The following is a 1,101,450-nucleotide window of genomic DNA, read 5'->3' as shown; positions in this document are numbered from 1 at the left end:
TGGTATTAACCACCCTGCCTGAAACCTTGAAGAGCTGCTGTGAGTCAGTATAGACAATACTGAGCTAGATGGACCAATAGTCTGACTCAGTATAAGGCAACACTGTATGCCCGTTTTCCTCCATCTCCCTCCTCAGCTAGCATGCAACATGCTGGACAGTCTTTGCAATGGGCGACAAAATGACCTAGATAGATATCACTCCTGCTTATAGCAAGAGTAACTTGTGGACTGAGGCCCTAGAGAGGAGCATCATTTGTAGGTCAGCTGGGGATGGGAGAGGGAGGAGAACTCCACTGAGGTTTCTGCTAGGTATGCATCTATTACTTCTTGTGACTTGGAAACTATAGTTCTGTTAATGCTGCCTAAAATTGCATTAGTCTTCTCTGCAGCTGCATCACACTGCTGGCTCAGGATCAACTTGTGACTGACTGCAGTCCTGAGATCCTTTTCACATGTCCTGCTGCCAAGCCAGGTAAACCCCAGCCTATATCTGTACATTTGATTCTCCCCCCACCCACCCGTCCTTTGCCTAAGTGCAGGACTTTGCATTTGTCTCTATCAGATTTCACACTGTTAGTTTCAACACAGTTTTCCATTTTATCAAGATCATTTTGATTATTTCCTTGTCTTCTGCAGTTTTTGTTTTCCTTCCCAGTTTTGTATCAACTGCAAATCTGATTGTTCCCTCCAGCCCTTCATCTACAGTAAGTAGTTGGTAAAAATGTTGAAGAATCTCTACCCCAGGATAGAATGTTGTGGCAGTGCACGCAAAACCTCCTTCCAGTTTGATGAAGAGCTATTTTTGAGCACTCTTTTCAGGCCTGCTCAACTTAGGCCCCCCAACTGTTTTTGGACAACAACTCCCATGATCCGCAGCCACAATGGCCAATAGCCAGGGATTATGGGAGTTGTAGGCCAACATCTGCAGGAGGGCCGGAGCTGAGCAGCCCTCCTTTAAGTTTATTAACCAAAATATCATGAAGAAATTTATTGAGGAGATTCTCACGATCGGGTAAAAGCAGGCTAAGGGAGCAAACCCTTTTAAGGCGGGTCTCACTGATCATGAGACCCGCCTCATTGGATGTTTTGCTGAAATCAAGATAAATTAATGTCCACAACATCCCCACAATCTTTCTATGCTAGTAGTTCTATCTACTATGATGCCTTTTTGAAATAACTCTCCCTGTGTGAATAAACTGAGTGCAGAGGCTCCAGTGTGTATATGTGAAGCCTCCCCACCTAAAGGACTTTGCGATCCACTTCAATGGCAAGGTAGCTCTACGCATATGAAGTGATGCAGGCACAAAATGGAAGTTTCAGTTTAGAAGAGCAGGAGACCCTACCCTGACAACTTCTGTGTATGCATCATATGGAGCTCTGGATAAAAGGTGCATAAGGATAAAAGCAGCTTGTAGGTTTGGATTTAGGAGTAAAATTTGGTGAAGCAGAAAATGACATGTGTGCAAAAGCCCATGTGCTTTATTTACTTGAATCCAAGACAACTCTGAATTTAAGATTACTCCTTAAAAAGAAGTTACATCTTTATTTACCCAAAAGTTAAGCTATCTCACACACAGAGATTTTTAACGACAAAAAACTTGACGGGGGACACTAGTCTTAGATTCAGGTAAATGGGGTATATGCAAAAATTGAATTATAGACAGTGGGCAAGTTCAGACTTCACATAGAATCACGTGTGTTTTTTTAAACTGAGGTTTATTTAAACTGAGATTAGTGCCACAGAAGATCACCAAATCTTGGTTTGTGCAGAGCTACTGAAAGAAACCAAGACTAAACCATAATTGTGGGTTCAAACAGATCTCCTCCCATAACTTGCAGAGATGTCAACATAGATATAACAGTGGGCTAGAAGGACCAATAATCGGTCTGACTCAGTGATCACATTAAGACATTGCAACAAACCGTTATTTGTTGTGAAAAGAGTGCCAGTCTGAGGCACGAGAGCAGCTTCCTCCCTTCTTCCCATGCAAGGGTAGGGTTTAGATTTTGCACTTCCTCGTTTGAATAAACCAGTTTCTCATTGCCTCCAAATATGGGGAACTACGGTTTGTTCAAACCAAGTTAATTAACAAACCAGGATACCAAACCTGGGTTTGTCAGCTAACTGCAACTTGCCTTTTATTTGATAAATTATTTCTTCCAAAACGATCCACAGGGAAAAGTCTTGAATATGTAGTGACATGTGTTCTTAAATCGCTGATGGGCACAATCCGATGTGGACTCAGTGCGTGTGCTTCATAAAAAGGAGTGGCAGCAATGCTCCTCTGCTTAGCACTACTCTCATTAACTTAACTAAGTTTGGGTAGAAAAAATGTTCCCAAATAGACTGCCGTGCGTATGTGCTTGTTTCCCCTTGCTGTGACGAAGGAGGGAATAAGAACTGCAGAGAAATAATCAACTCTAAAATATTTGTAAAGTACTGTGCCTCCACAATTAGAGTGAAATATTCATAGCCGATGGCAGAAAATAGTTTTAAATAAATATTTTGAGAGGTCCAAGGTTTTAGCCCATTTGTTTGAAACCTTTCCTTAAAAAATTTTAAAAAAATTGCACATTCTTCCATAGACATGTGAAATTAAAAACTCTTCATATTTAAAATAAACCATGGAGGCTCTTTTGTTTCTTTGTTCTCAAATGTCGCTATCCCCTGACCTGACTTGGCTTTTTAGTAATGTTTATTTCTTCTTAATCCTCATTCCTTGAGCAAAAATACACAGGAAACAAGGCTGGATGACGTCAGACGCCTGTTGGGTTGGAATGTGTTGTGAGAAAGTGGGAAGCTTCCCATCCCCTTCGAAATTCACGTATATTAATAGCACTCCAAGGAACATGTTTTCACAGGAGCATAGAAATTGCTCTGAATTTTAGGAACTTAGGAAGCTGCTTCCTACTGAGTCAGGCCCTTGGTCCATCTAGCTCAGTATTGTCAACACTGACTGGCAGTGCTTCATATGGACATAGGGACATAGGAACCTGCCAAATACTCAGTCCGACCATTGGTCCATCTAGCTCAGTATTGTCTACACCAGGCCTGCTCAACTTCGGCCCTCCTGCAGATGTTGGCCTACAATCCCCATAATTCCTGGCTATTGGCTGCTGTGGCTGAGAATTATGGGAGTTGTAGTCCAAAAACAGCTGGGGGGCCTAAGTTGAGCAGGCCTGGTCTACACAGACTGGCAGCGGCTTCTCCAAGGGTTTCTCTGCAAACTGCCCTCTATGGCCCAGTATCACTCCTACCTGCCTTGAAAGAGTTGCTTCTCCATCACCACTGCCACAGTCTTGGTTGATGGGGCCGTAGTTCAGTGGTGGAGCACCTGCCTTGCAAAGCAGAAGGTCCCAAGTTCAATCCCTAGCATCTCTAGTTAGGGCAGGGAAAGGCCTCCCATCTGAGAACTGCTGCCAGTTAGTGTAGACAAGAGGTGAGTTAGCTGGACCAAACCCAAATAAAAACAAAACATTTGAGAAATGACCATCTACAACACCAAAATCATTCTTAAACAAATAAATCTTTCCAAACTAGAATAAACTGAATTGTTCCCTTACTTCCATAACGTTTACGATTCAAAAATAATAAGAGATCATTCCAGAGATTGTGCCATCTTCTTGAGCTGTCTCTGGAAGCAATCAGGTGGGCTATCAAACAAACATAATTTGTTTTCCAGGCAATGTGACGTCGTTTTTCCTGAGCAGATGAATCGAGTGTGCTGTCAGGTCCTCTGATGAGAGCCTCTTCATTACACATGAACTCATTTGGGTGACAGAATAAAAAGACGCTGTCTTTTCCACTCTAGCAAAATGATTTCTCACCACCACATTCTGGGAGGAAAAATAACTGGGAGGAAAATCATTGTCATGTAAGAACAAGACTAATGTTGGGGGGTAGAGAAACAGTGGCATTTTAACCGACTGACCAATATTTTATTTCTCCATACGGCTCCCTGAGGGGTTGAGTTGCGAGGACAGAGAGAGGGGAAGACCATTCATTTGCTGCTGCGATATCAAGGCATGTACATCTGGAAGGCAAAAGGTAGAAGCAATATAATGAATTCCCTGAAATCTCTGCTGTGCCATTAATACCACTGTAACATCCACAGAGCCATCCTGACCAGCCCACGCAATTAATCTGATTTACAACCATATTGATGAGCAGTTATTTTGATTGGACATGGAATCACCCATCATGGTTATGCAGATTGCCTGCTTCTGCTTATCTGGAGTGTATCAAACTGGATCCCCGAGCGGCTTGTCCGGGGCTGCACAACGTCGGCCCTCCTGCAGATGTTGGACTACAATTCCCATGATTCCTATTGGCCACTGTGGCTGGGGGTGATGGGAGTTTTAATCCAAAACCAGCTGCAGGGCCAGAGGTATATAGCCATGGGCTAGTCTCAAGTGTCTTTCCTCCTGTGCCGCTCACATCTTGGCCCAACAGACACTCTGTTAAGACTGTCTTTGCAGCCATGTGGTCTAGATACTTGGTGTTTTTTCACTACTACTGCTACCTAATGGCGCACTGGGGAAATGACTTGACTAGCAAGCCAGAGGTTGCCGGTTCAAATCCCCACTGGTATGTTCCCCAGACTATGGGAAACACCTCTGTCGGGCAGCAGCGATATAGGAAGATGCTGAAAGGCATCATCTCCTACGGTACGGGAGGAGGCAATGCTAAACCCCTCCTGTATTCTACCAAAGACAACCACAGGGCTCTGTGGGCACTGGGAGTTGACACCGACTTGATGGCACACTTTACCTTTACTACTACAGATACCGCTTTTCAACAAAAGTTCCCAAAGCGATTCACCTAGAGAAATAAAAATAAATAAATAAATAAATATGGCTCTCTGTCCCCAAAGGGCTCACAATCTGAAAATAAACATGATAGACACCAGCAACAGCCATTGGAGGGATGCTGTGCTGGGGCTGGATAGGGCCAGTTGCTCTCCCCCTGCCTCAATAATATAAAGAAAATCACCACTTCAAAAAAGGTGCCTCTTTGCTCAGTTAGCAGGGGAACTTAAAAGAAGAAAAAGTTAGGATTTCAAAGAGGGTGGCTGACATCTTGACAAAATCACTCAATAGAAGTCCTACGGCAGTTAAGCTGTCCTTTAGCGTAACTCCTGAGTAGTAGCTGGGATGCCAGCCGCTGAATTCTGCATTTCTACAAAGCTTGCTAGTGTCAGATCACACGAGTGGCACTCAAGATGAATTACCTCTGTCAAGGTCAATAGATATATTGTATGCATGTGTGGTTACTCCTTTTGTTGAATTTTGTTATCTTAAATAACATTGACTCAGCCAATGGTCCATGAAACTAGGGAATTCTGAAAAGGAGCTGTGATCCTGCTGAGTCCTGGCTTGCGTTTAACAGGTGGGGACGCAGGTGCTGCTTTCTCTTCCATTGTACACAGTGGGTGTTCACTCCAGCCGTGCATATATATGGTGACTGATGCCACCATCCCAAGGATGTCAGACTTCCGATGGAGCTTGGCTCAGGTTTGCACAGATGCCGTCACTCAAATTTGCTCTGGTTTCAATTTCTACAAAATCAGTAAAGTTGGCTAAGCTTAAAAATAAAATTAAAAAGCTAGAAATTTAAAAATGCTCCTCGAAATGCATTGCCCTGGGACGAGTCCTACCATACAGCAAGGTGACGTGAATTGCCTCAGAAGGCAAATTTGGGGGAGCACAGAGCTTGAGTCCTCTTCCTCCTGCGCTTGCTCACTTCTGCTGCAGCCCACAGGACCACACTGAACTGCTGACACCACTCTAGCCAGCCCAACTCTATGGGTGGAAGTCCTCTCTCCACCTCTCCCTGCATCTCCCACACTGAAGCGGCTGTGGTTTGCTTTGTAAAACAATGGAGGACATTAATTTTCTCCTAGCATATTTTGTAGTAAATAAGCTTTATTTCTTTGGCCATATGAAAAAAGTCTGTTTTTAAGCAAAGGAACCACTGCCCTCTTGCTATTGAAGTGGAGGATGGAACTTTTGTAGAATGGAGTTGTTCATGTTATGCACCATGTGAAAAAGTTCTGTCAGGCTCCAAGGGGGAAGGAGGTGTATTCCTGGCCTTTCCTGAACCCACAATTACAGGCTGGGAACAGACAAGGTCAGCCTCAGATTAGGGAGGAGGTTACTTCATCACCTCAGTCCTCCTCCTGGCTTGCTGCATCCAGCTGGTTCCCTCTCCAAGGAAACTTCCGACAAATGCCCCAGGACAGAGCTGGCAGGGCCTTTAAAGCCTACTCCAAGCCCCGCCCCCTCCCTGGTGTCACTTCCTGCCATACCCAACATGGCGGCTCCATTGGAGTTGTTCCCTGCCTCGCCTGCTAAACCCCACCGGGACCTGACCAGCCTGGAACCATTTCATGTTTGCTCCCTTTGGGGGAAGACAGAAGCTCCAAAGGAGGCATGCCATGCTCTCTGCTGGACTCCACAGGGCCACGCAGGCAACCAGGTAAGGTGCCGTCCCAAGATTTCTTCCTTTCGTTGGACCTACATTTCCTGGTAATCAGTTTCATGGGATGACCCCTGGTTGTAGTGTTGTGAGAGAGGAAGGAAAATGTATCTCTATCCACATGCTCCACACCATGCATACTTTTATAGACCTATATTATGGAAGCTGCATATGGCAGCTGAGACCAGCTCTCCTCCTTCCTAACAATCTCACTTGCCGCAACACCACTTTGCCAAACCAGCAACACGCACTGCCAAACCAGTTTGGACCTTGTTCAAACCGGTTTGGCTCCAAACCTGTGCACAAACCTCGGTTCGTGCACATCCCTAATCCTGGGTGGGTGGAAGAGAGAAGAAGACTGTCCAAATTAAAACTTCTGACATATATACACACACACACACACACACACACACACACACACACACACACACTTTAAGCCACATCAGAGCCTAAGCTAATTAAACATCTGTGACATGTTTAATCCTGACTGGGCCTTTAGTGTGGAATGAGTTTATGATAACTTGGAGTAGCATTTGGTAGCTAAAAGCCAAAGGCTGTATATTAACCACTTAGAACAATGCATACACACCAAACGATCCCACACGGAAGAAGGCACATGTCAGGGCTGATCCAAATATCATGCATGGATGTCACTTGATTTATCATCACTTGTTGGTTCAGATTCTGACGGCTTCAGTGTGTGAACTGCCTGGGCTGTAAAGCATTGCTTGGAAAAGCCGCTGACCAAGGTCTTCCCCCATTTCCAACTGCCCTGCCCTGCTCAGCTACAGGAGTTGTAGTCAATAATATCTGGGAATCCCTGTTACAGAGGATTATCTGGGAACACAGCCCTCCAGTGATTGTTGCTGGTGTCTATCTTATGCTTCTTTTTAGATTGTGAGCTCTTTGGGGACAGGGAACCATCCTCTTCTTATTCACTCACACACACATCTGCCCATATAAACCGCTTTGTTGAAATGTGGTAATATAAATATCTGTAGTGGTCGTGCCAAAGCTTGATGAGGTGGTCTGGTGTTCCATCTAAACAAATAATGCACCTTAGAATCCTTGATAGAGGCAGCCCTAACAGGAGGCAGGAGAAGAGAGCTGGTCTTGTGGTAGCAAGCATGACTTGTCCCCTTAGCTAAGCAGGGTCTGCCCTGGTTGCATATGAAAGGGAGAACAGAAGTGTAGGATATTCCCCTCAGGGGATGGAGCCGCTCTGGGAAGAGCAGAAGGTTCCAAGTTCCCTCTCTGGCAGCATCTCCAAGGTAGGGCCAAGAGAGATTCCTGCCTGCAACCTTGGAGAAGCTGCTGCCAGTTTGTGAAGACAATACTGAGCTAGATAGACCAATGGTCTGACTTGGTATATGGCAGCTTCCTATGTTCCTAAGAAGGCTGTCTCAGGGGGCAGATGGTTGTTGGGGCTGGAAGTTTGCAGACCTCTGCTTTGTCTGGGCTTTCTCTGCCCTATCTCCACTTCTTTGAGCACTCACCTTTTCATAGGGCCTTGTCTGGCTTGGCCTTATACTATCTGTATGCATTTGAAATAGTTCTCTAAATGCTACATCACATTGAATGGTAAATGAATTAATCTAGATCAAGGAAGTTTGCATGTGTAAAATCCAGAAGCGGCTTTCCCAGATGGCAGGCTTTACCGCAGGTTTACCCAAAAAGTTGCCCCCCAAAGTTGAAGCAAAATGTGGATTATTTTTACCCCAGATATAAATCGGGCTACACTCTACCACGTAATGAAAAACCCGAATTGTGTGTGACGTGCTCCTCGATAGCTTGCAGGGACTTGGGGTGAATTTAGCCGATATGTGAATGCACACCTCCATTAGGAACATAGGAAGCTGCCATATACTGAGTCAGACCACTGGTCTATCAAGCTCAGTATTGTCTTCACAGACTGGCAGCGGCTTCTCCAAGGTTCTGGAGATGGATTCTGGAGGAGATGCAAACTAAAAGCCGGGTGTGAAAAACTTCAAAGGGGTTGTTGCACTGTAAGGCGTGGCAGCCAAAACATGGTTTCTATTAAGTCCTGATCGGCCAAGAGGGTATTAGCTAGGCTTTCCTCAGGAGTCCTTTTCAGTATGTGAATACGAAACATTGCTTCTGAGAATCTTCCTAGGATTGCTTTGAGCTTAATCAAGTCGTCCTTTTGCCGACCATGTGCTTCCATGTATGGGAATGGGAGATCTGTGACCTTTTCTTCCACGCAAGTGAGGGGGCGGCTCCAAGGACAAAGTCCAAAGCCCAGCAGGGACCGTGGTGCAAAAGTTCACGCATCACTTCACTCGAGTCAGGGCCTTGAAGTCCAATGGAGACTCTTCAGGCAAAAGACAGGCTGACTTTCATCAGAGAGGAGCCCCGGTCCAAAGATCAATGCGGCTTTCATCTAGCAGTGTGGTCCTTTGCGTTCCCGTTGCCCTTTGGCCATGATAAAAGTGGATTCTTCCACTGCTTATAGACAGTCCTCCTGACGTTCAGCAGTAGGAAAATCTAACACTTCATTAGCAGAGATGTGAACAACGCCCAAGCGGCAGGAAAGGAGGGCGACATTTTATCCAGGTCCAAAAGGACCTCCTTTGTCAGTTTTGTCAAGTGCCTAAAACGGGAGTTCCCAATGGGATACTAGTGCCCCGAAGGGTACATGAAGAGATCCCAGAGAGAGGGGTACGCTGAGCTTCAGCACATAGCCAGCCAATCAGGAGCAGAAGAGGAGGGCCTTCACCCTCCTCCCTCCCCTTCTGCAGCAGACACATCGCTGAGGACGTACCATCTTCAAGCCCACAATCTTCAGATGGGGAACAAATAGCATGGCAGCAGTGCAGGGAGGCAGAAGGACTCTGAGCACCCCCTGGAAACCCTTCAGGTACCTCCAGGGGGTACTAGCACTCCTTGTTGGGAAGCCCTGGTGTAAGAGATCCCCGACCCACTTCCTGTCCCTGTGCCCATTTCCCCGTGCCACCAGACATGTTGCACACAGCACATCGATCTCCCATGCCTCCCCGATTTTGCTGACTGTGAGATCAACCTTTGGGGAAGTCACTCCATAAGCCGGGATGTCTCCTGTCCGCAGCAGAAAGGTTCAAAGAACGCTGTACACGTGATGTGGAATTCCATGATTCTGTCCACCCTGGTCTTTTAAAAACCTAAAGTATTCTGGGCAGGCCGCCAGTCACAGTGGAGGAAGGCTTGGCCGCCCTGCGGAGAGACTCTGATTAACCCTTTCCCCTCCTGCAATTTTGTCTTGGCTCAAAAACCTGACATGTGCGAGAGGCCCGGAAGCTGAATTTTCATTTAAGGGCTTCCTTCTCTTCTCTGTTGCAGATTATTGTTTGTCAGTGTCCACATGGCTTCCACCATGTCTGAGGGCTGAGGATATCCTCCTCCCACTGATAGAAATAGATAGGTGGAGGCAATTTTTGATCTGGAAAGGGGGAGAAAGGGTTAAGAAGCTTTCCCACACTCACTCAGATGCAGCCTTCTCAGGCTCCTTGGGTTGAACAAATAAAAACAACAGAGGAAGGAATAACAGAATTCTGTATAAGTGGACAAACATTCAAGAAAAATCCAGATGCTCTCGCTCAACAGGATTGCGACTGTCTTATGTGTCCACAGCAGCAGTTCCTGCACGAAACATTCTGGCACTGGAATGCTGTGCATCATGTCAACCAATAAATCTTAAGACATATTGAGAAAGACGATTGGTCCATCCAATCCGGTATCATTTTCTTCCATTGGCACGTTCTCCAGGGACTTAGGTAGTCAGCCCTGCTACCTAAAGGTCTTGTGAATGAGACTGAATTTGAGACTTTCACTTTTGCACATGCTCTTACTGAGCTATGGCTCCTCTCCAAAAACTGGGTGCTGTTTGTAAATGAAGTTGGGTCAGTTTATTCCTTCTAAACAGACTCTGTTCTTTTACCACTTCATGTAGGAGGAGAGTCTCAGCAGAACCAACTGATCTCACTGGTTCTGCTTTCTTAGTCCTCCAAATTGTTGCAATTCATTTTTTTGGACAGAAGTGCAGAGACCGGGACTAGAACTCACAGCGCCCACATGGAAGGCAGGTGCCTGAACCACAAGGCTATTCTGCCACCTAGTGTTTCACTTGGCCTGTGGGTGACCCTGTACAAATGCATACAAATGCAAGCACATAGGTTGTATGATGTGCTTGAAATGTGACTTGGTACTCATTGGCGGTGGTAATAAATGTCTTCATTAGCACACAGATCGACCAGACAATACCAAGAATAAAATAAATACATAACTTGGCTGCTTAATCCCAGACAAAGAGAATTTTGAAAACCCAGACTATAAACAAAGGTGGCAGTATTTGTGACAAGCCATATTGGTTTAAAACTGTACTTTACTTTTTGCTTGTTTGTGTGTCTGTCGATCGTATGATGGGTGATACTTCTTTGGTACCCCTTTGTACCAACACAAAATGAGATCACAGATTTACTATAGCCCTTTTCATCCATTATGATAGTGGTTCCGAATGTGGGTTCCTCCAGATGTTGATGAACTACAACTCCCATCATCCCCAGCTACAATTTATTGCAGCTGGGGATGCTGGGAGTTGTAGTTCATCAACATCTGGAGGAAACCAGGTTGGGAACCACTGCATTATGTTGTCTGTACACACATTCATGTGTTTTGTGTGAATGACTGTTTCTGCATTCATTTAAAAAAAGGGCACAGGCCCCTCAAATAACTGTACCTGAGTGCAGATCTTTACCTGTCTACACTGTACACAGATTGTACGAGTGTTGAACATAAAGTATGGATTAAAAGGAATGTTTGATTAAAATGAAGCAGAATGATTTAAAACACATCCTAAAGACAAGGAAAGTGAGGCTGGATTCACACAGTTACATGCTGCAGAACCTGAGGGGTTTGACTCTAATCACCCTGAAATTCTGCGTTCTCACAGTCAGGTCTGCAGGGCTCACTAACCCAGATTAACTTTTTAACCAGGATCCTTGTGCTTGTGCAAACCCAGCCTCTACATGAAAGATGGAAAGTGTCCTCTAAAATCCCACAATAATCGTGGGAAACGGCATGGTTTTCTTTCAGAAATCTGACTTATGAGACAAAGCTAGGAACCCCAGAAATGCACATTGCCTTTCCTGTGCTCCCCCCCTCACTTTCTTCCCCTGGGGCTGCCACTGATGCAGGGTCCAACAGCACATTTAATCTGGCCTTTCTTAGCCACCGTTCTCCACCTTTGAAGAAGGGAAGGCAGCTTCTCAGCCAACAGCACCATCTTGTGTGCTAAAAAGGCCATGCCTGCTGTGATGTTTGCCGCTACAGCAGGTGAGTGGCCAGAGCGAACTGCTAGCGAATGACTGTGTTTCCCAGTCCATTTTCCTTCTAGGCACAGTATTTGATGATGGCTGCTGTTGCACCTTCAGGATAGGAACATAGGAAGCTGCCATATACCAAGGCAAACCCTTGGTCCATCTAACTAGTTTTGGTAGTCCATAACTAGCTGGGGAGGGCAAAGTTAAGGGGACAAGTCATGCTGCCACAAGACCAGCTCTCCTCTCCAAAAACAGGAGTGGGTAGCAAGACATGTTATTCGTGGAGTGAGGATTTTGTATACATTAAACATTTACAGAGGCAAAGTAATTAAAGTTGTCCGTTTATTTACCTTATTAATAAAGTTAGCTTGACATTTCCAAACTTATTCAGAAATGGGCCAGATTCCTCTTGGAAAATATTGGGTTTGGGGGTTAAGCTTAAGCCCAACCTTCTAGTCTGCTTTTCAGGCTAGTTTTCTATCCAAGAGTGAGACCATGTGGCAGGAAAGACTGGGATAGGACCAGAGGTCAGTTCCAAGACAGCTGAAATCTCTAGGGGAGGCCACCTGCACCCCCCACTGCACACATGGTCTCACCCAGAAGGCCACTTCCTGGCCAGGAAGGAAGTGAAGGGGCTGGACTGGCTCCTGGGAGGCTGGAGGAATCTCCCACCTACCTGGCTACTACGCTGGCTCCTGCTGCTTGTTCTGGGGCAAATGAGTGAGTGAATGAGGCCTCTTTAAGCAACGCAGGCCTTTTAAAATAATGAATTCAAGCTATAGAACCATAATATACTATTGTATTTACCTGAATCCAAGACTAAGGATCCCCCCCCCAGTTATTTGATTTAGAAATGTGGGTGGGTGGGTTTAAACATAGGGCCCTCTTCCTTTTGGGTAAACCTACATTTAACCCATATTTTTAAGGGGGTCATCTAAAATTCAGAGACGTCTTCTCTTCGGGTAAATATGAATATGCCTGTATTGTTGTTGACACTTAGCTAAAAAGTTCCAGTCTGGTGGGTCGGGGGACTAAAAAGGGGAGTGGGAAATATTTTATGGGGTGTGCCCACTACCCCTTGCTACCCCTTGGAATCTTCCCTGAACTCCCATCATCCCTGCGCAGCCCTCAGGGACATATTTTTGGGTGGCACTGAGGGCTCCCTGGGGGGCAGAAAGGTTGTCAAAAGTGGCCCCTTCTCTGGAGCACCAGTGCAGTCAGTCTGGAAGTGCACCTCTCACTTGCATGCTCTGAATGTTGGTCACAGTTCCAGGTTGCATGCAGGTTTTCTAAGCAGCTGCAGATGGACCAATGGTCTGACTCGGTAGAAGGTACCTTCCTATATTCTTTCTCTCACTCACAGAGGAAGCTTTGGCTTCCTCTGCTGGTATAGACTGATATTCTCAGGTCTCTCCCTCCTCTTTCTACCTGCTTTCCTTTTTATTTTTTTAAAAAACCCTTCTTCCTTCCTTGTTCTGCTCTTGCACGATGAAGACATAAAGCTCAGAAGCACAGGCTTTCTATCTCTGTATGTAACTTCCCTAATAACGCTTAATTTGAACCTTAAATGTCTGTCTCAGGATGCTCTTAATGGGCTTTGTTCTTCTCGCACATGCTTGCTCTGTTATAACTGGGACCATGGAAATCCCTTCCCTACAACACTTCTCCCATACGTACCTCCCCGAGGGTGTCAATCATCTTTTTTGCTCTGAATGCTTGAGCGCAAAGACATGTTGCTGCCCCCTAGTGGGCCTGGCAACAAAAAGGCTCAGGAGGGCAAGACTAGAAACAAATGAAATGGCAAGGAGGCAGATTCGAGCTAGAGGGATTTCCTAACTGTAAGAGCCATTTGGTAGTGAAGCAACCACTCCCTTGTGCAATGGTAGGGTTCCCTCTGCTGGAGGAGGTTGAATGGCCACTTGACAGCAGATTCCTGCAGTGAGCAGGGGGTTGGATTAGGAGAGTTGGTCTTGTGATAGCCAGCATGTCCCCTTTGCTAAGCAGGGTCTGCCCTGGTTTGCATTTGAATGGGAGACTACATGTGTGAGCACCATGAGATCTTCCCCTTATGGGATGGGGCCGCTCTGGGAAGAGCACCTGCCTGCTTGCATGTACAAGGTTCCAAGCTCCCTCCCCGGCAGCATCTCCAAGATTGGGCTGAGAGAGGCTCCTGCCTGCAAAAGAGACGCCGCTGCCAGTTTGGGTAGATAATACTGAGAATACTGGCAATCCTAACAATACTAGAGAATAGTATAGACCAATACTGTGACCAATGCTTCCTATGACCTCCCAGGTCCCTCCCACCTCTACAGTTCTATAGGCCTGCTGTTCATATTGACGGGCATTTCACTGGTAAATAAATAAGAAGAAAGTAGACTAGGCTTGGGGCAATGCTTGCACCCAGAGTGTGTTTATATGAGATCATGGCTGCAATAGCGGGCTTTTGGCTTAATAGTATCATGCATCAGTCACAACGTGCTGGGCACCTGTCATGAGAGAGCATACGTGGGTATGGTGATGCCATTTCGTATCCTGAGTGTGCCGGGCTCTTTCAGAGCAAAACAGGGACACAGAAAATCCTGGAAGCAGCTGTGAAAGGTGTAGAGGTGCTGTGCGATATCTGTGTTAAAAAAGGACAGCGTCCCTTGGCCATAATCGAGCAGAAGGCCGACCCTCCGGGGCGGGACCGTGATCCTGATGTCTGGGGACATCCCATTGTTGAGAAATTCATAGGTGTGTCTGTGCAAGAGAAAAGTCCATCGAATTAGAACCCCTGGGAAGCAAGCCTGCCTTCGCTAGATTTGGTTGGCCGTGCCAGGGAGCTCTCCATCCAGGGCGGCCTTCCCATGAGGCAAGGTGGGGCGGGTCACCTCTGGCAGCAGATGGCCCTTCTGCCCCCCTGCTTTTAAAATGTGGGGAGGAGGAGGAGAGGAAGATGTACAAAAGGGGGCCAGCCTTTCATGCCCTGTCTCAGGGGCTCAGAGACCTTGAACCGCCCCTGTCTCCACTTCTTCCTGTCAGGGGGTTGTGGGGCAGGAAGAGACCTGGAAAGTTACTCCGTTGTTAGGGAGAGCTCAATTAGCCCATGGTGTGCCCTGACCGCCATCCCGACTTGGGGGGAATGGTACCCCTGATGGGGGCATGTTGAGGGCGAACTGGCCCAGACAGAGTGGGTTGCCTGTAAGTGTGGCCAGGACTGGGACCTTGGAGGCTCTGTGGGGACTCTCGCGAGATTGCGGGACGAGATCTCGTTCTGGCCGGAGATCTCGCGAGAGTTGCCATGATGGCCAAGAGCAATATGAAGAAGGACTGGCCAATAACGAAGGGCCAGTTACCAACAAGAGTTCATTCTGGCAGGAGCTCTGTGAGTTGGTTAAAAAGCACACCTGGGAGGTTCTGTGAATGAACTCAGCCTCCATATAGGTGGTGCTTTTTTACAACCTCTCTGAGGTTGATGGGATTGTTGTGGATGATGGGATGATGGCAAAGGGGACAAGTCGTGCTTGCTACCACAACTCCCATCATCCATTGTGGCTGTGGATGATGGGATTTGTAGTGGATGGTGGGCTCTGTATGGCACATCTGGGCGCCCAAATTTGGGAACCCCTGCTATGAACCAACAAACTACGCCTTTTAGGAATTGGGAAGCATCTCTAGAGAATGTAACTCTAATATGGTAAGCTGGTTGCTGGGTGGATCTCTGTGCGACCACTTCTAAAAAGACCCGGAACGGTTTATACCTGGAAGAAGTGAGCGTGTGTCTCATGCACCAGGAGGAGTGGCTTGTCCCCAGATAGCTGTCTCTGGACACATTTTCCGAAGCCACGCCAACGCAGTATTCGCCCTCTTCCTCCACGTCCACCTCCCAGTAATGTTTTCCTTGAAAAGGTATCCCATGCCCCAGGATGGCAATGGACCTGGCCAACAGAAAGGGGCACGTGTCACTTGGGACAAACAACGCACTGGCGGATTCGGCCAGCTTTGATCTGCTAGGAGCAGAGCTCAGTGGTAGAGAGGAGGGGATTCCAAGTCCAATCCCTGGCAACTCCAGGCGGAGGGCGGGGGGATCCCTGCTGAAGCCTGGAGAGTATTTGTCATGCATCCACGTCCTGCAAGGGACTGCAGATACAAAGAAAATGAAGGTAGTTAAAAGTTGGAACAAATAGACAAGGGATACCAAAGATCCTAATGGCACAGCGGGGAAATGACTTGACTAGCAAGCCAGAGGCTGCCGGTTCGAATCCCTGCTGGTATGTTTCCCAGAAGATGGGAAACTCCTATATCGGGTAGCAGCGATATAGGAAGATGCTGAAAGGCATCATCTCATACTGCATGGTAAACCCCTCCTGTATTCTACCAAAGACAACCACGGGGCTCTGTGGTTGCCAGGAGTCAACACTGACACAACGGCACACTTTACCTTTACCAAAGATCTTAGGAACATAGGAACTTGCTATATATTGGGTCAGACCATTGGTCCATCTAGCTCAGTATTGTCTACACAGACTGGCAGCGGCTCCTCCAAGGTTGCAGGCAGGAGTCTCTCTCAGCCCTATCTGGAGATGCCTCCAGGGAGGGAACTTGGGACCGCAGTTGCTCTGCTCAGAGCAGCCCCCTCCCCTAAGGGGAATCTCTTACAGTGCTCACGCCTGTAGTCTCCCATTCAAATGCAAACCAGGGCAGGCTCTGCTTAGCAAAGGGGACAAGTCATGCTTGCTGCCACAAGACCAGCTCTCCTCACCTCCGGCGCTGTTCGGTCAACTTGGCTCTCAACCAAGTTTGCTCAGCCTAGATCAGCTATCAGGGACAGCCCTTTCATGAGGCAAGGGGAGGCAGTCGGCTCAGGTGGCAGATTGCTGGGGCGGTGGCAGGGTGGCAAAATGTCCCCTGCCCTCACCATCAGAGCAGCTCCTTGCAAGGAGAGCCTCTCCTGGCGGTCCTTGCAAAGCCTGCAAGAAGCACAAGGAGAGAAGAGGAGACTGTGGCACCTTTCCTTCTTCCCTGCCCCATGTGCCATAAAGCTTGCAAGGACTTGTTGCGGAAGGAGAGCTGGCCGTACGGGAGCGCATGCATGAACCGCACATGTCCCCCTTGCTACATAGGGTCTGCCCTGCTTTGCAATTGAGTGGGAGGTTATATGTGTGAGCACTGGAAGACATTCCCCTTAGGGGGTGGGGCCGCTCTGGGAAGAGCATCTGCCTGCTTGCATGCAGAAGGTTCCACGTTCCCTCCTGGCAGCATCTCCAAGACAGGGCTGAGAGAGAGACTCCTGCCTGCAACCTTGGAGAAGCCGCGGCCAGCCTGCGTGGGCAATACTGAGCTAGATGGACCAGTGGCCTGACTCAGTAGAAGGCAGCTTCCTATGTTTTGAAAGGGGGCTGACCCCCACCAGAGACATGGGGCAGGACAGCATTTGACACCTTGCGTCAGGCACAGCAATACCTTGAGCCACCTGTCAGCTCTTGCCACAATCAAATCTGGAATGCATGGCCTTGAAGATGACATCAGGATGGTCGTATTTATAGTTGCACGTGCTCTCCCATAATTTTTTTTTTAAATTAAGTGTAACTGGTTCTTTAATCCGCTTAAAGCATTGTACCAAACTGTCAACTGGGCACTAGGAGGAGGAGAGAATTTGGGCGCACTTACATGTCCAATTATGTGTAAGGTAGCATTGCTATAGCAACCCCAGCAACTGTTAGAATTAAGTGGGAAGGGAGGGAGGGAAACACCCACCCACCTCCTCTTGAATCCGGTGACTTGTGGAAGATGACGAATCGCTACTAGGCAGGATCGTGTAATTATGCTAATTTTAAAATCCCACTGTGGCAGGGTTAGGAGCACCAGATCCTCCTTGCATCTGGTGAAAGCTAGTCCGATTGGGGTGTGTGTCTGTGTGTTTCAGAATCTTTGAAAATCTGTGGGGTGGGAGGAGAGAGGGACTGTGTGAATTGCCCCCTTTGCTAAGCAGGGTCTGCCCTGGTTTGCATTTGAATGGGAGACTGTGTGTGTGAGCACTGTAAGATATTCCTTTCGGTAACTGGGGGAAAGAGCACCTGCCTGCTTGCATGCAGAAGGTTCCAAGTTCCCTCCCTGGCAGCATCTGAGAGAGACTCCTGCCTGCAACCTGGGAGAAGCCGCTGCCAGTCTGTGTAGACAATACTGAGCTAGATGGACCCATGGTCTGACTTGGTATAAGGCAGCTTCCTATGTTCCTAGGAAGTGAGACTCAAGGAAATTTAAGCGGCTGTATGCAAGGGTAATTAAAATGGGAAGGAGGGTGTACGTCTTATGGAGCCCAAGAGAAATTGCTGGAAAAGGAAATCGTTAATAAAATACACAATCTGGACAAAGCACATCTTCAAAGATGCAAGAGGAGCAGCCAGACACTTCCTCTTGGTGGGAGACCAGGGGAAATCAGTAGCAATTCCCACTTAGTGACAGTGTCTGCTTGCAAAGGTAGCGAGCCTCCCTCCACCACCAAAACTCCTTAATATTGTGATGGTCTATGAGTAAGCAGAGGAGATGATCACCCTTTCGCTGGAGAGAGGAGGAGGAGGAGGAGGTGGAGGTTTCCTGTGGTGCTGATTGCATTTCTGCACACCCTTCCTCCAAGGAGTTCAGGGCAACGTCTTGCCTACATTTATCCTCACATCAACTCTGTGTGAACACAGAACATATATAGGAAGCTGCCTTATACCAAGTCAGACCCTTGGTCCATCTAGCTCAGAACTGTCTACACTGACTGGCAGCAGCTCTCAAAGGTTTCAGGCAGGAGTCTCTCCCAGCCCTACCTGGGATTGAACCTGGGACCTTCTGTATGACCTTCTATATGGGACCTTCTGATGCTCCACCACTGAGCTATGATCCCTTCCTTCTACTTCCTTCCTTCCCTGTCCTGCCTTATTTCTTCAGTTTGGGACAAGAGACCGCTCTTTTAAGACCCCAAGGAGGTATTTTCAGAGGATCCAAATCCCTGTAAAAATAAGCAACAGTTAAATCAAACTCTGTGTACAGGTGGGAAAACAGGAGTCATGAATGCAATACCTTGTGAAACTATTTTCGTGGAAGGACAGATTGCTTCTTGGACTCTCTGTTTTGTGGCATGCAATCGTCAAGCCGTCTTCTAGGACTGATAGTAAGGGGTGGGCTGTCTCCTCGTTCAGAGTAAAGGAGGTGCCTGGAAGAGAAAGGAAGGCTTGTAACCGGCCGTGACAGCTGTGACCACACATGCTGTCACTGGGAAAGTACAGGGCTCCGCCTCCTAGGAAAGAGCACACACACCCTGGAAGCATGTGGCACAATGCAGAGGACCCACATCTGCACAGTTCCAAGGTGTTCACTCAGACACTGACCGGGGGCGGGTGGAGAATCAGAGGAAGAGGGGGAATCTGCCTCGGCCTGGGTCACCACCCCCGAGAACTGTCAGAGCTGGAGCCGGAAGGAGGAGAGCTGGTCTTGTGGTAGCAGGCATGACTTGCCCCCTTTGCTAAGCAGGGGTCACCCTGGTCTGTATTTGGATGGGAGACTACATATGTGAGCCCTGTAAGATCTTCCCCTTAGGGGATGGGGCCGCTCTGGAAAGAGCATCTGCCTGCTTGCCTGCAGAAGGTTCCAGGTTCCCTCCCTGGCAGCATCTCCAGATAGGGCTGAGAGAGATTCCTGCCTGGAACCTTGGAGAAGCCGCTGCCAGTCTGTGTAGGCAATACTGAGCGAGATGGACCAAGGGTCTGACTCAGTATATGGCAGCTTCCTAGGTCCCTATGTTATGCTCATCATTACCTGTGCTGAGGATGCAGACAGGTTTGCTCCTCTCACTAGCACCCCCCATGTTGATGGCTTTCACAGAGAGGAGGTAGTTCTGTCTTGGTTGCAGCTGGATCAGAGCTTCGCAGTTTGGAATCCCAACGATGGACCTGGAAGGAAAGTGGAAAGAACCCTGAGCATCTTTGCCTCTTCAAAGAGCAACAGGAAAGATATTGAAGAACATAGGAAGCTGCCTTCTACTGAGTCAGACCATTGGTCCATCTGGCTCAGTATTGTCTACCCAGACTGGCAGCAGCTTCTCCAAGGCTGCAGGCAGGAGTCTCTCTCCACCCGATCTGGGAGATGCTGCCGGGGAGGGGAATCTCTTACAGTGCTCACATGTAGTTTCCCATTCAAATGCAAACCAGGGCAGACCCTGCTTAGGGTCTGGGAACAGATAGCATCATTCTAGAGCAGTGCTTCTCAAACTCGGGTCCCCAAATGTTGGACTGCATCTCCCATGATCCCTGGCCCCAATGGCCGGAGGTGTTAATGGATTATAACTCCAGTTGTCCAGATTGCATTGGACTGCAATGCCGTCACGTGAAAAGGAACACACCTCTGCCGTTCATGTCTAGCCCAGTGGTTTCAACCTGATTTCGGTGTGCCTATCTGTCTCTAAACTGTGCTCTAATTTGGAGGGGTAAATATCACCTCCTTCATGTTCATGCGATATACTGGAAAAAACAACATAAGCAACAGCAAGGCACTGGGAGTATAGAAGGGCAGGGCTAGATCTAACTCAGGAGTTCCCAACCTGTGGTATGGCAGGTGTTACTGAACTACAACTCCCATTATTCCCCGCCACAGTGGGGGGTAATGGGAGTTGTAGTTCAGCAACGTCTGGAGGACCACAAAATGGGAACTCCTGGCCTAAGTTACTGGTGGATAGATTTCAGTTGAACATTAGGAGAAATGTCTGAACATTAAGAGCAGCAGTTCAACAATCGAACCAATTACTTAGATAAGATAATTGGGGACTTCCCTGAAAGAAGCCTGGATACCTCCCTTGCTGAGGTCTCCAAGCAGAGGCTGGGCAGCCATTTGTTGGGTTTGATCCAGCCTGAATTCCCTTCACTAAACGAAGGGTTGGAGGAGATGGCCCACAGGACCCCTTCCGACCCTCGGATTCTATGGGGACCATGCAACCCACTCCATAATGACATTCCCGTCTTCCCTGTCCTCTTCATCGGTCAGCTTGGACAGCTCAGCCGTGTAGGAGTCCACGGGGTTCGTGTTCCCAGAGTGCCAGCACACCAACGCTGCGTGTTCACAGCTCTGAATCTCCTTGCTTTTGATAACGGGAGGCAGTGGGGCTAAAATGTCGAGAAGAGAGACGTTTGTTCTCAGTCACTGGTTAAGTGGCAAGCAAAGCACACGTTTCATTTTTGAAGTTTTTATTCATTGTAAGGTCATTCACACAATCAAAAACTGTGTTCCACCCGGGTTTGGGAGCTGTTGGTGCTCCCAGTTTTTGGTTGTGAGGAAGCAAGGGAGGAAGAAAACCTGGGTAACTTTTCCTCCTAGTTTGCTTCCACACAATCACTTCTGCCCAGGTTTTCCTCCTAACTTGTTTCCACACAACCAAAAATTGGGAGCAGACACAGCTCCCAAACCCAGGTAGAACGCAGTTTTTGATTGTGTGAATTACCTCATTGATAATCAAACTTGAAAACATAGCAAATACTTCCTTTTGAGCAAAATGCTCCTTGGTGGAAGAGCGGTATATAAATGTAAAAATAACTAAATAAAATGATGGACACAATCCAGCCAAAGTGTGCAAGTTCCACCCATTCTATGAGAAAGTAAAACATGCACTTAAACCTCTGCAATTGCCATCAAAGGGACTTTGCGAGTGGCTCATCTTGACAACTGGATTGTGCTTTTGTATATTTTACAGAGTTAAAAACCCAGCTAACCGGTTAATTGTAAAAACAAAAACAAAAACATTGCACACACGTGTACCTGTCATATAAACAGCCCTTTCACTCACTGGACCAGCTCCTGCTCTGTTCAGGGCTCTCGTCCAAAATTCATACTGTGTATTCGGCGCCAGATTAATTACTGTGCAATAGGTTTCTTTCACATTTAGCATAAATTCTGAAATGGAAAAGTACAAGGCTTAAGGAGTTTATTTCAGGCTGGCATTCATTTCTTTCCCCTGAAAAACATTCCTAAATGGGAACAATTTTAATATCTGGTGCACGATTTTATATTTTAGCGATGTTGGGGTGGGGGGAAAACATTTTCAGCAAGGTTGGCAGCCTGCTGTTGAATATATTTGTAGTGAATTAAAGCTTTTGTCTCAGAGCTAGCTCACGTGAGGGAAAGAAAATGCCAAGTCATCCCTGCTGAGCTGCCTGAGTGGGCTTCTCATAAAACTATTCTGTATTACCGGTAGATTCAAAATGCTGCCACCAAGCACCCTAAAACTTGCAGAGAACTGGACCAGTGGATTGGGTGCTATAATCCAAGGTCCTTCTGTAACTGGGTATTGGGCAAATAAAAAAAAAAACCTTCCATGTGTAAGCTTACACGGGATGAGAAAAACTGATAGCTGCTGAGCACTTGAGGATGCTTTTGCACCAGAGAAATCCCCCTTCTGCCCCCCCCCCACTTTTCCTGAGTTAAAAACCCACTCTTAGAGGCTTGTAAAAAGTAGAAAAACAGAAAAAGAAAACTTTTATTCAAATGGCTACAATAATAGGTTGTCTCAAGCTTCAGTAATAGGTTGCATTTAAGAACACTTAAATGGTTACAGAGTCTTTTTCAATTACCACAGACTGGTTCCGTCTGAGGCTATCTTAGCTTTTAGAAACAGTTAAAAATACTTAGTAAGTAACAAAAATAGGTTGTCTTTATGCACACTTAAATGCTTACAGAGTTCTTTGCAACATTCCAGGTGTGTTGAGCATAGGCTAGTGTTTCTCATTTCAATTATGTTGCAGGTAAACAATAATAGAATAGTATCAGGAATATGCAAAAGCACATACAGACAAAGAAATATAAGTTCCTAACAGACAGTCTGACTAAACAAACTGTTCCCTATGCTTAATTTCCTTTTCCTTGAACTCACCCAATTCCTGATGAGAATCAAGCTTCCTTCAATCCTGTCTTTCAAGGATCTACAGTTATTCCATGAGAGAAACCTCCATGCTGGCTTTAACCATGATGGAGCAAAACTCCAGTGTCCCTCACTAAGCCTTTCTGTACGCGCTTCTCTCCACAAAGACGAAACAAAACATCAACACACTTCTTTAAAAGGGTTTTAAAGCACGGTTGTGGTTGCTTTTTGAATACATTTCCCAACATGGCTCCACACTGCTTCCAGAAGTGCCTCCAAGCCAAAAATACACCTATAAACGCCACTGGGAGTGTGAAATGAGCACACAGAAAGCACAAATAGTGGAAATTCACCCCTGCGATAATTGAAACCTGAAACGTGAATAGCTGAAACTGCAAATGGGGCATCCATGTTTTTGTGCAATTTGGAGGATTTATTTTGTTTTGGGGGCCACAACTGGAGGTGCTGGAGTGGCCAAGGTATAGTACTGTACACCTCTCTTATTTCTTCCCCCCTCCCGTGGTGGGTTTTTTTTTTGGAGGGGGGTATGTTTTACTACTTTTTATGTACCGAGAAACTTAACTGCATCATTCCCATAGGCACAAGGTTTCCTTTATCTCAGTTTCGGCATTCATGGCAGTAGTGTAGCACATAACCACCCCCCCCCGTGATAATCGAGGGCCTCCTAATTAGAGTTGACTAAAAACACACATGGCATAGTGGTTAGAGTGTTGGACTAGGACCGGGAAGACCTGAGTTCAAATCCCCATTCAGCCATGAAGCTCACTGGATGACTCTGGGCATGTATCTCTCAGCCTGACCTACCTCATAGAGTTGTTGTGAAGATAAACATGACCATGTACACCACTCTGGGCTCGAGGAAGAGCAGGATATAAATGTCAAAATAAAACAAACAAATAAATATTCCTGAGGAATAATCACATGGTCTAGGGCCCTAACTGTCCTCCTGCTGAATGGAGTTACGTTGGCAGAGTGGACATTTCCCCACACGATCAGCCCCGGCAGCTTTCTGTCGCCTTACCAGCTTGCTCTTCTTTTGACGTATCGTTGCTTACTCGCTTGTAATACAGCTGGTAGCTTTCGACAGTCTCTTCCGAAAAGAAACTCCAGCACACCTTCACGGAGGTACCAGTCGCTGAATTGGGATCCTGGGAGTTCATCACCGGTGCACAAGGTGGCAAAGAAGCTGGCATAGAGAAAGGTGGCATCTGTTCACGCAAACGTCACGTGGCAAATGCAAAATAAGTCAGGCAATCAACCAAGGATGTAGCCACCGAATGGCGCAGCGGAGAAATGGCTTGCCAAGTGAGCCAGACGTTGCTGGTTCGATTCCCTGCTGGTATGTTTCCCAGACTATGGAAAACACCTCTATCAGGCAGCAGCGATCTAGGAAGATGCTGAAAGGCATCATCATCTCATACTGCACGGGAGATGGTAATGGTCAGCCCCTCCTGTATTCTACCAAAGACAAACACAGGGCTCTGTGGGCGCCAGGAGTCGACACTGACTCGATGACACACTTGACCTTTACCAACCAAGGATCTATGTGGACAGCTGTGGCCACCCAGGTCCCTTCAGTTTCTTCCAGATCATAGTAAAAAATCAATGCAAAGTATCATCTTGATATTTGTGACCAGCCCTGTAACTTCTGTGCGTTTATTTCATGCCTGAAAGCTATAGGGAAGAAATGCTTTCTGCTCCTCACTCTTCTTGAAATATACTAGCCCTTTCAGATTTTCAGATGAACCCACAGGAGATCAGTTGCCCCCTATCTGCAGCACTGGGGGACGGGGACCCAGTAGCGGCTTGTCCTAACAAGCTAGCCGGGAGGGGTGGGGGCTCAGGTTGCTCCTCTTCTCCCACTCCACCGGAAAGCCGCACTGCTTGCTGGCTGACCACAAATGCAGCTCTACCTGACGAATGGCCAGCCTGCAAGCATTGAGAGAGGGGAGCAACCTATGCTGCTTCCTTTGCACCCCCGCCCCGCCCTTGCTTGTTAGGAGAAGGGTTAACCCTTTTCTCCCATGCCCATTTCTCAACCTGGCCCCCTCTGCTCCAAGTGACTGGCTCTGCCCTACAAGGCAACACATACAGGGATCATATGGCAACTGGCATGCTTTGCTCCTGCAAGAAAATAACAGCTCCCAAGTGCCAAGTTAGCGACCCCCATCGCTAACTGGGCAAAGAGGCACCTTTTAGTGTGGTGATGCTCTTTATTTAGCAGGGGGAGAGTAACTGGCCCTATCCACCCCCAGCACAGCATCCCTTCAGTGACTGTTGCTGGTGTCTGTCTTGTGTTTCTTTTTTGATTGTGAGCCCTTTGGGGACAGGGAGCCATTTTGTTTATCTTATTTATTTGTTATTTTTCTGCCTGAGCAGTTATTTTTCATGCCTGAGCCATTTTTGGAAGGGCGGTATAGAAATTGAATGAATGAATGAATGAGTGGGGGGGGGGTGTGAATCAGAAAAATGGCATGGGGGAGAAGATTATTTTTTTTATTATTATTAAAAACCCTCCCCAGCATTGTGGCTCCAATTTAAATCAGGGGTCCCTGCAGCTGCATTTCCCTTTAAAAAGGGAGATTTCTCCCACTTAAATTGTTCTTTATGTTAAATGTAGTTATTGATGAAAGCCACCTTGGGAATGGAAACACTGAAGGGTGGGGTACACATAATCTAAATAAATCAAATATAGGGTTCTTGTTTCCTCTCTTTTTAGCAACTCCCTATTGAGGGTAATGATGGGCTTTCATTTGTTCTGTTATTCCAGCTTTGAAACCTAGAATAAATACATTGATGACTACCTGGAACTATACTAAAGGAATCCATTAGTTCTTGAACATCAGAGGAATCTATGACTCGGGTTTCAAAGTCTGCCGGTGTTAAAAGGTTGACATCCACATCTTTTTTCAAAAATTCATCCAATCTGGAATTGCAACAAAAATATTATGTCAGAAGGCGACACTAAGAATTTGGCCGTATGTTATGCTGGACTTCCTGCTGTATTCTATGATGTCATCCAAGTCTGGTGGAAAATTCTCTTGAGCAAGCCCCACTGGAATGAACTGAAGGAGCCCTGTAGGGAATGATCTAGCAAAATGTTATGGGCACTGATCACAATGAAACCCAGTTACTTCCACCTAAACCAGCATGCATAGGATTGGACTGTACATCCCACATTTCAATTGAACTTAGTTTGGCAACACGTGACTAGATTGTGCCCCTTTCCTCTGTTTTTATTTTATTTGTTTGTTTTATGTATTTATTACATTTTTATACCACCCAACCCCAGATGGCTCTACATCAAGCCTGCTCAACCGCCGCCCCCCCCCGCCCGGCAGCTGTTTGTGGACTACAACTCTCATAATCCCCAGCCACAGTGGCCAGTAGAGAGGGATTATGGGAGTTGTAGGCCAACATCTGCAGGAGGGCCAAAGTTGAGCAGCCCTGCTCTAGGTGGTTTACATCTAATATAAAACAAACAGAAAAACCAGCCAAACAATTGCAATAATTTATGAAATCACTTCCAAACTTATTTTAGTGATAGCAAACAACAACTGTATTTGTTTGGTCACTCCATAACAATTGTTCTCAAAAGTTATGTAATGTTAAGTTTTGTCATTTTAATTTGGAAAGTAAGGGCTGTTCCCAAGCTAGCCAGTGATGGGCCAAGCCTTATCAATCTCCCTTTTACTGTGTTGGGCCCTTGCTCCAGCTAGCTCAGTTTTGTCTGCCTGAAACTCTGGAGAGCTGCTGTCAGTCAGACAGAACTGAGCTAGGTGGATCAAGGGCCCAACACAATAAAAGGCCGATTGCCTGAAACTCTGGAGAGCTGCTGTCAGCCAATCGGCCTTTTATTGTGTTGGGCCCTTGATCCAGCTAGCTCAGTTCTGTCTGACTGACAGCAGCTCTCCAGAATTTCAGGCAATCGGCCTTTTATGGAGTTGGGCCCTTGATCCACCTAGCTCAGTACTGTTGGACCGACAGCAGCTTTCCAGAGCTTCAGGCAGGAGTCCCTCCCCAGCCCTACCTCAAGATGCCACCAGAGATTGAAACAGGGACTTTCTGCATGTAAAGCAGATGCTCTACTTCTTTGATGTATGGTTATAAACTTAAGAGACTGTCATTCATACCTGTGGGCGATATTACCTGTGAAGCGCAGCTGATGCAGTCTGTAACAGAGAGGCAGAGAGAAGGGTTAGTGATAAGAACCTGTTGCAGAAGTGCATAGAATAAAGGCAGAGTTCAGGCTCATGAGATCTACTTTGTTTTTTGTTTAAAACCCTGAGGAAGATGCAGCAGTGAAGCCATTGAAGCCAGATGCAGAATTATGGTCTGGGGCTAGAGATAGCAAGGACAGGACAGGAAATCATGCAGAGGCAACCCCCCTATTGGGCAACCCCCCTGCGGCAGGCTCTTTTGGTATACACAAGCTTTTAATTAAAGCTTTTAATTATATGAAAGGATTTGTTTCTTGACCCAAATTAGCAGTTCTCCCATTGCTCATTCGTATGTGCCCTGAAATGCCGTTTGGAGATTATGGCTGACGTCCCACACAGCCTCCCATGTGTGTTGAGCACACCATGGGCACTGCTGCATCTTCCTAAAGGCAGTTGCAAAACTGCAGGCTTGTGCACATGCCAAAAGGAGTTGTCTGATTGCATGGCCATTACTTCCAATGTTCGTGCAATTGTGCAACTCTCTCTCTCTCTCTCAATTTCAGCATTCGCGCAGGTGTGCAATTCCACAGCCGCCATTAGAAAGACGCAGCAGCACTTGCGGTGTGCTAAAAGTGCCAGCCAGTACGTCCGTCAGTTGCCCGAGAAAGTTCCTTGGAAGGTGATTGTTCTCTTTTGGAAAAGAGGCAACAGCCACAAAGATGTCAAACTACAAGTGAAGAAAGGAATGGCTCAAAATAGCAAATGGTGAACTCCAGGTGAAATGCAATTCCTTCTTTTATGGCCTCCTCAGAGACTGCTGTGATGGTGCGATAAAAACATCCTCCTCCCCAATGTGAATCACAGCACCAAATTAGGGTGATCATTCACAGGAATTGAAAATCCCTGTTATCTTCCCAGGGGAAGCACCTGCCTATAGAAGGCATTTCTTGAAATACGTTCAGCTTGCTGGATCCATTAATCACCATGCAGGAGTTTCCATCATCTGGAGAGTCGGGAGCTCTTCCGTTCAGCTGTGCAGTTAGAACTCTCTGGCAAAATGAGCAATCGGTGTGGGTGTGTGGGGGGGACACAATAAACAGTCCCCAAAATAATGACATCAGCCTGCCCGCTGCGAACGAGAACAGAGTGAGCACACTGGGATACTGAGCGCTGATGAATATTTTTCAGTCCTTTCGATGTTTCTGACTGTAGATGGTTTGATTTTGAGTACAAATGGCCCTCCCCATCACCCAAGTCAGGATTAAACTCATCCATCACTGAATCTACCAGAGGACCGGTGCTTGCAGAATGCAGATGCATTTCGGTTGTGCTGCATTTATCACCAGTAAAATATGTGCCACTCTGCAACACAGCTGGCAAGCATGTGGCCATTTAGGGAAGCTTCAGCTCAATCCAATTCTTATGTGTCCTACTTATCTGAATCCAAGACTAGGTTTTTTCCAAATTCTTAAATTGAGAGGTCATTCGCACAATCCGAAACCACACTCTGGCTCTCAGTGGATGGTGTTTTTTGTTGGGGGTTTTTACCCCCCTTCAAGGCGTTTGGTAGGATTTTATGTGAGTGAGTGGAAGGAGGCCATTGTGGTTGGGGGTGATCAGAGTTTTAGTCCAACAACAGCTGGAAGGCTGCAGTTTGCAAGTATGCAGTGATCACAACAACCCTGTGAGGTAGGCTAGGCTGAGAGAGAGGTGACTGGCCCAGACAGAGTTACCCGGTAAGTTTAATGGCTGAATGGGGATTTGAACTCGGGTCTTCCTCCCCGCACCTAGTCCAATACTCTAACCACTACACCACACTGGTCTTTTGCCTTCGGACCATTCTTTGGGTCTCATTTGCATTTACCTCCTACTTCTAATGACCAGCTCTGTGGCTGAGTCTAAGCACCACATACATCCCCTTACCTTGATCAGATCCACTCTATTTTCACGCTGGCCAAGTTCCTCAATAGTTTCCATTAGCTCTGTGCAGGTGTCAAGGTTTTCTCCGCAGTTGATCAACTGCCCATACAGGACTTCCAGCTTCTCCTTCTTTTCTTCTCCCAAAGCCTGCAAATTTTCTTCATATCTTTGCTCCAGGGTCTGTGCCATGTCATTGTACTGCCTCTCAAAGTTCTGCTCTTGCTTGGCAAAGTTCTCCTGGAAAGCATTTTGAGTTTTAATGGTCTTGCTTGAACGTTTGTCCTATAGTTCCTTAAAGAGCTGTGGAACAACTTGAGACCAGGACTGCACAACGTCAGCCCCCCAGCTGCTCTTGGACTACAACTCCCAGCATCCCCCAGCCACAGTGGCCTATAATGGCCTATAATAGGGATGATGGGAATTGTGGCCAACATCTGCAGGAGGGCTGAAGTTGTGCAGCCCTGCTTTAGTAGGGGCTGATCAGTACTATTCGTCAATAGTACTTACTCGGGAATTACTCCAAAGGACTATTGTATTTCAACAGGACTTCCCCTAGCAAGGAAGTGGGATCAGCCAGTATGGCCGCCCAGAGACACAAGTTTTGGGCGGGATATAAATATGTCAAATAATAATACACTGCACATCTACATCAGTTTCATGCCATACCAGTTTAATCATTGTGACTTCCCCCAAGGAATCATGGAAACAGGTCTGGTGAGGATACTCTGCATCACAGATTCCTAGTCTTCTTCCTCATAGAACTACAACTCCCAGCATTCCCCAGAGGGTGGGAATGCTTGCTAAACCAGTTCAAATCTATAGTGTAGAGACTCTTCAACCAACCTCAAGAGATGGAAGAGAAGAGCTGGTCTTGTGGCAGTGAGCATGAATTGTCCCCTTTGCTAAGCAGGGTCTGCCCTGCCATTGTCTGTAGGTGCATTATATTCTCCCCAGAGAACCCTGGAACTGTGTAGAGGAGAGCTGGTCTTGTGGTAAGGTAAAGTTGTGCTGTCGAGTTGGTGTCAACTCCTGGGCCCACAGAGCCCTGAGGTTTTCTTTGGTAGAATACAGGAGGGGTTTACTATTGCCGTCTCCCACGCTTTATGAGATGATGCCTTTCAACATCTTCCTATATCGCTGCTGGATTCGAACCAGCAACCTCTTCCTCCCTAAGCAAGTCACTTCCCCGCTGTGGTAGCAAGCATGAATTTCCCCCTTTGCTAAGAAGGGTCTCCCCTGGTTTGCATATGGAGGAGAGACTACATGTAAGCACTGTAAGATATTCCCCTTAGGGGTTGGGGCCGTTCTGGGAAGAGCATCTAGGTTCCAAGTTCCCTCCCTGGCAGCATCGCCAAGATAGGGCTGAGAGAGACTCCTGCCTCCAACCTTGGAGAAGCCGCTGCCAGTCTGTGTAGACAGTACTGAGCTAGATGGACCAAGGGTCTGACTCAGTAGAAGGCAGCTTCCTATGTCCCTGTGTTTGTTCCTATGTGTTAACTCTCAGGACCCTCACCAGACTACAGTTCTCACAAACTTTGGAGGAAGCCATTCGAGTTAAACTCGTATAAAGACACAAACAATATACACTTGTAGTGTGGATATACCTTTTAGTTCACTGCTGGATGTGTCTTACCTCTACGGTGATAAATATTTCCTCCAAGTGGCTAGAAAAACACTCCAGGTGAGTGATCTGATCTTCCAATCTGGACAAGTTTTTATGAAGTTCATCCTGTCGAAAGCAACAGCTTTAGCATACTGAATGACTGTTCAAAGAGAGCTCCCGGGCCCCAGACTGGATTCCCTTCTGTTGTTCTTACCTTTGCAGTTTCAACCACACAGACCAGCGGGATCACCTCGTGCTCCTCATGTCCGTGACCCGCTCGCTCAAGAGCTCTGACTGGAACGCAGCACGTGATGCAATATTTATCTGCATCATTGTTCAGGCCAAGAGTTCTTTGCTCCTGTGTGCTTTGAGTAGACACCATAGGCAGCGGCGTCTCCATTGCTGGATGGCTGTTCTTTGCTGCATTGCTGGTTGGATGTGACCCACCCTTCCCTGCTGGACCCTCGGAACTAGAGACAACATCAGCTAGCTGCCCAGCTTCGGTCCCCTTCCCCTTGTCAAGACCAGGTCGTTCTGTGAGACTTGCTGCCACCTTCGGCAGGCCACTTTGAGCCTCGTCAGCAGTCTCAGCTGACGACGTCTTCCTGTTCTCATGCAAAGCCAGATCCCGTCTTTGGAAGGGCTCTTCCGAAAAGATTTCCAAGTCTTCGTAGGAGTCGTAAAGATCCAGGTGATAAAGCCGTAGGCCTGCCGGATCGTTCTCTTCGGATTGCGGGTCCATTGTGGGATTGGACAACCGGATGCCCGTCTAACATGCTGGGAAACCTTCTTGGGTTAAGAGGGGTGGAGGCATCGGATCTTCAGGCAAGGAAAGGAAGAGCAATTTAACCATAACGAGGTGCAAAGCAGACTGGCATATGGATACTTCCATAAGCAGAAAGGGCAGCCAGCCAGGGCCTACCAGAGACCTGTTCCATGGTAGCTCAACACCTCAGTGCCCCTGAGGTACCACCCCTGCTTGAGTGCCCCTCCCTCCCCTCTTTCCCCCTTTTTAAAGTGGGGGCAGGAGTGCCAACTGTGCCAGATAAAAACATAAAAAGCTATGGCAAAAGCTGGCTGTGGCAGAGGGAGGGACCCTCCTCCCCACTGCCTTCTGCCCTCTTCTTCAAGTGGCCTTTTAGAAATCCCTCCCCCCCCCGCCGCCACCAGGCCAAGAGTCCAGCAACATTAAAATACACACACACACAATAGTCTAGCCATGCAGTCTCTTTTATAAAATGCAAAATCAGTTCACATAACATGAATGCAGTTTACAAAACGCAGTCGACTGTATGCAGAAAAACAGTGCAATTCCCATTTCCTAAAAGTTCAACGGCTCTCAGTTTGGCCTGCATTTATTTGGCCTATGTGTTTATTTGTGCCTTTTTTCAGTTATGTGGTATATTCTCAGCCTTACAAATGGCAGCATACTCTCAACAGCAATATGATGCCCAAACAACATATTTAAATAACTGAGTTCCAGTCATCAATATCCCATACGGAACAGAGAATGTCGCGATTCAAGAACTTGCCTTCTGCCTTACGGGTCCAAGCATTCTTCCTAGGCCCAGATGACAGTAAACTTCCCTTCTATTTCTCCTAGCAAACCTTGGCTTTCACAGGAGGGCAAAGCGCCGTGCCAGCTTTCTGTGATACCGCTGGAAGACTTATGGTTGTAACTCTAGACAGAGGCTTGCTTCAGAGAGTGGCATGCCAGCCATGAGCACACAGCACAAATATAGCCAAGCAGCTCAGCAGCTGACCTTCTGATACTTAAGTGTCATGGAGGAGAATGTCAGGAAAACTACTGGGAAAAGTTCTCTGGTGTCCGAAAGTTTAAAGTCCTGTGAAACACCTGACTACAGCCCCTCCTCTCACATTATATTTATGATTATTATTTATTGATTTGATTTCCAAAAATGGCTCAGGGCAGTTTACACAGAGAAATAATAAATATTTCTAAGAATAATAATAATTATAATAAATAATATAAATATTTCATTTATATGCCACCCATCCAAAAGTAGCTCGGGGTGATTCACAATAAAAAATAACACAATTTAAAATAATTGACATCAAACTCATTCAAGACCCTGAAAACCACTTAAGTACTACTAAAAGCCCAGTTGAAAAAGTAGGCTTTTACAGCTCTCTTGAAGGACTCCGGGGATGATAAACGGTTGCTCTACACTGACTGGCAGCAGCTCTCCAAGGTTTCAGGCAGTAGGCTTTCCCAGCCCTTTCCCAGACTTTCTACATGATGCCCTCGTTACATTAGCATAATTAGCTTCATTCCTGTATAAGGGTCCATTGCTCAGAAACCCCCCAAAGTCCTGCTCTGAGACCTCAGCAACTGCTCTATAGTGACAATTCGGGTAAGTCCACCTGGCCTGTAAACTGATGTCTTTTAGCCCGTAACGAAAGCCTTTTAGCTCTTTTCCCCTACATGAACAATCCGCTTTAACAATCTTGATGGATTTTATTGCTTGAGCCCTTGACGTCTAGCTTGTCCTTTTTAGTTTCAATGGAGCTACTTTGGGTGATTTCCCCCATCACGCCAGCCACTTGATCTAGGGCTTCTGATTCTCGCGGTTAGCGGTCCTGCGAGCGCCTGAAACAGAAAAGCGTCGTATAAATCCTCAAAATAAACAAAACCTCTCACGCCCTCCCAGCCCTGAACAGCTGCAAGGTCTGTCTAAACAAGGCATTCCAGTTTCCCCGCCCGTTCTCCTTTAAAGGCGCGCCTAGCTTCTGCCATTAATGAGGCTCGCCACTTCCTGCGGCCGGAGGAACGGAGTCTTCACCCTCTCCGAAAGCCAGCCAGCCAATCGGAAGAGGGAGCGACGCACGACGACGCTGAGGAAGAGCCCCAGCAGCCCCGCCCCCGCCTCGGCCGCTGGGTTGTTTCTGTTTCGCTAAAGAGTTGCAAAGTTTCTCGGGGTTCTAGAACGTTGGCGGAAGCCTTTGAAGTGGCCCGGCCGGGCGGGGGGCAGCAGCCCGCGAGGCCGGGCGCGGCGCGATGGACGCGGAGCCGCAGCTCGACAGCCTGGACGGCTGGGTGGCGGTCAAGGAGAACGTCTTCGGGCAGCCCGAGGCGCCCCACAAGCTGCGCTTCCTGGTGGCCTGGAACGCCGTCGAGAGCAAGTTCGCGGTGACTTGCCACAACCGGACTCTGCAAGAGCAAGCCGGCGGGAAGGCAGGGGCCGAGGACGGCGGCGGGGGCCTCGCCGGAGAGCAGCCGAGCTGGGCCGGCTTGTACTCCTCGCAGGCCTTGCACAACATCCACCGGCAGCTGGCGGCTCTCAACGAGCGGCTGGAGAGCTGCTTCCCGGCGCTGCCCGCCGCGCTGACCGGCCAGAGCGGCCTGTGGGCCTTGCTCTTCCCCGGCTGCCCGGTGCTGGCCGAGGCGGAGCTGGAGGCGCTGTGCCACCGCCTGGAGCGCTACCTGGGCTGGGCGCTGGAGCTGTGCGGCCGCAAAGCCCTGCTGGACACGCTCTTCGCGCACGACCAGGACGAGGAGGACGAATACTTCGAGAACTTGCAGGAGTTCCGCAGGAAAGCCCTGAAGGGGCAGCTGAGCGACGCCAAGGAGGCCTTGCGCAGGGTACAGCCGCAGGCGGGGGTGGCGAGGTGGGGAGAGGCGGCTCGCCCAACCGGGCCAGCTTTGGCGAGCTTTTACGCACGGAAGGGTGTCGCTTTCTCAGGGGCGTAACAAGGCTGGAGTGGGCCGAGAGACAAATTTTTAAAATGGGCCCCTCGCAAATACACACACACACACACTGCACAATATACAGTCATGTGACTTGTCTCTTGGGGCCCCCTTGAGGCGTGGGGGCCCCCAGGCACCTGCTGTCCCTTGCCTAATAGTAGTTACGCTCCTTCTCCGCTGGCGCGCACCCAGGGCCAGCCCAGTAGCCCACCAGGGTCGTCTCTGTTCTTCTGCACAGTAGCTCTGCCCGTTTAAGCAGCTGTGCAGCCGCGAGAAATTAACCAGAAATTAAATTCCCTGGGCTGACCCTGTTGTGGCAAGAGCCCAAGCGGCAAAGGTCTCTGTGCCAGCATCCTGTTTCACACAGTGGCCGACCAGATGCCTCTGGGAAGCCTGCAAACCAGGCATCTGAAGGCAAGATCCTTCTCCTGTTGGCCCTCAGCAGATGGTGTTCGGAGGTGCCATATACTGCCCCTGAGCATGGAAGTTCATGCCACTCTGCTTTCTTTATTTTTACATTTATATCTTGCTCTTTCTCTAAGGAGCCCTAAAATGTACATGGCTGTATTTATCGTCACAACAACCTGGTGATGTAGGTTAGACTGAGAGAGAAGCGACTCAGAGTCAGCCAGTGAGCTTCACGGCTGAATGGGGATTTGAACTCGGGTCTCCCCAGTCCTAGTCCAACACTAACCACTACACCACTCCAGCTCTCTCATAGCCCTTGATAATTGCATTCTCTGAAACACCTGAATCCAACGCGATTTGTTCTACCCAGGACATGTTGTGGCAGTGAATTCTGCAGATTAATTACACATGGTGTGAAGAAGTTCTTTCTCGTCTGTCCTGAATGTGCTGCCAGTCCCACTGAGTGAGTTGTAGTAATATGTGAAGGAGGGGGCAGTTTTTCTATTCACTTTCTCCATGATTGTAAAAACAAACCACTGGAACAATTGATCCATTTAGCTCAGTGACTGGCAGCAGTTTCTCCAAGGTTTCAGGCAGGGGTCTCTCCCAGTCCTACCTGGAGATGGTGCCAAGGGTTGGACCTGGGACCTTCTGCATGCAAAGATGCTCTTCAAGTCTGATGCTCTATTAACTGAGCTGCCCTGGCATCAACTCGTCTTCATGGTGCTTCCCATGGTTGGATAGATGATCCCTTCTAAAGAGTGCAGGTATTACACTGGGAATTTGGAAAAGCAGGTGTTTAACTCAGACTCCTGGAAGTTCTGAAAAGGCATTTGCCGGTACGTTGGATTGGGAGTGGGGAGACCCGAGTTCAAATCTTTGTTCAGCCATGAAACTCACTGGGTGACTCTGGGCCAGTCACTTAACTCTGTCTGACCTACCTCACAGGCTTGTTGTGAGGATAAACATAACCATGTATGCTGCTCTGAAGTTCTTGGCGGAAGAGTAAGATATAATGCAGAAATAAACAAACTGTAATCAAACCATAGTCGGGATCTTGGCAACCACAAATTTTGGCCTGGCTGCTAATAGTGCATGAGCCAACTGGGTTGTTCAGTACTATCTGGAGGAGACTAATGCTCATTGTGATTTTTGACAAGGTCTACGTTCCTAGAGGTGACAGCATTGCAATGTTTTCTGCTTTCAGTGTGTTCGCACACTTTTATCGTCCTGACCACCAGGCCTTCAGTGGCCAAATTTCCAATGATGTTTTAAAAGCTTTATTGCTTTTTTAAAACCACAAAAACCAATATCAAACATTGTCGATGCTGTCAGAGGAGTGGAAATGAAAATTGACAGGAAACAGGAGGAGAGCTGGTTTTGTGGGAGCAAGCAAGGTCTTTGCTAAGCAAGGTCCTTTGCTAAGCAAGGTCTGCCTTGGTTTGCATTTGAATGGGAGACTAGAAGTGTGAGCACTTAAGATATTCCCCTTAGAGGATGGAGCCACTCTGGGAAGAGCAGGAGGTTTCAAGTTCCTTCTCTGGCTTCTCCAAGATAGGGCTGAGAGAGATTCCTGCCTGCAACCTTGGAGAAGCCGCTGCCAGTCTGTGAAGACAATACTGAGCTAGATAGACCACTGGTCTGACTCAGTATATGGCAGCTTCCTATGTTCCTAAATGTGGCCTTTCCCCTGCCATCTGAAGGGCCACAAAGCACTCCAGACGTGGGAGCGAAAGCCACCTGCAGAAAGGGAAAGCCATTTCTCTGGCTCCTGCTTTGAATTTCTCATGCCGTTTGAAGTGGGCACAAGGAATGTCTGCTTGCAAGGCACGAACCACCAGACTCTCAAGTCAGCGGCCGTGTTTGACTTGGGCTTCCATCTGCCGGCCTGCTGGGCAGCCTTGGTTTCATGTAAGCCATTCCCTGTTTAGAAAAATGAAACGTCTTCAGTCAGTGGCTGCCTCCGTACATTTATTAGAAGCTGAAACGAATGAAGTGTTTGAGTCGCCGCTGTGCACCAGTTCAGCTGTGATGTAAAGCAATCAGCACCCTGAAGAGTGTGTCGGCAGTAATATCTTTTCCCCCCTGCTGGATGTAATTGCTTAGGTGCTCTAAATTGCCCACTGTTTTGAAGTCTCGGCTCTTGAATCCGACGCTGTGGCTTCTGGAGCAACGGTTAACAGTTGCAGTTTATGTATGTGAAAATGTAAACATTTCATGTGCCAGGTCCGATGGTAGGTCCCTCAGGTTTCTGAGAGTGGTCAGTCAGGTGCTTGAGGATGGGGCCAAATCTCATCTGCTTTGCATACCAGAGGACCCGGGTTCAATCCCTGGCAGCATCTTCCGGTAGGGCTGGGCAAGACTCTGTCTGAAGACGCTGCCAGTCAGTGTAAGCAGTACTGAGCTCGTTGGAGCAATAGATGAACTTGGTATAGGGCTGTTTCCTTTTCTCTTCTTCCTTTTTTTGGAGGGGAGGCACTCAGAAGCAAAGTGTGAAGGCAACAGTCCTTCCTGGTTTGGTATTCAGAACTATCCCCCCCCCCGCCATATATGGGAGTTCTGGGTAGTTATAATTAGAGCCTTCTGCCTGCAGGCATGCAGGTGCTCTTCCCAGAGCAGCCCCATCCCCTAAGGGGAATATCTTACAGAGCTCACACATGTAGTCTCCCATTCAAATGTGGACCAGGGTGGGCCCTGCTTAGCAAAGGGGACAATTCGTGCTCTCTTCCGAAAGAGCTGGAAATGTTAGGATCTTTAGGGATGCATAACTTCAGTACCTGCAGGCAAGAGAGGGAAGTACTAGCAGCCTCAGGGCAACCTGCAGATTTGTCACAAATTTGAAGGGGGGGAAACCTAAGTGTGGGGAGGGGGATCTCAAACTGCCCCTGTGTAACTCAGTGGAGTGGATTGAATGTAGTTAATAGGCAACCAGGTGGGTGGAGCTAATGGAACTCGATGGTGAGGGGGCAGGGAAGAACAAAAAGAGCAGGAAATTTCTCAGCTTTAAGAATACACCCTCAAGACAGTCACAATGCCTTCTGCTTCTGTGGGGGAAAGGAGTAAAGGTAAAGTGTGCCGTTGGGTCGGTGTCGACTCCTGGCACCCACAGAGCCCTGTGGTTGTCTTTGATAGAATACAAGAGGGATTTACCACTGCCATCTCCTGCGCAGTATAAGATGATGCTTTTCAGCATCTTCCTATATCACTGCTGCCCGATACAGGTGTTTATACCAGTGGGGATTCGAACCGGCAAGGCATACCAGGTACACACTGCAACATTTTGTTATGATGAATAGCCACAGACAGCCTGCGGGGGTCCTCCAGTCGGTGCCACTCTGCGTCTTCCATTCGCTTCAGTCCTGCTTAAGTAGTGGAAATGGTGCAACTCTTAATAACTCTTTCCCCGATGTACACACACGCACTCCCTCCTCGCTCCCGCAGGCATTTGCAGAGACGGGAGCCCTGTTAACTTCAGAACTTTCTTCCCCACTCAGGTTCTTCATCAGCACAAAGATGCCAGCAAGCTGGTCGCCTTAATGGACCTTTACGAGGAGGAAGATGAAGCATACTGGGCCCTGGTTACCGTGGCAACCCAGTTCTACCAATATTTATTGCAGCCGTTTAGAGATATGCGGGAACTGGCCACATTGTACAGACTGGAGATCCTGGTAGGTGTTCCAGCTTTTCCAATGTCCCACTAGAAAGACCTAGTCCCAAATCCTGTTTTAATTGGGCCTACAATTAGAAATACTGTATTGAATGTCCATTGTGACCTCAGGTCTTGAGATCTTGGATATTTCTAGCCTACTACCGCCTAGTCACTTTAAGTGGCGCAGCAGGGAAATGCGTGACTAACAAGCAGAAGGTTGCTGGTTTGAATCCCTGCTGTTTCCTAGACCATGGGAAACCCCTGTATCGGGCAGCAGCGAGATAGGAAGATGCTGAAAGGCGTCATCTCATACTGCACAGGAGGAGGCAATGGCAAACCCCTCCTGTATTCTACCAAAGACAACCACAGGGCTCTGTGGGCGCCAGGTGTCAACACTGACTCGATGGCACACTTTGCCTTTACCCAGAGGAAAGAAAGCTTGTGCGGTGTGTATGCGTTCCCTTCCCTCTTTAATAGCTTCTGTGTTTCCAAACTTCCAGCGCATGAGAGGGGGTCCTAGGAGACCCTGATGGAGGCATGTGTCTCCTCCGCCATCTTGTTTCAAAATGGTGGCCACAGTATAAGCAACACCCTCTTAGAACTCATTTCTTTATGGTGGATCTAAATCCATGAAGCCTAGACTAGGATGTTCAGAGGCAGAGTTATTTAATCACATTTTTATTTGTCCCAGAAAGCCATGTTTCTGTTCTAAATATGTTACTCGTAAAAGGGATAAAGAGAAGCCCATTGACCCTCCCTCCGCACAGTGACCATCACTAAGTCTGGTCATCTCGTCAAGTGTTATCAGGCTCCTAAAGTTTGGGCTGGCTCCTGGATCCAGAAAAAATTGACACCGATTGACAGTCACATCGCAGCACATGATGGAGTTCCTGATCGTGGTGATGGGGGTATTCTTTACCCTATCTGCCATCTTGAAACAAGATGGCCGATCGGAGTACAAGAAACACCCCTTTAGAACCTGTGTGCTGACAGTCTGATACAAACTAAGTTTATAGTACATGGGGAGTGAGTCTGGGATATCTGGACAGAAGGCTTCTTGTTAGAATCTACCATCTTGTAAACCGAGTACTTCCTCCTTAAAACTATATAAAAAAATAGAGGACAAACAAGCCCAATTTCCAGTAATGATTAACAAACACTATGGAATGGAAATACTGTGATGATTTTTTTTAATAAAACTACTAAACCTTTCTAATCCTTCGGGCTTTTAAAATTTGATTTTTAAAATTGATTTTTTAAAAAAGCATTTAAACTTGTATTTTTTGTGCTTTGATGTGTGTGGTGTGGTGTTATTGGGACGTTTTAATGTTGGGGTGTGAGCAATTTATGGGGTGGCTAAAAAAGGAAGCTTCTTATTATTTACTTGTTTTGTAGTTGCAGAACCATAGGATGTTGGATTTTGAAAGGAATCTTAGTGGTCTGTGGCAACCCAGTTCTACTAATGACCTTCCACAACTGGACTCCGCAACCCCCTGTGCTCCATGCAGGAAAACTGCTTCAGTATCCCTAACAGATGGCTGCCCAGCCTCTGTTTGAAAGTCAGGGCTGAGCCAGGTGGACCAAGGGTCTGACTTGGTATAAGGCAGCATCATGTGTTCATTTATTATTATCATCTCTCTATATATAATTCTCTAAGGTGTACCCGTGGCTAATCCCGTGTGTGGCAGATCTCGCGAGAGTTTGTGAGCAGCTGCCAGGAGTTGTGAGAGCCGGGAGGGAGGGAGACCAAGGAGGAGCTGGTAGTGCCACTGTTGCAAGCTGCCGAGGGTGGCCGAGCAGGCAGCAAAAATGGGGCCATTGGCCTCCATGCAAGGAGGATGAGAGCTGTGGGTGGCGGGGGAGGTCGAGGAGAAGGCTGCGGTGCCACTGTGAGCAGCCGAGCAGCTGACAAAAATGGGCTCCTCGTGAGGAGGATGAGAGTTGGGAAGGGGGGAGGCTGAGGAGGCAGCGGCTAAATAATAATAATATTGCCTCCACTGACTTCCATTTGCCAGATTAAGATCTTTTGAAGTTTGTCGCTGAGCCAGTTGAGTGTTTTATTCACTTAAAAAAGGGTTATGTCTCGATGTGAGTACGGCAGAATCAGTTCTGCACCAGAAGACATAAATGATGAGAAGCAGTGCTAAACTGCAAAGGTTTGAGATGATTGAGGAACAGGCTGAAAAGGGTTGAAATGACACTGTGGAGTAGGAGCAGCAGTTTGCCAGGGCTACACCGCTGAGTTGGGGAATGATTAATGGGCATAAAATAGTCACATGTTGGCAGCCACCAATGGACCCGATGGTCTGACTCGGTGTATGGCAGCTTCTTAAAATGCAATGTGAGAATACTGTGAATACCTTTAACAGCAGACAGACCAAATTGCAGCACATCTTTCACACACACCCGCCCAACTGCATCTGTGCACTGTTCAGAGGGCGCACCTTTTGCGCTGTTCTGCGTTTGCATTTTGACGGAGCTCCTCACGGATTCCCTTTGCAGAAAGCCTTGCGGGCAGACCGGCTGGGCCCGAAAAGGATCGAAGCCTTGCAGAAGGAGGCCGAGGAGTGGGCGAAGCAGGCCGAGGAAGCTGTGTGCTCCATTCAAGACATCACAGTGGGCTACTTCAGGGAGACCGTGACAGCTCTTGCAGGTGAGGGAGGGAGCCCCACAGCCAGCTTCAGACGGGCGAGCAGAGCGGGAGGCAGCGGATCTGACCCAGGGGGCACGATCCACTGAGAAGTTCCTGTCCATAAGTATTTATGTTTACATGGGTATCCTGCTCTTCCTTCAAGGAGCCCAGAGTGGTGTGCATGGTGATGTTTATCCTCACAATAACCCTGAGAGGTAGGACTGGCCGAGTCACCCCGTGAGTTTCAGGGCTGAGTGGGGATTTGAACTTGGGTTTCCCTGGTCCCTGTTTAGCAAGGGTCACTCGCTAGCCCAAGGAGTGACAGGGTCACTCGCTAGCCCAAGGTCATCCAGGGAACTGCGTGGAAATTTGAGCTTGGTGTCCACCCAGCATCTAATCACCACCCCACACTGGTTCTCTAGTTGTCTCAATAATCCTTCCAACCCTCTGAGGCAGGTTAGCTCTTGCTTACCTATTAAAAACTTGTGCTTCTTGCCTTCTCAATCCAAAGACTTTCAGTGCCGCTTGCGATTTTTTTCAAAAAAGGAGCTCAGCTCTTGCAGTCCGGAGCTCTGAGAGAGTCTTCTGCTTGATGGCAGTTTTGCTTTTTAAGAAAAATTAACTCTCTGGTTCCAAAACCAACCAAAGGCTACCATGGCTGGGGTAAGATTTGAACCAAGGACTGCCTGGTCCATGTTCTGTTCCCCCAACTTTCAGTGTAAGATGTTGGAAGGTATGTGATCCTGTTCATTTGCTGAAGCTAAGCCAGTCCAGGTCTGGTCAGTGCCTGGATGGGAGACCCTGAATGGGTTTGGTCAGTGCCTGCAAACCCCCACGGAAGGCATCTTTGGTTTCCATCGGGGATGACGCATGTGATGTACATGTAATTCAGGCCTTGACAGATTTTCTTTGGATCTAGGAGCCAGCCCAAACATTTAGGAGCCAGAGTACACTTAATATTTAAGTGTAGTCTTAAAGGCAGAGTCCACTTAAATTTATATGTATTTGTCCCTGATAGCCTAGTTTCTGTTCTGAGTATGTTAATAGCAAAGGGGAGAAAGAGAAACCCATTTACCCTCTCCCTCCACAATGTCCTTTACGAAGTCTGGTAATTTTGTCACCAGACTTAGTGATGGACAGAATGGAGGGGGAGGGGTAAATAGGCTTCTCTTTGTCCCCTTTTTGAGTAACCTACTCAGAACAAAGATAGGGCTGCCTGGGACAAATTAATATTTTATTAAATAACTCTGCCTCCCAGTTTCCTCATCTGGGTGCCATGTGCCGTGGCTCCCTGGCGCCTGGGATTTGCCAAGTCCTGATGTAATCAATAGAGTAAATACATTGATTTGTGAGTGCAGCTGTCTTAAAGTTGTTCCAGTTTCCCCTTCCATTTGCAGAATGCCCAGGCACATTTCAAATGCCACTTGGTTCAATATGTGCCTGGTTTTTGAGTAGACTCGAGGCCATTCTTAGCAGCGTGGTATCTATTTGATGTTGGGTTTTTTTGCTACTCTCTGACAGCAATGCAGAAGCAGATGGAGCAAGACCGAAAGCGGTTTGGCCAAGCTGCTTGGGCGGCAGCTTCTCCGAGACTAGAAAACCTCAAGTACCTGTTAGCGAAGGAGACCCTTCAGCATATGAGAGCCAAAGAGCTGTGTCTGAACCACAAGAGAGCAGACATCCGAAAGAAAGTAAGGCTGTAGCAACGTTGAGGAGTCATATAAGGATGTGGCAAAACTAGTACACAAGTCAAATGTTCATTGACAAAGGACAAATGCTCATTGTGGATTTTGGCAAGGTCCACACCCCTAGAGATGGAATTGCATTGCAAAACATTCAGCTTTCAGTGTGTTATCATTCTTTTATTGTCCTGACCTTCGGGTAGTGATGCAACTGGTACTCAGAGGCATGCCTGTGGCTTCCGGCGGCATTTGGTGGGCCACTGTGCGAAACAAGATGCTGGACTAGATGGGCTTCCTTGGGCCTGATCCAGCAGAGCTGTTCTTATGCTGGGGATTGAATCTGCTCTCCTGCCTTTGAGGCTGGAGGTGGCCCACAGACCTCCGACTAGTAGCCGTTGATAGACCTCTCCTCCATGAAGTTATCCAAACCCTTCCTGTTATCCAAACTCTTCTTTTGCATCTTCCAGTAGGGCTGGGAAAGACCCCAGTGCTCCCTGTTCTCCCAAGGCATACATTAACGCCAATCCGTAGGATCAATATGTTTTTAATATGCATTAATAAATTGCCATACATTGTGCAAGAGGTAGCCCTAGATGCCTTTTTGGAATTGTCCTCTGATGGGGAAGGATGAGTGGGAAGAATTCAGAGTGAGGCTTCTGAATCAGCTGCTTGTGGTCTTGACAATGCTTCCTTCCTTCTGCCCGGAATCTGTCCAGATGCAGAGCTTGGGCGAGCAAGAGAACGACATGGCCTGTGTCGAAGAGCTGGAAATAGAGTATTATGAAACCCAGCTGGAGCTGTATGAGGTGCAGTTTGAGATCCTGAAGAATGAGGAGATGCTGCTTGTCACACAGCTGGAGACCTTGCGGAGACAGATGAAAGGTGCGGGGCGGGGGGGGGCGGCCTTGGCCAGGGTGGCCACTTTCCCTGTTCGTGCTTAGTCCTAGTGGTTGGCTTCTGGAGGAGAGAGGGGGCCTGGCCCTCTGTGACAACCCCCCTTGGCTGCTGTGTTCAGAAAAAACGAGGGGAAGGCGAGGAGTGATGGTGGTAGAACCATTAAATGATTTTGTGTAATTGATTTAGCTTTGATTTTAATTGTTTTGTTTTGTTTTGTTTTGCTGTAAACCGCCCTGAGCCATTTTTTGGAAGGGCGGTATATACATCAAATAATAAATAAAATAAATTAAGGGCCCCACCTAATCGGAGGACTAGCTGTTCCAAGGCCAGGAGTGTTATTTTGTTTTGCAAGCCAACAGCCAGTTACCTAGGAAGGTGCCTCCTACCATGTTGGACCATCTATAGCAGAGGCTCTCCAGGGCTTCAAATGGGTCTTTCCCAGCCCTACCTGGAGATGCTCCCAGGGATTGGACCTGCGACCTTCTGCATGCCAAGCAGACACTCTGCCACTGAGCTGTGACTTCTTGCGGAGTCCCTCTGGCTCAGAATTGGCTACACTGACTGGCAGCATCTCTCTAGTGTTTCACAGGGTCTTTTTCCAGTCCCACCTGGAGATTCCAGGGATAGGACCTGGGACCTTCTGCATGCAGAGTAGATGCTCTGCCACTGAGCTGCAGCCTCATCCCCAAAAGGGTGCCCTGGAAGCTGCCCTATCTGGGGTCAGACCATTGGCCCATCTAGCTCAATATGATCTGCTTGGGTTTCCAAGGGGTACTTCCCAGTCCTACCAGGGATCCAGCCAGGGTCCTTCTGCATCCCAAGCATATGTTTTCCCACTGAGCTTTGGTCCTTCCCCTCTGAGACTGCTCCAGGTGCACCTTCCTGAGTAGTTGGGTCCTAAGACAAGATCGGCTCCTTCTAGCCCAGGGATTCTCAATGTGTGGGTCCCCAGATGTAATTGGACTTCAACTCCCATAATTCCCAACCAAAGGCCACTGGGGCTGAGGATTATGGGAGTTGAAGTCCAATAACATCTGGGGACCCACACGTTGAGAAACCCTGCCTAGCTGTTAAGGCTTCACTTCTTTGGTGCAGATGCATGGGGGCATAGACAGGAGGCTTCAGGGTGCACCTCTGCATCAGGCACAGCTGAATGATCCAACCATACCCAATGCAAAGAGGCAGCAGAGTTGTCTGACCCTCGCAGAAGCTGGTCGAGAAAAGGCAAGGCTGCAGCTTTGCTGTGGGACAGGGAGGGGCCATAGCTCCGTGATAGATAGACTATTATGGTCATTGACCAGTGCACATAGCTCAGTGTTGGAGCATGTGCCTTGCGTGCAAATGGGCCCAGGTTCAAGCCCTGGCATCTCCAGCTAATATAATCAGGTGTTGGGGAAGATCTCTGCCCAAAACCCTGGAAAGATGCAGCCAGTTTAGAGTAGACAGCAGCAGTAGAGGTGGGTCAATAATCTGATGGTTTTCTGGCAGCAACATGTCAGAGCAGTAAATCATGCAGGAGCCCAAAGGGTAACCTCCCTGATGGTCTGGTCCTTTGGGGCTCACCAGCACTTTGATTATTTAATGAATTGTTTGGTTTCTTGCAGCACACTGGGAATGACTAGTTTAGAATCGCTAAAGATGCTTCCTATATTTTATTTATTTTTGCACTCTTACCGTTAAATTTTGCCTTACTAGAGATTCAGGATGAAGTTGTTTATTATGACACCTGTGAAAACCCTGATGAGTTGGAAGCTGCTGATCAAGGACTAGAACTCACCCACGCACCTTCCTCTGAAATGGTTCAGCTGAGACAGAGGACCCAGCAGCTGGAGACAAAACGGGGGATTATCTGCTCCCGGAGAGCCTATCTCAGAAACAAGAAGGTAAATAGTGTGCTATTATAATATAATAGTGAAATTATATTATAATATAATAGTGAAATGCACACATTTCAGGTGTGCTGTTGATGTGGGAGGGGGCTGTATGCTTCTACTGCAGTTCCACCCAAGCATGGCAACAGCGTGGAATAAATTATTGGCTTAATTCTTGTCTAACCTTGGGGTAATTCTAAGAGTAACGGAATCAGGCACATTACCACTTTTTCAATTACTGTAGCCATAAGCAAACTTTCAAATTGATATTATATATTCCCACCGGCAAGAGAACATCCCCCTAAAATATTATAGTGTCTGAAATAAGCCAAACGTGTTTGTAACGGAATCAGAATTTGTAGGGATCACTTCTGATTCCGTTACTGGTGTATTTTGCATGTTTCAGTGAGTATCCATAATATTTTAGTGTTTTGAAAAAGGATGGCCTTATAGTAGATGTTCTTTTGCCAGTGGGTATATATAATATCAGCTTGAAAATTTGATTATGGCTGCAGTCACTGAAAAAGAGGTAACGTGCCGGATTCCATTTTCCTTGGAATTGTCCCTTGATTACTCATTCAGGCTCTACAGAGGTATTGATAACTAACTGTTTGTCATGTGGGTTATATATAGTTCCCTGACAGGGCTCTTCTGCACAGATCTGCAGCACGATTCTTCTTAGTCCAAGGAAAGTGTGGGGAAGAGTCTAGCAGCTAAACTGTGCATGAGGATGGTGCAGTTACTTCTCTATGCCTGAATACAAAATGGATGCAAAAATTTCTCAGACTCCCAAGTACCTCAGTTTTCATTAGCTGACATCCAACATTGGAGGGCCAGTGTGGGAAACAGGATGCTGGACTAGATAGGCCTTGGGCCTGACCCAGCAGATCTGTTCTTCTTATGCTGAATGTCAGCCAATGAGAATTTGCAGCACATTCACAGCCATAAGGAATAGAAACTTGGGTTTTAAAAAATATCAGCTGATGTTCAGTGCAGTGTAATGCTGGTGTAAGGGACCTGCTGGGACTGCTACGCATGTGGAAGGCAGTCCTGGCAATGTTGCGGAAGAGCATTCTTCCGCTTACACAAATATTTACCAGTCACCCCTGATAACTGGGCAAAGAGGCACCTTTTTAACGTGGTGATTCTCTTTATTTAGCAGGGGGAGAGTAACTGGCCCAATCCAACCCCAGCACAGGACCTCCAGTGGCTGTTGCTGGTGTCTATCTTACATTTCCTTTAGATTGTGAGCCCTTTGGGGACAGGGATCCATCCATCTTATATTTATTATTTATCTATGTAAACTGCTTTGGAAACTTTTGTTGAAAAGCAGTATATTATATAAATATTATTTGTTGTTAAAACAGCTGTGTGAAGTTGCACAGCACTACCATAGAAGCAGTGCTGTGCAACTGCATGTGGGCTGTTTTGAGTATCTGTATAAGAGTGCTCTTCCACAACACTGCCAGGGCAGTCTCAGTGGGTCCCTAACACCAGCATTGCACTGCACTGAACATCGGCCAATATTTTTGAAAACCCAAGTTTCTAGTCCTTATGGTTGTGAATGTGTTTGGGTATGTCCATGTCTCCAGAGTTGGAGTGGTGGCTGAATAGATGTTGATTATTCACATTTGCCCCATTTTGCACCACTGAAGATCACAGAAATCACCCCCTTCCCCTTTTGGCCACATGTGAAAGAGGTGGCAAAATTGGGGGAACATTTCAGCCTTGTGCTTTAGGCTGCACTCTGTTTTTGCAAGGCAACGGTAGGGCCCAGCAAAGCTCACGAGTGCCTTTTATGAAGAGAATATATACCTTAGAATATCTGGAAACAGGTAGGAACTCCATGACTTGGACACAAAGTTGACATGGAGAACATTGCCTGAAGGTAGAAAGCTTGAAGACAGTGCATGCCTGTGGTCGTGATCTCTCTGTATTTGGGGAAGAGAGCTATGCGAGCATGAATTGTCCCCTTTGCTAAGCAGGGCCCATTCTGGTTTGCATTTGGATGGGTTGTTCAAATGTGAGCACTAGTGGTGTGCACGGAACCAAGCCTCTGTGGTCCGGTGCCGGGGTGGGGGGTGGTTCTTTAAGAGCTGGGGACGCACTTACCCTTCTTGCCGCTTTTCTGCACGGTACTTCCGGCCCAAAACGGGGGCAGGGAGGTACACTGCCTCCCCAAGAAGTTTTTTTTTTAAAGTGTGCTGGTGGGAAAGCAACGGGAGGGGTAAGTGCACCCCCTCTGCAATGGCCTCCAGACCAGTTCTTGCATATCCCTATTGAGCACTGTCTGTTGTAAAGGTCCCTTAGGAGATCTAGCTCAGCGGAAGAGCATCTGCATGCTTGCACGCAGAAAGTTCCAAGTTCACTCCCTGGTGGCTCCAGGTTGTGCTGGGAGAGACTGCTGCCAGACCGAGTAGGCCGTTCTGAGCTAGGTGGACCAATGGTCTGACTCAGTAGAAGGCAGCTTCCAATGTTCCATCTTTGCTCTCCACTTTATCCAACCCTCTGGATCTCTGCTCAGCTCTCCTTTCTTTTAAAAACCCCAGGTATACACCTACCTTTTAACAGACAGCTGAGGCGGCGTTTTGTACTGGCTTCTTTTTTTTTTCAGGATCAGTGTGAAGAGAGCCGCCGTCTCCGTCTCCAGGAGGCACGAGAGAGCACTCGGCATTTCTTGCAACACCACAGCATTCAGATGGTGCGTACCCAGAAGAGAAGAAGCCCTCTGTAAGGGCCAGTTCTGTGTATGTGCTGTGATTTGGGAGCACAGCAACATTGCAGAATTCAGCTCTCATCTTGGTGGCTGTTTCTTCTTCTTCTTCTTCTTCTTCAAAGGCTTCTAGTTTTTATGGTTGCAAGGATACACTCAAGTGTTCAGGTAATGCCTGCTGAGATCTCAGTCAGGGAGGTGTCTAAATACGAACGCCGGAGGTTGAGGGTGGGGCTTCCCTCCCCTCTCCAGAGTTAGCAAAACTACAAATCTGCTCAGTTGGAATAAAATATGCAAGTTGCGGAATTCTGCAACTCCGCGTGTATTTAGGAATCTTGTGATGACACTCTCCCAATACAGAAACTGAAATCTGGGCTCCTTGGAGGAAGAGCGGGATATAAAATGTAAATTAAAATAACGTAAAAACCCAGCACCTGGAGAGTTCTTCTTTTCAAAAAACAACTCCAGACCCTAAGGTTACAGAGAAGATTTTGAGTGGGTGTTGGCACACCTTGAGGATTCCACATTGGAGGGTGGTGGAATCTGAGTGGGATATCCAGTGGTTAAAAGCACGAGGGTTTAGTGCCTTGCCAAGCATTTTATGCCTCTGTTTGACTAGCAGATGATTTTGGTTCATTTTGCATCATGTATTCAGTCTATGGCCTTTGTGCGTAAAGGTCAGACCATACGTAAGGGATGGGACTGTAGCTCCATAGTGGGGCATCTGTTTGTATGCAGGAGGTCGTAGGTTTGCTCGCTAGCATCTCCAGATAGGGCTGGGGAAAGCCGCTGCCAGTCAGTGTAGACAATACTGAGTTAGAGGGACCAGTGGCCTGACTCCGTATGAGGAAGCTCCTTATGTTTCCTCATAGCCCTACAGTACTCCGACTCCTCCTGCTAACTGCGGTGAGGCATCTTTTAAAGTGGTAGTACTCTGATATTTAACAGGGAGAGAGCAACTGTCTCTATGCAGCTCAGCATAACATTTCTTCAGTGGCTCTTGCAGTGTGTGTGCGTGTGTGTGTGAGTGTGTATGTGTATTAGACTGAACCCTTTTGGAACAGGAAACCATTTTCTTAAACCTTTTGCAATGCAAACCATGTTGAGAACTTTTTTAAAATTGAAAAGTGCTTGGTATATCAATAGTTTTATGAATAATAATATTGCCACTAGTGAGGTTAACAAATAGTGCCTTTTCCAAGGTTACCTGTCAAAGCTATGGCTGAGTCTGAATTTGAACCCGAGACCTCGTGTTTTTATCGCTAACTAAGCTACAGAGGCTGTTAGTTTTGCCGGGAGTGGTGGTAGCACACCTGTATACTCTCACACATATGTTTACCTATGTTCAAATGCAGAAGAGAGACAAGAAGAAAGAAGAAGAGAAAACGAAAAAAGCTTGGATAAAGCAGGAGCGTGAGAAGACCCTGGAGAGGCTCAAAACCTTCAAGGAGGCAAGCACTGCCAGAATCTAGCAGTTCTCAATTTCCTGCATGATGGAAGAACACTTTTTATTTATTGCTTTCAAGTAACTGTGTCAGATATGATTTGAAATGTCACGGGCCATGGTCTCTCAAACCTGGCTCCCCAGATGATGTTGAACTACTATTCCCATCATCCCCAGGCACAAGAGGATTGTGATGATGGGAGACCGTCTGAGGACCCACGTTGGAGAGCCCCGGGGGGCAGCATTGAAAGCAGAAGTGTTGATCTATCATATCTGTTCCTCGGTAGAGCCCACAACAGCTAGGGGGAAGGACTGATGCCACAGGGTGGAGCCTTGCACTCCCAAATCCACTCTTTGGGATTTGGATGGGAAGACCCGGGTTCGAATCTCCACTCTGCCATGGACAGCTTTGCCATAACATGCTCCATGGGTTTCTAGCTGAGGGTAAAACAAGAATAGCCTCATATATGCTACCCTGAGCTCCTTAGATGAAAGTTATGCTTTAAAAAATCTTTCTATTTTAGTGTGTGTTGTGCTTCTTTAAAAACAAATTTTGCTGTAAGCCACCATGATTTCTTATATGAAGAATGGTGGCATATACAGCTCATCTAGTAAATAAATAAAAAGGTGGGGTACCAGTGTGATTAAAATACTTCTAACTTAAACACAAAAGGGATTCCTGTGCTTTAGGCTCATGCAGGATTAACAGATGGATTTGGGCAGAAGCTTTGGTAGTCCATGGTGTTACGAGGCAATCGTTTGTGTTTGCTTGGCAGACGAATACAGCTGGAGTTTTTAAGAAGTGCTGCTAGTCCTTATGGTTTCCGTAGCCTTGTCTGAAACATGGTCCTTTCCCCCCTTGCAGAAATGTCCTGCTCAGTTTGTGCTGAAGACGTCTCGGTCCCAGCCTCTGAACTCTAAACAGCCACTGGGTGCATCCCGCCGGACTCCATCAGCAAAATCCACTCAGCCCTTGTCAATCAGCGGCAAGCTGCCCCCTAAGCACTCCAGGACCTCCCGCCCCATCCAAGCCAAAGGCCCCAAAGCGCTGCGCCCGAAGCCCTCGGCAGATATCCCCATCCATATTTTTGCTCCCCCGGCTGACCCAAAGCACTGCAAACAGACTGAGGAGGTGCCTCCCCTGCCACCGCTGCCTCCCCCCCCACCCGCTCCCCCGCTGCCAGATGCCCATCTAGGTGGCTTAAAGAGGACGACACAAGCCAGTGATCAACCACTGCCCCTCGTGAGCGAGGAGCCTCCAAGGAGAAGTCCCGGTGCAGAGAGAGCAGCTAAGACAGCAGCACACACGGCAAACACCTGTACAGGTAAAGAGGCCGAGCGTTCTGCTTTTCCTGTGCCTATCATTGCTAATCTTGTTGTAGCTTCACTGACGTGCCATATGGCTGGAATTCCTGGAAGTTGGTCAGTCAGGAACGAGTAGCCCGGCTGGAGGGCTCTGAATACCCCCGGGGGGCCCATCAGGTAGCCCTACCTTAATAATAATAATAATAATAAAAATCCAGGGATTCTGCAAAAAAAATTCCTCCTTGTTCTTTATGACTCTGAATTTGTTTGATGATAACCATTTTGTTTGTTTTTGTCCCAGGAACCATGGATGAGGTTTTGGCATCATTAAGGCGTGGCGAAATCCTCCTCCGCAAAGTGGAACCTCCCCGCCCGCCTCCTTCCTCTGGTTCCTCCCTCAATGACGGCATCCTTGCGGCCATAAGGCAGGGAGTGAAGCTGCGGAAAGTGAGTCCGGAGCCCAAGACAGACCTTCAGAAGGCATCGAACAATGAGCTGGAGAGAAGTATAAAAGCGGCTATGCTGAGGATCAAGAAAGTGTCTGCTGACTCGGAAGAGGATGAAAACAATGACCAGAACAGTGGCGAATGGAATAGTTAAGAGAGGGGTTTTTAAACGATGTGGTGGGGAACCTACGAGGGTTCTTTGGAAGCTTATCGAGGATTTCTCCGTGAGAAGGTCAGCCATGGAGGACAAGCTTCCATGAAGACAGGTAGCCCTCCACGTTAATCTTCCTCTGCAGTATCAAGCCCGAGAGTGTATTGGTGTATTCTTGGCCACGCTTTCAGTCACAGTAACAGACAAGCCCCTCAGTGAGGTGCCCTCAGGGCAGCCCTATCGCTGCTTGGGCTCCCCTACAGTTCGGAGGAACATAGGAAGCTGCCATCTGCTGAGTCAGGTAATTGGTGCATCCAGCTCAGTAGATGTCTACTCTGACTGGCAGCAGCTCCCCAAGCACAATTTTTTTTCAACCCTACGTGGAGATGCCAGGGATTGACCCTAAGACCTCATGCATGCCAGGCAACCGCTCTACCATTGAGCTGTGGCCCCATGGATGGTGGAAGCAAGATCTTTCTGGACCTCTTGGTTGCCATTTTCCCCATTTGACCTTGACCTGCCCAACTATAGAACTTGCTCAGTGTTACCTTGACTGCTTGAGAGCTGAAAGGGCACTGGCTGGGGTGGGGGAATAATGTCTTCTAGTGGCAGCCATATTTTCCCCTCCAGTATCCCCAGAATAATGCTATACTGGAGGCACTATGGGGAGAAAATGGTGGCCAAGTCCAATCCTCTCCTTCAGCTGGTTGTGAGCCCTGGCAGAAGATGTCATAGCTGGAATGCATTTCCTAGAACAGGGTTGCACAATTTTGGCCCTCCAGAAGTTTCTGGCCTATAACTCTTATCATCATCATCATCATCATCATCATCATCCCTAGCCCTGTGGCCAGTAGGCATGAATGGTAGGACTTGTAGCCCAACATCTGCAAGAGAGCCTAAGGTCTGTGGCCCTAGAACAGGCCCCAGAATCCTTTGCACTGGAGCTTGGGGAACAGAGGCCTCTCCGGTTTGCAGCCACGGACTTATTAGATTCAGAACAGGTTTACAGAGATGGAACATGACACTTTGATTGAATGTTTCACCTTTTAGGAAGAAGCTTGGTCTTTCTAGGAAACGGAGGCAGTGTGCTTCTCAGATGATTGCACATCCACCCAAAGACCATTTGGAATGGTTAAAACTGTCCTGATTTTGTTGAAGTTATTTCTTTGTTGTAATCAAACATTAAATCCTCGGTATTCTCTACAGTTACCAGAAATCAGCCCATGTCAGTCAAACCAAGGAAATGAATTGAGGAAAGACTTGAAAATGTAACACTAAAGAAAGAGTTTTAAACACTAAGCATTGCTGTGAGTAGTTTTACAAGGATGGGGAAGCCATCTTTTGGTGGTCCCTATACTGCTCCTCAAAATAAGAATAGATATTGCAGCAAAGAAATGATATTAACACCATGGGAATTGCCTGCCTGTGTGATAATGGTGCTTGCATGTGAGCACTTCTTGTGACTGTTGAATATACATACATATTTGCTTAAATTCCACATGGATTCTTTCAACAATACTGTAAAATGAACTAAAAACAGTGGGGCGTGTGTGTGTTGGCAAGGAATGAAATCTCAAGGTATTTTACGCAGTATTTACCAACCTGAAGACTTCAATACAGCACTGTTCACATTTTGCTTGCATTTTTATAGATGCTTTGTGATTGTGCCATAATCTGTATTGGGGAAGTCAGGCCGGGCTAGTGGGGGAGGGATCCATCATCTCCTTCCTCTGCCCCCACAAACACAATGCAGTTTGGCCTCTCCAGTGGGGTGGGTGAGGGGGGCATACTGAAGCAGTGCTTCCCAAGCAACATAAGACAGTGTTGCTGAAGGAGGTCTTAGCACCTCCAGCAGCAGAGGTATCTGCATGCCCCCCCCACTCGGCCAAGTGAGTGCAGAAGCCAAGGTGGGGCCTAGGCCAGGATGAGTCTGGGTTGCTATGGCTCTAGGCATCAAATGCTGCCAAGTTTAGCCCTGTTCGCACATTATGTTGTACCTGTGTTCCAATATCTGTATACACTCACATGTTTTTGTGTGTGTCTGTACATGTGTTCATTTTAGAAGTGAGCCTGGATACAGGCCCCTTCAAATGGGAAGGGTACCTCTGCACCTGTACACAGCATAATTGAACAATTGCACCTCCATACGCTGTACACAGATTGTACAAAGGGTTTGCCATAATGCGTGAACCGTGATAACCGAGGTTGGAGTGTTGGACTAGGTCCGGGGAGACCCGAGTTCAAATCCCCATTCCGCCTTGAAATTCACTGGGTGACTCTGGACTCCCGTCTCTCTCAAGAAACCCACCTCAAAGTGTTGGTGTGATAATAAACATAACCCTATACAGTGCTCTGTGCGTCTTGGAGGAAAAGAGGGATATAAATAAAATAAACTATCTTCACAACCACCTCACAGCAAAGTCGATTAGGCTGTGAAATAATGATTCTTTTTTTCTGTTTTCAGCAAAAATTTGAAGTAGGCGTTTAAAAGTTAACCTGAATCATAATTCACAACAAAATTGGCTATGGATCATTACATATATATTTCTCACTTCTGTACTCAAAACTGTAAGAATATTCTGACCAGATCTAACATGGCAATAAAGAAATATGTTCCATTGTTCTAAAAACATAATCCTTAGTTCTCTTAAGAGAACTCTTAGCATCTAGGCTTCTGCTGTTTCCCATCTGCTCAAAATTTTGGTTTTAGAGGCTACCAGAAGGCTCAACACTAATTTTTTATCCCCTTTAACAACAGTATTTAATGCAACCTATCACAAATTTTGAAGGATTCAAGGGTAGGTCATATGTTGCAACATCTTTGCCTGTTTTAACCACTTCCCCCCCAGAAACACTCCTAAGTTTATATCACTTAACCAAGTGCTCACACATCAAGTCTCCCATTCATATGCAACCAGGGTGGACCCTGCTTAGCTAAGGGGACAAGTCATGCTTGCTACCACAAGACCAGCTCCCTTCTGCTGTTGCCTTCTGGACACCAGAAGTAACTAGTGTTCAGATGCATTCTATCTCTGAACCTGGAGATGATAAATAGCCATCATGACTAGTAGCCAGTGACATCCCCTATCACCACCATTAGTGCATGAACCAACTGGAGTGGGTGGTACCATCTGGATCACCCCACCCTTACCTGGCAGTGCTGGGGATTGAACAGGGGACCTTTCGAACATGAGCCAGCTCAAGCAGTTGGTATTCTCTGTGGGGATGAATGCTCATTGTGTTTATGACAAGATCTCCGCCCCTAGAGATGGAAAATAGGCCATAGCATTGCAATACTAACAGCGTTTAGTGTGTTGCTTACAAGTTAAGCTTCATTGAACTCTATGAGATGGTCTAAATAAAGAGGGAACAATTGGACAATCCCTGAAAAGTGGTGTTGGTGGAGGATAATGGAAAGACTCTTTTTAAAATGTGGATGGGAAATTCCTGTGGAATTCCTGCCCCTCTCTGCAGCCCAGTCTTGAGCAGAAAGACCAAGGCAAAGGGTGGGTGTTTGAAGCCTCATTTCTAAAGCCAGCATTATTTAGGAGTCTATACAAAGTCTTCACTACTTATGCAGCACGGAAGGTAAGGTGATCACCTTAACTTACAATTTCTACATTTTTAGAGATTGAGGATTGTCAGCACCTTAACCCTCATCTTAAAACCAAAGGGTGTTTTTTTTTAAATTTATGAATAGGCTTGGTTGCAAATGTGAACACAGGAGTGAGAGGCTTTGAAAATGAGGAGCAAAGCAGTAAATTCCCTACTGGTCAACAACCACAGACAGAGAGCTGGGTTAATACCTTAATTGCTGGTGGGGTGTGTGTGTGTGTGTGTGTGTGTGTCTAAGTGGTGTGTTTTTTTTAACCATTGTGTGGACTTTTGGTGTGCAACTCTCACTTTTTCTAAAATAAAGGCTGTCTTACATTTCAAAGCCATTTTGGACTACTGATATCCATTAGGCAACTGAAGTGAAAAAAGCAATCACAACACACAGCGGTAGAACCAGCAACGGAGTGCCAACCAAACATTTCAAACACAGCTGAGCTGCTTTGGGGGGATATAAATGAGATGCTTTCCTTCGGGAAGCAGGAAGACATTCACCCTTAGCTTGTCTAAGGTCATCTACCTCATTCACGTCAGAGAGGACGAACCAGCAAATTCCTAACTCGTGGCTCTTGCCCACCAAGTCACCATATGAAGCTGCCGTATACCAGCTCAGGATTGGCTATACTTAAGAGGCAGCAGTTCACCAAGGTTTCGGGGGGGGGGTCTTTCCCCACCCCTACCTGGAGTTGCTGGGGATTGAACAGGGGACCTTTAGAACATGAGTCAGCTGAGTTATCTGCAGGGAGCAGGGGTGTGGTGGTGGGGGGATGCACAGGGATGGAGTGCTGGTACTTCTCCCCTTCTCTGGCTGTTGGGGTGGACATGGCCATGGAGAGCACCTGCACGTCTGCATCTGCGACGACATCACTGGTGGGAAGAGATGGAAAATAGGCCCCAGCACTGCAGTACTTGCAGCTTCCAGTGTCTTTGCATACTTTTATCGGGCCTGCAGCACCCAAGTTTACCATGGCGTTTTAAGAGCTTTTACAAGTGTTAACTCAAAAATGGCACTCAAATTTTATCAATGGTGTCAGAGGAATGGGAATGAAAATTTGCAGCAGTGTCCTCTGAAGATTACTGCATGGAGAAAGAGCAACAATTTGTTCGTTGTGACCATAACTGTGACCCTAACCCTTGCTTCTGTGCAAAAATGACTGCAATTTTACCCTCGTCCTTTGGGGGTAGGGATAAAGAAGGGGTGAGAACACAGAGAAAGCTGCAAGTACAACAATGCACTCACAGTGCTGCCTCCATTGAAATGGATGCAGAAATTACTACAGGGGAAATTCTGAGCTTCATAAGCAGCAGCTATTACCTTCCATGATTTATGCTTCTTTCCTCTAGTATCCTTTTAAAAAAAAACACAAAAAAACCATAAAGGCCAACCACAAAGATCAAATTTCTAATATCCTTTCCTAGAACCACCATAAGTGACAAACACAATGATGCATTTATTCAAGCAGAGAGACTGAAACAGAAACCAAGCAGCATCTTGCAATTTCTGTCTGTAAAGCCTCCTGGCATCTCCAGGTTGGGCTGGGAAAGACTCCTGCCAGAAACTTCGGAAAGCTCCTGTCAATCAGTGTAGACGATACTAAACTAGGCAGATTAATGCTCTGGCTTCGTATAATACATTTCCCAATATTACTTATTGGGGACGGGGCTGCCTGTAGCTCAGTGGTAGAACATCTGCTTTAAGGTCCCCGGTTCCATCTCTGGCAGCATCTCCAGGTCAGGCTGGGAGAGACTCCCGCCTGAATCCTTGGAAAAGCCACTGCCAATCTGTAGACAATACTGAGCTGGATGGACCAATGGTCCCACTCCGTAGAAGGCAGCTAATTATGTTCCTATCCTCTTGTGCTTTTTTCTCATTTATATTGGAGAAAACAGCAGCAGCCTGGCTATATCATGACAGCGTATTGCTAGCAGAAACAGAACATACTGTTTCAAAGGAATGAATCACTGACGGAGTGCACAGAACGCATTGGCGCTTTGTAGCAGCCACTGCAAACACCAAGCACAAGTACTAAATTAATAATCAACAAGATAAATCAACAGAAGGCATACAAGGGAGTTTAATTTCATCTCACCCAGCCTCTTGACCTCCCCACTGCAGATTTATTATCTCTCAAGTCCCTTTGGGGCAGAGACCCAGCCCTCTCTTTTTTCAGAAATTCCATCAACAGATGCTGATGGTGTTGTCATGTTAAAATACAAAACAGAGCAGTCACCCATGATCAGAAAACATGTACAACCCATTCAATTGGCACAAGACCATCAAGTCAGCCATGCAGAAGATCAGTGAGCAGTTGTGCCATCTGCAAAACACAGTGGCTGACCTACAGAACAAGGATGCCCTGGTACAGCAAGAGAGCAGCCTAACAGAAGTTCCAAAATAGATGCACTGGTGCAGTTGGGAAGGGGCAATTTTTTATGCCCTCCCATTCCCCAGGATGCCCTCTGTGACACTCAAACGTATGTCCCCAAGGGCTACACAACCCTCAGGGACATATTTTCAGTGGCACAGAGGGCTTCCTGGGGAAAGGGTGTCAAAAATGGACACTTCCCCTCCGCTGGAGTTAGTTGGGAAGCTTTGTCAGGCTGCTCTCTTGCTGCTCCAGTGCATCCTTGTTCTGTAGGTCACTCAACAGCCAATATTGGATTGTGGAAATAGTAGCTCATTCAACTGAACTGTGAGGAGTGCAAAGCCACCAGAGGAAACCGTACATCTCCGCTCCAAGTGGGAGTTAAGAGATGTCTAGTCTCAAGTGAGGAACCAACCTTTCCTGCTCTTAGCTGCTAAGTTCCAGATGGAACTTATTCCAATCAATATGAGTAAAGAATGAGTCACTAAGCACCTCTTCCCCCTGCCTGGTTTCCACTGCAGAGGTTATGGCTGCAATTACAAGTCCTCTTTGCTCTCCTTGCGGACACAGAACCCGCCATCACCTCCCTCCCCACCAGCCAATTAAAACATCATTGGAGAGAGGAAGAGAGACACTTCTTGAAAAGCTACCAACCAAGCTCAAGTCGCAGTGTACCTCAGATGCTGTTTTCAAGGTGCCTGTCACGAGCACTCGAGGCAAGGAGGAGGTGGGTTTTAGCAGAGGATCAGCTGGAAAGAGACACGATGCCATTGTGACAGCTGTCCGTATGGCTTCGAAAAGCTGGGTTTCTTGTTGAAAGTTTTTATTGCTGTCTCAACTGCAAAAAAAATGCACCGGGAGCATACACATGCATTCTGAACAGTGGAGCAATTTCTGAACTACCCCTCTTTACCTTCCTGCCCTTTTCTATTTTTTAAGTTGCCCTCTCAGTTGCAGGATACAGATAGGAAGCGTGCTGCTGGACTTGTGTCTGACAGGTGAATAACTGCACCTGGGTACAAATCCATGCCTGTGTCCACTGTACACAGATTGTCCGAGCACTGAACATGATGTGTGAATAAGGCTTCTTGTTGGAGATCCAGCTCCAGATGGCATCGGCCTTTTGCACCAATAACCCTAATGACCACTAGGCCATTGGGAGTAGAGAGACGCTCTCCTCCTCTTTCCTGCTTTCTCTCTGCTTCTGTGACCCCTTCTTGGTGGATTGTTCTCAGGAACTACCTGGGAGTGAATTCCTCCTTATTCTTCCCAATTCTCTCTCTCTCTCTCTCTCTGAACACCATGTAGCTAGCAGCTAGGGTATAGGTCTTTCCTATCATCAGGTACTTCTAAATCAAACAGATTAGTTTAACCATAAATCAGTCCCCATGCTTATCGTTTGCAAGCGGTTGCCCCAGGCTGAGACCTTGTTAGCTTCTGCTGTAATGGGAGTGAGCCATAAACCCTTACAGGTTTGGGCGCCCCAGGCTCAAACTTTAGATATTATTTTATTTTCTCTCTAGCACTTCTGAATGCGCCTCATTAAGGATACATGTACATATGTGCGGAGGAGGTGGCAGTGCCTAGCCTCCTCCTCCTGCCTTACTTTCTGAGTCTTATTTAAAAGTAAAGCGTTTTGTTAAACTAACCCAAGCTGTCTTGTGTTTTGAGTGGGTGATTTGGTAGACTATAATTAGAAGCAAGTTGCAGAGCTGTTCCTGTAGGCCACCATCACTGAGCTGCGAGGGTATCCATAGCAACCGTGGTTGCCTGGGCTCCTCCAGTGAAGCTCTCTGGCTCTAAGGGCCCTTTTTTGGATGCTGCCATTTACATCCCCCTGAAAAGGCTCTTCCTGGCTCCGAGACAGCAACACAGTGGCACTGGGAGGAAAGGACATTTGGCAACAGAGGATGTGAAACCGCACTCTTGAGCAACACTGTTCCTTTCCACAAGTGCACTTTGGGATGCTTGCATGGCAACTGGCCATAAAACACAACTTGGCCATAAAACAGAACGACACAAAGAACAGCATGGAGAGGAAATATGAGCTAGGGTGAAAGAGGCCTCGGAGCCCATAGACCTGCAGTAAGAGTGGGGTTTGGCAATTCTGTAGAATTCCCTGCCACAGGATGTGATGATGGCCCACAGCTTGGATGGCTCTGAAAGGCACTTAGACAAATTCACCAAGGACAAGTCCATCAACTGGCTACTAGTCTTGATAGTATAAGCTACCTCCAGGTTTGAAGGCAGGATGCCTCTGAATACCAGATGCAGAGGAGGAGCAGCAGCTTCGCAGAGGCATCTGGTGGGCCACTGTGAGAAACAGGATGGCACTCATCCAGCAAGGCTCTTCTGATGTTCTTAGGTCTGAAGATCTAGGAAGATACAAAGTTGTCCTATTCTACATGTCTAACTATTGGTCCATCTCGTCCAGTCTTGCTTATTCTGGGTGCCTCCAAGGTCCCAGGCAAATGTCTCTTCTCAATCTAGCTACCCGACAGTCCTTAACTGGAAGTGTCAGGGATTCAACCAGGGAATACCTCAGAAAGGACATTATAGACCTGGAGAAGGTGCAGAAGAGGGCAAGATGAGATAATCAGGGGCCTAGAGCACCTTCCTTAAATGGCAAGGCTACAAGACATGGGGCGTTTTAGTTTAGAAAAAAAGGCAACAAGGGAGAGACATGACAGAGGTCTATCAAACCATGCATGGTGTGGAGAAAGTTGAGGGGGAAATTTTCTCACTCTCTCACAACACTAGAACCAGGGATCATCCCATGAAACTGGACCGACAAACTGGACCATGAAAAGGACCGACAAAACTGCATAACGAACCTATGGAATTCTCTGCCACAAAATGCGGTGACAGCCAACGGACTGGATGGTGTTCAGAAGGATTTGGATAACTTCATGGAGGAAAGGTCTATCATTGGCTACTAGTTGGAGGGCTAAAGGCCACCTCCAGCCTCAGAGGCAAGATGCCTCTCAATAACAGTTGCAGGGGAACAACAGCAAGAGAGAGGGCATACCCTCAGCTCTTGCCTGTAGGCTTCCCAGAGGCATCTGGTGGGCCACTGTGTGGAACAGGATGCTGGCCTACATCTAGACAGGCCTTGGGCCTCACCCAGCAGGGCTGTTCTTATGTTCGTATGACCTCTTGTATGCAAAGCATACACTCTACTCAGGTGAGGACAAAGTTAGAACACATAACATAAGGAAAATTATGACGACTGTACCTTAGCGGTGATAATTATTCTCAGTCTAATAGTAGAAATAGCGGCCTACCCTTGTAGGATTGGCATGGCACAAATACGAACGTTCGCAAACTCTTATCTCTAGAGAACTCAGGTGCTCCTCCAGAGTGGCGGACATCCCTTAAATGTGTGTGAATCACTTTCTTTGATCAGACTTGAACATCCCATCCAGTACAGTACTGAGGACTGCCTTTCTTTCCTGCTTTCACCCATTCCATACAGACACCATCGCACTTGCAAGCCATCTTACTCTTGTAAGCCATCTCTGGCTAGTACAGGGCTGCTCAGGGCCTTTGGACCCATCTGGGACCTTATGGGCATCCAGTCCTACAATCCCACTCCCCATGCTGCCACAGAGGATCTGTCCCACGGAGGTGGACAGTATTTATCAAGGGCTTAGACATCCTTGAATTCCCAATGATTCAATCCCCACACACTTTGCTCCCAAGAAGCAAAGTTGCATTTCCAAGCTTTTAATAGTGATCGACTCCGGTTAGCTAAATTGCTTCACTGGCATTGAGGTGTTGTCATTTGGCTTAGCTCCAGAAGGTGCTCTTCCATCAGCAGGAAGCCTCTTCTCTTCACAGAAAAGCAGCTGCTGGCCCAGCGGTAGAGCACTACGCGGGAAAAGCAACCCCAAGGGGGGAGCTTCCGTTTGCACAAACTCTTTCTCAAGATTTAAACTGTCCACTAGACTATCTCTCTCTTACTGCTTGTATCTTCTGCGTTCATCATGTCACCCACACTCTAATGCAACTCCCAATGCATTGCGGGGCTGAACTGCAGGAACACAGGAAGCTGCCTTCTACCGAGTTGGACCATTAGTCCATCTAGCTTAGTACTCTGACTGGCAGCAACTCCCCAGGGTTTCAGAGAGGTGTCTTTCCCAGGCCTACCTGGAGATGCCAGGGAGTGAACCTGCATGTAAATCAGGTGCTCTTCCACCGAGCTTCAGCCCCATCCCCTAAGGGGAGTATCTTATAGTGCTCACATGTAGTCACCCACCCAAGTGCAAACCAGAGCAGGCCCAGCTTACTAAAGGGGATAATTCATGCTCATTACTGAAAGACCAGTCCACTAGTGCTTGCACAAGAGTTCACAGAACAAAAGCACCAAGATATTTCTTCCTCATACTCAAGAGTGCTGCTCATTGTTTTCAACTTAAGGTTGAGGCGGAAGTTCTTAGAGAACCTCTGGCTTCACTTTTGGTGGCCAGATGAAATTGCCCTCAAGTCTCTCTCAGGACAGGAAAAGAGAAAGAAAAGAAAAGAGAAAGGGAAAAGAGAAAAGGAAAAGGAAAGAGAAAGAAAAGAGAAAGAAAAGGAAGATTTCACCAACCACACATCAACTCCTCAAGACCCTCCTTACGCTGAAGCTTCCAGCCACTTCAGCAGAGAGCCATCCATCTTTGGTTCCATGCCACAATGTGTGCATTTTCAAACAAGCTGGGCAAAGGTGAGCTCTTGAGTGATGTCTCTATTTGCCAAGAGTCCCGGGAACAAAGAGAGGCTATAATTAAAATGTCCCTCTTGCTTTCACTCAGGCTTTTCTTCAGAAGACAAGAGAAATGTACTCCAAGCGCCAACATGTGTGGGCCCAGGAGAATGTGAAGCTTTAGAGGGCTGTCACCGAAGCTTTTCTACTCCCTGGCCAGGATCCAGGGAGCTACTTCCAGGGTGCTAGAGGGCCTCACTGCCTGCACCCAGTGGGATCCTGCATTATGCCACCTCCCTTTTAACCAAAAGATTGCCCACACAAGAGCACGAACTGCTTGGAAAGCTTCTTGCGGGTTCACAAATGATTTGCTCTAGGGAGGGAGAAGACAACTACTTAAATAGCAGCATTCACCCACTCCCCTCGAGACAACCTTCTTCGGGGCTTATAAGCATACAGAGCTTGCACAGCCAACTAAAACCAGTTCCACATGATGCAGAACAAGAGCCTCATTCAGGCAGGTCCATCACACTTACAGCTTTTGCCTCTTCAAATGGAGGCTGTGATAGACCTGCCTGCCCACCCGAGGAGAGTGACTGACGCACCGGGCAGGACCTCCGTCTCTTTTCGGAGGCTGCACTCAAGTACAGCCTCCGTTTCAAGATGTCTGAATGAGGCTAAGGTCATAGGCCGAGGGAGTCAAATTCGGCTATAGTCCCAAAAGGGGGTGAAAAGAGCCCCTTGTATCAACACCACTTCCAGAGTACAGATGTGTCATCTTCCTGAATGCTCCCCCTGAATGCAGTAAACTGGCAACATTGTGGAGAGGACTGAGCTGTAGCCATCTTCAGAGTGTACTCATTTTCTTCATGCAGTGAGGCTGTTTTGTTTTTATAAGGGGGAAGGCCTGGACGGAGCTCTTGCCATAGGGCTGATGACCCCACCTGCACACTCACCATCTTACCTGGTTTTACCTGTGAGTGCAATCATGCTTGCTCATCTCCAACTTCCACGAATAAGCCAGCTACTAGTCCCGGAGGATGTCAAAGAGGGAACAGATGCTCACTGGTTTTATAACATGTCTTATAACCTATAAAGCCCTAAACGGCTTAGGCTCTGGGTATTTAAAAGAACGTCTTCTTGGCCACGATCCCCACCGCCCATTGAAATCATCTGGAGAGGTTTGTCTACAGTTGCCAGTGGCCCGTCTGGTGGCTACTCAGGGACGAGTCTTCTCCGTTGCTGACCCAAGGCTTTGGAATGCACTCCCTGTTGAAATAAGAGCTTCCCCATCTCTGACAAGTTTTGAAATGTCAGTCAAGACACATCTGTTCACCCTGGCTTTTAATCAGATTTACAGTTTCAATAGTCTTTAACACTTTAAAACATTGTTTTGACAATTTTAAATTGTTTTAATGTTGTAATTGCATTTTTATTGTAAACCACCTGGAGATGCCCCACAATCAGCTGCCCCTCCATGTTGGGGGGGAGGGAATGGCCAAATCGGACCTTTCGATCTGTCTGACTACACACCCCTCATAGTTCATAATCTTTTATTAGCTGTTCCTACAGTTGTCCTGAGCAGGGGGAAGATGGACAATCTCATGATACTTACTAGCTCAGAGCAGTAAACAGACTCCAAGCTTGTGGGATCCAGCTTGCCTTTTATGAGAACCTGGAGATTCAGATCCAAAATGGCAGCCCAAAGGATGGAGCTAATTACCCATGAGCAACACACTGGGACAACTTGCATACACAAGTACAGACTGAGGGCTGGGGTATTATACAAGTGGGGATTCCGACACGAAATTCCAAAATGGGCCAACATTGGTGTGCAAAACACTGCTCAACCAGATAAGATCCCCATTTTACAGGATGAGAATAGGAAGTTGCGCAAGGCGGTTGTGAGGGCCCCTCGGCAAGTCAGCCCCCTCTTCTGTGGCTGGGCTCCCCTACTGTTCTGGAGAACACAGAAAGCTGCCGTCTAATGAATCAGACCATGGGGTCCATCTAGCTCAGTATGGTCTACACTGACTGGCAGCAGCTTCTCCAAGGTTTCTGGCAAGAGTCTTGCCCAGCCGTACCTGGAGATGCTGCCAGAGATGGAACCTGAGACCTGCATACAAATAGTATGTATTATTATTATTATTATTATTATTATTATTATTATTATTATTATTATTATTATTTTAAATTCCCCAAGTTTAACAAAAAGCAATAAGAATTTAGAAAAATTAAGGTTTATAAAGCCAAGACAGATTGAAGACAAAAATTTTCTTTAAAACTTAAATTATATATATATATATATATATATATACACACACACACACACACATATATATATATACACACACACGCACACACACACGCACACACACACACACACTCACTCTATAATACAATAAAATCAGATAAAAATCACAAAAGATAAGTTCCATTTAAAAATGTTTCATTTTTTCAAATATATAAAAAAACCCAGCGTTTACTGGTACTAGAAGAGATTCTAAATATTGATGTTTGTTTGCTTTATATTCTAGGACAAAGAGAGCCCTATTCACACATTACATTAATCACATACACAACCTGTATACAGTGTATGAGTATACAGATCTGTGCACATGTACAGTTATTCACACATTATGTTCAACACATATATAATATACACTTATTTGTATCCTACATTTCAGGGGGCCTGTACCCAGGTTCACTTTTAAAACGAACACAGGTACAGGCATTTGCACAAAAGCATGTACATGTGTACAGATACCTGTATGCAATTACAACCTAATGTCTGAACAGGGCAGAGGAGAAACGTATTTAGAAAATACTTGCTCACATTAGACAAGTAACGAGGTAAGAAACAATTCCACACCAACCAAACTGCAATTATTTTTGCAGGTCAATTAACCATATATTATTTTAACTCTGGTTAAAAATATACATTTTAATCACTGCAGTGTTTCCCCCCATACTCTTAAAAAAAAAATCACCTTATTCACTAAACCTTACTTGAAACAGTAAAAACACATTGCAGATTTATTTCTAAAGGCTTATCATATTAAAAAAAACATTTTGGTATAGCAGTATTACACGAAAATACTCTCATATTTGTGAACTACAAGGAAGGGATATATATTTCTTTTTTAAAAGTGATGTGCTCTGTACATCAAAATGCAACTTCATAATATATTATCAGTAAGAGTAAAATAAACTCTAAATGATGTATTTTATTCAGCATTAACTCCCCCGCACCACCACCTGCCCAACCCACACACAAAGTTGAATACGACTGTGCAAAACTTCAGTTGCCAGCCTGACCACAACTACTAGCGAGTAAGCCCCATTGAACACAGTGAAGCTTACATCTGAGTGGAAGTGCAAGATTGCATTTTTAGGAAATTATTATGTAGCAGGGCTTGTTTTGGACAATCTTTCTTCAGGGTTGACATATGGCTAAAATAAAATTATTGCTAACCAGTATTAAAAAAACAAAAAATACAACTAAAGGTTAATTCTCTCAAGTGCCTAAGTTGTAGATTATTATCAGTACAACAAAATTTATATGCCATCAAGGTAAGAACATAAGAACAGCCCTGCTGGATCAGGCCCAAGGCCTATCTAGTCCAGCATCCTGTTCCACAAATGGGCCCACCAGATGCCTCTGGGAAGCCCACAGGCAAGCGGTGAGGGCATGACCGCTCTCCTGCTGTTGCTCCCTTGCAACTGGTATTTAGAGGCATCTTGCCTCTGAGGCCGGAGGTGCCTATAGCCCTCAGACTAGCAGCCATTGGTATTCTGGTCCTCCATGAATTTACCTAAGCGCTTCTTAAAGCTATTCAGGCGGGTGGCAGTCACCACATCTTGTAGCAGAGAATTCCCATATGTTAATTATGTGTCGTGTGAAAAAGTGCTTCCTTTTGTCAGTCATTTCCTGGCAATCAGTTTCACGCAAGAGGAAACTGTATGAAAGTTTCTCTCTATTCATGCTCTCCACACCATGCATAATTTTGTAGACCTCTATCATGTCACCCCTTAAGTCATCTTTTTTCTAATTAAAAAGCCTCAATTGTTGACTCCCTAAAGGTGATCTAGGCCCCTGATCATCTTGGTCGCCTCTTCTGCACCTTCTCCAGTTCTACAATGTCCTTTTTAAGGTATGGTGACCAGAACAGTACACGGTACTCCAAATGTGGCCACACCATAGAGTTTATGGTTTTACATAATTTGAATCCACCAATCCTTTGCTTACACCTCATCCAACCCAAACAAGGTGACTTACTATTATAATTTACATCCATTCACGTACACATTGATCACTAAATGCCCACATTATAATAATCTGGGCATCAGTTAAAAACTGTTTACTTGCCCAGGCTTTTGAGAGCACTTACACTAAACATAAAACCTTCTGATGTTATCTGCTGTTTTATTCTCCTCCTGTCTATTTTTGCTATAAGGGGTAGTTTTATGTTGATTTAATGTATTTAAATCAACATTTGTTGCAAGCCACCTCGGAAGCCAATATTAGCAGAAAGGCAAGGTATTATTTAATTTATTTATTTTAAACAGGTATATCCCATCTCTCCTGTGCAATACTGCTCAGGGTGGCTCAAAACTATAAATAAAACAATTTGAAAGAATACGACCCTGTTAAATAAGACCCAATTAAAACCAGATTTGCAAGCTAAAAACCCACTAGGACAGACACAAATAAAAATTTAGAAAGCCCCTCTAAAAAGATTAGTCTAAACACTTTTAAAAAATGCTGAGGGAGGGGGCATGGTGACTTTCATCTAGGAGGGCATTCCAGAGTTGAGGGGCCACAACCAAAATTGGCTCTGGTCTCTGCCAATTGGATCTCAATCCCAAACAAAGGCCTGAGATGTAGAGTAAAGGGCCCTGGCAGGTTCCTGTGGGCAGGTATAAAATGTTTCGAATAGACTAACATTATCCTGCAAATAAAATTGTGTTCCCCTTTCTGCTGAGAATCCTTTGGAGGACTCATAATTGACCCCTTTGCTCTGTGGATTAAACCGGCCTGGATCCTGGGACATGAGCCCATTGCCCAGACACTCTGATGGCTAAGACATATCATGCATATTTCAAATGGCACCCCGCCACCCCAAAAAAGGAAACACTCATCGACCTTTGGATAAAGCAAACCTCTGTCCTATCCAAAGCCACAAGTGAATGCACTATAATCTGCACACTGTTTGTAAGTGCATGTGTACTGAACATGGCAAGTCATGTATGAAAAGGCCTCATAGGTATAAAAATCTCATGGACTTATTTCTCTGAATGAGGCTTCACTGATTTGTTCCTAAGGCTGTGAGCATCTACTGCAGTGGTCTGTCTGTCTCCTTGCAAGTAGTTGCTCCTAGGTGTGTTTTTATCAAGCACCGAAATGCTACGGGAATTGAATCTCATCTTCACTGCAGTCTGGTCCGCAAAAAAAAGAAAAAGAAAAAGTGGAGGGGACATGTGGAGGGGGTGATTAAACTGCATGTGGTTCAATCTTCAAGATTAGGAATAAGACGTGCTCCCTGTTTCTATGGCTGCAGCAGCCCTTGAGACAGAAATTTCCCTGCAATGACTAACTGCATATTCATTTGAAGGTAGGTCTAGTTCCAGTTTCCTGAGCTAAGCACCTTCATCTTCAAAATAAATAAAGATAAGATAAAATAAAATATATCTGTTTGCAAACCCTTAATGGCCATTGTAGCAAGATCAGTAACTATCTATTCTGAAAGAAAAAGTGAGCAACCGTTGTTGAAGAGAAGGGTGGTGGTGGGGACATTACATCTTCAACTTCTATGTACAAATCACATTGTAAAGAAGAAGCAAAACATTCTAGTTGCCCTTTCGAAAACAGATGTTTAGGATTGAACATACACAACCCAAATACTAGTTTATCAAAGAATGTACTGCACCTTAATTGTCAACACCTAGTTTGGATAGTCCCTGCCGGAAATCATGCAACTCATCGATCTTTCCGTCTAGTATATCTAAAAAAGTCTGTAGCTCCGTCTTAAGGTTGTTTTGTCTGTGTTTGCTTTCTTCAACCTCTGTCCTTAGATCTCTGACTTTCTCCTCGAGGTCTTTATTCCTTTTCTCAGCAGCCTTAAAAGAAAGTTGCAGAAAAGTCTTAGTGACACGTACAAGAGTCAATCTTTTCCCCTTTCTCTGCATCTCCATTACTGTGACCGTTACAAACACACACCCCCACACACACCCTCTACAAGGAAATTCTGTCAGCCAAAAGCTGTTTTTTAAAAATCTGACTAGTGCACAGAAGGATACAGATAAAGTGGAAGAGATGCTTGGCATTGAATTATGTCAGTTTGGGCAGCATCTTAACATTTGGCTGGAATTTATACACTCCACTCTGCATGCACTACTGTCATTGCTAGCATTTTGGAATTTGTTCTAAAAATTATCCGTGGTGCTTCAGATCTCTCTTTTTTTTAAAAAAGCAAAAAAGCTTGAAAAAATAGTTCCTGGGAAATTATATGGGCTTAATCTGGAACTCAGGCTGATTATTACAGGGTTTTTGTTTGTTTGTTTTTTAATGGATGTTTTCTTTAGCTGAAGATTCATAAGGGCAATAAGGAATTTATTACTTGTTGAAAATACATATACCTGCCCCTCCTGTACACTGCTACCCAAGGAGGCTCACAAAATCAATAAAACAGATACACTATGTAAACAATATAAAATGAACATAAATTAACTAAAAACAAGCATCAGTTAAAACCAAATTTAAAATTTCAAGTTAAAAGTTTAAAACCCACCAGATATACACTAGAGTTGAAACGTTAAAGTGCCACTCTACAGAGATGGGTATTAGCTGTTTCATAAAAAAACCTGAAGGAGGAAGCATAGTGGAGTTCTTCTGGGAGGGCATTCCAAAGCTGAGAGGCCACAACTGAAAAGGCCCTGCCTCTAGTTCCTGCCAAGTGGATCTCCATTAATGGCAGGGCTGGAGATGCAGAACATTTCTTAACACTCTCCAGCAATCAGGTTTTTCTGTAAACCTGTACTTAATTGTGGGGGGTAGGGGATTTCTTTTACACTTAAAAAAAGAATATTTTAATTTTTTTATTGTTAAATTTACACCCTGCCTTTCATTAAGAAAATCCCAAGGCGGCTCACAATAAAGTTTAAAAACATGATTATAAAAAAGACACATATTGAACTAAAAAGTATAAAAACATAAGAATAGCCTTATTGAGTCAGAGGCCTTATTTGCTCCAAAGGGTGGATTCCCACGTTGCATCCCCATCCTCTACCCAATTCCCAGTGCATGCACTGAGAAGGAAGGTAACATTGCTGAAGCCATTCCCATATTGCAGAACAAGGAGCTTCCTCATACTAGGCCTGAATATACAAGATAAAAGCAGGAATCACTTCTGGTTCTAGCCAGTTTTGGAGAACTCAGAGGACAAGCGCCAACAGCACAGGCAGCTACTAGAGCTGTAGCTTCAGGAATGGATGACTTCACAAGGATGTTCTAAGCAACCTATCTCAATTCTCAGCTTTCATTGTCTCCAGGCCTTTCACGTGCAGAGATATATGGAAACGCATGCAGGCCATATTCCACCCAACTGCGCACAAAGAAGCATTGCAATCAAATTAATAATAAGCTTGTTCACACAATCATTTGAATCTAGGTTCAGTGTGGGTTACCAATACTGAAGCCATGCCAATGTGGGAATCTCAGGCCATTTTGCCAATGGGCTTCAGGGCAAAATACAAAGTGCTAGTTATAACTTATAAGCCCTAAATGGCGTAGGCCTCAGGTATTTAAGAGAATGTCTTCTTCATTATGAGCCCCACTGCCCATTGAGGTCGTCTGGAGAGGTCCGTCTCCAGTTGCCGCCAGTTCAGCTAGTGGCCACACGGGGACGGGCTTTCTCGGTTGCTGCCCCAAGACTGTGGAATGCGCTCCCTACTGAGATACAATCCTCTCCATCTCTGACAATTTTTAAAAAGCATTTGAAAACCCACCTCTTCACCCAAGCTTTTTCAGTTCTTTAAAATTTTTAAGGTTTTAATTTGTGGATGATTTTTAAATTACTAAATCGTATGCTATTGTATATGTTTTAACTTGTTTTATGCTATTGTTAACCGCCCAGAGATGAAAGTTTGGGACGGTGTACAAATTCGATAGATAGATAAATAAATAAGCAATAAACAAACCACTTTGGCATAGGTTCACACAATCACTTCAATATTGGTAACCCACATTAAACCTAGATTTGGTGAACTAGCCTATTTCATTACAGTATTTATCTGTCAGCTATAAAAATTCAGATAATAGGCCTGAAGCTGGACTCCGTTTTTCTTTAATCCTGAAGACGATGATATAGTGGCAATGATATACGCAGTCTCTCTCAATCCGGAAAAGAGATTACTTATGGGGACAACAGCTGTGGCCAACTATTAATGTTAGGGAAGAAATGAAAGAGGCAATGAAATTCATTGGTCTATAAAAGGGTTAAAAAAATGTTCTGTAATGTCATCACCTCCACCACTGCCCCCGGATTTTGGATTGGTTATTTCGTTTCAGTTGCTGTATTTAAGCTCAAGAGTTTCCAGCTGTTTGAAATAGAATTGAGAACGATGTTTTAACATTGAAATGTGTTCACGTTTGGTAAGACCATTGTTTTTAAGTTATTTTACTTATGCATTCAAGTGGTTTTAATATCTTGTCTTAATCCTGAAGCTGAAAATGTATAATAAATACTCATAACTGCCCATACCTGCAGTTTTTGAGACACCGATTCACATTCTGTCATGAGCTGTGGTATAATTTCACCCTGTTTCCGAAGATCTTCCAATTCCTAGAGAAAGTAACGCAAAACTAGAAGATTACACAATTCAAATGGGGGCAACATTTTTTTTTTTAAGTAAACTTTCAAAACCTCTTTTCAACTACTTTAATAGAAAACAGTAAGTGGTATTAAAAAACAACAACACCTCCCCACCGCTAAGGTTTCTACTGCCAAAATACCAGAGATGTATTAAATCAGAAACAGAGTAACTAGTTTTGAAGCTATACCAAATTCACTTGCTCATTTGTTCACAACTCCACACAGTCAAATTCTGAGAATCAATGCTATTTTGTGCTTTATTAAATCATTAACACACACACCTACACAGAAAAATATATATTACATGGGGGTGTGTGTGTGGAAGAATGCATTGAAGTAATAATAGGGAAAGACCGACAGTGAGTGCCTAACAGCCCAGTCCGATCCATTAAGTAACTCCCTATTTATTAAATGGGAATTACTCTCAGGTAAGTGTGCAGAGAACGTTAAGTGACAAAGGAGGTTTCCACTCAAAGCAGGAAGGGTGATCTACATGTAGACAGACCTTCTAGATCAGAGCTAGCACAAGAGTGACTGATCCTTCCAATGCTTGTCTGAAGTAGCTCTCCATGCATTTGGGCTTGCTCTTCCCTCCCTGCTCTTCCAGTCAACACTGCGAATCTGATTGGCTGGCTGAGTGGTGACATGACCGCACCACTTTTAATCTCTTTCTCCTTGAGTTGGTTTGCTTTCACTTTCTCTCCCATCCATTTCTATCCAGTTTCTTCTCCCACAAAGCAGGCTTTTCTTGCTACCCTCCTGTCTTGCAGCAAAATTCTGAATTCCAGGAATTCAGCAGTTTTGATGTTCAAATCAAATTCCATCAACGTAAATGTTTGTACAAGCTGCCAGTTTGTGACCAGCTCCGCCATTCATTTGTGCCTGTTTCGTGCTGGTAGATCTCATGGATCTGACAGGTGAGGAAAAAAAGCCTTATGTCTGCCCACTTCTGTTCTAGCTGTTACCCAAAATAAGAAAAATAGTACCGGGTACAGGCAGGGGTGGGGGGGGTGGGGAGATGTCCCACACAATGCATCTAGAGGTGCCCACGTACTTCAGCACAGGTGTGGCCCACCAAGGAGAAACCACCAATGTTGTCCTCTCTCAGAGTCCATTATTATGACGATGACAGTTTACATAGAGAAATAAATAAATAAGGCTCCCTGTCCCCAAAGGGCTCACAATCTAAAAAGAAATAAGACAGACACCGGCAACAGCTACTGGACAGATGCTGTGCTGGGGTTAGATGGGGCCAGTTGCTCTCCAGCGGCTCACTAAAGAGAATTCTCACTTTTAAAAGGTGCCTCTTTTTGCTCCATCAGCAGGGGAACTGAAAGCCCGTCAGAAAGCATGTGGACTGATCCCATCCTCCAACTTCCTCTCCACACATGATCAGCACCATCCAACTGGACAGCGCCGATCATCTGTGTGGCAGGGGAGACCCATGTTGTTGTAGAGGGTGCGTATACAACCACAGGAACACAGGAACATAGTTGTATCAGACTATTGAGGAATATATCCAGTCAGGACTATTGATCCATGCAGATCAGCATTGTCGACACTGATTGGCAGCAGCTTCTCCAAGGTTTCCGGCAGGCGTCTCTCCCAGCCCTACCTGGAGAGGCTGCCAGGGATTGAACCTGGGACCTTCTGCAAACAAAGCAGATGCTCTGCCACTGAGCTACATCCCCATCCCTCAGCGATATTTGGGCTGACGCCAGCGTGGCTGTCTTTTCAAATATTTACACCCCTCTTGTGCTGCTCTGTCGTTCTCTCCTGGCTCGTTAGTGTTCCGCAAGATGCAAGGCTTTCAAGGGGTGCTCTTTTCGTGGCGTTGCCTCTGTGACTGGGCTCGCCTTGCCCAGCCAAGAACAGACGAGGCCCGAGTTGTTTTGCTCTAGTCAGGCGTCCGCTAAGATGGGAACACAGCCTGACACAAGCCAGGGCAGGCCTTGGCAGCGAGTGGAAATGAAGACTGTAATATTCATGAGCCCATTTTCTGGCTGAGTGGGAGTCTTGGAAGTTAGAAAATATGGCTCATTAGGACTGCTATTACCCGCAGAATGGGCTGCGGGGAAGAAAGCATGACATTTCTCTCTGAAGCAGGCAACTGAAAGTGCCTCTTGCATAAAAATCCATCACCCTGTGTGACTTGAGCATAAAAATCCATCACCCTGAACTATTTCCATGCACCGAGCAGAAGCTCTTTACACAGAGTTGGCTGTGAAGAGCATTAGCTATATTAGCCCTGAAATCAGCTATCAAGTCAACATGCAATGTTAAGGCAGAAATCCAACAGGACTGCCGTCAGCACACATCTCTGATCCTTCCCGTGGAAGCTCTGCAGTCACAGTGATCAAAAGATTCCTCCCTGGTCTCCAAGACGCACACACCCAGTCCAGACAGACCACCGTTCGGCTCTCACGAATGGGCTTCATGTTCACAAACTCCCTCCAACACAGTTGGCAGTAATTAGAGTTTGTCAAAATGTCCAGATTGCAGCAACTGTGGTTTGTAGAAGCCACAATGCAGCTGATGAGGACAAACTGCAGCTGATACATGGTGTGGAGAAAGTTCCCCCTCTTTCGCATAACACTAGAACTGGTGGTCATTCCATGATACTAATTACCAAGAAATGTAGGACCGACAAAAGGAAGTACTTTTTCACACAGCGCATGATTAATCTATGGAATTCTCTGCCACAAGATGTGGTGACAGCCACCAGCCTGGATGGTTTTAAGAAAGGCTTGGATAAATTTATGGAGGGTAGTCCTATCAATGCCTACTAGTCTGAGGGCTATAGTGAGGAAGGGAACTAGGACACACAATGGAGAAAGAACACAGGAGCCAAATCATGTTTTGACCCCAATGTCTCAACCAGGCTGTAGACTCCAAGGGAAGTCTCTGTTTGCCTCTGCCTTGGCCTAATCAAGCCATCTTCATGTCTTTATTTCAATAAGACAAATATATTCCATGCTATGACAACAGAATTTAGATGGTACGGTTAGCATCACTCTCTGATGTCAATCTTCCTCTTGGCTACAGCAACGCAAAGTAGGAAGATGTGGGTGGAGGAACAGAAAAGAATGAGATGTGAGACAGCCCTAGCAATTTTTGCAGACAGCTATTTACTCAATATACTGTCGGAATCTCTCTCTTTTAGCTTTTATTGAGCAGATAGATTTGAGACCTAATAGGAGAGTGTGGTGTAGGCTTAAGAAGATGAACACAAGACTCTTAGGAGGGCGTATGCCTGTTTCTTGCTGTGTGTGGTTAATGCACTGGAATAGGGTTAGTAGCTCTGCATATGTACAAGAGAGCTATTTGAACATGAAACATAGTACTGTAGACTTTGCCACTGACGTACTATATAGTAGCTCTTTAGCAGAGCATCACTTTTCTCACGGGGCCCTGGGTTTCTCTGCAAGGAAGCCAAGATAGCTGAACAGGTTTAGGTCTGTAGTGCAGACCAGGGGTTCCCAATCTGTGGTACTCCAGATGTTGCTAAACGACAACCCCCATCATCCCCAGCTACAATTTACTATGGCTGGAGATGATGCGAGTTGTAGTTCAGCAACATCTGGAGTACCATAGGGCGGGAACCCCTGGTTTAGACCTAACAGAACACCTTCCCATATAGTCACCAATAGGGTTAATATTTCCCGTTCAATGATCATGGCTTCCTTGTAGAGAATCATGGGAATTATGAACCAACTAGTTTATGGCTCATGCCCTCTAGTGGGCAGACACGTGAACCAAATACATATCTTAAGCCACAGATCTGTTTGGATATTGAGTGGATATAGAGAGCTCTCTTACAACACTAGAACCAGGGGTCATCCCATGAAACTAATTGCCAGGAAATTCAGGACCGACAAAAGGAAGTACTTTTTCACACAGCACATCACTGATCTATAGAATTCTCTACCACCGCGATGGAATGTGGTGATGGCCACCAGCTTGAATAGCTTTAAGAGAGGCTTACACAAATTCATGAAGGACAGGTCAATCAATGGCTACTAGTTTTGATGGCTACAGGCTACCTCCTGGCTCAGAGGCAGAATGCCTCTGAATACAGTTGCAGGGGAGCAAAGGCACAAAAGGGGGCATGCCCTCATCTCTTACCTGTGGGTTTCCCAGAGACATCTGGTGGGCCACTGTGGGAAACAGGATGCTTGACCAGATAGGTCCAGGCCTCAGTCAACAGGGCTGTTCTTATGTAGATTTGCCCAACTCCTAAAATACTCTAAATTAGCATTGGGCAAGTACTGGAGCTGAGGACTCGATTGCCAAATATGTTGTGCCTACGTGAAAGCCATACATAACCTCTCTTTGCTTTACGTACCAGCTCTTTATCTTGAAGCTCCACTTCCAGTTCTTGGAGGCGTCTGCTCAGTTGTGTGTTCCGTTCTTTCTCCTTATCTATCTCATTGCATTGTTCTTCCAGTTCTTCAATCTTAAAGAAGGGGAGAAATCACAATCATGCTAAGTTTCTTGTCTGTGTCTCCAGACCCAGGAGAATTCTCCTGGGAGTGATGATCTATCTTTTTCCCCCCACGGTCTCTGAGGAAGGGGTTTACGTCACTCAACTCCTCCTCCAGGCAGGTCAGGCCCTCCTTTGAGCCTCTCCCCGAAGGACCTCAACCTTTTCCCTCATCTCTGCCAGGGAATGCCATTATCATCGACTGGGCCTCCCTAAATAGCCCTGAACACCCTGGGCACAACCTCCCCACCACCTCCGGAAATCCCACCCCTGCAGGCACTTCCAGTCCTGTCAGCCCCACCTTCTGTTTACACTGGTGTGGTGATTCCCCCTCCCATTTGTATTCAGAGGTATGCTGTCTCTGAACATAGTGGCTTCACATAGCCATTGATAAACCTATACTCCACTGGAATCGACAGAATGTCAGAGTTGGAAGGGAACTTGGAGGTCTTCTAGTGCAAGAATCTCCTGTAGCCTCCCTGACAGATGGCTGTCCCTCAAAGAGGCCCGATGCCCTCAAAAGGTGTGGCCGCCAGCGCCTGGGTGTCGAAGCCCTCTGTGGCCGCACTACTCCGGCTCCAGGCCCGTCGGACCCTGCCCCAACCACCACCAACAACAACCCCAAGGGAGAGCCAGGAGAGGAAGGGGCTCCCGCCACCACACCAGCCAACCCAGAGATGGGCAAGCCCATGGTGCTGCGCATGGAAGAGCCTCAACACTCCTATTTTTAAATTGTACTTGCACTTTATTAACTGTTTTTAAACACATGGGGTGGGGAGATCGCAGTTGTCCTTAACAAATGAATAGCTGGTGTGAAAAACCACCCTGTGATTGACTGGCATGTGAATTACTGGCTTGGCAATATTGATCGTCTCAGTACGTATTTATTCTAAATTGTACCCTGCCTGGAAGTACACTGAAAGTGGCTTATAGTCAAATAAAACTGCAGTACTTCCAATTAAGCAGATAGTGCAAACATACACACAGCACAGAATAAACGAATCCAGGGAGACTACTTCAACCAATCTAGAAAGGTCACCCAAATAATATACATTTAATTATATGACGAATATGATGCCGGACCTCTGTGTGGCTGTCAAGGAGGCAATGGGAGATTGCTGCACTGAGCAGAAGGCTGGACTAAGAAAACCCCTGAGATCCCTTCCAACTCTGACATTCTGTGATCCTAATGGAGGATAAATTTATAAATGGATGCACGGAACCTCCATGTTCAGAGACAGCATGCTTCTGAACACAAATGGGAGGGAAAATCACCACACCAGCTTAAACAGAAGGCACATAAGCCAGAGATGAAGCAATTGTTTTTCCCTACTGTGGCCTTCCCAGTGACTGGTATTCAGAGGTATGCTGAAGGGGAAAGCAGGAATGGTGCAGAAGTGATTTATTGAGGGAAATATGTCCCAGTGTGTTTCCATGCTGAAAGCCCCTTCTTCAAGGGACTACAGAATGTAAAACAACAGGTTTTAAAATGTGAGAAAATTAAAATATGTAAAAATGCATAATTTTGCCAGAGCCTTCTGATTTTTTAAATGTATTTTTACATCTTTTTATTCTTGTTGTTTTACATTCTGTAGTCCCCTGAAGAAGGGGCATTCAACCTTGAAACCTGTTGGGACCATCTTTCCTCCATAAATCACTTCTGCACCGTTCCTGCTTTCCCCTTCGGCATACCTCTGGATATTGGGAGGCCACAGTAGGGGAAAAGCAATTGCTTCAACTCCGGCTTATGGGGCTTCACAAGAGGCCACTGTGGGATACAAGATGCCAGACTCTTTGGACTTTTGGTTTGATCCAACAGGGCTCTTAATAGACCCCTACATTGTGTGACAGAGGCACAGACCTCTTTCAAGAAAAGAACTCAGTCTGGCTACTCCAATGCCCGACAGATCTGAGTTCCCCCAAAATCAACAGTGTGGAATTACTGCTATGAGTAGCATTCATAGAAACCAAATTCCTCTGCTGTCAGCACACCTCGGCCAGGAGTGCGTGGGCCAATTAAAAGCTTTCAGTAGATCACACCATATTATTTTAGCAACAGTACAAACTGCTATTCTTGGATCACTGCTTTTATAAATACACACACACACACTAAATTCACTCCTCTTTGCTATTCTCCCCTGCTATTTACTTCGAGCACAGCAATGGGGAAGATACATGTTGCTCTATCCTTGACTTGTCCCCTCCAGCTATTTGGAGGAATTGCACCAAAAAATAAACCCACTTTAGAGAAAGCCTAAACAAGCTTTGGGCCAAGATAAGGATTATCAGGACATCATCAAGTAAAATTCCTTGATAAATGCTGCTGCACCCTCTTTAAAATGCAGGGCCCAGAACTGAATGCAGTATTCAGAATGCAAGGTATAGGTGTCCTGCTGTACGTGTGTTGAACATAATGTGTGAATAACTGTACCTGCGTGCACTGTACACTCATTGTGCAAGTGCTCCTCTGTAAACCATTTCTAGTGTAAACAATACACACAGGGCACCCTGACCTGGATCAGGACTACAGTGGGGGAGGCAAGTGGGAGGGCTTTAAGCTACCTCCCCCCATGCAGGCTATGCGAAAGGGTGGGGGTGGGTCCCACTCGTTCCAATGAAATAAAGAAATAGCATATTTACCACCCAGAGACTTAAGTTTTGGGCAGTATAAAAATATGTCACAGAAATAAATAAAATATGCAGGGGATGCAATTCGGATTGGGAACTTGATGAAGGAAGGGAGTCAAAGCCCCCATCTTCTGCTATGGTCCCAGTTCAGATCAGGGGCCTTGTGTGTACTATGGAGACAAGAAAAAAGCAATTATGCCCAGGCTAATGGCATGACTAACATCGCATCTACTCTGGCCCCTTCTAATATAATTTTGGGCAGAGCCTCCATGTGTGGCATCGGATACCTTGCTCCTAAGTTGATCATTCTCGTCTTTACGAACAGAAAACTGTTTCTTCCAGTGTTCTATGCTAGCAGCCGATTCCTGAAGTGCAGAGGTCAGTCTGGCATTGCTCTCCCGAAGAGTCTGCAGTTCCAATTCCCATTTTTTTACATTGGAGGAACTAAAGAAGGGAGAGGGAGAGGGAGAGAGAGAGAGAGATAGATTTCTAAACATTAATTTGATTATGATTCTTCTGCACATAACATTCACACACCCCTCATCAAACAAAAGTAGCATTTTTATTCAAATATATTTATAGCCAACTTTCTTCTTCCATCAGGGAACTTAAGATCGCTCCCAAGAGCTGTCCCATCTGGGCACTGATGAGACCCAGACCTGCTTAGCTTTAACAAGGTTGTTATATGGTCTGGGGAGGAGAGCTGCTCTTGTGGTAGCAGTGCATGAATTGTCTCCTTTGCTAAGCAGGGTCTGCCTTGGTTTGCATTTGAATGGGAGACTATATGTGAGCACTGCCTGCTGCAAGATATTCCCCTTAAGGGTTAGGGTCGTAGTTTCGTGGAAGCGCATCTGCATGCTTCCGTGCAGAATGTCCCAGGTTCAAGCCCTGGCAGCATCTCCAGGTAGGGCTGGGAAACTCTCCTGCCTGAAACCTTGGAGAGCTGCTGCCAGTCAGTGTAGACAACACTGAGTTAGATGGAACAATGGCCCGACACAGTATAAGGCAGCTTCCTATGTTCCTGTATATCATTTGCCTTCAGATCATGCCCTTGACTCAGCCATGACACTGTACAGAATACGGCACAGATTATTTTTTTGAAATCTATGTTTATTATTGTGGACAGGGACATGAAGCCAACAGGAAAAGTCACAGACATGGACAAGCAGGAGAAAGAAGCAGCAACCCTCTTGTATTTAGCAGGGGGAGAGCAACTGTCCCTAACCAACCCCAGCACAGAATCCCTCCAGTGGTTATTTCCAGTGCATACCTTCTGTTTCTTTTTAGACTGCGAGTCCTTTGGGGATGGGAAATACCACACTGTTTCTTTTTCTATGTAAATCTCTTTGAGATATTTTGTTCAAAAGTGGTATATAAATATTCATTGCTGTATTAGTAAAGTGCATGATAAGTCCAAAGACATGAACACCAAAATAGTCAAGAGTGCAGCGCAGGCAGGCAGGCAGAAGCCTCACCTTTGGGCCAGGGCAAGTTTCAGCTTGTCATTCTCTGTTTTAAGCTGGGCATCGGCGGGACCTCCGTGCGACGCCTTCTCGTCATCTGTTCCATTCACACTGGACGCCCGAGTAGAACACGGAGTTTCACGGCCTGATTCCTGCACAGCACAGTGCATAAGGAGGAGTTTTAAGAGAAAAACAGTCAGTCAGTTCTCAGCTGGCTGTTGCAGAACACAAAAATGTAGGAACAAGGAAGCTGCCTTATACCGAGTCAGACCCTTGGTCCATCTAGCTCAGTATTGTCGACACAGACTGGCAGTGGCTTCCTCCAAGGGTACAGGCAGGAATCGCTCTCAGCCCTATCTTGGAGGTGCTGCCAGGGATTAAACCTGGAACCTTCTGCATGCAAAGCAGATACTCTGCCACTGAGCTACCACTCCATGTCCGCCATGATTCAATTGGGAGAAAGAAAGCAAACAAGAATAGGGACCTCCTAGAGACAAAGATCATGTTGTCACTTCAAAGGCTGGTCTATACAAACTAGTGATCATGTGGCAAATAGGGGTGTTCACAGAACCACCTGGCACAGTTCAGTTGGAGTTTGAACCGGACCACTTTGGTTTTGCCCCCCATCGGGACCCCCCCTCCCACAGTTTGGTTCAGTTCGGGGGGGTGGGGTGGTGTTGAGTCTCTTCTTTTTATAACTTTTTAACGGCCACGCACGCTCCCACTGTGTGGGCACGGCAGCCTCTAAAATGGCTGTCGCACCAGGAAATAGGCCCAGAAAGGGCCCAAGATGCCTGAACCAGGCAATTTTTACAAAAAAGGAAGGTCAGCAGGGGGAAGAGGAACCTCTACAGACAACCACCACCACCACCACCTCAGAGAAGCCCCCCAGAGGGGATAAGTTTAAAAGAAAAAAATTCAAAAAGAAGGCTTGACGAACCCCCAAACTGGGGGTGGGTGGGTGTTCAGTCCTGGGTCGAGCCAACCAGCGGGTGGCTCAGCTTGATCCCGAACCTTTGAACTGAACCGGTTCGATATCGAACCAGTTCGGATTTGAACCTGTTTGCACACCCCTAGCGGCAAAACTACTCATTGGAGGACCACACCTTAAAAAAATAAATAGATCCTCCTGTTCGCAGAAAACTAGCCTTTCAGGGAAAGACTGGGCCCGTGTTCTTCACCACAAGGCCTTGGGGCCAGTAGTGGCCCCCATCAACCCTAAGTGAGGCTCCCTGACGAACTGTTGATTGGAGCTTCGGCCAAAGCTGACTACTCTGCACAGTCCTACTGACGCCGTGCAGAGGCATCCGTCCCCACTGCACAGTGATGTACTTCGCTCAGGGCTGGGGGGCTCCTTTCAGGGAAACTGAGCCCTCTTGAGCCTCTAAACCATCTTGGAAGGTGTGCGCAGAGTGCTGAGAAGTGTAGCTCTTCCATTTCCCCCTACAGTTCAGGAGAGGGCTCCCTCTCTCTTAAAGGGCTCTCCCAGCACCGAGAGAAGCACAGTACCGTACCAAAGGTCAGAGGGGTGAGAAATGGCTCCCCCACTGAAGGTTCCCCCCCACACCGCAAAGTGGCCCCTGCTTGAAAAACAGAGAAGATCACTACACTAGGCTACCACCCTTCACCACAATGTATTAATTCTCCATGAGCCAGGTATATTATTTTATTTTTAGAGGGGGTGTACCAGCCCTCCATCTGGGCTACCAAATCTCACACATGCTCCCTAAAAAAAAAAAAATTACAAATGATAAAAGCGCGAATGTTCGTGGAACAGTATGAAAATAACCATGGAGAGAAACTAGTCAACCCTTTGGAAAACCAAGCTTCAAGACAAAAAAGTATCCTATGTCATCCTCTATATTACAGAAACATTACTTACCTGGGAGTGGTTGCTGGAGGTCTCTGTTTTCTCTTGTGATCGGTCTCTGGCTAGCCGGGCAGCTTCTTTCACCTCTTGAAATTTCTCTGCAAACTAAACACAAGGAAAGTACGCCATTAGCTTGGCTCCAGATAATAGCTCATTCCGGGTAACCTTTACATCCTTTTAAACTCATTTGGAAATATGGAGAGAGTAACCAGCTCTCGGTAGCCTTTGGTGTCCAAAATGATTAGAAGTCGAGGAGTTACAAAAGCCGATTTCTCTATTTCTAAACAATGTAACCCTGATGTTGGGACAGTGTTCCTCTGCTGCTGGATCAGACCAAACGTCCCCCCAGAATCCAGTGGCCAACCAGACCAAGAAACTGAGGATTGACAAATGGAAGTACTTTTTCACACAACACATAATTCATCTCTAGCATTCTCTGCCATGGGATATGGTGATGACCACCAGCTTGGATGGCTCTAGAAAGGGCTTTGATAAATTCATGGAGAACAAGTTGCTCTTTATGATAGACTTGTAAGAGATGGGAAGGAAGGGGGGAACCGGTGTCCTAAATAAATAAACAAACAGCAACTTTGTACAGATCTTGCCATTTCGCCTGCATAAAACTTTGATGATTCCTGCTTTGCGTGGGAATTCATGATACAGATCAGGCAGGTGAAGCAAAGGCCTTTTAAAGGACGAGCCTCTACGGGAAAGTCTTTGCAAAACATTCTGAGCTCCAACAAAGTCGTGTCCGGGCACATCTGTACACAGCTGCAACTCCAATTAACCGTCATTGCCACAACAACATTCTCTCTCTCTCATTCCGGGGGACCAGCATGTCGCAGCTGCTCTCATTCAGCGATTCCCAAATGGGAAGCCAAGGCTCCACTGGGAGATCTGGAGGTCTTGCTGGCTGCCAGGAAGGAGGCAGTGAGTGGTGGCAAGGAGGAGGGGCTCCAGACTCCACTGGAAGGATCAAGAGGATATTCAAAGACCCGCTGCTCCCCACACCTCTCCACAATTAAAAAAGAATATGGAAGTCGCCGTTCTCATTAATCCACCGCAACCTATGCTACCCAAAACATGGTGTTTGTGAATTACATAGGAACATCGCTGCCTTATACCAAGTCAGACCATTGGTCCATCTAGCTCAGCACTGTCTACACTGTCTGGCAGTGGCTCTTCAAAGTTTTAGGCAGGAGTCTCTCCCAGCCCTACCTGAAGATGCTGCCAGGGAGGAGAGCCGATCTTGTGTCCCCTTTGCTAAGCAGGGTCCACCCTGGTCTGCATTTGAATGGGAGACTACATATGTGAGCACTGTGAGATATTCCCCATAGGGGATGGGGCCACTCTGGGAAGGACGCCTGCCTGCTTGCATGTGGAAGGTTCCCAGTCCCCTTCCTGGCATCTCCGAGATAGGGCTCAGAGAGACTCCTGCCTGCAATCTTGGAGAAGCCGCTGCTAGTCTGTGCAGACAGTACTGAGCTAGATGGACCAGTGGTCTGACTCACTAGAAGGCAGATTCCTATGTTCTTAACCTCTGCATGCAAAACAGTAGCACTACCACTGTGCTAAGGCCCTATCCCCTAAAAGTAAGTGAGGTTGAATCTTTCCACCATGTGCTGCTGTTCTGTTCTTTTTATGATGATAGTCGGCGCAGTTTCATTTCTCCTCTGCTATCACATTTTCCCGGCCGAACCGCTGACTTTCATGCCACAACTTCTTCTTGTAGATAAGAAACCTTTTATCACCTACAATGTTGCCAAATTTTGTGTGGCTGCTGTTAAGATCCGCCAACAGCTAACTTCTAGCCCTACTTTCTAGATGCCGCTACAGGAGGCTTCTATGGTGGTATACTGTGTATGATTGAATTCTTATCAGAATGTAGTATTATTTGTTTGTACATCTGATCAATCGTCGCAATAAAGCTATTCATTCATATTAGGGATGTGCACAAAGGGGTTCGTGCACTCCCAGGAGACGGGTGGTGGTGGTTTACCTTTAAGGAGCAGTGTTTTCTGTCGCACTTGCAGAAACAGTGAAACTGTCCTCGAGGTCCAGTTTGATCATTACAGATTGCTTCGCATGAGAAATCCTCGCTAACCTCCTTACAGCGTCCCATATGGGCCAATTTCCTAGCATGTGCCTCATCCTGGCCATCTTTCCTGGCACCCCTCTTCTGCTGTTCAGGGCTCTTCTGAACTTTACAGCACGCCAAAGGACACAGATGCTTGTGCATTGTAAAAGCCATACCACAGTATGACAGGCGTATTTGGAGAAGTACCAGTATCTGTTTCGAGGCACTAATTTTCAACCTTGTTTGGTTTCAAGTTTTTAAAAATTACCCCAGACACCCTCACAAAAATAATACATATATCCGCCTCCTTATGAAATGCCACTGGAAACAAACTGTGTGGGTGGGGGTTTTAAGAGCCTTAAATTCAAATCAAGCCCTTGGGGGGAACATCTAGCTGTGCTCTCAAGCAATTGCAAAACATATTTGTATGCTCAAGAGCAAGACGTGGAACTGGTATCATGACTTACTCAAGAAGGAAGAGGAAAAGAATGTCAAATTTCGGACTGAACCAGCTTCACCATCTCCCTCCACGCAGCACAGTATCATATGAGCCAAGATCAATTGCCCAGAGGATCTGACAAGACAGGTGGCAAACCAGGAGGATTCCAGCTCTGTTTCTCATATCGCAGATGACACTGCTGAGCTGTTAGAAGTAGTAAACTGCCTAACAATCTGAATGAGAAGAAGAAATGTCTAACCAAAGACCATTTCTACAGTGCAAGGCAGCCTACATCTGTATAGTTTAATAGTCGTGGTTCCTCCCCCAATGAATTCTGCGAATTGTTATTTTGTGTGAATGCAAAAAGCAGTGTTCTTCATTGGAAAGCCCGGGGGGCAGTGGCGACCCCCTAAATCCTAAGTGCAGCTCCTTGGCTAACTCTTTATTCAGCCTGTGCGAAGCTTTGTCCAAAGCGGCATACGCTGCACAGTTCCCCTGCCACCATGGAGAGGTGATGTTTGCCACCGTGCAAGAGCTGTGCCCTGCCCAGCACCAGAGGGGCACCTAGAAGGGAAACGGAGACTTCTTGAGCCTCTGCACCATCTTGAAAGGTGTATACAGAATGCTGGGAAGTGTTATCCTTCCCAGTGCTTTCCTCCCAGAGCTGTTACGAGAGGGCTCCCTCAAAGGGCCCTCCCAGCACTGAGAAAGCACATTACTGTGTGGAAGTCGGCAGAGTGGGAAATGGCTCTCGCACTGAAAGGCTGTTGGTTTTTGCTATTGTGGCCCCCACTTGAAAAATAACAAAGACCACTGTGCTGAAAAGATCCACAGCTCCTACCGTCTCAGAATTATAGTTCCCAGAATTTCCTAGGGACAGGGGAGGGCTATTAACTGCCTTGTGGAGTTATTAAAAAACATGGTAGTCCACTTTTTGAACTCCAAAAGAGAACTCCAAGGCAGGTCATAAGTCTAAAAACCAGCGACATCTTTAAAATAATGAAGAAGAAAAACCCGACAGCAATGAAAGCAAAAACTTGCTTGTTATGCAGCAGAAGGAAACCCAACAGAGCACAGGCAGATTATTCCATCAAACAAGAGGGTCCTGACACCCCACTGGAAGAGCACAAGCTTTGCATGCCAGTTAAACACCAGAACAAACTTACCCAGGAAGGAAGTTCCACCATTTTGGTGTCACTCTCAAAAGGTCCCTGTCTCGTGAAACCAGGTTAGAGGTGCTGTTTATACTGGTTGCTTGCTTTTTTCTTTTTAACATGGACTTTATTAACACACACACTTTCATTTGAGAGGAATATTATAGTTAAAGAGAAAATAAAACATGCATGCACACAAAATGTACGCCTGTGCATTGAAAGATAACAAATATCCCATAAATATTTGTAAAGATTTCCTGTAAATACGAAGCAAGATGGTTTACAACATGCATAGCAACGAAGGCATTAATTGGCATTGCATACAAGTGAAACATTCCCCCCGCCAATACTATTTTAATTGAAATCTCACCAATTTCATACAGAAAATATAGAAGACATTTGCAACATGTTTTCACTCCTGTGAGCAACAAGCAGCTGCCTTGCTCCCACTCACATGGTTATTTGGGGATGGGGCCATAGCTCAGTCATGGAGCATCTGCTTTGCATGCAGAAGGACCCAAATTCAATCTCTGGAAGCACCTCCAGGAACGGCTGGGAAAGACTCCTGCCTGAAACCTGGGGGAGCTGCTGCCAGTCAGAGCAGATCATACTCGGTAGAAGGCCACTCCCTATGTTTCTATCCTTTTCCACTGCAGACAGCACTTGCAACTTCTGTAACTGCCTGCTACTCTAAAGCCTCACAGGCCCCTAGTGTGCAAGGTTACAAAGCGCAAGATTAACGGAGGTTATGGAATGTTCAAGGGCTTTCTGGTGACCTGGAGCCATTCACGGCTAAGTGGTTCCTGTTAAAAAATGTCAACGATGTGTCAAGATAAGGGTCTCCTTTATGGCGTGGGCCAACACTGGCTGGGTCTGACAGGAGTTCCATTCCAGGACACCGAGAACCCATTACGTAAACACATTTGTTTCCAAGCTGCCCTTGCTGAAACCAAGTCTAAGTGCATGGAAATGAAATAGTTACATATTCTTCCCCACCAGGGGCGTAGCTATAATCAAACAAGGAGGAAAACAAATGTCCCTGGGGCCTTGAGGAAGGGGTGCCCACTAGATGGGTGAGAGCTCACCCTTCACTCTCACCAGCTCACTGGCATGCTGTGGGCTCCTGATCAGAGGACTCATCTCGGCTTCAAAAAAGATGAGATGAGCCCACCCCTGTCCAAGAGATATATGTAAGTAGTAGGTACATATGTTTGAAAATCCATCTTTTTGAGCTAAGGAATGCACACGTGCAAGAGTGTGAATGTGTCCGAGTGTGTGATATTACTGGCATGGGAGTGAGAGAAAGGGCGTTCCAAGAATATTTTGTTGTTCACCATGTCCTTACACTTCTTCTGCAGCAAAGACACAGGGGGCGGGGAGGCGGGGGCACATCTTTACTTTTGCCACAGAGCCCAGTCCAACATTGCTATATCCCTGTTCCCCCATTTAATCCCGCCTCAATTTCTTTCCTCTGTTCTTGCCCTTGACTCAGTCTTAGCTGTGAGCCCCTTGGGATGACAACTTGTTTTCCAACTCTTTGCAAAGTGTCCTATATGCAAGTAGAACTATAAAAACAATATATTACTATTGATCATGTCCCCTGGTGGTTTATGAGGCTCTTGGCTGTAACAAAAGCATATCTACAACACCAAATTCCCTTAGGGTTGCTGGTGCTTGATAACCATCTCTGTGATTACCCCCATGGGAGTCGTGGAGGAGGATTCCTCAGATGAAGACCCAGAGCAAGGGGAGCAGGTTGAAACTCCAGTTGACTCAGCAGAGCTGGAGCTGACAGGCCTGCAGGCCCTTCTGCCTCCTTCCCTCCCTCCTCCTGATGAAGCCGCTGGGGCTGCTGAAGTCGAGATGCCTGCCCCAGATCCCCGACAGTGATGATTGGCCAGAGTACAGGCTCAGAGGGAGGAATGCCATAGGTCAGAGAGGCTGGCCAGAAGGAACAGGTGTTCCAGCTCTGACCTCACTGCATCTCCCTGACAAGGCTCAGCTGCAGTGATGGGTGGGACTCTCAGCACACTGCCTATTTAGAGCAGCCCGAAAGCTGGATCTGTGCTGGAAACATCCGTGGTGACCAGCCCTTACTGTGAGCAACCTTGACCTGGAAATCTGGACCTGTCTGTTGTGACTGACCATGATTCACATTTACCCCTGATCCTGACGACTGTGGAATCCCCGGTACTGACTACTTGCAATGTTTTGTGGCTACACTTTGTCTCTTTTCCTGTCTGTCGACTCTGAAAAGAGTAGTTTCACAGCTGCTGGGCAGTCGGCCAACACAGTTCATTACAATCTCAGGGTGGCTTTACTACTATTTCTTTGTTTAGACGCTTTACAATTCCATCACTATCTTCTCTGTTTACCCCAGCAAAATAGCACACATCCAAAAAGACTATTCTCTACTTTGCTGGAGTGGTTGAGGGATGAAGGGATCCTATTTTCATCTTTAGTGGATCTATTCTAGGGTCTTATCCTTTTGGACAAACGTTTTCACGGAGATGTGCAGAATTACAAACTAGAAAATAGGACTATGTCCCCAGCTGGCGTTAGTAAATGTATTTTCTGGGATCAATACAGATGTGACATCCAAAAAAATCAACTGTGTTCATGGTAACTGCTGCCAGGTTAGTTATAGCCAAACAATGGAAAAATCAAATCTTGTTGATGGACATTTGATACAAGAACTTATGCATTGTGATCTCAGAAAAGCTAGCCCATATTATTTATTAATTTTCAGTTTTAATTTGAACCCAATAATTGTGGTTTTTAATCTGACTTTTTTAAAAAAATAGTTAATTTTACTACTTTTATTGTATCTGTGTCTATCTTATTGTTGTGAGCCACTCCAAGCTCACAACAGTAGTGTAGTAGTGCACTGGAGGGGCAGGGTATAAATATTCTAAATAAATAATAATATTACTAGCTGACTGGGCACATAGCATCTGCGCCCCTAGTTCTCCCTGATTATTCTCCCCCCCTCTTCAGCCTCTTCTCCCTAACTCTTCCCCCGAGCATCTTTGACACCTGCCTGGCCCACTTCTCCCCCCCGGCTCCCTGCTCGTGGTTTCTGGCTGTCTTGCCGGCCCATTCACTCCTGCCGCTGCCTCCTTCTCTTCCTGTCGGCCCAGCCTCCACCTGACCATGGCGGCTGCACAGGGCCCACTGTTTCTCCTTTTTGCAGTTTGCCGTATAGCCTTGCAGAACTTCTGCCTTCAGCAAACATCATCTTCCCATCCGCTAGAAAAATTGGATCCTTATAATTTGTGTCCAACTTAGTAAATCTTTCTTTTTCTTTAATCAACTTGATGGTTGCACCGAAATGAATACAAACTCCAGTATTACATTTTGAAGAACTAGCTCTTCTCTGTATTAGCAACATGTGTTATGTTTGTCAGACTCATTCTATCCTTGCTTCCATGCATTTTTTTCTTTGTATGCTTAGGTTTAACCTTTTTAGTTGCAAATTCTTTGTTTTGAAGACATTGAGCCTTCATATGTCTGGGACTCCCACAGTCAAAAAACTTTTTGTTCTTTTGATAGTCATTTAAAAAGCATTTTAATCACTTGACTTTAGTTGCTGCCCATCACCTCTACTCAAATTAAAGTCTTCCAAGCAGTTTATTACAAACAAGTGAATTTTAGCCCGTTGAAAAACGGGCGCTAGTAATGCTTTCGCCCCCCGCCGCCGAACCTCCCAGCTGCCCGATCCCACCATTTGTACAGGAAAGAGGAGCTCGCCAGCAGAGCTCCTCTTTCTGCAAAGGCTCTTCTCAAACTGGCGCTTTGAGCGGAAAGGGCGCCCTTTCCGCTCAAAGCGCCAGTTTGAGAAGAGCCTTTGCAGAAAGAGGAGCTCTGCTGGCGAGCTCCTTTTTCCTGTACAAATGGTGGGATCGGGCAGCTGGGAGGGCGGTTCGGCGGCGGCATTTTTCAGGGCCAATTTGGCCCTTAGTAATTTGGCGGGGGGACGGGAATGGTGGGATCGGGCCCCAAGGTTTCCCCCCCCGCCCGGCTTTACTGGCGGCGCCAGACCTTGGCGGCGGCTCCACCGCCACCTCGGCCAGCTTCCCCGCCGCCTCTTCCCCCGGCGCCTCTCTCCTTTATTTGCGGCAGCCGCTTCTGGCCCCGCCGCCGCCTCACCCGCACTCCTGCCGCCAGTTGCCCCGTCGCGGCCACCGCCACCTCTGGCTGTGGCCATGGCTGCGCCGCCGCCTCTCCCGCACTCTCCTCCTGGCGTAGGCGGCGGCCACTTCTCCTTCTCCTGGCCCCAACATGGCCGCCGGGTCCTGCCGTTCGTGCCTCCCTTGCCCTGTTCTGGGCATGCCCAGAACAGGCCAGGCACGAACGCACGCTTGGTGTCCGTCCACGGACGGACACCAAGCATTTTATTAGAGAGGATTGCAAACTCAAATCATCTTTGGCTTCTAATACATTTACAATAGGCTCAATAGGCTCAGGAAGTCTGTTCAATAACAATCCAATCTGAACCATATCAGGCAAAATTACTCCTTGTGCTTGCAGCTTTTGTGAGGTCTCCAACATCTTATTTACATGCTTAGACAGGTCCTCTCCCTCCTTTAGTTTCTTATTACACATTTTTATAACTTGATGCACATTGGAGACAGCTGACTTTCTTTCATACAATTTCTTCCAAGTATCCCACATGTCCTTTGCATGCTGTTTATTTCTTAAATGCACCAATATAGAGTCATTCACCAATAAATAAATTATCTCAGTGGCTTTATCATCTGCATGGAACTTTCTTTGTCTTTCTTCTTCTCTGACAGGGCAGTCTGTGTGTAAGACCCTGCTGATTCTGTGGCTTTTTAGGAGCATCTCCATTTTGAAAGTCCACAGTTCAGAATCTGGACTTTGTAACTTCTCAATCCTTTGTAACACTTGTCCTGTCTCCATCTTTGAGAAAACCATTTTTATTCAGACTTTCTTCACCAGTCTCAGAGCTCTGGGCCCATAACCCTGTTGAGGGGTGTGAGGAGAAACATTAAAGTCCTCACACAGCAGAGTATGCTCTGGTGGTAAAGAAATTCATGCCAAGAGATTATTGGGGGACATTAGGTTGAGTTCAAAAAACAAAGATTTATTGAGGAAGAAACAACACATACTGAGAGAGAGATAAAACAATATACCCAAACAGGCACTAGCCTTCAACAACTGAACCATTCTAACTGATTCTTAACTGACCAAGAGAAACCTATCAACATGACTCCTCATGCCTCTTGTGCCCAGAAGAGGTTACTGTGGTGCTAAGAGCAACGCTTTAGAATTCTAACACGTATTCTTATCGCTCAAGCACCTATCAACAACTCTCATCTCTCGCAATACAAGAAAATGTTCTCTTGGCAGTGACTTTGTGAGTACATCTGCTATTTCCTGACAAAAATAATCCATCAGAACGGGTTTGAATAAATCTTCCATTCTGCAGCTGCTCTTGTTTCTGTGGCTATTCTCAGCGGACATTGATCCTCTATGTCATTGTGTTTTTACTTATTGGATCCAATATGGGGTGTGCATGTGTGTCTGCACCCCTGGCTGCCATCAAAAATGGCAATTACAATTAGCACAAACACAACTCAGTGCTAGAACCCATGCTGCACTCACGACACTCTGCATTTTCCTGCCTCACGTAATTGGCTTCCCCTGCCAGCAGAAGAAAGAGGGGCAGAAAACAGAATGCCATGATTGCAGGACACGAGGAAGTTCTACTAGATGTTATGGAAGAGGAGTGAGGAGCAAACCACGCAGATGCTGTTTTCGGCAGCCACCTCGCCTTCAGCAAAACATCTCATCTGTCCCCTAAGCCAAGCACAGAAAGCTGGGCAGCCCATATGTAATTCAATGCACAACGATAACTTTCAGCTTATATGTTAATTTCCCTCCTACACTCTGGCCCACTCATTGATTAAAGGAGATTCATCATCTGCACAAAGACAACTTGCTATTAATTTAAAAAATGGAAGAAGTCCAAATTATATATAGGACTCCCCCTAGACCCATATGGATGTTCTTTCAGACCACTCATTACAGAGCTTGCAAACACTCTCTCTCACACCCACACCCCAGCAGTAAAAAGAAAGTGATCAAAAATTCAAGTTACCTTGGTTAGTTGCTGTTCAGAAGAAAAACCCAGGCCGAAGACCGTGTTTGCTCTGCTGTCAGCCCACTGGCCAAACTTCTGTGATGTTTTCGTAAAGGTCATGTTAGGTGTGATTGTGCTATTTATAATCACCTGGAAAGACGATATACCAGTGATGAAATACGTATTGCACTGCTCCAAAGACAAACTTCAAATGACCTCTTTAATGGTTAAAAGATATTAAGAATAACTTCCAGATTTCTACACAAAACATGTAAGCTAAAACAAAACCGAGCAAACGTTTCGGTCTAATACACCATCCTCAGTACTGCATTGCATTTAGCATACCAGCTGAGGGCACTGATGTTGTATTTAAGTGCCTTCAGCTGGCATGCTAAATGGAGCACTGAGGGTGGTGTATTACACCAAAATGTTTGTTCGGTTTTGTTTCAGCTTATATTTTTTGTGTAGAAATGTGGAAGTTATTTTTTAATATCTTTTACACATTAAGGAGTTCATTTGAAGTTTGTCACTTGGAAAGAATTTAAAGAGAGAGAGAGAGAGAGACAAGTTCACACAATTTGAAAAGTGTGAGGATTACCTGAAGAAGAAAAAGCAACCTGAAAAACAGTTGTGATGTGGATCAAAGGTATTTGGAATGATTAACAGATCCCAGAACCAGAATCTTTACTACGGTCACTGACCAGAAGAAGTAAAGATAACAGGTCTCAAACTATACTCAGCAGTGGCTGATGAACCTTCCAAACCTGATTTCAGAAAACCACAAATCATATTTTCCAAAACATTCAAAAGGCAGCCTTTAACAAATTAGGTCTGTTCTCACGGTGATCATTAAGGTAGGAGAAGTCTCTGACCCTAATTTGGGAGCTGTGCATGCTCCCAATTGACTATTAGGAGAATTCTGCAAGTGACTGAGCAAAGAGGCACCTTTTAAAAGTGGTGATTCTCTTTATTGAACAGGGGGAGAGCAACCAGCCCTATCCATCCCCAGCACAGCATCCCTCCAGTGGATGCTGCCTGTGTCTTTTCTTGTATCTTTTTTAGATTGTGAGCCCTTTGGGGACAGGGAGCCACCTTTATTTATTTATATCTATGTAAACCTCTTTGGGAACTTTTGTTGAAAAACGGAATATAAATATTTGTCATATTCGTAAGGTAGGAGGAGAGGGAAATGCTCATCTGTGGGCTGGATACAGAGGCGGGCGACAGTGGTGTGCCCTCCAGAGTGAGGGTGGAGGGAAAGCACCCCCCAATTTCCTCTTTCAGCAACTTGTTACAATCCATGAATGGCAACTTTTAATTGTGCAAACGAGGACGGGAGGGCGAGTGTGCAAACCCAAGACCCCCTGTGGCTCTTGTTCATAATGCTAAACCCTGGTTCAGTGTGGCATCTGAACCAGGCCTCTGTTCCCCTCTTCTTTAAGGATGTGCCTGCTTAGAAAGGAACTGCAAAGTGCCAGGTGACGTCTGTCAAGCATATTTGAGAAAGAGCTTCCTTTTGCAGCAGCCAGGAGTTTTCAAAAAGGAATCTATTGCACAACAAAGAGACACTGACAGTCTTGTCTGATTCATACTAAGCTGCAATTAACACAAATGAGGAGGGACCCAGCTTGAACCTGGAGAAGGTAAATGGAGCGCTGCCAGTCAAGTTCTGAACAAAGGAGTTTCCATTTCGATCACCGAGGAAAAGCATGGGAAGGTTGAAGAGGCAAAAGAGTAACTAAATTGTGTTCAGGAATGCCTGCATGCATATGGAGTACTTAACACCCTAACACCGATCCTGCCAAAAGTTGGCTGGTGAAGGGCTGGGGGAGCTCCTAGAACCTATTTTGTGGAATGTAAAATGCTGTTGACATTCGAATACAAGAGCACAGGGTAATACCAGAAAAGACGACATCTTCATCTTCTCAATAGCTTACTTGGAGATTGACAATTTTATGTGCAATTAAATAAGGTTTATTTCCTGACGTGGAAAAATGCCAGCTGAATTATATTTAAGACATTAGAAGCTGAAGAGATTCTTTTGGGCTATTTGGTAGTTTTATGGGTCTTTTAATTTGAACTTTTTATATGTTTTAAGTTAAATTGAATAATTTGGTTTGTTTTTTTATGTGTGATCCTTCAACAGTGATTCTAGAATAGGTTACAAAATATTTCACAGCTTGATGAGGTAGCACTCGACCGATACAGATATCATGGAGAATGTGGCACAGATTTCTGCTGGTTTTTAGTGCCACCCTGCTGCATATTTGTCTGTTTTGGCTAATATCTTAATTGCTATATTTGGGTAATGTGCCTTTCATGCAAAATATTTAAATATTTAAATATTTTCATTTCATTCACTGTATATGCGCACTTTTAGTTCTTGCTCTGTGCTTGTTGTGTGACATCATTGTTATTTATTATCATTGTATACCACTTTCCAATGGCCTGTGTGGGCTTCCCAGCAGCAACTGGTGGGCCACTGTGTGAAACAGGATGCTGGACGAGATGGGCTTCCTTGGGCCTGATCCAGCAGGGCTGTTCTTATGTTCTGAAAGTGGTTTACATTGGACAGATTTTAAAAAATAAATAGGATTCCCTGTCCCCAAAGCCAACTGTCTTTACAGGATAAGAGCAAGAAAGCAAGGATGGATTCAAATTTAAACAAAACTTAAAACTTAAATTTATTTATTATAATTTAATTTTATTACTTAATACAAAAACATTATTTTGTTATAGGCTCTTTTTAACTACCAAAGACTATTTAAAAAAAGAAATAAATAAAGGAATAAAGGAAACTGGCCAGCAGCAGCAGCTTCTAATACAAAATCAAATATATAATAGTTCTTTTTCCTTCCATATTTATGGTGCATATTTATGGTGTTTAGTAATGAATAACTAGTTTCAGTGTTGATTAATCTGCAGAAGAAGGGGGAAAGGGTGAATAATTTTTTTTTGCACACCGCACTTTGTGCAACACCTTATTGCTATCCATGATATGGCTGTGTGTGTGTGTGTGTGTGTGTGTGTGTGTGTGTGTGTGTGTGTGTGAGAGAGAGAGAGAGAGAGAGAGAGAGAGAGAGAGAGAGAGATGTGCACACATGGCCTTGAAACTACCGCCCAGAACAAAACTGTTTCCACTCACTGGTGATAAAAATTAGAGGAAACACTAATTTGTTTCTGCGTACAATGTGCACGTGCACAAGTGTTCAGAATGTCTGACAGGGGCTAGTGCCCAGTACCTTTCCAGGGTCTTTGGCAGAGGCCTTTTCCAGCATGGCCACCCAATAGCTGTCTTAATTGGCAATGAGGAGAGTGGAACCTGTGAAGTTTTGGATTCAAAGCATATGCTCTGCAAGTGAATCCATAGCCTCTCCATGTATTTCAGCTATTTATTTTTTTATTTATTTGATTTCTATACTTCCCTTCCAAAAATGGCTCAAGGCAGTTCACATCAAAATAAAAACAAAACTAAATCAATTAAATGATTAAAATCATTTAAACATTAAAATAATTTAAAACCAACATTAAAATATAAAACCATAAATCTAATTAAAAGCCTGGGTGAATAAATGTTTCTTCAGTGCCTTTTAAAAAGTTGCCAGAGATGGGGAGCAGTGCTCTCTCTAATTTTTTTCATCTGTGTGCAGAATTAGATTTGTTCTGGGAGGCAATATCAAGGCAGTGTGTGCGCACATGCATTCAGGGTGGGGCCTTCCCGATTCAACCTGAGCGGGATCTAAAAGTAACTGAGCAGACATTTTAAAAGTGTGTGAGTGCACACACATGCCTTAAAGGGAACACGGATGGGGAGGCTCTTATAGCGACAGGGAGACCTACCTGGCTGCCACATTCTGGACCAATTGTTGCTTCTGGACTACACAGCCCCACATACAACACATTGCAGTAATCCAGCCCAGAGGTTACCAGCAGATGTACTACCATTTTGAGGTTGCTCATCTCAAACTACTTAAGCACGTATTTTCAAGGACGAAGAATTAGCCGTGGTCCTTGGAAACCAAGAGAAATCTTTCCTGCTAGGTGCCTTTCCAGCCGCACTCTGAGAAAATAATAGTTTTAATCATACTAATTATAAGCAGCATTTCTACTAGGACTAGCTAAGTGCTTTAGAGCGTTCAAAATGCTTCCTATACATTATCTCCGTAGTCCTTGCCACAATTCTTGCATGCTATTCTCATTCCCCAAATTGCCAGTGAAAAGAAGAGAGATGCTTGCTTAGGGCCACAGAGTTCATAGCACAGGTGAGATCCGAACAGGGTTGACAGCGTACTATCTTAGCCCCTTCTACACCACATCTCCAAGAGGGGTAATCCACAGTTTTCCCAGGTTGCCATTTCTGCGGCTAAACTGCCCTGATTCAGGAAATTCTTCTAATGAGGAATTCAACTAACCTCAATTCTACCTCCCTGTGGGTTAACAAAATTGCTTCTTGTACTAATTTTGCAGAAATAATTACCCACAGTTGTTCCTCCTTTTCCCCACCCAGACATTCCTTTAGAATTCTGTAATGTCCAATGCACCTTTTTAAAAAACAAACAAGAAACACAACTGCCAGTTATGAAAGGGATATGCAGATTTTATTTTTATTCATTGCGTGCTGTCCAACATTTCATGGAGGAAGAAAGGGACCCCACGCTAATGTCCCCCTTTTGGTCCCAGCTCCATCCCATTTAACACTGCTAATTGACACTGCTTGTGCAAGTCATTTGCTCTGCAATTGCATTTTAAAACCTCGAGGTGAAAGATAGTCTGGAAAGGCAATCCTCCCTCAGTCTAAACACTGCAGAGTAAAACCTCACACCAGCATGTGAAATGCCAGCTGTATGTGAGCCTTAGTGTTCCTGTGCAGACGTTTTTGCAGATGGGCACTAGCGAAAGGGTACAGCCACCTTCTGCTGAGAACTAGCTTCTAGAGAACCTGGGGAAAGAGCTCAGTCCTAAAGGGTGATAGGAGCACCCCCATGTCAGCACACCCCAACCCTTCGGTATGGCAGCTCACACAATCATTAACAGTTGTCCTGCCCCTGTTTCAGGAGCTGTGTGCACCCCCAGCTTTTGAACATCTGCGAGGGGAAAGCAAGGTAGGAGAGGGAGGAGGTGACCACGTGCGAGGCTTGCGCTGGGTGGGAGGGCTCCATCCAGTCAGGGTTCTCTCTGGTTTTTCTCATCTGTATGCAGAATGAGTTTTGTTCTGAGCGGCAGTATCAAGCTAGTGTGCGTGCATGTGTATTCAGAGTGGGACTTTCTTGATTCAACCTGAGTGGGATCTAAAATGAACTGAGAGGACATCAGAAACCGTGTGAGGGCACGCACATGTGCACACCTTAGAGGGAACACTGGCTCCGTCCTACCCAGCAGCTATAACCAGCTGTTGAACGAGATAAAAGAAAAAGCCTTCCTACTCACTGAGCGCTTCGCACACGGTCACTTCCTTCCCCTCCTACCTTGCATTTTCCCTTTCAGACAAGCAAAGATCAGGTTGTGTTAGGGTTGTGAAATCTGGGTGAGATGCTTAAAATCTGGATGAAACCCAGAATTTCACAGGGCATAGCAACTCTAGGTTGTGTGCACAGCTCCCAGAAATGGGTATTTTAAGACACTTGCCCCACCTAGCCAGTTAATGATCCTGTGAACAGCTTTAATGTCTCCTCACGAGAAAGAAGACACCCTGGTTCACTTATGTAGAAACAGCCATCATCCAGAGAAACCCCAAGAGGAAAGGGTTAAAGGTGTCTGAGATCTTTGAATACAGGAGAGTCCGGAGGGCTGGGGAACAGCTGAACTGAACCCTCTGGGAAGCCCTCTCAGTATTCATAATTAGAAATTAATCCTTACCGAAATCTCAAGTATCTCCAAATTGAAGCACAAAAGGCCCTGCTCCAGTTATCAGTGGGTCCTGCCATCCAATATTAACATAAGGAAAATCATAAGATCAGTTGACTGCCAAGCAGTCAATGGGAATCAGCTACCCTTGGGAAGAGCCACTCGGGAATAGACCAATCTGCTGAGAACAAAGGAAATGCCATCACAAAAAGAGATTAGCTTGACTGGAAAGGGATTCGCTCCACTGGTAACTCCAGTAAAGAAAAGAAAGAGTAAACCACCCAGTCTTTCACCTTCCTAATATCTGCCCCATCCCAAAAGATAAAAACTATCCTCAACAGTTCCCCAAAAGGTGAAAGGTTAGGAACCAGAAAATAGGCAAGCTAGAACTACAGGACTCTGCCCCTCACTGGATTAAAGCAACTGATCCATCTACTCCAACCTTCTGCTTCCCAAAGGGACCAACCAGATGCCTCTGGGAAACCCACAGGCAGAAGATGACGGCAATGACCCTTCTCTGCTGTTGCCAGCTGGCCTAAGCAACTGCTATTCAGAGGCATAAAGCAGGACCTGACAAGTTCTCCTTAGATCTAGGAGACAATCCAAAAGATTTAGGAGCCACACGATGGAAGGTTGACAAAATTAGAGGACTTGGAGATGGACATTGTGGAGGGGGAGGAGAAATTGGCTAATTCAGGCCTGTAACCAGCCTAAAATTATGGGGGGGGGGGGAAGAGACAAAAACAGCAGTGAGGCAGTGTATCAGTCCCTCTCATCTGCCCCAAGTGCAAGTAACATCCAGATATTTAAAAATCAATTCCTCTTTAAAAAATAGGAGGGCAGAGTGAAAAATTTAGTGGGGGGAGGCCCAACCTCAGGCTATGGGCCTACTGGGTTTCTCTTTATTACTTTCACAAGTAATATACTTGGACCAGAAACAGGGCCGCCTGGGACAAATAAAGATTTTATTAAATAAGTACCTCTGAATGCCCCAGTCATAGGTAAGTTTCTAGGTGTCATGGCTCCCCAGCAGCAGAGATTTGTCAAGTCCTGGTATAAAGTGTATGTCATTCCTGAAGCGGGGTTACAACATGTACACTGGAGAATAGCTCAGAGAGAGAATAGCTCAGAGAGAGGCCTTCCAAGAAGATCATGTCCTCTGCAAAGCCACATTGCAGATGACAGTAAACATAGAATCCCTTTCCGCACACACTTGGGAGTTCCATAGCACTCACAAGTGAGGGCATCATTCTGTGAGGTGCTAATTGGATTTTGGCTCTCTTCTGTTTCCGGGCCTCACTGTTATTACACTATTGGTCTGGGAGCTCTGTGCACACTAAAAGTATCTGTATTAGAAAAAGACTGGCAAGATGGATCAGCTTTTTCTCCCCCTTGAGAGTTCAGTCGAACATTGATGCATGGGCAATTTCCCACGCATCACTCACACCTGCTACAGAACAGAGCTCATCTTGCAAATACTGGTTACTAGGCAGTTACCAGCCTGCAAGCTGTGGAGCAGCAAAATCAGGTAGGCAGCTCCACATCTGGGCCATGTTTAGCTTTGGACTGATGTAGCATCGTAGGGTCAAATTAGACATGCATGCAAATGCATACTTTTTAAAAAGCCTGGTCCCAACCAGTGTTCCCTGTAACAGGGATTCTCAATTGTTATTGGCGACAATTCCCAGATTCCACAGCTGCAACAGCCTTTGGCTGAGGATTACAGGAGTTGTAGTCAACAGCATCTGGGAATCCCTGTTACAGAGAACACTGCTTCCAACCAAACGTACCTCCTCTTTCACCCCTCAAAAGCTGAGAGGATCTCTGAAAGGGACTGCAGTGCGTGGGGAGGGAGAGGTTTATTTATTTATTTGATTGATTGATTGATTTCTATACCACCCTTCCAAAAATGGCTCAGGGCGGTTTACACAGAGAAATAATAAATAAATAAGATAAGATGGATCCCTGTCCCTAAAGGGCTCACAACCTAAAAAGAAACATCAGATAGACACCAGCAACAGTCACTGGAGGTACTGTGCTGGGGGTGGATGTGGCCAGTTACTCTCCCCCTGCTAAATAAAGAGAATCACCACTTTTAAAAGGTGCCTCTTTGCCAAGTTAGCAGGGTTAGCAAGTTCAGATGTTTATGGACTGTTATTATTGCTTTCAGTTGTGCACACTGCCTTGAGATAACAACAACAACAAATATTTATATACTGCTTTTCAAAAAACGTTTTCAAAGCCGTTTTCATAGAGGAGGAAATAAATAAATAAATAAGAGGGATCCCTGTCCCCAAAGGGCTCACAATCTAAAAAGAAACACAAGATAGACACCAGCAACAGTCACTGGAAGGATGCTGTGCTGGGGGTGGATAGGGCCAGTTACTCTCCCCCTGCTAAACAAAGAGAATCACCACGTTAAAAGCTGCCTCTTTGCCACGTTAGCAGGGAAATATTTCCCAACCAAATATCGCCCCCTCCCTGGTAAGTATTTGTAAGATATGTTTTCTTTGGGGGCAAACAGCTGCGCGGGGGTGGGGGGGGAGGGGTTGGCAGGGAAATCGCATGAGAGGAAGGAGGACATTTCATAAGAACATAAAAACAGCCTTGCTGGATCAGGACCAAGGCCTATCTAGTCCAGCATCCCATTTCCCACAGTGGCCCACCAGATGCCTCTAGGAAGCCCACAGGCAAGAGATGAAGGCCTGCCCCCTCTCCTGTTGCTGCTCCCCTGCACCTGGGATTCAGAGGCATCTTGCCTCTAAACCTGGAGTTAGCCTATAGCCATCAAGATTAGCCATTGACAGACTTGTCCTCCATGAATTTGGCTAAGCCTCGATTAGAGCCATCCAAACCAGTGGCTATCACCACATCCCTCGGGAAATAATTCCATAGATTAATTATGTGCTGTGTAAAAAAAAACTGCTTCATTTTGTCAGTCCTAGATTTCTTGGCAATCCGTTTCATGGGATGACCCATGAAAGAGGGAGAAAATCCTCTCTCTCTTCACTCTCTCCGCACCATGCATAATTTTAATTTTAAAATTTGCATAATTTCGTAGCCTCTGCCTAGTATACAGAGATGCGTGACAGCCAAACCGACCAACACCATGGCCAAGGTGATCTGCCATCTTGATCACCCACTGATTTCTAGTAATTCTTAGCGACTAAGCAGTGCCAAAGCTAAAGAAAGGACATAAAAATAAGATGGCATGGGCCACAAAGTACTAAATAATACAGACCTCTAGGAAGACAAATAAGCTGCTATAAAAAGATGCTTTTGACTGAACTCTGAAGTTGGAGTGTAATAATTATGCACAGAAGTGTCCATTTTCTTGGTCTTTTTATCTGGAAGTGGCAGCGATGAAGGAATTTACAAACTGCATGGATGCCCATTAGAAGTACATCAGCTGTAGGCTGGGGTGAAGCCAATGTACTCGGAACACTCACTAGGTTTGTAATAGGCACCCTCTGCTAAATGGACTTCCTACAACTTGCAGACAAGTGAAAAAGGCACGCCTGGGGGCTTTCATTTTCCAACACTCTTGGACACAAAAGATGGAAAGAACAACATCACTTAGTACTCACAAGGAGGTAAAGAGCGAGGCTGGGAGGCCCAAGTAAGAATCCATCAGCCCTAAAATGACTAGACCAGACTAGCCAAGAGAACTTTTCAGGTATAGGAAGCACACAATTGTGCAATACTTAAGCAAAAAATTAAGTTACAGCCAACAATGATGGAAACAGCAGTACTGTAAGCAAACCCAAGATGCTTTCCTGGAAAGGGATACTATACTGTATGCACACTGGGTCAAACTATCAGAAGTCTAGTTGTGCAAATCTGTGGCATGTTAAAGAGCAAACTGATGCTCAGGGTTACTTGTGGCTATTCTCCAGCCACGTTTCCCGATTTCTGAGTCTGGGTAAACCAGACCACTGAGCAAAGCAGGAGCGAACCAACAGGACCAGAGGAAGCTGCCTTATACTGAGTCCATCTAGCTCAGTACTGTCTACACTGACTGGTGGCAGCTTCTCCAAGGTTCAGTGTTTTCCAGCCCTACATGGAGATGCTCCTAGGGACTAAATCTGGGAAATCACCATATAGGAATCAATTGCTAACCCCGGCTAACTGGGCAAAGAGGCACCTTTTTAACGTGGTGATTCTCTTTGTTTAGCAGAGGGAGAGCAACTGGCCCTATCCACCCCTAGCACAGCACCCCTCCAGGGACTGTTGCTGGTGTCTATCTTATGTCTCTTTTTATACTGCGAGCCCTTGGGGACAGGGATCCACCTTATTCATTCATTCATTATTTCTCTATATAAACTGCTTTGGAAACTTTTGTTGAAAAGCGGTATATACATATTTGTTGTTGTTGCATCCCGACGTTCGTAACATTGCTTCAGAAACAAGCTACCTCTAGCATTCAGTTTTCATAAGTATTCTCCACCCTCTCTATGACAGAATAATTTGGCAGGACAGACTGTTAACATGGGGAGAAAAGAAGAAGTCGCTCCTGCCACTCCTGTCTGCAATCTTCACATGATCAGCAGGTTCTTCTGGTGCACCAGGAAAAACAAAGCAAAATGGTGACTACTCCCATCTCCTGTCTGAATAGAAAGCTAAAAGGAAGTTCACCCTGTATGGGCAGAAGCCAGTGCTAAAAGTGTGTGGCTTGCCTTCCCTCATAATCTCACGAATATAGGACACAATTGGCTAAGCTAAAAAGAAGTAAAGGCAATACAGTACTAAAGTTCAAATGTACTTTGTTAGAGAATTGAGTGTTTGATTTTTAAAAAGCATTTTGTTAACTGATCGATTAAATAATGGCCAAGTATTTTTAAAGTGTTAACTGTATTAGATTAAAAATATACTTCAGCCATCAGCTTTGATGCCAATGCTAAACTACGAGCAAATCAATTATTGCAAAACAATGAAATGCATACAAATGTTTGTGGTGAAGGTTACTTTTAACAGGGTTAGGTAGCATCTGTCAATTCAAATGTTTCATTCAAAATAATAAATTCTGGGTGTTGGGAAATATGCTTTCAACTTTGTTGAAAAATGGTATATAAATATTCGTCGTACTCGTATTCTATGCATGGAAAATTTCTGAAGGAAGCAAAAAGATCTACTAATTGCAGCTACCTGCAATCCCTCTAAGCATCCTCACAGTGGGGAGTGGGACAGAGCTGTGGAACTCCTGTCCTTTAAGGCTCTTTCCTTTTAGAGTAGGAGTAGAAGGTTAAGTGGGTGAAACCTCTCCTGTTACTGTAGCACTGTGGCTGACCATTTCCATTAGAAATTTGTGATTTTAAGTCACTGCACACAATGCTTTTTCTGCACTGATGAAACTAAATCTTTACCCATTTGTTCTTCAAAGCCTACACAAAACAATCTAAAGCTACAAAACCATCGATTGTAAGCTTTCACAGCTTGCAATGTGCAGGTGTGTGTTATCACAACAACCTGTGCATTTTTAGCAAATGGGAACATTTTGGGAGGATGCTTCATTGCTCAGCTACTGCTTTGCTCCCCTCTGAGCGGCACAGAAGGGAACACAAACATGTCTGACAAACAGTCCAGCACCAAAGGTAGGGCCAAAGCAGATGCGACATAATTCATGTAATTGGCCCTTGCTAGTAAGTTTTTTTTCAAATGCCAATAGCGGCGGGCAGAGGGGGGTAGGAACTCAGGATTAGGACAGCAGCCATGAGTAGGGAGGGTTTATTGCATTACCCCTGAGTCCCGATCCTGCTAAAGCTCCCTCCTCCAATAGCTATTTGAGTAAGTTAGAAAGTTGCCAACAGAAGCATTCCCTCCAAGTCTAATAGCTGTCACAAGAGTACATTTTCATCAGGGTTATTTATTGTTAGATTTCTACACCACCTTTCGCTAAAAACAACCCCAAGGCGGTTACAGCGCAGGAATAAAAGGGTTTAAAAATGCAACACCTTGCTACAGTCCTCATTCTAATCAGCAGTGTACCGTGGTGACTATCTCCACTGGGGGAAAAGCACACCCCCAAGGGGATGATGATGATGCGATCCATGTCACGTCTAGTTTGGCCCTAACACAGCTGCTCTCCAGAAAAATTTAGGTGGATGTGCAAACCAGGAATAGAAATGTGAAAGATGCCACCGGGCAGCCGAAATTTATGCTGTCACTTTAGCTCCTGTAATGCACGCAGACGCTTGTGTCACTGCACTCAAGGAGCACCCTGCGCAATCCAAGAGATGCAGACCAGGCTGGCTCTCGCAGTTGTGCTCCCCACCCCCCACCCCATCACCCCTTGCTCCAGGACTCTGCCGATACAATCTTGCAGAACCGCTAGGGAGGTGCTGGATACTCCACCAGCCCTCAGGCTTTTGCCGCAAACTGTTTTAAATGTGGTGGCTCTGGAGTGCAACGGCTCTTTCAAGGCGATTCAGACTGCTGTTTTCATTTTTATTTTTTTGCATACCGCTAGAGCAGCCTTGCAATGAAGCCTCCGAAACTGACCCATCTGCAAAGCATTGTTGCACTTGCCTCCTCCGGCACACAATACCCACTTATTTAAAAGATCATTTCACTTTTCAACAAATATAGGAGCATAGGAAGCTGCCTTATGCCGAGTCAGATCCTTGGTCCATCTAGCTCAATACTGTCTGCAGAGACTGGCAGTGGCTTTTCCAAAGTTGCAGGCAGGCGTCTCTCTCAACACTGTCTTGGAGATGCTGCCAGGGAAGGAACTTGGAACCTTCTGCATGCAAGCATGCAGTTGCTCTTTCCAGAGAGGCCCCATCCCCTACAGTGGAATGAATATCTTACAGTGCTTGACAAATTTTCTTTGGATCTGGGAGCCAGCCCAAAAAAATTAGAAGCCAGACAATGGACACTTGACAGAATTACCGGACTTAGTGATGGATATGGGTGTGTGTGTTGGGCAGCACAGATTCTTTATAAGCAACGTACTGAGAACAGAAACAGAATCTGCCTCCAGAATATCCTAGTCTAGGTGCTATGGTTACATTTCTAGGCACCATGGCTCACTGGTGCCTGGGATTTGTCAAGCCCTGCATTATAGTTATAGCAACCAATTATTATGCACTTTCATTTAGGATGTACGTACATAGTATTTTTTTAAGAAAATGATGTAAATTGCCTTTGATTTGTGATTTAAATAGATTCACCTTGCCGCAAACAAGTTAGGGGAGAGTGCAGTGCAGCAGTGGCAGGTGGGGGGTGGGAGGAGTTCACCTGTCCCCTACCCCAACATCCACAAGATGAGTATCCACAGTGAAAAATATCTGGAGGGAGGGTTAAGAACCTCGCCTTCCTTTTGCCCACTAATTCCCCACTTCAGGACTGGCCCCCTCTGCTCTGCAGCTGAGGAGACCCCAATTCCTTAGACCTGGAATTCCAAACATCTTATTCCACCCTACACAAATTTGCATTTCTTGACAGACAGCTTCAACTGCAATGTTCCTTACAGAGTTCACACACTTCCAAAACACCCAAAGAAGCCTCATGAATTGTTTTCAGGCAATGCAAGAAAAGCTTTTTAAGTTTTCCTGAGGGCTGCAGAGACAGTGTGGGGGATCACAGCAGGAGAGACTAATTTAGCAAGTAGGAGGAGAGAATCAACACCCATTCTTGTAAGCCAATGGGACAGAAATAGAAAGTGGTTAAAGGAGGCACATATTTGAGCCCAGTCAAAAGTTAAGGCTTCGGCCGGATTTTTATTTGTGTTGAGGATCTATTGAGGCAGAGAAAACATGAAAGTGGCGACACAGATCAAGGCCATCTTGGGATTCTTTAGGGAAGAGGTACAGCTCAGAAGGCACTGGAAGCTCTTGGTCTTATCTGAAGCAGCTCTCCAGGCAATTGGGCTTCTGTTCTCCCACCCTCTCTCTCCAGCCTGCATAGCAAATCTGGCTGGCTGGCTGAGTGGAAGCATAGCAGTGCCATTTTTAATCTCTTTCTGTTTGGTCACTTAGGGTTGCTTTTTGCTTCTATCCCATTCATTCTTTAGCCCTGTTCACATGCAGTGTTGTCATGTCCTCTGGAATTTCGGGTTTCACCTGGATTTTAAGCATAACCCCCAGATTGCTTAACTCACCCAGATTCGCCCAGATTTCAGCTTTCTTTATTTATTTATTTTAAAGCTAGGCTCTAGCCCTTGGAGTAGCAGAGTTACGGAGCAAAACGTGCAGTCACTATTCTGCTCAAAAATTATTTTCAAACCAATGTACATAATATGCAAATTAAGCACCTGGATTTGGAAAGCCATAATATGGCAATCCTATTTACATGCTATGTTCAACACTCCTACAATCTGTGTACGGTGTACAGATATGTACAGGTGTAGTTATTCACATGTTGTACAGCACATGGGTACAGAAGTACATTGTACATGGTACAAATGTACCATGCATTTGAAGGGCCTCTACCCAGGTTCAATTTTTAAAATAGTTCAATTGTACCCAGGTTCAATTTGTCATTCACACAAAAACAGATGTTTACAAACATCTAAATGCAGGTACAACATAATGTCTGAATAGGACTTCTGTGTTTGCCAAATGCAGGCATGGCCAACTGAGCATGTTTGGCATTGAGGAGGGAGAGGTAGCAGCTAGCCGGCATATACCCATTTCCACCTTCCACATGTTGGCATACATGCAGAGCAAGCAAGAACAGAAGTGCAGAGTCTCAGATACAAACAGCTTCTCCCCGCAAAAATGGTCTCTTCCTCACCTCCATTAGTGACTCCAGCCAACACTTTGTAACTGTCTATTTATATGCTGGGTCTATACACACATCTGCCCTTGGATTATCAAAGCATATGTCCCACAAAGAATGCCAATCATGAAGCCTGAGATTATGAGCCATTTCCAGTCTTAGAAGCTTTGTTTTCGTTTTGCACCAGCAGGGGCACTCCTAGGGAATTTGGGTGCCCAGGCGTGAAAGGCTTCGGAGTCTCCCCCCCCCCCCGCAAGTTAAAATTAAAAGGTTTTTATTTTAGTTATGCCTGCTGCAAACCACCGCCAGAAGGTCCAGGGGGGCCTCCTGCCTGCCGCCACCCCACCACTCTGCTGCGCCTTCAAAATTCAAGCCACACCAGTTTAGGAATCCCAGCTCTAACCACTATACCACACTGGCTCACCATACTGATATTACACTAACAAGGGTAAGCAAGCAACCTTGGCTCACCGGCTGCTGCTGAACTACAACTCCTATCCTCCCCCCACCCCCCGTGCCTGGCTCTGCAACCACAATTTATTGGGCTAGCATAACGCAAACCTGGATGCTGCCCTGGATGATGGGAGTTGTAGTTCAGCAGCAACTGGAGAGCCAAGGATGCCTGTCTTGGTGCAGCTAGCACAACACAAACCTGGATGCTGCCTTCTGTTCACTATGCAGACAAACGGATAAGTTATTAAGAGCCATGGAAAACTAGAGCTTCATGCATGTCAACAATGTCACAGCCAGAGCAGCGGGGAAAGAATACATTTGTGATCTCCGTAGCTTTCCGGAGTTACAAGGCACATAAAACTCCATCAAGCCATTTCTAAGCGGGACAGCCATGTGGGCTCAATTAGAATCTCCTTTATGAACGCAAATAGGTTTCCCCTCCCCTGATCTTTCATTGTACTCGCCAAAGAGTCAGGCCCACTTATTCGCTGACGTACAGACCGCCACTATGATTAATGAACAGGTATTTCAAGCTGTTGGAAGCCAGGTGCATGTCTGCCACGGAATGCCAAACAGTGTGAACTTCCCTCTCACTGAAAAATTGAATTCCAAGGGCTTTATTCAATATCTGAATAGCAAACTAGCTACAGAAATTAGACTTATAGAGAGAGACTGGAAGGAAAAAAAGGGGGCAGGGAGAGTGAAACGCCACAGAACAAAGCAGGGAACACAGAGCAGAAATCCTCTTCGGCATCTAGAACCCTGTGCACAGATCCAATTGACCCATCTCAAAAAGCACATTATGTATCTATTCATTTAAACTTTTTTACCCAGCATCTTCATACAGTCCAGGGCTGCTCAACTTCGGCCCTCCTGCAGAGATGTTGACCGACAACTCCCATCATCCCTGACTATTGGCCACAGTAGCTGGGGATGCTGGGAGCTGTAGTCCAAAAACAGCTGGAGGGCTGAAGCTGTAGTCCAAAAACAGCTGGAGGGCCGAAAAACAGCTGGAGGGCCGAAGCGCCCCAATATAGTCTCAGGGCAGTGAACAATACTAGAAGCAGCACTACAAAACACAACAGAACACTACAAGTTGTAAGTAATCTGAAAGATGCGGTCCAACAAAAATGCAAAGAATAAAAACCACAGAGGTTTGAGAGGTTTACCATAAAAGCAGAGCAGCTCAACCTACTGGCATAGAAGTGGGTCTAAATAAGAATAACTTCACCAGGTGTCTAATATGGGAGAGGGAGGGGGCCAAGCGAGCCTCTCTGGGAAGAAAATTCCACAGGGACAGGGCCACAGCTGAGAAGGCCCTACCTCACCTGGCTGTCAAACAGGCCTCAGATAGAGGCAGCACACTATCCTGTCTGAGCTAAGTCAGGGTTTCCACCAAGGAGACTTCATCATATGTAGGCTAGAGACAAACAATAGTTTAAGACAGGGGTGTCGAACTGGGGGCTGAAGTTTGAAAAACCTTTGCCTTAAAGCACTGGAAAACATGACAGCTAAGGGGAGGCAGGAGAGAAGTTTACACAAATATGCATGCTGTGGGTATAGAAAGAATACTTCCTCTTAAGACTAGAACTCAGGTACATCCAGTATAACAAACTGTCAGCAAACTCAGAACGGACCAACGGAAGTAAATGGGGGATACTTGGCTTGTGGAATTTTCTATCAGAAGATGCAATGATGACTTCTGATTTGGTTGGCTTTTGAAAAGGGACCAGACAAATCTGTGAAGATCTCTATCCATCCTTCAACAGATATTAACCATGAGAGCTAAATGTAGCCTTCAGGTCAGGGGCAGTATACCTATGAATATCAAGTGCCAGGGCCAAAAACAGTGGGGGATACCAATTGCCCTGGTGCCCTGCTGGCAAACCGCCTAGGGGCGTATGGTTGGATAGATCCTTGGTTTGATCCAGTGAGCCTCTTGGCTTCTTACCTTCAGCAAACTCAGAGTGTAACAAGCCAGCCTCTTGGCTGCTATACCCAGGTTATGCCTTCAATACTCTTTAATATGAGCTGAAAACAAAACCGCGATTTGTTCGCTCTTGGATCCCCAGGGGATCCTTCTGTCTGAGTCCAGCCACCACATCCCATAATTGCTTGTTTCAACAGATAAATTGATTTAAGGAAAGATAAGTTCGGGTAGTCTTGTCCCATGCACTGTTCCCAAGGGAAAGGGGAGAGAGAACTGCTGAAGCTCTTTCCAATTTGCATTCTTTTAGGTCACCGTTGTTCTGAAGGCATAATAATGTAGGTCGGATTTAATGAGCTGTCTGGTATGTGGTGTCCTCCATTCACTTTGCAGCAATTTTCTTGAGCTCATGGGGTTTCCCCCCAAATTACTCTTCTTAACTCCTTTTTTACCTATAATACTCTGGGTTTTTTCTTTCTGCAAGATATAGGGTGAAGCCATAGATAAGATTTTTAGAGAGCAAACAGCACTGTGCAAACTTAAATGTGTGCATTCCAGCAACTTAAGTGCCGTATCAGAAGATCTGCTCTCTTGTGCATCAGCTGGGCTGTTTGCCTTTTAAAAACTCTATCTATCACATTTTTATACTGCCCAAACTTTCATCTCTGGGCGGTTAACATAAAACAATTAAAACACATATAAAAAGTTAAAACAATTCAACAATTTAAAATCAATCACAAAATTAAAACCAACAAATTTTAAAAGGCTGAGAAAGCTTGGTTGAAAAGATGGGTTTTCAGATGTTTTTTAAGAATTGCCAGAGATGGGGAGGATCATATCTTAGTAGGGAGCACATTCCACAATCTCGGGGCAGCAACCGAGAAGACCCGTCTCTGTGTAGCCATCAGACGAGCTGGTGGTAACTGGAGACAGACCTCCTTAGATGACCTCAATGAATCAGTTTCTTTATAAACATAAAGAAACATTATGTTTCTTTATAAACAAAGAAAAAAGGAATGCAAATAGATATGTTTGCTAGCTTACACACTCATTTATCCTTTACCTTGCCACAATAAAAACAAACATTTTAACAGTTGCAAAATTGCTCTGGACTGGAGTACATCTATTGACGACAGCGTAGACACTAGCCAACAGGCTTCCTTCATTGTTGGCTTTTGCCAATTCAGATTGACCACACTGGAAACTTGCTTGCCACAAGAGAGAAAAAGGTACATTTGTAGTGAACAAATGTACATAGCACAGGGAGTGTGCTTTCAGACCAGCCAAACAAATGTTACATCTAGCTTTGTCCACAGTTCAGTCGCCTTATTATTTTTTTTAAAAAAATAAGTGTCACAGTACATTCTTCATATGCTTTCCTCTAGTTCTCAGTAGCTCCCTGTTCAGGCAGCCCCTAAGCAAGAATTCTTATCAGGAAGGCGGCGGGGGGGATTAATTTTGGAGCAACAGTGAAAAGTTGCTTCCTTTTTTAAAAATCATGATTAAACCAGGTTTTTCCTGATAATAGCATATGGCTATATACAAACTCTCTTCCTTGGTGGCAACAGAAAAGCATTTAGGGAAGCCTCCCTACTAGCCTTCTCCATCCCTCCCATTCTCACACCGTTCAATTAGACCTATTAATAGGTCCACTTCATATTTCCCCCCACTGTGTCCATGTTGCCAGGGTGTAGTGGATGTTTAACTCACACACTGGAGCTTACCTGCCAATTTACTCATGTAGCTTACAAAACCTAGCCTGGAAAAAGATGTTTCCAAACCCTTCCTAACACACAGATTTTGACATCCTGAATTAGATTTGTGTTCTGGAAGATATTGTGTGACAACAAAAATGTGCAAATTTATGGCATCTCAATGTGAACATGTGCCTTCAGGTTGAGGCAAATGTATATTATTTCAAGAAATATTTGGCAAGACACGTCACTAGCCCGCATGGAAGAAGCTGTCTCACTGACACAAAGTCAAACAACATTAGCATCAATACCTGTTGCGCTTTGAGTTAAACCAGGCATACTTCTCTTCCTCTTCCAACATGTGGCAGTCAATGCATTCTGCTCTTAAGGTAGCAATATTTAGCTTCTGGTCTCACCACATGTAGGCTGGAGACAAATAATTGTTTAAGGGAGCTGAAAGTGACTGGAGAGTAGTTTTACATCCCTGCTGGTTGTAGACATTCTTGGTTCCATTTTTGCCACTGGTCAAAACAGTTTTTTTAAAAAATGTGTGGAAGGAGGATGAACCCACAGTAGTGGGAGCAATCCCTTTTCCAAGCCACTTTCAACTCTCTGAAGAAGAAAAAACACACAACTATCGTTTTTCACTGCTCCTTGCTTCCTGCTGCTCAACTGTCCAGGGAAACTCAGTGGTAGTGAGAAGGGTCAAAGGTCAGTGTCAAGGGTCATCATTGTTGGGCAGCTGCTGAGGGCCCAGGGCTCTCAGGAGGGCCCACTCCTGATTGCCACCCGTGGCACCAGCATGCACATGATGTCTGCGCATATGTGGGCACCATTTTGTGGTCAGCATGGTGTTGCTGAGCACACAAATGACATGGGTTTTTTTTAGTGCTCCCTGAAACCTAGAACTGGCCCAGGTAGGCTGACCTTATCACAGGTTAAGTCCAGTCTGTGTTAGTTATATTGGCTCACGTTCACTTCAAGTCTCAACCATTATTTAAAAGTGGAAGGTTCCAGGCACACGAAAGTGTACAACAAACCTACAGAGCATAATGAAAACCCAACAGAGATGGCAATTTCAAATGCACCCTGATGGGCCTTTTCAAACAGGGAAGGCCATTTTTCCTTTGGGCCATCGGTTTCAGAGAAGAAATAGAGAGGGAAAGGTGACGCATACGCTCTGCCACTTCTCCATACCAAACTGCTTCTCTGGAAGCAGTTCTTCCTAACAAAGTAGCTTTGTGTAATGTCTCGTTTGGCTAATGCACAAATTTGCTGAAGTATATGCAAAGCAGTCGCTCTACCACTGAGTTACAGCTCCTCCTCATTCCCAGTGGTACTCTTCCGAATTTATCCTAGAAGCGTACCTTTGTCCTAAACCTTCAGGTTACTTTTAAGACTCTTATGTTCAAGTGCTACACCACAGAGCCTTAGGTTTACAGCATAGCTGGATGTTCAAGTAGAAGCCAAATATGGACACTCCCAACACAATTATCTGTACAATATAAAAGCAACTGCAGAGAACTGCGTTGAGCAATGCAATGCCACAGCCTGCACTTCTATCACACATTTCCTCTGGAAAATTTCGGACAGCTTACATGGGGACCCCATCCAGGCACTGCAACCTCCTTAGCGTCACCAACTGCCATAGGGACTTTTTCCTGGACTCCCTCTTACCCTCCCTATGTATTGGTCCTTGGGCAGCCATATTCCTTCCCATATACATACACCCTTCCACGATTCAGCAGACACTCCAACCTTCCAACGACAACCAGCTTCATGGAATGCAGGCAAATCTAGTGATGGATAAGTAATATGCAGATGGGCTCCATTCATGCAATTTCCCCAGTCAACCATGTTCCATTCATTCCACAGCATGCCGGATGTCTCTGCACCAACCTCCTACCTTGGCTCCATCCACACTGATTATCCGATAGCTGTTTCTCGTGCTGTCATAGAAGTAGGAAACAGTGACAGCCTGCTTGCTGGCAGGAACCCAGTTCTTCTTGGTGGTGGGGTCAATTTGGAAGACATGTGCTCTGGTGGTGAAGATGGGCTGCTCTCTGGAATAGGGAGGGACAGGAGAAATGGAATGCATCATGAGTTTGTGAAGGATGGAATGTATACAATTCTGCCCTTGATCAACCAACGTTGATCAAGCCAAGCTCAAGGGACTACAGCTCAAGATGAGATAACGCAGGAATGTCAACTGGGAGCCCAAAGCAGTAAAGTGAGCACTTGAGTCAGCTCTCTTGTATCTATTCTGGGCCACATCATCTGACATTTTAGCTCCTTCCAGCCAATGGCCCTGGGACCTGCCCAAACCAAAGCTGCTACAGCAATGTACGTTTGCTTTTTTAAATTTCCCAGGATGTTACAAACAGCCACACACTTGTGATTTAAGATGACAACTCCTTTAAAATAAAATAAAAAACCATGCATTACCTTTCTTAGTTTACCTACAAGGTTTATAAGGCACCTCTTCCTCCCATCCTGGTTTTCACAATCCAAGCATTGCCCCCAAAAGAGTGGGCGAGTTCACACATAATGCACAACTCAAGGGCCACAGTTCTAGGAGCACAGACTCTCCCCTCCCATCTCCACGCAAGTGCCTACTTCTTTTGTGGGTTAGGTTATGCGGAGATTGATGGGTTGGGACACGACAGCCCATCTGGGCGTATCCTAACCTACTTGGCTCCAGGGAACTCAAGATCCGAACCTGAAAGCTGAAGTTAGTTCATATCATGGGTTCCTTGGAGCAAGTAGGTCAGGATATGGCAAGATTGGTGGGTCAGACACTGTGCCCAAATCTTGACAAACCCTAACTTGCAAAGGGAGTAGGCCCTCTAATGGGAATGCAAGAGGGAAGAATGCATTCCTAGAGCTGAGGAAGGTTCCGCCCAAAGGTTTTTCAAGCTTCTATCCTCAAAATACTCTTTCATCCATTGAGGAACCTCTGCTGAGAAATCCTGCAAAGGATTCTGAAGTGTGTACAGTTCTTGCAGGGCACCACTAGCTCTCTCTGACGACCCACATGAACCCAGACTTTGCAACAAAACCCCTGAGATTGAAACATAACCACCATTACTTATCTTCTCATAGAACAGGGGCAGGGTAAGGTTGATTGGTCACAATCAGCAGATCTCTGAGTGATCTGCAAGGTTGTCTCACTCTCTGTTTAACGGCAGCAAGCAAAAATACACCCAAAACAAAATCCTCTCCCATGGCTAGCCTTGTGCCAAATGCTTCTCTCTCAGTCTCAGTATTTGTCATCTGTAAAATATTACCAGGTCCTTTGGCCAGCTCTGCTGGCCAGTCTTAGAATCCCCGCTCTGTAGCAACTCAGATGTAGATTTGTACTCGGTTCTGCAGGTTCTCACTGTATAGCAATTAGGGTGCAGGAAATAATCATCAGCTGCCTCCCCGAGCTGCTACTTTGCACCTGGCTCGAGTTTTTGGACTTTGGGGTTCTGGTCAATCTTCAAGTAAATCTGCCCAAACCATTGGAGGAATCCCAAAGCTCCACAGAATTAGGCCAGGGCTTGAAAAATCCCAGGTGCCAGGGAGCCATAGTGCTTTGGACTTTAACTGTGGCGCCTAAACGAGGATATTATTATTATTATTATTATTATTATTATTATTATTATTATTATTAATTTATTCGATTTCTATACCACCCCTCCAAAAATGGATCAGAGTGGTTTACACAAATAATAAATAAATAAGTTGGTACATCTTATTGGTACATCTAGTCTAGGAGGGTGAGTGCTACAGGTGAAACTCAGAAAATTAGAATATCGTGCAAAAGTCCATTAATTTCAGTAATGCAAATTAAAAGGTGAAACTGATATATGAGACAGACGCATTACATGCAAAGCGAGATAAGTCAAGCCTTAATTTGTTACAATTGTGATGATCATGGTGTACAGCTCATGAAAACCCCAAATCCACAATCTCAGAAAATTAGAATATTACATGGAACCAAGAAGACAAGGATTGTAGAATAGAACAATATCGGACCTCTGAAAAGTATTCAGTATACTGTGCTTGATTGGCCAGCAAACTCGCCTGACCTGACCCCATAGAGAATCTATGGGGCATTGCCAAGAGAAGGATGAGAGACATGAGACCAAACAATGCAGAATTGCTGAAGGCCGCTAATGAAGCATCCTGGTCTTCCATAATACCTCATCAGTGCCACAGGCTGATAGCATCCATGCCACGCCGCATTGAGGCAGTAATTGCTGCAAAAGGGGCCCCAACCAAATACTGAATACATATACATGCTTATACTTTTCAGAGGTCCGATATTGTTCTGTTCTTCAATCCTTGTCTTCTTGGTTCCATGTAATATTCTAATTTTCTGAGATTGTGGATTTGGGGTTTTCATGAGCTGTACGCCATGATCATCACAATTATAACAAATTAAGGCTTGACTTATCTCGCTTTGCATGTAATGCGTCTGTCTCATATATCAGTTTCACCTTTTAATTTGCATTACTGAAATTAATGGACTTTTGCACGATATTCTAATTTTCCGAGTTTCACCTGTATATCTGCTGGTAACTTCCAGACTTGACTGCTGCAATGCACTCTATGTAGGGCCACCTTTCATAGTCTGGAAACTGTAGTTGGTCCAGAATGCTCTCTGGGTCATCTCGGAGAGGTCCATTTCAGTACTGAGAGAGTTACACTGCTGCCGATAGGTTTCCGGGCAAAATGCAAGGTGCTGGTCATAACTGATAAAACCCCAAACAGCTCAGGCCCTGGGTGTTTAAGAGAACGACTTCTTCACTATGAACCCCACCTCCCACTGAGATCATCAGAAGAGGCTCCTCATCTGGTGGCTACTCAGACACAGGCCTTCCCCTCCATTGCTGCCTCAAGGCTCTGAAACGTGCTCCCTGCCAAAACAAGAGCCTCCCCATCTCCATCTCTGATAACTTTTTAAAAAGGCAGTCAAGACACATTCGTTCACCCAGGCTTCTAATTAGATATTGTTTTGATAGTTTAACTTTTTTTAAATTTTAGATTATTGTGGTTTTAGCCATTTTGTTATAATTTGTATTTTACTGTGAGCCACCCAGACATGCAAGTTTTGGGCAGGATAGAAGTATGTCAAATAAATATTCAGAGGCAGAGTTACTTAATGTAAGCTTTATTTGTCCCAAGCAAGTAAGTTTCTGTTCTGTTACTTGTAAAGGGGATAAAGAGATGCTCATTTATTTATTCATTCGATTTCTTTCATGCTCTGCATCGTCCATCATTAAGCCCAGTAATTTTGTCAAGTGTCCCATAGTCTGGCTCTCACATTTTGGGCCTGGCTCCTGGATCCAAAGAAAACTTGTCAAGGCCTACCCTGGACCTTCCCCAAAGCCCCACTAGAACCCCATGTTCTATTTGATTTTGCAAGCAAGTCCACCCACCTCCCCCAGAGGAACCCCAGAGTTCAACAGAGCAGAGTTTGGAAGTCACTGCTTTAAGACTCCAATCTCTACTGGATTTGTCTTGGAACACCAAGAGCCTAATAGCAGTTTTCCAGATCTGCACGAAGAAAAATAAATAAGTAAAAGCTCAGCAAGCAACAGTGAGCCGGCATGAAAAGGAAAACGATATTTTATTCTCTGGATATTTATGATCAAAATGACCACATTCTCTTAACACATATCCAGCTACTTCCCAAGGGGCAAAAGCCGTCTTCAAATGTCTTAAAAGGCCACAGACAGCATCAGTGGAAAATTTGCCTCGGCTCTAATACATGCAATGACAAAAAGAGCACTTCCGTAGCTAACTGCAAATTTAATTTGTGCGGGTAGCATGTCTCCGAGGAGATTAGCGAAGCTTGAAGATGCAGGTACACGGAAAAAATATTACTACTGTAATATTTACCCCACGCAGGTTTCTAAATGGGCAGGTCTGCTGAATGGGCCAAGATGATAAATGAATTCAAATCTAATATGACAGTCACATGGCACAGGGGACTTGTCATCACTGGCTCCCAAGCTCCTTTCCGGCTCTAATGAGCTATCTTCGATGCAAATGCACACATCTAAAATCTATTCGGCCATTAGCTAGAGAGGCACAGAATGAATTTCTCTTTGCTATATGCATCTCACAAAATGCAAAAGATTTTCCAGCTCAAAGCCTAATTGGGATAGCCAGTTTTTGTGACATGACAACATTCTGCTCCTGGCTTTTGATCTGTGTGCAAGCAGCCACGATAGGTACCCAATATGATCAACTTTTTGGGTTTCACAATACCAAGATCTAGGATTCAGAAGTATACTACCTCAACACACTGAGACCCCAAAGGATGAAGCCTGGACCACAGATGTTGTGGTCATCACTACTGAGTACAGTTGTCAGTGTGTAACTTGCAATGGCATCACCCTGCTCAGCACTTTTACCCAGCATAAAACCAAGATATGAGGAAATGTGTGCCTGGCTCCCACACAAACATTTCCCCATTCTTTAACCTAGCTTTTTGTTGGAGATGGACTTCCAGTGCATCGACCCACCAACTATCTTAATGACCACTAGGGGCACTGGGAGTAGAGATATTATTATTATTTATTGTTTTTACATTTTATATCCCGCTCTTCCTCCAAGGAGTCCAGAGTGGTGTACTACATACTTAGGTTTCTCCTCACAACAACCCTGTGAAGTAGGTTAGGCTGAGAGAGAAATGACTGGCCCAGAGTCACCCAGCAAGTACCATGGCTGAATGGGGATTTGAACTCAGGTCTCCCTGGTCCTAGGCCAGCACTCTAGCCACTACACCACGCTGGCTGCGATAGTGAGTAAGGGATATGACTCTACACACATTTCCTGTTGAGAGAGTCAGAATCCCTTCCTTTCCTCTTAGAGAGCAGATGGAAATATCTCTCTCTCTCTCCCTACCTATTCATTATGTAGTTCTATAGATTAGGGTTAGGTCTTTCCTATCCAAAGTGTACTTCACCAATAAGTACTTAGTATTTCGTTCTACAAGAATCTTCGTGTGTCTTTTATAAATAGCTGCAACAACTAAACTCTGCAACTACTCTGTAACTTGAGTGGGTAGCTTCTTTAGTGCTCTGCTAACTAACTGGGGGATAAAAATTACAACCCACAACACTTTTAACTGATACACAACTGGAAATCCGGAGCTCACACAGCTCTCAAAACTAAGTAGGATTCTTGTTCTACCCAGTTAACGGTCATAAGAACAGCACTATGGTCTGTGTTTATGTGGAATATTGCAGCAATACAAGAGTAACACAGAGAGGGGACTAAAAGTCATGAATGCCACACATCTAAAGCAATTGATCATACCAACATGAGGCAGGGGACACTCATCAGCTCTGAATAAAAAAGGGATACAGCTGGCTTTTGGAGATTTAAAATGCCATAAAAGGAAAGAGAGCATATGGGGGAGTGTGTACCATTTATTCATACACATCATTAGTAATATACCTATATACTATTCTGAAGAATTTCCTTCAGGCTCATCATCCATATGTATGTTGGGGATGGAGAAAGAGGGAAACTGAATCAACCAGTTCACAATTTGTATATCGTGTTTTCTTTTGATCTGTTGCCTAAAGGCCAAACTAAAGAAGTTCATTAATTACAGCTGAATGCAAATCTTATTTCTTGCCGTCCTGGACTGAGCTTAAATTGATCCCACAGCCAAAGCACCCTTTGATTTTGCACACAACCAGAAAAATTCCCTTAAGAAGCAGCTGTGACAATATATTTGGATACATCAGGCACTAAGAGTTTGCACATCGTACTAAAGTGAAGAATAAACTGTCTAGTGCTCTACTTCTATTAATTCCTTTGCTGTTCACACTTATATGAACATCTACTCAGATCACTGGTCCAGGACCAACTACTCTGACTGTCAGCAGGGCTCAGAGAGAAAAGTATCTCCCAGCTCTGCTACCTGAGATGCTGTTGGGGACTGACTCTCAGTCAAGCTTTCTAAATGTGGAGCATGTGATTTACCACTTTAGAGTCATGGGGCTACTTATTTGAAATATTTATACCCCACCCCTCCAGTACACTACTGCTCGGTGTGATTCACAACATTAATAAAACAGACACAATCTAAAATAAAAGATTAATACAGTTAAGTTAAAAGACCAGGTTAAAACCATTTAAAATCACAATTTTTTAAAAAAAGGTTCAAATGAAAAGTTAATAAAACACTAAACACCGAGAACTATAAAAACTAAAGAACCTACTATATATGACCAGCAGATGAAACATTTAAAAGTCTCTTTTAAAATACACATTTTTAATTGTTTTTTCTTAAGCACTGAGGGAGGGAGCATGGCGAAGCTCTTTGGGGAGGGCGTTACAAAGCTGAGGGGCCACAATCGAAAAGGCCCTGCCTCTAGTCCCTGCCAAGTGGATCTCTGTTAGTGGCAGGGCCACGAGCAGGGCCTGAGATGCCAAGCAAAGGGCCCTGGCAGGTTCATATGCCCAGAGCCATTTGGATGGGGCGATATATAAATGTAATAAATAAATATGGGCAAATGAGGTCCAAGAGGTACCCCGGCCCCAAGCCATGTAGAGCTTTAAATGTCAAGACCAGAACCTTGAATCTAGCTCAGAAGCGGACTGGTAAGCAATGAAGCTGCCGCAGGATGGATGTGAGACTCATGAAGTTAATTGCACCCACGAGCATTCTTGCAGCAGTGTTCTGAACCAGCTGAAGCTTCTGAACCATCTTCAAGGGCAGCCCCATCAAGAGCACCCTGAAGTAGTCCAATCTGGATGTTACCAAAGAACGAGTTACTGAGGTCAGGTCCGACTTCTCCATGTAGGGTCATAGCTGGCATACCAGCCATAGCTGGTAAAAAGCACTCTGCACACTGTTGCCACCTGTGCTTCCAAGGACAGCGTCAGGTCCAGAAACACCCCCGTGCTGCAGACTGTGTCTTTTGGAGGAAGTGTGACCCCTCCATCCAAGACCAGATTTACCTCCCTATGATGATGAGTTTTACCAGCCTAGAGAACTTCTGTCTCGTCTGGATTAAGTTTCAGCTTGTTTGCCCCCATCCAGCCCAGAACAGGCATCGGACCCTGAGTCAGAGCATCCACTGCCTCCCTGGTGTCTGCTGACTTAAAAGATAGGTAGAGCTGGGTGTTGTCAGCATACTGATGGCACTGCAACCCACACCCACGGATGACCTTTACCAGAGGTTTCACGTAGATGTTGAACAGCATAGGGGACAGAACAGATCCCTGTGGCACCCCATAGATCAGGGATGGGGAACCTTGGCACTCCTGCAGATGTTGGCCTACAATTCCCATAATCCCTAGCTATTGGCCTCTATGGCTGGGGATTATGGGAGTTGTAGTCCAAAAACAGCTGGAGTGCCAAGGTTCCCCATCCCTGCCATGGATCAAAGGCCCCTGCACCACCTTCTGAGTACAATTCTCCAGATAGGAGCAGAATCACCATATAACCATACCCCAGGTCCCAACCCAGAGAGACGACCCAGGAGGATACCATGGTCAATGGTATCAAAAGCCGCTGAGAGGTCCATGAGAATCAACAGAGTCACATTTCCTCTACTTCCCAGCGTAGGTCATCCACTAGGGCAGGGATGGGGAACCTTGGCACTCCAGCTGTTTTTGGACTACAACTACCATAATCCCCAGCCACAGAGGCCAATAGCTAGGGATTATGGGAATTGTAGGCCAACATCTGCAGGAGTGCCAAAGTTCCCCATCCCTGCACTAGGGCAATCCAGGCAGTTTCCATCCCATATCCAGGCCGGAAGCCAGAGTGGAAACGATCTAAGTAATCAGATTCATCCAGGGCTGCCCGAAACTGAGACACCATCATGCTCTCACCGTCACCTTGCCCAAGAAGGGGAGGTTAGAAACTGGTCAAAAGTTATTTAAACCACCATAGGTTTCTATGTTGAACACAACTCACCACCCTCAGCTTTCTCCTTTTTCTTTGCTGGTCTATTTTTAAATGGTGAGCCTTTCCCCAGTCTTATTCTTTCCTCTATATAAACAGCATTGAAAACATGTGTGTTGAAAGACAGTATATAAATAACAATGATGCTGTTACAGAAGAACATAGGAAGCTGTCTTATACCAAGCCAGACCATTGGTCTATCGAGCTCAGTATTGTCCACATCAGGCCTGCACAACACAAGGCCCAGGGCCTAGATCCGGCCCGTGGGGGGGATTTTTCTGCTGGCTCACAGGTAGGAATATCCTGCAGCAAGAGCAGTAGCCATAAGGAGCTCTTGGTCTATCCTGCTCCCCCACTCGCATTAATATTTTTAATAATAAATTTTAATGTTCTAATTAACGTGCTGAAAGTTAACCTCGGCCCCTGCACGCCAAGCCCCATTCACATGTTATGCTCAACACTCATATGAGTGTTGAGTGTACAGAGGTACGGTTATTCACCCGTCGTGTTGACACAGGTATAGCAGGGCACTTCCTATTCGTACAATGTATTTCAGGGGCCTGTGCAAAGGTTCACTTTTAAAATGAACACAGGTGCAGTCAATTACACAAAAACATGTACAGACATCTGCATACACATACAACATAATGTAAACCGCCCTGAGCCGTTTTTGGAAGGGCAGCATATCAATCGAATTAATGAATGAATCTATCATCTGAAAGGGACTCCAGTCATGCTCAATTCCGGCCCACCAGGGCATTTGAATTGTGCACCTCTGGCCTATGCTGACAGACAGCAGCTCTTCTATGTTTCAGGCAGGAGTCTCTCCCAGCCCCACCAGGGTGCTTTACAGATTGGACACTAGAACCGTGTCACTTCGTGCCCATTAAGCGTGCTTCCCAAGTGTCTGTGTTTCGACATCACAGTCCCTGCGCTGTCAGCAAGGTGCCGTTCACATTCCCGATGTCTTCTTTCGGATTTTATTGCCGGGCTACAATCCTATAATGTCACGTGTGCACTGAAGCATTTTACTGCTGTTGAGCGGGTAATCTGCAGAGACTGCCAGGGAATGAACCTGGGGCCTTCTGCATGTAAAACAGATGCTCTACCACGGAGCTACAGCCCATTAGATGCCAGGGCGGGGGTGGGGGGGAGGAAGGGAAGGCTGTTGGCGTCATACCCTGCTTGTTTGCTTCCCAGGAGCAACTCTTGGTTGACCACAGTTGGGAACAGAATGCTGGACCAGACAGGCCTTTGCACTAATTCAACAAGGCTCTTACGAAACATTGAATGTTTCGTTTGGATTCAATTTAGTCAATTTTGCATCGGTTTTTGTTCAACTCTATTTCACATCTGCACACATAAATCCAGCCAATCTTGTAAATTATACTTCCACTGCATAGCATTATATGTTGAATCCATACAGATTGCCAATATTAAGCTGAAAAGAAAGATGTAATAATACACACATTCACAAGATTAAAGGTCTGCAATAAAGGGAGCCCACAGCAGCCAAGAACAAGATTTGTAAACGACAGCACTGCAATTAGTTTTCTCTCAAGCCTCCATACGTGGATACGGAACTTCTCGTTCTTCAGGCTAGAACAAGGAGTTGCGGGGTATATCTTTTTCCATTTCATTTAAAATATTGATCCTAATAGGGACAGACAGGTAGGCCAATCATGCTTTTTAGACTGCCAGTAACCAGCAGTGCTGGTGATGCGAATAGTGTCACTTATGGATTGACAAATGGAACAGATAGACTAATTGTATTTCAGTGTCTTTGGACAGCTTGCAAATCACACAGCCATATGGCGATTATTTCCACTGTGTTGAAAATACATTAACACTTACCACCCCCAAAGAAAGCATTTTGAAGAAGTTGGAATCTGGGGTAAATGGAACACTGTCAAGTATGGCACATTTTCTCCAGAACTCGAGCGCAGGGCTTTGCTGGAGCCTGAGGGGAACACAGCTATCGATCCGGTTGACTGTGTGATGGGTCACTCGGATGGCACACAGTGCTGTTACAGCCACTAGATAATGTGCCTGAGCAAGTCTGTAGGGGCAGCGGCCTAAGCATTCTCTTCGGCCGTGCAAATCATCAGCAGCGGGGTGGGACTGTGGCTTGGGCGTGGAGCATCGGCGTTGCATGCAGAAGGTCCCGGGTTCAATCCCTGGCAGCATCTCCAGGGAGGGTTGGGAAAGCCTCTTGCATGAAACCCTGGAGATCTACCAGTCAGCAGCACAGACAGTGCCTTGCTAGAAGGACCAATGGGCTAGTATCAATGGATGACTGGTCTAACTCTGTATAAGGCAGTTTCTTATACAACCCCATCGATACAGCTGTTGCCTGTCAGTGTAGACCAGGGGTTCCTGATCTGTGGTCCTCCAGATGCTATGGAACTACAACTCCCACCATTCCCAGCTGCAATTTATTGTGGCTGGGGATAGGAGTTGTGTTTCAGCAACATCTGGAGCACCACAGGTTGGGAAGCCCTGGTGTAGCCAGAACTTAGCTAGACTGTGGTCTGACACAAGCCCTATTCAGACATCATGCTGCAAGAGTGTACAGATGTCTGTATACCCACACACTCTGTGAATGACTTTGCTTGCTTTCATTTTAGAAGTGAAGAGGGTACAGGTCCCTCAAATTCATGGGACAGATAGCAAATGTAGTGTTGTACTTGTGCTCAACGTAACATGTGAATAACTACCTCAGGCCTGCTCAACTTAGGCCCCCCAGCTGTTTTTGAACTACAATTCCCATAATCCCCCAGCTACAATGACCAATAGTAAAGTGTGCCATCAAGTCGATTTCAACTCCTGGCGCCCAAAGAGCCCTGTGGTTGTCTTTGGTAGAATACAGGAGGGGTTTACCATTGCCTCCACCCGCGCAGTATGAGATGATGCCTTTCAGCATCTTCCTATATCACTGCTGCCCAATATAGGTGTTTTCCCATAGTCTGGGGAACATACCAGCGGGGATCCGAATTGGCAACCTTCTGCTTGTTAGTCAAGCTTTTCCCTGCTGTGCCACGTAAAGTGCTGTACAATGGCCAATAGCCAGGAATTAAGGCAACTGTAGGCCAACTTCTGCAGGAGGGCCAAAGTTGAGCAGCCCTGCTCTACCTTCATACAATGTACCTGCATACATTGTACACCTGTTGTACCAGTGTTGAACATAATACATGAATAAGACTAGAGCAGAAGACATTTGTAGGGTGGGGGCCATAGCTTAGTGGGGGAGCATCTGCTTTGCACACAGAAGGTGCCAGGTTGAAATCCAAGCATATCCAAGTAAGGCTGAGAACAGCTCCTGACTCCGACTCCAACCTCTGAGAAACACAGCCAGTCAGTGTGGACAGGGACTTAGCTAGATGGCCCAAAGGTCTGACTTGGTATAAGGTGGCTTCCTGTGTTCCTAGAAGTGTCTCCAACAAGACCGGTACTTAATCCTTGGAACAGCCCTGCCCAATCTGCCATTACTCCTGAAATTATGCAGGAGGAGCCCGGTTCACAGCAAATGCAGATCTGACTTCCATGGCAGCTGAAACAAGGAGTATATTTCCAAGGATAAATACACACCTGCAACCTTGAAAGGTGGAACAGAAGACTGGAAAAAAGAGGGTCCTTATCATCTGAAGAGGATAAATGCCTATTGGGAGACAAAAAGAGCAGCAGACAGTGTTTACCCTAGCAAACTAAAGCGGCTTTGTTCTTAAGTTTAAACCTTCTATACTAATGTTTAGTAAAACATTCTGAAGTGGTGTGCAAGGTTTAATAAGATCAACTGAAGTACAAAAACACACACAGCCAGCAGCAAAGAGAAAATCCAACCAAACAGCTCCTTGGAAGAGATCTTGACCTTCCTCTAAAGAGAGAGCAGGGCAGGGACTATACAAACTCCCTGGAAGGGGCTGCAACAAAAGAGGCCCTACTTCCTATGCTGGACAATGTGGCTTTCCAGCTTTGTTGTGTTTAAATAAGCTTATTGGTGTCTGCTCACATAACATGGAGTTGCCCCCAAGTCTGCAGGCAGATGGTACTTTCCCCCCCAGAGTATTTAAAGGCCACATGACAGAAGCCTGGTTGCTTGTGGTGCCTGCAGCCATATCATTTCATCTCTGGTCAAACAGGTTCTGTCCATGCTCTAAAAAGTCTATAAGACCTGTTTGACCAGAAAGAATAGTGGGACAAGATAACTGCGTTCACCAGAGATGCTAATTTTGTGACCTACCTGACCAGTGTTCCCTCTCATTTTTTTCCATCTGTCTGTGTAATGAGTTTTGTTCTGGGAGGCAGTATCCAAGCAGTGAGTGCACTCAGATGCATTCAGAGTGGGACTCTCCTGATTCAATCTGACTGGGATCTAGCCTTAACTGAGCAGACATCAAAAAAATGTGTGATTGCACATGCACATCTTAGAGGGAACACTGTACCCAACTTCAAAACAAACTTTCTTTTCTAACACCATTGCTACATCATGTTTAGCCTCTTCCTTTGATCCTTTCACTCATCCACATTGCTCCCCACATGGTTGAAATTGAGGCCCCAAAATCCTGGGGGGCATAGGCACAGGCCTGTCATTCTGATGCCATCACTGACATTATTCTAAAGCAGGAATTCCTAACCTCAGATGTTGTGGACTACAACTCCCATCATCCCCAGCCATATTGGCCTTTGAGAAATCCTGTTCTAAAAAGGACCACACTACACAGAGCTAGATTTAGGGGCTGGTGATCCAGGCAACTGCCTTGAGTACCAGGAATTTCAATTAATCTTAAAGTTAGTGACTAAGATTAAAAGGGAACAAACTTGCTTTTATTTGCTTACACTAATACAGATATATATAAAAAACAAGTATACAGATCAACGTGCAAAACTTCATCTTATATGACCAGCATAAATCAAATCTATACAGATTGTGCAAAGCCATAAAAAGAACTAATAATACTTTTCAAAATAAAGAATATTCCAAGGTTGAAGATGCTGATCTCTTTCTGATGCACCATTTGGTATAGGGCTGGCCATAATGTTGTACAAGTCATTAATAATAATAATAATAATAATAATAATAATAATAATTATTATTATTATTATTATTATTATTATTAACATTTATATCCCGCTCTTCCTCCAAGGAGCCCAGAGCAGTATACTACATACTTGAGTTTCTCTTTCACAACAACCCTGTGAAGTAGGTTAGGCTGAGAGAGAAGTGACTGGCCCAGAGTCACCCAGCTAGTTTCATGGCTGAATGGGGATTTGAATTCAGGTCTCCCCGGTCCTAGTCCAGCACTAACTAAAGGGGAAAAGGAGTGCTCTTAAGTTAAGGCAAGTAGCCCCCCCCAAAAAGGTTCTGCCATTATAAAGCTCAAGATGTGATTTAGAAATAGGACAACTTTTGAGCCAATAACTTGAAACGTGGTGTGTGTGATCTACTAGATGAGGTCTACTGGTGTGTGTGTGATAAATGAGATCTGGAACTTATGGAGTGTGAGCCACAACAAGATAGCCTTAACTCTGGTCTTAAACGAACAGGGTTGTGGTGGTTTTTTTTTTTTTTTTTACATTATAGCCAATGTATTTTGTAAGAATCGGTGGGGGGGGGGAGAGAGTAGTATATGCAGGATACATACCTCACTGCTGCTTCTACAAGTTGCCTTCAACCACAATGGGCATAATCTAGCCCAAAATGAGAACTTTAAAGCTATGTTTTCAATGGAAAAACCCTAAGTAGGTGATTATTTCTCACCTACATCAATCAGTGCCTAGCCTGGCTGAATCACGCCCTTTATTTGTAACTTGATTAATCCCCATTCAGTACCAGGATCACATCATCTTTGTCACCATTTCTTACTTGAACAGCAGCAAATGCCAACACAAAGTTGGACTAAGAACGTGGCAGGATGCCAAAATTGTCAGCCAGTGCATCCTGTGTTTCCATGACAACTTCTACACAAAGAATTACAGAATTGAAAAGTTTTTAAAAATAAGTCACCCTGTCCAAACCTACATATATTTTTATTTTGAACTAACATGAATAATTCTTGTTACCTTGGCTGCCTCCTGTACATTCCAGTCACTGATAAAGATAAATCCTAGACTGGAGGAGCAGGGGACATTGAGCTGAGTTCAGAATTCATCCAATCCCCTGATCCCCAGTTGCAGGGGAGTAACAGCAGGAGAGGGGGCATGCCCTCAACTCCTGCCTGTGGCTTCCAGTGGCATCTGGTGGGCCACTGTACGAAACAGGATGCTGGACTAGATGGGCCTTCTTGGGCCTGATCCAGCAGGGCTGTTCTTATGTTCTTTCCCAACACAGGGCAAGGTATGCTTGTTTAAGGATAAGCAGATTCCCATTCTGTAATTGTTCCAAGGTTCCAACGTTTGTGGTACCCCCCCCCCGTCCCCACCCCCAGTTGAATTCTGGCAGCACTTCCGGATTTGAGAATGAATTTTGCACATGAGTCATCACTTGGGGAAAATACACAAATTCAGATAGCATTTTTTAAAAGAATAAAAATATTTAATTTTTAAGAACTATTGGCAGATTTTAACTCTTTCACAGTCATGCAATCAGAATATTAATACATTGCTCACAGCCAGAAGTTACTTAAAAACACATTTTTCTTTCTTTAATTAATTGCCTTTTGGGGGCAGGTGGGGCTTTTCAGTGTTTTTATTGCAAAAAAGACAAAAGGGAGTAGTAATCCAACCTCAACCTGATGTAAAACTCCAGAAATGTACTTCTGCAACAAACCATTCCAATATATACTCTTCTTCAATAAACATATTAAATACAGTGGAAACTGTTCGTTGTATTGGTGAAGTTGGTTGTGCGCAGGACTGGTTGGCTGGCTTCCTGTGATGTCACAGAGAGCAGAACCACTTGAGATGGATAGATCACCAGCACCAATAACACACTGCCAGCTACAGTGTCAGCCCTCTCCAAAGGCACAACAGAAAAACCACCTTTTAACTTGTCACCTGAAGGAATTCTCCATGGGGACTACACAAGCCTCCAACAGAATGCCATCGCCACCAAAATGACCCAGAAACAGGACTGAGGGGGATTCCTCCCAATTTTCTTGTAAATAAAGGTACCCGGATTAGGGCCCCAGAGGGTGCAAACGACAGGCATATGACTCAGTAAACTGAATGCCGATTGTGTCAACTATCTTGGGATATAAACTGCTTTAAACTAAAGATATTCCACGTTCAGGAGGAAGCAGAATGAAAACACCAAGCAAAAATACCCCGCAGCTTCTGGTTTTTGGTACATCTAGATGCACCCTCTGAAGGGAGTACAATGTTCCTCAAACCAGTTTGGTAGAGTCAGTTAACTTGGTTTTAACCTGCACCGTTGTAGCCTGAACAGGTTCCATGCAACACTGACAGACAGGAGGGCTGTTCTTTGTCCCGATTCCAATTAGGGTAGGAGACGCATCCTACCCAAGTTCAGGAGCTGTGCATGCTCCCGTTTTCCGCTCATCTGAGCGTGAAAAATGAAGTCGGTGGAGGAAGTGATAGTCTGCTAAGCAGCAGCTGGGACAGTGGGCCTTTGTCCTACACAGCAGCTGTATCCAGCTCTTTAACAAGGTAAGATGAAAAGCCCTCCGACTCAGCTGCAGCTTAGCCGATGATCACTTCCTCCCCCACTTACCTTGTTTTACACTCACAAATAATTGGAAAACAGGCGCACTCACAGCTCCCAAACATGGGTAGGATCCAACTCCTACCCAATTATGAGAACCAGCCTAATAACTGCTTTAAGGATGCACCACAGAGAAGACCCAGAAAGGTTTAGGCCACCACCTTCAGAGCACCAGGGTTCCTCAAAAAAACAAGATTTTGTGTCAGAAGCTTCCAGAACTGGTAAAAAAACCAACCAACCACAGGAAGCTCTACAAATCTACTGCTCATTTTTAAATTCTTAACACATGGATCTCATGCAACAGCCAGAGTGTACTTAGTGTCCAATTCCACAAAGGTACTGGAAGTGGGGAGGTGGAATCAGGTTTTATTTTTAATCTCAGCATTTGGATTTTTTTTTTAATCTAAGTTTTAAACTTTCATGACTGCAAAGATAGGCTTAATACTGTGAGCAAGCTCAGTGCCCTTCACAGCTCAGTGACCCTCCTTAAGCCTAGCAAATACAGAACTATGTAAGATAAGCAAAGAACTTTTTTTCCCCCTTTCACACAGGCTGTGCAGTGGTTGGGCAGCCAGGATCATATGAAGGACCACAAGCTCCCTCCCCCACCCCACAGCTTGCATTAACCATGATGTAGTGGTTTTGAAGAGTACGGGAGACTTTTAATTAATAACTTATTACTAGCAGCCTGCATATCCATCAGTTCAAAATGGAGCACTATGTCTTACACCATCAATTTCAGAATGGTTTCAGAGAGTACGGTCTGCAGCAAAGATGGAAAGGTTATCCTATAAGGGAACATGGGGTTAAAATGATAAATACTAGGTCCTTTTATTCAATACTGTTGCCACAAGTCATCTGGAAACTCATTTGCTGGTACTGATCTAAATATATTTCAATTTAAGAGCTATTTTGCTAACTGAAGATACGATTGTTAATTGCAAATGATATTATTTCTCATTTTGTAGTTAGTATTCTATTCATATCTTCCTAGTATTTTTCTAAAGTTTTGTTATCTGTTTTGAACTATTGAACAAAAGCCCCATGAGATAGCACTGCATCTGCTTAGGCACTCAACGGATCAGGATTGTCCTCATAACACAAGCAGAGAGTAGATTTATACACTTTGATAATGGGATGATCTGGCAGATGCTATACTATACATGGTAGAAAAAGGAGAATCCACACTCACAAGGCCAAGGCCTGCTCCTGGTCTTCCCCTACAAATATTTATATACTGTTTTTCAACAGAAGTTCTCAAAGCAGTTCACACAGGAAATAAATGTTATATAAATAAGATGGTTCCCTGTCCCAAAAAGGGCTCACAGTTGGTCAGGGCTGCTCAACTTTGGCCCTCCTGCAGATGTTGGCCTACAACTCCCATATTCCCTGGCTATTGGCTACTGTGGCTGGGGATTATGGGAGTTGTGGTCCAAACACAGCTGGGGGGGCCTCAGTTGAGCAGGCCTGAAAGGGAGACCCCAGCAACAGCCACTGGAGGGATGTTGTGCTAAGACTGAATAGGGACAGTTACTCTCTCCCCGCACAGTATCAAGAGAGCCATCACTTTCAGAGGTGCCTCTTTCAGTGAGCAGGGGTCAATTTCCATGGTTAGGAGAAAAGTAGCGACACTAGATCTGCAACTGGCTATAGCAACTGGTTTAAGATCAGGCCAAGAGATTTATCCCAAGACCTGCATGTGGACCAAGAGGCTGGGAGGCTTTCACACTGGTTGGAAGAGTGACCTTCACTATTTTTCAAGCCTGGGCCACTCTGGCGAAAACCCTTCAATGTCAGAGCCATTTCTCACTGTGCTGGCCTCTGCACTGTACTGCTCTTTTCTTAGTGCTGGAGGGTGCTTTAAGAGACGCAGAACCCGCTCTTAAGAGCTCTAGGAGAAAAGCACTGGGAAGGGCTTCGAAGAGGGTGCAGGGGCTCAAGAGAGCTCCATTCCGTCCAAGGAGCCCTCCCTCCAGCTCTGGGCAAAGCACACCACCGCATGGTGAGAATGATCAGCTCCACCTGGTGCCAGGGGGCTTGTGCAGAGTGTTCGGCTTTGACTGAAGCTGCACACAGGCCCAATAAACCAGGCTAGGCAACCTTGACTCTCCAGCTTTATTTAAACATTTATATACCACCCAAAAGCTGCATCACTGGGCAGGGCACAGCAATGCAAGTTAGACAAAATTAAAAATTACTGAAACATTAAAATTGTTTAAAACCAAACTTACAAAACTATTATTATTATTACATTTTATATCCCACTCTTCCTCCAAGGATCTCAGAGCGGTGTACTACATACTTAAGTTTCTCCTCACAACAACCCCGTGAAGTAGGTTAGGCTGAGAGAGAAGTGATTGGCCCAGAATCACCCAGGAAGTATCATGGCTGCATAGGAATTTGAACTCAGGTCTCCCTGGTCCTCGTCCAGCACTCTAACCACTACACCACACTGGCTAATTATTTAATTAGCTTTAACTATAAAGCTAATTAAAAGCCTGTGTGAACAAATGTGTCTTCAGTGCCTCTTTAAAAGTTGCCCGAGATGGAGAAGTTCTTATTTCAACAGGGAACACATTCCAAAGCCCAGGGGTAGCTGCAACGGAGAAGACCTGTCCCCAGGAAGCCACCAGACAAGCCGGTGGCAACCACAGGCGAACCTCTCCCAGCGATCTCAACGGGCAATGGGGCTCATGAAGAAGATGACATTCTCTTAAATACCCAGGGCCTAAGCTGAGAAGTCAAGGTTACCTAGCCCTGGCACAATCAATCAGGGAGGCGCAGATGGGGGCTGCGTGGGTTAGTGCTTAGAAAAGTCGCCCTTTCAGATCATGTGTCAGTGTAATGCACGTCAGGGTTGACAAGAAAAAGAGCAATACGTTTTAACATTAAGCACGGATGGCTCATTTGTTCTAATGCACCTCTACGTGCAGCCTCTGTGCTCTGGAAAATGTGGCCGAGGTCAACAGAGGCCAGAGCTACGGCACAGCAATGGCCCCTTTACCACCAGCAGTCCCGTGCCCCACACTGAATCTGTGCTCCAATAATGGCCATTCCAAAGCATGTAGTGAAGCACGGCAATAGAATATTTATAATTCACAGAAGCCTCTTGAGCCCCTGAAGAGCAGTGATCTTTAATACAAAACCACTTAATACACATTCTGCTTCTCACAGTGTGGCAGCCACCGCAGCTGAGACCTGACACAGCAAGAGAAGCAACCACAGCTCATACGCATGGGGAGGACCAAGAGAAAAGGAGTCCAAATTACTGGCAAAATGGAGGGGGCTTTGGTTTTAGAATAAAACTGCTTGTTAAAAGGGATGTATAGTCTCCCTCTCTTGATTTAGTTGTACCAAAGCAGCAGCTAGCTATTTCTTCCTCCAGCTCTAACAAGGGGAAGGCTATATCAGGCACTGTCCATTTCTCTTTGGATCTAAGAGTCAGTCTAAGAATCTAGAAACCAGAGAGTGCACTTGCCTCCAGCAATACTCTCTGATCCATGGGCGGTGGGGGGGGGGCAGACCCCCACCTTGCTTCCTCACTACTACTCCTGGTCATACCCATCCATCACCTGGTCAAGACTCCATGCTTAAATTTCCAGGTGCCATGGCAAAGTCAAGTCTGTCAATGGCTACTTATCTGGTGGCTATAGGCCACCTCCAGCCTCAGAGGCAAGATGGCTCTCAATACTAGTTGCAAGGGAACAACAGCAGGAGCGAGGGCATGCCCTCATCTCTTGCCTATGGACTTCTCAGGGGCATCTGGTGGGCCACTGTAGGAAACAGGATGCTGGACTAGACAGACCTTGGGCCTGATCCAGCAGGGCTGTTCCTATGTTTTGTTAAGCTGGCACCTGGGAATTGTCCAGCCCGAATATAAACAAACAATACACTGCAGAACAGATAGTCAACTTGACCACTTTAATCTCCTGCTTGTGTTTCAGGGCTTAGTGATCTTGGCTACCCTGACCGCAGTACATTTATGTTTAAAGTATATCAACTCCCCAGGCCTGCACGAACAACAATCAAAGCAATTTCTTCCTTGGCAAGTTATAAAAAGAGACAACACAATCAATAATGATATCAGCCACACTATGTACACAAACGGGTTGCCCTCACAGTTATCTTGTTGTCACCCTTTTAGCTAGGGAGTGGATACAGCTTGCAGTCACAGGGCTATCAACGCCCTGTGGGAAAAGTGGAATAGATTGTGCCCCATGAAATGCTTCAATAAAGAGGATAAATAGAAGAAATATGAGAACCTAATATACTCCGTATCTTGGAGTGTAATATGGATCCATCCCTTTTAAATCAAGTGGATTTGTTTGCAAAAGGAAATAAGCTTGGGTACTCAAGAAGGTACAGATGGATTGAAGCTGGAAAAGTGTAAAAGATTATCACTCAAACTGAATCCTATTTATTGCTGCAATTTTAGGGTTTTTCTTCTTTTAGTGGTAACCCAATTTCAGAACAGGTTCCCAAAAGCAGAGTATAAATTGCCAAATAAATATTTTTTTAAAAAATATGAGAGAGAAAATCTCAAGAAGCACTTAAATCCAAACCATTTTCCTATGAAGACAAGACTCAACAGAAAGTGAGTGGATTTAACTAAACCTGGCAACGATTCTAATATACCACTACTAAAGCAATGGAAAGAAAACCCAATTCCCAGCTCTGCAAGCAAGTACTGAGAAATATCCGGTGTACATCAGAAAATGGGGACATTTCACCCCACCCTCTCCTGAGGGCTCCCATTTCCCTCATGAAGAGGCAGGGATCTTTTGAATGCCTCCAAATATACAAATTCCACAGCAGACTCACAGCTGCAATAATATGTACCAAAGAAGTCCTGAAGCGCAGGAAGAGCCTACCACAAGGAACCTGCCTGGAAGGCAAATGAACAGTCCCTTGCCCACTCAACATGTGGCAATGAAGGGTGGGCAGGGGGAAATCTGAATTACAAACCCACTTGCAGTTTTTCCCTGTAGAGAGGATCTCATTCCTGAAATGCCAGGAGGAGAATCTAATCCAACAGCCAAAAGGAAATGTCATATGGCAGTACAACTTGTCAACCTGCCACATGCAAATGGCAAAAAAAACCTTGACTACCCCTTTGCTTTAAAAAAAAAAAGCTAAGTAAGACAATCTGTGCTATTTCCCCATGACCAAACCAACAGCATCAGTCAGAGGAAGCTCAACATGTGGAGGTCACGGGATTGAGACTGTGGCTGGGATAACTTCAGCATCTCTCTCTCTCTCTCTCTCTCTCCACACACATACACACACATATACACATATAAGGCGTACCTTACGATCCATGTGTGGCAGCTCTCGTGAGATTTTGTGAGCAGCTGCAGGCAAAGGGCAAAGGAAATAAGGCGGGTGGAAAGAAATTGAATGTCCAGACAGCCCAGGGGCCGCTGACCACGGTGGGGATGGGTGGGTGGGGGGAAAGAAACTGCTGCCCTGCCTGTATAGCGCCGCCCAAGGAGATTGGCCGAGCAGGCGGTGGAGAGGGTGGCAGAGCCTCCCTCTCTGGGCCTACTTACCTGCCATTTGGCCAGCGGCAGGGGGGAGGGGCAGAGGAGAACGTGGCCTGGGAAACTAGAGGTGCAGATGCTCTGCGCCCGGTTCAGCTAGTTTTTTAAAAAAAGTTTATTTTAGTCAGATCTTGAGGTTCAGTATTATCCCGTCCATTTGTAGGTTATTTTTATATATCACCCTATATATACACACACCCCTCTAGGCGGTATACAAAATATCCAAATTACAATATAAACACACCATAATTAACACACTTTCACAGAAAAACAAAACACAATTCAGAGAGTGAAACAAACATTAAAATTTGGGCTTCACTCTGAATTGTTTTTGTTCTGTGAGAGTGTGTTAATGCTGTTTTGTATCAGGTTTATGATGCAAGTTTATATTTTTATTTTTGGCTTTTCAGACCACGCTCATTCTTTTTTAACACCTGTACGCTTTTATTTCATAGTCCCCTGAAGAAGAGGTTTCCCCTCGAACCATGCTGGGACCTTTTTAAAAACCAGCCAACCTGCTATACACCATTCCTCTTTCTTGTTTTAACAGATCTAGATTAGGAATGCAAGAACACAGCAGGAGTCTGCTTGCTGCTTGAAAAGACCACAGTCCTGATCAGAGCCCCTTGTACACGCTATTTACATCGGGGGGGGGGGGGAACCAAGCACATCAGGGCCAGTGAAATGATTCAAGTCACGTCTCATTTGGCCTGGGGAGCTTTAAAAGGGAATTAAACAACATCTTGGAGGAGGACAGCACTAGCAGCACTAGTGGCTAAGACAGCTATATAGTACCTTCATAATCAGAAACCGCATGCCAGAGAATACCAATTTCTGGGAGGAGAGCGACAGGAAAGGGCTGCCTGCCTGCAAGCTCAGTTTTGTGAGCTACTCAAAAGCAATAAGGAACCTGGTGGTCCACCCTGTTTTCAGCAGTAGCTAGTCTTGAGAGCAGTGTTCCCTGTGACAGGGATTCCCAGATGTTGCCGACCAGAACTCACATCATTCCCAGCTGCCAATAGCCTTTGGCTGTGGATGATGGGAGCTGTAGTCATCAGCATCTGGGAATACCTGTTGTAGGGAGCCCTGCTCTCAAGACTAGCCATTGCTGAAAACAGGGTGGACCATCTGGATCCTTATTCCACTCCAGAAGGGCTCCTCTTTGTGCAGGGGTTCCTTCACAAATAAGAGTAGAGTCCAACCAGAGTATGGAAAGAGAAGGTTCTCAGACCATGGCTGGGTTCAGACATGATGTGAAACTACGGTTAATTTAGCTAAAACATGGTTTCGTGCTATGTCCAATCTCGAGCTTGCTCAAAAACCATAAAGCTCATTCACATGGCCATTTGGTGTGACGGCATCCATTGGAGGCATCCACTGGAGCCCAGCTGAGAGTATCCATTGACAGCAGCCTCTGTAGGCACAGCTCTCTATGGTTCCCGTGCAGGGGAGGGCTTGCTGAGTGCCAACAACTGGGTAGAAGAGGTGCAAGGGTTCTCACAACCAAGAAAAGAGGATAGATGGCCTCTTCTCTCCTCTGTTTACAAGACCACCTAATGGCATGGTGGGGAAATGACTTGACTAGCAAGCCAGAGGTTCGAATCCCCACTGGTACGTTTCCCAGACTATGGGAAACACCTATATCGGGCAGCAGCGGTATAGGAAGATGCTGAAAGGCATCATCTCCTACGGTACGGGAGGAGGCAATGCTAAACCCCTCCTGTATTCTACCAAAGTCAACCACAGGGCTCTGTGGGAGCCAGGAGTCGACACCAACCCGACAGCACACTTTACCTGTTTATGGGTCTCTTTTTATTTTTGACTTGAATGAATTCCATGTCATTCATAGAACAAATAGAGGATGAGAGAGAGGGAAGGCACAGTATGGAAGTCTGCATGCCTGCCCATTAAGCAACCAGTATTCATTGATCTGTGTTCATTCTGGCTTTGTTACGTTATCCCAGCACTTCTATACATGTTGCTTCTTGTTCATAACGTCAGGCTTCTCCACTGGCACTTGCCTAGTCAATTGTGCCGAGCCAGAATCAACAAGATAGGGAAGTAGTTGGAGGCACTCTAGGCCATGAATGCATCACCAATAGCTTATACTGGAGTAGGTACGCAGGCTAATTAAACATTGTGGACTAGTAACTTGTAATTTGCAAAGCTGTATAGGAACATACTGAGGCAGACCGCTGGTCCATCTAGCTCACCACTATCTATTGCGACTGGCACTGGCACTGCAGGAATTTCTCTCAGCCTACTTGGAGAGGCCAAGGATTGAACCTGGGACCTTCTGCATCCTAAGCAGATGCTCTGCCACTGAGCCATGGCCCCTTCCTACCATTTGCATGGTCTAGACACACAGAAGAATGAGATGGATAGAATCCTGAGCTGGCTGCATGGACTATACCATCTCAGACCACAGACAGTGGAACTAGTTTTGAATGCTCCCCCATTAAAAACCAACTCCTCGCATGCAACATTTGCACACATCGGGGCTAGAGGTTTTACCCCAGCTCACTCCTTGCACTGCTAGCTTTCTACTTGCAGGCTATATTTCACATAGGGGCACAGTTATAAAATGCGAGACCTTGCCTGTGGTCTGAAATGGTATACTCCCACCTCGGAACTGCATCACCTCACAGGCACATATACCGAGTCAGACCACTGGCCCATCTAGCTCAGTATTGCCTGCACCGACTGGCAGCAGCTTCTCCAAGGTTTCAGGCAGGAGTCCCTCCCAGTCCTACCTGGAGATGCTGCCAGGGAGTGAACCCAAGGCCTCCTGCATGCAAGCAGATGCTCCACCACTGAGCTACAGCCCCATCCCCTAAAGGGGATCTCTTACCGCAGACAGTGCTCACGTACAGTCACCATTCCAAATGCAAAGCAAGACTGACCCTGGTTAGCAAAGGGGACAATCCAGGCCTGCGGCTGCAAGACCCACCCTCCCTCACCCCTCATTCTGCTGCCTGTCTAGATCAGGCCATGGCTAGCACTTCCCCTCTCCCCCTGCTCACTATTTTTTAAGCAAGACATTTCCCATAAATTCCTAATCGTCTTCTCACCTACACACTGCGCCTGGCATCCCCCTCTGAGTCATGCAAGCAATCAATGATGTGATCCAGCAGTCGCTCTTATATAAAGCCCTGAAATTAAATCCCAAAGAACAATAGTGCAAGACCTTCCCCTCATCCAAGGCCTGGCCCAAAGAGCATGGACTAATCTAAGTGTCTCAGCCTTATCCATGTCGTCCATGGTAAGAAACACACATGTATTTATTTAGATTGTTTTTTCAAAAGAAAAAAAACCACGAACAATTCAGGAGCAATAGTGTACAATGTAAGAGTAATGCAATAAGTCTGTGATGCCTGACACAAGTAAACAAACTACTAAGATTTGTATCTGTTTTCCACCATGGCCCCACACGAACAATAACTGAAAGTGTGTTTTTATTTATGTAGATGTAGAGCCATTGAAGCACATAGTACTGTAATAACAAACAATACCACCGGAGATGTTTTTCTTATCATATAATACTAAAACTCAGGGCAACCTTTTGAAAACTGATTAGCAGTTGATTCAGGACAGATAAAAGTGCTAATTTGCTTACTGGATGTAACAAATGTATTGCATAACAAGACAGGGAGGGTAGCGATCACCAGGTTAGCTGACTTTAAAGGGGGGGGGATTAGACTAGGGGTTCCCCAACTTGGGTCCTCCAATATTACTGCTGGACTACAACTTCCACCATCCTTAACTACAATGGCCTTTGGCCACTGTAGCAGAGAATGGTGGGAGTTGTGGTCCAGCAACGTCTGATGAGCCAAGGATAGGAACCCCTGGATTAAAATGGAGGACATGTTTATCAATAAGCATTGGCTATATGGAGCAGTAGGCCCCTGAATCCCAGTTGCTGGGGTCCGATAGTGGAGGGTTTCATACCCTCCTTGTGAGTTTCACATAAGCATCCAGTTGGCAACTGTGAGAAGCAGGATGCTGAACCGTGGTCTGATCCAGGTTCCTTGCATGAACATTTTGCTTTAAGAATATTTGAAGTGCTTCATACCAATCCTCACTCTGTAAGCATGATCAGTATTTTCTCCCTAGTGCTCATGGGTCGGGGGGGGGGGCATCCAGGGAAAGAGGCCGCCATTTCTGGAAAGACCACATTTGAACCACAGACTTCCCAGCTCACGTTTCAGTAACATACACAGAAGAACAAGGGCCCCGCCCCAAGAAACTTACATCCTATGCTTCCACTAGGAAAACAGCAAAGAGAAGAGAGAATAAGCAGCAAGCATTACTGGGGGTGTTGGGGAGAGAAAGCACAGAAGATGCCAGGCTAAGAAGAGATAGGCCCTAAGGCTCCTACGCAACTTATTCCTCTAGGAAATCCCATCGCAATGGATAAGATTTGCATCCAAGGAAACAAGCATAGGATTATGCTTCAAGTCAGAAAAAATCAACCCAAAAGCTACTTGAATGTTATCCCCTGGTATCTTGCCAGGCGATTTATCAGCATTCCCACCAGTGACTCAACCTGATCAGTTCTGAACAACATGTTACAGCGCCTCGGTAACCTTCCTTGGCATTAATGGTCTTTCTCGCTGCTTGTGCATTAAGAATTCTTTTCTCCCCGACACTCTGGGCTAAAAGCTTCCTGTCCTCGTTGGAGGCCAATGCCACTTGTCCTGCCACCACATTTGGAAATTTAATCACAGGCTTCTCAACTATTTTAGGGTAAATGTGCCCAACTACTTGAGAGATGCAAATTATAACGTTTCTCCACCTCCACCACCCAAAGGACAATTATATCCTAACAAAGTAATTCCAAGATGCTATTTAAAGGAAAGTTACGTGCTATGTATGTATTAGCTGGGGAGGTGGTGTGTGAAGAGAGGGGAACAATATGTATTAAGTGTAGCCAGGAGTACTTGGGTGGGGTAAATGGTGGGTTTGGATGTTTCTGTAGAAGCCTTCCAGAACTGAACATCCAACAGAATTGCTGCAAGATCAGCACCTGTGCTGAACAGTTGCACAATAAGTGACATTTCAAGGTTCGCACCACTTATTTTGGATATTGCAACGATATCACAAGCTGTAAACGCAACTAAATTTTGCAGCACCTTAAAGACCAACAGATTTACATGGCATAAGCTTCTAGAGACCACTTTCGCCAGATCCATGAAGCATTATGCTCAGGTGGCCGGTGCATTATATATACCCATGGAGCATAGAGAGAGAAACATTGTATGCAGCCATGAAATGCAAGAGGTAAAGCAGGCCTTGGCAAAATTCCTTTGGATCTAGGAGCCAACAAAAACAATGCAACACTTGACAAAATTATCAGAGTTGGCAAAAGACATTGAAGAGAGTGAGGGTAACTTGGCTTCTCTTTATCCCCTTTACAAGCAACATACTTCGAACAGAAGATGTGTCTGGGACAAATGAAAGGTTATTTAATGGCTACCTCTGAATATCATCGTCTAGGAACATGAGCTGCACCGTGACCATCAGAATAAGCGCGACAACCAAATCTTACAAACAATACGAAATCTCAACTGCTACATGTCTGATGATATTAACTTTGGCAGAAGTATCTTAGTTTCTTCCCCACCCCATGTATGCATACATGAACAATACCCATCACTCCTGGAATGTTCAGCAGCAGATTCCCAAGCCAAACAACTCCTTGCTGTCAAAAACGAAAATATTTACACACATGGATCTCCCCACTTACAATGAAGAGCAAGTTGAAGGATGGTTTACCAGGATGAAGGCCCCACATTTATTATAACATCTATTACTACGAATATTTGTGTATGTTTTAAAACAAAGATCTCAAAGCAGCTTACATAGAAAAATAAAGATGCTTCCCTGTCCCCGCAAAGGATTCAAAACCTAAAAATGCAAGGTAGACATCAAAAACAGCCACTGGAGGGATGCTGAGCTGGGTCTGGATAAGGCCAATTGCTCTCCCAATGCGAAATATAATAGAATCATCACTACTTTTAAAAGGTGCCTCTTTGCTCAGTTAGCAGGGGTAAAAGGTAAACAACAAGGTAAATCAAGAGGATCAAAGGCATCTGTCTCTAATTTAATAAAATTCTCCATCATGGCCACAACACCACATAGGAAACTGCTTTATACCAAGTCAGACCCTTAGTCCATCTAGCTCAGTATTGTCTACCCAGACTGGCAGCGGCTTCTCCAGGACTGCAAGCAGGAATCTCTCTCAGCCCTATCTTGGAGATGCTGCCAGGGAGGGAACTTAGGAACTTCTGCATGCAAGCAGGCAGGCGCTCTTCTCAGAGGAGCCCCATCCCCTAAGGGGAATATCTTTCAGTGCTTAGACATGTAGTCTCCCATTCAAATGCAAACCCCCTGCTTAGCAAAGGGGACAATTCATGCTTCCTACCACAAGACCAGCTCTCCTGGTCTTACATAGAGATGAAGGAGAACTAAAATTAACATATGCACGTTAGGAGGTGACTGATTAAAAGTCCTACTTCTTGAGGTCATGGAGCTCTGAAAAAAACAAATGCTCCAAGTTTTCTTTTTAAAACTGTTTACTTCTTTGATGTATGCATTAATACAAGCAGAAAGTTATTTCAAAAATGTTTTGGCTCCAAAACAGAAGAGAAGCCTCAATGACACCACTGTCTCCAGGATTTCAGAGATCCTTCTTTCCCTGCCCTAGTTTCCAGGGACTGAAACTGAGACCTTCTACATGCAAAGCAGATGTTCTACCAATGAGCTACTGCCCTATCCCCTATTATTCTAGGAGCATGATAGTCCCCTCCACTAATACTTAAAATCAAAATAATAACTTAAACATTAGTTAAACACTAACAACTTAAAATCAAAAAGCCCCCGCAAACACAACATCTGGGAATCCCTGTTAGAGGGAACATTGTCCCCAACTGCAAACCAGACAGGCAGAGTCAGGAAGCATTTTGACTCACTACTAGTGTATACATTCACTCACACTTAAGGTTGTTCATACATTCTATAGCCAGTGTGGTGTAGTGGTTGGAGTGCTGGACTAGGACCGGGGAGACCCGAGTTCAAATCCCCATTCAGCCATGATACTTGCTGGGTGACTCTGGGAAAGTCACTTCTCTCTCAGCCTAACCTACTTCACAGGGTTGTTGTGGGGAGAAACTTAAGTATGTAGTACACCGCTCTGGGCTCCTTGGAGGAAGAGTGGGATATAAAATGTAAATAAATAACTATAAAATATAAAATAAAATAAAATAGGTCTACCAAGTCTCAACAGGTAGCCACAACCAACCTCAACTCTCTGGTGACCACTCCTGTAGGATATACAAATGTGTTCAAATGTCTCTTGGCCAACTTCATACCTTACATTTTTTGGTGTACACTTAACACACAAAGTGCAAGTTAACAAGCTACTAAAGATTAGACAGAATTTCAGTCGTCAACAGATTGATTCAGAGCTGCTACCAATTTAAATGGAACTTGCTTCCAAGTTAAGTGCAATTACGTTTGTAGCTCAAGTTCTTTAGGAATGCTAAGAATAATGAGTGACAGAGGGAGACGCAGAGCTCAGAACCGGTTCTTATGCAACTAGAGAATCTTCCCATAAGCAAGAGCCTAAATGTGAAAAGCCAACATGATTTGGCTGATGACAGCATGAAGTTGTTGGAAATAAATCCTCAGCTTAAAAGTCACTTTAAAGACTTGAAAGGATTAGTCACTTTACATTTCACATTATAGCCTTGTCAAGTAATTTTTAGTAATTTATCTCATGGACCAGAGTTTTAAAAGTGAGAGATTTCTTTCTTTTTTAAAATATTGTTTATCTATCTTTAGTAAATAGTTTAATACCAGCTCCATGGGACGGTGTTTTTTTAACCTCATGAGAACTGACATTTTTAATTACTCATGCACATAAGAACTACTTTTCGTTCTTATACTTCTAGCTGCAGAAGTCATTTTAAGATCTTCATTTTAGCATTAAGTTCATTACATTATTCATTTGTACATTTTCATGCTGCTCTTTCTCTGGGGAGCTCATGACAAAATATATATCGTTTTCTCCCCACTCCATTTCATCCTCACAATAACACTATAAAGTAGGTTATGCTGAGTGAGTGAGTGAGACAGACTAGTTTAAAGTCATCCAGCAACTTTCATGGGCGAGCAAGGAATCGAACCCAGTTCTCCCTGGTCTTATTACGACACTAACCTTTATACCACACTGGCTTTCAATAAATTATATGATCAAGGGCAGGCCATAGTCTTAAAATTACTTATGATACGTCTTAAGCCCCTTTAATTTCAATGGAACTTGGTCATGACGACTAATTTAGTCTGGATACTGCCCATTTATGCAGCCTAATCCAATGCATAGGATTGCTCTAGAGAAAGCGGTTTGAGGGTAGTTTTGAGAATACCGCAAATACAGGATCTTTACCCAGAAAAGTCTACATTCCAAAGTTATTCTATGCAGGTCTTAGAGGTGCAGGTGCCACCTTAGTCTCTGGATAAGGCAACATTATTCTTTAGCTCAGAAGCCAGAGGGGTTGGGAATGGGACTTAATCGCCTTGAATAGCTCTCCCCACTCCTCTCTATAGCTTGAAAAAGAAAACCACAATTATCGGGGGGGGGGGACTTTAGCATTTATATTTTGAGCATTCAGAGCATACATGAATTATGTTGCAAATTCAGTCCTCACAACAACCCTGTAAGGTATCCAAGTACTTTTTCCCCCATATTGAAACTGGAGAGCTGAGACAGAATACCTTGCTTACATGTCACCTAGAGAGCCAGTGGGAAGAGCACCTGCATGGAAAAAGTTCCAAGTTCCCTTCCTGGCATCTCCAAGATAAGGCTGAGACAGGCTCCTGCTGGTAACCTTGGAGAAGCCGCTGCCAGTCTGGGTAGACAATACTGCGCTTGACAGACCAAGGGTCTGACTTGGTATAAGGCAGCTTCCTATGTTCCCCTCTCTTAACTACTCTACCAACTCTCTGTAGAAGCCAGGAAAAAATCTTGCAAAATCATGCAAAAAAGAAGCAAATACATATACACTTGTTAAATGTATACACCACTTTCCCAAGCAGTACAAACCCAGAAGTAAATACAAAGTAGTGCTGCCCTGCTGTGTAGCTATGCAGGCTGCATTGCCCAACTTTCCTTGGCTCAGGATCCAGTTCATTCACTGCGAGCACTCTTCTCCCAAAATGCACAGCCAGCTTTGGTGTCTGGTGACCACTCAACGTGAACCACAAAGGCCCTTTCCCCATTCCTCAAGCTCATTCTCATTCTCTCTCTTCAGACATTGCGTGCACATGGTTCTTTTGTGCCGAGTTAAGCTGCAGCTTCAACTCCTCACTCACGTCACACTTCCCTTTATATAACCCCAGTAAAAGGAAGATAAGGCCACGATCTCCCCTCTCTTTATCAATGAGAACGTGGAGATCTCAGATGCTGGGCTTGCACTACACTTTGCTCTTTGATTCCCTGGTGTGACTAGTTGATCCCTGCAGTAGGCTTCAAATACTACTCCCAACCCCATTCCCGGGACCTGGCACATTCAAGATGTCTGGAAGTTTATACATACTTGAGGACTGTTGCAAACAGCATGAATTGTCTAGCTCAAAGCAAACTTTTAATACTGCTATAAAATCGGCTACTCTTCATCAGAATTTTCTGAAATATGTTCAGATTATGCTAACTTATAAGGCAGGTTCTCCATGTCAGATTTTATACCAATAGGACCAATTGTCTTGATATGATGATCAAGAGAGTTCTCAGGCTCTCTCCCCGTAAAGGTACAGGCACAGCTGTACTGGTATGAATAAAGAAAGGCAGACAGCAATTCCCTCTGGAGAAAACCCTTGCAGAGAATTAACTGCAAAAACTACAGACTGTTAATAAGAATGGCTATGACCTTTCAAGGGTATAGGGAACGGAACTTTAAGTTCTCATGGGACAGTCACATTTCTCCAATTTGCTCCTTCCAGCATTATTCTGGGGAGCCACATTCTGCAGCAGGAAGGGCTCTGCTGTGTCAAGCTACAAGCACTGTGAGAAAATGCCCTCAGCCTTGCCGGTCCCCCCCACCCCCAACCCAACTCCTTTGTTTCATCTTTCATCTCCCGTCTTGTAAACATATCTAATGATTCCAAGTGGAAAACGAAACATTATGTAATTTTATGCCATTTCCACACATGCCAATACATGGCGCGACCTTTGATGCCCATGTTGTAGCCCTCTCCAGCTTCTGCCTAGGGCAAGTGGTTCTATTGACCCACCCTAGTTCCACTATAGCTCTTATTTACTAGCACAAACAAAGGTTCATGAGAGAGAAAGACAGACACTGCAGCTTCAAAACTCCTTCGGATTGTGAGCCGACCACAGGCAATCTGGTCTGTACCTTTAGAAACAGCCCGGTCTACAGAAATTGTAGGTAAAGGATCTTATTGGCTTGCTTTTTGCACAGCATAGAGATAAGAATTATCAGCTGCAAGTGACTGTGGGTCAAATAACTGGCAAAAGTACAGGAACAGCATCACCCCTGCTGTATTGGTAACGTGAGGATTTTTGGAGCCCTCATTTATTCCTGGTTGCAGGTGTTTTGGGGTGACAAAATCTCTTACACTGCCTTCCACAAAACGTTATGCACAGAACCTATGCATATACAACTTGTACACTCCGCACTGCATACACTTTGGAGAGCTAAATTTGATTAGAGCTAAATTTCAGATCAAAGTCTTGGCACAAAGTTCTTTATCTGCCAATGCTCACCTATCTGCTAATGCTCACATATCGCTGCACCTGCCTTCCACATCACTTTATGCAGTGGGGGAAGAGCTTGTGTTGTGGTAGCAAGCATGAATCATCCCCCTTCCTAAGCAGGGTCCACCTTGGTTTACATCTGAATGGGAGACTTGTGTGAGCACTGTAAGATATTCCCCTTACCGGATGGGGCCGCTCTTGAAAGAACATCTCCATGCTTGCATGCAGAAGGTTCCAAGTTCCCTCCCAGGCAACTCCAGGATAAGGCAGAGAGATACTCCTGCCTGCAACCTCGGAAAAGCCACTGCCAGTCTGTGTAGACAATACTGAGCTAGATGGACCTATGGTCTGACTCTCTATAAGGCAGCTTCCTATGTTTCTAACTGATGCATACACAACTTGAACACTCTCCACTGCATGTACTTTGGAGAGCATCTGATTAGAGCTTAATTTCACATCAAAAGTCTTGGCACAAAGTTTTTCATGTGCTAATGCTCACATGTCAAGCTGCTTGTAAATACATCGCCATAGCAGCCAGATGAAAAATGGTCAACCACTATAACCCCCAACTGTACATGCTCACATTTGAGGGACTGGTCTCACCTTTGACCACTTACCCAGTCACTATACATCTTACTTCCCAATACTGACATGTTCAATATGCTAGCAAAGTTGAGAGAGGCAGCAGCTACAGAAGGGAGTCTTCCTAAACATGCTCACACACAGGAAGGTTCAATGAAACATACTTTCACGTAAACCAGAGTCAATTAGGCTGCTGATCAGACTGGTTGGTTGCTAGCCAAAATAGTTAATATGGGCACGCAAGTTTTAGTATGAGGTACAAATTGCTCGCGCACACACACACACACACACACACACACATATATACTGTGCATATGATGCAGGCCTGACAGTGTTCATGTAACTGTTTTCCAATCACAGCAAGTGAAAAGAGTCACCTCCTGGCAATTAGTAGGGGACCTTCCATAAAACTGGAAGGGTTTTGGTTCTTTTTTGTCTACTTTAGAACATGTATATTTGCCAAGGTGGTTCACAATCATGCTGAAATCCCAAAACAACAAAAGAAAAACAAGAACTAAAAAGCAAGAAGAGCCCACAATAAAGAATTCAAGCAGCTTGTTAAAGGCCTATTGAAAAAGTCAGGTCTGAAAGGTAGGCAGATTGAGACTCAACACCAGATTCTCTTCTGGGAATTCCCGAAATTGGGAACCACCACATAGAAACACAAGAAGAGGCTTGCAGTGGATCAGGTCCAACGCCCATCTAGTCTAGCACCCAGCTTCACGAAGTGGCCCACCAGATGCCTTGGGACACCCACAAGGAGGAGATGAAGGCACGCCCCCTCCCCTGTCATGCAACAGGTATTCGGAGGCATCCTCCTGCCTTGGAACATGGAGTCCTATAGCCATCAGGATTAGTAGCCGCTGAAAGACCTGTCCTCCATGCCTTTGGCTGAGTTAGTGACCATCACCACAGCCCATGGCAGATCATTCCATAGGTTAATTATGCACTGGGTGGGGAAAAAAAATACTAAATTTCTTGGATGTTTCATGGAATAATCTAGCGTTGCGAGATGGGGGGGAACCTTTCTCTATCCACTCTCATCACATCTTACATAATTTTTTAAAAAATACTATCACGTCTGCCCTTCATCACAGAAGAGAAGGCACTCTCATGCAACTTCCCCAACCCTCAAACTGTCAGTGCACCAGAAACACAGATCTGTGGTAGGCAAGGAGAAATAAACATTTGTGGGGCAATCATTTTTACATTTATATTCCGCTCTTCCTCCAAGGAGCCCAGAGCAGTGTACTACATACTTGAGTTTCTCCTCACAACAACCCTGTGAAGTAGGTTAGGCTGAGAGAGAAGTGACTGGCCCAGAGTCACCCAGCTAGTATCATGGCTGAATGGGGATTTGAACTCGGGTCTCCCCGGTCCTAGTCCAGCACTCTAACCACTACACCACGCTGGCTCTCTCCCCAAATGCATGAGTAACGCAAACCGGTAACCCAAATCCTGGGGCAGCAGGATTTGTTTACTAGGAATCACTATGTAAGTAAGTGACAAGTTTATTATTATAGCCACTAGCCACAACATAATGTAACATAAGAGAAAAACATTTACACAGAACACAGCACACGGAATGAAACAGCATATGACACGAAAAGCACAGCCTAGAGTTCTCTGCAACATCACACCAGAAGCATCTGGTGGGCCAGCATAGGAAACAGGATGCTGGATGAGACAGGCCTCGGGCCTGATCCAGCAGGGCCTTTCTTATAGTGGGGTGCAGCATTCAAATGACATGCAGTTTTTATGCCTCAGCATGCCATGCTGAAATGTGCAACCATGTGCCCAAGGGCTGCACAAACCTCAGGGACATGTTTTTGAGTGGCACAGAGAGCCTCTTGGGGAAGGGGAAGGCATAAAAAACTTGTCACTTCACCAGTGCCATTTGTTGGGAAGTTCCGTTAGGCCATTCTCTCATGGCAGCAGTGCATCTTTGCACCACATGTCTGCCAGTGGGATTTACCTCCTAGAACTCAGTAAAAATGCCCAAGAAAACATGCTTTAGGAAGCTGCCTTCTACCAAGTCAGACCATTGGTCCATCTAGCTCAGTACTGTCTAATGAGTGTCTTGCAAGAACTATATGCTGTAGTGCTTAGCCAGAAACTGGGGAAAAGATCTAGCAAGAGAGCAATCAGCATCAAGGGTGGAGACTGGGGAAAGAGATGTGGTTGTGCTACTCTTGCTGTTTTAGATGTGACACCTGTGCCAGCCTAGCCAGGTAGATGTTCTGTTGGGACTTGTTCCCGTTCCCAGTTTGAATATGCCTCTTTAGACTGCATGCCTGTGGGCAGGGTTTGTCTCCGATTTTTATCATTACACAGAGCTGATTCTGAGCACTTTAGAAATATTACTAATAGCTGACATCAGCACAGGATTGATATAGTCCCTATAAAGCTAGAGTCTGATGCTAGAGAAACTCTTTCTCTGGAAGCACTTACAAGGAGGGGGGGAATGGAGCAATTACTAATGTTATAGCTAAATGTAAATCACAGTGCTTGAGTCATCTTGACACCTCCTTAGCTTTCAAACATATTATGAACATCTGCAGCTGTCTTTTACTGAGTCAGATTAGTGGTCCACCTGTGTAACCATTTACTACACTGACTGGCAGCAGCTCTCCAGGGCTTTCGACTAAGGTCTTTCCCAGCCCTACCAGGAGATGCTGCCTGGGACTGAACTTGGGACTCTCTGCATGCAAAGCGGGAGTTCATCCACTGAACTAGGGCTCCATACTGAAACTAAGCTTTAGCAAAGCATTCTTTCCAGTTCTTTTGAAACTACAATCTTACAGCATGCTTACTTGGAAGTCCTGTTGAAACATAAGGTTTGCTTCCAATTCAAGGTGGAGTGCATTAGGCTGAGCCACCTAACGGCGCAGCAGAGAAATAACCTGACTAGCAAGCCAGAGGTTACCAGTTCAAATCCCCTCTGGTATGTTTCTCAGGCGATGGGAAACACCTATATCAGGCAGCAGCAGCAACACAGGAAGATGCTGAAAGGCATCATCTCAGGTAAACCCCTCCTGTATTCTACCAAAGACAACCACAGGGCTCTGTGGTTGCCATGAATCGAAACCGACTCAATGGCACACTTTGCACTGGGCTGAGAGAGTGCAAAGTCAAATTCCCAAAACAGGTAGGGCTGCCATGCCATTGTGCAGCTTGCTCCTAAGCATATTTGCAGAGAAGCAAGTCCAACTGTATCCAAAGGACCTTGCTCCCTAGTAAGTATGTTTAAGATTGCAGCCTAGATGGCAATCCTCTGCATACTTCTTTGTAAGCCCCACAGAATGCAACAGGTCTTACTTTTGAGTAAACATGTTTAGGATCAGGCTACACAGCCACAGCCCTACCCGTGTTTATTCAGCCCCAGGACCCACTAAATTCACTGCAGCCCGCCTTCCCAAACACACGTGCCCCAGAGAACATTCCTATGTGGACCCATATAACCCTCAGGTTCTCGCAAACTTGGGTCCCCGGATGTTGTTGAACTGCAAATCCACGGGGTTCCCAACCTTGGGACTCCAGATACCGTTGGACTACAACACCCATCACCCCCAGCCACCATGGCTGGGGGTGATGGGAGTTGTTGTAGAGCCAAATCCGGGGTACCCAAGTTTGAGAACCCCTAGAGGGAACTGAAAGCGGCAGGGCTTACTGTCGGAGGGGAAACACACCAACCCTCGCTGACCTCCGCGGGGCTTCCACTGGAGGAAAGCCAGCGCTGCAGGGCTGACACCGTAAGCGCGCTTACTCCCTTGCAAGCCCGACTCAACTCTTGGGGACTACTTCAGAGCAAGCCCACAGGGGCCCAAGGGAGCGCCCCAAGCCCGCGGACGGGGCGCCCAGGTTCCAGCCCCTCCACGCGGACTAGCGCCTCGCTCTCCTTCCGATCCGGACCCAGGAGAACCGAAGCAGCAAGCACACTGCAAGCCGAGCGCCCGGCTTGGGGCAAGGGCGCCCCCTCCCCGCAGGGGGGAAGGCGGCGGCGGCGGCGCGGGCAGCCACCCCCCGAGCGCGCCGCCTGGCCCCTCCCCGCTCTCGCTTCCTCCCGACTTACCCCATCTCCCGGCACTTGTCGGCGGCCGCGCAGCCCGCTTGCAGCGCCGGCGGCGACAGCGCGCTGGCCGGCGGGGTCTCTCCGCCGCCTCGGTCGCCGGCGGGCAGCGCGGGTCGAGTGCCCACTTCGCACATGCGGCTGCCCGGGCTGGAAGCGCGCCCGCCTCGCCTCCTCTCCGCCGGCCGGCGACTGGTGCTGCTCTCTCCGCCGCCCCGAGCCGGCTTGCCCTCCTGCTGCTGCTGGGCAGTTCCGCGCCTGCTTTAATTGCCTTGGGTCCTTTGCCTTCGCTTTTCCTACAGGGGCGCCTCTCCAGGCGGAGGAGGACGAGGACGACGACCGAGCCCTGCGGCAGCCGGCAGGAGCGAGCGGCAGCCGGCAGGAGCGAGCGGCAGGCAGGCAGGCAGGCAGGCAGGCAGGCAAGGCGCTCGCCGGCTGCTCCTTCCTCTGCGCTCGTGGTCCCCTTTGGAGGGGGGGCGGGCTGGGGGAGGCGGCCACCTGCTTCGCCCACAACAGCCACCTCCCACTCGCGGGGCGGCTCGCGCAAGGAGGCGCCTCGCGGCGGCAGCAGCTGCACTTTCTCGCGCCAGCAGCCGCCGGAGGAGGAGGAGGAGGAGATGGAGGGGCGGGGCCAAGCACCCCCACAACGGGGCTGCTGCTGCTGCTGCTGGCCGGGGTGGGGGGAGCGGGGGCGCTGCAAGCAAGAAGAGGACCGCCGGCGGGAGGGCAGGAGTTCGTAGCCGCTCTCAAGTGTGCGTGCAAGCTCCTGGGGAACAGCTCCAGAAAGTCAGTCCCCAATAGGAGCATTTCGCGTGCTTATCTGCCTTTTGAACTGTTTTAATCGTGCTAATGTTTAACTGTGTTTTGGGATTGTGAACTGCAGCCCAGGGAATCGCGGTATGGGGCGGGATAAACAGGGGTTCAATAAAGAAGGCAGAGAGACTGTAGGTTTGCCCAGGGTTTGCGAGCCTATCAATATGCTTTTACCTGTACATTAAAAAGGATAACAGGCATGATGTTAGCGTAGGGCATTTAGTGGTTTTCCAGCCTTTTGCGGCTCAACAGCTGTGAATAAACCAGGCAGCATCACTTTTTTTTTTTTATTTAACAATTTTTTGTACTGCCCGAATCTTGTGTCTCTGGGCAGTTTACCATAAAAACACAATTAAATTTTGTTTAATTACATGTCCTACCCGTGGTGACTGGATTAGTAAGGGGGTTATATTTACATACTGCTTTTCAACAAAATAGTTCTCAGAGCATTTATACATACCTACATCTATTCTTCCTGGAGAGGTGCTTTGTTTTGTTTGAAGCCAAGATGAGTCCTCTGATCAGGAACCAACAGCATATACAAATATGACAAATACTGTATTTATATACTGCTTTCCAACAAAAGTTCCCAAAGCAGTCTCTCATGCCTCTGAGCTGTGGCCCAGCCAGTGGGCACCCCTTCCTCAGGGACCCAGGGACATTTGTTTCCCTCCTTGTTTGATTATAGCTACGCCCCTGGTTACCCTGGTTTTCCAAAAGAAGATCAAAAAACCCCAAGATGCCACCTCCCCCCACTACCCTGGAAACCAAAACAAAACCAAAAACAGAATTTAGTTTACATGATGGCAAGGATCCATGATGACTTGCCACATCAGAACTGATACTAGTAATCTGGATGGGGAAATTTGCCCTTAGGCTGAAAAATCCTTGAGACAAACACTTCTTCTGAAAACACCTAGTAAAATACTCATGTGTAAAGGTAAAGCGTGCCGTCAAGTTTATTTGACTCCTGGCGCCCACAGAGCCCTGTGGTTTTCTTTGGTAGAATAAATGTAGACCAGCCCAAAGTTGACATGATTCCTCCACCACCTCCCCAGTGAAGCAAAGGGCTACATGGCAAACTTGGTACCAGTTTCTCTAGTTTAGCTTTGAAATATATTACACCCTACTACTCTCTCCGCCCCCATTTCTTTTTGTCCATGCTAAAAAATGATGGCTTCCCAGCTGGAAATCTCCGCCTGGGCATCTGGTGCCCCAGAAAAAGAGACCAGAGGGTAGTTCACACAATCTAGGAGAAGCCTCCTAGCCTAATTTGGGAACTATGCACACTCCCAATTTTTCATTGTGTGTTAGTAAAAAACAAGGATGTCCCTTGCCTGTGGGTTTTCCAGAGGCATCTGGTGGGCCACTGTGAAACAGAATGCTAGACCTGATAGGCCTTGGGCCTGATGATCCAGCAGGGCTGTTCTTATGTTCTAAGGTGTTTGATCCAAGTGTGAGCTAAGCCCCAGCTGGGTAGGACAAGCACGCCCTACCCAGATTCCTTCCCCAGTTTCAGAACACAGTCAGAAGGGAAATGGCCCTACCCACCTGGGCTTGGCTCATGATCAGCCTCCCAGCCTCCAACCTTGTTTTTCACTGACATGAGATTCAAAATAGGGAGTGTGCACACAGCTCTCAAATTAGGGGAGGAGACTTTTCCTACCCTAATGTCGAGCATGTGACCTGGCCTTGGGTCTCACAATGGTTCAGATAGTTCTGTCAGGAAGGTGGCTACATCAATAGAAAATCCACCTGCAAAAGGGAGGGTTCCCCTCTGCTGATTCAGGTGCATCCCAGAGGAAGCACAAGTTTGGGGAGGATACGTTAGGGGCAGAGGCCACAATGAGATTTAACCAGGCACCTGGGGATGCAATCCAGTTCAGAAATTTGAACTGGGTATGATTGAGGACTGAGAACAAAAAAAGTCCTTTTGTCCTGGCCATCTGAATAGCCACCTCATCTACACCCGCTAGTCACCTGAGCAAAGTAGTTGAAATTAAGAATGTTGCTGCTTTGTGAGGGTTGAACCTAGAGAAACCCTATAGAAAGTGCTGTCTCCGCACAATCAGTTGTTTGATCATTTTGTTTCATGCGGGTAGGGGGGGATTTCATGAGATAAAGCAAGGCCTGCTACCAGTGTGAAGTTTAGTGGGCTATAGGCCACCTCCAGCCTCAGAGGCAAGATGCCTCTAAATACCAGTTGCAGGGGAGCAACTGCAGGAGAGAGGGTATGCCCTCACCTCCTGCCTGTGGGCTTCTCTAACCCTAAGCAGCTTCCTGCCAGGACTCTCTAAGGACAGCCCTGAGTGCTGTGTCTGCACACACACACCCCCGACTTGCCCTCCATGGCATGGGGACGACCTAACGACCACCTAACAATGGATCCCAGCTTTCCCCCCTCCTCATGGGCAGGAATCACTCCTTGGCATTGAACATGAGACAGCAGATCAAGGAAAGGTTACAGAACTTTATTTTTCAACCAAATCTTTGATCTCTACTTTTCTTTCCCTCCTGTCTCCATCCTCTTCTCTGTCCACCTCTCATTCTTCCCTCCTCCGTATATTGTCCACACAGCCATCACTCCTTCATCACCCCTCCTTGTTGTAATTGTTTGTAACCTTGGCACTACCAAGGTTGCCAGTACTTCTATTTGCATTGTGCTTCTGTTATAGCAATAAACCTTATTTATTTGTTTCAAAAGCCTTGATTCTGAAATTCCTGTTGCTCCCCTAGGAGTATTCTGACATTGACAGCTGAGCTGTGTCCAGACTGCAATCCTTAGTGACACATGCCTTAGTTACACAGACAGCATTGGTTTTCAGAACTAATTCCCCCAATTTGAGCAAAAGCACAGATACACGGATGGTAACATACATGTGTCTGAGCAAATGTGGTAAGAATGAAAGTTAGATTTAAATAAATGGCATAGCCAAAGCAAATGATATGAAATAGGCATGACTTTTTTAAATGGGGCTGACTGATACCAAACACAACAGTACTTGGAGAAGACTTTTTTTGCTATTTACTTTGCAGATTTTAGCAATGATTATAGTCAGCTATTGCGCATGGATTTCCACTCCACCCCATTTTGTTTCTTATTCAATGTACTTTAAAAGACTTGAGCTTAGGATGATTTATATAGCATAAAATGAATTATCCTAGTCTCAGATCTTTTTACACATTGCATAAGCAACAGCAAGGGGAGGGGAAGGATTCAGTGTGCAATAGCTGATTAAATGCCATTATTGATAAACAGAGATCGTGCAAATGCTGTGATAGAACAGACTGGAAAGCAAGCAGAGAAAAGTGTCAAGCATCTCATCCACGCTGCAAGGAATCTTGTGCCAACTGTGCAGAATAAGGCTGAAATTCCATCTAGGTAGTAATATCACAGACCACTCAAGTGAAGCTTGAGCAGTTTAATGTCACCAGAGCCCTGAGATGGAATTACATCCCCTCCTCATACACATCATGCCAAGATGTTTCAAGCCTCAAAGTTCACTGTAACATCGAGATGAGCTTTCTGAAATATCTAGTGCAAATTTTGAAAAGCTTTCCAAGATAAGCAGCTGCATCATTCTGACATTTGAGACAAATGTATTCCAAGGGATTTCTGCTCACATGGATTGTTAGACACGCCACAGTCAAATGTACTTCCATATAGATTTTAAATGTATTTTAACCACTTATAGCACCAGCCCCTAAGCTTGCTTGAAGGAGATTTAAGGGCTGAAATCCTTGAGCTGTGCTTCTCCACAGCAGTCCCTCAGGCCACTGTGGAGTCAGCAGTTTTTCTGAAACTTGTACTCTGCCTAAATGGCCCTTTCTTTAGCTGACGTGATGAGTGAAATTACTAACTTGGCCTTTAAATATCAATGGGACTACTTTGAGTGATTTTCCCCATCATATCCAAAAGCGAATTTCTGATAAAGATTTTGTTTCCATAAATTGCAACACTTAAGAGTTGGGCGGGACATCGGAGAGCTTCTATTCCAGCCTCCTGATCAATGCAGGCATCTGCTACAGTATCCCTGACTAAATGGCCATCTAGCTTCTAGCAAACAAGAGTCCATTGTTGTGTGGCACGGACTGTTCCACTGCTGAACAGTTCTTTCTGTCTGGAAGTTCCTCCTAAGGTCTAGCCTGAATCTGCTTATAAATAAATAAAATCAATATTTATATACCGCTTTTTGACAAAAGTTCCCAAAGCAGTTTACATAGACAGATATAAATAAAATGGTTCCCTGTCCCTAAAGGGCTCACAATCTAAAAAAGAAACATAAGACACCAGCAACAGTCACCAGAGGGATGCTGTTCTGGGGATGGATAGGGCCAGTTGCTCTCCCCCTGCTAAATAAAGAGAATCACCACTTTAAAAAGGTGCCTCTTTGCTTAGTTAGCAGGGATACTATCTATCTATCTATCGATCTATCGATCTATCTATCGATCTATCGATCTATCGATCTATCGATCGATCTATCTATCTATCTATCGATATACTATACTATACTATACTATACTATACTATACTATACTATACTATACTATACTATACTGTATTTCAACAACAACAAAGGTTCTGAAATTGGTTTATATAGCAACAAAATATAAGAAGATGGTTCTCTGTCCCCAAGGAGCTTGCAATCTAAACAGAAACACTAGGAAGATGCCAGCAATGGCCACTGGGAGAGATGTTATGCTGGGTTAAACAGAGAGTGTTGTTTTCCCCCTGCCAAATATAGGAAAGCCACTGCTTTCTAAGGTGTGCTTTGCTCAGTTAGCTGGGGCCCAAGCTGCATTTAGCCAGCCACTGGTAAGTCTATCCTCCACAAATCTGTGTAATTCCCTTTTAAAGCTAACTGAGCTTGTACCAGCACCACACCCTGCTGCAGGAAATTAAATCAGTTACTTTACAGTTTCTGATAAGCTTCTCAAGAACCTCAGGATTCCCTGAAACACTGCCTGAAAATCCACAGCAGTTGTTCTATATAAATATTAAACTGAACTTTTGGTGGTTGGGAGCAAGAACAGTGAGCACACCTATTCCCCCGCTCCTTACAGTCAAAGTACCATCTGTGCTGTCTAAATGAGTTTGGCCAACAGATTACTGCAGAATCCTTACTCACTCATGTCAGAGTAACCCAGTCAGACTTTGCTCGAACCACCACATAACTGCTGAAGTCAAGAGAGAGAAGGTTTTGTTTTGAAACATTTGCTCATTTGTAATCTGGCACAACACAGCTGTATCATATAACCTACTACTTAATTGAGTTGCGAAGATAAGACTGTGTTTGGCACAGAGTCAATATTTGCTTTTAGTCACAACTCAATTTTTAAACAGTAACAAAACAAGATTTGCCTGAGTCAGCCTTTAATGTACAGGCGAACCAGTATGGTACCACCAAATTGTCACATTTTGATTTACTGTATTACTCATATGAAAAATAATGTAATTATCAAGATTATTCATTGAAATTTGCCATAAAGATAAGCTGTATTTATTTATTTATTTATTGCCTGTAGGAGACGAATGTTAACCCAAGTCTTTAAATATGTTCGCATCCATCTGCTGTTGCTTTATCCATCTGTTTTAAACTAACTTCCAATTCGCTGTATGACTTCCCACCCTCTCTTGACAACGGTCGAATAGGTTAGACAAACCTTTGGTATAATCTGAAGCTGGCACATACCTACAAAGTATAACATCTAGTTTAAGAAAACAGAGGATTGCACTTGGTGGACAATACAGATCTATTGTTACACAGGTCTACCCTGTGTACAGGTCCACCCCTGCTAACTTGGCAAAGAGGCACCTTTTAATGTGGCGATTCTCTTTATTTGGCAGGGGGAGAGTAATTGGCCCTATCTAGCCCCAGCACAGTATCCCTCCAGTGACCGTTGCTGGTGTCTATCTGATGTTTCTGTTTAGATTGTGAGCCCTTTGGGGACAGGGATCCATCTTATTTGGTTTTTATTTCTCTGTGTAAACCGCCCTGAGCCATTTTTGGAAGGGCGGTATAGAAATCGAATGAATAATAATAAATATTGCACTTCTGTACATGTCACAGTCCATGAAAATGTTTGATACTTATATTATCAGTTAATATTTAAGGATTTGCATACCATTCAAAAACAACATTGCAGAACTTGTCTTTCTAGATCAGTAATGTCAATACGAAACTCAAAGATGTCCAAATCAAACTTAAACAACAACAATAACTGAATTCAAGACCTCTGCCTTTCTTCTTCACTCCCCTCCCTTTGTGTGGCTTTTTCTGCTTCAGGAGACTGAGCACTGACCTGGCGTCTCATTTGCACTGATGTACCGTGCCTGCCACCAGCCCCAAAATGAATTGCTGACTGACATGAGCCAATTTAGGAGACAACTTTCATCAGGGCAGCAAGATTAAAATATAATAAATAAATGTTGCTATAAACGGCAAGTGCTTGTGAGCAACCTTCCTTCTCTCTCTCTCTCTCTGGCTTAATTAGAATGCTCTTCTAAGTGTTTACTTAAGGCGTCTGTAATATTCCCCTAGAAACATTTAAGATAAAAAGTGTGCATTATTTTTAGATAAAGCAAATACAGCAGAGTTGAAAGAACCAATCCTGTGCAGAGCCCTGCCCAAATCAGGTACAGTTCTCAGATATGCGGATCTTCCTTTTTGAAGGCTAGTACTGCTTGCTTGTATTATTTGCAGGCTAATTCTATAGTTTCCCTACATCAGGCCAGCCAGGGCTAAAACCAGTGTGATTCTATGCAGCAGCAAAGACCACAGCACAACGACATCATTCAGGGGATGAGACCCTATTGCAACAACAGAATTGCCACTCCTTGGCATCTCCACCATCACCCACCAATCAAAGCTCCGACCACTAGCCATGTGTGAAAGGAAGCAATCAACACATAACAGCAGCAGAAATGCACAAAGATATCATCCCAGGGTGCACAGATACCCTTTCCACACATAAGACACAAGAGTGCTCCCGGGAATGGATGACAGTGGGCCTTTCACATGATCGCGCAGGTGGGGGAAGGCAGGGTTAAGAGCCTACCTTCCCCGGAGACAGTCTAGACTGGCCCTAGCCCCGCTGCCCTGCCCTGCACATGATCACCATAGCGGTGACCGGCGCAGCATTCTGGAGGCTGGGAGAATCCCATCATGCACCGCATGATGGGCAAACACACCAAAGGGAACTTCAACAGGAAAGAAGGCCTATTCCATATGGCTTCAAGATGCTCAGGTGCCCGCAGCAGGAGGAGTGTGACATCATCAAGCGGGCTGTCCTGGACCACAGGCAAGGCTTGAAGAAAAGGAAAAGGTACCCAAGAGAGCACCAGGATTTAAAAGCATGGAACAGAGGATCATACATAGTGTGATGTGCTGAATAGCTAAAGGCGACTACGATCTGTGAAGGGAGAAGCTACGGAGAATCCTGTCCAACTACTAGTTTGTGATAAGTTTAGAATGAAATAAATGATGGTTAGAATAAAATAAAACTAAGTTGTTTATCTCTTTAATCATAGTTAAATTACTAATTTTTATTTTTATTTTTAATTGACAGATGTTTTAACTTTGCTGTGAACTGCCTTGAGACTTCAGTTACAAGGTGGTACAGAAATATGTTTATTAATTAATTAATTATAGCTTGTTTGTTTGTTTAAATGTGTTTTGAATTGTGTGTTTTACTTTACTGTTGTGTTATTGCTTTACTTTGTGAGGCTCCCAAAAAAACAAAGTTGCATGTGTGGTGTTTTTAGGCAAACCCGAAAACATCCAAAGTCCTGTTGCAGTTTCTGTAAGAGAGAGGACAGGGAAACGCCATGGCCTTTTCTTATTCGCCTTAGCTGCCTTCATAATGTGGTACACACACTGGGAAGGGGGTCACTGGGGCCCCCACCACAACACCCTCAGTGGGACTGAGAGTCTGAATTCTGCCCATGCCCTTGCTGCTGGAGCATTAGTAAGGGTAAGGGAGGAGGTTGAGGAGGTCCCCCCAGGAACTCAGTGTCATCCTAAGACCGACCCACCTCTAGTTACTGCTGGAATGATAATACACCCAGAAGCTGGAATGGAAGAGGAGAGGGGATAGGTAGCAATTAAGTACAGGGAAATGACTAAATAGCAGAGCCTGGCATTCATTTTAATGAACATTGGAGAGGTATTTTGGAATCAGTGACGGTGTGGCATCCTATGAGTGGGTCAGACAGTTATCTAAGGGAGGATGCTGGTCCTTGTACCAGCCACTGTGGTTGCTATCACACTCTCAAGCCACGCAGCCCTTTTCCCTGGCAGGGTGTGTAGCAAAGGATCAAATCTGGAATAATAACAACATTATATAGCCACCCCATAACAACTGTTCTTCCATGACTGTACAATCTCCCCTGAAGAGAATATGTTGAAATGCATTGGGGAAAATCTGTTCAATTCTGCCTGCACCTATTTGACTCTGCATTCCTCTGCATTGTTGGCATCCCTCTCTCCCTCCCTCCCTCTCTTTGGGGGGGGTCACCTCCACAAAGGAACAGCCCTGCTGCCGTTGGCCTTGATTGAAATCTATATGATACTGGGGACAGGATGTATCCTTGCCTCCATTTGTTGAATGGTCATATGGTTGCCTGTGGCGAGATGAGACAGACGTAGAAATGGGAAGAATACATGGGTAGCAGCCGCCACAAAGAGTTCCTGTGTGAGCTTCTCATTACAGGCTGTTGAGTGAGTGTAAGGGAAAGGGTGCCATCACCTAGATGCTCTTCCATTCTGCATGCCTCCTCAGCATAACTCCTCAGTCTACCATTGGCCATCCCCCTTGGTCCGTCCCCCCCGATGTCGATGTTTGGGAATTCATCTGTTGAGGAAGATAAACTGGATGGTACTCACCCACCCGATATAGGGAGTTGCAGTAGAATTCTGTCTCTGGTTTCGGATTGTTCTGTTGGCATGTGCCCTGGGCCAGCTCATGTCCTGCAAGGAAAACAGTGCCTGAGCATTTGGCCAGCAGAGGAGACGAGGGACAGGTGTTCTCCACAAGGGAAGCAATACTCTCCATTGCTTTCTCTGGTGCATTTGGGGGTGCATTGGCAATATATTGCTCTTCCTACAGATTTATTCTGTGTCCTTATTGTGAGGGAGACATTCTGGGTTGAATGAACATTCATTTCATTGCACACACCATCTATTGAGGTGCTCAGATGGAGGGATGAAGGAATTGCATGGTCTCTCTCTCCCTGGCATATGAGGTATGAAACTGATTTGTTTATGGTCAAACCACACTCACCTAGCTCAGCATCATCGCTTCTCCTCAACAGTTCTCCAGTGGATGTCCTGAAGTCATTTAGCTGAAAATGCCAGATTGAACCTGGGAGTGTGTTCTACCACTGAGCTACAGCCCCTTCCTTATCATGGGTACCCTGTGGGTGTCATCTTGTGGGGTGGGTTATAATCTTGAGGCAGGATGACTGTTGGTGTTCTGAGAATCAAGCGTCATTCATCTGCCCTCCTCTTACTGTATTCTGTGCCTGCCGAGTATCTGTTGTATCTGGGCCAAGTGCGGCCTCTCGGCTAAGTCCCTCCACTTCTGCACTCACAGGTCTTTAGGGAGGAGAGTGATACAGCCCCATGGCATACATCTTGATACATGTGAGCTGTGTTCCCTCGGCTGAGGCTTATACACTACTGAGATGCACTTCTCTTAACAATGACCTTTAAATGCTAACTGGCTGTACAAAGAATATTGTTTTTATATTGCAAAGGAGAAACAATAACACTTGTTGCAAACCCTGTTTGGGGTATTTCTTGGCATCTGGTTTTTTAAATCATTTTAGTTTTTTGGAGAAGAGGGTTTCCTACCACTGCTTAATGTAATTACTAGCATAGTGATACCCTTACATCAGTGGGAGGCCACTGCTGGCAGAATGCCTCAGTGCATGAGAAGGTAGAGGTGGTGAGTGTGAAATGGAATGTAGTCAGAAACTTCCAGTATGCTTGCTTAGCATTCACTCCTATCCCTAATTACATTCCTAAACATGTCCTGGAAGCAGGTTCTCTCTCTCTCTCTCTCTCTCTCTCTCTCTCTCTCTCTCTCAAATCCTCTTTCCAACATAAAAGCAACCTTTTCTTTTTAACACAGGCAGTAACATTTAAAGGTCACTGTTCAGAGAAGTGCTCTTTAAGCAGGCACTGTATTGTACTGGAAATTCCGTCTAGCAGGGCAAGTGGGAATTGTGCATGATGTTCTAAGGTGTGTCCACTTTGAGAGATATTCTAACACCTCAGTCCTAAACACAGTGTTGCTTTAGAAGTTCAATGGTTTCCCATGGGACTTGCTTCCAAGTTAATATCTTTATAGATGCTGCCTCAAAGCTTGTCTTGATGAAAACAGATCTGAGTAAATAACTTATTTCTGAGCCAGACTCACAAAGGTCTAATTTCGGTATCACTGGGCTGTGCTCAACCCTAGGGCATTGGCTAGGACTGGCTATGAACTGGCAACCATCTCCAGCAGTTGAAAGCAATCTGGAGAATATTTCTTGCAGGGCTTGACAGATCTCGGGCACCAGGGAACCATGGCGCCTAGAAACTTAACCATGGAGCCTAGAAGTAGAGTTATTTAATGAAAAGTTTATTTGTTCCAGACTGCTCTGTTTCTTTTCCAAGTATGCTGCTTGTAAACAGGATAAAGAGCTCATTTGCCTTCTTTCCCACATTGTCCATCACTAAGTTCAGTAATTTTGGCAAGTAAGTGTCCATTGTCTGCTTCCTAAGTTTTTGGACTGGCTTGCTCCTAGATCCAAAGAAAATTGGTCAAGGCCCGATTTGATGGCCTTGTGAAACATGCTGGAAAGGTTATTGGGAAGGAAAATATCCAGGCATACCTTCAGTTAAAGTTGGGCAGCACTAGGCATAGATAAGAAGGAATAGTTCAGTTCAAAGTTTATTATGGTCTATGACCAGCACAAGGGAAAAAATAAAAATACAAATATAAGATAAGAAGGAATACTAGAAGCCTTTGGATGTGTGTAGTGCGCACTTCCTTCTCAGGCAGATTACCAAAATCAGACCCCATTGCCCCAAATCTATGGGGGAGCAGATTTCCAGGGCATACAGGATGTGATTGCAGATCAGTTTGAACTCTAGTACTTGTTATTTCGGAAAATAATTTTCTATTAAGGAGAAAGTGTTGGAGAGTATAAGAGGAAACCTCAAATAGGATCCCAGGGGCAAAAATTACATGTTACATGAAGCTTGTGTTTAAGATGTTTAAAGCAGTTTTATGCTTGGATGTTGTTTTATGCCTATGCTGGGAGAGCCTTCTTGAGAACACATTAGGGTTCACTCCCTGGCTGCAGCATCTCCAGGTAGGGCTGGGAGAGACTCCTGCCTGAAACCTTGGAGAGCGGCTGCCAGTCCGTGTAGACAACACTGAGCTAGCTGGACCAAAGGTCTGACTCGGTAGAAGGCAGCTTCCTATGCACAATGAAGGGCGTATGAAGCACTCTGCAGGATCTCAAGCGACACTCTCTCTCAGTGCGACCCAAAGCTGGAAAAGACGGTCCGGGGCACAGCGCGGGTTCCTGTTTCCAGCTCAGAACCGAGGGGATTCATTCAAGCGAGTGGCTTTTCCTCCGCCTTTCTTTTTTCTTCCCCACACGCGCCACAGAAAACGGCAGAAAGGGAAAGAACGGCAACCACAACTGCAACTGAAGCCTCGCGGCGCCCGCCCGCCGCCTTTTCGAATCACACCCCCCGCCCCCGACTCAACAGCAAGCCCCGCCCAGCGGACAGAACCGGAAGTGGGAGCTCCGGCGCCGAAGGACTGACGGTTGTTTGGAGGCTGCGCTCGTGCCCGGCCGCCTGCTGGCTCAGACAGGGTGAGGAGGGGCTCCCCTTGCGTGTCCCCCACCCCCCCCAGCGACATCGAACGTTGGGGCTGCGTGCCACGTGATTGCCCTCCGCGGCCTGCAGCGTTCTAAGCCTGGCCTCGAGTTGAGCCCTGGTTCTCAGTACCAGGGAGGCCGGTTTGTTTTGGGTTTTTGTTGTTTTTGCAGCGGGGAGGGAGGAAGGGTTTAGCCCCGAGGCGACGGTTTGAATCCTGGCCTAAGTCCAGGACATGGGCTGAGGTGCGCTGCCTTGGGTGCTGGGGAAGAAGAGTGCCTCTGTGCATGGCTAGAGTGTGTTGCTTTCACTACCTTCAGAAACTGCAGCCCACCCACCATGGGGCAGATAATGAGGGATCTGGTTTGTAGCTCCAATAGGGGTGGCTTCCCCCCCCCCGCACCTCCCCTTTTTTTCTCCGCGGCTTTAATCTAGTTCTGTAGTTGCCATCATTAACACCTCTCTTAAGATTGCTTAATGCAGAGGAGCTGCCCCTTAAAAAGACCATGATGCAGTTTCTAGATAGCAGACCATGGAGGATCAAGAACCAGGGAGGGCTGTAGCCTGCCTTCCCTGTTTGTGGGGCTGGCCAGGGGGGGGAATGGGATGCTGCACTAGATGGGCCTTTGATTCAGCAATGCCGTTCTTAGTAGCCATGGTAACCAGATGGGAATCTTCATGTTCAGAAGCCTGGCTCATCAGCGTCCTCGAACATAGCTTCTTACACCAGAGCAGACTATTGGTCTTGCTAAGCCAGTGGTCTGGGCTTGGCTTGTGGTGCAATAGCCTAGCCCTGCTATTTGAAGTCATTTGAATGCTGGAATTGAACCCGAGGCCTTGAGTTTTGCTTATTGTAGAGCAATAAGTCGTGTGCATGCAAGCCAAGAGTTCTACCATCAAGTTATGGGCCCTTGACAGAAGCATTTAGCTGGCCAGGTTGGAAGTAGAGAGCTAGAAGATGCACCTTTAGTTTGATCTACTAAGGATCCTCTCCTGTTGTTATGACCACCTTAACATATTATCAGTTGCAATACTGTCATTAAAGTGAAGTAAAGGTGTGGATTTCCTCCTCCTCCTCCTCCCAATCATGCATTCTTAACACATTTTTGGAGGAGAAAGGAGATTTCTAATCCATATGAGTTCAGTGTGACTATAGAACCATATAGTCCAGTGAATTATTCCAGTAGGATTGGTGCAGAGTTTTTGTGCATCGCAAGCTCAGATTCAACATAACTGGGGCTTGACAAATGCCAGGCGCCAGGGAGCCATAGCACATAGAAATGTAACAGTGGCACTGGGATATTCAGAGTTATTAATGAAACCTTTATTTGCCCCAAGCAACTCTGTTTCTGTTCTGTGACTTGTAAAGGGGATAAAGAGCAGCTCATTTACTCTCTTCCTCCACAGTGTCCGTGATTGTGTGCCTGGTAATTTTTGTCAAGTGTCTAGTCTGGCTGCTAAACTTTGGGGTTGGTTCCTAGATCCGAACAAAATTTGTCACCGTCTGTACATAATTATATGTGCCACTGTTTTACCAGTCTCCTACAGTTCTGCAAGTACTTCAGAACGGTTAGTGTACTGAATGACTAATGACACTTGACCACCGCCTGCATCCTAATGCAACAGCCAGAGAGCTGGGTTCTTCAAGATGCCTTAACCCTTGTTGTCGTCTTGCTGTTCCAAGCTTCTGGCTTGGAACTTAACAGATTTGTTAGCCTCCAGGGAAATGCTGCTCACACTCTTTGCCCTCAAACCCACGTTCTCTCCCACTCATGGCAAACTGGTCTGCACTTGAACAATTGTGTAAATGTCTGCTTCAGTTTAAGGCACATACTTGAGATAGTAGGAAGTCTGTTAAAACCTTATTTTCTTAGTAAGGACCAGAGTGGTTAATGTCTTTTGCAAGGATAGTTTCCCTCACACACCACTGTTTCATTACTTGTTTATGGGTGGCGGCGGCTGCTAATGTTATGATGACATTGTCCAGGGAGGACAATGGGATTATAGTCTCTGGATTAGTCAGTATGAGAATAGTGTTTGGGATTAACAAATTGTGTATTAATGTATCTGTCAGAAAGACTAAGTAGGAACATAGGAAGCTGCCTTATTCCAAGTCAGAACATTGGTCCATCTAGCTCAGAATTGTCTACACTGACTGGTAGCAGCTATCCAGTGTTTCAGGCAGGAGCCTTTCTCAGCCCTATCTGGAGATGCTGCCAGGGATGGAGCCGGGGATCTTCTGCATGCAAGCAGATGCTCTACCACTGAGCTATGACCCCACCCCCTAAGAGGAATATCTTACAGTAGACCGTGCTTACATGTCGTCACCCATCATAAGAACAGCCCTTATCAGGCCCAAGGCCCATCTAGTCCAACATCCTGTTTCACACAGTGGCTCACCAGATGCCGCTGGAAGCCACAGGCAGGAGTTCAGGGCATGCCCTCTCTCCTGCTGTTACTCTCCTGCAACTGGTACTCAGAGGCAACCTGCCTTTGAGGCTGGAGGTGGCCTATAGCCCATCCAAATGCAAACCAGGGTGGACCCTGCTTAGCAAGGGACAGTTCATGCTTGCTACTGCAAGATCAGCTCTCCTCCCAGTCCCATTGTTTGGGGGCAGAAGATAAAACCTTTCTCATGTGACAATGTTTAACTGGTTCTGTATTCAGATTTCCAACATTTTTCACTAAGTGATTTAGATGGATGTTTGACCTTTAAAAGTTCATCAAAATATATTTTTTGTTCCTGTAGAGATTGCAGAATGGCTTCCACACCTGACATCTTTCAGAATTATGAAGAGATGTTTGCTCATCGATATACTTCAGGAGATGAGGAATACCAGAAATATGTCAAATGCCCTACAGATCCACCTCCAATAGTAGAAGACTGGCTGAACAGGTCTGGTGGCAACATCCTGCTACCCATTCACTTTTTGTTTGGGGGTGGGAAATTGTAAGGGTGCACTTCAAGGCCTGGAATGTACTGGTTGTCAAGGGAACTATAAGCCACTTTAGATAGCAAAATCCTAAATATAAGTGAACTGCTATCCTTTATGCAATGGTTCCTGCAGTTGTTGGTGTCCATCTTTTTAATTGCAGGCATATTCATCATTAAGAACAGAGACATGTAAATGTGACAGATTAGTAAATGGACATATTATGGGCAAAACACTTATTCCAAATAGGTACAAATCTGTGCCTATATTATTACAGCCTAGCTCAGTGGTTCTCAAGTGCTAGCAGAGTAAGAAACCATCACAGAGTATCTCTGCCCAGTTTCTTCCTTCAGTTCAGGAGCATAAGGATGGAAAAATGGCAGGATGGCATTAGATCAAATCAGACATCCAAGTCTCTCTGCAGGAGAGCTCCTGGGGAATAAATGAGCTTCTGCAGCATGGTGGTTGAGAGTCTGGCCCATCTCCTAAATTCTGTTTTACCTTTCTAACAGAAATATATGCACATGTATATTTGAGGAGAATTGGTTCTCTTGGAGGTGCTCCAGAAAATTTCCTGGTGATATATCCTACTTGGCATAACCTAAAGATCATTCGGAGCATGCCTGCACAGCTTGTAGACCACCAAGCTGAATACAGACCACCAACCATGGACAGTGGCTCATCGGGGACTGATTAACCTCATGGACATGAACTGTCTCGCATGATTGTCTCACGGGCTACTTAAAGAGGGATTGCTACTCATGGTGTGTTCCAGTTTCACCTCTGATAAACAGTTTTGCTGCTATTTGTGTTTTTTAAAAACCTGTTTGACCAGAGGGTGGCAAGAAAAGAGATATATGTACACCATTGGAAGTGTAAGTTGGCTCTCCTCCGCTCCCTCTTCATTTTAACATCCTGAAAATTGATTGTTTCCAGTTATAGGCTGTCAAGCACCTGACAGGCTGTCATACATGGGTTGAGTGGTACGTTGTATTCACCTTGGTCGGTGACAAGCTGTAGCCTCAGCCTGGCATTTCTCTGTGTCTGGTGTTCTAGGAACTCTTGGCAGTGACATAGTTTGGCCGCCTACAATTACTGGCAGTAATTCAGTAATTCTGGATGATATTTAGGTTACTCTAGAGTAGGTTATATCTCCAGATAATTTCTGGAGCTCCTTGGAGAGGACCACTACTCCTCAAATGTACATGCAAATATATTTCTGTTGAAAAGGTGCAACAGAGTTTAGGGGATATGCTGTAGCTACTACTATGCCACTGTGCATATTTATATACTGCCTTTTAACAAAGTTTTCAAAGCAGTTTATGCAGAAGAATAAATAAGATGGCTCCCTGTCCCCTAAAGGGCTCACAATCTAAAAAGAAGCATAAGATAGACACCAGCAACAGCCACTGGAAGGATGCTGTGCTGGGGGTGGATAGGGACAGTTGCTCTCCCCTTGCTCAATAAAGAGAATCAACACTTGAAAAGGTCCCTCTTTGCTCAGTTAGCAGAGGTAGCTCAGTGCAGAGTATGTGCTTTGCATGTTTGCACTTCTGACAGTTGCAGATACAAATTCGACAAATATTTATATACGGCTTTTCAACAAACATTCCCAAAGCCGTTTATACAGTTATAAGTAAATGAAATGGCTCCCTGTCCCCAAAGGGCTCACAGTCTTAAAAAACAAAACAAAACATGGGTTGAGTGGTACGTTGTATTCATCTTGGTCGGTGACAGTCGCTCTCCCCCTGCTCAATAAAGAGAATTGCCACTTTTAAAAGGTGCCTCTTTGCTCAGTTAGCGGGCATGCACGTGCAAAGTTTACGTTTCCATTGCCACCAGATGTGATGATGATTGCTGGACCATTTCATTGGGGGAGAGGGATGTCTAGCAATGGCTGTTAGCCATGATGCATATAGGGAATCTTCATGATAAGAAGCAATATGCTGTTGAATGCCAGCAGCAGCAGAGCAGGACCATAACCTCCATGCCACTTTTTGTGGACCTCCCAGAGGCATCTAGCTGGCCTCTGTGGGAAACAAAACAGTGGACCAGATGGACCTTTGGTCTGATCCAACAGTGCTGCTCTTATGCTCTTGTGTCCTAGAAAAGCTGCTCTCAGTACACGTTTTGAGGCACGAGACAAACCTCTATTGCACGCTGTACCAGTTGTCCCCTCTACTAATCCTTCAGATCCAGCTTTTCAACCATTTTAGCATAGCACCATCTACGGAGGCCCTTGCCCTATGAGATCTTTTTGTACCATCAGAGAACCCAGAGTACCTTCCGTGCTGGAGATCCTTCAGAAGTACGAAGGGATGTTCGCATATCGATTTACCTCGGAAGATGAAGAATTCCAGAAATACGTCCAGCGCTCTGCAGATCCACCTCCCCTAATAGGAGACTGGAGAACTCGATCGGGTGGTAACCAGCGATACAGAGATAGGTACTTGTTTTGCTGCTGTTTTTAAAGAGGCGTGTTGGTCTCATGCGCGTCACTGCATTCCGATTTAATGCATTGCTCTGGGCAGCAGATAGTTTCACTGGGAGTTGTAGTCCGAAAACATCTGGAGGGCCAAAGTTGTGCATCCCTGTTCTAGAGCCCCTTTGAGCACAGGATAGTGGTTGGTTGGCCCAGCTCCAACCTCATCCTCCCTGCAAATGGGACTGCTGATTTGACCCACGGACACAAGCAGGGTGCCCCACAGCACCTTCTTGCTTCCGGGTTAGCATCTCTTGGCCAGGTGGTGTCCCGTTTATGGGGCCAGATTTGCCCTGGGGGCACCAGCTGCTGATGTTTCATCTTCTGGATTTCCAGAACAATTTTCTCTCCGAGCCAATAGTGAGGTTAAACAGTCCCAGGCTTCTACTGAAATGCCACCGCCAGGGATTTTGCATTTTGTGTTGGGCTGAGGCGAAGTGTTCTTTATGCCAAAAAGAATGAAGTGCAACTCTTGAAAGAATTGCCCTCAGGACGCATTGCTTGCTCGGTCATGAAGTGATTTTTCTTGTGGCAGAGAAAAAGGCTCCGGGCTTTGCCTAACAAGCCCAGTAGCCTGTCTTCTGTAGCAGAACTGTGAACGGGGCGGGGGAGTGGAGGAACGGCAAGCAGCGGACTAAATATTTTCTCCATTGTCCCCAAAAAATTTCATTTGCATTCTTAGATAACGTTTGACGTACTCCACATAGCCTGACCTGTGTTGCTTTTGATTTCTTGCAACTGGCAAATAGACATCATCTGTTCCTAAGCGCCTGGGATTCTGTAGCTACGGAAAATATTCTGTGACACTTTTCCCCCCACTCCAGGCTGTACATGCTGCCCTTCCTTAGTTTTAACTTAATCTTGGCTGTTGGCACTTGGGGAGACAGAAACGGACATTGTGCATTAGATTCCTTTTGGTATCACTTTACTGTATTTCACAGTATTTAGGCCATGCAAGTGTGACAGTTTATAGGTACATTTAGCCGGAGTCTGGCTGTACCAGTCAGAGATCAGGAGTTTTGAAGCTGCCTTATCCGGATTCACTTTATTCCTTTATTTTATTTTTGCATTTATATCCTGCTCTTCCTCCAAAGACCCCAGAGCAGTGCACATGCTTATGTTTATCCGCACAGCAACCCTGTGGGTAGGTTATTGGACCACACCGCTCAGTAATGTCTGGCAGTGGCTCTCCCGTGGTCTTACAGGAGAGTCATTCCCACTCCACCTGCCGGAGATTCCTCTAGCTGGCAATGCCGTGGACTCAACCTGGGACCTTATGAATGCAAACCATGTGCTGTGCTACAACTGAGTGAAATGTACTATTGTCGTGGCCGCCCTCCTTCAGTTCTGGAAAATATGAAGGAAAATCATCCCTCCCAAACTCTTTTACTTGGGGGTGGTGGTGGAGGGGACCCCTACTTATTCGGCTAACTCGTTTATAGATTGCTTGGCAATTTCTAGAGAGAGAAAAGTGAAACATTTCTCTTCTAATGCTTGATTCCTTTTGAACAAGTCTTGATTTTAGTTTAATTATAAATGTGATCAAGCACCAGATCATGAGATGAAAAAACTATGAACTGGTTAATTTAACCTCCCCTGGGTTTTTAAAAGGAGCAGTTTGCAGAGTGACATGGGTGACTGGTGAGAGGGAGATCTCCTTGGAGACCCTGGGAGATTCCTGATCTCCAAGGGTCCAGATGGCAGTCTCCTCTTCCTCGTTTGAAGACAGGATTCAGCTTCTAGCCCCACCCCAAGGAGAGTTCCCAGCAGTTCCGGGCTGGAAGGGCAAGCCTCAGCCTCCTCCTGCCATGGAGCTAATAAGGCTAGAATGAGGACAAGGCTAGAAAGAGCAGAAGAGATTGAACAGGTCACCAGAATGGACTCCAGAGGGAGAATAGGGCAGACCCCCTCAACTAACTCACACACTTCTTTGCAGCCATTGGGGCACACGACCAAATCACATTCCCTTGCTGAATTGTGAACGGTGTCTGAAAAAACGTGACATCCATGTTGTGTAACATAGTGGCTAAGAGTGTCGGTTAAGAGTTCCGATCTCAATTCAGCCATAAGCTCGCTTGGTAGCTTTAAGCAAACTGTTTTGTCACACATCTCCTCCATCCTCTTATATATGGGGATAATACTACCTTACAGGAAGGCTTGACACATCCCAGGTGCCAGGGAGCCACGGTGCCTAGAAATTTAACTGGTTTTTCATTGTAAGGTCCAGGGGCCAGTAGCACCCCCCCATCAACCCTAAGTGGAGCTCCCGAACAAAATTTAATTTGGCTTGTATGGAGCTTCAACCAAAGCTGAAGCTCCATACTACACAGTGCCCCTGGCAGCATGCAGAGGAGACTGTTACCACTGTGCTATGCCAGGGGGCTCCTTTAAGGGAGATGGAGCCCTCTTGAGCCTCCTGCCCCATCATGGAAGATGCTTTGAAAAGCATAGCCTTTCCCAGCACTTTCTTCCTAGAGCTCCTAAGGGAGGGCTCCATCTTCCTTGAAGGGCTCTCCCCACACTGAGAAAAATGCAGTGTGGAGGTCAATACAGTGGGAAATGGCTCTCGCGTTGAAGGTTTTTTTGTTTTGTTTTTGCCAAAGGAGCCCCCGCTTGAAAAACAGTCCAGGGCTGCTTGACTGCATTTGGCTTGGTGGCTCACAAGCTGTGCAGGCCAGCTGTAAGGACTGCTGAGATGATGGATGTGACATGCCTTAGGACACTATATGAATGTTGCGTCCTGCCATTTTCCTCCCAACAGATTCAGGGACAGCAGACAGTTCAGAAGCAGAGGGGACAGATATGACCGGCAAGGAGGCTACAGATCTGGTCAGTGGCAAGAAAGAGGCTGGGGAAACAGCTATCAGCAACACAGACAAGGACAGCCATCCTACCTGCAACATGGACGGTCACCTCAGTATGGTTATAGTTCTTATTCTCAGGGGGGCCCGTATGGCCATTACTAGCATGGTACCTTATGGATGTGTGTCCTGTATAAGAACCAGTCCTCTTTGTATCACCAGATGTGAACCTTTGCTTTATTCTGTTTTAGACAACATGTAATGTTGAGGAAACGGCATGCGTGCACGCATATGATGGTGCTTTTTAAAAAACAAAGGTCTTTGTATTTTTGCAGTGCACATTTAATAAAGGAGGCAGGTATTGTGAAACTACAAAAGAAACCGTGAACTTGCTACCTCATGTTTCTGTCTGTTTCCCACTCCCTGGCTCACACCACTCCAGAATATCACTTGTACAAATAGTTAATGGTTTGAGGGAAATAAATCTGCTTGTATCAAAAGAACTTAGCATGGACCCTTAGCGCAAAGGCCAGGCTGTTCTTTCTGAAATTCTGACTCATACCATTTTGTTGTAAATGGGCAGCAGGAGCACTAGAGATTCTAATCATCCATCGTGGCAGAGAAATGTGCAGCTTGTATGCTTGGTATTGACCGCTGCTAGCAAACAGGGCCTGTGTGTCTTCCACTCTGATTGCTCCAAAACATGGAGAGTGTTTTGTGTGTGTTTGTTTTTTTAAAAAATCCTTGTGCTGTTTTAATTTTGAGTAACCTGCTTAATAATTGATAAAAATGTCAATTTAAGGAGAAAAGGGTGTAAAAGTTGACTTTTAAAAACCCTAATGCAAGATTAATTGTTATTAAATGGGCTCCTTTTAAATCCATTCTTTTCCCTGTTATCTTCTTTCTCAGTGTCCTTGCTAAATCAGCTGTTGTGCTGTGATGCAGGGTGGAATAAAATCTGGTTACTTATTAAAGTAGTGGTGTTTCCTCCCCACAAGTGTGCACAGAAGAGATCTCCATAGGCTTTTACTGAAGGCTTTGCACTCTTCTCCCTGCTGGCCCTCGCAGGGCATGCTGCTGGAGTGTTGGGACATGAGACCTTTTCGCATCTTGTGATCCCGTGGCCTGCTCTTCTCCAGGTTCCCCGTCTGCAGGCTGTGCCCACAATAAGCCGAGAGAGGTGCTGCTTAACTGTACGTGAATCATGAAGAGAACTTCAGGTTGTCATGCGCAGCAGGGTGATGGGGATGGTGCCATCGCTCAATGGTGGACCATCTGCTTGGCATGCCGAAGGGCCCAGGGTTCAACCCTGGCAGCATCTCCAGGTAGCACTGGGAGACACACAGAAATCTGGGCTTTCTGGGCAAAAAATTAATTTGCCATTTTTTCTATGCTGATTTATCTCCTGTTTGCATAAAATGCATTGGTTTTTTCCTTTAAAAAAAATTACTGTGCAAATTTTCAAGACTCTCTAGGAAAAAAACTAAGTATGGTGAAAATGTCCACCCCACATCTCTGAAAAGACTCCTGCCTGAAATCTTGGAGAACTGCTGCCAGTCAGTGTAGACATTACTGAGCTAGATGGACCAAGGGTCTGACTCGGTATAAGGCAACTTCCGATGTTTCTGTGTAGGATAGTACAGAGAGGTGGCAATAGAAGCCTCTGGAGACGAAAGGATAATGGGCTGGTTGGCTGTGCTGTCTAGTCAGTGTCGACTCCTGGCGCCCACAGAGCCCTGTGGGTTTCTTGGTAGAATACAGGAGGCGTTTACCATTGCCACCTCTCACGCAGTATGAGATGATGCCTTTTAGTATCTTCCTATATCGCTGCTGCCCGATATAGGAGTTTCCCATATTCCAGGCAACACACCAGCGGGGATTTGAACCAACAGCCTCCTGTTCTCTAGGCAGGTTGCTTCCCTGCTGCGCCATTAGGTGGCTTATCAAAGTGAAAGGATATACTACTCTGGGTTTATTTTAGCTTTTTACTGTTTGCTCTCTGGATTTACTCCTGTATGCTTTGCAGTTAACAGCATCTCCAGTTAAGTACAGTTAGGGGCAACTTTGAGTTAATATTTTTACTGAGTGGTTCATCATGAACTCCCATCAAGTACAATGGGATTTACTCCCAACAAACGTGTACAGGACCGGGCTGTTCATTAGGGTTTGTCCGATAGTAAAGATTTATAGAGTTTATTTACAGTATGCTTCTCTTCTCTAGAACAGTCTCTGGTCACACAGAAACTGTTCTACTGACCTAGTCCTAAGAATGCTTCATCTGGCACATGGGTTCTCTCATGCCTAACAAGATGTGCTTCCCAACTAAAGGTTTCCCCGCAACCTTTGCATACATGAAGCTTTTCTCCTGTATGGGTTTTCTCATGCACCACCAGGGTCAACTTGGTGCTAAAGCTTTTATTGCAGCAAGAGCACCGAAAGGGTTTCTCTCCCATGTGGTGTCTCTGATGATTCAGGAGGTGTGATTTCTGACTGAATCCTCTCCCACAGTCTGAGCATGTATGCAGCTTCTCTCCGGTGTGGATTCTCTGGTGACTGTTGAGGTTTGTTTTTTTGGCTGAAACTTTCCCCACAGTCTGAACACTTGTGCGGCTTCTCTCCCGTATGGGTTCTCTCATGCGCTACAAGGGTGGACCTACTGCTGAAGCTCTTCTCGTAGTGTGAGCATTTATACGGTTTTTCTCCCGTGTGGGTTACATACACTTTGGTTCCTTACCGTGACCAGTAAGGAGAGAACTCAAGTTAAATCTTTTCTCACAGACAAAACACTTATAAGGTTTATCTCCTGTATGCAGCCTCTGATGGTTTGTAAGCTGAGATTTGTTACTGAAGCTTTCCCCACACTCTACACACCTGTGCGGCTTGTCTAAAGTGTGGGTGTTTTCATAGGTCACCAAAACTGATCTCAGGCTGAAGCTTTTCCCACACTGTGAACACTGAAATGGTTTCTCTCTGGTGTGGATTCTCTGGTGACTATTAAGTTGCACCCTCTGGCTGAAGCTTTTCCCAGTCTGAGCACTTGTGCGGCTTGTCTTCTGTGTGGATTCTCTCATGAGCAATAAGAACAGACCTGAAACAAGTTTTTAACCACATTCCAAGCATGTATACTGTTTCTCACCTGTGTGGATTCTCTGATGCCTCCTGAAGGCCACACTCTAGGGGAAACTGGTTCAGCATTCTGTACCTGGGCCTAAGACCCTTGTGCAGGTCAGAAATGACAGTCCTAATTAACTGGTCCGACTTTGCTTGTTCCATTCATAATAGGATGTACTATTCCAAAATTGTTTGGTGTGCTTGGTTTTCTGAAAGCATTCTATGCCGTCCCAAAGTGAATCGACATCTGAATTAGTTCTACCTTTTTTATTATTATTTGAAGTGGGGGTGGGTTCAGGACACTCTGAATCCTGCTTTTCTCCATCTTGACTATTGAAATACAGTGGCTATTTTAATTACTGCCTTTTCATAAACATAATTGATAGTTGTCTTGACAACCTTCCTTTGGCTCCTAGTAGTTTTCTTTCACAACCCCAAGCATTTGCATGTAAAAATAGTATAGATAGCATGCAACACAGAATACTTAACCTGTAATTTCCTCAGTTGTTTTGTGGTCTGGTATTTGCTGAGGGAAAACAAATGAAAATATTAACCAGTGTGGCTGGCGATGATGAGAGTTGTAGTGAAAAAAAACACCTGGGAACTCGAGCTGTACTGTAACTTAAAGAATGTTTAATTTAAATCACTGCATCTTCTTTCCCCATGTACACCTCCCTCCATTCCCCTTCCTTTCCTCTGCAGTCTCCCTTGCGTCTGTTTTCTGGATTGTAAGCCCCTTGGGGCAGGGACTGGACCTTCTCTGCTTTGAAAAGCACTATGCATACAGATGACTATACTTATAAATCTGAGCCAGGCTTTAAGAGTGGGGCAATACTAATTTGTGTGGTGTTATTTTAAGTAGTGTGGCATAGTCCACTCAAGAAAAGTACCTTGATTGACAGGAAACAGATAATTTATCTTCAGTCTGGAGTGCTAATCCTTACCTGACGCAGCGTTGTTTCATGGGGGGCAGAAACCCTTCTGTTTTACAGTTTATCTGATAAGCTCATTTGTGTGGGAAGCTGAGGGCTTTTCCATGCCATTTCTATCTATCTCCTCAGCAGGATGCAGAAAAAAACCCTGCTGGCCATGATCATAAATACCACGATGCACTGCTGGTTAGCCACGTCACTGTAGGAAGGGGGAAAAAAAATACATGATCAGTTTCACCTTTATCTAAAAAACATAAGAGAATACGAAGCACAAAAAAGGATTAGCATGTGTTGTAGCTACGAGTCAGGATACTATTTTTGAGTTGTGCCTGGGGTTAGAAGCGAAAGATGCAGAAGCAGAGGGCTGTCCATTTGTTCAAGATTCAACCTTTGTTTTTCCTGTCAGTTTTAATCAGCTGAACTTCTGTCAGTTGTTATACAGTTTTGCAGGCTTTTAAACATTTGATTTTTAAACCTGTATCTGTTTTGCTCTGTCTTGTGTGTGGACACGATTCCATTTATTTATTTTTACATCTGTATCCCACTCTTCCTCCAAGGAGCCCAGAGCGGTGTACATAGTTATGTTTCTCTTCACAACAACCCAGTGAGATAGGTTAGGCTGAAAGGGGATTTGAACTCGGGTCTCCCCAGTCCAACACTTAAGAGTCTAACCACTACACCATGCTGGCTCTTCCATTCTGAGCAATAAAGGTGGAGAAGCCTACCTTAATCTCATTTTAAGTTTTCATATAACTTCATGCTATCTACACTCTGTACAATCCTAAAATGGCCTTGCTGGATGTCACCAGCTCCATCTTGTTCAGCAACCGGTTTCTAACTGTGGGCTTCTGGGAAGTTTCCATGCAAGGTGCAGCAGCATCCCCCATTATTTGTCCCAAGCAATGTCCTATTCACACATTTTGTTCAGCACTTGCACAACAAGTGTACAGTGTACACTGGTACAGTTATTCACATGTGATATTGAACACAGGTACAGCTGTACAGCAGGTGGCATTGAACACAGGTAGAGCACATAATTCGGAACTTTAAGCTAAATGTGCCTTACAGTAGTCTATTTGCAAACTTCTTTGTACTGCTTTTACGTTAGGACCACCTAGTAACTTAGTCTTACTACTTTGATGGAGAGGAGAGCTGGTCTTGTGGTAGCAAGCATGACTTGTCAACTTAGCTAAGCAGGGTCCACCCTGGTTACATAGGAATGGGAGACTTGATGTGTGAGCACTGGAAGAGATTCCCCTCAGAGGATGGAGCTGCTCTGGGAAGAGCATCAGAAGGTTCCAAGTCCCCTCCCGGGCAGCATCTCCAAGATAGGGCTGAGAGAGACTCCTGCCTGCAACCTGGGAGAAGCCGCTGCCAGTCTGGGTAGACAATACTGAGCTAGAAGGACCAATGGTCTTATTCAGTATATGGCAGCTTCCTATGTACTTGTATTGTTTTTCTTTCAATAAACTCCTTTTTAAAAATTAAAATCTATCTCTCAAGCTGGTTTTCTTGAGTGCAGGTGCTTGCACAGATTAAAACTGCTTGGAACTCTCTCCCCTTTTGAAGGAAATTTCCCACATTCGCCCGAACTGGGAGTGCCAACTGATCACCCTCGAGGCAGTTTCATCAACACTGGCTGGCTGCTCCTCTCTGCTGGGGAAAGGAAGATGGGAGCTGCCATATTGGGTCTCTTCCCCCATAGTGTGACCTCAGCCCTCTTCAGAAGTAGGGACAGGGTGGCAGAGGGAAGCCATTTTAACTCCTTCCTGCTGTTTCCTTAATTATTATTATTATTACATTTTATATCCCACTCTTCCTCCAAGGAGCCCAGAGCGGTGTACTACATACATGCGAAGTAGGCTAGGCTGAGAGAGAAGTGACTGGCCCAGAGTCACCCAGCTAGTCTCATGGCTGAATGGGAATTTGAACTTGGGTCTCCCTGGTCCTAGTCCAGCACTCTAACCACTACACCATGCTGGCTCTCTTAAAAGTCCAAACAGCAGGCGAGTGGTAGTTTCAGAGCAACCGAGGGTTGACTTTCCTCTGAGCTCAAGAAGTGAGAAGCACCCTCTGCCTTAACAATCTCTGGACAGTTAACCCTTTCTCTCCCTTGTCTGCTCAGAGTCCTCTCATCTCATTCTCTCTACTCCTTCCAATCTCCTTTTCTCTTTGAGGAGGGGAGAAGCAAGCAAGCAAAAGCCAGAGTCCGTAGTAAGGCTGCAGGAAGGAAGAGAGGCTGAGGCAGCCCTTTCTTCCCTGACGCATGCTGTATTTCCAGAGAGGCTTTACTGCCACAAGCACAATGCGATGTAGATGTCAAGCAGCATATAATCAGACACAACTCTGGAAGGGGGCGCACAGAACATCTTGCTGCGGATATTGCAGCTAAGTCATCAGATGCTCACAGTTCAAGAGCAAATTAGAAGCTTATGCCATTTTCAGACATCAGGCTTTACCATAAGGCTTTACTGTGAGTTTGGGGCATAATGAATACACTGATGCAAAGCGAGGATTTTTTAAAACCCCTGAACATAAACTGACCTAGGTTCCCATATGGAGGGGAAGACCCGAATCGTGTGTGAAGTGCCCTCTGAAATACTGCGCAGACTTCGGGGTAAATCTGGCTGATTTGTGAACACACACACACCCTCCCAAAGTCGCCGCCTGAAAAAGCTCCAGCCCCCACCTAAGGAAAATGCAAGAGAGAAGATCAAACTGGATTTTTTCTTCTTCTTGCATGGAAGACGACATGCAGATACAGTGTGAATTTTACATCACACAATCTAGACAAATGGTACTGCCCTACATGTGGATGACTTGGTTGCCATCAATATCAGATGGTTATGGAGTACCTGTGATGTAGATGCTGAAGCAAAAGTGATGAGGTGATCACTGTGTGTGAGTAGTGAGTGAGTGAGCGGGAGGCATTCTCACGATCCTCAATAGGGTAGGACACACATGCTGTCCAGTAAGTACACTTATTACGGTCTTTAGACCAGCTTAACATTTAAAATAATACCATTTATAATTCAGGACCTATGTGCGCTACCCTTTTGTAATTGTTTGTGAGTTAAAAGCCAGGGTGAAAGGGAAATAAGTTGTATACCTGCTAGCCTCCTGCTTGGTAGGAGAGCTCCATCCTAATCAGCAGCTGTATGCAGCTGTTGAATGCTCAGTTTTATTGTGATCTTTTATCAAACATACAATCCAGATCAAATAAAGGAAACCTTGAAGGCAGATATCAAGATAAACACACATGCATATACACATGTAGCATCTATTACATAGACAACTGAGATAAAATAGTCTAGGATAAAACAAAAATAAAGGAGGAGATGATTAAAATTGACCGTTTCTGGCACAGCAGGTGTGGATCTTAATTGCAGCCGTACAGAATTTGGCTACTGTGTGTGAAATGTAAGTGTGTTTATCAGAAAGAAATAGGTTTATATAAAATTCATCCAAATTATCAGGGTATATAAGAATAAGAGGAGCAATATATGTGGAACGCAGCTCATGTTAGAAAGAATACAGAAGCACCAACTGTCTCAATATTCCCATTTCCACAAGGGCACAGTCTCTCCAAATAAAGAATTCTCCTAAACCTATCCTCTAGCACCGCAGAAGGCAGCACATCCAGCTGATCCAATTCTGTGGGCTCTCCTGTGCGCTGGATGTGTCAGGTCATACAGGTATTTAGCTGGTTTTTATGACGGCTTGGTAGCTCCAAGTCTCGCGAAGCGTGGTGCCTGGCTTAAGTCTCTCTGGTTTTCCATATCAATAATACACTGCGTAAGGATCACCTTAGCGTTATCGTAGCCCAGAGGGAGACGATATTCCATTGATGACCCATATGATTTTAACTTTTCAGTAATTAGGTGCATCCAATCAGAGGGATATTCATCCTTAAAAATTAGGGGAGCTAGACCAGAAGGGAAATAAATAAATTTCAACCAAAAGTTGAAAATATGAGTCCAGGCACAGGACACCAAGCTTGACAAACCAGCTTCCAAATGTAGCTTAGCATTTGACAAAATATAGCCCTAAGGAATTTAGACTAGACCCTCTCAAGTGGACGGAAGTCACTGTATATACAGAACTGAGAGCCATAAAGAAGCTATGGAATAACCTTGGCTTGAAAAACCTTAATGACAGCGGGGACTTATCTACCCCCAGAAGAGAAAAAGAAGCTCTAAACTGCGGTGGTTGATCACTGAGCATTTGTAATTAGTTTGTTCCTTCCAGCTACCCAATGCCTGAAAAATGACCCTCAAATACTTATATTGCATTGTCTGGGCTACACTAGCCCCATTCATTTGCCATTTATACATAATGGGTTTCCTGGCAAACATTACGACCTTTGTCTTCTGACAGTTGATGGAAAGCAGGTTTTCATGACAATAGTCAGCCAGAGCTCTCAACATTTTCACCATCCCCACTAAAGACAGTGACAGGAGCACAGCATCATCTGCATAGAGGAGGATGGCTAAATGTCTACTGCCCAATTTTCGTGGATGAAATTCCAGATTAGTGAATTTCATGGTCTATTGACCATGTCATTGGTGTAATAATTAAATAGTAGTGGGGCTAATGGACAACCCAGCCTGACTCCCCCTCTCAGCACAAATTGGGCTTGTTAAATGGCCGTGTGGGTTGCAGCACACTCTTAAGTGGGAGCCCTTTTGAAGATTTTTTATTAACAGAAGTAACCTCCAGTGGATTGAAGAATTTGATAGTTTCACCCATAATCTATCACGAGAAATGTGAACAAAGGCTGCCTTAAGGTCAACAAAGGTGGCATAGAGTGCACTCCTTGGCTTGTTCTTATACGTATTAATTAGGTGCCTCAGGATGGTCAAGAGTAGATCGTCTAGCTCTAAAGCCTGCCTGCTCTTCTGCCAGTAGCTGTTGAATGAGGTAGGAGGGAAAGCCCCCCAACCCAGTGTGACCTTCACACATGATCACTTCTTCTCCCTCCTACCTTGCTTTTTACTCAGCAGACCATCACAAAACAGGAACACACACAGCTCTCAGACTAGCATAGGAACCTACTGAGAACAGAACCTAGAGTGTGTTACTATTATTTATTTATTTATTTATTTGATTTATATACTATGCAAGTCCCCAAAAGTTACTGAATACTCTTATGAATGTCAAGAATCCTAGAGCAATTTTGTGAGTGCCCAGAGACCCCTGAGACACAACAGTGAACGCTGACAGTAGCGAAATGCAACTTGTCAGGGTTTCTTGATGCCTGTCTGAAAACAAGAGAAAAGAGGTCTATTTCTGGACATTCACAAAATTCACCTGGGATTATCAGCATTTACAATTGAACGTCAGGATCTATACAGTGTTGGTCATTTGCCATAACGTACATGTTTTGGATGGCATTCAGTTTAGAGTTTTAAAAAAACACACTAAAAGTCTTTCAATACGACCAACTGGAGTCCCTGTTTGTTACAAACAATCCTGTCTGCAAATTCCTGCAGGATTGCCATGTCTATCAAGGTCAGAAGCTGCAGGTCTATATCAGTATTTATCACAAGGTTGTAAACTGAGATATCCTATATTATTCTGTTCCCATTCTCCCCAGGACAACTTATTTGTCAAAAATAATGTAGTTGAACAGTCTTTGAAGGTCACCCATTTATTCTTATCAGATTAACAGCATGTTGAGATCTGTCAAAAGATTTCTTACGGTCTCTTCTGGGGATATTTATTGTTTTACTGTTGGTTATTTTAAATTCTCTTAAAGGAAGGATGAATTTTGACTCCTGGATGGAAGGTTTGATATGCAAATCTATTGACAGAGTGCCCTAACAATATTCCAAGTTGTGGATTATTTAAAAAAGAAAAGAAATAAAGATGTTTAAGTAGATGAAAATCCTACCCTTCCTCTAAGGAGCGCAGGACTATTCCATTTTATGCTCACAATAGCCCTGCAAAGTGGATTAGGCCAAGAAATACTGACTAACCCCAGGAGTTCCTTGGCAGAGTGAAGATTTGAATTCAAGTCTCCCTGATCCAAGCCCAGCATTCTTGTTCGCTACAACACACAAGTCTTAGTGAAACAACACAACAACAATATGAGTCTTAGTGAAAAGACTTGAGTAGCCTAGGGCATTGCCTGAAGCTACATAAGGTTTAGGGTCAAGGCTTAACATCTTGAATGGAACCCAGAAATAAACTGCTAACCAATTAATTAAGAATTGCATTGGAGTTATATGCTCCGTACAGCATGTTAACCTGGTGTATCTGGCTTCCCTTGCTGTAGGGCTTTCAAATTTAGGTCCCCAGATGTTGTTGGATTAGAGCTCCCATCATCGCCAGCCACAGTGGACAAAGACTATTGTGGCTGGAGATGATGAGAGTTGTGGTCCAATGTTTATGTTGTTGTTTTTAGGATGTAGGCCTCCTAAAGGCGTGATTTGAGGTGGTATATAAATATGCATTCAATAACATCTGGGGACCCAAGTCTGAGCTTCTCCATCTCTGGCTAAGGACACATCTGTTTTCTCAGGCTTTTCATTACTTAATTTTAAATGGTTTGTTTTATATCGTAACATTGTTTTAATCATTTCATCCTGTTTTATATTGGTTGCATTTTATCTTATGTACACCGCCTGGGGGAGATGGCAAGGGTCAGCCCCTCCTGTATTCTACCAAAGAAAACAACAGGGCTCTCTGGTCGCCAGGAGTCAACGGCAACTCGACGGCACAACTTTACCTTTACACTGCCTGGGGATGCACATGTCAGGTGGAATATAAACATGACAGAGAGATTAGGTAGCTCAATCCTGCCAGAAACCTCAGAGAGCTGCTGCCAGTCAGTGTAGACAGTATTGAGCTAGATGGACCAATGGTGTGACTTGGCAGAAAGAAGGCAGCCTCCTCTGTTTCTTTGGCTCAAACCCCTTGCCTTTTCAGCAGTGGTGCTGCTTTTTGCTGGGAAGGACAGATGCCGCTATCCACAAGAAAGTGTTTCCAAGTGCGGACACGGCTGCTGGACATCAGGTTTCCTTCTTAGCTTGATTCAGACATTATAAAATCGCACCACTGTAGCAGTGTACGGCACATGAAGGGGGAGGAAGTCTCGCCCCCGGTATGTCAGTCAGTCTCACGCCCTGTCGCCCACACTTATTGAGGGGCTTGTCTGTGGAGGAGGGAAGAGCCCTACCTGTGAGGGCGGGTGCTTCTGGGACATCAAGGCTGGATCGATCCACTTTCACAATCATGGAAGTGCCCACCCTCACGCTTAGGGCTCTTCCCTCTTCAGACAAGTCAGTGTGAGTCGCGGGGTGCGAAAGTGATTGACACAGCGGGGGCGGGACTTCCTCCCCCTTCGCATCGCTGTACACCGCTACAACAGCATTGTGACGTTATCAAGTCTGGACCAGGCTCTTATTTTGCTGCAATGCTGCTGGTTTTCTTGTGTCTTTGTGTGACTAGTATTTCTGCCTGCTGCTTGATTACCTTAGATTTTGTCATTTTTTGCTATGCTTGGAAGCTGCTTGGGACGGAAAGTACAGGATACTAAGTGCAGCAAATACATACTAATAGATGGATAAGAACTCGGCCATCTGCAGTCGATAAATGCGCTTTCTGATAGAGAAGCACCAGAAGGAAGACCATGCACTGTGTGATAAATGCACTATAACCAGAGATACCCAGCCCAAGGATAATGACGGTTGCCATCTTCTTCCAAATCCAGGGTGCCTAATTTGCATATTATGTAAATTGGCTTGAAAATAATTTTTAAGCAGAATAGTGACTGCTGTTTAAAAAATCTTGCTCCATAACTCCGCTTCTACAAGGGCTGGAGCTTAGCTTTTTTTTCTTTTTTTTTAAATGAAAGCTGAAATCCAGGCAAATCTGGATGGGCTAAGCAATCTGGGTGAGATGCTCAAAATCTGGGTGAAACCCAAAATTCCAGGGGGGCACGGCAACTCTACTGTTGCCTATGTTACATCCTTAGTGAAAAGCTTAGTTGGTTAAACGAAGAGTAAGCAAGATGAAACCAGAGATGAGCTGGGTGGGGGAACGGAGGAGGAAAGAGTTGGGAGAGATGGAATGCCTCTTGCTCGGAAGGGCATGCAACCATGTATTTTAATGAGCTTGTTCCTGAGCCAAGGAAGTGGTGTGAACAATACAGCAGATGAAATCAAAACGAAGGCAAAATAAAAGCTTACTTCCGAGCCAAAGCGGCCGACGACGAGGGCTGGATGTGGAAGGATTGGCATCGTGTTTTTCACTTGGCACAAAACCCAGTCCAGATTGCATGCGTTTGTCAAGAATGTTCTCGGGGAAGATCAGAGACTTCTCGCGGCCCCTTATCATCATCATCATCATCATCATCATCATCATCATCCTAGAGCCGAAGCTGCTCCTCACAGCTCATGGCCACCAAGGCTTGGCATTTATATAGGAAGTTGCAAGTGTTTCACACACAGCATCTCAGTAATTTTCCCAACAGCCTTGTAAGGCAGGCCAGTGTGCTGCAAATGAGGCAAGAACACACTGAATATCCTGCCTATAGCCCCTGGGTGCCAGAGCTAGCCAGACAGCTCCAGATTCTCTCCTTATGGAGGAGCATTGTAAGATATTCCCCTTAGGGGATGGGGCCATAATTCAGTGCTAGAGCATCTGCTTTGAATGCAGAAGGTTCCAGGTTCACTCCCTGGCAGCTTTTCAGGTAGGGCTGGGAGAGACTCCTACCCGAAACATTGGAGAGCTGCTGCCAGTCAGTGTAGACAAGACTGAGCTAAATGGTCCAAGAGTCTGACTCAGTATACGACAGCTTCCTATGCTCCTGTGCCAGTTCCTCTTGCCTCTGTCCCCACCCAAGTCTTTCATTTCCACTAAGCTCATCTGCACTGTGGCCTCATGAGACGATGATGCAAGATGTGTGCCTGTTTTGTTGCAAGGCAAGAGACTCAGGGTGGGAAGAATGAGGTAATGCTGGGAAGAAGCAGCTCTCCTCCTGGAGGAAAATCTCTGGTAAACACTGATGTAACAAAAACCTCCAGAGAATATCTGGTACTTTGTTAATGTGCTTGATGGGGGAACTTACAGTCATTTCAAGTTACATTTGCTTACACAGATTGAACATGTTTCCATGTTGCAAATTTTGTGTATCCTGTGTACATGACGGCAGGAGGAGCCTCTTCATACTTACATATTTATACTTCATACTTAGCTTACAGAGTCCTTCCAGAGTGGTTACTGTGCAGGCACATCACCCATAAAGGTGAATACAGTGGATCACACCAAGGGTCCATGAGTTGTCCTCTTTCCATGGAGTAATGTCTGGAGGACATTCCTGCCAATTCTCATTTCTATTCCTCTGACATCATCATCAACATTTCACAGTCATCGTTGTGCTTTTAGAACCTGAGGAAACTTGTAATACGCCATGGCAAATCTGGCTGCTGTAGTAGACCTGATGGCCAGGACAATAAATGCACAGAAAGCTGAAAGGATGGCCGTGCTATTTCCCATCTCTAGGGGTGTAGAACTTGCCCAGACCCACAGTGAGCATTCATCTCCCCAGATGGCACCAAGCACCCCAACAGGCTCATGGCTAAGACTTCAGAATCAGAAAGGCGGCAGAAGTGGAATCAGACCACACCACTGCCCCAGAGGGCTGCCTGCCCTCAATTTCAGCATTAAGCTTTGGCTGTATTAAGGGCTCCGGCTGCCACCACGGAACTGAATCCATACTTGCGGAGGCAGAGCGATTCTCTAAGAGCAAATGACTGGAGGCACTTCTGAGGGAGTTACCAACTGAGCACAATGGGCATTTGCGGGAGCTTTCATAACACTTTGCATTGGCATTTGTTGAAGAGTCCCCGCTGCTGCCTCACCAGCTTGGCAGCCGCTGCGGAGGAAATCTGCCAGCATCTCACAGTAATTACAGGGTGTTAGTTTTGCCTCACTGAGAAAGATAACAGCTCCTCCACACACACTGGAGAAAATGATTAGAACTTGGCAAATATCAAGAGCGTCTGATGAATCAAATAGATTTAATTAGGATTTCTCTTTTCTTTTTTCTTTTGGTGAGGGAAAGTGGAATGATTGTGTAGTGGCTCCCCATGATTTAATAAGATGCACTCTTCTTATCGGTTCTAAAATGTGGGAGTTATAAACCTCAGATGGCACATGGCAATTTGCACAACCATTTTAGTAGGGTGAGAAGGAGTAGGTTAGTGTCAGGCCACAAGGCCCCACCCAGTCAACTCACCTCCCGCTGCCATTGCTAACCACAGTGGTGCGCCTGCCCGCCCGCCTGCCCTCCCACCCCTTGTGTGGAGACCACAGACCACAAAGCATCCGGGGGACCCCCAGTTCTGCCAGACTACAGCCTCTGCTCAAAGCCTGTAGGGCATTCAAGCCATTGGTCATGTCTGCGAATTTTGTTGTTCCACGCATTTGAAAGTTCGACCACATGTTGATCCAAAGCCATGGCGCCATGTTGATTTACGGAAGATCTGCAGTGGCTTCATGAACCACAATTGAGGTCTGCCATGGAGAAGTCACCCACGTGCTTCGGATTGAATTTTCACCAGTTGCCTGTCTCTAACAAAAACTATCTTCTTCCTTTTCAGGGCTGGGAGGGACCCTCCTTTAACCTCAACCTGCAACAATGGGACCCACTTTAAATTTTTCTTTACCACATCTATCTATCTTCTTCTCTGCCACTTTTCCTTTCTTTGATCTATCCGTTCTCCCTCTCCTTCCATCTGTCTCCCATCTTTCTCCTTAAGACATGCAAAACAACCAAACAAGATGCTCCAGGTGTGGCCCTCTTTAGGTCGGAGCATGGCACACATTTAGTAGGTCATGACCCACAAGTCAAAGATGCATGTCTTCTGACACAAAGATAGCATAGATCTGCAATCCTTACTCTCTGTGATCAATTGCTATCCTGACAGTTTGCTCTGGTTCAAGCAAATGCCCCAACAGGGACATGGGAGAAGCACACATATCAAGCAGGTACAAACCCTAACCTTTTAGAATGTACTCAAGAGCCCCAAATATCCATTCCTTGGTTCTCCAGCTAGAATACAGACACTCCTTCCCAAGTCCAAGACATATTTGGTAAAGTCTCTTCCAGCTGAATGTACCTCACCAAATAGAGCTTGTATCTTGGGGGAGTGTACCAGCATCCTAGTTTATTGTGGGGTTAAAGGGGGGGAGCATTCCTAATTGGGTTTTCATGCTTTACTCTCCCCCCGCCCCTGTCTCTGCACATCCAATATTTGCTCTCGGTAATCGGAAGCTTACAGGAAGCTTCTCAAAGGCACAGATGTCTTTTTGGTGTCCAGAAGGGATTAGGTTCTTAAGTTCCCCGATATACTCTAATAAGATCTTCCATCCCACAGACTGTCTGTCCATATGTACGGAAGCCTTTAGGTCTTAACAGAGAACTTAAAAACAACAACCGAAAACTCCCCACCAGCCATTTAAAATGTGGCATTTTGTTCAGCATGTTCTGCACATTAGGGGAACCCCCACCCCACCCCACCCCACCCATGAATATCCACTAATCAGCTGCTCCTCGGGCTGATCTGTGCAGCATTCCTGGTTAAGTAAGAAATCGAATGAATGAATGAATGAATGAAGTAAAAGGAAGCCGTTATGGTCATTCTCTTTTAAAGAAAGGAGGCAGGAGCGGGGGACCACGCAAGCAATCTGCTAGATAGTCTCATGACTTTCTGGCTGTGTTTGGTCACTAGAAACCCGAGGATAACATTATCTTCATCACAGATCCCTCCTTTCCTGTTCTGACACATGTGCTGTGCTGGAAGCCAGCTGCCAGGAGACATTTCAATGTGCTCCTGTCATAGATTTTGCAAACATCCCCTTGGTAGAACACAGGGACGGTGACATACAGCAAATGTAAAACTCCTCCCAAGGAGCCAACCAGAATGGCTAAGAGCTCGGTGAACTGAAAGCGATGGGGAATTCTGTGCAGCCTAATTTGAACTCAGCGGGATTTTCATTTCTTTAAATATGCTTTTAAAAGGGCAGGGATAAATCCGCATATCTTGCAGCTGCAGAGAGCTGCCGCCGTAGGCGAACCAAAGCAGCTACTTGGCTCTTCTCATCAGGCTTAAGATGTTTTAACCCACAAGGTATATGTCCCATCTTAACAGGAAAGATTCAGGGCAACAATCAGGGACACAAAACGGTTTTCTGCCATAGAGATTACAGAAGTAATCCCCCAATGGTGGTCTGGAAGAAAGAAATTAATTTGACATTTTAAGTCTTCTGTCAGCCCAAAGGATCCAAGCCACAGCTGTGTCTCAGAATGATTTCCTGGAACAGAGGAAGCAGCCTTCTACCGAGTCAGACCATCGGCCCATCCAGCTCAGAACTGTCTACATTGACTGGCAGCAGATTCTCCAAGGTATCAGGCAGGAAACTCTCCCAGCCCTACCTGGAGATGCTGCCAGGGATTTAAGGTGGGCCCTTCTGCATGCAAAGCAGATGCGCTAGTCCTGAGCTATGGCGCCATCCTCTAAGGGGAATATCTTATAACATCCAAATGCAAGCCAGGATAGACCCTGCTGAGCAAAGGGGACAATTCCTGCTCGCTACCACAAGAGTTTAGTCTCACCTCCTCAGCAGCCAGTGGTGGCACTAGAAAATCAATTCTATTGGGGGCATCGAAAAGACAAATTGCATTTCTGGGGGAGGCCCGCTTTGTTCCCCATGTTAGAGTTCTGAAAGAAAAACAACAGTACATTTAAGAGTAATGTTCCCATCCAAAGCATAAGGAGATCTGTCTTATTCTTTGCAAAGCACCAGCCGTGCCCAATGGATGGCGTTCAATAAATAAATCAATAGGCTGAAATTCTTGATCATGTACATTGACCGTAATAAAGAAAAGCACTTAAGGGTATTTGAGAATTACTTTTTCTTCAAATAACCACAGCGGTCCAACATCAGAGGGGGCAGATGGGAGCAAGCTACCTGTTGGGGGGGGGGAAATTGCCCCCTCCACAGGGGCAAGGAGGGTAATTCTGCCCCGTTTCTGCATGAGACACAAGTGGGATATTCCCTCTTCCTTAATGCACGATTCAATCTGGGGACCCTGCCAACGTAGCTTCCCTTAGAGGATGTACACCCACAACAGTGGGGAGGGCTTTCTGAGGACAGGTGGCTTTTACTCTTGCAGACTTTAAAAGTAAATCTGTTCATGGAAATTGGCTATTCAACGATTGGGAAACGCTTGGCCAGATTCTGGAATGGCTGCAGAAGGAAGTAAATTGGCATCCCATGAAACTGATGGCAGGAAATTTAGGACTGAGAAAAGGAAGCACTTCTTCACACGGTGCATCATTAGTTTATGGCGTTCTCTGCCATGGGATGTGGTGATGGCCAACAGCTTGGGTGGCTGTTATAGGGGCTTAGGCCAATTCATGGAGACCAGGTCTATCAGTGGCTACTAATCCTGATGGCTATAGGCTCCCTCCAGGCTCAGGAGCAGGATGCTTCTGAATACCAGCTCAGGGGAGCAGTGGCAGGGGAGGGGGCAAGCCTTCATCTCCTGGTTGTGTGGCATCCCAGCAGAAACATCTGATGAACCACTGTGAGAAACAGGATGCTGGAGTAAATGGCCCTTCAACCTTATAACTGGGCTTAAGGCAGAGCTCCAGAAACTCAAGGAAATCCTTGTATGGTTTTATTTACTCTGATAGTTCAGATGCGGCTCGTTGAAGCCAGGGAGGGCGCTTCCCTCCTTTTTTCTGCGGCATCTTGGATTGCCACAACTAGAGCGAGTAGGCAGGAGGGCAACACTGAGTGGCAGAACAGAAGCATGTAGAAGGCCCCAGATTCAGTCTTCAGATCGTCTAGGAAAGAAACCTGGAGAGCTGCTGCCAGTCAGTGTAGAGACAACAATACTCAGTTAGACGGACCAATCGTTTGACTCAGTCGGAAGCAGCCATCTCTCCATACCAGTCTCAGAGACAAGAAACATATTGGCACCAATCTGCAACATGACCTCTCTGTTCTGGGAGATTTAGCGGACAGGCTTTGCAGGTCCTCAGGACAGATATATAATTTCCCCCTAGATCAGATTCACAAATCACATCCCCTTTTCTCCATGCAAGGTTTTCTGAGGGGCTTTCTTCATCTTAGGAAGCTTCACTAGTCACTTGGAACTCCCGATGCTGTGATCACCATTCTACAGAGCCGCCCTTCTCTGCTTGTAGGCAGCTGCGGTCTGGACTGTGTAACTCCTCAGTTAAGTTCTCCGTTCATCCCCAAATAAAGCAACAGATGGCCTTATGCAAGCCACTCTCTCCATCTCAGTCTCCAGTCTTCAAGGGCTGTTAGAAGTGTGATTGAGATAATGCATTTTATTTGCTCTGAATATTTGAAATCTGATACAGAAGTGCTTTTTATTATTCATTATTAATTTATTATTATTATTTCTTGTTTACACAATCAGACAGGTGTTATTGACTGGTGTGTTTTATCCAGACATCGAGTCCTTCCCAAGGACCTGGGATGGCTGGATTTTATTATCAATATTGTTGTTATTATTATAGACATTGTCGCAGAATATAGGCTGTTCCCAGTAAAGTTGTTTTTTTGTAATTGGCCGATGGTGATTTCTGTGGCCCCTATGGTGTTGAGGTGCTCTTCAAGTTGTTTTGGAATTGTACCTAGGGCGCCAATTACCACTGGGATTATTTTGGTCTTCTGCCACAGCCTTTCAATTTCAATTCGTAGATCTTTGTATTTTGTGATTTTTTCTATTTCTTTTTCTTCTATTCTGCTATCCACTGGTATTGCTATGTCAATTATTTTGGCTTGTTTTTCTTTCTTCTCGACTACTGTTATATCTGGTGTATTGTGTGGCAGATGTTTGTCTGTTTGTAGTCGAAAGTCCCATAATATTTTTGCACCATCATTTTCTACAACTTTTTCAATTTTATGGTCCCACCAATTTTTGGCTACAGGTAGCTTGTATTTTTTGCATTTATTATTATTATTATTGCCAACACATGGACAGAAATGGTAGAATTTCCATCCCTCCAAGGCTTATGCAGTCTCAGCAGGATTATTTAATATAAATCCACATGTCTTGGATGCATATGCCATCTGTATGTGGAACTGGGATGGAACATAGCAGATTATGTCCACAGTGGCATCATCAGGGAAGAAGAAAAGCTGCAGCACTGGCTACAAAAGTTGGCTTCCTGATCATCTCAGCATTAATTTTAAAAACAAGTGTGGGACAGATCTACACCACCCAGTAGCATTCATGAAAGCCACACTGTACTAAAATGCCCAGAGAAATTGAAATGTCCAGCGTGACAGCTTGCTGGGGTGCCACCTAGTGGTCAACTGCTTACAATGCAACCTTCTGAGGCTGAAACACTATCTGTAGTAAGAAGTACCCTATCCTTGGAGCTACATATGACTGAACTCTCTTAAGAATCCTGTGCCAAATGACCCAAATTCCACAGCAAGAAATGTGGAATTCTGGAACATGCATGCATTATGAAATCTAAAGGGTTTTGAACCCATTTAGATACATTTTGTGCAGAATAATCTAGATTCGTTGTGCTTTCCAGGCAACTCTATACAAAGGAATATAAAGATAACTCTCTCACTTGATAATTTTTCTTTAAAAAGCTTTTACATTTTTTGCAATCGACAGGTAACAGGATAAAAAACCAAGAAGATACCCAGTTTAGAATGAATGGGAGAATGAAAGTGTAGAGGATATGCAGTGCCTAGAAAACACAGGCAACATCCAGCCTCAGATTAAGCATCCTTCGCCCTCACCCTGAGGACTTGCTGTTGGACACAGCCTCTCCTTGAGCACCAGTCCAAAGCTCTGCCTATCAGTCTCTCCTTCTCCTCCTGCTGTACTATAGCTCAGTGGAAGAGCATCTGCTTGCATGCAGAAGGTCCCCGGCAGCATCTCCAGGTAGGCCTGCCTGCAACCTTGGCTGCTGCCAGTCAGTGTAGACAATACTGAGCTAGATGGACCAATGGCCTGACTCCGTGTAAGGCAGCTTCCTAGGTGACTTCTCTCCCCTCTGTTGGGAGCTCACTAACCGGCCTTAGGCAAGCTGCTCCCTCCCTTCGCCTCGGCTCCCCAGCTGTGATAGGGGGAGAATAGTCTGAGGCTCTGCCTTTTAGTTGCTCCCTCTTCTGGATTGGCTCACTGGGAAATACTACTGCTACTCCCACCACCAGTATCGATAGACCACTTTCCCACAACAAGAGTTGTCAGAGCAGTTTACAGAGAAAAATAAAAAACAAGATGGTTCCCTGCCCCAAAGGGCCCACAATCCAAAGAGAAGCATAAGGTAGAGATGTGCAGCGGCCACTTGAGAGATGCTGTGCTGGGGTTGGAGAGGGACAGTCGCTCTCCCTGGGCTAAATACCGAAGCACAATCACTTTCCAAAGGTGCCTCTTTGCTCAGTCAGCAGGGAACGACCACTGGATGGCACATTAGCAAGCAGTCAGGCTGGACAGTTCGGGCCCCGGGCGCCTGTTTATCGGACCAGTGCTGAACTGGCTGGTTTAGGGGTTTGGGTCCAGGTCAGGTTTAAGGCAAGTACGAGATACAGGCTCCGTTCCAAAATGAAAGACTTCCCTGGACCATTTAAAAACAGCAGCAACCACCACCCAGTTTGTCTTTCTGCTTAAGGCTGTCTGGTGAGGCCCCCTTCCAGATTAAAATTGTTGTGGGGCCCCAGTGTTAAGGGTTCCGTTTACCAGAGTGAAGACTAGACTTCCAGATGTCCTTGGGCTTGAAATAGCTTCGCAGGAGAGGCCCCCTGCTTTGAGAAGCGAGGTGCCTGGGCAAAAGTGGAGCATCCTGATGAAGCAGAAATTAGCGGAGTCAAACTGACCGAACGAGTCCCCGGCTGGATACAGCTGCTGATGCCTTGACTGTCAGCTGTGAGCTCGGTCTTCGTGCCGTGGGTTTCTAGGGGGAAACCAAAGAGCATCACGTCATTGGGAGCAGGTGAAGGAAGATACACGCCGGCCCCTCATGACACTGGAGGCACTTTCATCTCCTTCTGGAAATTCAAGGCCGCCATTTGGACACTTTCTGCGGGGACAGGAGCACCTTCTGCTGCCATTTCCCTTGCAGCAGGATGGCGCTTGGGGAGCTGCTGCTGAGATCTGAAAGGCACTCTGGCTTCTGTGCTCTCCGAAGCAGTCGAAGCGCTGAGGCGGGGTGTGTGTGCTTTGTTCAAGGGCAAACGCTGCAGGGAGCCGTAACAGCCCGGCCTGGCTCTCCAAGGCAGCAAGCTCCAGTCTCCCTCTGGTGATGCTGATGGCAATCGGCAGGGTGCCCGGAGACCCCTGCAGAGAAGTGGACCTGGAGGGAGAGAGACACTTGGCAGAACAGGGGCCAGGCGAGGTGATGGGGCGATTCCCAGGGAGAGGACGAGGTGGAGTTTGTTTTTGCACCAAAATGCATCTCACTTCTTGATCTAAAGATTCAGCAGAGCAGCTTATCAACAAGAAATAACATCAATGTAGATCAATAAAAAGAATAGAAATATGAAGGGGAGAGAGAACATTAGCATGAATGGTCAAGGGGAGCAGTATCAGTATCCAATGGGAAGTGATTTCAGATCACAGGCTAGAAGTCCTGAAGAAGAATCTGGTGCTGAAAGACCATCGGAGACAGGGCGAGGTGGACATCTTGTAGCAGAGAGTTCCATAGCCACAATGGTTCTGTCCCGATGTTTTATTTCTAGGTTTCTAAGCCATGGTTGTAACTGCTGAGAGCTGCGTTGGGAATTATCTTTCATGATGGGAAAATGGGATATAATTCTAAAACACTCGCATTCAACACTATTAGCAGCTTGGTATTATGGAGGGTCACAAACATTTAGGTTTCACACAGGATAGCACTGCAACAATCAGTTGATTAACAGGGTATATCAACTGACTGAAAACCTTTGGATAGATTCAAAAGGTGCTCCCAACTTATCAAGCAGGTTTTTAAAAACGTTTCTAATTATATGTAATACAAGTACTTGTTAAAAATGGTGAATGGCAGATACCAGCTCAGAAAAGGTATTCCTTCTCCTGTCCCTTCTGAGACATACCGGCATAATGTTAAAAAGGTGTTCCCCACAATCGTTATTTTATTCAGGTGCAGATTTTCAAAAATATCATCAATTATTACTACTGCTACTACTAAGAATATTTATATATTGCTTTTCAACAAAAATCTCAAAGCGGTTTACACAGAAAAATAACCTCTACACATGCAAGTATCTTCCATCTCTCCCCCACTCCGTTTTTCTGATTGAAGCCCCTTACCTTGTTCTGTGCAAGTCAAAGGAGTATGGCCATACAGAGTGTTCTGGTGGCCACTGCGATAAGCCACAGAGTGGCCATTTTCCCAGTGGAGGAAATGGAAATCTCTGACAGACACAAGTCACCAAGCTTGACAGCCTGTCAGGCCTGCTTTATTTTAAAATGGGTGGCTCAGCACCTGAGGCTATCAAGGCAGCAAACACAAAGTGATGGGAAAGCAGAGATCCAGAAGCCCAGCTCTGAAATACACAGTCAGAAAACATTAGCTCTGAGGAAAAGCAGGGAAGCTCTTGGGCCGGATGTGGAAACATCAGAATTTAGGAAGTCTTGGAGAGTTTCTCTAACTGGAGGGGAAGAAACCCCAGAGCCGTTTCCCCAGATTTAACTGGAACAGAAGCAAGACCGGCAGCAGTCATCCCACTCGTCATCTGCAGACAGGAAGTACTAATGTGGGGATCTTCACTGTCTTCCAAGCAGGAGCCACTTGGGCAAAGAGCCTTTCCCGCTGTGTTGACCTCTGCACAGTATTGCGCTTTCCCTAGTCCTGGGAGGGCCCTTTAAGAGAGACCGGGCCCTCTCCAGCGAGCTTGATGGGGAAAGCGCTGGGACCCCATGCATGCCTTCCAAGATGGTGCAGAGGCTCAAGAGGGCAACAAATAGCAGTGTCAGGGAGCGGCCCCCGGACCTTACAGTGAAGAACACTGTACTCACACATAGGCACCCATACCAAGTGACAAGTTCCAATCTTGCTGCAGCATTTCCACTGCAATGAAAGGAGGGGGAGGAAAGATGGTTGCTAGCTTTCTTTAAATGCTCATATCTTCCGAGTTCTGCACAGGCCCTGAGAAACAATCGTTTGTAAGGGAGCTTCAAGTGGTTTGAAGGAAGCATCTCTGCCTTTGCTGTTCAGGTGCATTTCTTTTGTCTCCCTCTTGTCTTTGGTCAAACAGGTTTGCCAGGAACTGAAACCTCACAAAGCTGGTTCACCAGAGATGCCAATGGAAAGTGAATGCACACCATGGACCAGGATGTCCCCTTACATACCCCTTTCGGGTACCCTGAAAAAGGTATTGCCCATTTGTCTAACCTCCTTTGTGCTACACACCCAGAGAAAGGAGCATTGCTCATTCTGCTGCTTTGGACCGGTCTCAGCTGGCAGCTTCTTTTCTCAGCTTCTCTAGAACTTCATCGGGAGTCACTGGCGCCAAAACCTTCACTATTTTTTCTCGAGATTTGCCACCCTGTTTCAATACAAAAGCAAATAATTTTAGATGGTTCCTCCCATATGCTGGTGGTGATTCGCTTGCATTTAACAGGGGGAGAGCAACTGGCCCTATCCAACTCCAGCACAGTGTCCCTTCAGTGGCTTGCTGTTGCTGGGGTCTACCATGTTTGTTTCTTTGTTTTTAAACGGTCATCCCTTTGGGGGCAGGAAACCATCTTATTATTGCTTTTCTTCTTTCAATGTAAACCACTTTGAGGAGAGCTGGTCTTGTGGTAGCAAACACGACTTGTCTCCTTGGCTAAGTAAGGTCCAGCTTGGCTTGCATTTGGATAGGAGACTTCATGTGAGCGCTGTAAGATTTTGCCCCTCAGGGATGGGGCCGTAGCTCAGTGGAAGAGCATCTGCTTGCATGCAGAAGCTCCCAGGCTCCATCCCTGGTAGAATCTCCAGGTAGGCCTGCTAGCAACCTTGGCTGTTGCCAGTCAATGTAGACAGTACTGAGCTTATGGGAGGAGAGCTGGTCTTGTGGTAGTAAGCATGACTTGTCCCCATAGCTAAGCAGGGTCTGCCCTGGTTGCATCTGAATGGGAGACTTGATGTGTGAGCACTGCAAGAGATTCCCCTCAGGGGATGAAGCCGCTCTGGGAAGAGCAGAAGGTTCCAAGTTCCCTCCCTGGCAGCATCTCCAAGATAGGGCTGAGAGAGATTCCTGCCTGCAACTTTGGAGAAGCCGCTGCCAGCCTATGAAGACTACTGAGCTAGATAGACCAATGGTCTGACTCAGTATATGGCAGTTTCCTATGTTCCTGTGTTCCTAGATGGACCAATGGCCTGACTCCGTATAAGGCAGCTTCCTATGTTCCTAACTTTTTAATTGAAAAGCGATATACAAATAATAGTAAGTAATTACGCTGATATTTTCTGTTTTGAAAGCAGTATCTAATTTGTGACCCTGAGGTAGGATTGACATTTGATCAGTTAAAAACAAGTAGGGGCTACATTTATTCATTAGATGGTAATAAAGATGGGGGGGAAACTTTTATCAGTACAAAAAATTACTGCCTTCTAGATCATGCGAGGAAAGGTAGTCGATTAGAGTCCATCAGTAGATCACTGGCCGATTTCTAGAAAGCTGAAACTATGTAGGGAAGCCAAATTTAAACAAACCCCCACCCACCCCACTGACATTTTTTATTTCGGTTTTCAGCACTAATCTCATGCTGGCCAAGTGATCGCTCCCTACTAATCAGTAGAACAAGGACAAAGCCCAGGGGGGTCCCAGGACAAAGACATGCCCGAAAAGAAAGTAACAGACTGTACCTTCTCTAATACAACCTCACTCTTCTTAACTCCAAGGACCTTTGAGAGGTAACGACATAACTCTGCGTTGGCCTCTCCTTCAGACGGAGGTGCAGCAATGGCCACACTCACTGCTTCTGTTGTCAGGTCTGTAACAAATATTTTAGGATTTTTACCATGAAGATATTCATGATGGGTTTTTTTTCTTGTATTAATTTCAAACTACCGTATTTACCCGAATAGATGATGACTCTGACTTTAAGATGATCCCATTGAAAAATAAAGGTTATATTTGCATTTCTGTCAAGGAACTTTTTTTTTTGCGGGGGGACGGGGGGGACTAGTCGGATTCAGGTAAATAAAAAAACTTATTTGAAAGTCTGTCTCAGTCTTCTATTGATGTATCAATTCATGTCTGTAAAACATTTATTTGAGGGTAAGGTAAAGGTAAAGTGTGCCATCAAGTCGATTTTGACTCCTGGCGCCCACAGAGCCCTGTGGTTTTCTTTGGTAGAATACAGGAGGGGTTTACCACTGCCTCCTCCCGTGCAGTGTGAGATGATGATGCCTTTCAGCATCTTCCTATATTGCTGCTGCCTGATATAGTACCAGCAGGGATTCAAACCGGCAATCTTCTGTTAGTCAAGCATTTCCCCGCTGTGCTATTAGGTGGCTTCTATTTGAGGGCAATACCTCCTTTATGTGCTTTAGGTGCTTGATTAGTTGGGGAGAGTTTTGGATATAAGACTGTGGATTTTAAAGAGTGGGACATAGAACACGAAAGCCATTTGGGGACAGGGGTCCGTCCTATTTATTATGTATTTTCCCTACGTAACTGGCTCTGAGAACTGTTGAAAAGCAGCATGTAAATATCTGTAGCCCTAGATGTGCCAATTCACAAATCCCTGGGATTTTTAGTACAACCCCACAAGTGTTCCATTGAAAACAAATGAGCAGTGTCATAGGGAAAAACTTTGGTGCAAGCATGTTTGTCAGCAACGGGGTTTAGCAGAGCGGGGACGTGCAAGGACAAAGCGCTGGTACTTCTCTGACTGTCGGGGTGGGCATGGCCATGGGGGCTGTCATGGAGAGCGCCAGCACTTCTGAATTGGCAGCGACATCACTGGTCAGGAATGCAAGCTGCAGGGTATGCACAAGTAGCTCACACCTTCCTCTGGGAGGAACTACATTCCCCAAGCATCCCTGTGCTTCCCAGCTGCCCGAGGCATATGCCCAGCCTCCCTCGTATCATTCCCTACCTGCCCCCTGGATGCTCCTGGGATTCGCTGAAGCCCCCCAACTTTCACCATGCCGGTGTGGGTCGGCTTTTAAAGGACCCCCACCTGGGGCCGTTGCCCTGCGTACAGCTGCCTTCTTGTAGTGGTTGTGGGGAAAGAATTTCAAACTGGAATTCCAAATTTTCCCAACATACACAACCTATCAGCCACTATCAACAAATAATAATACAACTTAGCATTTTCAGGTTTTCCAAACTAGGATGGGAACTAGGATGCCCAAGGAGAAGACGAGGGAGAGTGCATAAGCCTGAGGCTTATTCGTGTAGCAACCACCCATGGTTTGGCATTATGCGATTGGCTGGTAAACCAATCAGAAGCCCTTGTTTGAAGTCAGTCTGCAAACCTTGGCTTGTGCTAACTATGACTTGGTGAGATTGGGTTTGCAAACCTTGGCTTGTGCTAACTATAGCTTGGTGAGATGTCTGAATTAAGCCAATGTGTACGGTTTCACAAGTCATCTTGGGTCTCGTAATTAACATTTTGGTGTGTACCTGCTCTCTAATGGTGACAGACTGCAGACTGGGGATGCTTTTGATCAAGAGAGAAAGTTGGACTACTAGAGGATCTTTAGGGCCAGTCCAACTTCAGGCTTCTAGACGTTATCTGATTCTCCCAAAGGCAAACCAATGGGGTGAAAAAAGGTAATGTCCCACTGCTAAGAAAGTAAAGGAACAAAAACCACAAGCCCATATCCAGTGGGAATAATTTACCTGTGACAGCATTTAGTTTAGATCCAGGTTTGGCATGAACAGAGATGGTGACGGAACCACTTTTATCTGTTGCCACAGGGCCTGAAGGAACAGGAGGCTTCACTATGTCCTTACTCTGTGCTTTTCCCTTAAAACAAAAAAGAAAAACCATTATCATCTGTCCAAAAGTGCCAGTAACTGTACTGAAAACACACAAAAATCAACTTCTGTATCAAAGACACTATTAAAAAATTCAACTAGCTGACTCTTGAACAAACACATTTTTTTTAAATTCACCTTTTTCAATGTTTCAAGTTTATCTTCCCTAAAAGCCCACAAATACAAGGGGTGGGGAAGAAAGCTTACAGATAGGCAAAACAGAAGCCTTCAATACTGGAAAAAGACATTAGTAATAATAAGCATTCATGTGTGCTTTTCAAAGTGCTTCATATATATTATCCCAATAATTCTTATAGTAAATTGGTATTGTTACAGTATAGCCACTGTGGTCCACTGATTAGACTGTCTGACTAGCCCTGAGTTCAAATCTACACTCAGTCATAAAGCTCAATGGGACGTGTGTGTGTGTGATCTTGAGCCAGACATACTCTCTCAGCCCAATCAATTTCACAGGGTTATTGTGAAGATAACAGGGGTGTGGGAGAAATATTACATAATGTCATGTAAATTATATCCGTATTGTACACAGGCTATGGTAGAGATCGTGGTTTGCCAAAGGCCACTTAATATTTTTTGTGACTTAATAAGTTTGTGGCAGAAGTTCCCAAAGTGGTTCCCAAAGTGGCTCCCTATCCCTAAAGGGCTCACACTCTAAAAAAAGAAATACAAGACAGACACCAGCCACAGACACTGGACGGTTGCTGTGCTGGGGATGGATAGGGCCAGTTGCTCTCCCCCTGCTAAATGTAAGAGAATCACCACTTTGAAAAGGTGACAGGTCAGTTAGCACACTTTATCGTGGCTGGGGATGCTGGGAGTTGTAGTTCATCAACATCTGGCAGACACCCCCCCCCCAATGTTAAGAACTACTAATATAGAGGCACCCCGAGTGCCTCTACAGGTAGAAAGGTTGCATATAAGTGCAAGTCCCTTAATAAAGTTAAGGTTAAACATTAATAAAGTCCCTGACTGAGCCCTCCCAGGACCCACCTTTCGGGGCATGGCCCCACCGCCCCGGCCCCTCACAGCAACTCCAGCAAGAGTCCTCAAAAGCGAAGTCCGACGGCAAGCGGGAAGAGCCAAAGCCAGCATCGCTTCGGGCAACCGTCACTACCCGCGCACGCGCAGAAGCGCCCCTCCAGGATTGGCCAGAGAAAAGGGCTAGAGCGCGACCCACAGTTCGCACTTCCGTTATCGTAGACTATCTGCGCCCAAGACGTAAGAAAGCACCGGATGCGCGAGAACCAAGGCATCAGATACATTCGAGGAAATGCGGCAAAGAATCTGGAGGGAATTTATGTATGTGGTCGCTAAGAGTCGACACCGACTTGAAGACACTTAATCCATCAGAAGCTTTTCCACTTGAGGAGGGGAAGCCCTTCGGAGCAAATCCAGAATTCGTATGAGTAGCTCTGAATGGCAGGGGGGATTCTCATGTCAACCAGGAAATGCCCTGTAGGAGGCACCTCTCTGGTCCTGTGGATAGCTGTATGCGGTCCAGCAAGGTTGGTTTTAATGCGCGTGAGCAAATACAAGAGCATTGCTAGAGGCTCTTATCACAGATATTTAAAAAGAGCAGTAGCACACTAATAAACTTGCGGTTTCAATACCAATAACCCCCCTTCCTCCTGCCTACTCCTTGGGCGGAAGAACTGCCAGCAGACACCAGCAGAGAAACAAGATTTTAACTTAAGTGATAATTAGGCAATGTTCTCTCTCTTCCTTCCCCAAGTGAAGGCACGAGTCCCTTTCTAACTTCACTCTTATTTTGTGTAAAGAAACATGGTTGCGCTTGGGCTTGCATGTAAGTAGAAGGCATCAAAGTATGCCTGCATGCAACTGAACACCAGTTGGGTACTGGGAATGTTATCAATAATTGATCATTCCCACTGCTTGACCAGTATCCCTGCTAAAACATGAAAGGAGATGCTCAGTAGATTCTCAAAGGCACTCCATATATGCTCAAATGAATACAGATCCTTGGAATAAAGATCCTGCCCGAGTCCTGGAAAAAGCGCTCTGCACAACTCTGAACATGAAGTGCCAGTTGTTTTAAACAAACAAACAAACAAAAACCACAGAAGACAGGAATCCTGTACTGGAGTAGATCAGTAAGCAAAGGGGGCTATAACTTTTTATAGCTTCATCAAGAAGGGTAGCCTTCATGGTAATCTCCAGCAGTATGGTAAACTGCCTTTTTAAAAGAGTGTCTCTGCTTCTTTACTTTGACTTAGTTCTACTGATTCTGTTGTATAGTTTAGCATGCAAAAAACCCAAATTTAAACGCGCCTAAGCTCATGGAACTAGTTTCATGGTTTCTCTGGATTTTGGCTGGTATCTCCCATAACTACAAGGAAAATGTTTAGATAGAGTGTGCTAAAAATTACACTACAGACAAGTATAATCACATATTTACTGCTTCTACACACTGTGTTTATGTATGAACTGTGTACATGAAAGTTTAAAGTGTTCAAGATTTGTTTTTAACTAAAGCATCATGTAGGCAAGATTTCAAATCCTTACTTTATATTTTTAAAGTGACTTCATAACCAGCATAACATCCACCCCTCTCCCCCAATACACTGCAACAAAACTGCATAGGTTTATGTACATTGTATTCAATTACAGATGCAATCTGTACAAGTATTAATGCTGTTTTTCTTCGAGACTTCATTTTCCATTTTCAAGAATGCCAAGTTCAGTTTAATAGTACTGTATTGTCCAGAAAAGCAATCATACCATCCACAGAGATCACAACAAGTATTATTTCAGAAAAAAATACAAATACTCTGCTCCAACTTCCAGGTTATAGGAGTATGTTTTAAAGTGATCAAGATAAATACTTATGTACAGGTAAGATTTAATTCAAGAAGAATTTGGCTGCATACTGTCAAATGGAAGTAGTGAATACTAGTTTTAGTACCTTCCATGTACAATACTTCAGTTCCGTAACACATTTGAGATTAAGTATTTACATAGCTTCACAGTATTCCATATCTCCCATTTGTCCTTTCTGCTAAAATCAATCAAGGTGGCTTTTTTTGCCTCATTTAGTTATCTGAAGTTACGTATAAAATATTATTTCTGGTATTTGTCCATCTTCTATTGATGTGCCATTGTTGTTACCCGGTGAACTAAAAAAGAAAAAGCAGGTTCTGTTTGAAGTGGGAGATTCATGGATTACTTTCTTCAATCCCTTGGTGCCGTAGTGAGAATCGGGGCCCTAAATACAAATAGCAAAAAGTTAGATAGTTTCCTCCTTTGGAACAGTTTATGTAGTAAGCACTAGAATCAGAATTATTTGTAGACTATGGGTAATTTGAAATAAAGAAACAGAAAATATAGTACTACACACAAACATTTTAATAAAGGAGAACCTTGTAATTCATGGAACTGCTGATTGTGGTTCCATGTATCCATGGGTTGTCTCATTGACACCCGTTTTCAGTATCTGTGGATACGAAGGGATTAAAACCAACGTATCCACGATTCCTAGAGGGCCAGAAGTGGCCACGGAGGTAAGTTCTGCCTGCCAATTTGTCTCCGGGGAGCCATTTTGTGGCTCCTTTCCTTCCAAAAATGGACTTTGGGGACTATTTCCTGTAATTTTCTGCAGGTTGGGGGGGGGCATTGCAGGGCATTCCTGGATATATGGGGGGATTCCTGGCCACATACAGACCCTGCAGAGCATGCCACAGTAAATTTATTTTTTTTTAAAGTTATTTTGATTTTTTTTGGACACCCCCCCCCCCCACTTCAGAACCTAACCCCCTATTTCCCTATAGCAATGACAACTTGTTATTCGCGGCAGTAGGCGAGGAATGGCACCCCCGCGAACAACAAGGTTCTCCTGTAATGTCACTGCAGATGTAAAAGGTTGCAAATCCCTACAAGAGAATAAGGTCCGGTTCTCACACAATGTTCAGAGTCTTCACCAATTAAAAAGTATCTTACTTTTAGGGTCGCACATGCAGTGTAACATACTGTAGGCAGAATCTCTATAGGTTCTTTGAACATAACTCTGAAGGTGTTGGCCGTTCCGTCACAGCTAAACCCAGTGTCGTTTTGCCCTAGTGTCTGATTCTTCTCATACTCGATGATCTGAGTCACAACACAAAGCACAGCAAGAAACCATTTCGTTGAGAAAACACTTCTTTTGTTAAAAGGGCCACAAGCTTAGATTTGCCTTTGAAAACCCTTCCAGTTCCTGCCTCAGACTGAAGCATCCGCCTAAGGCCCTCAACCCATCAAGCTGCAACAACCAACTAAATAGAATCCCACCTTAAGAGATGCCTCTTTGCTCAGCAGGAGCTTTCGAAGGAAAGTGCCTATTTGGTGAATAAACACACACTTGTATTTTAAGTTTTTCATGAAAAAGTTTTGGATTTCTTTGTAACAGTTTGTTTTGAAGAGTTTGTATATGATATTTTAATGTACATCCTTCTCTTAAGAATTTCCATGGTATTTTAACAAGGGTGCTTATTATTTCAACAGCACGGCTTCCATAGTCTAGACGCTAGGTAATCATCTTTCACTCAAACACTGGATGTATCACGGTAGCCACTTCTGACCAAGTGTGTGTGTGTGTGTGTGTGTTGGGAGGAAGATGTCTATAAGCCTCTCTAAACACTTGGAGGATTGGGAAGCCTGTTCCACAGGGCCACTCATGAGGTCATCCTACTCCAGAATCCCATTTTTTTTTTCATCAGGGATCATGAGTAGAATCTCCCTGATCAAACTAAAATAATTAGTGAACTTATATATATGTAGATGTTTAAGTGAAATACTTTATTTATAAAAGCACACACGCACATAAACACTCACACTCTGGTACCTGTATATTAACTTGATAGTCAGTGGGTCCATGAATAGATCCATACAATCCAAATCCCACAATTGAAATTCTTCTATTGACTGTGAACCTTGAAAGGAGGAAGACTGAAGAAAGTCAGTGTATTGGAAAGGTAAACAAAAAGAGGTAATGATTTAATGATTTATAAAATAAAATAAAATAATTAGTGATTAAAGTAATTAATGATTAATTAATAAATCAATAATTAATGATTAAAGGATTTCTAGACAATTGATGATCTTAATGCTGTTATAGTACTGATTATTGGTGGCAGCAGGAAGAATAAATAATAGCATTTGTACAGTATTTTTTGAGAGTGCAAAGTGCTTCATGTGGATTATCTTGATGTCATCCTTACAACCACCCTGTAAGAAAAAGCAAGCATCATCCCCATATTGTGGCTATCAAGGCTAAGGGAGAGAGCAGCTTGCCTAAGGCCGGTGAGTTCCCAACATAGGAGAGACCCAAAACCACAGAAGTCACATAGGAAGCTGCCTTATACAGAATCAAACCATTGGTCCATCTATAGCTCAGTATTGTCTACACTACGGTTTCTTAACCTTGGGCCCCCAGATGTTGTTAGACTACAACTATCACTGTAGTTACCATACTCAACTGTAGTTACCAACGACCATACCCAAGCAAAAGTCATTGCAGCTGAGGATTCTGGGAGTTGTAGTCCAACATCTGGGGGTCCAAGGTTAAGAAACCCTGGTCTACACTAACTGGCAGCAGCAAAAGTTACAGGCAGGCATACCTGGAGATGCTGCCCGGGATTTCTCAGAGCTAATGTTTTCTGTGTATTTCAAAGCTGGGCTTCTAGATCTCTGCTTTCCCATCACTTTCTGTTTGCTGCCTTGATAGCCTCAGGTGCTGAGCCACCCATTTTAAAATAAAGCGGGCCAGACAGGCTGTCAAGCTTGGTGACTTGTCTCTGTCAGAGATTTCCATTTCCTCTACTGGGAAAATGGCCACTCTGTGGCTTATCGCAGTGGCCACCAGAACACTCTGTATGGCCATACTCCTTTGACTTGCACAGAACAAGGTAAGGGGCTTCAATCAGAAAAACGGAGTGGGGGAGAGATGGAAGATACCTGCATGTGTAGAGGCAGCAAAGCTTGGAGTCGAGAGAGAGCAAGTTCTGCCTCCACGATTTCAGATGTAGCCATACTGAAAGTCACACTATTACTGTGTTGCACTACAGCTAAAGACCAGTTTGAGTATTGCTGCATTTATCTTTCTGAAAAGTTGGCATTGGGTTGTTTTTGTGTTTTTTAATGTATTTTACCCCATCTTCCTTGTCCTGCTTTGCACCGATATCATGGTCTGGATTACATAATGGTCTTTCTCCCATGCTAGGGCAATGAAGAGCCCTATTCACATGTTTTATTCAACACTTGTACAACGAATGTATAGTGTACACAGATGGAGATCTGCACACAGGTACAGTTAGTTATTCACACGTTATGCTGAACTGAAGTATGGCAGTACACTTATCTGTATACTGCATTTCAAGGGGCCTGCAGCCAGGTTCACTTTTAAAATGCATGCCAGGGCACACAAAAATATGTGCAAGTGTACAGACATCTGTGCACTCGAACAACATAATATCTGAATCTAAATTGGGCTAAGCCTTAGTTGACTAATGGAAGCATTCAGGAGTTTCCCGGGTGTTAGACCACAATTCCCATCTCCCCCACCTTTGGCCATTGTGGCTGGGGATTATGGGAACTGTAGTCCCAAATCTGGGGGCCCAAATATGAGAACCCCTGCTATAATTGATAATTTTGGGGACCGGGGACCATCAGTTTGTTTATTATTTTTCTGTGTAAACTACTTTGAGAACTTTTGTTGAAAAGCGGTATATAAATATTCTTTAGTAGTAATAATTGATATTTTTGAAAATCTGCACCTGAACAAAATAATGATTGCGAGGAACATCTCTTTAACATTATGCTGGTATATCTCACAACAGACAGGAGAAGGAATACCAGTACAGATACCGGGGGTAGGACGGGGACTTACTTTCCTCCATTGTGAAAACTGTCCATTTATTCCCACCCTGTTTCCTGTCCTTCAACCAGTTACCAATCCACACATGAACCTGTCCCCTTATCCCATGACTGCTACGTTTACTCAAGAGCCTTTGGTGGGGAACTTTCTCAAAAGCTTTTTGAAAGTCCAAGTATACTATGTCAACCGGATAACCTTTATCCACATGCCTGTCAACACTCTTAAAGAGCACCAAAAGGTTGGTGAGGCAAGACTTGTCCTTGCAGAAGCCATGCTGGTTCTCCTTCAGCAAGGTCTGTTCTTCTATGTGTTTAACAATTTTGTCCTTAAGCATGCTTTCCATCAAATTACCCAACACAGAAGTTAAGCTAAACAGCCTGTAATTTCCCAGACCCTTTCTGGAAATCAGTGTTACATTAGCTACTTTCTAATCCTCTGGTACATAGCCCGATTTAATGGGACAAGTTACATATTTTTGCTAGGAGATTGGCAATTTCACATTTAAGTTCCTTCAGAACACTTGGGTGGATACTATCTGGCCCTGGCGATTTGTTAATTTTTAATTTTTCAAGACAGTTCAGAACATCCTCTCTCATCATCTCAAACTTGGCTACTTCTTGAGCCTCCAAGCCTGAGAAGCTGTTCCAGAGCGGGCATATGGTCAGTATTGTCCACTGAGAAGACAGATGCAAAGAACCCACTCAGCCTCTCTGCTATCTCCTTATCCTCAATAATCCCTTTCATGCCCTCATCTAATGGTCCAAGCACCTCCCTGGCAGGTTTTCTGTTTCTGACATATTTAAAGAAGTTTTTATTATTCCCCTTGACATGTGTTACGTGCTCTTCAAACTCTCTTTTTTGCATCCCTCATTGTCTCCTTGCATGTCTTTTGCCAGAGCTTATGTTCCTTTCTGTCCTCTTCCATTTTCAGAAACAAGTCTCCTTCCCTTTTATGGCCTCCCTAATGCTATTTGTTAGCCATGCTGGCATCGTCCTCAACTTGGTGATATACCTTTCCTCCAGAGGATGTCTTGTTTCACAAAAGCAAAACAGAGGTTTGATCCTTACTCATAGCTCCATCAATTGCAGCATACTCTCCTTCAGCTGGAGTCCCTTTCTCCTGGCTTCTTTCTTGACAATTTCCTTCCACTGACTCCACGGCACACCTCTATAGAACTCTTCCTGTCATTAAGTACCTAGCAACAGTTGCCATGCTTAACTCCCTAACCCCCTAGACCAGGCAACATTAACATAAATAAATGAGTCTTAACTAACCATTTTGCTTCTGGGAGCCGATTCTTCACATTGCAAGTTGCTTTATTATTTATTATTGCTTACATTTACATACCACCTTTGCTGAAGAGCTCAAGCCAAGGTATAGGACAGTTTAACACAATGGCTTGTCATTAGGACTACCAATATTTATATACCATTTTCCAGCTAAAGTTCTCAAAGTGGCCTACATAGAAAATAAATAAAAATTAAGATTGTTACAGTCTAAAAGAATTGATACAAAAGGAAAAAAGAGGAGAGGGAGGGGGAAGAAAATAATAAAAATAATAATATATGCACCGTGCTAAGCATATCAAATGGTGCTCTCATAACTGACAAAAGCTAGGTTCCTGATCCAAAGTGCTTCCAGGTTAAATGTCAAATCATGAAGAAGATGAGAGATAGTTGTGTTGCTGGGCTTTGTTTTGGGAGGGAATGAGCAGGAAGGAGTTAAGCAAATGGCATTATGGAGGGAGTAGGGAAGATCTGAAAGAGAAGAGAGATGGCATCAAGAGAAACATAGGAACGTTGCAAGTCAGTCCATTGGTCCATCTAGCTCAGGATTGTCTGCACAGACTGGCAGTGGCTTCTCCAAGGTTATAGGCCGGAGTTCTTCTCAGCCCTTTCCTGAAGATGCTAGGGAGTGACCTTGGAACCTTCTGCATGCAAACATGCAGGTGCTCTTCCAAGAGCGGCCACATCCCCTAAGTGGTGTATCTTACAGAATTCACATGTAGTCTCCCATTCAAATGCAAACCAGAGCAGACCCTGCTGAGCAAAGGGGGAAATTCCTGCCTGCTACAAGACCACCATCTCTCCTTCCAGGCATCAGGGAAGCCTGTATCAGAACATGTACCAGAGAGGTGGGTTCTGTGCATACGGAGAAGTTCCTCTTCCTCTGTTTTAAAGCCTGCAGGACTGGTGATTGTACTGCTAATCCAACTAGACACTCACACACTGATGTCTCTGTAGCCATTAGACGTACTCTCTTAAAACCATGGAAGCTGAGACTCTCAGGAAGCTGAATCTTTATACTGGACTCATTAAAGAGTTGAGGGCTGGATACTTAAAGGACTCCCTTCTCCCACATGATCCTGAGATTGTTGTAGGAAGCTTTGCCCCGTGTCCTGCTGCCACCAGAGGTGCAGTCGGTGGGTACTCGGGACAGAACCGTTGTGGCTATGGAACTCTCTGCTACAAGATGTCCACCTGGCCCTGTCTCCGATGGTCTTTCAGCACCAGATTCTTCTTCAGGACTTCTAGCCTGTGATCTGAAATCACTTCCCATTGGATACTGATACTGCTCCCCTTGACCATTCATGCTAATGTTCTCTCTCCCCTTCATATTTCTATTCTTTTTATTGATCTACATTGATGTTATTTCTTGTCGATAAGCTGCTCTGCTGAATCTTTAGATCAAGAAGTGAGATGCATTTTGGTGCAAAAACAAACTCCACCTCGTCCTCTCCCTGGGAATCGCCCCATCACCTCGCCTGGCCCCTGTTCTGCCAAGTGTCTCTCTTCCTCCAGGTCCACTTCTCTGCAGGGGTCTCCGGGCACCATGCCAATTGCCATCAGCATCACCAGAGGGAGACTGGAGCTTGCTGCCTTGGAGAGCCAGGCTGGGCTGTTACGGCTCCCTGCAGCGTTTGCCCTTGAACAAAGCACACACACACACCCCAGCGCTTCGACTGCTTCGGAGAGCGCAGAAGCCAGAGTGCCTTTCAGATCTCAGCAGCAGCTCCCCAAGCGCCATCCTGCTGCAAGGGAAATGGCAGCAGAAGGTGCTCCTGTCCCCGCAGAAAGTGTCCAAATGGCGGCCTTGAATTTCCAGAAGGAGATGAAAGTGCCTCCAGTGTCATGAGGGGCCGGCGTGTATCTTCCTTCGCCTGCTCCCAATGACGTGGATGCTCTTTGGTTTCCCCCTAGAAACCCACGGCACGAAGACCGAGCTCACTGCTGACAGACAAGGCATCAGCAGCTGTATCCAGCCGGGGACTCGTTCGGTCAGTTTGACTCTGCTAATTTCTGCTTCATCAGGACGCTCCACTTTTGCCCAGGCACCTTGCTTCTCAAAGCAGGTGGCCTCTCCTGCGAAGCTATTTCAAGCCCAAGGACATCTGGAAGTCTAGTCTTCACTCTGGTAAACGGAACCCTTAACACTGGGGCCCCACAACAATTTTAATCTGGAAGGGGGCCTCACCAGACAGCCTTAAGCAGAAAGACAAACTGGGTGGTGGTTGCTGTTGTTTTTAAATGGTCCAGGGAAGTCTTTCATTTTGGAACGGAGCCTGTATCTCATACTTGCCTTAAACCTGACCTGGACCCAAACCCCTAAACCAGCCAGTTCAGCACTGGTCCGATAAACAGGCGCCCGGGGCCCGAACTGTCCAGCCTGACTGCTTGCTAATGTGCCATCCAGTGGTCGTTCCCTGCTGACTGAGCAAAGAGGCACCTTTGGAAAGTGATTGTGCTTCGGTATTTAGCCCAGGGAGAGCGACTGTCCCTCTCCAACCCCAGCACAGCATCTCTCAAGTGGCCGCTGCACATCTCTACCTTATGCTTCTCTTTGGATTGTGGGCCCTTTGGGGCAGGGAACCATCTTGTTTCTTATTTTTCTCTGTAAACTGCTCTGACAACTCTTGTTGTGGGAAAGTGGTCTATCGATACTGGTGGTGGGAGTAGCAGTAGTATTTCCCAGTGAGCCAATCCAGAAGAGGGAGCAACTAAAAGGCAGAGCCTCAGACTATTCAAACACTCACGTGCGTTTCAAGCAGCTGCCTATGCTCACCCACTGCACATGGACACAGAACAAGATCCCCTATGTTCTCTGTGCTCCACCAAATGGGACAGGTGAATCACATTCCTTCACCTGAAAACAATTACCTGATCCGGTCGCTTGTTCCACTGTAACCCCAGCGACTCTCCACTTGCTGGAATCTATTGATGCTGCACTCCTTTCCTCTAAGACAGCATCTCGGCCGGTCAATATAGTCAACTCTAGGTTTAGGGTTGACTGTAAAATGCAGAAAGAGATTTACTACTTCCCGATCTGACAAAATTCCAGACTGAGCAGGACCTAGGGGGAAAACGCAGTACAACTGAGCTGAACATGTTTTATGCTAAGAGGCCAACTGAGGCATCATCTTGGAATAATCTCTGGTTTACAAATCTACTTGCGTACATTTAACCCAATCCTAAACTATGGTAGTTTACCTTGGATTATGGGCCTATTATGGGCCATAAAAGGAAACAATCTACAGCCTTCAAAAGAAAAAAATTGACAATGGGATTCAATTGATATACAAGTGCCTTCGGGGTCATACCCCCTTGACAGTCCCCCCCCCCCCCCGGCTTTAAATTTTTTAAAAAAGAAGACTGTGAGCCCTTTCGGGACAGGATTGTTATTTTTTAAATCCTGTAAACTGCTCCAAGCCTGCTGGGAAAAGTGGGATATTCTGTTGGATCTTAATATCCCATAAGGTGAAATGTGCATAACATTCGGATAAAACACACTTGAACATCCAGCCCAACTTGAGGCTGAAACAGGCCTGGTTATCTAGAATCTTTGTTAAATGGATGGAATAAGCTCAAGAACCAACTGTAATAGTTTTAATTTTGACAATTTCAATTTTATCATTAGTGATCAACTGTTTTTCATTCTGAGTGGTCCATAAATACTATGTGTGCATGCTGCCAAATTTGCCATTGTAAATAAGATGAAAATTATTCTCCTTTGACTGGTTTTGTGTTTCACAGCCACAGACGTGTACACATTCAGGCAGTATCATTTTAACTCTGTATGCACTATTAAAGATTCCACCAGTTCAGAAGTGTAGTTAAGTTTTCCATGTGGTTTTACTCAATTATATATTACAGCACCTATAAGTAAATACATGTAAAATTAAATGCAATTTGTATCTAAGGCAAAGGACAATTGCACACGAAGCCAAGTGATTTATTTTCATCGCTTGCCCAGCATTTAACCTGTAGCACAACTTAATACGCTAAGTGTAAATAACCTACTCCTCAGGCAACGGTTTCTCTCTTCTACTGCAAAGTTTGTAGCAGGATGCCAATAATTCATGACATCCTACATACATATTGTATCAAACCATTAACCCTTCCCTTCTTTTTTGGAAGCAGATAGCCAATTTATGAGGCAAACGTTTTCTCTTCCAGTGCAAAAGACTGTACAGTTTGAGGATAAAAGTCTACAAGACCGTGCCAATCCTTGTCTCATTATTAATAGCTAAATTGCCACCTTGCTGGATAACCTACCACAGTATGCAAGTACCATTTCAGACCAGAGCTAAAGGCATATTTTGCTCATTTAAAACCTAAGAGGCAGTAAGACTGCGATCTTATGCCCACTTGCTAGGAAGCAGGTCCTACTGAACATGGGAAGCTGCCTTATACCGAAGCAGACCATTGGTCCAGCTAGCTCAGTATTGTCTACACTGACTGGCAGTGGCTCTCTCAGGTTTCAGGCAGGAGTTTTTACTCAGCCCTACTTGGAGATGCTGCCAGGGATTGAACCTGGGACCTTCTGAATGCAAACAGCTGCTCTACCACAGAGCTACAGCCCCTACAGCAGGGCTACAGAACTCTGCCCCTACAGTTGTTGCTGGACTACAACTCCCATCACCCCCAGCCAGCGACCAAGTCAGGGATGATGTGAATTGTAGTCCAACAACAGCTGGAAGGCCAAAGTTGTGCAGCCCTGCACTAGGGGGAATATCTTAGAGCAGAACGTGCTCACATTTAGTTACCCATCCAAAGGCAAGCCAGGGCAGATGCTGCTTAGCCAAGGGGACAATTAATGCTTGCTACCTCAAGACCAGCTCTCCTCACCTGAAATCAATGAGACTTGCTTTCATGCTTAGGATCCGACTGCAAGAGTATCACGGAGTATTTTCTATGACTGTTAGAAAAGTCAAGCTCCTTTAGGATGAGCCACTACAGTTAAGACAAATATGTCGCCATTTTTCCTTGTAAGCAAACACACTGCCAAACACAGACAAATTCTTAACAAATTTAGGAAGAGATACTTTATTTATATCTATGTAACCTGCTTTGGGAACTTTTGTTGAAAAGCGGTATATAAATATTCATCGTGTGTGTCTGTAAAAAGTATATTCAGAATTGGAACTACAACACATTCTTTTGCCACCTGTCCAAAGACATATGCAGTCTGTCACTCTTTTCAGTAAAGAAGTCAGCCATCAAGTTACCTGCTGCAAACTCTTCAATTGTCATCAGTGGAAACCGGATTAAGGAGAGGGCTTTGCCAAGCACCTTCTGCTTATTTGTAGACGTGACGGGTAACTGCTGCCTTTGACATTCTGCTTCTGCCCAGCGAACCACAGCTCCAAAAAGTCTGCTCTCTCGAATACTAAGAGTGTCTCTTTCCAGTACAGCACACAGCGTGTCTGGGGAAAAAATGCTTCAAGTTACTTGCAGATCTAGGGCAATGTTACGTTATGCACAAAGGATTTTTCTATTAAATCACCCTTCTTCCTGCACAATTTTGAGCTCAAATCCCAGTGCCAAAATTATTTTAGTGGAATGCTAACATTTATCTTTCTTTTTAGAAGTTCCACAGCATATAATAGGCAACACAAGATTGTTTCATATCAAAGCTGCACAATTTTGGCCCTTCAGCTGTTTTCGGACTACAACTCCCATCATCCCCAGCCACTGGGGGGGTCAAAAGTTGGGAATGATGGGAGTTGTAGTCCAGCATCTGCAGGAGGGCTGAAGTTGTGAAGCTCTGTCTTATAGGGAAGTCTGACGTGTAGCAGGGAGAAAAGATTTCGGCTGAACTGCTGCACCCCCTCCACAACCTTCTTTCTTTGAATGGCATGAGAGTCATCTTTTAAAACTGATAGGATAGTCCTATGTGCTTCTTAGAAGCAAGGCCCACTGCATCCAACAGACTGCAGCCTATGGCAAAACCCAAAGCTATCACACATCAACTCATTCACAAGCAATGTTCCCTCTAACAGGGATTCCCAGATGTTGCTGACTAAAACTCCCAGGATCCCCAGCTGCAATGGCTTTTGCTTGGGGATTATGGGAGTTGTAGTCAACAACATTTGTGAATCCCTGTTAGAAGAAACATTGTTCACAAGGACCAGGACGTAACTGCTACATAAAATCAGTTCTAAATCCCAAAATAGTTATCCTGCACTCAACTTGGCATTCAACTAGAGCTTCACCCAAGTTCGATGTGCAAAACCTATTAATAATAGCTAGTCTCCCCTCAAATGATGACCCACGAATGTGTGGTGCACTACAGGCGAGAGGGGGGCCCCCTTCCAGCCAAGCATCCCAAACAATGACCATAATCAATAAGGCTAACCTACTCTGCTGAAGGCTGGCTTACCAGGCCATTCTTAAGAGGATTTATATGCAAAAAAGATGTGGAATATTTTGAATCTACAAGTGAGATGGGCAACCAAATCTAGTACTGTTAGATCAGTCTTCAGCCCCCTCAAAGGGACGACTTACCTATGTCAATATCTGTGAAGCCTTCTGCACTGATGGCATCCATGGTGCTTTTGTCAATTGTGTCAAGACAGAGACTAGCAAGTTGTGGTTCATCAAATAAACGAGCCTACACAAATTTTTGCTTAGAATTATTACAGATATTTACCACTGCAACACAGCAATGCTGGCCAGAGAAAACAAATATTTTTTAACATCAAGTGACAAAGATGGGTTAGGATTGACATACACAGCAAATTTACTTTGCTTCTTCACTTCACTGTTTAACAATCAATCAATCAATGCTTTATTACAGTCACAGACCAGTACAAGAATACCTACTCACAGAAGCCCAGCAAAATAACCTATCAAGATTGTAATACAGTTAAATATCAACACAGGTAATCTGGACCGGGTTTTTAGTGAGCTCCTGACACATTTTATTGGCCATTAAACAGAATTTAACAAATAAGATCTGCAAATGAACTACTGACTGGCTTATGATATATTTCCAAAATATCCTTTGGTGCTGAAAAAAATCTAGTGACTACCAGTGTTGTAGTCACTCAGTTCCTCAAAGCAATCGAAACCTATTGGGATTTTCCAGAGACAATGAGGCTGTCTCCCATCCCCAATATCAAATAAGTCTGAATTAGCAGCCTGAGTTTTCTATCAAAAAATTGCAGCCGAAAACAAAAAGCTGTTTAATTTGAATTCCAACCATCATATTATTTTCTTGATTTCCTGCTACTATTCTTGCCAACAAGAACTGCTGTGCCATACTTGCATTTCCAGATGATGATGATCATCATCATCATCAACTACTTTATTTGTTAGACACCCAGTAACAAATTGTTCTCTGGGAGGCTCACAACATAGTATTAAAACATCAAGTAAAAAAACGTAACATTAAATCACAACACACACGCACACAAAAAATACACAAAATACAATACAAAACAATTTTTAAAACTTTTTTAAAAATCAGTTTTAAAATCAAATTTAAAAATCAAAATTTAAAAGGCCTGAGTGAACAACAAGGTCTTTACCTGGCATCTAAAAGAAGCAATGAAGTCATGCAAACCTCATTGGGGAGGCTATTCCATAAATGGGGTAGCCACCTGCCTCACCTCGTTTGGCAGGGGCACTCAGAGCAGGACCTCCAATAAGATCTTAAGGTCCAAGTCGGGACATATGGGGCAAGGCACTCTCTCAGGTACCCCAATCCACAATCACTTAGGGCATTTAAGACACTACCCAGATCCATGCAACCAGGTAGTTTGGTTGCATATACACACACACACACACACACACACACACACACACACACACAATATTTCCGAATAGCTCATATAATTACATGTCTATACTGTTGTTACATTAGAAATTGTACAGTCACCTGAGTAAGCAGCATAAAAGCATTATCTGCTCGGAGGTGCTTCGTAAGGAATTCGACACAATGGGCTTCCAGGGCTGGGACAGCATATTTCTTGGCTGTGTAGAGAGTGGTCATAACTGTTTCAGGGCCAATTTGAACTTCATCTGAGTATAAAAACCTAGAAATCAAAGGAGAGACTTAAGTGGGTTATCTGCGCATGTTGCTTAATACCAACACCAACAACTAAATGGGAACACTCAAAAAGTAAACCATATTTGTGATCTTATGGGGGTCAGTGTTTCACCTTGAATTGCACAATTTCACATTACTTCAAACAGAGAATTGTTTGCTATACTGGTAAGTTGGAAGCTCGCTTACTTTCAAACTGTTATGTGGGTAATTAACCCATAACAAATGTCCTGTCCAAAGCATTGCTGTTGTATCATTTCAAAGGTCAGCACACCTTCTTGCCAGGAGAGGGTGCATCAAAGGCTTCCAATGAGCTATCGTATTTCCAAGTCAGCATTTTCACTCCAGCTAGATTTATATTTTAACCACCATCCTTGGATCAGATATAATTGATAAAAATATGCTGTGAGAGGCAAGGCCTGATTTCATGCCTGACTAGAAATTCTAGTGCTTATTTAGCTGTTGCAATAGTATACCAAAGGAAGTGTCAAGGGGGAAAGACTACACTACCTTTCAAGAAAATATATTTTAAAGCTTAAATCGTAAGCATACCTACTAGGAGGTAAATACCCTGAAACTCAGTGGGACATACTTCTGAGTAAGATGCTTAAGATGCACTGTAACACCACACTCCAAAATTAATAGTTCACTTGCTTGTTAATCCAAACTAAATACAACTTTACAGTGTTAGCATAAATAGCTCTCTACAACAATGTTTGTATGGAAAACAAAGACTGAAACAATAAATAGGGCCAAATGCTTGAATATATTTTTGTAAGAATCTTCTGAGTTGGAAATTTGATTTAGTGTAGACAGGGTAAACTGAAAAAGAAAAGGCAGAGCCTAATCCACCAAACCCAAGACAAACTTGAGCCAAATTTAAGCCTTATTCAAATCTAGTCAACAGGAGAAAAATCACCCTAAGGGAAAGTACTTTGGCTTAAAGTGGGAAGCAACAGAGGTAACAGTTAAATATCCCAGTTTAAAAATTGAACATTATGACTACATGCAATTCAAGTTAGAAAACCTGGAAGTCAAATCAAGTCAAAAGGCTATAATTATATACATTTACTCAATTATATCCACGAAGATCAAGATGTATGATACCTACAAGCAGCATTTTATAAATAATGTCACTGTCCAAGGTTTATATTTAAATCTCACCCTTTTCTAAGAACTTAAGGCAACATGCAGTTTTGTATAATTAAATCTTATTGGCCCTTCAGGACAGAAGTCACACAGCCCAACCCCTTCCTGGGCAATTTTGCAAACCGTTTGCTCTCCTCTTACACCACTACCACCTGCCCTTACCTTAACCTCTTTCCCATTAGACCTTACCTTCCCATTAGCCCTTACCTTAACCTCTTTCCCTTGTGGCTCTCCAGATGCTACTGAACTACATAGGAACACTGGAAGCTGCCTTATTCTGAGTCAGACCCTTGGTCCATCTAGCTCAGGATTGTCTGCACTGACTGGCAGCAGCTCTCCAAGGTTATAGGCAAGAGTCTCTCTCAGCCCTATCTTGGAGATGCCAAGGAGGGAACATGGAACCTTCTGCATGCAAGCAGGGAGGTGCCCTTCCCAGAGCGGTCGCGTCCCTGAAGGGGAATATCTTACAGTGCTCACACATGTAGTCTCCCATACAAATGCAAACCAGGGCAGACCCTGCTTAGCAAAGGAACTCCCATCATCCCCAGCTGTCAAACTCTGGCTGGGGCTGATGAGAGTTGTAGTTCAGTAGCATCTGGAGAGCTGCACATTGCCTACCTCTGCCTTAAGAAGTCTCCGCCCTTTGTCATCCCTGGATTACCCACCCCCACCCCCTGGACTCTCAAGCCTCTAAGGCAGGGCTGCACATCTTCAGACCTCCAGCTGCTTTGGGACTACAAATCCCATCATCCTCAGACACAGTGGCCAATAGTCAGGGGTTATGGGAGTTGTAGGCCAGCATCTGCAGGGGGGCTAAAGTTATTCAGCCCTGCCCTAAGGGTTTACTTCTTACTTCTGTACCAATCCAGTCCTATGCTTCTTAACCCATAACATATTTGACGCCCTTAGCCCCATTTAAGTCCCACCCCTCCACCCCCTGCCAATAGCCAAAGGATGTATTTATTTCATGTATATACTGCCCATCCAGAAATGGCTCAGGGCAGTACAGAACTGCCATTTAGGGGGCAACCGGCAACCTGCCTGCTCAGCAACTGCAGTCTGCAGGACCCACGGAAGCCGGAGCCAAAACACTGTCAGCCGTCCATGAGGGTTATGAGGGCTTGCGTGGAAGTTAGTCCCACTAAGTCAACCTGGATGGGCTTGGCCTGTAACTCTCTCGGGTGTCTAGTACCCACTGTTCTGCAGTTTCTCCCTTTGTGAGATAATACCTGCAACAGGCTGAACAGGAAAGCTTGAGTCTTTGCAAAACATCTAGCAGCTTTCTCAACTTTCAAGTCAGACACTGCCCTCAGGGACAAAAAGGAACAAGACACGCTGCATTCCTAGAGGTCTGGTTCAGAGTGCTTTTCCTACTTAGCCTGCCACCAAAGGGAACTGAAGGGCTTTAAATGATGGATCACCTAACTCAGGGGCTGGCCTGAAGCTCTTGCTGTGCTCAGGACACCTTGTTCCTGGCCAGACGGTGGCTGTCCTGCCAACCCTCTCCCTGGCCAGGATTAGGGCAGAGTCATTCACGATCCTATAGCCATAAGACTTTACAACTGCAAAGTGTCCCACAAGGGGCAATCTTTTAAAACTAACATAGCAACACAGACAGTGTGTGAAGTTTCTGAAGGCAAGCGAGTCTAGGGTCAAGGCTAACAAGAGGACCTGCAATCCAATTTAGGCAAAGTACATGGATTTAAGACTCCAGACCCATCAGAATCCATCTCCATCGGGTGACTGTTGAAAGCAATCCTGAATGCCTTAGTGGCTTGATTTTGTGAAACACACTGGAAACAAGTATTCACTAAGAACTGGCAACCCTACAGAATCTATCTACACCCAGTCCGATAAAGGCCAAATAAAAGCTGGTGCATTCCCTGCTAACAGTTCACAGGATCAGGCTCCATAGTGTCAACATGAGTAGGATCAAGCACTAAGGTTCCCAACTCTCATCAAAGCTATTCCTGGATATTTTTATTTCCACTATTTTCCACAATGTTTTTCACCACATCAAGTCATTAAAATCTCCAGGATTGGTTTCAAGAGTCCCCTGGGCAATGGTGCCGATTCCTTAAGACCCCAGGGAGCCCAGCATCAGCCCTCCAATGGCAGTTGGATTACAACTTCCATCAGAGAGGAGAGCTGGTCTGGTGGTAGCAAGCATGACTTGTCCCCTTAGCTAAGCAGGGTCTGCCCTGGTTGCATTTGAATGGGAGACTAGAAGTGTGAGCCCTGTAAGAGATTCCCCTCAGGGGATGGAGCCGCCCTGGGAAGAGCAGAAGGTTCCAAGTTCCCTCCCTGGCAGCATCTCCAAGACAGGGCTGAGAGAGATTCCTGCCTGCAACCTTGGAGGAGCCGCTGCCAGTCTGTGAAGACAATACTGAGCTAGATGGACCAATGGTCTGACTCAGTATGTGGCAGCTTCCTATGTTCCTATTTTCCCAACCACAGTGGCCAATGAGCCAGCGGAGACTGTAGACCAACAGCTGGAAGGCTGAAGCTGTCCAGCCACACTCAGTCCTTGCACTACAGCTCCCATCCCCCTGACGCTGCAGCCAGGGATGATGGGAGCTGTAGTCCGGCAGCGGCAGCTGCAGGGCCCCAGCTGGGCAGCCCCCAAGTCAGAGACCCAGCCGAGCCCAAGGAACGACCCTCTCCCTCCCTCAGCCGGACCTGAGCAGGGCCAGGAAGGCGGCGGGCTCCACGTCGGGCAGCTCGATCTCGGCCGAGGTGGTGGCCATCCCGCCGTTGAACATGGCGTCGAAGACGGCGCTGCCGGCGGCCAGGACGAAGCGGTGCGCGGGGATGCGCTGCTGGCCCGGCCCGGGCGCGCCTCCGCCGCCTCCTCCTCCTCCGCCCCGCGGCCCGCCTTTGCCCACCACGAAGCGCACGTCGCTGAGCAGCTCGTTGGCGAAGAGGAAGGCGAAGCGCTCCCGCAGAGACCGCTTCGTGGCCTGCCAGTTGTACACCGGCTCGCGCTGCACCACGGCCACGGCCGCCGCCGCCGGGGAGAGGGACGACGACGACGAGGAGGAGGAGGCCGCGGCCAGAGCCGACACCGCCGCCGTCGCGCCGGCCGCCGCCTCGGAGCCCCCCGACGCCTCAGGGCCGCCCGCGGCCGCCATCACCGACCCTCCTCGCTCAGCCCCTCTCCAGGCGCAGGCGCACTCGCCACCCACTGCTCCCGGCGAGCGCGAGACGACGCACCACGGGAAGTTTTTTTGCGCAGGCGCGCGGCGCTACCTACGGCCGTAGGGTGATACGCCGGGCGGCTCCTCAAACCCCGTAGATCTAAGAAAATGCTAGAGTGGTACGCATAGGCGCCACCGGGCGGACCGCTAGCCCTGGACACGCAGGCTGGTCAACTTCCTGTAAGGCGTTTCAGGCCGCCATGGGCCATAAGTCTCTTTGGGCTCCGGGTGGCTTCGCTCTAGGCTTGACTATTTCTAGGGTGAAACCTGTCTCTACTTGGGATGAGCAAGTGTGTGGGTATAGAGATAAGAAAAAGATAGAGGGCCGTAATCGCCGAAGAGCATGTTTGGGGAGGGAGGCGCGAGTGCTAACTGTAGATGTGACTGAGCAGCAGCGTGTCCTAGAGACAAAACGCGACTAAAGGCAGAAGCAAAAAATGGGCGTCCCCGCTCTTTCTATCTCCCGTTTTATTCTGAAATGAAAAACATGAGCTAGCACTAATGGTATGGTCCCTCATTCAAAGGAACATAGGAAACTTACTTACCGAATCGGACCTTTGGTCCATCTAGCTCAGTACTGTCTACACGGGCTGGCAGCAGCCCTCCATGTTTTCAGGCATGAGTCTCCCAGCCCTACCTGGCGATGTCAGGATCTGAACCTGAATCCTGCTGCATCTTTTAAAAGTGGCGATTCTCTTTATTTAGCAGGGGGAGAGTAATTGGCCCTATCCATGCCCAGCAGCATAGCATCTCTCCAGTGGCTGTTGCTGGTGTCTATCTAATGTTTATTTGTTAGATGGTGAGCCCTTTGGGGACAGGAAGCCCATTTTATTTATCTATGTAAATTGCTTTGAGAACTTTTGTTGAAAAGCGGTATATAAATATTTGCCATATGCATAAACAGATGCTTTACCACTGAGCTATAGCCTCATTCCCCTTAGCCAAGATATATGAAGGCACATATGCTCACCAGGGATGTGCACGAACCTGTTCGGAGGCCCTTTTACGGGCCTCCGAACAGGTTTGAACACTGGCAGTTCGAATGTTCGGCAGTGGGGTGGGGGGAGGTAGGACTTTAAGAGTGGGGGAGGGTGCACTTACCCCTCGCCCCGCTTTCCCCCTGCCGGTGCTGGAGTCCTGTAAAATCTTTCGGGGCGGCAGTCTACCTCTTCCCTGCCGCCCCTTCCCCTCTTCGGCCAGAAGAGGGGAAGGTACCTAGAAGTACCGGGTGCGTATGTGCACACTGGGTGCATGTGCATGCACATCGCACATGCATGTCAGACGGGCTCATGCACGATCGCGACGTGCATCCACGTGTGCCCACTATGTCTGGCCAAAGAGGGGAAGGGGCAGCAGGGAGGTACACTGCCACCCTGAAAGATTTTACAGACTCCAGGGCTGGAGGGGTGTGTGAGAGGGGGAAGTGGGGGGAGTGGGAAGTGTACCCTTCCCCACCCTTCCTGTTGCCAGATTTGAGGGGTATACTTGTGTGAAATATTGGGGGCCATAACCCAGAGCCATCCCTGCCTGGTTCCATGCACATCCCTATTCCCTAATGCTCTCTAGGGATGTGCACAAACAGGTTCGGAGGCTCTTTTACGGACCTCCAAACTGGTTTGAAAGTCCGGTAGTTCGGCTGGTTAGAAGGTGGGTGGGGTAGCTTTAAGGACGGGGGAGGGTGCTTTTACTCCCTCTCCCGCAGTTCCCGCAGTTCCCGCAGTGTCCTTCAGCAGGGCAACCCTGCCAGAATCAAGGCCCATATTGAGAGGCTGCCCAAGGGCCATCCAATATTGCTGCTGAAAACTTCTCCTTGCTTTCTTTTGGGGCACATGAAGGTTTATTTGGGCAAAATTCTGGTCCTCTGAATCAGAAAGCAGAACATAGCCAGTTGAACAACACCTGCTGTTGAGTCTCAGGCAGAGAATGGCTTTGTATTGAGCTGGGCTTAACGGAAATGTAAGAAAGGGCTGAAAGGAAGCTGCCTTATACTAAGTCAGACCATTGGTCCAGCCTGGCCTGGAGATGCCAAGAAGGGAGCCTGGGACCTCCTGCATGCAAGCATGCAGATGCTCTTCCACTGGGCGATGGTCCCATCACCTAAGGCCAGGGTTCCCAACCAGGGTTACTCCAGACTTGCTGAACTACAACTCCCAGCATCAGTGTTCCCTCTAACCGGGATTCCCAGATTGCTTGACTACAACTCCCAGAATCCCCCACTGCAATGGCTTTTGCTTGGGGGATTATAGGAGTTGTAGTCAACCACATCTGGGGATCCCTGTTAGAGGGAACACTGCCCATCACCCCCATTTATTGTGGCTGGGGATGCTGGGAGTTAAATTCAGCAACATCTGGAGGAACCCTGGTTGGGAACCACTAGCCTAAGGGAAATATCTTGCAGCATTCACATGTAGTCTCCCATTCAAATGCAAACCAAAGCAGACTCTGCTTAACAAAGGGGACAATTCATCCTTGCTACCACAAGACCTACCACCTTCAGTGGCACAGCGGGGAAATGCTTGACTAACAAGCAAAAGGTTGCAGGTTCGAATCCCAGCTGGTACTATATTGGGCAGCAGTGATATTGGAAGATGCTGAAAGGCATCATCTCACACTGCGCAGGAGGAGGCCATGGTAAATCCCTCCTGTATTCTACCAAAGAAAACCACAGGGCTCTGTGGGTTCCAGGAGTCGGAATCGACTTGACTACACACTTTACCTTACCACAAGACCTAATGGTGCAGTTGCTCTGTGGGGGATTTAAGCATAAACAGAACACGGCTGGATTGGACCAAGAGCCCAAGTCCAGCCCAGACATCTCCAGAAAGTCCCCAGGCAGGGTACGAAAACAATAGCTCTCCTGTAGTGTTGACTCTCCACCAGCTTCAGTGGTATGCTGCCCTTGAGCATGGAGGCTCTATGCTACCATTCCAAGTAGCTACGGTAGACTTATCCTTCTCGAATCGGAGAGTAGAAATCTTCCTTGGCTTGAAATTGCTGCCACAAAGCCAGTAGCTAGCACATTTTTAACGTCTTCTTTTTTTGAAAGCTATTTATGTCTTCGGAGCTAAGTATTCTGCCTCATTAGGAGGATTCATTAGCACACACGTTTCCTGCTTGTGGCGCACAGATAGGAAACACACGTGCGCATTATTTTCCAGTCACGATGAGCAAGATATAGCTTCAGGTTTGCAGCACTTTCTTGGCGGAGAATCACAGCATGATTGAAATTCTCTCCATCCTCCCCAAAGATATATTCTCCTGGCGATGCTGCTTTTTGAGATCAGATGCTTGCTCAGCAAGAAGCCCATCGTAGGTTCAAAGCCATTACAGAAAATAAATTATAAACACACAGCAATTATAAAAGAAGATGGAGGGTAGGAAGCAGCTGGTTGGTACACAGAGGAAAACAACGACAGGCAAGAGACTCCTGGCTCTGAAGAGCTAGGGTAAGACTGCAGTTCTATCCACGCTTACTTGAGAGTAAGTTCCATTTAATTCAATGGGGTTTTCTTCCAAGTAAACACACTTAGGACTGGGTGGCTCCCGGGTAGTACTGGCAATTAAGAAAAAGAGGTGTGCATCAACCAGCAAAATGATACTTCTGCATATATGCAGGGCTGTCAACTGACCATTTTTGCAGTGTGCACTGCTGCCAAAGGCAGAGGAGCTACAGCCAATAATAAGTTGGCAACCCCACTTGCCATGCAGTACAAGAAGTATATCGCATCCTTGTCTTTGACAATACTACAAAGCTCATGATATCATGGTCCATCTTGTGCTTCTCCTCCAGCACCTGCTCTTCAGTTTCTACCGGTCAAGGATGGATAACAAAAGGTGAGAGAGGGACTATATCTGTGCATCTGTGCAGACAAAAACTGGTTTTTCTCACATCCTTGTCACATTTTGCGGGCTTTTGCCCCCCTTGTTCACAACTGTTTTTCTTCCACACCCGTCAACTGAGAATAACACTTCATGGATTTGATGAAGGAAATACTAATCCAGGGATGGGCAGAAGAAAGAGCAAGAAAGATGGAAGGGAAAAGGAGAATAAATAAAAGGAGAAGAGAAAGGAGAGCTGGTCTGGTGGGAGCAAGCATGACTTGTCCCCTGGCTAAGCAGGATCCATCCTGGTTGCATAAGAATGGGAGACTTGATGTGTGAGCACCGTAAGATATTCCCCACAGGGGATGGAGCCGCTCCAGGAAGAGCAGAAGGTTCCAAGTTCCCTCCCTGGCTTCTCCATGATGGGAAGAGAGCTGGTCTTGTGGTTGCAAGCATGACTTGTCCCCTTAAGCTAAGCAGGATCCACCCTGGTTGCATATGAAAGGGAGACTAGAAGTGTAAGATATTCCCCTTAGGGGATGGAGCCGCTCTGGGAAGAGCAGAAGGTTCCAAGTTCTCTCCCTGGCAGCATCTCCAAGATAGGGCTGAGAGAGATGCCTGCCTGCAACCTTGGAGAAGCCACTGCCAGTCTGTGTAGACAATACTGAGCGAGATGGACCTATGGTCTGACTCAGTATATGGCAGCTTCCTATGTTCCTCTATTTCATTTTAGGAGTCAACCTACTGTATTTACCAGAATAGGACTCTGAATTTAAGACAACCCCCTTTAAAATACAGGTTAAATACAGTTAATTCCTCTGTTTACTTGAAAGGAAGAGTATCCCTGCTAACTTAGCAAAGAGGCACTCGAAAGTAGTGGTTTCTTATCTTTAGCAGGGGGAGAGCAACTGGCCCTATCCAACCCCTATCCATCCCTACAGACAGTGGCTGTTGCTGGTGTCTCTCTCTCATGTTTCTTTTTAGATTGTGAGCCCTTTGGCTACAGGGAACCATCTTATTTTATTTTAACTGTTGTTGAAAAGCAGCATATAAATATTCGTAGTAGTAGTAGGATGAAAGCCCCATTTCTAACGTCAAGAAACTTGGAAAAAACCTAGTCTTGGATTCAGGTAAACAAGGTACTTCCTGATTCGACCCAACAGGCTCAAGTGCATAGCAAAGTCTCCACTGATTTGTCTTGTCTTTTCTGGACACGGCACAAAGGCGTCCATCTCTGCACGTCAGAATACACCCCGAGTGACCCACCAAAGGAGCTTCTGCCAGTGCCGGCCTTGGCCCAGCCTGCTAGAGACAGACAGGCTCTGGCCGGCCACGTCGCCTTATCTGGCCGTGCGCAGGAGGCACAGCGAGGCGGGGTGGAGCTGTGGAGGAAGGCTGGCAGCCCTTGGAGCGCGCTCGGCCCCGGCGCGGCAGGAGGAGGAGGGGGGAGAAGGGAGCCCCCGTGGCACGGCATGAGCTCGGGCGGCGCTGCGGGCGGAGAGCACCTCCGGTTTCTGCGGGGGGCGCCTGGGAACGAGACGCGTCCGGGCAGGCAGCTTTGTCTCCTCCGGCCGGCGCCTATGGAGCCGTGAAAGGGCGTGGACGGAGGAGCCGAGCGGAGCGATGCCGGAGGCGGAGCCGCGCTGAGCCCGCGCCGCGGAGGCAGCGAGGAGGGCGGAAAGGAGCGGGCGAGCCAAGCCGCTGCTGGGATGAGCGCCTCGGCTGCCACCAGCGTCTTCGTCTTGTCCCTCTCGGCCATCCCCGTCACTTACCTCTTCAACACCTTGGCTGCCAGCGGCAGGTGAGCCCCCCGAGGGCGCTTTCAGACCTGCGCGCCGCGCCTGAGCGGGTTTGCGTGCACGTGGGAACGTTGTTGGGGCGAGGAAGAAGAGAGGACCTTGGGCTGCAATCCGGGGCGCGCTTACCTGGCCGTATCGTAATCTCTCCGCCGGACACGGTGGCGGTGAAACGGGCTTGGGATCCCGCGCTTAGCAGCGTTTCACACGTGCGCGTTTGTAAAGCGGCGTCTCAGTGCGCGGTTGGGAGGAAGGGCTTGCTTCTGAATAAGCGTGCATAAGCGGCTTCCCGCGTGTATCTATGTGGTCCGTGTTCGTCGCATTCACGTATTACTTTTTTAGATCTGCGTGCGTTTAAAGTGGCTTATGGTTGTGCTCCCTCCCTCCAAATGTAATGTATTTAAGAGGACTGAGGTTTCCGTGTCGGAAAACACCTTTAGGACACCTTCCACACGTTATAGTAAGAGCACGTTTTGGTCCCTTGCTTGGTGTTTTGTCCCTCTGTGCGTTTTTGAATGCCCAAGAATGCTGACTGGATGTGCAGAGTAGCCACTTTGAAAATGTAAATTAATTTACTTTTAAAACTTTTATTATGTTATTTGCTTGACTGATTGACAGTATTGTTCACCCTGCAACGAAGTTAATGATAAAATAGAAAGCACATTATTGGGAAGCATATATGCAAACAGCAATAAAAAGCACAAAAAGGGGGATATAAAATGCCATTAGAATATTAAGATGTGCTCTTGGAAGGGCCTCTTTGCCACAGAGTATATCACAGCATCAGGGCTAGGCAGATGAGGGAGTGCATTCTCTTTTATTTGCCGGAAATTATCAGCCTTAACATTTGCTTTCTCTACATCTCCTGAGCGGACATAATAATTCTCATCTCTATGCACTTTTGGAGTGCTCCCAAAATTTCAGTTGCATTTCCTCCAATAATTCTTACAACAACCTTGCGAGGTCGTTCGGCATTATTTCATCCCATATTGCAGACACAGGGTTGAGTGGCCACTGCTTATGTGTTTGTGACGGAGGTGAGGATATTCCTAGCCATTAACCTGCGCCAGCCTTATAAGTCATCCAGGATTCCTGGCTGATAATGGAAGCACTTTCACTGCCCCCTGAGACAATGCTCTGAAAGCTCTTTTTGTTTTTCTTGGGTCCATCAATTCAATGTAAAACCTCCACTGACCGGAATATGCACTCAGTTTTGAAACGCTTCTCTTCTGCTGCCTGTCCCATGGGACCAAAATTCAGATGGGCACATAGAGTTGCACAAGAGAAGTTCAAAGATGCTGTTAATATCCCGTGTGAAGACAACCCCAAGCAGCTGTGTAAGAAATGCAGCATCCTTCCTTCCAGAAACTACTTCTTCTAAAGACGTGGTCCTTACCATTTAAAGAAGGAAACCGGATTCCTTACCACCCCCATGTACGGAGAGAAGAAAACTTCCTCTGTTCGTAGGGGGATGGGTCACAGCTCAGTGGTGGAACATCGGCTTTATATTCAGAAGGTTCCAGCCGGGTTCCATCTCTGGCATCTCCGGGTAAGATGGGGGAAAGTCCCCTGTCTGAAACCCTGAAGAGCGGCTGCCGATCTGTGCTGACAATACTGCGCTAGATGGGCCAATGCTCTGACTCAGTATAATGCAGCTTCTTGGGAATGGGATCGTAGGTCAGTGATAGAGCGCCTGCTTTGTGTCCAGAAGGTCCCAGTTGCAATCGCCGGGAGTGGGAGAGACCCCTGCCTGAAACCCGGAAAAGCCACTTCCAGTCAGTGTGGACGATATTGAGCTAGATGGACCAAGGGTCTGGCTTGGTATAAGGCAACTTCCTAGGCTGACTAAAACAAGGGAAGTTAATGAAAACATGCCAGGAATAATTAAAATATAGGCGAGCCTCGCCATTCAGGACCAGGTAATTGACACCTGACCTCGGCTATGTGTGTGTGTGTGTGGGAGAGGTAAACAAAGGGTTAATTTCCATGTCTCTGTGGTTTTGGGGTGACTGGAAATGACCTCTGAGGTCACTTGCGGCCACTATTTTAAGGAAAGGAGCCATTTTTAGGAAAGGAGATTCTCCTGCCATGAAAAATCACGGGGAAATTGCAATTTTGGATATTTGGGGGGCATTGTCAAATAAATCAAATATTGAATAAATTGAACAGAAATTGAATAAATAATGATAATAATAAGAATAATTGTGGGACAGCTGCAGACCAGCAGAGCACTTCCATTATTTCTGTCCCTTTCCCCCACTTTTCTTTTCTTTTTTGGTGTGTGTGTGGTTTTGCAGCCTTCGAGAATCTAGCCCCGCTGAGAGCTGGCCTTGTGGTAGCAAGCATGACTTGTCCCCTTAGCTAAGCAGGGTCTGCCTTGGTTGCATCTGAATGGGAGACGATGTGTGAGCACTGGAAGATATTCTCCTCGGGATGGAGCCACTCTGGGAAGAGCATCTAGGTTCCAAGTCCTCTCCCTGGGGGCATCTCCAAGATAGGGCCAAGAGAGACTCCTGCCTGCAACCTTGGAGAAGCTGCTGCCAGTCCATGTAGACAATACTGAGTGAGATGGGCCTATGGTCTGACTCCATATAAGACGGCTGCCTATCTTCCTATCTTCCTGTGTTCCCCAGTCCCATTGATTTATTGCCCCCTTATCTGCAGTTCCGTTATCCATGGTTGTAGTGGCGAACGGAACCCCCATGGATAACAGGGTGCACCTGTACTCTCTGTTCCTGATTGTTCTTTCCTGCACATGCACACACCCGCCTTCTGTGTGTTTCTTCTTGCTGCCTTGATCAGGCGTGGAAACACCTTGAATCTACATTTTAGCCTTAGTTAGGGCTCCATCTTGAATCATGGATGTGGGAAATCTAAAAGCCAGTTTTGGCATCATGTGTGGAAACTGCCTGGGGAGAGGAAAGGAACACAAAGAGAATCGGCAAGCAGGACCCCAGTGTGTGTGTGTTTGTGTGTGTGTGTGTGTGTGTGTGTGTGTTGGCTTGCATAAGCTGTGGCTGGTATTTTTAGAAGCTGTGCTCCTGCTGCCTGCAGGGTACACTGTGTGGAAAGAAGAATAACAATAGCTAACAGCTGCCTTATCTGGAGGAGAAAGGGAGCCAGGGGCTTCATTTATCAACACAGAAGTTCCAGCACCCAGGCCTGGCATCAGATCGACCTGGGAGTCCATATTCCTTAGCCCTAGATCTGGGGTTACAGAGTTGCCAGCCCTCTAGGATTGGCTTGACGTTTCCAGGAATCAGCATCAATCTCCAGTTGACTCTTGAAAGCAATTCTGATGATTTTAACGGCTTGATGTCGCAAAAAATATTGGAGGGGGAAAGTTTCCAGGAATAGCTTCAGGCAGAGTTGGCAACCCTTATATGGGTTTTGGGAAGGAGCTGGCCAAGTAATGCACGGAAACTACCTTCTCTTTATGGCCTCTTAACATCCAAGCCTGTGCCATTAAAATAGGTCCTGGGGCTCAGCCGTGCCAAGTTCTAATGGGCTTCAGGCTAGTGGGATCTACTTGGATCTTTGGACTCCAAGGTCCACCAGTGGACCCCAAGGTCCACCAGCCATGCAAAATAGTGGTCTGGTTCACACGACTGTTCAGATCTAGGTTTCATGTGGGTTATTGGCGTTGGCATGATTCCCATGCCACAGCGGGAATCTCAGATTCATCTTGGTTCATAAACCACATTGGCATGGGTTCAATCAATCACGCTAATGTCAGTAACCCACATTAAACCTGGATTTGAATGATTGTGGCTCTCTAAGGCTTTAGGCAGGAATTTCTACAAGCCCTACCTGGAGATGCCAGGAAGTGAACTTGGGACCTTCTGCATGCAAGCAGATGCTCCACCACTGAGCTATGACCCCGTATCTTACAGTCCTCACGTGTAGTCACCTATCCAAATGTAAGCCAGGGCAGGCCCTGCTTAGCAAGGGAGACAGTTCATGCTTGCTACTTGAGACCAGCTCTCCTCCACAAGCCAGTGTGACTACAAACCATGGTTTGTTATTCTGGGTTGTCAGCCATCCCCCCCCCACCCCACCCCCGTGCCCCAGTTCAGGCATTGCAGTTGCTTTCATAACCATGGCTTGGCTTGGCAAGGCATCTGAAATGAGCCAGTGACACATCGCTGCAAATAAAATTGGCACAGATCTGTCTCCTCTTGCTGGGCGGGGGGAGGAAGTGACCTACGAGGTTTATTTCTTCATGAGTCTAAGCTGTTCCTCCTTTCTGCTGTATCCGAGAACGTTGATCTGCATTTTGCAGAACCAGCATGGCGCAAGCAGTGCTTCTAGCTGACTGTCCGTTCAAGCTGCCATCCTGTGTGCCATATCCTGTTCCCCCCACCCTCGCGAATGGAGATTGTGCCCCCAAATGCATGCAGCAGTTCACCTTGTCCTGGGAAGATTGGAAGCAGCGGGCAAGCAACTTCAGGGACACTAGTCCATCTTGCTGGCCTCTTCAGTGAGGGAGTACTTCTAAGTTTCCAAGGGAATCCTAACCCTCAGCATTTGTTGGAAGACCACAGAGTGAAGCCAGTGTGTCGTCTTCTGCTTGGGTTTGATTTGAGGAACCAAGAGAAACCACAGAGAGATTATCCCCCCGCCTTTTGCCTTTTTTCATTGCAGCTCGTGGACCGTCGCCGCCATCGGATTGCTGATTCTCTTCTTGGTGGCCCTGGCGGCTCGGTTTCTGGTGAAAAGAAAACCACCCAAGGATCCGCTCTTTTACGGTATGCATTGGTACCAGAAACATAGAAGTGTGGATAAGCTGAAGAGAACCATTTTCTCTGGAGAACTTACGTGCGTTCTCAACCTTGGCCCTCCAGTTCTTGTTGAAATCCAGCTTCCACCATCTGCAGCCACAATAAATTTTGTTGATTTTGTTGGAGGTTGTTGATTTTTACCCACAATCGGTAAAACAGCAGAGCACTAAGGAATGAGCACACACTCCAGTTACAGAGTAGGTAGCAGAGGATGGTTTGGATATTGCAGCTGTTTAGAGAAAACACATGGAGATCCTTGTAGAACTAAATACTAAATATTTATTGGTTAAATACACTTGGATAGGAAAGACCTATCTCTAATCTAAAGGACTACATAGTGGATAGGTAAGGAGAGAGAGAGAGATGTTTCCATCTGCTCTCTAGGAGGAAAGGAAGGATTGTGACTCAGCACAGGAAGTGCTGCAGAGTCAGTTCAGGGGTCAGAGAGTAGGGACAGATAGGGAGACCCTGACTCACTGTCTCTACTCCCAATGCCCCTAGTGGTCATTAGGATAGTTGGTGCAAAAGGTCGATGCACTGGAAGTTAATCTCCAACAGATATTTGCCCACCACGTTTGCCCGCCCCGGTCTACCCTGACTGGCAGCAGCTCTCCAAAGTTTCAGGCAAGAGCCTCTCCCAGCCCTACCTGGAGATGCTGCCAGGGATTGAACCTGGGACCTTCTGCATGCACAGCAGGTGCTCAACCACTGAGCTTATGGCCCCATCCCTTAGGGGGAATATCTTACAGTGCTCACATGTAGTCTCCCATCCAAATGCAAACCAAAGCAGGCCTTGCTTAGCAAAGAGGACAATTCATGCTTGCTACCACAGGATTGGCTCTCGTGTTGCAGTCTCCTGCTAACTGAGCAAAGAGGCATCTTGTAAAGTGGGGATTCCCTTGTATTTAGTAGGGAGAGAGCAGCGTCCTCCCAGTGGTTGCTGCTGGAGTGCACTTTACGATTCTTTTAAGATTGTGAACCTTTTTGGGACAGGGAACCATCTGTTTATTTATAATAAGAACAGCCCTGCTGGATCAGGCCCAAAACCTATCTAGTCCAGCATTCTGTTTCCCACAGTGGCCCACCAGATGCCTCTTGGAAGCCCACAGGTAAGGAGTGAGGGCATGCCCTCTCTCCTGCGGTTGCTCCCCTGCAACCGGTATTTAGAGGCATCTTGCATCTGAGGCTGGTGAAGGTGGCCTATAGCCACCAGACTAGTAGCCATTGATAGACCTGTCCTCCATGAGTTTGTCTTTTAAAGATGTCCAAGCTAATGTTTCTGTGTAAGCCGCTTTGAGAACTAATGTCGATAAGCGCTATATAAATATTCATCATTGTAGTCCAACAACTAGCACAGTATTATCTACATCTATTCCCACTGAAAACAGTGGGCCCTACAATAAATCTGAGCCACCTAATGGTGCAGCAGGGAAGTAACTTGCCTAGAGAGCAAGAGGTTGCTGGTTCGAATCCCCACTGGTATGAAACACCTATATCGGGCAGCAGCAATATAGGAAGATGCTAAAAGGCATCATCTCAGACTGCGCAGGAGATGGCCATGGTCAACCCCTCCTGTATTCTACCAAAGACAACCACAGGGCTCTGTGGTCTCTAGGAGTCGACACTGACTCGATGGCACAACTTTACTTTACAATAAATCTGAGAAAGCCAGTTGGTATTATGGCTCATACTATGCCTCTGTATTCAAAGGGTTGTGTTTTTGCTTTTGCTTTTGCTTTCCCCCAGCATAACACACTACCATATGAGAAATTATTCCAAACCCAGTCAAGATAAGAATGTAAACTTGGACTAAAACATCAGAATAAGTTTTGTTCTAGTACGATACATGTGCCAATGCCTCCTTTTGTTTTCTGTCTCCACAGTCTATGCTGTGTTTGCGTTCACCAGCATCGTGAACTTGATCATTGGGCTTGAACACGACGGAATAATCGATGGATTCATGACCCATTACTTGAAGGAGGTATGTGATGAAGTTGGAGCAAATGGTGGCGAGGGGCTGGAACTCTCATTTCTGCACTTGTGTGGAAATAGCCCACAAGCCAGCTGGAGTGGTTGGTACTATCTGTGGGGATAAATGTTCCTTTTGGTTTTTGACAAGATCAAAAGGACCCCTAGAGAAAGCCACCTAATGGCACAGCCTAGGGAGCAAGAGGTTGCCGGTTCAAATCCCCACTTGTATGTTTCCCAGACTAGGTTTCCCAGACTATGGGAAACCCCTGTATCGGGCAGCAGCGATATAGGAAGATGCTAAAAGGCATCATCTCAGACTGCGCAGGAGATGGCAGTGGTAAACCCCTCCTGTATTCTACCAAAGACAACCACAGGGCTCTGTGGGCGCTAGGAGTCGACACCGACTCAACGGCCCAACTTTCCCTTTACTTTACACCCCTAGAGATGGAGAAGAAGCAATAGCGTTGCAAAACATTCAGCTTTCATTGTGTTAGCATGCCTTTATTGTCCTGGCTATTGGGTCTACAGTGGCCAGATCTACAATCGTGTTTTAAAAGCTTTAAAAAAATACAAAACCCCCTACTATTCAATTTTATCAATGTTGTCAGAGGAATGGGAATTGGTATTCCCATTGTCCTCCAAAGATTTCTCCGTAGAGAGAGTACAACCATTTGTTCATTGTGACCCTAACCGTTTCTTCTGTGCGAAAATGTCTGCAATTGTACCCATTGTTTTGGGGGTAGGGATAAAGAGGGTGTTTCGTGTGTTGCATTTGCGGCATTCTCTGCATTGTCACCTATTTTCCATCTCTCGAGGGGTAGATGCCAAAAATAACTATGAGCATTCGTCCCCTGAGATACATATGGCCAAAATTTGTGGGCCTAGCTTATGGATGAAAGGGGAAAAGGCAAGGTTCTGAACAAGCTCCACAAGGCAGCCTATAGCTGTATTTCAGGCACTGGCATTGAATGCTTGCTTCTACTATTTCCTTATACAAAAGTTCCAGATCATATTTATCGCTGGGATCTGAGCAGACCAAAAAGTAACAGCAGAGTTATGCATCCAAATCGTCATTTTGGGTTGGATCCTAAATCCGTTAAAGCAATGGGCAGGTTGTTTATGGACTTCAGTGCAAAAGCGGGTGTTCCTTTGAGCTCATGACATTCTTATTTCATTTGCTTACAAGTGCAGTGTTCATAATGGACTTGTATGGGGTGAAAGGTGAAATCCTGTCTCGCTAAACAAGGAAACTCATGCACAGTTTAATGGTTCGCTGAGCTTGGCACAGATCTGTTCGCCTGTTTCCATAGAGTGTTGTAAACTTGTGGCAATAGGCAGCTTAATAAGATTTATTTTCCATTTAGGATAAATAATACTTATTATTTATATAGCACTGGGTTTTTTAAATTGTTCAAAGCACTTCACCCCACCCCCCACTGCGTGGTTGAGACTTCTACAATGGCCTTGTACAGATACCAGTAAAAGATATCTATATTGACAGATATCAGTTACAGTGTGACTGTGGTGATCAGCCTCCCCTCCCCCTAAAAAGGGAGGGAACTCTAGTCTTGACTGACACGCTGGTGAACTCCAGGGCAGCCAATCAGTACACCAGGTGGGTGGGACCTAGAGAGTGGTTCCTGGGAATTCTGGGAACAAGAAGGGTAGTCTTTGTTGGAGAGAAGCCCATGTGGAAAGGCTTAGTGAGGAACAATGGAGTTTTGCTCCCTCATGGTTGAGGCCGGCATGGAGGTTTGTCTCATGGAATAACTCTGTAGATCCTTAAAAGAAAGGATTGTGGGAAGCTTGATTCTCCTCAGGAATTGGGTGAGTTCAAGGGAAAGGGAATTCAGCATAGAGACCAGTTTGTTAGTCAGATTGTGCATTAGACACTTATATTTCTTTGATGTGGGTGCTTTTGCATATTCCTGATACTGTTCTAGTATTGTTTATCTGTAACGTAATTAAAATAATAAACACTAGCCTACACCCATCTTATCTAGGGTGTTGCAAAATAATCTATAAACATTTAAGAATGCATTAAGACAACCTATTTTTGTAACCTACTAAGTATTTTGAGTATATTTAAGAAAGCTAGAAGCCTCAGACATAAGCAGTCTGTAGTAATTGAATAAAACTGGGTTTTTTTTAGTTCTTTTCTTTTTACAAGCCTCTCTGAGTTGGTTTTTAACTCAGGAAAAGGGAGGCCCGAAGGGGGATTCCTCTGGTGCAATCACGTCCTCAAATGGTCAGAAGCTATCAGTTTTCTCACCATGTGCAGGCTTGCACGTGGAAGATTTTTGTACTTGCCCAAGAGCAAAATAAAGAGAATTTTCCCTGGGATTCCACCCCAAGCTCAGGGAGGTTCATGCTCTGTCGATAAGAGGGGTGTTGGTGGCAGCGTTTTAAACCTACCCGGAATATAGAATAGTTTTAGGAGAAGCCTAGCCAGGCAGCTCAAGCAGGGATGATTCAGCATTTCTTTCCCTCATGTGAGTTTGCTCTGAGACAAAGGCTGTAATCCACTACAGTGGCCAAAACTGGTGCTAAATTCTTTTTTCTGCAGTAAAGACTCACAAAAGGATTATGTTAGGTTCAATGAAGCACTCTGGGTTTTTATTTTATTTATTTTTTTAAAAATTAATACTAGATGTTTGTCTTATGTATAATTATTTTATATCCTTTTAAAAAATTTCAAGTATTCTGATCTCCTCCTTGTACATTATGGTTTGGAACTTTTGCACCTTCTATTTTATAATGCATTTGTGCCTAATAAACTTGACTGACTGACAAAGACCTTGTAAGGTAGGCCAGTCTGGAGAGGGAGTGGGCTAGAGAAGCAGCTGCGGAGAGGAACATGTGCTTAATTATTTTTTTCCCCTTGCCTGCTGTTTCCCTGCTCCAAATCACACCACTTCACATGGCTCTGGCTCTAAACTTATTTGCAAGGATAAACACACAATTCTGTGGGTGTTGGGGAGGGGAAGTTGTTTGGAACAGACAGTTTGGTGGTAAGGTGAAGTGAGTGTTCCTCTGATTCCAGTGTGATTATGTTGTGCCTCACGTGGTATATTTTGTGTTATCATGGGTAACAGTTTTTGGAAGCTGAAACTTGAGATGTGATATCCAGAAAAATGCAGTTCCGAGAATGATCAGTTGGACATGTTGCACTTTTTCCGTGACTGTAGCCATATGCACATTTTCAAGTGGATATTATATATACCCACTGATAGGCGAGCATCTCTTGTTGTAAGGCCATGTTTTTATAAACTTTTAAATATTGCAGATAGTGTCTGAAATATGCAAAACATGTTGAATCAGAAATGGTGTGAAAAATTCTAATTCCGTTACTGATGTATTTTGCACATTTCAGACACTATTATATGTGAGCGTTTTGTAAAAATCTGGACTTCTGTTCTCTTGCCAGTGAGTATATATAGTATCAACTTGAAAACTTGCTTATGGCTACAGTTACTGGGGAAAGTGGCAAGATGCCTGATTCTGTTACCCTTGGAATTGCCCAAACACTTATCTTTGGATTGATTGAAATTGATCAACTGTGTTCCTTCTTAAGCGGTGCGTGTTCACATTATGATTCTGTTACCCATATGTTTATTTTCTTTAGGGCGAGCCTTATCTGAACACTGCCTACGGCCACGTTATCTGCTATTGGGATGGCTCTGTTCACTACCTGATGTATCTCTTAATGGTGGCAGCTATTGCGTGGGAGTAAGTCGGTTCCATTTCTTTGGTATCATTTTGTTTCTCTTCGACACCTTTTGCAAACCTGCCGAGAACAGGATTTCCAGCCAGCCAAAAAAGAAATGCTCTGGCCTTTTCCGGAAGGAACAAAAAACCTATTTTATTTTGGCTCCAGATATAGATTATAGATATAGATTATAGATATAGATTATAGATATAGATTATAGATATAGATTATAGATATAGATTATAGATATAGATTATAGATATAGATTATAAGAGATGCATAGCTGACTGCTTCTTGGCCATCACAATTTTTTGCAGACACTGGCCAGAACACAGAAAGGTTAACATGGGAAGCTGCCTTGGACGGAGTCAGACCCTTGTTCCATCTAGTTCAGTATTGTCTTCTCTGACTGGCAGCTCCTCTCCAAGGTTTCAGGCAGGAGTTTTCCCCCACAGCCATCCATGGAGATGCTGCCCGGGATTGAACCTGGGACCTTCTGCATGCTTAAGTAGATGCTCTACCACTGAGCCCTGGCCTTGCAGCAGCTTGCCAGGGCTTGAAGCAGGAATTGTTCTCAGCTCTACTTGGAGGTGCTGGGAATTGAACCTGGGACCTTCTACATGCAGATCTGATGCTTGGCCGCTGAGCTGCAGCCCAATCCTTAGTATGGGCAGGCGGGGTGCAAGGTTCCCCCCACCCAGCCCTTACTAAGCAGTTGAACAGAATCCTGCCTTCATTCTTTTCTGCTTATAGCTGGGAACAAGAGGTCTGTGTGAGACTCTCCTAAGAATGAAAACTGAAAATTCAAGGAAGGGATCTAGAAGGAAGGGAGACTATGCCGACACTTGCAAAAGACGTAGCGAAGGAGCCCCGAAAGAGAGCAAAGAGGAGAGGCCCACCTCAAGCCAGGTGCGGAGAGAGGTTTTCATGACAGCAATTGTACTGCCGAATGTGTTCTGATGAGTGGGGGTGAAAACTGCAAGTACGTTTATAAAAAGACGCTACCAACATGTTTGTGTTGTTGGCACAGTATGTGCTTCCATTGGCATTGCCTGCAGAAGGTCCCAGGTTCAGTCCCTGGCAGCATCTCCAGACCCGGCCGGGGTGGGGGTGGGGAGACTCCTGCCTGAAACCTTGGAGAGCTGCTGCCAGTCAGTGTAGACAATACTGCGCTCAAGGGACCGATGTAGGCAATACTGCACCTGACGAACTCCACTGAACAGGGCTGCTCAACTTCGGCCCTCCTGCAGATGTTGGCCTACAACACCCAGCATCCCTTGCTATTGGCCACTGTGATTGGCGAGTATGGGAGTTGTAGTCCAAAAATAGCAGGGGTGGTTAGTTGAGCAGGCCTTCGGTAGAAAGACCAGAGCTCAGGGCCAGAGCATTTGCTTTGCATGCAGAAGGGCCCAGGTTCAATTCCTGGTGTTCCGTTAGGACTGGGAAGGGCTCCTGCCTGAAGCCTTGGAGAACTGCTGCCCGTCGGTACTGAGCTAGATGGACCAATGGCATGTCTCCGTATAAGGCTGCTTCCTGTTTATTTACCTGATAATTAAAGCTGGATGTTTTAATTGCAGGGAAAATTACCGGACTATTGGCCTGTACTGGCTGGGATCCATCATGATGAGCATAATTGTCTTTGTGCCTGGAAACATTGTGGGTAAGGAAATGTCGCTTCGTCCCCTTGTCAAGGGCAGCAATGGTCTCGTTTTCATGATCACTCACAGTGGCAAGCACATTATTGCATTTCCATCTCTTTCTTGGAACAGAAAGACAGTGTTTCACTCCTAGGACTGTGCACTTTGCAGATCAGCCCCTACAACAGTATCACTGCAGATCTGCTGAGTGTGCTTCCTTACTTCCTGTGCTGTGACACTGCAGTCCCTGCGCTGACAGCGAGGTGCCGTTCACATTTCCGATGCCTTTTTCCGGATGTTATCTTTGCGATTTAGTGCTACAACATTGCAAGTCTGTTGCAGAACAATGGCTGTATTTCCCCTTTTGTAGGAGTTTGAGATTCTGGGCTTCGTTTTCAATACAATCCTGCCTAGCCGAAGCATTTTACTGCTGTTCTAGGGTGTAATCTGGAAAGCAACCTGCTTTCCCCAGCGCAGTAGAATATTCACAATTGGCTCATTTGCAGAGTTATTTACCTTGAACTCATTAATTGGTCAAACAAACAAACCAACCAGATGATTCATCAACTGCAATTCTTAAACTGATTGAGATACTAGGAATGATTTTCTCTTTGGTTTAACAGGGAAGTATGGGACAAGAGTGTGTCCTGCATTTTTATTAAGCATACCATACATCTGTCTCCCAGTATGGGCTGGCTTCAAAATCTATCATCAGCGTCCAACGAATGGCAATTCTCCAGTCAAGGTAATAACCCTCCCTCCCCCTCACTTTAAAAAAAACACCACAAAATGTTGAGGGAAAAATCTCTTTTGAATTTCAGAATCATTTCTGATAGAATGGGGGCAGGAGCTCAGAAACAACGTGGAAAGCACAGAAGTTGTGCATACTCCAGTCCTTAATTGTGTGTGGGAGGGAGGGATGGGGAAGTCGTAGTTCTGGAGCCCTCCCACTCTGGATCGGCTTTCATATAATTGGGAATGGTCTCTGGATTGTTTGCATTCAGTATGTTTGCGTATAAACATGCATTTGAATACCTACTTTGCAACGTATAAACAGGTGTTTGAATACCTACATTGCAGAGTAGTGGAATACCAGCAATTTGGGTAGGAAATCTGTAAATGATAGGCTTTGTACATTTTTGCGCTCTGGGATTAGCAGAGCAATAATTGTATTTGCAGGAACAAACAAAAACATCACAGTTTAATACAACCCCTGATATCTGGAGGTACTTAGAAAAAGTTACTTTGTTTAATCTTTTTTATTTTATTTTGAAGTTTTATATAATAATGGAGTTTTAGATGTGTGTGTTAAATTTGAAATGGCTGTGCTAACATGTAACTTGGTTTCCTCTCTGCTACTGAATATTTAGATTTAATTTGATATCTCCTTAGTGCTTCATTTTGAAATAAGATGTGCAGCCATTAAAACTCCATTTTGCTAATTATCCTGGATCTGAGTAGAGATTTACTTTAGGAATATAAGAGCAAACACAGCCTTGTGGCCCTTTAAAGCCTTATTATGGTATAAGCCTTCACAGACTACAGTCCACTTAATTGCAAGCCTCGGAAGTTTATGCTGCAATGAAAGTGTTAGTGTTTAAGATGCCAGAAAACTCTTTTGTTTATCCTTTTTATGTTCTTGAGAAATGATTGGATTACTATGAATGGCCCAACCACCTGGTTACTAATGCATGTCAGTTTAACAAAATAATGTTAATTGCCTTAATGGCTGGAGATCTGTCTCCCTTGCCTTTGGAAGGAGACACCCTTCCGTAAGTGGGAGGAACAGTGAAGCATATTTTAGCAGCTATGATGGTCAGGGAGAGACAGGAAGCTGGGAGATGGAGATTGTAATTGCAGTTGTCTAAAACAGAAGCATTTTTAGAGTGCAGTTGCTCTTGTGCAGTATTGTAGGAGTCTGCATCTTCTGTTTTCTGCTTGTATATATCTAATATCTTTTTTTTTTTAAGCTTGTGTGTGAACCCATTTTAGGGCAGTAAACCATCTTCTTTCTGGATAAACTGCCTTGAGCCTTTTTCTTGGTTGCAAAATGGTAGATTCATCTTCTAAATAATAATGAACAGACATGTATTGCAAAGGGCTCGTTCACACAGTCATTCAAAATCTAAGTTTAAATTTGGTAACCTTTAGCGTGATCGTGTGAACCCACACCAAGATTATCGATGTCAGTTTGTGTCCCAAGACTAATCTGAGATTCCTGCCTTGTACATGATCATGCTAATAATGTCTGTTGCCGACTTTAAAAATGACGAATTCATTTCTTGGCCACCCCATAACAACTGTTCACAAAGTAGGTGATTCAAACCTAGATTTGAACAATTGTATGAACCAGGCCTAACAATACACAAATCTCCAGTGCTCATTTTCTCACTAAAGGAAATTAAACCTTCCAATTGCTGCCCCTGGTTTCCTCCCTACTCAGCAAAATGAGGAGCACCTAACATTATTCTGATTTATGGCAGAAGTGGTTGTTTCCAGTCCTTAATGAGGTTCAGTGTTAGTGAATTTAATCTGATGTTTGGAGGTTGTGTATGACGCTCCAAATCTGTCTGTTAGCCTGTCATAGCTCGAAAATAGGAAGCTGCCTTATACTGAGTCAGACCACTGGTCTATCCACCTACAAAGATTAGAATCATTCAGACAATGTTTTTTCCTGTGACACTCTATGGATGCGAAAGCTGGGTTTTGAAGAAGCAAGACAGAAAAAGCATTGACGCTTTTGAAATTTGGTGCTGGAGAAGACTTTTGAGGATACCATGGACAGCCAGGAAAACAAATTGATCATAGAACAAATCAATCCAGAATTCTCACTTGAGGTGGCACAAATGACCAGGCTCAAACTATCATACTTCAGACACATTATGCAAAAACCCAGCTCCCTTGAGAAGTCCATAATGCTGGGGAAAGTTGAAGGCAAGAGAAGAAGAGGACGGCCAGCAGCAAGGTGGATGCTCAGCATGTCTGGGGTTATCTTTTTTGTGTAGTACCTATTCTCATACCCATACAAGAGCTTTTGGGTGGTGTCTGGCACAATCCTTGGATTTAGATCTCGGATATATGTATCATTACTAATTCATTACTATAATTCATATCATTACTATGTTTATAAATAATCATGTTATTAATTTTGGAAGTTTTGTATTCACGAGTGGATATTTTTCTGCACTCACACGATTTGTTGTTTTTTGTCCTTAGTACACGTGTGGCCCTATTTTTCTTTTGTCCGGTCCAGTCAGCAATTGTGTTAACTAGCCTATAGTATGATCAAGTTAGCGATATCCTACTGTTCAAGCTGAAGGAAGGATTTTGTCAAACTGAACATTGCTGATGCCAAAAGGGTGTTAACGGGATCTGCATGTCTGTAATAATGGTTTCCCTTCTGCATTGTTCTTGTATCCTGTTGTTCGAGTGAAAAACAACTTGCAATTAACTTGACTCGGCTAGACTTTGACAATTCTATATCCCAGGGCCAATGGAGTTGCTGTTTTGTGTTGATCAAGGAGTAAGTGCTTTTGGATATCATGAAGTTGGCGTCGAATCCATTTTTTAACCAACTTGGGATACCTTTGTGAGGTCCAGGGAATGCCCTGACACCAGCAGTGCTTTTTGCCAAGGCATTTATTTTGAATAATTTCAGATCTGCAGTGCTGTGTTTCATATAAGGTTAGGGTATTCACACATGCAGCCTAACCCAGGCTAGGCTGCATGTGTCAAGCACCGGGATCGATCCCAGTCCCAGTGCTGCCTTGCCCCAAGCCTGAGTGTTTAACCCAGAGTTTCACTGCGGTTAAGCGAACCTAGCGTTGTCTGGTGATCATCTGAGCGACCGCTGCCGGATTAAGCCATGCGGTGTTGTGGAGGCAAGGACAGCAGCTGCTCGTCTGTCGGGGGCCAAGGCAGGCAAGCCCCTGCCGCCCGCCCTCCCAGCCTCACCAGCAAGGTCGTGTGCACGACCTCAGTGTGTTCACTAGTTTTAGAATTATGATTGTGTGAAGCTTTTCGTCTTTCTTAAATAAAACACTTACCCCTGGAAACTGGGCAAAATGGTGCTTTCTTAAATTGCTTCTATTTGGCAGCGGAAAGCAGCTGTCCCTGTTCAAGCCCAGCATGGTGGCCTTCACAGTGGCCGTTGCTGTTGCCATGCGGTTCATTTCAGATTGTGAACCCTTTGAGGCAGGCATCCCCAAACTGCGGCCCTCCAGATGTTGCTGAACTACAACTCCCAGCATCCCTAGACGCAGTTTTTTGTGGCTGGGTATGCTGGAAGTTATAGTTCAGCAACATCTGGAGGGCTGCAGTTTGGGGATGCCTGCTTTGGGGATAGGGAACGGGCCTTTTGTTTTGCTATGTACATAGCTTTGTGACCTTTTGCGGGGGGAGGTTGGAAAGTGGTGTTTAAATATTGTTAATATAATTGTATTGTAGGTGATTCAAGAAGTGCAGCAGAAAAGGCTGCTCAGACGACCTCTAGACCTGCTGTTGGCCATGTACTTCATCTTTGCAGCCCTGTTTTGCCTGTTTAGGGGTATGGTAAGTGAAATCGCTCATCATGATGTCTCATGCTTAAAAAAGCTGAAAAAATTCTCCATCCTCTGTTGAAATGGGATCTACCATGCCAAGCATGTTAGCCTAAATAATTGCAAAATAAGAGCTAAGGCAGATGCTACTTTCATCTTGTCATAACTGGTCTTTTCACATGATGTTTTAACCCCTGCTAATTGGGCGAAGCGCCACCTTTTTAACGTGGTGATTCTCTTTGTTGCGCAGGGGGAGAGTAACTGGCCCTATCCACCCCCAGCACAGCATCCCTCCTGTGGCTGTTGCTGGTGCCTATCTTATGCTTCTTTTTAGATTGTGAGCCCTTTGGGGACAGGGAGCCATCTTATTAATCAATCAATTAATTAATTATTTCTCTCTGTAAACTGCTTTGGAATCTTTTGTTGAAAAGCGGTATGTAAATATTTGTTATTGTTGGTTTTGGTTTGTTTGCTTTAAGACATCCCATGTTTCAGGAGGCTTGCTTCTGCTTTCCACCTCAGGAATCCGCATCAGGATTCTGTGATTCTCTGGTGTGCTTATGTTCTCTGGTAGCATTCTGATTGTTTGTATTACATTGCAGACATAATGAGTTTGCCTGAGCGGTTTCTGCAGCTGCCTGCCTTGCTGAGCCTGATTCTCTATGGTTGTTTCTTAAAGTACTAGCGTCCTCTGTCTGCCTGAGCAGTGTGTTCAGGGATGCCATTTTTGGAAGAGAACAGAGTATTTTCTCTTAAACGAGAAGTGATGCATGATGGACTGTCTTCCAGAAAAAAAGAGGGGGAAAGAACTTTGGAATGTCTTCTATCTATTTATATACTGCTTTTCAACAAAAGTTCCCAAAGCAATTTACAGAGAGAGATAAATAAGATGGGTCCCTCTCCTTCCCCAAAGGGCTCACAATCTAAAAAGAAACATAAGACAGACACCAGGAACAGTCACTGGGGGTACTGTGCTGAGGGTGGATAGGGCCAGTTACTCTCCCCCTGCTAAATAAAGAGATAGATAGTTTTAGGGTTGCTTGAAAATAATTTCTGAGCCGAATAGAGACTGCATGTTTGGCTCCAGAACTCCGCTTCTACAAGGGCTAGAGCTTAGCTTTTTTCTCTCCCTTTTCTTTTTTAAATGAGAGCTGAAATCCGGGTGAATCTGGGTGGACTAAGCAATCTGGGTGAGATGCTTAAAATCCAGGTGAAACCCGGAATTTTGAGAGGCATGGCAACTCTAGTCCAGCTGAATAAACACTATACAGTGTTCACCGGTCATGACAACTGAAAAAAGAGGATACTTGCATCAAGTGAGTATCTTTACTAATTTTCCAAGCAACAAAAAGAAATCTTGCCACATTTCAGGAAATTTAAATCATTGTAATCAGATAACAAGTGTTGAAGATAAAACAATATCAATGTGGCTGGGATAATTTACTAAAAGATAACCAAAATGTTTAAAAGATGCCTCTTTGCCCAGTTAGCAGGGGTTATTCATTACAGCCGCCCAGAGAACAATTTGTTATGGGGCGGCTAACAAGTATCTGCTGACCTAACTTTGTGAAGTGTGATGTCTGCAAAAACTCATTGTGGCCTCACGAGCCATAACGTTTATAGTGTGTGGTCACAGGTGGAGAGAACGAAGGTGTATCAACACTGGCATCATTCTGTTTGGAAACTCTCATCCGGAGTTGCAGACTGTGGACTATGTTACATGCTGTTTGGCAGAGATTCTCAGCCCTGGGTCCCCAGAGGTGGTTGGACTACAAAACCCACAGTCAGCCCAACTGGCTAGGATTAGCTGGGATCAGAAGGGTAGGGGCTTTGAATGGTCAGTTTATATGCGCCGTTTATCAGTTAGCAGTACAACTTTCTGGCCTGGGAATTGTTGGAAGTGAAGGACTATATGCTGTCTCTTGTCTCAGTGACATAGGAAGACAGACTAGTGAGTCAGAGGGCTAGAGGGTCAAGACATTGGTCATCCCTTCTCTACTACTCTGACACCATCCCTTTTGATATGTAGATTGCTAATCTCAGGGACTTCCTTCCTTCCTTCCTTCCTGCCACTTCCTCTTCCCTTCTCTTCCCTTCCTTCTCCCTTGCAACATGCAAGCTCCTCTCTCCCTGCACCATGTGTGCAGAGGTGCAGAATCCATCTGCGTCCAGCTAGATAGATAGATTAGAGATCCTATCTCCTCACTTTCCTATCTAGAATGGAGTTCTCTAATAAATACTCCTTATATTGATTTGAAACTGTGAACTGGCTCCAAGTTATTTTACTCCCAGCATAAACGCATGCCTAACCAAATTCCACTTTGTTGTGCCTCTGTGCACTCTGCTATAATGAATAAGGGTTTCTCCTACCAGAGAGAATTCCCAACAGGAATTGCATGTTAGAATGTTCTCCCACGGGAGGGGTCTTTGTGCATAGAAAGAGAACATGTCTGGAAGATGCCATGTGCTGCAAAGGACCTGCCAAGCACTCTTTTGGCAAAGGCAAAACCATAGAATGACTTCATTGCCCCTCACCTTGTTCCTTCAGTGCCCACATCTCCAGCTATATCTACTGTGGGGAGAAGAAAAGTCATTCTTCCGGTGGCCACATGGCAACCACAAGGGCAGCATTTGAGGAACTGCAAGAGTTGTGCAAAAGCTGCACACTTCCCTCCTGTGCCTACAGAGGAGAGCTGGTCTTCTGGTAGCAAACATGAATTGCCCCATTTGCTAAGCAGGGCCTGTCCTGGTTTGCATTTGAATGGGAGACTGCAGGTGAGCACTGTAAGATATTCCCCTTCGGGAATGGGGCCGCTCTGGGAAGAACATCTGCCTGCTTGCATGTAGAAGGTCTCAGGATCACTTCCTGGAATCTCCAGATAGGGCTGAGAGAGACTCCTGCCTGCAACTTTGGAGAAGCCTCTTCCAGTCTGTGAAGATAGTACTGAGCGAGATGGACCAATGGTTTGACTCAGTATATGGCAGCTTCCTGTGTTCCTAGCCCCTCTCCCTAGTGGGGCAAGCTGTGCAGTGCATCCTATAAGAGCAAGTAACAAAAAAACTGGCTCCCAATTCTGTCCTGAGAAGCAAGAAATCAGTATTTGGTGGTTGTCCAAATGAGCTCTGAGTATCAGTAGCAACAACAACAAAAGAAACATCCTTCCCAACCTAGATAGGCATTACTCCTGGGCTAACTTGGCAAAGAGGCACCTTTGAACGTGGTGATTCTCTTTATTTAGCAGGGGGAGAGTAACTGGCCCTATCCACCCCCAGCACAGCACCTCTCCAGTGACTGTTGCTGGTGTCTATCTGATGTTTCTTTTTAGATTGTGAGCCCTTTGGGGACAGGGAGCCATCTTATATTTATTTATTATATCTCTGTGTAAACCGCCCTGAGCCATTTTTGGAAGGGTGGTATAGAAATCAAAATATTATTATTATTATTATTTATTTACACAGTCAGATAGGTGTTATTGACTGGTTTGTTTTATCCAGACACCGAGTCCTTCCCAAGGACCTGGGATGGCTGAATTTTATTGTCAATTGTTATAAATATCGTCGCAGAATATAGGCTGTTCCCAGTAAAGCTGCTTTTTGTAATTGGCTGATGGTGATTTCTGTGGCCCCTCTTGTGTTGAGGTGCTCTTCAAGGTCTTTTGGAACTGCACCCAGGGCGCCAATTACCACTGAGATTATTTGGGTCTTTTTCGGCCACAGCCTTTCAATTTCAGTTTGTAGATCTTTGTATTTGGTGATTTTTTCTATTTCTTTTTCTTCTATTCTGCTATCCCCTGGTATTGCTATGTCAATTATTTTAACTTGTTTTTCTTTCTTCTCAACTACAGTTATATCTGGTGTATTGTGTGGCAGATGTTTGTCTGTTTGTAGTCGGAAGTCCCATAATATTTTTCTGACTACAAACAGACAAACATCTGCCACACAATACACCAGATATAACTGTAGTTGAGAAGAAAGAAAAACAAGTTAAAATAATCGACATAGCAATACTAGGGGATAGCAGAATAGAAGAAAAAGAAATAGAAAAAATCACAAAATACAAAGATCTACAAATTGAAATTGAAAGGCTGTGGCCAAAAAAGACCCAAATAATCTCAGTGGTAATTGGCGCCCTGGGTGCAGTTCCAAAAGACCTTGAAGAGCACCTCAACACCAGAGGGGCCACAGAAATCACCATCAGCCAATTACAAAAAGCAACTTTTCTGGGAACAGCCTATATTCTGCGATGATATCTATAACCACAGCAACAACATTGACAATAAAATTCAGCCATCCCAGGTCCTTGGGAAGGACTCGATGTCTGGATAAAACAAACCAGTCAATAACATCTGTCTGACTGTGCAAATAAATAAATAAATAATTTGTTTTCCCCTATTTGAAAATTTTCTCTTCTGTATCTGTCACAAATCCCATTGTTTTGAGTCAACCTGATCTCTTGGTTTTAAATGCTCAGATATTGCATAGCATTGTACTTTCGGAAGGGGGAAACACCTCATTGCAGTAGGCTATAATTTTTCTTGGGAGATCTAGCAAATTAAACAAGCTGGAAAGCTTTTGCTTCCCAGGGCAAAATCCCAATTGTGTCTCCATTGATAGATAACTGCTAAAAGTTTTTGGTGCCCTAGGCAACAACCCAGATTCCTGTTGTCATTTTCTTGCCACAGAATGTAAATGAGAAGCTGCAGAGAACTGAAGTTGATCAGCGAGGCATTATTTCCTTTGCTGTGTACTTGTTTCTTTTGTTCCAGTGCTGCCTCTGTTCCAACAGGGCGCTTTCGAGATTAACCCCTACAACAGTGTCACTACGGATCTGCTAAGTGTGCTTCTGTACTTCCTGTGCTGTGACACCGCAGTCTCTGTGCTTACAGCAAGGTGCTATTCACCTTTCCGATGCCTTATTTCGGATCTTTGCATTATTGTGCTACAATGTTGCAAGTCCGTTGCAGAAAAATAGCTGTGTTTTCCTGTTGTAGGAGTTTGAGATTCCAGGGATCGTTTTTAATATGATCCTGTCAAGTCGAAGCATTTTACCCCTGTTGTAGTGTGTAATCTGGAAAGCGCCCAGGTGTTGGAGGTTTCATGGAACAGTGCAGAAACCTGCAACACCTGCGCAGTGGGGAAATGCTTGACTAACAAGCAGAAGGTTGCCGGTTCGAATCCCCGCTGGTATGTTTCCCAGACTATGGGAAACACCTATATTGGGCAGCAGCAGTATAGGAAGGTGCTGAAAGGCATCATCTCATACTGGGCAGGAGGAGGCAATGGTAAACCCCTCCTGTTGTCTACCAAAGAAAGCCACATGGCTCTATGGTCTCCATGAGTTGACGGCACCACAACCTTTCCCCAGGAAGCTCTCTGTGCCACCTGAAAATATGTCTCTGAGGCCCGCGCAACCCTCGGGGACATATTTTTGGGTGGCACAGAAAGCTTCTTGGGGAAGGAGAGGGCGTCAAAAATTGCCACTTCCCCACTGTACTGGTGAAGTTAGTTGGGAACAATGTTCCATCTAACATCTCATTCTGTGCAGGAGACAGCAATGGTAAACTCCTTCTGTATTCTACCAAAGAAAACCACAGGGGACTCTGGGCACCAGGAGTCGAAATCAACTTGACGGCATACTTTACTTTACACAATATAAGTGGCAACTCCTGTTTCCAACTGCCTTCAGTGCTGAATAAAAGAATTGTCCATCTTCAGTCCTAGGCAGTTGGAAATAAGACTAGTAAAGTTGAGGGGAGCATTCATAGCTCAGTGAGAGCTTCTCGCTTTGAAGTTGCCTGTTGACATTGGGTGAGTCACTACTCTGGATGTGCCTTTTTCCAAAGGAGGCACTTCCAGAACAGTGCGCCACCACTGAGCTATACCACTTGTCCATGGGGAAACATGTGATAAACATATTTGGATCATTGTGCTTTTGGATGGCCTCGGAATGTCCAAACATGGACTGACGTTTGTATCTGCCAAAGGGGTCCATAGCACTGAGGGATCATCCCTAGCAAGTGCTTAGAGTTCCACAGACTCCTGGTCCACTTCAGGCACAATCTGAGGTGCTGGCAGGTTCCTTTTAAAAGCCTTCCATGACTTAGGACCTGGCTGCTTGAAGGAACACCTCCTTTCATCTCAGCCAAGCTGTTCACTGTGCTCATCACTGGAGACCCTTCTTTGGGCCCTGCCCCCCCCCCCAAGGTGAGGTGTGAGCAGAAGGAGAAAAGGGCCTTTTTCGGTTATGGCACCCAGCAGCAAGACTTTGCTGACGCCTGTGTGAATGTCTCTTAGGCACCAGGCAAACACCCTGTTTATTTTCTCAGCATTTTAATGTCTGATGGGTTTTAACGTTCACTGCTTCTATCCTATGGTGTTTAAGCTTGTATGCGGAGTGTGTTTCTTTTAATGTACTGTATTCCTTTTCCTCTAGTCAGCTGCCCTGACAATTTTCACTAATGGGTGGTATACTCAATCTATGAATACTAGGATGGTATATTTTGGGCCAGTGGCATGTGTGATGCTTTCCAGCAAGGGTTTCCAGCCTGGAGTCACCAGATACAATGGACTACAATGCCCATTGGACTACAATGCCCATCATCCCAATCTGGCCATTGTGGCGGGAGATGATGGGAATTGTAGTCTCATCTGGGGATCTGAGGTTGGGAACCCTTGCTCTACAGATGTTACCCTGGGGACTTTGAATCTTAATCTGTCTGATTCCTCTTTAGGTTGCCTTGGACTGCCCAGTTGAATGGTGCCGGTGGTACAGCCAGCTTCATGAGCCTTATATCAAGGATCCTGCTGCCTATCCAAAACTTCAGGTGAGCCTTCCAAAATTTGGGGGTAAAACTAAAGGCCCCTGTTGAGATACAATTCATCCCCGAAAGACTGCCTTTTTGTGCTTCTTCACACTAGCCCTGTTTGGACATGCATGTCTGCCTGTGTCTTTTACACATGTATGCTGGTGTTGTTGTTTTTTAAATGAAAACACGTTCATTTTTGAAGTGAAGCCCATATGCAGGTTGCAGATAGGAAGTGTCCTACAGTGTATGCGTTGAACATTGTTTGTGAATATTGTACATGTCAGATCTGTACATGCACACATCGCACATAGACAGCTGCCTTACACAGACTCAAACCACTGGTCCATCTAGCTCAGCATTGCCTACACTGACTGGTAGCAGCCCTTCAAGGTTTCAGACAGGAGTCTCTCCCAGCCCTAACTGGAGATGCTGCCAGGGATTGAACCTGGGACCTTCTGCATGCAAAGCAGATGCTCTGCCACTGAGCTACACTCCCATCTTCTAAGGGGACTATATTTCGGTTCTCTGATGGCATCTCTCATCCAAATGCAAACCAAGGTAGACCCTGCACAGCAAAGGGGGCAATTCATGCTTACTGCCACAAGATGGGGAAATGCTTGACTAACAAGCAGAAGGTTGCTGGTTTGAATCCCTGTTGGTACTATATTGAGCAGCAGTGAGATAGGAAGATGCTGGAAGGCATCATCTCGTACTGCACTGGAGATGGAAATGGTAAACCCCTCCTGTATTCTACCAAAGACAGCCACAGGGCTCTGTGGGCGCCAGGAGTTGACACCAACTCAACGGCACACTTTACCTTACCACAAGACCCACTCTCCTCCCCAAGACGATGAAATAGAATACCCTAGTCAAACATTCTGTTCAGCACAGATACAGTCTGTGTGCAGCATACACACATACAGTTATGTGCACATCATGTTCAATGCACATACAGTAGTACAGTTGCTTTTCAAACCCTGCATCTGAGAGGGCCTCTACCCAGTTTCACTTTTAAAATGGGTTTAACTCCCACCCCCCACCCCCATTTTTTGTTACTGTCCACTTCACTTGAATCATGACACGGTGACTTGATATGTGCATGTATCTACCATGTTTCCAGTTCTGGAAGTCCCCATTCTGGATCTGCTGCCTATGAATTGTGCCACTTTCTTTGGGCTGTCAGATGCCAAAGTCAACCCCATGGCCGGTGTGTGGGGGGGTGGGGAGTCCTAGAAAGGACATTTGAATTTGCTCTCACAGTGAATGTCATGCTGGATAGCGCTGAGTCAGCCATTTCCAGGCACAGTCCAACTATTCTTTCCCCCCACTAATGTGCAGATGTTGGCTTACATGTTCTACTCCGTCCCTTACTACATCGTCGCACTCTATGGTTTACTCGTTCCTGGATGCTCCTGGATGCCTGATTTAACCCTTATACATGCTGGAGGACTAGCTCAGGTATTACCAAATATGTAATTTTATATCTGTCACATGTCTATCCCGGCTGCCTTCCGAGAAGCCTAGAGTGCTGTACGTGCGGTCTTCCCATTTTAATTGCTTTGTCAGATAATTTACTCGCAGACAATGACACATCCAAGGCAAAATTGTAACCTGCTTAAAGAGCAGAGAGTCACAGTTCAAAGTGATGATTCCCTTGTATTTAGCGGCGGGGTGCGGGGAGTGGAACTGGCCCTATTGAGCCCCCAATGCAGCATTTCTCGTGGTTGTTGGCTACCTTGTGTTTCTTTTTAGATGATGAGCCCTTTTTGGGACAGGGAGCCATCTTATTTATTTCTCCATGTTCTCTCTGTTGGTTTTTTTTTTTACACTTATATCCTGCTCTTCCTCCTTGCTTTCTCTTGTGTTAGAGAGGAGAGCTGGTCCTGTGGTAGCAAGCATGACTTGTCCCCTTAGCTAAGCAGGGTCCACCCTGGTTGCATCTGAATGGGAGACTTGATGTGTGAGCACCGTAAGATATTCCCCTCAGGGGATGGAGCCACTCTGGGAAGAGCAGGAGGCTCCATGTTCCTTTCCTGGCATCTCTAAGATAGGGCTGCGAGAGATTCCTGCCTTCAACTTTGGAGAAGGCATTGCCAGCCTATGTAGGCAATACTGAGCTATATAGACCAATGGTCTGACTCCTGAAACCTTCTGCTCTTCCCAGAGCGGCTCCATCCCTTGAGGAGAATATCTTTCAATGCGCACACTTCTAGTCTCCCTTTCATATGCAACCAAGGTGGACCCTGCTTAGCTAAGGAGATAAGTCATGCTTGCTACCACAAGACCAGCTCTCCTCTTGCAGATGCTTTTCCACTGGGCAGTGGCCCCATCCCCTAAGGGGAATATCTTACAGCGCTCACATGTAGCTGCCCATTTAAATGCAAACCAAAGTGGACCTTGTTTAGCAAAGGGGACAGTTTGTGCTTGCTACCAAAAGACCAGCTTTCCTTGTGTTCCTATACAGCACCCCTGTAATGGGTGAGAGAATAAAACCCCAAAACTTGCTTACCCTAGCTCACGAAAAGATATTCCTAACGTCTGTCTGCAAGCTACTATTTAAAAGCACACTAAAACATCTGCATCGTGTCCTTGGGTCAGGCCAGAGGACATAATGTTTTGAACGACGGTCTTCCGGCTCTTTATGGTCCTAGCTGATTTATAGCTTTTGGGGAGGATGGAAAAGAAAACATGGCAGGTTTCCTTTTCCTTTTAAAGGCTTGGAACACAACATGGGAAATAGCTCCCAAAAGGTGAGAGGAACGACATAGCTGGTAATTAAGGTTTGGGCACGCTGGGCCAAGCACAGCTTGTGTCAGGAGCTGTTCTTTACCCTGTAACAGACTGCCCTGGTTTGCATTTCAGTGGGTGACAGTCAAATACTGTAAGAGAGATTCCCCTTAGGGGACTGGATTGAAGCTCAGTGGAAGAGCATCTGCTTGCACGAAGAAGGCTGCAGGTTCCCTAGCAGCATCTCCAGGTACAGGGCTGGGAGAGACTCCTGCCTGCAACCTTGGAGAGCTGCTGCCAGTCAGTGTACACACTCCTGAGCGAGATGGACCCATGGTCTGACTCAGTATGAGGCAGCTTCCTCTGTTCCAAGTTGTCAGTGCTTCACCTGGAGTTCGGAGTATAAATGTGTGGGAAGTTGGGGGAGCGTTGGAGCCGTGCTAGATGTGTCAGTTTCATGACTGGGGCTCCTGACATGTTTTCTTTTTAAAAAAAGCATCCACAGAGAAGAACTGATTTGGAGTGGGGCTGTGGTGTAGGGGCAGGGGTTAATGCCTTGCCTCTGCGCTTCAAATACCCAAAGCTATTAGCCGTGGAGTGATAAATTTAGTGGGCACGGTAAGTTTTCTCTCCTGCGGCTAATATCTGCTTTGAAAGGGGGATTGGGGCCTTCTGTGTGCAAAGTAGATGCTCTTCCACTGAGCGGTGGTCCTTCCCCCCCCTGCAAGGAGCAGCCTGATCATGTCATGTCACAGGTTGTTATTAAATATTACTGGGAAGGTACAGAGAGGAGCTGTCACTTTAAGTGGCGCAGCGGGGAAATGCTTAACTAACAAGCAGAAGGTTGCCGGTTCGAATCCCCACTGGTACTATATTGGGCAGCAGCGATATAGGAAGATGCTGAAAGGCATCATCTCACACTGTGTGGGAGGAGGCAATGGTAAACCCCTCCTGTATTCTACCAAAAGAAAACCACAGGGCTCTGTGGGCGCCAGGAGTCGAAATCGACTTGACAGCACACTTTACTTTCTTACTTTACAGAGAGGAGCTACACAGCTACTGAGAGTTGGCAAAAGCCACACAATTCTCTCCCCGCCCCCTTCCTTTTTTGCAGCATTGGGACATCATTTCCAACCCAGTAGTTCTTCTCTGACCTTTTGTCCGACAACTCCGTGAGCCACAGGCCAGTGTCCATAGCCCCCAGCAAATGGAGCCGACTCATCTTTCCCTTAAATGTTGAGTATCTGGAGAGCCCCATCCCCTGCCCCTCCGGTCCCCCACAGGGAGTCTGAGACCATCCATTTGGGCAGGAGACTGTTAATGCAAATGGGCTGTCACTTGAAACAGAGGAGAACAGATGGGAGACAAAAGGCAGCCACAATCCCGAGTGCTTCTATCTTTAAATGTTTGTTTATGCTAAAAATATTCTTTGGCTCAGCCCTCTCTTCTCTGGGCATAACCTTAGATGTGGATCTGCTCCACGCTCCAGAACAGTCCCAGTGGAGCGTGCCCAGAGGCCCCCAGCCCCCTCTCTGAAGACGGGGCAGCCCCATGCCCGTGCTCTAAGGAGGACAGTCGCTCCCTGTGTTTCCTCTTTGCATCTAACACTTTTAAGTGACAAGTGGTGGACCAGATCCTGGGTATTCCAGAGGCACCATTCAGTGGGGTGCCATGGCTTCACGCAGAAGCTGTAAGCCCTAGTGGTACATCAGGAAGACCCTCTTGGGATTGCGCCCTCCTCAGCACCCAGGCCCATTATGCAAAGGCCTTGATTGGGGCTCTGGCTGAACAAGAATCAAGATTCTGCACTTGCTGCATGAGCCAGCTGGGGTGGTCAGTACCACCTGCCAGGTGTTGCGGGGAGCCAATGCTCGGTGGTGGTTTTTGACAAGATCGGTATTCCTAAAGATGGAGAGTGGGAGATAGCCGTGCAGTCCTTTCGGCTGCCCGTGTGTCGCCATGCTGTCATTGTCCTGACCATCGGCCCTGCAGTAGCCCAGTTTGCAATGATGTGTGGAAAGCTTTTAACCGTTTTAAAAACACACAAACTACTGTAAAACTTTATGGATGTTGCCGGAGGAGCAGAAATGGAAATGGGCAGGCACGTTCTCCAAAGATCAGCCCATGGAGGGAGGACGACAGTGTGTTCGTTTTCGCCGTAACCCGACTCTGCTCCTTTGCTCTGTGCAGAAATGATGGCAGTTTTGCCCTAATTGTTTGGGGGTAGGGAGGGATAAAGGGGCGATAGCACACAGAAAGGTGCAAGTACAGCCCGTTTTCCATCTCATGGGTGGGAGTGGGTAGATGTTGCCAAAAATCACTGTGAGCTTTTGCCCCCAAGATGGTACCAATGGCCAAAATTCGTGGACATGAATCATGGACTAACCAAAGTAACTTGGATGCTGAATGAAGAAAGCCAAATGGTGTCGCTTAGAGGCATTTCTACTCCTTGCTTGCACGGGTGGGAATACCTCTTGGAAGACTCTGCTGTGTGCATCCTCTAAAGTGAAAAAAAAAGTATATATATTTCTAATCCAAGCTATTGGTTTATTCATATGCAAAATTACGCAGATCTAGTTGGTTAAACCATGTATGATTAACAAAAAAGTTTCTTTGAGTGGCAGCCCTGGTGTGTGTGGCTGACATCTTGCACAACATTGCATGTGTGTTGCAACATAATACAAGTGCAAAAAATGGTGCGCACAGAGTTGCGTGACAATGTGGCCATTGGGAAAAATTAGCCACACTGTTGTACAACTGCAATTTATGCTGCTCTTGTGCAAGAATGCACTTGCATGAATGTTACATTGCAGTGTGCACATAATGTTGTGGGGTGTGTGTGTGAGAGAGGGGGAGAGAGAGAGAGAGAGAGAGAGAGAGAGAGAATGAATATGAATGTATTAATGATGGTAGACTGGCATATCTTTTGTTGACCTGACTTGAGTTTCTCCCTCTTTTACACACAGGCTCAGTTTTCACACATTGGTGCTTCTCTCCATGCTCGGACGCCATACATTTACAGAGTCCCCGAAGAAGGGAAGTTGTGGTTCCTGATACTCAATGTAACATATGGAGTCCTTCCCCAGCTCTTGGCTTATAGGTGTGTCTACAGTCCGGAGTTTTTCTTGAAAACAAAGCCAGAAGAGAAGGCCGAGTAGGGAGACTGGAGCAACACCTTTTAAAATCTGTGCTGCTGGACTGCTCTTACAAACTCCAGGCGGAAAAGGGTTCCTCCAGAGTCGGGTCTGTTTCTATGTAGTGTTGCTGAAAATAAAGGCTCTTTCTGTCTTTCATAGCACTTCTCAAGAGTCCCTTCCAGGGAACTGCAGTTGGCATTTGACTGTAATTGTGGGTGTAGAGCTGGTCTTGCAGTAACAAGTATAAATGTCCCCCTTTGATAAGCAGAGTTTGCCTAGGGTGTGAGCACCGTCTGCTGTGAGGTATTCCTCTTAGGGGAGGGGTCCGTAGCTCAGTGGCAAAGCATCTGCTTGCATGCAGAAGGCCCCAAGTTCTATCCCTGGCTGCATTTCCAGGTAGGTTCAGGAAAGACTCCTGCCTGAAAACTTGGGAGAGCCATTGCCAGCCAGTGTAGTTATTACTAGGCGAGATGGACCAATAGTCTGAGTTGGTATAAGGCAGCTTCCTATGTCCCTGTTCGAATATTAGAATTGCCGGGATTTGAGAGAGCTACCTAATGGCGCAGCAGGGAAGTAACTTGCCTAGGGAGCAAGAGGTGACTGGTTCGAATGCCCGCTGGTATGTTTCTCGGATTATGGGAAACGCTGATATTAGGCAGCAGCGATATAGGAAGGTGCTGAAAGGCATCCTCTCATACTGCATCGGAGAAGGCAATGGTCAACCCCTCCTGTATTCTACCAAAGACAACCACAGGGCTCTGTTGTCACTAGGAAGTCAACAACGACTCAATAGCACAACTTACAAGTACTGGGAGCTTGAATTTGTGGCTGGATTAGTTGGGTGTCAGTAGGGAGCTGAAGTTAAGATACAATGGGACATACAAGTTTTTATTTATTGATCCATCCCTTTGGCTTTTAACAAGAACTGTGAATTTACTTTTGGTGGTGCACCGAGAGGGGCATTTAACCCTTAAGAACATAGGCACAGCCCTGCTGGATCAGGCCCAAGGGCCATCTAGTCCAGCATCCTGTTCCGCACAGTGGCCCACCAGATGCTGCTGGAAGCCTACAGGCAGGAGTTGAGGGCATGCTCTCTCTCCTGCTGTTACTCCCCTGCAACTGGTACCTCTTTCCTGCCACCACACTATTGTCCTGACAAAAACCAGAAGCTGTGGTTAGCCCAGGGTTGCACACTTGCAGCCCCCCAGTAGATGCTGGACTACAATGCTTATCTTCCCCGACAACTGGCCACTGTGGCTGGGCATGGTGAGAGTCGTAGTCGATCAGCAGCTGGGCAGCCGGAGTTCTGTCGCCCAGTATGAGCCCAGGAAGTTTCTCTTGGGTGGGCGGGGAAGCTTCCCTCTCACCATTAACAGCAGCTTTGGGGGTGCAACTTCACGGAGACTGTGGCCCAGCGAGAAAGGGTGAAATGCCCTCTCCCTGTGCCTCTCCGTCCCAGTTGTGATTACCCCCCAGCTGCTGCTATTTATATTTAAAAACAGACAGGGAAGGTCAGACAACATGTTTAAGGTAATGTGCACCTTGGCCCTGGCCTCGTTTGTCCTCTGGGATACCTTTTGATGTGTCTCCAGCCTGGGGATTACGGAACGATGAAGCCGTCCTCTACTGAACAAGCCAGTGGCTTTATCCAGCTCATTGTTGTCTGCACTGACAGGTGGCAGCTCTCCAAGGTTTGAGGCAGGTGCCCCCCCCATCTCTGCTTGTAGATGCTGCCAAGGATGGAACCGGAGACCTTCTGCACCACTTTACAAAGGACCATAGGAAGCTGCCTTATAGCAAGCCAGATAATGGGTCCATCTTGCTCAGCCTGGCAGCAGTTCTCCCAGGTTTGGGGCAAGAATCTTCCCCAGCCCTACCTGGAGATGCTGCCGTGGACTGAACCTGGGACCTTCTGCAAGCAAAGCAGATGCTCGGACATTGAGCTGTAGTCTCTGCTGCACGCATGGGGAATAGGGACAGATGGAGAGGGGGCTGGTGGTTGGTTGTGTTTTTTTTTTAAAGGCAGATTTCAAGAAAGCTTAAAAATTGGACTTACTGGCCTTTCTTGACAAGGCACAAAGATATTCTATAATAATAATAATAATATAATATAAATTAATAGTATCAAGCAGGAAGAAAACAAGGGAGTGGGAAATGCCATGGTGGAAGTAGGGTCCTGCAGGCCTTGAGCGGGGAAGTGACAGCATGGGATAAAAGGTAGCACCCCCAACCAAGCTGGGTGCAACTCCATTTTTCTTGTATGCTCACCCAGAGTTCAGCCGGGGGGGGGGCGGCGGGCAAATAAAAGCTGTGGCACATGGCGCTACTAGTCTGAAGCCAGCACTGGTCTCCTCTTAGGGGAGGAGAGCCGGTCTTGAATTGTCCCCTTTGCTAAGCAGGGTTTGCCCTGGTTTGCATTTGGTTGAGCGGCTACATGTAGACGCTGTCTGCCGTAAGGTATTCCCCTTAGGGAATCTACATGCATGCAGGAGGTCTCGGGTTCACTCCCTGGCATTTTCCAGGTAGGGCAGGGAAAGACCTCTTCCTGAAACTTTGGACTGCCACTGCCCATTGGCGTAGACCAGGCCTGCTCAACTTTGCCCACCCCAGCTGTTTTTGGACTACAACTCCCACAGTCCCCAGCCTCGGTGGCCAATAGCTTGGGATTATGGGAGTTGTAGGCCAACATCTGTAGGAGGGCTGAAGTGGAGCAACCCTAGTGTAGACCATTCTGAGGTAGGTGGACCAATGGCCTGACTCGGTAGAAGGCAGCTTCCTATGTTCCTAGTTGCCGAACTCCTTTGTAATCCTTTTTAATTGTTTAAAACGCACTCACTGCAATTGAAGGGTGGCGTTGGTAACTTGGCAGCCGTTCTGCCAGTCCACAGGCAGCGTCCTGCTCTGAGAATGTGTCAGGAGTGGCGAGTGCGAAGCAGACACGCTTGGCCCACCAGAGCAAGTAAACTAGTTTTTACTTTAGGGCCGTCAGTTAAGATCTGTAGGAGAGGCCCTCTTGGTAGTGCCACCATTGGCAGCAGTTAAAGGGGTTGGGGCACGTGAGAGGGCTTTCCCTGTGGTGGCCCCTAGGTTGTGGAATGCCCTCCTCTCCGAGGTGCGCCCAGCTCCGACATTGTGCACATTCAGGAGAACGGTGAAGACGCACCTCTTTACCCTGGCCTTTGACTAGTAATGTAGTGGTTCTTCCCCTTTCAGGTACTGCATATGAGTGGCACATTGGGGAAATGCTTGACGGACAAGCAGAAGGTTGCCGGTTCAAATCCCCGCTGGCACAATATCGGGCAGCAGTGATATAGGAAGCTGCTGAAAGGCATCATCTCATACTGCACAGGAGGAGGCAGTGGTCAACCCCTCCTGCATTCTGCCAAAGAAAACCACAGGGCTCTGTGGGCGCCAGGAGTCGAAATCGACTTGATGGCACACTTTTACCTTTATTTGATTTTATGATGTATTTTAGTTATGTTTTATATTGGCTTTATTGTAACCTGCTCTGAGACCTTTGGGTATAGGGTGGGATAGAAATAATAAATACATAAATAAAATGAAATAAATCACTGGCAAAGGGTTCAAGCTTCAGGGCTGCTGTCTGCAAGCCATCTAAGAACCTACATGCTGCTTACTCCTGCATAGCCCTCTTCTCATCAGCACTTGGTGCCTTCGCCTTGCCCTCTCCACCCCCAGCACAGCATCCCCTCCAGTGACTGTTGCTGGTGCCTTATGTTTCCTTTTAGCTTGAGAGCCCTTTGGGAACAGGGATCCTCCTTTCTTTATTATTTCTCCATGTAAACTGCTTTGGAAATGTTTTTTGGGAAATGGTATATCGCTATTAGTAGTAAGTTTAATATTCAGAAATTGATTACCCACTATTAATCTCCCTGACATGGAACTTGTATCGGATTGCCACGCTACATCACACATTCTTTGGGAAAGCACCAAAGAATATGGTGCAATGTATGTCTGTTTTTCCATGGTCAGTGACTCTAAATAAACAACTGGTGGGTTTTCTTTGGGACGATCCATGTGCAAAGTGTGTGACCTCTCACTGAGCTTCAGCGCCCTCCTCACTCTAAATGCAGAGAGGGGAGCAGAATAGTGTTGGCTGGTTCTGTTCCTGGACCTCACATATTGAGGGGAAGGTGAGAACTGGATCCTAGAGGCTCATTTACATACCGCAGGCATTTGTGCTAAAGGGGCAGGCATCTACAAATCCACTTGCCAGCGGCCCTCTGGCAAGCAGGACCCCCAGCACCACACAGATCTCTTCTGCAGAAGTCTAATTCCCCCTGCCCTTTCTGAGAAGGTCAGAAACCACAGGGATCCTTTCTCAGCCGTGGGAGAGGGCTCCCACGGTTTCTTTCCATTTTGATCTCCCAGTGCATAGGACAGAAGGCCACTTCTCTTCTAAGCCCTCTGCCTGTGTGCCAGGTGGGGATCTGAGGATAGAGAGGGGATTAGTGGCAACCACAAATAAAAGGGCAGTTCACACGATCAATTTCAGAGTAGGTTAAACCTCCTACCTTAATGCGGGAGCTCTGTGTGCTCCCGGTTTTTGATCGTGTGTCAGCTAAAAGCAAGGTTGGAGGCAGGGCACTTGAGTGTGAGCTAAGCTTCAGCTGGGTAGGACGGTCATGCCCTGCTAGCGTTCCCAACAGTCCTGTATCATACGGGAAGTCCCATATCTGAGGCAAGAATCTCTTGTCCTGAACAGGATGCTTCCCCCCCCCGTATTATTGGCAGGGCCTGGGGTTCTCCCTCATCCTTCAATGCATTTGCAGTGAGCCCTCTGAAATCTGGGTGGAGTCCATGCTATAATGTCAAAGAAACAACAACGAGACGTTCACAAAAGAAGCCCCAGTTGCTCTGCAAACATGCAGGAGCAATGGCCTGCTTCTATCTACATCTTGCAAGTTGCTAATTGTTTACTTATCAAATGTAAATAGACCTACAGACTCCTGCTAGCCATTAAAAAAGCCTTTCAGTGAAGCTTTCAGTGGGGGAAGGTGCGGGGATGTAGTGTGTGTCTGTAAACCTGGGGGAGTCTAGTTTTCCACCTGACACTTGCTCTATGTCTACGTGGGATGGTCTGTGTGAACAAGAAGCTTTGTGAAATCATGGGGCTTGTTTTGTTGTTGTTGTTTACAAATGTATTGCTACTCAGGCTTCTAGGACGACCCCCCCCACACACACAGATGACCCCACACACACACCCCTTGTGTCCTATATTCAAGCAATGGAAAGTTGGCAACCCTATGCTATACCGAGATTCCCCTGCGCCCCAGCTTCAGAATGAGGTAGGAAGAAAAATTGTCCTACCCAGCTGGGGCTTAGCTCATGATCAAGCTTCCCGTCTCCTGCCTTGTTTGACACTCACATGCAATCACAAAATGAGATCAGCTCCCAAATGCCAATCTCCCCCTACCCTGATGTTGATCGTGTGGACTGCCCTACTGATTGGCTGGTGAGCTAGCTCGATCTGAATCTCTGGACCCCTGTAAATGAGAGAAGTTACAGCCTAAGAAGCAATGGACCCAGAGGCACCACTGCTGACCTTTTTACCACTTTGTACGGGGGGGGGGGAGAGTACAAATGAGGATGTGTCACTTGTGCGTAGGGCCTGTGGTTGGGCGCAATCTTTACAGCTTCAGGCACAACCAGAGCATGATCCTTAACCGAAGGGATGGAACAAACACAGAAGTCTCCCCGGCCCTCATGTTCTATTATAGCCAACTCAATGTTAACAGAATGCTTTGCTTTAATACTCGAGTTACATGAATACCTCACATATTACACGTATGAAGCCAAATACGACGCTAACTTAGCTGCTTACAACCTCAAACCTTACTCCCGAAACACATTCCAATAAATTTATTCTGTAAAAACAATACTTTTTTTGATTTTTTTTTCCTTTCTTTCTTTTTTTTTTTGTACAGTAAACTTTTCAACTACAAACCTTGAGTACGCGAAAGATGTTTCAAGGACAAGCATAACAAGGATTGATAAAACTGGACTAAACCCATATGTTTTCACAATAAAAGCTGGCCTTAAAAAATAAATAAAATTCTCTATTCTCACAATAGCAACAATAATGTACACAGAATAATGGATTTTGGAATGCTTACTTACGAGTCTAAGATCTAGTTTGAAAAATAAAAATTAAAATTAAAAAAAATGACAGGATCTTTTTTTTTTCTTTTTAAGCCTTTCAGTATTTTAAAATTGGATGTTTTGGTTATTTTTTGTTTCCCATAGGACTTTTGTATCACAATAAGCTTAGAAATGGAAGGCATCCAAAAAACATGTTAAGCTCAAATTGGTCTTGGCGGTTGAAAAAGCTCCTTGTATTTATCTAAAGAAACACAAAAGACTTTCACTAACTCCACATATAGGAACTAAGTCAGAGAAATTTACGTTACATCATGATCTTGAGAAGTATTAAGAGTATAGCTAGCTAGGTATTTCTAAGAAGGAAAGGTATTTTCTTACAATATTGACTTCTGAGCATGGCTGCAACTCAAGCACAGTTCGTCAGGCTTTAAACAAGAGATGGCCAGCTTCTCTCTTCTTGAAGAGGGGCAATTTAATCTCCAGACAGTGGTCAGTGTGGCCCAGTTCAGAGGATCGTCTAATCCATGTTTCAGATGATCGTGAATGAATAGCAGAAAGCTTCAGGTACCTACCCCGCCCTTCTCTTTCCTCATCCTCCACATGCTTTGAGAAGAGACTGAATGAAACTCAAGAGTTTCCCATTAATGTCTGAACTCAGGAAGCTCGGTTTTATTCCAAGGGTGGCGTCACATGACGGCCGGAAAGTCAGTAAGCCAGGAATATGCTGGGAACAGAAAGCTCGTGCATCTGGTGGGCAGGTATCCACAAATCCACTTGCCAGTGGTGAGTGCACTTGACCCTCTGGTGAGCAGGACATCCCGCACCACACAGATCTCCTCCCCAGAGGTCTCATTTCCACTTCAACAGGGATCCTTTCTGAACAGTAAGAGAGGATTCCTGCTATTTCTTTATATCTCGTGTCGTCTGAACCCACCCGAGTCCAGTCCCCGCATCAGATTCCCAAGATTCATTCAACAATCTCCCGAGATCCTCCACCCGCTTTTAACCTATATTTGAAGCTGGGCAAAGGATCTCAAGAGAATGTTGGGTGAATCTCAGGCATCCTGCGTGGGAACTGGATTTGCAGGAACTGGACGTACATGAATTCAGACATCATGCCCGCCAGGAGTACACATTCTCTATTCCCACCATTTGCCAGACATGGTCCCAGCTTACTGACTTGCTGGCAGTTATGTGAAGCCACCCTAATTGTGGCTAGTTAAAAAACCAGGATCTAAAGCTGTGGTTTGATCCTGGTTTGTTTGAACTAACACCACAGAATAAAGTTCAACAACAGTTTCTTGAGGGAGGATATTCTAGGAAATGAGTTTATTCAAACACCCAAAGGCAAAGCTTTTCATCTCCTCTCCTGGCAGGCAGAGGAGGAGCAGAAAGGGAGAGATGTGTGTAATCCAGAGACTCATTACAGTTTGTTCACGATTGTCCGAACCAGTTTGGGGGCGGAGAGGGAGGGAGGAAGTATATTTTGCCGTATCAAAACATGCACGTACACACCCACGGATGGGCAGGCTCCATAACAACGTGCCATTTTGAATGATGGGCTTCGGAGTTATGGAGCTCAGGCATAGCACTACATACAAATATGTACATTTACACGTTGCATACAAAATCTAGAAGAGAGATGGGTAATATTTCTTTTTCTCACAACTTAAAAATATTTTTCCTCTTACAAATGAAACTGGGGGGTAGATCTTTTACTAGTAGCATGTCTGCAATTTTCCAGGAGTGGGGGGAGGCACCAGGACCCACATGAAACTTGCTTTCTGAGCCAGATCCAACTTGCAAGGGCCATCCCTGTTTTAAACCAATTTTTGTTTTTAAAAAAATACACAGGAAAGAATGGATAGCGACTAATTTAAATGCAATGCTTTGTATGTGGAATAGATTCTTGTGGTTCTTCATGAGAGGGTGTGTATTTCCAAGTGTTATTTCATGAGCATTGGGTTTTTTGTTTTTATTTTTTTATTTTTAAGAAAGGCAAATGCCAAGATAGATTTAAAATTTGAGGGGTTTGCCCTTTCTTGTTGGAAAAAAATGACTAAATGTGGGTGCATTGGCAATATTGTTGCACATCACATTTGCTGGAAAAGAATGTTTTTTAGGTAATAAAATGAAGTTCATAAAAGGAAAGCCTTGGAAGGCAGGGTAACAATGATGCTGAAAGTCATTTCTGCAAACAGGATGGGTAGGAATGTGAATAAATGTGCATACAAACAGAGATGCTGCTGATGAACAGATGTGCTGACTTCTATCAAATCCAAGAATATTAGACAACCAAACATGTAACCTTCTGGCGTCTTCCCTTAATATGCAGCAGTCAATATGTTGGTTAAGTCTGGGGTGAGAGAGGGGAAGAAAAGAAGAAAATGCAAAAAAGTAATTTTTAAAGGTTCAAATAATGCAGTCACAATGACATCAACGGAGTGAAATATTTCTCAAGGGAGGGTGTGATCTAGTCCATGAGTCAGCTGGGGTGGTATCATCTAGGGGGCAAATGCTCATTGCGATTTTCAACAAGATCTACACTCCTAGAGACGGAAAAGAGGTGAAAGCATTACACTACTTTCTTCTTTCAGTGTTTTATGGTTCTATAGTCCTGACCATCGGGCCTGTGGCGGCCAAATTTGCAATGGTGTTTTAAAAGCTTTTTAAAACATAAAAATTGCTATAAAATTTTATCCATGTTGTCAGAGATAAGGAAATGAAAAGTGGCCGGAATGTCCTCCAAAGATTACTCCATGGAGAGGGTACAACAGTGTATTAATTGTTATCCTAACCCCAACCCTAACCCTTACACGCCACCTTTTTTTCTGTGCAAAAATGACTGCACTTTTACCTTTGTCCTTTGGAGGGTAGGGATAAAGAAGGAGTGATAATCTGCAGGAAGCTGTAAGTGCAACAATGCTATCACCTATTTGCCATCTCGTGGGGAATAGATTTTAATAATAATAATAATAATAATAATAATAATAATAATAATAATAATACCGCCCTTCCAAAAATGGGTCAGGGCAGTTTACACGGAGAAAAAACAAACAAATAAGATGGAACCCTGTCCCTAAAGGGCTCACAGTCTAAAAAGAAACATAAGATAGACACCAGCAACAGTCACTGGAAGTACTGTGCTGGGGGTGGATAGGGCCAGTTACTCTCCCCCTGCTAAATAAAGAGAATCACCACGGTAAAAGGTGCTTCTTTGCCCAGTTAGCAGGGGCCAAAAATCACTATGAGCATTTGTCCCCTGAGATACCGATAGCCAGAATTTGTGGGCCTAATCCACAAATCCAGCCAGCTAACCCACCTTGAAGTTCTATTCATTTCAATGAGAGATTTAATCACAGGCTTTGTTCTCCTTCTGTGATCAAAGGGGCTCCAAAGTAAGACGGCTGGCATACTGCACAAAGTTACATGTGGGCTGAGATGTAATGTTTGCACAGCTGCTCAAGTGTTCAAGGGCTAAAAACTGCACGCATGGAGTTGCAATAAATTGCAGCAGGGGCTGATGGGAGCTGTAGTTCAGCAACAGCTAGAGAGTCAAGGTTGCCCACCCCTGACATAGATGAACATCATAGACTCCCCTCACATACCACAGCCTGAAATAATGAAGAGAAATGTCCCATCTGTTTCCCCCCCTGAAAGTGAAGATGGGCTGTTTTTAAAAGCATCTTTTGTCTGCTGTGCACAAAGTGTCATGATTTTCTAGCTCAAGCTTGAAGCTGAGCTTTGCTAGTGAAATAAGCAGGGCACTGCCAGAATGGAAAGGAGAGCTGGTCTTGTGGTAGCAAGCATGACTTGTCCCCTTAGCTAAGCAGGGTCCACCCTGGTTGCATATGAATGGGAGACTAGAAGGGTGAGCACCGTAAGATATTCCCCTCAGGAGATGGAGCCGCTACTCTGGGGAGAACAGAAGGTTCCATGTTCCCTCCCTGGCAGCGTCTCCAAGATAGGGCTGAGAGAGATTCCTGCCTGCAGCCTTGGAGAAGCTGCTGCCAGTCTGTGCAGACAATACTGAGCTAGAGAGACCAATGGTCTGACTCAGTATGTGACAGCTTCCTATGTTCCTAAATGGCTATTGCTTTGGAAGGCCTGGGGTGCCATCTTGTGGTAAAGAAAAAGTCTGAGCCACATTAACCTCTTCTCTAAATGGAGAACTCTTTTGCCACCAAGGTCAATAGCAACAGTTACTAGGGCTGTGCAGTTCTGTCTGTCTGACAGGCATGCTGTTCCTGGGCCCGATATGCCCTCTGTCAGGAATTGGCAGAAGGAGTAGTGCCCTGACAAGAGGAATTCTTGACAGTTGGAACTCTGACTAAAATCGCTCCTATCGTGGTAGAAGAACTTGGCCGAGTTCCAGGAGGCTCCTTGAAGGGAAACAGAGCCCTCTTGAGCCCCTGCCCCATCCTGGAAGGTGTGCACAGCGTGTTGGGAATTGTAGCCCTTCCCAACACTTTCCCCCTCTTAAGAGAGGGCTCCATCCCACTTAAAGGGCCCTCGCAGCACTCAGAGAAGCACAGTACTGTGCAGTGGTCAGCACAGTAGAAAATGGCTCTCACACTGAAGGCAACCAACCAACCTTTATTTACGATCATAGACCAGCACAGGAAAAGAAAAACAACGACAGGCCTTTTGCCTAAGTGGCCCTGCTTGAAAAATAGTGAAGATCACTGGCCTCTCCGGCCACCAATCCAGCTTTCTGGCTCTCCCACCACAGTGCCCAGAGAAACGCAGTGAAAGCCCCAGGCTGGAACAATCTCCAGTCTTGCCTTCTTGGAGCCCGACTCTGGTTTATAATTGGGATGAGAAAATGATTTATACAGGAGCCTAAATCGTCGGTGTGAAGAGGACACCCTGACCTGTTTAGCTCCACAGGAGTGTGTGCCCAGCTGATTTGCTGTATCTAAAACAAACTAAGCGCAAAAAGTAGGGCATCCGTGGAGGGATAGGGAAGAGCCTGAAATATGTTGGGCGACGAGCTCTGCCCTTCATGGCAGATAGATATACAGGGTCCTTTTTTGTTGCCGTTATGCCTCAGAGAGGAATGACACAATCTGGGAGCAACAGCAACCCACCTTCACACAGCAGCTGCCTCTTTCGGTGCCAAGGACCAGAATGAGTCACTATCAGTACTGGCTGGCCATTACCTAACCCAGGGATCCTCAATGTTGGGCCCCCAGATGTTCTTGGACTTCAACTCCCATAATCCCCAAGCCCAGTGGCCTTTGGCTGGGGATTATGGGAGTTGAAGTCCAAGAACATCTGGGGGCCCAACGTTGAGGATCCCTAACCTAACCTATCAGGAGCAGTTGTTTGCCCCGGCGGCCATCTGGCTCATCCCCTTCCAGAACTCCTCCATGGGCGGCCCTTTCATGAGGCGAGGCAGTCGCCTCAAGTGGCAGATTAAGATCCCCCCCTCCAAATCGCCTCTGGTGTGGCTCTTTGAAAACCTTGCAAACCTTGCAAGAGGTTACCCTCCTCCTCCTCCTTGCAAAGCTGTCAAGAAGCATGAGGAGAGAAGAGGAGGTTACTGGCAACCAGTGTCCCCTCTAACAAGGATTCCCAGATGAGCTTGACTACAGCTCCCAGAATCCCCAGCTGCAATGGCTTTTGCTTGGGGATTCTGGGAGTTGTAGTCAACAGCATCCGGAAATCCCTGTTAGAGGGGACACTGTAGGCAACCTCCCTCCCTCCCTCTATGCCCCCTGAGTCACTTCCAAATCTTGCAAGGGCCAGTTTTGAAAGGGCATTGGCCCACACCATGGGCATGGGGCAGGGCAACATTTGGCACCTCGCGTCAGAGCAGCTTGCTCCCTGACTGCCTCCATCAATGGCCTTTTCACCTGGCTGTATTGGGGAAGAGCTGAAGTGATGAGGTCCCCTCCATCAGCTGGGCTGGGACCATCTGCTGTTGATGAGGTCCCCTCTCATAGGAACCTAGGAAGCTGCCATATACTGAGTCAGACCATTGGTCTATCTAGCTCTGTATTGTCTTCACAGACTGGCTTCTCCAAGGTTGCAGGCAGGAATCTCTCTCAGCCCTATCTTGGAGATGCTGCCAGAAAGGGAAACTGGAACCTTCTGCTCTTCCCAGAGCGGCTCCATTCCCTGAGGGGAATATCTTGCAGTGCTCACACATCAAGTCTCCCATTCATATGCAACCAGGGCAGACCCTGCTTAGCTATGGGCACAAGTCATGCTTGCTACCACAAGACCAGCTCTCCTCTGTGTTACTGTGTGAACCCATGTGCTAGGTGGCTTACGGCCCAAGATGAATCTGGGATTCTCACCTTGGCATGAGTCCACACAATCATGCTAATGTCAGTAACCCACATTAAACCTAGATTCATATGACTGTGTGAAGCAGGCTGTTGGTTTCGTACAGAGCTAAGAAGAGCCCTGCTTGTTAAAAAGCAAAGCCAATTCTGAGTCCAGATTGATTGCCAATGACATCAATTTTTGTACAGTCAACAATTCACTGTAATAAAGATGGCGAGAGTGGTCCAAGGGTTCACATGCAGCTCTGGAATGGGTGTGCCCCACTTTTTGTTAAACCCTGTCACGTTAAGCTGCACCTTACCCCTTCGCTAGTCTTCTGCAAGTCTGAAGAGGTCTTTCTTGTGTCGTTGCCTGCTTCCCCGGCATCAGAGCTGCTCTTATTTTCTTCCTCTTTGCAGTCCTTGTCATCTTCATCTCCGGGAGATTTCCGTGACTGCTTGGAAGATTTCTAAGTAGACCCATCGAGAAAAATAAAGAAAAATAAGACAGATAAATAAATAAATGTTTTAAAGGGCATTTACATAAGTCTGAGGAAAAGGCAGATTTCGAGAATACATCTATTGATGCACCTCAAAGGTGGCTGAGGAGCCATCTTGCTCTGACAGAGAAAGCAGAAGAGCCTAGCAAATAATTTGACCAAAGAGAGCAGCATGAAAAGTCATAACTTCTCAAAGCGTTCCCGCCCACCCTACCGCTTGCTTTTCTGTGATGTTTTATTTTATGGCTTTCATTTATGCTGCTTTCAAATTCCATTCATTCATTCATTTGATTTCTATACTGCCCTTCCAAAAATGGCTCAGGGCAGTTTACATAGAGAAATAATAAATAAATAAGGTGGATCCCTGTCCCCAAAGGGCTCACAACCTAAAAAGAAACATCAGATAGGCACCAGCAACAGTCACTGGAGGTACTGTGCTGGGGGTGGATAGGGCCAGTTATTCTCCCCCTGCTCAATAAAGAGAATCACCACGTTAAAAAGGTGCCTCTTGCCAAGTTAGCAGGGGTTAGATTTCTTATATCCCTGAAAAGCAGTGCATAAATGCACATAATGATCATGATGATGATGATGAAGAAGAAGATTTATATACCACTTTTCGACTGAAAGGTTCTCAAAGCGGTTTACATAGACAAAGAAATAATGTGGCTCCCTGTCCCAGAAAGGCTCACAACCTATAAAGAAACTTAAGGTAGACATCAGCCACAGCCACTGGAGGGAGATGGTACTGAGGCCAGATAGGGACAGTTGCTCTTCCCCTGATAACTATGAGAGAATTATCACCACTTTAAAAGGTGCCTTTCTGCTCAGTTACCAAAGCAGGAAACATTTTGGGCAACAACAGAGAGTGTTGTGAATTACCTTTGAAGTGTAGGATTTTTTCCGTTTTGAGCCCGCTTTTTCGTTCTTTCTTTTGCCTTTTCCATCCTCTTCTACCCGATCGCCTTCCTCCTCACTGCTGGCATCTGCCGTATTCCCTCCCTCTCCTTCAGTTTCTGATGAGCTCTGTTGCTGAATTGCCTTTTAAACAAACACACACACACACACATGCACAAACACACACACACACACACACACACACACATTAGGAATTGTAATGTCTCATATTTCAGAGTGGGATGTGATCAGAGGTGTTGGGAAGTCCTGTTCAAAGTTTTACTGGACTGTCTACATTTGTGCAGGGCTGTGTGTCATTCTTGCTTCCACATTAGAGCTCTTCAGCATTGAGGTACTGTTCTTTCACAAGTAGCTAGACATGCAATCAAAATAAGAAACTCAACATAGCACTTTAACATAGCCATATTTTTGGCCTGTTCACATAACCATCAACATCAGGGTAGGAAGTCTTGTACCTTGGTATGCACGGCTGTGTGAACTCATGAAAATCCCTCCAACCCAGATTTCTCAGAGCAGGCTAGCCCATCTTTTGTACCCTGCTTTTAACCAAGTTAGGAGGAGGAGGAGGAGACAATTCTCATAGGAACATAGGAAGCTGCCATATACCGAGTGAGACCCTTGGTCCATCTAGCTCAGTATGATGGCAGCGGCTTCTCCAAGGTTGCAGGCAGGACTTTCTCTCAGCTCTATCTTGGAGATGCCAGAGAGGGAACTTGGAACCTTCTGCTCTTCCTAGAGCGGCTCCATCCTGAGGGGAATATCTTACAGTGCTGCTCACACATCAAGTCTCCCATTCAAATGCAACCAGGGCGGAGCCTGCTTAGCTAAGGGGACAAGTTATGCTTGCTCCCACAAGACCAGCTCTCCTCTCCTTTAAAGTTGTGCCATCGAGTCGGTGTCGACTCCAGGCGACCACAGAGCCATGTGGTTTTCTTTGATAGAATACGGGGATAGATTACCATTGCCTCCTCCCATGCAGTATGAGATAATGCCTTTCAGCATCTTCCTATATCACTGCTACCCGATATAGGAGTCTGGGAAACACAGCAGTGGGGATTCGAACCAGCAACCTCTTGCTCCCTAGGCAAGTTACTTCCCCACTGCGCCATTGCTTTTCTAGAGAGCTGTGACTACAGGGGCTGCCATCTATGAATGTACCACTCTGCAAAGCACACTTTATGGTTCTTAACTTGCACAGGGCTGGGCCCACCTCCTGCCCCTTTGTGACCAGAGGATAGCTGCTGATAAAGCGAGGCTTTCCAGTCTACTGGCAGCACAGAACATGATGGGAAGGGCTGCTAGGCCTTCGGAGAACTCTCTATGTTTCCAACTCCCAATTTCAGCAATGGATGCCTTGCCTGGCTGACTCATATGTTTCCTGGGTTTGCTAATGCAAACAGAGGTTATGATAGTCTGTTGCTAAGAGATTAGGAGCTTTCTAACCCCCCAAACCCACCCCCATATGGACATGTGAAAGGCCCTATTATCTAGCAATCATCTCCCCATAGCCTTTTTTATTCACGTTAAATCCCATTCAATAAAGTGCCCCTAGCAATTTCAGTGAAAAGTTTATAGCTTGCAGGTCTAGTCCATTTTATTGCTTCCTGTTGGTCCCAGCTAAGGGATTAAGGTAAAGTGTGCTGTCGAGTCGGTGTCATCTCCTGATGAACACAGAGCCTTGTGGTTGCCTTTGGTAGAATACAGGAGGGGTTTCCCATTGCCTCCTTTCGCGCAGTATGAGATGATGCCTCTCGGCATCTTCCTATATCCCTGCTGCCCAATATAGGTGTTTCCCATAATCTGGGAAACATACCAGCTTGGATTCAAACCAGCAACCTCTGGCTTGGTAGTCAAGCCATTTCCCTGCTGCACCATTAGGTGGCTAGCTAAGGGATTAGTGATGAATTAATTGTCCTTGAACAACCTCTCTGAACTGCCCCAATGTCAGTTTCTGTTCAATAAAGCCCAATGATCTCAATCCACATCCCACATGCACGGAGACCTCAGAATTCTCTGCATCATGCAAGAGCCCATAGGAAAATGAGTCAATGTTGAAAACATTCCCCACAAATAGAAGGTTGCAAACTGCTGCTCCACAATTTCAAAAGTGAATTAATACATTGATGGTATCCAGGAAGTCCAATTGTGTGTTGTTCGGTAGGGAAATGTTGGAAAGGATATAAATGATACAAAGGAAGGAAAGGAAGCTGTCCTTACCTGGTATCCAGTAAACTTGACACCGGGGTTGTTTTCTATTTCCCACAGGCCTTCATTAAATCCTTTTCGTTTGTTCGACTTCCCAAACTTGTCTTTATATTCTTTGTATGGGAAGAGGTCTTTAGGCCCCAAGAATGCACTGCATTTTAACCAGAGCAACAGTCAGACAGTAGTTCTGTTTAGATTCCAAGGGAGTTATAGAAACACAACAACACAATGTTCATTGGCTCCAAGTCAGAGGAAGGCAGTGACTTTTTAAAATCCCATTGACATCTATGGAACAAATTAGCTGTACGACTAAATTTAATAGTCTCAATTTCAAAGTGTCCTACACATGATTTCATTTTTGGGGTAGGTAGATCAGGGATATTCAATGCACCAGGTTAGCTGTTCCAATTTTTTATATTGCTTTACAGTAATATAACTGCAGTTCCTTCCAAATCACTGGAAGCTTCATTGAGACATAACACCAAATCATGGTTTGGTGTCATGAGAGTATCCTTTCATATAAAGCTCATCTGCTTCCCACTCCTCACTTCATATGCTCCACTATATTCCCCCACTATATTTTCGGGTTCTCAGCATTGTCACTGGGTCTGGACTGAGCAAATTCTGGTTTGTGCAAGCCACACACTGGCTGCAGACCAGAAATGGAAAACACAGTTTCAGGCCTGAGTGTTAATAGCAGGATGTCATGTTTTTTAGAACAGGAGTTCAATGCTGGATCTCTTTGTCCCAGAACTCTATAAATAGTACTATAAATAGCACCTATTATAGTATGCTGCACATTGAGGTCATTCACACAATCAAAAACTGTGTTCTACCCAGGTTTGGGAGCTCTGTGTGCTCCCAATTTTCAGTTGTGTGGAAGAAAGTTAGGAGGAAAACCTGGGTAGCTTTTCCTCCTACCTTGCTTCCACACAATCACTTCTACCCAGGTTTTCCTCTTACCTTACTGCCACACAACCCAAAACTGGGTAGAGCACAGTTCCTGACTGTGTGAATGCCCTCTTCCCCACCTGCAAAGTCAGGTCTCCTTACATGTAAAACAAATGGGGGGGGGAAGGTTGCAAGAGGAAGGATTTATAATTCTTTTTAATTGCTTGGCAAACACTTCAGAAATAAACTACTCAATATTATGGACAATTATCTATCTATCTATCTATCTATCTATCATATTTCTAAACCACCTGATATGTGCATCTCTAGGCGGAGTACAAAATTTAAAATATTTAAAAGTTACAAATTAAAATACATAATAAGAACAACAGAATAAAATAGATATTAAAACAAGTCTTAAAATTATTAAAATTAATTCTAATCAAAAGCCTGCGAAAACAGGAGAGTCTTGAGGCTCTTCCTGAAAACAAACAGAGAAGGAGAGGCTCTTATTTCAGTAGGGAGCATATTCCAAAGCCCTGGGGCAACAGCAGAGAAAGCCTGGTCATGAGTCGCCAGCAAATGAGCCAATGGCATCTGTAACCAGACCTCTCCAGAGGATCGCAACAGGCGGCAGCGTTCATGACAAAAGAGGCACTCTCTTAAATAGCCTGGACCAAAGGCGTTAAATATCCTGGACCCAATATTGTGAGGAGGGCCCCCAGATGTTAGGGGCATAGGAACATAGAAAGCTGCCATATATCAAGTCAGACTATTGGTCTATCTAGCTCAGTATTGTCTTCACAGACTGGCAGCGGCTTCTCCAAGGTTGCAGGCAGGAGTCTCTCTCAGCACTATCTTGGAGATGCTACCAGGGAGGGAACTTGGAACCTTCTGCTCTTCCCAGAGCGGCTCCATCCCCTGAGGGGAATCTCTTACAGGGCTCACACAAATGCAACCAGGGTGGACCCTGTTTAGCTAAGGGGACAAGTCATGCTTGCTACCACAAGACCAGCTCTCCTCTCCATGTTGTTGGACTACAACTCCCATGAGGATGATGGGAGTAGTAGTCCAACATCTGGGGACCCAAGTTCGAGAACTTCAAGCCTATGCATCATTTCAGCCCAGTTGTTCACAAATCCTGTGTTGTGATATGAGCTGACATAAGGCCCCAGATTATTACAAAAGTTTGTCCATTAAACTCCTAGGAATATAGGAAGCTGCTGTACCATTGGTCAGACCATTGGTCCATCTAGCTCAGTATTGTCTACACAGACTGGCAGCAGCTTCTCCAAGGTTGCAGGCAGGAGTCTCTCTCAGCCCCATCTTGGAGATGCCAGGGAGGGAACTTGGAACCTTCTCCATGCAAGCATGCAGATGCTCTTTTCAGAGCAGCCCCATCCTCCAAGAGAAATATCTTACAGTGTTCACACGTAGTCTCCCATTCAAATGCAAACCAGAGCAGACCCTGCTTAGCAAAGGGGGCAATTCATGCTTGCTGCCACAAGACTCTTTGCTGTCAATTAATCACTGAGCACCTGAGGTCCTCTGAAACCATTCTAGCAAGGCTGCTGTTGCATTTCTGAACCTTATTTCCTCCTAAATACCTGTGTTTTTTTTTAAAGTTTGAATCCAAAGCAGTAAAAGTACATGCGCTTTGTGCTCTAACTGCGTGTGGTGTGTTCTTATTCATGTAATAGAATTGATGGATTCCTAAGTAATACTGGGAACCAGGAAGTGTGTGTTACTCTATGTTTTTACCTCTATAGTCAGGAGGACCATTTGCTGCAGTATTTCCTTGGTTAAACGTTGATGTGACTGTGCCCTCGTGTGGTGAAATCACAGACTGCAGTCACCAAACACCTGCAATTTGTGGGATCACCACACTGGGATGCACTGATAACATCTTTTAACCACAGAAGTACTGCAGGTTCTCCTAACATTCTGGAAACCCTTTGCCGTGATCCCAGATATATGTTGGCTGGCTGAGATTACTCAGTGCTGAGGACAATGCCATCTACACACATGCTCCAGGACACTTCTGTTTTGGGGAGGACAGCTGGGGTGGGTGGTGGGTGGGTCTGCCCTAGTTTGCATTTGGATGAGTGACAGCCTGTGAGCAATGACTGCTGTAAGATATTTCCCTTAATGGATGGGGACGTAGCTCAGTGGTAGAACATCTGCTTTGCATGCAGAAGGAGGTCCCAGGTTCAAGCCCTGGCACCTCCAGGGAGAGCTGGGAGAGACTCCGGCCTGAAACCTTGGAGAAGCTGTTGCCCGTCAGTGCAGACTGAGCTAGATGGACCAACGGTCTGCTCAGTATAAGGCAGTTTCCTGTGTTCCTATGCAGTGGAACTTTCAAAACTATTATTATTATTATTACATTTACATCCCGCTCTTCCTCCAAGGAGCCCAGAGCGGTGTACTACATACTTGAGTTTCTCTTTCACAACAACCCTGTGAAGTAGGTTAGGCTGAGAGAGAAGTGACTGGCCCAAGGTCACCCAGATAGTTTTCATGGCTGAATGGGGATTTGAACTCGGGTCTCCCTGGTCCTAGTCCAGCACTCTAACCACTACACCACGCTGGCTCGTCTACACCACGTACACTCTGAAGTAGTCCAGGAAGCACATGAACAGATACGTCCTAACCCCCTTTCCCTCAGTCCTTTTCCATGGAACTTAGGGAGCTGCCATATACTGAGTCAGGCCATTGGTCCATCTAGCTCAGTATTGTCTGCACAGACTATCATAGAATTCTCCAGGGTTGCAGGCAGGAGTCTCTCTCAGCCCTATCTTGGAGATGCTGTCAGGGAGGGAACTTGGAACCTTCTGCTCTTCCCAGAGTGACTTCATCCCCTGAGGGGAATATCTTCCAGTGCTCACGCTTCTAGTCTCCCTTTCATATTCAACCAGGGCAGACCCTACTTAGCTAAGGGGACAAGTCATGCTTGCTACCACAAGACCAGCTCTCCTCTTATGGGAACCGTTTCCATAAGCAGTCAACTCAATTTGTGTCTCTATTTATTTATTAATTATTTTAAAATATAGATAACTAACAAATAAAAATTTAAATCTGCCAGTTAACAAAATAGAGAGGGGGAAATTTTCAGACTCAGAAAACACCACCTGGAACAAATTGGTTTTCACTGATGGGGCCACGGTTCAGTGGTGGAACATCTACTTTGCATGCAGAAAGTTCCAGGTTCAATCCCTGGCTTCTCCAGGCAAGACTGGGAAAGATTCCTGCCTGAAACCTTGGAGAGCTGCTGCCAGTCAGTGTACACGATACTGAATCAGATGGACCAATGGTCTGACTCAGTAGACAGCAGCTTCTTATGCTCCTATGTTAGCTGCTGAAACATTCCAAAAGAGGGGGCCAGACAGACCTAAGGAGTTCCTGGGTTTTCATGAAAAAATTGTGGGATAAGAATTTAATACGTATTTCAGCAGCGGGTTAGCAAGTAGAACTAAGTCGTTCTGGTTACATGCGTCATCTTCTACATTCTCATTTATGCTCATCCCAGTGGCCTTGCAAGAGAAAAAGGGAAGTCCTCCATGAAAATAAGAACCAAATACATATCAGCCTGATGCTAATTTCAATATGAGTTCATTGCTTCAAGGAGGGGCGGGGGAATAGCAGCTTCATGAGTTTTGAAAGCATAGATCTCGTTCATTCACTTACGTTTCATGAGTCCCGAAAAAGAAGATTGGGTACTTATTTGCTGGAGGTTTCACTGCTCCTTCAGGGAGTTCATCGATCTGTTGGACAGAAACAGATGTTGGCCCATTACCAAATGCCCAGTGAGTCTGACAGGAAGAAAGATTAGCCACACCATTCAAAATGCACAGTGTTACTATCAATGGACAATGCTAGTGGTCACCTCAGCAGTTTCTAAGGCAGGATGGTTGCAGTCACACACACACACACACACACACACACACACACACACACACAAATATATATACTGTACAGGTTTTATAAACAAGTAGTCTCGGGATCCCAGCAGGGCCGGATTATTGCAGTCTGCGGTCCTAAACTATGTCAAGCTTAAAGGGCATTACAGAGCATTAGATTTTTGCAATTATTATTCAAACAAAAAGAGCAATGAAAATAGAAATATTAATGGGGGGGGGCGTTACTCAGCAAAGATGCCAGAACAAACTAATAAAGCCTGTTCACACAAACATTTGTAGCTGGGTTGGAGAGCAGAGAAGGTCCTACCCTAATTGGAGCAAATTCAGGAAACGCAAATCTGGAGCTGCAAATCCTCCAGGCCTTAGGAACACAGGAAGCTGCCATATACTGAGTCAGACCATTGGTCTATCTAGCTCAGTATTGTCTTCACAGACTGGCAGCAGCTCCTCCAAGGTTGCAGGCAGGAATCTCTCTCAGCCCTGTCCTGGAGATGCCAGGGAGGGAACTTGGAACCTTCTGCTCTTCCTAGAGTGGCTCCATCCCCTGAGGGGAATATCTTTCATTGCTCACACTTCTAGTCTCCCATTCAGATGCAACCAGGGCAGACCCTGCTTAGCTATGGGGACAAGTCATGCTTGCTGCCACAAGACCAGCTCTCCTCTCCTCGCCCTGCAGGTCTTCTCAGGATGCTTTGCACTGCCAGTAGATTGGAAAGGCTCAAGACATCAGCAGCTGCTCTCTAACTGGCCACAAGTAGCTTGAGGCCGACCCAGCCCTGCTGAAGCCAGCTCAAGCAACAGGATCATAGAGTGTGCTTTGGAGAGTGGCACATCCATGTGGCCTGCCTACAGCAATCCCTGTAGTCACAGCTCTCTATTGTTTCCAGACCAGTTTGCAGGGCAGGAAAAGTGACTGGGTTTTGGAGCCCTGAGGCTCAGCAAAAGTCCCCCCAGGTCCAATGTTTATCTCTGCAGACAGGCGCTGAATCTGGGGCATGCAGGAGGCGTGGCCACAGAACACATTGGGATGGGAGGCGTGGCTACCCAGCATGCTTCTGTTCCCTGCTCTCTGTGGGTGTGCTGCTGTATCTATCTTGATAACACATGCACAGGAAGCAGAAGCAGACACACAAAACCACAATATATAAACAAGCATCTGGATGACAAAGCAAAGTTTACTTTAAAATATTTTAGTTCAATGTTTTGGTTTCAGGGAGAAGTTGAAATGTGGGATTTAAAAAGCTAGCTCTGTTACTTCATCCATCCATCCAACCAATAATGGCACTTAACAGAATAGTGAAAGAAACAGATTTCATCTTGTGGGGGAGGCGGAGAATATCTTTGAATATTATTTGCAGGAGAAATTATACTGAGACAAAAAAGAGTGCAATGGCCCTCATTAGATTCTTTTCCAGGAAGGGAGGTGGTTACGTCCACGCCGCAATTCAGGTCTTCAAAGGGAAAATATTAGCTCCACAGCTATATGGCACCCAGCTGAGTAATTAAGGATTTCCGTCCCCTCGAGTTGGTACAAACCAAATTCATTAGAACAATCCTTGAGGTGCCAAGAGGGATGCCAAGGCTGGAACTTAACACTGAAGGGCATTTGCCTTGGCATGCTTGAACGTGCCGCTCTCAGCTCTCTTAGAGGGCGCTATCACGGTATTCCTTTTGCTCAACGGTTATGCCCGTATCAGTCAAGAGCAGTTGAGACAATTGATCATATGTTGCTTCACTGTTTATTTTATAGAGATATTCGCTTAGCACTTCTGTCACCTATTTTGTCTAGATTCCCAGGTAGGCTATCAGCCTTTTATGTGTATCTCCTTTTGTCTGACGGTGATATTAATGTTTCCACCAAATTTTGCCACATTGCAAGCTGTGTAAGGAAGCAATTGGTAAAATCAGGAGTGTCGACTGTATTATATATTGTTACATTGTAAATGGTGTTTTGTAAGAAAGTACTGGCAGAATCATGATTGCTGGAGGTTACGACTTATTTATTGTGTTATATTTTTGTCTGGTCAATGACCAAAATAAAGAATCCATTCCATTATACTGAGACAACAATCAAGGTATTCGGTCATAAAAGTTCCCAAGTAGAAATGGAGTATGGGATGGCTACCAAATTGATCAAGTGGTCTCCTTTAAATCTTTAAACCAAAAGGCAAATCATTTTTGTAAAAACCATTTGGGAGGCCCAAATCGAGTATCTCAAGTAGCTGCCAGATCCAAAAGTACCCTCCACTTTTCTAAAGCAGGAGGGCAAACCCTGCAATTTAAAAATAAAACTTTTAATTAACACATGTAATCAGCTTTGCAAACCAGTTCATTAGCTTATAGAAATATAAGCCTGTCTCCCAGCATATTCTGTGTTAGCCATTTGTGGTACAGTGATAATGGCCTGAACAAAGGAAAGCACCAGTTGCCTTCCAAATTACTCTTGAAAGAAATCCTCACATGTTTTCCATACTTCTTGTAGCTGTCCCTTCCCCCAGGAAATGCAAGGCAGTGGAAATGGGATTTTCCCCATTTAATTATCACAACAACGCTGTGAAGTAGTTTAGGCTGAGAGACAGTGACTGGCCCAAAACCATCCAGAGAAATAAGTAGGAGGAAACCATGGAACACCCCCAGCCTATATCTGGCACATTGTGATAGCAGAATACAAGCCAAACATCGGCAAGTTTTAGGTGTCTGTGCTCTTTTGGAAGGTGGACCCTACTGGCCTCTTCAACTTAGGCTTGCCCTGCCCTTGGGATTCAACACCACTTGTTTACTCATGGAAGCACCAGTAGGAACCAAGTCCAAGTGACTACATGAAGTGTGAAGTGCCGCCGATTCTGGAAAAGAACCCTGAGAAAACAACATTCCAAACCATCTATCTTGTGTATCTTGGGTAGACACATCAGTGCTATCGCAGTTACTCCCATCTGCAAACAGCTGTGATGCATAGCAGCGCCTACTGCTGTGTGTCAAGTCAGCCCCTATTTCTATCCTTTTTTTTGCTTTTAATATTTTTATTGATTTTTACAATATCTTAACAATCTTGTTACATCCAATTAAACAAATGTTGACTTCCCGCTCACCAATCCGCGCAAATCACTAACTATACAATTCAACCATTGCTATAATAATTCAAAACATATATCCTATACTTTACAAACTCGATTTTACTCTACTCAACCTGCTAATATTACTAAATTTCAAACCCTGTTGAAAAATCAGTATTAGAAAAATAGTTCTTTAGGTATAATAAGAATGGTTTCCAATCTTCTTTAAAACATTCCAAGTTTTGATCTCTTATCAGTACTGTACATTTTGCCATCTCAGCATATTCCAAAATTTTTATCAACCAATCTTCTTTTGAGGGCAATTCATTATCCTTCCATTTCTGTGCATATACTATTCTGGCCGCCATGGTTGCATACATAAAGAATGTTAAATTTCTTGTGGAAAACTCTCATTGCGTTATTCCCAGCAGGAAGGATTCTAGTCTCTTAGGAAATGTCATTTAAATTTTTTTCTTTAACTCATTATATATCATGTCCCCAAAGGCCTTTGCCTTCCTACAGGACCACCACATATCTAAAAAATTCCTTCACAGCCCCTATTTCTATCCTGCTGCTCTACTTCTCCATGAAGCACTTGAAATAGCTTCCCATATAACAGCAAGCACACAAATAATTTTTTAAACAACAGTCCCAAAAACAGCAAAATGAGTGGATATAGGGAGTAACATAGCAAGCTGCCTTATTGACTGGCAGCAGCATTCCAAGGTTTCAGGCAGGGACTTTCCAAGTCCTGTCTGCAGATGCTGTCTGAGGTTGAACCCAGACAGAAATTAACTGAGCGGACATCCAAAAACTTGTGAGCAGGCCAGGCACACATGCGCACGCCTTAGAGGGGGCACTGGTTGAACCTGGGACCTTCTGCATGCAAAGCAAAATTCAAAATGCCAGAGGGAGACATCCCCCCAACATAAATTTAAACAGCGACAGCAGACCATCAATGGAGAGGGAGCATGATTCTCTTGGGGCAGGAAACTCCACATTCTAGGCACTGGGCACAGATATGACCCACAGATATGATCACACTGGAGATGGAGAGCCAGTCTTGCAGTAGCAACTGTGAATTGTCCCCTCTACTAAACAGGGTCATCCTTGGTTTGCCTTTGGATGGGTGCCTACATGTGAGTACTGTCTATTGTAAGATATTCCCTCTAGCAGATGGAAGTTGTAGCTCAGTGGAAGAACATCTGCTTTGCATGCAGAAGGTCCCAGGTTCAATCCCTGGCAGCATCTCCAGGTAGGGCTGGGAGAGACCCCTACCTGAAACCTTGGCAGGCAGCTGCCTATGGTCTGACTCAGTACAGGGCAGCTTCTAGAACTGCTTTGCCTGCAGCGTTGGGGAGCCACTGCCAGTCAGTGCAGTGGCTAGTGAGATAGATGGACCTACGGTCTGGCTTGGCTTTAGGCAGCTTCCTCGGTCCCTATGTTCCTAAGGTAGCCTGATCCAAATCGGATAGGGCTTTTTCCATCTATAAAGATCTACTGACGCCTTGGAGCAGAACCCGCCACTCAGTCACCTTCGGCCCCTTCCCCTTTTGTATGCCTGCAGTCTGAGATGGCGATACTGCTAAGGGCGGTGGCGGGGGGGGGGACACCCTCAAAGCAGCCCTCACACACAAGGCTTTGCTAATCTCAACACCAATCCCCACAGCCATCCGCTGCTGCCGTGCTGTGTCACTTGCTGAATCACCTCGGCGCTGGCAACAACCTGCTGTTGTTTTCCACTCAGAAACAGCGAGGAGACGAAGAGCAGCCATGATGGCAGACCCCTCTCCCGGCCGCTCACAGAACTGGCCGCGCACCAGCCCCCTCCTCTGGAGGTGAGGCGCTTTTGTTAAGGCTCCTGTTCAGTGAACGGGATTGGCTGTTTCTCTCCGTGTCAGCAAGACCCTAAAGGGGGGGGGGAGAGAAGAAACCCCCTCAGTGCTTGAATCCAGGAACAAAAGAGAGAGGAGAGGGAAGCATCTGCTACACACAGGCGCTCAGCCAATGACAGAAGCGCATCTCCCTCCCTCCCTCCCTCCCGCCCATCGTTTGGGCTGTTTCTCAAAGGTAGCCAATTCTGAAGCACTGGCTCTCACAATCCTCCACAAGCAGGCGGGAGCTTTTTCTGCCAGCCAGCAACATGGACTTGGTTCAAAATGGACCCTCCCTGCTTGCACACCAGCCCACTGCTGCTGCTGTGGGTGAATATGATATCCACAGAGCACTCGGCCATTTGCAGGATGTCGACCTTGGCAGGAAGCTGGGAGGAAACCGACACAGCACAGCCTCCTCTCCGTTGCCGCCTCCCACTTGGTCCCCCTCTTCTCCTGCAAAGGAGAGGAGGCTCAACTGGGAGGTGGTGTTGGTGGTGGTGGTGGTGGTGGTGGTGGTGGGGAGGGGAACCCCGCCGGGTTGAAACCCCTGCAGGGTCTGGAACTCAGCCCCCCCTCACAGGGTCTTCAAATGCCTGCGGTGAAAACTATAAAATGATACCCCGGACGGTATTTATTTATTTTATTTCAACACAAGTGGGTGCTGGCCTTTAAGAACGCCCAGTGTTTTCTCCTGAAGTGGGATGCCTCCTTTTGTTTAACTATACAGCTGGCCTCTGGCTCCTTCTCCCCAGCGGGTACCAAAATCACTGTTGAGGTCCCAGTCACTAATCTGCAGTCACACACACACACACACACACACACACACACACACAGGCATATTCTAAGTCAGACTATTGGTCCACCTAACTCAGTATTGTCCACACTGACTGGTAATTAACACATGGCAAGATCAGTGTTCCTCCACTCATTGTCTCAGGCCCTGCTCATGGCCCCGCCACTAACAGAGATACGGTTTGTGGGTACTAGAGGCAGGGCCTTTTCGGTTGTGGCCCCTCGGCTTTGGAACACCCGCCCTGAAGAGCTTCACCATGCTCCCTCCATCAGTGTTTTTTCAAAAAAAGACAACTAAAAACACATCTTTTTAAAGAGGCTTTTAAATGCTCCATCTTTGGTTATATCTGGTAGGTTCATTAGTTTTTATAATTTTTAGCTTTTATAAGAACTTTTAATTTGAAACTTAATTCCAGTTGTGGTTTTAGCCTGGACTTCTATCTTGTTGACTTAATTTGGTTAATTTTATTAGTTTTATTTTACATTGTATCTATTCTATTGTTGTGAGCCACCCTGAGCAGTAGTGTACTGGAGGGGTGGGGTATAAATATTTTAAATATGTAAGTAAGTAAGTAAATAATTCGAGCACTGCAAAAACATTACGCATTTTGGACTAAAACATACCCATTAGGAACATGCCTTATACCGAGTCAGACCATTGGTCCATCTAGCTCAGTACTGTCTACACTGATTGGCAGCAGCTCTTCATGCTTTAAGGCAAGAGTCTTTCCTAGCCCTACCTGGAGAAGCTAGGGACTGAACCTGGGATCTTCTGCATGCAATCCCAACCTATCCCTGCTAATGAATGAGCTATGGTCCATTCCATCAACCTTTTGTCATTATTTATATTTTAACAGTTTTCTCTCCTTTCCAGACCTTTCATCCAATTTTTTCCTATAATTGTTCCAAAGTACACATGATATTCCAGTTTAGGCCTAATCAGTTCCAGTATGAGTGGCACTATTATTTTCTACATCTTAAACACAGGGCTCCTTCAAAAGAACTGATGTACAGCAAGAATGCTGATGCATGCACATTTCCTCTCTTGGGTGTTTCTGTGTAAAGGGATATGGGGGGGGGAGATACGAAACCCTAAGAAGATGGGATTAGTCTGCCTTCAAAGTTGAAACAAAAAGAGAACGTCTGTATATGGGAAAGAAGAATCAGCACAAAAAGGAAAGGCAGTTTTGAAAAGGCAGCAAAGCGATGCATTTCAAAACAGCTGAAAAATACCCAAAGGAAGCAGCACACAGAAATCGAAAGACCAGCCCTGTCCTTGCTGCTTCTGCATGCTCAAGACTGCAGCCCTTTTCTAAGGAACACAAAGGAAAGTTTCTGGGAAGAGGGAAAAATCCGGCTGTACAACTAGGGTGACTAGATAAACAGGAGAACAGGGTTTCTTCGTGAGTCTTTTATAACAGCTGTGCAGAAAAGGGAATTCTGGCAAGTGAAGAACCTGGACTTGCTAACACAGCTCTTAAATACAGAAGGACTCTGTCCTTTCCTGCTCTGGTCATCCCATAGGCAACAGCAGGTATCAGGACCAGCAGTTCTACAGTGGAATATAAGTAGCCCCTCTGTATTTCAACTCGTATCATTATTTACCAAACAAAAAATTAAAAATCTACAGGGCAAAGCTTCCTTTATTCTCAGTATGAAGATAGGATCCAATCTTCAGTATGAAGACTGGCAGGTTCATACGACAGGACAAGTGTCCTGGCCAGCTTTGGGAGCTGTGTGTGCTCATGATTTTCAATTCTGTGCGAGTAAACCACGAGGTAGGAGGGCAGGGGAGTGATCATGTGTGAGAGGAGAGCTGGGTAGGATGGCACCACCCACCCAGCTCTTCTCCCGAGAATTTTAATGAGGTAGGAGGGAAAGCTGTCCTATACAGCCCATTTCTCACACACAACCACTCTGTCTTCCTCCTACCTAGGTTTCTGCTCACACACAATCAAAAATCAGGAGTGCACACAACTCCTGAAGCTGGGTAGGACACTTGTCCTACCCAGTTTTTGATCATGTGAAACTGCCTATCAGTTGACTATCAGCTACTGAAACTGCCTATCAGCTAATGAAGCACCAACACTAAGGGAGAAGCACTGGTATTTCTGAAGGGTTCAACTCACTCAGCCCATTACGGCATAATGTCCCTGCTAACTGAACAAAGAGGCACCTTTTAAAAGTGGTGATTCTCTTTATTTAGCAGGGGGAGAGCAACTGGCCCTATCCAGCCCCAGCACAGCATCCCTCCGATGGCTGTTGGTGTCTTTCTTATGTTTCTTTTTTAGACTGTGAGCCCTTTGGGGACAGGCAGTCAATTAATGTATGTATGTATGTATGTGTGTAAACCGCTTTGGGAACTTTGGTCGAAAAGCGGTATATAAATACTCATCGTATCCGTATTCGCATAATGGCTAGTGGAAACTCCGAGTTCAAATCCCGGCTCCTGAGATCATCTCAGGCAAATCACAATTACCATCTTAGAATGCCTACTCAAGAGCACTTCCCTTTGGTCAGCTCCACTCAGCGGCCTGGGCCTAGGTCTCTCAAGAACTGCCTCCTCCTGTTCAAAAGTACCCATAAAGCTCACTAATCTATGGAGCCCCTCCTTTATGCTCCTTGCCCATCGAAGGCGTGGCGTGGCAGGTATTCGTGAGGGACAGGATCTTCCTAGTTGCAGCACCCAAACCACAGAATGATCATCCTGGAGAGGTATGCTTAGCTCCCTTACTGCCTGCCTCTAGATCTCCTCTCCTAAGACTTAAATAAAAAATTGTTTCGGTGATAGGTGATATTTTTAATCTATCTATCTATCTATCTATCTATCTAACATATTTTTATTTATTTATTTATTACATTTTATATCCCGCTCTTCCTCCAAGGAGCCCAGAGCGGTGTACTACATACTTAAGTTTCTCCTCACAACAACCCTGTGAAGTAGGTTAGGCTGAGAGAAAAGTGACTGGCCCAGAGTCACCCAGCTAGTTTCATGGCTGAATGGGGATTGGAACTCAGGTCTCCTGGTCCTAGCCCAGCACTCTAACCACTACACCACGCTGGCTCTCAACATATTTGTATACTGCCTGAAACACAAGTCTCTTTGTAACGTACTCTCACTGGAATTTTATTCTGTTGTGCTATCAAGCCTTTGTATAGCACTTCTGCATGTCAAAAGCACTTCACATGAATTACCTTGTTGTAGTCCTTACAACAACCCTGTAAGGTATGTGAGTATTTTTATCCCCATATTACAGCTGAGGCGGAGAGGGAGTCACCTAGCCTAAGGTCACCCAATCAGTTCACAGTGGAGGAAAGCTCTGAACTGGGGAAATACTGATTTATAGCGCAATCTCTAGGCCACATCATTTTGTTATGTCAGTTTTTTTATTAACGTATTGTCAGCAGTCTCCCTCTTTTACTATTTTTAAATGACATCTGAACTTTTTTTTTTGGCTTTGCAAAGCTTTTTTGCAATGTTTTCTCAGTGGAACCAGACCTGCTTTCAGACTGCTGTGTTTACATGGTTTTTATAGGGTATAGTTTTCAAAATAGCATCATCTATTTTTAATTTCCGTTAAATGCCTCGGATCTGTTTTTAACGAAGAAAAGCAGGCTGGCCCACGTGTTGTGCAGGATGATGCCCGCATTTCCAATCACCCCATACTGCTGCGGAAGCATCAGTGGTCTTGCACAGGAACACAAGTGCGTGAATACTTAAAGCTGCACTTCTGTAGTGCTGCATGCAACTTTTAAGCATTTGTGCACTTCCACATTTGGGCAAGACCGCTGACGCTTCCTTCGATGCCCGTCCTACTATCTTCAATCGAACTAACTCCTAAGTAAGTGTGCACAGGATTGCAGCTTATGACTAGGAAAAGGAAGCTGCCTTATACCGAGTCAGACTATTGGTCCATCTAACGCAGTATTGTCTACACTGACTGGCAGCGGCTCTTCAACATTTCAGGCAGGAGTCTCTCCCAGCCTACCTGGAGATGCCAGGGAGGGAACTTGGGACCTTCTGCATGCAAAGCAGATGCTCTTCCACTGAACTGTGGCTCCAAGGGGAACACCTTACGGCAGTTAGTGCTCACATGTAGTCACCCATCCAAATGCAAACCAGGACAGGCCCTGCTTAGTAAAGGGGCCAATTCATGCTTGCTGGACTGCAGCATTTCAAAATGTGTCTCTGTGAACCGGATATTTGTTCTTCCACATTTTAAAACAATTCAGATACAAAACCAGCCTGTCAAGATGAAGCCACCAGGGGAACCTTCTCCCTCACAAGATCATTCTGAAAGTGAGGCAAGTTTTATATGTGATCCCACACCTTCACGCTGAAGAAACAGAGCCCAGTGACAGATTTGTTATGTGAGGGAGCACTGAGTGAGTAACTTTGCTTCCCAATCTGCCTTGTTGCCTCCTTTACCAAAGAAAGGTGCATCCCCCAGCTGCATGGACAGATAATGCTGCCCTCTTCTGACCCTGCCAAGACTGAAGTGACAGATGAGGCTACCTCTATAGGCCCTCCCCATCTTTGATCATGCTGCAGTGTGGCCAAGACACAGAGCTCTTATTTAGATGATCCTGGCAATCCCTTCCCGGTTTCCTCTGCAAAGGAAAAGCACTAGGAGTTGGGGGTTTGGTTCCCCCCCCTCCCATACTTTCTTTTAAGTGAATGCAGATAATCCAGGCCACAAGATATATCAAAGGCTTAATATTAAAAGATATAGTCACTGGGCAGTGGCTGGAATGCCAAGGATCTGGAAAATCTCCAGATTCCTAAGCAGCCTGGCAACCCTAATTAGACTTCTTTCGAAATCCCGTGGCTGACACCCTGTCACAGTATCAAGAAATACGACATAACAAAACAGGCTCCAAAATAGCATTAACACTAATAAAACGCTCTTTATATAAACGCATATTGAGCAGTCTCTTACAACATTTTAAATGCTAATTCGTTTCTATCTGCTCTGTGCCTGCTTCCAATCATTATCCCTGTTTGCTTATCAGCAAAATTATCTCAGGAATATTCTCTGCCCTACCTTCTCTGCACAGGCATCAGCCCCCAACTCCCACCCTCACACACACACACACACACACACACACCCCAAAGACCACAATTTCTTGGTCTGCTTCCATATTAAAAGAGAAATTAAACCTTTTAGATTAACCAGCAGAAGAACTAGTTGATTAATGGATGGGGGCCAACTGAATGAGTGAGGTTAAATTCTAATCAATTCAGCCCCAAGTTAAGGGCACACATTTTTTAGTATATTTTGGTACTGTGTGCCAATGTAATAGGAATGAAAAAAATGGTCTTTTCTTCTAATAATATGTAGGCTCTTTTGTTTATTAAACTGTAGGTTATGCTCCCTTCAAGACAACTGTAAGGCAGTTACATTGAGGCTTTGGTAATATGCACATTTATGTTCACTGAATTGATTGGTTAATATGCTGCAGACTAGGCAACAGCAAATTATCTAGTTGGGTTAGTATCCTTGGAGGTGAGGTGGGGGGAACAATAGCTGACTGTTGTGTCTCACACACCAGAGCAGCCTAACAGAACGTCCAAACTAACTGTACTGGTAACTGGGGAAGTGGCATTTTTGATGCCCCCTTCTGCTGGTATGTTTCCCAGACTGTGGTTGCCACGAGTTGACGGCACAACACTTCCCCAGGAAGCTCTCTGTGCCACCTGAAAATATGTCTCTGAGGCCTGCGCAACCCTCAGGGATATATTTTTGGGTGGCACAGAAAGCTTCTTGGGGAAGGAGAGGGCGTCAAACATTGACAATTCCCCACTATACTGGTGAAGTTAGTTGGGAACAATGTTCCATCTAACAGGAATTCCTTCCCAGATGTTGTTGACTACAACTCCCATAATCCCCAAGCAAAAGCCATTGCAGCTAGGGAATCTGAGAGTTGTAGTCAACAACATCTGGGAATCCCTGTTTGAGGGAACACTGGTTGGGAAATTCTGTTAGGCTGCTCTCTCACTGCACCAGTGCTTCCTTGATCTGAATATTAGCCAGAACTTCCAGTCCAAATGATGTATACAATTGTAGATGCTGAATAGACCTGTCAGAGTTCAAATGTTTTCAACGCTATGGCATGGTTCAGAATTAAGAGGAAACTGTGGTTTCTCGCTATGAGAACAAGTCCCTGTGAGCTTGTACACTCCACCTTCCACGCTTCTTTTTCAAGCGCATGAGGAAGCAAAACACTTTTACTTTAAGTTTGAAGTGAACCACAACTCTGTAATGGCCAAACTTGGAAACTGTGGTTTTCTTCAGACCACAGTTAGGGGATAAGCCAGGATCTGAAACCACAGTGTGATCCTTGTTTGCTTTCCCCTAACTAGTCTGAAATGAACCATAGTCCACAAGTTTGGATGTTATGCGGAAATAGGAACATAGGAAGCTGCCATGTACCGAGTCAGACCATTGGTCCATCTAGCTCAGTATTGTCTACACAGACTGGCAGCAGCTTCTCCAAGGTTGCAGGCAGGAGTCTCTCTCAGCCCTATCTTGGAGATGCTGCCAGGGAGGGAACTTGGAGCCTAGATGCTCTTCCCGGAGCGGCTCCATCCCGTAAGGGGAATATCTTAGAGCGCTTACACTTCTAGTCTCCCTTTCGTATGCAACCAGGGCAGATCCTGCTTAGCTTAAGGGGACAAGTCATGCTTGCTACCACAAGACCAGCTCTCTCCCTTTGTCTCTGAGCCCTTTCTCACGATCGGGAGAAAGGGCTCAACAGGGGCGAGGGCAAGAAGTCTCAAAATGCTGCTTACCTCCCCCATGGACCATCTCCCTGCCGTTGCTGAGCAGCAGATCACCTGCCCAGATGACTGCCAGCTGCTCCCGGCAGCACAGAGGTTTGTGGACTTGGAGGCCCCCAGAACTCACATAATGAACGACATGAGTGCACAGTGCATTATGGGGCACCTCCCAACACAGTCCGGGAGGCTACTCGCGTGTAGGTGCCGCATGGAGCCGTGTGGCACCGACACACAATCAGCTAGCCAGGGATAAGAGCACGCTCAAAGAGAACTAGCGTGCAGAGGCTTGATCACATAGCCGGAAACCATAGTTTCCTGTTATGTCTGAATCAGACCTATGCCATTCCTAAACTATCGGGGGAAATCTTGGAAGCTTGGCAATCCCATGAAAGGATAGAATGTGGAGGCACAAGTCCTGTCCTGAACAGATCTGAACAGTTAGGGGTCTGAAGGTCAAGGGTCACTCCCCAAGGAAGAAAAGAGCACAGCCACGCATTCAGAAGTACAAATACAAACATTCAAATATGTCCTGTGCATCACCCTAGTACAATACAGTCTCTCTTTTCTTTAACTACACTGACTTCTTCTGAGTGATCAGAGTTGTTTAAAACAAAAACAAAACTCAAGGCATGGGTATTTAATCTTGCAGAAATCCAGGAAAATGTTATGAAAATGTTATTGCTGTGAGGAGCAGCAATAAAAGCCAATGACAACATCTGAGTTTACTCAAGTTGGAGATCTTTGGATGGGAGCAAGTGGGAACAGCAGGGACCATGTTATTCACAAGCTGTACTCTCAAGTACCTTTTTCCTCGCAAAATGGAGGTGAGGGCTGAAACTTCCAAGCTTGAAAGTGTCTTTTAAAGCAGAGATGGGCAATATCTTAAACCTGCAAGGCCCCTATACTGAGGTCATTCACACAATCAAAAACTGTGTCCTACCTGGGTTTGGGAGCTGTGTGAGCTCCCAATTTTTGATTGTGTGGAAGCAAGATGGGTAGATAGAAAAACTGGGTAGATGTGATTGTGTGGAAGGAAGGTAGGAGGAAAAGCTACCTAGGTTCTCCTCCTACCTTGCTTGCACACAACCAAAAACTGGGAGCACACAAAGCTCCCAAACTGGGGGGGGGGGGAAACGACAGTTTATTCAAAATGCTGTCCCTTCTTTCTCTTCCCTCCTCCTGCTATTTAGTGCATAAGCCATCTGGGGTGGCCAGTGCCATCTGGGGGGACAAATGCTCATTCTGATTTTTGACAAGGCCTGCACTCCTAGAGATGGAAAAGAGATGTCAGTAGGGCAATATTTTCAGCTTTCAGGGTGTCCTCATTCTTTTCTTGTCCTGACCACTGGGCCAGCAGCAGCCACATTTGCAATATTATTTGTATGTCAAATTATCTGAATTCAGGTCACTTTCCCTTGGGTTAGGTACAGAGCAGATTAATCATGTGAATCATTAACAGATAGCTTCAGCTAGCACACCATGATGAAAGCTGAGCGGTCTGATGTCATACACGTGTCATCCCCATTCAAGAGCGAAAGGGCCTTTCTTAAAACTACTATAATTACATTTGCAAAATGATATAAAACACATTTGATAGCTGAGAGCTTCTCGGCGGAAATCAATGGGAGTTCTGTTTAGCAACAAAAGGGTTTATTACAACAACTTTGCTTCTTTCAACTTTACTCTGACCAATTCTAAAGCTCAAGGCAGAATGCAATATTTTCTTTTTAAACAATAAAATATGTTTGAATATTTTTTTTTAAAAAAATCATCATCGAGGGAGGAGTAAAGGAAGGAACTAAAAGGAGAAGATGACCATTCTCGGCACTCAATATGGCACTTTTAGAGCAGTCAAAGCACTTAAGAACATAAGAAGCACCTTGCTGGATCAGACTCAGAGCCGATCTAGTCTAGTACCGTTTCACACAGCGGCCCACCAGATGATGCCTCTGGGAAGCCCCCAAGCAGGAGATGGGCAGGCCCACTCTCTTTCTGTTGCTCCCCTGAAACTGGTACTCAGAGGCACCCTGCCTCTGAACGCGGAGGTAGCCTACGCTTTCTATACATCGAGGTCATTCACACCATGTACACTTTCTGGGAGCCCTAGGTATGCCACCTTGTTTCATGCTAGGAGAAAAGTGGGAAATGCTTACTCCATAAAAGGGCTGCACAATTTCAGCCCTCCCGTAGATGCTGGACTACAACACCCATAACCCCTGACTATTGGCCATTGTGACGGGGAATGATGAGAGACGTAGTCCAAAAATAGCTGGAGGGCTGAGGGTGTGCAACCGTGCTCCACAAAAAATCATGAAAGGAGCCATGAAAATCCTGGCTGTTGCTGCCCATAGCACCATGTGCCATCAAATGAATGAATGAATGAATGTCAGCTATACTGCTGGAGACAGTGATTATTATTATGACCCCCTCCCCCCAAAAAACTATCAAAGCAGTTTACACAGCAAGAGAAATGAGAAGATGGTTCCCTGTTCCCCAAAACGGAACACAAAGGAGCTATTAGGAGGGATGCTGTGCTGGTTTAAATAGGAATATTTAACTGTAATTTCAAATATTTAAATAGGAATGCTCTCCCATGGCTAAATATAAGAGAGCCACTATTTGAAGAGGGGCCTCTTTGCCCGGTTATCAGGAATTCTTCCAAATGCTACAGTAGGAAGGGGGATGAGACTCAGAGGGGAGAAAACTTTTGGTGATATTCCTTCTGGAAAAGTCATCTTTACCCAGAAGGTGGCAAGGCTGGGGCAAGAGGACCAAGACATTTCCCACCACCCCAGAGTAATGCAAAGTCTCATTTTGTATGGGGCATCCACGACGGCCAGAGGGCAAGGTGAGAGAATGGCTGAGACTGCAAGCTCCTCAGTGGCAGGGATCCCTACCTAGGGACACAGCGATCTGCCATCTACAGAGTCAGGCCGTTGGTCCACCTACCTCAGTATTGTGTGCTCTGACTGGCAGTGGTTCTCGGGGGCTTCAGACAATAATTTTTCTCAGCTCTACCTGGGGATGCCAAGGGCTTGAACCTGGGACCTTCTGCATGCTAAGCAGATGCTCTACCTCGAAGCTTAGAGGCAACGTTTTAATTAATATGGGTTTAATGCTGTTTTAAAATATTATTTTAATTTTTTTAAATTGTTGTAATGCGTGTGTTTCCCCCCTCCCCATTTTTGTCTTAACGAATGTTTTACTTTGTTTTTATCCTGTTGTAAACCGCCCAGAGACGTAAGTTTTGGGCGGTATTAAAATGTATGTATGTATGTATGTATGTATGTATGTATGTATGTATAAATAAATAAATAAATAAATAAAAACTACGATCCCATCCCATGTAAATTTGTAAGGCACCATGTATATTGATAGCATTGCAGTTATGGTCATGGACATTGCTATTATTATTAATGGCGCTACCTTGTTAAAACTCACACTCAGGAGCGTAAGGGAAACCTGTGAGCAAAGCATTACATCAGACCAGCCCGGGGGTGGGGGTGGGGGGGGAGACAAAAAAACAAAAAACCAGCTCTGCATTATGGTAGCAATATGGATGTGACAGATACAATGGGATCCTTATGTGCCTGCCAGTTTCCCAGGATGCTTTTCAAAGGCCTAGCTGGCTCACACCATCCTGAAAGGCACAGTTGCCAAGTTCCATCATTATAATCCAAGCCAGGCAATATCTAATGGCTTTCTTTAAAAGCAGCCTCTCTCAGAAACATTCAGATTTCCAACTCATTTCAAATGTTGCTGAAACATTCCTGGGAACGGGGTGGGGGCAGAGACAAAAGCTCAAAGGTAAGTATAAAGGTAAGTACTGAAGATAGACTTGAGTGCTATAGAAGAATCTGGGGGAGTGGTGGAGAGGCTTCGAAAACCCCACGATAAAAGAGCGGGTGAGACATTGGAGCCTATCTGTGGCTTGCACTGTCTCTCTCTATATAAATGCACAGAGCTTGGGAAATAAACAAGCTTGAACTCCGTCCAGGAAGGTAAAGATGCCTCGATAGGTATGATTGAGACTTGGATTATTCCCAAGAAAGTTGCTCTTGTGGCTGCTGTTGTGCCATTGAGTCGGTGTTGACTCCAGAGCCCTGTGGTTGTCTTTGGTAGAATACAGGAGGGGTTTTATCATTGCCCTCTCCCGCGCAGTGTGAGATGATGCCTTTCAGCATCTTCCTATATTGCTGCTGCCCCATATAGGTGCTCCCATAGTCTGGGAAACATACCAGCGGGGATTCGAACCGGCAATCTCTTGCTCGCTAGGCAAGTTACTTCCCTGCTGCGCCATTAGGTGGTCTTGTGGAAGCAAGCATGAACTGCTTCCTTTGCTAAGTAGGGGCTGCCTTGGTTTGCATGTGGATGGGTGATGACATGTGAGCACTGTAAGATATTCCTCTTAGGGGACGGGGCCATAGCTCAATGGAAGAGCATCCGAGGTCCCAAGTCCACTCCCTGGTATCTCCCCTGGTCTCTCCCCAGGTCCACTCCCCTGGTTCGCCTTGTGGGAGCAGTGTTGGGAAAGCAGAAGCTCAGAACAAGCTGAGGCAGGTGAGGGATGCTAAGAGCAACATCAACAAAAGAGAGAGAGGTTTTTTTGGAGTATATATTCAAGGGAAGCAAGTTGACTCCCCGGTAAGGATGGTGGAAGGAAGGAAGGAAGGAAGGAAGGAAGGAAGGAAGGAAGGAAGGAAGGAAAGGTAAAACTGCTCAGCTCTAATTTTGCCGCCATGTTCTCCCCAAAGGGCAATTATGTGCAAAACCTCACCAAACAGTAAGGCAGTTCACACCATTAAAATTAGGGGAGGACAAGTGTCCTACCTTAGTTCGGGAGCTGTGCGCACTCCCGTTTTGTGACCAAGTGCGGGGGAAATGCAAACTCAAGTGGTGGGGCAGGAGCTGGGTTGGCTACCTCGGTAAAGTGCTAGGTACGAGAGCTGGGTAGGACAATGCCATCCGAAGCAACTCCTCTCTCCCAGATATCACTGCCTCCCCCTCTGACCTTAAGAACTTAAGAACATCCATTCATTCGATTTCAGGCTCTTCTGAGAGCATGCCCTCTCTCCTGCTGTTGCTCCCCTGCAACTGGTATTGAGAGGCTGGAACTGGCCTCCCCTGCAACTGGTCTCTGAGGCTGGAAGTGGCCTATAGCCAAGAGACTAGCAGACGTTGATAGACCTGTCCTCCTTGAATTTGTCTCAGCCTCTTTTAAAGCCATCCAAGCTAGTGGTCATCACCACATCCCATGGCAGAGAATTCTATAGACCAATTATGCACTGCATGAAAAAAGTACTTCCTTCTGTTGGTCCTAAATTTCCAGGCAATCAGTTTTGTGGGATGACCCCTGGTTCTAGTGTTGGGAGAGAGGGAGAAAAATCGCTCTCTGTCCACTCTCTCTACTCCATGCATAATTTTACAAACCTCTACCATGTCTCCCTGTAGTTGCCTCTTTTCCAAACTAAAAAGCTCCAGATACTGTAGCCATGCCTCTCATAAGGAAGGTGCTCCAAGCCCCTGATCATCTTGGTTGTCCTCTTCTGCACCTTTTCCAGTTCTACAATCTCCTTCCTTTCCCCCTTGCACATGATCACAAAACAGGACCACACATAGCTCCTGAACTAGGATAGGACCTGAAATAAGTTCAGATCTTCAGGACCAGAAGAACTACATCCTAGACAAAAAACAAAACTTGCTGATGCATTCTCAGAACCTCTGTCTATCATCTTTGAGAAGTCTTGGAGAATATGTAAGTGTCATAAGACTGTTGTCCCAATCTTCAAAAAGTGGAAAAGAGAAGATCAGAAAAACTAAAGACCAGTCCATCCAACTTTGGTACCAATATTATACAAGAACAGATTATAAAGCAATCAGTATGTAAGCATCTTGCTAATAATGTAGTGATTGGTAGAAGCCAGCATAGTTTTGCCAAAAAGCCAGCATAGTTTTGCCAAGAAACCCCTGCTAACCTGGCAAAGAGGCACCTTTTACCATGGTGATTCTCTTTATTGATCAGGGGGAGAGTAACTGGCTGTATCCACCCCCAGCACAGTACCTCCAGTGACTGTTGCCGGTGTCTATCTTATGTTTCTTTTTAGTTTGTGAGCCCTTTGGAGACAGGGAGCCATCTTATCTTATTTATTATTTTTCTGTGTAAACCGCCCTGAGCCATTTTTGGAAGGGCGGTATAGAAATCGAATAAAGAAGAAGAAGAAGAAGAAGAAGAAGAAGAAGAAGAAGAAGAAGAAGAAGAAGAAGAAGAAGAAGAAGAAATTCTGCCAGACACATCTCTTTTTTTTTGGCTGGGTTACTAGCTTAGTGGATTGTGGGAATGCTCTGAACATAATTGATCTTGGTTTCAGCAAAGCATTTGACAAAGTTCCCCATAATATTTTGGATAACAAACTGGTCAGATGCAGGTGGATACCATCAGGTGGATTTATTACTGGTTGGAAACTATACTCAAAGCGTGCTCATGAATGACTCCTTGTCAAACTGAAGGGAGGTTTTGTGTGGGATGCCGCAGGGTTTTGTCCTCGGCCTGGTATGCTTCAATATTTCTACCAATGACTTAGATGAATAGATGGAAGGAATCTTCATCAAGTTTGCTGATGGTGCAAAACCGGGAGGGATAGCAGACGCCTCAGAAGATAGGAATAAAATTCAAAATGATCTGAACAGGATGGAAAACTGGGCTGAATTGCAACACAGAATTCAACAGAGACAAACACAAAGGGGCTGTTCTCACGCACAGGGAAAAGCGAACAAAGGAAGCCCAGCCAGTTTCCCCTGCATGTGAGAACCGCTGGGAGCCACTCGGCCTCTGGAGCCCGCCTCCAAAATGAGGTTAAGACAGTAAGTGCCCACTTAGCCTTGTTTTCCAGATTTTCTGCCAGCCCCAGGAGACTGCAGGGCTCCCAGCCAGCGTCAGTAGGATCCCCATAATGCACTGCACACTTGCGCGGTGCACAATGGGAGTTCTGGGGGAGGGCAGGGTGGCGCACCCCGGCTCCCGATCCTCTGTGCTGCCCGAGGGGGCAGCTGCATGTCTGGGCGCACAATCATTTCCAGGCTTCCTCCCCGCTCACCCTGTGACCCTTTCTCGCCGACCGTGAGAAAGGGCTCAAAGTGTTGAAGCAACAGCAGAAAATCAAACGCTCAGATTTATGGCAGGGGATGTCTAGCATGGTCACAGCACAAGTGGAAAACAGCTTGGGATTGCAGTCGATCACACATGAAACACAAGCCATCTGTCGGGGATGCCCATGTCTGGATTCCCTGCGTTAAGCAGGCCAAGGATTCTCGAGTCCCCAGATGCTGCTGGACTACAACGCCCATCATCCCCAAATGCAATGACCACTGTAGCTGGGGCGATGAGAGTTGTAGTCCAACAACACCTGGGGACCCAAGTCTGTGAACCCCTGGAGTAGGGGATTGGACGCCATGGCCCACAAGACCTCCCCTCCAACTCTATGATTCTATGACAGGTGCTGTTTCAAAAATCTCAGCTTCAAAACAGTTTTAAAATAGTTTAATAGTTTTAAACTATTTTTTCTGGGCAGCATCCAGACTAGTTAGTCATGACTAAACACCACTGAAATCACTGAGACAAGTGAGTCAGGCCAATCAAAGTTCCATTACGTCCCACTGAAATTAAGCCATGTCTAACTTGGTCTGGATGCTGCCCTCTCAGTCCATATAAGTCTCTGCATGCAACCCCACAAAAAACCCACAAAACTTTTCTATGAAAAATATCTGAAGATAAATGATACACAGACAGGAGAGCAACTGTGCATAGAAGAGCATATATACTAACAATGGTCATATTTTTAAAAACAACAACATTTTAAAAGAGAAATATTTTGCAGTATTCACAAGGGGTAGATTTTGAATTTCTGAAGACATTGGGGTTGGCAAAAAAACACTTGAACCACAATATACTTGGGTTGGGAATTGCAGCCAACTTTAAGGCAGGACTTGACGAATTCAAGCACCAGAGAGCCATGATGCCTGGAAATGTAACCAGGGAGCCTAGTCTAGAGTATTTAGAAGTGGAGTTACATAGGAAGCTGCCATATACTGAGTCAGACCCTTGGTCCATCTAGCTCAGTATTGTCTTCACAGACTTAGCTTTTCTAAGGTTGCAGGCAGGAAACTCTCTCAGCCTGATCCTGGAGATGCTGCCAGGGAGGGAACTTGGAACCTTCTGCATGCAAGCACACAGGTCGTCTTCCCAGAACGGCCCCATCCCCTAAAGGAAATATCTACCAGTGCTCATATGACTCCCATTCAAATGCAAGCCAGGGTGGACCCTGCTTAGCAAAGAGGACAAGTCATGCTTGCCACCACAAGATTATTCAACAGAAGGCCAGTTCATACCATTGACATTAAGGTGGGAGAAGCCTCTTACCCTCATTCGGGAGCTCTGCACACTCCCGATATTTTATTGTGTTTCAGTGGAAAACAAGGTCGGAGGCGGTGAGCTTGATCAACGGTTAAGCCCCAACTGGGCGGGACAAGCACCGATTTCCACCCCCAGCTGCTGAACAAGGTAGGCAGGGAAATCAGCCTACCCATCTGGGGCTTGACTGGCCATCAACCTCCCCATCTCCAACCTTGTTTTTATCTAACGCATGCCTGAGAATTGGGAACATGCCCAGCTCCCAAATTAGGGAGGAGGCTTCTCCTGCCCTCAAGTCGATCCATGTGACCTGCCTTCGAATCCTTATTTGTCCCAAGCAACTCTGTTGACTGGGGATAGAGAGCAGCCCAACCTCAGCAGACAGAGCGGACTGGCAGCAGTTGATCTTTGCTGCCCAACAACAACAACAACAAACACCACCCACTCTCTCCACAATGTCCCTCATGGAGGCTGGTAATTTTGACATGTGTCCATCACCTGGCTGCTATTTGGGGTGGGGGTGGCTAGCAGATCCAAAGATGAGTCAAGTCCTGGTCAACGGTGAAAGCATCTACACCTTGCTAGCTGAACACCTGGCTGAATGGGTAAGCGGGCCATAAATGGCAAAACTTGCCAGACGATCAGCTGCAGCACAACCAAGTTTCAAAACCCCTGCTAACTTGGCAAAGAGGCGCCTTTTAATGTGGTGATTCTCTTTATTTAGAAGGGGCAGAGTAACTGGTGTCTATCTTGTTTCTTTTTAGATTGTGAGCCCTTTGGGGACAAGGAGCCATCTTTCTTGTTTGTTTGTTTATTTCTCCGGGTAAACCGCCCTGAGCCATTTTTGGAAGGGCGGTATAGAAATCGAATGAATGAATGAATGAATGAAGAAAAACCGCCCCCCAGGCTTCACACGCACAAGCTTTCTCACCATCTATGGCTGCAGAAGGATGTCTTTCCAACAGCCATTGATTTCAATGGGATTTAATTATACGTAATGGCTATTAGACAGTGGCCAAAGTGTTGTGGCACTTCAAAGGCTCATAAATAATGGACGGCATGTCTAAAGCACCTTGTAAAGTGTCCAGAGCATTTCACACAGGCCACCTCACAACGACCTTGCCGGTAGGCCTCTGTTAATAGCTCCAGATTGCACAGGGCAGTGGCTTACCTAAGGTCACTTAGGACATTCCAGGCTGAGATGAGGCTTGAAGTTAGGATTTTCTGCACCACTGCATGCTAAGAACGCAAGAAGCAGAGCCTGTCCCAATCAGACCAAAGGCCATCTGACAGTCCATCGTTTTGTCAGCAAAACTGGTTAGCTCTGGGAAACTTACAAGAAAGCAGTAGCCTTTCTCTAGCATCTGATAGGCAGACAGAGTACTTCTGGGCTTGGAGGCTCCACTTAGAAGATATAGATATAGGAGAGGAGAGCTGGACATGTGGTAGCAAGCATGACTTGTCCCCTTAGCTAAGCAGGGTCCACCCTGGTTGCATATGAATGGGAGACTAGAAGTGCAAGCACTGGAAGATATTCCCCTTAAAGGATGGAGCCAATCTGGGAAGAGCATCTAGGTTTCAAGTTCCCTCCCTGGCAGCATCTCCAAGATAGGGTTGAGAAAGACTCCTGCCTGCAGCCTTGGAGAAGCCGCTGCCAATCTGTGAAGACAATACTGAGCTGGATAGACCAATGGTTTGACTCAGTATATGGCAGCTTCCTATGTTCTAGATATAGATATATTGGTTCACATGTTATTTTAGATATTACAGGTTTTTCTTATCGTATTCTTCAGTTATTTTTGATTATACTACTATTCTATGTTGTATTATCTTATCTGGAGTAAAAGGAGGGAAAATTGGGGGGTGGGGGAGAGAGAAAGAACCATGTACATGGCCCTGAGCTCCCTGTAGGGAAGGTGGGGGAAACAGGTGATAAAGCACCCCTCTAACTGCATGTATATCGCCCACCTGCTGGTAGAGAATCTGCTTTGCATGCAGGAGTCTCCAGGTTCAAGCCCTGGCAGTATCTCTAGGGAAGGCTAGGAAAGACTCCTGTTTGAAACTGCGGAGAGCTGCCTGCTGCCAGCCAGTGTAGGCAGTACTGAGCTAGATGGACCAACGGCCTGACTCAGTGAGCCCTTTCTCACGATCACGTGAAAGGGCTTGAGGGCGGGCCGTGGGGAAGGCAGCAGACGTTCGCCATCCCTGCGGACGATCTGGCTGCCTGGTCTAGGTGGGCCAGGGCATACGGATCGCAGGCCCGGTCAGTCCGCTGCCACCCTAGGCAGCACAGAGGTGTGAGGGTCGGGATGCGTGGTTCCGGCGGCTGGAAACCCCACAATGCACCTTGAGAGCGCGCAGTGCATTGTGGGGATTCCCCCCCCCCAAGCTCCTGTGGGAGCAGGAGGCGCTCACACACGTGCAGTTAGCCCGAGTTAGGGGTGCACTCGCACCCTTAACCTCAACTAACCGGAGTGCTCCCTGGGCAGTTTTGCCATCGTGACATTGGCAGGAGCTGCTCAGCTCCCGCTGGTTCTCATGGGCAGCCAAGCCCCAAGCTTAGCAGCCCGAGCCTGGTCTTGGATGCACGTGAGAACAGGCTCAGTAAAAGGCAGCTTCCGATGTCCCTATGCCTCCTCCATCGTGGAACAAAACACACATAAGATCTACAAGCAACCTTCCATTCTGGACTGAAACTTGCTTAGCTCCAAGGAAGGTTGCTTCATTAGGTGCCTTCCAGCGGCGGAGCGGGACCGCCGGCGGCCTGTGTGCGGCCACCACCGCGGCCCCGCTGACCCCACCCCCATGTCTGACCCCGCCCCCATGTCTGATGTCAGACGCTGGGGCTAGCCATGCCCCCACGTCTGACGTCAGATGCGGGGGCGTGGTCTGGAGCCTTGAGGCTCCGTTCGGCCCAGAGAGAGAGTTTAACTGCCAAAGGGGCCGCGCAGCCCCTTCAGGAGCTACTTAGCGCAACCAGGAGCAGCTCTTCCCTGCCTTTGCAGGGAAGAGCCGCTCCTGGCTGGTGCTGCGAACACAGCGCCAGCTTTTATTTAGCTCCCGAAGGGGCCCCGCAGCCCCCGCTCGGGAGCTAAACTAGCCTCCCCGCATCGGACGTCAGACGCGGTGGGCGTGTCGGGGCTGCTCTCACGGCCCCTGATTTGTCGGCGGCCCGGGTTCTTTGAACCCGTTGGCCCAATAGTGGCTCCGGCCTTGGTGCCGTCAAGATCTGCCCCAGGGCTGTCCAAATAAGGATTTCATGGGTCTTCTTGGGCAATCCCCACTGGTACTATATTGGGCAGCAACGATTTAGGAAGATGCTGAAAGGCACCATCTCATATTGCACAGGAGATGACAAGGGTAAACCCCTCCTGTATTCTACCAAAGACAACCACAGGGCTCTGTGGGCGCCAGGAGTTGACACCAACTCAACGGCACACTTTACCTTAACCTACAGTTTATCCCACTAGTAACCACCATGCCATGGTCTAACTCTGCCCAACAGCATCAGCAGCTTAGAATATGATGAATATTGGATATTTATATGCCACTTTTCAACAACAGTTCCCAAAGCAGCTTACATGGATATAAATATCTATTTGGGCTCCCTGTCCCCAAAGGGCTCACAATCTTAAAAAAAGCAACTTAAGATAGACACCAGCAACAGCCACTGGAGGGATGCTGTGCTGGGGATGGATAGGGCCAGTTGCTCTCCCCCTGCTCCCTGAAGAGAATCAGCACTTTAAAAAGGTGCCTTTTGGCTCAGTTAGCAGGAGATTGTCCTGCAAGTCCTCACCCCATTTCCAGCATCCATGGAGGAAAGGAATATTAGAATAGCTTCCTGCTCTAGTGAATGACCCTTTGCTCTTTATAATCCTAGTGAATGGTTATATTCATTCAATTTGCAGTTGTCTGAGGCAGGTTGCTGCCTTGTGCTCGAAACACAGCCTTGCTTGGCGATACCTCTTAATCATAAACAAATAAATTTGACTAGCAGATATAACTGGAAGGGAGAGGAACCCAAAAGAAACTTCCTCTAGAGCTCCAGGCTGGAGACTGACAGAAGCCCTATTCACACATCAGGACTGTTCACACAACCGAAAAATGGGTAAGATAAACACCCAACCCAGCTTTGGGAACTGTATGCGCTCCCAGTTTTCAATTGTATGTGAGCAAACAACTAGGTCGGAGGGGAGGGAAGTGATCATGCATGAGAGAGGAGCAGGGGCGGATGATGCCAACCCCTCCAGCATTTTAACAATTAACAATTTCCCCCCCATCATTAAAACGAATATGACAAATATTTATATACCGCTTTTCAACAAAAGCTCCCAAAGCGGTTTATATAGATATAAATAAATAAGTAAAATGACTCTCTGTCCCCAAAGGGCTCACAATCTAAAAAAGAAACATAAGAGAGACACCAGCTACAGACACTGAAGGGATGCTGAGTTGGGCATGGATAGGGCCAGTTGCTCTCCTCCTGCTCAATAAAGAGAATCACCACTTTTAAAAGGTGTCTCTTTGCTCAGTTGGCAGGGGAGTTTTTATTCGCCTTTTTTCATGTTATAACAAACATAATTAAAACGAATCTCCTTCCCTGTTTGATCTATGTAATGGCGCAGCGGGGAAGTAACTTCCCTAGGGAGCAAGAGGTTGCCATTTCAAATCCCCGCTAGTATTTTCTCCAGACTATGGGAAACTCCTGTATCAGGCAGCAATGATATAGGAAGATGCTGAAAGGCATCATCTCGTACTGCACTGGAGATGGAAATGGTCAACCCCTCCTGTATTCTACCAAAAGATAACCACAGGGCTCTGTGGGCGCCAGGAGTCGACACCGACTCGACGGCACAACTTTACCTTATTCATTCCTAAAAACTACTTTAGCACTTTCTTAAACTCTTCTGCCAGTTTACCTGGCATAAGGAAAATCCCACATTTTCCCTTCAAAAATTACAATTTCCAATCGGGGGGAGGCATTAATTTTCCAGGTATCCTACAATATCATAGAAGGTACTAGCTTAGTCAGGCCTTTACATTAAAACAATTTAAAAATAAATTCTTTAATGTGTCCTTTTAATTTCAATGGGACTACTTTGAGTAATTTTCCTCAGTATGTCAGCCATTCATTCATTCATTCATTCGTTATGCAGCATCCAAACTAAGTCAGTCCTACCTAAGTCCCTTTGGAATTAATGGAACTTAAGTTAGTCATGACTAACCTGTCTCATTGGTTTCAGTGGTGCTTAGCCATGACTCACTTGGCCTGGATGCTGCTGAATATATTATTAATTATTATTGTTGTTGTTATTGCTATTGTTATTAAGATTAACTAGCTGGGAAACTTTTTTCCTTTGTTTAGGGTCTATGAGCTGCAAACAAAATTCTTGTATCCTTTGGCTCACTGTCAGATGGCCAACCCACTCACTGGACTCCTGTGACCTACTGGTAGATCTTACCTTACCATTTGGGAATCATTCCTTCTAACACTGTGCTTTCCAGCCACAATCCAACCCAGGGCTTGACAAATCCCAGGCGCCAGAGATTTTTTGACTAGGAAATTCAGAGATAAGAGTTATTTAATAAAATCTTTATTTGTCCCAGGAGCTTATTCCCTAAGCATGCTACTTGTAAAGGGGGTAAAGAGACGCCCAGTTACTGTGGGCTCAATGTGTGTCACTAAGTCTGGCATTTTGTCAAGGGTCCATTGTCTGGCTGCTAAATTTTTGGGTTGGCTCCAAGATCCAAAGAAAATCTGTGAAGGCCTGAAAAGCAGCCAGACAACAACACTGCCAATGGCAGTGGGGAAAGGGGCAATTCGACCAAGCCGGGGCAATTCCACCAAGCCCCCTCCTGTTAGGATTCTCGCTGCCATTCATGCCAGCTGTCTCTGGAAGCAGCCCCAATTCTCTGACCCAGACTCTGTCACCTGCTTTGACCCCTGGACCTAGTATGGGGGGGGGCATTGCTTTTGCACAGGGAAATTCTTTGGCCTACTGCTGAGGTCAGCTCATCCATCATTGTAACTTCATTCTATCAGGTCTGCAAAGCACCTTTTGCTTTGCAAACCCCTCTGAGAAACCCCTTATTAAACCTCCTTTTGTTGAAAAGACGTATACAAATATTCTAAATAAATAAACTTCCAACCCAATTTATTTCAATGGGCTTAAGTGTGTAACTTAAGTGTATAAGTGTGGGCTGGATTGGAATTTGTAACCATTGTCCACAGTTAGCTTGGCTACCTCTTTGTAGTCTCATGGCCCTGTATATTCTTTATCTCTTCCATTCAAATCAATGAAGCTTGGCTAGATCACACCCTAAGTAAGGGGTTAGGAACATAGGAAGCTGCCATATACTGAGTCAGACCATTGGTCCATCTAGCTCAGTATTGTCTACACAGTCTGGCAGCGGCTTCTCCAAGGTTGCAGTCAGGAGTCTCTCTCAGCCCTATCTTGGAGATGCTGCCAGGGAAGGAACTTGGAACTTAGATGCTCTTCCCAGTGCAGCTCCAACCCCTGAGGGGAATCCCTTACAGTGCTCGCACTTCTAGTCTCCCATTCATATGCAACCAGGGCGGACCCTGCTTAGCTAAGGAGACATCATGCTTGCAACCACAAGACCAGCTCTCCTCCCAACCCTCAGATGCTGTTGGACTACAACTGCCATCATCCCCTTCAGTCATGTTTGGGAATGATGGGAGTTTTAAGACAACATAATCTGGGACCCATACTGGGAACCCCTGCTCTTAGATATCCATAGGTCAGAAGCAATATTTATTTATTTATTTATTTATTAGATTTATATACTGCTCTTCCAAAAATGGCTCAGGGCCATTTTCAGGGCTGAAACATTGAAATTATCCCATGATGATACCCCAGAGGATAGCGCCTTCTTTGTTTGATAAGCAAGAGGCATGTATGAGGGATACTGTGTATTGAATTCTATGGTTGTATGTTTAAAAGCACAATGGCCTACTGGGGCCAGGAAGACATCTATCCTCTCCAACCAAGATGTTGTAGGATTTCCCCCCTCGCTACAATGGCATCAACAATGGCCACGGCTTGAGAAGAGATACTAGGCATGGGGCTGGATCACGAGGTACCCTAATCCAGGGGTCCCCAATTTTGGGTGCCCAGATGTTGTTGGACCATATCTCTCTATGGCAGGGCTGCTCAACTTCGGCCCTCCTGCAGATGCTGACCTACAGTTCCCATAATCCCTGGCTATTGGCCACTATGGCTGGGGATTATGGGAGTTGTAGTCCAAAAACAGCTGGGGGGCCCCTAAATTGAGCAGGCCTGCTCTATGGCCATTGTGGCTGGGGATGATGGAGTTGCAGTCCAACAACATTTGGGGACCTGAGGTTGGGAACCCCTACTCTAATCTATTGGAGATGTGAAAGCATGCATAAGATGGTCTCTGCCATTAGCCAGGAGGCTGCTGGGAGGTGGCACTTCCTTCCTCCCAGGCAGAACACCATGTCAAGGGAGAGATCAGCCTGGCCATCTCCAGCCCAAGAAGAAGCAGCTGCAGAGAGCCTGCTTCCACCCTCCCTGCCACAAATAACTCTGCTCTGACTGCCCAGGGACTAGAAGACCAAAAGGAAGCAAAGGTTGGCCTCTGTTATGTAGTTGAGGGATGGGGCTGTAGCTCAGTGGTAGAGCATCTACTTTACATGCAGAAGGTCCCAGGTTCACTCCCTGACATCTCCTGGTCGGAGATGGGAAGGACTTCTACCTGAAACCTTGGAGAGCTGCTGCCAGACAACGTAGGCAATACTGAGCTAGATGGACCAATGATCTGACTCGGTATAAGTCAAGTCCCCGCAATCTGCCCTAGGCATCATTTTGAACAAAAGCAAGTCCTCAGAATAAATAAATATAACCTATATGCAGTGGGGAAGAAAGAGCATGCCTCCCTTCTCCTGACGGGTCTCCAACGTCACTGGACACCCCCACACGGAGGGATAACATTTGAGTAGTGCACACGTAAAATCCCGTGCGTAGGCCCAATTCATGTAGTTGATAGTCCAGATAAATCCAGGGATCACCCATGTGATTTGGATCAATGTGTGTTGCATTTTACACACACACACACACACACACACACACACACACACACAATGCCCATGTGCAGGCATTCAGTGCTGTCAGAGGTGGGGAAGATGAACTAAGAGGTCAGGGAAAGAAGATGAGCTCTCACTCCCTACCACACTTAGAGGAGCAATTGGGTATTGTCTGATCCTATGATGAATGGACACTAAAGTGCTAAAGAACTTTCTTTCTGAGTGCTTTATTGAGTAGATAATAGTTTCACAATCAGGTCCGGTTTACAGAAGCAGCAGAATGAGGTGGTCGAATCCTGAAGTAGCAGAGTGTCCTGCACCTCTTCAGATTTCAAAGGTGTGTCACGTTTTTGAAAGTTCCCCCCTATATACACTTGCTTGAAAGCTAAATCCATGATATAAGTACTGGCATTCAAAAATGTGATCCCACACCTACGGTCTGAAATTGTCCATTCAACTTTGCCATCTCAGAATTTTACCACCAAGTCTAATGGGAGGACCAATGGTCTGACTCGGTATAAGGCAGCTTCCTGTGTTCTATGTTCTAGAAGGCAGCCTCCTGTGTTCCTGTTCTGTGGCATGTATGTACCTACCGGGCCTCAGGGTCTTGGGACCATTTTCAGCTTGTTAAAGTCCAATCTGAACTTGGGTGGTTTCTGCACACCCACAATTTACATCTCATGATCAGGGGTGAAGAAACCCTGGCTCAGTTTATCAGCCAGACAAAATGTTTTATCCGTCAAGCCATGTTGGTACATTGCTCATCAGGACTTTTTTCACTCGTCAGGCAGCATTTTTCAGTCATCACTGACTAGTAGACTAGTGGATTTCTGCAGCCCTGCTCATGATGACTTCAGAAGTTTTTCTAATGTATGTTGGAGCAAAGATATGGAAAGTTGCATTACAGAGCAGTCCAAGTGGCCAAAGCAAGGCTGTGTTCTAACCTATGGACTAATCTGCTTGAAACAGCCTCCGGGACCTGCTGGTGAACTTCTCAGAAGCATGTGATTGGCTGTTATGGAAAACAAGATCCTAGGCCAAATGAACAGATCAAACTTTATTTTGGTCATCAACCAGCAAAAAATAAAATACACCAGTGCCTATTTACATACTTGTGACAACTGTTCCAAACAGAATGGTTAATTGGTCTGACCCAGAAGGGATCTTCTTTTACTTTTAAATTTTGAGGAGATGGAAGATTCTGCTTCAGAACAAGATACTGAGTCCATGTGACCTTTGGGTCAATCTGCTCTCAACTATTTCGGATCAAAATGTATTTAGGGGAGCAAAACATAATAAAATCCAAAGAGCAGAGAATGGTCTTGATTGGGACTCTCTCTTGCTATGGCTGGACATGGAGGACAAAGGGTCTTAGCTACTGGATCTGGGCATCACCAGGAAGGGTACCACACACATATTCCCAAGAGAATCTGTCCTTTCTCTCTATTTCTGCAACATGTGTACACCCTGTTACTTCAATATAGCAATTTTTAATTGGATGGGTGATACGCCGATTTTTCAGAGGATGGGATATACTCATACTTGAGTCTTGATTTTATGGGATCAAATATCAGTGTACTGGAAGGCAGGTCTGGGGGAAATAACAATGGACCAAATGTAGTGGTGAAGGAGAAGAAGGAGGAGAAGAGGAGAAGGAGAAAAGGAGAAGGAGAGAAGAAAAGAAGGGGAGAAGGAGAAGATGTTCCAGGATTCTCTGCTCATGGGGAAGTATATTTGGCTATTGAGAATTGGTTTAATGGCTAGCACTGTTGTGAGCCTAGAAAGATGACCTGAATTCTAAATGTGCAGCTATCTTTTATTTTCCATTCTCACACTCACTCACTCACTCACACACAATGGTATCTGGCCGTTTCTGCTAGGGTGCCAAGTGGTAAACACACACACACACACACACACACACACACACACTTGGGCCTTCAGCTGCAGCAGAAGCTGCAGAAGCCACCAGGCGAAGCTCTTCAGACCACAGATGGCTGCAGAACCAGCTGCTGTAAAAGACACAACTACAGGAGCCGGCTGAAGAGTTGGCCCCTGCCCACCACCTGCTCAGTCCATGCACGAAAGAAACCAGCCAAACAAACTGCGAAAGGAAAAGTCAAGTTCATCTGCACACAAAACGACCAGGATACCCCCCACCTTCCCCTCCCAACCCCCCTGTGTTTCTGCCCCCCACTCTCTGGACACACAGATGCCTATGTGTGTGTGTATACTCCTGCATGTACACCTCTAAGCTTAGGCCCTAATCCCAAGCTCCAGGCAACAATGAGACACAGCCACCCTGCGTCCACTTGGAAGAAGATCGGGATAAGATCCATCCACCAAACAAAAATAAACATAAAACAGAAGCATCCTTGCTGGACCGTGAGACCCCTTTCAGCCCACTCGGCATGATTCTAAAGGTCACAGGCGAAGCAGCTTTGTTTTCTTTTAAGAGGCACAGGCAGCATTTGCCTCGATGGTTTAATCATAATTGACCAGGGAAGCCGTTTCCTCTTCCCATCCCTTCTGCCTGCCTGCAGAGGAGACAAGGGGGCGGGGAACAGAAAGCAGCGAGTGTGTCTCAGGCTGGTGGTTGCTGAGGCTGCTGCTGCTTTCAGTCCTGAGTTCAGTCAGTGGGGAGGAGGAGAGCGGTGGGGGGGGGGGGAGTGAAGGAGACTAATAAACCAGCACCATTGTCATGCAGAGGTTGCCTCTGCCTCCTCCTCCCCCCCCCTCCATAACACAGCCCTTCAGGTACAACCACCCGCTCCCAGCAACACCATCTTTGCTCCCCTTCTGGCTGCCAAGCGGTGGGCTGGGGCGGCTAATCCAGATGGCGACCAAAGGCTAACCAAGAGGCGAAGGATGGGCAGCCGGGTGGGGCTGGGGGGGTGCCCATCAGGTTGGGGAAAGGGGCAGAAGAGAAACGCCCCCTCCCTCAGTGAGCCCATTGTGGCGTGTGGAAGGCAGGCAGGGTGGAGGGTGTGTGTGTGTGTGTGTGTGTGTAAAAGAGAGTCGCCCTCCCTGCCTCCCTCCCTCTCGGGATTTGCAATGGCTCTATCATCACGCCCCTGGAGAGGCGAGCAAAAGGACGAAGCGGCGGCTACACAACCCCCTACGGCGGGTGGTGGTGGGGAGATAAACAAAAAACAACACGAAATGAAAGGGCCGGGCCCAACCCGAGGCGGGATGAGCGGGATCGAAGCCCTTGCCCCCTGGACACCCGCCGGCGCCCCCCAGGCCCTCCCCTCCCCTCGGTACTCACCCTGGCCGGCCAGTGCGGGTAGCCCTTCATCTTGGCGAATACCAAATCCCCGGCTTTATATTCTCGAGGCCTCGGACGAGCCATCGGCTTCTGCCCGCCTCCCCTCCCCGTCGCCGAGTCCGACGCAACCCCCACCACCGCTCCCGGGCCTTGCCCGACCCTCCAAGCTCTGGGGAGGGGGGAAGGAGATGCGCTCGGCCGGCCGCCCCCTCCCTCTTCGCCTCTGCCCAGCGAGCGGGTGGGGAGGCGCGGATGTGGGCCCTGGGCAAGGCGGCGGCGGCGGCGGCGAGGAGGAGAAGGCGAAGGAGGAGAGGGGAAGCTAGCTGGGCTGTGTGTGCGCGCGTGTGAGAGAGGAGTGTGTGTGTGTGTGTGCGTGTGCAAAGCGGGGGAGGGGAGGCCCTGGACCCCGCACCGCCACCGCCACCACCAGCCCCCAAGAACCAAGGGATCCAGCCGCCTTGCGGGACTCCTTGGCTAGGAAAGGCTCCCCCCGCCGCGCGTTTCTTTCTTTTTTCTTTCTTTCTCCCCCCCTCCCCCGAAAGTGTGTGTGTGTGTGTGTGTGTGTGTAGGGGGAGGCGGAGATCCCCCTCCCCCAACCTCTGGCTTGGTAACAATGTTGCCAGAGGAAAAAATGTAGCCAGCCGCCGCCGCCTCCCGCCGCGCTGAGCGAGCTACATTGCGCTTCCCATCTTCGGCACAGGCGCTGCAGCGGCGAGCGGCGGCGGGAGAAATATGGAGCCTTCTCCTCTTCCAAATTTAATCCTCGGGCAGCGACCGAAAACAGGATCTCTCTCTCTCTCTCTCGCTCTCTCTCTCTCTCTCTGCCGACTTTGCCTTCCTGTTATTTTCTAGGTACACAGATCGGTTTCTATGAAAACAGAAAGGGCACTTAGAGAGCGTCTTAGAAAGGAAGCTGTTTTCCCTGCTATATACACACTGCTCGCTCGCTCTTGGACACACGCACACAGCTGGGCACAGAGGCAGGGTGAGCGAGAGTCCCTTGATTCATCATATTTATTGTCTATTCCACTAGGAGGGAGCAGGAGAGTCATCAATTGCAGCCAAGGTTGAATCCTGCCCATTTTTCACCGGCAAATGTCCTGCCCCCTTCATTCCTGCTTAGATGCACAAAGCAAACCCTCTGGTTTAATGTGGGTTTTGCTCTGTGGCAAACGCCCACCAGGATATTGACCAGGGTGGCTTAGTGTCTGCGGTTGGGTGCCCTAGATGTATCAGGATGCACATGTAATCAATCTGGAATTCAAAAAGTCTGCAGGGGCAGGCCACACTGGATTCCTGGATGTTTCTTGCGTTCTGTGGCAGGCCTGAGGCTGCTCTGCTGCTGCTTCAGAAACTTTGTTAGGCGGAGGGGATGGAAATGCAATAAACACACAAGCAAACCAGCCAGAATGCTCAGGCCTGTGCAGGGTTTCATCCTTGTGCTCAGTTGCGAGGTGCGAGAAAAGAAGGATGTGAAGCCATGATCAGAAACCAATTTTCCTGGAAAGCCATGTCGAGAGTGAATAAGAAATAACACACACACAATTGTCCAGCTGACAAGTTCTGTGACAGCACTTTCTCCATGGTTTCTCTTTTGTCTCTAGTTAGTAACTAGAAGAGACAGGCAGAATGCCGGGGTGGGGTGAGGGGTAGATTTAGCCATGGGCCTCCAGGTGCCAATCTCTGCTTGAGGCAGGAAAATAAAATGTATGTGTGTGCATTCAGTGGTTTTAATTGTTGTTGTTGTTGCTACTGTTTTTCTTCGTCGTCATCATCATCATATTATTATTATTATATTAATATATTAATTATATTATTATTATTATTATTATTATTATTATTATTATTATTAACAACATTTATATCCCGCTCTTCCTCCAAGGAGCCCATACTTAAGTTTCTCCTCACAACAACCCTGTGAAGTAGGTTAGGCCGAGAGAGAAGTGACTGGCCCAGAGTCACCCAGCAAGTATCATGGCTGAATGAGGATTTGAACTCGGGTCTCCCTGGTCCTAGTCCAGCACTCTAACCACTCCACATATTTTAAAATGCAAAAAAAAAAAAAAAAAAAGATTCTAGAGACACCCTTCACTCACTATATCACTATAGGCTCATAGGAACATAGGAAGCTGCCTTTTATTTATTTATTTAGCAAGTTTATTGACTGCCTGACTTCATTAGACTCGAGGTGGTTTACATAAAGTAAAACAACAATGAAGCCAAGAGAAGAAGGGGGGAGGGGGGAAAAGAACCCCCCCATGTTGAAAATTAAAAGCCTGGCAAAATAGCTTCTTAAAGGACAGAAGAGAGGGGGCATTGTGAATCTCAGGAGGCAGAGTGTTCCATAAGGAGGGGGCTGCAACAGAGAAGACCCTCCCACGAGCCCGGGCCCCACATACCTCCCCTGGGCTTGGAACTCTGAGAAGGCCCACCTGAGATGACCTCACAGGGCAGGTCAAAGTTGGACGGAAGAGGCGGTTATACCAAGTCAGAGCACTCTGGTCCATCCAGCACTAATAATCTATACTGACTGGCAGCAGCTCATCCAAGATTTCAGAAAAAGGTCTTTCTTAGCCCTACCTGGAGATGCTGCCAGGGATTGAACCTGGGACCTTCTGCATGCAAAGCAGATGCTCTGCCACTGAGCTATGGGCCTATCCTTAAGTAAACACAGGGACAACAACTGGTCAGAAAACAGGGACCATACCTGATAAACAGGAACACTTTTATATTACTTCCATCACATTCACTCCTATGGCTGCATTCACTGCTATAGACCATAGGGAGCTGCTTTATACAGAATCGGACCATTGGTCTATCTAGCTCTGTACTGTCCACACAGACTAGCAGCAGCTCTCCAAGGTTGCAGGCAGGAGTCTCCCACCCACCCCCCAGCCCTACCTGGAGATAACCTTAAGTGGCACAGTGGGGAAATGCTTGACTAACAAGCAGAAGGTTGTCGGTTCAAATCCCCGCTGGTACTATATCGGGCAGCAGTGATATAGGAAGATGCTGAAAGGCATCATCTCACACTGTGCGGGAGGAGGCAATGGTAAACCCCATTCTACCCAAGAAAACCACATGGCTCTGTCCTTTACCTGGAGATGCTTCCAGGGATTGAACCTGGGACTCTCTGCATGCAAAGCAGATGCTCTACCACTGAGTTACAGGGCAAAGAAGCACCTTTCATTCAAAGTGGTTATTCTCTTTATATGTAGCAGGAGGAGAGCAAATGACTCTATCCAGCCCCAGCAGAACACTTCTCCAATGACAGTTGCTGGGATCAACCCGGCATTGATTTTTAGACTGTGAACCCTTTGGCGATCGGGGACCCATCCTTTTCTTAATTGCTCTCTTTCTGTGAGTGAGTTCACATAACCACACGTGTCTGTTCTTAGTTACAAAGCAGATGCAATGCAAGAGGAACTGAAGGTCAAGGGAAGTGTGTGTTCCTATGGTGACTGAACCTGCTTAAGTTCAGTTCCCAATCCTGGCTATCCTCTTCCTCCTTAGATTTTACCAACTTTGAAAATCCTGGTTTCATGTGGGTGCAGAAAGTCAGCAAAATCTAAGTTCATGAGGGAAAAAATGTTTTGACCTTTAAAAGTTTGTTTGTTTGTTTGTTTAACACACTTCTAAACCGCCCAAAACTCAAGTCTCTGGGTGGTTTACAACAACCAACAAAAAGCTAAAACTTTAGTTAAAATAAATCACACACAAAAAAAAAACTTAAAACAGTCGTTAAAAAAAATGACATAGTAAAAGTTAAAACATTACAACAATTTAAATTTTTAAAACAACATTTTAAAATGATGCTAAAACTGTTAAAACAATATTTAATTAAAAGCCTGGGTGAATAGGTGCATCTTTAAAGACTTTTAAAAAGTTGCCAGAGATGGGGAAGCTCTTATTTCAGCAGGGAGTGCATTCCAAAGCTCTGGGGCAGCAGCAGAGAAGGCCCATCCCCGAGTAGCCACCAAATGAGCTGGTGTCAACTGCAGATGGACCTCTCCTGATTATCTCAATGGGTGGTGGGGTTCATAACGGAGAAGACGTTCTCCTAAATACCAAGGGCCCAAGCCGATAAGGGCTTTATAGGTTATAAACAGCACCTTGTATTTTGCCTGGAAACTTATTGGCAGTCAGTGTAGATCTTTCAATACAGGAGTAATATGGTCTCTCCAAGATGACCCAGAGACCAACCTGGCTGCCGCATTCTGAACCAGCTGTAGTTTCCGGACTACACACAAGGGCAGCCCCAAATAGAGCATGTTACAGTAATCCAGTCTGGAGGTTACTAGCATATGTACCACTGTTCTGAGGTTGTTTATCTCAAGAAACGGATGCAGCTGGCATATCAGCCGAAGCTGATAGAAGGCACTTCTGGCCACTGCCTCAACCTGGAAGATCAGGGAGAGGCTTGGATATAGAAGCACCCCCAGACTGCGTACCTGTTCCTTCCAGGGAAGTGTGACCCCATCCAGAACAGGCAGATCAATCTAATCTCCAGAGTTTTGACCCTGCACAATGAGTACCTCTGTCTTATTTGGATTCAGTCTCAGTTTGTTATCCCTCATCCAGCCCATTACCTCCTCCAGACAGGCATTTAGAGAGGTTATGCCCCCTCCCGATTATGTTAACATGGAGAAGCAGATTTGAGTGTCATCAGCATACTGATAGCACCCTGCACCAAATCTCCTGATGATCTCTCCCATCCGTTTCATGTAGATGTTAAACAACTTCGGAGACAATACGGAGCCCTGAGGGACACCATACAAAAGTTCAGATTTGGAAGAACAACAGTCTCCAAGGGACACCATCTGGAATGTGCCCAAGAGGTAGAAGCAGAACCACTGTAAAGCAGTGCTTCTCACTCTCAACCCCCTCATATGCTCCAGAAGAATACTATGGTCTATAGTATAAAAAACTGCCGAGAGGTCCAAAAGGACCAACAGAGTCACACTTTCTCTGTCAATTCCCAATTGGAGACCATCCATCAGGCCGAACAAGGCAGTCTCTACTTCATAGCCCACCAAAAAGCCAGTTTGAAATTAGTCTAGATAATCAGTTTCCTCCAAGACTGTCTGGAGCTGGGAGGCCACCACCCTCTCAGTTACCTTGCCCAGCCATGGAAGGTTGGAAACAGGCCTATAGTTGCTCAACTCTGAGGGATCCAAGGCAGGCTTCTTCAAAAGTGGTCTAATAATTGCCTCCTTAAGACAAGGAGGCATCCTGCCTTACCTCAGAGATGCATTTATCATCTCTACTAGGCCTTCTACAACAACCCCACTGCCAGATAGTATAAGCCATGTCAGGCAAGGGTCAAGAGAACAGGTGGTGGGTCACACCATTCCAGTCAGCTTGTCCACATCCTCAGGAGTCACAAACTGGAAGTGATCCAACTTAACCACACAAGAGGAGTTGCTGGACACCTCCACATCAGACACCGGCATACCCCGGATTCCAATCTGGCTGCCACATCTTGTACTAACTGAAGTTTCCGAACTATATACAAAGGCAGCCCTACGTAGAGCACATAGTAGACAGTAATAAAAAAGAGTCAGCTACAGGACAGGTTTGGGGAGGGGTCTCTGCAAAATGCCCACCATTAGACCCCTCCTACTTGTATGGGCCCTGAAAGCGTTCCCTGCTGCCACCACCACACAAAAGCTGTAGGCACAGAGGTGGACTCACAGATCAGCCGTGATCCCCTCTGAGGGCCCTGGGTCTTCACCTGCTGCTCAGTGATGCTGGCCTTGAGAGGTGATAAAGATAATTTTTGCCCTCTCTCTCATAAGAGGAACTCAATCATCCAGACAAAACTGACTGGCACAGAATCAGGGCATACAAAAGCAAGTCCTTCTTCACGTAACATACAGTTAACTTGGAGAACTCACTGCCACAGGATGTGGTGATGACCACTGGTTTAGATTAGGCAGATTCAGGGAGGAGGAGGGCCACTGACTGCCTGATATTCACTAAACACAGGATTCTACTTTTGGCACACCCCAGCAAATATTACTACTGAGCCTGAACATCATGCACGGCAGTTGCTGCATGAGACTGGTGGGCCCAAATTGGGAACCCGCACAAATAGGATTTTCAGTGGTAAGGTGCTGCAGGAGCGGGCAGGGTCACAGTCCCTGTACTTTTTTCCCCCTCCAGGGTGTCAGCAGGACTCTGTTTCTCAAAACACAGATTTGTTATTTAAAGCTACACCTGCCATTTGTTTAACCCAATAATTAGTATAAAACAGCAGTCCCATTCTCTGATCTCTGTGTTTAGGGTAGACCCATTGAAATAATAGCACTTAAATTACAGAACAAGCCTATGCATGTCTCCTCAGAAGTAAGTCTCACTGAATTCAATGGGGCTTACTCCCAAGTAAGTGGGTACAGGATTGCATATCCTTGACTCCTTGTAACAGAATTACCAAATTATTACATCCATCTAAGTGGGGTGTATGGCCATGGGGGTGTGGCTGTTGGGTGGGTGCAGCTAGAGGGGGTGGATGTCAGAATGGGTGTGGCTATGGGAGCTGTCACAGAGAGCACTTGCACTTCTGAATCTGCGACCACACCACTGTGGATTTTCCTAGCCATGCCCCAGGTACTTGAAAAGAAAGAAAACATGTCACCAGAAGCCACAGATATGTGTTGTATGACAAATGCAGTGAGAGTTGACAGGAAGGATCCATACAATCTGGGATAGATTTATGACTCCATCCCCAATATGGTTTTCTTAATAAATACTGGATTTCTGTCACATGCCCAGTGGTGCATCCATCAAAATGCCCTCTGAAATAGCTGTTAATTACATTCTAGACTGGAGAGAGGAGAGGGGATTATAAGAAATATAAGGTAACTTCTTCTTCTTTTTGCATCAGTGAGCCTATAAAATATCAGGGGGTAGGAAGGAGTTAAGCGACCCACATTTTTCTGCTTTAGGTGGGTGGGTATAGGTATGGTAAGGTAAGGTAAAGTGTGCCACTGAGTCGATGTGGACTCCTGGCGCCCACAGAGCCCAGTGGTTTTCTTTGGTAGAATACAGGAGGGGTTGACCATTGCCTCCTCCCACGCAGTGTGAGATGATGCCTTTCAGCACCTTCCTATATTGCTGCTGCCCAATATAGTACCAGCAGCTATTTGAACCAGCAACCTTCTGCTCCTTAGTCAAGCATTTCCCCTCCGCATCACTTAAGGTGGGTATGGTAGACCCCTGCTAACTGAGCAAAGAGGCACTTTTTAAAAGTGGTGACTCTCTTATACTTAGCAGGGGGAGAGCAACTGGCCCTATCCAGCCCCAGCACAGCATCCCTCCAGTACTTCTTGATAGTATCTACCTTATGTCTGTTTTTACATTTTGAGTCCTTCTGGGAGAAGGAACCAACTTACTTACTTACTGCTTTCTTTATTTTTTAAATGTAAACCGCTTTGGAAACTTTTGTTGAAAAGTGGTCTATACATATGTGTAGTAGTAGTACTGTAGTTGCAACTGTTCAGTCCTTTTCTATTTGCTCAGGTTACACACGGGGCTTACTCATGTAAATGCACATACAATTGTCATTTGAATTTGTTTTTCAGGGGTGCCCCAAAGTAATGCAGCTCCTGTGCTGCAGGCATTATTGGTGAGGCATAGGTCAGGGCCATCATTAGTGGGTGGCCCATGGGGCACAGCCTCCTGTGAATTACTCAGAACTCTGAATTTCATCAGCCATCTCCCTCCTTCATGGCCGCGGCTTCTGGAATGCGGCCTCTGGGTAGATTAACCAATCAGACCTAGTGTGCATTATCACAGCCAGCCAAGGAAGGAAAGGGTACATGTATCCTATGGCAGTTCCCTTCAACATGAGCAGGATTACTGGATTGTGTCCAATAATAAAATTCATTAGTGAACAAGCACATGATCAAGAAACTCAGCATTTTTGCATCAGCTGGTTATTGGACATTCTGCAGCCTTGTGGCCACTTTACGTATATTCTAAAATTGTGATGCTTTGCTGTTGCCTGTGACTCACTTGTTTATCTCTTTGCTTACAATCTAATTAAGCAGACAAATCCTAGTCTTTCAAAAACGAATAATGCCAACTTTTGCAGAAGATAGTTCACAGGACCATCACAACAAAGATACCCAAAGTACATGGCACTATCGCAGCTTCAGACAGACAGACAGATAGACAGAGATATTTTAAAATATATTTTGTGGGCTTGCTGCAAGGCGTCTGTATAAAATATGTAGGTTGACTAGAATTATATCTATTAATATATTGCTGAGTGGATAGTCAAAGAGCCTCTGCAAACTCCGATTAGGGGGGAGGATTTTTTTTGGGGGGGGGGAATCAGGTGGCATGCCCAAAAATATGTTAGTTTTGGAGGAGAAACCTAGGCCTCACCTGCAGTTCTAGCTGAGGCTGCCCCTCCCTCCAAGAATTGCTACCTCAAAGAGACTGAGGAAGAGAGTGACGAGGGGGATATGATCCAGCTCCCACTGTTCCAACGGAGGTGGCCGCCTGCCTCCCCAAACTGCCACTCTGAGAAACAATCCTGCCCTGCAGGAAGCCGAGAAAAGGCTGAGGACCGGTAACATGAGGTGCCATGACCCAGTCCAAATGAGCTGCCCCCCTCCCCAAATGCTAACCCAGAGTGGCTGAGGCACCACTCTCTTGCCCCGAGGCGAGAAGGCAGGAGATGAAGACGAAGATGAAGAATATTTATACACTCTCTCTCCAGATAGGTAGGTAGATAGATAGATAAATAGATATAGAGATAGGTAGATAAATAGAGAGATAGAGAGATATACACACATACACAAAGGTAAAGCTAAAGTGTGCTGTCGGGTCACTGTTGACTCCTGGCGACCACAGAGCTCTGAGGTTTTCTTTGGTAGACTACAGGAGGGGTTTACCGTTGCCTCCTCCCGCGCAGCATGAGATGATGCCTTTCAGCACCTTCCTATATCGCTGCTGCCTGATATAGGTGCTTCCCATAGTCTGGGAAACATGCCATTGGGGATTCAAACTGGCAGCCTCTGGCTTGCTAGGCAAGTCATTTCCCCGCTGCGCCATTAAGTGGCTTGCATACACACACACACGTACATAAATCGGCTCGCTGTCCCCCAAAGGGCTCACAATCTAAGACGAGCCTGGTGAGAGGCCACATGCCAGGTCCGGCCCTTTGAGGAAGGTGGCCCCTCCCTCTGCCAACTGCCACCCTGACTGAGGTACCATCTTGCCCTGAGGGGAGGGGAGGCAGAAGAGCCTAGTGGGCCTGCCGCCTCAGGATGGCACCCAGCTCCTGCTGTTCCAGCGAGGCCACCCTTCCCTTCCGCCCAGAAGCGCTACCCCAAATTGGCTGAGGAAGCAGCTTGCCCTGAGGGGAGCGGAGGGGAAGCAGAAGAGCCTTGTACGATGCCACCACAGGACAGCTCCCACTCTTGCGGCTGAGGTGGCCCCTCCTGCCCTCCACTGCCACCACCAACTGCCACACTCTCTTGCCCTGCGGGGAGGAGAGCGGAGGTGAAAAAGTCTGCCACCTCAGGATGGCTGAGGAAAAGCCTTGCCCTGAAGGGAGAAGAGAGGAGGCAGAGCGGCCCAGTGAGGGGGCCCACTATCAGCTCCTGCTCTCCCAGCTGAGGAGCCCCCCTCTATCCCCCAAATGCCACACCACGGTGACCTTGCTGTGAGGGGAGGACGAGAGAAGGCAGAAGAGCCTGGTGAGGGGCCATCATCCAGCAAGGGCTGTTCCAGCTGAATTGGACCCCTTCCTCCCACAACTGCCAGCCCCGAGCGACGGAGGAGCCATCTTGCCCAGCCGGAGGGGAGCTGAGAGAAGGCAGAAGAGCCTAGCAGGTACGCTGACTGGACAAGAGGGCCACATACGAAGAGCTTACATTTGAAAACTTGTCTTTGTTTCTGCTGCTTGTGTGTGTAATCATGTACATTTCTGTACATTATTTCTCTCATTGTTTCCTTATTTATGTGTTGTTTTGCTTATGTTTACTGTTATTTTGCATCAGTTTACATTTTTAAATGTAAACCGCTTTGCCAAGTCCACCACCACCGAGAAATGCCTAAAGTAAATAAACAAGTGTAAGCATACCCTTGGGAAAGGGTGGAAAAACCATTTCCAGTTAAACAGGCCTTTAAGTCCATTAGCTCTTTTTGGACTGATGAGATTGCTGTGAATTTAGGTGCTGTAATTTTCACTCCCCGGGAGGCAGAGAAGGAGCAGTGAGGAGGCGTCTAATGATCACAAGCTTTTTCAGACAGCGACTTTACTGCGACTTTACTTTGGGAGGGTGGGTGTGCGCTCACATAGTGGCCAGATTTACCTCGAACTCCGCACGATATTTCAGAGGGTGCTTCACTCACGATTCGGGTTTCCCCCTCCATAGCCCAATTTATGTCCTAGGTTTAAAAAAAAAAAATCCTCTTTTTGTATTGGAGTATCCGTTTTGCCCTGAACTTGCAGTAAAGGCTTGTGGTAAATTTTGCTGTCTGAAAAGCATCTAGGAGCTGTAGAAATAGGACAGGTGAATGCTCCCATCAAACGTGGGTTGGTGGCTTCTAATCTCTTCCTGAACTCGTGTTGCTTATGGGAAAGGGACAAGGGTAGGTATGAGTTTCTGTGCTTTGGGAAAAGATATCTTTATTTTGCTGTACAGAGAAACAGGCCAAGGTATGCATAGTGTCTCTACTACCCTCTGGGACTCCTCAGTATGGCTCTGCAACAAAATGTTGCAGTATATCCCTGGTGTGCAAGTGTTACCTGAGCCTATGGCTGAGCATTGCGGGGGAAATGCAGAAGTTAGCAAAAAATACAGGAGTCCCTACTCTAACTTGGGTCTTCCTTCCTGTGAAGTGGGAAATGGATCAGAAGTGGAATAGGTTATATCTAATGGTGAATATTGTTGGTTTCTTGTGTGATGGTGTGTGCATGTGTGTGTGCATACAATGATCAGCAGGTTAACAGATTCAGTGCACAACTTCCCCCTCAGGACTGTTCATGCTCATATAATTGATTTTGACCAATAGCTTAAATGTGTCAAACCCTTTCCTCCTCAGAAACACAAACATGTGAAATGGATGGTGAGAAAATTAAAGAGTTTTAGTTTTGTTTCTGAGCCCCCGCTCCAGAAACAAAAGGAGTAGTGACTGTCTTGAGGGAGTATTCTTCAAGCTGAGAACTTCCCCGCTCGTCATGTTTAAATCCTCCTTCTTCACTCCTTGCCACTGAGTTCCACTAGCTGTGCCTACCTGGTTGTCTGTTAACTGCCCTCTGAGTCTGCAAACATTCCACTCTATTGAGATTCGTTACAGCAGTTGCTGGGGTGGGCTGGGTGGGGGGTAGTGTTGGACTGCTGAGATTTTTCCCTTCAGATTTTTGTGAAACTGCTGTATTTATGGGTTACCCCCAATCTTCTGGTACCTCCCTCATCAGCAGGTGCTCCAGTTATGTGTCCATAAGGATCATAAGATTTCCAACTCTTTGGGAAATAGATATAAGACTTGGTAGTGGTGATGGGGGGATGACCCCAAACAAGCCAGCTGCCTAACTAACTAACTAGCATGTTAGTTCATGGCAAACTGGGAAGAAAATCAAGGTAGTTTCAAGACCAACTTTATTTATTAGCAGGTTGCCTACTTTCTTTTTTTTTAAAGCAATACCCACATGCTTCCAGCAGAGGCCTCTGTCTACTAACAACTAATTCTTATTTGGATGGAGGCAAGGCCATTCTTCCGAGTCCCTTCTGCCAACTGCCTGTTAACATCAGCAATTTCCCAGGAGTCAAGAGTAAAATGCATTGCTTTATGAATGTGGATTTCTAATAACAGATGCTTTGAGGGGTGGTGGGGTGGCGGCGGCGGGGAATGGGAGAACCAAAACTCACAAGGCTCTCGATTCCTCCATCTTGTCTAGGGCTGCCAAATAGGACATATTTTGCCAGTTCAGGAGTTTTGGTTTGAGTTCAAAATCAGGTATTTTGTTGCATAAACTCAGTATTTTGAGTCCCTCCCCACCCCCACCATTGGTCACATAACCTGATCCACAACGAGTATCCCAAAAGCCACTCACAATCTGAAGAGCAACACAACAGAATACCAGCAACTGTCAAAGGGTGGGATGCCATACTGGGCTGAACTGGGATCCTCCCTCCCGCTAAATATAAGATAATCACCACTCTGAAAGGTCCCTATTTGCTCGGTTAGTAAGGACTGAGCTGTACATGTAATTTTTTTTAAAAAGTGTGAACATAAAAATCCTAAATGCAAAACGTGATTAAGGTGAAATTACATACCGTAGAGAAACATATGTCCACCAGGGAGGCAAGACTGGTTAGAACTCCCTGTGAAGGATGTGATCTCTGTAGGGATCAATGGTCACTCAAACCTGGTCTTCTGCGCTTGCACAGGAGGACCTTGAAAGAATTCTTTATCTCAGTTCAGGCGCATAAGTTGCAGGTAAGCAACCTGTTTTTCTGCAGCTTTTTGGCTAGTAATGTGTGAAATGGTCACAAAGCAAAGGACAGCAGAACTTCCTGCTAACCAGGAACTATTTTTCTATGGATGGACCTATTTCAGCATGCCTGAATCCATGTCTGGGCAAGAAAAGTTATCAAATCAACATCCAGCGCTGGTGTATTTACAACAAAATGACGACATACAAGCACAGAAGGATTTTGGTACTCTTGTGGTCTTTTTGGTTTTGGATCTGCCAGGGGGGAAAAGAAAGAAAGGCTCAAAACACACACTCCTTGAAGGTACAAAACAAACAGTTTTCTTTTGTCCGGGAGAGAAAGAAAAGCCTCTCTCTTTGTTCCCAGAATCAGAAGCAAAATCTCCACCTGGGAGTGAAGGTAGCTGTTGAAAAACAGGTGGGTATAGAGGCTTGAACTATAGACCCTTGTACACAGTTGTGTACATGTTAGACAAGAGCTTGAGAAATATGAACCAGCTGTTTGGCTAAGAGCACCTTTTTAGACTCCCACTAAGGGCTGAGCTGGCAGGGTAGGCTTTAAATAAAATAAGTAAAGTTGATTCACACAACCAACTAAAGGCAGTCAGGAGAATATGAAGCTTGCAGTAGACTGTCTGGTATGTTTCTTCATTGGTTGCTGGTCCATTTCTAGGCATAGCTAAAAAGGCTGCTGCTTACCTATAAAGCCCTCAGTGACTTGGGACCTAGGTGCAGGCAGTCCTCAAAAGGATGCCCTGAGTTAAGATAAATGGCACTTAAGACATTTGTAAACTGCCCCCTTGTTTAATCTTCACAACTATAGGTTGCTTCCCTCCCCGCCCCCGCCCCCCGGCTTTAAATTCTTTGGGTTGTTTCTCCTGTGTTTAGATTTAATTTCCTGAGGGGCTGTTAATTAATTGGTAGTAAATTGTAATGCTCATTCTGGTTGTTGACCTAAATAAAGATTCATGCATGCATGCATGTATGCACTCATTCATACATACAACACTTGCTGCAGAAAGGGAGGCTTTGTTAGATGGCCCCTAGTGAATGAGTTAGAGGCAATATGTGGCTTTCTAGATGTTGCTGAACTGCACCTCCCATCACCCTCGCCACAATCTTTTACAGCTGGGGATGTTGGGAGTTGTAGTTCAGCAACATCTGAAGAGCCACACATGCCTACTCCTGGGCTAGAGGAGGAGAGGGCGACAATGGTGGCTCAGATTCACTTTGTTACTGAGACTGGTACTCCTGGTGGCAGCTGCTGCTGTGGCTGCATCGGAGGCTGCAGAGACATTGACTGACTTGCCCCTCCAAGAGACTCTCTCAGGCCTGTAACCAGCCTCAAAAAATTTTTGGGGGGATTACAGAAGTCAGGGGAGGCAGGTTATAACATGTTCAGTGAAAACAGTCAGTGAGGCTGGGGAGGAAAGAATTTTTTTGGTGTGGCAGGGGCAGATACACACCATGCCACCAGCTGGCTACGGGCCTGCACTGCTGCTTCTGCTGCTCCTCCTTCTCCTGGCTGAGCTGCTGTGCTGTGACAGTGAGAGGGAGATAGCCTGGCCTGTTCTCAGCCCACTTACTGCTTCCTGCCCACCCTTTTTCCTTCCCTGTCTAACTGTTGCTCCGAAAGAGGAGGAGGAGGAGGAGGAGGAGGAGGAGACGGAGGCGAGTTGCCCAGTTGCCTCTCTTCTTTCCATAGAAAAGTGAGAAAGAGTTAGAATGGGACTGAGAAGGGAGTGGGTGGCCAGGGTGAATAATCTCCTCCCTCCCTCCTACCCAGCAGCTGAACCTGGATCTTTAACAAGGTAGGCGAAAAAGCCCTCCGGCCCAGTTGCTGCTTAACACACAGTCACTGCCAGCACCTCCAACTTTGTTTTTAACTCACAGACAATCAGAAAACAGGAGCACGTGCAGCTCCCAAACTAGGCTAAGAGACTTCTCCTACCCTTCATGATCATGATAATGAGCTTTTTTACTGTTTCCTATGGGGAAGTAGGTTTGGTTAAGACATTTTGAATGAAGACACGTTTTAGCAACCAATTGTGTCATCACTCTGGAAGTTTCCAGCATGTGCTCAGGAAGATTTTGACATGAGTCTGCTCAGACAAGTTGGCCATCTTCAGAGGTCCTACTTCAACCCCCCCTCTGTCTGAAATTGTACCTGAAGAGGGTGGTGACCAGTGTTTCCCTCTAACAGGGAATCCCAGATGTTGTTGACTACAACTCCCATAATTCCCAGCCAAAGGCCACAGCAGCTGGGGATGCTAGGAGTTGTAGTCAACAACATCTGGAATTCCCGGTTAGAGGGAATGCTGGTGGTGACTGTTGAGAGTAACTTCTCAGGTTGCAGCAGTCCCTGACTTGCCTCTCCCAAGGAAATTCATCTGGTGCCAACTATAATGTATTTGAATCCCCTGCAGGGCGCTTTCCAGATTATACAGTAATACAGCCATAGTTTACTTTGGCTTGGCAGAATCATATTGAAACCGTAAATAAAGGATGTTGCATAAAGCCATCAGCAGGTGGAGCAGTCTTTTCTAGTTTGTGCAAAACTCTCTACAATGGGGAAATTCAACTTCTTCTTTTTTAATAATGTTGTAGGACTACTGTAACACAGCAATAAAACTGGAAATAAGGCATTGGAAATATGAATGGCACCTTGCTGACAGAGCAGGGACTGCAATATTGATACATAGGCAATACGGAAGCACACTTAACGGACACGTAGTGACTCTTTTTAGTGTCCAACCTGGAAAGTGCCCTGAAGACACTTAATTTTTTTGGTCCAAGCCTTTGGCTGAACGTTGGTTTTATATCTGCTAACTAGGGTTTTTATGGCACTGCTCTGCTGCATTCTTGTATGTGACCTTAGATTCTCCCCTTGTATTTATTTTATTAAGTTTGTATGCTGCCCTGAGAAAACTTTCTGAAGGACAGACTGACAGTTTCTTTCTTAAATAAATAAAATAGACCGCAGAATACAATAATGTCTGAATATGATGGTATAGACTTCCAGAGAAGAAGAGGGTCATTTTCCCACAGGGATTTCGCTGAAATATGTTGAGAAAGGGGCAGGTCGGTGGTGGTGGGGGATATCATTCCATGCATGGAGTCACGAATGTGAAGCATTTCCACTCCTTCAGCACTTTGGAGGTTCCATGTGGATTGCACCTGTTGTAGTTTTGCTGCAACCTCTAACCTTTCCACCACAAAGCGGTTTTACAAACCATGAGTATGATTAATTCAGGAGCACGCAGGTGTGCAATTCATGCTTTTCAACACATTTTGAGGGGATAATACCAGCAGTTACTGTCAGTTTTGTTCATGGGCAAAATAGTACAGATAGGAGTATCTGACAGTTTTGATGGTTGGTTTACCATGTATGTGTGGCTTGTGCCTTCCTTTTAGCAGCTTGTCTGTTCTGCTGATCAGATGTAGTAATAACTTTCAGAACATTTCCAGCTTGTGCTTCTCCCCTATGCATGGCTGTCTAGGGCTACAGCAGGGCTGCACAACTCAAATGCCCCAGTGGGCCAGAACCACCACCACCCTGGTCTTGGGGGCTGAGGTCAACTTTGACTGTCTTATTACATTAAAATTAAATATCAAAAATATTAATGCAAGTTGTTATTAGTTACTTGTGGATCTTTCCCCCTCATCAAGGGGCCCGCGATTTCAACTATATTATCATTATCATTTTCATTATTATTACATTTATATCCTGCTCTTCCTCCAAGGAGCCCAGAGCGGTGTACTACATACTTGAGTTTCTCCTCACAACAACCCTGTGAAACAGGTTAGGCTGAGAGAGAAGTGACTGGCCCAAAGTCACCCAGCTGGTATCATGGCTGAATGGGGATTTGAACTCGGGTCTCCCCAGTCCTAATCCAGCACTCTAACCACTACACCATGCTGGCTCATCTATAGTGGATCGTGGCCAGAAATAGGCCCTGTCTCTGCTGGAGTGCATGCCAGTCCCAAGCAGATATCAAGTCCACCACAAAGGTGGACTTGTTCTGCTCTCCCTAAATCGCTTACAGGCTGCAATCCTAGGCATGCTTGCTTAGGGCAGGGCGTAGCTAGGGGAGAGGGGGCCGTGTTCATTCCTCTCTCTGGCGGCCCCCCAGAGTGAGGGAGATAATAAAGAAAATTGGGAGGGGTGCAGCTGGAGGGCCCTCAGGAGCTGGGGGCCCGTGTTCTTTGAACCCTTTCCCTCAATTATAGCTACGCCCCTGCCTAGGGGTAAGCCTCACTGGGTGGGAACACTGTGGGACTATTGCCAAGTAAACATGCATAGGATGGTGCTATAAGGTAGTTTCAAAGAGGACAGAGGATGGCCCCTTTGGGGAAGAGGAAACTGACCCAAAGAGTGGCCCCCTCTGCCTTTCTGGGATGCTGTTGCTGCAGGATATTCTTATCTGCGGGCCAGCAAAAAAGTCTCTGTGGGCCAGATCAGCCTTATGTTGTGCAGGTGGGACTCAGTGGGATTGTCCTATGAGTAAACATGTCTAGAATGAGGCTGCACATCTTCTGTATATCCCCCACTTCACCCCACATTTCAAGCCAACAATATTCTATTGAAAGGGACAGTTCTGAAATGGGCAGAGAGAGGAAAAATAATGTTCCCATTTAAGAATTTGGTTGCATGCTAATCTGAGGCATGTGCATGACAGCAGGGATAGCTTAATAGACCATAACTTGACTGACCGTGGTTACTGGGAGCAAATTGAAAAAATCCATATCACACAAATATTTCCCATTACACAATGGACACTTAGGCTACAATCCAAGTGGGAGTTGTGTATGTATGTGTGAAAGAGAAAGAGAGAACAAGAGCGAGAGTGAGCGCAGAGGTGGAAGAGATCCATAATAAGGTTTAAAGAGCTGTGCTTGGATATGTTCAATATTAAATTGCAAAGCAGCTACGTATTTCATGCAAAAAAGAATAATGTTGTTAACCTGGAAACCCAGGGGGCCCCCAAACAGGATGCTTGGTGGAAGATGTGTAACATTGTTGTATCCAGTCTAGTAATCTTTTGTCTTTTGTGTGGACATTTGCCCAGCGAGGATTCCGGGGGGGGGGGGGCGGGGGGAGGGAGAGAGAGAGAGAGAGAGAGAGAGAGAGAGAGAGAGAGAGGAATCAGAAAGAAAAAGGAGGGAAAGGAGGATTTATATTTATATACTGCCCTTCATCTTAAGAAACCAGGACAGTTAATAAAATAGAAATGATTCAATAAAAACATCAAAACAGAACTAATATTGTCCTACCATACTAATAATTGTGTGATGAACTTGTTGGAGATGGGACTCCATAGGTATTATCTCTTAACACTATGCAACTCCTATTGACTACTAGGGACATTAGGAGTGAAGCTAGAGAGTATAAGATTGCCCCCTTTGTTCTCCCTCACTCTATCAATCTCTGCTCTGAGTCTCTTCTGATTGGCTGATACTCTTAGGATGCTCTCTTCTTCCTTCTTCCTTCCACCATGAGCTAGCTAATACAGGGTGCAGGCTTTTCTATCTAAGTGTGTAACTTCTGAAATAAACCTTTACTTGTTTAAGCCCGTAAGCAATTGTCTCCAGATCTCCTCCCTAAGCTCTGTTCTTGTCAAACTGGGTTTCTCTGCTAAATAGGAGGTTGATTCAAATTCTCCCCTACAGAACCTACTTACTGCCTTATTATTGTCATGGAAATGAACACTCCTCCTTAAAACAAAATACATGTCCTTCCTCATTGACAGGCCAATCACCAAAGCCTCATAACTTTCTATAATTGGTCTTCACTCATTAATCAATAAAAGCGTTGATTGCGTAATCCATCAACTAGCTTAATTAACGATCCATAATATCTTTCATAACCAAGTAATTGTTCCTTTCAGTCGGATACCATAATTCTAGACAAGAACAGCCTGGATGATAGAAGTAATTCAACGTGTGCCCTCTGGGCTCCACGTTGCAGCCTTGGAGTGAGTGCTGGGCCAAAAAACATGGGGGAGTTTCTCTTGTTCTGGCAAGGCTTCACTTAGAGAGACTTTTTATATCTTGAACTGAACCCTTTTATCTCTATGCCTTGGGATTCTCCTTTGATCTGAAGGCACAAAGCAGGGCGCCCTTTCTCTTTGTGAATCAGTTAAGTTGCTCACTTCCATTTGAGAAATACCTGTAGGTTGGCTATTCTAATTACTAGGGGAAATATAAGTTATGTAAAAAAAAAATTTTGATTACTGCTTAGATGGGGTGGCGGGGAGCGGAGAAAGAGCCGAAACTATTCAATTACAGAAGGGGCGTGTGTTTGTTGGAGGAAAAACAGGCGAGTCTTGTTGCATCTTACAGTTAAAGGTTTATCAGATAAGCATTTATTAATGACATGTATTGGATAATCAACTTGCTTCACCAAAGCTAAATGCTGGCAATGGGTCAAGTCATACATTCCTCAAATAATGTATTGTCATGCGCATATTAATTGGGGATGGATATTGGAGTACACATGGTGACACTTACACTTGTTTAAGGATGGTCACTCAATTAATGAAATCATAGTTGATTAATCAAATGTTTTAATCAATCAATTTAATGTGCATACACTTGCATATGACCAAAACAATAGTTTTGAAGAAAAAGGGGGACTTTGTTTTTAGAATAGGGATTCCCTCCTGCATGAAAGTAAAGGTAGAATACCTTTATGCTTGCCACCTGCAGTTATTATGCTTACAACCTGCAGTTATTACTTGAAGAGGCATTCCCTCTTGTGTGAGTTAAGGTAGCATACTTTTTCTAAGTTTATGCTTGCCACCTGCAGTTATTAAAAGAAGAGGCATTCCCAACAGTGTGAGAGTGAAGGGAGAAAGCCTCTTTTAAGATGATGCTCGTCACCTGCAGTTATTATAAGAGGCATTCCCATCTGTGTGAGAGTGAAGGGAGAATGCCTCTTCTAAAATGAAGCATGCTGCTAGTATTTTCCAAGGACTTCTATTGATTTTTTAAACATTGTTATCTGATTAATTGGCAATGCCTTTTTAGTCAAGTAAAAAGGTTTCTATTAAATTAACTCTATTAATTGATTACTGCTTAGTAATCACCTTCATTTAAATGTGCTGTACACAGCAGGGACAAAAGGAAAAGTACTGGGCCTCTCATTTCCATCTATAATGTGGGGAAACTGGACCATTTAGTTGAACATGCCCCATTCATAACTGATGCACCATGTGTGTCTGTCTTTTGTATACCCAAAGACCAACATACCCAAAGACCAACATACCCAAAGACCAACATACCCAGTGACACCCAAAGACCAACAGTAACAAGCAATTGTGGCCCAGAAGGGCAGTAAACAAGCAGCACTTAAGCTTGTTCCCACTCATCTTTCTCCACCCCAGCTGCTCATTCTTCCTCACCTCTTCTGCTGCTAGTACCAGGTGTGCAGGCTGCTCATTTGTTCAGTTCCCCAACCCGGGCGAATGAGCAGCCTGCGCGTCTGGGCTTAACAGAGCAGTAGGGGAGGTGAAGAATGAGGCAACTGGGGGTGGGCGGGGGGGGGGGGAGTTAAGTGGGAATGAGCCACAGGTTCAGCTGGTTTACTGCTCTGCCTGTACAGGCCACTACTGGTAATGAATGGAATGGATATCCGAACGTGGGTTTCTCATATTTTCAGAAACTCATGCACTGAATACATCCAGGTCAGACAGCTGAAATGCACTCTATGTGGAGCTGCCTTTGAAGACTGTTCAGAAGCATCAGCTGGTGCAAAATGCAGCCATGTGGATGCTTGCTGGGGTTAGGCAGTATGACACTAATATTGTATCAGTTGCATTGGATAATTGAAAGCAATTGGACTTTGTTTCTGGGCCGCCCAAATGCTGGCATCAACCTTTCAAGCCATATCTGCCCTGCAGTTGGGTTACCTTACAAACCACCTTAGCCCAAGCAGCTTGTCAAGCCCTGCTCTCTGGCCTTCCTAGAACACAAATTTGATTGGAGGGTACCAGAGACAGGACTTTCTGTTAGAGATGTGACTCCATAGGCATCGGCCCTCAACACCATAACTCCTATTGGCCACTAGGGGCATTAGGAGTGGAGGTAATGGGTATAGGACTGCCCCCTTGTTTCTGTTTTTTAAAGTTTATAGTGTGCTTTCATTGTTTCTGTGAGTGTACATATTTTATTGTACATTGACATTCTAGGCAACCTCTGATGAAATGATAGGGCTAAATACAGATGGCTTTTAAAGGATTAGACAACTTGCTGGAAGATCACTATATTGGTGGCTATTAGCTGCGATAGCTACACGGAACATCTATTTACAGAGGCCATGCACCTTTTAGTATACCAAACATGGGAGCAAATAACAGTTTATGCCCTCCTTGTAAGCTTCCAGATGCAGCTGGACAGCTGACAATGGCAACAGTGTGCTGGACGTATCAAGATGAACCTTGAGTCTGAACTAACAATGCACTTTAATGATAGTATTATCTTGAATCACCGATACGTTGGACTGCAATATCCATCATCTGCAGCCACAGTGGCCTTTGACCATTGTGGCCGGGAATTATGGCATTGCAGTCTTAATATCTGGGAACACAAGGTTAGAAGCATAGGAAGCTGCCTCATACTGTACCAGACCATTGATCTTTCCAGTTGACTACACTGACTGGCAGCAGCTCTCAAAGGTTTTAGGTAGGAGTCTTTCCCAGCCATTCCCGGAGTGAATCTGGGATCTTCTGCATTAACAGATATTTTTCCACTGAGCTATGACCCCATCCCCTAAGGGGAATGTCTTACAGTGCTCACATTTGGTAATCACCCATCCAAATGCAAACCAGGGCAGACCCTGCTTAGCAAAGGGGACAATTCATGCTCACTACTGCAAGACCAACTCTTTAATAACTGTATAGATTTCTCATTGGATTTTGGCTTAGAGCAACTCAAATATATGGTTGTATATTTTTTTATTAACAGAAAATTCTGAAGAAATACAAAAATGGTATTATTTGGGGGGAACAGTGGAAAACGAAAGAACTGATCATTACAACTTTAGTTTACGGCACAAATTTCTTTCATATATTAAAAAAAACATTAAAGAGTAAGCAAGCACATTTATACAAAAAGAAAAAGGGAAGGCTTGAAATAAATGGAAAGAGATGTTGTGGGCTGCAGTCCTATGAAGTTATGCTGACTTCATACGATGACACACATATAACTGAGTGAAGGTTCAAGCCCATAGGTTTAACCACCAAATGACCTGGAGTCAGACTGCTCCAGTGGTCGAACCCCAAAACTAAGCACAGAGAAGTCCCAACATGAAAATAAATGTCATGAGTTGGTTGTCAAATGCAAAACTGTTCAATCTCCGCTCCACCCCCGCAAACTAGCTCCGAACACAAATATATTCTGGGCAATTGTTTCAATATCACACCCATCTGCTGAAAATGTAGATCAGTTAAATTCCAATGAAACTGTCAATTCCATTTCCAGTGCCCCAGGCATTCTCAGAATGGTCAAATGCCACTGTTCCTTCTATCTTTTTTTCTGGATCGTTTCACAAGATCCTACTGTTGTGGAATGGATTCCCAGAAATGTGATGAGTGCTGGGTTCCTGCTAAAGTGATGATTGTCCACACACTTTGTGACTCGTCCAGTTGAATGACGTCTGCCAGTTATATATTGAATCCTGCCACTTGCAGAATGCCACTGTTTTTGGACTCCCAGGGAAGTAGCAAAAAGCCCAAGATCTATTGAGCCCCTGGTGGTCTGTCATGCATGTTGAGCAGACAGTTATTCAGCTTGTGGTCCAAGTTTGGGGACTGGGAGAACAGTCCCAAACTGATTGCCCCAGTAAGCACCAGTGTGAGGTAGCCCACATGGTCATTTATGGACATCCTGAGCCATTCATTGGAGCTTGCTTTGTTTTCTGATTTGCCCTTGGGGCACAACAGAGCACTGGTAAACGGAACCAGAAATGTGGAACCACACTTCCTTCAGGCTCAGGGTACATCTACGCAAAAGCTTATCCAGAGAGGCTGGCCTGGGAGTTTGCTGGGCCGTGAAGTGTTGCAATGCATTATAATTATGATGCGCTGTGGTGGCATCATAATGCACTGTGGTGCTCAGTGACATCACAATGCCACAACACTTTGAGGCCTAGCAAAGACCCAAACCAGTGGCACCAGACAAAGTCAATATGATGAGTAGGCAAGGAAGTGGGCAGGCAGGAGGTGGTGGCAGGAGCAATGAGCAATTGAGCAAGTGGAAGGTGGCACTGGAGGGTAAGGAAGCCATGGGGGGGGGGATGGTGGTGCCCTCCTCAGCTTGGTGCCCTAGGCGACTGTTTAGGTGTGCCTAATGGACAGACCAGCCCTGCAGCCAACCAGATACACCTACAGAAATCTGTGGATCTGTGAGGCAGGTGTCAGATGCACACTGCCTTGTGGTGGACCTTTCTCTTTCTCTCCACCCTTCAAAAGTCAATGCACAAGGTCATTCTGGCATGGCAGAATCCATATTAAACAAAGTTCTCTGAGTGGTTCCATATGCGACCAGATCACCAGCCAGGCTATGGTGTGAAAAGCTCAGAATTTGGGGCTGATATATATTCTATATATCCCTCTAGACCTCTCTGCTATAAATTATCCCTCAACGAAAATTGGTTGTAGATCAGAAACTTTATGCTGTGTAAAAATGAACTCAGGTTGATTTCACCCCAGATTCTGGCACATCAGACTGCTTGTGTCCATCCACAGCTACCCACTACAGCTTTACATATGCCAATAATTTCAATCTGCTTTGCTATATAAAAAATTTGTTACAAATGCTGTAGTGCATTCTGGAATAAATTAAAGACTGAGATGCACAATAGCTTTTCATGTTCATCTTGTATGCCAAGCCCAACATTCCAACTGAATGTTTTTTGGTCACAAAACAAAAAGTATCAAGAGGGGGAAAAAATCAGTGACACTGCAAAATCAAAAAGGAAAAAAAGTCCTAGAAAACCACAAATCACTCTAAACACTTTGGCATCGTATGTACAAAATGTGCAGTCAGCATCACACTTGGGTACCACAAAAGATCCATGTTTGATTTTAAAAAAAAATTAATCCAAGGGTCAAACTTTATATGACATTAGGGGCATCATTCCGTTTCTGCTTCTGTTTTAAATAGCAGGGGTCCATCCAGATGCTGTGGTCGAGCAGGTGAGGGGTTTTAATCCTTTCCTCCCACACCGCAATAATGGTGAAAATTGCTGCCTTGAACCTGCTATCTGCGTCAGGATTGAAGATTTGTGCTCATAGCACAAATGGTTTGGGGAATGCTTTTGTTGGAAAATGGTATGAGAGAAAAACATCATACACCCCGCCCCCAGCACTGTGATTCTGAACAGGGACCCCCTGCGGCTGCCATTTAACTGCAACCACAAAGAGATGGAAAAGGAATGATGCGCTTAACATCAAATCTAGTCTAACATCTAGACCCTAAAGGTTTCCATCAGTGAAAAAAGTGGTTTTGTTTCAGCTATTTCAGAATGATTGCATCAAAGACACTGGCACACCACATGCACAAACATAGCAATGTGATGACGTGACTACAAATTAAATATGATAAAAGTGTCTCTTTAAATACAACATAAGACCAATCTCTTTAAGTGCATAGAACATAATGTAGAATACTGGTACGTACAGTGACAAGGATACTGAACAGTATTATAATAATTATACCAAGCAATGCTCTAATATGAAAGAGAGTGTTAACAAAGCCAACAGTCTCCTCTTTATTTTGCAAAGACTGGTATCTCTCCTCTATGATTAACCACGACATCAACAACCACACTTATCTATTGATACCTCCCAGATTTCTAATGTTTCTTCCTGTAAGATGCTGAAAAATGTTGAATCGTGTTTTTTCTTCCCCAGGATTTCATTTTTTAAAAATGTAGCAATCAAAAAGTGCAATAAAAATATGCATTTTTAAAAAATCCTACACGTGGCCAAAAAATCTTTGGAAGTGTTTTATGATTTATTAGCCTGTGTACACACACTGATGTGACTCCCAAAGTGAACAATAGGTCATTTTAAAACAAAAATGTTGTTCTTTTCAGGGTACCTGTTGGGGCTGCTCCTCTCATTACATTTTAAAGATTATGGGATGGCTTGGAAGGAAGCAGCTTCCAAGATAGACCTATGCACTGCTGAGTAGCTTCTGGCAGTCCACAGATTCATCTCGGAGTCAGCAGTGTGGTTCATTTAGACTAGATGTTTACGTATCTTTTTAGAAGAGGTGCCCTACATTTTTCAAATGTAAAAAATAATGAAACAAACTAAGTGGAACAAAACCCTACAAGATTTCTTCAAGTAAAATTTGTACTGCCATCCAGAATGGAATGCTACATTTTCCTAAATCTATATTTTGGTTTCTGACATTCAACAATAAATTAAGTTGAAAACAACACATTTATTTAATACTGTAAATCAGCTTTAGGGCAGGATTGCACCTTTCTTGTTACAAGAAAGGTGGAGATGCTGCTGAAAATCCTGCATGGCATCCTCATGTCAAGTTTCCATTTCTCTCTTTATGCCATTGGTTGCCACTGGCAGAGCAGGGAAATGCACATCACAGTGACATCCGGTCACAAGGTAAGTTTCACTGCAAATTATGGAGGGAGAGTGGGGGAAACTGACATGGGAGTGCCATTTTTGACAGCAGCTCCATTTTGCTTGTAATGCATGGTTCCGCCTTTACACTATGATTTTAAGAGTGAAAGAACAGTGCTCCAAACTCCCCAACTCAATCATCAGGTCACCCAATAGCTCTGACTGGATCAACCCCCATCCACATTTTACATGTAAACAAAATATACGAATAGTGTCTTCACTGCATCTCATATTGCAAACCAGCAAGAGCACCTTTAGCTTATCACGTTCATCTTCTCTTCTTCTCAAAATATTACTTTGTTCTTTTCTAAGCAAGTATCTGTGTCGGAGGATAAAACTAACACACTAGGGTGCAGAATCTGGTCCTTTGTTTGCAGCAGGCTCCATGTAAAGAGCATTGGAAGCAAAGCAAATAAGAGAAAGCTCATTCTAACACATTTTTTTGAAAGCTGAAATGATTATTAGAGAACATCAGTTGCTACGGAAGAGTGAGGTGTTACTGGGAGCTATTTGCCGACCTGACCAAGCTCTTGTGTAAGTTGGGATTCTGACTGTGCCGGTTTCGGCTGCGAACAGAAGAAAACAATGTGTTGCAGCCTGGTATTTTGCATTTGTGGAGCTGACGGAGATGCACAGTTTTGTAATGGGCCCTGAACGTCCCTTTATTACTGTAGCTTTTTTGGCATATGTGACAGGTGATGGACAAACTGGAAGGTATGTTTGAGAAACTTTGATTAGGCTTGTCCATTAGAGAACAGTTCTGGTAGAGTTCTTCATTCGGCGTCAAACATGTGCTTTCACAGCTTTCATCACTGTCCTCCAGAGGCTCAGCACCTTCTTCATTGCCTCCATCAGAATCCCACGAGGAATGAACGCTGTTCTCCGATTTGATGCTAGATGTAGTGCTTAAATCCAGAACAGCCCCATCATTTGCTGGGTCGTACCTATAGTTCTCGGGACAGGGCTCTTCAAACTTACTCATTGGGAAAACCAGACTGCCAGTTCTGTTCATCCCTTTAAAGATGACTGAGGTCTGTTGTTCGAGGTGTCTTTTCAAAGAGTCATCTGGGCACATTTCTTTAGCCATGTTGTTCAAGAGGTATGTTGCGTTGAAATGGTGGTTCTTGATTTCCATGGGATCTTTGGTCAAAAGCTTATGGTGAAGGTTTAGGTTGGAGCTATGCCTAAAGAAATAAGACAGACAATCAGCAAAGTTGCTTAAAATTAGTGATTAATGTTCACTGGGCAATAGCTGAATTGTCAGTAGGCTAGCCTACAGGACCACCATTAGGGTGGGAGGAATGACTGGCCAGGGTAGAAGAGCCAGGCACACCCCTGATTGGCAGCTGTGAGAACTCCAAACATGGCAAACTTGTGTAACCACTTGATATAGTTCAGAAACCATGGAAGCGGTGCAGCGCAAGTGCCTGTACACTTTTAATTAGCTGTGCAAATGTGCTCCTGCACACCACCACCAGGGATGGCTTTCACATGCACAGCAACCCTCGCAGGTCAGAAATGACTCACCCAGCATGACAGCCAGTATATTTCACATATATAAGACTCTCATCATGATGCTCACCAGCACCATACATACATACAAACATTAATTTTAATGGCATCAACTTTCAAGTAATCAGAATGAGAGGTTTGCAGCCTTATTTAATTTCCAGTTTGTGATTGGCAGTGGGGGATGAAATAGTAAGAGGAGGGGAACACACAACCTCACCCCCTGGCCAGTGTTCCCTCTAACATGGACAGACCATTCCCTGGTTAAGGTTGGTATCACGGCCACAACCCACCCCTGCAGGGTGATGGACCTATCAGGATGGTCCGCCCAAAAAGGCTGCTGGACCCAGTAGGTTTCCAAAAGGCCTTGGAGGGTTTTGAAGTTGGTGTGGCCAGTGATTCTGTTGATGCCCTGGTGGGAGCCTGGAATAAGGAACTTACCAGGGCAGTAGACATGATTGCTCCTAAGCTTCCCTCCAGACCTGCTTCAAAAATGGCCCCTTGGTATACCAAGGAGTTGCGAGGGCTGAAGCGGCTGGGTAGGTGACTGGAATGCAAGTGGAGGAGAATTTGGCTTGAATCTGACAGGATGCAGCATAGGACCCATTTGAAGGTTTACGCGGTAGCGGTGCGTGTGGCAAAAAGGGGATTTTGGTCAGCACGCATGGTGTCCATGGGTTCACATTTGGCAGAGCTATCCTGAGTCGTGAGGAGTATAATTTCTGCTCCTTCTGCTTCAAACCAGTTCCCGGAGGCGCTCTGCTGTGACGCTTTTAGAGGGTTCTTTGCAGACAAAATCTCCTGTATTCAGGCCAACTTGGACTTCACTATTTCTGCAGGGTCTATGGAGGAGGTGTCCAGCGATCCCTCTTGCAGTGTTACGTTGGATCAGTTTCAATCTGTGACTCCTTAGGATGTGGACAAGCTGCTTGGGGCGGTGCGGCCTACCACTTGCTCTCTGGACCCTTGCCTGACTTGGCTGCTTCTATCTAGCAGGGAGACTGCTGGAGGTGGCCTAGTTAATATCATACCTGCATCACTGAGGGAGGGTAGGGTGCCTCCATATTTGAAGGAGGCAATAGTTAGACCTCTTCTTAAGAAGCCTTCCCTGGATCCCTCAGCAATGGATAGTTATAGGCCAATCTCCAATCTCCCTTGGTTGGGCAAGGTGATAGAGAGGGTGGTGGCTGACCAGCTCCAGGTGGTTTTGGAGGAAACTGATTATCTAGACCCATTTCAAACTGGCTTTAGAACGAGCTATGGGAGAGCTATATGAGAGAGCCTTGGTTGGCCTGATGGATGACCTTTACCAGGGAATCGACAGAAGGAGTGTGACTCTGTTGGTTCTCTTGGCGGTGTTTGATACCTTTGACCATGGTATCCTTCTGGGTCGCGTGGGGGAGTTAGGGATAGGAGGCACTGCTTTGCAGTGGTTCTGCTCCTATCTCTTGGGTAGATTCCAGATGGTGGAGGTTGGTGACAGTTGCTCCTCAAAACAGGAGCTGTTATATGGAGTCCCCCAGGGCTCCATTCTGTCACCAATGCTTTTTAACATCTACATGAAACCGCCTGGTGAGGTCATCAAGAGATTTGGTGCTGGGTGTTATCAGTATGCTGATGACACCCAAATCTACTTCTCTTTTTCATCTGCATCATCAGGAAATGGTGTTCATTCTCTAAATGCCTGCCTACAAGCAGTAATGGGCTGGATGGGGGATAACAAATTGATGCTGAATCCAAGCAAGACGGAGGTGCTCATTGCAGGGGCTCAGAATCTGAGGGATGAGTTAGATCACCCTGTGCTGGATGGGGTTACACTCCCCCAGAAGGAGCAGGTATGCAGCTTAGGTATGCAGCACTTAGGTAATTTTGGAGCCTGGACCTAAAGGCCTTTGGAGGCCCCCACTGCTAGAGGGCCTCCCCACATGTTAAGCATCATCCCCCTACACACACGCACACACGTATGCACACACGCGCGCACACACACACACACACAAATGCAGTGTTTTTAACACATGGGTTCTTGAGGGCACAAACAGCAACTAAACTCACAAGAATGTAAGAATATAAAACAAGGATATTTATGCAAATATGCATCCGCAGAAACATTTCAGCATACAACTTAACATATTCCCCTCCCACATATTTCTTTCCCCACTCCCCACTCCGTCTCTAAAGCACCTGGCACAGGTCACAATCACACTTGGCTGCCCAGCGTGGTGTGGGCCAGTGGCTACCACAGCTCCCAGGACAGACTAAAGAGGATTTGGGGCCCCCCAAGGGGTGTGGAGGCCCTGGACCTCAGCTCCGAAGTCCAGGGGTGAGAGCGCCACTGGGTGGGGGGTGATCTGGAGGCAAAGCCAAGCCGGATTGGAAGGCAGGAAGGGACTTGCTCAGACTGAAGAGCCAGCTGGAGTCTGAGCCTTTATAGCGCCAGATGGAACTTTATTGGTCCCCTTGTGTCACCTGACAACTACTGAACAAGCAGCTGCAGCACACACACCCACCCACACACCCCGCCGGCTAGCTGCATTGGTGGTGGATAACCACAGCATGTCAGTCAAGCTACTAACAAGCCATGAGGGTGGTGTGGTGGAAGACCCCTGGATCTGGTTGCCAATATCCTTGATTAACATACCTTGCCTTTTAAGATGAATAAAATATCTTCTCAACAATCAGAAAAAATAATTGTCCTGCAGGTTTTGCATTAAAAATATGAGAAAGATGGAAACATACATATAAAAGACCATGTCTACCATGTGTGGATAATTTTGTTGTTTTTTTTAATTTTTTTATAAAGCTCCTTTTTAGCCACTATCATCTACAAGCAATGAGATTTTCCAGGGCTTTATTTAATGAAGCCTTGTTGCATAGAGTAAAGCAAAGCAAGGTTTTGTTCAATAGGTTTTCATTATAGCAGTGTTCTGATAAGGCATGAAGCATGCCAGAGAAGGATACACAGAAAAATCCACAGCGGACCTCTTCAAAACGTACTATTTCGATTTCAAATTAGTCCCCATTGTATAGAGTTTTTTTTTTAAGTAACAATTTTATTCTTCATTTTCTTACCTGTCTCGACTTCTACGAGAAGGAAAAGCAGCATTACAACCCTCCACCGTGCAAATATGCATTTCTTTCAGGTGTACATTTTTAAAATGCATTTTGACACTGTACGGGTTTTTAAAGGTCTTCTTACAGATGTCACAATGGAAGCGGCTGTCTTCCTTCTGAATCCCTACAGCATGTTGTCTGACATGATCCATCTCTCTAAAGCCTTCAAAACCAGGAATGGCAACACCCTGGTGGTTCAATGTGCTGAAACCACTCCCACTTAGCAAGTGGTGTTGCAATTCAGTGCAGTCGTTCATAGGAATCCTGTAACTCAACAGCCCTTTAATATAGTCATGGGGCTGTGGCACTGCTTTGACCACATCACTGTGTTGGTTTGGATCTTCATACGCGTTTTCATGAGAACCTATTTTTAACAAGTTGCTTTGTTCTGGCTTATCCTCTTTTTCGGGGTGATGCAATCCATCCGCTTTGGGGTATGTGCTATTTGGTTTGATAGCTTCAACGTATTTTGGCCCTTGGATCTCAGACATGGATTTCCATGATGAACCTAACTGGGGCAGCTTTTCCACTGAGTGGCTTGTACTTGTTTCTATCTCAGACTCGCATATCTCCACATGCTCGTCACTTACCACCTGAGGGGGCATGTCATCTTCTGAGCTAGCAACCTCATTGGTTGTGCTCATTGTTTCAGCCGCTCCTTTCTCTATCTTGATGGGCATGCTAGATTTGCGGGATTTTTTCTTGGGCAGCGCATCAAAGGGTGACTCATTAAAAACCAGCGGTTCAGGTATTGACGAGGAAACCAGAGGCAGAGAAGGAAGCGTACCTGGTGTGTTTGCCAGTTCAGCTGGTGTCACTGGACTGCGGTAGAATGGAAGAACTGGTTGGACAGTCTTCAAGTTTGGGAAGAGAATCCCATTTTGTCCTGCACTGTGAAAACTTGACTGTATCTTTGGATCAGTACAAGAGCTCCCGTAGCTGGAAACAGATCTGCTGTCAGGAGGTAAAATAGCAAAGTCTGACCTTTTGTTCTCTTCCAGTCCGGCAATGTTCAACCCATTTCTCAGATCTTTGTCTCGGTTATTTCTGTTCATTGGCATGTGAAGTCTTGGGTTGGGATTTGCGCTGTGACGGTTTCGGCTCCGCAAGGAGCTGAACACCATATTACAGCCTTCAATGGTGCATTTATGTTTGATTTTCAGATGGACAGCATTGTAGTGGATCTTCAGAGTCCCTTTGTCATAAAATGTCTTTTCGCACGCTGTACAAAAGACACGCCCTTTCCGCATCCCAGTGCCATTTTTGTCAGCAGCTTTAATCTTACTTTCAGGGGATACCTGGCCAATTTCAAGCTTTGCAACTGTGTTTTGGGAATCTGAATCACCCAGTGAGACACCTTCCTCTGGTTTCAAAGTGATATCTGGGCTGGTTGTGGTCTTCTTCTTTTCAGTTTGAAATGAAGAAATGGAAGTTAAGAAGCTGTTTTCAGAAAATGTCACTTCAACATCTTGCTTAAGTTCATTGCTGTGGTCCTGAGCTTGCTCGATCAAAAGCCTTTCTGGTGGCGAACCTATGAGAGGTGGAGGCACAGGACTGAAAAACTGGAAAGGCAGCATGAAAGCCATGTTATTTACAATGTTCTCGAAGTGATGAATGTTCACAGAGTTCATTTTGTCCAAGGAAGGAGGAACACTTGGACTCTTCTGATTGCAGCTTTCAATGAATGCCCTAATATCCATATTGGCTGCAGTTGTGGGTATTACGATGGATTGCCCTTCTTTCTCTTGAATTGCCATTAGTTCCACAATGGACTTGGTTTCACCAAAGCGAAGGAATTGTTGCAAAGTAGCCAGCTCTTCCTCACTGGTCATGATACTCCAATGATCCAACACCTTTCCTGAGGCATCCTGAAAGAGACAAAAATACCCAAGCATATTAAAGAGCATGACACACTGAAGTCCAATTCATACGGCCCACTTTAGTAGGCCCTACATTGCAGATACCAGATATAGTTCTAAATCTCCTGTTAAAATAGAAGAGAAGACAGGTACAGCTCCTCACACTGGGGATGATGACAAAATTTCAAACAAATAACATTTGAAGTGAATGTCAGGGTTCCTTTCAAAGTGAAACATCTTGGAATTTTCAAGGGAAGCCAAACGGGTTTCTAGAAGACAAATGAAATTTCTCAGGGGTTTCTGTGCATCCCTGCACCTCACCCATTTCAGGTAGGAACACAGGAAGCTGCCTTATATCAAGTCAGACCATTGGTCCATCTAACTTAGTATTATCTACTCTACAATCCAACCAAGCTTTTAGGCAGGAGTATTTCCCAGCCCTACCTAAAAGGATGTGAGGGAGTGAACCTGGGACCTTCTGCATGCAAAGCAGATGCTCTACTATTGAGTTAAGGTGCCACCCCCAAGAGGAATATTTTACAGAGTTCACATATAGTCCCCCATCCAAATGCAAACCAGGGTGGACCCTGCTTAGCAAGGGGGACAATTCATGCTCACTACTGCAAGACCATCAGCTGTAGTGGTGCAGCGGGGAAGCAGCTTGACTAGGGAGCAAGAGGCTGTTAGTTCGAATCCCCACCAGTGTGCTTCCCAGACTGTGCCTAGTAAATATATATTTGTAGTCACCTATATAGGGCAGCAGTGATATAGGAAGGTGTGGGAGGTGGATGCTCACTTCAATGACAACAGCAAAGTCATCATCTCATACTGTGTGGGAGATGGCAATGGTGAACCACTCCTGTATTCTACCACGAAAACCACATGGCTCTGTGGTTGCCAGGAGTTGACGCCGATTTGATGGCACAACCTTTCCTTTCCTACCGCAAGACCAGCTCTCCTTTCCAGTTGCAGTTCTGTCATTTGTTCCCTTCCCTCACCTGCTGTGCAACACCTTAAGAGTTCTGCTTGGCACAGTTGGTGAAGGAGTAGATGACAGCAGTGGACGGAGTCAAGACGACATAAGTTTAAGGTCTATATCTGGTGTCTGGGTTGCAAGATGGTAACCAGATAAACCTTCCTGCACAAATTAAAAATGGCACTTCTTTGACCTCCGTATTCTGCCGCCTCATCCTGCTTCATAGGTGGATCAAGCCTGAGAGACTGGGAATCTTTGGGCTTGTTCTCACAACCGGCAGCCAGATAGGAGGAACATCAAGTCAGGCTCCAAGTCCCCTTCACGCTCCTGAGAAACGGCAAATATCGAGGGGGGAGGAGGGGGATGTAATCATGTGGTAACCGCGATCTGGTTAGGATGACACGGCTTTCCTTCTCCCTTCCATACATCAATTAGATGGGTTGGTCGCTGCCATCCTACCCAGATTACGGCTACCCCACAATCACTTCCCCCTCCTCCTACCTCGATTTCCCCCAACCATTTCTCGGGAGTGCACATGGGTCTGGGAGCCTGGCTGGACACTCTTCCTACCCAGCTGCCGGTCACCAGAACCCAGCCTTTTGTTTAGCCAAAGTCACACACTGGCTATAGTTGGGGGCAGCTTATTGGAAACATTATGACATATTGTTCTTGGTTTACCCATCGCCCTAATATTAGGTCTTTCTCACACAGCCCTAATGGATTATTAGAAAGTGTTTTGCAATTGCTCCACAAAAAATTAAGACATGCCACCAGTCAAACAACATGCAAGTATGAGGCAAAGAGATGGAGCAATCAGGAGGAGATTTAGCTCCACATTTAAGTCAAGTACTCTTTCACTGCAAGTTTAATCATCTTCCAAGCAACTTAGATCAGAGAACAAATGAACCTGTATCGATCCTTTGCCAGTGTGCACAGAGCACAGCTGTAATTACACTAGAGTGTTGGAGTTCTTTCAAACTCCAGCCATACCTAACTTTTCCCAATAACACCGATAAATATTTTATCACAGAACATGTATTTGATGGCCTACTGAGAGTTTTCACTGCACATGCAAGGGTTTTCTGAGATGATGAAGAGCGCATCATCATCAATTTTTCATGCAAAAGAGATTCAAGGTAATTGAGCCCATATTTTTTTAATCCTAAACACTAAAAAGCAAGATTATCAAGAGCATTAAATATTTATTGGCCTCAACATGTAAATCATAATGTTACTTTACATTACATCAAAGAGTGGGGAGGGACATCTGAGTAAACCTATAGAGCATTTCTGCTCTGGTGTAGCAGTAAAAGCAAAGTTCAAAATGACATTACCCAAACACTGTGAAGGACATCTATTTCATGTTGTGCTTATGGCAGTGAAGCCTCTCACACCAATTGGCTCAGCTGCCATGATGTCATAGACTGTGTAACTCTCACTCAGGCTAAACAACCTCACAGTTGTTGTGAGGATTAAAAAAGGACCGTCTCTCCTCATATGAGACATCCTGTACCCCAAGATCATCAAGCAAGCCCCCCTTGTGCATTCCACAGCCAGAGGAATAGTCAATGGTGATGTGTGAAAGGCCCTGTTCTGTGGCAGTTCCCACACATGTGGAACTCCCTGCCACAAGAGGTTCAATCAGCTCCTTTTCTCTTTAGACTAGTATTTTAATTTGCTATGCTACCCCAGTCGCTTTCTGGGTTTTGTTGTAAGGCTTTTTGCTGCCATTATTTTTGCTGAGGGGAAACAATTCTTATTGTTTTGAATGTACTGCATTTTAACTGTACTGCATTTTAACTATTTTTATTTTTACCTCCTTTGAGTTTGTTAGCTGCATTCGAGGGGGAAAGTGAGGTATAATTAAATATAACTAAAGATAAAATAAAAGTTACCTGTAACACGTATCCACGTATGTAGTCCTGGAGTGTCCAGTCCAGAGCGTGGAGAATGTGAATGACTTCTTCTTGCTTCAGTACACTGAAAAGCCGGTCCAAGAGAATTTTGAGACGGACGGGAACAGCTTGGGTTCCAAATAACATGAGGCTGCTTATATCAAAGACCACATTGGATTGGACAATTTCTACTTGACTTGTTGGGTACAAAGTTGGGAGCCTTAGCTTACTTAAAGCTGAAAACAGAATGAAAACAAACTGTTAGAATGTGAAGGGCAGCAAATTAGACACATCTAGTTATGATACAATTAGCGGGGTGGGGAGGGTAAACAACTGCAGTATTAGAGAATGTCAGTCACATCACAGACCAATGGGGTGCTTAACTAGTAGCAGCATTCAGTGTCAGCCCTAGAGTTTTTGGTGCTCTAGGCCAGAGATTCTCAATGTTGGGCCCCCAGATGTTATTGGACTTCAACTCCCATAATCCCCAGCCAAAGGCCACTGGGGCTCTGGATTATGGGAGTTGAAGTCCAATGACATCTGGGGGCCCAACGTTGAGAATCCCTGCTCTAGGCCAGGGATTCTCAACATTGGGTCTCCAGATGTTATTAGACTTCAGCTCCCATAATCCCCTGTCCCACTGGCATTTGGTTGGGAATGATGGGAGTTGAAGTCCAACAACATATGGGGACCCAAGGCTGAGAACCCATGCTCTAGACAATACTGAGCTAGATGGACCAATGGTATGACTCTGTAAAAGGCAGCTTCCTATGGAACTGAAGGTGGAATACATGAAGGAGTCAGTGTCCCATCTCGGCCGGCATAGTTTCAGCCAGGATCCTGCATTAGATGCCTTCAGATCATGCCCTTTTCAGCACTAGCCTGTGGTGTGGGATTTTTTGCTTTGTGGTTTCTTACCGTGTGCTACCCATCCATGCCGACACTGGTCACATTGCCGCTGATTTATTTTCCCAGGTTTAAAACGCTGACAGCTACAGTTTACCAGAGTGCACCGGATAGCCTGAAAGATCAAGCAACATAGTAAAGCATTAAGGGAGTTGCACATCACACACAAGAAGAATGATCATGAACACAAACCACACACAATGGCTGTGCCCAGAGGAGGAGACCGAAAGCTTCCATTTTTGAACTTACCACATGCTTTGTGACCTAGCCTTGGTTTCAATGATTAACGTCTAGACTAATGTTGCACTTGCCCAACAACAGTATGCTAGTGCAAGCATGTTGGGCTAGCTAGTTCTGCTAAAGCATGAGCTTCCTTTCCAGACTAGTTCTGTTTCACTAGTGCAAAAGCGTAACGCCAAGGAAGGAATGCTTCTTCCAGGCGGTCTCCCAGTCCTTACACTAGCACAGGGCTGTACAACTTTGGCTTTCCTGCAGATGTTGGACTGCAACTCCCATGATCTCTGACTACTGGCTACTGTGGCTGTGGATTATGGGAGTTGTAGTCCCAAAACAGCTGAAGGGCCAAAGTTGTGCAGTCCCGCACTAGCAGAATTTATTTATTTATTTATTATATTTATGCCCCCCCTTCCAGTACACTCCTGCTTGGGACGGCTCACAACATTAATAAAAAAGATACAATATAAAACAATTAAAAAATTAATAAAATTAAACAAGTTAAAAGACTAAGCTAAAACCACATTTAAAAGTTACAAATTTTAAAAGTTTCCAATTAAGGATTTAAAGTTAAAATCTAAAAGCTAAAAACTAAAAAACCAACCAGATACAATCAGAAGGTGTAACTACTACTATTCATTTATTATATAATAATATTTATATATTATAATAGTATTAGTAGAAATAGTAGTACTATCATTGCTACTACTACTAATATACTACTAGTAATAATAAATAGTAGTAGTAGATGTTAGAAGTTGCACACATTTCACAATAGGTTGCACAATGTGTTTTGTGCAATGCATTGTGCAACAGGGTGCACAACCTTGTATATATCCCAGAGAAGGTTTTCCACTAGCGGTTGTGCAACACTGCAGAGCACCACAATTCTGCACAGCTTCTCAAGCGTCATAAGTGTGCACTTCTCCCAGGATGCTAGTGCAACTCTAGTCTGGACATCAGCCTCTGTTCCACGATCCTTGTGCAAATGCAACATTTGCACAAGTATGAGGGCACAAGAGACTGAGCAACTCTGAGCATCTGCACAGCTATGCAACCATTTTGTTGGAGCGCACCTTTGTTGCACTATTATAGCATTAGTCTGGATGTCAGCCTATGACTGTCTGAGTTGGGCCGATGCTCTTTCACAGTAATAGAGAGAAAAATAGTGTGTGGTGGTGCGGAGGATGACCAGATACAAAGGATAGCAGGCCCCCTCCTTTAGGGTAATACCCATCTCCATGTTCAGTGTATCCTTGGGAGGCCATTCTATTAAAATTGTGCCTCTCTCCTGAGTTGTCCGCCGCCTATCTTCTCAGAGTGGGGCACCCAAAGAAGGCCCCCTGATGATGCACTCAGTGCTCAGGCAGGTACATGTGGCACATAATCACAATTAAGATTAACAGAACAAAGAACTTGCATCACAGAATAAAAAAGAAACAATCAGAAGAGAAACTGATAGCTGATACAATGATTCCAGTACCTCACAAACAGTTCTTATGTCCTCTGAAAACCATTCACTATGATTTTTCTGTGGCAAAACTGTCCCAAGCTGGGTTCTCCCCCCTCTTTTTCCTCCAGCCACGAACCACATATTTTTTAGCCCCCCGTCTCTAATATGGGTTTATGGACCTACCTTACAGAGCTGTTGTAAGGATTACAAGGCACTTTGGTCATGATTTATACAAAGCAATTGATGTACATTGGTCCACCTAACTCAGTATTGTCTACACAGACTGGCAGCGGCTTCTCCAAAGTTGCAGCCAGGAATCTCTCAGCCCTATCTGGAGATGCCAGAGAGGGAGCTTGGAACCCCTTCTGCATACAGGTGCTCTTCCCAGAGCAGCCTCATCCAGGGGAATATTTTACAGTGCTCAAATGTAATCTCCGATTCAAATACAAACCAGGGTGGACCCTGCTTAGCAAAAGAGACAATCCATACTTGCTACAAGACCAGCTCTCCTCTTCATGGCTGGTCCATGTCACCCAGTGAGCAGCATAGTGGGTGGAGATTTGAACCTGGGCCTTCTCACTTCAAGTCCAACATCCTAACCCTGTTCATCTGGCACTGCACTGGTGCACTTCTTGAACCTAAGGCATACCCCCTTGCTGTGAAATCTCTTTCTCATTCCATACATGCAGGTAACGATGCAAAGCTATCTGCTATTCTTATTGCAAAAGCATAGTGCTTGCACAAGTGGACCAAGAATGCAAAAGACTGAGCAACTTTTAAGCATCCACTCAGCTATGGGATCTTCTTGCATGGGTGCATCTTTGTTTGTGGCACCAGCACAGTTTTAGTCTGGATGTCAGTCAATAAGGAAAGCCGGTCTTGTAGTAGCAAGCATGAATTGTCCCCTTGCTAAGCAGAGTCTACCCTGGTTTGCATTTGGATGGGAGACTTACGTGTGAGCTCTGTAAGATATTTCCCTGATAGGATGAGGCCATAGCTAAGTGATAGAGCACCTGCTTGCTTGCATGCAGAAGGTTCCAAGTTCCCTCCCTGTCATCTCCAGATAGGGCTGAGAGAGACTCCTTCCCATCACCTTGGAGAAGCTGCTGCTAGTCTGGGTAGAAAATTCTGAGTTAGATAGACTTATGAGTCAGTACAAGGCAGCTTTCTATGTTTCTAAATAAATAAAATAAATAACAAATAGCCCTGACTTTTATTTTGCAGTTGGTCAATCCAGGGAGAGATGGGCACAGATACCCAAAATTGAAAACTGGAACCCATATTTCATGCTAAAATTAAAAAGTGGATCTGAAAGGGTTGACGACTCTGGATCTAAGAACCTGATGTGAAAGTAAAAGTGATGTTCCTGAGGAACACTCCTTTTGAAGCTACAAAATACACATCAGCACATACTGCGAATCAGGCACTTTGCTTTAATGTACATCACAGGTTAGCTTAGCAGTTGGCATCCATTAATAGAGCAATAGAAAGCCATAAATTTCCTTTATAAGGTTCATTTAAGTGGGGGTGGGGGAAGCACGTTGCAATGAGCCAAGGTTCGTTGACTTCACGAGATGTCAAAAGATATATCTGGAGTTCAATTATATTACCTCACCACATCTTAAGATACGGTTGTTTCCATGGGCGGAATCATGTCCGGGCCCACAAGATCAGAGCTGGGTCAGAATTCCAAAAATAAGAAACTCTATAAAGGGGCCCTTGAACAGTCCCAGCTACAACTACAAGGAGGGAATGTAAAAATAGATACATTAAGACACACTCTCACATTAAGATAAATAACCTGCATTTATTTCATGCGTTTTAATTTTATTTCCCCATTGATTAAGCTCCATCAATTACTGCCTGTCTTTCTTTTGATATGATGTCTGATCAACGAGTACAACTGCACACAATTTGATTCTCAGGGCCAAATTAGTTGTGCCATGGGAGTTCTTGCAGTACAAAATCCCAACATGGGCTGGGTTCAGGCAATCACAAGGATCGACTGTTCTCTCTAAGAAAAGTGCACGTGCGCCCACTCACAAGTTTTTGGATGTCTGCTCAGTTAATTTTAGATCCCGCTCAGGATGAATCAGGAAGGCCCCACTCTGAATGCATGTTTGCACACACTGCCACCCAGAACAAAAAACATTCCACACAGAGATGAGAAAAATTAGAGAGATCACTGCAAGGATCCTGGTTAAAAAGTTAATCAGGAGTAATGAGTCCTATGGAGCTGATTCTGAGAACCCATAATTTCAGGGCAATGCTGTTCAAACTGCTCCAGTTAACCAGCATTTAACCAAGACAGATAACCAGGACTGAATCCTACGGCCTGTTCGCACAGTAATTTGAATCTAGGTTTAATGTGGGTTGCCAGCATTATTTAATCTATCTATCTATTTCTATGCTGCCTAATACAGAAATCTCTAGGGGGTGTTAGCATCATCCATTTTGATCAGGGCTGCAGCATGGGGGCAGGGAGATCTAACAACCCACCCACCTGCCCCATACCACTGCCCTGATCTAAACCACCTTCTGAAACTGCTATTAGCCACGGAGGTTTTCCTTTCCACAGCTTGCAGGGGGTGGGGGCGTAATTTGAGCTGGGGAACTGGCACAGGGCAATGGTTTACTTTTGCTCCCCTCATCCTATGGCCTTGATCCAAACAATCTTCCTGTGTCTGCTTTTTGAAAGTGGAAAAGACATCTGGAGTTCCAAGCACAGTACTCTCACCACACGTTGAGTTAGGTCTCGGATGTTATTTTGGCATTCTTTCTTCACATCATCATGAACAACAACACACACACATATGTTGCAACTATCCCCATTTACAGGTGGCAGTCCCTGTTTTCTGATGCCAGTCCCTGTTAAATCACTACTTTTATTTTTGCCTTGGGGGGGGGGATTTATCCACCCATGTATTTAATTACAATATTTCTACTTCACTTTTCTTAAAATGCACTTACCCAATGCGATTAACATTAAAACTGAAGATATAACAAGGAAGCTAAGAGAAAGAAAAAAGTAAACCAACAAAAACAAAAGCAGTGGGACAAAACAATATAAAACAACTGGCATAAAAAATTCTGGTATCAGTTGAAAGCCAGCTTTAAAAAGTCTTAAGGGCCTGCTTATAAATTGTGGGGGCCTGACTGATCTCCTAAGGTACAGAGTTCCACAAATGTGGGGCCACCACTGAAAAGGTTGGTCCCTGCAAATAATATCTGCATCTGCTATAGACCAGAATGTAGAACATTTTAAGGTCTGGGCAAGTACAGATGAGCAAAAGTGGTCTGTAAGGTAACACAGTCCAAGACCATGTAGGGCTTTAAGGTAACAACCAGCACCTTGACTTGAGTCCAGAAATGCACATGTGAAACAAAGAATGCCTAACTGCTGGTAGTGTGAGTTGCTAGCACTGTCATCCTTCACAATTCAGGTCCATCCTTGGGGATCTAGAAGTTAAAATTTCTGGACAGGTGGTAGGGCGTGGTGGTAGAAATTTGTGAGGCCTACTGCAAAGTTAGGTTTTGGGGCCCCCACTGTACAGCTAATTTCCTTTGGGCTAAAGTGTGGGGAGGTTGTTGGCACCTTGATCCCTCAGCTGCTCCTCTGCCTCAGCTAAATTGGCAACCATCGAAAACAAAAGAAAGAGAACTAAGAACAGCCTCCAAGCAACGTCTCCTTTCCTCATTTTTATTTGCCTCATTTTCATTGCAGGGGTCATCCAATGATTGGCAGGAGATCTGGGATGGAGAAAAGGGAGGACTTCTTCACACTGTGTATCATTAATCTAAGGATTTCAGTGTGCAGAGCATATTCTTTGCATTCAGAAGATCCTAGGTTCAATTTCTAGCTGCAAGGTTCCAAGGTAGCAGAGCTGGGGAAGAGCTTCGAGAGCTGCTGCCAGTGAGGGTAGACAGTACTTCTGCTAGGTGGACCAAAGCCTTGACTCAATGCAAGGCAGCTTCCTATGTCCAGGGAAGATTATGAGATAGAGCCCAATCAAAAACTTGTGTGTGGAAGCAAGGTAAGAGGGAAACCTGGGTAGAAGTGATTGTGTGGGAGCAAGGTAGGAGGAAAACCTGGGTAGCTTTCCCCCCTACCTTGCTTCCATGCAACCAAAATTTGGGAGCACACACCACTCCCAAACCTGGGTAAAACACAGTTTTTGATTGTGTGAATGACCTCACGGTTGAACACATGAAGTGGCAGGGTCAGGCAGACAAGGGCAGCTTAAAAGAAGGAACAGGATTGTTTGTAGCTGAATTGCCAGACTGGCTTGGAGCAGCTTGCAGGCTTCCCAGATCAGGCTAGACGGCCTGATCCAGCAGGGCTTTTCTTGTGTTCTACTACCTCCGGTTGTGACAGTCTAAAATGTCGCAAGCAGTATTTTAAGGCAGTGCACATGGCCATTCACACGGTGGGCAAGGAGGGCAAGACCAAGCTTACCTTCCCCTCAGAAGATCAGTCTTCTTGTGTGTGAGTGTGGTACATGAATCTCTGGAGGCCGGGAAAACGAGTCCCAGCCTCCAGGAATCCCTACATGCACTGCATGAGTAGCTTGGTGCTTTTAGGGATCCCCCCATGAGGCAGGTGCTCTAAGCACCTGACTCTGTGCAGACTGAGCATACACACAACCCAGGCACCAGGCTCAAGGGTGGATTAATGCATAGGCAAAGTAGGCAGTTGCCTACGGTGACAAATTTTGAGGGGCAGCAAATTTTCAAAAGGCTCCAGCCCTCTCCCCGTTGAAGGGGCTGCCCTCAGCTCCCCTGACCCCTTGGCTGCTGGCTGAGGCTTAATCTGCCCCTAGCCTGGCAGGTCACACCCATGCCCTTAAACCTGGCTAAAGACCAGGGTAAAAAGTTGCGTTTGGCAGGGCAGAAGCACCGGGACCAGGAGCAATCCTGGCATTCCATACAAGCAGCCTAACTCAGGCTGCACTGTCCTAGCCTGGGTCAGGCTGTTCGTGAGAATAGCCTCTTTGAGTTCACCAGAACTCTTCTTTAGGCTGACTGTTCAGCAAAAAGACAGATTCGAATCACTGCTGGCATTTAAATTATCAAAGGGAGCACAGCAATTGCTTCTTGGTCCCAGCATGCCTCATGGTAAGCTGCGTGTTCTTTGCACCAGGCTCATCTCTTCTACCTTTCTCTTACAGCTGCAGACTGGGACTTTTCCCTCACACTCACCAACATCTGCTTCTCTCCCTCCCCCTTTGAAACACTTTTGCTTAACATCTAACCTGAAGAAGAATTCTGGGTGCTTAAAAGCTCACTACTTTGTAATGTTTTAGTTGGTCCGACTACAAGAATTATGCTTCTTCTGCTTTTGGATTTCTCTAATGGACGAGCAAGGCTGCCTGCAATTCTTGTTTCTTTTCATTTTTAAAAGAGTGCACGAATATGCATTCCTATGTCAGCCCAGCCTCCCACCCTGGGAGGGTTATAGGAACATACATAGGAAGCTGCCTTGTATAGAGTCAGACCTTTAGTCCATCTAGCTCAGTATTTTCCACACTGATTGGCTGCGGCTCTCCAAGGATCCAGGCAGGAGTCTTTCCCAGCCGTACCTGGGCATTTTCCAGATTACATGCTACAAAGGGTTCACAACATTTCCGTTAAGTGCCCCTCCGTATTGCCCATGTTCAGACATCATGGTCGTTGCGTTGTCACCAGGGTGTCATCCATATTTCTGATGCCTTGTTTCAGCTTTTATTGATGCGTTATGGCCCTATAACGTGGCAATAGTGTTGCAGGAAAGTAGTTGAATTTTTCCATTGTAGGGAGGCTTGCCCCTTTGATTATGTGTTGCAGCGTGGACAGTTATTTTCATAATAATTTTTGTTGACTTCCGGGGGTGGTGGTGTCAAGAGGCTCCATCCCCCCCCTTTCCCCGCCAAAAGTGCACCGCCCGCCGGAAGGGGCTCTGCTGGCCTTTAACTCTGTGGTTCGTGTGGTGTCCCCTTTTAATTTCCTATTAATTTGTGCCCAAGGGGCTGCAAGACCTGGGAGGTTGCTAGCTGGAGCAGCCACCAAAATCATTCATTCATACATTCATTCGATTCATATACTGCCCTTCCAAAAATGGCTAAGGGCGATTTACATAAAAAACAACAACAAAGCAATTAAAATCAAAACTATAAAAACAGCATAAAACCAATTAACAGTTAAAACATTTAAACAGTTAAAAACCCTGGAAAGCCAGGCCAAACAGGTAGGTCTTAAGGGGTCTCCTGGGTGGCCGCCCCGGCCGGAGACACGGGCCGCGGTGGGTGGCGGGAGGGGGAATGGCGGCGGAGGCCCAGACCGCCGCAGGGAGATGGAGGCTGGGACCGGGGGCCGAGCGAAGGCCGAAGAAAACAGAAAGCAAAAATACAGCCTCTGCCGCTGCCTCCGAAGTCCCACCCTCCCTCCCTCCCAGCTTCCGAAACCACCTTACCCTGTCCCATTACAGTTGAACAAAAAAAGTCCTAAATTGAGGAGGGAGAGAGGAGCTCTCAAGCAGTGCTCCTCCCTCTTCAAAGGCTCTGCCCGAACTGGCGCTTGGGGCCGAAAGGACGCAAGAGGCGTCCTTTCAGTCCCAAGCGCCAGTTCGGGCAGAGCCTTTGCAGAGGGAGGAGCACTGCTTGAGAGCTCCTCTCTCCCTCCTCAATTTAGGACTTTCTTTGCTCAACTGTAACGGGACAGGGTAAGGTGGTTTCGGAAGCTGGGAGGGAGGGAGGGTGGGACTTCGGAGGCAGCGGCGGAGGCTGCATTTAAAAAACAAACAAACAGTAAAGGGGAGAGGAAAAGGCTAGCGCCCGTTATTATAACGGGCTTCAGAACACTAGTATATATATATATATCCCTGCTCCATTTCATGTTGGTGCTTCTGCTTGCGCAAAGGAGAAAGTTAATTGTTGCACCTTTGCACAAAGAATTTTGTTTGTCATCGTTTCAGCGGTTACCTACCTCCTCCACGACCCTATTGGCTGGAAATGGAGGAGGAGGACGAGGAGCAGTGAATGCGATCCCAGGGACAATATGGACACCACCTGCCTGGAAAATCAGCTACAGTAATGGGCAATACGGACGGGCAAAACTATGTCACGTTGCATAGAAAAGTGCCCGAGAACCACTGCACTTGCAGTTTCAAACTGCTGCCTCATACCGTTACACTTCACAACACTTTTGAATGATGAAGTGCCATCAAGTCAGTGTCGACTCTTAGCGACCACATAGATAGATTCTCTCCAGGATGATCTGTCTTCAACTTGGCCTTTGAGGTCTCTCAGTGGTGCATTCATTACTGTCATAATCAAGTCCATCCACCATGATGCTGGTCGTCCACTTCTTCTCTTTCCTTTTCCCAGCATTATGGACTTCTCAAGGGAAATGGGTCTTCACATAATGTGTCCAAAATAAAGTATGATAGTTTGAGCCTGGTCATTTGTGCCTCGAGTGAAAATTCTGGATTGATTTGTTCTATGATTCATTTGTTTGTTTTCCTTTTGCATCCATAGAGTATCATGGGGAAAACCATTGTCTGAACGATTCTAATCTTTGTAGCACGTCACAGCATCTAAATATCCTTTCCAAGGCCTTCATTGCAACTCTACCTAATGCTAGTCTGCGGCGTATTTCTTGACTGCTGGATCCTTGACTGTTGACGGTCAATCTTAAAAGGCAGAAGCTATCCACCACTTCAGTGTCTTCATTATCAATTCTGAGGCTGGTTGTTGTACCTGTTGTCATTAGTTTAGTCTTCTTTACATTTAATTGTAGTCCCATTTTTTCACTGTGCTCCCTGACCTTCATTACTAGAGCTTGCAGATCATCTGCAGTCTCAGCTATCAGAGTGGCGTCATCAGCGTAGTGCAGGTTATTGATGTTTCTTCCTCCAACTTTAAAACCATGCTCATCTTCTTCCAATCCAGATTCTCTCAGTATATGTTCAGCATATAAATTGAATAAATAAGGAGAAAGTATACAGCCTTGTCTTACTCCTTTGCCAATCTGGAACCAGCCTGTTTTACCATGTTCCATCTGGACTGTGTCTTTCTGTCCTGTGTATAGGTTTCTCATGAGAACAATGAGATGTTCTGGGATGCCTATTTTTCCTAAGGATATTCCACAACTTACTTACTTACTTACTTACTTACTTACTTATTTATTTATTACATTTATATCCTGCTCTTCCTCCAAGGAGCCCAGAGTGGTGTACTACATACTTAGGTTTCTCCTCACAACAACCCTGTGAAGTAGGTTAGGCTGAGAGAGAAGTGACTGACCCAGAGTCACCCAGCAAGTATCATGGCTGAATGGGGATTTGCTCAGGTCTCCCCGGTCCTAGTCCAGCACTCTAACCACTATACCACGCTGGCTCTAATCACATGGTCAATGCAATCAAAGGCTTTTCTGTAGTCAATAAAGTGCATATTGACTTCTTTTTGGTATTCTTTGGCTTTCCCAATTATCTAGCATGCGTCAGCAATGAACTCTCTTGTTCCTCAGTCTTTTCTTGTTACTCGGCCTTCAAGCGTTGCAAATCATGTAGTCTGGAAAACACCTTGGAGATTCTAGGAAATCCACCTAGCACTTTCTGCATGCACAGGAGATGCTCTACTACTGAGCTACAACCTCATCCCTACAGGCCTGTAATATAAGGGGGTACTATGACCTCCCACTAGAAATGGAAGGCCAAGTACTAACGACTTGCTCAAGGCCATCCTGCAGGTCCCTGTCAAAGCCAAGATTTGAACCTGAGGCTTTCTGGCTCATAGTTCAGCACTTAATCATTTAAGATATGTATCAGAAGCCCTGCCCTGGATGCTACCACCTGCAGAAGTGAGGCAAGTGGCACCCAGAAGTGGAGATGGGACCAGTGTTCCCTCTAACAGGGATTCTTGTTGACTGAAGGTAAAGGAAAAGTGTGCCGTTGAGTCGATGTTGACTCCTGGCGCCCACAGAGCCCTGAGGTTTTTCTTTGGTAGAATACAGGAGGGATTTACTATTGCTTTCTCCTGTGCAGTATGAGATGATGTCTTTCAGCATCTTCTTATATTGCTGTTGCCCAATATAGTTATTTCCCATAGTTGGGAAGCATAGTCTGGGAAACATACCAGCATCGATTCGAACCGGCAACCTCTGACTTGCTAGTCAAGTCATTTCCCAACTCCCATGATCCCCAAGCAAAAGCCATGGCAGCTAGGGATTCTGGGAGTTGTAGTCAACAACATCTGGGAATCCCTGTTAGAGGGAACACTGGATTGGACCTCTTCCATGTTGGTGCCCCAAATGGTAAAACACTCTCCCTAGGGATGGTTGGCTGTTGCCAACTCTATTATCTTTTCAGCATCAGATGGTGGCATTTCTGTTCTTTTAAACAGATAATTTATTTCTGCTGACAGAGACTTGTAGCCAAGGGTGACTCTAGAATAACTAGTTTTGGGGAGCAAAGGGGTGGCAAAGAGCATAATTAGGGGAGTGAGAATTTTACTATATATTAAATACTTACAGAGGTCAGGTAATTAATGTTGTTAGTTTATTTACCTTTTTAATGAAGCTTGCTTCACATTTTCAAATTTAATCAGAAATGAATCCAGATGGCAGGAAAGAATGGATGGGGAGAGAGGTCAGTACCAAGCAGGCTGAAATCTGCAGGGGAGATGACCCTCCACCCCGCTGCACAAAGGGTCTCATCCAGAAGCCCAGTTCCTGGCCAGGAAGGAAGTGGAAGGGCTGGCCTTGCTCCTGGGAGGCTGGAGGAGTCTCCTCCCTACCTGGCTGGCCTGGCTTCTGCTGCTTGTTCTGGGTAGGGCAGTGAGTGAATGAGGCTTATTTAAACAACAGAGGCCTTTAAAAGTAATTAATTCAAGCAATAGGCCCATAATATACTATGACTGTACTGTCTGAAACTTTGCAGTAAAGTTCCGGGCTGGTGGATGGGGAGCAAAAGGGGGAAAGAGAAATATCTGGGATGGAGAACTTGCAAACCCTTGGAGTCATTCTTGCTTGTAGCACCTTAAAGACTGACACATTTATTTTTACTTTTTCTCATGTGTATTGTTATTTTCAGTGTTGCTTTGGCTGCCATTTGATCATAATATTTGATTTTTATTTTTTTCTTAACTGCCTGGGAAGCTTTGGCTAAAAGGCAGCCTAATCAAGCAAACACATAAATTTAGGAAACCATAAATGTAGGAAATAAGTATTCAGGAGCGAATAAAACTACAGCAAAGTTTGCCCATGTAGAAGGGTTCTGGTCAACTTAATTTAAACACAGACAGCTTTGTCGTTCACATCCAAAAGGCAGTAAAAGTGGCAGATCTCCCCCAAAGTCAAACCTGATCAACATGACAGCTAACAGATTTGTGGGATGGGAAATGGAATACAGACCATTATCAGGATCCATCAGTTTCTGGATTAAGGTAGAAATTCTTCACCAAGTGCAATTTAGGTCATTAGAACAACTAAATGCCAAATTCTCTCTTCTGTGTACATGATGGAGAGAGAGAGAGAAAGAGAGATTTACAACTTGTGCTTTCGCACTGCTGAGGTTGGTACCATCCGGGCTGTAAACAAAGAGATTTTTCCTCCCAACTCAGGAATCCAGTTTTCTGCTACCATCAGACACTAAAAATATTTCATCAGACTACCCAAAAATTTGATGACTTTTTAAATCCAAAATTCACTTTCTCTTCTCCCACTCTCTGTCCAGTTCACAAAAGACTTTTCCCCATTAGATACCTACCTATTACTACAGTTGGTGAAGACCACATAAGACCAAGATTCAACCTGGATTAATTTTTGCATTCTATGAATTATGGTTTTTAATCTGGTTATACTATTGTATGCGTTATGCTACAATAAATAATAATAATAATAATAATAATAATAATAATAATAATAATAATAAACAATGTCCTCCAGAAGTGCTTCACCATGCTCCCTCCCTCACGGTTTTCAAAACACAACAAACAACCCATTTTTAAAGAAAGGTTTTAACAACTTGTATATGTTTTAAATTTTTTTTGTGTTATTGTTAACCGCCCAGAGACGAAAGTTTGGGGCGGTGTACAAATCTGATAAATAAATAAATAAATAAAATAAAATAAAATAAACTTTTATTCACTACTCATATCTGGTGAGTTTTTAGCTTTTACCTTTTTAATTGTAACGTTTACATGTGGTTTAATTATTAGTTATTATTATAATTATATATTTTTTTATACCACCCAAAACTTATATCTCTAACTGGATTTTAACTGGATGTCTTAACTTCTATTACTTCATTAATTTTCTATTGTTTTATATAGTGCATTTTTCTAATTTTATGCGCTGCCCTGAGCAGTAGCACACTGGATGGGTGAGTTAGAAATATTCTAAATAAATAATTGTATATACCACTTTTCCATAAAAAGGCTCTCAAAGGAATTTACATAGAATAAATTATAAAAAGTAAGAAATGAATAAGAAAACATGGTTCCCCATCCCCAAAGGGGCCCACCATATAAAAGAGAAAAATAGGGGAGCCACCAGAAATAGCCAGTAGAGGGATGTTATGAATAGTTACAGTAGCTACCCCCCTGCTAAATAAAAGAGAGCAACCACCAAACCAGTGGAGAACAGTTTTAGAACCTGAAGTCTAAGATCTAGGCACATCTTAGATAAATACTCTGTGGCACTTTGCCACATGGGCTTTTAAAAGATACTTTAGGCTAGTATAGACTAGCTGAAGAGTTATGGACCCAGCTTGTAAAAAGAGGACATCAGAACATAAGAAAAGCCCTGCTGGGTCAGGCCAAAGTCCCATCCAGTCTAGCATCCTGCCTCACACAGTGGCCAACCAGGTGCCCACAAGCATGGAAGAGAGAGAAACCTACCCCTTCCGTTGGTGTTCCCTAGCACCTGGTGTTCATGGGGATGTCACTCTGATCCTGATGGAACTATATAACTACGAAGGCTAGTCAACACCGATAGCCTTGTCCTCCATTATTTCTGTCGAATCCCCTTTTAAAACCATCTAGATTGGTGGCCATCACCACATCCGGTGGCAGCGAATTCCATAGTTTTACTGCACTATAGGGTCATTTACACTACCAAAAACTGTGTTCTGCCTGGGTCTGGGAGTTGTGTGTGCTCCCAGTTTTCGGTTGTATGGAAGCAAGGTAGGGGGAAAAGCTACCCAGGCTTTCATCCTACCTTGCTTCCACAAAAGTGAAAATTGGGAGCACACACAGCTCTCAAACCTGAGTAGAACACAATTTCTGATTGTGTGAATTACCCAATTGTGTAAATAAATATTTCCTTTTGTTTATTCTGAATCTCCCAGCATTTAGCTTCAGCAGATCACCCCAGGTTCTAATATGATGAGAGAGGGAGAAACACCTCTCCCTATCCACTTTATCCTCATCATACATAATTTTATACACCTCTATCACGTGCTCCCTAAACACCTTCTTTCTGAACTCAAAAGGCCCAAATGTTGTAAATGACAGAAAATACATGCTGCATACAGTATAAAGATAAAATGCATTGAACTGTAGAAAAATTCAACAGTGTATTCTTTTTATTGTTATATTTTAAAAACATCTGATTTTAAACTATGTTATTTTGCCAGAAAGTGGCCTAAACGTTTTAAAAGAAACATATACCAATAAAGAAACGCTATGACAAAATGCCCCCTTCTCTTTAATCTCTACATTGCCAGATCCATACTGAACTGAGTCTGATAGCTTAAGAAGACTTTCTTTTAAAAAAATCAGATTTGGATGTAAAATGGAGTTAACCTGCAAATGGCCTGCAAAATGCCAAAAACAGTGGTGCAAAATAAAATAAGCATGTTTAATCAGCAGCTTGTTTCTCTGAACATTTGTGCTTTTCCCTGGAAGTTTTTCACACTCGGTAGTTCACATCTCCACCAGAATGGAGGTGTACATTCACATATTGGCCAAATTTACCCCAAGGTCCCCGTGAGCTATCAGGGAGCACTTCACACAGAATTCGGGTTTTTCATCACGCATTAGAGTCTGATTAGAGCCTGATTTATATCCAGGGTACAAAAACCCACTTTTTGCACCATTTGGGGGGGGGGGGCAACTCCGAACTTGCAGTAAAGCCTGCTGCCTGGGAAAGCTCCTGCTGTTTGATGACGTGCAATGGAATTTTAGTATAACGACAGGGGACATACCAAATCAATACAGTTATTTTATCTTTGTGGGAGGACATTGCAGGCTTCCTGAGTTATGCAGAACTGTTCATCCAGTTGCAAATTCCACCAGCTTCAATTGTCTGAAAGTTTGAAGAGGAATGGGGCTGCAGCTCAGTGGTAGAGCATTTGCTTTTCCTACAGAAGGTTCCAGGTTAAATCCCTGGAAGCTTTTCACACGGGGCTTTTAAAGCCCTTTAATTTGTATCTCCTCCAGAATGGAGGGGGTGCATTCACATATCGGCTAGAAAATTACCCTGAAGTCCCTGCGAGCTATCGGGGAACCGTTCACACACAATTTGGGGTTTTCACCGCGCGTTGGGAGTGTAACCCAATTTATATCTGGGGTAAAAGAAATCCACTATTTGGGGTGGGTTTTTGAGACAACTTCGAGTTCACAGTAAAGCCTCCCCTTAAACTTGTGGTAAAACCTGCTGTGCACAAAAGTCCCTGGCAACTCCAGGGAGTGCTGGGAAATGCTCCTGGCTGAAACCTTGGGAAAGCTGTTGCCAGTCAGTGAAGACAATCTTGAGCTAATTTGACCAATGGTCTGACCTAAGGCAGTTGCCCGTGTTCCTGCGTTGAGCTCATAGACAAGTTCTTCACTACTACACTGCACCTGTTGTCTGTACTGCATACAATAACAGGTTGTGGTAAACCCATCTTCCTTTCCTGCTACCTCAGGCATCTCGGCCCTTTCTCCCTTGCTGCTTTCCATTCTTGGAGCTGCCTCCCAGAACATTTGGGAGGAGAGTTGGTCTTTTGGTAGTGAGCATGAACTGTTCCCTTTGCCAAGCAGGGTCTGCCCAATCAATGAATCAATCAATCTTTATTACAGTCTTAGACCAGCATAAAGTAAAAAGGTGATTATGTAGAAGAACAGATACTAAAAGCCTGTAGGTAAATGACTAAGTACAAGATACAAACCTATCTTAAGGCTACAAGTGACCAAAAGTAGACATAAAATTCAAACTAAAACTATAATTATATTAAAAGCCTGTGGGTGCATACAACACAAGCATATACTAAAAAACTATAAAAGAAAAAATCAGGAGTAGAAATAAAATTAGGAGCATCATAAAAAGAGGTAAGAATGCATTACAAAGAAATGGTAAACAATACACCAAATGCATGAAGGGCTAAACGCCTGGGGAATGGCAAAAGATTTAAAAATGAATAAAAGGCACAGAGGGCATAAAGTTGTAATGCGGTTAAAAGAAGTAAGAGAACAAACATATATAAAATCCTGAGTAGTTGAACTGCATAACAGCCAGCTTTAGGGTCTGCCCTGTTTTGCATTTGGATGGGTGAAAGGGCAGTGCAGGGGGCGGAGAGAGGTATCTTTAAAAGTCGCTACCGGGGATACCACCAGCACCTGGAAGACGGAGCAGTGACACCCCACCCGGCATCCCATGAGGAGGAGGCCCCACCTACAGCACTCACTTGGCCTCCATCTGTGCAGTGGCCATTTGAGTGATCAGCATAGTGTTGCTGGCCACGCACATGGCATGCATGGCATGGCATGCTGGCCACGCACATGGCATGCATGGCGGCCAGGTGAGTGCTGTTGGTGGAACCTTTGCCGCATGGGATGCCGCCGGGTGGGTGCTCCTGCTCCTCACGTCTCTCAGGTGCTGACTTTTAAAGGTACCTCTCGCCACTTATGTGAGCACTGGATGATATTCCCACTTAGAGGATGGGGCCATAACTCAGTGGAAAAGCACCTGCTTTGTATGCAGAAGGTCTCAGATTCAATCCCTGGCAGTATCTCCCAGTAGGGTTGGGAGAGACTCCTGCCTGCAAACTTGGAGAGCCGCTGCTAGTCAATGTAGACAATTCTGAGCAAAAAGGTCCAACAGTTTGACTCAGTGTAAGGCAGCTTCCTATGTACTCATGTCTCCAAAGCACATGCATGCAAAATGCTTGTGCATGAACATCAAGATGCAACATGCAGCAGCTAGGGTTTTATCCGGAGCTGCCCGGTGGGAGCACATCACACCCATTCTGAAAGAGCTGCACTGGCTACCAGTCTGTAGGGCGCGCAGCAGACAAGAGAGATACTTCTGTAGTGGGGGTGGGGTTGTGACCCCCAGTATAAGAACAGCGTTATTACGGGTGTGTCCCTAACTTTTATCTGTGAAATGTCAGAGGGTATATTGATATCCTGTATAGTACATTGGCCATCCTAAAATGTATGCTTGCAAATATATATTATATATCAATTTTGCCATATTCCACTAACTTGGGAAGTCTGGGGTGGGGGAACTGCATCAGGGTCTTCTCATCTGTGGCCCCAAATTATGGAACTCTGTATCTCTCAAAATGCATTTGGCCCATGTTGTTGATGATCTTTTGTTGCCTGGTTAAAACATATTTGCTTTGCTGCACATTTGAATTGGTATAATAGTTTTCTTCCCCACCTCTGTCCCCCTTTTATGAGTTTTTATTATTCCCATGCTGCTTCTAAGTCTTTACCAGCTTCCAGTTATTGCTAATATAGTCTTAAAATTTGTGTGGTTGTATTATGTTGTTTCAACTGATTTTTAAAAAATCAAAATACAAGGTTTAAATATCTTAATAAAACAAACATTGCAATGCTATAAATTAGAGTGACATAGAAACATAAAGTTTTAATGTTTGTTATTATATTTAAGTTAATTAGGAGATGAAATCATATTAACAATGGGAACTTTCCCACACTGGACACATAATATACTGTGAAATGTACTTTTAACTATCTAGCTACATTACAACATCAAATATGTTTAGACAATGTAGGAGGAACAAGTTTGGATCCAAATCTCCATGCATGTTTTTTAACAAAGACATTTGCATTTACTGAACTTCAGGGGAAGGGGCAGTCCTATGTATGTCACAGAATGCATGCACATTTTTACCTACATTGAAATGCTAACTGGGCAAAGAGGCACCTTTTAATGTGGTGATTCTCTTTATTTAGCAGGGGGAGAATAACTGGCCATATCCACCTCCAGCACAGTTTCTCCAGTGATTGTTGCTGGTGTCTATCTGATGTTTCTTTTTAGATTGTGAGCCCTTTTGGGACAGGGATCCATCTTATTTATTATTTCTCTGTGTAAACCACCTTGAGCCATTTTTGGAAGGGCGGTATAGAAACTGAATAAAATAAAATAAAATAAAATACAAAGAAAACCTGTTGAGGGGTACTTTAAATTTCTTATTGATTTTCACTTTCTCTTTTTAGCAGTTAGGGATGTGCATGTTTTGTGACCTTCAGCTATCTTCATGTGCATGCACGGAGGGCATGTGTGCACTGGCATTGCGCGGGGGCAGCTGGGGGAGAGTGCTGCTGGCACATGAAGACAGCTGAGACTGCTGATTTTAGAAAGTGGGGGTGAGCAGCAGAGGAGCAGTTATGAGCAGTTATGCACCTCTTCTCCTCCATTTTAAAGGTGCAGGGGATGTGTTCCAAATTGTGTGTCGAATCATAATTCATGCACATCCCGAGTAGGCGTCTCTGAAATTCTCTTTTCTTTATTATTTTTCTTTATTTAAAATATTTATATCCCACCCTCCAATATACTAATGCTCAGAGTGGCTCAAAAATCAGTAAAAACAGATACAATATAAGAACATAAGAACAGCCCTGCTTGATTAGGTCCAAGGTCTATCTAGTCCAGCATCCTGTTCCACACCGTGGCCTACCAGATGCCTCTGGTAAGCCCACAGGCAAGAGGAATGTGCATGCCCTCTGTCTTGCTGTTGCTCCCCTACAGCTGGTATTGAGAGGCATCTTGCCTCTTAGGCCAGAGGTGGCCTATAGCCTTCAGACTAGTAGCCATTGATAGATTCGTCCTCCATGCATTTACCTAAGCCCTTCTTAATGCTGGTGGCTGTCACCACAGCTTGAGGCAGATAATTCCATAGGTTAATTATGCATCGTGTGAAAAAGTACTTCCTTTTGTTGGTCCTAAATGTCTTGGCAATCAGTTTCATGGGATGACCCTTGGTTCTAGTGTTCTGAGAAAAATGTCTTTCTATACTCTTGCCATACCAGGCATAATTTTATAGACCTCTATCATGTCTCCCCCAGTCATCTTTTTTCTAAATAAAAGAGTCCCAGGTGTTGTAGCCTTGCCTTGCAAGGAAGGCAAGGCCCCTGATAATCTTGGTTGCACTCTTCTTCACCTTCCAATAAAAAAGGAATAACATTAATATAAATTAACTAAAACCAAGATTCAATTAAAACCAAATTTTAAATTACAAGTTCAAACTTTTAAATTCAGATAAAATATCAAAATGCCTCTTGAAAGAGATGGGTCTTTAGCTTTTTCTTAAAGACTCTGAGGGAGGAAGCATGGCAGAGCTATTTTGGACGGGTGTTCCAAAGTTGAGGGGCCGCAACCAAAAAGGCCCTGCTCTAGTCCCCACAATTGGATCTTTGTTAGTGACGGGCCCATGAGCAGATCCGGAGACAGAGGGCCCTGAGAGGTTTGTATGGGCAGATGCATACAAAGGACAGATCTGACAGACACCTTGGCCCCGAGCCAATATGAAGAAATTTCAGTTCCAGTTTATGTTTGTATGTCTGTATTTGTAATACTGCTGGTCAAGGACTGAATAAATATTATGTATGTATGTCAGTTCCATGAGTGTGCACATAAAGCCTGTGTGCACTCATGCACAAAGCGCCCATGTCTTGTACTCAGTGAATGGTTCTGTTAGACTTCTAAGATTTGTTTCACATCCATGTTAAAACTTTGCAGCACTATCTCAATTTAAATGTTTTATTGCATTTTTCCTCTTTTAAACAAAATATAGAAAGAGAAAACCCTAATCTGTGGTGAATCACAATTGTGGTTTCTGCAACTCTATACATTCTAAACTCAACCGCACGGGATATATACATAAGATATTATCTACAGCGTTAAAGACTTGAGCAATATTTTTTCGCAATTTTGTACCACTATAGGCAATTATATGATTTTAAAAACAAAACAAAATATTCCCTTGATGATGAGCAAGACAGATTTTAATTAGCTGTAATGATGAAATGCCCTGTTGGTTTCCAAGAATACAGTTAGGATTCCTTACTGAGGAGCAACTCCTTTGAGAAGAGAGAAAGCTTTTCAACTTGGTCTTTTTGGGTTGGATAGGGCCAGTTGACACACACACACCCTTGCCAAATATGAGAAGAGTCACCACTTTGAGAGGTGTCCCTTTGCTCAGTTAGAAGGGACTTGGCTTTTTAATAGACTGCTAATAATTCCATAGCAAAGAGAATCATGGAGTGGCAGCTGCTGGTGAATGCACAAGGCTGAACAGGTTTACGGTTTAAGCATGCTAATATCAATCTAGTTACAAGTAATTTTTAAAAGGTCTTGAAAGAAAAGCTCTGGTAACAAAATGACTCCCAGGGTCTTCTCCAACCTAAACCCCGCCCACAGCATCACTATGGGAACATGGGCATAAAGAGAAATTTAATCTTGATGCTAGTGAACTCAAATGAAAAACAAAGCAGGTCCAGTAGTAAAATCCAGGGGTTTCCAACCTTGGGTTCCCAGATGTTGTTGGATTACAAGGCCTATCATCCACAGCCATTGTGGCTGTGGGTGATGGGAGTTATAGTCCAGTAACATCTGGGGACCCAAGGTTGGGAACCCCAGGTAAATCAATGCTCCATAATTCTACATGCCTAAGATCTCAGCATAAATATATCGAAGGAGGCATTATGACCAACGTGAGTTCCAGGATCTTGGGGTCTGCAGCAAGGTCCCCATAACCACAAAAGTTGCAGGGCCTACAAACTGCAAGTTTTCTCAGATGACCTCTGACCTTCTTAAATGCTCTGAGCAATTTCTGGCATTGCCACAGACTGAATTCAGCCCCGATTCTTACAGCAAAGGAATGAGATGCATGCACAAAAGCTTCAGATCAGGTGCCAGGCCTCCATCCTAAACCCACTCATTTGGAAGCCCAATCAACTGAAACCACCAAGGGCATTTTCTTAGTCAAATAATTTTCTTAATAACATTGCATTACTAATAGGCTTGTATTGCAGATGGGGGTAGGGAAAGCTACATTGGCTAGAATGCTCCCTTTCATTACAAATGTCCTCTCCCCACTTTTGATCAGATGTTAATTACTAATATTATTAAATAGCATGAGTGAGGTTCAAAGACAATTTAAGCCCGACATGGGAAAACACTCTGAGATGTAAGTGAAGACTGAAGTGCCACTGAATATTAGGTCCTGAATGTCTGAGGGAAGTTGTTGCAAGGCTGCATATTAATATATTACACTCACACACATGCATACGTGCGTAATTGTTGTCCAGATTAATTTTATTAATGCTCAGCTACAGATAACTATTCTTCCACTTTTTGGACACACACAACAAAATAGAGACATTTACATTGAGGGATTTTGTGTAGACATTCACCCAGGGGCGTAGCAAGGTTGGAGTGGGCCCAGAGACAAGATTTTAAAATGGGCCCCTGCCTCACTGAAGCTCAGCTCATGAAGTAAAGAAATCTGAAATGAGGCTGAATAGTGGTAACAAAAAGCATAGTAAAATTTGTGTGTGTGTGTGTGCGCACACGAACAACAATAGAACATCATCCTAATTTTTTTTTTTTTAAGGTTTTGTAAATTGTGGACGATGCAAGTCATTTAATGGCACTAGAGAAAGACATGCTGTTCTGGTAGCTCCAGGTCTTAACATTCATATCAGTTTCGGCGGATTAATACAACTGAAGGAAGCCTGGGCGGGTGCGTGGCTGGGGGAGTCAGTCATGTCTCTGGGGGCCCCCCCATGGCAGTGGGCCCCCAGACATCTGCCTCCCCTTGCCCTGTTATAGTTATGCCCCTGCATTCACCGATATCTCTCTGAGTTTTCAGACATACACAGCTTTTGCCTAAGAATGCCCCCTTCACATGTGAATGACAACACTTGTCGCACTTCAAAACATGGGGCACCAGCTGGAGTAACGTTGGCCTTGAATCAGAATGTTTTTCCCGCACAACATTCCCCCCGCCCAGCACTGCATCCCCTCCTTTCTCCAAAGCCCTACAAAAATATTTCCCGGAGGGCTGGGTGGAAGGAAGGGACATGCATCTGGACAGCAGAGGACAGGCAGGGCAGATCAGGGAACTTTGCTGCACATGTATGAGCACAAGGCCAGCATTCATCTGGATGCTGCCCATGAACTGCAATGTATACAGTGTCAGAGGACACAAGGTTGGGAACCCCTAGTTGAAATAATTTTTTAAAATCTTATTTATCTTATTTATTTTATTTTATTTCTAGTTGAAATAATCAAGCTTACTACGACCATGACTCCTGCTATGAATACTTATATACCATTTTCCAGCAAAAGTTCTCAAAGCAGGTTATACAGAAAAGTAAACAATAAATACTGTAAATAAAGCAATTCCCTGTCCCCAAAGGACTCAAAATCTAAAAATAAACCTTGGGTAGACACCAACAACAGCCACTGGGATGCTGTGCTGGGTTTAGATAGGGACAGTTGCTCTCCTCCTGCTAAATATAAGAGCATTACCACTTTAAACAACAATTTCATGATGAAACTTCACGATCATGCATGACTAAAACAAAAAGTGTGTTCACACAGCAGCCGGTAGGGTAGGAAAAGCCCCCAGCCTGGGTTGGACTGCTGAGGGTGCTTGTGAATCTCGTGTGCTGCAAGCACATGGCTGAAAATGGGGAGCACACCTGGCTCTCCTCCTTCTCCTACCCTGCCAGCGGACTTGTGAACAAGCCTAAGCACATGAGCCATTAAGGACAGGACTAATCAAATTGTTCATTACTAGAGATATACCAGTTGTATAGACATTCAACAAATGAAGCAGCCTTGTCCTGAGTCAGACCATTGATCAATCCAATCTATTTTTAAGCATTCTAAATTTAGATTTTCTAAAACCACTTGCTCTGCAGTAGCCCCACTAAGGTCAGTGGGTCTACTCAGTGGAAAGCAGCTTGGAGAATGCATGCACTGAGACCACTGAACAAAAGGAGGCAAAGCTGGTAATCTGTCAAAGCAGTTCCTGGACGTGCCTAGTCAAAGCCTGAAGATGGAGGCTAGAATTTGGAAGAAAGGCCTGCAATGCATGTGTACAGTTCACGCTTCATGTTAATGAATACATCCATCCATTTATTTAAAAAACTATTCAGGGATATTATTAAAAAATGCTTGAATGCATGTGCATATTTCATGGTTCAGGTTAATGAATGAATAAATTTAAGATAACGCTTACAAATCAGGGGTTCCTTGCCTTGGGCTCCCAGATGTTGTTGGACTACAACTCCCATCATCCTCAGCCAAAATGGCCCAAGGCTGGGGACCCTGCCTTAAATAATAATTGCAATAAAAGCATCATGAACTGAAATAGGGACGTAGTAGCTGGTATTGGTCATTCAGTGTTCAGTTACAGTGAGAAAGTCCTGTAAGGCTATTTACTAATTAATTATTATATTTACTACAACAACCATAACAACAACAATATACATCCTGCCTCTCTTTCATCATGGACCTCACCACTGCTAACTGGGCAAAGAGGCACTTTTTAAAGGGATGGCTCTTTTATACACAGCAAGGCGAGAACAACTGTCCCCATTCAGCCCAGCCCACCAGCCCTCCCAGCGGTTGTTACTGATGTCTCCCTTGCATTCCTTTTTAAACGATGTGTTTCTTTGAGACAGCACACCAACTTCTTATTCCTTTTGCTACTGCTTTGAGAACTTGTTTTTGTCAAAAAGCATAACAACAACAACAACAACAACAACAACAACAACAAGGTTCCCAGGCAGTCATCTATCCTGTGATTATTATAACCAGACCTGTATCAACCTACATCCTATGACAGGCATTCCCAACCTTGAATTCCATCATTGCCTTTGGCCACTGTGGCTGGGGATGATGGAAGTTGTAGTACAATAACAATTGAGGACTCAGGTTTGAGAACTCTTGCCCTAGGATCACAAGGATTGCGTTGTTTGATCAGTCTAAAGTTCATTTGGCCCGCCATTCTGTCTCCTATGGCCTTTCCCCTGTGGTTTGTCCCCAACACCCGGTATTCAGGGATATACTAACTCTGAGCATGGAAGCTCCATTCAGCTATCATGGCTCACAGTCACTGATAGACCCATCCTTGCACTATGGATACACCTATCCACTGATTTCAGTTCCCACTGAATGCAATGGAACATCACCAGCAGAAGTGCTTCTTAACCGTTTCCTGGAGTTTTATAATGGGCACTTGGGGATATGCAAAAGATTACAGATGTTTTACCTATTAGCTCACTTAATCCTAAAATACAGCGTCGGCTAAGAAATATATCACCGCAATGAACTCTAAATGAGAATCCCAGCTGAATTCCCACTTAGAGAAATGAAGCTACCGATATCCTAACAAACCAGACTTGGGGTTAAAATAGGCTGCCATGGAAGATGCTACAGATGCAATGACACTATTACAGGCCACGGTCTTCATAAGCTAATTAAATGGATTGCTGCTGCTTCTGAAGAGCAGAACAGGGGGACAAGTCCATATCGCCCACCCACCCTAAAACAAAAATTCACATGACCGAAGACTTAATGTACTGCCTGATTATCTGCACTGAGACCCCAAGATTATGACAGACTCATGATTCCCCCGTCTTTTTTTTTTTCCAAACCTAACTGAGATTTCAGAACTTTCGCTCTCTTGGGGCGTCTCTGTCAACACAACAGCAGTAGCCTGCTCTATAAATTTTAAAAGCCAGTTAATGGCTAGCAAGTACACTCATTTTCCCCACCCCACCCACAATTTTTGTCTTGACAATTAAAGACGATTAGCTGGCATTCCCTTTAACCGTCAAAGGCGCACAGTGGCAGCTCCCTAGCCACAAAAGAGGCGCAGTAAATGAGAAGAACATGTTACTACACTGCATTTGAGAAAGTTTGGCTCCGAGCTATGCACTGATTAATATCAGATCTCCTCCTTTACTTGCCTCTTGACAATCTTGTCACATCTGGCTGACAAATCCTTACAAGCTTATCCAAACCAAGGCAGCCCCAGTCATGCTTTGGGACTAGCTGGAAGGCAGCGGCAACACCAGCCGTGCACTGATGTGCCATCAGTGAAACTAATGAAGCTGACTTCAGTTGCAGGCTCCCGGAACATTCAAAAGGAGCACAAACGCCCCAAGCTTTTGCAACACAGCACAGAGTTAGCTCACCAGCAGATAAGACAAACAATCACTTCCCAAGGTTCAAGCAGCCATGGAGTTGCAGGATCAGAATAATATCATGGATTTCGAAAAGACTTCAGCAGCAAGCTTTATCCAAAAACCAGCCCCAACTTCCCAGAATGTACACTTTCCAAAAACAGTAGTTTAAAAACCCTCCCCCCTCTTTCAAAATTACTATTTGTTTCCACATTTCAGCCTTTGATGCCCAATTTAAATGCTATTAAGTTTTTTTAAAAATTTGTGTCTTTGCCCATAATTAGAAAACAACAACTTCCAAACATCTCAGGTCATTTGATGTGGAACAGACTTGTGTTAAAACACACACACACACACACGGGTTTTCCCTCCTCTGTGTATGCTGAACATTTATAAAAAAGAAAAGTTGCCACAGATGTTTCTTACAAGACTTTTTCAACAGGCTAGCAACCTGTCAATTCCTAATTTAAAAAAGAAAAGCACAACTGTGTGGTGTTAAAAACTGAAGAAGGGGGACAGGGAGGGGCAGAGAAAGAAGAAGTGTTTGATCTGTTAACTGGGCAGAAAAGTAAAAAGAAATTATTCTTTAGCCCTGCCAACAAAATAGTGCATAATTCAACTGACAATTTGGTATCGCATTTTTATGGGATGAAATGACAGAAAGCTCCAAAGACATGAAAAATGAGTGTTTGCTTACACTGTTGTGTAGTGTAAGATACTGTTGTTTAGCCAACTTTCTTTTATTAGGAACATAGGAAGCTGCCATAGACTGAGTCAGACCATCAGTCCATCTAGCTCAGTATTGTCGACACAGACTGGCAGCGGCTTCTCCAAGGTTGCAAGCAGGAGTCCCTTTCAGTTCTATCTTAGAGATGCCAGGGAGGGAACTTGGAACCTTCTGCTCTTCCCCTAAGGGAAATCTCTTACAGTGCTCACACATCAAGTCTCCCATTCATATGCAACCAGGGCGGACCCTGCTTTAGCTAAGGGGACAAGTCATGCTTGCTACCACAAGACCAGCTCTCCTCTCAAAAGCTAAAAGCCTCTCAAAAGCTAAAAGCACACAACAAAACTACAACTCCCAGACAAGATGTTTGGGCTACTCTGCAGGACACATTATGATCACCCTAATGGGCACAATACAGAGGACACACACCTTTCCAGAGCTCCTTCCCAACAAACTTTCTTAGCAACATTAGAGTGTGCATTTTATATGCCACAAAAACAATAATGTACTTGCTGAGAGCACTCCGAACACACTGAAGTCACAAATCATGAATTTTATAGCTATTAATGTACATCCAGGACCTGTACGATTAAACACTGTCAAGTCGTTATGATTTACAGATGCTGCTGCTTCAACAGAGAAAAAGAATTATTAGAGGCCCAATCTGGCTTTATCATAATGATGCCCCAAAAGTTATCGGCAAAATAGGGCAATGTCTTGTTTAGGGTGCATTTTGTCTGCAAGGCCAAGATTTTGTAAGCAAGCTTGCAGTCCTCAAGCACACTTACTTGGAAGCAAACCTACTGAAACCAGTGAGATTGTTTCTGAGCAAACACAGTCAGGATCAGTCTATTAACCAGTCAAATAATTCTGTAATACATTGTAGCAGCTAAATAAGAAACTGTGAACACATATCCACTCTGAAATCCTATTCTTTGCTAGCCCAGGACAATAAAACAATTAAAACAAAAAAGCATTATATCTCTATAGAGCAAAAGCCCGCAAGGGGGAAGAATCCAGTACAAATTCACGCACACAACTACAAAGAACTTTCCTTACCTCCGACATTCTTATGGTTCATGTGTTCCAAGAGCTATAAAACAGTTTCCCATCCCCTCCGCCGTGAGTTGTACAAAGAAGAACCAGGAAACATTCCTGTCTGTACAAGTAGGGAAGGCAGGATCATCACACGCCTCAGTCTTTACCCTCGTCTGAAGCAGAACACCTCCAAGCCTGATGTGCACTCACACTGAGCACCCGGGAGTGAAATCAGATCCCTCCTCCTTGGTGTGCTCCTCCAGAACCTACAGGACTAAGTTGTGAGTGACTGCCTGCCTGCCTGCCTGCCTCTCTCTCTCTCACCTCTCCAGGATGCTCCCACCTCAGAGCTTCAGAGGGGAGTGTCTCGGCATGCCCCTCCAGTCACAGGGCAGACCACTCACAGCTTGCTGGAAGAGGGCATGACACTCATCCTTCACAGAGGCTTGATCAAAAGAAGCCACGGGGACCCAAGGCTCTCCTAATGCAGCATGAGGAGCCTGTACCTCTGCTCCGCAGCCTAACGAAGGCATTAAATCAATGCAGCTAACCTAAGGCCTATATTATACTCTCTCTCTTTTTTGTCCATCCCAGGAATGTGAGCAACTATCTGCAAATAAAGTCTGGAGGGTTTTTTCTAATGCTCAAGTTAGTTCTCTCTCTCTCCCTCTCTGACACACACCCCCCACTTATTTTCTGAGCACACATACAAAGTTGTTCCTTAAGCCCTCCTATCTGTCACGAGGTTGAAAAGTGCTGAATTTATGTTAGCAGCATGTTTTTGTTTTTCAAACTGATGAAAAGTTCAGCAAATCCATTACTACATGGGTTCTCAAGCCTGGGTCCCCAGATGCTGTTGGACTACAACTCCCATCTTCCCCTAGCCACAACGGCCAAGGCCATCATGGCTGGGGGGTGATGGGAGTTGTAGCCCAACAACATCTGGGGACCCAAGCTTGAGAATCCATGCATTACTTAATGAAAGAAAGCAGATTTTAAAAACATAAAACATTCTCATCTCTTAGCGACATAGCAGGCTGCCTTATATTGAGTCAGACCCTTGGTCCATCCAGCTTAGTTTTATCTGCACAGACTGACAGTGGGTCTCCAAGATTTCAGAGACGTTTCCCCCCGCCCAGCCTTACTATACCTGGGGATGTCAGGGATTGAATATGGGGCCCTTTGCATGCAAGCAGATGCCCCACCACTGAGCTATAGCCCTATCCCATAAGGGGAATATCTTACAGCAGCCAGCGTGCACAAGCAGTTGCCCATCCAAATGCAAACCAGGGCAGACTCTGCTTAGCAAATGGGGCAATTCATGCTTGCTACTGTAAGACCAGCTCTTCTCACAATTTCTTAGATACTTTGTCTTAATGTACTAACTGGTACAAACCAGAGAAAACAAATATTTTGTTTATGTATCATATGCATATTTCCAAGTATGTAAGCCAACATCTGTTCAGACAGCTGGATCTGTATCAGTTAAACTTGGAAGCTCACATTTAAATGTTAAGAATGTCACACAGTTTCTGTGCACAATGCAGAGAGTTTCACTTCCCTCTTCTTGACTTGCTCTAGAGGAAAATAGGGATGTGCACGAATCGGTTCGGAGGCCCTTTTACAGACCTCTGAACAGGTTCGAAGGTCCGGAGGTTCAGCTGGTTCGATGGTGGGGGAGGGGTTACCTTTAAGGAGCAGGGAGGGTGCTCTGACTCCCCCCACTGTGATTCCCCCGCCATCGCTGTGTTTAAAAATGGTCCCACGGGGCAGCAGCATACCTCCTTGCCGCCCCAGTGCATGTTGGACTGGAAGTGCCTGGTGCGCATGTGTCACTGGTTGAACCCGTGCACATCCCTAGAAGAGATTACAGTTCATGGTGATGAGCATTTCACTGAGCAAATGTGCCACTTCTCTTGAAGGGGTGAAGGGCAGATGAAGGGGTGAAGCTATGCAGATAAAGTCTTAGTGATTCCCACTTACTCCTATGAGACAAAAACCGTGAAATTGCCTCCCACCTCAAATATCAGGGTCCCCAGAAACAAGATGCAGTTTTAACCCTCACCCCGGTAGGGTTGGCTAGCCAACCTGCCGAGGCTGCCAGTCACTCATAGGCGATTGCTTTTGTACCACATTACTGCATGTTTTGACGTGCTTAAATTTGTGCATAGCTAATCAGTTTGGAGAACAATCGGGACAGAGATATCAGGGGGTTAATCACCCATCACTGACGGCCCCCTACCCCACAGCTGCTATTTGCCCATGCGGGGAGAGCTCTTTTGGCTAACAAAAAACTAACAATAGGTTGGTTCTCATGATCCTAAACAGGGCTGGAGGAGTGCCTAGCCAGGGTATGAGAGGTGTGCAGTCATGTGTTTGCAAAAATCAAGGTAGGAGGTGGGGAGAGTGATTGTATGGGAGGCGGGAGCTGGGTAGGACAGGCACTGCCAACACACATTCTGTCCCCAGCATTTTGTCAAGGGCACACCTGGTTGCTGACCCTCCTCCTACCTTGACCTTTGCAGACTCATGATTGCTGATCAGGAGCATCCTTCGTTCTCTTCTTACCCTGGCTTAGTGTTCCCCTGACCCTGTTTAGGATCGTGAGAACCTACGAATGTAAAAAAACCAAACCAAACCACAATTCACACTGAAAGTCAGTTAGAGCGGTCTGTACACTGTCAGTTTACATGTGGACACCAGGCCCATTCACTTGCCAGCTGAGCAAAGAGGCACCCTTTAAAAGTGGCGATCCTCTTTATTTAACAGGGGAAGAGCAACTGGCCCTATCCATCCCCAGCACAGCATCCCTCCAGTGGCTGTTGCTGGTGTCTATCTCGTGTTTCTTTTTAAGATTGTGACCCCTTTGGGGAGTGGGAGCCATTTTATTTATGTATTCATATCTATGTAAACCACTTTGGGAACTTTTGTTTGAAAGCAGTTTATAAATATTTGTTGTATTTGTATCATCCTTTCCAATCCAACTTTGAGAGTGCAAAGAAGCAAATAGCAGAAGATGAACCTAAACACACCAGGGATGCAGCAAGAAGAAAAGATGGCCAGCTATTCTCAACTTCTTTCTGCCCCAACTTTTTCCTTATCTATACTCACTTGGCATTTTATCTTGGGGCCAAATTTTGCCCAAAGATACCGATGGAGAACACCTACTGTATTCAACGAGAATTTTATATGAGCACCTAAGGGCAATGCTGGTCAATAAAAGATAATTGTAATTCCAAAAGCAGAAAATGAAGGGAAATAGTTGGAAAAGAAAAAATCCAAACATCTTCTGTTAAAGCAGATACTTTGTCCTTGCTGTTACATATCTATATCTATAACAATTCAGCACTTTTAGTTGTTATTTGCTACAGAAATGTGCCAAGTACTGCAAAAAAGTATATATTTTGCAGTACTTAGCAAATGTGCTGCAAAATTATATATTTCATATTTCCATAGCCCATAAGGTTCAAACTGCTTTGATAACTGTTGTTGTTGTTGTTGTTGACAAGTGCTATAGACATATTTTTTAAAAACAATGAGGCCAGAAATTCCACCTCTTCCTGGAGCTTCAGAATGGTCCTGATGCAAGACAAGTGTCTCAGTCAGATACCCCCTTCTCATTAGTAAACCGACTGGAAGATAAGCCTTGGGCTTCCAGGCAGGCACTGCACCTGGAGGAGAAGCACATGGTGCTGCTGCTGTGCTGTTCTGCTTTGGCCCTGCATTGCCGCTGCTCCTGGGATCTGCAGGGTAACAGAGTGCATTCTGGGAGTGGGACAGGACCTGCTGGCCAGGGCTGAATTCTTGGTGTCCCCAGGTATCTGTGATATGGTGTCTATAGGACAGGCCTGCTCAACTTTGGCCCCAGAGCTGTTTTTGGCCTACAACTTGCATAATCCCCAGCCATAGTGTCCAATAGCCAGGGATTATGGGAGTTGCAGGCCAACATCTGCAGGAGGGCCTAGGTTGAGCAGGCCTGCTATAGGAGGAGTGAGCTTTGGCTATTCCAGGCCCACAGGAAGGAAAACTGGTCTTGTGGTGGCAAGCAATAGCAGGGTCCTTTGCTTAGCAGGGTCCACCTTGGTTCGCATTTGGATAGGTGACAATCCGATGTGAACACTGTAAGATATTCCCCTTAGGGGATGGGGCCATAGCTCAGTCGAAGAGAAGGTCCTAGGTTCACTCCTTGGCAGTATCTCCAGGCAGGGATGGAAGAGACTCCAGCTGGAGACCTTGGAGAGGCACTGCCGGTCAGTGTAGACTAGGGGTGCACAAGTCAAATACTCTGGTGGGTCAGAACCAACCATGACTTGGTAGGCAGGAGCTGAGATAAATTTTCAGCACATTAATTATTATTAATTATTATTATTATTATTATTATTGTTTACACAGTCAGACAGGTGTTATTGACTGGTTTGTTTTATCCAGACAGCGAGTCCTTCCCAAGGACCTGGGATGGCTGAATTTTATTGCCAATATTGTTGCTGTTGTTATAGATATTGTCGCAGAATATAGGCTGTTCCCAGTAATTGGTTGATGGTGATTTCTGTGGCCCCTATGGTGTTGAGGTGCTCTTCAAGGTCTTTTGGAACTGCACCCAGGGCGCCAATTACCACTGGGATTATTTTGGTCTTTTTCTGCCATAGCCTTTCAATTTCAATTTGTAGATCTTTGTATGTTGTTATTTTTTTCTATTTCTTTTTCTTCTATCCCCTGGTATTGCTATGTCGATTATTTTAACTTGCTTTTCTTTCTTCTCGACTACAGTAATATCTGGTGTACTGTGTGGCAGGTGTTTGTCTGTTTGTAGTCGGAAGTCCCATAATATTTTTGCATATATTATTATTATTACATTTTATATCCCGCTCTTCCTCCAAGGAGCCTAGAGCAGTGTGCTACATACTTAGGTTTCTCCTCACAACAACCCTGTGAAGTAGGTTAGGCTGAGAGAGAAGTGACTGGCCCAGATTTTTTAATTTTAATGATTAGATTAAATTAATGATTACATTAAATTTTAATGATTCTAATTTTAAAAATAAATTATTAAAAATACTAATGAAAGCAAGTATTTGTTACCCACAGCATGCGGAGGGAAGAGGAACTCCTACTAACCTTTCCTCTTCCCTGTCCCCCATGGACTTTCAACACTTGCAAAGGTTAATTTTGAAAGGGGGCTGGCCCCCACCAGGTCCATAGGGCAAGCCGGCATTTTGCACCTCACCTCAAGCACCACAATACTTTGGGCCAGCAAAAAAGTCCCCACGGCTGGATCCGGCCCCCAGCCTTATGTTGTGCAGTTCTGGAGTAGACAATAATGAGCTAGATGGACCAATGGTCTGACTCAGTCTATGGCAGCTTCCTATGTTCCTATGTCCTGTGAGGTTTCTTATCAGGAAGAGTAGTCTTCCATAGAACTTGCTCTTCCTCCTCCACTCAAGGCTAAACTCCACGTAGGTCCTGACACTTAAACTATACTACTATGAATGTTTCTATACCTCCTTTCAACAACAGTTCTCAAAGTGGTTTACTACTACTACTACTAATAATGAAATAATAATTCATAATTCTAAAATACTAATAATAAACAAATATATAAAGATGGCTCCTTGTCCCAGAAGGGCTCACAATCTAAGAAGAATCACAAGGGAGACAGCAGCAGCCACCACTGGGAGGGATGCTGTGCTGTGGTTGCATAAGGACAGTTGGTCTCCTCCTGCTGAACATAAGAACACCACTTTCAGAGGTGCCTCTTTGCTCAGATTGCAAGGGTAGTCAGTGATGGATGGCTGGTATGTCTGTGGAGTTGCTTCTGCTTGAGAAAGTATGAGAGGTTGTAGGTAGAGCTGAAGATTAGAATTTTTCCCTCTGACCCCAAATTGAAACTTTTCGGGGTTCTGGAGATGATGCTTCCAAGCTGATAATCTGGCAACATTGTGCTAGAATCTCTTTTTCCTGTGCCCAGGAGTTGAGGAAGTCCCCTGCAGGCTAGATATTGAGCTGTGCGGTCATTATAGTAATTTGAATTTGCTCAGCTCCATGAGCCAAGCAACCAGCTCATGTCATGGCAGATTACAAGGTTTACAGTGGTAGATTTCAAGGTTCAGCAAGCTCCCTGACTTGCTGGCTGTAAGATGTATTCATCACACACACACACACACCACCACCACCACCACCACCACAGCCACCCAAGATGTCTTCAAGAAAAAAGGGTCCTTTGAGTATTCCCTGCATCTCCAACAAAAGCTGGGTCTGGTATGGAGTGGTCCCTCTCTGAAATACTTGCTGCAAATTGTGCACACAGGGAATGCCAGTCACCTAGGGCACCAATTCTTGGGGTTGCCACAGTTTGCTGGGCAGAAGCTGAGTCGTCAGGGCCTGCCTTCTTGCTGGTCTCTGACTTGTTTCTCTCCTCTGCCTCTTCCTGCCTCACTCCACTCTGTTACTGCTGCAACTGCTCAGATGGGAGCCTCCATCCTGGTTTCTCAAGTGCCCAGCCCCAAAACAGGAAGTACATGGCGCACCCATAGGTGGCTTGACTGCAGTCAGGCCTGGTTGGTTGCAGAGGGAAGCTCCTCACATTAAAAGCTGCCTCTTGGCTAGAAAAAGGCTGCATTTGAACATAATGGGGAGCCGGAGTTGAAGGGGAACTGGAGTTTCTCTACAATTACATCCTAATAGGTGCAACTCTCGCCCCGTTCCTTCAGCAATCTGAGGTTTCTCTCTGGAGACTCCAGCTTGAACCCTTGGTTTGTAGTGAGTTTCGCTGCTCAAAACCAGGGTTCTCTTCCAGGAACGTTATGTGCGAATGCAGCACTGGAGGCTGCAATCACTACAACCAGAGTTGAGGGAATAAACTCCTCCCTCTCTCCATGCATGATTGGCTGTGTGGGCTGCCCTTCAAGCAAGAAGGAAGCCCACACAGCCAGTTCCCCCTCCTCTCTGCAGTCTCAATTTAATCCGAATGCAGAGAGTGCAGGGGGAGCAGAATCATGGGTCCACTGGACCCGCGGTTCTGTGTTACATGTGAATGCAGCCAGAGAGTTTGGTTGGCCCTGAATATTACAGGGCCTGCGCTGTTGAGGGAAGGCAGGTGGTGGCAATAGAGGACGGGTGGGCATTGAGCAGGATCTGAGTTCCTCAACTCTTTTCCCTCTCCCACTCTATCCCCAAACTAGCACAGACTAGCCATTCACTGGTCATCTGCATGGGCTGGCCATTCAACCCGATGAATGAACAGCCTGTGCAACTCAGTATAAAGCCAGGGCTCTGTGCTTCTCAGCTGAAGTGGCGGCAAAGTCAACTTTGCCGTGGGCACCAAAATCCTCAGGGCCAGCCTTGTACACAGGAGAGTAGAATATGAAACAAAGGAAAATGTATCAACTTCATGAAACTATTAGATATTTAGAAATGGCTGCTCTGCTCCCCCCGTCGAGTATTCCCTGGAACTGGATCTCCCATGCAACTGCTCATGGAAGTCTTTGGTTCCTTTATGTTACTATTACTAGCCATTTATGATTTATGTCTAAATTCTGCCAGGAAATGCTTAGGGTATGCACTGAAAATGAGGGTATCTTCCCATATCAACTTGACTAGTGCTTTTTGCTAGAATCATCCTCAAGAGTCTTTTTTAAGCCCACAGCAATTAGTATCATAGATTAATAGATTGATTGATTATCAAGCCGGTGTCAACTCTTAGCGACCACATAGATTCTCTCCAGGAGATTAATAGAGTAGAGAGTAAATTTATTTTTAACAATGTAAGACTATAAGAACAGCCCTGCTGGATCAGGCCCAAGGCCTATCAAGTCCAGCATCCTGTTTCCCATAGTGGTTCACCAAATGCCTTGAGAAGCCCACAGGCAAGTGGTGAGGGCATGCCCCCTCTCCTGCTGTTGCTCCCTTGCAACTGATATTTAGAGGCATCTTGCAGGATAGACCTGTCCTCCAGGAATTTGCCTAAGCCCCTTTTAAAGCCATCCAAGCTAGTGGCCAACACCACATCCTGTGATAGAGAATTCCAGATTAATTATGAACGGTGTGAAAAAGTACTTCCTTTGGATGGTCCTAGATTTCCTGGCAGTCAGTTTCGAAGGATGACCCTTAGTTCTAGTTTTGTATATAAGAAACATTTCTCTCAATTCACTCCCTCTGCTCCATGCCTGTTCCCTCGTGTGTCTGCCATAACAGAATTTAATTGGGCATCAATTCCTTGTACTGTAGGGAAAGCAAAGAGGTTTCACTCATTCTCTCTTCAGGAAGGCTCTCTCTCTTCTAAACCTGTATCTCAGACTTCGTTTCTTGTGAATTTTCACACATTACAAATAATCTTTGGTAATTTTCTGAATGCTTCCTTGCATACATTTTCAGAGTGATAGCAAGGGAAATTCTGGCTGCACTTGCCCAGCAAACATTTCAGCATGAAAGAAGGCTTGAGGCATGGGAAAAGGTTGCCTGACACCTTTCCCTTTCATTTTATCACACTTTGCACCCGTTCACTATTGCTCCCAACTGTTTCAGCACCATTGTCACAGCACAGGGTATGAAGCCGGGGTTCTTAGGAGCACTGGTGGGAACTGAAGCAAGGTGCTAGGAACAGGAGCCAGGTCAAAGTGGCTGCAGGTAAGACAGTCCTCAAAGGCAACTGTATGTTCAGGGAGTCACAGAACACAGTGAGAGTTCTGGGACCAGAAGCAGCAGCTGTAACAAAGGTGCTGTTTCAGCAGTGTGTGAATGGCAGGGCAAACCTTACATAGCCTGCTGTGAGTGCCTTCATTAGCCCAGAGGGCTGTGCATGGTCCCTCCCTTGAACTCTGAGGAGTTCCTTACTCACAAGTCGACCCTTTTTGTGATAGCTCTGGCCTAGCTACAACGTACACACTCTTCCACCATTGTTACAGTTCTGCCCAGGCTTTTTGGTGCTGGCGGACGTGGCTGCTAGGCCCTTCTTCAGGGTCCGAGTCTGGAGTTACGCTCTCAGGGTCCCTTGCTGGTAATGGGTGGGCTTCAGAATCCCTGCTTTCACCCTGGGGTTTTTTGTGGGGTGTTGGGGACTGGGAATCCCCCACCGGCTTGTGGTGGTACCTGATCTGCTTCTGGCAAAATGCTTTCCTGCTCATCCAATAGCATGTCCCCCTCAGGGAACACTTCGGGGTCCCCCTCACAAGGGGGCTGCACCAAGGGTTCCATGTTAGCAGGTTCCTCTTCTGAGTCTGTCTTGGGTGTGCCTGGGTGAATCATGACAAACATGTTGGTGTTTTTGTTTCTTCATCATGATCCCATTGTGATTACATCACAGTATTATGTAGCTAATCAGATTTAGCTGTATGATAGCATAAACAAACCAATTCAGAGTAAGGGAACCCTTCCTGCCTTTACTCTGAATTGGCTTCTTGATGATGCCACATAACCAAGCAGATTTGGCTATGTGACAATGTCACAAATTTAATTCAGAGTAAGATCAAGAAGCATTGCTGTCTCTCTGAATGGGTCCTGGGGAGGGAGCTGTATTTTAGTTAGTCTGCCGCCCAAATTGTCAAAATTGGATGCTTACTTACTGCAGGGGCAAAAATGTTCATGAAACACGCCCCTTGTCTCATTCCAGCACTAGGGAAACTGTGTTGCAATAGTTACCCTAAGGCCAAATTCAGAAGACTAAAGTGAAGTGAAGTTACATCATCTCCTGGCGATCACAGAACCATGTGGTTTTCTTTGGTAGAATACAGGAGGGGTTTACCGTGCAGTATGAGATGATGCCTTTCAGCATCTTCCTATATCGCTGCTGCCCGATATAGGTGTTTCCCATATTCTGGGAAACATACCAGCAGGGATTCAAACCGGCAACCTCTTGCTCACTAGGCAAGTTATTTCACCGCTGCGCCATTAGGTGCTGTTATTCAGAAGACTAGTGGACCTGAAGTGTGTTTTTTAAAAAAAATGCTGTATGTGCCAACTCCTTGTACGTGTCTAGCCAGATGTGGAGCCATTTTTGCATACTTTATTAAAGCCTTTAAAGTATTTTTGTGGTAGCATGGAGCAAGCTTAATCTTGAGCAGAGCATATGACTGGCTGTACACACAGATGAACCGCTGAAACAGAAAGGAATTTCAGGTGATCCATTTGGGCTGTCAACTATTGAGTTCAACATTACTGAGGATTGACTGAAAAGCAGAATTGGATGGATCAGGCTGGAACCTTGGGCTGATGGCCCCCAAATCTGGAGGGATCTGATAAAATTTGGAGTACATTAACTTCCAAGCCCCTAGTACTGATTTACTGGGAGAATAGAATTCTAGTAAAATATGGATAGCCACCCAAGCTGCCATGGGTCTGATGGTTCATGATTGTATGGGCGTAAGATACCCAGATATGCTTAATGCCAGCAAGATGGCACCGGCCCAGCTGTAATACTGGAACAGCAGATGCTTCACAGCAGTCACCAAGTTTCATATTCATGTTCACATCCCAGGGTATTTCCCAGGGCTTTTAATGTTTTTAATTGCAAATCCTGGTGGCATCATAACTGAATGAGTAACACCTCGTCACCGTGAGAAGGTGACCATTTTCCTTTTGTTTCCAGGGGAGTGTTCAAGACTGCTGTACCAGTGACTAAATGTGTGTCTGCGGCAAGCTGACACAAAGAGAAAAAGAGCTCTTCTGGCTTAAAAAGCTTATCCATAAAATTAAAAGCTGCTAAATGATTTCCTCCAGCTACCCCAACACTCTACAAAAACACCCAATGATTGCTCTCTATGGGACACAGGGCCAGTATGGACAATGCTTCTGCTGCCCTTCTGCATCACGTGTGTGTGTGGGGGTGTGTGCATGCATAACTATGCATAGTATACCTTATACCTATGCATATTATAACGCATTGGCAGCAGACAGGTTGACATTTGTGATTTTCCCAGTACAGTGAATCACCAGTCATTACCCATAAACAACAGTGACGATTCTGGGTGATTCAGCCAGCGACTGGAGAATAAATTTAAGGTGATTGTATTCTTGAGCAAAAAGGCTCACAGGTCTCTTCTCCTGGATTTGCTTACACTCTGAAATATTTTTAAATATTTACAATATATGCACAGTATGCCCTATCAGGGCCCCATAACAACTCTAATCAAAGCAACTGAAAATGTAACCATGCACAAAAGAAATAACCTTTTCTAGGCTTAGAAATCTTCCCGGCTTAGAAATTCACAATTAAGTTGTGAAATTGTTCACAACTTAAGTGGGAAGGGTTAGGGTTAAGTGGATTAACTATTAGGGTTAGGGTTAGCCATTAAGTTGGAAGTGTTCTACCCACCTTTGGGAGCTGTTACATGCCCAATTCTCAGTTGTGTGCAAGTAAAAAAAAAAAAAAAAAAAGATAGGAGGCAGGGAGCATGATCATCTTCTAAGCCCCAGCTGAGCAGGATTTTTTTTATACCTACTTCGGTAGGGTATGCTTCTCCTACCTGACTGATTTTCTATCTCTACTGAAATTCATATGGAATGAATTGTTTAAATCTATATTTGTTTCTTAATGGATGAGAGCAGTTATTAATTATACTTGTGAGCAGTTAAACCATGGTTGTTTTAGCTACCAATAAAAGTAGCTGAACTGTGTAATTTGAACTATTATTCCTAAAGTAGCTGCAATGATAATTCAACTACATGGAATGCAGCGTAAGCAACAAGTAGTTAAACTACTAATTTAATTACTGCCTATCACTGCATCTGTCAGATGTTGGAGGGCATACTTCCTATCCGTGATACTGTAAATAATACTATTTTTTTTAAAGGTTTTTTTGTTTTAAATGAACCTCCACTTGAAATAACACTGTATCTTGTTTAGTTTTTAGCCTACTTTCCATGAAGAAAGTAAGCTTATGAGATCACCCAGCATTGTGTGTGTGTGTGTGTGTGTGCGCGCGCCCATCCGTTTGTTTGTGTCCCCCTAACATAAATTGGGTAGAGTTGTAGGGACATATAGTAATAGCTCAACGGCAGAGTTTGTGATGATGTTATCCACCCCAATTCAAGATGATGGATGCACGAACGCTTGAGGTGCAAGTGGGCTAACTTGTGAATTGCCTAACCGATTTGGACCAAATTTAGTCCAGTTACAGGGAAATAGTGACAGGAAAGTAAGCAGATTAGTTCTTACCAGAACTACTTGTTATTTTATGGGTTTGCTTTGTCCAGCCCACAGCCGCCCCCTCCCTGCAGCTTATACAGAACACTTGAGCAGGCATTCTTGAGTAAGTCAAATGTCTAAAGCCCTTAAACTCCACTAAACTACTACTACTACGAATATTTATATAACACATTTCAGCCAAAGTTCTCCAAGCAGTTTAACATAAAAAAAAACATTGAATAAATAAAACAGGATGGTTCCCTGTCCCCAAAGGGCTCACAATCCAGAAAGAAACACCAGGTAGAGACACCAGCAACAGTCACTGGAGGGATGCTTTGCTGGGGATGGATAGGGCCAGTTGCTCTCCCCTTGCTTAATATAAGAGAAACATACCACTTCAAAAAGTGCCTCTTTGCTCAGTTAGCAAAACGGCAGACTGTTTTGTCTAATCTATTCAATAAAAATTGATTTCATTTTGAATCTGGGGATAGGGATATAGCTAAACAAAGAGTTGAACTACCAGCTACTTGCAAATAGCTACTGAAGCCGTTAAGGTTACTTTTACTGAAATGCAGCTGAACTCAGTTTCACCTTGAGCATCAGCATGGCGAGGCCTAGATGCAGGGGCAGAGCCACCATTGGGTGAATGGGTTCAAAGAACCTGGGCCGCCACCAATCAGGGGCTGAGAGAGTGGCCCCAGATACACCCCCCACATCTGACATCAGACGCGGGGACATTATTTGGGGCCACATGGCCCTGTTTGGAGCTGAAATCGGCCCGCGCTGCATTGGCAGCGTGGTGGGAGTGACTCTCCCTGCCTTAAAGGCAGGGAGAGCCGCTCCTGGTCTTGCTGCCAATGCAGCAGGGCCGATCAATTTCCCTTCCAAATGGGGCCGTGCGGCCCTGATTAGGAGAGAGATCAGCAGTGCAGCCAAAATGGCTCTCCCTGCCTTTAAGGCAGGGAGAGTTGCTCTGGCTCACGCTGCCCAATGCAGCGTGGGCCGATCTCCCTTCCAAATGGGGCAGCGCGGCCCCGTTTGGGAGGGAGACCACGTTCCCCACATCTGACATCATATGCGGGGGTGGGGTGTCTAGCTGATGTCAGACGCGGGGAGCGGGGCCAGGGGGCTGCGGCAGCGGCCACACATGGGCCGCCATCAGCCTCCCTACACTCCTGCCTAGATGCCACTGGCCATACCTCCAATGTTGATACTCACGTTGGAGGCAACGGCCAGCCTTGCCTCCTTCCCTTGTGCCCTCCTCCCGTATCTCCCAGCTGTCTTATCTTCTGGGCATGCCGGGGTTTTGGACAACAAGCAGTGGCAGCAGAGAGGGGAGTGCTTCTAGCATGGAGCAGCAGCTTCTGTTGCCACCACTCCACTAGCTGCATGGCTTTCTCTCTCTCCTCCCCAAGTGCCTTCTGTCAACAGCCTTGTGTGCAGCACAAGCTTCTTAGTGCGGAAGGTGTGCCACCCCTCCATGGTACATGGGCCACCTGAGGCTGCCGCATGACCTCACCTCATGGACGAGCCACCCCAGTTTAACTAATAGTTCAACTACATTGTAAAGCCATACCATTTTTATCCAAATAGAAGAGGAAACTGAACTTAAGACGACCCCCTTTAAAAATACACGTTAAATACAGATGACCCATATTTACCGGAACGGAAGAGCACTGTTAATTTAAAATGAGCCCCCAATTTTTAACATGGAAGAACTTGGAAAAAAGCCTAGTCGGATTCAGGTAAATATGGTAGTTAGTCGTCGTAGTTCAATTATTTTTCAAATAGTGCTTGTCAGTGCAGAGAGCACTCTGGGAAGATATTGCTGAGGCCATTTCTGCTGTACCCCCTTGATGGAATCTAAGTGCACAGGGACAAAACTGAGTAAATACAACAGTATCCAGTTAGAAATATATATATTTTAAATTAACACAAAATAAATTTGTTGTCATTAAGCTGTGTGTGTGTGTGTGTGTGTGTGTGTGTGTGTGTGTGTGTGTGTGAGAGAGAGAGAGAGAGAGAGAGAGAGAGAGAGAGAGAGAGAGAGAGAATAGTCCCTTAAATTCAAATCTAAGTGCTAATTAGAAATAAGCTATTTGAATCTAATCTAAGTGCTAATTAGAAATAAGTTGTTTTTTAAAAAAATCTTAGGATATATATAGCCAAGTAAAGTCAGGTGACTGGACCTCTGTATGTACTGTACTCAAAGAAACAGGCAACCATGACCTCAGCTGCTGCAGCTAAAGGCTGGTTCACGCACACAAGTTGATCACCTGATGAACACAAAGAATCAAAAAAAGGCCTCATATCATTTTTTAAAACAGAGTTTTCAGAAGTTCAGCGGCGAGTTATCAAGTGTTGGGTGGTTACGAGGCAAGATAGAGATATAGATAAATGTCTGAGCCATCATCCAGCTCAGGCTGCTGTGGCTGGGGATGATGGGAGTTGTAGTTCAACAGCAGCTGGGGTGCCAAGGTTGCCTACTCCTGTTCTAGAGACTCCACCAAGGCAGGGATCCAGGCATGCATCAAACCTCAGACAGCTCCGAGGACCAGAGTCAGGACCTCAGACAATGGTGAGCAGGGTAACACAAGCTGGATAGTGTGAGTGTGTGTGTGTGAGAGTGAGAGAGAGCAAGAGAGAGTGCACACACATGACTTCTTGGAGCAAACTACTGGTCCTCCTCTAGGAATGACTCTGCTTCTTAAAGGAGCTTTGTCCAATTTTTCAAAATTGGGCTCCACACCCCCAGATGCCTTGAGAAACCCACAAGCAGGAGATGAAGGCATGCCTCCTTTCTTGCTGCTGCGCCCCTGCAACTGGCATTTGGAGGCTTCCTGCCTCTGAACCTGGAGGTAGTCTATAGGCATCAAGTTTAGAAGCCACTGATACACCTGTCCTCCATGGATTGGTCTGAGCCCCGCTGGAGCTGAGGTTCTGACATCAAAGGACCTAGTGACAAATGCAGAGCTCTGCCTGCTGTGCCTTGAGAGCAGAACTAATATGCAGAGTGTCAGAGAGCAAGTGAGCATGCCAGGACTGAAGCGGGCAGGGCAAGTTCCAAGCAGTGAGCCTTTTCAGTCCAGCTGGGATCCCTCTTGAATTTAATCTTTAATTTAATATTGGGTTCATTTACAGCCCGCCCTCATCTTTTGAAACAGATTCTATGCTTGCTTTAACTGCCCAAACCTGTGCATGCTTACTTGGGAGTAAGACCCACTGAGTTCAGTGGGACTTACAGGTAAAATGTACCATTAAGTCGATTTTGACTCCTGGCACCCACAGAGGTTTTCTTTTGGTAGAATACAGGAAGGGTTTACCATTGCCTCCTCCCACACCATATGAGATGATGCATCTTCCTATATCACTGCTGCCCAATATAATACCAGCGGGGATTTGAACTGGCAACCTTCTGCTTGTTAGTCAAGCATTTCCCTCCTGTGCTACTTAAGGTGTCCTTAAGTCAGTGGGACTTACTCAAATGTAATTGTGCATAGGCTATCAGCTAATTAAACAAGCTTATCATACAAAGAGTTTTCCATACCTGAATTCCAAACGTATTGTATATTTTTTACTTAGATCAAATTACTCCTCCTCCAGTTTCTTTCCTTATTTATTCAGCTATGTATATGATTCCAGTAAAGTCATATTAACATTGAATATGATCATTATAACTTGATAATTTGCCCATTAAATAAGCAGGTGTAAAAATGCACCTGAAAAGCAAGCAACATGCATTGCCTTCCGGGCTGTCTTGAGTTCCCGTCCCCACATCAGGGAGTACTGCTTAAGGTTCTACCAAACTCTCGGTTGTTTTTGTTACGGGATGAATGTGAACGAGCTCTTTTTATGCATATCCATCTTTTATTTGCAAAATTGAGTTGCAATGGCATTGTCAGAACCTTGTTTGTTGTACGCAACTGCTGTTGTTACAGGGCAACTAGTTTCTTTTAAATATGCCTGCCTATACCTGTGTGTGTGTGAGAGAGAGAAGGGTGGGGGGTGGGGAATTGACTTCTACACACAAAAAAACTTCTGTAGATGAAACCTCATCTTTAAAATTTGTGCGGTGAATGTATGATTGCATTTTTGCAACATTCGGATAGGCACTGTTCTGGAAACGAGCGTATTGGGTTTGCATTTGTTGACATCACTGCTGAATGCTGCTTCTGTGTTTGGCACAATAGATATATTTTTTCCCCTTGTACATTTCAGTTTGGTTTTTGTTTTGCTTGTTTGTGATGTAAATAAGCTACTGTGCAGCCTGCTTGTGAAAAATGTTATTATTTGGCCCAGCTTTAATCTAATTAGCAAGTACCGCATACGGCAGAACTGTTTGCAATTGAACATTCAGGCACCTCCACATACCAATTAAGACATTACATCACGACTAGCCAGTCACAATTAGGAAAACTAGCACGGCAGAGGCCAGTGCTAGATGACATCAGCAGCAAATAAACACCCGTTCACTTCAAACTGTGCTTATCGTGGAATGCTATATTCCCCCAAGTTGCTGGCAATTGCATACAGGACTTTCAAATTACCAAGTGGCACTCGTACCATCTATTACAGGCTGTAAATGCTCAGCTAGCTTTGAAATGGGCTTGAACAATCAATGAGGCAATAAAATAACAGCAATCGCAGGCAAAGGCAAACGCCAATAGTAAAAGACCAAAACCAAAAGCAAAAAAGCCCCACCCAATTCAAAATACTTTTAAAACACCCCAAAATAAGGGCGGGGGGACATTCTCAAACCTAATACACCATTTCCAGAGTGTCCTTAAAGAGCCCTGGTGGAGTGTGCAGCTTGGGGCATGTGTGGGGTCCCTTCCACACAGTCAGTGTGGGGTCCTTTCCAGTTAATTTTTTAAATGGCAGCCACAAGAGCGGGGCCCAGGCGGTTGCTCTGCTTGCCCTCCCCTAAGCACAGCCATGCTCCACCTAAATGCCCACACCTTACCAAATCACAAGGCTAGTTCACACAATGGACTTCTAGGTGGGGATGAGCATCCTACCCAGTTTGGGGAGCCGTGAGTGAGGTCCCAATTTTTGATCCTGTGTGTGGGTGAAGAACAAGGCAGGAAGGGGGAGCTTGATAATCTACTAAGTCCCAGCTGACTAGGAGGGTTCTCCCTCCTACCTTACAACCCTAGACAACTCTGCTGGACAGGAGCTAGTGGATGAAATGCACACAGAAAAGAACTGCTTCTTTGCTGCATATTTTGCCCGAGCATAGATCTTAATATGTGCTCTGTGATGTAATCTGTTGGATTCGAGTTGAGTCTTTCTCCACCTGCGCTCTATCTGCCTGCCTTGCTGTTGCAAGTGGTTAAATCAAAGTGGTTAATTAATGCATTCTTGTTACAACTGCTATGAATAACAATTTATTATACTCTTTAGAACACCCACAGTAACGAGGAACTGTACAGAAAACAAAAAATAAAGAGATACAGGCCCTGGGGTTAAATTCTTGATACTAGACATATACAAGGGAAAGTGAAAAAATAGAGGTGGAAAATCCATCCACCTGAGAATGCAAGAGTGAAGATGTGAGTTTTTGAAGGAGGCTTTTAAACACACCAAAAGAAAGAACCAGATGGGAGTCAGGAGGCAAAGAGCCCCAGCTACAGGGAGCAGAGGTTATCTTGCATAAGCTCTGCCTGTTCTTCTACAACTCCTGTTCCTCCTAAGTGGGTGTTTTTGGGTTTTTTTAAAAGCATCAATGCTGTGCTCAGGCTATGGCTGCAACACAAGTCAGAGTGAATGTGCTTTTGATATTTGTCCAAAAGTGCCTCCCCCCACCTCCCACATATTTTAAAACCCTACTTTATTGACCGGGATTGGATTTGCAATTCCTGGTCTGTCCAGGCCAACCCTGGACATGTGACAGCCCTAAGTGGACTCCAGTCCACAAACATGTATGCAAGAATAAATATGTAAGCCTTCAAGATGCCACAAGACACTTTGCTGTTTCTTCTGTCTCAAGATCTATGTTACTTTTTTTGGCAGAAAGACTGTATAATCATCTGATGTAAATTATCACAGATCTTATCATTCACTAAGCTTAACACAAGAATAGTACCCACTGTACCTCTTGCATCCCATAGTCATTTGGCCCCATTGTTGGTCCATCCCTTTAAGCTCTCCTAGGAAGCCATTGTTCCCATCTTACTGCCTGTGTCAATTAACATAATTAATTTAAGCATAATCCAGATAACAGCTTTATCTGCTATTACCACTGTTGTAAATCATTACTTAAATGTCTTAAATTTAAGCTTTATGTTAAAATGTTCATAGACTTTACGGAAAAACGATCATAGACTGCGCTACTTGCAATCAGGGGCATCATTAGCGGGTGACCCATGGGTCACTCAGAGCCCCAAAACTCATCACAACTCCTGGCCTCACCTAGCTCTCTGCTGTTTCCGCATTCATAGGTACGATATTATAATAATAGAGACTTTAAATATGAGAGGGGTATGATTATGTTTAATTATCAAAAGCGAGACTGTGGGCCCAGGGTCTGGAATCTTTCAAGTATCTAGCAACACCCTTGCTTGCATTCCATAAGTCTTTCGACCCCAACTGTTTGTTTGTTCATATATATATTTCCATCTATATATAATTTATACCTGCCGACTGAGAATAATATTTGATGCCTCTGATGGTCTTTATTCCATGAATGCTTATAGGAAAATAAATATGCTAGTCTTTAAGATGCCACAAAGCCTTTAAAAAAAATACTGCAGAAAAAGTGGATTTTGAAACAAGGGAAGTTAATTGGCTGGACTGATAGACAGGATGGAGGCTGTTCCAGGCACCAGGAGCAACTCGGCTCAGGGCACAAAGGCCAAGGGTGGGAGTCAACGGCAGCATAACAGCTTAATCTTCATACACACAGAGAGAGTTTTCCAATCAAGTCCTTGAAGGGGGAAAAAATACCCTGTTCTGAACCCTGCTGTGATCTGCACAAGAGGCATTCTTCCTGGTCAGCCTGGAAGGCAGAGACCAGGTGCAGAAAACAGCTGCTTTCTGTAGACTGCAAGCAGGTACACACCTGGGCTCATACCTATGTAGTGTTTTCCCCCTCCCACTTCCTGAAGCAATTCAAGGGAAATGGCACAATAAGCTCTGAATAGTCTCAGGTCTGGTGTCACAACTCCTCAGGTTCACCTCTATATCCAGTTATTTGCTTTGCCCAACCAAATGCAAGGGAGTGGGGTTTTCTGTTGCAATTTGGTGCTGACTATACCCTAAAGCCTCCTTTCCGCCTTTCCTCACAGTTAATCTAGCTCCTGTCTCTGCTGAAACCCATTGGCATTATCTCACCATTAACCCTGCTAACTGAGCAAAGAGGACCCCTTTAAAGTGGTGATTCTCTTTATATTTAGTTGGGGGAGAGCAACTGGCCCTATCCAGCCCCAGCACAGCATCCCTCCAGTGGTTGCTGCTGGTGCTGGCATCTACTTCATGTTTCTGTTGTATTCTGTCTAGTAATCTTTTGTTGTGTTGTTGAGAACAACCTGCTTCACAGGTTGTCGTGAGGATAAAAAGGGATAGCCTGATATATGCTGCCTGAACTCCTTGAAGGAAAGGCAAGACACACATGTGAGGCATAAAGAACATACAAACCTTATTCATATATTTTGTTCAATATCTAATGATCAGAATTAGGGTAGGAGAAACTTCCTAGCCTAATTCAGGAGCCAGGCGATATTGGATCGTGTATGAGACAAGACTGAAGGCAGGGAGTTTGCTCTTCCCTCAAGCTCCAGCTATGTAGAAGGTGCGTGCCCTACCCAGATTCAGCTTCTGAACAAAGGAGGCTGGGGCTTGACCGACGATCAAAAACCGTGCGTTCCTACCCTAATGTTGATCCTACCCTAATGTTGATCATGTGCACTGCCCTAATATCCAAAAGAGGACCTGCAATCCAAATTTAGTACTTTTTATAATTACTTCTTCATCCAGCCAATCAAACAAGAGTTATATTTGACATTTGGATGACAGATTTCACTTCTGAAATTCAAATGTTGGATTTTGTTCAAATAGGAACAAAAAAAATGAATGACAAAGATTGGAGAATTCCACATAGTTTGCAAAATTTCCTGGCCTGCAATATATTCTCTTTAGTCCTGTCCCTACACCATCATCACACCCATTACAGACTGCAGATTGTGGCTGTGCGCAGGTACACAGCAGGTGTGCGAGCAGCATGTGGCATAGTGACGCATGGGCATGTTGTAAAAACTCACTGCTTTGAAACGACAGAAAAAGAAAGAAAGTGGCAGAACACCACAAAGTCTCTACCCCTATTTAAAAAACAAGAACAACCCTACTGACATATAATAGATGAGCCAGCTGGGGTCAGTACCATCTGGGAGGGACGAATGCCCATTGTAATGTTTGACAAGGTCTACTATACTGCTAGAGATGGAAAAGAGCTGATATCATTGCAATGCTTGCTGCTCTCAGTGTGTTCTCATGCTTTTATTGTCTTGACTATCAGGCCTGCAGTGTCCAAATTTGTAATGGTGTTTTAAATGCTTTAAAAAGTTTTAAAAATACAAAAAGTACTATACAATTTCATTGAAGTAATCAGAGGAATGGAAATAGTTTTCATTAATGTAATGAACAGTAATGTCCTCCAAATATTACTCCATGGAGAGAGTGCAATATTGTTATCCTAACCCAGGTGTTCTCAAACATGGGTCCCCAGATGTTGCTGGACTACAGCTCCCATCATCTCCAGCTCCGATGGCTTTTGGCTACTGGAGACGGGAGTGATGGGAGTTGGTCCAGCAACATCTAGGGATCCAGCATCTAGGGACAAGGGAGAAGACCTGGTCTTGTGGTAGCAAGCACGACTTGTCCCTTTAGCTGAGCAGGGTCCGTCCTGGTTGCATATGAATGGGAGACGGTGTGTAAGCACTGTAAGATATTCCCCTTAAGGGATGGAGCCACTCTGGGAAGAGCATCTAGGTTCCAAGTTCACTCCCTGGCATCTCCAGGTAGGACTGAGAGAGTCTGCTGCTTGCAACCTTGGAGAAGCCGTTGCCAGTCTGTGCAGAAAATACTGAGCTAGATGGACCAATGCTCTGACTCAGTATATGGCAGCTTCCTATGTTCTTAACCCCTGCCCTAACCCTTTGCTCTGTGCAAAAACAACTGCAATTCTACCCAAATTGTTTGGGGTGGGGGGAGGAATAAAGAAGGGATGATAATGCAGAGAAAGCTGTAAGTGCAACAATACTATCACCTGCTTTCCATCTCTCGGAGGGTAGTTGTTGCCAAAAATCACTGAGCATTCATCCTCTGAGATGGTATCAGTGGCCCAAAATTGGGGGCCTTGCTCTTGGACTAATATTGCAACAGTTGCCTGAATGCCCCCAAGAAATCAGGGTCAATTTTACCAAACTTTGCCACTGAAGAAGAATTAAGTAACAGGAGATTACTGGTTTAAGTAGTATGTGTGCCAAACACACAGTTTTAATTTTAACTCTCCAAGAGAGACTCCCCTGCTACTGCAATGTATTTTTTTACCAAATGACAGAACTCTTCCAGTGTCTTGCACTCAATAATTTAAGCCCAGACTGTGGCTCATCCTGCCTGAGCATGCGAAAAAGGGCAGGGGCCACTTTTCATGGCCATTAGCAGGTAGACAGAGAGTGCAAGAGGTGCTTAGGAATGCAAACTCATTAAAATGTGGGGACTGTAGAATACAGTTTAGAAAACCCTACACTTTCTAAGTAAACAAGAGGAAGCATTTTTTCCAGAATGTTGCAGATTGTGTCAAAAAAGACTGTGGAAAGTGTGTTTGCTTGGGGAAGGCGAGGAGGTCCACAGGTATAGTCATTTGCAGCTTGTGAGCAGCTTGTGAGCAGAACAGAGCAGAAAGCATGAGTTCTGAACTGAGGAAGCTCTCTGTTTCAGTCTTACCTCTGCCAGGAGATCACTAGGTGTGCCCTTCCCCCAGCTACAGAACTGGGAATCCCATGTACACTTACTTCAAAATACACCCGGTTTAATCCAGCAGCCATTGAATTCTGAGAAAGCATTCATAGAATTATTATTAATAGAATAGTGTGCACAAGCGCTACTTCCGATCACTTCTGGTCTGAGAAGCAGATGGGGAGGCAGGGAGGTACGCTGCCACCCCGCCAGACTGGTTTTCCAGCAAGTACCGGCGGTGGAAACGACGCACGGGGTGTGTGTGTGTGTGTGTGTGTGTGTGTGTGTGTGTGTGTGTGTGTAAGTGCCTCCGAACAGGTTCGTGCACATCCCTAATTCATGCTACGTTGCTGCCCTGATCACTGCAAACTGCAGGACAACAGCCCCAATGCTATATTCAGTCTGTATGCAGACTAACCAGGATAGACACCATCCAGACCAAATGAATAATGATTCAGTCCAATGGAAAGTAATGGGAGTCAAATTAGTCATGACTAAGTTGTTTCATTGATTTCAGTGGTGCTTAGTGATGACTAACTAATTTGGATGTTGCCCATGCTCAGTGTTTATATGTATACATCCTAGGGCAGCATTTCCCAACCAATGCACTGTGCAACACTGGCCAGTATGCTGTGCTTACTCTCATTGAGTCAGCTCCAAAAGTGGGCAGTTTGAACAGATTTATCCCATAATGCACTGGGAAAAACATATGCCTCTTGGCACATAAGGGAGCGAGTCAGCTGCAAAAGTGGGGAGTTAAAACCTTCCACTTTTGGACCTGACCCATTCCCTTAGGGCAGGGGTTCTCAAACTTGGGTCCCCAGATGTTGTTGGACTTCAACTCCCATAATCCCCAGCCACAAGTTTGAGAACCCCTGCCTTAGGGCCATTTGTGCTCAGCAGTAGTACATGATGCTTGGCTGGAGGAGGAAAGAAGCAGTAAACAAATAAAGGAATTATTAAACAAACAAACAAATAGCACAAAGGTTCTGCTGCCACCAAAAGAAAAAAAAATTGTGTCTGTTGAGGGGGGACAGTGTGTCCCATTTTCTTTCAAAGAATGCATTCACACTACCACAAGGATCCTGGTTAATCAGGATTAGCAAGTCTAGGAAAGCAGATTGTGTAAACACAGAATTTAACGGCATTCCTGATCAAACCGCACAGGTGAGCCATCACGTAACCAGAATTCAATCCTGCTTATTTATCCTGGTAAACTCTTTAAACCAGGATCCTTGTGATTGTGTGGGTACAGCTGATGTAAGTGTGCCTTGAACTATAAAAGGTTGGGAAACACTATGGAACAGGCTGGACTCTCCCTCTCCTTTCTCAGTCCTAGACTACAGCAGCAGGGGTTTTTATGCCTGATTTTATTTGGTGGGGGCTCAGCCTCCCTGGTCAATCTTAAGAAGGGCTCTAACTAGCTCCTTCTGTCCCCCACTCCCAATTCTGGGGGTCCAGGAGAGCAGCATTGTACAACACCATCTACTTTATTGCAGGAGGTTTCTGGGCTGGGCCTGTGAATTCCACAGAATTTTTACAGAAAAAGAAGGCAAGAAAGGGGTCTGGAAATTCCACCTGGATGCTATCAGTCTTGTCCGAGTAAACAAGCTTGACATTAGTGCTAGCCTGCTGGCTGGTACAGGTTAGGAAGGGTCACCGAGGCAAAGCGACGACCCAACTTGCCTCTAGATACCACATGTTCTGGAATCTGTCACACAAAAGCAGACACAGGAGTGGATTTTGAGCAAGAAGGGGGTTATTTCTGAGGTTCCAAGGGAAGCGGGGTGGAGGACATAATTAAATGATGCTCCAAAATTATGGAAAAGTAACATTAAAGCCAACTATTAACATACAGAATATTTTGATGTGTCTCATTGTGGAGGAAGTGATTGCATGGAGTTGCTCTGTATTCAAAAATATTGGGAAAAGATATATGCGGGGGGATCTTCAGGATGTTCAGAATATCCTCCTGAAATTCTACAAATTAGATAGATAGACAGATAAAAATAAAATATGGGTATGGACACCTCCTGAATATCTTCAGGATATTACTAGGCTACATCAGGGGAGTAGCAGCAGGAGAGAGGGCATGCCCTCAGCTTTTGCCTGTGTGCTTCCCAGAGGCATCTGGTAGGCCACTGTGTGAAACAGGATGCTGGACTAGATGAGCCTCCTTGGGCCTGATCCAGCAGGGCTGTTCTTATGTTCTTATAAATGGATGCTGATCTGATGCATCAAGGCCATTTGTATTCATGTAAGCATTTCTAGATCACCTTTCTGTTGCAAGAAGCCACCAAGCCAGCATACAGTAATAATGAGACCCACAGATCACAATCAGGAGCAATACAAAACATAGGAATTTCATACCAGGCCACAGACCAGTCAAGAGAGAAAGGTGTTCTGAAAAGCTTCTGGAAAACTATGACAGACAGGACCAATCGGGTCTCCTGAGGGAGGGAGTTCCACAACCTGGGGAGGGTGTGACTGTAAAGGAAGCCCTGTCCTGACTCCTGAGTCCCCCACCAGCCTCACCTTGGCTGGCAAAGGGATCTGCAGCAGGGCCTCCCCAATGACTTCAATGCACAGACAGATTTATATGGAGGAAGACAGTCCTTCAAATATCCTGGTCTAGGGTTTGTTGTAATCTGCCCAGAGACATGAGGGCAAATATAACAAACGGACAATAAACCCTCCAGGATTGCCCCAGAATCTCCAGGAATCACTGTTGAAAGTAGCCCTGAATCCTTCATGACTTGATATTGGGCCAGTTTGAACAATACTGTCACGATACTGGACAATACTCACACAATCAGGAAGGGGACGTGCCGAGCGCACAACGAGGATTTCCATGGGATGTCCTAACACCCGCCCAACACATAGGAAACATAGGAAGCTGCCATATACGGAGTCAGGCCCTTGGTCTATCTAGCTCAGTATTGTCTTCACAGACTGGCAGCGGCTTCTCCAAGGTTGCAGGCAGGAATCTCTCTCAGCCCTATATTGGAGAAGCCAGGGAGGGAACTTGGAACCTTCTGCTCCTCCCAGAACGGCTCCGTCCCCTGAGGGGAATATCTTGCAGTGCTCACACATCAAGTCTACTATTCATATGCAACCAGGGTGGACCCTGCTTAGCTATGGGGACAAGTCATGCTTGCTGCCACAAGACCAGCTCTCCTCTCACATCCCTTTATTGCGTGTAGGGGGGTTGTTCATCCATAAGGCCCTTCTGCAAGTGCCTCCAATATTTGTTTAAACAAGTATTCTGAATGCATGTAGAGGGACCATTCAGAGGAACAGCCCTCCCGCCACCACATGCAACAAAGAAACGTATCAGGAGGACATAAGGATGTCCACGGAGGACATCCCAACAAGTGTGTTTTTGGACATCTTCTTCCTAATCATGTGGGCAAATTTCTCAATGATTTTGTGATTTCTCAACACTGTGAGAAAGGTTGGAAAAAATATTGGTGGTGGTGGGGCCTCCAGCAATAGCTTCCGTCAGAATCTGCAACTCTACCTTGGATGGCTTGTTATGGAATTTTTTTTAAATTACGCTCATGAAATAAAAGTTTCCAAAGTTTTGCTCTCAAAATATAAAAAGCTCCCCCTCTCTCTTACTATCTTTCTCTCTTCTCTTTCTCTTGCTTCTACTTCCTTAAAAGTTCTTATCCCCCTTTTTATGACAGCCAGCACCTCTGACCTTGCCTCACTCCAACACATTTCGGCTCTCTCTCAAAATGCAAGCTTTTTAGTCTCCTCGCTGTTACAATGCAAATTTCAACTAAAGCGGCAAATGCTCACATAGAGCAACTTTAAATAAGAACAAATCAATAATAATCTCTTGTAACCATTTTTTTTTAAAGTGCCAAACTTCAGAGCTATAAGAACTGTTCTGATTTTGGCTGCGGCTACCTTCTTTTTCAGTTCTCCAAGATAAAAGGGACAAAGAACACTACGATGCCTGAAGTTGCAAGTAGCACAGAAAATCCTGTTCAACCCCCACCCCCACCCACAACCAGCCTACCCTTTTTCAACAAGGTTGCTGATGTCAAAATTGAAAGCTTCTTTCTTATTTCATAAAGACCAGTTTAGCATAAAGCCATCAAAAAATCTCACTTTAAAAAAACCCAGTGTAATGCCTGAGGTATGAATCCTCCTTTGATGGAGAACCATTCAGCTCTGTAGCTCTGCTCTAGAACAGGAGAAACTAGTTCAAAACTGAGGGTCATGCTGGAAATAAATCATGAGCCTGAGGGCCTGAGCTAGTATACAGGTTGTTTTAGCTGCAAATAACTGACATACTTTGCATAATATTTTCACTGATATCAAAGTACAACCGGCAATCACATTACACTTATTCAAAAATATTCCTGATGGTGACATTTTTGTCCCCAAATGCAAGGGAAGACTGGATCAGGGCAAGGATCGGTGTCATGACCCTGGATCTGGAACCCTGCCCCAAGGCAGACATTTCAAGAGACAAGATGGAGTGGGGAAGATCCTGTGACCCAGACTCTGGGCAACCCCATGTTGCCAGGACCTGACCCATCAGGAGAACCTGAGCCATCACTAGCTCCGTGACCTGAGGGCACAAACTTGCCTATCCTCTGACTTGGAGGAGCACCCTGGGGAGACCCACCAGCAGAGCCAGTGCTTAGAAAATGGGCCCCTTTAAGAAACAAAGCCTTCCTTTAAAAAGGGGTGGGGCCAATTCCCTCTGCCTGGGCATCACTCTCCAGAGGCAGCACACAAACAAGCAGCAGCTTCCCAAACAAAGGACATACCTGGGCGTGGTCAGGGGCAAAGGGGTGGCTGGGATGCGTGGGGTGGAAAGGGTTTCCTATGTGAACAAGGGCTGCTAGATGTGAAAGAAGGGAAGGAGGAGAGGGCAACTGAAAGTGACGAAGCTCATATGGGGACAAGGAGAGAGAAAGGGCCAGGGCCGGTTAGGGCTAGGGTTGGCAAGCGTGTGGTAGCAAGCATGAATGGTCCCCTTTGCTACCCAGGGTCTGCCCTGGTTTGCATTTGAATGGGAGACTACCTGCATGAGCACTGGAAGACATTCCCCTTAGGGGATGGAGCCGCTCTGGAAAGAGCAGAAGGTTCCAAGTTCCCTCCCTGGCAGCATCTCCAAGATAGGGCTGAGAGAGACTCCTGCCTGCAACCTTGGAGAAGCTGCTGCCAGTCCATGTAGGCAATACTGAGCTAGATGGACCAGTGGTCTGACCCCGTATAAGGCAGCTTCCTATGTAGGCAAGCAGCTTTGGGAGGTGAAGGCTGAGGGTGCTGGAACCTCTTCACTCCTGGCGCTGAGACTCAGCCAGGACTGAAGCCAGAACAGCAAAGGCCTGCAGAACGGCTTTGCATCACTTTGGACAGCAGTCCATCCCAGGCAGTTGCTGCAGCAATGTTCCTTCTGCGTTGCAATACCCAGCTTTGGGGGCTCCTGCTGGGAGCCCTTTGCCCTAAGAGCTGTCCAAGGTCTGTGTCCCTCCCAGATCCCTGCCTAGGCGAGGCCCCTGGTTCAATCTGGAACAGGGCAGCAGGCTGGGGAGAGCAGTACTGCACTGGGGAGACATAAGAGCCCACCAGGTCAGAGCACAGGGTGGGAGCAGAAGGATCATGTCACAGCCGTTGAAACATAAATACAAGTAGGAGTTGGAAAGGGGAAGAAATGTGAAATCTTTTCTTATCTGAACTTGCAACATGTATAAAGCTGGAGGACTCGATTTGGATCATGGATGTGTCACAGGGCAAAGGGGGCCTAACCCTTTCCCCCATGCCATAGTCCTGTTTCATGTGCCCCTGTCTGGATGCATGTGCTGGACCAATGCTGGGGGTGGGGGGAGGGCGGCAACTGTGTCTTCCTGTGAGGCTGCTTGCTCAGTACCTTTTCAAACTGTGTACAGTATTATAAAGCAGCATTTTGGTCTCCAGCACTCTCCCCTTTCTGAAAGCATAGAGAAAGGTGGCCCTGAAGGGGGGGGCACCATTTGTTTTGAGAGCTCTTCCAAGACTGGGGCAAGTGCTGCATCCCCTTAAGACAAGAGACTCCCACGCAGAACCCAGTTAAAAAAAAACCCCACACATTTATATTCCACTCTTCCTCCAAGGAGCCCAAAGCAGTGTACTACATACTTAGGTTTCTCCTCACAACAGCCCTGTGAAGTAGTCTAGGCTGAGAGAGAAGTGGCTGGCCCAGAGTCACCCAGCAAGTCTCATGGCTGAATGGGGATTTTGAACTTGGGTCTCCCCGGTCCTAGTCCAGCACTCTAAGCACTACACCATGCTGGTTTTTTCTTAGGGTGGGAACATGAGAACATAATTAGGCAGCTGCCTGATACCGAGGCAGACCTTTGGTCCAGTCTATCTGGCTCAGTACTGTCTACATTGACTGGCAGTGGCTCTTCAAGGTTTCAGGCAGGAGTTTTTTCTAGCCCCACCTGGAGATGTTGGCAGGGGATGAACCTGGGACCTTCTGTATACAAGCAGATGCTCTACCATAGAGCTACAGCCCCAGCCCCTAAAGAATACATTGCAGCACTCACACGTAGTCATCCATCCAGATGCTAACCAGGGCAAACCCTGCTTAGCCAAGGCCACCATTCATGCTCACTACCTTAAGACCAGCTCGCCTCCCCAGCTGATTAATTTTTTGCACCAGTCCAGCCTGGAATGCCAGTGAAAAGAAACATTGCTTCAGAAAGATCAGTTCCCTGTCATGGTTTCTCTGCTTTGTTTTATTAAAGAGGCCTGCCAATTGTTATGAAAATCTTAGGTGGATCCATCTGTTATTCATCACTTGCTACAATGCTCGGGCCACGAAAGTGTGCCAGTCGCCCCAGCGGTTCGGTTTCCTCTGATCCAACTCTGTCTCGGCTGGACGTTTGCTGCGCAGTTTCCCCGCTTTATGGCAAGCCCATCTGCTGCCCCCTTTCCAGAGCCGAGCCAAGCTCCCTCCGCCTCGCTGTTTCCCTGCTGCTGCTTCGGCAGTTGTCTGCCCCGTGGCTTTCCTCCCCGCTCATGCTGACTTCTGCAGTGGCCCCTCCTCCCAGCAACATCCATAATGTGTTCAGACACCTGGGATGCAGGGGAGAGGCTGTGCAGTCAGCATGAGGCCTGGTGGAAATGCCAGCTACGATCGCAAACATGCCCCAACTAAGGCTGCCTCCACTATAAATTATGTCAGCCGCAAAGCAGGCGTGGAGAGAGCTTCTTTTGCAGATGGCGAGGGTGGGTTGAAGGAGCATGGACGAATGCCAGCCAGCCTGCTGTCTAGCCCATGCAGCCAGCGAGCAAGAAAAGCAGGGGTGTTTTGCAGCAAAGCATTTGCAGTCCTCTTTGCACATCCTCCAGCATTCCATGGAGGAAAACAGGGACATGCTTCTAAGACCCCAAACCTTCTTCTAAGGGCTGCTGACCAAGAGACCCTCCATGGCCTAAGGCTCTGCTCTTGTCTGTTGTACACTTGTACTCTTCCCTTCCATCAATCCAAAAGCCAGGAGAGTTAAAAGGAGAAGAAAAACGCAACAGAATTGCCCTATAGTGTGTTATCAAAATATACTCCGGCTGAATGTGTCAAGTGGCAGGCTGTACCCTGCATGGGGCCCAGGGCCAAGTAACATGGTATGTTAAGAGATTCGTGATTCAAACCCAACCTACAAGCTGATTGTCTTCTTGTCAAAGAGCTCCCCGCTAGACTCAGACAGGGGTCAAGGCGTGCAGGGCAAAGGAATGTCCATCCCTGTCCCCTGACACTGTAGCCACAAGTCAAATTGCTATCCAAAGGTTGCTACAAGACATGGAGAGAAAAACTTAAGGCACAACAACCTGCCTGTCTGTAGTCAACAGCAGCTTCATGGGGCATTTTAAATAGGGGAATTGGCCTCTGTGAATTCTCCCATTTTCTATCAACATATACTGTTGTGGGTGGGGACCTACAGGAAATTAAAACAATAGCAATGAAATATTTAAAATATGAATGGCAGTCTTGGGTAACTACTTGGTTTTGGACTACAATTCCCATCATCCCCAGCCACAATGCCCAAAGACTGGGGATGATGGGAGTTGTAGTAGCACATTAACAATAAAAAAGTCACCCAAGACTGATGCATACTATTTATGCCTAATAAATGCTAATGAAATAATTGCATCACAACAGTAATTTGAAACAGTCATCAGGTAAAAACCACAGCAGTCGGATTGAACACACACTAAGAGATCAACTTTAAAATGGTTTCCAGAGTCTACCTAAAAGCATACTTCTCTGGGGAGGCCATGCCATAGAGATAGGGTCTTTGCACAGTGGTAGCACATTTGCTTTGCATGCAGGAGGTCCCCAGTTCAATTTCTGGCATCTCCGGGAGCTTTCCCAGACAACAGGCTTTACCACAGGTTCACTGCCAGGCTTTAATACGTGTTTGAAGCTGCCCCAACCCCCCCCCCTCTCCGGCACAAATAGTGGATTATTTTACCCTGGATATAAACTGGGCTTCACTCTAATGGGCAGTGAAAAACCCAAATTGTGTGTGAAATGCTCCCTGATAGCTTGCAGGGACTTCAGGGTAAATCTGGCCAAAATGTGAACACACACCCTCCATTCCGGAGGAGATTAAGGCTAAAAGCCGAATGTGGAGAACTTTCAAGGAAAGACTCCTGTTTGCATCCTTGGAGAGCCACAGCTAGTCAGAGTAGAAAATACTGAGCTGGATAGACCAAGGGTCTGCCTCCGCTTCCAAGACACTGAGGTGCCTGAACAAATGCTTCCTTGCCCTATGCCCCTGGTAGTGGGCAGGCCCCCTTCAAAATGGACCCTTGCAAGCTTTGAAAGTGGTGGAGAGGGGGTCGAGGAGAAAGGGACGTTCGTTTGCAAGCAGATTCCTCCTCATGCTGTTCGTAGGCTTTGCAAGGAGTAGGAGAAGAGACTCTCCCCAGAAAGGTTGCATGCGTAAGTTCAGTCCCAAAGAGCTGCCCCAATGACAGTGGCAGGGGGTGTCTCCTTAAAAGAACCCCTGCTCTGGGCTGGGCTTTTTTGGTGCATATCTGTGACATTGATATTCAGGAGCAACTCTAGAACAACTAGGCTGGGGGAACAATGGGATAGCAAGGAAAGTGATGAGGGGAACGAGGAGTTTGCTATACATTTAATACTTGTAGATGTCATTGAGTCTCCTACCTACCTGGCTGCACTGTAGGGCAGAGGAGTGAGTGAACGAGGCATCTTTAAATAATGGAGGACGTTGAAAATAATTAATTCAAGCTACAGGACCATAGCCACCTTAAGTGGCGCAGCAGGGAAATGCTTGACTAGCAAGTAGAGGTTGACGGTTCAAATCCCCGCTGGTATGTTTCCCAGACTATGGGGAAAAACTATATTGGGCGGCAGCGATATAGGAAGATGCTGAAAGGCATCATCTCATACTGCATGGGAGGAGGCAATGGAAAACCTCTCCTGTATTCTACCAAAGACAACCACAGAGCTCTGTGGGCGCCAGGAGTCAATATCGACTTGACGGCACTCTTTACTTGACAGGACCATTACCAGTAGATATTATGCCTGATTTGTCTGACACTTTGTTGTCAACTTGCAGTCTGTTGAATGGGGAATGAAAGGGGGAGCAGAAAATGTGTTTGGGCGAGTGCCCAATACTCCTTAGAGTAATCCCTGTTGATATTATCAATTTAGCAGTGACAGCAAGTTTGACTTGGTGTGTCTGAGTTCTGTAAATGGGCCCCAAAATCAATGAGTAAACAGTGAGCCCTTAGCACCGAATGGAATTTGCCAGATAAAATTTGAAAAACATCTAGGGTGGGCACACAATGCCAGAGCTCCAGTGTTTGAGTTCCATCCTGCATATGCAGCTTTAGGCAAGCCAAGAGACAAGATGAGGAATAATAAATAATAAAAGGGACACCACAACGCATCCCATGGGGGAGCGGTGGGTGTTGCCATGATTAATCTCTAATTGTTTTGAGTTCAGAGGGTAAGTAGGTGCCTTCTTAGAAGTACGAAGGTACTCATTAACTGTCAATTTCTCATTAGAATGCTGAAATGTCAAAGAGGTTAGCAGCAGCAGTAAACTCCCCTGTTCATCACCTTAGTACCAGGGTAGGTGTGGCTCTACAGATGTTGTTGAAGTACAACTCCGATCACCCTCAGTTACAATCCCCTCAACTGGGGATGATAGGAGTTGTAGTTCAGCAGCATCTGGAGAGCCACACGTTGCCTAGGGCACACGAAACAGATCTTGTATTTATCAAAACAGCAGTCAAAACCAGTTGTTTCATTGGAACGCACTCGGAACGTTTTGAGTGTTTCGGCCAAAGGAAACAATGGCGAAACTTGAAAACACCCAATTGTTCCTCATGGGTAGCTCCTAGAGACACAAAAGTGGGTTGTATGGTAGGGCATGATGGATGCTACCCAACCCACAAAAGAAATGAGCTAGCAGGCAATTTTTAACAATTTTGGAATCTTTCCCCCAAACCTGCATAGGATCCTATGTGGGCTTTGGGGAGAGGTTAAAAAAGTGTTAGAAATCACCTGCATGCACATTTCTTTAGTGGGTTGGGTATTATGTAGCACGCATCATGCCCTACCACCCAACCCACTTTGGTGTCCCTAGGAGCTACCCATGGGGGGAAACACTGCAGAGGCACACAGTAAAAGAAAATCTATCCCTCCCAACACAGAATACACACATAGTAGCACCCCTAACAGCAAGCATAGCCATAAGCTCAACTAGAGCAACTTCAGCTACATTTTTTGACTGAGTACACCTTGCAATGCAGATTGCAGAGCAGATCAGAGCAGTGAGTGAAGCACAAGTTAGTCTCAAGGCCAGACATGGAGTTCATCACAGCAATCACCAAGGAATATTACACAGAGAAAGAGAGAGAGAGAGACACACAGCTGCCACTGTCCATTTCTCACCACAACACTATCTCACAAACAAAACAAACCAGAACTCAAGGAAGGCAGGCACCCAAGTTCTGCCTTTGTCAATCTTAGATCCAGCACAACCAGATAGTTATAGTAGCAATAGGACAGCATATTATACTCAGTGCTGAGAAAAGTTATTGTAAACCGCCCAGAGACAAAAGTTTGGGGTGGTATACAAACTTGATAAATAAATAAATAAAATAAAAAGAAAACCACAACATCAAACCTTCCTTCCTCCTCTCCTGATGTATCTTCTTCTTCAAGAAAGACACACTCTAAGGGCTCCCTCTGTCTCCCAGTCCCTTTGAATACATTTTGAAACTCCCCTTCTGTGTTCCTCTCTCCCTCCTTCCTCTTCACAGTCAGTGTGAGCACAGTTGCCATGACAACACTTGATTTGCATGATTAAAAGCCAACCAAGAAGCAAGGAGAGCTCAAGCCAATTGGAAGCCAGTGCCAGAAAACCAATCAGCAAGGGGAAAACAGGCCTCCAAAATGGCACTCGAAACGTCGAAACATTTCAATCGAAGAGGGGTTGTTTTGTTCCGAGCTTGCAATAGACCCTTTATTTAGAGGGTGTTTTGTTTCAAGCTCGAAACGGCCCATTTTGAGTAAAAATGTTTCAACATTGAAATGTTTTGCACATCCCTTACGTTGCCTACCCTTGCCTTAGTAGCATATAATGCAGCAGTGGAATTTGTACCCTTCAAGTGGATACCTGTAGAAATTTGGGGGACTCTCAAACTTCAGGGAGTTGTTTTGGTGGTTTACCTAAGGGAAGCTTTATCAAACAATTACACATTTGTTTGACCACACCCCTTCCTCTTCTCTTCCAAGCTTAAGACAGGGAGAGAGTAATTGGCTAGGGGTCCCCAGATGTTGTTGGACTACAACTCCTATCAACCTCAGCCACAATCAGTCACTGAGGCTGGTGATTATGGGAGTTGTAGTCCAACAACATCAGCTGGGGACCCAAAGTTGGGAACCCCTTCTACATAGCCTCAACCAGGCCTACATCTTTTTGCTGGTGGTGGTGTGCCTACTGGTAAACTGGGACAAAGAGCATGTTAAGTCAATGCAAAAGACCTGAACCTCAAAATACAAGTAGTCTAATGCACTTGGAGTTAATGGAATACATTTTGAATGTATTAATAATAATAATAATTCAATTTCTATACCGCCCTTCCAAAAATGGCTCAGGGCTGTTTACAAAGAGAAATAAAACAAATAAGATGGCTCCCTGTCCCCAAAGGGCTCACATTCTAAAAAGAAACATAGGACACACACCAGCAACAGTCACTGGAAGTACTGTGTTGGGGGTGGATAGGGCCAGTTACTCTCCCCCTGCTAAATAAAGAGAATCACCACGTTAAAAGGTGCCTCTTTGCCCAGTTAGCAGGGGTCAGCAAGAATAAAACAAAGAATGCTCCTGCTGCTGGGCATTCACCTAAAAGCCTCTGCTCTTGTTGGCATTAGAAGGCAGAAACAGGTTTGCTTCTTGCTGAGCGATTGCGTATAATGCAGCCAGCACATTTTCTATATATCTGTGTAAGAAGAAGGCTAGAAGCTTTCTTTTTTAAAAACTGAAAATCCAGCCAAGAAACCTGGACTGTTTCTGAGGGGTGGGGTCAGACCCTTCCATCTCCCAACTGTAGCTACAGCTAGAGCCTTTCAGCTAGATAGCAGGTTGAATGCCAGGTTCTCCTGTCTACATCCCCTTCAGCTTTCAACCAGCTGCATTCACAGGGTTTGAGGATGGAGTTTGGTGCTGACTCCTCCTCCTTGTTCAATTGCAGGTCAGATTTGCTTGACCAAAGACCACAGCAAATCTCCATACTAGAATGAACAAAAGGCACCAGGGTTCCCTTTTCTCCTCTACCCCACACCTTTCCTACCACTGCTCACATGACATGATACTCTCCAGTGGTTAATGAACAATCAGATTAATCACAGCATCTATTATTCAATTGAGGAAAAAGCTGAGGCAGGTGTTTTGAGATGGATTAGCGCTTAACGTACAGCACACAGCCGTCGCTCTGTGGCCCTGCACAGCAGCAAAATGAAGCACTTGTCTCTACTGCACTGCCTTGGCTGCCGCAGTGATGCTTTGATCTGATCTGAGAAGGGGATTAGTAAAGGCAGGCATGCTAATAGTAATTAGGTTTTACTCTGCTATTAGGCAGCCCAGGGTGTCTAATAATAATACCCTTTGTGCAGGTTGGACCAGAATTAGTCCAAACTCGGCTTGCCACATCTGTTGGAGAGAATCCCTGGACACAACTCTCAGGGTGGGGCGGGGACAAATTTTAAATAATTACAATCAGTAAAGCAACCTTCCCATTCAAATTCCTAGACATTTTGTATCCAGGACGACACTTTTCCTACTTCCTGTCCAGGCTAATCCTGGACATGTGATAAGCCTAGTCCAAACCCCAAAGGAGGAATGAGGGAAGAAGAAATACCAGATCCAAATTACTCTACTTCTCAATTTGAAATTCTTTTTGGTTGACTTGGATTCAGGACTGCCCATTTGTGGCACTCACATTGCCTGAGCCTGGTCCTTCAATACCAATAAGCAAAAACAAACAAAGTCACTTCATTTATTTACAATAATATTTTTATCTTGCCTTTCTAAGCAGAACAGATGAAAGTAGGCTTACAGCAACTGTACTATTCAACTAATATTGTACCACAACACAAGGGGTGGGGGGAGCCCACAAAAAAACAAAACCAGAGTAAAACCGGAGAAATAATCTATAATGTGACTATGAAATCTAGGATGGGCATTCAAATCTAGGATGGGAAACTTCCTAAGGCAACTTAAATCTCATGTGTGAACATGCAAAATGGCTGTAAAGACCAAGTACGCAGCTTGGGGGTATTGCTGGACCCAGCTCTGCTTTTGGTAGCTCAGGTGGAGGCGGTGGACAGGGGTGCCTTTGCATGGCTTCAGCTAGTGCGCCAGCTGTGTCCCTTTCTCAAGAAAGCAGATCTGGCCATGGTTACCCATGCCTTAGTCATGTCACGGCTGGATTACTGTAATGCGCTCTACATGGGGCTGCCTTTGAAGAATATTCGGAAACTGCTGCTAGTGCAAAATGCGGCAGCTAGGATTTTATCTGGAGCTGCCTGTTGGGAACACATCATACCCAGTTTGAAAAAGCTGCACTGGCTGCCAGTTTGTTTCTGGGTCTAATACAAGTTCCTGGTTTTGACCTTTAAAGCCTTTAATGGTTTGGGTGCGGGATACCTGAGGGACCGCCTGCTTCCAAGGGTTGCTGCCCGCTTGACGAGATCATCTGAGGGGGCTCTGCTCTGGGTACCGAGACTGAGGGAGGCTCGGCTGTTGTGCACATGGGACAGGGCCTTCTCTGTTGCTGCCCCCAGACTCTGGAATGCTCTCCATTGGCTATTCACTCCTTTGTCTCCAGCACAGCTTTTAGAATGCATGTGAAAACTTGGTTTTTTACCTAGGCTTTTATGTGATTGTCCCTTCTGCTGCTTCTTTGTATTTTGTATCTTGTTTTATGCATGTATTTTAAAATCTTTTTAGTTAGATCTCCGTTTTTATTTCTTAGCTTAATATTTTACTTGTGTAATTTTTACTGTCTTGTTTTAATTTTTCTATGTGAAACACTTTGGGATTGTTTTAATGAAAAGCGGTATACAAATTTAACAATAAAATAAATACATAAATAATACTTCTCCCTTATCCACCCCATACAGGTTTGAGTGGCTCAAGCGTCCCCTGACCCCTTTGCCCACCTGGTGCACCTGCCCCATCTCTGATGACCCTGCACACCCATGCGGTCGGCAGAACATTTGAAAACCACTTACGCACATATAGTCCAGTGCACATGGGCCAAAACAGCTTGGTCAGTTATCAGGTTTTTTTAAAACAAGGAAACTGACAAAATCATATTGATCTACATGCATTGGAGCTTTGGAACATTGTTGTTGTTCTCACAGCAAAAGGTGTAGAGTGCTGATTCACACATGCATTTATCTCTCATCACCCGATGGCTTGCAGTTGAATACCTGAAGTGCCTCTTTTAAAAAAAGAGAAAAAGCTGTGCTAGAGGTGATGTGGGCTGGCCTGATAGATCTGTGGTATTGGGTGGCCCTTCCATGAGGTGAGGTGAGGTGGTTGCCTCAGGCAGCAGATTATTGGGGCACCAGAAAGGTAGCAAGATGCCCTCCTGCCCCCCACTTCAAAAAAAGAAAGAAAGACAAGGGGGAGGAGGTACACATGAGGGGGGTGGCATGCATCAGGTGTACAGAGGCCTTGAGCTGCTGCTGCTCCCCCACAAACCTCCTTCCTCTGACACAGAAGACTAGCAGGTCAAGGAAGAGGGTCCAACCTAGTCTTCTCCTAGATAGGCTATTTTTCTACATGCAGAGAGTTTTCTCCTTGTGCAGTGCCTGCCACCGCCTGCAACGTGAGGCCAGGAAAAGTATTGCACACGGTTCTGTGGATTGCATAAACTTGGCTCTGGGAGAGAAAGATGGTGTTGATTGCTGTGTGCGCTTAAGGCCTAATATGTGTTAGCTACTGCAGCAGTTCTAAGTGATCAAAGACGGCTGGATCAATCTGGGTGGGGACTGGGCACGTTTGGGCAAGGCGTGTATGTCACACACTGTCTCTTCTTCCAGCTCATCACAAGGTATCATTAGTCTGCCCAACGGTGCTGCTCAGTCTTGACAAAATGTTAATTGCAGACCAGGACAGCAGCTTTTCTTCCTGGGGGTGGCCCATGGGGCACAGGTCCCCACGGAATTGCTCAGAGCCCCAAACCTCATCAGGCAGCCACCCGCTCCTCCATGACCTCTTCCAGAAAGGAAGTGCAGTGGTGAGGCACCTGCTCAGAGCAGAGGCGAGAGCTCCTGGCATTGCGTAGCTCTCTGCTGCTTCCATCTTCATAGTAGGTTCAGGGTTTTAATACTAGAGACTTTAAAAAACATAGGTAATTATTCTTGGGGGTGGTGATTGAGTTTAATTATCAAAAAGGAGGCTGGGCCCAGGGTCTGGATCTTTTAAGTACCTAACAACACTCCTTCCCTCACCTCTTCCCTTATCGGTAGAGCATCTGCTTGCATGCAGAAGGTCCCAGGTCCCCCCCGCCGCCGCCCGGCAGCATCTCCAGGATAGAGCTGAGAGAGACTCCTGCCTGTAACCTTGGAGAAGAGGCTGCCAGTCTGTGTAGACAATACTGAGCTAGATGGACCAATGGTCTTGACGCTTGTGTAAAGCAGCTTCCTATGTTCTTATCTTGAAATGGCAGGTCTAACATCATATGTAGCTTGGCTCTTAGACCAGGAGGAACCCTCATCCAGTTCCTAAACTTAAGGTTTAAAATTAGCATCTGAATTGGGCCTGATCTTGACACTTTAAAAACACTGAAGAATGTGAACTACAACCTAACCCATGCTTTCACGGTTTGATTCCTTGCTATTATGTGGTCAGTGCCCCCTCCCTAGAGAAGAGGGCTTCTGCCATGCTCCAAGTATGGATAAGCATGCTTCTGAGAGCTATAGGACTACTATAATGGGAGGAGCCATAGCTCAGTGACAGAACATCTGCTTTGTATGCACAAGGTTCCAGGTTCAATCCCTGCCATCTCCAGGCAGGGCTGGGGAGAGATTCCTGCATGAGAGAGTTGCCTGGAGAAACCTGAAGCTGCCAGTCAGAGTAGATGGATCTAGATCAGGGCTGCTCAACTTTGGCCCTCCTGCAGATGTTGGCCTACAACTCCCATAATCCCTGGCTACTGGTCAATGCAGCCGGGGATTATGGAAGTTGTAGTCCCAAAACAGCTGGGGGGGGGCCTAAGTTGAGCAGGCCTGATCTAGATGGACCAATGATCGGACTCACTGTAGGGCAGCTTCCTATGTTTCTATGTACAATGCACCTTACATGGGCTGCCCTTGAAGATAACTTGGAAGCTTCAGTTAGTACAGAATGCCACTGCTACCCTCCCATCTTATATGGGGATGCAAGACCATTTTCAGCCTATTTTGCAGCAATTGCCTTGCTGGTCAGTTAGCTTCCAGGCCCAGTTCAAGGTGCTGGCACACCTTGCCAGACTCAAGCCACATGTCTGTTTTCAAAGGAAGGAGGAAAATGCAAAACACAGTATCTTCTTTGACGAATGAGATGTCAGAATGACTATTGGTGCACATATTCAGGGCAATGTTCCGTGTTTAAAGTGAAAACACCAATACGATCCCATCAACCATTTTTAAGGAGGACAGGAAAAACAGTACAAGGCTGACTTGAAGGTTGAGAGATCCCAATGAAATATGGTACCCATGTTGATGACAGAAGTATCTGATTAAACTTCAAGCTTAACCCCTGCATCCATTTTCAACGAAGGGAGAAAAGATGGGAAATCTACTGTTTTTAAAGTAATATTTGCCTTGAAGATCAACATGATGGAATGAAAGTTTGTGTGCGTGTGCAGGACACAGTTCTACACTCCTTGTTCCAATCCGAGCTTGACCCTCACACCTGTTTTTAAGCCGGCCAGACACAAGTGAGGCCAATCGAAAACTGTGCTCTACTAGTATGGAATACGGCAAGAAGCATTGCTTCCAACCCCCCTGCAAACTTATTTGAAAGTAAGCCCCATTCATTTCAGTGGAACCTGCATAGGATCAAGCTGTTAAGGAAGAATTACATGCTCTAAGTGTCATAAGGCTGCTTCTGAAAGAGCATCTCTGCATTGAATTCTCCTCTCCCCTTTCTCAACATGTACTAAAACAGACCTTTGTCTGGATATCATCACATTGTGTGTTTTCTCCTGTTCCCATCATGGTAGCCAATGATGGGGAGAAGGGGTAGAGAAATGGTATGAATTAATTTAAAAGACATATACCCTGCTTGTATCCAGAATACCCTGAATCGACTCATATTAACCAAACAAACCATAAGCCAGTACAATGCACCACAGCAGTAGCACATCAAAACACCAAACCCAGAATCCAATTGTACTGCATCTGACTCAAACAGGTGCTGCAACTTAGAGACACATTCAGGAGCAACACTTACTCTCTGGGTAGGCAGATAAATGGGAGTGCCCTCCAGCCAGTTCACTCCAACACACTCGCCTCATGCTGCTGTTTTTAAGGAATCTGCAAACATGTCTCTCAAAGGCTAAACGTAGACAGTGATTTCTTTTCCCCAGAGACAGATACCAGAATAAACATAAAGCTGGGCATAGGTCTCGTTGTAATGCATAATTCTGCCTGTAGGCTACAATTCTATGTATACTTATTTTGGAGTAAGCCCCATTGAAGTGGGAAAATTATGCATAGGATCAGGTTGCAAGGATCAGCACAGCAGCATAACTCAAGGAATTCAAGGGGCTGCAGTTGAATAAGAATATTTTCAGAAGAGTAGCTGTGTTAGCCTGTCACAGTAAGCACAACAAATAGTCTTTAAAAACTAACACATTTGTTGCAGCAAAAGGCTTTGTGGACTTGAGCCTTCGTACATCAGATGCATGGAGTGTAATCTTTAGCATGCACGCTCATGTACACAGACACAGATACCGACACGGGGGAAAGGCAATGTTGTTATCGAGTAACCTCTGCTAACGGAGCAAAAAAAGAAACCTTTTAAAGCAGTGATTCTCTTATCTTTAGCAACTGTCCCCATTCCAACCCCAGCACAGCATCCCTCCAGTGGCTGTTGCTGGTGTCTACCTTGAGTTTCTTTTTAGACTGTGAGTGTTTGGGAACAGGGAACCACCTTCTTTCTTTTTCTAGTTTTTGGACTCGATTGTTGAAAAGTGGTATATAAATATTTGCAATAATAATAAAACAACAAACAACAAACAACAACAAATTGCCAGGAAATGCAAGAGCCTGATGCTGCAACAATTTTCCATGGGAAAAATTACATTACAAATAGCACATGTAATATAAGACGGTTTGCATCTAGTGGATTACTGCCACTCTCTCCAACTGTGATGGATGGTGAGGAAGGGTCAAGAGACTATTCTCTCTCCCTCCCTCTCCCCCCCCCCAAACCATCCGGAGTGCTCCCTTTTCTCTTTGGCAGGTTGAATCATGCCACTCGGAATGCAGCACAAGGGGCCTTGATGGAATGGGGAAAGCATGCGGAGATAAAGATCACTCCCCGATGAATCCAGACACTTCCTGCCACTCTGCAGATGCCACAGGGCTGCAAGCCACCCTACGAGGGGAAGATGATTCACCTGGAAGGAGGGCCAGCCTTTGCCAGATGTGTAGGAAGCTGCCCGAGACCCACACGCTAACACTGTCTCAATTGTATGGAGCATATGCTTCCAGTCACGGGTGAAAAATGCAGGCACCAGCAGATGCCAGGAGTCTTTCAAGCACGGCCCAACAGTCAGCCTGGAGCTTAATGCGTCGATCCATCCAGTCAGCAGATGTGTGTCACCACCGTGCAAGTTGAGGCTGGTTGAAAAACCATTTTTGAGAGAGAAAGAGAGCGAGAGAGAGCAAGAGCGCCAAATGACCTAACCCAGACATGCAGGTTTTCCACAGAATGCCACATTGTTGTCTTTCACTTTGGGGGCTTAAATCTGAGACCGTTTCAGAATTCTGCTGGCCCTCATGCCTGGCAGGAGCAAACCTCAGGCACATTTGGCAGGATGGTGGAAAACAACAACAACAAAGGAAGCTGCCTTATACTGAGTCAGAACATTTGTCCTTCTAGCTCAGGATTATCTGCTCTGAGTGGCCGTGGCTCTCTCCAAGGTTTCAGGAAGGAGTCCTCCCCAGCCCTACCGGGAGATGCTGCCAGAGACTGAACCTGGGACCTTCTGCATGAAAAGAAGATGTGCTCGCATGGAGCTCACAGATGCTTTTGATGGATGAAGCTGTTTTACACTGAGTCAGACCATGCACTGGCCCATCTAGCTCAGTATTGTCTACTCTAACTGGCAGTGGTTCTCCAAGGTTGCAAGCAGGAGTCCTTGCCAGAGGCAGAGCTACATGGAGATGACAGGGATTGAATCTGGGACCTTCTGCATGCAAAGCAGATGCTCTACCACTGAGCTGCAGATACTTCTAATGGATATAGGAAGCGACCTTATACTGAGTCAGACCATTGGTCCATTTAGCTCAGTATCATCTACACTGACTGGCAGCAGCTTTCCAAGGTTTCAGGCAAGAGTCTTTCCCAGTCTTACCTTTCCCATTACTGTGGGAAACGGGATGCTGGACTCGATAGGCCTTGGGCCTGATCCTGCAGGGCTGTTCTTATGTCCTTGGAGATGCTGCCAGGGATTGAACCGAGGACCACCTTCTGCATGCAAAGCAAATCTTCTACCACTGAGTTACAGCCCGAGCCCCTTTCGTAAAGGTGGCATATAGGTGTTTCCCATCGAGGCACTGACTACATCAATAATAATGTTGTTTTTTGCCCAGGCATTTATTTGATTCTCTGCTCTTTATAGTTTTTATTGCTTTTATGCTTTTGTTTTAAATTTTTAATCGGATTTGTTTAATATTTTCCCCCCACTTAATATTTTAATTGTGTCTTCTTTTACCATCTTGTGTTAAATTTTTTTTTGCTGTAAACCACCTTGGGATTGCTTTAATGAAAGGCGGTATATAAATTTAACAATAAATAAATAAATAAATAAATAAATGTTCACCTGTTTGAGTCACTATTGTGCACCTGGCTCTGGTTGGTGGACCTCGAGATTCTAGTGAAAAACAAAGCCAATCCCACATGCCTGAAGTCTGCCTATTCCTGCTTCCTTCAGTCACCAGGATTCAATCTCTTGGACTTACTGAGCCACTTTTTGGTGTCTGAACTGGAACTGAAACAGAGGGTTAAAAATTGCTGGTCAACTTCAACCGGAATGGAACCCAAATTTTAATGGTTCAGCTTCCTAGTTAAAAGTCTGGACAGCATGACTGAGAAGGCTCCGCCCCACATGCTCAGCATCTGCACTTTGAATGGAAGAGGATACAGTGTTGACCTCCCTGGCAGTTCTCAAAAGGCAGATAGGATCACATCATGTCAGAGTCACATGCTCCAAATACCAGACTCCATCCAGGGGCGTAGCTAGGGTAGAGGGGGCCCGTGTTCACCCCTCTCTCCGGCAGACCCTTGGAGTGAGGGAGATAATGAAGAAGATAGGATGGGATGGAGCTGGTGGGCCTTCAGGAGCTCGGGGGCCCGGGCGCTTTGAACCCATCTGCTCAATTACAGCTGCAACCCTGCCTACATCAGCTTCCTGACGGCAGCATTTTGCCAACATTTCCTAACACTCTTCAAAAGCAGCCCCACACAGAATGCATCACAGTGGTCCAAGCAAGATGCATCAAGGCATACCTGACAGAGGCCAGATCTGCCTTCTCAAGGAATGGCTTCTGCTGGCACACACTTCAAAGGTGCATCGAGCCACAGACACCACATGTGCATGCAGCAACAAAGCTGGGGGTGAGGCTAAAAGATGTTCACTGCCTTTCTTCATTCACTAACGTATGCCAGCTAAGCTTGTTTATGTATTTTCATGTTGTGCATTTTTATATACGTGCACAATATATTGTAAATATGGTGGTGCGGAGGAGGGAGAGAACTGAGCTAGGTCTGGAATAAAAAGAAACAAAAAAAGGCTGTGCTTAAAAAAGAAAGAAAGAAGACAGAACCTCAAAAAGTATAAGCATGTTATCTGTTTATTATCTATGTATTTTATAGGCTGGTTCTTACAATGGTAAACTAGGCAGAGCAAGCCTCTCAGTTTTTGGCTATCTGTCAGCAAAAACCTAGGTAGGAGGAGGGGGAATGATTGTGTGGGAATAATGCAGGCTCCAAAGGCATTTCCTCCAATAATGGGTGGGTAAATTCTGGGCAAAAGTACTGGGCAGAACAGTGTCACTGGAGCCTCTAGCTGCCTCCGACATAATCGCTCCCTCCTTCCAACTCAGTTTATCACTGTGAGAACAGAACAGCCCTTATCTATTTTTTTCCTTGAAATAGTTAGGGACCCAAACAATGTATATTAAATCATAGGAAGCTGCCTTAGCACCCCTCCAACCAGCTGTTTTTGGACCAATTCCCATAATCCCCAGCCACACTGGCCAATAGCCAGGGATTATGGGAATTGTAGGCTGACATCTGGCAGCAGCTTCTCCAAGGTTACAGGCAGCAATCTCTCTCAGCCCTATGGAGATGCCAGGGAGAGAACCTGAGACCTTCAGATGCTCTTCCACTGAGCAAAGGCCCCATTCCCTGAGGGGAATATCTGACAATACTCATATGTACCCTAGTCTCCCATTCAAATGCAATCCAAGGCACACCCTGCTTAGCAAATGGATAATTCATACTGCTTGCTACCACGAGACCAGCTCTTCTCCTCTTAATAGACTCTGCAGTTAATATAACAGTAATAGATACCAGCATTGTTTTCTGAATGAGGCCCAGGATATACAATCACCGGCTGCAAGCTTCCTATTTTCAGTCTGCCCTCAGTGGCAAAGCCTACTTTCCACCTACACTATGTGGCCACTTTATTGTTATGATTTAAAATACATACATACTGCCTTTCAACAACAAACAAAAAATTCAAAAAGCAGTTTATATAGCAAAAAGAATGAGAAAATGGCTCCCTGTCCCAAAGGGACTCACAATAAAATAAAGAAACACAGAAAAGAAACAGGCAGCAGAGGGTTATTATATTGGATCTGAACAGCGACAGTTGCTCTCTGCCTGCTACTAATGGCGATTGGCCATTGTGGCTGGGAATGATGGGAATTTTAGTCCAACAACATCTGGGGCGCCACGTTTGAGAATCCCTGCCCTACTTATAAGGGCAGGGCATCCTTGAAAATAAGGGCATCCTTGAAAATGTCCCCTTTGCCCAGCTAGCAGGAGTTTGTCTATTTTACCTGAACCATTAAAAATTAGGGCTGAAAGTGAAATTTCACATAAAGTCAAATTTGAACCAAATCTCAAAGTTCCTTCCAAGGTGAAACATCTGAAAGTTTTCAAGGGAAACCAAACAAGTTTATACAAGACAAGTGAAATTCTCAGGGGGTTTCTAGACATCCCTATTAAAATGTGGGTTCAGGGTGAAAAACAGGAAAATAAAGCAGTAATTAAAAGCTGAATGCCGGATTATCTGGTTATCAAAATTATCAACCTGGTTGCCACTTTTTGTGTTGCTTTCAGCTCAGGTTTCAGAAAACCAAGATATTTGGTATCTGGATTTTGGCTCAAGTTTGATTTGATTCGATTCCCTATTCATAACTACTCTGTGAGCAGTGGCGGCGGAACTCCTGGTATTCAAGGGTTCCCCATGAACACAGGCCCTTCTGTCTCTGGAAACCAAACCCCCCTCTTTCACCTCCCCCTCCATCCACCCAACCAGCCACTCTGGCTACTTTTGCCACACGCATGCACCTCGCTCTGGCCAGCAGAGGGGCAGCAGGCATCCACTGGAGTGGGAGAGGACTTGGGGGGTGGAGGTTGCACACGCACATGATTGTGCATCACCAGGGGAGGCCTGTGTGACAAGGGTGGGATGCGGGGGGCGGGACAGGACACAAGTCTCTGTGACAGGTTCAGGGTCACACAGTAATCTTGTAGTCTGAGTACACATCTGAATCCAGCTCTTCTCAGCCCAAGCCCAGCATTCCCAAACTGAGTTTGCATCTAGCAAATTAAAGACTTTTGGAGGAAGATGAATGCGTATGTGCACACACAGAGAAAAATATTTACAGTTTTATAGTGCCAACTCTATGAAAGTTCCTTATCCACTTGATTCAGGGCAAAACGCCAAAAATACCTGCACAGAACGTTTATTTTCACTGTACCACTAGGTACTTGGTTGCACCACCATGTAACTGAAGATATTATTTCTCCCCCAGAAGGAAGCTGTCAGCGTCAGCTCAGAATCCAGAGGTATGAGTTAGCTACGGATTGCCTGGGAGTTCCTGCTTAGTTTCCCCCCACTTTGTTTAACAATCGTTTTATAGACAAGCATCTTCCAGTTGCACACGTGTGTGCACCCCACCACCACCCAAACCCTCTTAATGGTGGCAAACACATATACCTCCAGCAGCAGAGAAACAGAGAAATTGGTGTGCGTTTTTAAAATCAAAGCTTCTTAGCACTCAAGAACCAATGTTTCTTTGAAGCCTCTTCGCCACTACCAGCTGCCATGTGAAATGGGTTCTTCAGACATAAGTGATAAGACACAAGGAGTCCAAGACACTCTCCTTTAGCAAATGCAGATAGGCAGATGGAAGGCATTCCGCCCCCCCACCTTCTTCTTAAAAGAATTTCTTTCCCCTTCTATCACCTGGAATCCACTTCATGCAGAGCTTTTGTTAAGTATCCTCGGCTGTTAAACATCCAGGGCTTGGGAGGAATACTGATGCCAGACAATGAGGTTCATTGTCTGTGGAGGTGGCTGGCCCTTGCCGCACACCTGTTCCATTTAGATTCTGGAGGCCACCGGAGGCAAATGTACCTCACTCAGCATGGATGATAAAAGCCCTAACCCTAGTCATAATAATGAAGGGACTCTTCTGCCTTGAAATCATCTCCCACTTGGATTTTGAGGGATACCTGTCAGCTTGAAAAATAACTCTCTTCCCCCTGGTCAAATCACGTTAATAAGATTAAAAAATATATTTGTTAGCATGAATGAGAAGATCAGGAGGAAGCTTTCCGCCCCTCACATGTTTGTTTCTTCGTTTAAAGGACACTGGGCATTACTAGTTTGATATCACACACTCTGTTATTAGGCACTGCCTGAAAGTGAAATTTGAAGCACATTTCGGGATTTTTCCTCAAGGAGAAACATTTGAGAATGTTCAGGGTAGCCCATGAGCCAGCTGGGGTGGTTGGTACTCTCTGGGGTGATGAATGCTGATTGTGAGTTTTGACAATGGCGACACCCCTAAAGATGGAAGAGAAGTGATAGCAATAGCACTGCAAGACAGACTTGCAGCTTTCAGGCTGCTATCATGCTTTTATTGTCCTGACCATCAGGCCTGCGGGGCCAAATTGGAGGCGGTGGCTTAAAAGCTATTAGAAGTGGTAAATGCACAAAAACGACTATAAAAGTCTTATTGATGTTGTCAGAGGATTAAAAATAGAAATTGGCAGGTATTTATATAGATTTTATATAGGGCAGCATTTAAATTTAACCGCTCTGAGCCATTTTTGGAAGGGTGGTATAGAAATGAAATCAATCAATTAATCAATCAATCAAATAAATAAATAAATGTGACAAACTAACTAACTAACTAACTAAAATAAAATAAAATTGGAATTTCTGAGAGGAGTTCTGTTCATCCCTAGTTTGCTGTAGGCATGAGCTTTCAGTTGTGCTTTGTTTTTCCGGTTGTCCTACCCTTGGTACCTGATCAATATGGCAAGACATTATTAATCTCAGTTTATATATTGCAAACTCTACATTTGTTGTCCCAGACAGAAGTTGTTGAAGAGTTTAACCTTGGCACAGGTGTGCAAAACACTTGGCTGTAATTGCCGTCAGCATCTGATCTATAGCGAGATGCTGATCTCTGCAAAATGAAGGGTGTTTCTTTCAAAGGGCCCACCTCTAGCTTTCCACCTCTTTGTAAACAAATACAGGATCGTTTGTGTGCACCTCCCAAGAGTCCAGAGGGAAAATTAAAGACCTCTCGTTTAGACAACTACAGTCATTTGAGCTGATGAAAGTGTGCAATTGCATGCGAAAAGTCAGATCTCAACATGACAAGACACCCCTGTGTGTCATGCGTCACTTGCATGGATTCATGCTCAGCAACAATGACTCATTACCACTTCACTACTGGTGCTCCCCTGGAAGCATTTTCTAATAATACCGGCAGTGCCGGCTTGTTGCCATTCCCCGCTAGAGGCAAATGGCAACAGGCTGCCCGGCTGCTGTCGCTGGCCCCACCCCTAAAAGTACGTTGCTATGCTTTTTGTTCCAGCACCTTCCCCAAAAGATGCAATGACTCTCAAAGCAGATGCAAATGTGTGTAAACGCATCCCTCTCACTCTCAGAGGAGAGCTGGTCTTGTGGTAGCAAGCATTCATTGCCCCCTTTGCTAAGCAGGGTCCACCCTGGTTAGGGTTGCCATATAGATTCAAACTTCCCAAATCCGGGTGGCCCAATTTGCATATTATGCAAATTATGTGGCAACTCATTTGCATTTATTTATTTATTTATTTGACAGATTTGTGTACTTTCGTCTCCTTCTCTGCCCTCCCATGTGGTCTCCTTCTCTGCCCTCCCAGAGTAAAATCTGGGCAATCCGGGCAGCACATTTGAAATCCGTGTAAATCCGGGTGGAATTTAGCAGCTGGGTGGAGGAGCCTAAATCCGGGTGCTACCCTAAATTCTGGGGGACATGGCAACCTTAACCCTGGTTGCATTTGAATGGGAGACTACATGTGTGCAATATAAGGTCCTGCTCTGGGAAGAGCATCTGAGGTTCCAAGTTCCCATGCTGGCATCTCCAGATAGGGCTGAGAGAGACTCGTGCCTGCAACCTTGGAGAAGCTGCTTGCAATTTGTGTAGACCAGGGATGCTCAGCATTGGGTCCCCAGATGTTATTGGACTTCAACTCCCATAATCAGCAGTGCCAGTGGCTTTTGGTTGGGGATTATGGGAGTTGAAGTCCAAGAACATCTAAGGATCCAAAGTTGACAATCCCTGGTGTAGACAATATTGAGCTAGATGAACCAATGGTCTGACTTGGTATGTGGCAGCTTCTTATGTCTCTATGTTCTCTGTGTCTCTCTGTTAAAAGGAGCTCTGGGATGGAACCTATCAGGTTGTATTCTGCGAGGGTTAACCATTTTCCTCTACTCTGTAACCCTGACCGAAGGTTTTGAGTGGAGTTTGGTGAGGGAAACCATGGGTCACTTTCCACTCACAAACCTTCAGTCAGAGGGGAGTTTTGCCACTGCAAACTCCATTTCTGCAGTACCAGCGTTATGTACAAACACTGGCACCACAGTTTGGGCCCCATGAAGCTGGAGCTCCTCCCTCACTCCAGCCTGATTGGCTGTGCAGGCTTTCCTTCTGTTAATGGGTCCCCCGCCAGCTCTTCAGTCTCGCTGACTGCAGAGAGATGCTCTCTCCTACATCTGAACACAGATGGGAGGGCGGGGAGTGTGGGGAGAGTGGGGCATGGAACCAGAGATCCATTGGACTTGTGGTTATGTGTTATGTATAGTCATACTCATGATTTGAACTTCCAGATTTCCAACAGGCGACCATGATTAATAGGAGAGGTTCCCAGCTTTGTGTCCCCAGGTGTCAGTGGACTGCAGGTCTCATTATATCCAGCCACAATATCCCAAGGCCTGGCCTACATTAACTCACAACAGCTCTCTACGGTTTCAGATGAGGGTCTTTCCCAGCCCTGCCTGGGGATGCCAGAGATTGAACCTGACTGAGCTACAGCTCCTGCTGACCTACATGATTAATATACCAGAAACGACAACATGTTAACTCAGGGGTTTCTAACCTTGTGTTGCCAGATGGCTCTTTCAAAGTGCTTTGTGTAGTCCTGGTTTCACTTCAGCCCCTTGCTAACTGAGCAAAGAGATGCCTTTCAAAGTGGTGATTCTCTTATATTTAGCAAGGGGAGAGCAACTGGCCCCATTCAGCCCCAACACAGCATCCTTCCAGTGGACGTTGCTGGTATCTACCTTGGCTTTCTTAGACTGTGAGTCCTTTGGATACAGGGAACTGCCTTCTTTTTCTGTGCAAAGTGCAAACTGCTTTGAGAACCCTTTAGATGAAAAGCAGTCTATAAGTAGTAGTAGTAGAAGTAGTAGTAGTATTCATTCCTTGGCATCTTCCATGGAACCACAATGCTTGAGGTTTTGAAGGAAGACAGCAGCAACCATTTGTGAACCGCCCAGAGACACGAGTATTTATTACAAGTGTAATAAATAAATAAATTAATTTAAAATAATTTTAGGTCAAGATATTGCCTCTTGCATTATCTCTTATTAACTATCTTAAGTCTTAGTATTCTTAAGTATAGCATCACAGATAGTATAACATAGTATACTTTCCATCATAGTATTAAGTATAGTATTAGTATACTTAAATATCTAAAATATTAAGATCAGTTTAAGCATTGCTTCCAGTCAGTATTGCCTTCTGTAGTCCATGAACCAGGCCACTAATTTTGGCCATTCGTACCATCTCAGGGGATGAATGCTCGTTACATTATTGCCTCTTACATTATCATTATTATTTAGTAGTAAGTATGTTCCCCAGACTATGGGAAACCCCTCTATCGGGCAGCAGCGAGATAGGAAGACGCTGAAAGGCATCATCTCAGACTGCGCGGGAGATGGCCATGGTCAACCCCTCCTGTATTCTACAAAAGACAACCACAGGGCTCTGTGGTCTCCAGGAGTCAACACCAACTCCACAGCACAACTTTACCTTTAGTGGTAGTAATGGTCCCATTCATTCTTTAGCATCATCCATACTAGCGCAGCACTTGAGGTTTTGGACTAAGACATCCCCAACCATTTAAGTCCAAGATATTGCCTGCTACACAGAGTGTGACACTGACCAGTGGGAGAAGTACCGATCAAGGCAGACGGTATGTTTTCTTTCAAGCAGGAGCTACTGAAAAATCAAATTAAGGTATCAAAAGAGCCTTTAAGATCCCCTCCTTTGAACTGCTCTGCAGAAGGCTGCTCTCGTCATTGTTCCCAGCAGGCTGCATCTGGTGTTGCAGATCAAACAGGGCATGCAGTCCAGATGTGTGAGCTGTCACTGGGGGAATAAACATTTTGTGATGGACAACGTGTTAACATAACAACTGGCTCATACTCCTGAAGGTTACCACAAGTCAAGTCAAGATAATATCAGTGAGCTCTCCTACTAGAAAATAGTGCAAAACAAAACCTGGCAGCTGGAAGTGGGAGTATGTGCTGATATCCCCACTGCAAAAGCACAGGGTTCTGTTCCCTATGGAACTGGCTCACTGCAGTCAGTTCACCGGTGAAGCAGGGATACCAAGTAGAAGTGTGAAGTGGGCGGGGGGAGGGAGTCATTTCATTACCCCATTCGTTTTTGGTTGGTATGTATGTATGTATGTATGTATTGACATTTACATTCCACTCTTCCTGCAAGGAACACACATGGTTTAGTTTATTCTCACAACAACCCTGTGAGGTAGGTTAGGCTAAAAGATAAGTGACTGGCTCAAAGTCACCCTGTGAGTTTCTTGGTTGGACAGAGATTTGAGCTTGGATCTACCCGGTCCTAGTCCAACAATGCTCTAAACTCAGGACTGTACAACATGAAGCCCGGGGACCGGATCTGGCCCGCGGGGACTTTTCTGCTGGCCCACAGGTAGGAATATCCTGCAGCAACAGCAGCAGCCATGAGGAGCTCTTGGTTTATCCTAGTGAGGAGCAGCAGCAGTCGCCCAATGCAATTGGCTGCTTGAGACCAGATGCCCCCCACCCCTAGGCCAGAGCCCACTGACACCATCCCTCCCCACCCACCCCCACCCCCGCCCGACTCCAACTGTCTGTCTTCTCCCTCACTTGCATCAATATTTTTAATAATCAATTTTAACGTAATAATTAATGTGCTGAAAATTTACCTCCCCCCCCACCAAACCATGGTTGGTTCCAACCCATCGGGGTGTTTGAGTTGTGTGCCCCTGCTCTAACCACTACACCACACTCGCTTCTGCTACTCAGTCTTTTTCTTTTTTAATGGTTAAAAATCAAATTGTCAAATTAAGTGGTTAATGTTTATTTGTACTGTTTGTACTTCTTTCCTTCATTTTTTGTGCCCTTCTCCCTTTTTTCCTTCCTTTAACAGTTTACCTTAGCCTGTGGCCATGGCAGGCAGTGGAGGTGTTCTTCTCAGCTACCCATTCATTTTTTCATAATGCCCCAAATGTAGCTTCATTATGGAGCACTGTGGGAAAACATGGTGGCTGCCAGGAGGAGCAGCCATGCTTTTGTGGGGACTGCCATTTTACTTTCCTACAATGCTCTGGACTGATGCTGTTTCAGGGGTTCTAGAGGGGAAAAGAACAGCAACCCTGAGGATGCAACACTGCAGAGAACATTTGCTGCCCCCTAGATGAGATGAACACTTCCACCCTAAATGCTAAATATGATGAATAGGTCCCCCATCCATACCCATTCATTGCACATCATAGGGCTATTCTCACAACTGTTAACTGGATAGGACAAGAGTCCTACATGGCTTCGGGAACTGTGTGCACTTCCAGTTTTTGGTCATGTGTGAGTCAAAAGCTAAATTGGAAGAGTGGAAAGTGATCGTGTGGGAGTGGGGCACAGGCTCTATAGTCCTACTGGGCACTTACTCAGCTATCTCCAAGGTTGGAGGAAATGCTGTCAGAGCCTGCGCCTGCATCCCACATGATCACTTTCCCTCCCTCCAACCCAGGGTTTAAGTCATCGGTGAAAACAAGAGTGTGCACAGCTCCCGAGCATCCTACCCAATTCATGGCCATAAGAACAGCCCTCATGGTTGGTTCAGAATGAACAGAAAACAAACAGAGCACATTTCATTTGGTACAGTATGTTTTCCAGTCTTCCAAGATTAGTCTAGAGACAACATGGTTGTTCCGGTGTAAGACCGGCGATTTGCCAACTGTAGTTTCCTCCTGCTTTAAGTCAATACGTAACCAGGTGAATCAATACAGTTCCAAGCAGGAGTGGATTTGCAGACACAGCCTTAGCAAAACTCAGGACGATACTGAAACAGGCTGCTACACAACTTAATTATGGAATATAAAGGCTAAAATTCCTGTCAGTGAAAACCCTGCAGCTAAAACCAACTTGATTTCATCATTCAGAACTACTGAAAAGCTGTCCCAATCATATCAGTGTTTATGTAAGCTGGAAGGTATCTGGGTCATCAGTGACCACAGAAATCAGCCAGTTGTCTAGAAGTATGTCAAAACCCTCATCACAGTGATTCTCCAGAAGGTAGCTGTGTTAGTCTGTTACAGCAGAAACATTAGACAACAGTCTTGGGACACCTTAAGGCTAACAAATTTACTGTGGTTTAAGCTTTACTGAATACCGGTTTCTTAAAGGTGAAGGTAAAGTATGCTGCCGAGTCGGTGTCGATTCCTGGCGCCCACAAAGCCCTGTGATTATCTTTGGTAGAATACAGGAGGGGTTTACCATTGCTTCCTCCCACACAGTATGAGAGATGATGGCTTTCAGCACTTTCCTATATTGCTGCTGCCTGATAAAGGTGTTTCCCATAGACTGGGAAACATACCAGCGGGGATTCGAACTGGCAGCCTCAGGCTTGCTAGTCAAGTCATTTTCCCGATGTGCCATTTGGTGGGGTTTCTTAAGGTGCATGAATAGAGCTGGAAATTGTAGCTGGATGACCAAATAGGCCTGAGATGCTATCAACAATAGTGCTGAGTTCTCTCCTCCTCTACATTTTATATGAAACACTCACTTGGCATCATGACATCATCATGGTGTACTTTCCCCCAGTGCCCCCACCAATAACAATCAAGGATGTGATATGTGTGGGGAAATGCATCACAACCTGGAATCAATGTCCTTGTTACTCAATACGGGGATAACTCAGTACGGGGATGCCCATATTTGGAACCCTCTCCATGTCATGCCGAAGGTGTAGTTCCCGCCTCAGACGTCAGCCAGAGGATCCCAGTGAAATGCCTGCAGGGATGACTGGAGAAGTGAGGTCCTGCTCCAATTAAGATGCTGGAGCTGAAACCAAAATCATAACTACAAAGGGACGCGAAACACCAGATAATTAAAATTAACAATTATACAGTAGAACCATTCCAAACTTGCCTCAAGTTCTAGGCATGTAATTATTGTAAAGTCTCACTTAGTTACATTTTTATAAAAAGAATTTAATGCTTCAGAAATGTGCCTGATTAGGCATTCAGCTGTTCCGGGAGAAAGCAGAATGCAACACACAAAACAGAATTATCTTGGTGCAAGGGTTCTCCAGTGCAAACTTTCATTAACCCCAATGGGAAGAAGACCCTAGAGAGAGGGGGAGAGAGAAAGAGAAAGAAAGTGAGAGCAAGTGCTTGTTCTCACCACCGGCAGCTGGGTAGGAAGAGCATCCAGCCATACTCAAGTCCTGTTGTCAGATTTGGCTTTTTAAAAGCCAAATTCTGGGTTACGGCCCATTTGACCCACAGGTATACCCCTCCTGGGAAACAGTAGTGTTTGGGCAAAATCTGAGATAGGAAGAGGGGAAAGCGATGGTGTGCTAGCCACTAGGGAAGTGCCCGAACTGCAGCACGAAGCACGGTTTGAGCACTCCCAAGGAAATCAGGAAGGGAACTTTAGGACCAAGGAGAGCAGGTACTTACCTGCTCTCCACCACCCCTTCCAGCTTCCTGCTGGGGTGGCGTGCATTCCCAAAAGCCCCGTGTGGCAGCCGCATGCACATGGTGTCTGTGCATGCCCCCAACGTCACTCTCTTTGTGATGTCCTCTTGGGGCACCCAAAGTCATCCAGCCACACTGCCCCTTCCCACCTCTGCTGTGACCACCGGACATAGGCTCCACTTGCCATCATGGCACCCACTGGCCATCTGGTTGCCTGCCTTCACCGCTGCCACCGCCAGCCTACCTCCCTCGGTCGTCCCCAAGAGGTCTAGTAATGACTGTGAGGGCTCGCACCATTTTGGTGACATCATTAGACCAGGACCTGACCCTGCAAAGGAAGCCGTTTGGGCGGCTGGGCAGAGTGTTGGCAGTGGGTGAGTGGTGTGTAGTGTTGACGGCAGCAGAAATGGGGAGCTGCCCTTCTTATCGCTACACCACTGCCTCCCTGCCATCTGCCAAGGAAAGCCCCCTCACAGACCTTAGGGAGCCCAGGCAGGAGGAGGCCAATGGACGGCAGTTTGCCAAGGGCCTGCTGAAGCCTGCAGTCCACCCTGGGAGATGGGGTGAGATCTTGTGACAACTCACTTTAGTTGCGTTGGGGCCAAAATGTTGGCAGTGTTAGAAGGCAGCATGTATCACTGGCAGGATATTATTGAGATTTATAGTGCAAGTCACTGGTGGCTAGGGAAAAAATGCCGAGGTAGAAATCTATATTCTTCATTTCCCTACCGTTAAACTGCATGCATGCAAGTGAGCATGTCCGGACTTGAGGTAGGCTATATGCTATATTTGCCTGCGTAATTTTCCCACAGACTTGATCTGCTCGAAAACCACAAGGCCACCTGGCTTTGGTGCTACGCAGAGGCGGTGGGAATCACAAGCAGCATTTGGAAAGGATCCGAGCCATGTGGAGTGCTCTTCCCCTCACAGAAATCTGAGCTTCGATCCTGCTCCGTTCCTGGGCTATGGGCCTGTCAAATAAGTTGCAGTTGTGCTGGTCAGCTGCTGGGGAGGGGGAGGGGGAGGAGGCACTGTTTAGCCTCTCACTCCCAAACAGCTCTCTGTTTATTGGGCAAAGTTGGTCTTGTGGTAGCAGGCATTAATTGTCCCATTTGCTAAGCAGGTCCCACCCTGACTTGCATCTGGGTGGGCGACGACATGCGTGAGACCCGCCGCCAGTCAGTGCAGACAATACTGAGCAAGATGGACCACAGGAAGGCAGCTTCCAATGTTGCTATGCTCCATGGGGGATAAAAGGCCATGGCCATTTGAAATCCAATGAAACACTTAATTCCTAAACGGCTCTCAACAAATCTGAGATTATTTATGCATTAACTCCATTGCCTAGTACTTTATTTAACAATTTAAAAAGAGACCAAAAACATCAACTGTTTGAAGCCTTTGTGTCTAATGTACCACTGGGCTTTAGCCATTCAGAGACTCTGGGATTAAAACTTCAGTGGCAGGGAACTTATTTATTGCAGGCACACATAATCTTATCAATTACTATAGGAAGCTGATGAATAGGTTCCATGGATTGTCTCTCTAACAATCTCTCTAATGACTTACATTGCTTGCACATGTATCTTCCTTGAAGTTAGTCATGACTAGCGTGCCTCATTTATTGCAGTGGTTTAGTCATGACTAACTTAGCCTGGATCCAGCCTGTTATGTCTAACCTTGGCTACTGCCACTTGAGGAAACATCTCTGGAAACATCTCAAGTTTCAATTGCTGACTATTTCTAACAGCTTTTGTTGCTCTTCAGTAAATTACATTTCTCCTGCCCACACTGGTGAAGCAATGAGTACTATGTTATGAAGTCATGAGTATATGTTAGCAGACAGAGACAGTAGCCCTGTTCACACATTATGTTCAACATTTGTATGACGAGTGTACAATGTACACAGGTACAGCTATTCACACATTATGTTTGTCACAGGGACAGCAGTACACTTCCTATCTGTACCCTGCATTTCAGGGGGCCTATATCCAGGTTCACTTTTAACATGCATGCAGGTATAGTCATTCACACCCAAGCATATACCTGTGTACAGACATGGGCATACTTGTACAACACAACGAGGCTATTCCCACGATCAGGAGGAACCAGGTTAAGGGAGCCTGGCCCAGTTTCTCCTGGCCGTGTGCTGCAATGGGAGCCATACGGCTCCCAGCAGCAAACCTCCCTAAGTACCCCTCCCCTTAAACGAGGTTAGCGCAGCACGCACTCCGCTAGCCCTGTTTTCAGGATCGTGTGCTTCGCACTGCAGCTCCGTGCGGCTGCAACTCACAAAGAGACCCCGACTGGGGGGGGCTCCAACAAGCCTCCTGATGTTGGGGGGCTCTCCAGAATGCCCTGCGCACTCACAAGGGGCATTCTGGGACTTCCGGGGGCTGGACAGCCCCTGATCCCCATAGCCCCCCAATAGTGTGGGTGGCCGATCCAGCCGCCCAGGGCTCACTGACGGATCGTCTGCAGGGAGAGCGGGTCAAGCCCGTTCTCCCTGCAGAAGTCCAGCAGGCTCTCCAAACTGCTTGTGTGGAGAGCCTCATAGTCTGGATCGGGCTATTGCCGGAGGCAACTATAAAGGAATATTACATGAAAAGAGGTGGGAAAAGGTTTGACTTGTGTTTCGCATTATGCAAAATGAGTGCCAAGCCAGCAAGGGTATGCTAATATTTTCTGGCTCTGTGAGCTTATATACTTTATAACTTTATTAATTTCCTGTTTCACGCACTTCAACTGAATCTGGGTTGCTTTCTTCCTCTCTGTCGCACACACGCGCATGCACGTGCTCGCGCGCAGAGACACAGCCAAACCTAGGCGGTCCCCAGGCTACCTGCAAAATGTCCTGACTTGTCTCGGCCCACATGGCTTTCACAAGATAATGCCCGCAGTCACATTGGGTGTTGCTGTAATGAGCATTCCACTGGATCCGGCAGTCGTCGCTGCAAACGGCAGGGCTGCCTTATGTCCCACAGGTGATGGGCACAGAAGGAGGAAGCCAGACTCAGAGAATGAATGGCAACTGTAATCTCAAGAAGAAATGATTAAACGATCCCAGCGTCTGGTCTGAATGCATGTGAGACAGCAAACCTGCTGAAGTTAAGCAGGTTTGTGTCTGCAGAGGCGATCTTACAGCTGGACTTTGTGGCCAAAGTCCAGGGCCTCCACACCCCCTGGAGGCCCCCAAATCATCAGTCTGTCCTGGGTGGTGTGGTTTGTGCCCTCAAGAACCTACGTGCTAAAAAATGATGCTTAACTTGCAGCCGGGTGCGGGGGCGGGGGGAGGGGGCTCCAAAGGCCTTTAGGTCCAGGCTCCAAAATTACCTAGTGCATCTCTGTGTCTGGCCATTGTCAGGATAGGAGACTGTCAGGGCCTTTTTAGGGGTGGACAATTGCCCTGGGCCCTATACACAAAGGGCCCCTTCAACATATGGTTTAGTTTCATATTTACCCAAATATGAGATGACCCCAAATTTAAGACAACTCGCTTAAAAATGTGGGTTAAATATAGGTTTAACTATTTACACAAAAGGAAGAGGTTCCTAAATTTAAGATGACACCCACCCACCCCTGCAATTTCCAGCATCAAATAACTTAGGGGAAAACTAGTTGTGGATTCAGGTAAATACAGTATTTGAAAGGATCGGATTGATCATTAATTATTTTGGTATTTGAGATTATTGACACAGGACGTGGTGGCTGACATGCTGTGCAACATTGGTGGGGTGAAAATGCTTCACAATTCACACCCCACTTGGTGGAGCGAAAACGTTTCACATTTCTGTTTGCGCAACAATGTTCTTGTGCATATGTGGGCCAAGACAAGTCAGGATATTTTGAAGGTAGCCTGAAGTAGGTAGAGGTAGAGGTGTGTGTGTGTGTGTGTGTGTGTGTGTGTGTGTGTGTGTGTGTGACAGACAGACAGACAGACAGACCATGCTTGCCCAACAATGCTCTTGTGCTCATGTGTTCCACCACTTACATAATGTTGCGCAGAACATCAGCCAGAGAGAATAAAAGAGGGAGGGAGAAGGGCTCAATTCTGCCCGTGGGTCTTAGAAAGACCGTTGAGACTACCTGGGAACCCCATGTATGCCACCTTAAATTCCAGCATGGAAGAAAGGTGGGATATCTGTGTAAACAACAACAATAGGTATGGGACCAAAATCTCAGCAAGAATCTTAGAATCTTAGAATCTTAGGAAACCCTCTAAGGATAAACCTAAGAGCATTTCCTCACTTTTGTGTAACCATACAAATGGATGTGGTGGCCAAGCATCGTTGCCCAAAGGGCCAAAACTTTCCTGGCCTGTACCATTTCAGACATCAGCTGGGGGAAGTCACCTTTGGTTGGCCTGCAAGCATTCTCTCCAATGAACTTGTATTTTATAGGCAGGGAGTTTGGCTTTAAAAAAACAAAAACATATATAGATCTAGATAGAGATTAGGATACACACCAAAGTTGGCTAAATGCTAGTGTGCCGCTGCCATGTGGCTCTGCGCAGCACCTACACACAAGTAGCCTCTCAGCCGGCATCAGGAAGATGTAATACACCCATAATGCACTCATGCAGTGCATTTTGGAAGTTCCCGGCCCCCAAATCTCCCTGCTATCAGCAGAAGCCGGCAATTGTCTGGCTGGCCGATCCAGCTGCCCAGCTACAAGGACAGGATCATCTGCAGGGGAGGTAAGCTTTTTGCGGCTTCCTCCCCTCGCGCTGTCCAAGTCCATTCTCCAGTCGTGAGAATAGGCTCAGTATAAGGCAGCTTCCTAAGTTCCTATGTAAAGTTACACTAAGGCATGGAGAACAGACCGCATAAAAATTGTTGCACTGCCACCTATGGGTAAATATTGTCTAAGAGTGCAGGTTTGAAGTCCCTAGTTCAAATCTCACCTACACCACGAAACTCATTGGGGTAATAGTAAGGCAGGTTTCAGTCACTCAGCCTCTGCATTCCCATCTGCAGTATGGGATCAATGCTACTGTCCTACCTCACCGGGCTATTGTGTTACAATGTATGTAAAATGTTTTGAAGCTCTTTATAAATCTGAGCATCAAATAACAGGATTATTTCCCTTTATTTCATCCAACCAAAGGATCTCCACCCAAATATAAAAATGCAAATGTGGAATTTCATACATGTGTTTCTCAAGTGGAACATTTTTCTTAATTTAACCCAGAACTTAAATCCTACATTTTCCTTAATATAATGCTTATGTAATCAATTTGGTTTATAATACCTCCACAATGTGACACCAGGCACAACCAACAGACTTTCATCTATTCATTCATTCATTCAATTTCCATACCACCCTTCCAAAAAATGGCTCAGCTCAACACCCAACTATCATTCAGTAACATCCCGAATGATTTAAATAAAGCCAGGGGTGTAGCTATAATTGAGCAGTGGGTTCAAAGAACCCGGGGGCCCCCAGCTCCTGAGGGGCCCCCAGCTCCACCCCTCTCTATTTCCCTCATTATCTCCCTCATACCAAGGGGCCCCCTCTCCCCTAGCTATGCCCCTGAATAAAGTCTTCAGATTCTCTTGGATAACCGACACTATTAAAATCCTGCTAACTAACCAGGTCATTTAACCACCTTATCACATACATTCATTCTGCTCTCTGGAATCCAAGACAGAATCCGCCAATGCCCTGATTTCAAGTCTTTCAAAAGCAACAGCAAAATCAATCTCACTCCAATATTATATGCAACAGGAGCATATAAATATGACTATTGCTTTTTTGCATTAAACTTTCAGCAGGCTTGGGATATTTTGTTTGTTCCACTTTATTTTGTTTTGAAAGGCGGGCAGGAATACAGGAATACATAATTAATGTTTTCAGAGTTTAAAAAAACCAACATAACTCCCTTGCTCAAGGGCATTTCATGCATCACAATTTTTCGACAGAGGCAGGGAGAAGGAAGATCAGGATCTACTGATAGATCTCTCGGTGATTTGCAGTACAGCTGGGGTTGCCAACTCTGACTGGAGAGATTCCTGGAATTCTTTTCCTCCCCACCACTCCAGCCATTATAATCTCCAGAACTGCTTGCAAGGTTCACCTGGAGATCGATTCCCAGAGACTCCAGATCAGCCCTGAAGCAACCTTAAACAAAGTGGTGGCTCAAGGCATCTACAGTATGTACTTCAGCCCCGCCTTGTGTGCATCCTCCTCTCCTTCTCCCACCTTTTAAAAAAAGCAAAGGCAGAGGGTCTTGCTGCCCATACTCCCAATCATGTGTTGCCTGAGGCCACTGCCTCACCTTGCCTCATGGAAGGGCCGCCCCTGCCGGAGAAGATCACCAAGGGGTTCTTGCTCCCAGTTGTTTCTGCAGCAGTAACAATCCAGAGCTTGCAATCCTCTACAATTACTTGACTGAGCCATGGGCAAGTGGTATACCTCTGAGCTGCTGTGTTGCCCGCTGCTGACATTATGTGTGGAGCTTGGCAACGGAAACCTCAGGTTGCTTTCCCCTGCTAATTCAATTTGCCTGAATTCGGACATTCAGGTTGGGAAATTGGAGGTGAAGGAACCTCTGGTTTCCTGTTACATCTGAACCAGGTCACTATGGGCACCTTAAATGCATACTTTTCAGAGAGCTACCTTGGCAGTAGCTCCCTTTTGAGCATAAACTCAGTGGCAAAGACAGGCTTGCCTCTATGTAATATCTGGAATGGGACTGTTGCAGTGTGTGTGTGTGTGTGTGGGTGTGTGTGTATGCAAGCAGACACAAAATACACAGTTTTTTTAAAAAAGGAAATGGAAAAGTGCAGTTCTAAAAGAACATTTGTGCAGTTCAAATATTCAGTTCATGCAAAAGTTGCATGATTAGTTGCAGCTCAAAAATCAAGCCATACAAATTTATGTTGGATGAGATAACATAATAATCTAATTACAGGATCTGGTGACAAGGCTTAGCTGAGTGGAAATCCATCCACATTGCATGCAGAAGGTCCCCAGTTCAGAGACCTAAGTTTTGGGCAGCATATAAATATAATAGATAGATAGACAGATAGACAGATAGACAGAATCCCCGGCATCTCCAGGTCAGGCTGGGAAGGACTCCTGCAGTAAACCTTGAAGAGCCACTGTCAGTCCATGTAGGCGGTACTGAGCTAGATGGACCAATGGTCTGACTCCGTATAAGGGAGCTTCCTCTATTCCCAGGATGTCAAAAGTGACTGATAATGGGGAAAGTGAAGTGAGTATTCCAGCTGCCACTAGAACCCAGACCCTGATCAAGTGTCCTAATTTCTCCTCCCCCTGCCAAAAACACTCAGACTCTACTGCTGCTCCCCACAGTCTTTTTCTATGAGTATAAGACTTTCCTGCAAAAGTGCCGTCACATCCTTATTTCCGAGGCTTTCCTCCAACTCTGTGTAGGTTTCTCAATGTCATGGAATGTGGCTATAGGTAACAAAGTCTGTGCACAGACAAGGAAAATGCACAGGTGTGTGTTGCAGTGGCACAGGCTACTACACACACAATTCCACTCGCATATTATTGCGCAGTTCTAATTTCTCCATTTAAAAGAGCACCGAGCTGTCTGTCGCATTATAAACAAACACCCCCCTCTCCCCTCCCACATTATTCACAGCCTCGTATAGCATCATCAGGACATGCCTCGATTTAATCTGCTGCCAAAATACACCACCATGCACGGACATATGTAGAGGTCTGCATGCCAGCCCCACCCAGCCCCTATCCTTGCCTGTGCCAAATACCAGATGACGTAGAATGGCACGCAATCATTTCCAGTCCATTCAGCGGTCATGAGCAGAGGCCAACAGCCGGGCTCCCCAGATACTCAGTCATAATTGTTGTGTTTTTCATATTTCTCATTAAAGCCACAGTTTCAACATCCCATACCCCACGACGTCGGGGGTGGTGGTGGAGAATAAATCAACAGCCCTGACAGCTCCCTTGTAGAGACTGGTACAGAGCTGGGATCTGCCACAGACAACACCCACAGTTTTTGCCAGATGTTTCTAAGAGGTCTGTAAGGTTAACCCCTTCTGGAACAGGGAGGCTCTCTGGGTGGAAGCCTTTCGGATATGGTGTGTCGGGCCTCCTCAGTTATTCACTCAAATTTAAAACGCAAAACCAATGTAGAAGGGCTCCATCTCTATTTATTTTATTGAATGTAAAGAAAATAATGTTTGCAAAATGCCTAATAAGCTTAATTTCAAATAAACACACATGCAGATCTTAATAGTTTAGTGTCTACTGGTATGTTCCAATTGTGTCTCTGTCTAGACCAGGGGTTCCCAACCCGCAGTAGTCCAGATGTTGCTAGATTACAACTCCCATCATCCCCACTTACAATTTATTACGGCTAGGCTGATAGGAGTCACAGTTCAGTAACATCTGGAGTTGAACTGGGTGGGAACCCCTGGTCTATACAGTTGAATCTAATGAAAGTTTACAATTTTAAAATTAAATAAATTTAACACCCAGTCTAAGCTTTCTTCCTGGATAAGAAGAATTCCGGAGAAGCTCCCTCTAATAATGCCCATCCCTGGATATAGGCATGGAGAAATTCCATTTCTGGAATTCTGGACACAGGAAAGTGGTCTAACCCAGAAGAACTGGCTCCTGCAAAGTTCAGTGGTGCGGCCTTCTCTCAGGAGTGCCACTCAAAATAATGGTGTGTGCCACGTTTGGAAATAGGTTGTCTACCCCTGCTCTAAGCTTTTACTAAATACATGTTTAGAGATAACTCTTTAATTCACATGATCGTCTCTAGGGTAGAAGAAGCCTCCTACCACAATTCGGGAGCTGGGCAAACTCCTGATCTTCAATCGTGTTAGATAAAAACAAGGTTGGAGGTGGAGAGCTTGATCGTCATTCAAACTCCAGCTACAGAGGATTAGTTTCCTCCTATCTACCTCATTCAGAAGAGACAGAATCTGGGTAGGGTGTACTTGTACTACCCTGCTGGGGCTTGACTGATGATCAACTCCCTGCTTCTGACCTTTTTTTATCTAACACACAGTAGATTTTTCCAGTAAAGGCTAAATTTTCGGGGGGGGGGGGCATAATTCAAAACCATTAAGGCTGTAATCCTAAGCACAGGAATCATTTCTTCATAGCCAGGCATGCAAAAGATCAGGATGTAACAGCCCAATCCCAAGAGTTTGGGAACAAGAGAGAATAAAGAGGGTATGCCAAAATTAACTTGATTTTTCCAATCTCAAAACAGGTACAATCTGTTGACCTTCTGCGGATTCCCCAATTAAACCCCCCCCCATGTTTATACAAATTATGACAATTACGTATCAGACAAATATGTTACGTTATCAGCATCTTTAGGGCATGCAATATAAAGCTCTGCTTTCAGCGCTGAACACTTTGTCCACCTCCTGACCTAAGGCCTGACCTAAGATTATTCTTACTAAACTATCTCTGACCGCAAAAGGAAAACATTATGAGAGTATGTGTTATAACATAAAAATAAAGACACACAGAGAAGTGAAAACCATGGCTGCAATTTTTAGCACACATACTTGGGATTAAGTCCCAGGAAGCTTGCAATGCAATCCATGCAGGCTTACTCAGAAGTAAGTCCCATTTGGATCAATTATAATTGCTCCCTTTCCAGACACTGGCTGATATCCAGACCAACTTACTGAGTAGTACTACTCAAGGAGACTACTTAATTTCAGGAGTTGGGTTTATTTATTATTATTATTATTATTATTAGGTGGAATTGCAGTTTTAGTGGGACTGATTTCCAAGTAAACCTTCTGGACCGTTCCAGTGCTCAGTGATCCAGTGCTTAGCTCAGAATCTTGCTAGGATCCATCCCTGAAACAAATGACACAAAAACACATTTCTTCTAAGTCTATGCAGAGTGCACTGCCTTTAGCACTGAGGTTTTTTTATACTGCCCATCCCTGGGCGGCTCACATTCTAAAACCACAACCATTAAAACAGTTTAAAATTCAGATCAAAACAACAACTTATCTAAAACAATAAGCTAAAAGCCCAACTAAACAGGTATGCCTTCAGGTCCTTCTTAAAAACATCCAGAGAAGGGGAGGCTCTAATTTCATTAGGAAGAATGCTCCAAAGTCCCCAGGCAACCCTAGAAAAGGCCCCATTTCAAGTCGCCACCAACCGAGCCAGTGGCAACCGCAACCAGACCTCCCCAGATGATCTTAACAGGGAGGGGGGTTCATGAAGAAGGCAGCATTCTCCTAAATACCTGGTATTTAAAGGAATAACTGGGAGCTCTTTTCAAAAGATGACAAAAGGTGGGGGGACCCCAAAGTGACAAAAGTCAACACCAACCCAGATGGTTAACAAACAGATACTCCTATTCACTGAGACAAGCAAGAGAAGGATTTTGTTTTGTTTTAAAGCCAGAGGACAGAAAGGCCATTTAAAAAGAATAAAAAGAACCCTCACTGTCAGATTTTAAAAACTCTTGGCAAGCTGGAAAGTCACCAACTCAAGTATACAGGAAATGGAAGGGAGCCTTAGAAGCAACCTCTCCTACAGATAAGTAGTGCTATCTTTTGAACCCTGACACACACACACACACACACACACACACCCAGTACCATTTGGCTTTGAATTCCCAGGAAAGGGTTCAAAAACAGGACACCAAGTAGCAGAGTAAAATGGGGGGGCGGGGGGAGAAACCTGGGATCAAACACTTCTTACAAGCCAGGGTCCACTTGACCGAAAGATTGCTTTTCCTTTTTGCACAGCTTTTCTACACACAGCCATTTGGAGGAACAAAGAAATGAAGGAAGGAACCTGGCGTACCGACACAGTGCTGGCTGCATTTTGTGCAGAGACCTCCCCCTCCCTCCTTCTCCACAGAAGATTTGGCCTAGCAAAGCTGGCAGCAAACTGAGGGTTTCAGGTGTTTTGAGTTTCAAAGCCTGCCCTGCAAAATCCCTGCACGTGACCTTGCACAAGTTTCTAAGCCTTTCCCCTTAGCTTTCTGTGGCCTTTCACAAACAGGTGAGCCTGTTGAGTTAACAGCAAATTACTATAAATGCTGATCTAGGTGCAGATAATGGGGTCATATTGCATCTATTTAACTCCAGTTAGGAGCTGAGCACCAGAGAAAACAATGGTGCCTTCATTGCTAACAGAAATTTATAGCAAGGGCTCTCAACCCTGAGCCCCCAGGTGTGACTGGATTACAACTCCCATCATTCCTAGCCACAATAGCCTCGATAGTTGTATCTGGGGGTGATGGGAGTTGTAGTCCAGTGACATCTGGGTACCCAAGGCTGGGTTCCCTGGACTGGAGCAAGCAATAGAGTTGCTAGTTCTTACCAAAACTCTTTCTGTATATCCCCCTACCCCATATTTTTCACAATACCATGCTTTTATGTATGTATGTATTTTATTATATTTTATTTATACATACCCCACCCCTCCAGTACACAACTGCTCGGGGCAGCTCACAACAATAAGATAGATACAATGTAAAACAAAAGTAATAAAATTAACCAAATTAAGTAAACAAGTTAAAAGTCCAGGCTAAACTACAATCAGAATTAAGTTTCAAATTCTAAGTTATTTAACAAGCTAAAACTTGAGAATTATAACAACTAAAAACTAAAGAACCTACCAGATATAACCAATGATGGAGCATTTAAAAGCTTATTTTAAAAGATGTGTTTTTAATTGTTTTTTAAAAACACCGAGGGGGCAAGCACGGCGAAGCTCTTCAGGGAAGGTGTTCCAAAGATGAGGGGCCACAACCGAAGAGGCCCTGTCTCCAATCTCCAGGATTGCTTTCCAGAGTCACCTGGAAATTAATGCCGATCCCTGGAAGCTCCAGACCAGACCTGGTGGCTTGCTAACCCTAGCAAGCAATACCGTAATTCCAGAGTGAGAAAATAATCACTCAGGGGTGCTGTTCCTCAGAAGTGCCTGTATCCCTGGCCAACTCACTCATTTAACACACTGAAAGGTATGATGGATAGAAGCCATTAAATGGGCTGGCCCTGCACTTCAAAACCACAAATCCCTGTGCATATGAGAAGTGGGGGGAACTATTCCAGCTCTGTTGGGGACACTGCCATAGTTACTGTAATTCAGGGGTTTTGAACTTTGGATGTTGTTGGATGATAAGAATTGCAGTCCAATCACATCTGGGGACCCACAGTTGAGAACCCCTGGTATAATTAAATAAAACAATCCTAACACACACATTTAACTTCACTGAGTTTTTCAAACAAATCCTGAAGATAGCAAAAGAGAGCCCTTGGAATTGGCATCTTCACCCTCACAAGGTCTCTTTGCTCCTCATCCCCAATTAAAGTTTTGTTTTGTTTTGTTGCATTGCAATCTTCCATTCCTCCTTCTCCGAATAATCTATGACTGGTGAAACAAGACTACTGCTGCTGCTGGAATGAAAAGAAGCTACCAGGGAAGTCACTGCACAATCCGTAGCAGCATTTTCTCTCTCTCCCTCCACTGCCCACATTCTCTCCAAGGCAGTGAAAAACCGAAAACTTGGCCGCCTTTGCAGTTAGACAATGACACTCCTTTAGCACGGCAGCTGAAGTTAGCTGACTCAGAAAGTACTCACGGTCTCCTTTCCCGGTGAGGCCATTGGGACGGCCAGCTCTGTCTGTAGGCGGTGAGGGCACTTGCTGGCACCTACATGCTCCTAGGAGAAAGGAGAGGCTGTGCTTACAGTTTATAATAGTTCTGTTTGGTGCCTCATCAACAAGGCAAGGGGTGTGTGTGTGTGTGTGTGACACTGATTGTCACCTGCTGGCTTGTCACTGGCCCAGTACAGGTGTGAAAAGGTCAAGCCATCCCAAGACTGATCCCACCTGTGAGCTCTTGGTAGGCTTGTCCCTTCAAGAGAAGGTCAAAGGGCAGCCTGTAGACAAATACTTGGGACTTCAAAACAGACTTCATTTGGTCAATGACTCTTTCATTGTCAGGGGAGATTCCCCACTGAGCCCAAGAAGTCCCAGCTTGATTCATCTTGCTTGCATCCTGTTCTTTCTCTCTAAGGAGCTCATACAAAACTGAGCATTCATGTCTTGTCCTCACAGCCCTGTGTGGCAAGCCAGGCTGAGAGACAGCAACTAGCTCAGGTCACCCAGGAAGGTTAATTTCTCTGCAAGGATTGACATAGGCAGCACTTCCCCGCCTTCAGGATTGGATTATGGCATACAGAGGCCCTAAACTGTGTCAAGCTTAAAAGGCCCCATAACTTTACAAAGATAACATTATTCTAACTTGGCAAAGATGCAATTAAACTGTTTTTGTAAGATCATTACTTTATCTTGCAGATTTGCGTTAGAAAATGTAGGCTGCAAAATTTAGGTGCTCTTCAAGATGTTTTGGAATTGCACCTAGGGCGCCAATTACTACTGGCATTATTTTGGTCTTCTTCTGCCACAGCCTTTCAATTTCGATTTGTAGATCTTTGTATTTTGTTATGTTTTCTGTTTCTTTTTCTTCTATTCTGCTATCCCCTGGTTTTGCTATGTTGATTATTTTGATTTTCTTTCTTTCTTCTCGACTACAGTTATATCTGGTGTATTGTGTGGCAGATGTTTGTCTGTAATTTTCTGTAATATTATTATTATTATTTTGTTTACACAGTCAGACAGGTGTTATTGACTGGTTTGTTTTATCCAGACATTGAGTCCTTTAGAGCTGGAAAAGGTGCAGAAGAAGGCAACCAAGATGATCAGGGGCCTAGAGCACCTTTCTTATGAGGCAAGGCTACAACACCTGGGGCTTTTTAGTTTAGAATAAAGACGACTACGGGGAGACATGCTAGAGGTCTATAAACCTATGCATGGTGTGGATAAAGTGGGTAGAGAGAAATTTCTCTCTCTTTCCCATAACACTAGAACCAAGGGTCATCCTATGAAATTGATTGCCAGGAAATATAGGACCAACAAACAGAAGTACTTTTTCACACAACGCATATTCCACGTGGAATTTTCTGCCACGAGATGTGGTGACAGCCAACAACCTGGATGGCTTTAAGAGCGGTTTGGGTAACTTCATGGAGGAGAGGTCTGTCATTGGCTACTAGTCGGAGGGCTACAGGCCACCTCCAGCCTCAAAGGCAGGATGCCTCTGAGTACCAGTTGCAGGGGAGTAACAGCAGGAGGGAGGGCATGCCCTCTACTACTGCCTGTAGGCTTCCAGCAGCATCTGGTGGGCCACTGTGCAAAACAGGATGCTGGACTAGATGGGCCTTGGGCCTGATCCAGCAGAGCTGTTCTTATGTTCTTATGTTCCCAAGGACCTGGGATGACTGAATTTTATTATCAATATTGTTGCTGTTATTATTATAGATATTGTCGACGAATATAGGCTGTTCCCAGTAAAGTTGCTTTTTGTAATTGGCTGATGGTGATTTCTGTGGCCCCTATGGTGCTGAGGTGCTCTTCAACTTGTTTTGGAATTGCACCTAGGGCGCCAATTACCACTGGGATTATTTTGGTCTTCTTCTGCCACAGCCTTTCAATTTCAATGTGTAGATCTTTGTATTTGGTGATTTTTTCTATTTCTTTTTCTTCTATTCTACTATCCCCTGGTATTGCTTTGTCGATTATTTTGACTTGTTTTTCTTTCTTCTCGACTACAGTTATATCTGGTGTATTGTGTGGCAGATGTTTGTCTGTTTGTAGTCAGAAGTCCCATAATATTTTTGCATCTTCATTTTCTACAACTTTTTAAAATTTTATGGTCCCACTAGTTTTTGGCTATGGGTAGCTTGTATTTTTTGCAGATGTTCCAGTGTATTTTCTGACTGGTTTATTTAGTTGAGATTTCCCCCAGTATTCCTGGCTAATTCTATGAGGGCTGTTCTTTCTTTACTTGTGTACAACCTTTTCCACATGCAGAACACAGAAAAAATAAAGAATGATATATAATTCAGAAACTGTATTTGCTCACATTTATCTTACTAGTGTTATTATTATTATTATTATTATTATTTTGGTAATGTCTACATTTATATCCTGCTCTTCCTCCAAGGAGCCCAGAGCGGTGTACTTAGTGATGGTTATCCTGACAGCAACCCTGTGATGTAGATTAGGCTGAAAGTTAAGTGACTGGCCCAGAGTCACCCTGTGAGTTTCAGGACTGAACAGGGATTCCAACACTCTAACTGCTACACCATGCTTTCTGCCAATTCTGCCTCTCCATCCCTCCCTCTTCTGACTGCTCCACTGTCTACTTTAGGCTGCATACTTCATGGGGTGGGGTGTGTGGAGAAAGCTGTCTATTTGCTGATATAACTCCTTAAAGCCCCATATACGCTTACGATACTGTATGAACTATAGATTATGGTGGTGCTGGTGGTGGTGGAGATAACCTGCTGACTCATCCATTTTGTTTGAACAAGCCCTGGAGCTTTGGCTTTTTTACATCTTGACATCTGCCACGGAAGCATATTTTCAGAAGCTCACAAAGTATACATCCCTTCGCCCCTTATCCTAATTTCCTTTCCCTTTGAATTTTGCCTTAATAAAGAGCTTAAACAGTGCAAAATTACACATTGCTGCTAGCTGTAGGGAAGGTATTAGCAAGTATTTTAACAGATTAAGAGGTGGAGCGAGCAACCCTCGGCCTGATTAGGGAGAAACTCGGAGGTTCGGGACAGGAAAGTCAGGCTCCACTAACCTTCTGGAACTCCTTGAGGCTAACCCTGCCAAAGTTAGTTGCATGGCAGCCGTTCTGTTTGGAGGGTACAGCCAGCTCTCAATAGTGCTCTGCTGCACAGGAGATGAATGTGGAAGGTGAAGAGGTGATCGAGCCAGAGAGAATTTGGCTCATGACACCGAAAAGTAGCTATCAGGCCAGAACAATTAATAACTGGACATTTTTACAGACAAGACTGTATGTAACATGTAGCAACGTTCCTCCTTCCTCAGATCTCCACTGGATGAAAATGTACAGCCCAGTCCGATGCATTTCCCCCCCCCCCCAAAGTATGTCCCACTGGATTCAACGGGGGGAGATCTGGTCAATGTGAGGAGAACTTGTGGGAGCAAGCATGAATTGCCCCCTAGCTAAGCAGGGTCTGCCCTGGTTTGCATTTGAATGGGAGACTACATGTGAGCACTATAAGATATTCCCCTTAGGGGGTGGGACCACTCTGAGAAGAGCATCTACATGCAGAAGGTCCCAAGTTCTCTCCCTGGTATCTCCAATAGAGACTCTTGCCCGTATTTGCCTGGATTCTGCACACCCTTGCCTCGCACAGTATGCCAGTTACCCAGCTTGCCTAAAGCAGTTTTTTAAAATAGCTTTTGGTTTAGACCCGCTTGCCACACCTTTTGGGCGACACAGGACAGCCTGTTCCGAGTGCTTCCCTGCATGTTGCTGATTATTGCATTATATCCTAAAGGAGGATGAGTCAATCAATAACGAAACCGCAGAGTATTAGTTGTTGACATGGCAACGTATTAATCACAGTTTGTTTCCCATCCCAGACTTTCTTCCCGCTTCTTCCAAGTCACTAGAGAGAGCCCATTGGAGATAGGATATTGGCAAACGTGGACTGTGGCTAATAGGCCAAGCCAGCGGTGGCCCAAGGTGTTGCAGAGCCTGAGGCAAGGGTCCAAATGCTGCCTTGCCCCATGCCCTGGTGGAGGCCAGCCTCTTTTCAAAAATGACCCTGGGAAGCTTTGGAAGTAGCATGGAGAAGGGAAGGTTGCCAGCAGCCTCCTAATCTGATCCTGGTGCTCCTTGCAAAGATCAGATCAGTCCTGAAGAACTGTTCTATCTGCTGCCTCCCCTGCCTCATGAAAGGGCCGCCCCTGAGCCAAGCAATGTTCTTGGAGGATGATTTCTGTGTGGTTAGTGGATCTCTGGTTCTAACTACAGTGCAAACGGGTTTAACAACCATCCTCTCTGCATATCCCTGCCTTGCACAGTATGTCAACTACCCAGCTTGCCTGAAGCACAGTCTTTTATAGCTTTTGGTTTCAACCTGCTTCCCAACGTCAAAAGCTGGGAAAGTTTTGTTGGAAAACGGTATATAAATATTTGTCATATTTGTAATTCTCTGCCAGGGAAGCTTGGGGGCTGTAGTTGTGTGAGGGGAGAGGGCAGGAATTTCTAACAGAGAAATCTCAGTTTCCTCCCCAAACTACAATTCCTACAATTCTTTGGAGGAAACTAGGGTGGTTGATCCATCTTATTACTTTATTATTGTTTTATCTGTGTAAAGCGCTTTGGGAACTTTAGTTGAAAAGCGGCATATAAATATTTGTTGTTTGTTTCGTTTTCTAGAGGATCTAGAAAAGGGTGGAGATTGGGGGCAGAGCTAAGAATAGGGGGTGGAGCTAATAGCAAACCCTCTCAAACACTAAAGCAGAAAGACGTGGAAAATAATATTGGCCAATGCCTTTAATAGAATGGATAGAACAATTCTCCAAAATATTATCTTCAGTTATGATTAATGCATTGATGAATATTATTTTCCAAGCCCAGAGCAAACACTCAAACAGAAAATAGTCTGTCGCTTTGGTTCTGTCCTCCCTTGAAATTGCAGTTCTTCCTCTGGAGACCCTCAAAGAGGATTCAAACTTCAGTTTGATCACACATACCTATCACAAGCCTTTGCTTTGGATTCGGACCCCATATTCACAGTTATACAGACCTGCAACTTTGCACATCTCTGGGCAAGAGTGGCAACATCTCCTCTTCCTTTCTGCATATGATCGTTCCTAGCACAATGTTTCAAACCCGGGAAAATGTGCTCTGGGACAATCATACGAGAGCTTGGTGTTTTCTAAGAAGAGAACAAGTCTAGTCCAGCAGATGTGTTTCTTTGATTGCTTCAACCGGTTTGTGCAACTTCCATGTAGAACCTTATTATTCCTGATGGTTATCTTTCCATTTGCTCTGCACAATAGCTGGCAGGGGGGGGTGCTGCTGATGAAATGGTGCAAGGTCTTTGATGTGCCAGCAGCACACCACTGATTTTGTCATGTTCGGAGGCTGTGGAGAATGGTGGATCCTGTCCAGCTTGGGAAAGAGGAACTGCCTTATCTGCTGGTTGATTCTTTTGTTTTATCCAAGGACTCTCAGACCTAATTTTTACAAACAAAAGGTGAAGAGGTACACACTAGTCTTGACTCTCTACAACAAACAGTCAAGTCTGGGGCGGCCCACGGCACTGCAGCATTAGAGGGGAGGTGCCATATGCTGCCTTGTCCCTACTACATCCCTAGTAGTGGGGCAGTCCCCTTTCAAAACTCACTTGCAAGCTTGGAAAGTGGTCCAAGGAGGAGGGAAAGCTGCCAGCAGTCTCCTCTTCCCTCCTTGTGCTTCTTTCAAACTTTTCAGGGAGTGTGAGGAGGGGCACTCCTTTAGTTCATGAGCCAGGCCCACAACTGATGGCCACTGGTACCAACTCAGGGGATGAATGCTCACAGTGATTTTTGGCAGCGTTGACCCCCGTAAAGATGGGATATAGGTGATAGCATTGCTGCACTTGCAGCGTTCTCTGTGTTATCGCCCCTTCGTAATCCCAACCCCAATCAATGAGAGTAAAATTGCACATCCCTACTACTCTTCAGGTTGGGTTAGGACAGACTCCTGCCTGAAACCTTGGAGAGCTGCTGGCAGTCAGGGTAGATAATACGGAGCTAAGTGGACCAAGGGTCTGACTCAGTATTAGGCAGGTCCCTATGTTCCTATGCAGAGTAGGACCAACTAGCTTTTATTAAACATTCTTTGAAGATCTGTTTTATCCTTCCCTTTCCCCAAGAAGTTCAGGGCAACACCTACGATTCTCCTCTGAAGTAGGTTAAGCTGAGACAGCAACAGACCCAAGGTCACTCAGTGAGCTTCATGGCTGAGTGGGGATTCGAATTCAGGGGTCTCCCTCTCCCCAGTCTAGCACGCTAACCACTACACCACCCAGCCTGTCAGGGCTTGATATGTAGCAATCAACAGGTGAAGTTTTTTGTGACATGAAGCCAATTATGATCACCTGCTAATTGATGAAACTCAGACAGCTGCTAAAGAGTTTGACAGTCTGTTTCACCTCCTCTCCATGAACACCCTCACCCATATCCAACCTGTTCCAACTTCCCTGTCTTTTGGTTTCCGGGCCAAATCCAGAAGGAGCTTCCTCCTTCCCATGGTTAAAGTGTTCCCCACAGTTCATGCCCTCGATTCTGCAGGCCTTTCCTTAGCCTCGAAATTCCAACCGCCCCTTAAAAAATATATATTTTTAAAACACATTTTATATCCCGCTCTTCCTCCAAAGAGCCCAGAGCGGTGTACTACATACTTAAGTTTCTCCTCACAACAACCCTGTGAAGTAGGTTAGGCTGAGAGAGAAGTGACTGGCCCAGAGTCACCCAGCAAGTATCAGGGCTGAATGGGGATTTGAACTCTGCCCACAGCAATCAGTGGCCCCATGCTTCTTCCCATGCACACCCCTGTCTTTAATGTAGGAAGAGACAGACTCACCTGGAGGAACCCACTCTCCAAATTTGTGCTCCCTAGACTTGCTGGGAAACAGATAATTATTAGGAGAACAGATAACTCATTCTCCTTCTGACCTCTTCCTGAAACTTTCCCACCCCATAATTAAAGCCTGCCCTCCTCACTCCACATTCAGTATATTAATTGCCATAATCAAATTATTAATCCTTGTATAGCGGTAATAAAATGATGACTGACTTGGAACACAGATTAATATTCTACACTGATTAATTTGAACTTGCCCTTGGCTTTTCCACTGCTGATTCAGGCACTTGAACACATAGCCTCCGCCATTCGACAGAGGAAAAATAAGCACTTCGTGTTCAGCAAGATGGAATTTCACATCATGGTGCTGAACAATTTAAATTAGCAAGCCACTGCAATGGAGGTCTGGGGGCATGTCTGGCCAAAGAACTTTGGAAAGATGATTATCTCCAAAGTGTGCTTTTCTTTACCAACCAGCACCATTTCACAGTGAGAAGTCATAAATGCACATGTTCTTATGCATCTGCTGAAGTTGATTATGGCCTGTGAAAGCTGATTTCACCATGCACGCTACATACAAATATGCATGTGTAGTTTTATTAATTATAGTAATGCATTATTAGTACATTACACCAATATATCTTTTTAAATTTATTGTTTAGCCGCCTTACTGGGGTCCCAAGTGGGATCACCTATGGCTCTTTCTTGGAAAGAAAGAAGGAATGAAGGAAGGAAGGGTTTCCAGTGTTAAGCCCATCTCCTAAGTCCTATTTAGGCAATTATGGGAGGAGAACTGGTCTCCTTGTAGCAAGCATTAACTGCCCCCTTTGTTAAGCAGGATCTGCCCTGGTTTTCATTTGAATGGGAGACGACATGTGTGCGCACTGTAAGATATTCCCCTAAGGGGATGGGGCTGTTCTGGGAAAAGCATCTTCCTGCTTGCATGCAGGATTAGTTCCAAGTTCCCTCCCTGGCTTCTCCAAGATAGGGCTGAGAGAGATTCCTGCCTGCAACCTTGGAGAAGCCACTGCCAGTCTGTGAAGACAATACTGAGCTATATAGACGAATGGTCTAAGACAGCTTCCTATGTCTCTATATTGATTATGTTGTACCTGCACAGGGTTAGCCTTAGGGGTGGGTGAGCTGCACACTCACCCAAGATGCCTACCTGAAGTGGGTGCCAAGCTGAACTTGCACAAGCCACAGTCCTTGGCAACACTAATAAATGTAGGGGAGGCATCAAAGGCATTCCTTGCCCAGGACGCACACTATTGATCCTTGCATTTAGATGACCTGCATGTTTTTGTATGAATTACTGTACCTGCATGCAGGCCTCCTGAACTGCAGGATACAGATAGGGAGTGTAGTGCTGTACCTGCATTCCACATAACATGTGAATACCTGTACCTGCATACAGATCTGTACCTGCATGCACTGTACGCAGACTGAACAAATGTTGAACATTGTAAGGTTCCACCTCCTCCTGTAAAGAGGGCTCCAGACAGCCTCAGAATTGCAGCCAATGGAGGAGCAGCTGCCTCCAGCAATCCAAGGGAGTCACAGAGCTCCTTCTCCGGGCAGCCAGAGGTGTGCCTCGGTAATTTTGGAGCTTGGATCTAAAGGCCTTTGGAGGGCCCCCCGCTGCAAGTGAGGCATCATTTTTTTTAAACATGTAGGTTCTTTAGGGCACGGACCACACCACCTAGGACAGACTAAAGAGGATTTGGGGGGGCCCCCAGGGGGTGTGGAGGCCATGGACTTTGGCCCCGAAGTCCAAGGGTAAGAGGGCCTCTGTTGGCAGCTCTCCTCCTGGACTGGCCCCCCTATCACTGGCCAGCTCTGGTTTATATAACACTTGGCAGGTGGGGCAAGTCTCGTGATGACACAGGCCAAGATCTCATGTGAATTGCCCCGATAAGAACCTAAGAACAGCCTTGCTGGATCAGGCCCAAGGCCCATCTAGTCCAGCATCCTGTTTCACACAGTGGCCCGCCAGATGCTGCTGGAAGCCACAGGCAGGAGTTGAGGGCATGCCCTCTCTCCTGCTGTTACTCCCCTGCTACTGGTACTCCGAGGCATCCTGCCTTTGAGGCTGGAGGTGGCCTATAGCCCTCTGACTAGTAGCCGATGATAGACCTCTCCTCCATGAAGTTATCCAAACCCCTCTTAAAGCCATCCAGGTTGTTGGCTGTCACCACGTCTCGTGGCAGAGAATTCCACAAGTGGATTATGTGTTGTGTGAAAAAGTACTTCCATTTGTTGGTCCTAGATGACCCTGCAATGACTCACCATCTTCAAGCATGTGCTGCTATCCTGTGGGGGCCAGGCTGATGCTCCCTGGCTGGGGCAAGCAGCCACCTCTAGGGCTGCATGGCCAGGAAGTGTGACACTAGCCACACTGGGAGGGTAGGTTCCCGAGTGCCAGCCTGATCTCTTGCAGCAGCGCATGGCCCATTGGGGGATCCCTGGCAAACATAACGATTGTCCACACAATCGTTCAAATCTAGGCTGAATGTGGGTTATCAATATTAGTGTGATTGTGTGAACTCACACCATGGTAGTTAATGGCCCAAGATGAATCTAAGGTTCACGTCTTGGCATGGGCTCACACAATCATGCAACTCATGCCTTTAACTTAGATTGGAATGATGGTGTGAATTGGACTTTTACAAAGGATCCATCATAATGCCGTGCAGCTTGGCCCCCAAACCATCTTCCAGTTGAAGAACCCAGATAGGCTGCAAATGAACTCTCGGATTCCCTGGAACTATTTGAAAAGCACCGGTCTAAAAAAGAGAGATGTGGGGTAAAGAGATTAGCCTAAAGCAGGTTTTCCAAACTTGCCTCCAGTTGAAAATGTAATTAAGAAGATCATATTTCTAGTGCCATCCCTGGCTATTGATCATTCTAGCCAAGACAAACGCTGAGAGCATCAATGTAAAAACACATCGTTCTCCAACTCCAGTAATGTGTCACCCGGGGAGATTTCTTGCCGCATCTTTGATCATGTAGCTGGATAATTTGTACTAGTTTCTTTGGACCACTAACCATTCCTATGTTATTGTTAATGTTATGATTTATTTGGAGGGGCAGAGCTTATAAATCAGTTTTGCATTAATTTGCGTAAGCTAATGTATCAACAGTTTACGTGTTGATTTCTTCATCAATCAATCAATCAATTAATTAATTACATAGGAACATAGGAAGCTGCCATATACTGAGTCAGACCATTGGTCTACCTAGCTCAGTATTGTTTTCACAGACTGGCAGTGGCTTCTCCAAGGTTGCAGGCAGGAATCTCTCTCAGCCTTATCTTGGAGAAGTCAGGGAGGGAACTTGGAACCTTCTGCTCTTCCCAGAGCGGCTCCATGCCCTGAGGGGAATATCTTACAGTGCTCACACATCAAGTCTCCCATTCATATGCAACCAGGGAAGACCCTGCTTAGCTAAGGGGACAAGTCATGCTTGCTACCACAAGACCAGCTCTCCTCTGTTAATCAAAATAGTGGCATTTTGCAACCATCTCCTTCTGCAACCATCTTGGCTTCTTGGAGGATGGGGCCGTAGCTCAGTGCCTCTGCTTTGCATACAGAAGGTCCCAGGTTCAATTCCTGGCAGCATCTCCAGGCAAAGCTGGGAGAGACTCTTGCCTGAAATCCTGGAGTAGACAATCCTGAGCTAGACGGACCAAAGAACTGACTCAGTTCCTAAAGGTGTTAGGTAGCATCATGAAGAGAATTTGACTAAACTGATAACCAGAAGATCTGGCATTCTGGATTGCAGCTGTTGGCGAGATCAGTTGAAACCTTGCTACCAAAGCAGAGTGCTTGCTTGTGGGATGAGGCAGAGATTAGATGTAAAGAGACAAAAATAGGTGACAGAGGCCTACAGGGATCTATGCTCATCTCAGCAGTTTGGCAGCTTAATTCAACATGCATTTGGCAATCACTGCTACACTCATCAAGAGAAGGTTTCATGGGCACAATGTTCCCTCTCACTAAGATGTGCTGCAAATTTCCATCCAAGCAGAAAACAATTCTGGCTTCAGGTAAAGGAAACTTCAAAACTGGAAGCTGACAAAATGCTAATGGCAAGACAACGACCTCTGGAAAAGGAATCCAGATCACTCAGGGCAAAGGTTTTATTTCAGCGCACATCAGTTCCGATAGCTGCATCATGGCTTTGCTATACGTCTGGGGCACAAAAAGCCACCCAGAATTACTGACTGCACCACCTTCATTCATTTCAATGTTCCATGTAAACCTTGTTGAAATGAGTGGTGGGTGTTGGAATGGGGTTGCTCAGGGGATTGGTGTGCATGTCTCCAACCAAAGAGCCAGTATGGCATAGTGGTGGGACTAGGGCCAGGGAGACCCAAGTTCAAACCCCTGTTCAGCCATGGGACTCACTGGGTGACTCTGGGCCAGTCACTTAACTCCCAGTCTAACCTACCTCACAGGTTTGTTGTGAGGATAAACATAACCATGTGCACCACTCTGGGCCCCTTGGAGGAAGAGCAGGATATAAATGTGAAAGCAGATAAACAAACAAACTGGTAACCACAGAGGGGTGAAGGAGATGGCCGTATATCTTAATCCCTTCCTCCAGGGGAGATATCCAGAGTTACTGGGATGGACAGAGGGCTGTCTTTTCATGAGACAAGATGAGGCAGTCAGCTCAGGTGGCAGTTAAATGGGGAATCAGCAGGGTGGCAAGATGCCCCCATTGCCACCATTAGAGCAGCTCTTTGGGACCAATTTGACCCTTACAAGCTTTGCAAAGGATGCTTCTGCTCACACCTCACACTCCCTGCAACGCTTGCAAGGAGCCCAAGGAGAGAAGAGGAGACTCCTGGCAACCTGCCCCCTACACCACTTTCAAAGCTCGCAAGGGTCAGTTTTGAAAGGGGGCTGGCCCTCATTAGGGCCATGGGACAAGGCAGCATTTGGCTCCTTGCCTCAGGTGCCACAATACCTTGGGGCACCCATGGGGCTCTGAGGGTAAGTGCCCAGCAGAGATACCTCCATTCTGAGTGGGACTCTATCTGATTTTGCAGAGGGCACATCTGCCTGGGCTTTCTCATGCTTTCCTCTTGCTCTTCTGCCTTCCCTGCTGTTGGTTGGACAGAAGCCCATTAAAAAGAACTTTCTGCCTCCAATGAGGGATCTACCCAGGCACGTCACTAGGGCAGAGTGGGCTTGTGTTCACCCCTCTCCCCTGTGGCTGCTAGCATGTGCCAGTCACTCCTCCTGCATATGCCATCATACACAGGGGGCATGGCCAGCGCCCGGAAGGGCCCCCCTCTGGAGCTCATTTCCCAGCTGGCTAGGCATTTTCTTAGTTCTCTCCTTGCTTGGAGTGAGGGAGAGAATGGAGGAGATACCCAGCCAACGATGAAGCCAGCTGGGAAATTAGGCCGCCAGAGTTCAGAGGGATGGACTAGGGGTGAGCCAGGTGGTACCCAGGAGCTGGGTGGCTCAGGTTCTTTGAACCCGTCTGCCCAATTATAGCTCCTCCCCTGGATCTACCAGTATCCAGCTAGTAGAGACTGGTAGGTTAGACTAACAGTTCTCACAATCAAGTGTAAACCTGAGTCTTGACTATATGTCTTCAGATAGCAGGCAAGGGCTCAAATTACAGGATGCTCTGACGTGAGAAAGTCCCTGCACACAGAAAATCAACCTGAAAATGCTGCAGTCAAGTCAGCGAAGAATGCATCTACGTACCCTGTAACAAAATGAACATCCTCCGGATACTTTTAGGAGCCATAGTTCAGAGGCAGCATACATTGCTGCTCAATTTTGGCCCTACTGCAGATGTTGGCCTACAATTCCCATATTCCCTGGCTAATGGCCACTGTGGCTGGGGCTGATGGGAGTTGAAGTCCAAAAACAGCTGGGGGGCCAAAGTTGAGCAGACCTCCTTTACATGCATAAATTCCCAGGTTTAATCCCCAGCACCTCCAGTTAAAACAGGGGTTCTCAAACTTGGGTCTCTAGGTGTCATGAGACAACAACTCCCATCATCCCCAGCCATAATGGTCTTTGGACATTGTGGCTGGAGATGATGGGGGATGCAGTCCCACAACATCTGGGGACCAGCATTCCCTGTAACAAGGATTCCCAGATATTGTTGACTACAACTCCCATAATCCCCAGCAAAGGCCAACTGGGAATGCTGGGAGTCATTTGCAGCTGGAGATGCTGGGAGTTGTAGTCAATAACATCTGGAAATCTCTAAAACAGGAACGCTGATGGGACACGTTTGAGAACCCTTAGTCAAAAGCATCTCACATGCCAGGGCTAGGAATGCCCTCGAATTCTGGTGACGTCCAAATGTGCGTCCGCAGTGGGTCTAGAAATGGCAACACCTCCCAACGAGTAAAGTTTGCATTCTGAGGTTCCTACTAACTTCTGCTTTCAGTATTCTGTACAACTTGGATGCACTTATTTTAGCTCCTGGAGTTGAACAGTCCAATTCCCAGAGTGTAGTCATTTGTGGCACTCTCCAGAGATCTAGCATTTTACTATTAACTACCAGTCTGTAATGCATTTTGCAAATTTCAGAAGTTCTACTTGAAAACAAATAAGCTTCCCCTAGACTCTTCTAAAAACCCAGCAGTTACAAAGAGGAAACAAGAAATCCCAATGGACCCATTTTGTGCCAATATACTTAAGGTCTAGGAGTCCCCTTGGATCATTAATGCTCACCCCTAAACCATTCGAGGGATTACCCAAATAGCTGGATGCTGCACAAAGGAACAACATCTCCCTGTATGGAATTTAATTCCAGATGCATGTCAAGAAAAGGTTTCGAGATAATGGCTCTTTCAGCCTGTATGGAGGGAAGCTTCCCTTCTCAACCGACCTCGGCGAACTCTAGGGGCGACTATAGAAAAGGAAACACATTCTCTGCCCTACCATATCTCAGGCCAATCAACACAGTCGAAACAAATGACTCAACAGAATGGAAGCAAGCCTTAGCAGACAGGCGGGTTACTAGTCCTGTCCTTCATTGGCTGCCATCCCAGCAATAAATCTGTGAATCTTCCGAGACTCTGTTCAGTGACATCAGCCAAAGGGTCACTTCTGCCTGTGTGGAGTCAGTAACACTTACCCAGCAAATCATATTTTCCGCCAGTGTTGCAGCGTTTGGCTGGAGCACGCCCCTCTAGCACCTCATCTGTTCATTAGCTAGTTAGCCCTCCCAGGGCCCTTGTGAAGTAGGTGAGCAACCGCTTGCCTGCTGCGGCCCACAGTTGGCTTTGCTCACTTGTGATCTAACGTACGCCTCGCATACGTGTGGAGGGAGGGCATGCCAAGAATGTTGATTTTTTTTCACCATGCCTATAGAGATCTTCTGCAGGGGGGCAGGGAGAAGAAGTCAGGGCCCCAGGCATCCATTTTCACTTCTGTCTCTGGGGCCCACTCCAACTTTGCTCCACCCCTGATTCTAAAGGCTAGACTACACGTTACTTTAAGCATGTGCTTGTTAACTGGATCAGAGCCACCACAGATCAGGAGGATGGGGAGGGGGCTGTAGCCCAGTGGCAGAGCACTTGCTTGCTATGCAGAAGGTGCCTGGTTCCGTTTCTGGTTCAGCATCTCCTGGTAGGTCTGAGAGAGGCTCCTGCCTGAAACCTGGAGGAACCGCTGCCAGTCTGTGTAGACCAGAGGTTCCTAGTGTGTGGTCCTCCAGATCAGGGGTGGAGTCACCATTGGGTGAACGGGTTCAAAGAACCCAGGCCGCGCCCAATCAGGGCCGCGAGTGTGGCCCCAGACATGCCCCCCGCGTCTGATATCAGATGCGGGGCATTATTTCGGTCCCAAAGGTGTTAGGAGCAACTCTTCCTGCCTTAAAGGCCAATGCAGTGGGGCCGATCAATCTCCCTCCCAAACGAGGCCGCGCAGCCCTGTTTAGAAGAGAGATCAGCCTGCAGAAGCAGCGCGGGCCGATCTTCTTTCCAAACGGGGCCACATGGGAGACCACGCCCCTGCATCTGACATCAGACACGGGGACATGGCTAGCCGGGTGTGTCTGACGTCAGATGGGGGGGGGCAGGGCCAGGGGCCGCGGCCGCACATGGGCCGCCGCCAGCCTGGCTCCGCTCCTGCTCCAGATGTTGCTGAACCACAACTCTTGTCATCCCTAGCCTCAAGTTATTGTGGCTGGGGATGATGGGAACAGAAGCCCAGCAACATCTGGAGGAGAACAGGCTGGGAACCCCTGGTGTACTGACAGTACTGATGGACCCACAGTGTGACTCAGTAGAAGGCAGCTTCCGATGCTCCTAGACGTTGAGGACGCATTTTATGTGCCTTAGGGACTGGGGCTGTAGCTCAGTGGAAGAGCATCTGCTTGTCATGCAGAAGGTCTCCCAGCTTCAATCCTTGGCAGCGCCTCCAGCTGGGAAAGACTCCAGCCTGCAACCTTGGAGGCGCTGCCGGTCAGTGTGGACAATACTGAGCTAGATGAGACCATGGTCTGACTGGGTATAAGGCAGCTTCCTCTGTTCCTGTGCTTCAGGTGTGGCCGACTGCACAGCGAACTCCCACATGGAAAAAGGGTGCAGTGGTGCGGGTTAGATTTCTCAGCTGTAAGTGCAGTATCAGTCCAATGGCAAAAAGAGTCGACATCTGAGTGCAGTGATCTAACCTGCAGCAGGGACATTAACCTGTCCCTCAATAAGAGTGTGCAGGATTTATCTTCTGAATGATTTCCCACAGAGAAGTCTCTGAACTGCTACGATGCTGCATCAACATCAGCGCTGCTTTTTTACCACAGCAGGAAGGACTCCAAAGTGTCATCAAGTGGAAATGAAACAAAACATATTCCTTTTAAAGGAAGCCTGGGAAATACATCAGTCAAGCATCACTTTCCATGAAGCCTGTGTTAAGAAATGACTCTTCCAGCTTTTCAGATGACTTTAGCATCATGGCCCGGGATAAGTCCATCCTCTTGGCATAGTCATGCATTTGCCCAGCTGTTTAAATGGTTCATTTCTTCTTCTTCAGGTACAGTTCTCAGTCAAGTTGTAAAGAACAAAAAGTTAGACGCTTCCCACACCTTTACTCTGTCTAGAAGTTTAAATTCTCTAAGGTCTGATTAACCCAAGTGGTTTTCTCCACTGCAGCCACACACAACCAGATGGGAGGAGAGCTGGTCCTATGGTAGCGAGCATGAAGTGCCCCCTTTGCTAAGCAGGTTCTGCCTTGGTTTGTATTTGGATGGGAGACTACATGTAAGCACTGTAAGATATTCCCCCTTAGTGGATGGGGTCAGAGCTCTGTGGTTGAGCCTCTGCTTGGCATGCAGAAGGTCCCAAGTTCAATCCCTGGCAGCATCTCCAGGTAAGGCAGGGGAAGACTCTTGCCTGAAACCTTGGAGAAAGCTGCTGCTAGTTAGTGTAGACAATGCTGAGCTAGATGGACCAATGGATTGACTCAGTATAAGGCAGCTTCCTATATTCCTGTGGCATTGCAGCTGCATACATGGTAAAGTGTGCTCTCGGTGTTGAGTCGGTGTTGACTCCTGGCGCCTACAGAGCCCTGTGGTTTTCTTTGGTAAGAGAGGCTTACCATTGCCATCTCCCATGCAGAATGAGATGATGCCTTTCAGCATCTTTCCTATATCGCTGCTGCCTGATATACGTATTTCCCATAGTCTGGGAAACATATCAGTGGGGATTCGAACCGGCAACCTCTGGCTTGCTAATCAAGCCATTTCCCCACTGCGCCATTAGGTGGCTGTGCATGGTATACTGTTTAGAAGTATGAACAGGGCTGTACTGGAATGAAATTGCTGTTTCAGCTAAGGTTGCGAACTGTTCAGGAAAAGGCCAATACAAGCTGCTGCTCTGGCTTCCATAGCAATTGCAGAATCAGCTGGTGCAGCTTTCCACAACACACTTGATCACTTGCTAAGGCCTGCGAATCAAACTGCTGGTAGGGCACTGCACAGGGGTAGTGGCTAAAACTGCCAGCTTCAAGCAGAGTCCGCGGCCCTGGCTAGTTTCAACAGGTTTAGAAGTCGCTCCCTGATGCAACAGCCCGGCTGGATCAGGCTCAAGGCCCATCTAGTCCAGCATCCTGTTTCACACATTGGCCCACCAGATTTTATTTATGTTATGTTATTGTCAGAAACGTATTGTCCTAATCTATTTAGGGACATTAAATCTCATTGGGTCATGGACAGATTGTTGCCAAGTGTCTGACATAAACTCACGTCCAGCCATTCCAACCCTTTCAGTATGAATGCTATATTGGCTGATTACCTCTGATCACCAGCTTGTGCTTTGATTAGGATACTGCCTAAGACAGACTAGTCTCTTGTGAATAGTAACTGGTTCACCGGACAGTAATTAATCCTAAAACTTGAGGTGTCCTCTGCATGGTTCAAGCAGCGGGCTCCACACTCTCACTCACACACACTTTTCCAAATTATATCTCATTACATTAGACCATCTCTTAATGGAAACCTGCTTAACTGTGCATGCTCTGACTGTTTTCTTTGTCATCTGACTTTCTGACTGCTTCCTGATCTCCTTTGATATACTGCATATGACATCCTAACAAAACCCAGGGCTTTAATCAAAATGATGAGGATTTCAAGCCTGTGCCACTGTCAGAAGGCCAGGGAAGGCTAACTCTCAGCAGATGTCTGTTCTTGCAGGTCAGATGGAATGAACGGATTTAAGATCCTCGAGCTGGGCAATCTTGGTTGTTAACCCTTGTTTTAAAAGTCAGTGTGGCTATTTGCATAATGCCCTAGTATCTCCAGGTAGGGCTGGGAAAGACTCCTGCCTGAAACCTTGGAGAGTTGCTGCCTGTCAGTGTAGACAATGAAGCCATTCACACAATCAAAAACTGTGTTCTACCCAGATCTGGGAACAGCATGTGCTCCCAATTTTCAATTGTGTGGAGGCAAGGTAGGAAGAAAACCTAGGTAGAAGTGGTTGTGTGTAAGCAAGGTAGGAGGAAAACCTGGGTAGCTTTCCCTCCTACCTTGCATCCACACCGTCACTTCTACCCAGGTTTCCCTCCTACCATGCATCCACACCGTCACTTCTACCCAGGTTTCCCTCCTACCTTGCATCCACACCATCACTTCTACCCAAGTTTTACTCCTGCTTTGTTCCCACATCATCACTTCTACCCAAGTTTTACTTCTACTTTGCTTCCACACAATAACTTCTACCCAGCTTTTTCTCCTACCTCGCTTCCACACAACCAAAAATTTGGAGCACACACAGCTCCCAAACCTGGGTGGAACAAGGTTTTTGATTGTGTGAATGACCTCAATGCTGAGCTAGATGGACCAATGGTCTGACTTGGTATAAGGCAGATTCCTATGCTCCTTTTTTCCTCTTGGGGATGGGACCATAGCTCAATGGAAGAGCATCTGCTTTGCATCCAGAAGGTCCCAGGTTCAATCTCTGGCATCTCCAGGTAAGGCTTGGAAAACCTCCTGCCTGAAACCTTGGAGAGCCACTGCCAGTCATTGTATGGACAGTATACACAGTACTGCCTGAGGTCAGTACTGAGCTAGGTAGACCAATGGTCTTCCTCTATTCCTCTCTTCTATGGTCCTAGAGGGACCTAGGAAGCTGCCTTAAATCGAGGGGGCCCATTGGTCCATCTAGCTCAGCATTATCTACGCCTACTGGCAGCAGCTCTCTGAAGTTTCAGGCAAGAGTCTTTCCCAGCCCTGTCTGGCGAAGCCAGGGAATGAACCTGGGACCTTCTGCATGCAAAGTTGATGCTCTACCACTGAGCTGTGGCCCCATCTCCTCCTGCTTACAACTCACTGTAAAACTCCGGGGCATAAAAGGTTTGGTTTTAGAAACAAAAACAAGCCAAACTTATGACACACCAACCACACAGGCTTGAGCTGCAACCCCCCCAACTGTTTCCCCTCGTTCTCTCACATGGCCTTTCCCCCCACTCGTGTTAGTGAAGAGTTGATTGTATCCGAGGGTTCCGTTTAAAAAGGAACAAATTGAATATGTAGGCACACAGGCATGGAAGTGCATTCAGGAGATTTGGAAAGTGGCCCTGAGACAAGAGCCCTCTTTTATCTCTCTCTGCTTAGATTATACAAAAGCAAATCTAACTCTCTAACCAAGGCAGCTGATAGAGCTTTCCACTAAATGTATGATATCTTATAACTATTTCCAAAAGACCGGGAAATGTTATGATCCTTATGGAGGAGCACTAGCAGGTGAGAGGGAGGTACTGGGGGACCTGGGATAACTGAAAGATATATCAGTTTCCAGAATCTGGAAGGAAAAAACCTAAGGGGGCAAAAACTGCCCCACTGCAACTCAATGGAGCAGAATGTTTCTGGACTCAGAGAGCACTTAACAGACAATGAAGTGGGTGGGGCTAATGGATCTCACCAGTGACAGAGGGGGGAAGGAGGATGTTTTATAGCTGCGTCCCTCACAAACACAAATTCATCTTATACAGATTTAACTAAGAGTTTATTCAGAAACAACTCAAATTTCTCCTTCTCCTTTCCCTCCCGTTTCCTTTCTGACTCTACCCCAAGACTCTCTACAGGCTCCCCACAGGGACAAACTTCTAAACTACAAAACATAAAACATAAAAGATACTGAGGCTATTCTCATGACGGAGGGAAACCGGAGACCCCAGCCCGGTTTCCCCCCATTGTGAGAAGCACCGGGCGAGCCTGGTGGTTCTCTGGCAGCTAGCCCACCAAAGTAGCTGTCCCCTTAACTTGGGTTTTCTCGTCATGTGCTGCTGCACCGACACACGAGGAGACCCCACTGGGAGGCTGAAAGAAGCCTCCCAGTCCCGGGGGTCTCCCCAGGATGCCCCCACACTCGCTCGGGGCATTCTGGGATTTCCGGGGGCCGGGCGGCCGCTGATCCCCACCGCCCCAACCAGCTCCGTGACAGAGCCGGTAATTGTGTGGGCGGCCGATTGGCCTCCCAAGGATAACTTGGTGATCGTCTGTGGGGAGGGGTAAGTTAACCTGCTCTCCCCGCAGACCCACCGGAAGCTCTTCTTGCTGATCGTGAGAAGAGCTTCACCGCATAGAATACAAAAGAGGGCCTGAATACAAAGAGTGGGAAATTTCTCAGCTTGAAAAATACTCTCTCAAGGTCATCAGAACCCCTTCTGCTTCTGACGTGTAAAGGAGACTAAAACTCTTTCGCTTCCTCACCAGCCCTGTCATACCTGCCCTTCCTCACCAGCCCTGAGGAGGGAGGGGGGTTGACACATTTAAGCTATTATTGTGAGGGGTAACCCTCTAAAATAACATAAAAGCAATTGTATGTTTGTGAACTCTCCTGTGGAATAGTGGGGGGAATTGCTCATTGAAGCATCCTACCTACTGTGCCAACTCCTGGAGGTCATTCCCACAATCAAAAACTGTGTTCTATCCTGGTTTGGAGCTCTGTGTGCTCCCAATTTTCAGTTGGGTGGAAGCAAGGTAGGAGGAGAACCTGGGCAGAAGTGATGATGTGGAAACAAGGTAAGAAGAAAAGCTGCCCAGGTTTTCCTCCTACCTTGCTTCCACACCATCACTCCTTCTCAGGTCCTCCTCCTACCTTGCTTCCACCCAACTGAAAATTGGGAGCACACACAGCTCCCAAGCCCAGGTAGAACACAGTTTTTGATTGTGGGAATGACCACCTGAGCTTTGATCGTGTGTGAGCTAGTTAGGAGGAGGGGGAAGTGATTCTGCATGGAGGCAGGCAGAGGTTCTGAGTCTGATGGCGTCGTCCTACCCAGCACTTTTACCCAGGGATTTACCAAAGGTGGAGGGAACGCTGTCCTACCCAGCTCCTGTCTCACAATCACTCCCCCTCTCCTACCTAGGTTTTAGCTCACAAACAATTAAAAAAAAATCTGGGAGTGCACACAGCTTCCTGAAGCTAGGTAAGATGCTTGTTCTACCTAGTTCATGGTTGTGTGAACTGCCTTACTGACACATAACAAACTCCCTGCATCCCCCTTTCCCCCCCACACCAGTGATAAACCTTAAAAATTTGTTGCAGGTCTATACTTATTCTATAATATGATCATAATGGTTCTCAAAGCAGTTCACAACACAAGAACTTCAGATTTATAGGCTTCGTGACAACTGGTACAATGCAATGTCTGAACAGGGCTATTAGGGGCCATGATTTGGCAGGGATTCTGTGTTAAGAGGAGTGCCAGCATACTGGTTAATCCAGGGGTTCTCCAGCTTGGGTCCCCTGATGTTGTTTGACTACATCTCCCATCATCCCCTGCCACAAAGGCTATTGTAGTGGAGGGTGATATGGATGTAGCTCAACAATATCAGGGGACTACATATGAGCACTGTAAGATATTCCCCTTCAGGGATGGGGCCACTCTGGGAAGAGCAGAAGGTTCCTAGTTCCCTCCCTGGCATCTCCAGATAGGGCTGAGAGAGACTCCTGTCTGCAACCTTGGAGAAGCCGCTGCCAGTCTGTGAAGACAATACTGAGCTAGATGGACCAAGGGTCTGACTCAGTATATGGCAGCTGCCTAGGTTTCCTACGACCCAAGTTGGAGAATCCCTGGGTGAAGCCAGCTTTGGGTTGCTATTAAACACCCAAGGCATCAGCCCCTGAATTCCTTTGTGAAAGGTTTAAGGGTCAGGGGTGGCTGTCGGGCTTCGGTCTCTTGATCACTTCCCCCTTCTTTCCCCTCTCAGTGCAAACGGCTCGATATCACGGAAGCCTATGAAGTGTAAAGTGTTGTAGAACTGGCTGGTTTCCCATGTCATCTCAATGCCGGGTGCCTCTGCGAAAGGACTGATACACTTTGACGCTGGGGGCCTGGAGCAAACGCAAAGCCCCGGACTTCTGTGAGCATGTGAAGAGAGCGTGAAGCCGCGGCACAAGGCAGCAGGTAAGGTCAGATTACTGGCCGCCTTCCCTTTGCGCTGTCACACCGAGTCTTCCTAATGTGGTCTTTCCCCAGAAGCGATCGGATGTGACTGCCACCTGCGTGCTGTGTGGAGCGTAAGCTTGGCATGGTTCGCGCATTTAGCAGCTGCAGAGAGCTCTACCTTGAATACCTCCATTCAGCAAGCTCATCTCTCTTTCTCTTTTACCAGCCGTAAAGAGGGCTTAAGCTGCATGCCACCTTCCGTTAAATCAGAGCCTCACGAGGGCCAAAGTACATGTCACACTAGAAGCACCATTTGTGTTCCAGTCTTTGGGCTTAAAGACACACACCAAAAGAGCAGCTGTGGAAATTGTTGGAGAGGCATGCGGCTCTAGCTGCATCGTCTGCTTGCACCTTCTGTCCTAGTGACCACCAGGGGCATTAGGAGTAGAGATAAACCTGATTCGGACATTATCCAGGGGTGAGCAAACTTGGCCCTCCAGCTGAACTACAACTCCCATCATCCCCAGGGTGGATGATGGGAGTTGTAGTGCAACAACAGCTGGAGGGCCAAGTTGGCCCACTCCTGCATAGTGTTGCATGAGTGCACAGATGTCTGTTCACTCGTGCGCGTGTTTGTGTGAATGACTGTACCTGTGTCCATTTCAAAAGTGAACCCGGATTCACTCAGGCCCTGCAAATGCATGGTACAGATAGGAAGTGTACTTCTGTACCTGTGTTCAACTTAACATGTGAATGACGGTACCTGTGTATAGATCTCTACCTGGGTACATTGTACACTAATTGTACGAGTATTGAATAATGTGTGAATGGGCCTATAGTGGGGGAGAGACTCAATTTATGTTATTTATTATTATTATTTTATTTAACATATTTTTATACCGCCCAAAACTGAACGTCTCTGGGCAGTTTACAACAAGATAAAAAAATATTAAAACATTAGTTACAAACAAAAACAATAAATTTAAAACTGGGGGCGTATCTAGTGTGGGGCAGGCAGGGCACGTGCCCCGGGCGCCACTTGAAGGGGGCGCCATTTTGTAAAATTAATTTAAAAAAAAAAATGGCTGCCGAAAACAAAATGGCCACCATGCATGCTCAAATGGCCTCTGTGAGCCCTTTGCTCCTCCAGGATCACCATGCCCTTTGCTTGTCTCTGTGCCCTTTGCCACTCCAAGGCACCACATGTCTTCTCAGTGCCTCTTGTAGTCCAACATCTGAGATAAACCAAAGAAACCCAAGCGCCTTTCCGCGACTACAGGAAGCATCTCTATCCTCCGCAATAGATAACCACCAATACTTCATATGTAGCCATTGATTTTCTATCTAGGGACATGCAGGAAATTGTACAAAGAGCATAAGTAAGGAAGCGTCTGATAACATGTCAGACTCTTCCCGCTGCCACACTCAGAGGCTCCGACCAGAATACTGATCCGGGCACCAGAGAACAACCACAGTTTACAAAGTCAATATCTACTGTATGAAGTAGCTGCATCGTTATGATAGCCACCACAGGGAATGAAACTTAGGATTTTTAGATGTGGGCAGAGGGGAGAGGTGCTGCCTGACTTTTCTCTGAAGTACGCCCAGCTAGAGGGAAGGTATTGATTTTCACCATAGCCGTCCCTCTTTCAAAAGTTATTTCATGTTTGAAAGAAATGCATGTGCTTAGAAGGTTGGGGGGGGGGGGAAGGGAGGGGACTGTATCCTAATATTTGGGGTAGGGGGGGGCAGAGGTGACCGTAGTGGAGCAAAGGAGTGGCAAAGAACATTATTAGGGGGGTGAGGATTTTGCTATAAATGCTTGTAAAGGTAAGGTACTTCATGTTGTTTATTTACCAAAGAGAGCTGGTCTTGTGGTAGCCAGCATGAATTGCCTCGTTTGCTAAGCAGGGTCCACCCTGGCTTGCATTTGAATAGGAGACTCCATGTGTGAACACTGTAAGATATTCCCCTTAGGGGATGGGGCCACTCTGGGAAGAGCACCTACAAGCTTCCATGCAGAAGGTTCCAAGTTCCCTCTGGGGCATCTCCAAGATAGGCTTAGAGAGAGACTCCAGCCTTCAGCCTTGGAAAAGCCATTGCCAGTCTGTGTAGACAATAGTGGGCCAGATGGACCAAGGGTCTGACTCTGTATATGGCAGCTTCCTATGTTCCTAAATCTGAATATGCCTGTTGTGACAAGAGCAGATCTGTCTACAACTTTATTCAGATCAAGAGACATTAGTAACTGAAAAAAAAAAATACTCATGATAGCCAAATCTCTTAGCCAGTCATTTGGAATGTGGTTCAGAAAATGGGCTGGGTGCTTCTTAGAATGCGCTATCTTTTTGGACTAGGCCAAACTTCCAGTCTGCTTTCCAGGATAGCTTGCTCTTCCTGAGCCATATGGCAGGACAGACTGGGGTAGGGGGGAGTCAATACCCGGTCAGTACCAGAAATCTGCAGGGGAGGTGGCCCTGCACCCCGCTGCACACATGGTCTCACCCAGAAGTCCAGTTCCTGGCCAGGAAGGAAGTGAAGGGGCTGGACTGGCTCCTGGGAGGCTGGAGGAGTCTCCCACCTACCTGGCTACTATGCTGGCTTCTGCTGCTTGTTCTGGGGTGGAGCGAATGAATGAGTGAATGAGTGATGAAGCTTCTTTAAACAACAGAGGCCTTTTACTATCATTAATTCAAGCGGAAGGGCCATAATAAGCCACCCTGAGCCATTTTTGGAAGGGCAGTATGTAAATAAAATAAATAATTGGATATACTATGTCTAACACTTTGCTGTAAGTGTCATCCAGTCTGGCGGATGGGGGAGCTAGAGGAGGAGAGGGAATCTGTTGTGGAGTGGAGTCATCCCTCATGTAGGTGGTGGTGGTGGTGGTGAGGTAGCTATTTTACCAGTTGGTTTATGTTGTATGTTTCCATTCCTCGTTAATGGGAAGGGGCACCATCCACTTTGGGGTTTATGTCCATGAATCTCATTGAAATCAATGAAAGCTGCACATAAACTATACCCAGTAATTATTTTTCTATATTGGCGGCTGCTTGCCAGATGTTGAAAGGTGCCCAGAAGCTGGTTTCTTGCCTTCTCGGTCTGGTGTTTGTGCATTAGATTGGACGTTAAGGAAGTGTTGACAGGAAGGTTTAGAAAAAACAAGTGTTTTGCTTTTATTCCAGTTACTGTTATTGCTATTATTTTGCTGGTGTTTAAAGATCTAAGCTGGTTACAAGTTTGTTTCTAGGAATACTGCAGCATGCTGGTTGCTGTGCACTTTCTTTTGAAGAAACAAGCCCAGAAGGCCTCAGAATGGGAGTGGTAAAGTGAGAGAAATGGGTGGGGAATGAGTTCAATTTTGCAGCCCAAGCCCATATGAATAGTTGGGTCTATATGGGCTTGTGAGTGGTAGGTCCTATGCCAAACTGATTAGAAACTAGAGACAATCTGCTCTTGTTTTTCATTACCAGTCTAAAGACTGACAAGCTAACTGATAACCTTAGAAGTGTACATGGAAAAGCTGACTTCTTAGAAATGACTTTGGAATTTCTTCCATGCTGGAACTTGGTAGTGCAACCAGTAATGTGATTCCCTATCAGAGAATACTGCAGTGTACTTAGGAAGCTACCTCCTACTGAGTCAGACCCTTGGCCCATACAGCTCAGTACTGTATGCTCTGACTGGCAGTGGCTCACCAAGAGTTTCTGTTGGAGGTCTTTCCCACCCCTAGCTGGAGATGCCAGAAACTGAAACTTGGATCTTCTGCCGGCAAAGCAGATGCTCTACCACTGAATTATGACCATTCCCATAATGAATTGGACATATGGGACTGCCTTACTGAGTCAGACCCTTGGTTCATCTGACTCAGTATTGTCTACACTGACTGGCAGCAGCTCTTCAGGGTTTCTATTCAACAGGCTGTATTCTACACACACACACCAATACCCAATTGCAGTCATTCTTGCTATAGCCTTGCTTATGCCAAAATACAGGATTAGATACGCTGGGAGGTGGTAATAGATTCAGAAGCAAGAAGGAAGCAAAGCAAGCAGCCAGATAAACTTGGGGCAAGATAATTAACATTTTATATTTATACTTTCCAAAAGGAAATAATAGAAGAACATCAGATGTCTATTTGGATTGGCAGATGTGTGAGTCTTGAAGGAGAAAAGGTGAAAGTTTCTATTCTGGATACAAGTAAAAGGTTTTTCAGTTATGTACCGTGATGAAGAAGATCTATTTCTATGGAAAGAGTAGAACATTTCTTAGGCATTTCGGTTGTATCACTAGCAAAATGTCCTTCTGTCTCTCAAAAAGTGCTTCTGAGAAACATATTGCCGGAAGGAATCCATATTTTGGGAATTATGAATACAAATGAAATGTAATATTCAAGCTACTGGGAATTTGGTTTAATAAGGCAGATGCTGCTCTGGCATCACCTCTCCTCAAACCTGAGGGTATGCAGCCAACCTAGAGCTGGAGATAGGCAACTGGTTTCTAAGAGGACTAAAGGAAGCATGGCAGAGACATTGCAGTCTGTGGTAGCACTTCCAAGTGGTGATTCTCTAATATCCAGTAGAGAGAGAACGACCAACATATTTATAATATTTATCTTATATTTAACAGGAAGAGAGCTGGTCTTGTAGTAGCAAGCATGAATTGTCCCCTTTGCTAAGTGAGGTCCACCCTGATTTGCATATGGGTGACTACATCTGAATACAGAAAGATATTCCCCTTAGGGCATGGAACCATCGCTCAATGGAAGAGCATCTGCTTGCATTCGGAAGGACCCAGGTTCACTCCCTGGCAGCATCTCCAGGTAGGGCTGGCAAAGACTCCTGCCTGAACCCTTGGGGAGCTGCTGCCAGTCATGGCAGGCAATCCTGAGCTAGATGGACCAATCGTCTGATTCAGTATAAGGCAGCTTCCGATATTCCTAACCCTGCTTGCAGCAGACTGGTATGCTCCAGCAGACTGATTGGGAATTACTGGGCAAGAGTAATCCACTGATGAACATGCATATGTGAATCAGCTCTGCCTTGAGCACTGACTGAAAGTCACAGGTCCCTTGGAAGGCAGAAAACAGAGCATGTAGTGGTCCTTACATTAGCAAAGCGGCAGGTTACTTTTCAGAAAGCACACCAGGGGCAGAGTCAATATAGAAGCCAAATGTGCACGAGCTCAGGGTCTGTCTCTTTGACGGACAAACTTTTTAACCACAAAGTTTACCTGGAATTCAATATATTGATTCCAGCCATGCTTCAGTAAATATTCAACTTGACTTCAATGGATGAGTGGGTTTACATTCTGGCTGCTCAGTTTACTAGCAGGCAATGCTTCTAATCCCTGCAGAGATGTGATTAGACATTGCTTGACCTGAAATTCACATGAACTGGCTCCGATTCTAGCTTTGCTCTGCCCTCCATGACTCGCCTTAATTTTTAATATTATTTTTTAACTAGTGATTCAAGTTAGTGTGGCTCTGCACTCTGGAGCGGGTGATCAAGGCAGCTGATCCATCAGGAACAAGGGACAGCTCAAAGCAGAAGTGAGCAGGCTTCAGGCGTGCGGGATCTGTTTTTTATGTTTTGCGAAAAGGCTGACGTCCACCACCTGGAGCCCAGTGCAAAATGGTGGCTTAGGTACCCTGTCACATCCTCCCACAAGACCCCAATGGGGCTGGAAAGTGGTCAGGCAGTGTGTGTTGGAGCAGCACCACAGACAGCTCCCTGGGGCAAGTGGATCCAACAGCAGTCAGAGGCAGACCGTGTGAACTACTTCTGAGCACAGAATATTTGTTTAGGAACATAGGAACATAGGAAGCTGCCATATACTGAGTCAGACCATTGGTCTATCTAGCTCAGTATTGTCTTCACAGACCGGCAGTGGTTTCTCCAAGGTTGCAGGTGGGAATCTCTCTCAGCCCTATCTTGGAGATGCTGCCCGAGAGGGAACTTGAAACCTTCTGCTCTTCCCAGAGCAGCTCCATCCCCTGAGGGGAATATTCACACATCAAGTCTCCCATTCATATGCAACCAGGGTGGACCCTGCTTAGCTAAGGGGACAAGTCATGCTTGCTACCACAAGACCAGCTCTCCTCTCCAAATCCTTTGTCTATTTCCTGTTATATCTTGCTCTTCCTCCAAGGAGCCCAGAGCAGTGTACAGAGCCCTGCTAACGGAGCAAAGGGGCACCTTTTAAAAAAATGACAGTTCTCTTTATTGAGCGGGGGGAAGAACAACTGGCCCTATCCATCCCCACCACAGCATCCCTCCAGTGGCTGTTGCTGGAGTCCATCGTATGGTTTTTGTTTGTTGTTTTTAAGAGTGTGAGCCATTTCGGGACAGGAAGCCATTTTATTTAATTATTTATATCTATGTACACTGCTTTGGGAACTTTTGTTGAAAACCAGTGTATAAATACTCATCATTTTCGCATCTGTACGTGGTTCTGTTTATCCTCACTGCAACCCAACCGGTGAGGTAGGTTAGTTGAGAGATATGTGGCTGGCCAGGAGTCACCCCCGTGAGTTTCATGGCAGGGGTTGAAATCAGGTCTCCCCAGTCGGGTCCTAGTCCAGCACTCTCACCACGATACCACGCTGGCTCCCCTGGGCTCCCTTCCTGACTAGAGAGTGAAAGACTTCAAGGGGCCTCCTTCTTCGGCCTGGCACTCCTTTTCCTCCTCTGCTCTCGCTGATCTTGCCTAGCTCGTTGTTGCCAGAGCTGATGCGGAGATATCAGGGAAGGCAGTGGTGGGGGAGGGCCTGGCTCTCCAGGGGGCTCCCATTCCAAGTACAGCCAACTGTGGGTTTCCCAATCACATTTTTAAGTATCCGCAACTGTGGCAGGTCTCGCCAACCACCAGCCGAGTATTTGCAGTTGGGCAAGATTTTTTGGTCATTGGGGGTGTGTGTGTGTCATTATTTCTGGGGGTTTGGGGATATTTCTGGGGGTTTGGGGATATTTACGGGGATACAGGGGTGATATCTGGGGGTCCCCCCTCACTCCTCTTGCTGTCCATTGGGGATTTAAAGGGATTCCGGGTGGTTTTTTTGGTCATTTTGTTCTTTATTTCTTAGGTCTTTTCACTTCCATGATTCCCCTAACCGCCTGTTTACAATGCAGTTCAATGGCTTGTCAACCACGAATTTGCCAACCGCGAGGTTTTCCGGGAATGAAACCCTCATAGTTGGCGAGGGATGGTCGTATGCTGTTTCCAAGGGCTTCAGTTCTGGGGCTCTTTCAGGCACTGGTCAGGTGCCCAGGACCAGAACAGTGTCAGGAAGAATCACTACTCCACTCATGACATCAGAGGGGGTGGAGAATTACTGTGGAATCCTATGAGCCATGCACTGGCACAGCCTGCCTACCCAGGTACAACTCCACATCCAAGTGAGAATTCTAACACAAAACCTGAAAATCGAATAGGAGAGCTGCACAAACACCTGGTGAAAGGCAACCAATGAATCCTTCTGTTTTACAGAGGAGAAGCACTGAGGCTGAGAAACCAGCAGTCAGCCCCAGGCCAGCCACGACAGATAACTTTATTTTACATGCAGTTTTATCAGCTGTTGTAAAACCATTTGGAGTTAGACGCCTTTCCTGGTCTACAGCAAACCACCCAGATATCTACTAATAGATCTTAATCTGCCTTTGTAGTAGGGATGTGTGAACCGGCTTGCAGTTGAGCCAGTTTGACATCAAACTGGTTTGACTCAAGGTTGAGCCAAACCTCTCCAGCTGACTTGGGGTTTGAATGTTTAAAAAAAAATTGTTTTAAGGACTCACTACCTTTGGGTGCACTGCCATGGCCATGGGGGTGGTGGTTTCCAGCTATGCCCCCACCCCCCACCGGCTTCCCCCCGGTCTCAAAATGGCCAAGTGTGGGTGGTTTTCAGCCTGTTCTGGGCCTCTGTATACTGGTGGTGGCCATTTTGGAGGCTTCCATGCATGCACAATGGCCATCTGCATGAGCAGGGTTTTTAAACGTTTGAATCCCCAAACTGGCTCGAATTCGAGCCGGGCGGGATGGGGTGTTTAGTAATGCAAAAATCCAAACATTCCTGATTCTGTTCGAGTCCAGTTCGGACTCATCCAGTTTTGTGTAGTAGGGATGTGCCTAAATTGAATTTTCAGATTCGATTCAAATCCAAATCGAAACTGGATGATTCAATTTGAACTCACCAAATTTGAGTCAAATGGATTCAAATCATTTTGCACATCCCTACTTTATAGGGTTTTTTTGTAGTTTAGGAGTCTTACCTCTAGACTGTTAGTAGTCTAACTTGTTTGGGTGGCCGAACATGCTCGGTGGGGTTCTCTTTGTCTGATGGGCTGAGCATGCTCAGTGTTTTTCTTCAGTTTGTGAGCTGTGAGCCGCAAGATGGACACTGCCTGAAGCATGTGCTCTTGTGAACTCCTTTGTTAATAAAAACAACACTGTCTGGACCAGATGTGTACGACCTTCTGCCTGCCCCTGTCTTAAAGAATACTTCATTACATTAAATATAGATGGCTGCATTTTGTCTTTAGAGGCATGGATGCTCATGTCCTATCCTATTGGCAGGAATTAGGCTTATCAAATTGTGAGTGCCTCTTAACACCCAATCTGAAATATATTGAGGTCATTCTCATGACTAGCCCTACTAGGGTAGGACAGTGCTAGCCCAGGAAGGACTGCTTGTGAGAAGCACCAGGATTGTTCCCCTGGGTAGCTCAACTTTTGTATCTGGACTAAAAAGTGAGGTAGGAGGATGTGTATGTGCCTCCTACTTCAAGCACAGGTCGTGTGGGCACTCAGGCTGCCAGCAGCTCCTTTTTGGCATCTGACAGCCATACTTACCATAGAGCCAGGGAGAAAGAGTGGCCTTGGTAGCTGGGGGATATCTCAATGCGCCAGGCTGCCCGTGTGGTGCATTGTGGGCTATCTGGCAGCTGGACAGGCAGTGGAGCTTTCTTTGGGCCCCAGATTGGGCCCTCCCCACTCTCCCTCAAGCCCTTTTTCATGGGTCATGAGAAAGGGCTACATAATTTGAATCTAGGTTTAATCTGGGTTACCAGTACTGAAGTGATTGTGTGAACCCATGCCAAGGTGGGATTCTCAGGCCAATAACCGCCTTGGCATGGGATCCCACAATCATTTCAACATTGGTAACCCACATTAAACCCAGATTCAAATGACCGTGTGAACAAGCCTAGGATCTGAAAGCTGACCTGAATCCGCTGTCAATGTCTGATGAGATCTGACAGAGAACTTAAATTATAATTTATTTCAGCAAATTCTTTAATGTCATTCATTCATTTTACCAGTCAACACAGTTAAATTTCAAATCTCAATATCAGGTTTTGGATTCCAAAATCCAGCCACTGAATTTGGGGGTCATATGTCAAAATCAAAATCCAAAATGTAAAAATGCCTTGGATTAATTTTTCTGACTCTTGTTTCAGCTCTAGGCTGTAACATTAGCCAGAAAAGGTAGCACAAAGTGAATGGGAGATTTGCACCCTGAGATAATGCTGTAAGCATCTTCACCAGTCCATGTGTACCCCATCCTTCCTCCAGTGGGTTCGGTGGTATATTTGGTAGGGTTGCCAACCCTCAAGGATGGGCTTGGGGTCTCCAGGAACTGGCATCAAGCTCCAGGTGATGGCTGCTGTTTGTTAACCCACTTTATGCTCATTTCCGCTCAAAGAGACAGTGGGCTTGTTCTCATGACCAACAGCTGGGTATACCAGGAGGCTCCAAGCCCCATCCATGCTCTCGAGAAACAGTCATGTGTTGGCAAAAACCAGGTAAGAGGAGCAAGAAGTGAACAGGTCATAATCTGGCTAGGACAGCACGGGACATTCTTCCCCTCCACTCTCGAAACCGTGCTGGGTACACAATGAGGGCTGCCTGCTGCTGCATTCTCTCCAGACTGTGACTAGCACACAATCACTTCCCCCATCCTCCTATCTTGGTTTCTGCCAACACATGGTCATTTCTAGGGAGTGTGCCTGCAGCTTGGAGCCTGTCCGGATGCTCCTGCCCAGCTGTTGGCCATAAGAAGAACCAGCCTAGGGATCGGCCCTATATCCATCCAGTGAATGTTGTGGCTGAGTATGGATTTGAAAGTGGGTCTCCCTGCTCCTACACCCACACTCTAAATCATGATGCCAAACCGGCAAAGAAGATGATAATGGCGTGGCATGACTTATCTGTGCTTGTGTTACGCACCTCCTCCACACAGTTGATTTTTACAGCAGTTTTAACCAGCTGCTTTTGACCCTACATTTCTCCCCTGTAAACTGCTTCTAATGTAATCATAGAAGGTCACTGCCACCTGTGGTCCAGAGTTAGTATCACATTTCATTCATTCATTCATTCATTCATTCATTCATTCATATCTCCAAAGTTGATGGGAGTTGCATTTGATGGTGAGATTGTAGTTCAACAACATCTGGAGACCTGTTAGGACCCCCTACTCTACATTATTGGACTGGAAGGGTTGATCATATGTAAAATCACAAGAGTAGATTAGGACCCTTATTTCCCCACACTCTTTTAATGCAAGTTTATGGATGAATTCCAACTAAGTGTTGCTTTCCCCCTTTTTATTTTTTCACTAGTTAAGCAGAGGCAATAGATGGGTGGATGGATTCGTTCATATTTATTTCACAGGTTAAGCAATTTCATACCTTTATTTATTCACACATTAATGGAAAGTAAAACTTAATTGGAGCCAATGGCTGAAAATAGACCTTAGAAGATGCCTCTAAAGATGCCTCTAAATCCCAGTTACAGGGGAGTAACAGCAAGAGAGAGGGCACACCCTATCCTCTTGCCTCTGGGCTTACCAGAGTTACGGTAGGCCACTGTGTGGAAAAGGATGCTGGACCAGGTGGGCCTTCGACCTGATCCTGTAGAGCTGTTCTTATGTTCTTGTGTTTTCGTAGCAGAAGTCACCATGATTGCTAGAAAACTGTGGAAAAATACCTCTTTATTTGCTCATGGAAACAATATTGAGCTTCTGCTAACAAATTAGCGGAATAGAGACAGTTTGTCCTCAGATCCCCCCCCTCCAAAAAAAACCATTTAAATTAGCCTTTTGGGGACAGAGAACCATCTTCTTATTCTTTTCCTATATAAACTGCTTTGCAAACTTTTCAATAAAAATAACAACACGTGAAAGTTAATAGTTTCCTTTCACCCCTTTTATAACAGTTCTCTCTAGTACCAGAAGATGGCACTGAAGTTATCTAAGCCTGTAATCCAAAAACTATATGGAGAATACACCTAATAGGTGCAAGTAAGATGCCATGTTTAGCTTCTTCTTTATATTACACATCTCTATTAGTGTAACAGAATCTGAGAAAATGCCTGGAAAACACACACACACACACACACACACACACACACACACACACACACACGCCTGTATATGCCCATCCATTTTTATTTTAGTGTGATATGGATAGCTAATTTCTTGGGCTCTGTCATGCATTTCACAAAGGGAAGAAGAAAGGTTGTTAATTTGTCTTATCTCAGCCCCTACCACCTGTTCATCCATGGCATGCACCTTATGCTTGGGAAAACACACATAACAATAAATCAGTCCCTGACTCCGAGGGTATGTTTGCATCAGCTGGTTTGTATGCCATCTGTCACTCACAGTGCCCATTCATCCTTATTTTAAAATAAAAGCCCACATTACTGAATGGTGACAGTGTATATGGATTAGAAATATGACAGAGAGCAATAAACTGGCCCTTAAGCTGAAATGGAATGGGACAAGGAAATGAGCTGTACATGTCCCTGAAGCCAGCAATTCCTTACAGCCAGTGATTCCTAAACTGGGCCTGTTGCTTCATTCTTAGAAATCATTGCCCCCATCCCATATACTGCTAAGTGGTGGCCAGAGTCCAAAGTGTCCTGAGAGAGTACCTTGTCCCATATGCCCTGACTCAGACCTAAAGATCTTCTCTGGAGGTCCTGCTCCGAGTACCCCTGCCAAATGAGGTGGCTACCAGGGAGAGGCCTTTTCGGTGGTGGCACGCTTGTCTGTGGAATAGCCTGCCCAGTGAAGCTCACTTGGCGTTGTCACTTTGTTCTTTTAGACACAAGTAATGGTGAATTGATGCAGAGGCAGAGGAGGCATCTGCCTAGACTGGGCAGCAAAATTTGAGGAGCAGTGGCAGCAGTAGCTGTGGGGAGGGGGTGAGAGGAAACCCCCCCTTTTACTTTTTTTTAAGCTGTGGCGGCAGCAGTAGCTATGGGGAGGGGGTGATTGGGTGAGGGGAAAGTCCCCCCTTTTGCCCCCTAAAGATTGCCGCTGTCGGTGGCAGGATGGAGCACAGCGGTTGGCTGCAGCAATGGTTGAGGGCGAGGATGGGAGAGTCACAGTGCCCCCTTTTTTAGCCTCTGAAAGCTAGCTGTGCAGGTGGGGTGGGGAGCTCCTTCCTCCTCCCCAAGATAAAGAAGGTCTTGCTTTTCTCTGTTTCTGGATCACCATTTCAGTTCTCCTTCTCATGCATTGCAGTGCATTTTGTGCATAGGCTAATCTCTACAAAATAATAACAACTAGATGCGGCAAGTGAAGCTTTTCAAAACCTTTTTTTGTGATCCAGGGCTCTGCAGAGCATCTCCATGTCAAACATCTGTGACCCATCATGCTTTTCCTGTTGCCTCACCAACCAACGGGCCGAATGTGTGATGATTCCCAGATGTATGGTCCAGGCAGTTCCCAAAAGACTGACTAATCCCCGCCACAAAACATTTGTTAAAATAAGAGATGTTGATATCCACAAACACTGAAAAAGATGCAAAAATATTTGTAAAGTGCATGGTGATGATGCGATTTGATTTATTGTCAGAAGCTAGAGAAGAAGAGTGTTTTGTGTGAGTGGGGGGAATGAACTGGTCTGAGATTGCAATCTTGTTTCAAATGGGGTCACAAAAGGTATGTGAACAGGATTCAGGAATGGAGACAAACTTGAGGAGCATCTCTTCACTTAAATGCGGGGATGGGGAGAAGACACTTTTTGCAGGGGGACAGAAACCACTTGGAGGGGGTGGTCACATGCTTAGAGGGGGAATCTGCATCCCTGACTAGAGCAGACCCACCCCAAGGCTTTTAGATAAGGCTAGGTTGAATCTGTTCCCAGAACCTTTGGGCACATTTGTGGGTTTGAGAAACCCTTTCTGAGCGTTCAGCATCACCTCTTCCATGGCAACAACAATATCAACTCTTCCCAGTGGCTGCAAGATTTTTATCCAGGACCCTCCTCTGTGAGGAACTATATCACGATGTAGCATCACACATAGGGGGATTCTGTTTTTTTGTTTTTGTTTTTTAAAGGGGGTGGTTGCTAATCACCAGCAATTGCTACTGCTGTCACCACCTGGGATAAGCTTGGCCTAAATCTTTGAATTCCTGCCAAAATGCCACCCTTTCTACCACCTGCAAATAAGGCAGCGAAAATGGTGGTTGGTGGGGGAGATTCCATGCCAGCCCTATTTTTAAATCAATGGAGGACAGTGATGGGGAATGGGGTGGGTCAGGCAGTGATACTTTGTTTGAACACCGGAGTTTTCAAACTTCATTTTTGAATGGCTCTATTTTCATCAGTGAAATGTTGGAAAGTGTGCAGTCTTCGCGTGGCGAACCGGTCTTGCAGCAGCAAGCATGAATTGTCCCTTTGCTAAGCAGGGTTCAGCTTGGTTTGCATTTGGATAGGTGACTACATCTGGGCACTGTGTGCTGTACAGTATTCTCCTTAGGGCCATAGCCCAGTGGTAGAGCAGCTGCTTTGCCTTCAGGTCATAGGGACATAGGAAGCTGCCGTATACTGAGTCAGATCATAGATCCATCTAGCTCAGTATTGTCTACTACACAGACTGGCAGCGGCTTCTCCAAGGTTGCAGGCAGGAATCTCTCTCATCTCCTATCTTGGAGATGCTGCCAGGGAGGGAACTTGGGACCTTCTGCTCTTCCCAGAGTGGCTCCAACCTCTGAGGGGAATATCTTACAGTGCTCACACTTCTTGTTTCCCATTCATATGCAACCAGGGTGGACCCTGCTTAGCTAAGGGAACAAGTCATGCTGGCTACCACTAGACCAGTTCAATCCCTTCCCTGGCAGCATCTCTAAGTAGGGCTGGGAAAGACTCTTGCCTGAAACCCTGAGAGCCAGAAGCAGTCAATGTAGACAGTGTAGATAATATTGAGCTAGATGGAGCAATTGTCCGTGTTGGTACTGGGCACTGGCAGCTTCCTGTGTTCCTATGTTCTCCTGCTGTATGCTGCCTCGGGAGTGTGGCTGTATGTGAATGTATGCTCAGTGTACATCAGGCAGCAGAAGACTGATCCGGCTAGATCCCCAAACAAGCTAGTGCATTCCCAGAATCTACTGCAACGTGCAACGGTTCCTTGGTAGTTGAGCTGATGCGGAAAGGATTATTCTCTGAAGGCAGAGTGCAAAAAGCACTCCCAGAAATCATAGACAACTCTTGAGTTACTCAGCAGATTCACAGTCCTTGAGGTTCAGCCACTAGATGGGACCAGAGAGCCTCCATTCAAAATAACACATACAAATTTATAGCAAATTTTGTGTATCCTAACCGTTCCCTAAAGAAACCCCAACAGCATTTTAGCCTCACAACAGCCTTGTGAAGTAAGTTTTGGCTGTGATGGTGTCTCATCCAACGATATCCAATTTCTTATATCCAAATCTCAAGCTACAAAAGCCCTATTCACAAATTATGTTCAATGCAGGTATCTGTGCATAGGGTACACGCTACAGCATGTACAGTTATGCACGTTATGTTCAATACCTGTACATGTGTATACTTACTAAACTGTGTTGGGGGGGTTTGTACTCTGGTTTGTACTCTGGTTCACATTTAAAATGATCCCATTTACAGTCATTTCATACACCAACATTGCACAGACACCTGTATGCATGTATAGTGTAATGTCTGAAGAGGGCTCAGGTCACACACTGGCTCCCATGAGCATTATTTCTCTCTGTCTGATCTCCACTGAAGGCTGCAGTCAGGCACACCTACTTGGGAATGAGGTCCACTCAATAGGGGAGACTCGCTTCTGAATAAATATGCTTAAGATTGGCTGCAGGATTATTGCTAATCCTATTGGAGAGGAGAGCTGGTCTGGAGAGGAGAGCTGGTCTTGTGGTAGCAAGCATGACTTGACCCCTTAGCTAAGCAGGGTCCACCCTGGTTGCATATGAATGGGAGACTTGATGTGTGAGCACTGTAAGATATTCCCCTCAGATGCAGGGTATAGATGGGAGGTGACAGTGTACTGCTACCTGTGTTGCTGTTCAACACAATGTGTGGATAACTGTAGCTGTGTACATTGTACACTAGCCTATGCACACATTATGTTCAGCACTCGAACAATTAGTGCACTGTGTATACAGATTTGAATGCAGGTATAGTATAGTTCACTTGCTTTCTGTACCATGCACTTGAGGGCTCAGTGCACAGGTTCACTTTTAAAATGGGCACAGGTAAAGTCATTCATACAAAAACATGTATGAATGTACAGACACCTGTATGCAAGTAAAAGACAGTGTCTGAATAGGGCTAGATTGTACAAGTGTTGAACATGATGTGTGGATAGGCAAGAGGGTCAGTACTGGCCGTAGCACTCCTTGACTGTACACTTGGTGGCAAACCTGGGATTGTTGCGTAACGTATGAAGCTGCCTCCTTGTAGGTATTCCTTCAAATATTGCAGCCGGGTAATCGGGGACTGATTTTTTTCCAGATATCTGCATGATCTTCAACAGTCATTCTTATGACTTTAACGGTAGCGAATTCCAGGGCCTCCCCCCCACCGCCCCGCCCGTCCTCGCCTGGGCAAAATTGCCTGCCATCCGCGTTTGCGCTTCCCAGCAAGCCCCTCGCCGCCCCGCGTCTCCCAGCCTGCCTCTCCTGACGTGCCCTCTCCCCCACCCGGCATCTTCCTGCGGTCTCCAAGCGATAGCGGAGCGTGGGCGCCCCGAAGTCTCCCTCTCTGTTTTGCATAGCTCCCTCCGTCCACCAATAGCTAGGCGAGCGACCGCCCTTCTTATTAGCATAGACGGCATTGCTGGCCAATGGGCCGGCAGGCGTGGAGCACGCTTGGAATGCGATGTTGCTGCCATCTGCCTTTCCTCTTGGGTGGTGGTGGTGCTGCTGCTGCTGGCGGTGACAGAGCGAGCGCGGCGCGAGGTTGGCACGGCGCGCGTCTCGAGCTGCAGAGAGGGAACCTCCCGCGGAGCCCCGGGGCGGCCTGGGCATCGGCCCCGAGGCCCGCTCGTATTGTTTCTTTGGGCCCGGCGGCTCCGGAGTGAAGCTGGTGCTGCTGGCTGCTCCCAAAGCGGAGGGAGTATGTCAGTGGCAGGGCTGAAAAAGCAGTTCCATAAGGCCAGCCAGGTAAGGGGAACAGCTGCGGGGGGCGGCGGGGGGCGAGCTGGTTCCTCAAGCCAGCCTGAGTCCCCCCCCCGCTTGCAGTCTCGCAAGAGGGATTGCTTGTGAATGCTCAAGGGGTTGGGTCGCCTCTTGATCCTGTTCTGTAGGAGCGTCAGGGGGCTGCCGGTCCTCCCTGCCTGAGGTCCCCTAGACTTCGGCCACTAGGCATTGGCTTCCCGCTGGACTTTTGCTGCCCCCAGTTAACTCTTTTTTTTAAGGCCTCAACGTAAAAAGAGATCCGTGCCTTCCCTTCCTCTTCTTGCAGAAGTCACACCCGCCTCTCCTCCGAAGGGTTCTTCTGCCCCATGCCCAACGGGTTAGACTAATGCGCCCTTTTGCACGTTAGGCAGAGAGAATCCCGTGTTTGCTGCCGTGTACGATCAACAGGGGGTTGTGGCCAGCCCAGTTGCGTCCCTGTATGATGTGTTCGCAGCCCTTCTTTGTGGCATTTGCACACCATAAGGGGTGCATTTTGGAGGTGCATATTTAACCCAGACCAGCACTCTGCCACGAGGGCTTCTTCCCACATCACATATTCAGAAGCCCTGGTGGAGGAGGGAATTCCCAGACAGCCTTTTGGCGATGATTCTGTAGGGAGAGTGAATCCTTTCTCCACATCTCTTTGGTAACTCCTTTCTAGAGAATTTAGCTTGCCCTCTTCCAAAGGTTAAATCTCTTTAAGCCTTCCCTTCTAAGGAAAGGAAAAGGGTTTTGCAAGTGTAGCCTTCTGCACACTCAAGATTTCTTTTCCAGTTGCAACATGGGTTCTTTCTCATCTCATTGGATCGATCAGAGGCCTCAGCTGCTCTACCAGATATGTGATTGAACCAACATCTGCCCATTCATGGGATGGACCTATCCAGGGCACAACACAAAAAGTGGGGGATACTCTACCTTGAAAGATTGGGCTGAGTGCCCATAGTGTAGCAAACATAGGATGCTAGATCTCTAGAGCCCTGGCAAGGAGGTTGTAGAAGGTTTTGCGCTGTGGGGGCTTTCTGGTGCTTGGGGGGGCATTGTTGTTGTTGTTGAGGATTGCTAGCGTTCTGAAAGGAGATCTCTGGCAAAATCCACTATTTCTTCACAGACCACATAAGCTTCTCTCATCCTACAAGTGAGTTGATTTCATATTACTTTAGACTTTATCTGCCCATTGTCATTTTTAAAATTACATCTTTTCCTCTTGTTCCATGTGGATGATGGTGATGTGTCCCTTCTTGGTATTTATGTTCTCTCCCCCCACCCCCAAATAAACAGTCCCATCAAAGGTTGCCTTTTCTCTCATTCCATCCGCAAGGGAATTCTCATGCTTCTCTCTTGTGCTTCTGCTGGGAGATCAACATGCTTTTCAGAGAGCTAGCAGATGCCTTTGGAGAGAGCATCTTATTACTGTTTACAAGCTCAGGCTTGTAAACAGCCACTTGCTTTGTGGCCTGTGGCGAGTGTGAATCAGCTCCAGGTGACCAGGCAAAGGGCTTGTTTCTGCGCATTGGAAAAGAGCGGTTTCTTTTTTTTAACTGTTCTGGCTGAGAGTGTTCCTTAAATGACTATCACAGATGTGTGTGAAGGCAGAGAGGTTGGTTTCTTTGTCATTTGCAACTTTTTGGGACTTATTCACAGATAGAGAACGGGGGCCAGTAGCTCAGTGATAAGGCATCTGCAAGCCCCAGATTCAATCACTGGCATCTCCAGATAGGTCTGGGAAAGACAGTCAGTGTAGACCATATGGAACTAGATGGACTAATGGTCTGACTGTGCATTAGGCAGCTTCCTATGTACAACTCTGCTGAAGCTCAAATGAGAGCTGTTCCATATCCTTAACCACCATATTATGCTCTCAGTTTGTATAACAGAGAGTAGATTTCCCACTGTGCGTTTCACTTGTCTTTATTGGAAAGCAGAGACTCTAATCAGCATTGGTGATAGTTGACATGGAAGCAGCTGTGGGTTAAAAAAAAAACCCTTTGGATTAATTAACAAGGTGTGTTTTTATTTATTTATTTCAATTGTATCCTGACTTTTTTCATGATGGAACTCAAAGCAGCATACATGGGGTTTCCAGGTGGTCTCCCATCCAGCCCCAGTTCTGCTTGGCTCCAAGAAGGTAGTTCTTGATATGTAGATCAAATGCAGTGTTGATCGATCTTCTGAATATCAAATATATATCAAGTGCTTACTGGGAAGGGACCATAGCTGAGAGAGAGAACACCTGTTTCACATGCTGACATTCTAGATTCAATCCCTGGCATCTCTAGGTAAGGTTGGGAGAGCCCTTGTTCTGAAACCCTGGAAAGTCCATGTAGACCAGGGAAACTTTGGGTTTCCAAATGTTGTTGGACTACAACTCCCATCATCCCTAGCCACATTGGCCTTCATGTCAGGGGATCATGGGAGCTGTAATACAACAAAGGCCATTGTGGCTGGGGATGATGGAAGTTGTAGTTCAACACCACATGGGGACCTAAGGCTGGGAACCTCTGAGGTCATTCACAGTGAGGTCATTCACACAATCAGAAGCTGTTCTACACAGGTTTGGGAGCTGCGTGTGCTCCCAATTTTCAGTTGTGTGGAAGCAAGGTACGAGGAGAACCTGGGTAGTTTTCCTTCCTGCCTTGCTTCCACACTATCACTTCTTCCCAGGGGATATGTTGAGGGTGGCCCTATCCATCCCCAGCACAGCATCCTTCCAGTGGCTGTTGCTGGTGTCTCTCTCATGTTTCTTTTTTAGATTGTGAGCCCTTTGGGGACAGGGAGCCTTTCTTTTCTTTTCTTTTCTTTTTCTTTTCTTTCTTAACCGCTTTGGGGACTTTTGTAGAAAAGTGGTATATAACTATTTGTCGCCATCATGATTTACAACATTAGACCATGACATAAGTAGTGCAGAGTGTCAAATGCACAATAAAGCTGTAAGCGATTCTGAAAGTGTCCACATCCTCTGTAGATTGCAGTTTATGAATGTTGGGCGGGTTGTAGGCAGCTGAGCATGTGGAGAGTTGAAATGCTGGAGGCAGCTACTCTTCCGGAAACTCTCTTCTGTGATGGAAGTGCTGCTCCTTCAGGTCCCCTCACCATGGAAGGTACAGGAGGTGGGTACTTGGGAAGGGGCTTTTTCAGCAGTGGCAGCCGTGATTTGGAGCAGCCTTCCAAGAGAGGTATGCCTGGCCCCGTCACTGCCTGAGTTTAGGTCTTTAACTCCAGGGCAGACAGAAGGATGGACAACACGTAATATACAGCATTAACTGCAGAAGATGCAGTAATGGCCACTAGACTATATGGCTTCAAAAGGGCTTTGAACAAATTCAGGAAGGGCAATTATATCCATGGCTTCTATTTGTGTTGTCTATATGCGCTCTCCAGGTCCAGAGGCTGGATTCCTCTGAATACCAGTTGCTGGGAACCAACAGTGAGAGTGGGCACTTTGCCTCCTTTTCCCACTTCTGGGATTCCCAGAAGCATGTGGAACAAAATGGTAGCCAGGAGTCCTGTTCAGACTTTACATTCAACACTCATCCAACAAGCGTAGAGTGCACAAAGGCACAGTTACATGTTATGTTGAGCTCAGGTACAGCAGTACACTGCCTGTCTGTGCCATGCATTTGAAAGGCCTCTGCAGCCCTTTTAAGGCATTATGTGGTATATGGTTGTGTGAACCAGGCCCATATGTTGTAGGAGTATACAAATGTCTGTACACTCACACAGGTTTTTGTGTGAATGTGTACTGCTGTACCTGTGTTCAAAATTACATGTGAATAACTATACCTGTGTACTGATGTTTACCTGTATCCACTGTACACTCATACGAGTAACCTAATGTCTGAATAGGACTAATGTGACACAAATGTACAGATATCTGTACACTTGTACATGTTTATGTGTGGACGACTGTACCTGTGTTCATTTTCAAAGTGAGCCTGGGTACAGGACCCGCAGGTACCGATAGGAAGTGTACTGCTGCACCTGTGTTGAACATCCCATGAGAATAACTGTACCTGTGCAAAGATATTTACCTGTGTCCACTGTGTACTTGTATGAATGCTCAACATAATGTGTGAATAGGACTTGTTACCTTCATACATCTGTACACCACAGATGTACATTTGTTGCAGTCCTACATCTGTCATTTCTACGACCTACTAGGCTATGTACATGAGCAGCCCTACCCAGGATAGGGAAGCCCTACCTGGGCATGGCTGCTTGTGTGCAGTGCTGGGATTGAGGCCGATCCTGGTTCCGCCTCCCTAGCAACCTGTCGTCTTTCTTTCTAAAGAGCTATGTACAGGAGAACCTCCGTATCTGTGGGGGTTCCATTATCCACTACGCAGATACGGAAACCGTGGATATGGAGGCATTGGGCCGATGCAACTGTGGGGGTTAGGTTCCTGGAGGTTGAGAGAAATGCCAAAAGGAAAAGGAGTTAAATTGCCCTTAAAATGCCGGTGGGGTGGGGTGGTGGACTACTTTGCTTCACGGGTCTCCAGCAGTGTCCTCGAATAGTCAAAAATTGGCCAAATATTGCAGTTTCCCCGTTTTCTTTTTTTAAAAAGGAAGCCATTTTGAGGCTCACAATCTCAAAATGGCAGGTGGAAATGACCTCCGAGGTCATTTCTGGCCACCCCAGACCCACAGATAAGTGTTGTTAACCCTTTTAAAGCTGTCCCCACCACCCCCACCCCCACCCCCACCCCGGCATATTGACACCGGGCAGGTGTCAATTCACACATATACTGAGATCGGGTGTCAATTTCACAGATACCTGAAACTGCTGATACTGAGTCCGTGATTGACGAGGTTCTCCTGTATGTGGAAGGTGCTATATTAGTAAATAAATAATGGTTGCAGAATTCCTACATGGCAGAATGGCAATATCACTTCAGACTGCAAGTGAGGGATTTTTATTATTTATTAGAAACATTTGATATACCGCCCACTCCAAAGACTCCAGGCGGTGCACAAAAACATGCAGGCAAGACAACATTAAAAATTACATTCTAAATTAAAAACTGAAGTAACTAGCAAAAAGCAAATAGGTAAACTACAGGGCAAAAGCCTGATGAAAAAGAAAAGTCTTCAATAGAGATTTGAAGATCAGTAAGGAAGGGGCTAAACGAATCTGGAGGGGAAGAGAGTTCCAAAGAAGGGGGGCAGCAACTGAAAAGGCCCTTCCGCGGGTCCGAGAAATATACATTTATATACTTTCCCCCTACATCAGGGATTGCCAACCTTCGGCCATTGTGGCTAGAGATGTCTGTTCCCAGATTGGGCACTCCTGCCCTACATCACAAACTCTTAGGAGGCAGCCTTATTCAAAGTCAGACAATTGATTCATCTAGCTCAGGACTGTCTACACTGACTGGCAACGGCTCTCCAAAATTTCAGGCTGAAGTCTTTCCCATTCCCAGCCCTCCCTGGAGATGTCAGGGATTGAACGTGGTACCTTCTGCATGCAAAGCAGATGCTCATCTCTGAGCTATAGCCCCATCACCAACCCCTTGCGAACAGAAAATTGGCACAGCAAGCCAAGGATTGGGATAGAACATTTCTCCCTGAAGTGCTATCTTCTTATATGCTGGGTGGTTTTCTTGTTGCTTTTTCTTAGGAGAACATGGATTCAGAGTCATATTCTCCATATGCAGTCTGGTGTAGTACAGTCCTCTTAGGATTCCACCACTATTCTTTGCTGCCAATGTAAACTAGAGCAGACCCTACACCTGGAAGAGAGAATCGTGGAGATACTCTGCATCTTTGTCATAGTGACAGGATGAGCTAATGTGAAACACACATGGCTCCAGGGGAATGAATTGCTGAAGAGCCTCGGGGATGACAAAGCTTGCTAGCCTCCTGTTTTGTCAGGCATGCCATTACAATCTGGCCAAGGCTCACTTTGACAGAGAGGGTGCTAGGGAGAAAAGTCTGAGGCAGGGAACGGAGAGAAAAGGGGATTAATTCTCTCCCAAAGGACAGGAGGCTGAGGGAAGAGATTCCAGAAGCTGGCCCAGTTCCCAGGGCAGGGTGAGAGAACTCTGAAGTGAACAGAGCTCATGCTGGAGGCACGATTGAGAATGGAGGCGCTCCAAAAAGAAGCCTGAGGTGAGGAAAGAGGAATGGGGCATGAAGGCTTTTGCATGCCATTACATGAATGGACGAATGGAGGGTGGGGGATATATTGCTAACGAAGCAATATTTAGTGTACTGTATTACAGAAGAGTCTAAAAACAGTATACACTCACACAAGACCTTTGATTTTACTTATTTGTTTAAGGAATTCATATCACTCCTTTCAGCATCTCAGAAGCGTCCCTAGTAGTCAGTCTGAATTCTTTCTTTCTTTCTCCCCCTCCCCTCTCCCTCCCTCCCCTAGATTGTATATAGATATCACATGAAAACCTTTTGTCAAATTCAAAACTTCATTGTGAGTGGGAAACTACACAAGGGTTCTAACCATTAAGTCATTTTGATTTGAATGCAATGAAATGTCCCCATTTTGTGACCGAAGGAATTGTAATAGCAGCAGCTCTGTCTATTTAAACATGCAACGATGCTTGGTTTGCAGTGGGGGTGGCATTTTGGTCCAGTTTTAAAATGGGGGTGTGTGGGTCAGGAGTCCAGAACCTTCCATTGCCCATGGTTTACATCACCACCATGCCTGCCAGTGCCAACATGTCTTTATTTCCCCATTACTTAACTGATGGCAGGTATGCACCACAGCCTCTTCCCCCAGGCTCTTTTCTCCTAGCCGGTGAGAAGGGCATTTGCCTTGGCACGCCTGAATGTGCTCTCAACCCTCCTAGAGGGTCTCTACCTCAGTATTTCTTTTGCTCAACAGTTATGCCCGTGTCAGTCAGGAGCAGTTGAGACAATTGTTCATATGTTGCTTCACTGTTTGTTTTATAGAGATATTCAGCTAGCACTTTTGTCTAGATTTCCAGGTAGAGCGTTGGCCTTTTATGTGTCTCTCCTTTTGTCCAACCGTGATGTTAATGTTTCCATCAAGGTGGCAAAATTTTGCTACATTGCAAGCCATGTAAGGAAGCAATTGGTAAAATCATGAATGTCGATGGTACTATATGTTGTTATATTGTAAATGGTGTTTTTGTCAGAAAGTGCTGGCAGAACCATGATTGCTGGAGGTTACTACTTGTCTGTGGTGCTGTATTTTGTCTGTTCAGTGACTGAAATAAAGTTTCCAGTACTGGAACTAACCCTGACTGAGAGAAAAGCATTTGGGGAGAGGGGCCACAGGGAGGTCAGGCATGGGATGTGGTTGGATTTGGCCTCCCCATCTGTATGTCCTTTCTGATTTTAGAGTTGGGTCCCCCACCCACTTTTGAGGGAGTTCTGTGCTTGAAAACGTAACTGTTAAACTATGTCTTCAACCACAGATTTGCTCCCATCAGCTCTAGTTTGGTCCAGAGGTTGTAGAGGTTTGAGGGAGGCACCAAACTAAAACATAAGACATGTAGTTTTTCTAAAACAAAGCTGTTTTTTTTTTTAAAGTCACAGAATGCAGGGGGAAAAGAATCCCGGGATAAACATAGGGTGTCAGTTTCCTGTCAGCCCACACACCCTCCCTAGTTGTCGCCAAACGTCGTCTTCACACAAGCTGTTTGTGACCCACCTAAACAAAAGCAAAAACCACAGCCCACAAACCATGTATGGTGGACCATGAGGGACTCAAAAACTCTCCTGAGAGCACAAAATGGTGGCGTGGGTGGGATAAAGAGAGGTTGAGCACCTGGCAGGCCTCAGTGGCTGGTAGGACATGTTGGGCCTACTGGATTGTCAACTGGGCAGGCCCACCTTAAGAAATCCCTTATTGACGACTTCATTCTAGTATTGTACAAAATACAGGCTTTGTGTGCTTGCATGAGGCTTAAACGTCAAATGAAATTAAATAAGGAAGCAGCAACATATAATTCAGGCAGAATTTAATCTACCCAAGCTGGTTTCTGAGGGGGAAGAAATCTTTGTACATTCTCAAAGCATGCATGTGTGGTGAAAAATAATCACATCATCAGAAATTCGGAAGGAATGGGGAGAGATGCTTGGGGCAAAGAACTCCTGTCAGTTCTGATACATTTGATGCCCTGAGGGCAAAACAGCTTTCCCGACTAATCATTAATATAGGCCAGTTCTACATCAAAAATGCTACATGTAGTTTTCCTTTTGATCAATACTTCATCATTTTACCACTCTAGCATTGCAACAAGAACTGGCTGGTTGGTTGTTATTAATTGATTTTCATCTCCCGCCTGCAGTTTGGTTCCTAATGATAAAAATAATACTTAGTAAATGACTAAAAAAATGAGATGGCACGCAAACAGGATAATAGCAATAAGAGCCTGCCTATGGGCTTTGTAGTCTTTTTCTAAAGGCTTTTTGCTGACATTTGGCTAGATTTGCTTAGGTTATCAGAACACAGCTGCCTTATACCAAATCAGGCCATTGGTCCGTTTAACTCAACACCGCTTTTATACTGACTGGCAGTGGCCCTCCAAAGTTTCAGGGAGGAGCATTTCCCAGCCCCATTTGGAGATGGCAGGGATTGAACCTGGGACTTTTGCATGCCAAGCAGATCTACTACTGAGCGACAGCATTCCACACTCAGCTAAAATGCTCACTGTGTGACTTTGGACCAGTTACTTTCTCTCAGCCTGCCCTACCTTGCAGGTTGGTTGTGAACATGTAATGGGGGAGGAAAGAAACTTTGCACACTGCCCCTTGCAGGCAGTTGCAACGGCAGATATAGGGGAGCCACAGCAAGAGAGAGGGCATGCACATACCTCTTGTCTGTGGGCTCCCCAGAGGCATCTGTTGGGTCACTGTGTGAAACAGGGTGCTGGACTAGATGGGCTTTCTTGGGCCTGATCCAGCAGGGCTGTTCTTATGTTCTTATGAGATAAAAATGAAACAAATAATAGTAAAAATGTGTCAGAAGAGTTCCTCTAGGGAGAAATCAAGACATCTTACTGGTGGGTGGGGGAAACCCCCTCTTTGAACCAGTTTCTGGGTTTAGGTTCAGTTAGACCTCTGATAATATTCGGCAATCTCTCAGCTGCCTGCTGGACTAAACTGTATTCAAAGACAGTCCCATCTGAACACATAACAGTAGTCCAGCTTGGAAGGAACTAGACTAGAGCATGAGTGATTAGGCATCTGCATCCTGTTCAAAATCCAGCAAGGGAATCTCTGCATAGAAACCACTTTTGAGTGCATCTCTCTCTTGCTGAACTGGAGTAAAATCCATGCAAATCTCACATGCGTACACACACAGACACACAGACACAGAGTTGTAGAATGTTGGTGTGGTGTGGTATGGTGTTGAATTCTCAAGGGAGGTTATTAAACTGCCAGCTTTCGAAGCATTTCAAAATAAATGTAGATAAATATCTTCTCCAGATAGGACTAATTAAACCCAGTATACGGCAACCCTGTGCAACATAAAGGCCATGTTTGCATTTTTGAAGTATTACTTTTGATAGTGATTGAACACCCCCTGTTAAATTAGTGGTATGAACAATGTTGTTTAAATCTCCTGCTAAGAATGCCCACGCACTGAGGCATATCTTCTGGGAAACAAAATTAAGAGGTTTTTTGACCCCCCACCACATGTTCACAAGCTAGAATTGAAGCAGTGTAAACTATTGCCATCTGCAAGCTTCAGAGTAGCAGCTGCTGGGATAGGAGGATCACCAAAGGCTTCATCCGCGTTGAATGTCATTCCATCCAGGGAGGAGAGCTGGTTTTGTGTTAGCAAGCATGAAGTGTCCCCTTTGCAGAGCAAGCTCTGCTTTGGTTTGGATTTGAATGGGTGACTACATTTGAGCGCTGTAAGATATTCCCCTTAGGGGGTGTGGCCATAGTGGAAGTGCAGGAGCATCTGCATGCAGTGGAATGCATAGTGGAAGAACATCTGCATGCAGCAGGTCCCAGCACCAGTCCCTGGCAGCATCTCCAGATAGGGCTGAGAGAGACTCCTGCCTGCAAACTTGGAGAGCTGCTACCAGTCAGTTTCAAGCCGGGCTGCTCTGCAGATGTCGGCCTACAATTCCCATAATCCCTGGCTATTGACTGCTGTGGCTGGGGATTATGGGAGTTGTAGTCCAGAAGCTGCTGGAGAGCCAAAATTGATCAGCCTGAGTGTAGACAATACTGACCAATGGTCTGACTCAGTATAAGGCAGCTTCCCAAAACTGGCCATGTAACAGGAAGACCCTCAAGACGCACCTGTTTTCACAAGCCTTTAACTGAAATTAATTTTAAATGATTTGATTTGTTTTATTAGACTGTTTTTACTGTATTTTGTGAAATTTTAATGGTTTCAACTCTGTTTTATATTGTTTTAAGTTTTGTACACTGCCTAGAGATGTACATGTCAGGTGGTATAAAAATATGATAGATAGATAGACAGATAATATAGTTTCTCATAGCACCAGGGCCTTCAACCATTTCTGGGGATTACTTCTGAAAGGGAGAGAAATCAGTTTGTGAAGAGTCTGGGGAGATTCCGGTGGGGGTGGGGGGTGGGGAGAGAAATCAGATCATAGGGAATTGGCTTGTAGGGAGACTAGGGGAGAGATTTGGCTCTAAGGAGGTTGGGAGGTTGGGGGAGAATTGGCTTATGGGTGGTAATATTAAGAAAGTTGAGGCAGGAGACATTTGCTTGCAGGAGGAAAATTGGTGCACAACATATGTTGGGGGTGGCAGTTCATCACACCACCTTTGGCACCAGGGGATTTGGTCTGCACCTGGTAATTTTAATAAATGAATTGACTAAACATTGCAAGCCTTTTTGGAAGTCTCCCATTATAACCCAGAATGACTTTGCCATTGGAATGCAATGACTCCACCTGTCTTACGTTAGATTAGGGTGTTTAAAGGCTCAGTGGGTAGCAATATTACTTTATTGTCAAATGAAAGGAATAACGGGACTCTGTACAGTGAAATTCTCTGTGTGGTTGCTTGGAAACTACTTGGACTGTTTCTACTTACTGGTGGCAAACGTATGACCTTGGCTTGGGCAAGGCTGGTGAGGCAGTCTTGATTTTGGATAGAAAAGCACTGCAAAGGATAACTACAAATGAAACATTGTGAAATTTGCCCTGGGTGGATTTATCTGGTTAAAGCTTGTATTTAGAACAGGCCTGCACAAATTTGTGACCTACCAAGTCTGCAACTTTTGAGCGGAGGATGTGCTTTTAATTATTTTAAGGTTTTGTATGCCTTCATGGTGATGCTATTTTATATGTATTTTATACATGCCTGTTTGGTATTTTCCTCTTGCATTTCTCTATTTTCTCAAAATACTTATTTACCACTTATTATTTACATGCCACTTTTCAATGAAAAAGTTCTCAAACTGGTTTACAAAGAAAAATAATAACAAGATGGTTCCCTGTCCCCCAAAGGCAAGAGTGACTCCAGAGGGTGGGCAAGGCTTGGCAGATGCCTGCTCAGACAAGTAGTTTGTTCCTCCCACCAACCACATCTCTGTTTCAGAAATCTAATGTGTGTGACACAGCTTGCCCACCCACACATCTACTCTGCCCCTTCTGTGCCTTCCCTCAATTCCCCCCCCCCACCCAGGTGCTGCTATTGCCCAAAGGGTTCACAGTCTAAAAAGAAACAAGGTAAACACCTGCAATAGGCACTGAAGGAATAAATGAAACAAATAAAATTAAATTAAACTATCAGTACCACATCTGCAGGACTTGGCATGTGGTAGGTTATTCTGGATTTTGTTAAAAGACAACAACAACAAAAAAGGAAATCCTTGATTCTCATTCCTTTATATCTGGAGCTCCTCTTGTGACAAATCTTCTACCCAGCTTTTCCTCTAACCTTGCTTCCACACAACTGAAAATTGGGAGCACACACAGCTCCCAAACCTGGGTAGAACACAGTTTTTTGATTGTGTGAATGACCTCAGTGTGTCTGTGTGTATGCAATTTGCTACAACTGAATATGTTTTATTGTAGCCAGAATTTAGCTCAACTAGTATGTATGTAGCATTTTTTCCTTTTTTGTAGGCTAGGGTTACAGATGTTCTACTTTTATACCATCTTATTTATAGACCTGCCAAGCTGCACATTGAGTGCAGAGCTCTTTGTAAACTTGGCTTCTAGTTACCTGTCAAACTTACCTCACTGACACTAATCTTGGCTGTAGAATGAACTATGGTGTAACCAACCTTTCATGAGCAATGCTGCATAGTTGAAAAGACTTGATGTTGGAGATCCAACCTTATTGAAAGGTCCCAACTATTTTAAGTGGCCATCTTGCACATTCCTGGCTCTTTAGATACTGTGTAGAATTATTTTGTTCCATAAACTTGATTAAGATTTAGATCTATGATATAAAGTCCATGGTGTATTCTTTCAAGTTACTGGTTCCAAAATCTATGTGTCTCAATCATTCTTGCATTGTATCAGGCAGTTTGGACTGTCACACAGACTCAATGGTTTCTTGTTTAATAAAAAGCCTCTTAACCATCTTTCCATCCCCATTAACAGTGATGATCCTTCATAATGTTTTTTTTTAAAGTTAGTCTGCTTCTCATGTTGCCTCATCTAGTACAGGGACAGCACTTTCATAGGAGACTAAAACCTGGACATCTTGTAGGAGAGGCAGGCAGCGTGAGAGGCATTGACTGGATGTGATTTGGATTTAAGGGCTCACATGGTGAGGGCAGATTTGAGAAGGGAGTGAGGAGGTAGAGTGGTTGCAACTGCCTAAAAGACCACCCCTGCACAAAACCGCCTCCCCCTGTGTTTCTCTAGTGATGCCCTCATATGTTTTCCAACATTCATTGAGGTGCGGTGTGTGTGAGGCATGAGAGGACCTTTTCTGTGGTGGCACCTAATATGTGGAACTCCTTTCTGAGGAAAATCCATTTGGCTTCCTCTTTAGAAATCCATTTGGCTTCCTCTTGCCATTACCTTAAAAAAAACAAAAACAAAAACAACCCCCCCACCCCTTTTTAATTCCATCAACCTTTTAAGTTCTGTGGCTTCGTGCTCTTGTTTCTCCCCAAGATGACCATATTTGGATTAATTGCTCTTTGTTCCACAGAATCACTTGCTTCATTTTTGAGATAGTTTTCTGTTAACTACTTTGAACATTCTCAGATTGCAGGGGGAAAGTGGGATACTTTTTTTTTTTTTTTGGTAAATAAAGTTGCAGCTGAGGATGACCTGCAGCCTGGGATAAGATGATGGGAGGAAGGATGGGGTGAAGGACCCAATCTCATAGAAACACCCTCCAAAGCTGCTATATGCCCCAAGAGGGAAGTGTCCATTGCACCAGTATATAGTTTTCCTGGGCTACGGAACCTCCTAGAGCAGGGATTCTCAATGTTGTGTCCCCAGATGTTATTGGACTTCAGTTCCCTTAATCCCCAACTAAAGGCCACTGGGGCTGGGGATTTTGGGAGTTGAAGTCCAATAACATCTGGGGACCAAACGTTGAGAATCCCTGTCCTAGAGCTCTGCACACTCTGTAGTCTCTGATCCTGATCTCCTCCCATCCCTGTGGCTGCTATTTCAAGTTTAAAAAACAACACAACATGCATTTTGCTTGCATCTGGTTTGATCTTAAATTTGCCTCATCGAACCCAGAGTGCGAACTCCTGGTTTTCTACAATATGTCACTTCTATTTGTTGAAAATGGCAAACTCACCAGTAGCTGCTTGAAACGTTAGGCCTTTTCTGCCCTGGGATGTGATGTGCCATTTCATAGATTGCTGAATGGCAAATCAGCAAGTGGGCAATCAAGGGAAGACAGTAGAGGTTTGTCAGGGAAGTCTTGAAGATTCTGGAGTACAAAGTGCTTTTTTGTGGTGCAAGGCGTACACTAGAAGAATAGCTTCAGCAGACAAGTTTTACAAAAGACTCCCAGTGGTGGGGTGACGTGGCACTGCCTGGTGCAAACTGACTCTCTATAGAAAGTGCAAAATCATGTTATGTTCACAGAATCTTACTTGATTCAGTTGGGGACAAACAGATCCTTTGTCTCTCTTATCTGAAAATTTGCTTCTTATTGTCCGGTCGTTGGATGCAATTAAACAAGGTCCAGACACTATATCAAGTGCAAGATTGCAAGAAATGCAGGGGTTGCCCTTTAAACGTGGTTTTTCCATGGAAGCAGCAGCAACCCACTCCCTTGGGGTGTGTGCTGTATACCAATTCCATGATTTGGAACCATGCAATCGCCTCTCTTGTGGTGGGTCATTGGATTTTTCTCCATGGACAAGCAGCTCCCATATACCTAGAGTAAATATAAAGGGCCCCAAAGTTTGCAGTTTATACAATGCATGCATATTTTCAGTAGCTTTGATAGGGCAGGGCCACCTAATGGCACAGCGGGGAAATGCTTGACTAACAAGCAGAAGGTTGCCAGTTCAAATCCCCGCAGGTACGATATTGGGCAGCAGCGATGTAGGAAGATGCTGAAAGGCATCATCTCATACTGTGTGGGAGGAGGCAATGGTAAACCCCTCCTGTATTCTACCAAAAGGAAACCACAGGGCTCAGTGGGTGCCAGGAGTCGAAATCGACTTGACGGCACACTTTACCTTTATGATAGGGCAAGACTTATTAACCTTACAAGATCCTATCATATGGGATCATAATCTGTAAGGAGTACAGCTGATATTAAAAGGGTTGAAAGTTTGAGTATCCACACACTGCAAAGTCACAGTGCTAGGCTGTCTATAGATGATGATGATGATGATTAGAATATTTACAGATTGCTTTTCAACAAAAACAGTTCTCAAAGCAGTATACGTAGCAAAAGGAATGAGAAGATGGTTCTGCCCCGAAATTGCTCACAGTCGAAAGAGAAATCCAAGGGAGACACCAGCAATAGTCACTGGGAGGGATGTTATGTTAGGCCAGATAGGGACAGCTGCTCACCCACCTCTTGCTAAATATAAATAACAGCTCTCTATTTCCCAATTTGCAGAAATTAATACACTGAGAAATTGTGAGTGACTTCTCCCTTACTCCTGCTGTGAAGCTAGCCCTCATCCAGCATAGGCAGCTTGATGATAATTGTGCAGTCCCCTTTCTATCCATCCAGATACCACCGCAAGGCTCATCTTTTCTACCAAGCCTGTGCCTTTACTGCTAGTCAGCATCCCCAACAGAATCAAAGAATTGGTTCAGATCCATTTTGTGTTGCCTTTGCCTTCCTTTCCCTTTGAGTCTCCTCTCTGTTGAAACTTAAATTGTAAGCACCTTGGGGCAGAGTCCTGGCCTATCTTGCTTAGCAAAGTGTTGATGATACAAATAAATATGTAATGCAGCAGAGGGCAGTCTCACTGCTGGGGAGAAAAACTAACTTGCTTCATTTTCCTAATTGTAAGTGCTCTCCCTTAGGAACAGAGGAAGTTGCCTTATACTAAGTCAGACCCTTGGTCCATCTAGCTCAGTATTGTCTGCAATGACTGGCAGCAGCTCTCCAAGGTCTCAGGCAGGCGTCTTTACCAGTCCTACTGGAGATGCCAGGGTTGATTGAACCTGGGGCCTTCTGGATGCAAATAAGATGCTTTAGCACTGAGCTCCGGCTCCATCCCGCAACGGTAATATCTTACAGCACTCTCATGTAGTCACCCATACAAGTGCAAACCAAGGCAGGCCCTGCTTAGCAAAGGGGACAATTCATGCTTGCTCCCACAAGACCAGCTCTCCTCCCATACTGGTCAATAAAGTGGTGACATTGACTAGACTAGAGCAAACAAGCAGTTTATGCAGCTCGTAAATTTCACTTCAAGCAAAAGTTTGCATTGTTTTTATTGCTTAAGAGCTCTGTGTGTTCTGATGTGGAGAGCTCCACAACACATGTATGGAATTCTCTACCACATGATGTAATGTTAGCTACTAGCTTAAATGGCATCAAAAGCATTCACAGTGGATAAGTCTATCAATGACTACTAGTCATGATGGCTACATAGGTCCTTCCATGTTCAGAGGTAGTAGTTCTCTGAATACCAGTTACTGCAATGATAATGCCTTCATTTTTTGCTTGTGGACTTTCCAGAAGCACTTGGTTGGCCACTGTGAGAAACAGGATACTAGGCTAGATAGATTTAGACAGATCCTATGGAAAGGATATGTCCCGAGTGCAATATGTTGGAGCTCAAGGCCATTCTTGGAATGGGAGGTCGACAATGGGGCCATGGCAGTGATTCCAAGGGGTCTGGGGCCTGTTCCGCTGCCTCATCCCCAGAAGTTTCGATGCCCACCCCTGGCAAAGGTGCCTCCGGAAAGCGAACAGGTCTCTCTTTATGTTTAGAACACTTCAGAATCTCTTTTAAGAGCAGGGCTTTTCAGTACATCCAGAGGGTTCCTGTGATGCGTAGCTGTTGGCCATGTGTCTGGGAGCTTGTCCAAGGTTCTGATTCTTCTGCTTTGCTCATTTCCCTACAGAGAAAGCCATCTTCCCTTGAATTAGCAATATTGCAGTCTCAATACGTATATATAAAATTCCAGCTGGCTATAGCCGATGAGCCGAATGTGGGGTTGTTATTCCATAGCAGCCTGCAGGTCACGTGTCCACAGCACTGTGGGAAAATATTTGGACAATACAAGGGCAGCAAGGTCACAGTGACACCAGATGAATCGCTTGCTACAATCTCGCAGTGCATACTGCCAGCGTTTGCCTTGAGAGCAACAATATATCCTTCTAAGTCGTGCTTCTCCCCTTCTTGTTATCTGTTTCTCAGACCAATGCCAAGCACTTTCTGGTCCCTGTGATGTTTTGCTACAGTTACTTGTGTGGTGGCATCTTCCTCCACAGCCTCCGATCTCAAGGTAGAAGAATTCTAAACAAATATAATCCAGGCTCCTATTTTAGTAGAAGACCATAATGGCAGGTCAATAAACACACACTGCAAGAGGCTTTAAAAAGAACGATTCTATGCATAGCTCTGTTTTTATAACTTGGCAACAGGGAGAGGAAAGCTTGCAAAAGAGGCAGGAGAAACAAAAAGAGGAAGTGGGTTGGGAGAGGGTTTTTGGTTGTTTTTGTATTAAAGTAACTGAATCCAACTTGATTAGGTTAATGTTGAAACCTAGTTCACATGAAGGAGGTAAGCTTACATAGACTGTGCCGCTTAAGAACATAAGAACAGCCCTGCTGGATCAGGCCCAAGGCCTCTCTAGTCCAGCTTCCTGTTTCACACAGTGGCCCACCAGATATGCCTCTGAGAGGCCCACAAGCAAGAGCTGAGGGCATGCCCTCTCTCCTGCCGTTGCTCCCCTGCAACTGGTATTAAGAGGCTTCATGCCTCTGAGGCTGGAGGTGGCCCACAGCCACCAGACTAGTAGCCATTGATAGACCTGTCCTCCATGAATTTGTCTAAGACCCTTTTAAAGCTATCAAAGCCAGTGGCTATCACCACATCCTGTGGCAGAGAATTCCACAGATTAATTATGTGCTGTGTGGAAAAGTGCTTCCTTTTGTTGGTCCTAAATTTCCCGACCTTCAGTTTCATGAGGTGACCCCTGGTTTTAGTGTTGTAAGAGAGGGAGAAAAAATTATCTCTGCCCACCCTCTCCATTCCATGCATAATTTGATACACCTCGATCATGTCTCCCCTTAGTCACCTCTTTTCCAAAGTAAAGAGCCCCGGATGCTGTAGCCTTGCCTCATAAGGAAGGCACTCCAGGCCCCTGATCATCTTGGTTGCCCTCTTCTGTACATTTTCCAGTTCTACAATGTCCTTCTTCAGATACGGTGACCAAAACTGTACACGGTACTCCAGATGTGGCCGCACCATAGATTTGTATAAGGGTATTATAATATTAGTTAAGCCCAGCCAACTATCTGTATAATTTGACATATCCAACTCACAGAAGAGCCTGGATGCTAGCCCGTATGGATGTGTTGCCCTCCATGGTGTTAGAGGGTAGATTTAGGAGGGTTCCTTGTTTGGAGAGATTGTGAAGTTTGATGTTGTTGTTTTGCCCTAAGTGTGGCACCCTAACTAATTGCTTATGCCTGTGCCAAGCCTCAGCTTCCACACTGCTCCGCAGGTACTGCACAGAGTCGACTGTTCCCACAGCTCAGTGCTGCCCTTTGCTGAGTACTGGTGGCTCCTTTAAGGGAAATGGAGCCCTCTCGAGTTCCAGCGCCATCTTAGAAGGTCTGCACTGAGCACTGAGAAACGTAATCCTTCCCAAAGTTTTCCCTATGGAGCGCTTTGGGTGAACGTATTGGGAAGGACTACATTTCCCCCCTGATTCTGAAATTCTGAATCATTCTGATTCTGACTACACTTCCCAGTGTTGTCTAGCCTTCCAAGATGGTGCTGGGACTTGACCGGGATTCATTTCTCTTAAAGGCCCCTCCTCCTGTGCTGGGGAAAGTGTAGCATTGCGCAGAATTCAGTTTGGTTGAATTCGTATTGAAGGTTAGTTGCTGAAGTGGCCCACTTGAAAACTAGTGAGGATCAGATAGTCGGCATCTTCATGTAGTCCCAGCCAGGCCTGCAGCAGCCCCTTGCGCTGCTAGAGATAAGAGCATGCGGGCTGCCAGAGCTGGCCTTCAGAGCTGCACCATTCTGTAGAAATTGTCCGTCAGACAGGTGCCGTGGAGCAAATCCCCAATCAATACTTGCATTACGTGGCTCATGCTGGTGGAGATTTAGTTACGGAGCTGGCAAGCGCTCTGTGAGCCCCCAGAAACAGTTTCATTTGGAGAAGCTTGGAGATGTTCATCTTGTTATTGCAGTGAATGAAAGCTTAGGGATTTCCTGCCAGCTTCCTGTGAGCCGGTGCCGTGCTTATTATCACTTAGACTTCACAATGGAAGCAATTGACCTCAACCAGCTCTGCGACTCCTCTTTGAGTTTCTCGCCTAAAAGCATATCTTAACATATTTCCAGCTCATGAGTGGAGCAGAGTTGGCACCTCCAGACAGAAAAGGTAAGTAATAACATGGCCGCAGCTGTACACATTTCAAAAGTAATTGAAGCCTGAGGCTCCATCATAATATTCTGCTCTACAAGCTTCTTCCAGCAATTTCTGAGCTGTGTGCCAGGGCAGACGAGCGAGCTGTGAGGGGACGTCCCGTGTGCTAGAGAAATGAGTAAAATGGGAGGCTCTGCTGAGCCCGGAGCACCCACACAAAGAGGCGGATGCCTTGTATGCCTGTACCATTCGATGCTCTGGCTTTCCATCGTTCTCAATGAAGTCTGCTGGGCCTTTGCATTGGGTGTAGTTGTATTATTCCATCAGAGGCAATTCTTGGAGGACAGAATTGCATGTCCTCTGAGGAATCTGGATGTTGCTTCTCTGCATGAGTCACTGCTTTGGCCTTGCAGCCTCAGGGTTTTCAAGGGGTGGCAAAACCAAACATGCCTGGTCCAGTTTGAGTCCGGTCTGGACTCAAACTGAACCGGGCTACCCAGCTTTGTGCACACCCCTACTAGGAAGCCCACAGGCAAGAGGTGAGGGCATGCCCTCTCTTCTGCTGTTGCTCCCCTGCAACTGGTGATTGGGACTTCAATTCAGAAGCCCCAACCCCTGACTCCCCACAATTTAGCCATATCATCTCCCTGATGATACAGCTCACTGTGCACACGCTTGGTTGCTTGGGGATTTGCTCTATGACACCCTTCAGGTGAATCATTTCTCCACGAGTCTTGGAAGAGATTGGGGCTGCTGCAGTGACAGACCATCTACCTTGCATGCAAAAGGTCCCAGGTTGAATCCTTGGCATCTCCAGTTAGAGCTGGGATGGCCATGGACCAATGGTCTGACTCAGTATAAGACAATCTTTCTATGTAACTTATTGGTATTGGGGCCATAGTTCAATGATGGACCATCTGCTTTGCATGCAAAAGCTCCCAGATTCCCTCCCTGGCAGCATCTCCAAGATAGGGCTGAAAGAAACCCTTGCCTGCAACCTTGGAGAAGCCGCTGCCAGTCAGTATAGACAATACTGAGCTAGAAGGATCAGTGGTCTGACGTGACATAAGGCAGCTTCCCATGTTCCTACAGCCAAAGGTCTGTGCTATTGTCTCTGGGAGCGTAAGAGGTTGCTGCCGGCTCATGGCCTGGCTGGGTCCTTGTGGAAATGTTGACTGTATGAACTGACACCTTCATATGGAGGATGTATGTACAGCCCATCACTGTTTGTACCATTGCAGGGGCTTGTTTCTTGAGTACTACCTGCTCCTGAAAGGCTTTTGGTGCCCCTTAGGTCTTCTTAGGGTCTTTTCATTTGTCACTTCTGCAGCCAGTATTACTTGGGGTTTTTGTTTGCACGATATTCATTATTTATTTATTCATTCATTCATTCATTCATTCATTCATACATTCATTCATTTTATTTAGCATGTGTTTATACCGCCCAAAACGTATGTCTCTGGGCAGTTTACAACAAGATAAAAACAACATTAAAACATTAGTTAAAAACAAAAACAAGACATTTAAAACACAACTATATCAGAACCATTGTTCTTGTCTTTTGTTGCAGCTATTCAGTGAGAAAATCAGTGGAGCCGAAGGAACAAAACTAGACGATGACTTCCAAGAGATGGAAAGGGTAAGGCGTGTCTGTGCAAATGTTCAAGGTTTTGTATTAGTCCACGAGCCAGGCCCACAAATTTTGGGCATTGGTACCATCTCAGGAAACAAAAGCTTATATTGATTTCAGGCAACATCTATCCCCTGAGAGATGGAAAATAGGTGATAGCATTGTTGGACTTACAGCTTTGTTTGAGTCATCACCCCTTCTTCATCCCTATCCCCAAATGATTAGGGTAAAATTGCAGCCATTTTTGCACAGAGGAAAAGATTGGGGTAGGAGTAGGCAACCTTGGCTCCCCAGCTTTTGGGGAGTCAAGGTTGCCTACCCTGGATTAGAGTAGCAATTAACAAATTGTCAAACTCTCTCCATGGAGTAATCTTCAGAGAACATTCCTGCCAGTTTTCCATTCCTCTGACAACATTGAGAAAATTTTATAGTGGTTTTTTTTTCTCCCCCCCCCCACCCCCAGCTTTGAAACATCTTTTCAAACATTGTAGGGATGTGCAATTCGATACATGTGTGAATCAATTTGCACTGACTTGGGGGCGATTCGTGGATTCGACCGTGAATCAAATTGCTCCTTAAATGAAAGGGCTGATTCAAGGTTGAATTGAACCAGCCCTGATACAAGGCAACTTGATTCGCATGACTTTGTCGCGTGACAAAGTGGCCATTTTGGCTGGCTTCCCCCCATTGCTGATTGATTTTCTGGCACTGGCTTCCAATTGGCATGAGATCTCTTTGCTTCTTGGTAGGCTTGTTGCCATTCAAATCAAGGGTTGGCATTGGGCAACTGTGCTCCCATTGGCTGGGGGGAGGGGGGACACTTTTGGAGGGAATTTCAAAATGTATTCAAAGGGACTGGGAGGCAGAGAGAGAGGAAGAGGAAGAAGGAATCAAACAAGGTTTGATTTTGTGGTTTACTTCCATCAGCACTGTGTCTAATGCTGTGCTATTGCTTGCTGCTATAACTATTGGGTTTTGCTGAATCTCAGATTGACAAAGTCAGAACCAGGGTGCCTGCCTGCCTTGAACTGTGGTTTGGTCTGTTGTGAGATGGTGATGTGGCAAGAAATGGTTAGTGGCAGGTCAGCTCTGTGTGTCTGTAAGTAATATTTCTTGGTGCTTGCTGTGATGAGCTCCATGTCTGGTCTTGACTAGCTTGTGCTTCACTCACTGCTCTGGTCTACTCTGCAATCTGCTTTGCAAGGCGTACTCAGTCAAAATGTGGCTGAAGACATTATTCTGGTTGAGCTAATGGCTATGTTTCCTGGCTGCTAAGGGTACTGCTGTGCTGTAGTAGCGGTTGTAGTTAAGGATGGAGTCATAATTGTCTGCGAGAGAGAAACTTGTGCCCATGATGTTACTGCAGCGCGGGCACTGTGGATTCTGGGTCATTCTTTTTTTGCCATCTTTGGACTGTGTGTTTGGCAAAATGTGATGTTCAGTGTTGGGAGGGACTGTGTGCGTGCCGCTTCTATTCTACAGTGTTGTTTTTCAAGGCAGAACATACTCTTGCCACAACTGCATTTCATCATCTCCCTCCCCTGCAAACCCAGTGTCCAAGTTTGTCAGCCTGGGTGACTTCATTCCCTTTAATTGTACTCTGGTTACCTTCTGTGGTCATCTCCTAAAAATAAATGTGGGCAATTATATGCCGTATTTGCAAAGAACTCAGTGGCTGTGTGCAGTATCAGTGCAGAGTAATAGTTTCCTTGAAGAGCTCACTCAGGGTTTTTTGTGTGTGCAGAAAATTGATGTCACCAACAAGGCTGTGGTGGAACTCCTATCAAAAGCCACGGAGTATCTGCAGCCGAATCCAGGTAAAGAACAAAAATTCTCACAACTTGTGGCGTTTTGTATTTCTAAAGGTGTTATTTGCATGTGTTTACAGTTGCAAATATATGTTTTAAATGTTATGTTTATAGAAATGTATAAGTAGGTGTAGGAGGTTGACTGACAGCAGTGGCAGCAAAACCCCTGCAGGGAGGGCAGAGAAACCCTGTTTGGAATTATTATTATTTATTATTATTATTACATTTTATATCCCGCTCTTCCTCCAAGGAGCCCAGAGCGGTGTACTGCATACTTGAGTTTCTCTTTCACAACAACCCTGTGAAGTAGGTTAGGCTGAGAGAGAAGTGACTGGCCCAAAGTCACCCAGCTAGTTTTCATGGCTGAATGGGGATTTGAACTCGGGTCTCCCCGGTCCTAGTCCAGCACTCTAACCACTACACCACGCTGGCTCTCCTGGAATGCAGGAGAGAAGACAGTGAGAGAGAGGCAGATGGTTAATAAGGGAAAGGGAGTGGAGGCTTTGAAGAGAAAGGAGTATAGAGCAGGAAGGGCTTCTCCTAGGAAGAGAGAAACAAGGCTTAAGTAGAAAGCAGGGGGTAAATCTGTTCTCTATAAAGAAGGCATTCGGCCCTTTCTCACGATCCATGAGAAACGGCTTGGGGTTCATGGGGAGGAAGGCTGTTAAAACCTTATCTCCCATGTGGATGATTGCCCTGTCCGTGCACAGATCGCGCACCCTAATGGACTCCAGCTTTCCCCAGCAGTGGTGGAGGGTTGGGGCCAGGACGTATCAGACCCCCGCCCCCAGAAATCCCATAAGTCTCCCATCTGCAAGTAGCCAGGGCTGGCAGACGGTCAACAAAATGGGGCTAACAGAACGCACAACCTCATTTTGGAGGTGGGCTCCAGAGGTGGGTTTGCTGCCATGCTGCTGGCAGGAGCCACATGGCTTCCAATGGTTCACACATGCAGCAAAGTTTGGGCTAAGCCATCCAAGCCCAATCTTTGCTGCACATGTGAACAGCCTCATTGCCTGTGTAAAGACCTAAGAGTCCTCAGAAAGCAGGCAGGTCAGACACAAAATATTCCACCGAAGTATTCCAACCCCAAGCTGGAGCCAGAAGATAAGACAACTACAACGGTTCATTATATGAAAAATAGCAACCCTACTGTACTTCGTAAATTAAGAATTTTGACAACACCCTGAAACCAATATGCTAAATTTACACTGAAAGCTTGTAACCATCACGCTTTAAGAAACTGTACTAAAACAATAGAACTTGTTGTTTTAGTATTATCAAGGAATAAGAATGTTCATTTCCTCTCCTATGTCAACAGAAGAGATACCCCACGCTATTACACCAATAAGAGGGGGAAGAAGATGATTTTTAGAATCAGATGCTGCCAGAACAGATCTGAGTGGTGGCAGCAAAGTAGGGAGATCCTCACATAGTTCGCTCCTGAGAATCCAGCTCCCTGATCACCAGCTCGGCCTGGCTTAAGGAATGAAGGTGTTAATTTGCCTGTCTTTCCCACATTTTTAATAGCAGTGGTCCTCTTATTAAGTCCATGCAAACTGATGAGAATGATCTTGTTGCTACCCAAAGGAGGTGTTATTCATGGAGTGAACAGAAGCTCAGAGAGAACAGAAGCTTAGAGAAGCTTTTCAGCAACAGCTAATAGTACATGGCACAATTTGGTTACATTTTGCTATGCTATAATGGGGCCATCGAGCATCTGCTTTGCATGGAGAAGGCCCCAGGTTCAATCCCTAGCAGCATCTCCAGGTAGGGCAAGAGAATTCTCCTGCCTGAGACCTTGGAGAAGCCTCTGCCAGTCAGTGTACAATACTGAGCTAGAAGGATCAATGGTCTGACTTGGTATAAGGCAGCTTCCTCGATTCCTAAAACCCCCAGTCTGCCTACCTGCTAATCAGTCATAGGAACGTAGGAAGCTGCCATATACTGAGTCAGACCATTGGTCCATCTCGCTCAGTATTGTCTACACAAACTGGCAGCAGCTTCTCCAAGGTTACAGGCAGGAGTTTCTCTCAGCCCTATCTTGGAGATGCCAGGGAGGGAACTTGGAACCTAGATGCTCTTCCCAGAGCGGCTCCATCCCCTGAGGGGAATATCTTTCAGTGCTCACACTTCTAGTCTCCCTTTCATATGAAACCAGGGTGGACCCTGCTTAGCTAAGGGGACAAGTCATGCTTGCAACAACAAGACCAGCTCTCTTCCTTACAGACCAGCTCTCTTCCTTGAGAGGGAAATCTAATTGTACTTTATTATATTTAATTTAGGTTTAAATAGGATTTAAGTTTTTAAATCCACAATGCAAAACTTAGATTCAACCCATGGAGACAGAATCATACAAAATTTAATGAGATTTTCCAGTGACCACATTTCATCAAATTATATCAGAGCTCTCCACTGAAAGTGGAGTGCATTTATGTGAATGGGCAGCCACAGAGAAATGGCAAATATTATCTTTTTTGACACTTCCCCATAGGAACTGATCATAGTAGCTGACCCTTGGAATCTAACCATGTGCTGTTCTTCTTATATGCCATACATTGAATTGGCTAATATTTTTGTGAGTATGAAACATGGCATATGTAAAATACGTGACAAAACAGAGGATTTCTTTCTCTTTGGGTTCCTGTACATATTCATCAGCCCAGTTCAGCTCCTTTTGTGGGTGTGACAATAGTAACTGGGTGCATAATTCACAAAGCGTATGCTGAGCAGAGAGGAAGGAGGAGATTAGTCATCTGGACTTTACTCTTGCAGACAGAGAACAAATGGCATTCAGAGCAAGGTCTGTTAAGAGCTTCATTCACTGCAGGCTCAGTTCAGTGGAAAGGTCTGCTTTGACTCCAGCACAGCGCCGTCTTGCATATCTGACCTACTCAAAACACCCACTGGCTTGGATGCAATTTGGAATCATCGTCATAATAATGCTTAATATGTATACCACAATTTTCCCTAAGGCTTAAAGCATTTCCCATTCAGTGTCCTGGTAATTCTGATAACCAGGACTGTGTGTACTTTGTGCTGACTATATATTCCACAGCACCCCATCTTAGATGGCTGAACACTCCATCCTGGACATTCTGTAATTCTTATTGCAGCTACTGTACCTTCCCTATAACCTCAGAGCAGCTGAAGAAGGCGGAAGCCGAAATGTCTTACTCATTATATTTCTGTTTGTTTGTTTGATTTCTATACTGCCCTTCCAAAAATGGCTCAGTGTGGTTTACACAGAGAAATAAGATGGAATCTTGTCCCCAAAGGGCTCACAATCTAAAATGAAACACAAGATAGACACCAGCAACAGTCACTGGAGGGGTACTGTGCTGGGGGTGGATAGGGCCAGTTACTCTCCCCTTGCTAAATAGAATCACTATGTTAGCAGGGGCACTCTCTCTCTCTCATATATATATATATATATATATATATATATATATATATAGAGAGAGAGAGAGAGAGAGAGAGAGAGAGAGAGAGAGAGAGAGAGAGAGAACGAACGAACGAACGAACGAACATATAAACTCTGTGCCATTACAAAGTAGAATCCTGTAAGGCATGCACAGTTATGCAGACTAAATAAATGTCATTTCCCTTATTTTGCACAATTCTGCCACTTTTACTATTTCACTTAACTTACTTTGCTCTTTTGCGTGGCTAGCAAAATCAATAAGCTAAGCAGGGCACTGAACTCACTCCCTGGAAAGCTTAGTCATGCACCCCTTTGGCGTCTAAGGTTTTAACAGGCATTTTAGCCCACATGCCTTCAGCCATAACTTTTCAGCCATAAGGACTAGAAACGTGCTTCTTTAAAATGGGTTCCATATCTCAGGGGTAGAGCATCTGCTTTCGGCCCCTGGCAGCATCTTCCAGGCTTGGAGAGATTCCTGCCTGGAAATTGGGAGATCCACTGCCAGTCAGTAGACAATACTGAGATGGATGGACCAATGGTCTGACTCGGTATAAGGCAGCTTCCTGTGTTCCTGTGTAAAATGAAGTCTGAGATTCTTCGGAAGCTGAGTTTTGCACCAATATCATGGCCTTCCTGTTTTCTGCCCTCTCGCATTCACAACAAACAAATAGCTTTGCTTATAACACCAGTTTTATTTCCCCATTTCTGCACTTATGGGGATAATGCAAACACTGACCTGGTCCTTCCTGTGCATTTCTGCATCCATGTGTCTGTCCCGCTCTCTCTTTAAGCATACAGAGCCAAGCTGGGAATGCTGAACACTGTGTCCAAGATCCGGGGACAAGTTAAAGCCACAGGATATCCACAGACAGAAGGGCTGCTCGGAGACTGTATGCTGCGGTATGGGAGAGAACTGGGAGAGGAGTCTGTGTTTGGTGAGCCTGAACAGCTATGCAGTGTTTCTGTATCCATGTCTGTGGCGCTTGATGGATGCTTGTATCATATGCAGAGGTCCCTGCCCAAGAAGCTTGCAGTGGGGAAGGGACCCAAGGGAGTGTTGTAGGGAAGGGATTTCAGTGATCCCAGTTATAACAGAGCATGCGAGAAGAATAAAGCCCAGTACGAGTATCTTGAGACACATTTAAGGTCCAAATACCTGTAAAGCTTTATTAAGGAAGTTACATACTTGGATAGAAAGCCTGTTTCCCTGACCTTTCTATGTCTTCATCATGCGAGAGCAGGACAAGGAAAGGTAAAAATACAGCAAGCAGGTGGGAAGAGGAGGGGGATACCTGGGAGGATCAGTCTCCCAATCAGTGGAAGCTAGAGCGCAGAGAGAGAGAGAGAGAGAGAGAGAGAACAAGAGTGGGGGGACAAAGAGGGAGACCCTTGCTTACTATCTCTATTCCCAATGCCCCGAGGGGTCAATAAAACAGAGGCGATGCTGCTGGAGCTGTGTCTCCAACAGGGAGAAGAGGCAAGGTCACAAGGAACACATCTGAGAGAAGAGGCAGAAGCTAGGGCTGAGCTGCAAATTCTTAGATGAGAACTTATGTCTTGATATTTTGGGGGGAGCAAGGTAGGAACATAGGAAGTTGCCACTTACTGACCATTGGTCTATCTAGCTCAGTATTGTCTTCACAGACTGGCAACGGCTTCTCTGAGGTTGCAGGCAGGAGTCCCTTTCAGCCCTATCTTGGAGATGCTGCCAGGGAGGGAACTTGGAACCTTCTGCTCTTCCCAGAGCAGCTCCGCCCCTTAAGGGGAATATCTTACAGTGCTCACACTTCTAGTCTCCCATTCATATGCAACCAGGGTGGACCCTGCTTAGCTAAGGGGACAAGTCATGCTTGCTAACACAAGACCAGCTCTCCTCTCCTAAACGGTAAAATGTGGGGATGGCTTCATTGGCTTTTCTCTTTTTACTGAAGCCATCAGGTCCAGCAGCGGCATTCCCAGCAGCTGCCAGCTGCCATTTTCCTCCCAGAATGCTCCAGGAATGATGCTACATGATGATGTAGCTTCATTCAGGGGGGCATTCTGATGGGTGGTGGTGGGTGGGGAATTGCATCTTTCCAGCCAGTGGCTACCAGGAGGACTGTGCACCGCTGCTGCTGGTCAGCCACCTCTGTCCTTGAAAATCACCGCAATGCCCCCACCCCCCGTTTCTCCATCTGTGAATGGCAAAGTGTGTGAGGGGGTATATTTCGAGGCAGCACAGCTGAAGCATCTGACAGGCACAGGAAATGGGGTGGTTTTCATATCCCTCTCTGAGATTCATTCTTTCTTTTCAATTGTAAATCCTGCCCCCTGATTTATGTGTGAGCGCAGCAGGTACATGGCTGGCTCCATTGCAACACCTCAAGGCAGATAACAAGCAATATTAGGCCAAATCGGGGGGGGGGGAATCAGAGGATCAAAACAGGTGAACACCCATAGATTAAAAACCTTGGAAAGCACACCCAGTAGATTAATTTCAAGAAGGGGAGGGAGCTGCATACCAAAGAGCAGCCACAGCTTCAAATAAAAGTCAATAAAAGTTCCAATAAAATACAGGACAGACTGTGTTTAAACACCTGAAAGACAACCATGTAGGCACCAGGTGTACTACCTTGGGAAAGAGGTCCAGAATTTGGATACCAACATTGGAAAAGGCCCCCTCCTTGGTTGCCACTCACCTCACCTCCAAAGGTGAGGGAACTTGGAGGAGGTCCTCTTATTTTCCTCTACGATATTTTTTTACAGTTTGCTGGGCCCTCCCTGGAGGGGTTTGGTTTTTCTGGGGGTTCAGGGCACTCACTGGGCCACTCAACGGCAGAAAGGGAAGCAATGGGGGGCTTCTGACCTTGAGAGGAGCCAGCAGGACCCTCCCCTTGGCTACAGGCAGAGCAAGGAGGCCATGGAGTCGACCATCCAGGGCTGGGCCCGCATGGCGACATTGGGAGGGCTGTCCCTGCCCCACTGCTACTGCGCTGGGTGATGGTGCCAGAAGCAGGGGTGGGGCTTAGGGCCATGGCTGCCCTAGAGGCTGCCGAGGAAACAGCTGGGGGGGGGGAGACAGCTTGGCCCACAGGGGAGGGGCCAGAGGGGAAGTGTCAGGATGGCCCTGGATGCAGAACTTATGGCCAGGGATGAGGAGGTCAGCAGAAATAGGAGCTGGCTGGCTCTAAATGCTCCTGGGGAGGAGCGTTTTATTCTGAGTTACCTTGATCGGGGGACGGGACACTTTCCTTAGACTCCAACAGATATACTTTTAGAACACATAAGAGAAAGAAGGAGCTCAACTCTCTGTGCAAGTGGACAGCAACATGTTGTGAACTAGTCCTGTCTACAGTATGTAGTCTGGAGAGGTATAAGGAAAAAAAAAAGGAAAGCAAAAGTTGCCCAAAGTACCGAAACTGAAGGATGAACATGGAATTTGTGAATTAATCCTAGGTTTCTGAATTGTTTGCTTTTGTTTTTGTTTACATGTGATTCCATGCATGATGCCCAAGTGTTTCTTCTTCCCATAAGGCACTGCACTGATTGATGTGGGGGAGAGCATGAAGCAAATGGCCGAAGTAAAAGACTCCCTAGACATCAACGTCAAGCAAAATTTCATTGATCCTCTACAGTTGTTGCAAGACAAAGACTTGAAAGAGATCGGGGTGAGTTTTTACCAACTTTAAAATTTGCTACAAAGTTTTCTGAGTCAAGCAATGAGAAATTTTCCTAGTCTTCTCAAGTCTTCTTAAGTCCCTCCCACCCCTTTAGTCCTCCCAGCTCAGCCATTAAAGGCAAGAACATCAGTGCAGAGAACCATGCCTGAACCAAAGGCATTTCCTCTTCTCACTACAATCCTCTCCATACAGATACCCCTGCAGGCTTCTGTACTCCTTCCTAGTGTGATCTTGTGCAATTTTTGTAGCTCCACCTGCTGGCCAGATCATGGATTCTGAGAAGAACCCAACCTTTCCCCCAGTCACTTGAAAAGTAGCAATAATAAAATAAAGCGTGTGTGTGTGTGTTCTTCTCGGAATGCAAGAGCTGACCCATAAATGGCACTGTGAAGATTGCACCAGGTCCCTGCTTGGCATGTTTACACAGGGTAAGATTGTACTAGGAACTGCAGTTTTCAAATTCATTTCAAGCCATGGTTTACATCTTGGCAGGTGTGCAATCTTTAGCTATGTTTTAGATGTAATAACTTAACCATGGGTAATACACCATAGTTAAGCATTATTTCTGCATAGAGCCTTTGAATATTAGCTGCCTGGAGGACAGGGAGAGAGAGAAAACAATAGAACCTGACAGAGAGCCAGGATATAAAGGGAAACCATATTTTGGCAGCCTTGCTTCTCATTTGGACAGTAAGACTTTTCACATTCGGCGAAGTGTCCAGCATGTAAAGATTTATTGCTGAGCAATACTTGGAGTGTTCACAGATGCTGGATTTTTTAAATTCTTTTTTATTTTGGCCTGCATAATTCAGTAAGCCTCCCCCAACTGCGTAAATCAAAGTAATCACATCCTTAACAAAAGCATGATGGCAAAACCTCTCCCTGCTCATTTGGGGCTTCCTGCTTTTTCATCTAACCATTGGATTTCTTTTTCTTTCTTTCTTTCATTTTAATAGCACCATCTGAAGAAACTGGAAGGTCGGCGTTTGGATTACGATTACAAAAAGAAGCGCCTAGGGAAGATCCCAGATGAAGAGGTTAAGCAAGCGGTGGAGAAGTTTGAAGAGTCCAAAGAGCTGGCAGAAAGGAGCATGTTCAATTTTTTAGAAAATGATGTAAGCACCCCCTCCTGCTTGAGGTCTTGGAGAGTGCCAGGTGTTTGTGTGGGGATGGGGCCATTGCCAGGGGTGAAGTAATGGGACCGGAGACAAAAAGTGAAGATGCCCTCTGCCCCCCCTTCTTCTTCAGAGACATGAGAGGAGGGGCGGGGGGGGGGGAAGCAAGCTGTCACCCAACTGGTGGACCCCCCACTCAAAGGGCCCGGGGACAGTGGTCCCCCCACCCCTTGTTCAATTGTAGCTATGTCCCCACTGTAGCTCAGTAGAGCATCTGCTTTGCATACTGGAGGACTCTGGTTCAGTCCCTGGCAGCATTTCCAGGTAGGGTTGGGCAAGATTCCTGCCTAAAACCTTGGAGAGCCACTGCCAGTCAGTGTGGTCATTACTAGGCGAGATGGACCAATGGCATAACGCTTTGTAAGGCAGCTCCCCCCCCGCCCGACACATGTGTACATACGTAAAAATCAAAATCTTAGGTCTGCAGTATTTGATTGTTTAGATTAATTGCTTTAAAACATTTTGATCGACAAACGTGCACCCCTGAGTTTTGCCCATTTTGCACCAGGGCACGTTCCCCTTATTGCCTGACCCCTAGTCAAGGCAAGGAGAATCTTAGAAGAGGCATAAAGAGAGATATGGTTATGATATAGATAAAGGTGTGTGTGTGTGTGTGTGTGTGTGTGTGTGTGTGTGTGTGTGTGTGTGTGAGAGAGAGAGAGAGAGAGAGAGAGAGAGAGAGAGAGAGAGAGAGAGAGACTGACTGACTGACTGACTGACTGACTGACTGTATATTTATTCCATAGCTTATTATAGAGCCCTGCCCCCCTTGGGTTGACCCTGTTTCCTTGAATGGTCTATAATTATTCCAGGATTATATGGATTTAATGGCAGCTTTAAATATGAGGGACAGATGGTGTTTAGATTGCCTTAGGAATGCTGCCATCTAGTGAAAGAAGTGAGGATTTCCCCAGAATGCCTGTTCATGGGAGGAGAGCAAGCATGAATTGTCCCCTTTGCTAAGCAGGATCCACCCTGGTTTGATATTGATAAGGAGACTACATATGTGAGCACTGTAAGATATTCCCCTTAATGGCTGTTCTGGGAAAAGAACCTGTCTGCTTGCATGCAAAACGTCCCAGATTCTCTCCCTAGCAGCAACTCCAGATAGGGCTAAGAGAAACTCCTGCCTGCAACCTTGGAGAGGCTGCTGCCAGTCTGTGAAGACAATACTGAGCTAGATGCACCAATGGTCAGATTCAGTAGAAGGCAGCTTCCTATATTCCTATGACTTATTAGGGCATTTTGAAAAATGAAACAAAAAGCATGCGGATTTCTCCAGTAGCATAGCAGAATTTTCCACAGACTTGGTAGACAGTTGTACAGCTCTCAGGCAGTGCTTTGGGGAGCTTCGTGAACTTGTGTTTGTGGTTCCCAAGTAAAAAGCCACTGGTTGTCTTACAGAGCAAGGGTGCATGGTGCAGTCAGAAAGCAACCTTACATAACTCCCCCACCAGTGTGGCAGGGAAGCTGCAGTTTTTGGCCCCCTTCCATGGGGTAGGATTGCACAACCCTCGGGGGACATATTTTCAGGTGGCACTGAGGGCTTCCTGGGGAGGGGGTTGAAAATTCCTGTTTCGCTGCTGTACCAGTACAGTTAGTTGGGAAGTTCTCCCAGGCTGCTCTCACTGCAGCTACTACTACTACAGTCGTCCCTCGCCAACTGTGAGGGTTTCATTCCTGGAAAACCTCGTGGTTGGCAAATTCGCAGTTGGGAAGCAGTTGGAAAGCATTGAAAACAGGGGTTAAGGGAATCACGGTCGCAAAAAACCCAGAAAAAAACAGGCCAAAATAGAGAGAAAATGCCCCGACCCCTGGAAATGACTTCATGATCCACAGAAATGGCCCCCTGATCCCCAGAAATGACCACCTGATCCCCCAAATCCCCCCAACCCCCAAATTTCCAAAAGAATCTCACCAAACTGCAAATACTCCGGTTAGCAAGACCTGCCACAATCTCCCAGTTGCGGATACTCAAATCCGAGATTGGAAAACCCGCGGTTGGCGAGGGACAACTGTAATACTACTACTACTACTACTACTACTACTACTACTACTACTACTACTACTACTACAAATATTTATATACTTAACTTTAACAAAAGTTCTCAAAGCAGTTTACGTAGAAAAATAAATAATACATAAATAAGATGGTCCCCTGTCCCTAAAGGGCTCACAACCTAAAAAGCAACATAAGGCAGATAACAAGAGCCTCTGGAAGGTTGCTGTGCTGGGGTTGGACAGGGCCAGTTGCTCTCCCCCTCCTAAATAAAGATAATCACAGTTTTTAAAATGTCTTTCTTTGCTGAGTTAGCAGGGGCAGATCCTTGCTCTGTATGTCAGCCCCTGTTGGTGGCATATTTTAGAGCTGGTGCAGGATGCAGTGTTCCCTCTAACAGGGGTTCCCAGTTGTTGTTGACTACAACTCCTATAACCCCCTCCAAGCAAAGGCTATTTCCGATGGGGATGCTGGGAGTTGTAGTCAACATCTGGGAATCCCTGTTAGAGGGAACACTGCCAGGATGGCGGCTAGGAGTCAGGCTGGGAATTTGGAATTGCCCGTTTGTTGTTCAAGTGCCATGGATTCACTTGTTGGCCTCAGCAAGCTGCTCTTTCTCAGCCCCTCAGCTGCAGGATAGAGATAATCCTACTGCCCGGCCTTACAGTGTTTCAAAATCCACTCACCTTCCTTTTGGTTGCTTTCTCTAGGTAGAGCAAGTTAGTCAGCTGCTAGTCTTGGTAGAAGCCGCACTAGACTATCATAAACTGTCCACAGAAATTCTAGAGGACTTACAGAGCAAGCTACAGAACAGGTAAGAATGTGGATCAGGCTTTAAAAACTTTTTAATGATAAATGGATGGACCTTTTAGTTTATATTTTATTTTATTTGTTTTTAATTGAGTTGGTTTTAATTGATTTTATCCTGTGCTGTGTTTTATTTGTTTTATTGTTGTAAACCTTATATTACTTTTACTGTTGTGAACTTCCCCGAGCAGTATTGTACTGGAGGGGTGGGGTATAAATATTTTTTTAGTAATAATGATGATGTATCTTTTTAAAACAAAAACAAACTGCTCTAAGTTTTCAGAACACATGAGGAGGCTTTGAGAAGTGCCAGTTTCTCTTAACGATGCTTTAGTGGATGGAACATTGTGGCTGTATTTACTTGCTCTTAGGGGACCTCTGACTACAAGTTGCTGGGGAGTAACAGCAGGTGAGAAGGCATGCCTTCAACTCCTGCCTGTGACTTCCAGCGGCATCTGGTGCTACAATTTATCGTGACTGGGAGTGATGGGAGTTGTAGTTCAGCAACATCTGGAGGCCCCTAGGTTGGGAACCATTGCCTTAGGGGATGGGGCCGTAGCTCAGTGGTAGAGCATCTGCAGGCAGAAGGCAGGTTCCATTCCTAACATCTTCAAGTAGGATTGGGAGAGACTCCTGCCTGCAGCCTTGGAGAACTGCTGCCGGTCAGTGTAGACCATACTGAACTAGATGGACCAATGGTCTGACTCGGTATAAGGCAGCTTCCTGTGTTCCTGTGAGCACAACATACATTGGAAAACAATGTAAGATATAAATACAGCACATAAATTCCTGATGATCATAATACATTGATATTAAAATGTTTAGTATTGGTTTAATTTCTTGTAAGCCCATAGGCTTGGACAGGTCCTTAGGTTGGGGTGAGAGAGTTTGGGAGAACTGGGCTGCTCTTCTTGATGCTTTAAAAGCCTTGTGGTTACATAGAAAATCGCATGATTCTTTGTGGCTCCTGGTATCATAGATCCTGGTCCCTGATTTCCCTCTTTCAGGATCAACGTGGTATCGAGTCACCCTAGATGTGAATTCAAGCCAAAGCCAGTGATAAGATCAGTTCTGGAAATCAGCAACGGGCAGCAGCACAATGGAATATCACTCAGTTCATCAATGAAATTATCAGGTGAGCAAGTGATTGTGAAATTGGCATCCTCCCTAGTTCCTTTTTGGGACATATGTGGCTTGCTGTGGACTGAAGTATTCTCAGTTCATAGCCTTCCCCACTTTCCCAATGCAAGTTGCTCTGCAAACTGCACAGCTACATGATCCCCCCCCCCCTTACTGGGGTAAAGAGCAGCTTGGAGGAGGTTGAACATAGCACAACACATTTCTGAGTTAACATTACTAGGATGGGGGCTGTTAGTCAACCGTATAAGTGAAGGACCTCGGCAGGGCTTCTGACCACCCACATACCCCTGCCCCCCTCTTCATTCTGGTGGCAGAGCTGTCTTAGTTTTTTGCAGGGGGCCCTTGACAGATCAATATTATTCCTCCCCTCCCCTGCCCAAACTAGAAGAACCTCTGTTGCTATACTTATAGGATGCCTCACCCTCATCAGTAGGCAACTGGTCTTCCTAGAGTCCTGTCTGGGGACCCTCCAGCTCTTGACTTTGGATTGTGGCTAACATGACTGCCCTCCTCAGTGGTTTTAGTCAGATTTAAGTCTGAAATGGCTTAGCAGTCCTAGGTACACTCCAAAGAGAAGTGCAAACAATTAGGGAGGGAGTTGAAAAGACAGCAGTATTGGGAGCAGAACATTAAGCTTTTCCCTTCGCCAAACTGCCTAATAATCCTTGCCAAGCTAACATTTACCCAATAAAGAATTCCCATAGGAGCTGGATTGGATTTTTATGTCTCTTGCAGCCGGGGCGCGGGGGGGTGGGGTGGTGGTATCGGATTTCCGTCGCTGCTGCTTCGCAATTGAATTTACTTTGCCCTTAGTTTAAAATGTTTCAGGTTATGGTTGAATTATGCCATTAAGAGGGCTTGTTAAGGGACAATGAAACCACTCTTGTGGACTTTGCTAATTTCAGAAAGAAGATTTCTGTAGTAATCTATGAGATCATTCTGACGAGGAATGATTCTGGGGTCTGACTCCCTTAATTTATTTACTACAAGGGTTCTCAAATGTGAGGCCACAGATGGTGTCGGATTTCTCACCATCCCAGTTCCCACCATCCCCAGCCACAATGGCCAAGGCATCCAGGGACGATGTGTGGGGTTGAGTACGGCCTGTTGCTTTCCTTCTGCTAAATTTTTAAAAGCCGCAAAGGACATGAGCCAGCTGGGGTGGCCAGTCCCATTTGGGGAGATGGATGCTCATGGGGATTTTTGACATGGTCTCTATCCCTAGAGATGGAAAACAGGTGAAAGAATGCAACTCTTCCAGCAACCAGCGCATCGTCATTTTATTGCCCTGACCATCGGGCCTGTAGCGGTCACACTTGTAATGGTGCTTTCAAAGCTTATAAAAGTTTTCAAACACAAACCTATACAATTTTATGGATGTTGTCAGAGGAATGGAAATGAAAATTGGCAAGAATATCCAAAGTTTATGCCATGGAGAGAGTACAACAATTTGTTCATTGTTACCCTGATCCTGATCCTAATCCTTTCCTGTATGCAAAAATGACTGCATTTTATGCTAATCATTTGGGGAGTAGTGATAAAGAATGGGTGAAAATGCAGAGAAAGCTGTAAGTAGCCACAATGCTATCGCTTTGTTTCCATCTCTAGTGGGGTAGACGTTGCCAAAAATCCCTCTGAGTACAACTTGTCTCCCCAGGTGCTGTCGATGGTCAACATTTCTGGGCCTGGCCCATGCGCTAACATGAAAAGGTACTTCTTTGCCTAGTTAGCAGGAGAGATGGACTCTCCCTCAATAATCCAGTCATGGGATTGACTCGTTTTCAAATGGGCAGCTTCATTCCGCCGCAGCTGCAAGTTCCACTAACCGCCAGTTGCCAGCGAGTGCACGCTCCCGGGGTGTCAGCCGAACCTGCCAGCATTGGGCTCCCCTGCCACACTCCCCCCCCCCAGCACTGAAAACCCTACATCTGTAACCAACATCAAATCTAGCTTAAAGATGTCGGGTTCCTGGGGGACTCAACATAGGCGGGTGTGGACAACACAGCAGGAGTGGCACTTGCTGCTCACACAGGGAACATGCACTTAGCAGGAACGGGCAGTTGGCAGAACCTTCCTTACCGCCATGATGCATGAAGGTGCCCCAAAGGGCTGTTCACACGACTGGAAATTGGGGAGGACAATTTGCATTCCCAGTTTTCAGTTGTGTGCAAGCAAATAAATAAGTCGGAGGAGGGGAGAGTAATTATGTTACAGGAGCTGGAGCTTTCCCAGACAGCAGGCTTTACCGTGGGCTTACTGAGAGGCTTTACTGCGAGTTTAAGGTTGCCCCCCAAAACTGATGCAAAAAATGGATTTTTTGTTACCCCAGATATAAATTGGCCAACCCTCTGATGTGCAATGAAAAACCCAAATTGTAAGTGAAGTGCTGCCCGATAGCTTGCAGGGACTTCCAAGTAAACCTGGCTGATATGTGAACGCACACCCTCCGTTCTGGAGGAGATGCGAGCTAAAAGCTGGGTGTGAAAAACTTCCGGGGCGGGGGATAGTACCATCCTTACCAGCTCTCAAACCCAGCATTTAAATAAGGTAGGAGGAGCAGCTGCCCCACACATGGTCACTCCTTCCTTCTCCTACCTAGTTGTTTGCTTGCACATGATCAAAAATTGGGCGAGTGCTCAGCTCCCGAAGCTGGGTAGGACGCTTGTCAGACACAGTTTTTGGTTGTATGGACAGCCCTAATGTGTTGTGAACTGCCTTGGCACAAATGACGGAAAGGTGGGATGAAGATGTATTGAATAACTCCTGTCTTTCTGGCAGGGTCCTCTTTGCACATGGACCACCCTTGCTGCCAAGCTTTGTTTGACTTTGAGCCAGAAAATGAAGGTGAACTTGGCTTTAAGGAAGGGGACATCATCACGTTAACCAATCAGATTGATGAGAACTGGTATGAGGGCATGTTGAATGGCGAATCAGGTTTCTTCCCCATCAATTACGTTGAAGTCTTGGTGCCCTTGCCTTAGGGAGTCCCCTGCGTCATGTGCTTCACGCTGCAGCTGCGATTTTGTGACTGAAACGGAGTCTTCACCCCAGGTGGCTTTTCATTTCTGCCGCATTCTGTGGAAGCCTCACCTTTTTGACCGACTTACTGACTTTTTTTGTATGTGTCTCTTTAATAAAAAGTATTTATTTTGTATTCATGTAGTTTGTATACCAAAAAGGGTTGTCTGTTTTGTAAAATGAAAATACAAAAAAGAAAAGATAAACAGCCTAGCCTACTTCTTTGTTCTGTGCCTTGAAGATCTCTGTGTGAGGTGTTTACGGATAGCTCAACTGTTGTGCCAGAAAAGTGCATGTATTTGCTCTTCTAATACCAGAACGGTCCCAACCCAACCTTCTCTCTACTGTGGCTGCAGTGAATTGCTCTTGGGCACTGTGCTTGAAGCTACTGTGAGTAAAGCTAATTGTAACCAGATGTCATCAACCCACCTTTGTTACGTCTAACTTAACTGTGACAAGCTAATACCTGTTGTGCACTGTACTCCGACAATGAGCAGAAGTGGTCACCTCCTAAGATGTTGCTGTGCAGAGTACAATGTCAAGAGTCCCAAAACCTATATGCCACTGACCAATTGTAATAAACATTGTTGTGGGAAATCTACGCTCCCTGGTTCTTGTCATGTTGCATTGACTGTGAATGTGTGTGTGTAGATAATGCTGCAGAGAGTGTGGGAGACCGTCAAAAGCCAGACTTTACAATTAGGTGATGTTTTGCTTTTTCAGGGAGAGAACCGATGCTGGTGAGAGGAGGTTAGGCGCTGCTGTACGTCCACTTTCAGTTTGTCAATACGCAGGTTAGCTCAGTAACTACTGTTTTGTCAACAGGTAAAGAAATTACTCTGTTGTAGGCTCACAACTATTTCTGGAGCTGTGTGCACTCCCAATATTTGGAGGCAGGGAGTTTGCTTGCATGCCAAGGCCCAGCTGGATAGTTCAAGCACACCCTTCCCAGATTCCGTCTCTGGCTTTAGAATGAGGAAAGAGGAAAAACTGCCCTCTCCAGCTGGGGCTTAGTACATGAGCAGACTCTCCCCCTCTGACTTTGTTTTACTATCACAAGTGATCAAATTTCTTTGTGTATTTGCCCTTTGCTTCCTCCTGATCCAGTTGCATCCTAGGGCATAGTGGTACTGCATAGATTAGACTTATTACAAAGTACAACAAATGAAATGTATGTAATAGCGTGTTTTATTAATGTGCCTGCAAAAGAGAAGTAGAAGTTGTAAACTGGTAGAATTTCAAAATCAAACATTCATTTTCTTAAATAATTAGCATACATAGTACATTTGAATTAGTAAATTTGACTCCAAGAAAGATCTTCTGCTTCTCTTGGGCATGATGTGATTTTTGAATTATTGATCCGAGAACTGAGTGTTAAAAATCTGTTGAGAACAGTAGTTAATATGGTAATTATATTCAGGATTTCTTCTAAAAATATTTTTTAAGCAGTACATCCATACATCTAATTTAAGAGGCAGGATTGCTTATGCAAAATTTGGTATCTGTAGATGAGTGAGAAGTATAACTTTATCTTTATATATTTTGAAGAGCTTGTGCAAAATGAATACCCTACAAGGGAAATTCACAGGAAATTGGCTGCATTGAAGGAACAATCCAATTTAATATCAAGGCGTAACAGTTATTTTAGGTAAAGTTTATGCTTTCTGGCTTTGGCTATTTCTATGTGATCTTGGCTATTTCTAATCAACAGCCATCTCTCTGCCAGATAAGATGGATGTTATGTTTCTGCCACCTTTAGCTGGGAAAATTCAAAGCCATCTTCTGAGTCAGACCACCCCAGAGGCACTCTTACCCCTGGACTTCAGAGCCAAAGTCCAGGGCCACTTCCACACCCTCTAGGGGCAGCGTTCTCTCTATTTTTTTGTCTGTGTGTGGAATGAGTTTTGTCCTAGGTGGCAATATCAAGGCAGTGTGTGCACACATGTATTCAGAGTGAGACTATCCCATAGAGCTGGTCTTGTGGTAACAAGCATGACTTGTTCTCCCTACTAAGCAGGCTCCATCCTGGTTGCCTATGAATGGGAGACTTGATGTATGAGCACTGTTAAGATATTTCCCTTAAGGAATGGGGCTGCTCTAGGAATTGCATCTACAGGTTCCAAGTTCCCACCCTGGCAGCATTTCCAAGATAGGGCTGAGAGAGATTCCTGCCTGCAACCTTGGAGAAGCTGCTGCCAGTCTGTGTAGAGACAATACTGAGCTAGAGGGACCAACGGTCTGACTCAGTATATAGCAACTTCCTATGTTCCTATGCACTTAGCCCCCCAAGTGTGGTCTGGCCCTGAGCCAGATCTCAGTGGGTGAGCTTGCCCATTAATAAATCATCCCAGAGTCTCCCAAGACTTGGTGCACTTGCTACGTTTTTCCATTTAGCAAATCAAGCATTCTAGTACTAGGATGAGAAAGGGAAGAGGGGGGAAAACCCTTCTCTCTTCACTCACTGAGCCTTCATTGAACCAGAAGCAAAACACATTTGTCCTCAAGAGAATGGCCTACCAGTATCCCTAAACCTGCTTCCCAGCATGCTTTTAACACTTTTGCTGAACTGGCATACAGATGCAGCCACCACACACTGACTTCTGAGATAGTTTAGGCAGCTTGAAGAATTCGGCATGGCAGTCCCAGCATGGAGTCTGCCAAGTGAGGGGAAAACCATGACGCTAACCTAGAAAGCAGGAGAATTGGCTCTGACCTGGCATGGTAATGGTTGATTTCACACCAGTGGCACTTTCAGATGAATGGCGCCCTCTGTGAAACCATTTACTTGTCAAATCCACAGGCGATGCAAGCAGCAGAGCAGTTAACAAGTTACAAAAAGATAAACTTTACAACCAAAGTTGCAGCTGGTACCAAAATTTAAATGCATATGAGGAAGAGGAGAAGAAATTTGGCCAAAGGCAAGCCTTATAGTACCTAGTCACATAAAAGGATTCATTGGGACCAAGCTGGATGTGCCGTGGTGGAGAAGTTTCTCCAAAGTGGGATATCTCTCTGCATTTCAGGGTGTATCCCAAAGGAGACATTTCAGAGAATGTCGACCGTTTCTCCAAACCCCACTTGTTTTCTTTTTGCAGCAGGAGAGTGCTGACACAGGCAGAGGGGGCTATTTTTTCCTCACTGTGCTGCTTTTCTGATTTTAAATTTTATTTGGATCTAGGAGGTATAAGGGTAAAGTGATGCACACTGGAGCAAAAAACAAAAACCCAGCTTCATATATACACTGATGGGATCGGAGCTGTCAGTGACTGACCAGGGGAGGGATCTTGGGGTTGTGGTGGAGAGACAGCTCATTGAAAATGTCAACTCAATGTGCAGCAGCTGTGAAAAAGGCCAGTTCCATGCTAGGGATAAATAGGAAGGGGACTGAAAATTAAACTGCCAATACTGTATAATGTCCTTATAAAAATCTATGATGTGGCCACATTTGGAGTACTGTGCACAGTTCTGGTCACCATATCTCAAAAAGGACATAGAGTTAGCAAAGGTGCAGAAGGTGGCAGTCAAGATGATCTGGGACCTGGAGCACTTTCCTATAAGGCAAGGCTGCAGCACCTGGGGCTTTTTAGTTTAGAAAAAAAATATGATTGCAGGGAGACATGATAGAGGTCTATAGGATTATGCATGGTGTGAAAAAAATGGATAGAGATAAACTTTTCTCCATCTTTCACAACACTAGAACCATAGGTCATACCATGACACTGATTGCCAGGAGGTTTAGCAATGACAAAGAGTACTTTTTCATACAACACAATTAACCTATGGAATTTTATGCCACAGGATGTGGTGATGGCCATCCACTTGGATGGCTTTAAAAGGGGTTTAGAAAAACTCACGGAGGACAGGTCTATAAATGGCTGCTACTAGTCTTGATGGCTACAGGCTGCTTCCAGCCTCTGAGCCAGGATGCCTCTGAATACCAGTTGCAGAGGAGCAAGAGCTGGAGAGGAGGCATGCCTTCATCTCTTACCTTTGGGCTTTTCCAGAGCCATCTGGTAGGACACCATGGGAAACAGGGTGCTTGATTAGATAGGCCTTGGGCCTGATCCAGCAGAGCTGTTCTTAAGAGACAGTGCAAAAGTTTAGCAGTCAGACAATGGACACTTGGCAAAATTACCACACTTAGTGACAGTCATTGTGGGGTGGGGTGTACATGGGCTTCTCTTTATCCCCTTTACAAATAACATACTTGGAACAGGAAGGGTTGCTTGGGACTTTTTTTTTTTTAAATAACTACCTCTGAATAACCTAGTCTAGACACCAGAGTTAGATTTCTAGGCACCATGGCTCCCTCGCACCTGGGATTTGTCAATTCCTGGTTTAAATACAGCACAGTAAAATAAAACTGATTCCTTAGATATTATTTTCTTGTTTGCAAGGAAAGATGAGCCACTCTTGGTTTTTTGCGATCAACAGTCAGGACTGCAAAACAAAGGATTTTGTTTTAACACCATAAAGAATCGTTACCTACATGGAGATAATTTTAATACAAAGTGAGTAGCTAATTTTTTTTTTTTTGAGGAGAAACAGACTGACTGGAAAACAGCTTGTTGTCACAGTCAAAAAGATTAGATAGTGAAGTGCAACCATGAAATATTTGGACTGCTAAAATATCAGAGGCCAAGCCTGTTTATTACCTATTTTAAAATGGTGGCAAGAGCAACTCTCGCTGAAAGTTCTGTTAAAAAGAAACCTTCCTAGCACTGAGACATGCAGCAACCGATGCATTCCCCTTTCACTTTCAAATGATACAGCCTAACTAAACCCTGAGTTTCAAAGTGTAGCTTACAGCACAGAGAGGGTCCCGTGAGCTACCTATAAAAGTGCATACGCTGCTTCTTGTTACCAGTTCTGCATCCTCCCAAAAGGCTTTCTGCTGGAATGAGGTGAGGGAGAGAGAGGTCGGTCCTGGATGACCAGTGCTGGTCCAAGATCTCCTGCAAGCAACTTCCACAAGTCAGATTATATTGCAGCCATGCCTCAAAGAGAGAGGTAGCGGCTAGGTGTTAGAGCCAAACAGCTCTGCCTTCCATTAGGCACACACGTTGGGACGTTTCCCGAACAGTACCAAGGGTGACTCAATTGCAGTCCTCCATAACCTGCCAGAAAATGAAATGAAGCCATTTTGCAAAGGGTGGTGGTGGAAAGACATGGCTTCCTCAGTTATACAGCAGGAGAACACAAAGGCTGTGTTCGGTACTATTAGAACCAGGCCTCCGGAAGCCTTTTCATGATGCCTCTCAGATCTGCAGCACTTCCCAGCACCACTGAAATAGGCCGAGAAAGAATGTGGCTCATTCATTTTAGAGGCAGGCTAAAAGAAGTGACTTTGAGAGAGAAGGACTTGCCATCCTTCCATATCCCAACTCAGGGGGTTCCCAGATGATGGCCTACAACTCCCATCCTCCCTCTATGGTGAAATGGATGATGGGAGGTGTAGTCCATCATCATCTGTGAACGCAAAGTTGGAAACCCTTATCCTAACTCTACATATGCTTGCAGAGAGATCTCTTCATGATATGCCCTTTGAGGGCACCCGATGGTTCCTTTTCATCAAGGACTGTGAAGAGATTCCAGCTTGTAGGGCTTTGTTCAAGGCAAACCACACGCAGTCCAGAGCATCTGGGGGAGAGGGGAGGTGTTCCAAGAAGGTGGTCCAATATGGCTTCCGTCTCTCAAGCTTAGACAGTCCAGAAGACTCAGCAGACTGAAGAGCACCATTCTGATTGAAGAAACAAAGGCATCTGCCGAGGGCCACCACCTTCTCTGGGCTACATGATAGGACAGCTGCGACTCTCCCTTCGCTACATACAAAGAGGAATAGGTTAGATCCGACTTGCTTGAGAACACAGGCCATGGGGCAAGCCTAAAACCATAGAACTTCTGCTCTGCTGTCAGAGAACTGGGGCAACTCTGGAACAAGTAATCTGGGGAAGCCAAGGGGTGGCAAAGAGCAGTATGAGGGGAGCGAGGATTTTGCTCTACATTAGATACAGAGATTAAACGTTTGTTTATTTACCTTATTAATGAAGCTTGCTTGACACATGTTCAAGCTGATTCAGCAAATGGGCCACATTCTTCTTAGAAAATCCAGAACTGGAAGGTATTGGATTGGGCCAGAGCTTCCAGTCTGCTTTCCAGTTAGTCTCCAATTCCTGCCCAAGATCATGTGGCAGGAAAGACTGGGCTGAGGAGAAAGCCAGCTAAAATTTGCAGAGGAGCGGGGAAGGAGATCTGCAGGATAACCCTGCACACAGGGTCCCACCCAGCCTAGTTCCTGGCCAGCAAGGAAGTTAAGGAGTTGGTCTGGCTCCTGGGAGGCTGGAGGAGTCTCCCATCTACATGGCTCCAGTGGCTTCTGCTGCTTGTTCCGGGGTAGGGGAGTGAATGAATGACGCTTTGAAAATAATTCAAGCAATAGGGGATTATAATATATACTAGCCGAACCTGCACAGAACATCTGTGCGGTATTTGGGGCCAGCGTTTCCTGCCTGGGCTGGTCCTTCCCCTCACTCTCTACCCATGGTTTCTGGCCAGCTTTAAAGCCAGCCTGCCCCCTCCTGAGCCGTCTCCTCCTCCTGGTGGCCCACCCGCCTCCTCACCCCCCACCGCCACCTTGCCACCGTGGCCGGGCCTGAAACTGCTGCCTCGTCACTTCGGCCGGGGCCACTGCCTCCCCATCGCGGCTGCTATCACCTCCCCATTGCATCCGGGCCCACCACTTCCCTCGTGCGGCTCCTTCCCAATTGGGCCCCAATTGCCCCCGACTTTGCCAGGAACTCTCGCAGCGTGTCGCGAGAGTTCTGCACCGAAGACACGCATCCCCAGGGTGGGCAGCTAAGAGAAATAATTATATAGACTATGGCGGTCTTGTCCAACCCTTTGCTGAAAAGTTCCAGGTTGGTGGATGGAGCAAAAAATATTTCGTGGGGAGTGCGCAATACCTCTTGGAGTCATCTACATCCTTCAGTCAGCACTAGCCAGTAGAATTAAGGCATAGGTTCTGCTGCTACACAGAGCTATACACCACTCCAAAGCAAAAGGTTGGAACTGCTGAAGCTAAAAGGCCATCAAAGCTTGGTGTCTGCAAGTCCAGCGAGAGAGGAGCTGGCATGCTTTTACAAGGGAGGGGCCACAGCTCAGTGGCCTGCAGAATGAGTGAGGACAGCATCCAGGGCCTTGCTCCCCCCACCAGCGGAGGGTCATCTGCGGCACCAATTTCATGTTCCCTCCGAATCTCAGGCTGGGGGAGAACTTCAGCTTCCGTGTTATGTGTGAACCTGCCCACCGCCTTCAACTGACGAGCAAAGCCATGCTTAGCTAATTCAGGATGCAGCTAGGCTGAAGCCAGAAAAAGTCAGAATGGGGTCCCAGGAAGAGTGAGGGGGTGGGGTGGGTCATGCAATTCTCACCTACTTTTGTAAAGTCAACAAGATTGTCATGAGACCAAACATCTCTTTTTCCTTCTTTTCGGCTGGCATGTCAAGAGGGAAGAAAACTCAGCAAATTATAGTGCTTTGAAGAGTACTTGGTATCAGCTGGGTTTCAAAATAAAATCTCTCAGCCAGCCAGATATGTGCACAAATATTTGGCATTTGCAGTTTCAAGTTCGGAAGCCTACCCAGGGATGATACTCAATTTCTTCCTCCTCCTCAAGAGGATCCTCCACTTCGCTTCTTCCTTCTCCTCTGTCCAAATTGGTGATCCTTCCTACTGCAGTTTCCTGCAAGTAGAAGTTTTCATCAGAACAAAGAAGGGGAGACGTAAACTCTCAAAAAGCAAGATCAAGTGATAAAAGACATGTTGGTTTGGCACTTACTTTACCGTCAGCATCATGGAGAGCAATCACAACGTTCTCTCCGGCTACCCATGACTTCTGGGCTATCCAAACAAGATCACTGGGACCTGGGTTTGAATCTTCTCTTGCTCCCCAGATCTTCAAAGAAAAGAAAGAGTTGTTCTGGTCAGCTTTTATAATCATCCGTTTCAGAGTATTTAGAATGGCTAAAGAGCATTTTTAGGTAGAAAAATGTACAGTGTTGCCCCACCCTGTAGCTGAAACTGATCTGCAACATCAGTTCATAGAATGAAAATGTCCAGGATGTTGAGAATTTCTGCAGAGCACTCTACAAAAGGCTGCCTCTGAAAAACCTTTGCAAGCTTCAGTTGCAAACCCTCCCAACTGAGCAAAGAGGCACCTTTTTAAAGTGGCGATTCTCTAATATTTTGTAGAGGGTGAGCAACTGGCCCTATCCAATCCCCAGCACAGCATCCCTCCAATACTTGTTGCTGGTGTTAGTGTTTATCTGATGCTTTTCTCTAAGATTGTGAGATTGTTTATTTATTTTCCCTATGTAAACAGCTTTGAGAACATCTGTTGAAAAATGGCATATATAAATATTTGCCATAGTCATAGGTTTGCAGTTGATGCAAACTACTGCAGCCATAGTCTTGGCTGGAGGCCTGTTTTTCATGATCTCAGATGCCAATATTACTCATTCTCCGTTGGCTTCTGGTCCGTTTCCAGTTCCAACTCAGAGGGCTCATTTGAGCCCTGAACTGTTTGGGATAAGGATAACAGGACCATCTTCTTTCATGCGATGCTGCCCACTCACTGAGGTCACTCCCACTGTGGCCCAGAGCATGATTGGTGGGAACACAGAACAGTGTCTTTTTGGTTGTGGCACCCAGGCCCGTGAAACTCAATCTCAGGAAGCCCATTTGGCCTTCTGTCTATTAGCACTTAGATACATTAAGACTGTTTTGTTTCTCTGAATTTGGAATTAATATTTATCCCGCCCCCACAACCAAGAGTTTAGGTTGCTGTTAAGTTTTTCTGTGTGGCTGTACCTTTTGGAACCAAATGGTAAACTAAAGATATTTTTTTTAAATAAATACATAACCTATCTGCAAAATGTAAGGCAGGACTGCACAACTTTGACCTTCCTTCTTACTATTATTACAACTATTATTTTTACACTGCTTTTCAACTAAGAGACCTCAAAGTGGTTTACACAGAAAGAGAATAAGGCTCATTTGTTTAAAAAGAAACCAAAAGGTAGAAGCCAGCAACAGCCATTGGAGGGATGCTGTGCTGGGGTTGGATAGGGCCAGTTGTTCTCTCCTTGCTAGGTTAAGAGAATCACGACTTTGAAAGGTGCCTCTTTACCTAGTTAGTGGGGGCATTGCCCCTGCCAAAGACATTGTATGACCAAACATTCAACACAGCTGTTTATAACTGGTCTACCCAGATTGAGGGAAGTAGTTCATGGAGAAATAGGAGAAAATTCTCCATAGTTTCTTCTTGGGATAAACTCTGAAATTCAGAGAGGATTTCTACTTGGGGGGGAAATGTCTCCACATCCAAAATCCAAGCATCTGGGTTCTTCCGAATTTAATTCTATACTGAAGAGTTGGATGCTTTATCATTCAAGTGGCTCCAAAGATTAGTAGCAAGGCAATCCATGATAATTTGCTAGTCCTGGGTATAATTTGCTAGTCTTGGTTTTTGCTACAAAGTCGTATTAAAAAATAAAAATCCTACACATCCTAGGTATTTAAGAGAATGTCTTCCTCGCCATGAGCCACACCGCCTGTTATGATCATCTGGAGAGGTTTGTCTGCAGTTGCCGCCAACTTGTTTGGTGGCTACTCGGGAACGGGCCTTCTCCGTTGCAGCCCCTGGACTTTGGAATGCACTCCTGGTTGAAATAAGACCCTCCCCATCTCTGGCAACTTTTAAAAAGGCACTGAAGACACATTTATTCACCCAAGCTTTTAATTAGATTTATAGTTTTAATATTGGGTTTTAAATGATTTTAATTGTTAATTGATTTGATGTTTTAAATTGTTTTAATTGTAAACTGCCCAGAGACAACAGTTTTGGGCAGTATAGAAATATTTTAAATAAAATAAATTTTGAGTAGGTGGGAAGATAGAGTTCTTTACTCTCAGTTGCTGCTTCAGACCAAAGTCATACTTAAGTTAGGGTAGTGCACTTAACTTTCTTGTAACAAAACAGCAAATAAAAGTAAAACTGCAACATTTTAAAATGATTTATGAGGGAACAACAAGATCACTCACTGTTGTTACTTGACCAGCCTGAAGAGTAAATCGAGGAGGAAACCGGTATATGATGTCCAGGTCAGGTCCATGCTGCCTTCTTAGTGTCCATCTACCAAGCAACTGATTCTGTAAGCAAGTAAGTGCTGAACATGATGGATGGCTTCAGCCTAGTGGTTTTCACAAGCTTTTTACCTTTCTACTGAGACTTGTCTGGGGAAGAACCCTAATGTATTGCAAAGGATTCTGGGATCCATTCTGGACCCTGTTCAAGCAGAACACTTGGCGCTTACCATGCACACCGAGTGTACAACTAGAACATACCCAATACTCTCCAGTAGCTGCACAGTGCAGGGAAAGATCAGCAATCGACAACAAGCCATCTTGAAAAGACACTTATCCACCCTTCCCTATGCTCCCAAGGAAGAACCATGATGGACTTCAAAGGAACCTCAGGGTAGCCCAGAACTCCTCAGAACAGAGTCTTGAAGACAAATATTCAAGCAGCAACAGCCTGAAAAGTGCCCATGAAGCCACATGGATAGCCCACATGGGAAGGCCCATAATAACAACTGTTTATATACTGCTTTTCAACAAAAAGTTTCCAAAGCAGTTTACAAAGAGAAATAATAAATAAGATGGCTCCCTGTCCCCGAAGGGCTCACAATCTAGAAAGAAACATGAGAGACACCAGCACAGCCACTATTATAACTCAGTGGTAGAGCATCAACTTTGAATGCAGAAAGCTCCACGCTCAATCCTTGGCATCTCCAGTTAATAGGATCTCGGATCACAGTGCTGGAAGACACTCCTGCCCAAGACGATGGAGAACCACGGCCATTTAGAATAGATAAAGCTGTGCTAGATGGACCAATGGCCTCACTTGGTAGAAGGCAGTCCCCTGTGTTGCTACTTTAGTTATATATGCCACCTTATCTTGAGGGCGCGTTAGAGTTTCAGGACTTCTTTATCTCCAAGGCTCACAATCCAGTCCCCCAAACCCCATCCACTCCCCTTCTTTCATTACAGCCAACTCCAACTCAAATCCTGCCACTCTTCCAGTACTTCTAGAAGTGCCCCTTTTCATCCTATAACGCCTATATTGCCTCCAACACACATGCAATCCTGCCCTTCTCTAACCTCCAAGAGCAATTCCCAACCCTAGTCCCCCTAATCGTTCCTGTTCCTAAACTACAGCATGCCTCGCCCTGCATTAGAAAAATCCCTTATTCTAGTAGTTCAGAGGTCAAGGGCCTTTTCAGTGGTGGCACTCCACTGAGACTCACCTGGCATCATCACTTTGCTCTTTTAGACGCCAGGAGACTTTACACACAGGGCTTTTCCTTCAAATCCCCTCTGGATTGGAGTGTGCCAGTCCACATATTAGCTGCATTTACCCCAATGTCTCTGCAGGCTATCAGGAACCAGTACAGACATGACTCTCTTTCTCCCACCAAATCAAGGCTGTGCATTCTGGCTTAGCCCAAAGTATGTTCAGCTTTAAAAAATCTTCTAGTTTCAGCGGCTTTGGGGGAAAAAAACCCAAAAAACCAAGTCTTTTGTTGTGCCCCACTGCTTCTCCTTTGATGTGTGTAGTGTGTAGTGGCCATGCCAGTAATTTGGCATTTTTCAAAACTCAGTGAAAGGGGGTTTACATAGGCTTTAGATATGCAGAATGGATGCAACCTGAGCCTTTTTGTTTGAGCTGATTCCATTAGCCTGCAATTTTCTTCACGACAGAGAGAAAGTACTGATTCTGCTTTAAACTTCCCTGCCTCTTAAATCTTCTGTGTGTGGCTGGGGGGCTCGGGGCAGGGAGGGGGGACATGAGGTGATGAAGGCAGTCACTCACAAAGGCAACTTGTCATGCTGGCCTTTTGCTCCTCCGTAGCTGTCAAACTAACAGCCACAAAAAAGCTCTCTCGCTCTCCTCCTCTCAGATGTGATTTGTGATTGGTTGGAGGAAAAATCTGGAGTAAACCAGTGGGAACGCACAGGAAAAATCTGCCAGGGACTGCAGAGAGGCGCCGACCCTATGTGAACCGTCCCTTTAATCCCCCAAATTAAACATCTTGCGGATCTGCTGTGAAGCAGATTCACTCTTCAGATACCCTGTGGCATGAAGGCATGTGTGAATGCCAGGTGAAAACCTCTGTTCACTCAGACTTTTTAAAATTGATTTTTAAAGAGTTTTGTATTGTGTTTTTAAATTTCCTATTGTAATTTGTTTTGTATTATGTGGTTTAATTGGATGTTTCTACTTTTGTGTTGACGTGAGCTGCCTAGAGAACAATTTGCTATGGGGCAGCAAACAGCGATTTTTTATTATCATCATCATCCCAAGTGTCCAGCTGCTGCTTCTCCAATGCAAGTATCACCCACTCCCAAAGCTGCATCACAGCAAAGAAGCCGTAGGGGGTTATTTGGGAAAACACAAGCTTGTTAAGAAACATGTAATTCTGGCCTCAGCCCCCTCACCCACAAAATCACAAGAGCTGAAGATTCGCAACTAACCACATACCTTATTGGAGTTGTTTTTAATTTTGACAAATCTCCCTTCTGTATCAATTTCTTCTATAGAGACACATCCTGAAGCGGACGCACGCTGGGCCACAACACTGTGAGCTCGTGTCTTCACTACTGTCCGTTTCCTTTTCCTTCCTGGGGGGAAGAGGGGACTCGGATCCACTTTCCCCCATTTTCCAGAAGTTCCTGAAAAGTGTCCGGCCAAGTTTAGCCTGTGGAGGGGGAAAGGTCAGCTTTTAAGCTAAGCAGTCAGAACACTTATCCCCAAGTTATACTATCAACTAACAGCTGGTTCTCAGGACTGTTAAAATCAGGATAGGAAGTGGGCTACCCAGATTTGCTTGAAGGTTGGAACTCACACATTTCCCTCCAGTCCAAATGACTCCTAGCTTTGTTCATGGCAGGGACGGAGCCATCACTGAGCGAAGGGGTTCAATGAAAAGGGCCGCTGGAGCCTCCATTGTGCATGTTGTCCCATGAAAGTGGGCGTGGCCCAATTGCCAGAAGGCCCGCCCCAGTCCTCCCCTCTCATTTCCAGGCAGTGCTTGCTGCCTGACAGCATTTATTTCTTACTGGAGGGAGAGGAACAGAAACAAACACTGTCAGGCAGCAAGCACTGCCTGAAATGAGAGAGGGGAAGCTCGCTCAGGGCTCTCCAGAGCCATGCCCCCGTGCACATGGCGTCACATGCACGGGGCATCACTGGTGGGGCAAAACACAGGCTACCATTAGGCTGGCTCCACTACTGGCTTGTGGCATATTCCAAGAGCTGAACCCCTGTGTGAAACACACCCAGATGGCCATACAGTCATAAGAACATAGGAAGCTGCCCGATACCGAGTCAGACCCTCAGTCCATCTAGTTTAGTATTGTCTACACCAGGCCTGCTCAATGTGGGCCCTGCCAACAGTTTTTGGACTACAGCTCCCATAATCCCCAGCCACAGTGGTCAATAGCCAGGGATTATGGGGGTTGTAGGCCAAAATCTGCAGGAGCTGCCGAAGTTGAGCAGCCCTAATCCACACTGACCAGCAGCGTCTCCCAAGGTTTCAGACAGGCGTCCTTCCCAGCCCTCCCTGGAGATGCTGCCAGGGGCTGAACCTGGGACCTTCTGCATGCGAAGCAGATGCCCTGCCCACCGAACTGCAGCCCCATTCCTCGTCTCTGCAGGTCAAGTTGGCCGAGGGCACCGGTGCTGGCGGCAGCCCTGGCACAATTCAACCGGTGGCCTCTTCTAGGAGCTGCTACCCAAACAACCCCGTCCCAACCTACCGGCGTTCCTCTTCCTCCAGCATTCTCCGGTAGGCACTGATCTCCCAGTCCAGACCCAGCTTGACATCAAATAGGTGCTCATACTCTTCTAGCCGGGCTTGCATCTGCTGCTTCTCATCTCGTAGACATCCATTCACCTCCACCTGGACTTGCATCCGCTGCCGCATCTCTGCCGTCTCTCGGTCCCTTTCAGCAAGCTGCCTCCTCAACAGGTCAAGCGTCCTCTTCAGCTCTCCCTCTCCCGTCTCCAGCTCCCTTACCCTGGCTTCTAATGCAGCATTCTTGGACTGCACAGAGGTTAGGCACATCAGCTGGAACAACGGACATGATTAGGCACATCAGCTGGAACAATGGACATGTAGTACTTTTTGAGCATGCAAAGGATTTCGCATATCATCATCTTGACTCAATGCTTTATTTATTTATTTAACGTATTTTTATGCCACCCCAAACGTACGACTCTTAAAAAGCCCTGTATGGCAAGTCTTGGGGGCAGAAAGCAACTGGCCTTATCCATCTCCAGCACAGCACCCCTCCAGTGCTTATCTTTGTTTCTTTTTCAGATTGTGAGCCCTTTGGAGACGGGGCCATTTTATTTATTTATATCTATGTAAACTGCTTTGGGAACTTCTCTTGAAAAGCGGTATATAAATACTCATCATCATCGTCTCCCCATATTGCAGCTCAGGGCCAATTCAGCTGCGTAAGTTTGTGGCAGAAGCAAGATTCGAACCAGGGAATTCCAGATTCGTAGCTCAGTCTCTTAGGCCAGGGGTTCTCAAACTCGGGTCCCCAGATTTTGGACTACAACTCCCATCATCCCCTGCCACAATGGCCAAAGGCTGGGGATGAGGAGAGCTGTAGTCCAACAACAAATCTGAGAATCCTTGCCGTGGTCACTACACGGCACCTCCAGCTCTTAACACAGTTGTGCTAAGAGCAACTTGTTTCATGAAGACAGGTAGAAGGTCAGCTGTGAGCGACTGGTAGGGTGCTGGATAGTTTTCAGGAGATCCCCAAGGGTAAGGGTTTCCAGCTCCCAGTTATTTGACAGTAATGTAAAGCTTCCCCTGCTCAGTGGCCTCAGGCCAGTCTGAAAGGGGTGGGCACCCAAGACCCTCTGCTTACAGAATCCAACCCTGGAACAAAGCTAAAGAGAATCTCCTGGTTCTGGTAGGGCCAGAAGACTACTGATTCATTCTAGGGCGATGCTACAAACTGTTCTCATCTTGGGAACCCCTGGTCAGGATCGAACTTGTAACCTTCTGGTTACAGGGCGGCAGTTTTACCACTGCGCCACCAGGGGCTCTTAGGCAGAGAGGTACTTAGGCACTCCGCCTTATAAGGCAGAGATGGTCACTGTTTTTCCAGTGGGGGCCACTTTGGTAAAACAAAAAACAAAAAAACCCACCCTTCAATGCGAGAACCATGTCTGACTCCACACAGTACTGCATTTTTGTCAGTACTAGGAGGGCCCTTTAAGAGGGATGGAGCCCTCTCAAGAGCCCTAGGAGGAAAGCCAGTGGGAAGGGCTACACTTCCCAGCACTCTGTGTATGCCTTCCAAGATGGTGTAGGGGATCAAGAGGGCTCCGTTCCCTTAGAAAGACCCCCACCGGCACTGAGCACAGCACTGCATGGTTAGAATTGTAGTCTTTGCCGAGTACCAGTGGGACTGTGCAGAATATTCCGCTTTGGCTGAAGCATCACACAGGTCCCATATACAAGTAGTCAAGGAGCTGTACTTTATTTTTGCCAGCTCTTCACACGCAGAATGGGCAAATAAAAAATCCACTGGGGTTTTTTTTTGCAGCAGAATGCTGTGCATTTTCTGTGGGGTGGGGGAAGAACACATATGAAAGCTAACACTTTCATTTGAACATACTTTCATTTGAACATACTTCCAAGCACAGACGTGTGAGCAACTGTTCTATAACAAGAGTTCCAGAGATCTGTCAGTGGGTTCATCTGTTAGTCACCCAACTTCCCCTAAGCACAATCAAGACAGTCCTCAAAAGACTGAGATGCATTGGAAGTTAAAACAGCGGACTTGGGAACCCCATCAACACAACATCCCCCGAATTCCTGTCTGAAATGCAACATCCCCTTATGAACAGCAGTAAGAAAAAGAATCTCTCAATGCCAAATAAAGGAACGTGGTACCATCAGCAACTTTTCTGTGCACCTTTTCCCACTGTAACAATGAGCTGCATTGTTACCTGGTAAACAGAAAGCGGTGGGTCTTACTTTGCTCACATTCTCAGTTAATACCAAGGAAAAGGTATATATTTGTATACTCCCTGCCGCCCCTTACTCACTTTGGCATGGTAGATTTGTTCCATCTCATCTTTGTACTCCAAAAGCTTCTGTTCATGCTCCTTTCTGAGCTCTTGGAGCAAATGCAGGGTTTCACTCTTAAACTCCTGCTGATGGCCAGATGGGACTTGTTGCTTCATCTCATGGAGTCGCTCATGGATATTATGCTCCTAAGAGAAAAAAGAGAAACAACAAGATAGGAAAGCGGCTTGGCAGCCTTGTTTTGCTGCTGCTGCTGCTGCTGCTGCTATTATTATTATTAAAGCAGTATATGTTAGATGACAATTAGGGGATTTTTAGTATTGGCAGTTACCAACTGAGAACAAGGAGCTGCCATGTTTCTTTCGTAGCCCCACACATCCCCATTTCTATCTTGCCCTTCCTTCAACCAAGTCAGGACTGTGTACAAGGTCTCCCATCCCAACTGGATCCTCACAACCACCCTGTGAGTTAGGTTATGCTGAAGGATAGTGACAGGGCCCAAAGTCACCCAGTGAGTTTTACAGCTTTGAACCCGGGTCTTCCCTCATCTGACACTCCAACCACTATGCCATACTTCAGGTGTTCCTTCAGATCCCGTGGACAAGTCAACATCCATCACACTAGGGAGCCCTCAAATTTGGCTACAGCACCCATCATCTGGAACCCAAGTTTGAGAACCCCAGTCCAGACTATTTTACCAAAGTGCTTTCCAGATTAGCTGCTCAACAGCAGCAAAATCCTTCTGTTCAGGGAAATCGCATTCGAAACATAAACAGCAGGGGGAGCAGTCTTGTGGAAACGAACAACTCTGCAAAACAGCAACTTTCTTATGCCAGATATACAATCTCATAGCACTATATCGCAGCGATTAAATTCAAAACAAGGCATTGGAAATATGAATGGCACCCTGCTGTCCGCGTAGGGACTGCAGTGTCACAATGCAGGAAGCGTGGAAGCACATTTCCGAGATACAACGTGACCTCGTTGCAGGGTCTAATCTGGAAAGCGCCCAAGTTAGGCTGATAAGAATTAACCATAAAGCTGTGCATTTTTAAGAAACAGGATTGAGGCAACTTGGGCAAATGGAATTTAGGGAGTCTAAACTTAGAAAATCCCCATAAATGTTTGTAGTTGTAGTAAGATGACCGACATACAGCTTCAAGGCGGTTCTTAAGAAATGCCACTTCCTTCTGCAAAGTTTTGTTTTGGATTTCCAGATCTGCTGTCTTCAGCTTCTCGCTCTGAAGATCGCCTTTGGCATCACGCTCTGCCTTCTTAAGCTGTGCATGGGAAAACGTGTTTCACTGTACACCATCCAGTTAGCAAAAACTTGACACTATCAACAGACACCCATAAGTTACTTTCCAATTCGCAGGTACTCCTACAGTGATCAGTAGCCTGTCCTCCACATGGCCTGAAACTACTCTTATGTTTCCCAGTGATGCAGGAAGAAGCTGTTCTCATGCCTTTGGGGACTGTGCAAAGCCCAGTCTTAGACAGCACTAGCCAGATGAAGGCTGAACATATAGACCATAGGAACACAGGAAGCTGCCTTCTACCAAGTCAGACCCTTGGTCCATCTAGCGCAGTATATGGTCTACACAGACTGGCAGCAGCTTCTCCAAGGTTACAGGCAGGAATCTCTCTCAGTCCTATCTTGAAGATGCTGCCAGGGAGGGAACTTGGAACCTTCTGCATGCAAAGCAGATGCTCTTCCACTGAGCTATGACTTTCCCCATAATGGATTAGCATATGGAGCTGCCCTCCACTGCATCTGAAAATTGGTCCATCTGCCTCAGTGCCACCTACACTGACTGGCAGCAGCTCTCTAGTGTTTCAGGCATAGGTGTCTCCCCAGCCCTAGCCGGAGATGCTGCCAGGTATCGAACCTGGGTCCTTCTGCCTGCAAAGCAGATGCTGCATCCCTGAGCCTCAACCCCATTTCACCAACACCTTCTAAGCTTTTCGGGAGCAGCTTCTTTACCAGGACAGTTTGCTCCTTCAGCTCTTGAAGGTCCTCCATCAAGCTGTGATGCCTGCTCAGAGATGTTGCCAGCTCAGCTTTTTGGGAGCTGAGCTGTGCTTCCAGATCCCTCATTTGAGCCACCGCCTGGCTTAATTCATTCTCTTGTCTAGAGTTCCTGAAAATGAAGAAGTTGTGAGTACAGGTTTTTCACTCCATTTGCATTCCCAATCGTATTACAATGGCTGTTTCCCACACCCTTTTATGGGAAGAAGGTGTCTTCCAGGAACTTCAGAAGCTCTCCTCTGCTGAGTCAGACCCTTGGTCTCCACCACTTCCAGCAGGAGCCTGTCCTGGCCCTATCTGGAGGTGCCTGGGAGTGAACCCGGGACTTTTTACATGCAAGGCAGACACTCTACCCAGAATGACTCTTCCCATGATATTAGCATATGGAGCTGCCCTCAACTGAGTCAGAAAGGAGAGGAGAGCTGGCCTTGTAGCTGCAAGCATGACTTGTCCCCTTAGCTAAAGCAGGGTCCGCCCTGGTTGCATATGAATGGGGGACTAGAAGTGTAAGCACTGTAAGATATTCCCCTCAGGGGGTGGAGCCGCTCTGGGAAGAGCATCTAGGTTCCAAGTTCCCTCCCTGGCAGCATCTCCAAGGTAGGGCTGAGAGAGATTCCTTGGAATCTTGGAATCAACCTTGGAAAAGCCGCTGCCAGTCTGTGTAGACAATACTGAGCTAGATAGACCAATGGTCTGACTCAGTATATGGCAGCTTCCTATGTAGAGTTGGTCCATTTACCTAAGTATTGCATACACTGACTGGCAGCAGCTCTCCAGGGTTTGGGGCACGAGTCTCTCCCAGGAGGGATGTGCATGGAACCGGTTTGAGGTGGGGGTAAACAGAGGATGGTGTATTTGTCACGGAAACCGGTTTTGTTTTAACTTGTAACATCTGGTGGATGGTATTTGATCTTTGTGTTTTAAAGAGGTCTTGGTTGGAAAATTGCTTACTCAAAAATAAACCCCAAAGCTCAGTAGGGCTTACTTTCAGGTAAGTGTGCACAAACCTGAAGCCTGGTGTGGCAATTTGGATGCCCATAACCAGCATCCTAAGTGCCAATACTAGTAACTTCAGAATATTTACAGCAGACCTTGGCAAACTTTATTTGGCTCTAGGAGCCAGCCAATGGACACGTGGCAAAATTATTCAGACATTATGGGCAATGGACATTAGTGACAGTCATTGTGGAAGGGGGAAGGCAAATGGACTTCTCTCTATTCCCTTTACAATCAACATGAGGGAGCCAACTTGGCTTGTGTAACTGAGACTTGGTTGGGGGAGGCTAGTGGCCCAATATGGGCTCAGCTCCTCCCTACTCGGACCTCAGTGGTGCAGCAGGTTAGGGGCAGGGGGTGGAGTGGCTGTGATCCACCAGAATAATATCTCCCTTATCAGGATCCCTGTGAGGCAATTGGACCATACTGAACATGTGTATTTTGGCCTGGGGACGTGGGATAGATTGGAGATTCTATTGGTGTACTGAGCACCCTGTTGCCCAATGAGTCCCTGAGCTGGTCGCGGAGTCGGTGTTGGAGCCACCCAGGCTTTGGGTGTTGGGTGACTTCAATGTTCACTTTGGGGCCAGCTTGTCTGGTGTGGCTTGGGAGTTCATAGTGGCCATGACAACTATGGGCCTAACCCAACTGGTCACGGGGCCAACACACACTGCTGGTAACACCCTCAATTGGGTCTTTTGCTCAGATCAGGGTGGTGTTTACAAAAGGGAAGTTAAAATGTTTCAAATGTGTAGGATGTAAACTTCAAACTGTTTTTATTAAATACCATACACAGTAAGTTTGAAACATAGTAAATCTGAATAGCAGAAAGATCTTCTGCTTCTTTGGGGCATGATGTGGTTTTTGGATTACCGATCCCAGTATTGAGTGTTAAAAATTATCCCTGGGCTAGCCAGAGATAATAGATGTGAAACGCTGAACATGAAGAAAGTGTTGCCTAAATACCAAGTTTGAAGGGTTGTTATTAGAGTGGATGCAGTGTAGAAGTCATGTACTTGGAGAACAAGCAGCACAAGACTGGCCCCAAAGAGCATGCTTGGAGCTCTACAAAGCAGGAGGCAGGCCCTTGATTGGAGGAACTTGCAATCCGAGACTCAAACACGAGAAGGAGAGGGAATCTGATGGATGAGGAAGCATTTCAGCCTCACACAGATACTCCTAGGTGGGATGAATCAGAAGTCAGTCCCATGGAGTTAAGTGAGACTCTTGCCCAAGTGTGTGCAAAATTGTGACTTTTGTCATTTGTCACTTTTATATATTTTGAAGAGTTTGTTGGAGAGTGTGTTTGTGCAAACGTCATATTTCCTGATTACCTACAGATATCAAATTTTGCACACACAATTCTGCCACTCAATCTAGCTGAATGCACTCCTTTTTACACTGGTAAATGTGGCGTGAATTTTTTTTTTTGATAGATAGATATAATCCTATTTTATGAGTATAGAATTATATGAATACAATCCTATTTTAATGTTCTCAGATTTTTAACAATCAGATCAATAATTCAAAACCAATATCATGCCCAAGAAAAGTAGACCCCCTCTCTCAGATTCAAGTTTACCATTTAGGTATTGTATTTCTGTAGCACCCCACCTGTCAGCTCTGTGAGATAGGTTAGGCTGAGAGATAACTCTCCAGCAAGCAAATTAAGACACAATATATATGGCAATTATTCAATCAAACGATGTTTGAAATTGGAATCCTGCAAGTTCCAAACTACTCTTTCACTTCACTCTTGCCAGCTCCTTAATTTAAAAAGTTTATAATCTCCATTTCATTTCTTGAAAGTTCCTAGCCGTGTACTTCACACAGGGGCCTCACCCAGTAGTAAGTCCCATGAAAGACCCTAATCGCGGGATACCGTCCGCGACCTGGAGAGCCCTCGGCCCGCGGGAGACACGCGCCCCCTGGCGGCACTAACCTGTCCACCAGCTGCCGGTGCTCTTGGCGGAGGACGCCGAGCTCCACCTGCAGGGCGGCTCGCTGGCCAGTTTGGGCGTCGAGCGCGTGGCGCACATCTTTCAGCTCGCTCTCGTAGCCGCGCCGCAGGACCTCCGCCTCGCCGCCGCCGCCGCCTGCCTGGGCCTCGGCCAGCCGCCGCTGCAGCGCCTCGATGAGGGACTCCTGCTCCCAGACGCGCCGGATGTACTTCACCAGGCGGTCATTGAGCTGCCGGAGCTCCTCCTGCTCCTGCCGGCGGCTCCGGCGGCTGGGCTTGAAGGGCGAGAGAGAGCAGCCTTCGAAGAAGCTCTCCGAGTGGAAGCCGCTGTCCGCCGCCGGCGTGGAGAACCGCACCGAGGCGGCCGGCGGGGGGTCGTCGGAGCGGGCGCGGGGCGAGCGCCGCGGAGCAGGGCGAGCTGCCTCCTCCTCTGTCATAGTGCGCGCGCGCGCGAGCGAGCGAGCGAGCTCTGCAGCCCCAGCAGGAGGAGGGCGTGCCGGCGCAGACCTGCTGCCCGCGGGGAGGACCGGCCCTTTAAAGAGGCGCCGCCGCCGCCGCCGCCTGCCTCCACCTGCTCCCGGTCCGGAGGCGGCCGCTCATCCTCTCGCCGCGCCTGGGAGCGAAGCTCACGGAAGGCTCTCGGCGGCCGCCGCCTCCCTGTAAGCTCGCCAGGGCAACCCACCGGCCTGCCTAGCCACCAGGCCTCTCCCCCCCACCCCCCTTGGCAGACCCCACTGGTCCAGAGACGGATGGATCTACCGCAGAGCAACAGTCAGCCTCGGCTACTGGATCGGAGTGTATGGGCCAGTGGCCCCCGCAAGATGCTGCTGGCCTTGTGCTCTCTGCTCTGACTGGCATCCCAGGAAATTCGCTGCCTGAGGATCCTTGAATGGCAGGTGTTGGGGATGGAGGCTGGGAGCTTCTGTCTGCCCGAAGACACCGCTTGTCCTCTCTACCGCCCAGTTAGGGCATTGTAACAGGGGATGACAGGAGCTGTAGCCCAGCATGTTGTAGCTTAACAACATAAGGGGGACTAAGTGTGAGAACCACTGTTTTAAGAGACTGTTTGAAAACAGAACGCAGGGAGAGAATTCCAAAGTGGTGGTGCCACCTGCAAAGAGGTTCTGTCTGGTATTCATGGGCTTGCTTTTTCCATGCGCAGTTTTCCTGGGGCAAGGCTGGAGTATGAGAAGCTCCCGTTGCCACCCTGTGTGCAGGCTCCAGAATTACCTAGGTGCCTGAGGTGCACCTAGGTAATTCTGGAGCCTGCACCTAAAAGCCTTTGGAGCCCACTAGGGGTTGCGCTGTTAATGCCGCAAAGGCTGTAATTCTGCAATTATTGTTCCATAGTAAATCGATTGGCTTGTGTGTGCACATACGTATGGAGAATGGGTTAGTGCAACTGGGAATGCTGCAGCAAACATGACTGGGCAATGCTCCCTAGCCCGTGACGCCTGCTGTGTAGTCTTCATCCAGTCTCCCTCTCATCACACCTAGGAAGCTGCCCTATCTTGAGTCAGACCCTTGGTCCTTCTAGCTAAGCTCAGGAGCTGGCAGCAGCGGTTCTCCAAGGTTTCAGGAAGGAATCTTTCCCAGCCTTCTGGAGATGCCTGGGGTGCAGGGGAACATGGGACCTTCTGCATGCAAAGCAGATTGTCTAAGCAGATTGCAGTCTGTCAAAGCAGATTGCAAAGCAGATTGTCTACACTGACTGGCAGTGGCTTTCCGAGGTTTCAGGCACGAGTCTGTCCCAGGCCTACCTGAGATGCTGCCAGCGAGTGAACTGGGGACCTTCTGCCTGACCTACCTCACTGAGTTGTTGTGCAGATAAAAAAGGGACTCTCACTCTGTATGCCACCCTGAGCTCCTTGGAGCAAAGACAGGATAAAAATGGCCCCTTTTAAAGATACTGTTTTGAGCAGGGCTGCACAACTTTGGCCCTGCAGCCGCAGTCGGACAACTCCTCCCATCATCCCCAGCCACAGAGGCTGATAGGAATGTTGGGCATTGTGGTCTGATAGCAGCTGCAGGGCCAAAGTTTTGCACTCCTGGTTTTGAATTATTCTCTGATAAAGTATTGCAAGCATGTGCAGAGTGTAATGTGTGACTGCAACCTGCCTCCATGCACTTATCAGTAGGAGCACAACAACAACAACAACAACAATAATAATATTATAATAATAAATGTCTGACTGTGTAAATAAGTAATAATAATTAATAATGTAATAATGTATTGATGATAAAATTCAGCCATCCTAGGTCCTTGGGAAGGACTCGATGTCTGGATAAAACAAACCAGTCAATAACACCTGTCTGACTGTGTAAACAAGAAATAATAATAATAAATATTTTTTAAAAAACAGTTACAATCACATCAAAATATTACATTTAAAATGCCTGGGTGAACAAAAAGGTCTTTCACCTGGTGTCTAAAAGAACAAAGCGACGAAGCCAGGCAAACCTCAGTGGGGAGGTTATTCCCTAAATGGGGTGCAACCACTGAAAAGGCCCTCTCCCTGGTAGCCACCTTTTGGCAGGGGCACACGGAGCAGGTATTTACAATGGCTTACTTCGGGGGCAGAGCTCAGATCTTCCTTTTTTAAAAAAAAGCTCCTCTCCCCACTCCCCACCTCAAATGAAGCATCAACTCTGGCTCCCTTGACAGCATCCTGGCCACACGTTCCATGCTTCAAACTCTTAAAGCTTGTTTAGAACTTTCTATCTTCAGGCAAACATCACCTCCCAAAGCTTCTCCAGGCAATTGCAAGCCAATGCAGAATGCTTGGCTGGCAGTGGCAGGCAGTGTAGATACATGAAAATCAGACCCCGGCCCCGTTCTCAGGCTTGCAGTCTTAAAGAGGGATGAGGAAGAAGATCAATTTGACAATGTCAGGCAGAAGGAGGTGAGTTGTTAAGAGGCTTTTATATCCAGTTGGGACCAGGCTTATCTCCTTTTGCTGGGATGGAGTGGAACACACTCGCCCCAAAGCCACAGTATGGCGATACCTTTATTAGGAGCAACTACAGGGTGTGGTTGCCAGGAGTCGACACTGACCACACTGTACCTTACAAGGTCACAAAACTTTAAGCAACCTTTTGAGTTATGCAGAATTCTTCAAGGTGTTCTGCAAAACAACACAAGGGTGTGTGTGGTGGTGGTGGTGGTGAGCTGGTCATGGTGACAAAAAGGTTCTCAAAATGGTTCATCTACAAACAGGTTGGAGTGGGCCCAGAGACAAGATTTTAAAATGTCTCCCTTCCATGAGCTCAGCTCATGAAGTAAAGAAATCTTAAATGAGGCTGAAGAGTGGTAAGAAAAAGCATAGTTATCTATCTATCTATCTATCTATCTATCTATCTATCTATCTATCTATGTGCCATAATAGAACATCGTTCTAAATTATTTTTTAAAAGGTAGACGATGCAAGTCATTGAATGGTACTAGAGAAAGACATGTGGTTCTGGTAGTTCCAGGTCTTAACACTCACATCAATTTCAGAGGATGAATATAACTGAAGGAAGTCTGGGCGGGCGTGTGGCTGGGGGAGTCGGTCATGTGACTTGCTTCTGTGGGGGGCCCCAAGGCAGTGGGCCCCCAGACAACTGTCTCCCCTTGCCCTATTATAGTTACGCCCCTGCCTACAAAAATAAATAAGATGGTTCCCTGCCCCAAAAGGGCCCACAGTCTCAAAAAAACAAAAACAAAACCACTCCAAAGAACACAAGGTAGACACCAGCAACAGCCACTGGAGGGATGCTGTGTCGGGGCTGGATAGGCACAGTTGCTCTTCCCCTGCTAAATAAAAGACAGCCACCAATTTTAAAAGGGCATGTGTGTGTATGCATGTAATATAATGTATTATATGCACATACAAACTCACACAATTGGTAACCTATATTCCAAACTTCTCTTGCATATGCAGTGTGATTCCAGTCAACCAGATGCAAGGTTTGCTTCCCATACAAGCCTGAGTTTTCAATTCAAGGTTAGTAAAAGAGGAATGCAATTGTGCTTCTGGAGCCTGTTAATATTTACAACATGCAGGGAAGCTTCTGCTGCTCAGCCGTCAAAGGCCTTGCGTGGGCATCTCTCTCTCGTCCCATCAATTGTGTTCTGGGGCATCAGGATTCCATTAGCTTGTTCCTAAAGGGTCAGATTTACAGCTGCCGGGGGACTGAGTGGGTGGGTGAGGTGGGAGCAATTCAACACACTTCCTGTAGAGAGGCAGCCCTGTAAAATGTGGTGTGAGAGCCAACATTCCTTTTGTTAATATCTCAGCCCTATAGACACCAGCACCTGCTCCGATGCTGCTTTGGGAATCCAGGAAACATTTCCGAAATACATCCAGGACTCTGATTTATTCACAGAGCTCTAAAATGGGGTGCACGCACAATGCTTTAGTTCATTCATCAATTAGAGCAGGGTTTCCCATGGCCTTTGTGGCTGGGGATGATGCACCCCATTTAGGGAATAACCTCCCCACTGAGGTTTGCCTGGTTTGGTCACTTTGTTCTTTTAGACACCAGGTGAAAGACCTTTTTATTAAAGGAAAGAAACAAAGTATGGTTTTATCTTCTGTTGTATCTTTTATTTGTAGAAGAAAATATAACATGTTTGACTTTGATTCTAACTGTATTCACGGACATTAAAACTGAGACCCTCGATATGCTGAATGTTTCTTGGAACAAGGTTTCTGCATGGGGATAAAACACCGTTTGAGAGGGGCTGAGCCCAGATGTTAGATCTGGGATTGTCTATTCACACATTTTAGTCCAGGTATGACACTGTACTCATTGCTGTCTTCTGGCAATAGAATGGCTACCGTTTGCTCCCAGATTTCCAAGGATGAGGGTCACCTTCCTAGGTTTCATTTGCCCTGGCTAGGGTTACCAGCTGATCAGGGGAAAAGCCTTCCCTGGCCAACCTTTTGTGACAGGTACATGAACTATCGATATAAGCAGTGGAGGCTTTTAATGGCACAGAGGTAACCATGATCACTGCAAACCTTCTCTCTATTTCCAAAAGAGCTGGAAATGTTATGATCCTTACAGATGGATAGATGGCGTGCCTGTGGGTGAGTGGGAGGTACCAGCATACTCAGCATGACTTACAGACATGTGGTCATTAAAAAAAAGAAGGAAAAGACTGCTCAGGCTGTTCCCGTGCAAGTCAATGGGACAGAATGAGTGTGGTTAACAGTCAAGCAGAAAGGCTAATGGAACTTACCAGCAGTGGTGGGATCATGCTTTTAAAGGCAGAGGTGTAGGGGATAGTAAAAAAAGTTGGCAATGGTACACTACACTTACTTGCTGTAGTAATATACTACTGGTCTCTTGGCGCACCCCCCCGCCCTTATTTAATGTTCCAAATATATAACTAGAGGAGGGAAAATTCCCATCCTTGCTATATTTCCCCCAGTGCCATTTGGACAGGAGGAAGCGCCGAGCGAAATTCCTAGGCGACTCTTCCCTCCGCCTGCAAGGCTCACGCATCCCCTCTCAATCGCTCCCTCTCCTACTCAGAGCATCCACTAGGGGGCGCCCCGCTCCCAGCCACAGCAGAACCGTAGTTGGAGACGCTCTACAGGTTGGAAACGGCGCAAAAACATTTCAGCAAACCCTTTCACGGGGTTATGTTTAGTTCCCCGGTGCGTATTTTTAACTCCGGTGGCACAGATGGAAGAACAAGACTTTTTCGCTGCCTGGTGTTGATCCTGCGACCGTTCCAAGCTTTCTTTGGCCTTTGGGGGAGAGGCATTCTCGAGCAAAGGGGGAGACGTTCCCCGAGGAGGTGGGTTTGCGCAGGCTCTGGAAGCGGCTTTGGGAGCGGTCTGGGCTTGATGATAACAGGCTCAGCCGCAACTTGGAAAAGCGGAGTGTGTGCGGAAAGACCCAGCGTTGCGCACCGGCGCGTCCTAGGAAACAGGCGGTGGAGACATCGAGTGGAGTCCGCCTTTCTGAACCGGCCCGGCGGCAGCATCTGTCCTGACTAGCTTTGATGCCGCCAGCTGGAACCGTGACCCTTTCTCTGAAGAACTCCCACTCGCGGAGGCAGGTAAGGATCCGTTTTCCATCCTGGGTTTTCTTCCTGCTCAGCTGGTCCTTCCCAATCTAGGGCTCCTGGGCTGGGCGCATTCGCGTGCAAGAGCCGCAGCGGGATCTTAAGCACGTGGATCCAAGAGGACGACGCCGCCCGAGTCCAGTGGGTCTTAGGCGCTAGGAAGTGCGTTGAGATTGTCGCTGCAAAGTGGTTTTTGCTTAAATCGCTCCGTGACACTCGGCAACGCCGTTCACACGTGACGCAAGAAGGGTGGCGGAGCGCATCTTGAGAGAGGCAGCAAAGTTGGGTCAGTCCTCTGTTTCCTCCAAGGGCGGTGCGCCTTTTCCAGCTACCACCTGGTGGCTTCTCCCCCACCTGTACAGAGCGCGCGCAATGGTACCGATTCCCGTGATGCTTCCGCCCCTCTTTTGATGGAAGGGAGGCAGAGAGGGTGTGGGTATACTGCGGTCACTGATGAGGGGTGGTCGAATGTGTGAAAAGCGCCACACGTGAGACGACAGGACAACAGCTGTGTGTCTCGGATGTGCGTGTTCCATCTTAGATACCGCACATGCACACATATCAAGTGGTGTGGCTTGTCGCGTCATCTTGATAGCGTGCGCGAGCGAACCAGCCGCAGATTGCTGGGGCGTGTAGGCAGACACGTGTACGGCTGGATGCACACGTTCTGCGCGGTTATCTCCGGCTTCCCACCCTGCCTTGAGCCTGTAGTCTTATTGAGTCAACCGCCTCGAACCAGATGCATAGGCTTAGGCTGCCATCCTAGAGGGAACGGCAAGCCCCCGCCCCACTCATTCGCCCCTATTTCTGTTTCAGATCTCTAATATATGGGGCACAGCTTGCCCAGCCATCAATGCGCGTTGCCCCTGTGGGGCCCCCCCCCCATTTTTTTCTGGTGCCTTCACTGACTTGGGCCCAAGTCCCGTCGAGCTCAGAGAGAGGCAATTTATTCCCCAGCAGCAAGCACGAGTAGACCCGGGCTCCCCAGTCCCACCCCGCCTCTGCAGCCCTTCCGGCCCACATAGGTCGGGCTGGGGCACAGCAGGGCGATGTAAGCCGGGCTTGGGCATCCAGTGGAGGTCGGGGCAGGGGCGGTGATGTTGGTAGGCGAGGAAGGCGCTGCTCCTCCTCCGGCCGCAGACAGGCCTTCCCCACGGGCTCCCCCCTCTCCACGTCTCTCCAAGCTGGGGAAGTCCATTTTCTGGCGGGGGGGGGGTTGCCGCTGAGCAGAGTCGGAAAGAGTTTCTGCGGAGCTCAGGCTGGCGCGAGCGAAGAGTCAGCGCCGCGCGCGGGGGCAGCAGCCAGGAGGGCGCGCGCAGCAGGTGTACGCGGCGCGGGCCGCTGCGCGGCGGTAGGCGTCGGCGGGCGGTCCCTGCAGGCGGCAGCGCCGCCCGGGTTGCCTCTTCCTCCGAGGGCGAAGTCACCAGGGCTGCGCTGCCTAGCAGGGAGGCGGGCTGAGAAGCCAGGAGGGCGGGCGCTTGCTCGACGCCGGCCAAGTGGCTCGGCAAGCATGTGGCTGCCTCCCTGGTGCTTTGACAGGAGGAGGCAGAGGCGGCGGCGGCGGCGGCGGCGGCGAGTCCGCGTCCTTCCCCCTGAGGAGCCGCAAAGCCGCAGCGGCATCACCACCGCCTGAGGTGAGCGAGCCTGGTCGGGGAGAGGGTGGGGAGCGACGACGACGACGACGGAGAGCGCGGGGTATTCCTAGAGCACGCGCTGCAATGCAAAGTCGCGCCGCGCGGCAATCCCGGGAGGGGCCCCTCTGCGCGTGCGCTCGGTGGGTATTGCGCAAAAGGCAGTGGCTACGAGCGGTCGGAGCGGCGTTTCTGCTAAGGGTATATATGTGCGCGCATTATGTACCAGCGATTTGCGAAGGGGCGCCTCTGAGCGCGGGCAGAGAGCGCATCCCTGCCGCGCACGGAGCCCCTGCAGGCTGTCCTTAAGTGGGATGAAGGGCTCCAGCAGCGCCGCCTGCCCTTGGATGCCGGGAAACGTTCCGCAGCGTTGCGCTTGGCTGGCCGCAGCCCAGGAAGGCGACGGGGCGTCCATTCAGAGGCACGCGCTCTGCGACTTCCCTGCCCGAGGAGGATGGAAGCCCGGCTGAATCTCAGCGCGTCCGGCGACCCTCTTATAGCCTGCCCTGCTCCGTGGGCTGTCACTGGCGGAGGGATGCTTTTGGCGAGGGAGGGCACAGGAGGGACCCTGGGCTTCTTTGGAGTGGTGATGGGGCGGAGTAATGTCAGCAAAGGTGCCACACACCGGATGGATTGGAATGCAGGCAGTTTTTGCAAGAACAGTGAATGTCGTAGGAATCCACCTTAGCAGAAGTTGACTTGGTCCGTCTACCTTGGGCTTGTCTGCAGTGACTGGCAGTGGCTCTCCAAGGTTTCAGGCAAGAGTCCCCCCGCCACCTCCAGCCCTAATGGCGCAGTGGGGAAATGACTTGCCTAGCGAGCAAGAGGTTGCTGGTTTGAATCCGGAAACACCTGTATTAGGCACACTGGCAGTCAGCGGCCCCCACCAATCCCTGTGTCTGGCGTCAGGTGCAGGGGGCGTGGCTCCGCTCCCAAATGGAGCCCTGCAGCCCCGTTTGAGAGCAAATACTGGCCAGCGCTGCATTCACAGTGTAGCCAGGAGCTGCTCTCTCTGCCTTTAAAGGCAGGGAGAATGTTCCTGGCCGCGTTGTGAATGCAGTGCTGGCCGCAGACACAGCCCCATTCGGGAGCGAAGCCACGCCCCCTGCATCAGAAGCAAGGTGTGTGGCTGGGGCTCTAGGCCATGATTGGTGGTGGCCCAGTTTCTTTGAACCTGCCCGCTCAATGATGGCTCCTTCCCTGATCGGACAGCAGCGATATAGGAAGGTGCTGAAAGGCATCATCTCACACTGCACAGGAGATGGCAGTGGTAAACCCCTCCGGTATTCTACCAAAGAAAATCACAGGGCTCTGTGGGCGCCAGGAGTTGACACCGACTCGAGGGCACAACTTTATTTTACTTGGAGATGCCAGGGATTGAACCTGGGAACTTCTGCGTGCTCTACTGCGGAGCTAAGAACCTGTAGCTCAAGCCTAGACCATTGATCAATCTATCTCAGTGTTGTCTTTGCTCACCGGCAGCAGCAATATTTCACATGGGGGCTATAGTAGTCCTTCAGACCTAGACTTATTTAAGACTAAGTTCCATTGAAACGGATAGGAAGGCCTTCATTATTCCTATAGCAAAGTCAGCATGTGGGCCTGGGGCGTAGCTAGGGGAGCAGGGGCCTGTGTTCGCCCCTCTCCCCGGCGGCCTCTCGGAGTGAGGGAGATAATGAAGAAAATAGGGAGGGGTGGTGCTGGGGGGGGGGCCCTCAGGAGCTGGCCTGGATTCTTTGAACCCTTCCACTCAATTATAGCTACTACACCCCTGGTGCAGGTGCAACGCCGAGTAACATTAAGCATACATGATACATTCCTGCATCAAGAAGCTCATAGGAGCGTGCAGTTAAGCCTCAGTAACATGCACATGAACTATTTCCCCCCTGAATAGTCCCTTTGTGGGAGAAGAGGGAAGGAGAGCTGGCCTTGCCGTAAAGGTAAAGTGTGCCGTCGAGTCGGTGTCGACTCTAGGTGACCACAGAGCCCACAGGAGGGGTTGACCATTGCCGCCTCCTGCGCAGTCTGAGATGATGCCTTTCAGCATCTTCCTATATCGCTGCTGCCCAATAGAGGGGTTTCCCGTAGTCTGGGAAACATACCAGCGGGGATTCGAACTGGCAACCTCTGGCTTGCTAGTCAAGTCATTTCCCCGCTGTGTCATTAGCGAGCATTGATTGTCCTTCCTGTTAAGCAGGGTCCACCTTGGGTTGCCTTTGGATGGGGGACTACATGGGAGCACTGCTGTAAGATATTTCTCTTAGGGGATGGGGTTGTAGCTCAGCGGTAGAGCATCTGTTTGCATGCAGAAGGTCCTAGGTTCCATCCCTGGCAGCATCTCCAGGTAGGGCTGGGAGAGACTCCTGCCTGAAACCTTGGACAACTGCTGCCAGATGGTGTAGCCAATACTGAGCTGGTGGTCTGACAGTATAAGGCAGCCTCCTATGCCCTGTGTTGTCCTTGTATCTGTTTCCAGACTGTAACCCCTTGGGGCAAGGACCTATCCTGTCATCTGTTGTCAAGCTCTATGTGCGTGGATGGTGCAATAATGATAACTTGGCAAAGAGGCACCTTTTAGCGTGGTGATTCTCTTTTATTTAGCAGGGGGAGAGTAACTGGCCCTATCCATCCCCACCACAGGACCTCCAGTGACTGTTGCTGGTATCTGTCTTCACTGAAAGAGTGTTCTTCTCACCTCAAACATAGCTTATTGTTGCTCTTTAGCAGGGGCATCATTAGGGGGCGACCCCTGTGGGGGGCATAGGCCCCCAGTGAATTGCTCAGAGACCCAGATCTCATCTGCCGCCCCCCTCTTCCCTGACATGTCCCGGAAAGGAAGTCCAGCTGGGGAGGCACCTGCACAGAGCAAGGGAGAGAGCTCCTGGCCTCACCCCGCTCTCTGCTGCTTCTACCTTCCGAGATGCTCTGTTAGAATATTAGATTTTTTTTAACATATATATATATTTGTGGAGAGGGTATGATTGGGTTTAATTCTCAAAAGATGAGCTGTGGGTTTAAATCGGGTCCCTAGCCCTTTAGACAGAAACGGTTAACAGTTCTCTGATGTCAACCCTCCAGGCACAGTTTCTTCAGAGCGGCCTCGTTGGGAGCCAACTGGCCTTCTCCAAAGCACAAGTGAGGATTGTTGCTTTTGTGCCACCGGGGCCGGGTAGCCAACACAGAAAAGGCCCCCCCCCGAAGCCCTGCAGCTGGGTTCTTCAGCCGGGAGGTGCTGAAATGGCTTATCGGGTCCGGTTTCTCTTTGGCTCCTGTGTCTTTATGGCAAGGAAGGGAAGGGGATGGCGGGGGTGGAGGGGGGGGAGCTGCTGACTTGATAAACGGACTCCTGAGCGAGACTGGAGCCGCGGCTCCCGCCCCCCCGCCAGTTCCCCACCCTCCTTGCCCTAATTGGAACTACCTCACCCTGCATGCTGTGCTCGTGGTGTTCCCTGGGAGTCTGATTTCTTGGCCAGCACAAATCTCTGCTGTTTAGGTTGCACCGCTTCCAAAGCCCGGCTCGGACTCTCTGCCCAGTTTGCTTTAGTCATTCCGATTCTGGCAGGGTGCGCTTGACTTTGTTTATAGCTGTGAAAGCTTCTCTCTCCCTCTCTCTTAAAGGTGTAGGAGGATGGCCAGCTCCAGGGCCAGGGGGCTCTTCTGGAAGGTTGCCTGGTTCACCGTCGCCGCCACTGTCTGTGCTCACCTGCAGGTAGGCGAGAGGGTTGCTGCGGCAGACCCGTCAGCTGCTCGGGGATTGGATGATTGGTTAATGCGATGAAAGACTTGCGAGTTGCCGAGTGCTAGCATCAAAGGCAGTGGTGCAGTGAAGGAGGGTTTTTGGTGCCGCCATTTGTTCTATTGCAGCGGCTATTAAATGTGGGTCTCCAGTTTGTGTTGGACTACAACCCGCATCACCCCCTGACAAAGTGGCAGGGGGTGATGGGAGTTGTAGTCCAACATCATCCGGGGACCCACGTTTGAGAGCCCCCGTGTTAGTGGTTTTCCCCATCCCTGACTTTTACATCCGAGGGCGAGGACGTGGACGGGAGAGAGGCTATAATAGGCCGTTCAACTTGGACTGTCCTTTCTGCTACTACAAATATTTATATGCTGCTTTTCAGCAAAAGTTCTCAAAGTGGCTTACACAGAAAAACGAAAAATAAGATGGTTCTCTGTCCCCAAAGGCCTCGCCATCTAAAAAGAAATGTGAGGTAGCCCTAGCAAAGGCCAGTAGAGGCATGCTATGCTGAGGCTGGATAGGTGCTCTCCCCCTGCTAAATATGAGAGATGTTTAGATACCCTGGAGATTATGCTTGCTCTAAATAGAGGCCCAGATGTCTATAGCAGATCTGCAAATAAGTCCAGGAAAATTGCTGGTCCATAAATTTTTGAACAGAACCTTTGGTAGCGATTTGGTAGCACATTTCAAATCCCTGTTGAGCCATGAAACCCATTGGGTGACACTGGGCCGGTCACTTATCTCTCGGCCTACCTCGCAGGGTTGTTGTGGGGATCAGTATAACCATGTACAGTGCTCTCGGCTCGTTGGAGGAAGCGGGGAATATAAATGTAAAAACTAAATAGCTTCCGTACACCCCACAAAAAGAGTTTACTCAAAGGTTAGCCTGAGACTGTTCTGGTGCCTGAGTGGGCAAATCCACATGGCACACACCCCACCCTAACCCTTCAGTTAATAAACAGTGAGTTGGATTCAAAAAACCATTAGCAGAAGGAAAATGGCTGTAAGTGCACAAATTTGTGCAGTGCTATGATTGGTGGGGTTTAGAACAGTTCTTGTACCCCTGTTTTCCCCAAGAACTTGTGTAAGTGGGGAAAAACCCTTTGGAGTTCATGTTCTTTTTCTCATGCAACACTTTAGCACAAGGTATAGAATAGATCTTCTGTGAGTGTAAGACGTATGTATGTATAGTTCAATTTCTATACTGTCTTTCATAAGGCATCCCAAGGTGGGATTTACAATCAATCAACTAATCATCTATTTTAAAAGGTATCAGTTAAATATATGTACACAACATGTATTTGTATATATTGTGTATATATACACAAAACATACAAATCCATGCACGATATACACAAGTATACAAATCCATGCACAAACTGTATACAGTCACACACATATAAATATACATACTTTTTAGCAAAATCCTTTTCATTAAAAAAGAAACGTGTCAGGATTTTTTTAAATGTTTCAAGAGGAGGGAAAATAAAATCGACCCCTCCCCAGAACTTTCGCTTGCTGTGCTATAAAAGGAAAAGGTGGGAAATATGTACATAAAATATAAAGGGCCTCAGGGGGGTTTCTGAAAATGGAAAAGAGAGAGAGTGTCTCCTTTGTTATTAAATCAATTAATTACTTTTTATAGTGCCATTTAAATCCATGGCTTCCACATGCAGAATGCAGGAGAACCTGTTATCCACAGGGGTTCCATTTCACAGTGTGAGGGTGGCGGGGATAGTGAAACCACAGATAACGGGGCATTAGGGCAGTGGGAATGGGGTGTGTGTGTTAAGTTCCCTAAAGGTAAAGTGTGCCGTCAAGTCGATTTTGACTCCTGGCGCCCACAGAGCCCTGTGGTTTTCTTTGGTAGAATACAGGAGAGGTTTACCATTGCCGCCTCCCGCTCAGTATGAGATGATGCCTTTCAGCATCTTTCTATATTGCTGCTGTCCGATATTGTACCAGTGGGGAATTGAACCGGCAACTTTCTGCTTGTTAGTCAAGCATTTTCCCACAACGCCATAGCCAGTTTCTGTGAAAAAACATGGCCTTTTTTTTTTTTTTTACAAAAACGAGCTAGAAAATGACTCCCTTATGCAATGGCGGGCGGAAATGACCTCGGAGGTCATTTCTGCCCACCCTGAACCACAGATATGCTAGTCTTAACTGAGAGGATTTTTTGCTGCCGCCCCCCCCGCCCCCCCGCATGTATACTGAGGTGAAGTGCCATGTACCCAACCATGGATATGCAAATCCATGGATGTCGGGTCCTCAGATAATGGGGTTCTCCTCTGGATCCAACTCAATATTAGGTTAAATATCTGGCCATATGTTGTCTCATATTGTACCTCAAATCTACTAGCTAAGATTTAGGCAAGGTCACCTCAGTGTACCTCATGGCAGGACCAACTCTCTGCCTGTTTTTTTTAATCTAACCCTCATGATTATAAAATCAACCAACATTGCAAACCATAACAACAAAAGATTCCTGAACCTGAGCATTGTAATGAATTGCAACTTCTGAGATGTAACGGGCAGTTTTGTCTTAAAAGTTGTACAGAAGCGTAGGTTTTAGAAGCCAGATTAACTCGCCCTCGCAAAGAAGAGGCAAATATGTCAAGGATGCTCTTCAGCGAAGAAATATGCACTGCTCTGTCTGACCTGCTTTTTCATTGACAGCATTACCACAAAGCTTATGCAAGTTCCTGCAGTTCCTTTATGACTAATGGCAGCTTTTAATTAGTGTTCTCAGGAGTCAAACAGCTGTTGTCCCCAGTTTGCTGGGGTCCGGCAGGGGAGGAGAACAAAGGCTGACAGAGATCTGAGAGCTCCCACTTAAAATTAATTTTTAACATGGGTATTTATACTTTCCCAAGTTTCTTTGATTAAAAAACAAAAACCTCACCAAAAGCAGTGATGGGAGGAACAGGTTACTGGCTGACACCGGGACAGACGAACCACTTTGCCGAAGGATGTTGTGCTAGCAGAAAGCTGTTATATTAGCTTTGCACACTAAGTGCAAAGTGCATTTCAGGCTAACGTTATGCTTGTGTAGCAGTTGCACAATGTATGACACACCTCATTCGTTTTAAAGGGAACGTTTGCGTCAAGGCACTGTAATGCAATAGCGAAATTTTATTTATCGTATTTACCCGAATACAGCACGACCCTAAATTTAAGACGACCCCCATAAAAATAGAGGTTAGGCACAGGTTATACCTGTATTTACCCAAAAGGAACAGCACGCTGAGTTTAAGATGACACCCCTCCCCCCACAATTTCTAACATCAAAGAAGCTGGAAAAAGCCTCTTCTTGGAATCAGGTACAGTATATATTTGTCACATTTATATACCGCCCCATATAAGGTCTCTGTGTGGTGTTCAGATTAGAACCCCAAAACAATTAAAACCTTAAATCACACAAAACAACTTCAAATAACCATCAATACAACTTGAAAACATTATAAACCCAAAGCCTGATAAAACAGGTGAGTTGTCAAGAGTTGCTTAAAAACAGCCAGAGATGGGAAGGTTCTGATGTCATCTAGGAGTGTGTTCCAGAGGCCTGAAATTCTACACATGTGCAAATGAATGAATGAATGAATGAATGAATAAATAAATATTATATTCTTTTTTAAAAACTGCAACAACACAATCTTTTTGTACTAGTGTAACTTTGCTTCTCACGCAGCTGCTTCATTAGTCAGGATTTCGGCCACTGAAATGAGAATAATTTGCCGTGCTTTCAGACAGTAGTCTCTTTGACCCCTCTATAGTTTTGTTCATCTACCAACAGGAATCCACAAATTTGGGCTTAGCTCACTAGCCAGCCATGATTTGTGGCCACCACCAAACCCCTCAGATCCTTTCCTGGCACACAGGCAGAGGGCTTAGGAGGGAAGCAGGTCTTCTGTCTTTTGTCCTGGGAGATGGAGAGGGTAAGAAACAGAGAGCACCCTCTCCTGGGCACTTTCCAGATTAAACCCTACAACAGCATCACTCTGGATCCGGATTGCCTAAGTGTTCTTCCATACTTCCTGTGTTGTGCCGCCGCAGTCCTTGCTCTAACAGCAAGGTGCTGCTCACATTTCCGATACCCAATTTCATATTTTATCTTTGCGTTCTAGTGCTACAATATTACAAGTCTGTTGCAGAAAAATAGCTGTATTTTCCTGGCTCTGTTTCTTCTCTTCTCAAAAATGGCAGTGGAACTGAGACCTCTGGGGAGGAGATCTGTGTGGTGTCCTGCTCGCTGAGCCGGTGGGAGCTCTGGGGAACTTAGGACCTCTGGAGAACTGAGCTCTGGAGACTTCTGGGGAACTGAGACCTCTGAGGAGATCTGTGTGGTGCTGGGTGTCCTGCTCGCCAGAGGGCTGGGGGTACTCGCCACTGGCGAGCTGGCAAGTGGATGTATAGATGCTTGTCTGCCACCACCTGAATTCTTGTCCTTTGTAAAGCCCAGGTGATGCCATTTATATGCCAAAAGCTTGTTTAAGAGGAGAAGATGTTAAAAAGCAGGATGCGCTAGAAGGTTTTTAAGGAGGAGGCTGCACTGCCCTAATCTTGCATCAGGAGTTCTCAGCCTTGCAGTGCTGGATTAAGCTAGTGCAGGGCCTGTAGCATATGTTATAAAGGGGCCCTAAATTTTTTAGAAATGCACATAAATATTAAAACATAAATTATTTACTTGCATAGTAAAGTGATTCATTTTTTTCATTTGCTATATTTTGGAGTATGGGAGACCAAGCCACAAACTCACACCTACTACAACAACAGTGAACATTTATATACCGTTTTTCAGTCAAAATTCTCAAAGTGGTTTACATAGGAAAATAAAGAGTGGAGAGATGATTCTCTGTCTCCAAAGGGCTCACACTCTAAAAAGGAAAATGTGGTAGGCACCAGCAACAGCCACTGGACAAATGCTGTGCTGGGCCTTCTCTTAAAAGGGACATTTAGCAGAAAAGGGATCTTTTATCTAACATGGACCAAATAAAACAGGCAAAGTTTTAACTTTGATTTCCAGTTGGAAGCTGGACGTGTGGGGCCCTGAAAAATATGGGGCCTGTAGCAAATGCTACATTTAAAAAGCTTGTTTTCTGTTGTACATTTAAAATGCTACATTTGCTGCTACATTAATCCGCCTCTGCAGCCTCGGGTCCTCAGATGTTGTTGTACTTCCGTTCCCACCATTGTGGCTGGGAATGAAGGGCTCTGCAGTCCAACAACATCTAGGGACCCAAAACAGAAGCCCTGGGGTACAGTAATCCTGTTGCTTTCAATGTGATGCTCCGATGCAGTGTGCTCCGAACCAGGATGTTAGCTAGCCCCATTCTCTTCCATGGGGTTAAGTGACACGCAAGTGTGATGGAAAGTATCTGAGTCCATGTAATATGCCATGGAGTGTGTGCAAAGAGAAGTGCCCCTCCTTTGGGGGAGTAGAGCTAGACTTGCAGTAAAGGTAAAGGGTGCTGTTAAGTCGATTTCGACTCCTGGCACCCACAGAGCCCTTTGGTTTTCTTTTGGTAGAATACAGGAGGGGTTGACCACTGCCATCTCCCGTGCAGTATGAGATGACACCTTTCAGCATCTTCCTAGATCGCTGCTGCCCAATATAGTAGCAGCAGGAGGGATTCAAACTGGCAACCTTCTGCTTGTTGGTCAAGCATTTCCCTGCTGCGCCACTTAAGGGGACAGGAGTGAGCCTGAATTGCCCCCTTTGCTAAGCAGGATCTGCCTTGGTTCAGATTTGGGTGGGTGACTAGATGAGAACTCGGTTCGCGATGAGATATTCCCCAGTGGTCGAGCATCTGTTTTACATGCAGACGGTCCCAGGTTTAGTCCCAGGCAGGATCTCCAGGTAGTGCTGGGGAAGGCTCCTGCCTGACACCTTGGAGGGCTGCTGCCAGTCAGTGCAGACCAGTGTTCTTCTTAGTAAGGCCCTGGGGGTCATTGGCAACCCTCAGTGTGGCTCCCTGACTCATAGCTAATTGGGCCTGTCTGAAGCTCTGGCCAAACCTGAATGTTCTGCACAGTCCCCCGGCACCCTGTAAAGACTACAATTCTCACCATGCAGTGCTGTGCTGTGTCCAGCAATGGGTGGGGGTGAGGCCGCTCCTTTAAGGGAAATGGAGGCCCTCTTGATCCCCTGTACCATCTTGCGAGGGGATGTGTAGGGCCACAAGTGTAGCCCTTCCCAGCGCTTTCCTCCTAGAGCTCCTACGAGAGGGCTCCATCCCTCTTAAAGGGCCCTCCCAGCACTGAGAAAAGTGCAGTTCGGTGCAAGGTGGGAAATGACTCTGACACTGTAGGGTTTTTGTTTGTTAGTTTGTTGGCTAAGGTGCCCCCTGCTTAAAGGTCACTGGTGAAGAGAGTACTGAGCTAGATGGACCAGTGGTCTGACTCGACGTAAGCTTCCGATGTTCTCATGCCCTTGAAGGGGAGAAAATATGTTTGAAGAATAGTTGCAAAAGAACCTTTCATCCAAACGGAGAAGCAGCGTTGTATCTGTTTCTGATTTATACGAAATGTTGCTATAGAAAGAAATATCAAAACAATCTATGAAAAGCTGTCTATGGGCAAATCTGGTTTCCAGAAATTGTCAGTTTGTCATGCTTCCGGGCTGCTAGAGCAAGCGTGCCCAGCTGAACCGTAAAACGGCCTTCAAAGCCCTCTTAAGGTTGTAATTACTTGGTTGCTGCTGCATACGGACCATTGCCATTGCTGTCAATGTGGGCGATCCCCATTGTTTAATATCCCTGCTTTATAGGGCTAAGTAAGCGGAGCGTTTGTTTATGGGCGGAAATCATGCCGTACGTCTTTCGGCTGTGCCAAAAATCTGGATGCTTAGGAGGAGTGATTTAGGATGTTTTCTCCTGTCATTACGAATACACTTCTTCCAAGCTGTAGAGCAGCCCCAGCCAAAGTTCTGCATTTCAGAGGCACACCCAGCACTTTCAGAGGATTCGCCGCCTCGAGGCGTGCATCATTTTTACCTCCCAGAATCGGGATCTATAGGGAAATAGGAAGCTGCCCTCTACTGAGTGCGACCATTGGTCCATCCAGCTCAGTATTGTCTACTACACAGACTGGCAGCAGCTTCTCCAAGGCTGCAGTCTCTCTCGGCCCTATCTTGAAAATGCCAGGGACGGACCTTGGAACCTTCTGCATGCATGCAAGCATGCAGATGCTCTTCCAAGAGTGGCCCCATCTGGCACTAAGTGCTTACACATGTAGTCTCCCGTTCAAAGACAGACCAGGGCAGACCCTGCTTAGCCAAGGCAACAATTTGTGCTTGCTACCACAAGACCAGCCTCCCTCCAACTTTCAGGCCTTGAGGTGAGAATCCTACATAGCCTAGCAAGTGGGCTTAAACTGGACCATTTTCTTGTGATTGTGCAGGACAGATTCCCAGGACCCGATTGCCTGGGACCCGTTCATAAACCCTTCTGCATCGGCTGGGTTGGATGATTATTCCTTCTACCCAGCTCTTGTCTGGGTACAAGAGTTGTGTAGGACAGAGCTGTTTGGCCTAGGTCCTCTCTCTCAGAGTTGATCACTTCCTCCCCCTCCAACCCTGCTGTTTCCCCCGCATGGAGTCACAACACGGAAGTATGCATAGCTCTTGAACGAGAGTAGGATGCTTGTCCTACCCTAATTATAATCGTCTGAGTTGCCTTAGTGTCTTTTGCACACCTGGTGCATGCCTTTGTCTTTATTGTCTGAATGCAGCAGAGAGTTGGGCTAAGACTGTTATAGGGAGTTGCAGGTACACAGAGGTAAGTGGCAGCCTGCTCTCTTGGGTGAAATGTTTCTTGGCTCACACCTGGTAGAAGCCTTCACAGAGTTGCAGAAAGCTTGGCTCTAGTCCTGTTTAGCTGATTCAAGGCAAAATCAGCCCACTTCCAAAAAGGCTTTTATTGCCTTGGTTTTTGTAGTAGTTATTTTGCTTGTGTTGTGAATTGTCCCGGGTCATGCTCCTGCCGCTAAGAGGTGAGAGGCTAATGTGAATAACACCCACTTCGGATGCATCGAGATGGATTTTCCTGGACGCTGTCTGGGCAACTGGTTTTTCATTCTTTCCCCTGTTACGGTGATCACTTATTGGTGTAACGCTCAGTTGTGGCTGCAAAAGGTTGAGCGTGATGATCAGTGATCCTGGCATTGTGTAACCAACAAAGTAATGCTACATTTTAAAACAGCATTCTTCCTGCTAGCTTGAAATACCTCCCCCCCCCCCCGCGCGCTTTGCTGCCCGTTCCCAGAACTTTCACGAAACCGTACATTGCTTAGCTGAATGTGGTTGCTGGCTGGAGTGAGCAGTATCACGTTTGGTTTTGTTTGCAGATCAGACTGGGGAGTTACAAGGGGAGCATTTAAGAGGCTCTCCCTCAACACGAGGGAGAGGAGAACTGCTGTGTGTACATATAAGAGGGCAGTTCCCATGACCATAAACTAGGTTGGAGTCAGATCTTACCTGGTTTTGGGAGCTCCCCTGTTTTGTGATGGCCAGTTTGGATAAACACAAGGATGGAGCCTGGGAGCCTGATAGTCCGTCAAGCCCCAGCTGTGTAGGGTGGGCGTGCCCTACCCAGATTCCAGCACCCTAGCATCTAAATGAGGTAGGCTGAAAAACTGCCCTACCCGGCTGAGGCTTGACAGATGATCAAGGTTTATAGCAGGGCTGCTCAACTCCGGCCCTCCTGCAGACGTTGGCCTAGAACTCCCATGATCCCTGGCTGTTGGTCACTGTGGTTGGGAATTATGGGAGTTGTCGTCAAAAAAACAGCTGGGGCCCTAAGTTGAGCAGGCCTGGTGTATAGCATCAGTGGCTACTAGTCTGGTGGCTATAGGCCACCTCTATCCTCGGAGGCAAGATGCCTCTCAATGCCAGTTGCAGGGGAGCATCGGGCAGGAGAGAGGGCATGCAAATACCTCTTGCCTGTGGGCTTCCCAGAGGCATCTGGTGGGCCACTGTGGGAAACAGGATGCTGGACTAGTTAGGCCTTGGGCCTGATCTAGCAGGGCTGTTCTTATGTACACAGTGGCATAGAAAGTCAATAATATTTACATGTGCAGCTGCTCTGTGGCTCGGCAGGACTCGAACTCTGTTCTGCTGAGCCAGGGAGTGGGTGGCAGCACAGTGCTAGATTGGTAGGGGTGCAGACCTGCCTCTACGCCACCGTCAGGCTCTTGTGCTCTGGTTCAGGAGTGGCCCAGCACCGGCTGCCATTGCCTTTCCCCTGTGCCCCAAGTTAGCCGTGCATGATCGAAGGCAATAAAAGCAAATATTAGTGAAATTAAACTCAATTAAGCCCACCACGCCACAGTGGCTAGAAACCACTCTGGAATTGTATCTATGTCTCTAGAACACAAGAAAAGCCCTGTTGGATCAGGCCCAAGGCCTATCCAGTCCAGCATCCTGTTTCCCACAGTGGTCAACCAGATATGCCTCTGAGAAGCCCACAGGCAAGAGCTGTGGGCATGCCCCCTCTCTCTCCTGCGGTTACTCTCCTGCAACTGGGATTTAGAGGCATCTTGCCTCTGAGCTTGGAGGCTGCCTACAACCAGTTAGCCACCAGACCGGTAGCCATGAATAGACCTGTCCTCGCTGAATTTGTCCAAGCCCCTTTTAATCTAGGGAGAAAGTTAATTTTAATCTCCCTAATTTTAATCTAGGGAGAGAAAGCTGCAGAGAGAATTCCATATAAGTATTAGATGGATCCTAGAAGGATGCTGTTAATCAAAAAGAATAGTATACATTTATTGTTGATTAAGAAAGCAGAAATATAATGGGCACAGCATTTTGGCTTCTGCCTCCTTCTGCTGCACTGATGTTACAGGAAAGCTGCAGTGATGGTTATGGAATGTCAGAGTGTTTGTGTGTATATATATATGGATAATCTTTAATTACCAGCAGGAAGAGATAAGGGAGCATTCCCTGAAGGTTCTCCAGTATGGTGCCAACACAGAAAAGCCCCATCTCTTTCATCATCCTACAAAGAAACAATGAACTAGGCTGTTGATCTCCAAGAATAAGGAGGAATTTGTCATCCCACCCCGGATTAAGATCTGCTCAAATGCCATACTGTGGATATTGGAGCAAGTGATTATGTAATTGAGGGCGGAAATCCGCATTCCTGACTTGCATAATTATTTTAATTTGATCTGGCATGTCAGAAACTGTGAGCCAGTGGAATGCCCTGTGGCTGCCAGAGGGTAGGGCATTTTTACAACAGTCATTCTCTGTGGGCATGGCATTCCATTCGCTGTTCTGTACATTGCTGCCAACGTACATGGCTCTGCAGAGTTTCATGAGCAAAACATAGGACAAGTCTTTGCCCCGAGGGCTTTGCAATCCCTGTATTTCATAGTGGTGGAAATGACGGAAAGAAGGGAGAAGCGATGCTTACAAGGGATGTCTGCCTCCTGCAGATGTTGGCCTACGGCTTCCATAATCCCTGGCTATTGGCCACTGGCTGGGGCTGATGGGAGTTGTAGTCCAAGAACAGCTGGGGGGCCAAAGCTGAACAGGCCTGCTGTAAACAGATGTACTGACTTGAGTCAAGGTTAACCCCTGCTAACTGGGCAAAGAGGCACCTTTTTAACATGGTGATTCTCTTTAATTAGCTGGCCCTATCCACCCAGCACAGCACCCCTCCAGTGACTGTTGCTGGTATCTATCTTAAGTGTCTTTTTAGATTGTGAGCCCTTTGGGGACAGGGATCCATCTTATTTATTTATTATTCCTCTGTGTATACTGCTTTGGAAACTTTTGTTGAAAAGTAGTATATAAATATTTGTTGTTGTTGTTGAGTCTGTTTGGTGTTGAGAATGGAAGGCCTCTTAAGCCAAAGGCTCTGTAGAAGAGAGAAATCTTGAGGAGAGATTTGAGGCAAGAGAGGGAGAGGTGCCATTGTTTAGCTGTTCATGGAATGTCAGAGTTGGGAGGGGATCCCTGGAGGCCCTGTAGTCTAACCCCCAGCTCAGTGCAGGAAACGGCTGCAATATCTCTGACGGGTGGCCATCCAGTCTCTGTTTGGAAACCTCCAGTGAAGGAGGGCCCGCCACATCATGAGGCAGGCTGTTCCACTGTCAAACAATGCTTATAGGTAAAATGCTTCTTAAGGTTTCGCCTGAATCTGCTTCCTTGTGGTTTCAGCATACTGGTTCTAATCCTGTGTCAAGAGCAACAGAGGACTCCCATCTTATCTTTCTTTATTATGGTCTTAGACCGGCATAAGTACGAAGGAGTCTGCTCCTCCTCCTCCTCCGTGACAAGCCAGATATTTGCCTATCCTATCTCCCCTTGGTCTTCTCTTCCCCAGGCTAAACACATGCAGTTCCTTCAACCATTCATCTTAGAACTTGTTTCCACACACCCCCCACCACTATCATTGTTGACCTCCTCTGAACCCATTCCTGTTTACCAACATTCTGTTAATGCTGCCTAAAATTGCATTCGCTTTATTAGCAGCTGCATCACATTCCTGGCTTGTGCTCAAATGGATGTCCATGAAGACACCTAGCCCCTTTCACATGTACTGCTTCCAAGCCAGTTTCACATGTACCCATCCTGTACTTGTACATTTTATTTTTCTTGCCCAAATGCAGGACTTTAAATTTGTCTCTGTTGAACTTCATCTTGTTTGCTTTGGCCCAATATCCAAGCCCGTCCAGAATGGATTGAATCTGGAATCTGGCTTTTAAGGTGTTAGCCTCACTAAACCTTAGGTCATCTGCAAATCTGATAAGCATCCCTTCTATTTCGTCCTTGAAGTCATTTATAAAAATGTAGAACCAAGACAGTGACTGGTCTGGAAGTCTGCTCCAGGTATATGGGGTATCAAGGGAGAAGAGGCAGGGTGCATTTCGGAGCAGGAGAATACAGGTCTTTCAAACATCCTGTTGATGATAAATGGGCTACATCCCCTCAGTTTCCAGCTGGTCTCTGCAATTAGGTTTAGGATACAGCAGCTTTGCTAAATATATGACTGAAACACCCCAAGATGCCTCCTGAATGTATGGTTTTGTGTTATGTTGCAGATCTCTTACTGAAAGGAAGCCATAAATGCATTTTCAATTGCACAAGTTAGGTTTAATGTGTATTTACATCTCTGGTGGGAATAGCCTTGAAAGTGAGAGAGCAATTAGATTACTAGGAAAATGCATTTTATTTAGTGTTGTGAGTCTCAGGGGCCTTTCAAACATCCTGTTAGCTTATTCTGTTTATAAATCACAACCTTTAAAGTAATTTATGTCTGTATCTAGTGTGTGTATGTTAAAATACTGACAATTTTGTGAATGGGAAAACTATCTGTAATGTTACAGTTACCTTGTGGTCACCTGATGGGAACTGGATGACCCATTGGAGGAGATAGCAAAATTGCTGTCCACATAAATATACAATGTCTTTTGTGTTGAAATGTTTATACACCTTTTTTGAAGCAATATATAGATAGCGTACTGGGTTCTGTATACATGTACCACAAAAAAAGCCAGAAGGATCCCCCCATGAAACTGGCCAATAAATAGAAACAATAATAAAATATAAAAACATACAGTAAAAACAAAGGTGATTTTAAATCAGATTTCTACATTTAAAAGCTCAGATAAGAAAAGCCCTGCTGGATCAGGCCCAAGAAGGCCCATCTAGTCCAGCATCCTGCTTCACACAGTGGCCCACCAGATGCCTCCGAGAAGCCCATAGGCAAGAGCTGAGGGCATGCCCCCTCTTCTGCAGTTGCTCCCTTGCAACTGGTATTGAGAAGCATCTTGCTTCTTAAGTGGGAGGTGGCCCATTGCCCTCAGACTAGTAGCCATTGATAGACCTGTCCTCCATGGACTTATCTAAACCTCTCTAAAAAGCCATCCAGGCTGGTGGCTGTCACCACATCTTGTGGCAGAGAATTCCTAGATCTAGGTCTCACAATAGAACTAGATTACAAAGAAAGAGTCAGGAAAATGTTTAAAAATAACAAGAAGCAGCAGTTACCTAAAAAAATAATGTGATGTATCTTGCTAGACCTTCATAGGGTGAAAATCCCATTGTTTTCATCCACCCCCGAAAACACTGAGTTCTGGGTACTCACCAAATGGGATTTGTGGTGGGTGAGAAGCCCTCAGCAGAATTTCCTGGGATGAAGTTCACCATATGGGAAGGCCTCCTACAAAGGGAGCTGTTCTTTCAGGCAGGGCTTCCAACCCTTGGATCCCAAGATGCTGTTGTATTACAGCTTCCACCATCCCCTGCCACAGTGGCTGAAGGCCATTGTGGCTTGAGCTGATGGGGAGTTGTAATCTAGCCACTTCTGGGGACCCAAGGTTTGGGACCCCTGCCTCCCATAATCTCTCATCACAATGGGAGAGTCAACCTTTGTGGGAGTGGATGATGGGAACTGTAGTCCAAAAACATCTGGGGATCCAAGATTGGGAACCAAATTGCATAATTTTTTGTGGGGGGGGGGGAGAATGAGATTTGGGCACATGAAGCCTGCAAAAATGTGGTGGTTAACTGCACTCTGATTTGTACTTATGTATGTCGGCAAGTACCCGCTGTAGGTCTAGGAACTCTCACACTGAGATTTTGTTTCTGGTGGCCTGTATGCCCCAAGTCTAGTCTGTTTATTTAAAAGAATGTCTAATTTTGCCTCTTGGTTGTAAGGGCCCCCAAGACAGCTTACAATGGGCAAGTTAAAAACAACAACAACTACTACTCCAAAACTAACCAAGAAAAATCAATTTAAAGCACAGAAAACCCAAACTTCCCAAATGGAGAAATTGCAATGCAAGGGGGAGGAATCGAACTCATGCTGTAGCACGGCAAACCCCCCCCCCCCGCACCAGTCTGGACAATCTGCCTAAATGCCAGTAAAAAAAGAGTCTGAATGTGCTTGGTGCAGGCCATGTTCTCGGACCCTCTGGGAGCTGATGCAGAGCCCTGCTGACTATCTAGTGGTCAGTCAAAGGGTGGGCAATCTTGGTCCTTCAGCTGTTGTTGAACTACAATGCCCATCCTCCCCAGGCTGATGGGGAGCCTCATATTTTAGAGCTGTAAAACTGAGCCCTTCAGGACCATGCTTTCTGTTTTCCTTCCGGCTGCTCTTCAGGTCTGGCAAATCCTGACCTCTTCACTCTGCAGAGATTTCCTTAAGTGAATTCAGTGACGGTTCTGACTGAGTGAAGATTGTGGTTCCCAAATCTGCCATTGGCTGCATTCTAAATTTCATTGAGAATGTGTGTAGGCGTAAAAGACGCTGAGTCCCTAGCATTATGATATTTGGGATAAGCTGCTAAAATTTAAGATGTGTTTTTATTGTTCAGGCAAAACAGCCAGCGAGGTCAGTAGGAGGACATCATTGTCTTATGTGTTCAGTTAACTCTGCCTTCTGGAGATGAACCCAAGCTGAATTTTTGTCCACTCTATACTAACCAGTTGTATTTCCTCTTCATGTGACATGAATCATTCTATCTCCTCTCTGTTGTAATGTGCAAGACAAAAAAAGAGCAGATTATATTTAAAGCTGTTTCTGTTTCTAGTAAATTTTCTGATCAACTGTTTTTGTTTCTCTTCCCTCCCTCACAACTTGGAGACGAAAAAATAGATATATCCAGAAAGATAATCTGCACATAAGTCTTGCAAAATTGGAAATGATTTCCATTTGCTAATGTCAGTTTTTATTGTGTGTCACTGAAGAGCGTTTTATCAGGTGTTCCAAACTATATCTCTTGGCAGAAATTTCCTTGAACTACTGCAGAGGGAAATGTCAAAACCAATATTGAGCATGTAGACTTTTTGGAGTTTTTTTCTTCTTAAGAAGGAGGAGAAACTCGTGTGTGTGTGTGTGTGTGTGTGTGTGTGTGTGTGTGTGTAAAAGCAAAGAAACAGAAACAAATTCTGTGGCCTTTTGCCATGAAAACTGCATTTAAAATTTCCTTTGGATGCTGGAATGGATTTTCATCTTCTGTAAGTGAAAGTACTGAAGAAGGCACAGGTGCATGGAGAATTCTACAAGTTGATGGTTACATGCAGCATTTTGTCCAGGGGTATGAATACTGACATCACAGTGATGGAATGTTGATTGATGGTGTGTGTGTGTGTTTGTGTTTGACTAGCTTCTTTTACTGGAAGGCATGTGCTTCAAAGGCAGTTGTAATTTCTAAATATGTCTGTGCCTTCATAGGGCTGAATATTTTGCCTCACATGCTCAACAGCATAATGGACTGCATTCATCAAACCTTAAAAAGGCATGCCGGAAAGCTTAAAGCAAATCACTCTCTTGAAGAGACTGTGATAACTCTCTTTATCGCTCTTTATCAAGAGAGTTTATAACTCTCTTGAAGTTATAAATTTAAAAAAGAGAGAGTATAAGACTTTACTCAAGGAGAAGAAAGCCTTGTTTCCGAGACATCTTTGGCTCAGGAAGATTTAGTTTGGTTTAGAAGATGCAATAAAGACAAAGGAGTGTCTTCCTTCCGAAATCTGGGCGTATTATTTTCTACATCTGGCTGTTGGCTTGCTCACTACAAATACCAGAAAGTAAAGGCTGATCAGCATTTAAATGGGATTTTAAAATGTTGGCATACAAATGGTGGTCACCAAATATTGCCAACTTTACATCTTAAAAGAAAGTCGGTCCCTTTTTTAGCCTGCTTTCCTTAAGGAAAGTAAGCTTATGAGATCACCCGGCATTCTGTGTGTGCCCCCACCCCAATGTCAACTTTACAATGTCTGGACCAATATGAACCAAATTGGGTACAGTTGTAGGGACACATAGGAACACTTCAGTGGTGTAGTTTGTGACTATATCAACCATCCCAATTCAAGATGGTGGATGCATGAATGTTTGAGACACAAGAGAGATAACTTGTGGACTGCCTAACAAATTTGAACCAGATTTGGTCCAATTGTAATGAGTGACACACAGACTTGGTCCAATTGTAATGAGTGACGCATAGGGGCACCTCAGTGATGTAGTTTGTGATGATGTCATCCACTCCAATTCAAGATGGCGGACGCATGGACATTTGAGGCGCAAGTGGGTTAACTTGTGAGGATGGTAAGTAGCAAAAGATTATAATGAAGGAGCGTAGGCAGATTAATTCTTACTAGAACAACTTGTTCACTTATAGAGATTTGATATGGAGTTTTTCCAAAATAAATTGCTCAGATCAGTCCTTGGAATACCTAAAGGCACCCATGTCTCCTTTTTATGATTAGAAACTGGTGTTAACTGCCTGTTAAATCGAACAGCACTACTAGGACATTTAACTTTTGGAGCAAGTTGATGTTGTTTCCAAATTCTTGGCTGCCCAAACAGTGAGCTTCAGAACACCTTAAAATACCCAATCTGGCTTCAAAGGTTCACTTCTGAAATTCAGCACGTTGACTTTTCCTTGGAGTATTTTCTTTCCTTTAACTACTCATCTGTAAAACAAATTTCTACATCCAGGGTGTGCAGCATATCCATCCAAACTGATCTATGTGCTGTTGCCTGCAGCAAAGTTGTTCCCTGATATGCCATGACAAAACACAAATTTGAATGTGAAACAACATCTAAAAACCATCTCTAGTTCAATTCTATGAAATGCCTTCATTAGGCTAAGAATGTAGCAGATGCCACCTGCTATTCTAGAAGGCTGTTTTCACAAAAGTCCCGTACAATTCTCACCTCTTTTCCTGTGCCAGTGGTTCAGTGGAAGGCCTCTTTCACTGCACCATTTCCTCAGTAGCACATTCAAAGTTTCTGGACTCCTTTTTGGAGGGGAAAGCCCACTGGTCTGACTTACAGAAGATAGACTTTTTAATGGCCTTTCATAATAAGGTCACTCTGCTGAGGGGGGTAGGCTTTGCTTGGACAGCGGCTCAGGCCCGTGTAAATGTATTAAAACGTCTTGAAACTACTGAGTAAGGGCTTCTCTTTTAAAATACACAATTCATCACACACACACACACACACACACACACACACACACACACACACACTCCATTTGTCCACTCTTGAAATGTGGGTTTTATCTGCTTTGAGCATCCCCCCCCCTTTATTTCTTTTAATGTATAGAAGACCCTCGTTTTTCGCAGGTTCTCCTATTCAACTATTCTCAGTTGGGTCATAGGGATCTGGTTTCCATTATTGCTGGGGTAAAAATAGGCTGGTTTTGCCTGTTTTGTGGTTTCTATGTGCCTGGAAATTACTTCTGGTGTCATTTCTGACTTGGAGGCTTCATGGAGCCATTTTGTGGCTCTTTTCTGCAAAGAATTGGGTGAAAAGTGGGCAATTTGGGGGGCATTGCTGGAGAGCAAGGTGTTCTTCTGTACTCCTCTTATTTTGGCTTCCACCCCCACTTCATTTGACGACGTTGGTGTGTTCAGGAATCTAATCCCGAAGTTAAGGTTTCTTTATCTGCAGTTTCCATTGTTGCAATTGTCCGGGAGAATGAAACTCCCATAAAAACCAAGGGCCTCCTATACTCCCAGTTTTCCTGTATATGTTTTGTGTTGCAGTTTTGTTTATGACCTATGGTTGAAACAATAAAAACATGTACCTACCTACTGAAAAGACCTACTAGGTTAGCTGCTCTGGGAGCTAGTCACTTGGGGAAAGAGATCTCTGTATCTTCCTCCCTCTTGGGCCTCCCCTCCAAAACGGTGCCTTAATTGAAGTGGGGGAGATGCTTAAGTGATAATTACAGTACTTTGAAATGCATGTGTGATTTAGGCCTTCATCTTGCTTAACACGGTTCTTTATTCCACATTAATTAGTAATGACAGCAGAGTAGAAGTCTCCATTGTGCAATTTTTGGCTCTTATAAACCAAACGGTACTGCAGGCACCTGAACTGCAAGAACGGCAAAATGCCCTGGAGATAGGGTTTTTAAATAAAATCAGTCCAAAATAAGATAAAGAGCTCCTGAGCAAGTAAAGTCCACTAATGGTTTAGAGTAGTCATGTCTGAGAATAAACCTCCCTAAAACTGGCAGGCATAATTATGTGCCTTGACCTGTTTAAACAGCTGCAACTTCAAGAAGACAAGGATTAGAACGCTGTCTCACGCTTCAGGCTGCTGTAGCTTGGTTGTCCTGAGTATTCTGATTTGTGGCTTTTAACCTGAGAAATATGAGCTTTGCAAGAGGACAGGCCGGCTCGCTTATTCAGACTTCAAGATTTTTCACCTCTCCTCGACATATCTCCACGGTGTTATGGTTGCATTGCCAAGTCAAAAGCCTTGGGTATCTCGTCACTAATTTTACATTGTTCATACAAATTGACCCTTGCTCCAGCAGATCACAAAGCAGGCTTGTAAAGAGTCACTGGCTTGGTCACCTGGGCCAGGTAAAAATGGCCTCCAGATAACTAGGCACAATTCTAAATGAAGAACATAGAACATGCCGCTGCCTTCTACTGAGTCAGACCTGTGGTCCATCTAGCTCAGTATTGTCTGCACTGACTGGCAGCAGCTCTCCAGGGTTTCAGGCAGGGACCTTCTGCATGCAAAGCAGATGCTCTACCACTGAGCTTTGGCCCCATCCCCTATTAGAAGAGAGCATTTGTTTTTTACTTTAAGCTGTCAATATGCCATAGATGACTAGATGATATGAGCAGATGAGATAACATTTCTCTCTCTCTCTTTTTGGCTATAATTGGAATGGTAGGTTTATTGTAGCTGTGAGAGACAGAATAACAACAAACAAACCCTCAAAAGCCCAGTGCACAAAAGTCAGTGATGGATTTGCATTGTAGTGAGGGAAATAAGTATTCGATCCCCTATCAACCAGCAAGATTTCAGGCTCCCAGGTGTCTTTTCACTATATGCAGGTAACGAGCTGAGATGAGGAACACCCTCTGTAAGGGAGTGCTCCTAATCCTAGCTTGTTACAGTACCTGTATAAAAGACACCTGTCCATAGAAGCAAGCAATCACTCAGCTTCCAAACTCACCACCATGCCCAAGACCAAAGTGCTGTCGAAGGATGTCAGGGACAAGGTTGTAGACCTGCACAAGGCTGGACTGGGCTACAAGACTATCGCCAAGCAGCTTGGTGAGAAGGTGACTACAGTTGGCACGATAACTCGCAAATGGAAGAAACACAAAATAACTGTCAATCTCCCTCGGTCTGGGGCTCCATGCAAGATCTCACCTCGTGGAGTTGCAATGATCATGAGAACGGTGACAAAGCAGCCCAGAACTACACGGGGGGAACTTGTCAATGATCTCAGGGCAGCTGGAACCATAGTCACCAAGAAAACAATTGGTAACACACTACGCCGTGAAGGACTGAAATCTTGCAGTGCCCGCAAGGTCCCCCTGCTCAAGGCAGCACATGTACAGGCCCTCTAAGGGACCTTCTGACCCTAAAGTTCTGTAATTCTGTCACACCTAGATTCTTGTTTTAAAAGCGAGCAATTTCAAATAGTAGATTTTACACCTTTTGCAGAAGCTGCATCTTTGCAAATTAGCTTTGAACTGCAGTGGCAAAATCTGGCTACCTAATTTCGTATCCCAAGTGTCCAATTAATATATCCATTTTAGCTACTTAAAAAGGTTTTTTTTTTAAAAAAAATATTATATTATAAGTTAGTTCCAGAGTCATGTTTCAACCATAGCAAGCTTTGTGCAAGCTTTATTGTTAGGACTGAAATTTAAGCTTTATTAGGATTAAGCATTTAATAGTATAATTTGCTGCATGTGTTGGCTATACAAAGTGGTATGAATAGATCCTCTGTATATAAAATGCATTTGATATTTTATACAGACTTAAACCCAATATGTTATCTTTAACCAAAGGAAATTATAAAAAAGGGGTTTTTTTTGGAGTTAAAAAAAAATTTTTTTTTTTTGCTTCTGTCAACTTAATATCTTAAACTTCTTCAGAACTGAGGTTTGGGATTGGATGATTGAACTTGGAACTTAAAAAAAGAAAGAAAATAAAATACCACCGTCATTTTTACTGCTACTTCGAAATTGTTCTAAAATAATAGTAAGTGGCTGCTTGTGTTTTATAATTATGACAGCACAATGTTGGCAGAGCAAGTCTGTGAATATTTATTTTAATGGGGCACATTATTTAGTGTCTGTAGACCGTAACTGCATTGAAGATTTATGTATGCGCAGAGCTCTTTCAAGTGCTAATAGGATTTCTTGCATGTAAAGTTCATGAATGTTACCAAAGGGAAAAGACACTGCTGCCCCCAACCTATTCAAGAAAGAGAGAATGACGCTGATTAAGTATGAGTGAGGTTTTAGCTGGAGGCTGAGTTTGCAAAACAAAAAATGCTCTATTAGAAGCCAGAGTATTTCCCCAAACTGCAGAAAAGGAGTTTCACTGATCTATCCAGTGGTGTAGTGCTGCAGGGACGCAGTCCTGGTACTTTTTTCCTTCCAGGATCTCAGCAGGGATGCCTAGCCCTCTGCTTTCTATATGGAAACAATATTCTGCTCTTGCTATTCCAACGGTTTGTCATACAATTCACTATCTGACTACCACTGATTTTATTAACATTCTTCCTATCTCCTGTTACAAGGAGTATCCTCCACCTGCCTGGAGCCTTGGAGAAGCCGCTGCCAGTCTGTGAAGACAATACTGAGCTAGATGTCTGACTCAGTATATGGCAGCTTCCTATGTTCCACCCTTTGTGGTAGACCCTCCAGGCTACTCTTCTGGGTGAAGAAACACATGATGTTCAAGCTCTATAGAATCAGAAAACCATCCTTGACTTCTTGTAATAGAGCCACCAAAATCATTGTATCTATCTCAGTCAGGGTGGGTGTGGCTGTCGGAGTGGGTGTGGCTATGGGGGCTGTCGGGGTGGGTGCCTGCACTTCTGAATGTGTGACTACTAGCCAATAGGAAAAGGACAGGGCTATCTTGATAAAAATCGAAGGTGCTGATGATGTTTTGGCGACTTTGCTTCTAGAACTTTTTAAAGATGTCAACCGGGTGCAGATGATTACAACTGATTGATTGATTGATTGATTAAGTGCCGTCGAGTCGGTGTCAACTCTTAGCGACCACATAGACTACTACTACAAATATTTATATACCGCTCTTCAACCAAAGTTCTCAAAGCGGTTTACCTAAGAAAAATAAACAATACATGAAGAAAAACAAACAAGATGGTCCCCTGTCCCCTACGGGCTCACAATCTAAAAAAGAAACATAAGGTAAACACCAGCAACAGCCACTGAAGGGATGCTGTGCTGGGGTTGGATGGGGCCATGACCTAGGAAATGATGGTTTCCTGCTGTGAGAACAGAAAAGGGGAAAAAAATAAAAAATGTGAAACTATAATTATTCCAGTTGTACAAAGAAAAATAAGCACATGGCTGGCATCTGTCTTAAAGTTTATTCCAATAAGTAACCAACACAATTTCCCAGCTAATAGATAGGGTTGTTCTCACGACCGCCAATTGGGTAAGACAAGCATCCTACCGAGATTTGGGAGCTGTGCACACTCCCGATTTCTGGTCAGGGGTGTGTTAAAAATTAGGTTGGTGGAGGGGGAAGTGACTGTGTGGGAGGCAGCACTGGTTCCTACAGTGTCCTCCTACCCGGCACATTTACCTACCACATTACCAAGGCAGGAGGAAAAGCCGCCTCAGCCTGTACTAGTCTTGCATACGATCACTTTCCCTTCCGCTGACCTAGCTTTTCACTGACACACAACCAGAAATTGGGAGCGTGCACAGAAGATGGGTAGGATGCTTGTCGTACCCAGTTAACAGTCATTGAGAACAGCCCTCCATTCATTCAATTTATAAAAGTAAATATAAATTATTTATTCCAATTTTAGTCTATGCTAGGATGGGGCGGTGTTTCCACCATTGAGCAAGCGGGTTCAAAGATCCTTGGCTGCCAATGAAAAGGGCCGCGGGAGCCCCCATTGTGCATGATGTAATGTGCAAAGGGGGCGTGGCCTGATTGCCAGAAGGCCTGCCCCAGTCCTCCCCATCTCATTTCCAGGCAGCGCTTGCTGCCTGACAGCGTTGATTTCCCTTTATTTCTCCCAGTGAGGGAGATGAAGGAAAATAAATGCTGTCAGGCAGTAAACTCTGCCTGAAATGAGAAGGGGAGAGCTTGCTTGGGCTATCCTAAGTCCAAGGCATGCCCAGTGTTCCCTCTAAGAGGGAATCCCAGATGTGGTTGACTACAACTCCCATAATTCCCAGCCAAAGGCCATTGCAGCTGGGGATGCTGGGAGTTGTAGTCAGCCACATCTGGAATTCCCTGTTAGAGGGAATGCTGGTCATGCCCTCTTTGCATGTCATGTGCATGGGGGTGTGGCTTGAGCTGGGGATACCTGTATAGGTAGATGGATGACTAGGCTGGAGTTGTTGGGTCTACTTTACACAATCCTCTTATGGGGAAAGATCATAACTCAGTGGTAGGGCATCTGCTTTGCATGCAGAAAGCTTCAGGTTAAATCCCCGACCTCTCCAGATAGGGCTGGGGAAGACTCCTGCCAGAAACTCTGGAGAGCCTCTGCCTATCAGTGTAGATACTGCTGAACTAGAAAGACCAGTGGTTGGATTTGGTATAAGTCAGCTCCCTGTAGCATAGTAACATAGGAAGCTACCTCATACTGAGTCATAATTGGTCCATCTCGCTCGGTCTTGTCCACCCTAACTGGCAGCGGCTCTTGAAGGTTCCAGGCAGGAACCTTTCCAAGACTTAGCTGGAGATTCCAGTGAACTTGCGATCTTCTGCCTGCAAAGCTGATGCCAACAGCATTGAGCAATGGCCCCACCCTCATAGGTAATCCTACATAATGATTCTGTGTGATGCTGCTAAATAAATCTGTGTTCTCAGTCTGCAGCCATGTAGTCTGGGCCACTGTGCTGGGAGATGAATCTGGAGAGGGGTGTGAACCCAGGGCTTTGCAGTAGAGGGGGTAGAAGATTCTCTTCCATTGCCCAGGCAGAAGGCAGGTGCTCCATATCTACTCCTAGCTGGTGGGATGCTTCACGCCCTGATTTCCCTCTGTGCCTAAACGGGGCTTGTGGACCCAAGTACACACACAGTTCCTGGTAGCCCACCAGAGTTAAACTGGGGCATGAAGTTCCCATTCAAACCTTATCGACTTCTCTAACACAGGAAGGGATTAGATGTGTTAGAAACTCTAGTTTTCTGCTGAAAATGTCAGCCCTGCTGTATCGAGCCCCCACCCCACAATGCTTAGTTATGGAAATGCACGACACACTACATGATCACACTGTGCACGTTTGGGCCTCTGCTCCACCTCCTTGGTTCCCTTGGAGTATGTGTGTTTTGTGTGTATGCACAACGCGATGCTGCTATTTCCACGTCTAGTTGTGTCCAAAGTGCTTTATCACACTGTAGTTCCTTGTAAGGCCCAGGGGCCAGTGGCAACCCTGATCAACCCTCAATGCGGCCGCCTGACTAATGGCTTTTTGGGCCTGAGAGAAGCTTCGGTCAAAGCTGAATCCAGTGCATAGTCCCCTTGGCACCATGCGGAGGCGATCATTCCTACCCTGCAGTACTGCACTTTGCCCAGGGCCCAGAGGAGGGCTCCTTTAAGGGAAATGGAGCCCTTTTGAGCCCCTACACCATCTTGGAGGGCAGACAGCACAGAGTCCTGGGAAGTGTAGCCCCTTCTGGTGCTCTCCTTTCAAGAGAGGGCTCCGTCTCTCTTAAAGGGCCCTCCCAGCACTGAGAAAAGCACTGTGCTGTGTGGAGGTCAGCCCAGTGGGGAATGGCTCTCACATTGAAGGTTTTTTTCTGCCCAAGTAGCCCTCGCTTGAAAAATAGTGAAGATCCCTGCTCTGTGTCATGTTTTTGCTCTCCGATCCTGAGTGCCTAATGATGATAGAGCTTTCCTTCTCCCTTTCAATGCAAACTCACTCCTTCCCCTGCTAGCCTCACACATTCTCTTGACTGTTGTGCTTTTATTATGGAATAGGACTCCTCTTAAAAAATCTGGATCCCTGTCTGGTTCTAGCAGGTGTTTGGCAGGAGAGGCTCTGGAGTCTGTGTGCACAGCTTATGGGGAGGATTTCGGGCCCCGAGGCCAGCTCTAAACCCTCGTATATGAAAAGCATGTTACGATGTCGGTTCAAATTAGATCACCACTGAGGTAGTTTGGGGTGGGGAAGAAACCCTCTGAATGAAACCGAATACAAATAATCGCAGTAACACAGCATTCAATAATTTAAATTAAAAGGAAATTCTGAGTCACCATTGCTTTTGACCAGACTTTCTTGAGACTACTCACTGTAAATAAAGGCTAAGGAGATAATCATCTCTCTTAGGAAATTTGAGATCTGCCAAGGCATAGTACTCTGGAAGAGTGGAGGGACTCTTATTAAAGAAACTACAGGGTTGGAAAAACTGTTGAGTTATCTCTCCTTGGAGGGAAGGTGTATGAATTTTTATGAAGTCACTCAGTGGTCCCTATAAAGGGGCTGGCTAGGTCCTGTATAGTGTGTGTGTACATGCACGCACATGTGTGCATAGGCGCATGCGTGCATGAGTGAGGGAGAGGAAGAGAGAGGGTGGGGTGGGGTGGGTGCGGGGGCTGTTGTTGATGCCCTGGATCAGGGCTGGGCAAACTTGGCCCTCCAGCTCTTGGTGAACTACAACTCCCATCGTTCCCAGCCACAATCGTCAACAGTTGGAGGGCCAAGGTTGCCGGGCCTTGCCCTAGATTAACCTTTTCTACATTAACTGGTCTTCTGAGGTATCTTTTGGTCTCCCGAGGAATCTTGAAACTGCTGCCAGTTTGAGAGGATTCTTGGAGGAGTTCTCCGGGGTTTCTGGCAGAAGTATTTCCTAGCTCTACCTGGAAATGCCAAGACTTGGATCTGGGGCTGGTTGTATGGATCGCAGATGCTCCACCCCTGAGCTACAGGACCTTCTCTCTTAGAAAGAGGACAGCCCACTGACATGGGAACATATATGAAGCTGCCGTTTGCTGAGGCAGACCCTTGCTTTCTTTAGCTTAGTATGGACTGCACTGCCTGGCAGCAGCTCTCCAAGGTTTCAGGCAGGAGTGAGTCTTTCTCAGCTCTACCTTTTGATGCCTAGGATTGGACGTGGGGTCTTCTGCATGCCAAGCATCACATGCACTCTACCTCTGAGCTACAGCCTTCTCCCACAAGCTGTAAAGTAAGGTGAGCAAAAGGTGGATCCAAATCTATTGGTCGATCTCTGGGTCATTCATGGAAGATCAGCAAGGGCTTCTGACTTCCTAACTGTTTCAGGATCAGAGGTGACATATCCCTGAACACCAGGTGCTAGAGAGCTCCAAGGGAGGGGGGCTTGCCCTCTCCCCCCCACCCGCCTTACTGGCTTCCCAGCTGCACCTGGTTGGCTGCTGTGTGAGGTAGGATGTTGGACTGGATGGTCCCTTGGAACAGGTCCCATGTTCTTAAGGAGACATTTTGCAGGCATGGAGGAAAGCTGGTCTTGTGGTAGCAAGCATGACTTTTCACCTTAGCTAAGCAGGGTCTGCCCTGGTTGCATATGAAAGGGAGACTAGAAGTGTGAGCGCTATAAGAGATTCCCCTCATGGGATGGAGCTGCTCTGGGAAGAGCAGAAGATTTGAAGTTTCCTCCCTGGCAGCATCTCCAAGATAAGGCTGAGAGAGACGTCTGCCTGCAACCTTGGAGAAGCTGCTGCCAGTCTGTGAAGACAATACTGAGCTAGATGGGCAAATGGTCTGACCTAGTATATGGCGGCTTCCTATGTTCCTATGACCTTGGCCATTTAGGGCTTTCGAGGAGGAGATAGCCAGCATGTTAGCTTGACACAGAGAAATGCTAGAATGTACACAAGGATTGGTTTAATAGTCAAATCAATGGCCTCCTTGGCTTGATTCAGCAATGAGGTCCCTACTCTCTTATATGAGAGAGAGAGAACATTTTGCAAATATCTCCAGAAGTGCTCTAGCTCCTATTCCATTTCCATATGGAGTCTTAAGAATATATGCCTCTGCACAATGCATTCCCTTCCCCCGTCTAGAGACTGCAGAGACTCTCAGGGCTGGATTGATAGAGGGCTGGATTGATAGAGGCTTCTGCAAGACCATCTCAGGGCTGGATTGATAGAGGCTTCTGCAAGAACGTGCTGCTAATAATTCTGAGGGGCCTGATTTATGAGAAGGAATTTGCCAATTATTAGGTTACTATATAAATAATATAAAGGTGGTTTCTGTTTGTAGAAGGGCTGAACATATGGCACGGGGAAGACTACAGTTACCTCTGTCTGTCTCACTGAGATTTGGGGGAAAATGTGCATTAATGAAATGGCACTTTCTCTCTCATTTCCAGATGTTAGATGAGGGATTTCCTCCCTTGCTCTGACCAAAGCAATCCACTTAGAGGCAAAATATGTCTCCCTATTTACCGCCCCCCTCCCCTTTTGTGTGTCGCTATAGTGTTTACATCCTCTTGTCAATGCAGCTGAGACAAATGCATCGTAGCCTGTGGTGGGTGGCCCGTGAGCTGCAAACAGGGCAGGTGTTGGGAGTGTGTGGAATGCCTGGACAAAAATTGGAGCAGCTCCACAGCTGCGCACAGCCGTAACACTCACAGTTTGATGGCTGACAAATTAAGAGTGGGAGGAGAGCTGGTCTTGTGGCAGCAAGTGTGAATTGTCCCCTTTGCTAAGCAGAGCTTACATTTGAATGGGAGGCTACATGTGAGCACTGTCGGATATTCCCCTTAAGGGATGGGGCTGCTCTGGGAAGAACACTTGCCTGCTTGCAGGCAGAAGGCCCCGGTTCAGTCCCTGGAAGCATCTCCGGGTAGGGCTGGGAAAGACTCCTGCCTGCAACCTTGGAGAAGCTGTTCTGGAGACCACTGCAGGCTGTGATTGAGGAGGTCTCATCACGGGCTGGGCTCTCATCCCAGGGGACGAAAGTTGCACTTGGCTTGGGGTTTTCCTGCACTCTCGAACTTTGTGCCCTTAGGCATAATGCCAAATCACAGTGTAAGGCTTTAAGCTTGAGCAGTTGTGAGCTTCAAGTCTATGCGCTCTTCCTTACTCTTTTGCACACCCAAGAGGATGGGGCTCAGTGGCAGAACATTTGCTCTGTGTGTACAAGGCCCCAGGTTCAATCTCTGGCATCTCAAGGTAGGGCTGGGAAAGACTCTTGTCTCAAACTCCTGAGAGCCAGTTCAGTCCATATAGACAGTACTAAACTAGATGGAGAAATGTTCTGACTCTCTATAAGGTGGCTTGCTGTATTCTATATTTAAGATGAAAGCTGCCAGTTGCCATTTTCCATTATGCCCCAATTCACAAAACTGGTTGGACAAACGATCAAACCACAGTTTGATCTCTGTTTGTCAAAACCATGGTTTGCAGGTTTTCCATATGTGGACATCATGGGAAACTGTGTTTCGGTCGGCAGCTTTAAAATGTCTTGTCCTCGTGTATGAATGAGGACAGGAAGGGAGGAATGCACAAGCCCTGAAGTGAATGCCTGCTCAGCCTTACAACATTGAACCATGGTTTAGCATTGCATCTGAACCAGGTCTTTGTGTCTGAAAAAGTTTGAGGTGTCTGAAACTAATAGGTGTTGCTATTTTAATCCCCCCCCCCCAAGAGTAGGCTTCCAAGCTCAGACTATTAAGAAAGGAGTGTTTCACGTCAGCCTTGTAAATAAAATACTGACTCCACCTAACATAATGTTAGAAGCAGCTTAGATGAAGGAAGGAAACGTAGAACTTGAGAGCTCATATTTCTTCTGGAAATGTGAATCCGAGATGGGGTTAAGGCAGATTTCAAAAAAACAAACTGTATTTGGCTAAGCACTGCTTCATAGTATATTTAGCATAGATTTATAATCCTACAGTCGAACTGTATCAAAAGAGCACAATTAGTCGCTGATAAATATCCAAAATGCTTAATCACTAGGATAATTGTCTTTTAAAACACAGAGAAAGAAAAACCCACAAGGGTTCAGGTTTATTTGAACTGCAGCCTGCCGTATATGTCTTGCCAAAGAAAATGTGTTTATGTTTAATCAGGAGAATTTTAGAGGGGTGGGGAAAGGGCTTGTGTAGAAGCCTGGAACAATGTCAGCTCCATATTTTTGAGAACCAAATGACCTGGATTGTGTCTCTCCCTTCTGCCATTTTAACTTGTAAATTTTTCCTCTCTCTTCCCCACCCGAGTGGTGTCGGAGACTTTATTTTATGGGGAGTGGGGGAGTCAACGCTGAGGTGGTTTTTCTTTTTCCTCCAGCATGGTTGCTGTAGCTCAGAGGTAGAGCATCCTACTGTGCGTGTTGAAGGTCCCAGGTTCAGACCCTGGCAGCAGCTCCAGGTAGGCCTGGGAAAGACTCTTGCCTGAAACCTTAGAGAGCCACTGCCAGTCCGTGTAGACCAGGGTGGGCAAACTTGGCCCTCCAGCTGTTGTTGAACTACAACTCCCATCATCCGCAGCCACAATGGAGGGCCGGGTTTGCCCACACCTGGTGTGTAGACAGTTCTGAGCTAGATGGTCTGAGGCGGTGTAAGGCAGCTTCCTGTGTTGCTGCTAACTGAGCAAAGAGGCACCTTTTAAAAGTGGTGGTTCTCTTTATTGAGCAGGGGGAGAGCAACTGGCCCTATCTGTCCCCAGCACAGCATCCCTCCAGTGGCTGTTGCTGGTGTCTGCCTTATGTTTCTTTTTTAAAGATTGTGAGCCCTTTGGGGACAGGGAGACATATACGTATATGTAAATGACTTTGGGAACTTTTGTTACAAAGTGGTATATAAATATCCACCATTTCCCTAGCTCTGCTCTGTGTATTATGATTATGGAACTCTGCCCCTGTTCACCCATTACTGTTGCGGTCCTTTTGGTGGGTTCAGTAATATACCCTAGGGTATTGTGATATAACATGTGTGTTATATGTTCTATTCTATTTCCTTGTTGTGCTGGTCATAGACTGTAAGAAACCTTGAACTTTAACTTGAACTGTTGCGGTCACTTGAAGGTTATAGCTACAAGTGATACTTGCATGTCCAACATCTCAGGTGGGATGTTCACATCTTCTAGATCAGGAGTTCCCAATGCTGGGTCCATAGATGTTGTTGGTCTACAACCCCACCACCACCCCCTGCAACAGCAGCCATTGGTTATTGTGGCAGGGGATGATGGGAGCTGCAGTCTGTGAACATCTGGAGAACCAAGGTTGGGCACCCGTGCTCTAAAGCCATATCTGTTCACGTCTTATCTGAGGGCCAAACTAGATATGCTGTGTTGATTCTGTGACTGGAATGCCCAACATCCTTGTCTGTCTGACAGCCATAGGAACATAGAAAGCTGCCTTCTACTGAGTCAGACCATTGGTCCATCTCGCTCAGTATTGCCTACGCAGGCTGGCAGCGGCTTCTCCAAGGTTGCAGGCAGGAATTTCTCTCAGCCCTGTCTTGGAGATGCTGCCAGGGAGGGAACATGGAACCTTCTGCTCTTCAAAGAGCAGCTCCATCCCCTAAGGGGAATATCTTACAGTGCTCACACATCAAGTCTCCCATTCATATGCAATCCTTGTCAAACAACAGGTGCATTCACAGTTTCACCCAGAAATATTGACTTTCCGTGGGGGAGTAAACATTACTTGTCTTCAGCCCTCAGTTATTGTAAGAATTACTGTTGTGCACGTCCATGTCACGTGTCTCCAGATTGGATGAATACATGCCCAGAGCAGTAACACATGCAGGGGCAACAGGAAGACCCCTCAGAGGCCGGCAATTCCACCGTGTCTTATGACTTGGGAATGACTGAATGCTGCAGTGGTGATGCCCAATGAGGAGCCAGGACAAAATTCCCTGGCTTTGTGTAGGCTGGTTGGAAAGAGGGAGGCCAGAGCAGGTAATCAGGCAGAGGTCCTGTAGGAAGCCTATAGGTGGGTATTTAGTGCTCGTGGGATAATGTAACTTATTTCTAGTGGCACATGGTGGGGCATTCCTCCTGAGTTAGGAGGCTCTCCTTACCCAAATGAGCCAACCGCAGAGACCGACAAAAATTAACTGTGATGGATTTTTAATTTAATGATGTAGCTTTTATTTTACTGCAATTTATAGTATGGCCTGATGCTCTGGTTTGTGGCCCTGGTCTGTCTATTCATGGTCCCGTATAGACTGTTTTATATATCTCTTTGTTTTTCAATGTGGATTTAGGAATCTGAATGGAGGTCTCCACTCTAAATACCTTGGCCAAATACTTTGGATGGAAAGCCAAACTTTGGGTTCTGAACAGGCTTTGACTGAAATCCACAGACCACTTAAACTGGCATTCCGGCTTACCCATTAGCCGTTGGTTTTAATGGGATTAAGACTGCAGTTCTAAAGCCCACAGAATGCACTCAGTCTAGGAAAAGGCCCACTGAAGTCAAAAGAGCTGGTCAAGCAATTAGCAGTTTAAAGAATGCAACCCCATTGCTGCTTGCATCTCTGTGTATAAACTTGCTTAATTGCTAGGACTCTGATTTGAAGTGGTTTTAGAGTTGCATTCTTCCACCTCCTGTAGACTTGCACAGAATTAAGCTGGGGTAGTGATTAGGATGCTATTTTAAATGGTGTTCGAGTTGTGCACCATTTAAAATTAGGAACATAGGCAGCTGCCATATACCAAGTCTGAACATAGGTCCATCTAGCTCAGTATTGTCTACCCAGACTGGCAGCGGCTTCTCCAAGGTTGCAGGCAGGAATCTCTCTCAGCCCTATCTTGGAGATGCTGCCAGGGAGGGAACTTGGAACCTTCTACATGCAAGCCTGCTTCCCAGAGCAACTCCATCCCCTAGTGGGAATATCTTACAGTGCTCACATACAGACAGACTCCCATTCAAATGCAAACCAGGGTGGACTGTGCTTAGCAAAGGGGACAATTTATGCTTGCTACCACAAGACCAGCTCTCCTCCTCTGGAGAGGCTGTTGGAGCAAGTGCAAATTCCTTAGACGTTGGCTTGTTGTTTATGACTGTTTATGTTTATGTGTTCTGCTGACTCCTCCTAGCTCAATATTGTCCATCTAGCTCACCGTTGTCTACACAGATTGATAGTGGGTCTCTAGGACAGCTCAACAAATCACAGGTGCCTGGGAACCATGGCACCTAGACGTTTAATGGAGGCCCCCAGACTAGGATACTCAGGGGTATAGTTATTGAAGAAAATCTTTATTTGTCCCAGGTAGCCCTGTTTCTGTCTAAGCATGTTACTTGAAGAGAAGCCAACTTACCTCCACAATGTCCATAACTAAGTCCAGAAATTTAGTCCAGTGAAGTGTCCATTGTCTGGCTTTTAAATTTTTCGGCTGCCTCCTAAAGCCAAACTAAATTCCTCAAGTTCTGCTCAAGGAGGAGAGCTGGTTGAAAGGAGGAGAGCTGGTCAGTGTTTCCTCTAATTATTATCATCAGGCTCCTGATCTATTGAAATAAGTTTTTGTTATTGATGCTTTTAGCTAAATGTTCCTCACTCTCTCTTTCCGCCTCCCTTATTGCTACTTGTATTTCTTTTGCCATAGTTTCTATTCCTTTCTGTTCTTTTCATTTGGGCAGGCCTTCCAATTTCTGAGGGAAGCTTTCTTCCCCTTTATAGCTTCCTTGACATTACCTGTTGGCCATGCAAACAAACCCCTGTTCCTAGTTTTTTCCTCCTGTGCCTAGCTTTGAGGGGATGGGACAATTTATACGAGGAATTGGCACAGAGGCAAACTGGGGCCTCTGCTCCATGCCCCCAACCCACATTGCCCCCCCGCCATGGCCGCTGGTTGGGAAAGAATCAAGTCAAACTCCAGTCCTTAGTCCATGGCGTAATAGCAGCTCCCCAATTATCTCTGCCTGCTGCCACTTTTCAATGCAGTGGCTGGCAATCAAGTATGACAGCAGCTCCTAGCATCCTTTGTGTTGGAATTCTTGAAAATGCAAAACTGACTTCTGTTTAGTGGCTCTGTTTATCCCCTCAGGCAGGAAGTGTGCTCTGTCAGCCTGTCAGACCTTCCCCCTCCCGGCATTTTGTGTGTCAAGAATCCATCAAGACCCATGCTCTGTAGCGGTATATGACTGGACTTGCAATACATATTAATCTGACAAACGTGTATTCGCAAGTCAATAGGAAAGTAGTTCTCTCCTTTTTAATGTATTTCTCATTCTTAACTTATTTGATACTTATATGCGTTTGGCAAGGGACAAGGATTTCATTGTGCAAACATACTGCTTGCTCCACCAGCAGTGAACTGGTTAAACTTTGCCTTGTAGGCAATAGAATTTCTTACCTCCAAAACTGTCAGTTATTGTGCATAAAGGCCTCTGTTCGCTATCATGCTACAAAGATAACCATGAAGTAAACAAAAGTCTTTTTTTTTTTTTGCCCCCTCCCCTGAATTATTCTGGAATAATCTGCCTGCCCCTTAAAGTTCTTAGTGTTCATTTTGAAAAAGTCTGGAGTTCTTTGACTTATGGGGATAAAAGGATAAATGTGCAGGCAATGCTCTACCTAATTGCTCACTAAAATAAGTAAATTAGTTTTCTGGCTACTGATCATGGAGACAGTACTTGGACATGTTAGTTTTACTAGCACTCAGCAATGGGTAGTTAGCTTTCAGTTTCCCATTTATCCCCCTCCTTATTTTGGACTATGGGCCTGTTTGTTCTTTGGGTATGTGTGAATGCAGACACTCTGTCGGTGACCTATTTTAACCCTGTAGCATCCCCTTCATCTTAAGCATTTATTTATCAGCTTGGTAAACTGCTGCAGCAACATCCACCCACTAGTTTGATTGCCCTTTCATCTAATATTTGAATGAAAGTTAGGCAAGAAACTGAGGCACCTCCAAATACCCAGAGGACAAAAAGAAAAATATTAAATGTCTATTCTGAAGTTTTGCCAAGTTGTCTTTGAAGTTTGCCAGGTAAACATCTGCAGGTACAAGACGAGGGAGGTTGGTAAAATCCTTGCTTGATGCTGGATACCCCCAAGAGGGCGCCTGAAAGGGATTTGTAGAACCCTCCTGAACAATTTTGCTAGTCTTGCTGAGACTCTTTTTGATCCTTCCAAAATTCCTTCAAAGTTCCTGTTGGGGCTTCTGCATGAACAGAAATTTCCAGATCCCCCTTGGAAATCTGTGACTACACAAAAGTTCAAGTGTTCAGTGAGTTCCCCTCTAATTTCTTCAAGCTAGCTTCCCGACTTCTTAACCCTCTTTCAGGTTAAATCCTAAAGCTGTTATTTTGACTCTTAAAATTTCAGATTAAAAGACATCCTCTAGTTGTTGATATATAAATATGAAACAATTACGGGTTAGTCATCCGGAGAAATTGAATGATGGCATGTTGCGAAACACTGATGAACTTTGGAAAACCTTTTCTCTCTGAACAATGGCAATGACTTGAAATGTATCTGTATATGCGGGTGTAATCGGGCAACTATAAATTACAGTAATATTTTAAGACTCCTGGTAGTATCCTTTGCAAATTTTACTTGAAACTAAGCTCTCCTAGTTTGATGCCCTTGATTCAAAGGAAAGTCTGTATGGGGTTTCAGCCTTAAGCTATTTATTTCAATAGTTTGATAGGATGTGATAAAAATGCTGATGGTACCATACTGATTTGCAGTGTGAGCTGGAAAATGCAGAATTCAGATTTTACCTCTGCTACAAAGGTAGTAACCTTGTCAAGTCAGATCATTGGTCCATCTAGCTCAGTGGCTCTCCAGAGTTTCAGGCAGGATTCTTCCCCAGCCCTACCTGGGACTTTTACACACAGCAGGCTTTACCAGGGGTTCACTGGGAGGCTTTACTGCAAACTCGAAGTTGTCCCAAAAAACCGACACAAATAGTGGATTTTTTTTTTTACCCTGGGTATAAATCAGGCTACACTCTTAATGCTCAGTGAAGAAGCTGAATAGTGTGTGAACTGCTCCCCGATAACTTGCAGGGACTTCAGGGTAAATCTGGCCAATATTTGGACGCACACCCTCCATTCTGGAGGAGACATGAGTTAAAGGGCTTTAAAAGCCCCTTGTGAAAAACTTCCTGGAGATGCTGCCAGGGATTGAACCTGGGACCTTCTGCGAGCAAAGCAAAGGAACATAGGAAGCTGCCATATACTGAGTCAGACTATTGGTCTATCTAGAGATCTGGTCTTGTAGTAGCAAGCATGACTTGTCCCCTGCCTGCAACCTTGGAGAAGCAGCTGCCAGTCTGTGAAGACAATATTTTGACCAAACAATGTGTTACATCTGTTGACTACAAACGTTTTTATATTTCCTGTGACTAACTTGAATTTGAATGGGAGACTACATGTGAGCACTGTAAGATATTCCTCTTACGAGATGGAGCCACTATGGGAAAAGCATCTAGGTTTTATTTATTTTATTTATATTTATTATTTGTTAAATTTATATACTTCCTTTCATTAAGAACAATCCCAAGGCAGTTTACAAAAGTAAAAAAAAATACAGTAAAAATGACAATAAAAATATTAAGCTAAAAATATAAAACAAATCTAATTTAAAATCTATAAAATACTAACATCAATACAATTCAAACAGGTTCCAAGTTCCCTCCCTGGCGGCATCTCCAAGATAGGGCTGAGAGAGACTCATGCCTGCAACCTTGGAGAAGCCACTGCCAGTCTGTGAAGACAATACTGAGCTAGATGGACCAATGGTCTGACTCAGTATGTGGCAGCTGCCTATGTTCCTGTGATCGCCTTCTACTTAAGTGGAGAGTTGCAGGTCTGGTCACTTAACAAATTGTTCAATGCAGCAGCATCTGAGACCTTATATAAATCTCCTCCTGGGTCATTTCGGGTTGGTGAGTAGAGCAGCCAAGCAGAACTCTGTGGGTGGAGTGAGGGAATCCACTGGAGGGATGAGGCTGGCTGCATCCCTGGAAGGGATGATCCTTCATAAATAAGCCTGCATGTTCAGAATGTCTCCCCCCGGGGTGTGGATGGGCTTAAAAAGTGCTGAACTAGGACTGAAATAATTTTCTGCTGGTTCTGATTCCTCCCCCACAAGTGGCACTCAGTTCTTGTTTGCTTCATCTTTCTTTGCAGCAAATCTCTTTGCGAATATCGGATTTGTCTTGGTTATAGCAATGCCACTCCCCCCCCCCCCAGCATGGGGCGATGACCCCATGACTTTAGCAGCTGCATAGGAGAAATCGACAGCAGGTGAAGTTTTTTCAAGGTGATGGCAGTACATAGCAACGTAGGAAGCTGCCATATACTGAGTCAGACCATTGGTCCATCTAGCTCAGTATTGTCTACACAGACTGGCAGCGGCTTCTCCGAGGTTGCAAGCAGGAGTCTCTCTCAGCCCTATCTTGGAGATGCTGCCAGGGAGGGAACTTGGAACCTTCTGCTCTTCCCAGAGCGGCTCCATCCTCTGAGGGGAAGATCATGCAGTGCTCACACTTCTAGTCTCCCTTTCATATGCAACCAGGGTGGACCCTGCTTAGCTAAGGAGAAAAGTCATGCTTGCTACCACAGTAGCTTTGCCTGTTGGTTTTGTTCTGACCTAGAGCTTACAGGGGCAACTCTAGAACAACTAGTTTGAGGATGCAGTGATATCCCTCTCCCTCATTTTTATTGTTCACTTTATGCTCGTAATTAATAGCGTGGGTTTTTTTTGCTTTAGTAAAACTGGTTCACTTGCCTCAAATCCTAAATTCCTGCCTCCCTCAAGCATGTGACCTTAGCATTTCATGCTCTTTGAATTTCACTTTGTTTCTTTTTACTGCAGTCCATCCTTCAAAGTTGGATTGACAATGTGTATCCTGTTGTGGTGCCACATCAGTAAATGTTATGCAAATATTCCTGTTTCTGCTCCTTCAGTTACTAACAATGCTTTTAAAAGCCACAATATTACCCCATGTGGGACTCTACCAGTTGCTTCTCTGTGGTTTTGTCTTTCATCACTGCTGTTAGTCTTTCTTTCTTTCCACCGAGCTCTGCTCCTCAGCTCCCGCTATCTCTGTTAATGTCCATCTTGTCTGTTTCTCATGCTGTAATATTCTTTGCAGAAACCCACACTGAGTACATTAAATTCTTTTCTCCAGCCCAACACTTAATACCTTCTTGTTTGTGTTTACTATGGAGTTTTAGGACGAATAAATTTAAACATTGTTTAACATAGGATGTAACATTTTAAAAGTGGCGGATATCAGTTGGCCCTTTCACTGTCCAGAGTACCGTATTTTTGCAAATGTACATGTGTACATTCCCCTCTCCCACCCTGTCCTGGGACAAGCTCCTAAATGGTTTTGCAGATGTTCATCTTGAACCAGGGACAAGTCAGCTGTGGTGGGTACCCATTGGTTAGCGTCCATGAGGTCACCACCCCTTCTTTCCTAATCGCTAGAATAGTTTTGCAACTGATTTTTAAAAGTGTTCAATCTTTTTCCTAAGGTAAAAACTGAACACACACATACCTTAAAAAAAAATAAAACTTGGATAGCCCACTAGCCTGATATATCAGAGGGGCACTGATGCATGGGAAGCAACTCCACTGATCTAGGGTTCATTGTGCTGGTGTGTATATTTGTATCACCGATTGCAAAGCCAGGTTCTCATTGTGGGTGAAGAACCAGTTGTGACAGCCCATAATATGCGGTGTCTATTTTAGCACTTAGGACTGCTTAAAACAGGCGCAAACATTTTAAAACATGCTTATAAATGCTTCTGGTCTATTTTAACAGGAAGTTGATGTCATCCAGTTATCTCAAGTGAGATCTAAGATAACCTCAGGACGTCATATAATTGTTAAGCATTGGAACGCATCTTAGATGCTAATCTCTGTTTATTGGATTTACTGCTGTGTCTAATTGGTGTCATGCTATTGGATGAGAAATGTGGGGATAAGAGGTTATTGCTTCCTGATAAGAATATTTTTAAGGAAAGCACCCACCAATAACCCCACACAGAAGCAATGCATCATGATCACAAGGAAGAATTCTGTACTCAGATTAAATTAGTGAATGCTGTATGTGAATCTATACTGCTGGGATTCCCAGCCTTGGGTTCTCAGAGCCCATTGTAGCTGGAGATGATGGTGGTGGTAGTCTTACAACTCTCTTTGAACTTGCCCAAATAATATTTCACTCTTGGTAGTGCTGAGTAGGCTATTATGATTATAAAATTCAATCTTTGCTCTCTCTTCCCAAATTTTATTGGGTGCTTTATAATATCCAGGGTAGTAAAGATTGCAAAACTCTTTCCATTCTAGCATTTTAACCTCTTAGGTTGAAATTTTCCATACTTCTGGACTGAATTCAGGTTGCTGTAACAGACTGCAGCCCAGCCCAGCACCATTAAAACGAACGGGAGTTCTGCCACATTGGCTTCAGTGGGATGTGGATTGCACCCATAGCAAGAAGCCTGTTGTCTTTCTGCCCAGTAACAGATTTCTCATCCTGATGACAGCAAAATTCTGGAGCCTTTCTAGTGTCCTATTTTTCTGCTTTTAAGCAGCAGCATAATTTTATATGAAAAGTTCAGTGCTCCTATTTTAAAATGTGATCTAATGCTAGGAATTGCAAGCAAATTCTCTTGTCCCATATTGTGTACCAGTGTGACACAGTTACGATCCTGAGAAGTATGCTGAGTTTCCGTCCCCTTAACAACTCTGAAGTCTAAAATGGTAGGAGGCATTTCACCCTTGGGTGCAAATGGCATTTTGGGGGCTAAATGGCTGCTTCAAGAAGGGTGATTTTTGGTGGGAAACTGTCACAGAAGTAGAGTATTGAATAGCATCTGTCTCCAGACCATGGTCCCAATCTGGATCATGACCCCACAGGGCTGTTACTTTAGAGCAGGGCTGCTCAACTTTGGCCTGCCTGCAGATGTTGGCCTACAACTCCCATCATCCCTGTCTGTTGGCTACTGTGGCTGGGGATGATGGGAATCGTAGTCCAACAACAGCAGCAGGGCATAAGTTGTGCAGCTGTGCTTTAGAGAAGGGGTAGGCAACCTTGGCTCTCTGGCCATTGTTGAACCACAATTCTCACCATCCTCAGCTACAAAAATTGTGGCTGGGTATGATGGGAGTTGTAGTTCAACAACAATTGGAGAGCCAAGGTCGCCTATCCCTGCTTTAGAATAAAGTAGAGCCCCCATGGCAAGGCTGCACTAACCCGTCTCTCCAACAGTCTTTGGACTACAGTTCCCATCATCCCCAGCCACAGTGGCCAATAGTCAGGGATTATGGGAGTTGCAGGCCAACATCTGCAGGTGGGCCAAAGTTGCACAGCACTGCTCTAAAGTTGCACATGGCCCTGGGGGTCATGATCCAGACCCCACAGCAGAGGAGAGCTGGTAATGTGGTAGCAAGCACAACTTGTCCCCTTACCTAAGCAGGGTCCACCCTGGTTGCATATGAATGGGAGACTAGAAGTGTGAGCACTGTAAGATATTCCCCTCAGGGGATGGAGCCGCTCTGGGAAGAGCATCTAGGCTCCAAGTTCCTTCCCTGGCAGCATCTCCAAGGTAGGGCTGAGCGAGATTCCTGCCTGCAACCTTGGAGAAGCCGCTGCCAGTCTGTGTAGACAATACTGAACTAGATGGACCAAGGGTCTGACTCAGTATACTGCAGCTTCCTATGTTCAGATTGGTACTGCGGTGTGGAACAGATACTATTCAATACTTTACTTCTGTGACAGTTTCCTACCAAAAAATTCCCCTTCCTGAAGCATCCGTTTAACCCCCCAAATGCCATTTGCAACTGAGGGTGAAATACCTCCTACCTCTGGCAACAGCTGGACTGAAATTGTGCTGCCCTGCCCTAGAGGTATGCAGAGACTGTCTGAGAAAATGCTCCAACAGTTTTTGTTGGGAGAATTCCTGAAATTCCTCTTTGAATTTCAGTTTCTCCTTGAATGGAAAAATACTGATTAATGGTTTTTTCCCTGCCACATGCTAAAATAGGGCATATATCTCAGTGCACATAGTTTTGAACGTTTCTCTCTCTGCCCCCACCCCCCAACTCTCTCTTCAGTAGTTGTAATGTGATCTCATTTAATCTGTTACAGACACGGGCAGAGCAATCCCAAGGTGCCTACTTCCTGCCTGAATTTGCACTTTCTCCGCAAGGAAGTTTCTTGGAAGACACCGCAGGCGAACAGTTCCTTACCTACCGCTACGATGATCAGGTTTGTCTGCTGATTATGAAAATGATGGAACTCCACTTCTGTCTTTTCGCAAAGATACTGTGCGCTTCTGGACAGGGAGTCAAACCAAAGCTGAAACCGGACCCATAATACTATGCAAAGAGGGCTCCCCGCCCCTACAGTGAACTAGTACTGAACTCAAACCTAAAAACTCTTGGCTGTCTTGAACCTAACCTGGAGCTGAATGCCTGAAGAAAAAGGGGCAATCATTTCAAAATGAGTGGTCGAATAATTAGGTGCTTGACTTCCATTAGTAAGATTAGTGGCTGACATGACGCACAGTGCAAATCTGCATTGCTCATCAGCCGTTGTCGCTACGCATGTGCTAGCCTGGATGGTGTTGCATAGACAGGCCGTTGTGCAGCTAATTAAAACTGTGCACCTACAGTTAGGTAGTGCTGCTTCTGTTAGAAACGATGGAAGTAGCATTGTAGAAGTGCAGGTGCACAGTTTTAAGTAGCTGCACAACTGTCCACATGAGCAGCACTGTTGAGGCTGACCAGGGGCGTAGCAAGGTTGGAGTGGGCCCAGAGACAAGATTTTAAAATGGGCCCCCCACTCACTGAAGCTCAGCTCATGAAGTAAATAAATCTTAAATGAGGCTGAATAGTAGTAACAAAGCATAGTAAAAGAGAAAGACCTGCTGTTCTGCTTGCTCCAGGTCTTAACACTCACATCCGTTTTGGAGGATGAACACAACACAACTGTAGGAAGCCGGGGTGGGTGCGCATCAGTCATGTGACTTATCTCTGGGGGGTCCCCCAAGGCAGTGGGCCCCCAGACAACTGTCTCCCTTTGCCCTACGATAGTTACGCCCCGAGGCTGACTGGCACATGCACAGCAGGGCTGGCTGGTGGGCAGCGCTGGTGCTGCACCACTTATCCTCTCAGCCACAGTCTTGTTTTCCTGTTTGATGATGATGATGATAAACTTTATTTGTTAGTCGCCCCATAACAAATTGTTCTCTGGGTGACACACAACAACACAGCAGTAAAAAACATCCAGTTAAAACACACAACACAGAGCAAACAGATTACACTAGACATAAAAAAGTACTAAATAAAAACATTTTTTTGTGCTGCACGCAACGTGTGACGTGTGCAGCGTGCATGCATGGTGGCAACGGCCATGCGCGGCGCAACGGGCTCATGTGTGCCGGCAGCTTCTGCTTTTGACAGGCACCGACGGGGCCAGGGGCAGCAGGGAGGAACGTTGCCGCCCCTAAAACTTTGCTTTTAAGTGCAGCGCCGGAGGGGGAAGAGTGGTGGGAGGGGTAAGTACCACCCCCCGCCCTTAAAGCTAGACTCCCCCCAATGCCGGACTGCGCCTCCGGGCTTCCGTGCACATCTCTATTTGGCAGGGGCACCTGGAGCAGGGCCTTTGAAGAATGTATGGTCCACGTTCGTACATATGGGGCAAGGCTCTCTCAGTAACCTGGTCCCAAGCTGTTTGTTCATTCATTCATTCATTCGATTTCTATACCGCCCATCCAAAAATGGCTCAGGGCGGTTTACACAGAAAAATAATAAATAAGATAAGATGGCTCCCTGTCCCCAAAGGGCTCACAAACTAAAAAGAGACATAAGATAGACACCAGCAACAGTCACTGGAGGTACTGTGTTGGGAGTGGATAGGGGGTGGATAGGGCCAGTTACTCTCCCCCTGCACCATGTTAAAAGGTGCCTCTTTGCCAAGTTAGCAGGGTTACAGGTTTTTAAGATTAAAACCAGCCCTTTTAATTGGGCCTGGAAATGGACTGGGTTTGTTACACTATTGACGGTATTTTGGTTATAAAAACTTTCCAAACTTCAAAAATAGTTAAAAAAAAAAAATTCCCCTCCAGTTCAACAGTCATTGGGCAGCAACCAGACAAGCTAGACGTAACTAAGCGCCATTTAAATGAGACAAATTAATCACTAAGTCCCATTAATTTCAATGAGTTTTAGTCATAATTAGCAAGGTCTGGGTGTGGGCTGGCTCACTGTATGTATGTTACAGAGTAACATTGTAAGCAACAAAGCTTGATATTATATTGTATGAAATGTATCTGAACTGGTTTGAAACTCATTTAAGGTGCCTGGACCATTCATTGAACCACTTTTTAGAGAAGTAGCTGCACCAAAAAGTTAAAAACAAACAGACTGATGAATCAGGATCAGAATGGAGCACACATTTTTAATGGTTTGACTACCTGATCCTGGGAAATATGTGATCACAGCCAGATTTGCTGTCTTGTGCAAAATATATAAAGCAAATGGGGCAGTAAGAAGCAGTGCTTTACTTTTATTTTTTTTAAACTATCCTCTTTGGGTTGTGTTCCCACCCTGTACCCCAAATGGCACCTGAAGTGATTCACACAGATTAATGTCCTAAAAACACCATAATAAGACAGTTTATAATATCAGATCCAACCTAACCATTTGTAGAAAGTGTTCTGTTCTCTCAACAGATGTACGCAGTACCAAGCATTAGACTAAAAGAGAGAGTTTAGTTTAGATGCAGCATCAAATGTTGGTTGAATGTTTTATGTCATGAATGAATTTTGGGTTCATGCACTCTTCCCCTTCCCTTGCATGCTGCAATTCCTTCCCTCCCTGTTTGTTCAGCAAGACATAGTTTGTTGCTACATATACACTGGTTGTCTCAAGCCAGAATTTGAAGTCACAATCAAACAGGCATGAGTCTGAGGCTTGAATGCATACTGCCAAACTCTGATATGGTGTGGTGTCCAAACAGGGGCACAGTTGATACATCACTATTACACAGTTGTTGCACAGCTGTTAAGTTGTACAGCAGCTTAAGAGCTACGGAAACTAAACTGACATCCTCCTCAAGGGGCCTCATTATGGAACCAAGTTGATGCAGCTGCCTCAGGTTGTGTCCTGCTCCAGGGATGTCCCAGGATCAAGGATGCCCTAGACCATGGACAGCTCCCAGGGCAACAGGTCAGGACCACGGTCAGAGCTGATCAGGAGAATTCAGAGCTGGGTATCGCAGCAAAAAGGGAAGCTGATCCAGCAATGTTTCTCAGCTGGTTTCGGAACCTGCTGCTCAGGATGCGTAACTTGACTCTGACACTTCCAGGAGCAAAAGGGCCTTCCATAATTTAGCAGGCATCTACTCTGGTACTGGGGAGTTTCCATCATGCCCAGGAGGTCCTTGGGAGGACATTGGCAGGGCTGTGTCCTTGGGTGTTGGTGGGGGTACAGATAGGGATTCTTCTGGTTCAGCTGGTGTGGAAGATTCCCAGTGGCAGCGGATCACCAGGTGCTTCCAAATCAGTCTCCTCTCCCAGATTATCCTTCCCAATCCCTACTGGGGGAGGTGGTGGGGTAATGCAGGTTTGATGTGCCGTGAAAGATGGCTGAGAAGAAAACAGTTGGATCTGACCAACAGAGCACAATCTACCAAGCAGGTCTCTGTTCAGTCCCCAATGAAATGAACAGGAGCTGTGCAGGAACACAACAGTGGGACTTTTGTGTTAGTTTCCCTATGCCAGGGCTGCTCAACGTTGGCACTCCTGCAGATGTTGGCCTACAATTCCCATTATCCCTAGCTATTGACTGTTGTGGCTGGGGATTATGGGAGTTGTAGTCCAAAAACAGCTAGAGGGCCGAAGTTGAGCAGTCCTGCCCTATGCATTGTGTCCAAAATTAATTAGTAAAATGAGGATGCCATTTGGGTGCTTCTGTCTTGGGCACCAACACGTCTTGAATAGGCTCTGAAATTAGATCTCCCAAGGTGCTAAGCTTGTGATGTGAAAGGTCCTGGGAAAGAGCCTGACTCCTTTAGCAATGAGCTGCATTAGGATCTTGTGAGCATTTGCATCAGTAGCCAAACTCCTTGTTTGAAAAGAAGTTCCTTGTAAATGCCTTTCCGCAAGATACAACCCATGCCAGTAATCTGTGATTGTAAAGCTTCTTGTCTCTCCCTGCTCTACCTGGAAATGCTGCCAGGGAATGAACCTGGGACCTTCCGCTTTCAAAGCAGATGCTCTGCCTCCGAGCTATGGCCCCATTCCCAACTTAAATGATATGGACATAAAAGGAATGATTAAAATTTTAAATTCATCAATGTTGAATAAGTACATCCATGAAATGTACAACATTTACATTGTCTTGGTTCACATTTATGATTCATTTTGAGATGGTAGGAACGTAGGAAGCTGCCATATATTAAGTCAGACCATTGGTCCATCTAGCTCAGTATTGTCTACACCAGGCCTGCTCAACCCTGCCTAGTAAAGGGGGACAAGTCATGTTTGCTACCACAAAACCAGCTCTCCTGCATTGTAGAATGCTCTGAAAACTGAAATTGTAAAGAGAGAGTAGAAAATGGATGAAGCAGAGAGTCTGGAAAGTAACAAGCCATGTTTCTCATAATTAGACCAGAAATGCGCACTCCAGAAGCCATATATACATCACACTGAATGTGGAATAGAGATATAATGGCCAAGAAAGCAACATGAAAAAGACCCTGTTAATCTTGGCATAAGATCTAAAGCAAATCTAGGAAGTGCATGGCCGGCTGTGGAAATTTACTCATAACACAGCGTGTCTCAGGAACCCATCGGACTCCACATCAAAATGATGGGAATTGCATTCACGGACACTTATAGCACAGTATTAGCACAGTGTGGACAATGTTGAGATTTACAGGCCAAACATCTGGGTTAATGGCAGAGAAGAGCCCCCCCCCCCGCCTCTGATCACGCAGCATCCTGGTTCCAGGGAAATGGAAATTTTGTTTCAAAGGGTGGTGGTGAACAGCAAATTTTGCAGGGCTGGGGGAGGAAATATTACTAGCTCCATAGTCAAGGGCAGAAATTGACTGTTCAGCTTCTGAGGCTGAGGTGAAAGCATTCACTTTTAAAAAGCCATGTTGAACAGCATCCAAAGATGTTTTCCCCTTTGTTTTTTTTTTTTGGCAATACTTGCAAAATTCATGTACTTTGCCCTCCCCTTTCAATTGACTTTATTTGCCCTCAGTGACACTATAGCATAGTCAAATCTATAGGTCCCCCTCTGTGAACACCTCTGACCAAAAGGGTAAGACCCAGGGGCAGGTCCACCAAAGATGAAAATAGGTTCTTTTCATCCCACAACCATTCCAACAAAGTGGGGAACAGTCTTTATGAATGTGTGCTAATTTTACTGGGGTCAGGTGCTATCGATGAAAAACTTTGAGAAAGTTCTTCTTAATTTGGGCCGAGGAGGAAGTAACTGGCTTGCATTTCCAAATATTCAGCCACTTTGATTTCCTGTTGAAAGTCATTTTCCCAAGATACATTGAGGCCAGGTAGAGGGTTAAATGCGTGGCTTTTAATCAGCTCATATAATTTTGAAACCACACCTTTAAGGGAGTCTGAGGCTCCCAAAACCAGTACTTCAAATTTTGTTAATTGTCTATTGGCTTGAGCTGTTATTTCTGGGGTGGATATAAAGAATCTGCATTGTAAAAGATGTATCCATGTACGGTGCAGAGGGCCCAGAATTTCCCTATAGCCTTTAGGGTTAGAACCACTCTTTGTGCTTTGTAGGTATCGAAATATGTGCTGTTGAGATATATAAAAGCAAACTGCTTCATTCTTCAGCTACCCTGGGGGTTCTGATTCAGATGAGATATATCCTACTTTAAACACCTGGGAAAGCAATAACATATTGAGCAGTAAAAAAAGCAGCTGCAAAATGGGCCACTCAGACTTGTTAAAAGTGGTCGCTTTTTGATCAAAAGGGCTTCAATGGAACAATCTTTGGATGACAAAGCAATAAAGTCCAACTGAGTCAAATGTGTTTTGGTGGCTGTAGGGCGTATTGCAGATGTTTAATAGTTGAAAGAAGGTAAAGAGCGCAATCCTGTGGCCGATAATGCCTGCGGCTTTCTTCGTTTAAGTTTAGAATCTGTATATAATGCATTTAAATCAATAAGGCAGTTGACATGATCGTTAATTGTCTAGGACAAGCATCCTACCCAACTTCATTGTGTGCAGTTCCGATTTTTGATCGTGGTCTAGCAAAAATCTAGGTAGGAGGATGGGGGAGTGATGGTCTGTGAGACAGGAGTGGAGTAGGATAGCACCGTCCTAGCCAGTACTAGTACCCAGCATTTGAAGAAGGGTGTAGGAAAAGTTGTCCTACTCCACTTCTGGCTCGCAGACAATCACTCCTCACCTCTTACCCCTACAACTCCTCCATGTTTGAAAATCAGAAGTGCACACAGCTCTTAGAGTGCTTGTCCTACCCAATTAATGATTGTGTGAATTGCTTTAGTGATTCTTAAACTTTCTGCCTTGCTAGGGTATCCTTTCTCTACAAACGTGTCTGATGAGGAACCTTTGCATGGTTGAGGATTTAGAAGTTCACAGCCCCTGTTCACATGCTGTTCCTCATTGTCACTCCACATGATTAGAGAACGTCTCCAGAAAGTATCTGAGACATCTTAGCGGGTGATTGGTTATAGTGGGCCATGTGTCTATCAGGAAAAACGTATCTGCCCTTACTGATCTGCTGTGGAGGAATTGCAGAATCTGTTATGCTTCAGAAGAACCTGAGGATTTAACTGGGTTATTAATTTACTGAGTGAAGTGATCTAAGCTTACGGTAGATAACAGGATGGTAATGATGTGGGCAGCAGCCTGTGGTTAGATTTCTAGGAAGCTCTTGGTCTGCTGCCACCACTGTTGCCAGCTGCCGCCCCAATCTCCCTCCCTCCCTCCTTCCTTCCATGACCCCTATCCATGGCTAATAACATCATCACCCTGTGCCTGTAATTGGGCAGTGCCATCATTAGCCTGCACGTTGGCTTTTTGCCAGTGCCAATGAAGCCAGAGGGAGCGAGGTGGGTGGCTGTGGAGGCAACGGGTGGCAACCCTGGTCCAGACCCCATGCATGTTGGCTCGTTGCCATGCCTATGAAGGGAGGGGGCAGGCAGGTGGCTGCAGGGGCGGGTGGTGTGCAGCTCCTCTGGCCCCATTGGGTGGCCCATGTTCTCTGCACACGGTTGCCCAACAGTAGAGCCATCCCTGGTAGTGGTAGATAATATCTGGATCAGATTGTTTAATATAGTTTGCAGTCCTGGGGATTTTCTTTATCTTTTATTTATTGTGCCTCAGTACACACACACACACACACACACACACACACACACACACACACACACACACACAGATGATTTGCAATGGAAAAGGGATTGTCAGGCTGACGTTTCACTTGGCTGCACGGTAGGGTGTAGCTTGTCCCTAGCATCTGTTCTGTCTTGCCGTCCTCGCAATTTAGCATTCACTTCCTTCTATTCTATAAACTTAAATAAATTTCCAAAGTAGTAAATTTTTGCTTGAGAGTAAGAGGAGAAGGGAGGATTTCTTTCTTACATAATGTAATCTGGGCATTCATTCCTGAGTCGGTAGGTAAAGTAGTTGAAGTTGTGCTGCTACTTATGCATCTTTCAAAAAGTCCTTGCTATCTTGAAAGACTTACTGTTGGTTTGAAATGGGAGACAAATAAAATATTAATGGGAACAACTTGTACTCTGTTCTGCCATGGCTGTGCTGCATATGGATTCATGTTCTCCACTCATAGTTCATTATGTCTTGCTTTGGTCTGGCAAGAGCGTGCATACATTTTAAAGCAGGGCTGCATAAAACCCTTTATATGCAGTCGTGTAGGTATTAAGGAACTACATGCAGATGGATTGGCTTGCAGTTCCACTCACTCGTTTATTATCAGATAGCTGGAAAACAGCTGCGTTGGTTGGTAACATTTTTGACTGCAATTCAAGGTGCTGGCTATTACGGTAATGCTTTAAAACACACATCCCTAACCTTGGGTGCCCAGATGTTTTTGGACTACAACTCCCATCATCCTCAGCCACAATGTCCATGCATTGGTTGGTGATATTTCTGAGTGCAATTTAAGGTGCTGGTTATTACCTTAATGCTTTAAAACAGATATATTCCCAACCTTCTGTCCCCAGGTGTTTTTGAACTACAACTCCTATCATCCCCAGCCACAATGGTGATGATTGTGAGGTCCTTGTGGTGGCAGAAGTCTTTCCATGAGTGCAAGAGGCTCTCCACTCATGGAAGACTACCTTTAGCTCCTAGCCAGTACCTGTTTTGCATGTACGTTTGTGATTAGTTTTATTTATTTTTACGTATGCATCCTGTTCTTCCTCTAAGGAGCCCAGAGCTGGTTACATGGTTATGTTTATCCTCACAGCAATCCTGTGAGGTAGATTAGGCTGAGAGCTAAGTAATTGGCCCAGAGTCACCCTGTGAGTTGCATGACTGAATGGGGATGTGAAGCCTGGTCTCCCTGTTCTTAGTCCAACACACTAAGCACTGCACTAGGAACATAGGAAGCTGCCGTATACTGAGTCAGACTGTTGGTCTGTCTAGCTCAGTATTGTCTTCACAGACTGGCAGCGGCTTCTCCAAGGTTACAGGCAGGAATCTCTCTCGGCCCTATCTTGGAGATGCTGCCAGGGAGGGAACTTGGAACCTAGATGCTCTTCCCAAAGCGGCTCCATCCCCTGAGGGGAATATCTTACAGTGCTCACAGTTCTAGTCTCCCTTTCATATGCAACCAGGGTGGACCCTGCTTAGCTAAGGGGACAAGTCATACTTGCTACCACCAGACCAGCTCTCCTCTCCTCTCCTCTCACTACACCATGCTGGCTCTGGATTAATCGCACTGGATTAATATGATACACTTCACTGATTGTGTGCATGAATAACACTGATGGGATTTCACACATCAACCTAGGTGTAACATTTCCAATGATCTTCAGTGATTCCACATTTAGGACCCTTTTTTTAACATTCCAATTTCCCTCCCTGGCAGCATCTCCAAGATAGGGCTGTGATAGACTCCTGCCTGCAATCTTGGCGAAGCCACTGCCAGTTTGTGCAGACAGTAATGAGCTAGATGAATCCATGGTCTGACTCAGTATATGACAGCTTCCTATGTTCCACTATAGATGAATGAAGATCAGGAGCGTGCATGGCTCCTGAACCTCTGTGGGGCACCTGTCCTACCCCACTAACGGTCGTGTGAACAGCCCTTAGATGTGTGATCTCTCCACCAATACTGTACATTGCATAAGCAAATATATATGGTCTCTTAGAGGAAAATGCCATATTTACCTGAATCCAAGACTAGATTTCCCCCCAAGTTCATTGATGTTAGAAGCTGGGGGTGGGGGTTGTCTTACATTCAGTGTTCTCTTCCTTTTGAGTACATACAGATATAATCTGGATTTAAACTCTATTTTTAAGGAGGTTGTCTTGAATTCAAAGTCTGCTTCTATTTGGGCAAATATGGTCTGTTTGACCAAACAGCATGCACATATTACTGTTTTGATTGATATTCTCCATGTATGTATCCTTTCCTACATCATTTGGAGACAATGTAGGTTGTCTGGGTGAAATATCCTGTTCATGTATTAAGTTTATACATAATCTTTGGTGTGCATGCATTTTTTTTTCATTGGAGTTGCATTAACCAGGACAGGTAGACTGACATGCCACTTTATGGACATGCATCCCTAAAACACTGAGCACGAACTAGTGCCTCTAAGTGGTTCATACTACCCTGCATTGTTGCACAGCTGTTAGCGGAAACGCTTGTCTCGGACACATGTGAGATGGTGCAGCAATTAACTTGTGCCCCATGTTGTGCTAGAGCAGGGCTGCTCCACTTCAGCCCTCCTGCAGATGTTGGCCTACAGCTCCCATAATCCCTGGCTATTGGCCACTGTGGCTGGGGATTATGGGAGTTGTAGGCCCAAAACAGCTGGGAGGCCTAAGTTGAACTGGTCTGTGCTAGATTTAGTGTAGCATCTTCTGCTAGTGCAAGGACTAGTCTGGAACAGAAGTGGCTTTGTTAGCACAACATCCTTAAGCAATGTCCTTATGCCAGTGACACAGCATTAGCACAGCGCTAGCCTGGATTCTGCTCCTTGCATTCCTAGACAGCGGAAATTCTACCGAGTCACTGTAGTTCACAATTAATTCACTACAAAATATTGGTGTTCAAATATGCTTGTTTTTAGACCTTCCAGGCCAGAAACAAAATACCTTCCATCTTTGTTCTTTCCCTTCTAGGGGTGGAGAGCTGGTCTTGTGGTAGTGAGCATGAATTGTCCTCCTTGCAAAACAGGTTCTGACTTGGTTTTCATTTGGACAGGTGGAGAGCCAGCGTGGTGTAGTGGTTAGAGTGCTGGACTAGGACCGGGGAGACCCGAGTTCAAATCCCCATTCAGCCATGATACTAGCTGGGTGACTCTGGGCCAGTCACTTCTCTCTCAGCCTAACCTACTTCACAGGCTTGTTGTGAGGAGAAACTCAAGTATGTAGTACACCGCTTTGGACTCCTTGGAGGAATAGCAGAATATAAATGTAATAATAATAATACACGTGAACACTGCAAGATATTCCCCTTAGGGGACGAGGCCTTAGCACCGTGGAAGATCATGCTTGCATGCAGAAGGCTCCAAGTTCTCTTCCTGGCATCTCCAAGTTAGGGCTGAGAGAGACTCCTGCGTCCTGCCTGCAACTTTGGAGAAGCTGCTGCCAGTCTGTGTAGACAATACTGAACTAGATGAACCGATGGTCTGACTCTGTAAAAGGCAGCTTCCTATGTTTCTACTCCTGAAGGATCGTAGGGGCTGTTCAGATGTTTGGACTGGTTGTCAAGAAGCACCTTTAAGATCTTAACTATACGGTTCTCTAAGGCATTACTAGCTTTTTGCCTGTATTGCTGTTGCTCCTCCTCCTCCTCCTCATCATCAACAAAATTGGGCCTCTTTCAGACTCCCACAAGAAAACAGTCATTTTTCCAAAGTATTAGCAGTACTGCAAAACTTATATGTACTCTTGTTTTCTTGACACTCAAAGTAGTGCTTCCAAGTAATAAAACCGTTCCAGATGACAGACCACCAACGAGGACACCAGTGAAGAGTTTGTTGGGCAAGATCTGTGCAGAGTTCTTCCTTTCATCCTTTCTGTTGGCTAAGGTCTGCTAGTTCTAGAATAAAGAGACAATCCTCCTTGAAGGGAAACAGCGTCCTGGTTAGGTGAAGAGCCAGAAGACTCATGATGTTTATCATTTTGAGCGCTTAACAAGGTGGTGATTTTTGGCATCACACACATGCGGTTTGATCCAAGGTGCTGGCCATTCTTTTGATGGGCATGAGTTTCTGGCAGGGCGGCTCCTCCCTCCTGTGCACAAGGGATTGAGGGTGGAGGGGCAGCTCCATATCTAGCACCAGGAATTGTTTAGACCAGGCCTGCTCAACGTAGCCCCCCACATAGCTGTTTTTGGACTACAACTCCCATAATCCCCAGCCACCATGGCCAATAGTCAGGGATTATGGGAGTTGTAGGCCAATGTCTGCAGGAGGGCGGAAGTTGAGCAGCCCTGGTCTACACAGACTGGCAGTGGCTTCTCCAAGGTTGCAGGCAGAAGTCTCAGCCCTATCTTGGAGATGCTGCCAGGGAGGGAACTTTTGCATGCAGATGCTCTTCCACCAAGTTAAAATCCCATCCCCTAAGGGGGGGATATCTTACAGTTCTCACACATGTAGTCTCCCATTCAAATGCAAACCAGGTTTTCCCTGCCTAGTAAAGGGGGAAAAGTCATGCTTGCTACCACAAGACCAGCTCTCCTTCCGTTCAGTGCTCACTTGCATTCAGGACCTCCCTTCCACCCCTCTCCCCGCCTACCTTGCACTGGTCACTATTCGTATATCCCACCTTCTTCCAAGGAGTGCTGGGTAGCATACATGATGCTCTGCCTTTTGCCCTCACGACGAACTGTGAGGGCAAGGTTAGAGGTGAGAGCAAGGTAGGTTAGCCTGAAAGCTCTTTTGAAGGAGTTTTTTTCTGTTTCATACAGCCTTTAACTGATCTGGTTTTCGTTTGTTTTCTCGTCTGCAGCTGTTTTTCTTTTGCTTTCATCCCCACCCCCGCCCTTTTAAGTTCTGCTTATAATTTTATGGCTGTTGGGTGGTTGTTGTGTTCTCCTTTTTATATGATTGTCAGCTGCCATGTGAGACCATGGGCCTGAAAGGCAGGAGAACGTAAGAACTATACCACCTCCACTACTATAACAACATAGTTATATATTTTATTTATTTTATTTTATTAGAAACATTTAATATACCGCCCACTCCGAAGACTCCAGCGGTGCACAAAAACATGCAAACAAGGCAACATTAAAAATTACATTCTAAATTAAAAACTAAAGTAACTAACAAAAAACCAAATAGGTAAACTACAGGGCAAACGCCTGGTGAAAAAGAAAAGTCTTCAATAGAGATTTGAATATCAGTAAGGAAGGGGCTAGATGAATCTGGAGGGGAAGAGAGTTCCAAAGAAGTGGGGCAGCAACCGAAAAGGCTCTTTCACGGGTCCTAGAGCCCTGAAAATCTCAGAAATCAGGGACTGACAAAAGGGCCATCTGAGATTATCTAACTGGATGGGATGTAACTGGATGGGAGAGGTGGGTCTGTAGGTAGACAGGCATCAAATCCCACAAGGCTTTGAGGTCAGAACCAGGACCTTAAATTGAACTTAAATTGAATACTGCTTTTCAACAAAAGTTTCTAAAGTGGTTTACATAGAGAAATGAACAAATAAGGTGGATCCCTGTCCCCAAAGGGCTCACATTCTAAAAAGAAACATAAGAGAGACACCAGCAACAGTCACTGGAAGGGTACTGTGCTGGGGTTGGCCAGTTGCTCTTCCCCTGCTAAATAAAGAGAATCTCCACTTTAAAAAGGCAATAGACATTGATAGCTAGGTACTTCCATCAGGATCAGAGGTGGCATGCCTAGCTCATGAACACCATGTGCTAGGGAGCACCAAGGGTGGAGGCGGGATCCCTCTTTCCCCCACTTACAGGCTTTCCAGATGCACCTGGTCAGCCACTGCCTGAGGCTGGATGCTGGACTTGGCCTGATCCAGCAGGACTTTAATTATGTTCTTATAGCAACCAGTCCAAGGTTACTCAGTGAGCTATGGGCTGCGCAGGAATTTGAAACTGTGCCCGCCTGATGAAAACCCAACTCTCAAGTCACTACATCACACCAACCCACTGCTAGCCAAGTGGACCGTATATTTGTGTTGGTTTGGGGTCTCATTTGCTGCATTTTCATTTGATTAAAGATTCAGGGTTGCTTCCGTTGAAGACGTTTAGTTCACTAAGCAGATATGGGCCTATAGCTATACAACCATGACCTAATTGCATGTCCTTGTAAATTCCGTCGATTCCAGCAGAACATACTGCTAAGGAAGCAGCTGAGGCTGTGATCTTCCACGTATCCACCTGGATATCGGCACCATTCAGGCCTCTGGGGTTTGCTTTGAAATGAATGGGCTGGTTCTCATGAGCCAAGTCATGGTAGATGGAGTGTCCAGCCACGCTCCAACCCTCATACGTGCTCACAAGAAATGCCCATGTGCCGTTGAACATCGAGGTAGGAGGAGGTGGAAGTGATTGTGTGTTCACTGAGATCTGGGTTGGACAGTGGTGGCCAACCCACATCTTTTACCCAGGACTTTATCAAGGGTAGAGGAAAAGTACATACAGCCCTCTTCTACCTAGGTTGTGGCTAGTAGGTGACCACTTCCCCCGTGTCCTATCTCTTAGGAACATAGGAAGCCCCCTCATACAGGGTCAGACCATTGGTCAATCTGGCTCAGTATGGTCTACACCAGGGATTCCCAATGTTGGGTCTCCAGATGTTATTGGATTTCAACTCCCATAATCCCCAGCCCCAGTGGCCTTTAGTTGGGGATTATGGGAATTGAAGTCCAAAAACATCTGGGGACCCAATGTTGACAATCCCTGGTCTACACTGACTGGCAACAGCCCTCCAAGGTTTCAGGCAGGAGTTTTTCCCAGCCCTACCTGGAGATCCTGGGGCCTCCTGCATGCAAGTATGCAGATACTCTTCCAGTGAGCTATGGCCCCATCCCTATAGACACATTTGCCAACACATGGCCATTTCTTGGGATCATGCCCGGAAATTGGAGCCTGGCTGGATACTCCTCCCATCCTGATTTTTGCCCACGAGAACCAGCCCAAGATGTGTTTAGGCATATGTGTGTGTTTCATTTAAGACTGCTGTTTTGTGGGCTAAACTGCAACCATGACTTGATTCCGCCCAATGAAAGCTCCACTGGGGGAGTTACGCACATGGAGTAGTTAAGCATTGGTGCCTGGATTTTACCCCAAGTTTTGCAAATATAAATGAAAGTAGATTTTTAAAAAGTGTTATTTTGTTCTTTGTGTCTCTTAATGCTCAGTTCTTTTTTTTTTTAATTTAGATGCTTACTTGCTTTTCATTATGAAAAAATGTTAAGCTGTATGAACAAACGAATAGAGGAAATTAGTTCTTTAATCAGCTGAAATGTGTTTTTGATTTGTGGTGGAGGAGAGAGGCCAGGAAATGTTGCTTGCACTCACAAGTCAATCTCGTGTCCTAGGCAGATACGACATAAATCAAGCATTATGGCCTTGGTTCAAAATCATAGGTGTGTTGACTTTTTTCTTTGGGCTTCCCAGTTGGCTGCATGTCTGTTAACTGCTTGTGGGCAAGTATAAGTCACATTCCATTTGGTAACCAAAGCTGTAAGAATATTCGGAGCATCTAGGCTGGCCTGGAGAATGAAACACTAATTTAAACAATGGCTGGTTCACTTAGCAAATTAAACTGTAATAAGTTTGAAATCACAAGTTTAAGGAAAATGGCTACCATTAGTGATGGTAGCCACTTTTCTTAAGCCTGAGTTTCAGAAAATCCATGGTATTTAAATATCTGTAGCAGTAGTGGGTTTGCCCCAACTGTATATAAAGGGGTGTGTGGGGTGGGAAACGTAATTGATTGATTGATTGATTGATTGAGGGCTGTCAAGTCAGTGTTGACTCTTAGCGGCCATATAGATAGCTTCTCTCCAGGATGATCTGTCTTCAACTTGGCCTTTAAGGTCTCTCCGTGATGCATTCATTGCTGTCGTAATCGAGTCCATCCACCTTGCTGCTGGTCGTCCTCTTCTTCTCTTTCCTTCAACTTTTCCCAGCATTATGGATTTCTTAAGGGAGCTAGAACTTTGCATAATGTGTCTGAAGTATGATAGTTTGAGCCTGGTCATTTGTGCCTTGAGTGAAAATTCTGGATTGATTTGTTCTATGATCCATTTGTTTGTTTCCTTGGCTGTCCATGGTATCCTCAAAAGTCTTCTCCAGCACCAAAGTTCCAAAGCGGCAAGGCTTTTTCTATCTTGCTTCTTCAAAGTCCAGCTTTCGCATCCAGAGTGTCACAGGAAAAACCATTGTCTGAACGATTCTAATCTTTATAGGTGTAGACATGTCACAGCATCTAAATATCCTTTCCAAGGCCTTCATTGATACCCTACCAAGTGCGGGTCTGCAGCATATTTCTTGACTACTGGATCCTTTACTGTTGACAGTTGATCCTAAAAGGCAGAAGCTATCTACCACTTCAATGTCTTCATTGTCAATTCTGAGGCTGGTTGCTGTACCCATTGTCATTGGTTTAGTCTTCTTTACTTTTAGTTGTAGTCCCATATTTTCACTGTGCTCCTTGACTTTCATTACTAGAAGGTAATGAAAGTCAAGGATGGAAGTCAAGGAGAAAGGTAGGGGAACTGATTTAAGAAGAAAGGAGGGTGTTAAGGTGGAGGGGCTCTACCTTCCACCTTTCACATGATCTAGTGTCCAAACTCTTGCTCACTTTCCAGCCAGACCCTGATACCAGAAGTGAGCACAGTTGGGAGAAGTGCTGGAGGGGCAGGGAGTGACCTTGTGGAGGCAAACTTTGGGAGGGAGGAGAGGTCACCCCTTGCCTGCTCTCACTCATATGTCAGCACTTTTGCACATGACTTTCCGTAGGCACATGGAGCAGTGCGGGCCAGTTGGAAACGCCCATGTAACATTGTATAATGTGCACATGATGACTTCTGAAATGCCCATTCATGTGACAGGCCATTCAGGAAACCCTTTACTCAGCAGTTCTTCTGATTAGGGGAGAAGAACTTCTCCAGAGTTTTCAGCAGCAAGCATACAAAATTTGGAGGGTCAGCAAGCATTCCCAGACTCTCAGGGGCTTGCACTGGGGTGCCCTGATTGTCTGCATGTCTCAAGCATGCGTCCACAACATATTTTAGACCACGTCAGTGCCCTAAATTTTATATGTTTCCTGGGGGAAACTCTGGTGTAACCTCCGCAAAAGCAATTGCCGTGAGAAGTGACTTTTGCTCTGCTTTCATCCCAAGTAATATGCAAGAACCCTGTCAGTTTAGATAATTTTCCTGCATGTTAGTTGGTAAAGTGTATATGTGAATCCTTTGTGTCCCGATTAAGTCTTCTGATGTTACAGTTTGTTTTGGCTCCAGAGAGAAATCTTAACACCACAGAGACCCTATCGAAACCATCATCCTGTGAAAGATTCTTCTGATTTAATTTCACCGCTGCACAAGACAGTCTTTTCCTAGCAGTGCAGTGTGAGTGGCCATGTGGAAGAAATTGCCGTATGCTTGTTTTGAATCTGCAATTACCCTTTCATGTCTCAAGTGTGGAAGTGAAATTTACCACACATGTTATATGTCATGATGACCTCTCTAATGGAGATAAACACATGAAGCCAAACTAAGTTTTGTTCAATATATATCTGCTACTAACAAGGTTGATACTACATTCTACACGGCATTATTTAATAATTATGTAGAAATTACACATATGTTCTTAATTAATACTTGTATAATGAGTTATCAGTGGGACTAATCCCATTCTAGTAAATCCCATTCAAGGTAAACTGATAAAAATCTAGTAGAGATGTGCATGAAATTCACACAGATCGATTCGAATTTGAAACCATTGAATACCATTGAGTGGAGATTTGTTTGCATCGATTTGAATTCACCCAAAGTCGAATCGGATTTGGTCGAACTCGACCTAATTTGCTTTGAATTGGGTCAAATTGGAATTGATTTGTGCACACCCCGCATCCAGTTAGGGAATTACTTTATATTTTGATTACTCCCAACAGGGAGCATGAGGTAGTGGGCACTCCCCCTAAAATATTTCCCGCTCCTGCTTTCCCATTCACCCCATTGAAGCTTCACAGCAAAGTGTCAGATCGTGCACTTATACTCATAGTTTTATAGTTTAAATTAATTAACTTAAGAGGCCCCCATTGTTTAAAGAAGCCTCGTGCACTCACTCCTTCAGCCCAGGACAAGTAGCAGAAGCCAGGGCAACCAGGTAGGTAGGTAGGAGACTCCTCCAGCCTCCCAGGAGCCAGATCAACCTCCTAGCTTTCTTCCTGTCCAGGAAAGTCCACCCTGGTTTGTATTTGAATAGTAGACTATATGTGAACACTGTCAGATATTCCCCTCTGGGGATGGGGCTGCTCTGGGAAGAACACCTAAATGCTTACATGCAGAAGGTTCCAAGTTCCCTCCCTGGCAGCTTCTCCAGGTAGGGCTGAGGGAGAATCCTGCCTGCAACCTTGGAGAAGCTGCTGCCAGTCTGTGTAGATAATGCTGAGCAAGATGGACCAGTGGTCTGACTCAGTATATGGCAGATTCTTAACTTCCTAACTAGGGTTGATAGCCAGATTTTTTTTTATTTTTTTAAAGTTAGAATTCTGAGCAAAATCTAGAGTTTCCCCCAAGGGGAAGCAGATAATTTTCAAGGGAAGCCAAATGGATTTCTATAAGAGAAGTAAATATATCTAGCTGAGGAGGGAAGGTAGAGTTATTAAGATGATGTTTTGGAGCCAGTACACAAGGGCTAGGTGACATGTGAAAATATGATTGAATAAGCATGGTAGGCATTAGTAAAGGTGGTCCTGCATGTCGATTGAGGTGGGACTGTGTAAACAATTCAGTGCCTCAGTGCACCAGTGCAAAAAAATAAAATAAATAAAAATCAAAGTCTTTCAAACTCTGGAATCAGATTTGATTCCTAAGGTATTATTTAAGAGGTCGGATCCAGTGGTCAATGGCCCCATTGCTAACTTGTGTGATACAGTATTCGATTTCTTACAACAAATTAGTAAACGAAAACCTCGTCTCCCGCTATAGCTAACTAATTTGATTTTCCCTTGCTGCAGGCGAGCACACATTAAGGTCATTCTCTATTTACAGGAGGCCATGTGGACGTTAGAAAATTGAAAACATTCAAAGCCCCATTATTAATTTTTTTTAAAAAGTTTTAAAAATGAGGAGTTCATCTATTAGACTTGATCTTCTGCCTCCTAAGACTAAAGGGTTTCTTTGTTCAGTTGATTCCAGTTCAGCTGAACTTTTCATACTTGTCACGTACTTAAGAACAGCCCTGCTGGATCAGGCCCAAGTCCCATCCAGTTCAGCACCCTGTTGTACACATTGTACACAGTGGCCCACTTGTGACAAGTTTTCTCATATCTGTCTGTCTGTCTATCTATCTATCTATCTATAGTATTTGTTCCATTTGAATGCTGATCTACTCTGGCTGGCCACAGTTGGAAGGGGAATGTTGGATTAGAGAGACCTTTTGTATCTGATTTTGTAAAGCCCCTCCATTTTCTTTAGTCTTGAGGGGTAGAAATTGAAGTAGGCAATTTTATTCAAAACCAAGGGCTATAATTAGAAGTACATAATGGGCCAAAAAACTCAAACTTATTTGTGGTGTCCTGTGATGCTTGTGTCATGCTTGTGTTCAGTGGTTGCTCATGCCTCCCCCCAAATGAAGCTGTAAGCCCCACCCACTCTGCGAAGCCACTCCTACCTTTCCTTAGCTCCACCTAGCCAGATCTTCCTACCTGCCGCACCCATGGAAGCCCTCCCTATCAGCCAAGACCATTGAATGAACAAAGGGAGTATACCTTTGTCGGAATGAATGTTGGAATCGCAAGAGCAATGTTTGTTGAATGTTGGAATCGGGGGAATAATTGGCTTATTTCTAGCTAGAAAGTAAAGGGTTAATGTTTCCTTTAATTCCTGAAGGGAGAGGGACTTGATATGTTAATCAATTCCCACATAACAGCACCTACACGTAGTTTCTCACTATCTTAAGAGCATGAACATATCATAAGAGCATAAGAACAGCCCTGCTGGATCAGGCCCAAGGCCCATCTAGTCCAGCATCCTGTTTCACACAGTGGCCCACCAGATGCCACTGGAAGCCTACAGGCAGGAGTTGAGGGCATGCCCTTTCTCATGCTGTTACTCCCCTGCAACTGATACTCAGAGGCATCCTGACTTTGAGGCTGGAGGTGGCCCACAGCCCTCTGACTAGTTGCCGTTGATAGACCTCTCCTCCATAAAGTTATCCAAGCCCCTCTTAAAGCCATCTCTACTAGTAGCCAACACCACATATTGTGGCAGAGAATTCCATGCAATCAGGAGTCTGCAATACTTTTTCTGGAGCAGGGGGGCAAAGCCAGCAATCCAATATGCCCTGCCCTGGGAGTATGCCCCATTGAATTAAATGGGAAATGGCTCAATCCGGGAAGCGGGCCAACTACCCCCTCACCCACCCACCCCATCCTGCCCATGCATGCAACCCAGGTTTCTCACCCAGGATGATTAGGTTTTATTATGTTCTTATTTTATGTAAGCTTCATCTAAATATTGGCTACAGTTATGACTCTCTGTCGATTCTTCAGAACACACTCTGCGAACACAATACCACATTGGCGGGGGTGGGCAATAGTGGAAATGATGCTGCCCTACACCGGGGGTCCTCAGGCTTTGCTCCCCAGATATGGTTGAAGTACAACTCCCATCATTCCCCCTTAAAATGGCCAAATGCTATTGGGCCTGGAGATGATGGGAGTTGTATTGCAACAATGTCTGGGGTGCCAAGCTTGAGGAACCCTGCCCTAAAGCCTTTCTTATAAGTTTTCTGGTGGCATTTGGCCAACCACTTTTGGGAGACAGAATGCGAAACTAGATGGAGACACATGACCTGTGCAGGTTCACAAAATGAACAGAGGTGGAGTCTAAGCCCCAAACACCAGTCCTCTCAGTCACTTCTGCTTCAGGGATATATAGCAGTTTGGGGGGCAGTTTTCAATGGGAAGGTATCATAGGGCACACCCCCCCCCCATCTGCTTAAAAAACCAAACCAAACCTAGAAGATTATCTAAAAAGAAAACCACACCCCTGTCTCTTAATGAGTAAATGTCATTTGAAATTAGGTTGACTAGAGCCAGGAATCCAGAAATTTAGGCATAGATCACTAGCCAACCATTATTTGTGGTCGCCACCAATCGCCTCTCTTCCCTCTGATCTTTTTCCGGCACACATGCAGAGGGCTTAGGAGAGGAGTGGGTCTTCTTCCCTTGCACTGGGAGATGGAGATGGTAAGAAACAGTGGGAGACCTCTGCTCCTGCTCAGAAAGGATTCCTGCTGTTTGTGACCTTCTCCAAAATGGTAGGAAACACAAGATCTCTGAGGAGGAGATCTGCATGGTGCTGGGTGTCCTGCTCACGAGAGGGCTGGGCGTCCTCGCCGCTGGGTGTGGATTTGTAGATGCTTGACTGGAGTGCAGGAAGGAGCACCTGTGTATTGTGGTTAGGACCTCCTTAAATCCTCTGTGCTCCTTCTCCTTTGCTTGGAGTCTACTGACAATTGAGGTCATTCATCACCTTGTGCAACTGCTTGCAATGCACCTCCTTTTTCCATGAAGTACAGACTACTGTGAAGGCTGCCAGAACAGCACATTGGGTAACCCTTCTCATCGCCGTGCAGATAACTCTGAAGTTGTGTCATTCTAGTTAAAAGTAGTACGTCTAGGAAATATAAACTGAAAGCTCTGTAACTATTTTTAAAAGTCCACCCCCTCCCCCCTAAAAATCAAAAACACCCAATTTAGCTTCAGTTCAGTTCAAAATTATGTGCAACGCTTTCAAAGTCTAGGCTGATGGAGACCAACCTGTTGTCAGGAAAGCAACATATGAATTAGGTTTACTGTGTTATGGTTTAATTTAAAACTAACTTACATTTTGTTGACAACATAGTTCATAGCTAAAGAAAAAAAAAGTATTAAGTGTAGGGTGTAAGTTTTCTGTATTTCCTACCACTCAGAAAAAGACACCATTAATTCTGACATCTGTTTTTAACACTTTCCCTCACATTTTTGGATGGTTGCCTGGCCAGTGCTGGAAAGTGACTAAGAGATCAGGCAAAGATGGCCTAAGGGTCTGTTCCCAGCTGGTACGACATCTGGAATGTTATATATTGTGGATAAATTCAGAGTTATAGTTTAATAAGATTGGTATTCAAGGAGCCGGCCTACAGCAGAAGAATAGACAGCAACGCTGACAGTGTGTCCACCATAGACGCTGCTGTGTTGAGGTGTCTCCGGAATATAATTTGCAGGAGCTTTTCTTTCCATTTTGGCGGGTTCATCTTTATGCTTCCCTATAAATTTTCATCTCTTGTTGATTTGAGGCTTCGCAAGATAGACAGTGAAGTCATATTTGCAGTAGGTCCAGAACCTTATCTTTTTGGGAAACTTTGAGATATGTCTGGGATTTTCTTTCTTTTCTGTTCCCTTTGAAAGCAAAAGGGTTTAATGACTTGGTGTGAAATTATTTATTCTGTCCTGTGCTGGTTCACAAAATGAACCTTTGAATGAATTCTGTCCTGTGCTGGTTCACTTGTGCTGGTTCACAAAATGAACAGAGCTGGAGTCTGAGCCCCAAATACCAATCTTCTCAGGCAGTTCTGCTTCAGAGACATATAACAGTTTTGGGGGCAATTTTCAATGGGAAAGGAGGAAAGGAGAGGAGAGCTGGTCTTGTGGTAGCAAGCATGACTTGTCCCCTTAGCTAAGCAGGGTCTGCCCTGGTTGCATATGAATGGGAGACTTGATGTGTGAAGCACTGGAAGAGATTCCCTTCAGGGGATGGAGTCGCTCTGGGAAGAGCAGAAGGTTTCAAGTTCCCTCCCTGGCAGCATCTCCAAGATAGGCCTGAGAAAGATTCCTGCCTGCAACCTTGGAGAAGCTGCTGCCAGTCTGTGAAGACAATACTGGGCTAGATGGAACAATGGTCTGACTCAGTATATGGCAGCTTCCTATGTTGCTATGTAAGTATCACAGGGGAGGGCATCTCCCTGCCTCCCCGGAACATTCCTTTCCCTGTCTGCTTTTTAAAAAAACTCAAAATAATAATTTTTTTTAAAAAAAGTCTTGGGGTGCTTCTGGATCCAAACTTCTCCCCGATGTCTCAGGTTCAGGCAGTGGCCAGAGGTGCTTTCTATTGGCTTTGGCTGATATGCCACCTGTATCGGTTTCTTGAGGTAAATGACTTCAGAACAGTGGTACATATACTAGTAACCTCCAGACTTGACCACTGCAGTTCACTCTATATGGAGCTGCCTTTGTATGTAGTCCAGAAACTGTAGTTGCTACAGAATGCAGCAGCCAGGTTGGTCTTGAGGGCTTCATGAAAAGACCATATTATTCCTGTATTAAAAGAACTACACTGGCTACCAATAAGTTTCCGGGCAAAACACAAGGTGTTGGTTATAACCTATAAAGCCTAAACATCTTAAAGGGAAAGTGTGCCATCGAGTCAGTGTCGACTCCTGGTGACCACAGAGTCCTGTGGTGGTCTTTGGTAGAATACAGGAGGGGTTTACCATTGCCTCCTCCCGCGTAGTATGAGATGATGCCTTTCAGCATCTTCCTATATATCTGCTGCCCGATATAGGTGTTTCCCATAGTCTGGGAAACATACCAGTGGAGATTCAAACCAGCAACCTCTGGCTTGCAAGCCAAGTCGTTTCCCCGCTGCACCATTAGGTGGCTTACTCCTAGCTTAGGCCTTAGCTAGGCCCAGGGTATTTAAGCTTAGGCCCAGGGTATTTAAGCTTAGGCCCAGGGTATTTAAGAGAACGTCTCCTTCACTATGGACCCCACCGCCCATTGAGATCATCAGGAGAGGTCCTCCTGCAGCAGTCACCAGCTCATCTGGTGGCTACTCCGGGATGGGCCTTCTCTGTTGCTGCCCCTAGACTCTGGAATGCATGCATCCTCTGCTGAAATAAGAGCCTCCCCATCTCTGACAACTTTTAGAAAGTCTCTAAAGACATATTTATTCGTGCAAGCTTTTTAGCTAGACTTATGTTATTAAATTGTTTTAAGGTTTTAATTTCTGTTTTAATTTGTTGTATGTGGCTGTAAACTGCCCAGAGATGGAGGTCTGGGGTGGTGTACACATATAATAAATAAAGTAAATAAAATAAATACAAATGCAGGGTGCAGCTAGGAAGGGTACTGCAGGACCTGCATTCTGTTTACTTATAAACTGCTTTGGAAATGTTTGTTGAAGGCGGAATATAAATATTTATTGTATTAGTATTCAACATAACATGTGAATAAGAAGTGTTGAACATAATGTGTGGACAGGGCTGTTAGTGTGGAGTCAGCTAGGAACACCTTTAGGACACATTAAGTCATTCACACGACCAGCCTTTTGTGGGTAGGCGAGAGTTAAACCTGGTACGGAAACTCTTCTGGAGCCATGGGAACCTCTCCTATCTAGCGTCTGCCTAAGTGGTTAGCGCAGCTTCCTTCCCCACACTTTAATCAAGGTAGGGCAGGAACACACACACACACACACACACACACACACGCACACACACACGCACGCACGACCTCAGCTTTAGGCTGTGTGAGTGCTCTGAGCCATTCTGTAGCTCCTGGGAGTTGGCGGCCATGGTTATGATAGAGTCTAGGGCACAGCAGGGCCAGGGAGAGTTGTGCTGCTGCACTGGTGAGGGCTGCCTCTCCACTGCCCACACAGTGCATTGTGGGATGCAGGAAGACTTCCTCCTCCGGATCCCACTTCAAGAGTCTGCCACTGCACTGGTTGTGTGAGTGCATGAGTGGTGGGGCCCAGAAGTGGTTTGAATAATCTGGGGGAAGGCAGGTAGGATCTCGCCTTCCCCCAGCCCGCCCCACTTTGGTTGTATGAATGACCTTATCATGTGAAAAATGGCTGTGGTAGACAGGCACATGTGGAAAGCTTTTGTGGTCAAAAACCGATCCATTATATTGGATATATTTACTGGATCTCAGCATTTGAATGGCTAAGACAAGGTGTCTGATCACTATCATGTCATCTTAATTCTTCGTTTTCTGTGTAAACCACTTTGAGAACTTTGTAAACCTCCTGTAAACCACTTTGAGAACTTTTGGGGGGTTGAAAAGTTGTGTATAAATAATATACAATAATATAAATAATATCACAAATCATGCATGTATTTAAGTTTTAATGGAGCTTTTGGCTTGTTCACCTGAATGGGTAGGTTCAGAATGGAAGAACATTAAACAAAAATAATTCCCTTTCCTCCATGTGTGGGTGTCTTCCGCCCACATCTATATTGTCTCCTCTTTCCTTGGTTGCTTTGCACAAGCCTGTTATGCCAGAACCTTTTGCAGCACCAGAAGCTCAGGTTACCCAATTAAAACTCTTTCCTTTCTCTGCCAGCAAGTTGTTTTCCTGGAGTGGTACTCTGTGCTGCTTTGGATCCCTTAAACGAGGCAGATTTAGAAATAACAAAACGTCTGCATAAACCAAAACATTGTTTTAAGGAACAGCATTAGGTCAACTGACTACCAGACTTCTATATACAGACTCCTTGGATGTGAGTAATGCATTCATAGACTGTATGCAGATAGCTGTTGAAAGTTAGCTTGTCCAGCTTTGACGTAAAAATAACTTGTCCAGTTGGGGGAGAACAACCTCGATAAAGCAATGCTGCAAAGACCCGAGATTCTTTTTTGGCTCTGAATTCTGGATTTATTTTTATTTTTGCTTGTGCACAGTCTTCTTAATATCCTAAGGCAGAGGCTTATGGAATGTAAGCTGGTCTTGTGGCAGGAAGCATGAATTGTCCCCTTTGCTAAGCAGGGTCTGCCCTGGTTTGCATTTGAATAGGAGACTTGCATGTATGAACACTAAAATATTCCCCTCAGGGGATGGGGCGGCTCTGGGAAGAGCACCTGCATGCCTGCATGCAGAAGGTCCCAGATTCCTTCCCTGGCATCTCCAGATAGGGCTGAGAGAGGCCCCTAGCCCCAAGCAAACTGCTGAGAGAGAGTGCTGGTTACATGGTGTTGATTGGAGGGAGCAGAACTGGTCCTGTGGTAGCAAGGCTGAATTGTTCCCTTTGCTAAGCAGGGTCTGCGACAGTTTAAGAGACTACATGTGGGAGCACTCTATGGTATTCCCCTTAGGAATAGATTTGAATCTGCCCAGAATCAGATCCTATTTTGTGCACATCCCTAGTCCCTGGGCCTTGCAGTGAAGAACACTATCCTATATTATGTGTGTCTAAAGAAGCACCATTCAGTCAGTCACACCTTCACCCTCCTAGCAGGAAGCGGAAGGCATTGCTGTCCCAAGCTCACCCCAGCTAGTCTGGGTGGCCCGAGATGGGGCAAATCCTTCCATGCATATGAGAACAAGTGCAGAGATCTTTTTAAAGGCCTGCTGACAGTTTGAGCTAGCCTTAATCTCTCCTGATTCATGCTCTTGATCAGGACAGATAAAGTAACCCCGGAGGTCTAGGCTAGAAGTCCAGCTTTGTTCCTGTGAATAAGTGAATATAAATATCACATATGATTGCAGAAAAGCCAAGGCTACTGGGCCATCATACTGCATCTACATGAATACAAGACAACTCTAAATTTAGGACAAGTCCCTTTAAAATAATTGAGGTTAAATATTTACCCCTTATTTACCCCAAAGGAAGAGCAGTCTGAATTTAAGATGACTCCCTGATTTTTAACATCAAGCAACTTGTAAAAAAAACCTAGTCTTGGATTCAGGTAAATACAGTAGCTATGGGGGGGGGGGGGAGTTGCCAGTGTCTCTTGATCTGAAGAGAGTTGCGGATAGATTTACCGGTTCAATTTCACAAGAGGTTCTGCTGCGACAACGAATATTTATATGCTGTTCTTCAACCAAAGTTCTCAAAGCGATTTACATAGAAAAATAGATAATACACAAATAAAATGGCCCCCTGTCCCCAAAGGGCTCACAATCTAAAAAGAAACATTAGGCAGATACCAGCAGCAGCCACTGGAGGGATGCTGTACTGGGGTTGGATAAGGCCTCCATTTAGCCCTAAGGATTGAAGTAAATACATTATTGACTATTTTGCCTGCTGTGGTTACATAAAGCATGCGTTGAATATGTGTAGCAAAATCCTTGCTCCCATAATCATGGTCTTTTGGCCATCCCTTTGCGCACCCAGATTAGTCTTCCTAAATTTGACCTTGCTGAGAGTAGACAAATGAATCTGCTTCTTACCTGCACTCCTAAAGGGAAAAACTTTGTAGCTAATTCCAGGAGGATTAGGAAAGTCACAGAAACACACAGGCAGTATTGCCCTATATGGGAAGATCTTTCCTGCCTGGTGGTGGTAAGTGGGACTGAAGAAGCGATTTCACGTCTCACCTCTGTGTTCTGCCTTAGATTGGTCAACTCATGATTAACAAGTGGGAAAAGCCTCTAATTCAATGCGCTTGGGTCAACCCTTGATTCACAACTGGGACAAACCTCTGATTGGTCAATTCACAATTGACAGCTGGTTCAAGCCTCTGATTGGTCTTTATCTAAACTTATGGTTAGGAGAGCAGTCTTTCCCCCCCTACCAAATTGTGCACAGTTTTGACCCTGTGCTGTTCACATGAATGGAATTCCCATCCAACCCTTATTTTTATCTGTCCTGTGTTTAGTTTATGGGAATTAAATTAAAACATATGGAGGAGCCATTTATTTTTCCTTTTGGGTTGCTAATAATGCTAAACACATACATGGAGGAGTAGTTTCAGGCTAGAAATGAAGGATGTGCTTCAATCTGGACTGGAATTTAATAATCGTGTTATAACAGCTGTAGAACCCACCAGAGAGGACCTGTGGTTAGTGTCAACACCTTATCTATTAAAGACCGTTTTGTATAAGAATGTATAACAAATTCTACCATAGATATAAAATATCGCTGCCAGAAGCTCAACACTTTTTCTCGTGTCATACTGAACTCTTTATTACGAACTCGGTGGGAGGAAAATATCACACATGGGAGGTGTGGAGCTGAACTTTCTCAGAAAATTAGAGCCATTATTGGTTGCTTCCATTTGTAAATTACGTTTGTAAAGGTGGATATGCTCTTGGTTGACTTGCAGATTTCGGATTCATTTATTTTATTGTATTTCCAACTGCCTTTCAAAAGACTGCTTTTCACATATGATAAAATAATATAATAAACCCTCCATGGTTGTATAGAAAAATTAAAACTAACAACAAATCATGAATAAAGCAGCAAGCACAATTCAAACCTTTGGTTTGGGGCGGTATATAAATGTATTAAATAAACCAACCAACCAACCAGTAGAGTCAGTCCGTCAATTAAAACTGAGTGAGAGAGAAGCCGAAAGCCAATATAATGTATTAAATTGTGGGCGGGGGACTGTCACATCTCCCCTGGAAGAGAATTGCATAACTCTGGCCTCACCACTGAAAAGGCCCTGTCCCTGGTACCTGCTGCTTCAGAAGTGGTTGGTTTTTAACTTATCAATATTAATATGTGTAATTTTGTTGTAAATTGCAAATCCATGTGAGGTGTAAGCCCTATCTGGACGTGATGTTAAATGGACATGCTTCATAAGTCCAAAGCAGGGCTGGAAGTCCTGTCCTAGCCCATCTATTACCTTGTCCATTCGCTGCACTGCTCATGGTTACAATGGTGTTTGTCTGAAGAGGTGAACACCGTAACTGTGATCGTTGGCGGTTTCACAATCAAGGGACTGGGACACCCCAGCCTCCCATTCACAGACCTAGGAACATAGGAAACTGCCATATACGGAGTCAGACCATTGGTCCATCTAGCTCAGTATTGTCTTCATAGACTGGCAGCAGCTTCTCCAAGGCTGCAGGCAGGAATCTCTCTCAGCCCTATCTTGGAGATGCTGCCAGGGAGGGAACTTGGGACCTTCTGCTGTTCCCAGAGCGGCTCCATCCCCAAGGGGAATCTCTTCCAGTGCTCACACATCAAGTCTCCCATTCATATGCAACCAGGGCGGACCCTGCTTAGCTAAGGGGGACAAGTTATGCTTGCTACCACAAGACCAGGAAACATCCACCATTATGGATATGGTGTTCACCTTTTCGGATGAATGCTGCTGCAACTCTGTGCGCTGCGCTGTAGGGGGTGAGTGATGGGACAGGACTTCTGGGCCCCACTTTGGATGCTCTACTCATGCAGCGTGTCCTTTTTCCATGATGTCCAAATAGGAATGAGTTTTATTAAAATCACCCATTCTACACAGCACTCATAGCAATAATTTGCAATCTACATACAGAGCATGAAAGGCATCAAAAGAATATACATAAAATTAGGTTATACCTTACATACCAAGAAAAATGCATAAAGTTTAAATAATAATAAAAAATAAAGACACATAAAAATGCGACATAGGTTATATGTGTTTGCATAGGCTGATACATTGGTTGATACATTGCAGTGTGCTAAATATTAATCATCGCCACCATCAGAAAGCCCCCTCCCCCCCAAAAAAAGGGTTAGCAGTTGGATTGGTTTGGTTGGTTGAATAGGACTACTGACATTTAGGTAAAGATGTTTGTTGCCCTGATAAATTTGTTTCCATTACAGTTCAAGGATTGCTTCAGGAAACTGTTTTGTGATCATATTTGTGAGAAGTGGCATGGCATCTTTTCTCCCACACATGCACAAATGCAGCTTTTATACTGCAAGCGTAGCTGCACTCCAGGCTCCCGTTGTTGATATTCTTTTGTATTCCAAAGATTGTTAAGGTGTATGAAGCAGTTCGGGGTGGGGTGAGGGGATTCCCAAATGTCTCCATTCACATTTGGTCTAAGGTTATGGCATATGTGAGCACTGTCTTTTGTAAGATGTTCCCCTTAGGGGATGGGGCCATAGCTCAGTGGTAGAGCATCTGCTTGCATGCAGAAGGTCCCAGGTTCAGTCCCTGGCAGCATCTCCAGGAAGGGCAGAGAGAAACTCCTGCCTGAAACCTTGGAGAACTGCTGCCAGTCAGTGTAGACAATACTGAGCTAGATGGGCCAATGATCTGACTCAGCATAAGGCAGTTTCCTATATTCCTGTTAGTTAGTCATGCCTAAACACCATTGAAATCAATGAGTCAATTCTAGCGATGTGCATGGAACAGATTTGCGTTCTGTTCCAAGCTCGGAATGGAACGCAAATGCCTGGAACATTCCATTGGCCATGCCAGTTGTTCCGTTGTGGAACGAGCATGGAATGTTTAGAATGTTCTGAGCTGTTCCGAGTGCCATTTTGGAGGCGTTTTGTTCCCCTGCTGACTGGTTTTGGCACTGGCTTCCGATTGTCTTGCGATCGCCTTGCTTCTTGGTTGCCTTGCTTTCATATAAATCAAGTTGATTTGTGTGATATCAAGCCAACCAAGAAGCAAGGAGATTGCAAGCCAATCGGAAGCCAGTGCCAAAACCAATCGGCAAGGGAAAAATACGCCTCCAAAATGGTGCTCGGAACACTTGAAACATTCCGACTTGGAATGGGGTTGTTCTGAGCTTGAAACAGGCCCTTCATTTGAAGGGTGTTCTTTTTAGCACAGGGCCTGCTTTAACACAGGGCTGTTAAAGCAGACAACTGCTGGAGTCGAGCTCCCATCACTCCTGACTATTGGCCACAGAGGGCTGAGGATGATGGGAGTTGTAGTTCTACAACAGCTAGAGGGCTGAAGTTGTGCATCACTGCTTTAATATGTCCACAGAACTACTGTATTAGAGTAGCACTTGTAAGAAGATATGGAGATCCATCCATCCATCCACGAGAATATTGAACAAATCCTGAACTGACACTAGTAAATGATGCACACATATTATTTAGTCATGATAATTAAACAAACAATCCTTCAGAATGTATCTACCACTGGTAGCAGGGCCGAGTGCAGACTTGGAGATGAAGGCATTCAAAGATTCAGTGTGTATACGAACAGTAATAACATTAAGGCTGAATTCAGATAAGAGTTTGCCAGGCCTAAAATAGATGGTTGAAACTTTGGCTTGCTATTGCAGTTTTTTTCCTGTGATGTCAGTGAAGAAATATCTTCAGTCACAGTTCCGGTGATGTCAGTGAAGAAATATCTGTGTGCATGCACAGACAGGTGGACATACTCTGGGGCACATTGTGTGTGTGTGTGTGTGTGTGTGTGTGTGTGTGTGTGTGTGAGAGAGAGAGAGAGAGAGAGAGAGAGAGAGAGAGAGAGAGAGAGAGAGAGAGAGAGAGAGAGATGTATGCCTTGATGCTTATGCATTGGTCCTAGGATCTAGTGGATGGTAATTGAGTGCACTTTTTCAGGCTTGTTATAGTCCAGCAATCATTACTGCTCACTTTGATTTTTATTTATTTGAATTCATACCGAGCTACACTCCAGTGACTCAGGGAGGGTAACGAGCACCATAAATAACAAGAATAAATACAGAAAACTATTATAAAACATCCTATTAAAATGCCATCTAGCAGTACAATTAAATGGTGTTGAAGTGTAACAAATTCAAAGCTTGTTAGGATTGCCAGTTTGGCATCCAGAGATCCCCACCCCACCCTCGTATTTTTAAAATCCACTGCTGAGCTCGGAACACGGAGGCAGTCACAACATTTGCTGCCCATGCCTCCCGTCCCCTTTTCTATTTGCCATGTTCTCTCCCTTGCTGCAGCAGACAGAACTTCAAGAGTTCCGCCAAGCCAGGGCCAGATTATAGCATGCTAAGCTGAAAGGCATCATCTCATACTGCACGGGAGATGGCCATGGTAAGCCCCTCCTGTATTCTACCAAAGACAGCCACAGGGCTCTGTGCTCACCAGGAGTCGACAACGACTCGATGGCACATTTTATCTTTAAGCTATGTTAGGCTTAAAAGGTCCCATAGCATTACAGAGCGGATTGCAAGACCCAATCTGGTGCATCACTCACACTCACACACCCCCAGGCCGTGCTGCTCTTGGTTAAAGCAGTGTTCATCTGAAGAGGCAGACGTTGCCTTTAGCTGTGATGGTGGGTGTAAACCACAATTTATTGGGGCGGGGGATGATGGGAGCTGTAGTTATCGTCATTTGTGATTGTTTAGCAAAGCACCAAGAGGAAATTGCCCACTCCAGTTGTGAAGTAGTGCAAAGCCTGATTGTTACAGTTAGTCAAGAACAAGCATGGAGATTGTAGTGCAGCAGTATAAAGTAAATAAGATTTATTAGGTGAGATAGGAAAGACCTATCCTAACTATGAGCTACATAGTGAATGGTGGTGGGGGGGAGAGATGCTCCCATTTGCTCTCCAAGGAGAAAGGAAGTAGAACTGACTCGCTATAGGAAATACCTGAGGAGTCAAGGCAGGGGTCATAGAACAGAGGCAAAACAAGGACAGGTAAGGGGACCCTCACTAACTACCTCTACTCCCAGTGCCCCTAGTGGTCATTAGGATAGTTGGTGCGAAAGGTTGATGCACTGGAACTCCGTCTCCAATAGTTCAGCAATGGTTGGAGGACCACAAGTTGTGAGCCCCTGGTCTGAACAGAGCTCAGGGCTAATAAAGTTTTGCTCTAACTTGTTATTTCTGCACAGATTTTTCAACTCAATATGATAATTGTGTAGCTGTAGAAGTATATTTTTGTTTTATCCGAACGATACTGTCTGTTTTAGAGTCTCTTATTTTTCAACCAATTTTATGTAGAAAGTTCATCATTTTTTGGTAATGACCGTTAAGCTGTGGCCTACGTAACTTGTGCCTAGATCCAGCACTGCATAGAGCAGATGGCGGGGGAGGGGGGGAGGGATCAATGAGAGAACATGGGGGGTGGGGGGAGAAAAGTGAAAGAGACACTCGTGCCATGAATTAGATTTGAAGTGAAAGGGGAAAACTCTAGGTTGCAATCTGGCACTGCTAAACGTGATGTTAGGATTGGCCATGTTTCAGGCTCTCAAGAATCTCATTCTTTGGCTCCATTTGTGCATGCAAAGATCTCTGAGATGTTGCTCGTCATCCATATTCTAGTTTGCATTTAAATTCTATACTGTTTTTAGCAATGCAATTGTTGTCTACCTGGAGTCTTTAAAACAGAGTGGATATCAATGGGAGCTGTGTCAGGCACAGGGCCAGTGCTGGAGTTCTTAGTCAGATATTTTAGTGAGGGATTGGTGTAGTATTAAGAAGGAGGAGGTGGTTGGAAAAGAATAGAATACAGTATTTAAGCTGATGTAGAGGACATGGATGAGAGTGAGGGAGCAATTTAAAAGAACCCAACTAACTGCACTGGTGTAGCAGGGAAGCGTCAATTTTACGGGCTCTCCGCTTCCCCAAGAAGTGGTTGGGCAACTCTCAGGGACATACCTTTGGGTGGCATAGAGGGATTCCCGAGGAATGGAAGAGTGTCAAAAATTGTGGCTTCCTTGCTGTACTGGTGCAGTCAGTTGGAAAGCTCTAGTAAGCTGCTCTCTCACCCTACTGGTACATCCTTAGGAACATAGGAAGCTGCCTTCTACTGAGTCAGACCATTGGTCCATCTAGCTCAGTATTGCCTACACAGACTGGCAGTGGCTTCTGGGGAGGAACTTGGAACCTTCTGCATGCAAGCATGCAGGTGCTCTTCCACTGAGTTATTGTTCCATCCCTGAAGTGGACCCTGGAGTTGAGAGCAAGCATGAATGGTCCCTCTTTGCTAAGCAGAGTCTGCCATGGTTTGCATTTGAATGGGAGACTTGCATATGTGCGCACTGTAGGATATTCCCCTTAGGGGATGGAGCTGCTCTGGGAAGAGCAGAAGGTTCCAAGTTCGCTCCCTGGCAGCATCTTCAGATAGGGCGGAGAGAGACTTCTGCCTGCAATCTTGGAGAAGCCGCTACCAGTCCGTGTAGACAATACTGAGTGAGATGGACTAGTGGTCTAACTCTGTAGAAGACAGCTTCCTATGTTCCCTTCTTAGCAAAGGGGACAATTCATGCTTGCTACCACAAGCTCTCTGTATGTCAGCCATCTTTCTTCCTTAAAAAAAAAAAATAGGACTTGACTTATATTGTAGTACAAGAGTGTGAATTTCAATATGTAATCAAAAATAAACTTTCCAGCCAGGGAGAGACTTCTAAAGGTGCCGTAGTAACTTTGGAAATGACTGTTTAGAATCAAAACCAGGAGGTGTTTAACTGTTCTGGCAGTGCAGTGTTAATAAAATTAAAGTCTTATTGATGTTTTATTGTGGGGAGAATTAATGAATTCACAGCCAGACTAGTACTGGAAGTCGGCATGAAAACACACCTGCCAGTTTAAAAGGAAAAAATAAACATTAAGTCAACATAAAACAATAACTTAGAGAGTTAAGCATACACTCTTAAAGACCTGGAGAGTACACACTGGAAAGTGCTGGATTTGATATTCCATTTTAATAGCCAGGCAAAAGAGGCCAAACTACATGTGACAGGCAGCTCCATGGTTATACCCTTGTATTAATGAAAAGCAAGTGTCGGAAGCTGAAACCAGGGACGAAGGTCTGGTGCTTGTGGAGATGAAGCCTTCTGCCCTTTGGCTGCGCAAAATCCATCCCCCAACTGTTTCATTTTCTGGAGAGGAACATAAGAAGCTGCCTTATACCGACCGAGTCAGACCATTGGTCCATCTAGCTCAGTATTGTCTACACAGACTGGCAGCAGCTTCTCCAAGGTTGCAGGCAGGAATCTCTCTCAGCCCTGTCTTGGAAAAGCCGCCAGGGAGTGAACTTGGGACCTTCTGCATGCAAGCGTGCAAATGCTCTTCCCAGAGTGGCCCCATCCCCTAAGTGTAATATCTTGTGGTGCTCACAAATGTAGTCTCCCATTCAAATGCAAACCAGGGCAGACCCTGTTTAGCAAAGGGGACAAATCATGCTTGCTGCTGCAAGACCAATTCTCCTCACTTAGACCAGCTCTTCTCCCTTCCAGGGGGGAAGGTACAGGATCCCAATCACAATAGGAACATAGGAAGCTGCCATATACTGAGTCAGACCCTTGGTCCATCTAACTCAGTATTGTCTTCACAGACTGGCAGCAGCTTCTCCAAGGTTGCAGGCAGGAATCTCTCTCAGCCCTGTCTTGGAGATGCTGCCAGGGAGAGGACTTGGAACCTAGATGCTCTTCCCAGAGTGGCTTGGCAAGCTTAGACACAATGGGAAACTATGGTTTATGTACAACGAAAGTGGAAGCTTTCCATCCTCCCTTCATACTTAGCCACAATTTATTGTGGCTTGGCATGATGGGAGTTGTAGTTTTAAAAAGAACTGAATGCTAGCCACTTGTGCAAAATATTATCATTTCTTCCTTCCCCAGCTCTAGACAACCCACCCTTAGGTTTCTGTTGCGTTTTGTAGAATGAGTGAACAGGGGTAGGATTACAAACAAGATCTAGAATTTTGGCTTCAGAAAGCTGAGATCAAGTTTTGGATTAAGAAACATATGGTTGCACATTCCCTCATGGCGCTCACAGCTGAAAGTGTGAATGGGCTCCATTGATAAACAGTGAATTTCAGGTGATATGAAAGTTCAGTCTCAGGTGTATGAACAGCTGTGTCTTGTTCACATAAACAAATAATCCCTTGATGCTGTAGGCACCTGAGTTCCCCCCACCCCAGCATCTGCCACCCTGTTATGAGTCGTGACAACAAATCCTGTAAGAATTGACTGCTTGCCTTTCATGCATTATTTTCTCTGCTGAATTCTGAAGCACTGACATTCCTTCCACTTAATGGCACCAACCGCTGATTCAGTGATTTGGCACTCTTCTGATCCTTTGGCTGGTGCCCGAGCTGCTCTTAAGTTGGCTGTGAAATAGTCTCAGAACCGGTGCATAACCTGTTGGCGTCCGGTTCTAGATAGGGTTTTTCCTTTGACTTCCCCTCGATTTGTGGGGAAGGTTTTCTACTGGCTGGCTGTCGTTTGCTTCAAATGTTTGTGTCCCTCCCTTCCAATGCAATGCTGCTTGCAACACAGCAAACATAGCCTGCAAATAGCACAAAAATGGGCACCTTTTGAAAGTGGCAGGTTAACAGGCTTCCAGCCCTTTTCACGTTTTTGTGACCTGCAAGCAAGACGTGTCAGTTGAGAACACAGCACGGTGACAGGCCTCGCTGACTCATTGTCTTGGGATTTCAGAGCCAGACAGTGGACTCTTGACAAAATTACCAGACTTAGTGATGGACAGTGTGGAAGGGGAGGATGAATGGGCTTCTCTCTATCTCCTTTACAGGTAACATACTTAGAACAGAAACAGGGTTGCCTGGGACAAATAAAGCTGCCTCTGCCTCTGAATATCCTAATCTAGAAGCCACAGTTGAATTTCCTGGCACGTGGGATTTGTCAAGCCCTGTGCAGAGGAATGAGGACGACAACAAATATTTATATACCACTTCTCAACAAAAGTTTCCAAAGTGGTTTACATAGAGAAATAATAAATAAATGAGATGGATCCCTGTCCCCAAAGGACTCACAATCGAAAGGAAATGTAAGCTAGACACCAGCAACAGTCACTGGAAGTACTGTGCTGGGGGTGGTGAGGGCCAGTTACTCTCCCCCTGCTAAATAAAGGGAATCACCACGTTAAAAAGGTGCCTCTCTGCCCAATTAGCAGGGGTGGAGAGGAGAGAGAGATGTCATAGGTATTAGCTCAGGTCCACATGCTTACAGGGACTTGGGGTGGCTTGATGGTCTGGCTAGAAATTAGAGACAGACGGCCTCTTTCAGCAGTGGCCAGACTGAAGGAGAGAAGCAAATCTGGGAGCTTCATAGCAGGCATGGCACCGGACTGGCTCTCTGTATTACCTGACTCCCAGGACTAGGAGGATTAGGGGCTGCATTGCTATTGTCCTGTCCTGCCTGCTGTCACCTTGTCTGTCCCACGGCCTCCGGGCACAGGAGATAAATTCCTGACCCCAAGATCCTTGTATGAGCCCTGCAATATCTGACAGTAGGGTTTTTCACACGATCCGAAACTGGGGTAGGGCCAGTGTCCTTCCCAGTTCTGGGAGCTGTGTCTCCTTCCAATGTGTGGCCACCTACTAAGCCCCAGCTGAGTAGGCTGAGTGTGCCCTACTCAGATTCTGTCCCAACTTCTGCACCAGGCAGAAGGAGAAACTGTCCTACCCAGCTGGGGCTTAGCAGATGATCGCCCCCTGCCCCTGCCTTGTTTTTCACTCACACACAATCAAACACCGGGAGTGTGCTCCTGAAACGTTGTCCTGCCCAGTTTCTGATCATGTGAATAGCCCTATTGTTATCTCACATACTTGGCTTCTGGCTGACAGCTGCCGAACTTCATTCCAAGAAGCAATGCCCATGAATTAAGGCTTTACGGTTTGGAACATGGTTCTTGCTTCTCGCTCTTTGTTAGCATTGAGACCGGAAATGCTGCTTCTGCTAAAATAAAAATAAATTAAAATCCCGGGACACGTTTTTCTCCAAACTGTTCTAGAAACAAGGACTTGTGGGACACAAAGACATATCTTTTGAGTTGCATTCAAGTAACATCTCTACTAAGACCAACCAAAATGAGACACAATTTTTGCGCAAAATTTGTGTCATTTTGGTTGGCCCTAATAAAGCACCATTCCAGTAATACTGTTTGTTTGCATCCCTCCTCCCCCCTCTAATGGACCAACATGGATATCTACAATTTGTATATGCCTCTATTGTGGTTTGACTAAAACAAAACTATAATCAAAGTAAGAGCAAAGTTTCCTTAGGGAACATCTGTGCGATCTGGCCCTCCTTATATGTATTTGAAATGGCTCTAGATCCTTTGTCTTGGTCTGCTGTTCCTTTCAAGCATATATACTGTTTTCGAAAGGACTTTTGGCAGCATCTTCAGAGGAGTAGCAAACCAAGAATGTTAGCTAATGTACTATTGGACAGGCTGGTCCTGCCGTACGTCTCTCTTTGAGCAGTTTAGTTACTGTTAAATAAAGCTCAAGAGCATGTTCCCAGACAGTTTCCATTAGTGAAATATTTTGTGCTATTCCATTGTATTGTGTGATTTGCCAACTTTTTCCCCCATAATAAACATGCTACTTCTTTTTTCTTGGAGTTTTCACTTGGCCATAAAAAACATGGCCTGCCCTGAAACTTTGCTTACTAGGTCTGTGTCAAGGTGGCTGAAATGCAGGTTCTAATTCTCACTCTCCTGTCTTGCTTACCAGATGGCTTTGGCCAATCAATGCTTCTAAATCCGGGCTGAACTGAATGTTTGTATGCAAATGTTTTTGGTGCAGAAAAAGGTTTAGCTCCAAACTGTCCTCTAAGAGCTGTCCACCTCCTGCTACAACACTGCCTGTTCTGCACCTTTCCACTCCTGTTGACAGCCCCTCTCAGTAGTTGCATTGCTGCAGGGTTTGTTGGCCGTGGGTGTTTCAGCCAATCACATAAGCTGCATTCAGAAATAGCTTTTGAATGTTATGTTTTCATGGCTGAACAAGGATTTGAACTCGGGTCTCCCCAGTCTTAGTCCAGCACTCTAACTACTACACCACACTGGATCTAATTTTGACCCAATAGTATGTTAATTTCATTTGTTTTTTCCTCTTGATTGATTGATGTTTTTCCTACTATAATGTTAGTTTTATTCCATTTGAATTGCAATTCTTTTTTTTTAATTTAGTCTTTTTTTAATTTAGTCCAAGGTACTTTGGGTACCTTGGCTTGAGGAGGAAAATAGGATATAAATGTCGTAAAATAAAATAAATTGTCTGTGACAAAATAATTATCTGGGCAAAATTTATTATTGTTGTTTTTGGTTGTTTTATTATTATATTGTTTAACAAAAGAAGCACCTCAAATGATTTTATTTATTTATTTATTTTTGATTTTTATACCACCCTTCCGAAAAGGCCCAGGGCGGTTTACAATTAAAACAGAAACCATTAAAACCAACAACAATTAAAACAATAAATATAAACACCAATTAACAGTTAAAACATCTTTAAAAACAATTAAACAATAAGAACAATTAAAACCCTGAAAACCAGGTTAGAGCATTAACACAATTAAAACTAATTAAAACCCTGGAAGGCCAGGCCAAATAGATAGATTTAAGTAGCAAAAGATATAAGAAAACACTTCCCTGTCCAGAAAGGGCTCACAATCTAAGAAAATTCTTTGTCACATTGTGCCTGGTTTTTAGGATAAAGGAATAAATGTCAGATAATCCTGTGCCATTCATAAAATGTGCATGATTGTGCATGGAATCATTAAGCTGACCCAGAAAATAAATGCAATGTAGAAATCTGTGGAGTGTTTTTCTAAAAAAAAATGTGGTTTCAGCAAATCACTCTTGAGAGGATCATATACAAGAAAATATTTGTTCGTGGGTTGGTGATTAATGTTGCGCAACTGATAAAAGTTACATTGTTTGAATGAGTTTATAAATCACCCTGTCCATATGGTCATTTCCTGTAATCTGTCATTATATTTCAAAAATATAATTGTGAGAGACACAAAACTGGCGTCCACCCTGACGCTACAAGGAGTCCGGCTTCTATTTCGTGGCCTCTGAAACAGATTGTATACTGAAATTGTATTGGCCTGAACCTCATGAGTACAGTATGGGTAAGTGTTTCATTGTGGTTTTGAACACCAAATGAGAGTAGTCCCATCCCACTTGCCCTCCCTTCACGGACCGCTTTCCAGGCTGCCATGAAAGCTTATGGACATAGGAAGTTGCCTTATACCAAGTCAGACCTTCAGTCCATCTGTCTACACTGACTGGCAGCACTCTCGAAGGTTTCAGGCAGGAGTCTCTCCCAGACCTAACTGGAGGTGCTGCCAGGGATTGAACCTGGGACCTTCTGCATGCAAAGCAGATGCTCTACCACTAAGCTGTGGCCCCCTCCACAGTAAATCTGAGAGAACCACCACTTTACACTGGAACAGACCATTGGTCCATTGTCTACCGAGAGCTGGCCTTGTAGTAGCAAGCATGAATTGTCTGTTCTGCTAAACAGGGTCTGCCCTGGTATGCATTTGAGTGGGAGACTACATGTGTGAGCACCTAAGATATTCCCTTTAGGGTATGGGGCTGCTCGGGAAGAGCCACGTGCAGGCTTGCATGAAGAAGGTTCCAAGTTCCCTCCCTGGCAGCATCTCCAAGATAGGCCTGAGAGAGAGACTCATGCCTGCAAGAATGGCAGCAGCTTTCCAAGTTTTCAGGCAGGAATCTCTACCTGGAGATGCCAGGAATTGAACCTGGGACCTTCTGTTGCTTTGCCACAGAGGTACAGCCCCATGGATATATGCATTAAGAACCACATTACATGATTTCCCCAAAGACTGTGGGTCATTTTAGAGTTCAACTGCCCCTTCCTTTTACAAAGCAAAGAGAGGACCTGTCTTATACCACCTGATTTTAACCATCCATTGAATGGTTCCAACCTCTATGGCTCAAAGGGGAAAGCACAGTAGGATCCAACTTGTCCGATTCATTTCAAATTCATGCCTCTGTGGGCTTCAGAAGTTCCCACCAGAACACATGGCAGGGGTCCAAGTCACACTATTGTCTCATGTCTCTGTTTCCTACTGGCTGGTTAAGCAAGTCATAACATAAACGTTTTGTATGGAGCCTGAGATGGTCCTCAGTCCCTGTGAAAGTGTTAACATGCATAACACAGTGCTAGGAGAGATCTGCAAGAGTTCCTGTAGGTGGGGATTAGAACTGGTGGAGGTGGGAAGGAATCGGCAGTACCCTTGAAACGCCAACCAACAAAAGATATATTCATAACAAGGACAATGCAGATAGGCATACTGCTAGGGAGACGGCAAAGCAAATCAGGTTCCACATTTATACAAAGGGCTTATGCAGTAGGACCGTACATTACAGGTACTCACGTGGTACCTGCATAGGGTTGCCATGCCCCCCAGAGTTCCAGATTTCTTAGCCCACTCAGATTCACCCAGATTGCAGCTTTCTTTCTTTCTTTCTTTCTTTTTTAAAAGCTAAGCTCCAACCCTTGTAGAAGCGGAGTTATGGAGCAAAAAGTGCGGTCACTATTCTGCTCAAAAATTATTTTCAAGCCAATTTACATAAGATGCAAATTAGGCACCTGGATTTGGAAAGCCAGAATATGGCAACCGTACGACCTGCATGCTTTGCTTTGCAGGGCAAATCGTAGGGCAATTCACACGATTGACATTAAAGGAGGAGAAACCTCCTCCCCTAATTTGGGAGCTGGGTGTGCTGTACTAGTTAGGGAGGGGGTATGGGAAGGCAGGCAAGTAATCTGGTAGGGGAGGCAGGCAGGTGAGGGACCCTTGGCGACCCCCAAAGAACATAGGCCTGAGGGGGCTCGTGTTCTTTGAACACGTCTGCCCAATTACAGTTATGCCCCTGGACTGTGTGAGTTAAGACAATTTGTGGCTTTATTGAAGGTGCTGTTGTGCATCATGTTATCAGGCCTGCTCAACTTTGCACCCCCCCCCGGTGTTTTTGGGCGATAATTCGCATAATCCCAAACCATAGTGGTCAATAGCCAGGGATTATGGGAGTTGTAGGCCAACATCTGCAGGAGGGCCAAAGTTGAGCAGCCCTGAGTTCGTTCCCTGGTGCGACTGCACTGAGCTCTCACCGTTGGCTTTGTTTGCTGGCATCCAGAGCAATGGACAAAGCAAGCAAATTTGCGTTAGCGGGAGAACTTCGTTTAGTTGTGCTAAAAACGGGGATTTGCAGAAATGTACTGCTCTGCTTTTGCACTAATGTCTCCATGGAAAGAAGTGAGGCATGCCACAGATGTGCAGCTGTTGTGGAGGTAAAGTAAAGTAAAGTGTGCCATCAAGTTGATTTTGACTCCTGGCGCCCACAGAGCCCTGTGGTTGTCTTTGGTAGGATACAGGAGGGGTTGACCATTGCCTCCTCCCGTGCAGTATGAGATGTTGCCTTTCAGCATCTCCCTATATCGCTGCTACCCATTATTGTACCAGCGGGGATTCGAACCGGCAACCTTCTCCTTGTCAGTCAAACATTTCCCCTCTGCACCACTTAAGGTGACTGTTGTAGAGGTACCGCAGCACTAATCTAATGGTTAAATTCTGGACTCAGCGCAACTAGCTAGCACAACGCTTCACGCTAGCACAATGTGCTATGCGAGCGGTTTGTCGCTCTGGATGTTGGCCACTGCTGGGTTTATGACTGGTGAGCCTTACCCTTTCAGCAGAAAAGTCCTGTTAATTTTGTCTTCAACGAGCTTAGCTAATCAAGGAATAAAATTAATCTAGAAAATCCAGCTTTATTGGTTGATTTATTGCTGCAGCCATGCTTATAAACTTAATAGTTCCATGTCACTCTCTATAGATGGGTGTGGGGGAAGGGGAACTCTTCTGCTTACAAGAATCTGGGGAATTATCAGCAAATTATTTTAAAAGAACGGTGCCGTTTGCTGCAGAAAAATATGGACATCCTATCTTGGAATATGCTTTTTGCTGGTTATAAATGCTGGCCAAGCAGCTACACTGCCAAGAGTATTTTTAGTACTTTTATATGTTGCCCATAGAAATCTTGGAATATTTCTTTAGAAGATTGGATAAATTGGCCCCTGGTTTTGCAATCTTTTATAACATGCAGAAATTAGAACAAAACAAAATTCTTTATCTGATAATGAAGCTTTTTGGCTGCACGTGTTGAGTCATTTGCAGCAGCTGATGTAACAAATATTTTGTATGGGAATGAAAAGCCCCATTGATGGTTGGGTTATACTGGCAGCACAATGGGGTCGCCAAGGCTTCTGCTCCCCATCGGTCTTTTTCTTAGAAGTCTTTGGCCCATCCTCGACTGTAGCTAACCCTGGGTGCATGTGTGGTTGTTGTCAGCTGCCTTGGGCATTGTTCAAGTAACAGGTCGGGTGTAAATTTTTAAAATAAATAAATACTGTGGTCTTTGATGGCTTGCCACTGGATGTGTGGACTGGAGGTTTCCCAGACTGGGGGCTTTACTGTGGGAGGAAGTGGTGTAAGCTAGAATGAGAGTATATGAAGTGCGGATTCCCCTTTACAGGCCTAGCCCCTTGAACCATTGAACTGCGGTAAAGTGGTCTGCCATGGACTGGGCTCAGTTCAGTTCAGTTGCGGACTGGCCCATCTCTCCTGGAGCCTGGTCCGGTTCACGATCAAACTGTCAAACTGGCGCAGTTCATGGCGAATTGGTTCGCATCGAACAGTTCGTGCACACCCCTAGTATTAGGCAGCTTCCTACGTTGAGAACAGGGATCCAAGCTTGCTCTCCTGTTTTGATTGGATTTCCTCCAGGACAGTGTCTGAATGAACCCGAGTCTCAAGTGTTAGTCGTGCATGTATGAATCAGTTCTCATGACAGCTTCTTTGGACAATTCCTCCCATTTGTAGATGAGCAGACTGACAAGCATCATCCTTAACTTGTTCACATGAACCCCAAATTCACTCCCTTGAACCCCCAAACAATGCACAGTTTTGTTCAGCTATTAAATTCAGAGCAGATAAGAACTTTGTTCTGAAAGGTATCACATTCCAAAAGCCTGACTTGCCTTAGGATGATCAAAGCCTCCATTTGTTCTAGCCAATCCTTCTCCACAATCATTTGACTAACCCAAGCCCTACAAGTGTTGACTTAAACTCCAGCCAGGCCAGATCATTTGTCCCACGGGAAAAGAGTTAAAAGTCATTGGAGCTGGCCTGGTAATTGACTAGCAAAATAATATTTGATTTACTAGCTGTCAACTTTCATCAAATCTACATATTATATTTCCCTGTGCTGTGAAACCAAATTCAAATAAGGTGGCAGAAGAAATCAGCTAAGCGGGCATGGCTTGAATGGGGAAGAATCTGGGGGTTCACAGCTAGGAATTAAATCAATAGCAAGCTACAGGCAAGCACAGAAGAGTAATGTTTTGTTTAGAGGCTGTTCTTGAGAACCACTTTGCTAATTTACTTTTTTAAGGCTTTCGTTAAGGCAGTATTGCCAATACTTTTGATACCTGGGGCAGAGCGTTTTCCTCCTTACAAAGTGTGGGGCAAACTAGCCTCTTGTGTAAAGGGTGGGTTCACAAACAGTGGTGCGGAACCTACTTACAAAGTTGGCAATTGACTCGCCTGTGACTGTCTCAGCCGCGACAAGGCAGGAACCAGAGGTTCACACTCTTGGGACGCCAAACCAAGATGTGTGACCAAGATTTGGAATTGGCTTGTCAAACCAAGTGCTGCTCTCCTTGAGGTGCACATAATGTCTGAAGCCACGCTGTTCATGAATCCCTGGTTCGTTCCACATGAGCCCACCCCTTTTGCCATCAGGACCAATGGCTGTGAGACGGCACAGTACAGGCTGGGATAGCATCTGGGACCTCGCTGGGGAGGCCTGGCGGGAGATGTACCTCTGGCTCAACTTGGCTACTTTCTACAAACCGAGATATGTGGTTGTCTGTTGTGCCAACTTCAGGTTATTTCCAGATATTGGACTAGGGGAACCTCAGGTTCTTTGTTTCTGCATTATGCATGAACCCAGCCTACAAAAGATAAGAACTTAAGCCAAGGTCTTCTAGATCAGACCCAAGGACCATCAAGTCCAGCGCCCACCAAATGCTTCTGAGAACCTCATGCACAAGACAACAGCTCTCTGTTGCCGTTGACTCCTCCCAGCAATTGGTATTCAGAAATATATTGCCTCTAAACATGGACGTTGCACATAACCATCATGATTAATAGCCATAAGGACAGCCCTGCTGGGTAGCCCTTGCTCCTTAGTGATGAATATCCCTCTGACTGGACCAGTTCTATTACTGAAAAGCTTAAGACATATGGATTGTCACTGGTATATTTATGGGCTACAAAAATGCTAAATTAATTAATCAGTGTGTGGCTGATGTGGAATATCAAAAAGATTTAAGTCTGGAACCTAGGTATACTCAGACTGGAGATGCTAGGGTTGTTTACAAGCCAGCTAATTGTTTGTATAACCTGATATTACCAACACATAGAATGACTCTGACCGTGGCATGGTTGGATGTGTTGCCTTTGGTGGTGTTAGAGGGCAGGTTCCAGAAAATCCTGTATTTGGAGCGTTTGTGCCCCTGTGGGGATGGGGATGTCAAGTCAATTGATCATGTACTTTTATATTGCTCCTTTTATCGAGATTTGTGTCTTAGATTTATTATTCCCCTTATAAACACATATCCCAGTGATGCGGATAGGTTTTATGTTGTTTGCCTCCTTTCTGATTGCTATGTTAACATTTCACGTTGGGTATCTAAATTTTGTATGGCAGCGATAAAGATTCATTTGAGGTGTGTTAGGTTATTATCTCATTTTACTTTATAGTTTTTATATGTACTTGATTTGTATTACAATATAGATTGACATGTTCATTAGGTTAATCTGTATGTTGGTCTGGATATATCTTTGGAAGGGATGCTAATAGTTGTCCTGTTAATCTGCAACTTGTTATATGTAATTGATCAAAGATCATAATTTACTGACTGACTGGGAGTTGTAGTTCAGAACTCTGGAATGCTCTCCCAGTGGGTGTCTCTTCTCTACTGTCTGTGGCTGCTTTTTAAAAACCACTGAAAATGATTTTATTTGTTCAGGCTTTTACCCCTTAGGGTTGCCAATTGTCCTTTCTGACCAACCTGTCCTTGTTTTTGATTTTACCAAAATGTTGCTTTTTGGTATATTTATGTTTTATGGTCTTAATTGATTTTAACATTTTAATGTGATTTCGTGGAATTTTATTGTATTAACATTTTTGTAAACTGCCTTGGGATGAGTTTTTTGAAAGGTGGTATATAAATTGAAGTTCAATTACTGTATTCACCTGAATCCAAGACTTAAGTTTCCCCCAAGATTTTTGATATTAGAAATCAGGAGGTCATCTTAAATTCAGAGTCGTCCAATTCAGGTAAATATGGGTGATTGATTGATTAAGTGCCATCAAGTTGGTGTCAACTCTTAGCGACCACACAGATAGATTCTCTCCATGATGATCTGTCTTCAACTTGGCCTTTTAGGTCCCTCAGTGGTGCATTCATTGCTGTCGTAATCGTCCATCCACCTTGCTGCTGGTTGTCCTCTGCTCTTTCCTTCAACTTTCCCCAGCATTATGGACTTCTCAAGGGAGCTGGGGTTTTGCATAATGTGTCCGAAATATGATAGTTTGAGCCTGGTCATTTGTGCCTTGAGTGAAAATTCTGGATAGATTTGTTCTAGGATCCATTGGTTTGTTTTCCTGGCTGTCCATGGTATCCTCAAAAGTCTTCTCCAGCACCAAAGTTCCAAGCGTCAATGATTTTTCTATCTTGCATCTTCAAAGTCCAGCTTTTGCATCCATGGAGTGTCATGGGAAAAACCATTGTCCAAATGATTCTAATCTTTGTAGGTATAGAAATGTCACGGCATCTAAATATCCTTTCCAAGGCCTTCATTGCAACCCTACCAAGTGCTAGTCTGTGGTGTATTTCTTGACTGCTGGATCCTTTACTGTTGATCATCAATCCTAAAAGGCAGAAGCTATCTACCACTTCAGTGTCTTGGGTATTGAAAAATATGGGTATTGAACAATAAATACATAAATAAGTGAAAACCAGCTGGAGGACTGATGTTGTGCGGTCCTGATCTACTGTTTTCATTCATTCACATTTTAAAAACACAGCATTGGCTGCTCTTCTTACATCAGTGAGATTTGCCCAATGAAAATGGAATTAAACTTTTATACTCCAAGCAGTCAAAAGACTGTGGCATAGATCCAAAGCTATTTTCCATGTGCCCATTTTTCACACCCTGTATGGATGTGGGGTTTCCCCCCTTTCAGTTGGAGGCCTTTGTGCCATATAATGAACTACTACTTTTCTCTGAAGTTTCCAACGTGCTTTGGCGTGAGTAGTTTTGAGAAACGCAAGCACAAAGCTGTCTTGGGTGCATGGAAATATGTGTATAGATCTTTGGATCTGGAATATGCTTCCATATTCTTATTCTCCCTGTGCATAATGTTATCACCATGAATGACTTTGGTTAGTTCAGTGTTTATGTGACTGCACAGAACAGTGCTATGATCATGAAACATATAAAAAAAGCCTGGAAGGGCTAGAAACATAATCCTGTGGAAAAAACCTAATGATTAGGTGTTCTTTATGTGCAGTTACATCTCACGACATCAGTACCACTTAATCCAAGCCACTTAAGGCCAAGCTCAAATCTCTTTGTCAACATATTTTTTTTCTGTGAAAGCAAAATTAAGGTATCCAATAAAGATGGCTGCAACAGCTCTTCAAACTTGCATCACGTGCTGTGGAAAAGTAGTTGCTGCTTATAAAAATACAGTTTCCAGCTACCGTATTTACCTGAATCCAAGACTGGGGTTTTTCCAAGTGTTTGAATGTTAGAAATCGGGGCCTCGTTTTAAATTCAGAGACCTCTCCCTTTTGGGTAAATACAACTTGTATTTTTAAAGGGGGTTGTCTCAAATTCTGTTGAGCTAAATACAGTAATTGAATAGTTAGATGGCCCAGCACTTAATGTTTTTAAAAGATTTATCAGAACTTTGGACTGAAGACGAGAAGCAGAGGAGCAATTCCAAGGATAATGGAATCAGGCATGTTACCACTTCTTCAATGACTGTAGCCATAAGCAGACTTTCAAGCTGATACTATATATATACTCACTGGCAAGAGAACATGTCCTACTATAAGGCCATTTTTTTTTTTTTTTACAAAGCCCTTAAATATTATAGCTAGCTTCTGAAATTTATTGGTAACAGAATCAGAATTGTTGGACATAATTTCTGATTCTGTTATGGATGCATTTTGCACATTTCAGACACTATCTGTAATATTTAAGGGTTTTGTAAAAATGTAATACGAGATGATCTCTGATACTAATACAAATATTTATATACCGCTTTTCAACAAAAGTTTCCCAAGTAGTTTCTACAGAGAAATTATATATAAATAAGATGGCTCCATGTCCCCAAAAGGGCTCACAATCTAAAACAAACAAACACATAAGATAAACACCAGCAACAGTCACTGGAGGTCCTGTGCTGGGGGTGGGAGAGGGCCAGTTGCTCTCCCCACTAGACATAAGATAAACTGGAATTCGCATCACAAAGCCAGGTTTGTGTGTGGAGTGAGTCCAAGACTTTCGAGGAGACTTTGAGGTAAGTTTGGCTGTCATGTGAACGCGCACACTCTCTTCTGAAGGAGATTCAGGGTAGAATCCCTGCGTGTAAATGCTCCAGGAGAGTTCCATCTCCAGGTGCCGCTGTTTCATCTGGTACATGGGATCAGGCTTTCTCAGTGGTCACTCTTAGGTTGTGGAATGTGCACCCTGTGGGTATAAGAGGCTTACTATCTTTAGAGGCCTTCAATAGAGTCCTAAAGACCCATCTTTTCAGCACAGCTTTTAATAATATTTAATCGGTTTTAAAAATGAGTTTAATGTTACTATTTTAACTGCTTTTATTTTATGTTTTGGTTTAATTTTTTTTAATGTGAACTGCCCTGAGCCATTCTGGGATGGGCAGTATATAAACTGAATGAATGAATGAATGTAAATTTAAAAAATATGATTGAGATGGCTTTTTGTTTGGCCCCAAAACAGACCTAGAAATGAATACATTTCAAAACTAGAATTGTCATCGCCTATCCTGGACATAGAATAGAGACATTTCAGTATCCCTAAGGCAGCAACAGGCGTGGGCCTGCATCTGCCCGTTCTCTTCCTGGTCCTTTTACCACCCGCATTCCCTAGCTCCTTTGCCAAAGGCATAGGCAAAAATAAACAGATCATTTTTCTATATAGCTTTGGACAATTTTCTGCATAGCTGTAGAATGCAGATTACACATTTTGAAAGGGGGTTACTCTGTTTTAAAAACGGCAGCTTCAAGAGGAGGCGATCCAAACCTATTTCTAGAAAGAGAGAGAGAGAGAGAGAGAGAGAGAATGGCCAAGGTTTTTGGGTGCCACCAGTGTTTTCATTAACACCACCTCACTGCCCTGCAGGAGCTGTCAGGAAAAAACTGCAGAGAGTGGTTGGCAGCGAATCCAGAATCTTCCAGATGCCCCTGAAACATTGGGAATGGGGGAGGGTCCGGGTTGCTGTAACGAGTCTCCAGTGGCAAAACATATGCTTTGCACGTGTGTCCCAGATTCAGCCTTTCCCCTCTCCAGTTTAGAAAGATCTTAGATAGCAAGGCGAGGTGAGTGAGGGGTGAGGCTCATTTGTGGATGGGGCTGCAGTGGTCAAGCACTACTTGCTGCCCTCTGTGCCAAAGGCACACAGGTTCAGTCTCTGGTATCTCCGGGTAAAGCTGGGCAAGGCCGCAGTCTGGAACTCTGAAGAGCCTTTGCCAGTCGAGGTAGACAGTATTGACCTAGCTGAAGTGCAAAACCTGAGGAAAGTGCAGAAGTGGGCAACCAAGGGGATCAGAGTCCTGGAGCACCTTCCTTATGAGGCAAGGCTACAGCACCTGGGGCTTTTTAGTATAGAAAAGAGGTGACTGTGTGGAGACATGATAGAGAAGTGTACAAAATTATGCATGGAGCAGAGAGAGTAGATAGAGAGAAATTTTCTCCCTCATGAGAACCAAGGGTCATCCCATGAAACTGAAGGCTGGGAGGTTTAGGACAGACAAAAGGAAGGTACTTTTTCATACAGTGCATTATTACTCTGTGGAATTCTCTGCCAGGGGATGTGGTGATGGCCACCAGCTTGGGCGGCTTTAAAAGGGGCTTAGATAAATTCATGGAGGCCAGGTCTATCAATGGCTACTAGTCTGATGGCTATAGGCCACCTCCAGCCTCAGAGGAAAGATGCCTCTAAATACCAGTTGTAGGAAAGCAACAGCAGGAGATGGGGCATGCCCTCACCTCTTGCCTGTGGGCTTCTCAGAGGCATCTGGTGGGCCACTGGGGGAAAGAGGTTGCTGGACTAGATAGGCTTCCTTGGGCCTGATCCAGCAGGGCTGTTCTTATGAACCAGTGGCAACCAACCTAGTAGGTAGTAGTGACATAGGCATTGTGGAAGAAGGGGGACAAATGTTCCTGGGCCATGAAGGTCTAGGGACTGCCGCCCCCCCCCGCCACTCCCATGGATGGCACTTCTGGACCTAACTACGCCCACATGTCCATGTCAGAAGCACATCAACACAGGGGGTGTGGCCAGCATTGAGTCCAGAAGTGCTGCCGGTTATGAGAATTGTAGTCTTTGTCTAGTACCAGGGGGCTTCACACAGGCCCAATAAACAATTAGTCTGGGGGCTGCCACTGGCCCCTGGACCTTACAATGAAAAATGCTACATCATGCAGCAGTAGAAGCAAAAAAATATTCTAGCGGCTTCTGTGATGTTACCTTTTTTCTAAAGCTTTTACTAGACTAACTCCTCCAATTCAGCAGTTTTACATCATTTTGCACATCCGTGAGGGAAAAGGGTCTTTTTCAAGGTCTGATGCTCACCGTCGAGTTCAGAAGGTCCCAAAGGAACTGCATAAAATTAAGTTAGGCAAGAGGAGAAAAAGTGTTTTGAAACCACATTTATTTTTCAAAGCAGAGATATTTCTGAACCAACCCTTTCCACTTGTAAATATATCACTTCTTCTCCCCCCCCCCGCCCCCGTTGACATAATAATTTGCTTTGAAACATGCATCGCTTTGCTTATTACCACCAGACCAGGAATCTCCCCAGGGTCAAGAACCGGTGAAACGGATTTGCAAAATATGCAGCTTTCCTAGACTGCTGAGTTACTTTTCTTTCTGTCATGTTTCCAGACCTCAAGAATTGCTCAGTCTGATGAAGATAAAGAAGGTGGCTGGGATGCCTGGGGTGCATGGAGCGATTGCTCGCGGACCTGCGGCGGCGGGGCGTCCTACTCCCTGCGGAGGTGTTTGAATGGCAGGTTGGTGGTTCATGCTACACTTTAAAAAGTTATGAATGATGCAAACCAGGGGAGGGTTATTCATTCTGTCTTGCAACTCGCGACCTGAGCCCCATGCATTGAAATGTGTTTCCGTACAAGGGAATTTTAAACCAGTGTAAAGAAGAGATTACAATACATAAGGATGAATCACAAAATGTCTCCAAAGGCCATGAAGGCCTTTTATTCCAATCTCTGGTTCAGTGCAAGAAATGTCCAGATGGCCGTCCAGCCTCTAAAACACACAACTCAGTTTGCTCGGTTTTGCGTTTGCACAACAGTGTTCTTGCACATCTGCACCACCCTGACATTCCGCCACATGCGTAAGGAGGTGGAGCAGGTCATCTGCTGCATCCTGTGTCGATGTCAGCACCGAAAATACTGAAACGATTCTCGATCCTGTGGTTATAGTTTAACTGATTAGGTTTACTGCCTTGAATGAAAAGGATTGATCTGATGGTTTCAGATACTGGACCATAAATGGGGCCCTCCCTGTGTGGGGCCTGGGGTAATTGCCACCCCTCTCCACACCCACACCCACCCGTACCATTAAAAAAAAAGCCCTTGTCCTGGAGTGGCCAATCTCTGCCTTCCCATTCCTCACCCTTTACTGCCCTCTACCGCTTCCTTTCCGGCTTCCTGTCCCACCTGGGCAGAGCCTCTGTGCTTGGCCTCCCCATACACAGAGGTATGGATCACAGCCCGAATGCTTTGCTCATGAATAACTGGCTTGGCACAGTTCAGAGTTCTCTATTATTCATCGTGCAAATCATTTGTCAGAGCAGGCTGCTGGTAAACTATATCACATTTTGGTGCATAATAGTTCAGAAATGTCTTAACAGGTTGGGACTTTGCACAGATGTGGACCTAATAGCAAAAGCTGTAACTGCCTCATCAGTCAGTCACACTGTCCCAGTTGTCTTCCAAACAGCATTAAATCTGAGAAGCAATAACACATATCCAGTATTCAGGCAAATAGTTTACGGGAAACAATCGTTTTTTAGTGTTCCTTTCGCTTAGTCATGGCATTCAAATCTTGTGTTTTTTCCTCAGGAACTGTGAAGGGAGGAATATTCGATATAAAACCTGCAGCAATAATGTGAGTCTGTTCTATCGTTTTGTTGTGCCGTTCTTGTTTCTCCCAATCACCTAACTGTAAGGTTTCAGACATCCTTCTTGCTTAAAAAAAGAAAGAAAGGAAAAAGCAAATGGTAGAAATACAGGAGTAATGCAGTCTCTCCAGGTCACCCGAGAGACTAACCTGGTTGCCAAAAATACTAAAGGCAGTTTCTGGACTATGCACAAGGGCAGCCCTACAAAGAGTGCATTCCAGTAGTCAAGTACAAATGGATTTGCATCCATTTATGCAATTTCTTATGCAAGCAGGAGAGAGAACTCTCATGACACTTTCAAACTGCTAAATCACCTCTCTGTCCTTTTGTTTTTCCATTGCTCTTTACTGCTCTGCCTTCCATCTTTTCAGGTATCCTCCCACAGCTGCGTAAACAGTTTTAATGCAGGGTCAGCCCTAGGGTTTTTGCCTCCCTCTCTCAGCCGATAAGTGCGGACTCCCGGCTTTAACCTGCTCATTTGTGAGGCTGAATGATCTGCCTGCGCGGATGACCAACAAATGACTAGCCCATGCGGGTTTGAGGATACAGTGGGTGAGAGTTCCCAGTCTATTATGAGGGCAAAACTCTTAACATTTCAGAGAGGATATGATGCTGCTGTTGATCTGGAAATCCAGTCTGAGACCATTTCTTTTGGGAAATGAATGCTGAGTCAAGAGAGGGAGTGCAGCTTATGAGACTAGCTGTTTGTTGGGGGTTGAGATGCAATGAGCAAAGAAGGCTCTGTATTTTGGGGTGCAGAATGTGCAGGCCCTTTAGCGGGGTGCAGGGTACAATATTACATATTGCATTCTTACACCACTGTGCAGTACTTCAGGGGCGCAATGCAAGAGGGAGAGAGAGAATAATGGGCAGTGCTATATTCGGGCACTCTTTAGGCGCCCCCAAGAATTGGTGCCCTAGGCAACTACCTGGGTCTGCCTAGTGGAGGGGCCAGTCCTGTTTGAGTGAATACGACCACTGAGCTGCTCATCTTAGAGCATGACTCGAGCAGCCTTACCATGATGCAACCATTGTGTTTGTCAAAGATCTGGAAACGCTCTCTGTGTGCCTTTGCGAATGCAGTCCATAAAATAAATTGCTTGCGGTCTACTTCTTGTCCAGCACGGAACTGTCTGGTAGTGGCTCTGTGGAATGTCTCCCACATCTTTCCCCAGGATTTTGTTGCTTTTGTATCGTTTACTTTTTGTTGGGAATGGGCTTTGCTGATTCACATTGCTCTGAAGCCGTCTGCAGCCAAAACGTGCACAAGAGCCAGAGAGTCGGAACGGGAGGCCAGGCCAAGAGTTAATCCAAAGTCAGAATCAGGAATGTGTGCTGGGCTGGAGCCTGAGAAATGAGATTGTGCCATCAGCAGGATGGGACTGCAAGCCAAGAGAGCAAGTCTAAGCAAGATAGGAAGGAAGACAAAATATCAGGTACAGGAATTAAAGCATTAGGGCGGTGTCCGGAAGCTTTCCGGAGCAGAAAGTAGGGGGAGATGCAAAAGCAGGCTCCGCCCAGTTTTCTTATGGCAGTTTCATGCATGTGCTCTTTCCTGAAGCCGTTGTGTGTTACCTTTGCAATTACCCCAGGGATCCGCACTAGATCTCTGCTTTCAGCTAGAGTAGCACAGTAGTGTGTGTGTAAAGGATCCTCTTTCAATGCGCCACTGATCATTTAAAAGGGCAAAGTGCCAGGATCTGGTAGCCATGTACTCAGTGCCCAAAGCTGTCTTTCAGGAGCAGGGCCCCCACCCGGGGCCCCCACTCCCTTAACCCTCATTAAAATTACCTGAAAGGGGGTCCCGCACGGGCTGATTTGCCCCAGGCCCTGCAACCCTCCAGGACTCCCTAAGGACAGCCCGGTTAGTGCCCCTTTGCTAGAAGAGGGAGCTGCTGATCTGCTGTCCATTGCTCTTGAGCACCACCAGTGCAGATGGTCAGGCAGAAGTACTGCAGCTGGTTCGGCACCTGTTAGGCGGCACAAGGGGTCAGTAAGGTCTCACCTGGCCCTGTAGAGGCTGGCTGCTCAGTGTGTGAATGTCTCTCACGAGTACAGAAAGACAAAGCCAATGTTTGTTTGCAGAACTCATAGTTCACCTTTCTCTTTAAGAAGCCCTCAAGGTGACTTCGAAAAATGCATACAGAACATCGGTGGTTGCAGAAAACAGCATAAGAAAGTCTGTAAGCTAAGAAAGGAAAGCAATAACTGTAACAGAGCAGCAGGTTGTCTAGGTAGGCAGTTGGATGGGTGGCTACATGTGAGCATTATCTAAGACATTCCTCTTAGGGGATGGGGCTGTAGCTCAGTGGCAGAGCATCTGCTTTGTATGCAGAGGTTTCCAGGTTCAGTCTCAGGGAGCATCTCCAGGTAGGGCTGAGAAAGACTCCTGCCTGAAACCTTGGAGAGGTTGCCAGTCTGTAGACCAGACTGAACTGGATGTTCTGATGTTCTGACACTGTATAAGGCAGCCTCTTGTGTTCATTTAGAGCCCTTTAGGTGAAAACAACACTCTGAACTGAGCTGGGGACAAACTGGGAACTAGTGGAGATGTCTTTAAAACACGGCTGCGTTTTGACGTGTGGCAGTCAGTACCAATTGGTCAGTACTAGTTCCGCATCTGTGCAGAACTCAGTAATCCGGCTGTGGCGTTCCACACCTGTTGCGGCTTTCTAAACACTTTTCAAAGGCAGCCCTGCACACAGCACACTACAGTAATCCAGCCTGGATGTTATTATTAAAGCATGAATAACTTGACAAAGGTCATCTCTCTTTGAGAAGGGATGCAGCTGGCACATGAATGGTAGCTGATGAAAGGCACTGTGAATCTGCTACAGCACCCCTGACAGATGACCATCCAGTCTCTGTCTGGAAACCTTCAGTGAGGGAAAGCCCACAACTGCATGTGGCAGATGGTTCCACCGTCAAACAATTCCGGCAGTTAGGAAATTCCTTTTAATGGCTAGCCTGAATCTGCTTCCTTGTATTTTCAACCCAGTGGTCCTAGTCCTGCCTTCAGAAGCAACAGAGTAGAAGTCTGCTCCTTCTTCTATCTTGAAAGGGGCTAGAAACTTGCATTTTTTAAGGAAGCTGATTTCAGTGACCAAGGCTTCATTCAGTGGCTGTTCCACACCTCCATGGAACTGTAGCACAGAATGCTGCTCATGAATGCCATAATGCCCCTGGACTCAGTGGCTGTATGCTGTTCTAAAATAGGACCGTCACACCCTCCAATAGGAAGTTTGGTTTGGTGGGTGTATTGAGTCATTTTAATCTCCCTTCAAGCTGGCCAACTCCTCCCCCACTTTTACAAAGCTGTGTGGTGCCAACTGGCTCCTGCTACAAGACAGCACAAGGCTTGTAAAAGAGAGAGAGAGAGAGAGACCTTGAATTGCTAAAATTCTCCTCCCACCCTTCTTTGGATGGGATTTATAATAATGGATCATACTGCTGGCACAAGGCAGTGGAACAAACCCTTTAGAGAGCAGCATCCAATGCATGCAAGACTTGGATATCGGATACAGCTCCTATTTGCCCACTTTTGAAAAGAAGACCCACCCGTCTCAGTACCACTTCATTTTGTATTGCTGTCTGCGAACTAAATTCATAGCTACTTGCTGCCAGGCTCTTAGGCAAAGCATGGGCAGTACATGAACTGTTGTGGGAGGTGGAGAGCTTGGTCTGGTGGCAGCAAGCGTGAATTGCACCCTTTGCTAAGCAGGGCCTGCCTTAGTTTGCATTTGAATGTGTGACTACTTGTGAGCAGCGCTGTAAGGTATTCCTCTTAATAACTCAGTGGGAAAGCATTTGCTTTGCATGCAGAAGGCCCCAGGTTCAGCCTAGCATCTGCAACACAAAAACCCAAAACCTTGGAGAGCGCCTGCCTGTCAGTGTAAAGCTGTGGTTCCCAACCCTTGGTCCTCCAAGGGTTTAACTACAAGTACTCCAAGGGCTGAACTACAACTCCCATCACCCCCAGCCACAATTTGTAGTTCAACAACAACAACAATTTATATAACGCTTTTCAACAAGTTTCCAAAGCAGTTTGCATAGAGAAATAATAATGAAAGATGGCTCCCTGTCCCCAAAGGGCTCACAATCTTAAACACACATCAAAAACCTAAGATAGACCCCAGCAACAGTCACTGGAGGGGTACTGTGTGGGGAGTGGATAGGGCCAGTTGTTCTCCCCCTATTAAATAAAGCGAACAGCCATGTTAAAAAGGTGCCTCTTTGCCCAGTTAGCAGGCAGTTGGAGTACCAAAGGTTGGGAATCCCTGGTGTGGACAATGCTGGACTAGATAGACCAAAGGTCTGACTCAGTATAAGGCAGCTTAGGAATATAGGAAGCTGCCTTCTACCGAGTCAGACCATTGTTCTATTTAGCTCAGTATTGTCTACAAAGACTGGCAGTGGGGCTGCTTCAAGGTTGCAGGCAGGAGTCTCTCTGAGCCCCATCTTGGAGATGCTGCCAGGGAGGGAACTTGGAACTTCCTGCATGCAAGCATGCACAGGTGTTCTTCCCAGAGCGGTCCCATCTCCTGACCGGAATTTCTTAAAGGGCTCACACAGAGTCTCCCATTTAAATGCAACCAGGATGGACCCTGCTTAGCAAAGGGGACAATTCATGCTGGCTTCCACAAGACCAGCTCTCCTCATCCTCTCTATGTTCCAGCTCTTCCTATCTATGTTCAGCACATTATTTGCATGTGCAGGTTACGTTCGTTGTTCTCCAACTGCGATGTTTTGCAATGAGCCTGAGGCCTAAGGGAGTGGAACTTGGCTTTTTGCCTGCCACCACCACCCCCCCTTGCTTGAGATCAGCATCACCTTTCATGATGTTAAGTTCTTTCTGTTCCAAAACACCTAGATGAGCATATCTTGTGTCATTTTAACGTGTGCCATTTCCAGCTCTGAGAGTCTAAACCACGCCTGGGGAGGGGCCAGAGCTCAGTGGTAGAGTGGATGGTTTGTGTCAAGGTCACAGGTCTTGTCCCTAATATCTTCCGGTAGGGCTGGGAAATAACCCTCTGGGTAGTGCCTCTGGGTACAGTTGCTGGGTAGGATGGAGCCCTCTGACCTAGCGGACGCGTAGCAGGCGATCACTGCCCGTGCCTCCCACCTTCTTTTTCACTCATGTATGGACACAACATGGGAGCACACCCAGCTCCTGAACTCGGGAAGGGCATCTGTCCTCCCAGTTTCTGACCGTGTGAACAGGCCATGGATGGAAGGCCGTTTCGTCTGCTCAAGAGGGAGGGGTTATCACTGATCCCACCCACACCCACACCACTTCCCTTTGCAGCTCTCCACGGTCGTGCCACCAAGTTCTGATGGGTCCCAGCCATCAGTAACACATTTTAAGGGAACATGGGAGGCTGAGGGTGGGTGGGTGGAGGATCAGTAAAAGTCTGCGCAACAATGAAAGGACTTTCCGTCAATGGGAGGAGAGCTGGTCTTGTAGTAAAGGTGAAGTGTGCCGTTTCGACTCCTGGCGACCACAGAGCCCTGTGGTTGTCTTTGGTAGAATACAGGAAGTGTTTGCCATTGCCTCTTCCCACGCAGTATGAGATGATGCCTTTCAGAATCTTCCTGTATCGCTGCTGCCTGATATAGGTGTTTCCCATAGTCTGGGAAACATACCATTAGGGATTCGAACTGGCAACCTCTGGCTTGCTAGTCAAGTCATTTCCCCACTGCATAGCAGGCATGAATTGTCCCCTTTTCTAAGCAGGGTCTATCCTGGTTTGCATTTAAATGGGAGAGTACACTGTAAAATAATCCCCTTCGGAGATGGAGCTGCTCTGGGAAGAGCTCCTGCATGCTTGCAGGCAGAAGGTTCCAACTTCCTTCCTGGCATCTCCAAGGTAGAACCAAGAGAGACTCCTGAATGCAAATTTGGAGAAGCCGATGCCAGTCTGTGTAGACAATCCTGAGTTAGTTGGACCAATGGTCTGACTTTGTATAAGGCAGCTTCCTATGTTGCTATGAACTTGGGATATAACTCAATATGTTTTATGGCTATAGTGACCAACTATTGACCAAGTTTATTTCAGTGCCAGAATTATGTTGTCATTTTTTAAAATTTATATCTGCCTTTCCCCCTTGATTTTCCCTGACTCGTGCTTCAAATTGTAGATTTAAATCACCTTGATTTAAATCAATCCACCATGCTACCTGCTTGTTTCTAGGCTCGTTACCTACTGCTAGAAGAGCATTTCCCAACAAGTAAGGATTGTATCTGCAAAAACTGATAGCTCCTTTTCAAAAGCAAGCAAGCAATCAGACCCAATTGCTGAGTGTAGAAAAACAGAAGAAATTAATGAGACTGTTCTGTATACATATTTTTGTAAGAAACCAGACTACTGATTTAAGACTTTAAGTATTCAAGGAATGTTGTCTTATTGGTAGTCTCCACCCCTGCCATATGGAAATGTATGATCTTCTTTGCAATGGTTCAGATTCTGATGTCTAGATTAGAGGCTGATAGGAGAAGGGGAGATGTTCTGTTCTTTATCAGAATTGGTCAGTATTCTTGGGCAGAGCCAAAATATCCCTCCCTTGTGACCCCCGATTTCCAGTCATTGAAATTATGAAGGCATTTCAATTGCCGCACTGCTGCGTTTCTCACATGGCTATCAAGAACTAGAGGCTGTTCCTCAGAGGTAGAGCATCTGCTTTGCATGAAGAAGGTCCCAGGTTTTCACCAACATTTCCAGGTAGGACCGGGGAAAAAATCCTGTCTGAAACCTTGGAGGGCCGCTGCCGCTCAGAGTAGACAATACTAAGCTAAGTGGATCAATGGTCTGATTCAGTAGATGGCAGTTTCCTATGTTCCTAACTAGAGCCAAGTTGAAATTTGGGGAAGTGTTGGTTGGTGGAGATCTTTTCTACACCACTGTCTGGTTTGCAGCTGGTAGCAGTTCCCCTGGTGGGTATCTGGTCTTGGGGTAGCAAGCATGAATTGTCCCCTTTGCTAAGCAGGGCCCACCTTGGTTTGCATTTGAATGGAAGACGTGTGTGAGCATTGCAAGATATTCCTCCGGGGGATGAGGCCATAGCTTAGTGCAGGGTTTCTTAACCTTGGGCCCCTTTTCTTAACCTTGGGCCCCCAGATGTTGTTGGACTACAACTCCCAGAATCCCCAGCCACAGAGGCCATGTCTGGGGATTCTGGGAGTTGTAGTCCAACATCTGGGGGCCCAAGGTTAAGAAGCCCTGGCTTAGTGGAAGAGCATCTGCATGCAGAAGGTCCCAGGTTCAGTCCCTGGCTGTATCTCCAGGTAGTGCTGGGAGACACTCCTGCCTGTAACCTTAGAGATCCACTACCAGTCACTGTAGACCAGAGATTCTCAAGGTTAGGTCCCCAGGTGTTATTGGACTTCAACTCCCATGATCCCCAACCAAAGGCCACAAGGGCTGGGGATTATGGGAGCTGAAGTCCAAAAACATCTGGGGACCCAACGTTGAGAATCCCTGGTGTAGACAATACTGAGCTACACGGACCAATGGTCTGACTCTGTAAAACAGCTTCTTATATTCCTATGAGGCAGAAATGTTCCCTTTTCCAGCTGTTGGCCACCATTTCCCACCTCCCAGAATTCCCCTCCGAGTGGTGCTTCTTAGCATTCTTCTAAGGGGAATTGCATAAGTGGAGAAATGATGGCCAACAGCTTGCAGTCTTTCTGGTCTCTTATAAGCCTACTTTTGTCAATGTTGCTTTTCAGTACCTAGCAACTTGTTTTGGTGCTCCTTATCTTGCTGTTTTTATGTATTGCTCTTTTTATGTGGGTGTATTCAATATCTTGTTTTTTACCGGGAGTATTTTATCTTGCTTTACTGCAGATCATAAGCCACATTTGGTGATTGCCAATAGAATAGGAAGATGACTTTCCCCCCTGAATAATAGTGTATATAGCTGTGCAGAATCAATTATCTGCAAATGTAGTTTTGCTCTGTGACGGGTTACTCTGCTAAATTCCAGGCAGAGAATACAAATGAAGCCCGGATTAATATGTATGTCATTTTAATGAAAAGAACTAAAATCTTTTTACCATGAAATCGATTTCATCTGGATTTGTAAGAGGATAATAGTAAAGTTCAGTAGAGTCAATTGGAATAAGTAGCTCCTAGAATAATATTAACGATATTTCAATCATAAAATGAATTTGTGGTTACCAACTCAAGCCTTTTCTTTGGTTTGTTAACCAATGCCGTTCACCTGCACACTTTTAAAATAGAAATATATGTGTGCCTTAAGATGTTTTTATGGATATCTCAGCAAAATGAACTACATAAGCTATTCCTTATATGCTGCCCAATGAGATTTTTCAATCTTTCTTAAGCCCTGTGTTTTATATTTCCATTTCTATATATACTGCTACATTCTAATGCTATGATGTGCAGAATATGGAAGTGTTTAAGATAATCCTTTAGAGTCCTATTCATAGAAAAAAAAACATTATTTAGGCCATTTCCGCATAAATTTTATGTTCCTCTATGCCAAGAAGTCAGTTGTATGTTTGCCAGTATGACTTGCTTCCATTTAGGAAAAAAATAAAATAGAAATCATTGTATTAATCCACATTTCTCCCATAAATTTGTACCTTCATTTATACTCTTTGTTCTTGTGCCTTTTCAAACTCAACTCCTTATGCCAGTAATTACACGCTAATTGTGCCCCAGTCCTAATTTCCCTCTCTTGTAATGGTAAGGGACCTTCAGCCTTTTTTTTGTTACAGGACCCACCTTTACCCCACCCTGTAAAATGGGGCGGACTTCTGATTGTTTCAAGTCTTAGATATATTCTTTTACTCTGTGTAGATCTGGCTCTTCTCTCTCAGATCAGCCAAGTAGTAGTACCTTTTGTCTACAGCAGTTCAGGCTCCAGCTTCAGGGACTTGTACAGTTGCGGAACACTCTTTCCTGTTCTAGATTGCAAGGTAGCCACCACCCATAGTCGAGTTGGCCCCCAAAAATTCAGTTTCTGAGGGGAGACACCAAATGTTGCCTTGCCCCTGGAGAGGGCCAACCCCCTTTCAGAACTGACACTTGCAAGCTTTGGAAGTGGTGCAGGGGGCGAGGAGGAGGAGGAGGAGGAGTTGCCAGCAGCCTCCTCTTCTCACCTGGTGTGTCTTGCAACCTCTGCAAAGAGTGTGAGGAGAGGCATTCCTTGCAGAGTTTGCAAGGGTCAGATGGGTCATGGAGAGCTGCTCTGAGGAAGGTCAGGGGAGTGTATCTTGTGTCCTGCTGATGCCCCCATCAATCTGCTGCCTGAGGCAACTGCCTCGTTTTGCCTCTTGAAAGGGCTGCCATGGCCTGCAGTGGCAGCTGACAATCCCGTAGAGGCCCTTTGATAAGCAATGATGTTGAAGCTGTAAGACATTTCTGCCCTCCTCTTGCTACGTCCCTATATACTACTCTAGCTATGCGCATGTAACTGAAATAATGGTGTATTCTTCCCTTGTGTGCTCCTTCTCTTCCCTTTCTTTGTTGTGACACTTGTGTCACTATTGGGATTGTAAGCCCCTCAGGGCAGGGACCTTTCCTCTTCCTTGTAAAGCACATGGGTGGTGCAACATTACTGCATGCATGCTTTGATAAATGTGCAGGCTGTTTCATAATGGAAAGAGCATTCCATTGAAAAAATTGATCATTTTTCTGCACTCCCTGCCTTCAGGACTGCCCTTCGGATGCTGGTGACTTCCGTGCTCAGCAGTGTTCAGCCCACAATGACGTCAGGTATCAAGGACATCTCTATGAATGGATCCCAGTGTACAATGATTCCAGCTCTCCCTGTGCCCTGAAGTGCCAAGCTTTGGGGAAACCTTTGGTAGTGGAGCTGGCACCCAAAGTTCTGGACGGTACTCGTTGCAATGCCAAATCACTGGATATGTGCATCAGCGGGATATGTCAGGTATGGTGGCATTTGTAAATCTCCCTCCAACCCTGTAGGACTTTTCACATGGTAAACACATAAAGCTGTCGTATGCTGAGTCAGACTGTTGGTCCATCTAACTCAGTAAGGCCGTTCACATGATTAGAATTTGGGTAAGACAAGTGCCCTACTATAGTGATCAGCCAGCCCCTTAAAGAGTTAACTGGAAGTGAACCCTGCCCTGACTGACCGACTGGTGAACACCAGAGCTCAGCAAATCAGCACACCAGGTGGGTGGGACCTAGAGAGCTATGAGGAGGAATAGAAGGTTCCTTTGTTAGAAGAAGCAGGCTGGGGGTGAAAGCAGGACATGTGGCCATGGAGTTTGGCTGCAGAAGGATGGCTGCAGATCTTGGAAGATAGGACTGCAGGAGCTTGATTCTCAACTACGTTTTGGTGAGTTCAAGACAAAGAAAGCCAGGGCTTTGGCTTCAGGAGTTTAGTCTAGGGAACAGTCTGTTTAGTCAGATTTCACGTTAGACTTTCAGTTTTCTTTTGTGTGTGCTTTGCATATTCCTGATATTGATATATTATTGTTTATCTGCAATGTAACTAAACTAAGAAACTCTAGACTTCAGCTATCCATCCAGGATATTGCAAAAGACTCTTAACTTTTTAAAAGTACTTTTATATTTTCCTACATCCCTATTCCATGCAACTAGGGTGCTTTTTGAAGTATTCCTATAACCACTGAGTGATTTTACCTGTAACTAAAACCTGAGAGCGCCTCAGACAGAAGCCGTTTGTAGGAGGGAAGGTTGCCAGCAGCCTCCTCATCTCTCCTCGTGCTTCTTGCAAGCTTTGTAAGGAGTGTGAGGAGAGGCGCGCCATGCAAAGTTTGCAAGGGTCAGATCAGTCCCAAAGAGCTGTTCTGGTGGTGACGGCTGAGACTCTTTTGCCATCTTGCTGGTGCCTCAATCTGCTATCTGAGGCAACTGCCTCAGCTTTCCTCATGAAAGGGCTGCCCCGTTCCCTCCCACGAGAAACACCCTTGTGTTTTGTGATACTTGAGTCTACAAACATGAGTTCTGCTCCCATTCTCTACATTTTCAAGCATATGCCTGAAACAAGCATACATCTTTAAAAAGGTAATGGCAGAGCAGCCCTGTGTTGTGAAATGTGTTTTTTTTCCAGTGTGTTGTAAGACATACAGAGCGATTCAAGTAAGTGGGAGAGAGATTGCACTTTAATCGTGCATCACTGTGCTTTGATGCATGCTTGCAGGTGATTCTGCTGTCTATATTTTCTGCTGCTGCTGCTGCTATACTGGTTATATACCACTTTTCAACAAAAGTTCTCAGAGCAGTTTACATAAAATAATAAATAAATGAGATGGTCCCCTGTTCCAAAACGGCTCACAATCTAAAGAGAAACATAAGTTAGAGACCAGCAACAGCCACTGGAGAGATGCTTTGCTGGGGGTGGATAGGGCCAGTTGCTCTCTCCCTGCTTAATAGAAGAGACCCACCACTTTCAATGGTGCCTCTTTGCTCGGTTAACAGGAGACTGCAACACAAGAGCTGGTCCTGTGGTAGCAAGCATGAATTGCCCCCTTTGCTAAGCAGAGTCTGCCCTGGCTTGCATTTGTTCTGCCTTGCAAGTATTCTGATATCTCTAGTAGTAGTAGTAGCAGCGGCACGAAGGAATGCCCTTCAGTTCTGAGTGTCATAACCTGTTTGCAGTGGCTCCGGAGAGTTCATACAGCTGGTTCTCATATCCACTAAGAATGTGGCAGGAAAGCACAGAATGGAAAGCACTATGACCAAGATAAGAGGTGGGGATTCCTATAGCCATGAACAGGCGCAGATTTTAAGAGGAATGCTTTAAGGGGTCCTTTTCACACAGTCAGGGTTTTTTTTTTTTTTTTTTTGCAGCCAGGCAATACATGGGAACTGTTCACTTATAAATCCTGACTCTCAGTTGCTGGTTTGATCCTTTAGTCCTGCAGCTACCGGTTTGCTGCCTGATGCTTGGTGTGGTCTGACCATAGCCTGCTGGCCTGATCCCTGAACCCTGATGGGTTGCCTGGCTCTCCCACTCCTGGCCTAGGACTTTTGCCCCCTAGCAACCAACCACTGCCCACTGCTTTAACTCCGGCCAATAGGCTTTGGGGTCAGGGGAGAGTAACTCGGTAACTTAGGGACATAGGAAACAGCCTTATACTGAGTCAGACCATCGGTCCATCCAGCTCAGTACTGTCCACACTGACTGGCAGCAACTCTCCAAGTTTTCAGGCAGGAGTCTCTCCCAACCCTACTTGGAGTTGCTGGAGAATGAACCTGGTCCCTTCTGCATGCAAAGCAGATGCTCTTCCACTGAGCTTTGGCCCCATCCCCTCAGGGGAATATATAACAGTGCTCACTTGTAGTCTCCCATCTGAATGCAAACCCAAGCAGACCCCTGCTTAGGAAAGGGGACCATTCATACCAGCTACCCCAAGACCAGCTCTCCTCCCTGCAGCCCAGATGGCACCTCTGTCCTGCAAAGTTTAGCCTGCAAGGTTTGCAGAGCACTTGGTGGTGCAGCCTAGTGGGAGACCCCATCCAAGGACCCCCTCGGCACCTGCATCACCTCTCCATGGGTGTGAGCTTGTTAACACTTTTGAACATCAACTAGTTAAGAGCACTGGGAGGGGACGGTGTCCTGCTCTGGAAGGAACCTCTCCCACCCGGCAGGAGCCAACTCCGGCAAGCTGTGACTCATCTCCAAGTACTACTAATACCATTTCCTATTACACGATGTTCCTTTGGAGTGAGCTCTTGTGCATGTTAAAATTAGCAGTTCCAGGAAACAAGTGTTTAAAGCATCAGGGGGAAGACGGATCCAGAGAGATTCTGGGATACTTGGAAAGCTTTGCTCTTCTGCAGCGCGTGGCAGGGAGCGAGGAGGTGGAGTCGGGCAGTCCAAGGAGTGACGCTGGGCTCACGGTCTGACTTGGCGTGGCCGTCCTCGTGTGCTTATGAGGAGCCGCTTTTGTCCTGGTGGCCCAGAGGGACTCCAGCGGCTCCCTCTCCTCCCCAGCCCCGTCACATGGAATTCTCTGGTGCTTCTCGTTATAAACGCTTGTCAACAATTTAATCTTGTTTTCTTATTAAAAGCTTGTCTGAGGCCGGGCAGCAATCGGACAGGGGTCCCCAAATGCTGTTGTACTGTGTACTCACATCATTCCCCACCCTATTGCCTTTGACCCTTATAGCTGGCCCAAGGCCCTTGGGAGACCCTTGCTAACTGGGCCAAGGAACACCTTCCAAAGTGGTGATTCTCTTTATCTTAAGCAGGGGGAGAGCAACTAGCCAGTGGCGTAGGGAGGGCGTAGGTGGACCATGTTCTCCTGGTCAGTCCCCCGCTCCTGGCCATGGCACCGCACTCCCTGACCCAGCAGACCACGGGGAAGCTGCCCTTCCCTCGCCACTTAGCTGCCCTCTGTGCATGTTCAGAGGCCATTTGAGTGCCCAGCATGGCAGTGCTGTCCCGAGCACTCAAAATGGTGACTGTGCATGCACAGAGGCCAGCTGAGCGGCGGGGGCACGGCAATCTCCCTGCAGGCTGCTGGGTCAGGGACTGCTCCGCGGTGCCAGTGGAGACTGCCAGGTATCAGGCGAGGTGAGGAGAAGGGTCAAGCGAGGTGGCCCCATAAATGAGTGAGGCGGACCCGGAGGCTGGGCAGCATGGATTCCTGGGACCCATGTGCCCTGTTGCAGCTCCACCCTGGCAACTACCGGTATCTCTGTTCAACCGCAGAACCTCTGGAGGGTTGCGATAGGCCATCTGTTGAGTAATTTAGTCAGAACGTCAGCTGCTGGTTTTGGGGGACCACTCTGGACATATTTGTGGAGCAGCAGCATCATACAGATGGAAAGCCACAAAGGAGCAGGCGATGCCATGTTCTGGCATCGTCAGCCCACTTCATGTGGGTCGCCCTAGCCAAGGGCTGGAAATGGGAAATAGGCTGAGGACATCAAGTGTGAAGAAGTGGTGTGGTGGTGTGGTGTGGTATGCAGAAACAGGGTTGGCGTCCTCCAACCTCCGTGCCAGCCCCACATCGAAAGAGAGCCTTTTCTCTCCCTCTCGGTTTTTATACAGGAATAACGTTTTGCACCGAGCGTTATGGTTTTGCAATTAGTCTCCTCTCCGCAGAGCAGCTACCGCTCTGCTAAAGACTTGAACGTGCACAGCTCAAAGGCACTTGACACGGCTGATGAGCAGCGTAGGTGTGTACTTGCGGCGGGGTGGGGGGAGTGAGACATTTGGCAGAGAGTCCAGTGCTGGGATTACGACAACCTTACTCTGTATGCGCCTTGGGTTTTATGTGCTTTTAATGTCTTCTTCGCTCCGACCTACCAATCATTCCGGCACGTAGTAGCTCAGCTGCCTCTGCTCGAAGCCAACAGGTCACACCTAAGACGTGAGCCCCCCGTTTCCCTTCTGTCATTTATAGAAGAGGGGGGAAGGGGAGGCCTGTGCCGGCAGTTGGCAAAGGCTGGTGGCTTAATGTTTGCTACTGTATTTATAGCAACTTTCCCAAACTGGAGGGAAGCAGAGTGTTCCGCATTGCATAGAGCAGCCTTTAAAGCCTGTGTCTGCTACTTGGACTTCAGAGCAGCGGGCAGTTGGGTGAGGGACACAGTCAGCAAGCAGCAGGACAGAGTGTGCTGGGCACGGAGGCTGGAATGAGGTCCAGGAGATGTCCAGTGGAGCATAGGAAGCTGCCTGAGACGGAGTCCGACCCTGGGTCCATCTAGCTCTGTCGCTGTGCATATATTGGCAGAGAGGTGGAAGACCAGAGCTGCTTGGAGCCTCCCAGCTCTTAGAGGCATGGGGTTGTGTGGATGCATCCAACGTGGCGGCTCAGTTTTTCAAGTTACACTTCAGTCCCAATTCCGGCACGCTAATGTGGTGCAATGCATAGCAGCATAGGAAGCTGCTTCATACCAAGTCAGGCCATGGGTCCATCTAGCTCAGGATTGTCTACCCTGACTGGCAGCGGCTCTCTAAGGTTTCAGGCAGGAGCCTCTATCAGCCCTACCTGGAGATGCCGTCAGGGAGTGAACCTGCAATCTTCTGCATGCAAAGCAGATGTTCTGCCCAGGGGTGTAACTATAATTGAGCAGATGGGTTGAAAGAACCTGGGCCCCCAGCTCCTGAGGGCCCCACCCTAGCTCCACCCCTCCCTATTTTCTTCATTATCTCCCTCACTCCAAGGGGCTGCTGGGGAGAGGGGTGAACATGGGCCCCCTCTCCCCTAGCTACGCCCCTGGTTCTGCCTCTTGAGTTACAGCCCCATCTCCAATAGCTATAAGAGAATTACAACTTTACAGGGGGGCAGGCCTGGCATAGGAACATAGGAGGCCGCCTTGTATTGAGTTAGACCACAGGTCCATCTAGCTTTGTGTTGTCGATACTGGCTGGCAGCGGCTTCTCTAAGGTTTCAGGCAGGAGTGTCTCCCAACCCTACCTGGGACTTATTCACACATGGCTTCATGCTGCAGGGTAAATGTTGAGCGAAGCCACTTCGAAGTACGCTTGCGGCATTGAGGGAAGCAGCCCCTCCCCTCTGCTCTCGGGTTTGCTTGTGATGCAAGTTTACATGGCAGGCTTCCGTGTTTTCCTTCTGGCCAATGGAGAGGTGGGGAGAGAGAGATTACTAAAGAGTTATATCTAAAGAGAGTATCCCTCTTATCATGCTAATGATTCTACATCAGTGCCTCTCCCTATTTGCTCCGGAAAAAATAGAAAGTAGAGAAAAGGTAGCTTAAAACCAGCATTTTAAAAAACTGGAAATACACCGAGATAAAGTAGAGTTCACAAGACAAAGCCCGATTTGTGTGTGGAGTGGGTCCAAGGAATCAAGGATCTCAAAGGGACTTTGGGGTAGGTTTGGGTGGTGCACACACTCTCTCCCGAAGGAGATTCAGAGTAGAAGCCCTGACTGTAAAGCTAGTTATGAGACCTGAAGGCTGATACTCCCTTGGGGAACTGACATCTCCTTGGGAGTAAGCTAGTTTCTGAGGCCACAAAAGCCTCTCCCCTTCACAACGCTCACTATCACCAGACCAGCTCTCCTCTAGGGATGTGCATGCACCTCAGTTCGTGCACAGGTTCAGCGCCGAACTGGTGCACGGACCTCGGCTCGTGCACGGACCTCGGCTCGTGCACGGACCTCGGCTCGTGCATGGACCTCGGCTCGTGCACACCCCTACTCACCTCTGCGGATTCCTTTTGAATCTGTATCTTTTACCTGTGGCACTTTACTTCAGAAAGAGGTACTCGGCACCACGATCCTCATCATTCCTGTGAAACCAAGGCAGCCGACAGCTGTCACTGAGAGCAAGTGCACAGAAATGGAGATCCCATCCACATTTCAGTTTCAGTTCACAGGCCCGAGTCGGTTGCATCCTGACATCCACTTGGCACCAGCTGCCCAGAGCTTGGCAAAGGTTTTCACAGTGAACTCATCTAAATAAACATGTCACGCTGCTGATCCAGAGATCTTTGCCTCTGTGCCTGGGAGCAACAGAGACTTTGCTACAGAGGAAAGAGGACTTGCCCGCCTCGTTCCCAATGACTGCTGGTTTTGCTCATTTCTCGTCTCCAAATCTTTGGCAGATCACACAGCAACCCATCAAGCCTTTTAACACAAGCATGATTTCACTTCCATCTGTTTTCATAACACGGAAGGCCTTCGGACGGCTTGCTATGCTTCGCTGGTTCTCTCCCCTGCTCTCCACACCCATTCTAATAGAAATTTTTTTCCCCCGGGTGTGTGTGTGCTGCACATAATTTTTTGGCACCCATCTCCATAAGTCCTCTTTCCCCTCAGTCATTTGCATCTCACTTCTCACATGGATTCAAAGTAAACAAAGTCCTTATCAGAGGAAACGGAGACCATGGATTCTGCTCTCGGAGAGGGCAAGCTTGCTACTGTGGGAGTCAAACAGAGAAAGTTTCTGGGAAAGTTATTTGGGGGGGCCCTTGAGAGTGCGAGGCTCAGATCAGCCAGACCACTCAATCATGACTTTGTCTGCCACGGCCTGACTCCTGTTACCAAATAAAATATTTAGAGTTCCTACGTGAAAATTGGTCAAAGTTTTGGAAACTCTTCTGTCAGGAAGGTGGCTTAAAAGTGTCTGCTGAAGCCCAGTTTGTTACACACAGGCAGAGCAGTGTGGCTAGATGTGGATGGCCAGTGAATGACCAGCTCACACTGGTTTGCGGATACAGAGGGGGAGAGTTCCCCAGGCTATTATGGGGGCAAAACTGTCACACTTTGAGGATGAAAAGATGCTGCTTTTAATTTGGAAATCCAGTCTTGAGATCATTTCTTTTTGAAAACGAATGCCGAGGCAGGCAATTCATCCAGTTCATCCAAGGCAGGCAATTCAGAGCCAGCGTGGTGTAGTGGTTAGAGTGCTGGACTAGGACCGGGGAGACCTGAGTTCAAATCCCCATTCAGCTTATGAGCCTAACTGTTTCTTTAGGGGCTGAGGTGCAATGAGCAAAGAAGACTGTGTATTTTGGGGGGCAGGGGGCAGCCTTTCTTATTTCAGTCTTACACCATCATGCATCCCCCTTCTGGGGTGCAATACAAGAGGGGGAGGACGAATGCTGTCACTGTTTTTGTGCCCCCCAAGAATTGCTGCCCTAGTTGACTTCCTAGGTCTGCCTAGTGGATGGGCTTGCCCAGTTGCCCTGAGGAAACACCAGCTTGGGAAGGCATATAGATCAACATTTGTCACGAGTGGAGTCTGTATCTAAGCCAGTTTCCCAGCGTGTTCCTGGTTTCATATCTCTCTCTCTCGCTATGCTGTCGAATGGGCCACCAGCTCATTGACTTTATACGGAGCTATTATCCTTATCTTCTTGCTTGGAAGGAAGACCACTTGAGAACTGCGTGCTTAGACTAGTGCAAGCAAGTAAATAAACAATCAGCGCAAGGGGAACCTTGTGAATAAACGCAGTGCTGTCTTTCCAAGCAGTTGCCGAAGGACCGAATGCAAACTAACTCCTCACTTTGGACTCATGAGTCAAGTAACAGTTTTACTGTGACCGTAGAAGGTGTTCCACATTTTGCAGGCAGGCTTCTCTCTTGCTAAATAGCTTGCCAAAGTTTTACAGACTTTATTGCAGTCCTGGACGCTGTGCTCAGCGCACTTACTCTGGGTTTTGATGTTTCCCTGTCATCTGTGATCTCTTATGTGCTTCCCCCAACTTAAATGGCTCAGGGCGATTCACACAGAGAAATAACAAATAAATAAGATACACAAAATGGAACCCTGTCCCCAAAGGGCTCACAATCTAAAAAGAAACATAAGATAGACCCTCAGCAACAGTCACTGGAAGTACTGTGCTGGGGGTGGGTAGGGCCAGTTACTTTCCCCCTGCTAAATAAAGAGAATCACCACATTAAAAGGTGCCTCTTTGCCATGTTAGCAGGGGTATTTCTAGTCTGACCATGCTGTGGTCCTTGCTCTGCATCTTGAATGCCAAGTCAGATCATTCTGGAATTGGATCCCTGCTTGGAGAGCCCAAGTAGAGTTCAGAGTAGCCCAAAGAGGCCAAGTAAGTTTAAAGGTAAAGTGTGCCGTCGAGTCGATGTCGACTCCTGGCAACCACAGAGCCCGGTGGTTGTCTTTGGTAGAATACAGGAGGGGTTTACCATTGCCTCCTCCTGCACAGTAGGAGATGATGCCTTTCAGCATCTTCCTATATCGCTGCTGTCCGATATAGGTGTTTCCCATAGTCTGGGAAACATACCAGTGGGGATTCGAACCAGCAACCTCTGACTTGCTAGTCAAGTCATTTCCCCGCTGCACCGTTAGGTTTAGGATGCTTCAAATTAGGGTTGCCTATTAACACAAGTGTCCTACAACCCGGAGATCAGTTGAATCATATCTTCACTGTGCTTGCCTTTCCTTTTTCCAGAAGTGGGTTTAGGAGCACCACACCTTCCTGCCTGAAATGACTCTGCCCTTGCTGCCCCATATTCCCGCTAACTGGCTCCCAGAACGCATCTGTGATTGTCACCTCTCCCCACAGTCTTCCTCAGAACCCGACTGTTCTTTTTGGGATGACGTCTTAATCTTCACCCCCTGCTAAGTATGTGTAATTGAATGGGATGCATATTCTTTCCCCATTTACCATCTCCTTCCTCTGTTTTCTCCCCATGCTGAATTTTAGATTGCAAGCTTCTCTAGGCAGACCTGTTTTTGTTCTATAAAGTGCTGTGCACATTAACAGTGCCTTACATGTCCCGCAGTGTCACACGGACAGTGCCAGGTGCCTCAGGTGATTTTCACATCACTGCCTGCCAGCCAGTTCTTGCTTTCTGGGAATAGCCACCCGCCTTTCATCAGTATTTTTCTGGTGAATGGGGAGGAAGGGCTGGTTTTTCCTAGAAGGCAAGAACTGGCCAGCAGGTGGTGCTGTGAAAACCGTGCAAGGTCTCTGCTCAGCCTCTGAGCACAGTGTGGCATCCTGCTGGGAAAGAGGACAGAAGCCTGTGGGACTGTGTGGAGGATGAGTAAACTCTTGCTTAGAATTTGTGCATCAGTTTCTCTCATTGTGTAGCTTATTGCCATTGGGAAAGACCCATAATTTCAACCTGTTGGTCCTAGGCATGTGGCAAACAGGACAGAGAATTGTAGCACCACAAATAGGGTACAGTTGTGCTATTTTTCAAGCGGGGGCCACTTTGCCCCCCCCCCCCAAAACCCCTTCAGTGAGAGAGCCATCTCCCATTATGCTAACTTTTGCACAGTCCTGTGTTTTTCTCAGTGCTGGGAGGGTCCTCTAAGAGAAACAGAGCCCTCTTTTAAGAGCTCTTTGGGGAAAGTGCTGGGAAGGGCTACACTTCCCTATGCTCCATCTCCGTGTACACCTTCCAAGATGGTGCAGGGGCTCAAGAAGGCTCAGTTTCTCCGAATGAGCCTCCCACTAATGCTGGGCAAAGCACAGGGCTGCACGCTGAGAATGGTCGTCTCCATATGGTGCCTGCGGGACTATGCAGAGGATTCAGCTTTGGCCAAAGTTTCACACAGGCCCAAGAAACAATTAGGGAGCCACACTTAGGGTTGATGGGAGCTGCTACTGGTCCCCAGCATCACAGTGAAGAGCACTGCCGGACAGCATTCTTTAATCCAGCCTTATGTTTGGAAACAGGGTCACTAGATTTGGAAAAACGACTGTGTACAGGGCTCAAGGAAGCAGCCTAAGAATGGTTCTTGTTCTTCAGTTTGGGAATGGGGCGCTGGGTTTTTGGCCAGCTTTCACTGCAAGCGGAAACAGCGTCCATCAGTGATATTGATTTCATTGGGAACTACTTGTGTGGCCCACCCTTCGGTTAACTAGCTGGCTTTGGGTTGCAAATGCTTCTGAAACCTCAGGTGCTGAGCGTGCGGTTCAAATGGGCTCCATGAAGGGTGAAGGCAAACATTATGTTGCAATCCGGAAAGCAGGTGATAATGCAATTCAGCCTCTTTCATTCCGTATTTGTGTAAGTTTGAAAAAAGAAAAATAAGCCAGGGCACAAATCGGCACCCCTCTTCAGTCAATGGATGTTTTGTGTCCTGTATATTTTTTGGATCTGTATCAGCGGTCCATGAGGAGGCACACTCGCACCCTCCTCTCATGGGTGGTCTGCAATCTCCAGGCAGCCCCTCCACGCTTCAGTACAATTTTTAATGAGAATTTAATATTTCTGAAGCACTCTGTTTTATGTGTTGGAAGTGAGTTTACAGAATGGAGGACCGTTCTTCAGCTGTTGCTGACCTGGGTATATTAAAAAAAAAAGTTTGCCAAAAAACCAAAACATGGGGAGCCTTTTTTAAAAACAGTGAATTTTATGTATTGCATGTTGCACTCACCCACTCCTGTTTTCCTCATTGCTTAATAATAATTTCAGTGGTTAATGGCAATATACAGTTGTCAGTGTGGTTTATGCCTCTTCATGGTGGTGCTCCATGTTTTAATTGTGCGCCATGTTTTATTTGTGAAGTACTTTGTGTGGTCCTCAACTTTCACAGCATCCCAGCATTGTCTCTTTCTCACTCTTTAGCGTCACACTCTTGTGTGACCAAGAAACACAAGGCTGTGCAAATGGATTTATGTTATTCAGAGACTGACTGTCCTTCCAGTACTGTCCTCCTAATTCTCAAGGCACAGAACAACAAATAAAGCCAAATACAACCTGAAAATGCCCCCCAAATCATTTTATTAATTTATTCCATTTTCATACTGCCTTCCATAAGACATCCCAAGGTGGTTTACAAAAGTTAAAGTGCAATGAAACTCCTTAAAAACACACACAACCGTAAAATCAGTTAAACAGTAAAAACCATTAAACAAATATTTTATGAAGATAACTAGGCCATTCTCAAAATAACCAAGTCATACTACATGTTGTACAGTTGAGCCCAGTAAGGAAGAGCAGTAGCATAAGAGTACATGTTTTGGTCCCTGCTATTATGGGTTGTACATCCAATTAAGGGGAACTACCCTCTTCCCTCCACCTGATGTACTGCATTAAGTCATTATTGATGGAGCAAAACACAAGGAACCAAGGGGGCCAGAGCACTGAATTAAGGATCTCCATGGCATCAAAGCAAGTTCAGGCTCTTTTTCCTTCTCCTGTCCTGCTTTCATTTTATATAATGTCAGAGCTGAGGTACGTCGGCTATTAAGTGACTTGTGCAATAAGGTCAAAAGGAAAAGCATACACTGAGCATAAATCAGACTCTCAGTACTTTGGAAGCCAACCACGTCAGGCCAGGGGAAGCTTAGTTTTATACAGGGGGGATAAAGTGGGTTCCAACCAGTGTTCCCTCTAACAGAGATTCCCAGATGTTGTTGACTACAACTCCCAGGATCCCCAGCTGCAATGGCTTTTGCTTGGGGATTCTGGGAGTTGTAGTCAATATATAAATTATATATATGGGATATAAATGTAAAATTAAAATAAATAAAATAAAACTACTCAGGACACGAAAACCAAAGGAGGAATGGTGTTGCTTTCAGAGTCAGGAAGGATATAGCAATGACAGTGTTTGGGTACAATGCTGTCAGTGTCCGACTAATATCAGTTAGATTTCGTGGACAACCTTTTAACATGGCAGTTCTTCAAGTCTATGCCCCGACAACTGATGCAGAAGAGGAGGAAGTTGATGAGTTTTATGCTCAAGTTCAGTCTGAAACTGACAGAACATGCAAGCAAGATGTGATGGTGGTAGTTGGAGACTGGAATGCCAAAGTTGGACATGGTAAGGAGGAAAACACAGTCGGCCTATATGGCCTAGGAAACAGAAACAAAGCAGGAGAATGACTTATTAGTTTCTGCGAAGCCAATCATCTCTGCATTGCTAACACATTCTTCAGACAAAGTGGTGCCTATACACATGGACATCACCAGATGGAGTACACAGAAATCAAATTGTTTACATTATTGGTGCAAGGAGATGGAAGAGCTCAGTTATAACAGCCAAAACATGGCCGGGGCCCAATTGTGGAACTGATCATGAACTGTTCATGTGCAAGTTCTAAGTCAAGCTAAAGTGGAAAAACAAAGCTATCCAGCTTTCATGATAAGATCTTGATAATGTACCCACCATTTTCAAGGAGAACATCAGGAACCTCTTTGAAGTTCTGAACCTCATTGATAGGGAACCAGAGGAACTGTGGAATGAAATCAAAGAAGTTGTTAAGGATGGATGTGAAAAGAGACTGCCAAAGACCAAGAAACAGAAGAAAGCAAAATAGAACAGATGGTGGAAATTGCCAAGAAGAGGAGAGAAGCCAAAGTCAAGAAAGATAAAGATCTCAGGAAGGAACTTAATAAGGAATTTCAGAAAGCTGTTAGAAGAGACAAGGAGCAATACTACAATGACATCTGTAAAGACCTTGAGGATGAAAATAGACATGGAAAAACAAGGCAAGTTTTCCAAAAGATCTCTGAACTCAGAGGGAGGCACCAACCTCGAATTGGTATGTCAAGGGATGCCAAAGGACAGATAGTAACTGATTCAGAGAAGATCAAACAGAGATGGAAGGAGTATACTGAAAATCTGCATAGCAGGGACATCAGTGTCTGAGATACTCTAGAAGATATTCCCTACTTGCAAGAACCTCTAGTACGGGAAGATGAAGTTATATCAGCACTCTGGTCATTATGAAGTCGGAAGGCTACAGGAATTGATGGAATAGCTACAGAAATATGGCAGGCAACACAAGAAGAAGCAGTCAAGGCTCTAACCAAACTATCATTCATTCATTCATTTTCTATAGCCCCCTTCAAAAATGGCTCAGGGCAGTTTACAGCAAACTATGCCAGCAAATTTGGAGAACAACACAGTGGCCAACAGATTGGAAGAGGTCAGTCTACATACCTATACCAAAGAAAGGAGACTTAACAGATTGCTCAAACCATCACACAATATCCTTAATTTCACATGCTAGCAAAATAATGCTCAAGGTCATCCAACGCAGATTAGAGCCCAGCCCTACATGGAAAAGGAAATGCTGGTTTCAGAAAAGGCCGAGGAACAAGAGACATCATTGCTGATGCACACTGGATAATTGAGAAAGTCACAGAATACCAGAAAGAAGTCAATATGTGCTTTATTGACTACAGAAAAGCCTTTGATTGCATCAACCATGTCAAGTTGTGGAATATCCTTTGGAAAATGGGCATCCCAGAACATCTTATTGTTCTCATGAGAAACCTATACACAGGGCAGGAAGCCACAGTCCAGACAGAACATGGTGAAACAGACTGGTTCCAGATCGGCCAAGGAGTAAGACAAGGCTGTATACTTTCTCCTTATTTATTCAATTCATATGCTGAATCCAGAATTTTCACTCAAGGCAACAATGACCAGGCTCAAACTATCATACTTCGGACACATTATGTGAAAACCCAGCTCCCTTGAGAAGTCTATAATGCTGGGGAAAGTTGGAGGAAAGAGAAGAAGAGGACGGCCAGCAGCAAGGTGGATGGACTCAGTTACAACAGCAACCAATGCACCACTGAGAGACCTTAAAGGCCAGGTTGAAGACAGATCTTCCTGGAGAGAATCTCTCTATATGGTCGCTAAAAGTCGACACCGACTTGATGGCACTTAATCAACCAGTCAATCAGTCAGTCAGTCAGTCAGTCAACAACATCTGGGAATCCCTGTTAGAGGGAACACTGGTTCCAACCCAATAAGGCAGAGGTGCACAACTCAAATGTCCTGGTGGGTTGGAACCAACCATAACTAGGTGTGCAGGGGCCCAGGTCAATTTTCAGCACATTAACTATTACACTAAAATTAATTATTTAAAAATTAATGAAAGTGAGGAGGCAGAGGGCTGGAGGAGGAAAGGCTGGAGAGGAAAGAGGGATGGCATTAGTGGGCTCTAGCCCAGAGCCAGGACTGGCCAGGCGGGTGAGGAACATCTAGCAGATGCTCCGCCACTGAGTTATGGCCCCCTCCCCAGTCTGGTTAAAAACCTTGGGGAGTGTAGAATGTTTGTGCGCACACACCTTGCAGGAAAAAAATCTCTCCAGTTGAAGATGTAGATTTAAGATGAAATCATGAATTGAAAACATGTAATCCCTGAAATAATGAAATCTATTCTAGCTAAATGGAGGTGACTCCTGTTTGCAACAGTTGTCTTAAGGAAAATAAATTGAGGAATTCTGTTTCAATGAAAAAGGATAATGAATGTGTTAATTAGACTGTCGCTGATCTCTGATGCTTAAGTTAAATGATCCACTTGGGCATTTAACAGAATGGTTGAAAATATAATTTAAAAAAAATTAAAGTCTACCTGTGTAATTGGAAGCACTTTTTAAAAGTCCCAAATGCATGCCATTGATTCATCCAGTTGATTATGCGTTGCAGGCCTCATCTCATTTGGCCCAAGCTATTCTGGCAGCTTCAAGTTTGCTAAGTGCTCAGGGCAAAGGATGGTATTGCCGCAACTCAGCAGGGATCACGAGATCCAAAGCGCCAATAGGACACCACCTAGTAATTCAAAGCTCTTGACTCTGGCTTGGCTCTTCAGCCTTGAACAGCTTCTCTCTTTGGCACAGATTGTCCATCCCTGCTTGCCTTCAGACCCCCCCAGTCCGTAACAAATCCTGTTTGGTACATCTGGCAAGGATGGAGCAGGGGCAGAAGACAAGGCTTGAGCAGGAAGGAAAAGCCATAGCTGCCTGGTCTACTCTTGCCACATTGGGTCCTGCGAAGGGGCAGGGCAGATCTCCGGCTGCAAGCTGGCAATCCTTTGGCAGGCTGCTGCACCCCATGACAAGCAGATCTGGAGATAATAGGCATGTGATTGGAGACAGGAGCATGGCTACCGGACCAAGCAAAACTGCTGTGCTTGGAGCTGGCATGGAACACGTTTTCATCCCTATGGCTGGGATCGGTGGGGCTGGGCTGGGGTCAAGTTAGCTTGCAGGGATGCCTCCTCCTCCTCACCCCCTCCTTTGCTTTGCAGCATGCACGCTGCACACAGGCCCACAGAGAGGTTTCTCAGCATGCGATGCTTCCGAAGATCTGTGCCTTGGATAGCGAGTGCTCTGCTCGCTCTCTGGCCCTGGTCTTCTTTCCTCCCCCACCCTCCCCGCCCCTCTTTCTACCCCTCCTTTTCTTCTCATGATATTTAAATCCCACCATCTGCTTAAGAAATGAACATTCTTGAATGTGGCCAGTGCTGCATTAACCTTCACAGATCGAAATGAAACATCCTGTGTTCATGGTTTTCATTTAAATCTAATTCCTCGGCCGAATCCAAATGAGAGGGAAGGAGAACTGTAGAAACAGCTGTGGAAACTTCTGGGTGATTCCTGGATTTACGTTTTGTGAGATATTTATGAAGTTCCATAACCCGCTCTAATGGATCGGGAATAATTCCGCCTTGCCTCTTCCTTTGGAGTGTGGTGCGATACCTGCTGACCCCGGTGCTCAGGCCCTGTCATTGGGGAAGAATTAGAGTCATCGGTTATTTCTTTGCTTCTTCCCCCCATAGCAGGAACAAGTGGAGATCTAGCTTTTAATATAGTTTTAATGTATATTAATACTCTGGTGGCATAACTGTGTGTGGCTCTGTCTGTGCATTCCAGAAAAGAAAAGGAGCTTCTGTGTCAGGGGTTTCCCCAAGTATGAGTAAGACACTGAGTGGTTTGGTTTTGCTTTGACATTTCTATCCCACTCTTACTCCAAGGAGCCCAGAGCGGTGTGGTCTACATGGTTATGTTTGTTCTCACAACAACCCTGTGAAGAACGTTAAGCTGAGAGAGAAGTGACTTGCCCCGAGAGGCACACCCAGCGGGTTGCATGGCTGCACAGGGATTTGAACTCGGGTCTCCCTCGTCCTAGCCCAACACTCTAACCGCTACATCATGTGAGCTCTGCCACTTATCGAACCTGAGACAATCTTTTGACGTGGGCAGATTTTTCTGGGAGCAAGGTAGTGCATTGACAGGGGTTTGGACTTTGACCAGAGAGACCTGGGTTCGAATCCCTGTTCAGCCATTTTAAAATTACATTTATATCTCGCTCTTCTTCCAAGGAGCCCAGAGTAGTGTACATGGTTATGTTGGTCCTCACAACAACCCAAACAACAGGCCTAGAGTCACCAGTGGGTTTCATGGCTGAACGTGGATCTGGACGGAGAGGAGAGCTGGTCTTGTGGCAGCAAGCATGACTTGTCCCCTTAGCTAAGTGGGGTCCACCCTGGATGCATATGAATGGAATATTTGATGTGTGAGCACTGTAAGATATTTCCCTCAAGGGATGGAGCCGCTCTGGGAAAAGCAGAAAGTTACAAGTCCCCACCCACCCATCCAGCTTCTCCAAGATAGGGCTGAGAGAGACTCCTGCCTGCAACCTTGGAGAAGCCTCTGCCAGCTTGTGAAGACAATACTGAGCTAGATGGACCAGTGGTCTGACTCCGTATATGGCGGCTCCCTATGTTCCTAACTTGGGTCTCCTTGGTCCTAGTCCAATGCTCTAACCACTACACCACGCTGGCTGCGTGAGCATTGAACTGGGCCTTCCAGCAGCCAGGATCTGGTGAGTACTGTCCTGCATCAGCACTGCTCTGCCTTCCGTGGCAGCCCAAGACCTCCTTGTGCCTGAAACAGCCCCCACCTTTTCCCAATAGCCACTTCTTGGTTTTCTGTGCATACCTTTGTGCATGCACACACTAATCTCTGCCACCTGCTCCTCCTCCTTCACTGCAGCAGAAGCTCCTGCAGATGAGACTCTGCAAGCATCGACTCTCTGCACCTGTCTATCCTTCTGACCACTAGGGGCTTTAGGAGCAGAGGTAGTGAGTAAGGGAATCCTTGATTGAGTCTGCTCTTTGTCTCTGCTCTGAGCTCACCTGACAGGTAGACTGATATTCTCAGGCCACTTCTTTCCTGTTCCTTCCACCTCTCTCCAAGCACCTAAAGCAAAAAAGAAGAAGAAGAAAGAGTACCAGTATTGACTAGCAAGCCAGAATTTGCCGGTTTGAATCCCCGCTGGTATGTTTCCCAGACTATGGGAAACACCTATATTGGGCAGCAGCGATACAGGAAGATGCTGAAAAGCATCAAAATGAAATACAGAGCCATAAAAGAATATATATTCAACAAACAAGAACTATGATACTAGTGAGTGAGAGTACAATAAATGAGGACTGAAAGAACAAATGTAACTGAGTCCTGAATCACTGAATTATTTGTTCTTTAATCATCATTAAAGAACACTTTCACTCACTAGTATCTTAGTTTTTGTTGTTGAATATCCTTTTATGGATCTGTATTTCATATTGTAGTGCATATAAATTTTGTAATCTTGGTTTTAAAAATTTGCATTTTATATTATATTGCATATAAATTTTGTAATACTGGTCCTCATTGTTTTTTGCTTTTCATGCTCGCATTGTCCCCAGGTTCTCTTAATGATGCTCTCTCCTCACACACACATCCTCTGCTGCATAAAACCCTCCAACAGTAGCCACTACTGCCACACAGTGCACACACATTTCCCCCTCCATAGAACAACTCCACTACTCTAAGGCACTTTCCTCCTCTCCTATTCTGCTTCCTTCCCCTTTTCATCATTAGGCAAACAGCAGCAAACAGGAGGAGGCCGAGGTAGCAAGGAGAAGGTGTAAGGAGCGGCTCTAGGCTGAATGGTGTTTGTACCACAGCTTGGTGAAGAGCTGCTTTGATAGTGTGGGATGGGAGAGGGAGGAGGTGAGCTGGCAGGGTACATTTTGTTGCCAACATCTGGGAACTCAGGTTTGAGAAGGATGGGGAGGAGAGCTGGTCTTGTGGTAGCAAGCATGAATTGTGCCCTTTGCTAAGCAGGGTCTGCTTGGTTTGCATTTGGTTGTGTGACTACATGTGAGCAGTGTTGTTCCCTGTAACAGGGATTCCCAGATGTTGTTGACTACAATTCCCAGAATCCTCAGCCAAAGGCTGTTACAGCTGGGGATTCTGGGAGCTGTAGTCAACAAAATCCCTGTTACAGGGAACACTGCATTTGAGTGCTGTATTATATATGAGGGGATGGGGCTGTAACTCAGTGGAAGAGCATCTACCTTGCATGCAGAAGGTCCCAGGTTCACTTCCTGACATCTCCAGGAAGGGCTTGGAGAGACTCCTGCCTAGAACCTTGGAGAGCCACTGCCAGTCAGTGTAGACAATACCAAGCCAGACGGACCAATTGTCTGACTTGGTGTAAGGCAGCTTCCTGTGTTCCAAACCCTTGGATTAATAGACACAATTGCAGAATGAAGACTTCACCTAAATTGTAGATTGGATCAATGGTTTGGGGCCATAGTTGATGATGATATTGTTAGGTTAAAAAAAAATCAATAAATCATTGATCTAAATAACTCTGTAATAAAATACGAATTATGTAATAAAGAGACCAAGTGTCTTCTTTACGGGGGTGGGGGGAAACCCTCACAGATATTTTATGAACACATAATGGTGCACTTTTTAATTTGAAATACCATTTGCCCATTTCACAAAAATCTCTGTGTTAATTTTTTCCTTTCCATTACATAAAAAAAGGTCACAACTTCAGCACTAGTCTCTAGAAATGCGTATCACTTTATGGGAGTTTACCATAATCAGGCTATTACAATGTTTTTATCACTTCTTACAGTTACACCGTTATGGTTCTTTTTAAAAGCTTGATATGGTCCCAGTTCTTCCATTACCCTATTTTTATATTGTCACTTGTTTCATTTAGGCAATCTGTGTTTCGGGGTTTTTTTTTTTTGTTTCTTTCTTGCAACACACAAAAAAGATCACCTACTTATAATTATTTCTGAATATGCCCTAAAAGCTTGCAGATGTTTTCCCAATCTGCCTGTAATATTTATAGTTGATCCCTTTGCTCAGTAAATAGCCAACAATGTGGGGTAGATTAACTTGAACAAATGCCTTCATCGTTAAAATCTTTAGGCCTTTATAGCCGGCTGACACGGAGTGTGAAACTGAGTGAGGCAATTCGTTGGGCTAAACTGTTGGCCCACAAACTTCAGCTCTTTTTCTCGAAATGGAGAATTCCTAATAAATAGTTACACATACATCCCATTTTAAGCTTATGACAACTTTTTGGTTGCTAACCCTTGCTGAAAGTTGGCCCCTGGCCAGCACTTTCCAATCTGCCTGCATAAAATTAAACCTCTGTATTCAGCACTAGGCAGTATTTGGCTTTCTCAGCCGCCCAATATGGCTGCCACTGTTTCATTGGGCCCTGCCTGCATAATTTTGTCTTCCATTGTAGGACAGACTCAATCTGTTCTTCCTGCCTTGTTCTTCGCCCTATCCCCCCCCCCATCCCCAGTCTCAAATATCACGAGAAGCAGGGGTTCTCAAGCTTGGCTCCCCAGATGTAGTTGGACTACAACTCCTATCATCCTCAGCTACAGTGGCCAAAGTTCACCTGGAGATGATGATTCTCATCCAGAATCTCTTCATCCTTTTCATTCCTTCCCTTTCCCCCATCATTTGGACATACTTACTTTTTAGGGGTGACTCCAAGGAGTAGCAATGGGGGGCTGGGCACTCATCCCCTCCCCCCCCAAAATTATTCCCACTCCCATCCGCTAGACTGGAACGTTACAGCAAATTGTCAGTCAATAGAGTCCTAGCACATCATCGTCCTATAGCTTGAATTAATTATTTTAAAGCCCTTCCGTTATTTAAAGAAGCCTCCTGCACCCCAGAACAAACAGCAGAAGCCAGGTCAGCCAGGTAGGGAGGAGACTCCTCCAGCCTCCCAGGAGCCAGGCCAGCCAATTCACCTCCTTCCTGGCCAAGAACTGGACTGAGTGAGAACATGTGTGCAGGGGGTGGGCAGGGTCCCACTGCGGATTTCAGCTGGCCTGGTACTGACCTCTCTCCCTGCCACATGGTCTTGGACTGGAAGAGAAAAGTACCCTGGGAAGCAGACTGGTTTTGTCTAATCCACAAAGATGGCGTTTTCTACCAGGAATCTGGCCCATATTCTGAACAAATTTGAAAATGTCAAGCAAGCTTCATTAATACGGTTAATGAACTAACCCAGGGTTTCTTAGCTTGGGCTTCCAGATGTTGACGGACTACAACCCCCCATCATCCCCAGCCACAATGGACATGGTTGGGGATGATGGGAGTTGTAGTCCATCAACATCTGGAGGCCCAAGGTTAAGAAACCCTGAACTAATCACATTAGTTACTTTACCTCCATACGCATTTACTAGATGGTTAAATCCTCGCTCCCCTAATAATAATAACCACCCTGAGCCATTTTGGAAGAGTGGTATACAAATCAATCAATCAATCAATCAATCAATCAAATAAATAGAATTCTTCGCCACCTCTTTGCTCCCGCATACTACTGCTTGTTCTAGAGGAGCCCCTGCTGCTCACTTTATCTCCTTGTTGTGCGTTGTATGTATGAATGGAGGTAGGATGTGAAAAAAGGCCTTGCAAAAATCCAATTAATATGGCAGGAGCATTTGCCGAGGATCTGAAATTGCAAGGACCATATTGACTGTGGGTGTGAAATTTGAGGGATTAAAACAGGGAAGGGGAAAATATATATAAATCTGATATGTCCAACAACAGAAAAGGGTTTTTCTCAGTCCTGATGGAGATGCTTCTTGGGACCTTCTGCATGCAAAGCATTTGCTTTTCCAATGAGCTATGGCCCCTCACCTATGACCCTGCCTAATGATAGGGTCAGCTCTGTCCCTGAATGTGTCCCACTGCCGACCAGCTTCCCAGGATCTCTGGCACAGCCGCTTACATTAATCAGTGCAATGAATAAGTTATTCAGATATGGCGCATGGAGGAAGCACTGTGCAAAGTTTAATCTGGTATTTGGAATTCAATGTGTGGATAAACAAAAGCTTAACATTTTCTTAGCACTCAAAGGGTAAGATTACATTACGCGGTAGAATGTACTCAGTGGTATTTGTGGGAAGCGTTCTGTCTTTAGTGGTTTCTTTCACATGCTAATGTTTATCCTTAGCAGGTCAAAAAAGACAGGAGAGGCAGTTATGAGAGCTAGACAAATCCTGAGATCCAGCACTACTCAGTGACTGATTTTGGAGAGAGAGCATCACCCCTTTAAGGCTGAAAAGATGAAAAGTTCTCCAGATGAAAAGTTCTCTCCTCAGCTAGCGGCCCCTCTGAACCAGTAGGCATACCCCCATGTTGTGGAGGGCAGGGTGAGGCCGCTCTGTATTTTCCCCATGGAAAGGGCGTCTGCTTAAACACTGCAGAAGGATATGCAGCTTCCAAATTAAGAAAGAAAAGAAATCCTCCATTTCTTGCATGCACAGTACTTCTTTAGAACATGCTAATAATGATGATGTGGTAGCCTTTCCCTACATAGTTTGAGTGCTTCATGCACATTCACTTAGTAATTTTTACAAGACCCCTCTAAGAAAGAAACAAGAAGAAATGGAAACATGTGGACAATGGGAGAGATTCGTTGATGTCGCAGACAGTAAGGTCATCCACACAGTCAAAAATGGTGTTCTACCCGGGTTTGGGAGCTGTGTGTGCTCCCAATTTTCGGTTGTGTGGAAGCACGGTCGGAGGAAAACCTGGGTAGCTTTTCCTCCTAGCTTGCTTCCACACCGTCACTTCTACCCAGGTTTTCCTCCTACCATGCTTCCACACAACCAAAAATTGGGAGCACACACAGCTCCCAAACCTGGGTAAGAACACAGTTTTTGATTGTGTAAATGACCTCACTGTCTAATAGGTGCCTATCACACTAGTATAACTACTTTCCCCACTTAAATAATTGGGCCTGAACATTTCTAGTTTCCAAGGAATGGGGTTACCAGTTTTGCTGATGGTTAACCAGCAGCCTTTTTCAGGGATTCTTTTAAATGAGGGGGCTGGTTGGGATAGCTCCTGCTGGTCCTGCTCTTGACATCCATGTGTTCAAGGATCATGCTTTGCATAGGGCCTATGTGCACACATCTGAAAGTGTCTGGCTCCCTCCCTGCATTATACCTACAGGAGCTTATGTGCATTTGGGTGTACGTGCAGAAGGTCAGTGGAAATGTGACTCTTGAATTCATGGAAGTCAGAAGCAGAGCCTGAAGGCACAATCTTCCTCCACATGCTTAGGAGAGGATTGCTGGTCTGGGGAGGAGAGCTGGTCTTGTGGTAGCAAGCATGAATTTCCCCCTTTGCTAAGCAGGGTCTGAATGGGAGACTTCATGTGTAAGCACTGTAAGATATTCCCCTCAGTGTGTGGGGGCTGCTCTGGGAAGAGAGGCTGCAGGCTTGCATGCAGAAGGTTCGATGTTCCTTCCCTAGCATCTCCAAGATAGGGCTTAGCTGAGAGACACTCCTGCCTGCAGCCTTGGAGAAGCCATTGCCATTCTGTATAGATAACACTGAGTTAAGATGGACCGATGGTCTGGCTTAATATAAGACAGCTAGATGTATCGATGGTCTGGCTCAATATAAGGCAGCTTCCTGTGTTCCTAGAAGGATGCCCAAATTAGGGCTACTCTTTCCCTTACAACAGGAATGCTTGCTGGGACAATGCTGTCCAGGGGTCTCAGCCACCTTTCTTGAAGTCCTCCTATTGTCAAGAAATTCCACTCTCCCTAAAAAAAATAAAAATGCAGCCATTCACCGCACGCCCCCCCCCCCCCAACTTTCTTTAGCCATGTTTGTAACCAGTTTGGAGGAAAGTAGTGTTGATAGCCCAGGAAAGAGCAGCACTGCTTTTTCTAGTGGGAAAGGGCTGTGTTTCTTTGCTTAGCAGAAAAGGAGGAGAGTGATGTTTGAGTCCTTCCTTGCAGATGTTTATCTTTTTTGGCAGCAGGCTTTCCAGACTCTTTAAAAACACCCTTAGAAAGCGTGAGAATTCCCGCAGAAGAAACATTTTACGGAATATTCCTCCAAAGATTCCTGGGGATAAGGACAATCCAGCTAATTAAATCCTATGCATGTCATGCAGAAAGTGATAGTTGGAAAGGAGCATTTAACCAGTCTGCAAGTCCGAAGATAAAAGGGGAGAGGACAAAATAAAATGGCCATGGAATAGCTGAACGGTAATCGGTAGAATTATGCAGACTTTCAAGTTTTACAGAGCTCTTCATCGAGCAGAATTCTCTGTGACTAAGCTTGCACGGAGGACCCCTCCATTCTGCCTGCTCTGTTCCCCTTTGCTTGCTTTGCAGGGCGAGTGGAATTTGGAAGGAGGAAGAGTAGGGTGGCCAAGGTGGCTAATTTGTCAGTCTTCCAATCCACAGTTCAAGACCTCTTTACTGGGCTGGCTTGTGTTGGATGCTGCAGGGGAAGCTTAATTCTCTCCTGAGAATTAGGATCTGGGACCTGGGTTATTTAGTTTACAGTCTAGAGAAGGTTGAGCAAGAAATTTGGACTCACTGAATTTGGGCTCACAGATTTAGTTACAAAGAAGCTGCTTCTTCCCGAATTATGATGACGTGAGCTGCCCTACTGTGTTGCGTGAAGCCTTCCTTTCCCCATCCGTCTTGACTCTCGTCTCATGCCAATCAATTTCATTAGATGATTCTGCTCTTTAGTGTTATCAGAGAGGGAGAAGAACTTCTCTGTACCCAGTCCCTCCACATTTAATGCTTGAAGGGATGTTATTCGCACCTGGCTTCATGCTGAAGGGTAAATGTTGAGTGAAGCCACTTCGAATTACACTCGCGGCATTGAGGGAAGCAGCCCCTCCTCTCTGCTCTCTAGTTTTGTTTTGGTGCAAGTTCACATGGCATGCCTCTGTGTTTTCCTTCTAGCCAAGGGGGGTGGAAGAGAGAGAGAGATTACTAGGAGATTACTAGGGTGGGGCGGAAGAGAGAGAGAGAGAGATTACTAAAGAGCTCTATCTGCTTTTCTAAAGAGAGTATCCTTCTCATCATGCAATGATTCTACATCAGTGCATCTCCCTATTTGCTCCTGTGTTTTCAGAAATAGTAGCTTAAAAGCAGCATTTTAAAAACCCAGAAATACACCAAGATAAGCTAGAATTCGCAAGACAAAGCCTGATTTGTGTGTGGAGTGGGTCCAAGGATCTTGGAGGGACTTGGGGGTACGTTTGGCTGGTGTGTTAATGCACGCACTCTCTTCTGAAGGAAATTCAGGGTAGAAACCCTGTCTGTAAAGCCTCAGGGAAAGTTTCTTCCTGGCAAAATGTTAATCCACATCAGTCTTCACTCTCTTGTTAAGGTCCCCTCTGTTATTGAAGTGTGCTCCTTCCTGATAAGCTGAAATTAATTCTCCTCTTGCTGCCCCAATAGTAGAATAGATAAAAGCTCTGCTAAAACTCCTACACAGAAAACCCAACCTTGCGTTGAGGAGCAAAATGTTGCACTTCTAAAGGGATCATGGAAATTCCAGATGGGCCTTTTGGTGCATTCTCACTTTGCTGTGCATATGTATCTCCCCCCCCCCCATTTCTCCTCTTTTTAAGGAGTGTCTTTCGATTTAGCTTTTGTTTTTCACACCTCGGTTTGTGCTGGCACTGAAACTGGTGGCAGAACTCTGACCTTGTCAGCGTTGGGTTGCAGGCAGCCGCTGGAGGGGAGGTCAAATCCTGAATCGGCACTGGGAGGGCCCAACAGAACATTAGATGAGCCTGGTTCCGATATTATGTCCAACATTTGTAGTCTGTATACAGTGTACACAGGTACAGATCCGTAAACAGGCACAGTTATATCTTGTGTTAAATGCAGGCCCAGCAGTACACTTCCAGTCCGTTTCATGCATTTGAGAAACCTGTACCCAAGTTCCCTTTTTAAAGAAATGCAGGTACAGTCATTCACACAAAAACCCATATGAGGATAAAGACAACTCAATGCCAGTGCAGCATAATGTCTGAATAGGGCTTTGGGTTCACAAGAAATTCAGGAGTTAACGTCAAAACCAATGGGCAACACTGAGCATACAGAAATGAGTAGCAGAAGTCAGGCCAAAAGCCAGAGGGGTCAAGCAGAGTGCAGCTCATCCCAGTTTGCTTAAGGTTTAATGTCTTCAACTGGAACCGAGGCTTTTAGAAGACACATTTCTGCCACTTGTGATGATGGGTTGTTTTTGGAGTGAGAACCTCATAGAGTCTTCATCTTTCCAAGACTGAAGTGCCATTTTGCAAAACTGCTGATTCCGTTATCCATATGCTCTGGATGTGACCACTTCATGGTGATAATAAATTGGGAAAAATATATGCTAATATTCTCCCCATCTATGTCCTTGGCTCAGTACTGCCTTTTATTTGTAAGTCACAGTGAACCTTTTGGGATTTTCCAAATCTCTGTATAGTTCTTCAGCCAGCAATGATAATGACAATCTTATCTTCTTTGCAGATTGGACTGAAATTTCTTCTGGTACACATGCATGTACCCATGGCATTATATCAGCACACATGTTCTTTATATATGGATCATACATTTAATAATCAATAACGTTTATATCCCAGGGGTTCTCAACTTTCAGTCCCCAAATATTGGGCTACCACTCACGTCATCTCAGCCACAATGGCCAAAGGTTATAGTCCCACAACATCTGGGGACCCAAAGTTGGGAAGCCCAAGGCTAGACTATTCCTAAGGCTGGGTTCATATGTAATGTATCTTTGTGACTGAAGTTAGCAACTGATGGAAGGCAAGTTCAAAACAACACAGTTACACACACATTCTGTGAGCTACATTATAAGAAACAGTATTTGATTTATGAGAAACACAGGTATTTCTTAGGCAAGGACACTATAACATGTCTGAGAGTCACAGCCTAAACAATCACGGTTCTTTTCTAGTCTTGTTGCTGGCTGAATTTTGAGAAGCAAGACGTACTTTTAAGAGAATTGTAAATTGTAAAAGCTTGTGAATTGTAAAAGAGAATTGGTAAAAGCTTGTACAATCCAAAGGGACAATCAGTTCAATGAAAATTTGAAATTTTGAGCAGCCCATTGGCAGATTGGCTCTCTCTTTAATTGTGGTGTTGCTATTGACAGGCGGTTGGCTGCGATCGTCAGCTTGGAAATCACGCCAAGGAAGACAACTGTGGAGTCTGCGCAGGAGATGGTTCAACATGCAGGCTGGTGAGGGGGCAAGCGAAGACGCATGTTTCCGCAGAAAAAAGTAAGTGGCTTGCCAATATTGGTTATTTCCCCCCTTAGCATTTCCCCTGCTAGTATATGAGCAGGGCCATGTTGCAGGCTGTGGTACTTCCATTATGTGTGATGAGATTGTGTTAATGCAGGAATCCCCATCATTGGGTCCCCAGATGTGGTGGGGCTATAACTCCCGTCATCCTCAGCCATGAAGGCCAAAGCTCACTCGGAGATGGCTCCCACCCAGACACTGGATGAAAAGTTGTTCCCATGCTCAATCTGTGTCTGGCCTCCATTCCTTCCAGTCCTTGCATTCCTCCACATTCTGGGCTGATTCTCATGAGCAAAATCAAGTGGGGAGGAGTGTTCAGCCAGGCTCCATGCTGCAAGCTCCCGAAAGACAAATGTCAGAGTAGGAGGAGGGGGAAGTGATTGTGTGTGAGCCACAATCTGAGTGGGACAGTGGCAGCTAACCCACATTGTGTACCCAGAACGATCATGAGGGGGGAGAAAAAGCACATCCCACGCCGTCCACTCAGATCGATACTAGCAGATGATCACCCCACTTCCTCCTACCTTGATGTTTGCTGACACATGACTGTTTTTCAGAATATAGGGAGGGGTAGAGCTGGGGGACCCTCAGGAGTGGGGGGGCCTGGGTTCTTTGAACCCATCCGCTCAATTATAGGTCCATCCCTGGTGCGAGTAAACCCATTAATATAAGAGGAGACCTGGATCTTCAAAACCAGGTGCACCAAATAAACAGGTTCATCTGCTTCATTTGCATAATAGATTCTGGCTGGTGCAGATGCCAGCTTGTTTGGATGGCAAAGATTCTATACAGCCCTTCAAGGTTGCGGTGGTTGGGAAACGAAGCCTTATTAAAGACCAGAAAGAAGGCATTCAGTCCAATATAAGGCCAGAGAGGATTGGGACTCCTGTTGTGATGTGAATGCAGCTGGAATTTGGCTTGAGAGAGAAACTCATCAAGAGGGGAGTTGAACTTCTTGTTCATTTTTGAGTGTGCAGTCATTTTATGGATATGTTGAATTGCTGCCAGCAGTGGAGGCTTCAAAGAGAGTTTTGAGAAACGGCCGGCTTCATGGAGGGCCTGATCCCCACTGAATCTCTCTGCAAAACAGCCTATTGCAGACTCCCACTGGTCTCGATGTTCTTTGGATTGCAGCCACTGTCGCATGGTTTTCTCATCATCCCAGTTCAATGGGACTTTTTGTGATAGACTTCCCCGACTCTTTCATTTTGCTTTTCGGCCATAAAAGTGTGACTTTATAATGCACATCAGCATTACTATGCATACGGCTGTATTTTAAATTCATAGGTTTTTGTCACTGACTTGTTTCAGTGCATACATTAAACACAAAACACAATTTTTGTGATTGCTTGTGTAGCATATGGAGGTAGTTTGATGAAATGATCCCTGGGGTGAAAGGAACGGGGAAACATGGTATCTCTTTGTGGTACCACATCACTTGAGGTGTTCACAATATTTGCAGCTCTTAGGAGTGTCCCGCCAGGGGACGACACAGACATTTATTTGCCTTTTTTCCTGCAGCCTGACTTGGTGAACTGTTGCACCAGAAAGGAAGTGGTTAGGATGGGATGCAACAGTTGCTGGGCTGGGGCAATAGCATGACCGTCTTTGTGTGGTGCTAGTGCCTCGAACACAACATAATGCGACTGCATGCAATGGATGGGGGAGCAGGACAGAACTATGCATCATCCTTAAAGGGCCCCGAGAGGGGCTTTCTGGGAGGTATATGGGGGAAATGAGACACTGCTGCTTGTTACAAACTGAATGGAAGTGTTACACCTGTCAGGGAGGGGGAAGTGCAGACTGGTAATTGAGTGCAGAGGTTAATTTGCCTGGGAGTGCAGGTGGTAATTTGCCAGATCAGATCTTCTGCCTTTTTAATAAATTGGTATAATAATGGCCAGCCCCCAGTTCCCAGGAATACACACTGTGAGATCAACACAAGTACCGTATTTTACGGACTGTAAGACGCTACGGACTATAAGACGCACCTTAATTTTAATCCAGTTTTGCAGAGTTTTAACTTATTAAACTGTTAAAACATATAAGACGCTCCTGAATTTTGGCGGATATTTTTCGAGGAAAAAAGTGAGTCTTATAGTCCATAAAATACGGTAAATAGTGCTGCCAGGGCAGGCACCCACTCATTTAAATTTGCTTTAAGCAGTTCTACAGGGATATTGTCATTACCTGGGGCTTTACCAGATTTCGGCTGGGAGACAAGCTTAACAATTTCTGAACTGGACTCTGGGGGCGGAGGGGGAGTGCATTAGCCCTAGGCTCGCCGCAATACATTCCAATAATGCTAAACCATGGTAATCCTAATCAGATTATTAATCAACCATGGTTTGCGATTTCTGAACCAGGTCAATATCCCAGAAAAGGCACCTGTACTGACATTTTAGTCACTCCTGCCAATCAGAAGTTCTCTTGTATTTAGCAGGGGGAGAGTATCTCTTCCAATTCATCTCAGCATGGCATCTTTTCCAGTGGCTCTTGCTGCTCTCTCTCTCTCTCTCTCTCTCTCTCTCTCTCTCTCTCTCTCTCTCTCTCTCTCTCTCTCTCATATGTCTCTATTTAGATTACAAGTCTCTTTGGGACAGGCAATTTATTTTCCTGTTTTTCTTCCTTGTTTCATTTTTTTGCTACATAAACTGCTTTGAGAACTTTCGTGGTTGTTGCCAAGTTCTTAACAATGGCATCATCCAAACTAAGTTAGTCATGACCAGGTTCTTTTGATATTCATTTAATGTAGCCATGACTGTCCTTTTGATTTCAGTGATGCTTAGTTATGATTATCTAGTCTGATGCTGCACAGTAATAATTGTAATAATAATAATTCACAAATTCCATTGAATAATCAGTTAAGCAAATGCAAATTAAATTGGGAGATGATGAATCCACAAAAAGGGTTCTTTAATCAGTCAGCAGCCCTAATCCTGGTAGCTGTTTTATCACATAGTACAAACATTCTGCTGAATCAGAAAGTTTAACAACCTTAGGGGAAAATGAGCTGCTTTGAACTTAGGAAGCAAACTGTCAATCTAATGGCCTGATTACCCTTTTAAAAAAAAGAAAAAGAAAGCAAAACCACTACTAAGTCATCAAGCCAAAAAATCTGACTTTCTGGGAAAATGATCAAACATTTTGACTGAGAAAATGAGCAAACCTTTGACAGATGATATGCAAAAACAGAAAGTGTAATAAGCTGTAAAATCCTGCCGTGCCCCTGGGAAAATGGAATATTTATCTTTGGTCTTCTGTGCATGGAGCTCCCATCAGCATCAATATAAGTTCTACCCACTGGAAAACTTCTAATGTTGGACTCTGATGTCCTTAAAAAAAAAATTATGATGATGATTATTGCCTCTTTTTTGCCTTTGCTTTATTGACTGTCAAAACAGGTTCAGAAAAATGCTATTCTTGATGCGATCAAGAACAGAATGAAGCATTCAGTCATTCTGAGAGTTTTTGATGCAAGACTGGTCCTTCTGCACAATTGCTCTGTAAAGGAATCCCCGAGGTGGAGCCGATCACTGCTGGTAAACATGTCGAGCTTCATGTTGGGGCTTCCCCTGCCTGAGTCTTGTGGGAATGACACTATCGAGTGGGGAAATAAGTAGACACCAACACACCCACATGGAGGTGTTCACTCTGGCTCCGGCAGGGAGATGTCGCTTCACCATCAACAGATGGCGTAGCTTCGCAGGGTCGGGTGCAGCTCTCATGAGATCTCAGGGTGAGATCTCGTACGACTTGCCTCAGCTTTCAGGAACTATATAAGGGAGGACTGGCCAGTGATAAGGGGCCAGTCCAGGAGGAGGGCTCTGGGACTCTGAATGAGCCTTAGGGGTAGCAACACTGGCAGTGGGGAGGGTGGCTGGTGATGAATGGAACAAGCCCTGCCTGTACCTCAAAAGCTCCCCCGGCTGAAAACTCCGAGGCAACCACAACCTCCTTTGGCAGAGAGAGAGCGTCACAGAAGATGCTTGGGTGATATTTTACCAGGTGTAAAATATCCATCCATAGGGCAAATGACAAATTAGTCATAGGGCAAATTTACCAAACGTAATTGTCCATCCATAGAGCAAATAAAGGCTTCCGTTACATCCTGTCACACTCCTGCCATGTATTAATATCCAAGGTAGTTTATGCAAAGTAGTTTTGAATCCACATCAGGTGTACCAACGATGTGATGAGAGAGGAAGCATAAGTGATATGCATGTCCTTTCCCTTCACTTCTGGGTTTTGTCCAAAGCGGGGAGGAAGGGAGTATGTGTAATTCACTCTGCCTCTCCTACCATTTCTTTGGAGTCTTCAAAATGGCTTCTAGCCAAGCAGGACATGTAGGGGAGAATTTGAATCAACCCCTTATTCAGCAGAGAAATCCCAGTTTGATGAGAACAGAGTTCAAGGCAGAGATTTGGCACTGATCTGGAGATAATTGCTTAAGGGCTAAAACAAGTAAAGGTTTATTTGAAGAAGTTACCAGCTTAGAAAGAAAGCCAGCACCCTATGTTACCTATCTCATGGTGGAAGGCAGAAGAAGAAATAAGAAGCAGAGAAAACAAAGAAGAGGGAGTGTCCTAAGGATATAAGTCTACCAATCAGGACAGACTTAGAGCAGAGGTTGAATGAGTAAAGAGAGAGCAAGGGGACAGTCCTACACTCTCTGCCTCTGTTCCTAATATCCTTAGTGGTCAATGGTGTTGAGAGTTGATGCTTATGGAGTCACATCTATGTCCAAGGGAAGAACCAGTGTGATGAAATGGCTTGGATCTGGCCAGCCACCTTTCAAATGGACCCTTGCAAGCGTTGAAAGTGGTGCAGGTTGGGCAGGGAAGAGGAAAGGTCACCAGCAGTTGACCTCTACTTGTCTCCTCATGCTTCTTGCAAGCTTTGCAAAGAGCGTGGGGAGAGGGCATAGCAAGGTTTAAGTGAAGATGAGCCCCCTTCCTCCTCCTCCTCCCTCCTCCTTCTCCTTCTCCCTCCTCACCTTTGCTGCAGAAGAACTATACAGATGTGGTGAAATAGAAAATGTCCTTCTCATTCCCTTTCTCTCACTCCTGTGCAAATAATATCACACATCCCTGTAGTCTGATCAGGAGCCAGTAGCTTACCAGTGAGACAGGGAGATGGGAGGGGAGAGTGAAGAGTGGGCTGTTTTTTGGCCTTCGTGCATGGGCCAAAGGACATCTGTCACCCCTTGTTCAATTATAGCTGTGCTCCTAGTGTGAGGAAGGAACGGCAGCCTTCCTTCTTCACTCCATACTTCTTACAAAGCTTGCGAGGGTCAGATTGGTCCCGAAGATGTGCTCCAATGGCATTGCTGACACCCCAATAATCTACCGCCTGAGGTAACTGCCTCCCCTTGCCTCATGAAAGGACCTCCCCAGCTGCCCCGGGATTGTGGAATCCACAATCATTTTGTGATTGATTTTAAATTGTTGAATTGTTTTAACTTTTTATATGTCTTTTAATTGTTTTATGTTAACCGCCCAGAGATGAAAGTTTGGGCGGTATATAAATGTGACAAATAAATAAATAAATAAAATTTAAGCAGCCTGCAATTTACAAGTGATAAACCTTTTCCTCTAGAGTGTTACAGAAAGTGCGTGGGTCTCTCTCTATCAGTGCTCCTTTATATGGAAAACACATCTGAAGTTATTTCAGTAGCTGTCCCACAAATCAACTCATTGTTTAAAGGTTTCAGGAGGATCTTCTGGATCTGTGCCTCAGACCATCAAGTGTTTATGGCTGAAAGCCGATGCCCTGATGGGTATCATAAGGGACATAATGATGTAACATTTGGTCGCAGGCAGAAACAGTTTTCAGTGTTGGTGCTGTTCCTACCACCTCTGTGGTCCCACCTGAGCCCCTTCTTTAGAGCACTGCTGGAGATTTTGCTGAGAGATATCACATTCACTGGAAATAAGTTGCAGGCTCTGGTATTTCTTTCTGTTGAATGATGTGGCACCAGACTAAGATGGATTTTATCTGTCTAATGACCCATAAGTCCTTTTTTATTTCCTGAGATCTTTCTTGCTTCTTTTAGAATTTAATGACTTCATTTCCCCCTACTTTGGAATGTACTAACCTTTAACTCTTTGGGAGTATAGCAAGCTTCGCAAAAGTACATCAGTGCTTACAAATTGTGACATGCTTTCTTTTTGTCCCCTGAGACCTGAGAGAGGAAAAGGCGTGTGTTTTAGCTCTAAGGGCAAATAACTTGTATTAAAAACTCTTCTTCCCCAGTTCCCAGCATATAACCTGCTGATCACTAGAAAACTAGTGGTCTGCAGGGAGGCTAGGCTCTAACCTTTCTCCAGTATATGCTAATTTACTCAGTGCAGGGAGTCTTTTTCTTTTAATATGCTGAGAGAAAAACCCAAGTATGCAACTCTTCATTTGCAGTCTGCAGTGGTATAGTTTCAGCAGAGCTGTACCATATGACAATTGGTTCTGGATTTATTGCTTTCTGAGAAGGATTAGGAGTCATTTCCAAACCCTGGGTACATAGGAACATAGGAAGCTGCCATATACTGAGTCAGACTATTGGTCTATCTATCTCAGTATTGTCTTCACAGACTGGCAGCGGCTTCTCCAAGGGTGCAGGCAGGAGTCTCTCTCAGCCCTATCTTGGAGATGCTGCCAGGGAGGGAACTGGGAACCTTCTGCTCTTCCCAGAGCAGCTCCATCCGCTAAGGGGAATATCTTGCAGTGCTCACACATCGGGTCAGCCATTCATATGCAACCAGGGCAGACCCTGCTTAGCTAAGGTTTAAAAGTCATGCTTGCTACCACAAGACCAGCTCTCTGCATTATCCAGATCAAACAGGATAATGCACTGCACTCTGTCCTGAGCTCCTTGGAGTAATAAAAGGACACAAATGTGAGCAATAGATTATAACACCTGAAATAGAAAATCTATAGTCCCTATCATGGTAGAGATGGTGATTGATTACAAGGGAACCTCATTACTCGCGGAGGTTCCATTCCTTGCCTACTACTGTGAGTAACAGAACTGCAAATAACGAGACTTTACAGCTATGGGGAAAGGGGAGGGGGATTAGGTTCCAGGGTGGAGGGGGAAAGGCAGAAAAGACCCCTAACAGTGAAAAAACCTACTGTGGCATGTCCCCCATCAATGAGCCACAAGATGGCTCCTTTAGACAAAATGGAAGCTGGAACTGACCTCTGTAGTCACTTGTGGCCCTCTCGGATCCATGGATCCATGGGTTTTAACTCTTTCATATCCGTGGATACTGGAAACGAGTTTACAGGGAGCTGCAAATAGTGGTTCAGCGAATAATAAGGTTCTCCTCTATACTGAATTACTGATAATTTCCTGCCTTTTAGTCACACTCAGAATCCGCTACTATTGCTTCATGGCAGAACTGACCATGCACCAAATGAATTCCTCTGGAAATTGCACATAGGGTTTGGTTACAGCTTTTTTTTCCTTCTAAAAATGTCACAGGACTTTGGTGTGTGCTTTTTCCTTTAACACACGCACGGCACGGGTCTTATTGATTTAATAGAATTGTGCAGCTTAACGGGCCCCCGAGCACGGCTTTGTGAGAATACAAGGGGTTTTATTTCAGTCAGGGTATGGATTGTACGCTTGACAATTGGAGAGCTTTTAAATCTAAAGACTTGGTGGCAGATTGTGGTTCAGGGTGAGGCCCCGTTGTGCTCATTAATGTCCCAACAACATAAAAAACAGCTGAGGCTTCCTTCATGAGCAACTCTCAAAGTTTCCCATGGTGCGGAGTCTTTACTTTGGAACTGCTGGATCAGTCCAAAGATGTACCTAGGCAAGAATCCTGTTTCCCACAGTGGTCAACATTTGGGGATGGGGTTTTAGCTCAGTGGTAGATGTGACAGAGGTGTATATGCAATCAATCAATCCTTTATTACGGTCAGAGACCAGCATAAAATTGATACAGGTTAAAAATTATATGTTATGTGATGATGGTATGATGGTACATAACTTGACAAATCTAAAATTAAGGATGATTGCAGTTTAAAAGGCAAGTTAAAACACATATTAGTACGTAACATCAAAATGCTAAAACTAAGAATGATTGCAGATTAAAAATTAAAATAGCTAAACCGTCTAAAATAGCTAAAGTCTAACCCAAAAGGTCTGCCCCAAATGTATCAATTTATTACCAATCAATTTTCATCAAGTGGCCCTGACATTTAGTGTTGTAAGGGGGTGGGGGGGAGATAATTCTCTATTCATTCCCTGCACACCATTCATAACTTTTATATTCCTGTTGTTTCCGTAGCTTCAGCTTTTAGGATTTTCCCCCAGTAGTATTGCTCTTATGACTATATTATTATCCATTTCCTCAATGCAGTGGGTGTCTGATTTGTGGTTGCATAAAAGAGAGGAGTTATGCCCTTATTTAGAAGAGCTCTTTCAACTGCCGGAAGGAACCCGCTGATTTGTGTGTGGTGGTGTTTTGGGGGCACAGATGCAGTACCCGGGTTGGGTTACAGCCCAGGATGCTTGGCTAATTGACCAGACAGATATAGTTGAAATAGTGCCAGATTATGGCCGTCATGGATTTATGAAAACTTAGACAGAGAGGGAGACTTGCAAAAGAAACAAAAATGTACTGCTGTTAGGACAGGCAGCAGTCACATCATACAGAGTAGTAAAAGGACACCCTCAGTGTAAAACATTCTCAGGGTGTCTTTTTTATATGAGAGGCATCATTTGTGGTGTGCGTGAGTATATGTATACTACAAGAACCTTGAGGGGGCAAGTTTTATTTATTTGATTTTAGGTATTTATAGACCATCCTCCATCAGAATAACATTCTGAAAAAGAAGAAGAAAAACCCAAAATAAACAATGCATAACTGCAGCAAGACAGAGCAATGGCAACAGATAGAATGTCAAATAAACGGCAGGATTTAAAAGGCACTATGGCACTCAAACAATTTGGGAAGAAGATAAAGATGAAAAGATTTTGAAAAAACCAAAGAGTCTTTGCCTGGCTCCTAAATGATAACGTCAAAGATGCTGGGCAGATCTCACAAGTGAGAGGCGGGACAGCTGGAAAAGTGAGATACACCTCTGATGAAGTTGAGAAGGATGGTTTAACCCTATTAACAAGCTTTTAACCCCTTTTGCTTTATATGGAGATAAATCTATAGATATAGGAATTGTTCACAAATCAAATGTAAAAATACAGAATTGGATTAAGGCTTATTATCTATAATACAATGCAGGTGCAATGTAGGTACAATGCAACAAGACATATAGTATAGTGCAGCAACTGTTCTATAATATGCCCAGTTTAATTCCTGTGGGGTCTCTGAGACCCCAGATACTTTATTTGTATACTTTCCTCTCTTCTTAAAACCTCTTAAACAACTAGTGATTTACCACTTCCTTGTCTTAATTGCTATATCAACATAATAGTCGGTATTGTATGGGGAAATTATTGTTATTATTATTTTTTACCATGTTCGGAGTTTTTAAACCCGCAATATACCTGGAACATGCTGTGCCATTTTCTCCTTTCTTTTGAATTGGGGTCAAATATTGTTGTTTTCCATTTTCTGGGAGGGGGGGATTGAATTGGGAGATATTTCTTATTTGACATATTTGAATGATGGTTGCTTTTTGGTTTTAATTTACTTTTCTGTTTACCCACCCCTACCCTCTGTTAATAAACAAATAGTTTGGGGTGCGTGTGTGTAAGAGATATATGCTTCTTAGGGGTAGTTAAAACCCCTTGGGGGGGAGAGAAAGTTAAATTCAACTTTGAAGCTTAGCAGCTTGACTGGTATTGTTTCCATTCTTCACGTTACTAATTAATTTCATGAAATAATGCAATTTTTGAGCCGGAAAAGTTTCCATGGAAAAATATCATGGCAGAAAAAACTCTATGATGTTTGTTCCATATTGCTGGGTGAACCCAGTGCCCTTGAAGAGAATCCCCCAAATTCAATACATGCACACAGTGGGAAGAGGCTTTGAAACAGTACAGAAGAATCGGCTCCTTTATTGTGTGCTGATTGATGTTTTCCTGCTTGGGAGGGGGATGTTTTACATATCTGAAAACCACTTTGGGGTCAGTAATGACGTGAAATGAGTAAGAGGTTGGGATCTTCAAGCTGCCAAATTATGCATGATTCTAGATGGGTGTAGCAGACCTTAAGGACATGCAGAACTGAGGCTGACCTTGTTAAGGTGCATAGTGGTTGTATGGTTCCAAGCCTCGGGTGTGGTGGGTCTGGAATCTGGAAACTTTGGCCATGGTCCACTAATTTAAGCTTGCTTAAGCCCTTCTGAATTACATAAATTGCACATAAGCACTTAATGTTGCACTTGAGTGATTTATTGGCTTAACTTTAATTGATTTTATTTTATAATGGAAGAATAAGGCTGCAATTCAGAGAGAGGCGTTTATCCACTTTTTAAAAAGTAAAATTGTGTTTTTGCACCAGGGCTTTTGACCTTGCCCGACCAGCTCCTCTTCATGGTTTGCAAATAGCTTTTCAACTCAGATGTTCTAGGGTGGCTTACCATATTGCAAAGAGAAGATTTTTGCTTGAAGGAAGAGTTAAATGGCCCACTACACACCCAAAGCTTAGACATCCTGAGTTGCACTCAAAGGCCCTCCTTTCCTGTGTGATTTATTTATCACTTTCATATCCCACTCTTCCTCCAAGGAGCCCAGAGCAGTGTACATGGTTTATACTCACAACAACCCTGTGAGGTAGGTTAGGCTGAGGGAGAAATGAGTGGCCCAGAGTCTCCCAGTGAGTTTAATGGCTGAATGAGGATTTGAACTCAGGTCTCATTAATACAAATGTTGCTCCTTCTTGGTATCCAGTAGGATTTCTAATTTAGAAACCACTGGTAGGTGCAGTGTCACTTCGGAAGAAATAAATCTCACTTCTCCTGATGAAGTCCTGCTCAAGCAGGAGGAAACAGGTAAAAATTTCCTAGGACACCTGTTGGGTATTATTTGGACAAGGAGCATCAATCAGAAGGAGCAACATTTGTACAAGGAGCTACCATTAGAATAAGAACTTGCAAGGAAAAAGATCTGGAAGAATTTTGAGTAACATTTGGAGCAACTACTTGAACAAGAACCAATAAGAGAAAAGATCTGGAAGGACTATATATCTACATGTACTAGGACCATGGGCATAATTGACCTTCAGCCACACTTTTTGGGGTCTAGAACACAGACAATTTCTTTAGTAATCATGTGTTTCATTAAATATATTTAATTTATCCTTGTTTCATGAAAGTTGTGTGTGTGAATAGACTCTTATACACGGTATATATACTACCTAGTATATGTTTAGTCCAGTATGTTGGGCCTACCTACTATCTTCAACGGGAAGGACACCTATGCTTCACCAATCCAACCAGAGAGAACCAAGACACTATATCAAATACGGGAGAGAGTGTCATGTAGTTGCCAACTAGGACCGTGCAGTGTGGAAATAATTTGCTTGTGCAAAAGTGGTGCTATCGAAACATTAGCCTGTATCTTTCTATACTGTAACTTTTATAAGGATCAAGTAAAAATAAATGTGCCATGCCGTGTGATTCAGTCACATAGGTTTAAAAAAGAGAGAACAAGGCAGCACCTTTAAAGCCAACTAATATTTTAATGCAGGAGCTTTTGTGGGTTAAAACCCACTTCCTCAGCGACAGAGTGAAAGCAAAAGTGGTCAGACAGGCAGGTAGTGACTAACCTTACAGTAAACTTGTAATGTACACAGAATGTTAGTCACTACCGGCCCTCTTTGCTTTCACTCTGCCTCTGAGGAAGTGGGTTATAACCCAAGAAAGCGCATGCATCAAAATATTAGTCAGTTTTAAAGGTGCCGCCTTAATCTGCTTTGTTTTATAAGGATATTAGAGCCCGTTTGTATAAATGACTGCTGTTTCTAACACAATGACTGAAAATATAGCAACATTTATTATGGTAGCTATTAGAACAGGGTCAGGGATATCGAGTGAGTCCAAGTTGTATTTAGTTTAATTCAATATTGTATTGCATTTTTAAAATTAACTTTGCTGTATAATTTGATTGGATTCATGCTTTTTAGTTTTTTAACTAAGGTTTGATATTTGGTCCAGATGTATGTTGTTGTTTTATGGTTTGTGGACTGAAATAAACTCCATTCTCTCCCATTTGAGGAAATTATTGGGGTTGCAGTCCGGTAGCGGTTAACCAGGCAGCAATGATGAATGACCAACTTGCAGGCAGAGTGGCTTTTGCGTGGAGAGAGAGAGAGAGAGAGAGGAGCAACCCGAGCTGGCTTATTTGGTGCCCCCTGGTCAATAGAAAATCATTTCCAACAGCTGGAAGGATTTACAAGTCCCTATGTGGCTTAATAGCCATCTGCCTCAGAAAGCAGACCTGGGGGGGTCATTGTGGTCTTCAGGTGCTATCTCCTACTGGAGGTTAGCTATCATTAAGGCTATTCTGGCTTTGGATGCCGCTGCTCTAAAGGTTTAAGGATGTACATCCAAAGCATTCTCGCAAGTTTTTTAGCCAGGATGTTCTTCTGACACTTCTTCTTCCTTTAATCTTTCGCTGCATGGTTAACTGCAGTAAGAAGTATTTCCCCCCTCTAACAACATGGCCCAGTTATTCAAGTTTTCTTCTCTTAATGATGTTAATTAGCTCTTTCTCTTCCACCATTCTTCTCAAAACTTCTTCGGTAATTCTGTCTACCCGTTATATTCTTGATATACGTCGATATGTCCAGAGCTCGAAAGATTCTAGTTTGTTCATCTTCTGTTTTTTAAGTGTCCAAGCTTCCATTCTCTGGGGTAGCATACTTAATAACATGTGCTTAAAGAAATAGGAGGTTTATTTTCTGAGCCACGTTTTGTGACCGGTGAGTTGTGATGATTCTCTAGTGTGATATAATTTCTGAAGCAGCTCTTTTCTTTTTCCCCAGGGGAGGAAACCGTGATTGCTGTACCGCATGGGAGTCGCAGTGCAAGAATTACTGTGAAAGGACCAGCACACCTTGGTATGAACAGCTTTCTGCATGATTAAAACATTCCATTCAAATACATTCAAGGGTTTGGGTCCCCCCCCTCCTCCTTTTGGTGTAATAGCACACACCCACACCCTGCAGATAGGAAGCTAGCCCAGCAGAGAGAACGTGTGGGGCATAATATATCATCCTCTCTGCTGTGCTATTTATTTATTTATTTATTTTGCTTTGCGGGAGTTTATTCCATTGCAGAGCCTTCAGAAATGGCACTCTCCTCTTGAACGTAGGAAGCTGCCATATCCCCGAGTCAGACCCTTGGTCCATCTAGCTCAGTATTTTCTTCACAGACTGGCAGCGGCTTTACTCCAAGACTGGAGGCAGGAGTCTCTCTCAGCCCTATCTTGGAGATGCTGCCAAGGCGTGAACCTGGGACTTCCTGCATGCAGACATGGATGGACCAATGGTCTGGCTTAGTATAAGGCAGCTTCCTGTGTTCCTAAGCTCTTCAGCTTCAGCCCTCAGCTGTTGGTGCAACAGCAGTGTTCCCTCCAAGGCATGTGCATGTCCATGTGTGGACACATTTTTTTTTATGTCTGCTCAGTTAATTTTAGATCCCGCTCAAGTTGGATCAGGAAGGCCTCACCCTGAATGCACGTGCACACACACTGCCTTGATACTGCCACCCAGAACAAAACTCATTCTGCACACAGATGAAAAAAATTAGAGAGAACACTGTGCAATGGTCCCACTTACTGTGCTTACCTAGCGATCTTGTTCCTGCACTGCTTTGCTGCTGGGCCACCAGCTACCTTGTTCCTGAACCACCTCTCTACCTGTCTGCCCTGAAACCTGGCTCCCAAACTGCCTTGCTACCTGGCTCCCTTGCTTCCACGACACCTGGCTCCTACACCTCCCTGCTACTTGGCTTGCTACCTGGCTGTGCAACAGCCTTGATACCTAGTTGCCTTTCTGTCTCTCTGCCTTGCTACTCATGACCCTGCTGATGTGCTGCTTGTTTCCTAGCTGCCTGTCATTTGCTTTATCCAGATGGGGATTAGACAGGTATAGTCCAGAAACCCATCTCTTTAGTCCTACTCTCTTATAACGCCGTGGGTAGGATAACTAGCCCCAGAGCTACATGCTCTTTACCACAGTGTACCTGAACAGCTAGGCCATGGGGAGTTTTGGAATTAGACACACTAAGCACAGACCAGCAGTTACAAAATCAAACGGTGGTTTATTTTACCAAAGTAAAATGGACTCCTCCTTCTCTTGCGTTAGATTTCCCTGGGGCACAGCAGGCACTCTTGGGGCAGGGCCCATCCCATCCCTGCAAAGCTTTTTCTGCTCTGCAGGGCATCCAAGGCTGTGCTTGCAACTTTTTGCTCAACTCAAACTGAGGGGAGTTGCAGACCATAGAAGCCAGAGCTTTACATGCAAGGGTTTCGTTGCACCCCTCTTTCTGTGCCCTTGGTAGACCAGGCCTACAAATGAGTCTCCTGTTGTGCATCTCGCTACTGGAGCTTCCCCAGATTGGCCGCTTTGCTGCAGCCAGAAGGGCTCCTTTCTTTTAGGGCGCAAAGAATGTGCAGTAACTGCAAATCATCGGGGGGCGGTGTCAAATAATGTCATTGGCTGTAGAAACAGCACCTTCTGCCATCAACCTGACCTGTAAATCAGGGCTGCTCAACTTTGGCCCTCCTGAAGTTCTTAGCCTACAACTCCCACAATCCCTGGCTATTGGCCACTGTGGCTGGGGATTATGGGAATTGTAGTCTAGAAACAACTGAGGGGGCCAAAGTTGAGCAGGCCGGCTTTAAATGGTTCCCTCGTTTGACCTCTCCTCCAGCCTAAGTGTAGCAAAGCTGCATCCAGTCACCATTTGGACAAGCTCCTGTCTAGGCTGACCTGACTCCACCCCAACCTGCTAGATTCCATTTTGGCTCCACCCCAGCCTGCCAGACTCCTCCCATTCCCCTGGCTGTATTGCCAAACCACAAGCTGGCAAGCCTAGTGACAGGGACACCCTCTCCCTAGCAACCATCCCTCCTGGAGCGGTGCACCTCTGACTTTCAAAATAGCATCCTGTGAGCGCCTTAGTCTGCATTCCTTTCTCTTTCTTGGGTACCATCTTGATTGCTTAGCGGTCAGGGTGCCTCTTTTGTTTACAAACACGCAAAGAGCTGTCTGGGCGGCGGCTGGAAACTCTGTGGCGTTGACATCCTTGTTTTTAGTCACCCCACCCCCAAGTTCCCGGTTTTCACAAGCAATTGGATAAGGCAACTCCATTATTGTCACTTTCTTCTCATTTGGCATTTGAAGTGGTCTGGAGTGGAGGGGGAGGCTGAAATGTGGGATGGGGTGGAGAGAAGGGGTGTTAGAATACATTATAGGCTTTCCAGAAGCTGTTTTCTTAAGGGCTTTAGAATCCAAAATAAGCCAGAGTCCTCTGAAAATAATCCCCCTGCCGTAAAAACAACAAAACCAGAAGCTAATATTTTTATAAGTGGCTAATGCTAGAGATAACCAAGTTCGTGAACTTCGCAAGAGTCTAGCTGGAAGGAACTGAAAGATGCTAAATTCTTGACTTCGCCAGTGACAGCAGCTTGCATTTTTAAATATTTAGCCATACATGTGAACTCTGTTTTTATCCTTTATGGGGATTAAGGGGGAAACATGTGGCTTACAGTTTGAGGGGACGAGAAGAGGTGCGTGTGAACGGAGGCTCGTATTCCCGACCTGGGAATTATTGGTGCATTTGTGGGGGAGGAAAAGTTCATGGATTCCAACAGGTAGGTTTTCTAACAGGAGGGAGCAGCATTCCGTGAGTCCACTGACGACAAAAGACATGACATGATGGATAAGCACCGGTTTCATACTTAAACCAGAGTGATGCTTTCAGACCCAATCTGGAATTTTGATGTGAACAGAAATCGTGGTTTTTGCAGAATGGTCCCTCAGCTATTCACACTCATTTTTACTACAGTGCTCGATTGGCTCTCCAGGGACACCTGTTTCCCAGAACGAGAAGATTTCTGGTCTCTGGTGAAAGCCAAATCAAATCAAATTTCTTTGTTTCGGTCAGTGACCAGCATGAGAATAAAACAAATGTAGAAGAGAAAACAATCAAAAGTCCCATCTTGAACTACCTGCCCTTCTCCCACTATATGCCATCGTGCCAGAAGGACTAGAGGGGGAAAAATAACTTGAGGCTCCTGGTTTGTGTCTCAGGATATCAAGGAACATGGTAGCCTCCTACACAGACAATACAGACAGAGGAGAGCTGGCCTTGTGTTAGTAAGCATGAATTGCCCCCTTTGCTAAGCAAAGCCTTCTGGTCTTTAGGATAAACCTGCACTTTAAATTAAATATGAATTTAAATAGGAATTAAATAGACTTTTCAGGCCATCACTTGCCAAACCAGTCCGGAGAGCCGCCTGCAGATATTTCCAGATGCTGCCAGCGAGTTTGTAAAAATATGACCGAGTTCTTTGAAGAAATAGCTCTGCAAACATTACACCTGCAGAGTGCTTTGTATCCATCCCACAGGGACGCTGCTACTGACAGGCAGGGGCTTAGAACAGGTGAAAATATACAGGAGCCAAGCTTACAGGTAGCCCCTGGAGCAAATCTCCCGTCTCCCTTTGAGAGGCTGCTTCTTGGAAAAAGTGAGTAGCTGGGCTTTACTTTCCGTGCTGAAATACAGACTCTCTCCGCCTGGCTCTTAGCAGATGACCGTTGGAAGAAGCCATGGATCTCGTCCATCACCGTCCTCCGCTGAAGTGGCTCCAGAAATGGGCTGTGACTCACTGCATGCTTGCCAGTATTTATTGTGAGCACGTGGAGTCACAGGCTTGGTTCAGGTGCTGTAAAGATTCACCCACGGAGCATCCTCACGGAATGCAGGTGTGTGGAGGAGGAAGTCACACCCGAAGCCAGTTGCTTCCTCCTCCTTCTCACCAGTGATGCCAGGGGCCTAGCTATAATGGAGCGGATGGATCCAAAGAACCCGGGGCCCCCCACCCCAGCTCCTGAGGGCCCTCTAGCGCCACCCTTCTCTATTTTATGTCCCTCACTCCAAGGGGCTTCCGGGGAGAGGGCTGAACACGGCGCCCACTCCCCTAGCTATGCCCCTGAGTGATGCTGTAAACGTTTGGCAAGCTCAGACCCAGATGTGAGCTTTTTAGGGGGCCCGTAATGCCCGCCTCAAAGAAGAGCATTATGAGGTCCCAGCATTGTTCTGCAGTTCCAGTTGAAATCTGATCCCGTGGAGACTTCTTGGCTTATTCCTCTTTCCCACCTCACCAATCCCCCAAACCACCTCAACCCTTCTCTTTAGACCTGACCTGACTGGGCCAGTGAGAATGGGGACAGCAGTCCTCTCTTGCCCCAGGGAAGGAAATGGGAAGAGGTCTCTCCCTTCCTTCCCTGCAGTGTCTGGTCAGGGGCAAGCAGGGACTGAGGCAGGCAGGCTGTGCAGTTGGCAGGCTGCAGAAAGGCAGGAAGCAGGCTACAGGCAGGCAGGCTAAACTCCAGCAGACAGGACAAAGACATAGGAACATAGGAAGCTGCCATATACTGAGTCAGACCATTGGTCTATCTAGCTCAGTATTGTCTTCACAGACTGGCAGCGGCTTCTCCAAGGTTGCAGCCAGGAGTCTCTCTCAGCCCTATCTTGGAGATGCTGCCAGGGAGGGAACTTGGAACCTTCTGCTCTTCCTAGAGAGGAGTTTCTGCCAGCCCTACCTGGAGGCTTTACAGACAGGACTGTTACCCCAAATCTCCTTTGGAAGAGAGTGTGGGTGTTCACACACCAGCCAAACCTACCCCAAAGTCCATTTGAGATCCTTGGACCCACTCCACAGACAAATTGGGCTTTGTCTTGCAAATTCTATGTTTTTCTGGATTTTTAAAATGCTAGTTTTAAGTGACTTTTTCTGAAAATCCCAGCACAAATAGGGAGAGGTGCTGACGTAGAATCATTAGCATGATAAGCGGGAAACCCTCTTTAGGAAGGCAGATATAGCTCTTTAGAAATCTCCCCCCACCCGCATTGGCTAGAAGGAAAACACGGAGGCATGCAATGTGAACCTGCACCAACCCCCCCTCCCCCCGAGAGCAGAAGGGAGGGAATGCTTACCTCAGTGCTGCAAGTGTAATCCATCTTATTTTGATTTATTATTTCTCTATGTAAACCGCTTTGAACACTTTTGTTAAAAAGCGGAATATAAATATTTTGTTGTGGTGGATGTAATTCAAAGTGGCTTCGCTCAACATTTACCCCAAAGCATGAAGCCATGAGCGATTAACTCCCTGGAGATGCTGCCAAGGAGTGAACCTGAAACCTTCGGCATGCAAAGAAGATGCTCTGTCACTGAGCTACGACCTCATCCTTTAAGGGGAAATTCCTTACAGCAGAGAGTACTCACTTCTAGTCACCCATCCAAATGCAAACCAGGGTGGATGCTGCTTAGCAAAGGGGTCAGTTCATGCTTGCTACTGCAAGCGCAGCTCTCCTCATCTCAACTTGTCGATGTTTCCACTAGGTAGCTTTCTGCAAACTGCAGTTTGCTCAGCCTCAATGCCCTTCCTCCATCTGTAATATGGAGTTCAGAATACCCGTCTTACCTTACAGGGGTGTGTAAAAAGACCACTGAGATGATAAGTATTGAGGCACACCAAGCACTCAAAAGCCACTCTGTAAAAGCTGCTTTTCTTATTTGTAAAAGGTCAGATTTCTTTATCTCCTCAGGATTACAAATGCTTTAAACCCTGCTTTAATGAGGCACGTTGTTCATAAGGAAATGTGACAAATTATTTCCTCTCTTTTTAACAGATAGGTTTCGGTACGCTTCTGTCTAGACACAGTGGACCAATTATATCCCGATCCCAACCCCGTTGCTTTCATTGGAAATAAACCAAGGATAAATCTGTACAAGCATCCTTTATCCAGAGAGAGCAATTGCCGTTTCTCATTCAAGTCTTGCATTATCTCTTCGCTTTTAAGAGCTGGGGAATGTTCCTGCTCAAGATAGTTCACAAGTCGGCCCTGAGCCATTAGTGGGAAGTTTGCACAGTATTTCAAGAAGCCTAGTGGCACAGCAGGGACATGACTTACTTAGCAAGCGTGAGGTTGCCGGTTCGAATCCCTGCTGGTATATTTCCCAGACTATGGGAAGCACCTATATTGGGCAGTAGTGCTATAGGAAGGTGCTGAAAGGCATCATCTCACACTGCACGGGAGGAGGCAATGGTAAACCCCTCCTGTATTTTACCAAAGAAAAACCACAGGGCTCTGTGGTTGCCAGGAGTCGGCACCAACTGGACATTACACTTACTTTACCCATCTTACAACTGCTGTTGCTGCTGAGAAATGCCATGCATCTGTTTGCCCTTCATTTTAAAACTGCATCTCTGTTGCTTTTGACCAGCTGTAAGCCAATTGCTAGCGGGTAATTTCTTTCATCTTTGCCTTACAAGGATTCAACCCAGTCAACTCTGTGTTGGACTTTTCTTCTCTTTTCCTGTTTCAGTGATTGAATCAAAGACGTTACAGGGAGACAGCGGAGAACACAGTTTCAGTGGCCCTGGAACATTTGTCATTGACAACACGACAGTTGAATTTCAGAAGGGAGCAGAGAGAGAAACTATAAAAATCCAAGGGCCGCTTGGAGCAGATTTCATTATCAAGGTGAGATGTGCATCTCTGGTGCGGACTGAGTCTGGTGTGCCAAAACACTTGGAATAGCTGTGTTTTAAAGAACAAAACAAACTAAGAAAATGAGAGAAGATGCTAGTACTTGCGGTCGGAGGGTGTCCCCCAGCCTGGAGGCTGATAAGTGCCTCCTGCAGGCGGGCTGTGGCAGGCACCCTGAAGTTAAGCCAAGATGCAAGCAGACCACAGACTGGTAGTCTGGCACAGTGGAGAGAGAGAACCTGGTGGCTTCTCTCTGTGATGTTTCCCAGGTCTTAGATTGATGGAAGTCCTCTAATCCGGGTGTTAACATTGGCACCAGATTGACCTTCTGGTGCCACCTGATATCCCAAAGGATCAGGAGGCTCTAACGTTTGTTTATTTATTTATTTACTTACTTATTTATTTATTAAACTTTTTTACCGCCCAAACTTTCATCTCTGGGCGGTTAACATAAAAACAGTTAAAACATATATAAAAGTTAAAACAATGCAACAATTTAAAAACAGCCATAAAATTAAAAACAGACATTTTTTTAAAAGCTGGGAAAGCTTGGGTGAAAAGAAGAGTTTTCAGGTGTTTTTAAAAAATTGCCAGAGATGGAGAGGATCGTATCTCAGCAGGGAGCGCATTCCACAATCTCGGGGCAGTGACTGAGAAGGCCCGTCTCTGTGTAGCCACCAGACGAGTTGGTGGTAACTGGAGATGGACCTCCTCAGATGACCTCAGTGGGCAGTGTGGGTCATAGTGAAGAAGACGCTCTCTTAAATACCCAGGGCCTAAGCCGTTTAGGGCTTTATAAGTTATAACTAGCACTTTGTATTTTGCCCGGAAACCTATTGGCAGTGAGTGAAGCTCCATCAGCAGAGGAGTAATGTGGTCTCTCTGAGATGATCCAGAGACCAGCCTGGCTGCCACATTCTGAACCAACTGGAGTTTCCGGACTACGTACAAAGGCAGCCCCACATAGAGCGCATTACAGAAGTCCAGTCTGGAGGCTGCCAACAAATGTACTACTGTCTTGAGGTCATTGATCTCGAGAAACGGGCGCAGTTGGAAGTCAAACTACTGGCCCAACTAATTTAGCATTGTCTGTACACTGGCTGGCAGTGGCCCTCCAGAGTTTCAGAGTCTCTGCTCTGGCTGGCAGGGGTTCTCCAGGGTTTCAGGCAGGAGTATTTCCAATCCCTACCTGGAGATGCCTGGAATTGAACCTGGGGCCTTCTGCATTCTTCCACTGAGCTACAGCCCTGTCCCCTAAAAGGGAATATCTGACAGCACTGACATGTAGTTCCCCCATCCCAAAGCAAACCAAGGCAAACCCTGCTCAGCAAAGGAGACAATCCATGCTCACTACTGCAAGAGTGGTTTCAGTCTTCCAGTTGAGCGGGGTTGGTGGTGGTGGACCCAATTCTGGGGCCATGACAGCACCGCCAAGGATGAGTTCCAAACCCACCCAATTACACATCTCATCTCCCCCAACCCCCTTTTTTCACTGCTTGTGAATAGGATGGTGAAGATGAGCAAGGTGAGGGGTTTTCACCTGCCCTCCGAACGGCATGCAGTAACAGCCAAAGCACCTGCCCTTCAGTCAAACCCACCAGAGCAGCATTTAAATGATAGCATTTTTAATCGCATTTAAATGATGGCACTGGGGGTGGATGGGGTGGGCATAAGGCCTAATCTGACGCAGGACCCAGCAGGGCTCAGACCTGGGAACCCTTTTAAGCCCCTTCTATATACAAAGCAAAAAATAACGAAGGAGGATATGCAAAGTGCCCAGGTGTGAATTCCAGACCGGCATGGACCCTGTGCCTCTTATTTTTAGAAATTTATCACTGAGCAGACATGCCTTGACTCTGGCACTGGGTTTTGCTGGAGAGCTTTCCAACTTAGCTGAAGTTCCCTGTGAATAAAACCGGAGCGAGGGATCAAATACAGCATCTCAGGGGAGGGGGGTGCAGGGAAGGACCTGCTGAGTGTGTGTTCTTTTGGGCAGCCTTTATCTCCTGCACGTGCCCCTCCCGCCATCCAAGAAGCACAGCCACCCTTTCTGGTGAAAACGTCGCCTTAATCATTTCTTCTCCACCATTGCAACTGCATCCTTTGCTGCCCTTGCCTTTCCCTCCCCTCCCCCTTTTTAAAACTTCCCTTCCTGTCTGGATTTCTGGCGGGGGGGCGGGGTGAATTGTTGGCAGAGGTTCCGTCTATTTCTTTTTTAAAAAAAATCATTTATTTTCCAAAAAGCAGACATACAAATATAATTAAAGCATTCAAAACGTATAAAAGTTGGCTTGTAAAATTGGTAAGTTAATTGGATATGCCACACATGAGCGGGCCGGCAGGGGAGAAGGCATGGTCCAACTCACCTTCCCCCCAGACAATCCAGGAAATGTAGCCGGCGAGGTGCAGCCTCGCGCCCTTTAACCCAAGTAAAAGCCCGGGTAAAAAACCTGGGCTTGTGGGTCGATCCTGGCACTGCACACAAAGAGACCTTCCCAGGTGGGGCTTCCCTAACCTGGTTAGGGCTGTTCATGTGCATAGCCTTTGTGTTTTTGTGTGTGTATTAATGTAGCTTTATCCCATCAGATTAAGGGCTCAGTTAATTCATAAACAAAACCATATTTTTAAAAACAATCTCACAAATATAAATAGCCTGCAGACTTTCTGGTCTCTTATAGTTAGATTCAGATCAGATTCATTTATTACGGTCATCGACCAGCTGTGTAGCTGAATGTAATTTTTCTCCATCCCATAAGGACTGTTAATTCATAAACAAAAACATATGTGTAACAATCTTACAAATATAAAAAGCCTGCAGTCCTTCTGGTCTCTTATAGTTAATTCTATATCTACTACTACTGCAACAACAAATATTTATATATTGCTCTTCAAACAAAGTTCTCAAAGCGGTTTACATAGGAAAATAAATAATACATAAATAAGATGGTCCCCTGCCCCCCAAAGGGTTCACAGTCTACAAAGAAACTTAAGGTAGGCACCAGCAACAGCCACTGGAGGGGTGCTGTGCTGGGGGTGGATAAGGCCAGTTGTGCTCCCCCTGCTACATATAAGAGAACCACCACTTTTTAAAAGTGCCTTTTTGCTCGCTTTCTCGAGACTGCTCCCCCTGCTGTTTATGTTTTGGAAGTGATTTGCCTGAACCGAAGCATTTTGCTGCGGCTGAGCAGCTAATCTGGAAAGCGCCCAGGCAAAGTCGATGCTCCACCACTGAGCTATGGCTGCATCCCTGAGGGAAATACCTTCCATACTTACACTTAGTCACCCATCTGAATGCAAACCAGGGTGGACCCTGCTTAGCAAAGGGGACACTTCATATTCACTACCACAGGAGAGGCCGTTCTTTACTGGTATGCAAAAGAGAACAAGTCTGAAAGTGACGGGACCAAGTTTCTGGATAGATTGCAAAGGGCCAGTTCAATGCCCCTTCTCCCTTAACAAGGGGTAAGGAATTAGAAGCAGGCTGTGGTCCTTTCGGCTCTGTGCCCAGATGGGATGATGCCCTTTGATCTTACCGTTCTAATCCGGGGAAGTGCACTCAGTAGCTAGTAGGAACGCCGGTAGCTTGCCAGGCTTTTAAACTTCAAATACACTTACATGTATGGACCACCACCTGTTATCCCCAAGATACTAAGCCACATTGCATACGTGTGTATATATAGCAGTTGCTTCACTTTTGGAGTGGGAAGGAGCAACGATTTTTCAGTGTGTAGCTGAGATACTACCGAGGAGGAGGAGGAGGAGGAGAAAGGGTGACCAATTCAAAGGGCAGAGAGAGTTTAGTTTGGCAAGGTGAGCAGAGGTGGTATGATGGATCCACCACAGCCCAGTTCTAAAACAGTCCATGCAAGGCATCATTGGTTTTAGTGGGACTTCATTACAAGTTAAAATCATGAAATGTCAGAGCTGTGGGGGACCCTGGAGGTCTTCTAGGCCAACCCCCTGCTCCGTGCCAGAACCTGCAGCAGCACCCCGACAAATGCTTCCCAGGCTCTGTTGGAAAAACCCCAGCACAGGAGAGCACACCACTGCATGGCCCCCTAGCTCAGTGGAAAGGCATCTGCTTTGCATGCAGAAGGACTCAGGTTCTTTCCCTGATCAACCCAGGTAGGGCTGGGAGAGGCTCCTGCCTGAAACCTTGGAGAGCTGCTGCCAGTCAGTGTAGACAATCCTGAGATAGATGGACCAATGGTCTGGCTCAGCATGAGGCCGCTTCAAATGCTCCTGTGTCCTCCCTGGTTCTTGTTTTAATCCCATAATAGCCAATACTGCAAATCTGATTGGCTGGTTGAGTGCGGACATAGCCGTGCCATTTAATGCACACTACTGCATGACCCCATAAAGTAAAGTTGTGCCATCGAGTCGGTGTCAACTCCTGGCGCCCACAGAGCCCTGTGGTTGTCTTTGGTAGAATACAGGAAGGGTTTACCATTGCCTCCCCCCACACAGTATGAGACGATGCCTTTCAGCACCTTCCTATATCGCTGCTTCCCAATATAGGTGTTTCCCGTAGTCTGGGAAACATACCAGCAGAGATTTGAACCAGCAACCTCTGGCTTGCTAGTCAGGTCATTTCCCCACTGTGCCATTAGGTGACTGCATGACCCCATAGCTCAGTGGAAAAGCATCTACTTGACATGCAGAAGGTTTCAGGTTCATTCCCCGACATCTCCAGGTAGGGCTGGGAAAGACTCCTGCCTGGAACCCTGGAGCAGCTGCTGCGAATCAGACCCATCTAGCTCAGTATTTACACAGACTGGCAGCGGCTTCTCCAAGGTTGCAGGCAGGAATCTCTCTCAGCCCTGTCTTGGAGATGCCACCAGGGAGGGAACTTGGGACCTTCTGCTCTTCCTAGAGTGACTCCATCCCCTAAGGAGAATATCTTGCAGTGCTCACATGAGGTCTCCTATTCATATGTATAGTACATAGGAAGCTGCCATATACCGAGTCACACCATTGGTCCATCTTGTTCAGGCTTGTCTTCACAGACTGGCAGCAGCTTCTCCAAGGTTGCAGGCAGGCGTCTCTCTCAGCCCTCTCTTGGAGATGCTGCCAGGGAGAGAACTTGGGACCTTCTACACGCAAGCAGGCAGATGCTCTTCCCAGAGCGGCCCCATCCCATAAGGTGAATATCTTACAGTACTCACACATGTAGTCTCCCTTCCAAATGCAAACTGCCCTGAGCCAATTATGGAAGGCCAGTATAGAAATCAAATAAATGAAAGAAAGAAAGAACCTGGTACGAGACAACTTTCTATTTTATCCTACGCAATGTCTCTGCGTGTGGGGTTGTGGGGTAGGCTGAGCTCCGCCTGAAAAGGAGTGCCTCCACCACTGGTAGCGTGTGAATGGGGCAGAGATGTCGACATAAGTGGCAGGAGGACAGGTAACGCGTCACTGATAACTCCAAACTTCTGTTTTTAAAGTGTGGTCCTCCCAGATGTTCTGGCTGAGGGGTTTTATCCCCCCCCCGCCCCTTCCTTTGTCATGCAGCTTTCTGAGCCGTATTTTTGTGCATGAATTATGTTGTAGCAGGCGGCAGAGTGCTGGCGCGCGGTGTACAAATGTGTTGTAATGGAACTCTCTTCAGACCAGGTACACTGCCCCCAAAGACAGCGTGGTGCAGTTCTTTTTCTATCAACCCATCAGTCACCAGTGGAGACAGACGGAGTTCTTCCCTTGCACCGTGACGTGCGGAGGAGGTGAGTAATGGCGGTGGCTTGGGAGTGCGCACAGCTGTGGCTTGTAAGTGGCAGGTTTACAGCCTTCTAGCTGCACTTTTTTCCCTTTAATTTTTTTTTTTAAAAAAAAACAGGAATTGCTATAAATTTGCGCTGTGTTGTAACGTTGGGCTCTTCCCTGTTTTGCATTTTAGAAAGCGTGCAGGAGGCCAAAATTTGCACCTAGTGAAGTTCGTAGAGATATGCTGCTGATATATTCGGTTTTCTGAAAGGAGTAAACCATAAGCTTCCAATGTAAACCTGAAATGGAGGCTGTGGTGTATTTGCAGTGGAAATGCAGAAGGAGTGATGGGCCAGTGTGGATGATAGTTTACCAGGGTGCTTTCCAGATTAGACCCTGCAACGGGGTCACGTTGTATCTCGGAAGTGTGCTTCCACACGTCCTGTGTTGTGACAATGCATTTCCTGTGCGGACAGCAGGGTGCCGTCCACATTTCCAATGCCTTGTTTTGAATTTAATCGCTACGATATAGAGCTAGGACGTCATAGATCCGGCGTAAGGGAGTTGCTGTTTTTTCGGGTTGTTCGTTTCCACGAGACTGCTCCCCCTGCTGTTTATGTTTCAAATGCGACTTGCCTGAATGAAGGCATTTTGCTGCTGTTGAGCAGCTAGGCTGGAAAGCGCCCAGGGCATGCAGTTAAGAAGGGGGCATGGGGGAGAGGGCATGGAGGAGAAGAGCTGCTCTTGTGGCAGCAAGCATGAATTGTCCCCTTTGCTAAGCAGGGTCTGCCCTGGTTTACATTTGGTTGGGTGACTACATGTGAGCGCTGTAAGGTATTCCCCTTAGGGGATGAAGCCATAGCACAGTGAATGCTCCCGCTAATGGTGAGCTTGCTACTCCATCAGGAGACTGAGCTCTAAGACATAGGAACTTAGTGTAGGAAGCTGCCATGCCATCTAGCTCAGTATTGTCTTCATAGACTGGCAGCGGCCTCTCCAAGGTTGCAGGCAGGAATCTCTCTCAGCCCTGTCTTGGAGATGCTGCCAGGGAGGGAACTTGGAACCTTCTGCTCTTCCCAGAGTGGATCCATCCCCTGAGGGGAATATCTTACACTGCGTTCACAGTGTGGCCAGGAGCCGTGGCCGCCTTGTGAATGTGGCGCTGGCTGGTAAATGCTCTCAGACAGGGCAGTGCGACCTTGTTTGGGAGTAAAGCCACGCCCCCTGCTTCTGACGTCAGACGTAGGGGGTGTGGTGGGTGGCCGCCAGCAGGAGGAACACGGGCCGCCAACTGGCTTCCTCCTCCAGTTGCAGCAGCTCTCCAGGGTATCAGGCAGGAGTCTCTCCCAGCCCTACCTGGAGATGCCAGGATTGAGCCTGAGACCTTCTGCATGCAGAGCAGATGCGCTACCACTGAAATATGGCCCATCTCCAAGCTTTAAGACCTCCAAGTTACGACCCAGATATGGGAGACATTTTAATTGTCTTGGTCCGTTTTCTCTGACCCCCTTCGAAAGGAAAATAACAAGGGATGGGCGAAGAGCAGAGCTGACTCAATTGTCCTTCAAGCAGCAGATCCTCTTACTGGGATGTGCACGGAACTGGCTGGCCCGGTTCGGTTTGAATTCAGACAGGACTCAAACCTGACTGGGCCAGGTTGGCCCGGCACCCCCTCAAACCCTCCCCCCCGCAGTTCAGTCCGGTCCGGGAGGGTTGCAAGTGTTTTTTTACCTCTTCCATAATCCTTCTGTGTTCCTTCCGCATGCAAAGCCGACACTCTACCACCGAACCATGGCCCCATCCCCTATAAGGAAGCTGCCTTATGCAGAGAGACCATCTAGCTCAGCACTGCCTACATAAAACTTGCACTTCAGCCCTCCGATAGATGTTGGACTTCAGCTCTCATCACCCCTGACTATTGGCCACTGTGGCTGGGGATGATGGGAGTTGTAGTCCAGAAACAGCTGGTGGGCCCGAGTTGTGCAGCCCAGCTCTACACTGACAGGCAGTCGCTCTGTAGGGTTTCAGACAGGGGTCTTTCTAGGCCCTGCCTGGAGATGTCAGGGGTTGTGCCCCGGTCCTTCTGCATGCAAAATCTGTGCTTGGCCCCCTTAACTGTGGTTAGATTGTGGGGAGTGGGCTCGGGGATTGTGCGCTCCCCACTTACTCCCCTCTAGGGAGTGAATTCCTTCCACCAGCCCTTGCCACCGTGAAGCGTTGCGCTCCCGCTTGTGAGCCCTGAGATACCAGAAACCAAAAGAACTCGGAGAATGAGGTTTATATGCCATGTAAAAAAAAAACCCACCCCAGTATTGAGAAATAAATCTCCATCGGGTATTTCAGGAATCTCCTTCTGTTTCTGCCTGGCTTGAACGTTCCATAAAGCGTACAGTTCCTTGGTAGCGGTCTGACTCCTTTTGGCTGCTTTCACGTGCTTATAAATGACTCGGAGATGTTTTTGGAGATGATCGCTCCGAAAGCAGAGCAAAAGAAAGACGCTGTAAACCACACCATCGTCCTTCATTCCACTGAATATTTGTTCAAAAACAGTTCCCTTTTGCAAGTGTTCTCACTGTCAAACCATGGGGGAATCATATGGCTTTCAGAAAGCATGCGTCTCCCATAAAGCGCAGCCGTGTTTAAACAAATAGCTAAAGTGTCCAATATTTACGTTTCATGTGTTAGCTTTTTCTTTTCTTTTCGTTTTTCTTTTTTTGCACTGAGCCTCCTCTCGCTTGCTCAGCAGACTTGGCTGCACGGATACACAGCACCAGTGGTGCTGCTGTCCTCGACTTTACAGTTTTCCCTCCCTTGTGTGATAATGCCTTGGCTCAGCCAGGAAACGCATAACTGGAACCTTTGATATGTAACACTGAGGAGTTGGATGCTGGCATCGATGCTGTTTGGTTTCTTGACTCCATTTTGGATTTTCATTCTTGTGCACTCCCTCTCTTTCTCTCTCTCCTTTTGTTGTTTGCTTAAGAACTCATACCAGCACATGCCCTCCTTTCCTTACATGTGAGTCAGTTCTTGTGAATAAGCACTCCCTACCCTCGGCCCGGCATCAGCCAAGGAAGCAACAGAGTGACCCATAAAACTCAGATGTCTTACCCAGATTATACACACCAGCTCGATTTCTCCAATGTTTTCCCCTCTCTTCTCCCCTCCCTTCATTCTATTAGGAGGAATGTTCTTAAAATATATATTTTGGGGTTTCGTAACATTAAGCTCGGTGGTATTTTTGGATCTCTTCTTAAGAGGTTCTGGCTCTCCGTTTTAATTGTTTCCCGTACCGCTTGGCACTACTCAATACATAGCAGGGTTGATTTGAAGAGGCTGCCTATCTCTCCATGGTGCCTCAGTAAATGACAGGCGTGCCACGGACCACAGTGTGAAGCCACGCACAGACTCATGGGTGCGCTGAGCTTTTCTGGGAGTTTCTGTTTCTGCGGCCTCCTTCGTGATGGGAGCTCAGGCTTGCAGTGGGTCCTGGATGAGGGACTTGAGAACTGCAAGTCTGGGGGTGGGATTCAGCTTGTGTGTTCCCACCCCACTCTAGCCAAAGGAGGAACATAGGAAGTTGCCTTGTACTGAGTCAAAGCCTTAGGAACATAGGAAGCTGCCATATACTGAGTCAGACCATTGGTCCATCTCATTGAGTATTGTCTACACAGACTGGCAGTGACTTCTCCAAGGTTGCAGGCAGGCATCTCTCTCGGCCCTATCTTGGAGATGCTGCCAGGGAGGGAACTTGGAACCTTCTGCTCTTCCCAGAGCTCCATCCCCAGAGGGGAATATCTTACAGTGCTCAACACATCAAGTCTCCCATTCATTTGCAACCAGGGCAGACCCTGCTTAGCTAAGGGGACAAGTCATGCTTGCTACCACAAGACCAGCTCTCCTTTCAATCTAGCTCAGTATTGACCAGCCATGGCTCTCCAAGGTTACAGGCAGGAATCCCTCCCATTTTTTTGAAAAAAAAATTTTTTTAATGGCCATCACGCATGCACATATGGCCTCTGCGAGGCCCTCGACCATGCCAGGCCTCGCAGTGGCCATTTGTGCATGTGCGGCGTACAAAATGGCCACCGCGCCAAAATACAGAGGTCCGAACGGGCCGGAAAAAGTGGCCGAACGGGCTGCAGTGGTGATGACTGAAGCCAGCGGTGGGAGAGGGAACCTTTGTGGACTAGGCCTAGAGGAAGCTCCCCAAAGGGGCTAAAGGTTAAAAATAAATACATTTTTTAAAATTCGCAAACTCCCCCGAACAGTCGGGGGGGTGTCGGCTCGAGGCCGGACCGAACAGGGGGTGGTTCGGTCCAACCTCAAACTGAACCGGCTCGATGTCAAACTTTCGAATGTCGAGCCGGTTCCACACATCCCTAGAACCTGGTCTTGGATTTGGGTAAAGACAGTAATTTCTAACGTCTGGGATTTCACCCCACTGTAGGTTATCAGCTGAACTCTGCCGAGTGTGTGGATATCCGTTCGAAGCGCGTCGTGCCAGATCAATACTGCCATTACTACCCTGAGAACAAGAAACCGAAGCCTAAGCTGAAGGAATGTAATATGGACCCTTGTCCTTCTAGGTTTGTATTACAAATGTATTAATGGGTGGTTGGCATTTAGGTTCCGGTAGGGCTTTGTATACTGCAAGGAACTCTGGGTTCTCTACCCCTCTCCCAGGGATCCCTGTCAGTGGGGGCTGAATCACCCTGTGTTGAGTGTAGGGAAACTTTGTACATGCAAAGCTTCACTTTTCCCCATGGCAGTGAAAGTCAGTAAATTGTATTATTTTGCAAACTCGTATCCATAAGTGGTGCATTCAGATTTTGATTCAGTGCGGGCATGCCCTCACCTCTTGCCTGTGGCCTTCTCAGAGGCATCGGGTGTCCCACTGTGTGAAACAGGATGCTGGACTGGATGGGCCTTGGGCCTGATCCAGCAGGGCTGTTCTTATGTTCTTAACCAGCAGTGTTATCTGGATCTGCTTGCAGTTGATCGCGGGTAGCCATGTCAAGCTATTCTAGCAAAATAACCACGGAAAATCATGTGGTAATTTAAGGACAAAGGCCGGCATCCTAACACTTCGCTTGTGCAACCAACAAAGTTGTACTAGGGCAAGGCCACCGGCACGGAGCCTCCCAGGAGTCTTAGGGGCATGGAACTGTGAATGCGTCCAACATGGCAGCTTCATTCTTCAAGTCGCACTACAGTCCCAATCTTGGCATGCTTGTGTGGTGCAGTGCCGAGGAGCGTAGGATGCTGCCTTATGCCAAGGCAGACCATTGGCCCATCAAGCTCAGTATTGTCTACACAGACTGGCAGTGGCTTCTCCAAGGTTGCAAGCAGGAGTCTCTCTCAGCCCTATCTTGGAGATGCTGCCAGGGAGGGAACTTGGAGCCTAGATGCTCTTCCTAGAGCAGCTCCATCCTCTGAGGGGAATATCTGACAGTGCTCACTAGTCTCCCTTTCATATGCAACCAGGGCGGACCCTGCTTAGCTAAGGAGACAAGTCATGCTTGCTACCACAAGACCAGGTCTCCTCCCACATGTTCTGATGTTCCAGCTCTGCTTGGGAATGCCAGAGATTGAACGGGGGGGGTTCTGCATGCAAGGCCGATGCTGTAGCATTCCATTTCAGCCCTGTCCACCAGTGTACAGCTAGGGAATCACTGGCCTACTTGATGCCAGCCTCCCATCCTCTTCCTTATATGCACAATACTAAGTCAAGGCTTTCACTTTTTGTAAAGACGGCAGGCTCCAATAAAACAAATAAATGCAACTCAGAGGGAAGACACTTGTGGTGCAAAGACCACACGCCACTGTTGCCAAGTTCCTAAAGGCTGCCGCGTTCATCGGCCGTATTGAGTTGCACAGTGACATTTAAGGCGCGCTGGCTGCTGGATCATCTGGTGCTGTTTCCTGGCTCGGCTCAAGTATCTTAAAATAACACAGCAATATCTAGCCCAGAACCTCACATCAGAATGCCAGCTGGCAGAGCTAGAGATGGATCCGAGAAGAAAAGGAAACGCGCTTGGTAGATTTCATTTCCTATAACTAGACTGCCCTGTTTCCTCTAATCCCGGCAGTCATCAATAGTGACCCCTCAAAAGGGTAGATGTAGACCCATTCTGGCAACACTGACAGATCGTAAGAGGTTACAGAGTTTTTTTGGGGAAGCGGGATGGGAGCTTTATAAGACAGGTGGGGGAACGTAGCCCATGAGTGGCTGTCATAAATATTGATACTATAAACATGAAGGTGCTACGATGCTGAAGGGTGAACCTTTATTTCTTATTACTCCTTCTTGTAGACGGCAGGACCAGGCCAGGACTGTAGGCAGATGTACCAGGGCTTTTTAAGGAAAATTGATAATTGTGCAATAGCATGACCGTTGTACAATTTCATGTGAGTGTAATTTTCAGATGTGGCGAGTGCCTCTGCAGCAAACGTCTGTGCATTTCCCTTTTCTGTGCACGCATTATTCATTACATTATAATTATTCATTTCAATTAAAGGTAAAGTTGTGACGTTGAGTCGGTTTCGACTCTGGGCCATGTGGTTTTCTTTGGTCGGGTTTACCATTGCCTCCTCCTGCGCAGTATGAGATGATGCCTTTTAGCTTCTTCCTATGTCGCTGCTGCCCAATATACGTGTTTCCCATAGTCTGGGAAACATATCAGCGGGGATTCGAGCCAGCAACCTCTTGCTCCCTAGGCAAGTTACTTCCCCGTTGCACCATTAGGTGGCTATTCATTACAATTACCATTGTGCAATTTCATGTGTGTAATGTTTGCATGTAGCATACGCCTCTACAACTCACATCTGTGCATTTTCCTTGACTGCACACACATCCTTTGTTGCCAACAGTCACATTACGTGACATTTATAGGCCCATTCACACCTTATGTTAAACACTCGTGTAACGAGTGTACAGTGTACACAGGTACAGATCAGTAAGCAGGTACAGTCATTCACACGTTACGTTGAACATAGTTACAGCAATATACTTTCTATTTGTACTATGCATTTGTGGGCCCTGTACCTAGGTTTACTTTTTAACATGAATGCAGGTATAGTCATTCACACAAACGTGTATGAGTGTTCAGACATTTCTACACTCGCACCACATAATGTCTGAAATGGGGCTTTTGAAGCCTAAAGAGGGAGGAAAACGTCAGAAATAAAGATTTAACAGCACTATTGCAGAAGAGTGTTATATTCATTAAGACTCTGTAGGGAGTAGCAGTGGAGTCTGTGGGAAGCATCTTTGGTGGGGGAGCAGAAATAGGTATGCTTTGTCAAAGTCTGGGTTCTAGAGGAGCCTGGACGTCTCCCTTGACTTTTCTCATCGCTATCGGACACTTTTTACATCACCTAACATAATACGACGTTTGCACAATTTGAATTTTTGAACTGCACAAATGTTCTTTTAGAATGATTTTTCCGCCTACCTTGTTCAGAAGCTGGAGACAGAAGCTGGATCAGACGCGGTCATCCTACCTATCTGAGGCTTGACAGATGATCAAGCTCCCTGGCTCCGACCATGTTTTTATCTAACACACGGTCAAAAATCAGGAGCGCACCCAGCTGCAAAAACTGGGTAGGACTCATCATCTGCCTCGTTTATGGTTGTGTGGATTGCCCTAGAGGTTTCCCAAAATTGTGAGTGTGTGTGTTTAGTTTGTTTTTTCCCCAAGGGAGTGTGTTTAACATGTTAAAAAAATCTGATTCTTTAGCAATTAACTTTGTAATTTCTTGTGTCTTTTTAATTCGCAGTGATGGATTTAAAGAAATCATGCCGTATGATCACTTCCAGCCACTTCCTCGGTATGTACAGAATCAACTAGATATAGGTTGCTACAGAGATAAACATGCAATTACTAATTTAGTATTGATTGATTGAGTGAGTGATTGATTGATTAAGTGCCGTCAAGTCTGTGTCGACTCTTAGTGACCACCTAGATAGATTCTCTCCAGGATGATCTGTCTTCAGCTTGGCCTTGAAGGTCTCTCAATGGGGCATTCATTGCTGTTGTAATCGAGTCCACTCTACCTTGCTGCTGGTCATCCTCTTCTTCTCTTGCCTTCAACTTTCCCCAATATGATGGACTTCTCAAGGGAGCTGGGTCTTTGCATAATGTGTCCGAAGTATGATAGTTTGAGCCTGGTCATTTGTGCCTCTAGTGAAAATTCTGGATTGATTTGTTCTCTGATCCATTGGTTTGTTTTCCTGGCTGTCCATGGTCTCCTCAAAAGTCTTCTCCAGCACCAAAGTTCAAAAGCATCAATGCTTTTTCTATCTTGCTTCTTCAAAGTCCAGCTTTCACATCCATAGACTGTCACGGGGGAAACCATTGTTGGAATAATTCTAATCTTTGTAGGTGCTGACACATCACAGCATCTAGTTTAATCTAGTTTAATATAGTGCATGGTTTATAACCTTTAGTCTGTGTTGCAGGCTCCTGCTTACTCAAAGCAAATAGGAGCAACCATTTGCCTTAGATGGCAGTGCTAAGTTGTCTGTCCAGACATTCAGTTCTTAAGATAAAATCCCTTCAAAGCACATGGCATTTAAATGCACAACCCACCATTAATGCTTAAGTGCAGATATTCCATTAGTGAGTGGTGCAAAAGATAGCATTTCTGGAGTGCAGTGCAGCAATCAGCTAAATAAAGCACCTCCAAGAAAAGGAACTGACACTCCAGACTGGAGTGCTGGTCTTCTGGTAGCAAGCATGAACTATCCCCTTTGCTAAGCAGGGCCTGCCCTTGTTTGCATGTGAATGGAAGACTACATGTGAACCCTGTAAGATAGTCCCCTTATGGGATGGGGCCATAACTCATTGGATGAGCCTGGTTGCATACAGAATCCCTCCCTCCAGACAGGGCTGGGAGAGACTCCTGCCTGCAACCTTGGAGAAGCCGCTGCCAGTCTGTGTAGACGATACTGAGCTAGATGGGCCAATGGTCTGACTCAGCCACTGAGGGAGATGGGCCAGTAATATCCCTGCTTCCACTGCCTCCTGTGGCCCCGGCAGCACAGGGAATAGGAGGTATCCATGCCTGACCGGTAGAGATCCTCCTGGAATTCTCACGGCAAGTAACTTGTTCACACGTAGCCACAATGAAGACAAAGTGCCTGCCCGGAGCTCAGTGGCACCCTCCTCTTCCTTCCCTTGAGCCACAGTTCTCCACAAACAGTAGGGCCGTCTGCAAGCATCCTTTATGACCCCACAGTGTGCCCTGTTGCCCTCCTCGGAAGCTGGGGCATGGCAAGGCGGGCGTTCCAGCATTCAGTGGAGGATCTTGAAAGAACAGAGCTGTGGCTCAAGCTGTAAATGCACCACCGGACTGTTTTAACAGATGGAGAAGTCTTTTGAAATAAGCAGGGGGGAAATCCCTGGATAAATGCTCCCCCCCCCACCTTCTAAACACACGTGCATGCACGCACACCTTTGAAAGCTTTTGGAACAGCTCCGTGTAGTTCAAGCTTGCTGGAGTGTCGAGGGATTCCCTGACAGGCAGAGACCCTGGAAAGCATCTACCAAACAGCCTGCCTCCCCACCCCTTTCCCAGTAGCTCTTAGACCTCTTTCCACCTGGAACGGGCTCTCGGGAATTTGGGACATGGAGCATATTTTTTAAACCGACGAGATCGGGGGAAAGAGCTGCAAAAATACCATTACGCCATAAACACTTCTGCAGCTAGCCACGCACGGAGTGTGTTTGTTGTGGCATATACAAAATAATTCAGCGTGTCCTTTACATGGCAGTGATTTCGTCCCCCACTCCTCGCCATATTTACCTGAATAGAAGACGCCTCATTCACCGTAATGAATTCAGGCTCTGATTTTTCACTAAAGGTAAAGGTAAAGCGTGCCATAAAGTTGATTCCGACTCCTGGTGCCCACAGAGCCCTGTGGTTTTTTTTGGTAGAATACAGGAGGGGGTTACCATTGTCTCTTCCCTACTAGGCCATTTTTAAAGTGTTCAAAAAGTTTCACATACGGAACGTTGGGAATCCTCACCACCCCAGTGGTTCTGAATAGCAGTTGAAAAGCCGTATGCAAATTGTGCCAGGGGTATTCAAGCTTGGGTCCCCAGATGGTGTTGGACTACAACTCCCATCATCCCTAGCCACAGTTGTGGCAGTGGATGATGGGAGTTGTAGTCCAACAGCGTCTGGGGGATCCAAGTTTAAAAACTCCTGAATTATGTGAATATATCACTAAAGCCCTGTAAAGCAGGTCCTGAAAGAAAGGCGTGTTCCTAAGGGGTGTTCCTTGAGTTCATGGCTGAGAGGAGATTTGAACTGGGAGGCAGTTCACACTCTTAGTGCCTTGCCACTCGTGCCTTTTTTTAGATGTACCCCTGATATTTTTTCAGTGTGCACTTGAAAATGCAAAGTGCAAGTGGCAAGTGGGAACGCTGTGACAGGTTGCTTTAAAGACTAGTCTTTAGTGTGCTATGTATTACATGGATCATTCCTTTGAGTCCAGCTAACACAACGATAGCAGCAGATGAAGTCCATTTATCAGGGCCGATGGTGAAATCATTAGCAATTTGCTCCGCGTGGCCTGGTTTTGATCATGTCAGTTTGGCTTAAATGTCAGCACCTGATCCCGCAGCCGTTTCCATATTCGGTTTGTGTACCGTGTGATGAATTTACTCAGGGCAGAGAGTTGGGTGAATTATTTCAGGCAGGGAGCATTCTTGATTTACCTCCTGTATGGGGAGCAGTTATTTACATTCACCTTTTGGATTTATAGGCTTCTGTTCGGTCTGCTCTTTGTTTAATTTCTTTACAATGCCTCCGTTCCTCCCAAAGAGAGACACTTGGTGGTTGCAGTTGCTGACTTCAGCCAATGGAGTGGTTGTCATTTGCTTAGGTCTCACTTTTAATTTTTTCACGTTTTATATCCCACTTCCTTGCCAGAAGCTCAGGGCAGCATTTAGGGTTGGGGATGGAGCCATTGCTCAGTGGTTGAACACCTGCCTTCCTGCAGGAGGTCCCAGGTTCCATCCCTGGCAGCATCGATTAGGGCTGAGGAAAAAGGCTCCTGCCTGAAACCTTGGAGAGTCGCTGCCAGTCAGTGTAGACAGTAATGAGCTAGATGGACCAAGGGTCTGGCTCAGCATGAGTTCTCACTGTGTTCTCACTGGCTCTGGTTTTTAACCCCATAATAGCCAGTACTGAAAATCTGACTGGCTGGCTGAGGGCATAGCCATGCCATTTCATATTGCTCAGGGTTTATTTATATATATTTATTGTTTACATTTATATCCCTCTCTCCCGCCAAGCGGTCCAGAGTGGCGTGTGTGGCTATATTCATCCCCACAACCCTGTGTGGTAGGTTAAGCTGAGAAAGAAGGGATTGTCCCAGAGTCACCCAGTGAGTTTCATGACTGAACAGGGATTTGAACCTGTGCCTCCCTAATCCTAGACCAACACTCTAACCACACTATAGCATGCTCGCTCTCCTATTCATCCCCCCCACTCCAGCTTCTTCTCCCTCAAAGCAGCCTCTCTTGCTCCCTTCCTATCCTGCAGCCAAATTCTCCTAGAATTCTGTGGCTGAGGATACTATTCAGTTGATGGAAGTTATTGTAGAATCCGCCATTTTGTGCCTGGCTCTGCATCCCTGAGCTGCTGCCTTGTGCAGGTAGTTCCCAAGGCTCTGGCCAAATTTTTTTAAAAAGTAGCTCCCAGAATCCTTAAGGCTGTCCACCCCCTGAGATAGAAGGGGGCTTTGGTTGTGATTTTAATTTTTGTTTTGTCTCCCCAGCTGGGAACACAACCCGTGGACTGCGTGTTCCGTTTCGTGTGGCGGTGGAATTCAGAGAAGGAGCTTTGTGTGTGTGGAGGAGACCATGCATGGAGAGATCCTGCAAGTGGAGGAGTGGAAATGCATGTATGCCCCCAAGCCCAAGGTCATGCAAGCTTGCAATCTGTTTGATTGCCCAAAATGGATAGCTCTGGAATGGTCTCAGGTAAGACGGGGAAAGGACGTAAACCTGCATCTTTAAAAGAAATGCCTTCCATTCTTTCTAGATATGCAGCAATGTTGTTAAGGTCAAATAACCAAGGCCCTTGGTTGCAGGATTTACAGGGGTTGCCTAGTTGAGTGTCTTGCATATATACAACTTATAAAGTTATCAACAGCCTGTGAAACTCTTTATGTAATTATTCCAGCTCAGAATATTGAACAAACTTGCTAGAAAGCAGCATGTCTTCAGAAAGTCTGGAAGACATGTATGAATTCACAACAAAAGGCTGCAGTACGTCCCTAGTGTGCATGTGTTACCTGAGTGTGCATGTGTTACCTGAGCCTGTGCCTGAGCATGATGAAAGTGTTAGGCACCTTTCTCCCTCTGAAACCAGAGGGGTTGTTACTGCCTTGAAGGAGTATTTGTCAAACTGAGCAATTTTCTGGTCTTTTTGTTCAAGTCCTTTCCCCCGACCCCCTTGCCACTGAGTTCCATTAGCTCCGCCCACCTGGTTGTCTGTTAACTGCTCTTTGAGTCAGCAAACGTTCCACTCTATTGTGTCACATTGGGGCAATTAGGAGGTGAGGAGGTTCAGATTTTTGTGAAACTAATGTATCTGTGGGCTATCCCAAGCCTGCCAGTATCTCCCTCTCTCACCCATGGGTGCTCTGGTTATACATCTGTAAGGATCATAACATTTCCAGCTCTTTCAGAAATAGATATATAGGTTCTTGTATGAAGAACCTGCTTTTTGCATTATCATTTGGTCTGCATGCAACTTGTTTCCATGAAAACTGAATGTATAAATGATTGGCTACTTTTCTCTTCCAAATACATGAAATTGGCAATAGGGAAAGGACCCAGCAGTGTTGTTCATGACAAGAGTGTTTGGATGAGAAAAGCAACAAACGCCACATTAGCCCATGGGGCAGGCTCACCAATTTTGGCCATCAGTACCATCTCAGGGGATGGATGCTCATAATGATTTTTGTCAATGACTCCCCCCTAGGAGATGGAAAATAGGTGAGAGCATTGTTGCACTTACAGCTTTCTCTGTGTTATCACCCCTTTTTTTAATCAGGTACCCGGGTTGAAGGGTGCGCTCGTGCCCTTCTACTTAGGTAATAGCCCAGCAGAAAACCTCAGGCTGCCTGGTGAGGCAGTGCTGGGATCGGCCCCAATTCCAGCACTCCACATGAGCAGCTCTACCCAGGCAGACCTGCTTGTGTGAACAGCCTCATTGTGTTCTGAAAAGCTTTTTGAAACACCGTTGCAAATTGGGCAAATTGGGCAGCCCCATGGTCAGGACAATAAATCCATGATTACACACTGAAAGCTGAAAGTCTTGTAATGCTCTCAGCTCTTTTCCATCCCTAGAGGAGTAGACCTTGTCAAAGGTCACAGTGAGCATCCCCCCCCCCGATGGGATTGACCACCCCAGTTGTCTCATGTACTAAAAGCTATCTAGCTAGACAGGGCTGTCCTGCTCAACTTAGTCCCTCCAGCTGTTTTTGGACTACAACTCCCATACTCCCCAGCCACAGTGGCCAATAGCCAGGGGATTATGGCAGTCGCAGGCCAACATCTGCAGGTTGAAGTTGAGCCACCCTAATTTTGGCTAGAGCCTTGTTGAGGCTGGTGGGTTTGCAGCACCCTAGACTTGCTTTCACTCCTCGTCGGCTAAAGGCAGCCGATTCACCAATTAAGAATGATTTGGTTGATTTGACAGCCCTGGTTATGTGCGCTGTTTGGTCTCCCGCAGTGTACGGTGACGTGTGGCCGAGGGTTACGCTACAGAGTGGTGCTGTGCATTGACCACCGTGGGCAGCACACCGGGGGCTGCAACCCTCAACTCAAGCTGCACATCAAAGAAGAGTGCATCGTGGCAGTCCCTTGTTACAAGCCCAGAGGTAAGAACATCAGAACAGCCCTGCTGGATCATAGGTCACCTAGACCCTGCCTCTGAGACAAATACAAACACAACAAATATTTATATACTGCTTTTCAACAACAGTTCCCAAAGTGGTGTACATAGATATACATAAACAAAACGGCTCCCTGTCCTAAAGGGCTCACAATCTTTAAAAAAAACCCAAACCACACCATAAAGTAGACACCATTAACAGCCACTGGAGGGATGCTGTGCTGGGTCTGGATAGGGCCAGTTGCTCTTCCCCTGCTAAATACAAGAGAATCACCACTTTAAACAGGTGCCTCTTTGGTTTGGTTAGCATGGGGTAACGGGAGTGCCCGGGGGTAAATGGAGACCACAAAAGTAGGAAGCAGATACTTTTACGTCTCTCCCAGAAGTATCTAGTGAAGACCTGTGAATGTGGCGTTAGCACACTCTCTGGCTTCCCCATCTTCACTTCATTGGCTGCCACTTGTGCAAATGGAGAACCACTGAGAATGATGACATCATAGCAAGCCTCTTTCTCCCCCCATCACCCAGTGCAGGGACGGGGTGTGCATTAGCAGCAGTCATGTGACCCTCAGCCATCATGTGAGCCTTGGTTTTGAGCTCAGTACTTCCTATCTTGCCTTCTCTGCTGAGGTACTTCTGGCAAAAACAGCCCAGGGACCCTCCTGGACCTTCTGCATGCAAAGCGTGTGCTCCGTCACAGAGTATGGCCTTCCCCATCTTGAATAATGTCCATACCTGGGAGGCAAGAGATGAAAGATAGAGCTAAGGAGCCAGGAGCCCTACCCCTTCCTCGAGCTCTGGCCAGCCCTGATCTAAAGCCTCACCAAAGTAAGCCTCAGCTGGCCTCCCCTTCTCCTGAGTAGGCCCATTGAGAAGGAGAGCCCAAGCCGCCAGCTGAGCACTTCACCCCAGATGTTGGAGTTTGGCCCTGGTTCGGCATTAGCTCCCGTTCTGGGGGTCACAGAGGGGCTTCTAGGGACAAGAATTTAGCTGGGGCCCCCTGGTTCCCCAGAGCTTCTCCAACGGGATGCCAGCAGGAGGGGTGATAAGAACTAGCTGCTCTGGGTTTGTTAAATCTAGGGGGCTTCCATCAGGGTTGGGGGTCCCGAGTGGTGCATGCTCATCTGTCTGATTTGGGAGGACGTCCTCCAGATGGGTCTTGATAAATATATAGGTGGCCTCACCGAATGCCTTTGCCTCTTCCAGAGAAAAACCCTGTCGAAGCCAAGCACCCTTGGTTCAAGCAAGCACACGAAATGGAGGAGACCAGGGTGGCCTCAGAAGAACCAACGTAAGTTCACCATCCCTCTCCCTTTCCCTCTTTTCAAGGTGGAGAAGAGGTAGCTGATGTATTTTCCTGGCTGTTCGTAAAGACTGCAGCCCCTGGCCAGCTCATCTGGCATTTGTATTTCCTTGGGCTGGGTCTGCCTTTGCCGCTGTGGTCTCAGGTTCTTCCCAGCAGTTTTCCTGAGTGACGCAAAAACACTCCGTGCCAAAAAAAAAAAGTATTTAAATTGCATGTTTCCAAAAGGCTCTCAAAATTTCCCAGGTAGGCAGATGCTGGACCTCTAGAAGGTGTGGGTTGGGTGAGCTGAGTTCCATGATGGAATGAAACTGACCATTTTTTCAAGGGTCAGGGACAGAGCGAATGAGCAGAGTGATAGCAGGCTTGCTCGCAGCTTCATAATTAGCATAGGAGAGGCCTGCTGCCCAAATTCGGGAGCTGGACACATGCCCATTTGCTGACTGTCTGTCCATCAAAGGCAAGGTCAGAGGTGCCACCTGTGACCGTGAGCTAAGCAGCTGCTGGGTTTGAGGACTCCCTCCTACTCAGCAGCTGTACCCAGCGGTTGAATGCGGTAGGAGCAAAAGTCCTCTGATCCAGCGGTTGCTTACCCCACAACCCCCGGTGGCACCTCTGGTTTTAACGGACAGATGATCGGCAAACAGGAGCCATATGCACAGCTCCCGAAGGAAGAGGGCAGGCTTCTCGTACCCTAATTATGGGCGTGTGGACTGCCCTTGTGTCTTATGTCTGCTAACCTATGGGAATCCCAAGACTGGGATTCTCTCTCTCCATTTTCCCTTGGTGAATTGGGAACAATTTCCTTAGAATGGTGTAAAGGGTTTAGGAACAATGTCTAGCCCGAACGTCTTTTCGACAGGGGTGCTAGAATGGAGGTGTGGTTGTGCTCTTTGTGACTAATTTCTGCTCCCCTTGGATTAGCTTCCTGCAATTAAGTTTGTGTTCCTGATGCAGTGTGTATCCATAGGGTCAGTTCACACTTAACTCAAAATTCAATGTTTGTGCAGCCTTCCTTGGTCCTGAGAGCATGCGCTTCCCCCCTCCCACCCCCACGCAAATATCTACTTCCTTTGTAGGTAAGGATATACTGAGATTGATCAGACGTACGAACCTACCAATCTTGGCACATTGCTTCAGGGAACCCGAGATCTGAAACTCATTCAAGTGAGTTTCAGATCTCGGGTTTCTTGGAGCAATATGCCAACATTGGTGGGTTCAAATGTCAGGACTGATCTTGGCATATTTATTCATTACATTATGTTCCGCGCTTCCTCTGAGGAGCCCAGAGTGGTGTACATGATTATTTTTATCCTCACAACAACCCTGTGAGGTAGGTTAGGCTGAGAGAGGAGTGACTGGCCCAGAGTCACCCAGTGAGTTTCACGGCTGAATGGGGATTTGAACTCAGGTCTCCCCAGTCCTAGTCCAACACTCTAACCACTACAGTACACTGGCATTTCCTAACCTAAAAAGGAAGTATGCACTTGCACAGGGGTGGGAGATGGGAGTTCGTGTGAACCTCAGGTTCTGAGTTAAGTGTGAAGCCACCCATAGAATTACTTCTACATAGAACATGGTTGGATGAAGCTTAGCTCTGCCAGATGGGCCCTTTTCAAACTCATGATGAGTCCCATTTTGCTGACTTGAGGTGCATAGAAGCTGTGGTGTTTGGTTCCCACAGAAATATCGCTTCTGGTCCATGTACTCCTGATGTGCTTGCATGAGGGCTGCTGTTACATGTGAATCAGGTCAAAGCCTTAATTACTACAGTTCTGAGGTCTCGGTGTTGTGCAAACGGCCTCCTTTCTCTGGAATACAAGGGGGCATGTCCTGTCCCACACTTAAGAACCTGTGAGGCAAGGCAGTTGAGGTTTCAGCACCCTGGAGAGTTCCCAATGAGCAGCTTGCTCTGATGAAGGAATGAGGTTTTAAATACCTGCAGGCTTGGCTTGCCCCTCCCAGGCTCTGCCTCAATGCCTGGACAGCAGATAAATTTAAAGAGGCAGCCCTCTAGCCAGAATCTAGCACTCCTCTGTCCCATCTAGTCCCTCTTGGCCTGTTGCTGTCACTGGTGTACAGGTTTAGGGCGGGAAGAAACTATTGGGTTCTTGGCATAGAAGAGGCTGGTTCTTTAGTGGGCTCAGGCTCTATGAGTGCCAGTTCCAGGATATCTGGTTCTGGGGTTTCTGGCTTTGGGTCTCCCAGCTGTCAGGCATCTCCTTGCACAGATAGAGCTGGCCCTCCCTGCTGAAATACACAGGCTGCAGGCCGGAGAAGTTCTGTGAACACACTGGGGCTTTTGTGTAATGCATCAATGACTAGACGGCAACTCCAAAGGTAACAGAATCAGGCACGTTACCACTTTTTCAATGACTGTAACTATAAGCAAATTTTCAAGTTGATATTATTGTACACTCACTGGCGAGAACATCTGCTATATGGCCATATTTTCGCAAAACTCTTAAATATTACAGAATCTATCTGAAACGTTCAAAATATGTTGGTAATGGAAGCAGAATTTTTGGACATCACTTCTGACTTGAAAATTTGCTTGTGGCTACAGTCATTGTAAAAGTGGTAACATGCCTGATTCCGTTACTCTTGGGATTCCGTTACCCTTGGAAAGCTGCCCATATGAGATGCCAACACATGGCTCGTATAACATGCATCATTCCCACCCTCCACTAAAAATAAAAAAGTGTAACTGCCAGGAATATGAGGTCTGTATTGTTTTTTACACGTTTAGAATACCGTAACCAAGAAATGTAGGATATGGCTTGATGTATCTTTTCTTGTCTTCCATTGTCCAGTTGATCTTGACACGTGTGTAAACAGGTGGAGATCAGTGTCTGGTTCAAGCCTGACCCTGCTCTCCAAGCAGGTGTTGTTGATCGGGCATATTTTCCCACTAACTGCTGTTGAAAAGCAGACCAGCATAAAGCTGCTGAGTAGGAATTCATCCCTAGGTTTGAGGGAAGAGAGCTGGTCTTGTGGTAGCAAGCATGACTTGTCCTTTTGCTAAGCAGGGTCCAACCTGGTTGCATATGAATGGGAGACTAAATGTGTGAGCACTGTAAGATGTTTAGCAGATGGAGCTGCTCTGGGAAGAGCATCTGAGGTTCCAAGTTCCCTCCCTGGCAGCATCTCCAAGATAGGGCTGAGAGAGAGATTCTCCAAGGCCTGCAACCTTGGACAAGCTTATGCCAGTCTGTGAAGACAATACTGAGCAAGATGGACCAAAGGTCTGACTCAGTATATGGCAGCTTCCTATGTTCCTATCTCTTGGTAGGGCTGGGGAAAGTCATGGCTGCAACCTTGGAGAAGCCGTTGCTCGTCAGTGTAGACAATACTGAGCAAGATGGACCAATGGTCTGACTCGGTATATGGCAGCATCAGTATCTGACTTGGTATATGGCAGCTTCCTACATTCCTACAGCAGTGAATGCTGCCATAGCAGTGAATCAAGCCATAGGAGTGAATGTTATGGAAGTAATATTAACAGTTTTCTTATTTATCAGGTATGATCCCTAATTTCTGACCAGTTAGTGGTCCTATGTTTAGTTGGGGGTGGGGCCGGAGTGCCATGGTAGAGCTTCTGCTTTGCATGCAGAAAGTTCCAAGTCCAGGCCCTGGCATCTCTGTGTAGGTCTGGGAAAGACCCCTGCCAGTCTGTGCAGACAGTACTGACACTAGCTGGACCAATGCTTTGACTCAGCAGGAGGGCGCTTCATAGGTTTTTCAAGGGCATCCACAGCTCAGCTATAGAGTACCTCCTTTGCATGCAGAAGTTCCCAGGTTCAATCCCTGGAAGCATCTCCAGGTAGGACTGAGAGGGACCCACCTGAAACCCTGAAGAGCTGCTGCCAGTCAGTGTAGACAGGACTGAGCTAGATGGACCGATGGTCGGACTCAGTAGAAGGCAGCTTCCTATGTTCCTGTGCTGCTGCTCCTGGGAAGCTGTCTTCATTGGATGGAAAAAGCTTTCGGGAGTCAGGACATCACATCTCAAGAATAACATTAGCACCGTGTCTGTGCTTCCCATAGAGAAGGAGCCGTCATGCTAAATACCCTCCTGTTTTAGAACATATTTGTCTTTGCTTTTTGCAATTTCCATGCGGCTCAAAGTTCGCTTGTAAACCCACTTCTGGTTTAAGTCTGGGTTTTGCCATTTCCCCTGATGATTTGCAGCCATTTTAAAAATGACAAAAGGATATATATGTTAAGTAAAACCACAACATGAAAAGCTCAGCTCCCAGGCCATTCCCGTTTTATTACAGTGGCCCTTTGGGCCTTCAGCTTTAGTTTTAGTCCATAACGAATAAGTGAAATATAAACTCAGCCGTGTTTCAAAAAGCCACAAATAAAGAAGTGCCAAGACAACATGCTGAAGATTAAATACTTCTGCCCCTGTGGTCAGCCGTGAGTGGGGGACCTGCATTTACATACCGGGTGTTCGGAAGCTTTTAAAAGAATTTCTAAAAAGGAAAATAGGTCTTTAAAATTTAAAAAAAAAAGGAGAGAGAGAGAGACTGTTTGCGAAGCTAAGCCAAGAAAAATGTAGGTTTGACCTTTCTGGTTTTTACTGGTGGAATGTGATGATAGTTGATACCCATCATTATTGTAAATGTTGCTCCCTAGAGTCTTCTTTATTTACAGGGGGATTTTCATTAAGCTGTCCAAAAAAAGATTCCACATCCTTTTTCTTTTAATAAGCTTAAAGGAATAGAGATTTCTGCTGCCCCCCCCCTCTTTCTTTTTGCTTAATAATAACTGGGGGAAAGAGGCCAAATTTAGAAGCTGGTCACCTTGTAGAATTGTTTCATTGGGCTTCTTCAGATGCCACTACACACACACACACACACACACACACACACCCCTTGCTGGTTCAGGCCCAAGGCCTATCTCGCTCAGCACCCTGTTTCCCACAGTGACACACAACCAGGAGATGGAGGCATGCCCCCTCTCCTGCCGTTGCTCCCCTGCGACTGATATTTAGAGGGATCCGGCACCATAGATGCATCACACACAGATGACCAAAGTCAACTTCAACATGGCTGTCTTTTTATTTCAGGCTAGTTTAGACATCACGCGGAACCTTGGTTAAAGCCAAGCTCCGTGCAGCGTTTTGGAAGGCATGCAGACTAGAGGATATATTAGCCCTTTAGTAGCCATGTAGTATTGCTTTTTGGTCTAGACACAAGCCCATGTAGTTGTCTAGAGCTTTTAGTCCATATGTGATTGGATTATCCAGAAGCAGGAGGCTCCCCCTCTCTCTCACTCAGCCAATCAAGAGTTAGCAGCTCCGCCCTTTGTTCTTGGCTTAGTTTCCTGACTTCCCGATGAGGAGTGCGGGATGGATGCTCTCTCTGAACAGTTTCGTAGTTTGCAAAGCCAACAGTCTTTTCGCCTAACAATAATCTTTCCAAAATTCATACCCCTCAAGAATTAATCTCTTGGACTTTGCTCTCTGAACTGCAACCCCCAGGAAGCACTAACCTCCAAGAGTTAGTTTTTGCAAACCTTGGAAATAAAATGAAGGTGTTGTAAACTAGTGGAAAACTTGGTTGTTTGAGTGATGCTTACTGGATGTCTGGATTCTCAGGATAACATCCCTGAGCACTCCACTCGCTCAACTATCATCTGCTTCCTATCAAGGTTTGAAATGAGTTACAGATCTCAGCTTATTTGAAGAAAGGTTAGAGCAAGCTGAGATCGGACATGTCTTCAGAACCCACCGATCTTGGTTTATTATTACTGAGATAGGAAGTAGATCCTCGCATGGGTTGGAAGGGGAGAGTGCATACTTCCAAGGCTTAAGAATGTTGTGTGGAGCCTGGCTCTAACTGAGGTTCCATGTGACATCTCACCCAGCCTGAAATAAAAATAGAAAACCAAGCTGATCTTGAATTGATTTGGGTCATCTTTCTGGTCTGTTTATGTGTGCATTTGAGTGGCATTTGAACTGGCTCAGTCAAACAATCCCACAAGGTTACCAGTCAGTCAGTCAATTTATTTTTGTAGCCTATGTCTATGCCCATTACTACATAAAAGGCTACTGGCCATTGTGGCTGGGGATGATGGGAATTGTAGTCCAACAATGTCTCAGGACCCAAGGCTGGAAATCTCTGCTCTAGTCTATGCTGTCTTTCAGCTGTAGCAGATCTTCTGCTATCCAGATCTCCCAATTATCTGAAATTTGTGTCACTTTTTGTGTTAGCTCACACTTTTTTTTTAAACTGCCAAAATCCCATGCTGCTTGGCTGCATTTAGTCATAACTGAGGTTCAGATAAGCTGCCGAGGTTACCAGTTTGAAGGCAAATTCTGCATTCTGTGAGCTGCAGAACTGCATGATTTGGTTTACCCTAGATTCTGTATTCCATGTTTAACTTCACACACACACACACACCCCAGACACTAATATGAAACAGGAAAATCTCAATTACAGTCTAAGCCTGCTATAAGTCAAAGAAAAAAAAATGCTTAGAATTCTCTGACTTTTCTTTGTAAATGGATTTGTTCTGTGGTTCAGATTCCCAAACAGAAATGCAAAGCTTCAAAAGAATTCATCATACATTATTTTTGGATCCACTTTGTGCATTCAGCCAGCCTGTATACGGAGTGAATACCAAACTGCTGGGGTACTGCTGTCAACACATTTAACAAAATATTTTTTTTCAAGCTTCGTCAAATATTTGGACTGGTTAAGGCACTGCGGTATCCTGCTTAATGACAACAAGCCAAGAGAATATTATTCTTGGTTTAGAATAAGCAACGGTTTAGAAACTCTCCTTATCATGTCCATTTCCCTCCTTTCTCCTCCCTTAGTGCTACCTCCATCCCTGCCCCAAGAGATCCCACATCTAAAATGGATGCCTGTTCCCATAATTCCTTGGGACTTTCCTTAGGTACAGCATTCTTGGCCAGGACCTTGGGGTGGGCTGACAGAAATCAGTCAGACAGAAGGCTGACTCTGTTCAGTGGCACAGAGGAACAATCATGTGGCCAAAAAATGGGGGAGTGCAGGAGATCTGGGTGCTTTATAAGGTTTCAGGTTTCAGGCAGGATGCTTTCCTAGCCCTACCTGGAGTTGCTGGCAGGGAGTGAACTGGTGCCCTTCTGCATGCAAAGCAGATGCTCTACCTCTGAGTTTACATCCCCTGTGTCAGCCCAGGTAGACTGATATCCTGTCACTCTCGCTTTGCATAGAGGAAAACACAGTTATGCAGCCCCTAGGTCAGTGGTTTCCAACCTGGGTTCCTCCAGATGTTGCTGAACTACAACTTCCAGCATCTCCAGACACAATAAGTTATAGCTGGGGATGCTGGGAGTTGTAGTTCAGTAACATCTGGAGGAACTCTGGTTAGGAACCACTGCCCTAGGAGAATGGCTGTTAATTTGGGAAGGATGTACCTGCCCAAGCTGGAGAGCCAGTTCTTGCTCCTTTCTCAGGACAGGAGCATCAGAGATAACAGCCACCACCTGGACGCCACTGGCTTTCAACTGGAAGGTGCCGTCTGATTTCCAGCCACCTGGATTTTGCCCATACCCTGGACTTGGTGTGGACAAAGTGCCCAAGATATTGTGGCACCAGAGGTGAGGCACCAAATGCTGCCTTGCCTCATGAATTTGGTGGGGGCCAGCCCCCTTTCAAAACAGACCCTTGCACACATTGAACGTGCATGGGGGGAGGAGGGAATGTGGCCAGCCACTGCCTCTTTTCTCCTCTTGCAAGAGGTCAGATCAGTCCCAAAGAGCTGCTCCAATGGCAGCAGTGTGTGTGTGGGGGGCGTGTCTTGCCGCCCTGCTGGTGCCCCAGTAATCTGCAGCCTGAGGCAACTGTCTCACCTTGCCTCATGGAATGGGAGGAGAGCTGGCCTTACATAAGAACAGCCCTGCTGGATCAGGCCCAAGGCCCACCTAGTCCAGCACCCATTTCACACAGTCACCCACCAGATGCCTCCGGGAAGCCCACAGGCAAAAGCTGAGGGCATGTCCTCTCTCCTGCTCTTGTTCCCCTGCAACCACTATTCAGAGGCATCTTGCCTCTGGCTGGAGGTGGCCCATAGCCCCCAGACTAGTAGCCACAGATGGACTTGTCATCCATGAATTCATCTAAGCCCTTCTTAAAGCCATTCAGGCTAGTGGCTGTCACCACATCTTGAGGCAGAGAATTCCATAGGTTAATTATGTGTTGTGTGAAAAAGTACTTCCTTTTTGTCTGTCCTATGTTTCCTGCCAATCAGTATCAACGGATGACCCCCGTTGTAGTTTATGCAAGAGGGAGAAAAATGTCTCTCTTTCCACTCTCTCCACACCATGCATAATTTTATGGACCTCTATCATGTCTCCCCTAGTCATCTTTTTTCCAAAACTAAAAAGCCCCAGGTGTTGTGGCCTTGCCTCGTAGGGAAGGCGCTCTTGGCCCCTGATCATCTTGGTTGCCCTCTTCTGCACCTTCTCCAGTTCTATAACGTCCTTTCTGAGGCATGCTGACCAGAACTGTATGCAGTACTCCAAATGTGGCCACACCATAGTTTTGTATAAGGGCATTATGATATTAGCAGTTTTATTTCCAGTCCCCTTCCTAATGATTCCATTTTCACAGCTGCCACACATGATGTCAACACTTTCAATGAGCTGCCCACATTAACCCCCAAAATCGCTCTCCTGGTCAGTCACTGACAGCTCATATCCCATCAGCATATATGTGAAGTGGCGTTGTTGTTTTTTGTTGCCCCAATATGCATCAGTTTACACTTGCTAACATTGAGCTCTTGTGGTAGTAAGCATAAATTGTCCCCTTTGCTAAGCAGGGCCTGCTTTGGTTTACATCTGAATGGGAGACTACACGTGAACACTGCAAACTATTCCCTTTAGGGGATGGGGCTCTTCTGGAAGAAGCATCTGCATGCAGAAGGTTCCAAGTCCCCTCCCTGGCAGCATCTCCAGATAGGGCTGGGAGAGACCCCTGCCTGTAACCTTGGAGAAGCTGCTGCCAGTCTGTGTAGACTGTACTGAGCTCGATGGACCTATGGTTTAACTTGGTATAAGGCAGCTTCCTGTTTTGCTAAAGCACTGCCTCTGGCTTGCCGGTTGATCAAGATGCCGACTCTCTGGAAGCTGGCCAGGGGCACAGCAACCCTGAAGGGAACCCTGGGCCAAAATGAGAAGGTGCCCCCGCCCCCCCCGGACTCCCTGCCTCCTCCTTTCTGTCCCCATCCCTCCTCTTTGCTGCAAAAGAACGATATGGACATGATGAAATACAAAAGATTCTTGGCATTCCCTTTCTCCCAGGCAAATAATATCCCATGCTCCCCACACTTCCCTCAAGAGCCAGCAGCTTGCCACTGAGTCGGAGGTGGGAGTGAAGAGAGGGCTGCTTCCAAGCCAATAGGGCCGCCTCCCTAATGGGCCCAGGGCCTCCCGCCCCCCGTTCAATTATAGCTAAGCCCCTGATGCCAGCCTTGTATGGTGCACTCACTTATCTACTGCATAAAGCCATTTGTTCCCCTGTGCTGATAAGTGAAACCCACCAAACGTCTTGCCATGAGACTTCCGTCCCCTCCCAGGGTCCAGTTGCAAGTGCTACTGAAAGGAATGATCAATGGGGTCCTCTTGTAAATCACTTCCCCGTCTTTCTAAACCCGAATTATCTGCGTGTCTTGGATGTCTTCCCAGCCATCATGAGATAACAGGTTGCACTAATATATTTTTGGATGGGTTCATTGAGTTTAACCTGAGATAACACCTCTTTTGAAATATCAAAATATTGTCAGAGCTCCTTGGCGATGGAAGAAACACGGAGGTGCTGACCATTCCATTAGGAACAGAGGAAGCTGCATACGAGTCAGACCACTGATCCATCAAGCTCAGTATTGTCTACCCAGACTGGCAGCGGCTCCTCCAAGGCTACAGGCAGGAGTCTCTCTCAGTAGCAGCTGTGCAAGCTCCTGTTGGGATTCGTCATTGCATTTTATACCAGTCCATGAGTACCAAACCTGGGCATTCATTCTGAAGTTGAAGCTTTTGCATTTTCTGGAAGCAATCTTGGGGCCAGTCTTGAGGTCCGGCACTGCTGAAAACCACTTGCCTTTGGTGGCATTACATGCAACTGTTTTCGAAGATACTTTTCCTGTTTACCAGTCAGTAGGTTTGTTCACACAACTGCTTGGGTATGGGTTGGAGGGTAGGCAAGCTCCTACCCTGGGAGCCACAGACAAGCGGCACCTCCGTTGGCAAACCATAGAAACAGACAGTCAATGTTGCCACTGGTTTTGTTGCTGAGATCACCAGCTGCAAATCCTGCTCCTTCATGGAAAGTCCTCCAAGGGCGCATATGCCTTCCCAGCATGCTTTGTGCTGCCAGCAGGTTGGAAATGCTTCATGACAGCAGCAGCAGCCCTCCCATTGGCCATGAAGGAACAGGAGATGGACACAGCCCTGCCAAAGCTGTTCCCGCCCCAGGATCATAGAGTGTGGTTTGGAGGCTAGCATGTCCGTTGACGGCAGCTGTTCTGTGCACAGCTGTCTATGGTTCCTGTGTGGGGTTGCTGGTGGCTGGGTAGGACATGCACAAGGGTTCTCACAATAAAAGATCAAGGAAGGAGAGCTCTTCGCAGTCTCTCCTCCACCCTTGGTTAAAACTGGGTTGGCTCTGCCAGGAGCAACCAGGGCTGGAGGGAAATGTGTGAGTTTTTATGGTCATGCAAATCTGGATAATTCGTGTCCTAATGGCACAGCAGGGAAATGACCTGCCTAGCAATCCAGAGGTTGCTGGGTTGAATCCCCGCTGGTATGTTTCCAAGACTATGGGAAACACCGATATCGGGCAGCAGCGATACAGGAGGGATGCTGAAAGGCATCATCTCAAATTGTGTGGGAGGAGGCAATGGTCAACCCCTCCTGTATTCTACCAAAGACAACCACAGGGCCCTGTGGTTGCCAGGAGTCGAGACTGACTCGATGGCATACTTTGCTTTACCCTGATTTTAACAGTCATGTGAACCACCTGGTGTGCGTTGAGCATCCATGTACCACTGCCGATGATACCTGGGCCACATGTTTCTGCTTGGCAGATGCTACAGTTTCCCACTTGCACAGGCAGAGGGAAACAGGGAAGGTTTTGGGGGGTTGCAGATTTGGCTAAATCAAGGAGAACGTTTATAGTTCAGAGATGGTGTCAAGATTCTTGTGCTGTGGTTTAATTGCAGGTTTATACCTGAGCCCTGGTCCCCTTGCAGTGCCTCTTGTGGTCGCGGTGTTCAGGTGCGTGATGTGAAGTGCCGTATTTATCTCGCATTTACTCAGACTGAGGTGGAGTTGCCAGACGAAGAGTGCGAAGAATCCAAACCACCCACTGAGCGTAGTTGCTACCTGGAGTCTTGTGATGGGGACCCTGTCCCATCCATCCTGGAAATGTCTCACACCGAAGATTCTGATGTCGTCTATGACTGGGAATACATTGGTTTCACCCCTTGCTCGGCTGCTTGTGTTGGAGGTATTTTTTTTTAAAGAAACTATTTATTTTTGAGATTTCCCCCCCCAAACCCCATGACAAATAATCAGTAAATTAAATGTATTACTATTACTATTAATTCAATTTCTATACCACCCTTCCAAAAATGCCTCTGGGCGGTTTACACAGAGAACTAATAAATAAATACGATGGATCCCTGTCCCCAAAGGGCTCACAATCTAAAAGAAACATAAGATAGACACCAGCTACAGTCACTGGAGGTACTGTGCTGGGGGTGGATAGGGCCAGTTACTCTCCCCCTGCTAAATAAAGAGAATCACTATGTTAAAAGGTGCCTCTTTGCCAAGTTAGCAGGGGTTAAAGAAAAACACAGGCCACGATCCAAAGGATTGTGGAATTGGTTCAACTTTCGCACATCTAAAACTTATTTTCTCTGATAGCTGCCTCTGCCCCACCAGTCCTTGGTGAACTGCTTTTTAAACATGGGAGCATTGACATTCATTGACTTACATCCAGATTAAGTTATTCCTTAGTAGTCCCTCTTGAAATTAGTGGATCAAATTACTTATGAATAACTTGTCCTATTAATTTCAAATGGGTATGGCCCTGAGCTTGAGCCTTTCTGGAAGGGCGTATAAAAATGGAGCAAACAAACAAACAAATAAATAGTCTGGATGTGAACCATGGAATTTTGGTTGCTTACTCGCACATGCAAATGTGAGCGCACACACACTCTAATAGATTCACCACACCTTAAGTTCTTAAGATCTATAAGATTCCTTGATAATTGGGCTTTATTATTTAGTCTGTTGTTCACTGCTGGTGGGTTATTGTATATTTCTGTTTGTCGCTGGGCACAGTCCATAATAAAGGACTTATTTGGATGGAGTTGTAGTTTAGCAACAGCTGGAGGGTTAAAATTGTGCAGCCCTGTTCTCTGCAAAGGCTTGGGCATCAAGCCCTAAATCAGCATGAGGGAAAGAGTGAGGTTAAATTGCAGGTAATACCTGAGGATGCTTATGTGAACTTATTTCCCTGTATCTATGTTGGGTGTCCAGATCTTATAAGATTTTCTGGAGGCAATCAAAAGGAGCATTAGTACAGAACAATAAACGTTCTGAGCAATGCACTACTGGCCCAGTCCTTCTGCAGAAGAGAGAGAGAGAGAGAGAGAGAGAGAGAGAGAGTTGTACAGGAATCTTGAGGACTTATTGTTTGAGGGACAGAGTTCAGACATCACGTGGAACCCTGATTTATTTCATCTAACTGTGGTCCGTTTGTATGCCCAAACTCACACCAGTCAAGAAACTGGTTTATTTCTGGCAGACAAGTCATGATCTGAGCCCAAGGTTTGAAGTTGGTTGGTTTGTCTGAACCATGGTCTTACATGATGATGTCTTAACTCCCAACTGTGGCTTAATCTTGATTTGTTTCAGTAGGTCTGCCTTTTCAGGGCTCTCACATAGAGGCTGAGTTCAGACATACACGGTAACCACAGTTATAGCTGGCCAACGTTGTAATTGCAGTATGCCCGAACGTGTGAAACCGCGGTTATGGGCCAAAAGCTAACTCCAGTTTTCCTCACCAATCTCCAGTTGGAACCTTCGGTTCTCTCTAAGTTTCGCCACCAACAACTGAGGTTTTGCCGCTGAAGCATTATGCCCAAATAATGTAAAAAAAAAAGTTTAAAAAAAATGCCGACAGCTATAACCGTGGTTTCGTGCCTATTCCAAACTCCAATCATAGAGATGGCGGGGATGTGCCTTGGCGGCCGGGCAGCAGGGAGGGGCTCCCCTCTCTTTTAACTGGAGTTGGGCTGGCCATGCTTTGGTGAATATCTGCAGCATGATTTGGAGTTAAGAACTGAAACCTCAGCCATGCTTAACTCCATTTAACTTGTACATCTGAACTGGGCCAGAGAGAGGTAAGCCTTGATCACTGGAGGCAAGGGTTGGGGACCAGAACAAGACATAGTCCATGATCAGTAATGATGTTGTGCAATGTCATAAACTGTGCTCACTTACAGTGTGTGGTCCATGCACTCACACTTTTCTTTGGTCTTTGAGGCCTAAATCAAGATGGGGAGGATGGAGTGCCTGGCACTAGCAAAGATGCCCCAGATTCAATTTTTCTGCGCACCTTAACTAAAGGGGCACTTCTGTGCCCCTTCAATAGTTCGTGAAGATTGAGTCCAGCACTTCAGATTGGAATTTAAGTTAGGCCCTGAGCCCGATAAGGTTGAAGCCTATTGTTCCATGTAATTCAGATGGTTGTAATGGAAAGGGACATTTGCTTTCTTTAACTGCTTAGATCAGAAGGTGATTCTGTTCCACCCAATAACCTGAGGCATTTTTCCAGGGACATACCCAGGGTATGTATAGACAATATCTTTTTAATAACTTGAAGGAGTTATGATAGAACTATTGATTGGTGCACACATTTCTAAATCCCTTTACAATCTCTGATAAGACTTGTTTTATATGGTTTTTGTTTGGTTTTTGAAGTACTCCGAAAACCCAGAAGAAATGTATGAAACATTGCATGGAAAGGTAGGGCTAATTCTTCAACAGTACATCAAAACAGTGTGCCAGGTAATCCAAACCCATCTAGTCTGCCATATCTCTGATATATTTAATATAAATTACATTTCTCCATATGTTGAGCTTATGAACAAGGACATCATTCATTTTAAATTACTTGGATGCAAGCACTTAATAAATTTTGCAAATTACTTGCTAACCCCAGCCGTGGAAGAGTCAATACTGTTGGCCATTATTAAATTGCAGCGGTTAAATGTACCTCCCTATTCCGTGTCGGTTTTCCTTACCTTTTTATTAATAAACTACCAGCAAATGCTGCATCAATTGAATGTAATTGCATATTGGATAGCGAGACCATGTCTGAAAACTATAAGGTTGGCTATTATAATTTTTTCAATACCGGTGCTATTATACATTTAAACCATCAAAGCACTGTACTGGCATATTGTATTTATATATTTATATTACATTCCTTTGAGAACTGTTCATTTATTGGCTAAACTAGAACAGAATGGGGTTAATGTTGTACCAAAGTTAAGCGTTTTTAAACCCCTTTGATTTCAAAGGGAAAGTTAAGTACAAGCTTAATGCTCTCCAGGAGACAGAGGCGTATCTAGGGAAAATAGCGCCTAGGGCAAGCATTGAAATTGTGCCCCCTGTCCAAACATCTGACACCCATCTTTCAGATAACTTTACCATAATATCAGCTGAAAAATACAAGTCTGAAGGTCACATACAAGTCACATATCTGAATATGTTTACAGTGACTTATATTAATTCAAAAATAAAAATTACCTGTAGCCCCTTTGGGGGGCTTCCTAAAGGATGTGGGGGGGGAGGGTCTGCAAAGGTTCCCCCTCCCCCCTGCTGGCCTCTAGGGCCTCACAGGGACCATTTGAGCATGTGCAGTGGCCATTTTTTAAAATAATCTTTTTTTTAAAAAAATGGCAGCTGAAACCAAAATGGCTGCTACGCATGCTCAAATGGCCTCTGTGAGGCCTGGTATGGCCTAGGGCCTCACAGAGGCCATTTGAGCATGCACAGTGGCCATTTTGTTTTCAGGAGCCATTTTTTTAAAAAAATTAATTTTAAGAAATGATACCCCCCCTTCAAGTGGCTCCCAGGGCACGTGCCCTGCCTGCCCTACCCTAGATACGCCCCTGCCAGGAGAAATCAGTTGCATTCTAGGTACATTTACCCTGGGGGCAATTTGTCAGGATTCACGTGGACATTGACCCTGAGGGGAGTGAGTTTGTGGAAGAAAGGGAATCTGTCCTGGTCAAGATTCCTGCCCCTGATTACATCCCAATGGAACCAGAAGTGCCAGGGCGGCCAAAGCCAGCCACTTGCACAGAGGCGTTCTGGGAACCTGGCATCCTCTTGTGTGGTTCTGGCCTCTTCCCATGAGTCCCTTCAATCACTTCAAGGCCTGCAGGAGCAGAGGCAATGGTGGTCTGGACTGCGGTCATGGTCGCCTCTGTCCCGGCTACCGTCCTGGTGAATTTTGCTGCTCGTCGACAAACCAGGAGCTTTTCCAAATGGGCAGCTTTACTGCAGCAGGAAGTGCCTCAGGTTAAGCTGTTTTGAGCACTGCACCCAAGTGCTACTTTTTTTAGGGCACCTAAAATGTGCTGTCACTGCAAATTGTTAGGCTGTTTTGTTTGGCTGTATGAACAGCACCGTCTGGACATCTCTGTAAATGGTCCCCCCACCACCACACCATCTGAACTCCCCTCCAGTCTCAAGTGTAGCAAAGCTGTGTTCAGTCTCTTTTGGGGAAAGCTCCAGGTATAAAGCTCCCGAGGAGTGGTGGCTAGTACATCAGAACATTTGGCAAGTACGTGCCGCAAATCGTGTCTGAAGGAGAAGTATGCTTCTGTGCACTACAATAGATATGCAGCCCTTTGTATCTTGGGGAGGTTCTTGCTCTAGGCTACTGAGCTGAGGATGAAGAGCTGAGGATGAAGAGAGCATCAGGCAGGAGTGCAGGCCTGGCCCTGTGCCACAGCCAGGCCTAAAGGAGGAGGAAAGCTTGTCTTGTGGAAGCAACCATGAATTATTCCCTTTGCTAAGCAGGGTTCACCCTGTTTGCATTTGAATGGGGTACTACATGTGTGAGCACTGGAAGATATTTCCCTTAGGGGAAGGAGCCGCTCTGGGAAGAGCACCCGCGTGCTTGCATGCTGAGGGTTCCAAGTTCCCTCCCTGGCAGCATCTCCAAGATAGGGCTGAGGGAGTTTCCTGCCTGCAACCTTGGAGAAGCCGCTGCCAGTCTGTGTAGACAATACTGAACTAGATGGACCAGTGGTCTGACTCAGTATATGGCAGCTTCCTGTGTTCCTAGGCCTTCATGCTCCCGGCTGGGAAGAAGGCCACAGATACCTGCTGCCTGTGGCACTTCTGACACGCGGGTTGCAGGTGAGCCGCTCGTGATCCAGAGGGTGAAAGGCAGGCTGAGGAAGGGTCAGGCCTGCCTGGACCGCGGTCAGGTGAGGCAGCAAGGCAGGCGAGGCAGCTGGAGACGTGGCTTTATCCGAGCTGTAGAGCCAGCAAAGGTGCAGGCAAGGAACAAAGGTTTGTATGGCTAACAGGAGTGTTGCCCTTTCCTGGACTCCCAGAGCAGCCCTCCTCCAGGAATGACTTCCAGGCAGGTTTCCCCCTCCTCCTGAGGAGACCCATCAGGAGGAAGGCCCCCGCCAGCTATGCATGTGCTCCGTCTTTGTACACATCTGAATGCCAGCACAGTTATTTATATGTCGTCTTGAACGCAGGTACAGCACTACACTTCCAATTTCTGTCCTGCATTTGAAGGGACCTGCACCCAGTTTCACTTGCAGGTACAGCCATTCACACATTTGTGAGTGTGGACAGATATCTGAACGCAGGTACAACATAATGTCTGAATAGGGTGGGAATAAATGTATAATTAGTCCAAAAGACATCCAAACAACAATTGATTTGGTCCAGATCTCCCGTGTGGAAACCTGCTAGGTATGCAGGTGGAGAGCCAGTCTTGTGGTACTGAGTTGAATTGTCCCCTTTGCTAAGCAGGGTTTAATTTGGTTTGCATTTGGATGGGTGACTACACATGAACACTATCTACTATAAGATATTCCCCTAAGGGGATGGGACCATAGCTCAGTGGCAGAGCATCCGTTTGCATACTGAAGGTCCTAGGTCATTCCCTGGCATCTCCAGGTAGAGCTGGGGAAGACTTCTGTCTAAAACCTTGGTAAACTGCTGCCAATCAGTGTAGGCAATATTGAGCTAGATGGACCAGTGGTCTGACTCAGTACAGGGAGACTTCCTATGTTCCATTTTCTTGCCTCGCTATCTAACAGTCTATTAATTGGAGGTTCTGGGGAGTTGAACTTCATACATCAAAAACATGTACCGGGCCTCTGATCTTACAGTCTCTTGAGATAAGTCTTGGCTTACTCTGATAGTAACAGTAAGTGTGTTTCTGGAAAAAGATTACTGTCGTACTGATGGTGTTATATCAAGTGTGGTTGCTCTGTTAATGAAGAGCAAGAGATGCCTGCCAAAATCTCTTTCCCAGATTGTGGCTTGAGTTCTTCCTTTATATGCCATGGGTAATGCCCAGTTATGACATAATATAATTTTGTATTATCGGGGACAGATGGAAGTGGTTGAGATCCCATTATAAAAATCACTTGTCACTCATTTCTAGCAACAAAACCCCCCGCCCATGCTCTAACCAATTACCTGAAAGCCATAAAACACACGCCACTAACCTTGGGGGAGACATTTTCCAGTCCTGAGTATTTCCATGGAGTCAGCTAAAATAAAAATGGGCTTTTTTAGCAACGAACAAAGTGTCAAGAAAAACCTCTGTGATGAATTAGGAGAAGAGATATTTATGGCAATGATTGTCTAGCAGCCGTGCAGGGTTTTTTTTGTTTTTTGTTTTAAACCAGAATAAAACAAAGTTTTAATATATTCCACACAAATAACAAGACTCTGGATTTTTTTGTTACTGAGAAATGCAGAGGGTATGAAGGTGATTGAAACCTTGCAAATCTTTTAACAAAAGAGTAATGCTAAGCTGTCTTGAAATCAGATTTGTGACCCTCTGGAAGCCATGAGGGGAAACTGGATTTAGAAAGAAGGAAACAGATTCCATGAACTATGGCCGTTTTCGTTCTTGCATATCACATTAGAAGACTTTTAGCCGCCATATAGTACCAATGAAACCTCCTCGCCAGAGTGAACTTCAGCATGTTTCGTTCACTATGACAGCACTAATGACCCCTTGTTTTATTGCACTGTGCAACGCGGAAGCGTTCCAAGGAACTTGACAGCCCGAGGAATGAACAGGGCCTTTGATTCACTGGTTGGATTCCCAATACAACGAAAAGAGGGTTGCAGCTCAGAATAGTTTTCTTAGTTTGTAGAACCCCATCTCAACACGCACGGCCATACCAGAGGTGACGGCAGGAGATCCATCTCTTTAAATGTGGGTCTGTACAAATCACATGCAGGGTTGGATTTAAAGAGGGTGAGGGGTGCTGGACCCTCCCTACATCCTCTCCTCCCCAACACTTTTCTCGTTGGGGTTCTTATACCAGAAGTGAGCCCTACTGGGAGAAAATTGCCTGAGGCAATGGACTGAAGGTGTACAAGCTATGGGAGGGGGGTTTTGTTCCTTAAGCTGGGCTCTCCCAATGCATAAATGATGGGGCCATTTGAAAAGACGGGTCTGTTGATATCAGTCTTGTTTTGGCCCTCCAGGGCCTTCCCCTGCTAACTGAGCAAAGGGGTACCTTTTAAAGTGGTGGTTCCCTTACATTTAGCTGAGAGAGAGAGTAACTGGCCCTATCCAACCCCAACACAGCATCCCTCCAGTGATTGTTGCTGGTGTCTATCTACCTTATGTTTCTTTTTAGATGGTGAGCCTTTTTGGGACAGGGAGCCATCTTGTTTTATTTTTCTACGCAAACCACTTTGGGAAGTTTTGTTGAAAAGAAGTATACAAATATTTGCAGTTGTCGTCAGACCGCTACTGCGGCTCCCAAAGCTGACGAGGCAAGCCAGCACTGAGTTTAGAAGCAGCTTCCTTCTTTAGCAGTGGGAAAGCCCTCTGTTTTGATCTATCCTCACTTCCCTGCTTTTTGTGAAATCTGTGGCCTTTGTTTTCTGCAGGGGTTCTATACTTGGCTACAACCACAGATAACAGAACCATGGATAACAAGACCTGAACTCAATGGGAATTGTGTGGTTAGGTTCCTGGACTCTAAAAAAAACCCAGCTTAAAATTGAAGAAATGTGAGAAATAAAATGCCATACCATGTTTTGTGAGTCTCCAGCTGTCCTGCAATGCCCCTCCCAACCCACAATTTTGGCTCTGAAAAATCGTGGGAATGTTTGTTTTTTTCTTTCCAAAAGAGCCACCAAATTGCTCCTTTCAGCCAAATGGTGGCCACAAATGACCTCAGAGGTCGTTTCCAGCCACCTAGGAAATATAGTTATGCGAATTTAAAGCCTTTTAAAAAACACATATATTGAGGTTGGGTCTCCATTGCCCAGCTGCAGATACGTGAAGCCACGGGTGTTGGGACCACGGGTGACGAGGACCACCTGTAAGATGTACATTTTCATCTTAATTTATGTATGTTTGTTTTATTGTTCTGTGTGTGAGTGTGTGTTGTTTTTTACGTGCTGACTAGGATTGGTGGGACCATGGTGCAGGAGGAGAGGCAGTTGAACCTTCCCCCCAGTGGCATTCTCCTGATTAAAATCCTCCGCCATGGCGACTTCTTTATTTTTCCAGTCTAAAGGGGAGAAAGAAAGTAAAGCACCATCTTGACACCATCAGTAAGCTGCCAACCCTCATCTCTAATTTAGAGGAGAGCTGGCCTTGTGGTAGCAAGCATGAAAGGTCCCCTTAGCTAAGCAGGGTCTGCCCTGGTTGCATTTGAATGGGAGACTTGATGTGAGAGCACTGTAAGATATTCCCCTCAGGGGATGGAGCCGCTGCCAGTCTGTGAAGACAATCCTGAGCTAGATAGACCAAGGGTCTGACTCGGTATATGGCAGCTTCCTATGTTCCTATGTTCAGCATTTTATGGAGTCCATTGCAGAAGTGTTCAGTTCTTCCCCTGCACCCCTAAACCCTCTGTTTCTGACTTGTGTACATTCAGATTATGACTTGAAAGTGTGTTTTCTCAGCATCACTTTTCTATATTCTGTATTTCAAGAGATGTTTTCTATCTTGCAGTTGTTGTTCTGTGTTTCACCACCCAGGCACTCAAGAAGCGATTGCAGGATGCCTCCATGAGCAGACAAGGCAGACCGTAAACGACAGCCTGTGTGACAGCTCTAAGAAGCCCCCACCCATGACCCGTGTATGCAGCACAAGGGTTTGTCCCCCAAGGTATGACCCTGCAGCATGGAAGCCTGTCTAAGCCAGGAAGAAGGACAATCATGAGGGTTGGCAGGGGCAGAGGGATGTGTTCGATCTTTAGAAAAGCTTCTCCAAGGTTGCAGGCAGGAGTCTCTCTCAGCCTTTTCTTGGAGATGCTGCCAGGGAGAGAACTTGGAACCTTCTGCATGCAAGCATGCAGGTGTTCTTCCCAGAGCAGCCCCATCCCTAAGGGGGAATATCTTACAGTGCTCACACATGTGGTCTCCCATTCAAATGCAAACCAGGGTGAACCCTGCTTAGCAAAGGGCACAATTCATGCTTGCTGCCACAAGGCCAGCCCTCCTCTCCCTTCTGCAGCTGCTCTGTATGAAGACGGTCCTGGATTCAATCCAGGTAGGGCGGGGAGATACTAACCTCTGTCTGTGTTTGCAAACTGGGGTCAAGTGGTGGTGGAATCCTACAGTGCAGAGCAGTTTTTTTCTCCCCAGTGGAAATAACAAAGATTGCTGCTCGGAACATTCTGCCTTTCCTTTCCTAAGAGTACGACAAGATTCTCCCAATGGGATACCAGCAGGTTCTGGGGAGAAGGCAACCCAGCTGTAGTAAGTTAGGATTGCAGGTGCACTTGGGCTGGAGTTGCAGGACCTTGGATAGCTCCAAGCAGACAATTTGCTCTAATGATGTCTCTGGAGTTCCATGGAACCTGATGCACTCTTTGGGTCTGACTACCCATTCTGGGCTGAGGAGCCAAGAACCTTATAGAGGTAGACTCTCGCCTGGAGTGTCCACCACCTACCTATCTGTTAATTCCCAGCTGGTGTGTTTTCTGCAGTGGCAGAAACTAGGGAATGCACGGTCCTTGGTGTAGATGGAGCTACCTGGGGGAAATTGGAGACAGAAGTTGTGTCAGGCCAGCAAGAGTCTGATTGGCTCCCCAGGGCATCTGATCCATCTAGGCTGACAAGCTGCAGTACCTCTTCCTGACATCATCGGGGTGGCACTGTGGAGCAACAAGGTTCGAGCCAGCCATTTTCTCTACCCACAAACTGCTTGGTGGTGCAGATAATAAGGCGTCTGGGCCCTTCTCTCAGATACCCCACTTTGAACCAGCTAGTGACTTAGAGCACTGGAAGATAATGGTCTAACCATGATGCTGCAGCACCCCCAACAGAGCAAGGAGCTCCATCCAAGACTCCCGTGGACCCATCTGTCCGCTGGTGAAAATTTGTAGTGCAAAAATGCATGACAGCCTGTCTAGCACATGGTCTTGGGGTAAAATGAACTAAAACCTAATCATTTCCCAGCCATTGTTTTGAGCTTAACAGGATCAGGGATCAAAATAGCCCCTTCTGTCCCAGCGATGTTGGCTTAGTGTGCTCTCTTCCTTTGGAACAGGTGGCAGGTGGGCCACTGGCAACGGTGTTCTGCCACTTGTGGGGTCGGCATACAGACAAGAGAAGTGCGCTGCCAGCAACCCGGAGGATCCGCCGTGGCCCTCGGACACTGCAAGGACAAAAAGCCTCACACTCTGCAAGCTTGTAACCAGATAGACTGCCCCCCGGGTTGGCACGTTGAAGAATGGCAACAGGTACAAGAAGCCTGCTAGAATAGTCCTTGGGAACTTGAAAATCACATGGAAGGTGGCTCAGAAGCCGCTGGCAGCGCACTGACGGTGGAGTAGGATGGTGCCCTCCACGGTTCCCTGAAACAGGGATTCCCAGATGTTGTTGACTACAACTCCCATCATCCCCTGCCACAATGGCCTTTAGCTGGGGATGATGGGAGATGTAGTCAACAGCATCTGGGAATCCCTGTTACAGGGAACACTGGTGCACTCTCTGTGTACAGAAGGCCTTCGTTATCCATGGACGGGTCTTAGAGACCAAGTGTCTTTATACGCAGTGCTAAAAATAGGACCACCTATTTGTGGTTCCTGGGCCACTGGAAATGATTTCCAGAGTCGTTTCCGATGGCATTTTCCATCTGAGGGCATCACAGAATCATTTTCTGACTCTAAAATACCCTGCGATTTTTTGTGTGTGAAAACTCAACCGTTTGGGGGGGGCATTGATGGAGACCTGGAGGGCAAGGTACTGTGCTTTTCTCCTCTTATCTCTCCCCCCCACCTGACCTCCACTTTTTTCATCTTCTGTATGTTCCAGGAACCTCATCCCTGGATTCTCATAGGGGTTAAGTCTCTTTATTCACAGTTTCCGTATTCGTGCCTATCGGTGGAAATAGAGCCTCCATACATAAAGAGGGCCTCCTGTGTTTTGATGCGAATCTGAACTTTTCATTGACTGATAGGTCAATTGGTCCCCTCACTCAGTGTTGTGATTCCATTCTCAGGCAGTGAAATGGCAGTGGGGTGTGTGTGGATTTTGTCTGTTTTCAAGGAGAGATGAAAGGGGAGGGTTTCACTGGCACCCGCAGCACTGCCCCTCTGGATGGGGAGTGGCCCACCTTTTATTTTATTTTGCTCCGTAATGTCCTTTCCAGAGGACTTGGGAGGAGGAAAGTCAACCCAAATTTAGTTCACACAAACAGCAGATGAAGTGGTAAAACTGCTCTTGGTCTGTACCATTTCAGGCTGTAGGTGTCTACTTAGCTGGCTACGTCACCATTTTGTTTAGAAAAATCCCTGCAGATACAACAAGCATCGGAAGCTGCCTTATACCCAGTCAGACCATTGGTCCAGCTAGCTCAGTATTGTCACTCTATACTGACTGGCAGTGGCTCTCCAAAATTTCAGACAGGGGTCTCTCCCAGCCATTCTTGAAGATGCTGCCAGGGATTGAACCTGGGACCTTCTGCATGCAAACCATGTGCTCTGCTGCCACTGAGTTATGGCCCCAACCAGCATAGGAAGCTGCTGCCTACTTAGGTCCATGTAGTTCAGCATTGTCCTCTACACCAGAGATTCTCAACGTTGGGTCCCCAGATGTTATTGGACTTCAACTCCCATAATCCCCAGCCCCAGTGGCCTTTAGTTGGGAATTGTGGGAGTTGAAGTCCAATAACATCTGGGGACCCAACATCGAGAATCTCTGCTCTACACTGACTGGCAGCAGCTCTCCAAGGTTCCAGGCAGGAGTCTTTCCCAGCCCTACCTGGAGATGTTCCCAGGGAGGGAACTCAGAAGAGCACAGGCTCTTCCATTGAGCTATAGCTCCATCAAAGCTAGGCTTGAACCCTTTTCCATGACAACTTGTGTTTTATACTGATTGATTAAGTGCCGTCAAGTTGGTGCCGACTCTTAGTGACCACATAGATAGAAAAATAATAATAATAGATTCTCTCCAGGATGCTCTGTCTTCAACTTGGCCTTGAAGGTCTCTCAGTGGTGCAAGCATTGTTGTCGTCATCGAGTCCATCCACCTTGCTGCTTGCCGTCCTCTTCTTCTCTTTCCTTCAACTTATATACAAGGATTTTTAAAAAACATTTCTTCCTTAGTGCTCCCATACTTGTGGCGGAGGCAGCATGAATCGCAAAGTGACATGCAGGCAACTCTTGATGGATGGAAGCTTCCTCAAGCTCCCGGATGAGAAGTGCCATGCACCCCGACTGGCCACTCATAAACCCTGTGCCAAAACAGATTGTCCTCCACAGCTGGTTGTGGGAGACTGGTCAAGGGTGAGTCCCTTGAAATATGAGTGATTCTTACCGGTATATCTATTAAGGCTGCAGCTCTCCGTTGATTAATTGATTAAATTGACTGATTTTTTTTAAAAAGCACCCTTTTGATTGACTAAAAAGTTGTTGCTGATTAACAGGGTAGCATATTTAATAGATGTATATTTTTTAATAAAGCAGTTATTAAAACTGCAGGTAGCAAATAACTGCTTTAAAAAGCTGTTCTTCCCTATCTTTCAACTACGGGGTAATGCCTCTTCTGAAAAGAAGCATCCGCTCTTTCCCCTAATGTGGGCAGGAATGACTCTTCTGAAAAGAAGCATCTGCTCTTTCCCCTAATGTGGGCAGGAATGACTCTTCTGAAAATAAGCACTCCCTATTTCTTACACATGGGAAGGAATGCATCTTTGGAAAAGAAGAACCCGCTTTCCCTCACATGGGTGGGAATGCCTCTTCTAAGACAAAGCCTGTGGCAACACATGGGTTCATAATTTACAACCCAAACAAGTTTTCTTCTTACGTTGGAACAACGTTTACTCACAAGCAAATGTAATTGATAGTTTAATCAAGGAAGATTACTTTAATTGGGTGGCACCCCCAGTATCTATGCCAGGCTGTTTTATTTTCTGGAATTTGCATCAGAGCTACTTTGCTGTGCAGCTGCAATCGACGGGGTGCTCTGTGAAAGAGCAACCCTTTCAAAATGAGAGATGCAGCCGCTTGTCTGAGTTTAGAATGAGCGTGTATGAAACTGGACACCATTTTGACTGTTCCCTTCCTTTCACAGTGCTCTGTAAGTTGCGGTGTTGGGACACAGAGGAGGAAACTCACCTGCCGAAGGCTCACAGCCAAAGGCCAGCAGGTTGCGTTAAACGGATCGGTCTGCAGCGATCTCCCAGTGCCTCTGCTTGTAAGGCCTTGCCACATGAGTGCCTGCAACAGTAAGTGACACTTTCCTAGCTCAGCTGAGAGGAGGATGCCTGGGTTCGTTATTGCCAGGGCAATGTGCATTCTGTGTTTATATATTGTCTAGTGCAGGGGTGGGTGGATTTAGCCCTCTAGCTGCTGTTGAACTACAACTCCCATCATCCCCGGCCACAGGCCTTGTATCTATGTTACGAGGAGACTTATACTACAGGCAGGAACACACAGTTGTTCCTGTATGAATTCAAGTACGAATTGTCTCCTTAGCTAAGCAAGGTCTGTGCTGGTTTGCATTTGGATGGGTGACTACATGTTGAGCACTACCTGCTGTAAGATATTCCCCTTAGGGGATGGGACCATAGCATCTGCTTGCCTGCAGAAGGTCCTAGGTCCACTTCACTTTCTGGCAGCATCCCCAGGTAGGGTGAGGAAAGACCCCTGCCTGAAACCGTGGAGAGCTACTGCCAGTCAGAGACTATACTGAGCTATATCGTCCAACCGTCTGATTTGGTAGAGGGCAGTTTCCTTTGTTACCTGAGGGGAAGAACAGTAGCTCAGTGGTGGTGGTAGTCCAGTAAGCCACCTAACAGCACAGCGGGGAAATGACTTGACTAGCAAGCCAGAGGTTGCCGGTTCGAATCCCCACTGGTATGTTTCCCAGACTACGGGAAACCCCTATATTGGGCAGCAGCGATACAGGAAGATGCTGAAAGGCATCATCTCCTACTGTGCAGGAGGAGGCAATGCTAAACCCCTCCTGTATTCTACCAAAGACAAACACAGGGCTCTGTGGGCACCAGGAGTCAACACTGACTCGACGGCACACTTTATTTTACTTTAAAGTAGTCCTCCCTCCCTCCCTCCCTCCCTCCCTCCCTCCCTCCCTCCCTCCCTCTTTCTTTCTTTCTTTCTTTCTTTCTTTCTTTCTTTCTTTCTTTCTTTCTTTCTTTCTTTCTTTCTTTCGCCTTGCCTTGGAATGGGTGTCTGCAGTGTGATTATGGGCTTGTTTTTCAAATCGCCTTGAAGAGTGGGGAGTGCACATGTAAAATAATAACCAATTAGACCTCTGACTGGTCTTTTGTGCAAACAAATCCTGGCTGCGGGCCTGAATGTGCTTGCTCTGGCAGCTGAGCCCTGCTGAGGTCAATGGGGCTCTGCCAGCATAAGCACACTTCGCTCTGCAGCCGCTGGGCCTGCTCGCAGAAAGATACCTCGGTGCCATTGCATTGCATATATACATGCCTAATTCCCCAGTCTGAAGCAAGGTCTTCTTTCTTTGCTCTTAAAAGAGGCGAGTTCACTTTAATATTAATGACTTCATCTGAGAGGTTACTTAGCAAAACCGTCCTGTATACAGTGGCTGGCAGCCAAGGAGCTTCTTGGGCATGCCTAGTCGATTTCCCCCCCATATTTGGAGTGATAGTAGCAGAAGATCTAGGGTTTGCCCAGAGGGACTGAGTGTGTGGCCAGGGCTGACCCTAAGGTTTTTGGCACCCTAGGAGAGGTTTGATTTTGGTGCCCCCGTCAGCTGAGAAATGCAGTGCCTCAGGTTTATCTTGACCCACACAGGTTGCTCATTCATGAGACTGAATGACCAGCCAACATGGATGGCCAGCACATGACTAGCTGGTTTGAGGAAACAGTAGGTGAGAGCTCCCAGTCTATGATGGGGGCCAAACCCTAACGCTTTCAAGATGAAAAGATGCCGCTGTTAATTCGGAAGTCCACTCTGAGACCATTTCTTTTTGGAAATGAATGCTGAGGCAGGCAATTCGTCTCCAAGAGAGGGAGTGCAGCTTATGAACATAGGAGCATAGGAAGCTGCCATCTACTGAGTCAGACCATTGGTCCATCTAGCTCAGTATTGTCTACCCAGACTGGCAGCAGCTTCTCCAAGGTTGCAGGCAGGAATCTCTCTCAGCCCTATCTTGGAGATGCTGCCAGGGAGGGAACTTGGGACCTAGATGCGCTTCCCAGAGCAGCTCCATCCCCTGAGGGGAATATCTTGCAGTGCTCACACAGCAAGTCTCCCATTCATATGCAACCAGGGCAGACCCTGCTTAGCTAAGGGGACAAGTCACGCTTGCTGCCACAAGAGCTCTCCTCTCCTGTCTATGTCTATGAGACTAGTCTATGAGACTAGCTGTTCCTTGGGTCTTAGGTGCAATGAGCAAAGAAGGCTGTATTTTGGGGGGCAAAATGTGCAGGTCCTTTGGGGTACAGGTTTACATATGACACTCACCTACCACTGTGCTGTCCTTCAGGGGTGCAATATAAGAGGGAGAGAAAGAATAATTGGCAGTGGTGTATTCTGGCACTGTTTAGGCGCCCCCTAAGAAATGGTGCTCTAGGCGACCACCTAGGTCAGCCTAGGGGATGGATGGACCCTGTCTGTGGCCTCTTCGAGCCCCTTCTGGTGGTGGTGTACACATGCTGGAGACAGGTTTTTCTCAGCTGGGAGGCCTTGTGTATGACATTCAAGGCAGCAGGTACCAGCTGCTTTGAGACCTGGACTTCATCACGCAGAGCAAGGTCAAAGACTCTGGGCCTTCGGCAGGTGCGTGGAGCCTGATGCATGCTACGTGCCTTAACTTTGCCTTTACAAACAAAATGGGAGCGGGAATAATTATTGGTTCGTACATAATATGAAATTTCTTTTCTTGGACTTGGTTACCAGTGAACATGCCAAAATCCTGAGGTACAAAACACCACTTTAAATAAAGCTCCATGGACTTACAGGAATGTCCTTGGCGCAGCATTTAATAAAATATTTTTTGAGCTGCATATCTATCTGAATTTAATTAATTGTGGATACTTGCATGGCAGCGGGTCTAGTCTGCAAATTACTTGGTGGAGAGTGATGTTAAGGGAAATATTGTCAGCTTCTGCTATTGTACAACGGGAAAGTAACATGGAGATTTATTTATTTTTTTTAAAAGGAAGGGTGCAAAAACATATTTTTCAAAAGGTCTCCATGCTGTCATCTTCGTCCAGCTTTTTGAGTTAAGACAATAATTTATATTAAATGAGTAGGGCTGTCCTCGTGGTCATTATTAGGGTAGGAAACTTCTCCTAGCTGGGGAACTGGGTGCACACTCCCGATATTTGATTGTGTGTTAGACGGGACAGAGCCACCATTGAGTGGAGGGGTTCAAAGAACCCGGCCATGATCCATGGAAGGGCCGCATGAGCCCTCCAGAGTGCATTCCCAGCCAGCATTTGCTGGCTGGGTGCATTTATTTTATTTTCTCTCCCTCACTGGAGGGAGAGAAGCTTATGTAGTTGCTTATGTAGTCAGGCTGCACCCAGGTTTTTAGCTGTGCATCCCAGTTCTACTGGGACAGATCATCCTGTCTTCAGTAACCCAGAACTGGACATGTAATTCTTGCCTTTCAGTTTCTCTCTCCCAAACCTGCCACCTGCGTATTTCCAGACTGACCAGCAGACAAAGGCTCAAGGCCTTGCTTTGCCAGTCAAGAAGTAATCCAGACATCCTTTTTAAAAGGGGGGGAGGGAGGGGGGAAGGATAAGGCTTGCCAATTATATCCTTTTGCCAGATATTCATCACCGTGCCTTGCATTCATTCTTCATTGCAATCACTCAGCATAAACACAGAACAGCTCGAGAGCGTTTTAATTTTGAAGTCACACTTGCTCAGCATGGGCTCTTGGAAATGGACAACTCCACACTGGAGCATTTCCATTAAAACAAATATTTTGCACTGCATCGTTGTTAAGAACAGCACACTCCTTTTGAACACTCAAGCCGGCTCCACGATCCAAGAAGATTTATATGTTGCGCAGAACTGAAACGGTTGACCAGTCTTGATTTAGGAGCTGCGTAATTGTTAAACCCTGCTGTCCTAGTAGTGGTTAGGTTTCCCCAAAACATTGTTGATTTACTCGTGACATTCTCATTAAGTGGTGGGGATGTGAATGGAAATGTGGCCTGAAAATGTGTTGAGACTGAGCAGATGGGTGAATGGATGCCTCTCTACCCAGCTGTGTTTGCTCACCTTTGCATGCCTTAACTCCTGCTTCCCCTTTCTCTTGCAATTTTAACCTCTGTCTCTACTTTCCCAGGTGTTGAACTGTCACTTAGCTGTGGTTCTGGATAGTAGCTGTGCTAGTGATTGCATGTCTCTGCATACCTGCCTCCATACTTGGCCCTTTGTTTCCAAGTCTGTTACAAGGTCTTTGATCCTTTCCCTAATATGAAGTGTGTTGGTTGCTCGCTATGCAAATAGGCCTGAGATGAAGGTGAGGATTGATGAAATAGCTGTTGGTGCCACAAAGGCAGCGATGGCTTTGTAAAGTAAGCAAAAACAGTGATATAACTTCAGATGCTGGTGGGAAACTGCATGCTTGAATGCTCTCTCACTTAAAAAACAACTCCCTGCATTTGGAAAACTAGCATATAGGAGGAAAAGGTTCTAACCTAACTTTCTATGTTGTTTTTACTCAGTCACAGAGAGTTGTGCTAAGGTTTTCAGACAGTGAGTCCATGTTTGAGCTGAGATTTGAATCTTACAATGTAATCTTTCTTGAAATTAGTAGCTGACACCCAAAGTTACTCAATAGTTTTTCTCAGAAGTCACTCTAAAAGACTACTTAATTTCAGTAGGACTACCCAGGAATAATTTGGCCTGGATGTCAGCCACTGAGACATATTTCTGAGGAAACATATTTGGGATTAGGAAGTTAGTCTTTCAGAGCCAACATTTTATCTAGAGGACGCTGATCTGAAGCACTTCTAGGCAAACCAAGTTTCCAGAAGTTAAGTGCAAATGATATAGCTTGGAAGAGAAATAACAATCCTTTTCTCTCTCTTCTGTATGCCATTTTTCATTTCAGAGATGAAACAAGAAGGAAAACCCAACCTTTTGGGAAAGTATCCTTCCCAGGGGCCACGGATTCTCAGCATCCACAGAGTCTATATTCAGACAAGGCAAGAAAAACGTATCAACTTTACTATTGGGAGCCGTGCGTATCTACTTCCAAAAACATCTGTGGTCATTAAGTGCCCGGTTCGGAAGTTCCAGAAGTCCCTTATCCAATGGGAGAAAGATGGAGAGCGCCTCCAGGTCTCTAAGCGAATTGGAGTCACCAAATCAGGATCCCTCAAGGTGCATTCTCTCGAGTCTTCCGATATCGGGGTATACAAGTGTATTGCGGGTCCAGCACAAGAGACCTTTGTTCTGAAGCTCATTGGGACAGACAACAGGCTAATCGAACCCCCTGCTTTTAGGAAGCATGTGGGTGGGAGCAGCAGCACAGAACACAACGAGGCCAACAGCTTCGGAGCCAAGTGGCATAAGATGAGCCAGATGTGGCAGCTTTGGAACCAGAAAAGTGAGCAGTATCTGGGCAATGGGCAAGTTAATGACCAGCCGTTCTTGCGCCATCTTGAATCCCCCACAAGGAATTCAGCAGAAGGGTACAGCTCTCGTGAATTCAGAAACAAGCGCCTGGAGGCCGTCGTCCTCTCTGGTGCTTACAGTATGGATACAGTACATTTTGAGGAGCTGATAAAGAATTTGAGTCACCTTGTTGAGGCTGGGGAGGTCAACGATGACTTGGCCTCTCAGCTCGTCTATCAGTTGATCGCAGAGTTGTCCAAGCCTCCGCAAGCCGTTTCTGAAAAAGACGAAAAGCTGCCTTCCAAGAAACCTGGAAAATCTCCAAATACAGCTGATAATCTCAGCACGAAAGCCCAGGACCATGTGATGACAAGTCACAAGGGCCCGGTTATTATAAGACAAAGAGAAGGACCACAGGTTTATTCAAACAAAACTGTGACTGTCCGCGTTGGGAATACCGCTTTTGTGACACAGGACACCCATGTCATACATATTCTTTGTGAAGCTATTGGGCCTAGCGACCCTCAGTATACTTGGACCAAAGACGGAGTGGAGTTAAAGTCCTTTGAGAAGTAAGTAACATGGAACCTTTCCTCACTTCTGTACTTTTCTCAATGATTCATTGATATCATTGCCAAATACTTAACAGAAGGGGGGAAACCACAGTATCTTGGTGGAATCCCACAAACTTGCTTGCTCATTTTTTCATTATAGAATCCACATGTTTAGTTTACACACCAATGTGTTTCAAGCCAGCAGTCTTCAACCCTTCCAGTCCCAGGGTCCATCTTGAGCTCCATTCTGTGTCAGGAGACCCCTTTTTAATTGCCTGCCAAATCTGTTTATCTAGGTCTTATTTTGTTCATCTAAATCTCTCAATCTCTCAACCTCTCTCTCTCTCGCTCGCTCGCTCTCGCTCTCTGCCAACCCTTCTCCTTTATGTCTTTCCAGCCTTCGTCCCTCTTTCCTTGAGAGACCCACATAGTGACAGGTCTCAACCCACAAGACCAATTTTTCAAGCATCTTCAATTAAATCCAATCAACTTGATTTCACAGGAACTTTTTTTTGAAAGAGGTTTGCATCTGTGGTTGAAATATAGCCAGCATTTATAGTATAGGGGTTTTTTTTTTTTTTGCTTGCAGTCTCTGTTTTAAAATAGATAAAAGTATGAGGTAGGTGAAGTCATAGAGGCTATTCCCACGATCAGCCGAAATCGGGCTAGGGGAGCCTAGCCCGATTTCGGATGGTTGTGGGAGCTTGCAGCCGAACCCAGTTGCCTCCCGGCTGTGAACCCGCCTAAGTACCCCTCCCCTTAAACTGGGTTTGCAGACCGAGCACTCCACAAAACCAGTTTTTCTGATCGTGAGTAGCTGTGGCGCGGCTCCGCACCATGGCTGCTCACGAGTAGACCCCCTGAGCGGAGGTGAAAAGTCTCTCCAGTATGCCATGTGCGCTTGAGGTGTACCTGTAGTATCAAAATGTATATGGGCACTTGTGGAGAGTTGTGCAGAAACAAAAACCTGGTTAGATATGGTCTGTAGCAAAATCTCCACAGTTCCCTAGCTGACATAGAGATAGAACACAGAGGCCCAGGAAACCTTCTAGGAGTGAACAGAATATATACAGAAGGCATGGCAAGTACATACCCTGGGTTTGAACTATAAGCCTTCTACCCTTTGGAAAACAGGCTCAAAACTGGTTCAGCTAACATTTTCAAAGTGGGTTGAATGATACATTTCTATTCTGATTGCTCTTATCTGTCCTTAAACATTCCCCAGAGTGGTTTTGGAAGCTGATGGCAAAGTCCAGATTTTGAATCCCACCAGGAAGGAGATGGGTGTCTATCGTTGCATGGTGGAGAATGATTTTGGGTCCGACATGGAAACTGCTGCATTGTTTTATGCAGGTAGCATTTAATTCTGCTATTTTTCTATTTTTCTACAAAACTGTCCCTCTACTTCAGGCCTACCCAACTTTGGTCCTCCTGCAGATGTTGGCCTACAACTCCCATTCATTTGAAGGGTGTTCTGTTTCAAGCTCGGAACACTCGAAATGGCCCATTTTGAGTCAGAACGTTCTGAGCTCGGAACATTCTGCACATCTCTACATCACGCCTTTATTTCCATAGCCCCACTCTGAATTCCATCTGTTGGTCACACCCGAGTGTGACAGACTTCCTAAATTCCATCCATTGGTCACACCAGAGTGCAACAGACTTCCATGGGTGGTTGTTTATTGTTTCTCCCCCTTCCTCTCATTTCTTCTGCAGAAGCTCCCACCATAGAGTCCTCTGCAAAAAACATCACACATTTGGAGCTTGGAAACATTTCCGTGGCCGTCGGAGGTACAATCCTGGCAAGAGCTGGAGCAAACCTGACCCTGGAATGTCCGGTTCAGGGTAAGCAAGAATAAAAAAACTCACCCCCTTCCTCACATCCCATGTCATGCAGTGCTGAAAAGCTAATCTCAAACCCTGGGCAGGCTTTGGAAGAAAGCGAGGAGGAAATAAACAGGTTCCCAGTAAAAGCACCAGAGCATTAATCATAGAACATATATTTTTATTAGGCATGTCGCCCTCATGCACCCTGTTCCTTTCTCCTTCCACTCACATCTGCTCCACACACACACACAGACAGAGGCTCTTGCTTCCAAGGAGTTCTTCCATGAGACCCACTGTGGCCCACCACAGTGTTTAACAGCCCCCAGAGCAGCAGGAGGTCTCAAAACGTTGGCTTCACAGCCAGCTGCTTTGTTTCTCAGAAACCCAGCCATGCAGCTGCTATCCTCTCTCTCTCTCTCCCCCCCTTCAATATACCCCCACCCCACCCGTTCATCCTCTTGAGCTGCCGGGAGGCATTGCTCATTCCCGTGCCGTGCCCACCTCAAAAGATCCGGAGGAGGCCCCGTGCCAGGAAGCTGTGGCTTCGGCGAGGAGACGGTGAGGATTAGGCTCGTTAGATGCCGCACCGCAGACGCCTGCAGGGCTGCCGGCTCCACACCTTTCCAGAGCAGAAGGAGCTCCAAGCAGCGTCTCTTACTACGCCAGCAAGATGCTCTTCTCTTGGCCCTGCCATTGGCACAGGTCTGGCTGGCGAGGAGGACCAGGGATAGGGCTTTCCCAGGAGAGTGAGCTCCCTCACCTCCTGTCCTTGGAATGCCCTCCCAGTGGGGTTTTTGTCAGTCTTTGATTAGTCACTGGAGGGATGCTGTGCTGGGGTTGGATAGGGACTGTGGAGCTTTCGCTGTTAAATGTAAGAGAATCGCCAACATAGAAGATTGGAGAGGAGTAGACCAAATGTAGAAACTGGCTTTTAAATATCACTCTCCTTTTGGGAAGAGCTTTCTCAAGACACAGTGCATTTCGCAACCTAAAGCAGAGCACCAGATGGCCTCCCCTCCTCTTTCTTTCTATTACAATCACACAGACACCCTCCTTTTCTTTCTTCTTTCAGATCTCTCCTCTTCCCTTGATTTGTATTAAATCTCTCCTTCTCTCTGTTTGTCTGTCTGTCTCTCTCTTTCTCTCTCTCACCCTCACACACACATACCTTTTAAAACTTTTGTATTAAATAACTTGTGCTTTTGCTCTTTCTCACACACATACATTCTTTATAACTTTTCTATTAAAGAAAATAATAAAAAAGTTCTTTAGAAAAGAAAAGTTCTTTATAACCAACCTCCCTCCCTCTCTCTCTCTCTCTCTCTCTCTCTCTCTCTCTCTCTCTCTCTCTCTCTCTCTCTCTCTCTCTCTCACTCACACACACACACACACACACACACACACTATAAATTAAACCTCTTGTGTTCGTTCTCTCTCTCTCTCTCTCTCTCTCTCTCTCTCTCTCTCTCTCTCTCTCTCTCTCTCTCTCTCACACACACACACACACACACACACACACCTGCTGCCAATCAGTGTAGACAAAACTGAGCTGACTGTTCTGACTAAGTATTTGACAGCCTCCTCTGTTCCCGTTTTAGTGGAGGGGAAGTGGCCTTGTGGCATGAATTATCCTCTTTGCTTGGTAGGGTCTGGTCTGGTTTGCGTTTGGATGGGAGATTCCATGTGAGCCCCGTCTGCTGTGAGATCTTCCCCTCTGGGAATGGGGCCATCGCTCAGTGGAAGAGCCTCTGACTCACGTGCAGGAGGTCCCAAGGTTCCAATCCTTGGAAGCATCTCTGGTTAGGACTGGGAAAGACCCCCTGCCTGAAACCTTGGCGAAGCCACAGATGGTCAATGTAGACAATCCTGGCTTAATATAAGCCAGCTTTCTACGTTCCTAAGTCTGCCTGGGTGCCAGATCAGAATTGTGTGCCAGGCTTCATCAGAATCAGGCAGCATATACAAGCTCATCCCTCACTCCTACTTGGAAAGGATCCGAACTACAAGTGATCAGAAATACATTGTTAAAAGAGTTGGCGGTGCCATTTCCATTTTTATGACTTTGGGGAGGAACGTATTTTCCCTTGCGTCACTACCAAAAGAATAGCAAGTGAGCAGGAAAGGGAGAATATCTCAAAGACCAAAAATAACGATAGAAATATATGGTGCACATAGTTCTACAAATAGCTTTTAAAAATAGTGGCGCCAGACCGTCGGATTTTGGGACATGTGGCTCGGTTGTTCATTGTCTGTACCAAGGGTATTGCTGTGGTGAAGTCATGTTTTCCAGCTCAGCTTTGGCAACCGATTGTACAGCAGCAACCTGCATCTCTCATTCAGTTGCCTTCGTCACACGCTTAGTGTTCAATATTGCTAGCATTAGAAACCTCAGTCTCATTTGCCATTGACACAACTGGGAGGGCTCCTTGTTTTAGAATGGCTTAATCGTCAGCTATGCTCTGTGGGGCTTTAGTTGACTTCAAACAAGAACAACAACACCCCGCCGTCCTCCCTTTATTTAAAATCTACGACATGCTGCTTTATTGCCGTTCTGACAAACGGAGAAATGAATGCCTGGGTTGCTCTGCTGAAGGAGGAGCCAAGTTCGCCTTTACGCAAACCATGCAGGCAGTGTTCCCTCTAACAGGGATTCCCTGATGTTGTTGACTACAACTCCCATAGTCCCCAGCCAAAGGCCATTGCAGCTGGGGATGCTGGGAGTTGTAGTCAACAACATCTGGAAATCCCTGATAGAGGGAACACTGTGTGCAGGGCTGGCCGAAGGTGTTGTGGTCCCTGAGGTGAGGCACCAAAGGCTGGCTGGCCCCACAACCAACCGGCCCCTTTCCGCAACCAACTTCTGCAAGCTTTGAAAGTGGTGCAGAGGGCAGGGAGGGGGGAAGGGGAACAAAGCTGCAAGCACAAATTGTCCACTTTGCTGAGCAGGGTCTGCTTGGGTCTGCATTTGGATGGGAGACTACATGTGAGTGCAGCTCAGTGGAAGAGCATCTGCTTGCATGCGGAAGGCCCCGGTTCAATCCCTGGCAGCATCTCCAGGTCGGGCCGGGAGAGACTCCTGCCTGTAACCCTGGAGAAGCCGCTGCCAGTCTGTGTAGACAGTACTGAGCCAGATGGACCGAGGGTCTGACTCAGTAGAAGGCGGCAGCTTCCTATCTGCCTAGAGTTGCCAGCAGCCTCCTTGTGCTTCTTGCAAGCTTTGCAAGGAGTGAAAGGCGAGGAGGGCTGTGTGCCTTGTGGAGGTTGCAAAGGTCAGGTTGGCCCCCAAGAGCTGCTCTGATGGTAATGAGGTGGAGGAGGGCAGCATCTCCCCGCCCTGCTGATGCCTCAGTAATCTTCAGCCTGAGGCAGCTGTACAAGTCACAGCCTAACATTCCACAGTTCAAGGAAATCTGTGTAGGATTGAGTTGTCCATCACGTAGCACATATCTTGTCAAAAGCATGGATTTGTTTGTTTGTTTATCAAATGTGTACACCACCCCAAACTCTCATTTCTGGGTGGTTAACGATAGCATAAAACAAGTTAAAAACATATACAAAAACTTAAAACAATTTAAAAAATCAACCAGAGATTAAAACCTAAAAATTTAAAAAGCTGAGAAAGCTTGGGTGAAGAGGTGGGTTTTCAAGTGCTTTTAAAAAATTGTCAGAGATGGGGAAGATTGTACCTCAGTTGTGCTTGAATAGGGGGAAATCACATGCAATCCTTTCCAACAATCCAGACCTCAGGTTATTTTTTATTTTATTTTATTATTATTTTATTTATATCCCACTTTTCCTTCTAAGGAGCCTGGGAAACATACCGGCAGGGATTCGAACCGGCAACCTCTGGCTCACTAATCAAGTCATTTCCCCGCTGCGCCATTCGGTGGCTATGGTAGCAACCATGAATTTTCCTTTTTGCTAAGGAGGGTCTTTGTTGGCTTGCATTTGGATGGGTGACTACTTATGAGTGCTGTAAGATATTCCCCTTAGGGGATGGGGCTGTAGCTCAGTGGTAGAGCATCGGCTGGTCCCAGGTTCAGTCCCTGGCATCTCCAGGTAGGGCTAGGAGAAGCCACTGCCAGTCTGTGTAGACAATACTGAGCAAGATGGGCCAATGGTCTGACTCAGTATAAGGCAGCTTCCTGTATTCCTATGTGCCCCAAGTGGACTTTCCCATCTGGGTCATCTTGCCAAATGGCATTTACCAGATATCAGGTGCCAGCATTTGGTAAGATGACTGTCTATAACTACCACCATCTACCCATTTTGATTTTTAAAACTGGCCATATGGGGCAAGGTGAACTTTCACAATAGCACCTCCTACTGGCTGTTGAATATTGCTCAGCCAAACTCTTTGGTTGCCTGCATACTATCCAAAACAATTATTTAATATGCTACACTGAAATGTCAGTAAAACCTTAACATATTTAGTGCAGGTTGCTAATGTATTGCAGGTTTATTTTATATTATTTGATGTTCCTTCCTCTCTGGGGTCATCTTCAATAACAAATTAGGCTATATACTAACATTAACATATCCTGATGTGGTTTTGGTTCCCTATCTCATAACCTCACCAACATAATGATCACTAAGTAATGGTTTAGCTTGACAAAAACACAAATTAATTCCCACCCTAATTAGTGCATTTCATTAGGATAATTATTAGAAGAGTTATTTCTACTAATGTGTTGCCACTTTTCCTTTGCAGTTTAGAATAAAAGATTATCTGCTAATTATAGGAAGCACCTTTTAAGTGGCCTGCAGCTATTAAAAATATAATAACAAATGAACATCCTTTGATGTTCACTCACAATCAGTGTTAGGAGCTTTCCCTAATATTAAGGAAAGATCCACATTCTGTTTCTGGCTGTATATCTGTCGTGTTACAGCACAGCTGCTTTAAACAAAAAACAGCCCTGGTGTTTTTTAGAATTGGGAGTGGATAACTTTGATTTAGAAATTCCTCCTAAAATTATTGAAAACTGGAGACTGAAGCATTAAAGGAAACTGAGTGAAATAATTATAGGAGATTGGGATGAATATATTATGCATGGTGCACCACCTACAGGTTGGAAGAAATAAGTCCATATCTAATAGGACACATTACATCTTCATTATAGGGATGTACACAAAACCGGTTTGTCCGGTTCAATTTGAGTCTGAACTGGGCTCGAACCGGGCATGTTCGGTTATGGCACCCTGAACCTGGCTCTGCTCAAATCTGAACTGGGTTTGGGCCCTGTTCAGGTTGAACAGGTTTGGGCCCTGTTCGGGGGTGCCAGGGATGGTTTTTTGGGGGGAAATGGCAGATTTACTGCCTCTGAGGCCTCAAGGGGTGTTGCTGTGGCCACGAGGGGGGGTGTCTCCCGGGGTTCCCCCTCCCCCTTCAGCCTCTCCCCAGTCTCCCACAGGCCATTTTGGCCCTCTTCGAGCTTGCGGTGGCCATTTTGGAGGCTGCCACACGTGCACACAGGCCTCCAAAATGGCCACCTCAAGCTCAGAGAGGGACATAAAAAGTGAGTGGCACACAGGGACATCTTAATGGTATCGTTTGTAATGACTGCAAGAGATCTAACTTATGGACCTCGATTTGAACCAAATTTAGTCCAGCTGTAGAGACAGTGAAAGGGAAGTAGGCTGATTAGTTCTTCCTAGAACAAAGGAGCCCAGAGCAGTGTACAAGGTTATTTTTATCCTCACAACAACCCTGTGAGGTAGGTTAGGCTGAGAGATGAGCGACTGGCCCAGAGTCACCCAGCAAGTCTCATGGCTGAATGGGGATTTGAACTTGGGTCTCCCCAGTCCTAGTCCAGCACTCTAAGCACTATTCTGCACTGTCCCCTCTAACACCCTGCGCTGTGGTCTGCTTGCATCCCAGCATGGACACGGTAGCTCTTTCAAGGAAAGAAAAGGCCTCTTTCTTGTTCTCTCTGCCATTCGGGAACTCTTCTCCATGGGTAATTCACTTGCTTTCATCAGTTCTGTAGGGAAGCTGTCACAGGAGAAATGAGCGAGCGCAGCCGCGTGTGTAGGGCTGATGATGTCGCTCAACAGGCAGCAATACTTGCAAACGGAGTGGCAATATTTCACACCATTAGCAATAAACAGGCCTTGCCACTTTCAAAGTTGAATTCCCTGAAACGTGTGTACTGACAGGCAAATCATCAAATTAGGGGGGAAATGTTCCTGGTAAATTAGATCTTGAGCTTATGGGCCATGCAAGAAAAGAAAGCTAAATGCAGCCCACATAAATATGGGAAATGTTGATGTTAAAAACAATTTCTATTCCCATGTTTTCCATTGAAAAATCCAGAAATAGTAGTCTGGGCAAGGCTTCGGGAGTTTTCAAAAAGTGAAGGTAGAAAAATAGATACTCTCGAAAATAGCAGGAACATTCCGCTAAAGTTGTTCATCCAGAGACAGAGGTTTGCGGCAGTCTACAAATATAATAAATACATAAATAGATAAATAAGAGTTGTACAAAATAGCTTGAAATGTGAGCCATACATTATGTTCAACACTTGTACAATCCGTGTACACTATACACAGTATACAGATCTATGCAAGTACAGTTGTTCACATATTATGTTGAATGCAGGTACAGTACACTTCCTAGCTCTGTTCTGCTTCTCACGGCGCCTGTGCCAGGTACACTTCAAGACCACTTTCTGATGGGTAATGTTTTATGATGAACCAGACCAAAGCTTTTCATTACCCCGTCAGATTTCAATACCAACGTACACTTTTGTGATGGGTCTTTTTTGTGATGGACAAGGTCAAAAAAATTTATTACCCTGTCAGATTTCAATGCCAGGGCAATTTTTATGGCGGAGTAGATGGAAGTGAAAGCTGGATTTCAAAGAAGCAAGATAGAGAATATTGACACTTTTGAACTTTGGTGCTGGAGAAGACTTTTGAGGATACCGTGGACAGCCAGGAAAACAAACAAATGGATCATAGAACAAATCAACCCAGAATTTTCACTTGAGGCACAAATGGCCAGAGTAAACTATGTTTACAAAGTATGAACTATCATACTTTGGGCACATTATGCAAAGACCCAGCTCCCTTTGAGAAATCTATAATGCTGGGAAAGGTTGAAGGAAAGAGAAGAGGATGACCAGCAGCAAGGTGGATGGACTCAATGACAACAGCAATGAATGCACCACTGAGAGACCTAAAAGGCCAAGTTGAAGATAGATCATCCTGGAGAGACTCTATCTATGTGGTTGCTAAGAGTCGACACTGACTTGATGGCACTTAATCAATCAATCAATCAGACTGGCTGTATTCAGTGCCCAACACAGCATCACTCCAGTGACTGTTGCTGGCATCTCCCTTGTTGTGTTTATTTTCGGACTGTGAGCAACTTTGGGAACAGGAAACCACCTCCTCCTCCTCCTCCATATGTAAACTGCTTTGAGAATGGGTTTTTTTGGTTGAAAGCTGGTATATAAATAATGCTAGTAGTAGATGGACTCAGTAGAAAGGTCATAGCTCAGTGGTAGAGCATCTGATTTGCATGCAGAAGGTTCAGGACTGGGAAAGACTCCTGCCTAAAAATGGGAGAGCTACTGCTAGTCAGTGTAGAAAATATTGAGCTAGATGGACCAGTGGTGTGATTCAGTACAAGGCAGCTTGCTATGTTCCTATGATGGAAAAGGCCGCCTTCCTCGTGCACACCCCCTGCTCCTGCACTAGCAGAGGAACACAGAGAAGGTCCCTAGCACTGAATGGTGTTCCCGAGCAGGTTTGCATGGGGGAGTGGTTCATGCATAGGGGTCGTCCACCCAGACAGCCTATGGGTTCTCCCTAGCTACAGTATGAATGCCTCTGAACCTTATTTAGGAAGCAAAGACTCTCTCAAGACTCTTCAACCTCTCTAAAAAAATATATTGTTATCCTCCCTCCTCATGTGTCCAGGATTTAGGGTCTAAGGTCCTGCAGGCAGCATGAAATGATTCTATGCTAAGGATGTTGGGCTTTGAGCTGCAGTAGGATTGAAGTTCTCAACCATTAACCTTGTGAACAATATCATTTTTTGTTACTGTTGGTTTCTGCTTCGTTGCATCTTCACGCAACAATTTCGACTCACTCAAGCTGTCTTGCGTGGCTTCCTTAACTTCTGTGTGCTGCAAACAGGGCTTCCTGAGTAACTTTGGGAAACATAGCATGGATGAAGAATTTAAACTCTAGCTGAGAATGGTGCCAAAGCTCTGGCTGAAAGTATGTGGGTTGAAACCACAAAAAGGGCTTGAAATCAAGTCGCTTCCTAATTGGAAGAATTCTTCTCCAAGAGGGGCTAAGTTGTTTCTCTTTCTCTGCAATGTTTATAGTATCTGCCGTTTGAATTATGGTCTGCTCCAAGGCGCTTTCCAGATTAGACCCTACAATGGGGTCATGTCATATCTCGGAAGTGTGCTTCCACACTTCCTGCATTGTGACACTGCAGTCCCTACATGGACAGCAGGGTGCTGTTCACATTTCCAATGCCTTGTTTCAAATTTAATCGCTGCGATATAGAGCTAGAACATTGTATATCTGGCATAAAAAAGTTACTGGTTTTTCGGGTGGTTAGTTTCCGCGAAACGGCTCCCCCTGCTGTTTACATTTCAAATGCGACTTGCCCGGACGGAGGCATTTTGCTGTTGTTGAGCAGCTAGTCTGGAAAGCGCCCAGGAGGGGCTACGTTGTTTCTCTTTCTCTGCAGTGTTTATAGTATCTGCCATTTGAATTATTTGTCCTTCTAGTATTCCACTATTGTAAAATGCACGGAAACAGACTTTTGAGCTTAAAATGGCCACTGTTAAAGTTGAGATCCACAGCAAGCCTGTTAGGGTAATTACTTTCTGATGACTTTTTGATGGACACTTTTTATTTTCCCTAAAATAGCAATCTCAAAAAAAATTAAATCTGGTTTGCATTATGTTGAGAAGAGAACCTGAGGTGTGGACAGAAAAGTGCTAAGCTTCTGATTGAAATGCTGACGTTCCTCTCTCAAGGATCATTCCACATCATAAAGAAACTGCCTGTAAAGCAATTTTGTGAAATAGTCTGTGGGGGGGAAGAGAGAGAGTTGAATTAGTATTCAGGCTGGCATCTAGTTCCAAGGATCTAATATTTTAGGCATCACAGTAGCCACCAAGTTCTTCTAGTACTCTGGAATGTTCAGCAGGTTGCCTGGTGTGCAAAATATTGCAGCTGGGATGCTATTGTGCTGTGCCAAAGCAAAACAGTATGGCAGTTCACATTATCGACGTTAGGACAGGAGAAGCCTCCCACCCTAATTTGGAAGCTTTGTGCAGTTCCATTTGCTGATTGTCTGTTGGTTAAAAGCAGAGTTGGAGGTGCCATCCATGCTCATGGGTTAAGCAGCAGCTAAGTCGGAGGGCCCCTTCCTACCCAGCCGCTGTACCCAGCTTCTGAATGAAATTGGTCCTCTGAACCAGCTATTGCTTAGCCCATGATCACAGACAGCGCCTCTGTCCTGTCGTAAACCTGTCAGGCTAATCAAACAATATATCAGCAGATGGAGCGAAGCAGGCAAAAGGTCAAAAGGAGAATTTCAGAGCCAAGCAGTAAGCAATTTCCAAAGCACAGCCAGTCTGAGCCGTTACACTATCCAGTCGTTCAAACCAAGTCGAATTCCACAGAGTCCAAATGCTCCTGAGTCAGAGCACAGTCAAAACAAGCAGGAACACAGCTGGGTAGCTCACCAAAGCATAACGTTGCTACCAGCAATATGGCTGAGGTGAAGCCGTCTTAAATAGACTGAAGCCATGTGCTCTCAATCATGGGTCCCTGACTCAGCAGCTCTCCTTGTTAGTCGAGCCGTTCTGCTCGTGCATCTCCTTATCTCCTCCTCTCTCTTCAACTGACGCCTCTCTACAGCTGAGATCAGCTGTGCCTCCTCCACAGGAGTTGTCGTACTAGGCCCTGTTTCTTTTTCAATGTCCCATGAGTCGGTCCCACTTGCCTCTGCAACTTCTTGCCTTTGAGGTTGCTGCACTCCCTCCTCCACTGTCACACTGCCTGCCTCCTCCTCATCCTCAGAGTCTGACAGCATGCCCATGATATGTTCTTGGTTTTAACTGGCTGAGGATTAGCAAACAGGAGCATGAAAGACAGGATAACACCTTTTCTTTCACTGCTCTTTTTAAAAATTATTTATTTTCCAGGAACAGATATACAGTGAAAATAACACACACCATTATAAAGAAGTTCACAAATGATTAAAGTTAGACATGCTTCAAAAGCAATCCAATAATTCTAGACCGTTTAAAATACAGATAAGAGCTCAAAACATTAAAAGTATAAACTAAAAGTTTGACTAGACAGGTGTGTTTTCAGATCCTTCCTAACAACATCCAGAGAAAGGGAGGCTCTAATTTCGTTAGGAAGTGCGTTCGAAAGGGAGGAGTACAAAAAGGAAGTGTCTTGCGCGCACACACACACACACACTGCCCCAATCCTGGCATCCCTGCAGCTTGTATTGACATTTTAACAAACGCACTCACACGAGACCAAGCAGCATTACTAAGGCCATGCCTAGTTTTGACCTCAGTAGCATTGCAGAGAATTCTCTATTTAGAGCTTTTGAAATTTCTGCTCATAAAGATGTGGTGTGAAAAAGAGGATATTATTAAAGATGGCTTTTCTTTGCAACAGTGAGTGGTAGCTTGGGTTACTTTAATAAAATATGAATGATCTCTTTTGCTTGACAAGTTTTCTAAATGGTTGACAATCCTATGTATAAGCAATAACAATGCTACGGTTCTCTCTCTCTCTCTCTCTCTCTCTCTCTCTCTCTCTCTCTCTCTCTCTCTCTCTCTCTCTCTCTCTCTCTTTGTACTTCCCTACTGTGATGGACCTTGGAATAGTTATTTTTGAGTAAGCATTTGTTTGTAGGTTTTAATTTTTTTTTCACTCCAGGGCTTCCCCAACCAGATGTCACTTGGATTCTGAATGGGAGTTCCCCAAGAAACCAGTTTCCCACCGCGGAGAATGGCTCCTTACTCCTGAGGAACATTTCCCATGAAAATGCCGGAACGTACATGTGTACGGCCACCAATGCTCTTGGAAAAGCTGTAGCCGCTACTGTCCTTCAAGTGGCTGGCAAGTATAAAGTCTTTGCTGTGAAGCGATAACGCCTGTTTTGTGGGATGTGCACGAACAGCTTGTGCAGGTGGGACAGGGAGCGTTTCCCTTTAAAAGCAAGTGAGCAGGTCCTTACTTGCTCCGTTGCTGCCCCGCCACATTTTTGGGTGCGGTGCTCACTCTACCAAAGTTCCCTGCAGCCTCCACATGGCTGCCATGCTTGTGCATGCTGATGCCTTATGCAGGCTGCAGGGAATGGTGCTGCAGCTGCGCATGGCCTTTGAGCAACACCCAGAAGAGCAACACCCAGAAAAGCAGCAGGGCGGCAGCAGAGCAGGTAATCTGTAACTATCAACTATTTAGGGTAGTGAGATCTAAAACAGATTGTGAGGAGCTTCATATGGATCTCTCCAAACTGGGTGAGTGAGCAACAGAATTCCAAATGTGGCTGAATGTACAGCTCATTGAAAGTGTCGCGTGTGCATTTTAAAAATATCATCAGCATAAACATGTTTCTTTATGATTGGTGTGGATGGATCTAGTAAAATGTCAGGCTGTTGGATTAAAACATTCCTTTGGTCTTATTCCTGTGAGGCACAAGGACATAAATGCATTTTTCTCTTCAGAGCGAAGGGTTCTGGCGTCTAACAATGGATCGTCCAGCAACAATCGGAGGAAGCGCGTCCTCATGGCATCTGGAATTGGCACCAATCTTAGTGTGGCGCTTGGGGATCTGCTGAGGATAGGTATGCCTCCCACAAGAGCCCCGAGATTGTGGAATGCGCTCCCTGCTGAGACATGATCCTCCCCATCTCTGGCAGTTTTCAAAAAACACCCGAAAAACCCATCTTTTCACCCAAGCTTTCTCAGCTTCATAAATTCTTAGGTTTTAATTTCTGATTTATTTTTAAATTGTTAAATTGTTTTTAGTTTTTATATATATTTTAACTTGTTTTATGCTATTGTTTTATTATTAACCCAGAGACGAAGGTTTGGAGCGGAGTACAAATTTGAAAATAAATAAATACATAAAATAAGTACTTCTTAGTATTGAAAGAGGGGCACCATTAAGGAGGATGGGAGCATTAGTTCCCTCCTCTTGAACTTCAGACCACATGTAATTATTCCTTAACACCACCTTTATTTCTGGTTATTACGAAGCACAAAAACCCCACACGTGACACTCCTAAAGTACAATGGTTGACGATGTCCAGCCTAATGAGGACAGAAGACGTCGGCGCTGCCATTGCGGTGGACGTGGAAGCAGATGTTTCTGTCTGGCAGTTTTAAAGCCGTGGCCATATGATTTCCCCCATTTTTTCAAATGGGGGAAACTGTGGAGAAACCACTGTTGATGGACTGAGACTCCTACACTTAATTGGCTGAAATGTCTAAGCGGGGGACTGCCCTCTTGCTCCTTTCCTTCATAGAGAATCCCAGGGTTTTAGGAAAATGAGATGATAATGTCCTTGCTTTCTAGGTTGCCCGGTACATCCTAGTACAAAGAATACAATTCGCTGGTTCTTCAAAAACCAACCTATTGAAGAAATTCAAGGCTTCATTCACAGAATCCTGGTTGGGGGTCGTATTCTAGAGGTCAACATCACCTCTGGCCAGTTTTCCGGGCAATACAGATGTTGGGCATCATCAACCGTGAAGCCATTGTCTGTTTGGGTAAATGTCAAGAAGGAAGGTTTGTTGAAAATTCCATGACAAAATTCTTACGCTTTAATTGTCTAGTGTGAGTGTTTTGAGACTTAACTGTTTTGACAGCTTAAGAATGCAATTAGATGCCAGACCCATGGCTGCTGCCAAAAATGCCATCTCCTTGTCTGTTTCTCTCTGTAACTCTTAGGGAAACTCACTGTGTGTCATGATGTCATCATGCTGGTCTTGTGTTAGGGAGGGAGCATGAATTATCCCCTTTGCTAAGCAGGGTCCCCCCAGGTTTACATTTGGATAGGTGACTGCACGCTAGTGTTCTCTGATATAAGATAACCCTTATGGGGATGGGGCTGCAGCTCAGTGGTAGAGCATCTGCTTGCATGCAGCAGGGTCCCAGGTTCACTCCCTGGCATCTCCAGGTAGGGCAGGGAAAGACTCCTGCCTGAATCCTTGAAGAGCCACTGCCCGTCACTGCCTGTCAGACCAGGGCTGCTCAACTTAGGCCCCTCCTGCTGATGTTGGCCTACAACTCCCATAATCCCTGCCTATTGGCCACTGTGGCTGGGGATTGTGGGATTTGTCCAAAAACAGCTGCAGGGCCAAAGTTGAGCAGACCTGGTGTAGACAATACTGAGACAATAGATGGGTCTGACTTGGTATAAGGCAGCTTTGTGTGTTCCTGTGAGTTTCCCCACCTCTGCCTGATACCATTAGCTGCCATTGGTAAATGGGGAGAAACTCACAATATGAGAACATCACATCATCATGTGGTGACTTGTATTAGGCATTGCAGGCAAGCGGGGGACCTGTTGAAAACACAGGGATGCTGTTGTTCGCAGCAGCTCCATCTCTTCTGTAACATCCAGCTCTGCCATTATTTATGCAGAATTGTAGTAGCTGTGATACTTCAGGACCTAGGATAGCTCCAGGGAGTTGCTCAGTGGTAAAGTAAAGTTGTGCCATTAAGTTGATGTCGGCTTATCGAAATCTGGGAGGAAAATGGAGAGCCCAGCACCCAGCCCTGCATTAAGCAATGTGGCGAGGGCAACCACAGCTCTGTTTTGGCATTTGTGGGTGGGGCTCACCTGGAGGTAATTTTTACTCACCACCAGTGCTGGCAGCTTAGAAGAAGGCTGGCAGTTTTTACTCACCACCAGTGCTGGCAGCTTAGAAGAAGGCTGGCAATCAGGCAGTGTTGGGCAGTCGACAAGACGCTCAATTTGCAGTGGGTTGCTCAGACTGAGAAATTCAGGGCAGAACCAGCAGTTTTATAGGACCAGGAAGAATCTTATTGGCCCCTTGTGTTGCCTGAATTAAGTTGGTCCCTGCAGTACCACCTCTGGCCATCTGTAGTGGCGGTGCTGAAGTGCCACAGAGGCTAGTGATTTCCCTCCTCTGAGGCAGAGAGAGTAAGGCACCTGACTGCTGCTGTCAGAGTGTCTGATTTGAGACTTCAGGTGGCAGGAGCAAGGGGTTTCACTTGAGGAAGTTCAGCAATGGGTAGGTGACGAATATTTGATGATTATCATTTACTCCTTGGCGTCTGTATAGAGAGGCCTTTCCTTTTCAGCTGCTGGCGTTAGTTTGGGATCACATGTTGAGGTGGTTCATTATTTAAGCACCTTAAATGTTAAAAACATTGCTAGAGGGGAGGTTTTTACATGGTGGGCGCTTGGAGAGTACCCCTTTGCAGTGTCTTCACAGCAAAATCAATAATACTGTCTGCCCGTCACACTTGCACTCAGTAAATTTTAACCATTTCTGCTTTGAAAAGGGCCCTTCTGTATTATTCTAAGAAAGCCAGAAGTAATAAGGAAACGCTGAAAACCAATAAGTTACAGAATTCATTATGTGCCATGGGAACGAGACTGTGGACACAGCTGGGAGCGATCAATTATACTTGGATATTACAGGACCAACAGCTCCCACCCCCCAAGGAAACGCCTGTGACTCCTGTGATCACATAAAAATCTGTCAACATTGTATAGTACTTCATCTTTTAAATTATGCCTGAAAGGGGGCAGGGCAGAATCACTGTGAACTGTAATTGGGAGTGGGGAAAGCAATGGTATTTTTTCCCCTTCTTGCCTTGGTATTTGGGCACTCCAGATTTCTGCTAAGTATTATAATGATGCCAGGAGGTCATGATGAGCTGGTTGTAGGATACACCTGCTGTACAGGTGTATGATTATAAAATGTCATCAGAACATATTATAATATAAGCACAGCCCTGCTGGATCAGGCCCAAGGCCTATCTAGTCCAACAACCTGTTTCACACAGTGGCCCACCAGATGCCTCTGGGAAGCCTACAGACAAGGAGTGAGAGCATGCCCTCTCTCCTACTGCTCCTAAGCTGCAACTGGTATTTAGAGGCATCTTGCCTCTGAGGCTGGAAGTGGCCTAGAGCCACCAGGACTAGCAGCCATTGATAGTCCTCTGTGACTTTGTCTAAATCCCTTTTAAAGCCATCCAAGCTAGTGGCCATCACCACATCCACTGGCAGAGAATTCCATTTGGTAATTATGTGCTGTGTGAAAGAGTGCTTCCTTTTGTTGGTCCCAAATTTCCTGGCAAACAGTTTCATGGGATGACCCCTGGTTCTAATGTTGTGGGAGAGGAAGAAAAACTTTTCTCTGTCCACTCTCCCTAAAAGTAAAGTGTGCCGTCGAGTCAGTGTCGACTCCTGGTGACCACAGAGCACTGTGGTTGTCTTTGGTTGAATACAAGAGGGGTTTACCATTGCCATCTCCCGCACAGTCTGAGATGATGCCTTTCAGCACCTTCCTATATCATTGCTGCCTGATATAGGTGTTTCCCATAGTCATAGGTGTTTCCCAAACATACCAGCGGGTATTCAAACCGGCAACCTCTGGCTTGCTAATCAAGTCATTTCCCCGCTGCGCCATTAGGTGGCTGCCACTCTCTCTACTCTGGACATAATTTTATAATCCTCTCTCCTATCTCCCAAATGAACTCAAATGGGTGGTGTCAGATCAAGGCCCCATCTTCCCCACCCCACCCCACCTCCACACAGAGAGAGCATCAACATTCTTTTGCCTCTTTCATTATAGGCATCTTTTTGCTGAGTTGATGGCCATTGGGAAGCCCAATGATACCACTCATGAAGGCAGTTCACACCATCAACACTAGGGTAGGAGAAGCCTCCTACACTAATTCTGGAGCTGGGTACGCTCCTGATTGTTGATCATGGATTAGATAAAAACACGCTTGGAGACTGAGAGCTTGACCAGCTGGGTAGGATGAACATGCCCGGCCCAGATTCTGTCCTCAGCTTCTGAACAAGGTCAACAAATTGTCCTATCCAGCTGAGATAGATCTAACTTGGTATAATGCAGCTCTCTATGTACCCTGAAGCTGCAAATGTATCTCCTCCCATTTCATGGGAGGAGAGCTGGTCCTGTGGCAGCAAGCACAAATTGTCCCCTTTGCTAAGCAGGGTCCACCCTGGTCTGCATTTGAATAGGAGACTCCATGCGTGAGCACTGTAAAATGTTCCCCCTTAGGGGATGGGCCACTCTGGGAAGAGCATCTGCATGCAGAAGGTTCCAAGTTCACTCCCTGGCATATAAGGCTGAGAGAGACTCCTGCCTGCAACCTCGGAGAAGCCGCTGCCAGTCTGTGTAGACAATACTGAGCTAGATGGACCAAGGGTCTGACTCAGTAGAAGGCGACAGCTTCCTATGTTCCTATATTTGAGGCATAAATCCTGCCCCTCACTCTTGTTTTCTTTTTCTTTTGACAGGTCATAGATGGGAGCTTGGGGAGTGGAATCCTTGCTCTGCCACTTGTGGGAACTTGGGGAGGCAGTTCCGAAGACTACAGTGTGTGAACGCCAAGGAGCAAAGAGTTAACAAGTCCTTCTGTAAAGAAAGTCAGAAACCAGTTGCCCCTTATCAGACCTGCAACGTCCGTGATTGCCCTGGCAGGTACGCCTCTTCCGACAACGCTCTCTTCCAGCATTCCTATGCTTATTCTGTTCTTATTATTTATCTGCAAAATGTGACAGAGCACTTCAAGTAATTTTCATTTTGACTAAAAAGACAAAAACCTCTTACAATGTTTAAGAAAACTGCCATAAAATAGACTTGAAAAACATCTTAACACTTTTAAAAAGCATTTTAAAAGCCTTGGTGAACAAAAAGATCTTTCACCTGGCATCTAAACGAACAAAGTGATGGTGCCAGGTGAGTCTCACTAGGGAGGATCTATCATAAGCAGGGGGCCACCACTGAAAAGGCGTCTCTCAAGTGGCCACCTCCCCTCATTAGGCAGGGGCACTCAGAGCAGAACCAGTGTGGAAGTCTTTAGGGACATGTGGAATAGTGGCCCACCAGGTGCCTCTGGAGAAGCACACAAGCAGGAGATGGATGTAGGAAGCTGCCTTCTACTGAGTCAGACTATTGGTCCACCTAGGTCAGTATTGTCTACCCAGACTGGCAGTGGCTTCTCCAAGGCTGCAGGCAAGAGTCTCTCTCAGCCCTATCTTGGAGAAGCCAGGGAGGGAACTTGGGAACTTCTGCATGCAGATTCTCTTTCCAGAGTGGCCCATCCTCTAAGGGGAATATCTTACAGTTCTCACATACGATCTCCCACTCAAATGCAGACCAGGGTGGGCCCTGCTTACAAAGGGGACAATTCATGCTTGCTACCACAAAACCCCCTCTCCTGCTCTTGCTCTCCTGCAACTGGTATTCAGGGGCATCCTGCCTCTGAACCTAGAGGTAGCCTGCAGCCATCAGGGTGTAATCTCTGACAGACCTTTCCGCCATTTTCCCTCTCCAGATGGGCAACAAGCACTTGGTCGGAGTGCTCTGTTTCGTGTGGCAATGGATTTCGCCAGCGGCAAAGAATGTGCAAGCAAGTGAAAGCCAATGGTACCACTGTAACGCTGCCTCTGGGCGCTTGCATACAGCAAGAGCGTCCTGTGGACCGGAAACCTTGTTCGGGACATTCATGTACAGAATGGGTTGTTCATCCGTGGGGTCAGGTAACAAATCACCTTCTTGGGCCACAAATCTTCGGCTTCGATATCTTTGCAAGTTTAAATTATTTGCACCTTGCCGTGGAAGATAAGAATCTCCATCTCTGCTTCTTCCTGTCCTTTGTAGTGTGTCGGCCGCTGCGTTGGACGTGCAGTGGCGCTACAGCACCGTCTCGTTCGGTGTCCGCATCGGAACAGATCGGCGGCAGCAAACTCGCTTTGCGATTCTCAAAAGAGGTACAGTAGCCATCAGGCAGGAATTGCCCCCAACAAATATCCACACCTTTTCTTCCTTCCAGCAGAATTTGTCACACATTTCTTGTCTTAAACCAGGGCTGCACAACTTCAGCCCTACTGCAGACTTTGGCCTAAAACTCCCATCGTCCCTGACCGGCGGCATAGCTAGGGGAGAGGGGGCCCATGTTCACCCCTCTCCCCGGCGGCCTCTCCGAGTGAGGAAGATAATAAAGAAAATAGAGGGGTGTGGAGCTTAGGGGCCCTCGGGGGCTTGGGGACCTGGGTTCTTTGAACTCACTTATAGCTATGCCCCTGTCCCTGACTATGGGTCACTGGGGCTCGGGATGATGGGAGTTGTAGTCCAACAGTAGCTGGAGGGCCAAAGTTGTACAGCCCTGAATCAGGCCATCATGTGGCTGCTTGCCACAGTCTGCTGTTTCTGCTCTAGGAGAGCAGAGCCGGCAGGCTTTTTAGACAGCAGGCTTTTCCACGGGTTTACCGCAGGGCTTTACTGTGGGTTCGGGGCATAGGGTACTCCGACACAAAAAGATGTTTTTTAAAACCCTGGACATAAATTGGGCTAGGTTCCAGTACAGAGGGGGAAACCCAAATCATGTGTGAAGTGCTCTCTGAGCATGGACTTCGGGGTAAATCTGGCCAATAAGTGAACGCACACCCACCCTCCCTAAGTAAAGTTGCGGTAAAGTCGCAGTCTGAAAAATCTGCCAGAGGATAACCCCAGCAGGATAAGGGTTCTGTCCCTCCTCTTCTTCACTTTTCTCCAGAGGCTCTCATCATAGCTACATAGATATATGGGAAGCTGCCTTCTACTGTGTCAGACCATTGGTCCATCCCGCTCTGTATTCTTTGCACGGACTGGCAGCAGCTCTCCTGCCTGAAACCTTGGAGCTCTGCGGCCAGTTAGTGCAGACAATACTGAGTAAGATGGACCAGGGGTGTGACTCAGCATAAAGCAGATTCCTGTGTTATCCATGTACCTGTGATGATATAATCGGGAGATAAGTGGAGAAGAGGTATGCAAACTTTGTAGAAAAGCACTACTCGTACTATACAAGTAGTAGTAGTAGTAGTAGTAGTATACTAGTAGTACTATACTAGCAGTAGTATAGTACTACTTCTACTACTAGTAGTATACTACTACTACTACTACTACTACTACTACTAGTAGTAGTAGTAGTACTATACTACTACTAGTAGTAGTACTATAAAAGTAGTAGCAGCAGCAGCAAGCAGTGGCAGGCAGGCAAGCAAGCAGCTTTCTACTGAGTCAGTCCATTGGCTCATCCAGCGCAGCATTGTCTGTTCTGAGATACTTAAAAGATTTGGGCCCCAGGCCCACTTATCCCCTAAGTCTCCAATGTTCTAATACAGCACCTCTGAAGGTGGAAGCTGCCAAGAGCTGAGTGAGGCTCAGAGCTCTCTCCCCTGCTCTGTGCAGCTGCCTCCACTGCGGCTCTTTGTTTCTGGAAGAGATCTTGCGGGGAGGATGTGGCTGATGAAATCCGGGGCTCCGAGCCATTCGTCCTGAGCCATTTTTGGATGGGTGCTATAGAAATCGAATAAATCAATTAATACATTAACTGGGGGCCCCGTTCCCCATAGGCCACCCCCTAATGACGCCCCTGGTGTGAACTGCCTTAGAGACACCCCGAATACCATCTACCCCTGGATTCCCTCTCAAACCCCCTTTTGTATGCATTTGTTTTTCTTCTTCCTCTGCCCCTGCAGACCGCCCCTTAGAAGAAACTGTCCTTCGGACAAATGCGATGTGTTCTGGCGGACAGGTCCCTGGCGGCCTTGCACCGTTGACTGTGGGAGCGGGTTCCAGTCACGACAAGTCGACTGCATACACAGGAGAAATAAGAGGCCTGTCGCAGATCAGTACTGTGCCTGGAGGAAGAGGCCGGTGACCTGGCAGCACTGCAGGGTCACTTCCTGTGGCCGTATGTAAGCCTTTATTTCCCTTTCTGAACTCGCTGGTCCCTCATGGCGATCGCGCATAGAGAGCATTGCTACTCCCTGATCGCATCGTGAACACGGACCCGACCTGACTGAGCTCAGCTTGCCCTCCCAAACCATTGCTGACATCCCAGGGTAAAGCAGGATAGAGAAGAACTTCTTTAAAAACCAAAGAAGCCAGGGATAGCCTCAGACAGTGCCATGGACTGAACTCATATTCACACAAGGCAATTTGTTCACCAACGAGTCTCTAAGGAGCCTGCAAATTATTCGACGATAGTTGTGTGAAAGACGGAAGAGGCGAGGAGAGAGGAGACTCATTCCCACAACCCTAAACCATCGGAGGAGCATCCAGTCGGGTTAGGATAGCGGTCATGTGTTTGCAAAGATCAAGGTAGGAGGCAAGGAGGGGTTTCGTGTGGGAGCCGGAAGCTGGGTAGGGCAGCATTTTATCCACCCTTGGTAAAACGCTGGGGGTGATGGAATGTTGCCTGGCCATTCCAGACCTTCTCGGCCTCCACACCATCGCTCGCTCCCCCTCCTGCCTTGATGTTTGGATTCACATGACCGCGGATTGGGGGAGCACACCACTCCGCTGCCCTGGCTGGATGCTTCTCTGACCCCTTTTAACTCTGTGGATGTTAGCATGGCATATTTAGGCCTTCCCCTTGCATTGCCCGAGAGGAGATGCTGGCCTAGGATGTTGGCATCGAAGCATCCCTCAGGCTAAGCCGCGATGGTGTAACTGTCCTCTTTCATTCTTGTCGCACTTCAATGTATCTTTCAGAAGGCGAATGCAAGGATACGACTCACTACTGTTCCTTTGTCAGGCATCTAAAATTATGCTTGGTAAACCTCTACAAACAAAGGTGTTGCCAGTCATGCGGAGAAGGTTATTCTTCTGTGGAAGGTTCATGATGCCGCAATGAGGATATCGCAAGAAGAGAGTGTTGTTTCAATCCAGACTGCTCTGGACGAAAAAGAGACAAATGAGTTAAATCACATGGGATGGATGAAAAGCAACATATGAATATTCCAGACAAGCCGCCCCCCCCCCTTCCTGGTTTCTGCTTCTTTTCTTACAATGGAAGCCTTAAAGGATATTAAGAAGAGAATATCATGGTGTGTTGTCTGTGGAATATTACAGCTTTAAGGGCATCGGGGGAAACTCATTGGCTATCAGGTTCCAGAGAAATCTTCCTACTATATATAGAGTGTCACAAATGAGTTTACATGACCTCATGAAGTATAAAGGGATGTAGCATCCAGTTACCTTTCGCTTGTTTTGTTGCCCTTCTGGTTTCTCTCCTTAAGACAATACTGAAAATGCATCGAAATTGCAGTCAGTAGCTATACATTTTTTTAAAAAATTTTTTCCAGTGGCTGTATTTCCTTAACGTCCTAACAGAAAGGGCATCAACGCAGGCTTTGTTTTATTAAGATTAGCTGTCAGATGGGTCCGTAGTTCATTTTCCTTCCTCCATTTAAGTGCATGCAATAAAAGGCAAGGTGCGTGCCGTTTGGATTCTCAGACTTGCCGTGGGATTGTTTTGGGATCAATGAGGTGTCATTTTTCTGGGGTGGTTCCCATGCTTCCGCTTCAGTCTCTTTGGAATCTGATCAAAGCTGAGGCACAATTAGTCTAATATGAAATAGGATTTGAGGTTTCTATATGGGAGCTTGGAATTTGGGTTTTATGTTTGCGAACTATTCTCTTCTGCTTGGTCAGATGGGAAATGAGCAGATCTCCAGCCAAATGTGTCTGTCAGGCTGGATTGCTCTTGAAGAAATGCTCTGTACTTTCCCAGTCATTGGAAAGAAACAAAACAGAAAGAGCTGTTATAGGTTGAGAAAGACATGTGTTAAGCATCAGTTTCAATTGGTTTTCATTCAGCCCTACTATTATGGATTTAGACTTCTTGCATGCTAGCAAGTTCTCAGAACGACAACTTCAAGTAGTTCTTTTCTGCCACACAAATTTCATACATAAAGTCTGACCAAAAAACCACACACCAAAACCCTATTGGCTTTCAGCTTTTGAGAAATGCAAACATTATGAATAAATGCAGCCACATTTAGAATATGTGTACATTTCTGGTTGCCCCACAGAAGTTAGATAGTTGCAGAAAAAAGCATCCAGAGTCATCAATGGGTTAGGGTTAGGGTTTTAGGCAAGGGTCTTTCCCAGCCCTACCTGGTGATGCCACCAGGGACTGAACCCTTAAAGTAAAGCAGATGCTCTACCACTGAGCTACATCCTCATCCCCTAAAGGCAGGGGACATGGTAGAGGTTTATAAAATTAAGTATGGGATAGGACAAAGTGGATGTGGAAACGTTTTCCTCCTCCTTCTGTAATGCTAGCATTTGGGGGGTCACCCCATGAACCCGATTGGCAATAGATTTGGAGGAACAAGAGAAAATATGTCTTCATGAAAGGCATAATTCATTCATTCCATTTGACTCCACATGTTATGGAAGTTTCCATTGGCTGAGATGGCTTTGAAAGGAGGTAAGTGATGGAAGAGAGGGCTAGGAACATAGGAGGCTACTTTATACCGAGTCAAGACAACTGGTCTATTTTCCCCATCCCTACCTGGAGATGCTGCCTGGGATCTTCTGCACGCAAAGCAGATGCTCTACCCATGAGCGATGGCCCCATCCCCACCTATCTCATCCCTGGCTACCAATGGCTATGACTAACTAGCACCTCCCATCGGCAGAGGTAGGATTCCACTGAATGCTAGTTGCTGGGTGGTGCCAACAGCACGAGAAGACTTTGGCTGGATTGCCCTGCTGCTGTGCTTCTCTGAGCTGTCTGGGTGGTTACTATAGGAAAAGGATGCTAGACAAGATGGACCTTGGGCCAGATCCAGCAGGGCTCTTCTGATCCTATCTTCTGTTGATGTCGAAGAGGTGTCCTGTCCTGGGGTTTTTCATTTGCTTGCTTTTCATCCACAACTCCTGGGCTCTTGCACAAAATGCCAGAAGGTGTGTTTTGTTGAACTGGACCTCATGGTAATAGGCAATATCTGAGGTTTTGTTTCTGCCTGTCTGTTATAAAAAGATTAGTGTACTGGGGTTTGGTTTTGTCTCACTGACAATTAAACTTGCGCTACTGTATAGAAAACCTGGAATGTTGGATAACTGTGTCCTTGAATGACTGCAAGGTAGAGAGGTGGCCAGTCGCAATCAAATCAAAGTTAAGCACTTGGGAACAGTTTGCAATCAGTGGATTCGAGCGGTAAAGCTTTTCCTGGATTGTACTACTTCAGACTGCAGGCCGGCTGCATGCTGTTGGGTGTTTGTGGGGGGTGGGGGGGAATCCTCCCTGCAGATAGAAAAATAGCATACTAGGGAGAAGAGTAGAATTTTGCTGCACAGGATACTAGTTTTCTACATGCAGGGAACTTTTAACAGAAAATCCCCCCCCTTCACAATGCAAGCCTCCCACCTGCAGAGTGAAGTGGATCAGTCTAGGAAGAGCTTTATCAGCTGGTTCTGCTGAATGTATAAACTGGCCCTTCTGATCCACACTAGTGTCAATGGGAGAGTACAGCACATGCTTAACTCTCATTTAATTCAGTGGATTTTAAAGCGATTAGCTTTGACTGGATCATGGCCTTGGCTTTTAAATCAGTCATGGGTCTTGTTTGTTTATACCATATTTTTTTTTAAATTAAAACACATGTAATATACTTTTGTATATATTTATTATCTGATCTAAAAGTGCAATATTTTTGTACAGTGTGTAATAAAGATTTTTGAACATATTTTTTCTTATTACTAAAACTGATTAGTGGTTTTCCTTTGGATTTGGTATTCGGACACCATTAACTGCTAGCACTCTTCTTTTCTTTTGCTAGTACTTGGGTTGCAAATGCATGTTCTAGAGAATTAGAGCTGTGAATGTTTGTTACAAGCAGTTTGATTCTGTAGTCTGTTTTAGTGCTACCATGATAACAAAAAATATTTATACATGAACTTAATTTTGATATTGACAAATAAATAGTACTTCGGTGATCCCAGCTGCGTTACTATATGGAAATGTTTGTTAGTATCGTTTTGCAGGTTTTATCAGAGACATTGCTTCATGCTATCCCAGTGATGGACAGTTCACACGATCAGTACTTGGGTAGCAAATGTGTCCTATCAAAGTCCGGGAGTTGTGCACGCTCTCATTTTTTGATCGTCTGTGGGTGTAAAACAAGGTAGGAGGAGTGAAGCATGATCGTCTTCTAAGCCCCAGCTGGATAGGACAAGTGCGCCCTATCTCAAGTCCGTCCCCAGCTTTGGAAAGAGGTAGGAAGAAAAACCGTCCTACCCAACAGGGACTTAGCAAACGATCAAACTTCCCACCTCCTACCTTGTTTGTAACTCACACATTATCACAGAACAGGAGACTGCACAACTCCCAAACTTGGGTAGGACATACCGTATTTCCTATTCAGGTACTAATAGTGTGAATTTATCCTACTAATTTCTAGCAGCAACTGCTAGAGAGACTGGGTTCACGCAGTCACAAGGATCATGGTTAAAAGGTTAATCAGGATTAGTGAGCCCAGTGAAGCTGATTGTGTGAACCCAGAATTTCAAGGCAATCCTGGTCAAACTGCTCTGTTAACCAGCATTTAACCAGGGATCAATCCTAGTTATTTATCCCGGTTAAATGCTGATTAACCAGAGCAGTTTGACCAGGATTGCCTTGAAATTCTGGGTTCACACCATTCGCTCTGCCAGGTTCACTAAGCCTGATTAACTTTTTAATCGAGATCCTTGTGATTGTATGAACTCAGCCAGAGTTGGTTTCCTTCATGACAAGCATGCTCTGGAGACTTGTGGTGTGTATTGTGATAAATGCTTCTTGGCAAATATGCAAGCAGGCAAGCACCCATGCAGGCAATGAGATAAGAGAGCATCAGTTTCTCAAAAGCACTAGCATACCCTCTGCCAGGCTGTGTCTTACCGTCAGAGGAACACAGAAAGCTGCCTTACACCGAGTCAGTGGTCCACCTACCACAGTATTGTCTACACCAGAAGTTCCCAACCTAGATCAGGGATTCTCAATGTTGGGTCCTCAGATGTTTTTGGATGTCAACTCCCATAATCCCCAACCAAAGGCCACTGGGGCTGGGGATTATGGGAGTCCAATAATTGCTGGGCACTCAACGTTGAGAATCCCTGCTCTAGATGTTGCGGAACTACATCTCCAACTAGAGTTCATTATGGCTGGGGGTGTGGGAGTCCCACAGGTTGGGAACCCTTGGTCTACACTGATTGGCAACAGCTGTCCAAGGTTTCAGGCACCCCAGCCTCCTGATCATGGAAGTGCCAGCCATTGCAATTACAGCATTCACCTCTTCAGATGAACATCGCTGGAACTGTGAGCTGCCCGCTGTCAGTGGTGAATGACAGGGCAGGGATGGGATTTCTGGCCCCATTTTGGGCGCTCTTCAGCTGTGAATGAAAGGATGCATCCTTTCATTAACAGCTGAAGAAGGCTTGTGTCTCCATCAAATATCCCAAAGGAAAAAACCATACATACCTGCTGTCTCAACTCTGGATTCTGTGGACTTAAAACATACTTGCAGAAAACTGCTTCTAAGATCATGTAGCATAACTACACACAGACACCCCAGAAATAATATGCCTTAAAATGCTTTTAATTGATTTTTTCTTTTCACTCCCAGAACACTAAATTTACATAGGACAAAGAACAGACCAAATGGGCTCGACTCCTCAGTTTATGTGGTGAGAATACTGAGAACACCGCGTGGGAGTGATGCAAAACAAACATTCCCAGAAGTTCAGGCCTTTTTCTGTCCTTTTTCTGGATGATTTATTTTGTGCTTTTGCCACCATTCAGTTTTCGATCTTGGTCTCTGAATTAGTGAGTTGGGATACAGTACTTGGGATTACAGAACACTTCAGTTATTAAATGGTTTCCCTAAAATAACGAGTGCAAGATACACACTGGTAAATTACAATCAGTCAAACTTGAAATGATGAGAAGCATTCATCGGAGCAATACCTTCCTCTGTTTTCCTGACAGCCTTAACCAAATATCAGGTTTGATTAACAAGCAAATCAAAGCAAAAAAAAAAATCACAATAAAAAAATAAGGTTATCATTATACAGCTATAAGATCTACTATGTTTCTCAAAGTGCACTTGATTTAAATAATCTGCAATGAACTTCCCAACTCAGACTTAAATCCCACTAAAGTGAGTCATGATTAGTAAGGCTACACACATTTACCTTGAAGAAAGCCCCACTGAAATCCCTAAAGACTTGCTTGTGAGTAAACATACATAGGATCATGGTGGGTATCCCATAAAAGCCATTAAATTCCATTGCTTTCAATGGGACCCAAGTAATGGCTAATTTCAGGTGGACTGGGGTCCCAGTCTTACAGTATAACACACTTCCAGACACTTCCACATTCTTTGTTGGGGGTGCGCTGGGGAAATTTATGACATGTTACTCTACTCTGTAATGCATAATATTCTTCCAAGGAGCAATACCTAATAATACATGAATATCTTGAAATATCTAAAGCTGACAGTCTCATCATTGCCTCCCTAAGATGAGGAAAAATACGGAGGCAGCTCAAACAGCAATTGAAATGAAAGCCAGTTTCCAGGACTCAAAGAGGCATGGTACCACATTTGTATGTGGTAAGTCCCTGCGAATCTAGCTTATCAAAAATATGGAGCTGCTATTAATAATCTGAATTGCGCGATGGACTGGTTGTCACTGAGAGGTGTGCTATTTTTTTTAAAAGGCTGGTGCTGGGGTGGCTGGGAAGAACTCATAGTAAGGGTTGGCCTGTATTTTGAGAATGAGGGATCTGCAGCATTTTGTGTGCCTCAGATAAGTTTGCTGAGTTGTACCTACAAGCATGTTCTATTCCTTGGAATTTGGCCTATAAGCTTAGGCCAAGGAAACAGAAAGTCCCAGTTATGAGTCTGGTCACTACCCCTGGTAAAGAGGGCTTTTATGTTACCTGTGATGCTGTACGCTGTTTGAAATAAAAAGAGAAAATTCACCCCAAAGAGTTAGTTGAAGGTAACATGAGAAGCACACTTGTCAACACTGGTCAAAGGAGGCACGTTACGGTGGCATTTCAAAGGGGAAAAGGTAGCTGAAGTATCACACCTCGACTATTAACATCTGTTCTAGTGCAACGGCATCCTGTGGTGCTACTGTGGCATAGTAATACGGATAGCCATCTTTCGCACTCAAGAGCTGCCTTATACAGAGCTAAGTTCACTGCTCCATCTAGCCAAGTGATCTATGGCTGGTTGTGGCTCCCATGTCTTAAATAAAGGCCTGCCCCACCCTTGACACATGAGATCCCTTAACTTAGGGGTGCCAAGGATTTATTTTGGGCGCTTGTACAGAGGAAGCCTGACTGTTCGCTATGGCCTTCTCCTGCACATTTTCTGAGGACAAGGACTGGAAGAACTTTGTTTCCTGTAGGTATGTAAGTTACATTCAAGTCACACAATTCACCAGTGCATATATTAAAATGAATTTTCAAATGATTTCTAAAAAAAGACACCATCTTGTTAAAATGAACACATGTCTTAAGATACAGTTGAAGAAAAGAGATTCCACAAAAATATTGACACGTGTTTTACTAAGTTAAATTTTCATCACCCATCTTGTAAACACTCAGTGGTTCTCAGATTACAAAAACAAAACAAAAAAGCTTATAATCAGTGTGCTTATTTTAGATTCTTAATGCAATACTTTGCTCACTGCATAGTGATTTTGAGTGTGCCTGTGTGCAAACTACCAGAATTACAATTTATGATACAACTGCTATTTCCTTTGGAATGTGATTACCATTTGCATGGGCAACCTTATTGATCTCTGGAGTAACCCTGCGGAAGAACTTGTGACCACGGGAATCGGTACTGACATAAACAAATCCCGGAGGAGATGGATAGGTTGCTGGGCAGATCTCTTGTTTCTTTGGCGTATATTCTGTACGGTACATGGTTCCATCTTCAAAAGGTGCTGATCTAGACAGAGCCCTTTTTAAAGGTTTGCAGCTCTGAGTTGGAACTATATTGTGTGGTATATAGTGAGCTCTAAAGGTGGTCATATCCTCAAATCTCCCAGAGGGCTTTGGCATGTCTGAGGATCTCTTGATGATTTCGGGGCGATGGACATCCCAGGCTTGAAAGGCTTCTCTCATAGTTGTGTGGCCTTGGAAGGGGGCATCATTTCTTCTGCTCTTCTCTATGGGCCTCATGAGGACAATAGGACTGACAGCATGTGGAACGTAATCACGGTGGGTTGTGGAGCTCAAATCCATGTTGCCAGTGGGCGGAATGTATTCTTTTGCTTTGTGGACTTCAGGTAAGGAAATTGCCCATGGCTGAAAACTATCACGGAATTCCGTACTTCCATAAAACTGTGCCTTTGAGTCCACTTTAGTGCATTCAGGTTTGAAGCTTTTGGGAACTTCACCAAGAAGCCCTCTAAAATCACGCCGGTGGGTTGTGACGTCTTCAAAGGGCTGGCTATTTGGCCTGTACTCTTCTTGAGACCTTACCCATTTTGGTTCTAGCTGGTGAGGCACATAATCGCTGCGATGGCTTGTGACACTGTGAAACGGTTGGTCTGAAAGTTTGGTCGCAACCATGGGCTTAAAGCTTTTGCGTGGGGAGAGTTCCCTAGGCAAAAAGGCATCTTGGAATGTAGTCGTATTTCCAAACTTTTCAGTGGGAGGATGGTAGGCGTTCTCCACTTTATGGGCCTCCCTCCTCTGAATTTCCCAGGCCCTATAGTCATCTAAGACAAAAACAGCATTTACTAGCAGAATTCAGACAGAAGTGCATATTTCCCATATCCCTGATCAGAGCATAGATCAGTTGCAACCTACAGGAGCTGTTTGTGTCCAGCTTGCCTGCTATTGATGGCACCTATAGGCATGTACTTGACTGCTTCCAAACACTGTGGACTAGAAAGAACTGAGTAAGGGTGTATCTCCTATATCAGTTTTATTATTCGCATGGCTTTCCTAACTGAATCGGGACTGTAGATTGCTGCTAGTGCTTAGAATTCTCTGCCAGATTCCGCACACCTCCCAAATATTCTTACACAACGACAAATCCCAATGTTCACTGCAAAGAGGGGCTAAACCAGTTGAAGTCAGCAGTAGATCTGCTTTAGTAGTTGGCTTTTGACTCAGAGTCTATGGAGGATTTTAGCAGAGAGCCTTGAGTCCATTGCCAAGAGAAGACTACCTCACATAGGGATCCACAAATTTAGGCTCAACTCACTAGCCAGCCATTATTTGTGGTCACCACCAACCCCCTCTCTTCCCTCTGATCCTTTTCTGGCACATAGCCAGAGGGCTTAGGAGAGAAGTGGGTCTTCTGTCATTTACACTGGGAGATGGAGATGGTAAGAAACAGTGAGAGCCCTCTCCCACTGCTCAGAAAGGATTCCTGCTGTTTCTTTCCTTCTCAAAAATGGCAGTGGAGTGGAGATGAGACCTCTGGGGAGGAGATCTGTGTGGTGCTGGGTGTCCTGCTCGCCAGAGGTCTGGGGACACTTGCCACTGGTGAGCTGGCAAGTGGATTTGTAGAAGCCTGCTCTCATGCTATAAGGTGATTCCCTGGGTCGCACTACAACAGTCTAGTCACCTCTCCAGCCTGGCAGTTTGGCCCATCATCATTCACTTAGTTGCTTCACTCTGTTAAAGTAGCTTGTGTTATTACCTTGGTAAGTGGGTATAGTATTTAGTTTTCCTCCTCTACTATACTTCCTTTCTAAAGGTCTTACTAATGTCACTGGCTGTATTTTGTGGGCATTATAATCCCTTCTGTAAGTGGTTCCCAAGTCAATCTCTCCGGCCATCGGTTTGTATTCCTCTTGCACCCGAATAGGCTGATGTGCCACTTCATAGGGAACGTAGTCAGACCTGGAGCGGGGAAGGGCAACAGATACATTTAAATAACCAGCACCTGTGATGATCAGTCACAAAACTAAGCTGGAAATATTCAAGAATAAACTCTTTGAAAGCCAGAGCGAGTGATGGTGACAAATCCCAGAAGGGTAATAGGACTGTAACATTTGACTGATTAGCCTGTTTGATTAAAAAACCTTTGACCCATTAAAGAGGTGCACCTAAATAATCATAATGCACATATTTTAAATACATATATTAAAATTACAGGTGGCAGGTGCTAACTTAAGACATTTATCTCTCACGCAGATGCACTTTTTAGAAAGAACGAGGATCCCCCCACACAAAAAATGGAAAAAAACTGCATTATTCACATGTGCAATTATGCAGATTATACACTTATAACTCAAACAATTTAATTAAGATTTTTTAAAATTAAGGCAATAGCCCTAATAACAATACAGTATGGCTCAACATTTTCATCAGCCATTTTAATGTTTATGTTTAAAACAGTCAGGTTTTATGACACCCTGGAGCAAAACCCCATGAAACGGCCTCTGCCCCACCCGACCCCTCCCCACAATCTTGTTTTTTTAATGGGGCAGTCCCAACTTTTTATCTATTACTGTGGAATATTTACTTGAATGTTGTGATGCCTTCCATTTTCCCCCCATATGTTTGGTACTCCTGCTTGGGTTTGAGACTCTGGGGAGGAGGGACATGGTTATACTGAGGATATTTGTCTACATATTCCGTCATAAGGCACAAATCACCTCCATGGTCATAAATCCTTGTGGGATTATGAGGGCAACGATGGCGCCTGGGATTTAACAAAAAGAAGAACAATCAAATGGAGAAAACATTAATTACGGGTAATACAAACACAAATGAAGGCAAGAGACGGAGTTTAGGCTACCTCCTGAAGCACTATAGCTTTCGATACAGAGCTCTAAACTTTCTTAGCATTAACATGTATGCGCTTGGACTAAATTAAAGTTGTTTCTCTTTGCTTGTTTTGTCTAAATCTTTTTACATCCAAAATCCAGAGAGTCTGTACTTTAACCAACAAGTGTAGCAAAGCCAGTAGCGTGCTATCTTTCAACAGCTGCCTGCACTGCAGAGCTTCTGGAAATGTGTGGATGCATCTCGCTGGTCCCAGATCTCTGAGCATCCCATGCATATTCCTTTCTCTGGCTCCAATCTTCATAGGTAGTGGGGGAATGCAAATAAAGAACAGGAGCCTCTTTGTCAACAGTGCCAAAATATATTCTGTGTGCAAGAAAACGAAATGCTAGCCAAAATTAAAGTGCAAGTGACTTAGCCGAACTTTTGTAAAAGTTTTTACAGAAAACATAGGCACGAGCAAAGCCCAGAAGAGGAAAATGGACAAGCCGATGACTGAATAAAAACAGCTTCCAACCTCAGATGGGAACACGAAGGTACAGTGAGTATATGAGTCAGCTGGGATGGTAGGGATGAATGCTCATGGTGATTCTTGACTCTGTCTGCACCCCAGAGATGGGGGAAAGGCAATAGCATTGCAATATTTCAGATTTCAGGGTTTTCTCATGCTTTTATTGTCCTGAATATTGGGCCTGCAGCAGCCAAATCTGCAATGGTGTTTTAAAAGCTTTGAAAAGCACAAAACTTTTTTTTAAATTTTTTTACATTTTTATCAAACTATCCTTTACCAAGAGGAATGGAAATGAAAACTGGCACACTCATAGTGATTGTAGGCAACATCTATCCCACCCCCCTGCTCCCAGAGATGAAAAAGAGGTTACAGCTTTTTCTGCCCACCCGCCCGGCAAACATTTAGGGTAAAATTGCAGTCATTTTTGCACAGAGCAAAGAGTTAGGGTCACGATGAATAAACGGTTGTACTCTCTCCACGGAGGCATTCCTGCCAACTTTTTCAAACCACTTTACATCAAAGGAATAAGATGGTCCATAGGAACATAAGAAGCTGCCTTCTACTGAGTCAGACTATTGGTTCATCTAGCTCAGTACTGTCTACTCTGACTGGCAGCAGTTCTCCAAGGTTTCAGGCTGGAGTATCTCTCAGTCCTACCTGGAGATGTTGCCAGGAGTTGAACCTGGGACCTTTTGCGTTCAAAGTAGATGCTCTACCACTGAGCTACAACCCTATCTCCTAAGAGGAATATTTTACAATACTTACAACTAGTCACTCATCCAAATGCAAACAGTCAGATAAACTAGAAAAGCCTTTAGCTCAGCATCTCCATAGGAGTTGTAGGCTTCAGGATAAAAGAAAGAACAGGAAACAGGGAGGAAGGCCAAGCAGAAAATGCTGGCCACACACACACCCTTAGGCAGAGAGGCATAAAAGAGGAAGACAACCGATGGGAATGGGAGAGGTCGGCTTGTTGCAGAGCTCCCAAGAAAGGAATGCAACTGACAGGAGTGAATGTTGCCACCTGGTGGCTGAGTCTGGTAAGGCAATGAACTCTTGAATGCTAAAGAGTACTAAACAGACTACATAGACTTAAGGACTGTATAGAGCCAACGATGAGATCTTAAAGCAAGCAAACCTTCCATACAAGGAAGAAGCCTCCATCTCTGAAGCAAAAACCTCCCCCTTCTTCACACGAACCGTCCACCTGCCCGACCTTGCACTTCCCTCCCGGACTGAACATGGACAGGTATTCTTCCTCTGCTAAATACGAAATACTGTATTTACCTGAATCCAAGGCTAGTTTCCCCCCAAGTTCTTTGATGTTAGAAATTGGAAGGGTCATCTTGAATTCGGAGTGCTGTTCCTTTTGGGTAAATACAAGTATAACCTATATTTGACCTCAATTATTTAAGGGGGTCGTCTTAAATTCGGGGTTGCCTTCTTTTGGAGTAAAATACAGGTATAAGAGAACCACCACTTTAAAAGGTGCCTCTTTGCTCAGAAAGCAGGAATTCCGCAGCTGTCACAGAACAAAGAGGACATGAGGTGGTAGCAGGTCTGGGGTGGTAACATTTACTGTACCACTTCAAACTACAGATTGGAAGTCACATTTTTAATGCTCTCGTGCATTTAAAAACAACAACTTCCCGCAAATAACAAGCTTGAAGAGTTTGCTTTGCATTTATTGTTTGCTTTGTTTGTTTTTTACATAAGAAGCATTAAAAAAATGGCACACACACCCTCCCCTTGCCTGTACTCTACAGTGGTACAGTCCATTCTACCATCTCAGGATTCTGCCAACTAATAGGAACATAGGAAGCTGCCTTATACTAAGTCAGACCATTGATTGGTCCGTCTAGTATTGTCTATTATTGTCCACTCAAACTGGCAGCAGCTTCTCCAATGTTACAGGCAGGAGTTTCTCTCAGCCCTATCTTGGAAATGCTGGGGCGGGTGGGCTGGGATAGGCAAGCATGAAGATGCTTTTCCCAGGGTGGCCCTATCCCTGTCTTACAGTGCTCACATGTCTCCCGTTCAAATGCAAACCAGGGCAGACCCTGCTTAGCAAAGGGGGCAATTCATGCTTGCTACCACAAGACCAGCTCTCCTCCTTTACCAGCTCTGCTGCATGGTAGATCAGGCCTCAGATGAATTGTCTTAGCCGAAGACGGCATCATTTTGTCTAATACTGTAGTAGGCTGTCATGAAGATGCACCAACAAATGCAACTAAAAAATATGGCCCCTGCCTTATTTTCTCAAGCAACAGGATGCCTCCAGAAGACATTCCCCCAAAGCATTTCCCAGCACCAAAATAAGATTTATTATATTTTAAAAATAAACAAGACCTTGGGATGCCAACTGGCACTAAAGATCACTGACAGCTTATAAGCAAAATAAATTCCTCAATAAAGCTTTTAATTGCCACTGTAAAAGAATGTGTGTATTTGGATGAAGCGTTTCGGAAGGTTTTCTGCTCTTCCAGTGGTCTCGGTTCCTCAATGCTGACAGGCACTAAAACTCTTAGGAGGATTCAGCAGGATTTATGGCTACGGAAACCTCTCTGGCGAAAACTCAGTAAAGCTCCTAAAAGGAGACCTGCCCTCCCCAAGCTGAACCTGTCAGCAAGTATTCACTGTTGCACCCCAGTGAACCAAAAGGATTTGTTGGAGGAGATGGATTCCCTGGTATCGCTTCTGTTGAAAGCTGCTGATAGATGAGAAACTATATTCCTCTCCAGCTTGATATAGTGCTGTTATTAGCAAACCCATTGGACATGTACTGAGATGATCATTTAAAGGCAGATCCACTTCCCAGAGGCTCAGAACAAGAGTCCTAGAATCAGGGCGTTATTTAGGGTGGGGATAGAGGGGCAAGTGCCCTGGGCCCAACATATGGACCCTGCCCCCCAACTCTTCCAAAACAGGGTTCAGTATTTGAAATGAGCAGATCAATCCTTTTCATTTGAGGCAGTAAAACTAATTACTTAACTCTTGACCCTGGAGTTCTATTTCATTTCAGGATTTTAGGTTACTGTATTTACCTGAATAGACGGTGACTCTGAATATAAGACGGTACCTTAAAAGGTGGAGACTAAATACAGATTATACCTGCATTTACCCTAAAGAAAAAGGAATTGGAGTCTAAGATCCCTGCCCCACACCCCACATATATTTAATAGGAAAGAACTGGGGAAAACCTTCATCTTAGATTCAGGCAAATACGGTCTTACATAACCACAGAATGCAATGGCTGGCACCTTGCACGATGTTGGGGTGGGCTCCAATAAACTTTCTACCCCCAAGCTTCTCAGAGTCTTAAGAAGACCATGCCTGGAGGAGTTTAGGACTGAGAGAAGACTGAGCCATAGTCCTAACTGCTTGGTGGGCAGCTGGGGCTATTTAATAATTAGCTTTCTATCCCTCTCTCACAGCATTAGAACCAGGGGGGGTCATCCCATGAAACTGATTGCCAGGAAATATAGGACTGACAAAAGGAAGCACTTTTTCACACAGCACATAATTAATCTACTGAACTCTCTGCCATGGGATATGGTGATGACCATCAGTTTGGATGGCTTTAAGAGGGGCTTAGACACATTCATGGAGGGCAGGTCCATTGATGGCTACTAGTCTGGTGGCTATAGGCCATCTCCAGCCTTAGAGACACAATGCCTCTCAATACCAGATGCAGGAGAGCAACAGCAAGAGAGAGGGTGTACCCTCAGCTCTTGCCTGTGGGCTTCCCAAAGTCATCTGGTGGGCCACTGTGTGAAACGGGATGCTGGACTAGATGGGCCTTGGGTCTGATCCAGAACTGCTGTTCTTCCACCAAAGAGCTTAGGGCAGCATAAAAGCTACCTTTTCCCTGCCCCAACAATTTTGCAAGTAGCAATTTCTCTTTTTCTTCTTGGGGCAAGATCTCAGTAATCTTTACACAAATATCAGATAAGGTGCACCACTGCTGAAGGCCATGGGCTGATTAGCTTTTAAGGTTCTACTGCCTTGGGTCTGACAACTTATCTAATATGTTCTCTCTCTAATTACATCCAAGGAAATGTCTTTAAAGTTCCCTATATACCTAGAAGTCAAAGTGGAATATCCTACAATCAGAACAGTCTCACCTTTTCTGTCTCCTTTTCTCTCCTGAAGTTGTCGGGGTGGGTTTATTGTTTGAGAATGTGATGAATTGTGACATCAGAAGGAAGTTAACCAGTCATCAATCTCCCTGACTTTCTCCTTCCTTCCTTTCTTTCCTCCTCTTCCTCTCTCTCTCTCTCTCTCTGACTGTACACATTTCTGGGAAACCTTTCTCTGAAAACAGTTTTTAAAAGCCTAAATATCATATTTGTCTTAAAATTCTAACACACACCCACACCCCAGTTTTTAAAGCTATGGTGTTATTTCAATGTGACAACTGAATTCATCACATTTCATCTTTTCCCATGACATTGGATACCAATCTAAACCAAACTTCCCCAGAAAAAAATGCTCTCCTGATTGCTTGTGGTGAGTGAAAATCACATCAAAATCAAGGTAATTTTCCCCAAGCAAGGAACCATTTCTAATACACTAGTTTAGCACCGAGTGCTCCCATTGAAATTAATGAGACAAGGAAATGTGTCCCATTAACTTCAGTATGATTAGAAACTTCAGTAAGAGTATTCATGAGATGTAAGCTAGTAACTGGAGAAGCCTGTCTCTCTGTCATGGACCTGACTGACCTGAAGGTTTACGGCAGAGTTGGAGTGTTGAGTCCCAGGAAACCTGACTGCAATTGATTGGTTCGTGAATGCAAGGAAGTCACCTGGCTTGAAGGACACACACAATCTTAGCCTTCCCCAATCCAGATTTCCAGCTGCTCCAAATTCATGGTGGACAGATCTAGCAAGGGCTCTTTGCTAAGATAGTTAAATGGAGCCTCCGTGTACAAAGATGGATAGTAGATGCTGGGAACAAACTGCTGGGATTTGGCTCCTTGTCTTCATGCCCTGGTTTGTTGTGGGCAACCAGAAGCATCTGGCTGGCCACTTCAGAGAACAGGATGCTGGACTGGATGGACCTTGGTTTGATCCAGCAAGGTGACCTTTAAGCTCCTGGGGCCTTCCTGCCAAAGACACCAGTCTCCAGGCGCCATGATCCTCTCTCCCCACTGTCTAGGGCAGTGATGTCCACTATTTTTCAAATGGGAGCCACATTGGCAAAATAACTTTAATGTGAGAGCCCTTCCACACTGTGCTGACCTTAACTCAGGACTGCATTTTTCTCAGTCCAAGAAGACTTTAAGAGAGACAGAGCCCTCTCTTAAGAGGAAAGGGGACACTTCCCAGCACTCTGTGTGCACACCTTCCCAGGTGAGGCAGAGGCTCCAGAGGGCTCCCTTTCCCTTAAAGGAACCCTCCAGCACTAAGCACACCAGTGCATGGTGGAAATTGTAGTCTTTGCCCAGTACTGGGGGACTATGCAAAGTATTCCGCTTTGGCCAAAGCTTCACACAGGCCCCATATACAATTAGACAAGGAGCCACACTTAGGGTTGATAGGGGTCACCACTAGCCCCCGAGGCTTACAACCAAGGTCATTGATCAAGGATAGCACCAAAGCTTAGGGCAGTGTGAGTGCAAAGGGAACAGGCCTGAAAGGAGGCACTAATCGCACAAAGGAGTTAAATACAAGAAATCGGTGCTTGTATACTTCACTGTTCCCATTTATGAACAAATACGGCTCTTGGGCACTGGCTGAGAGTATGCCTGGCTATCGCTTAGATTGTACAACATTTCTGAAGGCCACAGTTTATGGCTTATGTTTGCTAATGAGCTGACATTTGTATCTGATTTCTGGCTGTGCATGCAAGAGCCCTTTTCTTAGGTACTAACTCGGTACATCTGCAACTCATGGGAGATTTTTGAACATTAAAATTAAATGTTTACTTCTCGTTATAGAAACATCCCGTGCTCAGCTGTAACTGATACCTGGTTCAGGTTCAAAAAATGAATCATTTCATAATGAGACTGCAGATCTTTATATTCTGGAGAGAACTCTAAGGGATTCAAAACGTATTTTGAACAAATGCTGGTTCAGGAACATTTTTGTGGTTAAAAAAACAACTCGCCTCTAAAAATTCTTTTTGCAGACTTTGGCCAGGCCGTGCACTCAGCACAAACAAATTGTACCTCCTTCTTGCCATAAAATAGTTCTTTAAAAGTTTGTTTATGGCTTGGTTATGGATTGCAGCTGAGGCTGGGCACTGTCTGTGTCTTATGAGAACAGATTACAACTGATGAACAGAGTACTTAATAGGACACATCTGTCCGGCAAAATTATATCAGCTTTATACTACTTTCACTGTCATGGTTTCACTCCAAAGAATACTGGAAATGGTAGTTTGGCGAAGATACTGAATAGGGATGTGCACTAAGTGGATTTTGCTATTTGTTTCAAAACGAATTGCAAAATCCTCAAATCAATTCATTGAAACAGCGGCCAAAGCTGCTGTTTTGATTAATCAACCTCAAAACACTTGAAACCTTTTGAGTGTTTTGAGCACCATTTTGAGGCCTGTTTTTCCAGGGAGAGCTTGTCTACCAATTGGGGTCAGCGGGTAGAGCAGACCTCTAAGGCGGGCCAACACATTAAGTCCAGGGTGGAGAGCTGGTCTACCTGCTGCATGAAGTGGGTAGACCAGGCCTCTTTCCTGGACTTGGCGTGTTGGCCCGCCTCGCAGGACTGGTCTACCCACTGACACCAATCGGTAGACCACTTTCCCCCGGAAAAACAGGGCTGTTTTTTCCAGGGAGAGCTGGTCTACTGATTAGTGTCAGTGGGTAGACCAGCGCCCTCCATTCTGGACTTAGCATCCTGGCCCGACTTGGATGACTGGTCTACCCACCGAGCCCAATTGGTAGACCAGCTCTCCCCAGAAAAGCAGGCCTCAAAATGGCGTTCTAAACACTCAAAATATTTCAAACAGAAATGGGGCTGTTTTGTTTAAAGCTCAAAACAGGCCCTTTATTTTAAAGGTGTTTTGTTTCAAGCTCGATATGGGGGGGGCATGTTTTGGCTTTTGTGTATCTGATCATTGATCGTGAATAAAGTTCTTGAAACAGAAGGTTTCAAGCTTGAAACACTCAAAATGCCCCTTTTTGAGCTCGAATTGATTTGCACATCTCTAATACTGAAGTTTCTTCATTACAATTCCATAGCCATCATAACAAAACTGTAATTCTGAGTATTCTGTGGGGAGAAGGCATTACTCTGGTCAGGCGCGGAGCCTGACTGCCAGTAGCCTGTGTGTGGCCACTGCGCCGCTGACCCCGCCCCCCGCATCTGACGTCAGACGGGGGGAGTGGTTTGGCTCCTGAATGGAGCCCCGCTGCTCTGTTCAGGAGTGTGTGTCAGGCTGGCACTGCATGCGCAGCGCCGGCCATTTAACTCCTGAAGGGGCTGCAAGGCCCCTTCGGGAGCTAGTCTGGGGCTGGCGCTGCGTTCGTAGCGCAGCCAGGAGCGGCTCTTCCCTGCCTCTCCCGGCCGCGCCGTGAATGCAGCAGCCATTTAACTCCCGAACGGGAGCCGCGTGGCCCCTGCTCGGGAGCTAAACCAGCACCCCCGTGTCTGATGTCAGACGGGGATGGGGGTCGGGCACAGCACTGATTGGGCACAGCCCAAGTTCTTTGAATCCATTGGCCCAATGGTGGCTCCGCCCCTGACTCTGGTCAATTTGGTTTGTGTTAGGGCTACACAACTTTGGCCTTCCAGCTGTTGTTGGACTATAGCTCCCATCATACCCAGCCACAGTGGCCAATAGTTAAGGGCTATGGGAACTGCAGTCCAATGGCTGGAGGGGCTGTGCAGGGCTGGTTTAAGTCTACACGGGAGTCCTGACGGGTGCAGAGGGCATGCAGTGGACTAAGACCCAACTTGGGGCAGCTTCTCACAATCACCCAGAATATACGGGTGCAGAGGCTCGCACAACAATCTCCCATGTTACGTGTCATCTGAGTCCGTCCAAGTCCGACTGGCAACAGGCCAACCTGACTCATTGCCAATTTTGTGAAGCCAACTTCAGTCCTCGGTTACAAACCCCGGGCTGAAGTTGGTGACATGTCGGGTTGGCCAGTTGCCAGCTGGGCTGGGGGTGGGTGCAGACAACATGCCGCACGGGAGCGCATGTGCCATGAAATTTTCACAGCACATGTGCTCCTGTGCAGCATGTTGTCTGTACCTGCCAAGGGTTCCATCCTACCTCTTCGCATTTGTGGGCAATCATGAAAAGCCACCCTTTATGTTTATTGCTGTCCTCTCCCGGTTGAGTGGCTTCCTAAGGCTTCTGGTGCTGGACTAGATAGACCTTGGGCCTGATCCAGCAGGGCTTTTCTTAAGTTCAAGTGTTGGTTATGGATGTCGCATGGTGGAGGGAACCCGCCATTGGCAATTTCATTGGAACCTGACATTTTCAGGTTTGAACGATACTGAAACGGGCAGAAGTAACGACTCATGCCTGGAGTTCACCCTTGCCAGAAACCAGTGTCCTCCTTTTTACTTGTCGCCATTAGGTGTGAAGCTGCCCACTGAAAAAGAAATGTGGCTCCCTATCCTATAAGATCTCACAATCTAAAAAGATTGCCTCAGCAAACAAATCCTAATGCTTATTCAATGCAGGGGGAGATACCTTTAGCACAATTGCCCCATGGATACCAATGAGATGAACCATGATATATTTACTGTGTGGATATTAGAATAGTGCTAGGGTCCCTAGCCTAAAACCAAAGGCAGAAATTTTTTTTTCAACTGTGTATTGTTTCTTTCCCTCTTAGTAACCCTTGTGTGTGTGTTGCTTGACTCCCCAGGTAACAAGTCCCAAGAGACAACTCTTCCCATTGAATGAGAATCCAGGCAGTGTGGCTGCAAAAGCAAAGCAAACTCAGCTCGCTGCCTAAATCAATAACTACTTGAGATTTTATTGACTTCAAAATCATTGCCAATGTTTATTTTTTCTAAGCCATTTGTTTGTATGCATGTTTCACAGGGCTTTTTGTTCTATGGCGTTTCATCATAGAACTTGGAAACCCCTTCACTTGGCTCAAAGCTCTTTTGCCTCTTCCAGAGTTATATCATCCAATGTTTATGATGGCTGCGAGCCAGAGAGCTGCTTAGGCTCATGCAGTGGATTTCTGCTTTTCCTTCCCCGCCTTCAAAAAGTTGACCCCCTCACCCACCCCCACTCAAAAATCCTCTATCCTAAACTGCTTTTGAAACTCCACTCGGTTTCAAAAGCCGTTTGCCATGCAGACTGCTGCTGTTACTCCAAAACCCCTTTGGAATCATGGACCTAATTTCATAGCTCCTGGCTCCTGGCCATTGGCTCTCAGCCAGGATCTGTTGCAAGGATCAACTTACCTCAAGATGACAAATACAAGCATCCTTCGTAAAAACCTGTAGCTTGTGCTAGGAAGGTGGATCAAGAGACAGTTAAAAAAATGTTTTCAAGGACCAGCTGAAGGGCTACGGATGCTAGAGCAGAGAAATTTGCAACTACTCGAGGAATACACAGTAGGTTTATTCACACCGTGATATGAAGGGTAGGAGAAGCAGCCTACCCAAGTATGAGAGGTGTGCACACTCCTGTTTTGTGATGATGTGGAAGGGGATAACAAGGCAGAAGGCACCGGCAGTGATCATTAGCTAGCCTCCCACTGGGTAGGAGGGTTTCTCCTCCCACCTCCTTCAGCAGCTGAGTAAGACAGACCTGTCTTCTGAGTAAGATGGCGCCCTCTTACCCAGAGGGAGGCTAGCAGCCGATCTCTGCCTCCCACCTTTTTATTTATTCACATGCAAGCAGAAAGCAGGAGCACGCACAGCTCCCAAATTTGGGTAGGATGCCTCTCCTGCCCTATTTATCTTCATGTGAATGAGCCTCTTGGATGTTCCAGAGCCTTAAGTGCAGGATTCGGTCACCTTTCCAATATTGCTGGGATGGTTCTCGTACTACTCATCTATGTTCTCTCAGATGCAGCCTCCAAGCTGGGAACTGTAGAAACAGAGTTTGGGCTCCCCAGGACTCTGCTGAGTCTCAGAACATCCCTCTCTCCCTGCAGAACCAGGCCAGAGTTCCGGTCTCCCAACTTCTGAGACACATTTAGTTCCTGAATGAAAACTGGGGACCCGCTTCACTCTGAGACCCAAGAAGGCCTTTTATACAGTCACTTTTAGCTTGTATAAAAGTGAGAACTGCCTGCTCTAAGAGGAGTTCACTCCATTTTTTTAGTGGACATGCTTGAAAGATGACTCAAGCAGAGATGCAACAGGCAGCCTTCTCTACATGTGCTGTGTGTCTGTCTGCGTCAGGAGTAGCTGAATGAACCAATTACATATGCCTAATGTGGTGAGGCAGAAGAACTACCTGCCCAGCGGAGGCCAACCAGAAGAGGATGTAGACAGTAAATCACACAGAGATGTGGTGGGCAGCAGTGCTCTCTCTCATTGTTTTCATCTGTGTGCAGAATGAGTTTTGTTCTGGGTGGCAGTATCAAGGCAGTGTATTCACACATATATTCAGAGTATGACTTTCCTGATTCAATCTGAGCAGGACCTATATTAACTGAGCAGACATTAAAATTGTGCGAATGTGCACACACAAGCATGCCTTAGAGGGAGCACTGGTGGGCAGCCTCCTCTGTGGGTTAGTACTTCAATCCCTTAGTAGCTAAATTGTAGTTTTTCTCATGGCTTACTAGTACACCAAAGCACATTATTTGGAACAACTGATATGAAGCTGGTACGACCGAATCCCTGCGTTGGACAGTCAATCACATGACTGAACATCATTCCCCAGCGTTCTAAGGTATGCCCCCCTGGCAACCTTGAAGGAAAGTAGGTTCCTTCCATCCGGCCTAGTATTGCTGCGATTCCCTTCAGCCGGGGGGGGGGGGGGGGGGAGAAAGAGATGGAGAGCTCATTCCGTATCTTTGTTTTAAAGTTATCAAGACTTCCCTATCTCCCCATTTTGCCCATCATTCCTTCGTAGCTGCATCCCCTGCCCCTTGTTTGCTCCACGTGTTTTCTGCAACAACCAGGAACCATATGAAATGACTTGCGCGGAAACTCTAACAGCTTCCTGTTGTGTGCACATGGATGTTTAAGACCCCAAATTTGTTATTCACTCTTTACATGGCTGATGTGGGAAACACGCGGGCACCTGTGGCAAACATCTTGGAAGGGTAAGGGGCAGGCAGCTATACCTGTTACAAATGTGGGTCTACCAGACCTTTGTGCAAGCACTGGGAGTTAGGAACACAAGAAACAGCCTCATACCAAGGTCATCCACACGCCATGCACCCTTGGTCCATCCCAGCTCAGGACTGTTTGCACCAGGAATGCACAACTCAAACACCCTAGTGGTCCAGAACCAACCATGACTTGGTGTGTGGGAACCAAGGTAGATGTTCAGCACATTAGTGATTACATTTTAAATTAATTATTAAATATAAATGAAAGCAATTATTAATTACTCATTAAAAATATTAATGAAAGCAATTATTAGTTAACCACAGCATAAGGAGAGAAGAGGAGGCTGCTAGCAACCATTCCTCCTCCCTGCCCCACATGCACTTTCAAAGCTTCATTTTGAAAGAAGGCTGACCCCCCACCAGGGCCATGGGGCAAGGCAGCATTTTACACCTCAACTCAGGCACTATGAAACTTTGGGCCCACTCCGGGGCCAGCAAAAAAGTCCCTGTGGGCCAGATCTGGCCTTATCTCGTGCAGGCCTGGTCTACGCTGACTGGCAGCGGCTCTCCAAGGTTTCAGGCAGGGGTCTTTCCAGCCCTACCTGGAGATGCTGCCAGGAAGTGAACCTGGGACCTTCTGCATGCAACCGGGCTATGGCCCCATCCCCTAAGGGGAATACCTGGCAGCAGTGCACACATGCAGTCACCCATACAAATGCAAACCAGGGTTGACCCTGCTTAGCAAGGGGGACAGTGCATGCCCACTACCACAAGACATGTGCACATGTGGGTAGCATCCTAATGTAACACAATTGGTGTAGGGAAATGAGCATTTCCCACAGTTTTGCAATGCTCGACACTGTCCTACAGTGTGAAAGGGCCGTGAGACGTTCGCGGGAGAGGAGCTGGGACGCCGTTGCGGGGCGGGCGGGGGGGGAACCTCTGAGGAGCATCCCCCCCCTTGAGAAGCGTGGGTGAGCGTGACGTCAGAGGAGAGCCGGTGGGGCCTCTACCTCCCGCCCCACCCGCCCCGCAGGGCCACCTTCCTACCCGCAGGTGCAGATCTGGCACAGGCACAGGGGCTGCTTCATCCTCCCTTCGGCTCCCTCCTCGCAGACTCTCCCGCCGGCGCCGCTTCTCCGCTCTCCCGCCTCCACCCGGGTAACCAAGGAAGCGCCGGCGTCGCTTAGCAACCAGTCCGGCGCGTCTCCAGGCGGGCGGGCGCACGCGCGGGAGAAGCCCCGCCCTTCTCCTTGCTCCGTCATCGCGCTGCGGCCGTGGGCGGAGACCCGGCTGGCCGACGGCCCGCCCCTTTCCCTTCGTTTTCTCCGTTGCTCTCTCGGCCTTTTCTCCGGGCGGAAGAGGCGCGCGCTTCCGGTGGCAGCCTCGCGCGGTGGTTGGCCGGTTGGTCAGGCGTGGACGGGAGCCCCGAAGGGTCAGTGGTTCGTAGGAAGAGAGAAAGGGGCCGGTGAGGAGGGAGGAGAGCAAGGGGCGCTACGTGTGCCGCCGGGCTGCTGAAGCCTCCCTGGATCCTCGGCGCCCTCGCAGGGCCTTCTCCCGGACCAGTGGCCCGAGGATTGGGACCGCCGCCCCTGCACGTGTTGACTCAGAAGGAGGGCCCCGACGACACGTGCAGCAGCAGCAGGTGGAGAGGAGTTTGCGGGGGGAGGGGAGCTTGCTTGGCTCCTGGAGCTTAATTCCGCACCCATGTACCGCTTGCCCTTCAGGACAGACTCCCCCGTAGCCCACCCCTGAAACAGTACTCTAAAATTTACTGCCTGCGAGGTGGGTGGGGGTCTTTATTGTTAACTCCTGTCCAGTGTGGCGATTTGACAGTATGCACTCCATCAGGAAATGGAGATGTTGTAACTGCCCTAACTGCCTGCCTGGAGGTGGTAATGGGCTGGATGAGGGAGAACAAACTGAAGTTGAATCAAAGGGGAGGGGGATGCCCAGCGGCCCCTTGGAATGAGGGAGATAATGGGGAGGGGTGGGGCTCGGGTTCTTTTAAAAGTTTGCTTTGTGTTGTATTCAGTAGGGAATGACTTTTCCTTATTGCAGAATTCTCAGCCATGGTTCTCACAAGCTTGGGCAAGACTATTGGACTTCAGAAAAAGACTGCTTGCATCAGGAACATATGTATACTGGCTCATGTGGACCATGGTAAGGGAGGCACCTGTGTTGTAAATGGCAATTTTGTGTCTCAGTAATGTCATGTTAACTTCTATTGTTGAAGGTGTCAGTACTATGGAGTCTATGTTGCCGCTCTACAGAGATTTTCAGCATGGGATTGAGGAAACTGTGTATTGGAGATCTTCACTATTTTTAAACCGGGCCACTTTGGCAAAATACAGTAACATTGGAAGCTGCCTTATACAGAATCAGACCATTGGTCCTTCTAGCTCAGCATTGTCTGCACAGACTGGCAGTGACTTCTCCAAGGTTGGAGGCAAGAGTCTCTCTCAGCCCTGACTTGGAGATGCTGCCAGGGAGGGGACTTGGGACCTTCTGCTTTCAAGCAGGCAGGTGTGCTTTCCAAAGCAGCCCTATCCCCTAAGTGGGGAATATCTAACACTGCTCACACATGTAGTCTCCCATTCAAATGCAACCCAGGGTGGGCCCTGCTTAGCAAAGGGGACAATTCATGCTTGCTACCACAAGACCAGCTCTGCTCTCGTTTAGATGTTTCAATACACACTGAAATAACTTCAGTGTGTGAGCTGTTGCCCACAGTGCTGACCTCACAATATTGTGCTTTTCTCAGTGTCGAGAAGGCCCTTTAAGAGAGATGAGCCCCCACATAAGAGCTCTAGGAGGAAAGCCCTGGGAAGGGCTGTACTCCCCAGTACTCTGTGCATGCTTTCCAAGATGGTGCAGGGGCTCAAGAAGGCCCTATGTCCCTTAAAGGAGCCTCTCTGACACTAGTCAAAGCTCAGCACTGCCTAGTATGAATTGACACCTCTGCATAGTGCCAGGGGGACTGTGCAGAGTATGCAGCTTTTGCTAAAGCATCACACAGGCCCAGTAAACAACTAGTCATGGAGCCACACTTAGCATTGATGGAGGCTACCACTGGCTTCCGAGTCTTACAATGAAGATTATTGATGTATATTATCTAGGTAAAGGGAGGAGCATTATTTTATTTTATTTATTCAATTTCTATACCACCCTTCCAAAAATGGCTCAGGGCGGTTTACATAGAGAAATAATAAATAAGATGGATACCTGTCCCCAAAGGGCTCACAATCTAAAAAGAAACACAAGATAGACACCAGCAACAGTCACTGGAGGTCCTGTGCTGGGGTTGGTAGGGCCAGTTACTCTCCCCCTGCTAAATAAAGAGAATCGCCACATTAAAAGGTGCCTCTTTGCCCGGTATAGTGGCTTGCTTTTCCATCCTAATGCCTCGTTTGTGTATGTCCTTTATTTTCCCCAGGCAAGACAACTTTAGCTGACTGTCTTATTTCTAGCAACGGGATCATCTCTAGCAGGTTGGCAGGAAAGGTACAATTTAAACTGTTTCCGTTATGTGCAGAATTCTGTATCCACACTTTCTCACACTTAAAGAATAACAAATGGGAGTATAAATCATTTTTCTGGTCTCTTTCATGTAGCTCAGATACTTGGATAGCAGAGAAGATGAGCAAATTCGAGGAATTACAATGAAGTCCAGTGCAATTTCATTGCTCTTTTGTAAAGGTAATATGGCTAGCATTCCATGTCCACCATTTGGGCTGCTACGTATTGCATTATGGTCATGTAATATTCCTGTTGAAATATGTTGTTAGCAGAAGGTCTTAAAGCTTTGGTGGATGTATATAGATTATCTTCTGTTAAGCTATCTATTATAAGGGGGGTGAGTCTAAATTGTTTTTAAATACCTTTTGTTTGGTTCTAGACAAACAAGAATATCTCATCAATCTAATAGACTCGCCTGGCCATGTGGATTTCTCCTCGGAAGTGTCCACTGCTGTCAGGCTCTGCGATGGCTGCATTATTGTAGTAGATGCTGTAGAAGGAGTCTGTTCACAGGTGAGGGGAACATTTGTTTAGGGTAGAAGCGGGGAAGAGAAGGTAAAATGTTCTTTAATTCATTTTGCCATTTTCGACTAATATGTCGGCATATTAGCTAAAAAAAAAACCAGTGTATATTTCACAGTGCAATAAGTGTGTGTAGGGTCTTTGGACATGTGTTTAGCAGTATGAGGTCCAGTATGTATGCTAAAGCTGGTTGGAGATCCAGATGGACATGGTTGCTGGCAATATTGGTTTACCGGCAGTAATAGATGTCTTTATCAGTACAGACATCCCTTGCCTGTTTTGGGTTTCCCAATCATGGATTTGAGTATCTGCGACTGGAAAACTGTGACTGCCCTCACAAATGGTGACCCGAGTATTTGCAGTTTGGAGACAGGGTTTTTTTTAATGGGGGGGTGGGTGGCGGGTTTTGGGATCATTTCTGGGGTCAGGGGGTCATTTCCAGGGGTCGGGGTGAACTTGAGGGGTTCTGGGGATCTGTTTTTCTTTTATGGTTGCCGTTGTGTGGCAGTGGAGCAGCAGGGACAGCGGCAAGAGCTCTGCCCGCCTCCCAAACCATCGGGTGCTGGGGGTGGCAAAAAAGCTCCTTACACAGGCCCGCCTTCCTCCCAAATGCTACCGATTGGGCTGGTTTTGTACACGCCCCCAATCTGTAGCATTCGGGAGGGAGGTGGGTCTGTGAGAGTAAGGAGCTCTTTCACTGTCTCCAGTGCCTGACTGCTCTCACCGCCTGCACCGCTGCCGCACCGCAACAGCAGTAAAAGTAAGGAAAATATTTTACTTTTCCTCCTTTGCCCCCCACCCCGGTCAGAGGGCGATTTTGGGGGTCGAGGGGGATTTTTCCGTCACGATTCCTCTAACCCCCTGTTTCCCATTCATCGCAATGTTGCCCCAACTGCCACTTTGCCCACCGCTAGGTTTTCCTGGAATGGAACCCCTCGCGGTTGGCAAGAAAAGACTGTAGAGCTGTCTCTCGCCCACTGTGAAGGTTCCCTTCCGGGGGAAACCTTGTGGTTGGCGAATTCGCATTTGGACAGCCATTGAAATCAATGGCAAACGGGGTTAGGGGAATCGCGGTCAAGAAAGGACCGCAAAATACAGTGAAAAATAGGGGGAGGAAATCTCTCCAAATCTCCAGGAGTCAGTGATTTGAAGGGAACCCCCCCCTCCAAAAATTGCAAAAAAAACACAACCCCTCTCCAAATCGCAGATTCTTGGGTCACGGTTCACGGAATCAAGTGAGGATTCTCAAAATAGGTTTGAGAATGTATCTTCACCCTGTCTGGTGACTTGCTTCTAATATGGAAAGAGGGTTTTGCAATGGGGGAGCAGTGGGAGCATTTACATAAAAGAAAGAGGGTGAAGAAAGACCACTTACAACTCTGCATCCCACTTCTTAACCAACCTTGGTTCAATGTACACGCACAAATCAGGCTATAATTATTCTGTAACACAAAGTATGCTTAGCTGTTTCAAGGCATTACCGTACATTACATGCACATGTTTTCCTTTGTACTAGACGCATGCAGTTTTGAGACAGGCGTGGCTAGAAAACATTCGCCCAGTCCTGGTGATTAATAAAATAGATCGCCTAATAATGGAACTCAAGTTCACACCCCAGGAAGCATATTCTCACCTTAAGAATATCTTGGAACAGGTAGGAGGTATATCTGATAGACTTGTGTAGCTGTTTGCAGTCAGCAGAGGAATAGATCTTGGTATTTGTAGTAGAAAAGGCTGCGTGAGGCCTATAAGGCTACATGTGATCCCATTTTGGATTATTAGAACATGCTTTGCATTGGGTTTTGTGTAGGGTTTTTGTTTTTGTTTTGAAAGGATGTTCTAAAAACTCATCTTGTCAAGAATGCAGTTTCCTGGATATTAACTGGTAACAGCTGCAGAAAACTTGGTCATCCAATTCTAAAGCAGATCTGTTGGCTTGTTGTTTGTTTCCAGATGTAAGTTATAATGCTGGCTGACAGCCGGGCTAACATTGTATATGACGAATAATGTTTTGTGTGTGTAATGGGGGTGGGGGCAATTTTTGCCAGTCCTTCTGAGGTTTCTGCTACCCTTGGGGACATATGGGGCGGGGGGAACAGAGGGAAGAGTAGATGAGTGAAAATTGTCCCTCCCCTAGGGGCTGTGTGTGCATGTATCAGAGAGTGACACACTGTTCAGCATACAAAATGTTAATCTGAATATCAGCCACTGGTTTTAACCTTTACCACCCTAAATGAATGTGGGTTAAAGATACCTTAGGGCCTTCTGATTTATGAGATATATTATTAGGGATTGGGGCGGGGGTTGTGGAGTCTTCTGGTTTTTTCCAGTTAATACAGTCTGGGCTTTTCCCTCCAGAGGGAAGAAGCAGAAAGAGTTGGGGTGGACTCATAACTGGCTGATAGTAAAGATGCCAATCCACGGAAACAGCCTCTCTGTTGATCAGCAGAGCCTTCATGTCCCAAATGATCTGGATCCAGGATACCATAGTCTTGTTTTCTCCAGTTTGTTCCATCTCATATATTCAGGGTCATCAGTGCAACAAAGGTGGCACATAATGGAAAAGTGAACATAAATATTAAAAATCAATGATGAGGCTCTGCTCTTTTGTAGAATGGCTTGCAGATCTAAGGCAATTATGAGTCACAGGTGGCACCTGTGGTCTTTTCAGTGGTGGCACCAATCACAGAATGTATTACCTAGAATTGCTTGTTAGTCCATTGGCTCATGGCTTTAGGAAAACAGCAAAAGTGGATCTTATTTCCAGAAAGGTGTGGTGGCTTAGGTTTCATTTGTTTTCATCTTGAATAGTGCTGCTCTGTCAACATTGGTTTTGGTCGTTGTTTTTATATTTCTGATACAGTTGTTCCTCACCAGCCACGAGGGTTCCGTTCATGGAAAACCCCATGGTTGGCGAATTCGCAGTTGGAGAGCCATTGAAAGCAATGGCAAATAAGGGGTAAGAATCATGGTCGCAAAAAGACCCCGGGGGGGGAGTTTAAAAAATAGAAAAAACTGCCCCCTGACCCCCGAAATCCCCCCACCCCAAAACCCAATTTAAAAAAATATATATCTCACCATACCACAGATACTCAGGTCGCAGTTGGTGAGACTTTCTACAATTTCCCAGTCATGGATACTCCAGTCCACGATTGGGAAACCCACGCTTGGCGAGGGACAACTGTATTTCATTGTCTGTACTAATATTTTAGGATTTTTGCTTTACGTTTCTTTGAAATCCTGTCTAGCACCAGAAAGGTGGAATGCTAGACTGAAAATACAATGTATGTCTAGGTGAATGCAATCACTGCAACTCTCTTCACTTCTAAAGTCCTTGAAGAGAGGGCTGAGAAAGAAACGGAAACTCAGTTGACCTCCGATTCTGTTCACGGAGACCAAGTTTATGACTGGAGTGCCGGTTTGGAATTGACCGATGATTCGCACCTTTACTTTTCACCAGACCAAGGGAATGTGATATTTGCCAGTGCAATTGATGGCTGGGGCTTTGGGTGAGTCACTGGAAACTTATCAGTAATTTGGTCTATTTTTTATTAATGAAGGCGGTTAAACATTACCATTATGGATTTTGTACCTCTAATTACAACATGTTGCAAAATCTGAATAGTTTTCAGCACTTACTAATTTATTTGGAAGAAACACCTTTGCTCTCTTATCCCCAAACATTCTTCTTCCAGGTGAATAAAATAGAATGATAGATGATATATGGTTGATGCTTAGGAAATCACTAGGGTTTATTCTCCTTTCCCAAACGATTTTTGGGGAAAGAACTTGACTGAATTCCCCCCGCCCCCGCCACTCCTACACACATACAACCTTAAGCAGGGAAATGCTTGACTAACAAGTAGAAGGTTGCTGGTTCGAATCCCCACTGGTATGTTCCCCAGACTATGGGAAACACCTATATCAGGCAGCAGCTATATAGGAAGATGCTGAAAGGCATCATCTCATACTGCGCAGGAGGAGGCAATGGTCAACCCTTCCTGCATTCTTCCAAAAGAAAACCGCAGGGCTGTGTGGGCGCCAGGAGTCGAAATAGTCTTGACGACACACTTTACTTTTACCTACACACATATCATACATGAATTTTTTTGAAATTCTAATCTCAGCAGTTGGGAATTATGGGAGCTCTAGGCTGACATCTGCAGGAGGGCCGAAGTTGTTGTGCAGCCCTGATCTAGAGCTGTGCTGTGGACCAGGTGAGAAGTCTCTGGGGGCTGGATTGAGACTGACCCACCAGGTGCCTGTCCATGGGGATGAGTCGCATGTGCAAACGAGCATCATTTGATTATTCTCCACTTGTGAACCAGCTGCTGATTGTGTAATTAAATTCCATTGGAAAACATTGCATTCGATTGCTAGAGATGTGGGCATTCTCGGACGGGTTATCGTCCTGTTTGGTGACCCTCCACTAAAAGTGCATGCTCTTGGAAAGCTGTTGCTGCTGTCATAGGACAAAAGCTCTTCTTAAATCCAGTAGAGCTTCCTTTAGATTGTGTTAGAAATTTTATAAGACAGAGGAATCAAGGTATGGTGATTAACTCACTGCTAACAGCCAGCATTGCTAATGGGAAACTGATGTTGCTTGATTAAGAAGGTGGAGGATTAGTCATTTAATTTGATTTATTAAAAGGAGGGATGAGGAACTCAGTTATGGATAACTGGAATTTATGCTTGGCCTTCTGAAAGAGCAGGTTTGGACACCATGTAACTAGCCATATGCTGCTGTATTGTATTGGCTCTTGCCTGGGGTGCTGCTTTATTAAGACAGTGGTTTGCATCCAGACTAGTTTTGCAGTAGTGTAAATCAGGGCTTTGCAACTCCATCCTTCCTGTGGATGTTGGACTACTGTTCCCATCATCCTTGGCCACAGTGGCTGATAGGGATGATGGGAGTTGTAGTGCAGCTGGAGGGCCAATGTTGTGCAGCATAGAGTGACCTCCACATTCTGTGGCTCATTTGCACATGCAAATCATAGTGATCCTCAGGTGAGGAGCAGGCATGTATGAAACGGCCCCTGGTGTGCACAAAGTAGGTAAAGAATTTGTGGCACACATGTTGACGCTGCTTCTTTCACTAAACAGTGCCTTGAAACTCCCTGCTACTTAAAATATGTCAATTATTCATAGCGTAGCTGTGATGTAGTTAATGCAGTCATCTGTTCCACAGGTAGAATACAATTCTGTTTGTCAGATATGTCATCTGATGATTATGTAGGCTGACACAGATGCCGTGTTGTGAGAACTGTTGTTTTGTTTAGACGAACTTGTGTGCATTGCTTTTTTTGTTGCTTGTTTCCAGCATTGAGCATTTTGCTAAGCTTTATAGCCAGAAGATTGGAATCAAATCTTCAGTACTGTTGAAGACCTTGTGGGGCGATTATTATCTAAATACAAAGGCCAAGAAGATCATGAAAGGTGACCAGGTACTATTTCTGGACTGAAAGGTGTATAATCTTGCTCTTGCTTCTCTTCGATCGTTCCTACCAGCGTGCCAATACAAACACAAATGAAACCAGCCTTCCAGCTGTGGATAATTATGCAACATTGCCACTTTTAGAAACTGTGACTTTTTGTTAAGATTTCCAATGCTTGACTTAGTTCAGCCAACCCTTTCCATGTGTTGATTATTACTACTTTACTATTTATGTGGCACAGTCACTGTATCAATTCTTGCCAGAGATGGAGAGCTGGTCTTGTGATAGTGAGCGTGAGTTGTCCCTGTTACTAAGAAGGCTTCACCTTGGCTTGTACATAGATGGGTGATTACATATGAACACTAAGACACTCTCCTTGGGGAATGAGGCCGTAGCTCAGTGGTTGAAGCAGCTACATTGTGTGCAGAAGGTCCCAGGTTTAACTCGTGGCATCTGAAGGTGGGGCTTGGAAGACCACTGTTTGAACCCCTCGAGAACTGCTGCCAGTCAGTGTAGATAATACTGAACTGGATGGACCAAGGTTCTGACTCAGTAGCTTCCTGTGTCCTTTATTACTACGATGATGCATATTTATATACCACTTTTAAACAAAAGTTCTTAAAGCAGTTTACATAGAAAAATAACGAATTAATCAGACCCTCTTCTCTCCAAAGACTTCCGCTTGTGTGCCAGAAAAGGATCTGAGGGAAGAGAGGGGGATTGGTGGCGACCGCAAATCATGGCTGGCTAGTGAACTAGGCCTAGACTTGTGGGTCCCTGGTATCACACCTAGCCAATGCAGAGGCTTCACACTGCCTTCCAAATGCTGCAGCAGCTGCTACACACCCTTACTCCTTCCTGTTGTCGGAATGCACAGAATCCCCTATAGCTATACCAGGCTAGGTTGCAGGTGCAGGCTGTGATGATTTTGAGCATGCTGCTCCCCTAACTATAACTCTTTCTACAATAGTCATAGGTCAGCTAAAGCTGACTTCCAGTCATTGATGAGGCATTCAGATTAGGATGATTCCAAAGACATGTTACTGCTTTTTCAGTGACTGTTTTTCAAACTGATATTCTATATACCCACCTTCAAGAGATCATCTCCTGTGATTAAGCCATATTTTTACAAAACCCTTAAATATAATAGGCAGTGTCTGAAATGTGCGAAATACATCTGTAACAGAATCAGAATTTTTGCATATTATTTCTGATTCCATGAGGGTCATATTATGCATCTTTCAGACACTACCTTTAATATTTAAGGGTTTTGTAAAAAACATGGCCTTATAGTAGATGTTCTCTTGCCAGTGGATATACATATAATATGAGCTTGAAAATTGGCTTATGGCTACATCCATTGAAAAGGTAGTAACACTCCTGATTCCATTACCCTTGAATTATTTGTTAGTAGCAGAAGCCATCCTATGAGAAATTCCCTAGATGATTGGTGGTGGTTGCCTCCTAGTGTGGTTTGCATCTTTTGTTTGGAGGTGGTTAAGAAATTGGGATTTCACGGTTTAAGCTTCATGTGTTCAGCTAATTCAGTGATGACTGTAGTCTTTCACACAGATAAAGCAGAAGAGAAGATTCTACTCTAATTAAGAAGTCTTGGATGACCTAGAATGGTTGCAAAAAAACTCCAGGATTCTCCAAAATTGCCCCCATGACATGTCTACTGAAATGTGAACTGGAGTTGATTGAATTCCCAGTAGGCTTGCAAAAGAGAATTATCTGCACATGGCACATTCTTGCTCTGAGGATGCTTTAGAACAGCAGCTGAGGTCTGCAACAGTAAGCAGTTACCTTGTTGCTGAAGAATCTTCCCCAGGAGGTCCTAAAGGAGACTTCTGATGCACTTCTTTTCTCTTTAGAAAAGAGCATTCGGTACACACAACTTAAATTATAATTGGCATTGTGGGTTGTTGGCATCCGAGATCATTCCCTGCCCCCACAATTTGGAGCGTCAATAACATTCTGGTGGGTGAATTGAGCAGATGCTGCATGTTGGTTGTGGCGCTTGCTTTGTTCCTATGTGTCTGTGTGCAGTTCGGGAAGCAGAGCCAGTGATTCCCATTCCTCTGCTACGAACAGAATTAGGCTCTGCTGCCAAAACTTGTAGCTTGCTTATACGGAATCAATAAGAGGAGCGCCACGCCAAAAGGGCAAAGAAAGCAAAGCGGGAAGGAGAACTTTGAAGAGATGTTGGGGGAACAGGTCACGAGTTGCCCAACACACTTTTTGACACATAAGTAATAAGTTTATTGTTGTGGCCACAGGTCATAACGTAGAAGAAAAAAACACAACATACCGAAAAGTTACATCAGTTTGGCTGAACTAAAACCAAATCTCCATTTTAGAACATATAAATTTCTTTCTGAATTTAAGAAAGCATAGCAAAGTTGGCAACTTGACAACTGACATATGGAATCGCATTCGCAAAAAGATAAGCCAGATGTTCTTCATTCGGCCCCTGAAGGTTATCTGTTGTCATTGTGGTAAATCGGGCAATAAAGGACGCAGTGGATGATGTCCCCTTGATACGAACTGCTGTGCTTTGCTTTTTTTATGCCTTGCATTCATGTAGCAAGCTTTTAGCCTGAATAGCTGTAAATCAGAGGTGGCATGCCCCTGAACACCAGGTGCTAGAGTATTCCAATGGGAGGGTGCAGTTTCCCTCTTTCTCTGTTTCCGGATTGATTGGATCTGGTGGGCCACTGCATGAAGCAGGATGCTGGACTAGATGGGCCTTTGGCCTGATCCAGCAGGGCTTTTCTGATGATCTTATGGGGTTCTGTTATGCCCTAAGGAGGGGAGGCTGTCCAGCTATTGTTGAAATACAACTCCCAACATCCCTGGCAATTGGCCATTGCATCTGGGGATGGTCAGAGCTGTAGTCCACCTACTGTTGGAGAGCTTAAGATTGTCTATCCCAGCCCTACAAGAATCCTCCTGTGGGTGTTGCGCCCCAGGTGGTCTGAATGAAGCACCCTAATATCGAGACTTAATCCATTCTTTTTCTTCTTTTTTCCTTAGTCAAAAGGAAAGAAACCTTTATTTGTGCAGTTGGTGCTGGACAACATCTGGAGCCTCTATGAAGCTGTTACAAAAAAGTAAGAGACCCCTCCCCAAGTTCATTCTTCTATCGCATGGGGAAAGGTAGGGCACCCTCTTTCTCTCCTCCAGACAAGACTCCCAGTGTTTGGTGATAGGCTTGGGGACGAGGTGGTTATGCAAAGTCTGCCTTGGCGCTCAGTTTGGTACAACCTTCCTAGCAGCAGGTCGGTGCGCCCAAATATCCCCTTTCGTTTTGTCTTCATGCTAAGAGATGTTCGGAATATCCTCCTCAGTTGATCCGCCATATAATGCCGTCTGTATGCTTCCTTCCTAGAGACAAGGAGAAAATTGATAAAATAGTCTCTTCCCTGGGACTGACCATTGGTGCTCGTGAGTCCCGCCATGCTGACGCGAAGGTTCAGATTAATGCAATTTGCAGCCAGTGGCTACCAATATCCGAGGCAGTTCTCTGTATCCTTGAGAATAAGCTAATTACAGCTTGTTGGAAGTTAGCTTACTCAAATAGAAAATAGTCCACTAAATAATATTGTGGGTGAAGTTGAGGTGAGAGAAGAGTCATGTTCCTCAGCCTTGGTCGCTTACTGTCTGCTGCATTATACCCATAACCGGTGGGGAGGAGAGATTGAGCCCCAGGGTCAAGGAGACTTGAATTTGAACCACACACAGTTAGACTGGACAGGTAGTCCTGTCCTCTTCCCTTCCCCTGACTTCCTAGTGCATTCAAGAATTCTTTCCTTAGAGTTCTTGGATCTGGATCCAAGGCCTGGTTCATGTCTACGTTGTCTTGGGGGAACTTGCCTACTCAGTGGTAGAGCGTCTACTTTGCATGCAGAAGGTCCCAGGTACTATCCCTGACATAGGAACATTGGACATAGGAAGCTGCCATATACTGAGTCAGACCATTGGTCCATCTAGCTCAGTATTATCTACACAGATTGGCAGCGGCTTCTCCAAGGTTGCAGGCAGGAGTCTCTCTCAGCCCTATCTTGGAGAGGCCAGGGAGGGAACTTGGAGCCTAGATGCTCTTTCCAGAGCAGCTCCATCCCCTGAAGGGAATATCTTGCAGTGTAGACGATATTGAGCTAGATGGACCAAGGGTGTGACTTGGTAGAATGCATCATCCTCTGTTTTTCTGGCTCTAGGGATGTTTCGCTCCTTGTGGGAACTTCTAGCTCCAACCAGGGATGTCTTGGTGCAGCATCAATTCCTGGACACTAGCCAATGAGGATTGCACAGCCTCTTATATACATCCTTCCTTACCTCTTTCGTTTACTAAACAAACAACCTTGTGAACAGAGCCACAGGCTGTAGTTCAACAGTGGAGCGCACGCTTGACATACTGAAGGCCCTGGGTTCAATCCCTGGCATCCACAAGTAGAGCTAGGAAAAAGACCCTTGTCTGGGACCCTGAAGTGGCACTACCAGTCAGCATAGGCACCTCTGAGCCCGATGGACCAAGGGGCTGCAGGCCGCTTCAGACACTTGTAACGTTTGTAAGCCTCCTTAATCTTGTGATCTAGCCATGGTCTGTAACAAACTCCCCAGTCCTCTTGATATAACTGCCGAGAGAGTGGAAAAGCTGATGTGTGTTGGAGCGAAAACCTTTGATTCCCTGCCACAAGACACTCAGGCCCTGAAAGACGGTGAGTAGATGCCTGCAAGACAATTGAAATGCACGACTTTAGGAAGAAACGGTTTCAGAAAAGCCATTCCAGTGGGGCCCATTCCAAAATGGTCCCCTTGTTTATGGAAGAAAGGAGGAGAAGTTGACATCCTAACCTGCACTGCCTTGTAGCGAGCTTGCTACTATCCCAAGGCAGGACCTGTTCTGAAATCTGGGCAGAATTAAACTGTCTGCATTCCTGTTTCAAAGTGGCTGGAAAGCACAAGCAGCTCCACAAAACATCCTTGCCTAAGTTTCCCTTCTGGAGCCCCTTACTAGGGCTAGGGCTGTCCTCACGATTCCCAGTAGGATAGGAGAAGTTGCCTCCCTTAGTTTGGGAGCTTTGTGCGCTCCCGAGATTTGATCCTGTCTTAGATAAAAGCCAGGCTGGAGGCAGGGTGCTTGCTCGTCCGGTCAAGCCCCTGCTGGGTAGGAGGGTTCCCCTCCTACTTCTTTTCAAAGCTGAATCCGAGTCATCGTCATCGTGACATCAGACCTACGAACTTGTCATTTGACAAATGCATTTAAAACCAGACACTTTCATCGAGCCTTAGAAATACATGTAACTCTTTCGTTTTATGTTTGCATAGCGTTTATGAAATGCAGCAGTGAAGAAACTGCCCCAGTCATTGTCTTTGTTTCCAAAATGTTTGCAGTTGACGCTAAGACATTGCCACAGAACAAGCCAAGGTGAGAAAACGATGCCATTTGGTCTCCTTCCACTTCGATGGCATTTGACACTAAGTCACAGTATTCACGTCTGGATTGTATTTGGTTGGGGCCTGATAAGAGATTTTGCCCTTAATCAAACTTAACTCCGCTATTTCAGACAATAATCACTTGGCAACCCACCTTAAGTGGCACAGCGGGGAAATGCTTGACTAACGAGCAGAAGGTTGCCGGTTCGAATCCCTGCGGGTACGATATCGGGCAGCAGTGATATAGGAAGATGCTGAAAGGCATCATCTCTTACTGCGTGGGAGGAGGCAGTGGTAAACCCCTCCTGTATTCTATCAAAGAAAACCACAGGGCTCTGTGGGCAACAGCAGTCGAAATCAACTTGACGGCACACTTTACTTTAAACGTAAAACAGACCCCCTGTGCTGTTTCAAATCGTTAAAAATGTGTTTGTGTGAGATTTAAGGAACAAATGCTTTGTCAAAAGAGTGATATCAATGTTAAATCAAAAGTTAGACATATTAAGATGGCTTCACTATAATTTAATCCAGGCCTCCTCAATTTAGGCCCCCCAGATGTTTTTGGAATACAACTCCCATAATCCCCAGTCACAGTTGCTAATAGCCAGGGATTATGGGAGTTGGAGGCCAACATCTGCAGGAGGGCCGAAGTTGAGCAGCCCTGATTCTAATTTATCAAGCTTAATCTTTTAGGGAACCTTATAATAATTTTTATAGAGTGCTCGTACTAATTCTTCTAGGTGCTTCTCTATTCTCTTGGCAACAACATTCTATTTTCATGATGAAGATATATATTTAGAAAATGAAACTTGCACCTCAGATAACAACATCCACAGGATTGGGGTACTTTTCACCAGTGGCTTGTGATGGCAGTGCCAGTGGGGGAAAGACCCACTTGGACAATTCCAGGGGTAATGGAATCAGGCATGTTTCCACTTTGGTGGCGATTGTAGCCATAAGCAAACTTTTAAATTGCTATTATACATCCCCCCTGGCAAGAGAACATCTCCTACTATAAGACCACATTTTTACAAAACCCTTATATATTATAGTGTCAGAAATGCACAGAATTTGTCTATAAAGGAATCAGAATTTTTGGGCACGGTTTCTGATTCGTTACTGAAGTATTGTGCACACTTAATAGTTGTGTAAAAATATGGCCTTATAGGAGATGTTCTCTTGCTGGTGGGTATATATAATATCAGCTTGAAGATTTGCCTGCAGCTAGAGTCATTGAAAAAGGGGTAACATTCCTGTTACTCTGGGAATTGCCCTAATGGAGAGACGGTTGCACTCAGTTTCCAGACTTCCCCCTCTAGCCCCTGCTGCTGTTGGTGAAGATGTCTCAGCCACAACTTTTTGGAGGGGTTGGGGGACGTCTGTGTTGTGGGGTGAGGAATATGCGCTTGCAATAGCATAGTGTAATGCCCAGCAAGGCTAAGACTCCCCAAGGTCAGTTTTACTTGCTTTATAAATATATAGTCTATTTAAAGTGGACTTTATAAATATATTAAAGAATGTAAAGTTGAAATAGGGAAGCATCAGTTTTGCTGGGCAACATGGGCTACTGCAAGTGTAGTTGTCCTCACACTAGTCAGAAGTATTTCGACTTAAGCTTTGATCAGGAGAAAGTGCAATAAATTCCACTTAATGATCATGGCTTTGCTACCTTTTCTTTTTGTGGGTTCCACGTCTGGCAGACACATCGGCTGTACGCAGAAGGTGTGTGGCTTCACACCTGGAGTTTGCCGATCCTAATTTCTGGTTTGAAGATGTGCTGGGTGTTTTGGCCACTAGATGGTGCTGTTCGGCTTTCTTTAAAGTGGTCTTCCAATATTTTTATTTGCAATATTACCAGGTGGGGGTGGAGTTGGTTTAGGAAGGAGGATGGAGCTTTCTTCAGGTGCTTCTCGCTGGCCATGTGATCACAAGACTGCAGGTGCGGAGAGAGAATCTGTGAGGTTTAGTGCCAGAAATAGATCTCTTCCCCCAGAGTGCCTAATAGTTTTGAATTGATTCAGTTTAGATCTCTTCTGCAACAAACAACGTGGGAATCTGTTATGTTCATTGGTTTCTTTCTACTTGTGTGGTTTTAATTCTTTTTTTAAAGTTGAATTTAAGAGATTTTAAGATTAAGAGAATTTAAGAGATAGCAGCTAGTACTTTTAACCAGTGTGGAATGTATTGGTGAGTTTTGATAGCTATCGGGGTTAGACACATTCAGTGTTCCCTGTATTGTGGATTCCCAACTGTTGTTGACTACAACTCCCATAATCCCCAACCAAAGATGCTTGTAGCTGGGGATACTGGGAGTTGTAGTCTTCAACATCTGGGAATCCCTGTTTCAGGGAACAATGGACATGTGTTCAGTGTTTTTACCGAAACACTCTGAAAAATCCCTTCCATTGCTTTTGGGTTCAAACCTATACATCTGAATGCTCCACTAGCGAGAGTCTAAGCGGGCTTAGAAAAAAAGTTTTACTTACCAGGATTGGTTTGAGGTGTACATTTACATTAACAGGAATTTGCTTCCTCAGATGGTGATGTTTAAATCCAGGGTTCTAGAGGGGAAGTAGCCACCCATTTCACCAAGAGCTGGTTCAGTTACCCTGAGCAAAGAGGCCCCTCTTAAAGTGGTGGCTCTTATATTTAGCAGTGGGGGGAGCAACTGACCCTATCCATCCCCAGCACAGCATCCCTCTTGTGGCTGGTCTCTTATTTTATGTTTCTTTTTAGATTGTGAGCCCTTTGGAGACATAGAACCATCTTTATTTCCCCATTGTTCCCTATGGCCGAAACACTTGAAACGTTTTGAGTTTGTTTAGTTGAAGCAGCTGGTTCAACTGCCGTTTCGGCGGAACGTTTCGGCCGTTTTGCATTTCGTTTCGAGCTCGAAACGAAACACAAGATCCGTTGCGTCTACATCCCTAGCGGTTTGCGCTGCAGCTGATCAGCTCCATCATTCCAGTGGGAATGAAGAACATTCAGTTGTGCATGCTGTCACTACTGCAGACCAGCATTTGTGGCTAGCACCTCCTACTTTACTAAAGTGAAAGGGGCTCTGAAGAACAGAACAGTTCTATTGTGTCATTTTGAAGTGTGGCCTTAGTTTCTGAGGAAGATGATCTACACCTGGATCCAGCTGAAACACGTGATTTTTAAATTTTGAATTGTCCGTCCCCTGGTTTATTAAATACAATATTGCACATATTTAATATGCAGGTTTTAGGTTTTAACATGCACGGGTTGATTTTCTTTGCCTGCCCATTGCTGTCTAAACTTAGGCACGTGGTTACTTTTCGTACCTTTCTGGAAGTCAGAATTCCAGTAAGTCATTATAAAGCAATTAAAGTCTACCAACTGCTACTGCACAGTAAGAACCAGCCATTGCTGGCATGACTTTCAGGTGCTTGAGTTCTGTCCTTGTACAACTTGAGTTTCCGTGCCAGCTGCTGGCCAGAATGTTTGGTTGGCCAGAATGTTTCCTCACTCTAGTTTGTGGCAAATGAAAAGTCCACTTGCAGTTTGGAAATATTGTTGCAGTGCACTGTTGCACTGCAGAAATGGCCAATAAAACTCTTATAATCCTATGGCCATGTTTGGGATATGAGGCACTGTCCCTCTGAGGACTCGCTGTATTTTTGGATCCTTCATAAGCTAGCTCAGGGATAGGCAGCCTGGGCTCTCCAGCTGCTGCTGAACTACAACTCCCATCATCCTCCCATCATCCCCAGCTGCTGTTCACTGCAGCTGGGGATGATGGGAGTTGTATTTCAGCAGCAGCTGGAGAGCCAAGTTTGCCTACCTCCTGAGCTAGCATATTCATAATTGTGAGCTAGCACAATTGCCCATATGATAGATTTCTTGAAATGCCACCAGTATAAGCAGAAACAGAAGTCTTCCCGGATGGGCTGGATTTAATGTTGTCTTTCAGACTGCCAAACAATTTTGGTGACTGTTCCATGAGAAACTGAGAATGCACCATCAGTTTGCCAAAACGCCTTCCCCCAAAACTAACAGTGTGCTAAATGGTACTTAGGCCTCTGTCACAAGAAGAAATTGCCCAGAGACGTGAACTTGCAAAGCGGCGACATGCTGAAAAGTTAGCAGCTAGTCAAGGGCAGGAGCCAGAACAGCAGGCGGCTGGCGTAAATTCGGCAGACCAAGCCCGAGAGAGAGGCGAAACTAAAGGTATATAAAGGAATAGCATTTGGTGACTGTGTGTGCCATTCATTTTAACTGTCAAGAAATGCTGCCATTTTGTTACATTCTTAACTGTAAGAACATGCTAATTCCCAGTTCTCTCCAGTTAGTTCTTGTTGATAGTAATTGCGGACTCTCGGGCAAGATTTGTCTATTGCCACTTGCTTACTCCCCGAAGAACGGCTCCTCCCTCTGCCTCTCCCCACGCTCCAGAAGCTCTGTAGGTAGTCTTTAGATGGGGCCACAAAGGAGAAGTCCCAGAGGGTACTTGACCCTGGAGGACATGTGCTGCGTCATCGGAGATGACTAGATTAGGAAACAGGATGGAGGGTATGAGCTGCGGGTCAGGAACATCTTGGCCTGATAGATACCCTGGTCTTATCCAGCTCGTAGTTCGTTGCAGTTGGTTATTGGTTTCATGCCAGGGGAGGGGAGTTGTACTGGTGGCATACCGTGTGGGAGATTGTGAACCCCTTATTCTTTGACCCTTCATTAGGGGATGATCAGCCACCGGCCAGCCAAATGGAGGCCATGACCCTGGCAGCTGCAAAGCAAGACACCGAAAATAAGAAGGCCTTCGTTGCTTTTGCCAGGGTGTTCAGTGGAGTTGTGAAAAGGGGCCAAAAGCTCTTCGTTCTGGGACCAAAATATGATCCTGCTGAATCGTTGCATAAGGTAAGATAGTGGTGCTAAATAGAGCCCATGGGTTGGTCGGCTTGTTGCAATATTAACATTTTTCTTCCCAGTGACTTTTGCCTATAAAAATTAACAGTACTTGGCAATCTGGTCATAAGGTGTAAACTTGTGTTTAAGAAATGTAGGGCTCTTGCGAGTGACTCAGCCAGGGCATGACCAATCCCAGGAGTCGGAGCCGTGGCAGAGATATTTAATAAAATATTTGTCTCAAGCAGCCCCGTTTCGCTTTTAAGTATGTTACTTTTAAAAGGGGATCGGGAGAAACCCATTTACCTTCCCCCTCCACAGTGTTTGCCATTAAGTCTGGTAATGTTGCCAAGTGTTCATTATCTGACTCTAAATTTTGGGGCTGGCTCCTAGATCCAAAGAATGCTTACCAAGGCCTGGACTCAGCTATCTTTCTTTCTTTCATATCCCTCACTTGCTCTAAGGAGCCCAGAGCGCGTGCGTGCGTGCGTGTGTTGTGGGGAGAGTTGTGAAGAACCCTTGAAGAAACTGGTATCTTCTATGATTTAGTGACTCTGCTTTCTCGCTCCCCCCTGCAGCTGCCTCCAGGGTGTTCGGCTGCAGATGCTGATCTACCATCAGTACCCCATTTGGCTTGCTGCACTTCAGACGATCTCTACTTATTGATGGGGAGAGAGCTAGAAGAACTACAAGAAGTACCTTCAGGAAATGTGCTAGGTGAGCGTGCCTTTGTCTTTGACTTGGTCTTCCCATGCTGTTGTGTCTTCTAGGGACCTGCTTGAAATAACATCAGGGATAAGCAACAGTGTAGCCCCTAACACTGGGGGCAAAATCAAAAGCAAAAGATAAGTTTTACGACAAGTATGGGCCCACACAAATGTTGCGGAATGTCCCTGGTGTGCATGTATTACCTGAGCCTGTGCCTGGTGGAAATTTTAGCTGTGCCACCAGCTTGGATGGCTTTAAAAGGGGCTTAGACACATTCCTGGAGGGACAGGTCCACCAATGGGTGCTAATTGTGATGGATGTAGTTTGCCTCCAGGTTCAGAGGTAGGACCCCTCTAGAAGGGGTGTGCCTTCATCTCCTGGTTGTGGGCTTCCCAAAGGCATCTGGTGGCCCACTCTGGGAAACAGGATGCTTGACCAGAGAGGCCTTGGGCCTGATCCAACAAGGCTGCTCTTATTCTTATGTTCCTATGGAACCAGTTTGCAACTGCTTCCAGTTTGCAACCGAACAGGTTCGAACCCCGGGGCCGGTTCACAGGCCCCGGGGGTAGCGTTTTAAGGGCGGGGGAGAGTGCACTCACCCCTCCCGCTGTCCCGGCCCCCCGGTGCTTGTAACTTTCCAAAACCTTTGGGGTGGCAGTGTACCTCCCTGCCGCCTCTTCCCCATCCTCGGCCGGAAGAACCGGGTGCGCGAACCCTTAAAGATGCACCCCACCTCCTCTGAACCGCAGAGGTGCGGTTCCATGCACATCCCTACCCCCAAGGTGCCCTCACGCCACCCCCTATTAGAAGTATTTTAAAGGGTGGGTTCCCCCCTTGCTTGTAAAGGATTTTGTAAAATCCTCACCAGATTCCCCTTTGCAAGCATGCCCTCAGACGAAACTGGGGGCTGGTTTGACTCAAACCGGCTCGTGGTCTGGTTCTAATTCAAACCGAACTGCCGGAACCAGTTCCGTGCACGCCCCAGCAGCTCCTTGGATGAGCTACATGGACTGATAGTCTGGTGCAGTATAAGGCAGCTCCATATATTCAGTGGCTGTTTGACTCCTTCTTTAAAGCAGGAATGCCACCCATGCTGGCCCAAATTGACTTCTAAGATGGGATGAAGAGGTTGCTGTCATTCATATGTATATGGGAGGCTAGTTCTGTCTTCCTTCGATAACCTTGTGAACTGTTAAGCTGCAATGCCTCAACACCATCTGGCTCGAGGAATCCATTCCAGTTCATTCCTGCTTCAATGAAGCTCCATGTGGTGAAAAGCTCTGTACCGAAGATGTGCTGCGATCTAGTCACTAAACCCGGAAGAACGAGGTTTCTGGCTTTGTGACTAGAACTTAGTGCACACACTGAAAGAGGTGGCGTGCAGGTGGAGAGCAGTTCTTTCTGAGTTTAGAATGTCCTCTGTTTTTTCCATGACCTACATTATTAATGTATCTCCAGAAATAGAGGCTTATTTCCTAAAAGATGCGGGGAACAAAATTCACCTTCCAAATCCTTGTTTACCACTGAAACTTAAAGTATGTTCCAGATGTCTGCAACTCAAATCACATGTTCTTAAAATACTGCCTAAGAAGCCATGTGATACTCATTTTTAAAAATCAAGATTGGAAAAATGATTAATATCTCGGGTTCTCTTTTATCAAAACTGGCTTTCATTAGGCGTTGGGGGACAATTTTTCTTGTGCATGTATAACTGCTTGTGTCCTGATTCCCTATAAGTAGAGTAGCCATGCCTTCTTTGAATTGTTGACAATTTTTAAATTGGAACTTATTGGAAGAGAAGGTCATTCATACTTTCCCTTCCTAATATAAATAGTTCATAGGATTTGGGTGTTTTTTAATCAAGCAGAGCTTGTTAAGTCTTTTTTTAAATGTTTGCCTTTTGCCAGTAACAGGCAGACCCAGTGATTCTTTCCCTCACCTCCCACCTAAATTTGGTTTGGAATTGTACATTTGTAAGATCTGAATGAGTGACAGAAGAGTCTTTTTGCTTGACTTTCCAGTATGCAAAGGAGTTCAAGATTTAAGTTAATTCCAGTTGCTTTATCTTTCTATGCATGTTGGGGTTATAATGAACCCCAGAGGTTATAAAACATGTACTACCACCCACCTCTCCACCAGCCTCGGAACATGCACACGTATTCTAAAATAGGAGGCTGAATTCTTCTGACTTCACTCCCTCCTTCTCTTCCTCTGATATGAAAATTTCACTGAAAGTCCATTGGGGTCTGATGGACCCCAATTAAAGTGAATGTGGGAGGAAATGAAACTTGGTACATCCAAGATACCTGAAGGATAGGTGACCCCAGCACTATGAAAAGGTCAACACCACCACAGCTCCTTGATATTGATTTAGTGGTTAAGATAGTGAGATGCTAATACAGCCATCCCTCGCCAGCCGTGGGTTTCCCAGTTGCGGTTTTAAATATCTGCGACTGGGAAATTGTAGCAGGTCTCACCAACCGTGATCCAAGTGTCTGTGGTTTGGTGAGATGTTTTGGTTATTTGGAGTGTGTGGAGTGTTTTGCTGTTTCCGGGGCTCGGGGTGATTTTCCCCACCCCATTTTAAACTGTATTTGGCGGTCTTTTCACAACCGCGATTCCCATAACCCCCCTGTTCCCCATTGGCTTCAATGCCTCGCCAACCGCAAGGTTTTCCTGGAATGGAACCCTAGTGGTTGGAACATAGGAAGCTGCCATATACTGAGTCAGACCATTGGTCCATCCAGCTCAGTATTGTCTACACAGACTGGCAGCGGCTTCTCCAAGTTTGCAGGCAGGAATCTCTGTCAACCCTATCTTGGAAATGTTGCCAGGGAGGGAACTTGGAACCTAGATGCTCTTCTCCATCCCCTAAGGGGAATATCTCACAGTGCTCACACATCAAGTCTCCCATTCATATGCAACCAGGGTGGACCCAGCTTAGCTATGGGGACAAGTCATGCTTGCGACCACAAGACCAGCTCTCCAGAGGAGGTTGGTGAGGGATGCCTGTCATCTAGAATGGTTTCGATGTCGAAGTCTTAAATTGCAGGGAAATGTGCATGGCGCTTAGCTGTCTCTGGTGTTCTCTTAATGGCAAGGGGGACCTGTAGCAAATTTCCAGCCCCTGGGAGAAGAGCTCCTGTTCAGGTCTCCAACCGTCCTGGAACCGAGGTGTTGCAGTTCTTTTCAGGCCGGGCATGGGGAGCTTTTGGGGTGGGGGAGTGAGGAGAAAAAATAATACCTTGTCGCTTTTCCCTTCCACCACCTCGGCCCACTCCTTCCTCTGCTCTGCTACTTAGTGATAGGTCAGGCTTGCTGGTGGCTGTCAGCACTGTCACCCGGAGTGCTTTGTGGCTGTATAATGACAGGGTCAGGTTGGAGAGTGTGCAAGAGAGGTGTCCTTTTTCCTTCTCGCTGGAAATATTCCTGTATGCTGCAAAGCGGGGGGTTGGGGTTGTGTTGTTTTTTAACCCCTTGACATACATCCTTACTCCCCCAACACTGATCCAGGATACTTGCCGTTACGAGCTTGAGCGGCCCATCTCCTTCCTTTCTGCCGCCCTCTTTCTCCTCCTCGCAGTGGAAACCCTGGCTAGACCAAAGGACTGCTGGTCTTGTGGCAGCAAGCATGACTTGTCCCCTTTGCTAAGCAGGTTCCGCCCTCGTTGCATATGAATGGGAGACCACATGCATGAGCACTGCCCTGAGGGGATGGAGCCGCTCTGGGAAGAGCATCTAGGTTCCAAGTTCCCTCCCTGGCAGCATCTCCAAGATAGGGCTGAGAGAGACTCCTGCCTGCAACCTGGGAGAAGCCGCTGCCAGTCTGGGTAGACAGTCCTGAGCTAGATGGACCAATGGTCTGACTCAGTATAAGGCAGCTTCCTATGTTCCTAACATTCTGTGTCTCTCATGTCTGGCCCTCCTCTTCCCATTGCACTGATCAAGGACTATAATAAAGTCTGTCTCGTCCTTCCAGAAGATCAGGCCGACGCAACTTCGACTGCCTAGCTGTTGCTGGACTACAACCCCCATCATCCCAGCCACAGTGGCTAATAGCCATGAATGATAGGAGATGTATTCCAGCAGCTGGAGGGCTGAAGTTGTACAGCCCTGCATAAGACCTGATATTGAAAGCTCATAGGGCTGATGTTTGTGGGGAGGGGAATGGTTAAAATGTTTGGGTTTTCTTTTCATTTACAAAGTTATATACTTCTGGGTCTCTAGGGAATTCCCCGAGTCCATGGAAACCGCCACTTTGCTTTCAGATGGCCCCATTTCGCTTCCAAACTGATAGGCCCTCCAGCACCTGCGTTTGCGATTGGTATATACAATATCATAGTTCCCGAGACTGATTGTTATATGTCTTACCGTTCAGTTTTGCATTCTGATGGGTCTTGGGCAAGTGTCAAGGAAGTGCCAAGCAGAAGTGGGCGGAGTGCTCCAAAGCAGGGAGAGGTTAAGACGGTGCTTATGTGGGCATGGTGAAACAGTTCTTGGAGCTGGTTCAAACACTTGGGGGTTCTTAGGGAAACAGCTCCTGACTTACTGCAGCAGCATCCGTGAGTGGACCGGTTCACACATTACGTTCTCCGCACAATCATGCCCGTGAACACAGATGGCTTGAATGCACGACACCGAACTGGTTTTCAAATGGGTGAACCGGCCCGGAGGCAGCGTGGCTTAATACTTTTGCAACGTAGCTTTCAATCCTCCCCCCACCTCCCAGAAACTAGGCCATTGGGGGAAAAAACAAGCGCCATATAGTTGGCAGTTCTGGTTTCGGAGAGTGGTGCCAGATCACTTTGCCTGAGGTGCCTGTGAGGGTTAAATAAGGTTCTGTCAACTTAAACCATGTGCAAATGCTGGCTTTTCAAGAGAAACAAAGACAACCAGTGACCTTTTGAGCAGCTTTAATGCTGATTTGGTATCGGGTTTTGAATAGAAACACTTGTTTTTCATTGTGCTTTGCGTACTGCATGGATTTGCCATTATTTTCAAAGCCGAAGGATCCACAGTGGTTTCAAATTGTAATTCCTCTCATTAGGCCTGTTGTAATGTCTCTGTGGTATTTCTGTGGAGAAAGCCTTCATCACCCCTGCCATGTTCCAGAAAATATATCCTTGTGTATCAGTTGCTACCAGCAAATATTTCACAATTGTACAGTCCGGAGGTTCATATAGGGGGCTGCACAATTTTGGCCCTCCAGCAGGTTTTGGACTACAAATCCCATCATCCCTGGCTATTGGCCAGTGTGGTTGGCAATGATGGGAGTTGTAGTCCAAAATCAGCTGAAGAGGCCAAACTTGTGCAGCCCTGACTGACCACAGTCCATGACCTATCATTGTGTTCCACTGTGTGGATTTTCTTTTAATGTACAATCTTCTGTTTGGTTAACATTCTCTTAAATGTATCAGTGTCTTTCACAAGCAATCCATGCTTGAGCTTTTTGTGGAAGAGAAAGCAATACTTTGCATGTTGTATGTAAAGCTCTCTGAACACTCCATAGTCTTATCCTTAAAAGTAAAGGTAAAGTTGTGCCACTGAGCCTGTGTCGACTCCTGGTGCCCACGAAGCCCTGTGATTGTCTTTGGTAAAATACAGGAGGGGTTGACCATTGCCTCCTCCTGCATAGTATGAGATGATGCCTTTCAGCACCTTCCTATATCGCTGCTGCCCGATAGAGGTGTTTCCCATGGTCGGGGAAACATACCAGCGGGGATTTGGACCAGCTACCCTTTGCTCCCTAGGCAGGTTACTTCCCTGCTGAGCCATTAGGTGGCTGTTCCTTAAAAGTAAGCCCATATTTAATTAATTTAATTTAATTAATTACATTTATAGACCGCCCTATCCAAAGGCCCTGGGTGGTGCACAACAAACATAAAAACACCATTTAAAACACACTGCTTAAAACCATTTAAAAACAACTTTAAAACAATTCAAAGCCATTTAAAACCAATTAAAATACTTAAAAATAATTAAAAACCCTTTAGCCTCAAATGGGGCAGGAATAGGCGGAGAGAAGGCGGTTTGCTTAAGGCCACCTAGTGAAGTGGGAACTGGGGCTTTTGGTTTTGCAACTGTTTCTTTGGCCACTGTGCCTCACCAGCTCAGTATTAGTGAATTATTCCTTGTTTGCCCACATAAGTCCCATGTAACCAAGAATCTAGATCGGATGCAAAATTGATTTCTGTGGGTCTTTGCTTTACTGTTGTGTGTGCCGTTTTATTGGAGAGGCTTATAGAATTTTCATTTTAATACAAGTTGCCTTAAAAAAAAATAAACCTTACCTTTTTATAAGTAGAATAGCTTTCAAAGTAATTTTTAAACACTAACAAGAGGAGGGGGACGCATTTTGCAGGGATGCCTGTGTCTGTGTTCATAAATGCATATTCCACCCTCTGTACAGTGCAGGCTGTCTCACCCAGAGTCAGTGCAAAGGATAGGTTTGCCTTCACTGCAAAAGTCTCTCCAATTGCAGTGTGTTGTTTTTCCCATAAGAGGGCTTGGTTGCTCGGCCATTGGCAATCTTCTGCTTCTGCTACCATAGCAGGGTTGTGTTTCTTGGTCACACTAGAACATGACAGAACCTTGGGAAACTATCTCTATTAGAAATGTATAAAAGAGAGGAAAAAACCCTGAAAAGATTGAGAATGTGCAGATGCCAGTTCAAGGGTTCCTTTGAGCTTCCATTAATCAGCAGGGTGGACTGATATCTCTCATTTTTTACTTGCATGTCTGCTCCATACCCAGCCCTTTCTCATCTCTGCTCGGTGACTCGATGCCTCCTCTGCCCTTTCCCACCAGCCCCTGCCAAAATAACCATGTCTTCAGAGATTTCCCAAATGTTGCAATCAAGATAAATCTCATGAATTTGAGTACATTGAGGAAAAGTTGGCATAATGAAAGATATGGGGTCTGGGGATGTTCTTGGGACATAAAACACCCGTTCTGATTCAGGCAAAACGTCACATTCTGTATTAAGGCAAAGCCTCATTGAGACCATCTCTGTGCACTGAAGGGCTACATCCTGCAGGGTGGTTATAAATGGACTCTGTCTCCATAGAAGATCTGCAGCATCCTGGTTTGTGGCATAATGTCTCAGCTCCCTTGTATTTCCCTCTTAAAGGTCTGCCCATTTTGGAGACGTTAAGCAGTGTCATGAATCGGAGCATGGCTGTTGCGTTTAAATGTAGGTTTGGCCAATGGGTGGCTGTTGATGGCCTCTCTTATTGTCGCCAGTGTCTAGAACTGTAGGAGTTCTCTTGAGTGCAAGAATGCAGCCTTAAACCCCATGGCGGGCATATGTGTTTTTCACAGCAGTAATGTGAGGAAATGGAACCACTTGGAACTTTCCTTGCCAAAGTAGTGACAAACATTTCGTATACAGCTAAGACATTTACAATATGTCCATGATTTTTGGCATTCCAGTTAGCGAAGGAAAGAAATTATCGGCTATGTGTCTCTGTAATGTGCATAAATCACATAGTTTCTATTCTAAAGAATGATTGACACAATCACATTTCACTCTAAGTTCTGCTATTTCACATTCCAAACATCACTCTGAACTTATCTTCAAAAGTACATCCACCCTGAGGTCTGTGACCTTGTATCCAGGGAGTTTGAAATGCTCATCAGTAGACTTTGTAGTATGTTTTGATCTTAATATCCGATTTGTATCCATTCAGTGACTGATATATTTCCATCCTCTGGCACTATATATTGGCAAGTCTTCAATTAGGGTTTTCAAACCTGTTTCAGTCTCTCATTCTGGTTTAAAGCTAACCATGGTCGGTGATGTCCTCTGTGCCGACATTAACTCTAACCATGGTTCATGCTGAAAAAGGAAAGAGACAATCCCCCAAGTCCTCATCTCTTAAACATGGTTGAGAGATCAGCAAATGTTACATCAGCATTAGAAACAATTGGAGCAAAATCCCTAATGTTCGAAAAGGTTCCTGTTTGAGAATGATTTCTCTCTGGACCTATATTTGCTGTGCCCAGGGCATAAGAACTTATCATGGGTTGGACCTATGGCCGTACTGGCACTATGATCAACAGCAGTGCTCTACTTTTTTATTGCAGGCCATGAAGATAGAATCATAAGTGGAAACCCTGTTGTAAAGATAAGTAATCAGGGTTCCAGAATTCAAGATGTTCTCTTTAGGGACTGGAGAGGAAGGGGCCTCAGGGAAAACTGGCTGATGTGAGAAATGTTTTCCCCTTTGGCAAGGTAGAGGAAAGTAGAAATGCAGGAAAAGTATGTGTTTTGCAACAACTTTGTTTTGATACTTTTGGGGTTGGGAATCAGAAATAATCTGGTAATTTATCCTCTAGGTGACGGAACAAAAAAAAATGCAATACTTGAGGAAATAAATCAGACTCCTAAGTGGTGAGATTGAGCAAGGCCCTGCCTGGGAGCTGGAAAAACAGGAAGCTGCTCTGTGTATCTGCTTGTTGAAAGCATTTTGGCCCAGAACGTCTTTTCTTTCTCGTCCTGTCTTCTCTTAAATCAAGTCAAAATAGCATTTTTATTTAGAGCAAATCATTTTCCTGCTGCTACTTGGTTGACACATTTTGTGTGCAACATTCTTTTTCATCCCAAAGAGAGGTCTGGTGCTCATCCAGTTCTCAACATAACTGTAGCCTTGGGTGGGTGGCAACACAACCCTGAAGACCTTACATCTCTATAGCCAGGGCTGTGTATCCTCTTAGCTGAAACAAAATATAAATTCTGCACCCAGCCAGTCCAAATTCTGTGCCAAGGAAAGAAGCCGAACTCTGCAGTGCGTGAAAATGGCATATTCTGTTCAGTGTTTTGGTTTGGTTGCCATTTACATAATGCTGGTTTGGGTCATCACGTAAAGAGGGGAAGAGATGTCACTCCAAACTAGTGAAAGCCACTTCAGCCATCTCTTTTTGGCTTCTCAGATTTTGGCAGGCAGTGCCCACATGCTCTGTGGCATACCTTCTCAGCCTTCAGGACTAGAAACTTGGTTTTTGTTTTGTGATGTTAGGTTGGAAAAAGAACACATGTGAGCTGAACTCGGCTACTACTGCTAATACTGTTCACATTTTTAATCCCACCCTTTCTTTAAGGAGCTCAGGGTGGCATACATGGGTTACTCTTATCCTCACAACAACCCTGTGATGTAGGTTAGGCTGAGAGAGAGAGAGAGAGGCTGGCTGGCTGGCAGGCAGTCACCCCAGTGATCTTCATGGGTGAGCAGAGATCTAAGTGACACTTTTTGCTTTTCCTGTGGAATTATGGCATCTCCCCCCAGGCCTATTTTTGCAGTTGGACCATTGGATCCATCAAGCCCTTACTGTGTGCCGTGAGAGACTGTGGCTTTCCAATATGTCAGGAAGAAGTTCCAAAATACATTTAACCTGAAGGTGCCTAGATAGCACCTGGGACTTCCGGCACCCAAAGCGTATGCAGTACTACCACTACTAACACTTGCAAGCCACTTTTTTCAATGAAAGTTCTCAAAGCGGTTTACACAGAACAATATAAATAAATTAGATGGCCCGCCGTCCCAAAACAGTTCACAATCCAAAGCATAGGATAAAGTAACCAGCACCAGCCACTAGAGGGATGCTGTGCTGGGGATGGATAAGTCCAGTTGCTCTGCCGCTGCTCAATATAAGAGAATCCCCACTATTCAAGGTGCCTCTTTGCTCAGTTAGCAGGGGGCTATCCTTGAGCTGGGGGCCCTTCCTAAGCTTGTTCCCTCTCCCGGAGGAGAGATCGGGCTGCTGCACATCTTATGTGTCAATTTGCTGAATCAAAGGTGTCCCGCTACCTAACCTGTTAACAGTGTTTAGAATCCAAGAGACACCTAAGGACTGGCAAGGACCCCGTGGTATTTCTCGCATTCACACACATACACACCAGACTTGTTCCTCTTGATTTCAGATGTGACTTGCCATGCAGCCGGGGAATGTTGTTCCAGAAACGCACATGCCAAAGTCTCTCTTGGTTTCCCGGACTCCGTGCATGGTCCTCTGGGCTCTGGCCATCAGGTCCATACCAGAGTGCTCCCCCGCTCCCCGCTTTTTTGGCATCCTCGGTGATGAGGCTAGAGTTCTAGCATTAGCTGTCCCCGGACTGTACTGGGCAAGTGCTGCACAGAAAGGTGTCACAGGCAGACCGTGCCAGTGCAAACATGTGTCGCTGAAACCACTTTGATTTCCAGGAATTAAAGGCGGCCGAAACGCAGGGTATTGTGCGCACCCTCGAATTGTGCTTGAATGCCCTCTCCCCCTGCTTTTTTTTCTGTAAAAGTGGAATAATGTGTGTCTTTGTGCATACCATTTTGAGCATACTATACTGTAGTTACCTGAATAGACGACTCTGAATGTAAGATGATGCCCTTAAACGATGCAGGTTAAACGCAGGCGTTAGCTGTATTTACCCAAAAGTAAGAGGCTTCTGAATTTAAGATGACACCCCACACAAACACACCATTTCCAAACATCAAAGAACACAGCCGGTGGAGGGGTGGACCTAGGCTTGGATTTGGGTAAATACAGTAGTACTGCTTAAATCGATCGCAGGCCACATGGCTGACACAAATTGCTTGGGATTTTCTTCTGACAACGGGGAAGGCTTTAATAAGTAGCCTCTGCTTCGCACAAAAGAGCAGCCCTAAGCCCGATGCCACTTTCGAATGGCTTGGCCAGCTCCATGCCAACCGCAGAGTGTTGCTGCCACCTGCGAAAGGCCGAGGAATGGAGCTGTTTACCAGCCCGGCTTTATCATTTTTGTGCAAACATTTGGCCAGCTAATTCGGCCATCTCCAAATTGGGAGCTTTGATCATCGACAATAGGCAGCTTGAAGCCGTTCCAGCTATACGGCACGTCTCGGCTGAGCCCGTGCGGACACAGGAGGGCAGCCTTTCTCACTGATGCACCGGACAAAGGAGAGAGCTGGCGTGACAGGAAACAAAGCCGGTTGTGCTGGGCTTGTCTGGTTTTCTGTAAAAGGAGGGTTTTTTTAGTTGAGTACGAAATGGAGAGAAATGAATTCGGCCAAACTGTCGCGTTGCCGGCATCACCAGCATAAAGCTCCATAATTGCATTGCCGCTGCTGAACGTCCCACATCTGTGTTCAGCCAGCCCAGTCCACTCTTTGTCTCGGCTTGCCTTAGCCATCCGATTCGTAAATCTGGCCTCTGCTGTCATCTGTCCCAGCCGCAGGAGAGAAATTCAAAGCCATCCCACAAATTCACATTTCTCCTCTTCCTTTGCAGTGGTCGACTCCGGAGCCTTTGTCTCCCGTTTGGGAGGCACATTCGAGAGGCTGGCTTCAGGCTGTTAAAGCACTTTGCACTCTTTTGGCTTGCAGTGCCAGCAAGCGGGCTTTGCAGCAGAGTTGTGTGACTGGCTTGGTGTGCTTTGCATGTCTTGCTTGATCACTATTGGGGAGAACTGGTCTGATGGGAGCAAGCATGAATTGTCCCCTTAGCGAAGCAGAGTCCGCCTTGGTTTGCATTTGGATGGGTGAATGCATGTGAGTGCGGTAAGATGTTCTCCTTCGGGAATAGGGTCATAGCTTAGTGGTAGAGCATTTGCTTTGGATGCAGAAGGTCTCAGCTTCAATCCCTCTAGGTGAGGCTGAGAGAGACTGAAACCTTGGAGTGTGTGTGTGTGTGTGTGTGTGTGTGTGTGTGTGTGTGTGGTGTTAGATTTATATGCCGCTTTTCATTAAAATCTGATTCAGGAATGAGTTAAGAAACAAAAAGCTGGAGGGACTTGAACACTTGATTCAACTTTAAATGTCTCTTCACAATAATTTTTCATATCCTCTTAATTCATGTTTGATCTAATAGTTTTGCTCGAAAAGATTTGTTCAGAAAAATGAAGTGGTGTTGGAAGGAAAGGAAACAAACACTATGAACTCCAGGAATTTAGCTTGCTAACAAGCCTAAATCACAGCATTTGGGGAAACAATCCTTGCTAAGTAATCGGAATATGCTAGCAACATCCAGCAAAATGAGAAGCTCGGTATAATCTGATTCTTTTAACACAATTATCGAAGGCACTCCTATCTCTCGCTTGCTCATATCTACTTGGCTACAGGGTGGAGATGCTAATTTTACTACTTTTTTCTCCTGTAGAAACCACAGCAGGGCCTCAGATTCAAAACAATTTATTCTAAAATCTTTAAAATGTCATGGCAAATGTATTACTTCTGACATTTTGTAGCACCTGATGCTTTTAACATTAATATACCATAGCATTACCACCTGAAGCAAACATGTGTATAGTTTCAGTAGTGCTGAACTCTTTGATCTAGAGTACATTGCTGAATTACAATGCAGTTGGCTTCTTTACTAACAATGTTGGTGGTTGGTATTTTTTTTAAATGATGTATAACAGCATATGAAACTTCACTGAGAGAATTTCAGACCTGGCTCCTATAGAGTTGGTGGTTAGCAAGATTATGGTAGTTTGCAAGGAAGCCAGCAGAATGGCAGGGTCCATTACTTGCCCATACCAAGTCTGACCCCAGAAGCATCACCAGGGGTCATAAGAAGCTGCCTTATCCTGAGTCAGACCCTTGGTCCATCTAGCTCACTGTCTGCACTGACTGGCAGCAGCTCTCCAAGGCTTCAGGTAGGAGTCTCTCCCAGCCCTACCTGGAGATGCCAGGGAGTGAACCTGGGAGCTTCTGCACGCAAGCATGCAGATGCTCTTCCACTGACCTATGGCCCCATCCCCTAAGGGGAGTATTTTGGAGTGCTCACAGGTAGTCACCCATCCAAATATAAACCAAGGTGGAGCCTGCTTAGCAAAGGAGGCAATTCATGCTCACCTCCGTAAGACTAGCTCTCCATCATGTGATCCATTCTGGCTTAGACTGAAAAGGGCTCTCTCATAGATAAAGCTAGCTTCTACATCAGGGATTCTCAATGTTGGGTCCTCAGATGTTATTGGACTTCAGCTCCCATAATCCCCAGCCCCAGTGGCCTTTGGTTGGGGATTATGGGAGTTGAAGTCCAATAACATCTGGGGACCCAACGTTGAGAATCCCTGTTCTACACCATTCCCTTCTTTCGCCAGAGCTGTGTAGTGGCGCTCAGGTTGCATGCCCCATCCTACTAGTTCAGCACCCAGTGCTGCCTAAACTCCCGACAGAAAAGATGCCTGAACCACGAGCTGCGTGCTCACTGAGCGTTGTTGTTTAATACTACAGCTCTGCATTCATGTGTCTGACTATAGCAAACATAGCTCACTGTAACAAGCTAGTTCGTATTAGCGGTCTGGCTTTGAATCATGAAGTGATGCATATGCTTTTGTGATGTGCATGGAACTGGTTCGGACCTCCTTTTGTGGAGCGCCAAGCCGGTTCGAAATGCCGGCGTTTGAGCCAGTTTGGAGGTGGGGGTTGGTTGGTTTTAAGGTGCGAGCACATCCCTAGTGATATACTCAAATGCACTGGTTTTCCTTGGTACCAAAACTTCTGTACCTATAGGGCTACTATGGTAGCTTTCACAAGACCATTCAGTGAGTGCAGCCATCTTAATTCTGGGTCAGGTCAGCCAAGTAAAGTCAGGTGTAGCATTTCCTGATCATGGAGCTGTGGTTAAGAGACTTGGGATGCCCTAGAACAGGCCTGCTAAACTGAGCTACCCCAGCTGTTTTTGAATTACAACTCCCATAATCCCCAGCCACAGTAGCCAACAGTCATGGATTATGGGGTTTGTAGGCCAACATCTGCAAGAGGGCAGCCCTGCCCCCTAGAGATTTGTCCCATCCCCTTGCTCCCTTTTCCATGTGAAACAAGTAGTATATCTGTACCAAGGTTAATGCTGACTATGGCTACCTTTTTAATTAGAGTTTGTGAACTAGCTTCAAAGCCTGGTTTTCAAACTCGCCATGTATAGCATTAGCTTTGCCACAGATGGGCAATTCCAAGGGTAACAGAATCAGACATGTTACCACTTTTTCGATGACTATAGCCATAAGTGGAATTTTAAACTGATATTATACCCAATGGCAAGAGAACATTTCCTGCTAGAAGGCCGTATTTCTACAAAACCCTTAAATATTAGATAGTGCCTGAAACGTACAACAGATGTGGGTAATGAAATCAGAAATGATGTCTAAAAATTCTGATTCCATTACCGATGCATATTGCATGTTTGACACTAATATTTAAGGGTTTTGTAAAAAATATAGCCTTACTGTAGGATATTTCCTCTTGCCAGTGTGTATGTATACAATCAACTTGAAAATATAGTCACTGAAAAAGTGGTAACGTGCCTGATTCCGTTACCCTTGGGATTGCTCACATGGACACTGAAAAAGGAAGAGAGGTAAAAAACTGAGCATGCGAGCCTACGGGGGCACACTCAGATGTGGTTAAATGAGCAAATGTTATGTCTGTGTGGCACGGAGGACTGACTTTGGCCTTACTCAGCCTCTGGGTCAGTAGTTGGAGCCTGGAGCACATGCATTTGCACCCACCCTGCTTGCGAATGCTCCCCTCTAGCCATGGAAGCAAAGGCATGCCGTCGAAGTATCCGCAGACAGCATGGCACTCGGTTGTCCTCATTAGCCGAAGCCCCAGAAGCTGGCGTGACCTCAGAGGTGATGTGGTTTGGGCTGAGTTGCACCATTTAAAGGAAGCAGTTGGCACAGGCCGTGTCTTTTGAAAAGCTGTCATCCCGCTCTGGCCTCAGCGCAGTTGCCACAAGCATTTCACTGGCATGATGTGGCTGGCTTCTGCCTCCCCAAGGGCTTGGATCAGAGAGCTAGAAAGGAACTCTGGCAAATACTTCAAAAGCGGCAACAGGCACTAGGCAGGCTCCGGCCCCTTCTCATCTGGGTCTCTCTTTCCGTCATTAAACCACTTTGTTTTTATCTGGGGGGGCGGGGAAGTGGTGTGCATGTTAAACATGGGTGCAAACTGACACCCAGGCAACCAAAACTAAAACTTTACAGAAGCAATCTGTTGAAACGGAGACACACTCTGTCGCTCACCAAGTATCTGTTACGACGCACCATTGTGCAGCGAAAAGAAGCCACTGCTGGATTAATATTGCAAGCATTTGGGGAGGGGGGCCATAGCTTAGTGGCAAAGCACCTGTGATGCGTGTGGAAAGTCTCCGGTCCAGTCCCCGCTATCTCCAGGTAGGGCTGGGAGAGACTCCTGCCTGAAACCTTGGAGAGCTGCTGCTAGGCAGTGTGGACCAGAGCAGCCCTCCTGCAGTTGTTGGCCTATAACTCCCATAACCCCTTGGCCATTGAGGCTGGGGGTTGTAGTCGCCTTAAGTGGCGCAGTGGGAAAATGCTTGACTAACAAGCAGAAGATTGCTGGTTCAAATCCCTGCTGGTGCTATATATCGGGCAGCAGCGATATAGGAAGATGCTGAAAGGCATAATCTCAGACTGTGCGGGGGGAGGCCATGGTAAACCCCTCCCCACCACCCACCCACAAGCTACATGGACCGAGGGTCTGACTCTGTACAAGGCAGCTTTCTGTGTTCCTGTGAGTTGGAAAACTCGGTTCAGGACTCAGTTAAGGTAAGGTGTGGGGGGGGTGCGGTTGAGGAAAAAAATAACACAATCTGCTAATCTTCCAAAAGGCTAATCTGTTCTAATCTTGATGTTGGCTTAACACCAAAGTTAGAACAGGGCATTTTGGAGGATTAGCAGATTGTTATTTATTCTACTGTTTCCCCTTCCCCTTTCCCCACAAACAAAAAGCAGTTCTCAGATTGGTTTTCATAGCAAAAAGAGTAAAAACAAGGAAATTGTTCCCTGTCCTGAAAGTGCTCACGGTCTAAAAGAAACAGGGAGATACCAGCAACAGCCACTGGAGGGATGCTGTGGTGAAAAACGTTTTTTTCTACGAAGGATTCCGTGTTCTCAAAATGTAATTTCATAATGAAAGAACTGAATTAGAAGTCCATGGAAGAAAATGTTGGGTTCATTGATGACAGAGTCTGACTGGCATGAAATATTCATAACAGGAGCAGCAAAAAACCTTCGTAAACGGAGACAACTGATAGCAGGACAAGATCATGTTCAGGGGTCCACAAACTGAGCCTTCACTCACTCACCCTGCCGTTATTTGTGGTTACCACCGATCCTTTCCTGGCACACGGGCAGAGGGCTTAGGAGGGAAGCTGATCTTCTGTCATTGGTAAGATGGCAAGAGAAAGTTGCTGTCATTGGAAAGTTGCTGTCATTGGTAAGATGGCAAGAGAAAGTCTCCCGCTGCTCAGAAAGGGTTGCTGCCATTTCTGGCCTTCTCAAAAATGGCAGCGGACAGGAAACCTCTGGGGAGGAGGTCTGTGTGGTCTGGCTGTCCTACTTGCCAGAGGGCTGGGAGCATTTGCCACGAGTGAGCTGCAGAGTCAATTTGTAGATGCCTTATCATGTCCTGCTATTTGACTTCCCAATAAGATGTATTTTATTATTTATATACTGCCTGATATATCTGCGTCTGTCTATATCTAAGGCGGTGTGCATAATTTAAAATACAACAAATGTGAAAATGGAATAAAACAATTCTGCAGAAGAAAAACAAACAAAATTAATCTTAACTAAAAGCCTGACTAAACAAGTACATCTTGAGGGTCTTTAAAAAAAAAACCATCAGAGATGGGAAAGCTCTTGTTTTGACAAGGAGCCTATTCCAGAGCCCCAGGGCAGCCACCGAGAAGGCCCCGTCTTGATGAATGAAGATGAATAGGATTAATGTAAATATAATTGCCGGAGATGTAACTGTTAGTGGGGTTTTTTACCTATGTGGTGGGAATTGTTTCCAGTTGGAAACAATTCACCACACTTGATTCCCCTTCTCAGCAAAGAATCACTCCCAGTTGTGCACTGTATTTTGAGGGGGGCAGGAGGAGGTAAGTGATGTTAAGAGAACAAGAAGCCTTGATTTACTTCTCACTTTCTAAGTACTGGGTGTTTAGATAATTTTATATCCAAGCTACATTATTCTTTCATATCTGATATGCTGACTGCAGTAAACCGATAATTGGGGGTGGGAGGGGGGGAAGCATAACTCAGAAATATTTGGAATTTCAGAGTGTAAAAGAGTATGGCAGATTGCAGCAGTATCTGAATTAGGTGCAATTGTGAGATTAAAAGAACTGTAGACTACATTTGGCAACTGCATATAGATTTTTGGAAGCACAAATGCAGCAGTGATGTTAATGCTTATATAATTGTTTTTCAATAATTGTGTTCTTCTTTTGATTACCATTTTGGTATATTCTTATTTTCATAGATTCATACCCCGCCTTTTCTGAGACCACAGCCTATTGTGGTTAATAGAAGACAAACCGTTCAATATAAAATGCAAACACCATAAAAACAAAATTGTGTCGGCAATAAAATCACACTAAAAACAGCTAAGAACAGCCAGCAGAAAAACAGATCATAAACTGAGACAACATTCCAGGCGATGAGATCCTTTCTTTGTGGGAAAGAGTCATTTTCCAATTCTGTTTGAAAGCAAAGGGAAGAAAGTGGCGGGGCAGGGGTGGTGGAAGAAGGGCCACCCAGACGTTGAGGAGAGGGTGTTCCAAAGCCACTGAGAAGGCCCCACCCCAGGGTCCACCAAGCAGATCTCTGCTAGTGGTGGCCCTGAAAGAAGGACCTTCGAAGAGATTTCGGGGCTCTGGCACAGGTGCATAGCAGTAGGGAGTGCCGGAGTGTCTCCCAGCTCTACATGAGGGAGTCAGGACTTGAACCTGGGGTTGTCTTCATGCAAAGCAGATGTTCTTCCACTGAGCTATGGCCCCGTCACTAAAGATCCTATAGCTCAGGGATTCTCAATGTTCGGTCCCCATATGTTATTGTATCGAACTTTGCGGGAGAGATAGAAAAGTCCTTTTTTAACAGCATACCTCAGCTGTTCTGAGCAGTTCTATCTGGAATTCCTTTTGACAGACGGCTGGGATGTAGTATCTTATAATGTGGCAAAGTGTTGCTTTCTGGCTAATAAGACTAGGATAAGAAATGTTGAGAAGTGAGATATGGCATTGGATTGAATTAAATTTTAGATTATTATAATGCATGGAGCCCTCTGTTTTATGTAATGGATGAACTCAGGTGTTCTGGTTCTGTTTTATGTTTCAACAGTTTATTACTTTATTTGACCAAGTTCGCTTTTATGTAAAGTTCGCTTTTATGTAAAACTTTTGTACTTTGTGTTTTGCTAGTCGAATGACCGTAACAATAAAGATTTGATTTTGATTTGATTTTGATTGATTATTGGACTTTAGCTCTCATCATCCCCAGCCCCAGTGGCCTTTTGTTGAGGATTATGGGAGTTGAAGTCCAATAACATTTGGGGACCCTACGTTGCTGTAGATCAGTGTTTCTTAACCTTGGGTCCCCAGATGTTGGACTTTGTGGACTGGGGGTGATGGGAATTGTTGTCCAACAACATCTGGGGACCCAAGGTTAAGAAACCCTGCTATAGATGTTGCCTTTAATATTAGTGTTATGTAATTGAGGGTATTGATCTCTGCAGAATATATTTGAATATAACTCTTAATTAAATAGTTTTCCATGTTGTATCATGATGCCTCTGAGGTTGCAAAAGTGTGCTTGAGGATTGTTTTGGCCGGAAGTGGGTATGAGTCAGAAAGCTGGCTTTGTTTTAATTTGCAAACTGTTGAGTGAGCAACAGAAGACAGAGCTATGTTTAGTAACACAAAGTTGCTCAGACTCTGTGGAACCCTGCAGAGCATTGAGCAAGTTTAAAAGGGCACTGCTCCGTTCAGAGTACTAGAATTTGTTGCAGATGTGCATGAAGCAAATCCTAAACACTTTTATTTGCAAGTAAATCCTACTGACTGCCATAGAACTAAATTCTGCTTCACCAGTGGGCTATCTTGTCATCGAAACTCCCTTCTGATGACCCTGCAGTCTCCTCCTCTGTGCCATTGGTAAATAGCTCTGGTGTCGGAGTAGACCTTCTGGGGTAGGGAGCTACTGAGACTGCTACTGGGACCTTCTTTATGCACAGCACTTGCTCTACCCCTGAACTATGGCCACAGGTGGACCTCACACTGGGAAATAGTGTAATTCATAGCTGGTGGTGAAACTCTTCAGACTGGGTCCGGTGTCTATTTTATCACCCCTGCTAACTGACAGAGAGGCACCTTTTTAACATGGTGATTCTCTTTATTTAGCAGAGAGGGAGTAACTGGCCCTACCCACCCCCAGCATAGTACCCTTTCAGTGGTTGCTGCTGGTGTCTGTCTTATGTTTCTTTTTAGATTTGTGAGCCTTTTGGGGACAGGGAGCCATATTTACTTACTTGCTTATTTCTCTGTGTAAACTGCTTTGGAAACATTTGTTGAAAAGTGGTATATAAATATTGATGGTTGTTAATCTTTGTGGCTAAATATTAAACACTCCCCCCACGCCCAAGTTTTTATAGAAAACATCAGATTAGGTCCATGGCTTTTCACACACCGACTCTACTGCTCTTTTCATTTGGTTGGATTCAAGGCTGTGGGATCTGCCGTATGTCAGCGCAACACGATTATTTTCCTATTGTTCTGCCACAACGATCACTTTAGGAGAAGCCTTTTAAGATGGAGGCGCAAGCGATCGACTTTCTCTTGCTCAGGAAAGCAGCTGGCGTCAGCTTCTAGCGTCTCTGCTTTGTCTTGGAAGAGGCGCTTCCCCGGCCACTGGTGCTTGCGGGCGATACATGATCCCGTTCCTGTAAATCGCTTTGTTGAGTCAGCAGAAATCTTAGCCAGTCACGTCTAGCTTCGGAGGAGAGCCCTCCGTGGCAGCAAGGCACTGGAGCAGATTGGTGTGTGCGGAGGAGCACCGTGAGGTTTCTGTGCCACATATTGCATGGGTGAGAGGAAGGCGGGGCTGCTCTCCAGCGGGGAAACAATTGGTTGATTGATAAGAGGGCCTCTTATGCCAAGGACTTCCTCTTTGTTTCCTGAAGCTGCAAGTCTTCACAGCAGAGGGACAGGGAGAGGTGGTGTTAGGAGCATAGGGAGCTGCCTTCTACCGAGTCAGACCCTTGGTCCATCTAGCTCAGGGTTGTCTACACTGACTGGCAGCAGCTCTCCAAGCTGTTACAGGCTGGAATCCTTCCCAGCCCTACCTGGAGATGCCAGGGAGTGGACCTGGGACCTGCTGCATGCAAGTAGATGCTCCACCACTGAGCTACAGCCCGATCCCCCAAGGGGAATATCGTATAGCGCTCACATGTAGTCTCCCATCCAAAGGCAAACCAGGGCAGACTCTGCTTAGCAAAGGGCACCATTCATGCTTGCTTCCACAAGGCCAGCTCTTGCCCCCTGTGGAGACAGATCATGCGTTTCCTGCTTGGCCTTCAGCCTCTAACCTTGCCGTCCCTTTGGGCCCGTTTCATGCGTGATGTGGTGGGCATCCGGCGCTCCACTTAAAATAGCCACTTATGTGTAGGGAAATCCCCTTGTGGAGGTTGCAGTGCAGCGTTTCTGGGGACTGCCGTCACGAGTGTGGAAATCTCATGTGATCAGGCCAGTTCACGTGGCAAGTGATATATGGGGGTCTGGATCCCGTGGGGAAAGGGTTTTGCTAGGTACCATGATGCTTGCAGCATCTTGTATCAAGCTCATCTTTAACAGTTCTCAAACCACCAAGTTCAACTAAACTTTAGAAAGTAGAATCAATTAAGGTTAGAATCAGTATGGTTTTAAAACTGATTTAAACAGAGCCAATGTCCTGCAATTGTGAGAGTGTTGGACAAAGGCCAGGGATACTAGAGTTCAAATCCTCACAGTGGTGGCTCTAGAGAGAGAGAATTGATGGGGCCACGTGCATTTCTGGGTGGGCGAGCTGTGTCCCACATGTTAGATTTCTGAAACAAAAACAGGGTGTGGACAGAGCAAACTACTTGTCTGAGGGGGTGCAGCTCCTCCAACCCCCCTTGAATCCGCACCCAGCCATGGAACTCACTGGGTGACTCTGTATCAGTCTGACCTACCTCACAGGGTTGTTGTGAGGTTGAATGTAACCATGCACACCACTCTGGGCTCCTTGAAGGAAGAGTGGCATAGAAGAGTGGCAAATATTTTCTCTTAGATTTTTTATTTATGTAAACTTAGTATTTGTATGGCTGACACATAACTATGGGGTAGGTAAAATTGCAGAGCCCAGTCTTCTCTTGTTGCCTGTGACTTCTATACGCATCTTCTGTTTGCAGGGTGGAGGGAGGAGCACATGCATGTACACAGCAGCTCTGAGGCTCAGTTCCCCACGGGGGGATGTGGGGGAGAGTGATGATTTTCTTTTGTACATGCAGCACAGGAGGTATTGGACAATGTGCCTTTCCACTTGCTGCATCGATTTCCCTGTTTTGGCAGTCAAAGTGGGTACCTTTTGAGCAGCTGGGGGTACACTCTTGGCAACCTTAGAAACAGAATCCCTCTGGAGTGGCGGCAGGGGAGTCCTAAAACGCACCCACGTGCCCCTGTTTTGTTCCTCTTGATCCTTCTGCCTTGGAACGGACTGGCTTTGCTCGCCTCTGGGCTGTTTTGCGTAACAACTTGGCTTTATTTTTTCTCCATCCCCTGGGGACTTCCCATGCTAACCTGCAAATGCCATTAGCTGATCCTTTGGAAGACCCGTGCAGGTTTCTCTTGGTTTATGGAGGCTTCCTGTGACCCAGCCGGGTAATCTCTGGATTAGGCCCTGTGAGAGGCTCACAGTCGGACCCCTCTCGGGACATGGGTAAACCTCAGTCTTCCTGGGGTGTGCTGAGAACAGCTTTTTTCTGTGTGGAGAATGTGGGTAGTGGAGGTTGTTAATGAACAAACCATTCTGAGGCCTGCTCACTTGTCTGGGGGGGTTGAAGAACTGGACACACACACACCCACACCCCCACTGCCGCTTTCCCCTCCAGCACAGACTGAATTGAATGACTGACTGAGTTCTTTGTTTTATCCAAATGTGTGGACCGAGGGACAGGCTTCTCTAGTCACTGGCTTGCGTGGAGCCTAAGTTACTCGTCTGCAGTCTTACTGAGATCAATGGGACAAACTTGATTTCAGTAAGACTACTTCTGCGTAACTTAAGCTGGATGTGAGCCAGTGACTAGAGTGGCCCCTTTCATAACTGTAAAACTTAAAAGTGTGTGTGTATTTGTGCACACGTGTGTACACGTATACATAAGTATAGAAAATTAGACTGGTAAACCACCCAGAGACCTGCGTTTTGGGTGGTATACAAATATGTTAAATAAATAAATAAATGTTGCCGTTGGGTCGCGAGGCTACTGCAGTCACTGGCTCACATCTACACAAAGTTACTCATAAGCAGTCTTATTGAAATTCATGGGGCAAGTGTACTCAGTGCTGATTTTCTGAGTCACCCTGTCAGTCACCCAGAGCTTCAGCACATAGTCAGCCAATCAGGAGTAGAAGGGTGGGATCTTCACCCACCTCCCTCCCCTGCTGCAGCAGACACATGGCTTGAGGATGCTTTGACTTCAGGCTGGTGATCCTCGGATAGGGAACAAACAGCACGGCTGCATCGTGGGGAGGCAGGAGGGCTCTGAGTACCCCCTGGGAGCCCCTCAAGTACCCCTAGCGGTACTAGTTCTCTTGATGGAAATCCCTGTTGTAGGCCACAAGAGCTCCAGGGTTGTGCCAAAGACTTAATTGAAAAGCCGGGGTTCAGAGGGAGTAAACAGGCCCTTGATTCCATCCGAATATGGTGCAAGAAATAACTTTGGTAGCAGAAATTCCAATCAACAAACTTTGTTTTGGAAGTGACTCTTGCGTTTAAAATTAGAAAGCATGACACACAAGCCTTTATTAATACCGTCTTAGAATGGTGGATGACAAGCAGATTTGAGCCCTTCCCATTGTTCTGTTCCGTGCCATCTGTTCACACACCCACAGTGGCAGAGGCTTTTTAATCTAAAAATTGGGAAAGGTGGTTGGTATCGTCTGATGGCCCGGAAGCACAAGCCCCCCAGCCACCCAGTTTCCACCATTTGGTTAATTGTTGCAGCATTTTAAAATAGCTTTGTTCCAGGTAAAATCGTTGTTTTAGTAGGTAATTCTTGTTACCAATTATTCCCTGTATTTTAGAGTCAATAGAGGTGTCAGTGCAAAACAATAACTGTTATAAGTTCATTTGGAAGAAAATGTACACTGGGGGGAACCTTCCATAAAATAAAAGCCTAGGCATTGGGAATAGAAGTTGTTTTAATTAGTTAACTGCGCGTGCTGCAAGTTAAAAGGATGATTGGCTGAAGAATCCAGGCAGGGTGTGTCTGCTGGATATTATTCTAAAGCCTTAATGCTTCTACGATTTGTCTCACTTCCATCGTGGATGATTGCATATTGATCAGTTATTTTCTCAGATGTATAAAACCTTCACTCTGTTGCTCGCTACAGTGGAAATGAGGAGGGTGTGATTCAGTCGCAGGTTTTGATCTGAGATCTAGCAGGAGACACTTTGCTGTACTACTGGGATACCCATCAGATGGGATGGGTGTAGAGCCGTGTTCTTACGAATCCCGGACTCATTGTTTGTTGGGCCTGTGTGAAGCTTTGGCCAGAGCTGAATTCTCTGCACAATTTCCCTGGCACCATGTGGAGAGGACCATTCCCACCATGCAGTGCTGCGCTTTGCTCAGTGGGGAGGTCTCCTTTAAAGGGAACAGGGCCCCTTTGAACCCCTGCGCCATCTTGGAAGGCATGCACAGAGTGATGGGTCATGTGGCCTCTCTCAGTCCTGTCTCCCCAGAGCTCTTAAGAGAGGGCTCCCTCTCTCTGAAAGGGCCCTCTCAACACTGAGAAAAGTGCAGTAGTGGGAAATGGTTCTTATATTGAAGGTTCTTTGCCAAAGTGCCCCCAGCTTGAAAAATAGTGAAGATTGCTGGTGCAGACAGAGGGCTGGAGGTAATGTCCATATACAGGAGAATCGTCATATTCACGGGTGTTCCGTACTCTGCTACTACCGCAGATATGGAAACCACGAATATGGAGTCACTGGGGCAGTGTAAATCAGGGGGTTAGCTTCCTGGGGGGTGTAAAAAGTCCTGAAAATGGGTGTTAAAGGCCCTAGAAATGTGGAGGGAAGTGGCCTACCATGCATCACAGTGCCCCCAGCAGTTCCACCCCAGCATTAGAAAATCAGCCAAAAATCTTGGTTTTTTTCTTTTTGCAAAAGGAGCCATTTTGAGGCCCCTGATCTCAGAATAACCCTTTCCCTCCATTCCTCCCTTTGTGCGTGTATACCGAGGTTGGGTGTCAATTACCCGACCGCAGATGTGCGAAACCACAGATACTGCATCAGTCGTTAATGAGGCTCTCCTGCATTGCAGTTTTTGTGACAAAGGTAGGACTGGGAAAGACTCATGTCTGAAACCCTGGAAAGTGGCTGCCAGTCAGTGTAGACGATATTTAAATAGATAAACTAGTGACCTGACTCGATATTAATTCCTCACCATCATCCCTAGCACAGTAGCTGAGCACCTCCAGGCATTTGGTTCCAGGTTCGATCCCAGGCATCGCCAGATGGAGCTAGCCACGACCCATCTTTGGAACCCTGGAGCACTGCTGCCAAACCGTATAGACGATCCTCAGCCAGGTGGGCCATTGGTCTCACTCGTCTTAAGGCCTTTTTAAAATCTGTTTGTTTGTCACATTTGCATGCCGCCCCAAACGCCCGTCTCTGGGCGGCTCACAACAATATGAAAGGTTAAAACCCCCAAATAAAAACCTTGCAACAATTTCAAACCACAATTAAATTAATACAAGCTGACCTGGCGCAGAGCATCTGCGCCCCTAGTTTTCCCTCGGTGGCTGCTTCTCCTCCGCAGCTGGCCCGGCTGGCGGCCGTTCTCCTCCACGACCAGCTGGACCACACTTCCACATGGCTAATTGGCAGCTTGCTCCCAGACACTCGAGAGAGAGAGCTGCCACACATGGGATTAGCGAAGGGTACATTTACGAGAATTAGATAGATAGATATGTTCAAATATCCAAGCTACCTTGTTTTCCTAAAGCAGAAAGAATATGTTCTTTTAGACCAGGGCTGCAGAGTTGCAGCCCTCAGAACTCCCGCCATCGCTGATGATTGCCTGCTGTGCCTAGGGAGGCTGGGAGTTGTAGTCTAAAACCCGCTGGGGGGCTGCAGTTGTGCCACCCTCCTTTAGACCTTCTCCAATGCAAAGCCTTCCAAGTTTCTAATTGAGAAGGTAAACTGAGTGCAAATTCACTGTCGGAAGAACTGCCTTAATTTTAGTACTACAGTTGACAGCTGGCAAATAAAAGACACTACATTTTTTCTCCTCTACAGTTTGAAGAAAGTGTAGCTAAATTTAGTCTGCCTTTTTCGCCCCCTCCCTTTCAGGGCATGGTGTGATGGCGCAAGCCTGAACATGATTCTCTCCTCAAAATGACTGGGCCTTTTTGTGTGTGTTTTGTTTGGGTCTGTCAATGACAAAGAAGCCCCTGCTATAGTACCCGGCAATGCTTACATATATGTTAGGGTTGATGTGAGCTGAATGGTGAATGTGCTCTAAAAACAGCCACTGTGCACATTTACGGGAAACTGTGGGAAGCATGCAGATATTGGGAAATGGACTGGGAAAGAAATAGATGTCCTAGTCAGTGTGCATCACCCTCAGATCCTATTGGATGATGAAAGCATCACATACACATAGGTTGTAGTCATTCACACAGCGGCCCATAGCCAGGGATTATGGGAGTTGTAGGCCAACATCTGCAGGAGGGCCTAAGTTGAGCAGCCCTGATCTACACCATGCTCGCCAGCCTTGGCTCCCTAGGTGTGGTTGGACAACTGTTGCGGATTACCCCTGATGAATCACGTTTTACACCCAAGTACTTAGATTACCCATGAGCTATATTAGGAGCCTGTTGTGAGCAAGGGTCCAGTTCAGAAATTACCCCACATCATGAGTTCATGCTCAGAAGGCTGTTGTACTGACAACATTTAAAGGTAAGTACTGAAGAGAACTTCTGTGAAAATATGCTTTTATAGCTTCTAGTACAGCACATAGAGGCGTATAACACAGCCTAAAATTTCTCATGACTATACAGAAATCAAAACTTGGAGGAACACATCACCATTCCAGTTATTTCTTAATAGAAAACTTGTCACATACAAATTTGTTAACTTTTTTGATCGATCGATATGTTTACTCCAAAATTATAATTAGCCTCTTTTCTTATACTAATGTTTGAGACATAATAGCTGAGTTGGCTCAGTTGAGCTGGCTGTGGGCCACCTCCAGTCTCAGAGGCACAATGCCTCTCAATACCAGTTGCAGGAGAGAGGGCATGCACATACCTCTTGCCTGTGGGTTCCCCAGGGGCATCTTGTGGGCCACTGTGTGGAACAGGATGCTGGACTTAGATGGGCCTTGGGCCTGATCCAACAGGGCTGTTCTTATGAGTTAGGTCCCAAAAACACATCCTGAAACAGAAGCAAGTTTCAGGAGCAAAAGTTGTAGATTGAAAACCTACAGGTAGGCCATCATCAGTAGACCTAGCGGAATCAAATGAAATAAGGGAAGAAGGGTGATTGTATCCCTAATATCCATGACCCTGTAACTCCCATCAGCTCGGCTACAATCACTAAAGGCTAGTTCTGTGATAGACCCACCTTTTCTACAAGCATAAACTCTTAAACTGATGCATGTGTTTGGTAAATAGCTAAGGTACTAGGAGTTAAAAATCCAATATCCTCAAATAACAAGCACATGTTTTAAGCCACAAAGTCCCAGACTGTTGTACCAGTTTTGATTTGCAGCTGAAGGGGATGAATTGCTGCCAAATCTCTAAAGGGAAAAACAGCTTTTTATGGTTATATATATTACTTGTGTAGAGGCCAGTTTTTAATCATGGTTTTGAGGAAATGTCTCTGAGCTTGCATCACACTCGTTCTGACTTGTGGTTGTCACCGGTGCAGCGAGGCCAAAATTGAAGTCTCATTGTGTCGTTAAAAGTTGCGCGGGGTGGGGGGAGGGGTTGGCCATATTTAAGGATTTGTTCTCAATTCCCAAGAACACAATTTAAAAGAAAAAATGAATGGAATGTGCAGATGGGCTTCTTGAAGGAGCAGTACTTCTGCCATTTCTGAGGTATCTTCTTTCTGATGTCATATTTCTGTCCCTTTCTCTCTCCCTCTTATCTTTTTCCTACTCTTAAAGAAAAGAAAACCCCCAAGCCTGCTAAATGTCCAGTGCAGATTTTATGTATTTATTTATAGCCCGTTGTCATTGTTCTCTGTTTAATTTGTGGTATTTGCTGCCACAAGGTACAGTGATGACCACTAACTTAGATGGCTTTAAGAGGAGAGGAGACAAATTCATTGAAGACCCATCGGTTGATGGCCACCATTCATGATACTTGTATTTACCCAAATAGAAGACTATTCTGAATGTAAGACAACCCCCTTAAAAACAGAGGTTAAATAGAGGTTTTACCGCTATTTACCCCAAAGGAAGCGGACTCTGAACTTAAGATGACCCCCTAATTTCTGACATCAAAGAACTTGGTCAAAACCTAGTCTTGGATTCAGGTAAATACAGTAGCTACAGGCTCCCTCCAGGTTTGAGGCAGTACACCTCTGAACACCAGATGCAGAGCAGCAAGTATGGGAGAGAGGGCCTTCCATCTCCTGCTGGTGGGCTTCTAAGAAGTATCTGGTTGGTCACTCTGGAATTCCAGCAAAGTCACGTGTACATTTGCCACAAAATTCGCAGACATATAAATAGCTGCTGTGGGGATGCTGGACTGGATGGGGCTATATAGATGGAGTGAGTCTCTTCAGGTGGAGACTGGCTTCTGAACGGCCTTTCTTACATTCTATGGGATAAGGGTGCAACCTGGGACACACGGGAGAGGAAGCAAAACCTGCCGCTCACCCAGGAGATTGGGTTTACCAGGAGTAGGTGGCTGATGTAGCCACACCTCAGTGGTGTGGTGCTGAACCCTTGCTAACTGAGCAAAGAAGTGCCTTTTAAAGTTGTGATTCTCTTACATTTAGCAGGGGCCTAGAAACTGGCTCTTTTCAGTCCCAGCACAGCATCCCTCCAGTGGCGGCTGTTGGTGTCTAACTTGTTTCTTTCTAGATTGTGAGCTCTTTGGAGACGGGGCCATTTTCTATATTTTTCAATGTAAACCACTTTGGAAATTTTTGTTAAGAGTAATATTAGTGATAGTGTTGTGCACCTTCTAAGTATGTGTATTCATTTATATATATTTGCTATCTTTATGTCCCGCTCTTCTTCCAAGGATCCTATAGTGGTATGCATGGTTATGTTGATCCTCACAACAACCCTGTGAGGTAGGTTAGTCTGAGAGAGAAGTGACTGGCCCAGAGGGAATCCCAGATGTTGTTGACTACAGCTCCCAGAATCCCTAGCTGCAGTGGGCTGTGGCTGTGGATGCTAGGAGTTGTAGTCAACAACATCTGGGATTTTCTGTTAGAGGGAACTCTGGCCCAGAGTCACCCAGTAGGTTTCATGGCTGAACTCGGGATTTGAACTTGGGTCTCTCCGACCCTAATCCAGCACTCTCCAACCATGACACCACACTGATTTCCAGTGTGTATTTTTCCTTCCCCCCATAACAATGGGTAGATCCCATTCATTCCGAACCTGCTTACCCTTCCCCGGATGATGAGTTGCCTGGCCCCTGCTGATAGGAATACCATTAAGAGGCGATGTGTCCATTCACAGAGCTGGTTGTAACTCTCCCCACCCACCCCCCGCCTCCCCTGATGCTCTTGGCAGCATATGAGCTCCCCCTTCATGCATACCTCACCCATTTTTATGATGGACAACTGTCTCTAGTTCTTATATGAAAGCCAAGTTTGAATATGCTGTGGCGAATTCTTAATATTGTTGGTATTGAATGGTAATGTTGACTTGATGCTTCAATTTCTTCTAGGAATAGGAGGACTGCAAGACTTTATACTAAAATCAGCGACGCTCTCGTCATCACCAGCTTGTCCGCCATTTACGCCACTCAACTTTGAAGCGACCCCAATCGTGCGAGTTGCTGTCGAGCCGAAACACCCAAGTAGGAATCTTCCCTCTTGTTTCCGAAATATACTATCAGAGCCCAACTCCGCAGTCATTAAAAGCAAGTGCCATTTTTGAAAAACAGGAAAGGTGGCTGACGTTGGAACAAATATATACGATGAGGCAGTTTGCTTCCTGTGCAACCGAGAAATATTGATGGAGTTGGAACCAAGCGAAAAGTGCAGTCAGATCTGAGCAGTCCTCCTTGTTACAAGAAACACAGGGCTGCCAATGAAAATGACATCTCTGTGTCTTGTTCCTCTCTCCATAACTTTTATTACAGCTTACCCCATGTCCTCCATCCATTACTGTGCATTTCCCTCCTCCCCCCACTAGAAATCATAGGGTGCCATTTGGTGTTATTATTGCTGAGATTATTATGGAAATTATTTTAAGTATTAAGAATATTAATATAACTTAAATAGGGAGGGTTTTATTTACCCAAATCGAAGACAATTCTGAATTTACGACAACCCTCGTAAAAAGTAGAGGGTAAATACAGTTTATGCCTGCATTTACTCAAAAGGAACAGGGCTTTCTAATATCACAAAACTTGGGGGGAAAACTAGTCTTGGATTCAAATAAAAACAGTATATGCAGCATTTAAAAGTTCTTTGAGCAGTTGCTGGTGCCAAAGGAAAGAGAAAACTATTCCGTGTCCCAAAGCAACTTATAACTCTATAAAGAAACGCAAGGGACATAGGAAGCTGCCTTATACCGAGTCAGACCATTGGTCTATCTAGCTCAGTATTGTCTACACTGACTGGCAGCAGTCCTCCAGGGTTTCAGACAGGAGTCTATCCTACCCCTATTTGGAAACACCGGGAATTGAACCTGGTGCTAATGCAAGCAGATGCTTTACTACTGAGCTACAGCCCTATCCTTGGAAGGATGCTGTGCTTGGGGGTGGATAGGGCCAGTTGCTCTCCTCCTGCCAAATATGATAAACACCACTTTGAATGGTGCCTCTTTGCCCACTTAGCAGGAGTAACGACATGAGGACATGGGGTGTGTGAATTCCAGTGGGGGAAGAAGAAGGTACTAAATGTCATCTACTTTTTTGCTGACATCCCTGTGATTCTGATACATCATTCCCCTGTCGGCCTCACTTCTACAAACTAGCTTGTTTGGAAGAAGTCATTTTTTTAATAATAAGAAGAGGAAGGGGAAGAAGAAGTCACCATCAGCCAACTACAAAAAACAACTTTACTGGGAACAGCCTATATTTTGTGACGATATCAATAATGACCAACAGTATTGATGATAAAATTCAGCCATCCCAGGACCTTGAGAAGGACTCGACGTCTGGATAAAACAAACCAGTCAATAACACCTGTCTGACTGTGTAAACAAGGAATAATAATAAATATTATTTAACTCATTTTTATTTGTTAGCCAGCCCATAACAAATTGGCAGTTTACAACACAACATTAAAACATGAGATAAAAACAGACAGCACATTAAATCATAACAGACAAAAAAGGGCGGGGGGAGGGGGGAATACAAAATACAATACAAAACAATTTAAAAGACATCTTTAAAGAAAAATCAGTTCAAATCAAATCAAGATTTTTTTGTTTTGCTTTAAAAAACAAACTGCTATAACTATCACTCATCAGTTATTGTGCAGTGTGCGTTTACATATAGAAAACCCCCAGTGTTGGACATTGAGCTCATCGCTTAAAAATTCTTCACACTCAAAAGGAAATATTTAATTTCAGTCTGTGCTTTTCTTTCCTAGGCCACATATGCATCAGACTTCAAAACTGAGACCGTTCATTTAAAAAGCAAAAATTGTTTGTCTTCCCAGGTGAGATGCCTCAGTTGGTCAAAGGTATGAAGCTTTTAAACCAAGCTGATCCGTGCGTTCAAGTTCTAATCCAAGAAACAGGAGAACACGTGCTAATTACAGCTGGAGAAGTCCACCTTCAGCGCTGCCTGGATGACTTGAAAGAGAGGTTCGTTTTAGCTGGTGGGGTGGCGATCCGAAAGAGGAAAGCGAAGAAATGCTCAAGGCTTAGTGGTTTTATGTAGCATTTGTGTACTGTAATTCCTAGAAAGGTCAAAGCCTCCTCAAAGTTAATAACTGTGAAGTAATCTACACTTGAGGCGTGACATTGTCAGTCTTGTTCACGCAGGGCTTCGGCTCCTTTTGGGCAGGGTTTCTGCTCCACATGCAATGATCTCCCACATGGATATCTGCTCCCATGGAGGGAAATCGCATGGCTCTATTTTGTGTGTGTTGTGTGACTGGCCACAGCTTCCCAAACTGTGCACAGCACAGTGGCATAGCCACCATTAGATAAAGGAGGACAAATGTCCCTGGGCCACCGGGGCTGGGGAGGCTACCATGGCGCCCTCCCGCAGGACACCCCCTTATTCTCCTCCCGTCCCCAGCCATCAAACAAAGCACTTGCTGGCTGGGAGCACACGGCACGCTCTTTCCCAGCTGGCAAATGAAGGCCCAGCTGGGAAAGGGGCTGCATGGCCCTTTCTGGTAGCTGGCCATGCCCCCTGCATCTGATGTCAACCTGGAGTGTGGCCAAAACACAGGGCAGCATTAGTGGGAGGAGGAACAATCACTGGCAGCCTGTCTCCAGACGGCCAGCAAGCTACAGTACCTATGTCCCTGCATATATACACGCAGCAAATGAGCCCCATGCAGCCGTCCTCTCTCATTAATGTGCACCAGAGGTAGCCCTACCATCAGGTAACATGAAGTATCTGCCTCAGGTGACAAATGTGGGCTTCATTAAGGACCGCAGGGTAGGAGGCAATCCAACTTGGCCCTGGGGCATGATAACCAAAGCATCAAGATATCAGCTCATACAATACAAACAGCATAGTTTTAGGAAAGGGCGGTGGTGGGGGGGATGACCCATACTCTCAAATAGCATACAGCTGTTAGACACAGAATGATGGGCAGAAACTCAGTAGGTGGCATTTCACCAGCATTTGGAGATTGGAACTGGACCAGTTGAAGTTCTGGCTGTTGTGCAACTGAAATACAAGCAGGTAAATTGGGCCTGTTGGACACCTCCCTGTCTCACTACGGTTAAAAGCCCTGGACTGTCTCGGCCCTTAAAAGCAACTCACCAGCCCTTCCCCCTTACGTGGTACAAAGTTGGAGAGGGGTAAAAGCTGAACACGAGCACTGAAGCTCAGCAGTTCTGAGGTAAAATGAAGCAAGACTGAGACAGTGGCCACTGTCAGATAGAAACAGCCACACTCCCACTGCTAAGGATCTGAAGCCAATGTGATCGGAAACATAAACCATTCAAGTGTAACGGTCACCCTTTATTTTCAAGACATTTCTCCTTCTCTAGCGGGGTGGAGGAGAGGACTAGAGATCTCACCAGGCCTGACACAAGCCTTCTCAGCTGTTTCCAGGCCTCAAGACAAAGAGAGCAGGGGACCCTGATCAGCCAGTGTTTGCTCTCCCTTCCTTCTCCACACAGTTTCTTCGTTTTTTAAAGGGGGTGAAAGATCAAATTAAAAGTATTTCCCCCTATACTGGCATGCCAAAAAGAGGGGGAATTTTTGAGTTGTAAAACCAGCTCTAATACTAACCTTGTGGTCTCCTCTCCCCTCACCTCCACTCCTATATAATCTGCATTGCCAGGAAACTAACATGCTATCCTGTAGGGATTTCTTGAATTTCCTCTCTCAAATCCTTTCCCACAATGACCTTTGGCTGGGGACAGTGGGAGTTGTAGTGAACATATGGGAATCCCTATTACAGGGAACATTGTGCTCAACACCTAATTTGGATGTTTGCGTTGCTTTCAGGCCTAACCTCAGCCTTTCTTAATTCCGGTAGGTTTGCCAGAATAGAAATTAGCGTGTCAAAACCAATCATTCCCTTCCGAGAAACCATAACGAGACCCCCCAAAGTCGACATGGTAAACGAAGATATAGGAAAGCAGCAGAAAATTGCCGTCATACATCAGAGCAAGGAGGAGCATAACAAAATCCCTGAAGGGGTGCAGATCGATGCGGATGGACTCGTCACGATGTCAACACCGAATAAGTACGCCACACTTAGTGTCAGAGCAACGCCCCTTCCCGAGGAGGTAACCCGGCTTCTCGAGGAGAACAGCGATTTAATTCGGACCATAGAGCAGCTCACTTCTTATTTGAACGAGGGTAAAAAATCCCAGGAGATGAACCAGAGGACCCTTGACAGGATACAAGAGTTCAAACAAAAACTGGAGCAAAACCTGCAAGGTAGAAAATGGAGGAACGCCATTGAGGGGCTCTGGTCCTTCGGGCCCCGGAAATGTGGGCCTAATGTCCTGCTGAACAGATGTGAAGGCTACGAGAGATCCGTGTGGGAGTGCCTAGATAAAGCAACCAAAGAAGCAAGCCTGTATCGAGACTTCGACAATAGCATCGTGAGCGGGTTCCAGTTGGCGACACTTTCGGGGCCGATGTGTGAGGAGCCACTGATGGGCGTCTGCTTTTCTGTGGAAAGGTGGGACATGAGCAGATTTGTGGAGCAAATATCGGTCAACAGGAGGGATGCTGAGGAAGGGGCAGCTACAGAGGAGAGATCGACGAAAGAGGAAGTGGCCCCTCTGTCGGGTGAAGACATCGATTCGACTTCGGAAAATAAAGAAATCCAAGATAGCGGCCAAAAAAGTCTCAAATCCTCCAGTAAGCGCAAGGGAGAAACTTTGCTTGCAGATTGCTATGGCCCATTCTCTGGCCAGCTGATTGCTACCATGAAGGAAGCATGTCGGTACGCGATGCAAGTCAAGCCCCAAAGGCTTATGGCCGCCATGTACACTTGTGAAATCATGGCAACAGGAGAGGTGCTAGGTGAGCATGGAAATTTTTGATTTGATTTGATTTGATTTGATTTCTATACTGCCCTTCCAAAAATGGCTCAGGGCAATGACTGTATTTACCTGAATCCAAGATTAGTTCTTACCAACCCCCTCGAGTTTTTTGATATTAGAAATCAGGAGGTCATCTTAAATTCGAAGCCCTGTTCTTTCTGAGTTAAATGCAGGTATAACCTATATTTAACCTCTAACTTTTAAGGTGAATTGACTTAAATTCAGTCTCGTCTTCGACTCCGGTAAATACAGCACTCGTATCCTTTCCCCTGTCTCTCATCAAGTATATGAATTAGTCCTCCTAATTCAGAGATCATGGATCTGAGCTGAAGGAAAGGATGCAACAGTATCGGTAAGCTAATGAGTCTTGCGCCTTTGCAGGTCGTGTTTATGCCGTCCTGTCCAAGAGAGAAGGCCGGGTGCTGCAAGAGGAGATGAAAGAAGGGACGGATATGTTTATTATCAAGGCGGTCCTGCCAGTAGCAGAGAGCTTTGGCTTCGCGGATGAAATCAGGAAGAAAACAAGCGGCCTGGCCAGCCCACAGCTGGTGTTCAGTCACTGGGAGGTAAAAAATTCTCTTCACTCCCATCTGTCTTGGTGTACGATTTCCTGTAGATGGAGCGAGAAGGAATAATAAAGGGTGTTGGGAGCGGGGAGGTTAAATGGTGGTCAAGACAGAATGTTTGCCTCGTTTCTTCCGACACGCAGGCATACGAGCGGCTTTTATCAGACTGCATTCATCTTTCCCATACGTGTGTCGGAGTATTTCCCTTGTGTTTTCAGTAGGTGGTTAGGAAGATAAGGGCAGCCCTGCCGGATCAGAGCAGAGGTTCATATAGCAGGGCATGCAGGCAACATCTCCTGCCTCCTTTCGGTTCCAAGACAAGGTAGAAATGAGACTCTAGAAACCAGGGATGGTCATTTTCTGGATTTACGGAGACGCGCTCTGTTCTGCAAGCAGTGGCCCAGACCTGGGAAACTTGTCCCTCCATACAAGGGGAACATACTTGGGGTTCGTAAAGCGATGCATGGTGTGGGGGGTGGGGGAAGGAGAGAGAATTCTCTTCCACCTCCCTCTCCCTTACTGCTACTATGGATATTTGCATGCATGCTGCTTTTCAGCAGAAGTGGTTTACACAGGAAAATCTATACTAAATAAAGAAGAGTGTTTCCTGTCCCGAAGGGCCTCACAGTCTAAAAAGAAACAGGAGGGAAACACCCGCAACAGCCACTGCAGGGATGTTGTGCTGGGGTTGGATTGGGACAGTTGATCTCCCCCTGCTAAATATAAGAGCGCCACCACTTTAAAAGGTGACTCTTGGCTCAGATTGCAAGCAGCCTTAATGGGGGGAGGGGGGGTTCCATAGAATTAGGGAGGAATCGCCTACTAGAACCAGGGGTCACCCAGGTAAGCAGCTGATTCAGGACAGACCAAAAAAAGGGGATTCCCTCACCACAGTGCATCGTTAGTCCATGGAATATGATGGCCTGTGACTTGGAAGGCTTCAGCAGAGAGATAGGTGCATTTTTATTTTACGTATTTAATAATAAATTTGTATACCACCCACTACTGAAAAAAGCCACCTAATGGTGCAGCAGGGGGTAACTTGCCTAGGGAGCAAGAGGTTGCTGGTTCGAATCCCTACTGGTATGTTTCCCAGACTATGGGATGGAAACACCTATATTGGGCAGCAGCGATATAGGAAGATGCTGAAAGGCATCATCTCAGACTGCGCGGGAGGAGGCAATGATAAACCCCTCCTGTATTCTACCAAAGACAACCACAGGGCTCTGTGAGTGCCAGGAGTCAACACTGACTCGACAGCACAACTTTACCACTACTGAAGTCTCTCGGCAGTTTACAGCATAAAACAAACCAAGCATAAAACAAACCAAGAATTTAACAGTTAAAACATATAAAAATCAGATTTAAAATATCCATAGAAACACCCACTAACTAAAATGCTTGGCTGCATCTTCTCCTATCGCTACTAAAATTTATATACAGCTAGGGAATGTTGCCTTCATGCTCTGCTTGCAGCCTTCTCGAAAGGATGGGCCTTTGATGTTGAGAGTGGGGCTGTAGTGGCAGAGCATCTGCTTTGCGTGCCGCAGGTCCCAGGTCCGATCCCTGCCATCTCCAGTTAGGGCTGCTGCCTGGAACCTAGGAGAGCCACTTTCTGTCTGCCTAGACCCTAGTGAGCTAGCTGGACCCGTGCTCATGCTCAGTAGAAGGCAGCACCATATGCTAATCCAAGGACAGGCAGCCTTAGCACTCCCAACGGTTGCTGAATTACAACTCCCATCATCCCTCATTCCCATCATTGAACAATAAGTTGTGGCTGGGGATGATGTGAGTTGTAGTTCAGCAGCTGAGGGCCAGAGTTGGTCCAGAATGAGAAACTGCAGTTAGTCCAGAATGCGGCAGCCAGGTTGGTCTCTGGGTCATCTCAGAGAGACCATATCACTCCCATCTTAAAAGATCTACACTGTCTGCTGATAAGTTTCTGGGCAAAGTACAAGGTTTTGGTTATAACCTATAAAGCCCCAAACAGCTTGGGCCCTGGGTATTTAAGAGAACGCCTTCTTTGCTATGAACCACACGGCCCATTGAGATCATCTGGAGAGGCTCGTCTGCAGTTGCCACTGGCTCGTCTGGTGGCTACTCAGGGACGGGCCTTCTCCATTGCTGCCCCAAGGCTTTGGAACATGCTCCCTGCTGAAATAAGAGCCTCCCCATCTCTTACAACTTTTAAAAGGGCAGTCAAGACGCATTTGCTCAACCAGGCTTTTAATTAGACATGGTTTTAACTGTGTTTTATGGGAATAGTTATAGCTCAGTAGTAGAGCCTCTGTTTGGCATTCCGAAGGTCATTCCGGGTTCATTCCCCGGCATCTCCAGGTAGGTCTGGCAAAGACTTCTGCCCTGAAACCTTGGGGAGTGGCTACCAGTCAGTGTAGATAATGCCAGGTCACACAAACCGATGGTCTGATTCATACAAGGCAGCTTCCTGTGTTTGATTCGAACAACTAGGGTGGCACTTAGGTTCATTTAGTTGACAAATTAGTGTTCAAGCCCTGAGGAAAAACGCTAGTATTGGCTGTATGTGGTGTGTTTGAAACTACAGTCTCCTTTCGATAAAGTATTGTTTTCCAGAGTTGAACCCTTTTGTAATGCTGAAACAGATACCATGGATCAAGTATTATTTAGATCTTCAAAGGCTCTTTGCCGCTTGATAGCAGCAATAAAATAAATGGCCTCCCCCCCCCAGTTTCCTAGCCCCTGTCCAATCTTTTTAACTCCTGTTTTCCTCACACCATGTAATTTGCAATCAAGAGCTTTTGAGGAGAAGATGCTTCAAAGAATAGAAAGGAGAATAAAATTACATCCCTCTCCTAAGTTGCTTGTTAAAATGTGCCATTGGTTCCTCTTCAGAAACTTGTACAAGGAAAATATAGACTTGGATACAAAACGTTCTGTGTAATTCTTGTCATTTAGGGCTCCTTGAAGCTCAGAAGGTGTTAACAGGTCAGCCAGCCACTGACAAAATGAGTCTTCGGCACAATTCTCTCTCTCGCTCTCTCTCTGGGGTACCTGAGATGACGGTTTGTTACAGGAGGAGCACACCTTTTTTAAAGGGTTGAGAACCCCTGGGCTACACTGACTGATAGCGGCTCTCCAAAGTTTCAGGCAGGAGTTTCTCCCAGTCCTCCCTGGAGATGTTGAGGATTGAACCTGGGGTCTTCTGAATGCAAAGGAGATGCTCTACCTCTGGACTATGTCCCTGTTCTCCAAGGCAGCATCCATGGGTCTCCCATCCAGGCACTGGGCACACCAAGACCTGCTTAGCTGCCGAAAGGTGACTGCATCATATGCCCTGAGACTATGCTCTGGGACCCAAGAGAAACCCCCCTCCGCTCAGCTTGGAACTCGAGTTTGCAAACTGAGCTATTTCTCCCCACAACCATGAAAAACAGATTTTCCCCAATCCAAAATTTAGGCCCCATCATCTTGCCTATATATTCAGGAATGCAAGAGGGTCTGCATGTCTTCTCATACGAGGCCCTGAACACTGACTACACTGTCACCCTCATCCCCTGGCAGTGATGGGGAGACCTCCATGCAAAGCCTCCATAGCAGGGCTGCTCAACTTTGGCCCTCCAACTGTTTTTGGACTACAGCTCCCATAATCCCCAGCCACAGTGGCCCATTGCCAGGAATTATGGGAATTGTAGGCCAACATCTGCAGGAGGGCCAAAGGGGAGCCTCGTCAAGTGGGCAGCAACCCTTGGGAGCAGGCGGTCCCTCAGGTATCCCGGGCCCAAACTGTTAAGGGCTTTAAAGGTCAAAACCAGCACCTTGAATTGGACCCGGAAACAAACCGGTGGGAGACTATAGAGTTCAAAGCCCTGCTCAGCCTTGAAGCTTGTCAGGTGCCTTAGGCTAATCTCTCCCTCTAGGCATAACTGGAATCTCAGGGTTGTTGGGAGGGCGGATGTGCCTCGTGGAGTGACGGTCAGGCAGTGTTCTCCAGATGTGAGACTGCTCTGTGGTTAGGTTGGCTAGACTTAAAGTTTCCTGCCTTTAAACCAACGGGGCCTTTTCAGTGATGGTGCCCATTCTAAACTTTCCCCAGGAAACTGTCACGCTTCTCCTCAGGTTGCCATCATATGGGGGTTGTCAGAGTCTGGAGAGGCTCAGCTAAGCCTCAGAGTACTTCTAGAGAGAGATGCTCCCCGTCAGGGCTTTTTCGGCTCACAAAACCCTCAAGAAGGACGCTACCCTGGCCTCCAGCTGAGTCACTGAGCTCCTGCCAGGGTGAGCTGTCCTTGGGAACTGGCCCTTCATCATCGGCCTTCAAATAGTCCCTGGCACTCAGAGCGAATCTCTGAGCCAGCATAGCGTAGAGGTTAGAGTGCCGGACTAGGGCCAGGAAGACCCAAGTTCGCATCCCCACTCAACTATGAAATTCACTGGGTGACTCTGGGCCAGTCATGAATCTCTCAGCCTAACCTCACAGAGTTGTTGTGAGGCTGAGATCCTGGGCCGAAATTTCACTAGACCTCCCCGAGATCCTGTGAGAGGCTTCCGATTCCTCGCAAGACGACGCAGCCCCGTCTTGCTGTTCCCGTGTGGGGGCCAGGGACAGTCAGGTCAGGCAGGGTTGTCCTTGGGGCTGCTCAGCGTGGGCACCCTTCCACCTCGGCTTTCGCTGAGGGCGGCCACTCAATCCCCGCGGCTTTGCGCCCTTGCCCACCTGAGTACCCCACAGAAATCTAGTTAGACCCACTCTATTACATACTTTAGGAGGGTCATCAGGGTCCTCCGATTCCGAACAGGCTTTGGTAAACAGCAACTGGCTTGGGTTTATGTTTACATGGAACTGGTTTTATTTCAGCCGATTCTTCTACTGGCCGGCGGCTGCCTCTTCTGTGCTTGATGTGTTGATATTTGTGCTGTGGCCGTTGTGTGGCAGGATATGAAAACCCCATCATAAATAAATGGGGATAACTGCCCTGAACCCCATTGAAGCAATGTGGGATACCAATATGATGGCTTTAATTTATTGTATTAGTGCTAGTTAAAAAAAAAGTCTGTTGTCTTCTTAACCTCTTGGCAAAGGCATCTCTTGCAGCAGTTTTTGTTGCCAAAAGGACTGGATCAGAAACCAACCTCCTTTTAACAGGGAGGCGCAATCGAGTTTGCCGTTGATGCACAGTATTTTTTATTCATCAGGTTTCACTGCAGTAAATACTGGAAGCTAGTAAAAGGAATTTTAAGTGGAAAATGACACACAGCACAAGGCTGTGGGATGCCAGTTTTTTCCTCCTCTGTTTCCAAGATCAACAGCGAGTGCTCTCTTTAAGTCTTCGCCGCTTAAAAGGAGTGCTTAAGGAGCTGTTCCATTCATGCCACAGTTCATCATTTGGGGATCTCGGCAAACAACTTAAATATATGTTTGTTTCTCTCCACTTGAGCTGCGCAGGCTACTCGGAGCTCTCCTTGAGCGGCTTCCACGGGTGCAGCCCCAACATTCAGGAGCCCCGGGGTGCTTCCACGTTGCATCGGCTAAGATGCCTTGTGAGAGCTCCCTAGCGCTGGGCAGACTGGTGACAGCAGCCCTGCAGGGTCGCAAGGAAGCCATTTTGAGCGGCCTGCCCACACACCATTGGCAGACACTGGGCAGGAGGATCCTCACCTGCTGCACTGGTTGGCTTCAGGCTGCCGTCATGCCGTAACGGGTACACAACTGATCTCCATGCTTGCATGCAGCTCCCACGACAGGCCAATAGAATGTAGGGCAGGGTAGGCAATCTTGGCTCTCCAACGGTTGCTGAACTACAACTCAGATGCAAATTATTGTTGCTGGGGATGATGGGAGCTGTCGTTCAGCAACAACTGGAGAGCCAAGGTAGCCTACCCCGATATAGGGGATCGAGTGAGCTCCTTTATATCTAACGTATATACATACTATTACTACATTCTATTAGGGATGGGCACAAAACCGGAAAAACCCATTTGGCTCGAGCCGGACTCGAGCCAAGCCAGTTCCCGTTTGGTTTTGTGCACAGTCGAGTCGGACCCGGTTCAGTTGGAATCCGAACCAGTTGGGATGCAGCTTGAGGAGGGAGGGGGAGGCAGTAAATTCATTTTAAAAATTGTATAGACTTGCCACTGTAGAGGGCTCCAGCAGCTTTGGGGGGTGCTGTGGCAGCTGTGGGGGGGCCCTCTGGCAGCTCCCCTTCCCCTCACCAGCCTTCCATCAGGTTTTCCTGGGCCATTTCGGTCCATTTCAGGGCCATTTCGGCCCTCTGTGAATGCACGGTGGTCGTTTAGGGGGCCACCACGCATGCGCACTGGCCATTTGCGTGACTGGCTCACACATCCTTACCCACTGTGTAATGATAATAATTCATCGGTACATAGGGAGCTGCCTTCTAATGAGTTAGACCAGTGGTCTTCGCTATTTTCAAATGGAGGCCACTTTGGCAAAGTTGTGAGAACCATTTCCGACTGTTTCTGACCTCCGCACAGTCCTGCGCTTTCCTCAGTGTTGGGAAGGGCCCCTTAGGAGCGACAGAGCCCTCTCTTCAGAGCTCCAGGAGGAAAGCACTGGGAAGGGGCTGGGACTCAAAGGGGCTCCATTTTCCTTAAAGGTGCCCCTCTGGCCCTGGCAAAGTACGATGCTGCACAGTGAGAACGGTCATCTCCACATGGTGCCAGCAGGACTGTGCAGAGGATTCAGCTTTGGCTGAAGCTTCACACAGGCCCAATAAACCCTTAGTCAGGGAGCCACACTTTGGATTGTTGCAGACTCCAACTGGCCCCTGAACCTTACAGTGAAGAACACGAAGTCAGACCCTCGGTCCATCAAGCTCAGTACTGTCTACTCTGACTGGCAGCAGCTCTCCAAAGTTTCAGGCAGGAGTATTTCCCAGCCCTACCTGGAGATCCTGCCAGGGATTGAGCCTGAAACCTTGAATGAAAGATGCAGATTCGAACAGGTCTCTGGATGGGAGACTGCCATGGGATCTCAATCGCTTTGCTCTGAGCTGCTTGAAGGATGGGCAGAATACAAAAACTAAAGCACAAATAAATGCTAGCGACTGCTAACAACAAATTCTTATATCTTTGTTTAGTTGTGTTCTTCCACTGCCAAATAGCAACAAACCCATAAAATATCCAGGTCAGATCCAGCAACATTTTTCTCTCCACAATTTAAGCCTTGACCAGTTTTCTTTGGTTCTAAGAACCAAAGGGGAGGGGGTGGTAAATGGGTTTCTCTTTATCCCCTTTACCAGTAACCTCCTTGGAATAAAAGAGGGCTGCCTGGGACAAATAAAGAGGTTATTAAATAACTCTGCCTCTGATTATCCTAGTCTAGGAGCCACAGTTAAAATTCTTAGCACCATGGCTCCCTGGTGCCTGGGATTTGTCAAGCTCTGACTAGAGGTGTGTAAGAAAGCAGGAAGGAAATCACCAAAGGAATGAACCTGTGGCACCCCTTGTATAAAATGGGCCAGTGATTGCTTGGTGGAGAAATTTTATTTATTTATTTAATTTTGCAGATTTAAAATAAACTAGGCGGTTTACAATTGATTTAAAATATTTATAATTATTTAAAACAGTCGATAATAAACAAAATTTAAAATCAGATTTTAAAAATCCACTAAAAGCCTGACTGAAGAGCTGTGTCTTCAGTGCTCTTCTAAAGGCCATCAGAGATGGTGCAGCTCTTACTTGGACAGGGAGTGTGTTTCACAGCCCCGGAGCAACCACCGAAAAGACTTGCCACTGAGTCACCACCAGACGGGCCAGTGGTAACCACAGACGAACTTCTTCTGATTATCTTAATTGGCAGCAGGGTAGCAAATGGGCCAGTTTGGAAAACTGATTTCTGCATATTTCCTTTGGGAAAGAGGGTGATAGGAAAGAATCAGGCAAATACCTTCACGTCAATAATAGTTTCCTTATTGGTACATCAAAACAAATTCTGGCTCATTCATTCTTACTGGACTAGCTAACTTTCCAAAAGGTACCTTTTAAAAGAAAGGAAGCTTTCCTATCTATTTTCTGACATCTATTTTTGCCTAATGGTAGCTTAATACATAGAGGATTGCAGTTCTTCAATCTGTTTCCCACCCTCCAACATCCACTAATGCTGCTCTTCCTACGATTCCAATTTCCTAGGTAATTTCAGACGATCCATTTTGGGTTCCAACCACGGAGGAAGAGTATTTGCATTTTGGGGAAAAGGCAGACTCGGAGAACCAGACCCGAAAGTACATGAATGCCGTCAGAAAGCGGAAGGGTCTTTATGTGGAAGAGAAAATTGTGGAGCATGCTGAGAAGCAAAGAACTCTTGGCAGAAACAAATAACTGCCTCCACTTCTGCTGCTCGGCTTTCTTGAGGAAGTGCAAGTGGATTATTTTCTGTACTGAAGATTTAAAAGTCACCTTGGATGTCCTGTGCTGCTGTCTGTGGCTTGAGTTTTAATAAACCTCAGCCTTTTCAACCTTTTTAAAAATTATTATTACATTCTATAGCTCCCTTTTTGTTCTCTCCGGGATGAGAGCTGGTCTTGTGGCTGCAAGCCTGACCTGTCCCCTTTGCTAAGCATGGACTGCTTTGGTTTGCATTTGGATGGGAGACGACATGTGAGCACTGGAAGATACTCCCCTTAACGAATGGGGCCCTAGGTCAGTGGCAGAGCATCTGCTTTGCATCCCTGGCAGCATCTCCATGTAGGGCTGGGAGAGACTCCTGCCCGAAACCTTGGAGAGCTGCTGCCAGTCAGTGTAGACAATACTGAGCTAGATGGACTAACGGTCTGACTTAAGAAAGGCAACTACTTACATTCCTGTGTAAAGTCGTGGTCCTCTTCTGTTCATTAGGGATGGGGTTGTAGCTCAGAGGTTGAGCACCCGCTTTGCATGCAGAAGGCCCCAGGTTCAATCTCTGGCAGCATCTCCATGTAGAGCCGGGGGGGGGGGGATCCTGCCTGAATATCTGGGTTGCTGCTGCCGCCAGTCACTGTAGGCAGTATTGAACTAGATGGACCAATGGTCACTTGGTAGAAGGCAGCTTCCTCTGTTCATATCACTTTCTACCTTCACAGGTAGAAATTCTGTGTAAAGCTTAAGTGAGTGTGAGATGCTGAATCCTATTCCCACCCCCTCGCCCAAGTTTTTAAATATTATAAATTGGGAGTTTGTCTTAACTTCAGAGTCCTGTTCCTTTTGAGTAAATGCAGGTATAAGCTGTATTTAACCTCTACGTTTTAAGGGGCTTGTCTTAAATTCAGAGTAGTCTTCGATTCCGGTAAGTATGGTAACTGTTCACAGCATCAGTGATTGGTGATGACAGTCTTCCTAGTCTTACTAAATTAACACCGGGAAACTAACAGGAAAGTATTTATTATGTATACCTTGGCTGGCATCCAGGCTGAATGCTGCACTGGCAATACAGACAAGATACAATTTTTGCCAATCCTCACTTCCCTCAAAAGCCCACCTTGTCTCCCGAAAATATTCCCTGAGAGTTGTGCAACCCTCAGGGACATATTTTCAGAAGGAAGGGGAGATCAGTGAACATTGCCTTCCCCATAGTGCCAGCGCAGCAGCATTAATCTGGATGTCAGCCCCTGCGAAGAGAAATGAAGAGAAATGCCACACATTGTTCGTATGTGAGAGCCTGAAATGCTCTGCTTGTCAGTGCATTTTCAAATGCTTTTCAGATGATTTTGCTTTCTTGTAAAAGGCTTGCAGATCCTGGCATCAACTACTGTTGAGTGGTATTCAATACACTCTGTGTATGACTCAGACGACGACTCAGTTGCCATTGATAAGCAAAGCTGAATGAGAGTCCAAGCTATTCCCAAGCGCACGTGCTCGAACATCAAATATTGCTCTAAGCTTTTCAGGGTCTGAGTTTCCTTCTGTCACTGTTGAGCTGGGGAATATGTTTCCCCAAAGAGTACACCCAGTCTGTAGATTCCTGAATCCACATATGTTAGACCCATGCCTAGCACAGGAGCATAGCTTTGCTTCTCAAGTTTCAGACTTGAAACAATGTGTTTCTACTATGTTTTACATTTTGGAAGCTGCGGGAAACAAATATATAAATTGTACTAGTCATGTAACAGCTCTCCTGAATGCATGTAGGAACAATACAATACAATGAATATTTATATCCCGCTTTTCAACTCCAGTTTCCAAAGCATTTTACGCAGAAATTAAGTAGGCTTTCTGTCCCCAAAGGGCTCACAATCTGGGGGTGGAGGGGGGAGAGAAAAGAAACATAAGATGGATACCAGCAACAGTCACTGGAGGGGTGCTGTGCTGGGGAGTGGATAGGGCCAGTTGCTCTCCCCCTGCTAAATAAAGAGAATCGCCACTTTTAAAAGATGCCTCTTTGCCCAGTTAGCAGGGGACACAGAACGGCACACATTTTATTTTTCTTTGTTGTGAACCGCCTAGAGCTATCAGGAGTGGGTAGTATATAAATGTGATTAATAAATATTTTCTCATAAGTTCCCCCAAATTTAGAGGACTTCCTCCCATGTAAGTTTGCCATGTAAATCTGCTTCTGTCACCTGTTCAGATGGTAAGGCCTGACTGAGAAGCTCTGATTTGAGATTGGTTGATTGATTGATTCAGTGAGTGAGTGCCGTCAAGTCGGTGTCGCTTCTTAGCGACCACATGGATAGATTCTCTCCAGGATGGTCTATCTTCAACTTGGCCTTTTAGGTCTCTCAGTGGTGCATTCATTGCTGTTGTAATCGATTCCATCCACCTTGCTGCTGGTCGTCCTCTTCTTCTCTTTCCTTCAACTTTCCCCAGCATTATGGACTTCTCAAGGGAGCTGACTATTGGCCACTTGTGGCTGGGGATGGTGGGAGTTATAGTTCAACAGCTGGAGGGAAGATGTTGTGCAGCCCTGGTCTAAATCTTACGGGTAGAAGAAGCAACGTGTTCAACTTTAATCCAGGGGGGAAATGCTCACACTATTAGAAGCTTGAGAAACACTGTTCTAGATCGTTGAAAGTTCTAAGAACACCTGAGGGCTGGAATTCCCCAGTGTTTGCTGTGAATTATTTCCTTTTGTCTGCTCCAAAACGACCCCTCAGAACTACGATTCCCTTTCTGAAATGCATGCTTTCCATGCCCTCTTGGAATGATCCAAAAATGTTTAAAAGAATGAAAGGGGGAGGAATCCCCCCGGCCTTTGCTACCTCTGCCAGAAATGATGTCATCCATCTCACCATTCATTGCAACTTGCCCCGTCTGCAGTCTCTCCTGTTTATGGGAATAAAATGGATTTTTTAATGAAGAGAGGGATAGACTCCAATATTTTAATTGCCTGCCAAGCCCTGTGGGGAAAGCCTGTGTTAATGCCTGATAAGAGCAGTATTGCACATGCAGATTTTTAAGTGCAGGTGGTGTCCTTATCGTGGAAATAACATTCACATGTGAACTTGCTCTAATCAGTCATATGGTTGTCCCTTGCCAGTATTTCCTGATTTGGGACAGAGTCACTCAATTCCTATTTAAGGAAGGATTCTTCTCCTGAATGAGATTAGCTGCTACTCCAAAATATTTCTCTCTCCATATGAGAAATAAGCTCTAAATGGGCAGATGAGACCTTTCTCATGACTGTCAGTAGATACTTGAGAACTTAGATTATTTCAAATAGGTGATGCTTTTAAAAAAAACACCTAACAAACCCACTAATATATACTATTTATGACATAAATAGGTACATTCACATTTCAGATTAAAGAAAATGGCTAATAAGGGTACACATCGTCAGTAAATGTTGTTGTTGTTGTTTATTTACGATCTTAGATCAAACATCATCGTCAGTAAATGTATCATTCCAACAGTATACAAAAAAGACATTTTCTTAATGAAGTGAGAGACATCTGGTTGTCTTACTTGCATAAGGGTTCCACCACATCAAAACTTCATTATTTACAGTTATCTTCCTAATTGTTGGGCAGGAACTGTCCTGCTGGTTTTTCAGAAATGTAAACGAAACTATAATCTCATTTGACTTCTTTTCTGAAGGAAGTATGTTTGTGAAAAGTGAGAGAATCCTTTCTTGCATCTGTAGGATCCATTTAAATCTCCCAGTAAAAGCTTTGCAAGAGACCCATGCAAGTGTGTGTTGATGTCTTCCTCAAATGTTCCAATGAAATGTCCACATCCAGGAAGCTGAGCTAGCCCCAGTAGAAATACCATTGTGATTTTTTCAGAAACAGACAACAATGTGGGTCTTTTGGTTTCACTTCAGAGGCACCAAGAGTGTCAAACCTCCGTCACAGCCCCAGATGTTTCTACTTTCTCCATTTTCTAACAGGAGCAAAGGTCCCGAATATCTAGTTTTAGACAGTTGCAGCGCCTTTTATTAAAATATTTGACTGAATATCCATAATGAGGATTCTGGCAGCTTTCAAAAGAGCTTGAGATATGGCATGGGGTGTGATGGCAGCATTGTGCTATCTAAAGGGCGGGGGGGGGGGGTAAAAACAATTCCACTGAACCATTCCCAAAACCTTGGCTAGCTCTTTGGATTCCAGCCTAAACCAGTCAAATATGCAGCCAGCATTCATAAACCTGAGTACACCTTGGGTATGTTTTACAGAGAAAGGTGTGGAGTAAATATCTAAATAAATGAAAGCTTTTTACCTCCACCTAGGTGAGCACTTGTGGTAAGCATGGATTTTTTTAAAAAACCGGAGCTCCATAATGGATCCTTGTTGAGATGTTTTTGATTGATTTTAATTGTAGGTCTTATTGTATGTGTGAATCTAATTGTTGTTGTTAGCCATTCTGGGAGCCAGTTTGATTGAAACAGGTTAAAAATGGACAAAATAAATCACAAAAGATCCTACAGAGGACGGAGAACGTTGGGGTGCTAATTGGTTCCAGCACTGGCCTTGACCCAGGGCTGAGTCTCCCTTTTCAAAAGGGTGGCACTTGAGTTCTTCAAAAGTGAGATGGGCAGGAAAATGAATTCTAGCCCTTTGATATATTGTGTCAAGTTAAATGTAGCCTTTGTAGGTTTCCTCTCATGCTCAGCAGGGGTTTTGCATGTTAGGCTGGTTTGATTCTTCTCTCTCCTCCCGCCCCCTTCCCCTGGAACAGATAAATATATGGCATGATCTCATCTTATTGTCACAGTAATGTGTCTTTGGGGACTGGAACCTTGTTCACGTTAAGATGACATCATCTTTGCTACAGTCTGTAAATTGCAGGCAAGGAGTCTTGGCTTTGTCTGCAACAAACTATGATTAATTTTTGCAATAATGACTCGCGTGAGCAGGATTTCGAACCTTGCTATTCTACGTCCATGTGAGTCTTCTTTAATTTATCCCTACGTTGACAGAGATATATTGCTTTTGAGATGGTTTTCTCCATATCCAAAGCCCAGGAACCAGAATGTACAACAATGGAAGGGGTGTTCAGTTCAGTGTTCTCTCTAACTTTTTTCATTGGTGTGCGGAATGAATTTTGTTCTGGGCGGCAGTATTTATTATTTATTTATAAAGGCAGTGTGCACACACATGCATTCAGAGTGGGGCCTTCCTGATTCAGCCTGAGCGGGATCGAAAATTAACTGAGCGGACATCAAAAAAACATGTGAGCACATGTGTACGCCTTAGAAGGAGCACTGGTTCAGTTCTCAATATCTGTTCAAATATCTGCAATTTTGCTCTAATCATTTGGAGGTAGGGATAAAGAAGAGGTGATAACGCAGAACGCTGTGAGTGCAACCATGCTGCCACCGATTTTCCATTTCCAGTCGGGTTCATGCTGCCAGAAATCACTATGAGCATTCATCCCCCAAGATGGTACCAAAATTTGTGGGTCTGGCTCATGGACTAGATAAAAATGTCCTAAATAAATAAAAATCGACAAGCACGTCAAGCGATGCCCTTCTGGTTGGTCTCCCTTTTGCTCCTGTCCTGGCATCACACCCACTGCTCTTATCTGGTGCTTGCCTCCTATCTGGAGAAGCTTTCCCTCCATTGTCAGAATCGCTGAAGTTGTTATAACCACCAGCTTGGAGGAAGCAAACCGCTTTCTGCTTCCCTTTTCAGGTTGCTGGGTCTGACAGCACAGCGTATGTGAGGGTTTCACGGTTTCCTTGGGATAGTTTGCCAGTTCCCTATGTTTGTTTTTCTGTGGGCTGCTTATGTATAATAGCAAGAATGATAACATTTTGGGATGGCAAGACAGGAAAGGGGACTGCAAAGTGGGAAATGATGGCCTGAAACACAAATATTGGTGACAGCAAAAAAAAAAAAAAAAGTCACAACTATTTCATGTCTTGCTACAGGATCAGCTCATACAATCCAGTTTTTGAAGCTTGCAGCTGAAAAATATATATATAAACTTTGTATGCAACAATCCTAGTTTGGACATACAGAACAGTACAGGGCCAAGTGAATAGCATCTCTAGATTAGCAGTAAATCACAGGCTTTGCACGTAGTAGAAGGTGCAAATTCAATCTTCAGCGTGTCCAGTTAAAAGCACCATAAGGAGCAGGCCTGTGAGAGGCTTCTTTTCCTGTGATCCTATAGGCAGCTGCCGCCAGGCAGAGTAGGCACTGATTAATCTGCATAAGGACAGCCCTGCTGGATCAGGCCCAAGGAAGCCTCTCTAGTCCAACATCCTGTTTCACACAATGGCCCACCAGAGGACTCTGGGAAGCCCACAGGGAAGAAGTGAGGGCATGCCCTCTCTCTTGCTCCCCTGCAACTGGTATTTAGAGGCATCTTGCCTCTTTAGCTGGAGGTGGCCTATAGCCACCAGACTAGTAGTAATAATAATAATAATAATTTGATTTCTATACCGCCCTTCCAAAAATGGCTCAGGGCGGTTTACACAGAGAAATAAACAAATAAGATGACTGCCTGTCCCCAAAGGGCTCACGTTCTAAAAAGAAACATAAGATAGACCCCAGCTACAGTCACTGGAAGTACTGTGCAGGGGGTGGATAGGGCCAGTTACTCTCCCCCTGCTAAATAAAAGAGAATTGCCATGGTAAAAGGTGCCTCTTTGCCCAGTTAGTAGCCATTGATAGACTAGAAAGACTAACTTCTCTGGTCTTCTTTCATATATAGAACTTCTGTGGAGTGCACATTTGATTGTGTTTCATTTAATGCATTCATTGAAGCATTGGGTGTAATGCACATTTACTCATAGGGTAGCTATCATTTCATTCTAGGTTTGCCATCACTGTTGCCCACCCCGCCATGCCCCACATGGTTTTACTGCAAACAATAAAGGTAAAGTTGTGCCATCGAGTCGGTGTCGACTCCTGGCGCCACAGAGCCCTGTGGTTGTCTTTGGTAGAATACAGGAGGAGTTTACCACTGCCACCTCCTGTGCAGTATGAGATGATGCCTTTCAGCATCTTCCTATATCGCTGCTGCTGCCCAATAGAAGTGTTTCCCATTGTCTGGGAAACATTCCCAAACATTGTCTGGGAAACACACCAGCGGGGATTCGAACCGGCTACCTTTTGCTCCCGAGGCAAGTTACTTCCCCGCTGCACCATTAGGTGGCTACTGCAAACAATACTGGGTGAAAACTGATCCCTTTGCTGTAGATGAGTGAGTTGATCAGAATATAGGCTGTAAACTGCCTAGAGACGTGAGTTGAGGTGGTATATAAATGTATAAAATAAATAATAAAATATAGTCCTCCTAGCATTCAATACAGCAGGTATTCTCTGATAATCCTGAATCACGGAACAAAGCAATATGCAGTTCCTTATTCATTGCAGGGCCATTGTTCAATCACAGAGTTATCTGGCCCCAGTTCTGTTCTGCTCTCTCCAACTAAGAGAATCTCATATCTTTATCTATATATACAGTATAGATCTCTCTCTCTCTCTCTCTCTCTCTCTCTCTCTCTCACACACACACACACACACACACACACACACACTCTCTCTCACACATGCTTGGTTCATTCGACCAGCATCCTGACACACATCTCCTTCAGGTTTTCCTCTAAAATTCATGCTTTGTCGAATGCTGCTTCATATTCTTCAGGCAGTAATTTTAGCTCTTCCTCCTTCCCTAAAAACATGAATAGTTAAAGCAAAAGTAAATCGATGGTGTTCTCCTTAGTAGATGAAATGCTTCCATCCAAGCCGGTCTCCCACTTACCCCATAGGGACCCATAGCTCAGTGGTCAGTCACATGCTCCTCATGCAGAAGGTGCCTCCCCACCCCCTCCCCCACCCAGGTTCAATTCCTGGCCTCTCCAGTTAACAGATCTTGAGTAGCAGGACTTGGTTTGGTTTTCTGTATCGCTCATAAGCTCCATTCAGAGGTCTGTGCACTCATCCCTGTTTTTTGGGTGAATGACTGTACTTGCATTCATGCTTTTATTTTAAAAGTGAATCTGCACCCAGGCGGCCCTTCAAAGGCATGGTATGGATGGAGAGGAAGTGCACTTCTGTACCTACACTGTGAATAATGGTCCCTGTGTACAGATCTGTACCAGTTTACATTAAGATGATATATGTGTTGAACATATTGTGTGAATAGCTCTACTTGACTGTAAGAGAGATTGTTCTTATGTTGTTCAGGTTGTGTGAAGGGAAGGTTTAGAAAGATTACTCAAGAATAGTGTTGAGGGATGAGTATGTAGTTGGGGTGTGGGGGGGTAGGAGAGGTGTGTGTCTGTGTGTGTGTGTGTGTGTGTGTGTGTGACAGACAGACAGACAGACAGACAGACAGACAGACAGACAGACAGAGTATGTTGGTGGGGGGGAGAGATCAGCAAATATAACTTTGCCAAGTGTGAATCCTGACACATATCTACATCCATAAGAAGAAAACAGAGCCAGACCTGAACATTTCATCTGCAAAAACACAATCCTCTTTCTGGTTTAAATGTGTACTGGATCTTTCTCTACCCTCCCCCTGACTCTGAACCAAAGTAGTTTCCATACGCGATGGAACAGAAGCGGCCACCCTGCTTTAAATCACTAGCGCTCTGATCTGAGCCCGAGTCAGTAAAAGCGTGGCGGTTGCTGCTTTCCTCTTGTGACCACATCACATGCACACCTGCAGCATGTTTGTCCTATGAAAAGCACCCTAGATGTCTATTAACCAGACCAGAATGAAGCCTCTGCTTCCCTTGCCTGTCTCCTTATCACGGTTAGATTACAGTGATAAGAGTCTCATCTGTCATGCGTATGGTGGCGGTAATTTATATTAAAGTGTGTCGTCAAGTCGATTTCGACTCCTGGTGCCCACAGAGCCCTGTGGTTTTCTCTGGTAGAATACAGGAGGGGTTTACCATTGCCATCTCCTGCGCAGTATGAGATGATGCCTTTCAGGATCTTCCTATATCGCTGCTGCCCAATATAGTATCAGTGGGAATTCAAACCGGCAACCTTCTGCTCATTAGTCAAGCATTTCCCCGCTGCTTCACTTAAGCTGAGTGTAAAGGTAAAGGTGTGCTGGCAAGTCGGTGTTGACTCCTGGCGACCACAGAGCCCTGTGGTTTTCTTTGGTAGAATACAGGAGGGGTTTACCATTGCCTCCTCCCACGTAGTATGAGATGATGCCTTCCAGCATCTTCCTATATAACCACTGCCTGATATTGATGTTTCCCATAGTCCACGCTGCAGCTGCACTATTTGTTCCCCACCTGAGGATCACCGGCTTGAAGCCCGACATATCCTCAGTGATGTGTCTGCTGCAGAAGGGGAGGGAAGAGGGTGAAGATCCTCCTCCTCTGCTCCTGATTGGCTGGCTAAGTGCTGAAGGCCCCAAGTTCCCTCCCTGGCAGCATCTCCAAGATGGGGCTGAGAGAGTCTCCTGCCTGAAACCTTGGAGAAGCCGCTGCCGGCCTGTGTAGACAATCATGAGCTAAATGGACCAATGGCCTGACTTGGTAGAAGGCAGCTTCCTATGTTCCATTGAACTTAATAGGACTGCTTATGAGTAACTTAGTCTGGATGTGAGCCAGTGACTGGAGTAGCCTGTCTCCTTAACTGTAAGATTTAAGTAAGAGTGTGTGTGTGCATGTGCTCTCCATCCCAAATTTGGTGGCTTTTCCCCTTGGCAAACACCCCAAACTGCCCTTTCCAGCAGAAAGCTGTGGTTTCAACCTTCACTGGCAGCCGCCTGCTGGACTGTGGTTTCTTGGTGATGTAGAGCTACTAACACCCACTGCAGACCTCAGCCAGGAATGTCATGTGGACGCTGGGCCTGTTGCTTTAGCCTTTTGCCCAGCCTTTTGATTAAGGGGATGTTCACTGAATCCAGGATCACTTTCTTCCTCCAGCTGTCTCTACTGCTTGAACTCCCCGCTTGCAGTTTTCTGAGCAAGGCGGGTCACCCAGTTAAACAAACAAACAAACCCAAGCCAGTCAATCATATGAGTTTATTTAAGCAAAGACTTGCATATGGATAAAACAATAGTTCTCAAGGGAGGAGGGCTTCCTTGGTTTATACCATATTTACCCAAATAGAAGCCAACTCATAATCTGACAATGCCTTAAAAGAGAACTGTTAAATACAGGTGATGCCTGTATTTGCCCAAAAGAAAGAGGACTCTGCATTCAAGATGACTTCCCCCACCCCCCATATTTCTCAGGAAAGAACTGGGAGGAAACTTCATCTTGGATTTGGGTGAATAGGGTAGGTGATAGGCTTGTTCACATGACTGAAAACTGGGTAGGATGCTTGCCCTATCCTGTGTTAGGAGCTGTGTGCACACTTCTGCTGAGTAGCTTTTCCCCCTACCTCATTTATCAACTGCTTACTGCTCCTGGGTAGGACAGAGCCCTCCTATCTACCGGGAGGCTAGCTGATGATCATTGCCGGCACCTCCTCCCTTGGTTCTCCCCTCGCACATGATCACAAAACAGAAACACACACAGCTCCCGACACTGGGTAGGATGCTTGTCCCGCCCAGTTTTCAATCGGGTGAATGAGCCTGACTTTTAACTACTTACCTTACACTTATATCCTGCTCTTCCTCTGAGTACATGGTTATGTTTATCCTCACAACAACCCTGTGAGGTAGGTTAGACTGAGAAATAAGTCACTTGAGTTCTATAGCTAACTGGAGATTTAAACTTGAGTCTCCCTGGTCTTAGTCTGACACTCTTAACATTTACTCCTGCCTGTGTTTTGCCTCTTGGGGTCAAACTAGACAGGAACAGAGGAAGCTGTCTTCTACCGAGACAGATGTTTGGCCCATCTAGCTCAGCTTCCTATGTTTGTAGTTAGCATAGATCAATTTCTCTGGAAATGAAAAGGTTTTATCCTTTTCATTTTCCAAAATAATCTTATTCGCCTGGGCCTTTTCATGAATATCACTGATTTTTTTTTAAAAAATTGTTTAGTTAAGTTCTGAGGTTCGAATCCTCACTGGTACTATATCGGGCAGCAGAGATATAGGAAGATGCTGAAAGGCATCATCTACATGGGAGGAGGCAATGGTTAACACCTCCTGTATTCTACCAAAGAAAACCACAGGGCTCTGTGGGCTCCAGGAGTCGAAATCAACTTGACGGCACACTTTACCTACGTTCTTTACTGAATCTAAAAGAATACTGATTAAGTTGTTCTGTGATTTTTACCTAAATAAGCCACCCTGAACACCTGATGTCAAAAGGCAGGGTGGGAATGTTTTAAATGAAATCAGCTATAATATTTGATTACTAGGCATACAATGAAGGTATAAAATGTTAAAAGTGCAAAAATATGCCAGCAGAGGGCATACACACCTCATTAACCAAAGAAAATTCAAATTAATAAATGGGTAACGGGTACAGGTGAGATGCTTTCACCCATGTACTATGGGAGGAGAGCTGGTCTTGTGATAGCAAGCATGAATTGTCCTCTTTGCTAAGCAAGTTCTGCCCTGGTTTGCATTTGATGGGAGACTACATCACGTTTGAGCATTGTACGATATTCCCCTTAGGAGACTGGGCCACAATGCATTGATGGAGCATCTGTTTTACATGCAGAAGGGTCCATGTTCCCTCCCTGGCATTTCCAGATAGGGCTGAGAGAGACTCCTGCCTGCAACTTTGGAGAAGCCACTGCCAGTCTGTGAAGACAGTACTGAGCTAGATGGACCAATGGTCTGACTCAGTATAAGGCAGCTTCCTATGTTCCTGTGTACTATAAACAGTGGAACAAGGAAAGTATCATATGCATGAACTGAAAGATAACATTCTTGCCAGGGATTTAAAATCTAAACCTTCTTAACTTGACTTTGCTGGGGTTTTTTTTGTTTTTTGTCTTTTGTTTCTATTGCTTTAATACTGTTATTCTAGGGTTTATCTGTTATTTGTGAGATCACTGGACATATGCATAATTATTAGTGCTATCACCTGGTGAAATAAACTAAAACTCATCATTAAGGTTAACTGAATAAGTCTGTATATATTTCCACATGGGGAAAAAACAAATTTTCTTAACCAACAAAAATTTTACCATCTCATCCGCCCCCAGATATTTGTGGTGTTCATTCATGGCCTACGAAGAAGAAATATGAACTTACTTTTGTAATGGTTGCTTGAAGGTTCTTTTTTATTTCATTAGAGGTCCTCCCTTCCTTTCCTGCCATAATGTAAGCACTTTACAACCATGTTGGTTTTCTAAGTACTCTAATGGAGCAGCAGGAAATGACTTGCCTAGCAAGCATGAGGTTGCCAGTTCAAATCCCCGCAGGTATGTTTCCCAAACTATGGGAAGCACCTATATTGGGCAGCAGCGACATAGGAAAATGCTGAAAGGCATCATCTCAGACTGCATTGGAGATGGCAATAGTGAACCCCTCCTGTATTCTACCAAAGAAAAACTACAAGGCTCTGTGGTCGCTAGGAGTCGACACCGACTCAAAGGCACACTTTACCGTTACCTTTAATATTTAAAATAGTTTGATAAGTGTAACCAGACAAGTGGGTGTTTACAAGCCTGGGGAAAGTACCATTAGATCTGAAGGGGGGAACGACACACTGTGTTGATATTCACACTTGCTTTTCATCTCAGAATGGGTGTTCCCTCCTGTGTGAGAGAAGGTCATTCACACAATCAAAAACTATGGGGCTATTCTCATGAGCAGCAAAAATCGGGCTAGGAGAGCCTAGCCCGATTTTTGCTGCTCCTGTAAACCACTGGGCTCACAGGCAAGCCCGGTGGTTTACAAGCAGCTAGCCTGCTTTTGTAGCCCTCCCCTAAGCCCGGGTTTGTGGAGCAAGTGCTCTGCAAACCCTGGCTTCCCGCTCGTGAGTAGCCGTGGTGAAGCTCTGCGTCGCGGCTACTCATGAGTAGACCTCCGGAGGGAAGGCGAAAAGCCACCTCCCGGCTCTGGGGGTCTCCCCAGTATGCCCTGCGCGCTTGCACGGGGCATACTGGAGCTTCGGGGGGGCCACATGGCCCCCGCCGGCAATCGTGTGGGCGGCCGATCCCACTGCCCAGGGCTCCCTCCCCACACATCCTCCAAAACTGGGTCTCACTGATCGTGAGACCCGGCTCTGTGTTTTACTCAGGTTTGAGAACCGTGCATGCTCCCAATTTTTGGTTGTGTGGAAGTAAGGTAAGAGGAAAACCTGGGTAGAAGTGGTTGTGTGGAAGCAAGGTAGGAGCAAAAGCTACAACCGAAAATTGAGAGCACTCACAGCTCCCAAACCCGGGTAGAACATAGTTTTTGATTGTGTGAAGGACCTCAAGGTGTCTCTTGTAAGATGGTACCTATTTACTGGGTACTCTCCAATGCAACTCTCTAACTTTAGGGTTAATGGACCAATGTTTTGACTCGGTATAAGGCAGCTTCCTATATTTGTGATGTTTTTAGAAGACTATGGTGGGACCATGATCTTGGTGGAGTTTGTAGATCTGAGCCCCACCCCACCCCACCCCACCCCCACCATAACTGAAGCACTGCTACCGACTACAGTTCTTATAAACACTTGTATTTTTAAAAAGCTTTTTTTTTTAAGTTCATTGCTCAGTTAATAAGGGACCCCTCTTTAGCCCAACAACAGGGTTGTACTTGATTAACAGATGACCTAGTCCTAATAATTATGGCTTAAACAAATCATGACTTAAACCCCACTTTGGGCACTGGTAAGATCTGAAAGGCACATATGGGGTTATCAAACTCACATCCCCAGGTCATGTAGGACTAGAACTCCCATCATCCCTAGCCACTCGTGGATGGGGATGATGGGAGTTAGAGCAGAACATCTGGGGATCCGCGTTTGAGAAACCCTGGCATATACAGACAGTGGGCAGAAGTTGTACTTTGGCCCCATGAATTAACTTCAGTGAATTAAGCTCTCCCCTCCCAGTACTTAAGCAAGGAGAAAACCCTATGCCAGCCTTATAACAGCATCAGACTCTTGGTCTCCCCCCCCCCACCTGTTTTGTTTTATTTTTTAATGCTTTTTATGCAGTTTTATGACTTTTACGATTTCTCAGGTGTGATTTCGTTTCTTTTATTTTTTAACATTTTAAGTCCTTTTAGTATTAATATGTACCATTGTATATGTAATCACTTTTATCTGCCCTCCCTTTAACTTGCAGTCACCCTTATTATATATCATTTTATTGCATTCTTGTTACTCTCTTCTCTGCTGTTTTAATGATGCCTTTATGATTTTATATGCCCCTAGGTTTACTTAAGCTAGGAGAAAACCCTATGCCAGCCTTATAACAGCATCAGACCATTTTTGGAAGGGTGTTATAGAAATCGAATAAATAATAACTCGAGTAAAAATCTTTTGTCTGACTGGTGAACAGAGCCAGCATTTCTTGACCTCTGTGTGTACACTGCATTACTCAAGGCATAATGAAAACGGTGGCTATCTCTCATACTCATGCTTACTCAGTTTTTCAGCAGTGATTAAGGCTGACATAAACAGTTGTGGTGCTCTCCTTCCGCCCATCCTGCTGCCCAGGGATTGGCTCTGTTGATCATTAAAATCTTGTCCTCTGTGAATTGACTCCTACTGTGGAAATGGGACCCACCGAGTGCGGGAAACGAGGCAGGGCTGGGGGAAGAGAGCAAGATGATGAGCCACGCTAGGATTGAGAGATCTGGATGATGAAAGGAAGCTCTGTAGTAATCTGGAAACGAGATCAGCGAGAGAAGCAGTGCAGGGGAGTCTCTGGCTCTGTTATGCTTCGCGTATGCACTTGCAGTATGTTTCCCAGACTGCTTTATTGTTATGCTTTTCAAGCAAGAGGACGCATGAAGAAATGAACTGGGGTATAGGCTGCTTTCTGAGAAAGCTCCTTTCTGTTTTCTGGCTAGAATGCAAGACTGGCATCAAAGGGGCTGGGAGTCTAATCGTGGCAGCTTAAGTGGTTCCTCCATGTCCAGGTGCATTCTACCTCTGACTACCAGCTTCTGGGAACAAACGAGGAGATATGGGAACTCCAGCATGCCCAGCTTGTGAGATCTCCAGGGCCATCTGGCTGGCCAGAATGCTGGACTTAGGCCTGCTTGGTCTATGCCTGCAGGAGAACGAGGCAGCAGAGCGGACTGATTTTGAATATTCACTCCTGTAAAACCCTCCGGCAAGCACTACACAAGTATAGCAGGCAGAGAGAGTCTGAACATGTCCTCTTCCTGCTGTGTTAGTTTTCTACTTGCAAGATGCCTTTTATGTAGGGAAGCAAAGGTGTAATAAGTGTATATTGGATGACTGATTGATTGATTAGGTTTATATACTGCCTCAGCCAGATGGCTCTAGGCTGTTCACAGAAATAAAACAGATAGAAAACAACTAATTAAAACGAAATTAAAACCAATTTAAAATCATTCAAGTACTCACTAATGGCCAGGTTAAAAACATATGTTTTTAGGGCTGTTTTAAAGGCTGTTAATGGCACAGTGGGGAAATAACTTGCCTAGGAAGCAAAGAGTTGCTGGTTCAAATCCCCGCTGGTATGTTTCCCAGACTATGGGAAACACCTATATCAAGCAGCAGTGATATAGGAAGGTGCTGAAAGGCATCATCTCACACTGTGCGGGAGGAGGCAACGGTAAACCCCTCCTGTATTCTACCAAAGACAGCCACAGGGCTTTCTGGGCGCCAGAAGTCGACACTGACTCAGCAGCACAACCTTAAAACTCTTAAACCTCTAATATCCATAGGGAGCATATTCCAAAGCCCAGGAGCAACTACAGAGAAGGCCTGATCACGAGTCACTGCCAGGCAAGCTGTAGCCAGAGACAGACCTCTCCTGATGCCCTTAAAGTGCGGTGGGGATCACACTGATGAAAGCGCCCTCCCAGGTAACCCAGTTCCAAGCCATTTAGGGCTCTAAAGGTAATCTAGACTCACAAGCCACATACCTGTTCCTTTAGCGCAGGGATTCTCAAACTTGGGTCCTCAGGTGTTATTGGACTTCAGCTCCCATAATCCCCAACCAAAGGCCACTGAGGCTGGGGATTATGGGAGCTGAAGTCCAATAACACCTGAGGACCCAAGTTTGAGAATCCCTGCTTTAGCGGGAGTGCAACCCCGTCCAGAAGAGGAATAAGGAGGGAATTCCTAAGTGTAATTCCAGCCCTGCAGTCCAAAGTGGTACAATCCGTTCTACCACTGGTAGTGGGAGTTTTGAAACCCATTCTGTTGCACACGTCAACCAGGCCTGCGATGGAAAGTGATATGACCCAGCAAGGCAACTTCTGATGGAGGATGTTTGTTTACATCCCTTGCTCAGGTTGATTTCAGGAGGCTGCCGAATTGGGGTGGCTCTACACTGACCAGTGCAGAAAGCAACGGATCTGGATGCTGCTGGGAAGAGCCAGCAGTTCTGTCCAACAAGATGCATCCCTTCCGGAACTCTTGGGGACCAATCAGGTGCCAAGTTTCACTTTTCCGAGTGCACAGATAAAAGAGGTACCTGGGTTGGTTGGGGCACCATCATCTTCACGGGAGGCTTCAGGTACTAGCTCCTCAAAAGTGCCCATTCCTGCAAGTATTTGTTTGTTTCCTGCTCTTCCTCCAAGGAGTCCAGAGCAGTGTACACAGTTATGCGTACCCTCACAACAACCCTGTGAGGTAGATTAGGCTGAGAGAGAAGTGACTGGCCCAGAGTCACCTAGCAGGTTTCATGGCTAAATGGGGATTTGAACTCAGGTCTCCCCAGTCCTAGCGCAACACTTTAACCACTACACCATACTGTCTGTTTGTCTGTGGCAGCGTGCAGGTTCCTTCTCCCTGTCGCACCTTAAGAGGAAACTTATGAAACAAAATATCTCCTCCCAGAAATAAGATAAAAGGTTATAGCTAAGAGGGGAAATGCAATTTAAAAGTGGACACCTAAATATTGAAGAATAAAAATAGCTAGTCTGTTTTTCTGTTGTATCTTCAGGACTAATTGAAATGCACAAAGTTCTTGGAAATATTTTGGGATGGCATTCAACATGTCTGGTTCCCAGTGTAAGCTCTTCCTTGGTTTGCAGCTTAATGAGGAATTCTGAGGGAACCCAAAAGCTTGCTTAAAAGTTTGTGTCACTTTGGTTGGTCCTAATAAAAGTATTACTAGATGTGGTTAGTGGAATTTTCTAACAGGCCAACATTCAAATATTGGATTGGACCAACACAGGTACCTAGTGATGTCTGTGTTTCTCTGGATGGAGGTCTGTGTGCTTACATTCTCTCCCAGTTTCCTCAGCTCTTTTTGGTATAAGCTGTTTAAACCATCTGGTTCTATGCAACCTTCAAACGACTAAAGTTCTCCTGCTTTCTTGCTACTGCAAAATATGACGACAGGGAAACAAACAGACTTCAAAAAAACAGACTTCATAATGACTCATATTTCTTGCCTTGCTTAAGTTTGTTTTGCAATCCCCCCTCCCCCGCCATCTCAATCTCTTGGGAGACCCATGCACTCTTTTAAAGTTTATGGTGTGTGGAACACTTTTATTTTATTTTTTAAACGTATTTTCGAAAGAAATATGGCTCTAGCTTTCAGATCTGATGTCAACTTGATTTATAACCTCCAATGCAATTGTGAGGTTGTATACGAGCTTTAAGTTCCACTTGACGTCGGCTTCAAATCAAGGAGTCGAACCATGAAATATTTGGGTTCATTTTCAGCTCGGGATCTGCAGTAACTGAAGTTGGTCCTGTCTGAAAATGGGTTGAACCAAATCAACTCTGGATCTGTCCAGGTCCAATTCCTCTCTGCTATGTTATTGACTACAGCCAGGTGGTCAATTTCTCTCTGATATTCTTCTGCGGTTAGGATCCAGGACTTCGGGTCCAAGCAGTTTTCTACTGCATTGATAGATTGATTGGAAAAGGTCATAGCTAGAGCTCTTTCTCTCTCCAGGTGTAAAGTGTTTAGGACCAAATCCCATGGCTGTTGTGTGGATGGGTATCACTGCTGTCAGAGACTGACTAGCCTGTGAGTTTTCATTGGCTTTGTAAAAATATTTCAGAAGTTGCTGTCCAGCAATGGAATTTTTCCGTCAGTGACTGTATGTCCTGAATTTCCCAGAAGTCTCTTGGCAGTTGCTCTCAGGAAAGCAACAAGAAGGCCTCCCCCTGCCCCCCGGCTTTTATATTTATATATATATATATATATATATATATATATATATATATATATATATATGGGACACCTGCCCCTTGATAATTTAGAAACAATCAATACAAAACCAAATAAACAGTTTAATAACATTAAACAATTAAAAACATTTAAAAACAATTTTAAAACTCTGAAAGGCCAGACCAAACAAATAGGTTTCAAGGGCTCTCTTGAGGTCTCAAAAGAGAGTGTGCAATCAATCAATCAATCAATCAGTCAATCAGTTTTTATTACAGCCGTTGGCCAGCCAAGAGATAAAAAAATCAGAATAACAAATATAACTAATATACACAAATAATAACTGATAATAACACACAATAAAACAGTATACAAGCATCCAGGATAGATTACTTTAAAAACAGTAAAACAGCTCCTCAAATTGAGACCTTAATCTCATAGCAATATAAGGGGGGGGGGAATTCAGGGTGAAAGAGACTCACCCCCAATTCAACCCAAATCCGAATGCCATTTTGAGGCCCATTGTGCTTGGGAAGGGGCCTCAAAATGGTGCTCACCCCTCCCTCCGGGAGAGCTGGTCTTTAGTTCACAAAGGGAGAGAACTCTTGAAACTCCATTCTAGCCAATTTCAGAAGAGAGTATGATGAGGTTCCATCCCAAGTCCCACTCAGAACAGGGAGCCTTCTGGCCAGACAAGGTGACGGAGGGGGATGCACAGTTATCAGGTATGTTTCATTTGCATAGAAAGCGGAGCATAGTGGCGCAGTGGTAAAACTGCCGCCCTGTAACCAGAAGGTTACAAGTTCGATCCTGACCAGGGGCTCAAGGTTGACTCAGCCTTCCATCCTTCTGAGGTCGGTAAAATGAGTACCCAGAATGTTGGGGGCAATATGCTAAATCATTGTAAACCGCTTAGAGAGCTCCGGCTATAGAGCGGTATATAAATGTAAGTGCTATTGCTATTATACGGTGTGTGTATGAGAGAGTGTGCTGCCTTGAGAATATGTAATAATGAAGGGGCAAGGTATAAATATTTGTAATTATTAAAAAATGAGGGAATTATTGTCCCTAAAATGCCACATAGGTAATAGTAATACACAGGATCTTTGTGATTCCCACCTTTTTCCCCTTGGCTTTTTGTTTCTACATAATTCCTCCCCTCTGCCTACTTTCCCCTAAGAATTATTGTCTGTCTGTCTATCATATATGTATTTCCAAAAGAGCTGGAAATGTTGTTATCCTCCTGAATGCATAACTGGAGCACCTGCAGATGAGAGGGAGGTACCAGCAGATTCTGGGATAAACCACAGATACTTCGGTTTCACAAAAATCTTAAGAGGAAAAAGCCCAAACTGCCCCAGTGTAACTCAAGCGAGCGGAATGTTCCCAGACTCAGAGGGCAGTTAAAAGACAACCATGTGGGCGGAGCTAATGGAACTCAGTGGCAAGGAGTGGGGGAGGTGGGTTTGGACCAAAAAAGCAGGAAATTTCTCAGCTTGATGAATACTCTCTGAAGACAGTCACAACCTCTTCTGCTTCCAACCACCTTTCACCATCCTCTGGCATAGGCTCAGCTAACACATGTGCACCAGGGATATACTGCAATATTTTATTGCGGGTCCGTGTGTGTGTATGCACATGTGTTTGCAAGTCTAGCAGTATCTTACATTCTCACCCTGTCTACAGGGCTAATTCGGTGAGGAAAATGCTTTTAAGACTTCAGTCCCAACTAGTTAATGTCTCCTTTGGCAAAGCCTAGAGAAATCTGTGTGTGCTTTGCCGAGGATTTAAATCTAGACAGCGGTCTCCTTGCGCGTGGCAATGTATTATGATGAAACGAAACTAAGTAAGCACAGGCTCCCTTTGCTTTGTAGCTGCCATTTAAGATCCAGACTCTCGTGATTCAGACTCCTGCAGCTGACAGAGGAGTGCTGAGAAATGAGGTCTCTTTGTGTGTAAGAATGTTGCTCTCCTGAACTTCTTGCCGTCGTAAATCTTCCTGATTAACAGTCAGCATAACATCACAATCGGATTCAAGAAAGCTCCGGCATGCATTGGACTAGAATGCTCGGCTCTCCTCCGGAGTAAGGAAGGAAAACAAAAACCGGTCTCTGTTTTCCTTGCTGAGGGCCAACTACCTGCCTGCCCTTTAACGCTTGACTACACAAAGCTTAAGTAAATGTTTATAGAATCCATCCCTAACAGTCACTCCATCTTCCCCGCTGCCTAAACCGTCCCACAGTTGTGCCTCTCTCTGTTTCAGTCCACCTCCTTCCACTCCAGCCTAGTAGTAGATGTTGCCGCTTCTGTGGCGAACTCCTTCACCGTTTGGAAAAGGAGGAGTAAGCCAAGACTAAATATTGCCCAACTGCTAATGCCTGAGGTGCATTTTTTGTTGTGGTGGTTCAGAGTTAAACATTCTAGGTGGGCTTCCACCCTGCACCTGAAAAAGTGAGCCCTAAAGCCCTTGTCACATGCTGCATCCACTGCGTGTACAATCTGTGTGCTGAGTAAACATGACTGTTGATCTGTACTTTCAGTGTGCATGCAATACGTGCAGTCTGTTTGATGCATTTTCGAGTGGTCAGGTCCTGACTTGACTTTCATGTGAAAAGTCATTTGTGCAACTGAAACTCTCTTCCATGGGAAGGAAGCTCTGTGTGTGTGTGTGTGTGTGTCTGTGCGGTAGGTTAGGCTGAGAGAGAAGTGACTGATCCCGAATCACCCAGTAAGTTTCATGGCTGAACGAGGATTTGAACTCGGGTCTTCCCAGTCCTACTCCAACCACTACACCATGCTGGCTCTTAACAGCATCCTTCCAGGCTCCAGATAATACTTGCATGGAGTTCTGTTTGCAACTTGAAAAATCCCCACCCATTATAGTGGGGGAATGCAATGAAATAGAGCAGAAAGGGGGGATTTTTTAAGCTGCAAATAGAACTCCATACTAGTATTATCCAGATCTCAGAAGGATGCTGTTAATCAAGAGCCAGTGTGGTATATTAGTTTTATTTATTTATTTGATTGTTATACCGTCCTTCCGAAATGGCTCAGGGCAGTTTACAATTAAAACAGAAACCATTAAAACCAATAACAATTAAATATAAATATAAACACCAATTAACAATTAATGGATAGAGTGTTGGATGAAGACTGGGAAGGACCCGAGTTCAAATCCCCATTCAGCCATGAAACTCACTGGATGACTCAGGGTCAGTCACTTCTCATCCTGAGGATGCACATAACTGTGTACACCACTCTGAGTTCCTTGGAAGAAGAGTGGGATATACATGTAAAGAAAAAGTCAAATGAAAAAAACAGTATAAATTTATTGTTGATTAACAAAACAAATTTAATGGGCAAGCCTTTTAGGCCTTCTGCAGCTGCTCTTTTGTAACAGGAAAGGAATGCGGGGGGGGAAGATAGATATTATTATTATTATTTATTATTTTGCATTTATATCCCGCTCTTCCTCCAAGGAGCCCAGAGCGGTGTACTACATACTTAAGTTTCTCCTCACAACAACCCCGTGAAGTAGGTTAGGCTGAGAGAGAAGTGACTGGCCCAGAGTCACCCAGCAAGTCTCATGGCTGAATGGGGATTTGAACTCGGGTCTCCCGGTCCTAGTCCAGTACCCTAACCACTACAGCACGCTAGCTCCCACCCCTGCTCTCCACAACTCTTTACCCAGATGGCAAAGGCAGAAGTTAGGAGAAATCCACACATTAACAGATCAAACCCTTAGTAGCACCAACAATGCAAAACCTATAACAGTATAAATAGTTAACCAGCGAAACCAAACCAAAAAAATCAAAACACAAACTACCTTACTATCAACTTCCTAACAGTTACTATCAAAGAGGACCCACCAAATGCCCTTACCGTTATAAACACGAACCATGTTTACATAACATGCAAAGCCGCCGGAACCTAAATAGATGCCAAAGCCCAATATGTTCAAACGTGTGGAAATGCATTCAATATTAATAAAATATTTCATTGCATGAGGTTACAAAAATAATAGCGTAAGGACGACTGAAATGCCTGGTGCAGACTGCCCCTCAAGCCCATGAGGACCCACAGTTCCTCGGCTGGCCTGCCCCTAAATCCACCCCGGCAAAGAGAACTTCCCCCAAATCAGCTGAGATGGTGTGTCAACAAGCAAGTGGGAGGGCAGGACTCTTCCAGGCAGGCTGGTGGGAGAATGCAGTGACTGGCCAGTTTCCAGTGATGTGGCGTGAATCACAGCCCTCTCTCTCTCTCAACTGTGTGAGCCCCCTGCAGAAGGTGATAGTCCAAGGAGTGAGAAGTAGAAAGTCAATGGCAATAGAGGTTTGGCATCTCTTCATGGTTGCCTTTGCAGAATAAACAGACTCTGGAGGCTTTCCCACCAGCAATGTCTCCAGGGAGGAGAACTGGTCTTGTGGCAGCAAGCATGAATGGTCCCCTTGGTTAAGTAGGGTCCACCCTAGTTTGCATTTGAATGGGAGACTACATCTGAGCCGCTATTCCCCTTAAGGGATAGGGCCACGCTGCCAGTCCGTGTAGACAGTACTGAGCTAGATGGACCAAGGGTCTCTACTCGGTTTAAGCAGCTTCCTATGTTCCTACGTGTGTGGCAAGAAGTGGGTTGCTTTTGTAGTCGTGAGTGGAGATGCTTCTGTGTGTTTAGCTGCCATTACAATATTAAATGAAATAATGGCTTCATTCAGCGGGTTCTTCCGGGGATTTCAGGACTGGGAACATAGATAGGAAACGGTCAGATATCAAGTTGAACCATTGGTCTATCTAGCTCAGGAGTGTCTACATCAGGGGTTAGCAGCCTGTGATACCCCAGATGTTGCTGAACTACATCATCCCCAGCCACAACTCCCACAGTAAAGAGGAAAGCTGGTCTTGTGGTAGCAAGCATGAATTGCCCCCTTTGCTAAGCAGGGTCTGCCCTAGTTTGCATTTGAATGGGAGACGTGTGAACACTGTAAGATATGGGGCTGCTCTCTGAAGAACACTTGCATGCAGAAGGTTCCAAGTTTCCTCCCTGGCAGCATCTCCAAGATAGGGCTGAGAGACTCCTGCCTGCAACCTTGGAGAAACCACTGCCAGTCTGTGTAGACAAAACTGAGCTGGATGGACCGATGGTCTGACTTGGTAGAAGGCAGCTTCCTATGATCTTATCTGGAGTACCACAGGTTGGGAACCCCTGGTCTATACCAGGGATTCCCAACTTAGGGTACTAGTTAAAGATGTGTATGGAACGGGATTTGTTTTCTGTTCTGAGCTTGGAAAGGAATGCAAATCCCCAGAAGTTCCATCAGAAAAATCAGGCAAGCCAGTTGTTCTGACGGAACGAGCTCAGAACACTTCAAGTGTTCTGAGCGCAATTTTAGCAGGCTCTTGTTCCCTTGCTCCCACTTTTTGGCACTGGCCAAAAAACCAGAATATTTGAAGGGTGTTCTGATTCAAGCTCAGAACACTCGAAAGGGCATATCCCGAGCTCAGAATGTTCTGCACACCCCTAGTACTAGTATCCCGAGTGGTCCATGAAGAGATCCCAGGGGTCCCTCAGAGCCTTCCTGCCTCCCCACGTGGCTCATAAGCAGTCTTATTGAAATTAATGGGACAATCTTACTTCAAATGGGAGTAACTTCAAAAAGCTTATTTCAGTGGGAATACTCATGAGTAATAGCCATGGAATTGTGCAATGGGGAAATAATGTGCCTAGCGACCAAGAGGTTGCCGATTCAAAGAAACAATAACAATAATGATTATTTTTATTTTAACAAAATAAATACTACTGCTTCTTTGTATTTTGTACTGTTTTATGCTTGTGTTTTAAATTTTCAATCAGATTTGTTTTATATTTTAGCTTAATATTTTAATTGTCATTTTTACAAACTTGTTTTTAAATTCTGTGTAAACCACCTTGGGATTGTTTTAATGAAAGGCGGTATATAAACTTAACAATAAATAAAATCCCCACTGGTATGTTTCCCACACTATGGGATACACCTATCTCGGGCAGCAGTGATATAGGAAGATGCTGAAAGGCATCATCTCAAACTGCGCGGGAGATGGCAATGGTAAACCCCTCCTGTATTCTAACAAAGAAAACCACAGGGCTCTGTGGTCGCCAGGAGTCGACACCAACTCGACTTTACCTTTACTCATGGGTAACGTAGCCTACAGTAGATGTAAGTCAGTGACTGGAGCAGCCTGACTCAGAACAGTAACATTTAAATTTGTGTGTGCGTGTACACACACACACACACACACACACACACTCTCTAGCTCTATGGGGTACCTGAGCTAAAGGTTTAGTGATAGAAGGTTGTTGGGTCAACCAACGGTCATCACTGACTGGCATTGGCTCTCCAAGGTTTCAGGCAAGAGTCTCTCCCAGACCAACCTGGAGATGCTAACTTGGAGATGCTGCACACAAGCATACAGATACAAGTTATTGTGTCTGGGGATGATAGGAGTAATAGTTCAGCAACATCTGGGACCCCCAGTGTAGACACCCCTGAGCTAGATGGACCAATGGTCTGACTTGACCTAAGTAGCTTTCAATGTTGCTCTTAAGGTCCGTGCAATCACATCAGTGGTCAGTTCTGAGAAGGGAAGGGGGAATTAGTGTACAGGAATGGAGAGAGGACCCCTGCAAGACTGTTCTCGATTTCCTAAGCCTAGTTAGGAGATCTGGAACAGTTCTGCCTGCACCAGGCTCTAAGCCTTACCTTGAAGTGCAGCAGGGAAGAAGGCCATTTGTGTGAGGCAGATTTGACTGTGCAGTGCTTCAGATTTTCCCCTGACCTTACAGCGCAGGGTGAAGAGGGGGGGAAACCCAAAGATTCTTCATGTGATCTGACCATAATTGGGGCCTACAGTTCCAGAAACATCCTCAGCATTATGGTTTATTTCTGGCTTTGCACTGGAAGCACAAATCATGTGGAATCTGTTCCTGTTTATATTGTGTCTCAAACAGCCCAGCCGGAGCCTCTTGCCAAACGACACGGAAGGGGGCGGGCAAGGTCATCACGTCTGATACCCTGGCAGAGGGAGAAGGTCTCAGGGAAGCACCTTGGGACAGCTTGGCGGAAGAGGTCTGCAGCGCCCACGTGCGGAACCTGGCAGTGCTGACGCTATCGGTTGATGGCCGCATGGAGGAAGCCGGAGGGTGTGCCGACAGACCATTCCATGACAGGTAAGACTGTCCCATGGCTTCGCCAGCGTAACAAATGCAGGCAGCGGTTTATCTGTGCTGTCTACACTGACCGGCGGCAGCAGCTTCAGGGTTTCAACGGGGTCTTTCTCAGCCCTGCCTGAAGAGGCCAGAGATTGGACGTGGGACCTTCCAATATATAGCTACCACTGAGTTATAGTTCTGAGCTACCCTGTTTCCCCGAAAGTAAGACCTAGCAGTAATTTCTGATGTACCGCTAATATGCCCTAGTGCATTTTTTGGGGCTAAAATTAATATAAGACACTGTCTTATTTTCGGGGAAACACGGTATAGCCTGATGAACTATATATAGTCCTGAGCTATATCCTGATGAACGTAGGAAGCTGCCTTGTACCGAGTCAGATCACTGGTCCATCTAGCTTAGTAATGTCCACACCGGGGGGTTCTCGATCTCTTTATGCAAGAGTACCCCTCCCTTCTGTTGCAAACTTTCAAGCCAGATACCCCATAGATTGTGTGTGTGTGTGTGTGTGTGTGTGTGTGTGCACGCACGCCTTCTTTCCTTCTCTAATGTGGAGAGAAGCACTGTGAGTCCTTGGTTGGCTTTGGATAGCTGGGCCGTCCGATGCAGTGCGGAGAGCCATCCGCCTCGGGAGTGGAGCACGTCCGGAAGGGGTGGGCTTCCCAGCGGCACCTGCTGGGCCACTGTGTGAGACAGGATGCTGGACTAGATGGGCCTTGAGCCAGATCCAACAGGGCTGTTCTTATGTTCTTGTGTAATGTTACAGTTATGAGACAGACTACTCTAGTCACTGGCTTACGTCCAGACTAGGTTCGTCCATAAGAATAGAAACTATGGGACAAGTTTACTTGCCCAGGGCTAATTTCAATGAGAGTGCTAATTTTCTGAAGCCAGTCAGAAGGGTACGCTGAGCTTCAGCACATAACCAGCCACTAAGGAGCAGGGGAGGAGGGTTTTCACCCCTCCCCTCTTCTGCAGCAGACATATTGCCGAGGGTGCATCAGCTTCAGATTGGGAACAGATGGGAACGCAGCAGAGCTCCAAGTACCCTCTAGGAGCCTTTCAAATACCCCTAAAGGTACTAGAACCCCTTGTTGGGAACCCCATCCCCTGAGGAGAATATCTTATAGTGCTCACAAATGTAGTCTCCCATTCAAATGCAAACCAGGGCAGACCCTGCTTAGCAATGGGGGAAATTCATGCTGGCGACCACAAGTCGAGCTCTTCACCCTGTTGATCATGTGAATTGCCCTAAGGAGCCCTCTCGGCCTTTCTCTGCACTACCAGGCAGGCTCACGCTTCCCTAGCTATAGACTGCAAAACTGAGAATAAACAGATTTCCACAGACCCCAGTGGAAAATCTCCAGCCCTCCCCGCTCTGCTCCGAAGGACAACAAGTCTGCCCTGAGCGCCCTGCCCACCCCACTTGGGGAATATTTTTTACAGCAATCCTCTGTTATGATAAACATCTCCCCAGCACACCGCATGTGGAGAGTGAGGGTTACTGATGCTCTGGACTTGGGAAGCATGAAGGAGAGCTGGTCTTGTGGCACCAAACATGAATGGTCCCCTTTTGCTAAACAGGGTCCACCCAGGTGTGCATTTGAATGGGAGACCATGTGTGAGCATTGTAAGATATTCCCCTCAGGGGAAGAGGCCGCTCTAGGAAGAGCACCTGCCTGCTTGCATGCAGAAGGTCCCAAGTTCCCTCCCTGGCAGCATCTCCAAGACAGGGCTGAGAAAGACTCCTGCCTGCAGCCTTAGAGAAGCTGCTGCCAGTCTGTGTAGACAGGACTGAGCTAGATGGACCACTGGTCTGACTCGGTAGAAGGCAGCTTCCTATGTTCCTAACACTGCACCTGCTTCCAGTTCCAATGAGGTATAGTGGTTAGAGTGTTGGACTAGTACCAAGGATTCCCGAGTTCAAATCCCTGTTCAGCCACGAAACCCACTGGGTGACTCTGGGTCTGTCTTTTATCTCTCAGCCTAACCTATCTCACAGGGTTGTTGTGAGAATAAAAATACCCAGGTTATTTTAATAACGGTTTAAAATAACCATGTTGTTGTTGTTCCTCTGTGCTCCTTGGAGGAAGATTGGGATATAAATGTAAAAAATATATTTGTTAGAAAGCAGAGTTGCAAATACTTGCAAATACTTGGCCAAGGGAACAACAGCAGGAGAGAGGGCATGCCTTCATCTCTTGCCTGTGGGCCCCCCAGAGGCATCTGGTGGGCCACTGTGGGAAACAGGATGCTGGACTAGATGGGCCTCCTTGGGTCTGATCCAACAGGGCTGTTCTTGTGTTCTTCTGTGTATCTGAAAGGCAGTGCTGTTACTTATTAATTTTATCAGGTTCCTAAGCAAATTTATCTACATTCTGTCACTGTGGTGTGACCAAGAAACAAAACCCATGATAAGGCTATACAGATAAGTCTAATCTAGAGTCTCAGTAGCTCAGGGGTCACTAAGAACAAGGTGGAGGATTAGCCTCTGTCCTAATGATGCTTCTCCCTTTAGTTTCTCCCATACAAGTTTGCACTGGGCGTAGTGACACGATGCTTGGACACTGCTCAGTTTAAATTTATTTACAATCTGCTCTTCTTCCAAGGAGCCCCAAGCAGCCTACGTGGTTCTTTTTACCTCTACTGACTGAACAAAGAGGCACCTTTTTAAATGGTGGTTCTCTTATATTTAGCAGGGGGAGAGCAACTGGCCCTATCCAGCCCCAGCACAGCATCCCTCCAGTGACTGTTGTTGGTGTCTTTGTAGACTCTGAGCCCTTTCGGGATAGGAAACCATCTTATTTACTTATTTCTCTATGTCAACTGCTTTGAGAACTTTTTTATTGAAAAGTGGTATGCAAATGTTAGTAGTAGTTAGTATCATCCTCACAACAATCCTGCGTGGTGGGCTCAGCTGAGAGGTAAGCATCCAAGCGAGAATCACCCTGGCATTTTTCACACAGGGCTTTTAGCCCGCATCTCCTCCAGAATGGAGGCGGGGCCAAAGTCTCTGCAAGCTATCAGGGGGCACTTCACACATGATTCAGGTTTTTCCTTGTGCATTAGAGAGTTACCTGATTTATATACAAGGTTTAAAAAATCCACTTTTTGTGTCATGTTTGGGGGCAACTTCAAACTCCTGCTAACTTGGCAAAGAGGCACGTTTTTAACGTAGTTATTCTCTTTATTTAGCAGGGGGAGAGTAAATGGTCCTCTCCACCCCCAGCACAGTACCTCCAGTGACAGTTGCCGGTGTCTCTCCTATGTTTCTTTTTAGATTGTGAACCCTTTGGGGACAGAGATCCATCTTATTTATTTGTTGTTTCTCTGTGTAAACCACCCTGAGCCATTTTTGGAAGGGCGGTATAGAAATCGAATGAATAAATAATAATAATAAATAAACAAACTCGCCATAAACACGCTGTAAAGCCTGCTGAGTGAAAAACGCCCCTGTGAAATTCATGGCTGAATGAGGATTTGAACTCAGTTCTCCCTGGTTCTAGTCTAAAAACCAATATCCTACACTGGCAGGGTTGAGCGCACTGAAGCTGATTCCTGGGATAAATGATCCATGCATCCACTAGTAAATCTACGAGATTGCACAAGAGACCTACTCATCCCAATCTGTTCTTCATTGTAAGGCCTGGGGGCTTATGGTAGCCCCCATCAACCCTAAGTGTGGCTACCTGACTAGTCATCTCCTGGGCCTGTGTGAAGCTTTGACCAAAGCTGGATGAATCCTCTGCACAACACCTCCCTGCCCGCCCACCCATCCCCAAGACCAGGTGGAGGCCACCATTTCCACCACGCTGGGCTGCCTGCACTTCTTTACCCAGAGTTGGTGGGACTCCTTTAAGGGAAACTGAGCCCTCTTGAGCCCCTGCACCATCTTGGAAGGTATGCACAGAGTGCTGGGAAGCGTAGTCCTTTCCAGTACTCTTTTCCACAGAGCTCTTGGGTCTGTCTCTCTTCAAGGGCCTTCCCAACACTGAGAAAAGCACTATACTGTACAGAGGTCAGCAAAAATGGGAAATGGCTTTCTCACACTGAAGATTTCTTGCCAAAGCGCCCCCACCCATTGAAAAACAGTGAAGATCACTAGCCTAATATCATCACCAGTGTGTGATAAATGCCCCTATACAGAACAAAGGACAGGCAAAAGTTAAGCCCATTTATGGCCCATCAGTTGCAATATGAGAGTGAAGCCTGTGCTTCAAGTCCAATTGATTTTGAAAGTAGAAAAGGGTTGAGTGTGGGGTGGAATTATGCCTCCAGTTGGTGGGGGTGGGGGAAATGAGAGACCATGGGCTTTTAAAATATTTGGGGGGAACTAACTGAACCCTTCAAGTCACCTGGCTGGTTATTAATGCATGGCAGGCACGCAATTAGCTCTTCAGAAGTCAATTTCAGGAAATTGTGTGAAACAAGGTGGAAAATTGACTGGGTCATTTACAAAAAGCTCTACACTCCATGCCCCCACTCCAGGCACTGGGGGGGGGGGGAAACAACCCCAGACAAAAGCTCTATCCCACAGAAGCCAGCTTTGATCTCAGAAGGCCTAAAAAAGTTTTAAGCACTTTTTGTTGTTGTTGCATGAGCATCAACATATCTATGGCAGGAAGCAGGGGAGAGACAAACGTTTTGTTAAGGTGATTCCCAAATTGAGCTCTTGGTGCCCTTTGTTGCTAACCTCAAGGGATTTCTGCAAGGTAAGAAAAGAAAATCTCAGCTGGGTTTGATGCAGACTGGAGTAAAAAGTTTGGAAAATAAATATTTGTAAAGGAGGTATTTGCAAAAGACTCTGCTGCATCTGTGGCTTAGGAATATAGGAAGCTGCCTTGGTCCATCTAGCTCAGTATTGTCTTCACAGACTGGCAGCGGCTTCTCCAAGGTTGCAGGCAGGAGTCTCTCTCAGCCCTGCCCTATCTTGGAGATGCTGCCAGGGAGAGAACTTGGAGCCTTCTGCATACAAGCCTGCAGATGCTCTTCCCAGAGCAGCTCCAGGGGGAATATCTTACAGTGCTCACATGTAGTCTTCTATTGAAATGCAAACCAAGGCCTATCTAAGGGGACAAAGCATACTTGCTACCACAAGACCAGCTCTCCTCCCTATTGTATTTATCTCCTTAACAGTAAATCTTGAAAATATCTAGAAATGCTACAGCACATCCAATAGACTTGCCAACTACCCAAAATACATAAAAATAAAGGATTGCCGCTGCTTGTCTTCGAGGCTGCCTGGAGCTTCTCACAGCATGGAGCTCAGCATGGCTGTCCATCAAGTTGCAGCTCAAGGCACAGTAACGGTGGTCAGTTCAAAAGCTGGGAACACTATGAAGTACATGGGACCCTTGACATATGTTTGGATTTTGGAAGGAGCTGTTTGCAAGCATCTTAGATAAGTCCGTTAGAGTGTTGGACTAGGACCATGGAAACCAGAGTTCAAACCCCCATTCAGCCACGAAACTCACTGGGTGACTCTGGACCAGTCGCTTATCTCTCAGCCTAACCTACTTTACAGGCTTGTTGTGAGGATAAACATAACCATGTACACCGCTCTGGGCTCCTCAGAAGAAAAGCAGAATATAAATATAAAAATAAACAAACTGGATAGGGCAATGTGGTTTATTGACTCAAATGCTTCTCTTGTAAAAGTATTCAGGCTTGAGGGTTATACAGGAACCTTTGTCCATTGTCAGCTATCTAATAAGTACTGTGAGACTTTAAAATCTGCATACCAACAACTACAAATTGTTTAGTGATACCTTTTAAAGACAACTACTGCATTTACCTAAATCCAAGACCAGGTTTTTAGAAATGGAAAGGTGGTCTTAAATTAAGAGTCGTCCTCCTTTCGGGTAGCTACAGCTATAACCTATATTTAACCTCTATTTATTAAGTGGGTCGCCTTAAATTCAGAGTCATCTTCTATTCGGGTAAATACGGTACACTTATCTTAGTAGCCACTTTCCTGGACTAGGGTCCACTCCTTCAGATGCATGAAAGGCTTTTGCCTGTAACCCTATTCACACATTATGCTGAATGCACATGAATAGGGTATAGCAGGTGAATAAGACCCATGTGATTTTTAAAATCCTTGCCAGTATACTGGGCCCCTTCCCCATTTTCTCCTCACAGCAGCCCCATGTTGAGAGGTAATGCCAGGTTCTAGGAAGGAGAGCAGATCTTGTGGTAGTGAGCATGACTTGTCCCCTTAGCTAAGCAGGGTCTGCCCTGGTTCCATATGAATGGGAGACCTGATGTGTGAGCACTGTAAGATATTCCCCTCAGGGGATGGAGCCACTCTGGGAAGAGCAGAAGGTTCCAAGTTCCCTCCAAGGCAGCATCTCCAAGATTGGGCTGAGAGAGATTCCTGCCTGCAACCTTGGAGAAGCTGCTGCCAGTCTGTGTAGACCAGGGATTCTCAACGTTGTGTCACCAGATGTTATTGGACTTCAACTCCCATAATCCCCAGCCCCAGTGGCCTTTGGTTGGGGATTATGGGAGTTGAAGTTCAATAACATCTGGGGACCCAACGTTGGGAATCCTTTGTATAGACAATACTGAGCTGGATGAACCAATGGTCTGACTCAGTATATGGCAGCATCCTATGTTCCTAGATGGACTAAATGGTCTGACGACTCGGTAGACACCAGCTTCCTATGTACCTGATGCTCTAGCCTTCCCACTGGGTTTTCTATCCAGAGCCATGCCTTCAAACTCCACTCCTCAGTCATACCACAGGCTCCTGCTACTACCAGCTTCAGCAACCTGTACTGCAGACTGGGAGGACAGGCCTATAAATGGCTACTAGTCTGAGGGCTATAGGCCATCTCCAGCCTCAGAGGCAAGATGCCTCTCAATGTTAGTTGCAGGGGAACAACAGCAGGAGAAAGGGTGTACCTTCACCTCTTGCCTGTGGGCTTCCCAGAGACATCTGGTTCACACACACACACACACACACACACACACACACACACACACACACCGCCGTGTGAAACAGGATGCTGGACTAGATAGGCCTTGGGCAGTATCCAGCAGGGCTGTTCTTATGTTCATTGCTATTTTGACTGTAAATTCTTTTAGTGCCCCAGAAAGCTGGGGGGAGGGGGGTTTCCAAGGGTTAAAATACCAGCCAAAATCATGCCACCATCCTTTTTCTTTAAGGAGAAATTATACCAAATATTTTGTGCAATCAACAAAAATGCAAAGGGGGGGGAGACTGAGAGAGCGAGTGCACACATCTTTTAAATAAAGATTATTCTAGACTTTCCCCAGAAGAACCTGCCGGACAGGCAAGGAGAGAGGGTCAATCTGCTTGTTGCTGATATGATGTCCTTGTTAGAAAGCATCTGACTGGAACCTTGTAGAACATGACAACATCCTGAGGAAATAACAGGTTGCAAAGCATCTTCAGCAATTACCTGCGACGGCTTCACACTTACATGTGCAGGCAGCTGACCAAATACACCCACAGTCTCTCGCTGTGAGACTTTGTGCTAGCAAGCGGTGGCTTCCGAACGCGTCTCCTGGAAATAAGGAAAAAATAAGCTATTCCATCGGCAGCAAAAGCTGCCAACTTTCTGGGAATGAGGAGACGCTCAGTCTAGGTCAGACCAAAATGCCGCCCCCATTTTACGAACATAGGAAGCTGCCGTATACTGAGTCAGACCATTGGTCTAAGTAGCTCAGTGTTCAGCCATGCAACTCACTAGCAACAGCACAACCATGTACACTGCTCTGGGCTCTCTGGAAGCAGAGTTCCGTGCTTGGACCATCCTGACTCAAAACGGAGCATTTCGAGTGTTCCAACCTCAGAACAGAACGCCCTTCAAATGAAGGGCCTGTTCCGAGCTCAGAACGGAACGACCCCGTTCCAAGTCGAAATGTTTCGAGCACTCTGGTCGCCATTTTGCATTTCAAAATGACGTTCTTTGGGCTTCTGTGCACACGCAGTAGCCATCTGCATGGTCAGCACCACCATGCAAATGGCTGTTGCATGTGCGCAGAAGTCAGAGTCCAAAATGGCGCTCGGAACGTGTTGAGTGTGCCGACCTCCTTCCAGCTGAACTAGCTCGGGCAGTTGTTCCAACAGAATGTTGTGGACATTTGTGTTCTGTTCCAAGCTCAGAATGGAACGCAAATGTCATTCTGTGTGCATCTCTGTTGCACTATAGTGCTAGCTATCTCAAAATAGTGCCCTTCAAATATATAGCCCCATTTTCAGGCTCCAGAAGTAGCAGGGTATTATTTGGGGGGTTTGGGGGGGTCATTTTGGAGGACGAAGGGGAAAGGAACTCCTATGTAGTAGCATGTTTCTCTTGGTAGCAGGTGGCTGCCATTTATATCCCAGAATGCCCCTGTAGCATCGCTCTGAGCGGCATTCTGGGATATCATGATGGTGGCTGCCCACCAGTGGCTGAAGAGAGGAACATCAGTGCTGAAAGCAAAGGGGGAAAAGGTAAATCTGGGGGTATGTTTCACCCCATCTTTCTCAGGCTCAGAATCTTGGGAATGTTTGCGTCAACCTTCTAGTTTCCTCCATTGTGGAGTTGAGTTTCCTTCTGCCAGCAGATCAATTCCATTGGTATTTTAAGAAGGGCAGTAAAAAAATCCTCCTTTGTCATCAGGCTTTTGAACTGTAACTAACTGATGGAAGAGTTAATACTGTCACCTGCTCTTAAGTCATTTCATTGGCTGGTTTTACTGGTTTTAATTCTGAGTATAATGTGGCATTTTTAATGTATGTTAGCTGCTTTAAAAGACCTCTAGGTCACAGGGTATGATTTAAAAACAAACAATAAAAAAAAATAGCAGTGATGTTGCATTAGCTCACTATGCCAGTAATTCCCAGGCTGCAAGCTGGGACACACTAGAGAGAACTGCTAGAGAGAAAATAAATTAAGTAATTAAAGGCTCCTGTGAGAGGCCAAAGTACCCGCCCCCGTAAAGGCTGTGTGCTTTGTGATTCGCTGCTGTGGACTAGTTGCCTTCCAATCAGCCTCCTTGCGATACTGATTTTGTGACCCCAAACAGACAAGCAGCAGGATTGCCTTCTGCTGGAGGAGTCAACCTGATGGGCCCCTGCATGAGTCACTGCCCTAGCTGGCCTGCTGTGGGCAGGTAACTTCTTCCATCGGATGTGGTCGGAACTGGATCAATCGGTCCAGATATGGCAAAGTAATTTTCTCTTGGAGGATTCGACTTGATTGGTCTCTGCTTGAGTCACTGCCTTGGGTTCTTCTGCTGGGGGAACAGGTTAATTTTGCTACACCTTTGTATGAGATCAGATTGGACCATTCAGTCATCCCCATCATAAAGCAGCCAGAGATTGCTCATCCCTAAAGGCGGCTGCCTGTTGCATTTCTGAATGAGTTGCTGCTTTGAGCTGGCCGCCTTCAACTGAAGAGATGTACCCACAATCGTAGACACAGTGGTCTCATTTGAGGGTAGACCTTACTGCAGAAGTAAACCTGCTAACTGGGCAAAGAGGAACCTCTTGTAGTGGGGTTCGCTGACAGCTAGCAACTGTCCCTGGGCAGCCAGCCCAGGATAGCATCTTCCCCGGTTGCTATTAATGGTGTCTCCCTTTGTGTCGGCTTTCCACGCAGAAAGTCCCAGGTTCCATCCCTGGCATCTTCAGGTAGGGCTGGGGAAGAGTCCTGCCTAAAACCTTGGTGCGCTGCTGCCAGTCAGAGTGGACAATACTGGGAGGGATGGACCAAGGCTCTGGCTCAGAAGGCAGCTCCCAACTTTGTGTGTGTGTGTGTGTGTGTGTGTGTGTGTATTTATTTTAAAAGGCGACGCTATATAAACATTGTGGTGGTGATACTTCTATTGAAAAACTGTTTGAGAGCCGATGCATGCTTTCCTGAGCGCAAGCCCCACTCAACACAATGCGGCTTACGTTCAAGTAACCGTGCGCTGGCAGGTAGGTAAGGACGCCTCCCACGTTTCGTTCAGCAACAAGCGCGCCTCGTTTCCCAGCGCCGCACAAAGTCTGCAAGATTCCCTCCTTTGTCTTCTGCAAGCCTCCAAAACCACCTTTAACGCCCGCCCCCTTTCCGTGCTGAGAGGTTGGTGGCGGCCCCTCCTCCTTGTCCTCCCCCCCCCGTGCACGTGGCTCCCGGGGGCGGAGCCGAGCGTGCCTTCGCCAGGCCAGCCTCTCTCAGCAGCTGAATGGGACGCGCGTCCCCCCAGCCCTGCGTAAAAGAGGAAGGCGCCGAGTGCGCATGTGGGGACCCCCTCCCCCCCAGTGACGGGCAGGGCGCAGGCGTGAGCTCTTCCTATCCGGCCCAAGCGAGTGGTGCTTCTTCCTTATTTTCCCACCCCTTTCTTTGCAAATTTGTTGGCTGCCAGGCGCAGCGGAGCGGGGGGGTTCTTTCTTGCTAGCAACAAAGACACGCGCTTGCCAGAAACCGACCAATAGACTTCTAAGACTCCTTCCTCCCGCCCGCTCCTTTCTTCTCAATTGTTCTGGGGAGATGTTGCTACAAAGGAAGCTAGAATGTTTGCGCGCGGCTTCCAGTTTTGCTCCGAGTGTGACATTTTAGCCACGTTTCCAGCTGGGACCGCACGATCCATGCCGCTGTGTTTTGTTTGTTTGTTCGTTCTTGGATCTGCGTGTGCTGCTGTGTAGTGGGTGGGTGTGGGCGCGCGCGCTCCCGCTTGCGTGCGTGTTGTGTGTTTTGCATCCCAGCGTAACGTGCAAAAATCGAAGGAAGGCGCAGAGCATTGCTGGCGTCTGCTAGCAGAAAGCAGGCTTCTTTGACCTAGCAACCTTTTGCCACCGAGCTGGAGTGGCTCTGATGGGGGGGTGGGAGTGGCCTCTTTCTCGCTCTCTTCACGTACTCAGAGGCTATAGCTCCAGGCACAGTTGAGATGGTTCAAGCAAATGGGTGTGATTTGGGGAGGTTGCAATTAAAACCCTGGTTTGTCCTGCACAGTTTGATTTCCCTTCCCCCAATCCCAAGAATATGAGCAGGGCATGGAGAGGTGAACGCGCGCACCCTTTCACAGGCACTGTCAGTGCACGAATGACATGCGCACAAACATGTACGCACACGCACACCCCTTTCTCCTGTTGTTGCCGCTGTCAAATCGCCACGCGTGGCCGCTTTAGAAGGCGCGTACATGGACTACCACCACCACAAGTGGCTAGCATGAATCCTTTCCGCCAGGTCTTCTTTAAAAAGCTGGGTGGGGGGGGCCGACGGAGGGGGATCTACCCCTCCCCACTTTAAGATGCCCCCACCCAATGATGCGGCTGGCTTGCAACGAAGCGCCCTGCGGATCACCATTATTGTTCCGCGGCTAATCTGCAGGGATCGGGAGCTTTCTCTCGATCCTCTATTTTTATTTGTTTTTTAATTGTTCTGCATTAGACAACAAAGAAAAGCGGAGCCTTGCCTTCAAGGGGCGGTGCCTAGCAGCCCAAGGCCCGCCTCTCCGCGCCGCCAGCGGCCAATGCCTTTGCGCGGGGGGCGCTGCCGGTGCCGCCTCCACGCCGGCCGCTCTCGCTGCAGCGCTCGGGTGCCTCCCCTCCCCCCTCCCGCCCCTTTCTCCAGCGCTGTCTGGCTGCAGCACAGGCTCAGACAGAAAAAAAAGGAGGAGGAGAAAGCAAGTGAGGGAGAGAGAGAGGAGAGGGGAGGGAGGGGGGAGAGGAAAGAAAATCGCTGAGTGAGTGGAGGCTGGGAGGGGCGCCTTAAAGAAACGCTGCCATCGCCTGGCGTTGTGGCTAGCAAAAGAACTCAAGGGGGGGAAAAAAGCATCGGAGCGCCTCTCTCCATTATCTGCACGCCCCCACCAGCCCCACACCCCCCCCAGGCGGGCAGGGAAAAAACTTGGGGGGGAGTCGTGGGGGGGTGTCTTGGAAAGCATCTTATAAACCGGATTGCACTGAAAAAAAGAAAAGAAAAGAAGAGATTTCATTTTTTTTTAAGGCACAAGGAAACTACAATTGTCCCCCCGCGCGCACACACACACACAAGCCAGAACAAGGATCTACTTCCCGGGGTCTCTCCAGTGCCGCTCTCGTCTCCGTTTCCTCCTCTGTTGCTGGCTGGCCATCTGCCTTCGCTTCTTCCTTTGTGTCTGATTTTTTTTTCCTCCCCCTTTCCTTCCTTCCCCCACGGCTGATCCGAGCGCAGGAGGGAGAGGAAGAGGAAGGCGCGATCCCACACATCCACCGGGAATATGCCCAGTTCGCTGTTTGCGGACATGGAGAGGAATGGGAGCGGAGGCGGAGGCGGCGGAGGGGGAGAGACCCTAGATGACCAAAGAGCCCTTCAGATCGCCCTGGATCAGCTCTCCCTCCTGGGCTTGGACAACGATGAGACGGGCTCGCTCTACGACAACGAGCCGCGCAAGAAGAGCGTGAACATGACCGAATGCGTCCCCGTGCCCAGCTCGGAGCATGTCGCGGAGATCGTGGGAAGGCAAGGTGGGTGGACTCGCGCGCGCGGGTGGGAAGCGGAGGGCACTGCTCCGCGCTGCCTGCTTGGTGGGCTTCTCTCTCTCCCTCTCTTTTGTTATGGTTTTGACGTCTCAGGATGCCACCACGGCTCGGCCCCTCCGTCCGACTGCAGGGCGGCGGTGACGGCCAGCCGAGCTGCCTCTCCCTTCCCCCCTCCCGCCAGGCCACCGCTGTAGACAAAGAAAGTGAAGCCGAGCCGCGGCGGTGAGGGCGCATTTCGCATCCATGCCCAGCCAGATGTGCGCTGGCCTCACCTAGCGGCGTAAACGCTCCTCTCAGCCCCTCTGGGTCCCCCCCCTTTCAAAACCAAAACAAAGAGATGCATTTGCGGGGGGGGGGGCAAAACAGCCTTCCCGGGCAGCACCAGCCGTGGCCCCAGGTTTCTTTTTCCAATACTTGGAAACCCAAAAGGGTGTTTCCTTTCAGGGCAGGGCCAGGAGGTGCTGGGAACTGTGAAGGTGCCTCCCCAGACGCCGCATTACCAAGCGGGTGCCTTCAAGGAGCAGGGGCTGTGGGTGCTCTTTGTCTCCATCATCAGCCTTGCTTTTTAACCCGCTTCCCCCGCCCTCCACGGAATGTGCGGAGCACGAGCGTGCAACTGTTAATTATTTTGCGAAGGGGGCGTTGCACAGTCGCTGGAGATGCGCCCTGATTCCTGGGATCGTCCATTGGGTACTTGCACGCGATGGGTCAGTACCTTGACGTTTGGGCTGGCTTTTAAAGGATTAAAAAAAAAATCGTTAAGTAATTTCGCCCCTTTTATTATTTCTGCCCGACAGATCCCGGGTTGTTGTTTTTTGGAGGGGGGAGGCTGAAGATATTGGATGGCTCGGGTAGTGTGGAAATGGAGGTGTGTGCGCCGGCAGAAGCTGCCTGGCCTGGTACTTCTTTATTGGTCCTGCAAGTGGAACTGGAAGGGGAGAATTGCGAGGGATAAAAATGATGGGGGGGCGGACAGCTTTTGTTTGTGTCTCCGTTGCACCCAAAAATCCTGGAGGTGTAACCCGTGCTCTTGTTTCCCCTCCTCCTCCCGTCTCCAGGTTGTAAAATCAAAGCGCTGCGGGCCAAAACCAACACCTACATCAAGACCCCGGTCCGAGGGGAGGAGCCGCTCTTCGTCGTAACCGGCAGGAAGGAGGATGTGGCCATGGCCCGGAGGGAGATCATCTCGGCGGCGGAGCACTTCTCCATGATCCGCGCCTCCCGGAACAAAAACACCGTCTTGAACGGGACGGTGCCCAGCCCCCCGAACCTGCCCGGGCAGACCACCATCCAAGTTCGGGTGCCTTATCGGGTGGTCGGGCTGGTGGTGGGACCCAAGGGGGCCACCATCAAGCGCATCCAGCAGCAGACGCACACCTACATCGTCACGCCCAGCCGGGACAAAGAGCCCGTCTTCGAGGTGACGGGCATGCCCGAGAACGTGGACCGCGCCCGGGAGGAGATCGAGGCCCACATCGCCATGCGCACCGGCGGCATCATCGAGCTGACCGATGACAACGACTTCCACGCCAACGGCACCGACGTGGGCTTCGAGCTGAACGGCGGCGGCCCGGGCAGCCTCTGGAGCAAGCCCACGCCGCCGCCGCCTCCTCCTCCACCCCCGCCGCCGCCCCCTGTCCCCTCCAGCATCACCCCGACGCCGGGGCGCAAGCCCTTCTGCAGCTACCGCAACGACAGCTCCAGCTCGCTGGGCAGCGCCTCGACGGACTCTTACTTCGGCAACGGGAGCGTCAGCGGCGGTGGCAGCGCCCGCCTGGCCGACTACAGCCCGCCCAGCCCGGCCCTCAGCTTCACCCACCACAACGGCAACAACAACAACAACGGCTACGGCGTTTACGGAGGAGGGGGCGGCGGCGGCGAGGTCCTGTCGTCGCCCGAGTGCTGCGGCTCGGAGCTGCCGCCCGCCTTCGACTCCCCGCCGGGTTTCGACTTGGCTCCGGCGCCTCCGCCCGGCGCGCCTCTGCTCTGGTCGCAGTTCGAGCGCGGCCCCTCCTCGCCCAGCGGCGTGGCTTTCCCGGCCGGGGGCGCGGCGCCCGCCAACGCCAACCTGGCCTTGCTGGTGAGCGGCGGCCAGAGGCGTGGCGCCCCGGCCCCGACGCGCCAGTCCCCGCCTCTGCACGGAGGAGGGAGCGGAGGCGTGGCGCTGGCGGGCGAGCAGCATCCCCTGGCGCGCCGGGTGCGCAGCGACCCCGGGGGCCGCCTCATCGCCGCCGCCGTGGCAGCCGCCGCCGCAGCTGCGGCCGCCTCCTCCTCCTCGTCGTGCTCCTACCCGCTCTACGCCAACGGGCTGGGCTGCCACTTGCCCGGCCTGCCGTCCGACTCCTCGGCCTCCTCCTCCTCGTCGTCCAGCTCTTCCTCTAGCTCCTCCTGCTCTTCGTCCGGCATGCGGAGGAAAGGCAGCCGCGACTGCTCGGTCTGCTTCGAGAGCGAAGTGATCGCCGCCCTGGTGCCCTGCGGCCACAACCTCTTCTGCATGGAGTGTGCCAACCGCATCTGCGAGAAGACGGAGCCCCAGTGCCCCGTCTGCCACAGCGCAGTCACTCAGGCCATCCGGATCTTTTCCTAAGAAGCGCCCTCCTCAGACCGCCACCGCCTCCCTTTTCCAAGGTCTCCGACTGGCATATATACCTGCATATAAATATATATAATAGCCGTCTTGAGCTTTTAAAGCTGCAGTCTGCGCACATGCCCCCGCCTGGCCCACTCCCCCCAAAAGAAACAAAAGGAAGATCTGACTTTGCAGGGTGGTTGGTACCCCCGTTAGGATTCTTCTTCTTTTCTTTTTTGCATTGAGTGTACTGTAGCCTAGGATGGGTTTAAGGGGAATATTTGTAACATCATGATGCATGCTATAAATATTAAGGAACGACATGCTAGTATTAGACTAGTTTTTACACTTATCTTAACGCCAAGCTTCCAAAACACTTCTCCTTTTCTCTCTTAATCTGTCTCTCTTTCTCTCCCCTAAATTAAAGTAGGAAATGCATATGATGGGGTGTGCACAGTTAGTATAACGTGCTGGTAGTTGCTAGATTGCTTATTGAGAAAATAATTCTATGGAGGGATAACTTTTCTTGAAAGGGCAAGATTCCCCCCCTGTAAAAATTAATAATAATAATAATAAATAATAATAAACCTATGATTACTGCAGCTTTATCAAAGAAAAGAAGGAAAAAGGAAACTGTAACATATCTCTTATATATAGATATATATATATAAAATGTTTAAAGGTTTTAAAGATAAATTGCATTAATACAGATTGAAGTATTTTATTCTTTTTTGACTTGAAAAATTATATTTCATATTGCAAAGATGTTTACAAGTATTTTAATTTAAGTTCAGTGAACTTTTTTGTAGCTGGGTTAAATCTTTTTTATTTTTTGGTATGGCCTTATGGGCAAAGAACACTGTATTATTTTAATATCACACAATTGTGAATTGAATTGCAAAACCATAAAATGTGTAATGCTTTGACAGTATTCTGTTGGGATGGAGATTTTTATAGGTTCAGAAAAAATCTTTTAAATCTGCTTCACCCAGCATATTTTCTATTCAGTGATATAAAGCATATTTTATTCTATATTATTACAAAAATGGAAATGTCTAAGCAGACATCAAAAGGAACTGTTGATGCTTTCTAACATTTGTATAAATAGAATTCAGTGGAAATTACAAACAATTCTGTTGCACCACTATAGTTTAGTATTTCTATTTTAATACATTTGTTTATGTATATGTAGGTGATGTTACTTGATCTTAAATGTACTTTACTGAGCAAAGTTTAAAAACAAAGTATATTTTATTTTATGATAAAGGGCCTTTAACCTCATGGTCAAATACTAATATTATATTTGCTGAGACAAGATTTGAAATTGTATCAAGAGTTTTATTTTTCTGACATTTAAAGTTCTACATAATAAAGGTAAAACTTAAGTAATGGTGCTACTTCATGTTTTTTTAAGTATTTCTATATAAATAAAATATTACAGAAAAGCATCCAGAGTTTGTGGTTAGATGTTGGTATTCATTGATCGATTTTATTATTTTCTCTCTCTCCTACATTTGTGATGGCAAAATGCAGTGTCTCTTGACTGTGATGTTTCTATTTCTGAAAGTCTTTATAAGGGCTGTTTCACACATTACATGGTCACAGACCTGGGTTAGCCACTGAGCGTATACTGGGCAGGGGGAGCCCCAACTCATCCTTGCTCTGTTACATCCTTTCAAAACACACCATGTACAGTATGTACATTTTAGGAGTACACTCAGAGCACTTGAGCTGTACAATTAAGGCTGTAAATCTATGCACATTTATTTAGAAAGTCTTAATGAACTCAATAGGACTTGCTTCTGAGTAAGCTTGCATAAGATCAGGATGTAAAAGTGTAATGTGTGAAGTATCCCTGATATTTTTTTTTAAATGTTATGTGTACTGTAGGCCTGCACAACCTTTGCCCCATCAGGCTAAATGCAGCACTCCAGCCAACACATCAAGGGCTTGTTAAACTCTTCTTAACTGCCTGGGACTGCAAGATTATGGAGGCTGTCAATCACTTGGAAGGCCACAATCCAAATATGAGATGGGGCCATTGCTCAGTGGCGGAGCATCTGCTTTGCATGCGAAAGGTCCCAGGTTCAATCCCTGGCAACATCTCCAGGTCGGGCCAGGAAAGTCTCCTGCCTGCAACCTTGGAGAAGGTGCTACCAGTCAGTGTAGACAATCCTGAGCTAGATGGACCATTGGTCTGACTCGGTAGAAGGCAGCTTCCTATGTACATGGCTAGTGGACCTGTCTCAGCTTGGTTGGTCATATGTTGTCCTGGTCTGGTTTGCTGACATTTGTTTAAATGGTAGACTTAATATGTTGGGAGATTTCTAGTTTGGAACTGATAAAATGTCTCTGGATGGCCAGGTGGTGTGTGCATTTTTTGGGTGTGTGTGTGTTGTTGTTTTTTTAATTTGATACTGTGTGCAAAGACTGCAGCTTATTTTCCGATAACTAACATTCCTTTAGTCTGAAATATTTATGTGCATGTGAAATGTGATTGCTGTCTTAAAATATGCAGCCTCGTGTACTTCTTTGCCAGGATCCAGGTGGGACGATCCATGTTTGGAAGCCGACTTTCTTGCCCCCATCCCTAGTTGGCTTGAGGATGGGCACACATAACAGCATGGATGCTATGTGTGTGATTTTTGCCTGCATCCAGGGTTGGGTGCATAGTGACCACTGCTAGGTCAGGAGCTGTGAGTGCAGCAGCCCCGATAGCTCAGCATTGTAAGCCCCAGCTACTTATTTGGGAACAGAGAGAGTTGACAGCAGTTTTTCTCCCCAAATGGGTGATCAGAGCTGACGCCTTAATAGTCCTGACCTTTGGATCTGTAGGTTGGTGTGCATAGCTAAAATCATCCTGATAACTCTTTCTAGATAAAGGCCTTGATCAAAAACTTGATCAGCAGCCTCCTTTAGAGTACATAGGAACATAGGAAACTGCCATATACTGAGTCAGACCATTGGTCTATCTAGCTCCGTATTGTCTTCACAGACTGGCAGTGGCTTCTCCAAGGTTGCAGGCAGGAATCTCTCCCAGCCCTATCTTGGAGAAGCCAGGGAGGGAACTTGAAACCTTCTGCTCTTCCCAGAGTGGCTCCATCCCCTAAGGGGAATATCAGTGCTTACTGATAAGTGCTCACTGATAAGGGGAATGTGCAGTGCTCACACATCAAGTCTCCCATTCAGATGCAACCAGGGCAGACCCTGCTTAGCTATGGGGACAAGTCATGCTTGCTACCACAAGACCAGCTCTCCTCAAGTGAAGTAGATCGCTTGCCTTTGGGCAGATAGGGGCTGGGTTCACACAGTTGGCAGATGAGGTGGTGAAATTGAGCATAGCCGGTGTTATTTTTAGACTACAGGTGGGGAAGGTGGTTTTGCATAATTGAATGCTCCCTATTTAAATCTGTGCCAAGGAAACGATGGGGAGAAGAGGTCTTCTTTACCTTTGCTTGTTCCCGCATTTGCTAGCTTTTTGTGTGCAGGGACTCTTTTTTCCAGTCATGTGATCCGCCCCCCCCCCACCAGTCTGAAAAGGTCGCTTCATATTAAACGCTGCACCTACAGAACTCTTAAGTTAGGGAGAAGAGTTTTAGTGTAGAACTCTTCTCTGGTTTTCTAGTTCTCTGTCGCTTATATAAATAATATGCTAGTTTTCTGTGTCCAGGAATCCGTCCCCCCCCCACAAACAATTCATTCCTTCTCAGCAATCTGAGAAGATAATAGTTCAGGAATAGTTTTACCCTCTTGCCTGTTCTTTTTGTGAATGTGGCCATAAAAATGAAGAAGATGGTGCTAAAATGTATTCTATCTGTGAAAGGGGTGTGACTCCTTATGCCATAATTAACCCAATGACAGCTGTCTTCTACAAAATCATGACCACACGGTGGCTGTAATTTGTTGCTGCTCAAAGTATTCTTGTCATGCATTGGTTAAGGATGCAGTTACCTTTACAGTAGCTGGTGGCTTGATCCTGCTTTGTAGTGTACGACCAGGTAGCAATAGCAATAGCACTTACATTTATATACCGCTCTATAGCCGGAGCTCTCTAAGCAGTTTATAATGATTTTAGCATATTGCCCCCAACATTCTGGGTACTCATTTTACCGACCTCGGTGTGTGAGATACATTCCCAGAAAAGGCAGGTAACATCGTCCCTGGAATAGCCCCATGCAGAAAGCAAGAAGCCATCCATACAGTCTACATCTGCACAACTTCGGCCCTCCATCTGTGGTTGGACTACAGCTCCCATCAGCCTCAGCCTCAGTGGTCAGGGATGATGGGAGCTGTAGTCCCACCGTAGCTGGAGGGCTGAAGTTGTACAGCCCCGGTCTACAGAGTCCAGCCTGCCCCACCAGTCGCCTCCTTATATAAGCGGTATATACATATTTGTCATATTCGTATTTCTGGGTGGATGCATTTAACAATCCACATTGGCCTAGTCTCGTGCATGGAAATTTGTGAGGGGCCTCGGTGCACTGAAGAAGTGCGTCTGCCCTTTGCAATAAGCTGTGTCACTGGACGTGATCTCTGCTGTCTGGCTTTGCATATCGTTAGTATTCATGCATCTTTGCCTCTAGTTTACGGTTACTTCCCAGCAGTGGTGGCCTGGATTCAGCCCACCACCACAGCCCCCCAGCCCCCTGTGTCAGACGTCAGATGCTGCATCTGACGTCAGACATAGCGGTGTCAGACATAGCGGGTGTCGTTTAGCTTGCAAACAGATCCACATGGCCCCGTTTGCAAGCAAAATCAGCCACTGTCATATTCGCGGCACGAGAGCCACTCTGGCTGCATTGCAAGTGTGGTGCTGGCTGATTTTTTATTTTTTATTTTGCAAATGGGGCCATGCGCCAACCATAGGAGACATGGCTGGGGCGCGAGGCACAGCGGCCCGGGTTCTTTGAACCTGTTCACACAGTGTGCATTCCAGTGTGTGGTTTCCTTGGAGGAAATCCCATTGAACTCAGTGGGACATCCTGCGCCATCATGCATGGGGTTTCACTGTGTAACATTTAATTTGGGGAGGTCCGGTTGCAGTTGTCACCGGCTTGGTTTGGTGGCAACTCAAAACCGGGCCTTTTCTAGGGTTGCCCTGGGACTTTGGAACACACTTGCTAATGAAATTAGGGCCTCCCCTCCTCTTGATGTTTTAAAGCAGGACCTGAAGATGAACCTGTTCAGTGAGACTTTGGGTTTATAGTTTTAAGGTGTTAAGTTTTTGAGTCTTTAATCTGTTTTTAATACTGTTTTAATCATGTTAAATGTTTTAATGATTGTGTTTTTAGATTCTGAACTGCCCAGGGACTTGTGTATGGGGCAGTATAAAAATGTGTTTAAATACATAAATATATATTTTGAGCATAGATTGTAGCCTGCTATGTAGGCGGGCCTCTGGAGAAGGATTTAGGCATGGTGGCTTCTAGGTAGGTGCAGAAACCTTGATGTAATTAACTTCTGTGAGACTTAGAGTGAACATCTAGAGATCCTCATGGAACACACGAACCCATAGAGCAATGGTGAGAACTCCAAAATTTCCCCCGATCCCCACATGGCAGGATGCCAGGACCCCCTCAACAGTCCCAAATCTGATCAGCTTCCGAATGTGGGCTTCATGTGGGTTTGGTGTGCTGTCAAGCAGGGGTTGAGGAAGATGGCCAAGTTCTCACCATCACTCTGCAGGAGCCCATGTGCCTGGGGAATCGCTTGATTGCTTTGGAGCCCACTGCATTAGATCGATTGGGTGAACCAGCCCTTTGAAAAGTTATCTGTTTATCTTTTCTTGTTGCGATTACTCAAGAGCTAGGTCCTGCTGCAGAACCATCGTTCGCATGAGCAGACCTAGAAATAGAAAGAATTGGCTGTAGCTGGAGTTTGCCTCCATTCTGCAATATCTGGAGTTGCTTAGGAACATAGGAAGCCGCCATATGTTGAGTCAGACCATGGGTCCATCTAGCTCAAGATTGTCTACCCAGACCGGCAGCGGCTTCTCCAAGGTTATAACCAGGAGTCTCTCCCAGCCCTATCTGGAGATGCCAGGGAAGGAACTTGGAACTTTCTGAATGCAAATATCTTCTCAGAGTGGCCCCTCTTAGCCCTCAGAGTGGCTGAGCGGAATATCTTTCCGTGCTCACACGCGTAGTCTCCCATTCAAATGCAAACCAGGATGGACCCTGCTTAGCAAAGGGGACACGTCATGCTTGCTACCACAAGACTAGTTTCCCTCCCTTTAAGCAAGAGATAGGTTCCCTCAACTCTTTCTGATAAGGTTTCATTATTTGAATATGCTGGGTAAGGCTGTGTGATGAGACAATAGGGTTCTCCTTTATGTCAAGTGTTCCCTTTAACAGGGAATCCCAGATGTTGTTGACTCCAACTCCCATAATCCCGCATCCCCACCTGCAGTGGCTTCAGGCAGGGATGCAGGGAGTTGTAGTCGACAACATCTGGGCTTCCCTGCTGCAAGGAACACTGCTCATTTAGGGTTGGAGGAGTGCCCAGCAGGTAGGAGAGCTTTGCATGTTCCCAACTGTGGTTGTGTGTTTGCAAAGATCAAGGCAGAAGATGGGGAGAGTGATCAGGTGGGAGTCAGGACATGGGTAGGACGGCTTTTCGTCCGCCCTTGATAAAATGCTGGGGACAGAATATGAGTTGGCCACGCCATGGACCTGTAGCTGGGTGGGTGGGTGGGAAGTGGTGTAGATCTGTAGCGGGGGGCGGGGGGGAGGGCTGCCTGCTCCAATCCCCCCCCCTTTTAAACAAATATTTTGTTAATAATTGAATTTTGCTTGCATTTAGGATTGATGGTGCCAAATATGCTGACCCCCACTTAACCCCCCCCAAAAAACCTTTTAGGCCTCTGATTACAGGCCTTCAGCTCCCACATGATCACTTCCCCCTGCTCCTACCTTGATCGTTGCAAACACACACAGCCACCAATCGGGAGCACACACAGCTCTCCTGCCCTGGCTGGCAGTGGGCCCTCCTCCGACCCTGATTAGGATCTAGGATCATGAGAATGAGTCCTGTACAGTGTTCCCTCTAACAGGGATTCCCAGATGTGGTTTGCTACAACTCCCAGCATCCCCAGCTGCAATGGCCTTTGGCTGGGGATTATGGGATGTCAACAACATCTGGGAATCCCTGTAGGCTGTTAGAGAGAATACTGGCCCTGTATTTGATAAGGCTATGCTAAAGTTGCTTGTTCCTGCTGTGTTTTTGTAGGAAAGGTAGAGTGTGCCGTTGAGTTGAGTTTGACTCCTGGCAACCACAGAGCCCTGTGGTTGTCTTTGGTAGAATACAGGAGGGGTTGACCATTGCCTCCTCCTGCACAGTGTGAGATTATGCCTTTCAGCATCTTCCTATATCACTGCTGCTTGATATAGGTGTTTCCCATAGTCTGGGAAACATACCAGCGGGGATTCGAACCAGCAACCTCTAGCTTGGTAATCAAGTCATTTCCCTGCTGCACCATTAGGTGGCTGTTGTTGTAGTACAGGACTTATTTATTATGCAGGGCTTATTTATTATGTTCTATCGAACCTTTTGTTCAGCACAGAAAACAAGGTGGTGTACCTGGGGTTCTCAGGTGGTCACCCTGCCAGGCTCTCGGGGGCTGTCCTTTCATAAGGTGAGGTGAGGTGGTTTCCCAGTTTGTGGCTCCCTGAGTGTGTTGAGTAAATGGCTCCATCCCAGACCACCATTTTGCATCTCTCTTTTCTTTTTTCTTTTTATAAACTCTCTGATATTTAAAAAAAAAAAATCTCCAGGAGGGTTTTCAGACAGCAGACTTTACTGCCAGTTTGAAGTTGTCCCCAAAAACTGATGCAAAAAGTGGATTTTTTTCTACCCTGGATATGAATCGATGCGCAATTTTAAAAAAACCTGAATTGAGTGTGAAGTGCTCCTTTATAGCTCACAGGGACTTTGGGGTAAATCTAGCCAATGTATGAACACACACCTCCATTCTGGGCTAAAAGCCCTATGTGGAAAAATGCCCAGCAGGCAGTTAACATAACGTTCAAGAAATTTAAAACAACCAACAATCAAAAAGCAATGAAAACAGTTAAGAATAAAACAATATAGATTTTTAAACTAAAAGCCTGAAGACCTGTTTGTTTCAAATTGTTTCAAATTCGAATAGATCGTCCTGGAGAGAATCTATGTGGTTGCCACTGATTTGACGGCACCTAATCAATCAGTTAATCAATCACTGCATCAAATCCCCTCAAATGGAGTAGTTAAGGGGAGTTAGCAGAAACCAGAAAATTCAACCCACTGGATACTGGAATACAGCAGACATGGATAGACATCAGGTTTGCGGGAGGGATCTACTTTCTTATTTGACCAGAACTCCCAAGTCCACCAACCAGAGCAAGGGGCAAATAATTTCAGAAAGTGCTTCCTTCATCATGAACCGCACTGCCTACTGAGATTATCAGGCGAGGAAAGTTAGCTTTCTTGAAGGTAGCCAGGATGGGGAAGGTCTTATTCCGACAGAGAGTGCATTCTGAAATCTCAGAAGCGGACTTTGAGAAGTCCTGGTTCCGAGTCGCCACCAAAGGATGCAGTGGCAACAGCAATCGGACCTTGCCTGATCATCTCAGTAGGCAGAGGAGATCATGATGAAGGAAGCACTTTCTTAAATTACTTGCCCCTTGCTCTAGTTGGTGGACTTGCAAGTTCTGGTCAAATAAGAAAGTAGATCCCACCCCTCCCCCAAGCCTGATATCCATCCATGTCTGCTGTATTCCAGTATCCAGTGGGTTGAACTTTCTGGTTTCTGCTAACTCCCCGTAAACTCTCAATTTGAGGGGATTTGATGCAGTGAGTACTGTATTCGAATTTCCAGTGTCTTCTTCAGCCTTGGCTTCTATGCCTCTAATAGCAACCTGAGATGCAGAAATTAAGTAATGGAAGCTTTAGGTCTATGCTAGAAAAATGTCACCTGCTACATTTTTACATGGCAGGCTATCTTTTAAAGACAGATTCCTGGAAAATAAAAATAAAATAAAATAACCAGCCTAATAAACATGGACACATCATTCAAATTTCTTATATCAAAATAAGCTTCTCTAATGGCTCAGTGGGGAAATGCTTGACTATCAAGCAAGAGGTTGCTGTTCGTATCCCCACTGGTACACCTATATCAGGCAGCAGCGATACAGGAAGATGCTGAAAGGCATAATCTCACACTGTGCGGGAGATGGCAATGGCAAACCCCTCCTGTATTCTTCCAAAAACAACCACAGGGCTCTGTGGTCGCCAGGAGTCAAAACCAACTCGAAGGCACACTTTACCTTTAAAGGTGGTGGTGTGCAGCTGAAATGCAGAAACAGGCTTCAATCCTGCCTAGAGCCGTGGGGAAGATTGTGGCTGTAATATCTGAAGAATTGTTTACTTTGTGTGTGTGTGTTTTCAAGGACACTAATCACTCTGTATGTAGCAATTTAACAGCACAATCCTAGGCTTCTTTACTCAGAAGCAAGCCCCATTGTGTTCTATGATGCTTACTCCCTGCTAAATGTGCATATACACACTCACCCAGGATTAAGTTCCATTGACCCCAGTGGGACTTACTTTTGAATAAAGATGCCTAAGATTCAAATCCATAGCCAGGTGGACTAAGGCAGGCTCGCCGACGCCCCCTAAAGTTTTCTCTATCCCCCTAGTTTTTTTCTGCCCCACCCATTTTGTTTAAAGGTATAAGTGCCCCAAATTGTCTGTTTCCCCTACTCCCCCCCCCAACCCAGCTTTTAGACAGGCTATGGACCTGCTAAGATTGCAAAACTAGGCTGTTGTTTCTCGGGAATGGGGTTGCCAACTTTTAAACCAGCCCCTGTAGCTGTGCCTTTAACAGCAGGTCAAGGAAATACAAGTGTTAGCAGTCATAATGATGTTTATTTCCATGCTGTGGAAAGCTTCAATTGCCTGCATTTTGAAAAACAAGATGCTGTTAAGGGCATAGTATCAGGCCAGCCAGCCTCCTTAAAATTTGGCAACTATAATTAAGCAGGCCTGGTCTTCTGTGTAGCTTTCCTCCCTCTGTTAAAGCAAGGAGGACAGACTCTAACGTCTGTGTAGGCCAGCCAGAGCTCCTGTACCTTACAGTGGCTTTGCAGGAAAGGGGATTTCTTTGGCAGGTGTTGCTCGTTATCTAAGGAGTGAATAGCTGCACCTGAACAAATTCCTTCTACTACACAGTGTGCCTCGGGACTAAAAGGGAGCTAGCAATTACTGTAGTTTTACTATGACCTGGAAGGAAGCCTGTTCTTCTTTGCATCTCTGCTCACTTGAAGGAGTATTGTACTAGCAGTTTTGTTTGTTTTTAAAAACCCAATATTTGTCTTGGGCTACCCACTCAGAAAGCGCCTGACCTGGGAAGCATGCCTGAAATGAATGGGGCGGGAGGAGGGAAATCTAGAGGAGTGCAGGTAAGATTCTCCTAAAATCTCTAAAAATACAAAGCAAAACATGGGTTTACTGTATACACAGGTTGTACATGCCCTGAATGCAAAATGCCAATAGAATATAATAGATTTATATTAATGTTTTCCCTCTTCCTTCATGTGTGTTGTTTATCGTGCATGTCAAGGTCACACAACTTGTGACCCACTAGAGACGATGCTATCTGAGTTTTTGGCTTCCTTTTGGATGAAAGGTTACCGGAGGCTTGTGGTGTCTCGTGGTTTGTTTACAAATATGTAAGCTGCAGAGCAGGTGGAAGTGACCCACGTGGTTGAGGGCCGTTGTTGTGGAAGTGACCCACGTGACCCACCTCCCTGTTGGACAGCAGGCCTGCTGCTCCATTTTCGTTCTTCAAGAGTGTTTTTGCACCTGTGAGGTGCTTTTGCTTCCCACAAAATGTGCAAAACTTGTAACTTCTTCTCATATGCTTTCCTTAATCAGCCATACACCTTAGCTGTGGGGAGTTGAATTGTATGTGTGGCTTTAAAATCTCTGAGGAATATTCCAGAAAGAGTTTATGTGTATTTCCCAGCCCTTAAAATAAAAATAAAAATGACTGCTAGGCGTAGTGGTTAGAGTGTTGGACTAGGACCAGGAAGACCAGAGTTTGAATCTCCATTCAACCATGAAACTCACTGGGTGACTCTGGGCCAATCATGTATCTCTCAGGCTAACCTACCTCACAGGGTTGTTGTGAGGATAACGATAGCCATGTACACCACTCTGAACTCCTCGGAGGAAAAGCGGGATATAAATGTAAAAAATTAAATTTAATTTTAAAATGGGCCTTCCTGGGCTATTAACAGGAATCTCCCTAAGAAAGGGAATAGCTACTAACGACTAGGGCAGGTAGCTTGGAACCTTCTGGTCATTCTGGGCTTGTCTGAAGTAACTAACTCTTGAGGTATTTGGGCCTGCTTCTTCCCTTCCTGCCAATATTGCAAATCTGTTTGGTTGGCTTGCTGAGTGGGGCCATGGCTGTGCCATTTTAAATCGTTCTCTTCAGGTGCTCTGGGTTGCTTTTACTCCCCCTCCCATTAATTTATCCCCAGCCTCTTCCCCCACAAAGCAGCCTCTTTTGCTTTTCTCCTGTCCTGCTGCAAAAATTCTCCTGGAATCCAGCAGTTATTCTGTAGGGGTAAATTTTTGGTACAGGCCTCCATTTTGTGAGTGCAGTTCTGCAATCTCAAGCCGCCATTTTGTGACTGGCTCCATCCCACCCCGCAGTTGCTATTTTATCCTGGCAGCTCCCTCCACCATTTGCTTCTTTGAGCCTTAGGTCTGCCCACCCCTTATTAGGGTATGTAAACCAAGGGACAAGATCCATGTGAGGTGTAAGGTTGCCAGTCCTCTGTGATGGGCTTGGAATTTCCAGGAACTGGCATCATTCTCCAGGTGACTCATGGAAGCAACCTTGGATATTTCAGTGGCTTGGCAGTGAAAAAACATTGATGATGAATTTGGAAAAAAATCGCAGGGAATAGAGCCCCTTGTTTGCAGCTCTAGATCAAGGGTTCCAAACCTGTGGTACTCCAAGTGTTGCTGAACTACAACTCCCATCATATTGCAGTTCAGCAATATCTGGAGTACTACAGGTCAGGAGTCTCAGCCATAAGGGGAATATCTTGCGGAGTTCCCATGTAGTCTCCCATCCAAATGCAAACCAGGGTGGACCCTGTTTAGCAAAGGGAACAGCTACCCTAAGACCAGTTATCTTCCCCAGTCTTGAAGAGCTACTCTGATAGCAGCAACAGGGGGCATCTCACCACCCTGCTGCAGCCCCAATAATTGGCCACCTGAAGCCTCCCCTGAATCGCCCTTCGCCTCACGAAAGGGCTGCCCTACACCTATGTGCTAATCGGTGTTCCCTCTAATGGGGATTCCCAGACGTTGTGGACTACAACTCCCACAATCCCCAAGCAAAAGCCATTGCAGCTGGGGATTCTGGGAGTTGTAGTCAACAACATCTGGGAATCCAGGTTACAGGGAACACTTGAGCTAAGTATAACATGTGAGCCTTCTTGCACGACTCCCAAGAGCGCAGGCTGACAGTAGCTGTGATGTCTCTGAAACATTTCCACCTGGCTTTTCTCCTGGCTCAAAAACAGCCGCTTGCATGTTAACCACTGGAAGAAGAGTGTCGCTTTGAGGCACAATGGAATGTACGGTGTTTGCATCATATGTGTTCTAATCCTGTGTTACAAGCCACCTGATGGGTTCTGAACTGGCAGCCTGCAGGCTGTTGGGAAAGGATTCCTTCGGTTTTATTGCTTTTATTTTTCTTTCTCTGTCTCACTCTTCATGATTGCCCATGGCTAATATAAAACCTTGAAATTTCAATTAAAACGGAACACAAAGTACACATCTTAATAGCATAGTGCCACCACCCAGCCCTGGTCAAAAGGGAGAACTGCAGGAGCAGAGGCTGATCAACCAAAGAAGCCTCATTACTCCAATAGGCCCCAGTAGGTCCAATAATACTCACTCTGGGTCATACTTGCTGATCTGAGCAAGAGGAATACCTACGTGCTGCCTTGCTCACGTCTGAAATAATGTCCTCTGCCTCTGAACATTTCTCTGCCTGACCACCATCTTCCAGAATGACTAAGCTGCAATGAAAAGTGAAAGCTAAAAGGGTGAGAAAAGATGGAAAGAGAGTGTTTGGGGGGAAGCTAATTTTTACTCCCCCTCTGCATTTCCCTCTAGGTGCTATATAGATAAATAGTCCTGCTTTTTCCTCCGTTAAACAAAAGCATGAAAGGCCACCTCCAGCCTCAAAGGCAGGATGCCTCTGAGTACCAGTTGCAGGGGAGTCACAGCAGGAGAGAGGGCATGCCCTCAACTCCTGCCTATGGCTTCCAGCGGCATCTGGTGGGCCACTGTGTGAAACAGGATGCTGGACTAGATGAGCCTTGGGCCTGATCCAGCAGGGCTGTTCTAACGTTCTAACGTGTTTGTGACACCAATTTCTGTTGTCCTCTCAGAAGTTTTTGCATGGTTAGCAATCAACATGTTTCATGATAAAGAAAGGCGCTATGGCTGCCATGTTTAAAAGGCCTGGAAGCCATAGGTCAAGAATTAATGTGGGCATCTAGACATTTAGTGTCAGTTCAGTATCCCTTGGCTACTTATTTATTAATGTCTATGAATATTAAATATAAAAATAACATCATATAAAGCAATTCTGATTAGAATAAAGTTTTGGATATTAAAGCTCTACATCAAATGCATAAAACAAAACCCATGCAAAATATAATATAAGATTGTAAACTGTCCTAGGATTTCTTTGTATGGGGCGGTATGAAAATGTAAGAAATAAAGTATTGGATAGGTTCCAAATTTAGTACAGATCTGTATTTTAAAGGATCTGGTATTTTGGGAGATCTTCCTTGTCTAAGTTAGGAACAATGCTGCAGTTAGATTAAAAAGGTGCCCTCAATCAATTTGTCAGCGGACCTTACCCCTCCACCCGAATTTCTATTTTTAATATAAGGGGTGAAAAACTGCAGATGGCGAACACTAGCTTATTACTACTACGTGTATTTATATACTGCATTTCAACAAGAGTTCTAAACATGGTTTACATAAGATGTTTCCCTGTCTGAAAACAACAGCAATCAACAACAACAAAATATTTATATACTGCTTTTCAACAAAAAAAAATTTCTAAAGTGGTTTACATAGAGAAATAATAAATAAATAAGGCAGATCCCTGTCCCCAAAGGGCTCACAATCTGAAAAGAAATTTAAGATAGACACCAGCAACAATCACTGAAGGGATGCTTTGCTGAGGGTGGATAGGGCCAGTTACTCTCCCCTGCGAAATAAAGAGAATCACCGTGTTAAAAAAGTGCCTCTTTGCCCAGTTAGCAGGGGTAACAAAGGCTCACAATCTAAAAAGAAACAATGTAGACACCAGCAACAGCCACTGGAATGCTGTGCTAGGGATGGATAGGGCCAGTTGCTCTCCCCCTGAATGTAAGAGAATTGCCACTTTAAAAGGTGCCTCTTTGCTCAGATAGTGGGGTAACTGCTAGAAGAGGCATTCTCTTCACGTGAGAGAGCAAGGAGAATACCTCTTCTAGGATTATGCTTGCCAAGGCATGTGCATGCATCATACAAAAAAAGAGAAAGGCATCCTTCCTTTTTTATTCTTTAGAAATAATATTTCCCAACATTTATTTATTCAGTTTTTATACCACCTTTCATAATGCATCTCAAGGCAGTTTACAAAACTTAAAATGCAATAAAATTCCATAAAAGTTACATTTAAAACCTTAAAATAAATTAAACATTAAACCATTTTAAAAACACACACCAAGAAACAATTCAAAAGAAACAAATGCAAGAAAGCGGAGAAACCTGGCAGCCTCTAGGAGGTAAAAGCCTGAGTAAATAAAAAGGTCTTTAGCTTCTTTTAAAAAAAGCAACCACAGCTGTCACAGAGCGAATGTTCACTGGAAGAGCATTCCAAAGTCTGGGGGGCAAAAACAGAGAAGGCCCTGTTCTGTGTGCATGACCATCTAACCTCTCTCAACGTCGGCACATGGCACAAATACACTCCTCTGTGCTGGTAAAATTGGCTGATTAAAGCTTTGGCAGGCCTACCTAGTTATAGGAGTGCTGCTTTCCTCCTTCTGTTTTTGTCCTGTGCCAACATCAGTTGCAAAGCGCTAGAACATATTAGTGTAAAACTGATCTTGGCACATGCCTATTCATCAGCTGTTGACTCCTGTCAAGAGGCTACTTTACCACATGTTAATGAGCCTGTGCAGATCTCACACTCCATCTACAACTTTCCTTATCAACCAATGTCATCTCAGAGCCAAGCTACATATTATGGTAAGCTCTGTTGCACTCGTCCCCTGCCCCCCCCCGAGCTAAATGACAGCCGCAAGGGAGGGGAGAGGCTGATTTGACCCTATTGGTAGGAACGCTTTAATCCTTGATATCAGTGGTGCTTTTCTTCTGGGTCACATAACAGCCACTAATGGGATGGGGAGACACCTAATGGCACAGCGGGGAAATGACTTGACTAGCAAGCCAGAGGTTTCCGGTTCGAATCCGCGCTGGTATGTTTCCCAGACTATGGGGAACACCTGTATCGGGCAGCAGCGATATAGGAAGGTGCTGAAAGGCATCATCTCAGACTGCGCAGGAGATGGCCATGGTGAACCCCTCCTGTATTCTACCAAAGACAACCACAGGGCTCTGTGGTCGCCAGGAGTCGACACTGACTCGACGGCACACGTTACCTTTTAATGGGATGGGGTTAGTAGAGAGCATTTGCTTTGAATGCCGAGGGTCTCCGGTTCACTCTCCGGCATCTCCAGGTAGGGCTGGGAGGGACTCCTGAATGAAAATTTGGACAGCTTATGCCAGTAAGAGTAGACGACAAGCTAGATGGACCAATGGGCTGACTGGGTAGAAGACGTAACTGAGAGAAGAGGCTGTTGGGGGTCAGTCGCCTGTTTCTTGCCCTTGCCTCCCCCCCCCACCTTCGCTGCTTGTTGCTGCTGCTTGCCAGCTGGCTTGCATAGTAATAAGGGGCTAAATGGCGTCTCTCCTCCCTCAAGTGAAAAAGAGACTAGCCAGCCCCATGCAGCGGCAGGTGAATGAACAAATGAATGGGGGTGGGTGGGATTAGGAGGAGCAGCAGTGACAAAGTACTGCAGTGGTGGGCTTTTGCATTGGTGGCGGGGGTTGTGTTGGTGGCAATGGCCACCAACAAAAAAAAAAGTAAATTTCCACAGTGCCAGAGACACTATACAAAAAAAATATATATAGCCCCCACCCTGTGTTAACTGATTGTATGTATGTCCCTCTGACCTTGTTCTGCCATGGTTTCCTATGTAACCATGAAGGGGTCCAATCAAGATCAGGACCATGATGGCGGCAGAGGGCTTAAGCTCTGATCTGACAAGATCTGGTCTTGTGGTAGCAAGCATGACTTGTCCCCTTAGCTAAGCAGGGTCCGCTCTGGTTGCATAGAAAGGGAGACTAGAAGTGTGAGCAATGAGAGATATTCCCCTTAGGGGATGGAGCCGCTCTGGGAAGAGCATCTAGGTTCCAAGTTCTCTTCCTGGCATCTCCAAGATAGGGCTGAGAGAGATTCCTGCCTGCAACCCTTGGAGAAGCCGCTGCTAGTCTGAGTAGACAATACTGAGCTAGATGGACCAATGGTCTGACTCAGTATATGGCAGCTTCCTATGTCCCTCTTCACCAGCCTGGTCCCCATCTGGATCAGGGCTCACCATAGCTACTATTTAGCCTTGGAAATAGGAAGCACTTTGTTACATAATGAAATGCTATATTTTCTAGTGCAGATGGTTGGTACATCCTGCAAAGAACTAGCAATGATACCTCCAAGTAGTGGTCTATCAGTGTGCAAAACAAAAACAGTCCTTTCAGAATTTTTCTTTTCACTTTTTCTGTTGGGTGCAGTCTCTGCAAAGGAACCCAGAATGGAATGGGAGATGGTAACCCCACACCCAGGGACATCTTGATGCTCAGACTGTGAACTTCTTGCACGACACTATCCAATTTTTGTAATACTTGTTGGGAAGCCTTGCTGCTGGCAAAAGGAAGGTATGAGTGTAAAAAATGGGATCTTGGAATGGTTCAGAAGGCTGTAATCAGCTCATTTGGTTTCAGAGTAAAATGTAATAGCTAATTACATTTTAATTAACTCTCTTCTAGCGACAGCTGTTATAAAGGGTCTTTTCAAGGTACATTTATTTTTAGTATGTTTTTAAGATCGTATCTGTGTATTATTGCTTCCTGCCCCCCCCCCCCCACCACATACACTTCTTTTTCTCCAAGGATAAACAGCAAGTGAAGTATGTTTTGAAAATGAAGGGACTGTTCATACTACTACTGGTGAGCCTCTCTAGGAATGGGTGGAAGCACAGGCAAATCCATGGTCTGGCTGGAAAGTCAGGGAGACACCCATTTATGAACGGGCACCTCTGTGTTGTGGCTGAACATGCAGCCATCAAATCACTGCAATCACAGTGATCTTTTTAATTTTATTTCTTTTTGCACTGCCGCCATAGCTCAAATTGCTCCCGCTGCATGGATGATCTCCACATTGAAGGCATCAGTTTATGCGGCATGCTCCTTGTTCTGATTGGGCCATGAGCCTGATAGTGACCTCTTGTGCTCATACGAGGCTACTGCATGATGCCTTTACTTCATTCAGGCAAGATGGCGGAACCGTTGGCCAGGGGGTCTGCATGTACGTATTTGGAGTCTTAAGGACGGAATTGTGCTCTCCTTGAAGGATCATGTATGCAGCTTGAGAATGCTCCTGGATCTGGTGCAAGATTCTGTGCGGCTGCTTCCACTGTGAATTGCTTAGCCTGAGGAGCCAGTCCGGAAGCAACAGTTTTGTAGAACCGGCTAGGCCTCATTGGCTCACCAGATTGACTGGGTTGCAGTCAGTTATCTTGGCCATTATCTGGGTGGCAGTAGCATAGCCACCACTGGACTGGAGTGAGAGGACAAATGTCACTGGGATCCATTGCTGCACTGTATTCCTATAACATTGTATATGCATTGCAGGAAAATAGCTGTATTTTTCTATTGTAGGAGTCTTGCCCCGTAGTTTATGCATTGCAGTGTGGTGTGGATGGTTCAAACTGCAGTGCAACAATTGGTTGATTTTTATAGCCCTTTAAAAAAAAAGAAGAAGAATTCCACTCAGGTTCTTGCGCAAAGGTGCAACCCAATTTTCATCTGCTCTCGGGTTTTGATTTCAATTGCATTTGCTTTTGTTTTCCATCAGACTTATGTTTTGAACACATTTATGTCTCCCCGTTCTAGTACACTGTGGACTGGCTGGCTCCTTCAGCAGATCGAGGATCTGTTGATATGTAAAGCCACATTTTTTTAAAAAAATATATTATCACTCTGTTTGTTGCGCAAGGTTGCAATCTCCTCTCGATTTCATTTCAGCTTTGTGCAAAGGCACCAAGAATTGTTCTGTTTTTACAAAAAATAGTTTGTTGTGTCAGCAGTTCCCCACCCCCTCCGTGACCCCATTGGTCCAAAATGGAGAAAGAGGAGGAGGTGAATGCAATTCTGGTGGAATATAGACACCCCCTGCCCAGAAAACCTGCTGCAGTGGTGGGCAGTTTGAATGGACACAACCTTGTAATGATGCATTGGAAAACACTGTACTCATGGTTTCAAGCTGCTGCCTCATATCGTCGCACTTTGCAACACTTTTACCAGCGCAAAGCTCGTAATCTGGAAAACGCCCAGCTACTTTTGAACCAGAGTGGCATAGGGGCGACCGAGAGGCCCATGTTCGATACATGAACAGAGGGGGAGGGGCAGTGCAGAGCCACCATTCAGACATAGCACTCATGTGCGTTCCACCTTACCAGCCAGCTCCAGGCCGGTAGGAAGCATGAAAGCCCTATTCTGGGCTTTCTTGCTTCCCACCAGCCTGGGAGCCTGGTGAGTGGCCGGTGAGATGGGTGGCAGGACAAGGACGGGGAGAGGCAAGGCGGCTCTTGAAAACTGGGCGGCTCACGTTCTCGGAACACGTCTGCCCACTTGTAACTCTGCCCCTGTTTTGAACTACAACTCCCATCCTCCCCAGCCACAGTGACCAATAGTCAGCAATGATGGGAGTTGTTGTCCAGCCAAAGTTGTGCAGCTCTGCTTGAGAGCAAAGGAAGAAGAAGTTCTTCTTCATCTTCTTCATCTTTATTCAATTTCTATACCGCCCTTCCAAAAATGGCTCAGGGTGGTTTACACAGAAATAATAAATAAATAAGATGGCTGCCTGTCCCCAAAGGGCTCACATTCTAAAAAGAAACACAAGATAGACACTTACAACAGTTACTGGAGGGATGCTGTGCTGGGGGTGGATAGGGCCAATTAATCTCCCCCTGCTAAATAAAGAGAATCACCATGTTAAAAAGGTGCCTCTTTGCCCAGTTAGCAGGGGATTCCCTGCTTGCAGACACTTGAATTCTTGGTAGGTGCAGTTTGTCATGCAGGGGTGAGAAAGGTGGCACCTTCCTAAATAACATGGTCCTGGGATCCCTTGTCCTCCTCTGCATCCAGTTGCCCTCCTTGCTTTTACTCGATGCTTTCAGAAGTGCTTAAAATGCCAGGCCAGATGGAAGGTGGCGCGTTATGCGCTGCTGCAGAACCAGCTGTCAGGTTCAGCCTGGCGACAACCTCCGTCGGCTGCTAGGAGGACTGAGAAGTGGAGCCATCAATAAACATGCCACCGTGAGATGGACTAGTCTGAACCAACGTGCCGCACGTTGATTTGTGAGTCCTGTTGGAGGCGTGCGTAATGGGCTCCTATTTCTTCTCCTTAGCAGCCAGTTGAATTGCACAAAACTGAGTTCCAGCAGCTGAGCAGCCACCACGAGATGGGATTGTAATAACTGAAATACTAATCGCTGCAGGGTCACTTCACCGATGTCAAGAGCGCGCCTCGTAGTTCAGCATCGGATGTGCAGGGAAGGCACTTATTTTTGCGTCCTGCCAAGATATGAATCCCGCAGTGTTAGCTGGAATAAAACCATTTCTCCACCTTTTTCCTGGAGTTTTGGGAATCCTCTCCAGAGGCAGACTACATGCAAAAGAGGAAAGGACTTTTGTAGCTATTCTTCACATGTATAGCCCTTCTTTCCTCCAAGAAGCCCAGGTGGACACCATTTCTCCCTGTCCCACTTCTGTCCCCACAACACCTTTTGCTAATGGAGCAAAGAGACACCTTTTGGAAATGGTGATTCTCTAATATTTAGTAGGGAGAGAGTCTGTTCCTGTGCAGCCACAGCTCCCGTGTTTTCCCAGTGGCTGTTGCTGGTGTCTACCTTGTGTTTCTTTTTAGAATGTGAGCCCACTGGGGACAGGGGACCATCCTGTTTCTGTGTGCACGCAAATGACATTTTTGTTGAATATTTATGTCAAAGTATTTGTAGGATTAGATGCACATGACTCCTAGTGGCCTTAAATGGGGGACACACACCCGCGACAAAGATACCCATGCAATCAGTGTTGGGGGTTGTAATTTTTATCCCCCCGTTAATTAGTAGAGCTCTAAAGAAGCTACACACTCCGTTACAGAGTAGTTGCAGAGTTAGGTTGTTGCTATTTATAGAAGACACATGGAGATTTTTGTAGAACTAAATACTAAGTATTTATTGGTGAAGAACACTTTGGATAGGAAAGACCTAACCCTAATCTATAGAACTAAATAATGAATAGGTAGGGAGAGAGAGAGAGAGATATATTTCCATCTGCCCTCTAAGAGGAAAGGAAGGGATTCTGACTCTCAACAAGAAATACCTGTAGAGGTCATAGAGTAGAGACAGGTAGCACAGTTAGGGAGACCCTTACTCACAGTGGTCATTAGGCTAGGTAGTACAAAAGGTTGATGTGCTGAAAGTCCATTTCCAACAATCCATCCAATGTAGTCCATGAGCCAGGCCCACAAATTCTGGCCATTGGTACCATCTCATGGGATGAACACTCGTTGGCAACGTCTGCCCTGCTAAGGATGGAAAATAGGCATTGTTGCGCTTACAGCTGCGTTCTCTCTACCTCTACCCCCCAACAATTTGGGTAAAACTGCAGTCACTTTTGCACAGAGGAAAGGCTAGGGTGGGGTGGGGTTAGAGTAACAAAAAACAAATTGGTTTTTTAAAAAAATTATTTTTATTTATATACCGCCCTTCCAAAAATGGCTCAGGGCAGTTTACATGGTTGCACTCTCTCCATGGAGTGATTTTTTGGGGAGGACATTCCTGCCCATTTTTTATTCCCATTCCTCTGAAAAACATCGATTAAAAATTTAAAGTCGTTTTTGTGTTCTTAAAACTCTTAAAAGCTTTTAAAACATCATTGCAAATAGGGCCACTGCAGGCCTGCTGGCCACTGCCGGACAATAAAAGCACAAAAACACACTAAGAACCGAAAGCACTGCGATGCTATCACCTCTTTCCCATCTCTAGGGATGTAGGACCTGGTCAAAAATCACAATCAGCATTTGGTGTCCTGCCCCCACCGACTGCCTTAGTGGCTCATGTACTAATAGGCCCAGATGAATGAGCACTGCAATCCAGTGCAGATGTGTTTCCAGGTGCACATCTGTATCAATAATAGGGCATTGGGGTGTGTGTACAGAGTATAATTGTTAAGCTCAGATTAGTTTATTTCTTTTGGCCCAAACAGAGAGAGAGACAAAGTGATCGCACCAGACAATTAATAACAGTTACCTGTAATACACATGAATATTCATCACGTTGTTCTGCCTCCTGTTCAGTTAGCACCCAGTTGCCAGTGTCTAAATTGCAAGCTACAGCATGCAAGTCAAAATAATATTCTTGCTTTGCAGCTGCCACTGCAAAAAGACTTGCAATGCACGAATTCCGTTTTCTCCTGGCTTGACAGAGTAGAGGTGGCTGTACATACTAAGTTTGGATTTGGGGGCATTTAGACCAGTGTTGTCGCTCTTTGAAGACTGTTCTCCACTTGATAAAGACCAACATCAAAATGGAGGTCACCGTTGTGGGTGTGTGGCCTTATTTGTTACGGACTATATTACTCCCCACACAGTGGACTTTACCATTCCTCCAATTCGACATACAGTGTTTAGTTTCATTGATGTGATTCCCAATTGTTATGTCTTGTCTTTGATGATTAAAACTACACTGGATCTAGTTGTTGCACACTCTTTTTATGGCATGGTTAGCGCATAGAGATCTTATTGTTCCTTGTTGGCTTGACCAGTGTTCACCATAATTCTACAGCTGGCATAAGTCTCTGCTGAATAAGTTCAGTCTCTGCTGAACAGGTATCCTTCTTGGAACCAGAGGCCCATGGGGTTACTTTCCAGGTGGTTATTTTAGATCAGAAATTCTACTGTGTGAACATAGGAAGCTGCCTTATATCAAGTCAGATCCTTGGTCCAGCTAGCTCCGTATTGTCTACCCAGACTGGCAGCGGCTTCTCCAAGGTTGCAGGCAGGAGTCTCACTCATCCCTATCTTGGAGATGCTGCCAGGGAGAGAACTTGGAACCTTCTTCATGCAAACAGCCAGGTGCTCTTCCCATAGTGACCCCCATCTCCTAATGGGAATACCATATATAGTACTCATACAGGTAGTCTCCTATTCAAATGCAAACCAGGGTGGACCCTGCTTAGCAAAGGGGGCAATTAATGCTTGCTACCACAAGACCAGCTCTCTTTCTGTTGCAGAATACAGACACAATTACACACAGGATTTGAATGGAATTGTTGAGACCTGAACTATCCATACATTTCTGACAGCATAATGCCACTAAGCTGCATTTTTCTTTTTAGCTAGTAAATCCTCTTTCTTTTTACGCTCTTTTAAAATAATCAGCCCAAGGTTTTTAAGGTAATTGTGTGTGTTCCCTCTTCTTTCAAGTGTATTTCAATTGACACCTAAAACTATAACAGCCTGAAAGCAAAATGGCAAAAATGACTTTGCTTAATAGCTTTTTATGATAAAAGAAGTGTGTAGAATGGGGTGGGGGGTGGTCTAAGGTTCCACCCCCCCAAAAAAAAGAGAGAAAAAGTAGGAGCCACATAAATGCTACTTGATGGCATGTTTAATAAATAAATAAATAAATAAAGGGCTTCATGAAATAACAGTGACTTTAGGGATACATACCAAATTAGATTAAAGAGCTACATTTGGTTCTAATACAGAGTTTCAGATTCAAAAGGGCCGTCGGCTTCCTGTTTAAATCCACTTATATCAAACTGAATGGAGTTCAAATGTAATGCCTTTGTGCATCTGACGTTTATCTTAATTGAAAACAACTGAGAAGCATTATTAGCAATGAGTAAAATTTGAGGTATATGCGACTTTAAAGAAAAAACAGACCAAGGCTTCTCTACAGCACTGTGTTCATTTTGGATAAGAAGGTTGTTGCTAATTAATATTTTTGAAAGTGGAAACTTCCTGCTTTCCTGTTCTAAGCAAGAATTAAGGCTAAAGAATTCTGCATGAATCATGCTTGCCAGCGAAATACAGGAAAAATAGGGGAACGCCTGTAACATGTGGATATGGGGCCATGGCATCTCCAGGTAGAGCTGGGGGGGAAACTCCTGCTTGAAACCTTGGAGAGCTGCTGCCAATCAGTGTACTGATCCAGATGGAGCAGTGGTCTGACTGGGTATATGGCAGTTTCCCAGGTATCATCCAAGGAAGGGGACTGGAATCTGATGAAAAATACTGTCTAACTAGCAGACCCGGCACATAGCATCTGTGCCGCTAGTTTGTCTCTGCCCAGCTGGGCTCTGCTGCTTTGTCTCCCCACCGCTTCCCCCCTCCCTTCCGCTCCAGTCTGTTCCAAGTCTGTTCCCCGTCGTTCCAGAGGTCCCCGTCCTCCTCCCGCCACCAGCAGCTTTCCCTCCCTGCCATATTTGCCCGCCTGCCGCCCCCTCCAGGGCACGCTGCCACCGCCGTGCTCTCTCATGGGGCCACCATCTTCCACCGCCATTATTTCTCCCCACCGCCTATGCCCACCTCATAGCCGCTGCCATTTTTTCTCGCCGCCACCACCTCCTGACTCCTCCTCCCGGTCGCCATTGGTTGCGGCTTCAGCGGGGGCGTGGCTTGCCACATCCCCACGCCTCCCCCCTGGTCCGTCTACAGGAATCAATATATAGATAAAGATAATTTCAATAAGGTAAAGGTTCTCAATCTTGGGTCCCTTGATGTTGTTGGACTATGACTGCCATCATCCCCAGCGGCTATGACCTTCAGCTGTGGATAATAGGAGTTGTACTCCAACTCTATCTGGTGACCCAGGTTATAGAACCCCTGTAGTAAGGCATCCCATAAGTTTGACACACACACACACACACACACACACACACACACACACACACACACACACACCAAGGCATCTGGGTGTCGGCATGGGATGTTCTGAATAGGGCTGAATATTCCACACAGAATGTCTGAATAGGGCTGGTGCAATGTGTGGATTAGCTCTCAATTCCAAAGGCGGGGACAACTAGAGAAGAGCCTCAAAAGAAGGCAAAGCTCTCAATTGGTAGATGGGTTAGTATGGAAGAAGCGTATGGAAGAAAAACCTAGTGGCTGGCCCATCCACTAGGCGAACTAGGCAGTCGTCTAGGCTGCCAAGTGGGGAGGGGTGCTGACGTCTGGGCCACATGCCACCTCCATGGGTGGGCACATACACCTCCCATTGTCAAAGCGAACGAGTGGGTGAAGGAGTGGGCACTCCTCATCCCTGTTGCCCATCTAATTGCTCTCCTTGCCACCTCTGTCCGCCACTGCTGGCCGCTTCTGAGTAGCCGGCCTGCAATGGCACGTTATCCTCACATTGCCATGTTGTGCTGCAATGTCATAACATGCCACAGCAGGCCAGATGTTGTTGGCAGTGGCAGGAGGCAGTGAGGAGAGCAAGTGGACAGCCAGTCGGGCGATGTGGGCTACCCACCCAATAGGAAGCAACTGCAGACGTGGGCAAAAGGGCTGGCAAAGCCAGGCTTTGCCTGGGGCTCTACCAGTTTTTGGTCTGGCACTGCGGAGAAGGCCACTCTTATTTACTCCTCCTCCAAAGAGCACTCCAAGAAGTCCCTCCCAAGGAAGGAGTGTACATGGTTACGTTTATCCCCACAACAACCCTGTGAGGTAGGCTAGGCTGAGAGAGCAGTGACTGCCCAGAGCCACCCAGTGAATTTCATGGCTGAATGGGGATTTGAACTCGGGTCTCCCCCAGTGTTCTCTCTAATTTTTGTTCTATCTGTGTACGGAATGAATTTTGTTCTGAGTGGCAGTAACAAGACAGTATGTGCGTGCACCTGCATTCAGAATGGGGCCTTCCTGATTCAACCCGAGCAGGATCTAAAATTAACTGAGCGGAAATCTAAAAAACTTGTGAGCGCACGCACATGTGAACGCCTTAGAGGGATCACTGGTCTCCCCAGTCCTAGTCCAAAATGTTGCAGTATAGGGATCGTGGGATAGGTTATATCTAACATCACTGAGTGTTCTTAACTTACCATGTGACCGTGCATGTGTGTGTGCATATACAAAGATCAGCAGATGAACACATTCAATGTGCCACTGCCCTCTCCATTCCTCAGAGTACGTACACACACACACACACACACACACACACACACACACACACACACACACACGTTTGTGTAATGGAGGGGTCAACCCCCACACCAAGAGCTGAAATGTGTTGGAGCATCCATTTGCTCTTGCTGGCCCCGGACTGCCTTTGCACAAAACCCACCACCAGGAGTTTCCTCCATGGGTCAATGCTTTTAAAAACCTAAAGAGAGGGATGGAGCAGAGCAGAGTGGAATCCTTTCTTGTGGTATTGGCAAAGCCTCTTCTCTGGCATTGCACTGCTTCCCCACAATGTCAGAAGAGTTAATGGCAGATCTGGCTGTGGAGAAGCAGCTCTGTATTTTTAGACAACCTTTAATTAAGACGCTTTGTACGGCGTGCAGGCCAAATAATACGCTGCCACTTGAAAGCTGTCAGCGGGGAGAGAATGCCGAGAGCGTCTAAAAGCGGCCGCTTTTATTCGCCTAATCGGAAAGTCAGTTGAGGAAGCCTCAGCCCATGACAATGAGTGTCCTTTGGTAGGCGAGGCTATATTTATTGTGCGCGGCCAAGCCGGGCAAATCTGCATCAAATCCCATTTGGAATGGGTTTTAATTTCATAGAGTAATGTTTCCCTGTGAGGTAGGAAGGGGCTAGGTTTCAAAATTCGAGTGCTTCAGCTGGGAGATCCAAGTTCGAATCCCTCCCCGGTTGTGAAGCTCCCTCTGGGCAAACCTCTTGTGGATGGAGCCATAGGTCAGTGGCATCAGATTCGCATGCAGAAGGTCCTGGGTTCGATCTCCAGGTAGGGCTGGGAAAGACTCCTGCCTGAAACCTTGGAAACCCGTCAGAGTAAGCCATACTGTGCCAAAAAGGACCAATTGTACGACTCGGTATACGGCAGCTTCCTATGTGAAGTGTTCATAATCAATTACATAAGATCACATGCCTGCTTACCTGGACACAAGCTGTATTCTGAGTAAATGTGCCTAGGATTCCACTGTAAGTTCAGTTCAGTGGAGTGCAGAACAGGGAATATTCGAGGCTAGGCAACCTCATGAAGGGACAAAGAGAGGACCAAAGCAATGTTAGCCAATAGGCTTGATGGGAGTAATTACAGAGTTGTCAGAATCCTGATTTATGAGCGAGTTTGCTGGAAAAGCTGTTCCCCCCCCCCTTGTGCTTCCATTTGTATTTATGGAGCGGTGCTATTTTTTGTATCCAGAGAGGAGAGGTGGTCTTGCAGTAGTGAGCATAAATTGTCCCCTTTGCTAAGTAGGGACTGTCTCTGTTTGCACTTGGATGGGAGATTACGCTGTATGGGCCCGTAGCTCAGGTGAAGAGCATCTGCAGAAGTACACCTAGGTACTTTTGGAGCCTGGACCTAAAGGCCTTTGGACCCTCCCCTCTGCAAGTTAAGCATCATCCCCCTACACACACACACACACACACACACACACACACACACACACACACAGACACACCCTGTGACACATGCAGCATGTTTTTTTAACACATGGGTTCCTGAGGGCACATCAGCAAATGAACTCACAAGAATGTAAGTATATAAAACAGGTATATTTATGCAAACACGCATTAAAAGAAACATTTCAACACACAATTTAAGATATTCTCATCCCACATATTTCTTTCCCCACTCCCCCCTCTGTCTCTGAAGCAGAGGTCATGCTCAGCCGCCTGGCCCGGCAGCCACACCACGCAGGACAGACTAAAGAAGATTTGGGCTCCCCCGGGGTGTGTGGAGGCCCTGGCCTTTGGCCCCTGAAGTCCAGGGGTAAGAGTGCCTCTGAGCATCTACATGCTTGCATGCAGAAGGTCCCAGGTTCAATCCCTGGCAACATCTCCAGGTTGGGCTGGGAGAGACTCCTGCCTGAAAGTTTGGAGAGCTGCTGCCAGTCAGAGTAGTAGGCAGTCCTGAGTCCATCTAGTCCTGAGCTAGATGGACCAAGGGTATAAGGCTCAGCATAAGGCAGCTTTTTAAGGTAAAACCCAGGGAAGGGGACGCAGCTAGATGGTCCGACTCGGTAGAAGGCAGGTTCCTATGTTCTGCTCTACCAACAAATCGCTTATCACACTAATCTTGGATATTGGGGGTGGTGGTGGATGAAATAGTGGAGTGTGGGGAAACCACTGTGGGAATTATTTTAATTAATTAATTAATTAATTAATTAATTAATAATTAGTACACCTCAGGGTGGATTTGATTTAAATCACGATTTAAATCACAATTTAAATCACTAGCAGGGTGGATAAAAATAAAAAAAATCCGATTTAAATCAAAAAAATTGGATTTTTTTGATTTAAATCGGATTTTTTTGATTTAAATCGGATTTTTTTTTAATCCACCCTGCTAGTGATTTAAATCGTGATTTAAATCAGTTTGATTTAAATCAAATCCACCCTGGTACACCTCCCCAAACTTCCATCTCTGGGCAGTTATATAGCGCCATAAAACAAATTAAATAGCTGGCCTGACCACTCTAGCTGCATAGCCTGTGTCCAGGATTAAGCCCACTGCTAGGACAGATCCCGCTTTCTATCTTCTCAGAGTCTCCACACACCATGAATGAGAACCCGGGATCCAGAATATCAGCTTGATCTGACAGGCAGGCATTTTATCAGAGTATTAATGCATGTGCTAGTTAAATGGCATATATTTAAAAGGCCTCTGGCTGATGGATGATTTTATGCTGTTCTCCACTTTCCATTCCAAATAATATTGAGTAAAATACTATTTACGTTGCATTGTTGGGGTTGGCATTTTTGAAATGGCTTGACTGTTCATAACCGGGGAGTGATTTTTATTATTATTTGAAATCTGACTGTCTGCACCCTGTTGAGGAAAGCCTCAGTAGGTTCACCATCTCCTTGTTGAAAATCATGGGTTATTGAAATGCCAGTGTGACGCAGTGGATAGTATGTATGTATTATATATCCTTTATTTATTTTATTTTAAATATTCCACTCCTCCAGTACAATTCTGCTCAGGATGGCTCACAGAAATAATTAATCTGCAATATGGGCTAGTCATGCATCTTTCAGCCTAACCTACCTCACAGGGTTGTTGTGAGGATAAAAATAACCATGTACACCACTTTGAGCTCCTTGGAGGAAGAGTGGGATATAAATAAATAAAGTAGAACATTAGTAGATTAGAGTAAATAAAATAACTAGAAACAGGATCCTGTTCAAACCACATTTGAAAGTTAAAAACCCACCAGTTACAGCTGCAAATAAAACACTTAAAAGATGGCTTTTCCATTTCTTTTTTAAAACCCTAAGAGAGGAAGCAGGGCAAAGCTCTTCCAAGAGGGCATTCCACAGTCGAGGGGCTGCAACTGAAAAGGCCCTGTCTCTAGTCCCCACCAACTGAATCTCAGTCAACGGCAGGGCTGTGATCAGGGTCTGAGATTCTGAACAAAGGGTCCTGGCAGGTTCATCTGTGTATCCCTGTTCTTATTCAGGGTGAGCTCCCAAAGTGGCATTCTTAGATAACCCACAAGAAGGTATGATACAGTAGGTATTGGTAGAGGTGTGTTTTGGCAGTCTTTTTTGGTTCCTGGTGATTGGATTATCCTGTTCTAGGCCAGGGCAGGGATCTGGGAGGGACACAGACCTTGGACAGCTCTTAGAGGAAAGGGGTTCAGGACCATGGAAAGCTCCAAGAGAACAGCGGGATAGAGCTATATAGGAGCAAACTTGCTCTAGCAGCTGCTTGGAACAGACTGCAGATTTTTATGGCTCTTGCCCAGGTATAGCAGATTGGCTCCATCCCCTTCCTGGAGAAGGCTTTGTTGCTTAAAAGGCCATTGCCCTTTAAGTTTTATAAATGCTGGCTCCAGTGGTGCTGGTGGGGTGAACATCCAGCTAGTGCTCACAGGTCCTCGGGGAACTCCTCTGAGTCAGAGGCTGAAGGCAGGCCCATGTCCGAGGATTGTGGCCAATGTGCTGGCCTGGGTCTCCCTGGTTCTCCTGATGGAGTTCCAGGGGTTACTCAAGTCCATGTCATAGCCTTCTCATTCTGACTCATCCGCTGAACTGTTCTCCTGTGTCCCAGCTGGTGGTTGTGGGGAGTCCTTGAGCTGAGGTCATGACAGTGGTTGAGGCCAAATTCCAGGGTCTTTCCTCCATAGGGAGAGGGAAGGAGCTGCAGATGGATTCAGGAGTTGGTTGTTGCCAAAGATGCCAGCCCACAGAAGCATCACCGATGTGTGAAGTCTTCATGTCTGTGACAGTAGATGGCATAGTCAAGGATACACAGCTTTGTTCCCCCAACTCCCACAGTCCCTAGCCACAGTGGTCAAGAGTTGGGACTGATGGGAGTTGTAGTCCAGCATCTGCAGGAGGGACGAAGTTATGCAGCCCTGTTCTAAGTGTACTTCATTGCAAGGCCCTGAAGCTAGTGGTGGGTTCCCACCAACCTTAAGCACGGCTTCCTGACTCATTGCTCTAGGAGGCTCCAGCTGAAGTCAGATACCCCACCCAGCCCCCCAGGGCCACATAGAGGCGTTGCCCACTTTGGCCAGCACTGGCAAGGCTTCTTTAAGGGAAATGGAATTCAGTCAAGGCCCAGCATCATCTTAGAAGACATCCATAGAAGGCTGGGAAGTGTAGTCTTTCCTAGCCCTTCTTTCTATAGACATCTATGGGGAAAGTACTGGGAATTTAAAAATAATAATTAAACTTTATTTATTAGCTGCTCCATAACAAATTGTTCTTGGGGGTGGGGGGCGCACAACAACACAACAGTAAAAACATCCAATTAAAACACACAGCACAAAACAAACTGCAATAGGAAATAGAAAATGCAATACAAAACATCTTTAAACTTTTTATTAAAAAATCAGTTTAAGATTACACTTCCTAATGTTCCATACATATCTTCCAAGATGACTCTAGCACTGCATAGAGGTCAGCATGTTGAGAAATGGCTCTCACGTTGAAGGGTTTTGTTTTTGTTTTTGCCTGCTTGAAGAACAGTGAAGATCACTGATCTAGGTTCTGAGCTTTTCCCTCTAGAAGGAAGGGGCAAATAAGGTTGTTGGTGAGCTCAAGGCAGGCCGATAAGATGCTAGCCTTCAGGAAGAGCCCCTCCAAAGTGTTGGACTGGAGGCTGGTTCACGTGGCTGCAGAGGCGTAACTATGGGGGGGGCAGGGGGGGCATGTGCCCCGGGCGCCATCTTTTCTGGTCACGTGGGGGGTGCCGCCATGACCAATTTTTTTTTATTTTTTTTTTAATTTTTTGTTAATACAAATGTTTCCTGCTCAGTGCAGCAGCGCTGCAGCAGTCAAGGGAGCGCGTCGGTGCCCCCTTCCCCACGAGCGGTCCCTTCCGCGCTGCCTGCGCCCCCCCATTGCTTTGCTGGCGCCTGGCGGCCAGTCAGTAGCCAGGCTTGGCGGCGGCGGCGGGCACTTGTGAGGAAAAACCTAAGTATAATGTAGTATGTTGGGGGCGCGGTGGAGGGGCGCCATTTCAGTGCTTGCCCCGGGCGCCGTTTTCCCTAGTTACGCCTCTGCGTGGCTGTTAGAATTCGTGTAGAGGGTGGGCTACCCGGATTTGCATGATTGGCAGAACCCATGCAGTTCCCTCCAGCCTAGGTTGCCGCCAGCAGGGCTCCCCAGCTTTCAACCAAGGGTGGAGGAGAGAAGAGGTCTCCTGCTCAGTTTTCCCAGTCGTGAGAACCCTTGTGCCTCTTCTACTGGGCTATTGGCATTCGGCACACCCTTCCTCGCATGGAAATCATAGAGAACTGTGATTGCAGGGGCTGCCATCAATGGATGTGCTGGCCCACAAAGTGGACACCATGATTGAGAGGTTGGAGCAGCTTTGGCAGGGCCGCGCCCGCCTCCTTCTCTATCATGACCAATGGGAGGGCAAGGCAGGGCAGCCACTGACGTCCTGAAGTTTTTCTATTCTGCTGGCAGCACAAAGCATGCTGGGAAGGCATGTGGAACCGTGGGGGTCTTTCCAAGGATAGGCGGGGCTTGCAGCTGCCGATTTCATTGCCTGAACCCTCAGGAGCTGCGATTGTGTGCTTACTAGCTGGGGTGCTGCCTGTGATGGGGTGCTGACTGTGATGGGGTAGCAGTTCCCCTGACCTTCTACCCACCCTCAAGTGGTCATGTGAACGAGCCTTGGGTAGATCAGATGTGCAAAGTGCTTTCGAGGGCAGAAGCTCTTGTCTCGTAATGCTCCTTGAACATCTTGGCAAATCAACATGCAACTTCATTAGCATTTGCAAGTTGGTCAGATAGCTGCAGGCTGGCATTGACAATTGCCTATCTGTGTGTCAGCCTGTGGTCTGCCAATTGCTTTGATTGTGCCGAGATTGGGGTAGGAAGTAACCACATAAATAAATTTATCTTGCTGAGTGCCTTTTGCCGTCTCATCTTCCTCTGGCTGCGAGTTCTGCTCGCAGCTGGGGCAGAATATTTTTAAAACTCCAATTGATTGTCAACATGCTGACTCGATTTTCAAACCATAATATATTGGTGCTTACAGCGTTGTCCTTCTGGGTTTGCTGTTCAAGTGTGTCCTAATTCACTGTGTGCACATCAAAACAGAGCCTTGAATGCAAAGTTGTTAGGGTTTTGGGGTGTTTTTTTAACGGTTGCTTTAATATTTATGTAAAATAGAAGAGAAACTTCAGTGTTTGTGGGGAAAGTACTACCAGTGAAATGGGCAGTGGGGGTTAGTCTTCCCTATAAATAGAAATGATCATGTGGCTAATTCTCTTAACGGTAGAATCTTCCTTCACTGCTGCTGTTTTCACCACCTAGGAGACTCAAAATCATTATAATCCTCCTGTAGCTGGGCATCTTCTTTTGCCACTTCCACCTGCTACAGTTTGTCTCTGGGAGCCAAGCAATCTCATAAGGTCATGGGTATTTTCTTTCCAAAGGTTATATTTAACCTAATTTTATGGTTTGGAAGAAATGTTTAGTTTCCTTGCTATTGATTAGCCGTGTAAATTCTCGATCACTTAAAAAAACAACCACCCAAAAAACCCTCTGTACACTTAGAGGCTTTCTCTTTTTATGTCTTTCAGTTACGCAGTGTCCAATTTGTACAGCTCTTGTTTCCCCTTATATTCTTCCTCCCACCCCCGCACTTTTTCTAAGCAAAAGTTGGCGCATTCTTTTTCAGTGTAACCTATCATTAATCTCGAGAATGCTTCAAGGCAGGTTGATCCCCCAAGACTTAATGGGAAATTTACAGCTGGTTTTGTGAAGTGAGCTATAATTCCTCCTAGCAGGGATTAAGAGTAATTGCCCAGTTCTATTTAAAAAAAAAATGGGTAAGAGAGAAAGTTCATCTAGGAGGCAGCATATTTATCTGCCGCTGTCATAAAGACCAGTAATGCAGACAAAATTATGAGAGGTGTGTATAAAGGTAAAGTGTGCCGTTGAGTTGGTGTTGACTGCTGGCGACCACAAAGCCAGAACTAGAGGCAATGGGCTTTCAGTCCACAGAGCCAGGGTTTACCATGGCCATCTCCCACGCAGCGTGAGATGATGCCTTCCAGCATCTTCCTATATCGCTGCTGCCCGATATAGGTGCTTTCCCATAGTCTGGGAAACATGCCAGTGGGGATTCGAACCGGCAACCTCTAGCTTGCTAATCAAGTCATTTCCCTGCTGCGCCATTAGGTGGCTGCCAGAAATGTAATGATAGATAGATAGATAGATATTATTTTATTTATTTTTACATTTTATATCCCGCTCTTCCTCCAAGGAGCACTACATACTTTAGTTTCTCCTCACAACAACCCTGTGAAGTAGGTTAGGCTGAGAGAGAAGTGACTGGCCCAGAGTCACCCAGCTAGTATCATGGCTGAATGGGGATTTGAACTCGGGTCTCCCCGGTCCTAGTCCAGCACTCTAACCACTACAGCACGCTGGCTCTAAATAAGTGTGTGTGTATACACACGCACACATACACTCTACCCTGTTTGCATTTTTAAATCTGCAGCCTAATAAATATTAAGTTCTCCACATAGCAGGCATTACCACGAGTTTTCTGGGTGCCTTTACTGAAAACTCAGTTATCCCCCAAACCCGACGTAAAAAGTGGATTTTTTTTTAACCCCAGATATAAATCAGACTACACTCTAATGTGCAGTGAAAAACCAAATTGTGTGTGAAGTGCTCCCCGATAGCTCTCAGGGCCTTCTGGATTAATCTGCCCGATATGTGAACTCACCCCCTCCACTCCAGAAGAGATGCAGGGTTTTTAAAATCCTGTGTGAAACACGTCAGGTGAGAGGGAAGCTTTCGCTCTGCTTTTCTCAAAGTAGCAAAGGCAGGAAACTGAGCAATAACAAAGACCAACTGCAAGCCACAAACTGCAGTCACCTTCAGCAAATTGCCAATTAAAATCTTCTTGAAAGGCCCAGCAAAAATCTAAGACACTTTTTATTGATTGATTAAAAAACAAAAAGTGCCATGCGTTGATTTGAGAACCTGTATTGCTTGGACTCTATTTTGCTGTATCCCCGCCCCCCACTATTTTTTGTTCTTAGCAGAGTATCCCAACGGATTGTGTCCTGTGTTGCAATGGCAAGTTTGATCATAAGCACCACAGAAAAGTGAACTCTGAGCTGGTTTAGACACTGGTATTTGAAAAAACAATCCCCTGGCGAGCAACCTAGATTGTGTGTGTTAGTGAGCAACCTGGATGGTGTTAGTTGGACCCCTGCTAACTGGGCACCTTTTACCGTGTTGATTCTCTTTATTTAGCAGGGGGAGAGTAACTGGCCCTATCCACCCCCAGCACAGCACCCCTCCAGTGACTGTTGCTGCTGTCTATCTTATGTTTCGTTGTAGAATGTCAGCCCTTTAGGGACAGGGATCCATCTTATTTATTTATTATTTCTATGTGTAAACTGCCCTGAGCTATTTTTGGAAGGGCGGTATAGAAATTGAGATGATGATGATGATGCAGCTTTACTGGGAACAGCCTATATTCTGCGACGATATCTATAACAACAGCAACAACATTGACAATAAAATTCAGCCATCCCAGGTCCTTGGGAAGGACTCGATGCCTGGAAAAAACAAACCGGTCAATAACACCTGTCTGACTGTGTAAACAAGAAATAATAATAAATAATAATAGTTTTCCATCCCCCACTTCCAGGCCGAGCAGCCAATTTATCACCCAATTTTTATCCTAAGTGGGGAAACTAAGACGGGCATTTGCCCCCAGTGGTCAGGTTATAGAATGCCATTTCTATCTTGTATAATCCAAATAATGAGCTCTCTTGTAGCACTTTTTCTGGGTGCTGGACTCTTCTTTTGGAGGAGCAAGGCAAGGTTGACTTCGCTTGCTGGATCTTTCTTTCTCCCCCCCCCACTCCCCCTCCAGGAAGGAGAGCGAAAGAGCGCCCCCAACCAGTCAGACAAGCCAGTGGTGGTTTGGGGAAGGAAAGGGAGGCATGCAGTGACACACACGCACCCTGCAAGAACTGGTGCTCTGGGCAACCACCTAGGCCTGCCTAGTGGATGGGCCGGACCTCTCGAGCAGGGATTGTGGGTGGTGGCAGGTGCCGAGCGGTTTTGGGGTCTTTAGGGATGTGCACGGAACTGGCACAGGGAAGTCTGAAGGCGGAGGGGATGACTTTAAGAAGGGGGGGAGGGTGCACTTACCCTGCCGCTTCCCCCCCCCCCCGCTTCCCCCCCACTGGCACTCCATTGTAAACTGGTCCAGCGGGGCGGCAGAGTACCTCCCTGCCGCCTCATCTCCTTGTCGGACCAGAAGTAAGCAGAAATACCTGGTTGCACACGTCGGGCACATTGTGCTTGCGTGCTCACATGTACTGGGTACTTCTGCTTACTCCAGTCCAAGGGGACGGGCAGCAGGGAGGTATGCTGCCGCCCCGCCAGACCCGTTTACAATGGAGCACTGGCAGAGGAGAAGCGGCGGGAGGGGTAAGTGCAACCTCACCCGCCCTTAAAATCACCCCCCCCCTTCGAATGGGTGGAAGCACCAGTCGTTTGAACTGGTTCTGTGCACATCCCTAGGGGTCTTCCCATAGTCAGGACCAGGAACTTTATTCCCAGTGCATCAGGACACACCCTTGCCTGCCTGGTCTTGGATTTGATGCGGCCTCTTTGGGAGAGAAGCTGCTGGTCCCACCAATGCCGCTGGTGAATGCTGTAAGATATTCCCCTTAGGGGATGGGGCCATTCTGGGAGGAGCGCGTGCCTGCTTGCATGCAGAAGGTTCCAAGTTCCCTCCCTGGCAGCATCTCCAAGATAGGGCTGCCTGAAGCCTTGGAGAAGCCGCTGCCAATCTGGGTAGACATTAATGAGCTCGATGGACCAAGGGTCTGACTTGTTATCTGGCAGCTTCCTATGTAAGAAGTATTTTATACAATGTGTAGTTAAACTATGGAACTCAGTGCTGCTGCATGTGGCGATGGCCACCAATCTAGAGGGGTTTAGAAGGGGACTAGACAAATTCATGGAGGACAGGCCTATCAATGCCTACTAGCCTGAGAAGTGGCATGCCCCTGAACACCAGGTGCTAGGGAACGCCAACAGGATGGGGTGGTACAGCCCTGCTGGATCAGGCCCATAGCCCTTATAGTCCAGTGTCCTGTTTCACACAGTGGCCCACCAGATGCTGCTGGAAGCCTACAGGCAGGAGTTGAGGGCATGCCTTCTCTCCAGCTGTCACTCCCCTGCTACTGGTATTTAATGGCATCCTGCCCCTGAGGCTGGAGGTGGCCACAGCCCTCAGACTGGTAGCCATTGATAGACCTCTCCTCCATGAATTTATCCAAACCCCTCTTAAAGCCATCCAGGTTGTTGGCTGTTACCACATCTTGTGGCAGAGAATTCCACAAGTTGATTATGCGTTGTGTGAAAAAGTACTTCCTTTTTTCAGTCCTAAATTTCTTGGCAATCAGTTTCATGGGTTCTAGAGTTATGAGAGGGAGAAGAATTTCTCTCTATCAACCTTCTCCACACCATGCATGATTTTATAGACCTCTAGCATGTCTCCCCGTAGTCGTCTTTTTTTCTAAAGTAAAAAGCCCCAGGTGTTGTAGCCTTGCCTTGTAAGGAAGGTGCTTTAGGCCCCTGATCATCTTGGTTGTCCTCTTTTACACATTTTCCGGTTTACAATATCCTTCTTAAGGGCTACCTCATTTTGTTGGCTACACTGGGTTCAGCCAGTTCCCGAACACCTCTAAGACAGGTAATCACAGCTGCAATATGCACTTTGAAGTTACTGGATTTGTTTTCTAAATGTTTAATTTGGATATAAATATGTATCTGTACATTTGATATACGAATGAGATGGGGGAGCTTTGATGAGGATGGTAAGCATCACCTTTAAAATGGTGTGGGAAAAATGCTCTCAGATGTAAGATTGATGGGGCAGGCAGCATGAGCAACATACCTGGGGAATTCTGGAGAAATGTTTCCCATTTTTCCCCCTTTCCCGGTGAAATAATCTAAATGGAGATTGATTTGAATCCAACATCATGACGACATGTCCATTAAGATGTTGTTCAGTGGGCAGATTTCATTTTCCACCGTATATAAAGCTACTTGTAAGCAAAATACGACAGGAAGAGGGGATGTTGGTATGTGGTTGAGCAATTCTGATCGGAGTCAAGAGATTTTTGTATGCAACTGAACTTCGGCCCTGAAGTCCAAGGGTAAGAGCACCTCTGCTCTTAAGAACATAAGAAGAGCCTTGCTGGATCAAGCCCAGGGCCTATCTAGTACAGCACCCTGTTTCCCACAGCAGGAAGCCACACAACCAGGTGTGTTCTCTGATGGCGGTTTTACTTGGATTAACCACGGAAGGGCAAGTGTGTGTTCAGTATCGTCCAGTTTTAAATCAAAGTTCCTGTGAGCTGTTGGGTAGTACACGATTCGGGTTTTTCATTGCTCATTAGAGCTCAGCCCGATTTATGTCCGGGGTTGTTAAATCCACTTTTTGCATCATTTTTTAAAAGGCAAATTCAAAATATATACAACTGGTAGTACTTTACCCCTCTTAATCCTGCAGTGAAGCCTGCTGTCTGCGAAAGCTCCAGGAGATGAAGGCGTGCCCCCTCTCCATTCGCTGTTCCCCTGCAACTGGTATTCAGTGGCATCCTGTCCCAGACCTTGGAGGCAGTCTATAGCCATCAAGACTAGTAGCCAACGTGTCCGCCATCAATTTGCCCAAGTCCCTTTCAAAACCACCCAAGGGGTTGGCCACCACCACATTCCGTGGCAGAGAATTCCACAGATTAATTATGCATTAAATTTCCTGGCAATCAACCAGTTTCATGGGATGACCCCTGGTTCTAGTGTTGTGAGAGAGGGCGAAGAAATTCTCCTTATCCATTCTCCATTTGCCAGGAAATTCACACCATGCATAATTTTATCAACCTTTAACATGTCTTCTCTTAGTCACCATTTTGAAACTAAAAAGCCCCAAATGTTGTTTTCTTACCTCATAAGGAAGGTGCTCTAGGTCCCTGATCATCTTGGTTGCCCTCTTCTGCACCTTTTCCAGTTCTATAGTATCCTTTTTGAGATATGATGACCAGGACTGTACACAGTATTCCAAATGTAACCACATTTGCATGAAGGTATTATAATAGTAGTAGTTTTATTTTCAGTCCCCTTCCTTATGAGTAGTCCCATTGAAATTAATGGGACAAGTTAGCGATGGCTAACTTGCCCCATTAATTTCAATAGGAATACTTGTGAGTAACTTAGTCCAGCTGTCAACCACTGACTCTCATCGTCTACCCATTGTTCGTCTGTTGGCTGAATATAAGTCTCATGGAGATTGTTGCCATGTTAAGAATGCAGTGCCAAAAATATTTGCCAGGTTTTGTGTGCATTTCTTACAGTACCAAAAATGATGCATACAGAAGGTTCCAAGTCCCCTCCCTGGCATCTCAAAGATAGGGCTGATCCCTGCCTGCAGCCTTGGAGAAGCTGCTGCCAGTCTGTGTAGACAATACTGAGCGAGATAGACCTATGGTCTGACTCGGTATAAGGCAGCTTCCTATGTTCGTAGTGATTTTCAAGCTTGCCTCAAGGCCAATGTCCCAAGTGCTGAGTGGAGTGGTGGTGGTAGTTTTGTTCAAAATATCAACTGCTTTTCAGAGTTCTCAGGGCAGACGGCATCACAAAAAGAATGGGGAAATTGTTCGCTGCCCCATAGGGGCTCACAATATAAAATGGGGCATACAATGGAGACTGCAGCAACAGCCACAGGAGAGATGCTTTGCTGAGCAGAACAGAGACAGTTGCTTTCCTCCTGGAACATAGGAAGCTGCCTTAAACTGAGTCAGACCCTTGGTCGATCTACCTCAGTATTGTCTACACCAAGGATTCTCAACGTTGGGTTCCCAGATGTTATTAGACTTCAACTCCCATAATCCCCAACCAAAGGCCACTGGGGCTGGGGATTATGGGAGTTGAAGACCAATAACATCTGGGGACCCAACGTTGAGAATCCCTGGTCTACACAGACTGGCAGCAGCTTCTCCAAAGTTGCAGGCCGGAGTCTCTCTCAGCCCTATCTGGAGATGCCAGGGAGGAAACTTGGAACCCTCTGGATGCAAACATGCATATGCTCTTCCACTGAGCTATGGCCCCATCCCCTAAGGGGAATAGCTTACTGTGCTCACTCATTTAGTCTCCCATTCAAACATAAACCAGGGTGGACCCTGCTTAGCAAATTCATGCTTGCTACCACGAGTACGGCTCTCCTCCCATACTTCCTAGCATAAGGAACAGGCTAGCGTGCTGGGTGGCCGTACTCTAATCTCGATTTGGAAGATGCATTTTTCCATCTCCAGCAGCCAGAGATGGAGAAGCTTAAGCAGAACTGCAGAAGGGTTGAACTCTCCTGTTGACCTGAACAAAGACCCGCCAAGTTCCGAGTACATTGATACCAGCCCTGGCCAATCCAGAGGCTTCATGCTGCCTGCCAGTTAGATGTTGTCTATCCACATTTCCCTTTGGCTTGAGCTTGTACATGGTAGCTCACAAGGCAAGGTTGCCACCTGGCACGCCTTGTGGTTTTTGGTTCTCATCCCGGGGCCTTTGACACCTAGTTCATTATGACGGACTGTATATACTTGGCTTTGTCTTGCTTTACTCTCCTCTCTGTTTGATTACCGGGCTCCTGGACTGCGGTTACAGGCCTGAGCTGGCATCACTGTTTCTGGGCCTCTGACTTGGGTCTGACGTCCAGTTGGCCGACCCAAGCTAGACTATTGGATACTTGATAGCAACTGGCAGGAAGGAGAGAGGCATATTTTTCTTCTTCTTGTGAATGAACAAAGCAACGTGGTATTCATTCAATGAAATCACAACATGCTCAAGGCCAAGGGCTGGGCTTGAGATTCTAGTTAGCTCTTCGAGGCCTGTTCACCTTCTTTAAAAAATAAAATAAAAAACTAACTCTGCCATTTTGAATGTAAGCAGCAGCATTAATTGCCATTGATCCTATAAAAGGAATAAAGTATCTCTGTAATTGCATTTTAAAGCATAATACAGACATGTGTCTTGATTATGGTGAGGGCTGATGTATGTTTGGTTTTTAAAAAAATATTTATGTGGAACACAAATTATTTTAACTACTAGAGTTGTCTTTGGCTCCCTTCTGTGGTTGCTGATCACATCTTTTAAGCCCGCATGGAAATGGAAGCATGTATTAGCTGTTAAATACTAGCAAAATAACCTGCCATTTTGTGGGGGATGGGGGGGCAGGCTGGACCCAAGAACTGTTGATTTTGGAGTCCTCTGGATGGCCTCAAAGCCTCTTGCAGACGTTGGGAGGGGCCTCGGTTCCCCAGCACATCTGTAGAATGATTTTGCAACTCTTCCCGCAATCGGCAGCTGTGCCTTAGCAGAGAGAAGTGTGTCCCTGAACTGGCGCAGTGCAGCACGTGTAGGGTTTTCACACTAAACACCCGAAAACGCCTACAAGATGTGAGACAGCAGTGCAGGGGTGTAGCAAGGTTGGAGTGGGCCCAGAGACAAGATTTTTAAATGTGAACACCCCGCCCCACTGAAGCTCAGCTCATGAAGTCAAGAAATCTTAAATGAGGCTGAATAGTGGTAACAAGAAGCATAGTGTTCTCTCTCTCTCTCCCTCTCCCTCTCCTATGAGCCACAATAGAACATCACCTGAGCGTTTTTGGAAGGGTGGTATACAAATCAAATCAAATCAATAAATAAATCCTAAATTATTTCTAAAAAGGTTTTTGTAAATTGTAGACAGTGCAAGTTATTTCATGGTCCTAGAGAAAGACATGCTGTTCTCGTAGCTCCAGGTCTTAACACGCACATCAGTTTCGGAGGATGAATATAACTGAAGGAAGCCCAGGTGGGTGCGCGGCTGGGGGAGTCAGTCATGTGACTTGCCTCTGGGGACCCCCCCAAGGCAGTGGGCCCCCAGACAACTGTCTCCCCTTGCCCTATTATAGCTGCGCCCCCTGCACCAGTGTCTGTCACAGGCTCCTGGCAGCTGGGCTTAGGAGGTGCCCGGACTGGGGCCGAGGACCGTAGACTCTGCACACTGCTGCCCCCTGTGGCAGAACATTGAACTACCACAGCCTGCTATAGGGCTTTCGGGCCCTAGACTGACCCCACCTGCCAAGCTAACCATTGCATCATCACAGAATAAGAAGGGTCTAAAGCGGGCCTGCTCAACTTTGGCCCCCCAGCTGTTTTTGGACCACAACTCTCATAATCCCCAGCCAATAGCCAGGGATTATGGAAATTATAGGTCAACATCTGCCGGAGGGCCCAAGTTGAGCAGGCCTGGTCTAAAGGCTTAGGGAGGACGGGTTTCCTTGGCTACAGGTGTGTGCCTTACCTAAAACGGCCTGCTTTGCTCTGACCCTTGTCTAAAAAAGAAATCCTTGATCCTGAGTCTGGTTGACCCTCCTTCTTGGTTCTTCTGCCCAGGTTTTCCTCCTAACTTGTTTCCACGCAACCAAAAATTGGGAGCACGCACAGCTCCCAAACCCAGATAGAACCCAGTTCTTGATTGTGTGAATGACCTCAAGAAGTTACAAAATCAAAAGGTGGTTTGTTTTAGCAAAGGGGTAGGAGCCTGGGTTTGGAAATGAGTCGCGAGAACAAAGTCACAACACTACACTTTTAAGAAACAAACTAGCCCAAACTACCCGAACCTTGTAGCCTACTCCAGGAGTCGAGGATGATTGCATGTTGAGCCTCCAAGTCCCACCAGGCAGACGGACTCCTCCTTCTCTTCAGTGCGACTTCTCTGGGACCCAGCAGGCAGTCCTGGAGGCAGGACCCAGCCCATCACTGCAACGCTGTGGCATCCAAGGCTTTGCCTGCACCTTTTTGTCAAGCCCAAACGGAAGGGAGTTGCAAAGCATAGGCGCTAGAGCTTAACACTCAGTGAGTGCAAGGACATCGTTACAGTTCCTCCCACCTGCCACTGGCAGCAATGAGGAGGAGGAGATGACAGTGTTCCGAACCGCCCCCCCACCCCCGGTTGTGTGAATGGACTTCTTGTGCAGCCCTGGGTCCAAGCTGGAAAGCTCTCTTTTGTAGGATGCCTCCTTTTGCTCCCCACACCCCTGCATCAAAACCATGCATGCTCAAGTCCCTGATCAAGAGGGATTGTTGGAGTGCCTGTAACCCGCATTCCGCTGGATTTATTTCCAAAGAAGCTGGAACCTGCCTTCTTCTGTGAAGTCTAATTTTAGAGTGCTTGATGTGAGCAGATTCAAAGAGCAGCAGGTATCGGAGAGCGGGCTTGCTGGCACCCCAAAGAGCAGCCGTGAAAGCCTGATTAAAAACTTGCTCTCTAAACCACAGAAAGGGGAGGGAGTCGGGACACAGCATGAAATTCTGCTCAGCAGCATTTCAGCTCCTCCTCTTTCATGCGGGGAACACTTAACCTCCAAGGGTCAGGAGTGACATGGCTGGGTGGAATTGATTGGAACTGGGCCAGCCCTAGAGTTCTGGGCACCCTAGGTGAAATTTGAATTGGGTGCACCCCTGCCCCATGCAGAAGGCCTCTCAATCCCTGGCCTCTCCAAAGACTCCCGTCTGAATCCTGGGAGAGCCGCTGCCAGTCAGTGAAGACAATACTGAGCTAGATGGACTTGGTCTTAGGCAGCTTCCTATGTTGAATCTATGGATTTCCCAAAGCATGTGTTGTGTGGAGCTGGAAAAAGTCAGCCATCTCTGGTTGGCAGCACACCAGTCTGATGCTAAGTAGGCAGTGTCAAGCCAAGTTCAAATCCTAGATTACTTGTGTCAACTTAATGCCAGGCTCACGCGCAGCCAACCGGAGATTGCTGACTTCCCCCAGGCTCACACAACCTGTGTGCCGCCGGAATCTATAGATTCCCAGTAAACCAACACTGGAGTGATTGCGAAAACCAGCCAAAAAGCCTTTCTAGCCTGTATAGTTAGAATATAGCAACACTGCACCCCTGTGTCCCAGTTCTTCTGCAAATAGCTACTGGCAGCACCGCTGATTTTTTTATTATTCTGGTCATCCTTATTTTGTCTGCAAGAAAACGAGGCTTGAGACGGAATGCTTCAGCAGTAGCATACTGAGGCCGAGGGCAAACTCCAGAGTGCGTGGCCCTCTGCGTGGCTTCTCATTCCCCTCTGTTTGATATTTTTCTCATTACTACAAGGCATTCCAGCTTGGGAGGTTTGTTATAGTTTTGCTTGAACCAAGCGCACAGGGTGGCCAGATTGCGTGAAGGGGTTTTAGTGCGGGGAATCGGGGTTAAGCAATCCATGATGTTAAAAGTATCTCGAGAGCTGGTGGAGCACAGAGGCCAAGGCTGAGCTGTGGAATGTGTGTGTGATGGGGGGAGTGATCAAAGAGCTTGCATCACAAAAGGTGTGAGGAAATGGTCCCCTCCATTCGCTGAGCCCCCCCCCGCCCCATGCTGGGCTGGATACTAGGGATGATGGATCTGCCCCGATAAATACAACACAACTACTACTCTAAAAGGGGCCTCACCTTGCTAACTCAGCAAAGAAGCACCTTTGGAAGTGGTGATACTCTTATTTTTAGCAGGGGGGGGAGCAGCTGACCTGTCCAACCCTAGCACAGCACCCCTCCAGTGATTATTGCTAGTGTCTACCTTGCATTTTGGGAAACTTTTGTTGGGAAGCAAATATTTATATTTGTGGCAGTAGCTGGATATAAGTGCTCATACCTGCATACTATATTATAGCCACAAGATTTTTAGATGATGATATTGTAGAAGCCGTAGTTTCTAGATGTTGTTGTTGTTGATGTTGTTGTTTTCTAGATTTAGTAGTAGCTGGATGTAAGTGCCCATACCTGTACACTATTTTATAGCCGCAGGATTTTTAGATTTCCCTGCAAGTAATCTATTACCGAGTTGTTCTACCTAGATACAAATATCCAACGACAATGGCATAATAATACCAAAAAAACAACAACCCTCCTTTGTCTCTGTTAAGGCAAATAAGGATGTGTGGAAATGTGGGCAGACACTCTTGGAAGACCATGTGGGAAAATGTTGCTGTATACAATAGCAATTTTTGACACAACCATACACTGAAAACCCTCTTTGATTTCCAGGGTCTCCTTCAGACCTGATGACAGCCAGGAGTTTCAGCGCATCTGCAGAGATAGACCAGGAACAAGCATCGGTATCTGAGTGAGTAGATTATCCACTGTCCACATTGTCTCTCTTCTGTTCTGAAAAGCTTCACAGCTAGTCAAATTCTTCCGTGGTCTTCTAAGGGCCCTGGTTTTCACACAGTGTTCCAGGGAACCTTGTGGTTTCCTCGGAGCTTATCAGCATTTCCTCGGTGAGGAATAGCTGAGCCCCTTCGGAAGACTGCTTGCGCTCTGCTCCTGATGTTCCCTTGCAATTGGATTGAAACAAGATCTTTTCCCAGTTGAACTGAAACGAAATAATTTTAACCAGGTTTAGTGCCAGGTTAACTGAGACGCAGTTCCATAGTTGCACTATGGAACACTAAGAAGATCCTAAAAAGGCACTAAAAAGATCCTGTCCCCAGGTTCACTGCCTAGCAGCCTCTCCAGGTAGGGCTGGCTGAGACTCCTGCCTGAAACCTTGGAGGAGCCGCTGCCAGTCAGTGTAGACAATACAGAGCTACCTGTAGATAGGTCAGTGCTGTGACTTGGTATAAGGCACCTTCCTGTGTTCCTATTTCCCAGCTGCAAGGGTGTAGTGTTGGGGGGACATTGTGTGCAGGGATGGAGCGCTGGTACTTCTCGGCTTCTCTGCTTGTTGGCAGGGGCATGGCCATGGGGGCTCTCACGGGGAGCGCCTGCACTTCTGAATTTGCAACTGCATCACTATTGCGTTCTAGGGTTTTAAACTCCATCAATACAAACCAGGAATCCACTCTCATTTGCTACCAGAGAATCTACACTCAGAACGCCTCAGAAACAACAGAACTCTGTACCCCATGGGTTAGAAACCCATGGAGGTGGCTGGCACCCTCTGCTCACTACACTGCCACTCGCTCTGGGCCACCCCAGCACCCCCCAAGTGCAGTTATGGGGCTGCTGAAACCTCCACGATTCCCTATGGAGAGAAACCTCAAGGAGATGTGTAAACTTCAACAAATCACCAAAAATCAACCCTCTGCCCAAATCCTTTGAAAAAATTCTGGTAGCTTCCTTGCCCCCCTTGGGCACTATGACCAATCCCACACTGCTCTAGGCCACCCTTTTCCCCCTGACGTGAAGTGATACACCTCCATTACACCTTATGGGGGAAAAAACCTTAAAGACTTGTAAACTTCAACAATTCACCAAAAATCATCCCTTTGCCCAATCCCTCTGCAATTTGGGTGGTAGCCTCCACCCATTAGGCACTACCACCCCACCCCACTCTTTTAGCCCTGGGACCCATTTTGTTGATCCGAATCAATTCAGATTAATTCAGATCCGAATTAATCTGGAGTGATTTGGATGGGTCAGATTCAGACCCAAAACCGAAGTGGGGGTATTTGATTTGGATCTGAAGTCGAAACAGCGAAAATCTGAATTGCACACCCCTAGTTGCCAGATCCATAACTGAGAGGACATGAACGTTCCATGAACACAGGCTGCCCAAGAAGAGAGGCGGCAGGGCACAGCTTACCTGCCGCCTCTCTCTCCCCCCGCCCCCAGCCTTTGCAGCAGCTTTACTGAGTCTGCAGTGGCCGTGGCTAGCTTGCTAAGGTTTGCCAGCCACAGCATGGTATGATGACATCACAATATAACCCATAACCCAGTGCCTGTTACTATCAATGCTATGTAAACAGATCTGAGGACCAGGTTTGGTTTGGGGTTTTTTTGGTGGCGGGGGGAGGGATTGAAAAGTGTTGTATATATTTAATAGTGCTGTGCAACATAGGAAGCTGCCATATACGGAGTCAGACCATTGGTCCATCTAGCTCAGTATTGTCTTCATAGACTGGCAGCGGCTTCTCCCAAGATTGCAGGAAGGAGTCTCTCTCAGCCCTATCTTGGAGATGCTGCCAGGGAGGGAACTTGGAACCTTCTGCTCTTCCCAGAGTGGCTCCATCCCCTGAGGGGAATCTCTTCCAGTGCTCACACTTCTAGTCTCCCTTTCACATGCAACCAGGGCAGACCCTGCTTAACTAAGGGGACAAGTCATGCTTGCTACCATAAGACTCCAGCTTATGGTAGACGCCAGCTCCCCTGCCAACTCCTGCCAAGTTGGATCTGGCGTCTGCATTCCTGGCCTTCACTACCAGGAGGCATCAGAGTGCACATGCTAGTGGAGGGGTCCTTTCTCAATGGGAAAAGTTCAGAGTGGGACTACAATCCCCAGAGGTCCTTCCAGCAGCCACATGGGCTTCCCAGACTGCCCTGCGTCACTCCCTGCCCGCCCAGCCGCTCCCGTGTCAGTGCTAGGGAGATAATGATAGGGCTATCACCACCAGTGCACCACCCAGGGCACTTACCCTGTGCTCAGATGCCCCCTGGTGGTGGGGGTCGGGAATTCCGATGTCAGATCTGACTTGCACAGCCTTAATATTTAATCTCGCAGTAGTGTATCTTTTCTTTTCCTCTTGAGAAGGTCCTGCAGCATTGAAAGGATTATTTTAAATCCATAAATTTAAGCACAGATCATAGCTAGGTGAATAAAATGTATGTAGCGGCACGGCCATTTACAAGTAGCGGAGATTTCCATGCAAAATAAGGTTTGGGAATACTGTGCTTTGCCAATAAAGGTAAAGTGTGCTGTCGAGTTGGTTTCGACTCCTGCAACTGAGAAATATTCCTAAAATGAAATGTATCTAATAAGTGCTGGAAATGTAAAGATAGCGAGGGGTCTTTCTATCACATGTGATGGTCCTGCAGAGAGGTAAAGAGGTTTTGGGATATAATTTATGATGAACTTAAAAAGAATTTTAAATGTGTATTGCATAAGAGACCTGGATCCTTTCTGTTGGGCATAATTAATGAAGAAATCTCGAAAGAGAATAGAAATTTATTCCTATATCTTATGACGGCGGCTAGAATGGCTCTTGCTCAGAAATGGAGATCTGCGGAAATTCCAGCAAAAGAAGAATGGTGGGCGAAGGCATAAGAATATGCAGAAATGGCAAAACTTACTGTATTAGTAAGAGACAGTCACATAGAAAACTTCGTAGAAGACTGGGAACCCTTTTTGCAGTATATGAAAAACAATGTGAATTTGGATTTATTAACGGGGGTTGAAATGTAAAAAAACAGTTGGGGATTTTGTTATAGTAATGAAACTAATAGATGACTATGGTGATGAAAACAAGGATTAGGACATAATAACCAGATATATAAATACAAAGAAAATATTTACATGAGAGCAAATATGGATGTTGCAGTATAATTGTGTTGAAAGATGAACGGGAAGTCACATTGATATGTAGAAAACTAATAAAAATAAAGTGGAAAAAAGAAAAGAAAAGAAATATTCCTAAAATGGCAGCTCCAGCTATTAAAGACACTTCTCTCTCTTTTGTTTGTTTCTTATCAACCCTGCCGGTAGACAGCTGATTGTCTGCCTACAAAGAGTGGAGAGAATAAATAGTGAGGTTAATAGCGAACATTGTATTGCCTCCTTAGCAGTTAAGATTACCTGAAGGAGTGGAGAACGGATTCAGTGTGAAATTAGTGTCCTTGTTTTGTAAGGTGGGGGGAAAATTGGTTTTCTTTAATTAGAAGCAGGTGGGAGTCTCAGTGCTTGTCAGGCTTTGATGTCTTTCATCATTTCATCGTGTTTTTTTGTGTGTGTGTGTTGATGGATTCTAGTCCACTCCAAACTGATTTTCATGACTTGTGTTTTTAAAAGAATAGCAACAAAACTTGTGTGGACCAAATGCCCTCTTTATTGGAGTATCTTCTGGTACCTGACCTGTCCCTATGGTGTCTCCATTTTTGCATTTTGGGGAATGCCCTCCTAGGGTGTGGTTGGTGTTAGTCACACAAGAAAGGAAATGCATGGGCATGAGCATCAAGGATATGTCACACACTGTAGATGTTGCGTGGTATCTACGATGAATTTATTCATGATTATAGGATAATTTGGCTTTTCTAGTATGTCTTTACCCAAAGAACAACCACCCTCTTGGCACTGAAATCAGCTGAGGACTGCTCCTCCAGAGTCAATTCATGGGAATGGGGCCGTAGGTCAGTGGTAGAGCATTTGCTTTGCACGCAGGGCATTTTTCACACAGCAGGGTTTACCACAAGTTTACTGAGAGGCTTTACTGGGAGTTCGAAGTTGCCCCCCCAAAAAAAACCCAACACACAAAGTGGATTTTTTACACTGGATATAAATTGGGCGACACTCATATGCATTGAAAAACCTGAATGGTGTGCGAAGTGCTCTGTGATAACTTGCAGGGACTTTGGGGTAAACCTGGCCGATATGATATGTGAATGCACACTCTCCATTCTGGAGGAAGTGCGAACTAAAAGCCCAGTGTGGAAAACGCCCTGGTGGTGGTCCCAGATTCAGTCCTTAGCATCTCCAGCCTGAAACATGGGAGAACTGCTGACAGTACAGACAACTCTGAGCCAGATGGAACAATAGTCTGACTCGAAGAAGTTCCGTTTGTGCAACAGGTGATTCCCACCAGCTCCGCTTCTCTCTGCAGCCCCCTGAAAATGTGTCCCTGAAGGATGGGAGGGACCACAAAAGCAGACTTTGTGGGGGGTGGGGGCTGCAATAGGCACAGAGGAAAGAGGTGTTGGCAAAGACTGCTCCTCTGAGTCCCATTCTGTAAATAAAACATCTTCCACTCACCGAATTTCTGGTCAGGATTCTGCCTAACGTGTAGTAATGCAAAAGGCTCATGAAGCACTCCTTGGTATACTAATAAGATGTCACAAACATGTCTCTATTTGCATTGCTGAAATATTGTATGGTACAGCGGGGTGTGTATGTGTGTGTAATGGAACACTTTCAGGTGAATACTGTTAATGGAACTTCCTCTTTACAAAAGGTAGGATAAGGGGGGAAAAGAAAGAAAAGCTTTTCTCTTTGCTAATGTGGTTGTTAAAAGGGGGGAAAATACTGTACATGCTTTGGGTTTGAGCTGAAAAGCAATTGTGAGATAAGTACCTATTTGTCTAAATGGGTAAGAATAACTGTTGAAAAGAAAGATGTGTTCACGCCCCAAGACTGGAGGGTTTTCACTCACTTATTAATGTTGGTTGACTGTTATCCTCTTATGACACACCACAAACTAATTAGTTAAGTATTGTGTTTATGGGGTATCAGAGCTGCACTGCACATGTTGTCGCGCTGAAGAGAAAGTGCTGAGGTTTCGTAGAAGAGTTTAATCACAATAATTTAATGTGTGCCAATAGGAATTATATAGGGGGTTCTTCTCAGTTGGAATATGGGGTACGGCACCATCCATGGGAAATGTTTCTGTTGCAGACCCATGAAATGGCTTGGTATTAGAAATGTGCATGAAACTGATTTTTTTGTATTAGTTTCAAAGTTTGTTTTGAATTTGAATTGATTTGACCTTGTTTTGGTGCCTTTTTAACCAATCAGGAAGCCTGGATGGTTTTTTAAAAGGTGCCAAATGACTCTCTAATCAAATTTTGAAAATTCGTTTCGAATTCAAATTGAATTGCCCTTTTATGGGGTGATTTGATTCAAATTTGAATCACCCAGATTCAATTCAAATAGATTCGAATTGATTTGCACATCCCGACTTGAGATAGTATAGCTGTGCACAGGGCCCAAGTGCGAGGAACACTTCACCTGGGCCCAGCATGATCCAGCCCAAATTAACTCCCACAGGGCTGTTCTCATGATGGTTAAATGGGTAGGACAAGGGCCTACTGGCCTTTGGGCCGGCCAGAGAGAGAGAAACTTTGGAGCGGGAAGGGCTGAGAACGAGGAAGAACTAGAGGCACAGATGCTCTGTACCTGGGCCAGCTAGTTGTAACTAATGGGACAAGCTTACTTCTTATTCAACAAGAGTACTCAGTACTAATTTCTGGGACTGTCTGTCAGGTTGAGGGGAGGAGTATTCTGAGCTTCAGCATGTAGCCAGCCAATCAGGAGCAGAGGAGGAGGGTTTTCACACTCCTCCCTCCCCTTCTTAAGTGGATACATCGCTGAGGATGTGTTGGCTTCAAGCCGTTGAGCGTCAGATGGAGAACGAATGGGGCACAGCAGCACAGGAACACAGGGAGGCTCTGGGTACCCCCTGGGAGCACTTAAAGTGCACTAAGGGTTCTCAAACTTGGGTCCCCAGATGTTGTTGGACTTCAACTCATGGTGGCTGGGGATTATGGGAGTTGAAGACCAACAACACCTGGGGACCCAAGTTTGAGAACCCTGGAAGTACCCACTGTTGGGAACAAAGAAAGAGTGAGAGAGTTTGTACCGGTGCCACCCTGTACAATGTATGCATACGGGGTTATCAGTAATAAATGGGTTCCACTGGCATGCATGCCACCCCTTATAGAAAATCTCCTCTGAATCCTTTCCAGCCCCTTAGCTTTCCCCTTCTGATGGATGATTCTTCAATATCCATGATGCTGCAAAGATTTTTTTCTGCACGGCTCTCATGTAGGGTTGGTAGCATTCTTGTTGGCAGGCCAGGAAGTCATGGGTTTCACTTTCAAGTCCTTTTTACCAGGACTCTGGGCTGAGACCCAATGTTGACACTGTAGTGCTGCAACATTAGCACTGCCATCCTTCAGCTGTTAAACTAATATCTGCTGTTTCCATTTCTGGTGGCCATCCAGGTTGGAAATCAAATATCCCATAGCTTTTTAGAAAGGGGAAACAACGTGCACACACAAAAGGGGGGGGGTCGCTGTCTTCTGTCCAACATCCCGTCCCTTAGTTAAACAAGTTTTTAATATCAACTGAATGAGCTCTTACAGAGCTGCACAGAGATTGCCAGTTAACTTGCATGTGCTGTTATTTTGCTGCCAAGATAGATTTGGCACATCCAGCGATGCACAATAGCGAATCCAGATCCAATCCCCATAAAAAGAGCCAGGGAGGCTTTTCACTACAGCTGAACTCTGTGGCCCATTTCAACACGATAGTTTCTGGCTATTTGCCCTCTATATGTAAGTAAAGATTGTATCTTGGAAAGGATTCCACTTCCCAAGGACCTTCTAAAATTAATCTCCCACCGCCCCCGCCCCCACCCGCAATTGTTGAGACTTTCAAAAAAAGAATCAGCTCTGGCTTGAGAATTCCGTTTCCTTCTCCTTGAGCAGCTGCATGTGGATCTAATAAAGTGCAGATCTGAGCTGGCCCATTACCGAGAAGGAAGAGCAACGGGGTTGTAATAGAGATGTTACTGCCAACCTCCGTGGCACACGGAGGCTGGAGAAAATGTGCAGTCAATAAAATGGAAGCCAAGCCATAAAACTCAGACCTTTGGTGCTCTGTTACAGAGGGCCGGGCAGTACAGAAACCTGTTGTCATAAAACACAGAGTGAGGGGAGGGTGGTGCTTCCAAAGAACAAAGGCAGCAGTAGGCGTTAACACTTGGGGGAAGAATTGCAGCCATATCAGCAGCACTAAATGTCTCTCTTTTTTCCCCTCCTGCACCTGGAAGTAGTTAACTTGAAAAGTCGTGGAAGTCTCTCTTCCTTCTGCAATTCTAAAAGGGCTTTTCATGCCGCCTTGTTAGGGATTGCTACAGAGGTGTGCCTTTTAATGAGGGGTCCCGGGGATCCATCCTGCAAAACGGCACATTTATGTCACAGGACGCATTAATTGGCTCTAGCAATAAAGGTCTTGCGTTCTTACGGAGGGGTTTGTTTGGACTTACAAAATACTGTGGCTGACCTACTGAGGAAATGGACTCAAAGCAGTCCCACTGAAACGAAAAGAGAAAGTTCATTTATTTTATTTTATTTTATTTTATTTTATTTTATTAACTTTAGATCCTGCTCTTCCTCCAAGGAGCCTAGAACTCTGTACATGCTTATGTCTATCCTCACAACAAGCTTGTGGGGTACGTTAGGCTGACAGAGAAGTGACTGGCCCAGAGTCATCCAGTGAGTTCAATGGCTGAGTAGGGATTTGAGCTCTGGCCTTCCTGGTTCTAACCCAACACCACACCACACTGGCTTTTAATGTCAGTGGGAATACTTTGAGCAGGCATCAACCAATGCACTCGCTAACTCACGAGTGGTGAGAGCTCCCAGCCGTTTGGCAAGCCGGACAGCCAGCACTACGCAGATCCTTTCCCCCAGAGGTCTAATTTCTGGGCCATTTTTGAGAAGGGAAGAAAGAGCCGGCATCCTTTCTGAGCAGTGTGAGAGGGTTCCCACTGTCTCTCTTACCCTCAGGGGCGGATTAAGCTTTTTGCCGCCCATAGGCAAACAGGCATTCGCCGCCCTTTTACCTTAAACAAAAAAGGTTTGCCTATTTTTTTTTTTAAGGTAAAAACAAGGTACTTTCTCCTTGCCCACTCCACCCTTTCTGCAGCTGCTGCTGCCCAGAGAGTCGTGGCAAAATTTGCGAGGCGAAACTTGCTGCTGCTGTTTACCCTCTGTTTCACCGCTGTTTACCCTCTCCATCTCCCAGTAGTAAAGACAGAAGACCCACTCGGGCGCCAGCTTATTTATTTATTTTATATCTATGCAAAACGCTTTGGGAACCTTTTGTTGAAAAGCGTTATATAACTATTCTTTGTCATTGTAATGACCACAAATAATGGCTCAGCTAAGACTAAATTTGTGGTTCCCTGCCTCTGAGTAATGTTCCGCGATATGTCGGCAAGTCCTACCACCTTATAAAGGTAAAGTGGTGCCGTCGAGTCGGTGTCGACTCCGGGCGCCCACAGAGCCCTGTGGTTGTCTTTGGTAGAGTACAGGAGGGGTTTACCATTGCCTCCGCCCGTGCAGTATGAGATGAGCCTCGTGGGAGGGCCTTCTTTGTTGCAGCCCCCTGCTTATGGAACACTCTGCCACCTGAGATTCGTAATGCCTCCTGTCCTTTAAGACGCTCCTGAAAACCTATCTGTTTTGCCAGGCTTTTAGTTTTTAACGTGTATGAGGGGTGGTGGTGGTGTTTTGTTTTGTTTTTCCTTTTCTTTCTCCCCCCTTCTTCTCTTGTCTTCGTTGTTTTGATTTACGTAAACTGCCTCAAGTCTAAGGAAGTCAGGCGGTCAATAAATTTGCTAAATAACTAAATGATGCCTTTTAGCACCTTCCTATATCGCTGCTGCCCGATATAGGTGTTTCCCATAGTCTGGTGTTTCCCATAGTCTGGGAAACACACCAGCAGGGATTCGAACCGGCAACCTCTGGCTTGCTAATCAAGTCATTTCAACCACTGCGCCATGAGGTGGCTAACAAGGCTGAACCTTATTCTACCTTATCCCACCCTCTCCATGGCCCACAGGGGCAGGCCTTCCATGAGGTGAGGTCAGAAGTTGGCCTCCAGCTGCAGTTTATGGGACACCAAGATTCTCCCTGGGCTGCTCCCTCCTGCTCCTCTCCTCCCCAGACCTTTGTTGAGTGGGGGCACAGTAGGTCAGCACAGAGCCAGAACATGGTCCATCTGGTTCAAGACCACCAGCCGCTCTCCAGGGTTTCAGGTCAGTATCTTCAAAGCCTACCTGGAGATGCCAAGAGCTGAACCCAGGACCTTCTGCCATGCAAAGCAGGGGCTCTGACACTGTAGATGCTCTCCAGGGCCTGGGAGCTGTGCCCCCACTCAACAAAGGTCTGGGGAGGAGAGGAGCAGGAGGGAGCAGCCCAGGGAGAATCTTGCAAAACGGCACATTTATGTCACAGGACGCATTAATTGGCTCTAGCAATAAAGGTCTTGCGTTCTTACGGAGGGGTTTGTTTGGACTTACAAAATACTGTGGCTGACCTACTGAGGAAATGGACTCAAAGCAGTCCCACTGAAACGAAAAGAGAAAGTTCATTTATTTTATTTTATTTTATTTTATTTTATTTTATTAACTTTAGATCCTGCTCTTCCTCCAAGGAGCCTAGAACTCTGTACATGCTTATGTCTATCCTCACAACAAGCTTGTGGGGTACGTTAGGCTGACAGAGAAGTGACTGGCCCAGAGTCATCCAGTGAGTTCAATGGCTGAGTAGGGATTTGAGCTCTGGCCTTCCTGGTTCTAACCCAACACCACACCACACTGGCTTTTAATGTCAGTGGGAATACTTTGAGCAGGCATCAACCAATGCACTCGCTAACTCACGAGTGGTGAGAGCTCCCAGCCGTTTGGCAAGCCGGACAGCCAGCACTACGCAGATCCTTTCCCCCAGAGGTCTAATTTCTGGGCCATTTTTGAGAAGGGAAGAAAGAGCCGGCATCCTTTCTGAGCAGTGTGAGAGGGTTCCCACTGTCTCTCTTACCCTCAGGGGCGGATTAAGCTTTTTGCCGCCCATAGGCAAACAGGCATTCGCCGCCCTTTTACCTTAAACAAAAAAGGTTTGCCTATTTTTTTTTTTAAGGTAAAAACAAGGTACTTTCTCCTTGCCCACTCCACCCTTTCTGCAGCTGCTGCTGCCCAGAGAGTCGTGGCAAAATTTGCGAGGCGAAACTTGCTGCTGCTGTTTACCCTCTGTTTCACCGCTGTTTACCCTCTCCATCTCCCAGTAGTAAAGACAGAAGACCCACTCGGGCGCCAGCTTATTTATTTATTTTATATCTATGCAAAACGCTTTGGGAACCTTTTGTTGAAAAGCGTTATATAACTATTCTTTGTCATTGTAATGACCACAAATAATGGCTCAGCTAAGACTAAATTTGTGGTTCCCTGCCTCTGAGTAATGTTCCGCGATATGTCGGCAAGTCCTACCACCTTATAAAGGTAAAGTGGTGCCGTCGAGTCGGTGTCGACTCCGGGCGCCCACAGAGCCCTGTGGTTGTCTTTGGTAGAGTACAGGAGGGGTTTACCATTGCCTCCGCCCGTGCAGTATGAGATGAGCCTCGTGGGAGGGCCTTCTTTGTTGCAGCCCCCTGCTTATGGAACACTCTGCCACCTGAGATTCGTAATGCCTCCTGTCCTTTAAGACGCTCCTGAAAACCTATCTGTTTTGCCAGGCTTTTAGTTTTTAACGTGTATGAGGGGTGGTGGTGGTGTTTTGTTTTGTTTTTCCTTTTCTTTCTCCCCCCTTCTTCTCTTGTCTTCGTTGTTTTGATTTACGTAAACTGCCTCAAGTCTAAGGAAGTCAGGCGGTCAATAAATTTGCTAAATAACTAAATGATGCCTTTTAGCACCTTCCTATATCGCTGCTGCCCGATATAGGTGTTTCCCATAGTCTGGTGTTTCCCATAGTCTGGGAAACACACCAGCAGGGATTCGAACCGGCAACCTCTGGCTTGCTAATCAAGTCATTTCAACCACTGCGCCATGAGGTGGCTAACAAGGCTGAACCTTATTCTACCTTATCCCACCCTCTCCATGGCCCACAGGGGCAGGCCTTCCATGAGGTGAGGTCAGAAGTTGGCCTCCAGCTGCAGTTTATGGGACACCAAGATTCTCCCTGGGCTGCTCCCTCCTGCTCCTCTCCTCCCCAGACCTTTGTTGAGTGGGGGCACAGCTCCCAGGCCCTGGAGAGCATCTACAGTGTCAGAGCCCCTGCTTTGCATGGCAGAAGGTCCTGGGTTCAGCTCTTGGCATCTCCAGGTAGGCTTTGAAGATACTGACCTGAAACCCTGGAGAGCGGCTGGTGGTCTTGAACCAGATGGACCATGTTCTGGCTCTGTGCGAGGCAGTTTTGTGTCCTCAGTATTAGGACTGATATCGGGAGCTAAATGGCACGATGTGGAGAAAAGTCATCTGGAGGATGCCTTTCCCCCTGTCCTGTAACCGAACAATCAGTTTTAGACAGTATAATTTCAAATGCATCGGGATGTAGGCCTTCAAAAAAAGGAGTATGCTATTCAAAGTTTGGGGTGACCCCAGCCTTTCCTACTGGGAGCACTGAGTGAAAACAGAAAATCGCTCTCCTTTTGAATACCAATGCGTGAAGTCAACTGTCCCTTAATTTATATATGTTGCCAGGGATTGTCCCAGGCGCTGGAATTAAATACTCCAACACAAATAACTCCAAAGCGCTTCTGTGCAAGAAATTATGCTAAGGTTCTCTCTCTCTCTCTTTGGTGAGCAAAAGAGATTTTCTCCTCCATTGAAATAAAAATCAATTATATTTGCTCTTCTGAGAACAATGTCATGCAGTCCTTCTGCTTTCTAATTGGCCAGTCTGTGATGTAGTCTTTGGTCCCTCTCAGCAGGTTTTAGACTACTAGTCAGATGTCAATAGAGCCTCTCTCTATAGGCGGGCTCTTTTTTTCTCCCCCTCTCCAAATTCCATTATTCATCCAGGTTTATGCACTAAAATGATCACAAAATAATGATTCTTATCTTCACGTCCAGCCGAGTGAAATGGAACTATGGATGCTTCATTGTTAGGCTAGAGAATCCCTCATCTGGGCTTTCTTTCATTTGCAAAATCTGACAAAAACTTCTTCTTTTACGCTAAAATCTGACAAAAACTTCTTCTTTTACGCTTTTCTTTTAATGTGAAAGCCCTGGATCAAACAGCATTAAACCTTTGGCAGAGGTGAAATCTGTCTGCCCCACCCCCCCCATGGTTGCTGTTTCTTTTTGAGTTGCAAACCCAAAATTCTAATTTTAAAAAGTCAAGTATAGTAACTTCAGGTGATAGTTTCTATTCATTGGCTGAGCGTATTCTCATTTGGTAAGTGTGTTAGTTAGGTGGGGGAGCTTTTATGTGTGTCTCTGCACACACGCACATGCGCAGAACTATAAATACTGTAGTTTGCAAAATGTTAATGCATCCCTCTTTGTTGTACACTCTCCAAAACACCCGTAGATGAAAATGGGGACCCGTTCGTTATACCTCTTTTCTTGTACCAAATTTGACAGGGCAAGTCCGACACATTTCCTATTATACAGTGGGGCCAGGTCCGGTATCACAAGGAACCTTGGGTACAGGCAGATTCTGCATAATGTATCTGAGAGTTGGGTGTGTGTGTGTGTGATCTCCCACTCCACCCCTGCACAAGTGTTACTATCTAAGTTACCATAAGCTGAGATGGGTCATGTTGTCCAAACTAGCCAATTGGCTTGAAATAACCTGAGATGTTTGAGGTTTGAAATGGGTTTCACATCTCAATTTATTCGAAGGTTAGAACCAGTGTTCCCTCTAAATGGGATTCCTAGATGTTGTTGACTACAACTCCCAGAATCCCCAGCAGCAATGGCATTTGCTTGGGGATTCTGGGAGTTGTAGTCAACAACATCTAGGAATCCCTGTTAGAAGGAACACTGGTTAGAACAAGGATACCCAACCTGAGGTACTCCAGATGTTGCTGAACTACAGCTCCAATCACCTCCAGCCGCAATAAATTGCAGCTGGGGATGATGGGAGTTCAGCAACATAAGAAGGTCATTCACATGACTGTTACTGGGATGGGGAAGGCAGAGTCAAATGTACCTTCCCCTCAGACGATCAGTCGTCTTCTATGTGGCGCGCAATGATCCACGCTGCTCTGAGCAGCGCAGATCTCTGGAGGCCTGGAAAATGAAGCCTGCCCTTGGATATCCCAAAATGCATTGCACGAGGAGCACAGTGCCCTGAAGGATTTCCCCTCAAGCCGGGCGCTCTAGGCACCCAGCTCTGTGTCTTCTTGGGCTGCCTGCAGCCCAAGTGCGTGCACACGACCCCGTACCTAGGTAAAAGGGTGCATTCATGCCCTCTTACCCAGGAATAAGTCTGGGGGTAATTCTTGGGCTACCCGGGGAGGCAGAGCCAGGATTGGCCTTGATCCCAGTGCTTCATACGAGCAGCCCTACCCAGGTAGAACTGCCCAAGCCTGGGTAGGCCTACTCGTATGAACAGCCTCACAGAGTGCTAAGGTTGTGGGAACCCCTAGGCTAGCATAAAGGGAGACTGGGCAGTTCAGATGGAACTACCAGTCTTTGCTTATTGTAAGCTAGATAGGAAGTAGATGCCCACAAAGGGATGCAAAATGCAAATGCCCGAGGCTCAGGGATGTTGTGCAGAGCCTGGCTTTAACTGAGAATACGACAAATATTTATATACTGCGTTTCAACAAAACTTCCCAAAGCGGTTTATATAGATATAAATAAATACAGAAAATGGCTCCCTGTCCCCCAAAGGGCTCATGATCTTTTTTTAAAAAAGAGACATAAACCAGCAACTGCCACTGCAGGGATGTTGTGCTGGGGATGGATAGGGCCAGTTGTTCTCCCACTGCTAAATAAAGAGATTCTGAGATTCTGTGTGAGGTCTGTATCCTAGCCATATCTTTTAAAACTCAGACGTTTCACATGATAAATATCATCTTTAACCGCTCTAGGCTAGTATAAGTGGGCTTCTGACAGCTTTTAAAAAGACGCTTAAGGGACACTAATTCATCCAAACTTTTAATCCGTTTTGTAAATTGTGAACTTGCTCTTAAACTGTTTCAGTGTTTTCACTTTTGTTTGTTGTAAACCACTCAGAGATGGGAGATGGGGCGGTATACACATTTACAGACTAGATAAATAAATAATAAATTCCTAACACCTTCCCAGCCCCAAAGGTGAGCGAATACCCCACAGGCCAATCTTTTAAAGGCCTTCACTGTTTGAGCCCGGGATATCCGAAGGTCTGTCTGCTCCCACGGGTTTCTGTCTGGTTTGACAAGGTCATCGTAGGTCGTGCTCTGTGTGTCGATGGCGAGGGAGGCTCAGTTGCCCTGCACATGGAACAGGGCCTTCTCAGTTATGGCCCCCAGGCTTTGGAATGCTCTCCCAGTGGGTAATCCACTCCTCAGTCTCCAGGACAGCTTTTCGAAAGCAAGTAAAATCATGGCTTTTTACCCAGGCTTTTACATGAGTGGTGTTTTCTTCTGTTGCTTTCTGTGCTGTGTTGCATGGTCTTATTCTGCATATGTTTTGTTTTTTTGTTTTAACTCTTTAAATAGATTTGTATTTTCTCTTCTTTCCCAATTTAGTATTGGTATAGTCTTAACTGTTTGATAGTTTTGGTTTTGGTTTTTTTTAAAAAATATTTATTTAAATGAAAGGCAGAATATAAATCTAACAACTGCATGGGTTTGGGGTTTTTTTGCTCATTTATTGACCCCACGGTGTGCCATTTGTAGAGAAAAAGCACCCTGCAGAGGGGAGTAGAAGCTGAAAGTTTCACTGCAGTGAAGCCCCTGGTCTGAAGCCATTTGAGGGTCTTTTGGAATGACCAGCCCAAGAAACACTGGCAGCTGTCAGAGCTGGTACTGTGGTAGCAAGCATGATGTGGCCCCTTTCCTAAGCAGGGTCCACCCTGGTTTGCATTTGAATGGGAGCCTGCATGTGAGCACTGTAAGATATTCCCCCTAGGGGATGGAGCTGCTCTGGGAAGAGTATCTGCAGGCTTGCATTCAGAAAGTTCCAAGTTCCCTCCCTGGCATCTCCAGGATAGGGCTGAGAGATATTCCTGCCTGCAACCTTAGAGAAGCCACTGAGTGTCTGTGAAGACAATACTGAGCTAGATGGACCAATGGTCTGACTCAGTATTTGGCAGCTTCCTATGTTCCTAAAATTCAAATGGTGTCTGGCCCTGCAGCTGCAAGAATCTGTTAACAGATAGCTTGCACTTTTTCTTGGCCCTTAAAATTTGTCGCTTTAAGGTGGATGTCACATGCTGCTTAATGCTAGAACCAGTCCTCCTTCCTGGTGTGGAGTGTGAGTGTGTGTGTTATATTATCCATGCTGGCGTCTTTTAAATTCCCCCACAGCACAGAAAAAACACAAGATGCTATTTCCATGTAAAATGTATATCCATTATAAAAAAAATGAAAAAAAAGGGGGGGGGGAGAATGCCACTAAACCTTTAATGACAAATGTGCCTGTTTATAGCATAGCTCAAGGGACAAGGCTTCGAGCTATTTGAACATGTATTCCTTTATTATTCAATAACAAATTAGGAGCTGCCATAGCAACTGTGTGCAATAATTTATTCATGTTACCTTTTGGAACACAATGCACCCTCGTAGAGGTAACCGAGAGCAAACGTGTGAAGTTTTGTGTTCTTCCAAATTTGTTAAAATCCTGTATAGCATTACAATGTAACCCTGTTGTATTAAAGTGACATTTCTGTTCTGTTTTACCTGTTTTCCTGTGAGGAAAAGGCTACAGCATTTGGGTTTGGGCGTGTGTGTGTGTGTGTGTGTGTGTTTGCTGTTTAGGAAGATGAGTGAGGAGGATGTGATGAAGATCTATACAATTCTGGACAGTGTGGAAAGAGGGGAAATTGTTCTCTTTCATAATACTGGGATTACCGATAAGTGTGCTTCTTCACACTTTTTCAGAGGACACCCGTGTTCCTTGTAACAGGGATTCCCAGATGTTGTTGACTCCAACTTCCTTCATCCCCCGCCGTAATCACCTTGGCTGAGGATGATGGGAGTTCTAGTCAACATCTGAGAATCTCTGGTACAGGGAACACAGCATGGTATGGCATTAATTTTATGGACTTCTCCACTATTCGTTCAGTTTAAACTCCACTTATCCACATAATACTCAAAGTGGTGTACAATCAGTAAAAAGCAAACAATTGGTTGAAACACAATTTAAAGAAACACACAACAGGCGAAAAAGAGAAACAGCAATTAGGCCACTGTTATAAAACCCAGCCTCCTAAAATCACAGCAAACAAATGTCTGCCTAATGTCTTAGTCAGATGGTATAAGAAGTCAGTGAGGGGGTCCTGCTGGAAGTGGGTTCCTGCCTGCAACCTTGGAGAAGCTCCTGCCAGTTGGCATAGGGAATGCTGAGCTAGATGGACCAATGGTCTGACTCTGTAGAAGACAGCTTCCTAGGTTCCTAGTGGGGACTAACACAGCTGCTTTGTCTTCAGACATAGCACCTTTTGGGGAGGATACAGAAATGAGAAGTGATGGTTGCAGTAGCAGCAGCAGCAGCAGCAGCAGGGCACTTTCCAGGTTAAACCCTACATCAGTGTCACTACGGATTTGCTAAGGATGCTTCTGTACTTCCTGTGTTGTGACACCGCAGTCCCTGCGCTGACTGTGGTACCATTCCAGGTGCCGTTCAAATTTCCGATGCCTTCTTTCGGGTTTTATCTTTGCAATATAGTGCTACAACGTTGCATGTGCATCGCAGAAAAGTAGCTGTATTTTCCCATTGTAGGAGTTTGAGATTCTGGGGGTCATTTTCAGTAGGATCTTGCCAAACCAAAGCATTTTACCCCCGTTGTATGGGTTAGTCTGGAAAGTGCCCAGAAAAAGAAGCAGCAGCAACAGCAGCAGAGGTGATTACCTGCTCCCCAACTGAGAAGGAGGTTCTGTCTGATGAGATTCAGGACTCTGAGCCATGGGTTCTCAACCTTGGGTCACCAGATGTTGTTGGACCAACTCCCATAATCTCAAACCAAAGGCTATTGGGGCTGCAGATTATGGGAGCTGAAGTCCAGTAACATTTGGGGACCAACACTGAGAATCCCTGATCTGAGCCACTCACTGGGAGCCTGTGCCCCATGGGCCAGCCCCTAATGACGCCCCTGCCTCAGTCTCTTGGGCTACCTTTGCAAGATGATACCTTTTTAAAGCTGTGTACTTTCCATATGTTCATGGAAACTAGCATGTGTGGGCTTTGGCATTGCTGTTCCCTCTCTCAGAGGCCACTTGTCAGGATATTAGACTGGGGTTTTTAGCAGACAAGGCATGGGTTCCTGTTTCTTCTGGAACACACATCCTGGTTTGGAGTCGCTAGTGCCAAAAAGTGCAAACTGCACTTTGGTGTCACGTCTGAACCCACCCACAGTTTTACATGAACAGTAAATACAAACGGTATCTAATGTTCAACGTTGATCCCGTAGCTGCACCTTAATTCTGCTCCTGGCAGTATCCCATTTTGATACAAGTAGTACTTTCAGCTTTGTTTTAAAAGCGATTTTCCAAATTTGTCTGTCTGAAAAGAGGGGGAAACGATCTCTTGGGGGACTAATTGTGGGGAGGGGGAGGAGAGGGAAGGGCGAACACTAAAAGCTTGTCTCTTTAACTTGCTAATGAGTTTCTAGACTTAAAAAACAACAACCCACCTCCGATGTTTTAATGTGCCTCCCCACCCACCCCCTCAATTTTATGAGATAGTTATGGGGAAGAGCAGTTGTCTCTGCTTCAGCACCAGAAAGCTAAGAAAAGATGTCAAAAGACCCCCCAGGGGACCTTCTCGTTAATTACTCCTGCCTCTGGTTGGTGTGAAGCCAGAGGGGGAGAGTTGCTAAGAGGGGAGGGAGGGAAGATAAATCGGGCTTTCTGTTTGGGTTGGAACAAAAGACACAGCCCAGACTGGTTTTGGAAGATGTGCTGCTGCTGCTGGTGGTGGGGAGTCTTTTTTGACAAGTCCTTAACAGCTAATTTAGATCAATTGGGAAAGGGGAGGGAATTACAGATCTCTGCAACACTGGAAAGGCTCTGTGGCAGGAGAGCGGTTTCAGAGTTGAGAACTCTGCAGGCCGAGCAGATGCTCTGCCACTGAGCTATAGCCCCATCTTCATTTATCGGGAAAAGAGCATGATAAAAGTCTGTTTTATCCTGCTCAGTGGTAGTAGCAGGCATCTCCCGGGAGGGCTGGGAGAGACTCCTCCTGCCTGAAACCTTGGAGAGCTTCTGCCAGTCAGTGTAGGCAATCCTGAGCGAGAGGATTCCTCCAAGGAGCCCAGAGCGATGTACTACATACTTAGGTTTCTTCTCAAAACCACCCTGTGAAGTAGGTTAAACTGAGAGAGAAGTGACTGGCCCAGAGTCACCCAGCTAGTCTCATGGCTGAATGGGGATTTGAACTCGGGTCTCCCTGGTCCTAGTCCAGCACTCTAACCACTACACCACGCTGGCTCTTGGTTTATCACTTGGTTTATCTAAATCAGTAGGGTCTGCACCAGAGCCGCACTACTTTGGCCCTCTGCCAAACTACAACTCCCATCATCCCTAGACACAGTGGCCTATAGTGAGGGATGATGGGAGCTGCAGTCCAATAACAGCTGGCGGCGGGGGGGGGGGGCAATGTTCTGCAGCCCTGTCTGCACTGACGGACAGCAGCCCTCCAAGGTTTTCAGGCAGGAGTCTTTTCCAGCCCTACCTGGACATGCTTCCAGGGATTGAACTTGGGACTTTCTGCAAGCAAGGTCCACCTGTATTTCCCCTATGCATTAATAAATCATCACATTCTTCAGTGCAGAAAATCTGGCTTTTTAAAGGACAGCAGTATAGCCACAAAATGGCCACATGTAAAATATTAGCTGTGCTACAGTTCTGTCTTCCTGGTGGGCGGGGGGAGAGAAGGGGCATGCCCAGATACAACAGATCAGCACAGTATTAGTAGGAGGGGTGAAAGGAGGTCTCCTGTGTCCTCAAAACATGTGCGATCTGCTGCAATGTAGAAGGAATCCCATACAATTTCAGTTGCAGCTCCTAGTGGAAAGCAACAGAAGAGGGGCGATACAAAGAGCACATCAAGAAGGTGTGTGGCCATTGTCTCCGACGTAACTTGCTCTGGGCATTCTCAGGGTGCTTTCCAGATTCAACCCTACAACAGGGGTAACATGCTTCGGTTTGGCAGGACCGTGTTGAAAACGATCCCCAGAATCTCAAACTCCTACAACGGGAAAATACAGCTACTTTTTGGTGACACACACACGCAATGTTGTAACACTATAACGCAAAGATAAAACCCGAAAGAAGGCATCGGAAATGCGAACGCCACCTTGATGTCAGCACAGGGACTGCGGTGTCGCAACACAGGAAGTGCGGAAGCACACTGAGCAGATCCATAGTGACACTGATGTAGGGTTTAATCCGGAAAGCGCCCAGCTCCAAAAGATGATTCCAGACCAGGAAGAAGACAGAAGGGAAGAGAGGGCATCTGCCTGAATCTGGGGTTTTCAAATTTGGATCCCCAAATATTGCAGGGCTACTACAAGCCTGCTTCTTTACTTTGTGGTGATATTGGTTTTAATCTTGAATAGATAATCCCTTATATATGGAGACTGTTTTAAGTGTGTTCCAGTTATTTTCATGCATTAGATATATACGCTTGGGTTCTTTTGTGTTTTGTAGGGATGAGCCTGAATCGTTTCGGCTCCTCTTTGAAGAGGCACCGAAACGATTCAGCTCCCTGCAGCCAAAACATTTCAGCATGGGCCGAGGGGTGCTATTAAAAGGAGGCAGGCAGGTCTTACCTGCCCCCCCCCCTCAAGCCTCTGCCGCGCCATGCTGCCCCATCACGGCGCTCTTCAAAGCAAAGCTGCTCCGTGAAAGCGGCAGCCCATGCCACTGGTTCTTTTGAAACGCCATAGCGATGGGGTGCAGCGTCGTCGGCATGCAAATGGCATCAGTGCCATTTGTGTGCCAATGCCTCGTGCGGGATGCTGGAAGGACTGCAGCATCCTATCAACTGGCACTTAAAAGAAGCCAGAGGCACAGGCTGCTGCTTTCATGGAGCAGCACTGCTTAGATGTTGCAATACTTAGAAGTATTTTGTGCACATCCCGAGTGCTGGGTGACAGCATCCATCAACCCCGACTACGATGCCCTTGATCGTTGTGCCTGGGAATGATGCGAGTTGTGGTCCGGCAACATCTGGAGACCCAAGTTTGAGAATGAGAACCTCTGGCCTCAATCAAGGCAATGGAAGGGATTTTCCCCTTTTCCTGCAAAGCAGAGAGCGAAAAGCAACCAGAGGTTATGAACATATGCGAAGGTGTCTTATTTCTGTTGGCATTTAAATGCCCTGAGTTTTGAATGCATTTTCCAGGCAAGGGTTTCCTCTCTGTGTCTGCAGTGCAAAACTTACAGTAAATTCCACTGTTTCCTTTGGCATGCCTCCTTCCACTGAAGGATTTTTTCCAGGTCCAATTTCCACGCAGATTAAGGGAGGTGGTGCAGTGTTTGGCAACCCCAAGCATTCTTGTCAGGGACCTTGCAATATGACGTGATTCTCAAGCCCCCTCTCCCTGGCACGTGTTTTCCATTAACAAACCACTTGTGCCGTCCCGCTGAATAGAACCTAAAAGACTCGACAACCAGAAAGCAGTAAAAGAAAAAAGAAAAGCAGGGGGAAAGTCAGTAGGTTTTTAAAATGGCGACTCAGAGTGCCTTCTACTCCTGGTTGTGTGGCTTCCCAAGGCATCTGGTGGGCTTACAGATTTGAAGGCCTGGAAGAAAAACTGTGAAAGAACAGGGGAATTAAAATAAAAATGTTTGTTTTGTTGGGAGGGAGATTGCCCTTCATTCTGAGGTCTGCGAAGCTCTGTCTGTTCTGCAAAGGGCAGTGACAACCAGGCTAATCCAGGCAGGGGTAGAGCCACCATTGAGCAGACAGGTCCGAATAACCCAGGCCACCTCCAGCCTGTAGCCCCAGCCACACCCTCTGCATCTGACATCAGACACAGGGTGTGTGGCTTCGCTCATAAATGGGGCCATGCAGCCCCATTTGGGAGCATATTCTGGCCAGCGCCGCATTCACAGTGCGGCCAGGAACGCCCTCCCTGCCTTTAACGTCAGGGAGAGGAGCTCCTGGCTGTGCTGTGAACACAGCGCTGGCCGGCCTTTGCTCTCAAACGGGGCTGCGCGGTCACATTTGGGATTGAAGCCACGCCCACTGTGTCTGATGTCGTGGAGCAGGGGGCACGGACAGGTGGAAGGCGGGCCACCAGCTGGCTTCCTCCACCAGTGAATCTAGGAAAGATCTACACAGACAGAAGGCTGTGGAGCATTTGAGGAGAAGCTGTGACTCAGTGGCTGAGCACCTGCCTTGCATGCAGAAGGTCCCCAGTTCAATCCCCGGCATCTCCAAGTAGGGCTGGGAAACTTTGGAGAGCCACTGTCAGTCACTGAGCTAGATGGGCCAATGGTCTGACTCAGTATAAGGCCGCTTTCTATTTTCCTGTATTCCATGTAATATTCATAGTGGTAGGACCAGGGGTTCTGAGTGCTGGATCCCCAGATGATGTTGGAGTACAACTCCTGTCATCCTGCACCATATGATGCTGGACTACAACTCCTATCCTCCCCCACCATAATGGCCTTGTGGCGGGGGTGGGGGACCCAAGGTTTGGAATCCCTGGTTTAGACCAAAGGCTAGATGGACCAGTGTAGATGCTGCCCCCTTTATAAAGCAAATTCATATGTCACGCAAGAAAAACACACATTGAAAGCCCCAACAGAGCTTCCTTAAATCCAGCAGGATCTGGTGTGTGTGTGTGTGTGTGTGAGAGAGAGAGAGAGAGAGAGAGAGAGAGAGAAGATCCTGTAAGTAGTTAATGGTAATTCTGCTAATGGGTCAGTCACTGATGCAGGACACATTGGAAGGCTTGTCGAAGGCTGCTGTGATGGAGAGATTGATGGGATAAACTGCTTAATAGCCCATTGTCTGTGGAGGCCCAGTAATCTGGCAGGAACTGTCAAAGAGACTGCCTGGGAAAATCCACCTCCGTTGAGGCCTCTTTAAGTAATTCTGTAAAGCTGGCCCAAGGCATGCTTTTAAACCCCATTCTCAGAAAGTGCCCTTTGTAAAAAACCCTCCCTCCTTTTGACACTCTCAGAAACAAGGACCATCCAATGAAGATGGATGCAGCCCTATGGGGAAATATATTAACTTTCAAACAAAATTAAGCTGTTATTTAAGAAGACCCTGTTAAAAAGTGGTTGTGCGTTAAGAAATATTTTTATTCTATACCTTTTTGTTGTTGTTTACAACCTCATTCATTTGTTACAATTGCTCATTTGTTTTCATTGTTTTGGGATTTTGTTTGTTTGTTTGTTTGTTTTTATTTAATCTATTTTTATATCACCCAAAACTTACTTCTCTGGGTGGTTTGCAAGAAAGGAAAAACAGAAAAAGTTAAAACTCTTGTTTATTCATTTTCACTTATTTTTTAAAAATTGCCCATGCATGCATTGGAATTTATTTTGTCTGCTGCCTTGTGGCTACAGCCATGTTTTTTTAACCCAGAATGCCAGGATATTTCAGCATTCTGCGGGGAAGCAGTGACTGCCAATGGGAGCCACCGTTTCCCCTCAGAATGACACAAGAGGCGCTGCTGTTGCAGGTGCCTAATACGAAGCATATTGGCTGGCTTCCAGAGCAATCCACCAGTGGCATGCTCGGAAGATACCCCTATGCTATGGAGGGTTTCCCTACTCTTGCGGCCACTGTGCGTCCAGCAGGGGAGAATGAATTTCAACAATCCGTGCAACCTTGGGAAGTCCTCTGTGTGCCACCTGAAAATATGTCTCTGAGAGCTGTGCGGCTCTCGGGGACATATTTTTTTGGGTGATAACACCTCACCGCCAGAACAAACTGTGGAAATCTGCTGCCCCCTACTTGATGCTGGGAAGCTAGGGAAAGTCTGTGTCACACAGATGCATCTTCTTAGTGCACGATTGGTGGGTTGCTCTGGACGTCAGCCTTTGGCTTATATATACTGCACAGTCTGTCGTCTTAAGCAAGATGCGCAAGATGTAGCAACTCAAAAGCATGTGGGTGCTGGTTGTGGCGCTGGGCTTTGTCTACTAAGCCCAGTGTCATTCCTGTTGCAGAACTGCTTAGGAACATAGGAAGCTGCCATATACTGAGTCAGACCATTGGTCTATGTAGCTCAGTATTGTCTTCACAGACTGGCAGCGGCTTCTCCCAAGGTTGCAGGAAGGAGTCTCTCTCAGCCCTATCTTGGAGATGCTGCCAGGGAGGGAACTTGGAACCTTCTGCTCTTCCCAGAGCGGCTCCATCCCCTGAGGGGAATATCTTCCAGTGCTCACACTTCTAGTCTCCCTTTCATATGCAACCAGGGCAGACCCTGCTTAGCTAAGGGGACGAGTCATGCTTGCTACCATAAGACCAGTTCTCCTCCTAGTTTCCGCCACCAGTGCCCGTGTCTTTGTGTAGAGCAGGGCAGTATGTGTTCATCTCACTGAGAAGGATAGGGGACCAGTGCTCTCTGTAACAGAGAATCCCAGATGTTGTTGATTACAACTCCCATCATCCCCAGCTGCAATGCCTTTTGACTGAGGGAATGATGGGAGTTGTAGTCAACAACATTTGGGAATCCCAGTTCTTGGGAACACAGTTCTCAACAACACATAATTTGGAAGTTTGTGTTGCTTCCAGGCCTACGCTTAGCTTTTCTTGATTCTGGTATGTATGCGCTACGTAAGCCATTGTTTTTTAAACGAAATCAAATGAAAACCAACAATGAAAACAAATGTGATTCGTTCCTTTATTTCATCTGGCACTCATTTTAGAATGAATGAAGTGTACCAAATGGGTCCCATAAGCTTGAACTAAAATAAGCGGTGGTGATTAGGTATATTATTAGACAGTAGGCTTAAAAAATATTCAAATTAGCTTGTACTTTTTTCTTCCCAAATTTCAGACCATGACTGTATTTTTGCATATGTTCGGAGAACATTTTTGATGACCCTGAAATCTATGAGACAGTTAGAGCATTGTTATAAAAACTCAAAAATGACTGTATATTATATACTCTCTCTCTCTCTCTCTCTCTCTCTCTCTCTCTCTCTCTCTCTCTCTGTGTGTGTGTGTGTGTGTGTGTGTGTGTGTGTGTGTATTCCCTGTTGAATAGCACTCTGTCTAGTAAGTGAATGGCAATTTTATGTTCTCGCTCTCCAAGTACAATCCCTGCAGAAAAATGATTTTTGGACAGCCATGGAAATAGTTTGGATGACCTACTGAAGAAATATATAAACCCATTAGGTTGTTTCTAAATGGCTGAGGCTTATAAAAATAAAGATTTCCCCCTACCCACTTATAAAAAGCTCTAGGGCATTTACAAAAAGGTCTTTCATAATCTCTCATCCTCCCCCGCCCCACATCACCCCACTTCTAAGTATGGGTTTCCTGGATGTGATCCATTCTTGCTCAGTTTGCTGCTACTGTTCTTAGATTTCTGGCCCGTGTATTTCCCGCCTGTAATTTTGCTTAATGGCTTATAACTTCTCATGCTCTCAAAAAAATTTTTTGCCGCTATATTAATTTTTTTTTTTAATGAAAGATCAACTAGAGTCTGGTAAAGGCATGGAAAAGGCTTGGATCAGTGCCCCTTGGTTTCCCAGCTTGGGTGGTAGCAAGCATGAATTGTTCCCTCGCTAAGCAGGGTCCCCCTTGGTTTGCATTTGGATGGGGGACTACATATGAGCACTGTCTGCTGTAAGATATTCCCATAGCTCAGTGATAGAGCATCCATTTGCATGCAAAATGTCCCAAGTTTAATCCTGGCATCGCCAGGTAGATGTGAAGGCTGTTTGGTGAAAATATATATGAGTTGCTGCTTTGGATCCTCGCAGATTGCGTTTAAGAGCATCTGGGAGATTGAGGCAAATTCTGGGAAACTCCCGGACAATCCTGGAGGGTTAGAAGAAACTCTAAATACTACTGATATTCACAGATCAAACATCTGCACAGGGCTTATGATAGTGATTTAAACGACAGCGAATAGGATGCAGGATTATGGGGCAAATGCTTTTGTCTCACTCTTTATGCCTTATGATCAGATAATGGCCAGTAAGGACTGGTATTTTTTGGTAATGTGAACCAGAGGGGTTTTCTCTAACACAAAGCAGTTCATTTGTCTCTTTGGTCTTTCCTCTTTCCTCTTGGATAAAATAGTGGTTTAATTAGTGGTTTGATTAGTAATAAACACATGGTGTGTACATGCGTGTCTGTATGTGTGTCTTGTCATAGTGGGTCATAATGGGAGGAATTATGGTCTAATTTGCATCTGTGAGACTGAGAATCCTTTGCTGCTTCTGGAATATTCCCACCAGAATCCATCATTGCGAAAGCCTGACGAAGGGGAGAGAAAGTGCCCAGGAGTGTAGTGAGATTTAGGTGGCCGGGGGACAGAGTTGAGCCAGGGAGCCTGATTCACGTGCCCCACGCCCCCTGCACTTGACATTGGATGCAAGGGGGTGGGGCAACCTAGACTGCCCACGCCTCCCCCTCCCCGTTCCCTTGAACTCACCAACGCCATTCGGTGGAAAGCGGGAGGGTGGCTTCCTCCACCGTGGCCAGCCACAGCGCTGGCTTGACAACGCGGAGCCAGGCTGGGCAAGGGGCCACTGGCGGCTGCCATCCTCTGCCGGGGGCACGATGGCGGATCAGGGCTGGGCAACACTTCCTCCGGCAGCTCCTGCATGGCAGCCAGGGGGTGGGAGGAGGAGGAGGAGGAAGGGCTGGGTGGAGGAGCAAGTGCCCCGTGCCCCATCTGCAGGACACCAGTGCTCAGTGTGGTAAGGGTGGGGACGACAGCAGGATGCACGCACCCCAAACCTTGTGGGCCCCCTGTGGGCCCCCTGACCCTCCGGGCTGGGGGACATTTGTCTCCCCTTGTCCAGTGGACGCTATGCCCATGAGGATGCCCCTGTTCAAAGAGACAGCCTGTGTTAATGATATCAAATTGGTTGCAGCAGGAGGTGTTTCACACCCGGCTTTTAGTTTGCATCTCCTCCGGAATGGAGGTATGTGCTCACATCTCAGCCAGATATACCCCAAAGTCCCTGCAAGCTATCAGGGAGCACTTCACAAATGATTTGGGTTTTCCATCACACGTTAGTGTAGTCTGATTTATATCCAGGGTTTTAAAAAATCCACTTTTCATGTTGGCTTTTGGGGGATGCTTCCTAGGTGTCTGTCTGGTTCTGCTCATCCTCTGCAATTCGCTGAAGAGATCCTTTGGAGGGTCTCGCCACTTGCCGAGGCATGCAGCTGCCTCCCTGATTAAGCCAGTCCCATTGAACTCACTGGGCTTACTCCCAAGTAAGTGGATATAGGGCTGCATTGCAGCCTTTCCCCCTTCCTGGAGAAAGCCCTGCAGACACCCATGGACGGAGGCATGTGGAAACAAGAGCAAGACTTTCTCTGTAGCAATGCCCGGGATGTGGAATTGGGGCATACTCCTCATGCAAGCATGGCCAATAGGGCTGTGACTGTAAATCCTAGAAGTATACCCATTGGCCGGGTTTTGTTGTCTTCCGTGAAAGTGAGGCAGATCAAGGTCCCTTATTAAAGCTTGAGATTGCCATCCAATCTTTGTAGGAGCTGCAGCAACTCTGTTTCAATGGCTTTCTGATGTCTCTTAAATGGAGAGCTTATCACCTTGTTTTCCATCTCAGCTTAATGTGGTATGAACCGAGTTGACCCTCCAGACGCCCTCTGTTAAGCGTGGGGCTGAATCCAGTGGTGTAAGAATAATCTTTGAAGAGGCTTGGCAGTGTACACGAATGCTCTCAGACTGAAGAGCCCTCCAGAACAGTGGCAGAAGAAGCGAGTGCTTTTTTGTCGCTAGGAAGCAGAGCACCATGGCTGGGGAGAAAGCAGGAAGGTTGTTTGTCTACCTGCTGAACACCCCAAATGAGGCCAAGTGATATTTGAAGCCAGGAGGTGAAAAATGTCTCCCCAGCACTTTTTTCCTGGGCAAACAGCGGTAACTATCCGGTTCTCCTTTTTCAAGTGACTTGCAGTCAGATTGTGGTAATTGGGTAACTGGCCCTGAATACCACCCGAATGGTAGCCTAAATCAGGCAACCCACTCCAGAGATTCTCCGACACCCAAGCAGCAGTTTATGACCCAGTGACCAGAGATGGCTTCAAAGGGGAGATGAGATTCCTGGCAGGAGATCAAGAAATGAGCAAGTAGCTGGTTGGTAAAACAGATATATCTTCCCTTGCTTAGCAGAGCTGGAAAGAACATAGGAAGCTGCCTTATACTGAGTCAGACCTTTGGTCCATCTAGCACAATATACACAGACTGGCAGCAGATTCTCCAAGGTTGCAGACAGGAATCTCTCTCAGCCCTGTCTTGCAGATGCCAGGGAGGGAACTTGGAACCTTCTGCATGCAAGCAGGCAGGTGTTCTTCCCAGAGCAGCCCCATCCCCTAAGGGGGAATATCTTACAGTATTCATACATGTACTCTCCCTTTCAAATGCAAACCAGGGCAGACCCTGCTTAGCAAAGGGCATACTTCATGCTTAGCAATTTTGAACATTGGAGAAGGCTTATCAGCTCTATGTTCTAGGCAGGGGTAGGCAGCCTTGGGCATTGAACTACAACTCCCATCATCCCTATACCCAACGCAGAGCTCTAGTATACATCATTATACTGAGGTTGCAATAAGCCTCTTAAGGTCAGATCTGTTCCATCACACTGGTGTTATGAATGGCTGGACAGTCCTTAATATTAAAATTATGTGTTGTGCCCTGCCTCACAACTCTACTTTCTGTCCTTCTAGCATTGTTTCCCCCTGCCCAGTTCCTTGTCTTAAAATGCTCTCTCTCTCTCTTTCTTTTACAAAAGAGAGAGAGAGAGAGAGAGAGAGAGAGAGAGATTAAGCTGCAGGACTCAGGCCAAAGATCATATGGATTTTTCAGAAAAACTGGGGAAGATGAAGCCAAAATTAGGGGTGACTTCTTACGAGAGTGTCTGTCTGGCAACTCACTGCTTTATGTAGCTGAACTGAGCCACACTTTCCTCTGTAAGTTTTATGATGCCCACTTAATAAAACATTGCTTAAAAAAAAAAAAGCAATGGTGGAGAGGATTGAATGCCAAAATCCATGAAACTATATTCCCCATAAAGAAGAAAAAAAGGGGGGTTTAATAAAACCCAACCCCACCCCCCATCCCCAGCAAAAAAACCCACAGACTCAATAGATTTGCACAAATTGATTTCAAATGTGCCAGCAGAACATTTGGGTTTCTTTATCAAGTCTGCAGCCGTTGCCAAGGTAACGGTGCTACTTTTAATGACAATAAAGGAAGCTTATAAAACTTGTGCATTTTCACCGGGGAAGAGACGGCTGGCCTCGCGCGGCATTACTTTCGCAGCACATGGTCCCTTTTGTTTGCAAGCTAGTCTGTCTGCTGCCTAATAGACAGCAGCAGTTGGCACAGACTAGCTGCCCATGTGTTGCTTTTGGAGCCCTACCTGCTTTCTCTAAAGGCAACAAATAAATTGCCGTGAGCAAGCCGCTTAGATCAACTGCGTCCGTGTGTGCATGAGTGAGTTTAACATAGTTCTCGGAGCTACGTGTGCAAGCCTTAATTGGCAAGAACATAAGAACAGCCCCTGTGCTGGATCAGGCCCAAGGCAGCCCATCTAGTCCAGCATCCTGTTTCCCACAGTGGCCCACCAGATGCCTTTGAGAAGCCCACAGGGAAGAGGTGAGGGTATGCCCGCACTCCTGCTGTTGCTCCCCCTGCAACTGGTATTGGGAGGCATCGTGCCTCCGAGGCTGGAGGTGGCCAATTGCCACCTGACCAGTAGCCATTGATAGGCCTGTCCGTGAATTTGTCCAAGCCCCTTTTGAAGCCATCCAAGTTGGTGGCCGTCACCACATCCCGTGACAGAGAATTCCATAGATGAATTATGTGCTGTGTGGGGAAAGTACTTCCTTTTCCCGGTGCTAAATGTCCTGGGAGTTTCATGGGGTGACTCTTGGTTCTAGTGTTGTGAGAGAGGGAGAAAGATTTCTCTCTGACCACTCTCTCTACTCCATGCATTAAGCCACTACCTAGAATAAGCTACTAGCAATGCAACTTGATCCTCAGGTTGAGGGTGAACAGCTGGTCTTGTGGCAGCGAGCATGAATTGCCCCTTTTGCTAAGTAGGGTTTGGCTTGGTTTGCATTTGGGTGGGTGACTATGTGGGAGCGCTGTCTGCTTTTCCTCCTACCTTGGCTTTTCCTCCTACCTTGGCTTTTCCTCCTACCTTGGTAAAATGCTGGGGATGGAATCTGGGTAGGATTCACTCATCCTACCCAGCTGCCGCCTCACGCATGGTCACGCTCCTTGTGTCCTAACTTAATGTTTGCAGACAGATGACTGAAAATCGGCAGCATGCCTGGCTGTCCTATCCAGACTGGGCACTCTGCCTACCCTGCTGATGGTCATGTGAACAAGCCTCGTATATGGCAGTTTCCTGTGAACCATTGATGAAATTTTGGGGGAAATTACCATTGGGATTTGTGGGCAGTTATTTTGATAATTGCTGTTGTAATCAAGTCCATCCACTTTGCTGCTGCTCGTCCTCCTCTTCTCTTCAACTTTTCCCAGCATTATGGACTTCTCAAGGGAGCTGGGTCTTCGCATAATGTGCTCGAAGTATGATAGTTTGAGCTTGGCCATTTGTGCCTTGAGTGCAAATTCTAGATTGATTTGTTCTATGATCTGTTTGTTTGTTTTCCTGGCTGTCCATGTTATCCACAAAAGTCTTCTCTAGTTCCAAAGTTCAAAAGCGTCAATGCTTTTTCTATCTTGCTTTTTCTATCTTGCTTCTTCAAAGTCCAGCTTTCGCATCCATAGAGTATCACAGGAAAAACCATTGTCTGAACAATTCTAATCTTTGTAGGTGTAGACATGACTCGATTACAACAGCAATGGATGCACTGCTGAGAGACCCTTAAAGGCCAAGTTGAAGACAAATCATCCTGGAGAGAATCTATTTATGTGGTTGCTAAGAGTTGACACTGACTTGATGGCAATCAATCAATCAATCAATCAATCAATGTTGGTGATTGAGTCTTGGTGGCTTGGATCCTTAGATTAGGTAAGATTAGTAGCCTGTTAGAAGCTATGCTCATAAAATACACATACTGTATTTTCCCGAATATAAGATGAGGGTTTCCCTCAGTTCTTGTTAAATATTGGGTGTGGTGGTGGTGGTGGGGAAGTAGCTTCGATTTGGAATAAATAAATAAAATAGTAAATAAAAAATGTGCATGATGTGCAGATCAGGCCACCTGGATTTGGGAAGCTTGCATATGGCCACCCTCTCTGTCACTCGGGTCGTAGAGCACTGCTTTTCCATGCAGGGGTTCTCGAGTTTCGTCTCTGGCAGCCTCTTCAGGTCTCGCAAAGACCCATCTCTGGGTCCGAAGCCCCGGAGAGCCGCCCAATGCAGACAATACTGAGCGGGAGGAATCCATGCTCTGACTCAGTAGAAGGCAGCTTCATATGTTCATAAGAATGACAGCATAATGGGCCACTTAGGCCCGTCTAGTAAAAACAAGCTGCTGGGCAGTGATCAGTCTCCTAGGAAATGTGTGTTCATGTATTCTCATCCCCGCCCCGCGCAGAAGGAGTGTGGAGCGCACACTACAGCTATTTCACTGGTAACGATGCTAGTTGCTTGTTAAGCCAAAGCCGTAGCGTTCGAAGGACGCCCGTTGTCAGGCTGGAGAGATTTCATCGGGAGTCTTTGTGCTGCAGGCGCGGCGGTGCTGATTGCACCGATTACCAAGCAGCGTTCAGCAGAATTACAAATTTAATTCACAAAAGGCGAGGGCAGGGAAATAGATCTTGTTTATACAAAACGGCCCGAATGTCGTTTAATTGCATGTGTTGCATTTCTGCAAGGTGAGTGAGCAAACGTTTTGGGAAAGTGGTCTTGAATCGGCTCTTGGCGCTCACAGGAGGCTTCCCCGGCTCCTCCAAGGAAATGACTGTGCTTATCAAAAGGGCCACGAGCGAGGCTGATTGTGGCGAGAATATTCTGCCTAGCAGGAATGAGATGAGCATGCTTGAGAGGGCTTGGGGTGAGTTTTGAATGGTGCTCCTGTGCTCAAGTGTGTTTAGCCCGATAGTTAACCCTGACCTGAGAAGTCTGGAGAGCAGGACCAAACAAGAGGTGTCATTGTGGATTGCTTCTGATAGAAGACCTCATACACCCCAGTATTTAGATCAGCTCTAAGCTACATCAGGATACTGTTGTGTGCAAGCCTCCAGTCCAGAAATTATACCCCATCTTGAGTTCAGGCTCATGAGGATGTTGTAATGACAAATATAAGTCCAAGAGAAAAACTTCTATAGAAAATAGTAGTTTATTTATATAGCTTCTAGTACAGCCTGTGAGGGCTGGTCTGTCTATTACGCAGATCTGGGCAGTTGCTTAGGGCACCAATTCTTAAGGGGCACATAAACAGTACCAGAATAGAGCACTGCCAGTTATTATTTCTCTCCCTCTAGTACTGTACCCCTGAAGTACTGCACAGTGGTGTGAGAATGTAATATTGCACCCTGCTGCCCCTGAAAGGCCTGGAAATTCTGCACCCGAAAATACAAAGCATCTTGGCTCATTGCATCTCAACCCTCAACAAACAGCTAGTCTCGTAAGCTGCACTCCCTTTCCTGACTATGAATTCCCTGGCTCAGCATTCATTTCCCCAAATAAATAGTCTGACTGGATTTCCAGATTAACAGCAGCATCCTATCTTCTCTGAAGTGTTAGAGCTTCCCCCCCGCCCAATAGACTGGGAACTCTTGCCCTTGGTCTCCTCAAACCAGCGAAGGCTAGTCATACTCTGGTCATCTACACAGGGTGGTCATTCATTCCAGTGGCACACCTAGGTAATTTTGGTGCCCGGACCGCACCCGCTGCGAGCCCCCCACCCCCCACGGGTTTTCCTGCCATGGCCGTGAGGCTGAACTGCCATTTCCCCCTCAATAATTCTAGCCACTGGGGGGTGGGAGTGAGCCAAGCAGGCCTCCCTGGCCTCCCCCTGTGGTGGTAGCGGGTAAAGTAGGAGTGGCCGCTGGGCCTGACCATCCGGCCCAGTGACCCCTGAGAACTGTGAGGAGCTCCAGCGTGCCTGCACAGTTGTAATAGAGCGTCATGATGGCACTGCCCGGCAGGGCCAGGCTGGGGGCACTGAGAGGGCAGTGGAATGTATGTGGGGAGGGTGCAGGGTTTTGAGCAGAATGAGTACTTAAGGGTGGGAGTATTTATTGCTGCCGAATGCGGCAGGGCACACCATGGATGGGGCACACCGGGCATAGGCCCTGTTGCCCTGTGGGCCAGTCTGAGCCTGCTGCTCAGCTCTCACACACACACACCCGCTAAATATCCTTTCCAAGGCCTTCATTGCAACCCTACCAAGTGCAAACATGTACCTGTTTTCTATTCTTACATTCTTGTGAGTTCACTTGCTGTTTATGCCCTCAAGAACCCACGTGTTAAAAATACTGTGTGTGACATGGGGTGTGTGTGTGTGTGTGTGTGTAGGTAGGGGGTGATGCTTAACTTGCAGCGAGGGAGGGGCCTCCAAAGGTCCAGGCGCCAGAATTACCTAGGTGCACCTCTGGGTGCCTCCAACCCAGTTTCTCTCCCCAGCCTTTTACTGAGGGTGGACAAAAAGCTGTCTTACCCAGCTCCCGCCTCCCACACGCTCACTCTCTCCTCCTTCTCCTTTGGTGTTTGGGTTTACCTGTTGGGTAACAGGAGCACTCCCGATTCTCCCAGCCTGGCTAGGGCCCCGCTTCTACCCAGATGAGGATTGCGGGAACAAGCCCGTTGTACTGCTGGGGAAACCCACTGCAATTCTATTTGTGTAACATGGTACACAGCAGCTGGTTCATGTTCTCAGGCAAGTTCTCATTTGTCCATCTTTCACCTTATTTTTTTTAAAGTGGAATTAAATACAAACATTTAATGGAAATGGCAAAAGCTGTTCCTTCGCTGAAAAAGCACCCTCATTTTCTCTGTCTTATTTCTGATCTCAAAGGCTTATGTTACAGTTGGACGGATCTCACCTCTGCACCTTTAACAGCAGCTATTTCTGGTTTAGAGGGGCGCTGAATAGGGATAGGATTTACTCAGAAAAGGCCACTCTCTTGATAATGAGAAGGTCAGCTTCAGCCTTCTGGCAAAGGGGTTTCATAGAATCCAGGTAAATTGGGTGCAGCCTTCTAGTGATTTTTGTGTTCTCCTTCTCTCCTGGACAGCTCACTCAAAGGTCCTGTCCTTTAGATACACTCTCTCTCTCTCTCTCTCTCTCTCTCTCTCTCTCTCTATATATATATATATAGATGTGTGTGTGTGTGTGTGTGTGTGTGTGTGTGTGTGTGTGTGTGTGAACATGTACATGTGGGGTGTGTGTGTGTGTGTGTGTGTGTGTGAGAGAGAGAGAGAGAGAGAGAGAGAGAGAGAGAGAGAGAGAGAGAGAATGATAATGATTGCATAAGAGAGAGAGAAAGGGCATAGTGAGAATGTTTTGTTTTCCATCATATCCTTACAGTTCTTCAGCAGCAAACCTCTGGAGGTGGAGATCTTTGTTGGGGGTTAGGATGGCAATCAGTATTCCCTGTAAGAGGTATTCCCAGATGTTGTTGACTACAGCTCCCAGCATCCCAGCTGCAATGGCCTTTCGCTGCACATTATGAGAACTGTAGTCTGCAACATCTGGGAATCCCTGTTAGGGTGAACACTGGTGGCTGTGAAGTGGGCCCTGTTTGTTCCATCCCCCCTTTTCAACCTTGCTACATGGCACCTGTTATTCCAGCCATTCTCAAACCTGGGCTCCTCAAATGTTGTTGGACTACAACTCCCATCATCCCTAGCCACAATGGCTGAATGACAATCTCCAGTCTCTGCTGGCTAATGTTACGGTGATGCTGTGCTCTGTGTGTCCAGGTGTTCTTACTGTTTGCCATTTTTAATCCTGGAAGCTACCTTGTGAAGATTTTGCTTTAAAAGACAGAATATAAATGGACGCAATCAACAGGAAAGGCCATCTCTGTGTCTGGGAAGGCTCTCCATGGACAAAGCTTTTTATTTTATTTTAAGAAATCTCTGCTTGCGCTGTCCTTTTTTAGCTGTTTCTGTAATGACAAAAGATCACTTTTCTTTTCATTTGCCAAGTACCACCAAGGGACTGCAAAGCAATCAAACTTTAACAGCCAATTAATCTCTCTAGATTATGTTTGTGTAGCACTTAACCAGTTTCGGTAAATTAGTTCCCCACAGACTGGGCTGCTACATTGATAGAAATGCTATTCCTAGCAAAGGCATTTGTTGACTCCCTTGTAAGAATGCCGGTATTGGGGGCATCATGGATAGATGGAAAGAAACTCTCCACCTTTCCAAAAAAGAGATTTTAGACCCAAACACATGATCCTCATCTGGGTCGGAAGAGTGCCCAGCCAGGGCAGGAGATCCAGCTTTGCTCCCAACCTGTGGTTGTGTGGATTCAAAAAGCAAGGTAGGAGAAGGGGAGAGTGATTAACTTCATTCACATGAGACATGGAACCAAGGGTCCAATGGACCTGTGGTTCTGTTCTCCCCTGTGTGCTTACCTGTCCACATTCAGACAAAATGGACAGGAGACTACAGAAAAGAGGGGGAACTGGCTGTGCAGGCTTCCTTCTGGCATGAAGGACAGCCTCAATAGCCAATCACAGAGAGAGGGAGGAGCTTCCTCCCTCAACTCCAGCTTCAGCCAGCCCAGCCTGAAGTTCCACATTTGGACGTACAGCAGGCAGCTGGAAACCTCAGATACGAGCAATGAAACTCACTACAACCTGAAGTTACAAACTGGAGTTTGGCAAGGGAAACTTTGGGTTACTTTTCAGACAGGACCGGGGTTTCATGCATTCACACGTACAGGTTTGTCAGCCTCTGGTTCCTTCAACTCCGGTTTTCTGTTACATGCGAATGTGGCCATTGTGTAGGAGGTGGGAGCTGGGTAGGATGGTTTTTCATCCTCCCTCCATAAAAGGCTGGAGACAGAATCTAGGTAGGATGTGCCCATCTGGCCCAGCTTCCACCTCCCACATGATCACTCTGCCTCCTCCTACTTTGATCTTTGATGTCTCGGGAACCACTTTGGTAACTTTTGTTGAAAAGTAGTATATAAATTTGTATTTGTATGTCCACATGATTGCTGATTAGGAGCACTCCCGGCTCTCCTATCTCTCCTGGTTGAGAGCTCCTCTGACCCTGATGAAGATAATATGAATGAACCTGCTGTTTGGAAAAGTCAGGAATGTTCAGGAAATTACTCTGATTGAGACCTTTCACCAAGTAAACATCCTGTCTCATTATCAAGATAGAGGGCAGGACAGGGTTTCAGCACCATGGAGAGCTCCCAATGAGAAAGTTGTTCCAAAGCCAAATGAGGTTTTAAATACCTCCAGGTTCAGACTGCCCCTCCCAAGATCTGCACCTCTTCCTAGAGATGAGAGAGATTAAAAGGAGGAGCCCTACTCTAGCACTGCTTCATCATGTCTCTCCCAGACCATTGGTAGCACTGTTCTGCAGGCTTAGAGGAGTGCGAGGTAGTTGGCATGGAAGAGGGCAGTTCATTGGAGGGCTCAGACTCAGTGAGTGCTGGATCCTGGATTTCTGGGTCTGGGGCTTTCCAGTTGCAAGCTCAAGATCTAGTCTGGTGTCAGGGCCTGGACCGGGACTTGTACTGGATCTTTTAGCCCGACTGCTCCTCCCTCCTCAGGGTTGGATGCCACACTGATGCTCAGGGTGGAGATCATGACAGCAAAAGTTTGACATGCAGTTTTGAAGACTTGTTGTGGCATCTCAAAGACTAACATAGGGGTTTGTAACCTGTGCTACTCCAGATGTTGCTGAATTTCAACTCCCATCACCAATCTTCAATAGATTATAGCTGGGGTGATGGGAGTTGTAGTTCAGCAACCTCTGGAGTGCCACAGGTTGCAAACCCCTGGACTAACAGTTTTCGGGTGGCATAACTTGCAAGGATTAAAGCCTACTGTGGAAGCATGAAATCTTGGTTGGTAATAGGTACATATGTACTTCATAATTTAGGGTAATATAAATGAGCACAGAGAAAATAAATGGAAACTAATGGCACCCAAAGACCAAAATCTGTAGGAGGTGACACTTGTGACCATCTGTAATCAACACTTTGCTTTTCACCAGAGTTTGAAATCCGGACTTCAAGTGGGTGTGCAAACCCTCAAGTGGGTGTGCAAAGAAGGTCACCCATTCCGTGTTTATGCAGATGTAGTTCTAAACCATTCTTAAAGCAAGCCATGGAAGGAAGGGGGAAACGGTGCAGGGGAAAGGAGAGGATGAGAGCACGAGACTCTGCAGCACCTTCTGGTGTCCTAACCAAGATTAGGAGTTCAGGAATGCAATATCTGCACTAGGCCATTGTGAGGTTTTCATTACCATTTGCAGTTGGCTCCCATCTCTACAGCTGATGAGAATTAACTTCAGCCTTTCTCTAAGTCACAACCCATCCCCATTTCCTTCTCAGTATAGTCATGTCATATGCCTGCCATGGTTTTCTAAAATGTAGTTAAGGGGGCTGTTACAGAGGGTGGGGAAACAGGCTCATAGCCAGCCGAAAAGCAGGGCGGGGGGGGGGAGGTTCTCTGTTCTCCATCAGTCCTAAGTGCAAGTAACATGGTTATATAAACCTTATTTGTAAAAGAAATGTATAGGGATAGTTCCCCTCTGGCTCTGTGATCTGTGGGGCAGCCAGACTCTTGACTGCCCCCTCCCCTGTAAATTTGAGCACTGATAACATTAGAAATAGGTTTGGACAAAGGAAGAATGGGTCAAAACATTGAGAAATGTGTTGAATGGGGATGGGTGGAGTCCTTGGAAAGTGTGACATAATTTACAGACAGTCCCCGAGATAGCATCGTGTTCTGAGCTCTGGGGAGCTCAGTGCTGGGAAGATGACAAGTACTTTTCTGCACTCTACGGAGTGCCCAGATAATTACTTTTCACCGGGGGCTCCAGTTCCTCTAGGGCTTGTGGTTTAAAAGTCAGGGATCCAGGTTTTCCAGAAGTGTTTGGTTTGGTTTCCTTTAATTTTCATTTCACTTGACAAAGGTGGATTGGGCTGGGGCTGTAGCTCAGTGATGGAGCACCTGCTCCGCATGCTGAGCATCCCATCCCAGGTTCAATCCTGAGCATCTCGAGATCAGGCTGGGAAAGACTAGCTGGGAACCTTGGTGAGCCGCTGCCAGTCAGAGTAGCCAATACTGAGCTAGATGGACCAATGCTCTGATTCAGTATGCAGCAGCTTCCTATGTTCCTAATAGCTGTTGTCATCTACCTTCCAGTTTTTAAGGGAGGAGAGCTGGTCTTGTGGTAGTGAATTGTCCCCTTTGCTAAGCAGGGTCCACCCTAGTTTGCATTTGGATGGGAGACTACATGTGAGCACTGTAAGACATTCCCATGAGGGGATGCTCTGGGAAGAGCATCTGAGGTTCCAAGTTCCCTCCCTGGCGGCATCTCCAAGATAGGGCTGAGAGAGACTCCTGCCAGCAGCACTGGAGAAGCCGCTGCCAGTCTGTGTAGACAATACTGAGCTAGATGGACCAGTGGTCTGACTCAGTATATGGCAGCTTCCTATGTTCCTGTGTCCCCTTTGCTAAGCAGGGTCCACCCTGGTTTCATATGAATGGGAGACCACACATGAGTACTGTAAGATATTCCTCTTAGGGGATGGGGTCGCTCTGGGAAGAGCATCTGAGGTTCCAAGTTCCCTCCCTGGCAGCATCTCCAAGATCAGGCTGAGAGAGACTCCTGCCAGCAGCACTGGAGAAGGCGCTGCCAGTCTGTGTTGACCAGGGATTCTCAACGTTGGGTCCCCAGATGTGATTGGACTTCAGCTCCCATAATCCCCAACTAAAGGCCACTAAGGCTGGGGATTATGGGAGTTGAAGTCCAATAACAGCTGGAGACCCAACGCTGAGAATCCCTGGTGTAGACGATACTAAGCTAGATGGACTGAGGGTCTGACCCAGTATATGGCAGCTTCCTATGTTAAAAGCTCTTTCCTATCTTGCTACATTGGTACTCTCAGCTTACCATCACAAGGTGAATGAAGATTCTCATACTAAGATTTGGAATTTTCATATTTATTTGCATAATTTACTCTATTTATTTAGGATCAATAATTGCCTTAACCCCTCCAACTTCCCTCCACACTTCCTTTGTTCCTGTTTTTGTTTCTTACCTCACTTTTTTATTGTGACTGTTCGTTAGAATATGGAAAAACCTAAATAAAACTGTTTTTTTTTAAAAAAAAATTCACTTTTTGCTTTGTCTTCGGAATGACCTCACGTAATAGAATTTGGCTTTTCATTATTGGAATTTCCTTCTCTCCAAATCTCATCTCCCACCCCCCTCTGGGTTTGGAGATAATAAGCAGTGTGGAGGCTGTTTTAAAAATAAAACCCCCACATTCAATGAGGTGGGGAGCGATGACAGAATTCCTTCCTGCTCTTTAATGGCTGTCAGGCCTGGGTGTGATTCCAAAGACTCGATCTGCTTAATATCAGCATTTTGCAAGAAATTCAGGCAGGCGCACACATGGGATTTCCACACTCTTCTCTCTATAATTAAGCCACATCCAAGCGGCTGGGTACGGTGCAAGATTCACGAGGTGGCTCCTTCCTCTGGCTCACGCAATGCATCTCTGCAGGGCCCTTTAGCATGGAAGGAGGGAACCAAGAAAGGAAAACTCATGAGAGCCGTACCTAATTCAGAGACTGACCGTTTAGAGTTATCTAGTGCCTTTGCTTTGAAGGACTGAGTCTGGGATGTATTGAAGATGGCAGGTTTAGCAATGGTTTTTAAGAAGGTTTAAAAAAAAATTTAAGGGAGGGAATCACAGCTTGTCGTAGAGTGGGGCTCCCAACCAAAGGCACTCTAACCCCTGGACCTTGGGGACCTGCTCCCAAGTGTCACCATCCAGGAGACCGGCTACTCGAGTTCAGTCACTGGCTCACATCCACACTGTTACTCATAAGCAGTCTTCTCTAAATTAATGGGACAAGTTTACTTGTCCCTTTAATTTCAATGGGGGTACTCAATGCTAATGTTCTGAAGCCTGTCTGTCAAGCTCAGGGGAGGGGCACACTGAGCTTCAACCCCATAGTCAGCCAATCAGGAGCAGAGGAGGAGGGTCCTCCCTCTCCTCCCTCCCCTCTTAGAGGCGCTCTTACCCCTGGACTTCTGGGGAGCCCCCCAAATCCTCTTTAATCTGTCCCAGGTGGTATTGTCCCCTGGCTGAGCGTGATGATGCTTAATTTGCAAAGGGGAGGGGCCCTTCAAAGGAGAGGAGAGCTGGTCTTGTGGTAGCAAGCATGACTTGTCCCCTTAGCTAAGCAGGGTCTGCCCTGGTTGCATATGAATGGGGGACTTGATGTGTGAGTGCCTTAAGATATTCCCCTCAGGGAATGGAACCGCTCTGGGAAGAGCAGAAGGTTTCAAGTTCCCTCCTTGGCTTCTCCAGGATAGGACAAGTTGTGGGTTTTTTTTAATAGGACATGATTTTTTTATTGAACCAACAAACTACCAAAGCATACAGTACATTGCCAAAGCACAATTATATACAAAGTAGTTGTTTGGGCTGAGAGAGATTCCTGCCTGCAACCTTGGAGCAGCCACTGCCAGTCTGTGAAGACAATACTGAGCTAGACGGACCAATGGTCTGACTCAGTATATGGCAGCTTCCTATGTTCCTATGTTAAAGGCCTTTAGGTCCAGGTTCCAAAATTACCTAGGTGCACCTCTGCCTCCACTCCAAAATGGGCAAGTAGTCTACACTGTCACTCTGATTGGAAGTAGGGCTGCTGCTCTCCTGTCTCATGGGAAGGGAAGAACCCCCATTATTGATGTGGTGGCAAATACTGATGGATAGGCATCATAAAAAGACACAGCCAACCACCATCTTAATGCGAACCCAGGGCCCATGTGGATTTATCTGGGAAGGTGGAGGCTGCTGTCATGGCTTTGATGTGTGGTTAAGACCGATGGCGTCAACCTGATCCTAGTTTACACTTCCTGTGTTACTGGAGATCAAAGGCTGGAGATCCGAGCCAGGGCGCTTGGGATTTTGCATGCGTAATGCAATTCCTCTTCACAGCTTGACTTAGCAACATGGTGCTTTTTCCTCCTCTTCCTTGAGGCAATGCACATTTGGAAGAGCTACCTGTTACTCAGGCCTGGATGGTGACCGATTTGTTTCACTGTGTTTGTGGGGACGCAAGGCAGGCGGGGTGAAGGGTGGGGGATCCTGTTAACGACCCACACGTGTTTACAGCATGATCCCATCTTCAAGCTACACTTGTTGGGTGTGACTGGGTTGTGGTGAAATCCACCAGCCGAGGGAAATGATGTGGCAGCAAAATTTTCGGTCAACACACTTTCTTCTTTATAGCCCAAGACCACCAGCATCCGAAAGCAAAAGAGACCATGATATGGTTGCATGCAATGACCTGGTTGTCCAGCAGGAGGCTCTGGTGCCAGTGGAAACCCTCATGCCAGGAGGATACCATCAATGCAAGCGGGGGGGGGGGGAATGGGGGGAGTTTGGGGCATGGATGGGATTAGAGGGAAGGAGCAGCACTTCTGTGCTCACTCAGGAGCACTTCGTTCTTTGCCCTTGCACTAGCACCATGCTCTTCATTGCAAGGCCTGTGGCAACTCCCATCAAGGTTGATGGCATAGCGTAGTGGTTAGAGTGCTGGACTAGGACTGGGAAGACCCGAGTTCGAATCCCCATTCAACCATGAAACTCACTGGGTGACTCTGGGCCAGTCATGTATCTCTCAGCCTAACCTACCTCACAGGGTTGTTGTGAGGATAAACATAACCATGTACACCGCTCTGAGCTCCTCGGAGGAAAAGCGGGATATGAATGTAAAAATAGAAATAAGTAAATAAATAATAAAATGAGAAGTTTTTTGAGCCTGTGTGAAGCGTCCAGCCAGGATCCAAGAAGTGTGTGTGCTCCCAAGAACCAGTCATGTGTCGGCAAAATTCAAGGTAGGAGGATGGGGGAAGTGATGGGGTACTAGCTGCAGTCTGGGCAAGAGCGTGCGGGATGTGATTTCCTCCACCCTCGATACCATGCAGGGTAAACTATGTCGGTTGGTTGCGGCTAGCACAGCATCACGTCTCCCTACCACCACCTCGATTTTCATGGGCACACAACTGGTTCTCGAGAACATGCGTGGATCTGGTATCCTGGCAAGATGTTCCTCCTATCCAGCTTTCGGTTGTGTGAATGCACCTGGTGTCTAACGAGGCAGGTTTGCGTTATTGCACGGGTCCCCTGTAACTGTCCTGACAAAAGTGCTTGTCCGTTGAGAGAGGTGGATTACCGCTTCTCCTCCTCCAGGGGAACACAGCACTTGTTCCACTTTGCAGAGAGAGATCTCTTGTTGGCTCCCAAGTATACCCTTGCTTAAGTACATCAATCTAGGCCTGAAAGACCAGGCAGCCTCAGCTGGTGTTCAGTTGGCAAGCTCCTTCTCTGCCATTCATGGTGGCAGAGTTCACTCCATGCACAAGGCATGGATTGAATTTGCCTTGCTGGTGCCACTACTTCAGAAATGCTAGCGAGTCTCTCTCCCTCCCTCCCTCCCTCTCCCCCGCCCCCCGTGGCACTTAAAATAAACCACAACTTTATTATATAGCAGATGTAGCAAGCTGCTAGGCCAGTGTGGAGGGAAACAAAAATAATCACTAAACCAAATGGGCTGGTGTGGATGCCCAGCCGAAATGTCTGGTGGGACACCTCTCCAGAACCTGATGTTAATCAGGCTTCAACCAGCATAAAGGGAGGTCATTGTGGGTCGAGATGTTACCATCACTACCTCTCTGCTAACTGAGCAAAGAGGTACCTTTTTAAAAGTGTTGATTCTCTTTATTTAGCAGGAGGAGAGCAACTGGCCCTCTCCACCCCCAGCACACCATCCCTCCAGTGGCTGTGGCTGGTGTCATCTTACATTTCTTTTTTTGATTGTGAGCCCTTTGGGCACAGGGAGCCATTTCATTTATTTCATTTTATTTCTGTGTAAACCGCCGTGGGAGCTTTTTGTTGAGAAGCGGTATATAAATATTCGTCGTAAGAAGCGGTATATAAATATTCGTCATATGTATGCCCCCCCGCAACCATCTCTTTATTTCTCTTCCTCCTGGTTCATAGCCCTCTTGCAGACTATGCTCTGACGGTGCAGATGCATGCTGGAAATGGTTGGCATTTCCGCAACCTGAACGAGCACCTAAGATGTTGGGTAATGAAGAGATCGCTCAATGTGTCCCTTGCCAAACTTTGTGACAGAGTGCACACGGTTCCGGAACCCCTGTGCTCCCCAGAGGATCAGCGTCATACGATAATTGGAAACGTCGGCAGATTCTATGCATTTGGGACACTTGTGTTTGGAAGGACATTTGAGTAAGGTGGTTTTTCTTCCTACCTCATTCCGAAGCTGGGGGTGGAATCTGGGCAGGGTATGCTAGTCCTACGCAGCTGGGGCTTGTAGAATCCGGAGGGGAGAGTTGTGGTATACAAGGACAAGGCAGGGGAGTGGAATCAGGAATAGCAATGGTTTAATGAAATAGATAGGCTGTACATACAGAGAGGCCAGTGCAGACTGTTTTTCTGTGCTCTTGCTGCTGGCTGTTTTTCTTAGCCCCGCCTCTAACCCAGGACTAGAATACAAGTAACTGAAGCATCATTCAAAAGCTGGCCCGGATCAAGGAACGGATTAACCAAAAACACCACAGGGCTTAGCTCACGATCAAGCTCCTCGCCTCCCACCTTGTCTTTAACAGACACACGATCGAAAACCGGGAGCGCGCACAGCTCCCGACTTAAGGTAGGAGGCTTCTCCTACCCTAAGGTCGATTGTGTGGGCTGCCACCGTGAGTGACTCCAACACTGCAGACGCCGGTTGAGCCTATCCCTGCAGGCTTTTCACCTCTGTGCGGCTGGGGGCTTGGAACTGCGTCATGCGATCATCTCCTGACCTACATTCTCGCTCGCGTCTCCACACCCTCCGCCGTGGCACAGTTAGGGGAACCGATTAGGAATGTGTCCGTCTGGCAGACTTGGCAGTTCCAAACGGGCTTCCACAGCCTTAGCTTCCACAGCGTATTGTTTCCACTCGCCCGCTCTAATCAAATCCAGCCCTTCTCTCGGTTTCAGGAGCCCACACTGCCTTTGCATGCCAAATGGCTGCAAGGTTCAGGAGGCAAGGGCCTGGTGGTGCCGAATGGAGTTGGAATCATTCAACGTATTTGGGTTGTTGTTAACGAAGCTCCCCGCTCCCCTCCCCCCTCCCACCGCCCGCATATCCGATGCCATCTGTCCAGTTATTGACAGCCTTGCTGGGATGGGGGTGGGGAGGGGGCGAAAAAAGTTCTGGAGAGAATTGGCAGTCGCCCAGCTCGCCTGCCTTTGGCTTTGGGGTGCTTCTATAGCAGATGTTGTGCCACATGCCCAGTGCGGCTGCAAAAAGTTGACATGCACTCAGATGCATTTTGCGTCTTGTTAATTTTCTTTTCTTTTCTTTTTTTAAGGCACAAAGGATGGCCTCCCTTTTCCACTAGGCAGGATTTGAAAGTATGTGTATGTGGGGGGGGGAGGGAGGGAGGGAGGGAGAGCAAGCGAGCGAGCGCCTGCCTCTTTGGCCAATATGACCTAGCAGCAGTAGTAGCAGTTGTTGTTGTTGTTACATTTATATCCCGCTCTTCCTCCAAGGAGCCCAGAGCGGTGTACTACATACTTGAGTTTCTCTTTCACAACAACCCTGTGAAGTAGGCCAGGCTGAGAGAGAAGTGACTGGCCCAGAGTCACCCAGCTAGTGTCATGGCTGAGTGGGGATTTGAACTCTGGTCTCCCTGGTCCTAGTCCAGCACTCTAACCACTACACCACGCTGGCTCCACAGTACTTCCAGTGACTGTTGCTGGTGTGTGTCTTATGTTTCTTTTTAGAATGTGAGCCCTTTGGGGACCGGGATCCATCTTATTTGTTTGTTATTTCTCTTTGTAAACTGCTCTGAGCCTAATAATAATAATAATAATAATAATAATAATAATAATAAATATACCGCCCAATAATAATAAATAATATACCGAAGACTCTGGGCGGTGTACGAGAACATGCAAAGCAAGACAACATTAAAATTACATTCTAAATTAAGAATTAAAGTAACCAACAAAAAAGAAAAAAACCAAATAGGTAAACTACAGGGCAAAAGCCTGGTGAAAAAGAAAAGTCTTCAATAGAGATTTAAAAATCAGGAAGGAAGGGGCTAGACGAATCTGAAGGGGAAGGGAGTTCCAGAGAAGTGGGGCAGCATGTCCATTCACATGATCATGCATGCCTGGGCTATTCATGATCATGAGAATGGGGCACCACTTACTCTGCTTAGCAGCAGCTATCTGAGCCCTCGGTGGCTGGGGGAACAGTCTTTAGATCCTTAGGCAAAGCGCTAGAGATTGGATCAGCCCTTGGAGTGCAGCATAGGGCCATCCTAAGCCTTTCTCCTTATGCCATGATGTCACTGAAAATGTCCCCCCAACCTCCATTAAGTTGTCTGTTAGTACCAGTTGCAGGGGAGCCACAGCAGGACAGAGGGCATGCCCTCAGCTCTTGCCTGTGGGCTTCCCAAAGGTATCTGGTGGGCCACTGTGTGAAACAGGATGCTGGACTAGATGGGCCTTCTTGGGCCTGATCCGTTATGTTCATGTCTCATCTGCACCTGAATCTGATTTGGGCCTGGGAGAGCTCGCCCCGCACTCCCTGCAAATGGGTCTCCACCCTCCTTCCCTCCTGCGGACCTCCCTTCCCATGTCCCCATGTCTTGAGAAATCCAACCATCCGTTTCAGCGCTCCTCCTGTATCCATCACTCACCCGTCTTGCTTTGAATCTGATGATATCCACACATCCCCCAAAGAGCTAGAAAATTATTTCGTGTGCATTTTGTGCGTGTGTGCCTTCTTGTATTATTCCCTCCTACACAACATAATCCCAAAGAGACATGGTTCATTCTGGATTTGTATAAATCAAGTAAGGTGTGAAGGAGTTCCATTGAGCAGCCAGTGCATTGCGGCTCCAAGATTTCCGAGTGCAATCTCTTCCCTTTGGTCCTTCTGTCTGTCAGGCTCCGCTGGCTGTCAATGAAATAGCACGGTGGAATTATCATCCGTCTGCAGCAACCCCTGTTTCTGCTGATAGGAGAAAGGATTTCCCCCCCTGTAGCAATAATAATGAAAAAAGGAGATGAGAAAGACGTAAATTCAAACATGCAACATACAACAGCCCATATATCTCAGTACAACAGCCTACATACATTTTCTGTTTCAACAGGAATTTAGCAATACAAAATGGATAACAGGATTATCTTGCATATGGGTTGAGGGATGGAGCTTCGTTTAGACAAATAGCCTCCTTCCCAAGGAGGTTTCTTTGCTAGATGAAATTTTGTGGCGTAGAACGTTTGTCCTCTTTAAAGAATCACAGGGTTGGTGGCATCAGAAGCATGAGAAGCAAGATGTTGGTGAAAAGGACTTGTAGCATTTTTTAAAAAATGTTAGCATTTGAAAACCGTGTCTTCGGGCCAAATGCATTTATGCCAGTGCTGGCCCATGAGTAATGGAATCAGGAATTCCAAGGGTAACAGAATCAGGCATGTTACCACTTTTTCAGTGTTTGTAGCCATAAGCAAATCTTCAAGTCGATTTTATATATACACATTGGCAAAAGACCATCTCCTAATTTTAGGCCAATTTTTTACAGAACCCTAAAATATTATAGATGGTGTCCGAAACGTGCAAAAAGCATGAAGTAACTTCATCTCCTTTCCAAGGATTTCCTCTCCTTCCCAGAATTTCCCACAAATTCTGATTCTGTTATCGATGTATTTTGCGCATTTCAGACACTAAAACATTTAAGGATTTTGTAAAAAATATGGCCTTATAATAGGAGACATTCTCTTGCCAGTGGGCATAGATATGATTGTCTTGAACATTTGCTTTTGGCTACAGTCATTTAAAAAGGTGGTAACGTGCCTGATTCCGTTACTCTTGGAATCGCCCCCATTTAGCTGCCCGAGACAGAGCATGACATGGTGCCCCTCCCCCTTTCCCTTTTTGAAACCACACCCCCTATTCCTTCCTTCACTCCAACAGTCTCCCCCTTTCTTGCTTTTCTGTAGGGACAGGAAGAAGGAAGTTGTGTGTGATGTCGTTTTGCCTTCTTGCCAGTCAACCCATCTCTCATGCCATTTCCCCATGGTGTCACCACCATGTGTGCGTGCGCCGCCAGCGACAAGCACGCGCACGCCGCGACGCGCGCATGCGTGCTTCTATTACAGCTTCTTCCGGGCAATGACGGGGGCAGGGGTGGCAGGGAGGAACGCTGCCGCCTCGAAAACTTCAATTTTAAATGCAGTGCTGGAGGGGGAAGAGCGGCGGGAGGGGGAAGTTCTACCCCCCTGCCCTTAAAGGTAGACCCCCCCTCAGTGCCGGACCCCCGGACATGTCCGTTTCTGAACCGGTTCAGAGGCCTCCAGCATGGCCTCCGAACCGGTTCGTGCACATCCCTAGTGTGTACTAATGCAGCTGTGTAGGGGGAGCAGGGATTCTGATTTGATGGGGGAGGTAGCGAGGGAAGTGGAGTATTTGATCCTTTGCCCTCTGCTCCCTCCCTCCCTTCTTTTTATAGAGGGGTAAAAGGTAAAGTGTGCCGTCGAGTTGGTGTCGACTCCTGGTGGCCACAGAGCCCTGTGGCTGCCTTTGGAAGAATACAGGAGGGGTTTACTGTTGCCTCCTCCTGCGCAGTCTGAGATGATGCCTTTCAGCATCTTCCTATATCGCTGCTGCCTAATAGAGGTGTTTCCCATTGTCTGGGAAACATGCCAGCAGTTATTCGAACCGGCAACCTCTGGCTTGCTAGTCAAGTCATTGCCCCGCTGTGCCATTGGAGGGGAGTTGAACCCTATTTATTTTCTCATCCCTATTTGGTTTAGTTTAACCTCACTTTTTAAAACAATGGTACTGTGTCACTCCTTTATCTGCAGTTTTCCTTGTTTGACCATTGCTGATTTTAGTTCTGAATTAAGTGTTTTGAAATGAATATTGCTTCCCCACTGTTTTGTTGTGAACTGATTGGACACCCATTGAGAGCCAGTGCAGTGTAGTGGCTAAGGTTTTGGACTTTGACTAGGGTAGGGTAGGCAGCCTTGTCTCTCCAGATGTTGTTGAACTACAACTCCCAATAAATTGTGGCTGGGGGTGATGGGATTGGTAGTTCAGCAACCGCTGGAGACACAAGGTTGCTTACCTCTGATCTAGAAGACCTATGTAAGCTGAGATAGTGAGAACCAAGATTGCCTACCCCTGGACTAGAGTCTCTCGGGTTCCAATCCCCACTTGGCCATGAAGCTCACTGGTGGTTCTGGGGCAGGCTCTTTCTCTCAGTCTACCTTATAGACTTGTCAAGATAGTGGGAAGAAGAACTGGGTGCTCTGCCTTGAGGAAGGGCAGGATATGCATGCAATACATAAAATAACTATGGCACAAAAGCAGTGTACAAATGGTAAATAATGTCTAATAAATAGTCATATATTTCTTTGAGCCCTTGTGCCTTATGATCCTAATGGATGCATAAATGGAGCCTCTGTGGGTGAAAGGGAGGTACCAATAAACTTGGGGCAGATATGTTGGTTTCACCAAAAATCTAGAGGGGGAGAAACCCCAACTCCAATGCAACTCAATGGAGCAGAATGTTTGCAGACTCAGAGGTCAGTTACATAGGAACATAGGAAGCTGCCATATACTGAGTCAGACCATAGGTCCATCTAGCTCAGTATTGCCTACACAGACTGGCAGCGGCTTCTCCAAGGTTACAGGCTGGAGTCTCCCTCAGCCCTGTCTTGGCTGATGCCAGGGAAGGAACTTGGACCCTAGATGCTCTTCCCAGAGTGGCTCCAGCCCCTAAGGGGAATATCTTACAATGCTCACACTTCTAGTCTCCCTTTCATATGCAACCAGGGTAGACCCTGCTTAGCTAAGGGGACAAGTCATGCTTGCTTCCACAAGACCAGCTCTCTTCCTGACAACCAGGTGAGAAGAGCTAATAGAACTCAGCAACAAGGAGGGCTTGAACAAAAAGAGTGGGAAATTTCTCAGCTCAAAGTATACTCCCTCAGGTCAGTCACAGCAGAATGAAAAAAGAGCTGGGAATGAGCACCAGTGGACCCCACCTCACAAGAAACCCAGGAAACAGGGGGCGGGGAATAAGATTTCCATAATGCTCAAGTTACAGCAGGGACTCCTGTTTTTGATGCTGCTGCCTTCCCCCCCCCCACTATGGTCACCCACAGGCTCAGGTAACACATTGCATACCTGGGATATACGACAATGTTTGGTTTCAGGCAGTGATGTGGTTGCAAATTCAGAAGTGCAGGTGCTTTGCTCTCCATGACAGCCCCCATAGCCACGCCCACCCCAATGGCCACACCCTTCACTTGGATAGATGCACTCCTGACAAAAAGTCAAGGATCTTAGGGAATGCACTCGGATGACTGACAGGGAATGCCTGCTGGAATACACTGGTTCCTTCCAGAAGGCCACGGAAGGCCCTCTTGTTGCTCCCCCAGCGATTGGCATTCGGCGGTTGCCCCCGAACATGGGGGGTGTCATGCCTAACAGCTATTCCCCCACGATTCTAACTCATCTCCTTTTAAGGCCGTATAAGCTAGTGGCCATCAGCACATTCTGTGGCAGCAAATTCCACACGTGGATTAGGAATGGTGTGAAGCCGGGCTTTCCCCCACCTGTCCAGAATCTCCTTCCAGTCCATTTCATGGGGTGACCTCTGCGTGCCAGAAATGCAGGAGAGGAAGGCCACCTCATCTCTGCTCCAACCGGGGCGTAGTTTTATAAACCAGCACTCTAACCACTGCACCACCCGGATTCTTTTCTAGTCATAAATGAAAGCACAGCTTTAAGAGACGGTGTGTTTGGTGTGGGGTGGGTGGGGGGATGTATGCTTCCTTTTGTGGGAGGGGGCCCTTCAGATGTTTGTTTATCAAATCTGTAAGACCGCCCCAAACTTCCGTTTCTGGGCGATTTACAACCATTTTGCACATATGCTTGGTAAAGAACAGGGGGTGGGGGAGCAGACTTACTGATAGATGAAGGAAAGAAATGGAACATAGGGGAACTGCCTTATACTGAGTCAGACCCTTGGTCCATCTAGTTAAGTATTGTCCACACTGACTGGCAGCAGCTCTCCAGGATTGCAGGCAGGAGTCTCTTCCAGGAGGTGCCAAGGATTGCTTTTCCACTTAGCAGTGGCCCCATCCCCTAAGGGGAATATCTCACAGTGCTCTCACACATGTAGTCTCCCATTCAAATGCAAACCAGAGAGGACCTTGCTTAGCAAAGCAAAATTTCATGTTTGCTACCACAAGACCAGCACTGCTCCAGAACCTGGGACTTCTGCTTGCAAGCAAGCAGGTGCTCTTCCACTGACCACGGCCCCATCCCCTAAGAAGAATGTCTTACAGAGCTCACTTGTAGTCTCCCATTTAAATGCAAACCAATGCAGACCCTGCTTAGCAAAGGGGACAATTCATGCTCACTACCACAAGACCAGCTCTCCTCCCGTGGTCTTGCAAGTGGTTGATTGTGTGTCCACTGACATCTGTCACCAGTGGCAAATGTCACTCTCTCTGCATAGATAAGCCATTAGCAAACGTCAAAAACACAGGTTAAGAATAAAAGTTGAATGCCTGTGAAATGATCGAGACATCTGGCAAATGCCCCAGCATATGGTGTGTAATCCCAGATGATAAAAAGATAGACACTCCAGAGTATTTATGATTGTAGGAGGAGGGGGGAATTATCCCTTGATGCTGTCACGTAAAAACTAAAACCAACCCCAGCACTGCAGGTGAACACTCCAGAGTTTGTGTGGATTTGGGGACTCTAAAGACTGCCTGTGCAAAGGTGAAACTGACCAGAGATAGCTATAATACTAATAAACAGAAAGCGATAGTGGCTTCATTGATAGAGGACTTTAAAAGGGGAGACTTCGATGCACTCAAAGGTATATCTTGTCAGCAACAAGAAGAGCGGATCCATCAGCAGGTTGGTAGGGGGAAGCATCCCCTCGGACAAGTGGTTTGCCCCCTCCCTCACCTGCCCCCTAATTCTGTAATCTAAGATGTGGGACACAGTTTGCTCATCCATAAATGCACTTTGCCCCTTCTGTGCCCCCCCTCAATTTTTTTTCTAGTGCCACTACTGCCGTATCAAATTGTGAAACTGATCAGTGTGCATTAACACAGATACACATGTGTGTATACTCTCTCTCACACACGGACACACACATGCATGCATGTACGTGCGTCTTGGTCCTATGCTGACACTTAGTGTGACAGTGACTGTCCAAAAATTTTGTGATTGTGTCAACCATCATGTCCAAAACCAGAGACGAATTTTACAAATGCCCCAAGAAGTCGACATTTCTCCCCCTCCCACCACCACTGCCTGGGCATTCCCCATGTGGATGCTGACAATCTCATCCAGGTGACAGGTGTACTGTAAGCCCAGAATACAAATACTGTAGCAGTCTTACAAGTCTGCATCTTTACATGCCCCGTATTCTATCATTTGAGCCCAGTTTCCTATCGAAAACATGCGGTTTATAATCAACCGCCCAGCTCTTTAACCCCAGCAGAACACAGCAGCCAGATCATAAAGGTGTTGTTTCCCCATCGCTGTGTGGCACACGGATAGAGAGAGAGAGTGCCGTTACACCAATCGCAAGACAAACTACAAGGCAAGGGCTTACCTTTTGGATCCGAGGCAGATGCGAACTGTTCTGGCCCGTGTGTGTGGTTAGCCAGCGCTCTAGGAAGCAGCCTGCTCTCTCTGCCTGCAGGGTTTGCTTGTGATGGAGAAGCTAGACCACTTTCTGACAGCGGATGTGGAGGCTGCCAGTGGTTTGGGAAGGAGGGTGGAGGTATTGAGCATCTTAGCATATGTTGCAAACCAGACTGTGCTGGGGAGCATCTCTGTTTAATCTTGTAGTCACTCTTGTGATTTCCAAGTCTCTCTTCATATATGCTCCCATGTGGGCTCTCTCTCTCTCTCTCTCTCTCTCTCTCTCTCTCTCTCTCTCTCTCTCTCTGTCCCCTTTTTCGCCATTGCTTAGCAACGATCAAGGGTGAACTTGCTTAAGCCATGCACCACATAGATGCAACTCTGATATCTTCAGGCAGAATGCTTCCAATGCAATCTTTTCTTATCGTAGTCCCCCCCCCTCATTACTTGGTATTCTCCACCCCACACTTCTGTCTCCTTCACCCTCTCAGGTGGATGTTTTTACTTTTCAGCCCCAGTGTGGTGGATGTGAAGGCACCTCCTCCAGTGAAGTTGGGGGGAGATAGAGCAAAGTTCATGGGAAATTGGGCTGCACAGGTGGCTGGACGTCAGGAAAGAAGCCACTGCTGCCTGGTTATATTTTGTAAGCCATTTCTGAATTTGATAGAGCCCTTCTAATTAACCCCAAGAATACAGTGAAGGTGTGGAGAGGCATCTGTTATCAACACCCCTCTGGACAAGGAATGGACATTTTAAGGGCTGCAAGTAGATAATGGTGAGGCTGTTCTCAGGCACCGCCTAACCCAGGCTAGGGACGTCCAGCCTGGGTTTGGCTGCGCATGAGAACCACTGGGATTGGGCCCGATCCTGGCAGGCCAGCACCACCTAGCCTGGCTTTTTAGCTTGGCTTCCAGCCAAGGTTGAGGGAGTGAGTGCTCCCTTAACCTGGGGTACTTGCTCACGTGCAAGCCGGGCTGCTTCTAGCCTGGCTGCACACAGAGACAGGTGCCTAGAGCGCCCATCTCTTGGAATCCTCCAATGCTTCACATGTGTCGTGCGGTGCATTGTGGGATTCTTGGAGGCCAAGACGATGAGTCCCGGCCTCTGTTTACCTGTGCTGTTGGGAGCAACGCGGAGATTCATCCATGCTGCTCCCAGCAGTGTGGGTCGTGTCAGAGCATGACTTGCACACCTGCCAGTGGGCATCTGGGGGATGGTAGGTTGAACCCTGCCTTCTCCCCCACCCGTGCAGCCATGTGAACAGCCCCAGTGTCTCATACAATGTTCTCTCTAATGCGGATTGAATTTTGTCCTGGGCGGCAGTATCAAGGCAGTGTGTGCACATGAGCGTTTGGAATAGGGCCCTCCTGATTCAACCTGAGCAGGATCTAAAATTAACCGAGCAGACATCAAAAAACACGTGAGCACATGCGCACGCCTTAGAAGGAACACTGCCTCTGACCTGGGTATGCATGGCCATGTGAATGGGGCGACTGTCTTTCTGGACTAAGCCAAACCTTGCAATCCGTTTCCCAGGCTAGTTTTCTTTTCCTGCCCAAGACCACATGGCAGGAAAGACTGGGGTAGGGAGAGAGGTCAGTACCAGGGCAGCTGGAAAACTGTATAGGGGAGATGACTCTGCACCCCACCACATACGGTCTGCACATATGGTCTTACCAAGAAGCCCAGTTCTGGGAAGGAAGCGAAGGGGCTGGACTGGCTCCTGGGAGGCTGGAGGAGTCTCCCACCTGCCTGGTTATGCTGGCTTCTGCTGCTTGTTCTGGGGCAGAGGAGTGAGCGCATGGGGCCACTTTAAACAGCGGAGGCCTTTTAATATAATGAATTCAAGCCCTAAGACCATACTATACTACAACTGTATTTTGACACTTTGCTGTAAAGTTCCACTCTTCTGGGTGGAGGAGCGAAAGGGGGATAGGGAAATATTGGGAAGGGGGGAAATGCACACTGCCCCTTTCTACTTCTTTCTACCCCTAAGACTGGCCCTCACCAGGGACATAGGAATACAGGAGGCTGCCTGGTATCGAGTCAGACCATTGGCCCATTTAGCTTAGTATTGTCCACACCAGGCCTGCTCAACACTGCCCCCCCAACAGTTTTTGGACTACAACTCCCATAATCCCCAGGCACAGTGGCCAATAGCTAGGGATTATGGGAGTTATAGGCCAACATCTGCATGAGGGCTCAGGTTGAGCAGCCCTGGTCTACACAGACTGGCGGTGGCTTCTCCAAAGTTGCAGGCAGGAATCTCTCTCAGCCCTTATTTGGAGAGGTTAGGGGAGGAACTCGAAACCTTCTGCATGCAGATGCTCTTCCCAGAGCAGCTCCATCCCCGCAGGAGAGTACCTTGCAGTGCTCCACCTGTAGTCTCCCATTCCAGTGTCAACCGGGGAAGGCCCTGCTTAGCAAAGGGGACAATTCATGCCTGCTGCCACAAGACCTGTCACAAATGTGGGGCAAGGCAGCATCTAGGACCTTCCCTCCCACACTGCAATTCCTGGGGCCACCACCCCTCGTTTCCCGAAGCCTTCTGTGGACTGCCAGGAGCACCATTGCTGCTGCCATCATGAAACTGGCCACAGTACCCAAAGGGAGAAGTCCTTTGTGAAAGAGGAAGATGTGTAACTCGGTAACACTTTTGACTGGTGTAACACTTTTGACTGGTGCCGCTGATTATCCAAAACTAGGACATCATTAATATTTCCTCGTGTGGAGCATGCGGGGATTTCCTTGTACTTCCTTTAACCTGCAATTTGCTTCTGCACTGTCTTGTAAGAGCAACCCGCTGGCCCCAGCGGAGGCGCTGTGAATAACGGTTCACCTGTAACCCGTGTCGTTTTGCAGCCTCCTCAAAGGCCGCGGAAGGAGCTCTCTGTCAAGTTCATTATCCGCTAAGCTGGATTTCATTGGACAATTAATTCCCCCCCCCCCACTCCCCACTCGCTTTTCTCCCAGCTGCCGAACAGACCCAGCAAGTTCAAGTGGAGATAAATGGATACAAACGGCTAGTACATAACTAAGTATCACAACATCCTCTCTTGATATGCTTAGCCAGGGTTTTAGCTCTTGATCTTATAAAAACCAGCAAAAAAAAAAAAAAAAAGGATTAAGAAGTGGCTTGTAAAGTAGCTGGGGAGAAATGACTCCCTCTGGCTTCCAGCGGGAGCGCCTGAGTTGCAAAGAGGGACACGTGACCCTGAAATCAATGGGACTTAAAAGTGGTAAACTTTGGCTGGGTCACACTGTTTGCAGTCAATGTGTGAAGCCCGGTTTTTATTTCCCAGAAAGTGTTAATGGAAGAGAGGTTCTTCTTGGTGCAACTTGCCTGCCGTTCCGCCGAAGGACAAACAGGAAAGTGTGCATTGAGATCTCATAACAGAGTTCCTCTATGCTTTTAACGTGCTGATAATGCCAGAGTAAGGCGAACATAAAAGGTGCAGCTTGTGTGCTTTTGTATTAAAGCTGAAGCCCTTCTCTTTTCGAGAGATAATGGAAGGTTTCCTTTGACTTCCCTTCCATTCAATTTCCCCATGATCACACAGCTTTTTGACTGGGTCAGATGTTGATTCTGCCATGTAGCCTTCACAAGATGGCTTTGCTTCCACAAAGGCACCTATCATTTATAAATGCCTTAAATGCCTTTGTCAGCTGCAGTGGCTCCTAGTCCAATTCCAGGCCCAATTAAAACCAAGTGCTGGTTTTAACCTGTAAAACCTTAAATGACCTGGTCCAGGTTGACTGAGAGAGCACCTTGCCCCATATATCCCAACCCAAACCTTAAGATCTTCTTCGGAGGCCCTCCTCCAGGTGCCCCTGCCAAATGAGGTGAGTTGACTGGCTACCAGAGACAGGGCCTTTTCGGTGGTTACACCCTGCTTATGGAATAGCCTCCCCAGTGAGGTTTGCCTGAGAGCTTTCCAGATTAGACCCTACAACGGGGTCAGGATGAATCTTGGAAGTGTGCTTCCACACTTCCTGTGTCATGACACCGCAGTCCTTACGCAGACAGCAGGGTACTGTTCACATTTCCAATGCCTTGTTGCGAATTTAATTGCTGTGATATAGAGCAAGGACATCGTATATCCGGTGTGGAAAAGTTGCTGTTTGGGGGCAGTTGTTAGCTGCTGCGAGACTGCTCCCCCTGCTGTTTACATTTTGAATGCGACTTGCCTGAACAGGGGCATTTTGCTGCTGTTGAGCAGCTAGTCTGGAAAGCGCCCAGGCTTCCTCACTTTGTTCTTTTAGACGCCAGTTTTTTTGTTTTGTTTACCCAGGCCTTTTAAATTCTGATTTTCAACTAATTTTAAAATGCGTTTTTAAGCTGCTTTGTATTGTATTTTGTATTTATTTTCACCTTTTTTGTCTGTTATGATTTAATGAGCTGGGTCTCACTGATCGTGAGACCCGGTTTGCGGAGCTCAGCGGGGAGAGTGGGCTAAGCTGAGACCCCGGGAGCCAGGAGGTGGCTTTTTGCCTCCCCTCCGGGGGTCTGCTCATGAGGAGCCGCGGCATGGCTAGTTACAATTTAAAAAACCCAGGTTTGCGGAGCGCTTGCTCAACAAACCCAGTTTTAGGGGCTGGCTACTTGAGCAGGTTACCCGCTCAAGAAACACCGGGCTCGCAGCCGAGCCCGGTGGTTCTCACAATTGCAGAAAATCGGGCTAGCGGAGGCTAGCCTGATTTTCTGCAATCGTGTGAATAACCTTAATGTGTTATGTGTTTTTTTTAAATTGTATGTTTTAATCCTCTGTTGTAAGCCTCCCAGAGAACAATTTGTAATGGAGCGGCTAACAAAGTTGTTGTTTATTATTATTATTATTATTATTATTATTATTATTATTATTATTATTAATTATATAATGAGACAAGTGCAGACTGCTTTTCTGTGCTCTTGCTGCTGGCTGTTTGTTTGCCCCGCCTCTGTTTGTTTGTTTGTTAGCCCGGCCTGAGGCCTCTTGCTGCTGGCTGTTTGTTAGCACCACTTCTACTTCAGGACTGCAACACAAGCCCCATTCAAAAGCTGACCTGGATCAAGGAACGGGCTAACCAAAAACACCACATAGCCCTATCCACACATTACGTTCAATGCCCATCCAATGCTGGGCCAAAGGCAGATTTAATTTCAGTGGAATTCAGAAGGAAGGGACAGTCCCAGAAGTGATGCATTCAAATCTGGGCTCCGCAACTTCAGTCTTCCAGCGGTTGTTTGACTACAACTTCCATCATCCCCAGCCACAGTGGCCAGCAGTCAGGGATGGTGGGAGTTGCCGTCCAACATCCGCAGGAGGGCCGAATCTGTGCAGCCCTGCATTATGCGCCCACACAAGCTGGATTATTTATTATATTGGAATTGTACATGCATTAAGTCCAGAGGAGTATATTACTCCTGATGGAAGCAGCTCCCTAGAGGAATCGATAATCTCGAGCATGTTCAGCCCTGGGCTGATGAAGATGATAATTAGAGACGGGGAAGGAAGATGACACAGTGCAACAATCACGCGGGAAGAAAATGAAGCCTCCCAAGAGCCACATTTTGTCTGATTTTCACATTTTAATGAGAAATCTCTGACATTTAGCACGGCAGATTCCCTTTTATTTCCCCGCCAAAGGACCTGTGACCACACAGGGGAGGAGTAAAGCCTGCTTTGTGGTCACAGCTGATCTCCTCGCTCATTCACATAAATCTGTGATCTTCACGTGCACTACTAAGTGTCTGCAACAAAAGCCTCTCTGATATATTTGACAGGTGCTCCTTTATGGCGGAGCAGCCTACGAAGGGGCCAATTAACACATCCATGCCTGGTATGAGTTTGTCATTAAGTGCAGAGAGAGGGTAACGGGTCTGTGGGGTTGCGATGCATGGTGACGGGGAGGGGGAAGAGGGAGGGGGCTACATCATCTCCCTCTACCCAGCATGAACATATACACCTTATATCCCTTTTTGCTAAGCAGGGTTTGCCTTGGTTTGCATTTGGATGCATGTCAGCACACTTTGCTGTAAGGTATTTCCCTTAGGGCAGGTGAAGGGAATGTGTGGGTCTCCAGATATTGCTGGACTACAACTCCCATCATCCCCAGCTGTAATCAATTGTGGCTGGGGTGGTGGGAGACAGAAGAAGGAAGAAGGGAATTGCTGTAACTCCCACGCCTGTGGCAAGGGGCAGAGCAATTTCCTGATGGGTGGCAATCTGGGTTGGCCAGGGCCTCATCCTGCACATGCCCAGCAGCACAAGGTATCCATGCTTTGTTCCGTCTAAGCATTAAAGATGCTGTCGTAATAAGGACGGTAAACCCGCTATGAAGTCGGAGAGATTTACTCAACTAGGATTCAGTGTGGCAATCCCCGATACAAAACAACAGGCGATGGAAAAATAAACAGGCTCAACGTGAGAATAAATCTGTTTTTTAAGGCTGAGTTCCCCTCTGCTGCCTTCTCATTGCATTATATGCTGCAGTGGGAAGTGTCTTGAGCATGAATTTTCCAGTTAATTTTTCTTGACTTTATCCATCAGGCTGGTGCTCCTGGACATGTTAATGTCCGATAATGCTCCATTTGCATATGGTGACACATCTACAGCTGCCATTAGATCCAATTTGCACACATGATTTGCTTCTCGAAGCATCAGCGGCTGAATTTTATCGAGAGACAGGAAGGTCAAAAAAGTTTAATTGATTGTATAATACAATTGAGAAGACTGGCAGGGATCTTGGGCAATTTTGGGACAGCTGTCTTCACAACTAAAAGCACACAGCAGCTGTGACAGCAACAGGATTATGATGAGGCACATTCAGCATGCAGTGTGAAGATTGTTCAATTACTTGAAAACCAGCAAGGATGGGGGGAGAGCTGGTCTTGGGGTAGCAAGCATGACTTCTCCCCTTTGCTAAGCAGGCTCCACCATGGTTTGCATTTGAATGGGAGACTACATGTACGAGCTCTGTAAGATATTCCCCTTAGGGGATGGGGCTACTCTGAGAAGAGCACCTGCAGGCTTCCATTGAAGAAGGTTCCAAGCCACCACCACTGTGTGCATCTCCAGATAGGGCTGGGAGAGATTCCTGCCTGTCACCTTGGAGACTGGAGAAGCCGCTGCCAGTCTGTGCAGACAATACTGAGCTAGATGGACCAGTGGTCTGACTCGGTAAAAGGCAGCTTCCCATGTTGCTCCTTCCAAAGGACCACACAAGTAAAAGGATCCTATGTTGCTCCTTCCTTCTATGTTGCTCCTTCTAAAGGATCCTTGAGTTAAAGGATCTGAAACTAATTTAAATTGCAACCCAACAGATCCTATGATACAATCAATGCAAAAAAAAAAAAAAAAGCATGAGAAATGAAATATATTAACCTTGTCTGTACTGTAAATCATAGAATCATATAGAAATAGTAAATAATCATATGAAGTAAAAATACTAATAAAACATGAGGTACACTAAATCACATCCAATCAAACAAGAACTATATGGTCCATAATATATGCCAAAACGACAGCAACCCGGTGATAAACTGTTTCAAACCACTTGAGCAAATGTCCATGTATAACTTTGTATTGTTTCTCATGAACATCAACAATATCTTCACTGTGACTCAAGAACCATGTTGAAAATTCTTTTGGAGACATGGAAGAAATCCTCTTCATAAGGAACTTCAAAATCTTCTCTTGTGTTGCAAAATAGCCAGATTCTTTTGCAACCTTACTCCTCTGGGAGGAGTAGTATCTGGGATTAAGTATCTCTGGGATACGAAAATTCTATAGGCATGGTGTTGCTGGCACCTTGCATGGGTATTTGGGATGCATTCTGCCCCAGCAGAAAGCTGTATAGGATGGTGGAGAGCAGGTAGGGGTGTGCACAGAACCGGCTGGTCCGGTCGGGTTTGGGTCCGAACTGGACCCGAATTGGACTGGGCCAATTTGGTCCGGCACCCCCTTGAACTCGCCCCCCTGGTTTGGTCCAGGGCGGGGTTCACGATTTTTTCTTTACTCATTCCCTTTGGGGGAGTTGTCCAAGGCATCGGGGGGGGGGTGTATCCACAGAGGTTCCCTCTCCCACTGCTGGCCTCCTTTATTCCAGGAGAAGCCTAGTGCGCAGGCATGGTGACCTCCAAAATGGCCACCGCGCTGAGCGGGGGTAGCTGAAAACCGACCGAAGAACCGATTCCTGGAATAAGGGAGGCCGGTGGGAGAAGAGGGAACCTCCGTGGACACCCACCACCACCTTGGATAACTCCCCCGGAGGGGGTAAGTGTCAAATTTATTTGTTTGTTTTAAGATCGCGAACCAAACAGGGTGGTTCGGTTCAACCCTGAACAACTGAATCTGTTTGCAAATCCCTGAGAGCAGGTAAAGAGCTACTCTCCTCTTAAAGCTTCCACTCCCAAAAGGTGCTTGAACGGCGGTCCGTGCAGAATCCCTACATTCTGAACAAAGGAGAGCGCAGAAAACGGCCTTTTGGCTAAGATCAAGTGTAGTGCTAAAAACATCGCTGAGACATCTATCTTGATCAAGAGCTCTGTTCTAGTAAAGTCCACTGAGGGGAAGAACTGCCTAACCCAAATGGCACTCATTAATACTGGCTGTCTATTAAATGACCCATCTAATGCCAATCAGCCCCCATCTTTTGTTCTAAGTTGTCACCCTCCTTAGGATTTCTTTGTTCTGCCTTGATGTACCAGCTCCAGCAGATAGAGAGCTGCCAGCCTTCATAAAACTCAAAATGCAGCTGGAACTCAGAGCACAAAGACGCAGCAGCAAAGAATTCACTCAACGGGCTTGTAAACCTCAGTGGTGCGGTTAGACAGAGCGACTCTCTGGCTCAGCGAAACACACCGGAGGGCAGAGAACAAACTGAGGGATGCCATACAGTTCAAATGCTAACGTCTGTCCAGAATGATGGTTGGCCATTTTAGGGAGAAACCCAGAAATGTCACTGCAGCTATAGACTTTATTGACGAGAAACTTCTTGGTCATTCGTTCAAAGCAAAATGAACCTGGGCTCACAGATGGCAGGTGTGTGTGTGTGTGTGTGTGTGTGTGTGTGTGTGTGTGTGTGTGTGAAGCTGTAAGCAGCCACTGAACGGGAGCCAGTGCTAGGAGGTCAAGGCAAGGAAGAACTGGTCTTGTGGTAAGGTAAAGTGTGCCGTCAAGTTGATTTCGACTCCTGGCGCCCACAGAGCCCTGTGGTTTTCTTTGGTAGAATCCTGGAGGGGATTGCCATTGTCTCCTCCCACGCAGTCTGAGATTATGCCTTTCAGCATCTTCCTATATCACTGCTGCCCGATACAGGTGTTTCCCACAGTCTGGGAAATAAACCAGTGGGTATTCAAACCGGCAGCCTTCTGCTTCTTGGTCAAGCATTTCCCGCTGCGCCACTTAAGGTGACGGTCTTGTGGAAGGAGGGTGAATTGCCCCCTTTGCTAAGCAGGGTCTGCCCTGGCTTGCATTGGAATGGGAGACTACATGTGTGAGCACTGGAAGAGATTCCCCTTCAGGGATGGGGCTGTTCTGGGGAGAGCACCTGCATGCTTCCATGCAGAAGGCCCTCAGTCCCCACCCTCACCCCACTGCATCTTCAGATAGGGCTGGGAGAGACTCCTACATGTAACCTTGGAGATTGGAGAAGCCGCAGCCAGTCTGTGCAGACAATACTGAGCTAGATGGACCCATGGTCTGACTTGGTAGAATGCAGTTTCCTATGTTCAAATGGAGCCTCCCCACCCCCCACCCCTGGTGGTTGTTTTTTTTTAAAAGTCAAGTTTGAAATAAATATTCCAAGTTCCTCCCTAGAGTTATACATAGGAACATAGGAAGCTGCCATATACTGAGTCAGACATTTGGTCTATCTAGCTTAGTATTGTCTTCACAGACTGGCAGGTTACAGACAGGCATCTCTCTCAGCCCTATCTTGGAGAAGCCAAGGAGGGACCTTGAAACTTTCTTCTCTTCCCAGAGTGGCTCCATCCGCTGAGGGGAACATCTTACTGTGCTTACACTTCTAGTCTCCCATTCATATGCAACCAAGATGGACCCTGCTTAGCTAAAGGGACATGTCATGCTTGCTACCACAAGACCAGCTCTCCTCTCCTTTCAGCAACATCTGGAGGACTGCAGCTTGAGAACCCCTGGCTTATAATAATGGTTTCTACTCCATGGCTAATAATAGCAGATTTTGGTAGGGGCCATTTCAGTTAGGAAATCAGCATGGGAGGGTTAAGAGATCTTGGGTTAAGTGATCTTGGCCCTGATCTTGGGTTAAGTGATCTTGGCCCTGACCCGAATCCAACTCTCCTTGCAGATGCTTTTGCGGAAAGAAAAATAAGTTGGAAACTCTCAACACGTTATATCTAGTTTGGCTCTAACCTTCCAGCAATATTTCTTCATGCTCCAGGTTTATAGATAGTTTCCGCTTGGATTCGGCTCACCTAACACCCACCACGTTTTCTGGAGAGAGCTGATAAGCTATCAGGCCATCTAAACACACAGTGCATCAATGACCTCCTCTAATGCTTTTCTCCTTCCATCTGTGATTCCCTGAGTGTTAAAACTCTCTTGTCTGCTCTGGCGGATAATATATGCAGTTTCTCAATAGCTAGTATCCTGTCACAGGCAGCACAGACCAGTTTAATCTGGTTCACTGCCTTCGTGAATGGTTGGAAGGGGGGAAATGTATAGGTAAAAGGAGGACGGGACTTCTAGGAAGGAGAGGAAAGATACTGAAACGATTAAGCAGAAGTCGGTTGCTGGATGTTTTGTTGCTTAAAACAAAGCAATTGTTCAAAAATGTCATTTGGTGTGGCTGTATATCAGGGGTCCCACGCCTTTTAACAAGGGTATCCTTTCTGGCTCAGGTACTTTCGGCTCAGGTAACCCGTAGAGATTGTGTGCGTGTACTCATGTTTACACACACACACACACACACACACACACACACACACACACACACACGGTGAGCTCATTCACTGAGGTCATTCACACAACCAAAAACTGTGTTCTACCCTGGTTTGGGAGCTCCCCAAAATTGTGTGTGCTCCCAATTTTCAGTTATGTGGAAGCAAGTTAGGAGGAAAAGCTACCCAGGTTTTCCTCCTACCTTGCTTCCACACAATCACTTCTACCCAGGTTTTCCTCCTACCTTGCTTCCACATAACCAAAAATTGGGAGCACACAGAGTTCCCAAACCTGGGTAGAACACAATTTTTGATTGTGTGAATGACCACACACACACACTTAAATGGTGCAGTTTCCTCACACAGAGCAGAACCCAGAACTAACATTTTCCCTGGAGTGTACCATTTTAGGCCATAGAAGTGTGTGTAGGGGTGGTGGTGGTGGTTGTATGTTGTGCATCTCCTCGCAAAAGTACCCCCTGCAAACATGTTTTAAAAGCAAGTCATGGAAGAGAATTGTGCTCTTTCTCCCAATATGCCCATTTTCCTTATACAGAGTGTCGTTGAATCATCCAGACGTGGCGTTTGCTCCCCTGATTTCTGCTGCAAGTGTAAAATTGGCCTGAAGTCAATTAGGTGTGCATGTCAAGCAAAGAGACACCCAGGCCAGGGGGAGCACAGAACATCGGCTCCCAAGGGACGGTGGGGGCGAGCGCTCCCCCCACTTTCTCCAGAGTCCTGAAAGACCTGTGAGCTCTGAGAGGGAGCCAAGAACTGAGGCCACCTCGGCCAGGGAGCTCTTGACCTTTGCTCCTGAAAAGACCATCAATGGCCTCCGACAACACTGCTTTGTTAATCTTTTGTACTGTAACTTGTTTGGTGCCTTGGCCAAGGCAGAAAGGCGGCATCAAAATGCAACGAATTTGGTCAATGACCAGTGATGCTTCTACATAGTTACATAAGAAGTTGCCTTGTACCAAGTCAGACACTTGGACCATTTAACTCAGGATTATCTACACTGACTGGCAGCAGCTCTCCAAGGTTTCAGGCAGGGGTCTTTCCCAGCCCTATCTGGAGATGCCAGGGATATGAACCCGGGGCCTTCTGCATGCAAAGCAGACGCTCTGCCACGGAGTACTGGCTGTGTTCCCCAAGCTGGCTCTTCCAAAGCATTCAAACCACATCTTTGCTTTTGTGCAGACCTTTGGCTTTTTCCCCTTCCCCTTAAAAAAAAAAAAAGATAAACATGGATTTATACATTGCAAGAAAAGAATGCTCTTTTCTGCCGTTGCTTATCAGTGTGGGCAGATGTTGTAGCACAGAAGGCTGTGTGGCCCCTCCATTCATGGGGCAATGCAGTTGTGTAGAATGGTGCTCGGGTTTGGACACACAAATCTATTATACACACAAATCTATTATCATTGCTGAGGGATGCTGTATTATAATGGTAAATGACACATTTACAGGAAGGCGGAAGGCTAAGCTCACTCTGCTCCCGGCTGCAAAGTATAACCTGCCACAGGGCAGAAATTCTGTGCTAAGACAGGCTTTGCCTAATTGCATACACACTAAGGACTCCATTCTCAAATGGCTTCGCCTTCTATGCAGGCGGAATGGGGACAAGAAAGCCAAATGGCTTTTCATACCCCTCGCTTCTGAATGGAAATCTTTATTAAGGATGTTGGCTATTTACAGCAAATAACTTCTCTGGGGGATGGTTTTCAGCAGCAAAACAGCAGAAGGGATGCTGCCTTATACCAAGCCAGAGCATTGGTCCATTTAGAACAGGGGTAGGCAACCATGATTCAACAGATGTTGTTGGACTTCTATGTTGACTCATGGTTGTCTACTCCTGACCTATAGCTCAGTACTGTCTATACTGGCTGCCAATATGCTTCTGGGCAAACTACAAAGTGCTGGTTATTAGCTTTAAAGCCTTGAACGGCTTAGGTCCAGGTTACCTTAGACAGTGCCTTCTTCGGTCTGATCCCCACCGCACGCTAAGAACATCTGAGGAGGTCCGGCTCCTCTGGTGGCGACTCAGAGGCGGGCCTTCTCCGTAGACGCTCCTAGATTGTGAAATGCGCTCCCTGCAGAAATCCATAATTTGAATTCTTTATTGGCATTTAGGAGAGCCCTAAAGACCTACCTGTTCAGTCTGGCCTTCCAGGGTTTTAAAATTGTTTTAAGGGGTTCTTAATGTATTGGGTTTTAGCTGTTTTATTGTATTCTAAAAATTTTGTTTTCGGTCTTTGATTGATTTTAACTGTTCTGTGGTATTTGTGAACTGCCCTGAGTTATTTTGTAAGGGCGGTCTAGAAATTGAATGAATGAATGAATGAATGAATACAATATACCGATAAGTTTCAGACAGGAGTCTTCCCCAACCCTACCCAGAGACACCAGGGATTGAACCTGGTTATTTCCTATAAAGCCCTTGATAGCTTGGGCCCACGGTATTTAAGAGAACACCTTGGTTGTTATGAAACCCGCCACCTATTCAGATCTATTCAGAAGGGAGGTTCGTCTGAGAGTGCCGCCAGCTTGTCTGGTGGCGACTCAAAGACCTGCCTTCTCTGTAGTTGCCCCAGGACTATGGAATGCACTTTCTGTCGAGAATAGAGTTGCTCCGTCCCTGTTGGCTTTTAGAAAACAGCTAGACACATTCTCTTCAGCCAAGCTTTTTAGTTAGTTGGTGTACTTATGGATATTTTAATCTCTTTTTTATATGTTTTAACTGTTAAATTCTTGGTTTGTTTTATTCTTTTTGTTTGTTTGTTTGTTTTATGCTGTAAACCATGTAGAAACTTTGGTAGTGGGCAGTATACTAAATAAATAAATAAATAACAATTAAAACATGGGAACTTCTGCATGCAAAGCTGACGACAGCCAGTGTGGTGTAGTGGTTAGAATGTTGGCCTCGGACTTGGGAGACCTGAGACCCACTCAGCCATGAAATTCTCTGGGTGACTCACTTATCTCTCAGCCTAGCCTACCTCACAGGATTGTTGTGAGGATAAACATAGCCATGTACACTGCTCTGGGCTCCTTGGAAGGGAAAGATAAACTTGTGCCATCACGTTGTCAACTCCTGGTGCCCACAGAGCCCTGTGGTTGTCTTTGGTAGAATACAGGAGGGTTTTACCATTGCCTCCTCCTGCACAGTATGAGATGATGCCTTTCAGCATCTTCCTATATCACTGCTGCCCAATGTAGGTGTTTCCCACAGTCTGGGAAACATACCAGCAGGGATTCGAACCAGCAACCTCTTGCTCCTTAGAAGCAGGATATAAATGTAATAAAATAAATAAGTACAGGCAGAATTGTGTACTGATCTGTAAAAGTGCTAATTTTTATTTCTTCTCTTAGTTGCAGTCCGGCTTCCTGGGAGATACTATTGTGTGACAGTGTTCCAAGGAATTTGACTTTGACAGGTAAATTAATTCTTTAATCAATTGATACATTCCATGTTGGCTATTAGATACCACTGGCTTGCTGATCAGTTTGTTTTTTAATGTAGATGTTTTAGAGATCTCGGATTAGTCCTTCAATAAGGAAAGACAATGGGAAAATAGATTTCTTAAACTGTGAAAATTCTCTGCCATGACTGTTCTTGTGCTGTTTGTCTTTCTGCCTCAGTGTTCCTCAGTGTAAAATATAAGTCTTAACTGGTTGACTTTCACCAGGTTTTTGTGCAGCTCTATTTGGCAGTTTTAGGGTGCTTGTTGGAGTCCTTGAGCTGCAGTAAATCACATGTCGATTTTGGACTTGATGCTGTAGGCCATCCCAGTCTATGGCTCATGAGGTACAGTGGATAATGGATTCCTTCCCCTGAGCCGCCATTTTGTGTCTGGCTCCTCCCAAAGTCTTTATTTTGCACCTGGCTCCAGTTGGCGGATCTTGGGGTGCCAGTAAAAACCAAGTATATTCCACAAGCTTGAAGTCTACTTGCACTGCTTTATAAAGGTAAAGTGTGTCGTCAAGTCGATTCTGACTCCTGGCACCCACAGAGCCCTGTGGTTTTCTTTGGTAGAATACAGGAGGGGTTTACCATTGCCTCCTCCAGGGCAGTGTGAGATGATGCCTTTTCGCATCTTCCTATATCACTGCTGCCCAATATAGTACCAGCGGGGATTCGAACTGGCAACCCTCTGCTTGTTAGTCAAGCACTTCCCTTTTGTGCCATTTAAGGCGGCCTACACTGCTTTATAGACTCAAGATAATTTTGGAGGCTTGTTGGATGATTAGTTGCCCAAAACCTATTAACATTTTGCATTAAAATGAGTTACTGGACTGACCTATTGTTGAGGACAAGATTAAACACTAAGAATCTGAAATAGTGACACTTTCCATTTGGCAATAAAATGAAGGATATTAAAAGCTTTTGTTCAGGTTACAAGTGCAATCTTACTTTCTGTACACACACTCTTGCAGGCTTCTGTATCTTAGTGTAGTCTTACTTCCTGTACACACCCCAAGGAGGGACCTCATGCAATTTTCTGCAGTGCCACCTGCTGGCCAGCTCTTGCATTCCAAGAAGAACCCACATTTTCCCTCCAGTCACTACTACTCAGGGGTGGCCCATGAACGCACCTTGGGGAGGGGGGGCGGCAGGCGGCATCTTTAAGTGTCAACGGAGCTGGTGCTCCATGCCGCCCAGCAGCCCCCGCAGCGGGGAATTGCCTTCGCCACTCACCAGGCGCCCATGGAGGCGAGCTCCCATGGAGGTGAGCCCCCGCCAGCGGCCAGGTGAGTGGCGGAGGCGATTTCCTGCCACAAGGGCTTCTGGGCGGCACGGAGCACTGGCTCCATTTACACTTAAAGAAGCCGCCCACCACCACCCCGGAGGCGTGTTCACGGGCCGCCCCTGCTGCTGCTACTACTACTACTACTACTGATATTTATATACAGCCCTTCAACCAAAATTCTTAAAGCATTTTACATAGAAAAATAAGTAATACATAAATAAGATGGCGCCCTGTCCCCAAAGGGCTCACAATCCAAAAAGAAACATAAGGTTGACACCAACAACAGCCACTGGAGGGATGCTGTGCTGGGGCTGGATAGGGCCGGTTGCTCTCCCCCTGCTCAATAAAGAGAATCACCACTTTTAAAAGATGCCTCTTTGCTCAGTTAGCAGGGGTCACCACAGAAGTGCTTGTGAAGGGGGCATGTTCTTCCCGGAATGCAAAGGCCTGGCTGTTAGGTGTTCCTGCAGATGTTTTGCAAGGGTAAGATTGTGTTAGGAAGCAGTGTTGAAGCCCACAGCAAGTGTGCATACTGGGAGTAAGATAAGAAATAAGTACTTTATGGTGGCATGGGAAGACTCTTGAGCTGATTTCTTACTCCTTGTAGCTTTGTCAATCTCCGGTGATACATGTTTCATGACGTACCTGACATTATTTCTCAGAGCAGGGCATATCTTCTGTTGCATGTAGTTAGCTCATTCATATCTGCCTTGGATTAAGTGAAATTGCACATAAACCTGTACAATTTTCATTCACTTATTACAGATTCTGTATGATACATCTCGTAAGACATGGTTTTCTGATTTTAAAATGTAAAGTCCCACCCCACCACCAGTCTGCATTTTAAAATGCAAACACCATTATTTTCTGAAGCTGGGTATGGTCACTTCTAGCACTCAGTTCTCCTTAAACAATATACTTCCAAATATATTGTGCTGAATGATCAGCTTATCTGTAATATATGATACACATTATTTAAAAAAACCTAGACGGAGAAAAGGGCTCCCTCTGCTTTTTTAATAGACCTTGTGTAAATTGCAGTTAGCATGGTTTTATCCGCCTAGGGGGAAGTTGAATGAATAATCATTTAAAACAATTGCACCTTTCTCTATTATTAAAAAAGTCTTTTAATCTGTTTCAAATACCCCTGGTGGTGTTCTCAGTACTTTGCTTGAGAACATCACAAAATTCTTGCATTGCTTTCTCCATTTCCCCCCTTAGACTTTGTAGATAGAAAACATAATCAGTAAATACTGAATGTGTGTTTCTTTCTGTTCTAATATGTTGTAATATCTAGTATGTTCTAATATGTTCTGTTCTGCTACCCAAAAACTAGCATAATGTCAGGCTGAGGGTAGAGCTTTTGTCTTGTGTGTGTGTGTACTGAAAACTTTTACTGCAGAAAAGGGGAGTCTGCACAACTCCTGATATAGAGTAGGAAGGGTCTCCTACCTCTTCATAATTGTGAGAATGAACCTAATTAGTCAGGGGGCCATACTTAAGGTCAATAGGGCCTGCCGCTGGGCTCCCGGGCCTTGCAATGAAGACCATCAGAAGCCCCGCCCCCAGCCTCTACCTATATATACAAGGACTGGAAAGGCCTTTGGAGGCCGCCACCCCCTGCAAATTAGGCATCATCGTGCTTGGCTGGGCAACCACACCACCCAGGATAGACTAAAGAGGATTTGGGGGCTCCCAGGGGCGGTAGAGGCCCTGGACTTTGGCCCAGAAGTCCAGGGGTAAGAGCACCTCTGGGTACTTATTCTAGCTAAGCATTAGGAAAGAGTCTCAATTGGTTCTTAGACAAAATCTAATGGTCTAATTGTCTGCACAGCTAGTTGGAACTCAGATCTTAGTAGCTTCCTCTGGACAAACTCAGGGACTAATGATTTTGGAGGACCACAATTATTGTGACTGGGGATGATGGGAGTTGTAGTTCATCAGCATCTGGAGGACCACAGGTTGGGAACCCCTGCTCTAGAGCCTTAAAAGCCAGTTTTGCATAGTTGCCACTTATATCTCCTAGTGTCCGGGACTTGGGCCAAAAAACAACAACAGCCCAACCCTCCCAGCACTTTATGATTTTTGTGCAAGTCGCTTAGCTGGTCTCTTAAATAGAGATCTGCACAAAACAGATTTTGCATTCTGTTTCGAGCTCGAAATGAAATACAGATGGCCGAAAGGTTTCATCGAAACAGCGGTCAACTCCGGCTGTTCTGACTAAACAAGCCCAAAACGCTTTGAGTGTTTTGGCCATAGGGAACAAGGAGGAGACTCGAAACACCCCATTGTTCCCCATGGATAGCTCCCAGGGATACCAAGGTGGGAGGGCATGCTGGGGTGCTACCTACCACCCAACCCACAAAAGAAATGGGCAAGCGGGCAATTTTGAACACATTTTTAACCTTTTCCCCAACCCCTCCATAGGATCTCATGCTTGTATTGGAAAATAGGTCACTATTTCACAAGGTTAATAAATTAGTGTAGCTATTCTTCACTTATGCAGTCTTCGCTAGTCTTCGCTTATGCAGCAAGAGCATCGTACATACCTGTACTCTTTTTGCACAGTGTGTGTGTTTGTTTATCATATTTATATACCGCCAAGTAGGTAGGTAGGTAGAGTTTAAATACATTATTCCTGTCGTAGAGTTGCCACTTGGTTGAACATGGAGAGAGAGAGAGAGAGAGAGAGAGAGAGAGAGAGAGAGGAGGGAATGTTTCTTGGTCTCTGATGCCTTTGAGTCTGATTTGTTTAACAGATTTACATTGGAATTACGACGCACAAAACTTGTTCTCCTAAGCTTCTTTCTGTTTCTTTACACTTGTTTTATGATCGCTGTTTGTTTAGGAGGATTTATGCAGCTTTCAGGTCTTAATAAGTCTCTAAACAATGAGTATATTTGCTTAGCAGGTAGGTTGCATTTACACTGGCTGCTATCCAAGAGCTCCAGCGTGCATGGAAGGGGTTTCCAGCGCTGTGCGTGAGAAACTGAGCTCTGTGTGCAGCAGGGGGTTTCCAGTCAGGGCTGGAACAGCAAGGGCCCTGAAGCTCATAGGGATGTAGGGAGCTGCCTTATACGGAGTCAGACCGTGGTCCATCTAGCTTAGTAGTGTCTCCAGTGGCAGTGGCTTCTTCAGGGTTACGGGATGGAGCTGCTCTCTGGAGCCCTATCTGGAGATGCCAGAGGAGGGAACTAGGAGCCTTCTGCATGCAAGCATGCAGATGCTTTTCCCAGAGCGGCCCCATCCCCTAAGGGGAATATCTCATAGCTCTCACATGTAGTTTGCCATTCCTATGCAAACCAAGGCAGACCCTGCTCAGCAAAGGGGGCAGTTCATGCTTGCTACCACAAGACCAGCTCTGTGGTGTACACACATTGCCTCTGTGTAGCCCCAGTTTGTATCTGCAGGAGACGTCTGTACCTAAGGCGAGTAAGATCATACATGGAAGTTGGTGCAAACACTTTGCAGGTCCCAGTTTTTATTGCCTTCTGGAAAAGCCCATTGTTGGCCAGAACTGAAAAGAGTGAGAAAATCCAAGTGAATGCACAACCTCAAAAGTGTGGAGGCAGGGATGTGTGATTCTGACAGTGCAGGATTGGGCGCATATTTAGTAAGCTAGAACTTAAAGTCTCACATTATGAGGGGCCTCTGTATATTAAAAAATGACTAAATTTCACATTTTACATAACGCATTTTAAATTAAAGGTATTTCTAATGCAAATAGGCTTATTGCAAGGTAACTACTTTTGCTGGATTAGTTTTTGTTGCATTTTGTCAAAAAAAAGAGGAAAGCTTTATTATTTCTATTATTATTGTCCTTTTTGTTAGAATGTTTTTTAAAATAATTTTTTATAAAGGTATGGAGCCTTTAAACTTGACATAGCCTCAGCTTGTCATAATCTGGTCCTGAATTCTAGGGGTGTGGGGTACTCCTGATCATGGTGAAGACAGAAGCTCAGTGCATAAAATGTCCTGATTTCTTATGTGTGCATCAGGCTTCTGTCTGGACACAACTCTCTCTGTTTTACTATTTTGTAGTTAAATTGGGAGGCCAAGTTGCCAGGATCAGGTCAGGGAGAGGCAAGTCTAATCCCAGAAGTACGCAGCAGTCTGTCGAATACCACAGAGTTTCTTAACCTTGAGCCCCCAGATTATGTTGGACTACAACTCCCATCATCCCCAGACATGGCCTTTGTGGCAGAGGATGATGGGAGTTGTAGTCCAACAACATCTGGGGGCCCAAGGTTAAGAAACCCTGGAATACCACATTTACCCGAATACAAGATGACTCTGAATTTAAGATGAGCCCCCTTAAAAAAGAGAGAGGTTAAATATAGGTGATACCTCTATTTACCCAAAAGGAAGACGACTCTGGATTTAAGAGGCCCCCCTGATTTAGAACATGAAAGAACTTGGAGAAAAACTAGTCTTGGGTTCAGGTAAATACAGTAAACACTGGACCTTTTCGAAGCTCTCCAGTAGAAAGCTGAGTTCCAAATGGTGAGCGATCTTATTCTCAAACTGCAGAGTGAAATAAAACAAAAGGAGATTCTAATGTTTACAGGCTACGATCCACCAGGCATGTCTTCATGCTTTGATAGTGAATGGGAGTTGCACAAGGCACAATCCACGCTTGCAGACTGGACTGCGTCTGGGTCACTCAGAGCACAAGGAAGAGAAGCTGCGAGTAATTCATATACGCTGCCAACCTTGGCTTATACTGCCTGTTTGACCTATTTTTTTTTTTAATATCAGAAACTAGGGCAGCTCTTTGGATAGCCTTTCCCATATCCCGCGAAACCCCGCTGTGTTACATTCTCCATATTTGACATTATAAGTCTTGAATACTGAGCCAAACTGTAGAATATTCCTCCGGGGTTTTCTCCTTCATTGAAACACAACTGTAACAGATGTCTGTTCATTCTGAAGCCCGGGAGACGCGCTTGATAACAATAGCACATGCAGTAAGAGAGCCTTCTGCCGAGTTTATTAAAGGCTGCTGCATTTCGAGCTCTTGCCAGAGCAGGGTGTAGACAGTCTGCTGGAAACCATGATTATTCTAACCTCGAGCCCTTCCTTTCTCTTTCCCCACCCACCTCCCGCACTCTTTCCTCGATGGTTCACATTCTGCAGGCCAGTCTGGAAATGGGGGTCCTGAGATCGGAAATTGTTTACAGCATAGCATATTATGCAAGAGCTGCTCTTGAAAGGAATATCTATCAGTGGGCTTGTTATGTAGTTAATTCCTTTTAAACATGCATTGACAGATTTGAGGAGAGTTGGCCTAGAGAATCTGAATCATCCCCTTTACTAAGCAGGATTTGCCTTGGTTTGCGTTTAGATGACTACATGTGAGCGCTGCGGGCGATAAGATGCTCCCCTCAGAGCAGAGGTTATCAACCTGCGGTACTCCAGATGTTACATAGCAACATAGGAAGCTGCCATATACTGAGTCAGACCATTGGTCTATCTAGCTCAGTCTTGTCTACACAGACTGGCAGCAGCTTCTCCAAGGTTGCAGGCAGGAGTCTCTCTCTCAGCTCTATCTTGGAGGTGCTGCGAGGGAGGGAACTTGGAACCTAGATGCTCTCCCCAGAGTGGCAGCTCCATCCCCTCAGGGGAATCTCTTACAGGGCTCACACTTCTAGTCTCCCTTTCATATGCAACCAGGGCGGACCCTGCTTAGCTAAGGGGACAAGTCATGCCTGCTACCACAAGACCAGCTCTCCCGGGAGATGATGGGAGGTGTAGTTCAGCAGCCTCTGGAGTATCACAAGGTGGGAACCCCTACATTAGAGGATGGGGCTGTAACTCAGTGATAGAGCATCTACTTTGCATGCAGACGACTACACAGATGGTCCTGGGTTCAATCCCTGGCAGCATCTCCAGACAGAGCTGGCAGAGACCCCTAGCTGAAACTCTGGAGAGCCACTGCCAGTCAGTGTAGACATACTGAGCTAGACGGACTGATGGTCTGACCTAGGTCCATCTAGTCCTCCTCTGGTCCATAAGGCAGCTTCCTATGTTCCTAACACATCTATTCATCTGTTTATAAAAAGTATTAACTCACTTTCTTTTTAAAAAAAAGTTCCTAGTGGCATACTACATGTACTACCAATATTTAGAGACCGCTTCAAGTGGGGAAGTAACCTGCCGAGAGAGCAGGAGGTTGCCAGTTCGAATCCCCACTGGTTGGTTTCCCAGACTATGGGAAACACCTATATCAGGCAGCAGCGATATAGGAAGATGCTGAAAGGCATCATCTCAGACTGCACGGGAGAAGGCAATGGTCAAACCCTCCTGCATTCTACCAAAGACAACCACAGGGCTCTGTGGTTGCCAGGAGTTGACACCGTCTTGATGGCACACTTTACCTTTACCACAAGACCAGCTCTCCTCTTGAGAATAGGCAGTAGATTCAGCAGTAGATTCAGAAGCCAGGAGCACTTCTACTCATGTGGTTAGAGTTCTGCCTTTGGACCAGGAAGATGAGGTAGGTTAGGCTGAGAGATGTGTGACTGGCCCAGAGTCACCCAGTGAATTTAATGGCTAAATGGGGATTTGAACTCAGGTCTCCCCGGTCCTAGTCCAACACTCCAACCCCTACACCACACTGGTTCAACTGGCTATGCACTCATTAAAGTATATAGGTAGAACTGCACACCAACTTAGTTTCTACTATACGGGTTGGGGTTTTTTTTTTGGTTTGGTTTTTTTGCACTACACAAATTGTGTCCAGCTGCACATTAGAATAAACCTTGCTCTGTGCTGCAGTTATCACTGTTGGGAAGTGGGGTTGACATGGAAGAGATGACACCTCCCCTCGCCACTATCCCCCTCCTCTTGTCAACCCTCTTGTGTTCTTTGCCAGCCGCAATTTGATTGGTGGAGCTAAATAGGTCACCCAGTGATAGCCAAGCTTTGCACAGGCCGCGCAGACAAGCCAGGATGAAAAGCGGAGCCCTTCGTGGGTGATTAGAGGGAGCAAAGAGCCATTGGTCCCATGATTGACTCTCTTTTTGTAGTAAAGGGATTTTCTTTAGGAAGTCGACTTTGGGTCATGCTTTCAACAAGAGTATTAACCTCCGTAAAACTTGGCTTTGGCCAGTAACACTTGTCAAACTGGCTGTATAGCTTTTGGGCTTTCTTATTCTGTAGGCCAGGGATTCTCAGATTTGGGTCTTCAGATGTCATTGGACTGGAACTCCCATCATCCCCTTTTGGAGAGAAGGGCCTGATTCACACAATTGTTTGAATTTGCATCTAGGTTTATAGTCAGTAACTGTCATTAGGCTCGTTCACACAATTACAAATGGTGTAGGACAAATGTCCTACCTTAGTTTGGGGGCTGTGTGCACACCCATTTTGTGATTGTGTGCAAGGGAAACAGCAAGGTTGGAGGGGAAGGAAGTGATCATCTGGGAGAGAGGAGCGGGATCGGGCTCTGACCCAGCTCTCATACTCAGCACTTTACCAAGATAAGAGATATTGCCGTCCAACCCTTTAGGAGAGCTGGTCTTGTGGTAGCAAGCATGACTTGTCCCCATAGCTAAGCAGGGTCTGCCCTGGTTGCATCTGAATGGGAGACTTGATGTGTGAGCACTGCAAGATATTCCCCTCAGGGGATGGAGCTGCTCTGGGAAGAGCAGAAGGTTTCAAGTTCCCTCCTTGGCTTTTCCAAGATAGGGCTGAGAGAGATTCCCGCCTGCAACCTTGGAGAAGCCGCAGCAAGTCTGTGAAGACAATACTGAGCTAGATAGACCAATGGTCTGACTCAGTATATGGCAGTTTCCTATGTTCCTGACCCAGCTCCCCTTTCCCAGATGATCACTTCCTCCCCCTTGGACCTTGCTTTCCCCCTCACACACGATCCCAAAACAGGCGTGTGCTCTGCTCCTGAACTAGGTTAGGACACTTGTCCTATTCTAATTATAATCATGTGACCTGCATTATTGTGTGAACCCATTCAAAGATGGGTAACACAGATTCATCTCGAGACACAAACTGACATCGATAACCTTGGCATGAGTTCATACAATCACACTGATGTCAGATACTGACTCTAAACCCAGATTCAAACAATTGAATCGAGGCCAAGCTTTATGACATCCTCCTACAATTAGGTTATGAATCATGTTTTCTGTTGGGGTCAGTGATGTAACTCTGGATGCTTATGCAGAGGCTTTTTGTCCGCGAAATCACAATCATTCTTATTTCCTGGCCTGGAAATGCAAACTTCGGGGACTTGTAATTCTCACCTCGTAAATGAGAAGAGCATTCCAACCACAGTTCCTCTCTGACTCAGATTACAATCTGAGCTGAATGAGAATTCCTCTTTCCTTGCCCCCATCCAGTTATCTGACTGCGGGCTTCCTTGACTCTTACCATTGATGGAGTGTGGGAATCTTCTGTGTTTTAGGGAGGCTGGGTGATCACAATGGGTCTGGAGCTTCAGATGTTCTTGCTGATTAACCGTCTGGCACATGGATTGGTAGACAAGGAACAAAATGTCTTCTGCTTGCCTTCACTTTGATTGTTGGGAAGATGCCCATATGGTGTTTTAAGAGCAGATGGACTCTGTGTGGAAATATCATTGGAGCTTTTCTTTCTTCAGATGTCAAAGGTCTCCAAACCATCAAGATGTTACCTCAGTTTTAGTTACCAGAGGGTGTTCATTCTCTCTCTCTCTCTCTCTCTCTCTCTCTCTCTCTCTCTCTCTCTCTCACACACACACACACACACACACACACACACACACACACGGTTCTCACAACCATTAAAACCAGGGTAGGTGGTGGACTACCCACACTTGTTTGATGATCAGAACTCATGCATTTCCCTCCAGTCCAGGTTGCTCCTGGCAGGACTCTCCAGCTTTTGTAACCAATTTTTTTTTTTAACCAAGGGTGGAGAAGAGGAGAGACCTCCTACTCTGATTTTCTGGTCATAAGAACCCCCACATTGCTTCTACCCAGCCACTGACAACTAGCATGCTCTCCCTTGCATGGAAACCATAGACAGCTGTGTCTACAGTGACATCTGTCAGTGGACACGCTTGCCTAAAACGCAGACTCTATGATATGGAGACTGGAGCAGCTTTACGAGGGCGCCTTTGTGGCCAATGGGAGGGTAGCTATTGATGTCATGAAGCTTCTCTGGTCTGCTGGCAATGCAAAGCATTCTGGGAAGGCATATGCACCTTTGGAGGACTTTCCATGGAGGGGAGGGGCTTGCAGCTGCCAAGTTCAGTGATGGAGCCCTCAGCAGCTGCGCTCATGGGTTTGTAGGATTTGCAGAGCCATGCTGAACCGATGCCCGTGTGTTGCATACGAGGGTAACATCTCACCTGGGCTCCCACCTACTCCAAAGGGTCATGTGAATGGGCTAACACATATACCCACACCCACACCTGTGTTGTTATTCATATTAGGACTCAGATTGGTATGTTCTGTACAAAAATTAGAACTAACCCGGGCTTCTGCCTGAAGGCCTGCAATCTAAAGGTAAAGGCAAGGCATGTTTGGGAGGGGAAAAGACTGAATCATGGGAAAGCCACCATGAAAAGCTTTCACGCTACAGCAATTTGCTCCTTTCCTTAACTGAGGTCATTCACACAATCAGAGTGGCTGTTCTCATGCACGCCCTAACCCAGGCCAGGGAAGCCCAGCCTGTGTTAGGCGGTGTGTGAGAACCACCAAGATTGGAGTCTGATTCTGGTGGGGCAACACCGACTAGCCCAGCTTTTAAACCCGGTTCTTAGCCGGGGTTAAGGGCTTGAGCGAGCCCTTAATCTGCATACCGGGATTGTGAGTTTGCTTGGGCTACGTTCAGCCCCAGCGCACACAAAGACAGGTGCTCTAGGCCTCCTGGGGGATTCTCCTAGGCGAATCCCCACAGTGCATTGTGGGATATCTGGAGGCATCATCCTGCAGCTGCGCGCTGTGCCATGCAGTGTGGACCGTCTGGGAGCACTGTCCACGCTCTCAGCAGTATATTCTTGCTCATCTGGGGGGAAGGTGAGTTCAACCAGCCTCCCCCACTGCCCACCCCCCTGCCTGGTTGTGTGAACAACCTCAAAAACTGTATTCTACCCGGTTTTGGGAGCTGTGTGTGCTCCCAGTTTCCAGTAGTGTGGAAGCAAGGTTAGAGGAAAACCTGGGTAGAAGTGATGGTGTGGAAGCCAGGTAGGAGGAAAACCTGGGTAGCTTTCCCACCTACCTTGCTTCCACACAATCACTTCTACTCAGGTTTTCTCCTTACCTTGCTTCCACACAACCGAAAATTGGGAGCACACACAGCTCCTAAACCTGGGTAGAACACTGCTTTGACTGAGTGAATGGCCTCACTGTCTCTTGTGGTGGGTCAGAAAGCCAGGCGTCTCTGTTTTTGGGATCTTTGGATCCCACCTCTGACAGGGTACCTTGGTTATTTTGACTGGATTTGTCCCCAGCAGTTTTTGCTTTTTTAAGTTTTATTTTTCAAACTTATCACCTGGTGGATGACAAAAGGATTAATGGTTCTTGACAGTGTTTAAAATCTCTTTCCAGGCAGAGAGTAGAAATAAAGGTATATATGATAGCATGATTAGAGATATACATGATAGATGCTTAGGGGAAAAAACCTGGGGATTAATTTTAGGTGACTGCAAGGGCAGAGTTGCGAACCCACCAGGATTAACCTAGAAGATCAGGTTTAGACAGCCTTGGCTTTCAGCTTTTGTTGAACTACAGCTGCCATCATGCCTAGCCACAATAACTTGTGTTTCCAGGTTGCCTAACCCTGCCCTAGATTCTCTGGGAATTAATATTGATCCCCAGGAGAGTATTGAAAACGAGCCTGGAGATTTTAATGGCTTGAAGTTTTGCGGGGAGAAATGTGTGTGTATGTGGAGGCCGGGAACGGAGAGGGGGAAATTCTCCAGGAATAGCTTCAGTCAGAGTTGGCAAACCTAGACAAGGATGCTGTGACTCACACTGCAAACAGGCAGACCCCTAAAGAGACAAATTCTGGAGCTTTCAAGGACTCACTAAAGGATTGTCCTTGCTGCAATGGAATTATTGTTAGCTGAAACAGCTGGTAGCACAGTTGCTTATCAACTCCGTTTTAAAATGGAACAAACTGGGCTGAAGGACCTTATTTCTTACGAGGGACAAATCATGCCTCCTCCCTCCGATAACGCGCCTGGCTAATTTGATACAGCCAGATCTGTAAGCTGACATCTTCCTGGAGTGCTGCGGAGACAAACAAACAGACAAAAACTGCAGTGTCATCAGTGCACAGAACGGCCCGCCTGTTTTCTGAACGTCTCGGGCAGCTGTTTCTTGCATGAAAGAATGATGGTCTCCTTTTGCCGGACCCTTCCAATAGCCAATTTTAGCAAGCGCTGAGTCAGACAGCAAGCTATCAAAGAAGTGCTCGTGGCCTCTTGTTTTCTCAGATAAGATTGATACCACTGCAAGAGAACCAGCCAGCAGATAACACTGGGCCTCAATCTAGTATATATATTTTAAGGTGATACAAGCTGTCAGATTTGGGAATATTTCACTCCAACCGTTCATTTGACCTCTAAATATTTGTAGGGCCCACTTGGCACAGTGTATTTTTCTGCATGTGCGCCTAAGAAATAACAAGGGTGGATGTAATCAAAGCATGTGGGTTTTTAAAAAAATTGATTTTAAAAGGTTTTTAAAATGTTTTGTATTGTCTTTTGTATTTTTTGTTTGGCGTGGTGATTTATTTGTCGTGTTTTATGTTGTTTTATTGGATGTTTTTTTAATGTGGTGTTATGAGCTGCCCAGAGAACAATTTGTTACAGGGTGGCTAACAAATAAAGAGCTGTTTCTCACGATCGGAAGGAAAGGCTCAAAAGGGGTGAGAGGAGGAAGCCTCATAGGGACATAGGAAGCTGCCATATAATGAGTCAGACCATTGGTCTATCTGGCTCAGTATTGTCTTCACAGATTGGCAGCAGCTTCTCCAAGGTTGCAGGCAGGAATCTCCCTCAGCCCTGTCTGGAGATGCTGCCAAGGAGGGGACTTGGAACCTAGATGCTCTTCCCAGAGCGTCTAAATCCCCTAAGGAGAATATCTTCCAGTGCTCAGACTTCTAGTCTCCCATTAATATGCAACCAGGGCCGACCCTGCTTAGCTAGGGGGACAAGTCATGCTTGCTACCACAAGACCAGCTGTCCTCTCCTGGGGAGAGGAGACATTATGGGGTACATTATGGGGAGCCTCCCAACGCAGGCCGGGAGGCTACTTGTGTGTCAGTGCCACACGGAGATGCATGGCACCGATACACGATTAGTTAGCCAGGTGTAAGGGCGCGCTTGCACCCTTAACCCTGACTAACAGCTGGGGCTGCCTACCCAGTTTGCTGCTGCACCGTCGCCAGGAGCCATGAGGTTCCTGGCGGTTCCTACACACAGCAAAGACCAGGCTTGGCTGAGCGTGTGAACAACCTCAACGTTTTTGATGATGATGATGATGTTCTAACAAGTGATGGTTGGCCAAGAGAGGCAAGCTGGCGGCCAAGGAGGCCGTGAGCAGAGACTTCTCAGACTTGCAGCGTGCTGTGGAGAATGGGCAGCGGGGCTGGTGGCCCCAAAACCCGAGCCACCGGCCACCACCAACATCACCATGCCTCTGAGACCAGCAGCAGAACGGAGAGACCAGCAGCCCCTAAGGGCAAAGGCCTGAATAAACACCACAGACTTTAGTTAGATAGGAAGCACACTGTTGTACCTGCAGTCAGAATAACATGAGAATCACGGCACCTGCCACAGACCTGTACCTGTGTACGCGGCAAACAAATCATGCAAGCAAGAATCAGATCTTACCACATTCTGATAAGACTCAGCCACAGAGGACCCGACGACTTGGTCTGCTTTTCCTTAATTTACGCGAGAATATTCTAGCGATAACAAGCGCCAGGGTGGCGAGGTCGTTATACCGTGTTGCAGCCAGCAAAGGGAGCAAGCCAGCAGTGGTGAGCAGGGGCTAGGGACAGCGGGGGGTGTGGCGGAGGCCTCCTGGCTGGGCCCCGTTGGGCAGCAGCTCATGTGCAGAGCACACGTTGAACCCTGCATGCAAGGGATCTGCCCCCGACTGCTCTCTCTCGCTCTCTGCGTATTTTATGGTTGCTTCTCTGTATGCATTTCTACGGTTTTCATTGTTTGTAATTGCTTTTATCGCTAGGCCGCTAATGTTATTTTAATGGGACTTTGAGAGATTTTTAGCGTTTTGTGTTTTAACTTCCGTCAACCACCGTGGGATAAGTTTTATGAAAGGCTGTGTAGAAATGGAACTATAAATAAATAGACAGATAGATAAATAGATAAATCTGCAGCCCTGTTCAGACATTATGTTGTGCCTGTATTCAGATGCCTGCATGCACATGCACATTTATGCATGAGTTATGGCACCTGCATTCATTTTAAAAGTGAACTGGTTAGGATACAGGCGCCTTTAAATACAGGATACAGATAGAAACATACTGCTGTGTGTGTGTTCAGCATAATGTGTGAATAACTGTTCCTGTGTACACTGTACACCGTTTGTACAAGTGTTGAATGTAGCATGTGATAGGATGGTGGAATACCTATTAGACCCTCATGTCGCCCATTTTTACATCCACTGCTGTCACTGGGTGCTTGACAGATATGACCTTGCACTGGAAGAGAACAGATTGTGTGAATGCAGGGAGAAACTTTATAAGTCACGTCCTCTTTTTGTGCTCTCATGAATCAGTGCTGATCAGCTTTAATCCCAGATGAGCATGACCTAAGGAGTGGTAGGCATTCTGCTGACTCCCTTGGAGAAGGATCTATAATTTATTACATCATTTGATTTTTTGACCTCCCTGGTGTGATCCATTTCCATCCATTAAAGCATTAGCCACTGAAATATTATGTGCATCATAAATGAAATATTGATTCTTTGAAAAGTTTGGTATGCGGCCTTTTTCCCCACAAAGAGCTGCCATCAATCAAAACGTTTTTTTAAAAAACCTTAAAACTTAAGAAATTTTTTTTTAAAAGGAGCAAATGCTGTTTATCAGTAACGGAAAAGGGTTTTATGAAAACTTGGACTAATTATTCAACTGTGCAGGGATGCACCCCTTGGCGGCTGCTGTTCACAGAGTTGGCTAAAAATCCATTACACCAGAAATAAGTTTAGATTCTTCTAAAGGTAAGGGAAAGTGTGCCATCGAGTCGGTGTCGACTCCTGGCGACCCCAGAGCCCTGTGGTTGTCTTCGGTAGAATACAGGAGGGGTTCACCATTGCCTCTTCCTGCACAGTGTGAGATGATGCCTTTCAGCACCTTCCTATATCGCTGCTGCCCGATACAGGGGTTTCCCGTAGTCTGGGAAACATACCAGCGGGGATTCGAACCAACGACCTCTGGCTTGCTGCTAGTCAAGCCATTTCCCGGCTACGCCATTAGATGCTTCTAGCAATAGCATGTTGGATTGGTTGCGACAAAAGTATTTACGTGGTAGTATGTAATATGACCTGAAGCCCCCTCCCCTATTTGCTACCCCAGTTGCAGGTGGTAAAAAGGAGCAGCTCTTGTCATTTTGGGTGTGGGGGCAACAACTAAAAGTTTCAAGGCTTTTCGGAGGGGCATATCTTACATTCTTTTACAGAAAATCCCATGCCTCTGCAGATGCAGGAGGAGGAGAGCTGGTCTTGCAGTCGTAAGCATGATTTGTCCACTCAGCTAAGCAGGGTCTGCCCTGGTTTACATTTGGATGGATGACTACATGCAAGCACTGTCTGCTGTAAGATATTAACCTTATGGGGTGGGGCTGCAGCTCAGTGAAAGGGTATCTGCTTTGCATGCAGAAGGTCCCAGGTTCAGTCCCTGGCAGTATCAACAGGTAGGGCTGGGAAAGACTCCTGACCAAAACCTTGGAGAGCTGCTGCCAGTCAGTGTAGGCAATACTAAGCTAGATGGGCCAATCGTCTGACTCAGTATAAGGAAGCATCCTATGTCTCTGTGACCGCCCTTGGTTTACTTGATATTTTCCAGCTGCAATGATTGGCTTGCAGTAGATTTAAAATATCCTTTTGTTGATGAGATCCCTAGATGCATACAAAGAAAAATATGATAAGGATTCCCCCTCTTGGTTCTGGATCAAGACCAGATGCAGGGGTGTAGCAGCAGGAGGAGAGAGGGCATGCCCTCACCTCTTGCCTGTGGGCTTCCCAGAGGCATCTGCTGGGTCACTGTATGAAACAGGATGCTGGACTAGATTGGTCTTGGGCCTGATCCAGCAGGGCTCTTCTTATGTTCTTATGATCTTAGATCTTACCGCATTTGCCTTTGGGGCTTCGCTTGATGAGTGTCCTTGTTCATTTGAACTAAGCTTTACAACTCGCTTTACTTGACTATTGGAAAAGTCATCGCTGCTGCATCCCTTAAGGCTTAGCATTAAATTATTGCAGACAGATTTGGAATAGCCTCACGGTTTCAAGACCAATTAAATCATTTGCTTCAGCACCGGTGGACAGCCTGGTATTTGTGGCGGGTGAAGGCAGACCTGGCAGCTTTGATTGGTGCTGAAGCAGGGAAGCTCAAAACAGAATGCTGTGAGATCAGCTGAAGTGTGACTTCAAAGGGGGAGCCGGCGATGTTGGATGTGGGCACTGTCCCTTAGCTCTGTGATCTTAGCTGATTTCCAGGTGAGGGCCGCTTTTTGGCAAACACTTTCAATGTGAGAGCCGTTCCCCACTGTGCTGACTTCTGCACAGTACTGCACTTTTCTTGGGGCTGGGAGTGCTTTTCGAGAAAGACGGAGCCTTTTCTTAAGAGCTCTAGGAGGAAAGCACTGGGAAGGGTTATTCTTCCCAGCACTCCCGGTAAGCCTTCCAAGATGGTCCAGGAACTCAAGAGGATTCTGTTTTCCTTTAAGGCGTCCCCAGAACTGGGCAAAGTGCAGCACTGGATGCTGGGCAATGTCATCTCCGTATGGTGCCAGGGGGACTGCGCAGAGGATTCAACTTTGGCCAAAGCGTCACACAGGCCCAATAAATAGCAGTCAGGGGGCTGCACTTAGGATGGATGAGGGCTGTTACTGAATCCTGGGTCTTAAAATGAAGAGCACTCTCTTAGCTGAACACAAACACGCTTCTGCAGGCCTGTGTTAGGAGTCCCAGGTGGTAGGGAGCTTGTGTAACCTTGTTAATGAAACGTTTGTGTTACCAACAGCTGTGTGGTGTCTGAATCAGTAATCAAGATTTACGCCCACAGTATTTAAGAAACCTAACCCTAAGAAAGTGCCTCCTTTGTCATGAACCCTACTGAGATCATCAGGAGATGTCTGGCTGCAGTTTCCACTGGCTCGTTTGATGGTGATTTGGAAGCAGGTTTTCTTTGTGGCTGCCCTGGAAATGCACACTCTGTCAGAATAAGAGCTTCTCTATCTATGGCTGCCTTTCAAAAAAATAAATAAATTAAAATTAAGGCACTCCGGTTTAATCAGACTTCTCATTCAGTTTTTAAATAGTTTAAATTGGTTTTTTTACCGATCTAATTGCTTTTAAATGTTTGCTAGGAGGAAAGCTGGTCTTGTGGTAGCAAGCATAAACTGTCCCCTTTGCTAAGCAGGGTGCACCCTGGTTTTCATTTGAATGGGAGACATGTGTGAGCACTGTAAGATATGCTTCTTAATGGGTGGAGCCACTCTGGGAAGAGCACCTGTGTGCTTGCATGCAGAAGGTTCCAAGTTCCCTCCCTGGCTTCTCCAAGATAAGACTGAGAGAGACTCCTGCCTGCAGCCTTGGAGAAGCCACTGCCAGTCTGTGTAGACAATACTGAGCTAGATGGATCAATGGTCTGACTCAGTATAAGGCAGCTGCCTATGTTCCTATGCTGATTTAAAATATCAGAATTTCATGTATACCATCTGGAGGTGTTTCATATCAGGTGGTTTATAAATCTAATAAATAAGATCAGTAGTCTGAAACCATAGCAGCTGGTTATGCATGATGCACTTAAAAAAAAGATTGCTAAATAGTGATGATATGACACTAATGAACAAAGATACACTTCCCTCCTCCTCCTTTTAAATAGTGCAGGCTCAAAAGCCCTTAATTGTTTGGAGAAATAATCAGAAACATGCTGCTGGAACTGAGGGAGGCATGTAGATGGCTTAAAGCTGGTGTTAACACTGAACACTTTGTAGGGTGGTGGTTATAATTAAAATCCAATTAGCAGTCCAAACTTTTAATCTGTGATTAATGAATTGATAAGTTAATTGGTGAGGCTAATTGACCCATGCGTTCAGCCCTGCTTGTTGGTATAGGACAGAGGTTGTGTTGGCTTTACTGGACATGGTTTGGTCACCATGAACCAAGCTTCCAATCATCCCAAGATTTAAGCACTGCAGGATGTATGTATCGCTAACATTTCTGCCAGTGAAATCACTAGGAGAGCCAGTTCCTTAATGAGAATGGCACTTATTATTTGGATCAGGATAGGTGTCAACCTGATCCTGGTAATGATCTAATTGTGCATACTATCCTTGTGGTTGTCCGTATCGAATCAGGCCGATACACTGGCATCTGCTTGTTGTATCAGACTGGGAGTTGGGGGTGGGGTACTTAAATCCAGTGTTCAGTGAAGCTGTCAGGATATTTTTCACTGGAAACACTTGCAAGGTAAAACATCACTGATCTCAGTAATAGAGCTGATGCAGTGCCACATCACACCAGCATTGCATTGAGACAATTTGTCCTGCTCCAGGAAGAAAGCGGATTTCTCCAGTCCCCTTTCTTGACAGACAAGGTCAGCCTTAGAGTAGTCCAAAGGAGGGGATTGCATAATGACCCTAGTCCTCTAGGGGTGTGCACGGAACCGCCAGCAGTGGTTTGGTTCAAATTCGAACCGAATTCGGCCAAAATGTTGGTCTGCAAACTGGTTTGTTAAAACCGGCAGGGTGGTTCAGTTCATGCACTTGAATCAGGTCGAACTGGTTTGATCCAATTCGAGATGCTTGTACAGGGGAATCTGGTTTAGAAGTTTGTCCCACGCTGATGGAGGGAGCGCCGGCAGGGCCTAGGGGAGCCGCTCTGGAGCTGTGGTGCCTAAGATGACCTCCCGCCTGCCCTCCGCCACCCTTTTCAACCCAGTTCAAGTTCCTAGCGATCCCCCGGTCTTGTAAAGTTTAACCTTTACTGGGTTCCCTTTTACAAGCATCCAAACCAGTCGAACTGGGCTGAACCAGTTTGACCAGAACCAGGTCTGGTCTGAACTTGGACCGGACCCCCTTTTTGCAAATGTTGGCAGCACCATGGATTTCTATTTTATAGCAGCCTCCTTCACAAATACAAAGTAACCTTATATAGATTTAACCAGAGGTGCTCTTCTCACCCCTGGACTTCCGGGCCGAAGTCCAGGGCTTCCCCTGGAACCCCCCAAATACTTTTTAGTCTGTCCTGGGTGGTGTGGGACAGTTAAGTTGCATGTTGAAATGTTTCTGCTAATAAAAATACCTGGTTTATATCCTTCCATTCTTGTGAGTTCAGTTGCTGTTTGTGCCCTCAAGAACCCATGCGTTAAAAATACTGTGTGTGATACAGGGTGTGTGTGTGTGTGTGTGTGTAGGGGGATGACACTTAACTTTTTTCAACTTTTCCAGCTTCTTGATAATGTATATGTTAATTCTGTGATTGTTTTTTAACTTGTTAGTTTTTAATTGCTTTTATGTGTTTTATATGTGTTTTTAACTGTTTTATCATTGTGAACCGCCCAGAGACACGAGTTTGGGGCGGTATACAAGTGAAATAAATAAATAAATAAAAAAGAAAGATTAAATAAACTTGCAGCAGAGAGTGGGAGGAGGCTCTCCTAAGGCCTTTAGCTCCAGGCTCCAAAATTACCTAAATGCACCTGTGGATTTAGCTACGAGTTTATTCAGAAACAACTCCATTTTCTTCTGCTCTTCCCTTTTCCTTTCTGACTCCAAACCTCCCCCCCACAAGATACCCCACTGGGACAAACTTCTAAACAACAAAACAAAACGACAGTTTCTCAAATCCGCTGGAAAGCACGGGACCTGCAAATTTTGAAAGAAGTGCGCTCCAGATATGTAAAACTTGGGAAGCAAGCGTAACTGCTTTGCACAGACCTCTGGCACAGCGCTCAGCTGATGCCGGCACATGGCTGTTTCAAAAATGAAATCCATAAATGAAGAACCACCCAATTCGGAGTCTGCACAGAGAGAATATAAATTATGTTTTATGTGACTATCAGATTCATAATTATGATCTCAATGAGTACTGAATACATGAGCTATTAGACAACACTTTAAAAGCTACTGCTTAGTGGAGATAATTTTAATTGACTGCAGGATATCTCTCCGCGGACCCAAGATTGTGTGTGTGTGCTGGTGGCAGGGAACGTATTGCAGGGAAGAGAGAGAGAGAACATTGGCTTAGTGGTGGGCAAGAGAGTGAATGCATTCTAATAACACTCTACGATTCCAAGAGCAAGATGCACTTTGGGCCTAGAAGCGATTGCATCAAAGCTGGAGATAGACCAAATAAATGGAAGCTTTTATCGGCTGGTTAGCATAATTACTCTAGCTGCCTGTGCTCCGTTTGCATCTCCTAGAAGTTGGCTGTGGCTTCCACAGTGTTACATAAGGAATGACAGCCGCTTGCAGGCTGGGTGCTCCCCCAAAATACAGATGCATCCATACATCTGAAACGGGACACTTTCCTTCCTGTTACAGAAGAGGACAATATGTTTGTAAAAACCAAATGCAGCATTGTAAGGACTTGCAGGCACAAAGGTCGACATGCTGAGGAACTCGGCACTTGTGCTGTGTGAAGAAGCGTGGTGCTGTTGGATGGTTCCATGCTAATTCAGCTCGTATGGAGGAAGCAAATTGAGCCGACCTCCCCCTCCCCAGAAGTGCCCTGTGTAACGTGAAAGCATGTCCCTGAGGGTTCTGCAGCCCTCAGGGACATATTCCCATGTTGCACAGAAGGGAGGGGGGATTAGCTAAATTAAACCTCCTCATGCAAGCTCCTGAGCTACTGGGATGCTTCAGCAGCACAAGTACATCTGACATACCAGCCATGCTGTGTTAGCGGGATGTCAGCCAATCGAACCAAGGCTAAGCACTTTTAATACTATCCTACATTTCCTATAATCCCACCCTTCCTCAAGGGTCACAGGGTGGTGATCAGTGTTCCCTCTAACAGGGATTCCCAGATGTTGACTACAACTCCCAGAATCAAAGCTGGAGATAGTTGCAATAGCTTTTGCTTGGGGATTATGGGAGTTGTAGTGGGGAAAATAATATAATTTCATGTGGCTAGGAAGCGAGGAAGTTTGCAGTCCATGGATCTGAAACAACGGATATTAAATTAGAGCCCAGCAATCTATCTTGAAGGATGAGTGAGAGGAGAGCTGGTCTTGCAGTAGTGAGCATGAATTATTGCCTTGCTCAGCAGGATCTACCTGGTTTGCATTTGGATGGGTGACCACATGTGAGCTCTGTCTGCTGTAGGACATTCCCTTTAGAGGATAGGGTCGTGGCTCAGTGGTTGAGCATCTGCTTGCGTGTAGAAGGCCCCAGGTTCACTCCCTGGCAGCATCTCCAAGTAAAGCTGGGAAAGACTCCAGCCTGCAACCTTGGAGAGCTGCTGCCAGTCCGTGCAGACAATACTGAGCTAGATGGACCAAAGGTCTGACTCGGCATAGGCAGCTTTCTATGTTCCTAAGGAGGATTGCTGGGTGCTTTCTAGGCTCTTCAGCAGCAAAATGCCTCCATTCGGGCAAATCACATTCAAAACATAAACAGCAGGGTGAGCAGTCTCACAGCAACTAACAACCTGAAAAAAACAGCAACTTCCTTACGCCGCATATACGACATCCTTCCTCTATATCGCAGCAATTAAATTCGCAACAAGGCATTGGAAATGTGAACGGCACCCTGCTGTTTGCGTAGGGACTGCAGTGTCATGTCGAGGGAAGTGTGGAAGCAACACTTCCGAGATTCACCCTGACCCCATTCTAGGGTCTAGTCTGGAAAGCATCCAGGGGGTGAAATCAACAGCAGCTCTGATTGGGAGGCTTTAGACTGGCTTTTAAATTAGCAGCTTTATCAGTGGCCATCGGGGAACAGAGGTTTCATTGTGTGCCTCCTAGAAATTCCTGCGCTGATGAAGTGCACCTGGTCGACAAAAGTTTAACTGGACTGTACAAGTACTTTATTTTCCATCTTTGGCTCACAGTGGCTCATCGTTATGGATTACTCGGGGGACTAGGAGGTGGAAATGGAGCTTTTTCAGCCCTCTTTGTGTCTGAGAGATGCTAATAGTGCAATTCAGTAGCATCACCCTGTGAGCTGAGCTGGAGCGAGCGGCGATGGTGCTTTTGGAAGCTTGTTGAAGAGAGCATTTATGTTTATTCAAAGTACTTAGAACGCACATTTTGGATTTCGAAAATCCCCAGTGCAGCTTGCAAAATGCACTACGAACAGGAGAAATTAAGGTGTCATTGCAAAAGCACACCACTTTGATACCTGGCAAACAGTTTTCTTCTCTTCAGAAGACAGCGGAATATAGGAAGCTGCCTTCTACCCAGGCGAGCAGCTAGGGGACAGTGGTTCATGTTCTCCCCTCTCCCTGGTGGCCCCTTCCACATGCCAGCCATGCCCCCCTACCTGTGATATTACATGCAGGAAGGGCGTGGCCAGCACCCGGAAGGGTCAACGTGTGGCCCTCTGCAGCTCATTTCCCGGCCACTTCTCTGAAGAAAATAGCCAGCCAGCAACAAAGCCGGCTAGCAATGAGGCTGGCTGGATCTCTGGTGGAGGGGAGAGCCAGGTAGCTCTCGGGAGCTGAGCAGCCAGCTTGCCTCCTTTGAACCTGTCCACCCAGTTATAGCTCCGTCCCTGCTTCTATCAAGTCAGACCCTTGGTCCACCTAGCTTAGCATTGTCTACACTTACTGGCAGTAAGTGTAGGTTCCAAGGTTTCAGGCTGGAGTCTTCCCCAGCCCTACCTGGAGAGGCTGGGGATTGAACCTGGGACTGTCTGCAAACAGATGCTCTCTACCCCGGAGCTATGGCCCCATCCCAAAGGAGGCATACATTAGTCTCCCATCCCGACACTGGTCACACCAAGACCTGCTTAGCTTCAGCAAGTTGGCTGTATCATGTGCCCTTAGATCATGCTCTGGGGCACAGACAAGGGAAGGTTCAGTACCCCCATCCATCCCCTGTTCATGTTTCTTTTCTCTGTGAAATCTCCACCTCCCACTTTATATCTGTATGGCAGCATCCTGTGCTCTACATAGGAAGCTGCCATATACTGAGTTGGACCATAGTTCCCTCTAGCTCAGTATGGTCTACAGAGACTGGCAGCAGCTTCTCCAAGGTTGCAGGCAGGAGTCTCTCTCATCATCCCTGTCTTGGAGATGCTGCCAGGGATTCAACCTGGGACCTTCTTCTTCAAAGCGGATGCTCTGCCACTGAGCTATGGTCCCTAAAAAGCAGCTCTGCAGTCATCACACCTAGTTAAGACTCTGACAAATGCCCTGGGATGTCATGAAAGTCCTTTCATAGAGAAATAATTCATTGGGGGACTTTGAACTGCAGCCTGCAGCCTTCCCATTGGTTTCGACCACCGGATTATGGGTCTTGCCTGTCCATGAGAAATGGCGCGTCTTAAAAGTTGCATTACAGAAACGGCAGGTAATTCTCTTGTTCAGGGGCAAGCAGCAGGAAAAGGCTGCTGAGATCATTTCCTCAGGATTTGAACTCTTCTTTCCCCCATCTCCCCACCACCACCACACACACACACCATTTATGAGCAGATCCTTCTTCTGATTTAAAATAGTTCCTGCCAGTTCTAGCGATTGTAACGGAAGTGTGTAAGCGAGAGGCAGCAGATCAAAAGCTCGGAAACAAATATTTCAGCTGCTCTGCTGGATCTCTAGCTGAAGCATTTAATTTCAGTTGCTTTTTGCTCTGCAAAGAGAAAGATACCTGATCTTGCAGCATTTTGTAAAGCAAACAAAAATGTCAGGATATACTGCGCACAACTAAGCATCATGGGTTGGTCTGGTCCTTAGAGTATTGCATCTTGGGAAAAGCATGCATCTGAGGTTTCTGTGTGATTCATAGTAGGCCTTGGCAAAAATTCAGCTTTGAAGCATCAAAACCAAATCATCCATATGTAATTCAGCTTGTCTCATTGGGAGGTGGCCACACAAAACACTTGCCTCTGCACAGAGCAGCCCAGAGGAGGGCCAGTAAAGCAATATGGAGTTGCAGGAAGCCCCAGTGATGTCTTGGAAGGTCCACAGGAAGCGCTGGGAAATGTAGTCTTTCATGGAAAGCGCTGGGAAGAACTACTTTTCCCAGTGCTCTCCATGCACCTCCCAAGACATCCCTGGGGCTACCCGCAGCTCCAAATCCCTCTCTGTGATGCTGTGCACAGGACCACTATTATTACTATTATTATTACATTTATATCCTGCTTTTCCTCCAAGGAGCCCAGAGTGGTGTACTACATACTTGAGTTTCTCTTTCACAACAACCCTATGAAGTAGGTTAGGCTGAGAGATGCGTGACTGGCCCAGAGTCACCCAGCTAGTTTCATGGCTGAATGGGGATTTGAACTCGGGTCTCCCCGGTCCTAGTCCAGCACTCTAACCACTACACCACGCTGGCTCACTATGCCTGGAAGTAACCTCTAGGAGCCTTTTAACAGGGCCAGGGAGGATGTGTAGATGATTCTGCTTCAAAACTTTGAAGCCAAATCTCTCCATTGCCTGAATTCCCAGAAATTCCCAGTTCTGGCCTTGCCTCCTGACTGGAAGGGGGCAAGTCCGGAGCAGTGACTCAGGCATTTCTGTCTGGGAAAGGCCCACGTAGGACTGAGGAAAAACTCCAGCCTGCTGTCTTGCGGAACTGCTGCCAGTCTGAGTTGTCAATAGCGACAATACTGGCTGGGCCAATGTCTGACCCAGTAGCCAGCAGCTTCCTATGTTCTGCTAATGGTTGTCTTCCAGCAGAGTTGGGGGATTGCTGCTCTAATCTCTCGGGTGCCACACGGATGTTAACGTGCTCCAGAGTAACATTTCCTCCTTCATTTCACTATACTGGTCACACAAAGGTGAATTCAGAATGAACGGCAAATCTTTAATAAAAAGGAAATGGAGGAGAGATCTTTTCAGGCTTGGCTTTCCAGGAAGTCCTTGGTATAGGGATAAGTAACAGAAATAAAGGATTTAATCCCCCAAATATGGCTGTGGCATTTATCGAGATCCTGTCTTCCATGAAGAGCAGCTGGAGGAGGAGATGTTGGTTTAATTAAAAGCAATATTGGCAGCTGAAGGGAGCTGAAGGACGGGAGGGTTGCTGGCTGCTCAGAGGCTCTTTTGCTGATTTTCTAGGAATGCATAACAACGTAAGACTCCTCGGTTTATCCATTTTAGGTTATGTCTCCAAAGAGGAGTGGGGGATCTCATTTATTGGGAACAGAGGAGCAGGAGTGACATCAGTGATGGTATCAGTGACGATGAGACACACTTGGATTAAGTTGGAGCAACATGTTACCTTGGCAAATGTGCATGCATACAGAATAGGGGATTTGTAGGGGAGAATTGCCAGGGGGAGGGGGTGCTTAACACTTTCCACACCTGCCCTTTCATTCTGGGCACCTTCTTCACATCTGGGTTTATTTCTCAAAGCCCAGCTTGAAGGACAGGTAGTGGAAGAAAAGCAGGCGGTGGAAGGGAGGAGAGCTGGTCCTGTGGTAGCAAGCATGAATAGTCTCCTTTGCTAAGCAGGGACTGCCCTGGTTTGCATTTCAATGGGAGACTGCACGTGTGAACCCCATCCCCTTGGTCAGGGGGCACTCTGGGAAGATCACCTGTAGGCTTGCATGTAGAAAGTTCTGAGTTCCCTCCCCGGCAGTATCTCCAGGATAGGGCTGAGAGAGAATTCTGCCTGCAGCCTTGGGGAAGCCACTGCCAGTCTGTGTAGCCAATACTAAGCTAGATGGACCTATGGTCTGACTCAGTATATGGCAGCTTCCTATGTTCCTAAATAATGCAACATACAGTATCTAATAACTCTCCTCTGGCCTACACCACATTTCTGTGTTTGCTGCATAATGCATAATCCCATTCTCAGTTTGGAGAGGATATAACAGCAACTCCTACTATTATGACCACGACTACTACTTTTGCAAGAATTATAAATTGCCAGCAGGCAAGAATTGGTGGAATCATCTGATTGAGGTGGTCACAGAAAATGAAGAGGCAAAAATCCTTTGGGATGTTCGAATACAAACTGATAGGCATTTAGTGCACAATACGCCTGATCTGACAGTCATCGAGACAAATCGGGTTCTGATCATTGATATTGCAATCCCAGGGGATAGATGAATCAACGAAAAACAATTGGAGAAAATAACCAAATACAAAGACCTTCAGACTGAAACTGAGCGGCTCTGGAAAAAGAAAACAATAGCGGTGCCAATAGTTGTGGGTGCCCTTGGTGCAGTACCAAAAGAACTTGAACACCATCTCGACACCCTGGGCATCAATAAAATTACAACACATCAACTACAGTACAGAAGGCCACACTACTCGGGTCAGCACAAATAATACGATGCCATCTTTAATTCTCCTTTAGTTATCCTAGACCCTTGGAAAGGACCTGATAATTAAAGTACCAAATCCAGTCAATAACATCTGGTAGACTGTGTGTAAATAGCATGATGATGATGATAATGATGACGAAGAAGAATAAAGAATAAACAATAAACAATAAATAAATAATAAATAAGCTATTTTTTTTTGAAATATGTATACCCTGCCCCTCCAATGCAATACTGCTCAAGGCGGCTCACAAAATTAGTAAAACAGATAAAATAAAACAGTATAAAATAAAAACTGCTGTTGCAGCTACTACCAATACCACCCCTTTCCAACAAATTTTCTCAAAGCAGTTTACACGTAAACATAAATAAACACGAAAAAAGTTGGCTCCCTGCCCCAAAAGGACTCACAATCCAATCTCGATTCCGGCCTGGGGCTAGGATACTTCAAGGGCCATGTCCTCCTGTCAAATCCTGCCTACCTCTTGAGCTCAGCTGGAGAGGCACCTTAGCTCTCCCTTAGGTGTATTTTGGCAAGAATGCAAGATAGGGCTACTTCTTTGTAGTGCCACCTGGATTGTAAGCAAGGATGATATCGTCTGCACCAGCTCATAAAGAAGCAGGAATTTTTCACAACTAAGGGAAAAGAAGTGGTGCCTATTTTAAAATGCAAATGGATAGTGAAGGAAAATCTGATTAGGTCTGGGCACAGCTTAATCAATATAAAGGTAAAGTGTGCTGTCGATGTCGACTCTTGGTGCCCACAGAGCCCTCTGTTTTTTCTTTGGTAGAATACAGGAGGGGTTTACCATTGCCATCGCCCGCGCAGTCTGAGATGATGCCTTTCAGCATCTTCCTATATCGCTGCTGCCCGATATAGGAGTTTCCCATAGTCTGGGAAACAAACCAGTGGGGATTCAAACCGGCAACCTCACGCTTGCTAGGCAAGTCATTTCCGGCTGTGCCACTGTATGTTAATAAAGTGTGATAGGTTGAAGGGAATCAGGGAATATATTTCCCTTCATATTCCTTGATTCCCCTTAGGCTGGGGGTTCCCAACCTTGGTCCCTAGGTCATGTTGTTGGACTTCAATTCCCATCATCTCCAGACACAATGGCAGAAGACAATTGTGGCAAGGATGGTGTAGTCCCACAACATCTGTGACCATCTGCCGTTCTTGTTTGACATTGCAATCTGTTTTATGTCTGCATACTGCTTCCTTTGAACTGGATGAGAGGCAAGACATGTTACAATTTTTACTTTGTACTTCTGGTGTGTGTGAGTTATTCTCTGGCCAGCAGGCAATCCCATGGAGAGGACTCACATTTTGATTTTGCTGCTGTGCTTCTGACCGGGCTGGGCTGCAAGCAATTTATTTGGCCGGGGTGGGTGGGGGAGACCTTACTAACTCCTCTGCACACAGTAGAAGAAGGGCACCTATTTAAGATTCTGGCAGCACCTTTTTGGTTACAGATTGTCTCCTTTTTAATTACAACGGCTGCTGCTTCCGTTCCTTGAATACTGCAACGAAGAGCAGATTTCCTTTTCCGTGTCGTCTTCTTCCACTCTCTGGTTCTGCCCTTGCTGAGATTCCCCATTAATTAGATAGTACATTACCTCCAGCATTGTTTTTGTTAATCTTAATGGTGCTGTGGATACTGGCTGGGTGCAACTAAATTAGGAACACGCTGAGAGTTGAATAATAAGAGTTGGTTTTGTGCACGTGCGCTTTCCGATGTGTGTTTGCAGCTGAACAAATTCTCTTGCTGTGCTTCGCACATGATGTTATACACAATGCCCCCGGCCCCCGCTGCACTGCTATTATCCATATCAAATGGCTCTTTGCGGTTATGGTCACCACAAGTTAATGTTATTAATAATCTTTTATATACCTATTGATTTATTTATTCGATTTCTATACCGCCCTTCCAAAAATGGCTCAGGGCAGTTTACACAGAGAAATAATAAATAAATAAGATGGAACCCGGTCCCCAAAGGGCTCTCAGTCTAAAAAGAAACATCACATAGACACCAGCAACAGTTACTGGAGGGATGCTGTGCTGGGGGTGGATAGGGCCAGTTACTCTCCCCCTGCTAAACAGAGAGAATCACCACGTTAAAAGGTGCCTCGCTGCCAAGTTTGCAGGGGCTATAGCACTGTGTGGCGCTTGATCTCCCCCCAAGGGGATAGTTCCACATCTTAGGGGCTGGGTACTTGGTTGGGCAACATGTGGCATAGGTCCTGTATTGTCCACACTGACTGGCAGCGGCTCTCTATGGTGTCAGGCAGGAGTCTTTCCCAGGCCTACCTGGAGATGCTGCCAGAGAGTGAACTTGGGACCATCAGCATGCAAAGCAGACGCTCCACCACTGAGCTACAGCCCTATCATTAGATTAAGATGTTGTTTACTCACAGCAACTTTATTCTAACAAAACATTTTTCTCGCGGTAGTGAGCATGAACTGTCCCCTTTGCTATATAGGTTTCAGCCCTGATTTGCATTTGGATGGGTGACTACAAATGAGCACTGCCTGATGTTAAGATATGGGGGGAGAGGAACATAGCTCAGTGGCAGAGCATCTGCTTGCATGCAGAAGGTCTCAGGTTCAATCCCTGGCAGCATCTCCAGGTAGGGCTGGGAGAGACTCCTGCCTGCTACCTTGGAGAAGCCACTGCCAGTCTGTGAAGACAATACTGAGCTAGATGCCCAAACACTAGAACTAGGGGTCATCCCATGAAACTGAAGGCCGGGAAATTTAGGACCGACCAAAGGAAGCACTTTTTCGCACAGCGCATAATTAACTTATGGAATTCTCTTCCGCAGAATGTGGGGACAGCCACTCGCTTGGATGAAGGGGCTTAGACAAAGTCCTGGAGGACAGGTCTATCAATGGCTACTAGTTTGGTGGCTATAGGCCACCTCCAGCCAGAGCAGACAGTCAGGCAAGATACCACTAAAGGCAAGATACCTCTAAACCAGGGGAGTAACTGAACGGCAAGGGAGTAACAGCAGGAGAGGGGGCATGCCCTCCTCAGCTCTTGCCTGTGGGCTTACCAGAGGCATCTGGTGGTGGGCCGCCGTGGGAAGCAGGATGCTGGACTAGATGGGCCTATCTTACCCCTGCTAACTGGGCAAAGAGGGACCTTTTTTAATGTGGCGATTCACTTTATTGAGCAGGGCGAGAGCAACTGGTCCTATCCACCCCTGCAGTGGCTGTTGCTGGTGTCTGTCTTATGTTTCTTTTTAGATGGTGAGCCCTTTGGGGACAGGGAGCCATCTTATTAATTAATTGATTGATTAATTAATCAACTATTTCTCTATGTAAACCACTTTGGAGACTTTTGTTGGAAAGTGGTATATAAATATGTGTTGTGGTTGAATGTTTTTAATGGTCTGACTCAGAATAAGGCAGCTTCCTGTGTTACTAACAGTGCGGTGAGGTACATTGGGAGAATGGCTGACTGGGGATTTGAAACCAGGTGTCCGCACTCCTAGTCTGACACACTAACCATCAGGCGCGGAGCCTGACCGCAAGCAGCCTGTGTGTGGCCGCGGCGGCAGCCCCACTCACCCCGCCCCCCGCGTCTGACATCAGACGGGAGGCGTGGTCTGGCTCCTGAACGGAGCCCAGTGGCTCTGTTCGGGAGTTGGGAGACAGGCCGGCTGGGCATTTAACTCCCGAAGGGGCTGCTCGGCCCCTTTGGGAGCAAGACCAGAGCTGCGCAGTGGCCATTTAACTCGGGACGGCGCAGCGGCCATTTAGCAGCGGCCATTTAACCCACATGGCCCCCACTCGGGAGCAGACGCGTAACTATAGAGGGGGCAGGCAGGGCACGTGCCCTGGGTGCCACTTTGGTGGGCCACGTGGGGAGGTGCCAAAAAGTGCCATGACCCCCCGATCCCCCCTGGATCGCATGGCGGCGGTGGGCGGATCGTGTGCCCCATGGCTTGTGGTGGCGTGGGAGTGTGCGCAGCAGTGGCGGGCGGCGGCGGATCACACGGCGGCGGCGGGCGGGCGGTGGCGGCGGGAGTGAGCGCAGCAGTGGCGGGCAGCGGCGGATCGCCGAGTGCAGAGCGACGCCGAGGCCTGCCGTCTGGCCCGGCGTCGCTTCCCAACTGCGAGGCGCACCCCAGGCGGCATGTCAGGGCTGCGAGGCGCAGCCCCTGATTGGGCATGGCCCGGGTTCTTTGAACCCATTCGCCCAATGGAGGCTCCGCCCCTGCTAACCACTCTCCCAAGCTGACTCACCACAGATACCGAGGATTGAACCGGGGGCCTTCTGCATGCCAAGCTTTACCGCTGAGCGACCTGGCCGGCCTCTCCTAATCCAGTCTGTTGCCCTGCAGGTAAAGCTGGGCATTCAGAACCTGGTTTCCGAGAAGTACTGAAACGCCGTTCTAATTATTACTTTGCAGCCCTTGAGTCATTCCTCCTCCATGTGTGTTTTGTGAGACATTCATCTAAACTTTAACGGCTTTCTAAAATTAAAAAGGGGGAGAGGGGGGGAAATCTGCATCATGCCTTTATGAAATCTCTGTATGCATTTAGATGCAAATTAACCACAGCCGCTGGCAAATTGCCAGTTATCTTTCTTGTTGCCAGGAAGGTTGTGCTGTATGTAAATCTCGCCCTTAGGAATTCCTTCCTGAGATCCAGACTAAATTTTCTCTTTTTGCTTAATTTAATCTCTTTATTACATGTTATACACTTGATTGGCAATTACCAGCTACTCAGATGACTGTATATTTTAATGACATATTTAGTCTTGTAATTAAAGCGAGAAATTAACATTTCATTTTTACACCTTTTTTTATTACTGTGTAGGCCCATGAATGTAAATATATTTCAGCATTCCGCATAAAAATAGTGGCAGTGAAAATATAGGAGCCCCAGTTATGGTGGCTTGCAACCTCCCCGCCGGCTTCCAGCACCCATCTGCTGGGTCCCACTTCCTTCTCGGAGGAATTGACTGTGGCGTTCCTGCAGTGGTGTTCTCATTACTCCCACCACCACATGGGAGAGCGTGTTCTGGAACATTCTCCCACATACTCTGGGATGCATTCCATCCTGAATGCTCCTTGCTCTCGTCTTACCTTGTGAGGAGGAGAACTGGTCTTGTGGTAGCGAGAATGAATTGCCCCATTGGTAATCAGGGTTTGCCATGGTTTGCATTTGGATGGGAGACTACATTTGAGCACTGTAAGATAGGATGGGGCATAGTTCAGTGAAAGAGAGCATCTGCTTTGCGTGCAGAAGGTCCCAGGTTTAATCCCTGGCATCTCCATAGGAGGGAACATAGGAAGCTGTCATATATTTTACTAAATTTAGTAACAACAGCTGGTTGGGTAGGGTAAAATCGAGTTTGCAATGTGGAGTATATGTGTTTTTGAATTATTATAGCAATGGTAGATTTGTATAGCCAATATGAACCATGCAGATTGGTAAGCGGGAAGTCAACATTTACTTAATTAAATGTAATTGGATTGTTAAGATATTGTAAAAACCAATGCAATTTTAAAATGCAAAAAAAAAAAAAAAAAGGAAGCTGTCATATACTGAGTCAGACCATTGGTCCATCCAGCTCAGTATTGTCTACACAGACTGGTGGTGGCTTCTCCAAGGTTGCAGGCAAGAATATCTCTCAGCCTTATCTTGGAGAGGCCAGGGAGGGAACTTGGAGCCTTCTGCATGCAAGCATGCAGGTGCTCTTCCCAGAGCAGCCCCCTTCCCTAAAGGGAATATCTCACAGTGCTCACATGTAGTCTCCCATTCAAATGCAAACCAGGATGGCCCCTGCTTAGCAAAGAGGACAGAGAGACTCCTGCCTGTATCCTTGGAGAAGCTCTGCCAATCAGTGTAGTTGATACTGAGCTAGATGGACCAATGATCTGATTTGTTATACGACAGCTTTCTGTGTTACTGTGCTATTAGTGTATGGAGGTGGGACTGTTTTGCAGTGATAGAGCATCCCAGGTTAGTCCCAAAAGGTCCCAGGTTCACTGCCTGTTAGCAGTCTCTAATAATTGCCTTCAATGTTTTCAATAATTAATTTTAATGTAATAATTAATGCGCTGGAAATTGACCTTGGTCCCTGCACACCAAGTCATGGCTGGTTCTGGCCCATCAGGGCATTTGAGTTGCATGTCCCTGGTCTACACTAACTGGCAAAAGTCTTTCCTAGCCCTACCTGGAGATGTTGCCAGGGACTGAACCAGTGGCCTTCTGCATGCAGAGCAGATGCTCTACCTCTGGGCTACGGCCCCCATCCCCTCCATCGTCAGACTCGGGGTCACTAGCCAGGGCAGGGATCCCGACACGTGCAGTGCTTCTACTTTAAGAAAAAGCTGGATGGAATCTTTCAGACCAGCCACTCTTAGATCCACAGCAGTAATAATAAGATTACTGTTAGAAACGCTGCGATTCTACAGGCCTCATCTGCTCTAGATTAAGGCTTCCATATTTTACAGATGACCCTATAGGGGGTTTAAAAGACGGTGGCTGCTGGCTTCACTGGCAGCTGCAATGACCCTCCTGCTGAAGAATCTTAATGATGACAGGGAAAATATTACTGTGGGATTCGACGTCCTTTGAGTGGCTACATAGTTCACTGAAGGAATCTGCAATTATAAGGTTTCCAACCACTTGGCAAATGGGAATGCTGAGGTCCCCTTTCAGGATACTGGAAGCTGCCCTAGATAACGCATGCCGCTCTTGTGTGGCCAGCCCAGAAGTACAGAGCGTGTCCATAAAAAAGTGCACTCACAGACATGCTTTCTTGGCTATGGGATGATGGCCCAGCGTTGCTACTGTCACACTTCAAATATGCATTTGGCGACGGTACCTGTCGAACTGACAGTGGGAATAATAAGGTGTAATCTTCTGCCAAGAAAAACTGGTGTGCAAGGGTTATTGGTTTTAGTCGGGGTGGCTTGAATGATGTCTACACCATGGACGGGCAAGCTTTAAGGCATAACAGATGCTGCCTCCTTAAATTCCCAAAGGGGAGGGAAAGAACAGAGAGAGTGGAGAAAGATAGCATCCAAGTGATCAAAAGGCAAACAAATAGCAAGTCGTAGGTTATAGAACTTTAGAGCTGGAGGTGGCCTTAAAGGTCTTCTAGTCTAACCCCCAGCAAGTCAGCTCAGATGAGATTGCCAGCTGAATGATTTTTGAATACCTGGTCAGCTGGGGTGACCAGGATCTGCTCAGTGGGCAGATCAAAGGATGTGTTTTGACTGACAGATGGGGTTGGCAGATATTGACAGGTCAAGCACTTGAACTCTGTAAAATTCGCATTTAGGTGGAGAGCATGGGGGTGGGGTCACTATCAAAGACATTGAATACCCTCTCCCCTGATTTCTGCAACAAATTTGGTTTATTCAACAATCATACTGAGCCCAAGGCAAAAATACTGACAGGACGGGGGAAATAGTCTATGGAGGTCATTCACACAAACAGTGAGCTGGTTTGGTGAGCTAAGCCCGCTCTCCCTGCTCACGATCAGGGAGGGAGCCCTGGGCGGCCAGATCAGCCATCCACACAATTGCCGGCTCTGCGATGGAGCCGGCGGGGCTGGGGGGAGAGGGGGCTGATCGGCCCCGGGAAGCTCCCACAAGGGCGCAGGACATGCTGGCGAGACCCCCGGAGTCAGACCTTTGGTCCATCTAACTCAGTATTGTCTACACTGACCGGCAGCAGCTCTCCAAGCCTTCAGGCAAGAATCTCTCCCCGCCCTACCTGGAGATGCCAGCAAGTGCACCCGGGGGCTTCTGGACGCAAACTATTGCCCCATCCCCTAAAGCAGGTGTTAGCCCTAATCCTGCACAACATAAAGCCCATGGGCTGGATTTGGCCCGCGGGGCCTTCTTTGCTGGCCCCAGGAGTGGCCCGACTGAGGTGAGGTGCAAAATACCTCAAAAATGAGCCAGCACAGCATAGTGGTTACAGCGTTGGTCCTGAGTTCGAATCTCCATTCAACCATGAAACTCACTGGCTGACTCTGAGCCAGTCATGTACCGTATTTTATGGACTATAAGACTCACTTTTTTCCTCGAAAAATATCCGCCAAAATTCAGGTGCGTCTTATATGGTTTAACAGTTTAATATGTTAAAACTCTGAAAAACTGGATTAAAATTAAGGTGCGTCTTATAGTCCGTAGCGTCTTATAGTCCGTAAAATACGGTATCTCGCAGCCTAACTTACTTCACAGGGTTGTTGTGAGGATAAAAATAACCATGTACACTGCTCTGAGTTCCTCAGAGGAAAAGCGGGATACAAGTGTAATAAACAAACAAACAAATAAATAAGGTGCCTTGCCCCATGGCCCTGGTGCGAGGGTCAGCCCCCTTTCAGAATTAACCTTTGCAAGCGTTGAAAGTGCATAAGGGGCTGGGAGAAGACAAGGTTATTATTATTATTATTATTACTACTATTACTATTATTATTTACATTTTATATCCTGCTATCCCTTCAAGGAGCCCAGAGCGGTGTACTACATACTTAAGTTTCTCCTCACAACAACCCTGTGAAGTAGGTTAGGCTGAGAGAGAAGTGACTGGCCCAGAGTCACCCAGCTAGTCTCATGGCTGAATGGGGATTTGAACTCGGGTCTCCCCGGTCCTATTCCAGCACTCTAACCACTACACCACGGTGGCTCTCTCTCCTTGTTGCAGCCTCCTCTTCTCTCCTCATGCTGCAGGTAACTAATAATTGCACCCATTAGTATCTTTAATGAAATTAATAATTGCTTTCAATGATACTCAATAATTAATGTTAATGTAGTCATTAGCATGCTGAACATTGACCTTGGCCCCCCACAAACCAAGTCATGGTTGGTTCTGGCCCACTGGGGTATTTGAGTTGTGCACCTCTGCCCTAAGGGGAATATCTTACAGTGCTCACAAGTAGTCTCCCATTTAAAAGCAAGCCAGGGCAGACCCTGCTTAGGAGGACATGGGATAGGTACTACACTCTTTATCACAAGATCAGCTCTCCTCCCCAGGCTGCTCCTATTGATTTTCACTCCAGAAACCAATCCCACTAACTAAGCCTAACGGAGCCTACTCCCCAGTAAGTGTAATTAGGAATGCTGCTTTAGTCTCAACAAACTTTTACCAGATTGCGCTCCATGTATTTTACTAACCTAAAGCAGATTACAATGTGAACTCTTTGGAGTTCATGGACAATGACTCATAGAACGGGGGAAAGGAGCCAGGACATCATAAGATCTGACGCTTTGTTTGCCAGATTCCGCTTGTGAAAATCATGCTAAGGGTTTGTGCACGAGGACAAAGAGAGGGAGAGAGAGAGAGAGAGAAGTTGCTGGCATGTTTATTTCCACACTCGATCGGCACTCAGCCAGCTAAGCAGACACAGATCATAAAAAGTGTTAGAAACGAAACCCACATCAAAATGCACAAAAAGCCCTTCCAGGATGCGTTCCAACATGAAATGTTATTTTTAGTGGTGGTTTTAAATCCTGGAAAAGAAATCTGCTGTGAAAATGCTGACACCACCTTCAGTCTAATAACACAGAGGCCAGAGCAATTGAGCCAGGTAGGGATCCTAAATAATACCATTGGGGCTACCACATGTTGGGATTGGCCTGGACAGTACCGGCATCGGACATAGGAATCAAATGTAGGGAAAGCATCATCCTGGATATGGAATGTTCAGGGATCTGAGCAGGAAGATTGATTTAATGAATTTTACCCAGTGTCCTGGTGGTGCTTCTCTCCAGGCAGTTTAGCTAAAGGGTGTCAGTGCTTAAAAGCCCCATATTAATACTCTTTCTCTGGTACTGGTGCTGCCGACTGGCTAGGTTGGCTCTGTGTGTGTGTGTGTGTATACACACACACACACACACACACACACACATTTATATCCAGCTCTTCCTACAAGGAGCCCAGAGCAGTGTACTACATACTTGAGTTTCTCTTTCACAACAACCCTGTGAAGTAGGCTAGGCTGAGAGAGAAGTGACTGGCCCAGAGTCACCCAGCTAGTTTCATGGCTGAATGGGGATTTGAACTCGGGTCTCCCCGGTCCTAGTCCAGCACTCTAACCACTACACCATGCTGGCTCTCCTCAGTAAACCTCTTTCCCTCCTTTCTGGGTCATCTCTAGAATGAGCAAGGGTGGCAGTGGGCCTCTGGGTTTAGTTGCAAAGTCTATGGACTGAGAGAGCCCACCCACCGCTTTCTCTAGTGAACATAAGAACAGCCCTGCTAGATCAGGCCCAAAGAAGCCAATCTAGTCCAGCATCCTGTTTCGCACAGTGGCCCACCAGATGCTGCTGGAAGCCCACAGGCAGGAGTTGAGGGCATGCCCACTCTCCTGTTGTTACTCCCCTGCAACTGCTACTCCCCTGCAACTGGCATTGCTGGGGTCCAACTTCTTTCTAGAACGGCAGTTCCAAACCTTTTCCTTGATGTGGACTGCTACATCATCATCAAATGCTTTAGCGGACCACCACATAAGCAAGCCATTTCAAACATTTTTAACACAGTCTGTGGCTATTGGGAGTCAAACATATATCTCAAGAGATATTAAAAATGCAATTTTGGATTTATTGTGCTTGCTCACAAACATTTTGCACTTGTCACAGTACATTTATCTGCACTAGGCCTGCCAGTGAGGAAAAGTACATTTGCCTGCAGCAGGCCTTTAGGAACATAGGAACGTAAGATGCTGCCATATACTGAGTCAGACCATTGGTCCGTCTAGCTCAGGATTGGCCAGATAAACTGGCAGTGGCTTCTCCAAGGTTGCAGGCAGGAGTCTCTCTCAGCCCCATCTTGGAGATGCCAGGGAGGGAACTTGGGACCTTCTGCTCTTCCCAGAGCGGCTCCATCCCTTGTGGGGAATATCTTCCAGTGCTCACACATCAAGTCTCCCATTCAGATGCAACCAGGGCAGACCCTGCTTAGCTATGGGGACAAGTCCTGCTTGCTACCACAAGACCAGCTCTCCTCTCATTCTTTCAGACGAATGTGGCAACTCTAAATACAGTTAATCTGGCGGCTGTCTTGGTGTCTCTTTGACTGCAGGGGGTCTTCCTTATTTTGGCTCTCAGTCAGTCATTCCGAAAAGTTATTACATCCATCTTCCAGTTTACAAGTGGCTGCTGGTCATTTTTCGTCCCCAGTCTCGGCATTAGCATTCTGTATTGGCAGATCCTTGATTTACAGCAGTTTTATGGCTGCGCTGAATTGCCACAAATTGGAGGAAAACCTTATAAAACTCCGAGCGGCTCCTTGCCCCACAGCACAGCATCAGTCTTGAGATCTTTGCTCAATACAATCTTCTTTATGTCCCAAAATGAGGCTTTGCAGCTGTGTCTTCAGATGATGCTAGAGCCAAAATGAATACTTGCAACTATTCAAAACCTGGCAAGTTAGGAACATAGGAAGCTGCCATATACTGTGTCAGACCATTGGTCTATCTAGCTCAGTATTGTCTTCACAGACTGGTAGCAGCTTCTCCAAGGTTTCAGGCAAGGAGTTTCTCTCAGCCCTGTCTAGGAGATGCCAGGGAGGGAACTGGGAACTTCATGCATGCAAGCACGTAGATGCTCTTCCCAGAGCAGCCCCATTCCCTCAGGGGAATATCTTCCAGTGCTCACACATATCGTCTCCCATTCAAATGCAAACCAGGGTGGACCCTGCTTAGCAAAGGGGACAAGTCGTACTTGCTACCACAAGACCAGCTCTCCTCCCATTGTTACAATGGGAAGTTTGCCATGCAAGCCTCGGATGAGAGACTCTAACATGTATAACGTTCAGACTTTGAATTCTTATGGAGTTGAGGGATGTTTTTGGCAGGCGGCAGATATGAAATCTCATGAGCTGTCAAGCAGCACCTGAAATTATATGCATCATTTCTGCTACAGACTACAACTGGATTAAGATCAACATTTGTAGATTACTATTATTGATTTATTGTGAATATTTATATACACTACTATTCTGCAACAAAATGGTTTACATAAACAAGAATAAGATGATTTCCTGTTCCAAAAGGGTTCACAGTTTCAAACAAACAAACCAAACACCACAAGGTAGACACTAGCCACAGGCACTAGAAAAACACTGTTCTGGGAATGGATAGGAAGAGTTGCTCCCCCCTGCTAAAACTAAGACAGTCATCATTTTAAAACTGCTCAGCTCAGCAGATATAAAAATCTTATTTGTGACATTTTTATCCCTCCCTCCCGGAGCTCAGGATGAACCATGTTGTCTTCTTCCTGTGCCTCATCTTATAACTGCAACAATCTTGTAAGGTAGGGTTGGGCTGGGAGAGAGTGGTGAGCCCAAGGTCACCCAGGACATATAGTTCTCTTTCCCCTAAGAGAAAAGAGCGAGCTGGTCTTGTGGTAGGAAGTATGAACGGTCTGCTTTGCTAAGCAGGATCCGCCCTGGTCTGCATCTGAATGGGAGACTGCATGTGAGCACTGTAAGACATTCCCCTTAGGGGATGGGGCTGCAGCTGAGTGTCAGAGCATCTGCATGCCGAAGATCCCAGGTTCAATACCTGGCAGCATCTCCAGACAGGGCTGGGAAAGACTCCTGCCTGTAACTCTGGGGAGCCGCTGCCAGTCAGTGCAGACAATACTGAGCTGGATGGACCAGTGGACTGACTCAGCATAAGGCAGCTTCCTCTGTTCCCTATGACAGGGTTGGCTCCAGGCTTGAGGGAGTGCTCTCCAGTGGGCTCCTCAGGCCAGTAGCAGCCCGTGTCAAGCCGCCACCGTGGCACCGCCCGCCCCGCCCCCTACGCCTGATGTCACATGCGGGGGGCGTGGTCTGGTTCCTTAGTGGGGCTGCGCGGCCCCATTGGGGAGTTAAGATTCGCGGCCAGGCAGGGATCGCTTCTCATGTTTGCAGAGCTGGCCTGAATCTGACTCCCCAACAGGGCCGCGTGGCTAGATCAAGGCCAGCGCTGCGTTCTCAGCGCGGCCAGAAGCAACTCTCCTCTCCATTTGTGCCGGGGCTGTGAACAGGGTCTGAGATGCCAAACGGAGGCCCTGGCAAGTTCATATGGGCAAGTGCGGCCTGACAGGTCCCCACAGGGCCATCTTGTGAGCTTCATGCCTGCGTGGGGATTTGAATTCAGATCTTTCTAGTCATACTCTAGCATTCTAGGCACTGTGACACTACACTGGTTCTTATTCAGTGTTCACATGAATACTGCATTTTGTGGTATCCTATCCTGGGGAAATGACTTCTATGCTACTGTAGGTGAATGAGAAGGTGGGGGCTCACTCCGTCTCCTTGACATGTTAGGGGAAAGGCCCAAGACTTGCAAGGTGACCCCGGGGCCTTCTGTTCTGTCGGGTACCGCATTCCATCTTTCAGCTTGGGGACTGCCAACTCCCACTCCAGGCACAAAGGAGGAATCCTATTGTTCTTGACAGCGGCATGGTTTCTCCAAGCACACGGCGGTAATTACAGCCCAAGGAACACACCCACCGTACTTTGCCCTGCTGGGCAGCCATTGAAAGTTGGAACCAAAAACTGCACAAGCGTCAAACTTTAACAAGGCATACTTTACCCATTTCTCTGGGTGTGTATTTCCCCCCCCACCCCATCCCATTCTGTTAGGGTGTCAGTCAAATGCTCACCCTGGGAATTCAGGAAATCTGTCTTGCGGGTTGTAGAAAGATTTCAAATTGTCTATAATCTATTTAAAAGAATGAATTCTCTCCCTCCTGTCTACGTAGCTCTCTTTTATATTATATAATGAACCACAAGGGAATATTTCTGGATCTGCTGTGCTTGATAAGAGAAGCCCTCCAGGTGGATTTTTTAAAGTTCATAGAGGCAATTCTCACGATCGCCCCAAAGCGGGCCAAGGGAGCCTAGCCTACTTTTGGGTGATCGTGTGCTGCAATGGGAACCGTGTGGCAGCTAACCCTCCTAAATACCCCTCCCCTAGGACGAGGTTAATGGAGCAAGCACGCCATTAACCTTGTCTCTTTGCTCGTGTGTTGCTGCGGCATGCGGCAACACGCGAGTAGACCCCTGACTGGGAGGCTGCAAGCAGCCTCTTGGGCTCAGGGGTCTCTCCAGGATGTCCCACACGCTTGCACGGGGCATCCTGGAACTTCTGGGGGCCACGCAGCCCCTGATCCCCGCAGCCCCCATCAGCTCTGTGATGGAGCCAGCGGTTGTGTGGACGGCCAATCCGCCCAGGGCTGCCTTCCGATCGTCTGCGGGGAGAGCGGGCTAAGCCCACTCTCCCTGCAAACCCCCTTATGGCTCTTCTCACTGATCGTGGGAAGAGCCTCATTATGTGGTACAAGTGTACAGATGTCCGTAGACTCATACACGTGTTTGTGGGAATGACTGTATCTGTGTCCACTTTAAAAATGAACCTGGATACAAGCCCTTCCAATGCATGGTACAGATAGGAAGTGTACTTCTGTACCTGCATTCAGTACAACATGTGGATGACTGTGCTGTGTAGAAATCTGTACCTGTATACATTGTACACTCGTCATATGAGTGATGAACATAATGTGCGAATGGGTGTCATGGCAGTTGGAGACTGTCTTTCTGTCCTGGGGCAGCGGTGGTCCTTCCATGAAGTGAAGTGAGGCTCTTATTTCAAATGGCCAATTTGGGGGGTGTCAACAAGGCAGCAAGGCAGTTCCATTGTGAGTTCCCGGTGCTCAGCACTAATAATCCAGAAATCAGAGTTCAAAACTTGGTGGAACCTGAGCCCCACCTAATTTTTAGGGGATGGGGCTGTAACTCAGTGGTAGAGCATCTGCTTTGCATGCAGAAGGCCCCAAGTTCAATCGCTGGCATCCCCAGGTAGGGCTGGGAAAGAATGAAACCTTGGAGAAGCCATTGCCAGTCGGTACAGACAATACTGAGCTAGATGGGCCAATGGTGTGACTATGTATAAAGCAGCATCCTATGTTCTTCAGCTGCCTTCACTGTCTGAACAGCTCTTTGCCAACCACTCAGCAATGAACTCCTCCTCTCTTCCTAGCCACTGCCAATTCCTCCTCCTCTTCAATGGTGCTGCCGCCTCCCTCATTTGCCACTGGACTGGTAATGAGAAGGGAGGAGGGAAAGGGAACATGATAGAAGTACATTAGAGTACTGTAGGCACTCTGTAGACCAGGGCTGCTGAACTTCAGTCCTCCAGCTGCTTTTGGACTAATCCCCAGCCACAGTGGCCAATAGCCAGGGATTATGGAAGTTGTAGGCCAATGTCTGCAGGAGGGCCGAAGTTGAGCAGCTCTGCTGTAGACTGTCCACAGTACTCTAATGCCCTTTCCTCATATCCTTTTCTGCTTTCTTCCCCTTCTCATTATTAGCTCAGTGGCAAACAAGGGAGGAGGTGGAGGAGAGTACGCCCATCAATCTTGCCTGGTAGTGGTTACTGCCAGCACCAAGGAAGAGGTGGCAGCAAATGTGTGTTTGTGCAGGTGTGCTGTGCACATGAAATTAGGCCCTGCTTGAAAAGGGAAAAGGGCCTTGGGCCAGCATTGTCCTTTTGAACCTAAGGCTGCCCAAAAAAACACGATTCTGGAACTTGGGCAGTGTCTGGAGTGGAGCCTCTTGAATCCAGGGGTAGAACTCAGAGCCGGAACAGGTTTATAGTGGGTCCAGGTTTATAGTGGGTCCAGGAGTTGAGCCAGTGGTTTATAGTGGGTCCAGGAGTGGAGCCAGGTCAATAGTAGCTAGGTCAGTAAGAAGGATTGGGGGCAGAGATTGCATCTCACAGTGCTTGAATTGTAGGGGAAAGGTAGGGAGGCTCTCAATGAAATCCACAAATCTGGGTCCCCGTAATTTTAGAGCAATTTGCAACAGAAGCTAAGGAGGACATTGCAAACGCAAAGGAGGTAGAACTTGCTGAAATTCAAGGACCCAATCTTATCCCGATTTCCTGTCTGCTTCCAAGCACAATCCAAAGTGGATTATTAGGTTGTCCTGCATCCCACCAAGGAAGAAAGGTGAAGTGTAAATGCAGTGACGGAATGAATGAATGAATGAATGAATTTATAGAATAGAAGTTACCACTGATGAAGTGCAGGTGCAGAAAAAGGCTGCAAGCTGTGCCCTGCCCATAAACCTTACGGCAGGGGTTGTCAGAGCTCGGTCTTCAGATGCTGACAGACTACAGCTCCCATCATCCCCTTGCCACAATGACTGAAGGCCATAGTGGCTGGGGATGATGGGGGTTGTAGTCCGACAACATCTGGGGACCCAAGTTTGAGAACCCCTGCCCTACTCATTTACCGACAGGGGACAAAATGTGAGTTCTCTTGTACAGGCACCCATTAAATCTAATGCTGGGAACCCAAATTTAAGCGCCCTTCAGGCACACACCAGGTGTTTTTCTTTTCCTTTTCTAATTTTGCCAGCCAACCATTGATTTTTTTTAAATTAACTGTTCTTTCATTTTTAATTGGATTACCCAGACCATCACAGTTTAATGCCAATACTCCAAATCCGTCTGCCATTCAAATAATATAATGCTTCTGGAGTCATATATAGAGCAGTCCACGTTAAACCCGCAACTAGAAGTAATATTTATTGAATACTCATTGATGGAACTTAAAATGAGCCCTATAAAAGCCATCATATGATTTGTTCTTCCCCCAGCATCTAACTTCATAGGGACATAGGAAGCTGCCATCTACTGAGTCAGACCATGGGTCTATCTAGCTTAGTATTGTCTTCACAGACTGGCAGCGGTGCGGCTCCATCCCCTGAGGGGAATATCTTACAGTGCTCACACTTCTAGTCTCCCATTCATATGGAACCAGGGCTGACCGTGCTTAGCTAAGGGGACAAGTCGTGCTTGCTACCCCAAGGCCAGCTCTCCTCTCACAAGTCATCCCTGGGATTGCAGACTGGAGTTTTTTGTGGGGAGGGATCAGCTGGTACTGGAGTGTGAATGGGCTGGGGAGGGGAGCACAAAGCAACAAACGGTTTCGGAGGAGACGTTTTCTAATTCTGTGATGATTGCAGGCTGGCTGCCGTCTCCATCCAGCAGCTGGGAACATGGGCGTGTTGTTTGATTCTATTGATTTTAGCTTTCAGTACGAGGGAACATTCTTCCCTTCCAGTATATTTATGTTACTGATTTCTGGAACCATCGAGTAAACACTCGGGAGCCTGTTAAAAAGGGCCTCCTCTAAACTGGGCCATATACACTGAACTGCTACTTAATCGCCCAAATCGAGATTGCATTCTGTTCCGCCCCCTGCAGTGCTGAAGAACAGCCCTCTCTGGCTGCCGTTTCAAACTGCACAATTGCAGTGGTGTGACGCTCAGTCCATTATTTCCAACGGAAGTAAGAAGAGCCTTGCTGGATCAGGCCCAAGGCCGGGGTGGGCAGGCTGGGCCTTCCAGCTGCTGTTGAACTACAACTCCCAGCATTCCCAGCCACAATTTATTGTAGCTGGGGGTGATGGGTCTTGTAGTTAAACAACAGCTGGAGGGCCACGTTTGCCCACCCCTGCCCAAGACCCATCTAGTCCAGTATCCTGTTTCTCACAGTGGCCCACCAGATGCCTCTAGGAAGCCCACAAGCAAGAGCAGAGGGCATGCCCACTCTCCTGCTCCCCTGCAACTGGAATTCAGAGGCATCTTGCCTCTGAGCCTGGAGGTGTCCTATAGCCATCAGGACTAGTAGCCACTGATAGACTTATCCACCATTAGTAATCTGTCTAAGCCCCGTTTAAAGCCATCCAAGCTGCTGGCCATCACCACATCCTGTGGCAGAGAATTCCATAGACAAGTTATGCACAGTCGTATTTCCTTTTGTTGGTCCCAAGTTTCCTGCCAAATCAATTTCAAGGGATGACCCTTGTTTCTAGCGTTGTGAGAGAGGGAGAAGAACTTCTCTCTATTCACTCTCCCCACAACAGAGCATGATTTTATAATGTCTCCATTAGGCAGAGGCAATAGTAAACCCCTCTTGTATTTTACCAAAGAAAACCACAGGGCTCTGTGGGCGGCAGGAGCCAAAAACGACTTGATGGCACACTTTGCTTTATGATATATGCAGACGCACTAGTAACAGCTGGTGTCAGTTGTTCTCTGTCATAGTTTAAAAATGAAATGAATGGCTTTTGAACAGAATGTGTTTTCTTATTAAGATGCCCAGATTCAGCCATTGGGTGGGCACCAGGCTGAGGCAACTTTAGAACAATTAGTTTGGGGGAGCAAAAAGGAAAGGAAAGGTTGTGCCATCAAGTCAGTGTCAACTCCTGGCGACCACAGAGCCCTGTGGTTTTCTTTGGTGGAATACAAGAGGGGTTTATCATGGTCATCTCCTGCACAGCATAAGATGATGCCTTTCAGCACCTTCCTATATTGCTGCTGCATGAAATAGGAGTTTCCCATATTCTGGGAAACACACCAGCGGGGAATCGAACCAACAGCCTCCTGCTCTCTAGGCACGTTGCTTCCCCACTGCGCCATTAGGTGGCCTTGGGGGAGCAAAGGGGTGGCAAAAAATCTTACCAGAGGAGCAAGGATTTTGCTATACATTACTTACTTATAGAGGTATGAGGCAAGCCAAATTGGGGGTATTTTTTACCAGAAACTATTAAAAACAGATTCAGTGCAATGCTGCATCATACTGGCATCTACTGGGGGATCCAATTTGGGGAGGCTCACCTGTACTTGTTTATTACAGGTATATCCCAGTCTTTCTTCAAGGAGCTCAGAGCGGTGTACGTGGTTATGTTTATCCTCACAACAACCCTGTGAGGCTGAGAGATAGGTGGCTGGCCCAGAGTCACCATGCGAGTTTCACAGCTGAACGGGGATTTGAACTTGGGCCTCTGAGGTCCTAGCCCAACACTCTAACGTCTACACCACTTTGACTCTCTTTCTTGACGATCTCTTTACTGAGGTTCTGGCATTCCCTGAGCAGAAAGGCTGCCCAAAAAGCCGCTGCAGAGGCAGCCATTCAATTCGCTCCATCTTCTTGGTCCAGAAGACAGGAAGCAACGTCATTACACTGACATACAGAGCAATATGGAGAGTGGTGTAGGGCCATTGTGGCTGGGGAAGATGGGAGTTGTAGTCAACAACATCTGGGGACCCAAGGTTGGGAACCACTGCTGTAGGGGACAGGCCCTTTCTCTGGGAAGCCCAGAGTTGGGTTTGAATCCCTGCTTGGGCCAAGAAGCTTAGTGGGGTTTGTTTCATAGGGACCAGTGTTCTTTCTAACAAGGATTTCCAGATGTGGCTGACAACAACTCCGATCATCCACAGCCAAAGGTTTTTGAAGCTGTGGATGATGGGAACTGTAATCAACAACATCTGGGAATCCCTTTAAAGGAAAAACTGTTTGGGACCGTTTGAGTTTCTGCCTGAGTGACTTTCTTTCAGCTATCTCACAGGGTTGTTGTGAGGATAAAAGGGACAGGTAGCCCCATTCATGCACACCTCTGAGCTCCTAAGTGGAAAGGTAATATTTAAATGTGATTAATAATGGCATTATTTTAAAACAGGCTTTTTTTAAAAATCATTCAGGCACACACATTTGTATACCTCCCCTCCCCTTGCTTTTTGCTGTAGGCATTTTCTCCTGTAGAAGTCTTAGCCGATGCAAAAAAAAAAAAAAGAGCTGCCTTTTAAATCTGCATTTTAAAAAAACCCTTCATCGTGCTTTTCACAGTGACTTAATGGAGCCTAACAAGCAATTAATGGCTTTAAAATCAACAGGGTTTCTGGATTGCACAGTAACCCGAAATTAATTATTTAGAGAAGCTCTCAGTCCTCCATCTTGTCTTTCATTTCAAAGACTCGGTGTCTGCCAATGCAGTTTCCCAGTCAACTATCGGCCTTGAGCCAAGGTTTGTAGGCCAACTTTTATCACCACAGAAAGACCCGTCTGGTTCACTTTTTAAGTGTGTTCAAATAGACATAATGTCTTTGCATCTGGTAGACAATGCCCTCCCCCCCCCAGTGCTTGTGCAATTGGTAGGCAAAGTGAGACCTGGATTGTTAGAAGCCAAGTCAGGAGCTATTTACCTTGGGGGGGGGGATGTCAGTGTTGCTAATTGGCCAACATTCAAGAAGAAAACTGAACTTTCCTGAATTGGGTTTCCTTTTAATTGGCATTTCAGCTGGCCGTGGTGGCTACATCAGTGATCTGAGCGAGGTGTCGCAGAATGGCTTGGAATGAGGTTGGGGTTGGGGAACTCCTGGATTCAAATCTCATGTCAGCTCAGCCACAAACTCACTAGGTGGACTTGGCTCAGTTAGCAGGGTCGAGAGAATGAATTCCAGCTATAGGACCATAATATAAAATGCCGGCACTGTCCGACACTTTGCTGTAAAGGTCCAGTCTGGCAGATGGGGCAGTGAAAGGGGGAATGGGAAATATTGGGGGGGGAGTGCCCACTAGGCCCGAGCCTGAAATGTTTCGGAGGCCACTATAGAGGCCTCCAAAACGTTTCGGCTACCGGGGCCGTTTTGGCATTCCGGAGGCGGCAGTGGTGTTCCCTTAAGGGTGGGGGAGGGCGCACTCACCCTCCCAATGCATTTCTCTTGCCAGCACTCTGTTGTTTTAAAGCCCCTCGGGGTGGCAGCGTTCCTCCCTGCTGCCCCGTTGCCCTCATCAGCCAGAAGTGGCCAGAAGTACCGGGCTCGCATGTGCCCGTCGCATGCATGGTAAATGGGCACACACGCGCATGCGATGGGTGCATGCACACCCACTACTTCCGGCCACTTCCGGCCGATGAGGGCAACAGGGCGGCAGGGAGGAACGCTGCCGCCCTGAGGGGCTTTAAAACAAACGAGCGCCAGCGGGGGAAATGCGGTGGGAGGGGTCAGTGCACCCTCCCCTGCCCTTAAGGGAACACCCCTGACACCTCCGGAACAGTTCCGGGCACATCCCTAGTGCCCACTACCTCTTCAGGTCATCCAGGGAAACAGTTAAATGGTTCTATGGGCTTGATTTAATAAAGTACACTTAATATGTGCATCTTTAATAAAAGGTATTAGTTTGGCCTTTGTTGGAAAAGTTGTTACATTTCAAAAAAGTTGTTACAGTTTTAAAATAACCATATCCCATGATCTTGAATATGTCTGCAAGTGGACATTTGGGAATTCAGGTTTGAATGTTTGCCGCTTTGGAATTGTGCATTTTGCTCATTCTAGCGCTCAGATGAAATACCCATTTCCAGCTTGTACTGCAGGAAAGAGAAAGTAGTGGTGATGCAAAATGATTTGGGGGCGATGCAAGCAGACACTAAGTTATTACCATGGAGATTGCAAGAGAAGATGAACCCAATGCTGTTTCTCCAAGAAGGAAAAGTAATTGTGAATGCACACAGCACTTAACAATATTTCTCTCCTTTTCTCCTGGAGCTTTCCCAGACAGCAGGCTTGACCATGGGTTTTCTGAGAGTTCAAAGTTGCCCCTAAAAAACCGACGCAAAAGTGGATTTTTTTAAAACCCCGGATATAAATCGGATTACACTCTAACGCACAGTTAGAATTGAAGTGCGCCCTAATAGCTTGCAGCGACTTTGTGGCAAATTTGGCTAATATGTGAATGCACAGCTCCAATCTGGAGGAGATGCAAACTAAAAGCCGAGTGTGAAAAACTTCCTGGAGCTGTGTTGGTTCTATGTCTGGGTTTGTTAGTATGCCTACTGCAACCGTTTTATCAAGATAAAGTAAGAGTGACAGAAAGACTGTACCCCAGAGCTCAAATCGAAAATTAGTGGAGCTACATCTCAAAAACTTTGGGGAATTTTTGATCAAATCTACAAACCGGCCCCAGTTCTCCACAAACCGTTCATGCATATCCCTACCCGAGACCTTCTGCATGCACATCGGATGCTCTGTCACTGAACTACGGTCCTTCTCTGCCTGCTTCCTTCACCTGCTCTTGGAAAGTCAGGGGTGACTTCAAGAGGTAGCCTGCAAGTCCACCAGCCTGTGCAAAAGCGAAACCAAGAAGCCATAAGACAAAGAGAAGTCCCACTGAGCACGTTCAGTTCAGTAATAAAGGGGTTAACATAGGAACACAGCAAAATGCCTTATGCTGAGTCAGACCATTGGTCCATCCAGCTCAGTACTGTGTACACTGACTGGCAGCGGCTCTCCAAGGTTTCAGGCAGGAGTCTTTCCCAGCCCTACCTGGAGATGCTGCCAGGGAGTGAACCTGGGACCTACGGCATGCAAAGGAGATGCTCTCCCACTGAGCTACAACTCCCATCCCCTAATGGGAATATCTTGCAGTGCTCACATGCAGTCGCCCACCCAAATGCACACCAAGGTGGACCTTGCTTAGTAAAGGGAACAATTGATGCTCGCTACCATAAGGCCAGCTCTCCTCCCTCATGGTTGATATGCCTGCTGGCCCCACCCCCTGATGTCTGTGTATTTGCCACTCGTGTGAAAAGGGCCTACGTGTGTTGCTTTCTTCCATACAAAGAGTGATTGTCATGGGTGGGGCCAGAGGATGTGATCCTATGCCCCCTCTACACATCCAGTGCATGCATGGGGGTGAGCGTGTGTACACCTCCTGGCAGACATTGTGTGGTGGAATTGGTTCTGACACACAACGGGGGCGTTTCGTTTTTAGCCAAAAGGATGTGTGAATCTTGTACACCACCCTGAGCTCTTTGCAGGAAGTGCACGATAGAAATGTTCATTCATTCATTTGATTTCTATACCGCCCTTCCAAAATGGCTCAGGGCGGTTTACACAGAGAAATAATGAGGCAGTTCCCACGATCAGCAGGAACCGCCAGATGGGGTTAAGCAGGAAGAGGGGGCTGAGCCCGCTCTCCCTGCAGACGATCCTGCAGTCTGCCCTGGGCGCCCACACGACTGCCGGCTTCATTACAGAGCCAGGAGGGGCTTGCGAGTTTGGGGGTCGCGTGGCCCCCGGAAGTTCCAGCATGCTCTGCGTAAGTGCGCAGAGCATGCTGGAGAGACCCCCGAGCCAGGAGGCTGATTTTTAGCCTCCCAGTCGGGGGTCGCCTTGTAAGTTGCCCCGGCGCTGAGCTGCGGCACAGCAACACACGATCCGTTAACCGCAGTTAGCGGAGCGCTCGCTCTGCTAACCTGGGCTAAGGGGAGGGCTAGTTAGGGCGGTTTGCTGCTGGGAACCACTCAGCTCCCGTGACAGCACATGACCACCAAAAAGAGGGCTAGACTCCCTTAGCCCGCTTTTTGGCAGTCATGAGAATCGCCTCAATAAATAAGATAAGATGGGCTCCCTGTCCCCAAAGGGCTCACAATCTAAAAAGAAACACAAGACAGACACCAGCAACAGTCACTGGAGGGATGTTGTGCTGGGGGTGGAGAGGACCAGTTACTCGCCCCCTGCTCAATAAAGAGAATCGCCACGTTACAAGGTGCCTCATTGCCGAGTTTGCAGGGGTTCTCACTGATAATAATGAACACAAGACTTGGGTCATTTTGTTCAGCTGTGCTGTGAACTCCCAACTGATCGGACAGACGAGCATCTCAGCGAATCAAATGCTGGTTGAAGCCCCTTGTAGACTTAGCCCTCTCTTGACACATACTGTACACAGGAAGCTGCCTTCTTATTGAGTATCTAGCTCCATCTAGCTCAGTATTCCCTACGCCAGGGCTGCACAACTTTGGCCCACCAGCTGTTGTTGGACTGCAGCTCCCACCATCCCCGGCCGCAGTGGCCGATAGTCAGGGATGATGGGAATTGTAGGCCAACAGCAGCTGGAGGGTTGAAGTTGTGCAGCACTGGTCTACGCAAACTGGCAGCCAGGGTTCCAGCCAGATCTTTCCCAGCCCTACCTGGAGATGTCGGCGATTGAACCTGGGACCTAACACATGCACAGCGGATGCTCTGTCACTGAGCTATAGTCTTTCTCTGCCTGCTTCCTTCACTTGCTCTGGGAAAGTCAGGAATGACCCCAACAGGTAGCCTGCAAGTCCACACCAGCCTGTGCAAAAGTGAAACCAAAAAGCCATAAGACAAAGAGAAGTCCCACCGAGCATGTGCCGTTTGCCAAGGCTCCTCCCTTTCCCTTTCTCCGACTTAACGGGCCATGCACCAGGATTACCAATGCACAACAAGCCTTCTTTTTGTGTGTTACCCCTCTTTTTTTCTCCCCTAGTTTATCTGAGCTTGTGACTGACAATCCTTCATAATCCTTTTGGTTTTTTTGCAAGAGAGTTTTTGGGGCTTCACTGACCTTTTTCTTTTAAAAAAAACAACAACTCCTCCTTAAAAAACAAAAGCATCAGTTCTAACGTTATGTTCCTCCTGGGGAACTTGTAGCAAATGTGTTAAGTATTATCAAAAGAGTTTAGTTAAGCAGCTGGCTCTCTCTTCCTCTTTGTTTTCCCAGTGCTTTGCTCTTTTGCAAGAGCACCTAGACGTGAGGTGCCTCTAGCGCCAATAGGATATAGAAGGCCAGTTCGTGGAGCTTCATTAGGTCACTTCACTGTAAAGTATTTGCATCCCGTTTCTTTTTAAGTATTGAAATCTTTGCAGTGGGTGCATCAAAGCCGCCTCCTTTCATCCACATTGACTTAAGGGCTCTCCTATTAGGCATAGCAATAAGACTTGTTTTTGGAAGCCTTGCCTTGTTAAAGATAAGCCTGGGGATCCAAGGTCAAGCAGTGAGATTGCACAGAGGTCCCTATTTATCCTGTTGCCACCTCTGCTGCCGCCGCCATTTTTAAAAGGATGCTAATCTTCCAGGCGCTTCAGAATCTGCTGCACCAGATCCACGCTTGTTACTTGTATCATTCATATTGTCCTTCGTCACATCCATTGCAAAGGGCCGGAGTGCGTTTCTTTCAATCAGGGCTGCAGCCTTTAATTGGCTTAATCAGTAGATTAAACAACCAAAGTGTGAGTTTATTTTTTTAAAATGGAGGCTGATTTAATCAGCGTGGTTGAAAATTAATCCTCTTCCCCCATTTAGGTTTAGTTTCCATTTTATTATATTGCTTTGACAGAGGAATAAGACATTATAAACATGGACCTGTAACAAAATGTCACAGCATATCCCTGCTGTGCATGCGTCACCTGAGCCTGTGCTGAACATGGCAAAAGTTTTAGGCACTTCCCCCCCTTAGAAGCAGAAGGGGTTGCGACTGTTTTGAGTGAAAAGTGAGAAAATTTCCACTCTTTTTGTTCAAGTTCTCCTTCCCCACTCTTCACCACCAAGTTCCATTAGCTCCACCTACCTGGTTGTCTTTTAACAACCTCTGAGTCCACAAACATTCCACTCCATTGGGTTACACTGGGACAGTTTTTGGTGGTTGCTGTTTTTTGCCCCCTTAGCGTTTTTTCTTCAATTGCTTGTGAAACCAATGTATCTGCAGGTTATCTCAAGTAAACCAGTACAGGTTGAGTATCCCTTATCCGAACTGCTTGGGACCAGAAGTGTTCCGGATTTTGGACATTTATGGATTTTGGAATATTTGCATACTGTACATTGTATTTTTTTATTATTATTTTATTTAAAGTATAAAAACAAATAAGCATTGAATTTACTACAGGTAGCTGTAAATGTAATGAAAACTAATTACGAGAAAATTTTCAACACAATAATGTTTCCGGATTTTGGAGCATTCCGGATTTCGGATGTCCAGATTAGGGATACTCAACCTGTACCTCTCTCTTGCCTGCAGGTCCTTCAGTTATGCATACATAAGAATAGCAACATTTCTAGCTCTTTCAGAAATAGATAAATTTAGATCATACATGTAATTTCCTCCTATAAAGGAGCTGAACTTACCAGCTGTTAAATTGCAAGAGGTGTCTGATATCTGTAGTGCAGCAGCAATCGTGATGCAAGGGATTAGATCAATATCAGTCCAATGTTTCAATTTTAAATTGGTTTTACAGGAATGCGCAGTGGCCATGTGCATGGTCAGCATGGTGTCGCTGACCATGACCATGGCCACTGTGCATGCATGGTGGCCATATGTGTCTTGCCGCTGCACGCAAGCTGCTGGCTGAAGCCCCACAGCTGCACACGGACTTCTGAGTGGCCGCAGCGCCACACCCAGAAAAGCGATGGGGCTGCAGAGAAGCAGGTAAGGACCTGCTTTCCTCATGCTGAAAGGTACCGCTCCCCGCCCCGCCAAAACAATTTGGTTGTCTGCACCGAATTCGGTGCATCCCTACTGAGTGTGCCGAATCAATTCGTGCACATCCCTTAAAAAAAAAAAAGTATTTAGATTTCTCTGTGATTCCAAATTGTAAGTCGAAATGGGGATTGAACTGGATTAAAGTTGGGTGTTGTGCAATCTCTCTCTCTCTCTCTCTCTCTCTCTCTCTCTCTCTCTCTCATTTTGTTCTGACCAATACCTTGGGAATATTCCATTTAATTTCCTTGCAAATTGCCACAAGCAGGTTTTGTAGATCAAGTAACTTTTGCTACTACGTGCTCCCATTCTGATTTAGGAGGCTCTCATTTCATGTCAAGGGAATAGTTGCTTGCAATGGGCCATTGTACCTGAATCTGAAACATGACCTCTCTTTTCCTGCCCAGTCTGGGAAGGGGCAGGAATTGAACACTTTTGTCTTCTGAGATGTCTCATAAATGTTTTGTACAAAGCATTTTCAATAACGAGAAATGTAGACAAATTGAGCTCTGGGGCAATGTGAAGAAACCCCATTTCCCCTGTTTTAAAAGAGCTACACTGGCTACCCATATTTTTCCTGGCAAAATACAAAGTGCTGGTTATTACCTATAAAGCCCTGAACAGTTTGGACCCTGGGTATTTAAGAGAATGCCCTCTCCGTCATGAGCCCCCACTACTTATCAGGAGAGGCCTGTTTACAGTTGCCACTGGCTTGTTTGGTGACGACTCAGAATCAGGCATTCTCCCTAGCTGCCCTGAGACTTTGGGATGCTCTCCTATCCGCATAAGAATTGCCTAACCTCTGGCTGCCTTAAAAACAAACCAACCAACAACTTAGGGCACACTGTTTAATCAGGCTTTTCATTCAGTTTTTAAATGGTTTAAATTGTTTGTATTCATCTTTAACTTTTATATTCTTATATAAACTCTCTAGAAATAGATATATATTTGGCAGTTTATGCATATGAAAAATAAATAGGTAGAAACTGCTGAATGGAAGTATTTGGAGAACTAAGACTTGAATACAGCTATCTGCAATTCATGATTAGTAATTGCTTTGGGAGCTGTGCACACTCCTGAATTTCGATCGTAAGCTAGCAAAAACCTAGGTAGGATTGGGGAGCAGGGATGTGTATGAACAGCTCGTGCATGGGCTGGTGGGTCGGAGTGGTTACCTTAAGGAGCCAGTGAGTTGGTCCTTACTTGCTCCACTGCTGCCTTGCTGCTTTTCCAGGCACGGCGCTCTCCCACGGTGCTCACTTCCAGCGCCGTGGAAGTGAGAGCGCTCCATGCTGTTGTGAGAGCGCTCCGTGCTGTTGTGATGCTCTCCCTACTCAATCAGAAGGCCCACACACAGGCACTCAATTGGGAGGCCAGCTGGGTGACTCTGGGCCAGTCACTTCCCCCTGCCAAATAATCAGTTCCCGCGAACCCCTGGCCTGCTGCTGGGGCTCCGGTTCCGTCCTCGGAACCGTTGGCCCATTCTACTGCATTCTACTGCAGCTCCGCGTTACGTGCAAATGTGGCCGTTGACTAGCAAGAAGACTGGGATAGGTTTTCTCCCCAGTAACTTCTCATCTCTCCCATGCAAGAGGTGCATTTTAGAACCATGTTAAAGGGACTGTGAGTGTAACAGCGTGATGCATGCTGCTGGTGACAGAAGCACACTGGAGTCTCTCTGATGCTCCTCTCGAAGTGCCATTGAGTCTTGTTGCAAGTGACTAAATGTATATTCTGTTCCTGTCAGCCAGGCTGCCACTTTGATTCTTTTGTGTGTGCATGATTTCCCTGCAGTTTCTAGAGGACAGATTGTGCATTCAACAGCAGCAGCAACATTTTTCTTGGATTGTGGCACTTCAGACTTAGCATATTTCCATCTTAAAAACGACAACTCCTCCCTGCCATAGTAAAGTAGCAATGAGGAAGACGGAGTGAGCATACTCTTCTACATGTTCCTAAGTGCTGGGAGAGATTTTTGAGGGGAAGGATTCGACAGGGTGGCCCAAGTCTTGGGTGACGTCTCACCTAGGGGTTGTGCATGAATTGAAAACTATGGTTTGGTTCAAATTTGGACAGAATTCGAACCAAACCGCTGGTCCCCAAACCAGTTCGATTGAACCGTCCAGTCCAGTCCATTCAACTGAACCAGTTCACAGTTCAAGGGGCTATACCTGTAAAGGGGAATCCAGTGAGGGCCCCCCCCCCGGCACAGCCCAAGCGCACAGCCCTCCCTCTCTAGCAACCCGCCCACACAATAGTGGTGCAGTTCCAGCATCCATGGATGCCCCCACGCCTCTGCTTGTAAAGGGGAATCCTCACCGGATTCCCCTTTACAAGTATAGCCCCTTGGTCCTGAATCAGTCCGCCACGGACTGGGCTTGGTTTGGTTCGATCATACACTGGACCACCTCTGGTCCGGTTCGTGCTTGAACTGTCAAACCAGCCCAGTTCGACCAAACAAATTCAGGATTGAACGGTTCATGCACACCCCTAGTCTCAGCACCACCCTCTCCAATCAAAGAAGGGGACTACAGAGAAATGAACTATATGTTCAAAGGAAGCTTCCAATCAATCTTCTACAATCTTCGAAGCCAGACTTGCTTATTACTGTAACGAGACGACTTGACTTGCTTTCCTTTCCTTTTTAAACAATCCTTTCATTTAAAAAAAATTTAAAAACACTTGAAGCAACAAACTCTTGGCATCTCTTCAAACCAGACTCCATTTCCATCAGAACCGTCTGATGATCTCTAAATGTCAAAAAACTGACTTTGGGGATAACATAAGGGTCAGACCCACCATTACAGACTTAGAAAATCCCCTTTTTCTCCTAGGGGGAAGGCTGGAAGGCTTAATTCCAGAGAATAAGAGTCTCTTTTAATATTAGACTCTTTTCTTTCATAGAGGCACATGTTATTTGTTTCCAGGTTGGTTCAGGATTATTGTTGTTGAGGCCATCCTAAGATGTATCACTAAAAAGTCATATTTTCTGGAGCTGTATGCTGGTCCTCCTATGTATCAGCAATGCTTTTGCGTTGCCCACAAGAGACTTTTTTGCTCCCCACCGTATTCATTTGAGGCTCTTTGCTAGGATTCTTTTCCCTGCTGATACATGAGAAATGAAGGTAATAGACAGCGGGTCAGAAATATTCTGTCAACAATTGAAGCGAAGGATTAGCATGAATGATTGATAGGGCTACCACAGAGGCTGACTGTGTGGCCATTTCTCCCCCCTTTCCTTTTTTTTCTTTTTCTTTTGCAAGTGGAGCTTCATGGAACCTTTTTGTGATATTTCCCATTAACCCTTTCTGTCTGTCCCTGTGTAGAAATTTAAAAACTTGCATTTCCTTTTCCCTCTTCACACATTATGTTCAACTCATGTACAATTTTTGTGTAGTGGCTGATATCCAGACTAAGTTACTCAATAGTACTTCTCAGGAGTTACTCTACAGGAATGCTTGATTTCAATACGACTACTCAGGAGTAATTTATTTCTGGCTGTTAGCCAGCGTATGTACACACAGATCTGTATGCATGTACAATTATTCACATGTGATTTTCTATGCACGTACAGTAGGACACTTCCTGTGAGTGGGTTCACATGATCCACCAGCAAGTAACTAGGAGGGGACCAGTGCTTCCCTGTGGGGTGCGCCCTCCTAGTGAGTGTGTTGATTGAGTCCACCCACCTCCGGTTTCTGAATCATCCACCTGATGCATGGCCAACTTCCATAGCCAAGATTTGAAGTTGGGCAGAGGATGTAGGTGAAAGTCAGGCGGAGGACTCAGGAACCTGCCTGCAGTGGGTGGGGAGTGTGGACACCCTGGGGGTTATTGGCCCATTTATTTATTTAATTTGTACACCAACCCAAACTTGAATTTCTGGGCAGTTTACAAGAACATAAAAGAAAACGTAAAGCAGTAAAACAATGTAAAACCCCTCCACAATTCTAGTTAAAAAGCTTGGGTGAACAAATGTATCTTTAAAGACTTTTCAAAAAGCTATCAAAGCTTCCTATTTCATCAGGGAATGCATTCCAGAGCCTCAGGGCAGCCACAGAGAAGGCCCGTCCCTCAGTAGCCACCAGACAAACTGGCAGCAATTGCAGATGGTTGCTGCCCAAGGGAATATACCTAGGTTCTCAAATTTTTAACCACAAACTGGCTGAATATCTAGACCAGATTTTGGTTCCAAAATTTAGGAGATTTTTCACCCTCGTGCGATTGAATGCTCTCACTTCGGCAGTACTTGATGGTAAATTTAAATGACTTCCGTAGGATCAGCACTGTTGCCCACCCAGATCATAAGATGGAGTAGACAGTTATGCTTGAGAGCGCTAGGATAAAAAGGAGTCCTAGGTTTATATCTGCTAGTGCATAGGGCATCGGTATTGGGGCCCATAGTATTATGGCTAGTGTAAGGGCTAGTGTTGGGGCAAGGATAAATAGTGTTTGGGAGGATTGTGTTGGGTGAATGGGTTCTTTGATAAATAATTTTAGCCCATCTGCGATGGGTTGAAGAAGGCCGTAGGGTCCAACAATGTTTGGGCCTTTTCGTAGTTGTATGTACCCGATGACTTTTCATTCAAGTTAGGTTAGGAATGCTACGGCCGGAAGAATTGGGACAATATATAGTAGGGGGTTGATTGCTGAGGTTATAAGTTGGTGCATGATTAGGGAGATGATTTGAACATCTGGGGAAAGGGCTTAGGCCTTTTACAGTTTTACCTGGCTCTGCCACCCTAATAAATGGCCTTATCTTGGCCAGGGTGGTGCCTGGGTATTTAGTTGAGTTGATGTCAGCTGTGATTAGGAGGACTTGGTTGGTTTGGTCCTTTCTTATTTATCCTTTCGTACTGAATAAGAGGGCTCATAGGTGGGAGGAAATGTTGGGTAGAAGTGATGGTGTGGAAGCAAGGTAGGAAGAAAGGTTACTCAGGTTTTCCTTCTACTTTGCTTCTACACAACTGAAAATTGGGAGCATATACAGCTCCCAACCCCAGGTAGAACACAGTCTTTGCTTGTGTGAATGACCTCCAGCTCTCCCCCCTTGCCTGTTATCTTGCTTAAGGCCACCTAGTGAATTAATGGCTAATATAGGATTTGCACTAGGTACTTACACTTCTGTGTTAACTGCTTTTCTGTTACTTTTCCATGTAAACTATTTTGAAAACTTGTGTTGAAAAATGTTATCTAAATATTCAAAGTAGCCGTGGTAGTACTCAGCAGCTCCTATACTCTCAGCCACTACCTCTCAAAGTACATCATTTTATTCTAACAAAATTAAATTCATGGTAACTGATACAACAATCAAGCACAGTGGAATAGTGGGTTTGAGTTTGGTTCCCTAATGCTGTCTAATGAAGCATTGTGAAACATCCTTGCTTTAATAAGAACAATTCTGGGTAATTCAGAAATGAAAATACACTTTATTAGTCTTGTAACTCAGTTACTCAGGATTGTAGTGTGAAATGGAACGCTGCAATACACTAACCTTTAATTAAACGGGCCCCGTACTTAAAAAAAATAACTCTGCGCACCAACTAACATCCAGATGTGAACTGAAGCATTTATTTTCCTCCCTCCTGCTTGGAAACAGCTTTGGGAAGGATGGTTTTTAAGTAAGATACACTTCACGTCGTTTATCCAAAGCTTTGTTCTAAATGGAAAACCAGCATCTGAGAGAGGCAAGGTGGAGAAGGGAGATGGTCTTTTTGGAATTGGTGAGAGAGGCTCCCTTTTGTCCGGTTATGTTTTAGTCAAAGTGGTTTTATTGTTATTATTTCAAATCACTTCTGTCAGGCAGATGATGCTGCAATTGTTCCATTGATGCCACTTCCCAGGTAACTTTCATTTCAGATCTGTGCCTGCATAATTAAACCCCCAAACTTGAGACTTCTTTTTTTTCCCCTCCCCTCTTCTCTTCTCTCTTTCTTGCCCTATTTCTCATTATGTCCCTTGATGAGATTTTTAAGCCTCACAGAACATCGTCTACGAGGCCGCTAATCCGCTGCAGTGCTGAGATCACAGTCCTCCTTGAGCTATTCTTATTGGGTTAATCAAGGAACCCACTGAAGCAGGAAGCTCTTTCAGGCCTGCCAAATGTGAAACCATAGATCAGAGTTCAAGGCCCTCTGACCTTTGTGCCCTGTGGCTGCCTCAGCAGAGTTCCCGTGAATGGCCTTATTGTGCATGTGTCCATGTCAGAGAAGGGGGCTGTAAATTTGCAATTGTTTGGCTGGAGAATTAGGCATGGGGTGGTGACGTGAGCGGTGAAATGCATTCGCCTCTTCTTCTTCTTTGTTTTCTTCCCCCCAGAAGTCTAAAGGGTTTTCACCTCCACTGCCTATACAAGTGCCCTGATGACCACGACGGCAGTAAGGTAATCATTGTTCCTTGTCAGGCTGAGCTCCAGCATTGGGGTTTTTTCTGGGTTTAAAAAAAAACAACAGATTATAATTAAATGGCTCAGGAGGCAGGATTAGGAAAACAGCCGCGTGGGACAGAGCAAAAGCTGCATTTCCATATGGTCAACCAACCAAGAACAACACCAGTTCTTTGCTCCAGAACAGACAAACCGAACGAACCACTGTGTGTGGTTCCTCCCCCACGCACCCTTTCTCCCTTCTGAAAATGTCTATCAGATCTGGGGTATTTTTAACTTGCTCATCCTCATGACTGAACCTTTTAACCCACACTTGGTTTTGTTGGACGTTCTGATTGCCTTTGTGAACGCTTTAAACAACATGCAGTAAAGGTGTGTTGTTGTTGTTGTTGTTGTCGTCGTTGTTTTGGGGCACGGACTTGAGGACGAGAAGGTAAGTTGAAGGCAAATGTTAGTTGAAGGCAAATTTTAGGATAGGAAGGAGAGCTCAAACAAGTGGGTGCTTCTTTGTTTTGTTTTTAGGTGGGGGAGGCCACTTGTCAGTCGGTTATACTGCGTACACGGCAGCCACTGTTTTCTGTTTCTGCTAGAACACTGTGGCTGAGTTCACACATAACACAGAACCAGGGACGGAGCCACCACTGAGGAAACATGTCCGAAGAATCCGGGCTGCCACCCCTCAGGGGTCACACCTCGCACCCCAGTCACGCCCCCTGCACTTGATGTCAGATCCAGGGGCATAGCTTTGCTTGCAAACAGGGCCGCACTGTCTTTTAGGCAGGGAGAGCCGCTCCGGCCGCACTGCGAGCGCGGCTCTGGCCAGGGATTTTACTCACAAATGGGGCCACGGGGCCCTGTTTGCAAGCAAAGCTTGCAAATGTCAGGCGCAGGGGGCGTGGCTTAGCATCTGGTGTCAGGGGCAGGAGGCGGGGTTAGGGTGCCGCGGCAGCAGGCTGGACCCGGGCTGCTGCTGGCCTCCCTCCGCCCCTGCACAGAACCTGAGGTTCTCCCAGCCCGAGATATTGTGGAGGGAACCTGAAGTTGATGCTGCAGACGATCACGTATTTCAGTTTCTTGGAAGTAGCCAGATTCTGTGTGCCCCCTGGTTGAGCCTCCCAGTGAGGGCCTGGATGCTATCCCAGCCTGCCTTGCTGTGCCTTGCAGTCACTGGTCCCGATGGCAAAGGGGACCCGCTCACCTGGAACGAGCCAGGAGTTCCTGAAGCGTGTGGGATCAGACCTAACTCACACCTCAGTGGCGGGAGCAGATCAGCAGAGGGGAAATGAAGTGCCATAAATCTGTGCCTGATGTGGTCTTAAGGACAAAGATGCCAGCCCATGGCCAAAGAAGTATAAACAAGGATGTAAGGTATTAAGAATGGTTTTTATAATTGCATGTATTGCCTGTCTCCATTCTTAGGATGTCTTCTTCAGATATATCTTGTCTTGCGCAGGTTTATTTTGAAATGCAACAAAGCTGTGCAAGCGCTTTTGCACAATTCTCCTTCAATGGGTCTTGTGTGGAATGGGGCCATAGGTCAAGCGTAGAGCATCTACGCATACATAGACCTTTGTATGCAAAAGGTCCCAGATTCACTCCTTGGCAGCATCTCCAGGTAGGGCTGGGAGAGACCCCTGCCTGAAAGCTTGGAAAGATGCTTCCAGTTAGTATAGGCTATCCTGAGCTAGATGGACCAAGGGTCTGACCCGGTATAAAGCAGCTTCCTATGTTCCTATGCAAAGTGATGATTCCCTTGTATTTATTTGGGATGGAGTTGTAATGGAGGAGCATCTGCTTTGCATGCAGAAAGTCCCAGGTTCAATTTCTGGCAGCATTTCCAGGTAGGGCTGGGAGAGACTCCTGCTTGAAACTTAGGAGAGCTGCTACCAGTCAGTGTAGACAATACTGAGATAGATTAAACAATGGTCAGGCTTGGTATAAACAGCTTCCTATGTTCCTATGATTCGGTAGAAGGCAGCTTTCTGTGTCCCTGTAGATATTTCTGGTAAATTTGACCCTTTGCCCTTTATATAACCAGTTGGTGATTCCATCTATGTGTGTGTTTGTGCCTGTTAGAGATGTGCACAAATATAATTTTTCCATTTGTTTTGAATTTGAAGCATATTCTGAAAATTCATTTTGAATTAAAATCAGATTCTAATTCGGTCCAAAAATTTGATTCCAATTCAGTTCTTTTGGCACATTTTTTTAACCAGTCTGGGGGCCTGAATGGTTTAAAAAAGGTGTCAAACTATTCAATTGAATTCAAATTGAATCTTGAAAATTCATTTCAAATTCAAATCGGATTGCCCTTATGAGGAGTGGTTCAATTCGAATTCGAATTACTCAAATCACCCAGATGCAATCAAATCAATTCAAATTGTTTTGTACTTCCTTAGTGTGCAGCTACTGCTTTTTATCTCCTTCATGCATCTGACTTAGAGTTCCTGGCTCTGACAGAAGCCATTTTTGAAGTTATTCCCCACCCCCCTGCCCCAAATATTTTGCTATTAAAATCTCCAGGATTGCTTTTAAGAGTCCCCCAGAGATTGATTCCCGGAGACTCCAGACCAATCCTGGAGTGTTGGCACTCCTAATCTGGCCGAAGAAAGTTCTTGTCTATAGCTCATGCAGCAATAAATTGCTGTAGTCTTCTAAGGTGCTTCAGGGCTCTTTGTATATCATGACTGTGACGTTTAATTCAATGCAAAGATGGTTTTTCAGCAAGTCAGTGCCAGAAGGGTAGCCTGAGCCAATAACACTGGTGGCATTTGTGGAGTGATGTTTTCCCCAACAAGGTGTGTGGGCACCTTCCCAGACTCCCTGGCTGCCTTACTGAAATGGCTAGGACTGTAATCTGGCTAATTAAAGAAAGAAAGAGGTTTGTTTATAATCTGGCGAGGGCAATATCTGCAGCTGCTGAGGCTTGTTCACCAAAAAGTGAGGTGTTTTCATTTTAGGAGGTGCAAGAATGCTTATGAAAGCTGTTTCTCTGGACCACTGGATACAGCCTTCGTTTGGCAGAGATGCTGCCGCAAAAAACATGTGCATGCAAGACACTGAACATGCATATACATTTTTCTTGTATGAGCCTGTGGCCAAGGGCGACCCTTTCATGAGGCAAGATGAGACAGTCACCTCAGCCGGCAACTTTCTGGGCACCAGTAGGGTGGTGAGATGCCCCCACCGTCACCCTCAAAGCACCTCTTTGGGACTGAGCTGATCCTTGTAGATTTTGCATAGAGTGCCTTTCGGAATCTAGTGTGGTCCTCTTTCTCTTTCCCTTGGGAACCCTGGGAACTGAAGTTTCTTGGGGAAGCAGCAAAGGGGGATCCCTAGCCAAGAATTCCTAGAGGATTCTAAAGGTCCTGCCAATTTACAACTTCCAGGATCCTTTGAGGGAGTCATAGCAGTTAAGCAGGGATGGATCCATATACATGGGATGGATCCATGTATAGCATAACTGTGTCCCAGGAAGAGCAGAGCTGGACATCCGCACATGTCCAGATACCATCCAGTTCTGGCAAGATGATTGTTGTCCAGGGGAGCAGAAAGTGTTGGGTGTGAGGGATGGGCAGACCCGGGAGTGAGGCAGTTCTTGGAGGTTTGTCCTGCTTGAGAAGGCATATTTGGGCAGTTCAGTGCTAGTGATGGAGGCCAGCAGACACCAAACTGGAGCGGATCTTGGCATCTGGGAGAGGGGCCAGAGGAGTTCTCTCCAGCCAGAGGTGAAAAGGGTAACCCCCTCCCCACACTCCTGAGGCACAATTGAAAAGATCCAAATGGAAGCAGAGGAGCAGAGGTTCTGCAGTATGTTTGTTCTAAATCCTTATTTAGGATGCTCCAAATGACATTATAAGGGGATCTGGATGAATTACATTAAGTTTTCAGACACACTTTACTTCCTAGGCTTGGCATTTATTTATATTTTTGTCAGTGCTAGTCTTTGGCTAGTGTTTGACCATAATAAACGAAACTAAAATTATTTCTATTTTAATTCTTACAGTTCTTTTCAGTCTGACGTGTGAGAGGTATTGCAGTGTCTATAGCAGGGCTGCACAACTTCAGCTCTCTCACAGATGTTGGAGGAGAGCTGGTCTTGTGGTAGCAAGCATGGATCATCCCCGTTGCTAAGCAGGGTCTGCCCTGGTTGCATTTGAATGGGAGACTATATGTAAGTGCTGTAAGGTATTCCCCTTAGGGGATGGGGACACTCTGGGAAGAGTATTTAGGCTTCAAGTACCCTCCCTGGCATCTCCAAGATAGGGTTGAGAGAGTCTTCTGCCTGCAGCCTTGGAGAAGCCGCTGCCAGTCTGGGTAGACAATACTGAGCTAGATGGACCAAGGGCCTGACTCAGTATATGGCAGTTGCTTATGTTCCTATGTACTACAGCTGCCATAATCCCTTACTATTGGCCACTATGGCTGGGGATGATGGGAGCTGTGGTCCAAAAATGCGGCGGGTGGGCGGGGGAGGCGAACTTGTGCAGCCCTAATCTATGATCTTGTTCAGCAGAATCAGTTGTAATCTATTGTTGTCCAGGGGTTCTCAAACTTGGGTCCCCTGACATCATTAGACTACAACTCCCATCATCCTCTGCCAAAGACCATTGAGAGGGTATGGTGGGAATTGTAGTCAAGGAACATCTGGGGCCCCAAGTCCTGGTTCCCTGCATTGTTAAAGGTTTATTGCAATGCTGTGTGTAATCGTCATTCTGAAGATATCGGCCAGGATAATATTTGTAAGTGGGGGTTATTCCTCTGATTTGTTGGCACTGTGTATCCAATTGGCAGTGAATTACTCTCAGGAACCTGACTGTGTCTGGCAAGATATTCTGTGTTGGATAACACAGGCAGCCAGCTATTACATGCTCCGTTGTTTCTGATTTATCTTGACTTTACATTCTCTGCAAGTGTCTTTATCTGTAATCTTTGTTAGGTTTTTTTTTCATGGTTCTTGGAAGCTGCTTCTTCTTTTTAAAGAAATCCTTGTTTTAGATTGTTATTGTGGTAAGTCACCCCGGATGCCATTTGTATTAGGGCAGAAAGGTGGGGTATATTTTTTAATTAATTTATTTTTTATTAAACTACATCCTTCTTGAAGAGCTGTGATAGAACCTTCCCTTTCACTTTTAAGTTGACAGAAGTATGGACCACAACAAAATGTTGTAATATGTCTCTGGTCGGTATCTGTTATCTGAGCCTGTGCATGGAGAAAGTTTTAGGCAATTTCTCCCCTCAGAAGCACGGAGCGATTGTGACTGTCTAGAAGGAGTAAACTTCAGGCTGATAAATTTCACTCTTTTTATTCACATCCTCCTCTGCCCCCACCCCTGAGTTCTATTAGCTCCACCAACTTTGTTAAGTTCCCTCCGAGTCCGCAAACATTCTGCTTCTTTGAGTTACAGTGGGGAAGTTGTGCAGCATTTGCCCCCTTTATTTCTTCTTCGGGTTTTTGTGAAACCAACATATCTGCGGGTTACCCCGACTCTACCAGTACCTCCTGCTCACCCTCAGGTGCTCAGGTTATGTGTCCATAAGGAGCATTCATATCATTTCCAGCTGTTTCTGAAATAAAGATCCTTTTAGCAGGTGCTATTGTGTCTTCTACCTGTACCCAGGTGAGAAAGTAAAAGAACAAAGTGGATTGCATCTCTCTCTCTCTCTCTCTTTCTCCGCCCCACCACCCATTGTTTTTTCTCTGCTGTTGTTTTTCTTTGGGTAAATGCTTGTCTCGTTCACAGCCGTCGGTTTATGCTGCCTCTCTCCTCCTTTGCACAGTTGGAATGTGCCAATTTACTTCTTGGAGAAGTAAATGGAGTAGTGCCCCTTTCTGGCTCTCTTCCTTTTCATAGACTGCAGGACAGATGCTTTCGCCTCCTGCCTGCTTAGTGCCCAGTAGATAAATCTGCAGAGAATTTCTTGAATTGTCGCATTGATGGATGTTCCTAGGGCAGAGACCGCTCAGCCAAAGCAAGGGGGAGACTCTGCCCATTCATCATTTCTCCTGCTGCCCAATTGGCATTTGGGGCTCTGAAGCGGGCCCAGACTCATCTGGGTCACAGTCCCACAAGGAGAGCCATTAGTTTGTTCCAGGATCTACACATTTCAGACATGGGGTGTTTGGTGTGAGTACTGTAGCCCCCATCTCTAGATCATTAACTTGGACTTTTATGATCTGCGGGGTTTTAGTGTTGCATGTAAGGAAATATATTTAAGTTGGTTGGACTGCTTTGTTCTGCCTCTGGGCTGCATGCTTGTATAGCTGTCATGAGCGTGAGTGCAGGATGAAGAGATTTTTGCAGGAAGTAGATGGTGGCGGCGTCCGTCACCTTAAGTGATACAGCGGGGAAATGCTTGACTAACAAGCTGAAGGTTGCCGGTTCAAATCCCTGCTGGTATGTTTCCTAGACTTTGGGAAACACCTATATCAGGCAGCAGCGATATAGGAAGGTGCTGAAAGGCATCATCTCATACTGCGTGGGAGGAGGCAATGGTCAACCCCTCCTGTATTCTACCAAAGACAACCACAGGGCCCTGTGGGCACCAGGAGTCAAAATTGACTTGACAGCAAACTTTACCTTTGTATGGTGGCTGCAATATGGATTCTCTTTATTTGGCAGGGGGAGAGCAACTGGCCCTATCCATCCCTATTTAAATATAAATATTTATATCTATGTAAACTGCTTTGGGAATTTTTGTTGGAAAGTGGTATAGAAATATTCATCATATTCATATATACTGCCTGATATAATGCATCTCTTGTTAGTCTCCGGTGTCAGTACGAGGGCAGAATCCGCCAGGCTTCTACTCTGCAGTTTGTGGACAACAGAAGCGGCTCTATGTCTCAGCCCATTGAACGCACACCCTCCCACATTTTGCTGATGAAAGCAGGGAAGCACGCATAACCCCCAGCTCTCATTCCTGAGCCCTCTGTGCACTGTGGCATATTGCTGAAGACAGGATTTCACCCATGAGGTGCTGTGTGCACTGCATAAAGTGTTAGTGCTGTGCACCCGTTGACATGCAGGTGCACTAGAAGCAGGATGTAGGCACTCACCCCCTTTGGAGATTTGGAGGGCTAGGGACCCTGGGGAGGGAGCTGAATCCTAAAGAATGACCATTCTAGCAACTCATGTGAGGAAAAATGAGCAAGGCATCTCCAAAGGGTCAAAAACAGGGACCGTGATGGCCAGGGACAGATTTTAGAAAATAGGGATTGTCCCTGCAAATAGGAACAGTTGGAACCTATGCCCTCGCTCTAGCCCCATGCCCTCTTATCCACACCCCTTTGGGCCCTGCATGTAATCCGGCTCTAAGAATTGCAATGGAGAGAATGGTTGTCCTTTGTCCCAAGTCTCAGCAGAAGGAATCTCAGATTCATCTCCCTGACCATGACAAACTGCCATGGGTAATCATGGTGTGGGTTCACACAACCATGCTAATGTCAGGTACCGACTTGAAGCCTAGATTTCAAATGACTGTGTGGACCAGACCACAATGAACTACTACGACTGACAACTACTAATATTTATATACTTGTTATAACTTTTCAACAACAGTTTCCAAGGCAGTTTACATAAGGAAAACAATCAAACAAAATAAACAAGATGGTTCCCTGTCCCCAAAAGGCTCACAATCTAAAAAAACAACAACACATTAAGTAGACAGCAGTGACAGAGAGGAGAGCTGGCCTTGTGGTAGCAAGCATGACTTGTCTCCTTAGCTAAGCAGGGTCCACCCTGGTTGCGTATGAAAGGGAGACTAGAAGTGTGAGCACTGTAAGAGATTCCCCTCAGGGGATGGAGACGCTCTGGGAAGAGCATCTAGGCTCCAAGTTCCTTCCCTGGCAGCATCTCCAAGATAGGGCTGAGAGAGATTCCTGCCTGCAACCTTGGAGAAGACGCTGCTAGTCTATGTAGACAATACTGAGGGAGATGGACCAATGGTCTGACGCAGTATATGGCAGCTTCCTAGGTTCCTATGTTCCCTGCTCAAGAGAATCACCACTTTAAAAAGGTGCCTCTTTGCTCATATTGCAGGGGGTGTAGGTTCTCTGTGCTTCAATGTAGGTTCTGTGTGCTTTTCTGTCTACTCCTGGGACAAGCTGTTCGCCTGACAAAGATGTGCTTAGAGGCCTTAGATATACGCTGAGTCTCCAAGAAAGCCTGTGTATCCTGGATGGGTTTGCTCATCTTCTGAAGGCTGCCCTCTTTTTGACAGAGTTCAGTGTGTGTGGAATTTATGCTGAGGAAGTTAAGATCTAATGATTCACCTTAGTCCTCCTGTCGAGGGATAGCGATATATTATTCCAGCCTTGAAAGGCTACTTAATCTAAACCACATTGTCCCTTGCAAATTGGAATCACTTTAGAACTTCCAAGAGTCCCCCCCCCCCGCCCCTTCTTCCTGTGGCTTTTGATCCATGTAGCAACTTCTCCACTTTTGCTGGGGGCATCAGATCAACATGCAAAAAAAAAAAAAATCAATTAAAAATGAGTGGACGTGTAAGTTGAAGGTGCCTGCCAGACGTCACCTGTTTCCAGTCAAGGGTGCACAGTTTTGTGAGGTTGGTGTGGACCTGTATGCTGGCTGCTGTTTGTTCAGAAGGACTTACCAGGGCTGCTCAACTTCGGCCCTCCTGCAGATATTGGCCTACAACTCCCATAATCCCTGGCTATGGGCCAATGTGGCTGGGAATTATGGGAGCTGTAGTCCAAAAGGAGCTGGGGGGGGCCCAAGTTGAGCAGGCCTGGATTTGACACATTTCACTCTCTTAAACCGGGCAGGTTGTTTGTGTAGCTCTGCGAAAGCCTCACAGTGCATTATATTGAGCACACAGGTTAACTTGGCAGTGTAGAGAGGCCCAGCCTACTCATGGCCCTCTCGGGTGGAAGATCCGCGAGGTTGGCAGTTGGGGTGCTTGTGCCCCACTCCACCGGCTGTTTGCCTCACGACTCCATTATCAGGGAGCCGGCCAGCTCCACCAGTCTCAGTAAAAAGCCCGCCCCCCATTCTCCCATGTTGCTGGAGCCAGTGCCTAAGAAATCAAGCAGGGCCCCTTTAAGATACCAGGTCTTCCCTAGGGAATTCAGTGTTCCCTCTAACAGGGATTCCCAGACGTTGTTGACTACACCTCCCATAATGCCAAAGCACAAGCCATTGCAGCTAGGGCTTCTGGGAGTTGTAGTCAACACCATCTGGGAATCCCTGTGAGAGGGAACACTGAGCCCATTCACTCCGCCTGGGTAGCAACCATCAGTGCTGGCAATCTGCTCCAGGAAGCCACTAGGGGCCATATTTTGGCCCTGTTGCATTTCCCAGCTCCTGTGGCCCTACCTGGCTGTAGTAGCAGAGGTGCTGACTCCCTGGACCCAGAGGTGTCTAAAGTCCATGGTGCTCTGTCATTCCTCTGGAGACCTCTGCTTAGCCCAGGACAGGATACTGCCTCTTCAAAAGTCAGGGGACAGAGAATGGGATGAAAAGGAGGTCTGGTGTGCTTTACACTTCCTTCTGCTCTGTTCCCCGACCCCGACCTTTGCAAAAGAGAGAGAGCAGCAAGAAGGCAGAGACTGGCGGTGGTCACAGTAAAAGCAAATCGGTGGGGGAAAACAGGTGTGCCGTGAGAGGCAACAGCTCACCCATGCCCAAAGATTCTCAACGTTGGGTCCCCAGATGTCGTTGGACTTCAACTCCCATTATCCCCAACCAAAGGCCAAAGGGGCTGGGGATTATGGGAGTTGAAGTCCAATGACATCTGGAGACCCAACGTTGAGAATCCCTGTTTAGGATATCAGGAGGCTTAGGCTGGGCCTGGTGTAGATCAGGAGGCCACTACTGCCCTCTTCAGGTGTTCTGTGACAAGGACAGTGTACTCTCATACACCAAGTGGGAAAGGAAGTCCCACGCCCCCATCCCCTGGCGTGTCAATCATTTGCCTTCACTCCCACACCACTCATGCTTGCTGCGTTTGTCTGAAGGGGTGGACACTGTGAATGTGATGGCGAACATAGGAAGCTGCCTTAAGTATACCTTGGTAGCTCAGGCTTCTCCAAGGTTGCAGGCTGGAGTCTCTCCCAGCCCGATCTTGGAGATGCCGCCAGGGAGGGAACTTGTAACCTTCTACATGCAAGCAGGCAGATGCAAGCAGGCCACCCTTTCCAGAGCTCCCCCATCCCCTAAGGGGAATATCTTACAGCGCTCACACATGTCGTCGCCCATTCAGATGCAAACCAGGGTGGACTCTGCTTATCAAAGGGGACCATGCATGCTTGCTACCACAAGGCCAGCAATCCCCTTGGGCTCCGGAGCCTGCCAGTCATGGAAGTACCGACCATAATGCTTACATTGTTCGCCTCTTCAGACGAAAGCAGCATAAGCAGCACAGGAGAGGGAATGATCAACCTGCCAGGGAGTGGGGTGGCCATTCCCACTTGGGATGGTGCACACGAGCATACCGTCCTTTTAAAATGATGTCTCGAGTGGGCTCATGGTAGGCTTAGAACTCGACGTCGATCTGATGATGCATGTTGAGAAGGAAAGCAGTGTGTAGTGTTTGAAGGGATGGGAGACACACACCTAGGATTGCAGTCAAGGGATCAGCAGGCATGTATGAATTCACCCTTCTGATTTACACAGATGTTTCCCGATGTTTACAAATCTGTGAACATCTCTGGGTTATCCTCCCCACTCACCCTGTCTTTCATAATGTGCAAAGAAGAGTCCCATCTTTTGTCTCTATGCTGTACCTTTAGCAACAGTTGGGTACACGGAAATCTGTCACGTGGCACGTTCCTTGCTGCTTTGAACTATTGCCCGGGGAAAATGTCTCTGACTGCACTTTTGTGTGCTCTTAGATGCACAAGATGGGGGCAGATAGGTGAAAAGCCAGGCTTGGTTGCAGGGCCAATAGAGTCAGGACTGGGATCCCGGCCAGATTTTGGCTGCTGAAGGGTTTGTAAAGGGCCAGATTAGATAAGGTTGAGAAGGCTGCATTTAAGTATTGGCAACTTCGTGTTCTGGTGGAGCTCCTGGACTTTTAACAGCTGCATAATGAGCGATGATTCAGTAGGTGAAGCTTCTTGCAAAGACAGAGAATCCCCTTGGGGAAACCATCACCTGCTGAATTTCTGTTTCTCATACAGCCACCAAAAGACGCAGGAACCTTGCCAAGACAGCGAGGGCGGGCGGGCCAGGGGGAACTTTGGCAGTCGTAGAAAGTCCTGGTCTGCAGGCCTGAGCTTTGCCATCAAAAAGTTTATTCACTTCCAAACAACCACCGTTTGCTTTGAACCAATCTCCGCCTTGGGGAACTGCTGAAATGAGACAACTACAGTAATGATCCGGTGCTGATATTTTTATAGACTTGGACCCTGAAGACAAGGGTAACATGCAACATAATGAGTTATCACAAGCGCAATCAATATAATATAGGAGTGCAATTTGTTGAAACGGGGATTGAAGGGGGAGAAATTACCTTAAGTAATTATTGCGATCACGCCTCTAAGTTAAGAATAGTATGGTGTATTTCCGAGTACTAATTAAACTGTTTCTGTACCTAAATAAGAGGTAAATTGTGGCACGGTTCCTAAGCCACAATACTTACTAATGTAATTAAATTCAATTATCGGAGTGGATTAGCAAAATGGCACTGTTAGCACTCTGGGGGAAAAGGGTGTTTTCCCATGCTACAAAATGCAAGGAAGTCTTAGTACTACAGAACCTGTCCCGTCTCTCCCCCGCCCTGCTTCTTTACCTCCTTTGAGCAAAATAGCAGTTAGATGAGAGATGCCTCAAAGGGACATTTGTGTCTGAGGAAGGACTGCTGATGGATAACAGAGGAAATTTAATATTCTCCCATTCTTTGGCGCTGTATCTTTGTAGTGCAGCCAAGCTCTTAGAAATAGTTAATTATGGGTTCGGAGGAAAAAATATTTAGATGACAGCTGTACGCCTTCATCAGCTTGGTGCCTAATAACGCTACAGAATACTCTTGTTCTTTTTAGTGGGTAAAAAGAGGATCGGGGGAACAGGGTTAAGGAGAGCAAGTAAAAACAGCTCAGGGGATCTGTCAGCCAAAGCATGGGGAACAGAGGTGGTGGGGCTTTGTCATCAGCCCCCACCTCCCTGACGAGCCAGAATTTGGGAAACCATATTGCTCCATAGGCCAAGGATTGCAAAACTTGGGTTCCCAGATCTTGTCAGACTACAACTCCCATCATCCACAGCCACCATGGCCGAAGGCTGGGAATTGATGGGAGCTGCAGTCCCTCATCATCTGGGGACCGGTTCGGCCCGGTTCTATTCCACTCTCTATTTATTTTGATTTATTTGATTGATATACAGCCCTTCCAAAAATGGCTCAGGGTGGTTTTGCTAGAATGAACATCTACAGTTGCAGCCCTGTTACAACATCTGGGGAGCCACGGTTGGGAATCCAAGCCATGATAGGAATGAGATACATTCATGGATAGTTTGGTGACTAGATGGAGCCTCCAGGTTCAAAGGCAGTGCAGCTGAGTACGGGACGCTGGGAACACAGTCAGTGGGGAAGGGCTGTCGATTCCCTGCCCTGCGTGTGGGCTTCCCAGAAGCATCTGCTGACTCATCCTTCCCGACATGTCAGCAATTAAAGCTGAATCCTGAAGAATGACAACCCTAGCAACTCATGTGAAAAAAATTAAACAAGAGGGCCAAATGGAGACAGTGATTTACCAGGGAAGGACTCCAGAAAATAGGGACTGCCCCTTATAAATAGGGACATTTGGAGTCTAGATTGACTACAGTTAAAACAGATATCTGGACAGCAGCACGTTTTGATCCAGTGCAAATGGATCAATGGGTTGTGTTGTACTGGGGGCATATTCTGAAGGTCACTGTGGAATTATCTGGCCACAGTGCATGTCGCCAGTGCAGGAACAAGGCAGTGGAGAGTGGCAGGGGGGCATCTGTATCATTGGGCAAATGTTTGCTCTGCAGACGAGCCACCTGGGGTGGGTGGGGCCATCACCAAGAGGAGAGCTGGTCTTGTGGTAGCAGGCAGGGCTTGTCCCCTATGCTAAGTAGAGTCTGCCCTGGTTTGCATTTGAATGGGAGACTACATTTGTGAGCACTGTAAGAGATTCCCCTTACAGGATGGGGAAAGCATCTTCAGGCTTGCATGTTGAAGGTTCCAAGTTGGCAGCACCTCCAAGATAGGGCTGAGAGAAATTCCTGCCTGCAGCCTCAGAGAAGCCACTGCCAGTCTGTGTGAAGACAATACTGAGCTAGATGGACCAAGGGTCTGACTCAGTAGATGGCAGCTTCCTATGTACCTCAAAGTCCCCAGCTCACCCCACTGCCACCATTCCTCATTCCGTGGGCTGGTGCTGGCCCCCAGAGCTCTGCCCCCTGCCTGGTGACTCTCCCTCCACTGGTGCCACTGCCGCAACCATTTCCAAGCGGGCTCGAGCAGCAGTAAGTGACTGAATAGGTTCTTTCCTCTCTCGAGCGAGCAACAGTTGGCCATGGCTATACGATTTTGCTGGCTGCATTCTTCTGGCTGGAGGGGTGGGAATTGATTTTCCTGGCCTGAGAACAAACTGGGTGGGCACATGGCATTCGTTTGGCTGCTGGAGTGCTTTGTTCTGTGCTGCAAAGCAGGTTGGTTGATTTGGCGTTTATTTCCCTGGCCGCAGCAGGGAGAGGATTGCCTGTCCTGATTCATCCAGAAATCCGAGATTTCTGAGGCTGAGTCTCCTGATGTCACAAGGCTGCCAACCCTGGGGAAATGGGGTAACCCCAAGTGGCCAGAGGTCAACCTTTGACACCTGTCTGGCTGAGAAAAAAGAAGAAAAAGTTGGGGAAAGATCAAAACTTTGGAAATGGAGACCATTTCTGGCAAGTTGGCAACCCTCAGTGGAACTTGGCTCTTAAAAAAAAAGTATTAAAATCAAATGTTTGCTAAAATTATCTGATAACTATTTTCAATCATGTTAGACCATTTATAATGAGACATTTTGCTGTTTCACATGGACTTCAGAAGACAAACTGGGACATTTTCTCATTGCTGAGAAGACGTATGCACATTGAATATGATGTGTTTGGGTATTTACTTTGAGTATTGATTTAATTGAGTCCATTGAGTATGCTGATCACCTCGCTAGATCAGCCCATGGCCCCCAAAGCACAGCCATATATGTGTATTGAAGCAGGGTTGCATAATTTTGGCTCTCCTGCAGATATTGGACTTCAACTCCCACCATCCCTTATTGGCCACTGTGGCTGGTGAAGATTGGAGTTGTGGTTCAAAAGCAGCTGGAAGACTGTTGTTGTTCAGCCCTGTATTAAAGCCTTGTGATCCCAGCCCCAGCTGAATTCCTTGATTTACAACCATCAGGCTCATCCTAATTTGTCAATTTTGTTTCCTACTTCATTCAACGTGTAGGTTTTCATGATTTTATTTCTGTGAACCTCTGCATTTCAGCTATGTACAGTATTTTTAAAAAACCACTGTATAATTAAAAAGGTGTTTTAAAAAGAAGATGGCACTCCAGTGAACCCTTGTCCTATAAAATGACTGGCTAAGCACCTCTCCATATTCCAGGGTAACATTCTGCTGACTCTGGCATAAGAGTTCAATGGTTGCTGCATGTTACAGCTAGCTCTGCTCACTGTGGCTGCTGTCAGCTAGAGGAGCAGCTGGCGAGAATTACCTTCCTCTAGGCTTTCATGCAGGCTTTTACAACCGCCTTTTGGCAGAGGGAGGGACCTAGTTCCACTCTGCAGCCGGCAAAGATGCTGACACGGCTCATTCCCTTCCTTTTGTGGCTAGGGGAGACGGCTGCCAAATGGCTGGTGTTGGAGAAACCCGGCACCATGCATGGGAGGAAATGACTCCAGTGAAGCCTTAGGCTTGCTGTGGATTATGGAGAGGTTTCCTAGGGACAGTCGATATTTATGACATGACAGTGCGAGGCAGATTCGGGCTGGGAAGTGATTTCACATGTTTGTTTTTTTCAGAAGATGTGTTAATAACAGATGTGGGTTGTGGGGAGAAGAGACATAAAAGAAGAACTTGCCCTTAGTTGCTCTAAGTGACCTATTTATTTAACATGTTCATTTCTCTCTCTTTTTTTTTTTTTTTGTCTAAGGCAAGAGGATTTGGAGGATTCCTCTCTGTCAGGCCTCAGTGAGGTCAGCTCCTGGGTTGGAGATAGAGATGTGGTCTGAAATAGTTACGGTCATGTTCTAGAGCAGGGAGGCCAGGTTGTGAGAGGGCCAGAGGCAGGCACATAGATCTGACTATGGAGAAGTTGAGGTCTAGAAAAAACAAGCTATCTGAGGCAGCAGTTCAGAAGGGGCACAGACCTTGGACAGCTGCAAAGGAGTCAGGACCCTGGACAGCTCTGACCAGAAACACAGGAGAGCTGGCTACAGCAACGTGAGAGAGATGTTGCTCCAGTGACATCAGACTGCTGATATTTATGGCTGCTACCCAGGTACAGTGGATTAGCCACACCTCTTCCCTGCAGAAGAGGAGGAGAGCTGGTCTTGTGAGAGCAAGCATGAATTGTCCCCTTTGCTAAGCAGGGTCCACCCTGGTTGCATATGAATGGGAATATTCCACTTAGGGGATGAGGCTGCTCTGGGAAGAGCATCTGCATGCTTGCATGCAGAAGGTTCCAAGTTCCTTCCCTGGCATCTCCAAGATCGGGCTGAGAGAGATTCCTGCCTGCAACATTGGATAAGCTGCTGCCAGTCTGTGTAGACAATACTGAGCTAGATGGACCAATGGTCTGACTCAGTATACAGTATGGCAGCTTCCTATCTTCCTATGTTAAGGCTCTGTTGTTTCAAGGGGCCTTACCCACTTTTCTAAGCCCTGGCACTGTGGACTCTACTTGAGTTGGCAGATCCCGGAGGGCCTATCGGCATCAGAGGATGAAGCCAAGGGTTGGACCTCAGGTTGTACTGGGGGTTCTGGCTCTAATTCTTTTAGTGTGAGGAGGTCCCAGCCACATGGGGTCATGGGAAGTTCCCACCCTGTATCATCCCCAAAACTGTCTGCCTCCTTTCGCCTGGATCTGTAGTTATGGCACAAACTGAGCTCAGAATGGCAGGATGCAGTACTGTGACCAGAATCAGACAGGAGTTGTGATCCAGGACAACAGTGGAGTGTTGGAAGGGCCAGACACAGATGCCTGATCTGTTGCTCCATTCACTAGGGCAGTTCACATGACTGAGAATCACAAAGCCATCCAGGTATCTTGGCATGATTACTATTCCAAAATGCCACAAAGCATTTCTGCTAGCCTGTTTCCACATGGCTGTGCTTGAAAAAAGATTCAAGAAGGTCCCTTATACCAAGCGCCTACACCTGTGTCTCACACACACACACACACACACACACACACACACACACACACACACACCTATTAGTTTTTCTGTGTTTGCTACTTCTGGTTGGTGATCAGAATAATGATTTGTTCATTCATACCCTAATTCAGCAGCTCTGTGCTGAATTCAGTGCTCCTGTTTTTTGGATCGTGTGTCAACTAAAAATGAGGTCGGAGGAGGAGAACATGACCGTGAGCTAAGCCCTGTAGAATCCAAGGGAAAGAGTTGTGGTATGCAAGGAGTGGATCAAGAATATTAATAGTTTAATGAAATAGATATTACTAGCTGAGCCGAGCACAGAACCTCTAGTTCTCCCCCTGCCGCCGCTGTTTTGTCCCCCCTGCCCACCGCCGCTGTTGTTTTCTTTCCGCCACCCCCCTGCAAGCCTGTCCGGCAGTGCTGCTTTCCTCTCCCCCTGCTGGCAGCTCACTCACAAACTCTCATGAGAGCTGCCACACATGGGATTAGCGATGGGTACACCTTAGAGAAATATATTGATAGATAGATAGATATACAGAGAGGCAAGCACAGACTGCTTTTCAGTGCTCTTGCTGCTGGCTGTTTGTTAGCCCTGCCTCTACTCAAGGACTGGAATATAAGCCCCATTCAAAAGCTGGCCTGCATCAAGGAAAGGATTAACCCAAAACACGATAAGCCCCGGCTGTGTCAGACAAGCACACCCTATCCAGATTCCGTCCCCAGGTTTGGAACAAGGTAGGAAGAAAAATTGTCCTACCCAGCTGGGGCCTAGGTCACAATCAAGCTCCCCACCTCTGTGTGAACTGCCCTATTGCATCATAACAGCATGCAGAATGGCAGGCTGCTGCAGAACCGGCCCCACCTTTAAGCAGGGCAAGGTGGCCTGAGGCCATCCAGGGACGAGCAGGGAGTGTTGTGAAAGGGGTCCAGGTGGACAGAGCTCACAACAGCACAAACGTTGGTCTGCATTTGTTCTAGGACTCCTTACCACCCTGTGTGGTCCAGTTGGGGACCAGAAATGTGGGCTCTCCGTGACTTTATAAATGGTAATATAATCTATAAGCACCGAATGCTTCGAAAACCCTGAAGGTTAAACGCGAGCCTCCAAACAGAGAATCAAAGGCGCTCAGCGATGTTCCCTGCCAAGTGAGTGGCTCTCAAAGCTAGGAAGCCCAGGAGCTGCTGAAATGAAAGGTAACATTTGAACTCCTTGATCTCCTGCAGAACATTAGGCTTTGTTGGGCCCATGCGTAGGAGTGTGTGTGTGTGATGAGGCATGCCTGAGGCTGACTGTTCCAGTGAAGGGGAGAGGAAGGAAGGAAGGAAAGGAGGGAGGGAGCCGAGACACACACCGAACAACTGAAAAATATCTCTTTGATCATTAAAGATAGCAAAAGGACACACGGTGAAGGGGGGAAGGGGAAGAAGAAAAATGTTGGTGGAGAACACAGGCCAAGTGCAATGTTCACAAAGCTAATTTTTAAAAGTGCCATGTTCCAACTGGAGGTTTTGTTTCTTAAAAGCAATGAACAAATATAGGAACACAGGAAGCTGCCATATACTGGGTCAGATCACTGGTCCATCTAGCTCAGTATTGTCTACACTGACTGGCAGCAGCTCTCTAGGATTTCAGGCAGGCGGCTTCCCCAGCCCTACCTGGAGATGCCAGGGATTGAATCTGAGACCTTCTGCATGCAAAGCAGATGCTCTTCAACTGAGCTGTCGCCCCATCTCTTAAGGAATATCTGACAGCAAACAGTGCTTGAATGTCATCACCCATCCAAATGCAAACCAAGGCAGACCCTGCTTAGCAAAGGGGACAACTTACGCTTGCTACCACCAGACTATCTCTCCTCCCCAAGAGGAGTGCGGCTGCATGGTCGCAATTGTCTGATTGCAGCCAGATAACTTTAAAAGACTGGGTTCACAGAATCACAAGGTTCCTGATTAAAGCATTAACCCAGTGGAACTGGTTGTGAGAACCCAGAATTTCAGGGCAGTCCTGGTCAAACCACTCCCATAAACCAGCATTTAACCAGGATAGATAACCAAGATTGAAGCTTTGTTTTCTCAAATTCACAATAACATACTTTTTAAAAAATGCTGACTAACTCAAGACTTCATTTCACTTTCCTGCTTTTGGTCTTCATTCGGTCTTCCCTTATACGACATATTGTAAAAATGATTTTTAAAAGAAACTCGACCGGGGGGAGGGGGCGGAATAGCTTTCCCACACCCTGCAAGGAGAATGAAGAAAGCCTTTTTCATTACGGTATTGTTCCAATGCTTCTGGTTCGAGGAAGACCCTGGAGAGAATTGTTGAGCTGGGGGGTGGGAGAGAATGCAACGGCTAGACAGGCCATTAAATTGGTATTAAACACTTTTCCATGTGCAGGAAGTCTCCTTCTGCCAAAAGTCAGGAGCAGGGAGATCACTTTCCATTCAAGCGCTGCTGAGATGGGGCTAGATAAACTTCGAAAAATTAAAAGGTGACCGGGGTCAAGGCCCAGGCTGGAGGAATCGTCTGGCTGGCTTCCTTATAAACTCTCCGAGAATTGGCACACACTCCTTGCATGACGTCCTCCTACATAAACATTCAATCTTCCTGACCAGTTTGTTCCAGTGCTTCACAAGGGAGGGGGAGGGCAGGCAAATACATTACAATCGGCCCAAGCTGTTTTATATCAGTTTTCACCATGCAAAAACCACAAAAATATTCCTGAACTGTATCCAAGGAAGAAGAATTGGGCGGCGGGGGGGAGCAGGAACGGAGAGGACGTTTTGCCAAATGACTTGCATAAAGAAACTTCTTCTGCAGCTTGTTCCAACCGGGGGATTCCTCTGAAATGGTGCCCAAGCAGACAATGTTAGTCTGTAAAAGCTGCATCAGACACCCCCCCCCCAAAGCTAAACAAACCCTTGGACTCCCCAAAGACAATGTCTTGCCAGTCAGATAGAAAAAGAACACAAAAGAAAGGGGAGAGGTGGAAGAAAAGAAAACCCACTCAGGTTTCTGCCGTCTTCGTTGGCTTCTTTTCAGCTGCCAAATTGCTTCTCTCTAGTCCCCACATGAGCAGATGGTGCATACCTACTAGCTAGAAGCCACCAGCCAGCAATGCTTGTGCATTTTTAGCCCAATGTTTCCCAGCCTTTTAAATCCTAAGGCATACCTACATTTTTTTTAAATTGGGGGCACACTGTGCTACCAACACAGACATACCCCCCCCCTTTTTTTTTGGTGGCACCTAAGCTGCTGCATACTTTTAATCTATTTGTGCATCCCTCCCAGGGGGCAAGTCAGCTCCAAAAGTGAGGAGTTTGAACTCCCTGCCTTTGGAGCTGACTCGCTTTTATACACCAGGAGTTTTTTTCACACTGGGCTTTTAGTTTGCCTCTCCTCTGGCATGGAGGGTGTATGTTCACATATTGGCCAGATTTACCCCGAGTCCCTGCGAGCTATCAGGGAGCACTTCACACACAATTTGGGTTTTTCGTGGCGGTTATAGAGTGTAGCCCAATTTATATCTGGGGTTTAAAAAAAAAATCCCCTTTCTGCATTGGGTTTTTTTGGGCAACTTTGAACTCATAGTAAAGCCTGCTGTCTGAAAATGCTCCCTGAGGAATTTCATCCTTCCCAGTCGTGAATCAGCACCAAAGTGAGGAGTTTAAACTCCCTGCTTTCAGAGCTGACTCACTCTCTTATGCACCGGGAGGGATATGTCCTTCCCAGGACATTATGGGGCGAGTCAGCTCTGAATGTGAGGAGTTTAAACTCTCTGCTTTTGGAGCAGATTCATTGCAAGTCAGTAATCATACATTCATCCATCCATCCATTCATTCATTCGATTTCTATACCGCCCTTTAAAATGGTTCAGGGTGGTTTACAAAGAGAAATAACAAACAAATAAACAAACAAGATGGCTCCCTGTCGGCAAAGGTTCACAATCTAAAAAGAAACATAAGACAGACACCAGCAACAGTCACTGGAGCTCCTGTGCTGGGGGTGGCTAGGGCCAGTTACTCTCCCCCTGCTCAATAAAGAGAACCACCACGTTAGAAGGTGCCTCTTTGCCAAGTTAGCAGGGGTTAGCAGCCAGTGTCCTGTGGCACACCAGTTGGGAAACAATGTTCTCGCCACCAGGGCCAGTTCTTAGAGAAATGTTTTTGGACTCCTAGTTATATGACAAAGCCTAGAGACTGTTACCTCTTCGCTTGAACATAACCGAAGAGCATTACCATTACATGTCAACCGTTTGAAGAGTCTAAGTTTGATGGAGAAGTATAAAAGTGGAGAGAGAGAGAGAGAGAGAGAGAGAGAGAGATATCTTAAGTGGTCCACTTCTAAACCCTGGATCTAATTAAATATTCGGCACCTGGTGAAGAACCTCAGGGCAAGATAAATAAATCCTGCTGTAATGATGCTGTCAAGGTTTATGTCACGTGGCTGCCTTCTTAAGAGCCCTGCAGAAGTAGTTGGCCGGCTTGTGGGTGTGAGCAGGCGCCCGCTCAGTCCACCACAGGGTATGAACAGCTCTAAGAGGGGGGGAATGCCATTCTGCTTATAAGAGACTGTGGGAGCATAGATCCTGCGCCTAACCTTGTGAGAAGCTGTCCAGCAAGGAAGAAGAGAAACCCGGGACCTTCTGCATGCAAGCAGGCAGTTGCTCTTCCCAGAGTGACTCCACCCCCTAAGGGGGACATCTTATAATGCTCTCACTCATCTTATAGTCTCCCATTCAGATACAAACCAGGTGGGCCCTGCTTAGCAAAGGGGACAATTTCAGAGGAGAGCTGGTCTTGTGGTAGCAAGCATGACTTGTCCCCTTAAGCTAAGTAGGGTCTGCCCTGGTTGCATCTGAATGGAAGACTAGAAGTGTGAGCACTGGAAGACATTCCCCTTGGGGGATGGAGCCGCTCTGGGAAGAGCAGAAGGTTCCAAATTCCCTCCCTGGCAGCATCTCCAAGACAGGGCTGAGAGAGACTCCTGCCTGTAACCTTGGAGAAGCCGCTGCCAGTCTGTGAAGACAATACTGAGTTAGATAGACCAATGGTCTGACTCAGTATATGGCAGTTTCCTATGTTCCTATATTCCTATGCCTGCTACCACAAGACCAGCTCTCCCTCCTCTTGACAAAGCTGTGATTTAAAAGTTTGCGCTGGAATAGAAAGAGCCTGAGGAGATCAAGAGGAGCTCGAACACAGCCAAGCAAGTCAAAGAGGGGGGCAGAGTTCAAAAGAGGGCTGGGGAGATCACAGAGGGTTGGCAGGAGCTCAGCCAGGGCCGAGAGCAAAGGACCGTGCTTTAAAAAGGCATTACAAGTTATGAGAAGGTCAAGAGTCAGCTGTTGTTCTGAAGCTTTTCCAGGCAATTGATGAGCGAAGATGAGTTTCTTGGTGCACTTTGTGTGTGCCTGACCTCGAAAAACTGCAGAAAAGATGTGGGCAGAATTAAGGCAGAATCTTGCCCACAGATTCCAGTCATGCCGCCTGACCTTTTTCAGGCCCAAAGCGAAGAGGATGGCTGGCTTCATACATCTGTGGGGCCGGTGATTCTCCCAGCAGGTGAATGCAGGGCTGGATTCTGGTTTGAGGAGGCTCTCATCTGGTAGCCAATGTTCCCTGTGACAGGGATTCCCAGCTGCTGTTGACTACAACTCCCATCATCCCCAGCTGCAAAGATAGGGCTGAGAGAGATTCCTGCCTGCAACCTTGGAGAAGCCGCTGCCAGTCTGTGAAGACAATACTGAGCTAGATAGACCAATGGTCTGACTCAGTATAGGGCAGCTTCCTATGTTCCTATGTTCCTATCTACCAGCTCTTGTCTCCAGACTCTGGTGAACTCGATGGGTGTTGGGAATTGAGGCTTTGCAACTCAGTGGCAGAGCATCTGCTTTACATGCAGGAAGTCCCAGGTCATAGAAGAAGACACATCTACTTTTAAAGGAGTCCTCTCGCCCTTCATCCCCCTCCCAGCTGCCCTTTAGAAGCCTTGTCAAGCCAGCATTCCCCTTTGCTTGTAAAGGGGAATCCATTCCGGATTCCCCTTTACAAGGAGAGTGATTCGAACCACCGAACCAGTTCAATCTGCCTCATTTGGACGGACCAGCCAGCCGGTTGGTTCAATCAAACCAGTTTGCAGACACACAGTTTGGTCTAAATTCAGACCGAACCACAAAAATCGGTCTGTGTACACCAGTATGTCTGACCATTGGTCCCTCATTCTAGCTCAGTATAATCACCCATCTAGCTCAGTACAGAATCAGCCTACGCTGACTGGCAGCAGCTCTCCTAGGTTTCAAGCAGGAGTCTCTCCCAGCCCTACCTGGAGATGCCAGGAAATGAACCTGGGACTTTCGGTATGCAAACAGATGCTGTACCAATGAGCTATTCCCTATCCTCTGAGGGGAACATCTTACAATAGACAGTGCTCATATGTAGTCACCCATCCAAATGCAAACCAGGGTGGATTGTGCTTAGCAAAGGGGACAATTCATTCTCACTACCGCAAGACCACAAAATATATTGATAACAGAATCAGAAATTTTTGACATCTCATTCCAACATAGACTTATTTTGCATGTTTCAGACACTATCTGCAATATTTAAGGGTTTTTTAAGGAGCATAGGAAGCTGTCATATACTGTGTCAAACCATTGGTCCATCAAGGTCAGTATTGTCTACACAGACTGGCAGCAGCTTCTCCAGGGTTGCAGGCAGAAGGCTCTCTCAACCTTATCTTGGAGATGCCAGAGAGGGTGCTTGGAGCCTAGATACTCTTCCCAGAGCGGCCCCATCCCCTAAGGGGAATGTTTTGCAGTGCTCACACATGTAGTCTCCCATTCACATGCAACCACGGTGGACCCTGCTTAGCAAAGGGGAGAATTCATGCTTGCTACCACAAGACCAGTTCTCCTCCAAATATGACTGTATGGAAGAAGATGTAATCTTGCCAGTGTGTCTATATAATATCAACTTGGAAATTTTCTTATGGCTACAGTCACTGGAAAAGTGGCAACATGCCTGATCCCTTTAGCCTTGGAATTGCCCCTTGCTGACAGATCACCATAGGGAGTACAGGCTGAGGCACTGTGGCACTCGCATGCCAAGCAATGTACCAACTGCTTTTTCTGTGAGCAAACTCACATGTCCGGAGCTGCACCGGAGAAATGATGAAAGCCGTTTCCAAGTTTTTAAGGTCACTGACTGATAGGAATGTAACATTTACGTGCCACCCACAAAAGCCATCATCAACAGAGGTTGATCTAATTATGCTGGCATAATCGTCCTGACTAACTGAAATGGATCTCTCTGCTGCCTTCCACAGCTGGCATTTCCACACTGTACTATTTCTGCTCACTTGACCTTTGACCTGACAAACGCTCCTGCCTTTTTAATTACAGGCGTTCCAAAACTGGTGGCAGGGAACTTGTCACTTAGGCAGGGACGTGAGCGTGCTGCCAATGCTAACTCATTTCTCTCCTGCTCATTCCTGGAAGTAATAATCATAGCTTTCAAAGAAGAGGGACAGAAGGAGACAGACAGCGGTGCTAGAAACTGAGATTATAGATGGCAGATGATTGCATATGGTTCAGAGGGCACCGCACAGAATTTAGAGCAAAAATGTTTTAGGACAAAATAAACATAGGGGGGAAATGACTCTGGCTTTTTTCAAGGCTGCAGTGAGATGGGATGGTGCAGTGAGATTAATATGTGATGAGTTTAAAGCAAAGAAAGGGAAGTATTTGTACCCAACACGTTATGCAGCTGGAAGGAAGGAGTTTCATAGGAAGTGACTGCTTGATACCCAGTCTGACTGTTGGTCCATCTAGCTCAGTATTGTCTACACCAGGGGTAGGCAATCTGGAGGAGAGCTGGTCTTGTGGTAGCAAGCATGAATTGCCCCCTTTGCTAAGCAGGGTCTACCCTGGTTTGCTTTTGAATGGGAGACAATATGTGTGAGCACTGTAAGATATTCTCCTTAAGGGATGGGGCCGTTCTGGGAAGAGCATCCGAGGTTCCAAGGTCCCACCCTGCCATCTCCAAGATAGGGCTGAGAGAGACTCCTGCCTCAAGCCTTGGAGAAGCCACTGCCAGTTTGTGTAGACAATGCTGAGCTCGTTGGACCAATGGTCTGACTCAGTAGAAGGCAGCTTCCTATGTTCCTCACTTTGACTCTCCGGGTGTTGTTGAACTACAGCTCCCATCATCCCCAGCCACAATAAATAGTGACTGGGGATTATGGGAGCTGTAGTTCAACAACACCTGGAGAGCCAAGGTTGCCTACCCAATTCTACACTGGAGGGCGGTCACCCTCCAGGGTTTCTGGTGGGTATTCCTCCCATGAGGAATGGTTAGTCAGGTCTGTTTAGCCTGGAGCAGGGGAGACGAAGGGGAAATATGTTCACTGTCTTGAAATATCTGGATGACCGCCACATAAAAGAAGGAGCAGGTTTGTTCTCTGTTGCTCCTCAACAGAGAACTGCAACCAGTCGGTTGAAATGGCAAGGAAGCAGATTCCGGCTAGGCTTGAGGAAGGATTGTCTAACCATAAGACCTGTTTGACTGTAGAACCATCTGCTTCATTCAGAGGAAGGCTCCCCTTCCCTGGAGATTTTTAAACAGAACCTTTCAGGGATTCTATAGCTGTTTCTTGAGTCCAACAATTGGTCCACCTAGCTCAGTATTGTCTATACAAACTGGCAGCGGCTTCTCCAAGGTTGGAGATTCCAGGGAGGGAACTTGGAATTTTCTGCATGCAGGCATGCAAGTGCTCTTCCCATAGTGGCCCCATCCCCAGAGGGGAATAGTTTACAGTGCTCACGCATGTAGTCTCCCATTCAAATGCAAACCAGGGTGGACCCTGCTTAGCAAAGGGGAGAATTCACGCTTGCTACCACAAGGCCAGTTCTCCTCCTTGGACTAGAATACCTTCAAGATCCCTTCCAGCTCTAACTTTCTATGGTTCTGTGATCCCCACGGTCATTCCTCAAATACAGCTTCCGTTTATGCATGGCATGCAGATAATAAATACACATCTTGAAGTTTCTTCTCTCAGTGCCTTTTTGAAAACAGAAGCATCTTACACTGAACTCTCATTTTTGCACAGATCCGCTTTCCCTGTTATTGCTAGGGTAGAGGAAATGTTGTTGTTTCTTCTTTCATTTTCTAATAAGAGTTATTAACTGCAATGCGAGATGCTTATTACCGACACAGCAATTGAAAGATTAGAAAAAGAAATTCAATAAGCTACAATAAGCGGGGAAAACATAGTTATTATGGAAGGACACAAAGTTCAGCTGAGTTCAACAAGTTTTTGCCCTGTGCTTCTATGGCAAGCTACAATTAATACATTCAAAAGACTTAGCTATCAGATTGAGAAATGCAATCTACGCCCTGACCACTGAGAGTAAAGAAATGTCATTACAGTGTGGCTGCTTCCATGTGATGCCTCAGGAGCATGTATTCTCCTTTTCCCAGCCTGCGGGAGCCTCCAAGGAATTCCGATTTAGGCTAGACACCACCCGAGAACCATTGTGACACGCCCAAGTCGATCAAACTTGATTAGTTCTAACCAACCTTCTTAAAAGAAACCAAGAAATGAACTCAAAGTTTGAAGCCTTTCAGATCTCGGTTCATTTCGAGGAAGTTGGTTAGAATAAACCAAGATTGGTTGGTTCAGATGTCATGATCGATCTTGGTTTGTTCCTAACCTAAATGGGAAGTAGAAGTCTTCTGGCTTGTGTGGGTAGGGAAGGGGAGAACGTGCATTTCTGAGGATCAGGAACACTGTGGCAAGCTTTAGCCATGTGAGACACCAGAGGAGAAGAGCTGGTCTTGTGGTAGCAAGCGCATGAATTGTCCTTTTTTGCTAAGCAGGGTCCACCTGGGTCTGCATTTGAATGGGAGACTACCTGTGTGAGCACTGGAAGATATTCCCCTTAGGGAAGGGGGCACTCTGGGAAGAGCATCTGCCTGCTTGCATGTAGAAGGTTCCAAGTTCCCTCCCTGGCATCTCCAGGAAGTGCTGGGAGAGATTCCTGCCTGCAACCTTGGAGAAGCCACTGTCAGTCTGTGTAGACAATACTGAGCTAGATGGACCAAGGGTCCAACTCAGTAGAAGTTCCTATGTCCCAGAACTGGCCCAGTGCCACAGCAAATACTGGCATAAATCCTACTTGCCCCGTCCTCATCTCTGGGGGCTCAGAGGACCGGTTAGAATTAGGATGGCAGGAAGCAGTGGCAGGATCAGCCTCCCTCTCCAACCCAAGCGGGAAAGGGATTACAGGTGTTGCCCCATGGCTGGAGCAAAGAAATCAAACAGAAGCAAGCAACCTGGCAGGAAAGTGGAGAGAAGCCAGAATCAAGTTCCACAGGAAGCTGCCTTCTACCAAGTCAGACCATCCATCCTTCTAGCTCACAACTAGGGCTTAGAGAGGTGCACGAGCCTATTCCGTGCTTCTGTTTTCAAGTGCCAGACTGGTTCGAATGCCGGCATTTGAGCCCGCTCAGTGGGCGGGGAGGGGTGCCTTTAAGATGCAGGTAAGGAGCTCCTTACCTGCTCAACCCCGCCCCGCTACTCCCTGTTGGAGATGAACTTCCAGTGCATCGACCTTTTGCACCAACTGTCCTAATGACCACTAGGGGCATTGGGAGTAGAGACAGTGAGTCAGGGTCTCCCTATCTGTCCCTACTCTATGACCCCTGAACTGACTGCAGCACTTCCTGTGCTGAGTCACAATCCTTCCTTTCCTCCTAGAGAGCAGATGGAAACATCTCTCTCTCTCTCCTTACCTATCCACTATGTAGTCCTTTAGATTAGAGATAGGTCTTTCCTATCCAAGTGTATTTAACCAATAAATGTTTAGTGTTTAGTCACACAAGGATCTCCATGTGTTTTCTCTGAATAGCTGCAATATCCAAACCATCCTCTGCTACCTACTCTGTAACTGGAGTGTGTGCTCATTCCTTAGTGCTCTGCTGTTTTACCTATTGTGGGTAAAAATCAACAACCTCTAACACTCCTCCCCGCCCGCCTGCCCGCTGGCACTCATTTTAGAAACAACCACACAGGCCTGCAGGGCTGCTTCCTGTAGCTCTGCACAGCGTTGGCACGGATATGGCCAGGACGCATGTGCGCCGTCCATGTGCGTCCCAACGCCAATCGAGCTGCAGGAAGGAATGCTAAAATGAGCACCTCAGGAGGGGGAAGCGGCAGGGAGGGGGTGAGCAGGTCAAGAGCTCCTTACCTGCATCTTAAAGGTACCCCTCCCTGCCCCTCAAGGGAGTGCACGAACAGCTCAATTACATCCCTACTGCTGCTGCTACTACCACCGCTTATAGACAGCTTTTCAACCAAAGTTCTCAAAGCGGTTTACATGGAAAGAATAAATAATTAACACATGAGAGTCCCCAAAGGGCTCACAATCTAAAAAGAAACATAAGACAGCCACCAGCAACATTCACTAGAGGGATGCTGTGCTGGGGTGGGATAGGGATAGTTGCTCTCCCCTTGCTTGATATAAGAGACCCGTCACTCTAAAAGGTGCCTCTTTGCTCAGTTTGCAGGGGGAACTGCCTACACAGTACTCTCTACCCAGGCCTGCTCAACTTCAGCCCTCCTGCAGATGTTGGCCTACAACTCCCATCATCTCTGGCTATGGGCCACTGTGGCTGGGGATTATGGGAGTTGTAGTCCAAAAACAGCTTGGGGGGGACACTAAGTTGAGCAGGCCTGCTTTACACTGACTGGCAGTGGCTGTCCAGGATTTCAGGCAGGAGTCTTTCCCAGCCCTACCTGGAGATGCCACCTGGGATTGAACCTGGGACCATCTGCATGCAAAGCAGACGCTCTACTACTGAGCTAGACCACATGCTTTGGAATATTAGGTTTCTGGCTCTGCCATCCATGCTTTCTTGACTCCGCTTCCTCGGCTGACTGTGGAAAGTTGTGCTTTGTATTCCGTTTTGCTCTAAGCGCTCAGCTGTTCTCCTCTCAGTCTTATGCTTCCATAACCTAATCCTATTTTCCACTTTTCCTGCGGTTTAATAACCTCCTTCAGTACATTTTCCAGTTGTTATGCATGCACAGAACGAGCAGTTTAACATTCCTTAATAGTTTGTGGCACACATCACCCCCATCCATCCTCATTGTTTACCATCAACATCCTAGCAGTGACAAAAGATGCTTCGAGAGTCCTAATCTAAGGTGGATGGAGCGAGGAGTTACTCCTGTCCAGCCCTGCTGTGGTGTGTTTGAGCCCTGTTACAGGGTGGGCGTTGGGCGGGGGGGGGGGGCACGCCTCTGGATAGAGAAAACTAGCATGGCAGGAAGAATGATTCATCTTAGCCTCAATAAATAGTCCATGGGCCACGCCCACAAAGTTTGATCATCGGTACCATCTGAGGTAGGGTTGAACACTGGCTATCACCTGGATTTTAAGCATCTCACCCAGATTGCTTAGCCCGCCCAGATTCGCCCGGATTTCAGCTTTCATTTTTTTTTTAAAAAAAAAGCTTAGCTCTAGACCTTGTAGAAGCAGAGTTATGGAGGGAAATGTACAGTTGCTATTCTGTTCAACTGCTGGACTTGGATTAAGGGAGGCTAGCTGGGAGAGTTTCGCTTTCACAAGTACAGTAATCCCCTGAGGAATGTTGCCTTGTTTGCTATCAGCAGGGGATCTCTATCAGGCAGTTGAGAGGCTAGCTTGCTTTTGATGTGAATCACTACCTGCCTACCAGGCTGTGTATTGTAATGTTTAAGGACTTTCTTGGCTTTACATTCAGTGCATGCCTACTCGGATGTAAGCACCTTTGGTTTCAGTCAGTTCTTCTCTCAAATAAGTGTGTACAGAATTGCAGCCTTAATTAAAAAGCTGTGCTTTTTTTGTTGTTCTATTGCTGCTTTTAGTATGTCAAGGAAAATGGCAGGCAAGGATATATTGTTGGTATATATCCAGAGCAAATACAAGTCAGCTTGAAAGTGCAGCTGCTAATTTGCACATGCAAATTATTTACGAGCCAATTTACATAATATGCAGATTAGGCACCTGGATTTGGAGAGCCAGAATATGGCAAACCTAATCTCTGGGGACGAACACTCATAGTGATTTTTAGCAATATCTACTTCCCTCAAGAGATGGAAAGTAGGTGATGGCATGGCTGCACTTACAGCTTTCTTTGTGTTACCATCCCTTCTTGATCCCTACCCCCAAACCATTAGGTTAAAATTGTGGTCATTTTTGCACCGAGGAAAGTGTCAGGGTTAGGTTAACAATGAAGAAATTGTTCTCTTTCCATGGAGTAATCTTTGGAGCACATTCCTGTCAATTTTCATTTCCATTCCTCTGACAACATTGATAAGAGTTTATCATAGTTTTTGTATTTTAAGAAACTTTTAAAACACCGTTGCAAATTTCACCACAGTAGGCATGATAACACACTAAAAGCAGAATGACTTGCAATACAATTAACGCAGGAACATAGGAAGCTGCCATATACTGAGTCAGACCATTGGTCTATCTAGCTCAGTATTGTCTTCACAGACTGGCAGCGGCTTCTCCAAGGTTGCAGGCAGGAATCTCTTTCAGCCCTATCTTGGAGATGCTGCCAGGGAGGGAACTTGAAACCTTCTGCTCTTCCCAGAGCAGCTCCATCCCCTGAGGGGAATCTCTTGCAGTGCTCACACATCAAGTCTCCCATTCACATGCAACCAGGGCAGACTCTGCTTAGCTAAGGGGACAAGTCATGCTTGCTGCCACAAGACCAGCTCTCCTCAGACCAGCACTCCTCTCCCAATTGCCTGTTTTCTATCTCCAGGAGAGTAAAGGTAAAGGTAAAGTGTGCCGTTGAGTTGATGTCGACTCCTGGCGACCACAGAGCCCTGTGCCGCTTTACCTTTACCTCTCTAGTAGACCTTGTGAAAAATCAGAAGGATCATTCATCCCTCCCCCATTCATTCATGGAACCAACAACTCCAGCTGGCTCATGTACAAAGTGGCTGGGAAATACTGATTTAGAAACTTCTCATTCCAGATTGAAGATAGCCGGGATTTCCTTCATGCAAAGCAAAAAGGAAATTTTGAGATTGTAAGCCCTTTGGCGGACAGGTGAGATGTTATTTCATTTTATTTATATCTATATAAACCGCTTTGGGGACTTTGGTTGAAAAGCGGTATATAAATATCCGTCATATAAATATCTGTCATATATATGTAAAGGTCAAGTGTCCCATCGAGTCGGTATCAGCTCCTGGCGACCCCAGAGCCCTGTGGTTGTCTTTGGTAGAATACAGGAGGGGTTGACCATGGCCATCTCCCGAGCAGTCTGAGATGATGCCTTTCAGCATCTTCCTGTATCACTGTTGCCCGATAGAGGTGTTTCCCATAGTCTGGGGAACATCCCAGCAGGGATTCGAAGCAGCAACCTCTGGCTTGCTAGTCAAGTCATTTCCCCACTGCGCTGTTAGGTGGCTTCATATATATGCACTCTACCACAATGTTTTGTCTCCAGTTTTCTAGTGGCAGAAATGCTGAGTTGTTTAAATTAAAACCTGCTTCCCTGAATATCTGATCCGTTTTACCAGCACTTTCACAGCGTGCTTACTATTCCACTGTTCATGCAGACATTACAGCGTGTAATGTTTTCCTAAGTAATCTCTTTAATTTGTACAGTTTATCATTTCGTCCGATCCCATTTACTGTGATTTGTTTTCCTGGTGAGAGTGTTTGAAATCAAGTGGTCCCTCTCTAATGCCACAGGTTACTTATCTCTTAATTCCTTTTGTCTCAGAGCTTGAACATCTTGTAAATTATAGTGTGAAGTTTCTGCAGAGAACATGATGTAGTTGGCAGCATATTACAGATACAGGGAATTTGTTGGCTCAGTTATAGGAATAGGGCCTTATAATTTAAAACACAAGACTCTTCTAGTGTCCAGACTCATGAACTTTCAGAGGAAAGACCACCAAGAGGTTACAGGCCAAATCACTACCTATAAAATGCTAAAGAGACATGGGAAAGAGGTGAACACAACTGGAGGAAGTGTAGCAGGTTTATGTTTTGCTTTTTACATTACAATACCGCCCCTAGAGAAGCTATGTTCGTCCCATCAAAACCTCACAATGAATATGTCAAACTCTTGCTCTGGTTTCCAGCGAGATAGGGGAAAAAAATTAAGTTATTTGCTGCTGGGCACCAGCTATTGCTTAATTGCTACAGCAGGGAGAACATATGTCAATATTTTATATATATGTTTTTAAAAAGCTCCAACAGTGGATTCTGAAAAATGTTCCAAATTCCAATTGCTGTGGACGAAGCAGGCTGTTGTGGTATTCTGTGTCCCCCTCACCCCTCAAAAACACCTGTTAAGATAGCAAGGACTGCCATATGTTCTTTGGCTTCTACAGCCAAGTGTGGGGCCCAAACTATCTTAGCAGAATGCCTGACAAAATCTGTTTGCTTTCCTGTCTGCATCTTTCTCTTGACTAATTAGCAAAGCCTGCCAAGATGTATTGGACCAAGGAACTAACTGTGCTCCAACAAATGTTGTCTTGTTTTGTTCCAAGACGTCGAACGGTATGGAGAAGCAGCCCATCTGCTGGAGAAAGGGAGACCTGCCTTGGAGAATAGGGATGCGGCCTGTAGCCTAGTGATTGAGCATCTGCTTTGCATGCATAAGGTCCCAGGTTCAATCCCTGGCATCCCTGTGGAGGTCTGGGAAAGATCTTTGCCAATCAGCCTGAGATAGTACTGATGCTAGCTGGACCAGTGGTTGGATTCAGTAGAAGGCAGTTTCATCGGTTCATCAAGGGAACCCATAGCTCACTAGTAGAGCACCTGCTTTGCTTGCTGAAGGTTCGATCCCTGGCAGCATCTCCATTTAAGTCTGGGAGAGACTCCTGGCTGAAGGCGTGGAGAGAGCCACTGCCAGTCAGTGAAGACATAACTGAGCTAGATGGACCAATGATGATTTAGTATTAAGCAGCTTCCTGTTTCTGTACCTCAAGAAACTATAGGACCATACCAAAACTGAACCAGATTCTGCAAAGTATAAGGTTGGGGGGCAGTGGGGCCCCCTTTGCAAGATAGGCATTCTCTCTCTCTCTCTCTCTCTCTCTCTCTCATGTGTGTACACTAGGGATGTGCATGGAACCAGTTCTGTGCACTCTTGGGGGGGGGTTGCTTTAAATAGCAGGGAAGGTGCCGCCTACATGCCAGCCCTTGCCCTGACGCTTTCTCCCCGTCACTGCTTTCTTCCAAAAAGCAGGCACGCAGGGCTGCAGCATGCCTCTTTGCAGCCCGGACTAGTGTCACCATGCAAATGGCCACAGCAGCACCCCCAAGAGGCAGCAAAGTTCCCCTGGGTCTGGTTGTGAGTTTTTAAAAAAATGGTTTAAAAAAAAACTTTTCGAACCCCAAACCGACTCGAACTCGAGCCGAACCGGGGTGGGGGGCGGTTTCGGGCGTGTGAGTAGTGGCAAGAAGAAACACAACAGCAGGAAACTGGGAACCAGAGAGGTGCACAGGGGCACTGGGGATGCAGCCCCCCATGTGACTCTGGGAAAGGGTTGCACTTGGCCGCCTGGTGTGACTGGTAGAGAGTCCTGCTGGGCGGAGGACGGCAATGTGGTGGGGTGAGACAGAGAGGTTGGGGCCCCCAGAGACTGCAGGGCACTGGAATGTGTTCAGAGGTCCGTGCAGAAGAGTGCCTGAATGATCAGGCATTCTACTTCGTACCTGGATCCATGGCCAGGTTATGACATGCTGAGAGCCTAAACCATGCCAAGCTTAAAAGGCTCCATAGCATTATAAAAAGAACATAAGAAAAAGGACAATGAATGCAGAAATAATACAGTTTTATGTTTACATATATACTTGGCAAAGATGCAACAAAAAACTAATAACCTAACAAAAACAGTTAAATTATTGCAAATAGACTCTTGCAATACGCCTATTTGCATAAGAAATACCTTTAAATGAAAAATATGTTATGATTTCTTAGCATTTGTAAAATCTTTTAATGCACAGACACACAAGAGCTGTTACACTGATCAGCGTTACTAAATTGAATAAGCAAATACAACCTGTCTGTCTGCATAGCGCACAAAATTTAAAACCTTTTATTTCTTCTTTGTTTTTCAACCAATTATGTAAAGCTTGGAATATAGCATTCTTTTTTAAAAGAACAGATGGATAAATTCATCCAAATTTTATGGGGCATCCCACAAAACCATCCCACCTCCATTGCCACTGCCTGCAAAAGCAATGTTGAAAACAGGGAACTTGTTAGGTCAGCTCCAGGGTTCCCTGTTGTTGTTGACCACATCTCCCATCATCCCCAGCTGCAATGGCCTTTGACTGGGGATGAAGGGAGTTATACAGGGAATACGTCACAGGGCTAATGTATTTATTGCTTTATCTTTGCCTATCATTTTTGTGTTTCCTTCTCTTAATGCAGGGCCGCCACATATTGTTGGACTACGACTCCCATCATCCCCAGCCATGACGGGCAAAGGGATGATGGGAGTTGTAGTCCAACAACATCTGGGAACCCACATTTGGAAGCCCCTCGCTTTCCCTTCTTGTCTTGAGATTGGAAACTTCGTAAAAGCCGTGATTTTCCAGGTGGGAGTTGGGCTTCCCTGAGAACACATGTGAAGCAGTTAGGGGGCCATGCTGGTTCCTTTCTGACCTTTTCAGCTCAGCTGTATCTTGCCCTGTCTGGGCCAGGAGTTAAGTCGCCAACCGGCTCCCATCATTCCTTCCTAATGAGCACAAGGCAGGTACCCGTGAGGCCCCTCTGAGTTTCCATATGCTACGCTGATTGACAGACCATGCATCTCAAGCCCCCTTTCCCTCTCCCTTGTACAGCCTGATGACTCAATTCTTCCTCGTCTGGCTGGAAATCATCACATTTAATGGATAGATCCTTTGAGGGTACCGTATCCAGCTGCACATGTTCCTACTGAGTTAGCCTTTCTTCAGCTGGGTGCCTGGAGGATGCTCAGGCTATGCTCTTGTGCCTGCTCTCAGGCCTCCAAATGGAAACCTTCGGTTCAGGCCAAGAATCCTTTTCATCTGCATATCGGTTTCCCCAGGTTTGCAGAGGCCCAGCCGAAACCCAGCTGGGAGTCACTTGTGGATCATCCCACACTTCGCCTCGACTTTCCCCGCAATCCATTGGCTTTCAATGGGGGGAAAAACACCCATGCTGGGGATCCTGTTTCTTCGCCCTCCCTAACTCATTCTAGCAGGTTGTCGAGTATTGCTGTGATGAGATGCAAGATGACATTTGCCTGCTTCTTGGGACTTTGAAGTGCGGGGAAGGAATGATCAGAATGGAGCAGTTTCCATGATTTGACTTCTCTGTCTTTCACCGCATCTTGTCAGGGGCACGGCGAAGTTGGAGGCCGCCCTGGGGCGAGGTTGGAGGTGACCTGTCACCGGTCTTTGTGTCTCCCCCCGACTGGCTGCCCACCTGCCACAATGGCCAGCCTGCCTCCCTTTACTGGCCTACCCCGATACGCCCCAGAACACCACTAGCTGTGCTCCTGCTCCCTAACCAGAGGCGTATCTAGGAAAAATAGCGCCTAGGGCAAGCACTGAAATTGCGCCCCCTATCCGGACATCTGACACCCATCTTTCAGATAACTTTACCATAATATCAGCTCAAAAATACAAGTCAAGCTCGTTAATCTTTTAATATTTCAAAAACTATTTAGCCTACAGGCCATGGGCGGGGGGGAGTCTGCAAAGGTTCCCCCTCCCCCCACTGGCCTCTTAATTCACCACTGCAGCCCGTCCTGAGCTGAGGGCCTGGCAGGGACCATTTGAGCATGTGCAGTGGCCATTAAAAAAAAAAAAATTTTTTTTTAAGGCCACCGAAAACAAAATAGCCACTGCTCATGCTCAATTGGCCTCTGCAAGGCCTGTCATGGCCTAGGGCCTCACAGAGGCCATCTGAGCATGCACGGTGGCCATTTTGTTATTGGTGGCCATTTTGTTCATTTTAAAAAATGGCGCCCCCCCTTCAAGTGGCACCTGGGGCACGTGCCCTGCCTGCTCTAGCACAGATACGCCCCCGTCCCTAACACTTTATGAGGGCGGATGAAAAGCCGCCCTGCCCAGCTCCCGGCGCACACACGACCCCTCTCCCCACCTCCTACCTGGATCTTTGCAAACACATGGCCACTGATCCGGAGCATGTACAGCTCTCCTACCCTGGCTGGGCAGTCCTCCTACCCTGTTTAGGGTCATATGAATGAGCCATTGGGTGAATAAATTGTAGAGAATAGCTGGTTGTGAGAATGAGCCCACTGTATCTTTAGAAGGCTATGGAATTTGGTTAAAACGGGGGAGGGAATCAAAGGATACAGCTTATAGATTCCATTAATCATGCGGTGGGCAGGCCAGCGGGTGGTATCATCCAAACTTCCCCAATGCATTTGTGCTGTGTGTGTGTGTGTGTGTGTGTGTGTGTGTGTGTGTGTGTGACCGGCCCAAGGGGAGTTTTATGGCACATGGGGATTCGAACCCAGGTTTGACTGCTGACTGCATTCACATGTCGCAGGAAACCGGAGGTGAAGGAGCCAGAAGTTGACAAACCTGTACATGTGAATGCATGTGAAAACCTGGTCCTCTCTGGAAAGCAACCCAAGATTTCCCTTGCAAAACTCCAACTTGAAACCTCGGGTGGTAGTGGGTTTCACTGCTCCTACCCAAGGTTTCCAGCCCCCTGCTGTACGTCCAAATGCAGAACTGCAGGCTGCCCTGGCTGAACCTGGAGTTGAGGGAGGAAGCTCCTCCCTCTCTCCACCTGTGATTGGCTGTCGGGGCTGCCCTTCATGCCGGAAGGAATCCTGCACAGCTAGCTCCCCCTCCCTGACTGCAGTTCGGCTCCTGTCTTTCATCCTTACACAGACAGGGAAGGGAGTGGGGGCGGAACCACAGGTCCATCGGTTCCGCATTACATGCAAATGAGTCCTCTGTCTGCTACACCACACTGGTTAATGACTGGATAAGAGGGAGAACTGCAGTTGATCACCAATGTTGCAGTCAAGTGCATACAGGGTTTAGCCCTGGGATCTGCTCCCTGCTTAGCTGTGAGGTTGACTGGGCTGGAACATAGGAAGTTGCCTTGTACTGAGTCAGACCATTGGTCCATCTAGCTCAGTGTTGTCTACACCAGGGATTCTCAACGCTGGGTCCCCAGATGTTATTGGACTTCAACTCCCATAATCCCCAACTAAAGGCCACTGGGGCTAGGGAGTTGAAGTCCAATAACATCTGTGGACCCAATGTTGAGAATCCCTGGTCTACACTGATTGGCAACGGCTTCTCCAAGGTTGCAGCCAGGACCATCCCCAGCCCTACCAAGAGATAGGAACATAGGAAGATGCCACATAGTGAGTCAGACCATAGGTCTATCTAGCTCAGTATTGTTCACCCAAACTGGCAGTGGCTTCTCCAAGGTTGCAGGCAGGAGTCTCTCTCAGCCCCTATCTTGGAGATGCTGCCAGGGAGGGAACTTGGAATGAACCTTCTGCTCTTCTCAGAGCGGCTCCATCCCCTGGGGGGAATATCTTCCAGTGCTCACACATCAAGTCTCCCAATCATATGCAACCAGGGCGGACCCTGCTTAGCTAAGGGGACAAGTCATACTTGCTACGACAAGACCAGCTCGCCTCAGATGCTGCCAGGGACTGAACCTGGGACCTTCCACATGGAAAGCAGATGCTCTACCACTGAGCTGCAGCCCCGTCTGCTGGGTGCAAGTCACATGACCTCGCCAATAAGTGATGCCATTTAAAACGAGGCTGCCACCATGAACTCTGCTGTGAGTTCCAGGGAGGAGAGGTAGCATGCAGATGAGATAAAGGCAAAATAGACGAAGTGGCGGGGAGAGAAGTCGCTCTGCAAAAGGTGTGGGGTGTAAATCTGGATTTGGAAAAAACATCAACGCTTTTTGCAGCATCCTTACAAGCTGTGACTGACAGGTGCCAGCTAGGAGATTTAATAAAGAGATGCTTATGTTATACGGTCCAAGGCGGCCACTTGCAAACAGACGCATGCCTTCCTGCTGAGATCAGAATGCCTGCCGGGAGCCAGGCTGTGCAAGAAGGCTCTTTGGCACACAGCCTTCCCTTCCCTTCTTGTTGTGATGGGCAGGGGTCCACACAGCCGTAATCGTTACTGAGAGCATGTTTGGGCTCCTTGCTTCCAAGCCCCCTTTGTCCTCTTTACATTTTTCAGTTACTTTACCAAACCTTGGCTTGATCACTGCAAGGCCACTTTTTAGGTGGTTTTTTTAAAAAACCCTCGTAAATCACAAACATGCAGCCTAAAAATCTGCTCCAGCTTCTTCCGATGTGTGTGTTTCATATTCGTTTTCTTGGGACCGAGCCATCACTCTGCATTGTGGGCCTTCGTTTTTAACTTCCACCCTTCATTTAAAGCATCTGCGGAGCTTGCATGTTTGTTATTTTTTAAAGGGGGAAACGCCGGGATTGGTTATTGAAAAAGAACTGAACATTAAAATCCCACTTTTATCAGGATGCTAGATTTCTTTCTGATTATGAACTGCTCCTTTGCTGCTTGGTGTACCGTGCCTTGGTGGGGTGTACACACCAAGCTCAATTCTACCCCACAGAATCCTTTTTGCAGTAATGGGGGCTGCTTGGAGAATTTGATCAAAGGCAGGGTTGCAGCCACAGGGGGCCCATTAAATGACTCCTCTGCCCCCAGGGAGGTTCCAGATGCCTTCCTTGAATGTAAAACTCATAGACTGCAAGTGTCTCTATTTGCCAGGGACACTCACTGTTTTTTCTGAAGTCTATCCCAGTCTTTATGTCTGGAGCAGTATTCCCTCTAACAGGGATTCCCAGATGTGGTTGACTACAACTCCCACAATCCCCAAGCAAAAGCCTTTGCAGCTGGGGATTCTGGGAGTTGTAGTCAACCGCATTTGGGAATCCCTGTTAGAAGGAACACTGGTCTGGAGGATGCCTTTTTCAGGGTCAGCTGTAGGGTTTTTGGTGCCCTAGGTGAAGTTTGATTTTGACGCCCTCCCAGACGAAAAGTGCAGAGCCCAAGTTTATCCTGAGCCATGCTGGCTGCTAATTGGCCAGTATGGATGACCAGCAGGTGACTAGCCCGTGCTGGTTTGAGGATACAGTGGGAGAGTTCCCAGTCTACCATGAGGGCAAAACTCGAACACTTCAGAGATGAAAGTATGCTGCTGTTAATTCAGAAGTCTAGACTGAGCCCCTTCCTTTTGGGAAATGAATGCTACTACAACAATGGATCTTTATACACTACTTTTTGACAAAAGTTTCCAATGCAGTTTACATAGAGAAATGAAAATAAATAAAATGGCTCCCTGTCCCCAAAGGGCCCACAATCTGAAAAAGAAACACAAGACAGCCACCAGCAACAGCCACTGGAGGGATGCTGTGCAGGAGGTTTTACAGACAGGGCTTTCCCCGAATCCACTCTTGATTAGAGTGTGCCAGTCCACATATTTGCTGGATTTAACCTGAACTCCCTGTGGGCTATCAGGGACCAGGACAGACAGGGCTTTGTTTTTCTCGGAAGGGAGGCTGCAAATTCTGGCTTAGCTCAAGTTATGTCTGGGGTAAAAAAAATATCCTCTATTTCCAGCAGCTTTTGAAAAAAACTCTGGGGCTTCTGCTTTCTCCGAAGGTGTTGCTAGAGGTGCTGATGGCTATGCGAATGGTCCATCTCATCCCTCGAATTAAAATGCCTCGAATCTGCTGGGAAGCAGATTCACCCTTCAGATATCCCGAGGCATAGAGACATGTGTGAAAAACCTCCTGGGGCTGGAGAGGGCCAGTTGCTCCCTCCCTGCTCAATAAAGAGAATCACCACTTTTAAAAGGTGCTTCTTTGCTCAGTTAGCAGGGGACATGATATGACCTCAGTTCGTTTCTGTTTCTTGGGGACTGAAGTGCAATGAGCAAAGAAGCCTTAGGGAGTGGGGCCATAGCCGAGTGAAAAAGAAGGCCCCAGGTTCACTCCTTGTTATCTCCAGGTAGGGCTGGGAGAGACCCCTGCCTGAAACCTTGGGGAGTGGCTGCCAGTCAATGTAGACAATACTGATCTAGATGGACAAATGGTCTGACTCTGGATAAGGCAGCTTCCTATGTTCCTATGCTTATTTCTCACTGGAGCCTTTAAAAAAAAATGGGGTGGGGACTCATGCGTAATACTTGAGAATCTGGAAATCTGTTAATAACCCCTAATGTAGGGGGCTGAAGGTTATTATTTTTTTAGCCATAGTTCATTAACTTAGATCTAGTGTTCATGAGACAAATGCCTGTGATCTTATAAAAAAAAGATCATCCTAGGATACCATCAGACCTCCCAGGTTGCTAATGGGAAATGTTATTGAGGAGATGATGGGAATGTATTCTGAGTCAGAGTGTCTGCTTCGTTGGTGAGGAAAGTTGCTAGGCATTCCTGGTTTCGGTGTGTGAGGGCTGCAAGTCAGTAAATCTTTCTGTGGTGTTTAGGTGTCTTGTGAAGGATAACACACAGTCAGCATTCTTTAAAACATTTCACAAGTATTAACCTCGGCCGGTCCACTGGTGTATGTTCCTGTATCGGAGATGGGTTAGGTATTGCCAAAATGTATCCATCGCACCATATTGATGTTTTTATTATTTTCATTATTCTATGAAAACAAATACGATGAATATTTATATACAGCTTTTCAAGAAAAGTCCCCAAAGCGGTTTACAGATATAAATACAGAAATCAAATGGCTCCCACCCTGACCCAAAGGGCTCACAATCTAAAAGCTATTATAGTTAGAGATTATAATATAGTTGTTAATGTATTTTACTCTGCTTTTCAACAACAACAAATACTTATATACCACTTTTCAACAAAAGTTTCCAAAGCGGTTTACATAGAGAAATAATAAATAAATAAGATGGCTCCCTGTCCCCAAAGGGCTCACAATCTAAAAAGAAACATAAGCTAGACACCAGTCACAGCCACAGGAGAGATGCTGTACTGGGGGTGGATAGGGCCAGTTACTCTCCCCCTGCTCAATAAAGAGAATCACCACATTTAAAAGGTGCCTCTTTGCCCAGTAAGCAGGGGAGAATTTTTTTCAACAAAAATTCTCAAAGCAAAAGTAGGAGAAAATGGTCCCCTGGCCCAAAAGGATGCACGATTCACGATTCTCTCTCTCTCTCTCTCTCTCTCTCTCTCTCTCTCTCTCTCTCTCTCTCTCTCTCTCTCTCTCACTCTCACACACACACACACACACACACACACACACACACACACACGCACCACCACCACCACCCACCACCACCACCAGCAACCGCCTCTAGAATGATGCTATGCGGGCCTGAATAGAGACATTTCCCTCCCTTAAGTAAAAGGGGAGGGAAATGTTTTGCCTCCCTTATTTATTGCCTCCGCTAAATAAAAAGAAGCTACACCTTAATAGCTGTCTTGTTGCTCAGTTATCTGGGGCTACCATGCTACCATCACTGCTGTAGTTTTATCGACAGATTATTTTTCTTAATTGTAGCACACTTTGGGAAAAACTGGCAGACATCCTGACTAAATGACTGAGCCCATGGTCCTTGCTCTGCAAGCCTGGGCTACACCTGAGCAGTAGTTGTGCTGAAAAGACAATATTCACTCCCCTCTTTCACTATAAACAGATTCAGATCAACTCCTGCATAACCTCTGTCCCTTCATGCAGAAACCTTTAAGCTCTTGAACCAACAGTGCAGTCCTGGTATTTTTGATATTCTTTGTTCCCACACTCATCCTCTCCATGGTAAGACAGACTTTGGCTCTGCAACCCTTTGTGATGGTAATTTGATTCACAGATACAGTATCCGTGTGGATATGTGTGTGTGTGTGTGTTTGTGTGTGTGTGTGTGGTCGTTCGTTCATGTGTTCTTTCTAACCTCATTTCCAAAAGAATCTATATTACCCGGTGTGTGTAGCTAGTTCCCAGCAGGAATGGCTCCATTTAATATCCCCTTCCTTGGAAACCAGCGAATGTTGTGTTTAGGGCTAAGTCGTATTTTTATTTTAACAAAAGCGCATCATCGTTTCCACCAGAATGGTTTTTCATGGATATCCAGTGCTTCCCAGCAAAGCAGGTGTCTCTGGTTTTTTTTTCCCCTTAGAGGGAAAAATGAGTAAGGGTCTTGAAAGTGTAATCATGGTCTTAGCTAGTTTTGCGGCTTCCTTATCCGAAATGTCCCCTCTCTCTCTATTTTCCTCAGTCCTTTGCCAACTGTGAGAACTTCAGAGAGAATTTCTTTGCATCAGTGCAAGAAACTACCAATCCTTAAGACAATACTTTGAGCATAAATGATTCGGGGATTTCTAATTAGCCATTTTCATTTAGAGCAACTTCCATTTAGCCACATATTTTCCCCACCTGGGCGTATATATGCCTGCCAAGCCAGAGTAACACTTTGTAGCTACAGTAAATGCATTAGTCTTTCAGGTCTCACAGACTCTTTGATGCCCCCCCCACTGCCCCACTGAGAACAAAACTATTGTACACTTTACTGCCATCTCCTAAGCAAGCCAGAAATTTAGGGGGTGGGAGAGAATGCTAAGGTGAGGGCCCTTGAGTCAATTCAAAAAAACCAACACCAAAATATGAGTAGTTAAATATAATTAAAGTTATGTATTAAAACTTTAATTCAAATTCAATTTATTTAATTTGCTTATTAATTTGCCTGAATTGAACTGGTATCCAAGTGAAAACTGCAGTCAGTCAGTCTTTATTACGGTCTTTGACCAATATCACGACGTCTAAAACAATATAACATTTTAAACATATTAATAACATAACTGTACACTGGATATAACCATTAGCGAGCAGAGTGCGATGAACTCGTATTGCAGAACAACAGGATTCTGCAACTGTGTGTGATAGACAAATTCTAAAGACACATCTCTTCAGCCAAGCTTTTTAGTTAGTTGGTATATTTGTGGATATTTTAATCTGGTTTTTATCTGTTTTAACTGTTAAATTATTGGTTTGTTTTATGCTGTAAACTGCCCAGAGACTTCAGTAGTGGGCGGTATACAAATAAATAAATAAAAATATGCCACCTTTGAGGACTGGGCCATAACTCAATGACAGAGCAGCTGCTTTGCATGCAGAAGGTCTCAGGTTCAATCCCTGGCATCTCTAAGTAGGGCTGAGAAAGACCCCTTGTCTGAGGTACGGAGGTACTTTTCCACACAACGCATAATCAGCTTGTGGGATTCTCTGCCACGAGATGTGGTGACAGCCAACAACCTGGATGGCTTTAAGAGCGGTTTGGATAACTTCATGGAGGAGAAGTCTATCAACGGCTACTAGTCGGAGGGCTACAGGCCACCTCCAGCCTCAAAGGCAGGATGCCTCTGAGTACCAGTTGCAGGGGAGTAACAGCTGGAGATAGGGCATGCAGAGGGCATGCCTTCAACTCCTGCCTGTAGGCTTCCAGCGGCATCTGGTGGGCCACTGTGTGAAGCAGGATGCTAGACTAGATGGGCATGCTTGGTCCTGATCCAGCAGGGCTGTTCTTATGTTCTTATGTTATGTTCTTATGAGATCCTGGAGAAGCCGCTGCCAGTCAGTGTAGACAATTCTAAATGGGTCAATGGTCTGGCTCATAGAAAGACAGCTTCCTATGTTCTATGTTCCCAGTTTGCTCCCAGGCCCCCAGATCTGGCAGGAACAGTGTCTGGCAATTTGTCACACAGATCCCTGCAGTCTCATTTTTAACACTCTTCAGCTTTGAAAGAAAAATATTGTGCCGTCCCAAATTACAACAGCATGCTATTGCATTCCTGACACGCCGTCTGATAACATGCGGATTGGCACATCTGTATTTCCTCCAGAAACGTCAGAGGCTGAACATGGATTAACAATTCAGCTACTAAAAAGGATTAATGGAAATATGATATCTTTATTGATTACAATAACAAATAAGACTAGTGCACTCCAAACACAATGTACATAAGCCCTTACAGGAATTATGACTATTTATGCAGACCTCCCACTATCTTGCTAAGTGTAAAATGTCATTCAGCATTTATAGCTGAATGTTGGTTGAGACAAATTGCTCTTTTATTTATGCTACGCCACTATAATGCAAATTATGGGCAGAAGAGTGTTTAGAATATGTTTCTTTTTCTGATTTTTTCCTAATGTTGCCAATTATGGGAAAG

General features: G+C 46.1%; 16 protein-coding genes, 2 long non-coding RNA genes and 4 other non-coding genes across 67 annotated transcripts; 9 read left to right on the top strand and 13 right to left on the bottom strand.

Moving 5' to 3' along the window:
• Positions 1 to 10,352: 10,352 nt before the first annotated feature.
• LOC128335231 (small Cajal body-specific RNA 15) lies at positions 10,353 to 10,482 on the bottom strand. The gene has a single exon (XR_008311552.1). It is a non-coding gene; the product is annotated as a small Cajal body-specific RNA 15 (non-coding RNA).
• A 3,688-nt stretch (positions 10,483 to 14,170) lies between these two features.
• On the bottom strand, positions 14,171 to 32,040 carry FSD2 (fibronectin type III and SPRY domain containing 2). Its single transcript, XM_053272969.1, has 13 exons — positions 31,900 to 32,040; positions 30,582 to 31,186; positions 30,398 to 30,493; positions 28,768 to 29,001; positions 26,834 to 26,856; positions 25,489 to 25,610; positions 23,706 to 23,870; positions 21,565 to 21,699; positions 20,753 to 20,915; positions 19,576 to 19,709; positions 18,841 to 18,973; positions 15,534 to 15,710; positions 14,171 to 14,532 (listed from the first exon to the last, which is right to left on the bottom strand). The coding sequence occupies exons 2-13, from the start codon at positions 31,107 to 31,109 to the stop codon at positions 14,283 to 14,285; spliced, it is 2,160 nt and encodes a 719-aa protein (XP_053128944.1). The 5' UTR covers positions 31,110 to 31,186; positions 31,900 to 32,040; the 3' UTR covers positions 14,171 to 14,282.
• HOMER2 (homer scaffold protein 2) lies at positions 31,582 to 157,997 on the bottom strand. Of its 9 annotated transcripts, XR_008311506.1 has the most exons (11): positions 148,219 to 148,584; positions 111,575 to 111,731; positions 91,051 to 91,182; positions 81,269 to 81,361; positions 79,399 to 79,538; positions 78,211 to 78,367; positions 75,158 to 75,268; positions 70,702 to 70,782; positions 67,870 to 68,059; positions 59,485 to 59,627; positions 56,277 to 58,090 (listed from the first exon to the last, which is right to left on the bottom strand). XR_008311506.1 is itself a non-coding variant. In XM_053272972.1 (10 exons), exons 1-9 carry the CDS (start codon positions 148,350 to 148,352, stop codon positions 67,871 to 67,873), a joined length of 1,194 nt encoding a protein of 397 aa, XP_053128947.1. In that variant the 5' UTR covers positions 148,353 to 148,584; the 3' UTR covers positions 31,582 to 32,978; position 67,870. The 9 variants fall into 9 exon arrangements, 8 of the variants coding, with proteins under 8 accessions (XP_053128947.1, XP_053128948.1, XP_053128949.1 ...); XM_053272972.1 differs by lacking the exons at positions 56,277 to 58,090; positions 59,485 to 59,627 and adding an exon at positions 31,582 to 32,978; XM_053272973.1 differs by having other exon boundaries at positions 56,263 to 59,627.
• WHAMM (WASP homolog associated with actin, golgi membranes and microtubules) lies at positions 33,149 to 55,215 on the top strand. The gene is made up of 10 exons (XM_053272967.1): positions 33,149 to 33,971; positions 37,979 to 38,152; positions 40,636 to 40,786; positions 42,287 to 42,456; positions 43,164 to 43,329; positions 45,040 to 45,227; positions 47,830 to 47,916; positions 49,284 to 49,379; positions 50,238 to 50,697; positions 50,979 to 55,215. Exons 1-10 carry the CDS (start codon positions 33,387 to 33,389, stop codon positions 51,275 to 51,277), a joined length of 2,376 nt encoding a protein of 791 aa, XP_053128942.1. The 5' UTR covers positions 33,149 to 33,386; the 3' UTR covers positions 51,278 to 55,215.
• Positions 72,432 to 72,503, bottom strand: TRNAT-UGU (transfer RNA threonine (anticodon UGU)). Its single transcript has one exon. It is a non-coding gene; the product is annotated as a tRNA-Thr (tRNA).
• TRNAP-AGG (transfer RNA proline (anticodon AGG)) lies at positions 135,056 to 135,131 on the bottom strand. The gene has a single exon. It is a non-coding gene; the product is annotated as a tRNA-Pro (tRNA).
• Positions 150,277 to 155,474, top strand: LOC128335125 (uncharacterized). The gene is made up of 2 exons (XR_008311516.1): positions 150,277 to 151,488; positions 155,316 to 155,474. It is a non-coding gene; the product is annotated as an uncharacterized LOC128335125 (long non-coding RNA).
• A 2,739-nt stretch (positions 157,998 to 160,736) lies between the features above and the next one.
• On the top strand, positions 160,737 to 170,004 carry RAMAC (RNA guanine-7 methyltransferase activating subunit). 5 transcript variants are annotated; one of them, XM_053272990.1, is made up of 4 exons: positions 160,737 to 160,903; positions 163,657 to 163,803; positions 166,110 to 166,286; positions 169,084 to 170,004. In XM_053272990.1, the coding sequence occupies exons 2-4, from the start codon at positions 163,667 to 163,669 to the stop codon at positions 169,286 to 169,288; spliced, it is 519 nt and encodes a 172-aa protein (XP_053128965.1). In that variant the 5' UTR covers positions 160,737 to 160,903; positions 163,657 to 163,666; the 3' UTR covers positions 169,289 to 170,004. The 5 variants fall into 5 exon arrangements, with proteins under 5 accessions (XP_053128965.1, XP_053128962.1, XP_053128961.1 ...); XM_053272987.1 differs by lacking the exon at positions 160,737 to 160,903 and adding an exon at positions 160,910 to 161,050; XM_053272986.1 differs by lacking the exon at positions 160,737 to 160,903 and adding an exon at positions 161,006 to 161,152.
• Positions 170,005 to 170,090: 86 nt separating this feature from the next.
• Positions 170,091 to 197,815, bottom strand: C10H15orf40 (chromosome 10 C15orf40 homolog). 11 transcript variants are annotated; one of them, XR_008311513.1, is made up of 8 exons: positions 197,164 to 197,378; positions 196,015 to 196,141; positions 194,028 to 194,155; positions 192,588 to 192,723; positions 189,917 to 190,130; positions 185,789 to 185,894; positions 173,179 to 173,365; positions 170,091 to 172,760 (listed from the first exon to the last, which is right to left on the bottom strand). XR_008311513.1 is itself a non-coding variant. In XM_053272992.1 (5 exons), exons 1-4 carry the CDS (start codon positions 197,263 to 197,265, stop codon positions 192,631 to 192,633), a joined length of 450 nt encoding a protein of 149 aa, XP_053128967.1. In that variant the 5' UTR covers positions 197,266 to 197,377; the 3' UTR covers positions 172,848 to 173,365; positions 192,588 to 192,630. The 11 variants fall into 11 exon arrangements, 3 of the variants coding, with proteins under 3 accessions (XP_053128967.1, XP_053128968.1, XP_053128969.1); XR_008311508.1 differs by lacking the exon at positions 170,091 to 172,760 and adding an exon at positions 175,711 to 175,855 and having other exon boundaries at positions 172,848 to 173,365; XR_008311507.1 differs by lacking the exon at positions 170,091 to 172,760 and having other exon boundaries at positions 172,848 to 173,365.
• A 757-nt stretch (positions 197,816 to 198,572) lies between these two features.
• BTBD1 (BTB domain containing 1) lies at positions 198,573 to 216,745 on the bottom strand. Of its 2 annotated transcripts, XM_053272970.1 has the most exons (8): positions 216,195 to 216,736; positions 212,199 to 212,355; positions 210,824 to 210,929; positions 209,545 to 209,742; positions 207,197 to 207,389; positions 201,008 to 201,095; positions 200,128 to 200,274; positions 198,573 to 199,396 (listed from the first exon to the last, which is right to left on the bottom strand). In XM_053272970.1, the coding sequence occupies exons 1-8, from the start codon at positions 216,644 to 216,646 to the stop codon at positions 199,238 to 199,240; spliced, it is 1,500 nt and encodes a 499-aa protein (XP_053128945.1). In that variant the 5' UTR covers positions 216,647 to 216,736; the 3' UTR covers positions 198,573 to 199,237. The 2 variants fall into 2 exon arrangements, with proteins under 2 accessions (XP_053128945.1, XP_053128946.1); XM_053272971.1 differs by lacking the exons at positions 198,573 to 199,396; positions 200,128 to 200,274; positions 201,008 to 201,095 and adding an exon at positions 204,316 to 204,796 and having other exon boundaries at positions 216,195 to 216,745.
• A 5,093-nt stretch (positions 216,746 to 221,838) lies between these two features.
• TM6SF1 (transmembrane 6 superfamily member 1) lies at positions 221,839 to 251,792 on the top strand. 4 transcript variants are annotated; one of them, XM_053272980.1, is made up of 10 exons: positions 221,857 to 222,335; positions 226,975 to 227,078; positions 228,995 to 229,092; positions 232,708 to 232,811; positions 234,369 to 234,451; positions 235,052 to 235,173; positions 238,875 to 238,979; positions 245,698 to 245,790; positions 247,111 to 247,230; positions 251,466 to 251,792. In XM_053272980.1, exons 1-10 carry the CDS (start codon positions 222,244 to 222,246, stop codon positions 251,655 to 251,657), a joined length of 1,113 nt encoding a protein of 370 aa, XP_053128955.1. In that variant the 5' UTR covers positions 221,857 to 222,243; the 3' UTR covers positions 251,658 to 251,792. The 4 variants fall into 4 exon arrangements, with proteins under 4 accessions (XP_053128957.1, XP_053128955.1, XP_053128958.1 ...); XM_053272982.1 differs by lacking the exon at positions 238,875 to 238,979 and having other exon boundaries at positions 221,839 to 222,335; XM_053272983.1 differs by lacking the exon at positions 226,975 to 227,078 and having other exon boundaries at positions 221,873 to 222,335.
• Positions 251,793 to 259,975: 8,183 nt separating this feature from the next.
• HDGFL3 (HDGF like 3) lies at positions 259,976 to 305,413 on the bottom strand. The gene is made up of 6 exons (XM_053272985.1): positions 304,703 to 305,413; positions 272,227 to 272,303; positions 267,664 to 267,802; positions 265,411 to 265,569; positions 264,355 to 264,501; positions 259,976 to 260,115 (listed from the first exon to the last, which is right to left on the bottom strand). The coding sequence occupies exons 1-6, from the start codon at positions 304,784 to 304,786 to the stop codon at positions 260,110 to 260,112; spliced, it is 612 nt and encodes a 203-aa protein (XP_053128960.1). The 5' UTR covers positions 304,787 to 305,413; the 3' UTR covers positions 259,976 to 260,109.
• Positions 305,414 to 313,851: 8,438 nt separating this feature from the next.
• Positions 313,852 to 510,261, top strand: SH3GL3 (SH3 domain containing GRB2 like 3, endophilin A3). 5 transcript variants are annotated; one of them, XM_053271896.1, is made up of 10 exons: positions 313,852 to 314,548; positions 455,459 to 455,655; positions 492,575 to 492,643; positions 494,379 to 494,451; positions 498,658 to 498,801; positions 501,380 to 501,513; positions 502,482 to 502,640; positions 505,410 to 505,513; positions 506,514 to 506,641; positions 509,425 to 510,261. In XM_053271896.1, exons 3-10 carry the CDS (start codon positions 492,635 to 492,637, stop codon positions 509,625 to 509,627), a joined length of 954 nt encoding a protein of 317 aa, XP_053127871.1. In that variant the 5' UTR covers positions 313,852 to 314,548; positions 455,459 to 455,655; positions 492,575 to 492,634; the 3' UTR covers positions 509,628 to 510,261. The 5 variants fall into 5 exon arrangements, with proteins under 5 accessions (XP_053127871.1, XP_053127874.1, XP_053127870.1 ...); XM_053271899.1 differs by lacking the exons at positions 313,852 to 314,548; positions 455,459 to 455,655; positions 509,425 to 510,261 and adding exons at positions 471,767 to 472,060; positions 508,304 to 508,367; XM_053271895.1 differs by lacking the exons at positions 313,852 to 314,548; positions 455,459 to 455,655 and adding an exon at positions 471,769 to 472,060.
• On the bottom strand, positions 326,094 to 434,002 carry BNC1 (basonuclin 1). Of its 3 annotated transcripts, none has more exons than XM_053271890.1 (5): positions 433,887 to 434,002; positions 340,075 to 340,177; positions 339,157 to 339,392; positions 334,385 to 336,294; positions 326,094 to 330,990 (listed from the first exon to the last, which is right to left on the bottom strand). In XM_053271890.1, the coding sequence occupies exons 1-5, from the start codon at positions 433,908 to 433,910 to the stop codon at positions 330,303 to 330,305; spliced, it is 2,961 nt and encodes a 986-aa protein (XP_053127865.1). In that variant the 5' UTR covers positions 433,911 to 434,002; the 3' UTR covers positions 326,094 to 330,302. The 3 variants fall into 3 exon arrangements, with proteins under 3 accessions (XP_053127865.1, XP_053127867.1, XP_053127866.1); XM_053271892.1 differs by lacking the exon at positions 433,887 to 434,002 and adding an exon at positions 432,101 to 432,167; XM_053271891.1 differs by lacking the exon at positions 433,887 to 434,002 and adding an exon at positions 366,941 to 367,183.
• Positions 510,262 to 510,834: 573 nt separating the features above from the next.
• LOC128334762 (lamin-L(III)-like) lies at positions 510,835 to 531,279 on the bottom strand. The gene is made up of 10 exons (XM_053271893.1): positions 530,807 to 531,279; positions 527,824 to 527,980; positions 526,994 to 527,119; positions 525,860 to 526,027; positions 523,543 to 523,853; positions 522,266 to 522,482; positions 519,766 to 519,873; positions 517,502 to 517,618; positions 517,304 to 517,405; positions 510,835 to 515,486 (listed from the first exon to the last, which is right to left on the bottom strand). Exons 1-10 carry the CDS (start codon positions 531,259 to 531,261, stop codon positions 515,454 to 515,456), a joined length of 1,794 nt encoding a protein of 597 aa, XP_053127868.1. The 5' UTR covers positions 531,262 to 531,279; the 3' UTR covers positions 510,835 to 515,453.
• A 5,222-nt stretch (positions 531,280 to 536,501) lies between these two features.
• ADAMTSL3 (ADAMTS like 3) lies at positions 536,502 to 766,347 on the top strand. 4 transcript variants are annotated; one of them, XM_053271887.1, is made up of 31 exons: positions 536,502 to 536,879; positions 542,135 to 542,225; positions 581,232 to 581,351; positions 631,203 to 631,330; positions 632,402 to 632,447; positions 642,139 to 642,375; positions 668,876 to 669,002; positions 681,980 to 682,054; positions 688,555 to 688,712; positions 694,327 to 694,438; positions 698,869 to 699,007; positions 702,201 to 702,251; positions 706,210 to 706,414; positions 708,174 to 708,321; positions 709,542 to 709,626; positions 720,853 to 721,139; positions 729,923 to 730,052; positions 731,439 to 731,631; positions 733,498 to 733,677; positions 734,465 to 734,618; positions 739,455 to 740,532; positions 741,740 to 741,867; positions 742,231 to 742,359; positions 753,277 to 753,459; positions 754,068 to 754,187; positions 754,922 to 755,134; positions 758,871 to 759,054; positions 759,911 to 760,115; positions 760,237 to 760,346; positions 762,096 to 762,310; positions 763,114 to 766,347. In XM_053271887.1, the coding sequence occupies exons 2-31, from the start codon at positions 542,145 to 542,147 to the stop codon at positions 763,242 to 763,244; spliced, it is 5,352 nt and encodes a 1,783-aa protein (XP_053127862.1). In that variant the 5' UTR covers positions 536,502 to 536,879; positions 542,135 to 542,144; the 3' UTR covers positions 763,245 to 766,347. The 4 variants fall into 4 exon arrangements, 3 of the variants coding, with proteins under 3 accessions (XP_053127862.1, XP_053127863.1, XP_053127864.1); XM_053271888.1 differs by lacking the exon at positions 542,135 to 542,225; XM_053271889.1 differs by lacking the exon at positions 642,139 to 642,375.
• A 1,619-nt stretch (positions 766,348 to 767,966) lies between these two features.
• SAXO2 (stabilizer of axonemal microtubules 2) lies at positions 767,967 to 786,197 on the bottom strand. Of its 7 annotated transcripts, XM_053272339.1 has the most exons (6): positions 785,938 to 786,025; positions 783,059 to 783,106; positions 777,788 to 777,977; positions 772,890 to 773,069; positions 772,062 to 772,264; positions 767,967 to 771,129 (listed from the first exon to the last, which is right to left on the bottom strand). In XM_053272339.1, exons 3-6 carry the CDS (start codon positions 777,859 to 777,861, stop codon positions 770,138 to 770,140), a joined length of 1,449 nt encoding a protein of 482 aa, XP_053128314.1. In that variant the 5' UTR covers positions 777,862 to 777,977; positions 783,059 to 783,106; positions 785,938 to 786,025; the 3' UTR covers positions 767,967 to 770,137. The 7 variants fall into 7 exon arrangements, with proteins under 7 accessions (XP_053128314.1, XP_053128313.1, XP_053128311.1 ...); XM_053272338.1 differs by lacking the exon at positions 783,059 to 783,106 and having other exon boundaries at positions 785,938 to 786,075; XM_053272336.1 differs by lacking the exons at positions 777,788 to 777,977; positions 783,059 to 783,106 and having other exon boundaries at positions 785,938 to 786,197.
• On the bottom strand, positions 774,325 to 774,395 carry TRNAS-UGA (transfer RNA serine (anticodon UGA)). Its single transcript has one exon. It is a non-coding gene; the product is annotated as a tRNA-Ser (tRNA).
• Positions 786,180 to 848,312, top strand: EFL1 (elongation factor like GTPase 1). 3 transcript variants are annotated; one of them, XM_053272334.1, is made up of 20 exons: positions 786,180 to 786,322; positions 786,949 to 787,050; positions 788,324 to 788,391; positions 788,502 to 788,586; positions 788,786 to 788,919; positions 790,445 to 790,582; positions 792,223 to 792,437; positions 794,249 to 794,372; positions 797,400 to 797,476; positions 797,755 to 797,891; positions 798,962 to 799,084; positions 799,695 to 799,794; positions 803,842 to 803,993; positions 804,502 to 804,680; positions 805,247 to 805,385; positions 834,303 to 834,434; positions 836,248 to 836,395; positions 838,258 to 839,258; positions 839,660 to 839,844; positions 847,972 to 848,312. In XM_053272334.1, exons 2-20 carry the CDS (start codon positions 786,960 to 786,962, stop codon positions 848,158 to 848,160), a joined length of 3,417 nt encoding a protein of 1,138 aa, XP_053128309.1. In that variant the 5' UTR covers positions 786,180 to 786,322; positions 786,949 to 786,959; the 3' UTR covers positions 848,161 to 848,312. The 3 variants fall into 3 exon arrangements, with proteins under 3 accessions (XP_053128309.1, XP_053128307.1, XP_053128310.1); XM_053272332.1 differs by lacking the exon at positions 786,180 to 786,322 and adding an exon at positions 786,329 to 786,532; XM_053272335.1 differs by lacking the exons at positions 786,180 to 786,322; positions 790,445 to 790,582 and adding an exon at positions 786,329 to 786,532.
• A 15,638-nt stretch (positions 848,313 to 863,950) lies between these two features.
• Positions 863,951 to 890,019, top strand: MEX3B (mex-3 RNA binding family member B). 2 transcript variants are annotated; one of them, XM_053273161.1, is made up of 5 exons: positions 863,951 to 864,076; positions 864,508 to 864,647; positions 873,323 to 873,541; positions 885,695 to 885,987; positions 887,061 to 890,019. In XM_053273161.1, exons 1-5 carry the CDS (start codon positions 864,059 to 864,061, stop codon positions 888,587 to 888,589), a joined length of 2,199 nt encoding a protein of 732 aa, XP_053129136.1. In that variant the 5' UTR covers positions 863,951 to 864,058; the 3' UTR covers positions 888,590 to 890,019. The 2 variants fall into 2 exon arrangements, with proteins under 2 accessions (XP_053129136.1, XP_053129137.1); XM_053273162.1 differs by lacking the exons at positions 863,951 to 864,076; positions 864,508 to 864,647; positions 885,695 to 885,987 and having other exon boundaries at positions 873,392 to 873,541.
• An 8,765-nt stretch (positions 890,020 to 898,784) lies between these two features.
• Positions 898,785 to 1,072,379, top strand: LOC128334679 (uncharacterized). The gene is made up of 4 exons (XR_008311357.1): positions 898,785 to 899,007; positions 932,740 to 932,818; positions 998,393 to 998,457; positions 1,071,548 to 1,072,379. It is a non-coding gene; the product is annotated as an uncharacterized LOC128334679 (long non-coding RNA).
• On the bottom strand, positions 932,710 to 984,574 carry LOC128334678 (uncharacterized). 2 transcript variants are annotated; one of them, XM_053271654.1, is made up of 4 exons: positions 984,092 to 984,574; positions 978,143 to 978,484; positions 935,109 to 935,227; positions 932,710 to 933,067 (listed from the first exon to the last, which is right to left on the bottom strand). In XM_053271654.1, the coding sequence occupies exons 1-4, from the start codon at positions 984,279 to 984,281 to the stop codon at positions 932,900 to 932,902; spliced, it is 819 nt and encodes a 272-aa protein (XP_053127629.1). In that variant the 5' UTR covers positions 984,282 to 984,574; the 3' UTR covers positions 932,710 to 932,899. The 2 variants fall into 2 exon arrangements, 1 of the variants encoding a protein (XP_053127629.1); XR_008311356.1 differs by lacking the exons at positions 932,710 to 933,067; positions 935,109 to 935,227 and adding an exon at positions 971,320 to 971,919.
• Positions 1,072,380 to 1,101,450: the final 29,071 nt, after the last annotated feature.

This window comes from Hemicordylus capensis, chromosome 10, assembly GCF_027244095.1.
Source record: "Hemicordylus capensis ecotype Gifberg chromosome 10, rHemCap1.1.pri, whole genome shotgun sequence".
Classification (NCBI taxonomy): domain Eukaryota; kingdom Metazoa; phylum Chordata; class Lepidosauria; order Squamata; family Cordylidae; genus Hemicordylus; species Hemicordylus capensis.
Note: the sequence above shows the minus strand (reverse complement) of the source record. Positions and strands in the feature narration are given on the sequence as shown.

Bases quoted from the DNA above. Each gene is read 5' to 3' on its own strand.
- FSD2 (XM_053272969.1), bottom strand. From the start codon at position 31,109: ATGGACCCGCAATCCGAAGAGAACGATCCGGCAGGCCTACGGCTTTAT. The intron at 25,611-26,833 runs GTAATATCGCCC...TTGCAATTCCAG, and splicing joins GCATCAGCTGCGCTTCACAG to ATTGGATGAATTTTTGAAAA. The intron at 15,711-18,840 runs GTATTGCATTCA...TCTGTTGGCCAG, and splicing joins CACGAAAATAGTTTCACAAG to GTCCATTGCCATCCTGGGGC.
- WHAMM (XM_053272967.1), top strand. From the start codon at position 33,387: ATGGACGCGGAGCCGCAGCTCGACAGCCTGGACGGCTGGGTGGCGGTC. The intron at 42,457-43,163 runs GTAAGGCTGTAG...GAATCTGTCCAG, and splicing joins GAGCAGACATCCGAAAGAAA to ATGCAGAGCTTGGGCGAGCA. The intron at 50,698-50,978 runs GTAAAGAGGCCG...TTTTTGTCCCAG, and splicing joins CACGGCAAACACCTGTACAG to GAACCATGGATGAGGTTTTG.
- HOMER2 (XM_053272972.1), bottom strand. From the start codon at position 148,352: ATGTGCGAAGTGGGCACTCGACCCGCGCTGCCCGCCGGCGACCGAGGC. The intron at 91,183-111,574 runs GTAGGAGGTTGG...TCGTCTTTCCAG, and splicing joins TCAGTGTGGATGGAGCCAAG to GTGATTATAAATAGCACAAT. The intron at 70,783-75,157 runs GTACGTAAAGCA...TACTTTCTCTAG, and splicing joins AGCTTCAAGATAAAGAGCTG to GAATTGGAAGATCTTCGGAA.
- RAMAC (XM_053272990.1), top strand. From the start codon at position 163,667: ATGGCTTCCACACCTGACATCTTTCAGAATTATGAAGAGATGTTTGCT. The intron at 163,804-166,109 runs GTCTGGTGGCAA...TTGTACCATCAG, and splicing joins GTAGAAGACTGGCTGAACAG to AGAACCCAGAGTACCTTCCG. The intron at 166,287-169,083 runs GTACTTGTTTTG...TCCTCCCAACAG, and splicing joins AACCAGCGATACAGAGATAG to ATTCAGGGACAGCAGACAGT.
- C10H15orf40 (XM_053272993.1), bottom strand. From the start codon at position 197,265: ATGCTGGCTTTGGCTCTTCCCGCTTGCCGTCGGACTTCGCTTTTGAGG. The intron at 194,156-196,014 runs GTAAATTATTCC...TATTTGTTACAG, and splicing joins TAAACTAAATGCTGTCACAG to ACCTGACAACAGAAGCAGTG. The intron at 192,724-194,027 runs GTACAGTCTGTT...GTATTGAAACAG, and splicing joins GTGAGGTTGTATTAGAGAAG to GGTGGCAAATCTCGAGAAAA.
- BTBD1 (XM_053272970.1), bottom strand. From the start codon at position 216,646: ATGGCGGCCGCGGGCGGCCCTGAGGCGTCGGGGGGCTCCGAGGCGGCG. The intron at 212,356-216,194 runs GTCCGGCTGAGG...TTTGATTTCTAG, and splicing joins GCCTTCCTGGCCCTGCTCAG to GTTTTTATACTCAGATGAAG. The intron at 210,930-212,198 runs GTGACTGTACAA...AAATTTGTGTAG, and splicing joins CTTTTATGCTGCTTACTCAG to GCTCGTTTATTTGATGAACC.
- TM6SF1 (XM_053272980.1), top strand. From the start codon at position 222,244: ATGAGCGCCTCGGCTGCCACCAGCGTCTTCGTCTTGTCCCTCTCGGCC. The intron at 227,079-228,994 runs GTATGCATTGGT...CTGTCTCCACAG, and splicing joins CAAGGATCCGCTCTTTTACG to TCTATGCTGTGTTTGCGTTC. The intron at 234,452-235,051 runs GTAAGGAAATGT...TTGGTTTAACAG, and splicing joins TGTGCCTGGAAACATTGTGG to GGAAGTATGGGACAAGAGTG.
- HDGFL3 (XM_053272985.1), bottom strand. From the start codon at position 304,786: ATGGCTCGTCCGAGGCCTCGAGAATATAAAGCCGGGGATTTGGTATTC. The intron at 272,304-304,702 runs GTGAGTACCGAG...TCTGTCCAACAG, and splicing joins ACCCGCACTGGCCGGCCAGG to ATCGATGAACTCCCTGAAGG. The intron at 265,570-267,663 runs GTAAGGACAGCT...TTTGTTTAAAAG, and splicing joins TCAAGTTTACTGGATACCAG to GCAATTCAGCAACAGAGCTC.
- BNC1 (XM_053271890.1), bottom strand. From the start codon at position 433,910: ATGGCCTCACCGGGAAAGGAGACC. The intron at 339,393-340,074 runs GTAAGAAACCAC...TTCTGTTTTCAG, and splicing joins GCATGGATGGGTAGCACACG to CTTTAAGTAAGCTAAGGCTC. The intron at 336,295-339,156 runs GTAACTTTTATT...TGTCTCTTTCAG, and splicing joins TACGTGGATACGTGTTACAG to GATGCCTCAGGAAAGGTGTT.
- SH3GL3 (XM_053271895.1), top strand. From the start codon at position 472,016: ATGTCAGTGGCAGGGCTGAAAAAGCAGTTCCATAAGGCCAGCCAG. The intron at 472,061-492,574 runs GTAAGGGGAACA...CTTTTGTTGCAG, and splicing joins AGTTCCATAAGGCCAGCCAG to CTATTCAGTGAGAAAATCAG. The intron at 502,641-505,409 runs GTAAGCACCCCC...TGCTTTCTCTAG, and splicing joins TCAATTTTTTAGAAAATGAT to GTAGAGCAAGTTAGTCAGCT.
- LOC128334762 (XM_053271893.1), bottom strand. From the start codon at position 531,261: ATGACAGAGGAGGAGGCAGCTCGCCCTGCTCCGCGGCGCTCGCCCCGC. The intron at 527,120-527,823 runs GTAAAGAAGCTG...TCCCATGCACAG, and splicing joins TGAAGGAGCAAACTGTCCTG to CTTAAGAAGGCAGAGCGTGA. The intron at 523,854-525,859 runs GTGAGTAAGGGG...CCGTTGTTCCAG, and splicing joins AACAAATCTACCATGCCAAA to CTGATGTGCCTAACCTCTGT.
- ADAMTSL3 (XM_053271887.1), top strand. From the start codon at position 542,145: ATGGCCAGCTCCAGGGCCAGGGGGCTCTTCTGGAAGGTTGCCTGGTTC. The intron at 753,460-754,067 runs GCAAGTATAAAG...TTTTCTCTTCAG, and splicing joins TACTGTCCTTCAAGTGGCTG to AGCGAAGGGTTCTGGCGTCT. The intron at 754,188-754,921 runs GTATGCCTCCCA...CTTGCTTTCTAG, and splicing joins TGGGGATCTGCTGAGGATAG to GTTGCCCGGTACATCCTAGT.
- SAXO2 (XM_053272336.1), bottom strand. From the start codon at position 786,152: ATGACGGAGCAAGGAGAAGGGCGGGGCTTCTCCCGCGCGTGCGCCCGC. The intron at 772,265-772,889 runs GTAAATATTCCA...TCCCCGCTCCAG, and splicing joins GAAGGCATCACAACATTCAA to GTCTGACTACGTTCCCTATG. The intron at 771,130-772,061 runs GTAATAACACAA...TTTTTGTCTTAG, and splicing joins TACTATACCCACTTACCAAG to ATGACTATAGGGCCTGGGAA.
- EFL1 (XM_053272334.1), top strand. From the start codon at position 786,960: ATGGTTCTCACAAGCTTGGGCAAGACTATTGGACTTCAGAAAAAGACT. The intron at 787,051-788,323 runs GTAAGGGAGGCA...TATTTTCCCCAG, and splicing joins ACTGGCTCATGTGGACCATG to GCAAGACAACTTTAGCTGAC. The intron at 788,587-788,785 runs GTAATATGGCTA...GTTTGGTTCTAG, and splicing joins TTCATTGCTCTTTTGTAAAG to ACAAACAAGAATATCTCATC.
- MEX3B (XM_053273161.1), top strand. The intron at 864,648-873,322 runs GTGCCAAGTTTC...TGTCTCAAACAG, and splicing joins AACTCTTGGGGACCAATCAG to CCCAGCCGGAGCCTCTTGCC. The intron at 885,988-887,060 runs GTGGGTGGACTC...TCCCGTCTCCAG, and splicing joins GGAGATCGTGGGAAGGCAAG to GTTGTAAAATCAAAGCGCTG.
- LOC128334678 (XM_053271654.1), bottom strand. From the start codon at position 984,281: ATGCTAAGATGCTCAATACCTCCACCCTCCTTCCCAAACCACTGGCAG. The intron at 978,485-984,091 runs GTAAGCCCTTGC...TTATTGCTACAG, and splicing joins ATCTGCCTCGGATCCAAAAG to GGGGGGAAATCCTTTCTCCT. The intron at 933,068-935,108 runs GTAAGTGCCCTG...ATTTCGTTTCAG, and splicing joins AGGGGGCATCTGAGCACAGG to TTCAACTGGGAAAAGATCTT.